The sequence below is a fragment of the Panthera pardus genome, unplaced genomic scaffold (genome assembly GCF_024362965.1).
Source record: "Panthera pardus isolate Hobbes unplaced genomic scaffold, ASM2436296v1 HiC_scaffold_8, whole genome shotgun sequence".
NCBI lineage: Eukaryota > Metazoa > Chordata > Mammalia > Carnivora > Felidae > Panthera > Panthera pardus.
The window spans coordinates 79,445,828-80,402,611 of record NW_026527013.1 but is presented as its reverse complement, the minus strand read 5'-3'; the positions used below and the strand labels follow the sequence as shown (position 1 = coordinate 80,402,611).

Sequence of the window (956,784 nt, the reverse complement as noted above, 5' to 3'; positions counted from 1 at the left end):
CATCATTAAAGAAACAGTATAGCTTCTACTTAAATAACAGCTATAATATTTTAATATTATATGCCCAAAATATGACTAAAATACTTAAAATGCTTATACTCAAAATTGTGAAAGTAATGGGAAGTGAAAATATAATGTCTTTTCTCACCTACCATTACCAGTTGAGAATTCATCCAATTTTTGAAAGTAGCTTGGAAATTTTAGAGATGTTTAATATTCATTCTCTTCATATTTTCTTCTATTGTTTGAACTTTCTGGACTTTCCCCAGACATCTTTTCCAGATAACTTTTAAATTTCATTTCACTCTTATTTGTAGATTGGGGGTGATAGCACCTTTTGGTTATAGGCAATGGAGACCCCAAGTCAAATTAGTTTAATCCAAAAAACCTATTTATTGTTTAAGGAAGTTCTAGCTTCACGCACAGCTTAAATAACACTGCCAGAACTCCACGCACTCTCTCTCCATCTCCCAGTTCTGTTTTTTCCTGCAGTGGTATCACTCTCAGGCAGGCCTCTCAACATGGTAGCCCTTGGCAAGTCTGGGCATACTTTATCATTACAGGACTGAGTCCCGTTGCATTGGCTTAGAGTTGTGTGCCAATCCCTGAACAGTCACTGTGATGGAAATGCTGATCGGCTCAGTCAAGGGCATGTTTTTAAGAACCTAGAGTGACTGAGTGTAGGCCCACCAAAACCACACGGACTATGAGGGAGCAAGGAGTAAGTTCCTGAAAGAAAATGTACCAAAAGAAGGGAAAGTACAAGCTACATGGAACAAACAACAAATGTCCACAACATCACCTGAGGATTGAAATGTCCTCCCACTGTCCAACACTGGGGCTTCATTCTGGTGTCATGTAGTTTTCTAGTAACTGCAGGATATCTGACAAGCCTGAATGGATTCTTCTGCTTAATGAGGAGTGCTGATCAGGGCTGGTTTTCAGAATTAGCATTCATGGTAAGAGAAATTTTAACTTGATCAAGGAAAGTCTGGACCATTATAAAATAGAGGCAAGGACTCCCATGTTCCATAAAATTTAATAATATAAATAGTGTTTCCTATTTGGATCTTCAGTTTGCTACTTCTGTGACAAAGTCCTATATGAATACCATATAATTCTGTAAATCTTTCCAGTAAGGTTAAATAAAAAAGAAGGATTTGTTTAATACTGTTGGATTCAATGCTGTGTACTGATGTAATGGGAAAATTATTCAGGAACATTTCATTCTTGAGAAAATACTGCCCACGTTATCAATGCCTCAACATACCTGGGCTTATAAAAAACCATAATCCATACTTCCTGAGCACATGAGCTTGTTGGCAACTTTTTACCACAAAAAAAAAAAATTTATCTTGGAATTCAAGAGCTACTAACAGTTCTCAAAAAGTTTTCTGTAACAGACAAGGATACAATTGCAGATAATATTTATCCACTTTCTTCACACAATATTCAAGTTAATTTCCTGAAGGATTCTCTAATTATGAACATCCTTCCTATTGAAATAGGTAGCCAGAATTTTGCTCATAATGGACCAAACTGAGGGAGATTAATAAATAGTGATTCATTAAATATTATTTACCCACTGTATCCCAAACATTCATGCTAAGCCCTGAGGATGTGAGAGTGAAGAGAGGAGTTTATAGTTTAATGGAGGAAACATACAGACAAGTAATTATAACAATGAATGATCAATACTTTCATGAAATGAATAATATGCATTGTGATATGTAGAAGGAAGGTGAGCAAGAAAAAGAATTAAATGGGATGGCAGAGGTGCTGGGAAAGCTTTAATGGGGAATAAATGTCTTGGAGGAGGCTTAGGCTAAGTATTAAGGACAAATAAGAACCATCCCTGTACAAAAAGGGTGGAGCGGGAAATGGAAAGGGCAACTCTAAGCAGAGTCAAGAAATGAGCAAATATAGCGGGCTTGGCTAACCAAAAATAGGCAACAGTAAAGGAGGTATGTAACTGAGGAGGTAGGCACTTCTTGGTAAGCCTTGAGAAGAGTACCTACTAAAATATCTGCTGAGTACCCACTGAGATTTTATTCATGTAATTGTAATTAATTTTGTCCTCAAAGCATTTTAGTAGGTTAGCATTCTAGGGGGTGGTTTGGGGAGAAGTAGTCATCCACATTTTAGCGTCAATTATTTAAAAAAGTTTCCTGCTCCCACATTTGGTCTAGATCAGGGATCAACAATTTTTTTTGCAAAGTACCAGATGGTACATATTTTTTTCACTTTTTTGAAACAGTTTCTGCTGCAACTACTCTTCTCCACAGTTGTATCAAGAAAGCAGCCATAGGCAACACATGAGCAAATGGATGCAGCTGTGTCCCAGCAGAACTTGATTCACACAAACAGGCACTTCTTCAAGGTTCCAACTAAGTAAAAGAGCTGTGAATTAAGCCAAAGGCTTTGGATCCCCCAAAGTTAGCCATGCTAACCCCCCAAAAAACCTTAAACTTTTAATATTTGCCTGGACAGACAGCCCTTCCCTCTCATTTTTCTCTTAAACTGCCACCTGCCAGAGGCTGTGTAAGACCTTGGTGTATTTGGAAAATGGTGCTGAAGAAAGAAGGGAAACCCTGCTCAACTCTCCCTAATTCATCCCCTGCCCCGGGGAGGCAGGAACCACAAATCCTGTGCAAATAAGTGGCTTCTTGCATCCCAGAGCAAGCCTCCCTTTCAAGTTTTCAGACCTCTTTTCCTTTTTATCAGCCTGGCCTGTGCATGGCACTTAAGTGCACATGGAAGTGATTTTGACTCTGTGCAAGTTACAGGGAACACTGCATTCTGATTCTGAATTGATTTCCCTCCCCTCACAGCCTCCCCCAAATATAATAAATCAGAGTTAGGGTTTAAGCCTAAACATAAAGCCTATTTAACATGCTACATAGATGAAATATAGCACTATTCCACTACTGAAAGTTCTGTCATGTTTAGTAAAAGTGTGGGTCGTGGACCATGAAACCCACTCTGAAAGGCATAAAAATATTTAAGAACTAGGAATCCCAAGCTTAGGGAGAAAAAGAATGAAACTGGCTACCTTTAATAATTTATTTCTCTCATTCTTTATCCTCTTTTGCATTTGAGAAAATCCTTAAGGCTCAGAGGGGACTTGGTTCATGCCAAACAATTTATGTCTATGAATTCCTTTTTTGTGTACTTCACATGTCACAGACACACAATAATGCCATCATTACTTGCCAATTGCATGAACTTTGATCTCAAATGGGTCATGGGTCGGCTTCAAACAAAGCACTAAATGTGAAATGATAAGCCACTTCCATGCCTATGATATTACGAGATTTTATTTTGCACATAGTGGGCACAATGGCATATTTCTGTCTTTAGTTTTCAGTTAATGACTATAATGTGGATAATCCTGGAAGTCAGGGACAGGTCTAACAATTTCGTTGAAGACAGAAACTTCTCAGCATTACACAATCCAATATAATATATCTTATTTCCTAATAGTCTAATGGACATTTCACTGTTCATTGGTATTAGAAAATTGTCAAAGAAAGGCCGTTGGCAAAATTTGCCTTATAATTGAAAATTTAACATTTTAAGAGTTAGGAAACTGGTCACTGGGTTTTTTAAAGTTTTTATTTAAATACCATTTAGCTAACATGCAGTGTAATATTGGTTCAGGCATACAGTATAGTGATTCACCATTTCCATACATCACCACGTGCTCATCATGGCAAGTGCAGTCCTTAACCCCCATCACCTATTTAACCCATTCCCCCCTGTCATGTCACCTCTGGCAACCATCAGTTTGTTCTCTATAGTTAAGAGTCTGTTTCTTGGTTTGCCTCCCTCTCTTTCTTTCTAAAATTGGTCACTCTCAAGACCTGGTTTCACAAAGTTGTTACTGAAGCTGCAGGTGTTAATGCAAAAAGTAGTAATCATTTTAAAGCTTTAACTTAGCCAAATTCTCTATCATTTATATAATCCATACAGGAAGTGCTAAATATCACACATTTTACATTAAAATTTTACATTAAAATGTGAGGCAGATGTTTATAACAAGACCAATGCTATAGCTTCAATATTGTAATATGAATTTATGTAATAAATGTAATAAATACATAATATGTAATAAATTATGTAATAAATACATAATAAATTTATGTAATAAATTTATGTAATATGAGTATATGTAAATGAATTTTGGACCAGTGACTTTTAGTGCTCAGGTCCAACTGGTTATGTCAAGTAATCGAGTGTTACAAATGGTGACTATAGAATTAAAGTTTCAGATTGTAAGTAACTAACCAAACGCCCAATCCTTTTGCTAGCCCTATATGGTCCTGATTACTCCAGAAGGTTTGTGACTTTTGTCTTATAAGAACCCACAAACCTAAGAATCCAATAATATGGTTCTGACTCAATTTAATAAGTCTACTAACTATAAGATAATATGGTCATTTTTAAGAAATCATGATTATTTTTAAAATATTATTTTATTACTTTATGAAATATATATATGAGAGTTTGGCCAAACTGAAGCCTTTAAAATCATCCATCATCATGATTATTTTTCACTAGCATGCTACACATGAGAGGCCAATGTGGGCAACCACATCTTCATAGTGATAAGTTTCATAACTCTTAAAGTTAGATTTCCCAGTTATTAGATTTTGTTAATCGCTTTCCTCTTAATAAGTTCTTTTTAATAAGACTCACAAAATTATTTATGACATTGTTCCTCCTTGATGGTAAAACTCCTACTTTAGTTCTCCAAACTACTGCCTGCAAGATGGGCTTGCACCTTTTAAAATTCTTACAATTATTCTGAAGTGTTTGAAATATTGATGATCCCCCAAATCTTCCATTTTATACCTGTTTCTACTTAATTTAAGGTACCCCCAACATAAACCACTATCGGCTTCCCTTTTCAGTAAAGGTAGAATTCACGTGAAAGGTATTAAGGAATTTATGTTTTCTCTGTTCAGCAGGATTAATTTTTAGGGCATCATAGGTTGAGAAAGCTGGCAAAAAAAAGACTACATTTTTATGATTTTATAATGCATAGCTCTCAGATATTGCACTGAAATACTTTCAGAGTTAAAATATCCATACGTTTGAGGCCGGCCATCAAATGCATCACACATAGTATGAGGATTGAGTATAAGGATTTTCTTACATTTTTTTAATGTGTTTTGAGAGAGAGAGAGAGAGAGAGAGAGAGACAGAGTATGAGTGGGGGAGGGGCAGAGAGAGAAAGGGAGACACAGAATCTGAAGCAGTCTCCAGGCTCTGAGTTGTCCACACAGAGCCTGACACAGGGCTTGAATTCATGAACCGTGAGATCATGACCTGAGCCAAAGTTGGACGCTCAACTGACTGAGCCACCCAGGCACCCTGAGTATAAGGATTTTCCAACTCTACTTTCATGAAAATAAAGTCTAGCATTCTGCTTCATTTTGGAGAGGCCTCTCCAGTGGGTAAGCCACGGTTCTTCTAAGAGTCATATAAAGTGCTCAAGAGAAGGTTTTCTCCAAAAATGGGCAGTTCAGAGGCTCCACATGAGGTAGGTCAGAAATGCTTTCCAGGCAGAAGGCCCAGGGACCAGGCACCCCACAGGGAGGACAACACACTCCTCTGTGTAAGGGACTCATGCTCTCTGACCTCAGTGGAAAAGCTGATCCACACACAGGGGGACAGAGGCCAATGAGTTATTGAGAGCAAGCAGCTTTGCTTGCTGATACTAAAGCCTAACTTTGTATGTCAACAAGCAGCACTTTCTGGGCCCTCGGGAAAGGGTTTCTACCACAGTCCTTCTTGCTGCCTCTGTTAATCATTGAGCTCTCTTTTTCTGAATTTAAGAATGAGTCATGGCTTTAACTCTAGGGCAGCCTGATAAAGGTCCGCCATCAATAGCTTGCCCTAGGATTTCCAGGTCAAAGGAAAAGTTAAAAGGGGGAAAATGACAACTGCCAACTTAAGAGAGGCCTGTGACAAGTGTTAGTGTTGAAAAATAATGTTGACCTCAAAATGACCTTCAGTACAACAGTGTTCCCTGCTTATGGATAACCGAGCCTAGACTAAGCTATAGCATCTAAAAGTAGGGTACAGCTTCTTTTATCCACCATATTTTGAGCTTTGCTAATATTTAGTGTAAATGGCTAACCTTGATTGGGACATCTGTTGTCCTGATATCTATATAAAGCAACTGGTTCACTGAGCTTTAAAGTGAACATGTGTGACTGGTTCTCCAAGGGAGAAAATCATATGTAAATATACAAAGATTTTGAAAGCCCTGGTTTGGTGACTGCATCACCCAATACGTACCATTGATGAAACTGGATATGATTGTGTTGTCTTGCAGGTATTTATTTTACAACAGTCATTTTAGGCAACCAATTGCCAGTGTTCTTTAAGAGCTTGAAGCCAAAATGACATGGAGATTTTTATCCCCCTTGGCCAAATTAGATATAAACAAGGAAATCTGAACTTAAGGAAGAAGAAAATCACATTTCAAAGATTCGATAATCAGAATAATTTTCCTAATTATCCTGCCAGATGAAATTTTACAACCTCAAATGAGAGGAGAATATGTCAAATTAGGTCAATGTGTGGTTTTATGGTCAAATATTTTGGTCAAATATATTGTTTGACCTAATTAGTAAATTTAAAAAATGTATACAAGATGAAGTCTAGGAACTGAGGTCACATCTTCCCATATGCCAGGCAGACCCTACCTGCTGCCCCAAATTGCAATGAGCTGTCCATTGCTACTGAAATTTATTTATTTTGTAAATTGCTTCTTACTGAATGATAAACTCTTAAACAGGGGTCAGAGAAATAAACACAATCAGTGTTCGGTAGATGACTCAGCAGTCTAGTAGTCTAAGTTTGGTATTTTTCAAGCCACAGATTTCACATTTTCATAATGTTATATAATTGAGAAAACACTTGCATGCACGAGGAATCGTATTGTATCCTCAGAATAAACCCATGAGGTCGGTATCATCCCTCTATTTTATAGATGCAGAGGGCGAAGCTCGGTGACTTTAAGACTATTCAGTGGAGATTCATACAATCCAACAATTATTGGTTGAGTGCCTACAGTGTTCCAGGCACAGCTAGTAAAGAAACTTGGGCCAAAATCTACTAAGTACACCTATCGTCAGAAACATGGTTGCAGTATTTTCCTCAACAGGGAGAAGGAGGGCAGGTTCCAGTCTATTTGAGCTGCCACATCAGTTGAAATCTCTTTGCCGTCCCAGCATTGTGGCAAGCTACCTCTGACAATCTGATGGTTAGAACATGATGGCTTTGTCCAGCCTCTGAAATACTAATTATACTAATGAAATACTATGGTGAGGTGGAGCTGTGAGCCAGATGTCCCCTTCCCACCTCAGGGCCTTTCTCTGGACTTTCTCTCTTCTGCCTGTGTCTCACTTTTTTCTACTTCAACTAACTCTTATTTGAAAAGCAATCTTTAAAAAAGTGAGGTAAGGAAAAGAGAAAAAAAAAAAAAGCCCGATTAAGAAAAAGAGAAAAAAAAAAAAAAAAAAGGAAAGCAAATTATACATGGATTTTTTTTTTTAAAAGAGATTTAGGGGCTCCCGGGTGGTTCAGTCAGTTGAGTTTCCGACTTTGGCTCAGGTCATGATCTCACAGTTCGTGGGTTCGAACCATGTGTTGGGCTCTTTGCTAACAACTCAGAGCCTGGATCCTGCTTCAGATTCTGTCTCCCTCTCTCTCTGCCTTTCCCTGCCTGGCACTCTGTCTCTGTCTCCCTCAAAAATAAATAAACATTAAAAAAAGAGAGATTTAACCACAGATATGGAAGAGACTATGGAACCTGTGGGGGAAAAAATCTCTGCAACTCAAGGCAATAAAATTGAAAATCTAATTTTACTGATGGAGTAATTTTTCAGCAATAAATAAATTACCAAAATTAGCCTAAGAATGAAAAAATATATAGACCAATAATCATAAAAGATAACTAAAGATGTACCTTTAAAAATCTACAGACACAGGTGGCTTTACAGGTATAGTCTTTTTTTCTAACATGAAATTCATTGTCAAACTGGTTTCCATACAACACCCAGTGCTCATCCCAACAGGTGCCCTCCTCAATGCCCATCACCCACCTAGTCTTAAAAAACTGACAATTCACGTCATTTAACGTCCTCTAGCTCATAGAAACATGTATAAATCTCTATTTTATCCAGCTAGCCAACACCTTATTAACAAAACCCAGTAGATAGTACAGGTAAGAAACTTATAAATCAATTTTGTTTATGAACATAGATGCAAAATTCTAAGTAAAATATTATCAACCTAATGCAGCAGTAAATAAAAAGAGAAACTATTTGAATTTATTCTAGATATGCAAGGATACTTCAGTATAAACCATCTTTCAAGATCATTCATTATACCAACAAATTGAGTATGAAAATGAACATTGCTATAATTGTAACGATAGTATACTAAAATAAGATTTATCAAAATTTACCATACATTCCTAATTTTAAAATCCTCCAAATAAAATAGAAGTGAAAGAAAAATATGATAGAGACTGCCACAATCCAAGAGCCAACATCAAATTAAGCAGTAAAACTAGAACAATTTCTATTAAAATCAGGAACAATGCAGAATACCCACATCAACATTATTCAACATCGTTTCAGAGCTAATACAGTGAACAAGAAAAAATTTCATATAAATATTGGAAAATAGAAGACAAAATTATTCTTTTTCTATAGGATGTGATGATAGAAACTAAAAAAAAAACTAGTTTATAAATTAATAGTATAAAAAACTAGCATACTGTACACCAGCTGCCCTTCAACATGTTTTATATTTATTAACTCATTTAATCCTTATCCCATCCTATGAATTAAGTACTATTATCTTCCCCATATTTAATATGATGAATCTGTAGCCCCAGATCACACAACCAATAAATAATAAACCTACAATCTGAACTCAGAGTATCTAGCTCCAGAAACTGGGCACTATACTAAATTGCTTCTTGCATTACTGACTAGGAAAATATATTTTCAACATACATCATCAACAATTATACAACCAATGTATAATGAATTCTAAAAATTAATAATAATAATAATAATAATAATAATAATAGATAAGCAACTCAATAGATAGAAATATTGCCAAAGGATATGAATAGTTAATTCACAAAACAATAAATTTAACTGGACAATAATCATAAAAAAAGCTCAACCTACCAAATACAGGTAAAAGCCGAAGGCAAATTACAAAGAATGATAAAAATCAAGTGCGGTCAAGGATGTTGGAAAACAGTCACACTCAGATGTTGCTGGTGGGACTTTGAAGACGAATTGCCATAATTTTGAAATCTGGCCATATCACTGAAAATGTAATATACACATATACTTCTATCCACAAGTTTCACTTTTGGGAATCTATCTTATCAAAATAAAAACATGAGAATGTAAGACTACTGCATAAGGATATTTAGTACAACATTGCTGTAGTTGCAATTAATTATGATATAATTAAGCAATATATGTAGTTGTTAGAAAGAAAAAAGTAAGATTTTCTATCTGTTAGTCTTTAGGGATGTCCACATATTGTTAGGTGAGAAAACAATTGCCAAATACTGTATAGAGTATCTTCTCATTCTTAAAAATCAGACATTATAAGATATCTGCATTGAGATAGGCTGTTAATATCAATTTCCCCTGGGAGTAAAATAAAGGAGGCAGCTATAAGGGTAAAGACTATTGTCTTTTAAATAAGTGAATTGTCCCATTTAAAAAAAATTTTAAGCTGAAATTTAATCAGCAGGGGTGCCTGGCTGGCTCAGATGGCGGAGCCTATGACTCTCGATCTTGGTGTCATGAGTTAGAGCCCCACACTGGTAGTAGAAATCACTTTAAAACAAAAACAGAAAACAAAAAACAAAAAAACTAAATACTGTACCTGAAAATGCAGAGAAAAATTCTGGAAAATACCCAAGAGTGGAGTGGAATTTGAATATGGTAACAGAAGAAACTTTTTCTCTTTGTGCCCTTTTGTACAGTTTGAATCTGTTTTTGAGCAAGAAACATGTAATTATTTTTAAAAATCTGATAAACTAATTCCAATGATTGGAAGTAGCTTAATGTTACTCTCCAAGGGATATTTAAATTTTAATAGGTAATTCAGAACTTTTTATCTGGGAAGAAGAAGTCTATTTCAAATAGAGTATCAGGGCCAATAAGAGACAGACTCCCCACATCATGCCATATGGACCCTTTGACATGGTCTACCTACTCACAATCCTTTAAGAATCTTTCCTGTCTCACATGTAGAACTTCAGTTCTTGAATTTAAAAGCTTTGAACTGTCAGGATTTCAAGGAAGCTTGGAGGGGCATAGTTAGCCTTGGGGTAATAATAATGTATGAAATGTGGAGGGAAGAGGTTGGTAAATACAGCATACACATCTATTAACACTATTAATACCACCCCACATGTCATTTTTGGTATCAGGCTGATTCACACGTAAGAAAGAACTGGAAACCTCTGCGTGTCAAAATTATTTTTTGTTTATATGTCTCAAGGAAACCTGAGGTTGGTGATTTTATTTCACAAGGACACTGGGAAAAGCCATTTGTAGCTATCTAACTTTATGCTATCAGCAGAAGGTAAACATTGATCACACAAAGAACAGATGGTGATACTGAGAAAGTAAGTATTCTGCTATTATTCCTGGGTAAATCCAGTGGGCAGAGATTACAATAATCAATAAAAAAGAAGTCAATTACTTACAGAAAAGATGATGCAATATCTGAATTGGTTGGATATGGGGAAGCACAAAAAAAACACTTAAAAGTCATTATTTGGAAGTCCTCAAGTTCAATTTTTCTCTTTTTATTGTCTTAATAAATCACACATCAAATAAATACTGTTGAAGGGGAAAAAATAAATGAACTGATGATGAATGTCAGGTTGAGTAGGAAATTTTAATTGTAGAATAATGGATATAGATCGATATAGATGACACTTTTTAAAGTAAATTTATCACTTCCTTTCTTCCATCTCAGCTCCTAACACAAAGTGATAATTGCTTTAAAAGCAACATAGTTCTAGATACACTGATAGGTACTTTTTTCCCAAGGACTATAAGTAGCAAATTTCAACACCTAATGAATCATGTTATTTCTCATCTCACTTAACAAATTCTAATAGGCAGCTAAAAGTCTCTTACAGGGTATTCATTTATCTCAGTACAAAATGTTTGAGGTTGAAATCCGGCCCAGAAAATGGAGCAGAAAGATGAGGAAAAGGAAATTATATAACTGTCATCATAAGTGATACTCTATTCTGCTGGACCTGAACCATACCATTTTCATCATCAATGCCTATATTTCCTTCTCAGGCAAAAAATAAAGAAATAATTAAAAATTTAGAAATCTAAATAAAATATAGACAAACCCTAAGTCTCCTGAATGAACTCATTGTGAGAGTTAAAAGAAATGGAAAAAAATATACCCCATAAGGTTTTTTTTTTTTTACTGAAATGGAGTAAACACTTGCAACATTCACAAAACGGACAGAAGATAATTGTGGTCAGTTATATTATACTCCTACTCCTGAGAAAAGATCTCACAGTCCAGGAAATGAGTTCTGAGATCCTTCCTGAATGTGGTAATATGTCCCAGTGAGCCTTATTGTCTATTAAATGTCCTACTCTCACACAGTCCAAGAGTAGATGTACATTTTTATTGATTTTCATGTACCACACCTTCTGTTCCAAAACAGACTTTTAAAATAGCTTAAAAGGACATATAAAGTGCAACAAGACCTCATAAGTTAAAAGTATGAGCAAAGATGGGGCGCCTGGGTGGTTCAGTTGGTTAAGCATCCGACTTCAGCCTAGGTCATGATCTCACCATTCTGAGTTTAAGCCTCGCATCGGGCTCTGTGCTGACAGCTCAGAGCCTGGAGCCTGTTTGAGATTCTGTGTCTCCCTCTCTCTCTGCCCCTCCCCACTCACACTCCTTCTCTCTCAGAAATAGACATTAAAAAAAAAAAAGTACAAGAAAAGAAAAAAGGAAAACATGGCTGCGAGCATAATGGAGCCAAAAATAAGGCCAAAGAAGACATATTACAATAAGCTCACTCTGGCCACAGATTTGGTGCGAAGCTCTCCAGCAGTGGCTGAGAAGAGGAAGACATCAAACTGGAGTCTATCCTCACAAAGGGGGGAAAAAATCCTAATGCAGCTGCAGCATTGGCTTAGTTTATCTGTATACAGTAACAGTAAAAATATAGCAAGGGTAGATCTAACTCATAGAATGCTTACTATAATTTCAGGTAATCCTCTGAATACATTACATCTATCAAATCATTTAATCCTCCCCAAATCTAACAAAGTAGATAATACTATTACTCCTTTTTTATAGATCCGGAAACCAAGGAACAAAGAGGTTATGTATCTTGGCTGGGATCCTGCGCCTAGGAAGGGATAAAGTGAGACGCCACTAAATGTGTACTTAGATAAACAAGGTATCAACTTTCTGTGCTAATGGCTTTTATATACTCACCTATAGGACACAACTTTGACTAAATATAAACAAAGCTACGAAAATAAGCCAGATAACGTCAGTTTTATATAATAAAGTCTCCTGTTCTGCTTGCAACATTACCATGGAATTGAGTGTAATGATGAAAGTTCATTTACGTGTGGACTGCTACAACCTGAGGACTCAATTTTCCCTCCATTTTTCTCTAATTAGACTCCTGAGAAACTTCGTTCATAGGGCCTGTTGTGACACCGTTTGGCCTTCCTTTGGTGAGAAGACATTCTCAACCTATCAAGCACACCACTGTTGTTGTTTTTTCTCATGAGCTGACAGCAATTCAACAAATACCACTTGGCATCAACTCTTTTGGAGGCACAAATAGGAACTCGGGCAGTGAAACTGTGGAGCAGTGTTCAATTATAAGAGAAAAAAGGATCCAAAATATGCTTATATTCATTTGTTTTTCTAAAATGTTGTTTAAATGAAAACACAAAATTTAAGCATTCTTGAGAATAATTCTCAAGTCCTTTCTCTTGGGAAACACTTGTTTTGGAGAAACATACTTGATAATATTCTTAATTTAAAAAATTAATTGCTTCAAGTATTACTAATCTTCATCCTAGAAGGCACTTATTTCTCATGGGAGGGGGAGCAATATAAAAAGCACAGTGTGGAATTAAATCAATAATGGTTTGGGCACTTCTACCAAAAAAGACAAGGATCTTGAAAACATAGTGATGACGTCACACCAGCGGGCAACTCAGTAAAAATAACTGTGATGATCTGGTTTGATCTGGGGGCATATTTTTAAGTAGAGGGAGGTCAAGCTTTAGGGAAAGACATTTGTGGCAATGAGCTTAGAGATGTCAAATACCTGGATGCAGCAATCATGTGTTGTTGGTTGAATATGGATCCATGGACTTCTTTTACATCAAGAAGCTCTTGTACAGAAAGTAAAAGAGCCCAGTAAGAAACTGAACCTGAAAGGACACATTCCATTTCTATTCACAGATGGACTGAGAACATTCTTTAGAAGTATACCATCTAAGAATGTATATTTAGAAAATGTCCTTAAGCTTAGAAACCCAGCAAAACTTTAAGGATGCATTATTATTTCACTTGTTTCCATTTCCGTACTCTGAACAGTTAGTTAGCTTTCAAACTGACTTAAACAATAAAATATGCTATGTCATATAATAAAAGTCCAGTGGAGGCAGGGCTTCAGAGTTAGCTGATTTAGCAGCTCAAAGAAGTCCAGTCCCCATGTTTAGTCATTTCACTCCATCTCACTGCTTTGCCTTCCACAGTGTGCACTGCTTCCTACAACAGGTTTTTCCAGTTATCAAAGCATGGTTGTCAGTAGTAATAAGGGTATAGAATTCATTTATATCATCAGAGAGCAAATAAGGGGTTTCCCCCAATTACGCAATAAGATTCCTTCCTTACAGATTCCTGACTTTACAGCCCAATGTAGGTCCCATTACCAAGAGAATGCATGAGCTGATTGCTTAAGTCAGGTTTCATAACCAACCTAGGTAAGAGACATGAGATCACCAAATCATGGTGAAAGCAATCAGCCTTCAACTGGTTAAAGCTTATCCAGAAGTTGGTGGTGGGGTCACCTTTCCCTAAGTCAAATGGGCTGCATTTTGTGGACGCCTGTATAAAACCAAGGTTCTACTGTGAAGAGGTAAGTGGGGATAGGATGCTGAATAGGCAATTAACAGATCCTCTAGCAACAAAACCTTCTCCTGAAAATGTCCGGGGAAAACATTTGTATTATGCCTTGGTGTACCTTGGATGGGCTATAGGGGGCAGTAGTGGCTCAGTACTCAGTGAATTTCTGCCATGTAGTGAAGGACACTACTCTGCAGAGATATTTTTCTTTAAGGGTCAAATATCATTTGCTGTTACTAAATCATACTAGAAATAACTGATATTTTCATGAATGAAAATCGCAGCTGCTTAGAGTCGAAGGCATTGACATATTGACTGGTTCGTTTTATCAGTATCTCATTATAGGGCCTTTCTATACTTTTGACTAAACATGCAGCATGATTTGAGTTAGCAAGAATGGTTTATGCATTTGATTAACATATTTCCCCTACCAACCGTTTACCTACTATGTGCTATAGAATGGGTGAACAAGCAAAAGATACTTCTATGTATTTATTCTATACAAAGCAGCATGGTTAACAATAAACTCAAATGTTACAAAGGTTCCTGAAACAAGCTAATAAACATGCCAAGTTCTGATTTAATCAGGAAGACCTCTTAGATGAGTTAGACTCTGAGCTGGAGGTAACTGAAAAGGAAGATAGAGAGGGAAGATATTTCAGATAAACAGGCTCCAGTGGACAAAGAAAGAAGTCTTAAGTAGGTGGTAACAATCGGGAAAGACAGTAGTGAATAGGAGGACAGAAGAAAGGACCATGGGACTAGTTCACTGTTAACTCAGGTTGGATTCTGAATTACTGGGTAATGAGAAACCTTTCCAAGGAGATAGGAAGGAAACTACCATTTGCTGGTTGTCTCAAATGTGTTAGATGCTTAATATATTTATTTTATTCAATCTTCTCAAGAACCTAGCAAAGTGAGTTTTATCATTATCATCCTCTTTTTATGGATGAGAAAACTGAGAATCAAATAAATTCAGTAAATTGCCCAAGATCACAGCTAGTGATTGGCAGAATTTTAAACCAAATATGTTTACACCAAAGCCTGAGCTTTCCCCCATGGTCTAATATCTCCTGTTGGAGGAGAGAATGATATAACAAGAATCTTAGCATTCAGAATTGATTGCAGGCTGTTGGAAGAAGACCTGAGAGAGGGTATTCCAATAATCTAAAAGAAAGGGGGTGGTGACTAGTGGACAGAGCCTGCATGAAATGTTTGATTATGGAGATCTAGAAGAGATAATGTACAGGTTACTCCCACGAGTTAAATATGTGAGGCAAAGGATTCTAAGGTAACTCCAGGCACTATTCTTGGCTCATTGGTCAAAGGATTCTGCTCCAACCAAAATATAAAAGACAAAATGTCAGGAGTTGATTGTCACTGCCATCAAGAATAGTGACTGGGCTGGGGTGCCTGGGTGGCTCAGTCAGTTAAGCATCTGACTTCGGCTCAGGTCATGATCTCACAGCTTGTGGGTTCAAGTCCCATAACGGGCTCTGTGCTGACAGCTCAGAGCCTGGAGCCTGCTTCAGATTCTGTGTCTCCCTCTCTCTCTGCCCCTCCCCGGCTTGCACTCAATCTCTCAAAAATAAGTACACATTAAAAAAAATTTAAAAAAAAAAAGAATAGTGACTGAGCCAAGTAACATTTGGAAGATATTTTTGTATCTTCTGGGTAATATTCCACAGAGATTCCTCTCACTTGGAACAGAAATAATTTTCAAATTTTCTTAAAATGTACTTAGTACCCAATCCAGTCAGAATTTGTTTTAATATTTATTTATTTTTGAGAGAGAGAGACAGAGTGCAAGCAGGGGAGGGGCAGAGAGAGAGGGAGACACAGAATCTGAAGCAGGCTCCAGGCTCTGAGCTGTCAGCACAGAGCCCAATGTGGGCTCGAGCTCACAAACTGAGATCATGACCTGAGCTGAAGTCAGACGCTTAACCGACTGAGCCACCCAGGTGCCCCAGAATTTGTTTTAATTTGGAAAAGGATTGAGTTAAATTTCCCTTTTTCTTTTATAGATTAATGATTTAAAAACGATATTTTAAAATGTAAATTAGTCTAAAATTTAGGTCTAAACAAACTGAGTATTGCTTAAGGTTAATTGACAAAGAAAACAAGGTAAAGAGTGAATATTCACATTAGAATATAATTCATGGTAGTACTCCATGAAATAGCAAGTTCTCCCTGCCAATTTTAAATACATATTCAGCTCATAGTCTAAAGTCCTATCTTCTTTTGATTGCATATGTTACAAGTGAGGTTGGTTCACAGACCTGTTTTCCTCAATAGGAAATGTCAGGGCAGAGATCACCTTTTAAGAAAACTTCTTTAGTGATTTAGTTTAAGAGGTACATGGTAAATGCTTGTTGACTGATAGCATGTTTGTTAAATGCAAATTGAACATTTTATATTAGTGCTGTTGGAAAGGAAAGAGCTAGTTTCTCGGCTTCTTTGCTGTGTGACTTCAAACAAGCTCTTTAACATTCTGAACATTATCAGTCATGCCTACTGAATAGCATTCTGTGCAAACACGGCAATGTAAGCAAAAAAAAAAAAAAAACCAAAACATATAATTTATTTTATTAAATAAATTAAGTTACAACTGTGCAAATATTTTAGACAGCATGCTGTTGAGCACCTTAGCCATGTCAACAAGGCAAACCTTAATAATTTACTCTGAGGATTTGATAGCAAGTAAGAGACCTTCTCCCCTAACGTATTCCATACTCCAACTGTCTTATAAATTCAGACTGACAACCCTCAAAAGATTCCTTGTTTCTACTGAAATGAAGTTTAATAATAATAAAAAATGAAAAAAAAAAAGACCCGAGAAACTAATACATGCTTCTAGAATATCAGAGTTGTTTTTTTCCCACTTTTCCTTATCTGTTGACATTCCCTTGAGCAAAGAAGCTGACTATTTCTTTAGATTCTTGCAATATGTCTACTCTGTACATTTCAAGTCAATGATCACATAACTCCCAAATGACTTGAGTAAGTTTTGGACTAAAAACAAATGTCAGTGCTAAGAGTGTGAGAAATGAAAAAGGACTCCACTGGGGGAAGACTGGAGGACACAAAGAAAGAGAATGATGGGGATAGCTAAAAACTATGGTTTTCGTCTCTGCTTGGAGGATAGGAGAGTAGGAAGAAACAGGAAAAATCAGAAAGGCCATAACTCTAGAGCATCCAGCAACAGACCCTGTAATGAATTCTAAAAATGTGCTCCCCTCAGACACAGATGCTTCTTCAAACCTCCATTCCTTTCAGGTGTGGTGCTAAAAAGATGTATTTTTTAGACATTGTCTATGAGAGCTACTATGGTGCACAGGAACAAAGAATAGATATAGAATTAACTCAAAGGTCAACGTTGTTTGCATATAGGTCTAGGCCATACAACAAAATCACTACCTGTAACCTTACCCTGAATCCTTACCGATTGACACAGCAAAAAAGAAAAAAGGGAGGAGGAAGAACTTAAAACCTTTGGCTGTCATAGTCATGCTTGAAATTGACAGCTTTTCCACCATTTACAAATGAAACAGGTGACGAGTCATTAAAACAAGCAAATTTAAGGCAAGTGATATTTTTAATACATAGTTTTAATAAAAATCTAGAGACTTTATTGACTATTAGAATGGTTCTCTGAAGACTTATTATTGGACATTAAAGGCTTTACTAAAGGGGATCCCTCCCTTCTCCATCCCCACCTCAAGGGTATTTATTCTGCCTCCCAGTTATCTGGGTAAGGAAAATAACAGTGTAGTTTTTCAGAGCTCACGATCTGTAGTCACACTATTGTAGGATTGAATCTGATGCAACTGCTTACTAGCTGGGTGGTTTCAGGGAGTGACCCCACTTCTCCATGCTTCAGTTTCCTCGTGTATAAGTAGACAGAACAACAGTACCTGACTTACAGAATTATCAGGAGTGTCGCTGAGCTTGGTACCTGAGACGTAGATTCCAATAAATGCAGAGTAGTAAATCGAGGGACTGATAGCTTAGGAAAATAGGCTCACCTTGAAAATAGGCACCGGCATGTGGGGCACAAAGACGTATGGTGAGCCCCCACCAGGAGTTACTAGATGGTGTAGGTCTGTTATTGGAAGGGAACATGGGAAGGGACAGCCCCATCATGTCCCAAGAAAGGCAGTGAGGACGCAGTCTGCCCAGAACTGCACTTCCTTGCATGGATATTTGTGTAAGCAATAGATTGTTTTAAAGTTTCACTTCCAACTTTTAAATCTCTTGAAGGACTGCTTGCAAGTGAGCTTTACGAACTCAGGGCCAGCCCTTGCCTTCAGGGGTTTGAGGGAATGGAGCGTTGGACTTTGGGGTTTAGTAGAACATTAAAGGGATTGTACATCTCTTTCCTTATGCAGCCCCCAGGCTGAGAGGATCATCTCTCATTTTAAAAAGCTTTCATTTTTCACGGCCCCTTGGTACCTCAGATTCATTTTATATCTGAATTTTATAGCTATTATTATTTTTTTTTGGTAGCCTACATTTATCTTTTCTATGCTTTCCTTTTGTGCTCTCTTTTGGGGTATTGTTTTTTTGGGGGAATGCACTTCAGGTTAGAACCCAGCTAATATGCACTAATGACAAGAATGTCCACTGTGAGTTTTTGAAATTGATGGATAATAAATCAGCAGACTACTACTTTTTTATTTAAAGTCTTTTAAAAGACTACTTTAACAACTATTTTTAAAAGTCAAGGATACAGCTTTGCAACATGTACTTTAGTAATTTATTTTAACACATGTAATTTAAGAAATGGCAACAATGTGGGATGTTTTAAAAGCCTTTTATCAGAGCCTCTCTGAATAAGTTTTTATTGTAGTGAGCCCACAAGTCCAACTTACCATGTTGAAGATGGAGGTTCCAAGAAAGTAACAGAATTACCCAAGATCACTTAATAAATTGTAGCCAATCCAAACATGGACTCCAGGATCCTTGACCAATGCAGGTTCCTTTATGTGCATCAGAATGACTGAAAAGCTCTTCAGACATGGAGTTTTTCCCTTCCCACACTGCAAGAATCCACTTCAGGAATATGGGAAAGAGCCCAGGAATATTCATTTTTATACTTTTTTTTTTTTTTAACGTTTATTTATTTTTGAGACAGAGAGAGACACAGCATGAGCAGGGGAGGGGCAGAGGGAGAGGGAGACACAGAATCGAAAGCAGGCTCCAGGCTCTGAGCCATCAGCCCAGAGCCCGCCGCGGGCTCGAACTCACGGACCGCGAGATCGTGACCTGAGCCGAAGTCGGCCGCTTAACCGACTGAGCCACCCAGGCGCCCCTATACTTATTTTTAATAATACTATTAATACTATTTTTAATAATCCTGAGGCTGGTGGTCCATGGACAATACTTCAAAAACCATACATTTTTTTATTAAAAAAATTTTTTAATGTTTACTTATTTTTGAGAGAGAGAGGGAGACACTGTATCCGAAGCAGGCTCCAGGCTCTGAGCTGTCAGCACAGAGCCCAATGCAGGGCTGAAACTCACAAACCACGACATCATGACCTGTGCCAAAGTTGGATGCTTAAGCGACTGAGCCACCCAGGCGCCCTTTGAAAACTATACTTTAAATCCAGTTCAGAACTCTGAGACAGTGAGTCTCAAGCATTTTTGAAAATGTTTAAAATATTTAAAATCCCCAGAAACTTTTGTTTTTGTAGGTCATATCTATTATACGTATTGTATTAGAAGTGTGAATGAAGATGTTTTTAAAATATTTATTTATAAATTCATTTAAAAATAATAAATATATTACCTGTTAACATACTGGTTTTGAAAAATAACAATATTTTCTAAACAAAAGGAATTTGGTGGGAAGAGTGGCATAGTTTTACATTTTTGCAAATGTCTTTAATGATGGGCTTCATAGAAGACAGCTGTATTCTTATATCTGCTTCTGCATTCACTGTTGCAAATGTTGCTTTGGGTTGAAGTATATGAATAAAATTGGGCCCAATACTTAGTTGGAAAAAGAGGGACTATTTTAATAACCTTTTTATATACTTAGGAATATTCTTTGATACTACAGCAAACACTACACTACAGTGTGGAATCTGAAACCATATTAATGAATGTTTTATATTCTGTCACATTAAAATCTATTGATCTCACTTGTATTTTGACTATTCTTTTTACCCATTCCTAATTTAACATCATGTGTTAGTCATTTAGAAAATATTGTTTCACTGAGTTACACAGATCTTCCAAATTCTGACATATTTCACTATGCAATATTTTTAAAAAGTCATAATTGTTAATATCACCACAAATATTGTTAGAAAAATCATTAATTTTTGAGACATTGTTAAGCTCATGGTGGCAGATATGATCATTTGGAAGTCCTAATTTTCACCTGAAAGCTCAAATTTACCACTGGAAACAAATATCTAAACTTAGAACAGGAATGCCTGGGTGACTCAGTTAAGCATCTGACTCTTGTTTTGGGCTCAGGTCATGATCTCATGGTTTGTGAGACTGAGCCCCACGTCAGGCTCTATGCTGATAGCGTGGAGCCTGCTTGGGATTCTCTCTCTCTTTCTCTCTCTCAAAAATAAATAAATAACCATCCAAAAAAAGTTAGAACCAAGGCTTGCTTGGTTCATTTTTGCAAAGTCTAAAAAGCCATATTTTATATGTCAGTTGTTCCTCAAATTAAAATAGTGATCCATGAAAAAAAAAAAAAAAAAGTGACCAGTTCAGCTCAGAAGTCAAACTGCACTATTGCTTTACTTTAGATTTTGGTCTTCTATGAGCACTTCCCATTTTGTCACAGAGATTTAAAAAACATGATTTCATAAAATGAATAATTTATTTTTACTTATTCATTTTTTTTTAGAGAGAGAGCACACATGAACAGGGAGCAGGGCAGAGGGAGAGAGGGAGAATCGTAAGCAGGCTCCACACTTAGCACAGAGCCCAACACAGGGCTCAGTCCCATGCCTCTCAGATCATGGCCTGATCTGAAATCAAAAGTCAGAAGTTCAACTGACTAAGCCACCCAGGCACCCCACAAAATTAATAATTTTGATTGTTTTATCACGGACATTCTTAATTGAAACTACAGCTTGTTTAACTGTAAGAGCAAAACAGTGAAGAATGACGACTAGTACAATTTGGTACCATTGCCTTGATTTGGGTTAAGGTGTCAGCAGCTTGTTTTTGCACTCTCAAGGCAAATGTCAACACTGCCCCAAAAGGCAATAATGTCTTAGTGTTTTTATGAAACTAGTTTTGACCTTGCAGACCTTGTGAAAAAGTCTCCAGGACTCCAAGGGCCTATGAACCACACTTTGAGAAACACTGCTCTAAAAAAAACTGCTTTGCCATTATTCTAATGTAATCCAGCCTGGGAAATAAAAACACAAATTCAGCAGGTTGTACTCATTTTTACAGGCTCATCTTCCCCCAAAGAGGTAACACATGAATACAATTAATTACCCCATGGTTCCCATTAAGTTAACTAAAACCACCATGTGTTTTTGTAGGACTGGCAAGTTGGGAATTATGGGAGAAAAATGCATCACCATTTATAGAATGGATGATAACCCAAGTGTCAAATGATTGTTACAATGTATGGAGGGTCCACACACTACTGTTTTACTCTTGGCTCAATACTAAGGGAGGGATGGGGCGCCTGGGTGGCTCAGTTGGTAAAGCTTCAGACTTCAGCTCAGGTCATGATCTCAAGGTTTGTGAGTTCGAGCCCCGGGCCAGGATCTGTGCTGACAGCTCAGAGCCTGGAGCCTGCTTTGGATTCTGTGTCTTCCTCGCTCTCTGCCCTTCCCCCACTCATGCCATGTCTCTCTCTCTCTCTCTCTCTCTCTCTCTCAAAAATAAATCAACATTGAAAAAAATATTTAAAAATACTAAGTGAGGGATTAAAAAGAGTTTGGTTGGGGGGGCGAGTTTAGGTCACGGTAGCTCTTGAGGCTATTCCCTCACAAAGGAAAATATATTCCTTGGCTAGGCATCAGTGTGTACCATAAGCAATACAGAGCAAAGCCTTCACCCATGGGCATAAGTATTCTGAATGTTGGGGGTTGAGAGAACTGCTATTGAAAAGATAATAATGTGAAGGGGGAGATATAAATCAATTTCTCTTTGCCCCTTAGGCCTTCATCTGCCAGTGACTGGATGTTACCTTGTATGGCTTTCTCCCTTAAGGCACAAGGACAGAAAGGTACTTCAAACTCAGAGTAAAATTTGAATAGGCTAGACATCTGCCTTCTAGCTGTTCGAGACAGCCCCAACTCCTAAGAGTCGTTGAGGCCCTTCCATCTGACACAACTTCTCATAAATGGGAAACTTATTTTTTTTTAAGATTTTAATTTTAAGTAATCTCTACACTCAACATGGGGCTCAAACTTACAACTCTGAGATCAAGAGTTGCGTGTTCTACTGACTGAGCCAGCCGGGCGCCCCATAACCGAGAAACTTTAATATGTATTTTAGAAATTAAGAGATGTTTAATGACTTTGCAATGAGTTTTCAGATATTGCCTTCAGTCCATGGGTCACTGGTTAGGAGAAAAGGTAAGAGCCCTGGACGCTGGTGTTTTCTCACTTTCTCATTAACTTGTTGTATGTCCTTGAACAGGCCGGGCCCCAAGTCTTCCATCTCATAGATATAATTAGGGGGAATAGACTCTTGAATGCACAAAATCCTGGAGTTGTTAAGTCTTTGGACAATATTATCTACTTCAATCCCCTTTTTGTAAGAGCAAACATAGCCATTGCTAATTTACCACTTACTACAGCCAACTGATACCTAAGTGTTTTGCACATATTAACTCATGAAAGAGATGGTTATTGATATTACAGTCAGTTATGCTACAACGTGATATATGCGTTCCTAAAAATCACCACTCTAGGCAAAATCATGCAATAAAACACGGGTCTTATGGCAAAGTGGGGTTAGGGTACAATAGGCAAAAAACTTTTCAGTGTCACATTTTTAAAAAGATAAAAACCCAATGAAAGTGGTATCACAGGGGCACCTCAGTGCCTCAGTCGGTTAAGCATCCTCACCTCAATCGGTTAAGTGTCCAACTTCGGCTCAGGTCATGATCTCACAGTTCGTGGGTTCGAGCCCCACATCAGGCTCTGTGCTGCCAGCTCAGAGCTTGGAGCCTGCTTCAGATTCTGTGTCCCCTCTCTCTCTGCCCCTCCCCTGCTCCTGCTCTGTCTCTCTCTCTCTCTCTCTCAAAAAGAAAATAAACATTAAAAGTGGTATCACAGTTTTATAGATGTGAGATCGCTAAGAGCTATGTAATCACTACAATAAATATGGCACTTTACCTTGAAAAAGACGTGAAGCCTGCTTGTGGGGGTGGGTGCCTGCACTCCAGCCACTGCCCACCTGCTCCCAGCTCGCCACCCTGCCTGCAGATAACAAAAGAAATACAAGAAGAGCATCAGAGAAAAGATAAAGAGAGAAACATGACAGAGAATAGAGAGGAAAAATACAAAATAGGCTGAGAAGGAAGAGGGAAAATGAACGAGAGGGAAGGTGTCCGACTGGATGGACAACAGTGGGGCCTGCGCATCTGTGGAGTGTGAGGAAGGGGTATCAGCAATCCAAGCAGCAGCTGCACCAATGCAGCTCCCTGTCCTGGCCAGCTGTAAGCGTTTGTGTGTTCTGCTGGGGCTCCGCTCAGCTGGATGCATTTTCCTGCACACATCCAGCATTTCCTGCTACCAGGCAGGGCACTGTGCTCAACTTCTTTGAATAAATTCATGTTTTCTTGTTTTTTTTTTTTTAATGTTTATTTATTTTTGAGACACACACACACACACACACACGCAGAGCACACTCACACAAGCATGCACGAGTCGGGGAGGGGCAGAGAGAGAGGGAGACAGAGGATCTGAAGAAGGTTCTGTGCTGAGATTATGACCTGAGCCGAAATTGGATGCTTAACCAACTGAGCCACCCAGGTGCCCAAATTCATGTTTTCTTGACAGGCATGACAGCAGAATTGACTGTATCTCCAGCTTATGGATGAGTAATGAAAAGAGCAGAAAGACAAATTACGGAAGATTAAACAGTTAAATAGAGGCAAAACCAGCACTTGCACATGGATTATTAGCACCAAAGGCTACACTCTCACCCACTGTGCCAGTGTCCTCCCTAAACTCAGCAGGGAAGTAACTGAACCTATAGCCTATGCATTTCAGTCCCCCAATCTAGAGATCTCAAAGCAGGAAAGGAAGCAAACATTGAAAGAAGGTGGCAGCCGACACATGGTTCAGAGTGAGAGAGGGAGAGCAACCAAGTGATCATAACTTTGGCCATTGTTCATTCACCATACGGCGAGTATGTTTATTCCCAATATTCTCCTCCAAGACCAGAGCTGAGTTCTCCATGCCTCACAGTCCCAAAAGCATTTTCTAAGACATTCTTATTCTCCTTTAGCTCACAACTAAAAAGTTTGTGTGGGGCCCCCTTAAAATTTTGGAAGAACATAGGAAGGACAAGCATTTTCTTTATCAGTACAGAGTATTTTCTTAGCATGGCTGAGGGAGAGGGTAGGCACTACTCAATGCGCCAGGGCAGTGATATACTGAGAAGAGGCGAGGAGAGCCCAGATTTGTAACATTTGCCAATTTTGTGGAGTAAATACTCCCATCATGGCCAATTTCAAGCTACAAAGATTTACAACCAACTTTCAAAAGTCCTGAATATTTAGCATTCAGTTCTTCCAAGCCAGTAAGAGCAGTCTCTGGCACAAGCCCGTAAGCTCCCTGGCTCCCGATGTTAATGGGAACTAGGAGCCAGGATGGACGCCAAAACAATCAATAAGCAAACAGCCACAGTTATAGCCAAGCCATAAAAACAAAAGGATGAATCCCAACTCCACAACTTACAGATTAGTACACTGAGGCCCAGAGAGGTTATTGAATTTCTCATGACTTCACAGTATGGAGATTAGGCCTCTGGTGTTTGCACTCCTATATCATTTAATAGTCTAAAGCAGTAGTTCTCAAATGTTCACCTGCGTTAGGGTCACCTGGAGGACTGTTAAACCACAGGTCACTATTCCCTACTTCCAGAGTTTCAGATTCAGGAGATCTGGGTTGGAGTTCCAGAAGATCCCCACTCCCTATGTGCACACCCTGCAAAATCATCAACCAACCTTTCAGTTGGGTGAGACTAAGTATGTGATGGGATTTTGCTCCCATGATTAAGCTATGTTACAAGGCAAAAGTGAAGGGGTTTGCAGATGTAATTGAAGGTCCTAATCAGTTGACTTTAAATGAATGAAAAGTGATATTATTTTGTGTGGGCTTTATCTTATCCATGAGCCCATGAAAAGAGAGAGAAATGGAAAGAACGAAAATGCCTTCCTTCAGGGAGAACTGGGAAGGTTTCCTGGAGGAGGGATTTGGTTTGAGCCTCCAAAGTAAGCAGTCTCTCACCAGGGGCTCGCGGGGCAGAGAGAGTATATTGAATGAAGGCCAGGAAGTATGAAGGTAGAGAGGAATTTGGAATAAAAAGCAGGCAACAACAATAGGTATATGCAAGTTGTATTTTGACATCCTAAGTTTGAAGCTTCCTGTAGTGCTTGCTTATAGAAAAAGGTCCCTGAAGGTTGGGAGGGAGGTGAGGGACACAGAGAGGAAGATCAGAGACAGCTATGCAGAAGCCATATTTGAAACGGTGAACACTGGAGACATTACCAGGTAAGAGAAGAAAAGGGCCAAAGAAGAACCACATTTAAAAGCCCAAACAGTGGGGTGCCTGGCTGGCTCAGTCGGTGGAGCTTGCGACTCCTGATCTTGAGGCTGTAAGTTTGAGTCCCATGTTGTGTGCAAAGATTCCTTACAAATAAAATATTAAATTAAAAAAAAAAGCCCAAGCATTGTTTTCTTAGATGTAGACTAAAAACAATCAATGAATCACTACACAGTTAATGTAAGTTCCATACTGAGACCTGAGACCTAAAATCTGGGATATTTCTGATCTATGGTGGGCTTTACTCACTTCCAAATATTCAGTGCATTAAAAATTAAACTAGAAGTTTTTTAAAATTTTTATTATATAGAGAAAATGCATGAGAGAGGGAGAGGGGCAGAGGGACAGAGAGAGAATTTCAAGCAGGCTCCACACTTAGCATGGAGCCTGACACAGGGCTCTATCCCCAAGCCTGGGATCATGACCTGAGCTGAAATCAAGAGTTGGATGTTCAGCTGACTGAGCCACCCAAGTGCCCCTAAACTAGAGTGTTTTGAAGGTTATGTTATAACAGTGGTCCCTGGACAAGGAAATTGAGTATAACCTGGAAAAAGAAATATAAGGTCTTAGCCCCCACTCCAGACTTAAAGTTTGCCAGCAATCTGTTTTAATAAGCCCCCCCCCCCCAGGAGATTCTGTACCACCCTAAAGTTTGATGAGAAACACTGAATTTGAAAAAGAATGACCATAACAGATAGGCAGAGACTCGGTACTGGTTGCAAAGAGTAAAAGAAGGGTTGTCTCATCTAAGGAATGTTGGCTATCAGGTTATCAGAAAAAATCAATTTAAATATGAGATAAACACAGAATCATATTGATAAAATATTCTCAGAGCAGACATTACTTTCCTGAAAATATATTGGTTATTTGATCATCTATCATCAAAGCCAATGTTTATATAAATATTAGGAAGTGATAATAATTTAAAAAGACCAAGGAGGTGATTGGAAACCATGAGTTGATCATTGCTCTGTAGAGTTCTAGAACTAGACAACCCCAGATTTATCATAAGAAGATGGGAGAGTAGACATAAGTCACACCTCATGGATCATATTTCCTCACCTCATCCTCCAGCACATCAAACTCAAATATAAAGCCCAAGAAATTCTGAAACCAATTTGCCACACATACATCTAGGATAGGACACCTTTAAATGGGTTGTCAGAACTGCATTGTCTCCTTTGTGAGTACTTGGGTTAAATCATTTACTTACAGAACCTCTTTGAAAGTTTGCTATAGAGAAATGTAAAACCTCATCATCTTTCTTGTATGTTGCTATGGCTGATTATTATTATCAACATTTCATGTCAGACAATGCTTTTGGCTGCAAGTGAGAGAAAACCCCACCCAGAACAACATATGCAGTGAGGAATGTAAGTAGGAGCTCGGAGGTAGGGCAGGGGCAGCTCCAAGCCCAGCACCTCAGGTTTCCAGCTCCCCCTGCCCTCCTTTCCGTATTGGCTTCATCCACAGGCTGGCAGCAAGATGGCTCCAGCTGTTCCCATTATCACAGCCAAGCATGACAATGTCCAAAGGAAGAAGAGGGACCAGTTCTTTCTTGTAGCTCTTTTTTAGCACCAAGAAAATCTTTCCCAGAAACCCCCCAGCAGACCTCCGCTCTTGTCTTATTGTCTAGAATTGGGTGACATGCCAGTCTTTCACTGACATGGTTCCCACTAGATGGCTTCAGCAAATCTCTAGGGATTTATTCAATTAAGAGGAGGAGACCATGCCAGATTCGGGGACCCCTAGCTTTCTATGTTTCCTCGGGATGTTTACCAAGTGGAGTTGACATTTAGGCACTTTAATAAAATTATTGAATATTTTTTTCCTTTTTCTACTGGTAAAGATACAATCAGGCACAGTAAGGGTAAGTGTACAATAATGACTAGCTGAAATAACCCTTGGGGTGGAATAGATATTGGAAAGATAATCACTAGTATCACTAGTGATACAACCTTCACAAGCATTTACTATGGATACTTCTATTGTGCTAGAAACTATGTAAACCCTCTACAGGTATTATATCATTGGAAAATAAATCTAGAAGATACGTAATTTTATTACTTTCATGTTACATGTGAGAAAACTTAGGCTGAGGTCGGTGAATCACTTCAAATTACACACCCAGGAAATGCTGAGCCAAGACATAAGCCTATAGGCCACTCTGCTATATGGAGAATGCACTTATAATTACTTTGTAAATTTGAATGTACTGTTAAAATACCAGGACAATTATCAAGATAAGCATGGCATAAACTTCAGCAAAAGAGGAATGGGAAGATAGGAGAGGAGATACCAAGAAAGCATGTTTCTTGTTGCTTTAAATGCATCCAAACTTTTAAGCTCTAAAAATTGTATCCTAAAACATGGAAAGAAGCTGTGTATATGGCTTTCACAATGTCATAAAGGTAAAAAGCACCAGAAAACTGAGGAAAAGCAAGTGCCTGAATTTTCAAGGAGCAAAAAAGAGTAGATTGTGAACTGCATAATAACAGTTAATATTTAGAGTGCTTCCTCTACACCTGGAAGTGTTCCAACGATTTTGTGATGTAGAATTATTATTCTCTGCATGGTATAGATGAAATACTGAACTCATGGGGCTTCCGAAAGGATTAAGTGGTTAGATAAGTAAAGTGTTTGGAATAATTCCTGGCACATAGTAAAACCCTCCATAAATATAGGCTGTTACTGTTATGGAGAAACCAAAGTTCTCTGTTTTGGGCCTGCAGTGTGCCATCTTTATTTAACTTATTCAATTTATATTTATTTGATTTATAGCCGTCACCTGCTTTTCTAATTATTTTCCTTTAGCAATACTTGGTAGCAATAGTGTGTATCAAAGGAGAGTACAATGTTAGTAGATTGCAGGTGAAAAAACAGGCAAACAGATTAAGCAATTGCTGTGAGATTCTGTGATTTGGTTAGTTGAAGCAGGGTTAGCACCACTAACAGTAGGACATGAGAGCTCTTAATGCTTCTCGCTCTGACTCCCTGGAATTAAGTACACCTGAATCCAGCCGCTTCAGCAGTCTGAGGCCAAGGAGCTGAACTCCTCAGCCGAGCTTAAATTGCTGATCTGTTATTTACTAAACTATTCTTTTTTCCTTCCCTTTGTGTCTCTGGCCTTTGTCTGCAAGTAGTCATAAAAGTTTCATATAATGACAGGTAAGGGACTAAGAAAAGATGCAGGCATATGAAATCTGACACTCGAAAGATGTATTTGTCCTGCAATATGCTTCAAACAAAGCATTTTGCTGGGCATTAAAACAATAACACTGAAAGAACCCCGGCCCCTGCCAATGCTGAATTATTTTAGCACAAGAGCCATTTTGCCTCACCTCATAAAAATAGGTGTGTTTGGTTCTTAGACACATTTGAATCTTTGGAGTGTCTGAATAGTTCAAAAATGAAAAATGTTGCAAATTCTCAGGTGTGAGGACACTGGTTTTCTTTGCTTGGACAGTAATTTAGACCTTTTTAATTGTGGGTCTTATTAGCACACATTTCCCACTAGGTGGCTGCAATAAATCTCTAGAGATTTATTCTATTAGGAAGAGTGGACTGTAAAAAAATAAAAAAGGAAGAGAGGACCATGCCAAATTCATGGGCCCCTAGCTTTTGTAGGTTTTCCTGAGATGTTTACCAAGTAGAGTTAGCATTTAGTCATTTTCATTAAATTACTGAATATTTTTCCTTTTTTTTTTTTTTTTTAATCAGTTAAGGTATTATGGGGGGTGGCTGAGTGGCTCAGTCGGTTAAATGTCTGACTTTGGCTCAGGTCATGATCTCGCAGTTCATGAGTTCAAGCCCCGCATCAGGCTCTGTGTCGACAGCTCAGAGCCTGGAGCCTGCTTCGGATTCTGTGTTTCCCTCTCCCTCTGCCCCTCCCCTGCTCATGCTCTGTCTCTCTCTCTCTCTCTCTCTCTCAAAAAAAATTTAATAAAAAAAGATATTAATTGTGAATTCAATTGTTTTATTTTCCCCTAATCTGAAATCACTCTTGTCCTCCTAAATGTATTTCTCTACTAATGTAATCAAAGATCACCTCATAAAGCAACCTGTACAGCTGATCCTCCAACATGTGAAAATTGTAGGCAACAATGATCTGGATAATATAAAATCTAATGGGGAAATTTTAACTTTTATTAATTTATATTATTGAAACCAAGAAGCTAGGCCCTTTATCAGGGGAGAGAATGTTGGTTGGTCCCACTTATGGCTCTCTTCACCTTCCCCACCCCCAGATCAAAAGAACCAAAGAGCTTGCTGGGAGGGATTGTAAGGGTGACCTACCCACTCCCATAGCTAATCAAACACAGGCACAAAATCCCATCAAATGTTATCTATTGTTATACCAAAGTTAAGTAATAATAGTATTCCAATCCACTTAGGGCCCTCAGGGAGGCAAAGATTTTCAACTAGCTTCCTTCATTAATTTGGGTTGTCTCTGATTTCCACTTTTAGATATAAGGCCTTACTCCTAAACTCTCAGGTAGCCTCCATGACCTCACTTATGAGAGAGTATCTCCCTTGTGCCCTCTCCCTGTATCTTCTCTTGTCTCCTTCAGAAGTATGTCAGGCTCCATAACCATTTTTCACCTGCCATAACCCACCACCAAGAGGCAGACCTTGTCTTGTGTCCTGCTTCTGCTGATGGTTGTAGTCAATAGGTACCATCCAGTTCCTCTAACACATTGCAGGAGAAGGGGAGCTTCAAATCCCATGAATGGATAGAAAGAAGAGGCTATCAAAGAGACCAGGTCTAAGAGTGGAAACATCTAGCAATCATTCAGACACTTCATAATGCAAAGGTTTATTGCCTTAGAACATCCAGTATGACACATCAGTGTCTGTCTCCTGTCCCTTAGTTATGTTAGAAACAGCTCCTTTCTATTCCCTCCTATTCCCTCTCCAAGCATTGAAAAGGACCGGGTTCCATGAGTTGACAGATGGGAGGATGGAGATTGGGAAGAGATAATCCTTCCCAGAATATTTTTTTTTCAACGTTTTTTTTTTTTTATTTATTTTTGGGACAGAGAGAGACAGAGCATGAACGGGGGAGGGGCAGAGAGAGAGGGAGACACAGAATCGGAAACAGGCTCCAGGCTCCGAGCCATCAGCCCAGAGCCTGACGCGGGGCTCGAACTCACAGACCGCGAGATCGTGACCTGGCTGAAGTCGGACGCTTAACCGACTGCGCCACCCAGGCGCCCCAATCCTTCCCAGAATATTATATCACCTTGGGAATCCCTACCTTCACCTGCATCACTGACTACAAAATAAGTTGCTTTATTACAGCATTAAATATATGTTATATCATATTTCTACATATACAAAAGCAAATGGGACAGAATAGAAGTGTTTGTGTGGCAGTACACACAGATTTCCTTCTTGCCCCCACCTACTAAAAATATCCTGAAACTTCCAGGTGATACCCTGTCTTCTTCAGCCTTGTGAGGTGGATGAGTTCTTTCTCACTATAAGAAATGCTAAGTTTAGGGGCACCTGGGTGGTTCAGTCAGTTAAGCATCTGACTCTTCATTTTGGCTCAGGTCACGATCTCACATTTTGTGGGTTAGAGCCCCTCATTGGGCTCCTCACTGACAGCGTGGAGCCTGCTTAGGAGTCTCTCTCTCTCGCGCGCGCGCTCTCTCAAAATAAATAAAGAAACTTAAAAAAAAAAAACAAAGGCTAAATTTATTTACACAATGAAGGACTTAGAGAGAAGTGAAATAGTAAGAGAAACTCAGAACAAACATTTTTTGCAAAGTTCAAAGAAAAAGGTGGCAGTGCAGATAAAGAGATAGGGCCTTGGATAGAGAACTATATATGTGAATTCCTTTCAGTTTTCTTTGTAAGAGGCAATCATAAGGAATAGAATTCCATACCAACTACTTTTGGCTATTAAGTGTGCCTTCATTCATATTTTTAAAAAACAGCTTTGCTGAAATGTCAGTCATGAGTCATGCATTTTGCCATTTTAAAGCATACAATTCAATGGTTCTTAGGATATTGACAGAGTTCTGCAACATCACCATTATTTAATTTCAGAATATTTTCATTACCCAAAAGGAAACACCATACTCACAGTAACTCCCCATTACCCCCTTCCCCAGCCCTTGCAACCATAATATACTATTTCTATGTATTTGTCTATTCAGTCATATTATGTAATGGCATATTATAACATTTGGTTTTTTGTGACAATCTAGTAACATAATAATCTCCCTGAGCATAAGAATTTCAAGGATCATCCGTGTTGTAGCATAGATCAGTACTCCATTCCTTTATACGACTAAATCATATTTCATTGTGTGGATATACCACACTTTGTTTATCATCCATTAATGGGCATTTGCTTCTACTCTGGGGGTATTACAAATACTGCTGGTGTGAACATTCATGTACAGAACATATGGTTTCAATTCTCTTTGGTATATACCTAGGAGTAGAAATGCTAGGTCATATTTTAACTCTATGTTTAACATTTTGAGAAACTTCCAAACTGCTGCACTATTTTACATTATCATCACCAATATGTGAGAGTACCAATTTTACCACATCTTTGCTAAAACTTGTTATCGTACATCACTTATACTATAGACATCCTAATCATTTTGAAGGGGCATTTTGATGTGCATTTCCCTAATGTCTACTAATAGTGAGCATCATTTCATGTGGTTGTTGGCCATTTGTGTATTTTCTTAAGATAAATGTCTATTAATATCCTTTGCCCATAATTAAATGGGTTATTTGTCTTTATATATTCTGGATACAAGTCCCTTTTCAGACACATGATTTGCAAACACTTTTTCCCATTCTGTAGTTTGTGGAAAGCTTCCAGTTTTTCACCATTAAGTATGACATTAGATGTGTGGTTTTTGTGGATGCCCTTTATCAGGAGAGAAAATTCCCTTCTGTTCTTAGTTTGTGTGTACATGCCTGCGTGTGTGCATGTGTGTATATATGTGTCCATCATGAAAGTGTATTGGAATTTGTCAAATGTTTTTTTTGCATCTGTTAAGATGATCATGGGGGTTTTTTGGTCCTTCGTTTTATAATATGGCATATTATATTAATTATGTTAATTGATTTTTGTATATTGAACCAGTTTGCATTCCCACGATAAATACCACTTGGTCATGTTTATATTATTTTTATGTGGATTCAGTTTGGTAGTATTTTGTTAAGGATTTTTTACATATATATTCATAAAAGATATTGGTGTATAGTTTTCTTGTGATTCTTGTCTGGTTTGGCCATCAAGATACTAGGGCCTCAAAGAACAAGTTACGGAGTATGCCCCATCTTTAATTATTTGAATTTTGTGAAGGACTGGTGTTAACTCTTCTTTAAACATTTAGTAAGACTGACCACTGAAGCCATCTGGCCTGGGATTTTCCAGGTAGGAAACTTTAAAATTACTAATTCAATCTTTTACTTGTTATATGTTTCTTCAGATTCTCTATTCCTTCTTGAGTCAATTTCAATAGTTTCTGTCTTTCTAGGAATTTGTCCATTTCATTTATGTTATCTAATTTGTTGGCATGTCTTCTATATGTCATGCACAGTTTCAGGTTCTAGTGATAAGGGGTGAGCAAGACACAATTCTTTGCCCTTATGGAGCATACATTCCCTCATCAGAGAAGTGGACAAAAAGTAAAAAAATAAGTTATATAATACATAATGCCAAAAAGAGTTTTGATTATTGAGTACATTTCAATATATTATAGCTATCTATACCTGTTAGATATTATATTCCAATTGTATTAAGTTAATAAATGAGTATAACATGATGGTAGGATGTCTATCAGGTTAAACACATTCTCATAATGTATTTCCTTTCATACATCAAACTCATACAATGAATAAATTTGCATATGTATTTTACTTTTTAAATTAAAGTATGCCCACAAAGATACTAACTGATCAATTAAGACAATTCATTGAGATGAGGGACTAGTCAAGTCAAAACAGCTATCTTAAATGGCTAGCTGTTGTGGTGGCACTTAATCCCATTATACGGTTTATATGAAGTAGTTTATCAGTGGTCCCACTTCAGTTTAGTCAAAATGAAATGGATATAGCCTGACTGAACAGAAGGCTGTCAACTTGATAGACTGTACATACTGTGCAGCTCTGGGCAAGCCATTTGCATTATGTCATAATGGTCTATGAGTCAGAGCTCACCTCAGCACCTTGGACAGCACCTGGCTAAGTTCTCATGTTAGCACAAGAAAAAATATTAACTTTTAATTACTAAATTATTTACTAACACAATCTCATTATCCACAATAACACTTTAAGGTAGATAATGTCATTTTCCTGTATTTACAGATGAAGAAACTAAAGCTCTGAGACATAGTCACAGAGCTAATAGGTGGCTGAGGTGGAATTGGAACCTAGAAAATTTTATCTCAAGACGATATGTAAGGGCTTTTTACATATATAATCTGTTACTTATTAGGGAGGCAGGAAAATATAGATTATATATGTAAAAAGCCCTTACTTTGGCAGTTAAATGTGGCTAACCTCACTTCCTCAAGTTACACTAATTAAGAAATTTGCAAATGTAATTTATTTTAAAAATTCAGTTTGTGTCCACCAAGCTATGAATTGGTCAATTAAGACAACTCATGAGGCAGGGAAAGTCAGAATAAGTCAAAACAGCTATCTTCTTTCTAAGCCACTTCTGTCTAAACATCTTTATTTTTGTGCCCATCCTCAGAAGCAGCATTTTCATAGGCCTGCTGAGAAGACACATTATGCTAGAGCCATTGGTGGATCCAGAATAACCCTGAAGGTAATGGTCAAAGCTGAAACACATCAGCAATTCCTACTCCCACAGATAATCCATGTGAATGTAATGGCACCCCAACTCTCCTCAACTACTACCACAGTATGACATCATCAGATTTTCTCCACTAAAACATATAATTAAAAGATTCAAAATACTGTATTTAATTATCTACAACATGTGTAAAATGGAGTAAAAGTCACTCAATCCATGTACTTCTGAATTACATATACCTATTTAAGTGGTTCACTGTGTTTCTGGTCCCTCTGAGTTTCTTAAGAAACAAAGATGGGGGTGGCTAGACTGTTTCTAGAACAATTAAGAATGGTCTTGCTGAAGGCTTGTTCATCTATTGTTGGTCATTACTTATAACAAACTTAAAGTCTTATAACAACACAGAAGACATTCTTTCCTTAAAATATTAGAAAGCAACACTCAGTACAAATCCACCTTCACATACTACTAGTGAACAAATAAATACAACCTCAAACATGAGGACTGAATGAAGTGGAATAATCTGCTGTCAGGCCACTTCTTGGTGTTCTTACACTGAGAGGCTCACTTCTATCTTAAAGCAAAACAAACATTATGTTTTGGTCAAGTGTATTGTGCTTGCACTGCCTGTGTAATTCACAATTAACATAATAAGGGCACTCGGTTCTCTGGCTGCACTATGACAAATACATCTGATGAGCTTGTGGGAGAATGTTTGCAAGCACCATCAGTCATTGTCTGGAGATTTATGATCCACATATAAGATCAACAGTCTGGTGCACACTGATTATTTTACTGCTGAGCTGCACCATCTGTCTCCACCCAGGAATCTTAAAGATTTCTTAGATAATGTTGCAGGATCATCTTTTAAGAGGCATTGTCAATGGCCCTCCAACCCCTTTTGACTAAAGCAAAATTGATATGGGTGTGCTGACCAATGAGTCTCAGAAATTAAAGGACTTAACTACAAATAAATATCCTATCCATAAAAATAAGATTTTCCTAACAGGTTTAGCAAAGGGAAAAAGAAAGTGCACTCCACAGTATCTGAAGACTAAATTATACATGCCAATATCTACTCTGGTTATAGATTTAAGGATATAACATGTAAATTTTGATGCAGTAAGTCTGCCTTGCTAAAATAAACCATTACTGATTTAAAAGATGGCATGAGAGCCGTGCTTAGCTACAGTGACAGGGACCATGCTTACCAAATACTCATGTGCTCTTTCTATGGTAGCAACTTTAAAAATTATTTGGCATAACATTCTTAGGGTATGTTTTTCTAAAGATTGGCCGACATCTTAATTATGTATTTTCCCATTCCTCTTGTAGTCAGGTTAGGACCATATGATTAAGTTGACCAATGGACTCTGACGGTATCCCTTCCAGACTGAGGCATGTAGGAGCTGGTATGCCTTCATCACTCCCTTTCCCAGAGGAGTCACCCTTGGAGAGCATACACAGATGTCATAGAATATGGAGGCCAGCCTGGCCAACACTGGGCTGTGATGAGAGCGAGAAATAAACTTTTATTGTGTTAACCCCCTGAGATTCAAAGTTATCTGTTTCAATTAATTGCTCTGAATAATACAGCCACAAATGTCAGGTGGCATTGAGATTTTTCACCACTAAGAACAAATCTTATTTTCACTACCAAACGGAATAAATCAGGAAAGAAGTTTTTGTCTTATCGAAGAAGTTAAAGTTTTATAGCTATTCTATGTATTGCCTTTTAAAACTACACTGATCACAAGGGTCTTTGGGTACTTTGTTTCTAAAGATCGGTTTTTACCTTAAATATGTTGAGAGATATGCAAAATAGATCTCTGTCCAGTTATTGTTATTTCAGTCTTATTAGGTTGGAAGAATAATACCTAATTCAAGTACCCTGAGCTACCTCCAAACCATGGTAAGCTACCTACTTTGCAAGAGCTTTAATGTCAAATACTTCCTTGATCCATATTTTGTGGCTGGGCATATCATATTAATTGCCTGGACTCAAATGCAATAAGGATCGGGTGGCCAGGAGAGAAGGGCAGAGGAACCTAAGCTTTTAACAAGCTGCCACCAGGAGCTATCTCCCCATAAAGAATACATTTTATGGAGAAATCTCATTGTTATTTCAGAAGGCATCTGTTACATTATCTTAGCCACAATAGGTGAAACACAATGAAGCAATTGTTTGCAAGAAGGCCTTGGCCATAAGCTATGTTTGGTGACCCAGAAATGATTACCGTATTGTCAGGGTTGTAAAAGACTATGGTATATATAAAAATACTGCCTATAACTCATCACAGGAAATCATCTTCCCTGGGATGTAACTAAGGAGTTTTGATCAGGAATATATGTCAACTTCCTATATCTACTCTAGATGGAGAAATCTCCACTTTCAAAGATGTCTCAAAATGTTTTCCCATTATCCACTGAGTTTTTGTGTGTCTTCTTTTTTCCATAATGGCAGCTTTACTGATGCATTAGGGTATACAAAAAGGGATCCTGCCTCAGTATGGAGGATACAACAATGAATGGGGAATCAGCAATTTTACCAAGCTCAAGGGGAACTACATGGAACTAAGCATTTCCCCCTCCATAGGTTTCTGTCCTTGTAGATATCCATTGCATAATACTCCTGGACTCTCTCACTTCTTCTTCTTCCCCCAGTAAAGGATGAATTTCTTATATGCTGAGTAACTTTAGGAGCAGAAACTATGACGCTGTAACTTAGTCCCTCCTTCCCCTTTTTTCTCTTTGGGATTTGTCTGGTTGTAGAGAAGATGTGCCAAAAGGTAAACTTAGTGGTAAAGTTTCTGTCCCTGCAGGAGGAGGTTACAGTTTTCTTGTGCTACCTGTGACAGGTAGATAAATTGCTCAAATTCTGAGATTCAGCATTAGGAAATTCTCTCTTGTCACACACCTAAGTTATATCCTTCAATGCAACATTAATCAGCAATAAACCTATACTTGTATCTTCTTTTGCCTGACTCCTTTATCCTCTGGTTCAGAACTTGTATGGGGGAAGAGGTGTGCCACCCCAGGCCAGAAATCCACATCCCAAACTGGAGGAATATGTGCAGAAGGCAGTTTGAAAAGTCCCAAACAGGCCCTAAACAATTTTGATTCTTGGTATTAGTCAACTGAACCCAACTCAAGCTGGGGAGGGGGAGGGGAGAGGGATAGAGTTTCACATGAAGATACAGTACCATTTCATTGAACTCAGGGCAAAAAAAGCTGTTGGACCTCAGGCAGGAGCTGAAACCAGGAAATGAGAGCCCAAATGGGATCTTTCCACCTCTTGTCTTGACATCCCTGTGTACTTGTTCCATTCTTCTTTCTCTGCTTCTCTAGACCACACAGGGGTGTGTGTGTGTGTGTGTGTGTGTGTGTGTGTGTGTGTGTGTGAGAGAGAGAGAGAGAGAGAGAGAGAGAGACAGAGACAGAGACAGAGACAGAGAGACGGTGTCCACAATGATCCAATCAATTGTAACCATGAGGAGAAAAATCACACAGAATATTGTGTCTATTGTATCAATAAATCAACAATGTAGCTTATCAAATAAAGTGTTAGGAATGGAAAACAGCTGTATGAGGTTTAAGGAAGATAGTGTAAAGCAGGTGGATGGGAGATAGAGACTGCAATTTAGGTATTATAGCACTGGTAGTCTGTGCTGAGGGCACCAGTGAGATGTGTGGTCCTTTAGGTGTTATAAGCCCATCAGTATAGTTTCATTAATTATAAACTAACATTATTATTAATTATAGTTTTATGCAGTTATCTTTTAAAACAGTAGGAGAGAAGAATTATAACACAGGCAATTTCTGGGGTGTCTGGATGACTTAATCAGTTCAGCATCTGACTCTTGATTTTGACTCAGGTCATGACCTCATGGTTCATGGGTTCGAGCCCTGCATTAGGCTCTGTGCTGAAAGCTCGGAATCCTGCTTAGGATTCTCTCTCTCTCCTTCTCTCTCTCTCTGCCTCTCCTCTACTTGTTCCTCCCCTTGCAAAATAAATAAATAAACTTTTTAAAAATGCAATTTCAACCCAAAAATTCATGTGTCTTTAGCTCTGACAAATTTTCTTCTATTATTTCTTAACAATATCTTCTTGTTTCCCTTATTTTCTTTTCATGAAGTCCATAGTAGTGAGATTTGCTGTCTCTTTGCAGATTTGCTCTGCTATGTGAACTCTTCTGTTATCTCATCAACAATATTTTCACTTTCCCAGAGCTCCTTCTTGTTCTCTGTTCCTTTGTTCTTAATTTATGGGTATGCTATATTTTATTAACTTATTAATTTAAATAGTAATACATGCTCCTGGGACAAAACTCCATAGTTTAAAAAAGTGTACAGTGACAACTAAGCTCTCTCTCATCTGGTTCCCAGCCCTAGAGATGACCTAGTTATTAATTTCTTATGAATCCCTCAGAGATATTTCATGAACTTTAAAAATATACATACACTACAAAATACATTATTGAATCTCTCTGAAAATGTAAGTTCAGTTTTGCTTTTCTTTTTTTATTCTCTTCTCTTTCCTAAATTATCTCATATTTATGGGGGATCAGATATTCTCTTTATCTTAGACCCCGATTTCATGATTACGGTTTTCTTCACATGACTTGTTGTCCAGTCACATATAAACATGGATCAGATTACTCTTTCTGTGTAGCAAATATGGATTTCTCCTCTTGCAAATGTTAGTATATTGTCTTGATCATTCTCACCCTGAGGTGAAAAGCTTCCTGGGAGCTATGTTTATGTATGGCAATGGTGATAGAGAGAGGGTGGCAGGAGCCAATACAAAGGGCTGATTTTAAAATAAGTGGTTGAGAGGTAGCCTGGGTGGCTCAGTTAAGCGTCTGGCTCTTGATTTTGGCTCAGGTCATGATATCCCAGTTTATGGGGATTGAGCCCCATGTCAGGAATCCCTGCTTGGGATTCTCTCTCTCTCCTCTCTCTCTGCCCCTCCTCCACTCGTACTCTCTTTCTCTCAAAATAAATAAACAAACATTTAAAAAACAAAATAAATAAATTTTAAAAAATAAAATAAAATAAGTAGTTGAGAGCTGGTCTATGTGCTGGTCAGATGAATGAACAGAGGGGCCAGAATCTGCCCAGCAGTCTTCTGTCAGGCAGTTCTTTCTATGTGTTTCTAACTCTCTAGAACACAGAGTTCTAATTAATGTCTGTTTTCCATCTTCCTCCTCCCTCCCACATTCCACCCCTGCCAACTCCTAGCCCAGAATCTCTCTGGGTTTTGCTTGGCCGTCCAGCTCTCTCCATAGGATTGTCTTTCTTTGCATCTACACACAGCTTCCACCAACTTGTAGTGGTCATTAGTATCATCACCAGATGAAATCTCCCACCTATTGGTGGTTCCCTCCAGTACATGGTGCTTGGAAAAAGTTCTGGGCACTAGGACATAACGCAGCGTAAGCACTCCAGACTCGCCTGTTATGAAATGTGTTTAGTAACGTAAAAGGATAGCCCACAGTGGGGGGTGGGTGTTTCTCTACAGAAGGTATTTTTTAATGTGAAGAGATTGTCAGTCTGTTCTTGTGGATTTGGAGACACATTTGGGGCGGGGGGAGCCCCAGAACAGAGGCAGGAGAGGAAAGCTATTTTTATTCATCTGTTCCTATTTTTCCCCCCATGCCCCATCTGGAAGACTGGTATTTTCCTGAGAGACATCTGGCAGTCCTGTCTGTTCTTGGGTTCCTCAGTAGTTTAAACGACACAGAAAAGGCACTGTTGTTATTATTTCTTCCCTGTAAGTACAGCATCCTGAGGGGTGCCTGGGGGGTCAGTCAGTTAAGTGTCCCACTTCAGCTCAGGTCATGACCTCATGGTCCATGAGTTGTAGCCTCACGTCAGGCTCTGTGCTGACAGCTCAGAGCCTGGAGCCTGCTTCGGATTCTGTGTCTCCCCCTCTGTCCCTCCCCTCCTTGCACTCTCTCTCTCTCAAAAATAAAAATAAACATTAAAAAACTTCAAAAAAATACAGCATCATGCACTGTTTGCAGCTCTCTGGATATTATCATGGCTCCATCTCCCTGGGAAAAGCTCTCATTTCCTAGTTTGAGGTACATTGTTCTCTTTTCTTGACAGAAGGGCCTTCACTCATCTAGGCTTCTAGCAACACTATAAAATTAGAAGGAAAGAAACTTCAGAAGTTGCAAAACAGATGATTAACAGCAATGCTGTGGCCTTATTAAGTTAAGGATGTCACGCTGTTTTGCCCATTCACACATGCTTATTGATTTAATGTTTTGTAAATTTAGCTCTCTTGAGTCTCAGCTGATGTGTGGGTGCATATACCAACCAGACTGATATCTGCGCCATAAGTGAGAAATAAGTTGATAATTTATGAGCGGTGAAAGCCAAAGTCGGACAGGTTTTCCCTCAGGAAAGGAAAAAACACGTGAGGCACACGGTAGACAACTCTCTTCTTCGGCTCTTTCGTTTTAAGAAAGAATGCACTTGCTGGTGCGGTGGTCGGAAGGGAATTACGCGATTTGATCTGTCCACATTCTCTCCTATCAAGTGTCTCTGAGAGGAATGTGTCTGAGCAGCTTTTTCTCTACATCTGTAGGGAGGCTGGGCCTTTGTTAATGAGGACGTCCCGGGAGTTCAGTGGCCACATTTGTTTGGTGACAAAGGGGCAAAGGAAGTGGTTTTCTTGGAGAGAAGGGTATATATATCAGTTTGGGGAGGAGAGGTTAGGGGAGAGTTGCTTGAAGGTCCTCTTGGAAAAACACTCCCCCATAAACATATACACAGGCATGCACATGTGTTTGCACATATATTTCATGCGTATATACTTGATAATGGGAAGGATGGGGAATAGTGAAGCCAAAATAGGAGGAGCCAGCCAGTCGGGTTCCTTCCCTGGCAACCTTGCTCTCCTTTCATTTGGAGAGGTCCGTGGCAACCCAAGCGTACCTGAGGTGGAACACTGATCTAAAGTACAAAAGTTTGTGTCAAAAGTTTCTTACCTTCACAGCAGAATACACTCCTCAGGGACCATGGGCTTCAATGCAAGACATAAGCTGGTTTGACTTAGTTCTGTCACTGGCCATCATGTAGGAAAGAGAGGACTGGAAGTCAGGAAGTTGTTTCAAAGGTTGAAGCTAAAAAGGGAGGGAAGCACAGCAGGGCAGCCATCACTGGTCGGTGGTAATTCTGGAAACAGTCAGGCATGTTGTTCATTTTTTGATGAAAGCCCAGTACTGCCCCTTGGTTCATAATTCTTAGTTCAAGGTGACAGTGCTTCCACCACCAAAATTCTCCTGTTTTCTGGGGGGTCTCCATGCATCATATTTAGTTTCAGTCATCCCAAGATGGTCACAACTCAAATCTCTTTAAGATAAGCTCTCTTCTAGGTAGGTGCGTGGGTGGCTCAGTCAGTTAAACATCTGACTTCGGCTCAGGTAATGATCTCCCAGCTGGTGAGTTCAAGCTCCACATCGGGCTCTGGGCTGACAGCCTGCTTCAGATTCTGTGTCTCCCTCTCTCTCTGCCCTTCTCCTGCTTGTGCTCTCTCTCTCTCTCTCAAAAATAAACATTAAAAAAACAAGTTAAAAAAAAGATAAGCTCTCTTCTACCTGCAGTCCTTATGAGGTTGCTGTGTGACAATCCCTTAAGATTAGGAAGCCCCACTGTTTAACAGAGTCTGTGAAGCACATCTTAAGATCTTTAGAAGAACTGTTGTCTATTTGAAAGAGTCTATGAGGGACGCCTGGGTGGCAGTTAAGCATCCGACTTCGGCTCAGGTCATGATCTCACGGTTCATGAGTTCGAGTCCCACATCGGGCTCTCTGCTGTCAGCACAGAGCTGGCTTCAGATCCTCTGTCCCCCTCTTTCTGCCCCTCCCCAGCTTGTTCTCTCTCTTTTTCAAAATAAATAAATAAACTTAAAAAAAAAAAGAAAGAATCTATGAGGTGGCATCTTAGATTATTCTGAAGTTTCAAAAAAGGATCTTACAAGTCCATGCTAGACTTGATCTTTGCCTAGAAGTCATTTCTTAATTTGAGAATAGTTTGCCATCTTAAGAGACTGAGAAAAAAACATACTTTTATTTTCAAATCTAAAGAGTCCTGGCTCCTTCACATTTCTTCAAATTTTCCTTGAAACTGAATGGTTGCTATATTCATTTTTTATTTCTGTGTAACAAATTATCACAAACTTAGTAGCTTAAAGCAACACGAATTTATTATCTCACTTTCGGTGGATCAGGAATTCAGCATTTTTTTAAATGTTTTTATTTATTTTTGAGAGAGGGAGAGACAGAACATGAGCGGGGGAGGGGCAGAGAGAGAGAGACTCACACAGAATCCAAAGCAGGCTCCAGGCTCTGAGCTGTCAGCATAGAGCCCAACATGGGGCTCAAACTCACGAACTGTGAGATCATGACCTGAGCCAAAACCAAGAGTCGGAAGCCCAACCCATTGAGCCACCCAGGCGCCTCAGGAATCCAGCATATTTTAACTGAGTGCCCTGCTCCTGGTCTCACAAGGCTGAAGTCAAGGTGTCAGCCAGCTATTCTCATCTGGAGCCTCAACTGGAAAAAAGCCTGCTTCCAAGCTCCCTCCATTGACGGCAGAATTGATTTCCTCGGGTCGTGTAACCGAAGCCCCATTTCTTGCTTCTCTTAGAGGACACCCTCAGGTCCTTGCCATGTGGCCCTTCCATGGCCCCTCACATTTCAAGTCTCTTCACAAAAAGGACCAGTCCCTTTTAAGGGCTCCTTTGATTAGGTCAAGCCCACCTACTTGGGGACTTTAATTACATCTGTGACATTCCTTCTGCCATATCATTCCTTCCACTCTCCCATCCTAACCATGGGTGCAGCACCAGGGGTAGAGATCCTGGGGGCCATCTGAGAATTCTGGGGGCCACAGATCCTTTTTTGGTTTATTTTTCTTCTCCTGTTTTATTATAGGCAGCTAAAAAACCCTAAGCAGAATCATCAGTGCTCTTCATGGAAACCTCTTTGGCTAGATCATCAAGTTTATTACTATATTATATTTGCTATTTTTCACATTCTGCTACTATGTACCAAGGGAACTGTTTTTCTAGCTTCCAGTAATATTTTCCTGTCTTTCCTTTAGGCCCTTACTGACAAATTCCTTGAGGCCTTTTAGACTTCTACTAACACTCTTCTCGAGGTCCTTTAGGTTTTCACTAACATTCTCCTTGTGACCCTTCCAGCTTCCACCAACCATGTGGTGCCAAAGCCAATGACATGTCTTGAGTTTTTCTTGTGGCAGCAGTACCCAAATCAGTCACAAATACCAAAATCCACATCAGCTATCCACAGTGATATGGCAACTTACTCTAAAACTTAGTGACTTAAAGAGCAACGATCATTTTTTAGCTCGTGAACCCACCAGGAGAATTCCAGACATAGTTTGTGTTTACTGACCCAATTGACACATAAGATGAGATGAGGTTGCTCTGTTAGCTTAAAATTCTCTGGTCTAGGACTTCTACTTATTTTGCCATTGAAAATTAGTTGTTTGGACAGACTCTGTACTGAGAACTAAAAAAGCAGCAACACACACACACACACACACACACACACACACACACACACACATACGCCCCAAGACAGTTAAGATGTGGTGTAGGGAAGGGACCCTGGGGTGGCTCAGTCAGTTAAGCATCTGACTTCGGCTCAGGTCATGATCTCACGATCTGTGAGTTCGAGCCCTGTATTGGGCTCTGTGCAGACAGCTTGGAGCCTGGAGTCTGCTTCTGATTCTGTGTCTCTCTCTCTCTGCCCCTCCCCTGCTCATGCTCTGTCTCTTTCTCTCTCAAAAAAAAATTTTTTTTTTAATTAAAAAAAAAATGTGGTGTAGGGAAAATATCTTAGGTAGAGGAAGGAAACCCAAAGTGGTGAGTCTGGCATTCGGTGCCAGTATCCTTTCAAGGGAGATGGCATTGTTACAAGCAGTAAATGAGAAGCTGAGCAGAACTTTTAACAGACACAGGTCTATGGGGCAAAAACTGAAGTTCAAGGCTTGTCAAAGAAAAGGAATCTATTTCTAAAGAGACCCCAGAGGGTTTTATACAAGGACTAAGAGTAAACCAGAAATCGATCAGCTCTCCCAGATACCGACATCCAACTTCAAATCATTGTAATTTCTGATTGTAAGGTGATCTGGAGGCCCTAGCTCAAGGTCCACTTCCAGAAGTAGAAGATAATTCTCTTTGAAGGAAAATAACATTATGCAGAGCTTCAATTTCCTCTCCATTTTTAAAAATATATAGTGTCTGGTACCAAATCAAAAACATTTTAGTAGTTTAGAAGATGGGACTTAATTGAAAGCCCAGATAATAAAACATATGAGAGATGTTTATTATTTTGTCTGATGGAGTTACCAGCCATGAACTTTAAAATCATAGGTTCAAGGAACTGAAAAAACAAAATAGAGAATTTCAGCACAGAAATAATAAAGAAGTATGACATAGGGACTCTTGCTGGTAAATCCTAGTATTAGTAATAACTGATACTAAGAACTCAGTGATTAACACACTTGACCTAACTGTCATATGTAGAACAGCACACCCAACAGGTGTAGAATCATTTATCAAAACTGAACACATGCTAGTTCATCAGCTTCTCTAATAAATTTTATAAGATTAAAATTAGAGAGTATATTCCTTGACCATAGTGAAAATAAGTCAGATATCAATAACACTACCACACAAAAGACTAGAAAATTTCCATATGTTTGGAACTTAAAATACTTCTTAATAACTCATGTGACCCAGAAGTTGTAATGGAAATCAGAAAATACTTGAACTGAATAATAATAATGAAAATTGGACATAAAAAGTTTATGTAATAAAACCAAAAGAGTGCTTGGAGGTAAGTAAGTAGAGGTCATTATATATATTAGAAAACTGGGGTGCCTGGATGGCTCACTTGGTTGAGTATCTGACTCTTGATTTTAGCTTAGGTCATGATCTCAGGGTTGTGGGGTCAAGCCCCACATTGGGGAGATTCTCTCTCTCTCTCTCTCTCTCTCTCTCTCTCACTCTCTCTCTCTCTCTTTCCCTTTTCCCCCCACTCACATTCTCTTTCTCTCTCTCAAAAAATAAGAAAAAGAAAAAAAGAAAAGAAAAGTAAGGCAAAAGGGCTTCAAATCAATGATTTAAGTATCCATCTCAAGAAGTTGTAAAAATAAAAACAAATGAAACCAAAGTAAGTACAAGCAGGAAAATTATAACTAGAAGAGCAGAAATTATTTAAAAAGAAAAACATAAAAGAAAGAAGATTAACAAAGCCACAGAAAAGTATTCTTTGGAAAGACTGTGAAAACTGATACTTGACATGACTGATCAATGAGAAAAAGAGGGAAGGCATGAACAGCCAATAATACAGATGAAAAAGAAATATCACCACTGGCCTTTCTGATAATGAAAAAGATAATATGAGGATATTAGGATTATGATGAGACAATAGAAAGTTTAGGTCAAATGGAAAAATTCCCAGAACACACTTACTACCACTGACACCAAAAGGTAGAAATTGATCCATGGGTTCTAAATTTTATATGGAAATAGAATAATAGCTGAGATAATCTCGAAGAAAAAGAACAGAGTTGGAGGAGCCAGATGAGTGAACATCAAGGTTTGCTATAAAGCTACTACAACTGAAACTATAGGATTGGCGCAGGGATAGACTAACAGAGACATGGAATGGAACAGAATCCAGCAAAAGACCCACCTGGTTTATGTGAAAGGTGGTACAGCAGAGAAGAGGGGAGAAGAGAGTCTGGCCACAAATGATGTTGGGTCCACTGGAGATCCACAAAAGAAAAAACTAAAAAGATTCAGCTGCTGTTAGACTATTCCCATGGTCATGGGAGGAGAAAATTCTAGAAGAAAAAAAAAAAACAGGAGAAAATCTTTATAAAGTGAGGTTGGTAAAGATTTCTTAAATGGAACACATAAAGCACTAACCATTAAGGAAAAGATGAATATATTGGAATAAATTAAGTGTAGGAACTCCAGTTCCTAAAGGAAAAGACACCAATAAGAGAGTGAAAGGCAAACCACAGAGTTTTTAGATACTTGAAATTTTGAAAACATATAACAAAAGGCTTGTCACCAGACCATGTAAAAATAATTTCTGCAAATCCATGAGAAAAATATATAAATCCTATAGAAATATATTCAAATGGCCAATCAACATCTGAAAACATGCTCAATATTATTATGAATCAGGGAAATATGCAAACTAAAACCACAATGTGATACTACTACTTCCCAACCAAAATGGCCAAAATGTAAAATATTGGCAATATCAAGTATTGGTGGGAATATGTAACAACTAGAACTTTCATACACTGGTGGTGGGAGTGAAATTGGTGCGACCATTCTGGAAAAATGTATGTTACATGTATGTTACATCTATCTCATGACCCAGCTAGTCCTCTCTTAGATTTATATTGAAGACAAATACCTATGTATATGAGCCAAAACACATAGCACCATTATTTGTAATAGCTAAAAATAAAAAATGATAAAAACCAAAGTTCCACTAACTGCCAAATGATAAACAATCATGTAATAAAAGAGCATAAGGTGCTCAGTCAGTTGAGCATCCAACTCTTGGTTTCCTCCAGGTCATCACCCCAGAATTATGGAATGGAGCTCCACCTTGGGCTCTGTGCTGAGCGTGGGGCCTGCTTGAGCTTGTCTGTCTCTCTCCCTCCACCCCGCTCTCTGAAAAAAAAAAAAAATCATATAGCAACCACAAGCAGATGCTACTGCCACACAGCATGGATCAACCTCACAAACAAAATGTCAAGCGTAATAGGTCAACTCCCCCAGCCCCGGCAATATATGTAGTATGTGATTCCATTGACATAAAGTTCAAAAAAAGGCAGAAATCATCTTGAGTGGTTATCTCTGGGGAGGACTGAGTTAGGAGAGATTGGACGGTGGGTCCCTCCCCAGGCTCAGAGACATGGGAAACCCTTTGCTAATCTCTAGAGTCTTCTCTCTGCAACTTCCTCCTCCTCTTTGATACTCTGTTCCACAAATTCTAGCCACCTTAGCCTCCCATAACCCCACAGCAAGACCCTCAGACTCTGTTTGGGTTCCCTCTTGCTGAGTTCAGGTCTGGAAAGAGCCTCCAGGCAAGATCCTGGAGCAGTTGAAGGGCTCACCTCATTTGTTTGCTTTCTTCCATGAATCACAGCCTTGCACCATCTGTTATCCAATGTCTAAAAACCATACTTTCATACTCTTTCCCTAGTTTTCTAACTAGGCAGTACTAACATATTAAAAATGCAAGTATTTGTATCCTACTCCTGAATATTGATTCACTAAGTCCAGAGTGAGACCCAGGGATCTGCCTTTTGAAAAATATGTGAAAGTGATTCTATATATCAGTTCCCCAGTTGTCTATAATAAAAAGGAGGCCACTGTCATTAATTGACAGGCCTATGGTTCCCTATTTGAAATACTGATGGTCACATTTACATTGAAACACACACACATACACATACAGTGTGCATATGCAGTTAGCATATAATCACTTCAATTAGTATGTATTTATATGCAAGTTATTTTAACTATACTGGACATTGTGAATCTACAAATTTGAATTGTAAACTGAAAATACACTCATCATTTTAAAGTACAAAGTCAAGCTGGCTTAATGTGCATGCCTAATTTTTATTTTATTTATTTATTTATTTATTTATTTATTTATTTATTCATTTATTTATTGTTTATATATTTTTGAGAAAGAGAGAGCATGATCAGGGAAGGGGCAGAGAGAGAGGGAGACACAAAATCCGAAGCAGGTTCCAGGCTGTCAGCACAGCGCCAGACGCGGGGCTGGAACCCACAAACCACGAGATCATCACCTGAGCCACCCAGGTGCCCCTGGATGCCTCATTTTTAAAAACCATGTTGGGGGCGCGCGGGTGGCTTAGTCAGTTGAGGCTGACTTTGGCTTAGGTCATGATTACACAGTACCTGGGTTTGAGCCCCACATCGGGCTTGCAGAGCCTGTGTGGGATTCTCTCTCTCTCCCTCTCTTTCTGCCTTTCCCTCACTTGTGCGCACGCACTCTCTGTGTCAGAATAAATGAATAAACTTCAAAAAATCATGTTGGATAGTCCTATGCAAATGACACCTCTGTTCAAGGATTTTTAAGACTTATTCATCTTAAAAGGAAATTGCTGGGGTGCCTGGGTGGCTCAGTCGGCTGGGCGTCCCACTTCAGCTCAGGTCATGATCTCGCAGCCAGTGAGTTTGAGCCCCGAGTCAGGCTCTGGGCTGACAGCTCAGAGCCTGGAGCCTGTTTCGGATTCTGTGTCTCTCTCTCTCTCTGACCCACCCTGTTCATGCTCTGTCTCTCTCTGTCTCAAAAATAAATAAACGTTAAAAAAAAATTTAAAGGAAATTGCTGAGCCCATTCACATCCAGATTCTGTAATCTATAGTAGTTTTTAGACTATGCAAATGCACATACTATAATTTGTATACATGTTAATTTTTAAATAATATAATAGCATTAATAGCTAATATTTACTGAGCACTTACGTGCCAGGTACTGAACTAAATTCTTTATAATTATTATATCTTTTGAAACTCAAAACCACTATAAAATGTAGGTCTTGTCATTATCTCCTTTTATAGAGACTGTTATCTGGTCCAATGTTAGGCAATGAGAAGGTGTTTGTGACTCCATACTTGTGCTTATAATTATGCTGCCAGATCCATGTAGAATCAGAAAAATTCCCTCAAGTGTTTTGAAATAAGATGAAACAGCCAAAGAATTTTGGCCAAACTCTCTTTTCTCAGACTAATAAGATTTTAAAATAAACCTCTTTTATGGAAAGAAGTAGGGTAAAAAAAAAATTGCAAATGGTAAATTTCTAATGATAACCACTTTCCCTCTAGTAAACAGTGACCCCTCAAGTCAATATTTACTATTATTGATTGCAATCTAAACATACAGTAAGATCAACTGAAAAAGGAAGTTTTGCCATATCAAAGGACTTTGATGTAGATAAAGAAGAAAATGATTAATCCTGGAGGAATCAGAACTTTGATCCCATGTTTACCATCAGGGGAATGGCAGCAGACATTTTACCAAATAAGAGTCATTAAAACAAATCAGTGACTTCGGGAATCGCTTGGATCAATCCGTAGTTTTCTCCACGTTTGTAAAAGTCCATCTGTCTCTGTGCAGACTGGATGAGTTCTGTTCAGACATCTCACAATATCATACATTCTCTGCTCACTAACATCACAAAGGCTGAACTCAAGATAGTTCGGCCATCAGGTTAGGAATTGTCACATCTCCAAAATAAATGTCTTACTAATTTTCAGTAAAAACATTAAGGCAGTTTGTGTATGTGTGCTTCAGAGACTACCATAAAAGGAAACAGAAGGGGATGTTTTTCCATTGCTTCTGTTTTTGTTTTTGTTTTTTTTTTTTACATATACTACCTTCCTCTCCTTTGCCCTTCCACACCCAGAAACACTTGCTTGTTTTATAAATCTCAGTTTAAAGAAACTCAGGTTAATGAACTCCACATGAATAGAAATGATGTCCAGGTTTCCATAGTGAACATTTAAGGTTGTTCATCTTCTCCACCTCTTACAGCAATTGCAAAGTGAGAGTTACACCAGCCCGGAGGCCTAATGAGCACCTGTTTCATTTGCTTGGGACATAACTTGAGCTGCTGCAAAAATTGCTTTTGCAGAAAAGCTGAGAAATGATAAACAAGCTCCTCTTCCCAGAGGCATAGTAGCTTATCCGTAACTATCACTTCCTAAACAGTCGATCCAATTCTCATCTTTGGGTGTCTCCGAGGAAAGCAGTTACCTGCCTTGGAAATAGGTTAGGAAAACATACACCTCTGGCTCAGACTGCCTGGATTTGGATCCCAAGACAACCACCTGCTAACTGTGTGATCTGGGCAAGTCACTCAACCGTCATGTGCCTCACTTCCTTATCTGGAAGGTGAGAATAATAATAGTACCTATCTCACAGGGTTTTGCAAGGATGAGTAGGCATTTTTTTTTTATTTTATAAAATTCAGCTTTATTTGACTGGTCCCATGGTCCCCACAGGGATAAACTCTCCCAAGTACGTATCCATCTTATTTGAAATAAGACAGACAATATCTGATAGAGTTCAGAAATCTCTAAATCAATCACATGTGCAATATATCCTAGCTAATTTCATCAAGCCTTAAGATCTTTTACAAATCCCTCCTACATACAGAATCTACCCTGACTAGCCTTGACCAAAGGGGCACTATGCCTATTCCTTCAAATTCCCAAGTTACTATAACTGCCGCCTGGCTTACTCCTATGGTTTATCACATATTGTCTTTTATTCTCAATCATACTTCTTTTTATTTATTAATCATCTTCCTAACAAGACTGTGAGCTATCAAAGGTGGGGGCTTTGTTTAATAGTTCTTTGATTCCTCCCTTACACTTAGCATCATTCTCCTCCTCCTCCTCCTCCTCATCATCATCATCATACCATCATATCTCTTCAACTAAGGCAAGCCCCCAAAAGGGCTGACAGCTAAAGACAATTTGCTGGCACCACTCCCAACAGCTGGGGTAATAAGCCCTGCATTCCATAATGCAGAGGTGGCTTAATCTTGAATTTCACCACAAGGGCCTCTCTACCTTGGTGCTCCCCCAAAGTCGCTTGGTATAATGCTCGCTATCTAACTCATCTGGAGAAACATGATACATTGGAACATCCACTTTAATAGTCAAGACAGTGGTAGGTGTAATATCTACAGAAGATAGAGCCAGACCTCCCCACACTCGGGCAGAGATTTCCTAGCTGCCTCTTTGTGATGCAGTTTCGTGCAGATTTTCCTAGCGGGATAGATTGGATGACCTCTGAAGGCTGGCCTTGTCTATTATCAGCCTGTGAGTCAATGGCAGTTGAGAGGCTTCCCTGGGCAAACAATTGTTGCCCTTGTGAATCAGAACACCAATGCTAAGAAAACATAGGTATCTGTTTGAACAACCACATTTAATTACAGATCCAAGGAATTCCACTAAGGATTCCTGTCTCCAAACCGAACCCAAGAGAAGCTGAAGAGCTCAGCTGGCTCCAAAACTTCAAAACAAAACAAAACAAAAACAATGAGAAACTCTTTGAGAAGTAGAAGGTGGTGGGGTCTGAGGTGGGCAGATGATGATGCCTGTTCTAAAGATCCAAGTGGGGATAGGCTGGCAGAGAATTTCTTAGTTTAAATCTTTTCTCTCCCAGCATTGCCCTGAGCAGATCACTGCCTTTTCTACTAAAGCACAGGGCCAGTAAGAGAATATCTTGGAAGCTCTGAAGCTGTAGAGGGATAGCTTAAGCTGTAGACAGCATAAGCGCAGATGAGTTGGCTACCACCTGAGCAACCTAACCTGTTCCTCTTCAAACCACCACACCGTTTGAGCAATTGCAATATCCTAGGTAAAGGCAGTGCCTGGGAAGAGTGGCTGAACTCCCAGGGTAGAAAGAATAATGCAGAGGTGGCTTAATCCTGAATTTCAACACAAGGGCCTCTCTACCATAGGGTGCTCCCCCAAAGTCGCTTGGTATAATGCTCACTATCTAATTCATTTGGAGAAACACTAGCCAGGGCCAGATAAGCCTTTGCTCCTCTCTCCAGGTAAATAACCCTAGATGAATATGCTAGTCAGGGTCCCAGCACGAAATGGTGGCATGCTCACACTGATCATTTGAGTAATAAGACTATTTAGAGTTTTGCAGGCAGAATATCAGAGTACTCAAGTGCTAGGAACAGGGCTGGGAAGGGGAGAGGAAGTAGGAGGTATGGGATTCATAGGGAAAAAGTCATTTGGCAAGGTCTGTCCTGACAGGAATTCTGATCATCAGTCAAGGACACAGACAACACCATAGGGAGAGAAGTGAGAGAATACATATTATGGGTGGCACATTCTTCCCTCCCAACATTCTCCTGCTGGGCCTCCCCAGTGGCTGAACTCAATGGGAAACCAGAGGACATGGGAGCTTGTTGATGTCGTTTTCACACGTCAGCCTCTGGGACACTGAGCAGAGTGGGGAAGGCAGAAAGTGGGTCTAGAAGGGCAAACAGAAGACCTGCAAAATACCGACTTAGCTGATAACTTCAAGGGACAAATAATGAGATATCTTGTAAACACAAACGCTATAAAATGGAAGGACATAATGAAAAACTTGTACTCAAAAAAATAGAATCAATGTATCAAAAATTTTTTTAAATAAATGAGTAAATAATATTCAGTGATATAAGGAAGAATATTGGAAACAGGAAGTAGAGAAAAGCAATTATGAAAAATAGGCAACAGAACATATTGTGATGGAGAATAATACAACACACGGGTTTAATAGCAGAATGATTATAGTCAAAGAGGAAATTAGTGGCATGGAAGATCAGGTCAAGGAACTCATCCAGAAGGTATTAGGATGGGATAAATAGATGAGGAGATAGGGGCGCCTGGGTAGTTCAGTCAATTAAGCGTCAGACTTTGGCTCAGGTCATGATCTCGCAGTTTGTGAGATCAAGCCCCATGTCAGACTCTGTGCTGACAGCTCAGAGCCTGGAGCCTGCTTCGGATTCTGTGTCTCCCTCTCTCTCTGCCCCTTCCCTGCTCACACTCTGTCTCTCTCTCTTGCAAAAATGAGTAAACATTAAAAAAAATTTGTTTTTAAAAGATGAGGAGATGAAAGAGAAGTTAAAAGACATGAGAGACAGGACAGTTTCCATCTGGTGGGAGTCCCAGATGCAGATAGGGGCTAAATGAAAACCAAGAAATAATGTTCAAGAGTCTCACAGAATTAAAAAAACATCGAAGACTCCAGAATGACAGGATTTTTAATGCTGAATTAAGGCTCAGAAGAAAAAAAGCCTATTCTAAACACAGTTTAGTGAAATTTTAAAACATGGGAGAAAAAGAAACAACAAAACCAGATTTCTCAACAGCCAAACTGTATGGAAGATAGATAAACAATCTCTTTAAAGTACAAAAAGAAAACAAGTTTTAGTCTTGAATTTTATAATCAATTAATCTATCATTTAAATGTAATAATGGGGTGCTCCTGGGTGGTTCACTTGGTTAAATGGCTGACTTTGGCTGAAGTCATGATTTCTCAGTTCGTGGATTTGAGTCTGCGCTGGGCTTTGTGCTGATGGCGCAGAGCCTGCTTCAGATTCTCTGTCTCCTTCTCTCTCTGCCTCTTTCCTGCTCATGATCTCCCCGCCCCCTCTCTCTCTCCCATAAATAAATAAACATTTTTTAAAAAGCTTTAAGAAAATAAAAATCAATGTAATAATGGAATAATCATACTCTCAGGTATACATATATGTCTCAGAAAGTTTACTACACCAACACTCTGAAAGACGTCTTGGAATCTGTACTCCAGCAAGAAGAGAAATTAATATAGGAGGAAGCAACAAGATAAGAAAGAAAGGATGAATAAAGAATAAAATAAGATTTACTTTTGTTAAGCCTTAGCCAAAACAAACAACAAAAAGTATATCCATAATAATCCAGAACTAAAATTTTAGCTGATACCCATAGGATCGGGAAGGAGGTTGTGTGTGTGTTGGGGGAGGGGAGAAGGAGGAACCAATCATTTCTGACAATCTTTAGATGCTGATGTGGGGGCTGCCTGGGTGGTTCAGTTAGTTAAGTGTCTGACTTTGGCTCAGGTCATGATCTCACAGTCATTGAGTTTGAGCCCCACATTGGGCTCTGTGCTGACAGCTCTGAGCCTGGACCCTGCTTTGGATTCTGTTTCTCCCTCTCGCTCTGCCCTTCCCTGCTCACGCTTTGTCTCTCTCTCTCAAAATAAATAAATACATATAAAAAAAATTTTTTTAAGATACTGATGGAGAAAAAACAAGCATAAACAAGATTTAATAAATTGAGATCCTAGCAACAGATAGATTCATGAATATATAAGAACTTAATACATGATAGAGGTAATATCACAACTAGTGGGGAAAAAATAAATCATTTGGTAGATGGGGTTGGAAAAACAGCTTCACTATATGGAGAAAAAATAAGATTGGCCCTCTATACGATACTAGTGAGCACTAGTGAGCACCAAACCTAGTTGTAATATATATACAACTCCTCCCCACAAAAATAACAGTGGTTAAATAAGGTATAAGCTTATTTCTCTCTCCTGTAAGAGAAGTCCAGAGGGAGGAGGCAGGGCTGATATAGGAATTCTGTGATACCATCAAAGTCTTTCTAGCTTTCTGCTCTGCCATCCTCAGCATATGGTATCCATCCTCAAGATCCCTTCATGGCTCAATACGGTTGCTGATACTCCAGCATCATTTCAGGAGTCTAGGCTGGTGACAGAAAGATTCAAAGGAAGAAAAAGAGGAACTTGTCTCCTCCATCTTAAAGAGTCTTCCCAGGACTATCTCACATACTCTTGGTTAATTCTAATTGCTGAGAACTAAGTCATATGGCCTCACTTAAATGTAAAGAAGTCTGGAAAATGTAGTTTTTATTATGGGTAGCAATATGCCCATCTAAAATCTGAGGCTATATGCCTAAAGAACAAGAGGAGAATGAGTATTGAGAAATAACTATTCAATATTGACTGCAAAAAAAGTAAGCTCCAAGTTGGTTAAAGATATAAATATGAGCGATATAGTCAATTAAATCATATAATAAGATGATAAAATAGAGAAGGATATCTTTGTGATACTGGGGCAGTGGGAAGAAGGTGAATTTCAGAAACTAAACATCAAAAAAACAAACCATAAGAGGAAAATGGGTGGATTATACTACAGCAAAAGTAAAGATACCTCCTTAATGAGGGCACTATCAGTCAAGTTTCCCATGGAGGAGGTGACAGACTGAAAGAAGATCTTTGCAAGAAACTAACAAGGATTAATGGCTAGAATATACAAAGAACTTTTCAAATTATCAAAAAAAATAAGACAATAAGCAAAGTATGTATATAGACATTCACAGGTGGGGAAACCTGAATGGCTATTGAATACATGGGAAGATCCTCAACTTTAGTAGTGGTCAAAATATGCTAAAAATAACAATGACATAATTTTTTGCACATTAAAATGGGAAATATTAAAAGTGGCATTAAGTGCTGCTGATGATGTTGGGGAAGAGGAATCCTCATCCACAGCTGGTCCAATAATCCTGGAAAGCAATCTGGAGGTAGCTATTGATACTTAACATGTGTGCACTCTGCTATATAATCCAAATAATTTCTTTCATAGGCCTACAAGGAGCTATATACAAGCATGTTCTTTGCATCATTGTTTGTGATAGCAAAAGGTTTGGGGAAATTAGGGGGTCCATCTTTTGGGAATGGATAAGTAAAATATGGCATATTCCATATAATGGAACTATCTGTCATAGATCACAAACTAGATTGCATATAATAACATAGAGAGATCTCAGAAACAGCATGTTGAGAGAGAAAGAAGAAATAATGAGATACACAGTATGTTATGGACTGAATTCTGTCCTGCTTGAATTCATATGCTGAAGTCCCAATTTCTAGTTCCTCAGAATATAACTTTATTTGGAGATAACTAAGGTCTTTAAAAGGTGATTAAGTTAAAACAAGGCCATTAGGATGGGACACTAATCCAGTTCAACCGGGGTCCTTTTAAGAAGAGATTAGGATATTCAAAGAGACACAGGCATATACCTGCACAGAGGAAAGGCCATGTGAAGACTACAGCAAGAAGTCAGCCATCTGCAAGCCAAGGAGAGAGGCCTCAAGAAAAAACAAAACTGTTGATACCTTGATCTTTTTTTTTTTAGTTTGTTTTAATGTTTTATTTATTTTTGACAGAGAGAGAGAGAGACAGAGCATGAGTGGGGGAGGGGCAGAGAGAGAGGGAGACACAGAATCTGAAGCAGGCTCCAGGCTCTGAACTGTCAGCACAGAGCCCATTGTGGGGCTCGAACTCACAGACTGCGAGATCATGACCTGAGCTGAAGTCGGACGCTCAACCAACTGAGCCCCAATACCTTGATCTTTTACTTCTAGCCTCCACACTGTGACAAAATACATTTGTGTTGTTTAAGCCACCCAGACCATGGTGTTTTATTATGGCAGTCCTAGGCAGACCATTGCCTTTAAAAACACATGCAGCAAAGCTAAACACACACACACACACACACACACACACACACACACACACACTCACATGCACACACACACACACATAGTAAGGGTGTTTAAAGGGAAGAGAAAGGAATGAAGTAGAAAAACGATCAAATAAAAGAAAACAAAGATGGCCTTGCACAGACTGATGATGCTGTAGTGCAAGGATTAAAGAGTATAATCAACTCAGTTTGAGTGAGTTACAATGAGGCACAAAGGAGGTGGCATGTCAGGTTGTCAATCAACTTCATTTATAATACAGGTAACCAGAGCTACAGCCTCAGCCAGAAGGAGTCCTCTGTAGGTGGTAGAGAGGAGATGCTCCTGGGTCAGGGACAAGGTAATCACTGGAAGGAGACTCTGGGAGCACTGATTGCTTCATTCACAAACATGGAGGGACATTGGTAAATGTCAGTGAGCCAGGGGTCAGTCTCCAAGACTGGTAAGAACTGTATTTTAAGGTTAAGGACTTTGGCTGATGACAGATAAGGAAGGGGGAAAAAAAGCAGCTTGACCACAGCAATTAGACCTGGACACCAGGATTGTAGGCATCTTTCCCATGCTTTGTTCAGTCCTCCTATCCCAAAACACCATGCCACCCACTCTCTCAGTCCTCACCAACTTTATCCCAAGTATTGGGTATCCCAAAAACCTGCAAGGGGAGGTATTTGAATGACAATACAGGCTGGCAGTAACCAGAACTCAGAAATAACACAGAGAGGCTAAATCAACACCCTGTTGTGTGGCGAAAAAATGAACTGGAATGAAATGTCTAGCCACAGTAAATTTGAAGTCTTAAACTTAGGTCTAATCACTAAAAAAGGTAGAATATCTGAGCTCAAAAGAACATTCCATATTAGCTGCTTTATAAATCTGTTCAATCATCTATTCACTCAACAAGTATTTCCTGAACCTATACAATGTTCTGGTTACAGTGTCAGGTTCTGGTGACTAACTGATGAATCAAAACAGATTGGTCTCTTCCCTTCCCCAAGTTTCAGTCTAGAAGCAGAGATAGTAAGACTCCTTCCTGTCTTTGAGCCTTCACAAATACTGTTTCTTTGGCCTACAAGAAACTTCAAATGCAAGTATCCTTCTGAAACTTTAGGTTGTAGCTGAAATGCTAGAGGCTTGGTCTAACAACTCTTTCAAAAGTGGCCCCTGTCCCTGTACCCTGTAGGTATTCTCCTATCATAGCACCCTCTTCATATCCTTCATAGGACACTTATCACTTCTATTTGTACTTGTATGTTTATTGACTTGTTTTTTTTTTCAATACCTAAAGTTTATAGATGGTAAACTGAGGTCCAGGACATACAGCAAGTTATTATCAGAATCAGGATTAAAACCCAAGCTATCTAAGTACACAGAAACCTTAAGAAGCTATGTAACTCCATTGAATCTCAGTTTTCCCATATATAAAATATGGTTCAAAATCTATCCTACCATGGAAAACAGTTAAGAAAAAGATATAAAAAGCATCCAGATTGGAAAGGAAAGAGTAAAACTATCTCTCTCTCTTGGATTATACATATGACACGATCTTGTATATAGAAAATCCTAAGGAATCCATACACATAAAATAAACTGTTAGAGCTAGTAAATGAGCTCAGAAAGGTTGAAGGATACAAGATCAATATACAAAAATCAGTTGTATTACTGTACACCAAAAATCAACAATCTGAAAAAGTACATTAAGAAAATACGTCCACTGTGATAGAATTAGAATAAAATACTTAGGAATAAATTTAACCAAGAAGGGGCAAGACATGTACACTAGAAGCTACAAAATATTGTTGACATAAATTGAAGAAGATCTAAGTAAAGAGAAAGGCATCCCATGTCCCTGCAATGTAACACTTAATATTGTTAAGATAGCAATTCTCCTACAGATTCAATGCAATCCTTATTAAAGTCTTAGCTGTCTTCCAAAACAATTTGGAAAAAGAAGAGCAAAGTTAGAAGATGCATACTTCCCATTTTAAACATTACTACAGAACTATAGTAATGAAGACTGTGGTACTGGCATAAGTATAGACATATAGGTCAATGGAATAGAATTGAAAATCTAGAAATAAATCCATACATTTACAGGTTTTGACAAGGGTGCCAAGACAGTTCAATGTAGGAAAGAATAGTTTTCCTACTGTGCTAGACAACTGGGTATTTAACAGTGCTGAGACAAACAGTGCTGAGACAACAGTGCTGAGACAACTGGGTATTTAACAAACAGTGCTGAGATAACTGGGTATTCACATATAAAGAATGAAGTTCGACCCCCTACCTCATACCATATACAAAAATGAACTCAAAATTTTACCTAAATGTAAAAGTTGAAACTACAAAACTCTTAAAAAAAAAAAACAGAGGGTTAAATCTGTGTGACCTCGGACTACACAATTGTTTCTTAGAGACAGCACTAAAAAAACAAACAAACAAACAAAAAGGAATGCCCTCAAAATTAAAAAGTTATACTTCAAAGGGCACTATCATGGAAAGGAAAAAACAGCCCACAGAATGGGAGAAAATATATGCAAATCATATATTTAATAAAGGCCTAGTATTCAGAGTATATAAAAAAATAACTCAACAATAAAAAGACAACCCAATTTAAAAAATGAGCCCAAGATTTAAATAGATAGTCCTCCAAAGAGTATACACAAATGGCCAATAAGCACATGAAAAGATGGTCAACATCATTACCATGAGATACTACTTTACACATTTTAGAATGGCTATAATAAAAAAAGATGGACAATCAAAAGTGTTGAAGATGTGGAGAAACTGGAACCCCATATATTGCTGGTGAGAATGTAAAAAATGATTCAGTGCTTTGGGAAACGGTTTGGCAGTTCTTCAAAATATTAAACATAGAATTCTCATACGTCCCAATAATTAAGTTCCTAGGTATAGAATGAAGAGGGTTGAAAACGTATGTCCACACAAAAATTTGTACATGAATGTTCATAACAACATTATTTATAATAGCCTAAAAGTGGAATCAACCCTAATGTCCATCAGCTGACAAATGGATTAAAAAAAAATGTGGTATATCCATTCAATGGATAGACTACTAAAAGGAATAAAGTACTGATCCATGCTACAACATGGATGAACCTTAAAAACATTATGCTGAGTGAAAGAAGCCTGACACAAAAGGCTATACATTGTATGGTAATTTATAAGAATTTATATGAATGTCCAGAACAGCACATTCAGAGAGACAGAAAATGGATTAGTGATTGGTAGGGGCTAGGGAGAGAGGAGAATGAGGAGCAACTGCTCATGGGTGAGGGGATTTTTTTGGGCGGTGAGAAAAATGTTCTGGAATTGGACAGCAGTGATGGCTACACAACTCTGTGAATATACTAAAAACCACCAAATTGTACACCTTAAGAGGGTGAATTGATGATATATGAATTATAATGACAACAAAATTTGAAAAATCTTTCTTGGTATAGTGCATATCAACTTCTCACTCTCCTTGACTCTGGTGGGCTTAAAGTTGCCTCTCTCCACCTCCCATCCCCTAATCCCACCAAAATGGAACTATCTAATAAGATCATCGTATTTTATGAAACACTATTTCCTGGCTTCCATCTACTGGTCCCTATAAACCTCCAGGAATCAGGATACTTCTCCATGATTTGAAACTTGGGAAGAGGTAAAGAAGCAGTCAACTCTTCATCAGTGTTGGAGGCTGTTAGAGGTAAGCCTAACTTGAAATTGGAAGCTGTTACATCCCACGGGAAAAAAGCCAGTCTGCAATGAGAAGTATATTAAGTTTATCCCAGAGAGGGGCAGGAATAAAAAAAAGAACATGTCCGGGGGCATTCAGGGCCTGATTCCAGAGGTCCTGAACATGAGATACATCTGGGATCTTCCCACAGTTCAGGGTGTCCAATCTCCTTGGGTTCCATAAATCAATAAATTGTCTCTCTTACTAAACTACTTCTATCACTGGCTACCACACCAATATACTTTAATGCTGCAAAGCTTGTTGTGAATGACAAGTGAATGTAAGATATGAAAAAGAAAATAGTATTAAAAGCTAACAGTTATGAAAAGCTTACTCTGTGTCAGACACCATTATAAGCACTTAACTGTTGAACACACTCATCAAACACAACAATCTTAGGAGGTAGATCTTACTCATATTCCCATTTTAGAGATGAAAAAACCAAGGTGCAGAAAGGCTAAGAAATTTATCCAAGGTCACATAGGTAGTAATTACCAATGTCAGTATTCTTAATCACTGCACTATGTTGCCTTACACAGAGTAAAACACTGTATGTATGTAAAGCATTACTATTATTTGGAAGAAATTAACCTGGGAAGTTTCCATATTATTGTGATTTAATAACCATTCAGAGATGTGGTTTTCTTTTAAATATATATTTTTAATTTTTTTTAATTTTATTTTTGAGACAGAGAGAGACAGAGCATGAACAGGGGAGGGGCAGAGAGAGAGGGAGACACAGAATCGGAAGCAGGCTCCAGGCTCCGAGCCATCAGCCCAGAGCCCGATGCGGGGCTCCAACTCACGGACTGCGAGATCGTGACCTGAGCCGAAGTCCGACGCTCAACCGACTGAGCCACCCAGGCGCCCCTGGTTTTCTTTTAAAAAGCAGTATCTTTCAGACACAGAAACTTCCAGGAACCATTCGTGATATTTGGTACTTCCAACTGATGACTTCAATTCTCTTGCTTTAAATACTTATATTACCTGGATCCAGGTTAACTTCTATAGTGGTCCAAGCTATTTTGAACGATTGACAGCAGTATTTCAGCTTTACAGCTGGATAAAGTGTCTGTCTCTGTTATGCTCCCCCCAAAAAAGAAATGTCCATATGCTGATGTTTTTATTATCAGGAGAGTCTATAAATGATCTACACAGAGTTCACGCAAGAGCTGTAGAGTTGGATAGGATATGATCACATCATCTAAAATACATGCAGGGTCTGCTATTGCAGCTGTAAATCAAAAAGACAACACTTGTGCAGCCAGGTTCTCCTTGCAAGAGCATCTCTAAATTCATGTTAAAATTATAAGCTGTTTTCTCGAGGTGATTAGAAACTCAGATTCTGGTGAATTCCAATGCTTACCCAACTTATTCCCAGCCCAGGTTGGAAAGTTGCATGTTAAGCTTTTTCTCTCCTTCCCTTCAGCCTTCCCTGCCGAAGAAGGTGTCAACTTTTTGTTAAAGCAAGCAGTCAAGGGAGAGAGGCTCTTTCCTCCAGGCTATTCAGTCCCCTGTGTCTGATATCCTACAGAGTGCTAATTATTGGGAGAAACCTGTTAGATGAAGTTTGTGCATTGGGCAGCTTTGTACAAGGAACAGGAAATGAAATTACCACTTCATTTCAGATAAACATCAAGTTGTCACCAAGCAGGCAACAATAAATGCCAACTTCAGATATGAACTGGTGGCCTCCTGGGAGCATGCTGGCTTTAGATGTAAGTTAAGAAGTGTGCTGAGATCGGTGAAGAAACTAAGCTGGCCAGAAAATGCTTTCTCCTCTTGCAGGATAATATCAGAAATTCCATGGTTTGAGTTTCACTCCTTACTTTAAGACTTTGCTAGGTTGAGTTGCAATTAATGTAAGGAAAGGAGACATTTTAAATCTCATCAGTTGTTTGTATCCTATTTGCATGAGTTTCAGATCCTGTCGAGTGGAAAGAAAGAATAAGAACACACCCCAAGAAGGAGCGATGAGGGACAGGAGCTTAGAAAGGACCCAATGTTGCCCAAGTCCTGCCTTGCAGAGTCAACTCTGACTGCTCAGTGTCTCACGGGGTCACTTAGTCACTGAACCAAGAGGAAATCTGAGAGGCCTGGACACCCCACAGGAGAAACTGGACAGAATTCTTTCAGAAAGAGGAAATCACAGCAGGCCTCTAGTCAAGAGAGGGGGGAGGCAGGCCACAGTGACACTGCATTGTCATAAGCCCTCACATTTGATCAACCATAGTGGACTACCTGCTTTCAGCAAAGCTCCAACTTCAAGGTGGTGAAGGAAGAATGAAATGCAGTAGAAATGGAAGAACGAGTTGCCCCTGTCCTTTGAAAATCCAGTGACAACAATTGTATAGGCACACAAAGCAAGTAACAGCAATTCATTTTTTTAATGTTTATTTATTTTTGAGAGACAGACAGAGAGACAGACAGACAGACAGAGAGACAGACAGAGTGTGAGCAGGGGAGGGGCTGAGAGAGGGAGACACAGAATCCCTCAGACAGAATCCAAAGCAGACTCCAGGCTCCGAGCTGTCAGCACGGAGCCCCATGTGGGGCTCAAAATCACAAATCATGAGATCATGACCTGAGCCAAAGTCAGACGCTTAACCAACTGAGCCACCCAGGCGCCCCCAAGCAACAGCAATTCAAAGCAACATGTCTGTTCACACAAGTTACTAACACAATGGCACAGTAAGTTCTATCCTCACTAGTTCCTGACTCAGTTGGCTGGTCGATCCTACTTACAAGATGTCTAATATTCACTTATGTGCTGTTCCTCTCAAGCATTTCATATGAGTTTCCAGCTGAATCTAATGTTTCTGTTTTCACTCTCTGAAGACTGCCCTGATGAATTTTTTCCCAGCAGCTTGAAAAATAAAGTTAGCCATCAAAGTAATTAGTGCCAACTATTTATCATCTAACCCTAAGTGGCCCTGAAATATTTCTAAGAAGAATTTGAATAGAAAAGTAAAGCATGTCTTAAGTTTATAAAATACAAGAATGAGGGTAGAAAATTGACTTATCAGAAAATAATGGTTTTTTGCATTTGTTACAATTCATTGGTGATGGACACTCCAATCTTTCAAAATGCAGACTTTTAAAACAGAAACCATTAAAATCTGTGTAGCATTTTACAGACTAGCTCTTGATAATCTCACAACCAAGCCATAAAGGAGACAGGACTCGTACTGACGATGTGACTGACAGTTGATGAAATTTGGGGGAGCTTATGTTTTTTCTCTTTTTCTTCAACTTTATTTTATAAAAGTTTTTGAATAAAGTCAAAAGAAGAGTACAGGGCAAACCACCTAGATTGTACCATTGTTAATGTTTTGCTAACTTTGCTTTATTTCTACATGCATAAAAATATTTCTCTTTTGCTGAGCCATTTGAAAATAAGTTGTAGAGGCGCTTGGGTGGCTCAGTCGGTTAAGCGTCTGACTTTGGCTCAGGCCATGATCTCATGGTTTGTGGGTATGAGCCCCCTGTAGGGGCTCTATGCTGACACCTCAGAGCTGGGAGCCTGCTTCGGATTCTGTGTCTCCCTCTCTCTCTGTCCCTCCCTCGCTCCCACTCTGTCTCTCTCTTCTCTCTCTCTGTCTCTCAAAAATAAGTAAACATTAAAATGTGTGTATATATATATATATATATATATATATATATATATGAAAATAAGTTGCAAACATCACAAACTTTATCCCTAAATATTTCAGAATTCATTGGTTAAAAATAATGACATTTTTCTTTTACAGCCATAATATCATTCTCACCCTGAGAAAATTAGAAATCATTCCCCAACATTGTCTAATATTTAGACTGTGTCTAAATTTCCACAATTGTCCCCTTAAAGGTCTTTTTTTGCTTTTGTTTTTTACTGATTATAATTCACATTCCATAAAATTCATCATTGTTCATAGCAAACAATTTAGTGATATTAGTATATATCGTCATGAGGATCTAATTCCAGAATATTTTTGCCCCCTCAAGGAAACCCCTTATTCATTAGCAGTCACTCTCCATTCTCTCCTACCCCCAACCCCTGCCACGTACTAATTTACCTTCTGTCTCTGTGGATGTGCCTATTCTGGACATTCCATGTAAATAGAATCATACAACAGGTGGCCTTTATAGCTGGCTTCTTTCAAGGTTGATTCATGTGGTAGAATGTATCAGCACTCCATTTCTTTTCATAGCTGAATGATATGCCATTGTATGGATATACTGTTTGTTTAGCTATGGAATGGACATTTGGGTTGATTCTGGTTTCTGCCTTTCATGAATAATGTTGCTATGAACATAAATTTACAAATTTTTCTGTGGATATATATTTTCACCTCCCTTAAGTCTAGACCTAGGACTATAATTACTGGGACATATGGTAACTCTTGTTTATATTCTGAGGAACTTCCAAACTGTTTTCTAAAGCAGCCGAACCATTTTACATTCCTACCAGAGATATGTGAGCATTCCAGTTTCTCCACATCTTCACCAATATTTATGATTGTCCATCCTTTTGATCATAACCATCCTAACACATGTAAGGTGGTAACTCACTGTGGCTCTGATGTGCATTTACCTAATGACGATGATGCTGAAAATCTTTTCCTGTGCGTATTGACCATTTATATATCTTCTTTGGAGAACTGTCTCTTCAAATTCTTTGCTTGTTCTAAAATTAGGCTGTTTTCTTTTATTGTTAAGTTGTGAGCAGTCTTTATATATTCTGGACTTCAAACCCTTATCAGATTCGTGATCTGCAAATATTTTCTCCTATTTTGTGAGCTACAGTTTCACTTTCTTTATCTTCTGAAGCACAAAATTTTCAATTTTGATGACGTTCAATAAACTAATTTTTCTTTTGTTATATGTCCTTAAGAAATGACTGCCTAATTCAAGGTCACAAACATTTGCCTCTATGCTTTCTTTTAAAGGCTTCATAGTTTTTGCTCATGTGTTTAGGTCTAGGATAAATTTTGGAACAATTTTTGTATACAGTGTGGAGTACAGGTCAGACTTCATTTTTTTGCACGTGGATATCCAGTTGTCCCAGCATTATTGTTGAAAAGACTGTTCTTTCCCCAGTGAATTCTCTTGGCACCCTTGTCAAAAAGCAGTTGACCATTAATGTGTGAGTTTGTTTCTCGACTCTCACTTCTATTCATTGATCTCTGTGTCTAAACATATGCTAATTTTATGCTAGTCTTCATTATTGTAGCTTTGCAGTAAGTTCTAAAATTGTTAAGATTGTGTCCTGTGTCCTCCAACTTTGCTCTTCTTTTTTAAGATTGTTTTGGCTCTCCTGGATCCCCTGCATTTCCAAATGAATTTTAATATCAGCTTGTCAATTGCTAGGGTTGTTGATAGAGACTGTGTTTCCTATGTTTAGAACTTACAAAGAGTGACTTTTAGGTGATAGCCAATAAGCTTTTCCTAAGCAAAGAGGTTTTTCAAGGACAATCACTTTTAACTATTTTAATTGTTTCAGAGACTAAATGTGGGGTATTTATTCTCATTTTTAAATAATTTCATTCATTTTGAAGAAAAATACATTAAATATATGCAAAATTGAATTTCAAAGGGTGTTCATGAATAAAGATGTGTGCAGCCAAGTGATCTACAGCACTCTTACCAAGAACTAGTGCTCTTTAATCAGCAACTTTTTTATTTAAAAAAAAAAAGATAATTTTGCATGGGATTTCTTTTTCCTTTTGAAGAAATCTGATTGCCAATTATTAAAGAGAGTACTACATAGCTCCAACAGCTAAGTGAGAAATAGACTGAAAGATGAGTTTTCAGCGAATGAAAATTCAAAGTGCAACAACCTCACTTCAATCTGTTGGTGTAAGCTCTTAAAATGCGACTTTATAGGAGCCTGATTGCCTGGGATTTCAGTTAGCAATACCGCCAAAGAAAAAGATTTAAAAATGCTTCCTTATGAGTTTGGTGCCAAATCCTTGCAACTGAATCCCCCTGCCTCTTTCTCCTCCTCAATGCCTCTTCATCACTTACTCCCATCTCATACTCACTGACTGCTTCCTTTTACTTTTTTTTCTTCAGGGAATTTCAAGTACAGATTTTTTAAAGTATCTTAAAATAAACATAAAATACATGATTACTTAAGTAATTGATTTTCTTACACTGAAGTCACTATGAACTCATTCTACATCAAAATCCCTGGGTTATGTCCTGAGAAAGTGGCAAGAGTTGCGGGCGTGTACAGATCAATTTGGGTGCATATGTGCATGAATACTGAGATACGATGCTCTCCACCCTCTATTCACTGTACAACAAGACACACTTAGGGGTACAATTTCCTAATAATAAAAAATTGTTTGGTATTTCTAAGACAAATTCATCTTCAACAGGACTCAAGCTTGCTTAGACAAATTGTTTCTCTACAGCAAATACTATGCAATAGAAGAAATAATATTCAAATATATATATATACACATATATACGTATATACGTATATATGTATATTTATGTATATATATGTATATATATGTATATATGTATATATATGTATATATATTTATATATGTATATATATGTATATATGTGTATATGTATATATATGTATATATATATTTCATCAATGTGAATTGTGCCAACTGCAGAATCTCTTATAAAATAGCTACTTCATGGATTATATGAGACAAAGTTTAACCTCAATGTAGCAACTTTCAATTACTCGGTTTTTTTCTGAGTCACCTACTTACCTCCACTGTCAGAATCTATGTTCAGAGGAAGAAACTCATTTTATTATGACTACATAGGAAATGGCCGTAGTGAAGTAAATCTAGTAAGAAAACTCAAGTGGCATATTCCAAAACAAATACGAGTGATATTTTTCTTATCTAGTATTTTAAATTCTCTGATCCACCAGCCTCCCATGTATTATCCTAAATCACCACAAGTTGAACATATGTGGATTTAACGTGTTTGGACTTCAAAAGGGAACGTATGTTAAGTCAAATAACCAATCACACACAGATACATTCACCCTTACTCGCTTTACTGAAAGGTTTAACTGGCCAGTTAGGTACAGTTTCTGAGAACATCCTGGTTTAGTCTAGCTTGAAACAACTCAAGCCTGGGCTTTCCTCGCTATAAAATCCTGGTGGAAACTTATTATAATAAAGTACACTTTCTAAAGAATTGGGATTTTCATGCTTCCAAACTTTTAAACTCTATGATAGTAGATTTGAAGCTTTATTTTTTACTCTGACCCACATAAAATACATATTTTATATTGCAAGTGTGTATGTGTGTGTGTGAAATGACAGTTTTTAATGAAAAGGCACTGACCCTTACTACATGCTATGCATTCTGAGACTTTCTATTCTATTTCTTTAATTTTGTAAAAATGCTGAGTAATCCACCCAACTGATTTCACAACTGAATGATGGTTCCCAACTTGCGATTTGATAAACACTGTTCAGAGAAAGACAGTCCTATCACACCAGAGTAATCCAAGAATCGGACTTCAGTTGGTGGCCTGATAACCCCAGCTTTGACTTGGCTGCTACCCCACTGTGAGTGACAGAGAAGGCTTATATTCTTTCCTGTTGTCTTTCTTCCGTAACAGTCTCACATGCCATGTACTGCAGGTAAATACAAACATGCAAAGAGATAACACTGAGCAATCCTGTAGCGTCAGACCCAGGCTTTCAAAAAAATCCCTCATCTCCAACATAACAATCTGTAAAATTGGTGATTATGTAATCAGCAATCAAGAGAAGGGCAAATACTGAAGGAGACATAGACCCACAAGAGCAAAATACATATGGTGTTAACATTCTCCAATCTGTCTCTCTCTAGACTCATTTCTTACCCTCTGTCCTCTGTAATGTCAAATTTTTGCTCCGTGGGTAGAATACGGTTGCCTTCTTTGCCCTAATGTCTGCTTTTTTCCCAGAAAGTTGCTTTTCTCTTAGACTCATGGCAGCCTTCCATGCAGTCTCTCCCCATCCTTCCCTAGCGCTCACTGAATAATGGAAGCTCTTTTATTCAATCCAGGGCACTAGCTCTCACTTGACTCCTCACCCGCTAATCAATCACTCATTGCCCAAGGATTCCCAGTAAACTCTGGCTCCCCTTCCTCCCTGGCCAGAACATCTTTCTAGCTTTCATCCAACAAAGGCACATGATTACATAGCCAACCAAGATAAGAATAACATGAAACAAAAGACGGATTTAATTTTTTTTTATTTCATTACAGACAACATCATAGTCTATTGGGTACATATTAGTCACTGTATCTACCCAGTATAAGATAAAGGCTTTATTTTAGTTGCCCAGGGATTAGGTGAAATTAATTGAGCCACGGGGAATTTTCTGCCCCGGCTCTGGCTGTGGGAAAATTCCCTTTGGTGATCTCAGTCTTTCTGTTTAACTGCACACCCTACCTTGCTGGTGAGGCTACCTCACTCCCAGTCTTCACCTCATCACTTGCGGTTTTCGTTAATTACTTTTCCTTTTCCTACAATGACTCTTTCCTTTCCTGTTACTCACATGGCCAAACTAACCGCGAAGTAGACTCATAACCCAGAATGGAGCAGAACTAGACCATCAGCTTGTGTTCAAAAATGTTGTCTCAGCATCAGCCATATCATCTTTCTGGATGTCATATTTTATTATGTCAATACATCTAAAAAAGATGGACTGTGTAACATTTCATATCAGGTGACAAAACTCAACAGAGAAGTCACCCACTTCACCTGTTTCACTTTATTATTTTTTCCCTGATTTTAATTAAAAGATGGCTGCATATAATTTCTCCTAATATGATATAAAAATATAGAAATAAGGGACGCCTGGGTGGCTCAGTTGGTTGTGCGTCCCACTCTTGGTTTCAGCTCAGGTCATCATCTCACCGTTCATGAGTTCCAGCCCCACATCAAGCTCTGTGCTGACAGTGCAGAGCCTGCTTCAGATTTCTGTCTCCCTTTCTCTCTCTTTCTGCCCCTCCCCGGCTTTCTCTCTCTCTCTCTCTCTCTCTCAAAAAATAAATACATAAACAAAAAAATTAAAAACACATAGAAATAAAAGAGAAAATCAACTGCCATTCCACAAGCTAGAAATAATGACTGACAATTTACATATCCACAGAGCCATTTTTCTCATGTACGTGTCACACACACCCACACCCACACACACACTTGAACACAGTCAGAAAACCTCAAAAACAGCTGCTGCTTTTGGGTGGTTGGACTAGAGAAAAATTTTTTCTACTTCTTAATACCTTTCTCTGCTTTCTACTACTTTAAAATTTTTTTTAAATGTTTTTGTTTATTTTTGAGACAGAGAGAGACAGAGCATGAACGGGGGAGGGTCAGAGAGAGGGAGACAGAGAATCTGAAGCAGGCTCCAGGCTTTGAGCTCAGAGCCCGACGCGGGGCTCGAACTCACAGACTGTGAGATCATGACCTGAGCCGAAGTCGGACGCTTAACCGACTGAACCACCCAGGCGCCCCTCCACTACTTTTTAAATGTCCATCCATGGTTGAAATTACAGTAAAAGAAAGCCAGAAACAAACAAGGGTGGGGAGAGGTCAGGTGTGGGGTGGGGGTGGCCGTGGGCAGAGTTGTGCTGGCCTGGGGGCAGGGAAAGAACTGAGGGTGGGGATGGGGAAGGGGCTGTGGAGGAATGAAGTCCCAATAGTCATTCCTAATTCCCAGCTCCTGCTGTGGTTCTCTTAGAACTTTGACACTCAGGCACCGTCACAGTCCCTTTCACATACGTTTGTATTTTCTAGGACTTAGTTTAGGACTTTCTGATAAAAAGAACATTACCTAGAGCTTTTGCCGATGTCAAGAAGTGAGGAATAATTTATTCATATTTCCTTAACTTCTGTTATTTGGGTCATTATGAAAAATCCCACTCATAGGTAGGATGCAGTTGGCAGGAAAGATGTGATTAGTATCTGCACTCCCTCCATCAGGCTCACGGAGGAGGAAACGCACACATCTCTGCAGGGCTAGGACTCACTCCCCACAGGCCACTATTTCAATCCAACTCTGTTAAATTACACCCCTTCGCCGAACCCAGGAAACTCCCCTCTTTCCCTAATGAAGCATTTATCACCCTTTCCACACTGAATCTATGGCCTGTTCCCTCTCCTGCAACTTCATATCTCAGTCCCATCCATCTCTTCCCTTTGTTTTACTTTAGGAGGAAGTCTTGTTATATATTGCTTGTATAATGCTTTAATCATGGATTATGGGTTGCTTTACAGCTCCCTGAATAACTTGGCAAGGTCTCCATATAAATAAAATTATTATTATTAAAATCAATTAATCAGAGGCACAATTCACTTTTCAGTGTCTGACATCCTGGAAGCCTACTGATGCAGAGAAGTCTTTTTGTTCACCTCCAATGTAACAACATTTTGGGGAATCAATAATATAAAACGTGGTACTGTAAAGGTCCTTAATTAGATTGTAATTTGTACGTACGTATGGATGCATTTCTTTTTGTTGACCTGTTAAGGATCAATGATCGATCAGCAGTGCAATAAGATAGGCTACTGAGTAATTGTGTTTAGGAGGTGCTGGTGAGGCATGTCCTAATTTGCAAGCTATTTCAATTCATACTCAACAAAAGAAAGCTCGTTGTATGATTTGAATCTCTCATCCACATCAATTTCTTTTGATAGGGTCTTTCTGGAGTAGCTAATTATTTGATTTTTCTTTTAGTAAACTTTGTATTGAAGCACACATGACAGACATACAGAAAAGTGCGCAAATCATAAGTGTACAATAATTTTCTCAAACACAAGACAGGTACCACCCAGATCAAGCTATAGAACATCATCATTCTTTAGAAGCCCCTTATACCACATTCTACTGTCCTCCAATTAGTTTCGTCCATTTTGGAACTTTCTATACATGCAATAATACAGGGTGTATTCTGTGTCTGCCCAATGATCTGGCTTTTATGGGATTTTGGTTTTCCATTTATTATTTATTAAGTAACAGCCATGAGGCAGGAATCCTATTAAGGGCAAGGGCTTAAAGACCTATTAGAAACAATCCCTGCCCTTGACAGTCTTTCAGATTGTGGGCGGGAGGGGCACACACCTGAGCAGGTGGTGGCAGGTGCCTGTTAGCCGTTCCGTGAAAGAAGGCAGTGGGGCTTCAAGTAAATAGGGTTCAGTCCCACTGGGGTTCAGTAGATAGGTTAAAAAGACTCTCCAGGCATCTGTCTTCATACCTGTTATACATTCTCTAAGGTCTTGAAGAAAGAGTAGGAAGGCAGAATAGCGTTGTTTGGACAAATGCTGGAGGGGCTTCCTGGGTTTCTGCTGGGGTCCTTTCCATTCGGCTTATTCCATCCTCGCTTCTTGTTTAGTTTTTCTACCCCTACCTCCCTCTATTCTCCCTTTCTCTAAACTCTCCCCTCTTCCTTGGTCACCCCCCTTCAGAATCTTCAGGCTCTCCCCCTCCATCGTCCCCCAGGGGACACCTGTTCTGGATCCTTCCCTCCTGACTGACCCTTGCTTCCAGGGTGAGAGGAGACAAAGGACTAAAGTCTGTGCTCTCTGTCCCCATGTTCTGTCCACACACCGCCCTGTGTAGGCTTTCTTAAGCTTAGTGGGCTTGCAGCACTCCTGGTGGCTGTGACTGAGCAGGTGGAAAGGATCGATAAAGAGAAGGTTCGATGTGGGTGCAGGATAGACACAAGGGATGAGCAGAACCATTTCAATCAATTCTTTATGGTTTCCCACTCAAGCACTATGGTCAATCGAATTGAGTTTGGCTGACTTAATATTTATTGTGCTCCTTGTACCACCGCCAAGCACTATTCAATTTCGGGTATTGAGGTGGAGTGGATAGAGCTCTGTTTGGTTTTGGCTCCAGCAAATATATTCTTCTCTCCAAAAACCCAAAAGGTGGTTTGTGGTGATTGCTCGTCCACTGAGAGGATGTTGCCCCTGTGTCTCCTGCCAGAGTGATGCTCCCTGTTCGGTGTCAATAGGAGACCATTTAAAACACCAGCAAGGGACCTGGACCTCCTGCTTCATCATTATGCCAAGAATTCCCAGCCTGTATTTTCTTTTTCATCTGATTCCAACAGGGTTGGGTTTTGTATTTTACCCACTGGCTGCTTAAATTGGAGACTTGGCTGAAAATGAACTGGCTGAAGTTCAATCCAGGCAAGATGAATGCCCTGGGTTGGAAAACTATAGAAATTGGAAGACATAGTCCTAGTCTGTCTTACATGAGGTTTTCCACAGGGGAAAGTTGCTGTTCCAGAGGACAGAATGTGACTGTCATTTGGCAAGTGTTAGGTTATGTTAAAAGGCAGAGTACTGAGATGGTGAACATCAAAGGACTTCGGATGAAACCATCTGAGTTTAAATCCTGGCTGCATCAATGAGTTGGGTGACTGTAGGCAAGTTGCTTACACCAAAGCCTGTTCTCCAGTGTGTCACTTGGGATGGTAACGCAGACTTGTAGGCTGGAGACAAGCCTGGGACAGGCCTGGGACAGCTCCTCAGGGAAGTTATGTCTATATCTCTTCTGAATGGGATTCTGTTTTTAATTTTTTACATTTTTTATTTTTAAAAATCAAGTTATAATTAACTTACATTATATTAGTTTCAGGTGTACAACATAATGATTTGATACATGTGTATGTTGCAAAATGATCACCATGCTTCTAGTTAACATGCATCACCACAGTTACAGAACTTTTTTTCTTGTGAGGAGAACTTTTAAGATCTACTCTTAGTAACTTTCAAATATGCAATACAGTAGGATTAACTATAGTTGCTAGGCTATACATACCACCATCTGTTCTCTGTATCAATGAGATTTTGGATTTTTTAGATTCCACATGTAAGTGAGATCATATGGTATTTGTCTTTCTCTGTTGGACTTATTTCACTTAGCATAATGTCCTCAAGGTCCATCTGTGTTGTTGGAAATAGCAAGATTCCATTCTTTTTCATGGCCAAATAATACTCCATTGTGTATATGTGCGTGTATTATGTATAAATATATACATATATATCACATTTTCTTTATCCATTCCTCCATTAATAGCCACTTAAGTTGTTTCCATATCTTGGCTCTTGCAAATAATGCTACAATGAACACAGAGGTGAATATATCTTTTCGAGTTAGTGTTTTTGTTGTTTTCGGATAAATACCCAGAAGTGGGATTGTTAGATCCTATGGTAGCTTTAATTTTTGGAGGAACCTCCATACTGTTCTTCATAATGGCTTCATCAGTTTACATTCCCACCACCAGTACACAAGGGTTCTCTTTTCTCCACATCCTCGCCAACATTTTTAATCTCTTGTCTTTTTGAGAACAGCCATTCTAACAGGTGTGAGGTGATATTTAATTATGGTTTTAATTTGCATTTCCCTGGTAATTAGTGATATTGAGACTCTTTTCATGTACCTGTTGGCCATCTGTATGTCTTCTTTGGAAAAATGTCTATTCAGGTCCTCTGCCTATTTTATTCAGACTGTTTTTTTGCTAGTGAGTTGTAGAAGTTCTATATTTTTTTTGGATATTAATTCCTTATCAGATATATAATTTGCAAATATTTTCTCCCACTCAGTAGGTTGCCTTTTCATCTTGTTGATTGTTGCCTTTGCTGTCCAGAAGCTTTTTAGTTTGATGTAGTCCCACTTTTTTTACTTTTACCTTTGGTGTCAAATCCAAAAAATCATCACCAAGACCAATGTCAGGGAACTTACCACCTATGTTTTCTTCTAGGATTTCTATGGTTTCAGCGCTTACATTCAAGACTTATTTCATCTTGAGTTACTTTTTTGCATATGGTGTAAGACAGTGGCCCGGTTTCATTCTTTTGTATGTGGCTGTCCAATTTTCCCAGCACCATTTATCAAGGAGACTGTACTTTCCTCATTGTATAGTATTGTTTTAAAACCCCAGGATGCTCTGGTGCTAAAAACAGAAGCTTGCTGATGTCAGGGCCCTCTCGATAAAAGGCAGATTTTTGAAGGGGTCAGATTTCAAGTCCAATTGGAGTTTACATTTCAGAAGGGGTATGGTTGAAACTGAAAAAAAATGTAGCTTCTGGCTGCATGTCTGATGAACAGATCTTTTGGAAAGCCAAAGGCCTACTTGCCCCATCACCTCTACAATAGACAGTATGTGTGTGAGAACCTTCTGTGCTCATTGAGCCATCACCAAGATCCAGACTCTAACTGACAGAGGGGTGCTTCTAAAAAAGAACATCCTTTTGTTTCTTCAAACTGAGAATTCCAATAAAAATCAGAAATCATGGCTCTAAATATGGCTCTAAAGTTATAATGAAAGGAAAAAAAAAACAAGTGAGATCAAAACAATTGATTTCTCTTTTCGCTTGGATGCCACTTCCTCATAGGTCAGGAAATCCTGTCAGGTTTTGTCTACCACAAAAATATAACTAGAATCTACCTACCTCTCATCACATCTCCCACTACCACCATAGACCGAACCATCATCATCTCTCACTTAGACTAGCCTCCAAACTGGTCTTCCATCCTATTCTATTCCAAACACGGCAGCTTGAGTGATCGCCCCTGCACTCAAGGCCCTCTATGCCATGGCTTTCTATTTCACTCAGCAAAAGCCAAAGTACTCCCAGTGGCCCTAAGAAGTCTGGGTTCCCATTACCTCTCTGACATCATCTCTTATCCCCTTCCCTTGACCTCTCTCCTCTACCACACTGGGCTTCTTCCTCTTCCCTGACCCATCCTCCCAGCTACCCTAACCCTGGCTTTTGCACTAGCCCTTCCCTCAGCCTGGACCATTCTTCCTCCTAAAGCCACAGGACTAATCCCTCATGATATTCAAACTTCTATTCAAATGCCACCTTCTCATTGAGGCTTACCCTTACCACAGTATTTTAAATCATCATCATTACACACAGAGAGACACACACACCCCTACTCTGGTGCTCTGGTACACCCCACTTTTGCCTTTCTTTCATTGATTTACTGCTCTACATTTGGGTAATTCACTTGCTTCTTATGTTCATTGTTCACTCTTCATCTCCTTCCACTAGAATGTAAACTCCATTTTTTTGCTATTTTATTCACTAGTGTATTCTAAGCATCTGGAACATTTAACAATACATATTTGTCAAATGAAATACTCACATAACGAAGGTAGTTAGACACCTTATCAAGAACCTGACCTCCCACGTGCTACCTCAAACTCTCCAGGAAGCATTTAATACACAAACTGAGAACGACCTGTACATCTAACAAAAACAATATAAAAACAGGGAGGAGGACAAAACAGAAGAGACTCATAAATACAGAGAGCAAACAGAGGGTTACTGGAGGGGTTGTGGGATGGGGGATGGGCTAAATGGGTAAGGGGCATTAAGGAATCTACTCCTGAAATCATTGTTTCACTATATGCTAACTAATTTGGATGTAAATCTTAAAAAATAAAAAATAAAAGTTAAAAAAAACTTAAAAAAAATAGTCACATAAGAATAATAATTGAGGGGCGCCTGGGTGGCTCAGTCAGTTGAGCATCTGACTTCAGCTCAGATTATGATCTTGTGGCTCGTGTCAGGCTCTGAGCTGACAGCTCAGAGCCCGGAGCCTGCTTCGAATTCTGTGTCTCCCTCTCTGTCTGCCCCTCCCCCACTCACGCTCTGTATCCCTCTCAAAAATAAATAAACATTAAATTTTTTTTTAAAAAATTGAGTAAATAATAAAATATACTATTATTGGGTTCAATGGAAACATAATTACTTTGTAAAACTGCTATACAAATTCTGAGCACTTAATTCCTACACTTACATCATGGTGGATGTGCAATGACAGTTGGGAGAGAAACACTTTGAGGAGCGCCAGTCTAGACTCCACTTCAGGGTTCACTCCTCTCTCACCCTATAGGCTCTCAGCCTGCCCTTGTGCCTTTAGGTTAATGAGGGGTGGCCTATGTGTTCTGCTAACTTTGTCCACAATTTCTTTCTGGAAAAAGCTTCCAGAGGCTTTCTGTGGAATTCTTGCCAATTCTAGTTTAACAGAAGCCCAGTGAGTTGACCTTTGGAATGTGGGGATAAAGACTTATCTTTCCAAAGTCTTTTGTTCTTCTGCTGGGGAACAGCAAGACCACTGGTTTTTAATTTTATTTTATATTCCATTATACTTGCTGTTACTAAAAACATATTTCTTAAAATGAAGCTTGCATAATACAGTTTGTATGCCTGATATCTGGGAACATCTAAAATACATCTAAAGTTTTATCCATATGTATGGATGTAGTGGCCAACATATTTCTCTTATTTTGCAGCAATTAAGAGTCTATTGCCTGGATACGGTAATAATCAGGATGGTATCCATAAAAGGATGTGGCCATTTTTTTAAATGTTTATTCATTTTTGAGAAAGAGAGAGAGAGAGAGAGCAAACAGGGGAGGGGCAGAGAGAGGGAGACACAGAATCCCTAGCAGGTTCCAGGCTCTGAGCTCTCAGCACAGAGCCCAAGGCAGGGCTTGAACTCATTCATGACCTGAGCCGAAGTCAGATGCTTAATGGATTGAGCCACCTAGGCATCCCTGATGTGACCATTTTTTAATCACCAACTATGTTTTGGGGGTCCAGGAAGTAGAAATATAATTTAGAAAAATAAAGACGGTAGTACACTCATACTTCTCTCTAGGCATTTATAAAATATGATGCAAGCAACAGAGTTCACATTCAGTGTGCTGCAATTTCTCCTCTTAATAATACCCCGATTGAGCTTTTGTAAAGTTATCAGGCATTGGTTTTCACTTTATGTACAGGATTTCTCCATGGAGATGTGTCCATAGCATGAAGGCATCCAATATAGAAAATGGCATGCAATGCCTTTATTCCTGCAGTTTAAAGAATGCTGTGACAACCAGCTGGCACAAGCTATGGTGAAGAGGGAGCCTCTGTAGGGAACTGTGGGTTGAAAGCAGTAAGGAAACTGTCAAACTGCTCCTGGGGTTCAACATATCAAAACCTGAAGCTCTCTTTGCAGCATCACTGGAGATAAATCCCAAGGAGAGTAAGCAACTCCAAAAATTGGGTAGTTTAGTCTAACAAAGAAGAGAAGTTGATAATGATAAAAGTCCTAATTTTTAATGCATTTCAGATTTCTAGAAAATGGTTTTCCCACCTTTGAGAAAATAATCCTCATACCTATCCAAGCTAGATAAGTTCTTGGTGCCCTGAGTTCTTTGAGGAATTTAAGTTTCTTTCCTTCCTTCAGGGGTGATTCACGGAGCCTCAACTTGGTGTCGGGTTCAGTGGTGAATGAGATGAAATCAGGAGACAGTGGGGACAGACAGTAAGCAAACCATGAGACACAGGATGGGTGGGTGAGGGTGAAGCGGGGTGCCACTACAGATGGGGGTGTCAGGGAAGGTTGCTCTGACGTCTGAGCTGACACCTAAGTGAAGGGAGTGATGGAGACCCATGGAAAGAATGTTCCAGGCCAGGTGGAGAGAGAGGGCAAAGATCTGAAGCAAGAGCCTCTTTGCTGGCCTGGAGAGAGTATAAGAGGAGGGTGGTGGGAGCAGAGGGAAGAGGGAGAAAGTGGGTAGAGGTGAGTGAGTGAGTGTTGGCAGGGGGCCCATCCCTGAGGATTCTCCATTCTATCAAACCAAAGTCCCTTGTACATACAAATGTTTTTGTTTTGTTTTTGTTTTTGAGGGAGAGACAGAGAGACAGAGCACGAGCAGGGGAGGGGACAGAGAGAGAGGGAGACACAAAATCCAAAGCAGGCCAAGGGGAGGAGTGGGCCACGCCCTTAAGAAATGGTACCGCGTGTGTGTGTGGGGAACCAAAATGGCGGAACAGCATGGAAGTTTTGTGTGTCTCAAGTCCATGAAATACAGCCAGGCCAACACTAAACCATCCCGCACACCTAGAAAACTGATTGGAGGATTAACACAACAAACTGCACAACCTGAACCACAGAATTCAGCAGGTACTCAGAGCAGAGAGGTAAACTTGGGGAGAGAGAAGCCAGGGGCAGGCAGGGAGCCGCTTTTGTGGGCAGAGAGAAGACAGAGACAGGGAGAGAATACGGGAAAAGCACCCCTCCCCAAAAGCAGCTGGAGAGAAAGTGGAAAATTGGAAATAGCCACAAGGACTAAACTAAAAAGGGAGAAAGAAGAAAGGAGAGGGTTTAAATTCCATTAAGACTGTAAACAAGGGGAGTACAGAGTCTGAAACTCCACAGCTTGATACCTGGCAGTGCTCTGGCGGGAAGGGCAAATCCCCAGGAGCAGAGTGGGGTCTGGGAGGTCCTTGGGCCACAAAGGGAGAAGCAGTTCCACTGCTGGAAGGACATTTGGTAGAGAATGTTGAGGCCATTTGGTCCCAGCAGACCCCAGAGAACTGCCACATTGGCTGGTGCTGGAAAAAGGCTGTTAAGGGTGAAACCTGGTGCCAGATGTGTGTTGTGATTTTCCATAATCCCTGAAACACTGCTGCTACACTATTTCGAAAACCTTTTCTGGTGCAGGCTGGCACCTGGCTGCAGTCTCGGAGCACAGCAGCAGCAGGGTCCAGCAAGCATTCCTGGGTGCAGCTGGCACCCAGCCATTGCTTGGTGAGACCCTCTGCAGAGGGGTGGAACGGGTCAAAGCCACAGTTCCCCAGAAGTAAGGGGCCGGGGAAAAAAGCCACATGTGAGACAAAACTCGGGAGAAAGGTACTACTACCTGGTGCTTGGTCACGGACAGCGTAAAAGCTGGGAGTGACGAAAGATGAAGACAACAGGTGTGCGATTGCTGATCGGGGAGAACAGAGTTCCAATACTAGAGACTGGGTAGCTGGGTGACACCATTTTCACCACTTCCACACATGCGCATACACCTATGAGCGCCACAACAATCCACCCCAGTATGCTACCAGCACCACCTAGTGGAGAACGGAGACCTTACACTAAGCCCCGCCCAAATGGGCCAACCTTGCTCTTCAAGAACAGAAGTCTCACCACCTGTTTAGTTTAAGGACTATAAAGTGCTTCATAGTTTGACTTCTAGGGGAAAACAAAGTAATTTCAGTCGTATTTCAATGTTAAAATCTATTCAATTTTCTTTCTTTTTTTCTCTTTTTCACTTCTTTCTTCTTGAATACAGAAAGAGAAAAAATTCATTTTTATTTTCAATTTTTATTAAAAATATTTTTCTTTAAATTTTGTACTATATTTTTTACTTTTGTGTACATTTTTTCAAATTCTATTTTACTTCCATCATTTTAATTTAGTCTACTACAGTGTATTAACTTTTTCAAATTTTCAAACGATTTCCTTTTTTTCTTTTTCTGTCTATTATTTCTCTTTTTCATTTCTTTTCTTTTTCTTGAGTACAGGAAGAGAAAAAATTCATTTATATTTTTAATTTTTATAAAAATATTTTTCTTCAATTATTTTCTAGTATATTCTTTACTTTTGTGTTAATTTTTTCAAATTCTGTTTTATTTCCATCATTTCACTTTAGTCTACTTCAGTGTATTCATTTTTTCACATTTTTTAACTATTGCCTTTTTTTCTTTTTCTTTTTTCTTTCCCCCTTTATTTCTCTAATCTATCAAGCAAATTTCAACACTCAGACCAAAACACACATAGGATCTAGCATCATTTATTCAATTTTGTCTGTGTGTTTTTAATTTTTTAATTTTAATACTTTTTTAATTTTAATTTTTCTACTTCAGTAATTTCTTTTCTCCCTTCAAAATGACAAAACAAAGGAATTCACCACAAAAGAAAGAGCAGGAAGAAACGACAGCCAGGGATTTAACCAACACAGATACAAGCAAGATGTCTGAACCAGAATTTAGAATCATGATAGTAAGAATACTTGCTGAACTCGAAAATACATTAGAATCCCTTTCTGCGGAGATAAAAGAAGTAAAAACTAGTCAGGATGAAATAAAAAATGTTATAACTGAGCTGCAATCATGGATGGATGCCACAGGAGCAAGGATGGATAAGGCAGAACAGAAAATCAGTGACATAAAGGACAAACTTATGGAGAATAATGAAGCAGAAAAAAAGAGGGAGATTAAGGCAAAAGAGCATGATTTAAGAATTAGAGAAATCAGTGACTCATTAAAAAGGAACAACATCAGACTCATAGGGGTCCCAGAAGAGGAAGAGAAAGAAATAGGGGTAGAAGGGTTATGTGAGCAAATCATAGCAGAAAACTTTCCTAACCTGGGGAAAGACACAGATATCAAAATCCAGAAAGCACAGTGGACCCCCATTAGATTCAACAAAAACCAACCAACAAGGCCTATCATAGTCAAATTCACAAAATACTCAGGCAAGGAAAGAATCATGAAAGCAGCAAGGGAAAAAAAGTCCCTAACCTACAAGAGAAGACAGATCATATTTGCAGCGGACCTAGCCACAGAAACTTGGCAGGCCAGAAAAGAGTGGCAGTATATATTCAATGTGCTGAATCAGAAAAATATGCAGCCAAGAATTCTTTATCCAGAAAGCTGTCATTCAAAATAGAAGGAGAGATAAAAAGTTTCCCAGACAAACAAAAATTAAAGGAGTTTGTGACCACTAAACCAGCCTTGCAAGAAATTTTAAGGGGGACTCTCTGAGGGGAGAAAAGACGAAAATATAAATAAATAAATTAATTAATTAATACCAAAAGCAACAAAGATTAGAAAGGACCAGAGAACACCACCAGAAACTCCAAGTCTACAAGCATCATAATGGCAATAAATTCATATCTTTCAGTACTCACTCTAAATGTCAATGGACTCAATGCTCCAATCAAAAGACACTGGATAACAGAATGGATAAGAAAACAAGATCCATCTATATGCTGATTACAAGAGACCGACTTTAGACGTAAAGACACCTTCAGATTGAAAGTAAGGGGATGGAGAACCATCTATCATTCTAATTGTCAACAAAAGAATGTCAGAGTAGACACACTTATATGAGACAATCTAGACTTTAAAATACTGTATCAAGAGATGAAGAAGGGCATTATATCATAATCAAGGGGTCTATCCACCAAGAAGACATAAACATTTATGTGCCAAGTGTGGAAGCACCCAAATATATAAATCAATTAATCACAAAGATAAAGAAACTCATTGATAGTAATACCATGATAGTAGGAGACTTCAACACCCCACTCACAGCAATGCACAGATCATCTAATCAAAAAATCAACAAGGAAACAATGGCTATGAATGACACACTGGACCAGATGGACTTAACAGATAGATATATTCAGAACATTTCATCCTAAAGCAGCAGAATACACATTCCTCTCCAGTATACATGGAACGTTCTCCAGAATAGACCAAATACTGAGACAAAAATCATCCCTCAGCAAGTACAAAAAGATCGAGATCATACCATGCATATTTTCAGACCACAATGCTATGAAACTCAAAATCAACCACAAGAAAAAATTTAGAAAGGTAACAAATACTTGGAGACTGAAAAACATCCTACTAAAGAATGAATAGGCTAACCAAGAAGTTACAGAGGAAATTAAAAAGTATATGAAAGCCAATGAAAATGATAACACCACAACCCAAAACTTCTGGGATGCAGCAAAGGTGGTCATAAGGGGAAAGTATATAGCAATCCAGGCATTCCTTAAAAAGAAAGATCTCAGGTACACAACCTAACCTTACACCTTAAAGAGCTGGAAAAAGAACAGCAAATAAAACCCAAAACCAGCAGAAGATTAGAGCAGAAATTAATGCTATCAAAACGAAAAAAAAAACCAAACAAACAGTAGAACAGATCAATGAAACCAGAAGCTGGTTCTTTGAAAGAATTAACAAAATTGATAAACCATTAGCCTGTTTGATCAAAAAGAAAAAGGAAAGGACCCAAATAAATAAAATCAAGAATGAAAGAGGAGAGATCACAACCAACACAACTGAAATAAAAACAATAATAAGAGAATATTATGAGCAATTATATGCCAATAAAATGGGCAATCTGGAAGAAATGGACAAATTTCTAGAAACATATACACTACCAAAACTGAAACAGGAAGAAATAGAAAATTTGAACAGACCCATAACCAGTAAGGAAATTGAACTAGTATCAAAAATCTCCCAAAAAACAAGAGTCCAGGGCCAGATGGCTTCCCAGGGGAATTCTACCAAACATTTAAGGAAGAGTGAACACTTCTTCTCTTGAAGCTGTTCCAAAAAATGGAAATGGAAAGAAAACTTCCAAACTTTTTCTATGAAGCCAGCATTACCTTGATTCCAAAACCAGAGACCCCACTAAAAAGGAGAACTACAGACCAGTTTCCCTGATGAACATGGATGCAAAAATCCTCAACAAGATATTAGCCAACCAGATCCAACAATACATTAAAAGAATTATTCACCACGACCAAGTGGGATTTATACCTGGGATGCAGGGTTGGTTCAATATCCACAAAACAATTAATGTGATTCATCACATCAGAAAAAGAAAGGACAAGAACCATATGATCCTCTCAATAGATGCAGAGAAAGCATTTGACAAAATACAGCATCCTTTCTTGATAAAAACCCTCAAGAAAGTAGGGATAGAAGGATCATACCTTGAGATCATAAAAGCCATATATGAACAACCCAATGCCAATATCATCCTCAATGGGGAAACTGAGAGCTTTCCCCTAAGATCAGGAACATGACAGGGATGTCCACTCTCGCCACTGTTATTCAACATAGTATTGGAAGTCTTAGCCTCTGCAATCAGACAACTCAAAGAAACAAAAGGCATCCAAATCATCCAGGAGGGGATCAAACTTTCACTCTTGGCATATGACATGATACTCTATATGGAAAACCCAAAAGATTCCACCAAAAACTGCTAGAACTGATTCATGAATTCAGCAAAGTTGCAGGACATAAAAAATCAATGCACAGAAATCAGTTGCATTCCTATACACCAATAATGAAGCGACAGAAAGAGAAATCAAGGAATCGATCCCATTGACAGTTGCACAAAAAAACATAAAATACCTAGGAATAAATCTAACCAAAGAGGTGAAAATCTATACAGTGAAAACTATAGAAAGCTTATGAAAGAAATTGAAGAAGACACAAAAAAAATGGAAAAAGATTCCATGCTCCTGGATAGGAAGAACAAATATTGTTAAAATGTCGATACTACCCAAAGAAATCTACATATTCAATGCAATCCCTATCAAAATAATACCAGCATTCTTCACAAAGCTAGGACACATAATCCTAAAATTTTATGGAACCAGAAAAGATCTCAAATAGCCAAAGCAATCTTGAAAAAGAAAACCAAAGCAGGAGGCATCACAATCCCAGACTTCAAGCTATACTACAAAGCTGTAACCATCAAGATGGTATGGTACTGGCACAAAAACAGACACTCAGATCAATGGAACAGAATAGAGAAGCCAGAAATGGACCCACAAACATATGGCCAACTAATCTTTGACAAAGCAGGAAAGAATATCCAATGGAATAAAGACAGTCTCTTCAGCAAGTGGTGCTGGGAAAACTGAACAGCAACAGGCAGAAAAATGAACGTGGACCACTTTCTTAAACCAGACACAAAAATAAACTCAATATGGATGAAAGACCTAAGTGTAAGACAGGAAGCCATCAAAATGCTCGAGGAGAAAACAGGCAAGAACCCCTTTGATCTTGGCCACAGCAACTTCTTACTCAACACGTCTCCAGACTCAAGGGAAACAAAAGCAAAAATGAACTACCGGGACCTCATGAAAATAAAGGCTTCTGCACAGCGAAGGAAACAATCAGCAAAACTAAAAGGCAACCGACAGAATGGGAGAAGATATTTGCAAACGACATATCAGATAAAGGGTTAGTATCCAAAATGTATAAAGAAGTTATCAAATTTATCAAAGAACTTATCAAAGAACAAATAATCCAGTGAAGAAATGGGGAAAAGACATAAATAGACACTTCTCCAAAGAAGACATCCAGATAGCCAACTGACACATGAAAAAATGCTCAACTTCACTCATCATCAGGGAAATACAAATCAAAACCACAATGAGATACCACCTTACACCTGTCAGAATGGCTAACATCAACAACTCAGGCAACAACAGATGTTGGCGAGGATATGGAGAAAGAGGAATTCTTTTACATTGTTGGTGGGAATGCAAGCTGGTGCAGCCACTCGGGAAAACAGCATGGAGGTTCCTCAAAAACTAAAAATAGAAACACCCTATGGCCCAGCAATTGCACTATTAGGTATTTATCCAAAGAATACAGGTGTGCTGTTTCGAAGGGACACATGCACACCCATGTTTATAGCTGCACTATCAACAATAGCCAAAGTATGGAAAGAGCCCAAATGTCCCTCGATGGATGAATGGATAAAGAAGATGTGGTATATATATATACAATAGAGTATTACTTGGCAGTCAAAAACAATGAAATCTTGCCATTTGCAACTACATGAATGGAACTGGAGGGTATTATGCTAAGTGAAATGAGTCAGTCAGAGAAAGACAAAAATCATATGACTTCACTCATATAAGGACTTTAAGAGACAAAACCAATGAACATGAGGGAAGGGAAACAAAAATAATATAAATACAGGGTGGGGGAAAAAAGAGAAGAGATTCATAAATATGGAGAACAAAATGAAGGTTACTGGAAGGGTTGTGAGAGGGGGAATGGGCTAAATGGGTAAGGGGCACTAAGAAATCTACTCCTGAAATCATTGTTGCAGTATATGCTAACTAATATGGATGTAAATTTTTTTTAAATAAATGAAATTAAAATAAAAGCAAAAAATAAAAAATAAAAGAAATGATATCGTAGGGGTACCTGGATGGCTCACTTGGTTAAGCATTGAACTTCAGCTCAGGTCATGATCTCACAGTTTGTGAGTTCGAGCCCCACATCAGCCTCTGTGCTGACAGCTCAGAGCCTGGAGTCTGCTTCAAATTCTGTGTCCCCCTCTCTGCCCATCCCCCTCTTGTGCTCTGTCTCTCTCTCTCTCTCAAAAAAAAAAAAAAAAAACGAATATTGTGGGAGGCTGGACCCCGGTGCCAGGCTGAGACCGGGTCGAGCAATGGCTCACTGTTGACTCAGCCAACCCGGTGGTTCCCCCTCCCATTCCCCCACTTGCAAAGGCATACAAAAGCCTTGTCAAGGCTGAGAAAGCTAATTCCTGAAGCCTGTGGTCTGTGGGTGTTGGCAGTAATGTTACCCCCCCTTTTTCTACCCTGGGTCAAAGAGAAACAAACATGGGAACTGTGTTTTGCTAGCAATCTATCAACAAGGTCTTGTTGTGACCCGTTTAGAAAGTTCACAAGGTACACAGAACTAGATGTTTTGGTTGGCAGCGATCATGGGAAACCTGTTTATTCTTAGAATGACCTGATCCATAAGAGTCTTGATATAAAAGATTGTGTACAGCAACAATAAAGCCGTCACTTGGGCCATCAGCCCAGGGGACCCTCCTGTTCCCAAACTGGTCTCTCTTCTTTTCTTTCTTACATTCCCCTACCCTCAGGACCCTGGTCTCGGTGTTTGTTGCGCCGGTCGCAACAGAATATGACATTAAAAAAAAAAAAAAAAAAAAAAAGACATGGTACCATATCTTCAAAGCAGCAGTAAAAGCATCTCACAACAGTTACTTATGAACCAAGAATGGTGTCATCCCTGTTAGGTGAGGCTCCCCTGTCAACCAGACCTCTCCCCCAGTCTCTTCGAAGAAGAAAGCATTCCTTGCTTCCAGGCTTGGCTTCCACGTCCTCCCCTTAAAATCTTACCCATTCTTCAGTGCCCAGGCCACATGCTGCTGCCTCCCCCGTGTGCTGTCCCTACACACCGAACGGTCTCTAGTTTGTCCAGCTGGATGAATCGCCTCCCCACTCCTCTGCCCTGTGCACCTCTATCCCCACACTTAACCCAGCCAGGTGGAAGGGGGCCTCCCCTGAGCATCTGAGTAAGTGTTGAACCCTCCCTTCTCCCAAACCCCTCAGCACTTTTGTCGGTCAGGACATGACATGGTGTGTGCATCCTGGTCCTGTCCCCCTTGGTACATGGACCTCTGAGCAGGCAAGGCTGGGGTCTCCCTCCTTGTGTATCCCCTGCTCAGCACCAAGCCCAGGTGGGTATGTGATGAACATCTGTGCATAGGAATCTAGCTCCTTTTCTCCCTTAACGAAGGTGAGAGTCCTTGTGTGAGAGGCATAATAACCCTCCAAAGATGTCCACATCCTGTTTACCAAAACCTGTGTATATGCTGCCTTACATGGCCGACGCGCCTTTGCAGATATCGTTACAAAACTTGAGATAGGGAGACTGTCCTGGATTATCTGGGTGAGCCCAACATGATCACAAAGGTTCTCATGAGGGAGAGGCAGGCAGGAGAGAGAGAAGGAGATGACCGAAGAGGAGGTCAGAGTCAGAGAGGGATTTGAAGATGCCATGCCACCAGCTCTGAAGACGAAGGAAGGTGGCAAAGTAAGGAATGAATGCAGGTGGCTTCTAGATCCTATAAAAGGCAAGGAAACAGATTATCTCCAAGACTTTCCAGGAGGATCTCACGCTGGCCAACACATAAACTGGAGCCCAGTGAGACCCATTTTGGACTTCTTACCTCTAGAACTGTAAGAGGATAGACCTGTGCTCTTTTAAGCTCCTACATTTGTGGTGATTTGTTAGAGCCGCAATGGGAAACTCATACATTCTGTCTGCTCTTCAGCTGTCAGGGGCCTCTCCCTCCAGGGCAGGTGAGCACCTGGGCAGCCTTAAGGAATACTCCTTTGACTAGTATCCAAAATCTATAAAGAGCTCATCAAACTCCACACCCGAAAAACAAATAATCCAGTGAAGAAATGGGCAGAAAACATGAATAGACACTTCTCTAAAGAAGACATCCGGATGGCCAACAGGCACATGAAAAGATGCTCAACGTCGCTCCTCATCAGGGAAATACAAATCAAAACCACACTCAGAAACCACCTCATGCCGGTCAGAGTGGCCAAAATGAACAAACCAGGAGACTATAGACGCTGGAGAGAATGTGGAGAAATGGGAACCCTCTTGCACTGTTGGTGGGAATGCAGACTGGTGCAGCCACTCTGGAAAACAGTGTGGACATCCCTCAAAAAATTAAAAATAGACCTACCCTATGACCCAGCAATAGCACTGCTAGGAATTTACCCAAGGGATACGGGAGTACTGATGCATAGGGGCACTTGTACCCCAGTGTTTACAGCAGCACTCTCAACAATAGCCAAATTATGGAAAGAGCCTAAATGTCCATCAACTGATGAATGGATAAAGAAATTGTGGTTTATATACACAATGGAGTACTATGTGGCAATGAGAAAGAATGAAATATGGCCCTTTGTAGCAACGTGGATGGAACTGGAGAGTGTTATGCTAAGTGAAATAAGCCATACAGAGAAAGACAGATACCATATGTTTTCACTCTTAGGTGGATCCTGAGAAACTTAACAGAAACCCATGGGGGAGGGGAAGGAAAAAAAAAAAAAGAGGTTAGAGTGGGAGAGAGCCAAAGCATAAGAGACTCTTAAAAACTGAAAACAAACTGAGGGTTGGTGGGGGGTGGGAGGGAGGGAAGGGTGGGTGATGGGTATTGAAGAGGGCATCTTTTGGGATGAGCACTGGGCGTTGTATGGAAACCAATTTGACAATAAATTTCATATATTTTTTTAAAAAAAGGAATACTCCTTTGAAATCCCTTAATGCCCTTTCAGCAACAAGGTGTGTCTGCTAACATAACCTTCCAGGTCCTTTCAAATGTCTCCACAGCGTCGGAGGCCAGGTCCCACCCTACCACCACTGAGGTCAGGGTTGGCCCAAAGGGAGGAAGACATTGTTTAAGAAAAGTCTACACTTGAGGAGGAAAGTTTGTATTTAATACAGTGACAAACCGAGAATTATTTCCCTATTGTGTGGGCAGAGGCAGTGGTGCTAGGAGCAGGCAGCTTCCCACAGATGGGCTAGGACCCACCCCCCCCCCCCTTGGCACTGCCTGCCGGCTCTCACAGACTTCATGTGGGGTCAACAAGTCCCAGGCCATCCCCGGTCAGTTCACCAGTATTGCCCATCCAGCAGCCCTCCTTCCTGCTGCCGTGCGAGCCTCGTCTGAGTCTGAGTCTGTCTCATTTGCTGCTGCTTCTCCAGACCCAGCACGGTGCCTGACCCACATGCTCTGTACCCCTGTATGGAGTGAGGGAAGCCACCACCAGGCGTGTTGCCTAGGAGGAAAGAGCCATAGAAGCAGCATTCATGGGTGTCTCAGGAAGGCACATCAATGGGGTCCTTTGTCTGGGATGTACCCTTCAAGTCACTGTCATCTGCCCTTCACCACTTTTCAATCTTTACAGAGTTTATACTTCTTCTGGGTGACATTCTCACTGGCATCCATGACCCAAATTTCTCTGGTGTCTACCTTGGTCTTCCTTTCTTTTCACCGTTCCTCTCTGCAGGATTTCATCCATGGTCAGAACTTCAGCTGCCCTCCATAAACTGATGAAAAATCTACCCCAAATCTATTCTAGCTCAGAATTTCTCCAGAGACACTCAGATTCTTAAAAAAGTCTGATTGTTGTAGGGACAAGCCTAACAATAGACAGAATAATCTTGAACAATACAAAGTAATAGATGACAAGGCCCTGGGGCGCCTGGGTGGCTTGGTCGGTTGAGCGTCCGACTTCAGCTCAGGTCACGATCTCGCGGTCCGTGAGTTCGAGCCCCGCCTTGGGCTCTGTGCTGACAGCTCAGAGCCTGGAGCCTGCTTCGGATTCTGTGTCTCCCTCTCTGCTCCTTCCCCGCTCATGCTCTGTCTCTCTGTGTCTCAAAAATACGTAAAAACATTAACAAAAATAAAAGTTAAAAATAGATGACAAGGCCCTAAATCATTTGTTAGAGTCAAATGGTTTTCTGGCCTTGTCACCCAACAAAGAGTCACATATCACCTTGATTTGTCAAACCAGTCCTCACTTGATACTGGTTGCTTTAATTCTGTATCTCATTTAGGCTTCTGTGGATATGAACACCAACTGTAAGCAACCATCCTCACTTCAAAATTCCTTCATCAGAGGCGCCTGGGTGGCTCAGTCAGTTAAGCATCTGACTCCTGGTTTTGGCTCAGGTCATGATCTCATGTCGGGCTCCACATTATCAGTGCAGGGGGATTCTCTCTCTCTCTCTCTCTCTCTCTGTCTCTCTCTGTCTCTCTCTCTGCTCCACCCTCCCCCCACTCCCTCAAAATAAACAAGTAAACTTAAAAAAAAATCCTCCATCTTGTGGTATATATATGCAATGGAGTATTGCTTGGCAATCAAAAAGAATGAAATCTTGCCATTTGCAACTACGTGAATGGAACTGGAGGGTATAATGCTAAGAGAAATTAGTCAGAGAAAGAAAAATATGTGACTTCACTCATATGAGGACTATAAGATACAAAACAGATGAATAAAATGGAAGGGAAGCAAAAATAATATAAAAACAGGGAGGGGGACAAAACATAAGAGACTTTTAAATATAGAGAACAGAGGGTTGCTGGAGGGGTTGTGGGATGGGGATGGCTAAACAGGTAAGGGGCATTAAGGAATCTACTCCTGAAATCATTGTTGCACTATATGCTAACTAACTTGGATGTAAATTAAAATAAATAAATTAAAAATAAAATAAAAAATAAATAAAAATAAATCCTTCATCAAACAATGAGCCAGAAATGTAGTCTCCTCTTCACCTGCTATGAGAACAGGTAGAGGAAAATTCTAAAGGAATAGAATCACCTGGACTAATTACATGTCCTCCATACCAAGCCCTACCTCTGTCCCAAGCATAACATTTTGGACCAGTACTGTGCCACTGTAAGATGGTAAGGATAATTATCGTTCCTCATCATCCAGCATGCATTTTGGCATTTTAGTTTCTTTGGACTTCTTGCACTCAGCAGTAAATATTCAGTAGACTTGATTATAAAGATATTGTCTATAAGCAACATCCTGAATTTATCAAGAACATGGCTGGATGATCCCTAAAGTAAGTGACTGTGTCAGATTAAGAAACCCTCTGTGATGGGGGCACCTGTCTTCTTTTTTTTTTAATGCTCATTTGGGCTATTACTTGCTAATATCAATTATTTTCCACCTATATATATTTTTCTCTCCTGTCCATTGATAATTTAATTTCACTGCTGCTGACACTGATTTGCAACCAGAGTAATTATCAAATGCCACAAATGCTCCATTTACCCCATAGAGCACATTTACAAACAGGAGCCCTAACCTAAGCCCCAGCCTCCAGTGAGCAATCCTCACCTGTCAGGATGCTGCTATTGAATTGTTCTTTTACGAGCTTAATATTTTAATCAATGCACTTTTAGATGTATCAGTTTATAAAAACCAGTTTGCGCAAGGCTTTTTTTCAGATGACTATTTTGATAAAGACATACAATGATTCTTCTCGTTCAATAAGTTTGTGAATTTACAGATACCAGGCTAGAATGTTCAGGACATAATTTTCAAACCCTTGCTGTGTTCTTAATAAGTCCATCATGTTGTCTCAGCGTCACAAATCATAGATTTTTAAAGTAGCACATCATGCTCAATGCATTTTCTTCCTCTCCCTGTCAGCATTTAAAACAGATTCCCATGACAACTGAGCCCCACTGACTGCTCATGACTTGCAAGAAGACTGAAAACCCAGCTGAGATCGATTGCAGGGGGAGACACTCCAGCAGCAGCCCCTCACCATGACCCAAGAGCATTTCCAGTGGGAAGGAGACATGTGTGGCTTGAGCCAGTCAGCAACCCCCCTCTTCTCCATGTAAGAACCTCTGGATTGTACTTCCACTCTGAATTACTCAACGGCAAAGCTTCTAATGAGGAACGAACCAGGTCCTTGCCACAAACATGTTTGAGCCCAACGCAGGGCTCAAACTCACAAACCATGAGATCATGACCTGAGCCAAAGTCGGACGCTCAACTGACTGAGCCACCCAGACTCATCATTGTTTTAACATGTATTTTTCTACTGCTTAATAATGTTACGTATCTTTCATGTGTTTTCTACCCTCTTTATATATTTTTTGACAAGATGTCTATTGAAATCTTTTGTCAAATTTTTAATGGATTGTTTATTTTATTGAGTTGTGTGAGTTCTTTACATATTCTGGATAACCAGCCTTGTGTGTTTTGCCAATACGATCTGCTAGTCTGCTGCTTGTCTTTTTAATTTCTTAACAGAATATAGAAGACATAAGACATTCAAAGAACACATTTCTTCTTTGAAGAAGCAAAATTTTAATTTTGATGAAGAATGGCTTATTATTTTTCCTTGTATGTTTTGTGATTTTTGTATCCTAATAACTCTTTGCCTAACCCAAGACTGCAAAGACTTACTCATATGTTTCCTTGGGGGAAAAGTTTAGGTTTTAAATTTAGATTTACAATACATTTTAAGTTAATTTTTACATACTATTCAAGCTATGTGTCAAGGTTCTTTTGTGTGTGTGTATCGATGTCGAATTGTGCCCATATCATTAATTGAAAAGACTATCCTTTCTTCACTGAATTATCTTGGCTCCTCTGTCAAACCTCAGTTAATATCTATTTACTACCTATTACCTACCTAAAGTCAATCTATAATATACTTATAGTATACACAATGTGTATTTCTGGAGTTTCAATTATGTTTCATTGACCTATGTATACATACTTTCAGTAATATTCCACTATCATTCATTCATTCATACATTTTAAAGGTTTTATTTTTAAGTAATCTCTCCACTCAACATGGGCCTGGTACTCACAACCCCAAGATCAAGAGTTGTACACTCCACCAACTGAGCCAGCCAGGTGCCCCAACCATACCCCACTATCTTTTAAATCGCTATAGATTTAGGGGTGCCTGGGTGGCTCAGTTGGTTAAATGTCCTACTCTTGATTTCAGCTCAGGTCATGATGTCATGGTTCATGAGTTCAAAGCTTCACATCAGGCTCTGTGCTGACAGTGCAGAGCCTATTCAGGAATCTCTGTCTCCCTTTCTCTGCCCTTCCTCTACTCGCTCGCTCTCTCTCTCTCTCTCAAGATAAATAAATGACCTTGAAAAAATAAATAAAAATAAAAATAAAACACTGTAGCTTTATATTTAGTTTTGATATCTGTTCATGTAGAGTCTCCAATTTTTTCTCCTTTTTGAAAAATTGTTGGGATACCTGGGTGGCTCAGTTGGTTGAGCATCCGACTTTGGCTCAGGTCATGATCTCACAATTTGTGGGTCTGAGCCCCATGTTGGGATCTGTGCTGACAACTCAGAGCCTGGAGCCATCTTCAGATTCTATGTCTCCCTGTCTTTCTACTCCTCCGCCACTTGCACTCTGTCTCCCTCTCTCTCAAAAAATAAACATTAAAATAATTTTTTAAAATAAAAATTCTTCCTTTGTATTTCCATATAAATTTTACAATCAGCTTTGTCAATTTTTACAACAACAAAAAATTCCTGCTGGGATTTTGAATGTTATTGGATTGAATTTATATATTAATTTGGGGAGAAGTGACATCTTACCAAAGTTGAGTCTTTCAGTTTATGAACACAGTATACAGTTGGCCCTTGAACAGCACAGGTTTGAACTGTTTGCACTTATATGTTGATTTTTTTTCAATAAATATAGCACAGTTCTGTAAATGTATTGTCTCTTCCTTATGATTTTATTAATGACATTTTCCCTAGCTTATTTATTGTAAGAATATAGCATATAATTTTTCAACACACAAATTATTATTTTATTCAACTATTTACGTTATTGGTAAGGCTTTGAGTCAACAGTAAGCTATTTAGTAGTTAAGTTTTTAGGAGTCAAAAGTTATACATGAATTTTTGACTCTTAAATTCACTTATGAGTTCTAGAAGATTTTTTGTAGATGCTTTGGGATTTCCTGCATAAAAGATCTCTCCAAATACTGACAGTTTTATTTCTTCTTTTTTAATCTGCATGATTTTTATTTCCTTTTCCTCTGTTATTGCATGGGCTAGAACATACAGTGTATTTATTTATTTATCAGGCTTATATTTATAAATACAGTGTATTTATTTATCAGGCTTATATTTAATAGAAATGATGATAGATTATTTTATAGCAGTAGTGAAGGTAGACATCTTTGCCTTATTTGTGATGTTACGGAGAAAGCATTAAATCTTTAAACATTAAGTATGATATTAGCTCCAGGTTTTTCACAAGTCCCCTTTACAAGTAGAGAAATTTGTCTTTAATTTCTCATTTACATGGAGAGTTTTTTTAATCATTAATGGAAGTTGGATTTTGTCAAATAATTTTGTGCAACTATGAAAATAATCATGTCATTTTCTTGAATCTACTAACATGATGAATTATATTGATTGATTTTTGAGGGTTATATCAGTTTTGTATTCCTTGGAAAACTCCACTTGGTCATGATGTATAATTATTTTTATATATTTACTGGTTTTGATTCATGAATATTTTGCTAAGAATTTTTGTGTTTCTCAATAAGGGATATTAGTCTGGAAAATTCTTGTTATGTCTTTGGCTTTAGTATCAGTTATGCTGGCCTTCTAAAATGAGTTGAAAAGTATTCTTATTATGTCTTCTATTTTCTGAAAGAATTTGCACAGAATAGAAATTGTGTACTATTTCTCCCTTAAATAATCATTACAGTTATTAGTGAAGGACCTGGCTATTCATGTTATCTATTTCTTCTTAAGTTGTGGTTGTCTATGTTTTATAAGGAATTGGTCCATTTCACTTAAATAATCAAATTTATGGCCAAAGAATTGTTTATAATATTCTCTTTTATCCTTTTAATGTTTGTGGAATCAGTGGTTATCTCTTCTCTTACAGTAATTTGTGTCTTCTCTTTTTTCTTGGTTAGCTTGACTGGAGGTTTATCAATTATGCTGATCTCCCCCGCCAATGGTAGACAAATTCTTTCTGTTTCTTTCCCCCAGCCACAGAGTGCCCCTAAAGATTACCAGATTTGATGCTTTCTGCCAGTGGCTTATGCCTTTTTTTTCATACAGAGAAAGGAGAGCGACATATGACGGAGGCTTCATGCCTTTCCACAGCAGCTACTTCTCCCCATCCCAGGCTTGCACAATGAAGGATTTCTTCAGTCTCTCGTCTCCCAATCTTTCTCGTGAACACTTGAGAAGAGACTGTGAATGCATCTAAATTGTCCTTGTGTCTACATCTCCCAGGAATTCTATATTCTCATACCAGCCCACATTCAGTCTTTAGTAATTTGTTAGAAGTTTTAGCTGAATTCTATATGACACCCAGCATCTGGCCCAGGTAAGTATATGCTTGTGTCCTGTTTTTCGTTGATTTCAAGTCACCTATCTTTCTTTAAATTTCAAGCTAGTTGGTTGCTCTATTTCAACTATTTGATGGGCTCAAGAGAAGTCATGAATTTGCAGACGTTTTCCTGTTGCAATGTTGGGAAAGCTTTCTGACTTTCTAAATTCTAAACAGAAGCTAAAAGTCCCAATACACAGCTTTTGGTCTAACAGATTTTTTTAATACTCATCAGGGAGAAGCATCACATGCACTTCTCATTCACATATAAGGGGCAACTATATAAATTCATAGTCTTACTCCAGAATTATGCCAATTCTCCTGCTTTCTGTTGCAATACAGCCAAAGGGCTCTGAACCATCTAGATATCACATAAAATGTTGATGTATTGATGATATAGTATTAATTGAGCCAACTGAGCAAGAACCTGCAAGGAATCTGGATGCCTTAGTATGACAACACATGTCCTCCATGTGGTGGCTGGGAAAGCCTCATGAAGACTCAAAGGCTTCCACATCAGTGAAGTATCAGGGCTCTGGTGGTCTGAAATACGATGGACCATCCTTTCCAGAGTAAAGGTAAAGCTATCACACTTGCATCTCCTATTGCGAACAAAAGAAACACAATGCTTTACAGGCTTCTTCAGGTTCTGGTGGTAACATACACTATATGGAGGGTTGCTATTTTTGAATGGGGAGCAGAGCAAGAAAGAGGACTTTAGAGGATCTAGGCAAGCAGTACAAGCAACCCTGCCTACTGGGCCATACAACCCAGCATCCCATGATTACACAGATCTGTGTGGATGCTGTGTGGAGCCTCTGGATGAAAGAGAAGGGTGCTGGGTGGAGCCTCTGGCAAGCTCCAATAGCAGAGTGCCCTTCAGAGCTCAGGCAAACAACTCTTGGCATGCTACAGTGCCCTGGTAGAAGCTGAGCATCTCACCATGGGACATCATGTGTCACATGACCAAAATCACCCATTATGATGAAGTGTGTTTTCTCAGACCTACCAATTCACCTGCAGCTATCCATTTTAAAATTGAAGTGACACATTGGGGATCAATCTCAAATAGGTCCAGAGAACATGTGCAGGAACAGGTGGTCCAGATCCACTGTGGCACCAATGCCTCTTCCTCAGCTCATACCTATGGCTTCATGGGGTGTTTCCCCCACAATCAACTGATGGAGAAGGAAAAAGGCTGGCTTTGCTTCATGGATGGGTGAACTCTGTATGGAAGTGCCAAGTTGGAAATGGACTGTTGTTGCACTAGAGTCCCACTCAGTGGAACTGAAAGACACTAGTGAGTTAAAATCCTCCCAGTGGACAGTTTTGACTGGTAGCACACTTCATGGGGAGAGAGAAGTAGCCCCAGGTAAGGTTACAGTCAGACTCAGGGGCAATGGTGGATGGCTTGGCTGGTGGGTCATAAACCCACAAGGAACAAGACTGAAAAATCAGGAACAAGGAAGTCCATGGAAAAAGCAGGTAGAGGGACATACGAGAGTGGGCACAGACTGTGAGGATCTTCTGCATCCAGATACAGAGGATGCACTAAATCACAAGTGGAAAGAATGGTGTCAGAAGATACCAGCCAGCTTTTGTACTTAGCTATTCCAGTGCTGCACAATGGGTTCAGGAATATCAGAGATTCAGGCTATGCAAGGGCCTAACAAATATGGATAGAGGGAAAGGAAAGGAATCCTAGGAAGTTGAGTTTAAACTAGAAGGCGCTAAGTTAATCCTGAACTTGCCATGCCAGTTAGTTTCTACCACCAACAGAAGTGAAGTCTCAAAAGTTAAGTAGATAGGGAGGGAGGGAAAGAGAGAAAAAGAGTAAAAGGGAGGGAAGAAAGGAAGGAAAAAGGAAGGAAGGCAGAAAGGCAGGATTTAAAGAAGGAAGAAAGGAAGGGTAAGCGTCTGATGCTCTTTGCTTGGGATTGTCACACCCAAGATGCGTGTGAATTCCTTGTCTGGAGGGAAGGGTTTGAATCTTCACTTCTAAACAACTTCTAACTTCAGCTAACTTTGTAGTTTCCACTTGGTATCCTTTAAAAGAAATTTACTCTAATGTCAATCCATTAGTAGGAAACTGCCTCTTTTGGATGATCTTCTCCAAAAAATGGCTGCTGCATGTAGCAGAGTATTACAGGAAATTTATGAGTTCCAAAAAATGGTCACATCTTGAATGTAAAGCAATAACTTAAAATTTCTCTTTGGCTATATCACTCGCACAGTGGCCCAGCTTAAAGACTCCTTTTGTGGGGTGCCTGGGTGGCTCAGTTGGTTGAGCATCCGATTCTTGATTTCAACTCAGGTCATGATCCCAGGGTCATGGGATTGAGCCCTGCATGGGCTCCATGTGAGCATAGCACCTGCTTAAGATTTTGTCTCTCTCCCCACTTCTGCCCCACCCCCCTGCTCACATGCATGTGTGCACGCATACTTTCTCTCTCTCAAAAAAAAAAAAAAAAAAAAAAGATTCTTCTTGTGTGTGTTCGTGCCCTGATCCTCAAGAGCAAAAATAAATCCTTTTTTTTTTTTAATTTTTTTTTCAACGTTTTTTATTTATTTTTGGGACAGAGAGAGACAGAGCATGAATGGGGGAGGGGCAAAGAGAGAGGGAGACACAGAATCGGAAACAGGCTCCAGGCTCCGAGCTATCAGTCCAGAGCCTGACGCGGGGCTCGAACTCACGGACCGCGAGATCGTGACCTGGCTGAAGTCGGACGCTTAACCGACTGCGCCACCGAGGCGCCCCAATAAATCCTTTTTTTATGCAGAAGAGTTGAGTCATGTTCCTGCTGCCTTACTTCCTCCAAGGAACTATCAGGGTCTCATCCTCTACCCTTTCTGCTTCTTCTTTCCCATCTTCTGCTCCGAGTTGCTCACCAACATATTTTCTTCCCTAAGGGGCATTCCAGTGTCAGCTTTTCAGTGAATACATATTTTTTTCACCCAAATAGACCCAAATACATAAGCATTAGAGATGATGTATGTGAATTATCTATTACAGTGTCAGGCACATAAATGTTCAGTTGGTAGTTATTACCACAAAGTTTTAACAGTGAAAAGTAAAAGAGGAAAAAAAATCAATTTCTATCTCAAAGGGCACTATGTGTCTAGTAATCCCTGTAACTTTTGTCTTCATCTTCTTTATTCAGGTAGCTCTTAGTTATTGTGTGATGATGATGGAACCATATTTATAGCCTTATGACTGTCTTGCTAATGAGCGCCATTGGTCATAATTGCAAGTAAGAGGAAGCCAAGGCAAACCAATCCAACAGCCTGAGCCACAACACCAAGCATGTCCTCTTCTGAGTGGGATTCAGTGATAGATTTATCAAGATTACAATAAAAAAGTATATAACAAAAGATGGATGGATATTTCCAGAAAAAAAAAAATAGGTACTAATAACCAAGTATTCCACACTTAGATCCATTTAAAAGCAACTTTATATATAATGGAGAAATTCTGCATACAATCTTATTTCTATAATGGAGAGAAAGCAAATGTGTAGTAATAGGAACAGCTTTTCAACAATGGGCTTTTGGAATTTAATTAGCATATTTAATCTGTGAACTCAGTATTTTAGAGGCCATTTTGCCCAGGCTGGCATGGCATATATTGTTATAATTAAATCTATGACCCACTCATGCCTTGCCTGTCAGTTTTCTTTTTAATTTTGCAATGACCGTTTGAAATTTTACAAAATTTCAGTATTTAAATAAAATAAATTGTAATTGAATCATGAATCCTATCTTCCCATAGAAAAGATTGACCAAAATTTCCTTACAGTTTACTAGCAACTCCCCAAGGAGTGGAGTTACCTTCTTGAGGGGTCTGAATGCTCCTGCACAGGAGCTCAGGTGAGTGAATAGGAAGTTTTCTAACCCAGAAGAGGCAACCATATTTCCTTTATATGCACATTTCCCTTATATGCTTTCATTTGGATACTGACAACCCCTATGGTTTCTATCTCTGGCCTGAACTCCACACTTGTCTACCTAAGTGCCTCCATGACCTCTCCTCTTAAGATACCTAACAGAAATTTCCAATTTACCACACCTGAGCCCTTGATCTTTTCTCCCTTCCACTTTTCCAGACGTTCAGGTCAAAAACCCTGGAGTCATCTTTGACTCTTTTATAATCGATACCTAATTAATTAGCAAGTCCTGTATATATCCTGAATCTGACAACTTCTCACCACCTCCACTATTAATATTCTTATGTGAGCCACCGTTATCTCTCACTTGGATCATTTTGACAGCCTTTCTGTTCTTTGACAGCCTAACTGTTCTTTCTGCTTCCATCCTCCTCTCCTCTATGGTCTATTAACAATGTATTATCCAGTGATCCTTTTCAAAATCTAAGCCAGATCATGGGACTCCCTGCTCAAAACTCTTCCACCTCAAAACTTACTTCCACAGAGTAAGAACCAGGTCCTTCAGTGCCCTGCAAGGCCACACATGACGTGGCCATCTCCTCTCTGATCCTACCTCCCACCACAGTTACCTTTGCTCCCTGTGCTCTAAGGACTTTGGCCTCCTTTGCAGCCGAGGTTCCTGTGCTTTGGAAGGGGGGGGGGGATACTTAGTAGGAGCAAGAGAACACCAACAGTCTGCTACACCAATTCAGATTTTGAGATGACATAAGATATATTCCAGCTGCACTCCATAATATTATTATTTTCAGATTATTATGTTCTGTGTAGGGATTTAAAGCATCTTTGCATATTCTTTGCTACCCTTTGTATCAAGAGAGGAGGGCCTAATTCCCTTTCCCTTATTTTTTTTAAATTTTTTTCCATTTTATTTTATTTTTAAATTTTATTTCTTTTTTAAAATTTGCATCCAAATTAGTTAGCATATAGTGCAACAATGATTTCAGGAGTAGATTCCTTAGTGCCCCTTACCCATTTAGCCCATCCCCCCTCCCACAACCCCTCCAGTAACCGTCAGTTTGTTCTCCATATTTATGAATCTCTTCTGTTTTGTCCCCCTCCCTGTATTTATATTATTTTTGTTTCCCTTCCCTCATGTTCATCTGTTTTTTCTCTTCAAGTCTTCACATGAGTGAAGTCATAGGATATTTGTCTTTCTCTGACTGACTCATTTCACTTAGCATAATACCCTCCAGTTCCAACCACGTAGTTGCAAATGGCAAGATTTCATTCTTTTTGATTGCCAAGTAATACTCCACTGTATATATATACCACATCTTCTTTATCCATTCATCCATCATGGGACATTTGGGCTCTTTCCATACTTTGGCTATTGTTGATAGTGCTGCTATAAACATGGGGGTGCATGCGTCCCTTCGAAACAGCACATCTGTATCCCGTGGATAAATGCCTAGTAGTGCAATTGCTGGGCCTTAGGGTAGTTCTATTTTTAGTTCCCTTCCCTTTAAATATAAGCAGGCCTTAATCACAATGCTGCAAAAGCGATGCCATCAGGAAGTGGAGACAGTGCACAGAGGGACCTCATGTGGGTGTTCCAGGTGAAAGCCACCAGCCAGCATCATCTCCAGACATCAGTGAGCCAGCCTTCAGGTGATTGTGACTCCGCTCAAGTTGCCCCAGGAGACACAGTGTGGAGCCGAGCCCTGCCCAAACCGCAGATCCATGAGCAAAACAAATGACTGATGTTTTTAGGCCATGAAGTCTGGGGTGGTTTGTTATCCAGCCATAGGTTAACTGGAACATCCCATTTCTGTGCCATTTGTGGTTCATATTTCTACAAGTTGGTATCTATTTCGCTGCCCTCCTCCTCCCATCCTTCAATTCCTTTTGTCTTCCTTCTGTTTAGAGTTTCTTTTGTTCTTTCTCCCATTTTAATATCATGATAAGCACTTTTATTTTTTTTATTACTTTTTTTTTTAACGTTTATTTTTGAGATAGAGAGAGACAGAGCATGAACGGGGGAGGGGCAGAGAGAGAGGGAGACACAGAATCTGAAGCAGGCTCCAGGCTCTGAGCCATCAGCCCAAAGCCCGACGCGGGGCTCGAACTCACGGACCACGAGATCGTGACCTGAGCTGAAGTCGGACGCTTAACCATCTGAGCCACCCAGGCGCCCCTGATAAGCATTTTTAAATAAGGACGTCTATAAAAAGAGACATACTGGCCACACACATTTAAGAATTGGTTTTTGATGCAATGTCTTTGAGATACCACTTTTCATGATGTTGATGCAGTTTCAATTTCAACTACTCTGTGTGTATTAAATATATATAGTGTTGTCATTCTAAACATTTTTGGAGAAGCTCCAATCTTAACTCCTACCAACCATATTTCACAGGCTGTTGTATGCACCACTGGTCTCCACCTGACCTGTCCTTTCTTTCCTAGGGTAAAAGACACATTGAGGGGTTTTCTTTAAATTATAAGACTATAGCAACCAGAAGTAAAAATGCCACACATTTACTTACAGAGACCATCTCTGAACGTTGCTACCTGGCGATTTTTACTTCTTCATGACTGCCTCCAATTTCTGCAGTAAACTTGTGTTACTTTTATAATAAAGACTGATTCTTTAATAATATAAAGTAGCATTATGAAAAACATGTTCTAGAGCATTTTCTCTCTGGGGTGGAGGTCTTTTCACATCCTCTCCTTCTTAATTTCTTTCTTGTTTAACCCATACCTTTGATCATGAAAGGAATTATGGCAACCAGGCCATGCTGCATGGAGCTGTGGACAGTACTGTCTTCCATTCAACGGTTTCAAAGTTTTATTTGTAACTAAGCTGGGGGCTTCTTTCATGTCCCTCCTATTCTAGTGGTATCATAAAATTTCTTTTTTATTGATACGTTTCACTTCTCCCATATAACTTTTCATTAATGGGGCGCCTGGGTGGCTCAGTTGGTTGAGCGTCCGACTTCAGCCCAGGTCAAGATCTCGCGGTCCGTGAGTTCGAGCCCCGCGTCGGGCTCTGTGCTGACAGCTCAGTGCCCGGAGCCTGTTTCAGATTCTGTGTCTCCCTCTCTCTCTGACCCTCCCCTGTTCATGCTCTGTCTCTCTCTGTCTCAAAAATAAACATTAAAAAAAAATTTTTTTTAAATATCACAATAAAAACAAACGCAATTACTCATATCTACTTATTCCTTTCTCTGTAGGTCACTTCAGCTTATTGTTTTTACATTCAGAGGTATTTGTAGCAGCTGCCTGTTTTATCTCTTGAGACACGTGGCTCTTTCTCATGTCTTTTCATCCACTAGATGACTGGCTTCAGTTGGTCAATGTTGTTCAACTAACAAAAGACTGAGGTAGAAAGTAGCAGGGGTTTCTCTTTCAGCTTCCTTCCTCCTAGATGTCTATGGGGTTGGTACATCTCAGTTCCTCCGAGGCTCTCTTCATTTCCAGCTGGATGAGTCCCAGGAGCTAGGATGGCTGAACGCTCCAACCCAGAGGAAGTGAACCTAAAAGGGCTCTGAAATTCCAGGGCACACCTGAGCCACAGCAGTGCCCCTATTACTATGAAAGTCGGCCAAAAGTGATGAAATCATGTGTTCTGAACTAACGTTCTCCACAGAAATAAGACTCTAAGTGTGTCTGATTTTTCCTTTTGGGACCAGATACTAAATGGAACTTAGCCCATTTCTCTCTCACTGCTGCTTCATATACTGGAAGGAATGTGGTGTATATTAACAGTGCAGAATTCTCATTTGAAAAATAAAATAAAATTAACTGCAGCTCTGTGGCAAATTGAAGAGCAATAGTTATGGCCACCTTCTACATATTTTCTTTTAACTCATTTCCAGATGGTTTCTTCCTCGCCATGTCAGGGACACGACTTTAAGAACTAAGACCTCTAACTCACTGTATAGCCCTATTCTGACAAAGTCTACATTTATACTTGGCTGTAACTCAGATCCCTAACTTTGATACAACCACCTACGTCACACTTCCAGCTAAGCACTCCAGTGGCAACATGTTCAAAATTGAACTCATGAACTTCCTCATCCCACAGATCTAGTCCTTCTCCCAAGATTTCCTCTCTCATGGAATGGCCCTACCGATGCTGAGAGCACCTGTTGTCCAGGCCAGACATCTGACTCCTTTGACCACTGCGGTAGCTTGTGCACCCAACACAGTGCCTGGCACACAGCCGGTACTTGATATTTTTTGGATGAATATTGAATATTCGTATGGGAAATGTCATTAGACTCTCAGCCTCTTCAAAGACCAGTGAAACAGTTTGTGGTTCATCCAAAACCCAGGCAAACCTTCACTATCTCTAAAATCCAGACTCTGCTCATGCCAAAGCTACCACTATTTACTCAAACAGTTGAATGCCTTCTAAAATTCCCATCATTATTGTGCATCAACATGCAGTTAAATGAATGAATTGATTATAATTTTCTCTGCTCTACCAAATTTCTACTTCTCATACTGTGCTTCATGAATGTGTCACTGCTGGAAAATGAACACTAACTGTGTATTCAGGCCATTTAATAGCAAATTTGAGTGAAATGTTGGTATCTTGATAGGAAAGATTTCTTTGAGCTCTACTAAGCATTTTTGAAAGCAAAATGTGTCAGCAGACTGAAATTACATACAAAATTATCAAAATGATTTACATATGATAGACAGTCCCACTTTGTAGCAGATGAAGCTTTCAAAATGTAGGGGAGGAAGCCGAATAACATCAACCTCTGGGCTAATTACTTCCAAGTCTCTGTTCATGGCTGAAGGCATAAAATGCAACCAATTATGATACACAACAGTGTGAGTGTTCAGCTAACACTAGAGGACACCATGACAGCCCTAACTGCACACCTGGGGGCAGCTGCTGCATTTCAACTATTTTAGAGACTTAGTACTTGATGAGATAAGGGATGCACTATTCCTGGACTTGATGCATTACTTTTCTTTGCACAGTATACGCAGGAGTGCACGCCTTGGAGAGACTAAAGAGGTTGCTTCTTACACTGGAGCTTTCCAAGCTCCAGACCTTAATTACACTAAACGGTTGTCAGTTAACTAAATCCATTGGAGGTACACCACTAATTGCTCAACCATCACACCTTGAAGGAAAATTGTATGTCACTTGCTCTGATTCGATCACTGAGCTCATGCTTTCCACTATTCAACAAAATCTGAAAAATAAGTAATGAAATCTGTGTGTGAACTAGAGCCCAGCTGATAAATCCTTCAATTAAAAAAATAAAAATTCAAGATATTGTGTCCATTTGAATAATTCCAAAATTTCCAACAAGAGTTATTTTCCTTAGGTATGGTTAGGGAAGAGTACCTCTTTCCTTTTTAGTTGGACTGTTTCTACATTCCTTCATTTACTTCTTTTCTAGGCCACAAATATTTTATGATAGCAATAGCCAACATTTACTGAGCACTTACTATGCCAGGTACCTTACTTAGATCAGAGTTTCCCAACCTCAGCACTACTGACATCACGAGCCAGGTAATTCTGTGCGGGACATGCATGTAAGATGTTTAGCAGCACTCCATCCCTCTTCCCTCCATGCATCCCAGAGTATAACAACTAAAAATATTTCCAGAAATTACTAAATATTCCATGGTGGGGAAAAACTGTTCTCAGTTGAGAATTACTGGCTCAGCTGTATCAACTTATTTAATCCTCCAAACTCTCCCAGGAGGTAAATTCTGCCTTCCACTGTACAGGTAAGAAAACAGAGGCACAGGCAAATTCAACAACTTGCCTAAGGTCACACAGCTTGTAGAAACACAGCTGGTATTTGATCCAAAGTGGTCAGACTCCAGAGCCCCAACTCTTAACTGCTATCCTAGAGCCAACCCCCTTCTAACCTTAGGGCTTAATAAGAATAAGCTTGTTGGATCAGAATCCCTTCCAGAGCTATTGAAAAGCAATTTGCTTCTGCAATGAAGACTGGTTCATGGACTGAAACCTAACTTGAAAGCAAGAGGGAAGAGGGCCTAAGATCTCCACCTAACAAGGTATACCTGGGTCACAGCCATTCAAAGAAAACACTTTTCAAATGTATGGTCATCCATGTATTAAAACTCTAAAAACCTACAGCGTGGTAACTTTCTCCTTCTACCACCTAATCATTTTTAGATCTAGGCAGAATAAATGCTGAGCATAATTTAAATACCTCCTCTTTCTACAAATAATGCAACAGAACATTATTTTAGTTACATAACAAAGTGATTTCCTGATAAATTTCAACAGTATATTTTGTATGTTTTATCATATTTGGCGTTAGAAATTAAGATGTTTATAGTGTATATTAAAATTAGGGTTGAAAAAAGTTGTATTTTTTGTGATGAGAACTTTTACGATTTACTCTCTTAGCAAGTATCAAATATGCAACACAAGGTTATTGACTGAAGTTGCCATACTGTACATTTTATCTCCATGACTTATTTATTTAACAACTGGAAGTTTGTACTTCTTGACTCCCTTCACCCATTTCACAACCCCCCGCCCCCACCAATGCCCTTCCCATCTGGCCACCAGTCTGCTCTCTGTATCTAGGAGTTCGGTTTCATTTTAGTGTTTTCATTTCACATATAAAAAATCATAGAGTATTTGTCTTGCTCTAACTTTTTTCACTTAGCATAACACCCTCAAGGTCCATCTGCATAGCTGCAATAACAAGATTTCATCCTTTTTATGACAAAGTAGTATTCCATCACATGTATGTACCACATCTTCTTTATCCATTCATCCATCGATAGACACTTAGGTTGTTCCATATCCTGGTTATTTTAAACAATGCTGCAGTGAACATTGGGGTGCATAGATCTTTTCAAATTAGTTTTCATTTTCTTCAGATTAATACTCAGAAGTAGAATTGTTGGATCATATGCTGGTTCTATTTTTAATTTGTTGAGGAAACTCCACATTGTTTTCCACAGTGGCTGCACCAATTCCCATTCTCAAAGCACCTCCTTTCTTCATGGAAATATCTGGCCCACCAGCCAGCCTAATTCTCATCATTAGACTCCTTCCTGTAATTGGAGATTCCTATCATCCAATTACACAATTCATTTGCAGATGACCCTTGTTAAAATGCTAATATCCATATTAAGCTCTGTTAGCCTCCATTTAAATAAATTAATCAAATTAGTTAGTGAGTCATTTAGCAAGCCATTAGAAACTCAATTATAAACAGAGAAGGTCTTATGGTCCAGTCAGGAGCAGGGAAACTCTGGTTACAAGGTCTTCTTCAGGGAAGCCTCCTGTGGGGCCGGTAGCACTGTGTGGGGCAGGTACAGGACAGGCAAGGTGCTGCGGGACAGGTGGCCAGCAGTGAGGAGGAGGCAGAGTCACTTACATTCCTCTAAGTGTATTCTGCCTCCTTTCCGTCCTTCACAGCAGTTCCCTATTTGATAATTTCTTCTCCCTCTGACATTCCAGAATTCTTCCCTCGAAATGCAGATTGGGCCCAGCCTATCCAAGAAGACTGTATTGCAGGCCTGCCACTTTACAGTAAACTATGAGGGGCTGAAAACTCCCACCACTGCTCCTCCTTGAACCAGCTACCCAAGCTGATTTCTACTTCAATGATACATGGATTTCTTTGTGCAGGAAACCTAAGCCTGAAGTTGCAATGCACATGGCTCTCCCCTGGTCCTGGTTTCTCCAAACATCTTCCGGAACACAAAATTTCACCACCTTCTGTGGGACATCTCAGGTAAGGTGGATGTTATCCTTTGGGAGGCAAACAGGAAGTCCATTCCTTCTCTCCCTCTTATTACCTCCAAACAAATGCAAGAACAGAACTGCTTGCTTTCTTTGATCCAGAAAGTGGCAGGCAGTAACCACATGAAGAGGTTTCCTATCTGGCAGTGACTATTTTGAGAATTTTTCTTCAAAAAAGGAAGGAAAGGATAAAATGCCCTTGAAATGTAAACTGGACTCTGTAATCAAGCACTTTAAATCTGCTCAGAACAATTTTCAAGTATTCAACTGCTAACAGAAAGCTTCTTCAAAATATGAACCGATAATAAAATCAGACCCAAGGTTCATAACTGATATAACAGGAAAAACTTTTATTGTGGAACTCTTAAAGTCCAGTTATTTAAGAAAGAAAACATGGATTAAAAAGCTAGGTTGGGTGGTTAATTGCAAGAGTGACCAGAAAAACCCCACACGAGCAGACTGCAGTTATCAAGCAGGCTTGGGGATGGAAAATTGGCCTATATCTGATCAAACTACCTTGGGCCTTTTAAGAAAATCAGGGTGAAGGCTAAGCATATACAAGCTTGGATTTAAAAAAAAAAACCTTCTATTTATTGTATTTTGCAACTATGATCTTTTAAAACGGTGGCCTTAGGAAAATCTGCTTTGGCAAGCAACTGCAGAGGCTCCTGTGGAGAGGAAGTGAAAAGACTGGGCTTATATACAAGGGCTGCTGGCACGTTCAAAGCGCAGGGGATAGTTCACAGAGCAAAATGTAGTCCTAAGTAAATGGGTTTCAGGCAATTTCAGTGTTAAGATAACATCATTAAGAGTAGAACAGATTGTGCTCAAACCCTGCTGTTTATAATTAACACGTTGCTTCCAAATACTCCAGGGTCCCTGGTAAATAGTCTTCTGCTCACATCCACCCAGACCAATCAGAGTATTTTCATCAGATTCCATGCTGGGCCAGCACCTGTCTGGACAAATCCAATAGAGCCAAAGAACTCCTCTCCCTGGCCAGCTAAGTAGTTGGATGAACACAGCTTGGCTTAGTCATTGTCACAGTGTCCATATGGCTTTGAAGCTTGTTTTCACAAGAAATCATACAAGTATTTTATTATGTCAAAGTTCACCGTCCTATAAACAAAAATAGATAATATATGTTAGTATCCTCACCCCCTAGACTGCTCAGCTTTGTTATGTACGATTCTGGGAAGCACATGCAAAATTATTCACAACTAACACTAACCAATCCTATAGTGCTATGAAAAGCACCCCGATAGGAATGGTATTCATTTTATAAAACGTCACTAGGAACGAGGTTTCTTTAAAAACTTTCCTTTCTGCACCCCCCCCCCCCCACCACCCCGACCCATGCATAAAGTTTGCTTTTCTGGAAAAAAAAAAAAAAAGGAAACAAAGTTAGAACTATCCAACATTCTTTATTTCAATTATCCTAGAGAAAGTTTAGATTTCATTTGAAAGCTATCTTCTTTTTGTCTAAAAACCAGAATAAAGTAATTAGAGATGCAAAAGTATTTAAATCTTCTCTGCTTCTGAACACTGTTTATCTTCCAAAACACCTGTTTTATCATTACATAATGCATAGCTGATCTGTCCTCATTTGTAGTTTTCATTCTTTTCAGTCTTTCAACACTGGGTGACCTGCGTGCGTATTGTAACTAAATCTGTATGATCCAAGAATATGGTACAACAAACAGACGATGTGAATGTATATTTTTGTACTCTGATGGCAGGCAGAATAAAATAGCAGAGGGACAGAGACATATAATTATTTTTCTTTCTCCAAACTCATTCTTCACCATAAATATTCAGACTTGGAGGTTTATTATTTGAATAAATGGTCAAAATAATTAGATATAATGATCTAGCAGTAAGTATAAAATTAAAGCTTTAAAGTATTCAATTCTGCAAAAATAATCATCCATGTGAGAACAGCCTTTTAAAGATTCAGTAATTACATGCTCTTATTTATTAAACCATCATCAATTAATGTTTTTGTCTATCATTTTGTAATACACTTTCTAAAAAAGTTTCTAAGCAAATGACTGACATATCAAATGTTGTTTGAAATTTGGAATGGGGAACTGCGAATGCTGCTTATGAAAACACATTTAAAAATAGCTCAAATGAGACGCTATGGCTATTGTGGCACCTAACGTAGGACCAAAGAATACCTTAATTGTTTCATTACAATAGTTCCTCTGAAGAATACTAAACCTTTCCAAATGGTATAAAAACAATGCCAGGACAATCCTGTTATCATTAACAGTAATTAAACAACTAAAAGTAGTTACTAAAATTAAAAAAAAAAATCTCAGGCATAAAGACACAAATTGTATGGATATTATATCATACTCTATATTATTTTTATGTTTTTCTTCTGCTCAATTCCAGGACTTCCCAAATTTACTGGCAACAGCGTAACGCTAACCTTTTTTTTCCCCCCAAATGACAAAAAGTACAAACTTCCAGTTGGACAAAACTGTCAAAAAATATATATAAATCATGCTGGTTGAAAATCAGATCCTTTTTAGAGGATCTTAGAAGGAAACAGATATAAAAGGCTATTTCAAACCATAGGCAAAAAGGGAAGGGGAATTGTTCGTTTCTCCAGGCATTTATCCCCACAGTAACTTTGAGTCTTAATGTTACAAACCTAAAGTGACAAGGTAAAGTGGATTTAATCTTAAGTTTTATTGTTTTGGACTTTTGGGTTTTTTGACATTGAGTGGGAAACGAAATTTAGAAGAAGCCAAGATTAAAACATTTAAAATTTAAAACTACAGGATTAGAGGGTATTATGTGATAAAATATGGGACTGTCATACAAAACAACCAATATGAAGACATACCTACAAACACTAAGAGGGAAAAGGAGGACAGAATTGCAACTCAGCACTGACCGCTCAGGACAAGCATCTGTATAATGGACTAGGACCAGAAGAAAACGCAAACAAATGAAATACAGTGATTCATTAGTGGCAGGACTCCTTTATTTCACTCAATCTAGTTGTATAACTTTAGCATAATTTGTGGAAAAGTTTTCTTTGCTAGAACGAATGGACTGACTTAAAAACACTACACTACCTGACTGTATCCATTTATAAAAGCTTCACTACAGCCCATTTCTTTGCTTTGTCACTGGGAAGTACTCAAGCAAACTGAATGACACCCTTAAGATTTTTGGACTTTTTCAAGGCAGTAAATTACTCAGGAATTGAATATATAAGATCATTCCTTTAAGACACATTTACTGAGTTAATTCACTTGATTTCGATTTGACTCTTGATTTCGACTCAGGTCATGATCTCACAGTTGATGAGACCGTGTCCCACATAGGGCTCTGCACTGACAGTGCGAGCCTGCTTGGGATTCTCTGTCTCCTCTCTCCCTGCCCCTCCCTTGCTCATGCTCTCTCAAAATAAACATTTAAAAAAATGTTTAGTCTTAGAAGGAAAAAGAAACACTTAACGCCCAAGATGTATAAATGTCTTTCTCCATCATCTCTCCATCCTCCAATGTAAACAGGTGACTTGGTTACTGACCCCACATACCTTATTCTAGTGGCAGAATGTGAAAGAATAACTACAAGGACATCAAAACTTATCTCACACGTTCCAAGTTACAGGACTTGGAGACACAATTTGCTGTAAAGAATGCTTTAACTTACAAAGAGTGTTATGTACTTTATACATACTTTCTCTGGCTTTTCATGGCTTCAGATGCCATGAAATTTATATAAATCAAATTCATATAAATATGATTTTAAGATTTTGGATAGTTTTGTACAGGTACAAGAGATACTTGCTCTTTTTTATTTTTTAAGTGTTTTTTATTTATTTTTTGAGAGAGAGAGAGAGAGAGAGAGAGAGAGTGAGTGAGTAAACAGGGGAGGGGCAAAGAGAGGATGACAGGCTGACAGTAGTGAGCCCGACGCGGGGCTCAAACTCACCAACTGTGAGATCATGACCTGAACTGAAGTTAGACGCTCAACCAACTGAGCCACCCAGGCACCCCAGAAATGAATTATTTTCTAAAGTAAGCATACAGAAAAAAACAGGATAAACATAAATAATATGTTTATGACAATATGTTCGTGACAATTTGCCTAGGGGTAATCAATTCCTTTTTTTCCCAAGTTTTTATTTAAATTCCAGTTAGTTAACATAGAGTATAATATTAGTTTCCGGTGATTCAACTCTTATACACAACACTCAGTGCTCAACACAAGTGCCCTCCTTAATCCCCATCGCTATTTCTCCCATCTCTTCCACCTTCTCCCCTTTGGTACCCATCAGTTTGTTTTCTATGGTTAAGAGCCTGTTTCTTAGTTGTCCTCTTTTTTTCCTAGGAGTATTAATTCTTAAATCGGAATTCAGAATATTCTAATACAAGTTAGTTACATGGCATATGTCTAAAGATTTAATTTTCCCTTTATCCTTTTATTTCACTTTGTTGATTCTTTTACTACCCTGAAATATGTTTTTTTCTCATGGGATGCTATTTTATTTCCTTTTACTTTTGTGGGCAGTTTGATTTTTTAGTTTGGTTCTTCTGATAACTTGCAACCAGACAACTTTAAGTTTCAATCTTGTTATCTTGTATTGTCTTCCCAAGGACTATGTAAGAAAGAAACTTAAAACTACCATTCACATTAAGAACATCCTAAGGACAATAATTAATAAGCTTCTCATCAGCTGTCTTTGCCCATATACTACCTCCATATTTTGTACTTCTTTAAAGCCTCCAACTGCTTCTCTGTCCAAACTTTCTCACTGTTCCTTGGTCAATAAAGTTCTCTATGTCTTCTGTCTCTCCCATGTATGTTTTTTCTCTTCTGGGTTTAAATGTGGCTCCCCCTGAAGGACCTTGCCTCTTCTTCAGTTCTTTCCAATGTCCTTTTCGGTGGGGTTGGTGTCCTGGTACCAAAAGCTCTGCTCCTCTGAGACTCAGATCATTCCACTCACCACCTTGTATCGCCCTGCCACTATCTCTTAGTCACTGAAAACTATAGCACCCAGTTCAGTCCTCCTCTCCATCCCAAGATCTGTATCAGCCTTAGTGACTTCACTGCACAGCTGTCTTACTTACCTTCAATGGCATTTTCTTTTTAAAAAAAATTTTTTTTTACTATCTGTTTATTTTTGACAGAGACAGAACACGATCTGGGGAGGGGCAGAGAGAGAGGGAGACACAGAATCCAAAGCAAGGTCCAGGCTCTGAGTGGTCAGCACAGAGTCCAATGCAGGGTTCGAACTCAGGAACTGTGAGATCATGACCTGAGCCGAAGTTGGACACTGAACCAACTGAGCCACCCAGGCACCCCAATGACATTCTTTTCTACTCTTATGATCACACTCAGAAATATTATTCCACCTCTAAAAACATAAATTCAGGCATTCTATCCTCTGGTCCCCAAGCTCTTTCTTTAAGCTATCTGGAACACCTTGAAACAGGTCACAAGCCCCTTCACTTTCTCCTGATCTACAAATACTTCATGAGTCTTACATTCTAGGCACTGAACTACTGGCCCTCTACTGGCTTCACTTCCTTCCTTCCCTTCCTAGCTCAGACTCCATGGTTATTTTACTTTAAGTACTCACTTGCTAGCATCCACCAAATTAACCTGGCAAAACCCCAATCCTCTGTGATTTCAATAATGTCCCTTTGCTGTCCCAGTACCAGGGACATATGGAATGCTACTGGAGAGGATCACAAGTTTCACAGACTGGTACCACTGTAAATTCAAGGTCAGGAACCTTAAATAGGCCCTCAATACTCCCAGCAAGTTGCTTTTCCTGGCAGCGCTTTCTTCCATTCCCCACAGCAGTTATTTCAAATACCCATGTTCCTCTCAGACTGCTATTACTTCTGTCCTTGGTCTCAAATTTGCCTCCTTCTTTACAGGCAAAAAAGACGACACAAGAATACCCTCAACTTCTTGCCACCAAATTCCAAACTCAGCTCCATCTGAATCCACTTTTTCTTCATGTTATAACACAAGAAGAGTTCCCTCATCCAGCTCATCCAGAGCTATTTCTTTCAACTCGTTTCTAAATGTCATGTTGATAAACCATTTCAAGGACTTGAGGCTTTAATCTCTGTTTCTCGTATCACTGATTCTCCTCTATCACCCCTTTCCCATAAGCATTTAAATATATTCAAATATTTAAATAATAATACCCCTCTCACAACTTCACAACCCCTTTAGTAGATAAAAATCCTAACAAAAAAACAAAAAACAAACAAAAATAAACTGGAATACAGGCTAATGAGGATAGGTTATATCTGTTATACTTGTTGCTATATCCCCCAAAGCCTAGCACAGTGATTATAATGGGCAACATAATAAATGTTAAATGAACAAATGAATTAAAAGCATTCTATTTGCTGCATCAATTTTCTTCTAAATACTATAATCTCTGACTTCTAACCCACTGTAGTCCTGTAAGTGTTCCCAATAAAGTTACAAATGACTGTTTTATCATTAAAACAGATGTTTGATTTCCTGGCAGCAATTGCCAGTTTTGACCATTACTCTCTTCCTTTAGGTTTTCCTACTTTTCTTGTGTATATAACTCCATATATAATGGCTTTATTCACTTAAGCCTGTATCAAGAGTACTTTTATGTTTTTACCAAACTTCAAAAGTATGATTTTTAATAACTGCACAGTACTTTTCAAAAATGAGAACATACAATAAATTAGCGATCCATTCTCTTGTTTTGAACATTTAGGTTGTGTCCTCTGATCTAATAATTCATTCTCTACCACAGGTGTCGGCAACAGACACACCTACCTCTTCTTTGGTAACTATCCTTGCCATCTCTTATCTCCACCATACCTCAGTTTGGAATGAAACGGTCTCTTTAGCCCCCTTCTTGTTGCTTCCCCCAAACACAAGCCCACAATGGTTCCTTTTCATCAGAAGTTTTACTGCTAATCATTATAGGAAAATATGTACTATTTATATATTTTGCACATACTAACTTTAAAGCATCGTGTTTAAGTGTGAGGTAAGGCAGCGATTGACATACAGTCTCTGCTTTGAGCTTTGTGGACTTATATGGTAGAAAGAAAGATAAAATCTAATTATTGAATTAATTACTTAATTAAAACTATGATAAGTAACAGAAGAAAAGAATGAGACCAGTTTACCTGTATAGTGTGAGGGGGGGGGGGAGGGATGATGGTGGTTTAAGAACACTTTTCATTTAAAATGACATTAAAGGTTAAGCTCCAGTTAGCTAGATAAAGGAGTGGAGGAGTTGGAAAGTGCTGCATTTGCAAAGATGGGAAGTAGAATGGTGAATATGAAGAATTAAAAAAAAGCCAGCTGGGTTAAAGTGCAAATACCAAGAGCAGTGTTTGTACTAGATGTGGCCTGGGCAACAAAGTGATGTGGCAGGGGCCAGATCACTTGGGGTCTTGTAGGCTACTTTAAAGATTCCTGTTTTTTTTTTTATCCTAAGAGTCATGGGAAATTATTGAAGACTTTTTTTTTTTTAAGTATAATTGATGTACAATGTTATATTAGTTTCAGGAGTACGAGACATATTGATTCAACAATTCTATACGTGACTCAGTGCTCACACAAGTGAGGTCACCATCCGTCACCAAACATTACTGCCATCTTATTGACTATATTTCCTGTTATTTTTCATCTGCATGAATTATTTACTTTGTAACTAGAAGCTTTTACTTCTTCATCCCCTTCCCACTTCCCTCTGGCCACCACCTATTTGTTGTCTGTATTTAAGAGTTTGTTTTTTAGGGATGCCTGGGTGGCTCAGTTGGTTAAGCGTCTGACTTGGGCTCAGGTCTTGATCTCGCAGTTTGTAGGTTCAAGCCCCACATCGGGTTCTGTACTGATAGCCTGGAGCCTGGAGCCTGCTTTGGATTCTGTATCTCCCTCTCTCTCTGCCCTTCCCCCATTTGCAATCTGTCTCTCTCTCTCTCAAAAATAAACATTAAAAAAATTTGTTTAAAGTGTTTCTTTTTTAGATTCCACACATAAGTAAAATTATATGGTATTTGTCTTTCTCTGCCTAACTTATTTCACTTAGCATTATACTCTCTAGATCCATCCATGTTATTGCAAATGGCAAGAACTCGTCTTTTTTTATGACTGAGTAATAATATCACATTGCATATATGTACCACACCTTTATCCATTCATCTATTGATGGACACTTGGGCTGCCTCCATACCCTGGCTATTGAAAATAATGCTGCAATAAGCATAGTGGTGCATATATCTTTTCTAATTAGATTTTTTCATAAGGAATTAATATCCAAAATATATAAAGAACTTACATCATTCAACACCAAAAAAATATCCAATCCAATTAAAAAGTAGGCAGAGGATTAAAAGATGGATTTTTCTAGAAAGATGAAAAGAGATTTAAAAATGAGCAGAGGATCTGAACACTTTTCCAAAGAAAACATGTAGATGGCCAACAGACACGTGAAAAGATGCTCAACTAATCATCAGAGAAACGCAAATCAAAACCACAATGAGGTATCACCTCACACTGGTCAGAACGGCTAGTATCAAAAATACAAGAAGTAACAAGTGTTGACAAGGATTTGGAGAAAAGGGAATCCTCAAACATTGTTGGTAGGAAGGTAAATTGGTGCGGCCACTATGGAAAACAGTACAGGGGTTCCTCAAAAAATTAAAAATAGAAATACTATATGATCCACTAATTGCACTATGCAGTATTTACCCAAAGAAAACAAAAACACTAATTCAAAAAGATACGTTGAAGACTTTTAAGTAGGAGGATGACATATTTTTATAAGATCATTCTGGCTATAGTGTGGACAACAAATTCTAAGGGGATAAGAGTAGACAGAAGACCAATTAGGAGGCTACTAGAGAAAAGATGATAGTGGCTTGGTCTAGAGAGGTAACAAATAGTATATGTGAATGAATCTGAGATATATAGGAGGGACTTGGTAATCAATAGGACTAATGCTTGGATGCTGGCAGTGTGGGAGAGAGAAAAGTCAAGAATGACTCCCAGGTCTCAGGCCAGCACCATGTGGCAGACTACAGTGCTAACCACTGAAATAGGGAATCCTGGAGGAAAGTGGAACATTCCTTTTTGTTGGTAGGCAGAAGTAGAGGTTAGAATTCCTGAGTTCAGTTTTGGAAATATATTGATAGAGCTGAGAAACATCCAATAAAGGTCAAGAATATCAGAAAAAAAGGTCTGGCCTTTAAAAACTGGGGAGTTATTAATATAGAGATGGTTAAGTCATGGGTATAGCCAAAATTGCTTAAGGAAGAAGTACAATATGAAAAGAGAAAAGAGCCTAGCCTCAAGGACCAGCTAGATTTAAAGGTTAGGTGGAAAGGATAAACTGGCAAAAAAGCCTTAGAAAACACAACCAAAGAATAAAGAGGAAAACCAGAAGACTGGAATCATGGGCTCTAAGAAAACAGAGTTTTAAAAAAGAGAGTGGTCCACAGCGTTAGATGCCACTGAGAAGCTCTCATTTTGACAGACATACTTTCTTCCCTAGAACTTCTAAAATTCTAGAAGTACTCATAATTAGTTTCATCCATTTGTACATGAAAGGCTGTGAAATACTTGAGACGGTTACCAAATCTTTCCTAAGGCTTTTCTCTCATCCCTTAGGGATGAGACATGGTGTCTCACTCCACCACTCTCCTCCTGCCCTCTCCCCGCAACACCGGCACCTCCCACTTGTCAAAGCCCCTCTTAAAACGCCAAGCACAGGACAGCACAACAGATTTGTTCTGCCTATGGCAATGCACAGGAGACCTATTACCTCCCTTGAATGAGACACCAGCTAAAATGCTCAGGACTTAAGCCAGGTCTCTCCCACCCTGTTTTAGTACATTTGAGGTTTTTTTGGAGTCAGTTGTCCATTAAATCCTACATAGCTGCTATGGGACCATTATTCCAGTCTGGTAAGGTCTCTCAGAATCTTCCTTTTTGCCATCTAATATATTAGCTAATTTTCCCAATTTTGTGTCATTTGTAAATTTGATAAGAGGGTTCATCGTACAGTGAAACTTTTTCATTCTTGGCACTTAAATGATCTTCTCTTGCTTAAATGACTAATGACATTACATTAGGAAGAACATTAATTTTTATATTTAGTGTATCATTTACATAATTCAAGACATTTTACATTAATGATGATTCTATGCTTACCTAGCAATAGCTCTGATGAAATCTAGAGATACAGTGCATTTGTATTTTGGTCCATCAAGCTGATCGTCGTGACCAACCAGGGTTAATAGCTGAAGGGTCACTAGAGAGGTAATCTAAAAATAAGAAAACATTTTTATGAGATGTTTTAATGGGATTACATGATGACCTCATTTCTAAAACATTTTACAGCTCCTGTGGTAAAGATATATAACTGAATTCATAAGAAAATCTGCAAAGAATATAACTTTGAATTTGTATACAGATATTTGTACATATACTTAAAGTCCTGGTTAAACTAACAATAAGCTTTAAGGATTCCATTAGAGACAGCTTTGTTTCATTAATGACTCACACAATTGCTAACCTTTAAAATATACTAATAAAGCACATTCTTCCTCTACTCAGAATTTTATGGGGTTTCTATCTTAATATCTCAGAATACCAAATCTGTACTGCCTTGAGAATTGAGCAGTTACAATATGGATGTGGGCCTTTTTTAGAGTGCGGTAGCTGGTTAAATGAGAGATAAATACATCCTTCAGGCCTAGGCTTAGTCTTACTTTAAAACTGATCACCAATTGGGTAGTCAGAAAAATACCAGAAGGATTAGTGCTGGTGGAAACAAAAATGCGTTCTGACAGGTCAAATCAAAATATAAGACAATGTCACATTTGTAAGGCCAACAAAAGTATTAAGTATGATAAAATCCAAGAAAGAAAGCTGATTCAAGAGGTGAAATTCTTTGAGCAGCCCATTCTCTTCTCCCTATTTCTTCTCCTCATCTCCTGGACAATAGGAGAAGAGATCAGCAATGGCAACAAGAAAAGATTTGGAGACTTGCTTCATGGCAACTGAAGGGATAAGAGTTTTTTAAAACCTGTAATACCTAGTGACAAGTCTTAGGAATTAAAAATACTTAATTTGAGACTAAAACTTTACAGATGCTTGGTAAACATTCCATGAGTGATTAAAAACAGTAATAGCAGTAATGATTTGCTTGGTACCAAGTATTCTATACACAGTATCTCATTTATTCCTCATAACCTTAGAAGGTGGACACTGTTACACTCACTTAGTGATGAGCCTTAGAGGTGGTAAGTAACTTGCCCCAGATCCTAGAGCTGGTGGGCAGCTTAGCAAGAATTCAAATCTAGAGTCCCTGCTCATCCTACTACACCATACAGACTGGAGTCTCCTCCCATTACAATTTTTAGGAGAAAAGTGTTAGGAAGTGTTCAGTCAGCTGTCATTGCTTTATTAGCAAATTAAAAAATGAACAGATGGTAGATACCACAGTATTTTATATACAGAAAATTCTATATTTAGCAAATACGAAAAATTTTTGCTAATTAGAAAAACACTTTGTGTTAATATATCCAAATATGAAGCTCTGCACTCAAAAAGTTAAGACTTTAATTTCTAATTCAATATCACAAATTAGGTTAAGTCTTGAAATCTTTTTTATCAATGTTCTCTGTGTTGAAAGAGTTCTATATTCTGCAGCTGTTATACACTGTTTTACAAGTCTATTAGATCAAGCTTATTTACATGGCTGAAATCTTACATACTCCATTTTTTACCTATTTCATCTATCAAAATTTACAAAAGGAATTAAAATTCTCCCATTTTGAGGAGTTTGTCCTTTTTGTAGTTGTTAGTTTTTGCTCTATGTTTTTGAACCTGTTACTAAATGCATACACTTAAAAATCACTGTTTGGTTGGCAAATTAAACCTTTTCATTATTATCTAATGGTCGCTTTCTTCAGTAACGTCTTTGACCTACAGTGTATTTTTTTCTAATATTAATATACCTATATCAACATTCTTTTAGGTGATAATGTTTTCCTTTTATACCATCTTCCTTTCAAATTTGTTATTTTCTTTTTCTTTAAAGTTTATTTATTTTGAGAGACAGAACGTGAGCAGAGGAGGGGCAGAGAGAAAGGGAGAGAAGGAGAATCCTTCTGACAGTGCGGAGCCGGATGCAGGGCTCAAACTCACAAACCATGAGATCATGACCTAAGCTGAAATCAAAAACTGTATACTTAACCAACTGAGCCACCCAGGCACCCTGCAAAATTTTAATTTTCTTAGTTTTAGATAGTTCTCATGTAAACAACATGTAGTGCAATTTTTTTTTATAGCCAGTCTGACAGTCTTTACCTTGCTCATTTGCCTTTATTGTAATGATGTTCTAAAATTTTTCTTTCTACCACTGTATGTCAACCTTTCTTTTTTCTTTTCAAAAATTTTTTTAACTTTTTAAATGTTTTATTTATTTTTAAGAGAGCGAGCACAAGCGGGGGAGGGAGAGATGGGGACAGGAGATCCAAAGCAGGGTCTGTGCTGAGAACAGCAAGCGCAGTGCGGGGCTTGAATTCACAAACCGTGAGATCATGACCTGAGCCAAAGTCACGCTTAACCGACAGAGCGTCTACCCTTCTATTTGTTCTTCTGTGTCTTTCTTGTCTTTTATTGCACTAAATTATAATACTCTTCCGTTCTATTGTTTGTTCTACTATCTTGAAAGTAGTTATATACTCCAATTCTAATTTGTTTTGATTTCTTCTTTAGCTCCAAAGCTATTTTAGAATTCTTTTTTTTTTTTAATGCTTATTTTATTTTATTGAGAGAAAGAGAGTGAGAGAGGGGGAGTTGGAGAGAAGAATCCCAAGCAGGCTCGGCACTGTCAGCATTTGTGAGATCATGACCTGAGCCCAAACCAAGAGTCATACGCTTAACCAAATGAGCCACACAGGCACCCCAGAATTCTTCTTTAATTTCCAGCTCATGAAGTTTTTCCAGTATTTTTAAATTTGGGGTTTTTTTTTGGGGGGGGTGGTTTCTGGAAATCACAGGATATGGTCTGTATACTAAGCAATCCCTTGACATTTGTTGAGACAACTGGGTTCTCCAGGAGGAAAGAAGAGTGCACAGGGACTTGAATGTCACTGTGACAAAGAATGGAACTGACCACAGTTGTCACCCTGCCTGTCCAGGCTGCCAGGCCTCTTCTCTCTTTGTCCTCAAAATGTCTCCAGTCGATGGCAAGTGAGCACAAAACATACCCACAAAATGTACTGACTTCACGCCAGGCAAACAAGATGGAATGAGATAAAAGTCCTCTCTCATGCATAAGTACCTACATGATATAGCCTCCATTTTGCCTCCTTGCCTGCAAAACCTAAAATATTTACAATGTGGCTCTTTACTGAAAACGTCTGCCAACCCCTGCATCAGAAAACTGTTAGGTTCAGATGATTGATTTAACCAATGTGGAAATAGAGATGCTCACTGACTTGCCCAAAGTGATAATGACTGGATGGTACCAGAAACTCAAATGGCTAGGATTTAGGTTTCCTAACTACAACTCCAAAACCTCTGAAAAGCACGTAAGTGCTTTCTGCCTTGAATCAGTTTTACTTTTCCTTATATCTTCACTGGATGAGGTAACAGTCTAATACAACTCATTAGACGTTAGCTCTCTTAGCTGTGATCACAGTTCAGTTATGATTTTCTTAGTAATATTTTATATGCATATGAATAAAGTTAATGAAAGGTAAAAAAACAAATCATGTCATTCAACATTTTTACAAAAGATAAGAGTTTCCACTTACCTAGTTTAGGAATTAAGTTCATTGAAACAAAAATGATTAAGTTGGTTGTTAAAAATGCGTGAAATAGTGATGTGCCGATCAAATGAGGCCATGTGTAAAGCACTTAGCACAGGGCCTGGGACACAGTATTCGGTAATATGAGGTATTATTTATATTGTTACTACCTATCAGCATTATTTTTCAACTTCAAATTAAATGAGTTTATTTTCTAACAGCCCATTCATTTAGTTAAAACACACTATTATTTAAAAACACTGAATTTCCTATAGCTTACTGAAAAACATACCATGCTTAACTTGTTTAGAAAACATAAAATTTAAAATTACCTGCAGATTAAAAACATAACCAATTAAAAATTATATGGCCAGATGTAGAGGAAAATTAAGGAATGTGAGAACAGTTCTGAAGAAATTACCCAAAATGCAGACTAAAGAGATACAAAGAGGGAAAATATGAAAGAGGTTAAAAAATAGAGAAGACAAAGGCCATACCCCTAATCAAAGATCTAGAAGGAAAACAGAGTTGGACAAAATGGGGCACAAATAATATCTGAAGAGATAATGGATGGAAATTCATTTGAGGAGATGAAAAAACACTAAAGCACAGAATTAAAGAGTTAAATAAATCCAAAGAAGGAGAAATTAAAACAAATCCATACCTAGATACATCATCGTGAAAGTGTAGCACACAGAAGATAAGAGGAGTTCTTAAAAGTAACTAGAAAAGAAGGGGCGCCTGGGTGGCTCAGTAAGTTGAGCATCTGACTCTTGATTTTGGCTCAGGTCGTGATCTCACAGTTTATGAGACTGAGCCCCTCAGGCTTGGGATTCTCTCTCTCTGCCTCTCTCTTGCTTTCTTTCTCTCTCTCAAAAGAAATAAAATAAACTTAAAAAAAATAGCTAGAGAAGAAAACACAGTATCTTCCAACAAGTGGCAGTTGGACCTACAGATTTCTTAAGAACGATGAAAACCATACAACAGTGAAAAGGTATCTTCAATACATGGTGGAAAATAACTCAGAACTGTACACCCAGAAAAAAATCTTTTAATATTGAAGATGAATTAAACACAGTTCCAACCAGAACCAAACGTTTACTACCAAAAGATCCCTACTTAAGGAAATTCCTAAAACATACCTCCAGGTGAAGGGAAGTGATCCCATCAAAAGGTCTGAAATGCAAGAGGGAATGAAGAATAAAGAGAATAGAAAATATGATGGTAAATCTAAATGAATTTGCCTGCAGAAATGATAATAATGCATTATGGAGAGAAAAATAAGATCAGGGCTTCTGGGTGGCTCAGTCAGTTGAGTGTCCACTTCTTGATTTTGGCTTAGGTCATGAACTTGCAGTTCATGGGATCAGGACCTGAGCTGGGCTCTGTGCTGACAGTGCGGAACCCGTGTGGGATTCTCTCCCTCCCTCTCTCTCTGCCCCTTCCCTGCTCATGCTCTCTCTCAAAACATATAAACATGAGAAGTAATTAATTAATAAAAATAAGAGTAAAGTGCACAATACCAGTAATATGTAAATTGGGAGTATCGAAAATGAAGTTAAAATGTTCTAAGGTCCCGTGGTATCTGAGAAAAGTAAAAGTACTTACTAAATTTTGACTTCAATAAGTATGAATGTTATAATTTTTAGAATAACAACTAAGAGAATAAAAACAAGAGTATGTACTTCTACATTAGTAAAGAGGAAAAACTGAATTATAAAAATAATCCAAAAGAAAATAAGAAACAAAAATAGGTAGGTGAAATAGAAAGTATAAAATCATAGATATAAACAAAATTACATTAGTAATCATAAGTAAGCTAACTGCTGCAAATAAAAAACAAAGACTGACTGAAAAAAATAAATCCAACTATCTACTGTTTGGGAGAGATACTTCTAAAACAGAAGAATATGGAAAAGTGAAAAGTCAAAGGACAGAATGAGATACATCAAACACTAAATAGAAACACAAAGGTATATCAACACAAATAAAACCTGATTTTAAAAGCAGTTTAAAGAAAGGTTCACTTAATAATGAGAACATGCAGGCCCTGCGTGCTCGTATCTCTTATGAGATGAGTTACTTGAGATCTTTACTATGAAGGGATGGGGTAAGTATTACTGAACACCAAGGCAAACTTGTTATCCTTCCTATTTTGGAAGCAGGTAGGAATCATGATGAGAAAGGGCCTGAAATTTTATGGATATATAGAAGAGTTAACATAGTTTCTTGTAGCAAAATATATTCATTAACTTCAATCTTTTCTATTTTTCTGTAAGGGATTCATTTGCTAAAGTAGGTTAGTAATAGCCATTTGAAACTCACACATTAATCTTCCTTATTATTAAACACAGGTTTTTTTTAGTATTTTTAAAATAGAAAAAAACATTAATTACCTTTTTCTTCCAGTGGCATCTCCTTATATTTCTTATAACTTCTACTTTCATATGATTCAAATACCCTCATATACTTAATCCTTGAACTCAAATTGTATGCTAAATTACTCTTATGCATTTTTTCAAAAGAAACACAAAAATCTGTTTTTAATCTATTTAAGTTAGAATTTCAAGAATATTTTCGGATAGCCTACACTTTTATTACTTTTATCACATTAGTTACAACAAATTTCCAAAGGCAGTAAATTGAACCAGAGAGCCCCTGAAAATCATTACCAGAATTCCATGGATAATCATGTAAATTGTGCAAAGGAAACAGTATCACTTTAAGATGTATCAGTCAAAAGGTATTTCCAAACTGTTAATAAGATGACTGCTCAACATTGGGAGGAGGGGAAGGTAGGATTCAGGAAAAACTAATACACAAAAAAATCCAAAACCAAAATAAAGCAATTAAATTAGGATGTGATTTTTTTAAATTAAAAATTACTAATTTCAGAGATTTTTTTATTCTGTAACCTTATCATATGAACAAAAAGAACAGACACACAGAGTTTAAGAGAACATTAAATAAAGCAGTGTACAAATGTACCAACAATTTAAAAGTACTCTGCCAGTTTATTAAAATATTACTAGAGTAAAACTGACAAAAATCATGTACAAAGATTAACTTGTGGGGTGAACATTTTGAATCTTAAACATATGAACTTATACCTAAATGAAAACTTGTAGGAAAAAGCACATGAAACTTTGGAAAATTATTTCTATACATAAAGTTCAAGAATATCCACCTTCCTCTCCACTAGCCAATTCTTAAAAATTATCTAATATTTGTTTCTAATTGTATATTCACAAAACTCTTGAGGACTTGCTCTAGGTACTGTGCATTCAAAGATAAACAGGACCACAGAAAAAACTGATTTACTTCCCTGCACAAGTTTAAATGCTCGTGACAACATAGTGAAATCGTACCTCCAGGTTGGCATTAATACCTGTGGTTTGATATGGCTGGTGGGAATATGGCAGAAGTCTAGACAGTGAAGGCACTCGGGACCAGATGCATTACAGTGTCTCAGTTTTGTGTGTATGCACGTGCATGCATAAGGTAGAGATGGGACCAGAGTCTTTCCTATCTGCTGCAGCAACCAATCCTGTTGTTAGAATCATTCCCATTGTTAACGCCCCAAATGCAGGAAGTGATTCTGGGTAAGGCTCTGTTTCTAGCAAAGAATAAACTGAAATATACTGCGGTGAATAAAATTAATGTCTTAAAAGAATTTAATCTTTATTGGAGACAAACTTTCTAAATAATAATGGTAAAATATATTTGAAGATACTGAAAAAAAAACTTAGCACTAATTTACAGTAGGCTTCTCATGCAACTCAACTTTGCAATTACCTTTGAATATATATATATATATATGTATATATATATATATATATATATATATATTTTAAAGTTTATTTATTTTGAGAGAGAGAGTGAGTTAGCACAAGCAGGGGAGGGGCAGAGAAGGGGAGAATCCCAAGCAGGTCCCATGCTGTCAGTGCAGAGACTAACAAGGGGTTTGAACCCATGAACCAAGAGATCATGACCTGAGTCGAAACCAAGAGTCAGATGCTTAACTGACTGAGCCATACAGGTGCCCCTACCATTGAATATACTTTATAAACAAATACTAACAAAGAGCCTAGAAAGTAGGGCTGGAAAGAAAAGATAAAAAAATAAAAATACAGGAGAACTTCTGGTCCAGACAAGATGGCATCGATTCATATTTACTATCTTTCCCTGGACAACTATCCACCCTGGAAACAATAAGAAGCAAGCAAAGGAGGATTCTGAAAGGTGCAAAGGGGAACGCAGACTGCTTATGGGCCCAGAACTAGAGGAACAATATAAAAGCAGGGAGTCCTATGACTCCCCACCCAAAAGCACAAAGTAACCCAGGCCTAGCACCCCGTAATTCCCAATCCAGAACAGAAAGCTACCCAGGCAGGTCTATTCTTCCCTGACTGGAACAGGAATCCTACCACCACAAAACTGGTAATTATGAGTTCTATGTCTCAAAAAACTATCCTTCATGAATAAAGTGGAAATAAAGAGCTTCTCATATGAGGGAAAACTAAAGAATCTGTCACTAGCAGACCTGCCTTTAAATCATGGTTAAAGTAAGTTCTTTAAACAAAAAAAGGAAACGATAAAAGAAGGAACCTTGGGCATCAAGAAATAAGACAAAACAATGGAAAGAGCAGAAATACGATAAATCAAATAGACCATCTCCTTGTGAGTGTTCTATATCATCTCTGATTAAAAATTATTCCACCAACCTGATACTCAAGACAGTAATATTTTAAAAGGGAGAAAGAAAAGGGGTCTAACTGGAAGTAAGGTTACCATGCTTCACTGGAAGTGGTAAAACACTGATATCACTTATAAAACTAAACATGCAATTATTAGATTATCAGCAATTGCACCACTGGGCATTTATCCCAGAGAATTCCATGTTCATACAAAAACCTGTACGTGAATATTCACAGTAGCTTTATTTGTAATAGCCAAAACCAAAACTATACTATACAAAACAAAACAAAGAATGGAAAAGAGCCCACATGTCCCTCAATGAGTAAATGATTAAAGTGTGGTACATCCCTATCATGGACTACCTCTCAGCATGAAGAAAAAAAATGAACTATGATACATGCAAAAACTTGGATGAATCTCAAAAGAGTTAATTATGCTGAGTGAAAAAAGCCAATCTCAAAACAGTATACTATATAATTCTGTTTCTAAAAATTCTTAAATTCATAGAACTTTAGAGATGGAGATTAGTGGTTGCCAGGGATTGGTAGAGGGGGGAGGAAGGAGGTAGGTGTGGTTATAAAATAGGGGTCTTTGGAGTGATGTCACTGGTCTGTATCTCGACTGTGGTGGTGGATATACAAACCTACACATGGGATAAAATTTCACGTAAGCAAGTATGCACAGATATACACAAAAATAAATATTTGTAAAAGTGGGACATTTGAATAAGATCAGTGGATTGTATCAATGTCAACCTCCTGGTTGTGGTACTATAATTCTGTAAGATGTTACCTTGGGGGGAAACTGAATAAAGGGCACACAGGAGAAGAGATTCCATTTTATTTCTCACAATTACATGCAAATCTACAATAACCCAATTACCTCCAAAAAAATACATATAGAAGATTCAATAAAATAAATACACAAGAAAAAAATTATGACTATGTATGGTGAAAAGTGTTAACTAGACTTACTGTAGTGATTTCACAATATATGCAAATCTCAATTCATTGTGTTCCACACCTGAGACTAAGATAATGTTGTAGTCAATTATACCTCAATAAAAACACATATACATACATAAATACACTGATAAAATACACAATATATAGAGGGCTTTGAGAAAGACTTTATAAATTGCCTGAATAAATCTGTTCTCAAAATGTTTAAGTACCTACGAAGCTAGGTATCTACTTAGAGAAATAAAAACAGTTTTTGACTCATATTTACAGAGATTTAAACCAACTTGATAAAATATTGCTTAAAATGGGCAAGTAAGAGATGTTAATTATTTCAACATTGATATGGTGCTGTGGTGAGTCTGTGTTGATTTTAAAAAGCATATAGATTACAGATTTTCTTATTGAAAGCTAGATGATTAGGTACGACTTGTGGTTCAGCAACAAAGGATTTAAAGCTGCTGGTTTCATGCTCTGGGCCCATAAAGTCCTCACAAAGTTGCTATAAACCTGTGGCTTGTACAACTTATTTCTCTAGAACATAAAATTATAACAGCAAAACTATTATTATGCAAATCCCAGGTTGGGATTTACATTTTCCCAAATTTTACTTTTTATTTCTATATCTTAAAACTGTGAAGGTTTTTCAGTTATGTGGGGGCTATAAAAACCAAATGTTTCAAACTTATTAAAAACTAAAATGTTTCAATATAAAAATGACTATAAAATAAAATTCTGAGCTAATCCATCAGTACTGAAAACTTTGGAGATCAATGCCTCATTTTACGGATGAGAAAACAGACATCATAAAAGGATGAATGACATTATCAGTCCCTGGTCAGTCACCCCAAACAAATATGTTGAAGCACTTTAGCAGATGTTTCGAAATTATTTACTCTAAAAGTCCCAGTGAAAAAGAATACAACACCTATACCATGCTGGAGATTTACAAAAAAACATTTCAGAGTTCCAAAAATAAATTTTAAATTAAGCATCTTTAACATATTAAGAATTTTAACATATTAAGTCTTAAGAATCTTTAACATATTAAAAATGTTTAGCCAAAATAATGCCTCACTTTGGGTGCTGATGAATATTACAAGGTGGTCTGCCAAGAGTATTAACTACTGTACTAAAGACCCCAGTCAATACTTTTATCTTTTCTTCTAGAGTCCTTCCAAATTCCTGAGAATGACACATATGTAACCTGGCATTCCTTTCTTCCTTCAGGATCTAGCAGGGAATATGGACAAAACTTGAGGGTGGGTGGGGGAGAGCCATGGGACTGGTTAATATTAGATACCATGGGTAATTAGTGATATGGGGACTGGAACCTACTACTGAGTCCCAGCTCTACAGATCAGATACAGCATTGATAGATTATAAATACAGACACTGTGGTAGGCACTTTAATTTCTTCAGTCCTCACAACAATCCCACCATGAGTTAGGTACTATACATAAACCTCTTTTTCCAGATGAGGAAACAACTTCAAAGAGGTAAATGTTCAAGGTCACTGAGCTAACAGTTATAAGAGCACCACTGAATTTGAATACCATCTGAATCTAAAGCCCAGATTTCTTACACTACCCCCAAAAGGGAGCTACAGTACCCAGGGAAGAGGTCACTTTGTTGGGATAGACTCAAGAAAGCTTTATGGAAGAGAGGAGTAAAATGATAACTCTAGAAGCATTACACCCTGGAAGGAGGTCCTGTGAATATGCCAGAAGTTAGAAACCCAGCGGGAAAACCACTACAGACAAAACAAAGACCTTAATGAAACTGTAGCAGAAAGGATAAAGAAATATGTCCACATAGGCAAATGTCCTGCCCTAGGGATACAGGTAACAGCCTTGAGAATTACTATTCAACAAACATGTGAACAAATGATCAGATGTGAGGGGTGTGATTCACCAAAGTAAAATATTAAGTGGACTTTATTAACCTAATGAAATGTTAACTTTCCATAAATCAGACTGCACATTATATTAGATATAAAATCGTTGCTTTTAAGGTTTAATTTTAATTTTTATTTATTTTTTAATTTGTTTCGGGAGACAGAGTGGGGGAGGGGCAGAGAGAGAGAAAGGGAGACACAGAATCTGAAACAGGCTCCAGGCTTTGAGCCATCGGCACAGAGCCCAATGCGGGGCTGGAACTCATGAAGCGCGGGATCAGGGCCTGGGCCAAAGTCGGACGCTCAACGAACTAAGCCACCCAGGAGCCCCTTAAGGTTTAATTTTTAAAAGATAATTTAAGGTGGAGAAATTGCATGATTTCTTAAAATCTAAAATTAGGTAATGTTAAAAACGGTATCCCAATGCAAAATTTCTTATACATTTGTGGATTAAAGATCATTTACAGAAAAATTTATGACACTAAATCATACAAAACATGTAACAGTTGAAAAAATTAAGTTAGGATAAACATTAAACTTTTAAAAAGCAAAAGTAATGGAAAGGTGTTTCCTGAAACATTGAAATCATTCTCAAGAAGTGTCATTTTAATTATTTAAGTAAGTTTAAATTTTTGTATGGAAATCATTTACCCCCACTTTTTGGTTTCTATTACCTATTAAAGCATATTCTTTTGCCAATAATTTCCAGATTTTAGGAGACTATGTACTGTCTTCCACAGCTGCTTGTCTATTGTGTCAAGCTCAAATCTAGATGAATGAAATTCAAATGAACATGAAAGTAGCCTAGGGAGTCGGTTTTTCCAAGTCAGGATTTGGATTTTGTGCCAGGAATACAGAATAAAGTTAAAAAAAAAAAAAAGGTGGAGGGGACTATACTATAAGTCAGGATCTAGCTGAAGATACGGACATAACTTGAGAAAAGGGGAAAAAAGAGCTTTGGGAACTAGTTAATATTAGTGTTAAGTTTTAGTCATATGTTGCCACCGATGTTTTTCCTCAAAATAAAATTTCTGGTTTTTAGCCCTTGGTTTAAAAATGAACAAAGGGCATCTGGGTGGCTCAGTCAGTTAAGCATACGACTTCGGCTCAGGTCACGATCTCGCAGTTTGTGAGTTCAAGCCCCACATCGGGCTCTGTGCTGACAGCTCAGAGCCTGGAGCCTCCTTCAGATTCTGTCTCTCTCTCTCTCTCTTTGCTCTTCCCCTGCTCATGCTCTGTCTCTCTCTCTCTCAAAATAAACATTTAAAAAAAATTTTTTTAATGAACAAAACCCCTAAAATTCTGAAGCATCTTACGATCAAAAAAGAATGTTATTTCCCTAGCTTTCATGCATTAGCAACATACTAACCACAAAGAATTTTATTTTACTTTAGCTTAAAATAATCAATCTGCCTAATTCAAGTGCCAAAGTATGTATTTTTCTCCTGTGAATAGCACCTATGTCATGACAGAGGCATTCACAAAGAAAAATTAAAAGTGAACACCTCCTTACACTTGGATATTTTTTAATTAACATCTTAAATGGGGTCGTGCAATATTTACTTAATTAATCTTTGCTCTGTATACTATTATGTTCTTTGTTCTCATCCATGTAGGGGATGAGCTGATTATTTATGTCTTAACAAGAGCAGTTCATGTACCACAGTGAGGTTTTTTTTTCCTTAATCTGAGAGGCAGTCACTAACAAGCTTCAGCTGGAAGTGCTTGATGTTAAAACAGTGTGAACCTGCTCCTGGGCTAATAAACTATGTTCTTTCTGCCAACAAAAGGAAATCAATTTACAACTGTAATTAATTTTTAACATGCTCATTATTTTTATACTTTCATAGGTTGATATCTATGTCAATTGATTTGTGAAATACCCTGTCCTGTTTGTCCTGGAGGAGCTTTATAACTTGAAACATATTAAATTATTTAAATAAAAGAACTTAACATATGATATGTTAATGCATGAGGTTCACACAACCCAACAAGCACATTTGATCTGATTTCAGGTGACGTGATAGTTCATGAGCATGTGGCATACATCAAGAGAGTTCAACTGACAGTTCTCCACACATGAGGTGGAGATGATGAGCACGGCAATAGAAGCGATAGGTAAATGCTGTCAAAGCTGTTCAACTTAAAATCATCATCTCTGGAAATTCATCTTTGGAATTTTTAGTTAAAAAAAAAAAGGTGGGGAGTGGACTATTAGTCTCCAATTATGCTCAGATAAACAAAAACTGGCATGTACGTTTTTACATAGAGGAACTAAAGATAATGCCTATAATCCCTAGAACTTAATCAGCACACAAATGACTGCAAATCTTTAGTCTCTAAGAAGACCATAACTGCAAGCTTAAGAGAATGGGAAACCATTCATTCAATGAGTGAATCTCACATTCAAGGCACTATGTGAGAGACACAAAAATGAAGACAAGGTCTTTGCAACCTCAAAGAGTTCATGATATCAGAGAAGATAAACACATAATAAAATAGTAATAACACAATTATGAGAGGGATGCAAGTGGTTAAGTACAAACACAACTATCTGATTATAGAGAAGAGAATGAATAATAGGGAGGGAGGCAAAATGTGGATTAATTGAGAAATGGCATTTGGGGGGTGTGGATCACAAAGCATAAAAGAGAGCTCAACAGTGGTAGGGGAAAAGCACATATAACAATATAAAGGAAAAACTGGTTGTGCTTTCAGAGAGGAAACAGCTTACTGTGAATGGTGTAGGAAGTGGCAGAAAATGGGGCCAGTTTGTGAAGAAACTTACAGGAAATGCTATGGAATGGAGAAATGATTTTACAGATAATGTAACTCATTTAAAACAGTACAAGCAGAGGGGCACCTGGGTGGCTCAGTCAGTTAAGCGTGTGACTTCAGCTCAGGTCATGATCTCACAGCTCATGAGTTTGAGCCCAGCATTGGGCTCTGTGCTGACAGCTCGGAGCCTGGAGCCTGCTTTGGATTCTGTGTCTCCCTCTCCCTCTCTCTTTCTCTGCCCTCTCCCACTTGTGCTCTGTCTCTCCCAAAATAAATAAATAAAAACACTAAAAAAAAATTTTTTTTTAATGTAAGCAGAAAAACAAGATCAAATTTACTTAAGATTTATGCTGACGACTGTATGGAAGATAAATTCAAAAGTACTTGGTGACAGGGAGACCAGTTAGGACAATGGTGCAATAGTCTAGGAGACAAAGAAAATATAGATTTAAGGTCATGGCAATGGGGAAAGAAAGGAATATATCCAAGAACCATCTGTATTTAGGAGGAAAAATAGATTGGACTTGGTGACCAAGTAAATGGAGACAAAATCATTCAGAGATGATTTCTCCATTGAACTAAAAAATACCTATATTATCTTTGTGTTTCTAGCACCTAACATTGTGCATACCACAAAGTATGTGCTTTGTTAAAGGCTGAATAAATAAATAATTAGTTCTGAAATCTAGGTAACACTGAAAAAACAGAAAGAGGTTTAGGGAATAATTTTTGTTTTGGATACATTCAGTGTGTGATGACCACAGCACATTGAGGTATGACTGTTCAGTTGGCAATTAGGGTCCAGAGCTAGGATAAGGGCTAGAAATACAGAACTGAAAAGATGTCAGCAGACACACAGCATTTGAAGTTAAGGGAGGAGACAAGACAGTTCAGGGTAAGTTTATTTCCCTTTCTGATTCCTAACTATCAATAGGGCATGACTACTCTCAATTCTAAGAATTCAACTCTATCACATTCAGAGAGTCCAAGTTGAGGGAACAATTAGGTTCTATGGATGACTTAGCACTGAGAACCCCAATTTCTCACCTAGGGGAAAGGATAAGGACTTTTCTGCAGCATCAGCTACTGAAATATGTCTTTGTATGGGCAGGTGAGGCCAACGTCCTCCCAAAGACTCTAATTAGTTGTGAGCTGACAAGGAATCAAGACAATTTCTCATTGGAAAACCCCTTAAGCATCAATGCTTCTTCTAATCATCTTTTTGTAAAAGTATTTTAATATGTAGCACACATTTCCATGATGTAGATTTTTCCAAATCATTTAACTCCTAACCTATTCTTATTGAAACTCCTTTCCTCATTAGGACAAACTAGTCATAAAGCTCTAATTAAGGTATGCATTTGCCTATAGTAGTCACTATATTAACAATACAGGTTCTCTTAAATAGGCATGCGAAGGCACATTTCCATACATTCCTTTGTGTTTTCAGCAAAAAATTCTGCCAAGCCAAATAAAATTTATTGGTGTTGAATGCATTTGCCCCAAAAATGTGAACAAAGGGTATACATTTGGTATACTTATTAGAGGCACTACTAAGCTTTGAGAAAGGTAGTTATAAAATATTGCCTACAAAAATAAGGTACCAATATATTATTTTACTCAAAAGGTGAAAGCATAATTTATGCATTTTTTTTTATCCCTTAGGCAGTATTTTACATGTCACCCTTAAGCAATGGTTCCATTTTTCTAGAGTTCAATAAAAATGCCTACTGCTGGGCTGATATATTCACAAAGGCAAAGGAGCTACACTGAAGAAATTTAATACCAGAGTTAGGGAAGACATGAGAAGAGTAGTGTAGGGGTAAACACTGTTCTTTTACAGATGACAAGAAATTCAACCTGGGCAATAGAGTAAAATATACTGTGCCCTTTTTTTTTTTTTAATCTTTGGTAATGATTATATTAGTATTCTTTACCACAAAAGTAACTTGACTCTTTTGAAATATGAAACATCCCTAAATAGTTTTTTAAAAATCTGCAGAAATAAGCACCTACTACAGAGAGGCCTGATGGCAGAATAGTAATACATCCACATTAGGGGTAGTAGTGGATTCAAGAATCTAATTTACTGCACCAGTGGAGACTAAGCATCATGGCAGTCAGGCTCTTCAAGGCTAGAGAAGGGCCTGCCTCAGTCAAACAGCACCCCTGCTGACTTATATTCATCAGTGAAGCAGACATTAAGTAAGCCTCCTAACCGTGTTTGCAATGAAATGTCCCACAATCTCAGTTGTGGTTTAAAAAAACATAATAAGGTTATTAGAAAATGTTAGCATTCAAGATATTTTCTGCGATTTATATAATTTACGTTAATAGCATCAAGTATTTAAGTTGGATATAACAGAGACACTGGAATGTGATTACAAGCCAAATGAAGCACAGACAAATCACCAAAAAATAGCTTTTCATATCTTCTAATACTCTACTATGCAGAGAATCTATTTTCAGGAAAACTTTCTGTTTTCTTCGCTACCTTTAATATATAGAAATAGAAAATAATCACACTTAAACTCGCTTCATAATATATTATAGCTAGATTTTAGGACATTACTCTTTATGTTTATGAGGTTCAAATTCTTATCTAATCAGTATGTCTATGGGATAGTATTTCATCAACTATGATTTCTGATGCTAGGAGACTAGCTAGTATTTAATAAATGTTATTACTTTTCCTGTAAAAATATGTATCAAACAACTATAATATTATAAAATATGCAAACTAATTTTTTTAAGGTAAAGAAGTTTTCTAATTATAAGTAAAATCTATAAAATCAGTTTATTTGGTTAAAGTAGTTTCTGTTAAAAGTTTACAAAAATAGTTTGAAATATTGTATATAAAAGAGAGATGTAATAGTATAATCTACAATCACCAAGCATTTGATATATACCCATTTGACTTTTTAAGAGCCACCTAGTTTATAATAAGCCGAATATAATACACTGCTTATTTGTCCATAACAAGTTTCAAGTCTTAATTGGGATTGTTTGATACTAATAAACACAACTAATTGAATCTAATTTACTTACAACTAAATTTAATTTGATATTAGCAAAATTTAATTATGACCAGGTATAAAACAATCATGTTCCACAACACTAAGTTCAAGGCATGTCAAAAGGAAAGATTCAACAAACACGTTTGTTAATTTTTTTTTTAATGTTTAGTTTTGAAAGAGAGAGAGAGAGGGAATGAACAAGCAGGGGAGGAGTAGAAAGAAAGGGAGACAGAGAATCTAAAGCAGGCTCCAGGCTCAATTGTCAGCACAGAGCCGGAAGCTGGGCTTGAACTCACAAGCAGTGAGATCATGACCTGAGCCAAAGTCAGACGCTGAACCAACTGAGCCACCCAGACGCCCCTAAAATTTTTATTTTTAAATGTTTTTGAAGTAAATAATATTAACAAAATCCCTTCTATACTTTAAAAAAGCAGGAAATTATACAAATTTACTGTACATCTACCTATATTTGAAGAAAAATGCCAAAAATCTGGCTTTGGTTGAATAAAGGTTAGCAGTCCTAACAAGTACAGCAAAAACATCTTCCAGCTATGATAAATTAGAGGTGAAGCCTCTGCTTCAGAAAACTCGCACAGGTAAAATAACTAAATTATCATTCTGCATTCTGACTGATAATTATCTGGAAATTATCAAAATTATTAGTTTAAATACATCCCGTAGAGCTTATAAACCACAACTAAATGAGTAGAAAGCATGAAGTTATCTAAATGCTACTGCAATTAATGCAATCTTTGTGGGGAAAGATCAAGTTGATTCATGACCAAAAAATTAAACTGATGTAGAAATATAGTCCAAATATATTCCAGTATATATAAGGCATCATGACATGAGTTCAAAAAGCAGAGAAAGTAGAAATGGAAATGTGTATTTTTTAAAAAAATATACCTGTATGTTATACTTTGCTCAAGATTTTTCTTTTTTATACTCTTAAAAATGATAATAAATTTATAAGGACATTAAAAAAAATTTTCTTTATTTATTTTTGAGACAGAGACAGAGCATGAGTAGGGGAGGGGCAGAGAGAGAGGGAGACATAGAATCTGAAGCAGGCTCCAGGCTCTGAGCTGTCAGCACAGAGCCCGACGCGGGGATCGAACTCACAGGCTGTGAGATCCTGACCTGAGCCAAAGTCAGGCGCCCAACCGACTGAGCCATCCAGGTGCCCCAATTTATAAGGACATTTTAATTTAATTTTTTCCTTATCAAATTATGCACACCTAAATAGGAAGCCATTCAGAAATTACATATTAATTACCAAAAAAAATCAATTTGTCAGTATGGCACATAGAACTATTATTTTTTAATTTTTTAATTTTTATTTTTTTTTAACGTTTATTCATTTTTGAGAGACAGAGCATGAGTAGGGGAAGGGCAAAGAGAAAGGGAGACATAGAATCAGGAGCAGGCTCCAGGCTCTGAGCTGTCAGCACAAAGCCTAATGCAGGGCTCGAACCCACGAAACAGGAGATCATGACCTGAGTAGAAGTCAGACACTTAACCGACTGAGCCACCCAGGTGCCCCTAGAACTATTTTTTAAAGGAACAATGTATGTTCCTTTTCATATCTTTCGGCTATTTCTTGACATTAATTTAGAGTGCACTGTTTCTTATAATATAGCAATATAATAATTATATTATTTTAAAACTCCTGAATTGTGGAATTACAGTGAACTATCTTTAAAAATAATTTTTCAAAATGCTAACTGATCAAATAAGATCAATGATAATATGTAATATATGTATAATTGAATGTCCTTAAATTTTTAAATATAACTTTCCTTTATAAAAGTCACTTTAAAAACCTATACCAATAATTTCAGAAATACACTCTTCAGCAAATTTATCCTCTGGGAAAAGAGAAGGCAATATGGCTTAATATTTTAAAATAAGTGATACACATGGCCACAATCTTAAAGAACTGTATTCCCACTATCTTCACCTAACTACAAGACTATGGAGGAGGTGGGCAAGGATGAGTAAGAGAAGACACAGAAATATCAAAAGTTTGAACAAGACGGTGCAAAAAATTTCCAAATTACCATTCTTCATCAAAGAAAAAGAAGATGAAGAAGCATAACTGGTTTTCATATGCTTCTGAAAAAAAGACAATTCAGTAGTATCTATTCTAAAGATAAGTGGTCTTCAATAACATATCTAATCAAATTAAAATTTGAAAGTAATACCTATAACCTTGACCACTTCCTGTATATAAATGGCATAGTTTATCCATTCTAGCCACACTGACAAAGAATGAAAACATCAGAATTAATGCTTTGCCATTCACAAAGCTCAGATACATATATAAGAGATATATTTGTTTTAGGTCAGTGAAAATTTTTTAAATGATCCACGTCCCTGACTACAAGATTATATTAAATTGCATAAGCCTAAACTTATTTGAAAGTCTCAGAAAAATTTAAAAACCATGTTTCGATTTGATCAATCTGAGCATTAATCTATTGTAAAATGTTGAATGTGGTAATATTATTTTACCTAGTTATGAGACTAAAAGATTAATGAATAGAATTTTGTCTAAAATTTGATAAAGAACATATTCAGAAGAATAACAATTACAGTACTACTATTACTAATCCCATTATGAATTTGATTATCATTCTTAACTGGAATTTTAACAACTTTAAAGATTCCTTAACCTACTATTTTTATAGCTTTTTTACAGATTAGATTTAACTGGACTTGAAATCTTGCAATGGAAATAAAATTTCACGTCAAGAAATCATGAACATATATGCCACATTTGATCAATTTTTTTTAACAGGAGTAGAATCAAGCCTCTCCTTTTTTTTAATTAATTTGTATTTATTTTTTTGACAGAGAGACAGAGAGAACAAGCATGGGAGGGGCAGAGAGAGGGAAACAAAGAATCCAAGGCAGGATCTGTGCTGACAGCACAGAGCCTGATGTGGGGCTCAAACCCACCAACTGTGAGATCATGACCTGAGCCGAACTTAGACCACCTGAGCCACCCAGGTGCCCCTTGATCAATTTATCATATGTAAAAAGTTATTAAATAATTATGTAACATGTAACAGCACATTACTATAAAATAAATCCTTAAAGGATACAGAATAAGGGAGTAGAAAAATAATACATTATCATCTCATATAGACACATTACAGCCAAAAGAAAATAACTTTCTTCTAAGTGGAAAATACTTATGCAACACAATTCTTTACCAATCTTTACATTTTCATGAACGTGTACACATATGTGCACACACACACACATATTTCATTATCCATCTTCAGGCAATTGTATTTTTGTTCAAATAAACCAGTTTTTGAAATTAACAGATTTCTCTAAACATGAAAGACTATATAAAGGAGTCAAAGCGGTTTTCCTAGTGCATCTTAAAGCTAGAATGCAGCAATATTGCCATCTAGTGTCCATATCAAGTAAGCAATGCCAATACAAATGTCCTATCTTTTTCATTTAGAAAATTAAACGTGCATAGGTAAACTGTGATTCCTATGGGCAAGAGCATAGTTGATGAATGAAAAGGAGAAAATACAAAAGGATCTGGGAATCCATGGGAAGGAAAAAAATAAGCATGTAGGAGAAATACCCTTTTTCTGAATGTGATTTCAGCCACATTTTGTTCTTAAACAGGGTTTGTATGTTACTTGACTTTCTTGGCTACTTCACTGACCAAGCAAATAGGGTTAGTTACATCTATCCATCTGTGTTCCCTCACCCTTTGTATCCCAAATGGGAATCACTGAGATCAAGTCCTAAATGAGCTGTCATCCAATGAACACAAATTCATTTAAAACCATGTTTTAAACATACAAAATTACCAGTTTGATTACTGCTAGTGAGAAAAAATAAAGAACAAGAATTTGTTTACGTGTTTAAGGTTGAAGATAAATTAACTTCCTTAAAAACAGAAAGATACATCTAGGCCTTAATTACATTAGACACTGTTGAAAGCATAAAAACTGGTGACACTGTTTACGATCAAAGCCTAAGAGTAGTAAATCTCTACATCAGCAACCTCCTGGTGCTTTGGACTGTCTATCCCTATAAACCTAGACATACTTCTGGGGACAAGCTGCATCTAAATCTGGATGCTGCCAGTGACTTGCTGTGTGATCTTGGGCAGATCTTTTAGGCATTCTGAGCTTCAGTTCCTTCTCCCTTATAACAATTAACTTAGCATGCGCAAGACTGCTCTACCAACGTAAGGTACGATACATAAGGCAGCAACAGCAAGGCACGATGTGTGGTGGTGGCAGAACTAGACTACTGGCTCCCAACTCCAGTGACTACTACCACTGCTACTATGCAGCACCATCCACTTTCAATGAAACCGATGCCACAGTTCACGAACGTGTCTAGCTTTTTCTTAGTCCCACACCTTTGCTCCTATCACCCCCCCCCCCTTAAATCTCTAGTCTAACTGGATGCTACTCACTGGAAGTAAGATGTCCGCTTTCTCTCTTACTTTTTCTTTTTATTTATCTATTTTCTCATTTTTGTACAATAAACACCTATCACTTATGTAAACTAGAAATCCTTACAGAAAAAACAACCCTACTCGTTGCACACAGCCCAGCTCCATTTTGTGCCTTTTCTGTGAAGTGATCTTTCTCTCATCCTGCCCTATCCAAAAGTGATCTCTCTCTGCTCTAAAATTCTCAGTAGCACCATCTAGCATCCATTTAACAGTCTTATAGCATTATTGTTATGTACATGCTTTTTCCCTCCTAGAATAAATTACAAGTTCTCTGAAGGGGGAAAAAACCCCACTTATTATCTTTCTTTCCATTCCCCAACAAGGTAATTTTGGGGCATCTGTGAAGTACAATCACATGTGATGCAAATGCCTTCCTTTTCTGTTTAGAACTGTCTGCCTCACTTCTCTAGGCTTTGGTTCTCAAAGATCTATTCATTGTGTCATATTGAGAATATCATTTAACCTCTCTAAGGCTCAATTCCTTATAAAAAGTTCATAATACCTGTTTTCTGTTTCACAGTTATTGCAAGAGCAGAAACAAAACATAAATGTCATGTAGTGTATGTAGAAAGCTATTAACAAAATGCAAAGTCTGATTAAAAAGTAATTTCAGGGGTGCCTGGGTGGCTCAGTCGGTTAGGTGTCCGACTTTGGCTCAGGTCATGATCTCATGTTTCATGAGTTCGAGCCCCACATCAGGCTCTGTGCTGACAGCTCAGAGCCTTGGGCCTGCTTCAAATTCTGTGTCTCCCTCTGTCTCCCTCTCCACTGCTTGTGCTCTGTCTCTCTCAAGAATAAATAAACATTAAAAAAAAGTTTAAAAAGTAATTTCAGGCAAAGTTTTTTAAAAATATATATGAAAAAAAATCCCTGTAATACAGATTAAAACTGAATTAGATTTTTAAAATTAACAGCATTAAGGCTACCAATCTAGCTAAGCTATTATTTACATAGCCTAATAACCAACTAGAATACCTTTCTTCAAGGACACAATAAATGTAGATAAGAATTTTCTATAAATTCTGACATACAAAAATTATCTAACTTCAGGGTGCAGAATGTCGAGAACATATCTGTTTTTGGTTCTCAAAGTCTTCTTTAAATGAAAACTTAAAAGTTACCACCATCCGTAACATAAATGTTATTATGTTACATATTTTTTAACCTAAATATACATAAAACAAAATGCTCATTGCAAAATCTGAGGTGAGTGCTTTTCATTAATATTAGTCACATCATTCATTTATCTTCTAGTCATTCATACCATGTGGTAAGAATTGTTTTTATGTGCCAATTAAGAAATCTATTGTGACCATATTTTTAATAGGTTTTTCTTAAAATGTCAACTGAAATAAAAACCTTAATGACTGTTTTGTTTAAAAAAAAAAAAGTCATATTTCATATTTTTATGCTACTGCTGCCATCTAGTGAAAATTCTGAGAACTTAACCATTCTGGGAAGTTATTTTTTTTAAATCATACTGTGGGAGCACGTGGGTGGCTCAGCTCAGGTCACAATCTCATGGTTCATGAGATCGAGCCCCCACACCATGATCTGTGCTGAAACACCGAGCCTCCTGGGATTCTCTCTCTCCTCTCTCTGCCCACCCCTGCTCATGCTCGCACTCGTTCTCTCTCAAAATAAGCATTTTTTTTTAAATCATTCTGTCAATTTATAAGATATATATATGAGGAATAAGGATATCATAGATTACTTTCTTATAAATAAGTTTTTAAACATTTTGTCTTCATTAGATTATATTTCTACATTATAATTCTTCAATTTAATCATGAAGCCACTTATTTATTTAATCAGCAAGATAATTATAATCATTTAATTTAAAAATTCCTTTACTGAGGGGAGTCTGGGTGGCTCAGTCAGTTAAGCATTCAATTCTTGATTTCGGCTCAGGTTATGGTCTCCCGGTTCGTGAGTTCGAGCCCCACATCAGGGCTGTTAGCACAGAGCCTGCTTGAGATTCTCTTTTCCCAAACTCTCTGCCCCTCCCCCGCTTGCTATTTACTAAAAAATAAACACTAAAAAAATTCCTTTACTGAAAAAAGAAAACATCCAAAAATATCAAGTTGTTTTTGTCATCAAGTTATACCTATAAATAGAAGCATATTCAGGGATATCCTCAAAGATGCTGTATTTGGAATTTTCAAGTACTTACCAAGAACAAAGTTCATTCCACAGTTAAAACGGTAACATATCCTGACTAAAAATCTAAATGCTTGGAACTATACCAACTATACTACCAGAAGAATTCCATAAAAATGAAGATGACAGATAATAACCTATCAGTAAGCTTACCTGGGAAAAGATGTTTGCTGTTGGAGCAACCCTGCTATCCACGATACTATACAATATTGCTAATAACCTGTCAAGTGGAAATGGTTTTGGACCGAGAAGATGATTGCTTGTCTGTAACAACAAAAGAACACGGATTTTATTTTTACAGCAGTACACTTTCTGTACTACAAATTCCTTGTAACAAAACATGTATATTGTTCCCCAAAGACCCTAACAATTCTAACTTCCAGTCTCTACCTTAAAACCTTAGCTGATACGATCATGAATTTTTTGAACATTTCCTTCAAGTTTTTCTGACTTAACATAAACAGATATTAAAACAACTGACAATTCATTCATCTCAGTCCTGAACATCCTGAATATCACACCTATTTTGCTGCTGTAATTAGATGTTCAGTGAGTTAGCCAAGTCATTTGTCAAAACAGTGCATATCCAAAACCAGGGTCTAGGTCCTAACTCCTAGATAGAACTTACTCCTTACTGCTCATTATTCACTCTTCTGTGTTCCATCACCAGGAAAATACATTTGTTCCACATTAGTAATTCTAAAAAGATCAGTTATAGTAAATACTAGCTTAGAAAACTTATAAAATATTTTGTAATTTGTGAATACGCTGTCAGCCTGAAACACAAAATTTAAAAACTGAAAAATTATAAAACGTTCATACTTGTGTACAAAGTCACATGATACAATTACTTGTTATTAGAAAACTGAAGTACTCAGGGCACCTGGGTGGCTCAGTTGGTTGAGAGTCTGACTTTGGCTCAAGGTCATGATCTCCTGGTTCACAAGTTCAAGCTCCACATAGGGTTCTGTGCTAAAAGCTCAGAGCCTGGAACCTACTTCGGATTCTGTGTCTCCCTCTCTCTCTCTGCCCCTCCCCCGCTCATTCTCTCTCTCTCTCTCTCTCTCTCTCTCTCTCTCTCTCTCCCCCAAATAAACATGAAAAAAAAAGAAAACCGAAGTACTCAAGGTCCACTCGGTAAGATAATTTTAGTAGCACTGTTAGAATTTAAGTACTCTATATTAAGCAATGGCAAATAAATGGAAATCTTCACTTACATGCAAGAGAATAACTATTTCTTTAAAGAAGAAAAAAGAAGAATGTCTAAAGAAAAATGCCTACACAGAATTACAAAACGTTTACCTCAGCTATTTATATCTAAAAAATAGTTCAGAAATCATTTTCCAGGTCTTAAACTTTATATCCTTTCTCATCAAACACTTCAAACCCTTAGAAAAAATACAGAGGCTGATATAACAAATAACAATGTACCCAGTACCCAATTTTATCAAACCCTGACATTATGCAGTATGTGCAAAGAAATAAAACATCAGATCACATTATAGATAAATTGAAGCTCCCTTACACCCCTCTCACATCTCATTTTCTCCCTAGAAGGAGCCACTATCCAGAATTTGTTTTTACCACTTTCATTACAGGTTTTATACCAGTACTACATATGTATTCATAAATAATAATATATAGCATTATCTGCAACATCTAATCTCATATAAATGATACTATTTTGGACTATCACTCTGCCATGTTGCTTTTTTCCTTCAACATGTTTTTGAGATTTATCCATATTGATACATGCATCTCTAATCCCATAAAAAAATTGTTTTAATGTTTATTTATTTTTGAGAAAGAGAGAGAGAGCGCGAGCAGTCAAGGGGCCAAGAGACAGGGAGACACAGAATATGAAGCAGGCTCTAGGCTCTGAGCTATCAGCAGAGCCCAACGCAGGGCTTGAACTCACGAACTGGGAGATCATGACCTGAGCCAAAGTCAGACGCTCAACCAACTGAGCCACCCAGGCGCCCTACTTTAATCCCATTTACAAACTGCCCTACAGAATGCCATCAGTATCTACTTCTAAAAATTCATCACTATCATTCATCACAAATGATACTGTGATGGACAATCCTGTACATTTCCCCTTGTGTACATGTGTGAGTTTCGCTAAATGGGATTGCTAAGTTAAAGGAGAGGGCACAGACAATGCTGTGTGCTCACCCACACTTTGTTCTTGGGCACATGGGAAGACTACATTTCTCAGTATCTCCTGCAGTTGGATGAATACATGTGACTGTGATGTAACCTACTTCCAAATCTGGCCTTTCAAACCTTTAATCTTCTTTTAATCCTTTAATCTTCTTACCCTTCAGTGGCAACTTTGGAAATCACCATGTTTCACTTGGCATCACTATAAAACAGGGCCACCCAACTCATACTCAGTTGTGTCATGAACAACATATAAACCTTTGTTATGTGAAGTCAACTGAGGGTTTGGAGATTTGTTTTTGTACAACAGCATACCCTGGTCTATCCTGACAAATATAAAGTACATTCACGTATTAACTTTAATTATCGCCAACCTACAGAATATGCAGGATCATATTCTTCTACATTACCAGCAACATTTGAAAGCATCACTTTTTTTTTTTTTAGTTTTGCCAATCCGAGAACATGAAACATCAGCTATGGTTTACAGTCTCATCTCTCTCACTAGTGAATGAGACTGATAATCATGTCAGGTTTGTTAGACATTCAAGTTCCTTTTTGTATCATTTACCCACTTATCAATTGGATTTTTGCCTTTTTCTTACGGGTTTGTATAGTAAGTCTTTAAAAAAAATCTAGATACTAATCATTTGTCAGTTGTATGACAGTGGTTAACATGGTGGGCTTTGGAGTCAGAAAGTCCTGGAAGCGCATGCTAGTTCTACCACTTAACTACATAACTTTGTGCCAGTTATTGAATTAATTTTTCTTTAATAGTTACTCAGTTTCCTCACCTAGAAAATGAAGACAATCACAGTAACCACATGCAACAAGTCACTCTGAGAACTAAAATAAGATCAAACACAGAGCTTCACAGTATTTGGCTTATAAATGCTCAACAGCTTTTAATATAATCATCATGATATAGATATACTTGTTTCTGTGCTCTTTTTCTTTTCAGATAACTGCCCTGAAAACAGGAAATGTTTTATTCACCTTTTTATCCCTAGCACTTGGGATCGTTAAATAAATGAACAGATAAATGGACAATGAATAAATAAATGAAATGATGTTCAAGGAAAGAAAGAAAAAAATTAAGGTAAATGCTGAGATATCTAAATGGAATTGGTGTCCCTGTCCTCATTAACACTTAGAAATGACTTGAGGTTAGTTCCTAAATTCCAGAAGTGTTAGAATCACGTGGGAGGCAATTCGGCCTAAGAATCGCATTATGAAAACCTACTTCTCTGATTTTCACTTTTTAAATTTTCTGATTAGAAAACACATATCCAATTTAAAATTAAAGTGTTCTAGTGGCATGCAAGCCATATAATTTATCTTCCTCACTGAACTGGTTTTGTGTGCTATAAATGCAAGGTGGCTTCCTATCTAGAGGGGAAGACGAAGTCTGAGAAATGCCTATAAATTCACTATAGAGCTCAAGAAGGAAGGCCTGTAAGAACAGAAAAATCAAACAAGGAAATCAAATCAATTTTTGAGGCGTTAAATGGCATCAAATTTGGTGTCAAGTTACATAAAGAAAAGTAGAGACAGAAAGTTAGGGTTATGGATATCTATACCAGAAAAATTAAAACTAGAAACAATTCAAAGAGGAGGAATGGGACTATGGATGAGGAGAGCGGAAAAACCGTTGCTTTTCTATGTAAACCAACTGGCAAGTAATCTGATATCACGTGTATGCATTAGTTGAATTAAAAACTAAAATCTTAAAAAACCAGTGTCAACTGAGTATACACAGAAAGAATTACACAATTGAAGATTTGTAATATTTTCAAAACAACTGTTACAATAATTATTCACGTGGTTTGCTTTTTAAGGTTTGATGCCCTGATTAGATTGAGAGCTTCAGGAGGGCACAGACAATGGCTGTTCTGCTCTCCGCAATATCCATAGCATCCAGCAGAGTGCTCGGCATAAAATAAGCATTCAATCAAGATTTCAGGAGGAGAGGGAACAAAAATATAAACTAAAAACTGGACAGTTTCAGTTAAGCTCAGATTTTTAAAACGACATGAACCAAAGACAAAAGAGGCTATTATAAAATTCAAGTCAGTAAGAAGAACTAGAGTTCAGGGGTGCCTAAGGGGCTCAGTCAGTTGAGCATCTGATTCTTGATTTCGGCTCAGGTCATGATCTCATGGTTAGTGGGTTCAGGCCCTGTGGTGGGCTCTGTGCTGATGGTATGGAGCCTGCTTGGGATTCTCTCTCTCTCCCCCCACTCTCTCTGCCCCTCCCCCACTCGTGCTCACTTGCTCACTCTCTCTCAGAAGAAATAATTGGAGGAGGAGGAGGAGGAGGAGGAGGAGGAGGAGGAGGAGGAGGAGGAAGAGGAAAACAACAACAACAACTACTACTGCTAGAACTAGAGTTCCTTTATAGCTAGAGACATTTTCAGGAGGTCTCTGCTCACACAGTTCCCTCCGTCAAGACTGTCCTTCTCACGGACTTGCACAAATCCACTCATTCCACAGGGGCGGTCTAAGTGCTAGCTCTTCACAGTCCTCACTGATGACCAGCACGCATACATCTTCCACTTCAAAATTTTTAAATGGTTTTCTAAGTCTAAAGAATAGGCCTAAAATTCTCAGTCTTGTATTCATTCTTCAATTTTCTTCATTTGTAAACACCCAGCAAATAACCACCAAGTCCTGAGATACAGAAATGAAGAGATAAGATTCCTTCCCTTAAGCTTAAGGAACTGGTGACTGACAAAATTCCTCCATAATCTGGCCTCAAATGACTTGTCTGAAATTCACTGGACACTTCAGCCAATTACATTTCATTATTTCTTTTATACCCTACATTTTTTACCTCTGCTTCTTCGCTCCAGTCATTTCCTCAAGTGGCATGGCCTCCTCTCCCATCTTTGCACATCCAATCCTCACCATTCTTGAGCACCCATTCATATGTAAGGCCTACCACAAATCCTTCCCTGACCACCCCAGCTGTAAGTACTCTCCTATCAATCCTTTATGACCTAAAGTAACCACACACATAAGAAAGAGGGTACAAAATCAACAATATGCCTATAGTGGAAAACCCAATCAGAGATGTCTCAGTGAAGAGGCAATACCAGAAGAATTTTTCCGTGCCAAGCAAATGTATTGGGTAAGGAAATTTCCCTGTCAAACTCTGACTCTGTGTGAAGAGAGGAAAAAAGTCTTCTCTGAGATTTCAACTAGAAAGTAGGGCTTAATGCTGATGGGGGGAGTGGGAGTATAATTCACAGTATCTCTGCAGTCTGAAATCCCACCCACAAGGCTAAGAACTGAATTTCAAATGATCACAGGTTACTGGTGCTCTTAAATGCCTGCACAGAAGTAAATGTAACACCTTTCTAAAGAGCACACTTCAGGCTTCAAAAATTCCAAATGACCAAGTTTGGTCAACAATTAAAAATAATAAAATATTCAGGAACAAGGCATTTTGTCAGCAAAAATAGAAAATGGAAAATTAGTAGACCAATAAGGTCTTCTAATACTGGAATATAAGGAGAACATAAAATATATTTATGTTAAAGAAAAATACGACTAGGAAAAATATAAAAGTCATCAGACTTGAAATAAACCAATGAAACATCTAAGAATTATAAATAAAATTACTGGAGTCACAAAGATGATGTAAACAAAATAGACAAAGCCAAAGAGAGAGTCAGAACACAGAACTGAAGAGATCACCCAGAACACAGCACACAGAGACCAAAGGTAATGAAGAATGAGAACGACTGAAGAAACAAAGAGGACACAGTGGGAAGGTCTAACCTACATCTAATCAGTGCCTCAGGAAGACATGTTAGAGAGAAAGACAACAAGGCACTATTTGAAGAGTTAATTCATCAGAACTGAATAAAGGTATCATTATGCAAATTCAGGAAAGAAAACAAATCCCAAGTAAAAACTTCAATCCCAGATTGACCACAGTGAAACAGAAAAAAAAACAAAAGCAAAAAACCAAAAAACACTACAGTTAAAGAAGAGACTTATAAGCAGCCAGAGAAAAACACAGATATCAACAAAGGAATAACAGACTAACAGTGTATTTTTCAGCAGCAACAATAAAGCCAGAAGACAGCAAAATGATGTCCTCAAAGTCCTGAGAAAACACTATCAATTTAGGAGGTTGAGGAAAACTGCTTGTGAGAATGGGAGTGAGAAACAAAACTCACAGCTTCTGTGGTACAAAGTTTACAGGTCGAACTTCATCTTTTGCCAAGAAAAGCAGCAGTGGTTTAAATGTACAGAGAGTGGAACAAGTGATCTGAGCAGGCCCAATGCTCCTTCCGCCAACTTCGATCTGGTCCCACACCCCTCCCTTCAAGGTGCTCAGAGCCTCTAATTCCTAAACTGTTCCAGACTCCTTGGTCAAATCTGCTTGCTTTGGGCTTAGGTGGCAGCCTTGTCTGGAGGCTTAGTCACCTGTGCGTGTACCTGTAACACAGTTCCAAACTGTGCAGGTCTCACATTTACTCTTTATCTGTTCATTCACCTTCTGTATTTCTTTAATGTTGTTCTTGTGGGTGTGTCAAAGGGGAAAAGAGGAAAACCAACTGTGTTTAGTTAAAAATTCCAGGATAATCTTCTCATCTATGAATTCTCTAAAAGAACTTGTCAACACACTTTTGTCTCTAGTATCAGCTCACTGGAATATGCCTTTGTCACTATGTTCAATATAACAAAATATGGAACCTTATCAATAAATAACTTCTTACATCCAAATGACTACTAAAAGCACACATTCACTTCCTATCGTATCCTGAATTCATGAGTTCTTTCTAACAGAGATGTTAAAATGTAAATACCTTTTCATGTTTCTTTAGGAAGTTGGTTTTCTTGATTTTCCCATGATGCTGCAATTAAGGAAAATAACTGTTAAGATAGAAAAAAAGGTAATACTCCATAAAAACAGAAAACGTAATGGAAAACATGGTACTAATTTTGTTATCTTAGACTTTCTTATTTATTACCACCTAAAATAACATATTTTAGGCTGCTCTGACTTAAGTTTAGATTGTATATGAGATTACTTATGCATGTAAAGAAATAAGGTGTTAAAATAAAATAGTGATACTTCCTAAAACTACTTAATATTTTGACTTAGTACAGCATTATCTGTTTCTATAAAAAAAAAAAAAAACTTCCAAAGATAAATGGGTTTTTATTCATCCCTTAAGGCAGGCTACTAATTCGCATAAGAAACACTGATTGAGAACATTTAGGCAGGCACTTGGGATTTAGTAGTGGGGAAAAAAAGATGTGTTCTTTGCTTTCATGAAACTAAAAACTAGTAGGGAGATAAACAAAACAACAAATAAAAACTTATTACAAACACATTGAATAATAAATCAAATTGCATACATGTTTTCAAAAAGAAAACAATTCCAAAATGGAATTTCTCCAACTAATGTACATGCAGAAGGGGCTTCTGAATGTTCTGTATATCAATGTACAGAGTAGATGGCACCCTTAAAACTATTCCCATCTCTCATACTTTAAACAAAACCTTATTTATATATATATTTTTTAAACCTAGAGTTATTACCTAAGGTATACGTGAACTCTTCTGTGAAACTACCTATTTTTCCCATTCAGATTATGACCTTAATTTAAAGCCTTTAAAGAATATGTCCTAAATATATATTTAGCAATCTCTTTTTTTTTCTCTCTTTCTTTTAGAGAGAGAGAGAGAAAGAGAGCACAAGCGGGGGAGAGAGGCAAAGGGAGAGGAGAGAGAGAGAGAATCTCAAGTAGGCTCCACACTTAACCCAGTGTCCAATGTGGGGCTCGATCCCATGACCCTGGGATCATGACCTAAGCCAGAATCAAGACGTGGATGCTCAACTGACTATGCCACCAAGGCGCCCCACGTATTTAGCAATCTCTTATTCTAATCTCTACCCCTGAGAAATTTACAGGTGTTGAGAAATTTCAAAACATTCCTAAAATCTTCAGAAACAAAGAAATAATTATTACCTTAAGGAAGAACCTCTTGTCAGTTCTTGCTGGATTGTACGAAGCAAGGTATGCAGCAATGAGAATAAACTTGGAGTAATATGGAAGTTCCACATGAGTATATGCTGAGAGACCTACACAACGAAAAACTTTGATGAAGGCATTGAAGAGGCTACCATTAAGTTTCTCTTATGTTTTCTCACTTACCTTTTGACTTCCATATATGGTATTCTCTTATAAAAATGACCTACTCCCTGTGTCAATATAATGATGATGGCAGCAGTGGTAGTGAATATCACTATTAGTCATATGCTTGCTCATTTCGTTATTTTTGCTTAGCTCCTCCTATTCTGAACTCTAAATCCTATCCATGCAGCCCTTCAAAGCCACATTTTCCATTACGCCTTTCCTGAAGCTCTCTTATCACACCAAAAGTAGAAAATCTGTCCCTACTATGAATTCCTACTTTGAGTATTTAACTCATGGCCCATGTAACTTTATACCTTGTATTAATAGTTAATTATACATAAATTATATCTCTTACCAAGCTATACTCTTTGCTGAAGGAACTATATCTGTTTTTGTGGTATCCTTAAAGTATCCTGTACAAAGGAAAAAAAACTAAATGAACTGATAAATAAAACAAAGGAGCCAGTCAAATGGCATTCATTTGTACAGAAAAGGAAGGAATCTGCTGTTTACTGAATATCTAGTATGTGTCAGACACTGTGCTAGGTGCCTTACTTAGGTGTCTCTGAATCTTTGCAGTTACTTAAAGCTAGACATTCTTTGGATGAGGACACTGAGGTGGACTCAAGGTCGTAGAGTCAGGGAATAGTGCAGACCAATTACTACAGGTTTTCTAATGCCAGCATCTATTTCTTTCCATCGGAACACACAACTGGAAATCACTTGTATGGCATCTAGAGCATTTAGAAACCAAAACAGATAAAACAGAATTGCAACACCACTTAATTTTACACCGCTTCTCCAACCTTTAGCCAGTGATCTATTTTTTTTAATAAGAATTATTTTTGATACTCGCTTAATTTTTTTTAAGTAAAAGTTGTTCTATGGAGATAAATCCAAATTGATAGTTTCTTTAAAGAAAAGAAAAGCAGAAAGCTTTTTAAACAGAACTGCATCCTCCAAACTGGGTCAACATAAAATTCATGAAGTACATATATACTGAGATAAGACTGTGTCATACAACTGAACAAAAGCATTTAAAGAAACTAAACTGCTTGATTTTTACAGGATGTAATCCAACATTTAGAAAAAAGAAACTGGTATTTGAATTATTTCCTCTCATTAATTGGAGCTTCAATTAAGAAAAAATCATTCATTAAAATATCACTGTAGTTTGTAAAGTCTTTTCTGTCACACTGTTTACTGACTGATGCTAAATTTAGTATTAACATCAGTATCTTAGTTACTAGTAACCAATTAAAGAAATGTCTCTGGTAACTGTCTCAACACTTCCTTGGATACCTTTCAGTTGTGCTGGATCTGTGTCATCTTTCTGTAGCTTTTCCCACTGTGAACTGAAAGAAGACAGAAGAGCAATAATGGTTTGAAAATATATGAAATCAATATACTGGACTTAAGACAGTCCTAGAAAAAACTAAAACTTTGATTTAAGAAAATAATCAATTTCCTTACAAATAACATATATATGCGATATATACCTGTCTCAACAAAATCATTGAGTGTGTATTAGAATATAACCTTACATAACAACACCCAGATGTTAGTTTTAATTTTTTTTTTATTTTTTAAAGTTTATTTATTTATTTGCGGGGGGAGGGGGAGGGCAGGAGCAGAGAGAGGGAGAGAGAATCCCAAGCAGGCTCCACGCTGTCAGCACAGAACTGAACTCAGGGTTCGAACTCACAAACTGTGAGATCATGACCCGAGCTGAAATCAAGAGTCAGATGCTTAACCAACTGAGCTACCCAGGTGCCCCAATACTCAGATGTTAATTTTTAATCTCTTTTCCTGATCATAATTTTAAAGCTATCAGAAAGCACCAAAAAATAAATAACATCACCTATCCTTCAGTAAAACTCCCCACGTTTCAGTTAGAATATTAGATGCAACTGTTATACACTATTTCTAACTCCATAACAATCTCTTAAAATAAGTACCATTACAGCAGAAAATTGAGGCCCACAGGTTAAGTTGCCCAAGTATACCCAGCCAGTCAGTAATAGAGCTAAGACCTGATTCCTTGTAGAACGCGTGCAAAGTTCATGCCATCTCCACTGCCCCCTCTGACCTTACTTGCAATTAAAACTATTAAACAGTCTCAAATATTGTTAAAAATATGAAGTGAGAATATGACAAATCAAATCCATTAGGAAACACATTATGGTGCAGTAAAAAGACTGCCCTGGGAGACAGAAGTTTTAGCTGTATGACCTTGAATAAATTATTATACTTCTCACCAAAATATAAGGCAGTTAGATGCAATGATCTGTAAGGACCCTCTCAAACTCTCTAACTCAGCTTTTAAAATGCTAATATAAAAATAAATGCCAGATCAGAACTGAATATCCCACATCTGCAAGCAGAGCTGAAAATTACGGAGATACAGGCATACTTCATTTTATCATGCTTCACTTTACTGTGTTTTGCAGATAGTGCATTTTTTACAAGTTGAAAGCTTGTGGCAACTCTGCATCAAGCAAGTCTATCAGCACCAATTTTCTAACAGCAACCGCTCACTCCATGTCTCTGTGTCATATTTTGATAGTCCTCATACTATTTCAAATTTGTTCGTCACTATTTGTTATGATCTTTGATGCTACTGCTGTAACTGTTTTGGGGGTTCACAAACTGTGCCCATATAAGATGAGAAACTTAAACGCTCCACTGACTGGCCATTCCCTCATCTCTCCCTCTCCTTGGGCCTTCCTATTCCCTAAGACACAATAATACTGAAATTAGGCCAATTAATAACCCTACAATGGCCTCTGAGTGGTCAAGTGAAAGGAAAAGTCACATCTCTCACTTTAAATCAAAAGCCAGAAATGATTAAGCTCAGTGAGGAAGTCTTGTCAAAAGCCAAGGTAGGCTGAAAAAAGCCAGGCCTCTTGCACAAAACAGCCATGTTTTGAACACAAAGGAAAAGTTCTTAAAGGAAACTGAAACTGCTACTCCAGATAAGAAAGGAAAATAGCCTTATTGCTGTTATAGAGAACGTGTTAGCGGTCTGGGAAGAAGATCAAATCAGCCACAACACTCCCTTCAGCCAAAGCCTAATCCAGAGCAAGGCCCAACTCTCTTCAATTCTATGAAGGCTGAGAGAGGCGAGGAAGCTACAGAAGAAAAGTTTGAAGCTCCTGAAGTGGTTCAAGAGGTTTAAGGAAAGAAGCCGTCTCCATAACATAAAAGTGCAGGGTGAAGCAAAAGGTGCTGATGTAGAAGCTGGAGTAACTCTCCGGAAGATCTAGCTGAGATCATTAATGAAGGTGGCTACACTAAACAACAGATTTTCAGTGCAGGTGAAGCATTCCCCTGGAAGAAGATGCCATCTGGGACTTTCATAGCGAGAGAGCTGACTCTCTGGTTAGGGGCTAATGTAGCTGGCAATGCTCACTGACTATTCCAAAAATCCTAAGGCCCTTAAAAATTATGCTCAATCAACTCTGCCTGTGCTCTGTCAATGGAATAACAAAGCCTGGATAACAGCACATTTATTTACAGCATGGTTTACTGAGTATTTTAAGCCTACTGTTGAGATCTGCTCAGAAAAGATTCCTTTCAACATGTGACTGACTGCTCATTGACAAAATATCAACATGAACAGGAGTTTGGAAGAAGTTGATTCCAACCCTCATGGACGACTTTGAGGGGTTCAATACTTCAGTGGAAGAAATAACTGCAGACGGGGTGGAAATGGCACGAGAACTAGGATGTTAAGTGGAGGCTGAAGGCAGGGCTGCATGGTTGCAATCTCATGATGTAACTTTAACAGATGAGGAGTTGCTTCTGATACAAGAGCAGAGAAAGTGGTTTCTTGAGATGGAATTTACTTCTGGTGAAGACACTAGGAAGATTTTTGAAATGACAACAAAGCATTTAGAATTTTACATAAACTTAGTTAAGGCAACAACAGGGTTTAAGAGGACTGGCTCCAATTCTGAAAGTTCTACTGTGGGTAAAATGATACCAAACAACAGTCAACAAAATGCAGCAAATTTCACAGCTGTCTTAAGAAACTGCCACACCTATCCCACAGCAACCACCAATCAGCAGCCATCAACCTCAAGACCCTCTCTCCACCAGCAAAAACTTTATTTGCTCTCCTTATTGATCTTGTGCAGAAAACCGGATTTATGTGGCCATCACTGTCCTATGGGAAACTCTAAGTCCTTCCAGTATTACATAAAAATCATTCCAACAAGCATCCAAATTTTTCTATCTTTAAAAGAGCACATCACAAGCTTTTCTATTCTGGGACTTGTGAAAATCCTCATCAAATGTCATTTTTTTAATGTTTTATTTGAGAGACACAGCATTAGCAGGGGAGGGGCAGAGAGAGAGGGAGACACAGAATCTGAAGAAGGCTCCAGGTCCCAAGCTGTCAGTGGAGAGCCCAATACAGGGCTCAAACTCCAAAGTCAGATGCTTATTAACTGAGCCACCAGGTGCCCCTCAAATGACTTTTTACTGAAAAGAGGAATAACAGTATGTTTGTAATTTTTCTATTTATTCAGAAATGATTACATTTCTACCTGAATTACAGTTTAATCAGCTAATTAAATGAGCAAAGTTAGTAAAGAAAAGGAGTTACAGACCAAGATATTTTTGAGAGAAAAATGATAGCACTACTGACCAGAAAGTGAGAAAAGCACACAGTGCTGTTGATGTTTTTATACTACTATATTGCTTTGCAACTGAGGCTTAACCTATCACCTAATAAGGCAATTTATTATTCACAAATCATTTTCACACATATAATTTAAATCTTGTAAGGATTGTTAGAGGAGGAAACTGAGGCCTAGAGGGTTTTTAGGAGACTAAGACCACACAAGGCAGAAAATGGCTGAGATGGAAATCAAAACCCTGTTCCGCCACCTGCACTAAATGTCACCACATCTCCTGTTTCATTACTATGAAAGCCTAATAATAAATATAGACATGTGATTTAATTTATACATTGCTTTAATAATCAAATTTTCATTATACTATTCAAATATCTAACACAAATAAAAAACAAAGCTGAAGTTGATTTTCTTGTAGCTTTCCAGACTTAAAAAAATTACTAATTGTGAGACATATGCCTTGTTTCAAATTGTGTAACATACTGGTTAAAAATTTTTTTCCCCAAAATAAGAAGAAATGATTCAAAAGTCATGAATTTTTTCCTAATTGTGAAGCAGGTAAAGGAAAACACTGTAGTAGACAAAATATCCGAACTAAAGATATAGAAATATTATATACACATTAAATAGAAAATTACCTTGATATTTCCCGGAGATAAACAGTCTGCATGGCTTTCTTCAAATGAGGTTCAATATTTCTCCAGAGTTTGCGAGTATCACGTTCATTTGCTACCCCAAATGGGAGAAAATTACAAAAATTCAGATCTTACACAAATTCTTTCAAAACAAGTATTAATAAGTAAAATTACATAGTTACCTTCTCCTTTAACCACAGGCTCACAGTATTTAGGAAAATTAAGTACTGCCTGTAAATAAAGGGGAAAAAAGAAAAAAGGCACTTATCCACCACAAATAGGAATTATCTTCCAAGTATAATTTTTATTAGAATTTAGGCTATTTTACTTCAATATAAGCACTCAAGTAAAATGTTTTATAGCTTATTATAATAATAAAACAGCAAATATCAAAAATGATAGTAAAACAACATGTAAAATACTCCTTAATTGGCTAAATACTGCCTAATGTATTAACCTCAAGATATAAAGTAATATAGCAAAGCATAATTTGTAATTTTAGCACATTAATTATGCCACAAAGGACCCAATAAAATACCATGAGCCCAAAGAATTAACCTGTTATTTTCCAAGGTTTGAACACTCTGACACATCAAACATCATCTCGTTCAGTACAATTCAAAATTATGTGATGGGCAACACTACCTGAGACTATTATAAATTCAAATTCTTGGCACCATGCCAGGCATACTAGATCACAATCACTAAGAATGACATCCAGGAATCCACGTTTTAACAATCACTCCAGGAATGCTATGTATTCCGAAGTTTGGAAAGCACTAATTAATCATTATTACTTAACAGTTTTCCATGAATCAACACTGGAATTCTACTGAGAGGTAGTTCAAGCAAACTGCTAAAAAAACATGCTGTTGCCATTTATTAATATTAATTTGATCACAAATATTTCATATTAAAATGATTCAGTAATGAAGCCTGGAGAAAGATATACATAAATGCATTAACTATACAACCTCAAATTCAGAAGATAATAGAGAGCTAAGAACTGATCCTTGAAACAGTTTTTCCTATTTTACTCCACAAAGTGCAAATGTTTAGTGCAGAAAAATCTTCCAAATTCTGTTAATATGAAGCCAATAGAGAGGCCAACTCACTTAACTTAGTTCCAGGTTTTCAGATCTAAACACTGCTTAATAACACTGATAGGTCATAATGTTAGTAGTAACTGGTAAACAATTTGGCTGCTTTTTTTTCTTGGCCAAAACATTAAAATATAGACTTAATCATTTACAAATGGTGGTAAAAAGGTAATAAAGATAATTTTAGGAGACTATTTTCCAGTTTTACATTAGCAAGTCAGTACTTTCCCCATGTCATTCCATAAGAACTTATTGAATATATAAAACTATATGATTATAATGGTACAATTTAACTGTCCAAATACAATCTCTATATTTAAGTAAGTCTACAAATCCTAGTCCACACTAACATGGAGTTTCACAAACAAAATCATCTGTTCAAATACAAAATACTTTTTACAACTTTCACTATTAACATTCAAATGTGCTCTCCAATGTTATACCCATTTCTCCTATATTAATCCTCAAATATAAGTAATTACAGGTCTCAGTATTATTTAGATCAATATCTACCTTCACGTCCACTGGTATTTTAAACTGCCCTCCCAACCACCCAGAGAAACGGAAATAAAAAGGCTGCTAATAAAATCACAGAAATTATTCCAAAGCCCAAACAGAAATAATTTTTAGAGGATTTTTTGATATAATAAATTTTTACTCCCACTGAACATTCCCATTTTTATCTCCCCATTATTCCTTAACTTTTAAGCATATATTTTACTCTTAACTGGTTGCATTAATGAAAAGGGTAGGGGATAATTTTATTAAGAAATGACAGTGTGCTCAGCAAATATTTATGCTCATAATTGTGACAGGAGAAACAAAATTATCAAGAGTTAGTTATGGCCACCTGTTATCTCACTTACTCCTGACAACTGCACATTTATAATATCCACTTGTCAACCCAGAAAGCAAAATATAATCTGCCTACAGGCACACACAGACTCCACTGCCTGAATTTATGATCATGGATTTGTGAGATGTTCTGGTAACTTACTTCTAAACCAATAAAGGCACAATGTTATCAAAGCCTGATTCAGGTGAAACCGAGAGACTATTTCCCTTATATTGCAGAAAAAAACTTGCATTACTTTAAGAGGCAAAATAATCTATTATGCATAATGACTAGGTTGCCATAAGACAGAGATAGGCAATTTAGAAAACTTCAAACTCTCCCTCAGTGAGATTTTCAGCAAAATTCCATTACTGCATTTGAAATTACTTGTTAGAAAATGATCTGATACATGTATATTGTAGTAAAAAAAATTCTAAGACAGCCCAAGACTGCCAGCCCCTCATATACACACACACATACACACACACCTTCTTTCAGTTATTCAATCAAATGCTATCTTAGGTACTGCTGTGAAAGAATTTTGTAGATGCAATTAAAGTCCCAAAGACTGTACTATTTATGGGAGAGTTAAAATAAAGAGATAATCAGATGAGTCTGACCTAATCACACAAGCTCTTCAAAAATGGAAAGTGTTCTCTAGCCAGTCACAGAAGTCAGAGATTGGGTGTCTAAGAGTCAACACACCCTTGCGAGCTGGTGGATGGAAAGGCATGTGGTAAAGAATACAGGTGCTCTCTAGGAAGTCTGAGACTTGGCTGACAGATAGCAAGACAGTTCTGGACCTCATTCTTAGAGCCCAAAAGAAGTGAATTCTGTCAAGTCTGAATGAACTTAGAAGCTATTTTCCCCAAAACCTCAAGCTAAGGATACAGTTAGCCAAAACTTTAATTTCATCTGTGATATCCTGATCAGAGAAGCCAGCAATAATGCCCGGATTCCTGACCTAGAGAACTATGAGCTAATAAATGTCTACTGCTTTAAGCCACTAAATTTGCAATAATTTGTTACGCAGCAATAGAACACTAATACACATGTTGAAGTATAAATGTAAAAAATATTCTAATATCCCAAGGGCAAGTAGAAATAATGTCTGAACTCTTCTGCCTTTTTTATAAATACCCACATTTTATCTCTGAAACATTACACGGAATGAAAATCAGAACTGAGAAAATTTGTATTAACATTAATTCAATCAGGCAACGAGGTGTTACGGTGTGTCAGGTTTTACTATTTTAAGTGCTCTACATCCTCTATACGATCATTCACTTAATCCTCTGAATGATCCTATGAGGTAGACATTATTTTTATCATCCCCATCTTACAGAGAAGTTAAAGTATGCTTCCAATCTCTGATTTCCCCTTCTTTGATCAACCATGGAAAACTCTCTGCTTTAAAGGGCTCATGTGATTAGGTGATACCTACGTTGGTAATCACACTATCTTAACATATGATAATCTGAAGCCAGACAGATATGAAAAAATGATTAAGTTGAAATTCTGATGAGAAACAAGATATTTACAAGGTTTTATAGTACCTCCCCACAAAACACATATTACAAAGGAAAAAAAAAAAACCTCTTAATCAAATCATCAAAGTGAACATTATCAGTGATGAAATAACATGAAATCCTGTAATACCTCATAGGATATAATGTGAACGAAACATCATTTCTGTGATATTCCTGTCAGATGCATAACCTGAATCTGATCATAAGCAAACATTAGACAAATCCAAACTGAAGGTGATTCTACAAAACTGTTCTATAATCTTCAAAGGTCTCAAGGCCATGAAAATCAAAGACTAAAGAACTGTTCCAGATGAATGTTCAAGAAATTTAACAATTTCTTGTTAATTAAATGCAATATATGATTCTGAACTGGATTCTTTTGCTCTGAAGCACATTATTGTGACAACTGTCAAATCCTCACTAGTGTCTAAGGATTGGGTTGTAGCAACGAGTCCATTTTCTCATTTTGATAGTTGTACTGTACTTACGTGGAAGAATGTCTTTCTAGGATATGCACACTAAAGTATCTGAGGTGATGGGCATCAGGTCACAAACTTAATCTCAGATGATTGGGAAAAAGGAGGAAAAGCTCTTTTTACTGTACTTGTAATTTTTCTGTAAATTAGAAATCGCTCTTAAATAAATTTTGAAACTATCCAATATTTTCATTATCTTGTAAATAGTCTAATAAAATAATGAGAGCAAGCTATTAACATGCCAGTGCCACTGAATATGGTTTTGATATAAAAATAATTCTCAATTATTCAAGGCCAAAAATAAAGGTACCCTATAAAGGTCCAACTGGGAAAAGTAGCTAAATACCACTTCTTGCAGTCTAGAGACGACTACGGGACTACTCAAAATATTCCAGTTTCATTTAACATAGATGAATATCTCAAAATGTTGAGCAAATGTAGACAGATTAAAAAAGAATGCATACTGTATGTTTCCATTTAGATGAAGTTCCACAACAGGCAAAACTAACCTTTAATGTTAGAAGCAAAGATAGTGATTATCTCTGGGGAAGGAAGAAGAGGTGAGATTGGGAGGAAGCATGAAGTGGGCTCCTTGGATGTTGGTAGTTTTCTACTTTTTGACTTGGTTTTATTTACACATGTGTTTTCATTTTGTGATAATTCACTGAGATACATAGGTATGGTTTCTGTGCTTTTCTATACCTATGTTACACTTTCATCAAAAAGTTGAGAAAATACAAAAGAAAAACAAACCTAACTAGGTTAGTTCTCCTAATTAAAGACTCTGCCTCCCCCTTCAGTATTTTTAACCAAAGAATAGCTCTTCTCTATGTCGAAGACATCCTCATTCATAAATCAATCAGTATAAAAATATAAAAAAATGGTGAAGGGCACCCACTACCCCTGCCATTTGTCAAACCAAATCTTGCAATCAGTGGAATGATAGCTGTTCTGCCAGATCATCCCTCAAACTTCCTATTTCTTCAATATATGACTTTAACATACGACACAAACCTACAGCAGTTATGGCGGTCTCCATTCCCAAGCTATGATATATGTTCTTGGACATAGTTAAGATCACAGCATATTTTTAAGTCCATGAGTCTTTGGTCATCAGAGGAAGGAAGAGAACTAAATTTAACTACTCCCCCTTCAGCTATCAGGCATTGTACATGTGCTTCCCACCCTTTTTTTTTTACCTCACAAAATTCCTTTGAGGCAGGTATTGTACCTACTGAACAGAAGAAAAAACTCAAGGTCAAAAAGGTTAAGTAACTTGCCCAAGAACATACAGCTGGTAAATGACAAACTTGTGTCTCTTCATCTGTAAAATGAGGATTCATGATAATGCCTTACTTCACAGGGTTGCTGTTGAGAACTGAGTCAACATTGGAAAAAGGCTTAGAACAGTACCCAACACACAATAACTACTCAATAAAATTGGCTATTATCTAAGAGGTAGTTGTAATATAGTGATTATGAGCATATACTCTGGAGCCAGACCCCATGATTCTTATTTGCAAAATTTTATAATCTAATTCATTTTAGATCTCAGGGATCATTTTTCCCTAGCATACACTCATATCGTAAATAAGCGAAAATAACTAATATATAGGAAAAACACATTCGTGTGTACTGTGTATGAGTCAACTGAGGGCAAGGGGACAGATCTGCAACCATTTCAGAAGTGGAGTTATGCGCAAGGCAGAAGACTGCCTGTACTCGGAGCAGGGTCTCCACACCAGCTCCCTCCACTGGCCTGCTGCCCAGTACCCACCTCTTCCCACTCCCCAAATATCCATGGGACCCCTGCTCAAAACTAAGATCAAACCATCTATTCCCTAGGAATTGCTGGGCCCTGGCTACATGAAAACCAGCTGTGTTAAAATTTCACTAAAATAATTCACAAAAGGTAAATGATCCTCCCAGAAATTATTTGTATTTTATTTTTATAGTTTATTTACTTTGAGAGAGAGAATGAGTTGGGGAGGGACAGAGAGAGAGAGGGAGATAAAATCTCAAGCAGGCCCTGCACTGCCAGCATAGAGCCCAACACGGGGCTCGAACCCACAAACCTTGAGATTATGACTTGAGCTGAAATGAAGAATCAGATGGTCAACCAAAAAAGCCACCTGGGATCCCCCCTATTTGTATTTTAAAAGAAGAATATTTGTTCAAATGGCTTAGTGTTATCAATAATATCATTTAACATTTTTATAAGCACTTTGATAGAAAGTATTTCATTTCATACTCACAAAACTCATCTGAGGCATGTATTCTTGGTCTGTTCCCTCCCCCCCGCCCCCGCCCCCACCAACTTTAGAAATGAGGAAACTGAAATACATAAAATTACATACATAACATACTGGTAAGCAGCAGAGCTAAGGTATTTCAATATAACTTCTCTGCTCATTCCATCAAATATACTTCAGTTATCTGGCATCTCTTCTTAGCCACTGTCACTAGTCAACACCACAAGCCACAGGGCCAAACAACACAAAACAACAACAAAAACAGCATCAGAAACTTGGAATTGCACTCTAAAAGATTACTAAGCTCTACCTAAGCAATTAACTTTTCTGAGTCATCTCTAAGAATACTGATATTTAGGAAGAAAAAAGTTTAAAATACAATAAACTTGATGTGTGACAGATTTGTTTTAAAAAGATCATGCAAGAAAATTTTAGAAAATGAACCATTCTGTGTTTGGCATTTATATATAAGTATAATAATACTTATAAGTATAATAATAAGTATAAAAATAACTTCCTCAATTGATCCTTTTAAAAATTTTAATTACTATTTTTAGGAATATCATTAAGGATTGTCAGAGAAGACAAACCTAAATGAATATTCTTGTGCTACCTCCAGACCTAGCCTCCAGAAAAATAATACTTAAAGAAATAATTTCTAAGGCAAATTCAAAAGCATATACATAGAAAAGATGCCTGAAAAGAATTTTTGCAGGTGATTTATTAAACTTTCAATAAATATGCCATTTACAAAGTTTGAAACAAATAGAGTATCCACTTGAAGGAAAATGTATCTTTATTATGCTATGTTCTACATAAGGAGGAAAATAAGAACACTGCTATTTTTTTCTCCAGTGCTTACAGATTATTTCCTGTATTTACTAGTATTACTAGTAGTAGTAAAAGCTTAAACCATACTTCAAGCTTACGAACATGATAGAAGAGTAACAACAACAACAAAAACAACTTTATAATCTCACCCCTAAATATTTCTTAGTGAAACCTAAGGACAATATAAAATACCATATTCAAATATATATATTTTCTGACATTTTATTTTTGCAGAAATAGTTCCTTAACTAATCCTTCTTCTTACACTTCATGATCTACTTTAAATGGCTGCTGGCACAGATTCGCACAGGATTCAAGGACATCTAGGTTGTGGTGACCACAGGTTACCAGGCAAGATGGCAGGCAGAGGAGTATTTCTTCCTAACTACATGTCATGCAAGGACCTTGTACTGACCCTCCCTCCTTTCTGTAAGTTCCTCTGTTGTCATTTCCTTTTGGGCACTAGGGATGCAAGACATTCAATTGCTGGAGAGATGTCAGTGATGAGCTTGAACCTAGAAAAGTTTGCCTTTTGTTTTTTCCCTACTCAGAAGACGCTTGAAATCTACATCTAAATCAGAAGCCTAAAATCTAAAACTCAGAAAAACATACTATATGTGAACACAATTTTACACAGTCACCTTCTTCTACATTGTCTTGAACACACATTCAAACATACACTTAATCCCTCTAAGTGATTCTTTTCAGAGCAAAGAGAAAAAGAAAATATGCTAAAACTTACAGAATCTGTTCCTTTCAAAGTAACTGTGTTTCAGCCTTAGATATAATACTACTTTCTCTAAATGTAGACAAAATCTTAGTATTAATGGAAGGTTTCTAAAAGAGAAACCGGATATTCTTGCCTCTTCCCCTTCCAGACACATCCAGACAATTAAAAAGTAGAAAAATCAAAGAAAAATTAAAGTACATATGATCACTTTCCAACTTGCCTGTAAAATATAAACAGTTTTTCTACTCTTTTAAGTGTCTTAAGTACTCTTTTATGTAAATATTAAAAGTAACCTTTTATATAAATATTACTAACTCAAGGTCAGTGCCTCATGAAAGACCTATAATTAAGGCTCCTATTCTCAAGCTGATCTAGATGCCAGACCACTATCGCTACATACACAAAACCTAAAAGAAATGTGTTACAAAAAAAGTAAAAGATACTACATTTCTTATTCAGCTTTTACACCTCCTTTCTATTTCTCATTTTGATTTTAATGAAGTTCTACATTTTCTGTAATTAGAAAAAGAGAAGGAAGGAAACAAAAAATACTCCTAAGGAAGAATAAGAAGACATAACTAAAGATGAATGAAGGTTTTCTGATCACATTGCAGTTTTTACTAAGGCACAGGCTTCCACCTACTTATGTGAGCCTCAAAAGGCCAAATCCAAATTTCCAGAATAAATTTTCAGCTTCTAGCCTACCTCACACCATTTCTGCATGGAAAAATTATTAAAAGATAGTCTTTTTTTTTTTTTAAGTAACATGTTCACTCACCAGATGTCTGAGCTCCTTCAAATCTCGGCAGACGGTATAGAAAACTCCAAGAAGAATATTAATGTAGGCAGCATAGAAATCAGCTGAATACTCTGGAGGATGATCATGCGACAAGATCTTTTGAAGGTTCCCTGTTCAAAAGACACAAATGAACTTAAGGATTAACCCAGAACTCCAGTTGTATCTTCTAGAATTTTATTACAAAGGTATAAAACAATAAATATACAGGCCGGGCAATTATTAAGGAGTAAGAAAACTTATGAGATTAGGAAAGTAACACAACTTTTCAAACTGAAGTAAAAGAATTAAGAATCTACTGTTCTTTAAAAATTACAAAATGTTGCTTAAAACAAATATTAAACAATGACATCCAAGAAAATCTCAAGAACCTTTGCGAGCAAAATCAATATCAAAGGTGAAAAATAATACATATTATATTTTTCTGCCTATTAAGTAAATCAACTAGAAAAAAACAAGGGGTACTGCATAAATGACCACCAAACTGGAAAATGCTCTTCATTTTTTAAAAAATAAAAAGAATTCCTGTATTTTTATGAAAATTATCTTGTCATTCCTCCTTTTATAAATCGTGTTTTCTCCCTAAAACTTTGGTATCTCTATTTTTCTTCTCTTGTAGCTTAAACGCTTTATACAATATCACACGTTTAGAGTCCTAAACTTTATTTTATCCTGCTGGAAATACCATATTGTAGAAGCACAATTAAAATTAAAGAGAAACAGGGGCGCTTGGGTGGCTCAGTCGGTTGAGCATCTGACTTTGGCTCAGGTCATGATCTCGTGGTTCATGAGTTCGAGCGCGGCGTCGGGCTCTGTGCTGACAGCTCGGAGCCTGGAGCCTGCTTCAGATTCTGTGTCTCCCTCTCTCTCTGCCCCTTCCCTGCTCATGCTCTGTCTCTATCTCTCAAAAATAAATAAACATTTAAAAAAATTTTTTTAATTAAAGAGAAACAACCACCCACTATTCAAAATTTCCCAGGTATAAGTACCTGGGAATCAATTAGTCATTCATTCCTATTGCAATTCTCTCTGACTCCCTGGTGCAATGGTCTCTTTAGACTCCTCAGTTAGGAGTTCTTTGTGACTAGTACTTTAAATCTAGTTCCACAGGTTCAGGATTTTTGCAATACTTACAAGTAAAGGGAAACATAGATATAGCTATATTAAGGGGGTCCTTTTTAGATAAGGCTGACAAAAAAACAAAAACAAAAACAAGAAAAAAACACAGCAGCACATTTGAAAGCCCAGTTACATACTTGGAATATTACCCTGAAAGGATTCTGTACAGGAGAGTGTTACTACATGCATTTTTATATCACAACCACTGAAAAATACACAAAGTCCAAAGCTTGACTTTGGAGTCTATGTATTTTTACATTCTAATAGGACTTTTTAAATTTAATGTTACTAAGCTTTTTAAAACTATGCATGGGAAAATAGTTGATGATACAAGGACAATCTCTAAAAGGTGCCTTAAGACTCGGAGCTAAAATTATCTGTATGTATAAGATGCCAAATAACTGGATAGATAGAAAAAAGGAGAAGAGAGGGAAAGAGAAAAGGGATGGATGGTAAGACAGATGAATATACACAGGCAAAACGATGGTCTACAGATGCATAGATGAGGAAATCTAGAAAACAGTTCTCCAGCTCAGACTGCATTCCTAAGCTCCTCCGGACCATCTCTATTCAGATCCTCCTTATCGGTGACCCTGAGTACCTCACATGAAAGTTGATTAGATGTTACCACTGGCCCAATCCTGACAAAAGTCTTAATAAGAATGAGAGATCTCACTGTGTTGCTATAAAAGCAGACCAGTTGCTTAGACTACAGGCAAAATTGCAGAGTACAAGTCTATGTTATGGAAGCTCTAATTGCCTGGGAGTATTCAAACTTATGGAAAAATCCCATCTCTAATGGAAAGCTGAAAACAGGGCACAAACAGGTAGTAAATAAAGGGAAGCAGAAACCACTTGATTGGTCTTCTGTTGTCTTAAAAATTTCACTATCAAAGTATAATTTAACGCACAAAGAACAACCATGTCTAACTTGAAGAGGGACTTCAGCTTCTAGTCATGAAAAAGAGTCCAGAAATACTCTCCTGCAATAAAGAACTAAAAACTGGACAAAATATAGAAAAACACTATTTTCAGACATCAAACAATACGCAAAAAAGGCTGTGATACCTGAGAAAAAGGAAACAAATGAGCCATCACCAGGCCAGGCTTTCCAACAAGAGGTAACTGTAGAACTATGGTACAGAAAAGTTCCAAAAGGAGCCATTAATCCCAATGAATTGAGAAATCAAAGATCAGAGTAGAGGGACCTAAGGTAGCTAGAATTTGCTAAGTAGAGTACGAGAAAGAGTTATGGAGAGGAAGAGCTCCAGAAATCTCCACAGTGGCTCCCTTTCACTCCTGTCTGAATACAAATCTGTACATGTACAGAGTAAAACCCCATAGGCCAAGCAAAAACAACTTCCGGGGTAAAACAATTAGTGGAGAGGTGTCAGTCAATTATCAGAGCTCACAGAGAACTATAAATCATTCATACTGCCACCAGTCAGAATGAAGAAACTATGCTAAATACATGTGGTTTTCAGTAAAAATCCCAGAAGGGCTATGTCATAGAAGTAAAGCTAAAATTACCATTGGAATAAAGGTTACTCTAGAGCATCCCTTCAAAAAAGCTTAAAAATAACCTTAAAACAGTCAGATATATCTTCAAGAAACTTAAGTGCTTCCTAGAAAAGTACCCAACACACAACAACAAAAAACACAATATCTATTGTTCAATCAAAAATTACTATATACACAATTAATACCTAGAATAGGTAAAAATTAGTCAATAGAAACCTAAAATAAAAGAGGTTATGGAATCAGTGAACAAGGATATAAAACAACTATTATAAACATGCTCATCATCTCAAAAATACAAAGGAAAACAAAAGCATGAGATCTGTAATGAAAAATTCCACTGGACGGGATTAACAGCAGATTAGACACTTGTAGAAAAAAAGTTAGTGAACTTAAAGACACAGAGAAAAAAAATCCCAGATAAAACACAAAGAAGATAGATTTAAAATTTAAATAAGTAAAAGGACTCGGTGAGACAATATCAAGGGGTCTAATACACATGTAATGCAGTCTCAGGAAAAGGCCAGGAAAGTGGGTGGGGGGAACAAAGATAAAATATTCGAAGAAATAAGAGCTGAAATTTTTCCAAAGGTGATGAAACTATACACTCATATATCCAAGAAGCTCAACACATCTCAAGCAGGATAAACAAAAGGTTTTTTATTTCTTTCAAGTCCAAATAATAATTTAATATGAGGTTTATAATAAATGTATAAGTAAAACATAAGACAACAACTGCACAAAGGTTGTTAAGAATGGGAAACTATAAATCACTGAGATTTTCAGATTGTTTATTGGAGCATAACTTATCCTGAATGAATGATACAGTAACCAAACCAAACATCTGATGAAAGTGAATTATAATCCACCAGAGGGGGAAAAAAAATGCTCTACCAAAAGATGAGTAGTTTGTATGTGGTAGAGATCAGAAAACAAGAATTCCAAACTGGGCCCCTAATCATCACTGCTGAGAGGAGAGGGCATCTTGAACTTCAAACACCATTCTTACAGATGGCATGTGTATCAAGTTATGATTGGATGACATTAGTCACTAAGATTATTCCTTTGTTCCTGCTCCATGCTTACTCTAACTATAATTTGGCTTATCAATTAATGTTTCCTTTTTGAATGACTTTTTGTGTGATTATGGGGTTTTGCTTTTTAAAAAAATCTTGGTATATAGAAGGCTCTCAATTAAATAATCAGATTATACATGGCCCCATTATTATATACTTTTCAAAAACCTATTAGCCTATGCTCTCTGAAATTGGCACACTTTAATTAAGTACGTCCTCAAATTCTCTTCATCAATGAGGCTTCATATCTTTACTTTCTAAAATTTTAAATAAAATTCTACAATTCATTATACCATACTTTAACACTTCACTAAGATGTAGAAAACCAGCTTTTTAAAAAATTACTTTTCTTAAATTCTAAATAATTTTTCAGTACAGGGTGCCTGGGTGGCTCAATCGGTTAAGCATCCGACTTCAGCTCAGGTCATGATCTTGCAGTCCATGAGTTTGAGCCCCACATCGGGCTCTGTGCTGACAGCTCAGCCTGGAGCCTACTTCAGATTCTGTGTCTCCCTCTCTGCCCCTACCCCACTCACTGTCTCTCTCAAAAAATGAATAAATGTTAAAAAAAATTTTTTTTTAATCTGTAATTTTTCAGTACTTAAACCTAACATGGGTCATGAAAAAATTCAACTTTGAACAGTGATGACACAGGTACAAAGAATTTTTTTACTGAAATCCTTTGATTTATTCCTTTTCTTCCTACCCTTTTCTCCCTATTTTGCAATTTTCATGGAAGAGAAACTACTGAAAATAAGGGCTCCATTTATTTTGGGTTCCTTTTTTCTATCTCAGTTAATTAGCTAAGGCAAGGTGTTATTTGATTGCTGTTCTTGTGAAAACAGGCAAAAATGTGTTTATCTTAACAATGAATGTTTACAGCTGATTAGTTCAGAGGCTAGTGTTAATGAGGCCAAGGTCAAGAAATGCTATTTTTTCATAGCCTGCTAATCACTTTATGCTTCACATTTGTAAACTTTGAGTCAGAAGTATCCTGTTTGTATAGTGACAACACAATACTAATCTATAGAACTATTCAGCAATACAAAAAGCCACCGTGTTCTTCCAAAGACAAAAATAATCAAGATCTATGAAATTTAAGATTAAATACAAGCCACAAAGAAATAAACACAAGGCCTAGTAGTTGGTACTGTAAGAGAAACAGTAATGAAAAATGAGATTTACCAAGGCAAAAGATACACTCCACATAATACTTAACCCAAGTACATGGTAAATAAAGATTTCATACAATTTAAATGTGCTTTGCCAACCTAGTCTGATACTCACTTGCATGGAAGTTACAATCTCAATATATACATCTTACTATACTGACTAAAAAATGTGAAAATACACCATTAACACAAATATGTGAGAAATACTCATTCAAAACATTTCAACAACTATACAAGAATAACCCTTCACAGTTTCAAACTAAAACCTCTGTAAGTACAGTTACATTTTTGAGACTGGCAGCAAATTGGAACAGATTAAGACATCAAAGTATCCCCATTTGAATATGCTAGCTTAATCTTTCAAACAACAAAAAGTATTTTAGTGAATATCATTTGTCAAAACAAAGTTTTAAAATTTACCTATGCTATAATCAGGGAAATACAAGACAAATGGCTCAAAGCACCCAGTATTTGGACGAAACTTTTCCCAAACAATTTCACTGAGAAAGAGAACAGTCACATTTCTGTCAGTCTGTAAAAGAAAGAAAAATAAAAGTAACTTTGCATTTAAAAATCTTAATCAGAGCAGCAATTCCATTTGAATTTTTCTTTCAAATAAATCCAGCAAAGTTACAATATATGACAAATTATTTGCATATTAATAGGTGTTATTTCAAAAACCTAATCAAGGAGTTCATCCACTTGCAAATTTTCAAACATAATCACTTAGAATTTCCATAAAACTTTTAGGTTAACGGACATTTCGGTTACTCATGAACGCTAGGGACAGTCACACAAGGGTTTATTTCATAGAAATGAAGAAACACATTTCCTTAATAATTAAGATCTTTTTATGTGAATTTTCAAAGAAATCATTAGTTTCAATCAATAAATAAAAACAATGTACAACTTAATATCTCTCATTAAAATAGCTACAGCAACCCAGAGAGAAAATAAGAGTTGAAGAAAAACAGATATGCAATCCCATATAACCATAATATTAGGAAATTTTTAAGTATTTTTAAAGGTTATTTTCATAAAAAATTATTGAGCAAAACATGAATAGACATTAAGAACATTAAGTACACACATAAAACACTGATGTTAGGTAAACAGTAATCTTTTGAAGTGTATTTAGAATGTATTACCAGTATACAAAAACAAGCAATAAGAATACAAGCGCAACATGTATGCTGTCCTCCAGAGTGGCCACAAATGCCCTATGGATGCTAGTTAGAATTAATCTGCAGACAGACTTCTGCATTTCAGTACAAATTTTAATTTTTTTCCTTATTCTTTTTGACATTTTCCAAGGTGACAAAGCAGGCATGATAGCTGTTTTGTTCTGTAACTATTCTTAGGATCCAATCACATAAATTATACTATACTCTGATGGTGATTTACTATTTATTGATTCCTAACTTACATGTAATCTTACATTCCAATTTCCATTACTTAGAAAAACATTCTTTTGGCTAATAAAGAAAGCTGAGTTCAATAAATTCATAATTCTACAAAAATCTAGCATCTTTATGAAAAAGAGAAAAAGATTTCTACTTTCAAATGTTGTCTTATAAACTTTTTAATTTTTAAGAATCCTTGAATTTATTTCTATAGGGATAAAAAGGGATGCTCTAAATACAATCTTGAATACAAGGCATTAAGTTGTTGTGCTTTCAAAAATGATTATCAAATCAAATCAAATAATAAAAAATGATTATCTAAAAGCATCTGAGGGGCGCCTGGGTGGCTCAGTCGGTTGGGCATCCGACTTTAGCTCAGGTCATGATCTCACAGCTTGTGGGTTTGAGCCCCACGTTGGGCTCTGTGCTGACAGCTCAGAGCCTGGAGCCTGCTTCAGATGCTGTGTCTCCCTCTCTCTCTGCCCCTCCCCTGCTCGTGCTCTGTCTCTCTCTCTCAAAAATAAATAAACATTAAAAAAAAAATTTTAAATAAATAAGTAAAAATAAAAGCATTTGATAAAATCAGTTCAATAATAGAAAGGCCTAAAAAATAGAAGATATTTATCCATCTGAAAGGATTTTAAGCTGGTAATGTTCTCAAATGTTAAAGTACCTTCATATCATAACTTAATTGTACTCATATATATTAATAGAAAACATGAAATACCTTTACTATATTTCTCCTAAATTAAATACATTTTTTCAAATCAACCATGTTTCCAGAAATGTCAAAATAATACTTCTGTTTTATGGTAGAATTGAGATTACTTGAATCTTTTAATTTCCTTCAGTTTCCATAATTACAACTAAAAAAAGGCAGGGGGGTTGGGGGGAAGGCCTAACTCCGATGAAGGGACGCACCATGACCATGACTGGGCTTGAGGGGGAAACTGAGATAAGCTACGGTTTAAGAGCAAGAGGACAGCAAGAATATAGTTGGAAACCAGACAGGGAACCCCAGGACAACAGGGACAGTGGATGAGGTCATACAAATAATCCACAAGCAACACAACAAAACAATAAAAAGAAGTGAAGGAGGAGGCATCTACTCAAAGAAGATGAGTTACTGGTCTCAGTAGTAAAATGCCAAGAGTTAATCAAACTAGCAAAAGCTAGACTGTGGCAAGACATTTCCAGGATAGGTTACCAAGAGCTACACTTAACTCTCCTCCTGTCCTCTAACATCTCACCCCTGCTATTACTATTACTAAAAGTGAATTTTAGGGGTGCCTAGGTGGCTCAGTTGGTTAAGCAACCAACTTCAGCTCAGGTCATGATCTCATGGTTTGTGAATTCAAGCCCCACATCAGGCTCTCTGTTGTCAGCACAGAGCCCGCTTGGGATCCTCTGCCTCCCTATTCTGCCTCTCCCCTGCTTACACTCTCTCTCTCTCTCTCTCAAATATAAACACTACAAAAAAATAAATAAAAATAAAAGTGAATTTTAGGAATTGACCTTAGGCACACAATGATTTCAATGGCACTTGGAAAGCCTCTCTGAACTTCTGACAGTTTCTCAAATTTCAGTAATGTGTTCAGTAAATGTTCAACTTTTCAAAGTCAGAAATGGTGTAAACATGGTCTCTCCAAATATTAACTTTCATTATAATGTTACTTAATACTTAAATACAGACATAAAACTGGTAGGTATAAACTATTTATGCTCAAAGCACTTACAGGATTATAAAACAAAAATAAATTTGTAAGTTAAATACAAAACTACAAAATCAATAAAATTTAAATTAACAGTGATTGAATATGATTAATAATAGTATTTTGATCAAACTAAATCTTACCCTCATAATTCTGGTACAAATGGGAAACAGCCACAGTTGAGTTTAGTATTCCTATACCAACTGATGTTGGTGAACAATGAATTCTCTCTCCAATTTTCTTTATTCAAACTACTGTAAAATCCTGGTTTTACCATATTATTATTATGTTTTGACCTGACACATATGCATATTAAGCCCATCCCTATTCTTTTCTTGTTAGCTCATAACAATTACAGTAGTATTAATACTATTCAGTACCAACACAATTATAAATTCAAACACAAAGCTGGTTCTGACACTGGCCAAGAGAGAGAACTCCGAATGACCCAAAACAGACCTACCTCTAGATTACTGATTCTCTAGATTACTGAAAATTTTAAAATTCTTACAGAAAGTTTAAAGTATAGGCTCCCACCATCTACTCCAGCAAACACCTAAAACCTTATAAAAGAGTAGGATTAGTCACTTCACAATTAGAAATGAAAAGCTAAAATAAAGAATAAATGTTACCAAGTCAAAAAGTGCTTTTACTTTGGAAAAATGTTCAACAACACTCACAGTAAAGAAACACAAGTTAAAATTATGTTAAGATTCATTTCTCACCTGTCAGATTGGCAAAAGGAAAATATTTGACAAGACAATCAATTGATTAGGTCATAGGGCGAAAAGACCCATGCATTACTTACCAATTCTTGTAACCTAAGAAACCCAGGCAAAAGATTTGCTTCCATATCTCTTAGATATTCTGCTTTGTCTAGAACCTTATAAAAAAAAATGCAGTGTCAAAATCGATTTACAAAGCCCTCTATAAAACATTCATATAATATACTCCACAATTCACAATTTTCTATGTTAAAAAGAAAAATTATAACCTATGAATTAATTTTCAACTGGTATTTACATTTGTAGAAGACATTTCAAATTAGCAAATTAAAAAAGACTACTTACATCGTATTTTAACCCAAGTTTCTAAATAGAAAATGAATCACAGCCACATTAAAAGTTTCTTTTATAGGTATATTACCAATGCTCTAAGGATATCTCACTAGGTGTACAAGACATAGAACTAGAAGCATTTTTTATTCCATTTGATAAAAGTTAAATTTTTGTTCAGTTATGATAATACTATTGGGATTATATTATTTTAAAAGGTACTTATCTTCCAGAAACACACAGTATACATATTATATGTAGCTCTAGCACATATTCATGGGTGATATATGATATATAGAGATAGAATGTTTATATTCATTTATAGATAACATAATATGATGCAGGAAACAATGATGGGATAAAGACACAAGTGTGACCACATGTTAATAATAACTGAAGCTGGGTGATGGGTTCACTAGAATATATTACACTATTCTCTATATATGTTTGAAATTTTGATAAAACATGTTAAAAAAAAAAAAAAAAAAACTTACTTCAAGAAGTCATCCATTAGTCCATAAAAAAAAAATCAAGGTCTTCAAAGCATTGTCTAAAATATTTAATCTATTTAATCTAACCTTTGTTTTTACTTTTTGTTATGTTTTACTTTTTGTTTTTTCTATCCACCTCCACTTTTCTCTTCTACCATCTTGCTGGATTATGTTAAAGCAAACCTCAGACATACTATTCCATCCATAAATATGTCATATGTAGATCTAAGAGGTGAAGACTTTTTTTAAAAAAACATAACCTCAGTATCATTATCATGCCTAAAAAATTAACAATATTCTGTAACGTCATGTAATAACCAGTATTCAAATTTCCCGATTTGTCCCACAAATGCCTCCTTAGAGTTCACTTATTTGATTCAGGATCCAAAAAGGTTCATATATTGAATATTCTCATATTTGGTTTGTCTTCTGGTCAATTTTAAATTATAACATTTCCCCTGACCCTTCCTTTTTTTGCTGTTATATATTCATTGAAGTAAACAGGTCATCTGTTGGGTAGAATTTTCCATATTCTGAATTGGCTGACTGCATCTCCTATATCCCCTATATTTCCTGTACAATAGTCAATAAATCTAGGGGTCTGATAAGATTCAGGTTCAACTTTCGGGCAAGAATACTTCACAAATAGTGCTCTATATTTCTTATTGAATCACATCAGCAGGTACACAACACGTGACTATCTCTCTTGTGATGTTAAGATTGATTGAGTTTCAGGTATTGTCAGCCTGATCCATCCATTATAAAGTTCCCTAGCAGCCTTTCACCAAATGATTTCAATTGATGATCACTGCCTATATCTAGAACTTTGTTAGGGACTATAACACTCTAATTTTCTAGGATTCTTTCTTCATTTATTGGAGGACATTTTTCTAGAAAGAACTTCTCCTCATCTGTTAGTTCCTCAGAAATAAAGTTCACACAGGACATAAGGGATAAATGCTTGATTCTTTCCTTTAATCTACCAACTTTCAAAATAAGTTTGTGCCTCTGTGGTTGCTGTAACACATCATCACACAAATGTGGTGGCTTGAAACAGACTAAAAATTTATTCTCTCACAGTTCTGGAAGCCATGTCTGAAATCAGTTTCGTGGGGCCAAAATCAAGGTGTCTGCAGGGCTACACTCCCTCCAACAGCTCTAAGGTAGAATACATTCTTTGCCCCCTCAGCTTCTGGTGGCTGCCAGTATTCTTTGGCTTGTGGCTGCATCACTACATAACCCAAGGCCAGCACCTTCCAGTTTCTCACTTATTCTGTTTGCCTCTGCTTCCATTACCTGGCCGCCTCTTTTATGTGTGGTTTAGTCAAACCTCTCTTTGCCTCTCTCCTACACAAACATTTGTGATTGCATTTTGGGCTCGCCCAGATAAACCTGGTAAATCTCCCCATCTCTAGATCCTTAAGTTAATCACATTTCCAAAGGCCTTTTTTCCAAGGGGCCATTTACAGGTTCCAGGGATTAGGACCTAATATCCTCAGGGGCCATTATTTAGCCTACTACAGTGCCCTAGTAAATGAAATTCTCATGGTAACCAATGAGCTGAGGTTTTGTGATTTTTATATACTTGTTTAGTGTCATTATGAATTCATGGATTTTAACACATCTATTGTGCTTCCATCTACTGAATTGACTGTTCTTTTTGATGGCCAAACCATACCATGTTTGGCCAGTGGAAGCCTCTTCAAACTAGTTTCTAGGTCCTTTTTGTCCCCCCAGCTTTGAAATATAACTGACATATAACACTGCATAAGTTTAAGGTACACAATGTGTTGATATGATACACTTAATACTGCAAAATGATTCCCATCATAAATTTGGCTGACACCTCCATCACCTCACATAATTATCATTTCTTTTTCATGGCAAGAACATTTAAGGTCCACTCTACTCTCTTAGCAACATTCAAGTATATATAACACAGTATAGCATTAACTATAATCACCATGTTGTACATTAGATTCCCTAGAACTTACTCACCTTATAACTAGAAGCATGTACTCTTTGACCAACATCTCTCCATTTCCCTTATCCCACAGTCCCTAGTAACCAACCATTTTACTTTGTTCCTGAGTTTGGCTTTTTAGATTCCACATAGAATTGTCTCTGCCAAACTTAGTTCACTTAGCATCATGCCCTCAAGGTCCATCCATGTTGTCACAAATGGCAGGATTTCCTTCTTTCTCATGGCTGAACGATATTCCATTGTATGTATGTATATGTATGTGTGTGTATATGTATGCATATACATATACATATATATATGCATGTATACACACATACACACACACAATCTTCTTTATTCATTCATCCACTGATGGACACTTAGGTTGTTTCTATGATTTGGCTATTGTGAATAAAACTGCAATCAACATGGGAGTGCAGATATCTCTTTGACACCCTGATTTCATCTCCTTCATATATACACTCAGAAGTTGGATTGTGGAATCATATGGCAGTTCTATTCTTAATGTTTTAAGGAACCTCCACACTTTTTTCCATAGTGGCTGTACCAATTAACCTTCCCCTAAGAACAGTGCACAAGGATTCCCTTTTCTCCACATCCTCACCAATACTTATCTCTTGTCTTTTGGATAATAGGCATCCAATAGGTGTGAGGTGATATCTCATGGTTTTGATTTGCACTTCCTTGATGATTAGTGATGTTGAGCACCTTTTCATGTACTTGTTGACCATCTGTATGCCTTCTTTGGAAAAATGTCTATTCAGGTCCTCTGCTCATTTTCTAACCAGATTTGTTTGTTTTTGCTATGGAGTGTACGAGTTCTTTATATATTTTGGATATTAATCCCTTGTTCAGTAGATGATTGCAAGCATTTTCTCCTATTCTGTAGAATGCCTTTTCATTTTAGTGATTATTTCTTTTGCTATGCATAAGCTTTTTTAGTTCAGTGTAGTCCTACTTCTCACTTTTGTTGCTTGCTCTCTTGGTATCATATTTTAAAAGCTGTTGCCAAGACCACTGCCAACGAACATTTCCTCTAGGTTTTTTGGGGTTTTTTTCCCCCTAGGAGTTTTATGGTTTCAGTTTTTACACTTAAGTCTCTAATTCATTTCAAATTAACTTTTGTGAATGGTGTAAGACAGGGGTCTAACTTCACTCTTCTGCATGTGGCTACCCAATTTTCCCACTGCCATTTATTGAAGACACTAGCCTTTCCTCACTGAGCATTCTTGGCTCTCTTGCCAAATATTAGTTGACCATATGTATATGGGAAGGTTTATTTCTGTGCTCTCAATTCTGTTCTGTTGGTCTGTTTTTATGCTAGTACCATACTGTTTTACTATAGCTTTATGGTATAGTTTGAAATTAAGAAGTATAATGCCTCAAGTTTTTTCTTCTTTCTGCGCACAGCTTTGGCTATTCCATCTTTTGTGATTCCACACAAATATTAAGATTGTTTTTTCTATCTCTGAGAAAAATGTCATTTGAATTTTGATAAGGATTGCACTGAATCTATAGATGGCTTTGGGTACTATGAACATTTTAACAATATTAATTCTTTCAATATGTGACCTTCTGTGTCTTTTTGAAATGACCCTAGTTATAATGATAGTTACCTAGCTTTCTATTATGGCAAAATGTTGTAGGTTTATCTCGTGCGTTTTCTTCTCAGAACTGAAGTAAAGAAAGCTGGCGTCTTTTTTTAAAAAACATTTACACTTTATTAACAAATCCTACTAGAAATTATGATAATTTAAAATAGGAATAAAATTAAAATGCAAAGAATATAATATTATTTCCCTAAGTAGTCCAAATTGTTTTGTAACTGTTTTATTAACAGACAGCTTGAAACAATCTATGTGAGTAATCAACTTAAGATATTTCATTTCTAATTAGACAAAATAAAGCTAAAATTATTTACTGCTAAAAAGCTATAAATTAGTTTCTCTACTATGCAATTATGCAATTTCCCCATCAATCTCCATTTAAATAACTCTCTAATCCAAGACACAGATTAATACAAATAACTGGTCTGTTTTTATGCCCATTTTAATGCAAAACACAAAGCTGAAGCAGTAAATTAATAGTTCATTCTTCTAATTTAATTTAGTTAACCCACTATAATGATTTTATGATATTCTAATAAACGATCCTTCTTCAAAAGCAGTTAACAGATAACTAATATTCAGAGAGATAAAAAATTTTAATTCAGATCCAAACATTTATCTTAATAATTTACACAAAAGCATTCTAATAGACGCTTGATTTGCAAGTTGGTTTACTGACTAGAAAATATTCTCCCACCTTTCTTTATTATAAGTATTGAAATGTACCAATTCATATATTAGAAGGCTGAACAGTCTACAGATGTACTCCTAAAAATTTTCCACACTAGGGACGCCTGGGTGGCTCAGTGGGTTGAACGTCCACTTTGGCTCAAGTCATGGTCTCACAGCTTGTAAGTTCAAGCCCTGTGTCGGGCTCTGTGCTGACAACTCAGAGCCTGGAGCCTGCTTCGGATTCTGTGTCTCCCTCTCTCTCTGCCCCTAACCCACTCACATTCTGTCTCTGTCTCTCTCAAAAATAAATAAACATTAAAAAAAAAGTTCCACGCTAAACACCTCGAAACTTTTTCACACTTCATGTTTAGTCAATTAACAAGTACTTACTGAATACCTACTTTTATCCACTGCATCTGAAAAAATGAGTGGGGCCCTACTTATTCATCAAGGCTGTTCCTAGAATTTTTTGTTGTTGTTGTTTTATTTAAGTAATCCCTACACCCAACATGGGACTCGAACTCAGAATCCTGAGATTAACAGTCTGCATGCTCTTCCAACTGAGCCAGCCAGCTGCCCCTGTTTCTGCAGTATTGATTTTTTCCTCCTACCTAACCTCCTACCTAAAGACATTCAGCTTTGCAACTCTCTTTGTTGTCATCCACATATACTGAGGTCATTCCCTTTCATTCTTTAAATATTACAGTTTCTTACTAACACTTCTCTAATATAACTCCTATACTTTTTGGATATTTCAAAACCCACATTAATGACCCCCTTCTGATATGGACTCTTAATTCCTTAAATTCCTCTCCACCAGTGATCTTGTCTCCTACGTTACCTTACTGAAAGACCAACTTATTTCTTAGAACACTGGTTTCTGAGGTATGTATGACCTGTGGCCCCCTGGGGGTGGGAAGGGTGGTCCCTGATACCCTTTCAAAAGGTCGGCAACGTCAAAACTATTTTCATAATAGTACTGAAATATTATTTGCCTTTTTCACCATGTTGATATTTGCACTGATGGTGCAAGTAATGGTGGGTTAAACTAGAGTTGCTTCAGCATCAATCAACTTAATGGTGTGAAACTATGCTAGTAGTAGCTGTATTCTTCACTTATTCACTTGCATTTTAAAAGAAATTATATTTCCGCCTCTGAGAAGATGAAGTATATACTTTTTCCTATTTCTCCTGCTAAGTAAAACTAAGAATCTTGAATACTGTACATAAAACGAACAGGGTTATGAAAGGCAGAGAGAAGGCAAGCCAGCTAGGACGGAGGAACGACAACTCACCTTAGAGAGTATATTGCCTGAGCTGTCTTTTTGCCGCACATAGCCCATATGTAGAGCTGAAGAAGCCAGCAACACAGAAAGGCTAATGAAAATATGCCAAAAAAGCCCCACCAAAACCCTGGTTTCCCTAGTCAAAGGACTAGGAAAGAGAGAGGCTAGCAAGACTTCCAGAACACTGCAACTTCCTCAAGTTTTCTTTATACATCACTGATTTCTTCTCTGTCCTCATTTGTTTTTCCTTATCTCCTCATCACATAACCAATGGGTTGCCCCAAGACTCAGGCACTTGACTCGCCTCTTTTCTACTCACTCACCCTCTTGGTGAGCTAATAGCCCCTCAGCTTTAAACACTACTACCTCTAAGGGCGTCTCAGTGATCTCAGTCAGTTAAGCATCCAACTCTTAATTTGGCTCAGGTCATGTTCTCATGGTTCATGGGTTTCAGCTCCACATTGGGCTATATGCTGAAACTGCAGAGCCTGCTTGGGATTTTCCCTCTCTCTCTCTCTCTCTCTCTCTCTGACCCTCCCCTGCTCTCTCTTTCTCTCAAAAAAATAAAAAAAAAAATTTTATTAAAAAAAAAAGGACTACTACCTCTATTCTCATAACTCCAAAATTGTAGTTCCAAAATGGACCTCTCTTGACCCAAGACTCCAGTGTCCAAGTGCCAACTGAACATCTGTACTTGATTTAACATGCCCAAAACCAAACTCCTGATCACTCCTTCCCTGCCAACAAGATCCCACTAAGATAATGACAACTCCATCCTTTCAAGTGCACAAAAACTTCTGAGTCATCCTTAACTTTGTTCTTTCTCTCCTCCTCTGTATTCAATCTATCAGAAAATTCTGTCAAAATATATCCAGACCACTTCTTACCACATCTACTGCTACCAGTCTGGTCTAACCCAACATGATGTTTGGCCTAGATTATCATAAATGCCTCAGAACCAGCTGTATTAGTTTCCTACGGCTGCCATAAGAAAGCACCACCAACAGGGTGACTTTAACAACAGAAATTTATTATCTCATGGTTCCAGAAGCTAGAAGTCCAAGATCAAGGTGCTGGCATGACCATGCTTCCTCCAAAGGTACTACTGGAGGAACTGTTCCTGATCTCTCTCCTGGTTTCTGGTAGTCCCTTGGCTTGCGGCAGCATAGCTCCTATCTTTATGTGGCATCCTCCCTATGTGCATGTCTTATCTCCAAATTTCCTCTTTTTATAAAGACACCAGTCATACTAAATTAGGGGCCCAAACTACTTAACTTCATCTTAATTAGAACTGCAATGACCCTATTTCCAAAAGGTCGCATTCTGAGGTACCAGGGGTGAGAACTTCACCATATGAATTTTTGGGGGAAAGAATTCAACCCATAATGCTGGTCTGCATGCTTCTATCCTTGTACTCTTCATTTGATCTCAACATTACCACTCTCCCCCTTACTTAAACTAGCCTAACCACAATGGCCTCCTCGATATTCTCTGAATACACAAAGCATGTTCCAGGCTTTGTACTCATACGTTCATCTCTTTGCCTGGAATACTCTTTTTTCATGTATCTTCATGGCTTACTCCTCACTTCCTTCAGGTTTCAGCTCAGTTATCATCATCTCAGTGAGATCTTCTCTATTTAGAAAAATAACTACTCTCCCTCACCCAATTGGTTCTCCTTTACTCTATTAGCTTATTATATCTGACACACTACTATTAACCTGCTTTTCATGTATCTTCCTCAACTATACTATAAACTGCAAGAAGGCAAGGGACTCTAATTTGTTCTGTGTTCTATCGCCAGTACCTAAAACAGTGCCTGGCACATAGGAAGTGCTCAGTAATTATTTGCTGAATAAGTAAATGAGCGAAATGAAAATGTGGAAGGAACTATTTTATACATTTCAGGAGATGCGAGATGCAAGAATCTATAAGATTTGGTCCCTTCAGGGAGTTTACAACTTGGCGGTTTTGATAAGGCATTATATTAAAATTTAATTCCAATTCCAGAGGTAATCATTTTTTTAAAAAGGATTAAAGTATTATAAAAATCCACTAAAACAGTACACATTTTCAGTTGTCTGCTAATCATTTTCACATTGATATAACAACTATGATTCAAACTTAACCAACCAAAAATCAATTGATTCATCTTTCCCCACAAACCTACTCTGTACACAGTGGAAGAATTTGACCGTTGCTGTGTCTTCCATTTATTCCTTTCTGCATCTTCTGCCCCAAGTCTAGTCCAGGCCCAAATTTCCTCTAATTTAAACAGCTATAAAAGCCTAAAAATCATTCCTTTAGACTTGAGTCTGTCATCGCTCACCGCCTCCCATCTATTTAATATGACTTGCATGTTAAACATACTTGCTGCTCTAAAATCTCCACTACCTCCTCACTGACTAGTACATGAAATAGAGCACTTTAGTAGTTTTCAAGATACTCTATTTTCTGCCTCCCTTACCTTCCTAGCTTTTTTCTCCCTTCATACATTATTACCCACCAAAACCAGACTACTTTCATTCCCTGGCTTCCACTGCATTTGCATACCTTTCCTTACATAATTCCCAACATCTGCAATTCCCCTTCTTCAGTTTCTTCCTATAATCCTCTAATTATCCTTTCAGGTCTATCTCAAATGCTATCACCTCATGAAGCTGGACCACATATGCCTTCATCAGTACTCTGCGTCTCATGGTTATCACTTACCACACTCACACATGATCAGATGTAGTATATGTCACAACTCCTCCATTACACTGAAGTTCCCTTTGGATAAAAAATACATCTAAAACATTTCTGTATCCCAAAAGCCCCTTGCACAGTGTGCTATACATAATGAGACTCAAAACAAATATACAGAAATTGACCCAATAAACAAACCAGTTTTCAAATAGATGATATAATGAAATTAAATTACTTACGATATATACAGTCTGATCCTTGAGACTTTCAGCTTTGGTTACTTGTTTAAATAAGCGAACAAAATCATTAAATGTTTCACAGGTTATGTGGGTAGGACATCGATTCTCTGAAGAACTAAGATGATTCAATTTGTTTAAAATTTGTTCTAAGAGCAGCCTCAAGGTAAAGCATTCAACACAATTCACAAAGACATGTGGGAGCTGAAAACAACAAAATGTAAACAGAACAGAAAACACACATATCCAGTAACGGCTCTGCTGGATGTTCTCCACTTGTCCTTCTGATCTACATCTCCCCGCCCGCCACCATTCCCCAACCTGCTCTGTGTCCCAGGAGGCTAGCCACTACAGACGATATCATTCACACTCTCATATTTTCTGGCTCCAGTTGGATTCAGCCAACGAGAAGAACCAGGGGCCTGAAGGAAGCAGTAATAGAAAATGAATATTCCCTTACCTCACACCCTGTCTCTCAGTGGCCCACAGTTCCACCATGGCTACATTCTTCTACCAAAGGCCACAGCTTCAGCCTGGCAGCCCCTCATCTAAAGCTACAGCTCTTGCTGTGAGCTGGTAACAGCACCCTCCTATGGTCCGTTCAGGTCCAGGGAAGGCTAAAGCTCTCCGTGCTTTACCACCCCTTATTGATTCCCTTAACATTTCTTCAGGCTTTGTACAATAGTATCTTCATTAAACTCACTTCAGTTATTTGAGTTTGCCATTTGTTTCCTACGAGGATTCAGAGCAAACTTGTACTTCCCTCTAAAGAATTCTTACCAAAAAAACACCAAGTATGTGTTAAAACTCTTAGTAGGAATTTCACACTAATTTTAAGGTAATATTCTAATGATGAAAAAACCTGGATCAAAAAGAATTTTAAGAGTTTGAAACCACAGTAATCCCCCTATAAGGATTAAGCTAGCTCTTCATTTAAAGATCAAAATGGAGGTAATTCGAGAAGTAACAAGGAAACAAAGACTTGCTTACAAATACAGTCTGTTCTCAAAATGAAATCACAAAAGCAGTACTGATCATTCTGAGGAAGATAACTTTTGGCATCTGGCACAAATAATGGGACCTATAACTATTTTTAGTGACATTCCACAAATTTCAACCAAGAAGGAAGCCTTTCTTTCTCTTTCAGGGTAACAATGTAACTAAGGCTACTTTATACTTCTTATAAGGCCTCTTTTACCCTACTCCCTTACAAACTAGAGTCCAAAATATCCCAAACAAAATTTAGCCTGAAATGCCCGGGTGGCTCAGTCAGTTGAGCACCCAACTCTTGATTTTGGCTCAGGTCATGATCCCAGGGTTATTCTTACCTCTAAAGTTTTCAACAAAGTTTGTGTTACATAGGTCTTTCCACTGGCAGTATGCCCATAAATAAAAATTGATGGAAAGCTGAAATGATGTCTCTAAGAGAGAAAAGACAAGTATTAGTCCATACATTAAAAAAACAGAAAATAAACAATTATCTACTCATGAGAAAGGTTTTCATGGTAAAGTAAAATATTCGATCCAAATTATTTCAACAATGACCATACACTGGATCTATGTTCACACTGTGAACTTACTTGAGTTCAATCCTAAGCACATTCTCTATTAAGCACTTTATTAAGATTAAAATTTCTGGGGTGCCTCAGTCGGTTAAGTGTCTGACTCTTGATTTCAGCTGTGTTCATGATATCATGGTCATGAGATCAAGCCCTGCATCAAGCTCCATGCTGGGCATGGAGCCTGCTTGGGAATCTCTCTCCCCCTCTGTTCCTCCCCTGCTCATGTTCTCTCTCAGGGAAAAAAAAAAAAATTAAAATTTCTGAAAAACTATACTTGGCATATTTAGTATATACTATATATCTACATGTTATATATGCAGTATATATGTATTTATACTTTTTATTACTGTGCAGGTTCATATATAAGAACTCTTATATTTTCAAATTTACAGGAGATTTCAGAGATATTTCCAGGATAACTTTACCATACTCCATTTTTATCTTAACTCTTTAAAGAATATACTCCCACAGTCTGCAACTTCACTGTACATTTGAAAGCTTCGAAGCTAAGTATATATGATCACAAAGTTGGAAGGAATTTCAAGAGTCTCCTGTTCTTAGGAAAATTTACAGGATACTTTTAAATTATACATACTACATTTAGCCTGGCCTAAATGTACACATTTCATCAAATAAAACAATGATGAAATCTACATAGCATATATTTCAAAATACATATTCCCAAGATCTTCCTGAAATTTGTTAAGAGTCAGGTGCCTAGTGAAAAGTAAAGATTGTCAAACGTCCTTCTATTGGTCTCATTAATACTACAAATATGTTTCATTCATTTATTAGACACCTACCAAATGCTGAAAACTATATTAATGCATTGAAGAGTACAAATACCTGTTAAAAGACAATCTGCTTTGGAAGAGTTCATAGTCCAGTGGGACACAATCATTTTAAAAAATAATCACAAAAAAATTGGATGATGCAATTTCCACAAGAAAATAGAGTCTCTATGATCATCATCATCACTGCATTAACAGTCACATTTATTACATACTAGCCACTAAGTCACACATTTCCTTTTGCAAGACAAATCAGGGACTCAGATTTACACAGGAAAAAACTTTTTTTTTTTGTTTTTATTCTTTTTATTTTTTATTTTAATGTTTATTTATTTTTGAGAGAGAGAGAGGTAGAACATGAGCAGGGGAGGGCAGAGAGGGAGAGAGAGACACAATATCCCAAGCAGGCTCCAGGCTCTGAGCTGTTAACACAGAGCCCAATGCAGGGCATGAACTTACAGACCGTGAGATCATGACCTGAGCCGAAGTCAGAAGCTTAAGGGACTGAGTTACCCAGGCAACCCCTTTTTTTTTTTTTTAACTTTTTAAAAAAGTTTTAGTATTTATTTTGAGAGAGAAAGAGAGAACAAGCAGGGAAGGGACAGAGAGAGAAGGAGAGAGAGAGAGAGAATCCCCCAAGCAGGCTCCACACTGTCAGCACAGAGCCGGACGCAGGGCTTGATCTCACGAACTGTGAGATCATGACCTGAGCCAAACTCAAGTCAGAAGCCTAACCGACTGAGCCACCCAGGCACCCTTCCCAGAAAAAACTTTCTAACTGCATATCTCCATGGTAAAAGCAGCCCCAAAATAGAATTAAGATGGATGTTTTAGTATACAAACCCTTTAAGTTTATACCTAACAATCTTGTGAATTAACTGGCTCAAAAATGCTATCCCAAGAATTAAATGCATGCTTGCTGAACATCTCTACTATCCAAATACCTATAAAGAGAAGGTCAAGACATCCTTCAGGAAAATTTTTCCAAACTACACTAAAACACTCCTTTTCTAGAATCCTACCACACTGGTCTGCAGCCACTATTTGAGGCTTAGTAATATTCCACCTTTAAACATCCTTCAATTGTTACCTAGAATTATACTGAACTCTTGCACTGTTACTTAACCTTTCATGGTCATGCTTAAATCTTCTTAACCAACTGTAATAGGCCAGGATCTGGCACAGTGCCTCATATAGAGAAGAGGCTCAGTAAATACTTATTTGCTGAGCAAATAAAAAAATCTGCTTAGAAATATGAACCAGGGTTTTTTAGTTTTGTTTTGTTTTTTTTTACAGTTTTTTGGATCTCGCACATGCACAGCACCTTGAAAAAAAGCCATTATTAATATTGTTAAATGTGATTTGTAGTAAGCGCAAAGGTCAAAACCCTTTCTGTGACCAACACCAAACCCATACCAGTCATCTCTGTTGGCCAATATTCTCTTTCTAGAGGACTGCTTCTGGTTGTGGTGATCTGGGCTTACCACTTCCAAGGAAGGAATGCATAAAGCATAACCAAGAAAGTATTTCAGTGACGATATGGTAACTCTAACTGAACGCATGATAACCAGAATACTAACTGAGGATGCAGTCATTGACCTCTTACTTCCCTAACTACTGTGCACCTTTAGAAGAACTTTTCCATACTTCGCAGACTCAGACTGTCACCCAACATTCTTAGTTGGATACAAGTACTTAAGAAAGCAAACCAGAAGATGGCTGAGAGGGAGGGATGAGTCTAAGCCTAAACTCTCATTTCCTCCCCTCGCAGATAAGACCCAAGTCTGATTAACTTAACTCCATGCCTAATGAATGAAGCTGAAGCAAAAGGATCACCAAAAGCCACCAGAAAACAAATAGATGAAATTGTGAACTGGTGAACATTACCTCCTAAAGATGGCACTTACCCTCCTCTCACAAGCATCACCTGAACTGCTGGTCAAAAATTCTAGACAGAGATCTCAAGGCTTTGCAATTCTGGAAAAGCTACTAAAGTCTTAAACCTGAAGACTGCCTTGGCCCTCACGAGTCTTGCAAACCACCACCTATATCCAGGCTTCATTTACCTCAATGAAACGGGCCAACTTACATTCGGGAAAAAAAAAAAAAATACTGCAAACACACCTGTTGTATAAAGTCTTGTTCAGCTGGGGTAAGATACTAAGCAACTTCCAGTAGCTACTTTGGGGTAACCATCTCAAAAGCGTGGCGTGTGTAAACGAACACGTCCTGGGCCAACGTCCTGTGTGTGGTGCTGCCTGTGCCGTTTTCTTGTAAAGGTACTAATAAGTTACTTTGGGTGTAGGAGTGGGGAGACCTACAATAACCCCTGTTCTCAATGCAAAAATATGGAGTATTGCCCCACAATCCAAACACGAAACTAAAAAACAATTAGAACATGTCGCAAGGCCACGGAAACGTTTGCCTCCGGGATTTGGAAGAGAAAAGATAGTTTCACACAATACCTCTCCAAACAGGGACTGCAAGGTGGACACTTGGGACTCGCGACAAAGCACCGTGTTTTCCAAGTGAGGCATTCCGGCGAGTACCACAGGGCAGGGCAGCACCCAGCCAGCTCCCGGTCCAGCTCCAGCACCCAAGCCGCAGCCTCACCTCCGCCCACAGTCCCGGCTCCCGCCGGAAACCAGACTTGCGAGGCTGTGGGCGGGGCCGGCGTGCCCGTGCGTCGACATGACGGCAGCGCGCACGCGAAACGTCTCCCCGCCCTCATCTTCCAAGGTCCGAGTGGCGGGTCTTTGTTTTTCTTCTTCGCTGTGAGGTTTTGCTTGCGTACTGTTGGTGTTTGGGCATCTCGTTTGCAGGTGTTCGCCGTCCAAAGGCCAGGAGAGCACGTGGGGATGGATGAACCGAAAAACGCCTGGAAGGAGCTACGGACACTGCGGGTTCCTAAGGACCGCGACCCCGTAGCTTTGATTTTTTTGCCTGCAAAAACCTTGAGTCCCGGGAGCTCTCGTTCCTTAGGCGCCATCGAGGGAAAGAAGGCAGGCATGGAGCTGAGGCCCCTCTCCTTATAGGGGCATGAGGAAGGCGGACTGAGATAATCGCTAGTCTAAAGATGGCCTTTTTTCCCCTATGAGGGTGTCAAAATTAGAGGTCTCCAGTGCAAAGAAAGGGTGAAATGGGGTTGAACATACAACTTGGAATTACTAGTCTTCGTGCAAGCCTGAAACCATACCTGGCAATGCCTTTCCCTCCTGAAGGGAGGAAGTTCCAAGGTGTGTTGGTGAGGACGCCAGGAACAACAGTAATGCTACCTTTAGCATAGGGCTTTCACCTGTATTTATTCCAGGAACACCTACTGGAAACCAGATACAGGATGATTCTGGAAATGAAAGACAGAAGTAAACAAATGTGGAAGAAGAGAACTTAGGGTCCTAAAACCCCTAGGTTGGGGCCACTGACTCTTCTTAACAGAGAGAGACCTTGGAAAAGTTGAACCATTGATTTTGAACTTCAACTTTCTTTTCATAAAATGGGGATAATAATAGCTGGGGTATTGCTAGGAGTAAAAGATTATGTACTTAGGGGTACCTGGGTGGCTCAGTTGGTTAAGCCTCTGACTCTTGGTTTAGGCTTAGGTCATGATGGGGAGGGGGGTGGTTCATGAGTTGGGGCTGGCATAGGGCTCTCTGCTGTCAAGGCGGAAACCGCTTCAGATTCTCTGCCCGCCCCTCCGCTGCTCCTACGCTCTCTCTCAAAAATACTAGTGTTTTTTTTTTTAAAGGTTATATACTTCGTGTCTGGTATATAGAATTAATTGTGGACATCATGGTCAGAATCTTGTGGTGGCAAAAAGGATCTTTAGTTATTCTCTAGTTTTTAACTAAATGATTTGTTTACCAAACAAATATAGATGCTTTAGTCCCAAAATATTGGCTGATAAAATGTGCTTTCAGGTTATTGTTTTTCAATCCCATTCTGAAGTCTAATATGCATTGTGATATACTGGCATCCCAGGCTAGTAAAATATATATTAATTGTTTAAAAAGTAATCAGGCAGAAAGAAAATCTCATATAATGGTTGTGGAATTTAGCCATGGCATCAGATAAACTAGAAGTAAGCCCTAATGTAGATGGAAAACCGCAATATTTTGTTAGAGCGATAATCTAATTTTGTGAAAAATGTCATCCTCCTTTTCTGATCGTCATTTTCCCTTTCACCAGATCTTCACCCTGTGCAAGCCCCTGTAGAACCTGCTCTCCTTCCTACCACTGCTTTGCTCACCTCATCTGCTTCTCTTCTTTGATGTTTATTTTTGAAAAAGAGAGAGAAAAAGGATGAGCATAGGAAGGGCAGGTCCAGAGAGGGAGACACAGAATCTGAAGCAGGCTGCAGGCTCTGAGCTGTCAGCACAGAGCCAGACATGGGGATTGAACTCATGAGCCATGAGGTCATGACCTGAGCCAAAGCCAGATGCTTAAACGACTGAGCCACCCAGGTACCCCTATCTGCTTTTCTTCTTGAAGCTTGCTTCCCTTCAGCCATATGCACCCGTGCTTTCTCTGGGCATGCTCCAAGTTCTTGTGTCTAGACAATTTGCTCAACCTTATTCCTGTGGCTCACTTCTCAACTTGGGTCTCTGCTCACATGTTACCTTAAGGGGCTTTCCTTGACCACTTAAGTCTCTGCTGTGCCCACTCCCCCCCCCCCCCTTTTTTTTTCCTTTTTTTTTTTTATTCACAGTACTCATTAAATATGTATTTTACTTGTTTATTGTCCATCTCTCACTAAAATGTAAGGTCACTGAGGAACTGAACCTAAAAAAGTTCCTTGTACAGAGTAGAAACTCAACAAATAAGTATTAAATTAATTAATGACTTATTCCAAATGGCTAGCATGAGTTCTAGTACAGAGTCGATGTTTAGCCACATTTGCTTAATGAAATTAACTATTGAAAAATTCTTGCTAAAGTAAAACATCATAAAAAGCCCCAAATGTCTTAGTTCCAAAAATGCTTTCTGTGCCTTAAAATATGGCATCCCATCTTTACTCAGCAGTCTAGTATAATAGTTTTTGCTACTTTGAAGACTCAAAGTATAAATGGTTGTCCAAAAAATAAGCATATAAATAAATAAAATTGGGTTAAAATCTAGGCAGTTTACTCTGAAATTAAGCTACTGTTAGGTCCTTCGGCCATTTACTGGTAAGGAAGTTTGAATGTGAAGGACCAGCATGGTCTTTAGAGATTGGATGATGTATGAGTGCTTGACTGGCTCAGTTGGAAGAGTGTGTGACTCTTGATCTCAGAGTTGTGAGTTTGAGCTCCATGTTGGGTATAGAGATAATTAAAAGAAAGAAATTAGGTATTATATCCTCAGTACCACATTACACTTTTGTAAAATCCCTCCAGGTGGGTAAGGACATTGCTTAGGGTATTATCTGAAAGTAAACCAAATATTGAATTTTTTTCCAAAATAAATATATTTTAGTAACATAAATACTGATTAATAATTATCTATGTTCACATTTATATTAGGAGAAAACATAATATGAAGGAGATTTTAAAGCAATGTCATACTAAGGCAGATTGCTGTATTTTATGTACCTTCTCTAACCTTAACTTATTATAAATCTCTCTAGTTCAGTCTAAGCATGATGTCCACCTCTTCTGCACCTTCCATTTACCAGCTGTGATAGGCAGAGTAATGGTCTCCCGAAGATAGCCTTGAGCTAACTCCAGAACCTGTGAGTATGTTACATTGATTACATGGCAAAGGAGAATTAAGGTTGCAGGAGGAATGAAGGTTATCAGCTGACCTTGACATGGGGCAGTTAGACTGCATTATGCAGATGGGCCCAATCTAATTACAAGAGTCAGAAGAAGAGGTAAGCAGAAGGAGAATGAGAGATGTGGCAATGGGAGAAACACTTGGACTGATGTTGCTGGCTTGGAAATGAGAGGGATGGGGGCATGAGTCAAAGAATGCAGCAGCCTTTAGAAACAGCAAAGGGTGGGGCGCCTGGGTGGCTCAGTCAGTTAAGCATCCAACTTTGGCTCAGGTCATGATCTCAGGGTTCGGGAGTTCAAGCCCCGCATAGGGCCCTCTGCTGTCCTCACAGAGATCCTCTGTCCCCCTCTCTCTCTGCCCTTCCCCTGCTCTCTCTCTCCCTCAAAAATAAAAACTAAAAATAACTTATAAAAAAAATAGAAACAGCAAAGGGAAAGAAAATGAATTCTTCCTGAGAGCCTCCAGAAAGGAATGCAGCCTTGCTGAAACCTTGATGTTAGCCCAGTGAGACCCATTTCAGACTTCTCACTTCCAGAACTATCAGAAAAGTAATTTGGGTGGTAATTTGTTACAGCAGCAGTAGAAAACTAATGTACCACCTGTTACATTACATTAGAGTTCATTCTGGTCTTCTGCTGCATTAAAATTTATAAACACTACTCATTAGTACTCATCTTGGTTAGTCTTCATAGTAATCATGTTTGGAAATAATTCAGGGGTGTTAAAGTGGTTAGAAAGGAACCTTGTCTCTACTCACAGACTTTAAGAGTGAGGATAATGAGATACCCTGAAGTATTATAACTTTTTTAATGCATCAAAATTATGAAACAACTCTTAAAATGACATCAAACGTCAAATGCAAAAATGGTAGAAATTCAAGGAATAGTTAACAAATCTATCGCAGGAGATTCCAACTGAACCTCTCTAAACTACTGTTAGATTAAGAAGACAAAAATAATAAGGACATAGGAGGTTTGAAAAACATAATTAACAACCTTGATTTACCAGACATACGTAAAACTATGCAACAAAATAAAGAATTCACCTTTCTAAGCACACACAGCACATTTACTTAAGTTGACCGCCATGTTCCAGGGCATGGCAAATCTAAACAAATTTTAAAGCATTGGAATTATAAAGATCTCATTGCGACTCAATAAAAATAGATGTTAATAATTAAAAGATAAAAAATATCCATAAGTTTGAGAATATAAAAACATACTTTTCACATAAAGAAATACCAGACTTAAAAATTTTTGCATACTGAGTGATTACAAAAATAATTCATAGCAAAACTTGAGGAATGCAGTGAAAGCAATACTAAGAGGGAAATGGAAACTTAAAAACTGGAAATTAATGCTAGCAGTCCATTTTAAGTAGTAAGACTTAAGAATAAACTCAAAAGGGGTTCCTGATGGCTCAGCTGGTTAAGCATCCAACTCTTGATTGGAGCTCAGGTCATGATTTCATGGTTCATGGGCTCTGTGTCAGGCTCTGTGCTGACAACATGGAGCCTGCTTGGGATTCTCTCTCTCCCTCTCTCTGCTCCTCCCCTGCTCATGCTCTCTCTCTCTCTCTCAAAACAAATAAATAAAATTTAAACAAAATAAAAAATAAAGAAAATTGGGGCACCTGGGTGGCTCATTCAGTTAAGCGGCTGACTTTGGCTTAGGTCATGATCTCACGGTTGGTGAGTTCAAGACCCACGTCAGGCTCTGTGCTGACAGCTCGGAACCTGGAGCCTGCTTTGGATTCTGTGTCTCCTTGTTTCTCTGCCCATCTCCCACTTGTGCTCTGTCTCTGTCTCTCAAAAATAAATAAATGTAAAAAAAAAATTTTTTTAAATAATGTTTTTTTTAAAAAAAGAAGAAACCCAAAAATGTAGAAGGGAAGAGAACTAAAGATAAAAATGAAAACTTATGATATACACAACAAATATCAGTTAGGAAGAAACAGTAAAGCCAAAGTTTGGTTTTGAAAAAAAAGTAACAAAATAGTCCACAAAGACAAAAATTAATAATAGTGTGAGTGGAAAATTCTACATAAATATACAGCTAAAATTACAGAGAAAACTATAGAAAATACTACCGAAGGAGAATGCTGTTGGAAAACTTGATGCTACTAAATTTGAAACCTTATTCCGATGGTCCCACCCCCCAACACACACACACAATTCTTTTGCTGAAATCCTAATACCCTAATGTGATAGTACTAGAAAGTGGGGCCTTCTGGGGGTGATTAGGTCATGAGGGTGGACCTCTCCAGATGGGATTAGTGCTTTTATTAAAAGAGATCCCAAAGAAATCCTAACCTCTTCCACCCTGTGAGGATATAGTACAAAAAGGTCGAACCAGGAAGAGAGCTCTCACCTGATATGACCATGCTGGCTGGCACTTTGCTCTTGGATTTCCCAGCCTTTAAAAATAAATCTCTGTGGTTAATATGTCCCCCAGTCAGTGATATCTGATTATAGCAGTCTGAATTGACTAAGACTGCTGTTTTGGTTTTTGTTTTTTTCAATATTTTTATTCCACCCTCAAATCTTGGTCTTTCCTGTGGACTTACAATTCAGAGGTGGTCTCCCTCCACATTCTAGCCTCTCCTCCAGAGACAGAATGCTGCTTTTTTGTTACTTGCTGCTTGCCTGTCTGATCAGAGAGTAGGAGGAGTATTCTCTGTTGTCCTGTCCTGTTTCAGTCTTAGGCTGGCCCTGGAACTTAGGAGTGGGTTTTTCCTCAGCAAACCTGTCCTTCTCTCTGCGGCTAAACTCTGCAATGTGTCTCTGGGGGATCTTATTCGGGAGGGCATTTGCTGCTCCACTCCTAGGAGCACAGGGTGTTTTCCATTTACTCTTCTCCCACCTGTGGTTTTACCTTTTCACATGTACTCTGCAGTTAACAGGGTTAGTTGCCTATTAGGCTTAAGGCTTCTGTTTTCTACAGAAGGAGTCCAAGCAGGGCTTTGTTCATTTCCCAATTTCCAAAATTTCTCAGAGTTCATTTCCCAGAGGACAAGTGACCACTCCTTTTCCTCTATGCTTGTACCTCCAAGGGAAGCTTTCTCCAGCTCTGTCCTCCGTCTTTTTTTGCGAGCATCCAGTGGAGGGCCATGGAGATGAGCCTGTGAGTGTTAAGCTGTCTGTGTGTCTATGGCTCTATCTTAGCCACAGTTGGCCTTCACCAAATCATTAAAACTTTTAGCTGAATATTTTTACCTGCTTGTATGGCACCTACCTTCTCCCCTACCCCCTGTTTTGCTACAGGTGAGTCAATGCTTACATCCATCTCTCATTGGAGGAGCCCATGTTTCCTTAGATTTCAGGCTACTTGACTTCCCTGTGACTCAAATGGATTAAAGAAAAATTATTATTTAGTTTATCCAGCTTTTCTGGAGTAATACTCTTTCCAGATTTTTACAATCGAGATTATAGTGGAATTCAACTAGTTATTTTTTAAATCCAAGTTCCTGTATGTTCTCATTTCCCTTTTTACTTTTTCTGCCTTTGATTTGAACCTTCCATCTGAAAACATTTTCATCATTAGCTCAGGCTGTATTTTCTAGGAAACCAAACCTAAGACATCTGCCTATTTTAAGTCCAAGCTCCAGTGCTATGAAACTTGCCCAATTTTCTCAACAAAAACTTTCCAACCTCTCAAGTCTCATAGGATTTATTACTTTATACTTATATAACCTCTGAAACTTTCAACTTGTATTATGGATGTTTGTGCTTATGGTTTTGGGGGCACCAAATGGATTGAAATACCAATTCATTTATTCCTTCCTTCATTAATCTAGCATTTGAGTGGAGTGCCATGCTGGAGTGCTAGGGATGCAGTGTGACCAAGAGAGACATTGTCACACTTGTGAAATTTACAATCTAGTGGGAAAGACGATGAAGATGTAATTAGAAGCTTACATCCTACAAATGCCAAGTCTCAGTAAATAATATAATCCTTATAGAATGAGTGTTTGAATAAATGTGTGACTAATAATCTGCACAGTTTTTCCCTTTCTTCTTTAAAAAAAAACAAACAACTTTAATTTTTTTTTCTTTTAAGTAGGCTTCACACTCAGCACAGAGCCCAACACAGGACTTGAACTGAAAACTCTGAGATCAAAGACCTGGGTTGGGATCAAGAATTGAACACTTAACCAAGTAAGCCACCCAGGTGCCCCATCTCTTTTTTATATTACATTTAGCCTAAAATGTAAAGCTTCTTATGGTCCCAATCACATTATTTGAGAATTTCACTGAATATAGCCCCAGGAAATATTTTTCACGAAACTTCTTGTGATTAAAAAGTGATTAAAAAGTAGCTCTTCCTAAGTGTTGATTACTCATTACAAGACCAGTTTTAAGTGCTTCTTACTCTGTAAGAGCTACTAATATATATTAGAAGTCTTTTTTAATATTCCGTTGAATTGGACAAATATTTTTATTAATTTTTTAATATTTTATTAATTTTTATTAATTCACCTCAACTCAAATTTATTTCAAAGGGGTAATGTTTAAAGTTACACCACAAAAGAAAGTAATAAAAATATATAATGAAATTATATTCAAAGTAATTTATGTAGTGACATATAAGAAAATCCAATATCAGAGTGAAATTAAATCAATATTAAGTAGAAAAAGCAATTCAGTTAACTTTTCCACTGCAATAGCCAGATCCATTATTTTTACATTACTTCTTTTTAAATTTTCAATGTTGCAATTCTAAGGACAGTTTATTGGACAGGCTAATTTAACACTTCTTAAATGACATTATATTCACTTCAGTGAATATTCATGATACATTCTTATTCAAAAGATGAATAGGCTCTAGTGTTAAACAGATGAGTTAGAATCTTTGTTCCAACACTTACTAAATGTGACCTTAGGCATATTAGTTTTCTTATCCTTGTTTCCTCCTCCATAAAATGGGGACAAATAAAAAATCCTATCTCACAAGATTGACATCTCTATCTCCAGAAAGAGATGATTCCCATCCACGTTGAACTTCCTCAGCAGCCTGACTGCCCTACATTAGAATGCAGGCACCACAATGGAAAGCAAGAATTTTTCTGGTTTTGCTCAATACTGTATCTACGGATCCAGGGACAGTGACTAGCACCTTTAGGGTGCTCTGTTAATATGGGTCAAGTAAAAGGAGTCACTGGAGTGTCTCAGTTAAGTGCCTGACTTCGGCTCAGGTCATGATCTCACAGTTTGTGAGTTGGAGCCCCACATCAGTCTCTGTGCTGACAGCTCGTAGGCTGGATGGAGCCTGCTTCAGATTCTGAGTCTCCTTCTCTCTCCGCCCCTCCCCTGCTCACACTCTGTGTTTCTCTCTCTCAAAAATAAACATTAAAAACATTTAAAAAACATATGGGTCAAGTAAATATATATGCTGTGTTTATTACAGTGCCCAGAACTTGACAACTACCCAATAAATATTATTGTGATTATAATTTTTTCATTGATTAATTAGCCTGATCAAAACCAAACTTCTTTTTTTTTTTTTTTTTGAGGATGGACATAGGATTGCTACCTTCCCCCCCTCCCAAACTTCTGATTCTTGCCCTGCTGCTCCCATAATCATTCTAACTCAGTATGTTGGCACTACATTTTTCCAGTTGCCTAGGCCAACCATTTGAAAATCATATTTATTTCCCTTTTTCTTAATACCTCATAAATCCATCATAAATCTTGGCTCTGTCTTCAAAATATTGTTGTGAAACTCCATGGGTCTCTCACATTTCTGCTTATCTTGTGAGCAAGACACTGCCTGTTCTTTTCTAAAGACTATCTCTTCTAAGAAGTATGTCTAACAAACAGCTTTGGAAAAGAAAGATTGTGTCTTTCTCTGGAGCAAAAGGACAGGCAAGCTTTCTGCCCAGTATAATAAAGATAATATCTCCCTCAGGAGCAAAGAGCAGGCATGTTTACTGCCCATTATAAAAGACTCAGGTTCCCCAAGCTCAGGGTTCCCTCCTATGTAACAAAACCCACTGCATGCATAGTTGTCTGGTCTTTGCTGTGTTGCCTTTTGGGAATTGGAGCTTGGGCAATTCACACAAAAATGCTGATACTGGGGCATAGAATTAAAAGTGCATGTCATAGAAGTCTTTCAAGAGAAAATGATATCTGATGTGAATACTGAAATATAAGTCAGAGTTAGCCAGGTGAATAAGAACAATGAATGAGAACAATGAATAAGAACAACGTAAAAGTTCAATGTGCAAATTAGGGGCACCTGGGTAGCTCGGTCAGTTAAGTGTCTGATTTCAGCTCAGGTCATGATCTTGTGGTCTGTGAGTTTGAGTCCTGTGTCAGGCTCTGTGCTCACAGCTCAGAGCCTGGAGCCTGCTTAGGATTCTGTGTTTCCTTCTCTCTCTGCGCCTCCCCTGCTCACACTCTGTCTCCCTCTTTGTCTCTCTCTCTCTCTCTCAAAAATAAATAAACATTAACAAAATTTTTTTTTAAAGTTCAATGTTCAAAAGGGATGAAAACATTAGAAAAGTTGCAGATGCTTCAGCCAGAGCCAGAGTGTTGGGTACAAGGTGGAGGGAAGGAAATGGAAGAAGACTAGGGGAGAAAGTAAAAAAAAACTTTAGAGAAGTTAGAGCATCCTGGGCACTAAAGGTCTTGTATGCCATAACAGGAGACTTAGACATGATCTTGAAAATTATGGGGAGCCACTGAAGGATTTTAAGCATGGACATTTGCACCTTAGAAAGATGACAGTGGCAGCAGTATTGAGAACATTGAAACAGGCAGGAATGAGAAAACAGAGATACCCATTTTTTTAAATTTGTTTAATGTTTATTTATTTTTGAGAGAGATAGAGAGAGAGAGTGTGAGCAGGGGAGGGGCAGAGAGAGATGGAGACAGAATCTGAAGCAGGCTCCAGGTTCTGAGCCGTCAGCATAGAGCCAGATGCAGGACTCGAACTCATGAACCATAAAACTTGGACAGCTTTTAAATCTCTGATATAGTAAACTGGCTTAGAATTTTTAAGGAATTCAAACAAGAAATGGCAAAAACAGGGTCAAATTAGGGACTCAAATCTTGCAAAGATTATGACATTTTCAAGCCTCCCCCACGCATATTTCAAGTCAAAATGGTATTAAACCATAAAAATATTTGTAAGGAAATTCAGTTCTGAATCAAGTTGAATATAATCTTTTTTTTTGATACATCAAACATTAAATTCCTTCCAGTTTTTGTCTTGGTTTTTTGTTTGTTTGTTTTTGATTCCCGGGGTTTTACAGAAATCATTTAACAAATATCAGGGGAGACTGCCTCCTGCTTGTTATGGTATGAATTAATTACATGGTTTGAAAGACTCAGAACATTAAATAGCAAAAATCAGTCAAAGGGTTTTTTTAAGTGTTTTTTCATTTCTCTTTGACATTTTTATTACATAATCAGATATTATCTAGATACTAGTTTCTCAGTTGTCTATTGGTGACATTTCTTTCTTGGAACTGTCCCATTCTAATAATGAATGCCTCACCTATCACAGGGATAGCTGATACAAAGATGTCTATTTACAGTTAAACATGGTGGACATGATCTTATCACTGCCTCCCCTGGGGGGGGAGGGTGGAATGCAAATTAAGTGCCTCTCTTTTTTTTTATATCTGAGATGATTGACAGTTAAAATGTGTAAGAACAATTTTTTCTTTCTTACACTCAGAGGTGGGCTTCCTCTATTGTCTATTAAAAATATTACAAAGTCACATGTATGTAAAAATTTTCGTGACCAAGCAAGATAAGATTCTGAAGAACATCTAATGCTTTCTTGTCTTCCTCTTTTATAACATATCAATTATTTCTTGGGAATAGGACAGGGCAGATATTAGTCTTCCAGTGCCCATTTATCAAGTTCATCTTTTTCTCAGATGAGTGTAGAATTCTTACATGACAAATAGCCAAGAGTTGTGGCCAGCAAGGTGGGAGTTTCTGAGGGTTTCCTGGGACCCCATATTTTGCTAGTGCCCTAATCATGCAATGAAGCCATTAGATAATCCAACATCAGGAAGAGGAGTGAAGATAAATAAACAGGTTTGAGAGCTATTCAGATGGTAGAATTGACAGACTTGTTTGGTTAAAGAGAGAATGCCTGCTAGGATGTTGAATGGAGGTGGTGGCCATGACTAAGATTAAGAATACTGGGCAGAGCAATTTTAGGAGGAGAGGGAAGATGAGTTCTGTTTTGGGCAGGCAGACTTTGAGGATCCTGGAAGACAATCAAATAGTGATGCCCAATTGGCTAAATGGTTCTAGAGTTTGGGGAAACCATTGAAGCTAAACATTCAGATCTGAAATTTCCTAACATTTAAATGGTTGTTAAATTCATATGAAAAGTGAAATCACTCAAGGAGAGTGGACAGAATGAAAAGATAAAAGAAGAGGAATATGGAAATCTGAAAAAAGCCAACTTTCAGAAGTAACAAAATACGTAGATTAACAGATTGAGAAGACAGCCAGAGAGAGTGCAAGAAAATTAGGAGTGAGGAAAGAGGTGTCATGAAACTTAAGTTTCAAGAAAGGGAATGATCAGCAGTGTCAAATACTGCAGAGGACAAATGAAATATATATTGGGATCATATCAAATATGCTGTTCTATAGATTGTCTTTTTCCTCATAGGATATTGCAAATATTTTTTCACATCAGTAACTAAAGATCTGCATTATAATTTTAAATAGCTATAATGTAGTTGCTACATACAATTCAATTATATGGGTGCATTACATTTATTTAAGAAATAACCTCAAAATTATTTCTAATTTTTGCTTTTATAAAAATTCCTATATCTTTGTATATAGTCTATGACATGGGTTCAAATATTTCCTTAGGTTGATAACCTAAAATTGGAATTACTGGGTCAAAATGTCCAGATTTTGAAAATTTTTGATATAATTTACCAAACTTGCTTCTACTACTTTGCTCCATTTAGCTAAATCTGGACTTCTGTATTAAACCAGGGGGATGGAAAGAAAGCAGAGATGGTCAAAAGCCAGTAATGCCACCTGATTCTGGGTGAAAGGAAATGGACTTTCCTTTTGATTCTGGGCAAAAGGAAATAGATGCTTTCTAAGAGAAAAGCATCTATTAGCAGGGTCTCCATAGAATGAGATCTACCAATCCTACTGCTATTGCAGTGTAAGTTGCTGGGCTGACCAAAGAGAAGGAGGCAGTCTTACCCTCTACATTCTTTACAGTATGGGCAGAAACAGAGGAGCATTCTCTGAGCCTGAGGCTGCACCATCTGGAGAGAGCATGCCAAATTAGGAAAATCCCTCAATTGAGAAGGATTGTCAAGCAGAGTGATGTGTTTCTGGCTCTGGGCCGAATTCTCTGGGTTTTGTAGGCAGTTGCAGCTGTAGGGTAGAGAAAGAGAAACCAGAGGACTGATAGAAAAACCCTGGCCAGATCCACAAAACTTCCCCAGGGGCTGGGTAAATGGGAAAGAGAAAAGCTACAGCAGTTTTTAGAGAAAGAAAACTTCTTGGAAGGTCAGGGAGGAGGGAAGAAAGCCATGAGGAAGATAATGGGCGAGGAGGCCCTGGGAATGGGGAAATTCGACTCCCTTTAGAGATCAGGGTCTTTGCCCTTGCTTTCCAAACCCACAGCCTCAAAGTCCCTGAAGGTGAGGGTGACCCACCCACACTTCTCTCCACCCATCCAGGTCTGGTGTAGTCCTGAAAACGTGGCCTTTGGGGAACCAGAGGATTGCTGCTCTGGTTGGGTCTGTTGGAACTGGCGGAGGACAGTGCAGAGCTTGGACATCCATACCCTCCCACGTGGACCCCTGAGTTGTTGATGTTCACAGCAGGGAGAATCCCATTTACCAGGCTTAGTTTTGGGTCTTTTGGCTAAACCATGAAAGCTCATCTCCCTGCTGATAGCTTTTAGAATAGAAGACCAAGTCTAACTGGAATGCGGTCCGAAATAAGCAAGAGGGGGTCAGACATTAAGGGAGCAGTCTAGGCCTTCGGCCACTCTACTCTGGTAGAAGCCCTTGTCACAGGGGAAAGAGGACTCAGCATACCGCTGAAGGACGATTCAGTTACAGATGGGTTCCCGCTCCTCTGCAGCTACCCTTCTCTACCTCTAGATGTCACCCTTAGAGTCAAAATGACAAATCGTGGCTCCCTGAGAGCACATCGCTCAGAGAAAAGAACTCCGAATCTACCTTGTGCCTCAGGCTGGATGACAAACCCTAGTTGGTAGAACTTAGACACATCCGACCCCAAAACTGAAGGATTGTGGAGGTGGAAGTAGGGGCAAATCATTGCTTTCTCTTTTCCTATGTCAGATATGTGGGGAGACAGGGAGATTAGGGGCTTGAATTATGGCACAACAATTGAATTACCTGAAAAAGACGCCTATTCTCTATTGCCTGGGCAATGAACTAGTTTGGGCTGGTAGCTACTTCACCCCCTCCCAACATCTGTATTGTCTTCTTGGCCCCAAGATGTCCCAGGTGCTGGGCAGCTGGGTTCTCAGAAAGCTCCTTGTAAACAGCTGACATCTGAATCAGCATTTCCTGGAAACCAAGGAATCTGCAGTTGCCCCATTGGGAAATTAATTCTCATGCTTGCCTATTAAAAAGGGTGTAGGCAGGAGGCAGATGTCTCTTTGCTGCAATTTGGTTGTGTGGCCCACAGTGGCATAGATTTCTATGGGGTGGAGGAAGAATTAGGACACTCAGGTCCTTGTTTGGTGCCCTTGGCTTGTGAGTGTCCCCCAATAAGGCATATTCCTTACCATGCCATGTGATATTGCAGATTTCACCTTTATCCACCTCACCACACTGCAGAAAAGTGAAAACAAACATCATAAAAACAGCCCAAGAGAAAAGTCAGATACGTAGCAAGAAACCACCTATTGGAATCTACTGATTGTAGATTCCTACTCGGTAACAAAGACCAGAAGAGGAAGAACATATATAAAGAGCTGAGAGAAAGTATCTGTCTCAAATTGGGTGCCCAGATAACCTCCTATCAAGAATGGCAGCCAAATAAATTAATCTACTGTGATAAATAGAAACTTAGAGAGTTTGTCTATAGTTAAGTTACATGTAAAAGTTGTACTTCAAAAAGACAGAAAATTATATCAAAAGGAAGGTCAGAAAATGCAAGAGTCAATATTAAGAAAAGAAAGTGGTAAATGTAGATGAATCTAAAACATCGCAAATAAATGATGATGATGATGAACGTGATAATGTCTAATTTGAGGTGTTGAAAAAGGACAGAACTAAAAACATGGGGTAAGAATGGCATGCAAGGTGGTAGGGAGTTGATTGGAGTCTAAATATTCCAAAGACCTTTTTCAGAGGTCTTTAAGACACTATCTTTAGACTTTGACATACATTTTCCTTTACATAGATAAATTGTATAAATCATGTCTTAACTTCTTTCAAAAGGGAAAAACAAAATGTACATCCAAAAACTTTGGAGTGTATAAACTAAAAATCTTCCCTGAATTCTGTCATTTATTCTCCCCAGATGGACTTTTTGTTTACTCACATGCACACGCATGTACACAAGTATAATGAATGTTTTAAACAAAAAGTTTACTCTTCAACCTGCTTTTTCACTTAGAAATAAGCATGGATAGTGTTGCAATTCAGTGTTACAATTCACATACACATATACCTCATTCTGTTTAATTGACGCATAATATTTTATTATTTGTAAGTACTACGATTTTTAAACATTTTTTTTGAACATTTACTGATTTTTGAGAGACCAAGTGTGAGCTGGGGAGGGGCAGAGAGAGAGGGAGACACAGAATCCAGAGCAGGCTCCAGGCTCTGAGCCGTCAGCACAGAGCCCAATGCGGGGGCTCAAACTCACGAACCATAAAATCATGACCTGAACCAAAGTCGGATGCTTAGCTGACTGAACCACCCCGGCTGTAGGTCACATAGCCACCCACCTGTAGGTACTATAATTTTTCAAATTCCATTGATTTATAGTTTGGTGACTTTGTTGTTACCACTATTATTTCAGTGTCTCAATAGATATTCTTACACATATTTCTGACAATTTATGTGATTATTTCTATAGGGTAGATTCCTAGAAACAGATCAAAGGCTACATGTAACTTTAATTTTGACAAAATCAAATTACTCTCCAATCCACAGCCCAACAATGTATGAGAATGTCTGTTTCCCTGCATCTTCCTCAACACCGGAAATTATAAATTTTTGGTAAACAAAAATGAGTTTTAAAATTTATTGTTTTAGGGGCACCTGGGAGGCTGTTGTCTAAGCATCTGATTTCTGCTCAGGTAATGTTCTCATGGTTCTTGAGTTCGAGCCCTGCATCAGGCTCTGTGCTGACAGCTCAGAGACTGGAGCCTGCTTTGGATTCTGTGTCTCCCTCTCTCTCTGCCCCTCCCCCGCTTTTACTCTGTCTCTCTCTCTCTCTCTCTCTCTCTCTCTCTCAAAAATAAACATTAAAAAAACATTGTTTTAATTTATTGTTTTAAATTGTATTACCTTAAGTGATGAATCACAGGAATCTACCCCCAAAGCCAAGAGCACACTGTCACACTGTATGTTAGCCAATTTGACAATAAATTATATTTTAAAAATAAATAAATTGCATTACCTCGATTGTTAATAAATGTATCTTCTTGGGGTGCATGAATGGCTCAGTCAGTCAAGCATCCGACTCTTGATCTCAGCTTAAGTCTTCATCTCAGCGTCCTGAGTTTAAGCTCCATGTTGGGCTCCACGCTGGGCATGGAGCCTACTTAAGAAAATAAATAAATAAAGGTATCTTCTTTTATTGGCTGTTTACTTTTGTGAATTGGCTCTGCATTTCCTTGTTTTTATTGGCTTTTAGCCTTATTCAAGTTGATTTTTTAAGTTTTTATGGGGGGGTATAATAAATATAGCATAAACTACATATTTAAAGTGATTTAAATGTATAATTTGAGAAATTTTGACATAGTATGTACTTGTGAAAACATCAACACAACCAAGCAATGAATATTTCCATCACCCCAAAAAGTTTCTTCATATTTCTTTATAATTCCATCCTCCTGCACTTGCACCCCACACCAGCCCCAGGCAACCATAGATCTGCTTTCTATCACTATCGATTAGTTTGCAATCTGTAGAATTTTATCCAAGTGGGATCAGGCAGTATGTACTGTCTATTTTTGTCTGGCTTTTTTCATTTAGCATAATTATTCTGAGATTCACCCATGGTGCTGCTCATAAGAGCTCTTTGTGTATTCTAAACATGAGTCCTTTGTTACATATAAAAAGAAGTTATTAGAGTTCTGTCCATATTTTATTGTAGATTGTTTTGCTTTATAATCTGATTCTTAGGTTTGAATTCACAATTAAAAGGCCTCCCCAATTCCACAATTACAAAAACACTTAAGAATCTCCTAGTACTTCTTTTTTGGAACTACATTAAATTTATAGATCAACTTGGGAGAGAATTGATAACTTTAATTGATATCTTATGATCCGGGAACATCTATTTCTCTATTTCCCCATATCTTCCCTTATGTCTTTTAGTAAGCCTTTATAAGAGCCTTTATAAGGGCTTTATAAGAGCTTTATAAGGCTTTATAAGAGCTTTATAGTTTTTAAATATAAGCTTGTTCATTCCTTCTGACCTTACTCATAAGAATTACTATTTGAGATTAGTTATTGTGAATAATATTTTTCCTCATATTTCTCTTACCAATTTCTAATCAGATTAAAACATGTATTCTGGTTGTTGCTCTGGATCTTATAGGTTTAAGTATTTTCTGTCAATTCAATATAGTCCTCACTTTGCACAGTTCTGATATGCACAAATTGTAGTTACCATGATTTGGTTGTATAACACCAGTCCCCCAACGACATGATTCAAATCTCAGTTACCAGGGTATATTGGCTATGAGTAATTGCATAAAGAACCCAGTCCACAAATCAGTGCTGAAATAACAGATGAGCATCACGATCAGTGACCAATCACATCACTTGTTTCAAAGTCTGTCTGTGACTGGTTACCGTGGATTTGTTGTTAATTTCAAACACAGAATGCAAAGCAGGTACTTTTGCTGCCTCCTTGCCTCCTGGTGATAAACTCATATGACATTTTACAAAAATGAATGCTCAAAATAGGGAATTGGCCGCCAAAGATAAAAGTGCAGCAAAGAAATGAAAAGTGATAGCACTGGAAGAGAAATTTGAATCACTCCTGAATGGAATTATAGAAGTTATAGCTGACTGTGGGTATGTTGTCAGTACCACCATTCAAGAAACCCTAGACATACAGCCAGAGCAACTTTGTGAAGGTGAACTTATTGACATAAACAAGAATAGTAGTTATAATGAAAAGAATGAAAAAGAAGTGACACCAACAAAAATCTTTACCTTAAAGGAACACTCAGAAATATTTCACAACAATGGGGTGCCTGGGTGGTTCAGTTGGTTGAGCATCTGACTCTTGATTTCTCCTCAGGTCATGATCTCAAGCAGTGAGATCAAGCCCACCACCCAGCACTGGGCATGGAGCCTGCTTGAGATTCTCTCTCTCTCTCTCTCTCTCTCTCTCTCTCTCTCTCTCTCTCACCCCCCTCCTTCTCCCTCTGCCCCTCCCCTGCCTGTGCTTGTCTCTCTCTATATATATATCTATATCTATCTGTATGTTTATTTCACAACATTGAAAGCACAAAGAATGAAAGTCAAAAACATTTTGCACACCAGTAACAAACAGTATAAAAATGTAATTTAAAATTATCTGCCAAGACAACAATAGCAATAAAATAAGCTTTTAGCAGTAAATCTAGAAAAAAAAATCAAGACTCTTAAGAAACCATGAGCTTTTCACTCTAAAAATATATACCTGTATGACAACTTTAAGCTATCTGGTCCCACCTGCACTCACACCAGGGCAACATGGGAAAACTTTCAGGAAGACCCTGTGGAGAGGCAAGATGCTGAGAAGGCCTAATATGAAGCTGGATGTTCGTCCGGTCAGGAAGCCCTCCATATGTATTGCTCCTCTTCCACAGTACTTCCCAGCCAGATACCTATGGCCCATGCAAGATGTGGTATGATATCTGGAGTCTACTGGTGGCTTCTCTCTAAGGAACATACTAAGACGTCTTGGGAAACCCTTTCTAGTGCCTAGGAAGCCCTTCCTAGATACTGAGGTTAGTGTGCATTGGTGGTATAGAGGTGAGCACAATTACTGAGGTTAATCCTTCACATTTTTTTGTTGTTGTTCTCAAAGATATAACTCTACCTGAGTGGTGTCAGTTGTGGAGTATTGCTGCACTTAAGGAAGATTGTTCAGGGCACTTGACACACGCCTCTGCTGCTGTTTGCAGTCAGCCCAGCAGCAAGGAGCACAGATCTACTCAGTTCTCAAAGCCTTCCCATTCCCACACTTAGTCCCTGCCCCCACATCCTAGCCCAAGCCAGAGGTCGCAGATAGATCAAGAGCCTCAGGTATAACAAATGTAATTTAACTATTTGTTTGTTTTGTTTTATACGAAGTCACACTCAGGCTCTTGAATGCCCTACCTCTATTCTTGTCCTACCAGGTCATCCCAAAATGTTCTGAGAAAAGATTCTTCCTCATTAAGAAAAGAAAGTAAAATAGAAGGCTAAGAAAGAAATGTGAAGATGTGAAAAAGCATAACATATAAAGAATAAAAAATATAAATCAAACTGTAGATATCAGGAGTGGGATGGCAATATATCTAAAAAAGCAGCCAAGAGATAAGAAAGGTGAGAGAGAGAAAGATATTGGAAAATTAATGGTGGCAAATATGAATCTACACACTCAGGGTGTGCAAAATCATTACCTCACATTATTTTTTTAAATCTGATTTAATAGGACCTTGGTCCCAGTTTCCATGACCAGACTGACAGAAAGTTTAATCTCAAACATGTTGGAAACTTCTGCCCTCACCCAATCCTATGAATTGCTCTAGGGAATTTACAAAATATCGTGGGCTGCACCTCCTATCCTCAGTCCTCCCTGATTACCACTAATATTCCCATTATTCCTTGCTAGACCTTTGTGGGGCTCTTTTAATTCTTTGGGCATGTGAAATTTTGTCAGTGCTAGTTACTGTCTAAGCTCAGGCTACTATAACAAAATAGTATAGGCCAGGTGGCTTTAAGAACAAGTTTCTTTTTCCTCACAGTTCTGGAGGCTGGAAAGACCAAGATCAGGCTTGGAAAATTTGGTTCCTGATAAGGACCCTCCTCCTTGCTTGCAGAGTCCTCACTCTGCAGAGAGAGAGAGAGAGAGAGAGAGAACTCTGGTTTCTCTTCTTCTAAGGACACTAATCTCATAATGGGGCTTTACCCTCATGACCTCATCTAAACCTAATTTTATCCCAAAGTCTCTACTTCCAAATAGCATCACATTGGGGGTTAGGGTTTCAACATACAGATTTGAAGTGGGGACACAAATGTTCAGTCCGTAACAGTGACCATGCAGCCAATCTCCCAGTGAAGTCCTGCCACTGTTCCCAATGCAGCCTCAAGTCCTCACTCCTGTGGAAGCTGCTGACCGCCAACCCCATCCTGGTTCTAGAAAAATCCACTTTCTCTTCTGTCACTCCTCAAAATCATTGACTTCTATTTCTTCCTAATGTAATTCCCTCAAAGATTTCAGTTTTTTGAGAAACAAATGATAGAGAGGGAGGTTGCCTACCCAAAGGCAAAGGAACATAGAGGACCTGGCTACCTTTTAGAAATGGGGGATTGTGGAAAAAGCCGAGAAAAAAAAAGACCCAAAATTAATATCCCAACAAATTATCCTTTCCCATTAAAGTTGAAGAAATCTTGGTACACTTTGGTGGCTCAGTTGGTTATGCATCCAACTCTTCATTTCAGTCCAAGTCATGTTCTCATGGTTGTGAAATCGAGCCCTGCATTGAGCTCTGTCCTGAGCATGGAGCCTGCTTAAGATTCTCTCCCTCCCTGGGGCGCCTGGGCGGTTCAGTCGGCCGAGCATCTGACTTCGGCTCAGGTCATGATCTCACAGCTCATGAGTTCGAGCCCCACGTCGGGCTCTGTGCTGACAGCTCAGAGGCAGGAGCCTGCTTTGGATTCTGTGTCTCCCTCTCTCTCTGCTCCTCCCCCCGCTTGTGCCCTGTCTCTCTCTGTCTCTCAAAAATAAATAAACATTTACAAAAATTAAAAGAAAAAAGATTCCCTCCCTCTGCCCCCTGACCAAAAAAAGTAAAGTCAAAGAAATCTTGTATAATCTCAGCCAGGCTCAGCACCTTGATTAGGCAGTAAATGTGTTACACAAGAATAAGTGCTTGCACTTCTGAGACTCAAGAATAGAGCAGTTATGACTGACGATGTCTGATTGAAGATCTCTGATTCACAGTGTTAGCTCACAGTGCAACAGCCTCAGCAGGTGATTGGCCAATTCTGGATAAATAACCACACACTGCAATTGGCACCCAATCCATTATTAGCTAGTGTCTATAAAACATGTCTGAAATCTAGAAAGCTCAGGAAAATAAAAGCCTTTTGGTAACCAGTTGGAAGCAATACCTGGCCTGGTCTGTCTTGAAACAGTTTATAGCCTTTAGTTGCCTTGTTTCATGTGAGTAGTCATGTATTTTGCTAAAGAGATATTACTGTGTTTGATAAAAGGATGCGGTCTCAAATTTGTTGGGGATATTAAGTAATATATGGCCCATGCACCATAGTTTCTTCATAAAATTGGAAAAAAGACCTGAATTCCAAAAGATTAAACCATAAGTGTTGCAGAAAAAATGATTATGGAACTTGTATACTTTGATCTTACTGACTCATGCCCACACATTCCAAGATAGACTCTTCAAATCACTCATTTCCAACCACGGGGAAATACAATGCCAGAACAGATGTGCAGGGTAATCACTTTCAGGGTTGATGAACTTGAAGGTCTGGTCTCTCCTGAGGGCAGACAGAGAACAATGAATGAGGAGAGGTAGCATGTGGCCAGGGCTCCCTGGCTCTCTTTGTGGTGTGTAAGTCCACTGGCCAAAGAAGCAATACACCCAGGATAGTAGTAACTCCCTCCCTGCTGGCTGGACTTTATTCAAACATTAGGAATGAAAGAGGAGGCTGGGGCTATGTTTTATGGCTTTGAGATGGAGGTGAAGGGTAGGAGGAGAGGGGAATGGGTAGTCACTATTACAAAGCATGAAGCTTATTAACAGAAAGAGATCTATTGGGGAACATAAATCCAGGTCCTACAACCTTACCAAGAGGTTTTGCTGGGTAGAGACCACAAGCTTATTAGATCTCAGCTTTCTATGAAAAGAAGCAGTAAAGTAAATGAAATGGCAGGCACTTCAATAGGAAATGGTTTGTTTCTTTACATGAGAAGATGAGAGCTAATACACAAAGAGGAAAGTCTTTTAGAGGTAAAGATGCAGACAAGAACCCCAAAAAAATCAAAAGGAAAGGTACTAACACATGAATCACCTAGCAGCTATTTCACAGTGTGAAAAGACTGGGGATTATTTTCACAGTTTGAGGAAGCATTCATAATGTGAAGACTTCATGGTGTAAGAAACCGTAATAAATACGGGTGGGTTCAAATGCTTTGATGAATGAAAGAGGTGTAAATAAATAAACAAGTATCATTTAAAGTCATCTAGCACAACATATATGAAACATGCTTATCTTAGAGATATTCACTGTGTTTCTTATATCACACCATTACTGTGAGCTTTAAGAAACTCACCAAAGGAGGAGCCTGGGTGGCTCAGTTGGTTAAGCATCCAACTCTTGATCTCAGCTCAGGTCTTGATCTCAGTGTCGTGAGTTTAAGCCCCACATTGGGCTCCACACTGGGCACGAAGACTACTCAAAAAAAATCTTTCATTGGCATCTGAGACTTGGCAATCGGGCTTTCCTGTAGGCATCCTTGTTAACCACACATTCTAATGTTTGCTCCATAAAGAACATTCTCATGAAGAGGTTGAGAAGGGGGTGTAATACTCATAGTCTGATTTCCTCAGGAGGTCAAGTAAGATTTAAGCAAAGGTCCAATTCTCTTGTCTAGGTTGTGATGTGGCAGGGTGGTCTACCCCTCTGTGTCACTGGGGTCCACTGGCATAAGCCACAGAAAGGGCCATTGACCTATTTTCAGGAGGTGCTGGTCCTCATCTGACACTACCTCCAGCATTCGTGCTAATTATCTTTCAGCATCTGTTTCTCACTTTTGGGGAGCTACTTCCTGAGATTACCTTTTGTTCACCCTTGGTTTGTGTTTTGCTTCCTGGCTTTAGACTGTCATTCATGTTGCTTACTTGCCTGACTCTCATCCAGCATTATCTCTGGCTAGATTCAGTATACTCCATTCACTCAGGCTCTTCCTGAAAGATGCTGCATCACTTTTCCCTCTGATTAGCCTCCTTCTTCTATGTCACACTCTTAACAAGCTTCTCCTTGATTATTTACACATTCAGAGACTGGAGATGGCCTTATATGTCCTCTAAATTTGGCATAATACCTATCTATATTACTGGACACTCATTGAATATTTGTTGAACATCAATCAAACTAGTTTTCAAACTACTCACAATCAATTGTGGGCACAAAAACACTTTGGTGAGTCAGGAGTAGGTTTTTTGTTTTTTTTTTTCTTAATGCAATAGAATGTGATAGCATGAAAAATATCAAAGTACATAACTAAACAGAGTATTGTTTTGTAACACGTGTTTCACAAAGGTTAGGTATTTTAGGATTAAGTTATTTTTCATCACTGTAGGTCATAGTTAAAAAATGCAGAGTGGGTTAGATGAACCAGATGTTTGCTATTTATGTTGCTCTAACATGTCTGGCCATGTTTCTGGCAACAGAACCACTTCCAGGCCTTGCTTCCAGGTCAGCGTTTACCCCACCCATCCAGCCTTGTCATTAGAGAACTCCATCCCCTAGTCATAGTGACTGGCTGAGGAAGAAGCAAGTGGCACAAGCTAGTCTAATCAGAGTTCTCTTTGAGGTTTTTTGTTTCCCTAGACCTATCAGAAACTCTTTCCCCTGGAGTTCTTAAATTGGTACACTATGATTTTAAGGCCACCCATGGATGTAGTGGAGAGACCTGGAGAGGGAGACATTGCCCCTGGTCTTAGTGTTACTCCTGGACTTTCCCATAACATGAGCCGGTGCATTTCCTTAGCTTAAATTGGATTTTTGCCTTTTGCAGCCAGAAGAATCCCAGCTAATTTTAGCCATGTGATAATACATTGACCTCAGCTAGTATGAAAGAGCAGGGATGGAGGAGTGGGGAAAGCTGGATTTAGGCCTAATAGTATCACACACTAGATGTATGACTCTTGGAGAGTCTCAAAAGATAGGTCTCAGTTCTCTCTTCCTCTGAAAAAATAGAAGTGAATTCAGGTGGTAACTCACAATCCTTACTGGTCATCACAGCTTTCCCTGTGAAGCTTTAAAAAAATACAGATGCCTGAGCTCCATGCCAGGTTTAGGCTTTCAGAATCAAAATCCATAGGAGTGTGGGAGAGGCAGGCATTTGTCACTTTAAAATGACTTCCCATGATTCTGATGAGCAGCCGTCATGGGTAAGTCACATCATCTCTAAGGTATTTTCTACCCTAATACTCAGTGCCCTGTGATTCTTCAGAGATGACACAGTCTGATCAAATTTTCTGCAGTTGACGTAGTGACAAATGCAGACTCTGGATTCATGCTATTTTTGTTGACTAGCCTGAAATAAATGATGTCATGTGAATGGTAATAATGACTAATAGAGATGTGCTATCGCTATTCCTAATTAGCCTTACAGAGAAGTAACACCCACCAATCCATCAATCACATTTTCTTAGCACAGACACCCACAGTCTGCTATCATAATAAGCTCTCTCTCTCTCTCTCTTTTTTTCCCCCTGAGAAGTAGAGGCGTAAGGGGAGGAGTGTGGAAATAAAAAATATAATCATAATAAGGGCAAGTCAGATATTAAATTTGCTTTGTGTCATTACAAATATTTCTAGGACTAGAAGTGTCACATTTCAGTTCTTTCCTGTGTCAGAGCACACATGTAAATTACAGTTGTTAGCCATGTAATAATACATGTGATTATCAGTGATCTTTCCTGAGTTGTTTCTTGCCTAAAAACTTCATTCTGTATAGAAAATACATATTTCTCTCATTAATTAAAAAAAAACTTACAGAGATAAGTCTCATTACCCCTACATATTTGTGTCTGTTTTCCTCTTTAGTATGCTTCAAGATAATTCATTAGTCTGTTCATTGTTTTTCACAGGAACACTAACAGGATGAGCAGACTTGAAATTCTTTGTCTGGGAGACTGATGTCTTGGTAAATTTTCATTATGTTCCTCTCACTCCCAGTCTTTGGTGGAAAAGGTAGTGAGTTACGGGATGGCTGCAGAGATGTGCTCAAGGCACTCAAATACACAGGTTCAGTTCAGCGTTCTGGGGGCTCTGGGCTAGTGGCCACAGAGGGAAGAAATATGTGCACCCTCTTCTTGATGAAGACCTTCCAGAGGGAAGAGGAGGAGGCATGGAGACACCAAACAGGCAGATGGAGGAGGCAAGATAGGAGACAATTTTGCACCTAAGGAAATAACTATTTTTGCAATGTTAGAGTAGCCTGTCAGCCTTGACAATTTTTTTTTAAGATTCAGAGGAAACCGGGGTGAGTAATTATAGGCAGTGACTGTCATTGTCAAGATAGTTCTGTAATTAGAGAAACACAAAATATGTCTCATTTAGAGGTACCTCAAATAGAGCCATGGGGACAGCCATCAGTTAGAAAAGGTTAATAAAGTCAGAACGGTCAGACGATGGTGCCAAAAGCTGAAGACTACAGCAATGTCCATGACAGGGGCGGACGTTCCGTCATCCTTAAAGCACGGACTTTGCTTTATAGCAAATCTGGACAGAGCAGTCTGGAAGAAGAAATGGCTCCTGGAATCTGCAGTAAAATTGAAGGAAGGGCACAGAGGCAAAGCCTACTAAATGTCTGTGCATCAACCTGTCAGATTTTTTTCTCTTTTTTATTAAGTTTATTTTATTTATTTTGAGAGAGAGAGAGAATGAGAGCAAGCCCAGGAGGGTCAGAGAGAGGGGTGGGGGAGAGAGAGAATCCCAAGCAGGTTTCACACTGCCAGTGCAGAGCTTGACCCAAAGCTCGAACTCATGAACCATGAGATCATGACTGACCTGAGCCAAAACCAAGTTAGACACTTAATTGACTGAGCCACCCAAGCGCTCCAACCAGTTCGATTTTTTAAAAATTCTATTTCCTTTCTTAAATTAATGGAATAAAAAAAAAACCTTGGGAGGAGGAGCAAGATTCTTTTCTTGGACTCATGATACCATTTCAATACATTTCTGCTCATGTGCAAATCTAATGAAGTGGTTTAAGAGAGGTAGCTCACTGCCTAAGCAATCAGTGTTTTAATAAACACTAAGTCGAAATGTTAATTGTCTTACAATTTGGGGGAAAAAAACAAGGCACTTTTACCATGAAAACATGTAAGAAGAAAATATGTATGAATTAAGGTTGAGGAGAAATCATTTTCGCCATGTGTTTCATAAACAAGAGAAGCTGCTAGGTGCAGCCACCTTTGGGCATCTGCTCCAGATTTATGGGTGCCCAAATAGACATCCTGAATTCTAATAAAGGCACATGGTTAGAATAACTGATTGTACACATAATCTTCTTATGTGTGGTTTTTGTTTGGTTTTTTAAATTCAGAATGTCTCTCTTATTCTTACCACACCAGTAAAAGGAGCTTAAGAAAAAAATGTATCGTTAGCTTTTCATGTAATCACGTGCCTAAAATGATTTTCAGTGTTCAAGGACGTTTGTTTCCTATAAGGCCAGGTGATAGAGTATTCCTTCCTCCTTCTCCCCTTATTTTCTCCTGTCTCCTTTCCTTTGCAATTTATATTTAGGATATGAAATCTCTCTAAGCAAAATGTGAGAACTATGTGAAAATTAGGCTAAAATGGAAAGCTTTATTTATTTTGTTTCAGAACACTTTATTCATCAGCCACAAATAGATGTGATCTTTAAATACTAACACCATATCTTAGTCTGGATGGAAGAATAATTGTAAAAGTCGAGTTTAAAAAGGAAATGCAAAGTATGAAGATTTGAAATGATTATACTAGAGTGAAGGTATTTGCCCACATATGGAACTTTTTTCCTTCTCATTTCACATTCTGTTTAACAGAGTCCAGTTTTCATCCCGCACTTGAGCCAGTCACATCATAGCCAGTACTCAATTCTACACAGGAATAGTGTTACCTGTCAGTACGTTCGGAGGAAGGAATTGAACATTATTGATGGTAAAACAATAGTTAGGGTTATGATTTTTAAGAACAAGCTTTTGGGGTGCCTGCCTGGCTCAGTGAGAAGAACATGTGACTCTTGATCTCAGGGTCATGAGTTCAAGCCCCACTCTGGGTGTAGAGATTACTAAAAAAAATAAATTAATTTTAAAAAATAAAGATAAATAAAAAGAAGCAGCTAGAGTTTGAACTGTTATGGACTAACAAGTTGATTAAAAAATTAACATTTCTGGCTCAAATACAAATATTAATTACTCCTAAAGAACATGAATGAAATATGGAAATTGGAATTTTGTAATTCCAATCTTATGTCTGAGAGGCTTATGGAAAAAGTACCCCTGAGTAGTTCCATTTCTGGTGAATTGACATCCAGAAGCTGAGCATTATCTTTTTTTTTTAAGTTTATTTATTTATTTTTAGTAATCTCTATACCCATTGTATAGACCCCAAGATCAAGAGTCACATGCTCTTCTGAGTTTATGTCCCTGGATATTATCTTTATAGATAGCTCAATATAATTGCAAGACTCATCCACCCACAAACATGTTGGAACTACTCTTTGATTCTTCAAATATTCATTAAGACATCGGGGTAGAGATTCTGAGAAAATGAAGATGAAAGAGACATGATTTCAAACAGAAAAGAAAGGAAAGGAAAGAAAGGAAAGGAAAGGAAAGGAAAAAGAAAAACAAAGAGACTTGATTTCTACCATCAAGAAGCCCTAAGTTTAGCCAAGAAGAAAGACATTTACAAATACATATGTGTTAGGTTCAGACATGGAAACAAGTCTAAATGCTTAGGAGAGTCTAACTCTGCCAGGGAAAGTCAAGAGAAAGTTTCAGAGAGTATTTGAGGTTTTAGTTGAATCATGAGGAATAATTAGAAGCCTCACAGGCCAACAAGAGAGTTCCAGAAGCACCTGTGCAAAAGTATGGAGTGATATATAAATGTTGGAGAGGAGCAATTTGTTTAGTTTGGCTGGAACAGAGATTGAAAACTTGAAGGTTAACTGAAGATAGGGAGACAAGAAAGATAGATAGAGGTCATATGGAGTTTGCATTTTATCCAAATGGTCAGTGATTCTTACCCTGAGGAAGTGGACACCTAACCAACCTGAAAAAAAAGTTCCAGCATGGTTCCTGGATTTTCTTTCCCCATTTCCCATCCTCTACCAAAGTCTTCAGGTTAAGAACCCCTACTGAAGGTAGTGGGGAACACTCAAATATTTTAAGCCAGAGGATAATACAATAAAATTCTTGGTTTAGAAAAACTACTCTTACTAGGGTGCCTCGGGGCTCAGTCAGGTAAATGTCCAACTCAGTTTTGGCTCAGATCATGATCTCATGGTTCATGAGATCAATCCCTGCGTCAAGCTCTATGCCGACAACATGGAGCCTTCTTGGGATTCTCTCTCTCTCCCTCTCTCTCTCTGCCCCTCCCGTGTTCTCTCTCTCTCCCTCTCTCTCTCTCTCTAAAAATAAATAAAATAGAAAAAAGAAAAACTACTCTTGCAGCAGTGTGCAGAGTGTTACTTGATCACCTCTCATATGCCAGGTTTGAAGGACAGACTGGAGGCAAAGAGATCCATTAACATCTCTCTCAGCTCGGTTTCTATAAAATCTAGCTCTGACTCCCAGAGGTAATTAAAACACACTTAAGCAGAACATCAGGATGCGAGTGGTATGTGTGTATCTCTGGTTTTCAGCCTAGTTTCTCTCAACTGCCATACGAATTGACTTTATTCTTGGCTCATGCCCTTTGAGTGGACTCTGGTTAAGATCTCTCATTTTGTGGGGCGCCTGGGTGGCGCAGTCGGTTAAGCGTCCGACTTCAGCCAGGTCATGATCTCGCGGTCTGTGAGTTCGAGCCCCGCGTCAGGCTCTGGGCTGATGGCTCGGAGCCTGGAGCCTGTTTCCGATTCTGTGTCTCCCTCTCTCTCTGCCCCTCCCCCGTTCATGCTCTGTCTTTCTCTGTCCCAAAAATAAATAAAAAACGTTGAAAAAAAAATTAAAAATAAAGATCTCTCATTTTGTAGGAAATCTCACAGAGTAGTAATTGATTATAAATCCCATTTTATAAGGAAATTTATAAAGGCACAGCCTCAAGACCTCCCACATCAATGTGTGTTTCTCAGAGGCTGCTCAAACCAGATTTTCTCTAGTTCCATGAGCTGGCCCCAGACAGTAAGGAGGCCAATGTCACCTCTAGGTGAGAGGTGACACAAGACTAAACAGAGATAGGGGTTTGAGGAATACAGATTGTCACAAGAAGGATTAAAGGGCCTTCACCACCAGGGCAACTGACTGGCTGAGTCAGCAGAGCATGTGACTCTTGATCTCAGGGTTGTGAGTTCAAGCCCCACATTGGATACAGAGCCTACTTAAAAAGGGGGGGGGGCTCTCACCACAAGTTGGATGGATGCAGAGGATGAGAATGAGGGTGTGACATGGATGCCTTTCATGTTTCCAGCTCAGAGAATAGGATGCTTAACAAGAGGATATAAGGGGAAGTTGAGGGGTGCCTGGCTGGCTCAGTCAGTGGAGTATGTGACTCTTGATCTTGGGTTTGTGAGTTGAGTGTAGAAATTACTTAAAAATAAAATCTTAAAAAAAAAGAGGAAGAAACAAAGACATATGAGGGTCCGGGTGGGGTCGGACCTGCTGATTTTGAGCCTTCTTCAATTCATCCATGTTCCGTAGACTATGTTCTGCTTGTCCGTTAAATGTTAATGAATCCTACGATTTGATTTTTGCTTAACTTGCCTTACCCTTGCACACACATTCTGTGCGATCCCATTCATTCTCATGGCTTCAACCCCACCTGCCTGAATGCTGTTCTCTCTGCTTCCAATCTCTCCCCTTTGTAATTGGATAATAGGAACTCAATGAATATTCATCAAGTAAATGAATGTATGGTTGACTGAACCCATCTTCCATAATGCCCCAACAGTTCTCTTTCTAAAATGTAAATATAAGTCTGGAGTTAAGAATCATGGTCACTCTGAAGCTGAGACCCATTAGTGCAGGATCAATTAATGAAGCCTTGACAATGGATGAGTTCACTCAGGGATTACATGTGATTAGAGAAGAAAAGATAATAGAGGACAGAGCAATATTTAAGAGTTAAGCAGAGGAAAATGAATCAGAGAAAGTTACTGAGAAGAAGAAACTTAAAGGGAGGTGGAAGAAAAACCAGGGGATCCTTGTATCTTAGAAGTTAAATAAGAAAATGTTTTGGAGAGGAGGGCCATGAGTGAAATGGCCATGGTGGCAGAGATGGACGATATGAATGGGTACAGCAGCATGGGTTTTCACTTTCTAAGACTATTCTAGTTATTGCCACTGCCAAATATCCAACCTGCTATCAATAGAAACCAATGCTAAGCTCCCATTATGTTATTATCTCTTGAAGAGTCCACCTGCCACTTGGTGGCAAACTGACTACACTGGACCTCCTCCACTCAGGAAAAGCCAGCAATTCATGTTGACAGGAATGGACACATATTCAGGCATGGGTTTGCTTTTCCTTCCTGCGAGGTCTCAGCTGGCACTGCTACTCAAGGACTTAAAGAATGTTTGATCCATAGATGTAGGATCCCACATAATATCATTTCAGATGAGGGGACTCACTTTATATATGAGGAGGAGTGGAATGTAGAAAAATATGGGATCCACTGTTCCTACCATCCTACATCACCCAGAAGCTAAGGGCCTGACAGAGCATTGGAACATCCTGTTAAAGGCATAGCTGACATGGAATCTGGGAGATGATACTTTACAAGAATGGAAGGATGCAATATACTCTCTGAATCAAAGAACTTCATGAAGTGTTGTGTCTACAGTAGGAAGACTAGATGGGTCCAGGAACAAAGAGGTGAGAGAAAGAGGAGCTCTGCTTGCCATTACTCCCAAGTAACTTCCATTGCTTTCCATGTGAGGCATTGATGTTTCCTGTTCATGCAACTCTGACCTCTGCAGGTTTAGAAGTTCTAATTTCTAACGGGGAAATAGTTCCAACAGGGAATAAAGTAAAAATCCCATTGAATCATAAACTATGACTGCCATAGATCCTTGAGCCAAGGGACCATCAGATAAGAAGGAGAGTTGCCATCCTGGCGATGGCAATTGACCCTACACATCAAGAAGAGGCAGTGCTACATAATAAGAACAGGGAGGAATATGTGTGACACTTAGATGATCCACTGGGGCATCACTTGGTATTTCCATGCCCACTTTTTATGGTGGATGGGAAAGTGCAGCAATGTCATCCTGAGAAAATCATGGTGACCAGGGTCTGACCTTGTGATGTGACATTGAGACCAGCAGAGGTACTAGCTCAGGGTGAAGAGAATCTAGAATGGACACTTGTTGGGGGGATGAGTATCAATTGTAGATTTGAGCCCTGCTGGAATGGCAGGGGCATAACTCACGCCACTACCCTTCTCTGCAAAGTTCCTCCAGGAAAAGCTGCTTCCAGAACATACATAAAGGGATGGATCTGAGTGGCACTGTGGTAGAGGCTGTGATGCACTGCCCAGATCCCTCTTCAATGAAGAACTGGTTGCCCTAGTTGCTGGGAGTGCTAGCTGCAGACAGCCTTCAGCTGTCAGCCCTTTCAGGGATTGCCTCAGCTGCAGAGAGTGGCTTTGCCCAAGGTCATGCCCCTTCCTAGGGCAGCCCACATATGATCATTGATTAGCGTGGAAATATAAAAGCCTGGCTATCCTGGCACAACTTGGGCTAACTTTGAAGGTCCATTCCAGCTTGAGTTCTTGCAGTCAGCCAAGGCGGTCACTGGGCTACGTTGCCGCTTACTTCTCCCTCCTTCCCATTCTTCTACCTTCCTCTACCTTCTATAGGTATTGATCTCAAGGACTCTGTTTGGCAAACATCTGCATGCTTCTGCTGGGATTCTGAATTTAGATTCTGCTCCCCAGGGAACCCAATCTGTGACACTTCCCTACTGACTAATCACATCATTAGTCCTGGATGAGACTTCTCTTCACACCACTGTTCATAATTTCTTCAGACCTGGAATCATTCCTCCTTAGAATTGAAAGTCCTTGGTTTCAGCTGATAGTGTGTTTTGCTCATGGGGTCCTCTTCTGAGTGGAAGCCCACCTGGCCTGGCATCTTCTCTCAGCCAATTTCAGTCATCCACATTTTCTCTGGCATGACTGCTATTAGGATGTGGAGCCTTGGGATACCCTACTATTTTGACTAAGGGCTACATCTCATTCAGAAGATCACCCAGAAAAGGAAATCTAATTTAACTAGTGTTTATTGAACAGCTACTGCAGCAGAAGTACCAAACTACCATCTGGGAGTTTACAGAGATGAATTAAGTCTTTTCCCAAAGAGCTTACAAAAATGTGCTGGACTAGCACTTTTCTCCTTTGAAGACTAACCCAGGAGCAGCAGAACATTTTGGGTTTTTACACACTACATGCTTCCTTTCCTTTGGAGTGCAGCTATTGCTGTGAGCTTCAAAAGCAATATTCAGAAACAGTGACTGAACTCATCGCAGCTTGCATGCCTTTCTGTCCTCCCTAACCACAGGATCAGACATCCAGCAGTTTCTTTCACAGAAGTGTTTCAAGCCTGAGTCCATTAACAGACTAAACACCACAGTTGATGGCCTCCTGCCTTATCTTCATTGCATGGTAGATGAGAACGATTATTTCATCCAGAGTGTTCATAGACAAGTACCAATCACTGAATCCTATCCCATATGCCAAGTAATTCTTATAGATGAGTGGCCCTAAGAGTCTATTTCCATTGACCTATATTTAAGCACAGCAATTAAAGAGGTCAGGGCTCAGAATCCCGGCTTTAGACAAGCAAAGTCACATTCAGCATTGCACACTGTTGCACACATACTATTCTGAAAGGCTCCACAGGGAGGCTAGTTGCTATCCTGATAAACATCTTATTTTATTAGAATAATAGGTATAACTTCACCCAGGCAGGTAAGAGGGAGCTATAACATCAGTTTCCTTGTTTGTAAAATAAGCACAATAATGCCTCTCCATTCTGCCTCACAGTTTATTGTGCTAGTCAAATGAAAACATGAGTTCATTTCATAAAAACTGAAGCACTAAACCAATGATCTCAATCACATAGCCCATAGATATGTTTGGTTGTGACAGAACAATATTTTAATGCTTGTAAATTTGGGTGCCTTCAAATGAATGACAGTCCCCAACAGATTTAATACCTGGTAGGCTTTGTTTCTATAATTTATTATAAACTGCCTGGCCCTGAAGCCTTTTGAGCTTGTAATTCTGCTCATGCAAATCTAAGATCTTATTATTATCAATGATTTAAAAGAAATGATTACTATTATAATGGTGTGTGCCTCCTTGACAATGTCTAATAAATTACAGATAAATCTCTTTCTCTTTTTTAATGGTTATTTATTTTGGGGGAGAGAGAGAGAGTGAGAAAGAGAGAGAGAGAGAATGTGAGCTGGGGAGGGGGGTGGTACAGAAAGAGGGAGACAGAGACTCCCAAGCAGGCTCTGAGCTGTCAGCACAGAGCCCAATGTAGGGCTCCATCTCACAAACCGTGAGATGACCTGAGCTGAAATCAAGAGTCAGATGCTTAACCGACAGAGCCACCCAGGTGCCCCAATAAATCTCTTTCTATATCAACTATAAATGCATCCCATTTGACTGTGAACTCACTGAGGAGAAATACAATATCTTATTCATTATTATATCTCCAAAGTCTAAGATGGTGTCAGGGCTTTACAAATGCTCAATAAATACTTTTTGAAGGGACACTTGGTGGCTCAGTAGGTTAAGCGTCTGACTTCGGCTCAGGTCACAATCTCATGGATCGTGAGTTCAAGCCCTTCATCAGGCTAGCTGCTGTCAGCACAGCCCGCTATGGATCCTCTCTCACCCTCTCTCTCTTTCTGCCCCTCTTCTGCAGGCATTCTCTCTCAAAAATACATAACAATTAAAAAAATACTTTTGGGGCCTAACTGAACCAGATGGTGAGGAAAGTGGGTCATTGTGATAGGGTATATGTTAAGGTGAAGCAAGATGTGGAAATGCAAAAAAGAAATTACGGAAGTATGAAAAATGTGGAAATATCTGTAGAGAAAAGAAAAATACTAAAACAACAAATATTGAGCACCAGGTGGACATGGGGACGCATTCAGGACAGTTTTGACTCCAGGGGATGAGGCTCGGGGAAGGAGAAATGGTAGGTCTCTGAAAGACAAAACAGTGAGAACCGTGTCTGTCCTATATTAGGAAAGCAACACTTCTGAATGCTGCGGATTGGCAGGCAATATCTGGGCTTGTTGGACAGACACGGCTGGGGCTGGCTGGAGGTGGTCTGCTGCATATGTGCAGATGCCCGATTTAGGATTATGACATCAGCTGCCTCTGGTGCTTAAATAAGATGCCTGTCTAAAGATTATGGTGCTCAGCTCACGTCTTCTGTATGCAAAGTGCCCGAATCAAGAGTACGTCACCCAGTCCTGTATGTACAGATGGCCAGGTCATGGTTTATTAGCCTTCTATCTTTCTCCTTTCTCTAATTTCACACCTGCAGATCCCCCAAAGCCTTTGCTCTCCCTCAGTAGTAAGCCACAGCCTGGACTAGAGAGTAAACCTCAAGCATTCCACACCACAGCCTGGACTATTGGTCTAGACATCTTTTGGCTTCCAGATTCCAACTTCTTTCTGCCTCCACTCTTATTACATTGGGTTTGTCTCTCTGCCTTACATGGCTCCCACTTATTTTTCAAATCGAAGTAAAAGTCCATCTCCAAGGACTCATCCTTATCTTCCCACGGAAACCTCTTGCTATGTTCATTCATGCCAAGGCATGCCCTTTGCCCCAGCAGGTCATTCCTCTTGCCCTCATGGTCTCCCTCTCCCAAGTCTGGGCCTAGTCTAGTCCCCATTTACAGTGGTCTCCCCTCATTTCTTCACCAGCCATTTGTAACTTTAATTTTAATTTTGAAATATGGGCATATGTGTGTTTTTTGGTTGTGCTAGCATAGGAATGCATCGACTCATAAAGTCACGGTCCTAAACATGGCTTAAATCTCTCTGGGTAGATGGCCTTGTCACTTTGGGAAGGGCACGCACCCTATGGTGTATGTGAAATAAGAGGATTCCCATATATACCACCACATTGACCATCCACAGGAGGGCAGATACAGCAAAATTGCCTTCACCTGAAGCAGGGGGTAAGCAAAGTAGGGCCTGTTGGTCAAATCCAGCCTGCCACCTGTTTTTGTAAATGAGGCTTTACTGAGCACAGCCACACTCCTGCATTTACATATTGTTTATGCTTGCTTTCATGCTCCAATGGCTGAGTTGAGTAGTTGCGATAGAGACCATATGGCCCACAAAACCGAAAATTGAAATTCAGTATCTAGCCGTCTACAGAATGTTTGCCAACACCTGACCTAAACTTTTCTTATTTTAGCCTGTCTGGTCTCCTCCTTTAGACTGCGGTCTGCTTAAGCACATGCCATATTCCCCTTGTTGTGACTTGTCATATACTCCATACAATGGAAAAGTAGAATTTCTGATTGAATGACAGGCATTCATCCAAGGAACATTTTTAAGTGGACCAGATGAGCAGGAAAATTTAGAAGTGATTTATATTTCATGTGGTGGCAAGGCTATTTCCATGCCTTTTCTTCTCAATACATTGAATTTTTAAAGTTTTACTCCACAGGGGCACCATAATAAAAACATCTCAAACTTTGTTGAAGAGGTTTCCAGAAGACACAGCCCCTTTGAGGAAAGAGATCCTCTGGTTCACTGCTGTGGCTTCCTACTACTGCAGTGCTTGGCACAGAGGAGATGCTCTATAGATATTAGTTGAATGAATGATAAATTAATGAGCCTCCTCATCTGGTTGCAAATTATTTTATTTAAAATATGGTGTTTGAAGGGAGCCTGGGTGGCTTAGTTGGTTGAGGGTCCAACTCTTGATTTTGGCTCAGGTCATGATCCCAGGGTGGTGGGATCGAGCCCTGAATAGAGCTCTGGGCAAGCATGGAGCCTGTTTAAGATTCTCTCCCTCCCTCTCCCTCTTCCCCTCCCCCACTTGCGTGTATGCACATGCACTCTCTGTCTCTCTCAAAAAAAATGTTGTTTGAAAACATGTAAACTTAAATTTCACAATGTTCATAACTCCACGGTTAATTAAGTAACACCCAGGCATATGTTTGTTTGGAAAATGCCAACATGTTTGCAGGGAAATCTAAAAAACAAGTACTGTTATATGGAGCCCATTAGGCCAATTCTATATATTATGAAGAACCCCTTTCCACCCCAAAGCAAATAATAGCATTATGCTCAAAATGAACATAGGCAGCCTCCCTTTAAAACACAGGTTGCGTGCTCGCTTTGGCAGCACATATGCTAAAACACAGGTTGCATTTCAGAATTCCGTTTATAAGCCAAGACTTTGACATGCATTTCTGCACAGAAACAATCTTATAGGGAATGGCTAGGTTCTAGTCCAAAAACACCACTGTGGCAAGGAGAGCTCTGTTTAGAGGAAAACAAATTTGAGTTCATTCAATCCTGGCTATGTCATTAATCAGCTGACTTGGGCAAATTATTCTTCCTTGCCAAGTATCTGGGGTTTGTTTTTGTTTTGAGGTTTTATTTTGTTTTTAATCTGCAAAGTGATGGGCAGTAACACAAGATTTGTTGGGAGAATTAAGTGTGATCAGATACATGAGTTGACTTTCATAATTCGTGGCACATATTAGATATTCTTAAAATGTAGCTTCCCCTTTCCTAGGAAGTGGTGAAGTTTACATTTGAAGCCTCTCCTTCCTTTCTGCACCTCTAGCACCTTCACTCTGTGGAAATCGGTGATCTACATCTTTTTCCAAATCCATCTCATTTCTGAGAATATTCTGAGCCTCAGAATAACTAAAAATCTTGTTCCTCTCATTCAGCTGATCTTGCCCAGGTGTTTTCTAATGCCCAGGCAGTGTGATTGAATTAGCTTACACTACAGTGTTAATGGCTCACCAAACATTGTTGATATTTTCAAAAACTACAAAATCACCCAAATGCATCGCTAGCACTCCAACTGAAATGCAGGCAGAGGAAGTGCCATCCCATTTCCCCTCTTGAAAAGATCTCCTCTCTCTTCACCCTGGGAGTGAGGTGGTCCTGTCTGGGAGGCCCTTGCTGGAGTTGGTATTTCTAAGACTGGGTTTCTGTGGATGAAGAGGCCTGGAAATGTCCTGAAGTTGTACGTGAGTTAACAGGTGTGTTTTTCTGGGGAGAAGGCCTTCAGCTTTCATCAGATTCTAAAATTGGTACCCCAAGACTCCAGAGTGGTTAAGAATCTCTGCTCTAAGCTGTACCTGATTTCACAGCTTCTTTCTCTTCCATACCTTTTTTTTCTTAACGTTTATTTATTTTTGATAGAAAAAGCATGAGAGGGGAAGGGGCAGAGAAAGAGGGTGACAAGGATTCCGAAGCATTCTTCACTGTGCTGATAGCAGAGCCCGATGCATGTGGCTCAGACTCACAAACTGTGAGATCATGACCTTAGCCGAAGTCAGACACTTAACCAATTGAGCCACGCAGGCGCCCTTCATCTGAACTCCTAAATACTAGAGCTACCCATAGGTACTCTGAACACTTAAGTTCTGATTGTCTTCCTACAGGCACCTGCGTACTCTAGTAGCTGAGAGGATGGGGAAGGCAGACAGGGTATGAATAGCACTGGCTGTTTTCTCTATAGGAATTTTTTAAAACATAATTTTTCCTTATTAAAGTGAATTCTCATTGAAGGCAATTTAGAAATTAAAGAAAAATAGAAAGAGGGACTTATGTTCTAAGCATGATGCCAAGTTAGTGGCTGCATGATTGTTGTTCCTTAGTCTCTTCACTTTTTGAATTATTTTTTAAAATTTTTAAAAATGTTTTTATTTATTTTTGAGAGAGAGAGAGAGAGAGAGAGAGAGAGAGAGACAAAGCACAAGAGGGAGTAGAGGGGCAGAGAGAGAGGGAAACTGCAGAATCCAAAGCAGGGTCCAAGCTTTGAGCTGTCAGCACAGAGCCTGATGTAGGGCTCGAACTCATGAGCCGTGAGATAATGACCTGAACTGAAGGTGGACACTTAACCGACTGAGCCACCCAGGTGCCCTTGAATTATTTTTTAACTTTTATTTAATTTCTTTCCAGAACTCATAAAACCTTTATTTATTGAACTCATAAAAACAGCAGATTAGTAAAACATGGAGTAATGCAGATTTGATATCATAATCAGAATTAAAGTGTATTTTTTCCAGGTTTATTGAGGTATAATTGACAAATGAAAATTGTGTATATTTAAGGTGTACAACATTATTTTGTATACGTGTGCCTCATGAAGTGATTACCACAATCAAGTTAATTACCACATCTGTCACCTTACATAGTACCTACATTGTATGGTGATTGTTTTCAGATTAAATATAGTTTCTGGCATATGGTTGGCACTCAATAAATGTTAGCTATTCTTTTATTCTTATGCCTCAGTTTCTCGGTCTATAAAATGGGAATAATGGTAACTACATTCCAGCTATTGTGGGGTTGTGGGGGTTAGAGATATATCTGTAAAATGCCTGACATATAGGTATTATTATTGTGGTTATTAGGATCATTATAATAGGTTATTATAACTCTTCATAAATATAACTTTAATAGCAGTGTAATACCCCATTGAGTGAAGACACTTACATATTTCCCCATAGTGGGCAAGTAGGTTTGGAAACACCCTTTTGTCCTTTTTTGGGGGGTTGGGGGAACAGCTATATATAGTTTGGTATTTAGGTGTATATTTTTAGTGTGTTATCCCAGAAGTGAAAACTACTGGTCAAAGAACTCCACTTTTTAAAGTATTTTACAACAGATTTTTATGTCAAAGTATATTCATATTTTAATAATTTTATATGTATCACCAAGTTAGTTTTTAAAACTGTTAGACCAATTTGCCACTGCCTACAATGTGTAAAAGGTCCTACTTCACAGTATCTCATCAGCGGGGAATACTGCCATTAAAAGTGATTTCTGAGAGTGCCTCAGTCAGTTAAGCATCCAAATCTTGATTTCAGCTCAAGTCGTGATCTCCCAGTCATGAGACCTAGCCCCACGTCAGGCTCTGTGCTGACAGATCCTGCTCTCTCTCCCTCTCAGAAAGGAAGGGAGGGAGGGAGGACGGATGGAAGGAAAGAAGGAAGAGATTCCTGTTAATTTGATAGGAAGAAATGATATCTTGTGGTTATTTTAATTTATAACTGCCACTTACTATTATTGGTAAGAGAGAATTTTTTACTATGTTTTTGTTGATCACCTATAGTTATTCTTTTGTAAATTGCTCTTTTGTAAAATGTTTTCCTTATCAGCTTCTACATGAATTTCCATTTTTGGGGGGATTCATCATTTTGAAAAATTAACCAAATAAAATAACAATATAATCACACCTCATAGATACAAAACTGCATTGGCTAACAATTGGTACTCAGTCATAGTTTTGTTTACCATATTTACATTATAAGAATTAAACCTCTTTTTGGTTTGGTTAATATTTTGCCCCTACTTCTTACTTGCCTTTTAAGTCTAGTGGAGTAGATTTTTTCCTGGTCATAATAATCTTTTTTCAGGTAATCAAATAATCGATTTATTGTCATCCATTTTTTAATTTACTATTCCTCCTCCTCTTTCCAGGAATATCCCATTCCAAGTTCTTTAAGACTTTTTTAGTGGTTTGAACTTTGTATATGTAACTCTACATCTACTTTCAAATTATTTGGATGGATAGCTAAAAATTAAGAGTCTAAATTGTGTTTTAAATTCTTAACCAACAGTCTCAACACCATTTATTAAGTAATTCTTTCTTTTCCCAATTGGATGGATCATTTTTAAATGGGTGCTTAAAAATTGGGGAACCCCTGGTAGAGTTTAAAATACGAAGCGTTCTGAAAATAAATTTTTATTTGCAGATATCTCAAATGCCTGCAGTGTTAGGCAGATAACACAAAATATGAAGTTCTAGGTTACTATAAGGGTCTGTAGCGAAGTGTACTGCCTGCACTTCAAAACTCTGGATTGTCACTTTTCCTTTCAGATAAAAAATATTACCTCCCTATCTCACTTTCGACATTTAAGCTTCTTTTATACTGGAAGGTAAAAGAACCTATATAACGGTGAACTGAAATTAGGTGTTTTCTTGGACTCTCGGTCATAAACATGTCCAGAATTCTGCCTCTGACAAAGGTCACAAAAATGTTCTACCTGAGAACTTAAACTAACTGAAGAGTCTTCAGTTAGAATTCAGGACTCTGGGACATGCTACCTCTCCTCTCAGTCCCCACCATCCAACCAAATTTCAAAAGTCTGTGCTCAGAGAGCCGAGAAGACTGGGAGCATGAAGTTGTTCATCTTCATATGGCCAAACCTGAGCCATATTTCTCACGGACCCATGTCACCTGGTAAGCTGTGCCCAATCACAAAGAGCCATGAAATTTCTACCCTGTCAAAATAGCCTTCAAATTCACCCTTCTGAAATACTGGCCTGTGCATCAGACTTGAGATAAAAGAGAGGGTCCTGCCATGGCTTTACGAGGGACAAAGAAGTAGTCACTCTACATTGGGTAAAATGCAGTGTGCAAAAGGGGAAATGTCCACAGGAAAAACGACTTCAAGTGGAAGGACCAAAAGCTAGAAGGAAGACCACGTGTAACAATAATCCTGTTGTCTTGCTGATGCAGGAGAATTGGCAAAAGGAACATATTTACTATGTTTACTGTGTATCATTTGGAATGCTTAACCAATTTTCTTTATTCATTCATTCATTCATTCATTCACTTATCCAACAAGTATGTCTTGAGCTTCAACAACTTTCCTGGCCTGTGGTATGGAAGATAAGAGGAAAGGGTCTAAATTTTTCTCTTCAGGTAGTGAAAATGTAACTGGAAGACAATTATCACAGTGTATAATTGTTTTATTGGAAGTATCTCAATACAATAGAATAGCAGCATCTTAGTCTGGCTGGGAAATGATGCAAATTTTGATACAAGGTGATGTTCTGTGCTAATACTTGAATAAAGAGGTTGCTGGGGCACTTGGGTGGCTCGGTGAGTTGGACATCCAACTCTTAATTTTGGCTCAGGTCATGACCCCAGGATTGTGAGATCGAACCTCGTGTCAGGCTCTGTGCTGAGTGTGGAACCTGCTTAAGATTCTTTCTCTCTCTCTCTATCTCTCTCTCTCTCTCTCCCTCTGCCCCTTCACTCATTCTCTCTCTCTAAAAAAAAAAGAAAAATTTTAAAAAAGAAAAAAAAGAAGAGGTTGCCATCAGTGACTTCTCAAGGACTTGATTTATTGAAACTATGTGTCAATTGTTAGCAAAGAAAGACTATTTCCTCTCCCAAAACACCAGTAATCAACATTTTAATGAATTTCTTTTTGTTTATGTATTATTTTCTTCTGACTTTTTTTTTAAATCAGAATGTGTATCATTTAGGAATCACTTCAGCTGTATATAACAACTAAACCAAATCAGCAACATATCTAATTTTTAAAAATCCATAAAAGTAGTTTAAACAAGTTAGGAGTATTTATCTTTGTACTTCCTTCTCTCATAAAGGAAGTCTGAAGGTAAGACCAGGGTTGGTATGGTAGCTTCTGGGTTGTCAGCCATCTTGGCTTTTTCTGTTTTGCCGCTGTATTACACTTAGTGTGCTACTTCACAGTCCGGGATAGCTGTCGAAGTTCCAGCTATTATAAATGCACTTCAACGAGCAGGAAGAAAGAAGGGAGACAGAAAGAAAGATGCCCCTATCTTTTAAGGATACTTGGTAAAGTTCTGTAGGTAATTCAGCTTTGGTCTCATTGCCAGAACTAAGTCTCAAAACGTGTCAAGGGAGGCTGGGAAATGTAGTCTTTCAGCAAGCTGACAATGTGTCAAACAAAAAATTGATCTTATTAGTAAGAAGAAAGGGTAAGTGGATATTTGGAGGCAAGCAGCAGTATCTGTCACAGATTGCCAACCCACCCGGACTTGAACACAGAGTTCCTGAGGACCACATCTACTACCACATCTCCTACTGCCTCAGAGTGGCAGCCTAACAGAGCAAGGCCAATGGAGTAAAACTTACATGAAAAGTGGGTACTGTGTAAAATAAGTTTGGGAAAATCTGTGTTACAAAGGTAGACAGATTTCCTTATTGTAAGTTTTGTCAGAATCCTTTATTTGCTAATGTCCATTACAAATTTGTAAAAGATCCCAGGAGTCTACGACAAATTTCCCATGTGTATTTAATAAGTAAGTAATTTATTAAAGTCTTTTTTTCCCCAAGAGATTTTAATGGGCTTAGAGTTCCACTGAACATATTTTGAGAAATGCTGATCTAGTGAAAAGACAATGGGCTTTGCAACCAAACTAAGATATATTAATCCCTGCTTTTACTTACTAGTAGTGTATCTCTTGCCTTTTCTCTTCCAGGGTCCAACCCAGAATGCAAAATTACATTTAGTTATCATGTCTCCTTAGGCTTCTGTCAGCTATGACAGTTTCTCCTTTCTTTTTTTAAAATGTTTATTTATTTATTTATTTATTTTGAGAGACAGAGAGCAGGGGAAAGGCAGAGAGAGAGGGAGAGAGACAGGGAAAGAGAATCCCAAGCAGGTTCTGCACCCACATCTCAGAGTTCAGCACAGGGCTCAACCCCATGAACTGTGGGATCATGACCTGAGCCAAAACCAAGAGTCAGATGGTTAACCAACTGAGCCACCCAGGTGCCCCAGCTCTGACAGTTTCTAAGATGTCTTTGTAAAAACACTGAGTTTTGAGGAGTTCTAGTCAGGTATATTATAGGATACCCTGCTATTGGATTTGGTCTGATATTTTTGTCATGATTAAACAAGAGTTATGGGTTTTTTTTTCTTAATTTCTTATTATTTATTTTTAAGAGAGAGAGAGAGAGAGAGAGAGAGAGAGAGAGAGGGCATATGCAGGGGAGGAACAAAGAGAAGGAGACAGAGAATCTGAAGCAGTCTCCATGCTGACAGCAGAGAGCCCAGTGTGGCTTAAACCCACGAATCATGAGATTATGACCTGAGATGAAGTTGGACACCCAACCAACTGAACCACCCAGGCACCCCTAAGCCAGAGTTATGAGTTTTAAGAGGAAGATCACAGAGGTAAAATTCCATTTTCATCATACCATATGAAGGGTACATACTCTCATGATTTGTGAGTATTAATATTGACCCTGACTGTCTGACTGAAGTAGTGTTTGTCAGGTTTCTCCATTGCAGTTACCCTTTCCTTCCACTTTCCATACTTTAGCTTTTAGAAGGAATGTCACTACATGAGCCCACACTTAAAGAGGGGAATTATGCTCCCCCTCCTTTACCGTGAAGTATCTACAAAACTGATTTGGACTTATTCTGATTCAGAGATTTGTCTTTTCTCACCAATTTGTTAATTTATTCAATCATTTGTCTATATCGGTGGGGACGCATGGATACCTATTTACATTTGGGGTTATAATCCAATACTACTTTATTTTGCTGCTTAGATTGGTCCTGCCTTGGTAATTGGGAGCTCTTTTAGTTGGATCCCATGTCCCTTTGACATAACCCCATTGATGTGGGTTGTTTTGTTTTGCTTTGAGTGTTTCCTTCCTTCCTGGCACTATGAGATGCTCCAGCCTCCTTTTATATATTTCCTTTCCCAGTCCTAGAATCAGCCATTTCTTCTAAGATCCCTGTTCTTTTTTATTGGAAAATGGTTCTAGAAACCTATACTAGATGCTAGGTGTGCATGTTCATTGCTATTGGAGTGCCATTTTGTAAAGGCTCTGTCAGCTTTTGCTCTGACAGAGCAAAGAAATATGCACGTGTCTACTAACCTATGTGTACGCACATATCTGTAAATATTTCTATATGTAAACGTCTTATCTATATGAAGTTAAACATGAGTTCTTACTGATTTTTCCAACTCTAATACTTTACCACAAAGATCCTTCTAGCTTTCTGTCCTTGCTGATCTGTCAATTTCCACTCCAACAGTAAGATATCTGGCTCCCACGATCAACCATCTATTTAACATACAGAGCAAACTCTGAATTGCTAACCACACTCCTGTGACAAACAACTTTATAGAATAGAGTACATTATTTATGTTCCATTCCTTTTGCCTTTCATGTAACATTCATTTCCAGAGTTACTTAGGTCATTGCCTTTTCCCCACCGCCTTCAGTGAGGTTGTTTCATACATGTGTAATACAATTAGATTCTCTTTTCACAGACTGTATTTTTCCTGGGGTCTACAAACCTCCTAAATGATTTTTTTAAATATGTTTACACCAAGTCACTCTTTGTGCTGTAGAATTCTATGGGTTTTGAGTAATGTATAATATCATGTATCTACCATTACAGGACTATACAGAATAGTTTCACCTATTTGTTCCTTTTGCTCTCCCATGACCTCTGGCAACTACTGATCTTTTTTTTTTTTTTTTTTTTTTTTGAGAGAGAGAGAGAGAGTGCATGAGCAAGGGAGAGGAGCAGAGGGAGAGACAGAGAATCTTAAGCAGGCTCCATGCTCAGTGTGAAGTCTATGCAGGGTATGATCTCACAACTGTGAGATCATGACTTGAGCCACAATCAAGAGTCAGATGATTAACCGCCTGAGTCACCCAGGTGCTCCCAACCATGACTTTTTTTGTTGTCTCTATACTTTTACCTTTTCCAGTATATTATATAATTAGAATATAATTCCAGAATATCATATAATTGGAATCATACACTGTTTCCAGATTGACTTCTTTCACTTGGCAATATGCATTTAAAGTTCCTCCATATCTTTCTATGACTTGATAGTCCATTCATTTTTATTGTTGAATAATATTATATTGTATGGATATACCACAGTTTGCTTATTCATTGCCTATTGAAAGACATATGAATTGCTTCCAGGCTTTGGCAATTATGAATAAAGCTGCTATAAACATTCTTGAGCAGGTCTTTGTATAGACATATTTTCAACTTAATTGGGTAAATTACCTAGGAGCACAATTGCTGAATCATATGCTAGGTCTGTGTTTAGCTTTGTAAGAAACTGCCAAACTGTCTTCCAGAACTGTTATACCGTTTTGCATTCCTACCGACAATGAATGAATATTCTGTTGCCTCACATCTTGGCCAGGTTAGTGTCTGTTGTTTAATATCATTTATATATTTTTGTTTTTGTTTTTGTTTTTTGTATTATAGCCACTGTAGTAGAGGTGTAGTGGTATCTCATTATTGTTTTAATTTGCAATTCCCTAATGACAAATGGTGTTGAGCATTTTTTCATATAATTATGTGCCATCTGTATATACTCTTAGGCAAAGTGTCTGTTCACATCTTTTGCCCAATTTTTTCTTGGGTTGTTGGTTTTCTTATTGTTGAGTTTTAAGAGTTCTTAAAACTTTTTGGCTTGAATTTTTTAAGTTTTTATTTAAATTCCAGTTAGTTAACATAGAGTGTAATGTTAATTTTAGGTGTACAATTTAGTGATTCAACGCTTCCATACAACCTGGTGCTCATCACAAGTGCCCTCCTTAATTCCCATCCCCCATTTAACCCATCCTGCCACCCACCTCCCCTCTGGTAACTACCAGTTTTTTTTCTCTATTGTTAAGAGTCTATTTCTTGGTTTGCCTCCCTTACTCTCTCTTTTTTTCCCTATGCTCATTTGTTTCTTAAATTCCACATATAAGTGAAATCATTTGGTATTTGGACAAAAAGAATATAGTAATAGTTGGGATATATATATTTTTTTTTTTTTTTTTTTGGGACAGAGAGAGACAGAGCATGAACGGGGGAGGGGCAGAGAGAGAGGGAGACACAGAATCGGAAACAGGCTCCAGGCTCCGAGCCATCGAGCCATCAGCCCAGAGCCTGATGCGGGGCTCGAACTCACGGACCGCGAGATCGTGACCTGGCTGAAGTCGGACGCTTAACCGACTGCGCCACCCAGGCGCCCCATATTATTTTTATATACAGCAATACTGTAAAGAGTTTTCCCTAAATATTATCGACTAGGTCTTATTCAAGGAGATAGTACATAGCCATTGATTTTATTTTATTCTGAAACTTACTTGATTTTCCAGACTTTTTCGGATTAATTTATTTTACCCACTCAAGTTGTTTCTTAAAATTTTTCTTGCTTTAGAACAACTAGAAAATAATCTGTTTTATGGGTACAGATAAGGACTAGCTGAAATTGTATGAGTAGTAGAAGGGTAAAATCAGACTACCAACTCCAAAATAATCTACTTCTACAATATTCATTCAAAAACAGAAAGATAGAATTAGAGTAACCCAAAAGATTTTTAAAAGACATTTTAAAAAATTGCTTTGCACAGATAATAATAAGTAGATTTCATTATAGAGCCTTCACTGTAAAGCCAAAGGAGTAGAAAATAAATGGTAGCAGTCCAGGAACAGTTGATAGTGGCAATTAATATTCATAACAGCCATCATATAGCTATAAAATATTACTGATTGTTATAGCTAGTATATAAAATCCAATTGACTTTCTCAGGATTAGCACAGTAATGTCATTATAGTCTGAAATCATGTTATAAAACTGTAATCATCCTGGCCTAAATAAAATGAGAGTTTGCACCCGAAAAAAATTAATCCATTTACTTACATTTTGTATTTGACTTAACTCAAATGCCTCATATCTAAATTGTACATCACATAGTCCTATTAGAATTGTACAAACTTAGTAGAAAATGAAAGCACTAACCAAGGTACCATCTACAGGGTATCATAGAAAATGCAAAGGTTAGCTACTGCTGGAATATCTAGTTAACAGGAAACAAACCTATAGGCTACTGTCTGGGATGGAAGACATGTAGGAGCAAAGCCTCAAAAGGCAAAGCAAAATATAGAATCAAAGGAGCTAATTAATTACTACATTTGAGTTCAATAAATAGAGTATACTTCAAGTTCCTGCCCTCATTTGTACATGGCTTTATGGTTTTCTATGCACCAAATCAATGAAGAAAAAGCTTGCAAGAAGTTCTTTCTCTATGTCTAAATTGTCTAGGGAGGCAATTGATGAAACCAAAACTCAAAAAAAAAAAAAAAAAAATTAAGAGAACTGGTTCAGTTGCCGCTTACCAGTTGTGAAATCTTGGATTATAATGTTGAAAAGTGTGGGCGCTGGACACTGGCTTCTGAATTTGAATATTCACCATTTCCTCCTCCCCCATTTCTCCCTTCCTCACGTTCTCCTACTATCTTTCCAGCTTCTTTCCCCAACATGTTCTTAACTTCTTCCCTCTCCTTCCTATTTCTCTCTTCCATTTCTTCCCTCTGGGTTTCCTCCTTTTCTTTCCCCTAGTCATTGTTCTCCTGTGTCTTTCCCCTTCTATTTCTGAAAGATGCAAAACTTGCTCTTTTTAACCATTCACCTAATGTTCATAAAACAGCCAAGTATACACAGTGTCAGGCCTTTTCATTAATGTTATTTTGTTTTCATTTTTGTGATGGGTCTGTCATGTGTTCTGACTGCCCAAGATATATATATTTTTATAAATGTTTATTTATTTTTGAGAGAGAGGGGGACAGAGGATTTGAAGCAGCCTCTACACTGACAGCAGTGAACTGATATGGGGCTCAAAGTCACGAACCACGAGATCATGACCTGGGCTGAAGTCTGATGCTCGACTGACTGAGCCCCTCAGGTGCTCATGCCTAAGATATCTTTTAACACCCTTGTTGCATTTGAGGAGTTAGCAACTTATGAATTCAGTGCCTCCCTTGCCAGGCTTCTTTGCAGCTAAAGCACAGGCGTGTAACTTAGATTCCACCTCCAACTATAGGGGGCATCATTGATCATGGGCCCCAGCTGCTGCCCTCTGAAAGCCATTACAACATTTGCATTGAGATCACTCTTTCCACATGGCTGCTCAGTGAGGAACACAGAAACACTCAGGAAGCCCCGTTCCTGTCTTCTGATGACCAACTTCAGTTGGAGGACTCCCTGAAGGACCTTCTAGAAACCTCCGTAGACTGCAGCAGTCTGGCACACACCTCTGTACTCACCTTCCCTCCCTTTTCCCTTCACTCAGGTTCAGACTTGGTTGGAGATGTGATAGCTCTCCCCTTCTATTCTAAAACCCTTCCATTTTCTCTCACATAGGTATTTCCCCTAATAAAACCCTTGCATGTTTAATTCTGTTTTGCTGTCTGTCTCTAGGAGGACCTGGAGTAACAAAAAGGGCTTTTAGCTTGGAGGGAAGGCAGTGGCTGCATGGTTGAGTTCCTGGCACTGAAGTAACAATGGTTGCAGAATAAAGTCCCGGTGTCCGTCCTTGATGAGGGGTAGGATGGATGTTTCCTTAACAGTGCATTTCTAAAGGATGTTTTGAGGCAACTTTCCCTTCAAGATTAGCCTCAAACCTCATTCTCTAGCTATCTCTGCAATTCCATGAGCTTCTTAATATTCTAAGTTTATGCTTAATCAGCCAAAGTGACTTTTTTTCCTTACAATTAAGAACTCACACTACAGAAATCAATTCCAAAAGTGGCTACAGGCAGTAGAACCTCAGAGAAATGGAGAAAATCTGGAATGGGTGATCTGACCTCATTGGGCCTGATGGCTCCTAACATCCAGCTAATGATAAAAGACCGTAGCATTGCATGACACGCACCATGGCAAAAAGAGGTGATGAAGTCAGGTAATACAGATAACACCTACAGCCTCATGGAATGAAATGCCCATTGAAGGCAAGACTTTGAGTGACCAAGTGGCTGCTTCCTGTTTTTGCCATAAAAAACAGGGAAGTTGTGAGGAACTTAAGGGCTATAGGATAAAGTGGTCACTTCTACTTGAAATGGATAGCTTAAAGAAAGAGAATAAGGGCGCCTGCGTGACTCAGTTAGGTAAGCGTCCAACTCTTGGTTTCGGCTCAGGTCATGATCTCACAGTTTCGTGCGTTCAAGCCTCGTATCAGGCTCCATGCTGGCAGAGCAGAGCCTGCTTGGGATTCTCTCTTTCCCTCTCTCTCAGCCCCTCCCCTACTTGTGCTGTCTCTGTCCGTCTCAAAATAAATAAATAAACTTAAAAAGAGAGAATGAAAGTCTCAACCTATTAAATTCTCACCTCACAGAAAACCATGCAATGTCTATGATTAAGATATAAGAACCTTTTACAAAAAGTGGTTGCAGGAAAACATAACAGAAAATCAAACTCAAAATTTGACTCTCTGGGTTGTTTCATCATATCAGTTGAATTCACAGCCAAGCCTATTCTCTTGTAAGAAAGTTAAGGGAGAAAAAATGAAATAGCTCAGAGCCTGCTCGGGATTCTCTCCCTCTTTCTCTCTCTCTGCCTCTCCCCTGTTCACAGTCTGTCTCTGTCTCTGTCTCTCTCTCTCAAAAATAAATAACCATTAAAAATTTTTTTTGAGAGAAAAAAATAGAATGTTGAATTTAAATGCTACAGAATTCCCTACCATTCACTTTTTAAAATTGCTTGTTCTGATGATTAATGGTTAGAATAGGAGGGCACCGGTCTATCGTGCTTTCTCTCAATTCTTTTTTCTCAGTCAATATGCTTTATTCAGAGTCCACGCAAGCAAACTTGGTATTCATGGCACATCTCTAAATAGAAACCTGTGAAAGATAATGGGTAAACATTAAGACTCCAAAGTTCTGATCCATGGGGTCATCAAGCTATTGATCTTGCTTGTTTATGTTTGTCTTGCCAGTGGAAATCCTAAGATATGTCTCCTTAATGTGCATTATAGACAGTAACAGCAAAATCACAAGCTAGATCATCCACTCCAGTGAAGGAGAGGCAAACAGATAAAAATGATTGAGATTTAGAGAACATTTTTTCCCCTAGACAAATGGAGACTTAACATTGAAAGCATATTCTTTTTATTTAATTCAGTCAAGGTTACTTTTTCATGATGTTAGGGTGATAGAGGCCCTACAGATAATATTCTCATAAGAATTTCTCTGCCAAATATATACACTCAAATGAGAGATATGAAAAGAATCAGTGAATTTTTCTGTTGAAAACAACTTTTTAAATAATAAAATCTGCAGAAAAAGATGAATTAACTTTATGCATTATGATATAATTATTTGACCTCCCTTGAACTGAGAATGTCAAGGACTCTGAGAGCCAGACAAAAAGCTGTTGAGTCTCACTGAAGTCTATATAAGTCTCCCCCTTTAAACCACGTTTGGATTCAAAGTTCAAACTGATGATTACTTAGTGACTCACAGCAGGATTCTTGGCCACTAACAGAAGTGGTACGTTGAACACACTTGTTTCACATCGGGCTTCCCTTGTCAGAACCCACAAGTGCTCTCCAATACCGTCTCTGAACAAGCCTGACTGTTCTCAAAAGTGTCATAGCAGTGCATAAAAAAACTTACCATTCACAGTATAACACTTAAGAAGAATGATGACCAGAGGCGCCTGGGTGGCTCAGTTGAGCGTCAGACTTCGGTTCAGGTCATGAACTCACAGTTCATGAGTTCGAGCCTTGCATTGGGCTCTGTGCTGACAGCTCAGGGTCTATGCTGACAGATTCTGTGTCTCCTCTCTCTCTCTCTGCCCCGCCCTGACTCACGCTCTGTCTCTTTCTCTCAAAACTAAATAAACATTAAAAAAAATAACAATTATTATTTCAAATCATCTTCAACAGTTTAGTGATATAGCTGGGTATGACATGGTAAAATATTTTATGTCTCAGTTCATAAAATGCCTATGCAATTTGTGGCTATTGCAGTAGATGGCAGTGTTTTAAAACTTCCTCCATTTGCAATCAGGACGATTGGATGATTATCTTTAATCAGACTATTTATATTTTATATAGATGAGTCCATACAAAACAATCATGGTTTGATTCTCACATTTATTACCTCCTGGACAAATGCTAAACAGCAATAAAACTTGAATTAACAAACATTATGGGGCACCTGGGTGACTCAGTTGGTTAAGCGTCAGGCTCTTGGCTTCCGCTTAGGTCATGATCTCACAGTACGTGAGTTCAAGGCCCACATTGGGCTCCGCACTGGCAGTGAGGAACCTGCTTAGGATTCTTTCTCTCTCCCTCTCTCTCTGCTTCTCCCCCTTTCACACACACACACTCAAATAACCTTAAAACAAAGGTTTTTCTCAAAATAAATAACCTTAAAAACAAAACAAAATGAAAAAACACATTATCTGTGTACTTGAGAGGTTCCAGGTGTTACTTGGGGAGTACATGGATTTCCTGAGCCCTGGGAGCAGGAAAAGTCAGGGTTAAATTGTGCTAATGATGGTCATCAGCAGAGACTAATAGAGCCCAGACAACATTAAAATGTGTTTTTAAAAGAACCATTACTGAAATAGGGGTTTGCATTTTATATAATGGGCATTTAGTAACCCAGGAGAGGTGAAATTATTTTCTCCATTGAAAAATATTCTGACACTCAGATTTGCATTGGAAATCTTTAGAAAATGCTTTTGGCTGAGTATTGTGCAGCATTAGAAATAGGTTATTTATTTTCACTGGCTATTATAGACCTGTATGTCCGGCTTCACCAACTTCACCTAGAAGTAGTTATTTAAGCTTTGCTTTGTGATGGGTGGGTAGGGGGCAATGCGTGTCACTGTGTCTTTTTACCATATGGCTACAAAGAAAATAATTTTTTTTTCATTATCCCTGGAAACAGGTGGTTGTTCCTGTAATTGGAGGAAAATAATTTCTGGAAAGCCAGTAGTCAACCAATATAGCTCCTGATTAATTAAGCATTTTGTGGAATCCACTCTTTTCCACCCTGACACTTTATTTTCTTCCAACACTTTGTGAATGCAGAATATTAAACACTTCAATAACCAATTATGAGTAATGATTCTGGAAACTCTGCTTCATATGCACCCAGCACATGTTCTTCCTATTTTAGATCAATCCCCAGGTCGTACTCTTGGTCCCACTTCCTACTGCTTCCTTTGTAGTTTTGTTCCACTGATTGTCCATCCTGTCTATTGTCTCCCCAGTTTTTCCTGTTTCATTGACTTGTTCCTCTTAGCCCAGAAATGTGCTCAATTTTGTCCATCCTAAAAACTTTAAAACCCATTTCCTTGATCCAGAACTTTATTTTGATTATTGTCTATATTAGTCAGCTCAGGCTACCATGACAAAATACCATGGCTTAAGCAGCTTAAACAATAGAAATTAATTTTCTCCCAGTTAGGAGGCTGGAAGTCTAAGATCAGGGTGCCCGCACAATCATGTTCTGGTGAGAGCTCTTTTCCTGGCTTGCAGATGTGTCTTCACATGGCAGAAAGAGGCATCTCTCTCTCTTCCTCCTCTTATGAGGACACTAATCCCAGCATGACAGGCCTGTCATGATCTTATCTAATCCCAATTACCTCTATCTCCCCATCTCCAAATATTATCACATTATCAGTTAGGGCTTCAACGTGTGAATCTGACGGGGAGGAACACCAACAGGCAATCCATAACTTTCACCCCATTTTCCTTCCTCAGGAGCTTCTCAGATGACATTTGGGAAAGCGTTAAGTCTCACTCCCTGCTCCTCTACCTCACCTCTCCTTTTCCTACAACTTTCCCCACTTTGGCTTCTCTCCTCATGACATGACTGGCATCACTCAGATAACCAGCAACCTTTTGCTTGTGAAGTTCAAAGACTGCTTTTCAGTTCTTGACTAACTTGATCTCTCTTCTTTGATTGTCCAATGCTGTTGGCCATTTTGTTTATTTGTGGCTTCCTCCTCTGCCTTCCAAGAAACGATACTGTTTTCTGCCTCCTCCTGGCTCTGGCGTTTCTCATTCTCAATATCTTTTGCCTTGCCTTCCTCGGAGACCCCAGTATCAGGGTTCCATCCTTGGTGCCCTTCTCTTTGTAATCTATATCCTTTCCTTCTCCTTACTCCCATGTCTACCTGTCCTCTGTGCTGTGGTAGATGTCCTATGGACCTCTCTGTCCACGATGCAAAGGGAGCTTCCTGCCACACCAGGCAATCTGTTTCTCTGTCCTAGTTATTTAAATAAGTATTTTCTCGGGGGTGCCTTTGTGGCTCAGTCAGTTAAGTCTCCCACTTCAGCTCAGGTCATGATCTCACCTCCATGAGTTTGACCCCCGTGTTGGGCTCTGTGCTGACAGCTCAGAGCCTGGAGCCTGCTTCAGATTCTGTGTCTCCTTCTCTCTCTGCCCCTCTCCTACTCATGCTCCATCTCTCTCTGTCTCTCAAAAAATGAATAAACATTAAAAAAAAATAAATAAGTATTTTCTCAGATGGAATCTGCCTCCTCACTGACTATGGTTTTTTTTCCTTTGTGGCAATATAAAACAAATTTATCCCCTCTCTTCTGTAGCAAAGCTCTTAAAGTTTATATTTTAAAATATTTATTATTGACTTTCTTTAAGTAGCTGGTTACCTTCTATTTCTCCTCAGTAGGTATGGTCTCGAGGCTGATCCAATCACCTTTGGATACTTCACTATTTCTCAATGTTTTTCTTAAAATGTGCCATGAAGAAAATCACATACAATACTCCAAAAGTGAAAGAATTATTAGTTTCAAGATGTGAACTCTATTTTTTTTAAGATAAAATGATATTATGTTCCCAATCCACACTTCCAAAGCACATTTGGGTTTTTTTGAACTGAAAAACACATGAGTTCTAGTTTATTTTTATTAAATTTCACTCTCCAGATTAAAAAAAAAATTTTTAACGTTTATTTATTATTGAGAGACAGAGGGAGACACAGCATGAGCAGGGGAGGAGCCAAGAGATGGGGAAACACAGAATGTGAAGTAGGCTCCAGGCTCTGAGCTGTCAGCACAGAGCCTGACGTGGGGCTCAGACTCATGGATGGTGAGATCATGACGCGAGCTGAAGTCAGACGCTTAACCGACTGAGCCACCCAGGTGCCCCTCACTCTCCAGATTTTTAATCCAGTATTCTAGCTCATAGAAATAATAAATTCTAATCATGTAATCTATTGTATAGTTTCATTCTACTGAATAAATCATTATTCTTAATTTTATCTTCTGAAATTTGGATAATCTTGTTTTCTGGGATTTTATCCAAGTTACAGATATTATTAAACAGGATGCAATCAAGGAAGAGCCTGTAACACTTTAAAAAAATTTTTTTTAATGTTTTTATTTATTTTTGAGACAGAGAGAGACAGAGCACGAGCAGGGGAGGGACAGAGGGAGGGGAAGACACAGAATCTGAAGCGGTCTCCAGGCTCTGAGCTGTCAGCACAGACCCCGACACGAGGCTTGAACTCACAGAGTTTGAGATTATGACCTGAGCTGAAGTCGGACGCTCAACCGACTGAGACACCCAGACAGCTCCCCCCCCTTTTTTTTGTAACACTTGTTTGAAGACACCGTTTCACTGACGGTGCTGTGCACTTTACCCAGGATTTGCTCTGGAAGTTGGCTGACCCACACAATATCATTCATTAGTATCAACTCATTAATGATAATGTCATGTCAACAACCTATCCATAAGGCTGTCATGGAAGTCTTCATCAAATAGTTATTAAATATCAGAATGTATAAAATGTCTGTGATGTCCCCCTGTTCCACCAAACCCTAAGTCTTACCCCAAAAGGAAAAGATTAGTTTAATATGCTGTTCTTACTGAATGCACTTTTGGAGGCAATGGAGTACTACACTTTCCATTAATTACTCTGTTTTATCACATGTCCAAAACTTTTCAATTTATCTTGATTTTTATTTCAGTTTTCAGACAAATTATAGTTTGCCTTTATCTTTCCTTTCTTATTTGCCTTTCTCAAGGCAAGATATTTAGTCCACGTACTGGCCACAGAGAACTCTTTGTTTAGAATTGCTTCCCTGTTCTAGGACGTTTTGCTGACACATTTCTGCAGTATGATTTGTTACAGTGATGAGAAACTCTATAACCTAAATAATATGAATTCCCCCTTTTGAGTAAGTCTTCCCATTGTGTCACACCCGAGTCCCCAAAAATATAAAAACAATGCTTTTATTGTCCCTTATGGGAGTCAGGGTTCCATCCTTGAAAGTCAGAGACTCCCCCGTATGTCAGGAGATTCAAAGTGGGCTTTTTCTTGAGTATTTTAGAACATAAGTATAATTCAGGAAACTCTGATTGTTCATATCATGGATTCATTTCACACTCTGTTACAAACATTCCAAACATTCCAAACACTTTGATTGGAGTATAAATTCTTAGACTCAAGATTCTTGCACATTCCAAAATATTGCCTCAAAAATTATGGTTTAGGATCCTTTCTTCCCATTTTCACAACTTTCCAGAAACATCTTGGCCAAGCACATACCCAAGTATAAATGCCACCACCTTTCCGTTTTGCCTCTTCTAGACTTCCCCTGATCTATTTGTCCATTTATCATTAGAGAGGGGCCCAATAGGACATAATAACTATAGCTCTGTCAGCCTCCCGAGCACCTATTGCCAGGCCACATTTCCCTCTGGAACCTTTTACTGTCTCTTTCCCATCACTGACAACCCCCAATCCTCTCAGTTATTGGTCCATCTTTTATCTTTTCAAGCCTCTACAATCAACCCCCATAAGCAGCATTTGCAGTTAGGTGGAATCTCATCTACACTGAAGCTTAATTCTTCCAGGTGTTTGCCCTTGATTTGTAGCTGTGAAATGAGACACTTTGATTCCTGTGAAAAGAATTTCAGGCCACAGTCAGCAGGTAGAATAAAGTTCTGCTTTCGGTGGGGGAGTTATTTTCTTCTTGCTCCTGAACCAGATATACCTAAGGCTGGCTCTGAAAGGAAAGCTCCCTTAGTTATTTACTTAAGGTGCCTGAGATAACAGGAAACTTGGTCAGAATGGGCAGTGAATAGTCTGGACCAGTCCTTTAAGACAAATGTTTCAAGAAAACTATAGGGCAAAAGTTTGGGGAAGAAAAAGAAATATATTATCCCTCCTCCCCAAATTTGGTCATATGTAGCCATTAATTTGACTAAGTATGTAATTCTTAAATCGATAGTTACCCTAATACAGAGAGATGTCCAACACAAGGAATCATAAAAGATCTCTAGGGCAGAGTAAAAACTAAGGTTACCATTTAACCTCTAGAATAACCAAAAGGGAATCAAACAATAGAAAACTCGTTCATAATTTTCAGGCCTGTAATTAAGTCTTTTAAGAATTCAAGAACTACAGTTGAATTGTATTTTTGTTTCCCAAACCCCATGGGCTATAATGAGTTGTTGAATAGCATAGTGAGAAGCTCTTGACTAAAGTTGATTTCATGTATCTGGTGAAAGAACAAGTCCCACATGAGATCAACTGTAATTTCTGATAAAGGTGATTAAGTCATGGTTCTGAGAACCTCTGACAAGTACCATGTTGGAGAACAAAAGATGGCTTTTCCAACCAAAAATTAGGTTCTACTAATTTAGCAGTCTACAAAATGACAAACCATTGGTGATTCCCCATAAATGATCGATCTTATTGAGAAAAGAGAAAGCCCAGGAAATATGAAAGTAACCTTTCTTTTATAAAAAAAAAAAAAAAAATTAGTCAGCCCCTCAAGTTGACTCAAGTCATGAAAGAGGCAGTATTTCATCTGGAAAAACCAAATTTGAACTTCTAATATTCGACATATTGAAGAAGTGGTACATCAGTAAGGCTGACATTAGTGGAAGCAGAATTAGTTGGTTGCTCAGATATAAACACTTTATATTTAAATCTATACTAATAAAGTATAAAGTATTAGTATAGATTTTTATAGGCACAGTGAGGATCCACAGTTATTACATATAATGTACGAGGAAGGCTAGCAACTTGAAATACACTACACTCTCATGATACAGAAATAACTTGGAACTTTATATTTGTTTGGTTGATTCATTTTTGGAAAATGAAATAAAACCTAGATTGCTGAAATTTCTGTGAAACGCCCCAAATTTTTCTGCTTAGACATTCTGAGCAAATATTTTTGGAAAAAGCCTTCCCCAGAATGGTACGGAGGAACTGCATACATAGATATATTTATCTTCATTCATTTATATTAGCATATATTCAAGGAAAATGCAATCAGACAAAGGTATGAAATCCATTACGTAAATACATGAGCCCAGTTTCAGTGAAATTGGTATTATTTCAGAAGGTCAGAAATTGTCTACTGACCAAATGTGAGTAAATGAATGACTTGATGGTATATTTAATTCCACTTACACAAAGCAGACAGTCATCTCTGATCCCTCACTATTCCTGTCACCTTCCTCCTCCCTGACTATGATTAACATCCTTCGATTTAAAAAGATGGTGGCCTTAAACAGTTTCTGTTGCTCTACAATGAGCTTTTGCACTTTCTCTCTCTCTCTTTTTTTTTAACATGGCTCATAGAAACCAGTCAGAAATCAATCCAGCTTCAGGAATGGTTTATCTATTCTCATAAGGGTGAATAGGTGTAGCCAAGTAGAGAGTCACAAGTGTCCTATGCAACATTGAAGAACTCTCTACCAACAAAAGCAAGTGGTCTAGGAGTTGGACTCTGGAAGTTCTTTAGTCCTAAACCTCATGAGAACTTCTGGGTAAGTGGCTTCATGTTTGGCATCCCCAGAACAGCACCAAGATCAGATACTGCTGGGGGCACCTGGCTGGCTCAGTCGGAGGTGTGTGCAACTCTAAATCTCAGGGTTGTAAGTTTGAGCCCCACATTGGATATAGGGATTACTTTAAAATAAAATTAAAAAAAAAAAGAAAAAGGCTGATCACAAATAAACATTCCAGCCTTGCACTCTGGAAGTAGCAACAGCAGAAGCAGAAGGGGCAGCAGTAGTATGAAGGTGTAGATTTGGATGGTGGTAGTATGTTACTTAAACTTGCTGAAGGGATACGTCTCCAGTTGTGTGTGAAGTTTGTTCATTTAAGAAAGTGACATTACAGGAGTATTGTATCTCTCAATAATCTGTGTTCTCCTCTGATTTAAAAATAATCTGGCATTCTCAGTAAAGACCTGTGTTTGCATGAGAAAAAGCCAAATTTGCATTGGGAGAGTTAAAATATGGAATCGCACAGAAGGTGAATGAGCAAAAGAATAGACTGAGTTGATCCATAATTCCCAAAGGCATGGAAATCAACATTTTCACCTCTTAAAAGGATAAAAGGAAAAGGAAAAAATATATATATTCAGTAATGTCCTGGCATTTGCCATTAATTGTAACATAACCCAATTGCATATTGAAGAGCAGTTACAGTCCTTCAAGATTTATGTAACACTTATAACAGTATGATTTATTTACAAAGAGTTGCTTTGATGTGCTCTTTGAAACAGCCCAGCAAAGTGATATCTCTTCCATCCAAATAATGTTTGATTTGAATTCCAAATTCAGTCCTGGAAAGGAATGCAGGCAGTCAAGTGCATTTGCTTTGGACATGAGCCATGTGAGGATCCCAGGCCTCTCAGAATCCATGCCGGCTACTCTGTTCCCTCTGGGCCCAGTAACGTCTCCTGGGGCTGCCTTCTTTATCAACACAGCACCCTGAAGACAGGGATGCTGGACACTGTGAATTTTCCCCTGAGCAGTGTCCGATCCCTATTTTGTCATTGTGTCCCAGGTTTTCTTGGGAGAATTAGCCCTTCCTCCTTCACTGGATATAGACTTGATGGGTATAACCATCAAAATGGCCTACCATCCCCTGGTCAGGGAGTAAGAATATGACCCAAGGTAGGTCAAGTAGAGGATTTCTTCTGGGAATTTGACTCTTTTTATTTTTAATATTTACTTATTTTGAAAGAAAGAGAGTGTGAGCAGGGGAGAGACAAAGAGAGAGAGGGGAAGAGAAAATCCCAAGCAGGCTCTGTGCTGTCTGCACAAAGCCTGAATGTGGGGTTTGATCTCATGAACCGTGAGATCATAACCTGAGGTGAAATAATAGTTGGACACTCAACCAACTGAGCTGCCCCGTGTCTTGAACTGAGTCTGATACAAGGAGCTGGCCCATTCCAATAATGGCACTATGACATGAGATTGGCCACTGGTTTTTGTTATCCATGTCCCAGGCTGCTCTGGACATTGTCCTTACTGCACACTTGCTGGTTTGAGCTTGTAAGTAACTTCAATGACACTCTTTCTTTCTGCCTCTTTTTTGTTTGTTTGCTTAAATTAGCTATTTTTTCTCTTGCTTGCATAGAATCTTAACCACTGAGTTATGCCTCTCAGCATGTAAAACCTCTCTGTCTGGAATACCTGTCCCCAAGGCCAATCTTCTGCATTCACTCCTCTCTCCTCAAAATCCCTAATTGATTCTTGGTGAGTGGCCTGAGGACTGCTATGTTGAGATTCTTCAAGAGAATATAGTAAGGATAGGAAAAGAAATGAATAAGGATTTTAGTAACAAATATTTAGTGTTTTGGATGTAAGATGTCTTTTTTCCCCTAAGATTGGAGGTACTTCCTTATACATCTGAACCCCTGATCTACCAAAACTGGCTCCTACTTCATCAGCAATTCAAATAAAGATGTTCATCAATCATCAGCAATTCAAATAAGCTCCTGGCACACTGCCAGAGAACTCTGCACATCCTACTCTTGTCAGGAATGCCTCTTGTTCATTTCTCTCTAGTAAAATTGTATACCAGGCAGGCTTAGGTGGGAGATTTCCCTTTAGGGATTTCTTGGAAACCACCTTGGTGAGAGCCAACTGTGTCCCCTCAGAACTTTCTTTTTTCCACTTTTTCTCCTGTAATTTCTTGTCCTTCAGAGCCTTCCAGCTCCAATTCCATATTCACTTTCCTTAACATCTAGACTTCTGGTATGAAGTACAGAGTGCTGATACAAAGCTCTTTATACAGACACATTATTTTTCATTAATTTCTTTTTTTTTTAATTTTTTAATGTTTATTTATTTTTGAGACAGAGAGAGACAGAGCATGAACGGGGGAGGGTCAGAGAGAGGGAGACACAGAATCTGAAGCAGGCTCCAGGCTCCGAGATGTCAGCACAGAGCCTGACGTGGGGCTCGAACTCACAGACTGTGAGATCATGACCTGAGCCGAAGTTGGATGCTTAACCGACTGAGCCACCCAGGCACCCCTTGTTTTTCATTAATTTCTAAATACACTTCTTCTTCTCTGTCTTTCTCATCAGCCTCTGACATTCTAATAGGTTTTCCAATAGTAGTAGAACAAAGTAAGACTTCTCCATCATATTGAAAAAACAGAATGTAGAAGTCCTCATTACAAATCCTAAAGCAATGTTCTTCAAACTATGGATCAAAACTCATTTGTAGATTGTGAAATCAATTTAGCAGATTGTGTCCAGGATTTTTTAAAAATAAAATTGCAATAGAACAGAGAACTGAATAGAAAATATTGGAGTACCTCACTCAGAAACTTAAACATTTTTTGAACAAATTTTTGTCTGTGATATGTAATTCATAGTCTGGACTCTTTGGACTGCTTTAGCACCCGACTGGGATGCCTGATTCATACGGTCTCCTTTTCCACCCTTTAAGAAGGGCAGTGGCTCGGGGCACCTGGGTGGCTCAGTCGGTTGAGCGTTTGACTTTGGCTCAGGTCAGGATCTCACAGTTTGTGAGTTTGAGCCCCACTTCGGGCTCTGTGCTGACAGCTTGGAGCCTGGAGCCTGCTTCGGATTCTGTGTCTCCCTCTCTCTCTGCCCCTCCCCCACTTGTGCTCTGTCTCTCTCTATCAAAAACAAACTTTAAAAAAATGTTTAGAAAAGGGCAGTGGCTCTGAACATCCTCTACTTTGCCTTCTGAACTACTTGGAAGATGTAGTATGTCACTTACAAGGTAGTGTGACACTACCAACTTCGTCCTCCAAGCTCAGTAGTACATTTGCCAAAGTGGGGAATGAGGGGATTAGGAAATCCCCTCTTAAGATGAAAATCTGCTTAGCAAAATTATTGTCTTGTTGCCTGATCCCGTTTTGCATGTCAGAAGCTGTATCTCGCAATGTTACCTTGTTTTCACTCTGCATCTCCTCTGTAAAGTTCTTAATTCCTAAGAGAGACTACTCTTTCACTCTTGCTCAGTGGAGTTCCCAGGAAAGCAAAAGAGAAAAACACACTCACTTAAGAACTATTTTTAGACTGTACATATAAATGATTCATGCAGTACCAAGCTCTCTGTAAGTGTCACCATGCTTCTCTGAATGAGAGTTTTGACTTGATGGCCTCTAAATTCTTGTTCAATTCAACATTCCATCATTCTAAAAACATCTGTACCATTTCCTTTTTGAAATCCCTACCTATCACCCTCTCCACTTTCCTAAGGGCCCTTTGGTGTTTCTATTGAGGTTTCTTTCTTTGGCCAATGTCCCACCTACTGTTCTCTGGATTTTTCCTCTTCCCCAAGAAAATTGTTCTAAGTCAATTTCCCCCTGAACATTGATCTCTGCTTACAAAGGTTCCACTACTGAACACACACTGGTGCAGCTGCTCTGGAAAACAGTATGGAGGTTCCTCAAAAAATTAAAAATAGAACTACCCTGTGACTCAGCAATTGCACTACTAGGTATTTATTCAAAGGATACAAAAATGCTGATTCGAAGGGGCCCATGCACCCCAATGTTTATAGCAGCACTATCAACAATAGCCAAAGTATGGAAAGAGCCCAAATGTCCATCAACTGATGAATGGATGAAGATGATGTGACATAAGATAAATAGAGATAGGGATAGAGATAGAGATAGAGATAGAGATAGAGATAGAGATAGAGAGAGAGAGAGAGAGAGAGAGAGATACATACATACAATGGAATACTACTCTGTGATGACAAGGAATGAAATCTTGGTATTTGCAACAAATTGGATAGAACTAGAGTGTATTATGCTAATTGAAATAAGTCAGTGAGAGAAATTGTATGATTTCACTCATATGTGGAATTTGAGAAACACAACAGATAGCATAGGGGAAGGAAAGGAAAAATAAGATAAAAACAGAGAGGGAGGCAAACCATAAGACACTCTTAAATACAAAGAACAAAGTGAAGGCTGATGGAGAAGGGAGGAGGTTGGGGGGATGGGCTAAACAGGTGATGGGCATTGAGGAGGGCACTTGTTGGGATGAGCACTGGGTGTTCTATATAAGAGATAAATCACTGGGTTCTACTGCTGAAGCCAAAACTACACTGTATGTTAACTAACTGGAATTTAAATAAAAATAAATAAATAAAAATTAAAATAAAATTTTTAAAAAAGGTACACATTAGAGAAAAAAAAAAAGGCCCCACTACCTAATGTGATACACTAATCTATGCTAAAATCACCTTAGTTTTCTTGCTTTGTTGATTCCCCTTAGCTATCTTCTTCACTCTCTTTACCTACCTCTAACTCAACCTCCAATTACCCTAAATTCATCAGACTACCTTTCATCCTACTGCGGCAAGGTCCCTATCTTTCTCACCTCAAAACAATGAAATAGCCAAGGAATTTCTGGCTCCTTCTGCCTCTCTACCCCCTAAAGGATGAGCCCTCTACCTGCACTCAGCCTTCTGCTCCCATTCTCTTCTGCATGTTCACACTCTTCCTCTCTAATCATGTCTTTCTCTCTCTGCAGACATACTAATAGTGACTCTCCCGGGAAACTCTTCTGCAACTACCCTCTTACTCCACTTCCAAATTTCTTGGCATTCTACATTATATGCTTTCTTCTCCATCAATTCCTCCTAGATTTATCTATCTTTAATTTTAGATAAAAATTGTATATATTTAAGGTGTACAACATGACTATTTGATATACAAATATATAATGAAAGGATCACTACAGTTGAGCTGATTAACATACAATTCCTCATACAGTTACCATTTTTATGAGAGCACTTGAAATCTACTCTCTTAATAAATTCCCAGTATTCGATATAGTATTATTAACAATAGTCATTATATTATACATCAGATTCCTAGACTTATTCATCCTGCGTAACTGCAACTTTGTACCCTTTGATAAATATCTCCCATTTCCCCCACCAACCACCCTTGGCAACCACTGGTGTACTCTTTGCTTCTATATATTTGATTATGTTTGATTCCACATATTTTTTCTTTCTGTGTTTGGTTTATTTCACTTAGCATAATGTCCCCCAGTTTCATCCATGGTATTGCAAATGGCAGGATCTCCTCTTTTAAGGCTGAATAATATTCCATTCTGTGTGCCACAATTTATCCACTTATCTGTCATTGGATACTTTGGTCGTTTCCGTATCTTGACTTTTGTGAATCATGGATTTCTGGATTATAGGGTAGTTTTGTTTTTAGTTGTTGTTTTTTTTAAGTTCTTTCATACTGTTTTCCATTTAGAATATAACCCACTGAAATATGAACCTTGTATTCTGAAAGGTCTCAAATGACTTTTCAATTACTGACCTTTTCAGTTCTCATTCTACCTGGTGGCCTCTTAGAGCATTTGATGCTGTTGACTAATCTTTCTTCAAACCCCCTTGTTCTCTATTATGTTAATTACCATTTATTTACTCAGTGAGTTTATTGAGCACCTACCAATGTGCCAGGTACTGTCCCAGAAGCTGAGACAAATATCAGTGAAACATGGCAACAACAAAAATCTCTGCCCTCCCAGAACCTAATTCTTAGCGGTGGGGGAAATTTTTGTGTTCTCTTGGCTTCTTGCGTAAGTCTCCTCCAAGTTTGATGACAGTTCCTCAGACTTTTTCAGCTTCACACTCTCTGCTCATTCTTTAAGTATTTATGCTCTCCCATGGTTCCTCCGAAGGGCCTCCTCTCTTAGCACTTTATCTGCTCTCCCAGAGTAATTTCGCCCGATCTTGTGACTTCAACTTCCACCTACATAACATTAACACTCGTGTTAGTACCTCTACCCTGAGCATTAGGTCAAACTTCTACTCATCTACTGGAAATGGTTACTCTTATGTCCCACAAGCTAATTAAATTCTAATATGTAAAGTAAGATTAATAATCCTTGCCTCTCAAACATTTTTACTTTCTTAAAGTGATTAGCAGCAGCGCCATTTACATATATACCCATTAATTAAAAATCTCAAGTCACCTTTAATTTATATAAGTCAAAAATTTCTACTGAATTTCATTAATGAGTGTCCCTTTTCCATCTCTACTTTCACTGTCTAGGTTTTGGGTCTTGAAACTTGTCAACTGTCCTATTGCAACATTTTCCTAACTGACCTCCTTGTCACTCTTATATCCAATTTTCCCACTGACACCAGTTATTTTGAGACAGAAATCTGTTCGTGGTGTTCTTCTGCTTACAAATGGCTGATGGCTCCTGACTTCCTATAGGATAAAACACAAACTCCTTGCAGAACACTTAACCCCTTTCAGAATCTGTATAAACCTTGTCTCTAACTGTATTCTTTCTACCCTTTTTCCATCAGAACCAAACCAAATTTCTGTCTCTCACATTAATCAACCTTTGCAAATGTTACTCTCTCTGCCTGAGAAAGGAGAGGGTGACCAGTTATCAGTGAATGTCTACTACATACCAGGCCATTGTGCTATCCATTCCTCCACCAATACTTCTAGAAGTTAGTTCTTTGTACCATTTTGAAAAGGAGGGGGAAAAATCATGCTTAGAAAAATTTAAAAACCTTACTCAAATTCACAGAATGATAAAGGACTAAAGCTAGGATTCCAACTTTAGTCTTCTTGATTCTAAGGCTCAGGTACTTTTCAGAAAATCAGACTGTGCTCTGAAACTCATCCTTTCTTTGTCCTTCAAGACCCAGTCTAACATGCCACGTCCTCCATAAAACTTTTTCTGACTACCAAGGCAGAATTAATTACTCCCTCCCTCCAGTGCTGGTGCCACAGTGCACACCTCTCTGTGGTAGTTCTTGTCACATTGTATTGTAGTTAGTTACGTGTCTGTATTCCCCGCAGCATGTGGGACAAAGGCCACATCTAATTCATCAGCAAGAAGGCCAGATGGGGAGGTGGAAACAGCAACAGCTTGCCAAGAGTTGAATCCCCTTTCTAGTATTTATTAACCACACAACCCTGGCCAATTTACTGAACTTCAGGACATTTCCTCACCTGCCCAATATGGATGATACCAGAGGCAAGTTTTCTAGTACCTAGAAGGCTCTCAGTATATGTTGTAAGAAAAACTTGCAAGACTATCCCACAGTTTTGTAGTCCTTTTAAGACATAAATTTGCATTTCAAGGGATCTTACACAGAACTGTAACAGTAGGATTTTTTTTAGGTTTATTTATTTATTTTTGCGAGACAGAGTGTGGGTGAGCAGGGGAGGGGCAGGGAGAGAGAGAGAGAAGGAAAAGGAGAAGGAGAAGGAGAAGGAGAATCCCAAGCAGGCTCCATTCTCAGGGCAGAGTCCGACTCAGGGCTTAATCCCACAAACCATGAGATCATGATCTGAGCCGAAATCAAGAGTCAGATGCTTAACCGACTAAGCAACCCAGGCACTCCAATAGTGGGATTTTTTATATTTGTGAGAGAATGGAGGGAGGGGTGATTTGAGGCAGGCAGAGAATCCAGCACTCTCTCCACCCACAGTATTTGTGTATTCCCCAATGCTTGGCTTAGTGGGCTAGGCCAGACCTCTAGAAGAAAAAACTTATTCTTAGATCTGTTCAGCACCTCTTTACAAGAGTCAAAGCCCAGCTTTGTGCTAGGCAGGTGTGGGGAACATGCTCACTGATTCACTGATTTGCTACTTGAAAACTCTTAGCTTTGTAAAGAAAAATGATACGCATTTTATTGTACATTTATGGAAAACACTCAATAATGGACTTTGTTTCGCAAAATATATTTTTAAGAAAATTGTACCCCCAAAATATCTTTTATAAAGCTTAATCATTGTGTTTTAATATTTATGTGAATCTTTCCACTTAAATAGACTCAAAAGCATTTTGCAAACAGATTTATTACCTATGTAGTGTGTTCAAGTCAATTAAAGTAAAATTCAATTAAAATGCAACCACCTCCGAAGTGGGGCGCAGCAGATGTTCAACAGCTCACAGTGACACCTCACAGCGGTGCCACTTAAACAGCAGTTGACGAACAAAAATGAAGAATTCCATTTTCTATTTAAGCTACGGGAGCAACAGAGAGAAGCAGAATGTAATTATCCAAATTAGAAATTTTCTGTGACACTGAGGTCACCATCTCTGCTATTCACAGAAGGGCCAAGGGATATTTATTGATCACACGCAGCCAAGAACACTGCTTTATGTCTCTGCGGATGGACAGCCCCTCAGGCACACGGCCTCCAAGCACTCCAGCAATGAAAATTTATGGCAGAATCAGGAATGCTGATCAGCACCTCAGAAAGGCCGGCCCTTCTCCTCATTCTTCTACCCCTGGGCTGAAAACGAGGTTGACCACCAGACTGTCTACTGAGGGACACAAGTAGAATACAATGTGAGACAGCCACATTGTCTCTTTTTGCCCAGTGCAGTAGGGATGTTACTGGTATTCAGCTCGGTGCTGGGTCTGGATAGAGTGGAAAACGTTCTGACAATTTCATTCTGTGACTTCCACGTTCACTGCTGCTGAAGACTAAGGGATACTGAGGTACTTTGGGGTTTCGTCTCCATGTAGAGATACGATTTGAAGAAAGTCACTGCACAATATCAGAGCAACCTTACACAGAATTTTAAAAATCAACCGCTATATGAAAAATACCTAGATGGAGAACTGGATGTGTGTCCCCTTCTTCTGGATGTGAGCTCTTCTACACCTATAAGCTAGCTTGATCATCCTGTACTTATCAACCATATGCCCATTATGGTATATTTAACTTAAATGCTGGATAGAATGGGCTTCCAGATAGAAAGAGAACAGCCTCTTGTCTTCAGTTTATGTTGAACTGAATGATAATTTGACTCAGTTTTGCTTTCATCTGATAGAATTCTGAAATTAGAAGCAAGCAGAAACATGTTAATGGATTTGTCTCTGGGTCAAATTTCTACATCAACTCACCGTCGTAATGCTATTATTTAATTAACTCATTTTGGTAATGGCCACTTGCAAACAACTTACTGATACATATAGAATTAACAATTATTCTGTCCCTGCATGCTGAGGAAAGGACATCTCCACAGTGTGAAGGAGAGGGAGGCCAACAGTTTCTGTTAGAGGCACTATTTACTACTAAATCACAGTCAATATAGATGTTGTCACAACAGTTTTACCTAATAAGAGATACGACAAAGGCTGCTTAGACAGCATGATATGACCTCACCTCTAGCTTATGAATTGCAGGGATTAAATACCGAGGTAGATATTTTCCTCTCATGCAAGAAAAATGGAAGTCTTCCTTAAGAGGTTCATACAGTCTTAATTCTCTCAGGATCAAGGCAGATGCAAATAAACATATTTATCACACATACACTGTGTGTATAAAGTTGTGCTGAGTGCTAGGCAGATATAAAGATGAGCACAACGATCTCTTGAATCCTTACAATATTTCAGGGATCTAAGGAGATAAGGAACAAAAACTAAGAAACAAGGACCACACAGAACGTTTGTGGTAGAGCCAAAAATCTTATTAGGACTTTTTTTTTTTTTTTGTACTCTGGGGCTGCCCTTCAGAAAGAGAATTTTGAATTAGGCCTTAGAGATTTCAAATGGTTTTCAAGAGCATACATAAAAGGTAATGGAACCAAGCAGGTCACCTTCAAGAGAGCAGAGGAAGAATCACTCCTGGTCACACAGAGAGGAGACTAAATTTGGAGACCAAGGTGGAGGTTGTCATTTCTTTCCAGATTGAGATTTCTCATGTCATCTGAAAAATGTTATCCCATCAGTAATTTTCCTTTCCTGGATCTGCCACACCTCTCTCTGACCACTGTACCTCTCAGAGCAGAATTTGATAAACTCCTGGGACACCTGATTGGCTCATTCAGTTAAGCATCCTACTCTTGGTTTTGGCTCAGGTCATGATCTCACAGTTATCATGAGTTCATGCCCCGCAGCAGCCTTTGGGGTTCTCTCTCTCAATGCCCCTTCTCCACTTTGCTGTCTCTGTGTCTCTCAAAATAAAGAAATAAACTTAAAAAAAAGAATTTGATAAACTCCCTTATGTCTAAACCAATTATATAAACAAGCAAAATCTTACCTAAACCCTGAGTACCCTCTACATGTCTCTTGGTTTTTCTCCTTCCATCCACAGCCAGACTCAGGAAAGGAGGAGTTATCTGCAATTATGGCCCCTGCTAATTTATCTAAATCTCACCCTAGGCACCAGCAATGGGACACCACACTATGGAGATTGCTCTCCTGCAATCACTAGCAACCACTGTGCTGCTGTTCATCTTAGAGTAGTAATGATCATGCTGAGAGTTTTTCCATATTGAATCTCTCCCTTACTGTTGCCTTTATGATACCACCCCTTCCAATCCCTCCTCCCCATCAGACCACTCATTCAGACTCCTCTTGCCTCAGTCACCTCTTCAATTCTTGGTCCTCTCCCTTTGTCAATCTCCCAGAGCACCATGGAGAGTGGAAGTAACACGGGTTCTTAAAAATGTTGGTTGGGGGGCGCCTGGGTGGCGCAGTCGGTTAAGCATCCGACTTCAGCCAGGTCACAATCTCGCGGTCCGTGAGTTTGAGCCCCGCGTCAGGCTCTGGGCTGATGGCTCGGAGCCTGGAGCCTGTTTCCGATTCTGTGTCTCCCTCTCTCTCTGCCCCTCCCCCGTTCATGCTCTGTCTCTCTCTGTCCCAAAAATAAATAAAAAACGTTGAAAAAAAATTTTTTTTAAAAATAAAAATGTTGGTTGGAATGTTGATTCTTCTACTTGTTGGCTATGTGATTTTGAGCAAATTATTGACCCTTATGAACCTGTTTCCTTGTTCTCAGTAAGATGGGGCTAATTGTGCATAAGTCACCAGGTACCTGTAAGAAATAAACATGAAACTATAAGGGTCACAGAGATGATCTTGGGTCTGCCACATGGTATGTGCTCATTAAATGTTCGTTCTCTGGGAATGCAAGCTGGTGCAGCCACTCTGGAAAAGAGTATGTAGGTTCCTCAAAAAACTAAAAATAGAACTACCCCATGACCCAGCAATTGCACTACTAGGTATTTATCCAAGGGATACAGGTGTGCTGTTTTGAAGGGACATATGCACCCCAATGTTTATAGCAGCACTATCAGCAATAGCCAAAGTATGGAAAGAGCCCAAATGTCTATTGATGGGTGAATGGATAAAGAAGATGTGGGGGGATATATATATATATATATATATATATATATATATATATATACACACACACACACACAAACACACACACACACACACACACTGCAATATACAATATACTATATATATACAATATATATACAATAGATATATTTATATACAATGGAGTATGTCCATCAATGGATGAATGGATAAAGAAGATGTGGTGTGTGTGTGTGTGTGTGTGTGTGTGTGTGTATACACACACACACAATGCAATATACAATATACTATATATATAATATATATACAATATATGTAGACAATATATATGCTATACACACACACACACACACACACACACACACACACACACACTGGAGTATTACTCGGCAATCAAAAAGAATGAAATCTTGCCATTTGCAACTACATGGATGGAACTGGAGGGTATTATGCTAAGTGAAATTAGTCAGAGAAAGACAAATATCATATGACTTCACTCGTATGAGAACTTTAAAAGACAAAACAGATGAACATAAGGGAAGGGAAGCAAAAATAATATAAAAACAGGAAGGGGGACAAAACATAAGAGACTCATAAATATGGAGAACAAACTGAGGGTTATTGGAGGGGTTGTGGGAGGGGGGATGGGCTAAATGGGTGAGGGGCATTAAGGAATCTACTCCTGAAATCATTGTTGCACTATCTGCTAACTAATTTGGATGTAAATTATTTAAAAAATTAAAATAAAAGAAAAAAATTAAATTAAATTTTAAAAAATGTTTGTTCTCCTTCACTGACCATCTCTGTGTTAATAATGCCTTAACTGATTTCTCTAGTTTAGACCTTACCCTCTCTCAGTGAAGGAATAACATCAAATCAGGGCCTATAAGTCACCTTAGATCTTTTCCTCTACCTCATTCTCACAGAATTCCATTGCCTTTAAACCTCTAACTATCCATTATCCTGTCATTTTCCTACTTCGACTCATGTCTCACTTTGGGGTATCTTCATCCTTTACCTGGACTGTTGGAGTAGTCTTAGTTGGTCTCCCTCTAGTCATTCCCACTACCACTCCCATCTCTTCACCCTCCATAACTCCCATTAAGGCATGTTCTCTACTTGAAAGTCTTCACTGGCTCTCCATCGCCAAGAGAACAAAGTTTACATCCTTTGCATGGCAGGCAAAGCCTCTCCACCTTATTATAACTCTCCACCTTTATCTGCAGCACAGATATCTTTATCCTTTGCACAGCGGTCCTGTCCTCCATTCGGACCAACCTACTGGTAAGCTTCCTAACTGACATGTCCTTACTTTCTCTCTGCCTCTTACATCCTGATTCCTCTGTTAAAAGGGAAATATGAAGTGTCCTAACACTATATGGTGTGATGTGTGTGTTTTTGTAAGTGTAAACTCCTAACACTTTGTTCCCTATGGTGGGATAAAATGACCCGAGATGGAGAATGAGAAAGAAAGAACACCACAAGCCAAGAAGGAAAGGGAAAAATAGACTCTTGGGATCTTGAATAATGTTTTACCAAAGAAATTAATAAAATAAGAAACATTTCCAATGTAGACCATTTAGATAAATTTCTCCAAACTGAACCCACATGTTAGGAATTTAAACTACTAAGTATGTTAGAAGCATTACCGCTAGGTTAAAATACAGGTGGTTTTTTGAGTTGATATCTTAGTATATTAATAGCTCCCAATTTTCAGGGACCACTTCTTTTCTGAAAATCACAAATATGGGAAGCTTATTCACTTTAACCACCAGGCTGCCTAAAAACTACTGGTTTTCTTAAACTGCCATTAATAGCAATTGTAGACAAGAACTGTGACACATTCCATTCTACTACCCAACCTGGAATGGCAAAGTGACTTCTGGTTTGCCATGCATTTATTTACTTAGTACAAGCCACCTTCAATTCAATTGAACTGAAAATCGGGAATCACTTATTTAAAGATAAAAGAATAACTCTCATTATTTATAAAGGACATGATCACAGGCTCATGTTGCTTCTTACACTTTTCTTTCTCTGATTTTATTACTCAAAAAGAGAAAGCATTAGTTAACCAATTTAAATTTGGTGGTGGTGGAATTGGGAATGACATTGAATGAAAGCTAGAAACATGTATTATTTATGACAAAACAAAGTCGATCTCTGAGCACAGACATCGAAGGAAATCAGTTTGGTTATTTTCGTACTTTCCTAGTGGGGTACGTTCCAACTTGGGGTAGAGATTACAGGTTTGCCACTCCTGTAAGGAGCGTCCTTTTCATTTCACCTGGGAAACACTTCCTACAGGACATAAAATTTCTGAATAATAAGGAGGAAAGTAGTCAGCATATTTCCATGCCAAGGTGTAAAGCTAGGGCACTGGAACCTGACTGCCTGGCAGCAAATCTAGATGTGCTACTTGCTGATTATCTTCATTGCATCTGTTCCCTTCTTTGTAAAGTGGGGGCAATAATAGTAATAATAATAGAACACGTGTCATAGGATCATGATGGGTTTTAAACTCATTGATTAATATAAAGTACCTAGAGGGTACCTGGGTGGCTCAGTTAAGCATCCAACTCTTGATCTCAGCTCAGGTCTTGATCGCAGGGTTGTGAGTTCAAGCCCCAAGGCAGGCTCTGCACTGGGCATGAAGCCTACTTAAAAATACATACATACATACATACATACATACATACATACATAAAGTACCTAGAAGAAGTCCTGATCTGCAGTAGGCTTGTAATAAATGTTAGCCCTTATGACGATCTGTGGCTACTCTGGATGATATAGTGATTACTTACAGAACATCTGTATGATTTATTTCATCAAATCATGGAATGTTTGTGGTAGAAAGGAAAATCTTAAAAATCACCTGGTTTTATTTAATTAATTAGTTAATTAATTTTTAAATTTACATCCAAGTTAGTTAGCGTATAGTGCAGCAATGATTCAGGAGTAGATTCCTTAATGCCCCTTACCCTTTTAGCCCATCCCTCCTCCCGCAATCCCTCCTTACAGTAACCCTCTGTTTGTTCTCTATATTTAAGAGTGTCTTATGTTTTGTCCCCCTAAAAAATCACCCGGTTTTAAATTAAGCAGAGACTGCTTCTCCCCTTCAAGCCCGGTCCCCTCTCTCCAATCATTTTTTTCACACAGTAGTCAGAGTGATCTCTCTAAAAAGCAGATGCAGGTTAATGGGGGGTGGGAGGGAGGGGAGGGGAGGTGATGGGTATTGAAGAGGACATCTTTTGGGATGAGCACTGGGTGTTGTATGGAAACCAATTTGACAATAAATTTCATATATTAAAAAAATAAATAAATAAATTTTTAATAAAAATAAACATAAAAAGCAGATGCAATCAATGACTCACCATCCTCAACACAAAGACCAAACCATTTCACCTGGTACTAATACTCTAGCTGCTTCCTCCCCCATCACGTATCAAATACAGAAAAACCTTGGTTTGCGAGCATAATTCGTTCTGGAAACATGCTTATATTCCAAAGCACTTGTATATCAAAGCAAATTTCAAGAACCATTGGCTCAGCTGTGATCATGTGACATTTGGCCTCATGTACTACTCTTATCGTAAGACCTTGCTCTTTTAGCAAGTTAAAATTTACTAAAATGTTTGCTCGTCCTGTGGAACACTTGCAGAACAAGTTACTCAATCCACGGTTTCACCGTATTTAATTCTGTTTTGCCGAGATCTTCCCTACATTCTCAGGAGGTGTTGCTCCTGCCTCATACCCCCTTCTACTCATCTTACCATCTAATTCCTATTTACCTTAAGGTAGGACCCCTCCTGTGTGCTTACGGAGAACTCTGGTGCTTTCTCCGTTAGCACTCATCACACTGAATTATAGTTACCTCTTTGTTTGTATCTGGCTACATACCCCCAGCTCTATGAAGGGACAGAGCGTGTCCATCTCCTCCATAGTTTTATGTTCAAGACTAAGTTCAGTGGCTGGAGCATAGTAGGCGCAAAACAAATATTTGTTTTGTGAATGAATCAATACATCAATGATTTTTCCCCCAGGTTATTCAGGGCACAGATTCGCTTAGAATTAAGGTCTTTCCTCCATAGGTATTTGATCAGTTCTTTGGACAGAAAGGAAAGGCTTTGTTCAACAGTCACTGAAGTTGTCAGAAGAAATGTTTTTCCAAATAACAAATGTAAACACTTTTATGGAAGAAAGCACCAGGATTATATTTTGAATTTACTCCTTATTTTTTCCTATGTCTATTCCTCACCTCAGCTTCTTATAAATAGGAACATATTTTCATTTCTTAATGATTTTATTATTTGCGCTTGGCAGATAACCATTTTTTCAATTGTGCATGTATGTTTAATGGAGCTGAGATTAACATGGATATTTTTGCTTTGACAACTTCAATTTTTGAAATTTCTTCTTATAACCAAACATCTTTAATTTGATGCTATATCAGCAATTAGAAAAGTAATAGTTTTTGTGATGAGGAGTAAATATCTCAGTTACTGATTGTTGTAGTTATGAGAAAGAATAAAATCATTCGCCTGATCTCATAAATGTGCTGCAAGCTTTAATTTAAGCAAACACTGCTTCTCCCCTGTGCAGAATTGAAGAAAGAGCTTCCAAGTGTCTAATGCTCAATAGAAGCCACTCCATCCCAGCCTTCAGATCAGGTGGGAGGAAATGGGACCCCAATGCTCTGTATTCCTGCCCACGCCCTCACCTTTCCTCCCCACCCACAGGCATACGCTCTCAGACCTGCTCTGCTCTGACAACCCCAGGGCTAATTTCATTCTGTTCTTTACCTCTGCTTACTTTAGTTACAGGAGAAGTCCAGGATGTCAGGTGGTGTTCTCTCCCACCTGCTCCCCAAGAAATTCGGCATATCCTCCTTTTAGATTTCATCTCACTCCTCTTTCCACCGGTTCTCTGAAACTCATGCACCATCATGGGGAAATCTCAATCTCCTCTGAACATTTCTCTCACCAAAAGGTGGTGCTCCCCTTGGGACTCTGCTTCTACTTTAGTGCTTTCCAATGAAGCTGCTTTCTCGCCCACAATCTGCACAGCTAGGCTTTCAGGTGGTTCTTGCTTCCCGTTGCCCCTTGTAGACAATTCTTTCTCTTTCCTCCTTCCCACAAAACATCAGCTCAGAACTTTGAGTTGTCAGTATCTGCTGCCCTGAACCTCTCTGGTGCTATCACCTGCTGACTCTCCCTCCTTATTTAAGGATTTTACCTTAGGCTTTATCTTAGGTGTGGATCCCCATGAAACAGACTCTGGAATGTTTGCAGACAGGAGGTTTATTGCAAAGTGCACTATGAAACAACACTTGTGAGGCAGTGAAGGAAAAAGGGTTAGACTGAGGAGAAATTGATCAGAGATGAACCTGCAAGAGAGGCCTCAGCTCACTCCACAGGTTCAGTGGAGTTGAGCTATTTCTTCAGAGTCATCCCCAGTTTAATGGAAGGGAGCCAAAACTTTGTACTTTATCATCAAACTCTTACTCTCTGGAGTATGTTTTTTGTTTTTGTTTTATTTGTTTGTTTTGGAGTGTGTACATCTTACAAGGCCTCCAGTATACTTACCATTTCTTGCTCATCCAGTCTAACATGATCTCACTGCTATAGTGGACCAATGTGATATTCTGCAGAATGTCCAGATGCTCTGTGTCCTTCAGATTATAACAGAGAATAAGAGAGTTAATATAGCCCTGGACATAAATGTGTACCGTGGTCCATGCCACATTAGTGTAAGCTACTCCTGATAGTGATGAAGAAAAATAAATGCACTTACCAGATCAAGGACTGCATACCACATCCTTAGGCTGCATTAATTTGCTCTGGAAAAGACACCACATTTGACCTGCAGCTCTTCCTTGGTTGAGTTTGCAGTGGTCCATATCCATCCATCTGATTTTGTAGGTCCCGAACTGCTAAATGGCATAAAAATACGCTAGGAACCACCAGCCCTGCATCCTTTATGTATTTCAAGGTGGGAGTAATCTTTGCCATTCCCTCTGGGAGGGGATAGTGTTTTTTATTTATTCTCTCGTCTTGAATAGGGGGACTCTTGACAGCACAGTGCTACAGTATTTGATACTTGCACCCCTGGAAAACTCACCCCTGGTCTCTGTGTGGAAGACTAACTGACAAATCTCTGTCTCAGAGAAGCAGGCACCCTGCTGCAGTGTCAGGAGTTGCAGTCCCAGATCAATAACAAACCATCTGCATCATCACCTCCAGAAATGGCCATGGTAGGTATTGGTAATGGTTAGGTCACAGCTTGGCTGATAGCAGATTTATGGCTTTAGAGAGCATAGAGACATGAAAGAGCCAACTTATGGAAGACTTGGAGGCAACACAGAGGAGTTTGGAATTGATCCAACTCAAAGCGGGGAATTTCTTAAGCAGAACAATGAGCTGGCAAAAGTAGGGCTTAATGATTTTAATATCCTGGCCAAAGAATAAATGGAACATGGCAATCAACTCAGCCAAGTATGATAGAAAATATTAGAGTGATGTAGGCACGAGGTGATAGGGTCATGAACTAAGGTGGTAGCTATACGAATTGGAAAAATGGGGTAGGAATAAGTCACATCTTAAAGAACAAGGAGTCTTGGGGCACGTGGGTGGCTTGGTCTGGTAAGCATCTGGCTCAGGTCATGACCTTACAGTTTGTAAGTTCAAGCCCCGCATTGGGCTCTGCACTGGTAGCATGGATCCTGCTTTGGATTTTCTCTCTCCCTTTCTCTCTGCCCCTCCCTTACTCATGCTGTCTCTCTCTCTCTCAAAATAAATAAATAAACTTAAAAAAAAAAAACAATAGATCTGGATAATGCAATAGAATCAGATGAAGGACTGATATTTATCAAAAGTGATTCTAGCTTTTCACCCTAGAGTGATGGCAGATGGCTATTTTCTTTAAGATAATTCAGAAATGAAGGAGGAGGTGGAGAAGAAAAGGAGGACATTGAAAATGGAGGATGATGAATTTTCTTTGGAAATGTGGAGTGTGAATTGATGGCAGAATAGCCTGTAGAAATTGTCCCTTAACAATTGTAAAAGTGAAATTATAGACTTGGATAAACATTTGGCAAAACTGTAAAATATAAACCTATAACAAACCCTTTTATATATAACTTTTTTTAAGATTTTATTTTTAGCAATCTTTACACTCAACATAGGGCTCGAACTCACAACACTAAGATCAAGTGTCATATGCTGTACCGACTGAGCCAGCCAGTTGCCCTAAAGGAACCCTTTAAAAGAGACCAATTAGAATTCATTCAGGTGCTTCTGTGGAGGATGATGGTGGTTTTTAAGAAATTGTAGAATGTTTATGAAGTATATGCCTGGGTAATATTTGGAAACATTAATTCATATTCTGCACACTTCCCCAGCCTTTTCCATTCATTTTCTTCCATTAATTCAGTAGTAGACTCTATGCTTTATTGACTAAGGGAGAGTAAGGGGAATGCAGAAATTCCAAAAGCAGTCTGTAGGACCTAGCATCTCTAAAAGTATAAATCCATTGGAAAAGGCTTAAGCATGACACGGTGGACTGAACAAAGTAGAAAGGAGAGAAAGTTTTCCTCAGCTTAAAAAATACCTTCTTGGGATGAAGAAGAACCAAGAGGTCTACTGGATCCTGAGACAGTTCAACCATAATTGCACATCAGGTCTTATGGAAAGAATGTTTGCTTTTTTTTTTTAATTTTTTTTAAATTTTTTTTAACGTTTATTTATTTTTGAGACAGAGAGAGACAGAGCATGAACGGGGGAGGGGCAGAGAGAGAGGGAGACACAGAATCGGAAGCAGGCTCCAGGTTCTGGGCCATCAGCCCAGAGCCCGACGTGGGGCTCGAACTCACGGACCGTGAGATCGTGACCTGAGCTGAAGTCGGACGCTCAACCGACTGAGCCACCCAGGCGCCCAAGAATGTTTGTTTTTTTATTTCTTTCTTTTTGGTTTTTTTTTTCTTGTTTGTTTGTTTTTTGTTTTTTAATAACAATATCCAACTTCATCTCCAAAGATTCTGAATATAAATATTCTGGTTTGGGCCCAGGAATAGGGACTTTTGAGAAGTTCTCCAGGTGATTTATATGAGTAGTCAGATTCACTGGTCTAGGGCAGAATTTCTCACTCTCATTACTATTACTATTTTTGGTGGATAATTCTTTGGTGGCTGAGGAGGTTGTGCTATCCTTGCATTATAGGATATTTAGCAGCATCTCTGGCCTTTACTCACTAGATTCCAGTAGCACCCAACTACTCCAAGTTGTGACAATCAAAAATGTTTCCAGATATTGCCAAATGTTCCTAGGGACAAAATTGCCCCTGTTGGGAACCATTGGTCTAGGACATCCATAAAATTTGAGATTCTCAGCCTCATCCATGAGTTACATGACAGCTACTGGGAGCTTGCAAACCTGGAGGAAACACTGGAAAACTCAGAGGAGATATCTGGAGACTATAACCTGCATAAAGCAATGGCTGATGATCAGAGTATCCTCCCCACTCCCCTCCGCTTCTCACATCTAGTGCTGTTCACTGTGAAAGTGTTCAAGGTCTTGGCATAACTTGAAGATGAGAGCAAAGGATGGGGAACTGAGAGGAGAGCCCCCAAGTAACTAAGGTGGAATTTCCTGCTGCCCTAGTGGAATGGGGGCTTAGAGTTAAAAATGAAATATTAAAGAGGGGCACCTGGGTGACTCAGTTGGTTAAGTGTCCAACTCTTGATTTTGGCTCAGGTTATAACCTCATATTTTGTGAGAATGAGCCCTGTGACAGGCTCTGTGCTGACAGTGCAGAACCTGTTTGGGGCTCTCTCTCTCCTCTCTCTCCTCCTCCTCTGCTCATGCTCTCTCTCTCTTCCTCAAAATAAATAAATTTAAAAATGAAATATGAAAGAGAGAGAAATGGAAGAGTGATATTTCTTGAATACCTGGTTTGTGGCCCAATTTCCATGCATTATACAAATTCATGTCATATGAATTTGTCATGTCATATGTCAAATTCATGTCATATGAATTCTGTTAGTTATCAGAAATACATCACACAAAGCTCTGCTATGCATGCATGTCCATGACAATTCTGCAGTAGACTGGAGGGCCAAAACAGTTGACTAAAATGGAAGCAGAGCTGCTACAGTGATAGGCTAAAAAGTCTTTAAGAGACATCTGAGCTTATCCAGGCAGTAAATGAAATAGCATTGAAAAGTAAGTGATATAAAGCAGAGACTTTTGGGGGTCTCTTCAGCAGCTAAAGCAACCTACCATGTCTTACCCTCCAAGCTTCCCTGATATCTGGGAGCTCAGATATATCTGGTGGACAGCTGGGAACTCAGGTAGACAACTGAATGAGGAGGGAGGACATCTTTGCCCTAGGGGGATTCATATCTCCAAACTAAAATGCCCACCACAAATGACAAATGTCCATCCATTCACTTCTTGAATTTATAAGTAGGTTTGTCATCCCAAATGCATTGAGAACCAAGACATTCTTAATACCATTCAGTTGAATCCCATCATCCAAGAAATAAGAATCCTGAAGTCCATAGGTACTAAATGCTACTCACCTAAGGTTTTTCACCTACTAAGTAACAGCACCAGGACTAGAGCTTGGGTCTGAGGACAACCAGACTGGTAAGTTTTTCACTCATCAGGATGTCTCAAAATACAGATTTTCAAAAGATGTGTCTAATTACACTAGAGAGTAACAGAAAAGGAAAGGCAATATAATGTAAATGCATAGAGATTCTTAATTGTGGTGTTATTTCAGGCAGTGGCCCAGATTCCAATAAGTCCTCAGCAATAAGGACAAGGAAATAGCTCATATATTTCAGCAAGATGGTAAATACCAGAAGTTTGCCATGGCAGCTTTGGCTTATGATAGATTATGAAGAAGGAAAGTTTGTCTTTGCTCCCAGCATAGTTGTGGTCTATGTGCGAAAGAGTTGGCTCTCAGGTTTATATATATTCCCCACAAAAAGTTACTGTTATCATCTTATATCCCTCTTTGCTCCTCATTACCATTTTCCTCAAAGGCTCATGGGAAGGACCTCCAGAAAGGGTTTGAGACTAATGGTCATGTTCCTCACTTTCAGAGTAAAATACATTCAAAAGGAAGTGCTGATGGGGCTCTAAGGAAATTTCTGAGGGAGGAGGGGACCTCAATAATGCAAGAAATTAATCTGACCCAGATAGCCTGTGCTTTCCTTCAAAATACATAGTGGTTACCAGGATGGTCTACTATACCCATGGCACCAGGTGATGACTCTTCAAGTAGTATTGCCTGAATCCCTTCAAGCACCTACTTCTTTTGTAGTGAATTGTCTTAGGTTAAAAGGCTGGGTGCCCTCCTGGTTTCCAGAGGCTAATGAACCATGCTGCACTAGAGATGGAAGGTGTGCTGCTGGTTGGCAGCGCTGGGACCAGAGAAGACATGGAACCAGAAGTAGGGTCGGCAGGTGGTATCAGAGACTAAAGGTATGTTTCAGTTGAAACTGACATGATGTACGTAGGTCATGGGAAAGCAGCAACACCTACTGCTTCTGCCCATAGAAGTTGGAGGTGGTGCAGCATGTGACTAAGAGTCATTTCCATGGTCTGGCTTCCTTACTAGGGCCACAGCTTTATATCTTTCTTCACCTTTGTCCGATCCATCCTATCTAGCTCAGTTCTGGAACATAGCAGGGACACAATGAATTCAAATGAATTGATCAGGTATTCAAAGAGTCTACCCCTCCTCCCAAGCACATTTGAATTTAAAGAGGACTCTTTATGGAATTAAATATTTATTCAGATACCTTCCTCAGACTTGAAAACAAATAAAAATGCAGACCTGAAAACAAATAAAACATAAATTAAGAATATTAAAAGTGTACCTTTAAACATTGAAGAACTGGCACAATCATGGGGAACTGTCAGACAAATTCTAATTTGTCTAATCCCAAAGAGGCAAAGGAAGTCATTGAGCCCCAATGCTGACTGAGAGCATCTGCCAATGGTAGGAAACACACCAGGAAACCTAATCTTGCATTTATCAACCTCATGGGTAGGAAGACAGAAATCAAGTCCTTTACCAACAAATTCTACCAAATATTCAACAATGAAGTATCTCAGTGATGAAATCGATCTGGTATAAATTCTTACAGGGAATAGAAAGAAGGAACATTTTCCAACTCCTTTTTTTTGAGGTTAGCATATCCTATATTCCAAAACTCAATAAGAATAGTATGCAAAAAGAAACGTAAGCTAATTTCAACATATGAATGGTGAATGTGAGACTCAACAAGAATGTGAGATTGGATTAATGTTAAAAATCAATCAATTAATTCATCACAATAAAAGATTGAACTAGAAAGATCATAGGATCAACTCAAAAGATGAAGAAAATATAGCCCAAATGTTTGTCACCAATAGTGTACAATGGAATACTATACACCTGTGATGAGACAGAGCAGGGACTGGACTTCGGTCCCCTCAATCCTAACCACCAAGTTCAACATTCCTTGATAGCTAAAACTCCATGCCCTTGGGTAGCATATCTTGCAGGAATGGAGGCAGGATGATTACTGAAAGGAGGGACTCAACTATAAAGACTGGCAAGGACCAGACCAAACCATTCTGCACCATGATGAACCCCAGTGCTGAACTTTCACCGGCTTTCTCCCTCATTAAACTACTAACAATCATGTCCAGGGATAGAGACTGAACATGTTAATTAGACACTCGATGCATGAAGAAGCGTGACTTTTACGTGCATAGATGCTAATAAATCCCTACCTCTACATGCTTAGATGTTATCCTTTTCCCACCTAAGTTTTTTAAGAAACTCTCCCTGACCTCTCCTTGCAAAGTCAGCCTGAGGATTCTTTCTTTTGTGCTGTCTTTCTTATGCTTGAGCATAAACCCCAATAAAGCCCTGCCTGAAACTCCAGTTTGGCCTTTTGTCAATTTCTGTTGCTTAGAGAGCCCAAAGGCCCTGGGAACAATGGTTGTGAGTTAACTGTAGCTAAATGCCACAACCCAATGAATCTTATATATGATCTTAGCAAAAGAAACAAGACATTAAAGAATACATATAGCATAATTCCAGTTATATAGTTTTTAGAAATAGGCAAAATGTAATTACACCCTTTAGGAATGCATACATAAAGGGTAAGAGTATAAAGAAAAGAAATTATTCCTGTAAATATAAGAAAAGCATTACCTCTAGGAAAGAACAAAGGGCTATGAATTAATGGGATGCATGGAGGGCTTATGGGAGTGCTGTCAATATTTTATACTTTGATGTAAGTGGTGGTTACTCAGGTGTGTTCGTTTAATAATTACTGTAATCATTAAACTTCATTTATGGTTTATGCACTTCTAAATATGTATCTTATCTTTCACACCAAAAAAATCTTTTTTTTTTTAATTAGAGAGAGAGAGAGTTTGTGAGTGAGGGATAAGGGCAGAGGGAGAGAGAGAATCTTAAGCAGGCTCCACACTCAGCGCAGAGCTCTACTTGAGGCTTGACCCACGATCCTGGGATCATGACCTGAGCCAAAATTGAGTCGGACACTCAACCGACTGAACCACCCAGGTACCCCCCCAAAAATCTTTTTTAAGCAATCCTTTTGAGACTCACAGAAATAAAGCTCCAATGGTGGCATTTCAGGCACCATGTCTGACAAGTAACAGGAAAGATGTTTTTGGGTAAGGTGGGCCAACCCACAGTCCTTTCGGGCACATTACATACCCCACAGTTTACTCTGCTACTCACATAGACAACCTCCCTCTGTACAGTCCAGCTCGCTAGACTGTGAAGACTGGTTCTGTCATTTATGCAATGGTCTATTGATTATGCCATAATCTTTCAGAACCAACCAAACCAACATTATGTTTACTTCAACCATAACACATCTTAAATTTAAATTGAAAGCACAATAATTATTTTATGTTTTTTTTTTTAGAATTTTTGAATTACACAAACTGATGAACGTGATCCCCAAGCAACTAAGATGATTATCCATGGTTTATAGTCTGTCTGGTCATGGGTCATAAGAAATAAGAAATAAAACATACTGAAGAAGTCAATGATACAAAATAAAAATGCAAAACTTAGTATTTTTTTGAATGATAACAACAGCTCATCAGAGAAGAGCCTAGAAGTTGTCATGGCAACAGTAATACAGGGAAAGTAAGCCTCATGCCTCTGAGTCTCCTTTTTCTCTCTTTCCTAGTACTAACACTAAATAGTAAAGAATGGTCCCAGATGATGTGTAAAACCCATAATGTTTATAAATTAGTCTCAGTTAACTCATACAACAACCTTGAGTTTCTAAACAAATAACATGCTGATGAATGTTAAGAGAGTTGAGACATCTTTGATGAATGTACAATGCATCTAGGTCCTATAAAATAAAATAATATGGCATATGGTGGGGTTTACTGATGGTCTGTCCATATCAAACCTGATTAGCATCATGTGTAGTTTGAATTTTGCTCCATCTTTATAAAACTTTACTATAACACACTCATTTCAGCCCTCACATCTAGGCTCTCATCCCTGATCTCCAATCAGTATATGCTTATCTATTGTACAATAAATAGGTAGTAGGGTATAGTGGTTAAGATAGTGAAGTTTGGAGGGACATGGTTATAAATAAGTGGTATTTTAAATATTTATTTTTATTTTATTTTTGAGAGAGAGAGAGACAGAGCACAAGCAGGAGAGGGACAGAGAGAGAGGGAGACATCGAGTCTGAGGCAGGCTCCAGGTTCTGAGCTGTCAGTGCAGAACCCAACACAGGGTTCTAACCCACGAACTGTGAGCTCATGACCGAGCTGAAGTCAGATGCTTAACTGACTGAGCCACCCAGGCACCCCAATAAACAGTATTTTAAACCACACTCTCTCTCTCTCTCTCTCTCTCTCTCTCTCTCTCTTTCTCTCTCTCTCTCACACACACACACACACACACACACACACACACACACACACACACACAAAGATAGTGAGGTTTGAGACCAGAGAGACCTAAGTTCAAATTCAAACACTGCCATGTATTTGCCAGACAATCTTGGGTGAATTACTTAATATTTCCAAATTTCAAATTCCTAATCTGTAAAATGGAAATAAGTATAATTAGGATGGCTATGAATGTTAAAAGAGATCATATATAAAGCACTTAGCACAGCACCAGGCACATACTAAATTTTCCAAATATTAATTTACTATAATTATACATAAAATACTATCCATGACCTATACTTAATATATACTTCAAGCAATATTTGAAAGTCATAGAAATTGTAATTCTCAGCCACTTCATTCTACTTCTGTTTCCATCCCTGATTTGGGTGTTTTTTTTCTCAGTTAATGTTGGGAAGCACTATTCAGAAATCACTCTGCCAGCCTTTCCCTATATCTTTCATTGCCTTGTTATGTTTCTGTTTGATTCCCAGTCTCAATCACAATTAAGAGTGGCAAGTTCTAGGCTCAGTCACTTGAGTCTCTGACTCTTGATTTTGGCTCAGGTCATGATCCCAAGGTCATTAGATCGAGCCCTGCAGCAGGCTCTGAGCTGAATGTGGAGCCTGCTTGAGATTGTCTCTCTCCCTCTGTCCCTCCCCTGCTCATGATGGCATTCTCTAAAAAAAGGGGGGAGTGGGGTATGGTACCTTCTGGGGAGCTCTTGGCTGGTTCCATGGGTAGAACATGCAACTTTTGATCTTGGGGTTGTGAGTTGGGCATAGAGCTTACTTAAAAAATAAATACATAGGGGCATCTGGGTAGCTGAGTTGGTTAAGCCTCAGACAGCCTCTTGATTTCAGCTCAGGTCATGATCTCACAGTTGCTAATTCGAGCCCCATGTCAGGCTCCACCATGACAGTGCAGAGCCTGCTTGAGATTCTTGATATTCTCTCCTCCCTCTCTCTCTCTCTCTGCCCTTTCCCTGCTTGTGTGCACACTCTCTCTCTCAAAATAAATAAACATATATATATATATATATATATATATATATATATACGCGCACACACACACACATACATAAATATGAGGATATTAAAAAGAGTGACAAATTCTAAAAGACAAGGCTCAGTTTAATTCCTATTTTGACTATAGTTTGATAAGTGAGATAGAGTATAAATATGTCATGCCTACGAGTATAAAAAAATGGGAGTTTGGACGACTTGTAAATCTATTTTATTCACCATCAGCTAACAGCTATGAATCAAGAGCATATGAATCAAGTATGAATGAAGTATGAATCAAGACTTGAGCCAGACTCCTTGCCCTTTTTTTCCCATTGACGTATAACATACATACAGAAGTACAAATATTTTGTGTACAGCTTGATGAATTTCTACACTCGTGTGCCCATTATCCAGATAAAGAAATAGAACATTATCAGCACAATAGAAGCCTTCCTTAGGCCCCTTCCCAGTCATTACTGCCTTCTAGGATAGCCACTTTTCTATCACTGTCAATTAGTTTTGCCTATATTTTAATTCTGTATATAGAATCATACAATATATACTCCTGTGTTTGGTTTCCTTTCATTAACAATATTCTTGTGAGGCTAATACTGTGATTTCTAATAAGAAATATGTATTTGGTCTTTGATGCCATTCCTGGGACAGAACTCCTAAAACCCTTGGAATTTCCTGTGATCAGAGTGGTAAATGTGTTTCTTTTTATGTTAATGAGGCAACTTTTGGAGAGCCTTTAGGTAACCTAACAATGGAGGCTGGTTGTTGGGGACCCAATCACTTGATTATAGGGTCAGAACTTTCGATCCCATCCCCCCAACCTAGGGAAGAAGAAAGAGGGGCTGGAGGTTAAATCAATCACCAAAGGCCAATGCTTTAATCAACTGTGGCTGTAATGAAGCTTCCAAAAAAACTCGAAAAGGACAGGGTTCAGAGAACTTTCTATTGGAGATCATGTGAAGATTCAGGGACAGTGTTGCACCTGGAGAGGGCATGGAACTTCTTTCCATACACATTTCTTCTACCTGGCTGTTCCTGAGCTATATCTGATGAGGAGAACAAAGGCAAAAGAAATGTAGATAAAATTAAATTTCCTTACTATTTGCAGCCCATTGATAAATACCTGATACTGGCAGAGTATGACATTCCTCTAGGAGTTCACAACTGCCTTAATGCTAATGCTTTGCTAGAGGAAAAAAGCAACCTTAGCTTGACAGTAGCCAGACCTCCAGGATCCTGTAAATCCTTTCTTTAACATATGAAAATCCTTTTGAAACTTCCTTTATCTCTACCCTCCCCCGCACCCCAACTTGGAAGTATATACTCAATTGCTCCTCACAGTCCTAGTGCAACTCTTCCTGCCCATGGGCCCATGTGCTTTAATAAAAACACCTTTTTGCACTGAAAACATCTCAAGAATTCTTTCCTGACACATCATATCATGCCCATTTATAATAAGTTGGTGATCTAGTAAGTAAAATGTTTCTCTGATTTCTGTAAGCTGCTTTTGTAAATTAATTGAACCCAAGGAGGGGGTTGTTGGAACTTCCAATTGAAAGGGCGGGCCTACGCAGGCCGACTCCATCTTGTTCTGTGTCCTTCACCTTGACCACACCTCCTCCCCTTGAGTAACCCCCCCCTCACCTGCCTAACAGGACTTGGACCCTTCCCCAGCCAATCGGCTGAGGCCATAGCCATTACCTCACCAACTGCCCCTAGGCCCCAATAAAACCTTTGTCCTTTTGAAACTCTGCTCTCTCTCCCTGGTATCTCACTGCTGCGTCGGTGCAGGTAGGGGATTGAGCTCGAGCTAGCTCAAATAAAGGCTCTTTTGCTTTTACATCGGACTTGGCTCCCTGGTGGTATTTGGGGATCACGAATTCTGGGCATAACACAATCTTTACCTGCTCAGTCAGAGTGCAGGTGACAATCTGGATTTGCAACTGGCAGTCCTGTAGGACTGAACTCATAACCTATGGGAGTTGACACTGTCTCAGGATAGATAGTGTCAGAATTGAATGAAATTATAGGATACCCAGCTGATGTTGAAGAATTTCTTATTAGTATGAGAAACACAATCCTTGCCTCCATCCCTGCACCTTCTTGCCCACACACATAGACGTGCGCATGCATGCACGCGTGCACACTCACACACACACACACACACACACATTGGTATTAGTAATTGATGTGGGAAGCAAAGACAGAAGGAAATGGTAGATAAAATTAAATACCTTTGCAACCTGCAGCCCATTGACAAATACTTGAGGCAAGCAGCATACAGTAAAATCTTGATTGTAACTCGTTCTGCAAGTGTTCTGCAAGACGAGCAAACATTTCTAATAAATTTTAATTTGATAAATGAGAGATATCTTTCATTATGAGTCGTACATGATGCCCAATGTCACATGATCACAACTAAGCCAATGGTTCTCCTTCTCTCTCTCTCTGTTTCTGTCACTGTGGGATTATGGGTGATCATCTCCATGCTCCAATGCTCGGCCTCAGGTCATGGTGTTTGACAGAAATCAATGATTTTTCAGAACATTGGGAGGTGCCCACAATTGGTACTAGTGTATTTTTTGTCACTTCAAAGCACCTATGGACAGTCCTTTGCTTTTCCGTACAGGAGTAAGCTTAGGAATGCTTTGCTTCATTCTAGGTCAGGCTGCCTGCAGATACAGACCCTGTCCTCTGCTGCCTTATTGCCAGTTACATTAAATAGAGTATATGACAAGAGTTTATTAATACCGTACTGTAGTCAACATCCGTACAAGTGTATACAATGCCCCCATGCAGAAAAAGATTCCATGGAGCAACAGATAGCAGTGATTCCATTAGTGATAGTGAAAATCATCCTACACAGTAACCCTCCTCTCTCTTATTTCCCTCACACCAGCCACGGAGGTTTTCAAAGGTAAGTGCAGGTTACTTTGTTTATTTTTCTTTATATTTTGTATTTTCCTTATTATTCTGTGTTATATTACAGTATTGTAATCATTTTTATATGAATATTTTTAGGTTGTGAACAAATCACCTGAGTTTCCATTACTTCTTGTGGGGAAATTCGCTTTGATATACAATTGCTTTGGATTACAAGCATGTTTCCAGAACGAATTATGCTCACAAACCAAGGTTTTCCTGTATAACATTTCTCCAGGAAATCCCAACTGTTTTAATGTTAATGCCTTGCTAGAGGGAAAAACAACCTTAGCTTGACATTAGGTAGGCCTGCAGGATCCTATGAGTCTTCTTTAACATATGAAAGTCCTTTCGGAAACTTCCCCTGTCTTTACCTCCCCAATTACTCTTCACAATCCCAGGGCAGCTCTTTCTGCCCTGTCCCCACACTTTAATATAACCACCTTTTTGCACCTAAGGCTTCTGGAGAATTCTTTCTTGGCCATTGGCTCTGAACCCCAACATTTCCCACATCAGTAACCAGAGCCTTTAGATGCTCACACATGTTGAACGGGGTTGTGGTTTGTTTATTCTCATCACTAGATAGTATTTCATTGTATAAATATGACAGAATTTTAAAAATCCACTTACTGTTGATGGATATTTGGATTGTTTACATTTTGGGAGTTTTACAAATGGTGGTACAATAAACTTTCTTGTACCTGTCCTTTGGTATACATTTGTACAGAATCCCCTGCACTTCTGTTAGGGACAAGAGTAAAAATGCTGGATCATAGAGTAGGCAAATGTTTAGCTCTACTAGATCCTGGTTTGTCCCTCTACCAAAGTGGTTTTGCCAAAGTGCACTCTCACCAGCAGTATAGGAAACTTCCAGATGCTTCTCATTTTCACTAACACTTGGTATGTCTGTCTTTTTTTTTTTAATGTTTATTTATTTTGGACGGGAGTAGGGGCAGAGAGAGAGGGAGACAGAGGATCTGAAGCAGCCTCTAGGCTGTCAGCTCAGAGCACAATGCAGGGCTCAGACTCATGAACTGTGAGATCATGCCCTGAGCTGAACTGAAGTCAGAGGCTTAACTGACTGAGCCACCCAGGCATCCCAGTATGTCTGTCTTTTTAACTTTTGCCTTACTGGTGGGTATGAAGAGGTATCTTACTATGGTTTGGATTCTCATTTTCTTCAGGAATACTAAGGTTGAGCATATTTTCATATGTCTACTGACTGGTTACCCTGTCTTATGAAGTGCCTTCGCCAAAGCTTTTGCATATTTTAATTTTTATTTATTTATTTATTTATTTATTTATTTATTTTCAAGTTTTTATTTAAATTCCAGTTAGTTAACATGTAGTGTAATATTAGTTTCAGTAGAACTTAGTGATTTATCACTTACATACAACAGCCAGTTGCACATTTTTCAATTGTATTAGCTCTTATTGGTTGCTAAGAATTACACACACACACGCACACAAACACACAAATTATTCTGGATATGATTCCTTAGTCAGGTATAAATACTGCAAATCATTTCTCTCAAAAATTTATTTTTCTTTTACTTTCTTACAAATGCCTTTTGAAGAATAGAAATTCTTGAATTTATGCATTCCAGCTTATCCAACACATAGTGGTTAAGAAAAGCTCCGAAGTTGGAGATATATATATTAAAATCCTACTTTTGCAAATCGTTTCACTTCTCTAAGCTTGAGTTTTCTCATCTATAAAATGGGAAGAGTAATCTCATCTCCCACAAGGTAGTTCCATGAAGATTTAACAGGACCATTTGCGTGAAGCATCTAGAATAGAACTATGTATGCAGACTTTATTATACCCTACTCATTATCAATGTAATACGCATTATTTTGTTCCCATGTTAAAATATACACATAGTATAGCAAAACCACAATTTTAATAAGTTCACATCATGGGTAAACATAATTAATTTGTTCATGTGAACTTTAACACACACACACATATATATGCACACACGCATATAAACATATATATACATATGTATACATATACATATACACATATATACATATATATATATATATATATATATATATATAAACATAATTTTCTGACATTTATATTGTATTGCAAGTCTGGATCAGGCAGTGGAGTTGAAGAGAATTTCCTCCTTGTCTAAAGTCTATTTGATTTGCCAGCATAGTTGATTTTGAGCCTTTAGTTGTCTTAATCTGTTTTTATATTTTAGCATATGAGTTATGCTTTAATATAGTGAAATTCCACAGCACTATGTAGATAAAGCCTTTGAAAAAAGAAACATACTGCATTATCCTCCCTTTAACCTCACTGGGAAAACATTCTTATGATAACATTTAAACACTTATTCATCTAGATTTACTTGGAACTTTATTAAACAATTCCCTGGAAGTAATGTAGGCATTTCTGGGAATTTGTTGAAAACACTATAGTATCATTCAGGGTACTGTGGTCTTAATTTTATAAATGATATTCTGGTTCCCCAAGTTACTAAAGAAACCTGAGAGCCAGGGTTGCTCTTTGCCTGGTGAAGTTGAAATACATTTGCAACAAATGTGAAGATAATGATTTGATATGATGGGAGGTAGTCTTAAAAATTGTAAACTGACTCCTTTCTAAAGGTCATGTAGAGACTGGCCAGCTAGAATGAAACTGGAAGCAATGAATCATGATAGATACAGTGTAAGAGTTGATATTTCCTGAGCACTTTCTATGGCCAGGCATCTCCTCAGTGCTTCATGCTGATTATTTCTTTTAAACCCTCTTGGCAATCCTCCAGAAGGGGTACCATTTTTTATCCATTGTACAGCTAAAGAAACTGAGCCTTGGAAAGAATAAGTAACATAGTTAACAATTAACAAATGATAAGCCAGGAGTCAAACCCAGGCAGCTAGATTCAAGATCTGGCATTCTTTACTCACAGTTACACCATGCTTTTTTTGCATCCTGTGAGTAGACACTTAACTTTTTGGGGAAGACCGGAGCAGCACTTCTCAAGGTGTACTCCAGAGAGAGATTAGTTATACATCCCCCATCACAACCATGATAACCTTACCAGCTTAATCAGCAGCAATCTTGCAGTGGACCCACAAGATCCAATTTGTACATATCCAGTAAGACACATGCCACAAAAAATACAAAAGTAAAATGAAGAACATAAACCATTCCAGACACTCTTGTTCAGAAGAGATATCAATGAAAATTCCTTTGATAGAGTATTTCCATTATTCTTATAATAGCCTTTTACACTGCTTTTTTATCAATCCCCAAATTATCATCTGCTTGAACCCTGCATCACAAAGATGAGAATAGGGTGATTTAGTAGTTTTGAATGGTGTAAAAATAAGAAATGAAGATAGGAAATGAGAGACTAAAGAACAATAATGGAGTAGACAGAAACAAAGTGTATGGTTGGGATCTAGACTGGGTGAAAGGCATAAACCTTTTACATTAATGTGATTTCTTTGTGACTCTTTGATATGTTGTTTTGATGGTTGCTTCTGTTCTTTTCAATTAGTAAAATGGTTGATTGAATAGCATTTTGAGAGTGACCAAATACCCAAGATTTATTTCGTGATCTTGACAACCTAATCTGGGTATTTTGCCAATTACATACATATCTTTTTCTATATATTCCAGTTATCTCTTGCTGTGTAACAAACCATCTCAACTTCGTGGCTTAAAACAGTAGCAATAATCTGTGGACAGGGCTTTGCAGAGGTGGTTTACCACTGCTCTACATTGTGCTAGTGGGGCAGCTCAACCGGGGGCTGGAGGATCCATTTTCAAGATGGCTTACACACATTGCTGCAAGATGGTGCTGGCTGTCAGCTGGGAGTTCAGCCAGGGCTGAGGAATGGGGGGCTCGGTTCTTCATCTTGTGGGCTTTCTCCATAGACTGTTTGCACTTTCTCACAGGTTGGTAGCTGAGTTCCAAGAACAAAAGTCTCAGAAGAACTGGGCACAAGGTATTGCCTTTTATGGCCCAATGTCAGAAGTCATAAAGCATCACTTCTGCTATAATCACAGCCTGCCTAGACTCAAGAAGAGGGAACATAGTTCCCCCTCTCAGCAGGACGTGCCTGAAGCCACCACACATTAGAAAGCTTGTGGGATGGCAGATACTGTGGCCATTTTTGGAAAGTGCAACATGTCACACCATATGTGTTCATTCATTCATTCATTCATTCATCCAATGAATATTTATTGAGCACTGAATTAGGAGCTGTTTTCAGTAGTAAGGAAAAATATGCACTTACTCTGTGGTGAGAGAAATAGGCCTTATTCAAACAGTCACATAAATGGATAGATATATGAATATATAATGGTGATAAGTGGTACAAAGAGATAATGAGGGAGTGTGAGGACATCAAAGACATCAGTAAAGGCTTCTTTACAGAAAAAGAAATGTGAGTTGAACTGAGATTTTAAGGCTGAGGAAGAGTGAATTTCTCAAACTGCATTCCATGCGCAGGGAACACCATGCATGGAATAGCATGGGAAAGGCCATACACCAGAAGGGAAGAACATAGTGAGAACAAGGACACAAAAAAGGCCTGTGTGGCTGGATAAGGGAGTGAGAGAAAAAATAGAAGAAGTTGAGGCTGGAGAGGCTGGTAGAAGAGTCCAGGCCAGGCAGGGACATGCTAAGGCATTTTGCCTTTAGTCTCAAAGCAGTGAGAAGCTATTAAAGTGTTTGAAGCAGAGGCAATGGCATAATCAGATTTGCATTTCAAAAAGTACACTGTCCTCAGTGTGAAGGATAGATAGGAGAGGGTAAAAGCAAGGAGAACATTGAGGTGGCTATTGTCGTCATAGTTCAGGCAAGAGGTGATTAATAACGTAGACTAGCCTGTTGGTGGAGATGATGAAAATTGAAGAGATTTGAGAAATGGATAGGAGGTCCTGCATTTATTTGGATCTCTCCTCAACCACTGGATTCTGGTTCTCTAGAGCAATAGGGGCTAAATCTTAATAATGTTTGAATCTATACCACTTAGTCCAGCCTCTGGAATGTGAGAGATAATTAATGAGCATTTGTTGGATGGATGGATGGATGGATGGATGGATGGATGGAATTCCAAGCTCCCAAGTTCTCTCTTGCCATCGTACTTTTACTCAGATTGCTCTCTTCTTGCAACATCTGCCCTCTTATTCTCATTTCTCTCCATCCCCTGGTCAACCCATTCTTCATCAAGGGAGCATTCCTGGATCTTGAGCTAGTCTGATATTTCTCCACTGTCCTTCAGAAGGCATCTCTATCACATATTAGAACTAATCACACTGCATCGAGATACTCAATTTATCTCTTACCTGATTGTGTGAGCTCCCTCATGCAAGGACTATGCCTTGTTCACATCTGTAACCCCAGCACCTAGTACAGTGCACAACCTACAGTAGACACTAGTTAGTATTTGCTTATATCAAGGAATGGAGGACATGAATTCTATGTGTGTAAGACCCCAGATACAAAGGTGTCAGAGCTGACATTCTGTGGGGGAAATTGGGAGTCTTCTCAAGGTAGTCTTCTTTCCCAAAGGGTTGCCATTGCCATTACCTGGGAGAAGTCCAGAAAATTGCTGGTGAACTCTCTTTATGGAAGTAAAGGTAATTTCTTATTTTGTGACTATGTTACTATCATTTAAAAATGTACAGTGTGTCAGGAGTGCCTGGGTGGGTGGCCTAGTTGGCTAAGTGTCTGACTCTTGGTTTCCATTTAGGTCATGGGTTGAAGCCCTGCATTAGGCTCTGAGCTGACAGCTCAGATTCTTAGGATTCTCTCTCTTTCCCTCCCTCTCTGACCCTGCCCCGCTTGTGCTCACTTTCTCTCTCTTGCTGTCTCTCTTAAAATAAATAAATAAACTTTAAACATGAATGTTTAAACATGCTTTCCTTTTATTCTCATTTTTATGTATTTATTTACTTTTATTGAAAGAGAGAGTGCAAGTGGGAGAGGGGCAGAGGGGGAGAGAGAGAGAGAGAGAGAGAGAGAGAGAGAGAGAGGATCTCAAGCAGACTCCACACTTAGTGAGGAGCCCAACTCAGGGCTCATCCCACAACCCTGGATTCATGACCTGAGCTGAAATCAAGAGTCACTCAACTGAGTGAGCCACCCGGGCACCCCGCCTCTCATTTTAAACATTCTTTTAAATAGCTGCTTTAAAGTTTTTTTGTCTGCTAAAACCAACATTGGGGGCCACTCAAAGTTGGTTTCCACTGACTAATTTTTTTCCTGTGTAAGGATTAGACTTTCCTATTTCTTTACATGTCTCAATTATTTTGCTTTGAAAACCGAACATTTTAGATAATAAGTAACAGCAACTTTAGATTCTGATTTTTCCCTCCTGAGGAATTTTTTTCAAGAACTTGCATGAACTTAACTTATAGGATCTATCTCCCTTATAGTCTGCAACTGTTGATATCTCTGCTCAGGTTAAAAAAAATCTGTATTTAGTTTTTAGTCTGATTTCCTAAAGGTTTCCCCTGAGTCTTCATAGCTTAGTGGGCAGGCGATGATTTCAGTAGAGGTTATGCTCAAATTCATCAAACCTGTAAAACTTCTATCTTCTAACAACTGATTCAGGCATTTATTTCTCAAGTCTTCCTTGGCATTTTTTTTAAAGAATTTAAAAAATTTTTTAATGTTTATTTTAATGTTTATTTTTTATTTTTGAGAGAGAGAGTGAGCGAACACGCACGAGCTGGGGTGGGGCAGAGAGAGGGAGACAGAGGATCCAAAGTGGGCTCTGTGCTGACAGCAGTGAGCCCAATGTGGGGCTCGAACTCACAAACTGAGAAAGCATGACCTGAGCTGAACTTGGACACTTAACTGACTGAGCTACACAGCTCCCCCCACCTTTTTAAGTAGGCTCCTGGCCCAACAGGGGGTTTGAACTCACTACCCTGAGATTGAGTCACATGCTCTACTGACTGAGCCAGCCAGGCATGCCCCACGTCTTCCTCAAGCTTTTACTTTCACCAAATTCTCTTTTGTCTCCCCTGAATGTGTATGCCATTCTTCAGTTGTCCAGGAATATGTGGAAAGCTTATGTAGTTTGTTCATGGCTCTCTTATTTCCAGACTGTCCGCATTAAGTTTCTGACTGCTTGCCCCAAGAGGGACCTCAGGCTAGTAGAGCCATGAGTTTTCCACACTCATTGCCTACTGAGCTTGCTAAATTTAGTAATAATGTTGTCTGGCATGGACTTTTGTCCTCCTCTCCAAATGAAGTCTTCTCCTTCTGGCAGAAGATGATGGTGTTCATTGCCAGCCCTGTACTGCTAAAATAATATGTTGATTGAATCAGGGGGTAAGTAGGAAGAAAGCTACCTCAGGCAAAAAGACCACAGACTCACAATTTTCTTACTAAATTTCTTACTAGGGGCAGCTGGGTGGCTCAGTTGGTTGGGCATCCAACTTCGGCTCAGGTCATGATCTCACAGTCCGTGAGTTCAAGCCCCGCGTCAGGCTCTGTGCTGACAGCTCAGAGCCTGGAGCCGGTTTCAGATTCTGTGTCTCCCTCTCTCTCTGCCCCTGCCCTGATTGTGTTCTGTCTCTGTCTCAAAAATAAATAAAAACATTAAAAAAAAATTTTTTTTAAATCTTAAAAAAAATAAATTTCTTACTAAATTTTCTTACTAAAATTCATCATGAATAAACACTTCTCAGTTTGCTTTTGCATTTGGTCAACATTCAGAGCCTTAAAATGGCTGTTCTGACACTTTCATTCTGTTTTATATTTGCTTTTGGGGAGAGGATGCATTGCCTTCTTCATGCTGCTATGATTGAAAGTTAATTAAGGTTTATGCTTTTAATATTAACTCTGTACATTTAAGTAACATTATTATAATAATTATAAGTCATTCCTGGGGGTGTACCTTTTTTTTATTGGTTTTGATGTTTTAATTTTTTAAAGGATTTATGCAGTTTGGAGAACACTGTAGACTTGTGAGAATTCACAATGCACATGTTTTTTTTTTCCCACTTTGAAACTAAATGCCATTTCTTTTTTTTTTTTTTTTAATTTTTTTTTTCAACGTTTTTTATTTATTTTTGGGACAGAGAGAGACAGAGCATGAACGGGGGAGGGGCAGAGAGAGAGGGAGACACAGAATCGGAAACAGGCTCCAGGCTCCGAGCCATCAGCCCAAAGCCTGACGCGGGGCTCGAACTCACGGACCGCGAGATCGTGACCTGGCTGAAGTCGGACACTTAACCGACTGCGCCACCCAGGCGCCCCCTAAATGCCATTTCTGAGCAAACACACCTCAACAGGCAGAATCACATATTGTATCTGAATGTTGTAAAGTGAAGAAATTCATTATGAATTTAACTTCTATGAGATTTTTTTCAGTTTATTAAGTTTCCATGAAATAAAAAGTAGTGGAGGATTCTTGAAAAAAAAAGAGTTAATGGGATGAAGTGTTTATCTAAAATGAAATACTCTATAACTTTCAAGCAAAAATCATATGTACATATAGTCTTTCCAGGAAACATTTGAAAAGTAAGTTGGATTAAAGTCCTATCAGAGGTTGAATGTGGTACATTTGATTAAATGCCTTTTCACTCATTTGTTTCCTGCAAGAGCATTTTATATCCCTAGCATATTGACTTTTGGTTTCTGCATATGATATGCTTTGGCCAATGGAATATGTGGTGACATGCTATATGCTATAGTTGAGCAGAAGTTTTAGATACAGTTTTACAATTTGATGTATCCTTTTATACTTCTGTCCTTATGCCAACAACATATCCTAGATAAGGGCTGCTCCTTCAACCTGGATCTCAGAATGAGAATACAAGCAGACCTGCAGTTATGTCCACTGCCTGGAGCAGAACTTTAGCCAACCAGTAACCATCATGTGGTCTGGGTTAGAAGTAAATGTTTGTGGTTACAAGCCTGTGAGTCTGGATTGCTTTTGCAGCAAAAGCTGACTAATGTAGGCATAAAAAAGTGTCTCTTCAACAAAAGCACTGAATTATCAAAAGTAATATTTTTGTATTACTGTAGCAGTAAAAGGAAGCATCTGGATGGGTTGCCTTTACAGTTAAAGGGGTATTTGGGGCTATAGACTTTAAATATATGCTGTGTGGGTTGGGGAGATTCTCAGAAAGACCTAAACTGAGGTTTGAGAGACTCAAGTGATTGCCAAATGGGAGAGACAAGCTTTGTAAATAAAGATGTGTTCAGCAGAGAATCCAAGCAGTGGTTCCAAATATGAGCCCTATATTGAAAGTACAAGGGTAGGTATTCCAAATGGAGGTATCGATTTTCAAACAAGGTGCACGTTGGGTGGGAAACTCCGTGAAGCAGTTTCAGAATTACCAGTAGATAGACTTATTTTTTTAAAAAAATTAGGAAGATCCAATGAGTGCTACATTGAAAGAGAATAGAACATACATACTGAACCAAAAACTTTAATATAATAATTGCTCCATTACAAACTTAAAAAAATCATACCTCAAATGACGATTATGCTTCTATGGTATTTTATTCAATATAGGTCACTACTTACCCTCAGAAAGAATTGTTCTGAAAACATCAAGGGTTTACAAAGGTTCACAGAGAGATGGTTCTTCTAGCACAGGGTGTAGAGCACAGCCTATGAGAAAACAACTTATATTCTAAGCTGGGTTCTGGCAAAGTGAAAAGAATTTATAAAAGGAGTGATTCTTACACAGAATCCAATTCAAAGTAGCAGAAAAAGGGGGAGGGGTTGGGGTGCAAAAAAGGAAAAAGGGAAAGTAGGAGAATGACTGATGTTCCTGTTTCCCATTGCTTTCCTTATGTGGAGCTCACATCTCTTTACAAGTGTGTGGACTAAGGTGCGATGAAATCAGAGCCTTGTGATCAATGTGATCTTGATTTGCAGGGGGCATTGAAACACTCAATGCATTTGATTGCCACGGCAGACCTAGTGACTGAGAGGTGTTTCCTGACGTTTGAAAAGCTCTAAAAGAGAACTAAGGGGGGCAGGGGCAGAGGGAAATCCTTGGTCATTGAAAAGAGATTCATTATTAGAATCTTTATATTCTGGAGTGGGATCTGATACTGACCTTGGTAATAGCCCTAGAAAGTGATTAAATAACAGATTTTAGAAATCATCACTTTCTCCATTTTCCAAGGTCGTAGCAATGACTTACCTGAAAACACTAAGTACCGATTACCAGAAAAAATTAGAACAGTTGGATTTCAGAAGGGATTTTCAGTTTCAAATAAAATATCTCCATCATGAATCTGATATCTCTTGTTAGGTCTTGCCTCATTTTTTTCTGCAAGTACTAGGTTTTATCTTTTTTTGCAAAGTCATCCTAGAATAGTCTTTGTAGAACAGAATAGAATTCTACTGTAGAAAGGGACTTTGGAATTCATCTTATATCCTCTCTCCCTCATCATAATTTTAGAGATGAGAAAATGAGGCCCCAAAAGCCTCAGGCTCTCCCAGGTAGGCAGAGGTGGTACCGCGTCTGGAACCTGTCTTTTGCCCCCCAAGACGTTTACACTTTCTCAAGTCATCACAGATAAATTTTTTTTAATTTTTTTTTTAATGTTTATTTATTTTTGAGACAGGGAGAGACAGAGCATGAACGGGGAAGGGTCAGAGAGAGGGAGACACAGAATCTGAAACAGGCTCCAGGTTCTGAGCTGTCAGCACAGAGCCGGACGCGGGGCTCGAACTCACGGACCGCGAGATCATGACCTGAGCCGAAGTCGGCCGCTCAACCGACTGAGCCACCCAGGCGCCCCAAGTCATCACAGATAAATTTGGGATCAAAACAGTTCATCCTTTAACTTACCCAGGATCCTTTTAGTTGTGTTACACAGTCCAACTATTCTTCTTTTGTTGTTTTCTCTTTTCTGGTCCTAACATTCATTAAGACACAATTTGGGAAAAGAGTGGGTCTCACTACTGACTCTTTGTGGCAGTAAGAGAAAAACATTTTTAACAATGAAGTTTGAGATTTGAATGTTCAGTATGTCTAATTTGAAGCTGTCAGTGACACTGACTTCTACTAGTTATTTAGCACAAATGAATCATGTTATAGTTTGAAAATAGTCTTCTATCAATAGTAACTTCTTAGCATGAATCAGGCTAGTTTTATTATTTCCTCTTCCCCCAAACAGCTTTCCTGGTCACATCCTATTTGATGAATGTAATGAGCTGCCCAGGTGCTTAGCTGTCTGAACTCCTAAGGTCTGCATGGTGTCAGACAAAAGTTTAGATTCAGCTTCGGAACAATCTTACATCTGGGGTTTCTGGTTGCAAAGGGCAAGAGCCAGGTTGGGATGAGCAATGGAAGGATTTAGGAAGATGTAGAAGAATAATCTGAATTCACTGATGGCAACTAAGGTGTTTACAGCAGTTCTAGTTCATCCCTAGTTCTGAGAGTCTTGGGAGACCCTGCTCATCCTGGAAATCTGCTGTGGTGCAGGGCAGGATAAAGGTAGGGGAAGGGCCATTGGCAGCATTCGGTTCATCCCTGACTGACCCCTCACCTCAAGGAGCAACAAGTCAGGTTCTCAGGGGAATCCATGGGAGCACTTTAATTCTGCAATATACCAACACCCGTCTCTTCCTAGTTGCTGTTGACAAGGTGGACACCTTGAGTGTGCTTTTTTGGTGTAGTGATTCTGAGCACGAACCTAGAGGCAATTCCAAACCTGGAATAAGAATAGGGCTCTCCTTGGGTATGACTCAAATGGAAAAGCTCTTTGAATCACAACATTTGAATCTGAGTCACTTGCCAGTCTTTTCTCTGTCCTATAAAGGCAATTTAAACACAGGTCTAAACCAGGCTTTTTGATTCTCAGACTTTTCCCTCTCAGCAACCTTCCATCTCAACTACCCCATGGGAGCAGTAAGATCTCTTTTAGGCATTGATTTTAAAGAAAGACCACTTCATACAAGCAGGTTTAGGGGGATTTGAGGGCTTGGGAGAATCACTAGAAATTACTGTCAGTTCATGCTGTAAAGCTATCTCTGCCCCTGGGACACATGGCCTGCCAGATGGCCCCATAAATCTGATTACCCTCACCTTCCCTCTTCTTCTTCCATGCTAAAACTCTTCTGATTTTCTGATTTACCAGCAACTTCAGGGGCGTTAAGACAAATGAAACCTAACAGAAGTTCTGACCCTCCACTGCCACCAATGCACTGATGATGCATCATCATGAATTATATTTTTAGAGGCTTGCAAGTGTTATATTGGGCTGGCTCATATTTAGGTCATCGTCCCCACCTCCCCCAAATGCCTCTGATTTCTTAAAGACCTTCTGAGAATCTACAATCATCCTTGCAAGAAATTCTTAGTCACCTAAACCTACTTGCTTTATGCTCCTGTTTTAATTCTGACCTCTTGATTTCCAAAGACCTGTCTAAAGGACCTGGAACTGTAACACTGGAATTTCATGCTTATAGGACAAACTGAATGTAACATTCCAACACTAACCCTTTAGATTCTTTCCCAGTTTCAACAATAGCCCCTTCATCATCTTGTGGATCTTGTATTCCTATTTCTACTCTCTCCCTCTCTCTCTCCACACAATTTCCAATCTTCGGGTTATCAGATGATGGGAATGGTTGGTCTTCATCACTTAGGGTCTGACGTGAATCCTCTTCCAAGTCATAGGTATTTATGTAGCAGAATGCCTTTTGGAGCTTTTCTTCCTTCCTCCCCAACATCCTCTGGCCCCAGTTAACCATTCTAAGCTTCCCTATACATTCCTGGTAGTTTCATATTCCACCTGGTATCCCCTGTTTCTCATGTTCTTGTAAGGTGGGCATTTTGAGCATAATGGCAAGATACTATCAAGGAGCCTCTACGTTTTTCATCATGGTAAAGTGTGGAAGTGAGTGTAGACTTAAGGGTCAAATTCTAACAGAATTCTCTTCTTTCTGCTCAGAGAATTCAATGGTCACATGGGCCAAAATGGTTTATTACCAATATTGTCAGCTGCTATTGAGCATTCTGGTTTCGTTGCTTTGAGGGTGGTGGGGTGGTGGTGGTGTTTACATGTTTCTTTACATCAGAATCAGCAGAAACCAAGAGTGGCCAATGGAAAAGAAGGAAATGGAGACTGAAAGGCAGGGACTGTTAAAAGAGCAACGGAACGACTGTAAAGGGAAAAAATTAAACTAAGGAAACAGTACAAAGTACAGGTGTAAAACAGCAATGCTACATGAAAATGTAAGGAATTACACTGTGGATAGTTCACAGGAAAATTACTCTGAAAACAACTCTCTGGCTAGCTGGAGCTTTGGGGTGTGAGAGATACCTGGACAATGAAAACAATCGTCCACTGTCTTCACTGTATCCTTAGCACTCAGCGCAGTACCTAGACAGAATAGTTGCCAATGAATATTTGCCTAAGAAATACAACACTAGCCAAAGAACCCAGTGTTTTCAGACAATCTACACGTTTCTGTGACCCAGTCACTTCCATGCCCCGCAGGCTCCATCGATGGCAGGATTTGTGGGGAAAATGACCTGACTTAAAGGAAAGTACAGGGCATCCACTGGCTACAGTTCCGTTGGCTGCATGCTGGGGGGGGGGGGGGGGGCGGTTAACGCGAAGAGGAAACAAGCTCAGTAGAGCAGCTATGAGACCACCCCTGAATTGTGCCTTTTACATGATTGTCTGCGAGGCTCCTGTCCAACTTCTGTCTCCACCTCGTGGAACACCTGGCAACGGAGGAGTTAGCCAGGGGGCAGTTCTGTGGTTGTAACAGAGAGGCTCTGGGGGGCAGTACGTCTCCTCTTCCTGGCGTCTCTTGCCTGCACCTGCCGCGCGGCCCCTCGCGCCTCCGCAAAGATGCAGAGGTCGAAGCACGTTGCTGTGCGGTGCAGAAATGCTCCCAGAATCAGCCTCCCACGCCCGCTCCCTAACACCAACCGGGATCCTGGGATCGCCTCTAGGATCCCTATGGGTGCTCCCGCTGGCTCCTTAGACTCTCACCCCACGCCCCCCAACTCCAGTCCCGCTTCTCTGGCACACGCCCACCACTCGAGGGGCGTGCTAAAGTGGTGGCAGTCCTCCGCGCCCCGGGGCGGCCGGCGGGGGGAGGGGGCATGGGGCGGAAGGCGGGAAGCGGAGTGGGGGGGCGCCCGAGCTCGCGCGCCACACTGCCCCGCGCGGGATTTGCCGCCTTCAGCTGCAGCAGCTGCAGCGGCGGCGGCGGGTAGAGGGGTGGAGGGCGGCGAGGAGGGCTGGAGCCCGGGCCAGGAGGGAGGGAGCGAGGGGGGCCGGGAGGCTGTGCCAGGCGAGCCGGAGGGGTGCTCAGCGCTCCCCCGCCCTCCTTCCGGGAGCGAGGATGCAGACTCTGAAACTGGCGCTGCTGGGCTGAGGCAGAGGCAGGGGAGTTGCAGCGCGCGCGGCTCGGTGAGTGTGTCTCCTGAGCGCGGAGAGGCGGGGGGAGGCGGAGGACGAGGAGGAGGAGGAGGAGGAGGAGGGGGAGAATGCCCGGAGCCGCCGTCGCTGCCGCCGCCGCCGCCGCGATGCTCCCGGCTCAGGAGGCTGCCAAGCTGTACCACACCAACTATGTGCGGAACTCGCGGGCCATCGGCGTGCTGTGGGCCATCTTCACCATCTGCTTTGCCATCGTCAACGTGGTGTGCTTCATCCAGCCCTACTGGATTGGCGACGGCGTGGACACCCCGCAAGCCGGCTATTTCGGGCTCTTCCACTACTGCATCGGCAACGGCTTCTCCCGGGAGCTGACCTGCAGGGGCAGCTTCACGGACTTCTCCACGCTGCCCTCGGGCGCCTTCAAAGCCGCCTCCTTCTTCATCGGCCTCTCCATGATGCTCATCATCGCCTGCATCGTTTGCTTCACCCTCTTCTTCTTCTGCAACACGGCTACGGTGTACAAGATCTGTGCCTGGATGCAGCTCACCTCCGGTGAGTGCGCGCTCACCTCCGCGGAGGCGGGGGGGACCGCGGGGCGCCCGAGCCCGGAGGGGCGGGAGTAGGAGGGGCGGGGGCCGTGCGCGCCGCGGGGTGCCGAGCAACTTAATCCGCCCGGGCGTGGGGGGGTGGGGTGGGGGCGGGAGCCCTGGGCGGCCGGAACCCCCGGGGTTCCCCAGCCCGGCACCCGCGCGTTGTCCCGGGCTTTCCAGAACCTCCCCAGCGCGGGGGACGCCGCCCAGGGGGACGCGCCGGAGGAAGGGCGGTTGCTGGGCCGAGTCTGCTCGTAAATGGAGGTGGGGAGAAGGGGCCGGCCGCTTAGGGCGCGAGCTGAGGGACTAAGGAGGGAACTGACCCAGCCTGGCGAAAAGCGGATTTGGAGAGGTTGTAGTGGAAGGAGAGTCAGCCTGCCCTGTCCCTCTGTGGGACTGTTTCTGTCCTTGCTTCAAGAGGGGGTGGTGCTGGAGTGAAACTGTTTCACTCTGTCCCGGGCAGTTACAAAAATTTTATCATCCATCTGGAAATGAGTAGATGCTAATCCTGTTGTGGTTTTCACCCTTTTAAGAAAAATGTAGCTTAGCATGCTCCTTTTAGCAATTCCCCAAATGTTAATGTCAAGTCTTCAGTTTGCTTCCTTGTTGGCAAAGGTCCTTACGTTAAATCCTTAAGCAGAGATCTTGAGGGAATCAAGATTTCTCGAGATCTCATTTTGGGGAAGTGGCTTTAGGGAGATGGGCTGAGAGGAAAACCTGTTCCATTAGTATTTCTGATCGCTTTTGCCTGTGGTTGATAGAATGTTTCTAGCTAGAGGACATGGAAGTACTTTTTCTGAGCATTAAAGTTACTTTTAACCCAGAAAGGATAGGGGTGCGTTTCCCGGTGGCTTTGGAGAATCGTGAAACAAAACTGACTCCTTTCTCTCCTTCCTGTAATGCGGATTCCCACTCTGGTAGCCACCTTGGATGCCCTGCCTTATAAAGGCACCCTCCAACACTTGACACCCTCCTGTTCCAACATGGTTGGGTCCTTTTAATTTTATGGGTGATCTGGTTGTGCAAGCATATAGGATATTTCAGGCAGTCAAATGGTTTCATTTGTGTTTGGTCTTATTGTTTTCATTCTTTAAGGCTTATGTTACCTTTAGGATTTCGTACTTACTCTTATGTTTGGGGAGGTTTTTTGGGGAGTAGGGACTTGATCCCCGAGTTTACCAGGATGATGAAGCCCTTAGAGGTGCTGGACAAGAACATGAAGGTTCATGACCTTGTATTGCTGGTTGGCATAAGAGAAACTTGTGGGAGCCTAAACTTGTGTTATGAAGTATTTGCTATGTATGAAGTGCCTGTCTCAGCTGATTTTGATTTGCCATGTTATGGGAACATGTGCAGGTGAAAGGCAAGAAAAGAGCCTTGGGAGAGAACCACCGCCCCCAAACCATTATCCTCCTGAAATGCTCCAAGCACCCCACAGACGCTCTCTGTTTTTATATATAATGTTAACTTTTGTGGCCATCTCAAGAGCAGACTAACTTTCAGATTTGGAATAAAGTCATGTATTATAGTTGTTCTTGACATTTGGCTCTGGTTTGACTTTGACGACAAGAGGACACTGAGGATGCAGCTGTTTTTTAGAAAAGGAATTGACCCTGCACAGCTAATTTTAATTTTTCTAAGTTAAATGACCTATTTAGACTGGTGATTCAAAGTAGATTGTTTTTCGAAGGTCTCAAAGTAATTTGCGGGTGATTTCTCAGCAACGTATTCTTAAATATTTTATTTTTATGAGTTTCCATACTCTGAACCCAAGCTGTTCTCTTTTTGTCTTATTTTAAAAAGGAAAGAAAACATCTTTGGGAAAGAATTGCCAGCTTTGAAGTTAATACGACTGCAACTATTATGGTGTTTTTTTTTCTTTCCTTTTCCTGGAATAGAGCAGAGAGTAATCATTCTGGGGTAGTAAAATATGATGTCATGTTTTCAGAAATTTGACATAAATACACGATCCTGTTTCCAATATGTCACCATAAAATGTGATGATGGCCTTTGTGCTAATGAAGATATTTGGGCATTTACTTCATTTTTGAAGGAGTCCAGGACTTTAGGTTGTAGGCATACTTTTTAAAACCTTTCTTCGCAATTTATTTGGTATTTTATTCCTAGATAAACCACAGCAAGACGTAATTTTGTTTATTTATGAAATATATTAATTAAGGGAGAATGGATTATGACGATGGGGTAGTTAAGAATAAAAATCAGTTATGTTCACAGATTTTTAAGGAGTGGGATATAGAAGATATTTTTGAAGAATGTCACATTTAGGAGCCCCTGACTGGCTCAGTCAGTAGAGCATGCAGCTCTTGACCTCTGGGGTGTGAGTTCGAGCCCTACGTTGGGCGTAGAGCCTACTTAATAATTAATTAAAGAAGCATTTAAAAAAAGATGTCACATGTAGTGGTTTTCTTTTTTGAAGTCTCACGACACTAACAAGAAATTTAGCATAACATAAGTTATTCTCAAAGTTTAGGTTCTAACCTTTAGACTGTTTCCCTCTCATGTTCTGCCTTCTCATGCTTATAATTTAACTGTACCTAGGCTAATCCCAAGTGTAATTTGCAAGCTATGACAGATGAGACTTAATGTGCTATTTGCTTAATTAGAGACTGTTTAACCCTCATTGGAAGTCAAGCGACTAACTTGTGTTTTCAGGTATCTAAGCATTTTCACGTAGTAACATCATAAATCAGAGCCAAGTAGAACATAAAATCCCATATGAAATGATAAGAAGGTGAGGAAGCAGGAGACTTTCTTGGGGGCAATACAACATCAAGAGTTATCCTTATTATGATTCTGAGCAAGGAACTAGAAAAAGTACTTAATTTATTGGACCTGAAAATGATGTTGGTCTTCTACCTAGATATGCGAAGCACATATAATTAATGGTGCTATTATGAACTCCTTGCTCTGTCCCTCTTGCTCTCCCCTGTAAATCATTATTAACCTCAGTAGAGTGAAGTTGCCGAATTAGGAGCTAGTTATGTCACACTACTTCTGGATGTAATCCTATACTTATGGACCATGTCTAATATAAAGACTGAAGACATAAAAATAATACATAGAATAAGTAACAGCAATCAGAGATGCAACGTTTTCCTAATTTACAGAGAGACAACTTCTTGGGAAGAAAAGAGACTTTTATTCTTTCTGTATGATTTCTCTCACACTAACTGGTCAAGTAGGTAATAAAGTCCAGATTTTTTTTTTTTTTTAATCAGGATGGAAAGAGAATGTTGTTGCTCTGGGAACTTGATTCTTTGCTTCCATGTTCTTGCTCTTTAAAATCAGTGTGTCCGTCTGTTTCCAAGTCTATTAATAGCCAAGTCTCATAAGGGTGTTGTTTTGTTTATTTGTTTTATTGACTGTAAGCCATGTCTGGAATTGTTTCCAGAAGCCCAAGTGTTAACTGTTATAGGCCAAAGAAATCTTTTCTTTTTCTAATAAGCTAAAGCATTAAGGGGTGCCTGGCTGGCTTAGTCAGTTGAGCACATGCCTCTTGATCTTGAGGTTGTAAGTTCAAGTCCCACATTGGATGTAGAGATTACTTAAAAATAAAAAATAAGCTAGGGGTGCCTGGGTGGTTCAGTTGGTTGAGGGTCGGACTTTGGCTCAGGTCATGATCTCACGGTTTGTGAGTTTAAGCCCCACATCAGGCTCTGTGCTGACAATGTGGAGCCTGCTTGGGATTCTCTCCCTCTCCTCTCTCTCTCTCTGCCCCTTCCCGGCTTGTGCTTTCTCTCTGTCTCTCAAAACAAATGAATAAACTTAAAAAAAATATGCTAAAGCATTAAAGTAAAATTTATGGTTTTTTAGACATCCACCATGGACTTCTTGGTGACAAGCAGCAGATGAAGGGAACTGCTTTCATCTATGAAGTAGGGCCCCAGCTCCAGGTTGGATTTCTTTATTCAGGAGAGATCAGTTTGGGAGAAGGGATCGCATTTGCCACATCCTCACCTCTTGTCGTTTGGAGTGTACCAACAAGAAGCGCCACCAAGATGGCGAGGCTGTATGGCAAGGGTTACGGGCTGAATTGCTTAGTCACTTTCCCCTGCTTCCCTGCCTTAGTTTTTCTCAGCTCTTTTTAGCCAACTTCCTTTCTTAAATTTTATAACTTTGTTGTTTAGGTGAGAAGAGAATCATCAGAGGTAATCACTGCATTTCTTAGCCTGTAAGAAGAGCTTTTGCAATATTGTATGATACTGTCTCAGGGCACCTTGCTCTTATCTATCTTATCAACATTTGAGATGATAGAGGTGTTTGTGCATTTGTTTAACGTCTGTCTTCTCCAGTACATGGAAATTTCCATAAAGCCGTGTCTGTTTTTCTTCATGTTGCATAAAGGTCAAGATCTGGACACTGGAGTGAAAAGATGTGGGTTTCAAACCTGGCTCTGACCCTCACTGACTGTATGACCGAGGGAATGAATTTCTCTGTATTTCAGTTGCTCATCTGCAAAGTGGGCATGTACTTGTGCTCACCTCAGGCGATTGGTACAAGGATTGAAGAGCTAATGTGTACCCTGGGAACAGTGCCTGGTGCACAGGGCGCAAGTGCTGTCTGAGTGTTAGGTATGGTTACTGTTCTTGTGTTCTTACTGCTGTGCCTTGACACCCAGTAGTATGTGCATGTCATGTACTGAATAGTAGATATTCAATCAATTGTTCGTGAATAGAAAAATGAATGATTAATAGGGTAAAGAATGAAAAGGGGAGATTTAAAATTTCCCACATGCCCTGTTGAGAAGCGAATGTCGTATATTCTTTGAAGCCACGATGCTCATCTTTCTCATTGGTTTGTAGCCGTAATTGCACTAAAGGATCTCTTCCGCCATTCTTTGACAGCAGTGATTGTGACTTGCAGCCTAATTCATGATGAACTTACTCCCAAATGGGGGTCTTTTCTGATGCAAGGGTCATGATCTTTATTACAACCATAGGACATCGTCAATTATATCTTTGGGTTCAGCAGGTTTTTCCTTTTCCTCATTTGATTTCTCACGAAAAAAATCATTCAAAAGGAGGTTCTATGGAAGAATCACGAGATCAGGCTTTCATGGGAGCAGGGACCCTGTTCTATATTGAATTTGCTTCCATACCTTCAGGAGCAATCCAGACAGGAGAGGATGTGTCTTGCACACTTTCCCTTTATCTGTCTGGGCGTCATTGCAGATGTGTTCTTGGACCTGCCAGGGATCCTGCCAGATCTGCTCAGACGGGTGGCAGAGCTGTGATGCAGGTCTCGGAAGAGGAGACAAGGCTAGGACTTACAGGCCCTCAGGACCTTCACCAATTCTTACCCTTGGGCTGATGCTGGGCCTATGAGGAAGTGACATCCTGCCTCATAGAGCTGTTAATCCATCCTAAGTTCAGAGTTACGGAATGACCTTAAAGAGGGGTTTTTCTTCTTCCAGGGCATTCCACACACTTGCCCAGATGCAGAAGGAAGGGGGTGTACAACTGGTGACGGCAGTTTTCATTTTCTAACACTATGCTCCACCTATAAGAATTTTCTATTTGCTAAGTCACACTTGTAAGAAAGTGATTTAAAATGAGAATTCAGAAACTGTTTTCTTTCTTTCTTTTTCTTTCTTTCTTTTTTTTTTTTTTTGCTCTTATGCAGCATGACAAGGGATGTGACAGTTGAAGAGATGTTGAAAAATATATTAATGTGAATGTCAAAACAAATGATTTTTATAACAGTGGGATTTTAAGTGAACATCTGTGAAAAATAACAGACCCCATATAGCCCATGCAGTATATCATTAGGTGTTTTTTGTCTTGGTGCAAGGCTGCGCATTTAACAGCTTTTTTTTTTCCATTTTAAAAATGCTAACAAGGTGCTTATATACTTCTATTCAGCAATAGATAAATAAATATATACTTAACCAGAATGTGGTATCAGATGCTTACCCATGAAAACAATTATTTAGTGATAAGTGCTTATGTTTGGTATGATATTGTGATAAGAGAATCCAGATGGCCAGGCCGGTATATTGCATTTTATGTACATACCTTAGGAATCTTTCAAAGTGAATAAAATTTTAAATGAGGAAAAGCAGAGGGGCGCCTGGATCGTTCAGTCGGTTAACCATCCAAGTTCGGCTCTGGTCATGATCTCACTGTTCATGAGTTCGAGCCCCACTTCGGGCTCTGGTGACAGCCTGGAGCCTGGAGCCTGCTTCGGATTCTGTGTCTCCCTCTCTCTCTCTGCCCCTCCCCCGCTCACACTCTGTGTCTCTCTTTCTGTCTCAAAAATAAATAAACATTAAAAGAATTAAGAAAAGAAGCGAGCAGAGCACATAACTGTAGGTGGAGTGTGTGGTTCAGTGCACCTCTGTGTATGGTGTGAGGCTATAGGGTGAGGAGGAGACAGAACCTCAGGTCACACTGGTGAGAAGCAAAGAGCAGACTCCCTGAGAGAATTCTAATTTGGGGGGCTTAATGACATGACAACTGGGAGAGTTTTAAAGTGTAATTTCCATAATGTAGTTGAACTTTGGGGGTCAGCACCAGCTTTAATTAATGTGATTTTTTCTTATAATGAGTCAACTGGAATTTTTATTTGATATGAGGAAAGACCAAGGAGCTGACCTTTATTCTTAATAATAACAAGAAGATATTAATAATGACAGAAAGTAAGAGGCTGGTTCATATAGCCAGTAGTAGGTAAGTTACTTGATGGCTTAAACGTAAAACTGTTATGAAAAGTCATTGGGGCATTTCAAAAAAGAAATAAAATGACCTCTGCCAGCATTCTTAATGTCCACATAATTAATATTATGCATCTCTCAAATGATGGTTATGATTCTATGATGTGCTTATTGCACAGGGTCAGAGTGTCATTTCTTAGTTTACCCTGTCCTAACTGTAATCTTGAACACATTTCTCATGTCCTCTGCGAAAATGAAATAGACAAATGAGTGGTTTGCAAGAGAAAGATCATTTTTTGACCACCATAGACGTGAACCCTACCTAACTACTACTGCACAGAATGAACGAAGAAAGTAGCCCTTTCTGAAATAGTGTTGCTGACACGAGATCGCCATAATGGGTCTCGCATACCAGGATTCTGACATCTTTCCAACACTCATGCAACCAGATGTGCAGTGCGGTAGGGGCTGTGTCTGCTGAATAGGTGAAAGGATCCTAAGTGATAGGCTGAGTGAAATTAGTCTAATTGCATGAAATTTTGAGATTATGACTCATCAATGGAAGGGCTAGTGGCAGAGTAGTGAAAGTTAGTGAAAGGAGTGGTAAGTGATTGCAGATCAGAAAAGAGGCCTTAGCTCAGAAATGGACAGACAGAACTTAACTAATTGAGAGAGTTCTCCTCATTCTTTGTCCGATTAGAAAACAATGGCACATAGGAGTGTGAAGGGAACTCAGCCCTCGCTTTGGTATGGCATGCATCATAGACCCATTTCCTTAAGTGTCTGGAGACACCTTGTGGAAATAGTCTCGGGGGCAGGGTGCTCTACACCTCCCCTCCATTTTTAATGTTTATTTATTTTGAGAGAGAAGGAGAATGCATGCGTGTGTGGGTGCACACATGCAAGTAGGGGAGGGGCAGAGAGACAGGAGAGAGAATTCCAAGCAGTTTCTGCATGGTTGGTGCAGAGCCTGCCATGGGGTTCAGTCCCCCAAACTGTGAGATCATGACTGGAACTGAAATCAAGAACTGGATGCTTACGTGTCTGAGCCACCCGGGTGCCCCCATTTTTTGGTTTTAATGAAGATCAAGAGTGAGGTTGCAAAAAATCAAAATGAGAAGTATTATCCTTGACAGAAGGCTCAGTATTTTAAAAAATAGGCAAATAGATCCAGCTGTGGAGAATGACAGGGACATTGAAGAGTGACACCGATAAATGAAATATGAATAGAAAAGACAAGAAGAAATTCAAGGTTGCAAAGTCTGTGGAATTTCAGAACATCAAAAGCCTGTTGGAGTTGATATCATCAATGCTTAAAAATATATTGGCATAGGAAGAGCAGAAGGCTGGAATATGCATTACCTTGCAAAGCTGTGTGCCAATCTCAGTTCCCAAGAAGGAAAGATTAAGGCTCTGTTGTACACCCCCCTACTACTCAGGGGTTATAATAGATTCTAATATCCATCTATTCAAAGAGAGAGATGATCAAACTTCCTGTATGGCAGATGAAAATATAGAGGACTAAAATAAGCCAACCAAAGAAAGAAAAAGTCATTGTGAAATTTGATAAATAGAATTCCTGTAGTTTCTCTTTGAAAATCTAGTTACAGATTGTGAAGCTAAATTGATTCCTATAATGTTTTTTTTAATTTTTAATTTTTTTTAATGTTTAATCATTTTTTGATAGAGACAGTGTGAGTGGGGAGGGTCAGAGAGAAAGGGAGACAGAAAATCTGAAGCAGGCTCCAGGCTCTGAACTGACAGCACAAAGCCTGACATGGGGCTCGAACTCGTGGACCGTGAGATGATGACCTGAGCCGAAGTCGGACACTTAACTGACTGAGCCACCCAGGCGCCCCGACTTTTTATTTAAAAAAAATTTTAAAGTATGCTCCACACCCAGCGTGGAGCCATTGTGGGGCTTGAACTCATGTCCCTGATATCAAGACCTGAGCTGAGATCAAAAGTCAGAAGCTTAACTGACTGAGCCACCCAGGTGCCCCTCTATAATGCCTTTCATAGGGAAAGGGAACCTATCCTAACTGTGGAGTATTTAGGATAAATATATTTACAGAACACATTAGGAATGGGTAGTTAGTGCACACTAGATTAATTAAATTTAAGATACAGATGATTAAAAACCATCAATATTGTAGATCTATAATGCCAAATATTAGTTAACTGAATATCTACCTTTTAACCAGTTACCTGGAAAAGATGTAGCACTGAATAGTTGGCATTTCTTAGAAACCTTCATAGAGAAAGGCTGTACTGTAGTGTTTTACAAACTATGGTTGGTGACCCTTTGATGGGTCATGACATCAATTGAGCAGATCATGATCAGCATTAAAGCTTGGATTAAAACCACAGGAAATATGAATATAATGCAGATAGTAAGGGTTTCATGAAACCTTTATTTCTTAAAATATTTATATATGTATATGTGGACTAGATTACAACATATAACGTATTGCTTACTGTGGGGTGTAGTCACTATTCTAGAGAGAAGATGAAAGTGTGAATTTAGAAAAAAGAATTACCTCTTCTTTGGAAAATTGTGAAAGTTTTGTGCCAATTCATAGGTAATTTTGTATTACAGGGTAGATGTAGATTTGATAAAATATACTTAACCTAAGTATATTTGAGACTTTTTTTTCTTTCTTTCTTCCATTAATGACTTTGATCGCTAATGTCTCCTTATTAACTTGTGGGTGGATTGAAAATAAGAATTATTTTTCCAGCTGTGATTTGATCTCATTCATGCGATGCAAAATGACATGGTCCACCTCTGAGCAACAATCTCTCTAAGCAAACATTTAAACAAATGTACTTAACCCAGGGCCAAATGGATATAGACTCAAAGGCTTTTAACAGTTGGAAGGATATTAATAACTATTTAGCAGTCTCTTCATTTTCTAGGTAAAGAAACAGTAATGGAAAACACTAAACTATTGAGCAGCTACCATTTTCAAACATCTTTAGTGTACAGTTGACAGCAATTCTACAAGGTTAGTGGTATTATACCCATTTTGCGGATGAAGAAATTGAGGCTTAAAAAGTTGTTCGAGGTCTCATGCCAGTAAGTGGTTTGAGCCAAAAATCAGACTTTCCCCCTTCCCTGAAGAATGTTGCCTCTGAGTCTGAGAGAAGTTAAGAGTCTTCCCAAAATTACACAGTGGTGGAATTGAGAGTAACACATATGATTCCCAGGGCAGTTCTGTTTCTACTTTCTCTTGCCTCCCAACTTGATGTGCATTTGCTTCAGTGTGCATTTTCGCCATGCTGTATCAAGGGAAGGAGCTGGTATTTACAAGGAAAATCATTGCCAAATGTTTACCAGACTTCTCCCTTCAAGCCTGCTTAGGAGTGGGAGGTATTCCTCATTCCGTCCTTTTTGTTTCCCTAACCTAGAGCTGGGGTGGTCCTTTGCCGGTTGTACCTCTGATCTCATTGCTACTATTCTTAGAGTGAATTCCTATAGGCCAAAGGCAAATGCTACCTCTAAAATGTTTCTGTTATATGATGTTACTAAAGATCAAGAATATTCGATGTTGCTTTTGATAACTGTGAAGAGAAAATAATTTGAGTAATGTCTGATAATATTTCCCTATCATCTGAGAAGAACTTAATAAGAATGCCTACTTTGGTCTTGACATAATCCAAAGGTTGTCTGGTCCAAATTACCTTCAAAACATAGCTTCTTCTTCTTCTTTTTCTTTTTTTATAAGTTTGTAAGTGATTGAACAGTTCAAAATTATCTCCAAAATACATTTTTTGTTACTTTGAGTCATTACTCTAGACAAATAAAATGGAAGAGCTACACCCTGTTAACACGAACTTAAACTCTTTTTTTTAAGAATCTTTTTTAACATTTATTTATTTATTTTGAGACACACACACACACACACACACACACACACACACACACACACTTGTGTGTGCAAGTGAGTTGAGGAGGATCAGAGAGAGAATCCCAGGCAGGCTCCACACTATCAGTGCAGAACCCGATGTGGGGCTTGAACTCAGGAACCACGAGATCATAACCTGAGCCAAAATTGAGTCGGATGCTCAACCAACTGAGCCACCCTGGTGCCCCAGTTACCTTGTATTTCTTTAGCTTTCCTGAAGAAGGTAAGGAAAACAAACTCAACATGGCCTCATTAATATTTTCATTTCAGGTGTAAAGTCATTAGCTTATTGTAAAAGGAGAATATCGGTTTGTTAAGGCTACGTCTATGACTATGACCCAAACCACTGAACTGATTAATGAACACATGAACATTCTCTGCCTAGATCCCTCTTGGAGTAAATATCCAGAGTTGAGGTGGACTGGAGAACTTGCTAAATAGGGATGCTCGGTCAGACTCCGCTTTTAGACACGCTGGTAAAGAGATGCTTGGTGAGCACTGCCAGGCAGTGTCCCAGCTGTGTCCTGGAGGTCAGAGTGGTTAGCGCTGCTCTTCCTGACCTCTCAGTCTGCTGGAAAGGGTTCCCCAGCAAGATGAACTCAGATGGGGAAATGGGCCAGGATCTCCGTAGCCCCACTTCACTTTACTGAGACCCCTCCATCGAGTGCAGGATGGGCTCTAGAGGGAGCTCCAGCCCTGTCATCTTGTGTTTGTCAGGACTTTCCCTTTTGTAAGGTCAGGCCCACAGTCCTTTTCCCCCTGACACTACTTGCAAGATAACACGTTAGAGGGTAGAGAGTGAAGGGTAAAATACGAAGGGTGAAAAAGAATAAGAAAAGGGATTTGTTCAGAATACGTGCAGTAGAGGGGAAACCTCCTTTATCTACAAGGAAAAAGCCAACTCCTCCTGGACTTCTCTGAAGCCCTTTGTCTTTATACAAATTCTTTGAAATGACTCTCTATAACTTATATGACCTTTTAAGAAGCAGATTGTGACTTTTAAGAAGCAGATTGTGACGCTCCAGTGGCCTACTTCTGCAGAGGACTCATTGGGATGGTCTTTCCCCATCGGAACATTTTGGCTGTTTTTTTCTTAGCCTGCAGAGGCACACTTTGGAGTAACTTGGACATCACTGGAGAATCGGCAGGTCCCTGGAGACCTGGTATAGTAGTTACTAGAGAATTCAAAAGAAGTAGAGGAATTCAGCACTGCGGAATTTGAAATGGCTCTTTGATCTTGGTGGTCATGAACTATGCATTATGGTTGCATCTCTGCAGCAGCCTGAGCAATGAAAAAAAGTAGAATTGGAAATTACCTTCCTTGGGAAACTTTAGGAGCTTTCCAGAATTTAAAAATAATGTTTACAGTAACTCAGAACATGGACCCCAGCCATAGGCAGACAATGCTTCTATGTTCAGAATGAAAAACTGGACACCTGATTTCATAACTAGCTCCACCTACATATCCTAGTCTCTATTTCCTTAAATACAAGATAAAAAGAGAAGGAATGAATGCCTGCTAGACTCACACATAGTTTTCTCCCCTGGAAGCCACTCAAAGAACACACAAGTTCCTTTCTTCTTTTCTTTTACTTTTTATTTTTTCCTAAGTGGGACCTGAACTCAATCTATTTTATTTTATCTCGTTTCTATTTTATCTCTTTGGGAACCTGAAGTGCAGAAAGTTCTTTAGAGGAAAATTCAAAAACCACACTCCCCTTCAACATCAAGCCTTTTTTTTTACCCCCATCTCATACTCAAAAATAATTTTTTAGGGGCGCCTGGGTGATGCAGTCTGTTAAGTGTCCGATGTTGGCTCAGGTCATGATCTCACGGTTCTGAGTTCAACTCCTACATCAGGCTGTCTTATGTCATCATCGTGGAGTCTGCTTCAGATCCTCTGTTCCCCTGGAGCTCTGCCCCTCCCTCGCTCATGCTTGCTTTCTCTCCCTCTCTCAGAAATGAATAAACATTAAAACAAAACTAAACAAAACAAAAAACAATTTTAAAAAAAGAATTTTTAAAAATTCTCTTTGGTATTCTCCCTCATTAGCCCCGATGCTTCCCCTCTGGCCGGCCCCGGTGTCCACTAAGGTGTGTGCCTGAACAGGCCAAGCAGAAAATCTGAATCGGTACCGGTACCACAGTTCAGTAGAGGACACTGGCATTGTTGTGGGACTTCTTTAGAATCGGGGGACTGAGTTTGATGTGCGTAGAGCAAAGAGGAAAAGTTCTGCAATCAATAGGAGTTCATTTGACGAGGGCTGTTCCCCTCCACTGTGTACTATTAAAGAATTGATTTTTTTTTTTTTTTACAAAAGGTTTCTAAAAAAACCCAACCTAATGATTGTGAGAGGTGGTCCCTAAACACTAAAGTTTTAATTGTTATAGATTTATTTAGGACATAGTATGAGTCCAGCATGCAACTCTTCCACATTAAGTCTCCCGGAGACACGAACAATTTATTTGGAATTTATTTCCAAATGTGTTAAAGCACTATCTGAGTTTAGTATAGAAATATGGCTTATATGAAGGCAAGCTTGAACTTGTCCAATGAAAGAGAAGGTGATTTAAATTTCTGTTGTAGTTACGATGTTACTTAGCCTCGCCATCATGCTGGCTTTGCTTAACGTTTGCAGAATGAATCATTGTTTCACTTCGTCTGTGAACACACTATGAATAATGTATTTTACATTTGTGTGTGCAGTGCCTGTGTGTGTTTGTGTGTATAGTTTAAAAAATAATAATAAAATGACCACTTGTGTAGCCACTACCCACTTTGCTGATAGTATCTGCCCACAGGTAGCTACTTCCTTGAGTTTTGCATTATTACCCTATATTTCTTATAGTTTTATCACTAATGTACATATTCTCGAGTAACACATTAGTTTTTTTTTTTACTGTTTCTGTTTTTAAATGAGATGTTTTCAATATTTTACTGTTTAGTATGACATGCTGTAGATGCAAGTACTATTTATTAGGTTAAGAAAGTTCACTTATATTCCTATATTGGTAAGAAGTTTTTAGATTTTGAATGTATATTGAATTTTATTTTTTTCTTTTGATTTGTTTTTAAAGGCATCTTGGTTTTAAGGATGCCACTTTTTTTTTTCTTTAAAGTTTATTTATTTTGAGAGAGAGAGTGCATGCATGCATGTAGGGGAGAGGCAGAATGAGAGGGGGAGGGAGAGAATACCAAGCAGGCTCTGAGCTGTCGGCCTGGAGCCCATGAGATCAAGACCTGAGCTGAAATCAAGGGTTGGATGCTTAACCAGCTGAGCCACCCAGGTGCCCCATGTTGAATTTTATCAAATGCGTTTTCTGCATCTACTGAAATGATCAAATGACTTTACTGCATTAATCTATATTGATGAAATGAGTTATAAAACTGGATTTTCTACTGTTGATGCATTTTAAAAACAAAGCCAACTTTTATACATATTGTGAGACTCAGTCTCTAATATTTTATTTATTACTTTTTAAAATAATTTCATGAGTAAGTTTGGTCTTTATTTATTTATTTATTTTTTTGCATTATCATATGTCTTTATCTAGTTTAGGTATCAGGGTTTTGTAAGATCTATTAAAGTAGTTGAGAAGTCTCTTTTTCTATTCTTTGAAAGAATTTGTGTACAATTGGAATTATCTGGTCCTTGGATGTTTAATAGAATTATCTTATAAAACTGTCTGGGCCTGGTATTTCTCTGTAGGAAAGTTTGGAACTATTGATTATATTTCTTTGTGTTAGAATCAGTCAGGTTTTTATTTTATCTTCAGTCAGTTTATAAAGATGTATTTCCTAAGAATTTCATCTACATTGTCAAATATATTGACATAAAGCTGTTGATACTATTATAATTGTATAAGAGCTATTTGTTTGTGTTTCTGTTTTCTTTAGATTGATTTTGCCAAAAGTTTGTTCAATTTATTAGTTTTTTAAAAAAAGAACCAGTTTATCTTTGTTGTTCTTTTGCATTGCATTTTTCTGTTCAATAGCAATAATTTTTGCTTTTATTTTTTACTTTTTTTCCCATTTTTTTTTTAACGCTTATTTATTTTTGAGACAGAGACAGAGCATGAATGGGGGAGGGTCAGAAAGAGGGAGACACAGAATCTGAAACAGGCTCCAGGCTCTGAGCTGTCAGCACAGAGCCTGACGCGGGGCTCGAACTCATGGACCGCAAGATCATGACCTGAGCCACTTAACCGACTGAGCCACCCTGGCACCCCTTCCCTCCTATTTTCTTTGGGTTTATTTTCTTGTTCTTTTTCTAACTTCTTGATTGATTACCAAGCTCATTAATTTTTATCTGCTACAAACTTATGGAAAAAACTGCTTATCTATAGTGAGACTTAAAAAAAATTTTTTTTTTTAACATTTATTCATTTTTGAGAGTGAGAGAGACAGAGCATGAGTTGGGGAGAGGCAGAGAGAGAGGGAGACACAGAACCTGAAGCAGGCTTCAGGCTCTGAGCTGTCAGCACAGGGCCCAAAGCAGGGCTTGAACTCGTGGACTGCGAGATCATGACCTGAGCTGAAGTTGGACGCTTAACCAACTGAACCACCCAGGCGCCCCTATGGTGAGACTTTTGAAGAGACCATCATTAAACATTTTGATTAGGAGGGTCGTCTGGGTGGCTCAGTCAGTTCAGCGGCCAACCTCTGCTCAGGTCATGATCTCGCCGTTAGTGGGCTTGAGCCCCCACATCAGGCTCTGTGCTGACAGCTCAGAGCCTGGAGACTGCTTCAGATTCTGTGTCTCCCTCTCACTCTCCCCCTCCCCTGCTTGCTCTGTCTCTCTCTCTCAAAATTAAATAAACATTAAAAATTAAAAAAACAAAAACAAACACATTTTGATCAGGAATTGCATGTAGCCATCTTAGGCATGACACAAAATGAAAAATATATATGTTCTTCATGAAAGAAAACTCAAATTATGTAATTGTATTTAATATTGGATATATATTCAATATATTTGATATTTACTACTTTAGTTTCTGTCTTATATGAAATAAACATGAGTGTTTCTGCAAAATCACATATAGATGCTTCCATTTATTCTAGCAATTGCTATTGTAATATCATTTTCCATGTGTATCATGAGATGAAAAAGATGAGGGGGCACCTGGGTGGGTCAGTCGGTTGAGCGTCCGACTTCGGCTCAGGTCATGATCTCACGGTCTGTAAGTTCAAGCCTTGCATCGGGCTCTGTGCTGACAGCTCAGCCTGGAGCCTGCTTTGGGTTCTGTGTCTCCCTCCCTCTCTGCCCCTCCCCCACTCATGCTCTGTCTCTCTCTGTGAAAAATAAATAAACATTAAAAAAAATTAAAACAAAAAAAGAAAAATGAGAAAAAATCAAGATCTATAATGATCAGTTGATGCCACCAAGATCATTATTGGCTTAAAATTATTTTTTTTACATTAATTTATTTTTGAGAGACAGAGTGAGATAGCACACGAGTGGGGGAGGGGCAGAGAGTGAAGGAAACACAGAATCCAAAGCAGGCTCCAGACTCTGAGCTGTCAGTACAGAGCCTGATGCAGGACTGGAACCCACGAACCATGAGATCGTGACCAAAGCCAAGGTCGGACACTCAACCAACTGACAGATCCCCCCAGGCACTCCATGGTCATTATCAGCTTTACTATTCAGTTTTTCCTCTGGATTTCTGCTTTGTCTTTTTTCTTATTCCTAAGGATTTGTCTTACTGTACTGTTGCTCAGCCATGCATGTTAAAAAAAGTTTTGAATTTTTATCCAGCATTTTTAGGTATTCTGTTTGGGAGTGTTGTTTGGGTCATCTAAGTTGCCATGTTGCCCAAAAGGTAGATCTTATGGATAATATTCATTTGGCTTTGCTTAGTTCTATGGCTACATGGACTCTAAACTTAAAAGTACCAATTTATGCCATTGCTGAAAAGGGGACAGGATGGGGGAGTGTGGATTGATGCGTAGAAACTAATTATACTTTCTGAATCTATTACTCAAAGCTCTTGAATGTCCCATAGGGAGTTAGTGTCATATTTTTCTAAGATGAACTACGTATTAGGAGCAAAAGAGCAAAGGTTGCCACTTCCAATGACATATGCATTTAATGTAGATTCCCCTTAGTTTTAATATAAAAATACCAAATTAAATGACAAAAATATTGCCATTGGGTTCTCAGTCCTTTTATTCTTTCATTCATTCATTTACCTTTTCCTATTGCATGCCTATTATGTGTATTAGAGAAAGTATCAAGCCTAAAACACTTCTAATATTAAAGATCTCTTCATGATTGGTTTTCTTCTTAAGTTTTGAAAGAATTTTGAATTCCTAAGAAGAAAAATTTGGAGGCAGCTATAACATACCAGAGAAGTACATAAACTCTGAAACCAAAACACCTGGGTTTGTGTGGTGCCTGCTTCATTTCCAAGGTCATTGTATGACCTTGGACCAGTTCCTTAGCCTATGTATGCCTCAGTTTCCTCATCTGTAAGGTGAGGATAAATGTAGAACCTATCTCATGTCTGGAACACAGAAGACACTCATAAATGTGAGGAATGAGTATCATCACCATCATCATCATTGCTAGAAAGACAGTGCTGGAAGGAACAAAAAGAAGTATGAGGTACATTGCTATTCTACAAAAAAAAAAAAAAAATACGACCTCAAATTATTTCTCTTTTTAAAATTTTTTTAATGTTTATTTTTATTTTTTGAGAGACAGAGGGCAAATGGGGGAGGGGGAGACTGAGAGAGTGAGAGAGAGAGAGAGACACACACACACACACAAAATCAGAAGTAGGCTTCATGTTCTGATCTATCAGCACAGAGCCTGACGCGGGGCTCGAACCCATGAACATGAACTGAGCTGAAGTCAGACACTCAACCAAGTGAACCACCCAGGCACTCCTCAGATTATTTCTCTTTTAATCTAGAAAAGAAATCATGTACATTTTGAAGGTGTAAATTCATTGCAATTCCATTTTGTTGGGTGAGGTTAGCCCTTAACATTCTAGGCCTTCATGGGGATTTTATAACAGTGAGAGAACAAAGGAAGGCTATGGATCTTTGCTGAAGTGGATGCCCTTTCAGCCCTTCTTTTGGGTTGGAGAGTAGGGATCTGAAGAAAGAAAATCACTAGAGCTCAGAGAAATGTAGTAGTTAGTGATTGCTGGTCCTTTTGCCCTGCCTGCTGGAAGCTTCCTGAGGGCAGAGATCATGGCAGTTTATTTACCATTGTATGTTTATTGCTTTGGATGCTTTTGCAATTTGCCTAATCTTCCAATGCCTTAAAGTGATACCACAACTCAAAGCTCTGTCCTAGGAACTGATATAAAGACAATTTCTCGAGTCTTTTTCGAGAAGGAGTTAACAGTGATTTTCCCACAGGGTCAGAACAACTGGAGATCTTACCATTTCTTTTTTTAAAAATTTATTTAAATTCAAGTTAGTTAATATGCAGTGTAGTATTGGTTTCAGGAGTAGAACCCAGTGATTCATCACTGACATATAACACCCAGTGCTCATCCCAACAAGTGCCCTCCTTAAAGCCCATCGCCCATTTAGCCCATCCCCCCACCCTGAACCCCTCCAGCAACCCTCAGTTTGTTCTCTGTATTTAAGAGTCTCCTATGGTTCTCTTTCCTCTCTGTTTTTATCTTAATTTTCCTTTCCTTTTCTTCCCCTGTATTCATCTGTTGTGTTTCTTAAATTCCACATGAGTGAAATCCTATGATATTTGTTTTTCTCTGACTGATTTCATTTAGCATGATATACTCTAGTTCCATCTTTGTTGTTGCAAATGGCAAGATTTCATTTTTTTGATTGCTGAATAATATTCCATCTTCTTTATCCATTCATCAGTCAATGGACATTTGGGCTTTTTCCATAATTTGGCTGTTGTTGATAGCACTGCTATAAACATGGAGGTGCATGTGCCCCTTTGAATCAGAATTTTTGTATCCTTTGGATAAATACCTAGTAGTGCAATTGCTGGGCTGTAGGGAGTTCTATTTTTAATTTTTTGAGGAACCTTCATATGGTTTTCCAGAGTGGCGGCACCAGTTTGCATTCCCACCAACAATGTAAAAGGGTTCCTCTTTGCATCCTTGCCAACATCTGTTGTTTCCTGAGTTGTTAATCTTAGCCATTCTGACAGGTGAGGTGGTATCTCATTGTGATTTTGATTTGTATTTCTCTGATGATGAGTGATGTTGACCATCTTTTCATGTGTCTGTTAGCCATCTGGATGTCTTGTTTGGAAAAATGTCTATTCATGTCTTCTGCCCATTTATTCACTGGATTATTTGTTTTTTGGGTGTTGAGTTTGATAAGTTCTTTACAGATTTTGGATACTAACCCTTTATCTGATGCCATTTGCAAATGTCTTCTCCGACAGAATGAGATTTTATTCTAACCGACAGAATGAGATTTTATCATTTCTGTATGATTTGAGCTCTACTTAAGAAAACAGGTCCTGGGGCACCTGGGTGGGTCAGTTGGTTAGCGTCTGACTCTTGGTTTCTGCTCAGGTCATGATCTTGGGGTACATGGGTTCAAGCTGCACTGACAGAGCCTGCCAACACAGAGCCTGCTTGGGATCCTCTCTCTCCCTTTGTCGCTGCCCCTCCTCCCCCAGCTTGTGCTCTCTCTCTCTCTCTCTCTTAAAATAAGTAAACATTAAAAAAAAAAAAGAAAACAGTCCCATATTTTAAATGTTTATTTATTTTTGAAGGAGAGAGAGACAGAGTGTGAACAGGGGAGGGGAACAGAGAGAGGGAGACACAGAATCCGAAGCAGGCTCCATGCTCTGAGCTGTCAGCACAGAACCCAATGCAGGGCTCAAACTCATGAGCCATGAGATCACGACCTGAGCTGAAATCAGACACTTAACTGACTGAGCCACCCAGGTGCCCACCCCCCAAAAGAAAACAGTCCTATTTTTATTTCAAATTTCAAAATCCTGAACCACGAACCAAACTTGATTATCCTTTAATATCTTACGTATATGAATATGGAATGATACATTCTAGACGGCTCACCTTGACTAAAGAAATCTGGCATTGAAAAGCAGATGTTTTGTTAAAACCAGATAAGTGGGTCCTATGGTTTATAATTTCCCACCCTAACACAAAGAATAAAAAATATTATAGAACTGAAGAAACACTGAGACATTTGAATATAAACCTTGTTTTTAGACATTATTTTCCAAAATGAGTTCTTTTAGTTCTCTACCTTCAATGGGACTACCTTAAAATCTGAAAGTCGAGCAAGGTGGAAAGATTGAGAGAACAGACGAAAAAGGCAAAAAGACACAGAGCAATGGAGGTCAAGGCGCAAACAGAGGGGACTGGCACGTGACAGAAGTAGCAGTAATCTTGACATTCAAATTGTCTGAGAAGGACTAAACGTATGAACGTTTATAAAAGAAAAAAATCTGTGTAGGTAGGGAGAGAACATTTTATTTGGAGGCTAAGACAAAGACAATACAAAATAATAAAAAATTAATTTAAGTCTGCTTCAAAATACAATGACATCAATTTGCTGCTTCCCAGAGCAATAATCAAGTGGTGTCATAAGATATACCTCATAATCAATTTCTCTTAAAAAATAATTGTTTTACCTTTTTCACTATGGTGACTTTTTTTAAACACATAAATAGATCTTCAGAAATGAGAAGAATGTGTAGAATCTTGGGGGCAGTAAAGCAGATATTGAAAGCTGGAGAAAAGTGCTAGGAATGAATTATTCTCTATGATAAACCCGAGGCAGACAAGGGAGCCCTTTCCTTACATTGCTCAGTTACATTGTTCACCATGATTCTTTTAAGAAGATGCTCCTTGTCTCTGATTTTGAAATGACTTTGTGATGTCTGGCTGCTATGGTAACCGCTCTTTTATTAAAGAGTAACGTTTATAGTCAACGAAAATTGTCAACTGGTTGGCGTGCTATTCTAGATGTCCCTTACATTTACCAGTTTTCTGACTTATCACATATTTGATATAATCTTACTTTTGGAAACGCCTCTATTTTCCTATGTTTATGTTTATATGGTAGATTAATACTGTTATGTCTGAGTAAGGATACGGTGTTATTGCAAAGCCTGCATCTTTTGCCCACAGTAGTACCATTAGTGATTGGGGAGCTCACTGTGTACCAGGTGCTGGTCTGGTTCTCCGTGTATTGCCCGATCTAATCCTCACTAAATCCTATGGGGTGCCGCTGCTCCTGCTGTTATTATTATTATGACGACCACCATTTCACTGATGGAAATGGAAGGATTGGAGGCACAGAGAGATTAGGAAATGTTGCCAAAGATCATACAGGTGCAACTGTGCTTTCCAAAACGGTAACCTCTAGCCACATGCCCTTACTTAAATTTAAAGTGAAACTAAAAATTCAGTTCCTCAGTTACACTAGCCACACTTCAAGTGGCTCCATGTGGGTGGTTGCTACCATGTTGGACAGTGTAGAACAGAATCTATCATTGCAGAAAGTGCTATTGGATGGTGCTTTTGAGGACCAGGCTTGAGACCAGGTGGTGTCATTCCAGGGTCCCTACTCATAACTACTACACTGCACTTTTTAATTTTCTTCTATTAACAATAAAATGAAGGATACAGAGCAAGACTAATGACTAAAGACTGAATGCAAGATTCATTCATTACACAGATATTTATAGAGCCCCTGCGGAGTGATAGACACTATTCTAGAGGTCATTGCCGCAGCAGTGAACCAAACAGCAGATTGATTCTCTGACCTCACAGAGCTTACTTTCTGCTAGGGGCAGACAGGTACAAACGATGAAATACATAATATATTAGGTGGTGAGAAGTGCTGTGGGGAAAGCAACGTGGGATGATGATGATGATAGCAGGTGCTGGTGTAAGGTGTTCTGATAAGACACCATTTAAGAAGGGACCTGCAAGAAGGAAGACATGGAGGTGAGAGAGGAGCAAGCCAGGCAGTGGCAGCAGCACGCTGAGGCCCTGAAGCAGAAGCCAGTGAGTTCCTTTGATTTGTTGAGCGCCACAGATAATGGTGGGCATCCACAGAAATTCCTTCTTTTCAACCTCCCTTACCCTTGGTGTGATATCACCATTCTTGCCAAGTTTCCATCTATCTTCCTTTCAGCTATCAAAGCCCACTGCATTTCTCTTGCAAATATTATCAGTTTTGGAGGTTGCAGACTTTGGAACATAAAGCAAATCGTAGCACCCTTGTATGATTAACCTTGTCTTAACGGGATCACAGGATCACATTTGTTGGAAATGTCCTTCTGCTTTCCATGGCCCCCTTCACTGTATAAACAGAGACGACCCTATCAGATCAGAAATTACTGTATGTAAAGCCAGGATGATAACATTATTTTTAGAAGAAAATTAAGATGTAAAGAAACTAAACCATGGTCTAAAATTTTACTTCTAGATGCAAAGAACAGGCTTATGAATCTAATTTTTCATTGTTAAGAGTTTGACCAAACATGGAAAATGAACCCCAAGTCTTTGAGTAAATTGAAATCTTTCCAGATTTGGAAGCCCGTAAGGATACATTGAACCTCTCATTTGCCAAGTGTGAGGACAGCTTTGCTACATAAGACGATACCTAGAAACTTGCCTGTACCCTCCTCCCTGACTGTGTCACTGTCCCTCCCTCGTCTGTGTGTCCTGTGAGTGCACGTCCTGCAGAGATCTAGTACAATGAAATCACTACTCCTTTCTTTTATTAATTGTGAGGACAAATGAAATAATTAAAGAATATAAAATATTAATTTCATATTTGTATCCTTGGCATTTTACCCATAAAGTACTTTTACATGTAAAATTCTTAGAATAGCACCAAGTCCATGGTGAGAGCCCCATAAATGTTAGCTGCTATCATTGTTATTCCCAGTACTCTCCTCTTTTTAGTTAAGCCCATTGTGCCTCAATGCATCCTACCTTTTTTTGCTGCAGCCTGCCTGTGTCTTCCAGTCCCGCCCCTGTATCCCTGGCAGGCCACACACAGTGCCTGTCTCCTTTGGTGAGCACTGCTTCCTTTCCTCATTCTTCTAATCTATCCTGCAAAGGGGAGCTCATGACAACTTTAAAAAAATCCTATGCTGGGCACTGTTGAGATTTCACTCGTTCGCAAGCACTTTGTATTCTAAAAGGGGGAGGAGGGGCTCAAGGCAGAAGACAATATAAACCTGTTACTCCAGGGTCAGAGCTTTCTTCCTCCTTCTCTCTACTGTAGGGTGGGTCTTGTGCGTGCACCACCAAGTCTCCAGCCAAGAGTCTAGGTCCAGACTTTGGAGGTTGTGGAGGGTGTGGGAGTGGTCTAGGTAGAACCAGTCACATGCGCCTCACTAGTCTTCCAGTGACAGCTGGGGCTCCCACTCTGTTTAAAAACAGCCCAGGGGTGCCTAGGTGGCTCAGTCGGTTGAGCGTCCAACTTTGGCTCAGGTCATGATCTCAGGATTCATGTGTTCAAGCCCCGTGTTGGGCTCTGTGCTGACAGCTCAGAGCCTGGAATCTGCTTCAGATTCTGTGTCTCCCTCTCTCTCTGCCCTTCCCTGGCTTGTGCACTGTCTCTCTCTGTCTCTCAAAAATAGATAAATGTTAAAGAAAAAAAAAAAACAAAACAAAAAAACAGCCCAGAAAAACATGAAGGTTGTCAGCTGAGTGGGAGTGAGTCTTTAACTGCACTGGGTGGGTACCTGATTTCAGTGAGGAGCCCATGGGGGCTACATAGAAAGGCTGTTTTCCCTCTGCATTTCTGGATGCCTCACAAAAGCTCTGAATAGGTTGAAATGTACTGATTTCTGTTGGTGATGTGCTTGTGAGGAAGCACTAAAGGCTCTGACATGTTCTCGAAGCCAGGCTTTTGGTCCATTTTATATAACACAAAAAGAAAGAGACAGAGAGAGAAAAAGATATTGCATGCTATGGGCCAAGTATAAGATATTTAGCAGTTGCCAATGTTGGAGGAATTCACATTTTTTAAATTTTTTTTATTTTTTAACGTTTATATATTTTTGAGACAGAGAGAGACAGAGCATGAATGGGGGAGGGTCAGAGAGAGGGAGACACAGAATCTGAAACAGGCTCCAGGCTCTGAGCTGTCAGCACAGAGCCCGACGCGGGACTCGAACTCACGGACTGCGAGATCACGACCTGAGCCGAAGTTGGACGCTTAACCGACTGAGCCACCCAGGCGCCTCTGGAATTCACATTTTATTTAATTTATTTACTTATTTATTTATTTATTTATTTATTTATTTATTTTTTAATTTTTATATTTTGGAATTCACATTTTAAAATACATGAGCTGGGGCGCCTGGGTGGCTCAGTCGGTTAAGCGTCCAACTCTTGGTTTCGGCTCAGGTCACGATCTCACAGTTTGTGTGATTGAGCCCTGTGTCGGGCTTGGTGCTGACAGCACAGAGCCTGCTTGGGATTCTCTCTCCCTCTCTCTCTGCCCCTCCCCTGCTCTTGCTCTCTTGCTCTCTCTCTCAAAATAAACCTGAAAAAAAAAAAAAAGCAAACAAAACAAAACAAAACAAAAAAACCCTGCCTGAGCTTAAAGCAACTGCATCAAGGAGGAGTAAGTTAGGATTCACTGTGCTGCCGTAGTGTGATGCTGCAGGAGAGGGCATGAGTTATGTAATGCATGGGAGGGATCACAGTTTTCTCAGAACTTCTTAATATTCTGTCATTGAATCATGCTAGTTCTTTTTATTTTTGTTTCCTCAGGCCTTAATTTAGGTCTGTGTTCCTGATGGATACAGTGATAAATTATTCATCTGTATATAAATAAAGAGCACATTCTGGATGCAAGAAGTGTTTGCAAAGTGAGAATAATTCCTGTAAGGTTAAAGATAATCCTTCATAACTACCTAAAATCTGAATGATGGCACCGCATTTGTTCCATCGATGCCCAATTAGCCAGAAATTAAATGAGCTGTGAGCATCAGTGCCTAGTAGAGGACGAAGGGTGTGCTTCAAAGGGTGAACAAAACATGCGTGAACTCCAAGTGATAATAGCTGTTTTCATTTGAGGAACCCTGGGATATGCCAGCTCTGGGCTGGGTGCTTTACACGCAGCACGTTTACTTTTCTTAACACGCTTCAGTGGCGATTTTGTAATTTGCTGATGATGTGACTGAAGCTCAGAGAGGTTATGTGACTTGTCCAGGGTCACCAAATGGAAAAACAAGGCTTGGTTCTGTGTCTCTCTCTTCTCTTGTGTATTTTTTTTCTTGTTATCCCTTTTTTCCTCATTTCCCACTTCCATTGCCTTCCCACCGACAAACCATTATAATGACTCTGATGCGTATCCTTCTGTTTGTGCGGATTTTTGTAAAAATAAAAATAGCTTTCTCTTTTGTTTTCCTATATTTTTAGTTGTAGGCAATGGTACTCTGCTACGGACTTCTTTCTCTTTTTGTTATCCGTTTATTTATATAAAACATTTTTTTGTGTAGTGCTGGGTTTTGAAGATCCATCTGTGTGGAGGTATGTACTTCGGGTCCATTTTTGCTGCTGGCTGCACAGGGCTCCAGAGTAATAACCCCACAGTGAACACTCTGTCTACATCCCTCCATGAACCCGTGCAGGGATTGTTTGGGATTCGCTGGACCCTAGGGAAAACACATACCCTGACTCTGACCACGTTGGGCCGGGCTGCTGCCCAGTCTGGCTGCTCCAGTCCACGTGACCATCCGTTGTGCAGGAGCACCCCGTAGCCTCTAGTCACCACTAGCTACTTCCCACTTGTCTGGTTTTTCTAATTCTCCACCTCCGGTCAGTTTGCATGTGTCAAGTGTATCTCATTGTTAATAGCTTGCACTTCTCTCAAATTTTAATGTTTTTGAAAAAATCATCTTGGGGTGCCTGGGTGGCTCAATCAGGTCATGATCTCATAGTTGGTGAGCTGGAGCCCTGCATGGGGCTCTCCCCTGTTAGCACAGAGCCTGCTTCAGATCCTCTGTTCCGTTCTCTGCTCCTCCCCCTCCCCTGCTCATGCGCACACATGTGCACACACTCTGTCTCTGAAAAATAAATATTTTAAGAAATCATCTCTTCATATGCTTGTTAGCTGCACTTTTTCAATTGCTACATTGTGTTCCAGTTGAGGGGATGAAGGTCACAGTCAGGACTCTGCCCATCTCCCTAGACCAGCACTGTTGATTCAAGATATAGTAACAAACCACATATGTAATTTCAAGTTTTCTAGTAGCTACGTTAAAAAAGATAAAAAGAGACAGGTGAAATTAATTTTAATGACATATGTTATTTAACTCGGTAAATATAAGTTGGTATTTCCATATGCAATTGATTAAACAAGTATTAGTATCTTTTATATATTTTTTTCCAAACGAAATCTTCAAATTCTTATACATATTTAATAATGAAAGCACATCTCAGTTCAGATGCTAACTTTTCAGTGGTGGAAGCAAATTGCCACTTTTACAAGTAAAGTTTTGTTTAACAGAGAAATAAATACGTTGTTTATAAAACGTTGGATGTTCCTGACTGTTAGAAAGCCCACTTCCCTCTCATTTTTACTCATTCATCATTATGTTGCTTTCCATGGCCACACACAAAACATTTAACCTGTCTTTGAAAGGACATCCTGATAAGCCTTGGATTATAGCTCTTGAGTTTCTCTTTCCTTACAATATCTTCTCTGCTTGGTTCCCAACATTCCCCAACCCACAGTTATACCTCACATGACATAGTTCCTTCACTTAAGGACACTGGGCTCTTGGGCTGATTGCATCACAGATTGTTGTCCAAAGATGCGACACTGGAAGCAGCATGTTTTGTTAGGTAGTCTATATATAGGGCAGTGTCCGGATGAATTTTAGCTTCCCCTGACCTAGACACTCTGTCACCACCAGAGTAACTTGAAACTAAGTTAGCTTTTTGCAGTCACATTGGGACTTGGTTAACAATTGCTTCTTGTCTGGTAATTCATCTGTTCATGTTCTTCAAGTATCCAATGTATGTTTAATATACCTATAAAAGCACAGATCAGATGTGACATTCTACTTGCAATAATTTCTAAGCAAAGAGAATCAAGCTTATAGAAATAAAATTTCTGTCAATAACATAGTCCCTTTCCACTCTAACTCCCTGCCAAAAGCCTTCTAAAGACCCGTCCTCAGAAATAACTGTAGCTCTATCTTAAGTAAGTACTGGAGAAATGTTTTGCACCTGAAATTGGTGTAAAGCCTCTTCCCCCAGTAGCATCCATTCAGAATGAATTAGTAGAACAACCTTTGAATGTGTTGTTAAATCTGACCTAAGGATTAGTTAGTATATTTTACTGCAAAAGCAAAGCCAACACACCACCTCATTTTAATAAGAAAAATATGATATAGTATGATAAATTTTCATCTTGATGTCATTGATATAGTTCATTACACAGATGTACCAAATTAAAAGATAATGATATGCAATATGCTAGGCATCATAATAAAGAGAATGTGAAAGATTGTAGGATAAATGTAGTATCAGTAAAATGATCATGTTAGGATATAGCTTTCATAACAGAATGAAACATGCTATAACAAAGGAATGAAAAATGTGGTTGCTTGAAATGTACAGTTACGTATTCATCTTTGGTCACTGCTCAGCCGAGGGGGTTGGAGAGAAAGGAAGGAGTCCAGTTTCAAAGCAACAGTATAGCAGATAAAAGAATCATTTTCCTTGTTCTCTCTACTACTTAGTGTTGACCACAGACTCCCCCTGACCATATATCCGGAGAAAGGGCTAGTGAGTACATTGTCACACAGTCTGATGGGGAAGTGATGGCACCAACATAGAGACAATGAAAATCAAAGGCAGAGTGTGCTCAGTGGTCTAAGAGAGACACTGTAGGTTATAGGAGTTCAAAGGGAGGAAACCTTCGCATTTAATTTAATTTGGGGACTTGGGATAAACTATCCTTGGGATAGACTTTAAAGGATTTCCATAGACAAAGAGGAGCTGGAAAAAGTCTGCTAGGCTATTTCTTCAGAGGGGAGTCCCAGAAGGTATTGTGCAGGCAGAGTTCCACACCTATATCCTTAGAGTTTAAAGTCTAAGTAAGTAAAGGCATTCATGGTCATGTTCTACAGGTGTCCTAGCATTGTGAAGGTAACCCAGAGTAGTCTCAGAGCTGTGAGACCAGGGCTTCCTTGCTTCTTTGACAAGTCATGTGCAGTATTGGCCAGATACCTGGTCAGCAAGTATGAGTCAGAACCCAGGATGTGAATAGAGTAAGGCACTTTTCCTCCTCTTTTTATTTAAAGTTTATTGATTTATTTTGAGAGAGAGTGAGAGAGTGCACACATACACACACATGCATGAGTGAGGGAGGGGCAGAGAGAGAGAGGGAGAGAGAATCCCAAGCAGGCTCCACGCTGTCAGTGTCGTGCCCGATGTGGGGCTCGATCCTGTGAACTGTGAGATCATGACCTGAGCTGAAATTGAGAGCTGGACGCTTAACTGACTGAGCCACCCAGGCACCCAACCCCAGCTTTTTCCTCCTCTTAATGGTTATTGGTAGGTATTGACTGGGATATTGGGGCAAATGGCTATCTAAAACAACCATTTAAGATAGAGCATCTATCTTAGTGCTCTCTAAGGACTAACTTTTAGGAAGCCAACTTCAGTGGGCTAGACAAATCGGAATACTATGTATTTAAGTCTCTCTTTCTTCCTGTATTAGTCAGGGCTCAAACAGAGAGACAAAACCAGCAGGAGATCTATAATAAAAGATGTATTCCAGGAAATCAGCTTACACAGTTGTGAGGACTGGCTAGGCAAGTCTGAAATCTGTAGGGTGGGCTATCGGGAAGGGCAGGCTGGTGCTCTTGGCATGAGCTGAAGCTTCTGTCCATGGGTGGAAATTCTTCATCCTCAGCTCTGCTCTTAATGCCTTCTGAGTATAGACTTCCTCACATCTACAAAATACTTACACGGTATCACCTAGATTAGTGTTTGATGAGTAACTGGGGCCTAATAGCCTCACCAAATAGACATCTAAAATGGATCATCATACCTCCCTCAGAACAGCCCTGATGTCAAGGTGAGGGCAGGCATTATTAACAACTGCGTCAGGCAGATTACGGCAACAACAGAGGGGAATCCATCAGAGATATAAAACGCCACATATTATATGAACCTATGTATAGGACTGTCCAGAACAGACTAATCCACAGAGACAGAAAGCAGATTTATGGCTTAGGGCAGGGGGAAAGGGGAGGGACTGCTTAATTGCAGGTGGGGTTTCCATTTAGAGATGGTGTAAAAGTTCTGGGACTGGATAGTGGTGATGGCTGCATGACGTTGTGAATGTACTTAATGCCATTGAATTGTATACTTTAAAACGGTAAACTTTATGTTATGTGTATTTTTACCATAATAGAAAAATAACCAAATGTAACTGTCGTTAAACAGTGCTCTGTACAGCTGACTGCAGTGGCCCCGGAATTGGAACACCTCTCTCCTTGAGGGTTACCCGTGTGTGATTTAAAAATGTCAGTTTTGTGTGTTGGCCTTTGTTTAGCAAGGGATTCAGGTCTTTGACAAGTGACAGCCTCACTTCCTTTGTACACGTGAAATGGACATTGTTCAAGCCTATTGTTCTGAATCCCCAGCTTGGAGGGCACAGGCAGGCTTTGCTTAGACAGCTGGATAGTGAATTGAGTAATAAAGATGACACAGGATTGGGTGGCTTGCACAGAGCTGGTGATGGAGATCTTCAGATACGGGGAGCTTTTGTTTAGAGTGTGCTGACCGGGAAGATGGTCATGAATCTCGGGCCTGTCAGAAAGAACGCCGAGATTTAGCTTGGCTGTTGTACTTGGGTTCCTGGGAATATTTTACTGCCATGGCTCTTTTCTTCTCAGTAAATGCTCTTCAGACTTGCTCTTTATTCGGAGCTGTGATGTGTGGGTCTTCTCTGTGTATAGCATACACTCTAGCTTGGTGTATGGAGGATGTCAGCATAATGATCCTTTTGCAGTGGTGACAGTTCAGAGAGATGTTTTTCAAATTTGTTGCTACTGACAGACATAGATGAATTCCTAACTGGAGTTATGGATCACCAAGACAATGGGCTGTGACAGTGCCCTGGAGCCAGGGGGTGAAATGGCCCTTCCTCGGAAGAGGCTATATGGGGCATATGTTCACAGTTGATGTGCACAGCGGCACAGAGGAGACCAGCTCAGAACATTCATGTTCTGTTTATGTCCACACTTCTTCCTTCTAAACTGGAAACAACATGCTGTACGTTTAATGCCCTCAATACAGAGCTTTCTCCTAGGGAATATGTTCAGCTCTTACTTTATTTTATTTATTTATTAAAAAAAAAATTTTAATGTTTATTTTTGGGAAAGAGATAGACAGAACATGAATGGGGGAGGGGCAGGGAGAGAGGGAGACACAGAATCTGAAGCAGTTCCAGGCTCTGAGCTGTCAGCACAGAGCCTCACGTGGGGCTCGAACCCACAAACCGCCAAATCATGACCTGAGCCGAAGTCAGATGCTCAGCTGATGGAGCCACCCAGGCTCCCCCGTTCAGCTCTTTTAGAAGCAACATTAAGTATTTGAAGTCACTAAAGGAGATTTTATTTAGTGGCATGAAAGGGACTTCAAACAACTCAAAGGATCTGTGTTGGACTTTGTGTCCATTTTCACAAGCTAAGAATGAAATTTAAAAATTACTATTAACCATCATATATGCTGATTTCACATGTGGCTGATTTCAGCCTTTAAAACACAGATTTTAGACAAAATGAACTTTTTAAGATGTAAATTTTTGCATCCTTAATGGCTCAGTTAATGTATGAAAAACTAAGTATAATTTGATGTGGTCCTTTTCACAAAACTGAATCAGCCAACTTATATATCTCAGGTGTCTTCTGACTTATTACTGCATTAGGGGATCTATGAGCATCTTTGTGTTTATGGGAGGAAGAATTCTGCCCAAATGTATCTACCAATGGCCACTGTTAGGGTCCTCACTTCGGGCTGGCCTAGCTCTAGGAGATACCTACTGAAAGACAATTATTTATGAGTGTGATGTAAGTATGTTAGATGGCAAAGATGTGCTAGGCACTCTGCATATGCGTGACATGATTTTTTCTAATAGTTTTGTACAGTATATGTTATATCATAAAACTAAGAAAGGTAACTTGCTCCGCTCCACATAGACAGTAAATGACAACAATATGATCCTCAACCCTGTCACTTTTCATTGAACCATGCTAAACTAACAAGGATTTTCAGAACTTTTAGCCACAGAGCTGATGCTGGGGCTCGTTCTGGCTACTATAACAAAATACCGCAGACTGAGTTGCTTATAACCAACTGAAATTTATTACTCACAGTTCTGGACTCTGGAAGTCTGAAATCAGGATGCCAGCATGTTTGGGTGGGAGCTCTCTTTGGGGTCACAGACTTCTTGTGTCGTCACATGGCAGAATGGACAAGCAAGCTCTCCGGGGCCTCTTTTACAAAGACACTAATCCTATACATGAGGGTTCCTTATGACTTAAGTACCTTGCAAAGGCCCCACCTCCTAATATCATCACCTTTGTGGATTAGGATTTCAACATATGAATTTTAGGGGGGTGAAAATGTTCAGACTACAGCAGCTAGTCACCAGGATACGGCATATAGGGCACCTACAGTTTTTTTTTAACGTTTATTTATTTTTGAGAAAGAGAGAGAGCATGAACAGGGGAGGGTCAGAGAGAGGGAGACACAGAATCTGAAACAGGCTCCAGGCTCCGAGCTGTCAGCACAGAGCCTGACGCGGGGCTTGAACTCACAGACAGCGAGATCATGACCTGAACTGAAGTCGGCCGCTTAACCGACTGAGCCACCCAGGCGCCCCGGGCACCTACAGTTTTAAAGGAGAGAGGGCAATCCAGGGTAGTTTCCTGATAAGATCTGGGCAATGGCAAGTAATTCACTTAAAGAGCCTCTGGTCTCTTAGAAAACACAGCTGAAGCATAACCCCCTGTCAGAGCCTTTGTTCCCACATATCACGTTCCATAGTTAACCTTCTCTTCTGTGCTTGCTGTACGCCTGCCTGTATGTCTGTGCTCACACTTGTCATACTTTATTGTGCCTGGCACAGAACCTGTATACAGTGACATCATAATCAGTGCTGATTGAATTAATCAGGTAAAGGCATCCAGGCACATCTCAGAGAATGGGACAACCAGAGGGAGACTGGACAGGTGAAGTGGGAGACCAAGGATGAGCTAATTGGACTTGAAGACGAACTACCCTTGACTATGTTTGCCTGAGAATGGATCACCTGACACCTGAAATAAATACGGCAACAGACATGGTGATAAAGTCAGGAGTTCTAGTCCTTGTATTTTCAGCCTCAGGGAGGTTGATTTCCACAGCAGATTTTTTTTAAGTAAGTGCTTTCTCTTTGTGTGTGTGTGTGTGTGTGTGTGTGTGTGTGTGTGTGTGTGTGTGTGTGTGTATGTGTGCGCGTGCATTCACATGCATTCTTGCCCAAGATGAAAACAAAGAAAGAATACGGAGAAGGATTCGAGGGAGAGTGGAAATGGAGAGATCAACTGCTGTGAAGACACAAAACCTCATTTTGGCTTCCAAGCTAAGGGTTGGGAAACTCTAACCTCTAAACCAAGTCCCTCTTGCTGTCTGTTTTTATAGTCCTACAGAAACCAAACTCAGAATGATTTTTTATATTTTTAGTGGTTGAAAAAAATCAAAAGAAGACTATTTCGTGATGTGCGAAAATTACCTGAAATTCAAACGTCCGTGGTTAGTCAAGTTTTATCAGAACCCAGTGACACCCATTCATTTGTGTATTATTTATGGCTGCTTGTGTGCTACAACAGCAGAGCTGAGTACTTGCAACAGAGACCATATGGCCCACAAAAAGCCTAAAATATTTACTGTCTGCTTCTTTGCAGAAGAAGTTTGCCAACCTCTGCTGTAAGCCATAGTAGTGTCCTCCGCGTTGAAGGCCGGTGGGAAAACAGAATAACATTGTTTCCATTGTTTCAAGAGCCTTCCAGAGGAGCCAATTGATTTTATTTATAGATTTCTATCGATTTTTGGTGTTACTTTAATCTGTGCTGGCACGAAGGGCCTGGAATAATTGTTGTGCGTGGTGAAGGTACGTTCTAAATTGCATCTGGAAAATGTCTCATGATTGATTTTGGTGAAGAAGTTTTAATTTTTAAATTGCTTTTGAACTTTCCATCTGAGAGTGGGCGCTGAAGGGGAAGGGTGGGATGAAGATGGCAGCTTCTGACCCCGCGCCCCCTCACGGCCGCCGTGAGGATTAATGAGATAATGTATAGGCAGCATTTTGCGCTTCCTGAGGAGAGGCGCTATGTAGGACATTATTATTAATAACACACAGAGGACATGGAGGTAATGATCTTCATCTCTGCTTACAGAATAATAGATTTCTACTAACAGTTTGGATTTGATAATTAAGCGCAAGTTTGTAATGGGGCGAAGTAGCAAGGGCATCTTGGAGCAGTGAGAGAAGCCATTATGATTGCAAGATGTATAAATCTGTCCTGAGTTTTTAAAATGTTTATTTCTGAGAGAGAGAGAGAGAGAGAGAGAGAGAGAGAGAGAGAGAGAGAGAGGAGGAGTGGGGGAGGGTCAGAGAGAGGGAGACACAGAATCCAAAACAGGCTTCAGGCTCTGAGCTGTCAGCACAGAGCCCGATTCAGGGCTCGAACTCACAAACGGTGAGATCATGACCTGAGCTGAAGTCAGATGCTTAACCCACTGAGCCAACCAGGCGCCCCAGTCCCAGTTTTTTTTTTTAATTTTTTTACATTTATTTATTTTTTGAGAGACATAGAGAGACAGAGCACAAGTTGGGGAGGGACAGAGAGAGAAGGAGACACAGAACAGAAGCAGGCTCCAGGCTCCGAGCTGTCAGCACAGAGTCTGACACAGGGCTCGAACTCACAAACCGTGAGATCATGACCTGAGCCGAAGTCGGACACTCAACCGACTGAGCCACCCAGGCGCCCCCCAGTCCCAGTTTTTAAAAGGGCAATTTTGGGGATGTGCTCCTGAGAAATAAAAGTAAGGGAGGGAGAGAGGAGAAGGAAAAGGAAAAGCCAGTAGAGGGTGTATTCATTGGATGGTTAACTTATGGGCAAACTAAGGCTCCATCGATGAGGACACTCTGAGCCCCTGTGCATAATAACCCTCCAACTGTCCTTTCTAAGGAGGCTGGGACTAGTCAACTCATTATATAAGAAAAATGACCATTGCCAGGTTTTGAAGTCATACATTGTGCCAAGAGCTTTGTCTAAGTCGTTTTAATTCTGGAAAAAATTCTGGAAAGGCATCTTTAGTCACCTTTCACAACGAGAACCTGAGAAGCTAGTATAAATTACATAAAGTCACTTAGCTAGGTAGTGTCAGGGCTGGGATACAGACCCAGGTATGCCTAACTGCCCTGCTCTTGCTCTTTCCTCTACATTATGTAAGAATGTAATTGCCTCCTACTAGAATTTATGTTGTTTCTAATTTGTAATGTTGGGAGGATGGGTGTATGTTGGGGGATTATGCTGCAGTAACAGATAACTTCCAAATCTCAGTGATTTAACCACGACTTATTTCTCCTACTATATGTCCATGTGTGTGGCAGGGTGGCTAAATGTGGATAACATCTTCAGTTGAGGATCCAGACTGATGGGATGGCCACTGTCTGGAGGTGATGGCCCTAGGGTGGGGCAGGAGAGGCACCCCCTGCATTCATGCTCAGGGTCATGCAATTCATGCTGCATTCACAAGACCTTGGGAAAGAGTGCCTCCTCAAGTTTGCACCATACGCGCCTTGCTTCCTTTACCCTAGTCCAGTCCATGTGGTGGAGGGAGGAGGGCCTGGTGAAACATGTGTAGCCTCCTAAAACTTTCACCTAGGGTGACATGCTGTTTCTGTTCCCATTTCATTGAAAAAGCAGGAAGGACACTGGATATTGGTGAACAATAATAGAGTCCCCCTGAATAGGTTTCATTTTATTCATTTTTATAAGCCTTCTCCTTTTCTTGCTAATAGGTTAACAGGTTTAAGATATTAAGCAGATCATCATGACTCAGAACATATTTAATTCAAATGTTGAGTTTCCTATGTAGTCTCATGAAAATTCAGAGTACCAAGTCTGGAGCTGAGCCTTTTTGTATTTGAGTATTGGGAATAGAGTAACAAGGAGGGTGCTGTAAAATTTCCTACTTCCAAAATAGCAATCGAAAGCTTATTTTGGGATTTAGCCATTTCCTAGAGGCCTAGGAGGTAGAGGAGACAGACAGGCAATTATTATGCAAAGATTTTGTCTTTAAAAAAATTTTTTTTTAAATTTATTTTTGACAGAGAGAGAGACAGAGCATGAGTCTGGGAGGGGCAGAGAGAGAGAGAGGGAGACACAGAATCCAAAGCAGGCTCCAGGCTCTGAGCTGTCAGCACAGGGCCCGACGTGGGGCTTAAACTCACAAACTTCAAGATCGTGACCTGAGCCGAAGTCAGGTGCTTAACCAACTGAGCCACCCAGGCGCCCTTCAAAGATTTTATCTTGAACGTGTAATAACAGCTTTTGGCAGTAGCAGTAGTTTGGTAATACAGCTGTGTGATAGAGGTGGGGGCTCAGTAAGAAGTTGTCCTTTTCAGCATGTGGTCCAGCAACTTCTTTTGTTGTGGGCTGCATTTTCTCTGTGAGCTGGACACACAGCCAGTGTAAATGTAGAAGGAACATTAACCACACACACACACACACACACACACACACACACACGGGCATTTCAAAGAGGTATTGCAATGAGAAAGAATGAAATCTGGCCATTTGTAGCAATGTGGATGGAACTGGAGAGTGTTATGCTAAGTGAAATAAGTTAGGCAGAGAAAGACAGATACCATATGTTTTCACTCATATGTGGATCCTGAGAAACTTAACAGAAGAGCAGGGGGGAGGGGAGGGGGGAAAAGTTACAGAGAAGGAAGGAGGCAAACCATAAGAGACTCTTAAATACTGAGAACAAACTGAGGGTTGATGGGGGGTGGGGAAGAGGGGAAAGTGGGTGATGGGCATTGAGGAGGGCACCTGTTGGGATGAGCACTGGGTGTTGTATGGAACCAATTTGACAATAAATGATATAAAAAAATTTAAAAAATAAAAAAATAAAACCATTGATAAAAAAAGAGGTATTGCAAGAATAAAAATGGCTTTGAAGAAATAATAGTAAAGCCGATAATAGGTATTAGATTTTTATGTCTGCTCATCTCTATTCAAAAGTCCAGATCTTCTACCAAAATTCTACTCTTTTCTTGGGGGCAAATTCTGGTGGTAGAAAATGGTGTGGTTCAGTCAGGATTAGAATTTAGGTGGTGGCCATAACCCAAATAATCTGATTAAAAATGGGCAGAGGACCCGAATAGACATTTTTTCAAAAAAGACATACAAATGGCCAACAGACATACGAAAAGATGCTCAACATCACTAATCAGGAGAGAAATACAAATCAAAATCACAATGAGATATCACCTTACACCAGTCAGGTATGACTGGTATCAAAAAGACACGAAAAGGGGTATTTGGTTTGCTTAGTTGGTTAAGCGTCCGGCTTATGCTCAGGTTGTGATCTCACAGCTCATGAGTTCCAGCTCCGCGTCAGGCTCTGTGCTGACAGCTTGGAGCCTGAAGTCTGCTTCAGGTTCTGTGTCTTCCTCTCTCTCTGCCCTTCCCAGCCCTTGCTCTGTCTCTCTCAAAAATCAATAAACATTTAAAAAGACAAGGAGTAACAAGTTTTGGCAAATATTTGGAGAAAAGGAACCTTTGTGCACTGTTGGTGGGAATGCAAGCTGGTGCAGCCATTGTGGAAAACAGTATGGAGTCTCCTCAAGAAATTAAACATGGAACTATCATATGATTCAGTAATTCCACTACTGGGTATTTGCCCAAAGAAAATGAAAACACTAATACGAAAAGATATATGTACCTCTATGTTAATAGCAGCATTGTTTACAATAGTCGAGATACAGAAGCAACCCAAGTGCCCATTGATAGATGAATGGATAAAGAATATGTGTTTTATTTATGTATATGTGTGTATATGTTAAATGCACATATGTATATGTATATGTATATGTATATGTATATGTATATGTATATGTATATGTGTATGTGTATGTATATGTATATACATACAATGGAATATTCCCTAACTAAAAAAGAGTGAAATCTTGCCGTTTGCGACAACATGGATGGACCTAGAGGGTGTTAGGGTAAGTAAAATGAGTCAGAAAAAGACAAATACCATATGATATCACTTATATGTGGAATCCCAAAAACAAAACAAATGAACAAAACCCCCGCAGAAACAGAGTTATAAATACAGATAATAAACTAGTGATTACCAGAGGAAAGGGGGTTTGGAGGTGGGCAAAATAAGTGAAGGGGATTAAGAGGTACAAACTCCCAGTTATAAAATAAATAAGTCATGGGGAAGAAAAGTAAAGCACAGGGAATACAGTCAATAATATTGCAGTAACATTGTATGATGGCAGATGGTGACTACACTTATCATGGTGAACATGGTGTAATGTATAGAATTGTTGAATCATTATATTGTACACCTGAAAGTAATATAACATGTCAACTATACTTCAATTAAAAAAATAACTTAGATGTTGAGGGAGAGGGCAGGGTGTTAGGAGGAAGGGAATCATATCATGGTGAAAAAGTTTTGCACCCTTGCATTTTTGTCCACTCTTGCATGCACACTTGTGTAACCATGGGCGAGCCATCCAACTTTCCTTTCTTCACTTGCAATGAAACTGGAGAAGACTGTAGCTCTGAATTTGGTGATAAAAATAAAGGAAGAGGTTGTCAGTTTAGAAGGATGGCAGGACTGATAAATTTCTTTATTATTATTATTTTTTTGTTTATTTATTTATTTTGAGAGAGAGAGCATGAGGGGGGGGGGTGTGGGCAGAGAGAGAGGGAGAGGGATAAAATCCCAAGCAGGCTCTGCACTGTCAGCTTGGAGCCCGATGTGTGGCTCAAACTCACAAACTGAGAGATCATGACCTGAGTTGAAGTCAGATGCTCAAGCAACTGAGCCACCGAGGTGCCCCTAGAAATTTCTTTCTTAGGTTAGAGGAGATTTTAGTAAGTTTGTAGAAAGGCTGAGTGAAGGTGTTGGTTGAGAGTTTCTGAAGTTGCAGGGAAAGAAAATTTCTTCTGTAGTGAGGTTGAAGGAGGCGGGAGAGAGGGTTGCATCAGGAGACCAGCGTGGAAGATTCCTGAATGGTGGGGATGCTCCTCCTTCTAAGACAGGCTGGAGTGAGGACACAGTGAGTGGGGATACAGGTGGTGAAGAAGACCAGGTAGTATCAGTGAGATAAGAAGCCTCATGCCAGCCTAGTCATCTGCCTAGGATGTGTTGGGAGGGAGGAGAGAGGGACATATTAAGGAGTAAAGAAAAAGTTTGGAGCAACTGTGTAGAGAGTGACTGAGACAGTTACTAAGAGGGGAATAGAAATACTGGGGAACACAGCAAGGTCTCAAATAGGAATTGTGGTGGACCCGGTTGCCTTATTTTTCATAATTTCACCCACCAGGACAAGGGGTGAGGGAGTCAAGACAGGGACGCCTTGGAATGAGTGCCCTTGGCAACTTGACTTGGGAGGAAAACAAGAGTCTGGGGTTTACTGTGGTCTGTCTGAGGGAGTAGAGAAGGCTCAGTAGGCACAAGAGTGTGGGCAAGATGGAAGGAAAGAACGTAAAGGCGACACTGGAGGCAAAATAATACTCCGCAAACAGGTACTAAGACCTGTGAGTGATGGTAATGGAGTGGGAATTACATTCTCGTTTTGAGAAGGTTGAGGAAGAGGGGGGCTGTGAGGCTTTGAGCCCAACAAGGCCAGGGGCAAAGAAACCTTTATTTAGGCATCCCAGCCCTTAGCATATCATCAGGCGCATGGTGGATGCTCAGTCAATCTTTGCAGAAGTAAATTAAGCTAAATGTTATCCAGGGTGATGGCAAAAGATGCAGTCAGGGAGAAAGTTCTGCAGTGACAGGGCTGTAGACAAGGTTGGCATGTGTGGGTTTCGTCTCTTTCAGAGGAGGTGACCTAGTTTCTCTTGTCAAGCACCCCATCGAGGGTTTTCCTTAACAATTGTAATTGACCCATAGTCAGTTCTTCTTTATGCCAAATTCCTGCGAACACAAAATTATATCCTCCTGTTTGCCTGGATGAGTACATTTTATGGTCATGGCTTTGATGATATTCTTTATTTGTGGAGGTTCCATAAATATACTACAGGGAAGATGAAACAAAAATGAGAACCCAGCTAATTTTTTTTTTAAATTTATATCCACGTTAGTTAGCAGATGGTGCAACAATGATTTCAGGAGTAGATTCCTTAATGCCCCTTACCTGTTTAGCCCATCCCCCCTCCCACAATCCCTCCAGTAACTGTTTGTTCTCCATATTTAAAACTCTCTTATGTTTTGTCCCCCTCCCTGTTTTTATATTATTTTTGGTTCCCTTCCCTTATGTTCATCTGTTCTGTGTCTTGAAGTCCTCATATGAGTGAAGCCACATGATATTTTTCTTTCTCTGACTAATTTCGCTTAGCATAATACCCTTTAGTTGCATCCATGTAGTTGCAAATGGCAAGATTTCATTCTTTTTGATTGCCAAGCAATACTCCATTGCATATATATACCACGAGATGGAGGATTTTTTAAAGTTTACTAATTTATTTTGAGAGAGTGGGGGGAGGGTGGGGCAGAGAGAGAGACAGAGAGAGAGAGAGAGAGAGAGAGAGAGAGAGAGAATCCCCCTGCACTGATAATGTGGAGCCCGACATGAGATCATGACCTGAGCCAAAACCAAGAGTCAGATGCTTAACTGACTGAGCCACCCAGGCGCCTCTGATGAAGGAATTTTGAAGTGAGGATGGTTGCTTACAGTTGGTGTTCATATCCACAGAAGCCTAAATGAGATACAGAATTAAAGCAACCAGTATCAAGTGAGGACTGGTTTGACATATCAAGGTGATATGTGACTCTTTGTTGGGTGACAAGGCCAGGAAACCATTTGACTCTAACAAATGATTTAGGGCCTTGTCATCTATTTTTAATTTTTATTTTTGTTAATGTTTTTATGTATTTTTGAGACACAGAGAGAGCATGAGCGGGGAAGGAGCAGAGAGAGAGGGAGACATAGAATACGAAGCAGGCTCCAGGCTCTGAGCTGTCAGCACAGAGCCCAAGGCAGGGCTCGAACGCACAGATCGTGAAATCATGACCTGAGCCGAAGTGGGACCCCTAACCGACTGAGCCACCCAGGCGCCCCAGGGCCTTGTCATCTATTACTTTGTATTGTTCAAGATTATTCTGTCTATTGTTAGGTTTGTCCCTACAACAATCAGGCTTCTTTAAGATTCTGAGTGTCTCTGGAGAAATTCTGAGCTAGAATAGATTTGGGGTAGATTTTTCATCAGTTTATGGAGGGCAGCTGAAGTTCAGACCATGGATGAAATCCTGCAGAGAGGAACGGTGAAAAGAAAGGAAGACCAAGGTAGACACCAGAGAAATTTGGGTCATGGATGCCAGTGAGAATGTCACCCAGAAGAAGTATAAACTCTGTTAAATGATAAAGATTGAAAAGTGGTGAAGGGCAGATGACGGTGACTTGAAGGGTACATCCCAGACAAAGGACCCCATTGATGTGCCTTCCTGAGACACCCATGAATGCTGCTTCTATGGCTCTTTCCTCCTAGGCAACACGCCTGGTGGTGGCTTCCCTCACTCCACACAGGGGTACAGAGCATGTGGGTCAGGCACCGTGCTGGTCTGGAGAAGCAGCAGCAGATAAGACAGACTCAGACTCAGACAAGGCTCGCACGGCAGCAGGAAGGAGGGCTGCTGGATGGGCAATACTGGTGAACTGACCGGGGATGGCCTGGGACTTGTTGACCCCACATGAAGTCTGTGAGAGCCTGCAGGCAGTGCCAAGGGCGGGGTGGGGGGGGGGGTGTCCCAGCCCCTCTGTGGGAAGCTGCCTGCTCCTAGCACCACTGCCTCTGCCCACACAATAGGGAAATAATTCTGGGTTTGTCACTGTATTAAATACAAACTTTCCTCCTCAAGTGTAGACTTTCCTTAAACAATGTCTTCCTCCCTTTGGGCCAACCCTGACCTCAGTGGTGGTAGGGTGGGACGTGGCCTCCGACCCTGTGGAGACATTTGAAAGGACCTGGAAGGTTATGTTAGCAGACACACCTTGTTGCTGAAAGGGCATTAAGGGATTTCAAAGGAGTATTCCTTTTTTTTTTTTTTTTTTTTTTTTAATATATGAAATTTATTGTCAAATTGGTTTCCATACAACGCCCAGTGCTCATCCCAAAAGGTGCCCTCTTCAATACCCATCACCTCCCCTCCCCTCCCTCCCACCCCCCATCAGCCCTCAGTTTGTTCTCAGTTTTTAAGACTCTCTTATCCTTTGGATCTCTCCCACTCTAACCTCTTTTTTTTCCTTTTTTTTCCTTCCCCTCTCCCATGGGTTTCTGTTAAGTTTCTCAGGATCCACATAAGAGTGAAAACATATGGTATCTGTCTTTCTCTGTATGGCTTATTTCACTTAGCATAACACTCTCCAGTTCCATCCACGTTGCTACAAAGGGCCATATTTCATTCTTTCTCATTGCCACATAGTATTCTATTGTGTATATAAACCACAATTTCTTTCTCCATTCATCAGTTGATGGACATTTAGGTTCTTTCCATAATTTGGCTATTGTTGAGAGTGCTACTATTAACATTGGGGTACAAGTGCCCCTATGCATCAGTACTCCTGTATCCCTTGGGTAAATTCCTAGCAGTGCTACTGCTGGGTCATAGGGTAGGTCTATTTTTAATTTTCTGAGGAACCTCCACACTGTTTTCCAGAGTGGCTGCACCAGTTTGCATTCCCACCAACAGTGCAAGAGGGTTCCCGTTTCTCCACATCCTCTCCAGCGTCTATAGTCTCCTGGTTTGTTCATTTTGGCCACTCTGACTGGCATGAGGTGATATCTGAGTGTGGTTTTGATTTGTATTTCCCTGATGAGGAGCGACGTTGAGCATCTTTTCATGTGCCTGTTGGCCATCCGGATGTCTTCTTTAGAGAAGTGTCTATTCATGTTTTCTGCCCATTTCTTCACTGGATTATTTGTTTTTCGGGTGTGGAGTTTGGTGAGCTCTTTATAGATTTTGGATACTAGTCAAAGGAGTATTCCTTAAGGCTGCCCAGGTGCTCACCTGCCCTGGAGGGAGAGGCCCCTGACAGCTGAAGAGCAGACAGAATGTATGAGTTTCCCATTGCGGCTCTAACAAATCACCACAAATGTAGGAGCTTAAAACAGCACAGGTCTATCCTCTTACAGTTCTGGAGGTAAGAAGTCCAAAATGGGTCTCACTGGGCTCCAGTTTATGTGTTGGCCAGCGTGAGATCCTCCTGGAAAGTCTTGGAGAGAATCTGTTTCCTTGCCTTTTACAGGTTCTAGAAGCCACCTGCATTCGTTCCTTACTTTGCCGCCTTCCTTCGTCTTCAGAGCTGGTGGCATGGCATCTTCAAATCCCTCTCTGACTCTGACCTCCTCTTCGATCATCTCCTTCTCCTTCTCCTGCCTGCCCGATCCCTCAGGAGAACCTCTGTGGTCATGTTGGGCTCACCCAGATAATCCAGGACAGTCTCCCTATCTCAAGTTTCATAATGATATCTGCAAAGGCGCGTTGGCCATGTAAGGCAGCATATACACAGGTTTTGGTAAACAGGATGTGGACATCTTTGGAAGGTTATTATGCCTCTCACACAAGGACTCTCACCTTCGTTAAGGGAGAAAAGGAGCTAGATTCCTATGCACAGATGTTCATCACATACCCACCTGGGCTTGGTGCTGAGCAGGGGATACACAAGGAGGGAGACCCCAGCCTTGCCTGCCCAGAGGTCCATGTAGCAAGGGGGACAGGACCAGGATGCACACACCATGTCATGTCCTGATCGACGAAAGTGCTGAGGGGTTTGGGAGAAGGGAGGGTTCAACATTGACTCAGATGCTCAGGGGAGGCCCCCTTCCACCTGGCTGGGGTAAGTGCGGGGATAGAGGTGCACAGGGCAGAGGAGTGGGGAGGCGATTCATCCAGCTGGACAAACTAGAGACCGTTCGGTGTGTAGGGACAGCACACGGGGGAGGCAGCAGCATGTGGCCTGGGCACTGAAGAATGGGTAAGATTTTAAGGGGAGGACGTGGAAGCCAAGCCTGGAAGCAAGGAATGCTTTCTTCTTCAAAAAGACTGGGGGAGAGGTCTGGTTGACAGGGGAGCCTCACCTAACAGGGATGACACTATTCTTGGTTAATAAACAGCTGTCGTGAGATGCTTTTGACCGCTGCTTTGAAGATATGGTACCATGTCTTTTTTTTAATGTTATATTCATTTTTTTTTGAGAGAGAGAAAGAGAGACAGAGCACAAGAGGGGGGTGGGCAGAGAGGGGGACACAGAATTTGAAGCAGACTCCAGGCTCTGAGCTGTCAGCACAGAGGCTGATGTGGGGCTCGAACTCACAAACTGTGAGATCATGACCTGAGCTGAAGTTCAATGCTTAACCAAGTGAGCCATCCAGGTACCCCTACGATATCATTTCTTTTATTTTTTATTTTTTGCTTTTATTTTAATTTCATTTATTTAAAAAAAATTTACATCCATATTAGTTAGCATATACTGCAACAATGATTTCAGGAGTAGATTTCTTAGTGCCCCTTACCCATTTAGCCCATTCCCCCTCTCACAACCCTTCCAGTAACCTTCATTTTGTTCTCCATATTTATGAATCTCTTCTGTTTTGTCCCCCTCCCTGTATTTATATTATTTTTGTTTCCCTTCCCTCATGTTCATCGGTTTTGTCTCTTAAAGTCCTTATATGAGTGAAGTCATATGATTTTTGTCTTTCTCTGACTGACTCATTTCACTTAGCATAATACCCTCCAGTTCCATTCATGTAGTTGCAAATGGCAAGATTTCATTGTTTTTGACTGCCAAGTAATACTCCATTGTATATATATACCACATCTTCTTTATCCATTCGTCCATCGAGGGACATTTGGGCTCTTTCCATACTTTGGCTATTGTTGATAGTGCAGCTATAAACATTGGGGTGCATGTGTCCCTTCAAAACAGCACACCTGTATCCCTTGGATAAATACCTAGTAGTGCAATTGCTGGGTCGTAGGGTACTTCTATTTTTAGTTTTTTTGAGGAACCTCCATAGTGTTTTCCAGAGTGGCTGCACCAGTTTACATTCCCACCAGCAGTGCAAAAGAGTTCCTCTTTTTTCACATCCTCGCCAACATCTGTTGTTGCCTGAGTTGTTAATTTTAGTCATTCTGACTGGTGTGAGGTGGTATCTCATTGTGGTTTTGATTTGTATTTCCCTGATTATCAGTAATGTTGAACATTTTTTCATGTGCATGTTAGCCATGTGGATGTCTTCTTTGGAGAAGTGTCCATTAATGTCTTTTGCCCATTTCTTAACTGGATTATTTGTTCTTTGATAAGTTCTTTGATAAGTTTGATAACTTCTTTATAGATTTTGGATACTAACCCTTTATCTGATATGTCGTTTGCAAATATCTTCTCCCTTTCTGTCGGTTGCCTTTTAGTTTTGCTGATTGTTTCCTTCGCTGCGCAGAAGCTTTTTATTTTGGTGAGGTCCCAGTAGTTTATTTTTGCTTTTTGTTTCCCTTGTGTCCGGAGACTTGTTGAGTAAGAAGTTGCTGCAGCCAAGATCAAAGAGGTTTTTGCCTGCTTTCTCCCCTGAGGATTTTGATGGCTTCCTGTCTTACATTGAGGTCTTTCATCCATTTTGAGTTTATTTTTGTGTATGGTGTAAGAAAGTGGTCCAGATTCATTCTTTTGCATGTCGCTGTCCAGTTTTCCCAGCACCACTTGCTGAAGAGACTATCTTCATTCCACTGGATATTCTTTCCTGCTTGTCAAAGATTAGTTGGCCATACGTTTGTGGGTCCATTTCTGGGTTCTCTGTTCTGTTCCATTGATCTGAGTGTCTGTTCTTGTGCCAGTACCATACTGTCTTGATGATTACAACTTTGTAGTATAGCTTGAAGTCCGGGATTGTGATGCCTCCTGCTTTGGTTTTCTTTTGCAAAATTGCTTTGGCTATTTGGGGTCTTTTCTGGTTCCATACAAATTTTAGGATTATGTGTTCTAGCTCCGCAAAGAATGCTGGTATTATTTTGATAGGGATTGCATTCAATATGTATCTTTGGGTAGTATCGACATTTTAACAATATTTGTTCTCCCTATCCAGGAGCATGGAATGTTTTTCCATTTTTTTTTCTTCTTAAATTTCTTTCATAAGCTTTCTGTAGATTTCAGTGTATAGATTTTTCACCTCTTTGGTTAGATTTATTCCTTGGTATCTTATGGTTTTTGGTGCAATTGTAAATGGGATCGATTCCTTGATTTCTCTTTTTGTTGGTTCCTTGATTTCTCTTTCTGTCGCTTCATTGTTGGTGAATAGGAATGCAACTGATTTCTGTGCATTGATTTTTTATATCCTGCAACTTTGCTGAATTCATGAATAAGTTCTAGCAGTTTTTTTGAGGAATCTCTTGGCTTTTCCATATAGAGTATCATGTCATCTATGAAGAGTGAAAGTTTGACCTCCTCCTGGCTGATTTGGATGCCTTTTGTCTTTGCGTTGTCTGATTGCAGAGGCTAAGACTTCCAATACTATGTTGAATAACAGTGGTGAGAGTGGAGGTCCCTGTCTTGTTCCTGACCTTAGGGGGAAAGCTCTCAGTTTTTCCCCATTGAGGATGATATTAGCGTTGGGTCGTTCATATATGGCTTTTATGATCTTGAGGTATGATCCTTGTATCCCTACTTTCTTGAGGGTTATCAAGAAAGGATGCTGTATTTTCTCTGCATCTATTGAGAGGATCGTATGGTTCTTGTCCTTTCTTTTGTTGATGTGATGAATCACATGAATTGTTTTGTCAATATTGAACCAGCCCTGCATTCCAGGTATAATCCCACTTACTTGTGGTGAATAATTTTTTAATGTATTGTTGGATCTGGTTGGCTAATATCTTGTTGAGGATTTTTGCATCCATGTTCATCAGGGAAACTGGTCTGTAGTTCTCCTTTTTAGTGGGGTCTCTGTCTGGTTTTGGAATCAAGGTAATGCTGGCCTCATAGAAAGAGTTTGGAAGTTTTCCTTCCATTTCTATTTTTTGGGAGAGTTTCAAGAGAATAGGTGTTAACTCTTCCTTAAACGTTTGGTAGAATTCCTCTGGAAAGCCATATGGCCCTGGACTGTTGTTTTTTGGGAGATTTTTGATTACTAATTCGATTTCCTTACTGGTTATGGGTCTGTACAAATTTTCTATTTCTTCCTGTTTCAGTTTTTGTAGTGTATATGTTTCTAGGAATTTGTCCATTTCTTCCATATTGCCCATTTTATTGGCATATAATTGCTCATAATATTCTCTTATTATTGTTTTTATTTCAGCTGTGTTGGTTGTGATCTCTCCTCTTTCCTTCCTGATTTTATTTATTTGGGTCCTTTCCTTTTTCTTTTTGATCATACAGGCTAGTGGTTTATCAATTTTGTTAATTCTTTCAAAGAACCAGCTTCTGGTTTCATTGATCTGTTCTGTTTTTGTTTTTTGTTTTTTTTTCTGGTTTCAATAGCATTAATTTCTGCTCTAATCTTTATTATTTCCTGTGTTCTGCTGGTTTTGGGTTTTATTTCCTGTTCTTTTTCCAGCTCCTTAAGGTGTAAGGTTAGGTTGTGTATCTGAGATCTTTCTTCCTTCTTTAGGAATGCCTGGATTGCTATATACTTTCCTCTTATGACTGCCTTTGCCGCGTCCCAGAGGTTTTGCGTTGTGATGTTATCATTTTTACTGGCTTCCATATACTTTTTAATCTCCTCTGTAACTTCTTGGTTAGCCCATTCATTTTTTGGTAGGATTTTCTTTAGTCTCCAAGTATTTGTTACCTTTCCAAATTTTTTCTTGTGGTTGATTTCGAGTTTCATAGCATTGTGGTCTGAAAATATGCACAGTATGATCTTGATCTTTTTGTACTTGCTGAGGGCTGATTTGTGTCCCAGTATGTGGTCTATTCTGTAGAACATTCCATGTGCAGTGGAGGAGAATGTATATTCCGCTGCTTTAGGATGAAATGTTCTGAATATATCAATCTGTTAAGTCCATCTGGTCCAGTGTGTCATTCAAGGCCATTGTTTCCTTGTTGATTTTTTGATTAGATGATCTGTCCATTGCTGTGAGTGGGATGTTGAAGTCTCCTAGTATTATGGTATTACTATCAATGAGTTTCTTTATGTTTGTGATTAATTGATTTATATATTTGGGTGCCCTCACATTTGGCGCCATAAATGCTTACAATTGTTAGGTCTTCTTGGTGGATAGACCCCTTGATTATGATATAATGCCCTTCTGCATCTCTTGATACAGTCTTTTAACAAATTTTTTTTTAACATTTTATTTATTTTTGGGACAGAGAGAGACAGAGCATGAACAGGGGAGGGGCAGAGAGAGAGGGAAACACAGAATTTGAAGCAGGCGAGATCGTGACCTGAGCCGAAGTCGGACGCTCAACCAACTGAGCCACCCAGGTGCCCCCGATACAGTCTTTATTTTAGAGTCTGGATTGTCAGATATAAGTATGGTATTCCGGCTTTCTTTTGCTGACCATTAGCATGATAGATGGTTCTCCATCCCCTTACTTTCAATCTGAAGGTGTCTTTAGGTCTAAAATGGGTCTCTTGAAACAGCATATAGACGGATCTTGTTTTCTTATCCATTCTGTTATCCTATGTCTTTTGATTGGAGCATTTAGTCCATTAATGTTTAGAGTGACTACTGAAAGATATGAATTTATTGCCATCATGTTGCTTGTAATGTTGAAGTTTCTGGTGGTGTTCTCTGGTCCTTTCTAATCTTTGTTGCTTTTGGTATGTATGTATGTATGTATGTATGTATGTATTTATTTATTTATTTATATTTTCATCTTTTCTCCCCTCAGAGAATTCCCCTTAAAATTTCTTGCAGGGCTGGTTTGGTGGTCACAAACTCCTTTAATTTTTGTTTATCTGGGAAACTTTTTATCTATCCTTCTATTTTGAATGACAGCCTTGCATGATAAAGAATTCTTGGCTGCATATTTTTCTGATTCAGCACATTGAATATACCCTTCCACTCCTTTCTGGCCTGCCAAGTTTCTGTAGATTGATCTGCTGCAAACATGATTTGTTTTCCCTTGTAGGTTAAGGACTTTTTTCCCTTTGCTGCTTTCATGATTCTCTCCTTGCCTGACTATTTTGTGAATTTGACTATGATATGCCTAGTTGATGGTCAGTTTTTGTTGAATCTAAGGTGAGTCCTCTGTGCTTCCTGGATTTTGATGTCTGTGTCTTTCCCCAGTTTAGGAAAGTTTTTTGCTATGATTTGCTCACATAACCCTTCTGCCCCTATTTCTCTCTCTTCCTCTTCTGGGACCCCTATGAGTCTGATGTTGTTCCTTTTTAATGAGTCACTGATTTCTCTAATTCTTAAATCATGCTCTTTTGCCTTAATCTCCCTCTTTTTTTCTGCTTCATTATTCTCCATAAGTTTTTCCTCTATATTGCTGATTCTCTGTTCTGCCTCATCCATCCTTGCTGCTGCAGCATCCGTTCGAGATTGCAGCTCAGGCATAGCATTTTTTATTTCATCCTGACTAGCTTTTACTTCTCCACAGAAAGGGATTCTAATCCTTTTCTGACTCCAGCTAGTATTCTTATTATCATGATTTTAAATTCTGTTTCAGTCATCCTGCTTGTATCTCTCTTGGTTAGGTCCCTGGCTATTGTTTCTTCCTGCTCTTTCTTTTGGGGTGAATTCCTTCATTTCATCATTTTGAATGGAAAAAAGGGATTAATAAGGTAAAAAATTTAAATTAAAAAATGTTAAAGTTAAAAAATGAAAAACGCACACACACACAGAATCAAATAAATGATGCTAGATCTTAGGTGTGTTTTGGTCCAGGTGTTGAAAGTGGCTTGATAGGTTAGAGAAAAAAGGGGAAGGAAAAAAAATGAAAAAAAAAAAAAGGAAATCGTTTGAAAAAATGAATACACTGAAGTAGACTAAAATGAAATGATGGAAGTAAAATAGAATTTGAAAAAATTTACACAAAAGAAAAAATATCGTAGAAAAAATGAAAGAAAACTATTTTTAATAAAAGTTGAAAATAAAAATGATTTTTTTCTCTTTCTGTATTCAAGAAAAAGAAAAGAAACGAAAAAGAGAGAAGAGATAAAAAAGAAAGAAAATTGAATAGATGTGGCAGCTAACAGACTGAAATACGACTGAAATTACTTCATTTTCCCCTAGAAGTATGAAGCACTCTGGAGTCCATTAAACTAACAGGTGGTGAGACTTGTGTTCTTGAAGAGTGAGGTTAGCCCAGTTGGGCAGGGCTTAGGGTGACGGCTCTGTTCTCCACTAGATGGCGCTGCTAGCCCACTGGGGTGGATTGTTGTGGCGCTCTTTGGTGCATATGCACATGCCCTGGGGTGGTGATAATGGCGCCACCCAGCTACCCAGTCTCTAGAATTGGAACTCTGTTCTCCCTGATCAGCAATTGCGTGCCCATCCTTTGTCTTTGGCTTCTGTCCACTCCCCGCTTTTACACTGCTTGTGACCAAGCCCCAGGCTGAACCTCCCTCCCGAGTTTTGTCTCAGATTAGGTGTTTTCCCCAACCCCTTACTTCTGAGGGACTGTGGGTTTGACCCGTTCTGCCCCTCTGCAGAGGGTCTCACTGAGCCATGGCTGCACCCAGGGATGTTTGTGGGACTGCGCTGCTGCTGATGCCCAGAGACTGCGGCCAGGTGCCAGCCTACCCCAGAAAAAGTTTGCGAGATAGTGTAGCAGCAACATTTCAGGCATTATGGAAAATGACAACACACATCTGGCACCAGGCTTCACCCTTAATGACCTTGTTCCAGCACCAGCAAATGTAGCCGTTCTCTGGGGTCTTCTGAGTCCACGTGACCTCACAGCCTCTACCAAATATCCTCCTAACAGTGGAACCTCTTTTCCCTGTGTGGCTCGAGAACCTCCCGGATCCCACTCTGCTCCTGGGGATTCACCGTTACCACCAGAGTACAGCCAGGTATCGACCTGCGGAGTTGCAGACTCTGCACTCCCCCTGTTTACAGTCTGAATGGAATTTAAACCCGTCCTTTCTCCTGTCTCCTTTCTCCTGTCTCCTTTCTCCCTTTTTAGTTCATTCCCTGTGGCTGTTTCCAGTTTTCCACTTTCTCTCAGGCTGCTTTTGGGGAGGGGTGCTTTTCCCCTAATTCCCCCCCACCCCATCTCCATCCTCTCTCAGCACACAAGAGTGGCTCCTTGCCCTCCTTGGCTTCTTTGTCCCCAAGTTCACCTCTCCACACCGTGTACCTGCTGAGTTCTGTGGTTCAGGTTGTGCAGATTGTTGTGTTAATCCTCAGATAAGTTTTCTAGGTGTGCAGGATGGTTTAGTGTTGGTCTGGCTGTATTTCATGGACACATGAGACACAAAAAACTTCCATGCTGTTCCACCATCTTGGTTCCTCCCCCCCACCCGAGCAGATTTGTGTTAGAGATGGGTGAGTCCATTTGTGGATTGCTGATTTTTGAAAAATAGCCAAGAAAGAGAAAACAAATAAACCAAACAGCACTGCTGAATGTAGGGCTTTTTTTTTTTTTTTCATTTATTTTGCTAAGTGTGGATGGCTGTTAATTACATATTTATGATAAGATTTCATAGCTTGGCTGTGAATGTCCTGAAGCATGTTTTCTTTTTCCTTTTTTAAATTGTTTTATTTTGAGGGAGAGAGAGTATGAGCACATGTGCACAGCAGGGGAGGGAGCACAGAGAGAGGAAGAGAGAGCATTTTCAGCAGGCTCCATCTCATGACCGTGACATCATGGCCTGAGCCGAAATCAGAAGTCGGGTGCTTAACTGAATGATCCACCCACATGTCCCTGAAACATGTTTTCTAAACGTGATAAAGTCTGGACTGCATGGGCCCTCTTGCTCCATTATTCTGCTATTAAATTTGATCTTGGAAGTGGCTTAAGTTTTCTGTTGCCTTTGTGGATTAATTATATTGGGGTGGGGTTAGGTGGGATCTGATCAAACTAAAATAACAGAGAGACATTCTCAATTTTTGCGAAGTTCTATGAAGTTTCTACCTTTACCGCACAGGCATAATACATTTAATCATCAGAGAGAACTGTTTCAGTGTTGAGTTCTGAGGGCCTTATGGGCTATAAATGTACAGGCAACCCTTTTATTACTTGCTTGGCAAGGAAATGCCCTGTGTTTAACTCGTAATCTGAGTGAACATCTTTCTTATTCTCCTATTTCCAGATTAGAGAACTGATATGTTGTTATAGTCAAGCTTCTGTGTTTGAAGATGGGATTCAACTTTTACCCCTACCTAGTATTGATGTTGGGCCAAGTACAGTGGGCTGCTAATGGCTTTGGGATATAGACTGTCAGATTGTAGGTAGGCAGAGGAAGGAGACTGCTGCTTTATTGATGACAGTAGCCCAAAGTAGTGGATTTGGCAATATCAGCATAACGGATGTGTGTATCCCAACTTAGAAATTCTAGAGCTGTTCACATTGTATTGGAAAAAAAATGTGTGTGTATTTGGTTTATTTGTTTATTTTTGGTTTTGACTGCCCAGACAAATAAAATGGCATTGTCGTGACTTGCAGATGAAAGTAGGTGCTGCTGGGAGAGTTCTAGGACTTGGGGTCGGGGAGTATCCCACAGTAAACATATTTTTTTAATTTCATCCAAAGACGCAAGAGAAAGCTTCTTTCTCTGTAATGGTCCATTTACTGTAAGAAGCTGTGTCACCAAGGCTTTCTTTCCTCTCATACTTCTGAACTTTGAGCCTTCAGCTCAGAAGCACTTAGAAATTTGTCATTGTAATTCTTTGGCTATCATTTCTTGTCTATGAGCCCAGCTTTCCTCTGTTGGGTATTCAGTGCTCTTGCTGGGTTGTCTATCCACTGAGAGCAGTACTGAACAAGGCTGTCAGCTCATTAGTAGTGGGGCGTGGATTAAGGCGTAGTTGGAATTCAGGAGGGCTGAATTAGGAGGCCTTTCCAGGCAACCTTTGCTGTGGGTCCTGCACTTTATTTTCCCCAGCAGGACAATTTGGGTTTGAATAACATTTTCCTTGTGGTGAAAATCCCTATCCAGAATCTTTTGAAAGGAAGCATGAGGGAGAATGGATGGAAGGTACCTGAATGATTCAAGTTTGGGACTTTTAAGACTATTTTAGCTTAGCACGAAGCTTCAGGATGCTGGCCAAGACAAGACGCTTATAGACACCCCAACTACCTGAATGGGGTGGAGGAGGTGGGGACCCACGTATCTGGCTTATTATCATCTGTTCCTTTATGCCCACCAGCACTTCCTGACTTTTATTTATTTCTTTGTTCCTACCTCTGCCTGAGGCTTTCCTTTTCTGTTCCTGATTCTCAACTGCAACATCTTTGTCCTGTTTCCAAATATGGTGTGTGTGTGTGTGCGCGCGCGTGTGTGTGTTTGTGTGTGTTGTTTTGCTTTGTTTTGTCTTTCTTCACATAGCATTCCCACAGACCAACAGCTCTATCATTTCCAAAGGGATATCTCCTTTTGGATACCTCTGTACTGGCCTCCTGGAAGGGCATGGCCAGTTTGTTCTGCACTGATACTAATATTAATTAAGCACCTAGTATGTTCCAAGCATAGTGCCAAATGCTACCTACATAGAATATTAATTTGTGATAGACAAAGTAATAATAATGTAAGAGTTAAGATGTAACACTATGTGCCAGACACTTTTGTACACTCCTTCTGCGTATTTACTTGTTTTATATTCACAGCAATCCCATGAGAGTTATAGCAGTCAGATTGTCTCCAGGAGACAGAACCCACACCATTTTTAAAATAGGTTTATTGTGTGTAATTTGTATACCATAAAATTTACCCATGGTAAGTGTGCACATCAATGAGTTTTAGTAAATCTGTAGGTTGTGAAATCATTACCATAAGCCAGTTTTAGAGCCTTTCCATCACTTTCTGGAAATCCCTTGAGCCTGTTTGCAGTCAGTACCTGCCCCCATTCCCAGCTTCATGCAACCACTGGTTTGTCTTAGATCTCTATGGATTTACCTTTCCTGGACATTTCATACAAATGGATCCTACAGTATATAGTATTTTGTGTCTGGGCTCTTTCACTTGCATAACGCTTTTGAACATTATACTTGTGGGTATCAGACGTTTGTTCCTTTTCATAACTAAGCAGGATTTTATTGTATGGATATACCATATTTTGTTTATGAATCCCCAATTGATGGACATTTACATTTCTTCCAGTTCTGTTATGAAAAAATGTTTGGGCATAGGCTTTCTTTTCTTTTGGATAGATTCCTAGGACTAGAATTACTTGGTTGTATGATAAGTTTAAAAGTTTATTTATTTATTTTGAGACAGAGACAGAGAGAGCAGGGGAGGGGCAGAGGGAGAAGAAGAGAGAGAATACCATGCCAGCTCCATGCTGTCAGCGCAGAGCCCGATGCGGGGCTTGAACCCACAAACTGTGAGATCATGATCTGAGCCAAAACCAAGAGTCAGAGGCTTAACCTACTGTACCACCCAGGCATCCCTGTATGATAAGTTTACGTACAAGTTTTTAAGAAACTAACAAACTGTTTTTCCAGAGTGGATGTGACCTTTCACATTCTCATGAGCAGTGCATGAGAGTTCCAGTTTCTCCACATCCTTGCTCACTCTTGGTATTGTCTGTCCTTTGGATGATAGCCATATGAATAGATGTGCAATGGTATTTCATTGTGGTTTTAATTTGCATTTCCTAAATGAATAATGATTTTGAGCACTGTTTTCATGCGCCCGTTAGCCATTCATATGTCTTACTTGGTAAATTGTCCATTGTTTGTTTTCTTATTTTTGAGTTGTAAGACTGCTCTGTCTCTCTAATATTCTGGATACAAATTTGTTATCACATATGTAGCTTTCAAATGTTTTCTCCCTACCTGTAGCTGTTCCCCCCCCCACACACACACACCAATTGTTTTGGTAGAGACAATTGCGTATGAAGAATTATTAACCATGTGAACATACATGTCAACCATGTACTGAAGAACTGAAGAGGCAAAAGGAAACACAAAGTTTCATGGAGGTAACCACTGCAAGAGGCAGCTAACACCTCTAAGGATGGGAGGAATACAGGGAAGAGGTTGGAATGACGGGACTTGGGAGCATGGAGAAGGAGCTGAAACTTAATCCTTTGAGGAGAGGATGCTGCCTGGGTTGGTGCTGGTGTCTTTGAGGGGTACGATGAGCTGGTTCTCGGGGTGCTGGGGAAACTGCAGACCAGAGTCAACTGATGCCCCTGGAACTAACTGCCACTGATGGGAAGAACAGGGGGCAACTGTCTGGAAGGTCAGGAAGCCTCTTTTTTAAATGTTTATTTATTTTTTGAGAAAGAGAGTGAGCGAGCGAGTACAAGAGGGGTAGGGGCAGAGAGAGATGGTGACACAGAATCTGAAGCAGGCTCTAGGCTCTGAGCTGTCAGCACAGAGCCCCATGCGGGGCTCGAACTCATGAACCATGATATCGTGACCTGAGCTGAAGTCAGATGGCCAACAATCGAGCCACCCAGTTGCCCCAAGAAGTCCCTTTTCCCTCTTCCAGCCTCCATGTCTCCATCCAGCACCCCCAATTGGCACATCCTAACAAGGAACAAGGTGGCAAAAGCAGAAATGTGGCTTGCAGATCCAGCATCAGGGCATAGAGTACAGAAGGGTGGGATTGAAGTTGATAGATTGTAGCTTACTGACTGAGATGGGTAGGTGCTGCCATTATTCCTATTTTACATGTGAGAACACTGAGGAAGAAAGAAATTGTATAACTTTCCCAACATATTCAAGCTGATAAATAATAGCTGGGATCTGAACTCATGTGTCTGGCTTCAGAGCTCCTTGTCTTGTCTGCTACTTAGTCTGCCTTTCTGATCCAGCCATAGGTTGTAATAAAAAAAAAATGGTTAGCAAACAGTGCACTTGCCTGTTGTGAATTCTTGGATTTTCTGTGGTCTTATTAGTTGAGAAAAGCCATAGTTCTTCTGGATTCTTGGAAATGTAGGAGAGTTAGAGAGTTCTAGACCCTACTTAGACCCCAGACAGTGAGCCTCTACATGGTTTATGCCACTTCTCCCTTCATAACACAGTCTCCCACTTTCTTTTTATTAAAAAATATTTTTTTATTCTTTATTTTTGAGAGAGAGACAGACAGAGTGCAAGCAGGGGAGGAACGAGAGAGAGACAGAATTCGAAGCAGGATCCAGGCTCTGAGCTGTCAGCACAGAGTCCAACGCGGGGCTCGAGCTCACGAACCACGAGATCATGACCTGAGCCAAAGTTGGATGCTCAGCCGAAGTCTGAGCCACCCAGACACCTCAGTCTCCCACTTTCAGTTCTTCACTTTCTACAATATTTAAATGGTTTATTAACAAGGGCACATGGTTTTTCTCCGTAGTGTTACCTATGGGGAGTGGGAATAATTGGCTTTAGAGGATAATCATTTAGGGTACAGTTCTCTCTTAAGAGTCCAATTCATTTGACTCTGCCTTTCTCCAGTTGATTATACATTTCTCTCCTATTTTTTAGTTGTTTTCTAGTTCTCTGAGTTTCAGAATATAGTTCACTGTTTTAACTTTGGACATGAACTTGATGCTTTCATTGATTAGCTTGCAAATTCTGGAATAGTGATACTACCGTGATTTCCCCCAACTGAGAAATTAAGCACATTTTCTTTTTTTCCAAATGAGTCACAATATGGATGTTACACATGTATACTCAGTTCCATAGGCTGTGTGGTACTCCTTTGCTTAAAATTTGAAAGTGACGTTTCAGATACTTGTATACGAGTATAGGCACATAATTTTCATTAGATAAATAATGTTGCAACAAAGTAGAGTAAGCTGCCTGGGATATGCACATAACATATGAGTGTTTTCCCATTTTAAGGATATCCATGTAGGAAATACATATTTTCCCTTACAGATGTATCTAGACCAGAAGTCTGGACCACAATTATCTAAGTGCACATTGAGAACATCAGAGAAGATAACACATTTTTGTGGGTGGATTGTTTCAAACAGCCACTAAAAACAGTGTGAATTCATCCAGAGTGGTCAGGACTTACGCACGACTTGAGTATTGTGGCTGGAGGCACTCATGGGTCCACCCACAACATAAAAATCCAGCCTCTAATGGTCTGGGAGGTTGTAGGGAGGCTAATTTCTCACATATACTTTGTCTTTTAGGCTCTTGTTCTTTTCTGATCCCGGGACCTGTGAAATGGAAATTCAAGGTCGCAGTTCTAAATGTATGATGTTGCTGTAGGACCAATAGGAACAGTAAATCTGATACTTGCATTTAAGTATTAGTATAGTTCTTGATTCATCTGTGACTTCAATGTTTCCAGGATGCTGTTTACATTGTTATTTCGAAGATCAGCTGTTTGTAATTCTATTATACATTATCCAGTGAGTGGTCGAATAATGAATTAATCAAAATAAAACACTCCGTGCCTGTCATTGACATACTTCTGAGTAAAGAAAAATGTCTATGATTTAAACATGCATTTCCCAAAGATTTCCCAAGAGATGCTTTTAAAAAAAAAACAACAGTTCCATGGTCAAATAAGTTTGTGAACTGCTGCACGCCCTAGTCATAAAGCATATTAACATGTTAAAGATTCTGAGAAGTCCCACAATAAATAATGCTGTTGAACTTCGTTAATCCATCATGTTCTGCTTACGTGACTATTAGGTCTTCTTTTCCGTGTAACATCTAATGGAACAGTGTATCCATTTGGTATATACCGCTTTAAGTAAATGTTTCAAGACAAGGAGGTGCTTGAATTTTACCTGCAAGTAACACCAAGTGAAAAAGTCTTTCTGTACTTGTTTGTGCAGTAGCAGCCCCATTTCAGGAAAAATTGTGAAAGAAATGAAATGGACTTTTGATTGGATAAATCTAGGAAACAGTTGGTTCAGAAGAATTATATAAGTGTTTAATATTCGTGAAGATCTTTTTGCTTTCTAGCTATTGATGGTATGTTATAACCTGCCATCCCTTTACTCCCCATGCTGGAAGAAACATGTCTTGAATATTTGTTGGGTTGGAGGGTAATTCTCTTATCTGGGAATGGATATTAAAGTTTCTTTGCAGACTAGGGTTGGGGGAGTGAAAGACACGTATTAAAAATGGACATTAAGACACAGCATGAGAAGTACTATGTGGGAGTTGCCTGGGATGTTAGAAACACACAGAGCCCTGTCTTCACCTAATGGGGTGGTTTTGGTAACAAACTCCTGTGAACTGCATCACAGGCACTAATGTTATTGCAAATAATTGCGAACATATTGCAAATGTTATTGCAAATTGAATTTTACTTGGAAGTAACACCAAGTACTGGTGGACTTTATGTGGTTTTGTGTTCTTAGGTCCTATGCACATGGTAAACATGAAATTATTTTTTTGAATCTTCAGTGAACTAGTAGAATTGGAAGCAGAATGTTTTGACCCCATGTGTCACTCGGGTCATATTTCTTTGCCTTGCTACTGTTATTTGCATCAAGCGATAAATACAAACTATTAGTGTATTTTAAGTGTAATTCATAATAAATTTTATCTGTAGAAATGATAATGCAAAGTAAGAATGCAGATGATAAATACTGTGTATTGTAATATTTCGTATGTTTGGAAGACTGGTTTTAAAACCAAATATGTTTAGGTAAAATAGAATCTGTAAAAATTGACCTGGGAAAAATTGGACTTGATCAAAAGTAACAAAAGTAATATGAAATGAACAAGACTCAAAATTATACATGGTTAAATTTATTATTGGCTAAGGGTTCATATGACAACATTTAGATTTGCAAGATTTGACCCCAGGAAAAGAATTAAATTTGGTAGAAACAATGGGGGTAAAGTAAATCTCACAGACACTATCCTGGACCCTTCACTTCTTAATGGGTTTCTGGAGGCAAACCTGCAAAGGCTGGTATTTCTCTCGCCTTCTTTTCCAGAAATTGCAATATTGCAGTTCTCTAGCATCCTGCATTAACTTACCATTATCGTAGCTGCCACCTTCATTTTCTTTATTAAACCATTTGCCATCACCTTTTCCCTAGCTCTATTCCTCAGGGTGCTTCAGCATCACTTGGAAAACCTGCTGAAAATCCAGATTGTTGGCTGCTCCCCCTAAACTACTAAATCGAACCTATAGACTTTGGCTTAGGACTCTGCTGCTGCTGCTGCTTCTTCTTCTTAATGTTTATTTATTTTTGAGAGAGACAGAGAGACAGAGCACGGGCAGGGGAGGGGCTGAGAGAGAGGGAGACACAGAATCCGAAGCCCAGGCTCTGAGCTGTCAGCACAGAGTCTGACGCAGGGCTCGAACCCATGAACTGCGAAATCATGACCTGAGCTGAAGTCGGATGCTCAACCGACTAAGCCACCCAGGTGCCCCAGGACTCTGCTTCTTTACGGCATATCGGGTGATCCTTGTGCAGATTAAAGTTTGGGAACTGCTGGTAAATATGTGGGATTCGTGATATTGGACGTGGGAAAGGACAGCGGCAGCACCATGGGCGGCGACAGGATGTGAGGACAACACAGAGTCATCCATTTATTGATTTACTCATTCAATCATTCAGCTCACAGTTGTAGACACTTTTATGTGGCAGGTTCTGTCCTAGGTTCCAGGGGTGTGGAAGATATTCTGTAAGATCAAGAACCTGCTCTCATTAAATTTACATTTTAGGGGCATCTGGGTGGCTCAGTTGGTTGAGCGTCCGACTCCGGCTCAGGTCATGATCTCACGGTTCGTGAGTTGGAGCCCCGCGTCAGGCTCTGTGCTGACAGCTCAGAGCCTGGAACCTGCTTCGAAGTCTGTGTCTCGTTCTCTCTCTGCCCCCCCCCCCATTCACTCTCTGTCTCTCTCAAAAATAAATAAACATTAAAAAATTAAAAAAAATTACATTTTGATGCGAAAGACTGTACACAAGTGAAAAGTATATATTTTCAGGTAGTTTTTATTGCAGTGAATGTGTAAGGAAGTTTTCATATAGAACTTTTCAGTGTCTCCTCAGGTGCCAGGAGCCCCTAGCGAGGGAGATGGTGGGTGGGATCCCTGATGTCATTTATCTCCCCGACAGGGGCCAGGGTAACACTGGAAGTTTTCTCTTTTCCTTTCTCCTAATATCTCTGCTACTTTGCTTGGAAGGTAGAGTGTCATGGTGATTACATGGGGCTGAACCGGCAGGGGGTTGTGAAAAGTCACATCCTCAGAAAGAATTTCTGCCCTGCAAAAGCTTTTGTCAACATATACTCCTCAGTATCAAGAAGGTAATAAGGTTGGTGAAGCATCTGCTCTGGGCTGGCAAGGAAGCTGTGTGCCAGACTCCTCCTCCTCGTTGTTAGAATATATTGGTAAATTGTGTCATTTTCGTCATTTTACCCGTGATATTTATACATCTACGATTCAGAAGATACTGCTTTTCCTTCAAAGTTTTAGGAGTCCTGCAAAGCCACTGAGCCCTGTTACTGGTACGTACTATTCCTGGGTTATGCCTTTAAAATTTTGATATTTGATGCGGTGTAAAGTTTAATTTTCATGTTGGTGATTTTGCTTGGTAAGGACAAGAAGGAAACATCACACATTGGCTACATTTTCCCAAATACCTGGATGTTTTCCAGTTCCCCACTAACTCTATTAGGACTGCAGGAAGGTCAAAAATAGCCCAGTTGTGGGTGGCGGGGGACTGGATGCATTGTGACACCTTGTAAAGTTCCATGCCTTGTGAAATCACAGGATAGGAGGAAAGAATTTGCTGACTCACCTGTCATCTTCACAGGTGCGTGATGTAAACCACCTCTGTGAAAGGTGACTGGGAGAGGGTTTGCTGGAGAACCTCTTGCAAAACACAACTTTTATTTCCCTGCTTGTTACTTGGAAGGAGACATAATTCCATTCCTTTCTTTCTTTTAAAAAATTTTTTTTTCAACGTTTTTTATTTATTTTTGGGACAGAGAGAGACAGAGCATGAACGGGGGAGGGGCAGAGAGAGAGGGAGACACAGAATCGGAAACAGGCTCCAGGCTCCGAGCCATCAGCCCAGAGCCTGACGCAGGGCTCGGACTCACAGACCGCGAGATCATGACCTGGCTGAAGTCGGACGCTTAACCGACTGCGCCACCCAGGCGCCCCCTTTCTTTCTTTTTAATGTATATTTATTTCTCAGAGAGGGAGCAAGCAGGAGAGGGGCAGAGAGAGAGAGAGGGAGACAGAGGATCCGAAGCAGGCTCTGTGCTGACAGCAGAGAGCCTGATGTCAGGCTGGAAATCATCAAGGAGCTCATGACCTAGGCTGAAGTCAAGACGCTTAACTGACTGAGCCAGCCAGACTCAGGAAAAGGTGGAAAATCAGGAAAATCAGGTTTTGATGTCTCAAACAGGCACACAGAGGTAGAAAAAAGAAGGGTTTAAGGGAAGGGGGCACTTCAAACTCGTTGCCTGGAAAAGAATCTTTTCATCATATTTTCTTATGCTTATTTTTTTAAGAGAGAGAGAGAGAGAGACAGAGACAGAGTGTGAGTGGGGGAGGGGCAGAAAGGGGGGGGGGGGAGACACAGAATCTGAAGCAGGATCCAGGCTCTGAGTTGTCAGTGCAGAGCTGGAACCCCGAGCTCAAACCCACAAACTGTGAGGTCATGACTTGAGCTGAAGTTAGGCACTTAACCGACTGAGCCACCCAGGTGGCGCCCCTCTTCTTGCTCTTTAGATTCAGTTTTTAAAGAAATGACAGAAGCCCGATTGCTTCGAATACTTAAAACCATCTATTGACTTCTCTGAAGAATCAACTTGCACCTGTGAGGAACTGGGTCAATTAACATAAGTTGACTCTTTCACTGTTTTCAGTGACAGTTGGTAAAACAGTGACTGCTCCACATTTCACCCCCATCCCCACCCCCAAATCATTGCAGTGTCTTCTCATCACTCCATAACCTCTGGGAAGGACAAATCTGCATATTAAAAAAGCTAATAATGCTTCCAACGTATCCCTGTGTCTTCTCAATAATAATAGATATATTTTTATTTGTCTTAAACTTAAAGACCTAGAGTTTACTTGCCTGTGGCTTCTTCAAATCTTGTAAAAATTCCATCTGGTGAAAATACAACGGATGCAGCATTGCACCAGAATCTTGAACTTCCCCAAATAAAATTTATCTTCAGCCTAATCTTTTTAAAAATACCAACTCTTTTGGGAGTATAATTTTCATATAATGAAGTATACTCACTGCACGTGTACAGTTGGGAGTTTTGACCAACTATACACCTAAGTAACACTATTAGGAGGTAGACTGTTTTCTGCCACCCCAGAACGTTCCTCCTGCCCCTTTGCTGTCATTCCCTTCACCCTTGACCCAGGCAACCACTGATGTACTTTTTTGCCATTATCGATTAGTTGGCATTTTCTTTTCAGAGAGTTGGAGTATGCAATGTGGGGTTGTATGCTTCTTTTGCAGAGCATGTTTTTTCAGCTTCATCAAAATTGTTATTTATCATTAGTTCATTTCTTTTCATTGCTGAATAGTATTCTGTTATATGGATGTATTGTATTTGTTCCCCTGTCGACGAGAATTTATGTGTTTCCAGGCTTTAGCTGTTACGAATGAAGCTTCTATTACATTCACCATTCAGGTATAAGTCTTCGTGTTGACACTTGTTTTCTTGGGTAAATACGTAGGAATGGAATTTCTTGGACATAGGGTAAGTTCATGTTTAACTTCTAAGAAATTGCTGAACTATTTTCCACACTGGCTGTATCATTTTACATTCTTGCCAGCAATGTACGAGAGTTCCACTTTCTCCATGTTTTTGTTCACATCACTATTGGCTGTCTTCTGATTGTAGCTATTCAGTGGATGTAATGGTGGTATCTCATTGTCTTAATTTGCATTTCTCTGATGACTAGTGATGATGTTAAGCATCTTCTCATGTACTTAATCGCCGCTAGCATATCTTCTTCAGTGAAGGGTCGTTTCAAATCTTTTGTAAGATTTTGGTGTGAGAATTCTTCATATATCACTGATACTGGTCCTTTGATATATATGTAGATCTTGAATATTTCCCCCAGTCTGTGAGTTGCCTTTTCAGTTTCCTTGTGCCTTTTTTTAAAAGTAGGCTCCGTGCCCAGCTGTGCAGCCCATCATGGGGCTTGAACTCACAACACTGAGATCAAGACCTGAGCTGAGGATCAAGAGTTGGATGCTTAACCAACTGAGCTACCCAGGTGCCCCCCCCCTTTTCATTTTTTTTAATAGAATCTTTCAAAGTGTTCAGTTTGTCAATAGTTTTCTTTATCCTTTGGGTTGTTTTTTTTTAATTTTCTTTGAAATGAAAAGACAAAGCTGAATTCATTGTTTTCTAGAGACATTACTGTGCTGTTTAGGCACAGGCTTTGAGCAGATCCGACTATTAATCTTGTATTGGATTTTGAGATGGTGGTGAGTTCAGGGATTGGCGAACTTTCAGACTTATAAGTGTGTTGACATCATCTAGAGAAGTGATAATGTGTGTGAGACTGTTACTGATTTGTTGGCACTCAGTGGTGTTTATTGAAGTGAATCTTTTCTTGGTTGGCTGATTTTCAGAATCAAGGGCTTGTCTTGATGGCTTAGCAAAAGCTTGTCCACTGGTTTGAGTTATCATTGATCCCCTGAACTTAAAACTGGCTCTGATTTCTAGTTATTACCATGGGAATGTGGGAACTTATATTTTTAAGTCTCCCAATACATCATCCATTGTATTGCTCCTAAATCTGAAACCAGGAACCAATCATATCAGGGGAGAGTACTGACTTTTATTTTATAAACTTTGCACAGAAGTTTTGAAAGAAATGGTACCACATGGCCTGGAGATACAGACCTTGCTGTTTCTTGCCTGTTTTCCTTCAGTCCATCCGGGTCCACTTCGAGGGCAAACTTGGAAATCTAGAATGATTGGCAGATCCCTGATGCCGCTCCAGGACTGAGCCAGGTCTCCAAATTGGTCTCTCAGGGAATTTGAAGTAATTTAAAGGAATAGTCCATACTTCCTGGGCATCCCTCAGTGCAGACCAGCTTGAATCAGACGAAACTAACTGCCGACATTGGGGAATTTCCCTGGTAAGTTTGTTAGCGTGCCTGTCCATTATTAATGCTTTCTTGAACATGAGAGTGGAGTTCCTTCCTTATTCCAAGAGGCTAGTAATGGGGTTTTTTAAGGATCAGAAAGCATCTGAGAGAAGTACCATATATAAAATAATAAAGTGCTTGTTTTTTCAAATCTTGGATAAGTCAACTATTTTAATTGTCCAAGCTGGCACTAAGGAAGCAGGGCATCTGAGGAAGAGGGTGGTATAACAAACATATTAAACTAATAGACTTTTCTGTAGGTGCACTAGTTAATGCTTCTAGGACATGATCTAATAGAGCAAAAGCTACCAAACTCTCTGGGAGGAAGTCACAAAGTTTCATGTAAATGTGTAGATCCATTTGGAACTTCAGGGGAAATAGAAATGGGGGAAAAGGGCTTCTTAGCATGGTTGTTGCTCTGCTTTGTAGAGGAAGCAATGGATGTGGGTGGAGCCATAGTCTGGGGTTCTCAGTCCTAGCGCTGTCCCAGATTTTACCAAATCTTAGGCTTGCCTTGTTGGGAAATGCCATATTTGAGTATTTACTGGACTGGTTATATGAAAATTCTCTAACTAGAGCGGACAATTTGAATTCTGTCCATGGTATAGATTAAATGAGAAAAATCAACTTCCTATTTGTTGGTATTATAAAGTCTTACCTGTTTCATTATGACACATAGCATATTCTTACTAGTAAGCCTGGTGGTTAAGAGTATAGCATCGAACGTCAGAATGATCGTCTTACTGTCACAATTCTGTCGCTTAACAGCTGTGTGACCTTGAATACATAATTGTATCTTCTCTGAGCCTGCAAAATGGGGATATAAAGAATCCATCATATAGAATTTTCTTATGAAGTTTCATTCAGGTAATCCATGTGCTGGGCGCATGGTGAGTCCTTAATAAATATTAACTATGATTTTATTTAAAATAACATACTTGCAGGGATATATATGTATATATATTGAGAGATGAAAATTAAGAGATGTTAGATGTTGAGATCAGAAACAATAATCCAGCACATGGTAATGGATGTTTCTAACAGAAGTTTCAAGAAGAAATGGAACATAAACAGAATTTATAGTATAAGTAGAAGAAAACATTCCAGGGCTCAAGGAAGACCTGAATCTGCAGATTGAGTTTACCGTGTTTCAGGAAAAATTAATGAAAATAGCTGTAATTGAAACAAAATCTGTGTGGTATTTTTGAATTTCAAGAGTAAAGAAAAATTCTGACAAGCATTCAGTAAGGGACAAAGGTTTCCTACAATGGAATAAAAAGTCAAGTTAATCTTAGACATCTCCCTAAGATGAAGACCATGTGTCAACAGAATTTTAGGAGAAACATTTGTGACTGAGGAATTCTAAACCATATATGCCTGAAGGAATCAGAAAGACATTTTCAGATTTGGAAGGGCTTAGAAAATATGTCATTTATATACAACCCTGAAAATTTTACTTATAGGCATTCTCTAGCCAAGAAAGAATGAATAAAAACAAAGAAAGCCAGAAACTTGAGGAATTCATGTCATGAAAGGCATCATTGTGAACATTGAAATCAGTTGTGTAGATTTAATTCTTAATTATTGCAGATTTGTTTATTGAGTAGAATGTAACAAATAATTATTATGAGAGAAAATAAATACTAGCTTAGAATTTATAAACTCGGTTAGAAAATCTTAAAATATTTTTTAAAATAGCAAGTGTTCTGAAAAAGTATGGAAAAATAGGGGCGCCTGGGTGGCTTAGTCGGTTTAGCGTCCGACTTCAGCTCAGGTCATGATCTACGGTCTGTGAGTTTGAGCCCCGTGTGCTGTGCCGACAGCTCGGAGCCTGGAGCCTGCTTTGGATTCTGTGTCTCCCTCTCTCACTGCCCTTACCCCACTTGCACTCTATCTCTCTCTCAAAAATAAATAAAAACATTAAAAAAGGTATGAAAAAATAAAATATAATCCATGTTGTAAATGATAGACTGCAAAGGAAGGAACAAGGTACTATGCAAACAAAAACAAAAACAAAAAAACCAACACAAACATGACAAGGTTAAAACATAGTGATCACTGATGACTACATTAAGTTATGACTGTAAGTTAAAGTGGGTGCTCCTCCTCTACGCATTAACCAAGATTTACAGATCAAGTCCATTAAGAAGAGAGTTCCATAGAATGTCGTATGCATGAGCAGATGTTAAATTGGGTGATTCCAAAAGCTCTACTACTATTGAGCTTGTAGGATTTCTGCCTTATACTCTTAAAAGCTTATCTTTTCCATGTTTCCATGTGATGCCATTCAATACATAAAGATTGATGACTATTATCTCTTTATTGTCGACCTTACCCGCTTAACCCCCTTTGCCTTGCATTGTGTTATGGATGATTTCTTTCTCTCTCTTCGCTTCCTTCCCTCTTCACCTTTCTTCATCCCTTCCTTTGTTCAACATGCAGTTATTGAATGTTTACTAGATATCAGGCACTGCACTTATTCTTCTAAAGTTGCAAGTAAAACAGCTATGGTCCCTGCTCCCATGGAACTTAAAACCTACTGACAAATTAGGATTGTGACTGCTATTTCCATTATTGGCCTGTTGAAGCTGTGCTCCTCCATTTACCATAAAATATGAAAAATGAATAATGGGAAATGGATTTTGACTTAAAAATCTAAATCTCATTGCTTCCACTGGAACAGACACAGTGGAATGATGAAAGATATTAATTTGATTAAAAATGCCAGACGGGCGCCTGGGTGGCTCAGTGGGCTCAGTGCCTGACTCTTCCTTTCAGCCCAGGTGATGATCCCAGGGTTGTGGGATCAAGCCCTGAGTCTGGCTCTGTGCTGACCTTGGAGACTGATAAAGATTCTCTTTCTCTTCCTCTGCCCCTCTCCCCAGCTCACTCTCGTGCTCCATTGCTCTTTCAAATTAAAAAAGAAAAAAAAAAGCCAAAGCTAGGCATAAAAATGCAAACCCTTGTTTATTATCTGAGCTAGCCTTTGGAAAGAAATTGTGAGGTACACAGAAGTATGTTTTGTTCCCCATTGCATGTTCCGTGGTCTCCATTCTGGGATACTTTGCTTTCCTTATCTCTTCATATAGTTCCCTTCCTAAAACATTTTGGCTCCTCAGAGTCATCCAGGTGCCTGGATGCAGAAGGAATTCTTCATTGTCTAGGGCAGTGGATCTTCAAGGGTTTTCCCTGGACCAGCAACATGAGCATCACGGGGGGAATTTTGTTAAAAATGCAAATTCTCAAGCCTTCTCTTATCCCTACTGAATCAGAAACCCTGGGAGGTGGGGCTCAGAAGTTTGGATTTGAAAAAATTTTTTTTAAGTTTATCTATTTTGAGGAGGGGGGATGGGGTGGGGCAGAGAGAGAGAAAAAGAGAATCCCAAGTAGGCTCCGCACTGTCAGTGCAGAGCCCAATGCAGGGCTTGAACTCACTAACCCTGAGATCCTCACCTGAGCTGAAACCAAGAATCCGACACTTAACCGATTGAGCCTCCAGAAATTTGTATTTAACAAATTCTCCAGGTGGTTCTGATCTGGCGGGCTTCAAGCTGGCTGCACGTTGAAATCACCTGGGCAGTTTTGCTAACTACTGGTGATTGAGTCCCACCTCCAAAGATGTTGGATTTAATTGTTCTTGGATGTGGTCTGAGCATCCAGAGCTTTGAACTTGTACAGACAAGGTTGAGTACTGTTGGCCTTGATCTTTATAGACTGTCATTCTCTTTCTATCCCATTTCTGGTCACAGTTTGTATCTTATGTCCCACTTCCACAACGAAATCTGAAAAACAAAATAGCCAGTTTCATTAAGATCTTACTGTGGTGAGACGGTATGCAAAGTGCATGCCTGGGCATTGAGACAGATGGCCCTGATTACTGTTGAGGGCTCTGGCACTTACTTGCTATGACTGTCAGCAGGTTACCTCATTTCCTTATGGCTCCGTTTTCTCATCTGAAAACCACTAATCAAAATACCTGTTATATCCTTACCACGTGCCAGCCACTCTTAAAGGCAGCCCTATCTGCAGTAATCTGTTCAAAGCAGATCTTTGAGATAAGTACACTATTTGCTCCCTTTCACAGATGAAAAAACTGAGGCACAGTAAGGCACTAGTGCATAACAGAGTCAGGCTTCAAGTTAGTGAGTTTCATTCTACACCCGATGCTCCGTAGTGCCATGCCTTAAGCCTCCATGGTCATGACTGTGACAGTTAGACCTCGTGAGGTTTTTGTGAGGATCATATGTAGTAACAGATGTGGGGAGCCCTAATAGTACTGAGATATCTGTGCTTTTCCTCTCCTTCCTTTCCTCCTGTGAATAGTGCATGATTTGGTGTTAGTTCTTATGGAGGCTCCTGTCTAACACAGTGACAACGATGTCGGGGTTTCTGGTGCCAAGACAAATTGTAGGTGGGGTCTCGGGAACAGGACTGTCATGTCAGTGCCTGTCACAAAGTAGAGGCTTCCTAATCTGTTTAGACAGAGGCTGGCCTTGTCAATCATCATTAAAGTTAATGTTTTTAATGTACATGCTAATTGGCCCCTGTGAGTGTTCTTCCTTTAACCAGATATACAGATGAACCAGCATTTTAAGATCTTCTGTTTAACCGTTTTTGCCCTCAGATCTTAGCATTTCATTAGCATTTGCTGATTGAATATACAGCACCTGGCTTCTCTTTCAAAGTGTTGCTATAAAGGAACTGTTTCTTTTCTCCTAAGGAGCTACATTTTAACTTCATTTGATTTCTGGATGGAAAGATGTTGCTCTGGGTAAGCCTGGACCTTGTTGTGAGTTTGCTGCTCTTTTTGACAGTATTTAAAGGCTGAAGGTAAGATTATAGGAATTGCTCCTTTTGCTTAAAAAGAAAGCTTTATTTTTTAATTTTTTTTTCAATATATGAAATTTATTGTCAAATTGGTTTCCATACAACACCCAGTGCTCATCCCAAAAGGTGCCCTCCTCAATACCCATCAATCACCCGCCCCTCCCTCCCTCCTGCCCCCCCCCCCCCCACCGTGCACCTTGCCTACCCACCCCAGCTAATAAAAAGAAAGCTTTAAACATGCAAGAAAAGGTAGTGGCACTTTTCTTTTTCTTTGTCTTGTTATCAGCGGGAGTTGAGGAGGTCTAATGGCTCTGCATTAAAGGCTAGTTTTGAATCTTCAGTATCAGTAAGGCTTGTTTCTGTGGGCTTTGTAGAATTATTTTTAAGCACATCATCTGTTGTCTGACCTGTAGCAATAGCCATTCAGCTCTCAAAAGAACATTTTCCCCTTCTTCCGAGCTTGACTTCTCCTCGCAGGGCCGAACCTACCACAAAAAGGCGGAGGGTGGCCCCAAGAAGCATCAAGAAGGCATTTATTCCCGCCCTTTCCTTCTCTAGGTAAGAAGAGGCTTAGATCCTCCATGGTGAAGTGCTCTTTTCATTATTTCCAGTCTCCTAAAGCAACAGAAACAAGGCAGAAGTTAAGATTTTAATAGATTCTTAGGCCTCAGTAGCCCAATTATGATTACACATTTGAATTTTATAACATTTCTCATTGTCCTTTTCTCATTGTGCTAGCCTGACAGGCTACTCAAAAGGATGTGTTCCCATATAGATCCACGTACAGGGGGAAAAGGCACTAGACCAACTGATATTGTGGTCCCCATGGTGTTTAGAGTTCTTACTGTAAATTAATACGTTAGCATTCCAATCTCACTGAGCTGGGTTAATGAGAAGCTGTCCGGGAGATGTGGCCCCACTTATGTGCTGACAGACTGGCTTTCAGCTGAGTCTGCAAAGCTGAAGGCCAGACTTGGCACTAGAGTAAAATCACCAAGATAATGATTGTCTCTCTAGAAGGCATTTTGGTACGCAGCCAGCCTGCCTCTCCTGATGACACTTGAGGTCCCTGGGAGGATGGACATTCATCATTTACGCATGTGTTCAGTCCCTCATTCATTCAGCCACTCATGTACCAATTCACTTATTCATTCAAGAACATAGAGTGAGTTTTACTTTACTGCCAGGATGAGCTACTTCCTTACCTACGTTATAATACCATGAACTAGCAGTGCTTCTAAGGTGAAGATTAATGCATGCAATGTCACATTCTGTTCTTTTGTTCTTTTAGTGTAGAAGTAAGTTGGAAATACTTATTTTTAAAAGTTTGAGAGGAGGAAGCACTTCTGGAATGGACCTCTGAAAATTGCACTTCCATAAAAGCAATGAGAGCACTGATAAAAGTAATCAAAATCAACTTTTTCAGCACTCTGGAAATTAACCAAAGGCTTGCAAAAATCTGAGAAGCATCTATTCAAAAAAAAAAAAAAGTTGAATCTCAGTAAAAACAGTGAGCTTTATTGCATTTTTACTTGTCCTATACCCATCATCCTGTCCCCAGCTCGTGGTGGCCTTGAATACTAGCAGCGTCACAAACATGATAGTTGTGAAAATCAGCAGCCTCGCAGTCACTGTAGTGGGCATGACAGGTTTCGAACTCTTCAAAAACGCCCATCTCCAGAGCATTGTCATTATTTGATCGGTCTTAAGGTTCCCTAGAAAAGCTTTATTCATAGGGCATTGTCATTATTTGACCTGATTTGGAGCTCATCCTGCAGGTAAGAAATAATCACTGGCAGTTGTTTAATGTCACAGCTTCCTGGGGTGCCTGGGTGGCTCAATTGGTTAAGTGACTTTGGCTCAGGTCATAATCTCAGGTTCTTGGGTTCTAGCCCCGTGTTGGGCTCTGTGCTGACAGCTCAGAACCTGGAGCCTGCTTCAGATTCTGTGTCTCCCTCTCTTTCTGCCCCTCCCCCCACTCATGCTCTGTCTCTCTCTCAAAAATAAACAAATAGTGGGGTGCCTGGGTGGCTCAGTCGGTTGAGCGTCTGACTTCGGCTCAGGTCATGATCTCACGGTCCGTTGAGTTCCAGCCCCGTGTTGGGCTCTGTGCCGACAGCTCAGAGCCTGGAGCCTGTTTCTGATTCTGTGTCTCCCTCTCTCTCTGACCCTCCCCCGCTCATGCTCTGTCTCTCTCTATCTCAAAAAAATAAATAAACGTTAAAAAAAATAAAAAAAAAATAAATAGTAAAAAAATTTTTTTTGAAAAATCACAGCTTCCTGAGGCTGCAATCCCAACTGGGGTAAATAAGAGTCTGGCCAAAAATTTAAAGGGAAGTTGTGAGGGGCGCCTGTGTGGCTCACTTGGTTGAGCATCTGACTTTTGATCTCTGCTCAGGTCATGATCTCACAGTTCATGAGTTCCAGCCCCACATTGTGCTGTGCCCAGAGAGCATGGAACCTGCTTGGGATTCTATTCTCTCTCTCCCTCTGTCTCTGCCCTTCTCCAACTCTTTCTCTCTCCCCTCCCCCACTCTTTCTCTCTGCCTCTCTCCTGTCTCAAAAATAAACTTTAAAAAAATTAAAAAAGAGGAAGATGTGAGAAGCAAGAGGCTTTTTTGGAAAAGTTCTGCCATAGTCAATGGGATCTAGTTGTCATGTCAAGAAAGACCAGAGAATCTCCTAATATCTAACGTCTCACTGACCCTGAGGCTCTGTACAAGCAGGAAGTGAAGGCACTAAGGCAGAGTTATAAACTTTCAGAGCATTATAAGTGTGCCCCAGTATACACCTAGAGCCCCTCGGCAAAGGCAGGGAGACTGTTGGTTCAAGGCAATTAAAATCTCTGTCCAATCCTTGGCTGACCATTAAGATCAAGAACAAGAGAAGAACATCCACTCCCACAACTGCTATTCAGCATCCTACTGGAATTTCTAGCCAGGGTAATTAGGCAAGAAAAAGAAATAAAAGGCATCAGGATCAGAAAAGAAGAGGTAAAACTATCTGTTTGCAGATGACATAATCTTGTATATAGAAAATCCTAAGGAATCCAACAACAAAAAGGATTAGAGCTAATAAATGAGTTGATCAAGGTTGCAGGATAAAAAGCTAATATACAATTAGTTGTATATTATTTGTGTTTCTGTACATTACCAATGAATAATATGAAAATTAAGAAATCAATTCCACTTATAATTGTATCAAAAAGAAACAATACTTTAGGAGTAAATTTAACAAAAGAAATGTAAGTCTTGTATGCTGAAAACTACAACACATTGTGGAAAAAAATTAAAAAGCTAAATAAAAGGAAAGACATCCTATAATTCATGGAGTAGAAGGCATAATATTATTAAGATGGCAATAGTCCCCAAATTAATCTACAGACTCAGTGCAACCCCTATTAAAATCTCTGTTTACTTCTTTGCAGAAATTAACACATTGCCTAAAATGCGTGTGGACGTGTAAGGGACCCAGAATAACCAAAAAGTCTTGAAAATGAAGAACAGAGTTGGAGGACTCACATTTACCAGTTACAAAATTTAACTGCAAAGCTGTATTATTTAAAACAATAGGGGAGTGGGATAAGAATTGATAGACAGACCAGCAAATAGGGCTGAGAATCCACAAATACACATTTTTAAATTAATTATCTTTAATTTTTTTTTGTTAACTGCCTTTTATTTTCTTATTATCTTATTTTTAAAATTTTAATTCCAGTATAGTTAACATCCAGTGTTATATTAGTTTCAAGTGTACAATATAGTAACTCAACAATTCTATACATTACTCCATGCCCATCATGGTATTTGTACTCTTAATCCCCTTCACCTATTTCACCCCTCCCCCTCCCCCCTCCCCCATCTGGTAACCTTCTGTTTGTTCTCTATAGTTAAGAGTCTGGGTTTTTTGTTTGTCTCTCTTTTTTTCTTCGCTCATTTTTGTTATTTAAATTCCACCTGTGAGTGTAATCATGGTATTTGTCTTTCTCTGACTTATTTCACTTTGCATTATACCCTCTAGATTCATCCATATAGTTGCATATGGTCCACTGATTTTTTAACAAAGATGTTAAGACCATTCAATGGGGGAAATAATCGTCTTTTCAGCAAATAGTAAAGGAATAATTGGATATCTACATGCAAAAGAATGAAATTGGGCCCCCTATCTCACACTATATACAATAATTAACTCACAATAGATATAGACCTAAATGTTAGAATTAAAACCATAAAGTTCTTAGAAGAAAATAGTGCTGTAAATCTTCCTGACTTGGGTAATGATTTCTTAGTTATGGCACCAAAAACACAAACAACAAGAGAAAAAATATAGATAAATTAGATTTCACCAAAGTTAAAACCTTTTGGGGGATGGCTGGGTGGCCCAGTCAGTTAAGCATCTGACTTCAGGTCATAATCTCACAGTTTGTGAGTTCGAGCCCCACATCAGGCTCTCTGCTGTCAGCGTGGAGCCTGCTTCTTATCCTCTGTCTTCCTCTCTCTCTGCCCCTCCCATTTATGCGCACACTCTCTCTCAAATAAATAAACATTAAAAAAAATTTTTCTTAAAAAAAATGAAACAAGAATTAAATGGGCTTCAAAGGACATCAATAAGAAAGTGAAAATACAACCTGCAGAATGAGCGAAAAACCTATCTGTTAATGGTCTAGTATGCAGGATATATAAAGAACTCTTATAACTCAGCAAAAAAAGGCAACCCAATTTAAGAATAGGTGAAGAATCAGAAGAGACATTTCTCTAAGAAAGATATACAAATGGCCAATGAACAAATGAAAAGATACTCAGCATCATTAGCCATCAGTGACATGCAAATCAAATCCACAATTAGATACCACTTCACATCCAGTAGGATGACTAGAATCAAAGAGTCAGATAATAACAAGTGTTGTGGAGGAAATGAAGAAATGAAAACTCTCATATGCTGCTGGTGGGAATGTAAGATGGTGGCACCACTTGGAAAAAAAGTCTGGCAGGCCTTCAAACAATTAAACATAAAGTTATCATATGACCCAGCAGTTCCATTCCTAGCTATGTACCAAAGAGAAATGAAAATACATGTCCACACAAAAACATGTACATGGATGTCAAAATCAATCAATCAATCAATCAATGAATCAATCTTTGCAGTTGCAAAAAAAAAAAACCCCAAAAAACCAAACAACAACAAAAAACATGTACATGGATGTCATAATAGCCAAAAGTGAAAAAATAAAGTTCATCAACTGATGAATGGATACACAAAATGTTGTATATGCATACAATGGAGTATCATTTAGCCATAAGAGGAAATGAAGTACTGATATATCTGAGATATGCTGCAGCATGATGAATATTGAAAACATTATGCTAAGTGAAAGAAGCCAGCCACAAAAGACCCCATTTGAGATGATTCCATTTATATAAAATTTCTAAAATAGGCAAATCCTAGAGACAGGAAATAGATTAATGGTTTCTGGGGACTTGAGGGAATCAGGAGTGGGCAGTGGCTGTCAATCGTTAGGCTGTTTGGGAGGATGATGACAGTGTTCTAGAACCAGATAGTAGTGATGGTTATGCCACTCTCTGAATATACTAAAAACTGATTTGTGTACTTTATTTTAAAAAAAAATTTTTTTTAACGTTTATTTTATTTTTGAGACAGGGAGAGACAGAGTATGAACTGGGGAGGGTCAGAGAGAGGGAGACACAGAATCTGAAACAGGCTCCAGGCTCTGAGCTGTCAGCACAGAGCCCGACACGGGGCTCGAACTCAGGGACCGCGAGATCGTGACCTGAGCTGAAGTCGGACGCTCAACCAACTGAGCCACCCAGGCACCCCTGATTTGTGTACTTTAAATGACTGAATTGTAGAGTATGTGAATTATGTATCTCAATAAAACTGTTACCAAAAAATCTGGCTCAACATTTTGGCAAAGCAAAGTAAAAGTCTACCTCAACTCAAGTGGTTCTCAAGTAGAGTGTCTATCAGATAACCTGGAGGGTCTTATTAAAATGCATATTCTGGGGGCACCCGGGTGGCTCAGTCAGTTAAGTGTCCGACTTTGGCTTGGGTCATGATCTCACGGTTTGTGAGTTCGAGCCCCATGTCAGGCTCTGTGCTGACAGCTCAGAGCCTGGAGCCTGCTTCGGATTCTGTGTCTCCCTCTCTCTCTGCCCCTCCTCCACTTGTGCTCTGTCTCTCTATGTCTCTCAAAAAATAAATAAATGTAAAAAAGTTAAAAAAAATGCATATTCTGATTCAGTAGAGCTGAGGTGGGGCCTGATAATCAACATTTTTTTAAAGTTTATTTATTTATTTTGAGAGAGACAGAGTGCGAGTGGCGGGAGGGGCAGAGAGAGAGAGGGAGAATCTTAAGCAGGCTCCCTGTGGTCAATGCAGTCTCACGTGGGGCTTGAACTCATGAAACTGTGAGATCATGACCTGAGATGAAATCAAGAGTTGGATACTTAACGAACTGAGCCACACAGGTACCTGCAGAGTCAACATTTCTAATGAGTTCCCAGGTAGCATGGATACTCTGGTCCTCAAACTAAAAGATTTGCAAAAAGAAAAAAAAAAGTCTGGAAGGAAAACTTCTGAGATATTATCAGTTAATGGGCATGGTGATATAGTTTCAGTCATTTTAGTTTTTTTTTTAATGTTTATTTATTTTGAGAAGAAGAGAGAAAACACGAGTGGGAGAGGGGCATAGAGAGGGGGAGAGAGAGAATACCACGCAGGCTCTCTACTGTTGGTGCAGAGCAGATGGGGGCTATAATTCACGAACCATGAGGTCATGACCTGACCTGAAGTTGGATGCTTAACCGAATGAGCCAACCAGGTGCTCCCCAAAATAAAGTCTTTAAAAAGAAAAATCAGAGGGGCGCCTGGCTGGCTCAGTCAGGAGAGCTTGCAACTCAATCTTGTGGTCATGAGTTCAAGCCCCATGTTGGGCGGAGAGCTTACTTAAAAAAATCAGAAAGAAGTAATAGCCATTTCTAAAAAAGGAAAAGAAATCCTTTGCAAGCATGTTATATTTGTTGTAGGTTGTATTTTTTTTTAGGTTAGAGTTAGTTTTCTATCCTACATTTCTGTTAGGAGACTTAATTTTGTAAAGCAATTACAGATGAAAATCTAAATATATACATTCATATTATTATTGATTTCATATACTTCCTTCTTAAACATTCCAGTTAGCTTTAGTAAGGCAATTGAGTTAGTTATAATTACTGCCATTATTTGCTAAGGATCATCATTGCCATATGCAATGGTTCTTGCCCAGAGAACTAAAACATTAGTTAAAATCTGTCGCAGTTACCCAACATCTACTGTATGCCTCACTGCCGTGAAAGACACCAAGGAGGAAGGGATTCTAAGGATTTGATTTATGAGAAACTTATTGTATTAACTACTGGATAACATATTAAATAACAAGGCTTATTTTAACATGATTAACAAACCTGGAGGTTTTTAGATTAAATCTAATTTGTCCTGAATGCATGCATCCATAGTCCTTTAAAAAAAAGCTGACCTATGGTTTGTCACTTCAGAGTAGTTCAGTCACTGCTGCAGTAGTTGAACCCTCCTGTCTGTTGCCGTGCGTACATCCTTCTGCACGTTCTGTGACTTACCTGCGTGCTCCAGCCAGTCTGCCCCTTGTGTCACTTGTATCATTACAGGGAATAATCTGTTCTGGAACGGGAGGCCAATTTCTTTGCCACCTACTCTCAGACTTTCTCCTCTACTCTTACCCCAGAGACACTCCACAGTTTTAATTCGTGATCAGAAGGGCCCACTGACTGGCAGGAGAAGCAGTGGTCAGGAGAGGTGGGGTAGTTGTGTAACAGGTGGAAGAAACAAATTGTCTGCCATGGAGATACTGACTTTCTTCCGCATTTTTCTGTCTTAATTTCTGCTGGGTCCCAAGCATACTTTATGAGAATAGATTTCAATACTTGATGAGAGTAGATTTCCTCGGCCTGAAGTTTTCTAGGATGCCTGGTTATTTCACATATTGGAATAAATCATAGTGACAATTTACTCTTTATTTCCTAATGTTTATGGCCTTCATCTAGCTTAAGATTTTATAATACCCTCAAAAATAAAACCTTGATTTTTATGGATCTGTGTTTACTAACAAAGGCTCTTTCCGGCTGAAAGTGCCAGAAATAGGCAAGTGAATCAAAAGCCCAGGTTGTCTTACTGGCTTCAAGACCAAGAAGGCAGGTGGGCCTGTAGGAGGGACTTTTGGAAGACCACCAAGACTCCTCTTCCTCATTCTTCTCTGTCAGCACCTTTCCCCACCCTTGGATCTACATGGTAGAAAACTTGGCCACTCCATCACCTCTGAATTTGTGTTCATAAGCCTACATGTTCAGCCACACCAAGAGGGACCAACTTTCTCTTGGACCTATTCCATAATCTTAGGAAAAGGAATTGGGCCATTTGTTTTCAGTTGCCCACCTTATGTTAGGTTTGTACAAAATGGCGTCACCAAGCCCACTGCTATAGGGGGCCATGGAAGAGATCAAATGCAGGGAAGTGGAGATGGCACAAAATGACATGAAATAGCATTGACCTAAGAGAAATAACAGCCCAGGAATGAAGGACTCCCAAGGAATGGATGTGCTAGGGTACCAGGGAAAGTTGATAAGAGATTGACAGACTGTGCAGCCAGCAATGGTCGAGTCATGGTGCTTTACTCTGAGTTCCTCAACAGGAGTGACAGGGCTATAATACTCAATCTAGGGACATCAGGGCATCCTCTTTTCTCCAACCCATACTTTTCATTAGATCTCCTGTGTTTTTACTATGAAATATGGTATAACAACACAAATATGAAGAATTAAGAAAGGTAAAAGCAGGCAAAAAGTGTGCAGAGATTTTCTTCACTCTTTACCTGTAGTTTTTAGTTGCTTGGCTGGGTTGAAAAGCATCAGATTAATATATTAGAGGAGTCCTAATAAAAAGCTGAAATCAGAGAAGACTAAAGATAAAGTCAAACGTGATAATATTAGAGCATAAATAACATTCTTATAGTGTTCAGGATGCACTTAAAGTGATTAGTAACAAGTGAGTTTTCCAATAAAGTTATACAAATTCCTTTAAAGTAAAATTAGGGGCTATAATTTTACATCATTTAACATTCTAAGAAATAATCTGTAGCTGCAACACCAAGACTTGAGAATCTTCTTGTTTTTTCAGTTTCATCACCCAACAGACCACTTCAGCAGGTTGACTTTGACTTTCATAGTTATTGAAAATTTATATGAATTGAGATTAAGTTGTACCTGATATTTGACCTTCTCTGCCCACCACCTAAGAAAACCCAAGACCCTTGAGACATTCCTCAGAATTCTTGGGAGGTGGTGACCATGTTTGCAGTGGCAGCATGGGACAAAAATGAAACTATTGGTCAAGAAAGTCTTCACCTACTTTCTCACACCTCCTCATTTTCCCCAAGTGATAGCACCTTCCTTTACCCCTTCTCTGGGAGCAGTCTGTCCTTCTGCACACACATCCTAAGGTCAGAAGGCACGTTTGTTACCCTCCAATAACCCACTTGTTCAGCAAGCACTTGCTGAAGCATCTACTACTTGAAAAGCAGATGGAGGTGAACAAGCAGAAAAGAAGTGGTGTGCAGGAGAATAAACCAGAGTGTGTGGTTCAAAAAGGAGATGATGATTGGGGTACCTGGGCGGCTCCGTTGGTTAAGTGTCCGACTTCGGCTCAGGTCATGATCTCACGGCTCATCGCTTTGAGCCCCACGTTGGGCTCTGTGCTGACAGCTCAGAGCTGGAGCCTGCTTTGGATTCTGTGTCTCCCTCTCTCTCTGCCCCTCCCCCACTACCTCTCTCTCTCAAAAATAAATAAACATTACAAATTTTGTTCTTCATGTTTTTTTATTTATTTTTGAGACAGAGAGAGACAGAGCATGAATGGGGGAGGGTCAGAGAGAGAGGGAGACACAGAATCCGAAGCAGGCTCCAGGCTCTGAGCTGTCAGCGCAGAGCCCGACATAGGGCTTGAACTCACAGACCGTGAGATTATGACCTGAGCCGAAGTCAGACGCTTAACCGACTGCACTTAACCGACTGAGCCACCCAGGCGTCCCTAAGACATTTTTTTAAAAAGGAGGTAGATTTGGGCTTCAAAGGGAGGTGGGCATATGACAGTGAGCAGAGAAAAGGCGTTCTGTGTTAAGCAAACAGCACAAGTAAAGGCTTCTGTGGGTAAACAATTTATCTTGAGCTCCATGGAGATAGCAAACACCAGAACCACTTCAACATACGGTTCCTCATAATAGAAAGGACGAACGTTTATTTTAAATTTATCTCTTTCAGGATGAGAAACCAACCCCTTTTAATTTTTAGCATGGGTACTATTTTCTATTCATTGAACTGGTTTTTGTTTTGTTTTGGTTTTGGGTTTTGGTAGGTCTCTTCAGCTTTTTTTTTTTTTTTAAAACATAAATATCACAACTACACAGGATCCTCCTGTGAAGGTCTTATCAGTCACTGGTTCCAGATGAACCACATGAATGAGTCGCCACCAGTTTGTAAGAAGTTCACAGTACTCTTTCCACTTGTTCAGAGTTCATTCCATTCCCATTGGAAGTGACTGTGTATCATCTCTAATGTGAAAAGCATGAGGAAAGACAGAGCTTTGGGGATCACTCTCTGTGTTGGAATATTTCCTCAACAGAGGAAACACAGATATCGCACATGCAAAGGTAATTTTGGTCAGAGTTAGCAATCTATTGCTGTTCCACCTGGATCATTTTTTCATATTATTTTCACATGTCTTTTTTCCTGTTTTGTGGCAAAATTAGGACAAAGTGAGGAGGCAGTGAAAAACTGTCCCAGTGAAAGCAGTAACTAACATTTTTGGTGCTTTTTGGTTTACGAAGCATTTCTGTAAATTTGCAGCTTACAAAGTATTACCTCATTTAATTCTCATAAGGCAACTTCTTAGTGTCTTCCAGCCCTTAGCAAGGAGTTCAAGCCCAGTCTTCTTGCCTTTCACACCTTATTATAGTCTAGTGGGCAGCTGCCGTGTGCCATTTTTCACTGTTACTCTTCTGTTCCTCACTGGCAAGCTTCTGTTTTCCCTCCTTCAGGAAACTTTCTCTGACAAAAAGAGCGTCCCCTGCGTGCTGTCATAGAAGCTGCGTGTCCCTATATCACAGCTCCTATCACACTGTCTTACTATGATTTGTTTGCCAGGTTTTCTCCCTTGTTGGCCGTAGCATCTAGAGAGCAGGGAATAAGTCATACTGGTTTTGATATTCCTGACCTACCACACGGTCTGACATATAGTAGATATAGTAGACCACAAAAGTGGTCAATTCCTTTCCTGTCGCCTGGGATAACAGCCATGGTTGGAGCAAAAACACTGGTTTCCAGGCGCTTCTGTGTGCAGCTGAAAGGTGGCAAAGTTGGAAGCATAGATGTCGTTTCCTGTGGGGTTTTCTGAGGGACGGTTTCTGTGAGCTGGTCCAGTGCTGCTGCCCCCAAATCCTCTCCCTTCCGTGGACATCCGGAGTCCTCAGGATGCTAGAGTGAATATGTAGGCACTCAAATTTGTTGAAATTAGAGCAAATGCTGGTATTTTGTGCAATTTTACTTTTGCTGAGTAATTTAAGATTATTATTTATCATTTATTATTGCTCTGATGGTTTTTTCACATCTGTTCTATAACTTGGTGAAATCAGAGTCAATTGTCTGAGAATCCCATTATGTTCTTCTGTTCTTAAGGCAATTATGTTACTCTGGAGAGTGTTTTTGGGTACCCCAGGTATCCTAGGGAACGTATTGAGGGCTGTATAAAGACTCTATGAGAGAGTTGGAACTTGACCTGCCATGTGTTTTCTCAGATTAATATCTTTGAGCAGCCTTTCACAGGGTTGAGTTAGTTATTGAAGTTCAAAGAAGACATGCGTTTTCAGCTGTGATGATGAGACACAAGAAGTGTGTGAACCTGCCAATTAACTTGTTAGAAAGAATGGTTTGGCATGAATTAAATTGCAACTAAAGTTGTATTTGGGAGATTTTGTCCAGTGTTTAATGGGAGAATGTAATTTACCCTATCTGGTAGGTCCATTCTCTCAGCTACCTAGGGGCCTATTCTTAAAGTTACTCGCGGTAAGCCATTTGATTGCCATTTTAATAAAGAAAATGACATACTCGGGGTGCCTGAGTGGCTCAGTCAGTTGAGCGTCCGACTTCGGCTCAGGTCATGATCTCGCGGTCCTTGAGTTCGAGCCCCGCGTTGGGCTCTGTGCTGACGGCTCAGAGCCTGGAGCCTGTTTCAGATTCTGTGTCTCCCTCTCTCTGACCCTCCCCCGTTCATGCTCTCTCTCTGTCTCAAAAATAAATAAATGTTAAAAAAAAAAAGAAAAAAAAATGACATACTCTACATAGATCCTTCTGAGGTTCTTCAGTTTATGAGTAATGCTTGTCCAGCAATGTCAGTCTTCTATTATCTGTCATCTGATTTTTACCACATCGCATAAGTAATAAATTAAAAACTCTAGAGATTTGACCCTGAAGACCATACCCTTTTCACTCAGCCAAGCTAACAAACTTAAATACCCTTTAACACTATCTAAATGGTCCAGCCTCTGTACTTCCTGTGGAAAACGCAGGCATTTAAAAACGTTTCTCAATATTGTCATCTCAAAATTTTCAACCTGCTTCTCCAAACCTTTCACAACAACTGTTTATGATTCTTCCATTATACATCATCTGGAGTTATTTTGTAAATACTCCCCAGTGGTGGGGACAGCCGCCATCTGTAAAGATTTATTGAGCTCTCAGTGTGCCTTATTACCTTGTTGGAATTTAGAGCTATGACTTTTATATATTGACATCTACACGGGACTCCTACAGAAGTACATTTTCTTGTTAGATAGAGAGGAAGCTCTAGAACCAGTTCGAGTCTGGGCTGGTCTAGTCTAGTCCTGGGCTTGGCAGTTGGGTCACTTCACCTCTCCCCTGTCAGTAGCAAGGGTTCTCACTCCCTACATGGTAATCTGAAGTAGCACAACTAATGAATTATGTGTGGAGAAAATCAGTATTCTCAGCCTAGACTCTAAACACAATAGAATATGGCTATTCTAGGCCCATTCCTAGTATTTACCCCAAATTGGTTTTTTTTTCCTTAAAGTTTGTTTGCTTGTTTGTTTGTTTATAGCATGCATATGCAAGTGGAGGAGGGGCAGAGAGAGAGAGAGAGAGAGAGAGAGAGAGAGAGAGAGAATCCTAAGCAGGCTCTGTGCCCAATGTGGTGGGGTGGGGGAGGAGGCGTCAGTGGAGGGGTGGGGGGGCCTCTATCTCAGGAATCGTGAGATCATGACCTGAGCAGAAATCAAGAATCTCACACTTAACCGACTGAGACATCCAGGCTCTCCAGTTGGTTTATAAAAGTCCTTGAGATTCTTGGAGGAAAAGAAGACTATTTTTGTGAGCATAAGTAAATGTTTTGTGCCTTTTTTCAAAGACTGTAGGATGAAATTTTTAAAAAATGTGTTTGGCATAACATTTAAGCTAACATTTTAATTAAATAGAAACAGCCAAATCAATTTCAGCAGTGCTCAGAAGACCAGAAAATAATTTGTATTTACCAAACAGAAAAGGACAGAGACCAATGGAGAAGGAAAAAAAAAAAAAAAGTGTAGCCTTTTGGATGACTTAGAATTAAAAAAAAAAAAAAGCAGCAGAAAGTCTAAACTCAAACGAATGTTATTTAAGGAAAAAGAAGATACTCACTACCAGATATTTTTTAGAAATTCCATTTGGGAAAGAGAATATTTAGAAAATGTAAGTCCAGGCAAACTAGATTTATAAAAACAGCCATAATTAAACTTACACATTCTCTGTTTTTGTTATTAGTATAAGTGGCTCAGCTGTGGACCTTTCATTCGGAGAAAGATTTAGAAAATTAAAAACAGAATCCGGTGAGGAGAAAACAAACAATACAAATTATTAAGGGAACAATGGAATTAATTTACGAGGAAAGATTAAAGTAGCAAAGAATGTCTAGCTTTGTTTACAAGTGACTCAGGGGAGTGATGATAGCATTCTACAAACGTTTAAAAGGTGTAGAACACCAAGAAGAAAGAGGAATTATATAGCATGATGCCACATGAGTATAATAAAAAATAACAGGATAAACTCAAAAAGGTTATCAAAAGGCTTCCAACCAGTGAATACTTTGGGCGGCTAAATATTTACTCCCGCTGGAAATAGTGCTGGTTTTAAACGCTGGGCTTTCTGAGCAAATAAAACATAAAAGACCTCTTTATTATTACTTATTAGTCTCCTCACTTACTCCACGAACATTCCAGATCCAAATTTCAGGGAGGTGGATCCTGCAACCTAATTAAAGTCAATTTATAGAAACAAAAGTTTAAATTAGGAAACGGTGTTACGCTTACTTAGCCAAGGGCTTTTGCCAGTGGTCTTCACGCGTGCTGTTCTAGCTCACCTTAGCCGTCACACTCTACTCTTTCAGGCTCAGCACAGATATTCTGGAGAAAACTTTGCCACCAGGCAAGGGTTGGGCATTTGAGCTGGGTCCTCCCAAGGCCTGACACAGGGCTTGATCTCATGACCCGGGGCTCAATCTCATGAACAGTGAGATCATGACCCCAGCAGAAATCAATAGTCCCATGCTTAACAGACTGAGCCACCCAGGTGCCCCTATACCATTTTTTAAAATGTGGTTAAAGATAGCTTTGGGGGGGTGGGGAAGAGTATAAGGTGACCCTCCAGGATTTTGCTAGAATTTGTGGTTTTGGTGCCACTGGGGATCAAAGCATGTCCTCAGTGAGGCTTTCTCTCTTTCTGTGACAGACCTTCTAGAGTGGAGGTGCTATTCCTGTGCTACAGCAGGGATTGGCTAGAGCAAGAATTGGCTAGAACAGGGATTGGCTAGAGCAGGGGTTGGGCCTGCCACCTGGTTTTATATGGCTTATTATCTAAGAATGATTTTCATATGAAAAAAAAAATTTAATGCTTACTTATTTTTGAGAGAGAGAGAGAGAGACTGACTTGGTGGCTCAGTCCATTATGCGTCTGACTTTGACTCAGGTCATGATCTCATGGTCTGTAGGTTTGACCCCCACATCAGGCTCTGTGTTGACGTCTCAGAGCCTGGAGCCTGCCTCAGATTCTGTGTCTCCCTATCTCTCTGCCCCTCCCTCCCTCCCTCTCTCCCTCTCTCTCTCTCTCTCTCTCTCAAAAAATGAATAAACATTAAAATTTTTTTAATTAAAATAAGAATCTCTTTAATTTTTACTCTTAGCCAAGTGAAGCAAAGATTTTATTTAGTTATTAATTAAATATTTAGTTTATTTTTGAGAGAGAGAGAGAGGAAGTGAGAAAGGGGGAGAGAGAGAGAGAGAGAGAGAGGGAGAGACAGAGACAGGGGATCCCAAGCAGGCTCCGTGCTGACAGCAGAGAGCCCGATGAGGGGCTCAAACTCATGAACCGTGAGATCATAACCTGAGCTGAAGTGGGACACTTAACTGCCTGAACCACCTACTTTTTAAAAAAATGCTTGTGTGATTCATTAAAGATCAATAATGATTTGATCATAGGTCCATTTTTTACTGACATAAAACTGTTTGGGAAATGCCTGCTATACTTTGGAGACAGTGTTTTGAGAGACAAAGTCTGGCTTGAGAATCAAGGTTACTGACTTTTGACTCTGGTTAGTAGCAATAAATCACAGTAGTCACTTCTCCTGTCATAAAAAGAATCCGAATTGAGCCATAAAAGTGCAAGACAAACTGTACTAGTTCAAACTAGCAGTTCTGTCTCCTTGATGATCCGCCTCTGCCTGTGTCTGAGAGGAGCCTTTTTAAGAGGCAAAGTAGCTGAGCTCCATGGTTCTGACCTGAAAAACTCCAGTGAGTAGGTGGTACCTTTCTTGCCAGTAACAAGCTACCTAGGAACCCTAGTTAAATATTTACTGAACCTTTTTGTATTTTCATCCTATGCTACCTTGTAGGGACTATACATGCCTTGATTTCAGAGCTTGTTATCCAGGTAGTTTAAACAAAAATAATCAACGAAACGTCTGTGGAACTACCTAGATAAAGGACAAGCAAGTTAAGGTGCTCTCAAATTTATTGTGTCATCCTGGTATGTTGCTGATAGTTGGCAATTAACTGATCAGGTCCATACAACCTCCTGAACAAGGTGTTCCATCTACTTTAGTTATTTATGTTTTTCAGGAAGAGGTGTATGAGTGTGTGTGTGTGTGTGTGTACATGTGTATACATGCATATGTGTCTACATGATTTGCTTCTAATAAATTCAAATGGGTAGTTTTCAAAATAGTATTGATTCTGTTTGTGAGATATTGCTTTTTACTCACAAATAGAATCAATACTATTTTGAAAATCATGATGGGATTTGTCAGTCTGTTTTTCTAATGATTAGATTTTTGAGCCTAGAAAGACAGTTTCAGTCTGACAGAAATATAGACTGAAGGAAGAACTGACATTTGAGATACTATTTTCTCATAATTAATATTTTATGGTATAAAAACTATTATTTCTCCTCTCTGTCTCCCTGTACTTTTACTTATTAATAATGTAGAATTGGCTGGGAATAAAATGGTTTTTTTATCACTGATTTCAGCAGTACAATTAATACTTAATTTATCAGATGACCAGCAAAATAAAATAAAATTCAGACGTTCCCAGATAATGATAGCTGACATTTACTGGGGAATTGTTATGTGCCTGGCATCCTCTAAGTGCTTTTCGTGAGCATTTCTCTCTTCATCCCGTCAATAGTTGAATGAAGTAGGTGCTATGATTATCCTCATTTTATAAACTGGGGCAAAGAGAAGGTAAGTTGTTTAAAGTAACTCTGGATTCAGTATTCAAATTTAGACTGTTTGAATTAGAAGTCTGTGATTTTAACCACTTTGCTATATTGCCTCCCAATCATTATCTTTATGGCAACTTTTTTTTTTTTTTTAGTAAACTCTACCCCCAGCGTGGGGCTCGAACTCACAACCTTGAGATCCAGGGTTGCATGCTGTACCGACTGAGCCAGCAAGCTGGCTTGTTCTTTTGAGCCCTCTCCTTGTACACGATGGTCTAGGAAAACCAGAAATTCCTTGCTTTACATGATTGGACCATCTGCTTGGCTTAACTAACCCAGAGACCTATTTGTGAGCCTTTTCTTACCCAATTTTGTTATCCAGTGGTTTGCAATGATTCAGCCATTATTTTGATATTTGAACCTTCTTTTCTGGCTGTAATGACATTTCTAATCTATATAAGAGCAGTGTGTTTGAAATATATGGTTTCTCGTTTCTGTCATTTTATGTATTTATTTACTTTATTTATTTTAAAATGTTTTTTATTTATTGTTGAGAGAGGGAGGCACAGAACCTGAAGCAGGTTCCAGGCTCCAAGCTGTAAGCACAGAGCCTGACGCTGGCCTCAAACTCACGAATTGTGAGATCATGACCTGAGTTGAAGTCAGACGTTCACCTGACCTAGCTACCCAGGCGCCCCATCGTTTCTGTTATTTTAGACTCCTCCCTTTGTTACTCAATTTTAACCAATAACAAGGGTTAATCTTTGAGCTGCCAGGTTCTTGTGGAACAGTTTCCGCCAGATTGGATTTAACTTTCACATGTGAATTTGTAGTATTTATACATACCAGCTGGTAATTTGCTCACCAGATCTTAAATTATCTGGAATAAATTTGATGTAGTCTTCTGCATCTCTAAACTGTTGATCAGTGTTGGGCAATATGATACAAGCCTGGAGTTCCACCATGGTGTCGTGTGAATTGAGCAGATTACTTCTATGAGCAGTATCTTTGGAGATAAGCCCTTAAACCAAAGAGGCTCTATCTGGCAAAATTAATTTTGTCACCTCAAGTTAATATTGTTGATCAATAGAGTCGAGTCTGTCTCAGAAGTAGCAAAAAGGTTGCAATACAAATGCCAGTTCTGATCAACTGGGTAGGAGCTGTCTGCATGCTTGAGGCAGAAGGTCTGAAACATGTCCAATGAATGAGTGATGATTGGGATGAGTGAAACATTCCGGTGAATGAGTGATGATTGGGATGAGTGAAACGTTCCAATGAATGAGTGATGAGACAGACTGGTGATATCTGCCTTTCATGCTGTGACGGTGGGGAGGGAGGAACAGAGAATGAGTGGCATCTCTGGTTGGGTAATCCTCTAGCCCTGTTGAAAGGGAGGAAAATACCTCCCAAACGCTACTGTTTGTTTGGAAAACCAGAAAAGTGGCCTTCCTGCATTTTGCTTTCATAAAATTTATCAAAAAGTTTGGAACCTACGTGTGTGTGTGTGTGTGTGTGTGTGTGTGTGTCTGAAAGTTCCTGTCTTACACAAATAAAAGAATATTGGGTGAGACTTTGGCATTGATCTGATTCTCAGAGGATATGTTTCTGTTGAAGAATACAGTTTTTTTAAATGGAAAATGCTGGAAAGTTAAGAAAAATTAAAAATTGTTCATAATTTCACTACCCAGGGATAAGCACTGTTGGCACATGTTATCCTGCGAGCAGACTGTGAACATTTTCTTGTTTTTTTTCCCCTGCTGTTCAGTAGTCTTGAAAATAAAATGAATGCATACAATTTCACTATATTTAATTAGTTAAAACATTTAACTATCACTTTCTTTTTGGATGTCTAGGTGATTTTCAATTATTTGCTGTTGCAAATAATGCAACAAATATCTTTAAACATAAATCGTTGCTGGTATGCCTGACAATTTTCTTTGACTCCTAGAAATGGAATTAGTGGGTATTATAAATGAACAGGCTCTTATTACAAATCAGCCAATTTATTTTTAGAAAGGTTGTATCAGTTTGCTCTCTTGCCAAGTTCTTTAGGACTTACACTCTCAGAAAGCAATGCACTGCCTTTCTCTTGCCCATCCCCCCCTTTCCTGGTTCCTATACTTTTCTGGGTATAAGAATTCCAGAATGAATATAGAGGGAGGTACCCAAAGAGAAGATGGAGCCAACACTTGGTGACCATACACAGCAAGTACATGACAGGGAGACAGTGCAGAAAGTTTGGAGTGGTGCACGTGCTGGATTATTGAAGCCAAGTGCCAAGGGTAATAGGGGCAGGAGGTGAGTGGTAGAGACATCTTTCTTGTCTTCTCAAAGTTGCTGGTGTTATTTCAGTGGAGGTATATGATAGGCTCCATTTCAGATTCTGACTTCAATTCCAGCGGTCCTGTGGGGTGCCTGCCTCTATCTTCCTCTCCCTCCCCCTCCCCCTCCCCCTCCCCCCCCCCCTCTCTCTCTCTCTCTCTCTCCCTCTCCCTCTCCCTCTGTGTGTGTGTGTGTGTGTGTGTGTGTGTGTGTGTGTGTGTAGATATGTTAGAGGAATGCAGAAAGAGGCTCAGTCAGGGATTGATAACCAGATGTTGTTTCTTATTTTACTTATTTAAAAAAAAATTTTTTTTAACTTTTATTTTTGAGACAGAGTCAGAGCACGAGCAGGGGAGGGGCAGAGAGAGAGGGAGACAGAATCAGAAGAAGCAGGCTCCAGGCTCTGAGCTGTCTGCATAGAGCCCGACGTGGTGCTTGAACCCATCCATGGACCACGAGATCATGACTAGAGCCAAAGTCTGACTCCTAACTGATTGAGCTACCCAGGTGCCCCTTATTTTACTTATTTTTTTAGAGAGAGAGAGAGAGACAGTGCAAGCAGGAGAGGGGGCAGAGGGAGAGAATGTTAATCAGGCTCTATCCATATTCAGCACGGAGCCCCACTTGTGTCTCGAACCCACAGCCCTGGGATCATGACCTGAACTGAAATCAAAAGTCAGATAGATGCTCAACTGAGTTACCTAGGTGCCCTATATGCTGTTTTGAACAAAATATTGGTGTCTGCCTGCCTGCCTTCCTTCCTTCCTTCCTTCCTTCCTTCCCTCCCTCCCTCCCTCCCTCCTTCCTTTTTTACAGTGTTGAGGGGGAACATTGTTCCATGTGGAGGTACCTCTTTTTTTTTCCTTCCAATATCCATTTTCTTTAGTGAATATTCATTAAGTTTGATTCCCACCCCCATACCCAGCTTTACTGAGATATGATTGGCAAATAACATAGTGTAAGTTTAAGGTGTACACATGATGATACATTCATATACTTTGAACTGATTACCATAGTAAGGTCAGTTAACTCTTCCATAACATCACATAATTACCTTTTCTTTTTGTCGTGATAACACCTAAGAGCTACTCTCTTAGCAAATATCAAGTAATATATATATGATGAAGTATTGTTAACTACAGTAACCATACTGTGCATTAGATCCCCAGAGTGGACTCATTTTGTAACTGGAAGTTTGTACTCTTCGGCCAACCTGTCTCCACTTCCTCCACCTCTCATCCCCTGACAACTGCCATTCTACTCCTTTAAAAAAATTTTTTTTATATTAACGTTTATTTATTTTTGAGAAACAGAGCATGGGTGGGAGAGGGGCAGAGAGAGAGAGGAAGACACAGAATCTGAAGCAGGCTCCAGGCTCTGAGCTGTCAGCAGAGAGCCCATCGTGGGGCTCAAACCCACAAACCATGAGATCACCACCCAGGCCGAAGTCAGGTGCTTAACCGACTGAGCCACCCAGGCGACCCTATTCCTTTTTTTTTGAGTTTGGCATTTTGGATTTCACATGAGTGGGATGGTGTAATATTTGCTTTTCTCTGACTTATTTCATTTAGCATTATGCATTCAAGGTCCATTCATGTTCTCCCAAATGGCAGGATTTCCTTCTCTTTTTTTTTTATGGCTGATTAATATTCCATTGTGTCTATATACTACAACTTTTTTTTAAGTTTATTTTTTTATTTTGACAGAGAGCCAGCGAGTGAGCAGGGGAGGGGCAGAGAGAGGGAGAAAGCGAGAATCCCAAGCAGGCTCCACATTATCAGCACAGAGCCCAACATGGGGCTCAATCTCACGAATCGTGAGATCATGACCTGAGCCAAAATCAAGAGTCAAAATCAAACTTAACTGACGGAGCCACCCAGATGCTTCTTTATCTGTTTATCTGTCAATGAGCACTTAGATTGTTACCACGTCTTGACTATTATGAATAATGCTGCATAATGAATAAATAATGGGATGCAGATATCTCTTTGACATAGTGATTTTATTTCATTTGGATTTATAAATCTACAGGTGGGATTGCTGGATGGTATGGGAGCTCTATTCTTAATTTTTCAAGGGACCCCGGACTGTTTTCCATAGTGGCTTCACCAATTTACATTTTCACCAACAGTACACGAGGGTTCCCTTTTATGTCCACCTCACCAGTACTTGTTATCTCTTGTCTTTTTGATAATAGCCATTCTAACAGATGTGAGGTGTTATGTCCTAATTTTTAGGAAGAGCATTTGGACCCAAACCAGGAGACCTGGTCTAGCTTGCTTCACTAACCAGCTGCATGCCTTGAACAAATTATGTAGCCTCTCTATGTGTCTGTATTATTCATTGAAAAACCTATCTTACTTATCCACAGGGTTGCTATGAAAATCAATTGGATGCCGTAAAATAATGAATGTGAAAGCAAGTTAAAAGTTAACATAAATATAGGTCTGTTGGTGACAAAAGGGAGTAATAATCCACAAATTGAAATATTTTACCATTAAACTGACCCACTAAGTCATTCATGGGTTATAACCGGTCTTGTTAAAGATTCAAACAAGGTCATGCAAAGGACATAAATCGTGCATTATTTTACAGTGAGGAAAATATTAAGATATGTTGATTAATATGGATCATACGAAGATAATCACCAAATGATCTTAATAACTCAATAAGGAAGCAGCTAAGAAGAATATTAGTAAACATGTAAATTAAAACACTTGAAATATGGATTGGCAAAGCAAAATGTCTAATGCTGATAAAGCTTGAGTGTCTCAATATGATTCTGAATGATTTTTCAGAAATGGGATTCATTTTTTCAACCATGCAGGCAAAATAGGACCCAAGCAGGAATTATTTTAATGGGAAATACCTCCTCCTGTGATTTAAACACTGCGGAAGAGAGAGGCATATTGAGCATGCCCTCGTAAAAGTAGATTCTTTCTAAGTGGATTAATTTCAGTGAGGGTATTTTAATTAAAAGGTAATATGGGCTTAGTTATGTGGAACATGTTATAACTGTGTTCTCATGCTTGCTGGCGATCAGTTGGTTTTGAATGTGTTAACCTTTTGACTTACAACCTACAGGTTCAGTTCCAGGTGCCAGTAGTTTTCTCTTTTTTAATTGATAATAGTGTTAATTACTTACCTTTATATGTGAGAGGATTAACAAGATGGCAGATAGCTGTGGTGCCAATGGCTGCTTTATGAACACCTTGAAGTCATTGTTCGGTATGGTTGCCCTGATATGTTTCTTGCAGTAGACCAAGCAGAAAGTATACTATTTTGACTAGAGATGGTAGGAGGGGAAAGATAGTTTCTACAGTTTGTGCATATTTTTGGAGTTCAGCAGTCTTCCTTCTTTGAGACATGCAGGGAACATGTATGTCCTTCGAGGACCTTCCCTACTTTCCTCCTAAAATCACCCATCACAGACCTAATTGGGACTTAGAATAACAGTTTCAGAAAAGCGGAAATAGGCTACCCAGAAGTACTCAGACAACACAGTTTGCTCTTTCCAGCTCCTTTAATGGTTGTGGGTCTGTTCTAATGTCATTTGAGGCTATCAGAAATCAGTAGACCAAATAGCACACACGTGAAAAGAAGTTCAGACAAGGGCAGTACTGAAAATAAACCAAAGGAATATTTGCCTTTTCAAAGTAATACTGCAAGACAGCACTTCAGCTGTTAAAAAATAAAAAAAACCAAAACCATTTATTTAAACTGGTGATAGTCAGTAGAACTGGATTTACTAACCCCAAAACACACACACAAAGCAAGAAGCACTATTTTAAACTGTTTTCTTAAAATGTATTGCAGAAGATGTGGCTGAAGTTCTATGTGCAAATCTCTTTCAGATTGTTCAGATCAGAATAAGGAGAACATTGGCAAAAACTTAAGACAAAGGAAACAAGATCTCTGTCATTTTACTGCCTCTCTCCCCTCTCTTACCTGCCAGCAAAAGGCACTGATCTAATATCCAGTAAGATCTCCCCATAATTTCAAAAAGAGATGTGATTTAGCCAGTGTTCACTGTGGTTTTAATTACAGTATTAAACTCTTTCAGTATACTTATTGTTCATTTAATCCGCACAGCAATTCCTGAGGGGGCATGCTTCTCCCCATTTGATAAATGAGAAAACTCAAGTGAAGACAGGTTAAATAACTTGCCCACAGCTTTGCAAACAGTAAGTGATGGTGTCACACCCAAGTCCCCGCTCTTTACCAGCCCCCTCCACTCCCCTGCCTCCTGTGCAAAGAGTGTCACAGAGAGAGGGCAAATGACACTAGAATTGCTTATTATTCATTCAGAATAAGCATAGATAATGCAAAGCATCAGTTAGTGAGATCATACTCACACATCTTATTTATTTATTTATTTGTTTGCCTATTTAATGTTTATTTATTTATTTTGAGAGAGAGAGAGAGAGAGAGAAAGAGAAGGGTGGAGAGAGAGGGAGAGAGATCTCATGAATCTTGAGATCATGACCTGAGCCGAAATGAAAAGTTGAACACCCAACCAGCTGAGCCACCCAGGTGCCCTTATTTTTTTTTCTTAGTTAAAAATGTTTGGGGAGCATTTGGGTGGCTCAGTCGGTTAAGCGTCTGACTTCAGCTCAGGTCACCATCTCATGGTTTGTGGGTTTGGGCCCCGCATCGGGCTCTGCACTGACAGCTTAGAACCTGGAGCCAGCTTTGGATTCTGTGTCTCCCTCTCTCTCTCTCTCTCTGCTCCTCCCCCACTTGTGCTCGCTCTCTCTCTCAAATATAAATAAATATTTTTAAAAAGTTTTTTTCAAGTAATCTTTGTGCCCAAAGTGGGGCTTGAACTCATGACCCCAAGATCAAGAGTCTCATGCTCTACTGACTGAACCAGCCAGGTGCCCCATACTCACACATTTTGAAGATCTTATTCAGTGTCAAGCTTCACTAGTAATTTCAAGGATACATAATTGCAGGGCACAGGCAGAGTGGGGAGTGATGTAGGACTTCCAATGTGGTGCCCCAGGTCATTTCTTGCTACACCAGGACATACGCTGGGCCAGGATCAACACAAGAGGTGTATATGTGATATGTGAAGTTCACATCACTTACACAGGAGAAGGACCTCCATTTTATACTAGAGAGTTCCATAGCTTGTGTGGTATTTTTGGTTCCATGTCCCATAAATCTATAGATCGCAGGTAGTTGCTGGTCTCTTTTCAAAATCACCTGGCTTAGAAACATGCCAGGTTGGGGCACCTGGGTGGCTTGGTCGGTTAAGCATCCGACTTCGGCTCAGGTCATGATCTCACGGTCCGTGAGTTCGAGCCCCACGTCGGGCTCTGTGCTGACAGCTCAGAGACTGGAGCCTGTTTCGGATTCTGTGTCTCCCTCTCTCTCTCTGCTCCTCCCCTGCTCATGCTCTCTCTCTGTCTCAAAAAAATAAATAAACGTTAAAAAAAAAAAAAAGAAAGAAAGAAACATGCCAGGCAAAGGGAAGGAAAGAGGGCCTGGTTTATTTCTACCAGCAGATTCCTTCCCCATCAGACCAGTCAGCTTGGTAGCCGACATCAGCCAACAGAGCGAGACCCCAGGTGGTATTGACCTCCTTCTTCCCTCAAATGAAGTCAATATTGTTAAACCAACATTGACATAAATGTCATGATATATAGGTATCACCTTCCCACCTTGTTTGTCTCTGCCCGGTTTGTACCTGTTCCCCAGTGGGCCCTCACCCACTGACGTTTCTGTTTCTCTGAAACGTCACCATCTACAAACACTTATACTGATTAAGACTTAGAATGTTACAGGGCACCTGGGTGCCTCAGTCAGTTAAGCATCTGACTTGGGCTCAGGTCGATGATCTCACAGTTCGTGAGTTCCAGCCCCACATCAGGCTCTCGGCTGTCAGCACAGAGCCCACTTGAGATCCTCTGTCCATCTCTCTCTGCACCTCCCCTGCTCACGCTCTTTCTCCTTCCAAAAAAAAAAAAAAAAGACTTAGAAAGTTACTTATTTATCAGGTTCTCTCCCAAGGTCTTTTTATATTAGCTCATTTAAACGTCAGATGCACTCTATCATGTCCGTTTTGTAGTTGAGGAAACTGAGGCACAAGCAGCCAAATAACTTGCTGAAGGTCACATAGCCTGCCAGAAGTAGAGTAGGAATGGGAACCCAGTTGATTTGGTTCCAGAGTCCATGCTTCTTGTCCAGTTCTCTTGACCACTAAGAGAACTCTGTCCCATGTCCCAGAGCTCCAATGAAACCTTTCTGGGATGCTCCAAACAATACTGTGTTCTGGATGGCAGACTTCAGCGTGTACTCATAGAAATACCATCTCACATTGTTTTTAGTATCCCAAGGTCATTGTTTATGGCCCCTCTTCTATTCCCATCACAGTCAAACACCAGGCAAAGCTTCCAGTATATGCGATCACCTATTTTTTTTTTTTTTTTTTTTTTAGGAGCACGGTCTTTACTTTCCGTTTGATCCCCTGGGAGATTCATTTCTTTTCTGCAGAAAAGTGATTTAAAATATAAGACTCTCTCATTCATTAGAAAAGGCAGGCTTTTAAAAGTATACTATTACAGTATAAATGAATACTTAAGTGAATTCTTTCATCTCTTCTAAATGTGGTACTATATTTCATTATTGCAGTGAAAAAGAACTGTATCACACAAACGTTTATATTTTCTTTAGAACCTGCTCATTGGCATTTAGTATGAATAGTAGATGGAGAATGAAAGTTATACCGAAAATGATTAACCATCAGTCACAGCGGCTTTTATATTTTATCCACGTAAAAAATATGTGCTTAATTAGAATTTTCCCTTTTGCTTTTTAAGAAAAATACAAGAGCTTCAGGAATAAGGAGAGGAAATTGCTGCTGATGAGTTTTTCAGGATCCCTGGCAGAGGAATTTCTGTGTTGATTTTTAAAAGAGTCCTGCAGAAGGAGAACATTGTTAGGCATTTCATAGAGTTCTTGGGAGCCTCTATAGTCTGAGCAACATGCGATTGTGCCCAGATCTGAGGACAGGGAACTCTGAAAAATGAAACACAGCTGTCCTGATATTTTTAAGAAAATTGTAAGGGAGACACTATATGCAATCAATTAAATTGTTCTTTTCTCCTTTTCAGAAGACAGAAACAATTTGTAAATGCAGAGTTGCTGTTAAGACTGTAAATTGGCTAGAGTATCTGTTTATGCTGTTAGATTTATGCATAACCTGTAGATGGCACAAACAAGGTCTTATTGACCTTAGCAGCTAAGCAGTGATCCAGAACAGGCTCATCGCATTCAATTTCATGCTGCCAACCAGCAGTCTTAACTTTTCACCATTGAGGGTTGAATTCTCTTACTGATTTAAAAAGAACTTTGACAAATTCAGAAAATTTGTCAATTCTAAAAATTGTATCCACCATTTCAAATGGGTGTGTGGCCAGTATTTAATAATGGCATCACTTAGGATGTATTTGGATTTAATGATAGCATTCATTCATGGGTCATCCTGAGAAGAAAACAAATTGCCCCATATAGGTAGACTACCAGTAAATGTTAACTCTGACTAACATTTAATTGAGGCCATGCTGAAAAACAATAAATTCAGAAATTGACTTAAGAGCATAGCTTTTTAAAATTATCAATTAGTATCAGTGTGAGCTGAGCCAAGAAAATGCAAATAGGAACAGAGACGTAGGAGAATAAATTGTTAATCCTGCATCAAGGATGCTTGTTTACTCATGCATTGCCAATAATTGAACCATTTAGCAACAAATGTTTGTTGAGCGTGGTCCTGTTTGTGATGTCTGTACTAGGTGCTAACAACCAAATAGTTAAAATATAATCTTTGACTTGAGAGCATGGTTGAGTGGCTGTCACTCTGAACTATTCTATGAATGATGTTTGATACTTTGTTTCTCAGTACTAAAGGTTTGGTGTTCCCTATCCCCAAACACAACTATGAAATTCCTACCAAGAAAATGATAAATTATAATATCAGATTGAAGGTCGACTCTGGGTCATTTGTTCTTCCCTTACTACCGCTTCTGGAATTTTTGAAAATTAAGAGAATCATATAATAATATGAAAGACAGTTGTGAAAAATTAATAAACCACAGCTATTCCCACCCCCCAACCCAATGCAATACGATATTTTTCTAATGTTACTTTCCTGTTCTTGGCTACCTAAGTACCTATTTTCACATGCCTACAACCTAGTCTGTCTTTTTCATTTAATGCGAATCATAAATACATTTTTAAATAGTGGATTTGGGGGGAACGGTTTTAGGTTTACAGAAGAACTGGACAGAAAATACAAGGAATTCCCGTGTTACTCCCCAACCCCTGCATACGGTTTCCTCTAATAATATGCTGCATTGGCGTGCCATGCTTGTTAGGATTGATGAGTCAATATGGACACGTTGGTATTAACTAAAGTTTACAGTACACATTGGGGCTCACTTTTGTGGTGTACGTTTGTCCTTCAATAAATGAGTAAACTGTGGTACATCCTGATAATAGAGTGATATTCAATGATGAAAAGAAATGAGCTATCAAGCTGAGAAAAGATGTGGAAGAACCTTAAAGGCATATCGCTAAGTGAAAGAAGTCAGTCTGAAAAGGCTACATAGTGTGTATGATTCCAACTGTATGACATTCTGACAAAGGCAAAACTATGGAGACAGTATAAAAGGTCAGTGGTTACCAGGGGTTAGTGGGGAGGGAAAGATGAATAACTGGAACACAGGGATTTTTAAGGAAGTGAAATTGCTCTTTATGGTACTGTAAGAATAGATACATATCATCATACGGTTGTCAAAACCCAAAGGTACCTAAGTACTTTTATACTTATGAATAGTTGTATAACATTCTTTTGTTGAAAGCCACAGAAATTTAGCCAATTCAAGTAGAAAAAGGTTTATAAAGGACACTAGATAGCTTCTAGAATTTCCAGGATGGCTATAATTTGGCTAGAGCTTCCAAAACAGTGTTCTAGTCAGGTCATGACCACTAGGAGTAAGGATGCCCACTACTGTCACTAAGCACCAGACATTACAGTTTGCACTGGAGACGCACTGGCGTGGGTCAGTAGATACCCCCTGGAGTTGCATTGTGTCCCCCTAAGAAGACAGGTTGACATCCTAACCTCCAATACTTCAAATTTTTTAATGTTTTGTTTGTTTTTGAGAGAGAGAGAGAGAGACTGAATGCAAGTGGCAGAGAGGCAGAGAGAGAGGGAGGCACAATTCGAAGCAGGCGTCAGGTTCTGAGCTGTCAGCACAGAGCCCGACATGGGGCTCGAACTCACGAACCATGAGATCATGACCTGAGTTGAAGTCAGACTCTTGACTGACAGAGCCACCCGGGCACCCCATAACCTCCAGTACTTCAGAGTGTGACCTCATTTGGACATAGTTGCAGATTTAACTGGTTAAGATGAAGTCACACTGGAGTAGTGCAGGTCCTTAATCCAACATGACCAGTATCCTTCTAAGAGGGGAAAGACACACAAGGAGGAGCTAGCCATGTGATACGGCTCCAAGTGAAGGAATGCCAACCACTGCCAGCAAACATCAGAAGCTAGAAGAGTCAAGGAATGATCCTCCCCTGAAGATTTCAGAGGGAGCGTGGTGGCTCTGCTGACACTTTGATTTTGGACTTCTAGCCTCCAGAACCACAGGTTAATACATTTCTGTTGTTTTAAGCCACCTCGTTTGTGATACTTTGTTATAGCAGCCCTAGAAATCTACTAAATGACCCAGCACCATATCACCTACTCACTGCCCACCCCTTTTACTCCCCTCAACCCCTGCAAGCTCCAGAGAGAAACCTTCTATTGTCCCTCTTTCTAGATCCTCACCTCCCCTCTATAGTACGGCAGGAGCATCTGAGCAGTGAATCCCAGGGCATATACCCATGCCCTAGTTATGGGGAAGTCTGGGAAAATGAGGACCTGGCATTTTCTGCTTCTTCAGCATTTCACTGAAACTCATAAGGTATGAAATTCCTTCAGCACAGAAGGGACTCAGATGCCAGGCAACCAAAAAGAGTGACAAATGTCCAATGTAATTGACTTTATAGTTATGAATTTTAAGGGGCCACATAATATTCCATTATGTTGATGCCATTGCTATAAAGCTTTTTCCATGTTAATTGGGAAGTTAGAGTAACTTTCAGATTGCTATTCTTTTTACATGGTGACATTTGTGTATCTGTAAGTTTTTTGCTTCTATGGAGCCCTGTCTTGAGTGGAATATTATAGCCTCCTTGACTGCAACTACATATTCATAGATTTCTTTTCAAAAGCATTTTCTCAGTCTACAACTTCATAGATAGTATGCAGTGTGCCTGTTTCACCATAATTTCAGTATTAAGTAATTTTTAGTTTCTTTGTATGTAATTGGTCAAATAGGTATAAAGTGGTACTTTAATGTTGACTTCATTTACATTTAGTTGATCTTTAGAAACAAATATTTTTCCACATACAGTTTACACTTTGCCCTTATGCATAGCAGACCGTGTGCTAACTCTGCACGGCACATGCATTACCTGTTTCAATTCTGTAAGACAAATACCGGTGCGCCTGGGTGGCTCAGTCGGCTGGGCGTCCGACTTTGGCTCAGGTCATGATCTCACGGCCTGTGGGTTCGAGCACGTGGGTTGACAGCCCGGAGCCTGGAGCCTGCTTCGGATTCTGTGTCTCCCTATCTCTCTGCCTCTCCCCCACTTGTGCTCTGTCTCTCTCTGTCTCAAAAATAAATAAAAATAAAAAAATGTTTATAAGACAAATACCGTTGTTGTTTTGGTTTTATTGATGAGAAAACTGTATCTCAGGTTATGGAATTTACCCAAGGTCACACAGGCAGAAGTGGCAGCGTTTATATCTTGAACCCTCTGTTTTTCCGACTCTAGAGCCCAAGCTGTTTGAGGGACTTATCTGAGGAAATTGTCTCACACAGTAAAACTAGCAGATCCAATCTAGTTGCAGTCAGAATGCAAGCTGGAAATGATGAGAGGCAGACCAGAAGGAGAGAGGTATATTGAAAAACTATGGAGGGTGCTTAAGGGTCTGGTGAAGAGTTGTGAACTTCATTTAGTAGTGACTAAAGTGCCCCTGGTTTCCTGAGCAGCACAATGAGAGACTCGAAGTGTTGTTCTGGAAGGATAGTCTGGTGACATTGTATAGGATTCATTGGAAAAAGAGGTAACTGGAGTTAAGGAGATCATTTAAAAATAAATAATCCTTGATTAGTAAGGTAACAAGAGCTTGGATATAGTCAAGAGATTAATGTAGGACAACTGTGAATTTGAAAGACATTCCTAAGATGAGTGAACAGCATTTAGTGACCCGTGGAAAATGGGGAAAAGGAAATAAAGAGAAGTCAGAGATGTATCTGTGTTTCATATCTGGGTCACTGGAGGATTATGATACCACTAAAAACACATATATAGATGTTAGAGGGAGAGTGGATTTTAAGGGGAAGAGTATAAACTTGACTTTAGACATATTGATTTTGAGGTAGATATCTTTATGAAAAAGTTCAAGAATTCAGAACTAGAACTTCGGGGAAGGACGAAGCCTACGCTGCAGATTTGGGGGTCCTCTGAGTAGAAATATTAGTTGACAGCAGTGGACATAAGCATTGGCTGAAGGCGAAGCAGAAGGGGATGAGATAGAGGCTGAAAGCTGGGAAATATACCGAATGGGAGGGAGGAAGAAAACAGGGCGGGGAGGCACACGGGGAAGAATACCTAAAAATACCCCAGTCATACCCTTGACAAGTTTACTCTCATCTTCAGACTCCAAGTGGAAAAAAACAAGCTCAGAAAAGGCAAAGGCAGAGGAGCTCTTGCTCGCAGAGGGCTTTGGCTCCAACCCCAGGAAGAATACCAGGGGCCCAGACTCGGCCATGCAGAGGACCCCATCTGCCTAGGCTGGATAAGCCTTAGGAGCCCTGAGGCAAAGCAGGACGGAAAGCGCTTTTCCGGGCTTTCTTCCAGGAGTTACAGCCAGGCCTTCTCACTGCTTTTGCTACACAGAAGGGAGAAAACCAGAGGACCACACTAGTAGCCATCCCACTGGCACTGTGGTTGACCATGTGTCTGTGGCAGCTCTGGGCTTAGAACAGCTAAGACTACACTCTGCCTTATATTTAACAAAGGGACCAGACAGGTAGACGGGTGGGTAACCAAGAAGAATAGAGGAGCTGAGAGATGGAGAGGTGGTGTCAAATTCCACGTAAGGATGGAGGACCTTGAACGTTGAAGAAAGGTTACATTTAAGTTTTAGATGCTTACTGGGGGACTTCTAAAGGGTGGATGTAGTAGACTATTAGATTTAAGTCAAATTTACAGAATTGAAGAATAGGCAGGTGGGAGGCATGGAAAAGAATCAATGTGAACTACACTTTGGGGTAATTTGAGTTGAAAGGAAGGAGATGAGCTTATGACCCCAGGGGATAGCCAGACTGAGATTTGTAGTTGTTATTGTATATTGTTTAAAAGGCAAGGGAGGCTGGTAGCGAGAAGAAACACAGAGTAGAGTAAGGTTATGCAAAAGAGAAGTGCATACTTAATGACATAAGATCCTGGAGGACCGGAGGAAAGGTAGAATTAGAAAAGGGCTTAATGTTGAGATTTTTCAGAAAAGTAAAGTGCTTGGATTTAAAATTTTTTTTTTAACCTTTATTCATTTTTGAGACAGAGAGAGACAGATCATGAATGGGGGAAGGTCAGAGAGAGAGGGAGACACAGAATCCGAAACAGGCTCCAGGCTCCGAGCTGTCAGCACAGAGCCCGACGCGGGGCCCGAACTCACGGACCGCGAGATCATGACCTGAGCCGAAGTCGGACGCCCAACCGACTGAGCCACCCAGGTGCCCCTGGATTTTTAAATTCAAGTGTAGTCTGTAAGGACTGGTGAGCAAGGGCCACCTTGCTCCTATAGATTTAGGTTAGAAGGACAAGACGTAGGCAGAATGAGGGTGAAGGTCGAGGAGAGAACACATGGAAGTGAATCCAGACCTTGTGGCAGGAGAAAAGGGGACAAGGTGCAAATGTGCACCTGTTAGCAGCTGATTGTTATGGAAAAGACCTAAAGGAGCACAGTGGGGAGGTGGAAATGGGCTGAACCTGTCAGCTGCAGTAGAGGAACTTTGCATTTGATGGGGGAAAGTCACGTAAAAGTCTTCTTGGGGAGAGGCTATAAAGATGTTTTTTTTTTCTTTTTTTCCCTGGGCATCTTGAACTAGAGGAAATGAAGTCTTCACTGAGAGTTAAGAGGCTTGGTCAGGGAAGCCAGAGAGAAGATGATAGCTGTCAACACTGGAGAGAAGTTAAAGCACTAGAAGAGAAAAAAGTTCTGCAGAAAAATAAACCTAAGTTGCCAAGGCACAGAGGAGGAAGAAATGGATTTGGAAATTGTTCAGATGTGGAACGTAAAATTGCCATAGTCTTCCTAATGATGGTCTCTCTAATTTCCAGCTACCCCCAAAATAAATTAGGTTGGGTTATGTGGCTTCTCTTCAACTGACTTTTATTGCAAAATGGTTAAGCAAGAGTTCTAGAGCTGAACTGCCTGAGCTTGGATCCCACCTCCATGTTGTACTGTCTATGCCACTTGGGCAAGTTACTCTCTCTCCCTCTCTAAGTCTGTTTCCTCACCTATACAAAAGAGATCATAATATAATAGCTACCTCATGGGGAAGATTAAATACGGTGTGACACCAAAAAAGGGTCACAGAACTGGCAGCTAGTGCACATTTGTTATTATTCCCTATTACCATGATGATGGTGGTAGTAAAGGTGATATAAACTACTCTGGGAATTCAGAGATGAATAAAACAGCCTCTGTCCTCCAGGACTCACAGGCTATTGAGAAATATCTTCAAAGCTCTGAGTGACCCAGCGATTCTAAGAAAATTAACTGATTCATTGAGCAAAGAGTTATTGAGGCCCTTAGAATGTTCCAGGTGCTGGGGATATGTTGGTGAATGAAACATACCAAGGTTCCCTGCCGTCATGGAATTTGGGTTCTAGTGAGGGGAGACAAGAAATAAACAGTAGAGCAAATAAGTGCAGTGTATTAGGAGGTGATATGTATTCATTATAGTGGAAATAGAATGGCAATGGAAGCCAATGGTAATGGTAATCAGTATGGGGAGCAGTGGTGGGATTGCCAATGAAATGGTGCGGTGCAGGGAGTTGTGATGTACATTTATAATGAAGTCATCAAATGGGTTAGTGGTTATGGAGGTACAGAGGTGGGCCATCCAACTTGCCCTGGACAGGAGAGAAATGAAAGGCTTCCCATCTAGGGGATGTGTGAACTAGAAAGGGCCAGTGGCAATCAGAAAGGCTTAAAGAACCATGTATGACATGTATTAAAAATAGAGATACCGTATGATCTGATGAGGTTTTTGGGGTGACAGTAGGGTTCGTGGGGTCTGGAGCCAACAACCAGGAAAGAATTCTTGAAGATGCCTTTGGTGCAAAAAGGTGATTTCATTAAAGTGAGGGGACAGGACCCGTGGCCGGAAGAGCTGCCTGGGGACCATGAGGAGATACTAGTTATATACTGTGGAGTTGGGGGAGGTAAAGTCCGGGGGAAGTTTCCAGTGAGATTTTCATATGCTAAATTAGACTCACAGGATCCTGGAGGCCTAGCTATTGTCAAGCTAAGGCTGTTTTTCCCTCTAGCAAATCATTAGCTTTAAGGCAGTGGGGAGTTCCCGAAACGTTTTACTCTGCCTGCCTCAAGTAGTTGTCAGTGGGCTGCAGGTTATAAGGAAATTGAATTCCAGCTGCCATTTCCTTCTGCCTTTGTTTCCCACCTCACTATGGAGGGGTGATGTTGGGGCTCCAGGAAACGGTCTGTAGGTTTCTGGAGATAAGGCTACTGATAAGATTGCCTTTTTCTTGTGATTTACTAAGATATTTGTCAATAGATGGAGACTCATGTCCTGCGGGACTATGAGCTCTGTCAGTTAACCCTTTGTTTTCCCAAACCTTTCCTTTGTTCTTGGGCAGCCAGGAGTGCCCAGGGATGTCACACATATCCCACCTGGGGGTGGGGGAGGGGTTTGCGACTGGCCTGTCTGCTTACCTTATGCTCCCTTATCTTGATCCATCAATTCCACTTCTGGCTGTGTACCAAAAGGAATGAAGTCACTATCTCAGAGAGATATCCACACCCCAATGTTCATTGCAGCTTTGTTATATTAGCCAAGACATGGAAAAACCTACATGTATGTAGACAGATGCATGGATGAAGAGAATGTAGTGTATACACGCAACAGAGTATTATTCAGCCATAAAAAGAAGAAATCCTCTGTCATTTGCAGCATTGTGTTTGGACCTTGAAGACATTATGCTAAGTGAGGGAATTATGCTAAGTGAGGGAAGTCAGAGAAAGACAAATACCATATGATCTCACTTATGGGGTTCCTGGGGGTGTCTCAGTCTTTTGAGCATTCACCTATTGATTTTGGCTCAGTTTGTGAGATCTAGCCCTGCATCAGGCTCTGCCCTAAGAGTGCAGAGCCTGCTTCGGATTTTCTCTCTCCCTCTCTGTCTGTCTCTCCTCCACTTTGTGCGTGCGTTCTCTCTCTCAAAATAAAGAAAGATTAAAAAAAGATATCTCACTTATATGTGGGATCTGAAAAAAGCAAACTCATACAAAAAGAGAGTAGATTGTTGGTTGTCAGAGGTGGAGATGGGTGGGAAAAGATTGGTCCAAGGGTACAGATTTCTAGTTAGAAGACGAATAAGTTCTGGGGATCTAACATACAGCATGGTGACGGTAGTTAATGATTTCGTGTTATATGTTTGAAAGTTGCTAAGAGTAGATTTAAAGTTCTCAACCTACACACATATGCACACGCACACACACACATTGTAAATCTGTGAGGTGATGGATGTGTTAAGAAAACTGATTGTAATGATCATTTTGCAATACATACATATATAAAATCACTTGTTTGTACACTTGGAACTTACATGGTGTTGTGTGTCAATTACATCTCAATAAATCTGGGGGTGAAAAAAAGAAAAGTCAGCAGAGAACTGACCTGTGAAGAGGCAATGGCCTGGGAGGGCTTTAGTTTTGTTATTAAAGGAGGTAATATGATGCTCCCTAATGTGCTTTCCGAAAACAGAACATGGTAAAAAAAAAAAAAAAAAAAAAAAAAAAATCACTCAACTAGTACTTTAGACAAGAAATGATCCTGTAAATGCTTCTCTCCCTTAGAAAAAAGGAGAGGGGGCGGGTGGCTATAGTTTGTAGTGTTTTTCACACTAAGTTTCTTAAAACTATGACTACCTTACCAAGTGTGTGATTTACTGGTATTATTATAGAGAAATTGGTTTTGTGATTTATCTCTCCTTGATAAGCACTTGCTGTACAAGAGGTGGCAGGGCCCCACTTGGCTTGAGGTACTTTTGCTGGGGAATCTGAGAACTGTCTGTTGTAATTCACAGACACGCTGCCGAATGAAGGCACTGAAAGAAGAAAGGCCTTCCACTGAGGCACAGAAGAGCTCTTACAGGATCTGCCCCAGGACTAGACAGCCTTTGAATTCATTTCAGAATGCTCCTAGTTGTCACTTACAGAGGTTATGTAAGGCCAAAGAAAGATACATAATAAAAGGCTAGACTAGCTGAATAAATACATTGTAGCCACCCCCCAACCAGCAAATCCAAGTATTGCTTAATCTGAAAGGTCAGTCAGCCAGGTCTAGAGACAGTTTTGGTTGTCACAACTGGCCAGGGGAGAAGGTGCTGACATTTGGTAGGTAGAGGCTAACCCTGGTGGGCAGAGGTCAGGGATGCTGCTGGACTTCCTGCAATGCACAGGGCAGCTCCCTACCACAAAGAATTGTCCCAGCCTCCAATGTCAGTACTACCAAGGTGGAGTAACCTTAGAATTTAAGCTGGGAAAGAGGTGACCAAGACGTGGAGTACACAAAGGGCAGTGGAAAGTGGGACAGTCACTAGGTTGTAGGGTCCAGTAAGGGGAGAGGTGTACCGGAATTGGGGTAGTGGAGAAGATGAGATGGGAAGCAGATATGGGGATGGAGAGTGGCAATGCTTCAAATGGATTACGGACAGTGGTGTTCCAGTTACTGATACCGACAAAGGATGTTTATATGTCACATATACATAAGACATGAACTTGAGCAGTGATTCTGACATGTAGTAAACTTTCTGATCTTTGTTAACTTCTCTGAGCCTGTTTTCTTATCTGCAAAAACTGGACATTTTCTTCTTTTGCCTCCTAGAAATATTGAGTGAGATAGTATATATAAGCTTTTTTATTTTGGGTCTAGGTGCTAAGTATCAGGTGTTTAAAGTGACTTTGACAGAGCACAAAGAAAGGAAAAGCATGGCAATCTTTTAGAGGCACTGATGCATTCTGACTCAGAGGTTTCTACTCGTTGACACGTTAAGAATGCTGGAGCACTGTGGATCTCCCAGGCACTCGTACACACTTCTTAGATCCAGTTGGGTTTATTAAGTACAAGAGATGATGGCCATAAATGCGTGAAGGAGACAACCCTTTCAAACTGGCCTGCTCACCAGCATTAACTGTTTCTGCCAACCATGAGTTGTGCAAGCTGGGTTTCTTTTGTTTTACCACCTATTTTTTTTGTGTAGCAGGGACAGTATGGTGTTTATTGCTTGCAATTAAATTGCTTGTTGCATGAGACATAACATTCTTTGATAAAGAATACGTGTATTGTGTGGTACCATACATTAGCAATTCACTTTATTTTTAAACATAGGATTAAGTTACCATGCTACATTTCTTTTAATTGAAGTGTAATTGATAGACAATATACTGTTAGTTTCACGCGTACAGCATAGTGATTCCACATTTGTATACATTGCAAACTGATAAGTACAATAATTCTAGTTACCATCTGTCACCATACAAAGCTAGTACAATATTATTGACTGTATTACCTGTGCTGTACATTACTTCCCCATTACTTATTTATTGTATAACTGGAAGTTTGCACTTCCTGATCCCCTTTACCCATTTCATGTCCCCCAAGCCCCTTCCCCTCTGGCAACCACCATTCGGTTCTCTGTATCTGTGAGTCTGAATTTTGTTGAGTTTTGTTTTTTGGATTCTACTTATAAGTGAAATCATGTGGTATTTGCCTTTCTCTGTCTGGCTTATTTCACTTAGCATTATACCCTCTGGACCCATTGATGTTACTGCAAGAGGCAAAAAAATAATCTTTTTTTTTTTTTTTACGACTACATAGTATTCTATATGGATATAGATACCTCACATCTTCTTTGTCCATTCATCTGTTGATGGACTCTTAGGTTGTTTCCATATCTTGGCTGTTGTAAATAATGCTGCATATAGTGGTGCATGTATGTTTTCAAATTAGTGTTTCATTTTCTTCGGATAGATACTCAGAACTGGAATTGCTGGGTCATATATGGTTTTTGAGAAACCTCCATAATGTTTTCCATATTGGTTGTACCAATATACATTCCCACTAACAGTATATAGAGGTTCCCTTTTCTCTACATCCTCTCCAACGCTTGTTATTTCTTGTCGTTTAGATAATAGCCATTCTGACACATATGAGGGTATATCTCATTGTGGTTTTGATTTGCATTTCCCTAATGATTATTGTTGTTGAGCATATTTTCATGTATCTGTTGTCCATCTGTGTCTTCTCTGGAAAAATGTCTATTCAGTTCATCTGCCTATTTTATACTTGAACTGGTGGGGTTTTCTTGTTGTTATTAAGTTATATAAGTTCTTTACATATTTTGAATATTAACCCCTTATCAGATATATGATTTGCAAATATCTTTTCCCATTACGTAGGTTGATTTTCATTTGTTGATGGTTTCCTTAACTGAGCAGAAGCTTTTTTAGTTTGAATGGGTACCTTTTGTTGCCCTTGCCTTTGCAGTCAGATTCAAAAACTTAGCTAAGACCTATGTCAAGGAGCTTACTGTCTGTATTTCCTTCTAGGAGTTTTATGGTTTCAGGTCTTACATTCAAATCTGTAAATCATTTTGCATTAATTTCTGTATATGGTAAAAGATAGTGGTCCAGTTTCATTCTTTTGCATGTAGCGGTCCAGTTGTCCCAACACCATTTATTGGAGACTGCCCTTTCCCCATTGTATACTCTTGCCTCCTTTGTCATAAGTTAATTGACCTTATATGTGTGAGTTTATTTCTAGGCTCTCTATTCTATTCCATTGGTTTATATACTTGTTTTTATGTCAGTACCATACTGTTTTGATTACTATAGCTTTGTAATATTCTTTGAAATCAGGGAATGTGATATACCTCTGGCTTTGTTCTTCTTCCTCAAGATTGTTTTGGTTCTTTGGGGTCTTTTGTGGTTACATATACGTTTTGTGATTATTTGTTCTAGATCTGTGAAAAATGGTATTGGAATTGTGGTAGAGATTACATTGAATGTGTAGATTTTTTTTTGGATACTATGAACATTTTAGAAATATTCATTCTTCTAATTCACAAGCATGGAATATATTTCCATTTATATGTACCATCTTCGATTTCTTTCATTAATGTCATACAGTTCTCGGTGTGTGGTTCTTTCACCTTCTTGGTTAAATTTTTTCCTAGATATTTTATTCTTTATGATGCATGTAAATGAGATTGTTTTCTTGGTTTCTCTGATAGTTATTAGTGTATAGAAATGCAGTGAATTTTTGTATATTAATTTTGTATCCTGCTACTTTATGGAATTCATTATTAGTTCCAACAGTTTTTTTCATGGGGTTTTTAGGATTTTCCATATAAAGGATCACGTCTTCTGTAAATCATGGTAGTTTCACTTCTTCCTTTCCAATTTGTATGCCTTTTATTTTTTTCTCTTGCCTAATTGCCCTGGCTAGGATTTCCAATACTATGTTGAATAAAGTGCCAAGAGTAGGCATCATTGTCCTGTGCCTGTTCTTAGAGGAAAAGCTTTCAGCTTTTTACCACTGAATATATTAGCTGTGAAGTTTTCATATATCACCTTTATTATGTCCCTCTGTATGCACTTATTGAGAGTTTTTTTTTATCATGAAGAAATGTTGAATTTTATTTGATGCTTTTTCTTCATCTGTTGAGATGATCGTATGATTTTTATCCTTCATTTTGTTAACGTGTTGTATCACATTGATTGATTTGCTGATGTTAAGCCATCTTTGCATCCCTGGAATAAATCTTACTTGATCATGGTTGTATGGCCTTTTTAACATTTTGTTGAATTTGACTTGGTAATATTTTGTTGAGGATTTTTGCATCTATATTCATCATAGATATTGGCCTATAATTTAATTTTCTTTTTTCTTTTCTTTTCTTTTCTTTAATTCTTTCTTTCTTTCTTTCTTTCTTTCTTTCTTTCTTTCTTTCTTTCTTTCTTTCTTTCTTTCTTTCTTTCATGGTATTCTGTCTGGCTTTAGTATTAGGGTAATGCTAGCCTTATAAAATGACTTTAGAAGTGTTCCCTTTTTTCAATTTTTGGGAAGATTTTGAGAAGGATAGGTATTAAATCTTAGAATATTTGGTAGAATTCACCAGTGAAGGCATCTGGTCTTGCACTTTTGTTTGTTGGGAGGCTTTTGATTACTGATTAAATCTTCTTACTAGTATTGGTCTATTCAGATTTTCTGTTCATGAATAATCATGGAAGATTGTATGTTTCTTAGAATTTATTTCTTCTAGGTTGTCTAATTTGTTTGGTATATAATTGTTCATCATTGTCTTATATCCTTTATATTTCTGTGTTATGAGTTATAACTTCTCTTTCATTTCTGAAATGAAATTTATTTGGGCCCTCTCCCTTTCTTCTTCTTCTTCTCCTTATTTTTTAAGTTATTTGAGAGAGAGAGAGTGAGAGCAAGAGAGAGAGAGAGAGAGAGAGAGAGAGAGAGAGCACATGAGCAGGGGAGAGGGACAGAGGGGGAGAGAAAGAATCTTAAGCAGGCTCCATACTCAGTGCAGAGTCCAACTCAGGGCTTGATCCCACAACCCTGGGATCATGGCCTGAGCCGAAATCAAGAATTGGCTGCCTAGCCAACTGAGCCACCCAGAGGCCCTTCCCTTTCCTCTTTGTTTTTTCTTTTTTCCGTTGCTTTCTAGCTAAAGTTTTGTCAATTTTATCTTCTCAAAGAACTGTTCTTAATTTCATTGGTCTTAATTTTCCATTGTATTTATTTATTTCTGCGCTCGTCTTTATTTTTTCCTTCCTTCTACTAACTTTGGGTTTCATTTGCTCTTCTTTTTACAGTTCCTTTGGGAGTAGAGTTAGATTTAGTTTATATTTTTCTTCTTTATTGAGGTAAGTGTATTTTGCAGTGGATTTCTCTCTTATAACTGCTTTTGCTGTATGCCATAGAGTTTGGCATGTCATATTTCTGTTTTCATTTGTCTCTACCTATTTTTTTATTTCTCCTTTGATTTCTTTGACGACTTACTGGTTGTTGAGTAGCATGTGTTTAATCTGCACATTTAAAAAATGTTTTTAAAGTTTTATTTTTGTAAGTGATTTCTAGTTTGATACTATTGTGGGCAGAAAAGATCCTTGATCTGATTTCAGTCTTGTTGGATTTATTCAGACTTGTTTTGTGGCCTGACATATCATCTGTCCTGGAGAATGTTCCATATGCACTTGAGAAGAATATGTACTCTGAAGCTTTTGGGTGAGATGTTCTGTTAGATATCTATTAAGCCCATTTGGTCTATGTGTTGTTTAAGGCCGATATATCTTTATTGACTGTCTGGATGTAAGTGGGGTGTAAGTGGGGTGTTAAAGTCCCCTACTATTAGAGTACTGTGCTGTGAATTTCTCCCTCCAGGTCTGTTATTATGGCTTTACATATTTTGGTGCTTCTATTTTGAGTGCATATATATTTATAATAATTGTTTATCATTAGGAAATGCCTTTCTTTGTCTTTTATTGCTCTTTGTTTTAAAGTGTTTTCTTGTCTGATATGAGTATAACCACATCAGCTTTTTTTTCATTACCATTTGCATAGATTATTTTTTTCTATCCCTTTACCTTCAGTCTGTGTATATCCTTACTTCTGGAGTGAACTTCTGGAGTTACACTTAAAGTAATTATTGTGGCTATTGCCATTTTTTTTAGTTGTTTTCTGGCTGTTTTGTAAGTTCTCTCATCCTGTTGTCTTCTCTTTCTCTCTTCTGGTTTGATGAATTTTTTAGTGTTATATTTAGATTCTTTTCTCATTTCCTTTGGTGTATTCCCTATAACTTTTTGCTTGTCATTACTGTGGGGTTCACATATATTGTCCTATGTATGTAACAGTCTATTTTAAGTAACTTGGCAACTTAAATTTGAACATATTCCAAATCTCTACGTTTTTACCTAACTTCCACCACATTTTGTGTTTTTACATCTTTTTATTTTATATTTCCATTGACAAATTGTAATTTTTGTAATTTTATTACTTTTGTATTTTTGACCTTCATACTAAGCTTTATAAGTGGTTAATCCACTACTTTTACTATATATTTACCTTTTCCAGTGAGATTTTTATTTTCATATGTTCTCTGGTTATTAATGAGTGCCATTTCTTTTCAGCTTAGTGAAGTCCCTTTAAGTTTTCTTGTAAGGCCAGTTTAGTGGTGATTAACTTCTTTAGCTTTTGCTTATCTTGAAAACTTTTTATTTCTCCTCTGTTCTAAGTGATAACCTTGCTGGGTAGGGTATTCTTGGTTGGAAGTTTTTCTTTTCAGCACTTTGAATATCTCTTGCCCCTCCCTTCTGAGTTGCAAAGTTTCTGTTGAAAAATTTGCTAATGGCTTTATGAGGTCTTCTTGTACATAACAAGTTGTTTTTCTCTTGCAGCTCTTGACATTCTCTCTTTAACTTTTTGACATTTTAATTATGTGTTTTGATACGGATCTCTTTGAATTCATTTTATTTGGAACTCTTTGTGCTTCTAGGACCTGGAAGTGTTTCCTTTCTCAGGTTAGGGAAATTTTCAGCCATTATTTCTCCTAAAACCTTTTCTACTTCTTTCTCTTTCTTCTCTTCTTCTTCTTCTTCTTCTTCTTCTTCTGCTTCTGCTTCTGCTTCTGCTTCTGCTTCTGCTTCCTTTTCTTCTTCCTCTCCTCCTCCTCTCCCTGTAATACAGATATTATTTCACTTCATGTCCCATAGGCCTCTTCATGTATCTTCACTTTCAAAAAAAGTTTTTTCTTATTGCTGCTTTCTTTATCTTTTTGAGTTCCATTGCTTTGTCTTCCAGCTCTCTGATCCATTATTTCTCTTTATCCAGTTTGCTATTGAAACCCTCTAGTGTATTTTTTTCAGTTCAAATACTGTATTCTTCAGTTCTGTGACTTCTATTTGGTACTTTCTTATATTTTCTATCTCTTTGTTCAAGTTCTCACCATGTTCATCCATTCTTCTCCTGAGTTTGCGACTGTTACTTTGAATTCTTTATCACATAGGTTACTTATATCTATTTTATTAATGTCTTTCCTGAGGTTTTGTCTCGTTCTTTTGTTTGGAACATATTTCTCACTCTTCTCATTTTGCCTGACTCTCTGTGTTTGATTTTATGTGTGAGGTGAAACAGCTATTTCTTCCAGTCTTAACGGAGTAGCTTTGTATAGGAGATGATTCATGAGGCCCAGAAGTACAGCCAGGTGCTCAGGGGGCATCCCTTCTGTGGGGTGCATTTGCTCACCTGCTAGCTGTGTCTCAGGGAGGTATGGAGCATTCATCCAGCGGCTATGGTGCAGGTGCAGCACAGGGTGGGGTGGGAGGGGTGTGGCCAGGTGCTAACCCTGTTGACTCTGACACAACTCTGGCACGGGGATGGAGGCGCTTGCTTGACTGGCTGTGGTGTGGCTGGAGGATCAGTGTGGGGTATGCAGGTTAGAAGGAGATTGCCAAGATGGCGCCCAACCCCACTAGCATTAGCAGGTTAGAATGAGATCACAGAAACCGTGCCTGCCTGTGCTTCTGTCCTCGAGAGTGTCCCATCGAGTACCTGCCTGTCCCACAGCCACTTTAATTTTAATAAGTGCATCTTCTTGGGGTGCCTGGGTGGCTCAGTTGGTTGAGCATCCTACTCTTGATTGATTTCAGCTCAGGTCATGATACTAGGTTGTGGGATCAAACGTGCTGAGCATGGAGCCTGCTTAAGATTCTCTCTCTCTCTCTCTCTCTCTCTCTCTCTCTCTCTCTCTCCTCCTCCTCCTCCTCCTCCTCCTCCTCCTCCTCCTCCTTTTGCATGCTCTCTCTAAAGTAAAATTTTAAAAAATTAAAAAAAAAATAAGTTCATGCCCTTCACGTATGGTGTAGGTGCTTTTCAAATTGCTGCTCTTGTGTTGGCCCCGGGGTGCATAAGTGAGTGTGCACACAAGGCCTTTAAAGGTAGATTCTCTATTCCCTATAGTTTTGTGGTTCTCCTGGATGTGCTCCCCATTAGTTTTCAAAGCCAAATATTTGGGGGGCTTGTCTCTGCAGTGCAGGACTCAAGCATTGGAGTACATGATATGGAGGTCAAACCCCTCACTCTTCAGGGAAAAATTCCATACTTTTGAGATCCCTCTGACTGTGGGTTGTCATGCCTCGGGCAAGGGTTTTGGCAAGAGCACTTCTCTGCTTCTCTTACCCAGTGCGGCCCTTTTATCCTTTGTTGTGGAGGCCACTGCACATCTCATTTTCAGGACTTTTTCAGAGGATATTATTCCACATGTATTTGTAGATTCGTTGTGTCTGTGGGAGGGTGTAAGTTCAAGGATTCTCCTAAGAGGCCATCTTGAATCGCTTCCTATGTAAGCTCTTAATATAGTGCACATATTAGGTGCACCATGAATGTTATCACTATTATGATGATGGTTATGTCATTTGAGGGGAAAAGGAGGCACAAGAAATGAAAGAAAAAGGAAAAGAGTTTAGCTGAAATGCTTTTCTTGAAGATTCAGCTTCCCTCTTAGCTCTAATGTTACATCTGTAGGTGATTAATTATATTACTAATTTATATTTTTTGTGATGAAATTGTATTTATATTTTCACAGTTGGGAATGCCTGAGGGATTGTCTTAACTCTAGGAGAAAATTATTTGGTGAAATTATTTTCTACGAGGTTTTTTGGGAAGTTTTTTATGTAGAAGACCAAATTAAGTATTTCTTTCATCTTCTCATTTTTAACTTTTTAACCTTCAAAATAGATAGACTCTTATCTTTTTCTGGCTCTCCTTTATATTGGGCTAAATACTCTAAAAGTATTTATTATACATAGAAGATAAATTTCAGGGAAGCTTCTGTGTCCTTTGAATGTTGTTCTGTCAACAATGCCTATTACTTCTGTTCACAATGGCAGAATTGTAGCTGAATATCCATATCATAGTGTAAAATGTTACTATTCCCCAGGTGATGCATTGTGATATTAGAATATCTTCTAGTTTATTGATATGGCATTTTCTGCACTGTCCATGTAAGCAATTTATTTGAGTGTATGTTGGGATTTAAATTTTATTTTATTTTATTTATTTATTTTGCTTGTTAAGGATTGGAATTTTTTACAGTGACTTATTCATGATATTTTTATTCCTGTGTTCTATACTATGTTTCAAAACATAGTGAAGGTCTTATAAAAATAAAGTCGGTGTTTACGAAATGAACCAAATTAAGACCAGATCAAAGAATTTAAAAATAGGTACACCTATTTTTAAACTGTACTTACAGTTTTTGCCTGATATATATTTTGTGAATAATTTTCTTTCCCCGAGACATCCTTTATTCTTTGTACCAACCTCATCATTTCATTTACATTAGTGGTTAAAAAATACTTTTTGATGAATGTCTTAGCATTGAACTTCCTCAATGTTTATAATTATCTGCTATGGTCTTTTCTCTTTACTAATTGTGGTTCCTTGAGAGAGGAGAAATTGTGTATTATTCATTATTCTCACTGTTGTCCAGCTAGCCCTAGCCCAATGCATGACATGTAATAAGCATTAAAAAATGTTTATTGAGGGGTGCCTGAGTGGCTCAGTCAGTTAAACGTCCAACTTCGGCTAGGTCATGATCTCACAGTCCGTGAGTTAGAGCCCCGCATTGGGCTCTGTGCTGACAGTTCAGAGCCTGCAGCCTGCTTTGGATTCTGGGTCTCCCTCTCTCTCTCTGCCCCTCCCCCACTCATGCTTTGTCTCTCTCTCTCTCTCTCAAAAATAAATAAACATTAAAAAAAATGTTTGTTGAATAGAATTGAATTAATGACGAATAATTAGTAAACATTTATAGAGTAACTACTGTGTTCCAAGTAATTTGCTAAATTTTGTGGTTTCAAAGATATTATATCTTAAGATGTTCAGAATCTAACTAGTCAAATCCAAACTATTGTTCATTGTCAATAGTCAGTGATGTTTATGGAGAGATGGAAGGCAATGTGGAAGAAGAGAAGACAAGGGGGAAAAACATACAGTGCCCTTGATATCTTCAAGGAGACCAGTTTAGTTCTCAGTTGAAACTTCTGTAAACTTGAAAAGCTGGGTCTGTGGATGAGTGAAATATCTTTATTCCTAAATCAATTCCAGCCTACACTAAACTATCTAAGTAGAGGGTCTGCTTAAGAATTAATTAATCACTGAAATCAATTAATTAATCACGTTGGTTAATTAATTAAGAAATTAACAGGTGAAGCAATGTAGAGTTTCTCTTCTACTTCCTACAAGAAGCAAATTAGTGTTTTTAACCTGTTAATTGTATAAAAACAGATGGTGCTAGTGTCAGATCATTCTTTAACGCAGGCTTGGCAGGGTCTTTACTTGGAAATATTTTGTCAATCTGTAGTTGGAATTACTGTGTAAATTTGAAGGAAGTAAACCACATATCTGAAAAAATATTCTATATTCATGCTTCGTCCTGACACCACCTGGGTTGTTGCCTGGCTGATTCAATCCACATTAGGGCTTTCTTTGCTGTAAGTTGAAATGATTTGAGCTCTCTCTATCTGGGGTTATAAGCAGACCAGTGGTTTATGTGGAATCAGAAGTTCTGAACCCTATTTTAAATTCAAATCATCTAGTTCTTCAGGTACTTGACATTCTTATACTCAGGGTCATGAACAAAGTAGCTTGGATTGTTCAATTCAAGCAATCACAACTCGAAACACCTCATGCATCAGTTTTTGCTGTGATGAGCATCATGAATGAGAACTATCACCAGCAGTTGTAACTGCTTCAAATATGAAAGGAGAGATTATATAGCACACACCAGGATAGAACTTGTCTAATTAAAATAGATGGAAACTGCTATACCAATAAAGCAGATAATACATCAGTGTCACAGTGCATCAGGTAGGTGATGGTAACATTTCACCTTGCTCAGGTAGTTTTTAAATGGTCATTTAATGAACAGACATTTCTCCAAAGAAGACATCCAGATGGGCAACAGACACATGAAAAGATGCTCATCATCACTTATCATCAAGGAAATGCAAATCAAAACTACAATGAGATATCACGTCAGAATGGCTAAAATCAACAACATAAGAGACAACAGGTGGGGCGCCTGGGTGGCTCAGTCACTTAAGCGTCTGACTTCGGCTCAGGTCACGATCTCGCAGTCAGTGAGTTCGAGCCCAGCGTCGGACTGTGTGCTGACAGCTCAGAGCCTGGAGCCTGTTTTGGATTCTGTGTCTCCCTCTCTCTCTGCCCCTCCCCTACTTGCGTGCTCTCTCTCTCTCTCAAAAATAAATAAACATTAAAAAATTAAAAAAAAAGAAATAACAGGTATTGGTGTGGATGTGGAGAAAAAGGAACACTTGTATGCTGTTGGTGGGAATGCAAACTGGTGCAGCTACTATGGAAAACAGTATGGAGGTTCCTCAAAAGTTTAAAAATAGAAATACCTTATGATCCAGCAAAGTCACTACTGGGTATTTACCAAAAGAATACAAGAACATAAATTCAAAGGGATATATGTATCCCTATGTTTATAGCAGCATTTTTTACTATAGCGAAGATATTGAAGCAGCCCATGTGTCCATTGATAGATGAATAAAGTAGATGTGGTGTGTGTGTATATATATATATGTGCATATATATATACACATACACACATACATATGTGTATACATACATATGTACATATATATACATATATGTATATATATGGAGCTAGAGAGTATTATGCTAAGTGAAATCAGTCAGTCAGAGAAAGACAAATACCATATGATCTCACTCATGTGGAATTTAAGAAACAAAACAAACAAGCAAAGGGGGAAGAAAAGAGAGAGAAAGACAAACCAAGAAACAGACTCTTAGTTATAAAGAACAAACTTGATGGTTACTGGAGGAGAGATGGGTGGGGGGATGGGTTAGATAGGTGATGGAGATTAAGGAGTCCACTTGTTGTGATGAGCACTGAGTGATGTATGAAAGCATTGAATCACTGTATTGTATATCTGAAACTAATATAATGCTATATCTTAACTGGACTAAAATTAAAAAAATCAAAGATGGTCATTTAGCCACTTAGACACTACAGTCATATTATACTGTCTTTGCCTAATAGCATCCTAAGTGACAGCCATTGTATAGATGTCTGTCTACAGTTATGTTAATATCTACATATATAATGTGTTAGTGTGGTCCCATAATTCCAAGTTTTCCCCACTTAGGAAGAAATTATAAAACAATTCATGTATGTAAACAGGATCCTACGATAGTAATTAATTGCTTCACCATATTCAAGCATGCATGATCTTGTCTAAGTAACTTCTCTTGCAGTTAATATCCTGCTTTTCAGAGATGAGAACAGTTGAATCTTTTTGGTGACTTAGGAGGTAACAAAAGAAGGCATTTTCTTTTCAGGTTGGACAATTTAGTACATTTTTAATATCTGCCTCTGTGTAGTTACCACAATAACCATTGCTATCCTGATTATATTGTCTGGTTAATGTTGAATCTAGAATTTTTACTTAATCAGATCTTCCCAGAGCTTCAGTAGTACTAAAATGTTTACCTCAAGCCCAAGTCCTGGCTTTCGGTTTGTCACCTATGACCTGTCTTTGTGGAACTATTGGAATCAACCACTTAGGATTTATAAAATAATTTTGCAACTCTGGAAACTTTCATTTTGTAATTCTTTTCATACTTCTGTTTTTTTCATTGTGTAGAAATGAATGCCAAAATACGTTTTTCCCATCCAAAAGACTAGCTTTAATATGATTATCAATATGGTTATCTGGGAGACTAATAGATTTTAATTTTAAACAACTCAGTTGTTAAGAAGGCATCTTTGGAAGCTTTCCTGTGTACATATACTGGCCTCTCAGAATTACATACTAGTGTCAGGGCTGGGTTCAGAATGTGACCAAAAATAAACAAAATCACGCTGACTTCCAAATGCTTGCACGAAAAGAAAAATCCCTCTGAGAAACTTAAAAACACAAAACAAAACAACAACATAAAAACAGATTCATAATAAAATCACTAATTGCCAGTAACATTATCTGTTGTTTTTCTCAGTCATAAGTATATCTCATTTTATGCAGAGATGTATGTTTTTGATGATGAATTTTGATGATGAAATTTTGATGATGAAATTGATGATGAAATGATGTACAAGGCATTTAAAAATTAACCCCCCAAAAGATAACTGGGGTCATTCTTTGCTCTATTTAAGAACAGCAGCCTTGATTTTGTTTTATACAGGAGTATGTATTAAAATACTTCATGTTCCATCTTCCACAAGAGTGGGACAAAGTTTTACTTTCTCCTGTAGAAATAGTTGTCAGCACCTGTTTATGTGCTCCTGGAGTCTTCCCTCAGCTTTCTGAAGGAAACAAGTCCCCTCTGAAACAGCCAAAGGATGGAAGTTTTCCCTGCATATCCTTGCTAGGCACTCTGAAATAGATGTACACTTCTAGCTTGAAGTTTATATGTAAATCACTTCTGATGTTACCTAAACCAAAAAACAAAACAAAAAACAAACCTAGACAAACAAACTAGCATAGAATATACCAGAGCAGAGCAACAGCCATTTAAAGATTCAGGGATGGGGCGCCTGGGTGGCTCAGTCGGTTAAGCGTCTGACTTCGGCTCAGGTCATAATCTCACGGTTCGTGGGTTTGAGTCCCGCGTCGGGCTCTGTGCTGACAGCTCAGAGCCTGGAGCCTGCTTCTGATTCTGTCTCTCTCTGTCTCTGCCTCTCCCTTACTCACGCTCTGTCTCTGTCTCTCAAAAATAAATAAATGTAAACAAAAAAATTAAAAAAAAAAAAAAGATTCCGGGAAGAGAGGCACCTGTGTGGCTCAGTTGGTTAAGCGTCCAACTCTTGGTTTCAGCTCAGGTCAGGTTCTCCCGGTTCGTAGGTTCAAACCCCATGTAGGGCTCTGTGCTAACAGTACAGAACCTGCTTGGAATTCTCTCTCTCTCTCTGCCCCTCCTCCAGTGCACTCACTTTCTCTGTCTTCAAAATAAATAAATAAACATTAAAAAAAACACAAAGATTTAGGGAAGGATCAAGGGACACACATTTATGGGTCTGTCTGTGACATTTTTAGATTCTTTTTTTATTATTTTTTTAAATCTTTATATTTGGGAGAGAGACAGAGAGACTGTGAGTGGGGAAGGAACAGAGAAAGAGGGAGACAGAATCTGAAGCAGGCTCCCGGCTCTGAGCTCTCAGCACAGAGCCCAATGTGGGGCTCGAACCCACGAACCGTTGAGTTCGTGACCTGAGCTGAAGTCGGATATTGAACTGACTGAGCCACTCAGGCCCCCCTTAAATTATTTCTTTCATAAGAAAAGGTTGGAATCTCAGCACCACCACTTGGGCTACAAGCTGTGCAATTCAGACAAGTTACTTTGACTTTATTTTCCTTATCTATAAAGGTAGGGTAGTAATACATAACGCGGTTGTTTGGAAGCCTAAATGAAATTATGTATTTACATGAATTTGAAACCTGACTGAGGCACATCAACAAAGAGCAGTGCGGGTAGACTTTGAAGTCTACCAATCCAGGAAAAGAAAGAAAAAGAGCGACTGAAGTGGACAAGTGGTTTATGAAAAGCAAGGTGTCTGTTGCTGTTTGAACTGTTCTTTCTTTCTTTAATGTTTTATTTATTTGCTTTTGAGAGAAAGCGCGTGCGGGGGACGGGTGGGTGGGTGGGTGGGTGGCATTGGACAGAGGATCCCAAGCAGGCTCCACAGTGAGAGCAGTGAGCCCATTCTGGGGCTCAAACTCACAAACTTGGAGATCGTGACCCGAGCTGAAGTCAGACGCTCAACCGACTGAGCCACCCAGGCGCCCTGAACTGTTCTTTCAAAATTCACTTATTCTACTTGAGATACAGAAGGACAAAAGCCAAGAGAAATGGCTCAGTGGCTCCCCAGGCCGCTCTGGCCTTTACTCCTGGCAGGGCTTCAGGATCAACCGAATGTGGCAGTGAGAGTCATTTAGAAAAAACGAAGGAATAAATGAGACAATGGAAACGATGAAACAAGCATTCTTTAAAAAAATCTGGTTTGCAGAAAACATCCATTCAATCTCTGTCCTGTCTGCTTTCAAGTTGTAGTAATTGATCCTTTATCCAGGAGACATCTGTTCTCTGTGGAAGATAATGAGGACATTAGAGTAGAAAGATGATGGACCAAGGCAAGGATTTAGCCAGCTCTCCAGAGCCTGTGGCAGCATCCTATGTGAATGCAGATCGCTGTTCTAGTTAAAATTTGATTTTTAAGCCAGGTGTTCTCTGTCTTTGAGTTGGCTTCTGGGAAGCCCAGCACCCGCCTCTGCCCCATCTTTGCAAGTGTATAACGTGTGCGTTTGGTGCATTGGTGGCTTGATTTTCCCTGTGTTCACTTCCCCTTTATCCTAACTTGCTCATCTGCTTTGGATGTATTTCAAAACCACCTCAGATTTATTTTATGATGATACATAAAATGAATACAAATGCTAAATTCCTTCTTATCTGAGAAACTCTCCCACAACCTGATATTTCACCTGTTTGGGGTTTCTCCTCTTTTCCTTTAGAGACCATTTAGAAGGATTTTTCTGTAGTTGCTGTTTCTGTTTCTTTACCTCTCACTTCTAAATCCACAGCCGTCTGGCTTTAGTCCCCACTGCCTTTTTAAAATTGATTGTTGTGATCGTCAAGAATGAGCCCCTTCCGTAGACACTTCTTAGGGCTTCTCTTGGTCTCTCTGCCATAACGATGGCCATAACTGTGCCATCGTTATTTTATCCATTGTTATCAGATTCTTAATTTAGCATCATCTACATGTTTCCCCAATGATATCCCCCCATCCTTTTATCCCCACACCATCTTGCTCATTCCTATTTATTTGCAACGAATTTGGGGGGGCCATATTTTTCTTCAGTCCTTGCCTTTTTAGAGGATAGTACATTTTCCTGATTTATTTCATCATTCTTATTTCCTGTATCTCTGGCTGGATTCTCCTGAATTTATTTCTTGTATTAAAAAAAAAATTTTTAAGTTTTTTCATTCTGGGATGGAGAGAGCATGAACAGGGGAGGGACAGAGAGAGAGGGAGACAGAGAGTCCCAAGCAGGCTCTGCACTGACTGCATAGCCCTATGATGTGGGGCTCAAACTCATGAACCCATGAGATCATGACCTGAGCTGAGATAAAAAATTGGACGCTTCACCAACTGAACCATTCAGGTGCCCCTAATTTTTGTATTTTTTAAGCATTTCTTCTAAGAATGTTTCCAAAGTGGGCCTTTGTGTGGCAAACTTTCTAAGACCTTATAAGTCTGAGAGTGTATTTATTTTACTATCACATGTATATAATAATTTGTTGGACATAAAGTTGTAGGTTCAAAGATTTTTTTTCTTCAGCATTTTAAAATACTAATTTATTATATTTTGGCATCCGAGTTTTGTATTGAGATATAGGATTTCCTTCAAACTTGCATCCCTTTGGAGATGATAAGCTCTTTTCGCCAAGGTTTTTAGAGTTTTCTCTTGTCTCACGTTTCGCTCTCCTGCTGGTCTCCTTGGCTTGTGGTCTTTTGGTCCTGGAAGTTTGGAGGGGAGGAGAGGTGAGGGAATAAATGTCCCGGGGGTCAGTCAGCCTCACTGGTATATTCTGGCCCCTTGCCCCACTGGGCTTTGGGCTGCCTGATCTGCACTATAGGAAAGGATACTGCTGCTGGTTTTTGGCATCTTTCATGGCTGTGCGTTGTGGAGACCAGAGCAGAATTTCCAAGCTCCCCCTCAGTCTTTTTCTCCCTTTGCACCAGGCTGTATTTGACCTTGCTGATTCACAACAGCCTTGGGCTTTACCCAGGATTTTCTCAGTTTTTATGTTGCTGGTACTTTCTGTCTCTCTTCTGTTGTTTCTCCAGGATGGATTCTGGGGAAGGAAGTCAGCATCCAGGTTTGGTTTGCCATCTTGTCAGGAACTGGAAGACCACCCCCCTCAGTGTTTTTACATAGTTGACTCATGGCTTTTCCTAAACTACCATTGCCTTACCTTCCTGAGAGTGCATTCATGGGGGTACTTCTTTCTTGTTCTCCTAAGATTCCTTGTCTTCTGCCCATGCCTGTTCTCTTCCAAATCCTGTTTTCTTGTCACACTCCACATTCTCTGGAGATGATCTCATTTCCTTTAAAGACCTCAATTGCCACCTGCATTCTGAAGATACCTAAATGTCTGTTTCCAGCTTTAGATTCTGCTGTGCTGTGGTCTCATGCAGCCAGCTCACCATTCATCATGACCAAGTAGATACAGAACACCTCTACAACTAAACTCGTTCTACTCTGCACAGCTCTTCCTGGGTTCCCTGTCTCTGTGAGGCCTCTAGTTAACTTTCAAAGCCAGAATCTGAGTGTCCTTCTTGATGTCTCCCTTATACCTCAAATCTAAAACATTACCAAATTCTATTGACTCTACCTTCTCAACATATCTTAGACTTATTCCCTTTTCTCTACTTCTACGTTAAGCTTTAAACCAGGCCACCATCATCATTCACCTGTAGCAAAAATGACTCTCTTCACTGTTCCAGCATTGCCCTCTCTCCCTCCTTGCTCCATGTAGCACCATTGAAGTGAAACCTTTAATTCAGTGGTTCTCAAACAGTGGTTCTCAACCTTTGCATTCTTTTTTTTTTTTTAATTTATTTTTGAGAGCGAGAAAGAGAGCCTGTGTGAGACAGGGGAGGGATAGAGAGAGATGGGACAGAGGATCTGAAGCAGGCTCTGAGCTGACAGCAGAGAGCCCGATGCAGGGTTTGAACTCACGAACCATGAGATCATGACCTGAGCCGAAGTCAGATGTTTAACTAACTGAGCTACCCAGGCACCCCTCGACAACCTTTGCATTCTTAAAATTTGTTGAGGACCAAGCAGCTTCGTGTATGTGTTATACATAGATATACAAACACAGACATAGATATATTTATAGATCTAGACATTGTAGATACGTACATTTATTAGAAATTAAAGCAGGGGCACCTGGGTGGTCTAGTTGATTAAGTGTCTGACTTTTGGTTTTGGCTCAGGTCATGATCTCATGGTTCATGAGATCGAGCCCCACTGCACTGACAATGAGGAGCCTGCTTGGGATTCTCTCTCTCCCTCCATCTCTCTTTCCCGCCCCTGCTTGTGTGTGCGCTCACTCACTCTCTCTCAAAAATAAAATAGAGGAAATTAAAACAGAATTTAAAATACAAGAAAAACACCAACGCCTATTCTAAGAGGCATCAGAACAATGGTGTCATTTCTCAATATGTAGCCTCTGGAGAATTCCATCGTATACTCTTCAGAGAGTGAGAGTGAAAAAGGCAAACAACGCCTTACTATTATTATGAAAATGTTTACGACCTCATGCACCTCCTGAAGGTTTGGGGAGCTCCCCACCCCCACCCAGAGCATTTTGGACCACACTTTGGGAACCACTGCTTAATTTGTCCATCTTACCTCTTTGCTTCCCAGTTTAAATCACTTAAAAAAAGTTGCGTAAGTGGTTTGCATTATATTATTTATTATGTAGAGTTATATAATGTCAATTGTCATAACTAACGTTATAACGTAATAATATAATAATATAATATTATGTTATTATAATATAATAACATAATATTATATTTAATAATTATTTAATTATATTTAATATAATATTATATTATTATAATATAATAATACGTTATATACGTTATAATGTAATAATGTAATAATATAATATAATATAATATTATATTATAATAATATAATATTATATTATTATATTATAATATAATATAATGCAATATCATTGCACAATATTATTTTTTTAAATTTTTTAATGTTTATTTATTTTTGAGAGAGACAGAGACAGAGTGCGAGCAGGGGAGGGACAGAGAGAGAGGGAGAACAGAATCTGAAGCAGGCTTCAGGCTCTGAGCTGTCAGAACAGAGCCTGATGCGAGGCTCGCACCCACAAACCATGAGATCATGACCTGAGCCAAAATCCGATGCTTAAAAGGACTGAGTCACCCAGGTGCCCCTCATTGGCACAATATTATTATATAAAGTTACATAAGCGGCTAGCACAGGGGTAGGCACTTTGTATGCATTTTAATTTCATTTAATCCTTGCAATAATCTTATGAGTCATGTTTCTTTACTATTCTCCTATTTCATAAAAACTGATAATCAGAGAGATTAAATAGCTATCCCAAGGTGATTCATGGTAAAGCCAGTACTCAAACGCAGTTTATGTTCTTACCCAGTAGTCTCTAGCCTTTCTGATAGCATACCTGTCAGTTCTTTCTCACCACCAGTGGCAGCAATGCAATTGAATATGCTTCTTTATTTTTTAAAATGTTGGTTTCTTTGTGACAAAGCAATTTGAAGGTCCCATTCATTTTTTTAAATGCATACATTTAATGATCTGATGGCTGAAATACATACCCTAGAACAATGTGTGTATCATATAAGGAAAGGCCTCATTGACTGCATGTATTAAATCATGATAACCAGTCTTTTTATCTACTCATTATTTATTCAAAGGCTTTTATTGAAATTCAGCTAGTAGATTTCTATTTTGCTGCATGTCATTAAGTTCTTGCAAACTAATTGCATGATGTTGCATTTTTATATTATCAAATGGCTCCTGCTAAAACTCTTCGTTTGAAAGATTTTAAGCAGGCTTAAAATGATGGGAGATTTTTTTAGAGCCAATTTTTTTGAAGAATGAAATGGAAACATTTCCATATGTTTATCTTTAAAATTCCATATGTTTAAACATATCCATATGTTTATCTTTTAAATCTTTCTGTTCTTTTTTTAAAGATTTATTTTATTTTGAGAGAGAGAGAGAGCGAGCAAGTAGGTACAGGAAAAAAGAAAAGAAGATAAGCCTTTTTAGTTGCATGAACTGTGATTGCACTTTGACTGGATTAGAATGCTATGTACAGAGGTCAGGAGAGATCATCAATCCAGACACCTTCTGGTTACTTTAAGACATATGGACTATGGGACTCTCTTTCTAAGGAATTGTGTGATTGCATAGATTAACCATCAATCTTAAGGAAAACTCTAGGTCTACTTGTAGGATATCTACATATACACTAATATCTGATTTGTGACCTCAGTCATGTGAGTGGTTTGTTTCAATTTTTTAAAAATTTTTTACACAGCTTTATTGAGTTTTCGTTGATATACAAAAAACTGCACATACTTAGGTGAGTTTGTATGTACACAATACATATATATACACAATACATATATATACACAATACATATATATACACAATACATATATATATGTGTGTGTATATATATATATGTGTGTATATATATATATGTATATATATATATATATATACATATATATATATATATATATATACACACACACATAAATATATATATATATATGCAACCATCACCACAATCAGGGTAAGACGTATCCATCACCTACAAAAGTTGCTTTATGCCTCTCCTTCCTTCTTCCTTTTCTTCCTTCCTTCCTTCCTCTTTCCCTCCTTCTTCCTTTCCCTTCTCTTTCTCTCTCTCTCTTTCTTCTCTCTCTCTTTCCTTTCTCTCCTCTCTTCGTGTGGCAAGAACAATCAGTTTGAGATATACCCTCTTAACAAAATTTTTAAGTGCACAATCCAGTGCTAACTACAGGTACTGTGTTGTACATCAGATCTGTGTAAGTTATTCATCTTGCATAACTGAAACTTTACATCCATTGAACAACACCCCTCCATTTCCCCCTCCTCCAACCCTTGGGAACCACCATTCCATTCTTTGGTTCTATGCATTTGATATTAGAGACCTCATATAAGTGGAATCATGCAATATTTGTCCTTCATTGACTGGCTTATTTCACTTAGCACAATGTCCTCCAGGTTCATCTAGGTAATCACATATGGCAGGATTTCCTTGTGTTGAAGGCTAAGTAATATTCCAATATATATGTATACCACATTTTCTTTATCCACTTGTCCTATGATGGACATTGAGGCTGTTTCCATATCTCGGCTTATGTGAGTAACACTGCAGTGAACATGGGAGTACTGACATCTCTTTGAGATCTTAGTTTCAGTTTTTTTGAATATATACCCAGAATTAGAATTGGTGGATCATATGGTATTTCTATTTTTAATTTTTTGAGGAACCTCCATACTGTTTTCCACAGTAGCTGCACCAGTTAGCATTCCCACTAGCAGTGCTCGAGGGTTACAATTTCTCCCCATTCTTGTTTTTTTTTTAATTTTTTAAAGTGTATTTATTTATTTTTGAGAGAGAGAGAGCATGAGCAGGGGAGGGGCAGAGAGAGACTCCAAAAGCAGGCTCCTCACTGTCAGCACGGAGCCCAATGCAGGGCTCAAACTCATGAATCATGAGATTGTGACCTGAGCTGAAATCAAGAGTCAGATGCTTAACTGACTGAGCCACCCAGGCGCCCCTCCACATTCTCAGCAACACTTAGGTTTTGTTTCTTTTTATAATAGCTATGCTAACAGGTGTGAGAAAATACATCACTGAGGTTATGATTTGCATTTTTCTGATTAGTGATGTTGAAAATCTTTTTATACACCTACTGGTCATTTGTTTGTCTTCTTTGGAGAAATGTCTCCTCAAGCCCTTAGCCCATTTTTCAATAAGGTTATTTGTACTTTTTGCTATGGAGTTGTTGGAGTCCCTTAAATGTTTGGATATTAACCCTTTATCTGCTTCATTTCTTTTTGCAAAATCCTATCCTTACTATAATTCTCCTCCATTTCCCAGCCTATGTATGTGGACATTGATATGAGTCTTTGATACAGGGATTCTTGCTTTTTAAAAGATAAAAGGAATGACCCATTATATACTGAATTGAAGTAAATGAGAAGCTTATGGAGGCTAAAGAAATAAAGTATACAAAATCTAGAAGAAAATATCTAAAAGAGCAGGTTGCTAAGCTTTTGTAATATCTTTTCATGAAGCAACTTATATCTAGGAACCTGGATTTGTGACCTACCAGGTAGAATCTGGGTTTTTAGGTTGATGATTCTCTGAATATTTCTTTAGCCAGATGGTTCTGCAGGCTGGGTGCCATCTGACCAGGCAGTGTTTAGTTAGATTATTTAATTGTGTGTTTATTACAGCTTGCTCTTTCTGGCAACATATTGTACCTTTTTAGTGTCTCCTTGGCAAACTGCTGAGTTTGGGGTGGTGATTGTTTTTTTTACATATATCACTGGGGCTGCCAGAGATCACTACTTGCTCTTCTATGCTCTAGAATGCCAAAGAACACGGCTTCCTTGCCTTTGGACTTCACTGTATTCCTGCAATCGTCGCCTTTGATTTTTAAGCCTTAATTTTTTCCAATATTCGGAGTTGTCCTTAGGAGTGACTATTTAGATGATCTGGTGATTGGTGATTGAACCCTGAATCCCCCTCATTGATTTGAGTTATCTTGTAGAGTACCAATAGTTGATGCCTGATAGTTGGTAATCATGTCAGGACCCCATTTTCAAAAAGTGTGGTTTCTTTATTTTAAAGAAATTGTGGTTTATATACACAATGGAATACTACTTGGCAATGAGAAAGAATGAAATATGGCCTTTTGTAGCAACGTGGATGGAACTGGAGAGTGTTATGCTAAGTGAAATAAGTCATACAGAGAAAGACAGATACCATGTTTTCACTCTTATGTGGATCCTGAGAAACTTAACAGAAGACCATGGGGGAATGGAAGGGGGAAAAAAAGTTACAGAGAGGGAAGGAGGCAAACCATGAGAAACTCTTAAAAACTGAGAATAAACTGAGGGTTGATGGGGGGTGGGAGGGAGGTGTGGGTGGGTGATGGGCATTGAGGAGGGCATCTGTTGGAGTGAGCACTGGGTGTTGTATGGAAACCAATTTGACAATAATTTTCATATTAAAAAAAAATTAAAAAAGGAATAAAGGTAAAATAAAACCTTTTAAAAAAAGTGTGGTTGGGGTAACCTAAGAAGACAAAGATCAATGTGGCTGGTAGAAGCTTCAAAGGTTTGATAGTGTGGTCCTTTGTAGCCATTGAGGATGGAAGACAGGTAAATGTAGCCCTAAGCCTGTCCCCAAAGTGAACAGCACAGTATCACACAGTACTAGCATCCTCCAATCCCATGCACATACTAGTACAGCACCCACACTGGATGGCACAGTTTGGGGTGAATGGATTATCAGAGGAGACAGGAGGAGTCCATGACCATTATCAGCCTGTACATCTGTGTTCTCCTATGAGTTCTGCTCATTTTGTGACTGGTCGTTAGCACTGAAGGATGCAAGCGCTTTTAGGCATCTTGGCATGAACCCCTCTACTCACCAGGTCCACCACTCATAGATCAGGCACGTGACTCAGAAATGTCTAAAATTTCAAGAGACACTTTATATCAGCCAAGAGAAGATTCAGGAAGATTCAAGACAAAAGGAATGGAGGCTGACCCCGGCTGTGGCTGGCTTTTTTTTTAACCAATAAAAGCATATAATTATAGAATTCCTTAATCCCAGAGCAGCTCTGACTCCTGATCCCCTGGTAAGTGGTTTACGTGAGGAATCTGGAACCCCATCCCCATTTCAGAAGAAGGTTGCCTTAACAGTATTCTGCTGATATTGGTGGCCTACATGAAAGTAATTACAGAGATGTTCTTCAGTGGTCAGGAAAAGTAGAATAGGTGTGTTTCTTTGGGCAGTGGAAAGAGAGTAATTGAGGAGCAGACAGAAAGCACAAGAGAAATTATAGTCATAAAAAGATGATTTATCAAAGTCTGGCATCTTGATGGATTTATTGAACTAAAATATAGATTCATGCAGTATTCATCCCTCAAAAGCCGACTCATCGTTACTACATAATATGAGTTGTTGGCAAATTAACACAACCTTTGGGCATTATTTTATAGAGGGTAGGAAAACTGAAATTCCACATGTAGCTAAATACTTACTGTGAAACTGGAATCCTTTGGTGAGTTTCCCTTCTCAGGCCTGGCTCAGTATAGAAATAGAGAGACAGAGACCATCCAGGGCCTCTTGTGACCAGCAGGGCTTCAGGAAAGGAAATCCATGCATGGTGACTCTGGCCGGGTGCATATCCCTATAGAAAGCAAACAATAAAGAGCCCTGTGTGTGTGTGTGTGTGTGTGTGTGTGTGTGTGTGTGTGAGAGAGAATAAATATGTGTGTCAGCTCAGTGCTAGGTTGTGATTGCTCTGAAATCCCTTGAACTGAGTGTTAGTTTAATTGACACCTACTTTGTGCATGTGTTAGAAGCCACTCCTCTCACTATTTTTAGAGATTGGTTGTATATGGATTATGTTTAAAGGAATGTTCAAACTCCATTGAAGGCTCTGGACACCTCTACTCTGTTGGTTATGGAATACCTTCTGTTAGCCTGACATGGATGATTGATTTTTTTAAATTAATTTAATGTTAATTATTGGTCCTTCTCCAACAATTCTTAACCATGATTTCTAAGTTGCAATCACCATGTTCATTGAATCATAAACATAGATTGGCAGGATCTAACTGTAAGGATCCTGATTTGGGTAGCTTGGTCATTTTTTTTTTAATTTGTATTTATGTATTTTCAAATGTTTATTATTATATTTTATTTTTTTTTATTTTATTTTTTAATTTTTTTTTTAATTTTTTTTAATCGTTTATTTATTTTTGAGACAGAGAGAGACAGAGCATGAACAGGGGAGGGGCAGAGAGAGAGGGAGACACAGAATCTGAAACAGGCTCCAGGCTCTGAGCGGTCAGCACAGAGCCCAACGCGGGGCTCGAACTCACAGACCGCGAAATCATGACCTGAGCCGAAGTCAGACGCTTAACCGACTGAGCCACCCAGGCGCCCCTATTATTATATTTTAGAGAGAGAGAGAGAGAGAGAGAGAGAGAGAGAGAGAGAGAAAATGCGAGTGGGGGAGGGGCAGAGAGAGAGAGGAAGCCAGAGGATCTGAAACAGGCTCCACATGTCTACAGCAAAGAGCCTGATGCAGGGCTCGACCTCACAAACCACAAGATGATGACCTGAGCCAAAATCAAGAGCTGGACATTTAACCAACTGTGCCACCCAGGCAACCGGTTCTTTCTTTCTTTCCTACCTTTCTTTTCTTTCTTTCTTTCTTTCTTTCTTTCTTTCTTTCTTTCTTTCTTTCTTTCTTTCTTTCTTTCTTAAAGGAATGTTATAGATGTGGGAACCTTTCTGGTTCTTAATTTTTTTTTAAGTTTATTTATTTTGAGAGAGAGAGAGAACACAAGCAGGGGAGGGGCAGAGACAGAGAGGTAGAGAGAGAAGCCCAAGCAGACTCAGTACTGTCAGCACAGAGCCTGATGTGGGGCTCAAACTTACGAACCATGAGATCATGACATGAGCCGAAACTTAAGAGTCAAACACTTAACTCACCAAGCCACCCAGGCACCCCTGACTCTATTTGTTAACTTGAACATGCTCTAAAGTTGCTCTGAAGTTTTGTGTTGCCTGGGAAGTTTTTGTTTTGTTTGTTTATGGTAGCTGTTGTTTTTGTTTTTATACTATATTGGTCATCTGGCCAAGATGTGGTGGTTTTGTGTATCTGTTCTTAGCAAATCTTAAACACCTTACGTTATTAAAACAGATTGACATTTTATGGAACTGAAAAATCAATTTCACAAGCTTTACTGTATAGGGAAATAGTGTAACATAATGGTTAAGAGCATTGGTTCTGGAATCAGAGTTCTTGTGTTTAGCTCCTGCTTTTCTTCTTACCAGGTGTGTCTGTGGGCAAGCTACTTAATCTTTGTAATCTTTGGTTTCCTCATTGTTAAATGCGGCTGTTGAATACATACCTTATAGGGTTGTTGTAAGATTAAATGAAGCAATCCACTTAACACAGGGCCTGGCACAGAGTAAATGTTCGGTAGAGTTTTATCATCTCATCTGTTAACGTTCTCACGGTCTTGAGAAACGGCGCCTGCCCCTAGAGTTAATTCTTCCTTGCCTGCTTACTGCATTTATTTTAAGGAAGTGACACAAAATGGCCAGACTTCTAGCCCAGTGCTCCTATTTTATATATATACTTCTTTTTCATCTATAACAATTAGACTTGTATCCAGGAGAAGACATAAGGAGATATAAGACTTAGAAAAAGTTAATTTCATTCTTTTGTACATAGTTTAAAAGAGGATTTTGCTCATTTTAAGAGTCCACCAATTCTTGGATCCCACCTCTCTTAATATCTCTCCTGCAGGTTAATAGTAGCAAAGCAAGGAGAGAACCAAGACCAATTTTCTGTCCTCTGATTTAATCAGAGCCTTGACCCTCATCCATAAAGCAGTATCTTTCATCTTCTACAGGAGCTACTAATGAAAGTCAAGTGTTATAAGACACTGTTCTCATCACCAGGAAGGCTTATTAGACAGTATCTTCACAGAGGGACACGGCATAATTGGACAAAGCTGGATATTTATTTGATAAAATGCCTCATAGGCCAGTTTCTATGATTTTTCCTCAAGAGTCCTGGGAATTATCCCAAAAATGAGTAAAAAAAAATCCTTGGACTTAAGAGATAATTTTCAGTAGAAATTGACTTAAGGGAAATTCAATTCTGTTTGTGTTTTCTGCTCTATGATCATTTGGAATGGCCTTCTGAGTTACAAGAGAGGAGGAGAGGTGGAAAAACAGCGATGAAAACAATCACTGAAGATGTGGCCAACAGAAGACGAGGCCGAACTGTATATGTTTTTTTCTGTGTCTATAACCTTTTGGGTAGGATGTTTCTTCATCAGAGCTATTTATAGGAAACAGTTTTATTTACCACTCTTATCCCATCTAGATCTTAGCAATTTTAGAGTCTTTAAAAATTTTTTTTCAGGGGAGCCTAGGTGGCTCAGTCAGATAAGCATCCAACTCTTGATTTTGTCTCAGGGCTTGATCCCAGGGTCATGGGATCGAATTCTGCACCAGGCTTCACCCTGCACATGGAGCCTGCTCAAGATTCTCTCTCTCTCTCTGTCTCTCTCTCTCTCTGTCTCTCTCTCTCTCTGTCTCAAATTTTTTGTTTCAGATTTTATCACCTGTTTTTTCTTTTAATTATTAGTTACCAAATAATGCTTGCTCTGATTAACTCATGCTAATAGATAAGTAAATTCTTGTTTATTTAATCTTTTTTTATTTTAGAGAGAGAGCAAGTGAGAGTGGAGGAGAGGGGCAGAGAGAGAGAGAGAGAGAGAGAGAGAGAAAGAGAATCTCAAGCAGGCTCCTGACACTAGGCTTGATCCCACGACCCCGGGATTATGACCTGAGCCAAAATCAAAAGTCTGCTGCTCAACTGACTGAGCCACCCAGGTGCCCTGATAAGTAAATTCTTAATTTAGGAAAATTTTCACTTTCAGAAACACAGATAGGAAAACCCTGTCATACTAGGGGCAGTATTGAAATCTGTAGTTGTTATTTTGCATTTAGGTCTTGACTGCAGTTTTCTAATGTATTTTGTCCTTATTGCAACTCTTTTTCTAGTATATCATATCTACCGTTGAGTATCAAATTGCATTGAACTGAGGTCTCAGACTGCAGAGTGTGGGACTTGCCTATATTGCTGGGGGCACACTAAGAAGAAGGTGGTTTCTTTCCCTAAAACCTCCAATGATAACTTTCATCTGCAGCAAAAGAAAGCTTGCAAATCTCCCTCCCTGGCGGTCTTTGGGATTCACTTTCTAAATCCAGAATTTAAAAAAACACAATACTGTCTCTAATTGGGCAATCAAAGCACTTAATGGATGCAAACTTTCAAACTATGAGTGATTCAACGAATTGCAAGTTTCTTGTCTTCAATAAATTTCTCATCTACTGGTGGTCCAAGTCAAAAAGTCAGTCAGGTTCCTTGTAAATCAAGGCCACTAATGGTCTCTAAATGTTGATGTCCCCTGACATTTTCTTAGTGCTATTTTCTGTAGCTCTGGTAGCATTTAGCACCAATGCCTGCCCCTCATTCTGGGAACCTTAGGCTGGTACTCTGCTTACCTTTTGACTTCTGTGTGCCCTAAATAGAGATTTCATCAAGGTTTAGATCGTAGGTATTTTCTCTTCTCTCTGAAACATTTGTTTTTATAAAAATACTTTTAGAATATTACTTATATATATTTTTTACCTATCCGTTTAAATGAATGAAAAGATCCACTTATCTGAAAGTAAATGTTCAGGACTCATGTATAATATTAATTTGGACCATATGAAATTACTAATTTCGTAGGTCAAAAATGGTCAAGTATTTTCCATTTCCTCTTTTCTATTTTATTTGCTTTCTCTACTACTATGTAGGAAATCCATCTTCTGCTTTATAAACTGAGATACGATTTACCTTTAGGCTTTCCAATATATTTTAATGAAAAAATTCTCATTTTCAACTAAATTGATTTATTTTGATGTTGTATTTTCCTCCTCAAGTCATGTGGGTAACTTCAGCTATCATTAATATGGTACAAATAGTGCAAAGAAAAATGGCATCCTTGAGTTCTTTCTCAATAAAATAATTTATTGGACTCACAGATTTAACTAGTAGACTTTTTTTTTTTTTTTTTTGGTCTTTTCCTGAGTAGTATTGAATGGTGAAAGAGACAGGGAGGCCTTTCCCTTCCTTTGCTTGTCTTCACTGTGTAGTTTATTCATTCTTGTCTGCAGTGCCAGGGTTAGAAATAACCATAGCCAAATTTCGAGGTCTCACCCCGTAGCAGGTTCATCTTGTTCCTTGGCAGGCTCAGACGGTGCTTATATGATGACTCTGTAATTACCCAGTTTTGGTAAACACACATTATTTAGCCAATACAGCAAAATGGCTCCTTCAGAGCCATCACATTGCAGTTCATCAAGTAAATAGTGATTTAGCCATTTTCACGAAAAATGTGTGTTATTTTGTTGATAGCCTGTCAATCCACAGCATTCAGCTAATTCCCTATCACCCTTTATGAATATTTGGAACCTCTTTGTGAAACCATTACTGTACTATATGAAAACTGTACAATGCTCTATTTCAATGTGGAAATCACTTAGTGTGATTGATTTTATAGATATTTCTATTATGAACAGTCTCTCCGTGTTAGAGGTAGCAGGACACAGCGCCCAGGCTATTAACGTGAATTGCTCTGGTAGAAAAGAAAACGGCTTGATTGCTTTTAAATAATGAAAAGAAATGATGTTATAGTGTTGGGGCCCTGGCAGAATTTTTACTTGATCATTTAAATCTGGAGTAATTTGGTGACAGAATGATCAAACCCATTTAGGAAAGTATGCTGAAGCGGCTATTGTTGCTGTCTCAGAACAGGTGGGCACTGGTGAGGCTATTAATGCTAATAGAGTCAGTTTAACAAAGATGCCTTTCAGATTAAAATTAAGATGATGTCCTTACATATCTTTTGAAAGGATTTCTTTCCTTCAGGATAAAATGATGGTGTGGGATTTTCGGTATATCTTCCTGAGGGACAAACACCGACAAGTAGACTTCAGACCTCTAAGATGGAATTCCATGGTGGCGAACCTGTGCTCATTTGTTTCTGTAGTGTTACATCATTCAAGGGTTTCTAACAAAGCAATACATTAGGATGTAGACAGAGTTCCTACCCACTGTAATGATTTTTTTTTTTCCTGAAAGACAAAAATAGCTGCTTTGCCACATGGTGCTGCTGGGCCTTGATGGAAAATGTCATGCTGTTTCTTCTTTCCCTGATGGCATGATACATATATTGAGTACAGGTGTGACAATCTAAGTATATTTAGCAAATCTCTGCAGGGCACAGAAGTGGGAAATTAGAATGGAATCACATAAAGATTTCGAATTGGAATCCCACAAACCACATCAGGCTTTGCTGCATTCGATAATTCTATGAGGACAGGGCAAAGAATAAAATTTTGATTCCTCCTCACATATGAATTAGCAATGGTTTGTATTTCAATGTGTCCTTTTAGGACTCGGTTCAAGAGTTTGCCTTAATCCATTTACGTTCCTGGGAAAAGTCTTTCAGTCCATCTTGCTAATCCAGGCATGATTTAATCAGGGCAGAAAACTCAGTTTGAGGACAAAAGGCATTTCTCCCTGGTGCTCTCCCATCATCCCCCGCGGGGTATACCTTCTCTCTCCAGCTAGCAACACTAGGCTGTCTTTCCTAAGAACGGTGAAATGGTAGTAACGATTTCCATCTTGTATGACCACTTGTTTGATAATCAGAAGTTTCTTCCTGTGTTCTCTTGGTTGGTGACACATGAGGAGGACTGTTCCTTCACACTCCACCTGCTTCCCTCAGCTCATACAACTTTCTGGTTTTGTTTTTACATTTTCATCCCTCCTTTGAATGGATAGATTCAGGGAAAAGGGTTAAAAGAAAACCCCTTTATGATGGTTACTATATGGCAATTTGCTTTCTGGTTCCCCCCCCCCCCCCCCCCCCCCCCCCCCCCCCCCGCTGAAACATCTGTGGTCTGTGAGTTTTCCTGAGGACTCTTCAGGAAGAAAAATCTCCTGAACCTATCAGAGAGGTCTAGTGAGGAAGGAAGGGGGTGGGGGGAGAAAAAAGAAAAGAAAAACTTCTCTATGGAGCTCTGCTTCCAAAGTGCCATCCTTTACATTAAAACACCCTTCTCTCCTTACTTCTGAATTTTAAATAGTGCCATTTAAAAAGTAGTGTTGGGAGATGAAGTTACCCTTCTAAATAGGGACAAAAAAGATAAAGAATGGTGGTCTGTGCTCTGTGCCTGCCATCATGACTTGACCTTTGAATGTCCTTTTCCTATTCTTCCAGTGACCTGCATCTCTCTCTCTCTCTCTCTCTCTCTCTCTCTCTCCAAAAAACCTTCACTGAAGAGAAAAAGCGGAGTGGAAATGAATGGATAAGGCACCTATAAACCCTTCTCTAATTCTTCCCTCTACTGTTCCATCCAGGGGGCTCCTCAGAGGTGAGAGGCTGAGAGATGGACCAGAGCCCTGAGCAAGGAGCTCATAGCTCTTTCCACAAATCCAGTGGGACTAGGGCCAGAGGGAACTGAAATTGGAATTGGAATGATGACCAAGATTTTGCTTTTCTGGATATCATATGCACGTAATGGCTAATTTGTTTTTTCATGGAGAGTGTTGACAGAAAAGGGGACACCCCTCATACAGATTGTTGCTTTTAAAATGTCTTCCTGGTGAGAAGATGGCAAGGCTAGAAAGTGAACTTGGCTGCCATGCTCAAAGTTAAGACAACTGAAGGAATTGGAATCAGTAAGGCAAGCCAATCAATTATAAATTGATTAAGTGAATGTAAGCTGAAAACTAGTGGGGTATTAAGGAAGGAAGAATGCCATGATGCTGATGATGCAGGTTTTTTTTTTTTTTGCTCTTTGTTTTCTGGTGCAGTAGCGTTTTCTGATTTTAAAAATAATATATATGAAAACAATACAGAAAAATTATGCACAAAGTAAAAATTGTACATGTAGGTAATTAGCTGTCAACATTTTGGTCACAACATCTTCCTGGGCCTAAATATATATGATAAAATTGGTTTTAGAGTGTGTATTTTATGTTTAAACTATTTTTATTGTTTTGGTAAAAATGACGCATGTTCATTGTTTAATATTTTCAAATAATACAGTCACATAGGAAAAAAAAATCTCCCTCCAAATTATCACCTAGTAATAGCTACTGCCAACATTTTGGTGTTCTTTCCTTAGAGTCATGTCTCTGTGCGTGCATAAGTGTACATGGAATTATATGACTTTTATATGAAGGGCATCTGCTTATTTATTCAAAATATGGCATGGCTGCTTTTCAAATCAGACATCAATTTTCATGGCCACATTGTATCTCGTCCTATGGATGAATTTTATCTTACCATTGTTTTATTGATGGACATTGAAGTTGTTTACAGTTTTCACACACTGGTACAGTGACATCCTTATAGGCTGAACTTTTGTTCACTTGTTCAAATTATTTCCTTAGTGTGAATTCCTAGAAGTGCAGTTTCTAGGTCAAAGGGTACGCCTATTTTGAAGACATTTTATAGCTGGGGCACCTGGGTGGCTCAGTCGGTCAAGCGTCTGACTTTGGTTCAGGTCATGATTTCATGATTCATGAGTTCAAGTCCCATATCAGGCTCTGTGCTGACAGCGTGGAGCCTGCTTCAGACCCTCTGTCTCCTTCTCTCTCTGCCCCTCCCCAGCTTATGCTCTCTTTCTCTCTCAGAAATAAACATTAAAAAAAATTAAAGACATTTTATAGCTAATGACAAACTGGTATTCTATAGTTTCAGGTTACATTTCTTTGTTTACTAGATGGACTTAACATTTTCATCTATTATCCATTTGCATGTTTTTCTTTTTTTATATTTTATTGATGTTTAGTTTATCCTTTTATTTGTATCTTTTTTGTGAATTGCCTTTGGTTTGTAAAAGATCTTTATATAGTAGATATTAATCCTGTGTATGTATTTCGAATACTTTTTCAGTTTGCAATCTGTCTTAAAGCCTTATGTAATAATGCCTTTAGAATTGGCTGGTTCTTGATCTGAGACTTGCTTGTATACCAGAAAAATGCCACTGGATTGGTTAGAGAGGCAAGGAAGCCTTTATTCAAGACTGTTGCAATAGGGCAGAGACTGAATTCACTAAAACAGAAGGTCGTGTTTTTAAGCGCTAGAATGAGCTAGTGGAAAAGTACTGGAGGACTTGTAGACTGGGGGAGCTTAGTCAATGCAATTTAGGCTATCTGTGTTCGTTAATCAGTAATTATTGAAGTTAGGCTCCTACCCTCCCACAGAGAATGGGAGATAGGGGTGCTACTTTGAAATGATTACATTTCAAAGGGATAGCTCCCAAGTCCTTGAGAAAGACAGCAACAGAATCACAGAAGACTTACATCTCAAATGAGCAGAGAAATAATTTACAAGTTTTCTAAAGTAAATGTTCTAAGAAGAGGGAGGTTTAAGGGCGTTTGGTCAGAAAGAAATCTGTCTATTGTTCGGTCAAACTGAGGGGAATGTTAACACTGTCTTGCTCACTGGGGAATGGTAATATCCTTCTCAGGAATAGGGAAGGTAATCAAAAGAAGAGGTGGGGGAGGGATGAAGAGGTCCGACTTTTCCATGTACTGGTTGAAGTATTTCTCAGGCAGAAGCTAGGACTGGAATTCATGTCCTGTATGTGCAAAAAGTAAAAGGAAGTGGTGGGGGCATCAATCAGACCATAAGTGACTTCTTATAAGTCACTTATAATCACCATAAGTGATTTCTCTCTGAAATCCTCCCTCAAGGTCAAGTTGTGGTAACTTAAGCAGGCAGTCAAAATGCGTGTTGTAAGATTGGTCTTCACCTGTGAGAAATGGGAGTGATTACTGGGCACTCAGATTTGGGATTCTGCTGATCTGGGATTCTGCTGTTTCCTACTTGAAGTTACTGCATCCCCATCTGCCACAGATTATGGTTGTAAAGGGTATCTTGAGGTCATGTCCATAGCTTAAGGAAGAGCACGAGCAGAGCCTTTGGACATCCAGGCCTGAGTTCTAATCACAGCTCTATTATTTACCAGTACCCTGTAGCAAGAAATTTAGCCTCTGTGAGGCTCGGTGTCCTTCCCTGTTAGATGAGGATAATAACTCTCTTCAAGGTCATTGGGATAGTATATTAAGATCACGTATGCAGAATACCTGGCCCACGCCTTTCCCATAGAAGGAGCTCAGTTCATTTTTGTTTCCTTTTCTACCGTATGGCCTCCCCAACCTGTAAATGCCACTCCCATTTTGATTAAAAGACACGAAGAATATAATTGCCTAACTGTCCGATTCTTTAATTCCTGTGTCGCCCATCTATAACCTTATAAACCACCTGGAAAGCCTATCCTTTGATTTCTTGGTCCAGTCTATAGTGTATGAATGCTGAATGGGACACATACGAGCGAGCTGTCACCTGCTTCTTCCGTGTTGTCTCATTAGCTGTGACCAGTTAGCTGATGTCCTCATCCTGTGTCTGTCATTTTACCTCAGAGCCTCCTCAGTGTTTTTCCTTTGTAGTTTCGTTCAATCTTGATGTGCGAACTAGGTGTGGATTGCAACTTTTCACTTCATCACCAATATCAACATGGACTTATAAGCAGCCCGATTTGCCAAAAATGGATCTTGTGATTTTAAAATGCACATGAATTAGCATTTTGCATGTAATGAGTTTTTGGTGATGAGGCAAATTTATCTAGTCACAAAAAGCTTATCCCAGGTCTGGAATGTGCAAATTAGCTGATTCACAGCTAATTGAAAAATATCTGATCTTAAAATTTGGACAATGCGTGGCAAACACTTCAGAAGACAGAATTTAAAACTTGAATCATAAAAAAAAAAGAGAGGCTTACACTTTTAATTCTATATATTTAACAATTACTTCTCAAACTGCTTAAGACAAAAGTATATTCCTTATAAGATTGTACCAATATTTTATAAGAAAAATATTCAAAAAGTCAGAGCAATCTCCAGTTCCATAAATCATTGCATGTGATTATCCAGTGGTAATTATTTTATATTTTAAGCCAATTTAGTTAGTTGATTATGAAGTTTTTGTTGTTTATTTTTTTCCTGTTGTCTAACACAGCATGGAGTGCCTAAGTGCCAGGAAGACTCTTGTTATCTGTACTTATTAATCTGATCATGGAGTCGATTTTCAAGGAGATGGCTACTAGAATTGTGCATTTATAGATGTAAAGTGTCTTTTGCAGTTTTATGTATTCCATGAATAAGAAAAGAATAATACATATACCTATGCATATACATTTCACTTCTAAAGTTTTATTTATACAGTCTGATGCTTTATGTTTTTGAAGCTCAAAAATTACGATGAAATACTTAACTCAAGATGGAGCTATTAAGAAGCTCTCAGAAGAGCTTTGATTTACCTGAAGGATTGACAGGTGGACGGGGGAAATGCATAGGTAGAAGACTAATGTTGGACACCTTTAAAAAAATGATATTTAAGAAACTGAAACAATGAAGAGACATTACATAAGTGTATTCAGACTGTAATTTCAAAAAAAAAATCCCAGTATGTAAAAACTAAGTTAGAAGATGTTGCCAATGTAAGAAATGTACAGCAGTTTCACATTATGGCTTTGAATAGTTTAAAACTGTTACCAGCTTATGTCTCTAACTCAGTTTTGAATGGGTCTCTCTTCTATTTTCTTTTTCAAGCCCTGTGCCCTGCTGTGGCCTGTTTGCTCTCAGTGGTCCTGTGCTCCTCTGGATCCCCATGCCCTTAGACTGTATTTCTCACATTCTGTTGTCAGTGGTCTTGTCACCCGAGTCTGCCGAAGAAAGTCACTGGTTGGAGGAGGGGCGGGTCAGGAGATGGGAGCATCCTGGTTGTGGAGCATTTCCAGCAGTACAATAGAGGTGACAGCATTGTCGGCCCTGGCCCTGGTTTTAGGGGTGGGGTGGGGTGGGGGTGGGGCGGGAGGGGTGGTGTGTGGGCAGCAGAGAGTTCACAAGCAGGTGCACACATTGGGCAGCGACAGACAGCCACGGCCTCACGTTTCTCTTCCTCCAGCCACCAGTCACAGTGGTTTCCTACAGTTATTAATCTTTGAGTAACTTGACCTTGTTATCTTTGGCTTCTTAAATGCTTCCGACACCTGTGTAACCAATTCCTCTATTAAATTTCTCCTTTTTGGGATATCTAGAATGGTTCCTGTTTTCCATTCAGTTCCTAAGACACTGTGTTCAATCCTACCTTTAAGTACCACTTGTTACTTGTTAATGTGTCCAAATCCTAGTGCTATAATGCACTCTGAGTTTTACCTGAAGTAACAGATTTAAATGGAAATGATTGGGCTGCAATCTGAGTATTCTTCAAAGAAGCCAACATAACAAGAGGGGGTGGACAGGAATATTGGTCTGAGGAGATCAAAATTCATGGTGCAAACTGCCAGCACTGACCACCCCAAAGAATACTTTATTTAATGTTTTCCTATGGAGAATGTGGAAGGCAGGAAGTTATAGGGACCCAAGTACTTTTACAGCTGTCTCTATATCCATTTTGTTCATAGCTGCATCACACCTGCTCCAACCTATAGCCTTGAAAACTGGCAGAAGGAGAAGGGTCTCATTTGTGACTGGTGCTGGAGAGGAAATAAGTAGGTAAGGGGCTATATACTTGCCTTTTGTTCCAGGATTGATAATGAGATCTAACATTTGAGCAAGGTATCTCCCTTTTTCCATACGATTTTCCAGGAGAATGTTAACCTCAATTTAAAAAATCCATCTTTATTGCTTACACAGATTCACAGGAAAAAGACCATCACCAACACCTTTACTCAGCAACAGTTTACATATCTGAAAATTTACATCTCTTTATTGCTATTAAGAGTGTGCAAAAAACAGATAAAACCCTAATATTGTTGAAACATGTAGGTGTGTTTCTGATTGCAGTCTTCCAAAAGTGTGTGTTTTAAAATATTTGTTTATTTTAGGGTGAGTGTGTGTGTGTGTGAGTGGGGAAGGGGCAGAGGGAGAAAGAGAGAGAGATAGAGAGAGGGAGAAACTTAAGCAGTCTCCATGCTCAGCACAGAGCCCGATGTGGGGGTCAGTCCCACGACCTTGGGATCATGACCTGAGCCATAAATCAAGAGTCAGATGCTTAATCGACTGAGCCACCAAGACACCCCTAAAAATGTCATTTTTGAAGACCCGCTAGAGGTTGGGGAAATATTTGAGTTGATAGGATGAGCGGGGGAAGCTGACTACATACATGTGGTTTTAAGACCATACTTCACATCTTCGCCCCTCCCCAGTAGAGCAGAAAAATGCCAACATTGGAAACAAGAGAGATAAGTAGACTGTGTTACTATGCTTCAGACAGCTGTGTATATTGGAGTCTGTTCAGGCTTTCATCACAACACACCATAGACTGGGTGGTTTGTAAAGAACAGGAATCCCTTCTCAGAGTTCTATCTTCTATCGCCAGGAAGACAAGACCAAGGCACTGGTAGAGTTTGAGTTTGGAGAGGACTGACTTCCTGGTTCACAGATAACATCTTCTCATCTTCATATGGCAGAAGGTTTGAGGGAGCTCTATGGTGGCTTTTTTATAAGAGCGCTAATCCCATTCATGAGAGGTTAGCCTTCAGAATCCAATCACCTCCCCAAAACCCCGCCTCCTAATACATCACGTTGGGGGTGAGTGTCTCCACATACCAGTTATCCTATAGCATTACACTGATGCTACTACTAAAAATATCTAGGGAATTTGGGAATAATCTGCTTTTCCACTGCTAAAATGTGACCTTTTTTTCCTCCTTAATTTCATCATATCTGGTGAAGTCCTCATGTTGTTGTCAGTCCTTCACACAGGACTCTGCCGGTATTTTTTATCAGTTCTCCCTGGCTGAAGCAAACTAGCTTTAAGTCCATTGTTTTTTGCTGGGCCAAGACTTTATGGAAAAGTGGAACTGTGTGGTTGACCTAGCTGTAATCCCTGTCAATGGATTAGAAGGGATTTTAACTGGAATTAAAATCTGGTGACAGACGATACCATGTTGTTGGACCCCACATGTTTTAACAGCACAGCCTATGCCTGGAATCAGCAACTGAGTTTGATTCCTGTTTCCTTTTTTTTTTTTTTTTTTTAGCTTTATTCATTTTGAGAGAGACAGAGACAGAGAGAGTGTGTGAGCAGGGGAGGAACAGAGAGAAAGGGAGAGAGAGAATCCCAAGCAGGCTTTGTGCCAACAGCCTATGTGGGGCTCGAACTCTCCAACCACAAGATCATGACCTGAGCCGAGATGAAGAGTCAGACACTTAACTGACTGAGCCACCCAGGCACCCCCGGTTCTTGCTTTCATTGTTTCCTTTCTCGAGAACCATTATTTCTGATGCTTTCCTTTAATTCTTTCTCTCTCCCTCTAAAGTGCTCATCACTACTAGGAATAAACTCATCGTAATGATTTTCTAGTGTCAGCTCCTTTGTTAATATCAGTTTCCTCTCTGGCTTCACCTAGGTGCTCTTTTCCCCCTGAATTCTCTCTAGAACAAATGATTTTTAGTTTTGTCTTTGTGTCTGTGAAGTCCAGTAGTGCCTAAAGTTAAGGCAAGGGCCATGACTTTGAGCTTACTATTCTTTGATGATGTCCTACGATTCATGGCAGAAGTGGGAGACGAGGTGTTCTTTGCCCTACTCTGTCATGTGGCTGGTGTGGCAGTCAGACAAGAGTCATAGGGTGTGTATGTGGGGGAGTGTGGGTAACAAGAAGGACCTAGGACTGGGGGAGGGGCAGAAAACTGCAGCTTAACTCACATCTCTGCAATTTAGTCACATAGGGTCTTCTTGGGTATCAGTCTTTTTACACTGTAAAACAGGACTAATAATAATTCCTACCTGCCCATTTCATGAAAGTGTGTCAGGAGCAAATGAGATACAATTTGTAAATATAGCTTGTACACTATAAAGTGCAAGAGTGTAGGTTATACAGGCTTATCTCTGTTTAAGAAGAAAGTGGCAAATTGACTATGGGGGATTAATCTGTTTCATTATCCCTGCATTAGATAGTGCTGCATGACAAACAGGCTGTCTTCTGTGATTTGGCAAACTGTGTGTAGATGCATAGCCAATTTAATAACATTTCTTGGGTTGGTTTCTCCTCACCCAATCAAGAAATTAGATACGTTTGGATAGGACCATATTTGAGAAGGGAAAGATTGAAAATATGAATTTGCTTTGAGCAAATTATCAATTTGAACATCAAGTCATTAGGTTTTTTTCTTTATTCCTCCCCCTCATTCTGCTCTGCCTTCTTTTCCTCCTTTTTTCTCTCTTTCTCCCTCTCTCCTTCTCTCGCTCTCCCTCCCCTCCCCCACCTCTCTTCTCCATGTTATTTACTATGTCTTTTACCTATAGGCTGATTTTCCTTACTGCTCAGTGTTTTTCCTTCCCCTAACATTAGCAGTAGGGGCAGGTCTTTCTCTAATTCTCACCCTGGAGAGATGGATCTGCCAGCTTTCAGTGCACTCAAGGTATTTTAAACCGAAAGATTTGATAGAATTAGATGTTCCCAAAATTATTGAAAGGGCTGGAGGAGCAGAAATCATCTGGACTATTGATGTCAAGGTTAAACTACCATAACAGCAACCCATGGGTCAAGAAGCTGCTAGTGTCCTCCTTTCCCCCCCTGCCCCCGCCGACCTTGACCTTAATTGGCTTGTACCTTTGCAGTTGGTGACTGGACACTGGAATATGGAATCCAGCTATTGAGGTCATAACTACCTATCTTGCCAGCCAAAACTCACATGAGGACATCTCATTGGCAGAATGTGTATTACATCCAGAACCCCAGCTGCTGTGGAATCTAGAAATGAAGTTTTTGAGTTCTACAAGAACGGGGTGAGAATGAAAACTACTGCCAATAGCTTCAGCTTGAGAAACTGGCTGGCTTCCATCTCCAGGTCATCCTAAAGTTTTCAGGAACAAAACTTTCAGAAACAAATAATGGCTTTGAGTTATAGAAAACCAATAAAATGGATGTATCGTTTGCCCCTGTGTAAGAGCAAAGACATGGGGATCTGCCATCAGACTACGTCATATATGCATGTGTCAGCATGGAACAGTTTCTACAGAGAATGACAAATTCCCCAAAGTAGGAAGGACTTGAGATAACCTCTCCTACCTTTAACCATCGAGGTGCTTCCCAGGGAAGAGAACTTTGATTCACTCACCTCTCATGTGATTCATTCTGTGGGGACTCCAATTTAACAAGCTCACATCAAACCTTTGCCCTGTGGACATATGGATAGTTTGATCCAGTCTCTGGTCACTGGAATAAATAAAGTGAGTGCCAACAGTTTTTGAGCTGATGGATTTACTTCTGAAATGTCTGTGTGGATCATTACAAGCCTGGTCTAGAAAGAGAAGCATTGTCATGCAGGGTTAAAAGCAGACGTCCATTCTTTTCCCAGCTCATCAGCAGTGTGTTTCATGGCAGTAGGAAAAGGGCAGGGTCTTTTTAAACCCCTGCCAACCTTTTGTGGCAGGACCCAGTGATCAGCATATCTGATGGTGGAGACCTGTGCAGTGGTACTCATTTTGTGAATACTTCCTGGGAAGCATTAATTGGGAGTGGTGCCAGACTGGATTTGGTTTGTGTCTGTTTTTCCTTAGTGAAAGTTTCCTTCTCAAATAAATAGCCTATTAATTATCCTTTATATTATTTACCAGGTTAGGCTAACTCCTAAAACTTGGCATAAATCTTCTCCAAAGAATGGCCCTATGACTGAGATAGCTAATAAATGAAAATTTGCATCCCATCAGTCTTCCTGCCTACCCTAATTGAACTTGGCTCTTGGAGATCTCCAGGATTACACGATGGTTCCCCCTTCTAAATTACCTTTAACAATGGTAGGACTCTGTTCCTTAAAAGTAAACATTAAGTGTTGTTTCTTGTTTCCTAGCAGTCTATGAAAAATGGTTATTATCAGAGAAACTTTAATCAACTTGAATCAAAGTAGCATTTTGTTGTTGTTGGTTAGACAAGGTGACATTTCTTAACTTTCACAGCATGAATGAAATACAGTTACCATTCTAAATGTGAGACAAATTATGCATTAATATCTATCCCTAGTCCACCATTCCCTCTGAGCATAATTATAGCATAATTGTAGAAAAGTGTAGGGAAGTAGGTGGCTGTATTTAAAATGCCACATTCTGAGAATGCCCGGATCCCAGGTGTGGGTGCCGTGTGGTGTTCAGATGTTAGATTAGAACATGCATTACCTTGTGCTTCCTTCTCATAGGAAAGAGCAGTAATGAGAGGTTGAAGAATGAACCAGCTGGGTGGTTTTGGGAGAAGAAAATGAATATTGTTCGGAATTTCCCCCCTCTGTTCTTAGTACCTGGCCCCATATTTTCAAAAGCAAGAAAAGGAAAAATAATGATTTCGGCGGCTTTAGCCAGAATTGTCTTTTATTGATAATTCCCTTTCACTTCTCTCTTGTGGGATAATTCTGAATTTGAGGCAATGAACTATTTCACAAACAGGGGTTAATCCGTAGTCATCCTCATATTTTTAAATAACTACTCATCTTTGTGAACCTCTGTTTCCCACACGGTCCCATACAGGTAACATACTATGTATGAGGCAAGATTTTAAGGCCTTTGTAATGTCTCAGCTGAAACTAACCTTGGCTCAGATAGAGCAGTTCATCTTTGTGGGCACCTTCACACCTGCCCAGGAAAAGGACCAGGGGGGCTATACGTATCCAGCACTTTCTGTGGTTGCTCTGTGTAACCACGGATGGCTCTACAAATATGAACTCTGAACTCTCATGACAACCCTATTGTTCCCTGCTGTACAGGTGAGGAAAATGAGGGCCAGAGAGGATAAGGGAACTGGCCAAGGTCACGTAGCTAGTGAGTCCTAAAGCGAAAGCTGCACCCAGGTCCACTGGCCCCAGAGCCTGTGTTCTGAACCAGCCTGCCTCTGTGACACAACCACACATACAAACGCTTGTACGTGGAGGCTTTCTCTTCACAGCAACTCCTCTGGCCTTTCCCACCTCTTCCCTCTCACTCCAACTGTCATTTCCATCATCTTGTTTCTGGTGGGATCTTTTCTGTGCAGCTTACATGTTCCATCCAGGCCACTGCCTTCCCAGCAGTTCCCAGCGCAGCTCACAATGTGGGTATTTCTACCCTTTGCCTTGTTGACACTTCCTTAGATCCCAGTGAGTCCAAGAGAACTCAGCTTTTCTCCAAAGACATCCCTGAGCAATAAGAAGACAATTTCTCTTTATAAACATGGAATTCCCATCATTTTCTCGTTCATCATATTCCTGATGCATGATCGTTATGCTGTATACAGTAGGCAATTAAATATTTTCCATAAGGTGTGTTTATTTCCTTTTGGTAGATTTTCTGTGTGTTTGTATTAATGGTCTCTGAGGCTCTAGAAGTCAGGAATGGTACTTGTAATTCAGTTCAAAGCATCCCATGGAGTGTTCTTAATATATTTGATGGCAGTGGTAATAATTATTGACAATGGCAATACTTGGTTGCCACGTGGGAAGGTGATGTTTTGATGTCACTGTTGCAACCAAGGGAGGCAGCTTCTTTGGTGTCTTCTCTTCCTCCCCCTCCTCCATCATTGTGATCATGTGCTTACAGTGTGCCAGCCACAGTTCTGATACACTTACTTCATCTAAGCCTTATCACCAGTACAAGGTGGATATCCTTACTCTTAGGTTGCACTTGAGAAAACAGATTTAGGTAATTAGCCTAATTCATAAATGGCAATGCCAGGAATGAAAACCAAGACGATGACTGCAAAATCTGTGGTCTTGATAACTACTGTTTATAGCTTATGGAAGCCTTGATGAGCCTCAGATACAAGGTTCTCTACTGTGTGACTTGGGGGAAATTACATAATCACTCTGTGCTCCATTTTTCCTGGATACATTTTATTTTAAGTAGTGGAATCAGAAAGCTGCCTAATGCAATTTCACACTCAGTACTTTCCATTTGGATTCATCCCTTGAAACTGAAATCTTACACTGAAGTTGGATCATTTATGCTTGGATCAAATGTTTTACTCCATGTAGAATTTTCATTACTCAAGGTTAGTGAATGTATGCTCTAAGTTAGTCACTATAATTGAGCAAAACACTCATGAACACTGATGAATTTTATATGCTTTTAGGAAGGAAAGATAGGAAGTGGAGAGAAGAAGCCGCATTTTTAAGAAGCTGGCCTCACTTTCCATCAGATGGGTCATATGAAGTCCTGCCATCAAAAGTTCTTCTATTTTTAAATTTTACATTTAAGGTAGTTAACATACAGCGTAGTATTGATTTCAGGAGTAGAGCCCAGTGATTGATCACTTGCATGTAACACCCAGTGCTCATCCCAACAAGTGCCCTCCTTAATGCCCATCCCCCATTTAGCCCATCCCCCCACCCAACACCCTGCCAGCAACCCTCAGTTTGTTCTCTGTATTTAAGAGTCTCTTATGGTTTGCCTCCCTCTCTGTTTTTTTTCTCATTTTTCCTTCCCTTCTCCTATGTTCATCTATTTTGTTTCTTAAATCCCACATATGAGTGAAATCATGTATTTGTCTTTCTCTGGCTGACTTATTTCACTCAGCAAAATACCCTCTAGTTCTATCCACATTGTTGCAAATGGCAAGATTTCATTCTTTTTGATCGCTGAATGATATTCCATATTTCTTTATCCATTCATCAGTCAATGGACATTTGGGCCTTTTTCATAATTTGGCTATTGTTGATAGTGCTGCTGTAAGCATTAGGGTGCATGTGCCCCTTTGAATCAGCATTTTTATTAATAATCTTTAAATACTACTTGTGCTTTATAGAGTATTAGAAAATACAGGCAAGCAAAATAGTAAGTCTTAAGAATAAAATAAGTCATTACGTTCTTACTACTCAAGAGATCATGACTGTAGCATTCTGTGGATATCTTTCCATATGCCTTGTGTGCATATATGGATATGCATATTTGTGAATATGCATTTCTAATCAATCAAAATGTTATACTGTTATACCCACTATCATGTAATCTGTTTTTTTTCAACCAACGATTTCCTTTCCATTTAGGTAAAATTTCATGTCATCTGAATCAAGTTCATATTCATATTTCCCCAAATGACCCAGGACTTTTCTGTACATTTGGTTTTTTCAAACCAGTATCAATTATATTTGGTTATTATCCCTTAAGTCTATTTTAATTTAACACAGTCCCTTTTTTATGACACTGGCTTGTTAAAAAATGCAATTTCATTTTAAAATGTCACAATCCAATCCTTGATTGAGGATTTCAAACTGATCAAAATAAAATTTTGATGAAGCATTACAGGAACTTCTTTTGTTAGGCCCTCTGGAAGACTGATAACAAATATTAATGATATTAATAAAAGATATTCCTAATTTCAAACAGGTATAATTTTAATGAAATTAAGATTTTATTCTTTGTGGAACTAGAGGCAATGAAATGGAAAACTATTTTCAAACAAATGATTCCGAATTATATTCACATATTTATATGAATGAAATATATACTATAAAACTGTGGAATATAAATCCTACTAACATATTGTCTATGGTGAGAACAACTGCCAGAACTCTGTAGGGAATAGATGCTTCTGTCAGACCTCAGTTTTACCACCTGGTAAAATGTTTCCCTGTGCATTTTGTGATTGTCCTTTCTAAAGTTTTCTCTTAATGACAATAAAGATTTTCTTTATGTAGATTCTTCCCAGTTGGACTTCTCTGGGGAACACCTGTATACCCTACATCTTTTTTTCACTTCTCTCCACTACACAATGAATAGCAAATGGCAGGAAAGTCAACTAACATCATCAAGGCTTTAATACAATTATACTTAGTTCTTATAATCTTCCTATATCATCAGTTGCTTCCACCATTTGCCAAGAAAACAGCTCTTTATTTGAATGCTAACTTTATTGAATGCTATCTATCCACGTACTGTGGTGGCGAAATTGAGTTTTGGAGTCAGAACATCCTGTTTCTAAATCCGTTCTCTACAGGATAACCTTGGGCAAATTACATAACCGCTTTGTACCTAATTTTTCCTGATTGTAAAATTAGAATAAAATATTCTGTATCTCATGGGGTTGTTGTGGGGTTTAGGTGAGATACCCATGTCAACCATGTAGAATAGTGCCTAGCACATAGTAAGCACTAAATAAATCTTAGACTAAATTTGTTTTAAAAATTGAGTTTGACAGATAGCATCTGAAAGCATTGCACTGAAAAACGTTCCTTGATGTTCACGCTTGACTAAGAGAAAACAGAAAAGCAAAACATTTATTTTTGGGAAAAGTATTTATATAAGCTGGATGATGCATATATTCTCCTTATCCCACTTACACACACACACACACACACACACACACACACACACACACGTGTCCTTTTTGCCCACAGCTCACCATTCTGCCCTCAAACCTACCACTATCAGGGAACAGGAAAACGACCCAAGCAGGAGGCACATGTGAATTACTTAGCAGAGAGTCAGGTAAAATAAATCCAAAGACCTTTCACTTCTTTCCAAATTCACCACAGTACAAGAAAATCATTACAGACCAGTTTAGCTTATCCCCTGCCTTCTGGAAGGTGCAGATATAAGTCTTCGTTAAACAATTAGAATTTGGTCTGCTTCTAAAGGCCTTTTTTTGACAGTCTGTTTTGAGATTCAGTTCAATTCAGTTGAATGTTGATTATGAAAAGACACCTTGCTAGGTCTAAGGTGGATGCAATAAATTAAGAAAGTATCCTTGACCTCAAAGATCCTGGGGTTTAGAATAGGGATGCAGATAGCAGACATACATGCTGAAAAGACACAATGCCCATCCCCCATTTAGGTTTTATTTTCTGGTGCAGAGAGAGAAGGTGGGTTCTTAGTGGAAAGCATGGAGGAAGCACATTCCAAGATAAAATCATAAAGGAGATAAAGGCACAGGAGTTTAAAAATAGCATACAGTGTGTGTGTGTTGGGGTCGGGGGGGATAATGGTATATCTGTAGCACTGGGTATTGAGAAAAAGACTAGAAATATAAACTGGGACCAAATCACAAAGGGTACAGTATCCTTTCAAAGAAACCCGAACTTTTTGTTTTAGACCATGAGAGCCACCATAGGTTAAGATAAGTGTCATGATATTATCAACTTAACTATTCAGGCATACCTACCTCAGAGATGTTGCAGGTTCGGTTCAAGACCCCCACAATAGAGAAATATCACAATAAAGTGAGTCAAGTGAAGTTTTTGCTTTCCCAGTGTATATAAAAGTTATATTGACACTGTACTGTGATCTATTAAATGTGCAATAGCATTATGTCTAAAATCATGTATATACCTTAATTAAAAGATAATACTAAAAAGTGCTATCATCTGAGGTTTCATCGAGTTTCATCGAGGTTTCATCTTTTTGCTGGTGGAGGGTCTTGCCTCAATGTTGATGGCTGCTGACTCATCAGGGCTGTTGAAGGTCAGAGTGGTTGTGACAATTACTTAAAATAAGATAACAGTGACATTTGCCATATTGATTGACTCTTCTTTTCACAAAAGATGTCTCTGTAGCATGCGATGCTGTTTGATAGCACTTTACATATTCCATATATTTTGGATTTTGTATATTTTAATAACTATATATTATGTATTTTGTACATTAACCCCCTATTGGATATATTCTTTGTAAACATTTTCTCCCATTCCCTTTTTGCTTTTTTTTATGGTGTCCTTCACTGTGCAAAAGCTTTTTAGTTTGATGTAGTCCCAGTTATTGATTTTTGCTTTTGTTTCTCTTGCCTGAGGAGACAGATCCAAAAAAATATTGCTGAGAACAATGTCCAAGAGTTTACTGCCCATATTTTCTACCAGGAGTTTTATGGTTTCAGGTTTTACAGTTAGCTCTTTAATCCATTTTGATTTTTTTTTTTTTTTGTAAAAAAGTGATCCAATTCCATTCTTTTGTATATAGCTGTTTTCCCAATACTATTTATTGGAGAGACCCTCTTTTCCCCATTGTATATTGTTGCCTCCTTTGTCATAGATTAATTGACCATATAAGCATTGGTTTATTTCTGGGCTCTCTATTCTGTTCCATTGATCTGTGTGTCTGTTTTTGTGCCAGTATCATACTGTCTTAATGACTATAGCTTTGTAATAGAGTTTGAAATCTGGGATTGTAATACCTCCAGTTTTGTTCTTCTTTTTCAAGATTATTTCAGGGTCTTTAGTGATTCCATACACATTTTATGGTTATTTGTTATAGTTCTGTGCAAAATGCTGTTGGTATTTTGATAGGGATTACATTAAATCTGTAGATTGCTTTGGATACCATGGAAAATTTCACAATATCAGTTCTTCCAGTCCATAAGCATGGCATATCTTTCAATATATTTGTGTCAACTTCTATTTCTTTTATCAATGTCTTACAGATTTCAGAATACAGGTCTTTTACCTCCTTGGTTAAATTTATACTTAGGTGTTTTATTCTTTCTGATGCACTGTGATTGGAAATGGGATTGTTTTCTGAATTTCTCTGTTAGTTTGTTACTTTTGTATATTAACACAATGGATTTTTGTATATAGATTTTGTTTCCTGCAAATTTACCGAATTTATTTACTAGTTGTAATAGTTTTTTGGTGGAGTCTTTAGGGTTTTTCCACATATAGTATCATGTCATCTAAAAGTAGCGAGTTATACTTTTTTCTTAACCAATTTGGATGCCTTTAATTCTCTTTCTTGTCTGCTCACTATGGCTAGGACTTCTAGTACTATATTGAATAAAAGTGGAGAGTGTGGGCATCCTTGTCTTATTCCTGATCTTAGAGGGAAAGTTTTCAGCTTTTTACTATTGAGTATGATATTAACTGGCAGTTTGTCATATATGGCCTTTATTATGTTGATATATGCTTCCTCTATACCCACTTTGTTAGAAGTTCTTATCATGAATGGATGAAAAATTTTGTCCAATGCTTTTGAAGTACACACTTCAAAATGTTTAAGATGGTAAATCTTATGCTATATCTTTTTAACCCAATTAAAAAATTTTAATTAAAAAAATTTACAGAAAGGACTCTGGTCAGATATGCTTTTGAAACATGCATACTTATGATTTCATTTTGGTGACTTAACTGTTCACAAAAACTCTGAGAAGTCTTGCAGTAAAGGAACCCATTTAATTTTTTGTTTAGAGGTAAATTTCTAAACATGGTACCACAGACTAGTTTTTCTCAGAACAATCTTTGGAAATGCTTGTCTAGACTATGTGACTAGAAAATGGTGGATAATTTGTCTTCTACTTTTTTTTATTTAAAAAAAATTTTTTTTAACGTTTATTTATTTTTGACACAGAGAGAGACAGAGCATGAACAGGGGAGGGGCAGAGAGAGAGGGAGACACAGAATCTGAAACAGACTCCAGGCTCTGAGCAGTCGGCACAGAGCCCGACGCAGGGCTCAAACTCACGGACCGTGAGATCATGACCTGAGCCGAAGTCGGATGCTTAACCAACCGAGCCACCCGGGCGCCCCTGTCTTCTACTTCTTAATGGAATAACATGAAATTCATAAAACAATGGTTTTTTGGTATAAATTTTTAGCCTCTTGTTTTTGACAAAAACCTTTAACAGGTACTGTCACTGATGTTAGTGTATTTCGGAAGTAATTCTTCTTTTTGCCTGAGTGTAGCATGTCCGGAACCTATGCTAACTGAGTTTAGAGAAATTGGAGTGATAACACATGTTTATTTTTTTTAACACATGTTTATTAAAAACGCTTACTACATGGTCTTCCAAGCATTTTTATTAACAAATGTCTAGCTGCTTTCATCTAAAATGGGTATGCCTAAGGGAGCCTCTTTGTCAATGATTATCATAGAAAAATTAAACAAATGCACAATCCCTTCAAAGATTTTCCAGCTTGCAGATATCACACAAGAGATATAAAAATAGCAACATAATGTGACAGATCTGTCCAGGTGAAAGGATTGGGAAACTAGATTTCAGATGATGTCGACTGTTGATACCATTCCCAATTTTTGTCATCTACCAGGTATTATAAGACCTAAATGTTGGAGTAAATGGGAATATGACTTCTCCTGAAAGCCTGATGTGACTCCTTAGCCTCCCTATTCTTTTGGTGTTTGCTTTTTTGGTCCTTTCTCCTCCTTTCTCCACTGATCCACTCCCTTGGACCCAGAAGGTCTTAATGAGGCATGGAGTCCTCCAGAGGGAAAATAGCAGCAGGGTGGAGGTGGGGAACAGTCAAGGCACTTCTGCTCATCTTGATCCATCGCTGGCCAGTGGTTTACCTTTTCCCTTGTTTTTTTTTTTAAATTAAATAGTTTTTTAAATATTTATTTGAGAGAGAGAGAGAGAGAGAGAGAGAGAGAGTGAGTGAGAGAGGGAGAGAGAGAATCCCAAGCAGGTTCTGTGCTGTCAGCACAGAGCCCAACTCAGAGCTCAATCTCATGAACATGAAATCACGACCTGAACAGAAATCCAGAGTTGGATGCTAACCCGACTAAGCCACCCAAGCACTGCCCCCCGCCATTTCCTTGTTCTTGTATCATGCATGTCCCTGGTGTGAGACTTCCATACAACAGGGATATATGGTGTCTTCTGTTTACTGTTGACAAGTGTGTCTGTCCATGAGTTCTGTCTCTGCATCTTAAATCTCTCTCTTAAGAAAACTCGGATAAATACTTAAAGGCTACTAATAAAAGAGCCTTACCAAGTTTCAGGCACCCCTTGGTGTGTTGCTGCACAGTCAGTTCTCACCTATCAGTTTTACCTCTAATGCACAAATAAAGTGCCCCCTGGGTGTAGTAAGAATGTCCTGTGGAGATAGTGAGTGCTAACTGAAGGCAGGTAGTAACAGAACATCACTGTTCCAGAACCAAATTAGGGGGCAATAATCTGGCTAAGATAGCCTATTGAGAGCTGTGCAGAGCAACTGGTGAAGCCACCTGCTGGTGCTGTAATGGGAAATTCCCTTCACTGTGGAGGAGAACCACTCCCAAGGAAAGCTGCCTGGCCTGGAGTCTGCAGTGTGCTGGGGTTGGTGAGGCTGGGGTTGGCTGTTGGGTCCAGCTCACAAGGTGAAAGGACTTCATGCTGGAAGAAATCCCAAACCCATAGGATCCTTATATGAAAGTGGAGAAAAGAGTGAGGTTTATTTTTTATTTTTTTATTTAAAAAAAATTTTAGTCTTTATTTTGGTGGGAGGCAGTGAGGGAGGGAGGGAGAGAGAGAGAGAGAGATGGAGCAGGGGCAGAGAGATATGCAGGAGAGGGACAGAGAGAGAGAAGAATACATACACAGAATCCGAAGCAGGCTCCAGGCTCTGAGCTGTCAGCACAAAGCCTGACATGGGGCTCAAAACCCATAAACTGCAAGATCATGACCTAAGCTGAAGTCGGACGCTTAACTGACTGAGCCACCCAGGCTCCCCTAGTGGGCTTTCTTTACCTAAGTCTAGTCACTGTGTGTCCTTCACAGTAAGCACTAACATATAAGCACTAACAGTTTTCATTAAGGAATTATTATTTTCCTCAGGCACTTAACTCTCTCTAATGGCCACTCTGAGAATCCTGTAGGGATTCTTAGGTCTGCTAGTTCTACAGCACCCTAGAACTACCAGGAGATGTTGAGGGGACACACAGGACACTTCTTCCACTTATACCAACATTAAACAGCCCCAAGAAGGAAATGTGTTCAGTTCCCAGACTGCTGTGTCTTCCAAACCTGCAAGATTTTTGAGCTCTCTGCCCCAGCATCTGTTTTCTACCCCAAACCCCACAGTCGTGCCTGTTATACACCACACATATAATAATACTTTCTGTTTTTGTAGCAGTTTATTATTTTCTAGAACTTTCTTGTTAATCATCTCATTTGTTCCTCACAGTTAATCTGTAAGGTTGGGGAAATAGGTTTCATAGTCTTCACATGCAGAACAGAAAATGGACACTTTAGGATGAAGTTTATTGTTTACTGGTATTCAGTTATCACAGTTTTACACCAAACAACATCTTGAAACATTCCGTCATGGATACAAGTATGGAGAGAAGAAAGCATTGCCTTGTCGGTGCATCAAGGTCCTTGAAGAGGACAGACCCCAATGTGAGTTGTGGGGCCGATCATTTAATCTCTCTGAGCCTCTCTCCATAACTGTAAAATGGGAATAATGATTCCACCTCACAGAATTGTTGTGAAGATTTAAATGAAGTCACACATGCAAGCCATCTAGTTCAGTACCTGACGCATAGCAGGTGCTCAACAAATGTCACCCTCCCTCCCCCCCCCCCCACCTCCTGATTACCAAAAGGCACACAGTGGAACCTTACTCAGATTAACACCTTACTGTGAGTAGCCTACTGGTGAGACCGGCCTGCCAGCTGCAGATGCAAAAATCACAAAGAAAATGCCATTCCATGACATGGAAAATATATTTGGAATAGAAAGGAAAAGAAACAAATTTGCTTGGACAGTTGGAGAGGACTGCTCTCAGAATATTTCAAGGATGTGTGATTTTAAGGCTTGGACATTAGTTATTTATGCTCACTTGCCACGTTGAGAGTTGCCTCTTTGTATAGCTTTCCATAGTAAGCTGTTTTTGAACACTTCATTAGAAAGTTAAGTGTCTGAAAAAAAATTATGGAACATATCCTACTGTTGTTCTGCACGTAGAGCATCCCAGAGGTGAAATTATGGCCAGAACAAGGCCATGCATGAAGCAAGTATTCGGTATGCAGATAAGCCAACAGGAATGAAATCTTGAATAACCTGTGGACAAAATCAGGAATTTATATAGGGAGGTATTCATGCTGTCATTTAAAGTAGAGTGGCTGAGGGTCGGGTGGTCAGAATTCTTTTTTATTTAGAGAAGTGTGAGACTTAATACAGCACCGCGTCTGGCCTTTCAAGGAACCACTTGTTGGAGAATGCTGGATGAAGCAGGGAAACCATCTTCTAATCTCATTTCTGCCACTGGTCAGTCACGTCACTTAGTCTTACTGGGTAACATGATTCTCATCTCTTAAATGCTGGTTTATGCTAGCAAAACATTCTGCGTGTCCACGAATAAGGCCTTGAATAAGGACGTACAAGGCTATCCATGATCAGGCTCTCTACTTTTCATTCCTGCCTCACCTCCTACTTTCCCTCACGTAGGCTCTGGCCACACAAAATTACCTGCAGGGCCCCAACACACCTGGATCCATAAAAATGGCAATTTGGAATCCTGAAACAAAATTCAGTTAATTTTGTAGAGATCACTGGTATAGAAAGGAGATTCCTTGTTCTCTGCAGGGGAAGTTCTGAACTCTGGTCACTTGTGCTTTCTTTTGTAAAGCATAGATGCCGTCAGTCTGGAGCAAGTGGGGACAGGACCTGAGAAGTCTTTTTAAAAATTTTTTAATGTTTATTTATTTGTGTGTGTGTGTGTGTGTGTGTGTGTGTGTGTGTGAGAGAGAGAGAGAGAGAGAGAGAGAGAGAGAGAGAATATCCCAAGCAGACTCCATACTCAGTTGGAGCCTGTCGCGGGGCTCAATCCCATGACCCTGGGATCACGACTTTAGCAGAAATCAAGAGTCTGATGCTCAACCTACTGAGCCAACCAGGAGCCCTGGGAAGTTGAAATTTTTAAATGTTTCCTAAATACAAGAAATATGGCACCCAACTTCAGGCATTTGTTTAGTATAATAAGAGCCATTGCTTATGAATATATATGCAGCTCTTTTAGAAAGGAAATAGGCTTAAGCACTAAGTGGTTGCATCTTGTAGTCTGGGCTACACCACTGTGTCATAGCAGCTGTTATGCCCTGTCCACACGTGCCACGGTGCACCCACCTACCCCTCCCACTCCATGAACATGGGCTGCTGCGGGCTTACACGTGTACCTTTCACTGGACCACCGCCCTTATTGGAGGGTCATTGTCCTGTCTGAAGTTACACACTTCCCTCCCTCCAGAGATGGCCTGCAACCGATGAGTTGTACCTGGAGTACAAAAGCCCTGCTTCTTTTCCTCAAGGTGAATGAATTCTGTTGTGCATGCTGTTTTCACTCTAGAGCCCTCCAGGGGATCACACTGAGGTTGGATTTCAAGAGAAGCATATCCTTTCTTTATCCTTCCCCTGGCATCTCCCTCTTCCCTCACTTCCTGACATGTTTGTCTCTTGAGAGCACTGCCTCATAAATCACTTGCAAGATTACTTGGCTCGGACTCTGCTTCCAGGGATCTAGTCTAAGCTACATTGGTGGTCTAGAGTCCTATCATGGAGCCAGATTGTCCTGATTAAGGGGTTCCTGAGGGTTGCTGCAAATCGTGTATTTGCCCAGATGGAGCCTTTTTCAAGTCACTCTTCTCTCCCTGCATAGATGTCCCATCATTGGGATAGTTAGCAAAACTCTTTGTTAAGTTGGGTCTGTGCATTTAAATTTTTTTTTTAACGTTTTTATTTATTTTTGAGACAGAGAGAGACAGAGCATGAATGGGGGAGGGGCAGAGAGAGAGGGAGACACAGAATCGGAAGCAGGCTCCAGGCTCCGAGCCATCAGCCCAGAGCCCGACGCGGGGCTCGAACTCACAGACTGTGAGATCGTGACCTGAGCCGAAGTCGGACGCTCAACCGACTGAGCCACCCAGGCGCCCTGGTCTGTGCATTTAGATTCTCATGTGTTTACACACCTGTGACTCTCTTCCTGCTTTACTGTGTGTAGTAGGCATAGTGAGTCAGTCATTTGACGTATATAGGCCTAAAAGAAGATATTGCCTTTCTGAGATTTGCTTTTCTTTTTGTCCCTTCTCCCTGCCACCTCCTTGAACCCTAAAACAGCAATTGCTTGCATCCCATGAACATTCAACAGATCATAAACCTAGTAGGCACATGGCAGTCCAGGTGTTCTCCCTCAACTGGCAGCTCAGAGGCTGGCTGTGGTCCAGTCTGAAGAGGATATCTGGGAAAACACACTCAGCATAATTCTTTAAAAGCCAAGTCCCCATCTGGATTTTAGTTCTTTGGATGGTGTTTCGTGTCTACCCATATGGAAATGAACGCGGGATTACAGGAGCATGTTGGATGTGCTTTGTGCCCTGATGGTATGGACACATATGGAACCACATGGGTGCCCTCAACCTTGGTTTTGTAGAGAGTTGGGAGTGATTGCAGAATTGAGGTATAGACTCCAAAACAGGTGGAAGTCATTAAATTCTGGAAAAATATGCCCACTGTGATCACAACAAAAGTTTGGGACCACTCTACTAACGGATCAAAGGACAGGAACAAGTCATTTTATTCTCACTCTTACTCCTGATTTGTTTTGCAAGATTGATTCTATTCCCATAGATGCTCTTCTTGTCCTAATGTAGGATAGAAAACAATCTCCAGGTAGTGGTGATGCTTAATAAGGTCTTGATAAACTGGTTTTGGGTGCTGAGATTGAACAGGGAAGATATAAATCACTATGACTACCACTGTAATTTACCATTTTATAAATTTCATGTTGAGTTGTGATTTCCTTTCTTTGCTTTAACCAAAGATCAAGGTTTTAAAATTGATAGTCCAGAGACTTTTAAAATTACACAGTAATTTTACTGTTTGTCTCAAGAAAAAAAAGGTATATTATGCAAAGGAGAAGTGAAAGTAAACATGTGGGTGAGAGACTCTTGCCACATTTTGAAATACTTGTAATTCTTCCAAGTAACTTAATAAAAATTCTTAAACTTGTATTTTAGATGTGGAGTCATCTTATATAAGATATTGATTTAAGTAAATGAGCAGTGTTGGCTTATGTCACAACTGATAGGTTTTTATAGTATCCTTGAGGTTTTCAATTCTTAATAATCAGAATAGTCCTAGAGATTACAATTTTTAATACCTTTCCCTTCCTTTTCTTCACCGCTTTGGGGCTCTTTAAGCTCTTATGTACCTTCTCTAAGAAGATAACTCATCTGGCTGTGCTGTGGCCGTGTTCCGCTTCTTCCTCAGCAGATTTAAATGGTACCTCTGACTCTGAAAGACTGAAGGAAGTGGGACTGAGTGGACACGTACTGAGTGGACAGGCACACCCCAGCCCACAGGAAGCCTCAAAGCACACTCCCTACTTTACTTACTCTGCCTTCACATAGAAACACCTTCCATCTCCTTCCCTCCTTCACTGTATCTCTCAGAGCATGGAAATTCCTTGACCAATGTGCTGGGGATGAAGTGTCATGGGGAGAGGGGCAGGGAGGAAGACTAAAAACTCTAAGGCCCAAAGGGAGGGAGTCCTATTGATCTCATTGGCTTCTTGATTTTTTTTTTAACTAACCTTATTGGTCTCTCCCCACTCTGGAGGCAGGGGAGGCAAAGGATTTAAGGTACCTTGCACATAGTAGGAGGGGTTCTCCACAGATGAAAATGAGGTGATGGGCTAAGGAATGAAGGCCTGATGAGGTCTTTCCTTTCTAATGTATTATTCATAGTTTTTAATAGGTTATTTATTCATGTGATTTGCACATCATGAAATACATAAGAAATACACAGTGAAAAGTCTTTCTTCCATATTTGGTTCTCATTGTCTCAGTTCCTGGGCATGATGTTGATGTTTGCACTAAAGAAAATATATTTTAGCATGCAAAGGCAGTTGGGTGTCTCAGTCATTTAAACGTCTGACTCTTGATTTCAAAGGCTCAGGTCATGATCTCACAGTTTGTGAGTTTGAGCCCTGCATTGGGCTCTCCACTGATAGTGTGGAGCCTGCTTGGGATTCTCTCTCTCCCTCTCCTTCTGCCCCTCCCCCAGTCATTCCCTCTCTCCCTCTCTCTTTCTCTCACGTGCTCTCTCTCTCTCTCTCTCAAAAATAAATAAACTTAAAAAAGGCGGTATCTCTTAATTCTCATTTTATGGTGTATTCTTCAAAAAAATTTTTTTGAATGGTGATGATCATATGTTTTTATTATCTTAGAACTACTGGTAGTGTATTATATTAATATGATTCTAAATATTGGACCATCCCTTTGGTCATTATTCCTTAATGTAGTGTTGGATTCCACTTATTAGTATTTTATTTAGGATTTTTACACTGATACCCATGAGTGATATTGACCTGTAGTTTGGGATTTTTTGTGTGTGTGTGCACTCTATACCATCTCTTTGTATTAATATTATGATTACATAAAAAGAATTTGTACATGTTTCTTTTAATTGTTTTTATCCCTGGAACAGTTTAAATAACAACACAATGATATTCCTTTTTAAAGACTTGATGAAATTTCCCTGTGGAAGTAATGCTTTTTAGGATTTTGGGGGATCCCTTGTATTTCCTGTATTTTGTTTCTGGAAATTAGACGCTTTAGATTTTCTATCACTTTTTGTCTTTAATTGAAGGCAGGAAGGGGCAGGGGTAATGTTGCATGCAGCTGGGATTCCCAAACCTGAGACTCACTTGTTTTTGGCTGCCATCAAGACAGGCTACTTCCTGCAAATATGGCTTGTCTTTGTGATTCGTCATGTAATTCATTCTCCTTTGCTTCTCTGGACCGAACCAGGTCATCAGACCCCCACTTCCATCCCCACTGTTGCAGGCAAGGCCCCCTTGGAATGGATCTCTTGACTTCAGAGAGTGTATTATTGCCATTACTGTCTGAGACCTCCCACAGCTGTTCTTGCCATAGAAATCTCTGTTGGCTCCTCTCCAGTATTCTCCACGCAGCTCCTGAGTGAACTTGATTGCTTTTGGCAACCGTTAACAAATACTTTAGAGTTTCTTCTAGTTTTGCCAAAAATTGAGTGTGGTTTTGGATGATTTTCAAGAGGAGAAAGAGAGAATGCTGAATTATGCAGCTATGCACTACCAAAATTCCTTGTTGATCTTCTTAAAGAAAAGTTTTTTAAATGTTTATTTTTGAGAAAGAGAGCATGTTTATGCAGAGAGTGAGGGAGACATAGAACCTGAAGCAGGCTCCAGGCTCTCAGCTGTCAGCACAGAGCCCAACATGGCGCTTGAACTCATGAACCACGAGATCACGACCCGAGCTGAAGTCAGACACTTAACCGACTGAGCTACCCAGGTGCTCCCCTTGTTGATCTTTAGGGAGCAAAGCTCTTCCCTCTGGCTCATTCTTCCTTGGACAGTGGTAAGATCTTTGATATAAAAGGGCCAGGAAAGCAGTCACACTGCTTTTCATCTGGTCTGAGTTTGGGATCCTGGGACATTTCTTCTCACCATAGGCTTATGACTTCACAATCTCTCTCTCATACTTCCAGAGCCAGTCTAAGAATTTGGAAGGTCCAGGATCTGAATTTCACCTAAACTTTCAGCCCCTGAGGGGGATGTCAGATGGTCAAGGGGTAAGAGGAAGTCCAGCTGACTATAAATGGAGGTCCAGTTGATCAGGCAACATAGGGCATCTAGACATATGGCAATGGACTGCAGGCATATTTCAGGTAGAGATGTGATGTCACAAACCCCGGCTGCAATGACACAGCGTGTTGAGAGCCCACAGTCTAGGCAGCCAGCAAAGTCTGTCAGCACTTCGTAGGATCCGCCACTGAGAATGAGTGGAAAGTGGTAAATGGCAGGTTCCAAGTTCTTGGGAGTCTAGAGTTTTAGGCAAAGAGATCAAGGTTGTGTAACCACGACTGGCTTCGTGAGCATGCAACTGATGCAGTCACACAGTGTTGCCTGCTCAGAAGGGACCCCTGTGTGACTTACTGATCTACTGCCCCTGTCCTGAAATTCTTAATGCTATTTGAACAAGGACCTCAGGATTTTATGCCAATTCTATAGCGGGTGTTTTGTGTAAGTCAGGATAGAGCCCAGGGAATTCCTGTTTATTCTTTACATTTCAGCTCAAACACTCAAATATTATCCTCTCTTACCCTTGGGTCCTCTGACTTGTCATCTAATGTGCCTCTGTAAATATTTGTTTAATTAGTGTAATGGTCACCAAATGGGGAGCTCAAGGTCCAAATAATTGACCTTGAGGTCTTTTAGTTCCCCTTTGTCAGGAATAAGATGGAACTCAGAACCTAAGGTGGGAATAAAAGCATAGGTTATTTCAACTCCAAGCATCGGGAAGTGTGCAGATTGAGAGCGGGGCCACTGAAGACTCTAGGTGGGTGATGTAGTGTAGTGGTGTGTATGTGGTACCATAGTACCATGACTGGGCCCCTCCCACCTCAATATTCAAGTAGGTATGACCTTGCAGTTCACTGGAATAATTTAGAGACAAGAATTTTTGTGGAGGGTCAGTTCACTGTTATATACTTTGTGGCTGGGTGCAAACAGCTGTGCACTTTGCAACCTCCTTAGTGCTGTCACCCTAGGCTTTTTGGGTTCCTCCCACCCGTCCCACTGTGGTCCACTGCAGGCTTACTATGTGCTTATCAGGAGAGTCCTTTATACATGCCAGCTACCCCGCAGGCAGGCGTAGGGACTGAAGAGGGGCTTGCACCAGGAGCTGTGTGTCTACTTCATCATCAAGCCATTTTGTGGCTAATTTTCAGACAGTTTGTATAGTTTTATCATCAGTCCCGCTTTTAACCTTCCTAGAGTTCACATTTTTTCTTTAGAAACTAGACTTTCTGGATTTAACCCTCTTTTCCTAATTACCTTACTAAGTGAGATAAAAAGAATCCACAGATGAGTGACCAGCATTCCCTCATCCTTCTAGGTCCTTCCCTCTTGTTCCTATACTACCAAGTGACTTTTACATAGAAGCAGCCCATACTACTCCCCGGTAGAGTGATATCTCTTCCTCATTCATAGGAGATGTACACATGGATAATGTTCCCTTTCCAGAGAAATCAGAGGGTGTAGCAAACACATGGGACATTAATTCTTCTTGACCTGTGGGACAATATCTGAAAGTCAACCTCTGAGCACTTAGATCCAAGAGCTGGTCACATTAGGCAGCCGTAAGGAAAGCACGCGCACACACACACACACACGCACCCATATACATACACATTGAGCTCTCCACTCTCCACTGGGTACACAGAAAACCACAAAAGGCTCTAAAGGTCTAAGCCTACTAAAAAAATAAGACCCTTAAATCCCCATATGTTTAAGACATAATAATAAGGACTAGAAAAATGAGCAGAAAAAGATGGATTTGTTTTGCCAAAACTCTCACTCTAAGTCTTTTTCCAGATAGAACAGTGTATAATATAAAAACTGAGCCTCCTGTATCTAAATAGTACTTTCTGGAATTCACTCCTTTCTCCTCCCATGCTTTCTTTTCGGGTGCCACCTCCTATTTTTTAGGACCTTTTTATGGAGCTGCATTTAAAATAGCCACAGCCCCCCACACTTAGTTTTCTTCCTGCCTTGTCCTAGGACTAGGTGTTGGTGACCCCTCCAGGGTCTCTGTGGCATTTACATAAGAGTTCATTTACATATTAAGTTCAATTGAAACTCAGTGAAAGTTTGTATAAGGATTGATCACTAGATTCCGGAAGCCCAGGATTTACCCTTAGAAATGTTCACATCCAGAAGAGCAGATCCCATAGAACAGGAGCCCACAGCTCAGGGCCTGGAGCCTGCTTCAGATTCTGTCTTATTCTCTCTCTCTGCCCCTCTCTTGCTCCCACTCTTTTTCTCTCTCTCTTAAAAATAAATAAACATTAAAAAAATGATTTCTACTGTAGTGGGTGTTTAAATCATCCAAAGTAAATATTATCATGTATCACAAAATAAAGTTTTCCCATCCAAATTAAAATGACCAATAGAGAACACAAAGTACAAATGTTCTAATCAGAAACTTCTTTATACTTACTAATTTACAATCCTCAATTTCATTCCCCTCACATTTTTTAAATGTTTATTTATTTTTCAGAGAGACAGACAGACAGACAGACGGGGGGCAGAAGAGGGAGACAGAGGATCCGATGTGGGCTCTGTGCTGATAGCAGAGAGCTTGATGTTGGGCTTGAACTCATGAATCTTGAGATCGTAACCTGAGCTGAAGTCAGGCGCTTAACTGACAGCCACCTAGGGGCCCCTCCGCTCACATTTTTAACAGACATATTCTCATTCAAAAATCACACATAGGTCTATGTTCTAAGGAAACATGTATGTGTGTGTGTACTATTGTTGGAGTATTTGTGGGGAAAATGTTAATTGGGTTTGAATGTTTCTTTCCTTTAGTATGTGCTGACTCACCAGGAGTTAACTTATTTTAAAATTATTAAAGATTTTTTTCTGTTCTACCATACATTCTCAACCAGTAGGTTAAAAACTACAGAATTGTTTGGGGTGCCTGGATGGCTTAGTCGGTTACACGTCTGACTCTAGCCCAGGTCATGATCTCGTGGTTCACCGATTCAAGCCCCACATTGGGCTTTGTGCTGACAGCTCAGAACCTGGAGTCTGCTTTGGATCCTGTGTCTCCCTCTGTTTCTGTCCCTCCCACCCTTGCAGTCTGTCTCTCTCAAAAATAAATAAACATCTTTAAAAAAAACTACAGGATTGTTTGAATAACGATGCTATTATGAATTGGATTTTATTTTAAATGTTGGTTTTGCATTTTATGTTTCATTAAATGATTATTCCCCTTTTCTTATTTACAAGTAGTCAACAGGAAACCGAATTAAAATTTCTGTAATTGAAACAGGATAGTAATGCTTTTGAAACACTTGCTCTTCCAGGCAGAGAAGAGATTGATTTGTTCCAAATTGTTCATATTAGGAAGAATGTTTCAAACTGGGTGTCTCTGAGATGGATCCATTTAGAGCATGCCTGACACTAGGGTCAGACCCTAGATCGTACTGAATTCACCAAAGAAGGCTACCTGGAGAGACGCATTGGGTAATAACTCTGTATTCAGGCTTTGGCTGGAACATTCTGTTTTGTTGGCTGTGTTTTGGAACCGTGAATAGTAAGCCCAGAAGAGCTTAATAAATATTGTATATTTATAAATATTCAAGACATATGTTTCTGATTCTTATGTAAATTGTATGAAAATCTATTCTGCTCACATTCATTTATAACTACTATGTCCACTAATTTGAAAGATACTTGACTTATGAGAGTCTCAAATTCCTCGCTTTCCAATTTAAAATGTGTATTTTACTTCACCCTCTGTCCTTTCCTTTCTGGCTCAGGGGAGGATGTGGGTGCTCACCTTGTTCCCTCCTGCCTCCTTGGGCGGGGGCTTCATCCATCTATCATCACTCCCTACTTTCAGCCCTCTTTGCCACCAGCCCCTTCTCCTGAGTCTGTCAACAGGGACAAGTCTCACTGATCCGGAAGACAACACATCAAAAACTTCACTTTCTCCTTCAAGCAGTTCTCCTTTATTTCTCATTTATTTATCCTTCAAGTTTGTTTGTTTGTTTAATGTTTTATTATTATTTTTGAGAGAGAGAGAGAGAGAGACAGAGACAGAGACAGAGCATGAGCAGGGGAGGGGCAGAGAGAGAGTGGTGGACACAGAATCTGAAGCAGGCTCCAGGCTCCCGGCTATCAGCACAGAGCCCGATGCAGGGCCAGAACAAATTTATTAAAATAAAAATATTTGCACTGTTCCCCTTCATTTTCTACATGTTCTTTTTTTTTAATTTTTTTTTTAACGTTTATTCATTTTTGAGACAGAGAGAGAGACAGAGCATGAATGGGGGAAGGTCAGAGAGAGAGGGAGACACAGAATCTGAAACAGGCTCCAGGCTCTGAGCTGTCAGTACAGAGCCCGACGCGGGGCTCGAACTCACGGACTGCGAGATCATGACCTGAGCTGAAGTCGGATGCCCAACCGACTAAGCCACCCAGGCGCCCCATTTTCTACATGTTCTTTAGCTCCATGTAATTAGCTACTGTTCCCACTATGCCCCGCAATCTGGAAGGTTTGCACCAGTCATATCATTAAAACCCCTCTGAGGTGCTCATCTTCCTCACCCTCTGTGCAGAACCTGACCCCTTCTTTTCTCGAAGTGCCCATCACCTTGCATATAGAGCTTTCCCAGTTCTCCTGTGACATTTTTGATTGCTCCTTCTCCACCTCCTCTTCCTCTCCCTCTGCTCCCCTTTCACACGTAGGTGGGATTTTTAGTCTTTGAGTCCTTTCTCCCTCCCCTGAAGCTCCCCACCTCTGAGAGATCACCCGGAATCAGAGTTTCAGGGTCTCCTTTGTGTGATGACCTCCTGATCCAACTTTCAGTGCCCAGCCTCTCTCCAGACCCCTTGTATCTCGAGAGCCTGCTGAACTTTTTCACCGACCTGTCCTCCAGACACATTCAAAAGGGAACCCGCCAACTGACTCCCCTTGCAAGCCAGTGGACATGTTGGGTTCCTGGTCCTGCTGATGCCCCAACCATCCCAGGCTTGGAGTCACTAGGATCAACACTGGCTCCTCCCTTTCCCTTGACCCCATCGTCAAGGTGATTTGCAGGTGCTCTTTTATTTTGGCAGCCAATTCTTGCAGCTGCCCTTTCTGTTGTCGGCTCGTCTCATTCTCCCCACCGTTGTGCAAATCCAGGCCCTCATTACTCCTGAGCTCCTACGGTCCCCTCCTGACCACTCTCCTCTCCTGGTCTCTTACTTCTCTACACCATCCGAGAGGCCTGTGCTACCAATAGTGAACCACTGGTCACAAGTGCTGTTGAGCCCTTGAAATGTGGGGAGTCCCAAATGAGATATTCAGGAGGTGTGCAACCCATACCTGATATTGAGTATCTAATCCTGAAAGAATAGTGTGAACTCTCTCCTTAATAATTTTTATTGACTGTGTGTTGAAATGGTAATATATTTATATTAATTAGTAATTATACATAATTAAATATATAATATATAAATATATTAATGTCTTAAAATTAATTTCTTTTTTTGGTGGGTGACTAGAAAATACTAAATTTCCTGTATGGCTTTAAATCTATTAGGTAGCATCACCATCGCACATAGCAAAGTTAGTGTTGTTTTTTCCCCTCAACAATTTCTAGCAGGTTCTCATTACCATGAAATGATATTGGTAGTAGGAGGAACATATTGTTTTACAAAATGCTTTCACATAAGTGTCTACTTTAGCATCTCAAAAAATTTTTAAATTTGCTTATTTATTTTGAGAGACAGAGAGAGAGTGTGTGAGCAGGGAGGGGCAGAGAGAGCGAGAGAGAGAGAGAGAGAGAGAGAATCCCAGGCAGGCTCTGCATTATTAGCACAGATTCCAACACGGGGCTCAAACCCACAAACTGTGAGATCATGACCTGAGCCAAAGCCAAGAGTCAGATGCTCAACCAACTGAGCCACCCAGGTGCCCCATGTCTCCTTTGGTATCTAATCCCAATCTTTTAGTTCAACCACTGCATGCCCTGAACCATCTGGTCCCAAACTATACTTCCCATTCATTCATTTATTCATTCACTCATTCATCCACTCATGCAACAGATATGCATTAGCCCCACTATTCTTTGTTTGCACCCTCCCTGATCAGTCAGCACCTTGTCTGCCAAATGCTTCCCATCCGTGTCCCTTGCATTCCTAGCCCTCTTTGTTTATAATGTTTCCTCTGCCTTAGAACTTTCTTTTCATTTTCACATGTCTGTATCCTCACTTCCTTTGCTATCAGTAATAAAATCTTCCCTGCCAGAAGAATATTCCCCACCCCCCCCCACCACCTCCACCACCTCCTTTCACACTCTCTGGAGTATGTACAAGTTGCTCCATAATCCTGACAAAGATCACACTTGCTTGATCCCCTTTCTCTTTTATTTTTTTATAGTTTTTTTTTAACGTTTATTTATTTTTGAGACAGAGACAGAGCATGAATGGGGGAGGGGCAGAGAGAGAGGGAGACACAGAATCGGAAGCAGGCTCCAGGCTCTGAGCCATCAGCCCAGAGCCCGACGCGGGGCTCGAACTCACGGACCGCGAGATCGTGACCTGAGCTGAAGTCGGACGCTCAACCGACTGAGCCACCCAGGCGCCCCCCCCCCCGCCCCTTTCTCTTCTAAAATCCATAGTAAGAGGTGGAAGCCAGTATTACAGTTAGTCCCCCAATGCGTCACCCTGTTTCCTGTATACTTCTAGCTAATCCTAAGGCATTTCTGTGGTTCACACATCTTCTCAGGGAAGGCTCAACCCCTTCCTCACCAGCCAGACAGGCACTACCTTCTTTGGATTTTCATGGCACCTTTATTTGAGCCGTGTTTCATTTCACTGTGTCATCAGTACATGCCAGACACTCTGTGTACATTATCTTTTTTAATCCTCATCTATTACTTCACTCTGAGACAGTAAGGTAATGGTCTGAAATTGCATGGCTAGTAAATAGAGGAACCAGGATTTTTAACAAAGTCTCACCGGTTCCAAAGTCTCTATTTGGCCATTAACCTGTATTCAGCTTAAATGTAATTGAATCCATGCCCTTGAATATGTATCTCGTCATCACTGCTAGATGCTAAGCCCACCGAGGGCAGAGCAGTGCTCATTCTCTGTGCCCTCATCCTCTGTGCCCTGCGTAGCACGGTGAAGGTAAGATGTGAGTACAAAACATTCCTGAAAAGGGATGGAGGGGAAACTTAGAAAAATTGTAGCATAAGTTCTTATAAACTTGTCAGTTCTTATGAGCTTTTCCAAATCATTTCCCAGATTTCATTTCTACCTCTTTATAATATAAAATTCAAGGCTTACATGAAGAACAAGGTCCCTTTTGCCCAACCTATCATTCCTGCCCTAAACATCTCCTGGTCTCCCTAGAACCAGATGAAATCATCCCTCAGCCTATTTTGTGGTTAGAGACCCTGGTTGTTAGAGGTGATTTACTGGGGAGCTGAGGTGCCAAGAGAGAGAGTGGAAGAGACTAGGTTATCTGATTACCACTATTATGGTCAAGTATGATTGACAAGGCCAACGACAAAAGCATTTTTCCCAGAGCATGTTTTATGCATTTACAGTGTTTATTTATGTGCCAGAACAAAGCATTGCTAATTGACTAGATAAAGAATGTTCTTCGGTTCCAAACCCCAACAGTAAAATTTCTTTTTGAATATTATTAATTAAAAAAATATACACACATAGTATGAGGGTGTCTGTATTTAAAAAGCTTTGCTCATTTATCTGATAAAAAAGAGTCTTAATTTTTAACCTCAGAAAGTACAATTTCCTTTTGAACATTATTAAAAAAACACATACACATAAATAATGTGAAGATACATATATTAAAGGTGGAATGATATTAAAGCCAACTGGAAGTCACATTAGAAGCCTTTGTCTTCATCTGTAAGAGCTGGCAGATATACTACATTCAATAAATAGCCTATGATATGCATTTTTGGGGTGAAATCTCATTTCTCTTACTCTGTTACTATGGTTACCATCCTACAGAATCCCTGCGCAGGCCAATAAAAAAGGGAGGAAAAGGGAGCACAAACATATATCTCAATATTGACATCCTTCCTTAACTATGCAAAACTGGATACAGGATATGCTGGGGGCGTGGAAAGAGCTAGCCATTCCTCCCTCCAGAGGAACCCTCTGCTTGGGAACCTTCCTGGAGCCTGGTCAGAGATCCCTTGGCACAGATGTCCCAATGTTGTCCACCGATCCCATCTCCAGTGCCACTTTGGAAGGCAGCGGACATCTCAAGGGGTGGCGGGGCTGAGCCAGAGCCCTGCGTGGATAATAGAAGCTGGACACTTAAGTCACAGAGTCCTAACCTGTCATAGCCTGGCACAGATGACATGAGAGAAGCCAGAATCCAAAGACCTGGGTGTTACAGAAGTCAGAAAAACTAGGCATGGGCGTGGCCAAGGCACAGATGCCTGAGGCCTGAATGATTTTTGTTGTTGTTGTTGTTGTCAAGTTGGATTTATCTTTGATCCTCCCTTTCCTAATAATCTCTGACATCAGGACAAAAACAAGTTATTGTGAAGATTATAGTGAAGATTAAATGAGCTAACCTCCGCAGATGTATTTTGTGAACTCATAGCACTGGAAAATGCCGTATTTAAACATTGTGGTCATGGTTATTACTATGATGACACAATCAACCATGACCACCATGACTGGAAAAAAAAAATCCCTGTGCATTCTGTCAAACCATCTGAGGCTTTGATGGAAAAGCCTGAGGTTTCCCTTGTCACTCACTCCTGCCCTGTTCTCTAGATGTCTTCCCTTTGCACGAGAAGACAGTTGGGCCAAGAGCTTTTCATCTGAAATGAATTTTCATCTTCATTTGTTGCATTTCCTGTGCTTCAACTCTCCGTACATGGAAAACATTTTTAATAAAATTTTCTTTTCCCTTGGCAATAAGAACATTTGCAATCCCTTGGCAATAAGAATATGCCAGCTGTTAGGATGAAAATGGGTCCACAATCAATTCTATGCTAAAAATAGGACATTTAAGTAAATTTTTAAATGGAAAGATGCATTCATCTGTTTCTCCGTTGAGCAACAATTCCAAAAATGGTCAGTGAATTTCTTTCCATGATGACAGGGGGTCTAAGGTTTGGACATGGACATTCCCGGGCATAGTAACTCATGGAAGCTTAAATTGAGTGAAGCATGATTGAAAGCAATTTTTACTCCAAAAGCGATGGCAGAGGACATGGTTTTAGTAAGGCTTTTTACTCCCTTTACTCCAGAGGGAAGTAGTGTCATTTTAACTACTTTGTGAGGAAAAGGAGAACACGGGGATAAGAATCAGGAGCCATGGCACCCAGTCTCCACTTTGCCATCAACATGATGGATGATCTTAGCAAAACCATTTAACCCTTTGTGTACCTGTTTTCTCTTTTGCAAAATGAATCGCACCTCCTCTCCTCGTCTTGGCAGAGTTCTTACTATAAGAGGAAGTGATTGGTGTCAATGGGCTTTGAAAAAAACTTTTTTTTAGTGCTAGCCCAAACTTGCATTGCTTACATTTTTGTTAGTATTTGCTCTGAAGGGAAGAAAACTGTAAAGGTTACAATGAAGCACGACTCCGTTCTCATCCTGTAAGTGACTACCTTAGTATCACGTTGTACAGGCCCTATTGGAAAGTTACACCCCCAGCCAGTCTGGTTGGCTCCCATGCCTTTGGAGAAAGGCCTTCATGAAATTGAGGGAATTCTTTGTGTCAGCTTTCGGTGCACCGGTATTATATCATTAACTACAGAGGGTTTTCCCTCCCCAAAGAGTCCTGGTGACTAGTAATAAGATAAATTTGCTCAATCTGTTTCGTTAATTTCCTTTTATTGGGAGGTTTAAATCATTAAACTAATGATCTCATCCATATCTTGAAGCAAGATAATAAAACACATGCAGTTATAATTACATTTAACCCCAAAAGTGTACTGAATTTGGTAAATTGCTTTAAAAGTTTCCATTATATTTTTAATAATGCTTTCTTAACAGTAGAAGCAAAAATATTGCCAGAAATAAAATAACAAAATGAACCAACAGATTTGAAAGATGTTTTACAACTTATTTTTCCAAATGCAGTAAACGTGTTATTCTCTTAAAGAATTCTTAAACAGAATAATACATTTAAACAGATTATTAGTCCTTTTAACCGAGGATTGAATCATAAAGATGAGTATGGTACTTGGCTGGGTAAATATTTATATTGGTTATGCATCATCCCTGATTGGGTGGATGTTTTCAGGACTGATTTTTAGTCCAAGAGGCGGGGAATATAGGTGAATATTGGTGTCTCAGAGCTTCTACAGGTAATCATATACCTCTAGTTTTAATGGCGATATAGTTCTTTTCAGATTTGTTCTTTTCAGAGTTGGGTGAGGGGGTTAGACAGCTTCTAGAAATCTATTTCAGCAGCCTGCTGGTTTTATCAGTATCTTTGTGACCCTCCTAATCAACTGGGGGTCCATGGTAAATATTTTGAAAAACAAAATAGAACTTGCTATAGCCTAGTCTGTGATTTCACAAAGTATTGCTTACTGAATTTTGCTTTGCAAGGTTGAAAATATGTTAACGTTTCAACTTTATGAAGATAAAATGTATATAATCTCCAAAATTTCATTATTGAGCATTTTGTGTGTTGACAAAGGATAAGGTCTCTGTGGTTTTTGTGCTGTCTCCTAAATCCACCCTCTGGGTCTCTTTCCTCATTACTTTTGGGCCCCTTGAGACTCATCCTGTCTTTCCTGGACCATTGTAAATGAGCCCCTTTGGTCCTCCTGCCGTGTATCTTTCCTTCTTCCACACTCTTTTCTCCTCACAGAAGATTGTGAACCTTCTTTATATATATATACATATATATATATATATATACACACACCTTCTTTATATATATATATATATATATATATATATATATATATATATATACACACACACACACACACACACACATATACATGTGGGGAGGGGCAGAGAGGGAGGGAGACACACAATCCAAAGCAGGCTCCAGGCTCTGAGCTGTCAGCACAGAGCCCAATGCGGGGCTCGAACCCACCAACTATGAGATTATGACCTGAGCCAAAGTCGGATACTTAACCAACTGAGCCACCCAGGCACCCCAAGACTGTGAATTTTCTAAACACAAATCAGATTATTAACCAGCCTGAAATTCCTGTGCAAATCCCTGCCCATAGAACAAAATGTCTCTTCTGTTCCTTTGTGACTGTGTGGGGTTCCTTGAATGCTCCATGTTCCTTCATGTCTTCCAGCCTCCTCTCCCAGGAATATCCCTACTGACTTTTAAATGCGCTGTCGTCCTTCAAGTGTCATAGGTCCCCAAGATGCCTTCTCAGACCTGCCCCATCTTTCCTATGCTTCCAGGCAGCTTTACCCATTAGCTTACCTGGCGTGTAGTTATCTTGGTATGTACCCTCATCGTTTTGTATTGCAACTCTGTGTTTACCTCTTGCCTCCTCATCTTTCTCATTAACACATCCCCAAGGTTTATCCCAGTGTCTGGCGGAAGTAGTCAATAGATGGTTATTGATTAAAGGAGGAAAAGAATGAAAAAGGAAGGGATAAACAACTTTCGAATTCCAAATACCATTCCTTGCTTAATCGGAAGTATATTTTCAGGCTCTTTATGACATAATAAGCCAATACTGTTTACCAGTTTAATGCTGCTTTTCTTTCAACAATATTCATTCCATTAATTTACAAGCTATTATGCAAGATGAAGCCTTCAAAACCAGTCAACTAAACAGCTCCAGTCAGTTGGGATAGGTTAGTGCTCCGTACAATTGCTAATGTGATTTAAACAGAAGGCAAACATTTTTAGATTTGAAGTAAGAGCAAATAAGATGTTTATGAAATTTGGACTCCATCTAAATAGAATATTTCGCATGTGGTTTTCTTGTGAACTGTAGACCTCAAGATTACTCCTGTCCCCTAAATGTAATGGTGAGTCATATCGACAAGGCACTTACCCTTCTCTTCTGGGACTTGGGGACTATGGGACCATTTCCCAGGCCCTGCTCTTCTTTGGTGTCCAACGTAAAATACCCTGAGTTCAGAGGTTCTGGACCAGTTGACCTGATGGTGCCTAAGGCTCAGGTATTTTAAGAGAAATGAAAGGGAGTTCTAGAAATGATAAGTTTCCATTTGAAATACGAGAAAAAGAGAATGTTCTAACTCAAGAAAAATCTCAAAGAAAACCAAATATACTCTGCAGCTATGTCTAGACTTGCTATTGAATTAGCTGCAGCATAGTTGATTTGATGGTTATTGTCCTTTTTCTTTTCTTTTTCTTTTTCTGGCTCTAATAACTGGATTTCTGAACAGTAAATTAGATCAATTGTACTGCACTAGGAATCAGATTAACTGAATGGAATTTCAAAATAATCAGATTGTGGTGTACTTATTGTAAATGCATTTGATCAAAGGAGCAGAAATTAGATTCCTAAAGATACCTATAAGGAAAATGATTCAGTGAAAATGGACATGAATTATCAAACCTTCATGTGTTGTTATTGAAATTTTATGGATATTGAAACAGTTAATTCAGAATGGTCCATGTCCACAAGGATTGTAGACCTGGTATCCTGACTGTATAGCACGCCACTTTCTGTGTTATACATGAAACATAATAGCGCAAAACACAATTTATTTGCTAACATTTGACCTAGTTAAAATTTGTTGTCTTTGTCTCATGGTTTGGAATTTGAAAATACATTCCACTTTTACCTTAAGAGTATGAAAGAAGTCACTATTTAGTGCTTCAGTTCTTAAAAGATATAATAATGCTTATCACCAAATTCAGAAAAAAATAGTTTTATACTCTTCTTTAAAAAAATTTTTTTAAATGTATTTATTTTTGAGACAGAGAGAGACAGAGCATGAGCAGGGGAGAGGGAGACACAGAATCTGAAGCAGGCTCCAGGCTCTGAGCTGTCAGCACGGAGCCCGACACAGGGCTCGAACTCACAAGCTGTGAGATCATGACCTGAGCCAAAGTCGAACACTTAACTGGCTGAGCCACCCAGGCGCCCCAAAATTTCATACTCTTCTTATTTAGAGTCAAAAATATATGCAGGAAAAGACCACAAAAAAGAGTATCCACCTGTTGACTAAGCCATCTAGCTTAGTCATCTAGCCAGTAGGTACCTACAGAGCTCTTGACTCTGGCAGCATGAATTAGTACTGCTCCACATTAGATTACAGAAGATTATACCTGTTGTCCGGGGTAGATCTAGGATACTATGTTCTGCCTGCCCCATTAGACACATCACCTCCTGAGGAATTTGGGCATCCTATTTGTAAAGAAGGTGAAATGCACTCATGTAGTGTGACTTGCCCAAAGTGCTTTTCCAGCCCTTACAGCCCAAAGGGTTTCTAATAACATTTGTTTTTCCAATGTCAGTATTGTTGGGCCATAAATAATATTTATTGTTTATTCAACTCTGTTACCTTCTAACTGAGTTATGGGATGGTTCTTGTCAGGTCTAGCTTTAAAATGCTGTCTTGTGTTCATTATGTTTTAAAATGGTTATACTCAATTATATCTGAGTCCTTAGAAAAGGGCATTCTCTCGCACTGCCAGTGATAGTATAAATCGTTTCAAGTTTTCTGGAACATAATTAAGAAACAGTTACTGATAGTTTAGAATTCTGCAAGCCCTTGATCCAATGATTTGCTTCTAGAAATTTATAGTAAAAATATAATTTTTAAGTTTAATGAAATAAATGTGCATCACATGTTTGTAACAAGAAAAACTAGAAACAGTTTAAATACCCCAGATAAGGAATTGGTTAAATAAATTAAGCTTTATAGGACAGTAGAATACCATGAAGTTATGACAACATGATCACATATAATTTTAAGTGGAAAGATCAGGTTAAAAAATAGAATGAACAAAGCTATCCCATTTTGGTAAAATAAACACATATATGCACGCACACATCTGTGTGAAGAAAAGACCAGAAGAACTTAGCTCTTTCTGGCTTGTGGAATCATAGGTGCTTTGCATATTCTTCTCTTTGCTCACGCAATAGTTCCTAGATTTTTATAATGAATGTTTGTCTTATTAGGAACAATAAAATCATTTTTATGTGCTCAAAGCAATGATTTTCAAGTTGCTTTCAAGTATTCTACTTAATAGTGTGATAGTGTCCATATTTAAGGCCTTTTTTTTCCTAAGTCCAGCCAACCTTTCCCTAGCATTCCTTAGGCTGTTGTTTTCCAGGTTTTGTTTTGTTTTGTTTTGAGTTGACTGATAAATGGAGAATAACGGTTGCGCATACTTGATGACCCATCCTGTACTTGAAGATAGTAATCAAGTCACCTGCTACTCATCTCTCTCCCCAGGCCTGCAGAGTCTCTGTTCCTTTCACTTTCCTTCATGAACGAATTTTCTATTCCTTTAATCTTTATCTGTTGTTCATCTCTGAACCTTCTCTACTTTGCTCATGTAGAATTTAAAATGCAGTGACCAAACTGGAGACAATCACAGAAAAATGTAGCTAAGGCAGACTAGACTGGAAGGGGTTGTTCTTAACCCTTCGCTATTCAAGAACAGGATATGGGTTTTTTTCTGCATAGTCATAGTTAATTGGGTATTCACTTTACACTCATTAATGGTTAATATTTCCCAAGGTTTTTAAAAATTTTTTTTGCTATGTTTTTATCTTAGTGTACTTTATTCCAGTTTTTAATTTCTGCCGGTTTAAGTGCCTTCTCATTTATATGTTTGCCCTAAGGCATTAAGTTGCATTCTTTTGATACTGAAATATCTCAAAAATGTCAAGGTCATTTTGAATGCTGTCAGTGGTGTTAAGAGCAATAACAACCCTTCTGATTGAGGATTCTCCACAGATCTGATAAATGCATTCCTGATTCTGGGCCATGAATATTGAATACAAATACAGTGGCCTCAGGGCTGATTCCAATACAAGCCACATCACCTTTTCCTCCGGGTTGCATCCTTGATCCAACCATCTACCCATGTTACAACAACTTCCCATGTGGGAAGTAATATCTACCCGTATTACTTCCTGCCATGTTGATGAGACATGGTGTACAATGGTGTTAAAGCCTTTGCCGTATTTCGAGATAAACTGCTTGAGTCCCTATCCCTTTGTTTCTGCTGTGTGGCAATATCATAAAAAGAAATAACGACTCATTCAGCATGCTTTGTTCTCCATAGAGTGACTGTGACAGTTTTTGGCGGCTGATCATTAGCAATGGAAGAGTTAGTCTGATGAAATGTTCCTAGTCTTCAAGGATTGCAAAGTCACACTGCTTATATGTAGGAGGTAGTGCATCAAAGCAAATCTCAACATTTGCAGCTGTATCAGAGTGGCACTGGCTCCCAAAATCAATATTCAGAAAGATGAGCATTAAAGAAAATATATATTACTTTTCTGTCCTGTGGGACATAAATCATACGACCAATGGGATTTTTTTGTCTTCTAACTCCATGATTACATTCAATCGTGAATAGGAGAAAACATTTTACCTGGGCTGCATTTATTTTTAAAGCCATCATGTTGAAATGAGATATGGAAATGAAAAGCTTTCACACCGCTGATGTTGAAGAGCGAATTAGAAGCAAATGATGATAATTACAAAGCACAACCTTGTGTTCTCCTGGATATGCCTAAAGGTAATGAGAAAGCAGAGGGTACAAAGTTGGAGCTGGTAAAGGTGGAGAATGGTGAGCTGTCAGTGAGTTCCAGATGAAAAAAGCAGAACAACTTTGATCTTGATGGATGTCAAGGGGAAAACTGCTGAGCATGGATGACTGAGTTATTTTGTTGGAGAGGAAAAAACTTAAACTCTTTGGGAATATGGCAATTGGTTAATTATCATATATATAAAATATATTTATCAAAAAAAGAGATAAGCACAAGGTGATGAATGTATGACTCTAGGAGAAGAATCCAATCAAGTATTCAAATATGAATAAATGCAATTAATGGAATTAATCACCGTTACAATTATCAGAGCATGTCATTGTAATATAAAAGCTCATCTCTCTCAAGTAGATTAATGACAAGTCTTCAAAAAGTTACTCTTCTCCATTTTCAAAGATCACAGTTCTAGACCAGAAGTTACATAGTGAAAAGACATCTTGTACAGGTCTCTTTCTCCAACTGAAAATGGACTTGATTACATATAATATGTACATATTTCCTTGAAATTGAGCTTCACTTTCAATTCACTGGAAAAGCGTGAAGATTGAAAATATTTTTATACGGAAAATAGGCTTTTTTCTCCTAATACCTCATGCAGAGTGCATCTTATACCTTCCGCCGGTAGTGAACTCCTATTCATACCTCAGGACTCAGCCTAGATGTATCTCCTCTGGGAAGCCTTGCCTGAACCCTCAAGGCTCCTAAATATTCCCATGGCAGTTGCTGTGCATATCATGTTCCTTCCCACTTTCCCTATGCACATTCACTTCCCTATCTCTCTCTTTTTTAAAAATTTTTTAATGTTTATTTTTGAGAGAGAGACAGAGACAGAGTGTGAGCAGGGGAGGGGCAGAGAGAGAGGGGGACACAGAATCCAAAGCAGGCTCCAGGCTCTGAGCTGTCAGCACAGAGCCCAACGTGGGTCTCCAACTCACAAACTGTGAGAGAGATCATGACCTGAGCTAGAGTCGGACGTTCAACCGACTGAGCCACCCAGGCGCCCCTATTTCTCTATCTCCTATGTGTCAAGTCCATGGGGCTGTATTATACTCACTGTATGTACATCCTACAATAATGTCTGACATGAATTGGTACTCATTAAATACATACAGTATCATTTGGGCCTCAATTTGGCCCTAAAAGGTAGAAGTCAGGAGTATAATCCCCATTTCACAATGAAGAAAATGACTCTAAGAGCTTCTGTGATTTGTACAAGCTCATACAGACAGTTAGTGAAAGAGCTGGGATTCAAACATTTGGCCATAGAAACCTAGGAAGATAGGTTCCTAACAGGAGTGCCCCAACAGTTAGATGCAGCAGACCTTTGGATTTCAATAGTGTGGTAACATAATCTTTGAGAGCAGTCTCAGCAGAAGCCCAAGGAATGGAAGCACAAATCCAGGAAATTGAGAGAAAACAAGCTGTAATAAAAGGGAAGTAATAGGAATAGCTGGCTAATTCACAGAGTTTTTCATTGAAGTCCACCAAAACGTGGCAGTCACTAAGTCAAAAAGAGTTAAGAAAACTCTTTTTCAGAAGGAGAGACCTGATGCACATTTAAAGCATGGAGCCAAGTTCCAGCTCTGGGAAAATGGAGTAGATGAACTTTCCTCTATTCTTCCTGCTAGGTACAACTAAAATCTTTGGACATTATGGACAAGACAAACATAAGGAGACTCTGAACAGTGCAGAGAAGAAGGCAGATGGGCTGGGGACCCTCAGGCCTCAAAGAATATGGAAATGAGTTCCCTGGGTTTTCCTAGACTTGGAACTGAAGAAACCAGGGACACATATATGCCAGTGGGCACTGACGAAAAAGAAGTCCTAAGAAGAGCCTTTTTCTAGCCAAATCACCAGGAAAGGGGCAGCCTAGCAAAGTAGTAAACCCTTAGATTATAACCAGTCTACTCCAACCAAATATTATAGATGAAAATGTGGCCCCACCAACATTCATGCCAACAACCGCCAAATGAGGAGCTTAGACCTCCACTTTCTGCCACTCTCTCCATGCTGTAATGAGTTCCTCCCCTCCACCTTCTTTGTGTCAGTGGCAACCACATGGGAAGCCCAGACTTCCATTTTCACCTGGAAGTAACCAGATGCTCCTCCCTTCCCCACTGGGTTAGTGTCAGAAGAGGTGTAGTGTAGAGTCAGGACTTCCTTCGTCATCCAGTAGCAATGAGACCACCCCCACTACAGTGTCACTGGGGGCTACACAGGGACCAGAACTTACATTCCCCACCCAGGAGTAACAAAAAGCCCACACCCTTGGGTGTCAACAGATCCCACATACGGAACATGGAGTTCTACCTGCACCTAGAAGTAATAACACAGTCTACCTCCCCCTTCCTCTACCAGAGTGATGTCAGAGAAAACCAGCTAAAACAGGAAGTTTTAAAATAATATTCGGAGTCTCATAACATACCATGAAAATGTTTAGGTTTCAGTCAGAAATCACTTGGTGTACCAAGAACCAGGAAGATCTCAAGCCAAAGAAAAAAAGATAGTCAATAGATGCCAATACCAAGATGAAACAGATGTTAGAATTATCTGACAAGGGTTTTAAAGCAACTATGATAAAATACTTCAGTGAGTAAGCACGAATAAGCTTGAAACAAATGAAATAAAATAGCTTCAGGAAAGACATACAAAGTCCCAGCAAATCAGTAGAGAATATAGAGAAAAAAACACATGGAAATTTAGAACTGAAAAAGACACTGAAATTAAAAACTCAGTGGATGGGGTCAATAGCAAATGTAGAAGTTAGAGGAATCAGTGAGCTGAGAGAGAACAATAGAAATTACTGAATCTAAGAAATAGAGGCAGAAAAAAAGTGAATAGAACTTCAGGAACCTATGGAACTAAAACAAAAGATCTAGCATTCATGTTATCACAGCCTCAGAAGAAGAGGAGAAAGAGGATGGGGCTGAAAAAGTACTTGAAAAAAACATTGGCTAAAACCTTCTCGAATCTGGGAAGAGACCTAAATTTACTGCTCCAGGAAGCTGAGCAGAATAAACAGGGCAAACCCAATGATATCCACACCAAGATTTTTCATAATTAAACTTCTGAAAACAGACCCTCCCCCCCAAAAAAAATCTCTAAAGCAGCCAGAATAAAATGGCAACTTACCTCTACAGGAAAAAAAAATTCACATGATGTTGGATTTCCCATGAGAAGCCATTGAGGAAAAGAGGAAGTGGGACACTCGTTTTCAAGTGCTGCAATAAAAGACTGTCCACTCCAAATTCTATACCCTGCAAAATTTTTTTTCAGGAATGAGAAAGAAATCAAGGCCTCAGGTAATGGGAAACTAAGGAATTTGTTACCATTAGTCTTATTCTGAAAGAATGATGGAAGGAAATTCCCAGAACAGAAAGGAAACAATGAGAAAAGAAACATTGGAATATTAAGAAGGAAGAAAGAAGGTGCCTGGGTGGCACAGTTGGTTAATGATCCAACTTCGGCTCAGGTCATGATCTCACTGTTTATGAGCTTGAGCCCCTCATCAGGTGAGCTGGAGCCCTGCTTCTCTCTCCCTTTCACTCTTTTTGTCTCTCTCTCTGTCCCTCACTCATGTGCTCTCTCTCTCTCTCTCAAAAAAAAATTGTCAAAAAAAAAGGAGAAGGAAGGTAATAAGGAAAAATATGGGTAAATACAATAAGCTTTCTTTCTTCTCTTGAGTTTTCTAAATTATGTTTGACTGTTGAAGCAAAAATTACCACATGGAATTCATTCTAAATAAATACAGAGGAATTATATTTAATATTATTATGTAAAGATTTAATATTTAAATTAAATCAAATATTTAATATTTAAATCAAACATTAAATATTTAATCTTCTTTCCCTATAAATAAGGGAGAGAAAAGGGATGAAGAAGGAGGAAAAGTCTCTATAGTTAAATTGGTTAAGTCATGACCCTGATGGACTGTTGTAAGTTACATATAAATAATAGACTACCTGGAGCAGCCACCAAAAAAGGTCTATACTAAAAGATACACTATAAAACACAACAGATAAATCAAAATGGAATTATAAAGAGATGTTCAAGTAACCATGGATGACAGGATAAAGAAAACAGAGAAACAAAAACAAAAGAACAAATGAAACAAAAAATTAAAATGACAGACTTAAGCTCTAACATATTAATAATTACTTTAAATGTAAATGGTCTAGGGGCGCCTGGGTGGCTCAGTCGGTTAAGCATCTGACTTCAGCTCAGGTCCTGATCTGGCAGTCCGTGAGTTCGAGCCCCATGTCGGGCTCTGTGCTGACAGCTCAGAGCCTGGAGCCTGCTTCAGATTCTGTGTCTCCCTTTCTCTCTGTCCCTTCCTCACTCCCACTCTGTCTCTCCCCCCCCCCAAAAAACAACAACAACAAAACATTAAACAAATTTTTAATATAAATGGTCTAAACACAGCAAATAAAAGACAGACTGGCAGAGTGGTATTAGCAGGGACACATAGATCAGCGGAACAAAGTTAGGAACCGCCAAATGGGCAAAGGTGCAAAAACATTTCAATGAAGGAAAGACAGCCTCTTCAACAAATGGTGCTGGAGCAATTGGCCATCCATAGGTGTAAAAATGAATCTTGACCTAAGTCTCACACCTTATACAGAAATTATTTCAAAACAGTTTATGGGTTTAAATGTCAAACTATAAAACCTTTAGAGGAAAACCATAGAAAATGTTTGTGAGCTAAGGCTAAGGATGCTTGACATCAAAATGCAATCCACGAAAGGAAAAATTGACAAATTGGATTTTGTTAAAATGTAAAGAAAGTGAAAGCGTAAGCTATAGAATGGGAAAATACATTTTGCAAACCACGTATTTGACTAGTATATAGAGCATGTGAAGAACTTGCAAGATTCAGCAGGAAAAATACAGCAGTCCGATTAGAAAACAGATAAAAGACATGAAAAGACATTCCACTGAAGAGGGTATACAAATGGCCAATAAACACCTGAGAAGATAGTCTACATCATTAGCCATTAACGAAGAATGGTACAGTAAAAAAATAGTGACACCACCAAATTCTGGCAAGGATGTGGACAAAATGGATCACTCATACATTGTTGGTGGGAACATAACCTGATGCAACCACTCTGAATAGAGTTGGGCAATTTCTAAGAAAACTAACTGTGTAACTACCATAAGACCCAACACTCATGCTCCTGGACATTTATCCCAGAGAAATGAAGACCAGCGTTCACAAGAAAGCTGTACCCAAGTATTCATAGCAGCTTCATTTGTAACAGCCAATAATTGTAAACAACTCAGGTGTCCTTTAATAGATGAATGGTTTAGGGGCACCTGGGTGGGTCAGTCAGTTAAGTGTCTGACTCTTGGTTTCTGCTCAGGCCATGATCTCATGGTTTTGTGCGTTTGAGCCCCATGTCGGGCTCTGTGCTGGCAGCGTGGAGCCTGCTTGGGATTCTCTCTCCCTCTCTCTCTGCCCCTCCCCCACTCTCGCTGTCTCTGTCTCTCTCAAAAATAAATAAATAAACTTAAAAAACAATGGATGGTTCAAACAAATAGCGGTACATTCATACCAGGGAATACTGCTCAGCAGTTAAGAGGAACAAACTATTGACACATGAATCAACCTGGTTGAATCTCTGGGAAATTATGCTGAGTGAAAAATGCCAATGCCGGAAAGTTATATACTTTCTGGTATGGTCTTATTTACATAACATTTACGTAACATTTAAGTATGGTCTTATTTACATAACATTCTTTTTTTTAATGTTTATTTATTTTGAGAGAGATAGAGTGGGGGGAAGGGGCAGAGAGAGAGAGAGGGAGAGAGAGAATCCCGAGCAGGCTTCATGCTGTTGGTGCAGAGCCCAACTCAGGGCTCGATTTCACGAACCATGAAATCATGACCTGAGCTGAAATCACGAGTCCGATGCTTAACGGACTGAGTCACCCAGGCACCCCTACATAACCTTCTTTAAATGACAAAATTGTAGAAATAAAGAACAGATTAATGGTTGCCAGGGTAAAAAAGTACGTGAGGGTGTGGGAAGGGCTGTCGCTTTAAAGGACAGCATGAGGGAACCTTGTCGTGATAAGTCATGTTCTGTCACTTGAATGTATCAATGTCAATATCCTGGTTGTAATATCATACTGTAGTTTTGCAAGATGTTACCTTTGGGGGAAATTGCGTAAACAGTATATATTTCTTACAACTGCGTGGAAATCTACAATGATGTCAAAATTTTTTAAACAACATGCACATAACCAGTAGAAAAGAAAAGATTGAAGATGAGAAGAGAGAATGTGAAGAAGAAATGGGAAGGGGGAGCTTTACTTTTCATTTAGGAGCTCTCCCTGGTGTTCCTGTAGTTTTAATTCCAATCCAGCTGTTTATTAAGAAGTTATAACACAGAGGAGATCTCCATTACATGGTGAGTCCTAATGTGTTGAGTGGAGGCAATAACTAAAGATGGAGAGTGGCAAATGCAAACACAATTTATCTCTTTCCTCCTTGTAGTCTCCCCGATCACATCTTCAATCTAGAGCAGTGGTTCTTAGTCTTGGCTGCATAGTGAGGTCATCAAGGGAGCTTTAAAAAAAATTCCAATGCCTGGATTCCCTCCCCCCACCACCACCCCAGATATTCTGATTAAATTATCTAAAGTATCTCTTGAGCATTAGCATTTTTAAAGGTCTCAAAACGATTGCAAAGTGTAGCCAGGGTTGAGAACCACTGGCCAAGTGGAAGTCCATAGCCTGTTTGAATCTTCTAGGTACACATTATGTGTTTGTTTTATTTTTTGAAGTTTTATTTACTTAATCTCTGTACCTCACATGGGGCTCGAGCTCACGACCCCAAGATCAAGAGTCACATGTTCTTCTGACTGAACCAGCCAGGTACCTCCATGTGTTTGTTTTAAATTGAATGTGAAGGTTCAGGGTTGTGATGTGTGTAAATTGTTTCATTGTGCCTGTAGTGACAAGGTTAAGTACATATTTTAAGGTAGAGGTTATATTTATAAACGATATAAATTAACATGGCTATTAGCTCCCCCACGACTTCACTGCGTGCCTCACTGGCCCTCTTTCAGCTCCTAGGACATTCCATATTTTCTTTTGCTACCGGTATTCAAAAATACAATTGTCCTACCCAGATCAAGAATTTGCTTCCTCTTTCTCTCTCTTATATAATCCCATTCTTCTTTCCTTCCTTTGCCTAATTAATCTTCTTCAGCTCCCATTTCCTTTTTTTTTTTTTTTTAGGTTTATTTATTGTTTTAGTCATCTGTACACCCAACATGGGGCTCGAACATACAATCCTGAGATCAGGGGTCGCATGCCCTTCTAACTGAGCTTGCCAGATGCCCCAGTTCTTGCTCACTTTTTACGTCCACAGAGAAGTCAGCCTCATATGCTACCATGAACCTCTCCTTCCCAGCACTCATCACAGTTACAATTTTCAATTATTTTATAATTATTCCATTAATGTCTGTCTCTCCCACTAGACTGGAACCTCTTTGAGGGCAGAAATCTCACCTTCAGAAAGCTCACTATTTTCTCCCCAGCCACCAGCCTAGTGCCTGGTACAGCATAGATGTTCTATAAATAATTTGTTGCCTGAGTGAACCAACCAGTCTCTATTTAGAAACCTGGAAGTATTCACCAGAGATAAGGATGTCCTAAAAGCAGTTAGCTAGTAATGGTTCAGCTGAAAACTAGTTAACATGACCTTGAACAGGTGACTAATTCTCCCTGGGGCTCAGTGTATGTATTTGTGAAATAGGGATGGTTCTCGAACTTAGCTGCACTTGTTAAAACCATTGGGTAAACTTAAAATACCAATGTCTGGGACTCAACACAGATGTTCTTGTTTCACTGGTTTGAGGTAGAGCCCAGTTATTGGACATTTATAAAGGCTCCAGAGTGATGGAATATGTAGTCAAAGTTGAGAACCACTAGCTGGGCTCAATGATGTCTAAAATCTGGCACAATTAAAAATTTTTAAGGTCACATAAAACAACTCACCTCCTTTCGAAATGACCTTCCTTTTCTGTTGAGATAATCTGCATTGAAGTAAACCAAACCCAAACTCAGGAATAGACAAAAGTGAAAGGTGTCTGTTACCTACCACCTTAATTTTTTTCTTGCTTCTTTTATTTTCAGTCATGGTGTTGATTTCCATAGACTTGGCCTGCTGGCACCCTATGAAGTGAGATTGTGGAGTGGTGCTGTATGAGGTACAAGGAAATTGGGAATTAATTATTGACATAAAAACAGAGCAAATGAAAATTTGCTCCTTTGATTGTTAACTTTCTGATTTTCAAAATAGCAGTTTAAAAACATGTCTTTCCATCTAAATGCCCAGAGGGATTAATCTGCATTGAAGATTAATTCCCTGAGATGTTTCACTCCTTAACAGTCTCCTGGTTTGGTTTTTAATATTTGGCACTAAAAATAAAGTCTGATGCCAAATTTCATTTGTTGTCACTCTTTAGCTGTAATTGACTCTAAGATCTAAAAGGACTCATCGGGTTCCATGACTTTTATCCATAACAGAGCAGTGCCCTTGTTCAAAGAACTGGGATCACAAAATGCAAATAGGGAGAGAGCTTTTTACCCAGGCGTCCGAGAGGCTGCTCCAGAAATAAACAGCCAGGGTTGCATCCTCCAGCTTTCTCCAGGTTTTGTTTTGTTTTGTTTTGTTTTTTTTTTTTGCTGGAGTCGTGACATAAATCTTAGCTGGTCAGTAGAATGACTGGAAGTCGAAAGACATCGTGCTTTGAAGTAGTATGATTGTGTTCTAATTAGAAAAATTCATTGGTGTAAGAAAAGCGATATGGAGAGGAAGAATTATTTACATCTCTTCCCAACCCTTGAGGTGTGGTGCACTTCTGTGGTGGTCCATCCACAGGATATGTGAAAGCCATGTGTGGAAAACACCAGGACTGTTTAAGACGTTGGGTGACAATCTGGAAGAAATGCCCTCTTCATCCTTGAGCAGTGTAGACAAATATACCTCCTTCTTGGCCTGAGTCACTCTATACTCAGGCGAGTGTGCCTGGGAAGCCTGTTCACTTTGGGAAACCAGAGAGGTGCTACTTGGGCCCATTCTTTAGTGGTTCAGTTACATATATGGTGCCCCCCTGAGTACATAACGTACCACTAAAAGAAAGAGGCCTAAATGGACTTGCAGTGGGTTGGGCATAGAAAGACCTTTTATCTGAGGAGTTGGGGGAGGCAAACAAAATGGCTGACTTTGTATTTTTCTGTACTGGGGACAGGAGAGTAAAAGAGAGAAACTCCCCTTTCTTTACATCCACCCCTCAAACACAATGGCTTTGGCTGTAATCCAATAACTCCTCTTTTAGAGTGGAGGCAATCTGAGGAAGAATTAAGTCTTTTTACCAGTCACACCTTAGTATGAATTAGAAAATCAGGTCACTTTCATCCACAGGAGATGAGTGAGGTTAATTTCAGAGCATAAGGAAAGAAGGTTTGACTGGGGTCCCGGGGCAGGGGATTTTGTGTGGTTAGAAGCAGTCTGAGACCTCCTGATATGTGAGCATAGAAATGAGGTCCCAGGAGTCAGAAGTGTCACAGACAGGGCAGACTAGAGGCTATTTAAAATACGGTTTTTCTACTTTTTATATTTGCCTAAATTTAGCGATTAAACTATGTAGCAGCGAAAAATTAACTTCCTGTTACATCGGGTGTATACATTGCTGTAGACAAATAAAAGATTTGGTTCTCTTAACCTAAAAATTAGGAAGTCTGACCTCCTTAGGAGAACTTGCACAGTTGGCCAGAGGGTAGCCAGTTGCCTTCGTAATCTCTCCACCTGGAGACTCAGACACTGAAGGTAGCTCCGCCTCCCACCCTCCCCTTGGTTCTTGAAGGCCAGAGAACTGTGCAGTGGGGTTTAAGTGCTCCCGGACTCACAGAGAGTGTCTTGGGAGGCACGCACCGAGAGTAGAATGGGAATCCGCTTCTAGATCCTCTGTGCATATGGACTCTTTCCTAAAACTGATGTGCCACAGATGGTACTTGCAGTCAAGATGTTGGGATTCAGCTCCTTCCCACCTCCTGTTCATGCTCACCCTCTTCTTGCTTTTCAAAAGGTCTCTTTCACCCTTCCGCAGTCTTACTACAGTAACCTCCAGAATGTCAAACAGAGGGACAACTGGAGATACTGAAGTTGGGTAAGCAGCCCTTAATCAAAACACTTAGGCAAGCCATGCGTCTTCCCTGTCTTAGATACATTTCTGTTATAGGCCAAACATGGTCCTAGAGAGCAAGTAGGCTCGTCCTTATTGAGATGTTCCTAAGTCTCATAGCGACGGCAATTTTTCTTTAACGACCTCATTTTTCCCAACTATTTATCAAAGAATGCGTCACTCCTGAGGGAGAGTTTTTTGAGAGCGAAGCAAACAGACCATAAAAAGAAATATTGAAGATGACAGCAGTTTATCTGATCCTTGCAACAAACTCTTGGCAGAACTTCATGCCCTATCTACTTTTCTATTTGAGAATTAAAACTCCAAAGTAAGGTAGCTGTCCTGAAGATGCGTATTAACACATTGGTTAGAAGGCAAACAGGAGGCCAAACTCTTTCTCATGAAATGTGAGGTTGTCAAGCCAATCGTTTGACAAGAAGGATTTGCTTTGCCAATTGCATTTCATCAAAGAGATCTTCCATAGATTGAAGGAGCTAGATCTATAAGCTCCAAAGCTTTGGCAAAAATTTGTCATGTTATAAAAAAGTTTGTTTTGGCAAATGAGTATTGAAATTAACAATATTTTTATTTCTCCAACTATTTCTGAGTACATGGAATTAAGTAAGATGCTTTAAGTGAAAGAAAAACTGTTATAATGGATAGTCATTTGGAAAATGTTCATGAAATCTTTTTGGTACACTTCCCAGACCTGATAAAGTTAATGACTCTAATGAATAAGTATCAAATGCTTTTGCTAGACAGGTTTGTATTTTCCAAAATGAATTAAAAGTTGCCAGAGGTGGGGGGTTGGGAGGTGGGCAAAATGGGTGAAGGGCGTCAAAAGGTACAAACTTCCAGCTATAAAATAAATAAATCATGAGGCTATAATGTACAGCATGACAGTTATGGTAAATAATACTGTATTACATATTTGAAAGTTCCTAAGAGAGTAGATCTTACAAGTTCTTATCACAAGAAAAAAAATTTTTATAACTGTATGGTGATGGATGTTAACTAGGCTTACTGTGGTGATTATTTTGCAATATGGAATTACTGTGTTCTACACCTGACACATATATGTCAATATATGTCAATTATACCTCAGTTTTAAAAAATGATTTAAAAGATTGAAACATTAAACTTAACTTCCATAATTATATTAACTGTAATAAAACTTTGACAAAATAACTGTAAGTGAAGTTAAATGTTATTTATTAAATTATTTTCTAATTTTTATAATAGATTACCCTGCCATTTTTGGCACATAACTCAAAATTTATTTAAGTCATTTGTCGGCATTATTATTAAAAATGGAAAACAGGAATCAAATTGATTATGAGCCCTGTTTCATCCCAATAAATAATTAATCTAGGAATAGATGAACTAGATTAACAATAACAACAAACCATTAAGAGCTTCATTTTCAGTAACATTTTACTTTTTTTTTTAATTTGAGACAGAGAGAGAGCACAAGTGTGAGCAGGGGGAGGGACAGAGAGAGAGAGAGAGAGAGAGAGAGAGAGAGAGAGAGAATCCCAAGCAAGCTCCACGCTCAGCACCGAGCCTGACATGGGCTCTATCCCATGACCCCTAGGATCATGACCTGAGCCAAAAGCAAGAGTTGGACGCCCAACCAACTGAGCCACCCAGGCACAATATTTTGATAACTTATCAAAATTTAAAATTTACATACATTGTTTTGATCACTTGTACACCACTAATATTTATGTTATTAATAATGATCGATGCTTCATCTGAAAGAAAAATGTTAAAACTGTTTGCAACCTATGGTAAAAGGGCATGTTTTAAAAACTCTATATACTTCTTTGTGTCAGATAACTAGGATAGGATGATCCATGAAAGATTTTCAAGGATGAAAATATATCATGTTGAATAATAATTAGTGGTGAAAGTGGAAGGCAAATACAAATTAAAGGAGCAAAGAATGGTATAAAAATTCCTGCTAAGAAGAGCTTAGGCCTTCTTGGTTTTTTAAAATGAATGATGACGGGTATCTGATCTCCATGGTTTTAAATTCCATTAGATATGTTTAAAAGAGTAACATAAGAGTTTTACTTTAGAATATTGATATACTTCCTTCATAATGCCTTAATTTTACAATAAAGAATTCTAGATGTTAACTCAAAAAATGTACCAAGGCGGTACATAGGTTCTCCAAATTTAAGTGGGGACAGAAATACATGAACAGAAGTGTTTTGGGGACCCTTGTCTTAGAGCTTTTCCTTCTCTTGCAACAAAATGCTCCTCCTCTTTCCCTCAGGACCCTCACTGAACCCTTCCAACGGGTATGCTAATGCTCACTTTGGTGTGGGTGACTGTTCATCACTTTTTCTTCTCAAAAGGTGTGTGTGTTGTACAAAGTTTGTCTAGAAACAGTAATGCAACTGTATCCATCTTGTAAAAGATGAATGTTAGAACAAGACTTTTCAGCCAGAGACAAAGGCATATGAGGGAAGGGGAAAGGTTCCCAGAACTCACATGGGTGTTTTGGGATTTGCTGGACCTTCTCTGATTTGAGGTAATTCTGTATCGTCAGGAGCAGTGGCGTTGACAACTTCATGGCTCAGGGAGAATTTGGGGGTGAAACTCATGACTAAGAAAATTAAACTCACTAGATATGTATTGCTTTTTGTATTTTAATGATTTAGTGTTGATATTTCTCACATTTCCCACTCCAACATTTTGAAAAAGCTGATGACTTGCATTCTTGGGTTTGGCTTCTTTTTTTTGTTTGTTTGTTTGTTTGTTTTTATGTTACATTGACTCAGTTTTCTCCCAATACAGTGCTGTGTCAAGAAAACATCTTTGATTTTTTTTTTCCTTTACAAAAACTCTGCTAAGTGGGCCAAGATCATGGCTTTGATGACTGTGTTGACTATTTTATGTTGCCCAGGAGCCATAGACAATAATTGATATGGGGAACACAAGCCAGCTGTGCACAAATACCTCCATGGGAAACCAACAGTAGCTATCGTACTGGGGGATGGTCAGGAGCATCGTTTTTACAAATGAACAATTATAAATTATAAAATGGACTTCCCTTAGGGCTAGTGGGATTCATCCTGCCTATTTATTTGGACTTCTACAACTCTCAGGGTCTTGCTGAATGTTAAGCTCAGTGGAAAAAAAAAATTAGTGAGTGCCAACTGTAGATACAGATAGGTATATGTGAGCTTACTTTCTAATTGTTCACTCACAACTTTGTATAAAATATGCTTAGATTGATCCTTGTTGATAGCACCTTCCTGAGTAATAGTAATCCACCACTTCTGAGCCCCTAGAATGTGCCAGACACTGCAGTGGACCCTTTGTGTAAATATGTTATTACTAAATTGAATAATTTCATGCGGCAAATTTGTCTCTGGCCTATATGAAACACACAAACACTGGAAAATCTAAAAAGAGTATTTTCCCCAGCTTGTGTCTGTTGATGGATGAATGGATAAAGAAGTTGTTACACACACACACACACACACACACACACACACACACACAGTGGAATGTTACTCAGACATCAAGAGAATGAGGTACTACCATTTGTGATAACTTGGATGAACCTTGAAGGCATTATGATAAATGAAATAAGTCAGACAAAGACAAATACTGTATGATCTCACTTGCATATGGAATTTAATTTTAAAAAACCAACTTACCAAACTCATAGAAAAAGGGATAAGATTTGTGGTTACTAGAGGCACATGTATAACTAACTTGTGGTTACTAGAGGATTAGAGGTTACTAGAGGTTACTAGGTGGGGTGAGGGAGAACTGGAGGAAGGTGGTTAAATGGTACAAACTTCCAGTTATAAAATAAGTAAGAACTAGGGATATAGTGTGACTTAGCATGATGACTATAGTTCTCATTGCTGTACAGTATGTAAAAGTTGTTAGGAGAGGAGATCCTATAGTTCTCATCACAAGGAGAAATTTTTTCCTTTTCTTTTTACTGTATCTCTACGAGAAGATAGATATTAGCTAAACCTATTGGGGTCATCATTTCACAATGTATGTAAATCACACCATCATGCTGTATGCCTTAAAGTTACACAGTGATGTGTGTCAATTATTTCTCAATAAAAGTGGAAAAAAGGAAATAAATTAAAAATATTTTCCAACCCTTTTTACAATGAAATAAGACATTTTCTAGGACTGGGGAGGAAAAGTTAGTGATTTGGCTTTCCTTTACATGTGCATCATTTGTGTTAATAGTGGGACATGTATGAAGTGAAGTACAACTTCCCTCACGACTGACCCATTAACCAAAGCTGATCAGGAAACACCTAGATGTTGCCTCTTATTCCTTCCCCTTCCTCATCCATACTCCAGGCATCTTTTCTGTCTTCCCCATAGAGTTCCTTTCTAATGAATATTCAGCATACACATGGCCTCTTAGATATGTGATGCACGCACATGCTTCATCAGCCACGTTGGCATACGTGCAAGCTTGGACATAGATGATCGTTCTCCAGTGAATAACTGCAACCACAACACAAGTCCAAGGAGTTCCAGGACCTTGCTGTCTGCCCTCTGGTTTGGCAATAAAGTAACATAGCCTCTGAAGTAGTAATCCTCCACCCTGGCCACTCTCCCAGTGAAGTTTGAAACATTCAGATTCATGGTTCTCATCTAGAACTTGTTAAGGAAGAGTCTTCCAGATCCATCTCAAGAATTAATGACTTAAATTATTTTTTTTCAAATGATTCCATCACAGTCAGTCAAGCCACAGATAAGTGTTTAGGAACCATTACTGTCCATGAATATAACAGAATGCTGATGAACTTAACAGGACTGCTTTTCTCCTTTGCCTTACACTCCAGTGGTATCATGTTTGTCTTTAGTTAAATGACAGTTATAGATATGTAGTAATCAAGTCCAGCCAGATTATAGCACAGAGCTAGAGGATAGGAAAACCAGAGGAGGAGGACAAGGCAGGTTGGATCATAAGCCAAGAAGCAGGACTTATGGCAAAGAAATAGGCAGGGAGACCTACTATGCAGATAGACCGTGGAGCTGAGTCATGAGGAGTCAAGTTTACAGGAGGATGGCTAAGGAAGTCCAGGCAAAAGACCCAGAGTAAGGGAGGTCTTGATCTCAAGAACCTGAGTCTTATACCCTGTACCTCATAGGAAGACAGTTTCCTTACTGATTTTATGGGAGGCCAGCAAGTGGCCCTCTGGTCCTAACATCAATGAGATGATCTGCATATGACTCTGTCTTCCACCTTTCTATCCTCAGGCCTGGCCCAGTGCTTGTCAGTTTATTGATCTGAATTAAACTCAGTCAACAACTCCTGATAGACTCAGACCCTCAATTGGGATCACTCAAGAATCTTATAAAATCTTATCCCCGAAGAAGAAAGTATGTTTTAATTTTGGAACACTCATTATAATGCTCCTTTGAATAAAGACTGAGGGTAATGGGGACACTTTAATACGAGTTGTATTTGGCCCATAATCCTTCTTCCAAAATTTGTAAGATCTGGGCCTCCCATAAAGTATTCTTTCAACCCCTGTTCATCTCAATCTGTTTGTTCGTTTTAACTCTCAGCAGTTTGCTTGAAAAAACAAAACAAAACACAAGGTTTTCATTCATTTGTACATGGTTTGTCTTCTGCAGTGCCTCAACCACTGACAAATTACATACACCTAGTTTTTCTGCTGTAATGTTGGCTTCCTAGAGAAGCAGAATGTGCTGTGGCCATGTGTATCGTAGTGGAAATATGAGAAGGTGGTGCTGATTTAACAGCTCCTTCAGCTTCTGTTGGAGTAACAGTTCCCCTTAAAGTAGGAGTGGGTGTGTTTATTTCCTATTCAAGAGTTGAGCTCCTCGGTATGCATCACACGTCTTAAATCTCAATATGCTGCTCCCTGTTTTAGCTCCAAAACCACCAAATTCAGATCGTCCCAAGAGAAGCAACTCCCCTCCTGTTCAAATGGCTCACGTCACCACTTCTATATGTACTTATTTCACTCATAATGGAACATACCAACATCAACATTGGAACTCTGAAGACGAACAACATTAGTTTAAACATAGATGATAAATATCGAAGGAGCCTTCTAGAGCATGATTTTCATGGGCATTATTTTACTCTAGGGTAAGGAGGATACTTTGAGAAGTGACAGAAATCCAAGTCAGTGAATTTAAGCAAAAGGAGAAAATGTTGGCTCATGCAGCAGAGAAAGCTGCTCAGGTAGTTCACAAGATTGAAAGAATTGCTTAGGGAGTGAGGTCTTAGGGATGAGTTCAGAGGAATTGCCTTCAGATCTCTGTCTTTATCTCCTCTTGACTCTGCTTGTCTCTCCTTGGTTTGAGGATTGGTCCTACATGAGTCCTATTCCCACCCCTTTGATCAGGGTTTCTCAACTTTTGAATATTCAGGTTCCTATATACCACCAGCAGAATGTCAATTCACTAGTTAGGAAAACCTCATGAAATGGGGAAGAGGTGCTTTTCCAAAGCAAAGGGACATTAGCCAAATAAAAACATACATCCATAAAAGAGCTTCATTTAGGATTTGTGATTCCATGAAAGTGTCCACAAGCATCTGTGGGGTAAAACAGTGATACCATGGAAACACAGAGGTGGGCAAAAAAGATTTAGCCTTTTGTATGAAAATAGAGCAGTGTCCAGCCCTCCAGTTACAAATGACAAGTTCATAGCTACTTACTTAATATAAGTAAATAATGGCCAGTGTCAACTTGAAAATGTGGCACGCCCCCTTAGTGATGTTAGTTAAGCATTTCCTTAAAATACTATGTGCTATGTTCTGAATGTTTTTGTGTCCACCCCCCCCCCAGCCAAATTCATATGTTGATGTATGACTTGATGGTATTAGGGGCTGATACTTTTGGGAGGTGCTTAAGTCACGAGGGTGGAGCTCTCATGAATGGGATTAGTGCCTTTATAGAAGAGACACCATAGAGTTACCTTGCCCTTTGCCACCACGTGAGGACACAGCAAAAAGGCATTAGCCATGAACCAGAAAGAGGGACTTCACCTGACCGTGCTAGTACCTTGATCTGGACTTCCCAGCCTCAGAATTATAAGAAGTAAGCTACCCAATGTAAGACACTAATAAGTGAGGCTGTTGACCCACTTGAGAAATGTTATTCAGACTTTTGTTGACATTGCGATTAAGATTTTTTGGTGCAATGACAGCAGAGCCCAGGAAGCAATTTTAGGATATAGAAATTACTTCTGCTTCTGTGGACCCAGTATTAATAACATGCAATTCTTATCGGGAAAGACAAAGAAACACTCATTCAGTGGTTGTATTGAGTACCTCTTGAGTGAGAGGTGCTATTCCAGTGAAGAGGAAGACTCAAAATTCCTATCCTCATGGAGCTTACACTCGATTGGGAAGACAGTAACTAAATACACTCTAAGTAATAAAATTCCAAATAGTGATAAGTGTGATGAGGAAAACTAAAGCTGGGTATAAAGTGTAGCAGGGGGTCAGGGAGACTACCTTAGCTGACGGGTCAGGGCAGATGACATTGAAATGAAGTGAGAGTACCAGGCATGTGTCGATCTAGGGGAAAGGCACAAAGACTAAAGTCTTGAGGTGAGCATAAACTTGGTGTGTTCGCACCAGTGCAGCTCGAGCAGCTAGTGGGGGGTAATGAGATTGGACAGGTGGGCAGGGAGCAGATATGGTAGGGCCTTGTAGTCCATGTCAAGGAGTTGCACTTATAGTCCAAATGTGGTGGGGATCACTGGAGGATTCAGGGGGTGGCAGTGGTCCGATCCAGTGTTTGTTTAATAAGATCTTCTTGATTTCTGTGTTGGACATAGATTGAATGGCCAAAGTAGAAGCTGAATGATTGGGTAGGAGTTCATGAAGCCTTGTCCCCCAGTGGTAGCAGTGGAGATGGTGTGAAACACGGATTTAGGATATATTTTGAAGGGTAATGCACTGGAGACCTAGGGGAAGAGAGTTTCAGTAAGAAGAGGATAGGAACTAATGTTAAGAATGCCCCCCAAATAGGGAGAGTGATGGCTAAGGAAAAGGCCTTGAATTGGACAATAGGCCAGTTATTATTTTTAAGTAGAAAGAAGGATATTAGGGGAGTGCCTGGGTGGCTCAGTCAGTTGAACATCCAACTTTTGATTTTAGCCCAGATCATGATCCTAGGGTCATGGGTTCAAGCCCCACATTGGGCTCTGCACTGAGCATGGAGTCTTCTTGGTATTCTCTCTCTCTCTCTCTCTCTCTCTCTCTCTCTCTCTCTCTCTCTCTCCTCCCTCCCTCCCTCTCGCCCCCCCTCACCTCCACTCATTTGCGCTCTCTCTCTTTAAAATAAAAATAAAATAAAATAAAATAATAAAATAGAAGGATATTAGCAGTGATTTTTGAGAGGTGCAGGCAGAGTATTGGCGAGGAAGCTGGACAGCAGAGGAGTAAGTGTGGGAGTGGATGATGAGAAAGGTCAGGCAACGGTCCCACAATGGCCCCTTTGAAAGTCTGGCCTCCCTATGGCCGTGCAGCTCACTTCACTCTCATTTATAGGTCTGATTATAGAAGGAAATTCACTTCTCTATTTCTGAACTCTTTAGGCAATATCCATTTACCTGTGCCTCTCCACCTGACACAGAACAGCCTGGAACTCAAAAAGCTGTGAAAAGGGTAGAACCTGTGCTTTTAATATTCAAAGCTGGTGACCATGTTTATTTAAATGTAAATCACCAATCAAAGTTTATACGTGGTTATCTTTGGGGACATTGATCTCTATCCTTCTCCATCTCTTGGAAATGTCTGTTCCAAATTAATTAAACTCTCGAGAGAGCAGAGGATTCATGTAGAAGGCTGATAATTAAATTAAAGCTCTTTAGACCTTGTGATACATTTTTCACAAAGGAAACCGAAATAAGTTGCTTTTACATCAGGAACTCTGTTGGTTTGATAATTTCAAAGGGATTGGTGTTTTCCTTTGGGATTTGGCAGCCACCAGGGATTGATCAACATATTTCAAAGCAATTGGGTGAGTTGCTGTGATTGGTAGAAACATACACAGGAGCAAGAGGACTTTGCAGCTATGTAAATAGAGTTATTTCGCTTCCTCTTGGAGAATAAGTGACGTTGTAATATGGGGACTGAAGCTAAATTTGGTGAGAAACGTTCACAGTCTCCAGCAAAAGGATTTTTCCTTCCTTTTCTCATTCTTTTTACTCCAGGCATATAAGCAATTTAAAAACACCTACTGAATGTTCAGGACTATATGGTGCACATAGAATCACAGCCCCTGGCATCAGAAAGGGAAGAGAAAGTGAATAGACGAACACATAAGAATCAATGATAAACAGTCTAAGGTAATGTATAACTGAAGGGCTAAACCATGGCAACAAAATATGTTAAAGAATGTTCCAATCCCATAGAGTTATTTATTGTTGCTTGAGAATACCAGGCTGTTTTCAGGATTATGGAAGGCCAATTATGATTCTCATATTCATGAAGATAGTCATAATTAATGTAGATTCCATGCCCTCATACCCTATCTTTTCATATTCTACAGAATTAAGTACAGATACTTTGGTGTGGCATATGAGATGTACAGCTGAAGTTTTTTTAGGGGTGTAAGGGATAGGAAAACCAAGTCAAATTGGCTCTGGCAGAAAAGGAAATTCACCAGCTCATATAAGCAGTCTAGAGGTGGGTTTATTTTCATGCATGGTTGATCTAGGAGCTCAGTACTGCTTTCCATCCACACATGCTCCTGTGCTTGTCTTCATCCTCTTGGTCTAAATAGTCCTTACAGCTTCTGCTGGAATGTGAAAAGTAGTGTAACCTCAGAAGGGAGACAGATACACAGAAAGGAAAGGTGATACGATTGAATAGTCATCTTTATGACTGAAACTCAGAGTTTGAGACTTGGCCCTTAGTTGTAGATCTAAGCCATTTTTACATCCCACAGGAATGAAAACAAGTTAATTCCCATAGACTTGCAGAAGATGAGATAGTGGTTCTATTTTCCGGTGACTCAAATATAGCCCAAATTAGTTTTCATTGGAGGCCATGTGGCTCTTTATGACCACAAACAGCAAGCATATGGCCCAGAAAGTGCTTCTTTCCCCAACCCCCAAGCAGTTACATTTCCAGCACACCCAGGCCTCAGTGCAGCCACAGGTGAAATCGGCACACAGCTACGGCTGGTTGTTTGCTTGTCCTTGTAAAACTGAGCATGACAAGCCAATGAGGGGTGGAGCCTTGCCTGTTGTAAACACATTGAAAATTCAAGAAAAGCCAAGTTGTAGATTTGAGAGTTTGATTTGTGAGGCTCATAACTATTCATTCATTTCTTAACCATAGTTCGTTAAATTTAACAGTTGTGTGACTCCGAATTCACAGATGACAACCGCAACATATTTGGGGCAATAAATTACTAGCTGCTTTAAGAAATGGGACTGATTGAACAGCTTACTGTGGAGCAGTAATAGAAGCACTAAAATCTATCTTTCTACCTCGGAGGGGTTTGTTTTAAAGGTTTCGATTGCAACAATAAACATTCTTTTAATCCTGCGCCAAGCAAGCAAGTCCACTTGCAGAGGCAAATCATTTACTCGTCTTGTAATAAAAAGTAATTTATGATACACGATATTGATGTACATTTATACTTTCTCTCTATGGCAGGGGCATAAGGCAGCCGGCTGGCTCCGGTGGAAAGTGCCTTACAATTATCTAATGTGTGAAACAAAAACACTGCCTGTATTTACAAACTAAATAAAGGTTCTGAAAGTGGGAGCAGGGCCTGGAATGGGTCTGAGTTGGAAAGCTTAAACTGCACCGAAGGATACCCACTTAACGTTTGCTTTATGCGCGAAATCACTGATGTACGATTTTTATGACAATTATTGCATCTTTTCATTTGATTTTATTTCTGTCAGCATTGAGTACTCTTTTCTTTCCCTCTACAGCCTTTTCCTCTCCCCAGAGGTGTCCAGACAGATCAGCTCACCTTGTCAGTTAAGAACTTCAAAGAGCTGTAGGGCTCCAGTGAAGATAGCGGTTACCGCAAGCTAACAACCACAACATCTGTTAACCACTAGATAAAATAAGAGTTGGCAAGGGCCACTGGGTCTGAACGGATTATTTTCCTAGTAGGAGGGTTATACTTCTGCTGACTAACACCCTGGCAACCCCAATTAACTTCGGGCATGGTGTTTACAGAATTATGTCACTGGCCTTGAGTTGACAATCTTACTTGCAGAGAGGCCTCCAAGTCAGTTGTTTTACTTTTCCCTGGAACCTGAGACCCTCACAAAGACAGCCTGGCCCACCTGTTGTCTGCAAACAACAGGATCCTCCCAAGGATCACATCCAGGTGTGTAATGAAGAGATCTATACGGGAAATCATTTATGTTGTGGGTATGAATGAGAAGGACACAAACTCTCAAGAGTCCAGGAAATGCCGTATTTCTTTATTTCTCAGTTAACAATTTCATTCTAACTTTGGGACACATCGTATCTTGGCTGGGCTATAACCTCAGCTCTCCGTGGGGCTCTCCCAACTGTGGTTTTGCTGAGATTCTAGGAGTCATGATTTCCCCTAGTCGTCAGGCATCTGTCCCTACATTATTCCAGCCTGTGTCATCAGTACATTGACCAGTGGCTTTGTTTTGACACTGGGCACACAAGAGACTGTCAAGGCTGTGAATCATGGGTCTTGACTTTTCCTAGGTTTTGCTACTTGCTCTTGGAAGTGCCAGGGACTAACATGTAGATTCTAATGCCTGAGGAACCACACACCCCTCTCCTCCCTCCAGCCTAGATAATCTGTTTTTAGCTTTGGAAAAGTTTCCCTTTCTCCCTATTTCCATCAAAAGCATACACAGAGACTTCTCTTTCCTCTTTCTTTGACCCTGGGGAATCTATTTTTATCCTGGGAAATCCTCTCTTTTCATGTTTTCCCCACAAATGGGCTTTTGCTTCTGGAAACAGAAGTCAAGAAGGGAGGTTTCTATAGGCAGTCTGTGTTTCTTTCCCTGAAAGAGAAAAGAACATGGAGAAATATATGGTGAAAATTATAAATTACTATTACAAGAAATTATCCTAGCATCGACACATGCATGCATTCTCAAAAGCAGATGCCTGTTTGATTCATTTTTGCCCTGGGAACATACAAAAACAAAAACACCTAGACAAAAGGACCTGCACATCTTAGGTACTGAGTAATTTATGAAGTTGTCAACAGTTTCCACGGTGGGAGTGTGACTGAATTTAGTTTAATATGTCAATGAGGAGAGAGTGAAGAGTAGGTCAGCTTCCCAGAACACCCCCATCTGAATGTTCCATAGCACCACAAACTCAACATTTCCGAAGCAGAATGCCTCAACTTCTATCCCACTAACCTGTATCCTCTTTATGGTTCTCCTTCTTATCCACAGTTGGAATTTCCTCCCTGCTCCCAAGTCTTGACCAGCCCACCCAGGCACACAAAATCAGTAGCTAACCTGAGTGGTTGTTACAGCTGCTCCAGATTTATTGCCAGACTCCTTGTTATTACTCTCATCTAGCTGGACTTGGGACTTCAGGTTTGATGTCGCTCTGCTTGACCCTGCCAGTTTGGTCATCTTTAGCCTTCCTTTTGGCTTCTTGGACTTCAACTTGCCTTTTAATACTTGACTGTTCTTTTTGTTATTTATTCATTTTAATGTTTATTCTTGAGAGAGAGACAGAGAGACAGAGTGCGAGCAGGTTAGGGGCGGAGAGAGATGGAGACACAGAATCTGAAGCAGGCTCCAGGCTTTGTGCTGACAGCTTGAACTCACTAACCGCGAGATCATGACCTGAGCCAAAGTCGGACGCCTAATGGACTGAGCCACCCAGGTGCCCCGATACTGGACTGTTCTGTCTCTTTAATGCTGGACTTCTCTTGTCCCATGCAATCTTGGAAGAAAACTCCCTCAACCAGTTAGGCTAACTTTCTAAGCTGCCCTCCCCTGATGAAGGATGAGCCAGACTTCTGGCTTTCAGGCTCTGTTTGAGTCCTCGATTTTCTTCACCTCTTTACGTTGAGTTAACCTCTAAGCCCTCGTCGAACCTGTTGTCCACTCTCCTCTACCCTGCAGACACTGCTTTAATTTAAGCCCTCATCCACTTTTCCCTGGAATAGTCATACAACTTCCACATTGTCTCCTGTTTTGTTCCCCGAATGGCAGCCAGAATGATTGTTCTAAAATGCAGTACTGATCATTCCTTTGCTTAAGACTCATCAGCAAATATTTGCAATCCCGGTATCTCATCAGAAAAAAATTCATGAAACATTTCAAATGTATTGATTTTGGCTTCAACACCAGAGAGGATAATTCAGGGGATCTGAGCTAGGGCTATGGCCTCAGTGTGCTGCAAGAGCTCCTTGAGTAGCTTTGACGTGCAACGTCTTAGCATGGCCCTGCTAAGGCCGCCATCGCCTGCCTCTACCCACATTTCTATCCCGCCTCCTGCTCTGGGATTGCTGGTGGGTACCTCTTACCTTTCTCTCTCCCGGGGTCTATTGCAATCTTGATGTTCATTGACATTACCTGGACCACTGCAAGATGCCAGCAAGTATTATCAAAGAGCAAGAGCTGTTTTTTTTATTTTATTTTTTTATTTTTTTAAGGTCATAAAGGACCCTGAAGCTACAGTTTAAAGAATTCTTTTCCAATTGTTCACACTCTATTCAATGTATTCCTTTTCTAATTCCACCCTCAGTGCTATTTCTGTAGAGTACTAGACGAAATAATTCCTCACCCTAGTTGGTATTTACACCTTTAAAGTATTTATAGACTGCTTTTATGTCCCCACTTAGTCATCACTAAGCCATACGCATTTTGCTTCCACACTATTAATTTAGAAATCTATTCCTCTGTAAGGTGATAACTTTTCCTGAATTATTCCATTCTCTTATGTGGTTCTTAAATTGTGGTTTTTCTCCTTTGAATAACTAAAGTGTAAGCCCCTTGAGGATAGCGATTATGACTTACAATTATGACTTCAGCCTCATTGACATCTCTCATGCTTGACCCAGAACTGGACATACGATATAGGGAAGAGACAAAAGGGTGGATTTATCATGACTGTTCAGGGACAGTAAGTTCTGATTTCCCTTTCAGTCATCTTTTGTCATGTTAAGATGCTCCTACCGTTGGGTGTTTTAGACATCAGTGTTTCTCTGATTGGACTGCGAATAAGCCTATTCAAGATCGATTATTCTTTGGTATGAATGAAAACCTAGGAGAAAATGGAATACTTTGCATTATTTTTATCTCTGAAAAAGGATTGATCACATCTTATAACTTGATGAGAATTTGCCAAAAATCCAAATGATGCTTCTATCAAGCAGTGCAAATTGTCATTCTGGATCTGTGTTACAAGAAGTTGTATTTGGCTATAATCCAATGAAATGTACCAAAATGCAATTTCCAAGGCATTCATTCAGCACTGTACCCTTCCTTTGATTCTGTGCATGTCCATGTAGTAGCTGGAAAATATTCATTAAGTTTCCGTTACTGAGTGAAATAAGTCAGGGCAGACTTCGATACAGTTTTGCTAATTGATAGACGTTCACCCTACTGACATCCCCCCACAAGCATCCAGTTCTGTTCTAATGACAGGTGTAAATGGAAAAGCAGAGGGGTAACCCTTGAGCCCAGCAACAGTGAAAGCCACAAACACCTAAATTTTAGAAAGAGAACACGGTGATTAGTTGTTAGGCATATAATAAAGGAAAAAGTCCTGTCCCAGTGGAGGGGTGCATCAAGACTAGGCTACAGTTTGAGAGCTAAGGAACATGGGTGAAGCATGGGCATCCAAAGAAACAAGAAAGAAGGAATGCAGAGAGAAGAGCATGTTAAAGAATGTTAAAAGCAGCAGGGATAACAAGCTGTGGAAATCATAAGCCTGTTATAGATGCTTAGATATAAGCCATGGAAAGACAGGAAAGAGAATATGTCATTGGAAAGTGGGAAGCAAACTAGCATCAACACTACCTTAGTGACCCCCAGAGCCAGCTGTGTGTGCTCATTAGCACAGTTAGTGTAGCTCTGCCATCTGGAGGGGCCATCACTGTGTCTATGGGATCATTGTAACAAGCTACCTCATCTTCCTGTAGCCCACACCATTTTTGCCTTTATCTGTAGCCATAGCTGCATGGAGTGCAGAGTAAATAATTTATAATCATAAAGAGGACCCAAACTCAAATCCAGATAAAATGGCCATTTCATTTTCTCTATTTAGAAAGCCATAGATGTATAGAGCACATTTTTAGAGTTTTATTTATTTATTTATTTATTTATTTATTTATTTATTTATTTTGAGGGAGAGTGAGCAAGAGTGGGGGAGGGACAGAAAGAGAGAAGGAGAGGGGGAGAGAATCCCAAGCAGGCTCCAATCTGTCAGTGCAGAGCCCCACGTGGGGCTCGAACTCACAAACTGTGAGATCATGATCTTGAGCCAAAATCGAGAGCCAGATGTTCAACCGACTGAACCACCCAAGCTCCCCTAGAGTACATTTTTAAAGATTTTTAATTTTTAAAAAAAAAATTTTTTTTTTTAACGTTTATTTATTTTTGAGACAGAGAGAGACAGAGCATGAACAGGGGAGGGTCAGAGAGAGAGAGGGAGACACAGAATCTGAAGCAGGCTCCAGGCTCTGAGCTGTCAGCACAGAGCCCGACGCGGGGCTCGAACCCACCAACCGTGAGATCATGACCTGAGCCGAAGTCGGATGCTTAACCGACTGAGCCACCCAGGCGCCCCTAAAGATTTTTAATTTAAAAATAGTTAGTATGGACTCTCAAACAAGGAACACAAAATAGAAAAGTACAACATCTCTAATGAAGCCAGGAGATACCTGCAACCCCAGGCTGCAATAAATGAAGATGAGAGGCAGAGGGATGTAAAAGGACAGGGAAGTTAAATTTTCACCAGTTCCCACCTTATTTCATGGTTAACCCAGCCCTTGTGCCTGGGAATACTTGGGATTTCATCTGCAGGCCAATTTGAAATTTTTTTCCCCACGTAAAATTTCCCAGACCATTATATCAAGTCTTCTCCTAAAGTAGGAATAAATAATTGGCCCTTTCTCAATATCAATTAAAGTCGTTTTGTCAGAGGAAGCTATTGATCCAAACTTCTGTGATCTGATTCTGCTCAGGAAACATCACTTCTGACTTCTGGCTTCTCACATGTTTCCCTTTGAGTGTCAGCCTTAAGTTTTCTATTTAATTTAATCCTTTTACACTGCTGATGAGATGCCCCTATCATTTACTTCCCCTATACAGCTTGTACCATTTACTTAAGAATGGTAACAGATTAAGCTTGCATTGACACGAAAGCTCTTCTGCTGTCTCCTTTCAAGTCAACACATGGGTAATAGAACACATTGAAAAGGACCAAAGAACGTCAATGATGGGCAATAGCAATAGCATTAATGGCTTAAGTGACCATTAATTTCATCCTTTTTCTTCTGTATTCTTTCCTGTAGTCCTTGGTATCAGTATTTTGGGCTATTTAATCCCCCTACTCCAGATAGCCTTTGTTTTTTAGGGTGCAAAAGATACTTATGCCACTCAACATGTGAGGCAAAAAGGAATTTTAACTGTTGAACTCTTGCAGCTTCTTTAATGAGCCTGGCTGATCTTTAACCCAAGAAATTGGTGGTCCATCTGTTCAAGAGGAGCTTGACTACTGTAATTGTTTGGCTCACATCACAGAAGGCATTTTAGCACACAGCCTCCATCTGGTCACTGCTGCTTGCTAATCTAAAAAGAGACTTGGGGATGTGGGGGAGAGTGACATTTCCAGTTAATAGTAATTATATCTAAAAGCTCTCAGCTTCTTTTCACGTTTCCTCCTCCTCTGAATGCTTCCATTTCCCACAGAGGACTTTTAGAAAATGAGGTTATCAGTAGAATATAAGAAAGAAATTCTTGCGCTACATGTCCTCAGTTGGGCAGCTTTGGTTTTGTGTTTTGGTTGGTTGTTTGTTCCCCTCCTGCTCAGTTGGTGTGGGTTCCAACCCTGATTGTTTGATTTTCCGAGGTACATTGCCCATATCTGAAGCCTGTGTGAGGAAGCAGGGTGATCTCACTAAATGTGCACCTGAACCATCACCAACCATCATATATAGATCCATATATAGATGGATTGTCATAAATGACACACCTTTTGCTAACCTAAATCCAGACAGCGCTCTCAAAATGTGGTATATGTTTATAATGGAATATTATTCTGCCTTAAAAAAGGACAACCCACTGTTTACAAAAACATGGATGAACCTGGAGGACCTTATGCTAAGTGAAATAAGCTGAACACAGAAGACAAATACTGCACAATCTCACTTACACATGCAATCTAAACCAGTCAGACTCCTAGAGGCAGAGAGTAGAGAGTGGTGGTTGCCAGGGACTGAGGGGGGGAGGGGGGGAATGGAGAGGTATTGGTCAAAGAGTATAAAGTTTCATTTATGCAAGAAGAATAAGTTCTGGAGATCTAGTGTACATAGTTAACAATACCGTATTATGTACTTGAAATTGCTAAGAAGGTAGATCTTAAGTTCTTACACACACACACACACACACACACACACACACACACTACAGAAAGAAAACGGTAGCTATGTGATGTGATGGATATGTTAACTAGTTTAATTGTGCTGATCATTTCACAGTGTATACATGTATCAAAACATCAAACTGTACACCTTAAATCTATGCAATTTCCATTTGTCAATTATACCTCCGTAGAGCTGAACAAAAAAGAAAGCACATTCTTTCCCTGTTGGTTTCTAATGCAAATGGATGCAGGAGGTTGAACAGAGTTATCTAGGATAACTTATATACAGTCCTGTGCATAAGCAGATTTCTTTAGATTCCTTACCACCAAGGTCTTCCTTGGGTAGGCAAAGGCTGTTCTGAAGCCAGAGGCAGTTTTGGGCATTGTCAAAGCACCTCAACAGATGGTAGGTCATAGTGAATAGAAATCAAGGCAAGGTTTCTTCTGCAAGGAAGTATCTCCTGAGCCCTCCTAGGGAAAAGAAAACTGAACTCTGGGTTTCATTTCAGTGGTAATTAGTGATGAATTCTGCCACAAAGACCTTACTTACCATGCACTATTATATTAATTAAGACTTGAAGTGCCCAAGCTGTGAATCACCACTGCATAATCAATGCTAAATTTTAAAATAAAAATAGTCCTTTCTACCTTACAAAGGCCTTGCAAATTTGAACAATGTGACAGATAAAGGGGAGCTCCAGAGAAATGTGTTCTTAGATCAAAGCTCAGGAAGCCTAACTGTGTAAGGTTCTAAGATGCTAAAAATATCCTGACACCTAGGAATGAGTGTCGCCTGACCGCACAGAGCCCACAGAGCCGAGTTACAAAAGCTGGAGCCCAATTTAGAAGATTATCTTTCAGATGTCTTGTGTGGCCATGAACGTTTGTCTTTGAACACAAAACCGTACATATACTAAGTATTGGAGGAAAGCATCAGTGCATTTTCAAATGCCATCTTAAAGATGTCTCAGAAGAAAACATTTTCATGGCCTCGTCATCCACTGCACATGGCAGCCATCTACTACATTGGACAGATGTTTTGCGATTTCTATATCACAAAGGCATTGGAAGGAGTTTGTATCCAGCATAGACTGGGGTTCAAATCCTGATTTTGTCATTTTTTAAAAATGTTTATCTATTTTGAGAGAGAGAACATGTATGCGCAAGAGAGCGGGGGAGAGGCAGAGAGGGAGGGAGAAAGAGAATCCCCAGCAGCCTCCATGCTGTCAGCTCAGATCCTGTCACGGGGCTCAATCTCACAAACCATGAGATCATGACCTGACCCGAAACCAAGAGTCAGAAGCTCAACCGACTGAGCCATCCAGGTACCCCTGTCATTTGTTATTTTTGTGATATTGAGCAAGTTTCTCACCATGAATGAAGAGTAAGGAATGTGGATTGATAAAGTAAAGTGAGAGTTGGTGTGTTAGGCAGTATAATGGCCCCAAAGGTATCCATAGCCTAATCCTCAGAATCTGCGATTATGTTAGTATATGCACATATGATTAAAATAAGGACCTGGAGATGCAGAGATTATCTTGGAGTATCCAAGTGGGCTTATTCTTATCCCATGGGCCTCAAAATCAGAGAAGCTCTTCTGACTCAGGTCAGAGAGAGTCAGAGAGAAATGTGACAATGGGAGTATGGTCAGAGAGATGCAACATTGCTGGCTTTGTAGGTGGAGGAAATGGGCTTTGAGCCAAGAAATTCAGGTGGCCTGGACAAGCTGGAAACAGAATCTCCCTTAGAGCCTCCAAAAAGGAATGTAACGCTGCCTGGTGAGACTTGGATCAGACTTCTGACCTATAGAACTGGAAGATTGTAAATTTGTATTGTTTTCAACCAGTGCATTTGTAATAATTTGTTTTGGCAGCATAACAATAGGTATTCCTGGTGGAGGGGATGGACTTAATACAGCATGCACTTATTGGGTGCCCACTGTTTACTTGCAAGGCCCTTTTCCACAAAATTGAGGAAATGCTGCTGGTTGTGACTTCTGTAAAGACAACTCTAGTAGGTAGAATACAGGAAGTACCTCTCAAGAAGTAAGCTAAGCAAGGAGAAAGACTGCCTCTGGTTTGGGGTACAGCTTAATGTTTGAATGCTAATTTTGAAGAAGGAGTAGATTTCCAGGAGTAGAAGGTTTCCAGGCTGGAAGAGTGTATTGGGATGGGGACATACCCAAGCCCATAGGCCAAGAGGTTCAGGTCAAGAAAGAACCTGGCCAGTGGTTTGCAAATGCTGGTCCATGATGAAATCTGCACCAGTGTTTTCTCAGAAATGAGGAAAACGAAAAATGTAGTGAGTTCTTTCATAAAGCTTAATTCGTTCCATTTAAGTTCCTTTCTTTTACCCTGAGTTTATGTTCCTATCTATCTTTTTGGTATTAACATTTCCTTTAACAAAAGGATGGTGGGTGGTTGTTGCTATTATTGTTGTTGAAATTCTCTTATCTGGAAAAATTAAAAATTGGCAAGCCTACTCTTGGTTTTCTTTATGAGGGTGTGTTGGGGTGGAGAGGGGTCTCTGGTCCACAAAACAAAGAAGTCTGAAAGCCATCCTTTGTTAGGGAAAAGGATGGATTGAGGTGAATAAAAGGAGATGAGACTCAGCCGTAGAGATGAGGGGGCTGTATTTCTGCAGTGTTGACTGCCATACTAGGAGTTTGGGCTTTAATCTCTTAATAATAGAGAGCTAATGAATATATCATTCAGTGACAGTCAATGCAGTATTCTAGGCACTGTTTAAGGTGTAGGAAAATTACATGGTGTGAGATGAGAGTGAGATTGTAACATTTCTTACCTGGCTGGAGTGGTAGTCCATGCAAGAAAGCAATCAAAAAGCTGTATTTTTGAAGATAGAAGGTGGAATTGAAATTATAGTTGGCAGGGGATCAGAAAGTTCTAAAGCAATGGTTCTAAACCATTTCGGATTTTCCTTCCAGGTTACAGGGATGTTTGGCAATGTCTGGAGATACTTTTGATGCCTCCTGCTTTGGTTTTCTTCTTCAATATTATTTTGGCTCTTCGGGGTCTTTTGTGGTTCCATACAAATTTTAGGATTGTTTGTTCTAGCTTAGAGAACAACGCTGATTCAATTTTGATTGGGATTGCATTGAATGTGTAGATTGCTTTGGGTAGTATAGACATTTTAACAATATTTATTCTTCCAATCCATGAGCATGGAATGTTTTTCCATTTCTTTGTGTCTTCTTCAGTTTCCTTCATAAGCTTTCTATAGTTTTTGGCATACAGATCTTTTACATCTTTGGTTAGGTTTATTTCTAGGTATTTTATAGTTCTTGGTGCAATTGTGAATGGGATCAGTTTCCTTTTTTTTTAACTTTTTTAAATGCTTTTATTTATTTTTGAGACAGGGAGAGACAGACCATGAGCAGGGGAGGGGCAGAGAGAGAGGGAGACACAGAATCCAAAGCAGGCTCCAGGCTCTGAGCTGTCAGTACAGAGCCCAAAACGGGGCTCAAACTCGTAGACCGTGAGATCATGACCTGAGCTGAAGTTGAACACTCAACCAACTGAGCCACCCAGGCGCCCCGGGATCAGTTTCTTTATTTCTCTTTCTGTTGCTTCATTATTGGTGTATAAAAGTGCAACTGATTTCTGTACATTGATTTTGCACCCTGCGACTTTGCTGAATTCATGTATCAGTTTTAGCGACTTTCAGTGGAGTCTGTCGGGTTTTCCATGTAGAGTATCATGTCATCTGCAAAAAGTGAAAGTTTGACTTAATCTTTACCAAACCAGACAGAGACCCAGCAAAAAAAAAAAAAAAAAAAAAAAAAAAAAAAAGAAGAGAAAGAACTACAGGCCAATATCCCTGATGAATATGGAGGCAAAAATTCTCAACAGGATACTAGCAAATCAAATTTAACAGCATATAAAAAGAATTATTTACCATGATCAAGTGGGATTCATTCCTGGGCTGCAGGGCTGGTCCAATATTCGCAAATCAATCAATGTGATACATCACATTAATATAAGAAAAGATAAGAACCATATGATCCTGTCAATAGATGCAGAAAAAGCATTTGACCAAACACAGCGTCCTTTCTTAATAAAAGCCCTCAAGAAAGTCAGGATAGAAGGAACATACTTACACATCATAAGAGACACTTTTGATCGTCATCACTGGGGTTAGGGTACTACTGGCATCTAGTGGGGAGAGGCCACAATGCACAGGACAGCCCTCCACTCCACCCACAAAGAATTATCGGTCCCCAGATGTCAATAGTGCCAGGGCTGAGAAACACTGCTCTATAGGAAGTTAGTTTCAATGTGATGAAATAACAGGGAACTGCTGTGCGTTCTGGGGTAGGGTATTACAAAGCGGGATCAATACAATGTTTGACGAAGGAAAGAAAGGAAAATGTATTGACAACTTTGTGTAAATCCTGTTTTGCCATCAGAGTGATCCTGGGTGTTAGTTATTATTCTCTCCCTCTTACAAATGAGGAAACTGCAGCTAGGGAGTGTAGTGATCGGCCTGCAGTCAGTTTAATGACCAAGATCAGATTTGACCTGAACCTGTCCAGTTTAATCCCTCACCAAGGCCAGTCGGTTATTGATTATTCCACTTCTGTCCATCCTCACTGCCACTGTCTTAGTTCAAAGCTACCATTGTCTGTTGCCTGGGTTACCGAATGCAGCAAACCCCAACCAGCTTTCCTCATCCCTCCTCCTGACTATAGTCAGAGGGAGCTTTCTAAAGAGTGCTTCTGATCCTATCACTTTGTTTAAAACTCTGTAGTGAGGAGGAAGTGGCAATTTCTCTACCTCGCTATGCTTGGGCTTCTTTCCCTCATATCCACATCCTCTCCACAACACACATACACACACACACACACACACACACACACACACACACACCTACACACCTCTGGCTAGCTCTTGCTCCAGTTCCTTCAGGACTCACTTTCAGAGGGAGAGCTTCTCTGATCCCCGAGACTGAGGAAGGTGCTCTCAGAGTACCTGTGCATATACCGTCATTGCCTTTGCCACCGTTTGTGTTAGTGGTGCACCTGTCTGTCTCTTCCGCTAACGTGTAAACAACTTGAGAACAAGGACAGTGTAATTCCAATATATACTGCCAGCACTAGGCACATAGTAGACACCAAACAATAGGTGTTGAATGAAGGACCTCCGTCATCACTGTGTATGAATATTGAGTTGGCTTCAGTATTCTCCACAGAGGAAGACCAGATAAAAGACTTTCTCCCCCTAGACACAAGGCATTAAGGATATTGAATAAGGCTTGACTGTGGGGAAGGAAAGATGTGAAATACACCAAGGAAACAAGTCTGTAAGACTTGTTGACAGATGGGTAGTGTGGGAGGTTGGAGGGAGATCACTGAAACGGAAGGATTCTTAAGTGAACAAGTGTGTAGGACTGGGATGGTAAGGTTGTCATAAATGATAACATAGAAGCGTGCTCCTCTATTGCAAATTCTCAGTAAATGTTGAGAAAAGAAACTTCACTTCTTTAAATTTGAGAACCATCTAAATAAAGCCTGGGTGGTATTTAAAGCCTCAGGAATAAATGGGATCCCCTAGGGGGAAAGCCTAGCAAGGAAGAAAAGGAGACTAAGACAAAGCCTAGGGAATACCAAAAAGTATAGATCTCTAAAGGAGGAGCCTGGGAGGAGAATGAAAAAGCAGATGCCAAAAGTAGCAGGAAACCAGAAGAGTGAGAGTTTGCTGTGAGAGCCAGGAGAGTGAGGAAAGAAGTGGTCATCTGAGAGCAGTGCTCCTGCGAGACGGGAAGGGGCCATTTTCCAGAGCTTTCCTCCCTGGTAGTGCAAGTCCAGGAGTGCTAGCAGACACTGAGTGGAGCACGGATGACTGCTAAAGGGGACAGCAGCTTGGTTTTTTGAGGCCCCCTTCCAGAACGTGGTCATTGGAGAACTGGTCTAGAAGTATTTTCATTCCTTATATGACTTTGTTTTCCCCAACAAGATAAGACAGTTCAACTAATGAAGATGAAAGCCCTCCACTAGTGTGAGAGGCCCTACGGAGCTACTGCATGGCTTATTTGATAACTGTAATGGCTGAGCCCATGAGCAGTGGCCCCCTTTTTAATGGACTGCCATTAAAAACCTGAGACCTGGTCGCAGACCTGAGCTGCTCTTTGAGACTTCCCAAATTCGTCCTGTACAGAACATGCTCTGATACCCCATTCTGTTGCTCTACCTTCCCTGAAATGGAATCTCAGCCAAGACAAATAAGGCATTACTCTCTCCTCCTTTCCAGGCACACCTGTCCCAGGTGGGAAATGGCTGGGTCCACCCCTCTCATGGTGGGCTGAAGAGAGCATTGATGCTGCTTCCTTTTTCATCGACTTTCCTCAGCACAAGAACTCCTTAAAAATACCTACTATTAGGAGTTTTCATTTCATTCAACCCATAAAAGTGGGTGAGGAAGAACAGAATTGTTGGATTTTAATTTTTCTAGCTAATCTAGGTGCAATCCAGAGCAAATGGGACTAATTAGCACATTATAATTCAAAATGCTGTTGGTCATAAAACATCACTAATAACTTTCCAGCGAATTCTATGATTCCATTTTTAGAGAAATGAAAGTAACTCCAACAGTAAGACTCAAACTCACATTTGTGGGTTTGGAGAGGAAATTTGTGTGGCTCCAAGGTCATCTCAGGGTACAAGCTAACCACGTACAGAAGTCACTTTGTGTAGCTAGTGGCGATTAGGCAAGCAACCACAAGATTATAATTTGCCCTCACAAAGACAAAAATTTGGAGCATTATAGGTCAGATGCATTTTGATGGGACATCTGTTGTCCTCTCCCTCAGAAATATAACATTTTCTTTTCCCATTAACCCCAAGCCCTGAAGTCATTTCTCTCTCGGCTCTTTCTAGGACAAGCAGGAGTTTTAGCTGAGAAACGATGGGGTGACAGCAGTTCAGCCTCAGAGAGGGGGGCTCTTGACAAAGACAAAAATAGCTCACCCCACAGATCATTTCCCCTCCACTCCACCCTTCATACTGCATCGCTACTTATCTGCAAACATGATTTCTGAAGAAAAGAGGTGTGTTTTCATGTGCTAAGTAGGAAATGATTTGGGAGAGAGAAGTATGCAATTGTGGAATGCTTTGAAATGACACGTCTTCTTCCTGCCCCTCGCCAAAAGTGGAGCTGTTTTCACAAAGCAGCCTCTGGGGAATCAGAGAAGTATTTTGGGCCTTTTGAAAAAGGTATCTGGCTTAATTGAGGGCAACATCAGTTAAGCCTTAAGTTTAGGATTTCTGGATTAGGTACTTTACATAAACTCTGAAGGTTTGTCCTTCGAGGTTTACACCAACATGGACACTGCCTCGTCTCTTCTTGAATTCAAGGCTCTGTGTCCTTCCCCCACCTCCTCACTAGGCTCTCAAATCATCATTACCTTTGAAAATTGTCCAATTTCTTCCTTTTTTTTAGGGCCAACTGAATAAGAAAATCATTCCCACTTGCACCATTCCTGTTAAAAATACATGCTTCTCCCCATATTTATCCTCATCTTTCCGTCGCTTTGTTATTTGTCGCTGAAGATTGACTACCACACAAATCTCCCCAAATGGCATCAGAACAGCTCTAGGCTTTTTACCTCTGAATGGCCTCCTCTCTATTTTTAACTTGCCAATTCCCATCACCTCCTAGATTCTTGTACTTCTGTAGTACTGACTCCGGAGAATCTCCAGATCTGTCACCAGTCAACTCATTTTTGTCTTCTCATTTTGAGTAGAGTGTGAGGAGAGGTTCTGATGTTTTAAAAGCTTTCCTTAGGGTGAGTTTGATCTGGTTGGCTCTGGTAGAATAGTATATGAGCCACCACCTCCCCTCCAATGGTAGGGATAGCCCTAAGAGATGCTCCTGTTCCAAGGGGACTTCGTTTAGCCATTGGCATCCTTCCACCCGTGCTCCTTCCTGTCAGCTTGGAAAGTCTGAGAGCAAGGAAATGACTCTGTCAGTCTTCCTGGGTCAGCCTCCTGCCTCCACCAGGCCTATTTCCAATGGAGCACTGCAAACTGGAATGTGCACAGCAGCCCAGCACCTCTGTTCCACCTGGAACAGGCAGGCATTTTCTGCTCTTTCTCCACTTGTGTGAAAACCTCCAGACATTAATATTTAAAGGATTGTTGGCTGCTTATGAGCCCACGGTGAGCTAAAAATCTTACAAAGGATAGTTCACACACACACACACACACACACAAATTACAAAGGAGAAAATGTTGGCCTGGTATTACCAAACTAAATTTTTGTTTCCAGGGCTGGTTCTGAGCTGCTGAGGCATGTTTTGTTATGACATTAAGTATTTTCACTAACTTTCTGAACCAGAATGTACTTAATGGGTCTTTAGTGGGTGCATGCTGTTTGCAGCCTGCCTTTGAAAGAAATATCCCAGGGAAAGGACCATGGAATTTGATTTAACACCTCATTTGTAGTTTCTATTTAATTGTATGTTTCTAGTGGAAATACATGAACCCACAACAAAATATTTAATTTCGCACCTTTCGATCAGTAAACTAATTTATCTTTGAAATTCTCTTGATGTGTAGCCAAGACTCATTTCCAACTATTATTATTCACACATTGTATATGTGAAGATTCATGAGGCACTAGATAATGTAGTTTCGGGGGAGGAAAAGACAAAAAGGTTAAATAATGAAACTAGTAATTGACTTAAAGACTGCTCTCTTAATGAATGATGTGTCAATGTAGATTTCTTTCATTGTAGTACAAATTTTTACTATAGCCAATGTTCTTAATACCACATTGAATTAAAGATTCACTGTAGCGGTGCCTGGGTGGCTTAGTCAATTACGTGTCCGACTTCAGCTCAGATCGTGATCTTGTGGTTCGTGGGCTCGAGCCCCGCATCAGGCTCTGCACTGACAGTGTGGAGCCAGCTTGGGATTCTCTCTCTCACCCTCTGTCTCTCCACTTCTCCCCGACTTATGCTTTCTCTCTCTCAGAATAAATAAACTTAAAAATATGTATAAGATTCACTGTAGCTATAGAGGATCACATAGAGAGCTACTCACCTACAATAAATTCTTGGATCCTCCAGAGGCAGCACAACCAAGTTATGAACATTCTTGCTTTGGATTTGGAGACCTGGGTTCAGGTCCTGACTCCACAGCCTGCTCTCAGAAAACTATGTAACCTTGGTTATTACTCTGAGTCTCAATATTCTCTTCTGGAAAATGAGGGTCATAATCTGTACCTACCTCACAGTGTTGTTAAGAGGATGAAAGGAGAAAATGTAAGGTTTCTGGCACATATGTTAGAGCTCAGCAAATGGTGGCTTTAAATAAATATAATTTATGCCAGTACATTTCCCCTGCTTCCAGGTGGAACTAATGTATTCACCTGTCAGTGTAAATGGTCCCATTGGTTACTTCAATTGACCTTCATGCAGTTCGTTTCCAATAGTGTATTCCAAGGGTTGGAGTCTGGGCTGGGGAGTGTGAGAACTAGAACGGGTGTGAATAATCCATAGTGATGTGAATCTGGGGTGATCCTTCAAGGTTGCCCCTGAATATAAACACAGTTTGTGTGATTACATATCCTACATAAGTTAGTCACGATTCCTTATGACAGTCAGTGTAGACAGGGTTCTGCAGCTGCCTGGGGGCCAGTATCCGCATGGTATTTAGGAAACTTCCAGACAGCACATTGACTACCAGTTCACTGGCCTTTCTCATAGCATAGGACATGAGGGAAGTTAGGATTTACACCCTTCCAAGTTCCAGGGGCCAGGAAAACTTGCAGAAGGAATATTTGGGCCATTCGTTTTCAATTGTCATTTATATCAAATGCATCTAATGAAAGTTAATATAACAACCAGCTGGAGTTACAAAATTTTAGAAAATAATCTTTTCATTTGCTCTTACAGTAAACATCAGCAAATACAAGTTAAATCCCAGCTATTCCAAGTCTGGGAAAAAATAGTATAATATAACATGATTTTTCAGAAATATAAAATACATCTAGGCAACTATGACAATATACAAATAAGTAATTATTACTTACAGTGGGAAACTCATTACCTCTTTAGAGTGTTATTTTATCTAAGTAGTATTTTTATACTGTGTTTTAAGTTAAAGAAGAACCAAAATGTCTGAAACTCCTATTCCTTTATAAAATTCTTTTTTTTTAATAATTAATGACATTTTCCTCTCAGACTTGATTGCTTGTTTTGTTTTGCTTAAACATTTGTTTTCCAGTTGCCTGTGTGTGTGTGTGTGTGTGTGTGTGTGTGTGTGTGTGTGTGGACGCAAAAATAGTTCTGTGGTCAATAAAATGAAGGAAGGGGAAGAAAAAGAGCAAATGGAGCACTCAAGGAGCACCTGAATCACTCAGTTGGTTAAGTCTTTGACTCTTGATTTCAGCTCAGGTCATGATCTCCTGGTTTGTGGGATCGAGCCCTGCATCTAGCTCTTCAGTGACAGTGCAGAGCCTGCTTAGGATTTTCTCTCTCCCTCTCTCCTCTGCCCCTCCCCTGCTCATGTTCTCTCTCTCTCTCTTTCTCTCTCTCTCTCTCTCTCTCTCTCTCTCTCTCTCTTTCTCAATATAAGTAAATAAATTTCAAAAGAAATGGAGAGCTCAAGTAAATATAAACATGTATAATCTACCTACATCCCTAAGCTGCTTTTAAAAAAACTCGTGATTTTTAAAAATTAAGCTTTCTATTTGTAACTGCTGGAGAAAAATCCCTATTTATGTGCTCCAGAAGGAATCCCTGCCAAGGAGAGACATGGCTTGGCCAAGCTGGAACTGGTTAGCCACCCCAGGGAAGTAGTAGGAAGAATGAGGTGCCCACACCCCTTTTCTGTGCCTTCCTGTGAGAGAGAGACAAAACAGCTATTGGTTCTCTGCCAGTTAGCACCCGAGAACTACCAGCAGACTGTGAGCCAGCCCCCGGAGGACTTGAGGCAGCCGCCATTGTTCTTGCCTTCTAGGACCCTGCAGTCTAGCTGCCTACACAAAACAGCCAGACAGTAGCTCAATACATTTATTAAGTGTTTGATACAGTTGTACAGTCCTTAAGGGATTCTTAAAGCAGAATTTTAGAGTCAGGAAATGTTCAGAAGAACTGGACTTCACATAACTATAAAGGAACCAATAGTTGGACTTGTGGAAAAAAGAAACCTTTGTAAGTTGAAATGGGAGCTAATAAGATCTGTGCAAGGAGAAATGGGAGAACCTGGTGTATCGGTAGAGAAAGAAGTGAATAGCAAAGACGATTTTTAAAGTTACGTGAAAGTCCAGACTTGATATAGTAATTAAGATGAGCTGCTGAAGATTCTGGGTTAAGAATTTTACACATATATATAATTTAACCTTTGCCAGCAAACCCTATGAAGTGGATGTTGTTAATCTGCAATTAACAGATACTGACATTCAGGCACTAAGAGGTTAAGTAAACCACCATAGGTTCACAGCCAACCTGTCATGGAGTTAGGATTTGAGCCCAGGCAGTCAGTTCCAGACAGTACTTTGAATCACTACCTTATAGTGCTCTTGAAGGGAAGTGCTGGAAGAACATTACCTGTGATTTTCTGTCATTGAGCTCAGCTTAGTGTAAGGGAAGAAGAAAGAAATTGGTTCGGGAGACCTGAAGAGTCTTGGTAAATTCAGATGAGGTCTCCGTCTCCTGCCGTGTAAAATGGTGTAAAATGAACATAGAATTGTTTTTAACATTCTTTAATGCTAGATACATGGTAACTACCATTGCTTGGCACAGATAATCAAAATTGATTAAAAGAGGGCTAGAGGAGTCAGTAGCTTAGTACTTTTTCAAGGTACACTCTTTTTGGCAACACACACACACACACACACACACACACACACATTTGGTATGCACTACCTCTACCCAAATGTGTGTTGGGGGTGGTGGGAAATCACAAAGGACATTGCTGTTAGGGTTTTGCTTTTATAATTGGCAGATAATGAGGAGTAGAAAAATTAGAAAAGAAAAATTATAATCTGAGGATGTCTTTATACAACGGAGAAAAATTTGCTTGAATTCTGTATTTCTGTACCTCTCTGGAGACCTTGATTATTTGTAATTCAGCTTATTATGTACCAGCCACTATGCTACGTGGGCACTGCCTTCCTGGAATTTACAGCCAAGGGGTGGACAGAGATATTAACTAATAAATATAATAAACATGCTGGTGTTGTATCATAGGCTTGTAAAAAATACAGTGGAGGCCAAAGAGAAGAGACAATCATTTTTACACTGGGGGAGAGGGATAGAGGGTGGGACAGGGCAGTCAGGTAGTGGTGTGGTGAGGAAGAGCCTGCAGACAATGAGGGAAAGGACATTCTGTCCAAAGGCACACAGTTACATCATGGGTCATTTGAAGGACCCCAGAATGAGTGGGAGGAATATAGTGTAAGAGGCAGCTGGGAATGTAGTTATTGGCCAGAAAACCAAAGCCTTGATTGCATGGCAAAAGGTTTTTGGACTTTCTCCCATAGGCCATGAGGAGTCATTGGGGCTTTAAGCAGCAAACTATCTCTACCAGCTGTGTGTCTTAGGAAGGTCACATTGACCTCTTCTCTCACAAAAGCAGGAAGATTACCAGCTCTAATTAAATCTGTGAAAATTATTTAAGTTTCTTAGAGAAAGATAGACTAGAGGAACAAAGCATTATTTTTATGATTTTTAAACAGTGAAAAAATTATTCTAGATTTCTCTTTAAAGCTATTTGTATAAGAAGTTACATTCGTCCTTGATACCTCTTTTTTTCAATCACACACTTCATAAAAAGAATGAAATCCTTTAAAAAAAAGTGTTCTTATCTTCCAAACAGTATGAAAGCCTCTCAAAATTTTCCAGAGCTCTCCTAGCTCTCTCTCACCAGGTTATATTTAGCTCAGCTATAGACCTTGACCTTTTGAATAGACTGCACAACACCATGCACTAATCGGAACATTTCTTAATAGACTAGAATGAAGTCAGTGGCCACAACCCCAGCCTTGTCCACACACACACGCACACACACACACGCACGCACACATTCATGTTTTAGAGTATTTTGGAAAGCAACTACAAGTTGGTCCAGGGGAAGACACATGTTTTGTAATTTTGCTAACAATATAGGTTTTAAATAGGCTCTTTTTTTTGAGCTTAAGGAAAGCATAGAGTTGTATGTCTTCCTTTCTTAGGAAATTTTTCTTTCTGTTTAAATAATGTTGGCATGTCTTCAGTGGCTATGAATCTCACCTTGACTAGCTCTCCCTTGGTTTCTATTTCTCAGGTAGGGTTTGGTTTGTAGGCAGGAGCTGTATGCAAATACTGACCTGTAAGGGGTAGTGGTTTACCTGGGAGCATAACCATCCTCTTCTCTCTGCTGCACCCCACCCCTCCCCCAAACCTTACTGGCCTTGTTCTTATGGATTGATTTTGCTCAGGGAGCCCTCTGTCGTGGTATCCAGATATTTTACTACAGAATCAAGTGTGTTCACAAATGCCTCCACTATATTATTTATTATTGTAGTATTGATAATAATACTAGTTATAGTGTTGACGACAAAGTGGGAAACCAAGCTTGCTCTCCTGACCCTTTGTCCACACAACTACTCAAAAATTAACCTAAACTTGGCAATCCTATTTAAAATAAAGGTATTCTCAGAAATAAAAATAGAGGAAAATGAAATAAGCAGGGGAAATGCTGGATAGTTCTCCTGTGGAGAATGTGAGAATAGGAAAAGTGTTTTTGAAGCACATCAGTCTCCAAGAAGAGATTTTTTTTCTCTATGGCAACTTCACCAGCTAGTCATTTGCTCATTTCATGGTGTGCCGTGCTCATCAGCCACCTTCTCCTCTCCAGGACTCTCAGTTTCATGGCCTGTCACCTCCGGCCTGCTTCTGTGGAGTACTACTTTAAACCATATTGACCTTTATTCAGGGAAGTTGTCGTATGTGGAGGTTAAGGGGGTGGTTTCTGGCACTGGCTTGGCTGGGTTTGAATCCCAGCTTCACTAATTATTAGCTACATGCTTTAGGCAGGTTACTTAACCTTCTTGTGCCTCTGTTTCCTAGTCTGTAAAACCCTGCCTAGATAGACCACAGGGCTTAAAGTAGTCTACAGCAACGTGAGAGAGGTCTTAGACAGCAACCAAAGGAGCAAGACATGAACCAGGTAATCAAGATAAGGGGGAATAAAAACCCTGGCAAAACCATGGCCCGGCAGTCAGGTTCAGAGATCAGCACCACTGACAGCTCTACAGAAGCCAGGCAGTGTCCTTTCCAATAAGGAACACTTACTGCTATAGCAATTCCCTCCTAACTGATTAGGCCTCACTGGATTTTAAAGAGGACCAGAGTGTCACCCTGTCCATGGTTAGGCTATTTGAGATCTTCTAACCTAACAGAGATACCACTGGGAGTCTTCTGTGAGGAGAATTTTAGGTTCCCTAGGGGTGGAGTAGGAATCAGAAGACATCTTTCTCCCCTTAGAAGAATTATCTTTGGGACTCACTGTTGCTTTTGAGTTAAGCAACAGAGGCATGAATTAGGGTTGGAGCCTTAAAAGGAGCAAATTCAGTTTGTGGCCATTTCTAAGAAGGTGCATATATTACCTGTAATCTGTTATGAAATTTATATATATGTAGATTTTATAATTGGAATATCTTTAAATGTGGCAGGTTTTTAAGCTTGCTGATTATAATCTAATGAATTCAATGAAGAAAATTGCTCTCTTCTAATTTTCCTCTTTTATTAGTCTACATTTTTATCATCTGGAAATATGAAGTAGGAATTAAGTTCATGAGTTCAGATCCTGGTTCTGTCTTTTATTAGCTACATGCCCTGGCATGTGCTACTTAGCTTTTTTATTTTTTGGTTTTCCCTGTTTAAACGAAGATATGAGTGGTACATATTTTGTGTGCTATTTTGATGATTGAGTGGGTTAATACCCATAAATATATCCATAAATATCCACATAGACTGATGCCTCATTACATGTTACTCTGTGCTATGATTGTGGCTATTTATATATTAGATTTCTTAATTGTCAAATACCTTTCCATACCTCCAGCTCAGTGTGCAGCTTTCTACCATGTGATTTCAATCCTGAGTCTAAAATAAGAATCCAGGTCTTGTTTTATAGATGTTTTGCAATATCCTTGCCCAAAGAAACAACATTTCACGTTCTTAGAGTTCACACCTTTTGAATTGGAGCTAGAGTTTGGTCTTCAGATTAATAACTCGGGGCAGAAGACAGCCCACAGAAATCGTGCTGTAAGACACAAAAATATGCTCTCCTCTGCTGCTTTGCCACCTTTCTGTTTATTTTGATAATAGGTTATAAAGGAGCCAGCATCCTCAACCTAGATAGACTTAGGCCCTTTTCTTGTTCCTAACATGGGGGAAAGGATGATTTGAGACCACTTGCCACTTCCCTTACCTCTGAGCATGTTCCAGAAAAAAAATTTTTTTTATGTTTATTTACTATTTCTGAGAGAGGGAGAGAGAGAGAGAAAGAGAGAGAACATAAGCAGGAAGGGGCAGAGAGAGAAGGAAACACAGAATGTGAGGCAGGCTCCAGGCTCTGAGCTGTCAGCACAGAGCCCTCACGGGGCCCAAATGAACTGCAAGATCATGACCTGAGCGGATGCTTAACCAACTGAGCCACCCAGTCGTCCAAACATTCCAGGAAATTTTTAACCCTAACTGTCCTGATTGGCAATGAAACTGCCTCTAGGCCCAGTAAATTTAGGAATATGAATCTAAAATGCAAGTGATTTAAAGTCACCTTCTTCCCAGATCTCTTTTCAGTTTAACTTTTCTTTTGTCATGCCTTACTGCTCTGCACCACACTCCTTTCGAGCCTTAAGGCAATTTACAAATTAAAACCACAGAATATTGAGATCATTTCATACCCTACAAATTAGCAAGTCCCTTCTGTTACCATATTCACATCCCAGTTGTTATTGACATTTCATGCTGAGAAGTAAACACTGGAACTTAATCAGTCCAAGCCTGAAGGAATCTTCCTTTCCCAATAAGTAGTGTCTGGCCAGACTAAAGGCTCAGCTGTTGACTACGTGAATGTGAATTATTATGAATTGTGGATTCATTCTGATTTATTCTGTCTGCAAGTATTTGCTCACGATGTCTCTGTCCAGTCCTTTCCATATGATACTCAAGATTCTTCATGATGTGACTTTCTGGCTGATGACAATTCATCAGTAAGGAATCTCTGATGGGGTGGTGGTCCAAGATGGCAGCATAGAAAGATCCCGAACTCAGCTATTCCCAGGAACACACCAAATCTACAACTATATCTGGAACAACTCCTTCTGGAAAAAACCTGGAAACTAATTAAACTGCTTCTCCACAACAAAAGATAAAAGGACTACATTGAGCAGATAGGAGAGGCAGGGGCAGGGTCACCAAAAACTCCACCCCAGCCTGGTGAGACACAATAGGGAGGGATCTCACAGGTCCAGGGTTTCCACCAAAAGAGTGAGTGATTTATGCTTTTACCCAAACCCATGGGACCTGCACTGGAGAGATGTGCCCCCAAAATATCGGGCCTAGAAAACCAAAAGGGCTTATATCCAAGGAATCCAAAGGACTGTATGGAACTGCGACAATCCTTTTAAAGGACTCACTTGCAGGCTCACTCATCCTGGGACCCAAAATAAAAGCAGCAGTTTGTAAAGTATCCAGACTGTATGTGAAGGAAATTTATTTGCTAATCTTAAAGCTTCTGCTGGAGGGACAGGGAGCAATTGGGACTTTCTCCAGATACAGAGGCACTGGTGAGCACCATTTTTGCAGTCTTCCTGTACCCTGCTCTTTCAGGTAGGCATGCATAGATGCTGCATTCTTCCACTGTCTTTTAAGGCTGGTGGGCATGTGTGGTTACACCATACTCCCACTGCCTTGCTGGAGCTGGTGGGCATGAACAGACCCAGCATATTCCTGCTGTGTCACTGAACCTGGCAGGTGTATACAGCCAAGACACCTCCCCCACACTCTCCAGCTGCATCATTAAAGCCAGAGGGTGCACTCAGTCCACACTGGGGGCACCCTTTGATAACCTGATCCTGGTGGACAGGGGGACTCAATCCTGGGCTGCACACGACTGAAACAATTAGAAAGATAGTTCTTGGCAGACTGCCACCCTCAGGCCACTGCACAGATAGTAGATTGGCACACTCCCAGTCTTCCTATGAAAAAGGCCTATTTATTTGTCCTGGAGCTTCAGCCAGTGGAATAGGCTTCAGGTTTGCCACACATCTAGATACTATGGAAGAACTCCCCAAAGGAGTAGGCAGGGAGACACCATCCTCATACTCTTTCCTGGCCTCACTAGAGCTTACTGTTATACCCATCTGGAGCTGATGGGGCTAACACACCCATCTGCATCCCAATTTTTGCAACTGTTGCCCAGGGACACCTTGAGATCTCCTGGTCTAGAGGCCAGCAGCGTTTATAATTAAGACCGCACAGGACTGTATGTATTTGCGTACTTTAAAGGTTGCTTCCTGAAGGTCTGGCTTCAAATCTGCTGAAAACGAGGTGCTGCTATCCTTTACCTTGGAACAGTGATGAGTATTGGCACAACTTCAACAACTGGGACCTGTCGAGAATAAATCAGTCTGCTTATACAATCTCAAAGGTTCAAGAGACAACCAGGAGTTAGGACAAGGTCGAAGGATAGGGTTTATCACCTACACAAGGCAACTTCTTCAAGACTGGGCGAGATAGCTGTTTTGTTTAATACATAGAAACAAACACAGAGGGGCACCTGGGTGGCTCGGTCAGTTAGGCATCCGACTCTTGATTTCAGCTCAGGTCTTGATCTCATGGTTGTGAAATCCAGTCCTACACTGGGCTTGTGCTGGGGATGGAGCCTGCTTGGTATTCTTTCTCTCCCTCTCATCCCCTCCTCCCCCTTGAAAAAAAAAAAAGAAAAAAGAAAAGAAAGAAAAAAGTAACACAGAGAGTCAAGCAAAATGAGGAAACAGAGGCATATGTTCCAATGAAAGAACAAGATAAAACTACAGAAAAGACCTCAATGAAATAAAGATAAGTAAACTACCTAATAAAGAAGATGCTCACTGAACTTAGAAAAAGAATTCATGCATACAATGATAACTTCAATAAAGAGATAAAAGAAGAGAAAAACAAACGGAAAACCAGCTTCAGAAAGGTGAAGAATACAATAACTGAACTGGAAAATACACTAAAGTGTTCAACCACAGGCTGAAGCAGAAAAATGGATCAGTGAGCTGGAGGACAAAGCAACAGAACCAATTCATACAGAGCAGCACAAAGAGAAAACATTTTAAAAAGTGAAGATACCTTAAAAGACCTATAGGATAATATCAAGCAGAGTTATATCTACATTATAGGAGTCCTAGAAGGAGAGGAGAAAGAAAGAAGCAGAAAGTTATTTGAAGTAATAATAGCTGAAAACTTCCCTAACCTGGGGGAGTAAACAAACATCCAGGTCCAGGAAGCACAGAGAGTTCCAAATAAGATGAACCCAAATAGATCTATACCAAGACACGTTATAATTAAAATGTCAAAAGTTAAATATAAGGAAAGATCTTAAAAGCAACAAGAGAAAAACAACTTTTTACATACAGGCAGCCCTCATAAGGGTATCAGCAAATTTTCAGCAGAAACATTGCAGGCCAGAAGAGAGTGAAATTATATATTCAAAGTGCTAAAAGGAAAGAAACTTCCAACCAAAAGTACTCTACCTGACAGGTAATCATTCAAAATAGGAGATAGGAAGAGATTTTCACATAAGCAAAAGTAAAGTTGATCACCACTATACTAGCCGTACAAGAAATGTTGAAGAGATTTCTTTAAGCTGAAAAGAAAAGGCACTAATAGTAACAAAAAAAACATGTAAAAGTAGAAATCTCAATGGTAAAGGTAAATGTATAGTAAAGGTAGTGAATTAATTACTTATAAAGCTAACATAAATATGAAAAGACAGAATTAGTAAAATTAACTGTAATTATGATAATTCATTCAGAGATACACAAGATTAAAACATGTAAAGTGAGACATCAGAAACGTAAAATGTGGGGATAGGAGGGAGTAAAAAGGTAGAATTTTAGAATGCATTCAAACTCAAGTTGCTATCAACTTAAAATAGGCTAGTGTGTGTGTGTGTGTGTGTGTGTGTGTGTGTGTGTGTGTGTGTGTGTAATAGTAGGGGAGTTTACAATGATAGTAGGGGATTTTAACACCCCATCCAGACAGAAAATCAATAAGGAAACATAAGCATTAAATGATACATTAGACCAGAATGATTTAATAGATACACACAGAACACTCCACCCAAAAGCAGCAGAATGCACATTCTTCTCAAGTGCACATAAAATGTTAAAATGCTCTCCAGGACAGATCACATATGAAGCCACAAAACAAGTCTCAATAAATTTAAGAAGAGTGAGATCATATCAAGCATCTTTTCCAACCATAGTGATATGAAACTAGAAATCAAGTACAAGAAGGAAACTGGAAAAAAAAATCACAAAAATGTGGAGATTAAACAACATGCTACTGAATAACTATTGTATCAATGAATAAATCAAGGAGATACTTGAAAAATAACTTGAGAAAAATGAAAATATAAATACAACATTTCCAAATCTATGAGATGCAGGAAAGGTGTTCTAACAGGGAAGTACATAGTGATATAGTCTTTCCTGAAGAAACAAGAAAATTGCAAATAAAAAATCTAACTTTATAACTAAAGGAACTTGAAAAAAAAAAAAGAACAAATGAAGCCCAAAGATAATAGAATCAAGGAAATATAAAGATCAGAGCAGAAATAAATGAGATCAACACTAAAAAAAAAAAAAAAATAGAAAAGATCAATGAAACTGAAAGTTGGTTCTTTGAAAAGATTAACAAAATTGACAAATCTTTAGCTAGACTGGCCAAGTAAAAAAGAGAGAAGACTCAAATAAAATCTGAAATGAAAGAGAAGTTACAAATGATACCACAGAAATACAAAGGAATCATAGGGGACTACTGTGAACAATTATACTCCAACAAATTGGACAACCTAGAAGAAACGGATAAAGTCTTAGAGACATGCAATCATCTAAGAGTGAATCATGAAGAAATAAAAAATCTGAACATACCAATTACTAGTAAGGACTTGGAATCAGTAATCAAAAACCTCCCAACACAGAAAAGCCTAGGACCAGATGGCTTCTCTGATAAATTCAAACATTCAAGGAGTTAATACCTATTTTTCTATAAATTCTTCCAAAAAATTGAAGAGGAGGGAACATTTTACAAACTTATTTTACAAAGCCAGCATTACTCTGATACCAAGACTGGACAAGGACATAACAAGAAAAGAAAATTACAGGCCAATATCCCTGATAAACATAGATACAGCAACAACAAAAATTAGCAAACTGATTCAACAATAAATTAAAAGCATCATACACCATGATCAAGTGGGATCTGTTTCAGGGATGCAAGGATTGTTCAATATCTGCAAATCAATATGATACACCATACTAACAAAATGAAGGTTAAAAATCACATGATCATCTTAGTAGATGCACATAGAACATTTAAGAAAATTCAACATCCATTATGGTAAAACCTCTCAAGAAACTAGGTATAGAGGAATTGTGCCTCAGCATAATAAACCATATACAGTATACCCACAGCTATTATTATACTCAGTGGTGAAAAACTGAAAGCTTTCCCTCTAAGATCAGGAACATGACAAGAATGGCTACTTGCATAACTTTCATTCAACACAATATTGGAAGTCTGAGCCAAAGCGATAAGTCAAGGGAAAGAGAAGATATCCCTTGGAAGGATATGGGAAGTGGGGAAGAAGTAAACTGTCAGTATTTGTGAATGACATGATTTTATATATAGAAAACCCTAAAAATTCCACAAAAAACCTTTTAGAACTAATAAATGAATTCAATAAAATTCAATTCAGTTGCATTTTTACACACTAACAAAGAGCTGTCAGAGAAATTAAGAAAACAATCCCAGTGGCTCCTGGGTGACTCAGTTGGTTGAGTATCTGACTCTAAATTTCAGCTGAGGTCATAATCATATGGTTTGTGAGTTTGAGCCCTACATTGGGCTCTAGTGCAGATCCTGCTTGGGATTCTCTCTCTCTCTCTCTCTCTCTCTCTCTGTGTGTGTGTGTGGGGGGGGGGGTGGGTGGGTGGGTGTTTCTCTCTGTCTCTCTGTCTCTCTGCCCCTCTCTGCTAGTGCTCACTTGCTCTCTCTCAAAATAAATAAACTTGAAAAAAAGAAAACAATCCCATTTACAATAGCATCAAAAAGAATAAAATCATTTAGGAATATATTTAACTAAGGAGGTGAAAGACTTGTACACCCAAAACTATAAGTCATTGATGTAAGAGACTGAAGAAGACACAAAGAAATGGAAGATACTTTGTGTTCATGTATTGGAAGAATTAATATTATTAAAATGTTCATATTGCTCAAAGAAATCTGCAGATCCAATGTAATTCCTATATAAATTCCAATAGCATTTTTCACAGAAGTATAACAAACCTAAGTTTTTTATGGAATCACAAAAGACTCTGACCAGTCAAAGCAATCTTGAGAAAGAAGAACAAATCTGGGGACATCACATGTCCTGATTTTAAACAATATTACAAAGCTTATAGTAATCAAACAGTGTAATATTAGCATAAAAACAGACACACAGATCAGTGGAACAGAATAGAAAGCCCAGAAATAAATCAGCCATATACAAAGAAAAAAATATACAATGGGAAAAGGACAGTCTGTTTAATAAATGGTATTGGGAAAACTGTGTCCAGTTTTCTTTTACATGTGCAAAAGAATGAAACTAGATCTCTGTCTTACAACATACACAAAAATGAACTCAAAATGGATTAAACACTTAAATATAGGACCTGAAATAAAACCTAGAATAAAACCTAGGTGGTATGCTATTTGACATTAGTCTTGGTGATAAATTTTTAGATGTGACTCAAAAAACAAAGACAACAAAAACAAGTGGGACTACATCAAACTGGAAAACTTCCACACAGCAAAGGAAACCGTCAGCAAAATGAATAGACAACTATTGAATGAGAAAAGGTACTTGCAAATCATACATCAAATAAGAGTTAATATTTAAGATGTATAAAAAACCCATGCAATTCAGTAGTAAAAACAAACAATCCAATTTAAAAATTGGCCAGATGATCTGAATAGACCTTTTCCCAAAGAAGACATGCAGATGGCCAACAGGCACATGAAAAAACACTCAACTTCACTGATCATCAGGGAAATGCAAATCAAAACCACAACGAGATATCACCTCACACCTGTTAGAATGGCTAGTGTCAAAAACACAAGAAATAACAAGTGTTGATATGGATGAGGAGAAAATGGAACCCGCACGCACTGTTGATGGGAATCTGAATTGGTGCAGTTATTATGGAAAACAGTAGAGGTTCCTCAAAAAATTAAAAATAAAACTCAGGTAATGTTGTCAACTATACTTCAATTTAAAAAAAAATCCAAATAGGGGCACCTGGGTGGCTCAGTCGGTTGGGCGGCCAACTTCAGCTCAGGTCATGATCTCACCATCCGTGAGTTCGAGCCCCGCATCGGGCTCTGTGCTGACAGCTTGGAGCCTGGACCCTGCTTCAGATTCTGTTTCCCTCTCTCTCTGCCCCCCCACCCCCATGCTCTGTCTCAAAAATAAATAAAAACATTTTTAAAAATCCAAATAAAACTACCATATTCTCCAGCAATTCCACTTCTGGATATTTATTTATCTGAAGAAAACAAAAGCACTAATTTGAAAAGATATCCCCATGTTCATCACAGTATTATTTACAATAGCCAAGCTATGGAAACAACGTAAGTGTCCACGGATGGATAAATGTATAAAGAAGAAGTGGTATATATATGCAGTGGAAAATTACTCAGCCATTTGTGACAACATGGGTGGACTTTGAGGGAATTATGCTAAGTGAAATAAGTCAGACAGGAAGAAGTATCATATGATTTCACATATGTGTGGAATCTAAAACAAAACAGACAAACTGAAACAAAACTCAAAAGTACAGAGAAGAGATTGGTGGTTGCTAGAGGGGGAAGGTTTTGGGGGTGGGTGAAATGACTGAAGGCAGTTAATAAGTACAAACTCCAGGAGCTCCTGGGTGGCTCCTGGGTGGCTCAGTTGGTTAAGGGTCTGAATTTAGCTCCAGTCATGATCTCCCCGTTCATGGGTTCGAGCCCCGCATCAGGCTTTGTGCTGACACCTCAGAGCCTGGATGGAGCCTGCTTCAGATTCTGTGTCTCCCTCTGTCTCTGCCTCTCTTCTACTTGCATTCGGTCTCTCTTTCTCTCTCAAAAATAAATTAACATTAAAAATATTTTTTAAAAAAAGAAGTACAAACTTCAAGTTAAAAAATAAGTCACAGGATGTAATATACAGCATGGTGACTGTGTCAAGTTTTGTAATGCATACTTGAAAGTTACCAAGAGACTAAATCCAAAAGGTTAACTTTGGGGATGGATGGTAACTAGATTTGTTGCGGTGACCACTTCACAAGGTATATCAATATTGAATTATTATTATGTTGTACACTTGAAATCAATATAGTTATATGTCAATTATACCTCATAAAGTTTTTTTTTAAAAAAAGAAACCTTAAAAAAGAAGAATCTCTGATCTTTTGTACCATGCTTTATATTGTCCATCAATCTTACAGTGGTCATTCTTATTTATTTCACTGTGATAAACAGGTCAATATTTTTGGTGGCAAGTATGGTTTCTGGTTTTGTTTTGGTTTTTAAGTTTATTTTTTTTAGTAATCTCTACACCTAGTGTGAGGCTCGAACCCATAACCCTGAAGTCAAGAGTCACATGCTCAGGGGCATCTGGGTGGCTCAGTCAGTTAAGTGTCGAACTCTTGGTTTCATGTTTCCTGATCTCATGTTTCATGGGTTTGAGCCCCGCTTCAGGCTCTGCACTGACGGTGTGGAGCCTGGTTGAGATTTTCTCTCTTTGTTCTTTGCTCTTCCCCTGCTCGTGCTCTCTCTCTCTTAAAATAAATAAATAAGCATAAAAAACAAGAGTCCCACGCTCCTCTGACCATGCTAGTGAGGCTCCTCCTGTTTTTGTTTTTCTTGTTTTTCTAATCCTCTTGCCAATCTTAATTGATTCAGCTTTCTTATCTTCATCTAGGGAAAGGGTTATAATAATATATTTTCATTAATATTAATTTTTCTTATGCATTCCAGATGATTTACAAATCTTGTCATCAAGTTCCACATCTTGCAGGGCAGCTAACCAAACTGCAAAGCCACAACCTGGTTGGAAGACCATTGGGATGTGTTTTATCCTTTTCAAGTAACTCAACAAATATAAATTAAGAAATCAGCTGACTAGGCAGAAATATTAAAATTGTCATTCAACAAAGGACTTAATGACTTGAGTGTTAGGTAAATGGAGTTGTGATATTTGATCCTCCTGCTATAGAAAATTTCTAATAACAATAGTAATAGCTACCATTTATAAGCTATAATTTACTATTAATAAGCATTGTGTGCTTATTATGTGTGAGGCATTATGCTAAACACTTCACATGTAATAATCCACTTGATTCTTGCAACAGTCCTATGGTGTGGCTACTGTAATTTCATACAAAAGAAAATAGAGAGATGAAGTAACCTGACCAAAGTTACACACCAAATAGAGTTAGGATTTACACCTATGTTTGTCTGACTTGTGTCCATAACCTCTATGTGATTGCCTCTACTTTTACAGATTGATGTTCAGAGGTCTGAGGTATAGTCACGGCTTCCCTTGTCATATCCAAGACTCTGTAGTTCTTTTTTTTTTTTTAAGTTTATTTATTTATTTTGAGAGAGCGAGAAAGCACAAGTGAGGGAAGGACAGAGATAAAGGGAGAGAGAGAATCCCAAGCTGGCACCACACTGTCAGCGCAGAGCCTGATGCCGGGCTCAAACTCATGAACTGTGAGACCATGACCTGAGCGGAAATCGAGTCAGATGCTTAACTGACTGAGTCACCCAGGTGCCCCCAAGACTCGGTAATTCTTGATGTAGTGATACCACTTTCAGAAAAATTTTGCCCCTCATTTTAAAATACATCTCTAAGATAGGTAAAACAGCCAGCAGTAGGAACTGATGACATTCAGTTCTGTTTTATCCAATCCACATATTTACTGAGGGCCTGTAGTGTGTCAGATATAGAACTGGTTATTGAAAGGATACAAGTATATTTGAATAATACAAGGAACTCATCTAGATACCTCATAGAATCTGGTCATCTAAATAAAAATTACGTTCGAGTGCCTGTGTGGCTCAGTTGGTTAAGCATCCAACTTGGGCTCAGGTCATGATCTCAACGGTTCCTGAATTTTGAGCCCTGTATCAGGCTCTCTGCTGTCATCATGGAGCTCGCTTCAGATTCTCTGTCTCCGTCTCCCTCTGACCCTCCCCTGCTTACTCGCTCTCCCTCTCTCTCTCTCAAAAAATAATTAAATAAATAAGTAAAATAAAAATTACGTTTTCACGTGAGAAGCAAAACAGACAAAACTGGACATAAAAAAACATTTTCTCCTGAATGTTCATCTGTAGGCTTTTGAGAATGCCTTACCCAGGCAATCAGTAAGTGTGCACCTAGTCCAGTTCAGAGGCTTTGGGAAGGCTGGCCTTGAACTCACACATTGCTGGGCTCTCTGGTTCTGAAGCCTGTAAAGGGCTACCCCATGACACCCATCTTGTCTCTGTGTAGGAGGAAAGTGTGCCTGGGTTCCCAGGGGGTATAGAAGACTGGGGAAGAAAGTGCCATCCTTTTTTCAGTGCTGGTGTAAAGGTTCAGAATCTGGCTGTGTGAACATGAATTACTCTTGCTCATCGCTCCCATGACGACAACTCTCCACTGGTGATAATGAAATATAAGCTGATGAACATCAGTGATGGAATCTTGTGAACCTGGGAAATCAAATAACAATGTGTGGCCGGTATTGATCTGGAAAGTCATTTTGCAAATGGCTTAATTTATAATCAATAGAAAATACTAGTAATTAGAGATAAAATTATAGATGACCAGTAGTCTTTAGAAAAGTACAAATAAGTCTTGGAAATTACCTAAACATTCAAACATAAGAGTCAGATTTACTGAAATCCGTGAAGTCCTATGGAGATAACCTTATTCAGTGTTGTGGCTCATAGATATTTTGAAAGAAATGAAAGCCCTTCAGAAAATTATAAATTTAAGTCTGCCTCCTGTTCAGAAAGCTCTGTGCTTTAAATAATATGTTTAATAGGCTAAAGCATAAGATGAAACGTTGCTATTTACTGTGAACACTCTTTAAAAAGCTGCATTAAGAATTGCGACTCAGGGCGCCTGGGTGGCTCAGTCAAGTGTCTCACTTCGGCTCAGGTCATGATCTCACGGTTTGTGGGTTAAAGCCCCGTGTCGGGCTCTGTGCTGACAGCTCAGAGCCTGGAGCCTGCTTTGGATTCTGTGTCTCATTCTCTTTCTGCCCCTCCCCCACTTATGCTCCATCTTTTTCTGTCTCTCAAAAATAAATCAATGTAAAAAAATATTTTTTTAATTAAAAAAAAAAAAAGAATCGGGACTAAACTGGCCTGTTGGTTAAATTGATCCAGTTTACCTGAAGCAGGTTTGTTCAGTAGATATGGGGAGAAGTTCTGTTGAAGAAGGAGAGAAGAGAAAGGATTGAAAGGAAATGGAAGAGGAGAGATGAAGGCCATCTGAATGTTTATGTCCAGGGAAAAGAGTAATTTAAAATACAGATCACTTGGGGTGCCTGGGTGGCTCAGTCGGTTGAGTGTCCCATTTCGGCTCAGGTCATGATCTCATGGTTCGTGGGTTCAATCCCCACATCGGTCTCTGTGCTGACAGCTCAGAGCCTGGAGCCTGCTTCAGATTCTGTGTCTCCCTTTCTCTCTGCCTCTCCCTGTCTCTTTCTGTCTCTCAAAAATGAATACAAACGTTTAAAAAGTTTATAAAATATGATCACTTACTGCTTGGCACTTTAATGAGTGTCATTGAGCAAATACACGCACTTCATCTGCTTGGATAACAGTTATTTTCCTTGCATTAATGGCACTGTGGTTTATCTTCCTGGCTATCTATAATTCCTAATCATCTTGCCAGATGACATGTCTCTCCAAAGGATCATTTCTGGGGCAAGTGTAGTTATGGGTATGTCTCAGGTTGTATCTTGATTTATTGGAAAATATGATAATAAGTGGCTTCTATACAAAAACTGGATCTGTGAAGGTACAGACTACTTTTTGTTAATCCTTCCCTTTTATAGCCTTTATATTATCAGTGAACAGATAGTCTGGGATCCCTTTCTGGGGCAACTACTGATGAGTGATGACTGTTTGTGACCCTATGTGACATGGCCAGCAAGCATTGTACACTGTTAATGCCCATAACCATGCATTCATCAAAGGGAAATGGCATTTCAACTAGAAGAGCCAAACAGAGACAGGCATTAGGGGGTAAGCTCTAATCACTTTTGTGGCTCCGAACCCACCTATTCCCTACACTTATTGGCTACCCTCAGCTTCTACATCTGGAATAAAATATCCTGACTTTTCATGAGGAGACTTTCGATGCACATGTAGAAATTGAGTTGTAAATAATAAATATTTATATAAGGACTTTCAATGTTTCTTTTTAATATTACAGAGGAAAAATGATGGGGTTTTGAGTAAGATCCCAAGATTGCTCATATTTTTAAAACAGAGAGAAATATTAAAAGGAGTATGTGATCTCTTGCCCACTAGTCAATCCACAACCCCGGAACTCTTGCCTTTCTTCACCAGTGATGACACCATGGCAGTTGTGCACCCTGTTTGGTGAGAATTAAGTAGTATTTTTTAACATGAAAAGTTTTAAGGACGTCCCCTCTGTGCTGTTTATTTATTTGTTTACCTAGACACCAAAGGAAAGCATTATTTATTTCTTAAATGCAATTCTTCACTTCATGACTACATTGCATAAGGTACGTCCTAAGGAGAAAATGTTGGAATCTTTCAAACAAAACAAAAAATTCTCCTTCTATCCCTCACACTCTTTCGTGCCAGAATTCCCTAATGACTGTTGTCATTTCAGGCAAGCTTGGTTTTATTTGCATAGCCTTTTCCCAGACAGCTTTATATTTTACATGTGTTATATATAAAATAGAGTCAGCTTTATATCATACTAAGTTTTTAGGTGATACAGTCTTTGCATTCAAGCGGTATTTTCCAAAGTGCTTTCTAGTGACTGAGATCACATGCATGTTTTAGAAGATTGTATTTCCTTTACTAGTGAGTTCAATTGCCTTCTCAAGACTTATATCCAGGGGCGCCTGGGTGGCTCAGTCGGTTAAGCGTCCGACTTCGGCTCAGGTCATGATCTCGCGGTCCGTGAGTTCGAGCCCCGCGTCGGGCTCTGTGCTGACAGCTCAGAGCCTGGAGCCTGTTTCAGATTCTGTGTCTCCCTCTCTCTCTGACCCTCCCCTGTTCATGCTCTGTCTCTCTCTGTCTCAAAAATAAATAAACGTTAAAAAAAAAATTAAAAAAAAAAACTTATATCCAAAGGAACACATGTGCAATGGAGCAGTGTTTCATCAGAGCAACATTTTGGGCCCTCTAAATAAATCAGTCATTCTCAGACAATGGCACTGATTTGATGAGCCTCCTTCAGCAGGAGCCAGTGCAGTTCTCATTCACCTTGGTTATACCCCCACCGTGTCAGGAGATGTGGGCATTTTGTATTTTTCTCATTGAATGTTCTGGCATCCCCAAAGCTGGTGTGTCAGTCCATCTGTGGCATCAGATGAAAACCTGCATGAGATTTAGGGTCCAGACAACTAGGACAAAAGTCTTCCTCCAGGCGCAAAGGTATGTTTGTTTATTCCTCTTTGTTGGGAGGTTCTAGTATTTTCTTTTTAGACAGTATAAGAAAGCTGTTTTGTTAGAGACCGGCCCCTGATGAAGAAAGTGAGTGGAGCTGGTGGCAAAGTGAGCAGGCTTCTTTACTTTTGGGAATGAAGATAGCCCAAGGGACCCAGTGCAGCTTTCCACGTGCTGCATGGGTCTCCGCCTCCTGTTATAGAGGATACACCTTCAGTACAGACAGACAAACCCTGCTGTTGAACTAATGGTCATGCCAGCTGCACTGTCCTGTGGACCCTCCAACCTCTTCCAGACCTGAGATGCTTTTCCTCCCATCTCCCTGAGCCCTGGTCCCAGATCCGTGTCTGCTGCCCTCTCAGTCAGGTCTCTGGGTACCAACAATGGCTTCCCCAGGAGCTGGGCTTTGCTGTTCTGTAGGTTCAAAAATGTCAGGATGGAAGGAGCCTGAATCTAAAACCCTTACTTAAATTACCCTCCTTTTTAGTCCCCTACCACCACCAACTCCATCGGCCTTCAAGAAGCCCTGGAGACAGAGATTCTAGTAGAATCCTTAATGTATATACCTGAGATTCACCTGGGGAGAATTTTCAAATTTAGACCACTGACAGCAACAGACTTGCTAGATGCAGGGACCTCCCAAAGTGATTCTGCTATGTAGCCCTAGTTAAGCATCTAATACTATGCGGCAATCTTTTTCTTGGGCTAAAGGTACTTGTGTTTTACCCATCTGCCTCAAGCTGTGAGCTCCTTAAAGACAGGGATCAGGTCCTATTCTTTGAATCTTACTACCTATCTTAGGGTAGGTACCTAATATTTGTAGAAGAGTTGGGAAGTTCTTTAGCTCGGAAAGCCAAGGCTGGCGAGTGTTAAATGAATTAGCCAAGGTGACATAATGAATTTGTTGTATGGATCATCTCACTTCATTGTTCTATTATTCCAGTACTCTCGTCTGAACTCTCCTCCAGTACCCTCTAACTTTATAATATCTACACATCCTCTCTCTGGTGGGACCTAACCCCTGATTGCAGCTGATATGATGTGCTGAAAACCATACTGCCCATCTGACAGCTTTCCTTTTCTCTTCTCGTTGTCTCTGGCTTCTTATCACCCATGACATAGTGTAGATTCTTATCTCCCAAGAAACACACTGGTGGTGCCCTCCCAGAGGTTAGGGGAACCAGAATTCGTCTCCTAAATCATTATAAATCAATAACTAAACTTTACAATCAGCTCCTCAGATTCCTGTTAAACTTCCCATGATTCTGTTCCTTGGGACGTAAAACAGCATAATGTTACCAAAAATCTAGTGGGCTCTCTTTGAGTTATGTCAATTCATCAGAAAAAAAACTGTGTTGACTGAATATTGACACATGTACTGAGCATATGTGAAAGTGAAAGGCTAACAAATGAATTTTAACAACAACAACAACAACAACAACAACAACAACAACAACAACAAAAGATCTCCCTAAGAATCAGTAGATTTGGTGATTCGTCTTCATTAGAGGATTCACAGCCTCTAATGCCATATTTTTATTAAATTAGGCTTTTCGACTCATTAAATTCTTTTTAATGTTTATTTTTGAGAGAGAGAGAAGAGAGAGAGAACAGGTGAGGGAGGGACAGAGAGAGACAGAGAATCTGAAGTGGGGTCTGCACTGACAGCAAACTCATGAACCATGAGAGCATGACCTGAGACAAAGTCAGATGCCCAACCAACTGAGCCACTCACATGCCCCAACTCATTTTTTATACTGCAGCCCTGGATAGATGATCAACTATAGACAATATAGTGATGGAAGTACAGAGAATCTGAGGATGAAGTCTTCATGTGTCCTTAGTTTCCTTCCTTGGGCCATTGTATCTCTTCTGTTTATTTCTAGCGTAGCACCCATGACATCGTACTACAAGTATTTGTTTTTGTGATCATTTTCTCTCCTAGATTCCAGGCAACGTAAGGGCAGAGAAATGCCTTGTCCGTCTTTGTATCACCAGCATATACTCAATAAACACATTTAAATGAATGGATAACATTTGACTCACAAAGTAAAGATAAATATTCTTACTTTCATGGTGAAGATGGAGGGAATTGCGCATGACTATCCACACTATCATACAGTGATCTCTTAATAGCAACAATTATAAATACAGTATTCATAATGATGGCTAACATTTATTGAGAGTTTATTGTGTGCTGAGTACAATGCTTAGCTCTGAGTATTAGGTCATCTAATTCTGACAACAAGCCCTATAAGGTAGATTCTATTGTTTCCCCTGTGTGTACGAGATACAAAATAGATTTAGAAAAGTTGAGTAACTTGCCCCAAGTCACATAATCTGTAAATAATGGAAATAAGATTCAAACCCAACTCTGTTTGACATTAGAAACTATCTTCTCAACCACAGTACTATACTGCCTTCCCTGCCCTGCTGTTGCCCAATTTCCTGATTGTATTCAAGGATAATCTTAAGACAAACTCATGAGAACCATAAATATTTGCTCTGGCAAAGTCAGGACTCATTATGTTTTGGAGCATCAGAGTCTTATATGAAAATGTTAATTTCTCCAAAATATGTTTGCTCTTGAATGTTTAAAGTGCTGACTTACATTACATTGCTTCTGTGTTATGAAAACTGTACTTTCCACCGGGCATTAGAAAATTGTGAGATGGATGGAATTTATCATTACAGAGCAAATACCAAATCAATTTTGACTGATTGATTGAAGCCTTCCCATTTCCACCTTTTGCCTGCCCTTGTCAGTTCTCATATCTCAGCACTGTTTATACCCCTCATGATGGCACCATGTGTCAGCTAAGAAGGGCTCATGCATCACACTTTCCTGGTGACTTACGAGAATGCTTTACCCAAAAGAACGGCTTTTTGCAGTGGAATTTCAGGAGCTCAGCTGGCTATGCCTTTAGTGACCCCACTGTTTAGTCAGCCAGTGTGTTAGGTAGACCAGGATTCAAATCAGAACTTGGCCCTAATTGTATGACTTTGCACTTTTTATTATGTCACAAGCCAAGACTTGGAGCAATTTTCTTGAACTTCAGTCTCCTTGATAAATGGACAGGTGCTCTATCAGAAGGAAACTTCTTTCCAGTGTCTGTCCCTGTTTATCTTAGAATGGATGCCTCACAACTATATTGTCTCTATTATTATGTTTTTCCAAACAGTAAAGGTGTTCCTACCAAACTGTGTGCTGCTTTCTGATGGGCTCATATACGTCAGTATACACCCTATCTAAATAATGCTGCTTTTCCTTCTAATAATCATTCCTGAAGATTGACTGTTCTGATCCTGTAAATAATCAGACAGTTTTACATTATTCAGACATCCTGCCCCTAGAGCTTACCTGTAAACAGAGCTCTTTTGAAGAATCCAGCAAATATTAATAAGAGTAGCATCTGAACTAAAATGTTAATTTGGTTATATTTCACATTCTGTTTAAATTCATCTTGCCTCAGTGTTAAAAACCTCACCTAAACTCCTTCAGCAACTTCACCTTAAATGGTTTGTCAGTAATTCATTCTTCTCATTTTTACTTGATGCCCTGAAGTGACCATTTCAGACTAATGGAAAGCCCATGAAAAAGTTAGGAATTTATCATTACATCCAGTCAAAAGACCATAAATGATTCTCCTTTAAATCAGACTCTCCTTTGTTTTGTTTTTTCTTCCAGTCTTCAGTCAATGGCAAAAGATGAGGTATAGAATAAAGAAGTTCTGTGTTTCAGCATAAATCAGGGAATCTTTCACTTGGAAGGAGCCTCAAAGTTTCTCCATTCTCTACCCTTTGCTTCCTTCCAGGGTGGCCATCCTGTCTCTGAAGTTCCTGGCAAGTGGTTCCCAAGCCTTTTCTTGAGCACAGTTAGTGAAAAGGAGCTTACTCCTTTGAAGGAAGCCAAATCCAATGATGGGTGGCTCGGGTTATAAGAAAAATGCTCCTTGAATAGAAAGAAAAATCTACTTCCCTATTATTTCTACCAATTAATCTGAATCCTGCCTTCAGAAGAAACCCTGCATAGATTTCATTCTTCCCCCACCTGGGGAACCCTGAAGGTATTTGCAGATAACCAGGTTTTCTCACACTCCCTTCCTCCCTCAGAGGCCTGGTGTTCAGTATATTTGTCATCCTGAGGATTCTCTAGATGCACTCTATTTTGGTAAAAAAAAAAAATCTTTTTTAGAATTATACTTTTTCTTAGTTTTAAAAAATCTGAAATTATGCAATGCGCAAGGTAGGTTATAAAAACCTAAAATCTTAACATCTCCTCCCCTCCCCAAGGGGTAACCATTCTGAGCCATTTGTTGTGTATTCCTCTGGCTGTCAATCTGTCTTATAATACAGATTTAACTGAGTAATTCTGTTCTGTTCCCTTCATAAGATGTACCACAAATTCGTCGAATCAAAAAAATCAAGTATTTTCCTCATAGATTTGAATCTATATTTTATTATTTTTAAAAAGTGCTTAAAATAACATACAACTGTAATTTTAGGCTCATCTTTGCCTTTTAGAGATGTGGCTTTGGAAGCAAGAAAGAAATGTGGGTTTCCACTTGGCAGATGATTAAATCTGTTTATGCAAATCATACATGTGATAAGGGATCAATATCAAAAACATATAAAGAACATGACTTAATACTAAATAAAATCTGAGAAAAAATTGGCAGAGGACTTGAGTAGACATTTTTTAATTATTTGGTTTTTTTAATGTTTATTTATTTTTGAGAGAGAGAGAGAAACAGAGTGTGAGTGCGGGGGGCAGGGGGCAGAGGGAGGCACAGAATCTGAAGCAGGCTCCAGGCTCCCAGCTGTCAGCACAGAGCCCAATGCGTGACCCAAAGTCACAAACCATGAGATCATGATCTGAGCTGAAGTCCTACGCTCAACCAACTGAGCCACCAAGGTTCCCGAATAGACATTTTTTCAAAGACATGTAGATGGCCATTAGACACATGAGAAGTTGCTTAACATCACTAATCATTAGGGAAATGCAAATCAAAACTGCAATGTGCTGTCACCTCACACAGGTCAGGTTGGCTATTATCAAAAAGTTGAAAATAACGCAAGTATTAGAATGTGGAGAAAAGGGAGCCCTCATACACTGTTGGTGGGAATATAAATTGGCACAACTACTGTGGAAAATAGTATGGAGGTTCCTCAAAAAATTAAAAATAGAAACACCATTTGGTCAAGCAATTCCACTTCTGGTATTTATTCAAAGAAAACAAAAACAACAATTTGAAGAGATACATGTACCCTTATGTTTATTGCAGCGTTATTTACAATAGCCAAGGTATGGAAGCAACTTAAGTGTCTGTCGATAGATGAATGGATACAGAAGATGTGGTTTGCTATAAACACAATGGAATATTACTCAGCCGTAAAAAAAAGGAATGGGATCATGCTATTTGCAACACATAGTGGGCCTAGAGGGTATTATGCTAAGTGAAATAAGTCACATAGAGAAAGGCAAATACCATATGATTTGACATATACGTGGAATCTGACAAACAAAACAAACAAAACAAAATAGGAACAGACTCATAGATACAAGAAACAAACTATTAATTACCAGAGTGGGAAGAGGATGGGGCGGGGTGGGGCAGGGGGGAGTGAAATAGGTAAAGGTAATTAAGAGGTACTAACTTCCAGTTATAAAATAAATAATTCTTGGGGATATAAAGTACAGCATAGAGAATTTAGTCAGTAATATTGTAATAACTTTGTATGGTAACAGATGGTAACCAGACTTATGGGGATCATTTTGTAATGTAAAGCAATATCAAGTCACTATATTGCACACCTGAAACTAATAAGATACTGTGTGTCAATTATACTTCAATTAAAAAAAAAAGAATATTCTTCTTGAGAAGAGGACGAATTTTGTAGCTTCATGGACTTCAAGCCTTTTGCAGAGATTCATTTTTCTTCAAACACTGGGAACATTCATAATAATGTCCAACAACTTTTATATAAACCAGCCATAGAATTATGGTTTTTCTCTTTGAAAAATGTGGTCTACCATGTTGTATTTCTGCTTGATAATTTTACAAAAGAGCGAAAAGGTTCTTACTACTTCATAATAGCGCATATGTCCTAATAGAGCTCTGTTTCTTAGGTTAATCTTGTATAGGGATTAAAGTAGGTCAGTGTTTTCCTAAGTGTGGAACTTCTTCACTGGTATTACAGCAGATGATTTTTAGGCATTTTAGGGATCATAGTGAATACCTTGAATCATAAGTGAGAAAAGGATTTCTTCAATTATCTTTCAATTTTGTTAATTAAAAGAAGAACACAATCGCATGTTGGTTTCTAACATTAACCAGTTTCCTTTTAAGTAGAAAGAGCAGGTCTTTGTGGGCACAGCCTTTGGCTGACGGCAAGATTTAGCTAGAATTAGAATTGTTTTATTTTCACTTTATTTACATTAACAATTACCTTATATTTATGGAGATTGATATTGGTTTTCTATTAAATCTAGTATAGGAAGTTGCCTTTAAATCAATTCATTTAGGGAAGAAAAATATGTTGCTTGAAGAAAAATACTTAATAAATAAGGTACAGGTGGTGTTTGGCTATTAAACCATATATGGATGAATTTAGGAAACCAAGATGTAAATGATATACAACGTAGTACGAGATCATATTCTCATTTAGGTGTTGGCTCCATTTGGATTTTTTTTCCTCTCTCTCCTGGTCTCAGTTACAGTCACACACCAGTCACTGAATGAATGACCCCTTCTTCCTAACAGTGAGAATCCTGGGTGTAGGGTGGAGAAATCCTGTAACTGTTTTGGTCTTCCTTCAACAAGCTCATCTCAGTGGCCCTTCCTGGTAGAAAGGTGATTCCTGGAGGACATTCCCCTTCTCTTTCAATACTGTCACTGTTGTAGCCACTGCACTTTGCACTGCACAGCTGTGTGTCGTGTGTTCCTCTCGCCCTGAGAGTGCCCCATCTAAGCTTTCTCCTTTGTCTTGGTTACAAAAGAGTAGTATTCTACTTTAATTTTGGTGTCACTGAGAATGACATCCATCCACAAAAGAACTTGAATTGGAAGAGGCAGAGAATGGAATGATGGACATTTGTAATAAAAGATTATTGTGTCCCTGCTTAAAAATATTTACTAATTCCGATCTCATGATTGGCCAAATCAATACAAGTGGACTCAAAAATAGGTAACTATTAAAAAAAAACTATTAAAAAACTATTTAAAAAATTAAGAAACTGTAGAAGTTCTCAAAGTGTCGTATCAGGATGGTTTAATTGTCTAGTCAGTACACCATTGCTTCAGCTGAAAAGAAACATACCACATTGGTTCACCAGCATGCATTCTCATGCGTGGAGTTCCATTAAGGGACAGGGACAATCTGTCCTGGATAAGGAACATAAGAGTCCTACAATATGATCAATGGATTAGTAATTCTTAGGGAATTAGAGTAAAATACACTTAACATAAAATTTTAATGAAAACGTAACTAGCACCTATTTATTCAGAAAATCCCTTAAAGGACTTCACATTTTTAAAGGACATTTCGGTAAATGCTAAATCTATGAAAGATTGCTCAAAGCAAATAATAGATCACAGAGTTCCCAATTCTATTGGAGCCTTTTTTTTAAGGGGGAGTAACTAGCAAGATGCCTTCTAGAAATAAAATTTTAATAATGCCATAAGAATTTGGTGGTGGTAAACATAGATATTGTCAATAATCCACCTATTTTTAAGTTTCCTTGACCAATAGAAACCTACCTACCTACTCTGAGTGATAGGTGATAACAGATCTTTTCTGATTTTGTGAAGCTTACTTTATTTGTTTATTTATTTGTTTATTTAGGATTTTTCCCCAGTCTTGCCCACTTTTAGGGTTTTGCCACTAGTAATGTTTTGTATATGTTGCTGTTTTGTCAAAGAGAAGACAGTATGGGAGCTGAGAGGGAGGAGCAGTAGGATGACAGATGGAAACTATGACATTTTGTGCATGTAGGTCCTGAGAAAAGGGTGAGAAAGGGTGCCCTGTATATTTTAACCACAAGATAATCGAGGAGAAGATGGCCACTGCTTTCGATGAATAAATATTAACTCTCTAAGCATCATTAATGTTTAACAGAAGTAACAAATTACTTACACATTTTTTTCTGAGGGAAAGGAAATGGAACACATAAATGGAAGACTTCTTTTTAAAAGAGGATAAGGTTATTTTGCATTTTACTCATTCTTTAAAATTGAGCATGGGGAGTAGTCTTAGAGAGAATCCAGTTTCCCCAGTTTGGCAAATCGGAAAACTGAACCCCAGGGAAACTGTACCTGACTCAATCAACCACCAAACCAGAGCTAGATATGAAGACTCCTGCTTCTCAAACTATCCCTCCTTTCCAGGGCAACATTATCCTTCTCTTTTGCTTTTAAGAATTCTCTTTAAAGGGTGCCTGGGTGACTCAGTCAGTTGAGTGTCTGACTCTTAATTCTGGCTCAGGTCAGTATTTCAGGGTCATGGGATCGAGCCCCTTGTCAGGCTCTGTGTGAGCTCGGAGCTGCTTAAGATTCATCCTCTCTCTCCTCCATCCTGCCCGCTCCATTCTTTCTCTCTCTCTCTCTCCTAAAAAATAAAGCTCTTTAAGGGTTTGCATGAAATCTATGATATGCCCCTAATTACTCAGAAAAGGATCAACCTTGAAAAGAAATTTGGAGGTTAGTTTATTTAAAGACTTTAACAATAGAAATTAAGTATGACTGAAATTCACTGACTGTAAAATTGATGAAAAAAAATATACATATATGTATCCAACTGGAAGTATTATGTGTGTTTTTAATGTATTATTGACAAATAAACATCCAAGTTAGTTAGCATATAGCACAATAATGATTTCAGGAGTAGAATCCAGTGATTCATCCCCTATGTATAACACCCAGTGCTCATCCCAACAAGTGTCTTCCTTAATGCTCCTTGCCCATTTAGCTCATCTCCCCACCCTCAACCCCTCCAACAACCCTCAGTTTGTTCTCTATATTTAAGAGTCTCTTATGTTCTGTCCCCCTCCCTGTTTTTATTTTTGCTTCCTTCCCTTATGTTCATCTGTTTGATAGCTTAAATTCCACATATGAGTGAAGTCATATGGTATTTGTCTTTCTCTGACTAACTAATTTCACTTAGCATAATACACTCTGGTTCCATCCACATTGTTGCAGATGGCAAGATTTCATCCTTTTTGATTGCTAAGTAATACTCCATTGTGTGTGTGTGTGTATGTGTGTGTGTGTACACACACCACATCTTCTTTATCCATTCATCTGTCAGTGGACTTTTGGCTCTTTCCATACTTTGACTGTTGTCAATAGTGCGGCTATAAACATTGGGGTACATGTGCCCCTTTGAAACAGCATACCTGTATCCCTTGGATAAATACCTAATAGTGCAATTGCTGGGTCATAAGGTAGTTTTATTTTTAGTCTTTTGAGGAACCTCCATACTGTTTTCCGGAATGGCTGCACCTGTTTTCATTCCCACTATCAGTCCAAAAGGGTTCCTCTTTCTCTGCATCCTCGCTAACATTTGTTGTTGTCTGAGTTGTTAATTTTAGCCATTCTGACTGTTGCGAGGTGGTATCTCATTGTGGTTTTGATTCGTATTTCCCTGATGATAAGTGATGTTCAGCATATTTTCATGTGTCTGTGCACCATCTAGATGTCTTCTTTGGAAAAGTGTCTATCCGTGTCTTTTGCCCATTTCTTCACTGGAGTATTTGTTTTTGGGTGTTGAGTTTGATAAGTTCTTTATAGATTTTGGATACTAACCCTTTATCTGATATGTTGTTTACAAATATCTTCTCCCATTCTATCGGTTGCCTTTTAGTTTTGCTGATTGTTTCCTGTGACAAATAAGCCTATTTTTAACATGCAGGAAGTGGGTGAGAAAACAGCAGATAGTACCCTTAAGAGCAAAACAGAAAGAAGCAACCTGCCAGAAAGTCCTCATCATAGGCAGTTGGCTTCTTCACTTTACCCTTAAAAATGAAGAGGAAACCTGCTTCCCCCTACTCTCAACCAGTGATCTTAAAAGCAGTGTCTCTAGAACTTGCATATAGAAAGGACTTAAAAGAGGCAATCTTTTTGGAATGGGTGGCTAAGGAATTTGTATTGTAGCCATGATTGCAAACGTGGTATTTATATTTAGGCTGTCTGTTTGCTTTGAGTAGTTTGGGGAAGGGAATTGATGGAAATTATAGATAGGCTCAAGTGCCCCCAATATCTCTCCAATGCAAGGCATTGCTGTAAGTACTAGACTGCTTTCCTGTCTAAACAAAGGATAGATTTGCCTACCCCACTACCATAGTGAACATAGGTCTTCCTCCAGGGGCAGACCTACTGATTCTCTGTTCTGTTGGAGAGAGTTGCTCTGTTCTGTTGGAGAGTTTGCCATGACATACAGTGTTTCATGGACCATTCGCCCCCAGGGCTCTTCAGTCAGCAGTGTTATACCTTGACCTCCAGTTCCCTCCAGAAACAAGTTGGCTATAATCACATCATTTCTAAGGCTTAAACAGGAGAGTGATTAGTGCCAAATTTCCAAAAGCCATCAGTCTCGTCTGCCATCACTTCCTGAGATCTTCACTGCGTGTAAGTACTAATTTCTCTGACAGTCTCTCGTTGGATCCTTCTCTACAATGAATCTTTCTCCAAAGGTTCTCTTCTTACCTTCCTTGGGCCCTGGGCTCTAGCTCAATCCTCTGTTTAATTGGGTACCTTCTGATGACTCTTACCCTCATGAAGCAACTCAAAACCAGCTAAATTCATAGCATTCCTATATTCCTGAAAAGCGTCCAGCATTTCATCCATTTATTCATTTAGTACACATTTACTGAACATCAAACATGAATAAGAAACTATAATTCTAAAGATATAAGCACTCCGTTCTTATGCCTGGGTGGCTCAGTCAGTTGAGTACCTCACTCTTGGTTTCTGCTCAGGTTATGATCTCATGGTTATGGGATTAAGCCCTACTTGGGCTCTGCACTGAGTGTGGAGCCTGTTTGGGATTCTCTCTCTCCCTCTCTCTTGTCCCCTCCCCTTCTCTCAAAATAAATAAACACTAAAAAATAAATACTAAAAATACTAAAAATAAATACTAAAAAAAAATAAACACTAAAAAATATGCTCAGAGGACATATATTGAGGGCCAGACATGTGAAATAAATAATCAAAGACAGTGTGCTTTAGGAGAAGCTATGGGAGTGTGTAGAGAAGCAGGTGGGAGCATACAGATGTCAGGGAGAGCTTCCTGGAAGAAGTCACCCCTAACTTGAATCTTAAAGGATAAGTAGGCATGAAATAATGATTAGAGAGAGAAAGGTATCCAGGCAGAAAGAACAGCATGAACAAAGGCCTGGAAATAAGAATCAGCACAGGGAATATGGAGAATTTCAAATAGCTCAGTATTGAGGAACATAAAGTATCAGGAAGAAGTGAGTGGCAAGGTAGTCACTGGAGAGTTTTAAGCATGGGAGTAATGTCAAACTTACAATCTAGAAAGATTGCTCTCACTAAAGAATAGAGAACTAATTGAGATGTGCAAAGCTGAAAGTAGAGAGATAAGTGAGGGAACTATGGCTATAATCCAAAGAAAAAAGTATAAGGGCCTAACCTAGACCAGGGAGCAGACAAATGTGAGAGCTATATAAGAATCAAAATAAGAAAGACTATTTTATTCCTGAGAAAAAAGCAACAAATTAGGGCCCAGCTCCTAGCTTAAGGATTGGATAGATGGTGACCTCTCCATTTGTCTGTGGGACAGACAATAAAGGGGAAAAGCCAATTTAGAGGAGGAATAATAAACTTGGTTTTGACTATGTGGGTTTGAGGGGACCGTCAGACATTCAAATATGGAAGTTTAGCACACAATTAGCAATATAGCAACAATAAGTACTAGGTAGAAACATTTAGGTAGTTGAGACCACCCAGGGAGATTCTGTAGAATGATAGGAAGAGTAAGATAAAAATGGAACTCTGGAAAAAATGCACATTTCAAGAGCAAGCAGAGGAAGAAAATCAAGGAAAAAAGATACAGCAAAAAAAATGGTTAGAAGAAAATGAGAATCAGGAGCCCATGATATCACGAAAGCCAAGAAAGTAGAGGCTTTCAGAAAGGAAAATATCATCACTGGTTTGAGGTTCAGCAGGGAGTTATTTTAAGGATGGAAGAGTGCCCATTCAATTTTGCAAGCTAATGCAGGAAAATTTTTAGTAGGGTGGGGAGGAGGGCAATGAAAGCCGGATTGCAATGGGTGTTTATATGAATGGGTGGGAAGAAGTAAGGGTATCTTTGGGAGTTTGGATGAGAAGGGAAGAGAAAGCTGAGTCAGTAACTACAGGGATATCATCAATGGAAAAAAGTCATCAGAAGAATGATAGTAATTGAAGATATGGGGATGAGATGAGGGATTGGTGAATACATACGGTTCTAGAGTTCACTGGAGAAGTTGTGGTCAAGGGCACAGACAGAGTATTGGACTTGCCGGAGTCACCTTCTGAAGTTTGGGTATGCTTCTGAAGATGGATTGGATATAGGTAAATTTGGGGGAATATTAAGAAAGCCTGAAACAGGAAGTTGCATGAGGTCATACCCAATAACCTCTTGTGGGACCAGTCTAAGATTCCATTGGAGAGGAAAGGGAGAAGGACAAGGATCCAATTGGAGTCTGTCAGAGAAATTAGTACTTACACACAGAAAGACCCTCAGGAAATGATGGCAGACAAGACTGATGGCTTTTGGAAATTTGGCACTAATCGCTCTCCTCTTTAAGCCTTAGAAATGATGTGATTATAGCCAACTTGTTTTTGGAGGGAACTGGAGGTCAAGGTATAAGACTGTTGACTGAAGACATAAAGAGATTGATGGGAGACACTTCTCTGGGCATTTCTGGGCACTTGGGAGGAGGCCCTGGCATTGATGCTGGGCCCAATTAGCAAATAAAGGGCCTGAGTGGTTGTCTTAGTTTCAACTCCATCCCAGTAGGTGGTGGTAGCAGAAAGCCATGATGGGGGCAGGGAGGTGGGGGTTGTTGCTGGGATGTAAAAGAGAAGAGAATCACTCTCCCTCTTCTCTGAAAGTACTAATGTTTCAGGAGAGGATAATTTAGTTGAAACTGACAGTGGGCAAATCAGACCAATTTGCATCGTGATGTTTCAGAGACTTGCTTCCCATGGTCAGTGGGGGGTGTGTGTGTATGTGTGGTCTGTATTCATGAAGAGCCAACAGTTTAATGTTGTAGCCTTCTTGTTCTCCTCTTCTATTCTGACCCTTCTCCCTCCTGGATCTAAATTTGTCCTGTGATTCTTAATTCCCAGCAATGGGAAAGTAAGAGCTTAAACCTTTTTTTTGTTCTAGCACCAACTGTATTTTAACTGATGTCAGAGAAAAGTATTTGATGTCAAAAAAGGTGTTTGAACTCTGACAGTTAAAATTCAGGCATCGACTTCAGATGGCTGCTGACTTGGAGCAGCACAGGATTTTTGCCTCATCTGTGAACTGGCCCATCCTTCACCACGGAATAGCTAGTGTATCAGAGACCCTTCTACTTAGTGGGTCAGATTCCATCATAGAGAGAACACTGAGACTGTTTGACTTAAACAGTTATCCCTTCTGAGAATATTTGAAAAATCTGGAATCATCAGTCCTGTTAATTATGTATTAGTCGGGATCCAAGATCAGGGATAACCATCATGGTAGAGAAGGTTTACTCAAGTCAGAGTTAAAATGTTTTTACCAGCCATCTTTGCTCATATTGAAAATTTCTGGGAATAAGAAAAATGAGTAGGGATTTCATCCAAGTTTTTGGGAGAGCGTTTCCCCTTTGGGACTCATGATCTGGAAAATTTGCACACATTTAGACTGTATTTCTTTTGGTTAATTAGCTCAACTTCTTGAAACGTCCTGTTTGAAAAATGTATTGGTTCCATCATTCAAGAAACATTTAGGAACACCTATCATGTGCCAGGCTGCTCTGGGTGCAAGGGATACAAATGTGAGACATACAGCATGTCTTCATGGAGACAAAGAGGTGCCTCCCTCATTGTCACTGTGATATCACAGCCATGACAGCAGGACATGATGTCCTGACAGCAGGTGCCAGGTTTCTGTTTTAGAAAGTTCATTCTTGCTTGGGGATTTAAATGGTCTAGAGCCAAGACTCATAAGCACTTGGCTGATGTGGTCGGCAGTCCGGAAAGAGAGTAATGAAAAATTAAGGAAAATCCAATGAAATGAAATAAGGAAAAAGTAAAGAAACGAAGAAGTGAGGAAAAATTCAAGATTCCAAGACCCCCTTGCCATTTAATGAGAGAACTGCTTATATGAGCTAGATTTTCTCTGACTATGTCACCTGATGGGATACCTGCAGAACGGGAAATTAGAGCTAAATCTTATCATCAGCACACTGCTGACTGAAGCTTTCAGATCAATCCTATAATCTCCCCCTATGTGCCTCAGTTTCTCTATCATGTAAACCTGAAGCAGCAGTAGGACTTCTGTTCTCATGTCTCACAAAATCCTCTCCTGCCCTTCTCTTCCGTGGCATTGGGTTACACGTGACCAGCCTATCCATGAGAAACTCCCTTAATCGTGTCTCATAATTCAGTTGCCTGTGTTAATCACTTATTGCTGCCATTCTTTGAATTCATGCCAAGTTTTTTACCTCCTTTGACATTGAAAGTTCTGTATTCTTTTCTTTTTGCTTTTTAAAAATTTTGTTAGAGCGTGTGACAGCAGGAGAGTGGGGGAGAGGGACAGAGAGAGAGAGAGAGAGAGAGAGAGAGAGAGAGAGAATCTCAAGCAGGTTACATACTCAGCACAGAGCCCAACATGGAGCTTAATCCCAGAAACCGTGAGATCATGACCTTAGCCCAAATCAAGAGCCAAACGCTCAACCAGCTGAGCCACCAAGGCGCCCCAAAAGCTCTGTATTCTTAGAATTCTCTTGCGGTATGTAAGGGGAAAAAATCGCATCCTTCTACTGTGTACTGTAACTTTTGTGTTTCCAGAGTCTTAAACTTGTAGTCACTGTGTTTCATTATAGGACCACCTATAATTTCTTTTCTATCAATGCTCTCAAATACTTCAACCTTTTCTAAGGTTTTTCTTCCTGTTCAGTGACTGCAATTTGAATTATCTAGTCCCTCCTACTTTATAAGCTAGTACTTTCTGAGTGTCATTTAGCTCCTATTGGATGATAAACTATCAACAATTTAAATTAAGGAAACTAAAGGGTTTTGTTCCCTTTTGGCTGTGTCAGAAAAATTTATTTTTGCATTCCTAAACTACATTGTCTTATTAGTGTGAATCTACTCTCCACGCTTACTAGACTGTGACTAGTAATAGGCAATTAAGGTATTTTCCACGTGAATGTATCCTTATGAAGTGCTTAAAAGAGTGGAAAAATAGGCTGTCATATCTGAGCAACAACAGATTTCCTTCCTACAAAGTACTCAAGGGCCCCATTAGGGAGAGATTTAGTGATCTGAGGTGTGGTTATGTAACACTATCAGTTAAATTATCTTCTGGCTTCAACTCAGTCCTTGTTATTAGCTATGTAGTATTCACTCAAAATCATTACTGTTGATGTTTTATTTGGTAGACCCATTTTGAAGGGAGCTATGATTATTACCATAGGCAGCGTATTTAATAAAAGGCTATTCCATGAATGTTAATGAGAAAAAGCATGCTTGAAGGACATGCAGATCTGTTCTTGGAGTTTCATTGAAGGGCCAAAGGATCAGGCTTGCATGGCACTTGGTGAGGGATCTCCTCGTGACGTCATTTTTGTTAGTTTTTAAAAAATCAATGTCAGGAGCGGAAGGGGCCTAGAAACTAACTTAGTTCAGTTTCCTTCCTTTTATACATGAGGATCCTAAGCTGTAGCTGTCAGCCCAGGTCACAAGGCCATCTGGCTCTCAGCCTAGACCAGAATGTGGTCTGAATTCCTTACTGTCTTCGCTAGTCTTGCAAAACATCGCCCACATGGCACTGTGATACCGTATGGGGGTATAAGAATCAAGACCATAGAATCATCTGAGTGCGCTAACTGTGGTATTTTGTCTATTTCTACTATACCACTTGACATTTCAAATTTCTATTTCATGATAACTTTAGAAAGATCTAGTTAATTTTGTTTACTTATTCAGCAAAGCCTCACTGAAGACCTGCTCTGGGTCAGGAATTGTATTTAGTGCCATATTTACTCCCATTAGATAATATCAAAACATGCCTCACATTTTAAAAAATATTTTATTTATTTCTGAGAGAGAGACAGACAGACAGTCAGACAGACACTGAGAGTGGGCGAGGGGCAGAGAGAGAGGGAGACAGAGAATCTGAAGTAGTCTCCAGGCTCTGAGCTGTCAGCACAGAGCCTGACATGGGGCTCGAACTCGCGAACCGTGAAATCATGACCTGAGCCGAAGTGTGACACTGAACTGACTGAGCCACGCAGGCGCCCCAAAACATACTCACATTTAATCGATGATTTTATTATAAACATGTCACCTGCCTCCAAACAGGATTTGAGAAGCGAACAATACAAGACAGATACCATATGTTGTCATTCTAAAAATGTGCATGTTTTCTCATTTCTATCTCTCTGAATCAGTATGCATCATAAAATGAGCAGACTGTAGCATTGTTTCATATGTTAATGGGCAGTGGTTTTTTTTTTTTCCTGAGTTCTTCATAGAATAACGGTTTATATCTTAGATTGGATTAAATAAGGTACATTTGGATAATTATAATAAAGATTTTTAAAAAGCAGGTGCAAAATAATTAAAAGAGAAAAAAGCCTAGGATGTCAATTATAACGCAGTAAAAACAATTTTTTTAATTTAAAAAAGTAAAAAAAAATTTTTTAAACCTAGCCTAGAGCTACCTGTCACAGTGGAATGATAAACTTGATTCCAAATTTTCTAAAAACATTGGCAGGATACCAGTTTTTTTTTAATTTTTAAATATTTTTATTTATTTTTGAGAGAGAGAGAGAGAGACAGAGCACAAGCAGGGGAGGGGACAAAGAGAGGGAGACACAGTATCCAAAGCAGGCTCCAGGCTCTGAGCTGTCAGCACTGAGCCTGACGTGCGGCTCGAACTCGTGAACCAGGAGATCATGACCTCAGCTGAAGTCAGACACTTAACCAACTGAGCCACACAGGAGCCCCAAAGTTGGTTTTATTTATTTATTTATTTATTTATTTATTTATTTATTTATTTATTAAAACTCAACATTTCTGTACTTTATTTTTTTTAATATGAAATTTATTGTCTAATTGGTTTCCATACAAAACCCAGTGCTCATCCCAACAGGTACCCTCCTCGATACCCATCACCCACGCTCCCCTCCCTCCTGCCCCCCATCAACCCTCAGTGGCTCCCTCCCTCTCTAACCTTTTTTTTTCCTTCCTCTCCCCCATGGTCTTCTGTTAAGTTTCTCAGGATCCACATAAGAGTGAAAACATATGGTATCTGTCTTTCTCTGTATGACTTATTTCACTTAGCATCACACTCTCCAGTTCCATCCACGTTGCTACAAAGGGCCATATTTCATTCTTTCTCATTGCCACATAGTATTCCATTGTGTATATAAACCACAATTTCTTTCTCCATTCATCAGTTGATGGACATTTAGGCTCTTTCCATAATTTGGCTATTGTTGAGAGTGCTGCTATAAACATTGGGGTACAAGTGCCCCTATGCATCAGCACTCCTGTATCCCTTGGGTAAATTCCTAGCAGTGCTATTGCTGGGTCATAGGGTAGATCTATTTTTAATTTTTTGAGGAACCTCCACACTGTTTTCCAGAGTGGCTGCACCAGTTTGCATTCCCACCAACAGCGCAAGAGGGTTCCCGTTTCTCCACATCCTCGCCAGCATCTATAGTCTCCTGACTTGTTCATTTTAGCCACTCTGACCGGCATGAGGTGGTTTCTGAGTGTGGTTTTGATTTGTATTTCCCTGATAAGGAGCAACGTTGAGCATCTTTTCATGTGCCTGTTGGCCATCCGGATGTCTTCTTTAGAGAAGTGTCTATTCATGTTTTCTGCCCATTTCTTCACTGGGTTATTTGTTTTTCGGGTGTGGAGTTTGGTGAGCTCTTTATAGATTTTGGATACTAGCCCTTTGTCCAATATGTCATTTGCAGATATCTTTTCCCATTCCGTTGGTTGCCTTTTAGTTTTGTTGGTTGTTTCCTTTACTGTGCAGAAGCTTTTTATCTTCATAAGGTCCCAGTAGTTCATTTTTGCTTTTAATACCCTTGCCTTTGGGGATGTGTCAAGTAAGAAATTGCTGTGGCTGAGGTCAGAGAGGTCTTTTCCTGCTTTCTCCTCTAGGGTTTTGATGGTTTCCTGTCTCACATTCAAGTCCTTCATCCATTTTGAGTGTGTTTTTGTGAATGGTGTAAGAAAGTGGTCTAGTTTCATTCTTCTACATGTTGCTTTCCAGTTCTCCCAGCACCATTTGTTAAAGAGACTGTCTTTTTTCCATTGGATATTCTTTCCTGCTTTGTCAAAGATTAGTTGGCCATATGTTTGTGGGTCTAGTTCTGGGGTTTCTATTCTATTCCATTGGTCTATGTGTCTGTTCTTGTGCCAATACCTCACTGTCTTGATGATTACAGCTTTGTAGTAGAGGCTAAATAAAGTCTGGCATTGTGATGCCTCCTGCTTTGTTCTTCTTCTTCTTTAAAATTACTTTGGCTATTCGGGGTCTTTTGTGGTTCCATACAAATTTTAGGATTGCTTATTCTAGCTTTGAGAAGAATGCTGGTGCAAGTTTGATTGGGATTGCATTGAATGTGTAGATAGCTTTGGGTAGTATTAACATTTTAACAATATTTATTCTTCCAATCCATGAGCACAGAATGTTTTTCCATTTCTTTAAATCTTCTTCAAAAATTCTCAATAGGATACTAGCAAATCGAATGAAACAGCATATAACAAGAATTATTTACCATGATCAAGTGGGATTCATTCCTGGGATGCAGGGCTGGTTCAGCATTTGCAAATCCATCAGTGTGATACATCACATTAATAAAAGAAAAGATAAGAACCATGTGATCCTGTCAATCGATGCAGAAAAGGCCTTTGACAAAATCCAGCATCCTTTCTTAATAAAAACCCTCGAGAAAGTCGGGATGGAAGGTACATACTTAAACATCATAAAAGCCATTTATATAAAGCCCACAGCTAATATCATCCTCAATGGGGAAAAACTGAGAGCTTTCCCCCTGAGATAAGGAACACGACAGGGATGTCTACTCTCACCGCTGTTGTTTAACATAGTGTTGGAAATGCTAGCATCAGCAATCAGACAACAAAAGGAAATCAAAGGCATCAAAATTGGCAAAGATGAAGTCAAGCTTTCACTTTTGCAGATGACATGATGTTACACATGGAAAACCCAATAGACTCCACGAAAAGTCTTCTAGAACTGATACATGAATTCAGCAAAGTTGCAGGATACAAAATCAATGTACAGAAATCAGTTGCATTCTTATACACTAATAATGAAGCAACAGAAAGACAACAAAAGAAACTGATCCCATTCACAGTTGCACCAAGAAGCATAAAATACCTAGGAATAAACCTAACCAAAGATGTAAAAGATCTATATGCTGAAAACTATAGAAAGCTTATGAAGGAAATTGAAGAAGACCCAAGATATTATTTAAATTGGAATAGTTTTACAAATCTAATCAATTATACTTTCTATTTTTTTTTAAAAATTTTTTAATGTTTATTTTTGAGACAGAGACAGAGCACGAGTGAGGGAGGGTCATAGAAAGAAGGAGACACAGAATCTGAAACAGGCTCCAGGCTCTGAGGTGTCAGCACAGAGCCCGATGCGGGGCTTGGACCCACTAACCGCGAGATCATGACTTGAGCCGAAGTCAGATACTCAACGGACTGAGCCACCCAGGTGTCCCTATACTTTCCATTTTAAAACCTGGAATGTTCCATGCTTGGGAAGATGAGCTAAGTGGGTTAGGTTTGAGCAGTATATAAATATAAATATAGATACAGATAAAGGTGTATGAGTATAACCATATATATAGCTTGTATTTTTATTTTTATTTTATTTTAAAGTTTATTGATTTATTTTGAGAGAGACAGAGACAGTGTGAGCAAGGGAGGAGTAGAGAAAGGGAGAGAGAGAGAGAATCCCAAGCAGGCTCTGAGCTGTCAGGGCAGAGCCTGATGTGGGGCTCAAACTCACAAAACTGTTGAGATCATGACCTGAGCTGAAACATAACCGGATGCTTAACCGACTGAGCCACCCAGGTGCCCCTATAGTTTGTATGTTTATAAATGTATGTGTGTGTGTGTGTGTGTGTGTGTGTGTGTGTGTGTGTGTATTTCCCTTGTACAAAATGAATTCTTATTTCATGTAAAGGTTTTTAAACCTACAGGTGGTTTCCCCCAATGTCCTTCTGATATTCAGTGTTGCCAGAAGTGCTCCTCTGGTTTCATGAACTACACCTTCTTTAAATGCTAACAGCTAAGCAGGAGATAGCGTTTATTCTCTATAATGTGAAGCATAATGTACTGTGGTTTCTGTGAGTGGTCAGTCTCATTATCATCTTGTATCTTCTAGAAGACCATCGCTGTGCCCATTCTGTCCCAAGGCTCCTAATGCATACTGACATCTTTAAGAAATGCTTAAACCATTCCCATGTAATACAGATTCTTTTTTCCCCTAAACCATGGGGAGGTGAGAAAAATACATTTGAGTCTGTTTCTCTACAGAAGAACAAACAAACAAAAAATTGGTTAATTATTTTTATTGAGGCATATGCAGATATCCCCTGCTTTCTGAAAGTTTGCTTTTACAAAAGACCTACATGAGTACCAGTTTTCCTTTACTGAAAGAAATCAAAGGGCATTTTTGCTTTCATGAGAAACAGGTGAAAGGAGAAAGTTCAGGATTTGTTTTTCAGTGAGACTCTAGAAGCCGCAGGCATCCAGAGTGGTGAGAGTGGCTTCGTTAAATTCCTTCCAGGAAACTACACTCGGCATCTCAGCATCCAGCCGCCATGGCTTTGAGCTGTGTCTGTGGGCATCCTGTGCTCTCTCTCTCTCTTTATTTTGTGCATCCATTAGTAAGATGTGCCCTAAGAGGTTATTTTGAGGTCTGGGAATACTCAGAAAATTTTTCCCATATAAATTAACGGTAATTGCTTCTTTGCTTTATGCCATTTCGGCTTATGAAAGTTTTCATGGGAATGCTCTACTTTCAGGTTATCAAGCGAAAGCTGTACAGAATATAAGGGGGGAGGGTGCCTCAGATAAAGAAATGCAGTAGAGGGGCGCCTGGCTGGCTCAGCTGGTTAAGCTTCTGACTTCAGCTCAGATCATGAGCTCGAGGATGTAGAGTTCGAGCCCCGCGTCAGGCTCTGTGCTGTCAGTGCAGAGCCTGCTTCAGATCCTCTGTCTCCTCTCCCTCTCTCTCAGCCCCTCCCTTGCTCCCTCTCTCTCAAGAATAAATAAACATTAAAAAAAAGAAATACAGTAGAAGACAATTATTTAAGGCATTTTTCTAAGTCACTTAATATTGGTTGTGTGTCCCACGTGTCAAGAAAAAGTTACAGCCTGCTTTTCTAGGAAAGAGGTTTCAGAAAGAGTCATTGTGATTTTTGTCTTAAGATTTACAGCATTATAGACTTATTCTAGAAAAGCTTCGTCCTGGTGTGGGGAGGTTCTGGTGAGCCCTCCTGCCAAGAAGGCCCCGTGGCATTGCCAGTGATTACAGTCCTTATCACTTTCCATCCCACTTCCTGAGACGTTTGAACACTGGGTTCCCTTTCATGGTAGACAGATTCTGCCTTTGGCTGCTACATCCACACTCTCCCTCTCCAGCCAGGGGCACCTCCTGCCTTCACCTGTGGGTCCTAAGCCTCAGGCAACCGGACAATAATGTCCTGTGGATCAAATAAAATATCTGAGAATATTTCAAAGCTTTACAATGTTTGATATTATATCACATTATATCATATTATATCAAGTCATACTATATTATAATGTCCTGTTTTACACTACAAACCTTGCTTCCGTGGTTCTCCTGTCCAGTCCTTAGCATATATTCTTGGGGCCTGCCCACCTGTGCCCCACCCTAGGGCATGAGGGGGGCCACTTGAGAGTGCCCACCCACCAGTACAGACCACTCTCTACCTTATCTTTCTCACTCTACATTTAGGTGCAGCCCTAAATAGATGGACAGATTAGCAGATAAAGTCAAAGTCAACTGAGATACAACCAAGAGTGGGCAGTGAAGACCATGTTTGGGTATTTCTGAGCTTAAAGTAGAATTCTATTTGAAGTCTCCTAATTTGATGTTAGCCTCTTGCCCACCAGTTTCCCGGTGGGTCCTCATTATTTGACTGTTTGAAGATTTTAATAATGGATTTTGGAAGCATTCAAGAGGTCAACTAGGCTGAACTACATTGCCTGATCTTAGCTTATGCTTATCTCTTCCCCATTGTCTAAAGGCCCAGGTAAATGAGCCATTGAGTCAATATTGGCCGTTGTCATTGTCATTAGTATGGACCACTAACTTTGTATTTTGTAGATATCTAAATTACTCCATTCAGAGGTAAACTACACAAACTGGATTAGATCTCTAGTGAGGAACCTCAACCTGTAAAATTACCCTGCCATTGAATGTAATAAATATTTATAGTATTAGATGAATACTGTATATTAAATTGAGCATCTACCAATATGTTAGCATTGAGGACACAGTCGTGAGGCAAGACAGAGTTTCCACCCTCCTGGAGGCTACTATGTGGCTAAGCTAGAACTGGGGCTTGCTTACAGGGTGCATTGTAGCTCTTGGCGGGGGTTGAAAGTTAAGTCTCTAACTAGTTAACTGCAAGATTTACACCTCAAAAACCAGCTTTTTGCAATGAGGCACTTACTTAAATTCTTAACTACTGATGGTAGATTCTGTGCAATAAATACAAGACCTTTGAGTGTTCAGACCTAAGCTAAAAAGGTGAGATACCCAGCAATGTACTTGCAAAGACCCTCAGGAGATGTATAGAAATGAAAACACTCATCTTGGAATAAGTTCTGAGAATGTGTTTATGCTTAAACTCTTTTCAGCCGACCAGTCAGGTTCCCTCTGAAATGCTGATATATGCAAATTATTGGTTACAATTTGGGAAGGCCCAGTACAGTCTGTCCCAGATGATAGGTGCAGTACATGTTATTTTTTTCCTTTTACCAAAAGTGTTATGAAGAAAATGTTCAAACATAGGAAAACGTGAAAGAATAGTGCAGTGATCACCCATCTACCTGCCACCTAGATTCTAGAATTAACAAGTTTTTGCTTTATCATGTACCTTTTTCATCCACCCTTCCATTAATCCAGCTTACTTTTTATATATTTCAGAGTGAGCCGCAGACCCCAGTGACCTTAACACTTAAGCACTTTATTTTTTTTAATGTTTATTTATGTATTTATTTTAAGAGAGAGAGAGAGAGAGAGCATGAGTGGGAGAGAGGCAGAGAGAGGAAGAGAGAGAAAGAATCTGAAGCAGGTTCTGCGCTGGCAGCACAGAGCCCGATGCAGGGCTCAATCTCAAGAACTTTGAGATCATGACCTGAGCTGAAACACGACTTAGACACTTAACTCACTGAGCCACCTAGGTGCCCCAATACCTAAGCACTTTAGCACGCGTATGGTTAACTGGAGTTCAATATTTTGTTACAGTGTAATGTATCAATCTTGTGTACCATTCAGTGAATTTTGGCAAATGCATACACCCCAATAACTCAAATGCCTATAAAGATCTAGGACATTCCCATCACTCCAGAAAGTTCACTCCCATCTTTCCCAATTAATCCCACTCCTACCCTTAGAGGCAACCACTCTTCTGGTTTATTCCACCAAAGAGTAACTTTCCCTATTCTAAAACTTCATATAAATTGAACGAACTCTTAGGAAAGACTTCTTTCACTTAGCATATGTTTTTGGGATCCATTCATGCTGTTGCATCTATCCTAGCTCTTTTTATCAATGAGTGGTATTCCAGTATATGAATGTTCCCAGTTTGTTTATTCACTCTCCTGCTGATGGACATTTAGGTTATTTTCATTTATGGATATTATGAATAAAACTGCAATGATCATTCTTTTATAACTCTCTTTGTGGGTATGTTTCATTTCCCTAAGTAGGAAGGAAGCAAAGGTAGGAAGGTAAGAATGGAATTGCTGGATCATAGGTAGGTATATGTTTAGTTTTATAAGAAACTGGCAGAAACATTTTCCAAAGTGGTTGAGCCATTACACATTTACATCAGCAAAGTATAAGAACTCCAATTGTTCCACATCTGCATCCCAACATTTTCTGCTGTCAGTCTTTTTAGTCTTAGCCATTCTTTTTTGTTTGTTTTTAATGTTTATTTTTACTTATTTTGAAAGAGTGCACACATGTGTGCACATGAGCCAGGGAGGGGTAGAGAAAGAGGGAGAGAGAGAATCCCCAGCAGGCTCTGCGATGTCAGCACAGAGCCCCATGTGGGGCTCGATCTCACAAATCGTGAGATCATTACCTGAGCCGAAATCAAGAGTCGGAACTTAACGGGCAGAACCACCCAGGCACTCCTACTTCATCTTTATTAATACAGTTTGGACATGATTTAATTCTGTTGCCTGGCAGTTAACTAAAATACCATCTAAATGTAAACCAGCTGTCAAACCATTAGCCAGTAGTAGCATTCAGGTGTTATATATCAGATTAGATTAACCAAGATAAGAAAGGCAGACTGAGTCCTTAGTAAGGAATCCTGATTATTTAGACAGAATGCTTTTTTTTTAAGGAAGTGTGCTTACATCACCACTTGAAGGAAATAGTAAAACGCAGAGCCATCACAATACGAGAGATTCATAGATAGTAGTTCTGAAGAGGAACAAACAAACAAACAAACAAACAAACCTCACTGGTCTTGTTGGTCTGCGGAATAAGCAAGTCAGCACAATACTTCAGTGAACTCAACGAACCTAAATCAACTAAGAAGTATTTGACTTAGGCTTACCAGTATAGATGGCATCTGTAGGACTTCTTGTTTTGTTTCGTTTTGGTTTTGGTTTTATGTTTTCACGTTTTACATTTACAAACAAAGCCTCTTACACATACATGAAGGAGGGCCATCTGGCACACTGCAGTCCCTCAGAGGCACCTGAGCCTCACGGCTCTCTGCCATGATTGGCACTTTTCCCTCTCTCTCATCCTCTCTCCTTCTCCCTATTTTCAGCACTTTTGTGTAGTATTCTCCTCGTCCTCCCTGTCCTTCTTTTACCATCTGCCCTCTGTCTTCCCTGTGTCATGGACTTGTTATAGTGTCTTGTTACAGTGTCTGGTGACTCCGACAGGGGCTACTACTGTGCCTTGAGGAGAGGGTGTGTGGCTAAGGCAATTTGCCTGAGGAGGTGCCTGAGACTAAAAGGATTCTACCCAAGAAAACCTTGTAACCAACTCTGTTCCTCTAAAGGAAGATGTTGACATTTACCGTGAACAAGTATTACTTTTGTCAGATATGTAAGGGGCTCTTCAGCATTTCCCATCATCGCCCGCACCATTTTAATAACAGCCACTTCATTTGCATATGATACAGCCAGTGGTGGAAGTGGAGTAACGCACTGGGGAACACACACACACACACACACACACACACACACACACACACACACACACACACACACACGGCTTTGTCCCTGATGAATATTGAAGAGAGTAGAAGCCTTTCTAAGGTGAAGGTTTGGGCAGGCTACATTGTTCTACAATTTATCAGTTGATAACTCTTGCTGCCTCCAAGTCATTGTGTTTTCCCAAGTGAAGAACCTTTGGCTGAGCCCTGGAAATACACACGCTCCACAGAAATGAAAAGTTATTAAACCAAGACTGCAGGGGAATGCGGAGGAATGCTCTGTTTGTAATTCTGGGGGAAACAATTTGGAACGCACTTTTGAAGGCTTAACAAAATTACTGAAAAATCTCCCAGGGAAACAAGCAGCCTTGTTTTTATCTGGTCTCCAAGGATTTCGTTTATCTTTTAGATCTACTTGCTGCAAAATAGTGATAATGCACAAATTCTGTGAGGTGTTAAATCTGCACCTACCCGTGGCTTGCCAAATTAATCAAATTACCTTAAAGTTAATGCAGTCAGTGAGAAGAGTTTAATGATATTCAAAACCTTCATGGTAATAATTACAGATGAAGAGGGTCAGTCAGTTGAGAATTAATGTGAAAAGTGAATAGAATGAAAATCCGAATTAGGATATCAGAACGTGCATAAATTGTGGGGAAGGTGAACCATGAAAATAAAATTTATTTATGTTCATTCAGAAGGAGGAAATGAAAGAAAGTGTGTTGGAATTTGAACCTGGGGAAATTTTATGGATTGGACTGCTCTAATGGCAAAAGAGAAAGAGGAGTTAAGGATGGTTGGGTAAGCAACATTATTTCTTTTTACGCCTTCTTCTTTCTTTTTTTTAATTTTTTTTAACGTTTATTTTATTTTTGAGACAGAGAGAGATAGAGCATGAACGGGGGAGGGGCAGAGAGAGAGGGAGACACAGAATCTGAAACAGGCTCCAGGCTCTGAGCGGTCAGCACAGAGCCTGACGCGGGTCTTGAACCCACGGACTGTGAGATCATGACCTGAGCGGAAGTTGGACACTCAACCGACTGAGCCACCCAGGCACCCCTCTTTCATTTTTTAGGGTGCTGAAAACAGCTATTATAATTCATCTACCCCTTCTACCCACGAATTTCTTTTCCTTGATGTCCTCTGTACACACATCTTTTATTTCTCCTCTGTATTTTTTTAAGTTTTTATTTTAATTCCAGTATAGCTAACATACAGTGTTATATTAGTTTCAGGTGTACAATATAGTGATTATTTCTCTGCAGTTTTAAAATGAAGAGATAAATTATCCTTCCAAAAAAAAAAAATAATTCCACAAAGCATTCCAAAGTAAACAGTTGAGATGATTTAAAGTAAAACACCTTTTACTTTAATTATCTTACCTTACCCAGATCCCACTTTTTAAAAGTTGTAAGTATACGGGTTTTTGAAGGAATTTAACTATGAATACCCTTTTAAGATTTCCAACGAGTAAGACATCTTACGTATTTTAGAGTTAGTGTTGTCTACCCCCTACACTTTTCTAGAAGGCACTCAACAACAGATGATGTGGTAACTTTAAAAAGTAATTGAGGGGGTGCCTGGGTGGCTCAGTTGGTTAAGCATCTGACTTCAGTTCAGGTCATGATCTTACAGTTCATGGGTTCAAGCCCAACATCGGGCTCTGTGCTGACAGCTCAGAGCCTGGGGCCTGCTTCGGATTCTGTGTCTCCCTCTCTCTCTGCCGTTACCGCACTTGTGCTCTCTCTTTCTCTCTTTTTCAAAGATAAATGCGTGTTAAAAAAAATTTAAAAAGTGATTGAAAATGTGTGGCTAGGCCTTTGCACTCTTTATTAAAGTGTCTAATGAGCTCCAAATCTATATCTTTTTATGGGTCCATCCTCCCCAAGTGGCCATGAGTTCACTGAGGGAGTTAGTGATCCTGCCTTGTGTATCCATTTTATCCCCAGCAGCAGTCCCAATGTCTAACCCATATCTGAGTGCTGAATAAATGTTTGTTTGAACTACAGAAGCTCACAAACGCTATCTCTTCTGTTCTTTCCCACTGAAAGCAGCTGTAATCATCAGCCCTCCAGATAAATTCATGCTGTATCTGTTTCTAAGTCACATAGCTGTAGCATGATAAATGGATGTATATGATGTCACAGCAATAATACTTTGCCTAATGGGAATAACATCCTTTTATGAATTGTGTATATAGCATGCTAAGGCATTTCTCTCCATTGAAAGTTCTTTTTGGACAGTTGTTCTTTCTTTTTATCTTTTGAATACTACTTCATTCATTTGAGTCATTCTTTTTGTGAATATTCAATAGAGCTGGCTTTAGACTTAACTACAAAAAAAAAGTTTCCGTATCCACTCTTTATGTTTCAAGCTTCCATGCAACTGAATCATTAAGCACTTTAGCGAAGACTCACAGATGCATCTTTAAATTGATCCCCCTTGATTAAAGCTAGTTTGCAGGCTTCTGATAATACAGTCATACCAGAAGGAATTAAATGCTTATTATTCTCATTAGATTGTTCAAGTCTACTCCACTATATAAATAGACAAGAGCCTGTCTCTATTGAGATATGTGGTTTTTAAAAAAATGTGGTTACTTACTTGCATTAATTCAGAGGAAAACTAATCTTAAGTAATTAAAGTCTGAAATAGACTGTATTTTTAAGGAACTAGAATTATCTTTGCCAAAATTCTGCCTAGAATTATCCTCTTTCAATCAATATATAAAACTTTGTATATTGACGATACTGGCTTCTGCTAGCATTGTGATTACCCCTTTTGCATGTATGCTTCCTTGAATGCTTCCAAGGAATCTGAAAGCTGTGCTTTTCTTTTTTCTTAACGTTTATTTATTATTGAGAGACAGAGAGACACAGAGCGGGAGCAGGGTAGGCGCCGAGAGACAGGGAGACACAGAATCCGAAGCAGGCTCCAGGCTCTGAGCTGTCAGCACAGAGCGGACACGGGGCTCGAACCCACAAACCGCGAGATCATGACCTGAGCTGAAGTTGGCCGCTTAACCAGCTGAGCCACTCAGGTGCCCCCGTGCTTTTCTTTTCTCTCTCTCTCTCTCACCTTCCCTCCCTCCCTCTCTCTCTCTTTGGGTTGGACATTGTGCCCTGTGCTTTTTCTTAAACAATTTATTGAAACTGAAAAAAATTTTTTTAAGTAGGTAAATATTCTCCTGTTATTTTTACAGATAATAGGAAACTTTGGCTTCCATCTGAATGATCACAAGGGAGAATTGGTGATCCAGTAAATGAGAGTTATTCCCATAGATTTCTACTAGTTTGTGTACTGTTTAAGTCCATACATGTAGAATAACTATTATTTCCAATGATATTGTTTCTATCACAGAAGTGTTTTATATTTATTTTCCTTTTTTTTAAAAATATAATTTATTGTCAAGTTAGCTAACATAGAGTATACACAGTGTGCTCTTGTTTCGGGGGTAGATTCCCATGATTCATTGCTTACATACAACACCCCGTGTTCATCCCAACAAGTGCCCTCCTCCCTGCCCATCACCTATTTTCCCCTCTCCCCTGCCCCCGCATCAACCCTCATTTTTTTTCCTGTATTTAAGAGTGTCATTTTCATTGGAATTAAACTTGCTCTCAAGTTCCATTTTGGAAATAAATTTTTCTGGTGAGCATAATTGAGTTTCTTGCACTGGTGTAACAGAGATAGAAGTAATAGAACAGCGTTAATGATGTTAGATGACCCTTGATTGGTCGACTTACCCTCTGTCCTCTCAGGTAGAGCAGCATTAGGCTTTTAGAGCAAAAGAACACATCATTCACTTCGTCTATCCCCTTCCTTGTTCATTCAACCAGCCTAGCACGTTTTGTCTGCCAGGGACCATGTGCAGCATGGGGGATATGAGGATAAACCAAGTACTTACTGCTGCCGATTGAGGGAGACTTCAGAAATTTAACTCTTTTTTTTAAAATTTTTTTAAATGTTTATTTATTTTGGAGAGAGAGAGTTCAAGTGGGGAGGGGCAGACAGAGAGAGAGAGACACACACACACACACACACATACACACACAGAATCCAAAGCAGACTCCAGGCTCTGCGCTGTCAGCACAGCCCCTGACGCAGGGCTCAAGCTCAGGAACCATGAGATCATGACCTGGGCTGAAGTTGGACGCTTAACCGACTGAGTCACCCAGGCGCCCCAGAAATGTAATTCTTAAAATACAATGAAGAAGCTCTGTGATGTAGATCCGCAACAGGTGTTAGGGAAACATCACAGGGGGGCATAAAGAGGGACCTAAACCAGGCTGCTGTTAATAGCAGTGGTGAGGAAGGTCTCTCTCATTTTCCCATCCAGTCGGCCAGCTAAACATCAGCAATGGCCAGTGTGAGGCCATTTGACAACCAAGGTTTGGCTAGGCAGGCAATCCTGAGTTGCACTAGCTTCAAACTTTGTAAAAGCCCTATATCTCTTAAACCCAGACACCACTCATAGCCTCCCTGGCTCTTAGGCTTCAGCCCCAACCAGACTTGTAGAATTCCCATCGTAGCCAGAAGCCTCAGATAAGGACTTAGGCCTCTTCGTCCTTGCCCTGATGTCTGTGTATGGTAATGCACCTGGCCTTCTTTGCCACTCTTTTGTGTTTAACCCTTGGACCTGTAACCTGGGGTGTTCCTGGCCCACTGACTCATAGGAAATGTTGGGAAGTGGGGGACAGAGAAGGTATCTTAACTCATAGTATGAGGTAGTTAAGTAGATTTTCTCATCGTAGCATTGTTTCACTATTGAATACTTACTGGGCTGGCTACTTTGGAGAATTAATCCTTCCTTTTTTCCATTCAACAAATATTTATTGACATACAGAGCTCTGTTCTGTGGAAAATAGAAACCCTCCGGAGCATAAGGAACTACCATTAATTGTATATCACCAAGCTGATCTATGACTGAAAAGTTATTGTCATGTAGGTTCTAATAGGACCTTTAGTGTTCAATGGAGTTGTCACCAGAGCCATTGGAACTGTCATTCAGATGTTGATGATAGTAATGACAAAAAGCTCATGTTTCATAATGCTTTTCATTTTCACAAAACATTTTCTAAACTGTTATCTCATTTTATCCTCAGAGTGAAAAAGTAGATAATGAGATAAAATCCTCTTTACCGATAAAGATATAGAGGCACCAAAGACTGATTTAGTCGCTTAGTTCATGGTGATGCCCGGAATAGAGTCTCATGCTTGAACCACACTCTGAAGTTATTAAGTGGCTGTCCTGGGTTATCTCGTTCATTCTTCATAGTGTCCTGTGAGTTGGAGTTACACTCTTTTATAGGTAAGGAAACTGAGGCGCATAGAGGCCATGTAGCTACCCAAGGTCATGCCTGTTCACATCCAGCTAAGAGGTATTAAGTGGCTTCTTTGGAACAGGCACTGTGCTGAGTACATTCACATATAGTGTTTTTTCTAATCTCATGGCAATCTGTCACGTAGGTAATGTTACCCGTATTTGATGGAAGAGTAAACCAGTTAATTATGCACGTCTCCATTAACCAGCGGTGGAGTCAATTCTTAAACTTCTTCCTAATGTTCTTTTCATTAAGCTAGAGGTTCTCAGCCTTTTTCCCATCTCCAATCCATTGATAACCAGAGTGCATGTTCATTGATGAGTCTCCTACCACAGTAATTTCTCATAAGGGGTTTGGTCCCCTGGGAGGTATATCAGAATCTGCTGGGACAGGAAAAGGGTGAGGAGAGGGGCATTCAGGAGAGAGGGTAGTTTAAATCGGCACTCTTCCCCACCCCTATTAGTGTCTAAACTGTATTTCTTCATTCTTAGAAGAGTCTTTTTTTAAGATGCAACTTTATTTTATCCTTTCAACAAATGTTTCTTGAGTATTTATGTGTGCCAAGTGTGTTCTAGGTGCTGAAGATACAGGAGTGAACAAAATCTGTGAGGCCCCTACCCTCATGAAGCCTGTATTCCAATACTGACAAGTTCTTGGAATGAAATTAAACAGAACGGTGAGGTAGGCATAGGGGAGAGTGGCTGCTGAATGAAGTTTTCAGGGAAGTCCTCTCTGAGGCATGACATTCAGGCCAGGACTGAAAGGCAGAAAAGCAGCCAGTGGTTCAGAGAGCTGGAGTCAGATCTTGGCTATTTTCTTGTCCACTGCTGGTCCCGGCTCTGCTCTCCCTCATCCCACACAGGCACTTCAAGCGCGAACTCAAGCCCACCAGACTCCCAGCTCGAGCCTGACCTCTGAAAGCACCAGCCAGGCCTTCTTTTCATGGAAGCCTGGAGCTGGCTCTGGTTTCCATGACCTGGAATCGCTCTTTGTCCGACAGCACCCCAGATCCGTATGAGTACTCGTTCTGTCTTCAGCAAGGGTGAGGACACACACAGAGAAAGCCTTCCTCCCCCGACTTACATGATGGTTGACTTTCAAAACATCAGTTCTTTCAAAGCTGAAAAACATTTACATTAGGGTCTTATTTTGCTATAAACAAGTTGTCTTGTTAAGGATTCAGATTCTTTTCTTTCCCTGTCCTCTGAATGGAGCTTAACATACAAGCAGGAAACAAGGCAACTAGTGGAGTAGGAACTAGATTCTGAAAGCAGCTTGGCTCATGATTCATTGTTTGACATGTTTATATCCCATGTCCTGTGACTTTTACATATAAGGTGACTAGCAACTAGGTTTCTATTCTGTATTGATTACAGAGGGAGGCTAAGTGGTAAAATTGCCTATAATTAAAACTCAAGGACATAGAATCAATGGTTTTCAGTCTTCTATCAGTAGAAGTGTTTCATACAAAGCAGTCACTGAAAAAGAGCAGGTGAGGACTTACAGTGAAAGAGAACCAAGCTTATGTATTAAAGTGAAAAATAAATTTGAAACCCTAGCCTGAAAGATCAGTGATGGGAGTAAAGGAGGCATATGATCCTGGGGAGAATTTTCAAATTAACATTCCTCTCTGTAAAAAAAAAAAAAAAATAGGACACATACGCTGCAGATATGACCCCCTTAACAATAGTCATTATACTCAGCTCTGCTACTCTTGGTCTGTGTTGGAGCTGAAAAAAAATGCTAGAACCTACTGGAAGAATGTTTTCCACAAAGCCTGCCTTTAAAGTATAACTTGTAGAGCCTATCTGTCCCAGATCAGGGTTTGCACAGTTGATGACAGTTGATGACCCCAAGTTGGAATTCACACACTCCCACCCCTTCCCAATACTTGGTGTGTCTGTGATCACATCTCTGTGTTGAGTTGCACTAACCTGTAATTTGTGTTTGCTTTCCCATCTCCATGTGAACAGACAGATGTCTTTCACCTTCATAACCCCACGGTGTCTTGTATGTAGACGCTGAATATTTGCTGAATAAAACTTGTTATAGTCAGACCCTCAGACATTTCCCAATTTTCTGCATTGATGCATTTGGACAAAATTCTGAACTTTTAAAGATGAGCTTCTCAAGTAGGACTTGGTTTATCCATTCCTTCAGCAAGTATTCATCAGCATATACTATGCTGATCAGCCTACCTCTCATAGATTTTTAAATATACACCTAAAAATTACAGTTACTGGGGTGCCTGGGTTAAGCATCTGACTCTTCATTTTGACTCAGGCCATGATCTCACAGTTTATGGGTTTGAGCCCCATGTTGGGTTCTGCACTGACAGCTGTGGAGCCTGCTTGGGATTCTCTCTCTCTGCCCCTCCCCTGCTCTCTTTCTCTTTCTCTCTGCCCCTCCCCCACTCTCTCTCTCTCTCTCTCTCTCTCTCTCTCTCTCTCTCTCTCTTTCAAAATAAACATTTAAAAAAAGTTACCATTTTTGAAATCTGTACAAGTCCTAATGATTAATCTGGAGGTTTTTATGACTTGGAGTACTTAAATATCTCATTTGAATCTAAGTCAGTCGGCAGAAACTCTGAAATAAGCTTCTCCAGAATAAACTGTGTCTGTCATTATGATATGATTTTTTTTAACCTTTGGGGAAAGCAAATAGCAGGAGGATCAAATTTCTCCAATAATAGATTTTTCCACTCAATTGTTCAGCCGACAAAGGTGCTGGGCCATGCCAAACTGGTTTCAAGACTGCTTCACCACCAGATGAAGCTATCAGGATTATCAGTCTCCAGGGAGCCTGAGAATTATTTCAAAATGGTCACAAAGGACCATCGGAATTAAATGTACCTTACCGGAGGAAAATAGTTATTTTCCTACTGGGATTTAGCGACCATTTCCTTCATCCTGCAAGGTTCTGAAATGTCTTTCAATAAACACAATTCTGTTATTTTCAAATATCTATACAATGTATCTATAACGAAATACTCAAATAACCTAGATTTGGGCCGTGAAAACACAGAAAGGACCTTTTCTCTCCCCTAATCTGCAAGAAAAATTCTACACTATCAAATAAGGTTCTTAAACTTCTGACAGCTCTCAATCAAAATAGTGGCTTTCACTTTGTTTCATAAGGACCATTCTTTTACCACCCTCTTTTTTTCTAAGGAGAGAGAGGTAAAAGGATCCCTTGTGCACTGTTGGTGGGAATGCAAACTGGTACAGCCACTGTGGAAAACGGTATGGAGGTTCCTCAAATAGTTAAAAATAGAACTACTCTACGATCCAGTAATCGCACTATTGGGTATTTACACAAAGAATACAAGAACACTAACTCAAATAGATACATGCACCCCTATGTGCAGCATTATTTACAATAGCCAATATGTGGAAGTAGCCCAAGTGTCCATTGATTGATGAATAGATAGATATAATGGAATATTACTCAGTAATAAAAAAGAATGAATCTTTGCCATTTATGATGACAAGGGTGGAGCTAGAGAGTACATTGCTACGTGGAAAAAGTCAGAGAAAGACCTACGGTATAATTTCACTCATATGTCTAATTTAAGAAACAAAACAAGGGGGAAAAATGAGACAAACCAAAAACAGACCCTTAATTATACAGAACATTCTGATGGTTTAATAGAGGGGAGGTGGGTGGGAGGGATGGGTGAAATAGGTCAAGGAGATTAAGAGTGTACTTGATCTTGATGAGCCCTGAGTAATGTATGGAACTGTTGAGTCACTGTATTGTACACCTGAAACTAACATAACAATGCATGTTAGCTACACTGGAATTAAAATAAAAATTAGGGGCGCCTGGGTGGCTCAGTCAACTAAGCGACCGACTCTTGCTTTCAGCTCAGATCATGATCTCACAGTTTGTGGGATGGAGCCCCACATTGGACTTCACACTGGCATTGCGGGCCTGCTTGGGATTCTTTCTCTCTCCCTCTCTCTCTGCCCCTCCCCTACTTGCACACACTTTCTCTCTCTCAAAAATAAATAAACTTTCCAAAAAAATTATTTTAAAAAATGATAAAAAATTTTTTAAAATTTGAATTTCCAAAGAATTACCTTCTTACTAATGGAATAAAAAAAAATGAACAATTTTCTCCTATTAAACCAAGTGAGGAAAATGGTCAATTCTTGTGATTTCCAGTAACGGCGATAGGCATGTTTATTAATTTTGTTAGTGGCTATGCTATCTGTCTTTGGTTAAGTCTCTTTCAAAATCATGCTCACTCATTATAACTGCTGCAGTTGTACAAACCTATAACTTAAGAATGCTGGCTACAGAGTAATGTGTAAGAAATATTTTATCAGTATATATTTACAAATTGCACTCTCTCTCTCTCTCTCTCTCTCTCTTACACATACACATAAATTCCAAGGTGTACTGTGATTATGATAAACCCAACTGTAAAGTTATAAACTCATAAACATAGGTATGTGATATTTCTTATAAAAAAAAATCTTCCCTTTAAGAGGCTGAAATCACATTCTTGGTATTTAGTTTACAGATAACTTTCAAGAACATCCCTGTTGCATAAAGCAATGTTTACCACTTTTGTACAACTACAGAAAAAATACCAGACTTACTGTCATATTAAGAGTGCAGAAAATTCAAGTCCCTTTTGAAGCTAGTCAGAATCAAAAGAACAGTTTTAAAAAATAAACATCTCTAAAAGTATTGAAAAGCTACCACAGATTTTGACAAGCTCTCATTATTATATGTGAAGGTTTGGTTAGAGCCAAACCAAGAAGACATGTTTAGAGGATGGAACTTGGGAGCTTATGGGGACTGGAAACCTGTGATATCAACCACACCCCTGTCCTCATCATCCACCTTTATTGATTGGGTCACTTCACTGTGCCTGGCTCTTGACCAGACAGTAGTGAACAAGATTTGCAAATAGAAAAACTGAGCTACTGGAAGGCACCATTGCTTTTGTCTTTTTTTGTCGTTACGAATTTATCTTTTGGCCAAGTCTATAGACAGCCAGCTTTGTTGTTTTGAACAGACTGACAGGTGTCTAGAGCGGAATAGCTTTGACTCTGTATTTGAAGTGCTCCATCTTTTGTGAGTGGGCAAATCACTTACCTTCTTTGAAAACTCAGGTTTCCGTAAAAATGTAAAAAGTAGAGATAACGATAACATAGTTGCTGCCTGCCTCAAAAGAATGGGAGGAAGGTCAAATGAGATACTCTACAAGAAGGGTCTTTGAAAACCACAGAGCCCCGCACAAATGTATGGTTTCGTTCTGACGGTCTCAGAAGAGTTGTCTGCCTGAAACACATCAAGCAATCGTGAAACCTTAACTACATGCAGAGCCATGTGTTCAGATCAGAGTCGCTTGCCTGTCTGCCAAAGGTTTTGCAAAACTCCCTGTGTGATGTTCCCTCTATAAACCATCACCATGGCTAGATCCAACAAGACTGAAGATTTTCAAGGCTCATTGGGAGGGTCAGTCAGTCTCAGCGAAGCCCGAGACCAAAGGCACCACTCTGACGTTTAGGAATACACCCACGTTTCCTTGAATGGGGATCAGGAGTAAAAGATACCCTGTTTCAGACTTTGTGTCTGTCCTGTAGGAAGAGTTAGGACCACTGTGGCAGAAATCTAACCTTTTCAGCAATCCCGCTCAAATCTAGGTGTGGTGATTAAGTCAGTCCAGTACAGAATTTAAAAAAGTGAGTTCTGCTAGATTCACCTAAACTTTGGGTACATTACGTAGCCTCTCTGTGCCTGGGTCTTATCATCTGTAAAATGGAGGTAGCAATAATGCCTGTGCAAAGGGATTGTTGAAAGGATTAAATGAGATAATAAAGCACTGAGAACAGTGCCTGCAGCATAGTAAGGTCTCAATAAATGTTAGTTACAATCAGTTTTATTTTTTATTATCTTAACTGGGATTTAAACTCCTATATCTCTGTTTGTTCATCTATAATATAAATGTAAGCAACTACGCATTTCCTGGAAGTAGAGACTTCTTTTTTTCAGTAATTGAGATATGTCTTGAGATACATAAGTAGATTTTTTTTTTTTTACTTTGAAGTAAATACTGTTCAAGAGTAATACTGTCTTTTGTTTAAGAGGTTGGATGTAATAAGGGGTCTCAGCTTAAATGAGCAGGAAGAGGCATAGAATTATCAGTAACGGAAATAGTGCAGAGTGTAAAAACCCAGGAGAACAGTAAAGAACATTTAAAGTGACAATATTGGTATTACACAGTGCCCGTAAAACAGTTAAACATGCAGTTCCTGCCAAACTTGTTTGCCATCACTTCCTAAATTTGGCTGGTAAGCAAGAAAGACATCTGGAAAAAATAGTTAAAACAAAACAGTGTCTAATTAGTTTTAAAATATTTTAGTTAAAAAGTACAGTAATTAAATAATGTGAATCTGAGGCGATGAAAGGAAGAAACGATCCTGGGAAGACACAGTATTGTGTTCTCAACGTTGCCAGTGGAGACATTTGGGGCTTGTGAGGGAAGCAGAATTACTTTTTTAGTTTTTCTTAATGAAACTATTCAAACTAACAAAAGTAGCAAAAATAATATCAGATACTTTTCTCTTACCAACTGAGATTAAATAGATGTCCACATTGTGCCTTAATTCCCTCACAGTTATTGCCAAAACCAAAACTATATTCAATTATTGCGTTAGCTGATCCCCATTCTAGTACTGATTTCACATGGCTGTATAACTGTTTTCTGTGACTAGAGATCCAATACAATGAATTACAACATAGGAGTAAATGTTAGATTCTGAGATGTAAATAAAAAATCCTCTCTGTAACCTGAATCTTCGAGACTCACTAAGTATCAGTGTATTTTTGATTGAATTAGTCAGTTGTGTGTGTTTTTTTTAATTGACGGAAGCAAGGCCAACCCTCTACATTAGGTGGTATGATTTAAAGCACCTCGGAGATCCTACTTAATAATATTTCCCCCATCAACTTGCCACTTGCCCTATTGGTCCACTGGAATTCTAATCACAACTCATTCCAATGGTGTCTGTGTTTGGGTTCTCCAGAGAAAAAGAACCAATTGGATATACACGTGCATATGATGCCTGCATATCATATAAAGCCATCTCTAAACCAGGCCCCAGTCTTCTCTTCCTCAGTCAACTGATCACAGGGAACTCCCCAGGAGATCATAACTGCATGCTGGAAGAGAGATGGCAGTGCAGCAGGTGTGGGGACCATGGGCATTTGGGCCAGTTATTCACGTAACTCATTTGTGCTTTCAGGGCCTGCTTGAACCCTATCACATACATTCCACTTGCATTTCATGATGGAGTGTTGCTGTGCATGCCCAACTTTATGGCTTGGTGGGCCAGGTAACATCAAGTTCATGATGGGCAGTTCAGGTCACATGGTAACTTGGTGGCCCATGATTCAGCCTCTACTAAGTCGTGATAGCCAGCCAGCAGCCATTGCTGAAAAAGAGAATAGTTGTTTTGCTCTAAATTTCTAAGGGCCCACTCTGCAATTCACTTATTGGGGCCTGCTGAAAGCTCCAAACAGCATCCTTATCTCCCACTAACACTCTAAGCACCACTGGATCTGCTAGATCATGTGACCCCAGTGGCTGCTTGCACAGCAGCCTGGATCTGTTCTCAGCCCCACTCAAAACTCGAAGCTTTTTGGTTCACTCAGTAAATGGACCAGAGTAACAGAGCCAAATGAAGAATTTGTTGCCCTGGTTGGGGAAGAGACTGGATGCAACAAATATCCTTCACTTTAAAAGGCGAGGTAGCATCCCAGCATGCTCCTCACCACTGTACCCCTAGAAATTTCACTAAGTTAGAAGCCCACTGTATTTCTGTCAGGTTTCCCACCCTCTGACACACAAGTGTCTTATTAAGTCTAGAATTGTTTCTATTTCTTGTTCACTGTGTCCAAGCAGCATAATTTCATCAGTGTAGTGGACCAATGTGATATCTTATGGAAGGAAAAGGCAATTTAGATATCTTCTGGTGGTCTTTACTAATAGGTATTCAGAAAAGAGCATTTGCCAGATCAGTAACTGCATTCCAGGTCCCAGGGGATGTGTTAATTTACTCAAGCAATGAAACCATATCTGGTGCAGCAGCTGTGATTGGAGTCACCACCTGGTTAAGCTCATAATCCAGTGTCATTCTCCAAGATCCATCTGTCTTCTGCATAGGCCAGATAGGTGAGATGAATGGGAATACGATGGGAATCACCACCCCTGCATCCTTCAAATCACTGATGCAGAGCTGATCTCTGCAATTCCTCCAGGAATTTGATTTATTGTTTTCCTTGGTAGAAGCAAGGAAGGCTAAAGGCTTCCACTTGGCTTTTTACACCATAATATCCCTCATTCCACAGGTCAGGAAATCAATGTAGGGATTCTGCCAGCTGAGTATATCTATCCAATTATGCATACTGGAACTGGGGAAAAAACACAAGATGGGTTTGGGGACCCACTGGGGCCACTGTGAGGCAAACCTGAGCTAAAAATTCATTGATCACCTGACCTCCATAAGCCCCTACTCTGACTGGTGGACCACAGTGACATTTTGGATCTTTTAGAATTTGTGTCAGTTCAGATCAGCGTCCAGTGGTCCCCAAAGTCTGATTATTTCCTTTTTCTCAGTGTACATTTACCTTGGTTAAAGGCCATTGATCCCTTTGAGGATGGCTGGAAGAAAGATTAATAGTACAAATTTGGGGCAGTATGTCAAGGCGGCCACACCTCCTCTTCATTCAAGGAATTCTTGGTCTGTAAACTAGCTAACATCTGGAAATTGATTCTGTTTTTATGATTCAGATTGAATTTTTGAATACTTAGAACTTTTCTGCTTATATAGATCAAGAATTTAGTAGGCTTCCTATCTATTTCACTTCCATGAACACCATGAACAACTTGCCAACACCATAGATTTGCAGGAGTCAGATTGTTCTGATTGCTGCTTTGACTCTGTTGTCCATTATGGTAACCACACCCACTTGCTGCTTGGCAGTTGAATCCTGCCACTTGGCACCTACCATCCTGGAATGTAATTACTCCCATTACGTTTAGGTTACTGAATTCAGTGACCACAGTCCCTACTGTAAGTTCTGGTCTGCGTAGAAGAGCAATCACGGAACTCTACAAGGAACTCTACAAATCCTCTCACAGATTTAGTTCTCAGAGTAGTGGTATAAGATGTCTTCTGGACCCTCTCAGGGTAGGTGAGTAGGTATTAAATTTCAAATCCACTCTAACATTCCAATCTCCCTGAGCTTTTGAATCCCTTCCTGTACATTAAATTAAAGCATGGCCAGCGTTTCTAGTTTGCTCACTGTGGGCCACCTCCTGGTTCATGTTTCAGCAAACCAATTGAACTATGGCATTGCTTCCCTTTTAAAAATTTTTTAATTTCTTAAATTTGAGCACAGTTGGCACATAGTGTTACATTAGTTTCAGGGATACAACATAGTGATTCAACTTTTCTATATGTTATGCTATGCTCATCACAAGTGTAGCTACCATCTGCCACCATACAAAACATTACACTATCATTGACTACATTCCCTATGCTATGCCTTTTAGTCCTGTGACTTATTTATTCCATAACTGAAAGCCTATGTCTCCCACGTCCCTTCACTCATTTTCCCCATCCCCCCCACCCCCTTTCCATCCAGCAGCCTTCATTTCTTCTCTGTAGTTCTAGGTCTGATTCTGTGATAACCCTTTCTAACTAAGCTGCAACATTAAATGCAGAATTTCTGCTTAATGAGCTCGTATTAATCAATAAATTACATTCCTTTCACCATTACCCTATATGCCCTCAATATTTGTTCCCACATATGTTCTCTGGATTTATGCCAATATGAATTAGAAAACTTAAGTAGTTCTTTTGGAATGTAGCACTCCTCCACGTGGGTCATACTTCATACCCCACCTTTAGGTGCCTGCTGGGACTTGAGTCTAGTTATAGGTCTAGAAGCAAAGAATAGTGGTATGAGTCCTAAAGAGAATCAACATTATCTTGCGGTCATTACAGTTCCTTCAGGAAATTTATGTTTAATCCCCTCAGAGAGCCATGGAAACGCTGCTACCACTGGAGGTAGGGAGGCTGTTCCACTGGAGGTAGAGAGACCTTTTCAACTAGCAAAGAAGATACATCAGAATTTAGGGGCACAGTGTCCCCATATTCATCAGGGTCTTCCCACACATCTCCTTTCCAACTTACAGGATCCCATTTTTTCCCAATCAATGCCCTCACTTTAACAGTAGACTGGGAGTTCAACTTGCATTGTCATTTAGCCAATTGCAGAATGAGATTCTGCCTTTGATGTTCAGCAGTCTCAGCCCTAGGGCAACAGGCAGTACGGGTCTCCTTCGGGGCACACAGAAGATTTCAGTCATTTATGTGGCACTTGAGCTGGGAATTTGAATTCCTGAGCTCATCCTTTTTTTCACCACTTTGTCAAGAGACATTAGGAGCAACTAGCCAACATCTTATTCATTAGAGTTCCAAAAATGTTCAGAGGTATCATATACAGAGCCACTTAGCTTCTTACTTCTTTTAAGTGGTTTTATCAGGGGTACCCAACAGAGATATTTTGCATGGCTCTGTTGTCAGATCATGCCAAGGACTGTCAGTATTACTGGGAATAGTCATTAGCATCTTTAAATTTAATCAGGTTGGAAAGCCAATTCCAGAAACCTCAGAATGAATTCAGAAAACTCATCCTTACAATTCTGTTCCTCTAGAACCACTCTCAGTCCCCAAATGTGCATTAGTCCAGGTTCTCCAGAAGAACAGAGCCAACAGTGTATGCATATATACACATATGATTTATTATAAGGAATTGGCTCACACAGTTATAGAACTGAGAAGTATAAGATCTGTAGTTGGCAAGCTGGAGACCCAAAGAGTCCATGATATAATTCCTGTCCAAGGCTGAGGACCTGAAAACCTGAGAACCAGGGAAGCTAATGATGTAAGTTCCAGCTGAGTGAGTCTGAGTTCCAAGGCAGGAAAAGGCTGATGTCTCACGTTGAAGACAGGCAGCTCAAGAAAGAATTCTTTCTAACTTAATCTTTTATTTTACATAGGCCTTCAGTGGATTAGATGCAACTCACTCACATTGGAGAGGATGACAATGTGCTTTATGTTGTCTACCAGTCCAGATGTTAATGTCATCCAGAGACATCCTTACAGACACACTCAGAAGGAATGTTTAACCAAATATCTGGACACCACATGACTCAGTCAATTCAACACATAAAATTACCCATCACATGGTGGATGTGGAAAAGAAGAGCGGCTGTCTTTATTAAACATACGCTCTTTTTAAATACCCGGCTCCTGGTTGTCTGGAACAACCTTCTAATTGTCTTTTCAGTTGAACAGCAGCATGAATCACTGGAGTCCTATAAAGCAGGGAGATGCTGGACTGGTGATTTTAAAATGCAGTGAGACAAGAAGGATGAGAAAACAATCCTGAGATGTCTGGATCAGGAGAGGTGGACATAGGCTCATAAAGGTGTTGGGTTAGACCCTAGGATGGTGATGTTAAGTGCTGGGTAGTGGTAATGGTGGTGGTGGTGATGATGATAGGTAAAGTTTATTAAATGATTGTATTGAGTTAGTCAGGTATTACGATAACTCTACCTTCCTTTAATCATATGAGGCATGTACTATTATTGTCTCCAGTTTACAGATAAGAAAACTGAGACTTCTAAAGGTTAGATCCAAAGTCACAGGGTATCGGTCATTTGCCCAGTTGAATTCCAGCCTATTGTGTGTTATTGCTGGAAGGCGATACGAATACCAAGCAATGCAGGCTGCTTGGGGAGGGGTACCGGTAGGAAATACACCAAGGCACACATCATGCACTGCACAGTTTTGCTTTAGCTAATTAGAGGAAGGATGTGTTTGTTAGAACACTTGAAAGTGTCTGAACCAAAAGGCAAACAAGGAAGGCTAGTCTCGTGTTTAGCTCAACTGAGAGAAGTTGGCAGTAAGGATAGTTGATGCAGCAAGTGAAGAAAAGAGAAAGGGCGAAAGAGAAACAGAATCATCCTTGCTTAATCTTCCCATTCCCAAGGTTGAAATTAATTTTAGAGGAGATAAAAAGAAACATGGTGTCAAAAATAGGGTGGCAGAAAATATTGGGGCACCTGAGTGGCTCAGTCTGTTAAGCAGCCGACTCTCGATTTCAGCTCAGGTCATGATCTTGTGGTTCATGAGATCGAGCCCCACATCGGGCTGTGTTCTGACAGTGCAGATCCTGCTTGGGATTCTCTCTTTCCCTCTCTCTCTCTTTCTCTCTCTCTTTCTCTCTCTCTTTCTCTCTCTCTCTCTCTGCCCTCCCCTGCTTGAGTGCTCACTCTTTCTCAAAATAAATAAATTAAATAAAAGGCAGAAACTATTAACAGAAAAGAAATTCAGATGGGTATCTATGCAAGGATACCAATAATAGAATGAGACTAGTTGCAAGGGTATGAATTAAATCCTAATTTAGGTCATTTGAAAGAAAGAAGATAACACAGAGGTGATGTGCTTTGTATAATAGATAATGCAATCTGGGACTGTCTTGTACACTTCATGCTGGCATGTAGGCTCTTGGGAGTATGTCAACCATTTCTGACATCCAGCTTCTGCCATAGCAATTTGCCTACAATAAGTACTCAATAAAATATTGTCATTCTCCAAAACTGAATTGGATGATTATCACAACAACTACTTTTCCATTATTAGGCAGCAGTTTAATTTTTTCTCCTTTTAAAGTAACATGGTATATAAATCATTAGGGGAATTAGTTACTTAAGAATGTTTGGAGGGGCACCTGGGTGGCTTAGTCAGTTGAGCATCCAACTCTTGATTTCAGCTCAGGTCATGATCCCAGAGTTGTGGGATCGAGTCCTGTGTCCAGCTCCCCACTGAGCGTGGAACCTGCTTGGGATTCATTCTCTCTCTCTCAGTCTCACTCTTGCTCTCTCTCAAAAACAAAAACAAACAAACAAACAAAAAGAAAAACAAATGAAGAATGTTTGGAAATTCAAGACCAAAGATTCAGAATGTAGACTTTGTAATCAAACCAGGTTTTTAATCCCTCTGAGCCTTATTTCCACGTTTGTAAGCTGCTGCTGACTCTAGCTACCTTCCAGGTTGTTGAGAATTGAAAAAAATGTGTCAAGAATTCTCTTGATGCCTCCGTAATGATAATGGATGGGTTGGATGGATGGATGGATGACCAAGAAGCAAAACAAAACAATTCAGTGAATGCCTCAAAAAGAAATGAGTAGACTTATGAACACTTGAAGTGTGACATAAAGAGAAGTCCTAAGAAGTTTTGGGACCTAATAGCTATCCATAGTTTTAGAAGTATTTGCAGGCCTGAGTGATTTCTTTGGGCTTCTAAAATTTGAGTATGAGTTAAAAAGCTTAAAAAGAGTTCTTGAGGAAAGCTCCACGGGCACCTGTGTGGAGATCTAAACCTTCACACCTCTCAGCTGATTAATCATGTAATTGTGGGTGAGTACAGGGAAGTAGAGTACTGTGAAGGATGTTGATATTGACACTGCTTTGCCTAGAGAGATTGACGTTGCATTTTCCTAACTGCCTTGCTAAATGATTCTCTTCCTCCTCCTCCATAGGCTATCTTTGAAAATCCATATGTTGTGAATTAACCTGTAGCATTCATCATACCTTCCTTGTTCCAGAATTTTCATATCAGTGTTTTCCCATGCTACACTCAGCTCTCTTTTTATGATTGAGAGGTGGAATTGGAGTAATTCATTTGGAAACAAATATGCAAAGAAATGTATTTAACAATCACAGCGCTTGTAAGGAAAGTTCCTCACTTATATATGGAGTGAATCTTAAAAAGTCAAACTTGTACCAGGGAATAGAGGGGTGGTTACCAAGGACTGGGGAGTGAGGAGAATGGGGAGATGTGGGTCAAAGGGTTCAAACTTTTAGATAGTAGATGAGTAAGTTCTGGAGACCTAATGTACAGCATGGTGACTACAGTTAATAATAATGTATTATATACTTGTGAGAAGTAAATGAGATGATTCATTTTCAGAAATACCAAATAAAAGCCGTGCTGTCTAGTTACCAATAGGTTTACAACCTATTGGAAATATGTACAACCCTCACCCCACCACCAATGGAGTCCCAACCCCTTAGACACTTCACTTCCTGATTCTTCTTCCCCTCTCCACTTCATGGACTTATTTTTTCACGGGCTTTTCACGAGCTTTGCAATGAGGATGCGTCAAAGAACTGAAGTCCCTGCCTCAGCTCAAGGAATGTACATTTGTTCCAATCAGACTACTTTTTGCCTTACGTGGGCATAGGCGACTTCCAGGTAAGGCTGTAGCCTCTGTAACACTCAACTAATGAGGAATCAGCGGGCAGGAGAGGGAGCCGGGGGGACTTCATACTAGGAGATAAATTACCTGCTGTAACTGCCCTGAGTGTGCCTGTCCATCAGATACATGCTCTGGCAAGAAGTTGATTAAAGCCTTGCTTCACTGTGCTCCTAGTCCCCCTCCTTTGATTGGGTCAGTGGGCTTATTTCTCACAATACTTAAAATTTGCAAGTATTCTCACCACACATACACATACAAAATAACTGTGTGAGGTGGTGCATGTCTTAATTAGCTTGATTGTGATCATCATTGCACAATATATATGTATACCCAAACATCATGCTCTACACCTTAAATATATACAATTATTTTTTTAAAAAAATTTAATGTTTTTATTTATTTTTGAGAGACAGAGAGTGAGCAGGAGAGGGGCAGAGAGAGAGAGAGAGATGGAGACACAGAATCTGAAGCAGGCTCCAGGCTCTGAGCTGTCAGCACAGAGTCCAACGTGGGGCTCGAACTCAGAAGCCATGAGATCATGACCTGAGCTGAAGTCGGAGGCTTAACCAACTGAGCCACCCAGGCACCCCTTAAATATATACAATTCTTATTTGTGAATAATAAAGCTGGGGGCAGGGAGAGAAAAGGCAGTCAGTACTAAATGATGTCAGAACCCCAGAACTTTTTAAAAGCTGAAGACCCAGGTGAAAACAGGTCAGCTTAGGGAATATCTAGTTTAAAAGCAATTGAGCTATTTAAGGAGAATTTTAAGAACAAGAACTCTATTGCTTTGAATCTTATAATTTCTTTCCTATGTAGTTGTAAATGACCCTCAATGCCTTTTAATTGCTGCTATCAAAGAAAAAAAGATCCAAGGATTAGAAAATGATCATGTTTTTGAAATTACCTCTTCAGAACCAGTAGGAAGGTTAAAAGTGGCCAATTGTTGATGAAAAGTGGTGTTAGAGAACAGATTATCCCTCCTTGCCTTGCATACCCACCCTATCCCCAACAACAATCCACCTACCCTTCATTTGTCCCCATTCAGTGTTTGACTAGATGACTCCAACTTTCAGACCTTGGCTTAATTACCTTGGGATGTCAAAGAAAAATTCCACCTTATTCAAGACTTTATTCAAGAAAGACTTTATTCAAGACTTTATGCAAGAAAGACCTTATTCAAGACTATGGCAATAGGGGAGAGAAATTGAAACTCAACTATGTCGAAAGAAAAGGAGGGAGAGTTTTTAAGTGCTGTGGTGAGCTAGTGGGAAAGTACTAGAGAACATTAGAGGTGAGGTTGGTCAATGTGATTAGGCCATCTGTATTTGCTTATTGGCACTTAGGCTCCCAAGCCGCCTCCACCCCCCAGACTAAAGGATGGAGGTGCTATTTTTCTTACTGATTACACTTCAGAGGGATGGTTCCCAGGTCTTTGAGAAAGACATCTTGGGTTGTAAAACCAGCAAGAGGCTAGGAGAAGACTTACATCTCAAAGGGGCAGAAAAAGAATGTATAAGTTTTCTAATATAAATACTCTAAGAAAAGGGAGATCAGGGACCTCTAGTCAGGAAGCGACCTGTCTAAAGTTCAGTCAAATTGAGGAGAACATTCAGGACAATTTGGTCAGGATCTGCCTGTTATATGCTTTCATGGCTCTTCCATAATAGTTGCTAATAGTTCCATACTTATTTGTTTGGGTTTCTAAAAGTTTACTGTGAATATACAATCTTAAGAAGAGCTCTTGATGAGAGCCTCAAAGGTGCCTGTATTGACTGTAACTGATTTGTTTAATTTCTGTCCATTTGTTCAGGGACAAAGTGCCTATTTTTTTTACACTGCAAACTTTGTACAGAGAACCTGGCCCATTGTAGACTCTCATCAAATGTTTGTGGGAAAAGGAGAGAGTTCTGTAAGAACCCAATTTCTTCAGAATTCCTCCCTGTTCTTTCTCTGGTATCACAGGGTTAAAGATTTGTTTGAATACTGGGTAAGTGGAGAAGGAATTCATTCATTAATTTATAAATATTTATTACCATGACCACAGCACTGTTCTGTCCAAATAGCATGTATTTTACCTGATTTCCCCTTGATAAGTCAAGTGAAAACAACATACCCAAAGTCTACACACAGGATGCACAAAATATTCTTGTGCATATATGAGCTGGCTCAAAGAGATTAGCTCTACTAAATGTGAAAAATGTTGCATAACCTCTTCAAATTTTACGAAGATGCTTTAAACAAGATAAGTGGTACATGTTCCTTTAAAAATTATTTGGAAACATTTATACTAATGTCATTTTTCTTCTCTTGAAAATACTTCCCCATGGCAAGTAAAAGCCTTTCCAATCACCCACTGATCATTCTTTTTCAGAAATAGTCACTGTAGTTTTATAGACATTTTAAATCATCACTCAAGCCTAGCGTTGGACTACAAGATTAAGTTCTACCAGAGGAATTAAAGTATTTACAGAACTTGGAACACAAGCTTTTCAATAAGGATAGTTCCCCTAAATGCAGTGATTCAGCCACCTTTTAAATAAATAAAGATGATGGTTAACTGAATGTGAAATCCCATGAAACAGACTTTATTGACAGTAAATCTAGAAATTTAAAAACTTCTAGCCACCTAGAATCACTTGTGGTTTGTATGCATAATATGGAATAGCATTCTTAAAACACAAAATAAAGGCTTTCGTTTCCTCCAGACCATTCTGTGGTAGCACTATTAAGGAAACAAAAGCTAATTTTTTCCTTGCATATTTAATTGGTCCCTTCCAAAGTTTTAGAGTTGGAAGAGCTTAAATAATGGCATCTTACATTTTTTTGTTTTTCCTAGATAGAATTCATGTTGATGTAATGCTAAAACATCTGGATACAAAGAGAAGACTCTAATTAAAAACCTTCCAGTTTGTTCTAGATAATATCTAATATCCAAATGTTTCCAGATGCCTGAATCACAGAGACACATATTTGTTGATTGTTAAAATAAAAACCAAATGGAGACCAGCCTTGAAAACTTCCTATGCAGACAAAATTAGTTGAGTCATACAAACAAAGTTTCAATTAGCTTATTTTGCAGGGCTAACTTGACCCTAGTCAGCTCTTGCTTATGCTTCCGGAAGTCATAGGCAAAACTTGAGCTGTTTCCCAAGGTTGATACAAGGTAACCACTGACCAATTCCCTTATTATTCAGTAAAATTCTAATATAACCGGTAACTGTGAAGAGTAAACAACCACTGCTTTCTCACTTTATATTTATTTATAACAATTTATATTTATTTTTTTAATTAAAAAATTTTGTAATGTTCATTTTTGAGAGAGAGACGAGTGCAAGCGGGGGAGGGGCAGAGAGAGAGAGAGAGAGAGAGAGAGAGAGAGAGAGAGAGAGAGACAGAACCTGGAGCACACTCCAGGCTCTGAGCTGTCAGCACAGAGCCCTACGTGGGGCTCAAGCTCCTGAACTGTGAGATCATGACCTGAGCCGAAGTCGGAAGCTCAACAGACTGAGGCACCCAGGCGCTCCTATAACAATTTATATTTAATTATAACAGTATCCCCCTGAGCTTCATTCCATGTCTTGGTTTGAGTGCTCCTGGTTTGCAAACTTGCCTTTTTGGTATATGCACGATACACTGGTACTAATTACTGCTTTGGTGATTCATTGGTTTTACTTCTATTATTTCCGGGCTTTTTTCTTTGTTTCTGAACTTTTGGCACGATAAATAATTAGGTGGAAGGTATGCCTTTCATCCAAATGTTCTAATCAAGTAGCCCCAAAGCTCACTACTCTATGCCTTCAATAATGACTTAAAGCTGAAACTCTAGATTTTTAGGGTTTTCTTTGACATATTCATGACAACAGTAACTCCATAGTTTGTTGAAGACAAAATGGAGCCAGTGTCTGTGTATCTAGAGGAAATTTGCAATCTGTGCATGCTGTATCAATTACAATGTTTGCAGCTGCCAAGCAGCAGAAAACAAACTCAAAATACCTGAGGCCTTAAGCTTCAACAATAAGGAATCGAATTACTTTACTGAAAAGAACCCATGGGTGAGGTTGTTCCACACTAGTTGAATCTCCAGGTTAACAGTGTCATCACTATCCATTGTCTCTGTTCTGCAGTGTTCCAGGTGTCTTCCTTGTCCTCAGGACCAAAATTTAACTGCCCCAGAGTGTGTTGAAAACAAGGGGCACTTTTATCTCTACATACGTCTTTCTATCAGCCAAGGGAATTTCCCAGCTATCTTTCACGGTGCATTGTATCAATCTATCATATCCATGGGCCCAACCCAGTCACTTGCAAGAAAAATGAGACCATCACGAAGGACAGAATAATCAGAATTTCCCCTAATAGGATGTCCAAATGAAGCCAGCTACTGCCAGCAAGGAAGGAGGGAGGGAAAGGTTTTGAGCAGGTAACCCCCACAGGATTCTGAAATCCCTAGAGCTCTGCGAGCCATTTATTCATATGCAACTGTTTAAGTGCCTACTTTAGACCCTCAGGATAGAGCAGTGAGCAAAACAGATTAAGCCCTACCCACATAAAGTGTATAGTCTAGGCAGGAGATACTTAGAAATAAAAACAAAAGCCAGGGCACCCGGGTGGCTCAGTCAGTTAAGCATCCAACTTCAGCTCAGGTCATAATCTCACAGTTGGTGGGTTTGAGCCCCGCATTAGGCTGTGTGCTGACAGCTCAGAACCTGGAGCCTGCTTTGGATTCTGTGTCTCCCTCTCTGTCTCTACCCCTCTCTCATTCATGCTCTGTCTCTCTCAAAAATAAATAACATGAAAAAGATTTTTAAAAAAAAAAAGAAAAACTAAAACCAAATAGACAAGGATATAAGTGCTATGGAGGGGGAGAAGGAAGGTGAAGGGCTAGGGAATTTCTCGTTCTGAGGGCAGTGTGTGCACATGTGTTTACTGGGGGTGAGGGATGTTCCTATATTATGTGGGGCATTTAGGGAAGACCTCACTGATAAGGTGTCACTTGAGCAGAGATTTGGGATGTAGTTCTGAGTGAAGTGAGAAGATATCAGTGGGTTTGAACAGAGGAGTGATGTGATCAGACTTCTATTTTTTTAGAATAGACTCTTGGTGGGCACAAGCTGACATAGGAGCACCCTGAGGAGACCATTGCTACATTCTGGGTAAGAGATGACGAAGGCCCTTGACTCATAGTATCAGTGGAGGGGTGAGGAGTGAGGGCATTCTGGATATGTTTTAAGAGAGAGCAAAGAGGGCTGATGGAAGATCAGACGTGGTGTGTGAGAGATAGAGTCAGGGTGACTGCAGAGACTTTGGGCAGGCCAGGCAGGAGGACAGAGTCCCCATTGACTCAGATGAGGGAGGCCAGCCAGGCTCGGCCTCAGGGGAATAGGGGAGGTCTGGATACTGACCACTGGATTTAGCAACATGGAGAACACTGGGGCCCTCGACAAGGCCTTTTTTGGTGAAATGGCAGACACGGACTTCTAATTGGAGCACCTGCCTGCTCTTAAGGAATGGGGCTGTGAGAATGGCAACTTTTATATTTTGAAAACTGAAGTAGTGAAAACACAAGCCCCTTAGCAAACACCATGCCCAGAACTGTGTGTAGATAAAAATCATGGTCTGTCCTGTCAGAATACTTGATGCAGAAAAGAGCGACACATAAAGGATAACCACAGTAGCGCCTGAGTGCTTCAGTTGGTTGAGCATCCAACTCTTGATTTCAGCTTAGGTTATGCTTTCATGGTTGTGAGCTCAGCCTCCACCCAGTGCGTGAAGCCTGCTAGGGATTCTGTCTCCCTCTCCCTCTTCCCCTCCCCCACATGCATGAATTCTCTCTCTCAAAAAAAAAAAAAAAAAAAAAAAAAAAAAGAAAAAGAAAAAGAAAGTAAGAAAGAGAAGAGAAGAGAAAAGAGAAACATATCCTGAGACTGACAGCAGCAAGTTTGTGCCACTGTTCAGTGGTTTGTCAATGGAGGTAACTGTTGTTTTCAGAAAGGTTCCGTTTTCCCAACACCTCTTCCCAACATCATGAACAGTTCTGAAAGTCATTATTTTCGTATATGCCGCCTATTTTAGTCACCATTGTAATCCAGCAGTTAGAAGAGTGCCTGGCACAGAGAAGGATTTTAATATGTATTTGTTTATTGAATGCATGCTTATTTCACAACAGTACGACTCCCAGGTAGGACTGATAAAAAGGATTATGTTTATGCTTGGGTTTTTTCCCCATAATTTCTTTCCACACTAGTTCCTTAAAACAGCTGTTCCTTTTTTTCTTAATAGCTAGAGACTTTCACTTTGGCTGCTTACTGTAATATATGCCCATTACTATACTTTAGATACACCGTACTTTAAAGGGTGTGTTTTATAACCATGAAAAAAAAGTAAAAATAAATTCCCTAATGAAGGAAAGAATATCGTCGGTGCTGTAATGAACATGCGCTTGATTCACAATCACCACCACCTTACACAGGGCTTACCATAGGCTTTACAACACCTGCTCATATAGTCCTCAGCACAGCTCTCTGAGGAAAGTGTTAGAGGATCTCTCCCAGTTTACAGATGAAAAGATTGATGCTGAAGAGGGTAAAACATCTTTTCCCAAGCTTCATGGCCAGCAAGTGCCAGGACCAGGATGCAAAGTGTTCTTAACACCCCGCTCTGTTGCCTCTATTTGCCTCATTTTGAAGACGCCACCTCTTCCAAATCATTGTATGTTGTTTGATCATCTTAGCTTTACATAGCATCCCATTTCTCAATGAAAAACTTACATGGGTTTTCTTTAACATATGTTAAAGACCCCCTAGGTAACAGACCTAAATAACCTAAGGAAACATATTAGTTCAACAACAACAACAACAACAGTTCTTGTTTTCAGGGAGAAAAACTCTATACTGCGATTCTGAAAGGGAAAAGTAATATAAAAATCACTAGATTCAGACTATTTAGTTCACATGGGAAACTATAGGATCCAGAAAGGCCAAATGATTTAGCCAAAGTCCCATAGACCCTTAATGGTAGAGCTAGGACTCATATCCACATATCTTGCCAGCTACCTCACTGAGTTTGGGAATATCTTAATTCAAAATGATGTGTAACTAACAGGGTAGATCCCTGGCATGCAAGACAGCTGAAAAAAACAGGTTGCTCAGTGGCTTCTCAGTTTCCCCTCCACCTAGTAATTTTTCATTCACCGATCAAATAAGACTATTCGTTGTAGTTGTATCAGGAGTGCTGCTCTGACTTCACACCCTCCCTCTGGACTCCTCGAGAAATGAGACAGCATGCCGGGAGTGGGAAAACTCTCCAGGAGTTTTGGAGAGTGGGAAACTCTCCAGGCTTACGACTATAAAAATTGATTTTTTTAGATATAAATGATTTTGGTAAGAATAATACCATTTCATATATTCCATATAGTCACAACGTGTAGTCTTCTTTGTCTCTAATAATGTTTATTTCTGATGCTATTTTTAGACCACAGTGTGAAAAATATGTTATCATTAATTCTGTTTTCGTTATCCTTTCTCTGTACTTCTGTTGGTTTTTTGTATGTTCGTTTTACCATGACTTTTTTTTTTTTTTTTAAATTTTTTTTTTTTCAACGTTTTTTATTTTTATTTTTGGGACAGAGAGAGACAGAGCATGAACGGGGGAGGGGCAGAGAGAGAGGGAGACACAGAATCGGAAACAGGCTCCAGGCTCCGAGCCATCAGCCCAGAGCCTGACGCGGGGCTCGAACTCACGGACCGCGAGATCGTGACCTGGCTGAAGTCGGACGCTTAACCGACTGCGCCACCCAGGCGCCCCTTACCATGACTTTTTAAAAAAATTTCTAATATAATGCCACTGGTATTTTAATGTTACATATCAGCTTATAATTATAGTCCCTTTTTTAAAGTTTATTTTATTTTATTTTGAGATAGAGAACCAAGAGGAAAGGGGCGGGGCGGGGGACAGAGAATCCAAAGTGGGCTCTTCACTGACAGCAGAGAGCCCAGTGTGGGCCTCGAACTCCCAATCCGTGAGATCATGACCTGAGCCAAAGTTGGTCGCTCAACCGACTGAGCCACCCAGGTGTCCCTATACTCCCTTTTTCTTATCTTAGAATTTTTTTGCCAGTGCTCATCATATTTCCTTTACATAATTCAATTAGAGTTTTTATTAATTCATAATGATTTGGATGAGAGATTCTGGTTAACAGAATAATACATATTCCAGTTACTAGGATACCATGTATTTATTAAACCAATATGCTAAACCAATATTTATTAAACCAGTTTATTAAACTCAAATTAAGCATACCTAGCTACTTAATGCTCATTCATTTATTGTTTAAATCAGAAATCATTTATTATGTGGATCAAGCAGTGTTCTAGCTACTGGGAAAATAATAATGTCATAACTTTGCTCCTCAATTTCATGGTCTACTTGGAGTGCTAGACAAGTATCCTACAATATGGCAAGTGTCATGTGATTCAGGGTAAGAACATAGCACTTATGGTGCCTTTAGACAAGCATATAACCCAGCCTTGGGAAATCAGGGATGCAGGCAAATCCTGTTAAATATAATTTCATCTTGAATGAATCAGAGGTCACACTGGGGCTTAATGATACTTTAGATTTGTTATTAGGAACAGTTATCACTCTACTGTAGATTTATAAAGGTGTTGGTCAAGAGCTTTAGGTGGAACAGTGATGCATATACCCTTTTGAGTATATAGATTGTGTTACATACTTTCTGCTTCTACCTCACCTTTTGCTTCATTGTCAAACTGTGCAACTTCCTCTTCCATTTTGACCACTTATCACTGTATGACAGTCTTTGCTTTCTTCCTTCAAGTCTATGATTCTTTGAATCCTTTCATTAATCAACATCCATTTCGTTTCTACAGGTACTGCTTATCAGTTTTAACCCCTGTCTAAGCCTCCGACTTGTTCCTTTGTTACACACAGCAACTCTGGCCAAGTAGAAATACATTTTATCTTTACTGAGTGCTTTTCCCCCAGTGATTTTCCATTTCTAAGTACATAATGGCCCAGAGCTCTCTAACTCATCATTGAGGATCTTGGAATGGCAATAATTGCTGTGTGTAGGCGCCCCACTTGGGGGTTTATGATTAACAAGAAGGCTAAATGAAGCACCCAGCTACAATTTTGGTAGCCAGAGTGCTAATGCAGATAAAGATGTCCAGAGGTCATGACTGAGGCAGGTCTTCAATGCCATGTGGCTGGGGAAACTGTCTCATTTCATTTCTCACAGAGAAAGCCTTTTCCTGCATGCTTTACAGTATGAATCTCCATCCCCCTTAGGAAAGTCCTTATCCCCTCTCACCAAGTTGACTCTATTCAGGCATTTTTATACATTTCCTCTTACACAGGCAATCCATGGAGCAAAATGAGGGCTTCGATTCTTCACTTTCTTTACTTGCCAAATCTGTGGACCCATCCCTAGATCCCCTAATTTTCAGTCTTCAACCCACCCATAATCCCATGTTGCCTCTGCCACCCATCTAAAACACGAATGGAATCCGGAACTGAAAATTAATTTGGTGGCTCTTGAGGTTTACTGAAATTGGCTTTTTTTCTCTCTCTCTTGATGGATTAGTGGAAAGCTCTAATGTTCTATGAGAGAGGTTTCACTGAAAGAGTTTTCCACTCCAGAAACAAGCATGCTTATGTTTTTGTTGGCCTTTCCTAAAAGCACAATACTAATATGTGATTTCCCGGAGTTAACATATTTGCAAACTGAATTACTGCCCACTCCAGCAGACTCATACTGAAAGAAGCAGATGCTGCTGGAATGAAGGAGAAAGACCATTGGAGAGTGAGCTGAGCATGAGGGAGAGCCCCAAACTTCCAAACAGAAGTGCTGCCATTGACACCTTTCCCTCCACGCAGCTGGCAGATCACTTAAGCTTACTGCCATCTGTGAAGATGACATACTAGGGACATGTTATCTCTCTCACAGGGGAGTTGTAACTGGCTTTTTAGCTATATCTTGTTGTGTCTGTAACTAGGAACAGAGATGGCTTGTACACTCCAACTTCAGTTCTCTTGTCTTACTGCAGAATTGTTGAAAGGAAAGAGGGCAAGCACAGAGGACCTCTCCCCTGATAAGTAGAGGTTACAAAACTTTAACTTCATAGCAGCTTTGAGCTCTAAGTTCCCAAAAATTAAAGAGAGAGAGAGAGAGAGAGAAGGGAGGGAGAGAGGGAGGGAAGGAGGCAGGGAGGGAGAGAGGGAAGAAGGAAGGAAGGAAGGAAGGAAGGAAGGAAGGAAGGAAGGAAGGAAGGAATTTAAAAAAATAGGCCTCTCCTGCCTGCCCAGTCTTCTTCTGTTCTTTTAACAACCGTACTGACACAAAACATATCATCTTCCAGCCACCAAAAAATATTCTTCCCACCCCAGAAAATACAGCGAATGTACTTATAATTGATTAATCCCTTTGATTTCGAATTATTGTGGCATAAACACTGTGAATCTCTGAGGGTGGTAGGTTGTGTTTCCAAACTGGCTAGAGCAATATCCCCCGTCCCACCAGCAGCTTTGTTGAGACATAATTCACATACCATAAAATTTACTTATTTAATGTGTATAATACAGTAATTCTTAGTATATTCACAAGTTATGCAACCATCAACCACAATTGATTTTAGAACATTTTTATTACCCCCCTCAAAACTGCTTACCCATTAACAATCGCCCTCCCCTTCCCCTCTACCCTTATACTTCACAGTCCTACATAACCACCTCCATTAGGAAAGCCCTCATCCCCTGCTCACAAAGTTGGCTCTGTTCAAGCATTTTTATGCATTTCCTATTACATAGGCAATCCACAGAGCAAAATTTCTGTCTCTATAGATTTCCCTATTCTGGACAGTTCATATACATGGAATCATATAATCCATGTTCTTAGCTACTGACCTTTTTCACTTAACATGTTTTAAACATCATCCCTATTGTGGCATGCATCAATACTTCATCCCTTTTTATTGCTGAATAATATTCCACTGAATGGATATACCACATTTTATTTATCCACTCATCAGCTAATGGACATTAGGGTTGATTCCACTCTTTTTGCTGTTTGGCATAATGCGACTCTGAACGTTCATGTGTAAGTTTTTGTGTGGACATATGTTTTTATTTCTCCTTGTATATCTAGGAGCAGAATTGCTGGGATATGTGGTAACTCTTATATTTAACTATTGGAGGAACTACCAGACTGCTTTCCAAAGTGGCTACACTATTTTACTTTCCCACCAGCAGTGCATGAGGATTTCAGTTTCTCCACATCCTCCCCGGCACTTTTTATTGTCTTTTTCATTGTAACCATCCTACTGGGTGAGATGTTCTTTCACTGTGGTTTTCATTTGTGTCTCCTTGAGGGTTAATGATGCTGAGCTGCTTTTCATGCGTTTTTGGCCATTTATATGTCTTCTTTGGGGAAATGCCTATTTAAGTACTTTGCCCATTTTTTTAATTGGGCTATTTGGGTTTTATTACTGAGTTATAAGTTTCCTTATATATTCTAGATATGGAACATATAATTAGCAAATATCTTCTCCTTCCACATGTTCTTTTGCGATGTTATTTTGACATTTCTCTTTCAGGGTGGGCTGACTCTTTGGCCCACTTGACCAAGCAAATGTGGTAGAAGTGACTCTGAGTAACTTCTGAGTCTGTATCTTATGGGATCTGTAGATTATGCCTTCAAAATCTGAAGAACTTCTTGAAACCTTGCTTCCATGCTGTGAGAGAGACTAGGAGCCAGGTAGAGAGGAGGAGGTCCAAGGTTCCTGGCCGACAGCTCTGAGTGAGCTCTTGGCCAAAGCCAAAATGACTACCAGCCATGTGAGTGAGGCCATTTGGAGCCTTCTGCATACTCAAGCGCCCCAGTCAATGCAACATGAAGCAGGAGAACCAAACAAAGGAGCCCTGCCCAAATTCCTGACTCAGAATAATGACGAAATAAAATAGTGTTGTTTGTTTCCTAAAAATGGATAACTAAAACACTGAGAAAGTGACCAGTTGTGTCTGGTTCGGAAATAACAACTTATATTTACCGAAGAAACATGTTATAGAAGAGGTGATGTTCTTTGATCTTGAGTCTTGAATTTGGAGATTGGGATCCTAAGTCTTGAATATTGGAATCCTAAATCTTGAATATTGTGGATGTGAAGTTTTTCAGGCATTTAGGCAGTAGTGACCTCTCAACTTTTCTATCACTTCAAATTTAAACCAAATATCCTAAGACTTTTACACACATCTAAAAGTGAAACACCTACCTCCAAAAAGAAATCAAGGTGCAGTTTGTAGAGCTATGTCTATGCTCAGCAACCCACCTACTACCTAAGTAGCCAAATTGAGAATCAGAGTCTCCCTCTCATTAGCTCTTGTGGTTTGTAGATAAAGGGGGAACCTACCAAAAATTGGGAACTTCTATGGAATTTCAACTATTCTGATAGTCACTCAGAGACAAGTCACTTCATCTCCTTGGAACTTATCTTTCTCCTGAGCTGCCCAGAGTCCCAAAGGGTGTGTGGAGGTGCTTCCCATCCAGGGAAGAAGTGGTGAGAAAGGAGGACAAGGCCATGGGTGGGCCTCCCTGTTGCCACCATCCCTTAAGGCAAAGCAGCTCTGTTTATTCCTGACTTAAATATTGGAATAAAGAAAGGAGTCATTATTTCAAATTATTATTATTGTGTTTTAAAAAGATAGAGTGGGATGGATGGGTTGATAAATGAGTGGATATATGGGTGGATGGAAGGAGGAAGAATAATATCCTTTGAGAGACCATTTAATGGTATCCCTTCAACTCAGAAAAATTGAGTGTTACAAAAAGTGGCAAGTCGAGATTTATGAAGGGTGTATTTTTCTTCTTTTTTTTTCTGGTAGAAAAAGCTGGATGGATGAGTCTTTGGTTTATCATATATGAGAGATGTTTGTCTCCAGAGAATTCATTAAATAACAATTGGAGAATAAATCTGGGTTCAGGTATAAAAAGAACTTTCTGATCATGTGGGATATTAATCATTGAGATGGTTTGTAGATAATAAGCATTGTGTTTTCACCTCCTTAAAGATTATGAAGAATTAAGTATTTATCTTCCCACAATGGTTTAGATGACATCTGCCTGAAGATTACATGTAGAGGGGCCTTTCCTACTTCTAATTTATTAAAACATCTTAGAAAATCGTATATAGTCAGATGAACTCTTCACCAAGATGGTCCTTGCATTAAGTCTCCATCTGGATAGTGTTAAGTATTGTGTAATTATTTAGAAGATACCAATTACATTGAATATGAGTCCTCCTTCACCAAGAAAAATGTGTGAAAAGAAGGTGACCATTCTGAATTAATTATGACATTTGAAAACAATGACTGTTATTACCTTTGTCATTTTGGGGCCTATCATAGAAAACAGCCAACTTCAACAGCAAACTTACAATTTTGCCTTTTTGTTTTATGAGGAAAATGCTGTCCATCTCATTTCCATAGTATTGGAGACCAGAATCCTGCCATTCGTGAACAAAAGCCCAGAAGTAGTAATAAGCATTCCAGCAGAGAAATTTATATCTTCAAAGTGTCTACCACACCTCCCTTGTTGCTGTACCTCTATATCTTATGCATAAAGGAAAGAGAAGATTATGTTATCCTTTTTGTCATTAATCTTTCTGTTGAGACTAACATCTCAACACCAGCCTCCCTTGCTCATAGGCTGTCCTTCACTTCCAAATTATAATTTTCAGTTACTATCTGATCAATGGCTTTGTACATTCAAGAGAAAACTTTACCAATTTGTGAACTCTTCCCTGGGGTCTTTGATGCACTGGATATGACTTCACCAAACAAATACAATCAAGGTTATCCACACTAGGATGGCAGGGTTGTTTTTTTAAATTTGAGTATAGTTGACACACAAGGTTACATTTTCATTTCAGGTATACAACATAGTGATTCATCTTCTCTATATGTTACTCTATGCTTACCACAAATCTACCTTGTCACCATACAATGTTATTATAATATCATTGACTATTTTCCCTATGCTGTGCCTTTTATTCCCATGACTTATTCATTCTGTAACTGGAAGCCTGTATCTCCCACCCCACTTCAGCCATTTTGCCCATCTCCTTCTCCCCAGGAAACTTCTGGTTTGTTCTCTGTATTTATAGGTCTCATTTTGCTTTTTGTTTGTTTTGTTCTGTTTTTATATTCCACATATGAGCAAAATCATATGGTATTTGTCTTTCTCTGTCTTACTTATTTCACTTAGCGTAATACCCTCTAGGTCCATCCATTTGTGGCAAATGGCAAAAATCTCATGCTTGTATGGCTGTGTAGTACTCCATTATATATATGTTATATATATCACATCTTTGTCCATTCATCTATCAGTGGACACCTGAGTTGCTTCCATATCTTGGCTGCTGTAAATAATGTGATAAACATAGGGGTGCATATATCTTTTTAAATTAGTTGTTTCATTTTCTTTGGATAAATACCCAGTAGTGGGATTATTGGATCATATAGTAGTTCCGTTTTTAATTTTTTGAGGAACTGCTATACTGTTTTCCATAGTGGCGGCACCAGCTTGCATTTCCAGCAACAGTACACAAAGATTTCTTTTTCTCCGCACCCTCACCAACACTTGTTATTTCTTGTCTTTTTGAGTCTAGCCTTTCTGACAGGTGTGAGATGACATCTCATTGTGGTTTTGATTTCATTTCCCTGATGGTTAGCAGTGTTGAGCATCTTTTATTATTAAGTTTTTAATTTTAATTACAATATACTTAACATAGATATATTAGTTTCAGGTGTACAGTTTCAGGTGTGTTGTGATTGAATAATTCCATACATTATTCAGTGCTTATCATGACAAGTGCACTCTTTAATCCCCATCACCTATTTCATTCATCCTCTCTGGTACCCATCAGTTTGTTCTCTGTAGTTAAGAATCTGTCTCTTGGTTTGTCTATCTTTTTTTTTCCTTTGTTTGTTTTGTTTCTTAATTCCACATGTGGGTGAAATCACATGGTATTTATCTTTCCCTTCTTATTTCACTTAGCATTATACTTTGTAGCTTCATCTATGTTGTTGAAAATGGCAATATTTCATTCTTTTTTATGGCTGAATAATATTATATAAGGCACCCCTATTCAAGGGCTAGCTGGGAGTGAAGGCTCCAGAACCTCCAGAATGAGAAGCTGTATACAGTCTTGACTTCTCAGGTCCCCCAGGTGCTATCAGCACAGCTGGTGTCCAGTTTCCAGATATTTTTCTCCACTAGCAGCCACTCTTATGACTGCAAATGCCCCATTGTTACAAATTCAGTTGGGGGTCCTCTGGAGCTGTTCTGTTCCCCATGAGCATAGGGGTGCACGTATCCCTTTGAATTAGTGTTTTTGTATTCTTTGGGTAAATACCCAGTAGTATTATTACTAGATCATAAGGTAGTTCCATTTTTAACTTTCTGAGGAAACTCCATACTGTTTTCCACAGTGACTACACCAGTTTGCATATCCACCAGATGTTGAGCATCTTCACATGTGTCTGTTGGAAGATGGTGATGTTTAAAATGTTCTCATGACACTCTCATCATGAAACTTCTTCAAAGTTTCTGAAATAACACCCCAGTCAGCCAGCCAGCTGTCATCTTTCCTCCTGTAGCTCTGCCAGAAGCAGTTTGCCTGACAGGCCTTAATAAGCTCCGCTCTCATGCTTGGCATATATACTCAGTAAGAATAAACAACACAATGTACTGTAGTTATTATTTTTATATAAATAAGACAATAATATTATGAGAAAAACATCCTCCAAGCCCATGTAATTTTTTCACTTTAATCAGAATATGTACTAGCTCCAGAGCTGAACATTTTAGATACGAATGTCTGCTCCTTATGAGATTGCTTTTCAGAGAGGGTGATGTGTGTGACTCATTATCAACCCCAAAGACTTCATGGCAGGGCTCTGAGCATCACACTTTCTGCCTCTAGAGTCCAGCTGTTCACAGTTACAAGTGTGAATATCAGAGGCAGAAAGTTTCAAACTTTCATTCTATTTTTTCAGTTTCCCAAATAAGAATCCATGATAAGCTGGATTGCTCTGGTTTGCATAATATCCTCTCTTGGTTCTCTCATTTAAGCACTTTAGAATACTTAATCCACCCCCTCCATCTTTCACTTTTATGGACCTCTTTGTACTGACCCTGAGTACCCAGTCTAATACACGAATCTGTATAATTCAGAATTTTTGACATATGGATGCTGGACATTATGAGGACATGAGGAGTTTAGATATTATGAAGTGCCGGTATGTCTTTGTTGGGAATATCCAAAACCAAAATAAACTATCATTAAATAATGATGAAGCACACTTCCTGCTGCTTTTATAACCAAATTATGGGGTATGTGTTGTTATGATGGTGGAAGGGACATCTTCAGGAATAACTATAAGATATTGCACTATTGGACAGAGTTGAGGTGAGCAGGCTTATCCACAAAATTAGGTGGCTTACTGGGCTGTTTTTCCAATGCAAAGACCTTCCTTCTTTTTGCTAGGCCCTCGTGAAGATACCATCTTTTTCATTACTTGTACGGAATCCTCTCAGGGACAAACTAGGAAGAGTTTCAGCACCCGGGACAGTTCCATGCCTGCTCTAGCTGCTCTGTGTTGAGAATTCAAAATTAGAACTCTGAATTTCTTACATGAATAGACACTTCTCTAAAGAAGACATCCGGATGGCCAACAGGCACATGAAAAGATGTTCAACGTCGCTCCTTATCAGGGAAATACAAATCAAAACCACACTCAGATACCACCTCACGCCAGTCAGAGTGGCCAAAATGAAGAAATCAGGAGACTATAGATGCTGGAGAGGATGTGGAGAAACAGGAACCCTCTTGCACTGTTGGTGGGAATGCAAATTGGTGCAGCCGCTCTGGAAAGCAGTGTGGAGGTTCCTCAGAAAATTAAAAATAGACCTACCCTATGACCCAGCAATAGCACTGCTAGGAATTTATCCAAGGGATACAGGAGTACTGATGCATAGGGGCACCTGTACCCCAATGTTTATAGCGGCACTCTCAACAATAGCCAAATTATGGAAAGAGCCTAAATGTCCATCAACTGATGAATGGATAAAGAAATTGTGGTTTATATACACAATGGAATACTACGTGGCAATGAGAAAAAATGAAATATGGCCTTTTGTAGCAACATGGATGGAACTGGAGAGTGTGATGCTAAGTGAAATAAGCCATACAGAGAAAGACAGATACCATATGGTTTCACTCTTATGTGGATCCTGAGAAACATAACAGAAACCCATGGGGGAGGGGAAGGAAAAAAAAAAAAAAAAAAAAAGAGGTTAGAGTGGGAGAGAGCCAAAGCATTAGAGACTGTTAAAAGCTGAGAACAAACTGAGGGTTGATGGGGGGTGGGAGGGAGGGCAGGGTGGGTGATGGGTATTGAGGAGGGCACCTTTTGGGATGAGCACTGGGTGTTGTATGGAAACCAATTTGACAGTAAATTTCATATATTAAAAAAAAAATAAAAAAAAAAGAACTCTGAATTTCTTGCGTCTCACCTTATGAAAGCATCAGAAAACTCATAAAGGTGAGACATACTATAAATGTGATAATGTGTAAATGTCATGGGTCTTAGAATGCTTTCAGTGAGAAATCATATCTTTAAGAACATCAGAGAACTCAGAGGGGAGAAAGTATAAAGATGTATGTAGGGAAAGTGTCAGCCCCATGTCAAGGCTACGAAAAGAAAGCAGAACTCGAGAAGGGGCTAAAACCTATTAAGCTAATGAACATGGATGTTCCTTAGGATGTTCCCCACTATTCATAAGTCCGTTCAGGCTGCTGTAAGAAAACTATCTGAGACTGGGTGTCATAAACAGCAAGGATTTATTACTCTGAATTCTGGAAACTAGAAAGTCCAAGATCAAAGGCTGGCAGATTGCGTTGTCTGGTGAGGATCCACTTCCTGATTCATAGATGGCCATCTTCTTGTTTTGTCCTCACATGGAGTAAGGGTCAAAGGAGCTTTTTGGGATCTCTTTTGTTAGGACACTACTAAGGGCTCTACTCTCCTGACAATCATCTCCCAAAGGCCTCCACTTCCAGATACCAACACACTAGGGACTGGGTTTGAACATAAGAGTTTTGGAATAACATATACATTCAGTCCAGACCAATTTAGTCTAGAGTCCTCCTTCACTGGAAAGAGATTCTTGAAATGTAGATAGACAGCTTTTCAGCCACTAAGAATAATTGTAGACCTTATTGGACATCAGGAATTCTCTGAGGGAAGGAATCACTGAAGGTAATGAATATAGGAAACACTGTGTATAAATTCAACCCTCCGTAAAATTCCATTGTGGAGAAGCACAGAAAGTAATAATAATGTGTAAGTTTTTTTGTCAAAAGACTGAATCTCACTAAGTAGAGAATGAAGAAAATCTAGAAAGTAATAAGTGGGTGATAACTTCAGCCAAAAGCCACCCTTCTCTGGACAACAGAAAATGCATTGAGTGGTAGAGACCTCAAAGTACACCAACCAGATGAAAAATCTTATGAAGGTAATAGATTTGGGAAATTCCAACAGAAGTCAATCTACAATAAATTCTATGTAGTAGAATGTGGGTGTAGGTGTTAAAATAAGTCTCATGAAAAACATTTTCATCCTTTGTATTCTCCACTGTCCCCTATGTCTATAATGGAGATGGAAGAGTACTGCCACATGGAAGGAGTTGGGCTCAAGAATTACTGTGCAGAAAATTGCCTCCTCTAGCAGGCTGACTTTTGTGAGGAAAAAAACACTTATTCTGTGCTGAGCTATTACATGGTTGGGTCTACTTGTAATTCACATATCCTAGACATCCAGCTAACACAAGCTATGACTATGACCCTTTGAAAAGTGCCAAGTTGATATGTATCAGAAAAGCCACATGGAGGGACTGACAATATCCTGAATGACCATTAGCTATCAACCATACTCTATTTTATTATTAGTCAAGTAAGTAATAGGATTTGTTTCATGTTTCTTTATTATTGCATTATGTACCTTTTGTAGTAATACAAGTGTTTAGGATATCTCAGTACTTCATTCTAGGAATCACGTGCTGTGAATTAGTCCCACCAATAGTGATATTAAATTGGATAATATGATTAAAAAAGAAAAGAACTCTGAATTTCTAAAATTTGATCCATGATCAAACTTCCAGGTTATACTGCCTCCAAGGCAGAATCCAAAGAAAGCACTTTTGCCTCATTATGTGGTATTATAGGCAGAGAGTTACTACTGAAAAATCAAACATTCTCATTCTGCAGTTGTCTGCTACTCTTGCAATAAAGGAAATAAGGAAATAAGTGTGACATGAATTATCCAAACCAGATGTCCACAATCCATTAGAGGTAGTAAATGTATGACCCTTTTCATCCTGAATCATCAGAGTGGGCAGGGTTTCTAACACTGCTCTGGGTCAGGGAAGCTGTGCCGGCGGGTAACTCTTGAATGCCTTGAATGGAAAAGCTTGGAGTGCAGACAGCGGAAAAGGACAAAGCTGTATGGACAGTGAGAGCTGTTCTCTTGTCCTCTGAAAATAGATACACATGGCACACTCCTGTTCTCCATCAATGCTGGTAATTGTGCATGGGAATAGAGTCTTATTGTAGGTGATGTTGTATTAGGTACATTACCAAGCAAGCTTTAAATAAAACGGTATTTTATTGCTGCAGCTACTACACTAGACAAAACCTTCCATAAATCACTTCCATATTCAGCTAAGATAAAGCACCAGAAATCAAAATGCAGCACTGCCTTGGGATATATAATCCTCAGATACTGGCATTAAATCAAGCTGTAGAATTTGACAAGCAACAAAAATCAAATGCTCAATGATTTTTTTTATCTGATGATGTACCAAGAATCCTTTTATATTTACAAAATATTTCTTGGGGAGATATCAGTGATGACGTAAATAATATTTACTTTGAGCCTGTGTTGTTGGAATACTAAATTTAGTTAATAAATCTTCCCTTGTGGTCCCATCAGGTAAAAATTGCCAATGATCTCACTGCATGTGCAGAATTACTAAATTATTACCATGAGTAGCGGTGTTTTTTGATCATTGGAAAAAAGTGGCGATGTGTGATGTGTATTGGGCGTGGAGGGAGGGTGGAGGGGCAGGAGGGAGAGAAGGAGGGTGGGAGAGAGAGAGAGAGAGAAATTTTCATATTACTGAGATGTCCTAAAGCTAAATTCATATTTCTTTCAATTAAAATAATGGGTTTCATTTTCATAGGATTTTTCTATGTAATCTTAACTAAAGGTTAGTTACTTTCAAAGAAATTAAGAATTGACCCCAGTTCTACTCTCATTGATTAGTAAGGTGCCTTTGGACATTTAGGCCATAATTTGGAGAGGCTATACCTTAAAGAGGAATGTTTCTTGATATTAGATATGATGCAAGCTTCTCAAATCCAGAGGATCAATGACTGTCCTCAGCACTGGTCATATCAACATTGACTTAAGATATTTTGGCAATATTCTTTGCCTAAGTGTCTGGGAATATTGCGAAACAAAATACCATCTTGCCTTCTGTCAAATAAGTTTTGTTTGGGTTTTATTCCTTTAGTGTAATTGTGATAATGCCATTTAAGCAACTAAAAATATAGGTATTACCAGCTGACCAGAAAAGTCCATTTCCCCTTTAGAGGATCAATGTTCTCCCTTACTTCTTCTGACACATTAGACCTGTCTCACTCACTGCCCTTTGTATTCATAGCAGAATGCTGTTGAATTCACTGATACTTATGTGCCTTCACATAGTGCTAAAGACACTATGATAAGGGTTCATTGCATCTATGCATATCTTCTGGAAAGTTAGCTGCTGGCTTGGTCGCTATTCACAGTTCTGCTTCTTTACTCTCCAGAAGTTGTGGTCCCACAGTTCAAAATTATTTCCTTTGCTCTGAGGGCCACAACCCAGGTTGAATAGCTTGCTGCTTTAGCAGTATTTATAGTGTAGGTAGTAGCACCTTAGGTCTTCCTCAAGAAGTCTTCATCTGCCCTTCCCATCTCCGCACAGGAGCTGGTTAGCATGCCTTCTGCTATCTGTCACTTGTACATTTCCAACCCTGCAAGGCTCATTCTACTCCAAGCTTGGCTTCAGTACTGATGGAGTGGCTGTGTTCCAGCTCACCACTCGTGACTTAGACTTGCCAATTGATGCATAAAAGGTGTTGAGAAAACTATTTAAGAAGCTACTTACAGTAGCCAAAGCCAGTCTGTATCCCAGCCATATTGGCCCTTAAACATGGCCCCTCCTCTATAATCATTAGATGACTCTTCATCTTAATGCAGTGTTGATGCCACATTGGATGGGGTCACTTCTGACCATTACTCTTAAGTAGGAAATATATAAAATGGACCATGTACATTTTTTTAATGTCACAAGTGCCTCCTGAGTATGGATACTTCTTTGTGCATTTTTTTCTCCTGCAGCCATTGTCAACACATCATGTTGTTTTGACATCATGGGTCAAAGAATTGACAAAGAACTGAAGGTTCCAAGTGTCCCTGGTCATTCAGTTAGCTCTGACCAAGAAAGAAGCCTCCAGTGAGCATAGAACCAGGTCCTCAAGAAGACATACAAGAGAAATAAAAGACAAAGTCCTTGCTTTGGAGGAGTTTCTGATTTACTGTCAGAGTCTCAACAGACTTATAAAGAAGATTCCAAATATTTGAAATGCATACTTTATATTGCACTAGTAAACCAAGGCCACAGAACTGCCAAGGGCAACTGCCAGACAAATGAGCAAGTCATATGTGTTAAGGTTCATCCAGAAAGATTTTTTTTAGAGAAAATGAATAGTAATCAAGATTTATAAGGTGTTAGGACTGATTCAGAGGAGGAAAATAAGCGTTCGAGAAGGAGATAATCACACACAAAAAAGGCATGGATGGTTATGAGAATATAGGTCACCTTGTGGGGAGCAGCATGCAGATTTGGCTGGAGTAAAGAATGCTGTCAGGAGAAAAATGAAAACTAAGATATCTGAGATGGTAGAGTGAGAGATATACCATCAGTGGGAGGCTTGGAACACCATGTGCAGGAGTTGAATCCAGTAACTCAGCACCAGACAATTCAAGGCAAGGGGACAGTGTCATTGCTTTGTGTGCATTTGCCAGGTGTTGTGGAGATACTGACTTACCTGATCTTTTCAAGTTGGAGCTAGTTCTTTCTCAAGGTCCTTGTATAACACTCATGGTCCTATTAGGAGAGAGAAAAACAAATAGTAACTCGACTAGGACAATTGAATATAAAGAATTATTATTTATGGCAGGAGGTTGGAACAAGAGATTCACTATAGTAAAGAGCTCTAAAGAAGATAAGATTATAAGGAGCAGTCATTACTACCCTTAGAGCTTAGACAAAGTATCCAAGGAAGAGCCTCCCCACCTCCCAACTTCAGGATTAAAATTCAGACCTTGTTGGAGAGGGCAAAACTGTGACTCACTAAATGTCAGAGAAGTCACTGTGGGGTAGTGATGGTAGTACCTGCTGGAATCTGCCCTTGGGTGCCAGGAAAAGCTATTCACTAGGAGGTGTCTCATCTCCCATGATATCTCTGCAACACTCTTTACTGACCACACTTAACCTCATACTAGCTGACAAAGGAAAGTATTTAAAATGTCCATCTCAATTTTTGCAGAGCAGGCAGTGAAGAATGAATTTGCAGCAGAGGTAATAAATTGACAACTGGAAAACCTTAACTTCTCATTTTCTGAAAATTTACAAATGTCCTCTCATATTTCAAAGATACAGCCATTTTGGATATCCTTTTTAAACTTGCCACTTCTGTCCCACTGGTTGGGCCAACTCCACCTCCTCCAGAGATGCTGATTGGTCCTTGGAAGGAGCATGACCCATAATTAAGAATCAATGACCTAAATTAACATGCTTACATTTAGTAGGACTGTTGGTCAGCTCTACATGCAAGGGATAGAGGAAGATGGGCTTATCAGTTTTGGGGGGGAAAACCTTGAGGGGAGGAAGTTAGTTTGCTGTAAGTACATTATGGGCCTATAATTTGATATGATCCCTACAAAAAACCAAATGCAACCGTAGGATGCACTAATGGGTTCAGAGCAAGAGACATATTGGCCTAGTTTTAATCTACAGAGCTTTTGCTATGACCTGATTATTGCATTCAATTCTAGGGACCTCATCTTAAAGAAAGACATTGAAGAACCCCAGCACTTCCAAAACAATATGATGAAGAACCAGAGAAGAGTGACAGGGCCTGGGGACATAAGCCTTAGAAAAATAAAGCACCGACAAGACATGGTTGCAACTTTTATAAGTGCTTTAACATTGGAAGATAATTTCAGACAGAAAAGGAACCATCAGGCATAAGTTATGGGTAGGAACCCAAGATCCAATCTAAGAAGGACTTTCTCCACATCAGCGGTGCTGAGAAAGGTTGGGGACTGCTTTAGGAGGTGATGAGTCACCTGTCTTTGGATAGAGGTGGCACATATTTCTTTGGGCTTCCTTCTCCTTTATGAGCTTCTGTGAACAGGCTAAGGTAACCCTGTTTAACCCAACTTTCCATCAAAGAGACAGGGCTCAAACCTCATATTTAACTTATCCTCCAAGTTATTTGTGCCTGATGAGGTCACATCTCTTTTAGGAAGAAAACAATGAAAAGAATTTTTCATATACAGATGGCAGTAAAACTTGCAATCATTACAGTCCTAAAGACCAAAATAATTAAATTGCAGCACATAATTAACTTGTGTAGGACCATTAATAACACCACTATTTGAATGTGCTCTTCAGGATGTAGACATTATTATAATAATAAAAGGAAAGGATTTGATGGTTCGTTTGAAAGTGTTCTGTGAATTCTTAGCCTAAAGATTATTACAGACCCATAATGTGAAGCAATTTCTAATATATAACTATTATGAAATAACCTGATTGCATTTAAAAGGTGAACAACAGCTATTTTATAAATGTTTTCCAAGAAATTTGATGCAGTCTCTCTAGTTTTTGATACAGATAACCCTTTTAAATTAAGTCAAATTTATATCCCATTCAAGTCACCAAGTTAGATGTTAAATGATAAGGGTATAAAATTGGAACCTGGATATTATGCAAGGAGTCATATAGTCTCAAGAATGCTTTGAGCACATCAGAATAGGTGTTTTTTTCAGTAAATACAAAGAATGATTATAATGATGACAATGATGATAATGAAGTCTAAAGACAATTTTTAGTGTTGTGAGAGGCTTCTGAAGCCTTCCTAACCCTGGGTAAGTTTTCTGTTTTGGTTGTCTGCAAGTTATTCTATTTCTCTACTCTCTGGAAAACATCAATCAATCTGAGTGCTAAAAATTTGGAAGCATAATTTAGTGATTTGTTTTCCATTCTGAGTTCCTAGATTATATTCAACAAATAGAACTACCTAGAGAAAAACAGTCCTTCATTCCACAGCCAATAACTGAGCACCTACCTTGTGACAGGCATTTTGTTTGTCTGTTTCTATTCAAGTGGCTGGAAAAAAACACTGGCAAAACACCTCTCTCTATTCACCTGCACAATTCAGTGATTCTAATACAGCACTGGCTAAGTACCACCATTATCCTAAACTCTTATAAGAGTATGCAACAAATATCTTTGTTTCCTTACTGACATCGTCTTCATTTTCTGCAGTAAATGTAAAGTCCAATAACTGATTTACACTTTTTTGTAAAATATATGGTCACTATGTATGTTAGTCACCTCAAGCTGCCATAACAAATACCATGAACTGGATGGTCTAGATAACAGAAATGTATTTTCTCAGTTCAGGAGGCTGGAAGCCTAAGATCGGGATGCCCCACGTGGTCAGCTTTGAGTCCTGGTGAGAGTATTCTGCCTGGCTTGTAGGTAGCCTCTTCCCACTGTGTCCTCACCTGTTGGAGACAGAGAGCTCTGGTGTCTTCTCTCTTCTTAGAGGGGTACCAGCCCTACTGGATTAGGGCCCTATCCTTATGATCTCCTTTAACCTTAATCACCTCCTCATAGGCCCTGTCTTCAAATGTAGTCACACTGGGGGATAGGGCTTCAACAAAGGAGGTTGGGGAGGGGGGAATCCGGTCCATAGGATTATGTCTTCAGGATTCCTAACTTAACCTAACCTAAACTATTAGCTGCAGAGTGCCAGGCATTGTGGTAAAAACTTTACCATATATTCACTTAATCCTTACTTGGACTTAAAATTTAGTAATAATGTAGGTAATTTAAGGTCTAAGAGGTTAAGTAAATTTCCCAAGATGAGAAAGCTAAAAAACTCAGAGCTCATATTATTTAAAGTTTATTTATTTATTGAGAGGGAGGAGAGAGGGGCAGAGAGAAAGGGAGAGAGAATTCTAAGAAGGCTCCATGCAGTCAGCACAGAACTCCGTGTGGGTCTTGATCCCACAAACCGCGAGATTGTGACCTGAACTGAAACCAAGGTTTGGACACTTAACCAACTGAGCTCAGATTTAAGCTCAGCTCCTTCCAACCCCAGAGCTTGTGTCCTTTCCAGTTATACCATATTGGATTGTCCGTATATTATGGGCAAACAACTTGTTAGATTAACATTTTATTCAATAAGTTGAATAGCTATTTTGACACATGGATACAGGTTATTTGAAGAATTGTGCCCTTGTCTTTTTAATCCTGTAGACTGTGACCCTTCTCTCAACGCACACACATGCATACACACTAAGACAACAGAGAGAACAAAAGCAGAAGTAAAAACTTTATCTTGAATTAAACAGACAAATACCATCCTGAATCAACAAAATATAAAAGATAAAGCAAATAGAAGAATGGTAAATGAGTTATCCAAGAAGAGTAGAGTTGATCCTCTGTACCACACACAAGGGGAGGAAGGAAGATGACAAACAAACCAAGGGTCTCTTCTGTGGGAGTCTTGAAAGGTCTTAGAAATGAGAGACAGTGAGCACCACAGGAGGAGGAAGGCTGTGGCTGAAAAGAGGGGAAGGCATTTAAAAATCTATATAAGGAGCAGATAGACTACCTCAGAATTTGACCTCCACCCCATGTGAGTAAGATACAAATCTTCCCCAACCTCCGTAGAAAATAGAGGTTTATGCCCTGAAAAAAAAAAAAAGAATCTGATAAGTTCTGGATCAAAGACATCAGGCACCAAGGGGAAAAGAGTTTGGGACTTAAAAGGGGGGAATTAAGGTCAGTCTCATAGTGAACAGTGAGACTCATAAAAAGTCTTCTTTGCTGCCTCTAGCTCTAGCATACTGACATCCAGAATTGCATCTCCTAAGCAGAAGATTGTAGGATCCTTCTCTGAAGACATTGAACCACACCAATAACTACAGATACTGAAATGTGGACATTTGCTGGCCATCCTATTGCCCTATAGTAAATCTCTTTAGTATACCAGCCCTACCTATAACCAGAGAACTCCCAAGAATCTTTTTTGGTTCCTCACTCTTAAATATAAATGGACACAAAAGGACTATGTGCCATTTGAATAAAGTCTCCAACCTGAAATACAGAAACCAAAACAAATGCACAGAAAAACAGAGCACAGGGGAAACAGAGACAGTATCAAACAGAACAGAATCAAATGTCCAAGAAACTATAATTAAAATGCTCAGAAAGCTAAGGGAAGAAATACAAAACAAGAATGAGATACTCTGGAGGAAAAAGGACAATTAAAGACTAAGGAAAAACACTTGGAAATTTAAAATCGAGTAGCCAAACTATATTTTTAATGGAAGGATTTCCCAGAATGTAGAATAAAAGAGACAGTAGAGAGGGAGAAAAGGTAAGAAAGAGAGAAAAGACAGTGAGGAAGAAATTTTAAAAGAAATGGAACATAATTTCCTAAGATGATATTGATTTCTAGTTTGACAAGACTACCAAGTACTCATACAATGAATGAAACAGAGATATACTCTCAGGTACATCATAATGAAATTTCATAACACTAGGGAGAAAGAGAGGATGCCCAAAATCTCCCAGAGAGAACAAATGCATAAAATGGTATTGGACCACTCAACAGAAACACTGGAAACTGGAAGACAATAGAGCGATGCCTTCAAGACACTGAAAGAAAATGATCCACAACTGAGAAGTCTATATCCAGCCAGACTATCACATAAATGGGAAGGTAGAAAGGACATTTTCAGGCATGCAAGCACACAGAAAATTTCTCTCTGCACCATTACTCAAGAAGTTACTGAAGAATGTGGTGCACAAAACCAAAGGGAGTGAACCAAGAAAGAGGAAGACAAGTGGCGATCCAAAAGGAAAGAGATGAAGGAGACCTCCAATATGAGAGTCAAAGGAAGCCCCAGTATGACAGCTCTGCTCCAGGCCAGAACACAGCTAGTCAAATGGGAAACTAGGAGACTCCAGAAGGTATGCCTCCAGGGGAGAAACAGAACAATAAATTGAATGGCAAATTTGACCATGTAGAAAATGCTACTAAGAGACACTTTATAAAGCTGTTGGAGGTTGTGAAAAGACAACCATATGTCCCCCCCCAAAAATGAGTAAATAACAATTATTACCTCTAGGAACAATAAAATGTAATTCAAGAGAGGAAATGAAGTCATATTAACTTTCTGGTTCAACAGTGAATAATTTGTCCATAATCATTATAATGAAAATGCTGAATATGTATGGACCTAACCAAAGCTGACGTATAGTTACATTGGGAACAGGGGAAGAATATTCACCTATCATAAAGGAAATTCAGCCCTTTTTCAGTAGTCACTATCTAAAGCAGACATGTTAAGAGGTAGTAGTATATGTATATTACTCAGAAATATGGAAGTTAATGGCAGAAGAAACAGCTCAGAGTTGAAAGGGGTTACCTCTGAGGGAAGAGGAAAAGGTAAGATAGGATATAAGAGATTGATATATTTTAAAATTTTTTTAAGTTTATTTTGAGAGAGAGAGAGAGAGTGTGTGGGGGGGGGGGGGGGGGAAGGTAGAGAGAGAGGGAGAGAGGGAATCCCAAACAGGCTCCTTGCTATCCGTGCAGAGCCCAACATGGGGCCCGATCTCACGAACGGCAGAAATCAAGAGTGAGACACTCAACTGACTGAGCTACCCAGGCTCCTGGAGACTGATATTTTTTATTATAAGACTTGTAGCACTGTTTGACTTTTAAACTATTTGTATGTGTAATATTTTTTTTTAATTTTTTTTTTAACATTTATTTATTTTTGAGACAGAGAGAGAGAGCATGAACGGGGGAGGGTCAGAGAGAGAGGGAGACACAGAATCTGAAACAGGCTCCAGGCTCTGAGCAGTCAGCACAGAGCCCGACGCGGGTCTCGAACCCACGGACAGTGAGATCGTGACCTGAGCCGAAGTCGGACGCTTAACCGACTGAGCCACCCAGGCGCCCCTGTAATATTTTTATTAAAGTAGTATTTTATTTATTTTTTTTGAAAAGTGGATAAAAATCCTTACTTTGTATACAGGGCAGTGTTTTGAAGTAGGAGGGAAGGTTTTAAAAGCAATGCAATGAAAACTATCATTTGGCTCTTGGAAGGAAACCAAAAGCTTTACACATCAGGGATTAATATTTACTTATCTATATGCCAGATTCATGTGGGTTGATATATAAATCCACTGACATCAAATAATTACTCAACTATACATTTGGAAATGTACTTGAATTTTCAGAGCTCCTTAATTATTCTGTGACCTTTTTGCAGTTTTAAGGTGTTGGAGAAAATATTTTAGATTACAGATAGACTGAGGGCCAAATGAACCTCATTTAGAGTATCCAGTACCAGCATTGGTTACACAGAGTCTGTCCTCCCCCCTCTCTAGGATAGCTGGAAAACCTGCCATCCATACATGACATAGGGCTTTCTATAGAACCAAAGGTCTTGAAAAATGTGCATTTTTAGGAGCAGTATACATGAACTCCGAAGAAAAGTATGTCCTTTTTCCCCAAATAAGGAAACTTTGAGCAATGAGGCACGTAATAATTAACTCTTGATTGATTCTGGTAATGGAGGGAGTTGCACAGATCATCTACAACACTGAATGAAAATTATTTATGTTTGGTTTTCGACCATATGTCATTGTTTTAGAAGCGTATTTCCCCCTTACATCATGCTTCCATAGGCTGACTCATATTAAAGACAGGTATGCTTCTCCCAATTGAACACATGCCTTGGGTCAGGGAGCAAGAAGGCGGCAAGCTAGGTTGAAAGCACGACAGGACATAAGGAGGCGTATATTGACTGTGTTTTGGTATCACTTTATTTCCTAGACAGTCTATCTCACTTCCCAGTGGGATGCCAAGCAACTTGAGAAGAATCCAAAGTAATAAAAGTTTGAATGTCAAAATACACCAGGCATTCCTTCTGATCACCAGCAGCGTCCAAGACAGAGAGCTGTCACTATCGGACTTTAGATCATCAGACCAGGACTGAAATCAGAGTCAGGAGTAGTGTCACTTGAATAGGACCATGCTACTCCCTCCCACACGCATGGAGAACTATCAGATACTCAGTAAATTACGTAGAGAGGATACCTGCGTGAGCTACTTGTGTCATCAGAGGATCTGGCCTATCACAGATTAATTACCTCCCAGCCTTCATTTGTTCCATTTTCATTTGAAATAAACTTGCAAATCAGAACTGAGCTCTTCTGGGGAGAGGGTTGTATCCACGTGGATACTTCTCATTGTTCAGTTTTCTTAAAGTAAAATATGACAAGGTTTCTCTGGTGGCTAATCACTCTTTTTTGCTGCTGGGCTTTTGCCTGTGGTTTCAGTGACAAATTTCTTCTTCTTTTCTTCTTTTTTGGTGAAATTCACTTTTTATTTATTTTTTTAAATATAATTTATTGTCAAGTTAGCTAACATACAGTGTATATGTATGTATAGTGTGATCTTGGCTTCGGGAGTATGTTCACATGATTCATCACTTCCAGTGCCCATCCCAACAAGTGCCCTCCTCAGTGCCCATCACCCATTTTCTCCTCCCCCCATTGCCCTGCCATCAACCCTCAGTTTGTTCTTGTATTTAAGAGTCTCTTATGGTTTGCCTCCCTCTCTGTTCGTAACTATTTTCCCCCTTCCTTTCCCCCATGGTCTTCTGTTAAGTTTCTCACTGTCCATGTATGAGAGAAAGTGCTAAATTCCTTCTTAGAGTGAATGAAGAAAGCTTTATACAAAAAGACAAATAAATTAGAGAGATTATAAAATTCCATGTTAAAATATTTACAAGACTACTCATCCACATCCTCAGAAGATTTGGTTCTTTCAGACCTTTTGTTTTTAATATTGCATTTCTGTTTTTGTTGAGATATATTTGGCATATAACCCTACATATATCAGAACTTTCTTTTCTTATTTACATAGAAAAAGACTTCCTTGTGAATGTGATAGGTATCGGTTGTCTATACCTCAGTATATTATCCATTGTTTTTGAAGTAATACATGAATGATGAAAAACAACCCAAGTTTTATAACCAGACATAACAAAATGGATATTAAAAGTAATAAATCTTTTGGTTACTGCTCTTAAATTCCTCAGGAGCACTAGTTGAAATGCTTCAAACTGAGATTTTCTTTGGGCCCATAACTGGTGAGTTTCACAAATTGGTTTATTTACCATTCCTCCCCTCGAGTAATCTGGTTGTTCTAGAATAAGTATGGTAGAGAATAAACATAAGTAAGACTGAACATTTTTCATTGACTCCCCTTTCAATTTTCAGAGCCCTATACATCTGACGTTTACAGAATAAAGCCTGTCACTTGGAAACTTTCTCTCTTTCTCCTTGCTAGCCACAGGTGGAGGGTGTTTTTACCCCTTCCCTATGGAAATAAAGCCACTTTTAATCCCTGTCCCACGTTCTTTGCCATAACCTGGCCCCACGGTGTGCGCAGGGCATGAGGAGAGGCTTGGAGGACATCACGCTCCCATCACGCTCCAGAGCTGATCGTAAGACATCTGGTCCAAGTATCAGCTCTGAAGGTTTGCCCTTCACCAGCTGGCATTTGGAATGTTTGAAGATGATCAGACTATAACCCTCTGCCTCTGGAGCTGTTGTTGTTAAAATCTTTTTAATATACACTGAATTTTCTCCTTAGCTTTCTTTGGTTTTATGAAGTTCAAAGTTGACTCCCTCTTTAGTCTGACTTCAGGGATATTTAGCCAACGGTTTTTAAAATTTATTTACATATTATCTCTTCTGTTTTAGATATTTGTCAAATAAATTCAATGTAGTCTCTATTTCTGCAGAGTGGGGCATGAATGCCTGTCAGAATCTGAAGTCTAAACTTGGGATAAAATTGGCTCATTGGGGATGCATTTCTCCTGCATCTCTTGTGTTGGGGGAGTCTTGACTTTCTCGCCTGGCTGTCTGCAGAAAGGCAGCTCCCATGGCCTCATTTCCTTTTGACCCCTTCTCTACCCAGTTCCCCATACAGGAAATTAAAAGGGAAGATGGGAAATAAAGCCTTTGGAGCCTTCCCATAAGACCCCTGCAGACTTCGTAAGTCTCAGATTTCTTGTTTTTAAAATGGAGGCAACAATAGTACCTAACTCACATAGTTTTTCTTACAGTTGAGATAATCCATAAGGTATTGTTGTTTGAGGGGCACCTGGGTGGCTCAGTCAGTTAAGCATCCGACTCCGGATCAGGTCATGATCTCGCAGGTCATGGGTTCGAGTCCCGCCCGAGTCACCTCAGAGCCTGGAGCCTGATTCGGTTTCTTTGTTTCCCTCTCTCTCTGTCTCTCCCCCGCTCATCTCTGTCTCTCTCTCAAAAATAAATAAAACATTTTAAAAACTGTTTTAAAAAGGTTATTGTTCTTAACTCTTAACTACTACTGCAGGATCTGTTATATGTATGATCATATACAGTGTGTACACCACACACATTATGATTCCTTCTTATGGATTTCCTTGAAAGATTCCTAGAAATGTTTACATTTATCTTGCATTCTCCAGGGTAAAGCTAGAACAGTAGGAGAAATCAAGTGCCCTATGGAGATGTATAGGTCAGTAGCATTTACAGCTGGTTGCATACTAGAATCACCTGGAGAGCTTTACAGATTATTGATGCCCAGAAACCTCTCCCCCTCCCTGCAGAGTTATTAAATTATTTGGTTTGGGATGCAGCCTGGCATTTTCAAAGCTCCCCAGATGAGTTCAGCAGGCAACCGAGGCTCAACATGACTGTTGTTTAAATTTAGATTCAAGCCCCCTGAGCAAAATCGAGCACAGGGCTCTATCTTCAGTGCACAGCTTCTAAAACTGCCAGCACATAGCCCATTCACAAAGGAACTCCACGTTTTTTGGTAAGAATTGCAGAATTTTCTTGGGTGGCTATTGAACCACGATCTTACCCACAAGAGGCAATGAGAAATCTATTAGTGAACTCGTATAAGCTAACATAGTTCGAATCCGAGCATCATTAATGGATATCAACCACTAGTTCTTTGCTGAGTGTTACCTGTACTCGAGACTGCAGCCACTGATACAACATCTCCCGTTTTTTAATTTGACAGTAGTCAAAATAATTTGTCATTAAATCCACAGATTAGTCAAAATACTAATTATCAAGTTTTTCCTTTATCGCCAGACAAATATTTCACTGACACAGTCATAAATTACAATTGCAGTTTCTGAGTCTTTTCATTTGACTCGAGACCTTGTGTCTGTAAGAATGATCAGTCCCATGGCTGCAGGTGCAGATTTCACGCATCTTCCACAGCCTCTCACCCAGGGCCTTTGTTCAGGCACTAACCCAACCCGAGTGCAACCTTCCAGCACCGTGAGCATTCTTTACTGACTTTCTTGAGCCCAACAGCCCCCAGAAACCTCTTTTTTGGACACGGCCTGTAACACAGCCACAAAAATAGTATTGCCTGTAACACAGCCACAAAAATAGTGATTATAAGCAAGCTGACACATGCAAAAAAAAGGGGGGACGGTGAATTAGCAGCACCCATGCCTGCTCTTGGGAAAGCAACATCTACAATTGATGGTAACCAAACTGGGTTAGTAGCATTTTCTTGGTAGGAAGACAACTTGGTATCAGGCAGTGTTGTGTGACATCCAGCAGGAGTCATGGCTTTGCCCTCAGCCATTAGAGCCCTGCTCAGAGCTGTAAGCAAGGCCATGGGGCAGACTCGCCTCCCCTACCTGTGCCTGCCACTTCCCCTGGAAACATTCTTTATCCCCCTTTCCTGCCTTCTTTGCGTCTATCATCTATCACAGTGGTTTTCCAGCCTGGGCTGAACCTAAGAATCACCTGGAGCAACTTCTAAATTCTAAGAGGCCCAAGCTGCATGCCAGACCAATTGGGAGGAAAAAAAACCAAACCTCTGGCTATTGGTGTTTCTTAAAAGCTCCCACATGGTTTTGGTACATAATGAGTGTTTCAAACCGCTGACCTGGATCTCACCCCACCACCTCTCCACGGTTCTCAGACCTTGTCTCTGCCCTGATCTCTCTATAAAAATGCTCCCACAGTAACAAAGAGGCAACCACCCAGGCTTTTCAGTTGACTCTAGATTATCTAGATTCTCCCTATTGCTTTCCCCATGTGGGACCAGCCTATGCCTTGCTTCTTCAACACCTGCGAAGAAGCCTCAAACACTTTTATACTTGGGGGGAGGAGGGGGCTGGGTCGCTTCTAATGAGGCTGCCAGCAGAAACGGCTCTCTATCACGATGCATTTGTCCAACCCTTGTTTTTTAAAAACTGTGCTTTAACTTGATTTGCGATGATGAATTATGCCCAGCAGTCAAGCTCTTGGTTAGCCGGCTGTTCATTATTCTTTTCGAAAAGGACAGCAGGGCACAAAAATGAATTAGAAGCAAAACTGGAACAAGAGTGGAAGATGTGCATATAATCCAGGCCTTAGTGAACATTTGAAACAAGAGCAGCAGCACAGAAACATCCCTCGACCCCTGGGTATTCGGCGGAGGCAAAGTGTCCAAGAGTAGAAGTCCCGAAGGTAAGGAAAAGGCTTCTTTTCCAAAATGCTTGTTTTAAAAAAACTCATTAATTTTGTTTTTATTTTAGAGAGAGAGTGAAAATGAGAGGGGCAGAGGGAAAGAGAGAGAAAATCTTAGGCAGACTCCACACTCAGCACAGAACCCGTCATGGGGCTCCATCCCACAACCCAGGGATCATGACCTGAGCCGAAATCAAGAGTCAGATGCTCAACCAACTGAGCCACCAGGCGCCCTTACAAAATTTATTTTTTAACATTTTTTGTGAATTAATTCCATGTTGTTTGAAGGTAAATGTTGTGTCCACACCTGAAAAATAGAATGAGACATTTATTTGAATGGAGGATAAACTCCAAAAGGCTCTCCTAATATGAAACAGTGTGCCCGTGGCATAATTCCTGTGTTTAATTAAAATTCGGTAGTTGGAAACCGTTCTTCTTTCATATGGCTCCTCTTCTCAAGATTTCAGTCAGTTCCTAATAAGCAGTTCTCTGGGAGAATGTGCTAGCTGGTGTCAGGGTTCAGAGCACATTTCCATCTGGGGCCTTGTCATCTGCCCAAGGGGAAGAAATAGACCCTCCCACAGGTGCCACGTCTCATGGGCTCCTGCTAGTTCCCCCAGGGCACCTCTTCCATCCTCAACTCCTCCATCAGAGAACCACCCTGGTAAGTGTGGCAGCCCCAGCCGAGGAAAGCCTGGGCCAGCTTCGAGGATGGGTTGGCTTCAACTTCCCCACTGCTTCTTGTAAGGCCAAGTCTGTGTTTGAGGCAGCATAGCTCACAAGGGATCCCTCTGGCACTGGGTTTAAATCATGACTTTCTCAGAACTGGGAGCAGGCCATTTACTGAACATACCTGTGCCCCTGTGTCCACATCGATCAAATAGGATCGGCTTGTTGTGGGGATTGAATGAGAGAGTAAGCTTGGTAAGCATGCATTTTTTGTTTTTAATTGCTACTGTTGCTATCGTTTATAAATGCTATTGAGCATTTTTAAATTTGGAAGTTTTAAAAGGTTTTTCCCCATATAATTATGGAATGAATATGAATCATTTTATACAGCAGCAATTGACTGCCTGTATTAACATATTTTTGGTTGCAAAAAACAAAACCAACTCCAGCTTGCTTAAGCAGCCTGAATTATTACGAGGATACAAAGATGTTAATAGAATTCAAGGATAGGAATGCAACCTGGAAAGGACCAGAGCCAGGGACTGCTCTGTGATTCTCACCTTTGCTTTCATCGTATTCTCTGTACACCTGCTTCCTCCTTCTTTGCTAGACCAGCTTTATCTCCTTAAGAGATAATTTGACAAAACCTAGCTGCCAGCAGGTGCAGCCACCACAGCCATTAAAAGAAACAAAGTTGGTCTCTCTCAATTCCAACCCTGAATTTCTAGATACAGGTTTCAGATTTCCAGTCCAGTCACTGAGGTCAGGGCAAAGCAGTGTTTTATAAATGGCTGCTGAGAGCCTACCATTGTGTGTGGGCCCCGGGCAAGGAGAGAGCTACAAAGAAAGAGTTGAGGAGAATCTTTAAGTAACTTGGAAGACACTGCTAATTTGCAGTTTAAATGATCATGGTTCATGTTGTGAGCCAACTATATTATAAGGAGAAAATATTTCCATCTTACATACAACCCCTTAGAACTTGAATTTCTGCAAAGAAGGTTGCATACCTCCAGGGATGATCCAGAAATGTGGCTTATAGAAATCTCCCTGGAAGCACAGTTTTGCTAAATGATTACATTGGTGGGGGCTGGGTGGCTCAGTAGGTTAAGCATCTGAATTCAGCTCAGGTCATGATCTTGCAGTTTGTGGGTTCGAGCCCCACATCGGGCTCTGTGCTGACAGCTCAGATCCTGGAGCCTGCTTTGGATTCTGTGTGTGTGTGTCTCTCTCTCTCTCTCTGCCTCTCCCCTGCTCGCACTCTGTCTCTCTCCCTCTCTCAAAATAAATAAACATTAAAAAAACTTTTTTTTTAAATGTTTGGAGATGGGGAAGAATTTATGTACTATTAAAATAAACATAATTGTGCAAATGACCGAGTTGTAGATGGGAGCTCTCAAACGTAATAAAGATGTCAACTCTCCCTAAGTCAATATGTGAATTTAGCTCAATCATAATCAATAAAGGTATTGAGAGCCCCTCTCCCTTTTTTGAAGTAGTTAAGGTTGTTAGGTTGAAAATGAAAAACAGCAAACAAGAACAGTTAGGGAAACTCTGAGAATGATCAGTGATTGGGAACTAGCCTCAACTAGATTTTGTAACATTATAAAGCCTTAGCAAGTAGAATGATATGGTACTGGTGCGTAAATAATCAATTAGACCAATGTAACTGAGTAGAAAGTTCAGAAATGGACCTCAGTACGGATGTGTGTGTGTGTGCCATACTTCAGTGAAATATTACATTAGTTTCAGGTGTACAACATAGTATTTCTACAACTTTATATTATTCTGTGCTCACCACAAGGTAGCTACCACCTGCCACCACCCAATGCTATTACAATACTATTGACCATATTTTCTGTGCTGTACCTTTTATCCCCATGACTTACACATTCCATACCGGAAGCCTACACCTCCCACTGCCCTTAACCCATTTTGCCCATACTCCTAACCCCTCCTCTCTGACAACCATCAGCTCTCTATATGCATGGGTCTGTTTCTGCTTTTTCGTTCATTTATTTTGTTTTTTAGATTCCACATATAAATGAATCCTATAGTATTTGTCTTTCTCTGTATTTCACTTAGCATTATACCCTCTGGATCTACCCATGTTGGTACAAATGCAATTTCTCATTTCATTGTGTGTGTATATATATATATATATACATGTTCTTAATTTTTTTAATGTTTTATTTATTTGAGAGAGAGAGAGAGAGAGAGAGAGACAGAGTGGGGGAAGGGAAGAGAGAGAGGGAGGCACAGAATCTGAAGCAGACTCCAAGCCAGAGCCTGACATGGGGCTCAAACCCACAAACCATGAAATCATGACCTGAGCCAAAGTCGGATGCTTCACCAACTGAGCCACTCAGGTGCCCCTATATACATGGTCTTTATACAGTCATCTGTGGATGGACATTTGGGTTGCATCCATATCTTGGCTATTATAAATAATGCTGCAAAAAACATAGACGCACATATATCTTTTTGAGTTAGTGTTTTCATTTTCTTTGGATAAATCCCAGTAGTAGAATTATTGGATTGTGTGGTATTCCCATTTTTAATTTTTTAGGAAACCTCCATACTGTTTTCCACAGTAGCTGTTCCAATTTACATTGCCACCATGTAAACATGTTGCACATGCAACAGTGCATGAGGGTTCCTTTCTTCCACATCCTTGCTGATACTGCTTATTTCTTGTGTTTTTTTATCCTAGCCATTCTCACTGTATGAGGTAATATCTTACTGCACTTTTGATGTGCATTTCCCTGATGATGTAATGTAGAGCATGTTTTCATGTATCTGTTGGCAATCTGTATATCTTTGGAAAAAATGTCTGTTCAGGTCTTCTGCCCATTTTTTAATCAGATTCTTCGTTTCTTTAGGTGTTGAGTTGTATAAGTTGTTTATGTAGTTTGGATATTAACCCCTCATTAGATCATTTGCAAGAATCTTCTCCCATTCAGTAGGTTGCCTTTTTATTTTGTTGATGATTATTTTCACTGTGCAAAAGTTTTATTTTGTTTTAGTCTCAATAGTTTATTTTTTGCCTTTGTTTTCATTGCCTGAGAAGATATCTAGAAAAATGTTGCTAAGGCTGATGTCAAAAAGAGTACTGCCTATGTTTTCTTCCAGGAGTTGTATGTTTTCAGGTCTCAGGTTTAGGTCTTTAATCCATTTTGAGTTTATTGTTGTGGATGGTTTAAGGAAGTGGTCCAGTTTCATTCTTTTGCAGATAGTTGTCCAGTTTCCTTAGCACCATTTGTTGAAGAGGTGTCTTTTCCCCATTGTGTATTCTTGCCTCATTTGTCATAGATTAATTGACCACATAACCATGGGTTTATGTCTGGGCTCTCTCTTGTGTTCCATTGATCTATGTGTCTGTTTTTGTGCCACTACCATACTGTTTTGATTACTATAGTTTTGTGATACAGTTTGAAATCTGGGATGTGATACTTCCAGCCTTGTTCTTCCTCAAGACTGCTTTGGCTCTTCAGGGTCTTTTGTAGTTTCATATGGATTTTAGGCTTATTTGTTCCAGTTCTGTGAAAAATATTATTGGTATTTTGGTAGGGATTGCATTGAATCTGTAGATTTGGGGGGATAGTGTGGACACTTTAACAATGTTAATTCTTCCAAACCATGGGCATGGAATATCTTTCCATTTGTTTGTGTCACCTTCAATTTATTTCATCATTGTTTTATAGTTTTCAGAATATAGGTCTTTAGCACCTTGGTTAAGTTTATTCCGAGGTATTTTACTCTTTTTGGTGCAGTTGTAAATGGGATTGTTTTCTTAATTTCTCTTTCTGCTACTTTGTTATTAGTGTTTAGAAATGCGATAGATTTCTGTATATTAATTTTGTATCCTGCAACATTACTGAATTCATTTATTACTCCTAATGGTTTTTGGTGAACTCTTTAGGATTTTTTATGTATAGTATCATGTCATCTGCATATAGTGCCAATTTTACTTCCTTCTTACTCTTTTGGATGCTTTTTATTTCCTTTTATGGTCTGATTGCTATGGCTAGGACTTCCAGTACTATGTTGAATAAAAGGGGCAAGAATGGATATCCTTGTCATGTTTGTGATCTTAGAGAAAAGTCTCTCGGTTTTTCACAATTGAGTATGATGTTGGTTGTGGATTTATCATTTATAGACTTTATTATGTTGATGTTTCTTTTCTCTAAACCACTTTGTTGAGAGTTTTTTTTATTACCAATTCAATTGTGTTACTAATAATCAGTCTGTTCAGATTTTCTTCCTGATTCAGTTTTAAAAGATTGTGTGTTTCTAAGAATGTATTCATTTTTTTCTAAGTGGTCCAATTTGTTGCCATGTAATTTTTTGTAGTAGTCTCTTGTAATGCTTTATATTTCTGCAGTGTTGGTTGTTACTCCTCCCCTTTCAATTCTGATTTTAATTATTTGTGTCCTCTTTTTTTTTCTGGATGAGTCTGCCTAAAGGTTTATCAATTATATCTTTTTGAAGAACCAGCTCTTGGTTTTATTGATATATTTTTTTAATCTCTATTTCATTCATTTCCACTCTGATCATTGCTATTTCCTTCCATCTACTAACTTTGGGCTTCATTTGTTCTTTTTTCTAGTGTCTTTATATGGGAAGTTAGACTGTTATATTTGAGATTTTTTCTTGTTTCTTGAGGTAGGCCTGTATCGTTATAAACTTCCCCCCTTAGAACTGTTTTCACTTTGTCCCAAAGACTTGGGACTGTTGTGTTTTCATTTTCATTTGTCTCCATTTTTTTAATTTCCTTTTTGATCTCTTCCTTGACCCATTGATTGTTTAGTAGCATTTGTTTTGTCTCCATGTGTTAGTGTTACAGGTTTTTTTCTTGTAATTGATTTCTAGTTTCATACCATTGTGGTTGGAAAATATGCTTGATATGATTTCCATCTACTTAAATTTATTGAGACTTTTTTGTGGCCTAACGTGATCTATTCTGGGCAGTGTTCCATGTGCACTTGAAAAGAATGTGTATTCTGTTGTTTTTGGATGAAATGTTCTGTAAATATCTTAAATCCTGGACAGAATTTTTGTATACGACCAAGGTAGTAGTGCATATCAGCGGGGGTGGTCTACTCAATAAATGGTGTTAGAATAACTGAGTGCAATTGGGAAACAAAAACAAAATTTAACTCACATGTCACACCATACATAGCAATAAATTAGAAATTAAAGAATGAGGCCATGAAAGTTCAATAAAACACTAAAAGAATTTTTATATAATGTCAGAGTAAAAAAGGCCTTTCCAACTATGACTTAAAATCAAAGAGCAATAAAATAAAAAATGGATGTTTTCAAATACATGAAATTCAAAAAACACAGTGGCAAATAAACACCTCAAGCAACATCAAAAATTGAAAAACAAACTGGGGAAAATATTTGTAACTCATATCACAAAGAGCTAAATGTATTTTTTACATAAAAGATCTCATGGAAATCAATAAAGAAAAAAGGAAACAAAAAGAGGTTAGAGTGGAAGAGAGCCAAAGCATAAGAGACTCTTACAAACTGAGAACAAGCTGAGGGTTGATGGGGGGTGGGAGGGAGGGGAGGGTGGGTGATGGGTATTGAGGAGGGCACCTTTTGGGATGAGCACTGGGTGTTGTATGGAAACCAAATTGACAATAAACTTCATATATTGAAAAAAAAATCAAGTTAATTTATATTCATTACAAAGAAAGAAAAAAGGAAACAAAGGGAAAACAGGCAAAAGATATGAAAAAAGTCACACACGAAAGAATTACAAGTGGCTTGGCTTAAGTGAAAGTTGTTCAGCTCCACTCATAATAAGAGAAATGCAAATTCAAATTGCACAGAGACATTATGTTTCACCTATCAATTAGTGAAACTTCAAAAGATTGATGACCCATTGTGTTTGTGAGATGATGGAGAGATCAACTTTCGTATGTAGCTCATGAAGAGTAATTGGCTCAATTCCAAAAAATGAGATGTGGCCTTATCTATAAATTATAAATGCACACATCATTTGACCCAGAAATTGAAGTTCTGAGAATTGATCTTACAGATAGGCTTGGAAGAGTACAAAAGGTAAGTACAGGGTTATTCAGTGCATCAAAAATTAGAAATATCCATCAAATGGAGGCCAGTTGAGTAAATGATGGTATACATATACAATAGAATGCAAAGCAACTGTGGGGAGGAAAGTAAGGTGCAGAATAAAGTATATTTTCTGCTAATATATATTTTCCAAGGGGTTAAAGAATACATGTGTGTGTGTACATGCACTTGTATTTACTTGGTTATGCTCTAAACATCTCTGAAAGGTTAGACAAGTGAGTAAAACTTGGTGTGATCTCTTTAGCAGGGGGAAAGCAAATGGCAAGGTGGGCATAGAGATTTCATGTTAACCTGTCTAGACTTTTTATGTCTGAGCTCTGTGCTGTATTATAATCTAGTGAAAATTTTCAGTAACTACATCTTAAAAGATAAACATATGTTGGCATAAAATATAAAATTTGCTTCAGTTTTAAAAATGAAGCAGGAGTCTTTTTTTTTTTTTTTTTAATTTAGTAGTTGCCTCAACCCCTATGGGCTGTCCAAACACTTCTCAACCTCAGTCCTTTTTGGAATCTTTCAAAACAGATTCGTCCTTTATGTGATCATATTTAGAAGTAAGAAATTAGACTGAATGATACCTGGTATTATCACCCAGAATATAATTGCCCAGTGAAAAGAAATTTTTAGAAACTCCTTGGTGAATATTGTTTTCTCAGAATATCTCATAATAATCGTGTTCCTGACAAAAAGAGAATGTGAGGTGATTCTGTGAAAGAAATTCTAAATACAGAAAAATGTTTCTAAAGAAACCATATCTAAGTCCTCTTGTGATGTGATGTGATGTGAGGCTTTTCTTATCTTCGGGGGTAGACTATCCATACTGCTGCTCTTCAGGACCAGGATCACCCCCAGAAAGCAGAGTGATGCCTCACGGAGAGGCCCCACCACCACTCTCCAGGCACTGTGGCCTCAGGAAACATAAGGCTCTACTCTCAGACAAATCTGGGTTTAACTCTAGGCACTACCTCTTCCCAACTAGGTAACCACAAATAAGATACTTAAATCTGTCTGAGCCTCCTTTTCCACAGTTACGTAAGAAAGGAATAATAATGCTGCTGGGAAGTACAAACTTTTTCTCCCCCCTTTTAGGTTCTGTCAGTGGGAGCCTATGAATTTAACAAACAAAAGACAGATTAGCAGGAGAAAAGGGATTTAATGTATTAATATTTTTACATGCATGGGAATTCCCAGAAAAGAAGGGAAAATCAAAGAAGTGGTTAGCCTCGGGAGCTTATATACCCTTCTTAGCAAAGGAAGAGAGGTTTTGGCTTCAGGGGATGATAAATTGTAGAGAAGTGACTAGGAAATAGATGAAGGAATTCATGGAAGATAAGGGGTATTTTAGTAAGATTCATTTATGCAGACTCATGTTGGTGCTGGCTCTCCATCTCCAGTGATCTCCTCATCTAGTATGGGAGAGGGGGAAAATATATGCCTTGTTTTCAGGCAGATATGGGGAAGGCAGAGAACTCTTTCTATATCTGTTGATTCTTAATCCCTCCAGTTTAAAATGATCCTTATATCCAAGGGAAGATTTGGGGATGGCATATCCTGACCTCCTTTGATACTGATGTGATGTAAGTAAATTATGTACAGCAAAAACCCCAGTGCCAGGTGTATTTTAAGTGGTCAATAAATTAGTTCTGTTTGTGGGGTGCCTGGGTGGCTCAGTCGGTTAAGCGGCTGACTTCGGCTCAGGTCATGATCTCACGGTCTGTGAGTTCGAGCCCCGCGTCAGGCTCTGTGCTGACAGCTCAGAGCCTGGAGCCTGTTTCAGATTCTGTGTCTCCCTCTCTCTGACCCTCCCCCGTTCATGCTCTGTCTCTCTCTGTCTCAAAAATAAATAAACGTTAAAAAAAATTAGTTCTGTTTGCAAACGTGGGTTTTAAAGAATTTGTTCACTTCCACTTGAGTTGCTAGTTGCTCACCAATTTTCATTTTCTGCAGCACGCTCTGTGTGCTATTAACATTTTTTAAATTATCATCAACATCATTGTAAGTGAAGAAAAATAGTGCGATATGTGTGTACAATGAGGAATTATGATTCACAGTTTTATTTCTGTGAAATAGAATATAAAAATTGGCAAACAGAGAGAAAAAAAGATCTGAAAACTTTTTGGCTGCATTATCTGGTTTCCATTGGGAAAATAGATTCTAAACTCAATAAGAAAATTGTTTCAACTGGGAAGACTCTACAAGTCTACCTCTAATGTGTATTGTACTAAAACAAATTAAATGGGCAGGCACAAATTGTAGTTGTCCTAATCAAACATAAATATAATTATAGGACACTGTGCTATTGAATGTTTGTATAACCTAAATCATTAGTCCCTAAGTTGATTTTCTGCAAGTGCAATACTCTTAGAATATAGCAATGAGATTTGAATTATCAACTCACTGTTAATAGAAGCTATTTCATTTATTCAAAATTCAGCCAACTTCTATTCAGTACCAGACTCTGTGCTAAGTGCTAGAATACAAAGATGAATAAGCACAGTGCTTCCCCCAAACATTACCCCCAGGAGCTGTTTGCATGAATATCTCAATTCAGTCTGCTGAGCACTTTGGTGCCATTAGGAACAGGCATTCATTATCTTGGAGTCAAAGATCCTATCCTATGCCTAGTGAAGATCCCAGAACAGTCTGGAAGTCTCAGGGAAGCCTTAATTATTTACTTCTTTTCATTCAGCCTAATGAAAACACGAGTCTCTCTATTTTTTACTATCTGTAATATAGTTGTTGAAATGTATGAGTTGTGAACCTGAGTTTTTCAGGAAGAGAGAATTCCTCTGCCTGGACCAGCTCTGGAAAACTTCCTCCTTAGTTCCTAAAGGCTCATGTTTCCTAGCACCCCCAAGTAAAATGGCCTGAACTAGTGGCCTGATAATACCCAGCCTATCAGGGTAGCTCTGGACCTCTGGTAGCTAGATTTGGCTTGAGCTGGGATTCCTGCCTAAGGAAAGTATTCATTCAGCCTCCAAAGAAATGAAATGAATTAGGGCTAGAATTATGCATTTGAGTTCTATAGACATCTAGGAAGGGTCCTGAATAACCTGTCAAGTTTGTCCTCCTGTTGTTTAATTGGTTCTTAGTGCCCGTTTGTAGGGTTTTGCCAGCTGAAATACTCATGTAAAAGGTGTTGTACTGTATAAATTAGAAGTGCTTTCAGCTCAGGTAACAGCACACTCAACCACAGTAACTTAAAGAATTCAGTTTTCTAATGTAAAATTGCTGGGATTTGTTTCAACACATCTATAAGGCCAGTGTAGAAATCTCCTTGATTCTCTTGGCCTTGTCCTCACAATCATGGATGGCTGCTGCAGTTCCTGCCATCTTTTCTATGTTCCTTTAGGAAGAAGGAAGAAGAGGAAGGGGCAGCATTTGTATCAGGGATGCAAACGTTTCTCAGGGAGCCTACAGCAGGCTTCTACTGACAATTTATTGGACCAGGAAGGATAAGGGAGTTGGGAAGGGGATGAGTCAGCCAACCACAAAAGTCTGTTCTTCACCCCTCTCATGGATGCAGTGGATGATATTGAAATAAATGGATAATTGGCCTCACATGTCTGCTGATTAAAACAAATTGACTCTTATTGGCAGTGATAGCTGATTTCTGAGGAAGGCTTCTAATGAACTGTTTGGACAGTGAAACATGTCCTATTTCTGTTAGATATTTAGATGTGTGCCCTCCACTTTTTTTACTGAATAGGCTGGGTCATTTCCATCTGATGGATTAAAGCCTCAATAATTATCCTTGGACCTCTCCTACATAGGAAGCCAGTGGCAGAGACATGAGTCCTGAAGCACATGCTGTTAAAATTCATGGCCTGCTTGTATTCATAAGAGTGAAAGTGACAACTCTGTACTGAGTTGTCCAAGTTGGCCAAGCCCTGTGTTCAGACAGAAGTAAGCCTATCAGGGATGGTCTCTCTGGGCCCTCCAATCAGTCATATTACCTCAATTCAAAGACAAAGCTCTCAGATGATGTCTACCATGGATAGTTGTTGTTGTTTTTTTAAAGAAGTTTATTTATTTTGAGAAAGAGAGTATGAGTGGGGAAGGGCAGAAAGACAGGAAGAGAGAGATCCCAAGCAGGCTCTGCATTGTTAGTGCAGAGCCTGACACAGAGCTCCAACTCATGAACTGTGAGATCATGACGTTCGCCAAGATCAAGAGTCAGACATTTAAGTGACTGAGCCATCCAGGTGGCTAACTTGGATAGTTTCTTTCTCCAGACCCTTACCAAGAGGAAAGCTATTCTTAAATCAATGAAGTAACATTGGTGGCATCACAGAATCCAAGAACTATGGTACTATTCCCATTTGAGGACACAAAAGCTTGTAAAGGTAAGGTAGGCTTCGGTAACTGCCCCATTGCTCACCCCCAGCTGGAGACCAAGCTTGTGTGATCGAGCCCTGCACCGTTTTATCATATTCTCCTCAGACCGACAACACGGTGCTGTGTGATACAGTAACAGACGTGTCCAGAGTGCTCACTTTGTGCCAGGCACTGAGCTAAGTGCTGGTCACGGATCAGCCCATTTTGTTCTCACCGCAGCTGCCCAGTGAGCACTGGTACTGGTGAGCATGGGTCCCATAAGGCAAACAGATTCTAATGGTAAAGTTGCTTGCTTAGATTCCAGCCAGCTTCTCTGTTAGGTGCCATGCTCTTGACCACAATGTGGTACCAGCTCGCGGAGGAACACGTGCAAATGTTTAATTCTCCTATATTTGACCTGACTTGTCAACCCTCCAGCCCAAACCCTAGGGACCTCTGTGGATGCATCCTGGCCGTCAGTCCTTTTATGTGCCTTCCCTTCAAGTTTTCCCCACTCCTGTACTCCAGTAGGGTGGGTAGGTCAGCTAACAGAATTCACTTTATTATCACATTAACTTGAAGAGCAGGGAAAGGCACTGAGATCCATGCTGGGAATGACAAGACACTTGGCAGGCCCCTAAAGAATGCAGTATCTGGAGGATGCCTTTCTGGGAGAGAGCTAGGCAAGGAACACACAGATCTATCCTAGAAGCTGTAGGGGCACACGGTACAAGCCACCCTGCCTAGGAAAATCCAGGAGCACTTCCTAGAGGAGGTGGCACGGGCCTGTTACCACACTCAACAGCAGAGAAGGGAAGAGGGGACTGGCAAAGGCACAGTGTGTGCAAGAGCCCTAAGGACTCAAAGAGCTTAGATGGTCTGTAGGGTGGCGGGGACAGGACCTTGCCTGGAGCAAGCCCTCAGCCAGTGCTCACACAGTGATTATGGTGGGCATGGGGACAGGAGACTAGCCCCCCAAAATAGGGGCCAAACCATGATATTTGCTGCATTTGGGTTTTGACCAACTAAAAGCGAACTCTTGTTGAGAGGGCACAAGACTGCCAAAGGCCCTGAGGTCCAGGGAGAAGGATGGATTTGGGTATGACTAGCAGAGAAGTGTGACGTGATGGGGAGACACAGGATGGAGGAAAGTGCCTGTAACATCCCAATAGGAATGTCGGCCTTGTTGGGGGGGGGGGCGGGGAGGGGGATCCTCTAAGAGACTGTCATAGTGTCACTGTGTGGTAAGTGGTTCACATGGGCAGTACCTAGGGGCTTGTTAAAATCTCAGGGGCACCTGGGTGATTCAGTCAGTAAAACATATGACTCTTGATTTTGACTCAGGTCATGATCTCACGGTTTGTGGGTTTGAGCCCTGTGTTGGGCTCTGTGCTAACAGCATGGAGCCTGCTTGGGATTCTCACTCTCTGCCCCTCCAGCGCTCGCTCGTTCTCTCTCAAAATAAATAAATAAACGTAAAAAAAAAAGAAATGCAGAAGCTAAGCATCCAACTCTTGATCTCAGCTCAGGTCTTGATCTCGGGGTCATGAGCTCAAGCCCCACGTTGAACTCTGCGCTGGGCATGAAGCCTGCTTAAAACAAGAACAAAAACTTTAAAGAGAGAGAGAGAGAGAGAGAGAGAGAGAGAAATGCAGAATCGCAAGCCCCGCCAAGGAGGCTGACACGGCTGCAGTTTTAATTAGATGCTCAGACGACTCACCTGCCTGTTGACATTTAGCAGCATGGCTCTCGTACGCAGGGGCAAGCGAGAGAACTCTGTGGAGGGTCTGTTGTAAATCCTGTCCAAGCAGTGAGTCCCAGCAGAAGGCTTCACAAGAGGGAAGACTGCAACCTAAGTGTGAACACCAACCGTTGCCCAAGGAAGAGCAGAAGGGAGTCTCACAGGCTGGATAGGGCCACGTGCCGTGGTCAGGGAATTGGAGGAGTCACGTGTAGGGAGAGGCTGCCACTTGTTCATAAATGTGACTGTGCGGCTTCTCCCCGATCTGACTGAGCCATCCTCTGGCACCAGTGCACACATCCCCAGCAGCCTCAGAAGATGCTGGAAACCCACAAGGTGGAGCAGGGAAGAGCCACCTTGGCAGAGAAGACCCCGGGAATAGGATGACAGTGGAAAACCTTGTCCTCAATGTCTCTTCCTCCTGAGCAAACAGTCCCTTGCTAGTTAGTGAGGGCCTGTTAAATGTCTTGAGTTAATGAATGTGGAATATTAGAGAAACATTTCATACAAGGCTAATGATAACAGTGCATAGCTACATGTAAGCAAAATTAAATGATTCCATCCAGATTGGTGAATTCCTTGCTGAAAGCATTATTTTTATTACACTTGAGTACTGCTGCTAGAGTTTGTAACCTTCAAAATGCTTTTACAGCCCGAAGAAAGTGAGCATTTTAATGCTACAAGCTGCTGATTACCTTTTCTCGTGTCAACACAAACACACTGTGGGTGTGTAGAAAATCCACAGTGTAGAGGGAGGGCTGTCCTTGATGCTGGAGAGATGCAAAAGAATTCAGTGGCAGGAAAAAGGGACACGATTTGTAAAAGCAAAGATGACAATCACTTAGGCGACTCAAATTTCTATGTAGCATCACAATTACAGTGGCACTTCTGATGCATGATCCGTGTTGCCAAAGAGAGTCTGGTTAAAAAAAAAAAAAATGAGACTCAACGGTGACTTGTTTCCATGAGAGTCTGTCTTCATCTCAAAGGACTTCTAAGACTCTAACTAACTGTCTTCATGTGACAGGGTCACCTCTGAGTAACAGCGGGGTGACGACGCAGCCACCATAAGAATAAGTCAGACTGCATAACACCGCATGGGGTAGGGAACAAGGGTGAGTTTGAACCAAGCCACTCAGGGAAGTTGGCCAGATCTTTGAATGACTGAGAAACAGGCTACCGTTTAAATGTGCCACACTGAGACGCACTCTCCCTGGTGATGTGCTTTCTCTTCCATGAGCTAAAAAATCAAACCTCCTCAAGCTCCACACTGGTAGAAATGTGAACAAAGACTCAATGGTCTAGGATACTTATTGCCAGTGTGCTGAAATAAAGATTTTAAACCCTTGGCTAGGAGGCTGGAAGGCACCGTGATCTGCATGAACCCAAGGTACAGGAAAGATTGAGGATCTCTGGAGAAGCATGTCTGTGCAACTCTGAGCCCCGGGGCCTTGGCACCTGCTCCAAGGTGCCTCTGTGCCTGGCAGAGGATCAAATGCTCACCGTGGCACATGCCCTCAGCAGTACGGCTTGCGAAGAGAAGGAAAGCAGGGCGCCTGTCGTGGTTTTTCACACAGACAGGGCTGAATTAGATAGAAGAGATCCGGCATCGTGATTTTTTTCATCGGAGCGTACAAAAGAAACAAGAGCGACTTGAGACAGGTGTTCTGTCTCTAAGCCTGTGTACAGCGATACATTTCTGATTCTACCCTCGGTGCCTCCAGTGTCCAACACCACTCGGGGCTTGCCCACATGTCAGCATGCATTCTAGAATCACTGTGCCTCTCACTATCAGCGAGACCTAGACGAGGTGGTAACCTCTCTGAGCCTCCATTTCCCAATTTGTAAATGGTGATAATACCTCCAGGCTCACAGGTGGTTGTGAGGATTACATGACATCACATATATGGGGTGTCTCACATGGTTTTCTGACCCATAGTAGGTGTTCAGTAAATGCTAGTTACCTTCTCTATGTTTGCCATATGATGTAGAGGTTTGGTGATAAGATTTGGGAAAGGTTGCTGGAGAGAGAGGTCTGAGTTCCTAAGCTTGGCAACTAGGTTCTGGGAGTTGCTTTTAACTGAGAAAGGAAATGTCTGGGGACTGAGTGGCAGACAGGAAACAACTTGGAGGTGATGAATGAAAGGTCACACTAAGGCAGGACCAGAGTTGGGGGTGGTTCAAAGAGAGGAAGCTGGACACTAGTTAAAGGCAGGAAAATCTGATTTGACTCCATAAGCACTGCAATAGGAAAGAGAGTCCAATGTAAACTGAGGACTGCCAAGGTGCCCGTAGTTCTGGGACAGAAGAAGGGAGTGAGCAGGGAGAGAGATCATGGGCTCTGTCAGGGAAGCAGAAAATTACCAAGTGTGGGTAAAGGTGTAGGTCAGTGCGATCAGGCCATCTGGGTGTGCTCACTGATGCCAGTCGGAGTTAGGCTCCCAGCATCCCACAGGAACTGGGAGATAGAGGTCTTATCTTCAAGAGTTGCTTGGAACAAACAGTAAATTCTTTTGGCAGCCTTGAATTTTCCCAGGCATGAACATAAGCAGGGGTGGGATCCACCCAGAGACACAGCCTTGGAAACACGCTAGAGTTTGCTCAAGTCTCCTAGTGGGATTGAGGGTAGACAGAATCTTGTGTGCTGAAGTGTCTGCACCCCTGATAGACCAAGGCTAACACCTAGTTGAGAAGTGGGCTGATGGGAGCCTGAGTTTGGTCAAGGAGAGAGTCTTTCAGAGGAAGCAGGGTCATGAAAACATAAAGATACGGTTTTTTTAATGTTTATTTATTTTGAGAGGGAGGGAGGGAGAGAGAGCGTGATTGGGCGGGGGTGGGGGGGTGGGGGGAGAGAATCCCAAGCAGGTTCTGCGCTGACAGTGCAGAGCCTGACTCGGGCTCGAATTCACGAGCCGTGAGATCATGACCTGAGCCGAAATCAGGAGTCAGACACTTAACCGACTGAGCCACCCAGGTGCCTCAGTGGAAAGATATTTTTAAGCTGAGTGGAAGGATCCAGCTGAGAGGAAGGATAGAAGCAGAAATTGAGGATGGGCTAAACGGCACAAGTGACCAAATACACAGGGTGGAACTAGGAGGCATGAAGGGACCCTGAAGTCTCACAGTGGCAAGGTTCAAACCCAGAGCTGCCAAACTTTCTCTCTTAAAAGGCCAGATAGTAAATACTCTAGGCTTTGCAAGCCATATATGGTCCCTGTAGAAACTCCTCTTTTTAACCCTTTAAAAATGCAAAAATCTGGGGCCCCTGGGTGGCTCAGTCTGTTAAACGTCCTGCCTTTGGTTTGGCTCCAGTCCTGATCTCACAGTTTTGTGAGTTCAAGCCCCATGGCAGCCTTTGCACTGACAGGCAGAGCCTGCTTGGGATTCTCTTTCTCCCTGTCTCTGCCTCTCCCCTGCTCGTGTACGCAGTGCTCTCTCTCTCTCTCAAAATAAATAAATAAACTTAAAAAAAACTTTTAATGCAAAAATCATCCTGGCCATACCAAATCAGGCTGCAGGCTGGGTTTCACCAGCTCTCACTTGCTGACCCCTCTTCCAAGCTCTGGTTTGATCCCACGTGTGTGTGGAGGTCACCCTTTCCACACCTCGTATGTACACAGAACACTTTGATGTTCCACTTGCCGGTGGGGCTTTCTCAGACTGTTCACCTGCAAGATTTCATCCCCTCCTCCCCGCCAAGAAAAATAAATTACAACCTCATCTACTAGATGCAGAACTAATTTGCTGCTTGGCATTGCCCCAAATCCTCAGGCCGGATTCATTCCATTAAGCCGCACACCAGCAGCCTCCATTCAGAGCCAGGTGACATTGTCTCCTTGGAGACAGCACTTTTTTTTTGCCCACTACTTAAGCTTGATTGGGAGCAACTTCCTGCATGACAACACTCACGTTAAAAATATCTTAGGATGGCACCTAAGCTCTGCCCCATTCATTGTGTGCCAAGAAATTCCTGATTTACTTCCAGAAAGAAACCACCAGTAGGCAGTTCCAGGTCCCATTGGATCGCAACTCCACATGTGATTTAATTAATGGGTTTCTTAGTTGCATTATCTAAGAACAGAGACAGGAAAGCAGATGTGCTGTCTGTCCACGGCATTGTGCTAGTACTTCAGCCCTGTGTCACTGGCAGAAAACCCAAGGGCTGGCCAAAGGAATCTGCTCCTGCCAGCTACTGATGTCTGAGAATGTTATTTGTTTGTTTTAAACATTCTGCCATGTTAGGACACCTGGGTGGCTCAGCCGGTTGAGCGTCCGACTTCAGCTCATAATCTTACGGTTTCTGGAGTTCGAGCCCCTCAGAGGGCTCTCTGTTTCCAGCCTGTCAGCACAGAGCCTGCTTCTGATCCTCTGTCCCCTGCTCTCTGTCCCTCCTCCGCTTGTACTGTCCCCAAAATAAATAAATAAAAATAAATATTCTGACATGTTTCTAGGACTGCAGGGTTTAGGGGACCTCCATGAATACATGATTTCCCAAATCTCATGCTCTCTGAAGTACACCTCTCAGAAAACCAGCACGTTCTCATGGGAGTGTTCCAATTTGGGAATCAGACTTGGAGCTGAATCCCAGATTCAAATACCTCTGTCCCCTTGAGTAAGTTACCTAACTTTTCTGAACCACAGACTTCTCATATGTGAAATGAGGGTAGTCGTGTGTTATCTTGCAGGATTATCATGAGGATTAGACATGATACTTGTAACCTTCCAAATGAGGCATCCGGCACCCAGAAAACACTCAGTAAATGGTTGTAGTAATAATATTAGGGAGGTCATAGAGTCTCATTTCGGAAAATATAAAAAGAAACCAGGCGCCATTTATGCCCAGTGGTTTGGATATTCATCTGCCTAAAGATGCATGGCTGAGCAGTGTGGCATTTTTTTCCCAAGTCTCTTTCAGTTCTAGTTCTATAAACTCCAGATTCCTAATCATGTGTTTCTTTACCCTCCCAGCCTCTTTTTCTTTTTTCACCTGAGTATAAGTAGTTTCAGGTGTACAATACAGTGATTCGACAATGCTATTGACGATCCCTTGCTCATGTTCCCTATGCTGCTCCTTTCAGCCCTGAGACATACTCATTCCATGGCTGGAAGTCTGTATCTCCCTCTCCCCTGTACCCATTTTGCCCACCCTCCCATCCGCTCCTCTCTGGCAACCATCAGTTTGTTCTCTGCATTTGTAGGTCTGAGCCTACCTTTCGTTTGTGTGTTTATTCATTTGGTTTTTAGATTCCATGTATAAGCAAGATCATATGGTATTTGTCTTTCTCTGTGTGACTTATTTCACTTAACACAATGCCTTCTCTGGTCCATCCATGTTGTCTCAGATGGCAAAATCTTATCCTTTTTATGGCTGAGTAATATTCCAGTGTGTGTGTGTGTGTGTGTGTGTGTGTGTGTGTATGTGTGTGTGCATGCATGTGTATAGTGTGTGTGTGTGTGTGTGTGTGTGTAAAACATTTATCCATTCATCTATGAATAGACATTTAGGTTGCTTCCATATCACAGCTACTGTAAATAATGCTGCAGTAAACACAGGAATGCATATATCTTTTTAGTTGGTGTCTTCATTTTCTTTGGGTAAATAGCCAGTAGTGAAATTACTGGATTGTAGGATATTTCCATTTTTTATTTTTTGAGGAATCTCCATACCGTTTTCCACAGTGGCTGCACCAATTTATATTGCCACCAACCATGCATGAGGGTTCCTTTTTCTCCACATCCTCACTGGCACTTTTTATTTCTGTCTTTTTTAGCCTAGCCATTCTACGTGTGAGGTGAGATCTCATTGTGGTTGTGATTTGCATTTTCATGATGATTCACGATGTGGAGCATCTTTTCATATGTCTGTTGGCATCTTTTCATATGTCTGTATGCCTTCTTTAGAAAAATGTCTATTCCGTCTTCTGCCCATTTTTTAATTGGATTATTTGCTTTTTGGTGTTGAGTTGCATCAATTCTTTATTTATTTGGATGCTAACCCTGTATCAGGTATATCATTTGTAAATATCTTTTCTAATTCAGTTGCCTTTTTGTTTTTTTTTAAATTTTTAATGTTTATTTTTGAGAGAGAGAGAGACAGAGCATGAACAGGGGAGGGTCTGAGAGAGAGGGAGACACAGAATCTGAAGCAGGCCCCAGGCTCTGAGCTGTCAACACAGAGCCCAACGTGGGGCTCGAACCCAAGAAACCGTGAGATCATGACCTGAGCTGAAGTCAGACGCTTAACCGACTGAGCCACCCAGGCACCTCTGCCTTTTTGGTTTTTTGATGCTGTCTTTCCATCAGCCCCTTCTTATCATGCATTTATACTCCCATGTACAAGCTAAGCAAACCTTGCATGCGCGCACACGCACACACACACACACACACACAGGCACACTCCCTTACACCAAGTATGAACTGTTCTGTCCTACCTATGAGTATTGACACCTGATGCATTCCCTCCCTCAGGAGCTTCCTCTGGTTCTTTCCATCACTGCCTCCTTGTCTGCTTCCTCCAGCTAATCCAGGAAGCCAACCCTGAGTGATGACAATCCTTCTTCCACTCACTCCGTCTGACTCCATTTCTCCCACACATGCATACAGTGCTTTGTAGCCAGCTTTGGTACAGTACAGTTTTTATGTTTTCTCTGGCTGTATTTCCAGTTGGATGTCTTTTATTTTTTCATTCCATATGTTTGTTCTGTCTCTGACGTTGTCTGTTCCCTGGCCTGGGGTTCTACGTCTTGTTTCTTCTATCTTTTCCTCTCAATGCCTGGCTGGCATCCTGTGAATGTGTTTGGTGGTTAAAAATTGAGAGAGATGATTGTATGGGCAGGTATCTGGGTGTGCCTCGTGGATAGGTGTGATAGCACATCCAGGAATGATAACTTGGCAATCACAGCAGGAAACAAATATTTTGGCAGGAAATAGAACTTTGGGGGCATGGCCCTTGAGGGCAAAACTGGGGGCACCTGGAAGGCCGCAGGCAAAATGAAACACGAAATGGGTTTTATTCTAAAACACAATGCTGCTGGGAGCTAAGGCCGAAACTAGGCGTTCCTTATGTTGAATTGTTTGTAGCAGGGAATTTTGTTATAGGAAATCAGCAAAATGCAAATAGAGATGTTATTTACAGGATACTTTAGCATGGTGCATCTTTTCTGGCAGTGGGATTTAACCTACAGTTGCATTATCTTCCTCCCGCCCCTTCTTCTCTTTCTTTGAAAGAGTTCCAGGGACACCCAACCATTCATTGTTAGTTTCCTTGGTTACCAATGACTTTCAGTTTTTCATTTGTGTGTTTCTGGTGTTAAACAAAAATCTCTCTGCTTTTATGCTACATTGACAAAGGTTAGAACTGGTGATTGTGCTTTTATCTCCAGAAAAGCATTGCATTTTGTTTTTTCGATAAAATTACTATACTAACAAAAGAATAGAAAATGACTCATGGAGGTTTTCTTTACTGGAGAGGTTTTATTTCTCTTGTCACAGATTTCAGAATTTTGACATTTGATTTAAAACTCTATATAATCAATCTGGTTGTACAAAAAATAATTTGAGTTTCTCCACCTAAATATAATCAACAAGATTACTGCTCCTATCTTTTTTTTTTTTTTTTTTTTTTTTTTTTTGAGTCCCTCCAACATCTCTGAATTGGCTAAATGTGTTTTATATGATTCCGGGAGAAAATAGATGAAATGGGCATTAGGGAGTGCATGTGAAAAGCCCTTTCCAAAAAATAAACATATTTTTTGCTTGATTACTAAGTACTGTTGTATGCAACAATGAGTTCACATAAGCTTAACCCAGTTGGATCCATTAGTCAGATGAGGCCTGGTGGAGACCAAAGAGGAGGTAAAATGAGCTGGAGTGGGTCTTGCTGGGAAGTCAGCATCTGTGAGCAAACCTTGTGGCTGCTTTCAGGGGTAGGACCCTGCTGACTCCTTACTCACAGCCCTGCTTTTCAATTTCCCTCCTTGCTGCCTGGAGCCCAGCGACCAGGTTTCCTGGCAGAGGCTGATCTACAGTCTTGAGTTGGCAATGACATGCATGGGCATCATCCCCCTTCGTGCTTCCTGAAATGGGTGGCCTTTTGGACATTGCTCAGCCCGAGAAGGGGCTGACAAAAGCTACTCCGCTCTCCACACAGCATTCTCCCCAAACTTCTCCAGAACTCCGCGAGCTGAGGGACCATGGACCTGTCAGGCCAAATATCTGCTGATTGTAAGACCATTTGCAAATTAAATTTACAGTTTCTTTTCTTTTAAGACACCCTGTGGATATTCTAATTCCCCATAGGAGCATCCTTCACATTCAACTGCCCTTTTCAAAAAAGGTCATGGGTGTCTACCACGTTCTTTTGGAACCCATGTTATTTATATTTTCTGAACTTGTGGTTGTCCACAAGTCCACACCTGAGGCAAAAACAAGCCCTGGCCTCACATTTACCTTTTTTTAAAGGTTATGATTAAGAGCTTGGCTGATTGTGATGATTCAGTTTCTCCACATACCCCTTTTCATTTTATCCTTTTTCAATCATGCATAATCTAACAGAGGATAATACATGCTGAGCAGTCTTATGTGCATACTAATTGATGTTATGAATCCCTCTCCAGGTGGCTCTTAGGCATCAGAATATTCCAGCACTAACATGTTTTCCAACTCTGTATTTCTAAAACGAGTAGCTGTTTGTATAACCTCATCTTTAAAGAATTCAGTTTTTTTTTTTCAGTTTATTTATTTTGAGAGAGAGCACGAGCAGGGGAGGGGCAGAGAGAAAGTGAGAGAGAGAATCCAAAGCAGACTCTGTGCTCTCAGCACAGAGCCCGATGTGGGGCTCAAACCCATGAACCATGAGATCATGACTTGAATCATGACCAAGAATCAGACGCTTAACCAACTGAGCCACCCAGGCGCCCATCTTTAAAGAATTCAGACTCAGTGCTGCTAAAGAAATTTTATCTTCCAAAGGCATGCCCTGCCTGCTAAGCCTACCTATCAATAGTTTCCACTGTTCTAAGCCATGTGTAGCTGATGACTTTGGAGAAGCAAAGTTTAAGTATGACTCTTCAGGCAGCAAATCGTTGGTTGAAATTCATTCTGAGAATTAAAAATAAGATCTAGGGTTTTTTAAAGAGTCTGTTGGATACACCGGTATCTCATTTTAATAGTTAGCACTTACATGATGTCCAATGGCTGCAGATATTGAATCCACCTCGCTCTCAGCCCTGCAACAGAGACAGTAATATCCCCACTGTACTGAAGAAATGGACGCCTACATTGCTAATTACTTTGCCAGATACATGAAGGTGCCTGGATGTGAGTACAGGTCTGGTTCCAATTCCCACACCCTTTCCAATGCAGTTATCTCTCTCTCTGTGCATTTCATTCCCACCAACCCTTCTGTCTTACCATCTTCCTTCTCTGGAGCTTCCTTCCTGGCCTCCCATAGACACCTCCTTCCCCAAGAAAGGTCATGTCTTTAAACTGTCTCTCCTCCATTGTTTTAAAATCTTCCACAATCGCATTCAATTTGAACTGCTCTAATGATAGTAAATCCAGAGACTTGACAGTTGAATCATGTCCCATTCCATTTGGTTACTAACTTTCCAGTGGAAAACAATTACAGTGATATGTGGGCCTACTTAATTGAGTATTTTCCTATAGATGCTAGTTCAGTTATTTTCAATGCTAAGCCTTTGGCAGAAAAAAATACAGCCATAATATTAAATCATAAAGTGTTCATTAGAAGAAAATAATACATGACTTCAAGTAAAACTGGAGAGCTTTCAAATTTCTTGCTGCCTTGCAGTTAGAATTGCTTGGTATTTAGTGCTGACTTGGGCAAATATACATATAGCATTTTATGTACCATTCAATATGTCTATATATATTCTTGCAAGTTCTCAGTTTTGACTTCTTTTAAGTATGAAGTGCGTTTCTAGGTAGATCAAAAAGAAAGACTCGGGAATATGTTTTCCCGGTACGTGTACACATACATCTTTCTCTATCCTCTTTCACTCCAGTCCAGCTTTGAAAACACACTGACCTAGTCCTTGACTGACACAGTGAGTCTGTGAAATCAGATTAGTTCACCTCTGAGTTGCTCAGAATCCCTATAGACAGCATCAGTGGCTTAGCACCTGGAGTACTTACTTAAAAATCCTCTGTATCTGCACCCCAGAGTCAAATCCACAGTGTCTGGGTTGGAGCCAAGGAATCTGAATTTTTGACAGGTACCCCAGATGGTTCTGATACAGGTGATGCCCAAACCCTACTCTGAGAAAAGCGAAAAAGGAGCTAGCATAGCAAACATTACCTTATTTGATTCTCAAGACAGGCCTGTGAGATCAGAATTTACCAATGGAAAATCTGACGTTCAGAGAGGTCCCACTGCCTGTTCCATCTGGTTCCCTGAACACACCATGTGCCTTTACATGTGACCTTCCCGTGTCTGGAACCCCCTTTGCTTCCTCTCTGCTTGATAAATCCCCTCTTGTACTTCAGGGCCCAGCTCTGGGTAGGCAGAACTCATCATCCTCTCCTTGCTTCTAGAGCCCTTGGCTTGCTCTGATGGTTTGCTATCTGTCACATGGAAGATGGCTGGCTCTATACCTGTCTGTGCCCCCACAGACTCAGTTCCTCCATCGCAGACTTCTTCCTGGACACCCAGTGCCTTTCCCTGTTCCTAGAATGTGGGAGGTGCCTCTTAAATATGACACCCAGAAAAAAAATACATATATATATATGTGTATATATATATATATATATATGTGTGTGTGTGTGTGTGTGTGTGTATATACATATATACACACACACACACACACACACACACACACACATATATATATATATATACACACACATACATACATACATACATGACACCCAGGTTGTAGAGCCAAGATCCAGACCACCATCTTCTGTCAACCACTCGGTGTTCTATCCTTCTCACCAGAAAATTCCAGACTACTCCAGCAGGTCATAAACTTTTAGATGCCTTCCAGAAGTGCTCCATAGTACACAATATAGCCACAGGCTTTTTCTGACCGCTATTTGTGACCTAAATCCACAGTGGTAGAGGAATTCTTAGTAAGATTAAGGGAATGATGTAAGACCTTGAAATAGATGAAAAGGACTATCTTTCAACACAAAAATTGGAATCACCAACCTGGGTACTCTAGTGCAATGTTCTAAATAAACAACTGAACTGACTCCTGGGAGGCCTTCACACTGACCTCAAAACTTCAGACGCAAAACCCTGGGGAGGATGCTAGGCCTCTACCATAGAAAACTATCTTGCTTTGGTCTGGCTTAGCCGCAGACACTATTTCTGAGCCCTGTAGCACCAATATTAGAGAGAAAGGGTTACTTAGAAGTGATCCCCTGGTATGCAGTGCTGGCCCACTTCCCTCACCCCAGAGAAGGACCTCATAATCTCTTTCTAATCATTATGTGATATTTCAAATTGATTCCTTTCTGGCCCTCAAGTTGCTCACAACTATATTTCTTATTTAGTTGAACCTACTACACACACATGATCAGTGTACCGTCTGCTTTGTCAACATAACCAGCCTTGCCCTGCCCAGACTGAGATCCAATCAACTGTGGCTTGGACAAAACATGGATTTTTTTTTCTTTCAGTCAGTGTGGGGGAGAATGTTAGTCATAGCATGCTGCCTATTTGTACTATGTCAGGTTGTCTATTTCTGTCAACTAGGTACAAATTTAGCAAAAGGTACATGATTTGCATGTCACAGTGGGTTAGAAAGTTGCTATATAAACAACCCAACGTGAACTTCCTAGTCACCTTCTGTTGCATATGGACGTGGAAAGAAATAGATTACTCTCTAGTCAATGTCAATTAAATCATCCTTGAAGACTTTCATCTTTGCCTTGAAGGTTATATTAATAGTCATACTTGCATAGCTCTTTCCTTCTTCAAAAACTTCCACGTTTGGCCTCACAACAGCCCTTTGGGCATCAATATTCATCTCATCTTGCATAACACACAGAAGTCAAATGGTTTTCCCAAGGTCACAAACTCCATTGTACACCATTGTGTCTGGTCTTCTTTTCATTACACTAGAGAACTTCCCCTAAAACTAGATGCCACATATCTTCATATTATACCTACAAATGTAAACTCATGGGGGCCTGGGTGGCTCAGTTGGTTGAGCATCAGACTCTTGATTTCACTGAGGTCATGATTCCAGGGTTGTGGGATCAAGCCCTGCATTGGGCTCCCTGCCAAGCGTGGAGGCTGCTTAAGATTTTCTCTCCCTCTGCCCCCTCCGTCACTCACACTCTCTCTCTCTAAAATAAAAATAGGGGTGTCTGGGTGACTCAGTCAGTTAAGCATCCGACTCTTGATTTCAGCTCAGGTCATGATCTCATGCAAATTTGAGCCCCTCATCGGGCTCTGTGCTGACAGTGTGGAGCCTGCTTGAGATTCTTTCTCTCCTCTCTGCCCCTCCTCCTCTCTCTCTCTCTCTCTCTCTATCTCTCTCTGTCGTTCTCTCTTTCTCTCAAATATAAAATAAAACAAAATAAAATAAAAGTAACCTCAGATGGGCTTAAATCTTAAAACTGGTGCTACTGCTGGCTGGCAGTGTGGTCACGGAGACATCACATTACCATTGGTAGTACAGCTAACTTTCTTCAAGAGATGAATGCTTCCATATTGAGGTCACGTGAGCACTGATATCAGGCAGGCTTAGGAATGGTGCAGATGGTCCATGAAGTTGCTGGACTCAGAGCATAGTGAGCTTAATTATGATGGTGTTGGGGCACCTGGGTGGCTCAGTCAGTTGAGCATCTGACTCTTGATTTCAGCTTATATCACTCTTGATTTCAGCTTATATCATGATCTGTCAGGTGTGAGATTGAGCCCCGCATTTGGGTGTAGAGCCTGCTTAAGATTCTCTCTCTCCCTCTTCATCTGCCCCTCCCTCCCTGCTCATGTTTTCACTCTCTCTCTCTCAAAAAAAAGATGATGTTGAAGAAATTCAGGGTCCCATGATATGCCAATGGCAGTTGAGTATGTAGATATAAACTACACAACAGAAATCTTGGTCTCCTGAAGTGTCACTCTGCTGATTGAGGAGTGGGAAGGCGGCTGTCCTACCCATTTCACCCAGGAACCCTCTTCCCTGGAGTTTTTTTCCCCAAATAGTTACAACATGCATGGACATATATTACTAACTGAGCTGGGCCATTTTAGACCACCATTTGAAAAAGCAGGCTGCCTGAACTGCCCTTCTCTGAACTATCGGCAAGTAAATCAGGAAGTGAAAATGCCTATGCCCTGACTCATGTTTTAGTTTACTTGGTGAAAGGAGAAAAAGATATTTTTATGCTATGTTGGGATGGAGACCAGGAGAAGTATTGGTAAATCCAAACTGTGGTTTTTTGCTCATAATACATAGGCATCAGGACATAGCTGGTGATATTTTAGATATTTTATTATTTAGTTTTGGTGATATGTTTGAACTGAACCATCATATAGATAAGTATTCTAGCAGAAGTATGTTATTACTTGGCATTTGCCTTCACTGCTCCAGGAAGTTTTCATAAATTATCTCATTTAATCTTCTCAAAGACCCAGTGATGTAGGTACTGTTATTTCCATTTTGCAGATGAAAACAGAGCATGGTGGCCTTTAATGGCTTGCCCAAGGTACACAGCTAACAAATGGCAGTGGCTGAATTCAGATTCAGTTAGGTTAGCTCTGGAGCCAACTCTCTCTCTAACTGTGTGACCCATGGGATGTGGTAGACAATACTCAGCTCCCAGAGCAACGAGGATGCTTTACAGGAACTTAATGAATGCTTGTTGGATAAATGATACAAACAAATGAGTAATATTCATGCCAGCTTGCAAAGAAAAATAAGGCATATTTGGGGTACTTCCTGTTGATGGAATCTAACTTCCCAAATATTGAATCAAGGTAATTTAATAAAACCAAAGCTCTGTATGATTACCTTTAGGTCATCAATTTTTAAATTTTTTTCTTTTTTTTTAATATTTATTAATTTTTGAGAGAGAGAGACAGAGCATGAGTGAGGGAGGGGCAGAGAGAGAGGGAGACACAGAATCTGAAGCAGGCTCCAGGCTCTGAGCTGTCAGCACAGAGCCTGACGTAGGGCTCGAACTCACAAACTGTGAGATCATGACCTGCACTGAAGTTGGACGCTTAACTGATTGAGCCACTGAGGCGCCCCTAGGTCATCAATTTTTAAAATTTTATTTATTTTTGAGAGAGAGAGAGAGAGAGAGAGAGAGAGAGAGAGAGAGAGAGAAAGAAGTGGAGCTCACTCGAAGCAGAGTTTGTGCTCACCTGAAATGGGGCCCGAGCTCACTTGAAGACGGGCTCAAGCTCACCCAGTGTGGGCTTGAATTCACAAACCGAGATCATGACCTGAGCCAAAGTCAGATTCTTTGGCTCTAGTGACTGAGCCACCTAGGCACCCAATTGTTTTAAATTTTAAATGAAATGTGTGATTTACCAGAAACACTCTTTAGACATTTTAAACTTATTCTCTCGCAGTTATCTCAAATAAGTCATGCCCATCAGTATTTAAAAATACTTTCCCTTTGGTTGCTTGGCCAGCTCAGTTGGTGGAGAATATGACTCTAGATCTCAGGGTCATGAGTTCGAGCACCATGTTGCACATGGAGCCTCCTTAAAATAAAAATAAAAACAATAAGAAGACTTTCCCTTTCACCTTGGTTTAGGTCTCAATTCCTCATGTAGCCTCTCTTCTGAAATCCAACCATGTTTGACTCTGAAAAACTGTTTATTGGAATGCCTATTCTTCCTATGTTAACTTCAGTATATAATATAAAATAATAACCTTGATCACAAACCCAAGAACTTACAGGTTTTCTTGTTCAACCTCTTGAGTTTATAGTCATTCTTGTTTACAGTGCTTGTGAATGTGAATCTGAAATGCTTTATGGATTTTAATTTTTTTATTTGTATTTTTAAGATTTTATTTTTTGAGCATTCTCTATACCCAACGCGGAGCTCCAACTCACAACCCCAAGATCAAGAGTCACATGCTCCACTGAAGGAGGCAGCCCAGTGGCTGGATTTTTAAAACAAATTATTTTAACTGCATGCTACAAGACCATCTCATAAAGAGAATCTGTGTGGATTTCTCCTTTTTTCTCAACATCTTTGGGTGACCCGTGTTAGCATTCCCATCTAGAAAGATTTGAACTAGTATCTGGAGGGCTTTCGCTAAAGAACACCATGCATCAGTTCTGGCTGGAACTCCCCATCTGCAGAAGAAGCCAAGGTTCATTCATCCTTCACTGAACATAGAGCCAGGCTGCTGATTACAAAGGAACCATGGCTATACCATCTAGCTAGAGAATTCATATACAACATGCAGAGCTATAGTCCTTTACCCTACGACCAGCCTTACTGTCATGGGGAAACCAAGGAGAGTTTGCACATATGCCAAAATTTCCCAGGTGTTAGGAGAATAAGTTTGGGAAACTCCATATTTTATGCTGAAAGAGAACAGCTAAGAAAACTAAAAGAGCTGGGACTTCAATGGCATATTACAAAGACAAATTTATACTTATATTTTTTATCACAGAAGCCAATGAAGGATCCTCATCAAGAACCTAGACTCTTTCCATAATCTGTCTCCAATATCCCCTATGGCAAAAGTCAGTAAACTTTTTTCTTTAAAGGGTCAGATAGTAAATATTTTAGGCTTTGTGGGCCATGCTGTCACTTGGAGTTCCTCAGCTCTGTAGTTGTAGCAGAGAAAGCAGCCATAGACAACTAAACATAGCTGTGTTCCAATAAAACTTTATTTATAAAAACAAGTGGCAGGCTAAATTTGATCCACGGGCTGTATTTTGCTGACCCTTGCCTTTAAATCTCAGAATCTTCTCAGAAAAGGTGAATAACACACACTCTTTACTGAGTCACCTTGCCCTGGAAGTGTCACACATCACTTCCATTGGTGAGAACTAGTCTCCTGGCTTCATCTAGATGCAAGGGTGCCTGGGAAAATGTAGTTCCTGTCTGGGAAGACACTTTTCTCTACATCATGGAAGAGAAACATGAATCCTTCACAGACATTTAGCCATCTCAGGCATAGGCATATCACACATGCAACTATTATACAACTATTCAGGCATACACATATCACACAACAACTATTCTGCTGGTCCTATAAAAGGAATGCATGTTGAATTTCAGATTTCTTAAAAGCAATACTATTCATAGAAATGAATTTTAGCATGTAATCACTAATTTACTGGTTATGAATTTCTTGGCCCAGTCTGCTCTTATAAAACTAGTTTTTAAAAGAGGTAACTCATTCTGTATTAGAAATAATAGATTGTATTTTTATTGAAACACTGTTTTCTGCAAACATAGCATCTAATGGAAAGTGGTCATTTGTGTATCTATAATTACATGTTGGCTTTTCTGTATTGGTTTCATCAGAATAATCAGCAGGTGGGTCCATCCATGAAGACATTGAATTGTTTCCATAGTTGAAGTGCTTTCTTCAGAAGGTGAGGAAAATAATGGTTCAGGGATTAAAAAGCCAGCAGTACATTCAGTTAAAAAAAATACAACCATAAAAATTTTTTTAATTTTAAGATAAAATTCCAGGAATTTCTTTCTTTTTTTTCTTAATGTTTATTTTTGAGACAGAGGGAGAGAGACAGAGTGTGAGCAGGGGAGCAGCAGAGAGAGAGAGAGAGACAGTCTCACAGAATTTGAAACAGGCTCCAGGCTCCAAGCCCTCAGCACAGAGCCTGACGTGGGGCTCCAATGCACTAGTGGTGAGATCATGACCTGAGCCAAAGTCAGACGCTTAACCACTGAGCCACCCAGGAGCCCCAGGGTTTTCTACACTGTAGTTTCCACGGTAACTTTCACTCTTGTATGTCCATAAACTGTTTTGTGTAGCTACAAAGATATTCTATCAAGACTGCCTTGTGTCCAAGGCAGCAAGAGCCACAATTATAGACACCACAGTTCACATGTATCCCTTTTTCATAACTTGTCTGAAAGAAAATGTGATATTTTTCAGCTAAGCTTTACATATGTTTTATCCCTGTTCACAAGTGAGTTATTTCAGATGCATGAGGAAAGAATGACCTATCTCTGATGGACTTGTGGATAAGGAAAGAATAGATCCTCTGCTTTGTTTTCGACTTTTTCCAGTGCCTAGATTGACAGGTGTCTTCATAATCTCTTACCTATCAGAAAAAACTAACTCAGACAGTGTGAGTAGTGAGTTCTCCTGCTGCTCATCAGTTCTGTCCCCCTCTTTAAGTTTTCCCTCTGGGTACAAAGCTACAAACCGCCAACTCATTGCAGGTATACCTTGATTTACCTTTATAAATACTATGTAAAATACTCTATTACAATTTCTAAGTAATTTTTGGTGAAACCTTTTTAAACACGAAAATTCCCAATGCAAATATCCCCTCCTACAATTGTCCATTTGTGTGTGTGTGTAGGGGGGAGTCCTTAACTGGCTTGCACAGCACTGGTACAAATGAGCACATAAAGGTGTTTTATGTGGCTATGCTCACATCCTTGTAATCACAAATCACTTTCATGCTCCCTGCCTGTATTAAGCATCACAGGCTATGGGCCATTGCTGTCACTTTATAGATTTGACTTTTCAAGGCTCACAACCCAAGCGCCTGCGTTCATCCTCCTGGGTGCCTATGCCTGTAATTTAAATTAGCTGCCCCAGCAGGATCAATGTCATCTGGGTGATGAACTTGTGGTCAGCTTAGCCAATCTTCCTGTGAAGCCTTGTATTGGATCAAATACCAGAATAACTAATGTTAGTTATTCCTTTAGTGTACAACATTGAATTTGTCAAAATAGCTAAGAGTAAGTAGTAACTAAGGTTAACACACAATTATATGTGCAATTTACAACTTAGAGGAGTAATTAAATACAAGGAAAAATTATGAACTTTCCACTATCTGGTTATATAGTGATACTGAATTTTGCTTCAACACTAACAGTTATGTGAACTTGAACAAATTCTTTTAAATTTAACTTCTTTCAGTCTTCATTTCCTCATCTGTTAAAAAGGCATTAATAGTCCCCATCTATTTAGGACCCTCTACATGCTAAGCACTGAAGTAGTTGTTTTACATCTATTATTTAATTTATTAGTAATAACAACAAGCAGTGTCTTCTTATATCCATTTTATAATTTGTTAGAAATTGATGTGTGGGTTTCCTTTTTCTCTATCAACGTCCCTGTTTCTTTTGAAAGAATTATACCTTTTGACTACTACTTTTATAGATGATGATGACGGGACTAAGGAGCTGTCGATACAAACCAATGGAAGAGTGTTTTATTTTTTCCTTTCTAAATTTCCAAGTACATCCTTTGTTGTTATTGCCAGTATAGCAGTAGTTATGATGCAAACCTCCTGAGGGGGGGGACACCTAGGTCAAACATGCAGCCAGCAGGCACAGGAATGGCCAAACTGGTGGGTCAGTGGGTTGGTTTTCTCTGGCTGTATCCCTTCTGACTCACCAGTCCCACGTTAACAAGATGCTAAATGTTTTTAATATCGTCCCATGATAAATGATCTGGGCTTACAGAGCCTCTCCCTCCTATTTGCACTAACCATCGCGTCTGCTAAGTTCATGTTTCCCCTTCTGGACTGAGGACTTCTGGAGGTCAGAGTCCATGTCCTCATTTATCTTTGCGTGGTTGGCATGGTGAATGTGACTGGTACATGTTTGGATAAATGGATGAGTGACTACAAAGTAAATGATATGAAACCAACACTCAAATGAAATCTGCAAGGTCGATGGCTAGAAAGTGGCAGCACCAGCTGTGTCTCTTCTCCCCGCCTCTTACACAGTTGAGGAGGGAGTTGCCATCCTAAGACCATGGATGTGGCTAGCACTTAGTAGGAACTCAAAATGTTTGTTTCTTTCCCTTCTCCAGCGAAGTATTGTTCAGTGTCTCAGTCCTCCACCCTTATTTTGGATTCACAACTTAATCTAGTCTTGGCTTTTGTGCTTTCACAAAAAGTACACCCTTTCAGTTCATCCTGAACCCTCAAAGAGTTCCTGGGTTTTTTCTTCATCTTTCTTCCTCCTCTGCCATTTTGGTTGATTCCTGGAGTAGCTTTATATTCTGCCCTTCTCTTTAGAGCAAACAAACCCTCAGGATTCCTGCAACTTTTTCTCTCCCCAATTAGTAAGGGAAAATATATGGTCATTTCTGTGCGTGACTCTCTCCAGGCTGTTCTTTATTTCTAACCTGGGTGAAATAATTCTCCTGCTTTCATTTAACCTTAAATGTTTATCCTTGGTAGCTATTGCTCACTTACTGATTCATTTTCATTTACGTACAAATCCATTATGACATCCAGCAGACCCCGTGCAAGTTCACAGCTTGCCCTCTATACATACTTTGAAAAGTCTGGGAATTACCTGGAATCCAAACTAAATTAGAATTTAATTTTTTAAAACACTTGAGCAAAATATAAAAAGTTTATACATAGATTCAAGGCAACTTAGCCACATAAGTATAAAGTTTTGGAGAAACACTAAATTAGCATTATTTTGTTGGTCTGCCTTAAGAAGTTCTAAAATAGGATATTAAGTATAAAATTATTTGCTTTTTATCTATGCTACATGTTCTTACCTAACACTTTTGGAGGGTCACTGGTTTTATGTAATCTTCTGATTAAAATGGCTGATGTGCGATCAGAGATCTTTATAATCAAAGGCAACACACAGGGAACCTTCTGGCTGGTAGTTACTACTCATCTTTGCCCCTTTGCTGCATGAACTGCATGAAATTTTATCTCAAATGAAGCTAGATGTAATGCTTTTTGATGTTTTCCAAAAGAAGTGTGCATTAGATTGAAAAAAAAAACCACTTTGTTTCTCTTTGGGGAAATAAAACATTCAGGTATGGAACAATGAGACAACAGTACAGAAGAGAGAATCTGGTGGAGTCAAGACTGCCTGCTAGAGATTCTGAGTGCCGTGTGAGTTTAGAGACATTGCCCATAGGAAGTGTGGAACTGATGGTCTGAAGTCAGAGTATCCATCCTCATTTAGTGGCAGGAGCTCAAAACTGAATGACAACAGTAAAGGCAGATATCTCTTTGTTTTGAAGCTAGAGCCTCAATTAGACCTGAGAATGGAATTGAAAGCATAGCACCTTTAACCACTCTGTTAGAACTGTATCTACATGATTCTTCTTGCCCATCTGTACACTCCATCAAACAGTATTGCTTCACCCATTTGAAAAGGGAAGAAAGTGGATTGCTAAAGAGGATTTCTGCAGGACCATTCAGACCCCTGCTGGGAAGAGACCAGCGGGACATGCGCAGTCTTTCAACCGGAACTTCATGGCTTTTCTAGGATCAGTTAAGAGGGAAGAAGTTTCAGTACCCCAGACAGAAGCATCTTCCTGATGAGGAAAACCTCCAAATACACGGTTGTAATCTGAGAACCAACCATGTGTTCTAGAAGCTCTGATGTCTTCATTCTGCTCTGGTTAGTTCTCACATACTCAGTCTTACTGTCAGTCGCAACATTCAGCAAAGGAGATCCGAAACAGAGTGAAAAGTTCGACATTTTAAAAACACTCCACAAGGAAATATGTGTGATTATTTTATTAAATTTGAAACGGGCAAAGGACTTTGTATGGCATAAAAGCAGTGGAATAAACCGTGGGACAAAAATATTGATACACATGACAACAGACAATTTAAATATTTTTTATGTTTCAGAGGATATTGTAAATAAAATTTCAGTGCAAATCAAAATTAGGAGAAAATGTCTCCAGTGAAGGGTAATTGTATCCAAAATATAAATCAGTCTTTTAAAATAATAAGAGAAACACTAAAAACTTGAAAGAGAAAGGAATCAAAGATCTGAGCAATTCATAAGGGAAGAAATGCAAATATACTCATTAAACAAACACCAAATGTGTAGCAAGGTTCCATACTAGGTCGTGTAATACAGCACAAAGAAAAGACCAAGTTCCTGCCCTCGAGGAAAAAAAAATATTCTGGTGTGGAAAGACCATCAATAAGCAAATTTTAAAAGTAAGTAAGTAAGTAAAGGGGCACCTGAATGACTCAGTTGGTTAAGTGTCCAACTTGATTTCAGCTCAGGTCATGATCTCACGAATCATGGGATCTCACATCGGGCTCTGTGCTGACAGTGTGGAGCCTGCTTGGGATTCTCTCTCTCCCTCTCTCCCTCTCTCTCTCTCTCTCTCTCTCTGCCCCTTCCCCACTTGTGTGTGTGTGCTCTCTCTCTCTCAAAATAAATAGGTAAACATTTATTTTAAAAGTAAGTAAATATATGTGTGATGGTGATAAGTACTTTGGAGAAAAAGCAGAGGAGGGTAATAACAGATTCCAGGGGTTGTAGGCTTATATACCTTTCTAAGGAGGTGAGTTTTGAGCAGAGGGAAGAGAGGGCACTCCCAATTAGATATCTAAAAGAAGAGCTTTCTAGAACAGAATTGCAGATGCAAATGCCCTGGGGCAGAGAGTACTTCATGTCTTCAAAATAAGAGCCACTAATGTGACTGGGCATAGTCGGCAGAAAGGAGGGCAATGGGCAATGAGATCAGAAAGGCAGCAGGTGGGGCACCTGGGTGGCTCAGTTGGTTAAGGGTTGGACCCCAGCTGAGTCTGACTTCAGCTCAGGTCGTGATCTCATGGTTCGTGAGTCCGAGCCCTGTGTCAGGCTCTGTGCTACAGCTCAGAGCCGGGAGCCTGCTTCAGATTCTGTGCCTCCCTCTTTCTCTGCCCCTTCCCCACTTGCCCTCTGTCTCTCTCAAAAATAAATATTTTAAAAGATTAAGGAAGGAAGGAAGGAAGGAAGGAAGGAAGGAAGGAAGAGAGAGAGAAGAAAGAAAGAAAGAAAGAAAGAAAGAAAGAAAGAAAGAAAGAAAGAAAAAGAAAGAAGAAAGAAAAGAAAGAAAAAGAGAAAAAGAAAAAAAGAAAAAGAAAGGCAGCAGGTAGGAGCAGGCCATGCAGGGTCTTGTCTGCTACTCCCTGCCTTTGCTCTGAGTGAGATGTGAAGCCCTTTGAAATTTTGAGCATAATGGTGACATAATGTAGCTTAAGATTTAAGGGACCATTGCTCTGCTTGCTATGTGGGAAACATGTGGAGAGGACAAAGTCTGAAGCAGAGGAAGAAGTTAAGAGTTGCTGTAACAATCCAGGTAGGACATGAAGGTAATTTGGGCTAGGATGGTAACAGGAGGGGTGGTGAGAAACCATTTTTGGATATATTTTGGATCTATTTTAAAGGCAGGGTCAATAGGTGTTGCTGAAGGATCCAATGTGGTGTGTGAGGGAGAAGAGTCTCAAGGGACACCTGGGTTTTTTGACCTGAGCAATAAAAGCGATTTGCAGCATGGGGGGATCCGTGGGGGCAACAGGTTTGAGAGGAACACTCAGGAGTTCCCTTTTAGACAGACTACATTTGAGTTGTCCCTCCAGAGCTGATGGATGCATGAGTTTCCAGTTCAGAGGAGAAAGGATGCACCGTGGATAGATACTGGGAGTCATCAGCATAAGAATGTTTTTTAAAGCCTGAAACAAGGTGGGATGATGTTTGGCTAGGTGCCGAAGAGGTAGAGAGGAGAAAATTTGTCTGGGACTGAGCCTGGGACACCGCAACATTTAGAGCTCAATTGATGGGAGGAGACAGCAAAAAACCCTGGGAAGTGTAGAGGAGTAGCCAGTTATGTCAAATTTTTGCTTCATGGTTTCCTCCATTGCTTTTATGCTCACCGAGTCATTTGGTGCTTATAAAGTGTCCTCCACTTCTGAGGACATTGCACATGAAATCTAGTAGCAAAAACCAAGACTGGGGGAGGTCTTTGAACAAAGGGTTAATAACCCTGGTATGTATAAAACTCAAAAATCTCTAAGAGAAACACTAACACTTCAGTGGAGAAAAGACTTACACATATGAATAAGTGTGAAGTCAGGAAGTCATAAGCTTGATGTTTATCATCGTTTTCTTTTAAAAAATTCATCTTAAAAAAATTTCATCTTAGGCTTCCAAAGGAGTGCAAAACATAATATTTTAAGTACATAATGTAATTTAAATGCAAAGATACAATAATACAAAGTCTCATCAAGAAACTTGCCATATCATGTGTTTATGATGCACATATTCTTTTTTGGTAGAAAATATTTCATCAAGCATATCTGGTATTTTTTATTCCCCTTTATTTTTTTAAGTGTTTGTTTATTTTTGAGAAAGAGAGAGGGTGCAAGTAGGGAGGGGCAGAGAGAGAGAGGGAGACACAGAGTCTGAAGCAGGCTCCAGGCTCTGAGCTGTTAGCACAGAGCCTGATGCGGAGCTCGAACTCAAGAACCGCATGATCATAACCTGAGCCAAAGTCCCACACTTAACCGACTGAGCCACCCAGGGGCCCCTCACTTTTTAAATTGAAATATAATTAACATAGAGTGTTATGTTAGTTTCAGGTGTACAATATAATGATTCAAAAATTCTAAACATCACCTGTTGCTCATCACAAGTGCACTCCTTCATCCCCATCACCTATTTCACCCAAACCCCACCCGTTTCCTCTGGTAACCATCAGTTCTCTGCAGTTAAGTATCTGGGTTTTTGTTTTTGTTTTTTGTCTCTTTTTTCTTTGGCTTGTTTCTTAAATGCCACATATGAGTTAAATCATATGGTACTTATCTCTCTGACTAACTTATTTCACTTAGTATTATACCCTCTAGGTCCATCTATGTTGTGGCAAATGGCCAGATTTTATTCTTTTTTGTGGCTGAGTAATATTCCATAGTATATATACCACATCTTCTTTATCCATTCATCTATGGATGGATGCTTGCTTCCATATCTGAGCTATAGCAAATAATGCTGCAATAAACATAGGGGCACATGTATCTTTTCAAATTAACATTTTCATTTTCTTTGGGTAAACACCCAGTAGTGGAATTACTGAATCATATGATAATTCTGTTTTTAATTTTTTGAGGAACCTCTATATTATTTTCCACAGGGACTGCACCAATTTGCATTCCCACCAACCATGCATGAGGGTTCCTTTTCCTCCACATCATCATCAACACTTTTTATATCTTGTCTTTTTTATCCTAGTCATTCCACCCGGAGTGAGGCAATATCTCATTGTGGTGTTGATTTACATTTCCCTCAAGGTTAGTGATACTGGGCATCTTTTCATGTGTCCACTGGTCATCTCTATGTCTTCTTTGGAAAAATGTTTATTTGGATCCTGTGCCCATTTTTTAATTGGGTTATTTGTGGGCAGTTTTGTTGCTGAGTTGTATAAGCTCTTTATATATTTTAGATATTAATGCCTTTTGGGTTAATGGATATACCATTTGCAAATATCTTCTCCCATTCAGTGGGCTATCTGTTTGTTTTGTTCCTGGTTTCCTTCACTGTGCAAAAGCCTTTTTTTAATGTAGTCTCCATAGTTTCATTTTGCTTTTGTTTTCCTTGCCCTAGGAGACTTATCTAGAAAAATATTTCTATGGCCAATGTCAAAGAAATTATTGCCTATACTCTCTTCTAGATTTTTATGGTTTCAGGTCTCCCGTTTAGGTCTTTAATCCATTTTGAGTTTATTTTTGTGTATTATGTAAAAAAAATGGTCCAGTTTCATTCTTTTGCATGTAGCTGTTCAGTTTCCCCAGCACTAGTTATGAAGAGACTGTCTTTTTCCCACTGTATATTCATTTTATTTGGGGGCCAGTATCTCTTATGAACATAGATGCAACAGTTCTCAACAAAATATTAGCAATGTGAATCTAACAAATACATTTAAAAAAATCATTCATCACAGTCAAGTGGGATTTATTCCAGGGATACTAGGGTGGTTCAATATGCACAAATCACTTAATGTGATACATTAACAAGAGAAAGCATGAAAACCATATGATCTTCTTAATATATGCAGAAGAAGCATCTGGCAAAGTACAATGTCTACTCATCAAACTCGCAACAAAGTAGGTTTAATGTGAACATACCTCAACATAATAAAGGAAATGTATGGAAAATCCCACAGAGAACATCATACTCAATGGTAAAAAGACTGAGAGCTTTTCCTCTAAGATCAGGAACAAGGCAAGGTCTACTCTTATAACTTTTATTCAACATAGTACTGGAAGTCCTGGCCACAGCTATCAGACAACAAAAAGGAATAAAAGGCATCCAAATTGGTAAAGAAGAGGTAAAATTTTCACTATTTGCAGATGACATGGTACTATATATAGAAAACCTGAAAGACTCCACCAAAAAACTGCTAGAACTGAAAAATGAATTCAGTAAAAGTCAAAGGATACAAAATTAATACACAGAAATCGGTTGCATTTCTATACACTAATAATAAAGTAGCAGAAAGAGAAATTAAGAAAACAACCCCTTTTACAACTGCACCAAAAAGAATAAAATACCTAGGAATAAATTTTTGTAATTTTTTTAATGTTTATTTTTGAGAGAGAGAGAGAGTGCAAGCAGGGGAGGGGCAGAGAGAGGAGACACAGAATCTGAAGCAGGCTCCAGGCTCCAAGCTGTCAGCATAGAGCCTGACGTGGGACTCAAACCCATGAACTGTGAGATCATGACCTGTGCCAAAGTCAGACGCTCAATCAACTGAGCTACCCAGGCACCCCAACCTAGGAATAAATTTAACCAAGTGAAATACCTGTACTCCAAAAACTATAAAACATTGCTGAAAGAAATTGAAGAACACACAAAGAAATGGAAAAACATTCCATGCTCATGGATTGGAAGAACCAATATTGTTTAAATGTCCATACTACCCAAAGAAATCTACAGATTTAATGCAATCTCCTCAAAATACCAACACCATCTTTCACAGAACTAGATATCCTAAAATTTGTATGGAATCATAAGCGATCACAAATAGCCAAAGCAATCTTGATAAATAAGAACAAAGCTGGAGGTACCACAATCTCAGATTTCAAGGTATACTACAAAGTTGTAGTAATCAAAACAGTATGGTACTGGCACAGAAATAGACAGACACATGAATCAGTGGAACAGGATAGAGTCCAGAAATAAGGTAATGCGTATATGGTTAATTTCTCTATGACAAAGAAGGCCAGCATACCTGGTATTTTTTAAAAATCATCTCAGAGCCACATTACATGAAGCAAACCATCTTAGAAATTCCCTTGGTAAAGACTTGGAAATGTTTAACCTCAGTAATAAATAAATACATATGAATGAAATATAACTTTGCCCTTACCAAAATGGCGAAGAATACAAAATAGAAAAAAATCCCAGAGTTGGCTAGGAGATACAAAAATGGTCTTTCTGAAGTAGAGCTGTGGGGTGTGTATTTTGGTACTGCATATATTTTCTGGTGTTGGTTTGTATCAAAAGCCTGAAAATTTGGCATTGTCTTTGACTCAGCAGTCCCAGCCTTAGAAGTTCTGATTCTTTAAATATACAACGGAAACAATAATTGATAAGGGCAAAGATTTAACCACAAGAAGGTCCACAGCATCCGTAACAGAGGTGGTAAAAATTTGGGAACCATAAACAATACAGAAATATCTATATGACAATATACTATGGAACAATTAAAAATGATGTCATACGAGCACTGGGTGTTGTATAAAAGTCATGAATCACTGATTTCTACTCCTGAAACCAATATTGCACTGTATGTTAACTAACTAGAATTTAAATTTAAAAACTGATGTCATAAAAGTAATGACATAGAAAAATGTTTCTAATATAGTGAAATTGTATGACCTATTTCTGTTTATGTATGCCTAGAAAATAGACGGAAAGAAAATACACCAAACTGTCATGTTCATCTCTTGGTAGTATGAGATAAATGATTTTAATTTTATTAGATTTGCCTGTTTCAAGTTTTCTACCATAAATTTGTTAGTTACGTTGGCACATGGCGCAATTTCAGAAGAAAAGGCTAGGAATTTTTCACCAAAATAACACAGAAGCAACATTCTAGGGCAGCACATCCACTTGAATTTGCTACGATGCAGGACCCCTGGCTGGCTCAGTCGAGTAAGCATCTGACTCTTGATCTTGCCTTAGGTCATCATCACATGGGTCTTGGGTTCCAGCCCTGGATCAGGCTCCCTGCTGAAAGCATGGGATCTGCTTGGAATTCTGTCTCTCCCTCTCTCTGCCCCTTCCCACTTGCACTCTCTCTCCCTCTCAAATAAATAAACAAACTAAAAAAAAAAAAAAAAAAAAAGAACTTGCTACAATGCTAGAAATGTTCCATATCTGTATTGTGGAATGCCATAGCCACGTGTGGCTACTGGGTACTTGAAATGCAGTTAGTTCACCTGAGAAACTGATTTTTCATTTTAATTAAGTAAAATTTACAGAACTACATGCAAATAATAGCCACTGTATTGGACGATGGGATTCTATGGCAGATTGGCACGGCACAGAGAAAAGATCAGCAGACCTGGTTCAGTGTGGGAAGAGCTCTGGATTAGACCAGATCTGAGATGATCAGCCCCCATTGGAATTAGTAGAATGCCCATCAGTTTACTAGGAGAAATTGGAAGCTTATTTCCAACCCCAGTGAATAAAGTTAGATGTGTATAATTTAGGTGTAAGTTAACTGTAATGTAAATGATAGAGCGTTCTCATTCCATAATGTAGGCTTTTTCTTAATTGATACATTTGGTTGGCTTTATCTTACTTTATATATTTGGTTGTTGTCACAAAATTTGTAATTAAAGTACTCTTCCAGACCCTGGAAAAGACAGAATTCTGGACAGAGTGAATGCTATCCTAATATTTTAGGCACTATGCTGATATCTAGGAGCAGTAAACAGCACTCCTTATCAAAAGTTGCTTTTTAAATAGGCTTATACTACTCTCTGCATGTGTGACATTTCAATTTAAGAGCTGCACATGAAGAAGTATATCCTATGATGACCTCTTAAAAGACGAAGGGAGAAGACTCTCTCTTTTCTCATATTTTGTTTTGTGGCTTATGTTTTAAGAGCTATTCTCTTGGAGTTAATGTGCTTAAAAGCTTCCAAAAAATTTACAATCTGTTTTTATCTAGGAAAAAAGGCACAGCTCCTAATTCCTCTTAACCAGGATTATTAAATTTTACAGCACTTAAGGTAATGTAACGATTATACTCTGATGGGAGAATAATGTTTTAAAAATAATGAAATTATGGCAGAAGCATTTCGATATAATTATAGAGCCATAATAAAAATTTCAATTAGCCTTTCATCACACTGCAATTAACTGTGCATTTAACGTTAGTTCGGCCATAGGCTTCACTTGTTTCTTCCTTTTAAAAAATAACATATGATTATTTTTTTGTTTTGTTTTGTTTTCACATTAGTCTGAGAGGTCTCCTAGAAAATTAAATTAAAATCCAACCAAGTTTTCTAAAAAATAAGCAAAAAGTGGAAGAAGATATACTTCAAATGATCATAATTCTAATTTAAATTATATCAGTTATTGATTGCTGTGTGACAAGTTAACCCAAAATTTTGCCACTTGAAACATGTGTGAGTCACAGTTTCTGAAGGTGAGGAATCCGAGAAAGGCTTAGCTGGGTAGTTCTGGAGCAGGGGTCTCATGAGATGGCAGTCAAGCTGTCCGCCAGAGCTCGCGCGATCCGAAGCCTTAACTTGAGCCTCCAAGTGGAGGATCCACGTCAGTATGGCTTTTGGCAAGAAGCCTTAGTTCCTTACTGGGTTTTGGCAGAAATGGAGGCCCCAACACCAGGATCTTGCCACGGGACTGCTTGAGTGTCCTTTTTACATGGCAGTTGACTTCCTCTAGAGTTAGTAATCCAAAAGAGAAAGCCCGAAGCCTCAAGGTCTTTTATGGCCCAACCTTGAAACCACGTAGCGGTACCTCTGCCTTATTCTGTTCATGAGAAAAGTCACTAAGACCTACCCATATTCAAGAGGGCAGTAACGAAGCCATAGGAATGTGTGTACTCGCTTTAAATCGAAACATCCATGAAATGCAAACAGGAGAAGGCAAAGCCATACTTAGAACCCAAATAGAACTTAAGTGCGAGGAGGTCCACAGCCAAATGTCAGATTTGCCTATACTTTTCTCCCCTTGTTTCTTGGAGTTCTGCTAGGCAGTACTTGCAATTTTGTGCCTGACACATTTTTCCCATGAAGAACGTACCTTTGTGAGATCAACAGTCAAAAAAAAAAAAAAAAAAAAAAAAAAAAAAAAAAATTCACGCTACCCTCTGTTTTTTAAGAATTCTAAGAGGCTCACTGTGAAAGAAGAGCTCAAAGAAAACTCAGGTGGTCTCTCAAACTCGGAAGGAAGAGGGTCCAAAAAGGACCTTGGTGGGTGCTCTGCAGCTTTGGTTTCCCTGATAGAGACTTTCTGTTTGCAGTAACCCCTTGCCCTCTGCGTTCCCCTCCCTGCATTCTTTCCCTGGTGATCTCGTGCAGTTCGGCACGGTTCACAGTTTTATCGCCAGCCGGACTTCTCTGTGATCTTCAGACTTGTACATCCAGCTGTTCAACATCTCTGCTGCTTTGACTAATTGGCTTCTCAAACCTACCCGGTGCAAAGCAGGATGTTTCCTTCAGAGTCATGGGGCAGAAGAAAAGCAGGGAGATAAGCGTGCAGCGCCCTGAGGCCTGAGATAACCATGCTCCCCCTGGCAGCGGGCCCCCTTTCTGCTCATACGGTGCCGTGACTACTCAGTCAGCCCGCGTCCGCCGTTGGCTGTGCCGCTGCCTGTGGGTCGATGGAGCTACATCCCACTCCTTTGGCAGCAAGAGTAAGTTCCTAATTGGGCTCCACGCTGAAAACAGATTTGCCCTATTTGGATGTCGTAGCACTTCCTATGTGACAGCGTTCATCATCCCGTCATCCCCGATGGTGGCAGGAATGCTTGCCAGCACCGGGGACTGCTTGTTCATCATTTATGCCCAGGAGTTTGTACGTGACACGAGCAAGGTATTCTGATTGTGTGGTTTGAGGGTACTTGAAGTCCTTTTACACACCCCCAAATACCTCCTTTTATCCCCCACATACCTCCTTCTACCCTCCCCACCCCCCATACCTCCTTCTATCAAGTCCTACCATGAATCAGTCATGCCTCAAGGGCCTTGAAAGTAACTCCCCCTGCACGACCTAACACTACTGGAGTCCTTCCAGAGAAGTTGGACCAGAGATCTGTTGTAGGTTTTGGTCCATAGTTTTCTTTTTTTTAACGTTTTATTTTTTATTTTTGAGAGAGGGAGAGACAGAGCATGAACAGGGGAGGGTCAGAGAGAGGGAGACACAGAATCTGAAGCAGGCTCCAGGCTCTGAGCTGTCAGCACAGAGCCCCACACGGGGCTCGAACTCACTGACTGCGAGATCATGAGCTGAGCCGAAGTTGGCCACTTAACCAACTGAGCCACCCAGGCGGCCCGGTTTTGGTCCATAGTTTTATGGGAAAGAGTATTTACATTACAAAACTACACATTAGCAGGGACAACTTCATATGAGATGCTTACTGTCATCACTGAGATGTTGCTTGGAAAAACCAAACACAACAACAACAACAAAACACAAACAGATAAACCTGATTTGATGGAGGTGAAGGAAGAAGATAAGAAGGGAAGCTTGGGAGTTCCCAGACAGGATGAATTCTGCATGAGAGCCAAAACACAGGAAGAGAAACATCTGAAGGAAGAAAAGTCAGTCTGGTTCTAAATGTTTCTTGACTGAATGAGCCACTGGCTCAATGCATAGAGCTATATAGTCTCTATCAAACCTCAGCCAAGCTTAAATCTTTCAAATGTTGTTATTTCATATAGAAAAATAAATATATAGGGGGCACCTGGGTGGCTCAGTTGGTTAAGCTCCTGATTCTTGATTTCAGCTCAGGTCATGATCTGACGGTTTGTGAGATTGAGCCCCACATCGGGCTCTGTGCTGACAGTGTGGAGCCTGCTTGGGATTCTCTCTCTCCCCCTCTCTCTACCCCTCCTTCTCTCTCTCTCTCTCTCTCTCTCTCTCTCTCTCTCTCTCTCTAAAAAATAAACTTTAGGAAACAAAAAAGAAAATGAAATATATATTTGAAAAGATTGTCTTATAATGCAATATAGCCTCTTTCCCAGTGTATTAATAATGATTCTTTAAGGTATTAAACAGTCATTAAAGGAAAGACATTGTTCTGCATGCTTAACATACCTTATTGGTTTGTTGGCTGTTTTTCTTTTGTTTTTGTTGTTGTTTTTGTTTTCTAGTATACCCCGGTTTTTTCCATCTTATTTACTGCTCTCTCCCTAAACAATATCTAAAATGGTTCTTGGCACAAAGTGTTTGTTCCAAGATTATTTATTGAAAAAAAGAAGGTTAAAGGGTACAAACTTCCAGTTTAAGATGAATAAGTTTTGGGAAACTAATGGACAACATGGTGGCTGTAGTTAACAATACCGTATTATATACTTAAAGTTGGCAAGAGAGTTGATTTTATTGCTCTCGCTACAATGGTTTAAAAAGTGGTAATTACTGGGGTGCCTGGGTGGCTCAGTCCAACGTCCAACTTCAGCTCAAGTCATAATTGCATGGTTCGTGAGTTCAAGCCCCGCGTCATACTCTGTGCTGACAGCTCGGAGCCTGGAGCCTGCTTCAGTTTCTGTGTCTCCCTCTATCTCTGCCCCTACCCTGCTCACACTCTGTCTCTCTCGCTCTTGGTCTCAAAAATAAATAAACGTTTAAAAAAAAGGGTGGTAATTATGTGAGGTAAAGGATGTGTTAACTATTCTTTTTTTTTTTTATTTTTTTTTTAACGTTTATTTATTTTTGAGACAGAGAGAGACAGAGCATGAACGGCAGAGGGTCAGAGAGAGAGGGAGACACAGAATCCGAAACAGGCTCCAGGCTCTGAGCAGTCAGCACAGAGCCCGACGCGGGGCTCGAACCCACATACCGCGAGATCGTGACCTGAGCCAAAGTCGGACACTTAACTGACTGAGCCACCCAGGCGCCCCGACTATTCTTATTGTATAATCATTTCTCACTATATACTGTTAAATAACAAAAATCTGAGTAAATTGTAAAGATCTAATTGGCTTTATTAATCTACTCATGAATCAGGCAGCATCCCACCTAACAAGTAGAGGGGAGCTCCAGGGGGCTACAGAAAAGGAAAGGTTTTTAAAAGTAGAAAGAGAATAGATAAAAGGAAATTATTAGCAAAGAATCCATTGTTTTAGGCAAGGTCAACCTCCTAAGGGGAAGAGAATGGGTCTGTCAGTCAATTTCGTAGTGCTGACTAGGAAATTTCCATGGTGACTGGTGAAAGGTTACATTTTTGGGGTGTTGGAACTGCAGTTAGGCTAGGTATTAAGTCTTAGTTTACAGACTAGGGGCCTTAACCTAAGTGACACCATTTTGGGTCCGTGGTTTTCTTTTTAACAATACGTGTATCAAATCATTTTGTTACACACCTTAAACTTACACAATGTTCTATGTCAATTATATCTTAATAAAGCTGGGGAAAAAATGATGAAGGAAGCAAAACAAGGAAGGAGGGAAGAAGGGAAGGAAAGAAGGAAGCAAGGAAGGGAGGGGGGAGGGAGGAAACATAATCACATTTAATCCCCACAGGGTCTCGTTTACCCTCTTTTACAAATAAGGATATTGAGGCTTATAGAGGTTAAACCACATAGCTAACAAAGGCTTTGATTCCCACATGTATTCATTCAACAACTATCATTCTTCTAACCTTAAAAAAAAAAACAATATTTGGTCACATATAGACCAGATCCCACATACATGGTCCTGGTTTAGATTCTCATACACCTCTGTATAACTTGTGCACAATACTTAAATACCTCAAGGTAAATCCCAACTCAAGGTTAATCCCATAAAGGATTTGGAGATACTGTGTACAATTAGCTGGATAAGGATGATAATAGTTGCCACTCTTCAAGATAAATTAGTGGATTAACAAATTAATAGTTACAAAAATAAACAAAAACAAAAACGTGAAAATATAATGAACTACATAATTGCCAAGCATTGTTATTAGCAGCTTAACTAGCTATGGGAAATAATTCAGTAGGCTAATGTTTTTTATGTGTCTGTTTTTTACATGCATTTTAAAACAGCCAGCAAAGTAGAAAGGTACTGTCCTGTCCATTTTTGTATTAGCTATGTGACTTCAGACCAGAGACACCCCTCTGTAAACTCTTTTATTTTTAATTTTTTTTAAATGTTTATTCATTTTTGAGAGAGAGAGTGAGACAGAGCATGAGTGGGGGAGGCCCAGAGAGAGGGACACACAGAATCGGAAGCAGTCTCCAGGATCTGAGCTGTCAGCACAGAGCCTGACGCAGGGCTCGAACAATGAACCGTGAGAACATGACCTGAGCCGAAGTCGGACGCCCAACCGACTGAGCCGCCCAGGGGCCCCTGTAAACTCTTGACCCTCAAAGTGGCATCCACAGATCCCAGCACAGTCTTCACCTGGGATTTTGTTCCAATGCAGAGTCCAGGCCTCACCCCAGACCCACTGAACCAGAATATGCATTTTAAGATCCCCAGGTGACTCCAGATAAACATTGAATTTGGGAAAGCACAGCTCCGGGTCTCAGTGACCTCACCTAGTAAAGTGTGAGACTTCACGTGCCCAACAGAGTACCTGACAGTGCTCAGTAGAATTTTGTTTTTTATGCCAGAAGCTCCTATGATAACAGTAACCTTGAAACCTCGGGGAAGACCAAGTATTCTGGCACTACAGGGTCAAGGTGAGGGTCTGGCTTCACGGGGTCCTGGAATGCCAACTGGAAAAACCATTTTGGGGATAAGTATGCCCTTTCCTCTGCTCAAATATGTATTTGCAAGTTTATTTTTATCTGCTGAACTGCTGAGCCATTGTTAGGATTTGATTGTGTCATGTGCTTTGACATTGATTTTAATATATAGCAGTTTGAATTCAAGGTCCTATTCAGATGGGGATTTTTTTCTTCTGATGGTGCTCATTTACGTCTAAGTATAAAAGTAATACATGCTTATTATAGTTAAGTTAGAAAACACAAACCACTGCTGCAGACAGGTGTGTATTTCTTACCAGTCTTATGTCAAGTAAAGGCGGGATTGTACTGATGAATTTTGTGACCTGATTTTTCTACTTGTCCTGAACACTTTCCCACATTATGTTATTTGAAGATAATTAGATGGATCTCTATTATTTAATTTTGTGACTGTATCAAAATTTAACCACCTCTAATTGAAAAGATATATAATTTCTAACTTTGTTTACTATTTAAATTATGTTATGATGAACAATCTTATTTGTAGTTAATGATTGATGATTTCTTACTGTTGGGCCCACCTAAAATTTACTGAGTCAAAGGGTATTTGATACTCTTACTTTGATATATAGCATATCAGTTCATGGTCCCAAAAGCAGTTTAAGTACTAATCTAAATACAAAGTCAACTAAATCTAGAGTTAGTGCACGTTTTTAAGTTTCTGCTAATTGAGGGCAATATAATGATAGGTAATTATTTTGATTTGCATTCTTTGTTCCTTAACTTCAATATTATCACCAAGTTACAAAAAACAAAAACAACTATCAAAATTCCACATCTCCTTTATATGATTAATTAATCTATGACAAAGGAGGCAAGGATATACAATGGGGAAAAGACAGTCCCTTAAATAAGTGGGAAAACTGGACAGCAACATGTAAAACAATGATACTAGACCACTTTCTAACACCATACTCAAAAATAAACTCAAAGTGGATTAAAGATCTGGAGTGCCAGGGTGGCTCAGTCTGTTAAGCGTCTGACTCTTCCAAAGCATAAGAGACTGTTAAAAACTGAGAACAAACTGAGGGTTGATGGGGGGTGGGAGGGAGGGCAGGGTGGGTGATGGGTATTGAGGAGGGCACCTTTTAGGATGAGCACTGGGTGTTGTATGGAAACCAATTTGACAGTAAATTTCATATATTAAAAAATAAAAAAAAAATTAAAAAAAGAAGAAAAAAAAAAAAGCGTCTGACTCTTGATTTGGGCTCAGGTCATGATGTCACAGTTTATGAGTTCAAGCCCCACACTGGATTCTGTGCTGACAGTGTGGAGTCTGCGTGGGATTCTCTCTCTTCCTCTCTTTCTCAAAATAAACTTTAAAAAAGGGATTAATGACCTAAATATGAGACCTGAAACTGTAAAAGTCCTAGAAGAGGACACAGGCAGTAATTTCTCTGACATCGGCTATAGCAACATTTTCCTAGCTCTGTGTACTAAGGCAAGGGAAACAAAAGCAAAAATAAACTATTGGGACTCTACCAAAATAAAAAGCTTTTGCACAGCAAATGAAACTATCAGCAAAACAAGCTACTGAATGGGAAAAGATATTTGCAAATTGTATATTCAGCAAGGGGTTAATATCCAAAATATGTAAGAACTTCTACAACTCAACACCAAATAAAACAATCCAACTAAAAACAGGGCAGAGAACTGAATAGATATTTTTCCAAAGAAGACATATAGATGGGAAACAGACATATGAAAAGATGCTCCAAGTTGCTAATCATCAGGGAAATGTAAATCTAAATCACAATGAGATATCACCACCTCCCACCAGTTAGAATGCCTGAATAAAAAAGACAAGAAATAACAAGTATTGGTGAGGATGTGGAGAAAAAGGAACACTCATGCATTGTTGGTGAGAATGTAAATTGCTATAGCCACTATAGAAAACACTATAGAGATTCCTCAAAAAGTTAAAAATGGAAATACCATACTCTCCAATAATTCCACCATTGATTATTTACTCAAAGAAAAGGAAAACACTAATTCAAAAAGAAACAGGCACCCCTATGTTTATTGTAGCATTATTTACAATGGCCAAGATATGGAAGCAAACCAAGTGTCCGTCAATAGAAGAATGAATAAGGAAAATGTGTGTGTTTATGTGTCTGTGTATCATATGTATATGATAGAATACTACACACCCATAAAAAGGATGAGGTCATGCCATTTGAGACAACATGGATGGACCATGTTTAGAGGGTATTATGCTAGGTGAAATAAGTTAGTCAGAGAAAAAAAAATATAAGTGGAATCTAAAACAAATGAATAAACAAAAGCAGAATCAGACCTGTAAATGCAGAGAACAAATTTGTGGTTACCACAAGGGAGGGCTATAGGGGATTGGGCAAAATGGGTGAAGGGAAAAGGGAGATATAGGCTCCAGTAACGGAAGGAATAAGTCATGGGAAGTCAAAGGCACAGCATAAGGAATATAGGCAATAATACTGTCATAGCGATGTAAAGGACGGATGGTAACCACACTCGTGAACATAGCATAATGTGTAAACTTGTCAAATCACTAAGTTGTACACCTGAAACTAAGGGAACATTGTGTGTCAACTATATTGAAACTTAAAAAATGCTTTTTAAAAAAAGCCTTTATAAACAAACAAAAATTCTACAGCTCTTTATTTCAATTTGGGAAGAATTGACATTTACACAATAGTCTGATTAGCCAAGATCTTGACATTCCTATTTATTCAAATTAAATACTTCATCAATTTTTTTGGTTGTTTAGTATATGCTCCTGTTGTTGACAGAACTAATTCTCTCTCTAATGTTTGTGAAAATGCATATCTACATTTAGGGGTAGAATTTAGCCCTGTTTGCCCTATAATAAAAAAAAAATGCCAAGATTATTTTTTTAAACTTTAGTTTCTAGAACATAGCGCTAGCTGCCAGCTTAAGTCATGGCTCTGGATTTAAGTTTTGCTTCCTATCAATTTCATTTCCCATATTGTTGTAGTACTAAAATTAATTCATGTTAAAGAATTTTTTCTTACTTAAGTGACATTCAAGCTGAATCACCCAATCCTCCTATAAATAATGAGGTTAATACAGTTCAGAGTTTTTCAGAGCTGAGTCCCAGAACCCCCTCTCCCAAGGGACTTTCTCAGGTGAAGATGAAGAGGTAGGATTTGGGATGTCCCTTGCCCTGACCTAACCTCCAATCTCCCCGTCAACTAGCTCAGCTCAGAGCTCAACACAGCTCAGCTTTTTAATTATTTTTCATACCATGCACCTGATTCAGATTTCCTTTGAACAAAAGATAGTGTAGTTAAAATAAATAAACAGAGGGGAATGGAATGGAATGGAAGGGGATAGGATAGGATAGGATAGGATAGGATAGAATAGAATAGAATAGAATAGAATAGAATAGAATAGAATAGAATAGAATAGAATAGAATAGAATAGAATGCCACTGGTCCTTCCATGTAAAAGAATTGGATTCTTGCTCTTTGAAACATCTTTAATATTCCTCTGAGGGATAGATTTGACAAAGACACATTTTCAGGGGAACTTTTTAATTTATCTTATAGCCAAATACTAACAAAGATCTTCCACCTTACAACTAGAGAGTATAACATGAGTGGAACATTTCTGGTTTTAGAGCTTGCAGCTTTCCTGATTGGTTGAGATTATATAATGCTCCACCCCACCCAGAGATGGCATTTAAATACAAGAATACTAACAAAGAAGGCACTTTAAGCCAAGTTCCCAATTCAATAGAACTTCTTCATCTTTTCTGCAAACAATTGCATACCAGGTGGAAGTCTTACCGTGCAACACTGATATAATAAATGTCACATTTATGTTCTCTCTCTAAATCTAATGTGGTCTACCATGAACCCCAACGGGTAGGAAATTTTACCTCCGTTCTGGGTTTCTCTCACCAGAGGTAAACAAACGTCCCAAAGGTTCTTACAAGGTACAGAACTGTGGCTCTAAGGGCTCTCTAATCAAGGGGTCAGCTTCTTCTGTAAAGGGCCAGAAAGTAAATATTTTAGGCTTTACGGGCCAAACTGGTGTGCACCTGCTGTGACCTTTTAGAAACCAGCCATCGACGAGAAGCACATGAACAAATTAATGTAGTTGTGCCCCAATAAAACTTCACTTATGGACACTGAAATTAGAACTTCCTGTGACTTTCATGTGTAACTGTGTCGGAGAAACCTTAGTCCTCCTCCTGTGTGTCTCCTTCACACATGACTACCACACTCACAACAGTTCTGATACCAGACGTGTGGGGGTTTCCCCACACCAAGCAATTCTATGACACCAGCTGGGTGTCCTACAGTGTAACTCAAATCTGAGGCTGTGCATCAGATTCCACAGATTGAGGGCTCAGTCCCTGATCACACTGTCCCTCACCCCACTTCAGATGCCAATCACAGTTCACGTTGTCACCTGTGCTTCTGACTGGCTATAAATCAGAGGTTCTCATGACCCCCTCTTCAGGTTCAAGTAACTTGCTAGAGTGATTCACAGGACTCAGGGAAACAGTTTATTTACTCTTCACCAGTTTATGTATAAAAAGATGTGGTAAAGGATACAGATGAACATCCAGGTGGAACCGCTGGGTAGAGCACAGTTTGGGGCGGGGCTTGGAGCTTCCACGCCCCCTCCGTGGGCCACACCCCCGATGGCTCCGCGTGTTCCACAACCTGCAAGCCTTCTGAACCCTTGTACTTTTTGGATTTTTGTGGAGGCTTCATTTCTGGAGGCATGATCCATTTCCAGCCTCTCTCCTCCCTAGAGAATGGGGGCTGAAAATTCCACACGTGCAGTCATGGTTTGATCTTTCTGGTGACCAGCCCCCATCCGGGAGCCCACCAAGAGTCACCTCATTAGAGCAAAAGACACTCGTATCACCTGGGAAATTCCAAGGGATTTAGGAACTCAGGGACTCCGTGTCAGGAGCTGGGGTCAAAAACCAAATAACTATGGGGCGCCTGGGTGGCTCAGTTGGTTGAGCATCTGACTTCAGCTCAGGTCATGATCTCACACTTCGTGGGTTCGAGCCCCACGTGGGGCTCTGTGCTGACAGCTCAGAGCCGGGAGCCTGCTTCGGATTCTGTGTTTCCCTTCTCTGCCCCTCCCCCGCTCACGTTCTGTCTCTGTCTCACTCTCTCTCTCAAAAATAAATAAACATTAAAAAAAAAAAACCCAACCAAATAGCTAGAACAAAAGATACTCCCAGTGCTCTTATTACTTAGGAAATTACAAAGGTTTTAAGAGGTCTGTGCCAGGAACAGGGGGCAGAGACCAATAAGAATTCTTTCTATTATCTTGCAGTCAAAAGATACTATTATTCTTTTGATTTCTTTTCAATCATTTGTAAATATAAAATCCATTCTTTTCTCCCCAGGCTGTAGAAAAATAGGTGGCAAGCCATACGATTTTCTGACTCCCACTCTGGTCTTCTGTCTACACTAGATGCCACTGATATCTGTTCAGAGGAAAACTAGGACCAGCAGGGGGAAGCTGACCCAGCTTAGACCTCTCTGGCTCCTACTCCTTAGACGATTTGCATCTTATTTTGAAAACTCGGGAGTTAAGGATATTCCTGATCTACGCCACTCATGGCCCTGTTTGCCCATTTTTGGTGAGAGGGAAAATGGTAGTCATTATGTTTCTTTGACAGCAGTAAAAACAAAATATGAATTGATCATCTGAAATTATCCTGCCTCTGTGGGTGCTTTTACAAGCAAAATAGGTTATCCTTCACAAAGAGAAACTCCTTTATTATTGTGACTGCTGAGTAAAGAATTAGATACAGGATTTTAGAAGGGCGCCTGGGTGGCACAGTCGGTTAAGTATACAACTTCGGCTCAGGTCATGATCACACTGTCCATGAGTTCGAGCCCCGTGTCGGGCTCTGTGCTGACAGCTCAGAGCCTGGAGCCTGCTTTGGATTCTGTGTCTCCCTCTCCCTCTGCCCCTTCCCTGCTTATGCTCTCTTTCTCTCAAAAATAAATAAGCATTAAAAAAATTTTTTTAGAAGGATGCAACTCTAGTTCAGCTATTCCTTTTTTCAGGTAAAGCCTGGCCCAGAAAGATTCAGTGACTCATAAAAACAAATCACTCAGAAACAGTAGCACATCCCAAACCCAGACCCTCTTTGTTCTCTTCCACACCATCTCCTCCGTGATGCATTTCCCTTGCCTTCCTCAACTGACTAGATTTTTAAGTCAGAGGGTGAGAGCACCCAGGAGTCAGCCCTATAGGTGCTCATCATGGGATGCCTCCAAAAGATGTAACCAGGTACCTGTAGCCACAAGAGATCAACCAAGCATCAAAACTGTAGCACCCTCTGCCACCAAGATACTGTTCATTCAGTGAGAGACATTCCATAGTGTTGAGACCCCAGAGCCTATGATAGACACGTTATGCATGGTCAGTTCTCAGACCTGCCCAGTGAAGTTGCACATGTCCCCCATGAAGATCAGTTTCTCCATGAGGCTCACTGTTGAAATGTCTCTGAACACTTAGGTGAGGAGGAATCGAGAAAATGGATAGCAAATCCAAGCAAGACTGGTGGCGACACTGCAGCCAGATGATTCCATTTTAGCTTGATAAATAGAAAAACCATTTAAGTAACCATGGTGTTGCAGAGGAAAATGAGACCTCTAGTGTATTTTTTTTTTAATTTTTTTTACTGTTTGTTTTTTGAGAGACAGAGTATGAACAGGAGAGGGGCAGAGAGAGAGGGAGACACAGAATCAGAAGCAGGCTCCAGCCTCTGAGCTGTCAGCACAGAGCCCAATGTGGGGCTTGAATTCATGAACCGTGAGATCATGACCTGAGCCGAAGCTGGATGCTTAAATGACTGAGCCACCCAGACTCCCCAGGTGTGCTTTTCAGCCAGAGGGGAAAAGAAAAGGAAGAGAATAGAAGCGGATCCCGTCTTTATTCAAAATTAGAAGGGTCCTTTCTGAAAGGACTTTCTATTAGATGGGTACTTTCTGAAATTTCTGGTCAAGAAAATTAATTTTTACTTGAACTCCCTGCACGGCATGCTGGCTAGGGCCTTGTCCCTCTTTGGAGAAGAGTGGTAAAGTGAAGTTCCATACACTCAGTAGAGTGTATGGAAAGTTCTGTTTAATCTTCAAGGCCAGGTTCAGAATAAATTTCTCCGTGAAACTGGTGTGGTCAGAATTCACCAGGCAATAACTGTGAGTGGACATCACCATGCTCTTAGCCTCAGGGTTGATATTTCAAGCTCCCCAGCTACTGGGTCCACAAAAAGTCTGCTCCTTCCTAGGTTGCCCTCTCCAACTATTTCTAAGAACCATCAGGTACAGATTGGACAGGGTCAGTCTTTTGCCATCATCTTGGGCCCCAGGCTCATTTGGTCTCTGCTTCCAGGGCCTTGATTCTAAGTTGAGAGTCCAAATAACGCAGCAGGTTCTCAGAAAGAAGATTCTCAAGCGGCTTATGCATTTAAGATACAAATGGGCACGCCTTACCAGATTCCCTGAAGGTTACCTTTGATTCTTAAGTGGGGAGAGCATGGCTTGCCCTATTGAAACAAGAGTCATGGTGATTAGGAATCTGGTAAGCATGGAAACTGTATCAACAAAAAAAGTTAGGAAGTAGTCCTTTACACAGAAGCACATGAGAAATAAGTACCCAAGGACTGGTGAGATTCTATTTGAGAATGCTTAATTTATGTTTTCCCCTCTTATATTTTATATACCCTTCCTCTTTTTATATTTGGGAAAGTCAAATTCTTGGCTCTAGAGTTTCAAAAGCCTAATTCCTAGGACACCTGGCTGGCTTAGGCAGAGGAACTTGTGACTCTTGATCTCGTGGTCATGAGTTCAAGGCCCACATCGGGTGTAAAGATTATTTACTTAGTTGGATACATACATACACTTAAAAAAAAAAAAAGCCTAATTCCTAGCATAAGACCAAAGATTTGGAAACCGTGTGTTATGAGAATAAGGTGCTCCCCGAGTATGAGGAGGGTTTAGGGGAGCAAGGTGGTCCCTAAAGAGAAGTCCTGTTCCCCCACCCCCAGGGCCACGTCTCTGGCAGGGCCGTGTCAAAATCTCAAAGGGCACAGAGCCAGCAAGAGCCCGGCCCCACAACCAGCATAAGGAACAGCTGGGTATCTGGGCAGACAGGCCCCAGACAGCCTCCATGGTTCCCTACACCATCCTATACGACCTGGTGCCTGGCAGGAGTAGAGAAGTAAAACTCACTGCGACACCATGGTATGGGAGCAGTTGTGTGATTCCCAGGCACCAAGAGCAGGGTAGCCCAGGACAGAGAGCTGGCCAACCTGAAGGGCTTTGCCATTGGATACAGGGTGTATATAACAGTGCCCCACCTGAACCAGCACACCAACATTGACAGGAAACTCAGGGCCAAAGCTCTGTAAGCCTACCTGGAATTTAAACAAAACCCAAGAGTAAGGAGGGCTCTCCCAACAGAATGGGAGATAGAAATTGAGTTTCATTAGAGAGAAATATAGGAAGCTGTGTTTCTTACATACCTGAATTTGTGATCTGAGATTCTTAATAGCCACACACATAATTAGGAATTAGTTTATGTTCTACAGAAACTAGCAGGTAGGTAGTTCTGCTCATAACAGAAGGAGTGTTTGCCTCTCTCTCCGTGTTCTGAAAGAGCAAGGGCCATAAAAAGTGTTTTAGAATTTTTTAACATCTAACTGAAGTGTCATAGAATTTACATTGGTGGTCTATGCATGCATGCTCAGTGGGGGCAATATCAATTTACAGTCATAAATGGATTGTAGTCCCTCTCTCAAAGGCTACAGTACATAACATATTAAAAAGTTTTAGGAGGCCAGTTAGGAAAAAATATCTAAAAATGCTCCTTGGAGGAGAATAATGAAAAAACAAAGGTTGAAAAACACTGGTCTTCTGTAATATGGAAGCCTTAAGAGCCAGATTTAATGGTCTCAGCCTAAGTACATCTGAAAAACACTTATTAAAGGCACTATGGCAATTACAATGAGTTAACGTGGTTAATTTGCTTATTCAATAAAAACCTAAATCCCTCCCTCTTTTTATTTCTTTCTCTGAAAGTGGAAGTGGTGGTGATAAAAATCTAAATAATGGTCTGTGGACACGACGTTAATGGAGAATTAAAAATTTACAGTTCTGTGGATGTCTGCCACCACCACCCCTCCCAAGAAAGGAAAAGAAAGTTGTTTGGCAGGTTTTTAATCAAATGAGTGAATGAATTAACTATGCTGGTACAATATCACTGCCCTGGATGAGCCATCCCTATTTAAGCAGAACTACAAGTATTACAATAAAAGATGCAAAGCAACAAAGAAGCAAGAAGACAGATGTTAACCTAAAAAGGTAGAACATTATCTTGGGTCTCCTAACTTTTTGAATCCTCAGTATTGTGGTAAGAGCTACTAGCTGGTGAGAAATGCCAGCGAACAGGAGCAAATATCCCAATTTGTAAACAGGGCCAAAGAAGCTCCCGAGACGAGGAAATTCAAGGGCTTTGCATCTGGGTGTTTCTTATCTGGAAGACTGACACATTGTCTCTGCTGGGTGAGGTCCACACCGGTGCAGTAAAATGACAGGTGGAATGACAAGTGTCCAGAGGAAATTTACCACCTTCCCAAGGGACCTACAAGCAGTAGCAATCCGGCCTCTATCTAGCCTAGAAACACAAGGACAACAAGCAAATAAGCAGACAGGCTGGAAGATGTGCAGAAAGTCAGGCACAAAGGCAGCAGGCTATAGCAAAAAGAAAAAGCAGATTTGGGTCGACGTCCTTGCTCCCCGACTTTGTACATGTGCATGCCTTTACCAAAGGATTTCGATTCTGAGCTTCAAGCCTCTCATTTGTAAACCAAAACTAATCCCTACTTGCAAGATTGTTTTGAGGATCAAATGAGCATACACTGCAAAGAAGCAGTGTCTAATAAGTACGCTCGGTAAATGGGAGCTTAAATAAAGAGATGGGTGAAAGTTTAGAAGGATGAAGTGGAAAAAGAGAAAATGTCACTAAGCCCAGTGTGTGTGTGTGTGTGTGTGTGTGTGTGTGTGTGTGTGTGTATGGGCATGTGTGTATTTACTTTGTAAAATTCATCAAAGTCCATCTTGTAAAGGGTGTTGAGAGTATGGGCTCACTTGGCTAAGGGAGTGGAGAGGAAAAGTCTTGGAAGAGAAGGGATAAACAAGTGCAAGTCCTGCTCCACCATCACTAAAGAAGAAGGCTGTTGCAGCAAGAACGGAAAAATTCAAGGTCATGCCACAAAAGATGAAAGACGTTGATGGCTCTGAGGATTTTTGAGCACTGATAACATGGGCGTCCGTGCAGAGTTCTAAACCAGGAATTTGTTGTGGAGTCGGCATTTCAGCTTTATGAAAAATAAATGCATAGCAGCAGACTCATTGGAGAGGGGTTTCCCAGCAGAGGAATGAACTTGCAAACGCGGCACTAATTAAGAATGGGTGAATAGCAACCGTAAGGAGAGATAAATGTGGTCTAAGCCATATCATCTGGTGAAGGTAAAATGAAGTCACCCATCATTTTATCCCTTTGTGAGAAACAGTTCTATCAGTAGGCCAGAGGAGAGAGTAGAAATTAGTCACTCAGGGTAGGATCTCTACCTAGAAAGTCAAGGAGACCTTCGATGACATGGAAATCGTTGTCAGGAAAATATCACCTCCCAAAACAAAGGCAAGCATTGCCATTTAATAAGAGAGAAGCTCTGAGCAAAAGGCTTATTTAGCAAACAGCTCAAGTGTTTTAGACAATCTATATGATAACTGACAATTTACTTCAAATTGGCAGATATACGAGGAGGGTCACGTAATTTATAATTTGCGAGAATCCCCAAGGAAAGATTGAGCAAATATACTGCCTGAGAGTATTAATGGCACATATTTTAAAAATAAAAAAAATATACAGCAATGTTTCCTGCCAAAAGGAGATTTAGAGCTTTCTTAGAAGCACCAACAGAACAGAAATCAGATTTGCTGCATATTAGGTCAAAGAATATAAGCATAATAATTCATTGGCCTTTTCAAAAATAATAAGTAGTGTACTTTGGCGATTGGGACAGTTTCTCCACGTGCGACTTCAGAAGGATAACAAAACTATAGAGCCAACCTTTTATTTTGAGCATTTCATCTAACTTGTCTTCATAATTGAGTTTTACCCTGGTGCTGATGCAATATTTATGTTTTTAAATACGAAGGGGGAAAAGCCAGTTTGTCAGTTCTTTAACATGAGCCCACAGAACATCGGCAACAGACAGAATACTCGATTAATGAATTTGTGTCCTCAGGATCTTGTGGGAAGGCAACAGATGTGACAGCGTATTGATTCCTTCTGAAATCCTGTTTTGCCTTTTATAAGTTCCATTTAAATTCCCATCTTTACCATGGTTGTATTATGGGTTTCTTAATCCCTGGCTGATGGTTTTTGTGTTCTTGAAAGGGAGAAACAAACTACCCTAAATAAGGTGTAAATCCTCATCCAATATCATGGGGCCTTTGTGTGTAAGTCTCAAAATACCAACTGGTGTGCTTGCTGTCCAGGCCCCATTATAGGCAAGTTCTTGATATACAACAGTATTCTGTGAAAGTTTTCATGGGGCTTTTGTGGCATTTTGCTTCTGAATTTTCTGCCACCCTTTTGAGTAAGGGCCAAAATGTATACACTAAAATTCAGATGTGTAAAAACAATAAAAGAATAGCTTTCATTTTCTGCAACTGGCTGTATCTTGCTTCTATTCCCACTTAAGTGGCAAAAGATAAAAACAACAACAAAAATGTCATAAAGTTACCAATTAAAGTTAATCATACCTCTTTCAGTTTATTAAGCTTTGCAGGAGTTGACTTAGACTCTTTTGGGTTCAGTCAATTCAAAATTTAAAACCCAATAAGGACCAAGAGCATAAGTAACAACAGAAAAAAATGGTACATTTAACTTTATGAAAATTAAAACTTTTATGCATTAAAAGACACTATCAACAGGTAATCCACAAAATGGGAGAAAATCTTTGCAAATCATGTATCTGATAAGAAATTGATATCCAGAATATATAATGAACTCCTGCAACTCAACAACAAAAAAAGCAAACAACCGAATTTAAAGATGGGCAAAGGCATTGAATCTCCAAAGAAAATATACAAGTGACCAATAAGCACCTGAAAATATGCTCAACCTCACTAGTCATTAGGGAAATGCAAATTAAAGCCACAATATCACCTCATACCCATTGGGATGGCTACTATCAAATAAATCCAGGGGGCACCTGGGTGGCTTAGTCGGTTAAGCGTCCAGCTCTTGATTTCAGCTCAGGTCAAGATCTCAAGGTTTGTGAGACTGAGCCCCACACCAGGCTCTGCACTGACAGCAAGGAGTCTGCTTGGGATTCTCATTCCCCTCTCTCTGCCCCTCCCCCACTCATTCATGTGTGCATTCTCTCTCTCTCTCTCTCTCTCTCTCTCAAAATAAATAAACAAACATTAAAAAAAAGAAAGCCTGGGGTGCTAAATATGCTAATACCATATGATTTCACTCATATTTGGCATCTAAAAAACAAAATGAATGAGTAACAAACAACCAAAAAAGCAGAATCAGACCTATAAGTACAGAGAACAGACTAGTGATTGCTAGAGGGGAAGGGGTTGTGGAATGGGTAAAATGGGCAAAGGAGAGTGGGAGACACAGGCTTCCAGCTATGGAAGGAATAAGTCACAGGAATAAAAGGCACAGCATGAGGGAATATAGCCAGTGATATATCCTCAAAAAATTTTTTTAAATATAAATAAAAGGCAGAATTGGAAAAAAGAACAACTATATAGAAATTAAATAAGATTTTGATTTTAAAGCATTTAATTTTGTTAAATTTACCTATGTGGCAGAAAATTATGAAACACTGCATTTAAGAAATTTGGGTTAGAACATTTGAATAAAAGATTCTCTTCAGAGAAAAAAACAATTCACATTTTTCAGCTTTGGGAAATTCTGTATTTCTGAGAACTCCTTTTTGTTTTGACTCCTTGTATAGCATCCCATTCTTTTTTTTTTTTTAATGTGTATTTATTTTTGAGCATGAGACAGAGCCTAAGCAGGGGAAGGGCAGAGAGAGAGGGAGACACAGAATCCAAAGCAGGATCCAGGCTCTGAGCCATCAGCATAGAGCCTGATGTGGGGCTCAAACTCACAGAACCATGAGATCATGACCTGAGCCAAAGTCGGACGCTTAACCAACTGAGCCACCCAGGCGTCCCTATAGCATCCCATTCTTACTCTTTAGAGGATATTATTTAGAAATTTCTGTGTGGGGACGCCTGGGTGGCTCAGTTAGTTAAGCATCTGACTCTTTTGATTTCAGCTCAGGTCATGATCTCACGGTTCGTGGGTTCCAGCCACGTGTCAGGTAGTGTGCTGACATTGAGGAGCCTGCTTGGGATTCTCTCTCTCCCCCTCTCTCTCTGCCCCTCTCCCATTTGGACATGCTCTCTCTGCCTCTCAAAATAAGTAAATAAACATTTTTTAAAATGTAATGTTTATTCATTTTTGAGGTGGGGGACAGACAGAGAGAGAGGGAGACACAGAATCTGAAGCAGGCTCCAGGCTCTGAACTGTCAGCACAGAGCCTGATGCGGAGCTCGAACTCATAACCCATGAGATCATGACCTGAGCCAAAGTCGGACACTTAACCGACTGAACCACCCATGTGTCCCTAAATAAACATTTAAAAAAAAGAAACAAAAACACCAAAACAGGATACTCTTCTCTTAAAGTTGCCTCAGTTCTTCCCAATTAGTTCAATTTCTTTAGAGAAAATTCTCCAATTTTTTTACCCGGGACATAAACTCCTGGTGGGTATTATTCACCTAGGAAGGGAATGGCCAACATTTCCAGAAAATTAACTCCTATTTTCTTCTTCATATCCCATCCTTGTTCTACCTGGCTTTTCTAGCATCCTGCTAGGGTCTCTTCTTCAGCTCTGGTCCCTTCATCTCATATTCGAAGCTATGGCCACCTCCAACTTGTTTAATCATTCACTTCTCCATCTGCTCCATGTTTCTGTATAATTCTGGAAAGTGTCAGCTGCCAGTAACAACCCTCCCCTTCATCTACTCTCTTGTTTGTTTTGGGATTATCTTTTTTCCTGTATTGTCAATTTAATTAGAGTCCCAGAACAATGAAATAAACATGTGTCATCACTCTGCTGTGTTGAAAGGAAAAGCTTAGTCCTATAGGTTTTGATATAAAGACTTCTTTCCATTTGTTCTAGATCTTTTTTTTTTTTAATTCTAATATCTATTTAATTTCCAAGCTGTTTTTTGGGTCATCTCTTTATTGTTGATTTCTGGTCTTTTCAAATCAAGATGTAGCTTTTAAAATCCCAACTTTGATGAATTTCTTTAGGCTCTTTATCACCAAATTGATGTTTGTAAGTATCCTATGGACGACTCAGATTATCTATTCTGTTTGTAGGGTAAAAGTTCTATAAATGTCAATTAACTTGACCTTGCTGATTCTGTTATTCAAATCCTTTAGTTTGTTTATTTTTAGATGATTTTATCTGTCAAATTCTGAAAGGGTTTTATTAATTTTATTCTTTTCCCTACATTATTTTTTATTAAAATCCCCCCCTATAATTTTATCATTTTTTCATCAAGTTTGTACCAAATTTTGCCTTATATATTGTCTCTTGTGTTTGTGCATAACTTGGTTATAGCTTATTTTTCTCATGGATGTCATCTTTTGATGGTATATAAACTTCTTTGTCCCATTAAATGCCTTTGACTTTGCATTCTGTTACTCCTGCTTACTGTGTTTGAATTAACTAGGTTTATTTTTGTCCATACCCTTATTTTGTATCTTTTGTTGTCACTTTAACTGTGATTCTTGTTAACATACAATTGGATTTTGTCTAAGTGAATATGATAATGTATTCTGATAGGGAAAGTAAGAATTTTCACCTTTATTTTGATAACTGATATTCTTTGTGTTATTCCATTTAATATTTAACATACTTTTTTATTAAGTTTATTTATTTTTGAGAGAGAGAGGGAAAGAGAGAGCGTGCACACAAGTTGGGGGAGAGGCAGAGAATGAGGGAGAGAGAGAATCCCAAGCAAGCTGTCATTGCTGAGCCCAACGCAGGGCTTGATCCCACAACCCTAAGGTCATGACTTGAGCCAGAATCCAGACTCAGACACTCAACAGACTGAGCCACCCAGGCATCCCTCACACACTTTATTTTTTATTTTCCTCTCCACTTACTTTTCTTTACAAGTACTTCTCAGTTTTTCCCTGCTTAGGTGGGACAGGATGGCTAGCAGGGGCTGCATTTGGGCATTTCCCTTCTCCCAGGTTGATTAGGTTTTCACAAAATCCCAGTAGGTTAGCCTCTGGTGAAATAGTTTCCCTTGAGGTCAGGCCTTGTGAAGAAGAAGAATGCTCTGGTATATTCAAAATGGTCCCTTTTTCCCTCCCCCTTCTGGAAACAGGAGGAGATTTTTCTCCCATCTTTTCTCACATCTCTCTGAGGACCTGGCAGAGCTCCAGGAGATAAAACTCACGGCCAAGTGGAGGCCACACTATTAGTGGTTCCCCTGGAGTTTTTAACTCTCAGACTCATCCACACAGAGCCTCCAGCAATTCATCAGTTACAGGTCAGCTACTCCTGCCCCAGCACTGCTTCCCAAGGAGGTCTCTGCTCCAGTAAGTTGTGTCTGCCTGTCTCTCCAATTTGGAGGCCAGCGGTTTGCCCTGTGACCTCACCTCCCTGACAGATCTGAGAAGTTGTTGATTTTTAGTTTGTTTAGCTTTTTACTTATATTTGAGATAGAGAGGTGACTTCCAAGCTCCTTCCATGATGGACAGGAAACTGGAAGTCCCTACCCTTACTTTTTTGACTTGGTCAGTTTCTTCACTGCATTTTCTGCCCTGTTAATTTGAAAGCACCTGTACTAATGAATTGTTTTCAATTCTGCCAAAAGGCTTACCTACTCCCTCAAACAGCTGTAGTCACGCTTGTATTTCTCTATTAACAGATCAGAATTAAAAGTGTCCTATTTTCTTTGCCTACCCACCCCACATTACACAAAGATGGAATTTGGGGTCTGTTATGACTTCTTCCTATCGACATTACCCCTCTTGACTGTGGTGTCCTAAAACCGGTTCCTACCAACTCTTCTCTGAGACATCACCTTGATAGCTTGAAATTGGCCACAAAGGGAGTATTTATACCATGAAAATTGGCAAGCACTCCAAAACAGGGCTTTAGTTCTTGTTTATCTTTTTTCCATAGAGTGAGCCATTAATCATTTCCCAGTACACGACTGCATTTCTGCTTCCACTCAAGTGTGTGGGTTTTGCTGGGCTTCAAAATCTTAGTTCGGGGATATTATCTACCCTTTCGGTATAGGTTTTGTTTCAAAACTCTATAACACACAATAACTATTGCTTTAATTAATCTGTTTAATTAATCTGTCATTGTTGTTGTCACTTTCTGTGTGGGAACCTGTAAGATTTTTTTTTTATCTGAGGAATTTATAAAGTTCACCAAGATAGAGCTAGGTACATAATTATTTTTTCATTAATCTCACCTGAGTCTTGGCAACCGTAATGAATCTAAAAACTTGTCTTTCTCCAGAGAATTGCCCTCTTTTTTAAAAATTTATTTCTCCATATAGTCCTTTTTTTCTTTTCCTGGAGCTCTTCATACAGCAGCCCCCCTTATCCATAGTTTCACTGCTGGGTGATTGGCTACTCACAGCCAACCACGGTCTGTAAGCAGATGATCTTCCAATGAATCATCAATAGGTCAATTATAGGCTAACGCTGTGTCACAATGCCTATGCCATTCACCTCACCACAGAGACATTTTATCACCTCACATCATCACAAGAAGAAAGGTGAATACAGGATGAGAAATTATTTTGAGAGAGAAACCCTATTCACATTACTTTTCTTATAGTATATTATTATAATTGTCCTTTATTAATTACTGTTAATCATTTGCTTTGCCTAATTTATACATTAAACTTTATCACAGGTGTGTAAGTATAGGAAAACACAGTGTACGTGGGGCTCAGTGCTATCTTCAGTGTCAGGCATCCACTGAGGGTCTGGAACGTATCCCCTGTGGATACAGGGAGAAAAGGCAGGGACCACTGTATTTACATGTTAAGTCTCTGACCTCCAAATCTCCTGTCTTTTCCCTCATATCCTTGGGATTTTGTTCTTTTGTGCCCTCTGAAACCATTATTTCAGTTCTCAACCACAACCATCTTTAGTTGGTTGGGCTTTTTTGTTTTAATTGAGGATGTCTTGTACATTCTAGCTGCATTTCCTCGAGGAGCCCCAATACTGTGCAGTGTTCTCTTCCAGGTTTGTTTGTTTTTTTTGTCAGTTCTATGACAACAGGAGTGCCCAGGTCCAGTTCAACTCTGCCTTCTTCCCTTGTGTCTCTGACTGTTCCTAAAGAAATCGTTATTCCTTTGCCTCCTCATGGTTCATTGGCCTTCAGCACTCAGGACTTTGAGGCTTCCCAGGCCATGAAGTTGGGCATGAAAACTTCTGCTTTTGTCAATTGATAGGCATTTGAGCCGGCTGTCCCTACAGGCAGCAGTCTCTGCCCACCAGAGCATCTCTCCTCCAGGCCGTGAGGTCTGGCAGCTTCTTTGAGGAGCATATTCAGCACGTGCAAACTGGCCTCTGCTTGTCCAGCCCTCTGAAGGAACAGGAAATATAGGGCCTTCACACCACAGTTCTGTCCACTCCTCCTCGACAGCACAGGGAGCAAAGACCTTCACTCTCAGGATGGCACAGGGCTCCCAGGCTTGGCTGGCAGCCTCATTCTGCTCATTGTGTTTTCAGAGGAGGAATGAGTCAGGGATGCGTTCTCAGGCCTCTATCTCCCAGTACATTTTTTTGGTGGCAAAGCAACTGACTGTGTTATAGGCCTATAGTCTGACCCTATTTCAAGGTTATAGTAGCCATTACACATGATCAGACCAAAGAAATGACCAGCATGGTACTTGTCATTACCTAAAACATTCTAGGCTATCAACCGCTGCCAGCCAATGATACCACCAGCAGATGAACCAGACAGGGACATCACTCACAAGGAGGGCTTGATAAGAACCCTGCTATGTAGTATGTAGCCCTGGCCTGTGACTCAGCATCCAAGGAGATCACTGGATAGGAGAATCAACAGCACCTCTGTACGTTGTCAGAGCTGGACAGGTCAGGCCAGATGGGCAGTATACCCAGTTTCCTGACCAACAAGGTCTCACATGCAAGATATCATGCATCCATGATGTAGCTCTTTCTCCAGGTTGAGGCAGAGCTAAAATTTAAATTCAGCAACGATCGTGTTCCATTACCATATTGTTTGAGGATATATGAACTGACTGTGTTATGGTGGTAAAAATGTAGGTATTAACTGCTCACTGGAAGTCAGTTTTCAGGTTAGTAGAGTGTATCTGAGAACCCTATGTGGCCTCCTCCCTTCAAACAGGAGAAAGGTCATCATTGGTCAGATGTATGGGTGATGTATGTTTTGGCAATAAAATTTCAGTGGTCAGCATTGATGTTAATATTATTCCAGACTGAGTGGCCCAGCCACGATTCTCATTCTTGGCTACATCTGTTTAAAAAAAAAAAAAAACAGTAAACATGAGTAGTGGCAATTGTCCAAGGGGTGGATGATGAGGGATGATAGCTAGAAGCTCTGAAGCACAGCTACACTGATGTATGATGCTGAGCAATATATCCTGGTTTCTTGTTGAATGATAAGGAGAAAACAAAAAGAAGCTTTTGATCTTCATTCTCAGTTTGACACCAAACCTTCAGTACCCCGGGTGAGCCAGAGGAATGGCTACATCATCACTCAAGCACATCCAAAGCACCACCTCCAGTCAAACCCAATATCTGAATGTGCCTGACAACAGATGGATGGAGACCTATGTTCATGGTCCATTAGCTTTAATTCACTCTAGACCACACCACTTCCCAGAGTACGTAGGGTTCAATCAGGGAAGAGCCGGAGGCTTCGGTTTCCTATCCAGCTGCTTGGTGAAAAATATATTCTGTCAAATTTAGAATTGACTCAGCCAGAGATGAATAAAATAAACACTACCTCCCTGCCAGGTGTGCAAATGTCCTGGTCACGTTTGATGTGCGTAATTGGAACCATGTGGGAACCATGATGATGCACTAGCCACCAACCAGATGAGAGTAGGCTGTAATACTGCAGCAAGTGAGGTCACAGGAAGACCAGTCTGTAATGGCCACATGTCAACTGGAACCTCAAGGAACCTCAGTTGACTTAAGGAATTAACCTTCCCTGATAGAAGTCCTGCTGGACCACAAAGTGGGTGTTCCTCCTCTCCCTCGGATACATGAAGAGTTGTAAGTATAGAGCTGTGCCTTTTCCATTTTCTCTAGGACCTCTTTTTGTTTAGATTTTTCTAACTGGCTCCATTCTGGCTTCTAAAGGGCATGCCGAGTTCTTCACTAATTTTGTCTGCATGACTGAAAAAACTGTGTGCAGAATTGAAGGAACCAATGTGATCCCCTACCCAGTGCAGGAAGGGGATGCCTAAAAGGAGAAGAGGTGAGGTTTAGGGGAATATATTTGGCCATGACACTGCCAGCCAAGCCAATCTAAACCAAGCAAGAGTAGTCTAAAACCATGAAATGGTGCTTAATTCCGGAAAATACTAAGAGGGAAGTCCAGAGGGACATCAGAAAGGCCAAAAACGTGGGGTATGTCAGAAATAAAAGGGGAGAGGACAACAGGGGTGTGAGTACCTAGGACTCTTTCCCCTCACTTTCAAGGGCCAGCTTGGAGTGCTGGGAGAAACAACCAAACACCCATCATAATACAGAAAAGCCCACGAGTGAGGTTCTCACCAGATTTTGTAGTCCACAGATCACTTCAGATTTCTAGGTGGCATTCTTGGATCTGGCACTGAAGAAGATATGAGGTGCCCTCATCCAAGATATGGGAATAGTAAGTCATTTTCCCTAATTCCTTGGACTCTTCCAAAGAAACATAACTTTTACTCTGGAAACATCCAATGTTGGTATCTACGGTACTTCAGTAGAAGAAAGGAATGCCACACCAAACTACTGATGATAAAGGGAGCTTGAGTTTGAATCTTACTGTAACATAACAGAGACAGCCCCAGACCTCCTTCAGCTTGAGGCTAAACCAAGTTCACATTTCTTTTTCTAGAGTTATTACCTTTTTAAAAATCTCTTTTGTCTCCCTGGTAATTGTAAGTTCTGCATATTTCTATTTTGATACCAGTTACCTTCCTATTCTTAGCAGTTATGTTTATAGCTATATTTGAATATTTATATACTGTAATTAAATAGGCATGCCCCCCTCACGTAGACACTGTTTTACTTCCCTCCTCCAAATCACAATCCTCTGTGCCCAGTTCTCTTTCGAATCTTAGATTTGGTTGAAAGAATAATGGTCTGAAACAAAAGAATCTTAAATTTTCCTTTTCAGTAATTTTGAGATTCCAAAGCACAAGTTGGAGGTTCAAAATTATAAGTTCATTTACATTCGGTAGCCTGTGTCTCCCTTTGTCCTCACTTCGTTGCTCATTACAGCAGTTAGACTGGGTCCCTTTTTCAATTACAAGTCCCTTGACAAAAGGGAATTAGATTTATCTTAATCACCAGTATGCCCAGACCCGGGACATAAATAATAGTTACCTGACTGAAGAGGCTTTTTGCCAAGGATATGTAAAATTGCTTTAGGTCTGGCCATTCAAAAAATGGCACCTCTTAAGACTCTCATCAGCCACTGACAAGAACTCCCTTAGCTGAGAATACATTGCTCTAAAGTTCAACAACAACAAAAATCAATGAACTTCCTACATTTAGTTGACCGAGATTTTGCTGCCAGTTATTTCCAGGGATGTCATTTTGACAATTCAGAATGCCAATACTTTGAGGTAAGTTGGTCCATTTCTTAATGTTCATGGGAACTCTAATATTGTTCTACCATAAGATAATTTCTCAGTAAAGGCCTTCCAGCCATGTACTGCAATACACATATTTGTTGGCGAGTCCAAATTTTGCATTTCTTCCAACCTGTTTTGACCTTACTTGTTGACTGTATTTAATGAAGTCACAGACTAGCCTTTGCGAGATTATCTACATCAGTCTTACCAGTTCGTAGGCGAATCTACTTCTTTTTTAGTATTCCAATTTTACTGTCAGAGGAAAGCTCTATATGTTCCTGAAATCACAAAAAAATAATAAAAAATCATAAAAAATGAAATAAAAAAATCAAAAAATGAAACTCTATAACTGAATAATGGTTAAGAGATGGAACAACAGTCAGACTCCAAGGTGTCAATCCTGGCACCTTACTTACTACCTGTGACATTTTTCAAGTTACTTAAGATCTCCCTTCTTGTTTCATTTTTTATAAAATGGGGGTAATAATAGTACCTATTTCATAGTGGGGTAATGAAGTTTAAATGAGTTGATTCATATAAGAGAGTGCCTGGTACAAGTATTCGATATGGTTTGCTATTATTTTTACATTCTCAGAATACTTTAGGAAAATGAAGGCACTACAGGCTTTTGCTCCAATTTCCCTGACAAATCCTTTTATTTTCTTCAAAATTGCTCCAACTGCTCATTTCAGTGGGGATTCTGAACTCTCAGAAGCCTAGATGATGACTCTGGCTTTATAGAAAAATAGTATCATTAGTGTCCAGAGATCAGCACTGATCACTTGGGAATAATGGGTAAGAAATGAGATACAGAGCTCATCCTGCACATAGACCTATAACTGACTCCTTGCAGTTACCTCTGGGCCTCCAATATGTTGCCTGTCTTTGTGAACACACTTCAGAGGTGTGTGGGCCACACCTGAGTTGAGTGCATTAGTACCTAGAGATAAAGGGACAGAATGAATAGGCACTCTTATTCAAACTTCCTAATGTATCATGTGGCAAAAGTTTCAGGAAACTTTTATTTAGCTCTGTCTGCAGACATCAGAGTTTTGCAGATTGATCACTCACATTTTAAGAAAGAATGGAGACAGTGCAGTCTTTGATGACAGCCTCTACAGGGCTGAAGCTGTGGAGATGGCCTTGTTGGCTGCAGTTTAGATGGGTTTAGTCAGAGAGCATGCTGTAACCCCAACAGGAAGCCAGTGCTGAAAGGGAGAAAATTGGGACAAGCAGAACTGATCTTACACTGAACACCACTGGGAATAGCCAGTGGCTCAAAGGATTCCAAACTTAGGCTTGATTCAAGCTGGGGGTAATATCCAAAGCAGACGGTTGGCAAGCAGTGGGTTGGGTCCTGCAGCAAGAAAGCCCCCAAGTTCAGGCTTTTCTAAACATTGCTTGCTTTGGTCAAGGTGATCTACCTTCTTGTGACATAACTCAGGCTTGCTTTAAGGGCTTAAGAAAAACAATTTACACAGCCAGAGCCAAGCAAAATATCAGAACTCCAGACAAGCAGACTCAAAATAAGATCTGGGGCACCTGGGTGGCTTAGTCTGTTAAGCATCTGACTCTTGGTTTCCACTCAGGTCATGATCTGTCAGTTACATGGTTCCAGCCCTGCATCAGGCTCTGTGCTGGCAGCATGGTGCTTGCTTAGTATTCTCTCTCTCTCTTTTTCTCTGCCCCTCCCTCACTCATGCTGTCTCTGTCTCTCTCAAATAAATAAATAAACTTAATTTTTTTTAATGTGTTATTTATTTTTGAGACAGAGAGAGACTGAGCATGAGCAGGGAAGGGGCAGAGAGAGAGACACAGAATCCGAAGCAGGCTCCAGGCTCTGAGCTGTCGGCACAGAGCCCAACGCGGGCTTGAACCCAGAACTGTGAGATCATGACCTGAGCCGAAAGTCGGATGCTCGGCTCAGTCAGACGACTGAGCCACCCAGGTGCCCCTCAAATAAATAAATAAACTTAAAAAAAAAAAGATCAAATGTTGGTCCCAACAAGAAACAATAAAGCTAATCGGGAAACCAGACAGAACCATGTCATACACTGAGAAAAACCATCAGTGATCCATGGAAGGCCAGGCTTGGGAGGCACAGGTGCTCAGGGTTTATCCCATACACTAGATCTATGATGGACTTTCTGTGCCTCGATGTGGACCCCAGTAACTACAGATCAGAAAACAGAAACAAGATTATAACACACTAACTGTGTATAACATTAGGTAGGTAGGTAGAACAATGTCTACCAAGGATGTCCACACACTAGCCCCCGGAACCTGTGAATATGTTAGGTTATATGGAAATGGGGAATTAAGGTTATGGACACAGTTAAGTTTGCTGATCAGCTGACCTTCTGATGGGGAGACTATCCAGGTTGGCCTAATCTAATCACATGGATTCTTTTTTTCATTTTTTTTTTTTTTTTTTTTTTTTTGAGAGAGGAGAGCGAGCAGGGGAGGGGCAGAGAGAGAGGGAGAAAGAGGATTTGAAGCAGGCTCTGTGCTGACAGCAGAGAGCCCGATATGGGGCTTAAACTCATGAACCGTGAGATCATGACCCGAGCCCAAGTCGAACGCTTAACCAACTGAGCCACCCAGGTGCCCCCCACATGAATTCTTAAAACTGGAAGCAGCAGAAGCAAACGAGAGGATCAAGGAGATGGTACGTGAAAGGGACTCAACTTGTTATTGCTGGCCTTGAAGATGGAAAGACGCCATTAACCAAGGCATGCCGGCAGTCTCTTGAAGCCTTCAGGAAATTGTCCCCTAGAGCCTCCAGAATGAAATGCAGCCCTACAACACCTTGACTTTAGCCCAGTCAGACCATGTCAGAATTCTGATCTATCATATAATAATACATTTGTGTTGTTTTAAGCCACTAACTCTGCGGTGGTGATTTGTTGCAGGGAAAATAGAAAATAAATATACATTATGAATAAGGAAACGTTTAGATTGCGATTGATTCTAGAATCAACAAAACCATAATTTGTCCCAAAGGATATTTATTTTATATATAAAAATCGACTTCTCTTTGAAGAATACAAATAATGCCTTGAAGAAGGGAAGCAGGCAATGTTACAGGGTGGAGAATGTGTATTCACCTTCTCTTTACTCACTAGGGCTGAGCACAAATAAAGATAGGGACCAGACCCAAACCCTGGATCATGGCCATTTTAGACTGTTCTCAATTTCCATTCACAAATTGTAAGCTAGGGAGCCTAGGTGGCTCAGTCGGTTGAGTCCGACTTCACCTCACGTCTGATCTCGCGGTTTGTGAGTCCAAACCCCACATCAGAATCTCTGCTGTCAGCTCAGAGCCTGCTTTAGATCCTGTCTCCCTCTCTCGCTGCCCTCCCCCACCCTGCTTGTGCTCTCTGTCAAAGGTAAAATAGACATTAAAAAAAAAAAAAGAAGAAGAAGAAATTATAAGTTCTGCCCAAGGTCACATACTTGTCTCCAATGAGAACTAATATCTCCTACTCTGTCTGGGCAAACAGGTAACTGGTATTCTAGATTCAGATAGTGGTAAAAAAATAAATAAATAAAATAAAACAAGGAAATTCTTTAGTGAAACATACTGGAACAAGTGTACCATCCTATCACTATTGAAAGTTTCTAACTAGCAGAGTCTATCAGTAATTCACATGGCCATCATCCCAGAACGTAAAATGTTGTGGATCATCACAGTACTATAATGCCATCAGCAAACCCCAGCCTCAATTATGAGAGTAGCAAATGAATCACAGCAGAACCACAGATTTTTTTTTTTTTTTTTTATGCCAAGAAGGAAACTGGAGCCTGTGGATAAAGGGTACAAGTACAGAGCCCTGAGGGGAGGAAAGATCCCCAAGGGCAAAAGCCAAAAGCCCACACTCCTGCTCAGGTTCTAGAAGTTATATTCAGCCCTGCCTGGGGCCACTCTGTAGCACCCAAGTTCAAAGCAAAACTACCTTCTGGGCATTTCACTGACAGGTGAGGACTGGGTTAAATTTCATTTTAGTCAAGGGAAGTCATTGTTCTGATTCAAGCATTGTTCAAATGTCATACTGGTCAAGGTTTTATCTATAAACTTTTGGCTACTGCTTTCAGAATTTGAAGTTGAAAGATGTGTGAAAATCTTTTGACAAAACATTTAACACCCTGACTTCTTTTCCCCTCTTTTGACCTGGTTTTTGTCCTACACTTTTTTTGATACCTACTGCCAATTCCAATTCCGTCTCTCTGGGAAGTTTCTTGTTCTGAATTAGCAGCATTCTCTATAAATACATAAATTACCAGAAGACCTTGCCATAGATCAGTTGAAGCCTAACATATCTCCATTTTTTTCTTTTCCATAGTCTGAATAAATTATTTGGAAGGAGTAGCAAAGAGGATGGAAGCCTAAAAACAGATGTGAAGGAAAATCTGATGGGGAAAGGGAGCACGAAATAAAGAGGGGGAAAAAAAGGGAATTCAAACAATTTGCCACAGTTGTCTTTTTCATTAGATTTTTTGTGTGTTTGTTTTAGATGTCATAAATCAGTCCTTCTGAGTCCACATAACCTTTATCTTAAGCATCTGAGGGGCTAGGGGATGGGAGGGCAGAAGTGACACTAAAGAGGAGCAGAATAGATGTAAGGAACAGCCAGCTTGAAGATTTTGTCATCCAGAGCCCCATCATGCTGTTCTGCCCTTATTTTTCTTTATCTCTCTTTTTTTCTCTTTATTTTTTAAAATCTAAATCCAAGTTAACATATAGTGTAATAATGATTTCAGGAATAGAATTTAGTGGTTCATCACTTACATAACACTCAGTGCTCATCCTGACAAGTGCCCTCCTTAATGCCCATCACCCACTTAGCCCATCCCCCCACCCAACACCCCGCCAGCAACCCTGTTTGTTCTCTGTATTTAAGAGTCTTACGGTTTGTCTCCCTCTCTGTTTTTACATTATTTTACTTCCTTTCCCTTATGTTCATCTATTTTGTATCTTAAATTCCACATATGAATGAAATTATATGGTATTTGTCTTTCTCTGACTTATTTCATTTAGCATAATACACCCTAGTTCCATCCACATTTTCGCAAATGGGAACATTTCATTCTTTTTTTATTGCTCAGTAATATTCCATTGTGTATATATACCACATCTTCTTTATCCATTCATCAGTGAATGGACATTTTGGCTCTTTCAATACTTTGGCTATTGTTGATAGTGCTGCTGTAAACATTGGGGTGCATGTGCCCCTTCGAATCAGCACTCGTGTATCCTTTGGATAAATACCTAGTCGTGCAATTCCTGGATCATAGGGTAGTTCTATTTTTAATTTCTTGAGGAACCTCCACAATGTTTTCTAGAGTTGCTGCACCAGTTTGCATTCCCACCAGCAGTGCAAAAGGGTTCCTCTTTCTCTGCATCTTCGCCAATATCTGTTGTTGCCTGAGTTGTTAATTTTAGCCTTTCTGACAGGTGTGAGGTGGTATCTCATTGTGGCTTTGATTTGTATTTCCCTGATATGAGTGATGTTGAGCATCTTTTCATGTGTCCAATAGCCATTTGGATGTCTTCTTTGGAAAAGTGTCTATTCATGTCTTTTGCCCACTTCTTCACTGGATTATTTGTTTTTTTGGATGTTGAGTTTAGTAACTTATTTATAGATTTTGGATACTAACCCTTTATCCTATATGCTGTTTGCTAATCTCTCCTCCCAATCCGTCGGTTGTCTTTAGTTTGGTTGATTGCTTGCCTCACTGTGCAAAGCTTTTATTTTGATGAGGTCCCAATAGTTCATTTTTGTTTTTGTTTCCCTCGCCTTCAGAGACATGTGAAGTAAGAAGTTGCCGTGGCCAAAGTCAGAGAGGTTGTTGCTTGTCTTCTGCTCTAGGATTTTGATGGCTTCCTGTCTTATGTTTAGGTCTTTCATCCATTTTGAGTTTATTTTTGTGTATGGTGTAAGAAACTGGTCCAGGTTCATTCTTCCGCATGTCGCTGTCCAGTTTTCCCAACACCATTTGCTGAAGAGACCGTGTTTCTTCCATTGGATATTCTTTCCTGCTTTGTCAAAGATTAGTTGGTGATTTTTGCAGGTCCATTTCTGGGTTCTCTATTCTATTCCATTTACCTGTGTGTCTGTTCTTGTACTAGTAATATACTGTTGTGATTACAGCTTTGTAATACAGCTTGAAGTCCAGAATTGTGATGCCTCCAGCTTTGGTTTTCTTTTTCAGAATTGCTTTGGCTATTCGGAGTCTTTTCTCGTTCCATACAAATCTTAGGAGTGTTTGTTCTAGCTCTCTGAAGAATGCTAGTGTTATTTTGATAGGGATTGCTTTAAATATGTAGATTACTTTGAGTAGTATCAACATTTCAACAATATTTGTTCTTCTAATCCATGAGCATGGAATGTTTTTCCATTTTTTGTGTGTCTTCTTCAATTTCTTTCATAAGCTTTCTATAGCTTTCAGTGTATAGATTTTTCATCTCTTTGGTGAGGTTTATTCCCAAGTATTTTATGGGTTTTGGTGCAATTGTAAATGGGATTGATTCCTTGATTTCTCTTTCTGCTGCTTCACTTTTGGTGTATAGAAATGCAACTGATTGCTGTACATTGATTTTATATCCTGCAACTTTGCTGACTTCATGGATCAGTTCCAGAAGTTTTGTGGTGGAGTCTTTTGGGTTTTCCTCATGTAGTATCATGTCATCTGCAAAAAGCAAAAGTTTGACTTCCCCCTTGGAGGCTTTTTTTTTTTTTTTTTTTTTTGGATTCGTGTTGTCTGATTGTTGAGGCTAGGACTTTCAGCACTATGTTGAATAACACAGTGGTGAGAGTAGACACCCCTGTCATGTTTCTAACCTTAGGGGGAAGCTCTCAGTTTTTCCCCATTGAGGATGATATTAGCGGTGGCTCTTTCATATATGGCCTTTATGATCATCAGGTATGATCCTTCTATCCCTACTTTCTTAAGGGTTTTTCTCAAGAAAGGATGCTATCCTTCTTTTTTTTGCATTTTGTCTTTTTTTACATTTTGTCAAATACTTTTTCAGCATCTATTGAGAGGATCATGTGGTTCTTATCTTCTCTTTTATTAATGTGATGTATCACATTGATTGATTTGCAGATATTGAACCAGCCCTGCATCCCAGGAATAAATCCCACTTGATCATGGTGAATAATTCTTTTAATGTATTGTTAGATCTGGTTGGCTAGTATCTTGTTGAGAAATGTTGCATCCGTGTTCAGCAGGAAAATTGGTCTGTAGTTCTTTTTAGTGGGGTCTTTGGTGTTGGATTCAAGGTAATGCTGACCCCATAGAATGAGTTTGGAAGTTTTCCTTCCATCTCTATTTTTTGGAACAGCTTCAAAAGAATAGGTGTTAATTCTTCTTTAAATGTTTGGTAGAAATCCCCTGGAAAGCCATCTGGCCCTGAATTCTTGTTTCTTGGGAGATTTTTGATTACTGATTCAATTTTTTTACTGGTTATGGGTCTGTTCAAAATTTCTATTTCTTCCTGTTTCAGTTTTGGTAGTTCATACGTTTCTAGGAATTTGTCCATTTCTTCCAGATTGCCCATTTTATTGACATATAATTGCTCATAATATTCTCTTATTATTGTTTTTATTTCTGTTGTATTATTGGTTGTGATCTCTTTCATTCATGATTTTATTTATTTGGGTCCTTTCCTTTTTCTTTTTGATTAATCTGGCTAGAGGTTTATCAATTTTGTTAATTCTTTCAAAGAACCAGCTCCTGGTTTCATTGATGAGTTCTACTGGTTTTTTTTTTTTTTTCCGATATCATTGATTTCTGCATAATCTTTACTATTTCCCTTCTTCTGCTGGTTTTGGGCTTTATTTGCTGTTCTTTTTCCAGCTCTTTTGGTGTTAGGTTAGGTTGGGTATTTGAGACCTTTCTTCCTTCTTTAGGGAGACCTGGATTGGTATATACTTCCCTCTTATGACCATCTTTGCTGCATCCCAGAGGTGTTTCAGCTGTCATGTTTTTATTTTCGTTGGCTTCCATGTACTTTTTATTTCCTCTTTAATTTCTTGGTTAACCATTGATTCTTTAGTAGGATGTTCTTTAATCCCCAAGTATTCATGATCTTTCCAAATTTTTTTCTTTTGGTTGATTTAGAGTCTCATAGCATTGTGGTCTGAAAATATGCAAGGTACATCTCAACCTTTTTCTATTTATTGAGGGCTGATTTGTGACCCAGTATACAATCTATTCTGGAGAATGTTCTATGTGCACTCAAGAAGGTGTATTCTGCCACTTTAGGATGAAAGGTTCTGAATATATATGTTGAAGTCCATCCGGTCCAGTGTATCATTCAAAGCCATTGTTTCCTTGTTGATTTTCTGCTTAGATGATCTGTGCATTGCTGTAAGTGGGGTGTTGAAGTGCCCTACTATTATGGTATTATTATCAATGAGTTTCTTTATGTTTGTGATTTACCGATTTATATATTTGGGTGTTATATGGGGCATAAATATTCACAATTGTTAGCTCTTCTTGGTGGATAGACCCCTTAATTATGATATAATGCCCCTCATCTGTTGTTATAGTCTTTATTTTAAAATGTAGTTTGTCTGATATAAGTATGGCTACTTCAGCTTTCTTTTGACCACCATTAGCATGATAGATGGTTCTCTATCCCCTTACTTTCAATCTGCAGGTGTCTTTAGGTCTAAAATTTAGCAGTATATATATATGGGTCTTGTTTTCTTATCCATTCTGATATCTTTGGATTGGCGTGTTTAGTCCATTGACATTTATTTTTTTTTTAATTTTTTTTTAACGTTTATTTATTTTTGAGACAGAGAGAGACAGAGCATGAACAGGGGAGGGGCAGAGAGAGAGGGAGACACAGAATCTGAAACAGGCTCCAGGCTCTGAGCTGTCAGCACAGAGCCCGACACGGGGCTCGAACTCACGGACCGTGAGATCATGACCTGAGCCGAAGTCAGACGCTTAACCGACCGAGCCACCCAGGCGTCCCTAGTCCATTGACATTTAGAGTGACTACTGAAAGATATGAACTTAGTGCCATCGTGTTGCCTGTAGAATTGTTGTTTCTGGTGCTTTCTTCTGGTCCTTTCTTGTCTTTGTTGCTTTTGGTCTTTTTAGTTTTGTTTGGTCTTTTCTCCACTCAAAGGGTCCCCCTTAAAATTTCTTGCAGGGCTGGTTTAGTGGTCACGACCTCCTTTAGTTGTCTGGGAAACTCTTTATCTCTCCTCTATTTTAAATGATAGCCTTGTTGGATAAAGAATTCTTGACTGTGTATTTTTCTGATTCAACATGTTGAGTTCAGTTCCTAGTCTAGATCATGTCTGTCCTGAATGATATTATGAGTCCTTTTTCTGGAAAGACATTGACAGCACTCTATAGCTTTAAATTTTTTTTTAACGTTTATTTATTTTTGAGACAGAGAGAGAGCATGAACGGGGGAGGGTCAGAGAGAGAGGGAGACACAGAATCTGAAACAGGCTCCAGGCTCTGAGCTGTCAGCACAGAGCCCGACGCGGGGCTCGAACTCATGGACCGCGAGATCATGACCTGAGCCGAAGTCGGCCGCTTAACCGACTGAGCCACCCAGGCGCCCCAGCACTCTATAGCTTTATACACCTGTTCTTTAACTGTGTAAGGACCAGTACTGGTGCAGAGGGATATATATAGAGATAAAGGTAGGTAGATGTTAGATAGATAGATAGATAGATAGATAGATAGATAGATAGATAGATAAAGGATAGTTGATCAACTAAACTATGAAAAAGCTTAGGCTGGGAGCCTGTTAGACATGTGTAAATGTGTACATCTTATCCCCGCCCCCCGCCCCTTGGAAGTAAGATCCTTCCATACAAAGGATGGTTGGAGTAGCATTCATCTTTCTTGAGCTTGGTTCTACTTCTGACATTTTTAGTGTGCAATATTTAGTTCTTCCACACGTTTCCTTTGAACAATTAATTTTTGCCATTTGAAGTTTTTAAAGCATTAAATTGTTACTTCAGGAGAATAAAAGTGAGCAAATTCATAAATACAAAGAACAAACTGGCAGTTGCCAGAGTGGAGGTGGGTGAGGGGGATGGGTGAAATGGGAAAAGGGGACTAAGATATACAAACTTTCAGTTATAAAATAAGTGAGTCATGGGAATATAAAGTACAGCATAGGAAATATAGTCAGTAATACTGAATATCTGTGTATGGTGACAGATGGTAATTACACTTATCAAGGTGAGCATTTTATAATATACATAAATGTCAAATCGCTATGTTGTACACCTGAGACTAATATAATATTATATGCCAACTGTACTAAAATTGAAAAAAAAATAAACATAAAAAAGTGAGCAAGCTGTGTAGAAGAAAAGCTCGCCACCATAAAGCTGGACCGGTGCCAAATTCTCCTACAGGAAAGTGTGTAGAAACGGGCACTCCAGGAGGTTTTGAGGAGGTCCAGCAGGGTTAGGAGAGCTCGTCCTCATTGAGAAGGAATTTAGTTGCTTCTAAAGTTACCCCTTGTACTGAGAAATGAAATACCAGTAGCCAGTTGGCATAAGACACCTGACTTTGTCCAATTCTAGCCAACAGCGACTTTCTGTAAGCTCCGTGATGAATCAGGGTGGAGAGCTACGGTGCCCCTTCCTTCCACCTGCTATGTAGGAAAACGTTGGGTCAGTTGGTAAAGCATTTCTACAAGCCCATTATTTCCCATAATATATATAGGTATGGAGCATCAAATGAGTACAAATTTAATCCTATATATGAATAATATAAGGTAAGTAGCAGGAAACGTTTGGTGATCTAGACTGGGCTCCTTGTTTTATAGATAAAATAGCCATGGCACAACGAGCCACAAGGAAAACTGCTGGCTGGGTAGTTACTAGTCTGTGTTGCTTTGTTTGGGGTGTTATCCTGGCTCAAGCGGATTTTGTTGGGAGGTTGGTGATAGGTGTACCACAAAGGGCTCTCTGTTCATAGGGCCATGGAGAAAGATAATCTTGTCTTCAGACCCTGTGTCTGAAATGCAGTGTAGATTTTAGCACATGAAAATGTTGCCTGAGTCAAGGGCTCTCCTGCAAACAAAGAAACAAAAACAATTTCAGACCTGTTTGTGACCTACCAGCACTATCAGTTTTGTTTATTGAAATGTTCCTTAAAACAGCCCCTATCGAGGGGCTCCTGGGTGGCTCAGTCAGTTGAATGTCCAACTCTTGATTTCAGCTCAGGTCATGGGATTGAGCCATGTGTTGGCTCAGTGTGGAGCCTGCCTGGGATTCTCTCTCTCTCTTTCCCTCTCTCTCTCTCTCTCTCTCTCTCTGCCCCTTCCCGCTTGTGTTCTCTCTTTCTCTCTCAAAATAAATAAGTAAACTTTTTTTAAAAAATGTGTCCACTGAAATCCAAAGAAGCTACACAAAAACTTAAAAAGAACCTAATTGAATTATACCTTTATTTTTTCTCAAAGCAGATATTATCTTACATATAAGTAACCATGTATAAATTAAAAAGGTACATATATATTCATAGTCATATATGTATTTATGTGTATATATATATAATCTCAAAAGGAATATAAGCATTTAAAGAACATATAAAAATGTTTGGCTGACACATAGCCAACTTAAAATATCAAGCCAAAAACTAAGGGCAGATTTTCTTGTGAAATGTGTATAAATCCAGATATATGTGTATTTGTGCAGTAAAACCACATTCATTCCCATTCCACACATTTAGATTTTATAATTACCCTAATGATCTTGGCACTACATAGCAGATGAAGTACTGATTAGGTGAAAAAGTAGTGTAAACAACAGAAATATCTATACATATAAAAGTTCACAGTTTCTAAGCATCCTTTTGGTAGTGGCTCTTGTCCTCAAAGAATAAATGTCTAATTATAAACACCATGTTAAGCACTGCCAAGATTCTCTAAGTATTCTTAGCACCAAAACCAATATTCTAAAGTGATTTCATGTGCATTACTGTTGTTGACAAGTAAAAGGTAATAGTATAGTTGGGATTAAAAGCATAAATTCCAAAGCTAGACTGTCTGATTCAAATCTGGTTGTCCCACTCATGGGCTTTGTATGACTTCAGCAAGCTGTTTGAAATTTCTGTGCCTCCACTTCCTCATATATAAAAAATAAATAAACAAATAATGTTGGGGTTGACAGACAAGCATTGCATGAAAGCCCTCTGACCCCCCCTCTGCAATGGACTGGATTTTTTTTGACATTTATTTATTTTGAGAGAGCATGAATGGGGGAGGGGCAGAGAGAGGGAGAGAGAGAATCCCAAGCAGGCTCTGTGCTGTCCACAGAGCCCAACATGGGGCTCAGTTTCACAAACCATGAGATCATGACCTGAGCCACCATCAAGAGTCCACCGCTTAACCAGCTGAACCACCCAGGTGCCCCTGGACTGGATTTTTATGTTTCCCCAAGATTCAGAGTCTGAAAACCTAATCCTACTGTGATAGTATTAAGAGGTGGGGCCTTTAAGGAGGTGATTAGGTCATGAGCGTGGAACCCTCATGGATAATTAGTGCCTGTATAAGAAGGGGCAGAGAGCAGGCTAGGTTTCTTTCCACGCTGTGAGGACATGAGCGTCCTCACCACAACCCAGCCATGCTTGTCCTCTAATCAAGGCTTCCAGTCTCCGAACTGGGAGGCCCTCCTAAGCTCTGAACCCCCTGAGAGAGAGAATTGGCAGCAGGAAAGCAAAATATCTCCTTTATTATGAGAAAGATTGGGTTGAAGAGATGGCTCTGGGTGTCTTAACCAAAAGGACTTTCTAAGTTGCTCCCCCAAAATGAGGCCTTCTTACCTTCCTACTCCGAGACAGCAGTGGAGAATCAGGCCCGCCCTGTGTGAAATCGCCAGCACAGAGGAGTGGAACACAGGCCTCGTGTAGGCAAGCAGCTCCTAAGGTAAGGTCAGGAAGGGGCTGGGCCACTATGCCCAGGTTCCCTCGGGGAAATCCCTCCATCTCCGTAGAGAGGAATGGGAAGTGGGATAAGTGCCCAAGGGCTTTTCGAGAAAAATGCCTCTTTGTGGAAACTGGAAAAGCCAGGAATATGTGCTCTCCTGTTTCTCTTGGCTTTGAGAATTGAAATGATGAAATGATGTGCTGTGTACCCCACTCAAGGGGAGTGTCAATTATTAGCTATTGCTATGAGATGCAGTATTATTAACTGTGTCACTATCAGGAGTTTAAGAAATTTGATTGGATCCAAGATCTGTATCAAAAGCTGTCTAGGGACACCTGGGTGGCTCAGTCAGTTAAGCGTCCGACTTCAGCTCAGGTCATGATCTCACTGTTTGTGAGTTCAAGCCCTGCGTCGGGCTCTGTGCTGACAGCTCGGAGCCTGGAGCCTGCTTCGGATTCTGTTTCTCCTTCTCTTTCTCTGCCCCTCCCCCACTCGTGCTCTGTCTCCCTCTGTCTCTCAAAAATAAATAAATGTAAAAAAAGAAAAAAAAGAGGGGCGCCTGGGTGGCGCAGTCGGTTGAGCGTCCGACTTCAGCCAGGTCACGATCTTGCGGTCTGTGAGTTCGAGCCCCGCGTCAGGCTTTGGGCTGATGGCTCAGAGCCTGGAGCCTGTTTCCGATTCTGTGTCTCCCTCTCTCTCTGCCCCTCCCCCGTTCATGCTCTGTCTCTCTCTGTCCCAAAAATAAATAAAAAACGTTGAAAAAAAATTTAAAAAAAAAAAAAGAAAAAAAAGAAAACTGCCTAGCAAACATTCTAGAGATCAGAACAGCATTGTATTTTTAAGTTCTAAACTCTGATTTGTATTATACTTCGTTATTAAGCCTCAACATTTGGGTAAATTAGCAAGTGATGTTGTACCATTTAAGTGTGTTTCCTCTTGTATCATATTCCATGAAAGCTGTTTCTCTGCTGTGTTGCTCCTAAGAGCCGGTGTGGGCAGACTCCTGATTATCCCCTTTCAGCTACGCTCGGGGCTCACAGCTGATTCAGCACAAGGTGCTGAGAGATGTGTGGCTCTTTACTCAGGCAATTAGGGCTGAGCGTCGAGGCAGAGCACAGGATCTTTGATCATCCTCACACATGACCCTTCTGAGAGCCCAGAGTTTGTTTACACCTGCTCTCCGCCCCCCCCCCCACCCGCTCTCTAAGGGATGTTGCCCCTTTTGTGCTATGACCTCAAGTGAAATGCTTATAAAATTATACTGGATTTAGAACCAGAATTTATCGGGAGATCATTTGTTCTCCACCAGACTCTCAACCGCAGTATTTCATGTCCCGGATTACCTAGCAACTCCGTTTTCCAGAGGTAGACTGAGGTGTAGGCATCACAGCTTTTCCAGATGTGTAAATAGGGTAGTTCCGGTTTGCGGGCTGTGTGCTAATGAAGATGCTGGGGATGCGTGCTTCTTCTTTACCAGGTGTTTAGAGTGACAGGTGAACGCTCCCCTTGCAGAGCGCGGCGCGGCAGCTCTCTGGCGTCAATCCCTTCCCTTACTGCGTGCCTGAATAATTGATAGAGTTAAGTGGATGCAGGTTCGTTTTTCACCACGTTCCCCGTGAGTGCTTCAGCAACATGAGGCAATTTATCATGCTTTTTGTGCAACAGTGCATAGACTTTTTAAAGAATGAATTTAGTCTTCCTCTTACTGTCCAAAAAAAAAATAGCCGTTCTCAGGTTCGCAGCATTCAGTGTCCTGACCGGGACAGTTGGCCCAGCAGCATCAGCCTGTACACATGACCCAAATCATAGACAACCTCCCTCTTACCCACCCACCCCCCGTTGCTTTTTTCATCTTGCTTCGTTTTCCTTTGGAGAAAGACCCAATTAAAAACATTGGTAGATTTTTCTAAGGACGTTTCCTTCACAGAGGTTACATTCAACTCTTTGGCCAGAAAATTGCCAGAGCAATTAGTGGCTCTAGGGAACCACTGGCTGTTTGTGTACTATTTCAGAGGAACCCACTGTGGGGCATCAGCTTCTAGACCGAGGGGCCTTTTAGAATGTGAATGCTTCCTAACCATTTGGAACATGCTTAAAATGGAAATCAACGGGCCTGTCCTCATAAGGATGCCTTTATTATATGTTGTAAGTTGGAAGGTGTCATGCAGAGAGCATCCTTCTCTGCTCACCTCCAGCTTGTGAGCTCTCATTTCTAACACTCAAAAATGTTCCCTGATAGTCTTCCAGAAAACCCACTGCTGAAGTGAAGGAAGAGATAGCTGCGAGTCAGCTAGGCATTTCCTAGGTGACTTTCTACCAAGAAACCCCTTTGGGGATAATAGCCCAATTGGAACTAATTCTCCACTATCCCTTGTGGTCAGGAAATAGCATGTCCAAATTAATCAAATGTTCTGGTGATTTATGTTCTCTACTGTTGAGTATAGTGATGCTGCTGCATCTTATAGGATGATCAATTTGCAAAGAATTAGAAATAATTACAAAACCAAGAGGAATAGTGTTTAATCGTTCGTTGACTGAGACATTAGCCTAGGCTCTTACGGGTACTGCTTAGTTTGGATTAGGAACAGCTGTTGGTTTCTGCTGGCTATCCACATCATGCAGGTGAATAGGGTTCTGATTAATAGGATGCCAGGAAACAGAATTTATTATAGCACACACTCATTAATGCAAAACACAGTAATGCCTTTCCAAAGAAACTAACAGAGCCTAAACTATTTTAATGGCTCCATTTAATCCTAAACACACTATAACTTTGGGGAGACTTCACGTTTCAAAAATAGCCAAATAGGGGAAATTTGGATAGGGGCAGAAGAAAATGTATATTTTGATAATACATTGTCAGAAAGTACAATTTTTATCGTGTAATGACCATCTAGAAGCACAGCTTTCAGAGGGATAGGATTTCTTTATTTAAAAATTGGATTTGGGGCACCTGGGTGGCTCAGTCCGTTGAGTGTCTGACTTCGGCTCGGGTCATGATCTCACGGTCCATGGGTTTGAGCCCTGCATCGGGCTCTGTCCTGACAGCTCAGAGCCTGGAGCCTGCTATGGATTCTGTGTGTGTCTCTCTCTCTTCCCTTCCCCTGCTCATGCTCTGTCTCTCTCTCTCAAAAATAAGCATTAAAAAAATTTTTTTAATTGGATTTTAGGGGCACCTGGGGTGGCTCAGTCGATTGAGCATCTGACTCTTGATTTTTGGCTCAGGTCATGATCTCACAGTTCATGAGATTGAGCCCCGCATTGGGCTCCACACTGACAGCATGGAGCCTGCTTGGGATTCTCTCTGTCTCCTTCTCTCTTTGCCCCTGCCATGTGCATGCGTGTGCGCACTCTCTCTCTCTCTCTCCCTTTCTCTCAAACTTTAAAATCCAAATTTTACTTATTTTTTATGTCAAGTTTCACTTACAAAGATTTAAAAACTTTTAAATGCAGTTGATCTCATTTTTACTATTATACAGCCATTCAGATTTTTAAAAACACATCAATTAGAAAAAGATCAAATGTTTAAGTTTAAGTCCAGTGAGAAGTGGTTGAGGCAACCAGTACGTCTCCCAATGCCTTGTGGCCTGCAGGATACCTGGAGTACCCTTGCTGGGGGGACCTAAACATTTTCCGTAGGAGGCCAGAGCCCAGCCCTGTTAGCCTGGTTTTATCTTAAGATTTCTCTGAACAGTCACTCCCTTAGACTATCGAAAATAAGAATTGTATTTCAAAAATTCTATTTTTGTAACTTGGAGCAAAATAGCCATTGCATAAGATGAAACACAATTGCGTATCCTCTCCTCAGATTTCTCTCAACATTGGGTTAAGGAAATCCTATGCTTTGAAGATTGGGAGCGATGTATTGCCACTCATACTCTCATGTGGTTTTAGTTTCCGGTTAATTCTGCCTCTATTGTTTTTATCCTCATTTGTAACTCAGTTTCCAGATATGGAAACTTTTAAGTGTAGAAAGACTTTGAGAAAAGATGTCTTTGTTGATGTCACTATTCCACAAATACCCCGTTGCGGAGAACTTGTCCTATAATATCTAATAACCTTCCCAAATTTGTGTCACTTGGTGATTTCTATTAAGTTTTGCTAGAGCTTTAAGTAGTATAATATAGTGTCCTTCTCTTAGTGATTGCCATTCATAAAGGAAAAATACTTGGTTTTCATTTTTTCTGTATAAGAAAGTAATTTACTCCTACATAAACATTATTTAATGTGTAAGAAAAAAATTGAGAATATCTTTAAAATCTTCCATGTAACATAGCATTTTTAGAGATTTTTCTCAACTGTGGTTTGGATTCAAACCACTGTGTGTCTTCCCAAGTAAAGTTAATTTTTGCTAATGGAAACCACATCTTTTTAAAAAAATACACAGATCATTATTGTTAGAAATACCTCAAAGAGCATGTTGGAATGGAATGCTGGGAGTTCCAGAAGAAGTGGGAATTTGAATTTTGAAATAGTCAACTTTTTTCAAATTGTTCTCCTGAGTACTTGGAATCTGTTGTCTAATCATAACAAAAGTGTCTCTGTTGAATGTCACCTTTTAAAGATGAGTCTTAAACTAGATTTGTGACATTGGGTGGTAATGATGTTGAATTCTATAAACTATATATTTTTTAAACCTTTCTGTTTTCTAATGTGTATTTATTTTTGAGAGAGAGCACACAAGTGGAGGAGGGGCAGACAGAGAGGGGGACAGAGGATCCAAAGCAGGCTCTGTGCTGATAGCAGAGAGTCTTATGCAGGGCTCGAACCCACTAACCATGAAATCATGACCTGAGCCGAAGTCAGACACTTAACCGACTAAGCCACCCAGGCGCCCGTATAAACTGTATTTTAGAGTATACTGTCTAGGTGTGATAATTGACTTATTCGTTTTACTTTCCCATTCAAAAATATTTTAGTGCTAGAGGTCTACAAGGCACTGTTTTAGGTGCTATGAATATGGTGACTTAACCAAAGATTCCTTCCTCAGAAAGCTTACACTCTGTTAATCGAAATAATACTTGTAAATAAGTAACAAATGTAAAAAGCTACAAGGACTCTGATAGGTACAGTCAACAGCTTCGGGCATTCCAAGAAGGGCAGTACCGTAGGTCAAGAAGAATTTGAGATGGCTTGCTTTGTGGAAGGTATTGCATTTGACTTGACCGATGAAAGATACTGAAGAGTGGAACATTTAAGACAGTGGTAGCAAATACTCCATGCAGAAGAAGAAAGAGAAGGGTCCAAAAACTTGGTGCATGAACAGGAAGTTGGCTGTCATTCAACCCAAGTGAAATGGAGATTATGAAGGGAAAAGGGGCTGGGAAAGTAAGTGGGGGCTGGATCATGGAGCCTTTGGGTACCTGAGATGTCTGAGTGTTCTTCAGTACCAGTGGGGAGCCACCATAGGTTTTGAGCATGATGGGCTCAGCGGTCTCATGTGATCTGGATTGGAGTGAGGGTGAACCGAAAGCAGAAGGAAGTTAGTTTCCTTCTGTGACATATGAGGCTTAAAGTATGGAAGTGTTGATAACACCTATGCAGAGATAGTGCCTACGTGGATGAGAGAAGCATGGCAACATTTGGGATGGGGGGCAAAGAAAAGAGGAATCAAGTGTGACCCAAAGTTTTGAAATCTTGTTCTGTAAAAGAACAAGGAACCCTAAATCAAAGTTCTCCCAGGTGGTCTCCCTGTGTGTCACCCCTTTTGGCTTCTGTGTCCTCCACACCTGCCTTGTAGAGTCATGCTCCTATGAAAAACATAGGAAATTAGGTGTCCACTGCTGGTTTGTTCAAGAAGTAGCAGCTTTGACAGTTGCACGAAGTGTTTGGCCTTGACCATCACACAACTCTAAGTTGGTAATGCCATCAGTCTTTTTAAGTGACATGCCCTAGAAACAGTAACCTTTCTGGATACATAGTCCTGCCTCCCTTGCAGCCTCAACATGATCTCGTTCTCCATCCCAGTGGCTGATCTCCTGTTTGCTCCTCAAATACCCCAGGCCTCTTTCCAACCCTGAGGCCTTTGCACATGCTGTTGCCTGGAACATTATTCCCATCAATTGCATAGGTCTAGTGCCTTGTCTGTTTTTGGTCTCAGCTTAAATATCCCCACTTCTCCAAGAGGTGTACCATTATTCTTTATTTGAGTCCTTTGTTTCTTTCCTACCCAGTACTTAGGACTATGTACTTAGTACTACAATTTCCGACTACTTTATTTGCATGTTACTCTTTTTTTTTTTTTTTTTTGCTTCTTTCCCTGATAAAACATAAGCCATGTATCTTTTCCTAATTGCTATATCTCTAAGCACCAAGAACTGTGTCTGGCACTCCATCATAAAAAGTCAATAAGTACTTTTTGAATTAATGAGTGAACGAATACATTCGTGAAGTAATGAATGAATACACCTGTTGAGAAAGCTCTGTATAGGGGGGCCTGGTGGCTCAGTCGGTTAAACATCTGACTTCAGCTCAGGTTGTGATCTCACAGTTCTTGAGTTTGAGCCCCACATTGGGGGCTGTGCTGACAACTCAGAGTGTGGAGCCTGCTTTGGATTCTGTGGTTCCCTCTCTCTCCGCCATTCCCCTGCTTGTGGTCTGTCTCCCTCTCAAAAATAAACATTAAAAAAAATATATTTTAAAGGAAAGCTAGGGGCGCCTGGGTGTCTCAGTCTGTTAAGTATCCGACTTCAGCTCAGGTCATGATCTCACAGCTTGTGGGTTCGAGCCCTGTATCGGGCTCTGTGCCGACAGCTCAGAGCCTGGAGCCTGTTTCAGATTCTGTGTCTCCCTCTCTCTCTGTACCTCCCTGCTTGTTCCCTGTCAAAAATGAATAAACATTAAAAAAATTTTTTAAGAAAGCTTTGTATAATCTAAAACTATCCTCACTTACCCCTAAATAATCCAATTAAATATAAAGAGTGGCAACAAATAACTACTAATCTTCTTTAATCTGCAAAGTAACATACTCTATAAAAAGCATTCATATGATTCCCACAGTGATATTTGGAAAACAGAATATAAGTATTCTCCTTAAGTTCCTGAATTTCCATAAAATCTCTGGTATCACACCATGCTGCAACATTTTTCAGCCTTTTAAAAAATGAAATAGAACAGAAGTTAGAAAATACCATGGTGTGCTGAATCTACTAGGCATAGTTTCAAGAAACTTCAGAGTGTGCATGTATGTGTGTGTGTGTGTGCACGCACACGCACATGTGGGTGTGTAGGAGGATGCAATAGAAAATTATTTTTTTACTGTGACTCAGTCAATATACACTCTGGTATTTTCCATGTTATCCTAATCCCTTATCTGGCTGCTGTCCTAGCTCTTCAAAGCCAGTGTTGAATTGTCATTCTGCTGTGTTCTGATTCCTTATGGCTTATTCGCAATGGAAGCCTTCCCACAGATGCAACCAAAATTCAAGTTTTTTAGTATTTTCTTATAGATCAACAAACCTCGACCTCTCTCAGAATGCTCAGGCTTGCTGTAAATAGTGTTCCCAGACCTTTCACTGCAATACTAGGCTGTTTTTAAGTAAACCAGGAAAAAAAAAAAAACACACAAAAAACCATTCAGGGTAGGACAGTGGTAAGATTTGCTAGTTTTTAAATCAAGAATTTAAAGCAATGTTTTGACACCCAGTAGCAATATTTGCTAAAATAACATCTATGTTAACTACTTTTTTTTCCTCTCTTTTTCTCTCTTCATCAAGCTGCCTGCCTTGTGCTTGGCTGTATGATTTTCCCTGATGGCTGGGATTCAGATGAAGTCAAACGGATGTGTGGAGAAAAGACAGACAAGTACACTCTTGGGGCGTGTTCAGTCCGCTGGGCGTACATCCTGGCCATTATTGGGATTTTGGATGCCCTGATCCTCTCGTTTCTGGCATTTGTGCTTGGTAACCGACAAGACAGCTTGATGGCAGAGGAACTGAAGGCAGAAAATAAAGGTAAGATTGCTTTCGGGAACTCTTATTGGGACACTTCAAGCACATCAAATACCAGTGCTTCCCATGTGGGTCTAATTTCGTGCATCTTTTAATGCTGTCTAGTTCATAGACTTTCCCCTAGACTCAACTCCAGAAGTTTATGCAATTGAAATACAGGATTTTCATACTTACCTTTCTAAGACTCTGAGTCCATTATTATTTAAATGCATTTTTTCAGTTTCTTTTTCCCTCTCTCTGAAAGTTCATGGCTAAGGTAATTTTTTTTTGTCTACTTGGTTAAATGGAGAGTACATCCTTTCCATGTATTCAGCTATTTTCCAGGCTGAAATAAATGTCTGGAGAATCTCCTAAAATCATCTACAAAGGTCTTTATTGAACTGTTCACAATCATTGTATTTGAATTCAGACTCCTCCTCTCAGAGAGAAGGCATGATACTGGCCCTAACCAGTTGCAGTTAGGGATTTCAACAGTTACCTAATTAACTGAATTTGAAATGTGTTATCTGGGTAGTGAAAAAGCTCTTCTATTTCTTTTCAAAAAGAAAATGTCTTCTGAAACACAAAGAGACTAGAATAAAAAAAAATAGAGCACTGGCTGGTGAATGATACATAAATGTTCAAATGATAGAGTGCCAATAAAAAGTAGCAAGTCATTATTCAAGAGGAATATTAATTTTCCTTCCAGATTTTTAAACCAGTTGTTGGGGCATAGAATTTTACTACCTCTGTTCATTGCAGACTTAGATTTATTTTGCTGTTTTATCTTTAGGTAACTTTTAATTTTAAGACTTTGGACTTACATTGGCACCTTCAGTTGGGTGGCTGCTGTTTGTAGTTCCCATTTCTGATTGGAAACTAAATCCATCCTTGAATTAGGAAATGTAGCTTACTGTTTCAGGTAGTGGCTCTTGAGTGCTTCAGCGGGCCTCAAATCGAGGTATAGATTCGTATCTACAGGATACTACAGGAGGTAATGACAGTGTAGCAAGCTTTATATTTAGACTATCACTGGTGATGCTTGTAAACTATGAACTATACAGAAAGAAAATCAAGCGGTCTCGGGAAGCAGTCATCCTTGAGTTCTTTATCTCCCTGATTTATGGGCAGAACACGCACTAGTTTATTTGGTGTTAGCAAAAATGTTCTAAACACAAAAATCTTGCACAAGGGAGCAGTGCTTTCTAAAAACACAATTATTCCCTCTCACGGTTGTCCTTTCTAGATTTAAAGGATGATGTACCTCATAACGCATGTTACAGATTTAAAGTGCTTTCACATGTGCTTATTGATTTGGAGTCCTTGTCCGTTGTTGTCTTTGTGATTTGGTGCATGTATACAGGTCTCTGTCCAGTTAGCTTCACCTCAAAGCGAATAATAAGGATAGCTCAATGTCAGAATAAGTTGCCTTTCCCTAAAGGGTTGACTTAAAGAAAACATCATTTTGTTCTGCAAATGCTTGATTTCTACCACCACGTAATAATGGACTGAGTGCTATTTATTCACTGTACAATTTAAAGTTATACTGAGGGGCGCCTGGGTGACTCAGTCGGTTGAGCATCTGACTTGGGCTCAGGCCATGATTTCACGGTTTGTGAGTTGGAGCCCCGTATCAGGCTCACTACCATCAACACAGCCCATTTCCGATTCTCTGTCTCCTTCTCTCTCTGCCCATCCCATGCTAGTGCTCTCTCAAAAAAAATAAATATTTAAAGTTATACCAAGAACCTTTAAACTTTTCAGACATCTGTTGACCCCAAATAAGGAAATGAAGAAAAATTTAAAAAATAAAATAATCAGGAAGATTTTTCACTTGGCAATGGAGAACTGTCAGTTCTATCCACACAAATGAGTGACAATTCTGAATTCATGCTTCGGAGGGTAACAGCTAGGATTAGAGGGTAACTCTCAACAGTTTTCAAAGTGGGTCTTTTCTTTCACTGGAATTGGTTCCATGTTGATATCCCATCCCTTCTTTCTAGGTTTTCATTTTTAAAAGGCATCTTTTCCACTCCAACGCCTTGGTAAGTGTTGATGGAGAAGGAAGTCAAAGGAGGCCAGTATAAGGTTTAGTGAGTCTCTGTGCATGATTGTTCTGTGTGCATTATCTTCATTTGCTTGTATCACATTTACCTGTGTCCATAGTTTCTTCCATCTGGTTCTGAAGGACCCAGATCAGTAGCAGTTCCTCTGCATCAAATCCAATCCAGTAAAGTAGCCGAGAGCATCAGGCCATACTGAGGAATGTGTCAGTTGTACGACATTCTTACACACAATCAGAATTCTTTTATCTGAATCCTGAGAATGTATCAACAGCTCTACTGTGTAGACATTTCAGATTCTTATACGATAGGATCTGTATAAAATCAAACTCAGATTACAGAAAATGTAATCAGACCTGCATGTTTCTTAGAAATGGTAAAAGATTTATGGTTGCTGTGCAAAATAGCTTTTATTGTTTGGTATTATTTAAACACGTATTCAGTGTTGAAACTTGCAGACTTGGGAGACCAGTCGATGATTGTGTATGTGTGCATATAAACAATTTCACTAAACAGTAGTTTACTTGCTTTCTAGTGTATGCAATAAGCAAAACTAAATACCATCAGTGTTACTTTCTATAAATCTTAATGGAGGAGAGATCTGATGAGAATAATTTGTAAATATGAAATTATATTTGAATAAGTGCTTTTACAATTTGCATGGCTACATTAATATACCTTTTCACTTACTAAAACCATGTTTTCACTATTCTTCCTCTGTCCTTTGGTAGTTGAGTCCTCCTTTGGATTCCAGGGCAATGCAAAGAGACAGAGGCCAGTCGAGCTCACAGAATTTTAGAAGAATTTACTAATTCCCTAATGGCTTGTGGTATCCTAAAAGCAGACAATACCATATCTCAAGTCTTGGCTCAAAAGAATAAAGCATTCATATGTTCTGATATACATTATATTACTCTACACACTGATACATTTTACAGTCTTCTTCCAGTTTCATGGTCTGCTGATCATCCTAACAACCTACATCCTATAATAAGTAGCAAGAGTACTATACAGAGGATAAACCTACAAGAGGAGCATATGCCCCCATTTTAAACAAGTTTGTCCTGAGCAGTCTCATGATAGGATCATCTTCTTTTTGTGGCTTTTATAATGAATGTAGCAACATGCTTCTGTGTTTATCTGGAAAAGCCACAAAATGGGTCCAGGTTTTCCATGTATTGCTACAGTAAGGATATTGCTTCGATCCATGAATCCTTCCTAACCACCTCCCCAATGGATAAAACAAGAATCACTGTTATGTAAATTGTAGACTATATCAAAAAAGGGAAGAGAACTCCATTCTAATTGTTGAACTGTGTTCCATTCACAGATTACTTAAGGGAATATAGGACACTACTGAGCCATAAATTAACCATCACAAAGTACTGTTCAAAGGAAAAACAAGGGGAAGGTACATAGGTGAGCTTTCTACCTCGATAAACCACCGCCTCCTAAAATAAATGTCCAGGAGTGCCTGGGTGGCTCAGGCGGTTGAGTGTCCTACTCTTGATTTCACCTCAGGTCCTGATCCCAGGGTCATGGGATTGAGCCCCGCATCAGGCTCTGCACTAAGTGTGGAACCTGCTTAAGATTCTCTCTCCTCTTCTCCTCTCCCCTGCTCCTGCTCGCTCTCTCTCTAATTAATTAACTTTCCAGGGAACTCACCCCAATCCCATTAGAGTGTATGTCACCCTTCAGTACCACCTACAAATATTTCTTAAGCCTTTTCCAGGAATACAACAATAATTTGAAAGTGGTCTCATCTGAAGTTTGCCACAAATTGTAAAATGGCAAGATTGGAATAAGGGAGTTTCCACAGAATTTCAACCAGCAACTTTGAAGAATCCAAGGGTTACCTCAGCAGGAGCTTCTCTGAGAGAGAAAGTGAATCATCTATGTTGCATCATCAAAGTCCCACAATATTTTCTCATGGAAAAAAAATCAAAAAAAAACCAAAAAACTCCACTGAAAAACAGAAGCAAAAACTATTTTAAATACGTAACTAACTTCTGCAGGAGTTAGCACTTACAAGAAAATTCGACTGTGAATTTGAGAAGCCAGCCCCGCAGGCTGTATGCCATCCCCGGCTCTGGGGATAAGAGCAGGTGGGCAGGTGTTCGTTGTTGTTTGGGAGCTCAACAGCATGATTTCTAAATGAGCCAACAACAGGAGGCATTTCACCTTGATATGCCGCCTAATTGCGTATTTTAACACACTGAACTGTGAAGTCAATTTAATTATGTAAAATTAAAGTTTCATCCAGATAAAAAGGATTTGAAATGAAAGCTTCATTTCCAATTTCTTTCATTAATTGTGAAAGGATAAATAATTACATTTTCCAGAACTCCCGTGCCACAAATAGCTCGTTCCTTGTGAGATGCCGTTCATAAAGAGCCGTGTTTCGGAGTTTGTGTGTATGGTCTTTGGAATTGCTTATCAGATAATTGAGTCCTCTCATGAACAGTTTTAAAGTCATTCTGTCTTCTAGCACTTACACTGCAAATGAGAAAATATGATTATCCATTAAGAGGTGACTCTAGCTACCATTTATTAAGTGGCTTAAGCTCTTTTTAATGCTATAATAGGTGGAGTTAAATTCATTTTACTCAAGTAACTAATGAGAAGCCCTTCGGTATTTTGATTTAAGGTGCCATGGCATGCCATGCCACAGCCCCACTGTGAGTGGCAGCGTGGGGGAGTGAGGAGAGCATGCACTGCCTGGAGCCAGTGTGGGCTCTCACATTACCTGAGCGCCCTGCCCCCAGATCTTGATAGTTGCAGAATTAAACTTTCTCATGTATGCAGTGAGGGCTTGTCTAAATGGTACCGGAGGTTTCTTCCAGCTCGAATTCTGGAGACACTTTCAGAAATGTTCCTTGAAGTTGCTCTAAGGGCAGTAAGAGCTCGTGCCCTCAGAGCAGTGAATACACTAACGGCTCTTAGGAACTTGTTAGCAACAGAAGAGTAAGAGAAGGGAAAGATGAGGTCAACGGGAAGGAGCTCTAGGCTGCCCTGAACAGCACTGTCATGGCCCCATCATTCACACTACCAAGTGGAAGGAGTCAGGTTTAGAAATTCTGGTCCGGGGCACAGGAGTCTGCTGGCCTCACTAATTACCATGTGATGTGGCGTCCATGTGGACACCTCAACAGTGGACAGAGCCCCAGATCAGAGAGGAAAACTTTGTTTCTGGTCTCAACTCCAGCACACAAGAGTCATTATGGCTTTAAGGAAGTCCCTAACATCCCAGAGCCTCAGTTTCCCCTTTTCTAAAATGAGAAGGATACTACCCAGGTCTGCCTCCTGCATAGGGTTGAGAGAGTCCAATGAAAGCATGTGTATGAAAGCAGTTTATAATCAATATCTAGATAAGCTTTACTAGTTACTAATCATTTTTCCCATATGATATTTGATCTTTGCAGTAATGCTGTGAAAAAGCTATCATCATTCTACTTCGACACATCAGACACTGCGGCTCAGAAAAGTTAAACATTTTGTCTAAATTTTCATGGCTGTGAAGGAATGAATCCAGGGCTCAAACACAGTCGTTTTACTCAAACTTTCAAGTTTTTTCTACCATACAAGATGTTGGGATAATTTCTTAAAATATGCCGATTCTGTTGCTTTCAACTTGACCAATGAGCCCTGTACAACTAAAGAGTTTAGTCTTATTTTCACTTGGTAGCTTTTAGATGATGTCACTTAATCAAGAATCTAATATACATGAGAATAGACTATTCCTGTATTCCCATTTTCATTGTTGTAAGGTATTTTTTTCATTCCTCTTTTGATTTCTTCTTTGACCCACTGATTGTTGGGTAGCCTGTTGTTTAGTTGCAAAAATGAGTAGTCTTTGAAACTGATCCTCTTGGGGCACCTGGGTGGCTCAGCCGGTTGAGTGTCCGACTTTTGATTTCAGCTCAGGTCATGACCCCGAGGTTGTGGGATCAAGCCCCACATCAGGTTCTGTGCTGACAGCGTGAGGCCTGCTTGGGATTCTCCCTCTCTGTGCCTGTTTATTGCTCAGGTTGTGTGTGCTCTCTTTCTCAAAAAAAAAAAAAAGTACATATCTCTAAAACTGATCCTCTTACTTGATTGTGTAACTTTATGAAAACCCAGAGAGGAAGATCAGGAAGCCGTGGCAAAAAGCACCGAGTGCTTTGAATTAAATCTTTAATAAGGTCACAGTGAACGATCTCTTTCCCAGTGGGGTTAGTGTTGAACAAACACAGTCATTAAAGCATTTCAGAATATGTCTCTAAAACTGCCTGTATGCTGGCACTTTTGCAGAGGGGCTCGTTAATCTGACAGTTGGTGCAGACCTCGGAGGCCCTCCCAGAGTTGTTCTAAGTCCTTGCTGCTCCTGTTTCCTCCCACTCTCTCATAAACTCACTCCATTCAGGTTTTCACCCCCAGCATTTTCCTGCCACTGTCTTATGAAGGTCACTCCCAGGTGCTAAATTTCAGTCCGTTTTCAATTCTTACATTGCCTTTTCACAGTTGACTGCAGTGAGACATCCTGGAACTCCTTCATTGGCTCCCAGGAGCTGCCCTTGCCCAGATTCCCTTCTCCCTCTCTGGGCTCTTTCTGTGGAGCCTCCTATGCTGCCTCCTCCCTATCTCTGCCTTCTTTCCACCTGCACTTGTTTTGTAGATTATCTCCTTGGGCACCATGGCTTTCAGAAACCTCTGCACACTAATGACACCCCAAGTTTAAATACCTCCACCTCTCCAATGAAGTCTGGTCTCCTATGCCCTGTTGCCTACTTGATACCCTTTCTCAATATCTAATTAGCACCACAAAGTTTGAAACTGATCCTCGTGGGGCGCCTGGGTGGCTCAGTAGGTTGAGTGTCCGACTCTTGATTTCAGCTCAGGTCATCACCCCAGGGTTGTGGGATCGAGCCCCACATTGGGCTCTGCGCTGACAGCGTGGGGCCTGCTGAGCTCCTGATGTTTCTTTCCCACAAAGCTGCCACCTCGCGCAGTCCTCCTCATCTCAGTTAATGGCAGCTTTATCCTTCCATCTGCTCAGGCCAAAACTTCGATCATTCTGGACCCCTTTCTTTCTCTCACAACTGCCGTTTAGCCCATCCAAAACTCATGTCTGCTTTACCTGCAAAATATAGCCAGAGTCCACCGACTTCTCAGCCTCCTCGTGGCTGCCATCCAGGTTCAGACCATCATTGCAAGACACCCCTACACGGTTTCACTGATTCCAGCTGTGCCCCCTTTCTGTCTGATCTCAGCAGAGCACCCATGTGATCCTGTTAAAGGGTAAGTCCGACCATTCCATTCCTCAGCTGCACACCCTCCAGTGACTACATGACCTGACTCAGAGTGAAAGCCAGAGTCCTTGAGTACCGTCTACAAGACCATGCACAGCTGCCTCCATCTTTGTGCTCTGACCTCCTCCCTGTTTTTTTCCCTCATTTCCTGTGCTGTGGACACACTGGCTTCCTTACTATTTCTCAAACACACCAGGGGCAGTCCCATCTCAGGGCCTCTTGTGTTTGGTGTCCTGTCTGCTTGAGATGTTCTTCCTCCAAACCATACAGTTTGCTTCCTCATCTCCTTCAGGTTTTACCCAAATATCACCTTCTCCCTGGCCAACCTCTCTAGAGTTTCACATACCCGTGTACTTCAGCTAACCCGCTAAGTAGTTTACCTCTTTTTTGTTGTTAATCGTCCTCCTCCAGAAAAGCTCCACCAGAGCTTTTTGTCTCTCTTGTTCACAGCTTTAACCCTGGTACCTAGAATAATGCCTGGCATATGTGGGCCCTCAATAATTATGCATTGCATGAGTAAATGATTGAATGAAAGAATGAGTCTATTCTGATCTTTCTCTTTCATGAGAAGGTCATTCCATTGTTGCACAGATCTTAACCTCAGAGAGTTTTGGTTTTGGTTAGGTTGAAATACACCCCCTTGTAATGTCTACCCATTGGTATTCCCTCTTATACTTTAAGCTACTGACTTCTTTAGAGTTAACATGTCTGTAATGGCTAAAGTTACACATTTGCCAAAGGGCATAGTTCCCCATGTCTTGTTGGGCATCTGGAGATGCCTGTGCTGTCACTGCTGTCCACTACCCACCCAGGGCTCCAGGGCAGAGGGCCACCCCCGGTGGGAAGAAGAGAGAGAAGACATCCGGAAGTGTGGAAGGAAGAGACTTCTACAGGAGTCACTCATGGATACGTTGCTGGAGATTGTCTCCTTCGGTTTACCCTCCATGCCTGGTGGTAACTTGGAGAACATCTGAGCTTATGAGATTGACTCTAGTCCATTCAACAAGTACACACTGAGGTCATAAATGTACCATGGTGTGCTCGAAGAGGGAGCTCTCTCTTTGATCAGTACCTAACCTCAGATGATACCCTCAAAATCAGCATCTTCCTCCCAGCCTTCCCCAATTAGTGGACTTGTAAGCAGAATTAGCTTATGAATTGGAGGCCCACAGGTAATGCTGACTTTGAATGGCGGTCACATGCTCCATTATTATCCACTATACTCGAATAGCCAAAATAATTGTAATGTTATAATGATCTTTTCAGTCCCCGAGAAAGGATCTCTGGGTAAATATTAGAAGAAAGGTGGTAGGGGGAGGAATAGAAAAAATATACAATAGAAAATGACTCTGTTATATAACAGAGCCATGATGTCCAAGATTTAACCTTCCCGATAAATTTTCAATGTTCTGGCATAACTTTAAATGAAGTCTTATAATTAAGTCAAAACTTATCAGCTTCACCCTCCCACCCCTTGCCTCCTCCCTTTTAACAGTAACATGAGAGTTGAAAACACAGAGAATCGTGACCTTCAGAGACATAGCCCAGGTTTAAGGATCGTATTTTTTTTTCTAAATTACAGATCTGTGGCAAATTTCTTTTTCTTCTATAAGACTGGGTCTAATTTCAGATCTATATACTCTGGATAGGTTCAATAGGCACCTCAGCATTTGAAGTTAATTAGTGATCAATTATCTCTATCTAAATCTGTTTTTATTTTAACATGTAATACAGACTTTTTAAAGTAAACTGGTTTTGGGGAGCCTGGGTGGCTTGGTTTGGTTGAGCGTCCAACTTCGGCTCAGGTCATGATCTCACAGTCCGTGAGTTCGAGCCCCGTGTGGGGCTCTGTGCTGACAGCTCAGAGCCTGGAGCCTGTTTCAGATTCTGTGTCTCCCTCTCTCTCTGACCCTCCCCTGTTCATGCTCTGTCTCTCTCTGTCTCAAAAATAAATAAACGTTAAAAAAAATAAATAAAAAATAAAGTAAACTGGTTTTATTTCAGGGCAAATCTGTTGTGGGTTTTTTTTTTTTTTTGAGTATTTATTTTGATAGTGAGTGAGTGAGAGCATGAACAGGGGAGGGGAGAAGAGGGAGAGAATCCCAAGCAGGCTCTGCACCATCAGTGAGTGCAATCACATCAGCCCAATGTGAGGCTGGAACTCACAAACTGTGAAATCATGAACTGAGCGGAAATCAAGAGTTGCTCACTGAACTGAGCCATCCAGGCTCCCCGCAAATCTGTTGTTTAGAATCCATTGATCTATACTTGTAAACCACAAATATACTTCTGAAAATTTTTTCTCCAGCCTAAATATACCAAAAGTAGTTTATCTTCTTCTTGTTTTTGTAGTTTCCCAACCTTGAACCCCTCTATTCCTATCCATCCTGAAGCATCTGGTTCTTTTCCATATGCCCTACCGGAGAAGAACAGGTACCAAGTGAAATGTTAGTGATCTTGACATAATTCTAGTTGAATTTCCTTGGGCCTCAGCCTCCCTACTCAGATTTGTTTTTTAAGGTACATAACAATTTTTTAGCAGAGTGGACATTTATATTCTTGCTACATGTTCAGTGATGCCATTGTAAGGTCAAAGAACACAGTGAAAATGTAACCTGTCACTTGTCCCTCATAAAGGAGAAACATAGTTGTTCTTAACATCCAGTGGAGTAAGAACACGGCACCAAGCAAAACTCTGCTGAGGTAAATACGTGTTGAGACTACTTACAGAATAGATGTTGCCTCTGTAATGCTCTACAAAATATAACTCCCCAAACCGTACAAATTTAATTTTTTTAATTCTAAGTCTTAAGAACAAGGGCTATGTCTTATTTATCTGTTATCTCTGGTATCCGAGATCCTGGGACATAGTAAGTGCTTAATTTCAGCATGTCTTATTTTCATTGATTCAGTTTGATGACAAAATGTGTAAATGTTTAAGAATGCCCCCAACTTGGGCACCTGGGTGGCTCAGTCAGTTAAGTGTCCGACTTCAGCTCAGGTCATGATCTCGCAGTTCCTGAGTTCGAGCCCTGCATTGGGCTCTGTGCTGACCGTTCAGAACCTGCTTGGGATTCTCACTCTCTGCCCCTCCCCCACTTGCGTGCACTCTTTCAAAATAAATAAATAAACTTCAAAAGTCCCCACTTCACATATCTCTTCTGTACTTGAAGGAATCTGTCCCTTCATTGATTGCAAAGGAAATAAATTTGTCTACACATTAAACACAGATACCTATTTTAAAAGAAACAAGGAGTAGCAGTATGTTAGAATGACATATTATAACTGCCGCTTCAGGCAAATTACTGCACCTCTTTCAGCCTTATTTCAACAGCCACAAAAACGCCCTGTGCATTTACTGTGTGCCAAGTCATGGCCAAAACTACAGCATTCAACTCACTATGGCATGTATGGCGTGCCTCATGCATGTCAAGCCAAGTGATGGACACCGGGAGATCAGAAACGAGTGGCAGAGGCTTTGCCCTAAGTCTCTTTGAGGACACTTAGCGTTAGGTACGAGGTTATGTTTCTGAGGCCCAATCCGTTCTGATATCCGTGGCTTCACGTTGTCGGTGCCACCTGTGCAGAAATGAGTGCGAGCCCCTGCCTGACAGCCGACTCACTCCAGCACCAGTGAGAGCTGATGCGGTAATAAGCAGAAACCGTTTCCCAAGGACGGTTTGACATAGAAGGCTTCATCCACTGAGAGGCTTAGAAAACTCAGCTGTGGAAAACATCAGTGAGGCTATTAGTATTAAATAAACAAAGGAGGACAACTTTGAAGAGATGAACAACTTTGAAGAAATGAAAACAACTATGAAGAAATGAACAACTATGAAGAAATGAAAAATGTGATCGAGGTGAAGCAGGGACAAGAAAGATGGGAGGGATCTCTTCTCGCTAAAGCATAAATTTTAGAGCAGCCTATTTAAAATCTAAACTCCAGAAATGGCTTTGGGGGAAAGGTCACTCATAACGGCTAACATCATCACTCTTGAACTACGTCTTTACAGTCTGTCAGCCAGCTGGTCCTCGGCAAGTGCTGTATTTATGCATTTCACTGACGTTTTCTTCCTGCTTGGCTGCACACGTAATCTGGGCCTCGCATTTAACGGGAAGAAAATCAGTTTGGCCCGAGAAGATATCATCTCCCTAACTCAACTTGACCATGTCACCTTTGATGATGCACCTGGAATAATCAGGAGGTGAAATGGGAATTCTGGCAGCTCCCCAGTAATGCTGTCTGCAAGTTCATATGATGTCAAAGTCCACAAGATGCGAGTGACAATGTTGTCAAGAGATCTGGAGGGCAGAATTCAACCAGGGAGAAAAGCAGTGGTGGTGTTAGTGTTAGCCACCCCGACATGTTCTGACAGAGCCACCTGACGGGCTGGCGAAAAGCACAGGCAAGGGCAGCTAAAGACTGCCCATCATGGTGGCAGGTGAGTCTGCAACACTCACTGAAGGAGAGCCCTCATAAGGGGCAGCTTCTCCGGAGGGAATCTAGAAGAGCTCTCCCTTGTCCCAGAGAAGGTGACAAGCCCAGAAGAGTCACATGAGCCAGCTCCATCTGTTGGCCTGATAGTTCTTCCCCACAGGCTGGCTATTTGGTGCCAATGTGTACAATGAACCAGATGTTCTCTGATGGTTCGGGTAGTAGAAATGCAATGGTTTGGGAGCTCTCTGGGAGCTTTGTTTCTAATTCACCCACACAGAAGAAAAGGAAAAAAAACCTTTCCTGCTCTCGGCAGGGGAGCCCAAAAGATCAGGTGTAGATCGATGAAGTTGTCTTAAAGTCCCCTTTTTTAGGAAAATCTTCTAAAACCATACGCAACTGGGTTTTTTTTCCTGTTTCTGGCTATTGTTATTCTTATGAATTTTTTAAAAATATTTATCCATTTTTCGAGAGAGAACACAAGCAGGGGAAGGGCAGAGAGAGAGGGAGAGAATCTCAAGCAGGCTCTGCATGGTCAGCACAGAGCCCAATGTGGGGCTCGAACTCATGAATCATGAGATGATGACCTGAGCTGAAACCAAGAGTCAGATGCTTAATCAACTGAGCCACCCAGGTGCCCCTCTTATGAATTTTTTTTAATTTGAGTACACTTGACACACAATGTCATGTTAGTTTCAGGTGTACAGCATAGTGATTTGACATGTCCATACATTATGCTATGCTCACCACAAGTGTAATGACTGTCACTGTATATGCCATTGACTATACCATTGCCTATATTCCCAATGCTGTGCCTTTTATGCCCATGACATTCATCCCATGACCGGAAGTGACTGTTTTGATGTTTTATTTTTGTTTTGTCAGCTTAATGGTAGACTTCATCACTCTTCAGATGTTGGGTGATAATGACCTGTTGGAGATATCTGTTGGGGATCAAGTTAAAGGAACGTTGAACGACAATCACAGAGTGAGGACATTTAGAGCCAGAAATCTGGTTCTGTACGATCATCTAGTGAGATTTGAAGAATTCACAAGTGCTTGTGTCCCACCCCAGAGATTCTAGTTCATTTGGCATGAGGTGGGTCCAGGTGTGAAAACTGCTTAGGAAGTTCTAACACGCAGCTGAGGTTAAGGACCAATGGGTTCACCCAACACCCGGCTTTTACAGTTAAAGAAGCAAGGCCCAGAAAGGGAAGGTAAAGTTTGAATTATTATCATTAGAAATCAGCAGGTAACCCAAGACAGTGATCCAGTCCCATTCTGTAATAGGCTAAATCATCATCTGATTTAGTTCCACTGCTGCCTGTTTTGGAGATAGAGCCCTCTTCTAGCCCTGAGAAATTGATTTGTGCCACCTACGAGCTCTGTGAACTTAGGCAAACCTCTAAGCCTCGGTGTCCCCACTGTAAAGACATTAATAGCAACTGCCTTGTAGAGATTTTGTGAAAATAAGATAATGCATGTAAACTGTCACAATCTCTGACACATGTCAACTGTGGTGGTTTTCAGAGCTTTGAGTTTACTTGACAAACATATATAGTGCGTATTCTATCCCATGTTCATGCAGTGAAAGCACGTGCCCTAACCACCTTTCCCTGCCCTTTGTTCCTGCAACTCGGTGTTGGCATAATCAAGGCCTTGTTAAGATCTAGAGATTGCTTCCTCCATGTGCCAAAATTTGAATTTTTCATCTGATAGCTTTGTGAATGCTTTTAATAAGACTGATGAGGATTAATCAGTGGGTTGGTTGGGGCTTTTGTTTTGTTTGTAACCTTCCTACATATGCCTCTATCTTGGGATGAGTTGGGTGGGGAGCTTATTCCCTAATATTTGCTGCCCAGAGAGCTCACACTGTAGAGCTGGCTGTATAAATTCAGTGACAGTCACAGTGAGAGCCCGTGGCTCCCTGATGGAAATGTCACTTGCTCCTTACAATGTTACCTATTTTCAACCTGGCTAAGAATTATTCCATGGCTACATTGCTGGACAGTTGAAGGACAAACCCAATGCCTTCAACATGTCTGTGAGAGGTGTTTTTCAGAAGTGATGGAGGGAAGGGATCCCACCCTGGCAGAAGAAGCAATAAAGACAATCCCCTGAATGTAGGAGAATGTGATCACTTTAGTTCTTTCACAGAGCTATGAATATTTAGTGCCACTGGGTTAGCAGGTCCCTGTGTTTGGGTCAGAACTCATCTTTATTTCCCTCATCATAAACATGGCAAATAATATCCACATATAAAACAAGCATAAGCAATAAAGTTTTTATTTGAAGTTAAAATAAATTGTGAGGGACTCTTTCCTCATTATTCAAAAACCCATTTCTCCCTGGCTGTGTCTCCTGCCCTCTGTGAGGTGACCCCTTCCGTCACCAGCTCATTCACACATATTAGGTAACACCTATAGCAAGCTTTACCATTGTTATTATAATTCAAATAATAATAATTCTCAGATAGTAGCTGTCAGACTTCAATGAGTACAATATTTACCTGGGATGCTTATTTTAAATTTTGTTTAATGTTTGTTTATTTTTGAGAGATAGAGAGACAGTGTGCAAGTGAGGGAGGGGCAGAAAGAGAGGGAGACAGAATCCAAAGGAGGCTCCGAGCTGTCCGCCCAGAGCCTGACCTGGGGCTCAAACTCACAAACTGTGAGATCATGACCTGAGTCAAAATCAGATGCTTAACCAACTGATCCACCCAGGTGCCCCTGGGATGCTTATTTTAAATGAAATGGAATTCTGGTATCTGGAATCTTTTATTAATTAACTTAAAAAAAAAAAACAACCCACAGTTTTAGGTTTATAGCAAAATTGAGAGAAAGTACAGAGTTCTCACATACCCTACCCCATACACACAGCCTCCCCTGCCAACAACATCCCACATCATTGTGGTCCATTTGTTACAATCGATGAACCAACATTGACACCAAAGTCCATAGTTTAGTGTTCACTCTTTGTGTTGTACACTCTCTGGGCTTTGACAGTTGGAATCTTTACTTTTAATAGATACATTCAAGTACATATGATGCAGTTGCTATGAGGACCACACTTTAAGCAATGCTGCTCTAAGTCATTTATAATCCTAACACATATTATAATGCAATGAAACAGAGGCCAATGACCATAGCCAGACCAGCATCCTTGCTTTAGAGTCCCTTTTCATAAATATCCTGGCAATCTTCCATGTGTAAATAGGCTCTGTTCCAAAAGTTTACTTCTAGATTGGTGTTTTGGAACTCAGATCACATATTTTTTCACAGAAAGAATTGATGTACACAACAATCAAATTCTTGGACCTGCCCTTCAAAGCTTATTTCATTCACAGGTATGACTGAGGTTATTTTAACCATCACATTTTAAAAATAAGCAAGGGAAATGTAAACCCATAAAGTTAATATTTTTTAAAAAATCTTTGAGGGGTGTCTGGGTGGTTCAGTTGGTTAAGCGTCCAACTCTTGATTTGAGCCCAGGTCTTGATTACACAGTTCGTGGGATTGAGCCCCATGTTGGGCTCTGTGTGGGTGTAGAGCCTGCTTAAGATTCTCTCTCTCCTCTGCCATCCCCCCATATGCATGTATAAGAGCTCTTTCTCAAGCGTGCTCTCTCTCAAAAAATTAAAATAAAAATAAAAGTCTTTGAGAACTGGACATGTGGTAGGATTTTCAAACAAAATTTCAAAGGCACAAACCAGAAGGCAAAAAATATATACATTAATTGAATTATATCAAAATAGGACTACTGTTCATGAAGGACGACAAGGACAAAGACTAAGTGACAGATTGGGAGAAGTTGTCTGGAATGTTTCAAGCAGACAAGTATCTAGAATAAGCAAGGAAGTCCTCCAAATTAATAGGAAAAAAATTAAAATCATTTACAAAATGAGCAAAGATAATGAATAGACAGCTTGTAGAAGAGGAAACTCAAAAACAGAACTAGCATTTGAAGAATGTCCCAAATCATTGGTAATTAGAAAAATGTAAATTAAAACAGCAATGAGTTGTCAACTTACACCTTGTAGGCTCACGGAATTTAGACAAGATAACGGGGGGATTTGCCTCTGTGCATTGCTAGCAGGAGCGTAGACTGAATCAATTGTTCTAAAGAGCAGTCTAGTTCAATTGTTAAGCATATCCTGTGACCTAATAGTTATGCTCGGGGATTTATATCCAGGAATTTGTCACTAGAGCTTTAGGAACTGTGCATGAGGATGCTTACTAAACTATTATTCATGGTGGGGAGTTGCAGAAAATCTGAGTGATCGTTATAGAGGCTGAATAAATAATTTCAGGGGCACCTGGATGGCTCAGTCGGTTGAGTGTCCAACTCTTCATTTCAGCTCAGACCATGATCTCACAGTTTGTGGGGTTGAGCCCCATGTGGGGCTCTGCACTGGACAGGGAGCCTGCTTGGAATTCTCACTCTCTCTCCTTCTGCCCTCTTCCTCTGCTTGCATGAACACTTTCTCTCTCTAAAATAAGAAAGAAAAATTTTAAATAATTTGGGGTGAGTGAAAACCTTACTATTATGTGGCAGGTCAGAGACAACAGATTAGATTGAACACATGGCAACATGGGTGGATCTTAAAAACAGGATGCCTGGTGAAAAAAAAGGGAACAGAATAAGATAGGTAATAAATTATCATTAATGTAGGTTAAAATTAGTGCAAACCAAACAACCATCTGCATTGTGCAAAAACGTATTTGAATAAAAATGTATACGTTAGTGGCACCTGGCTGGTTCAGTTGGTAGAGCATGTGACTCCTGATCTCAAGTTTGTGAGTTCACGCCCCACACTGGGTGCAGAGCTTACTTTAAAAAAAAAAAAAAAGTTGGGTGCCTGGGTGGCTCGGTTAAGCATCTGACTTTGGCTCAGGTCATGATCTCATGGTTGGTAGGTTCGAGCCCCACATCGGGCTCTGTGCTGACAGCTCAGTGCCTGGAGCCTGCTTTGGATTCTGTGTCTCCCTCTCTCTGCCCCTCCCCCGCTCATGCTCACTCGCTCACTGGCTCTCTCTCTCTCTCTCCCTCCCTCCCCCCCCCCCCGCCCCTCCCTGCTGGCACTCTGTCTCTCTCTGTCTCTCAAAAATCAATAAACATTTAAAAAAAAATTTTTTTAAGACAATACATATTAATGGTTGCCTGTGGATGGGGAAGCAGAATGACAGTGGGAAATGGGGATGAGGAGATTTCACCGAGAAGAGGCAGTGGTGCAGAGGTAGAGAATGTGGGCTGCCAGGGTGATAATCTCAGCTCCACCACTTACTAGCTGTGGCTCTTGGGCAAATCATTGGATCTCTTAAGCTTCTTCTGTGTAAAATGTAGATCATATTATCTATCTTACAGCAGGTCTACAAGATGTAATCCAAGTAATGTACTTAGCTCAGTGCTTAATATATATAGTGAGTACTCGATAAATGTTAGCAAGAATTATAGTAGAACTCCAGCCTTATTGCAAGGACTGGTTGTGGGAACATAAAAAAATTAAGGGCAGGAAATAGGGCTTGGGAGAGAAAGGAGATGGGAGAATTGAGGCAGGAGCAGGGTGGGCATGGTGACGTTTACGTTTTCCATCTTTCTCCCTGGGAACCGCACGGTTGGCATTAGTCTTCTCTCCTTTGCCCTGTTTCCTCCCCTGATTTTCTGTCCTTCTTTCCCAGAACCATGGAAGGTCCCACTTTTCCCCCCAGGTGCTAGGACAGATTAAGGTTAAGTGGGAAAGAAGCCCAAGGAGTAGAAAAGAGGAGGACCTGGGGTGTGGGGTGATGAGAAAGTGGGAACATGTCATTTGGTTACTGTTGTGTGTAAACCATCAGTGCCTTAAGACCATCACGTATTATTCCTGACAAGTCTGTGTGTTACCTGGTGGTCGGAGTATCTGGATTCGATTTGTATGGGGTGTTTCTGCTCCACATGTCTCTCATCCTCTTCCTGGAACTAATAGGCTAGGATGTCCTTCCTGTAGTGATGACGGCGACACAGAGAAACCCAGCTCAACCACACACAGACTTCTGAAGCCTCTCCTGTGTCACATCTGCTGACATCCCAATGGTTAAAGTAAGTCATCCTGGGTGTGGAGTTATACCTCACCCACAGGAGGAAGACACAGCCAAATTATAAGACAGAGAGCAGAGAAGGGTGAAGAATTGGAGCCACTGATGCAATCCACATAGGGAGCCACATTATTGTGAGTGACGAGAGAGAGAACACAGCCTAGCTGGGAAAGCAGGAAAACTGAAAACTGTTCAGCTAGTGTAAAAAGTGGACCTGAGAACGTCTGTCTCAGTCACCAGGAGATACCCATCCACATTCTAGCAGAAGTAGTGACTAGCGTACTCTGACCCCAGGAAATACCCACACACATTCTGGCAGAAGCCCTAGTGACCAGTGTAGTATTCATTTTAATACAGTCAGTTAGTAGCTAAAGATGGATAGGTCTTACTATGGGCCAGGAAGTGGGAGGTGCGGGGTGGGGGTGGGGGTGGAGATCTGTCCTTAAAGAAGCAGACAAGTGGATCAACAGGGCTATTTGGGGATTTTTTTTTTTTTTTTTGAGAGCATGTGCTCAAGCACTCTAGCAGGAGAGGGGCAGAGAGAGGGGAAGAGAGAGAATCTTGAGCAGCCCTGTGCTCAGCTCAAGCTGATGTAGAGCTCAATCTCACAATTGTGGGACCATGACCTGAGCCGAAATTAAGAGTCGGATGTTTAACCTACTGAGACTCCCAAGCGCCCTGGGATATTTTTAGAAAGGGAAAACTTCCCTGAATCCAGAGCAAAGGTAGAGATGTTTAAGAACTGAGGTTAAATTGCAAGTTTGTATAAAGTTTGTTCCTAACCTTTAAGTAACGGTATTTTGCCCTGATTGTGTGATAGACTTACTATCATAGCCTAATGTTATTGTTCATACTAATATCAACAGCTACCGTCTGGTGTATATAAAATCTCAATTTTTTTAACATTTTATTTATTTTTGAAAGACAGAGGGCAAGTGGGGGAGGGGCAGAGAGAGAGGGAGACACAGAATCCAAAGCAGGCTCCAGGCTCTGAGCTGTCAGCACAAAGTCCAATGCAGTGGTGTATATAAAATCTAAATACAAAACTATCAGTTTCTAATGAAACAGGATTATCCACAAGTTTCTTTTAAGAGAAAAATAAACCCTTGGTCCAAGAAATGTATATTCATACTACATTATAAACACAATAGTTTTACCTTTAAAGAAGCATTTATACCAAAGATAGATTCTAAAGACTTTTTGCTCTGTGTAGAATATCCCTTTCTCTGCTGTCAAAATTAAATTTAAATGTGCCTTAAAAAATAGGATGTTGTACCAAGTGCCTGGTGCCCCCTGCAAGCAAGAAAAAAAAGAAAGCGAAGAGCCCAATACATGAAAATCAATAAAATAATAGTCATGGATGTGTAGAGGGGTTATCATTTATTTCTATTTTAGTCCAAGCTGCAACGGGGACCGTGTTTCTCTCAGTTCTGCACTCTCAGTGCCTGGCATCAGCAGGTGCTCAATACTTATTTGAACTTAACTAGGAACTTTCTGCACCCCACTAAAATGAAAAATCTGAAATGAAAGAGTGATCAGATATTACACGAATTACATGTGCAATTTTACAGGCGTAGATTCGTTTGTCTGTACCACCTCACCCGCTGCACCTGTCATTGTTTGCTTTTCATGGGGAAATATCACCCAAACAAGCTATAAAACCGGCACACTTAATCTGTCCTAGGTACTCACACCGATGGCTTCTTCCTGTTATTAGAATGTTCTCTCAGTATCCTGTAAGAGTTGGGGGTCTTAAAATAAGACTAAACATGTAAAACCCAGAGTGCCAAGTTTCCTTAATCCTCCTGTCTTTTTCAAAGATTAGAGCAGGCTTATGTCGTCTTGAATAATTTAAGAGGTGCAAATACGAAATTGTCATTTGAAACATCTCAACTCAGGTAATTCCGTGAATGTTTCTCTCTGTAATATACTTGATTGACAGATGGTTTCCTGAGCTGATTTTTAAATGGAACCGAGGACAAGTAGACATCCGAGGGAATTGCCTTCCGTTGTCTTTTGTTAAGCAAGGGAGGATAGAGTGGGCTGATGCTCAAGAAACTCTCATCTCATGAAAACTGACGCTTTAAAAATGTCTGAAGGGTTAAGCGAGTGTCCAAATTCTGCCTGTAAGAAAACGTGGTGGGATGGGGGAGGGGTGATGTTAGAAGGGACGGGGCCACTCGGTGAACTTACCTTGGGCGTGGGCGTTATTAACAAGCCCAAGTTACTTGAGCTAGCTCTGTCTACACTTGCACTGTAGGCCAGCCTCTGCTTTGTGGTTCTCCTGTCCCCACTTTGGGAGAGTGTGCGTCTGCGGGGGGAGGGAGGCTCCACTGGCCTTTGAATGATGATCATTATAAAGAGTCTCATAATTTTGCAGTGACCTGCCTCCCAGGCTGTGTCACAAGGAATAGCTGATAAAAAAAATTTACGGAATCCTCTACAGCTACGAAATGCTGCACAGATGATAATGAGGAAAAATTTCACAGAGATCAGAAGTTTGGTAGCCAAGAAGCTAATGAGCAGGTTTTATCAGAAGGCTCTTCCCTCCTTCCCTGGGTCTGGCATGAGGACAGTGCAGGCCCCTGGGAGTGCCTAGACCAGCGCTGCACAACAGAAATGTCATGGAAAACACATATTTACATCTTCTTGTAGCCACATTTTTTTCCAGTGACAATAATACTGTGTTGCATACTTGAGGGGCGCCTGGGTGGCTCAGTTGGTTAAGCGTCTGACTTCAACTCAGGTCGTGATCTCACAGTCCATAGGTTCCAGTCCCACGTCCCGCTCTGTGCTGACAGCTCAGAGCCTAGAGCCCGTTTTGGATTCTGTGTCTCCCTCTCTCTCTGCCCCTCCCCTGCTCATTTGCTTGCTCACTCACTCTCAAAAATAAACATTAAAAAAAAAATTTAAAAAAATATTGTGTTGTTTACTTGAAATTTGCGAGGCTACGAATCTTGCCATTCGTAGCCACGTTTTAACTTTTTAAAAGGTGAAGTTCATTTTATTAATTTTATGACTATATTTATCTATCCGGACTTTCAATTTAACATGGAATCAATATAAAAAATTATACATTTTTATATTTTGGTTTTTTTCATACCAAGTCTTAAAAATCTAATGTATATTTTATACCTGCAGCTCATCGCAACTCAGATGAGCCACATGTCAAGTGCTCAGTGACCACACATGGCCAGTGGCTCCTGTAGAGGACAGCCCAGGCCTCAGCGGCAGACAGCCCACTTAATACAAGACATCTGACTTGCCCTGAGGAACGTCCATGTGAAAATCCTCTTAATTTTCCACAAATATTGATGAACCTTACTTGCTAGATTTCCCAGCAGGACCCCAGCTTCAGGCAGAGAAGTGGAAAAGCATCCTTGTTTTCTAAGCTACGGTACAAATAAGGAGTCAGGTCACTTCGTTTGCTCCACAGCAGGTCTGTGAGGAGAGGAAAACGGTCCTCATTTCGTAGAAGAGAACATCGAGATTCAGGGAGGCCAAGGACTTGCCAAGGTCACACAGCAAATGCTGGCAGTGTGGGGCAGGAACTCGGGCTTGGCTCTGAGCCCTAGCACTACCTACAACTCTGTCACATTCCCTCCCAGGCATCACCGGGTAGCAGGTGCCTTTCGAACCCTGAGCTTCCAAATCACCTGGAGGTCTTTTTAAAACATTGGTTGCCGGGCCCCACCCCCCCAAGTTTTAGATTCAGCAAGTCAGGGTGGGGCCTCCAAGTTCTTAGAAGATGCTGATGCTGCTGGTCTAGGAATGACACTTTCAGAACCTCTGTCGTGGAGACTGGATTTGATGCCGTTAACAGAGGTCTGTCTTAAACTAATAATGATGCTTCCCTGTCCTGCCAGAAACAAAACGTTGCTATTCCCTTAGACAGCTGAAGTTCACTACCACATACTACAGACAGGAATAGATCCCCTCATTCTGAACATTTTTATTCATTTATAATTAACCATTGAACATAAGTTCTTTGTTGCAAGTGGGGAAGCAAATACCTCTTCACTCAGTTCCTGCAGAGAAGAGGAAATTATACATGTGGATGTCTGATACCATGTAAACATTGGGTAGAGTCTTCCCTAAAGTACACACACTTCTAAGTCATCACTACTTCCTTTTGAAAAATTCATACAGTATCTTTCATTGAAGATGTAGTTACATTATCAAGTATTTTCCCAGTGGCATTTTTAGAAGGCAACTGATTATCACTGTGCATTTGCCACAGCTTAGAAAAATCCTATCTGAGGGGGCGCCTGGGTAGCTCAGTCAGTTAAGTGTCTGACTCTTGATTTCGGCACAGGTCATGTTCTCACGGTTCCTGGGCTCGAGCCCCTCGTTGGGCTCCGTGCTGGCAGCATGGAGCCTGCTTGGAATTCTCTATCTCCCTATCTCTGCCCCTCCTCTGTTCATGTGCACTCTCCTTCTCTCTCTCAAAATAAATAAGTAAACTTAAAGAAAATCCTATCTGCGTCTGGAATTTAACTTAACTCTATTTTAACCACCACTGCTGTGCTCAAAAAGCAAGAAATTAGTTACCTCTTTCCCCAACCTCTTGCTATGCTAAGTGGCTTAGGAGTGCTTTCAATCTTTCTAGCCATTGACCTCTAGCCCTTTCCATTCTTGCAACAGAGGACCTTTTCCATACCTCTCGTTTATTTTTAATGACTTTTAAGCCCTCTCTTCCACCCCAGCTCCCCAACCCTGCCATATCGCCTTCTGTGTATCATGGGGTCCATCATTTTCACAAGACGACAGCAGTCCCGGGCGTGCTGATTGAACAGGACCAGGTCACAGTGATACCCATGCTGAGAATGGAAGAGTTCCCTTCACTAGAAGCTGCATCTGAAATCTGAGTAACGTCTGTGGGTTCCAAACAGCAAAGGGCAGCAGGCCGTGTTTCCTCCTGTCATCAGATGGGAAGTAGATGAAAGGGAGGCAGCATGGGGCAGGTAGGCTGGAAGGGCCATGAGGTCTCTCCACTTTACTTACAAATGCTTTAATTTAAGCCTGTTTCCTTATCTGAATATAGAGTGACTGGGTTTTTAGTTTTAAATTTAGCATAGTTCACCCTTCCAGCACTGGGAGCTTTTAAGGAGAAAAAAGGGTGGGGTGTTGGTGTATCTGAATAAGTGAAAAAGAGTAAACATTCTAATACCCCCAATATCACAAAGACATACTATGATCAAAAACATTAGGAGGAAGGGCCACTGGTTCGGTCATGTCACCGAAAATACCTGCAGTTTCTCAAAGCTTTCCCCCCACCATTTCCCCCGTGACCGCTGGGCTCTGCTCTGTGCTTGGGTGCTGGTTCCAGGACAACTGGAGCAAAGAAGGTAGATTTGGGAAAGGCTGGGGTATAGTTCATAAATGCAGGATGCCTTCATTGGATTTGGGTCAGAAGCAAGTAGAAGTGCCTTAGAGTGAATTTTCTCAAATAAATAGCCTACTAGGATTGTCATTGAACTGCATCTTCTCCCAAGCATGGACTTCATCCTTCAACCATTCCCGGGAGGAAGAGACATAGAATTCCATACTGCAGTCCTTTCCTTTAGGAAACAGCGGTTTGTTTCTAGAACATCACAAGGAAGAAGGTTAATAGATTTTGCCAGGCACCACCAAAAGATTTTCTAACCTAGCCATCTTTCCTTGCTATAGTTCAGTGCTTCTCAAGCTCTCCTGTGCCTGTGAGTCAACTAGGGATCTTGTTAAAACACAGATTCTGGTTCTGAAGAAACTTCAGATGATGCCATTGCATCACACTTGGAGTAGCAAGAACCTAGAAGGCTCTATTTTATTTATGAAAACACTGCCTGGCATAACAGGGTTAATATCCAGGACCTGAGAGTAGATCATTCACTGGAGCAGGAGGGGAAGAGAAGAAACACAGGTAACAAGGGGGGAAAGTAAGCGCCCACCTACAAGTGTCCAGAGAAAGGCAGATGGAACTTGGCATCCAGAGAGTAACATGACAAACAGCAGGTGGTGGTATCTAGGCAAGCAGTGGTGGTCCAGGATATGAAGATCATTGAAAGGGTAACGTATGCAGTGAGGAATCTCAAAAATATCAGATATCTGTGCAAGCAGGCAGCTGAGTCACAGATATCTGGCCATAGAACTAAATACGGAAGAGGAGACAAAGGGTTGAGGGAGAAGAGGGAGAGGGTGATACAGGTCTCAGCAAGATCAAGAAGATGGTGGGGAATTGAGACATAGAGTCAAGTCAAGGACCTCAAGACAAGGATCCATTTACCAAAAGCATAGCTTCAAAAACGTGGTTCAGCCTACAGGTATAAAGACTCTTTCCTAAAGAAGCTAGTATGTAATATGCAGGGTCTGTGTGCCAGAAACTGTTGCAAAGGGCTTTGTATTATCTCCTGTAAGTCTCACAAATATCTATGGCAGGCATCAATACTCCATTTTGGACAAGTATCTGAGGTTTAAAGGGATTCTATACTTTGCCTAAGGTCCCTTACTAATAATTGGTTAACCAGACAACTCACATTCTATGCTCTTTGTGACCTCGTGCTGGCCTCCCAACACACTGATGAGGTAACCTGATGCTAACCTTGCGTTCCTGCAGTCTTCCCCGATCCAAGGAAGGAAGTGGGCCTTCAGTGTGGTGGGTGGTCTGACTAAAGATGGAAGAAGGAGGAAAGGGTGAGGTGCCAGGCGCTGGGGAACATCGTGAAGACGTGCTGTTTACTAAGACCACAATCCACGGATGTGATTGTGCCAAGAATAGTCTCTTTGTTAACACTTCTGCGGTTATCTAATTTCCCATAGGAAGTACCTTAGGTTAAGCTCAGGGCTTGTCAACAATAATTCAGCACAAAAAGTAACACTATACGGCCCCGGTGTCCCAACCTTAGCCAGACCTTGTCCTTATTTCTCTATGTTGGTCTCTGAAGTGGCCATCCCTGAACATCTCATTGAAAGGAATCTATGGCTCCACTGCAGCATATTCAAGACGTCAGTCACGTGAGTGTGTTGATGAGCACTCTTCAGCTGAAATGAACAGAAATTGACTGGACCTACTTTGAGAAGAAAGAAGGCAAAGTAGATATGGGGGGCATATACAGATTCACTCACTGGATCACGTTTTATCCCATGCATGGTTTGCTCCACATGCTGGAACAGTAGAAACTGCATTGCTCTGACGCCTTAGAGCACATTCCTGCACATCACCTGGCTTCCACCAAGCAGAGTTTACCTCCAAAGCTGCAGTTGTGCCCCACAGAGGGGATGTGTGTTGGTGGAGGGTGAGAGTGGTAGCAGTTATCTCTGTGGTCAGGTCTTGGCTTCACAGGTGTCAAGAATCTTCCTGCCGTGGATCTTAGCAGTTTGGTTGTAAAGCCAGTGGCTATGGGAACAATTTCTTTCCCAGCTTTTGGGAAGCATAGTAACTCCCTCCATAGGCCACTTCTGTGAGGTTGTTTGGGGGAGTTGTCTTGAAAGCTTAGCCTAAAGCCTGTCTCCTTTCTAGCGATGTTGTAAATGACCAATTCCCACATTAAATCCCTCTCTACTTAAACTGCTAGAATGGATTCCCTTATCTGCAACTGAGCCTTGACTAATCCAGAAGGAATTTACAATAAGGGTATTTGGGGATGTCACCTAGAAATGGAATAATAAAGAAATCAGGGAGTAGTCTTTTGCTGTCTATGTGTGTATCTCTCTCTCACCTACTTCATCCTTCCTTCTCAGTACACCTATTTCCTCTACTAATCATCCCTTCACACAAGGCATGTTGAGTTCTCCTGCTCTGACATCCTTGTTCAGAAATAACGGACGGTCCTTTAATTCTAATCCCAAATTCCCAAGGGAGAAAAACTGAGTGGCATAGTTTAGATATCTACCACCAGTTCATTTGGCTATTGTTTCAGTTTCAAAACCCTATGAAGCTTTTTGGTAGTTCAATAAATCACATTTACAATGAAGACAACTGGGTCTTATGTGTCTTGCCCCAAATCACACGACAGTTAAGCAGAAGACTCAGGATTTACACCCCTGTCTCCTGACCTCAAATTTGATGCTCATTCCACTGTACCATCACTGCCTCTCTAGTGTTCATAATTATATCTCTGGAGCATTTAACAATTTACAGTGTGTTTTTATATCCCCTAACTCATCTGATACTTCCAACAGTCCCATTATTGTTGTTATCCCCATTTTATACACAAGAAAATTGATGCTACAGACATTAGGTGACTTGTCATCCATTTCATGAAAGCTAGTGCCAAGACTGATCCCTCCATCTTCTGGTTCTCAGAGGAATTCATGTTGGAATGGGGCTCAGTCTCAGAGGATATCGGATCTGATACTTCAAAGCCATTTCTTATAACGGGTTGTAAGACAAGCAACCAGAAGATGACACTTTGGTTTTTGTTTGTTCTGTTTTTGATGAGGTGACTGGTGGAAATTCTGTGGGTCCCCAAATCCGATAAACCTAAATAAATGGCAACTTTAAGGGAAGGACTCAGCTACCTAAAAGGAAGAGTCTCCCCCACTTCCTCCTCAGCACAACAGGAAACGTAATGACCTTAGTTGGTTCCTGAGGAGTTGATGAACCTCAAAAGAATTTTCAGATTCTCTTCACAGCTTAAAGATCAGCATGGACTCCGGAGTGCTGTTGAGCTCAGTATTTGGCCAAAGACCTTGCTATAGTGTCTTGCTGTACTTCAAAGAGATACCTAGATGACCTTGCAGTTTTAATACACCTAGCAAAGTATCTCTATTGTCAAGGGACAGGATTAGCATGAAGGACTCATCCTTGCTTCTTGCCGTCACTTTGAGAAGTAGGTTTTTTTTTAACCTAACTTTTGCAAAGAAAGACATTTCCCAAGAGAAATTACAAAGGCACTTCCCGCACCATCTTTAATAGTTACTGAGCTGCTGTCATGCACAAAGTGCAATGGAGGGCATGCAAAAGACCAAATACTTCTAGGTTTTTGCAGACTGCTCCATTATTTCTTCCATGATGACCTTGTGCCTGCAGAGCAGAGCCCCATGATAGAAAGCTTAATTATTGTAATTCTCTCTCAACAGAGCTTTCAGCAGGCATTTCCACTCCTACTGTTTATGTGCAATGCAGATGTTTGATTACTTTGTGGCACCATCATGGAAGTCTAGGCTCCAGTCTCTTGTACAGAAATCCTGCCCTTCGTCTGGAAAAGTTCTGGCAGCCCCTTCACGGTCACCATCAGGCTCAATCTAACCCACTTCACTTCTGACCAATACCAAAGAACTGTTTTAAAACTCCAGCATGTTCTTCCCTGTTTTGTAGTCAGCTGTCGTAGTTCTCTAAATCCTGCTCTGTGGCCTGCTTCAGTCTCTTTTCTGCTAGATCATCGTTGGATAACAAAATTCTTTGTTCCTGAACTGGCAAAGAAATCCATAACGATTATCTGGAATGACCCTAAAATAATTTCTGTGAATGGTAAAGCTGAGCTCTGTTGTTATCCTGGTTTTCTAGAGAACAAAAGAAACTTAGGAGATATGGGAGACAGTCTGAAGCCTGAGGAGTGGGATGATCCAAAGCTAAGCTGTATTTCCTTGGGAGTCTGAATGCTACAGGACCAAAGCTTTGGCAGAGGTCAATATGAGAGTGCCCTTTGTCAAGGCCCTGAATTTAGAAAGCTCAACAGTTAGGGGCATGAACCAATAACAAGAAGAGAGTCTTTCACTTGGCTCTCTTGTGATCTTTGCTGATTTTCTCCATCTTGTTCATTTTATTTTTATTTTTTATTTTTTTACTGTTTATTTTTGAGAGAGAGAGACAGAGTGTGAGCATGGGAGGGGCAGAGAGAGAGGAAGACACAGATTCTGAAGCAGGCTCCAGGCTCTGCTCTGGGCTGTCAGCACAGAGCCCGATATGGGGGTTGAACTCACAAACTGCGAGATGACCTGAGACGAAGTTGGACGCTTAACCAACTGAGTGACCCAGACACCCCCATCTTGCTCATTTTATGATGACTCTAATTTTAAAAACTAAAGTGCTTAAATGGGCCAAGAAAACTATAGTTGGTCTTCTCTTTAGGATTCCATCTAACTGTCAAGTCCACAAAAGAGTTGGGGAAAAGGATCCAGAGTCTTTCTCTCCTTCCTCATCTGTGAGGCAGCCCCTGAAAAAAAAACCTCTGGGATTCCTTGATACATGATTTGAAAATCACCACCATACTTCCACACTTGTGTATGATCCTGTAATTCTGGGCCCCTCAGATGCGTGTCAGAAGTTTGACATAAGAGAAGGAGAAAGAGAGCAAACATTCCTTCTTTCATTCCTCAATTTCCCACTCCGAATTTTTCCTCCTAATTTCCTTCTTAATTTTTCTCCTCTGTCACTCTGCCAATCTATGACAAAGTTCAAACTGTGGGCTCAAAAAGCCATACCAAATGTCCCAGAAAAATCATACTCAAAACACATAGAATCATGTTTTGGGAAGGAAAACCCACTTCAGGGGTTTCCAGTCGATATCTCTGAATGGCACCAAATCCAAAGTGGCTTAGTCTTGGTTTGCATACCAAGTTTATACTTTTAGTTGTCATTATTATTTGTATTTAGCAGAGCTTATAATCATGGGAAGCATTTTAATTGCTTGTCTTTATCTTAAGAAACTTGCATTTTCTTTTTTAAAAGTTAAAAACAAGGGCACCTGGGTGGCTCATTCAGTTAAGTGTCTGACTCTTGGTTTCAGCTGAGGGTATGATCTCCTAGTTCATGAGTTGGGCCCTGCATGGGGCTCTGCAAAGCTCAGAGCCTGCTTGAGATTCTCTGTCTCCTCCTCTCTCTGCCCCTCCCCTCCCACTCACTCACACAATCTCTCTTTCTCTCAAAATAAATACTTTTTAAAAAGTTAAAAATAAAAATAAACTGAATGTCTCAAAATTGTGAATGATGAAGTTATAATCAAAACCAATGCCAAACCAATTAAAAAAAGATTAAAGATCAGATGGAATAAGCTGGTTGATATTTGTCAACATAACCATCATGTACAGGCCCTGCAGTCTTCTAGTTTAGTGTCCCCAGCAAGGAGACTCGTAGTGATCCGAGGGATACTGTCAGGCCTAGAGCAGCTGGGGGTTAGCTGGAGCTGAGACAGGCTATTTGGCCCAGCAGTTAGGGAATGAGCTCTGGAAGGTGGAGTCTGAATGCTGGAGGAGCTGTAAACCCAGAGGTGCCTCTGACAGATGGCTTCCACCCTGGAGAGGACCTAGAGAGAGGTCTGAAAATTCAGATAATCCCCAGAGGGACAGGATTAACAGAATCACCCAGTTTCTGGTCCAGTGAGGGATGTGGAAGCTGATCTGATTCTCTCCAGCTGGTGTATACGCAGTCTCTTGTAAAGTTTGCATTTAGGCACCCCCAAAATGGGTGTTGGGTGCTGTGTACACTTTTCCTTCCTAAGGTGTCCTTAGCTTACTTTGTTATGCCATGTTGCATTTCTAAGCTTCTTCCATTGAGCCCCTCAAAGTACTAACCTTAATTAAACCAACCTTGCAGCTTCCACATGAGGCAGGAAGTGAGTTTGTTGACAAAAATCATGGAAGTCAAGTGGATTGGCCAAAGCATATTATGGGGATAGTAAAAGTATATTATAAATCCATGGGTTGGCTTGAGAATAAAAACCCAGAGTTCAGTCACTTCTGACTCCCTCTGGTGACAATCATAGTCTCCATATTTGGGGTCTTTCCCCACTTGTAAGATAATTTTTATTTATATTATCTGCATATGACATAACTTTTAAGGAAACGGTAAAGCAAAGCAGAGAGATAGAACAGGGGGTTTTATCTCTGCCTCAGAGCAAATACTCTAACCTCTCATCCCTACCACATGGCATCCCCAGTTTTCTCATCCCTAAATCTCTGAGATAAGGACCGTTTCAGGAAAGAAAAAGCAACTACTGACAACTTCTGCATCAGCCTCCAAGCGAAGCAGGAAAGACTGAAGACATCCAAACACTCTTGTGATTCTTTCCTTGAAAAGAAAAAAAAAAGACAGAAACATTGTCTTTTTCTTCCTTCCTCATACTGGAAATATCTCAGTTCTCTAGTATTGATCTTCATGTTCTAGATATTTTTTAAGTACAGCAGCCTGCTGAGTTGGTGAAGGGAATCTGAGAATTTGCTAAGAACACTTTTCTTGGCTCAGTGAGACAAAGTTGGCCCCACAGGGCAACATCTCACTGGCCTTTTGTGAACTGACTTCACACTCCTATCTCTGGGGACTGAAGACCACTCTCAGTGTTGTCTTTTCTGTTTTTAAGTTTATTGATTTATTGAGAGAGAGAGAGAGAGAGAGAGAGAGAGAGAGAATCCCAAGCAAGCTCTGCATTCCCAACGTGTAGCCCATTGTGGGACCAATCCCACGAACTGTGAGATCATGGCCTGAGCCAAAGTCAAGAGCCAGACACTTTAACTGCCTGAGCCACCCAGGTGCCCCGGTGCTGTCATTTTTATTAGTGAAATCAGCAGAGTTGGGCTTGAACCTACTCCTTCACCCACAGTCACCAGGTACATGTGTGACTAAATGGTATGAGATGGCAGTGCAGGGAACTAAGGTCTCTTAGTGTCCCTTTTATTTTTTTAATGTTTATTTATTTTTGAGAGAGAGAGCGAGACAGAGAGCATGGGAGGGGCAGAGATAGGGAGACAGAGGATCCAAAGCAGGCTTCGTGCTGATAGCAGAAAACCTGACGTGGGGCTCAAACTCACCACCCATGAGATCATGACCTGAGCCGAAGTCGGACGCTGAACCAACTGAGCCACCCAGGTGCCCCAGCCTTTGTTATCTTTAGATGGTACCCTTCCCAGAAGCAGAGTCCCTGTTAATTAGCCAACTGGTTGCATTACTTATATGACTGACAGTTTTCAGATAATGAGAAACAGGCCCGGTGAACAAAGCCCCTGGTGTAAAAAAAAGATGAGTTTGACTTTTATTTCCAGGAACAGAACTGTATTCCCAGCATCGCCCCCTTTTAGAAGAGGGTTTGGTGCTACCTTCTATCAAACGGAAATAGCCCTCTCTCCATCTAGGCTATTCTGTTACTCTCTTGCATTACTCCACAATCCTTCCTACAAATGTGAAAACACTCAGGTCCTCCTCTTTCACACCACACCCGCGTGCACACACAGCCAGCCACAGTACTGCACGAGTGAAGTGGAAAGGGATGCTCAGACAAAACTTCTCTGAACACCAGCTTTGGCTTCCTGGAAGAACCTTCCATCAGATTAAAGACAAATGCTATTCAGTAGTTAATCGAGAAACTAGATTGCCCTCAGACTTTCAAAAAGCAAATAGAAGTATGGATATCATTTTAAACATCCCAGGAGTTTCTCGTGAAATGCTTCCTTTCTCCATTGAAACAGTGAATACTACAGGGGACAAGTTGCCTTCTGGCTTTATGTCATGTCTAAAAGCCAAGCTGAAGAGTATCCAGCTCTTCAAGTTTGGAAAGAAAAGCCTTCACACAGCTTCTCTTACTATCTTTAAGGAGGCAACAGGAAGAATGGTCTTTGAAAGCAGAGAGACATGTTTTAACAAAATATTAATGTTTGTTTCCCTTTGCCTTTGTAAGTATAAGGCAATCTCCACAAAACATCTTAGAGCCCATGGGGGGCCTGGTGGCTCAGTTGGTTGAGTGTCTCTCAATTTCAGCTCAGGTCATGATCCCAGGCTCATGACATTGAGCCCTGCATCAGGCTTCACAGTTAGCATGGAGCCTACTTAAGATTCTCTCTCTCTTTCTCTCCCCCCCACCCCGCCTCAGTCTCTCTCTCTTTCCTTCAGCCCCTCTCCCCAGCTCATGCTCTCTAATAAAAAAAAAATTAAAAACTAAAACATCCTATGTGGAGAAACGAGAACCCTCTTGCACTGTTGGTGGGAATGCAAACTGGTGCAGCTGCTCTGGAAAACAGTGTGGAGATTTCTCAAAAAATTAAAAATAGAACTACCCTATGACCCAGCAATAAAACTACTAGGAATTTATCCAAAGGATACAGGAGTGCTGATTCATATGAAAACCTGTACCCCAATGTGTATAGCAACACTTTCAACAATAGCCAAATCATGGAAAGAACCCAGATGTTCATCAACTGACAAATAGATAAAGAGGATGTGGTTTATATATACAATGGAATACTACTTGGCAATGAGAACGAATGAAATCCTGCCATTTGCAGCAACGTGGTTGGAACTGGAGGGTATTATACTAAGTGAAATTGGAGAAAGGCAGATATCATATGTTTTCACTTCTATGTGGAACTTGAGAAACTTAACAGAAGATCATGGGGGAAGGGGAAAAAAAATAGTTTCAAACAGAGAGGGAGGCAAACCATAGGAGACTCTTAAATACAGACAAACTGAGGGTTGATGGGAGTGGGGGGCAGGGGAGAGGGGAAAATGGGTGCTGGGCATTGAGGAGGGCACTTGTTGGGATGAGCACTGGGTATTATATGTAAGCGATGAATCACGGGAATCTACCCCCACAATCAAGAGTACACTGTATACACTGTATGTTAGCCAACTTGACAATGAATTATATTTTAAAAATAAAAATTAAAAAAAAAACACCCTAAAGCCCATATACTCAAGATTAGGATTGTTAAAAAAGGTTTAAAAATATTTGATTGAGCCATAGGATATTGCTGACAGTCAACCGTCTGACCAAAAATACAATTTCCTACAGTTCAACCTAAGAGAAGAAACATTAACAATTTACTTTTGACATACAAAATAAATTTTGCACTAAGAAGATAGCTTAAAAGCAACACAACCTCAACAGAGAAAGGATGTGCTAAGTTTGTTTATTTGACTTATCAAAGGCCAAGTAATAGGGTTTCCTTCCATCTACCTTTAAGGCCCAGTCAGAAAGCTGGAGTCATCCTCGTATGAGACATTCTAGAACCTCACCACACTGTAAGATATATGAGGGGAGAAATGAATCACCAGGGGATAGTATGGTTTCCTCAGGAGACAAAGAAGTAGATCTTTCTCCTTCTAAAATACTGTGAGGAGGATGAATTAGATAACTCCAAACAGAAGACAAATAGCGAAAAATAAAAATAGCTAATAAGGAACTAAAAATTCTGAGAATCTAAGAGACTGAACCTCACTTTGAGTTGGGGTCCAGGAAGTAAAGAAGTGGAACCACAAACAGACGCGTTCTATGAAACGTAGCTGAGTTATGTGACTACTTGTGGTCTTGATGTAGAAGAGAGAAAGGATTGGGGAAGTAGACCAGTAACGCTTCCATTTATGTAGAAGAGCCTTTCTCTGGGAATATTCAAGTAATTTTCCATGTGCACATAAATGCTAGACTCAATAATACTTGCTTATCGAACTTCGTAACTGTCTCAGGAGAGTGGAAGGGCGCAGACCATAATGGCACAGGGTGTAATCCAGCCATGTGGGACCCCTCCGGAATGGCAAATCTCTGGCACACACGTGGCAGTTCTCCCTTCCCACACCATTACAGACACTATTTACTGATCCTGCCCAGACGTTTCTACCTGAGCCAGAAGGAAGCCTCAGGGTCCTTCTCAACACAGACTCCGGCAGCCACTACCAAGTAATCCAAAGTAGAGCCAGAAATGAAGCTTCTTTTCCCTTCCTGTGTTCCTCTTCTGTGTCTTTGTTAACACCACTATCTCCTCCCATATGGTGACTCCTCACCCTGACAACCTGCTTCACCTAGCTCCCACCTTCTTCCATTAGAATGTAAATTCTTAAAGTGCTGGCCTCTTCTTTCTGTTTGTTTATGAATGCTGAAGACCCTTGGATAGTGCTTGGTACAGGGGTGGAGCCCCACAAGATATTGATGGAATGACTCTGCTTGGTCACACTCATTTCAGGGGCAGCTCACACATGACCTCTGTAACAAGCCCTTCTCAGTCCTTCCAGCCTGAAGCCACCCCTTTCTCCTCTTAATTCACAGAGCCACACAGGATGAGTAACTTCTTGACCAAACTTACCACATTTGGCCTGTAGCCCCTCAATCAATGGTTATTTAATTGAATTACGAGAAGAACAGAGACCTGACCAAATAATTAAAATAATGGCACTTCTCAGGTATATGGTACTTGCACATTTTCAGATACGTATTTCATTTTATTCAACCCTATGAGTTGAATAGGACAGGAATTATCTCCTGTGGGAACACAGGCACAGAGGTGGTTTTCTCATGATTTGTTCATCTCAGAGGTAGCACCTGTCTGCTCAGTGCTGTTTCCACAAGGATGCTGCCATATTTTGTATCATTTGCATGAGTGAGTCTATATCCACACTCTCCATTTCTACACTTTTGCAAATATATACTAGTTATATAGTTGCAGTTAGGATACATTTTGAGTATTTAGCTAGATTTTTAAAAAGAAAATGAATTTTTTAGCCTAATGAATATTGATATTTTAGCTCTGTTTTATAGTTCCTAATTCATACTGCTCATAACCCTGAGTAATTTGCTTATTCTCCTTTTCTTACTCTCTAAAGAAAAGAGGAGACTTTGTATTCCCCTCCCCCAGGCTCAGAATTTACCCTTAGTTTTATTTATTAATTCAGATGTAATTGACACATAACACTGAATTCGTTTCAGGCATACAGCGTAATGATTTGGTATTTGTACATATTGCAAAATGATCACCAGAGTGAGTCTAGTTAATATCCACCACCATTCATAGGTACAAAAATTTTTTTTCTTATGATGACAACTTTTGAGATCTGTTCTCTTAACAACTTTCAAATATGCCATATGGTATTATTAGCTAAAGTCATCGTGCTATACATTAAATCCCATGACTTATTTTATAACTGGAAATTTGTATTCCAGGGGCCCCTGCAACTATTTCCCTCACCTCCTACCCCCTCCCAATTACCATTCTGTTTTCTGTATCTATGAGCTTGTGTTTTTGTTTTGTTGTAGATTCCCTATGCAAGTGATGTCACACAGTATTTGTCTTTCTCTGTCTGACCTATTTCACTCAGCGTAATGCCCTCAAGGTCCATTCATACTGTCACAAATGGCAAGATTTCGTTCTTTTTATGGCTAAATAATGTTCCCTTGTATACATAGACCACATCTTTTTTATCCATTTATCCATCAGTAGATACGTCTCTTGTTTCCATGTCTTGGCTATTAGGTGATGCTGCAATGACATGGGAGTGCATTTATCTTTTTGAATTAGTGTTTTCATTTTCTTTGTATAAACACCCACAGGTGGAATTACTGGATGATATGGTATTTCTCTTTTTTAATTGTTTGAGCAACTTCTCTACTGTTTTTCCATAGTGCACCAATTTATGTTCCCACCAACAGTGCACAATGGTTCCTTTTTCTCCACATCTCATCAACATTTGTTATTTCTTGTCTCTTTGATAAAAGCCCTTCTAACCAGTGTAAGGTGGTATTTCATTTGGGTTTGGTTTTTGCATTTTCCTGATGACTAGTGATGTTGAGCATCTTTTCTCGTGTCTGTTGGCCCTCTGTATGTCTATGCATAGCCCATTTTTTGATCAGATTGTTTTTTTGCTATTGAGTTTTATGAGCTCTTTATGTATTTTGGATATTAAGCCCTTATCTGTGATTTGTAAGTATGTTCTCCTATTCGGTAGGTTGCCATCTCATTTTGTTGATGGTTTCCTTTGCTGTGCAGAAGCTTTTTAGTTTGATGTAGTCCCATTTGTTTAGTTTTACTTTTTTGCCTTTGCTTTTGATGTCCAATCCAAAAAAACCATCACCAAGATTGATGTCAAGGAGCTTACCTCCTATGTTTTCTTTCAGGAGTTCTACAGTTTCAGGTCTTACATTCAAGTCTTTAATTCATTGTGAGTTAATTTTTGTGTATGGTGTAAGATAGCGGTCCAATTTCATGGACCGTTGTCCTGTTTTCCCAGCACCATTTATTGAAGAAACTGTCCTTTCCCCATTTTATATTCTTAGCTAAACTGTCATAAATGATTTGACCATATCTTCATGGGTTTATTTCTGGACTCTATTTTGTTCCATTGATCTATGTGTCTGTTTTTATGCCAGTACCATATTGTTTTGATTACTCTAGCTTTACAATATGGTTTGAAGTAGGGAGCATGATGCTTCCAGCTTTGTTCTTCTTTCTCAAGATTGCTTTGGCTATCCAGTGTCTTCTGTGGTTCCATATAAATTTTAGGGTTGTTTGTTCTATTTCTGTGAAAAATGCCATTGAAGTTTTGATAGAGATTGGATTGAATCTGTAGATTGCTTTGGATAGTGTGGAAATTTAAAAAATATTCTTCCAATTCCACTTATTTGTGTCTTTTTCAATTTCTTTTATTAATGTCTTAGAGTTTTCGGTGTACAAGTTTCTCGCCCCCTTGGTTAAATTTATCCCTTGGTATTTTATTCTTTCTGATGCAAATGTAAATGGGATTGTTTTCTTAATTTCTCTTTCTGATACTTCATTATTAATGAATAGAAATCAACAGAATTTGTACATTGATTTTCTCTCCTGCAACTTTACCAAATTCATTTTTTACTTCCAACAGTTTTTTGATGCAGTCTTTAGGGTTTTCTATATATAATGTCATGTCATCTGCAAATAGTGACAGTTTTACTTCTCCCTTTCCAATTTATATGTGTTTTAGTTCTTTTTCTTGACTAGTTGCTCTGGCTAGGACTTCTAATACTATGTTGAATAAAGGTGAGGATAGTGGACGGCCTTGTCTTCTACCTGATCTTAGAGGAAAAGCTTTCAGCTTTTCACTGTTGAGTATGATGTTACCTGGGGCTTGTCATGTATGTCCTCCTGTACTCTCTTTGTTAAGAGTTTTTATCATAAACAGATGTTGAATTTTGTCATATGCTTTTTCTACATCTATTGAGATGACCATGCGATCTTATCCTTCATTTTGTTAATGTGTGTATCACATTGACTTGTGGTTGTCGAAGCACCCTGGCATCCCTGGAAAGAGTCCCACTTGATCATGGTGTATGATACTTTTAATGCATTGTTGAATTTGGTTTGCTTCTATTTTGTTGAGGATTTTTGCATCTATACTCATCAAAGATATTAGCCTCTAATTTTTTTGTGTGGCATCCTTGTCTGGTTTTGGTATCAGGGTAATGCTGGCTTTGTGAAGTAAGTTTGGAAGGGTTCTCTTCTCTTCTCTTCTTTGGGAGAGTTTGAGGAGGATTGGTAGTAATTCTTCTTTGAACATTTGGTAGAATTCACCAGTGAAACTATCTCATCCTGAACTTTTGTTTGTTGGGAGTTTCCTTAGTTTTATTTTTGATTTCTATCAGTTTCTGTTTTTTCTTATTTTTTTTAACACCCTAAAATGGCAACTTCCCTGTTGACCAATCATTTAAGGCTAATGATAGTATTATATTCATGATACATCTGTGTCTATCATTCTTTTTATTCTCTCACCCTAGAGGAACAGAGTGAGTTTTTTACCATCATTTGACAGATGAGAAAAATGAGGCATAAGGAAGGGAACTGACTTGCCAAAAATCATTCAATTAGTTAATGACACAGAGACTATTAAAACTCAATTCTTTTGACCCCAGGTCCTGCACTCTTTCTGCTCAAACCTAATGGCCTTTGTGTGAGCTGTCTTGCAGCCATGCAGTCCCAGGGTGTGCTGACAGAAGAGCTCAGACAGTAGCTCAGACTGCCTCCTCGTGCCAACCCTACAAGGACACTAAAACTCACAAAGCAATTCCCTTTCCCGTTCTGATGCCACCTCAGCTCACTCTTCACAGGAAAGGGCAGACTGTGCTAACCGGCACTGCTGCCCTGCAAAGTGAACGGAAACATCATGCAGAGATAAGTAGAAAGCAGAAACCTCATTCCCTTGCTGCCTTGAAGTAGAGAATAAAGCATCTTTGGAGGTCCTCCTTCCGAGAGTAGGTTCACCTTCAGAATATAAATGGCAGCCTCCTTCCCGTGACGCTTCCTACTCTCCAGGCAGGCACACCACGTGTGCAGCGGATAAGACATATGACTTGGGCTTCAATTCTGCGATCATATATATTTTTAATTCAAGTTCCATGCAATTTGGTGAATATTACCTTTATTGGGTAATTACCTTATTCAGAGTGCTCTTAACAGTCCTGTCGACAGGAATGTCAGCTCGCTGCAAGAGATGGGCTTGCTGAAAGCAACACAAAAAGAAGCTGAGGCAGGTTTTTCTTTTAACCTGTTAAAATTTTATGAGTAAGTCATTTTCTCCCTTGTGGGCTTTCCCTTCTAGTTTATGTGGGATCACAGCTGCTTGAATGTAAATGCAGCTACCCCGTCTCCCTGTCATCCACAGCAGCTGTCTCAGATCTAGAGAGGCTCCCTTGGGTGGGGGGGGGGGGGTTCCTCACCCACCCAGGAACTGACGGGGCCATGAGGGGCTGCTGGCTTCGCTGCACCCATCACTTGGTGAGCTAACCACAGACAGGCAGGGTGCTGCTGCAGGAGAGTCAGGGTAGGCCATGCCCTGAGATGGAGGGAGGACTTTCTGTGCGTGGTTCCGATCAGCCCTGACTGTCCATATTCATGACAGAGAAATAACAGCCCCATCAACATTGCCCAGAAGGCCGTCACGATTAGCACCAGGCTGTCATGATTCTCCACCGCACATCAAAAGCGCTCTCTGGTTAGATAAGTTTGAGAAATACCACATAGACTTCACGGCTCTCCTGGAGAATCACAGTACATAGCAACACCCAGAAGACTCTGAAAACTGTCTCTTGGTGTTAGGGGTTGAATTGTGTTCCCCCCTCCCCCAGTATTCACATGTTAAAGCCCTAACCCCCAGTACCTCAGAATGTGAACTTATCTGGAAAGAGACTTATTGCAGATATAATTAGTTACTATGAGGTCACATTGGAGTACGGTGGGCCTCTAATCTCATCCTTACAAAAAGGGGAAATCTGGACACAGACACCCACACTGAGAGAACAACATGAGACCATGATGGGGGAGAGCAGTTTGATGCTTCCACAAGCCAAGGAATACCAAAGATGGCCAGCAAACCACCAGCAGCTAGGTGAGTGACACAGAACAGATTCTCCCTCATAGCCTCAGAAGGAGCTAACCAGACCAACACCTTGATTCAGACTCATGGCCTCCAGAACCGTGAGATGATACATTTCTGTTATTCTAAACCACCTAGCTTGTGGTCCTTCCTTACAGCAGGCCTAGCGCACTAATACAGAAGGGAAGAAAACTCGCCTGCAGTCATGCAGCTAGTTAGTGGTAAAGCCAGGAAAGGAATTCCCCCTCCTGACCTTTGGAAAAGCATCATGTGTACCACACAACACCAGACATGCTCAACGTTCATTCCTCGGCTTCTGATCCCTTTGGAATGTGGCAAAGACATAGAAATGGGAAGGGAGATGGGAGGAAAGGTAAAGGAAAACAGGCAGGAAAACAGTGGCACTTCCTCTCCTCTTCCTGTTCTTACAGGGCCCTCTTTCATCGAAATTAAAGCGGGGGCACCTGGGTGGCTCAGTTGGTTAAGTGTCTGACTCTTGATCTCAGCTCAGGTCATGATCTCACAGTTTGTGGGTTTGAGCCCTGCGTCGGGCTCTGTGCTGATGCTGTGGAGCCTGCTTGGGATTCTGTCTTTCCTTCTCTCTGACCCTCTCCTGCTTGTGCACACATGGGCACTCTCTCTCTCTCTCCCTCAAAAATAAACTTTTTAAAGGGGCACCTGGGTGGCTCAGTCGGTTGAGCATCCGACTTCAGCTCAGGTCACCATCTCGCAGTCCATGAGTTTGGGCCCCGCGTCAGGCTCTGGGCTGATGGCTCGGAGCCTGGAGCCTGCTTCCGATTCTGTGTCTCCCTCTCTCTCTGTCCCTCCCCCATTCATGCTCTGTCTCAAAAATAAATAAACGTTAAAAAAAATAAACTTTTTTAAAAAAATTAACATATTGGTAGTAATAGCTAAATTTCTTGAGCACTTACTATGTGCCAGGCATGGTTCTAAGATGTTACATACATTACCTAACCCTAACAACGAGTCCGATACTGCTATTATCCCCATTGTACAGACAAAGAAGCTAAAGCAAGGATTTTTAGATGACTTGTCCTATGTCACGCAGCTCATCAGTGATGGAGCCAGAATCTGGTTGTAGGCAGCTGGTCTCCAGAACCCAATTCTAACTACTTTGCTATCCCCTTCGATACCTTCAGATCATGTAGAGAGAAAGGGTCTTTGCAACCTGCAGTCAGGCAAAGCCTTTAGCTTTTCCAAAGCTGAAACCCCAGTAAAGCCTCTAAATAAATGTTAAAAAAAAATTTTTTTTTAAATGTTCATCACTGTGTCCCAGTGTTTTTCCAGAACTTAAGCTTTATAGAAAAAGAATGTTTTGATTACTTCTATTCTGGGCATCATGATACGGTCAGTTTTATTCAAGTACTTTGTATATTCAGTTCTATCTGATCGTGTTCCTTTTATAGAATTTTGCTCTGAGGATCTCTGTTTGCTGTACAAGGAGCATGCTGGATTAAAGGCCTCAGTCAGGAGGCAAAATATATGAGTCTTGGCATCTTTCTACATTACAGCAGAACCATACTGTGAAATTTCCACTTGCCCTGCCTCTTTGACTCAAGGCAAATGCTGAGCCATCAGCACTAGTGTCACAGTTAAAACAAACTGCTGGCTTTTTGTAGGGCGGGTTTGATTTCAAGGGTCATTGTCAATGCACCTGCCAAAGGTTGAATCACACTAAGGCTCAAAAGTAGGATAACCATAGTATGCTTCATTTTAGGCAATTAAATACAGCTATACATTTTTCATAGGTTACTAACCAAACTATTTCCATGGAAGCTTCAGTTCTCTTAATATTACCCATTTGTGCCTGAGTACCAACATTGGTTTCATTTTCCTGCTAGGTACATGAGTATTAGGGACCAGGTAGAGAAAAGTTACAGAGAGTAAAGAAATAGTCTGCAAGAATTTAAAATACCCTCTCCTGAAGACTGAAGAATGTGATTTAAAACCTCAAAGGTTTTTTGCTTGCCCTGAAGCAAGCAGCCACTGTCATAATTTAACTGGAACCTTTTATTATATTAGTCATTAACTTTAAAAATGCAAATCTGAATATACCCAACAACTAACAATCTTTCTTCTTGGCTAAAAGGCTTATTTCTAGACTCTCTGAACTTTCTCTTCCATATTTTTTTCTTAGCTTATCAGAACATAAAAATGAATGCTCACATTTTTCTTAAGTCGTGATTTTCCACATATGCCCCAAAATGCATCCTATTTGTATCAGAATCTCAGAATGCATTGTTTAGAAGAAGAGAAGGAAAATGGAATTCCAAAAATAGCCTTTGTCCGTATTTTCTAGTTTGGGTTTAAGGTGTGAACTGGCTGGTACCAGACCAAAGCCAAAGAGGGATGTAGATCCAGTGGATATAAATCTAAATGTATTTCTAACAACATCAAAGCTTCATTGTGGTGAACATCATAGACACGAAGGACTAGGAAGTAAGTTACCTCTGTGAGTCCAAAGTCACCCAGGCTACAACTGAAACTGCATGCGCACACTAATAAGAAATTATTTGGAGATATGGCACTTTAGCCTATTGCCATGACTATAATGCCAAACAGAGCAAATTTTTTAAACCATGCCCCAAACCTGTGCTACCAAGGTACCTACGGGTCTCCCCACCCCCACTGCCAGTTCCATCCTCTTCCTCAGGCCCTCCTCCCAAGCTCTGGCAAACCCATCCTGTGTCTGAAATACCCTGAGGTCCTAGTCCAGGCACAAGACCCCCCTGACTGCTCCCTCTTTTACTCAGGTCAGCGTAAACCCGTGGTTCCCGCCAAGCAATGTGCTTCAGAATCACCTTCCAAGCCTCCCCCTCTGCTGGGCCCCACCCCTAGGATTTCTGATACCTCAGGTAGGAGAGGAGGTGCCAAGAAGGTGAATTTCTAACAAGCTCTGGGGTGATGGGAATCTGCTGGCTCCAGGACCACACTTGGAGACTCTCTGCTCTTAAACTAACAAGAAAGTGCCGCTATCATGTCCCAGATATTTATACTGACATTTAAATGGGTTTTTGTTTCATTGTATATTTCCCCTGTGCCTGGTCTCCTACTTTACAGCACAGGGACTGTAAGGATCACGTCGGGTGGTTGGGCTGTTAGACGGGAGGGTAACTAATTTCACGTTGTACAAAATGGTGACAGGCTTTTACAGCAAGGGGAACAAACACAGCTACTTAAGTCTGGGCACCCCTCACTCAGGATTCAACTGTGAAAGGCCCCACTGAGAAATAAACAAGTGCTCAATTTAGGGAGCTCTGACCATCTTCCTGGGAAGGACCATTCTGTTCCAGTGTCTTCCAGAGGGCACAGTGCTATGTGGTTCTGCGTGTCGTGACCCCCTAGGAGTGTCAGATTGTCTCGGCCACAGGAAGGAGTCCCAGGGAGTTCAGCTGTAGCCCCTTAGATGACGGCGTGGCCTTGAGAGAAAGAGGCTGCCTCTCGTCTTCCTTTTCTGCCATGAAAGGATGGTGTTCCATGTATCCGTTTTAATGGATCCTTGTACATTCTTTGATATTTTTGGAGATGAGCGCTCAGGCCTGAGCAGTTGGTATTTTCCTTCCTGGTGCTCCTGGAAAATAGGGATCAAGAGGTGAGCAGGGGAATAGTACTCACATAAGCTCTGCACCCCTTTGGCGGAAGCCCCCATAAGTCCTGATTCTGTTGCTGCAGGCACAGAGTCTGATGGGAATAAGGAGCCATGAGGCTTTTCCCGAGGATATCCTCCATTTGCTATGTCTGCAGTTTCTCACTCCATTTGCAGCTAATTATTCCCTTGGCCTGATCCAAACTCCCAAAGGCAACCTTCCCAGAAATCCCCAGTACCTCATCACCAGCACTTCAGAGAAAATGGCTTGTCTTACTTAATTACACCACAGAAAACTGGGGACGTCCCCGCTCACCATCCCCTGGCTGCTGGTATTTGGCTCAGTTGCTGTGGATTAACCTGTTGTTTTCTCTCCATCCCAATCTGAGTGATGGACCTGGAGGCAAACTTGGAGTGGAAACAGCAGAAATCATGTTCTTTTGAGAAATTCCTCCAAGTAAAAGGAAAGGGGAAGACGGGGATCCCTTGTAATTTAAGTAAATCATTCTGGCAGTCTTACTTCACCAGCTGCTTTGTTGGGCTGTGCAGGATTTGATGTCTAGGAGAGAATCTGGGATGTACTTAATCTTTTCTCCTTCCCCAAACAGTGCTTCCCCAAGCTCCTTCCATGACAACCTGGGCTTAACTTCTTGGGGCGAGAACCCTGCTTTAGAGGAAGGAGAAGGACTGAGAAGGAATAGACCCAGGTCCTATCAAGATGGTGGAGCCCCAGGCACCATGGTTGAGATACCCCCAATCCTACATACTTCTCATAATATCCTCCACATGCTGCTGAAACCACAAGACTGAGTGTGGTTTAGATTTGTCATTGTTGGGGGCTCTTGAATGGTCCCCACCTCCTTGAATCATCTAAAGCCCAACCCTACTGTGAACCAGCCCATTCTCCCTCCACCTCGGGCAGAGGTGGTGACCACACTGCCTTAGGCCCTAGTGCCTTGATGAGCTGTTGCATCGCTATGCCAGAATCAGTTGACTGTTGCTGAGCAGTGTGGAATCTGGCACAGGGGGAGGGGAGGCAGGAACCCATCACCACAGACTTCACCACTCCACAAATTTACCCAAAAGGCAGCCTGAGCTCTACATGCTCACATGGAAGGAAAGTTTATCCCGATTGCCCATTGGAATTAAATCCCTTGCTCTGTTTCTCCAGTTTTCCAGCCATTATGTACACCCTGCAGGAGCTCCCTAAGTCCTAACACCCACCAATTTCCCACACACACCTCCCCCTGCCTTGGCCAACACACTCCACTCTTTCCCCTCCCAGCATTCCCCTGGAGCTCCTGGACTGTGGTTGAGTACCCTGGTCTGGCACCAGACTGCCTCAGTTAAAATCCAGGCTCCAACATGTGAGAGCTAGTGCTGAGCCACTTTGTGTTTCAGTGCCTTCTTCTCTAAAATGGGGTGGTGTAACAAATCGAATTCAACAGCATATAAAAAGAATTATTCACCATGATCAAGTGGGATTCATTCCTGGGATGCAGGGCTGGTTCAACATTCGCAAATCAATCAATGTGATACATCACATTACTAAAAGAAAAGATAAGAACCATATGATCCTGTCAATCGATGCAGAAAAAGCATTTGACAAAATTCACCATCCTTTCTTAATAAAAACCCTCGAGAAAGTCAGGATAGAAGGAACATACTTAAATATCATAAAAAGCCATTTATGAAAAGCCCACAGCTAATATCATCCTCAATGGGGAAAAACTGAGAGCTTTCTCCCTGAGATCAGGAACACGACAGGGATGTCGACTCTCACCGCTATCGTTTAACATAGTGTTGGAAGTTCTAGCATCAGCAATCAGACAACAAAAGGAAATCAAAGGCATCCAAATTGGCAAAGATGAAGTCAAGCTTTCGCTTTTTGCAGATGACATGATATTATACATGGAAAACCCAACAGATTCCACGAAACGTCTGCTAGAACTGATACATGAATTCAGCAAAGTCGCAAATTTCTGTACAAAATCAATGTACAGAAATCAGTTGCATTCTTAAACACCAATAATGAAGCAACAGAAAGACAAATAAAGAAACTGATCCCATTCACAATTGCACCAAGAAGCATAAAATACCTAGGAATAAACCTAATCAAAGATGTAAAAGATCTGTATGCTGAAAACTATAGAAAGCTTATGAAGGTAATTGAAGAAGATGTAAAGAAATGGAAAAACATTCCATGCTCATGGATTGGAAGAATAAATATTGTTAAAAATGTCAAGACTACCCAAAGCTATCTATATATTCAATGCAATCCCAATCAAAATTGCACCAGCATTCTTCTCAAAGCTAGAATAAGCAATCCTAAAATTGTATGGAACCACAAAAGACCCCAAATAGACAAAGTAATTTTGAAGAAGACCAAAGCAGGAGGCATCACAATCCCAGACTTTAGCCTCTACTACAAAGCTGTAATCATCAAGACAGCATAGTATTGGCACAAAAACAGATACACAGACCAATGGAATAGAATAGAAACCCCAGAATTAGACCCACAAAAGTATGGGCAACTAATCTTTGACAAAGCAGGAAAGAACATCCAATGGAAAAAAGACAGTCTCTTTAACAAATGGTGCTGGGAGAACTGGAAAGCAACATGCAGAAGAATGAAACTAGAGCACTTTCTTACACCATTCACAAAAATAAACTCCAAATGGATAAAGGACCTGAATGTGAGACAGGAAACCATCAAAATCCTAGAGGAGAAAGCAGGAAAAAAACCTCTCTGACCTCAGCTGCAGCAATTTCTTACTTGACACATCTCCAAATACAAGGGAATTAAAAGCAAAAATGAACTATTGGGACCTCATGGAGATAAAAAGCTTCTGCACTGCAAAGGAAACAATCAACAAAACTAAAAGGCAACCAACGGAATGGGAAAAGATATTTGCAAATGACATATCGGACAAAGGGCTAGTATCCAAAATCTATAAAGAGCTCACCAAACTCCACACCAGAAAAACAAATAACCCAGTGAAGAAATGGGCAGAAAACACGAATAGACACTTCTCTAAAGAAGACATCCGGATGGCCAACAGGCACATGAAAAGATGCTCAACGTCGCTCCTCATCAGGGAAATACAAATCAAAACCACACTCAGATATCACCTCACGCCAGTCAGAGTGGCCAAAATGAACAAGTCAGGAGACTATAGATGCTGGAGAGGATGTGGAGAAACGGGAACCCTCTTGCGCTGTTGGTGGGAATGCAAACTGGTGCAGCCACTCTGGAAAACAGTGTGGAGGTTCCTCAAAAAATTAAAAATAGATCTACCCTATGACTCACCAATAGCACTGCTAGGAATTTATCCAAGGGATACAGGAGTACTGATGCATAGGGGCACTTGTACCCCAATGTTTATAGCAGCACTCTCAACAATAGCCAAATTATGGAAAGAGCCTAAATGTCCATCAACTGATGAATGGATAAAGAAATTGTGGTTTATATACACAATGGAATACTACTTGGCAATGAGAAACAATGAAATATGGCCTTTTGTAGCAATGTGGATGGAACTGGAGAGTGTGATGCTAAGTGAAATAAGTCATACAGAGAAAGACAGATACCATATATTTTCACTCTTATGTGGATCCTGAGAAACTTAACAGAAGACCAAGGGGGAGGGGAAGGAAAAAAAAAAACGTTAGAGAGGGAGGAAGCCAAAACATAAGAGACCCTTAAAAACTGAGAACAAACTGAGGGTTGATGGGGGGGTGGGAGGAAGGTGGGGGGTGATGGGTATTGAGGGCACCTGTTGGGATGAGCACTGGGCGTTGTATGGAAACCTATTTGACAATAAATTTAATATTTTTAAAAAAATTAAAAATAATAAAATAAAATCTTGAATAAAAAATGAAATGAAATGAAATAGGATAAGATAAAATAAAATAAAATGGGGTGGTAATAACCCAGCCCACCACAGAGGGATGTCAGGAGAGTTCAATTCAGTGGAACCATTTCATGCACATTACTTGCCATAATGCCCGGCCAAGTAAACATGAACTATTATTATTCTTCAATATCCAGCTGGAATGCCACATGTGTCTTCTGGGAACCTACCCTTTCCTCCTTTGCCCCCTACACATGAGCCTTCTATAGCTATTCTGTCACATAATGTGAGTACAGACGGCTTCATATTGTAGAGCACAAACTCTGCAGCCTGACCACCTGGGTCAAAAGGCCTGGTTCCACCACCCAATAGCTATTGGGTGTGATCTCCATGCCTCACTTTCTTCTTCTGCAGAATGGGGATAATAATTGAACCTCCCAGGCCTGCACACTTTCTGAACACTTTGACAGTTGCCCCCCAGTCTTCCTTCACCCTCAAGCCCTGCCACCTTCCGAGACCTCATCAGTGATCATCCACATAAATGTAAACTCTCAGTTCCTTTACTTTCTCTACGTTCTTGCACTTTGATTGCTGTGCACACTATTAGCCACCAATAGACCCTGGACTCTGCCATTACCTAGAACCTCTGGGAAACCAAACCAGGTATCCATTCTGTCCTTCAAGCTGATCAAGACCTTGATCCCTCAGACTTGACTTTCTCTGTCATTACTTGCTTACTTGCACACTGCACCCTCACTCCAGTCCTTTCTTTGCCAGCATCCTGAAATCCTTTGCCATGTGTCATTAAACAAGTCCACCAAGTTTTAAACCCTGCGTTCACCCAACTGCCTGCCTTCCTTGATTCTACCCCTGGACCATTCAGTCGTACCAAAGGAAAAAAAAAAAAATCACACAAGTGTAGAAGTAGGTGCCGCTACCACAGATGCAATCCTTCCATGTTTCTCTGCTTGGTCCCCTGCTATCCCCCACAGTGGCTATTCTGAGTCTTCCCCATTTGAATAAAAGTCTTATCTCCCCAAGCCCCCATGTGTCTAAACCCGCAGACTTGTCTCCTACCTCACAGGAGAAAGAGGTGCCATCAGATGAAGTATCACCTTACAGCTGCTACACATTTCCACATTTATCTTCCTCTTCATCATTTTCCCTGGTCTCTCCTGTCACAGAAGTGGGGCCCGCCTTCCATCCTAAGCAAATCCCTCTGCATGTATGTGGACCACAGCCACCCTGCATGCTACAGAACCTTCTAGTATCCATTTGCCCCAGTACCTCTCCTCACCCTCTCCCAGCACACTTCCCATCAGCACTGAAATGTGCTCAAGTCTGATAATGTGAAAATAAAAACCTTTTCTCAACCCTGCAAACCCCCAGGTCTACCCCCTTTCTTCACCAGGAAGCTTCTGGCCAGTTACTTGCAGCTTCTGTCTCCTCAACTGCGGGTTGTCTTCTGGCTTATTACACTTTCACCAGTGTCACCACCAAGGGACCTCTGTGCCATTAAATATAAAGAACGCTGTTTGGTCCGTAGCCTTTTCTCCTTCTCTGCAGGACTTGACACCAATAACCACTCCTTCCTGCCTAAAGCACTGTCTTCTTTTGGCTTCCATGATACCATATTCTTCTTCTTCTCCTTCCTGAAAATTTATTTTGCTTTGAAGGACTCTCTTTCCCCGCCTGCCCCTTAAATGTTGATGTTCTTTGTGTTTCAATTACTGAAACTGTTTTAGTGATCTATTATTACAGAACAAACTACCCAAAATTTAGCAGCATAGAGCAACCATTCTATGACGTTCATAATATTGTGGGTCAGGAATTTGAGCAGGGCCTTGCAGGGCAATTCTTCTGCTCCATGTGGGATCCACTGGGGTCACTCCGTGATAGTCAGCTAGTGGCTGGGCTGGAAGTTCTAAGATGTGTTCCCCACATGCCTGGCATTTGGCCGGGATAACCAGCAAGCTGGCATGCCCTCCATCCTCAGGTAGTCTTGGACTTCTCCACGGGGTCTTTCCAGCAAGACTGTTGGTCATCTTGCAAGGCAGGTCAGTGTTCCAATAACAAGTGGTCTAAGATATAGGAAGAGAAAGCTGCCAGTTTCTCAGAACCTGAGCCTAGAATCTGGCACAGCATTACTTTTGCCTTGTTCTATTGGGCAGCTAGTCATAAGCCCACCCAAATTCAAGGGGAGGACATATAAACCTCACCTCTCAATGGGAAGAGAGATCCAAGACTTTGGGGTCATCTTCAATCCATTGCAGCCCTCTCCTCGACAAAAGCAGTCTCTCTCTCCACAGCCATCATCTTTCTTCTTACTGTAATGCCTTTCTAACTGGTCTCCCTGCTCCTGTGTTGCCCTTTCCATCCCATCATCCACAATGAAGCCAGAGAGACCTTTCCATAATGCATATCACATCACATCACTGTCCTGAACAAACTTTAGCAGCTTCCCACTGCCATAACTAAACTCCTTAGCATAGCATGGCCAGTTGGTCCTTTGTGATTTGTCACTCGTGACACTGTCACCTTCACTTCTCACCACTTCTTACACTCAGCCATACAGTATCAATGTCCCCAAGCCTGTCATGCTCTCTTTTATCTTCATGCCTCTATACATTCTTTCCCTTTGGAATACCCTTTGACCCAGCACTCGCCATGCCCCACCTCCCATGAGTGAGCACAAGCACGTGCGTGCGCACACACACACATTTTTCCACTCTCAGTCTCCTTCAGATCTTGGCTTTAGACAAGTGATTCTCACAGTGTGGTCCCAGAGAAAGCAGCAACAGCATCAACTGGGAACTTGTTAGAAATAAACTTGGGGCACCTGGGTGGCTCAGTCGGTTAAGCAGCCTACTTCAGCTTAGGTCATGATCTTGCAGTTTGTGGGTTTAAGCCCCACGTCATGCTCTGTGCTGACAGCTCAGAGCCTGGAGCCTGCTTGGGATTCTGTGTCTCCTTCTCTCTCTGCTCCTCCTCCCCCCCACACACACTCTGTCTCTCTCTCTCTCAAAAATAAACATAATAAATAAATAAATGCACATTCTCAGGCCCAAGACCTACTGAATCAAAAATTCTAGAGATTCCAGAAATCTGTATTTTGACAGTCTCCTGATTCAGTCAACTGATTCTGGTGCATGCTAAAGTCTGAGAGACACTGGTTTAGACATTTTCCCCAGGCAGCTTTCCCTGACCTAACTCTCTACCCAACTACTGGGATAGGAATCGCTCCTGTATATTTCCACAGTACCCCCTCCCCTGATTACATCCCCTGTCACAGGGTACTATAATTGCCTACTTACTTGCCTAATCCCAATGGCCCCTCTCTGAGTCCACATGGGCAGGGACTGTATCTTACGTGTTACTGTATCCTTAGCACCTGCATAATGCCTGCCGTGGCAGTAGCTCAATAAGTAATAGTGAAGCCTGTATGCATCCCACTCTTCTATCACTGTAGACTATAAACACCAAACACAAGAGATCTAATGCATTGAGGATACTGGTAATCAGCAGCTGGTATCAGGCCTCAAGTAAATGCGTTGATCCTTACGTAACAGAGAGGAGACACTTGAGTAGATAACAGTGCCTACAAAAGATTTTAGTAAAACCCCAGAAGGGAAAGATGTGCACTGTTGAATCAACCTAAAAACCCTGAAAATGGACCATCTGACTGTAGTCCTGAAGTCAGATAAACCAAGCTCATCATCTTCCCATTTCTGCGTGGCCAGTTCCTTCCTTGTTTGCATTTTAATACACTATCTGTGTTTCACTGGAGTTTTTAAAATGCCACTGCATCTTTGGAAATTTGGCAGAAAAGAAGAATCTGGGTCGCACAACTGTGAAATCTGAATAAGGTATAATTAATATGTCCATCAACTTTCACAGAAGTGATGCTAGTTTGCAAACTATTCATTAATTCCGAACAATAACAGCAACTGGTTACAATGCAGACACCAAGCTGAGGAAGAGAGGTTCAGTGTGGTGTTGACCTGGAGAGCTATTGGTGGTGCGTAGGAATGACCCGCTTCTACTTGTTCATGGAGAGATGTGACTATTTAAGAATTCGGGGTCAGAATTATGAGAGTGGAAGTATAACTACTCCAGTCCTTTTAAATCCTACCTTGTGAGGGACGCCGAGGTGGCTCAGTTGGTTGAGCGTCTGACTCTTGATTTTGACCCTGATCTCAGCACGAAGCCTGCTTGGGATTCTCTCTCTCCTTCTCCTCTCCCCTCTCTCTCTCTCACATGCACGTGTTCTTGCTCTCTCTCAAAATAAATAAATAAATAACTTTAAAGAATTAAATATTACCTGACTCATGAAAAATATGTCACAGATCACTAGGGAACTTGGGAAAATGAGCCCTTTTCTTCAGAAATAAAACGTCACAATGGCTACATCTGAAAATCAGGAGAGACCTGATTTCGATTCCCACATCCTAACTAGCTCCTTGGCCTATTTAACATTTCTGTACCTCATCTGCAAAATGTGCTAATAATACCTCTTTACAATATTGTTTTGAGGATTAAATAAGATAATGCACATTTCTGCTCAACAGGCAGGTAATATGCCAAATAGCTATCATTTCTATTCTATCTCGTCAGAATTAGCGATATCAAAAACCAAGTGGACTGCTTTTCCGTGCTACCCAGAGAGGGGTCCATACAGCATTGTTCTGCATTCCTGTCACAACTTAAAGGGAAACTTTCATGATGTCCGGAGCCCTTGATGTCCTACAAATGCAAGGAGGAGGATGTCCTTAAATTCCCCGCAGCGGGAACCCACCTAAGTGGCATCAACCTTGACTTCCAAATGGAACAGTACATATACAAGAGGAAAAGTGGTGGCAGCTACATGATACATCTGAAGAGAACCTGGGAGAAGCTTCTGCTGGCAGCTCGTGCCATTGCTGCCATTGAAACCCCAGCTGATGTCAGTGTCACATAATCTAGGAGTACTGGCCAGTGAGCTGTGCTGAGGTTTGCTGCTGCGGCTGCTGCTGGAGCCACTCCTATTGTTGGCCACTTCACTTCTGGAACCTTCTTCACTAACCCAGATCCAGGCAGCCTTCCGGGAGCCGAGACTTCTGGTGGTAACTGATCCTAGGGCTGACCATCAGCCTCTCACGGAGGCGTCTTCCGTTCACCTGCGTCCCATGGCTCTGTGTCACAGACTCGCCTCTGCCCTCTGTGGGCGCTGCCATCTGTTGCAACAACGGGGGAGCTCGCTGGGTGGGTCCGACGTGGCTGCTGGCCCGGGAAGTTCTGCGCACGCGCGCGCGCAGCTCCCTTTCCGTGAACACCCACGGGAGGTCCTGCCTGATCTCTGCTTCTACAGAGATCCTGAAGCATCGAAAAGGAAGAGCAGGCCGCTGCTGAAAAGGCCGTGCGTGACCAAAGAGGAATTTCAGGGTGAATGGACTGCTCCCGCTCCTGAGTTCACGGCTACTCAACCCCAAGTCGCAGACTGGTCTGCAGGCGTGCGGGGCCCTCAGGGCCCAATTCAGCAGTTCCCCCACTGAAGACCCCAGCGCTCAGCCTGCCCCTGAAGACTGGTGTGCGGCTCCCACTGCTCAGGCCACTGAACGGGCAGGAGCAACCACTGAGTCGTCTTCAGCTGCTCTTCCACAAAGGCAAACAAAATGGAAATGAGATTGACCGGAAATAAACCGTTTCTAAAATAAAACCACAACAACCAAGTGGACTGTGGAAAACAGCATGTGGTTCCTCAAGAAGTTAAAAATGAAACTATCATATAATCTAACTACCCTACTGCTAGGGGTATATCCAGTAGAATTGAAAGCAGGGGTTTTTTTGTTTTTGTTTTTTTTTAAAGAAAAACGGAGTTTATTATAAATGCGATAAAATGAAAGCGCTAAGGGAGTTACACAGACTGGGTTACAGAACTATAAAAATCCAATAAAGGGAACCAATTGGATCACGGCCCAAGGCCACAGTCATTTGCCCTCCATTCAGACCCTCAAAGGAAATTCTGCAACTTTCATCAGTTCCAAGAGGAGCCAGGGCTACCTCCTCTGAAGAGCCTTCTCTGAATCCCTCCTCTTCACAAATTACTCTTCCTAAACCTTTCTCCGAATTTTCATATATTTTCAGATCTGTCCTGCACCTCATTACAACCAAATTCCTGTTTCTGTCTTATGCCGCCCCCCCCCCCCCAGACAATGGTGTCTTTTCAGGGAAGCACATGTACCTAATCTGTGTTTATATCTACAAGTGTGCTATTAAAAAATGGTGAATCTCAGTTTCCTCACCAGTAAAATGGGGATAATATCTACTCACACTGCTTCACAGGTGTATGCGAGGGATTCCATGAGGTAAGGATGTAAAGTCCACTGTACACGGCTATGCAAATAGATGACAGGTGCAGTCAGGCAATATTTACTCAATGAGAGATTCTATCATGTCCCTTGAGCTAGGATTCTGTTATTTATTGCTGAAATTAACAATTCAGGGCACTGATTGGTAAGAATAGACCAGAACAGTGGTTCTCCGTCTCGGCTGCATATCAGAATCACCTGGGGAGCTTTTAAAATCCAGTGCCCAGGCCATACTCCAAGTCAATGAAGTCATAATATCTGGAGATGGGGTCCAGGCATCAGCATCTTTATAAAAACTTCTCAGTGGTTCAATGAAGCTGCAATGGTTGAGGAGCCCTGCACTACAGAACAGTTGCTCAGGAGCAGTGGTTCCCAAAACTGTTCCCCAAACCAAAGCCTCATTGTGGTGGGCTTTGTGAACCAAATGATTCCCAGGCCTTTCCTCAGACCTACTGAATCAGAATCTCCGAGGAGGTAGGACTCCAGGTTTTTGTTACTGTTTTTGTTTTTATGATTTATTGTCAAGTTAGCTATCAACTTGGTGTTGGGGGGAGATTCCCGTGATTCATTGGAAAGCAGGGTCTTAAAGAGGTATTTGCACACTTATGTCATACCAGTATTATTCACAAAAGCAAAGAGGTGGAAGCAGCCCGGGTGTTTATTGATGGTTGAATAGATAAGATATGGTATATACATACGATGGAATTTTACCCCTAAAAAGGAAGGGAATCCTGTCACATGGTACAGTGTGAGTGCACCTGGAGAACATTACACTAAGAGAATGAGCCAGTTACAAAAAGATAAATACTTCACGATCCCATTTACATGACACTGCTGAAGTCATCAAATTCATAGAAGCAGAAAGTAGAATGTTGGCTTCCAGGACTGGGTGGCGGGAGAAATGGGGAGTTGTTGTTTCATAGATATGGAACTTCAATTTTGCAAGGTGAAAATGTTCTGAAAATCTGTTGCACAGCAATGTGAATACACTTAACACTATTGAATGGTATACTTAAAAATGGTTAAGATGGTGGACACATGGATGGCTCCGTGGGTTAAGTGTCAGCTCTTGATTTCAGCTCAGGTCGTGATCTCACAGTTTGTGAGATCGAGTCCCACATCAGGCTCTGTGCTGAGTGTGGAGCCTGCTTGGGATTCTCTCTCTCCCTCTCTCTCTTTCTCTCTGCCTCACTCTCTCTCAAAATAAATAAATAAACATTAAAAAAGAAACTTTAAAAAATCATTAGAATTGTAAATTTTAGGTTGTTTTTACCACATTTTATAAGTATTTAAAAAAAATTTTTTAATGTTTATTTTTGAGAGAGACAGAGACAGAGCACAAGCATGGGAGGGGCAGAGAGAGAGGGAGATACAGAATCCTAAGCAGCCTCCAGGCTCTGAGCTGTCAGCACAGAGTCCTATTCAGGGCTCAAACTCATGAACCTCAAGATCATGACCTGAGCCAAAGTCAGAAGCTCAGCTGACTGAGCCACCAGGATGCCCAACACATTTAAAAATTTTTTAATAAACATGATGGGCCCTATTCCCTTCCTTTGTTCCCACTAATGCCATGTACTCCTGCCCTTCTCACCACTCTGTCTCAATCCCCTTTGCTTCCTCCTCCCCCTACTTCCCTACCTGCCCTTTAGGTGTCCAGATTCCTTAGGGTTCTGTCCTCAGCTGTCCTCTCTTCCTGTTCTCACACTGCCAAGGATTTCAGCCGCTCCTCCAGCTTTACCAGCCACTTACATGTTGATGGCTCTTCACTGTTCTATCCCAAGTCTCTGAAACAGGACTGGAGCTTAGTAGGCATTCAATAAATACATGTAAGTGATCGAATATCTAGATCTCTAGCCCCTACACAGCTCCATCTACTGTCTGAACACCTCCAGCTAACTGTCCTACATTTCTTTCAAGTTCAACATACCCAACATTTAATTTATTGAACCTCTTCTAGGGAGAACAAAGAATTTTCTCCCTGTGATCTTGCTTAATGTCATCCTCAAGGGGCACCTTGGTGGCTCAGTTGGTTAAGCGTCCCAACTCCTAGTTTTGGCTCAGGTCATGACCTCATGGTTGGTGAGTTCGAGCCCAGCATCAGGCTGTCCACTGACGGCATGGAGCCTGCTTGGTATTCTCTCTCTATCCCTGTCTGTACTCCCTGCTCATGTGTGTGCATGCTCATGCTCTCTCAAAATAAATAAACTTAAAATTAAATATATAGTTTTTAATTTATATAGGCATACACACACACACACACACACACACACAAACACACACCCCTCAAGTCTCCTAGCCTGCTTTTACTAAATATCAAAATCCTGCTGATCTTAAACTGGAAATGTCTAGAGAATCTGGCCACTTCTGTCCTTCCCCAGGGCCTCATCTTCTTTCAACTGGACCGTTGTAGCTTTCTCCTTGTCTGTGTTTGCTCCTCCAAGAAGTTCTCCATGCTAGTGCTAGTTTTTTGTTTTTCTTTTTTTCTAAAAGACACATCTGACTATGTAGTGTATGTTGCTTAAGATTTAACCCCACTGGCATGTCCATAGACTCCCATCTCCTATAGACTTAATTCCACAAGCATTGGTTAGCCAACAATGCCTCTGTGTTCTGGCCCCCACCTGCTCTGCCAGTCTTTCCTCTCTGACCCCAAATCCCCCCACTCACAGACACACTTCCCCTCATGTACTGGACCTCTATAACTCTGTGTCTGTGTCCATGCCAGACCCTCTCTGTGGACAGACTCTCCTCACCTTCCCTACCCTCACCTTCTCTTCTTGGAAACAACCATGCTCCATAGGTGTTCAGTGAACAGTCAGCAAGGAGCAATATAGTTGGATGGAAACAATTTCACTTTGAAAATTTTCCCGCCTCAGCTCAATGGTCCATATCCAGCTTAGCTACTGGTTATAGACTAAAATGTTTATATAAAATTCACCTATCCACAGAGAAAGATATAAGGGCAGGGAGTGGAAGCTTTCTTTAACTGGCAGTATTTAGAATGAAAATAGTCAATTTTAGGGGCACCCGGTGGCTCAGTTGGTTAAGCTCAGATTGTGATCTCATCGTTCATGGGTTTGAGCCCCATCTGCTGACAGCTCAGAGCCTGGACCCTTCTTTGGATTCTGTGTCTCCTTTTCTCTCTGCCCTTCCCTGCTCATGTTCTGTCTCTGTCTGTCTGTATGTCTCTCTCTCTCTCTCAGAAATAAACAAACATTAAGAATATATAAAAATAGCCAATTTTATCAAAGTCAAAGTAGCATAATGGCTAGGAGCTGAACTTTGCAATTATCCATAGCTGGGTTGCTGTCTGTTCAGCCTCCTTACCTGTCAAATAAGCATAACATTTACCTCATACTGTTATCAAATTTTGGACGAGATGATATATAAAATGATTGCCCTAATACCTTGTATAATGTAACACTTAATAAATGCAGCTATTATTATTATCATAGAATCAACTTTCTCAATCTTCTACTGAGGCATGGGTTATCCCTAACATGCCTCATTAATATCTCTAGTGCCACCGTATAATTCCTTGTAGGCAGGGGAGTAAGAGGGATTGAAATAATAGGTGCCATCCTGAACAACATAAGATGACAGTTCCCGGTCTTGGGGGGTAAGACTACTCTGTGTATGGGGTGGGATGGGAGTGGGAGAGTTCCATACAAACCTTGAAGAAAAGATTTATGTACCTAATAATGTTGTTACATATGGTTAATGCAATCTAATTCTGCTCATTTGTTCTAATTATACAATTAAGTTTAATTACCCAGATCATACGAATGCATTTGTATTATTAGAAGATAACTTTTAAAGAGACACTGTAATATATTTACCAAAAGCCCAGCTTTGTTCAGAATCAATAAGACAGTCCTAGAAAATTCTCTTACCGGGCACGTGGGTGGCTCAGTCAGTTGAGTGTCCAACTCTTGGTCTCAGCTCAGGTCTTGATCTCAGGGTTATGAGTTCAAGCCCCGTGGTAGGCTCTGTGCTGGGCATGAAGCCTACTTAAAAAAACAAAAACATTCTCTTATTGTGCCCCGTGTATGACTAGGCTCAGTTACAATCTTTAATTATTCTGCTGCAGCCTGCTATTGCAAGCCACTGACCTTCATGCTTTGTTTGGTTGTCTCTTGAAAATTTTTTTAACGTTTGTTTATTATTGAAAGAGAGACGCAAAGCATGAGCAGGGGAGGGGCAGAGAGAGGGGGAGACACAGAATGTGAAGCAAGCTCCGGGCTCTGAGCTGTCAACACAGAGCCCGATGTAGGGCTTGAACCCACAAACTGAGAGATCATGACGTGAGCTGAAGTCAGACGCTTAACTGACTGAGCCACCCAGGTGCTCCTGTTTTGTTGTCCTTTAAATGTTTTCATCCCCGGACAGTGAGACAGAAGTCCTTCCACTTCTCAAATGAGCTTGTTCTCACAGCTGCATTGGGAACCACTGAGAAACACTCCTAGCATCATCCCGAGGCCTCGTGTAATCCAGACAATGCTCTCAGCCCTTCAGGTACAGGAAGTCTTGCGAGTGCTTTCAGTGTAATTTGGGCGACTTGTTGAAACACAGCAGCTGTGAGGCCCCAAATTAATGTTAGCTCGTTCCCAGTGTAGCCACGTGTTCTGAAACAATAGAAAGCATAGGAACAATAGATTGGAGATGCTCATCATCCTTACGGTCTTTCTCATTGAATTTTTTAAACCCTGCACCATGCAGCCTATCCCTAGTGATGCTTTTATAAATCGTGTGTAGTACCATAGGCAGAGTAGGAACCGTATCTTTGTTCACACGTGGAAGAAAACGTAATTCCTCCATGAAGAGTGTTCCCAGCAGATTTCCTGGTTCTGTTCTTATAATCTCTGACACATGATGTGGGTCAACTAATTTATAGTCTGATAAGCAGAACAGAATCATCTACAGCCCAACTTTTAGAGAGCTCAGCATGTATCAAGGGATATGAACAGACTATTCAAGACCGTGTTCTCCAGAAGGCATCGACACCCTCCATCCCGAATCCTGTGAGCTACAGCTCTTCAGACTGATTCCTCCGTTAACTTAGCTCATCCTCTTCACACACCATTTCACATCTTATCCTTTCAATCTATTGTAGGGCTTCATCCAATGGGACTATAAAAACCTTTTTCTGTTACGTTTGCTCTCTCACTATTGAGAAAGCGTGCAGTGGTCTATTTTGTGCCTAAATTATACATGTAAGAAGACAGACTGAATCCAGTTTTCAAAGTCTAAAGCTTTCTCACTGGCTAAGGCCAGTCAATACCTTGACTTTCTTGTTGTTGTTTTTTTTAACAAGAGGGCAAGGCTGTCTTCTCCCTGCCTTCCTCCTGTGAATGCCCTGAGAATTGCTGAAGCCAGAGAGAAAGATGCTACTGGAACATTTGCAGCATATGACCATTCATGGACAAGGACATGGGTTCCTGAGGTGTTGGTTATAGTGTCCTTTAAGTCACACTTGCTGCTCCCACTGTCTTTCTCTTCACCTTCATTCATTCTCTGTCTCATCCTTCCACAAGATTGTAGGAGTTGTGGTTAAAGTCAGAGGCAGGGAAAAAATTAGGTATAGCCATGGGGCACCTTGAGGGGCTCAGATGGTTAACCCTCTAACTTTGGCTCAGGTCATGATCTCACGGTTTCTAAGTTCGAGCCCCCCATCGGGCTCCCTGCTGTCATCATGGAGCTCATGGGATCCTCTGTCTCTCTGTCTCTCTCTCTCTCTCTCTCTTTCAAAAATAAACATTAAAAAATATTTATTAAAAAAATTATGTATAGTCAGAATTGTCCTTGAAAATCCCTTTAGGAAAGCACCACATTTCTCTATGTCCAACATATCAACTTTTCATTCCACCATTGTGGTAAACAATTGTTGATTCTTGGTTGAGCACCATTCTTGCATTTATGGACTATGTCTTTAAAAAATTAATACCTTGCAGGGCGCTTGGGTGGTTCAATCGGTTAAGCATCTGACTCTTGATTTCGGTTGGGGTCATGATCTCACAATTCATGAGTTTGGCCCGAGTCTGTCCCCATGCTGATAGTGCAGAGCCTGCTTGGATTCTCTCCCTCTCTGCCCCTCCCCTGCTTGCACTCTCTCTCTCCCTGTCTCAAAAATAAATAAACTTGGGGCTCCTGGCTGGCTCAGTCGGTTAAGCATCTGACTTCAACTCAGGTCATGATCTCACAGTTCATGGGTTCAAGCCCCGAATCGGGCTGTGCTGACAGCTCAGAGCCTGGAGCCTGCTTCAGATTCTGTGTCTCCCTCTCTGTCTCTGCCCCTTCCCCACTTGTGCTCTGTCTCTCTCTGTCTCAAAAATAAATAAACATTTAAAAAATTAAATAAACTAAAAAAAGAATGCCTTTAAACTCTAGAACACACAACATGGCAAGATGCTTACAGAATGGAAAGTACAGGGAAATTGAGAAGGTCCAAATGAAGATAAATTCACAGCCCCTATCACATGCCCACTGACAGCTTGCCTCCCCTAACTGTAATGGAGGTCATTAATCAACCTGCACTCCTTAAATTCTCTCTCTCTCCCTCTTTTACATACACACTCTCTCCCTCCCTCACTCACTCTCTCATACTACAGCTAATGAGTACATGGTGTACTTGGTAAACGTATAGAGAGAACCTAGGTCAGTCCTGAAGACAGAGGTAAGGGAATAAGTCAGTTTTAAGGCTTGAATAAGTCAGTAAAGTCCAATGGATCCCTGGAGTTGAGAGAAATGCTAATGGTGAATTTTTTAACTTCATTGGGTTTCTGGGGTTTTCCAAGTTCCAACCAACCTTCAACTCTGCATAGGAAGCCACCATGAGGAAAAGAAAATTAACAGAGCAACCTAGATTCAAGGTGCATGTCTCACTACCCAACCTACCAGAAGAAACTTTGGTTCCTATCAGGCATCAATCATTCTTTCCCCATATGGATTTTCTGCTAAATCCATATGTACTTTAAAAATTGTTTGGACACCTTAAAGAGTAGTAGGAAAACAGAAGAATTACCTGGTGTAGCCATCCACCCATAAGCTTTGTTTCTCTCCATTAGTATCAGCCCTGTGGCTAACCTAGATGTTTTTGAGAGAATTCCTCTCCATAGGCATCTTAATGGAGGAGTGAAGTCTTTAACAAGGGTCTTTGTCAACATTCACATTGGTTGTAGGCCCTAACTTTTTCTAGGAGTTTTTCTAGAAGAGAGATTTCTTAGATAATGGGGGCACTACACTAACACTATATAGTATAGAATTTGCCAGCCAACCAAATCTGTCTCTGGGTTTCTGAATGTTCTGATTTATCCTATTTTTCTATATTCAAAACTGCCTTACAGGACAAGAAGAAAGCTGGTGACAACATTGCTGAGTAGCATAAACCAAACGGACCCATGTGTTTGCAGGGCTCTGTGCTCTAGCCTGACTGCCTGGTCGCTTCCAAAAGCAATTCTTTAATTGTGGGTCCTCATGGCCTGGCCTGTTCACCACCCAAGACAATTCTCCCCACAATTTCCCAGATCTTCTTGTATGTAACTAAAATCAGGATGTCTCGTGAGTAGCCTTTTGGCTCCCTGCGAACAGATTGACACATCCCACTGCTGTCCCCACAGGCAGAGACTGCTTCCATACAATGCTCAGTCCATCTCGATCCTGCCTCCTATCTGAAAACCTTCCCAGCATTGCCTGGCCTGGCATTGCATGTCCCCTTTCTGGAATTTGCTGACGCTTTTTTTTTTGGTACCATCAGTGTCCTGTTTAGTCCTGATATAAGGGCCACTCTCCCCAACCAGATTATAAAGCACCTGTGAACAAAATCACATCATTTCTTCCTTTTGAAGCCCGTGGTGCCTAAAAGAGGCTATTGTAATCTCAGTTATTATCTGATTATGCCAGGATGCCCAGCCCATCTTCTATAACTTACCCTTCTGAAATATGTTAAATAGGACATTCTAATGCACTGAAATTCACACTTTATCGGTTGCTAGATGACCAGATTTCTAGTCATTTGTGACTTTGAACCAGTCACATAACCTTTTGGAGCTTCATTTCTGTGTATACAAAATGAATATATTATGTAACTCTCTACTTGCCAGATTCAAACGAGAAAGGGTAAGCAAAAGCAATTCATATCTAAAAATACTATTTAGACGTGTGGTTCTATTATCAAGCCGTTTGATCTTTCTATATGTCGTTGACATAAATGAAAAGCATGAATAGAACATCTTGAACTTTCTGGAAGACATTCCATAAATTTTAGACTTTCTCATCATTTTTCAGTGATTAATATTCCGTGATTACCTCCACAACTGCCCCCTTTTTTCTTCATAATTATTGTTGATGTAATTGGAACTGTCTTTCTGAGCTGATTCCTTTCCAGTAACCAAGCTGTCACCACTATAATCTGATCTGAGGAAGGGGAGGGGTCATTGGCTTAGACTTCCGTGGTTTCAGGAAACTTTCTGTTTGTTCACAAAACAAACACAGAAGTACAAAGGAAATTTCAAAACGCTGGGAACGAAGCCTGTAGGCAACATTTTATTGACAGGGCTAATTCTGGCACAATTAAAAAAAGAGTTTAATTAAGTCAGAGATAGAGCATTTTCCCCTCAGTGTTATCCCTGCCCTCTTTCCCTCCCTCCACAGGCAGGGGCTTGCTGCCTCCAGCCATCCAAAGGGTAGAGAGATACACAGGTAGACACCCCAGGAAGGAGAATGGATAGAATGCTTTGGAAAGTGTGCCCCCAGCCTCGTCATTAGCTAGCATGCTGGCAAACTATGTTTTGGGGGGATTCTTCAATGTTTTTTTTTTTTAATCTGAGATACCTCTTTATGACCAGCTTCTTCCCTGGAAGCCACAACATGTCGCTCTCCCATCTGAATCCAAAAATTGCTAGAATTCTCTGAGTCCAAACTCTATTTCAGATGACTTCATCACCTCGGTCACGGCTACTTATTTCAGTTCACTTGACATGGTACTATCCATGACTAAATAGCTTTTTCACTTTTGGCTCTTACCGTTCTTCTAGACTCCAATATCAAAAGAATTCTGCCTCTGGGGAAGAAGGCACATGGCTGTATAAAATGCCCTCTGGAGAGAAAACCCAAGCACTTTGTTCTGTACCTTGTTTTTACTACTGTAACTTTACCCCTTCATTTACTAGACAAGGAAGATCTATTCTGTTTTTCCCATATTCCGTAACTTATAGAGCAGAAAAATAAGGTGATCCATAGATACGCTGCAAGAGTGTGGACAGCTGGTAGGCCCAATTCTGCAGCCACTTATATTTCAGGACATAAACTGCTTTGGAAAGTATCTGACTGTGCAAAGAGGGACGTGTGACCAAAAGATGCAGATCTCCCAGCTATCCTGTGAGCTGACCATTCGTCTGTATCAGATCCTGCTATTTGCTAGCAGTTATAAGACGCAGTCAGCTACACAACTGGATAGTAAATGAAGCATGTAGGTTTACATTACCGCTCGGGAAAAAGGGAGAAAACAGAGGAAAGAGAGGGAAATGTCTGTCATAGAAAACTAAGTATTTCAACCAAAATGAAAATAAACAAATAGAAAGACTATCGTTGGGAGCGCCTGGAGGCTCACTAGTTTAAGCGACTGACTCTTGATTTCAGCTCAGGTCCGTAATCTCACGGTTTGTGAGATTGAGCCCTGCATCGGCACGGAGCCCACTGATTCTCTCTCTCTCCCTCTCTCTCTCCCTCTCTCTCTGCCCCTCCCACACTTGTACTCTCTCTCTCAAAATAAATAAATAAACTTTTTTTTAAAAAGACTAATGTTGTTATAGGAAAGGAGATGTAGAAAGTTGGTTATTCATTGTGAAGAAATTTAGTAAGCACTCAGATGATATTTCTTTCTCTAGATCTACGAAGAAGTTGGTGTTGAAAAAGCATTATCAAGGATAGTAATATATCAGGATGAAAATCAATAGCAGCTGCAAAAACGGTCATAAATTTTTCAAAATAATGATTGGAACTCACACTTACAGAATTATAACTGTCACCAGAGTGGCCAAGAACCAACTAGGTGGCCCTGCATCTTCACTGACTGGACAGGAGTGGAGTTAGGCTTGTTTTGGTTTTTTAACACATTGGCTCCAATGCAGTGGCCTTGTCCCTACCTGTGAAAGATGACAGAGCTGCCAACTTTTCTTTTTTAAATGTTGATTTATTTATTTTGAGAGAGGGAGAGAGAGAATCCCACACAGGCTCCACACTCAGGGCAGAGCCCATTATGGGGCTCGATCTCATGACCATGGGATCATGACGTGAGCTAAAAATCCAGAGTGAGACACTCAACCGAATGAGCCACCCAGGTGCCCCTACAGAGCTACCAACTTGAATATGATGGAAACCTGACCTCATAAAAGCATTTGATTCTCCTAAACTGTTTTATGTTATCTCCTTTAGAAGAATGTGAAATCCAAAGAAACTGGTGGTGGAGAGAGTGCTGATTTATAGGCTTTTAGATCCATTAATATAAAATCAAAATTAGCCTAAGGCATTAGAAGTCAATGTGGGGTCTAAGATGTCTGGCACAGTTGGGAAGGAAGCATAAAGGGACCGATTCTATTTTGTGAGTTGGGTGTTGTCCACACAGGTGCTCCCATTGTGAATTCACTGAACTCACACGTGTGATATGCATACTTTTCTCTATATACTACAAAAATAGAATACACGTATTTCAGTAAAGCATTTATTTTAAAAAGCCTTTGCATTCTCTCGCCAGATCCACTCTAAATAGCCAACGGACTTGGGGGAGGTCAAATGAACCCTGGTTTCTTCTGCAAAATGAGAAGGTGGCCCAGATGATCCCAGCCCTGAAGCTTCTCAGTGCTGTCATCATTGGCACATGATGAATGCATAGCATTGATATTCTGGCTATTGGTGACTTGAATAATAATCAGAACATGAGCAAAGTTTCCATAGGCCTTCCCAGAAAAGGCAGTGAACTGAAAGGCTCTGTAAATTTGCTGTGTGGGGAATGATGTAGAATAATTGGAACTATAGGACTCATGTCAATAGCAAAGAAGTAGAACTAGGATGGCTGTCCGTGTGGGCCCCTATTTTAAAAGCAGATGTTCATCACACAGCTAGTGATGTGTGTGGTCACATCAAATTCGAGAGCCAATGTTTCTGTAATAGTTTCTTCTCCATAGTAGCTGCTGGAAATTATGATTCTGCTAAAATATGCTCTGAGAATGTCCAACCAATCCTGCAGTTCGGTGTGCCAAGCCATTCCTTTCCTTCCTTATTTAATATAAAGTGAATTTAAAGGTGATCTGTACAGTGGTTGATTGGCAGCTGGGGAGAATCAGCATCTCTGTCATCAGTGAGAAGTTGCCAATCACATCATATGTTAGACGAGGAAAGTCCAGGGCCTAGGCTAGAGGGCATTTGCTGGACTGATAGCAGAAATTACTGTGACTTCCATTTGATGAGAAATAGCTATACCTAAATTCCTGTGGGCTTTTCCTACAATTTGAGTTTCTCGGAAGGCAAAATATATTCAGCAGAACAGAGAAGGGAAAAATAAATGACTTTGATAGTCCACTGCACAATCAAACTAGGTAGTCAGCACCTGGATAATAGAGCCACGGGGAAATTCCTAAAATCTTATGATCCTTTTCTAAAGTCTTTAATGTCCATTAGAGACTGATCACCTGATTCTACAAAGCCACCTGCCTTCATTCCCCTGAAAACCATTCTGGAAAACCAGGCCAGACATGCTCTCTGATGACCATTCCTCTTCTGAAGCCCAAGAATAATCCTTTGGTACAAACATAGAAGTGTATTATTTAGTCTTCCAGGAAACATGAAGGGAACCAATGAAATGAAGGAAATGCAAATCATGAGCTGTCACATAAGATCCTAATTACCATAATTTGACCCGCCTCCTTCCCCCTGCCGGAAAGTCAGCCTTCTGGATGAGAGGGAGCCAAACCAGCTAGATAACAGCCTTCTGTTCTCTCTCCCCAACCCTCCCCTGCTTGCTTTCTTCCTCTCTTCCTTAAATGATGTTCATTAAGACAGCAATTCTTCTAACAGTTTGTAAGCCTCAATTGTATTCGTGAAAGCTTTGCATGACTTGATAAAATGAGTTAAAGAAAAGGAATTGGAGTTGCGGGGGGGGGGGGGGGCGGGGGGGAGGGGGGGTGGTAAGCAGATACATGCTGTCTCTTTATTCCCCAAAGCAACTGTCAGTCTCAGAATATTTTCCTAGAACCTGCCAGAAATCTCTCTGGACTCATCCCTGTTTAATACAAGGGCAGTAAATGTAAAAGGTCCAGGTCTTCCTTAGTATGGTTTTAGAAAGTATTAATAACTCAGAAAAGGGCCAATTCAGATCCTGCGTGTCTACTCACATCAGTAACACCATGCCTCCCACCCCCACACAGCTCCTAAAATATTCCTGTTTCTTAGATTGCTCACAGCGTTGCTTTGTCCCTGACTTCTAAACTATTTGAGGTAAGTCAACATGGCATCGCTACTTATATTTATGGTGGTAAATGAGCCAGGCTGGGAGACATGCAAAAGATGTTAACTTCATGCCTATTAGAATTCCCCTAAAACATGCCCATTAAAATCTGGATCTAAAAAGCACACCCCTGCCCACATTGGTGCTGAGCTTTCTGCTTTTTGCTGTGACAAGTGCTGCGGAACTGGGCCTACTGTCACCCTTCAGCTCATGTATGGGATGTGACGGCATGTTTCAATGACAGCTTTAAATCCACTTGCCGAGGCTTCAATAGTGCGGCCCCAATTTAGGACTCAAGCAAGCCCATTATTAAATCGCAGAGCACACAGCTCTGTGATACTATGTGCCCCTGACAGAGTGGAGGGACAATTCCACTGACCTTTTGTATTTTATAGCATTTGACCACACGGGCTGCTGTAGTTTCAACCAGTGTAGAGGTAAGATATAATTTAATAAAACAACTCACATGCTTTAAAGGAGCAAAAATGTCTTGGAGAAGCTGGCCCCCTTCTTAGTATTGGTGTGGGGGCTGCTCATCAAGGAAGGCCAGGAATACTCCAAGCCATTGGAGATAGAGAGTAAAAGATCAGCAGGCCACGTGGGAAGGTCATGAAGTCAGTAAGCAAAGGGAGGAATTCATATGATATTGGGATTTAGAGGCAAATCTATATTCTATATGCAGGTGAATTGTGACAAGAGGGAGAAGCAGCTAGTCCAGTGAGAATAAGGAGGCCAAGCTGGAGTCAGGGACTACAAATCAGCAGGAAGGACATGGCAGGAAACATAGATAAGCAGATAGATCACTTTGGGTGCTTCGGCAACGAGTACCAGAAACTTCAACTCAAGGTGGCTTAAACAATAAGGACATTTTTTGGCAAGGATAACTGGAAGTCCAAAGGTAGGAGAAGCTTCAGGTTTGACTGACCACCCTCCCCCCCCCCCCCCCGCCCTGGCCATTTATTTCATCAAGGACTGAGCTTTTTTCCATCTCTCAGCTCAAATGACAACCATGGTGGGTCACCCAATGGCTGCAAGTAGCATTTGGGCTTACATGCTTTCCTCCTCACATCCAGGGAAAGCGAAGGAGTGAGTCTTAGAAGCTGTCCTTGAAGAATGAGAAGAAACCTTCCCCAAAGCCCCTGCAAACCTCTCATAACCTCTCATTGGCCTGAATTATGTCTTGTCTCCCTTCCTGAAACATTTACAACCAGGTTAAGATTGTTTTGATTGGCAAAAGTCCATTCCGGGAACAAGAAAATAGGGTCAGATTTGCCTAACTTAATGGGCATCATGGAGGAGAGATAGATAGCTAATCAAAGTCAGCTTCTTCCTGAGAAAGAGAAACAGGATGTGCACACTGTGTGAATAGCTATAATAATCATTCATGCCGTTCACCAAGTATTTCTGGCTTCCCACCTTCCTGGCACATGATGGGATCTTACTTCCCTGAGACCATGAGACTCGTTTCAGTCAGCGGGTAAGTGAGCAGAAATGACACGTGTCACTGCCCAGCCAGACACCTTAATGGCCAATGTGAGGCCTCCAGACCCGTCTTTAATTCTGCTTGGGAGACCCGTGATTGCTCAGGATGGAATTGTTGCTTCAGTATATATCCCAAACGAGGAGACCTGAAGTAGAGCCCCACAGAGCAGAACCCATGATGGAGATGAACAAGAAGTAAACCTTTGTTGGTAAAACCCACTAAGATTTTTTTTTTTACCCCAGTGTATCTTAGTCTATCCTTGATGCCATGAATGGCACACACAGCAACAGCTGAGGTTAGTGTTACAGGATGTTTTACCTCAGTACTTGGAGTTCTTTGTCTCGCCGCTTTGAAGAATGAAGAGGTGGACACAAAATGAGCGGCAAGCAAAAGTTTATTAGAGTATAAGATCAGAAAGGAGGAATAGTAGGAAAGCTCTCTTTATTTTTTTTTTCAATATATGAAATTTATTGTCAAATTGGTTTCCATACAACACCCAGTGCTCATCCCAAAAGGTGCCCTCCTCAATACCCATCACCCACCCTCCCCTCCCTCCCACCCCCCACCAACCCTCAGTTTGTTCTCAGTTTTTAAGAGTCTCTTATGCTTTGGCTCTCTCCCACTCTAACCTCTTTTTTTTTTTTCCTTCCCCTCCCCCATGGGTTTCTGTTAAGTTTCTCAGGATCCACATAAGAGTGAAACCATATGGTATCTGTCTTTCTCTGTATGGCTTATTTCACTTAGCATCACATTCTCCAGTTCCATCCACGTTGCTACAAAGGGCCATATTTCGTTCTTTCTCATTGCCATGTAGTACTCCACTGTGTATATAAACCACAATTTCTTTATCCATTCATCAGTTGATGGACATTTAGGCTCTTTCCACAATTTGGCTATTGTTGAGAGTGCTGCTATAAACATTGGGGTACAAGTGCCCCTATGCATCAGTACTCCTGTATCCCTTGGGTAAATTCCTAACAGTGCTTTTGCTGGGTCATAGGGTAGGTCTATTTTTAATTTTCTGAGGAACCTCCACACTGTTTTCCAGAGTGGCTGCACCAGTTTGCATTCCCACCAACAGTGCAAGAGGGTTCCCATTTCTCCACATCCTCTCCAGCATCTATAGTCTCCTGACTTGTTCATTTTGGCCACTCTGACTGGCGTGAGGTGATATCTGAGTGTGGTTTTGATTTGTATTTCCCTGATGAGGAGCGACGTTGAGCATCTTTTCATGTGCCTGTTGGCCATCCGGATGGCTTCTTTAGAGAAGTGTCTATTCGTGTTTTCTGCCCATTTCTTCACTGGGTTATTTGTTTTTCGGGTGTGGAGTTTGGTGAGCTCTTTATAGATTTTGGATACTAGCCCTTTGTCCGATATGTCATTTGCAAATATCTTTTCCCATTCCGTTGGTTGCCTTTTAGTTTTGTTGATTGTTTCCTTTGCAGTGCAGAAGCTTTTTATCTCCATGAGGTCCCAATAGTTCATTTTTGCTTTTAATTCCCTTGCCTTTGGGGATGTGTCGAGTAAGAGATTGCTACGGCTGAGGTCAGAGAGGTCTTTTCCTGCTTTCTCCTCTAGGGTTTTGATGGTTTCCTGTCTCACATTCAGGTCCTTTATCCATTTGGAGTTTATTTTTGTGAATGGTGTGAGAAAGTGGTCTAGTTTCAACCTTCTGCATGTTGCTGTCCAGTTCTCCCAGCACCATTTGTTAAAGAGACAGTCTTTTTTCCATTGGATATTCTTTCCCGCTTTGTCAAAGATGAGTTGGCCATACGTTTGTGGGTCTAGTTCTGGGGTTTCTATTCTATTCCATTGGTGTATGTGTCTGTTTTTGTGCCAATACCATGTTGTCTTGATGATGACAGCTTTGTAGTAGAGACTAAAGTCTGGGATTGTGATGCCTCCTGCTTTGGTCTTCTTCAAAATTACTTTGGCTATTCGGGGCCTTTTGTGGTTCCATATGAATTTTAGAATTGCTTGTTCTAGCTTCGAGAAGAATGCTGGTGCAATTTTGATTGGGATTGCATTGAATGTGTAGATAGCTTTGCGTAGTATTGACATTTTGACAATATTTATTCTTCCAATCCACGAGCAGGGAATGTCTTTCCATTTCTTTATATCTTCTTCAATTACCTTCATAAGCTTTCTATAGTTTTCAGCATACAGATCTTTTACATCTTTGATTAGGTTTATTCCTAGGTATTTTATGCTTCTTGGTGCAATTGTGAATGGGATCAGTTTCTTTATTTGTCTTTCTGTTGCTTCATTGTTAGTGTATAAGAATGCAACTGATTTCTGTACATTGATTTTGTATCCTGCAACTTTGCTGAATTCATGTATCAGTTCTAGCAGACTTTTGGTGGAGTCTATCGGATTTTCCATGTATAATATCATGTCATCTGCAAAAAGCGAAAGCTTGACTTCATCTTTGCCAATTTTGATGCCTTTGATTTCCTTTTGTTGTCTGATTGCTGATGCTAGAGCTTCCAACACTATGTTGAACAACAGCGATGAGAGTGGGCATCCCTGTCGTGTTCCTGATCTCAGGGAAAAAGCTCTCAGTTTTTCCCCATTGAGGATGATGTTAGCTGTGGGCTTTTCATAAATGGCCTTTATGATCTTTAAGTATGTTCCTTCTATCCCGACTTTCTCAAGGGTTTTTATTAAGAAAGGGTGCTGGATTTTGTCAAAGGCCTTTTCTGCATCGATTGACAGGATCATATGGTTCTTATCTTTTCTTTTATTAATGTGATGTATCACGTTGATTGATTTGCGAATGTTGAACCAGCCCTGCATCCCAGGAATGAATCCCACTTGATCATGGTGAATAATTCTTTTTATATGCTGTTTCATTCGATTTGCTAGTATCTTATTGAGAATTTTTGCATCCATATTCATCAGGGATATTGGCCTGTAGTTCTCTTTTTTTACTGGGTCTCTGGTTTAGGAATCAAAGTAATACTGGCCTCATAGAATGAGTCTGGAAGTTTTCCTTCCCTTTCTATTTCTTGGAATAGCTTGAGAAGGATAGGTATTATCTCTGCTTTAAACGTCTGGTAGAACTCCCCTGGGAAGCCATCTGGTCCTGGACTCTTATTTGTTGGGAGATTTTTGATAATCGATTCAATTTCTGCGCTGGTTATGGGTCTGTTCAAGCTTTCTATTTCCTCCTGATTGAGTTTTGGAAGAGTGTGGGTGTTTAGGAATTTGTCCATTTCTTCCAGGTTGTCCAATTTGTTGGCATATAATTTTTCATAGTATTCCCTGATAATTGTTTGTATCTCTGAGGGATTGGTTGTAATAATTCCATTTTCATTCATGATTTTATCTATTTGGGTCATCTCCCTTTTCTTTTTGAGAAGCCTGGCTACAGGTTTGTCAATTTTGTTTATTTTTTCAAAAAACCAACTCTTGGTTTCGTTGATCTGCTCTACCGTTTTTTTAGATTCTATATTGTTTATTTCTGCTGTGATCTTTATTATTTCTCTTCTTCTGCTGGGTTTAGGCTGCCTTTGCTGTTCTGCTTCTATTTCCTTTAGGTGTGCTGTTAGATTTTGTATTTGGGATTTTTCTTGTTTCTTGAGATAGGCCTGGATTGCAATGTATCTTCCTCTCAGGACTGCCTTCGCTGCGTCCCAAAGCGTTTGGATTGTTGTATTTTCATTTTTGTTTGTTTCCATATATTTTTTAATTTCTTCTCTAATTGCCTGGTTGACCCACTCATTCTTTAGTAGGGTGTTCTTTAACCTCCATGCTTTTGGAGGTTTTCCAGACTTTTTCCTGTGGTTGATTTCAAGCTTCATGGCATTGTGGTCTGAAAGTATGCATGGTATAATTTCAATTCCTGTATACTTATGAAGGGCTGTTTTGTGACCCAGTATATGATCTATCTTGGAGAATGTTCCATGTGCACTCGAGAAGAAAGTATATTCTGATGCTTTGGGATGCAAAGTTCTAAATATATCTGTCAAGTCCGTCTGATCCAATGTGTCATTCAGGGCCCTTGTTTCTTTATTGACCGTGTGTCTAGATGATCTATCCATTTCTGTAAGTGGAGTGTTAAAGTCCCCTGCAATTACCACATTCTTATCAATAAGGTTGCTTATGTTTGTGAGTAATTGTTTTATATATTTGGGGGCTCCGGTATTCGGCACATAGACATTTATAATTGTTACCTCTTCCTGATGGATAGACCCTGTAATTATTATATAATGCCCTTCTTCATCTCTTGTTACAGCCTTTAATTTAAAGTCTAGTTTGTCTGATATAAGTATGGCTACTCCAACTTTCTTTTGGCTTCCAGTAGCATGATAAATAGTTCTCCATCCCCTCACTCTCAATCTAAAGGTGTCCTCAGATCTAAAATGAGTCTCTTGTAGACAGCAAATAGAGGGGTCTTGTTTTTTTATCCATTCTGATACCCTATGTCTTTTGGTTGGCTTAATCCATTTACATTCAGTGTTATTATAGAAAGATACAGGTTTAGAGTCATTGTGATGTCTGTATGTTTTATGCTTGTAGTGATGTCTCTGGTACTTTGTCTCACAGGATCCCCCTTAGGATCTCTTGTAGGGCTGGTTTCGTGGTGACAAATTCCTTCAGTTTTTGTTTGTTTGGGAAGACCTTTATCTCTCCTTCTATTCTAAATGACAGACTTGCTGGATAAAGGATTCTCGGCTGCATATTATTTCTGTTCAATACATTGAAGATCTCGTGCCAATCCTTTCTGGCCTGCCAAGTTTCAAAAGAGAGATCAGTCACGAGTCTTATAGGTCTCCCTTTATAAGTTAGGGCACGTTTATCCCTTGCTGCTTTCAGAATTTTCTCTTTATCCTTGTGTTTTGCCAGTTTGACTATGATATGTCGTGCAGAAGATCGATTCAAGTTACGTCTGAAGGGAGTTCTCTGTGCCTCTTGGATTTCAGTGCCTTTTTCCTTCCCCAGTTCAGGGAAATTCTCAGCTATTATTTCTTCAAGTACACCTTCAGCACCTTTCCCTCTCTCTTCCTCCTCTGGGATACCAATTATGCGTATATTATTTCTTTTTAGTGTGTCACTTAGTTCTCTAATTTTCCCCTCATACTCCTGGATTTTTTTATCTCTCTTTTTCTCAGCTTCCTCTTTTTCCATAACTTTATCTTCTAGTTCACCTATTCTCTCCTCTGCCTCTTCAATCCGAGCTGTTGTTGTTTCCATTTTGTTTTGCATTTCGTTTAAAGCGTTTTTCAGCTCCTCCTGACTGTTCCCTTGATCTCTGTAGCAAGAGATTCTCTGCTGTCCTCTATACTGTTTTCAAGCCCAGCGATTAATTTTATGACTATTATTCTAAATTCACTTTCTGTTATATTATTTAAATCCTTTTTGATCAGTTCATTAGCTGTTGTTATTTCCTGGATATTCTTCTAAGGGGAATTCTTCCGTTTGGTCATTTTGGATAGTCCCTGGAGTGGTGCGGACCTGCAGGGCACTTCCCCTGTGCTGTGGCATATAACTGGAGTTGGTGGGCGGAGCTGCAGTCAGACCTGAGGTCTGCCCCCAGCCCACCGCTGGGGCCACAGTCAGACTGGTGTGTGCCTTCTCTTCCCCTCTCCTAGGGGCGGGATTCACTGTGGGGTGGCGTGGCCCGTCTGGGCTACTTGCACACTGCCAGGCTTGTGGAGCTGGGGATCTGGCTGGGGTGGGTAGGCAAGGTGCACGGGGGCAGGAGGGGCAGGCTTAGCTCTCTTCTCCTTAGGTGATCCACTTCATGAGGGGCCCCTCTTCCGTGGGCCTCTCATCTGCGCTTGGCTCCGGAGACTCTGTTCTGCTAGTTTCTGGTGGTTTTCTGGGTTAGTTAGGCAGGTGTAGGTGGAATCTAAGTGATCAGCAGGATGCACGGTGAGCCCAGCGTCCTCCTAAGCCGCCATCTTCCCCTCCAGGAAAGCTCTCTTTAGAGAGAAGGGACATTTGAGAGTGAATGCCAGCAACTATAGGCAAGGGTCCTTGTTTTATAAGGTTCTGGCTGCCCCCCCTCCTTGCCCTCTCTCCTTGTTTCTTCTCAGGTTCTACCCTTATTAGCTGGATGGCTCTAGGTGCTGGGTTGTCCATTCCTCACTGGCTCACTTCCATTGTATGAGGGGTGGTATATGACCATACCATTCTTTGTGGATCAGAGGTTGTATGGTCTACTACTTACTTTTAGTTAGGTCTTTTGTCAAATTCCTGAGGGAAACCTGAGGGGGAGTAGGTGGTATCTGTTATATTCTTAAGAGGGACCTTACACTCGAGAGAGTTTCCTATCGTCAGACCTTCCCAGCATTATTCCAAAATGTGTCTTTCCCCACCCAGGGACCTCAGGTCCTAATCCTTTCTCTCTCTGCCTATTTTATCCTATATTTTTCCTATCATCTTAGCACTTGACATCTTGTCCTAGGTAGGGAGTCCAGGTAAGGTGGACCACAGTCACCTCACACAGGACCCCAGTCACATATCAGGTAGAGGTGGCCTGGTCAGAAGGAACAGTACTCAAGCCAGAAAAAAGAAAAGTTTTCCTGAGAATCCCCTCCTATACGCAGAGCTGCCACTATGGTTCTTGTCCTCAAGAGAAAAGAAAAAAATTATTCCTAATTTGTCCTTTTAAAGAATCTAATGATCTTTAAAAAAAAAAAAAAAAGAGTCTAATGATGTTAAGGGCAAAAATACATGCCTTGCATATAACAAATAAAAAGGAACCTACTTTCTATTGAATTTTTTTTATTTTTTTATGTTTACTTTTGAGAGATAAAGCACGTGAGGGGGGAGGGGGCAGAGAGGGAGACAGGATCCAAAGCAGGCTCCGTGCTGATAGCAGAGAGCCCAATGCGGGGCTTGAACCAATGAACTGTGAGATCATGACCTGAGCCGAAGTCAGATGCTCAACCAACTGAGCCACCCAGGTGCCTCTACTGAATTTTTTAAATTAATTAGTCCATAATTTGGAAAAAAGAGTTACCCAGATCAAGGAAATCTGAATTCTTGTAAACAATTCTTTAAGATCAGAACTGTATTTATGGAAAAAATAACCTACAAAGTAAACAAAAATGTTAAGTCTCACACACATTGAAATAAATTTTAGTTTTTGAAATGCATTTGAAATATGAAGGTTATCACTAATTGCTATGTATCTATAACTACACATAGGCAATGTTTATTGCTCTGATGTATAGTCTTCCAAAACATTATAGTTCAGTACAATTTCATTTTACAATTGGCTTTTTTATTCAGATATGATTGACATAATATTGTATAAATTTAAGGTATACAGTGTGTTGATTTGATACATTTCTCTATTGTAATATGACCGCCACTGTAGTGTTAGTGAATATTTCTATCATGCCATATAATTATCATTTCATTTTCGTGGTAGGAACATTTGAGATCTAGTCTCTTGGCAATATAATATTATTGTCTATAATCACATGCTGTGCCTCATATCTCCAGGACTATGTACTAGTTGTAAATTTATACCCTTAAAGTCTCCCCAATTCCCCCATCTACCCAGTCCCTGCTAACCATCTTTCTACTCTTAACTGCCTTTTTTCTACAATGACAGCATTTTCTAAAGTATAAACAAGTAGCCATAATATAAATTATCCTAGAACCAAGAATGATCAGTGCTGCTAAGTCTCTGAATATTTTGTGAGTTTTTACAGCCCGGTTCTCAAATGAAAATGAAACAGAAAACGTCTCATTTTTTTTAGTGATTAATAGTTAAAATACCTCTTCCATATATTCACCCATATTTTCTTTCTCAAAAAATCTTTAAAAGCCAACTTCTGTCTTTGTTACTGCTTTTGGGGGGATTGGTTCTGACCTGGGTATATGGTAAAAATTTTCTAACGACCTCCACAAAAACACACTGTGGGGAATTCCTTGGTATAATCTGAAAATGATTTGGAGGAAGTTGTGTGTTTTTTTTTTTTTCTCCCTGAGAGTAACATTGAAGATTCAGTAGGGTTTTTCTCCTGTAGATAATTTTTATTACTGCATTCAAAAACATCCTGTGTGGTTGTCGAGAGTTTGCAGAGCAGAATGCCGGGTAATTTTGATTAGGTCATAATCTTCAAAATAGGGTACAATTGCCTAGTGACAGGATGCTCGTTTTTCAATTTTTTTTTTTTTTGCCCCTGTTTTAAAATGCAGTCATAATTCCCTGTGTGAGAGCTATTTTTACTATCCTCCTTTCAGAGATGAAAACACAAAGGCACAGAAATTGTTCTCAGGTTGTGTGCTGGCTTTTGCCAGGGCACTGGTCCAGGAACCAGAAGGTCTGGGCTCTGGGCTTGGGTCCTGGCTGGCTCACGGTCAAGCCAGCAAAGTCTGGATGGGAGTGAGTCTCAGACACTTACTGACGGCAAAGGTGTGCGGCACATTTACATTTGGGCAGCCATGCCAGCCTCACCTGGAGAAGAGACTCCCTTTCCTCTGATAAATGACCCTTCCAGGTCTGGCTGCTCCCCATGGACTGGTGAAGTGCAAGCACTGCCCATGCCCCACCCAGTGCAGAGAAGAAAACATGCCAAAGCCCCCAGGCCCTGGCCTCCCTCTTCCACGGCACAGTGGGGGAGGAGCGGGCTCTTCTAGGACTGCCCTTGGCACTGTTGATCTGGGCATTTAGACCCCACCGCCCCACCCCAGGAGCTGCAAGCAGACACTCTGACAAAAGAGCCTGCTGTGCAAGGGAGGCGTGGGCATCTCTCCTAATGATTTCCCTCACGCTGTCCTTCCCACACACTCTGCCCTGAAGCACCTCGCTCTCCTTTTGCTTTTACCTTGATTAACGCCCCTCGTAAGTTTGCCTTCCCACGACTCACCCCGCAGCTGCTGCCCCGGCATGCACGCGCTGTCTTGATCTTCCGGAGTTGTTTTCCATCTTCTTTCTTGGCAACCGCGTTGGCATCCTTCTTCCTCCTGACCCAAAGCCAGTAGGGGCCGGAGTCTCCTGTTCTGCTCTTCAGGTGACCTTCCTTCTTGCCAGACTCCAGCTCTAGCTTTTGTCCTTTGTTGCTGTTCCCTTTGAAAACCTACCTCATTGATAATTGAGCTTACATTTCAGCTTGCCTAATATACTTCTCTTTATTTGAAAGGCAAAAAGGCAAAATGGACTTTAAGTATGACTGTTGAAGGGAGTTTCTGTGAGCTTCCCAAGAGGCCTCAAGGTCTCTGGGATCTGTATGTGTGATGGGCTCAGGCTTCATTCCCTCCTCCTGCCTATCCAACCACTCCTTGCCAGGGTCCTTCCAGGCTCCTCATCCTCAAGCCTCTCCTACCCTCCCTCTCTTTCTTCTGCCTTCCTTAACTTCATCTATTCCTGTTGTTTTTAATGTTTGTTTATTTTTGAGAGAGAGAGAGAGCACAAGCGATGGTGGGGAAGGGAGGAGGAAGGAAGAGGGGGAGGGGAGAGGGGCAGAGAGAAAGGGGGACAGAGGATCGGGGCTCGAACTCATGAACTGGGAAATCATGACCTGAAGTCGAAGTGGGACACTTAACCGACTGAGCCACCCAGGCACCCCTCCACTCCTTCCCTTTTAACCACCCTTAACCAGCAACACTGACCACAGCTACTGTTTTTATTTTTCATTGTGAAATAATTTTTTTCTGATGATAATATGGTCTCTTCTCATCTGAGAAGTACATTCTCTTCTGTTAGAATGATATCGAGCCTTTGACTTGCAAAGAAATAACCCTGGCATTATTGGGTTCACAGAAGAATGTAAGCTCTGTGAGGGCAAGGATTTTTGTTGTTTAACTGCTTTATCTGGAGCCCAGGAACAGGCCCTGACATGTAGCAGGCATTCAATTCCTGTTTTTTTGAATGATTGAGTGAATAAGTAAATACAATATATTCTTCTTTCTGGGGCTCCCTTTTCTTACAAAGGACCCCCACATTGGCCACAACCATTCCTGTCTCCAAACCCTATTTCCAACTGCCAAATGCAGGATGCCTTAGAACAACACAGACACCTCAAATTCACCCTGTCTATAATGAACAAATTGTCCCTTTTTCTCCCCACACCTTTGCCCCGCCACCATCATCAGCCTACCCACCCAAACACCTCTTGGAATACTCCTCAATGATCGAGTTCCTTTCCTTGCTAACCAGGGAGACAGCATGGGAAGGAGGAGCTGGGGCAAGGGGTAAGTGTTGAGATGATAGAGTTTCTATACACACCCCCAACTCTGTTACCAAAACCAGGGAGTAGACAGGAAGTAAGAGTGTAATAGAAGCTCCAGATAGGTTCTGAAGGAACCAGAGCAGACAAAACCCTGGCTTAGCTTCCCTTTATGAGACTACCAGCCTCACACAGAAATCCACATAATCCAGCACCTGAGCCACAGGTTAGAAAAAACTGAGGGAGGTGACCAGGCAGATGAGCCTAAAAAGGTTTCTGGTTTCCCAAGACCTGCTCCAGGGGCCTCGGAAGCTCCTGCTAGTCCCAGAGGAGACCAGAGAGGTTCTGAAAAAAACAGCGTCCAGGCAGAGCCTTGGCATCTGGACAAAGAGGCCACAAGAGTGTGAGGACTTGGAACTGGAAGGATATAGCTGAAATAGTGAATGCAAGCAGCTGGTGACCCAGTCGCCAAACATGACTGGGTACACTGCAGGAACACCAGTACAAAGCACCCAGGCCCCAGGACCAGTGCAGCCCAACGAGGGCCCTCACAACGGGGACCAGCCCAGACCCAGTAAGGCCTCTCCCATCACCATGAGAACAGATCGGCTTTCCTCTACAGATGGGTTTCAACTTACGATGGTGTGGCTTACCGTGTTTGGGCTTTACAGTGATGCAAGAGTGATATTCATTCAGGAGAAACTGTACTTCAAATTTTGATCTTTTCCCAAGGCTTGTGACATGCGGGACAATCCTCTCTCCTGCTGCTAGGTGGGGCAGCGAACTGTAGCTCCCAGTCAGCCATGGGACCACGAGGATGAATAACCGGTACATTTACATAACCCTTCTGTTTTTCACTTTCAGTGCAATATTCAGTAAATTACACGGGATATTCAACAGTTTATTATAAAATAGGCTGTGTTAGATGATTATGCCCAACTGTAGGCTAATGTAAGTATTCTGAGCATGTGTCAGTTTGGCTAAGCTGAGCTGTGATGTTTGGTAGGTTAGGTGTGTTAAATGTACTTTCAACTTTTCATGTTTTCAACTTAAAATGCATTTATCAGGGTGTAACCCCACTGTAAGTCAAGGACAATCTGTAGACTCATAAAACAAGAGGTTAGAGAGCAGGGTACAGAGGAAAGACCCTGAAAGTCTGAGTCTAACCAGAAGAGGTAGAGTTAGCCTGACAGGATGTATGGAAGAGTGGGATTTCTTTAGTTGGTACTAAGGTGTTTCTTTCACATGTATTTTTTTCTCCCTTACCATTGGCTGAGAGCTATCAAAAATGAACAACTGATTATAAACAATAAAAAAGCTGTGATTTTTTTTTTTTGAAATTTGAGTTGTAGTAGTACATTTTTGACACTGCTATCCAAAAATCATCACTATTAATCTCACCCCCAGTCCGGCCCTTTGCCACCATCTAGAAGTAGACTAGACCGTGCAGACTACAGTTGGCCCTCAAACAACATGGGTTTGAACTGTGCGGGTCCACTTATACACGCATGTTTTCCCCAAAATATAGTACTATAAATGTATTTTCTCTTCCTTATGATTTTCTTAATAACTTTTTTTAGTTTTATTGCAAGAATACAGTATATAATACATACAACATACAAAATATGCTAATCAAGTATTTATGTTATCAGTAAGGTTTCTTGTCAATAGGAGGCTATTAGTAGTTAAGTTTTAGGGGAGTCAAAATTTATACAGATTTTCAGCTGTGCAGGGGGTCAGCGCCCTAAACCCCTACGTTGCTCAAGCATCAGCTTATATCTCCAAAACCATCTCATGGATGTTCCATTCTTCCATCCCCCGTGTCAATGCTGAGATTCACTTTGGCCATCTCTTACCTAGATGGTGTGACAGAACTCTGTCTCCCCTCTTTCCAACCCATCCTCATTCACATGGCTCCCCAGCTTTCAAATCTATGATGGTGCCCCATGACTAATGGGTGATGTTCAAACTCCATGTTTTCAATCTTGTCCTAGAAGCCCCTTCCTAATCTAGTCCTAGTCTAGCCTGCCCTACTACCAGTACCCCCTCTTTCACACATTGCAAGTTCAAGCAACAACTATTTACCGTTCCTAGAATAGACCAAGTGCTTTCCCTCCACTAATTTCTGCACTTGCTATTTCCCTCACTCAGGGTGACCTTTCTTCGTTTGTGGATCACATTCCTAAACTTACAGTTCCAAGGCCATGGCCATATGTGCCAACATCATTTTTAGCCTTTATTACATTGTATCATGATCTTCAGTTTGCATATGTAACCCCACACCTGAATTAAACTCCTAAAGGTCAGGAACCATATGTGGATTAATCTTTATAGCCACACGTTTCTACCATGCTCACTCCTTCCACCCTACTCACCTTAACAGAGGGACAGCTGGCCTATTCACAAATCAGAGCTCCTGCTCTCTCCCCTCATCCATAGTAGATCGACTTCCACACCAGCTTAAAGGACTGACAAATAGAAGGAATATTGGTTTCAGTTCCCACTTACCCCGTTGGCTAGATGTCTTCGTGCAGGGCACAAACTACCCATCTGTATGCAATAGCCCTACATGTAAGGTGTAATAAGAGCAAAATAAATCTTTGTTGATGAATGAACTTATGTAGAAAATAGCCCCTCTACCTTTGTCCTTTTTATGTTACATGAATTGTGTTTCTGTCATTTATATAGTTTCTATATCACACTATATCCAATAATCAAACATTCTTCAGCATGCCATTGATAAACTAATGTCAGGCTTACCCACAGAAACTTGTGCTATGATATTTGCACCATCACTGAAAAATTAATTATTTACCAACATTTTGTTATGTGCTCAGCACAGGTACTCAGTAAATGCTTGTTAAATAAAACTGACATTAATATTTGAAATTGTATTGCAGTCCCTTTAATGGGTACAGTATAACCGTTATCCCCATCTTGTCTCTGAAAAAAAGTGAACTGTATTCAGAGACTGGATTTTAGGTACCAATTAACTGCAGCATAAAAATAACAGCAGCCTGAACATTAGTGGGATATCGGTGGCTTATCAAACTATAGGTGTGTTTGTCTCTTACTAATGGCTCTAACACCCCACACAGCCTAGTCACAAATTCAACGTCCAAACTAACCTAGAGTCCAGGCAAAGCCAACCAAAAACTCTGGTGCAAGTTGAGGTAAAATGAAATGTTAACACATATCCCTTCATTTCCGGACTGAGGATAGAGAAGAGAGTAAGAGAGTTTTAGATCTACAAAGGCCACAGTGCCTGTCACTAAAGACATTGTGCTATAACATACTTTGATTTTTTTAATAAGGTATATTAGCCTTATAGAAGACACTATAAATTCCTATGCAGGATATATAAGCATCTTGGAACTCTTTTGATTCTCTAGGCTGCTAAAAATACCACGGAGACAAAGGTGAAAGTAAAGTGATACCACCTCCTTTATCTCTAATCTTCTATACCTCACATTAAGACAATTCACTATGGGCTACATATTTTAGGTGAAGTATTTATCACTATAGGTAAAATAATTTGCCAACTCCAAATAAAACTGTGGAGGATTCAAAACTTCCCTTCAAATAAGCTATGGAATGTTAATGACCCTAAAATGTGTCAAATGAATGTTAGTTTCTTTCTCTGTGTCAGTTAGGACCTTTTCAGTTACAAATCACAGAAAACTTGACCCAAACTGGATTTAGCACACTAGAAATAACTCACTTAAGGCACAGCTGACTCAAGTCGCATTCAGCAATAACGTCAGGACTCATCTCTTCTTCTCCTTCTGCTATGTTACCTTCAGTCTTGGGCTTTATGTCATAGCAGATGGAGTAGCAACTCCAGGCCCTAGGTCCTCTCTAGCTTTAAATCATTCTGAAAAATAGGGCATATCTTTCCAGGATTCCCAAGAAAGTTTTGTTGTTTTTCATTGACTCTTGTTGGATCATATTTCCAAGTCTCAGCCAGTCACTATCACTCAGCATGTGACATTCTGATTGACCACACTTGAATGTGTCCACCTCTAGAGCTGAGAGTGCCAGAATTACTTTAGAAATGATGGAAAGGGCCTACCCTCAAGGGAAAATCTAGATATAATTACCAGAGGAAAGACGGATAGATAGAAAGGCGGGGGGGGGGGGGGGGGGGGAGGGGGGAGACAGATGTCTGCCATGCCTCTTTCTTCCCTGTGGTAGCCTCCCCCACTGATCCCCAACTTTTGGCTTTCTGCCCTTTTATAATGCCTTCTCCTTAAGTGTTGATGGGACCTATGGCTTGTTCCTAATCAATAGACTATGGAAATGGTGATTGAATGTCACTACCACGATTAAGATGTAAGACTATGACTTCCATCTTACTAGTAGACTCTATGACCTTTGTGGCTTTGATGCTTTGATGAAGCAAGCGGCCATATTGAAGAGGCCCACATGGGACAAAACTGAAGATGGCTTCTGGATAAGAACTGAAGCCTTCAGTCCTATAGCCCTCAAAGTACTGTGTTCTGACAACCACATGAGTTTGGAAGTGTATCCTTCCCCAGGCAGGTTTTCAGATGAGACTTCAGCTCTGGCCAACACTTTGATTGCAGTTTTGTGAGAGATACTGAGACAGAGGACATAGAAATTAGATAATAAATGAGTCCTATATTAAGCCACTACGTTTGTGGTACTGTTGTTATGCAGCAATAAACAACTAATGCCTTCCTTTTTCTTCCCACATGTCTTTCAGAATCTCTCCCAGATCTGCTTGCTCCTCCCACCCAGAATGCAATGCCAATCTTGAACAGTGGAAGCTTATATACCCTGGGAAAGGCCTAGTATTCTCTGCTTCCCTTTCACTCCTCTTTTTTTTTTTTTCTAATTTTTAAATTTTATTTAAATCTAAGTTAGTTAACGTATAGTGAAATAATCATTTCAGGAGTAGAATTTAGTGATTCATCACTTGCCTATAACACCCAGTGCTCATCCCAACAAGTGCCCTCCTTAATGCTCATCACGCATTTAGCCCACCTCCCACCCAACATGCTTCCAGCAACCCTCAGTTCTTTGTATTTAAGAGTCTCCAATGCACTCTCCTCTTTCAACTGGTCCCTCACCTCGTTTTTAGGTTCAGAGAAAGCATCTGAGCCAATTTTCACAGATTCCTCAGGTTTTAACCCAAAGGAAAGGACTTTTAGTGATATTTTTCACTGATAATATCTGGGCCTCTTCGGGCATCCCTTAAGTTCTTCTGTACAGAAGTCAGCTCCACACATAAGTGCAGAGCTGAAGGGTCAGGAAGCATTTTGGACCCCAAAATAACTCCTCCTTGAGAGAGAGAGATGACTCAAAATGTCATTCTCGCTAATGGCAAGTCATGACTGCCTGTGATGATGTGAACAATTGTCACCTGTTACTGTCTTTGAAGTCCTCTCCTATCTGGAGTCACCATGAATGGCCAGAGTTGACCTATGTGGCCTCACCCCAGCCTCCTTTCTGTCTTCAGTTCCTTCCTCTTCTCTGTAACGCTTTTCAGGATGCACAGCTGCAGCCTCACAGAGCCCAGACCGCAGTTGCACTGAAGGAGGATTCACAGTGCTGCACAAAAGCTTCCGGCCACCAAAGCACAAAGCCTTTCCTTCAGTCGGGGTCCAGGGTCTCTCAGTTCTTCGGAGAACCATAATCTTCCATGGAGAGTCATATTTCCTCTTCCCTATGGGGCCTTTGAGACTGACCCCAAATGACCTTTCTGCTCACACCCGTCTCCTCTCTGCCCAATCCGTACTTTTTAGACTGGATCCCTTACCCTTCAGGGACCAGGTTGACCCTAGCCACATTGCTTCATCTGAAAGCTGAGCTTTATTCTTCTGTGGACTCTGTGATTCTGCAACTCCGTATAGTATTTGAATCTCCTTGCAGAGTAACCCATGCAGAATACATTTCATGATTAAGCACTGAAGAGGCAATAGGTGGCGCATTTGTGGGTAATTAAAGCTGCCGTAGGCTATGTTATAAAGCATAAGACCGACAGTGCAGGAATTACAGCAATCCTGGGTGAAGAAACTCTTCTGCCTTTCACGTGGCTGTTGCTACATGCGAGCTTTCAGACAAAGAACAGACTCGGGGGAAGCTCACTACTTTTTTTCTAATTAACGTTTGGGTCATTTGGCTAATAACTGCTTGAAGATGCTAGGCATTTGTTTCACTCGGCATTTTTTCCTAGAGTTCTGCCATATGTTACAAAGCATAATGATTCACTCATACTTAAGTTTCAGTTTGTACAGAACCGAGCTATTCATAGACTGTTTAGAGACACGTTACATCTCTTGAATTATTAATTCAAGATAAAACCCATTCTGTTAGGGGGAATTTTTCTGCCACCGTTTATCCCAAGAATCCACAAATGGCTCTTGACCTCTGAAGTTTTTCCTAAACCAATAAAAGGATTGCGTGGATCCCAAAGTTGTTTTTGATAAAAATACACATTCTGCATTCAGGGAACCAAAGTATCAAAAATCTCTTTCCAGTACTGGTTCGTGTTCTCTCCGTGACTGTGAACATTTTCTCTGGAGTGTGTACTAAAACGAAGAACACTTAGGATCTTTTTTGGATGTTTGTCTGTTGTGTTCTTTGATCTGAACATCATCTGAATGTTTTCAACATGAAAAACAAACCAAAATGATTAAATTCTCTTGACACCTTCTAGAATGAAAATTAATTATTTGTTACTGCAAGGGGTCCTTTTGCCTTCATTCAGTTGCAAACGAAATATTTATCAAGCCCCTGTAGGGCTGGGCCCTGGAATGAGGAAAGGGTCCCCAACAAACTCGTGCCACAGGCCATGCCCGAGATCAACTATCTGCCCTCACCCTCATAACTGCCAAAGCCAGTGGCCTCATTTTATTCGCAATGCCTCTCAGGCATTAAACACTACCTTTGCAAGTTCTCTTCTTTTCTCAGTCCTCTCCTCCTTCTACTGTTCTTCCTAATAACTTCATTTATTTCTGTGACCACGTTGTGAGGTGACCTGTGTTCCCCCCTGCCAAAAAAGACATGTTGGAGTCCTAACCCCCACTACCTTAGAATGTGACCATATTTGAAAGTACCATCTTTTGTTTTTTTAATGTTTATTTTTTTTGAGAGAGAGAGAGAGCGTGCACAACTGGTAGAGGGGCAGAGAGAGAGCAAGAGAGAGAGAGGGAGACTCAGAATCCAAAGCAGGCTCCAGGCTCCAGGCTCCGAGCTGTCAGCTAAGAGCCCGATTTGGGGCTCGAACTCACAAACCGTGAGATCATGATCTGAGCTGAAGTTGGATGCTTAACCAACTGAGCCACCCAGGCCAAAAGTACAGTCTTTACAAAGGTAATAAGGTTAAAATACAGTCACAGATTAGCTCCTAATTCAATATGACCGTGTCCTTATAAAAAGGGAAATTTGGACACATGACAGACATAGAGGGAGAAGGCCATATAAAGACGACGGCAGAGATTGGGGTAATGCTTCTACAAGCCAAGGAACACCAGAGATGGCCAGCATGCCTCCAGAGGAAAGAATCCTGGGACACATCCTTCCTCATGGCCCTCTGAAGGAAACAGCCCTGCCAAACACCTTGATCCTAGACTTTTAACCTCCAGAACTCTGAGACCTTAAGCCACTCAGTGCTTAAGTCAGTGCTACTTTGTTATGGCAGCCCTAGAAAATAGATACAGATCTCAACTCGTAAATTTTTATTTCCACCTCAAAACCTTCTACAAAACTGCCTAATTGGCAAGGGAGACACAGGCTTCTCAAACGTATGTGAAGGACTTATTTAGCCCAATGCTTATTCCAGAACAAGTTCTCAGTGAAAGGTAATGGTGTTCCTCTCACTACTGCTGCTGCTGAAGATAAGCATGATGATGTTGGTGAGGCAGCAGAGGAAGAAGGGGGAGAAGCAGGAGAAAAAGCAGGAGAAAAAAGAGCATGAATCCACTGAGCCTGGCACCTCTTTGTGAAATAAAAGGTTGTAAACAATCTCAGCAAGATGTTTATCTTTTCTATCTTTGTACTTCCCCCACCCCCACTCCCATCCCACCCAAAGAGTATAAAGCAGACTCATGACTGAATCTTCTGAATGTCTGTTCTCGCTGAACACATTGATGGGCACTGGTATTTGATCACTAATGGATAGATACCCTTGAGAGGAAATCCCACCCAGTTCCTGGTCCCCTTGTTCATTCACCAGATGTATTTATTTGTGGTCAGGTAGTCTGGAACTCTGCCTCATTCACCAGCACTAGCCTCCATCCAAGTAGAAGAGGGAAAAAGTGATATGATATGTGCACACAAGGGTTGCGTCTGTGATTTAAGTGCTCTCTCTGACTACTCTTCTCCCCCGTCAGCCACATTCTTTCTCGGACAGAGATTAGGAGCATAAAACAGCAAACTCTGCCCTTCTCCTGCAGGAACCAGAGTTCCCAGGTTATTGTAAATGGTACCATTTATCAAGCACTGCTAGATATTCAAAACATGGTCAGATGCCTACTTTGTATTCATTATTCCAATTGATCCCACCAACCCCTGCTTCCAGCATGGAAGCAACGTTATTCCCATTTTTGAAAGTGCCGCCCCCCTCACAAGTGTCTGAATGGCCCAAGATCATCCAGCTAGGAAATGGCAGAGCTGAGATTTGAACCTATGTCTCTGTGACTGCCCTGCTTAGGACCCTGGAATGGTGAGTGGTGCATAATAGGTGCTCATAATGAGTATTTTGTGGCCTAAATGACTCCAAAGCCTGTACTCTTTCCACAACATGGTAAAATTCTCTAGAACTGGAGCAGAAGAGCTGGAGAAGACAGAAATTCAAGGCTAAACTTCTGGGTAACAGAAGTCTGGGTATGGAGAGATAAATACTCTTTTTGCTCTACTAATGGCTGATTTAACCAACTTGTAGCGATTACACACACAGGAAGGCAATATCTATCAGATACCTTAAGGCCAGCGAGTCTTAAAAACGGGTGTGAGCAGAATATACACACACACACATACACACACACACACACACACACAAATACACAAGAATGAAATCTTGCCATTTGCAGCTATGTCGATGGAACTAGAGGGTAAGATGCTAAGCAAAGTTGGTCACCCGGAGAAAGACAACTACCATATGACTTCACTCATATGAGGACTTTATGACACTGAACAGATGAACACGGGGAAGGGAAGCAAAAATAATATAAAAACAGGGAGGGGGACAAAACATAAGAGACTCTTAAATAGGAAGAACAAACAGAGGGTTGCTGGAGGAGTTGTGGGAGTGGGGGATGGGCTAAATGGGTAAGGGGCATTAAGGAATGTACTCCTGAAATCATTGTTGCGCTATATGCTAACTAACCTGGATGTAAATTAAAAAATAAATTTAATTTAATTTAAAAAAATAAAATGTAGGTCTTGGAGAAAGATGAAAATATCATTTATATGTGGAATCTAAAAAAGGTGAATTCATAGAAACAGAGTAGAATGGCAGTTGCCAGAGGCTGGGGGTGGGAGAATGGGAGATGTTGATCAGAGGGTACAAATTCCCAGTTAATATGACAAATAAGTTCTGGGGATACAACGTACAGCTTGGTGGTCATAGTTAATAATATTGTGTTATACTTGAAATACTTGCATACTTAAATTTTGTCAAGAGAGTAGATCGTAAATTTTCTCACCACAGAAAAGAAATGATAATTAGGTGATGTGACAGAGAAGTTAACTAACCTAAGGTGGTAATCATTTTGCAATATATAAGTATATCAAATCAGCACACTGTACACCTTAAACTTGCATGGTGTTATATGTCAGTTATGTCTCAATAAAGCTGTGGGGGGGGGGGAGGATTAAAAAATAAAAAGTGAAGTGCAGATCCCTCAGCCTAGGGCTCTCCAGAAGTTTATAAATCTTTTAACATCTTTTTCCTAAATGTCAGTTTCCATAGACAGGCAGGAGAGGCACATATGCCTTCAGATTCTTTTCTTAAGACGTGTGCTGAAAAGAGTGAACAAAATGTGAGTTCTTTCCAATTTCCATTTAGGAGAGCAGACTAGTGAATGTTGCCGTGGGTACCAGAGAAACCATCCGCATCTGCCTTTGAGGGGCTGAGCTTAGACACAAGGACAGGTTTTCTATTAGGAAATATCCCAAAGTCCTTGATCCAAGGTCAACTGTGTTCTCTAGTTCTTGATACAATTCTTAAAATATATTGCTTTTAATTTTGGATTACTGATAAATAGTATTTCCTATAAATAATCTTATGTCCTATAACATACAAGTCCTATTTTATACACATGTACATACACTTATACATACACACACACACATATACGTATACATATGCATATACATAGTACCAAATCAATAGCTTAAGGAGCTCACTATGAAAGGTAAGAGAAGAAGAGTCTTACCCAAACAGCACAGAGGAAGTTCATTCTCCTGTGGCTCAGACACCCTGGATTTGAATGTTAGTCATTTCACTGAGGACTCTTCTGAGCACAACAATGTGCTGTGTGCACTGAGCCAGGCGCTGGGGATGCAGTGATGAGCAGGATGAACATAGTTCTGAGCCACTCAGAGCCCCTCAGAGTCTAAAAGAAAGCAATTAGAATACATTGTGGTAAGTGCTCCACTAGGAAAGATGTAGGCTATACCTGGAATGAATCTAGTTTAGAAGGGCCAGAGAAGGCTTCTTGGAGGAAGCAACAACCAGGTGAAGAGAAGGAGCATCACAGACCAAAAGTGTATATGCAGGGACCAGAGGGACAGTGGGCATGGAGCTGAGGTCCTGAATGCCTGGAGGGTAAAGGATAGTATGTGGAATGCCAAAAGGAGCAACCAGGGGGTTAGCTATGGTGAGCCCTGTGAGCCACGGACTTCATCCAAGGCCAATGAGAAGTCATTGCAGAGATTTACACAAAGTGTGATGTGATCCCACTTATGGTTCAAAGGGTGGAAATCAAGTTGTAGAGAAGCAAGACTAAAGGTAGGAGGGCCAGTGAGAAAGCTTCATGGAATAGCCCAGGCAAGAGATGATGACATATGGGCAAGTACAGTGGCGGGAAAATGGAGAAGTACTCGTTTGGAGGAGGTTTCACAAGACTTGGTGAGAGGGTCATTCTTGTGCTCCACTTTGAACCACAGGAAGAATGATCGTGCCTATAACTGAGAAAGGGAACATCAGTAGAATAGTGGAGTAGTCAGGTGGAGACATGGGAGGAAGTTGGAGAAGGAAGGACATGAGTTGTTTTTGGTAGGATGGCCACATCATTTATCGTCCAGACAGACATACATTTGAAAATAGAAGGAGGCGTGAAGGGTGCTATTGGGACAACAACATAAACTGAGGCTATACCTGGCAAACCAGACTCTTGGTCATTCTAGTCTGGGGACATATTGAGGTTGGAGTTAGCGATAATATATCCAAGTGAAGATATCAAGCAGGCAGTAGATATATGTGTCTAACCTTGAGGTGAAATTCTTGACCAAAGACTTTTCCCAACAGGGAAACACATTTTAGGAGGTTGGTTTTTTTCCAATTGCTTTATGGTATTTAATTAAGACACATTTTATGACTATTTTCACTGCACATGCCAAAATAAACTGGCAGCTAAGGATCCTTGCTCTATCCTTTCCTTCCAGTATATCTCATATCAGGTAGGCCCAGGGGAAATGTCTCCAGCTTGAAGTCAGAGTCAGGATGAATGTGATCGAGGCAACTTGCCTAAGGTCAGACTTTAGTGGAGGTCAGTTAAGAGAGTAAGAATGGATGAGCACATGTGTATCCCCAAACCTCAGGGGGAAAAAGCTCAAAAAACATAGTCTACTGACTTTGGATTCGTGGCATCATTTTATATCTGGGTGACAGCATGTTGTTGCTGTGGTTGTTATAATCATTAGCAATTATCATTATTATTATGACAGATGCCACACTGATGCTAAGCATTAGTCTTTGTCAGCGCTAGCATAAATGAATGCATATATTAAAGTTCTTTCCACTTTTAGTTCATTCTCATTTTGAAGCCTCGCCCTGAAATAACATGAAGACATTTATTGCTGTCACCTACTCACTGATTGTATCATCATAAGAGAAAACTTTTCTAGGGCGCCTGGGTGGCTCAGTTGGTTAAGCGTCTGACTCTTGATTTTGGCTCAGGTGATGATCTCACAGTTTGTGAGACTGAGCCCTGCATGGGGCTCTGCGCTGATAGTGTGAAGCCTGCTTGGGATTCTGTCTCTCCCTCTCTCTCTGCCCCTCCCCTACTCGCGCATTTTCTCTCTCAAAATAAATAAACATTTATTTAAAAAGAGAGAAAACTATTCTAGAGAAGGTACACAACAATGAAGAATTTGGCTGGTTAAGTCTGCAGAATTAAAATATGCCACAAACAATAAAGGTTTAGGTTATTATTTGACAATTTGTTAACTTAAATGCAATAATTATTTCTCTAATGATAACAAAATTGCAGCAAGTTAAAATTCAAGAGTGGCCAGTATGGAGACTCAGGCTTCTCCCAGTGTCTGAACCACCACGAACACTTTTGTCATATTTGCTGTCTTACTTGGAAAGTGGTCGATAACACTTTTCTTCATGACAATCTAGAAACTCTCTGTCAGAACTTCAATTATTTTTTGGGCATAACCACTGCTGACAGAGAGCCAGCAGCTTCTGAGAAAGCAGTGATCTCAAAAAAGAAAGGGCAATAACCCAGATGGCCCTCCCTGGTATAATGGATGAATAAATTGGTATATTCATGCAATGGAATACTATACAGCAATGGAAATTTCAAAACCACAGCTACCCACATCAACATGGATAAGCCTTAAAATGTACAATGTTGAGTAAAAGAAGGAAAATATGAAAGAATGTATACAGTATTATTCTAGGATTGAAAATTGGCCTCGGGGTTTGGGGGGGGGGTACCTGGGTGGCTCAGTCCGTTAAGCGTCTGACTTCAGCTCAGGGCATGACCTCGTGGTTCATGAGTTCGAGCCCCGCATAGGTCTCTGTGCTGACAGCTCGGAGCCTGGAGCCTGCTTCAGATTCTGTGTCTCCCTCTCTCTCTGCGCCTCCCCCACTCATGCTCTGTCTCTCTCTGCCAAAAATAAATAAACATTAAAAACATTTTTTTAATTAAAAAAATTGGACTCGGAATATTGTTGAGATGTGTACCTACCTAATAACCCAATAAAGAAAAGTAAGGAAGTGATCATCACCAATGTCAGAATAGTGTTACTCCCAGGGAAAGGAGTTGGCATGTGATTGGGGAGAAACACAAGGGGTTTCCAGGATTCTGTCAATGTCCTGTTTCTTGACCTCAGTGCTGGTTACATGAGTGTTCATTTTATAATGGTTAGACCTCATTTGTATTTTCTGCACTTGTCTGAATGTGTTCTCTACTTCACCAAAAAAACATTAAGAGCTAATGTTAAATAAGCTAAAGAGACTACTTGAGTAGTAGATGTGGGAAGACTGAAATCTGTACATTTTAAAATGCTAATTATAATAACGTATCCAAAGGGAACAGGAATTCTTCCAGTTCTACCTTTCCTCCCTCTGTTCAGAGTGCTTCCCCCATGCCGCCCCATCTCAGACCGGCCTTTCTTATAGTTCCACTCAACTCTGTCCCCCAGCCCCACCCACAGGGTCTCACACCCTGGAATCTCTCTTGGTTTGTGACACAAGGAGAGATCACCTCTTGGCAGACTGCAGTTATGATGATTGGGGGATGTAGGAAAAGTGCCACACTACCTCATAGCTCTACTGAGGAAAAGAGGCTCATCAGTAAGAATGGCCTCCTGCCAAACTTACAGTATTGGCAATGTACCCCCCTCTTTGAAGAATCATGGATTTACATATGGAACTGCTCTGCTCATTCAGAATGGAGAGGCCAAACCCCTCCTCATAGCTGATCATAATATTCTATATAGGCCAGTACCCCCCTTTCCAATGAGGGGAATTAGCCCCATGGTGTACTTTCTGTTACCTGTTCTGGGCCATTCTTTTTTAATGTTTGTTTATTTATTTTGTGAAAGAGAGCACGCGTGTGTGGAAGTGAGCAGGGGTGAGGGAGAGACAGAATCCCAAGCAGGCTCTGTACTGTCAGCACAAAGCCAGATGCAGGGTTCGATCTCACAACCGTGAGATCACATAACCTGAGCTGAAATCAGAGTAAGACGTTTAACCCACTGAGCCACTCAGACACCCCACCTGTTCTGGGACACTCTATAATAGTCTTGACCCTTCTTGAGTAGGAGACAGATCCCTGCCTAAAAGAACAGCTTGAAGAACTGAGCGCTATAGGAACATCTTTATTCTTAAGTGTTCCTGGAAAAATCGTTTTTACAAAAACCGTCTTTGCTAGTATACTCCAAGCTTTTCCCCAACTAGGCCCACCATGGACCACAAGAATCCGCAGCTTGGGTAAGAATTGTGTCTAAAATTCTCATACCTGTTACAAACCTACTTTCAGCCTAGCAGGATCCCATCCTGCTAACCAGCATTTCAGGGTCTGTGTGAAGGTTCAGAGCTGTGTGAATCGCTATGCTGTCTCCTGAGGTTGCTTCATAAAAGGATGCATTTGCCAAAGATAATCAGATAGTCTATACAAAGCATAAATGTGAGCTCTAGCTTGAACCTATTCTATTTCCTTGGATTTGAAATCATCACCTTTGATCTTAATTTTAGTCCTCTGTGGTAACCATGGTTTCAGAATCCTTCTTTCAATTACTACGAGCTGTTGCATAAAAGGGATGTTGGGTTTAATCTCTTAAGCCCCCTCTGAAATTTCTGCACTGGGCTGGGTGGCAACTCACTTATAAAATGAACTTCAGATGTTGCTTTCAAAGGCAGACAGAGGCTGTCAGAGCTGAGTGTATCATTTTCAGGACACTCAACATGGCAGAACGCTCAGGCCTAGACAGCCTTTGCCCATGTGGAAACATCCCATCTTGTTCCAGTTATCACCTCTACCTGGAGCCTCCCAGTCTTTAGCTTGCTTAACACCACTATACTTTTTTAATAAAATGCTCTTTCCAAGCCTGCCTCATTAACTCTCCATCTTCTGGCCTTCCAGAGTCCTCTATCTGGGTCAAGCACACACCTCGGGCAATGACCACCTTAACTTCTGAGCAGCTAGCTCGCCCAATCTTTCTGTGGTTCCCCTCCAACTTCTTCTTCTCCTCTCTCATCCACTTTCCACCCAGTCTGACTGTGGCCTGGCTACCCCAAGCCTCAGGGGCTTCTCCCTGCTCTGAAGTTAGGAGCTCCCCCACTCTGCCTCCCAATGCTCTTCACATAGTATTGCTTTGTACTGCTGTTTATCTCTGTCTATTTAGGGCTGGATTGCTTGTCTTTCTTATAATTTCCCTGAGGGAAGAACCCTGTCCAATAACTTGTGTGCACAACTGACACTGCTGTGCCGTGTATTCAATACTGATGTGCTGAGTAAAGGCTCTGATTTTTTAGCCTTCCCTCATAACCTTCACATGCCTCCCCTTTTCCTCTTCACCTGATTCACCAGGTCCAACCTTTGTCTTGACCCAGCTCAACCCCAAGTCAGAAAGAGCATGGCTTTCCTACTCCCTAGGAAGTTTGCTCACTAAACGCTACCTTTTTTTTTTTTTTAAACAACCCTACTTTCCAACACAGTCTCTGGAATCCATCCTTTGCCCAGTCTCTTGAGATACTTATTTGCTGGTGTTTAGGTCAGTTCTTGGCTCTTGTACCTCTCTCTCCATTAGACTGGGAACAAAACTGAGGACCAAAACTATGCTTATGCTTTATTACACAGCCCCAACGGCTTCACATCCTACAGAAACTCTGAGGCCTTTCCTGATTGGCTGATTGACAGTTTTAGGTATAAAAGCTTCCTCTCCAGACAGCACCTTAGCTCATCCTCATCCCATACGAACCCCCTCATCCACACCATTACTCCCTCCTGCTCCAAACAGCCCCTCCATCAGCTGTCCTTTGAAATCCTCCCATCATTGACTTTATATCATAAAGTCTTTAATTGAAATGCTATTCCAATACCAAGCACTTAGACCATGCTGGCTATGTAAATTGAGGGTGATCAAAATTCATTTCCTCAGCTGTACTAGCTACAGCTCAAATGATGAATCGTGGCCAGTGTATTGGACAGCACAGGTCTAGAACATTTCCAGCATCACAGAAAGTTCTCTAAGAAACTTAGAGAAGCAGAATTGAGAAGGCAGGAGAAGGGAGAGCGTCTTAAGCCAGCAGGGGGTCGCCTGGCTCATTTCACAGCTTTTCGGGATGAGTGTGCCTGAACTCCCCGAGGAATATGATGGTTCATTTTCCCGTTCTGTTTTATCTTCTGTCGATTTCAAGGAGAGTCTTTCCACCACCCCCTGGGCAATCTGTCAAACCTGTCACAACCGACAGGGCCAGGAAGTTCTCCCTAATGTTTTGCCTTGCTTGTGGAACTCCTTGCCTGCCTAAAGCCGCTGACCTGGGCAACCCAGTAGCATTGCATCTTTAAATATCTGCCTTCTTGATTTTTTTTTAAATCCCAGGCATTGCACTTGCAGTTTTATGCTTTACTCTACTGAGATTCTTTTGCACCTGACCCTGGGGTGAGCATAGCATTATGGATTCAGGTTTATGAGTAAAATAATCAATAACTTGAATTTCAGATGTTCACAAGAACTCAGAGAGTGAAACCTGGAGCAAAGCCAGCAAAGCAGAAGACATTTCACTTTTCCTATAACGTGCTTATTTTACGTGGATTGGGTTTGGGAATCTGTTGTCTCAGTAAATTTTTCCTCCTCTCTCTGTCTCTCAAATGCTCTCTCTCTTTTTCCTTCAAAAGAAGGAGTTTCTATGCAAACTCAAGATCTTTGTGAGTTCATCTAAGTGCTCATTTTTAGGCTTCTTCACCTTTTTAAATCTGGTAATGCCATCCCCAACCATGAGATTCTCTTCTCTCATCATATGTCTGCTACATGGAAGAAACTGCCTGTACAATTCATAGCTACGTAGGACTTTATGAGAAAATAGATCATGGCCCCCTGTTGGTATTCACAACGTTTATTTTACGTGCCTTCAAGCATTAGGCAAAGCCCAAACCATTCCCAGTGTTGCTAACTAGATTTAATACCAGCTTAATTTGATCCCTGTAAATGCAACTGAAATTTTTTTCTTCGTGATTCTGCTAAGAAAGTAGTAAATCACATGAATGATAGGGAATGTGCTTGCATTTCTAATAGTAATTCTAAAAACAGATGGTCCCTATTTACAACCATCACAATTAACATATCACCACTAGGACTCTACCATGGCTCTCACCACAGTTCAGTTTTATGCTAACATCTTTGGTGCCCTTTATCTGTCTCCAAAAGAATATATTCTTCTTATCCATCTGGATCTGGGGGTGAGGAGGGAAACAACCCTGCTCTCTCAACTACTTACATTCAGCCTTGCATAGGAGCTTCCAATGTGATTACACACAAAAAACTCTGACCCTTGCTTCTGAATGATTTCTCAATATCCCAGCAGGAAAAAAAAAATTGCAGTAGGAAGCCTGTGCCTTTTTCTTCTTCTCTCATAAAAAGCAGTGGTTATATTACTTCTGTAATGTAAAGTATATGTCCTTCAGCACTAATACCCCATGTATTAGTACCCCACAGCAGCCAAATTAATCACTTTAAACGCTGTTCACAGGGAGGTCCTTTGCTCGAAAGTAATCATGACCATTCAGGATTCCAGTCCTTTTATGCTAGAGCTCGTTGATATTAGCCTACTTTAATAGAGATGCCACACCGTGTTTACAAATCCACTACTGCAGCCTGTATTTTTAAAGGCACATGGACAATTTGTCAAGGGACAATCAGTTTCAAAAATTACATCGAGACAGACGTGACTGTAGGGAAGTGTCAGTGGCCACAGTGGTCCCCACTGTCGCCAGGCCTCTGACAGAAGAAGAACTAGGATCAAAGCAATGTGCAAAATGAGCTGATTGTCACATTTTTTAGAGAGAGAGAAAGCTGTCTCTGTTCCATTTCCTTGTGTGCTTAACAATTTGGGCTCCATATTTATAACATTGCCGAGTTCTCTCCAGGAAAATTGGGTTTATTGGGACATTTGCACCTTCTCCATCATACACATCTGGACATGTTATATCTTGAAAATTGGAAAATGCAAGTGCATCCAGAGGCCATGCAAAAAATGAGAGTGGGAAACGCCGAGCCCATTTATCATTCCCAGTGAAAAAACTGTACAGGGGGCTTTTTCTGCAAGAGAAGGAAATGAATGAAAGGGTGAGGAGAGTGCTAATAACGTACCACGGCTGCGGATTAAAGTGTCAGTGCTTCTGCTCAGCATCTGAGAAGCTGAAATGCTTCTCTGGGTTTTGATTAGGAAAAGGAAGATACTCAAAGAAATGTGAGCTGCTCAGGATACACTTTCATAAGCCAGCCATCCTAGCACATCAGTAGGGAGAGAATGCTGGCAGGGGTTCCAAGCCAGGCCGAGGTCCTTGACAAAATCATGAGGCAGATGACTTGGTGTTTCCAGGGATCTTTGCCGAGGCTCCCACATGGGCCATGCAGCAACAGTGTGCTCCCAGAACCTATTTCTCCCTCTGGTGTGCCGGTGCACCTGACTCTGGATCACCTCACTGAGGCCGACTTAGGCAAACACCTTAACTCACTGTTAGGCAAAAAGAGCAGAGACCCAGCTACACCCTCTCCGGAAGAAAAGGAAATGCCTCCCATTGCTTTGCAATGTGCCCACTGCCAACCCAGTTAGCTTCTCAACCAGTTTGTCCTGACATTGATTTTAAGCATTTTCAGGATTTGATCTTAAACAGGAGCCTAGAAAGTCACCCCCAGGGTTTCTCCACTCTATCTTGACTGCATTTCTCCTACAAACACCTCCCAGGTGCTTTCTTCTCAACAATAGCCTCTGTAGTGCTGAGTTACAAAATGGAGCCTTCAAAGCATCACCTCAATAAGATTAATCTTTATCCAATTTTCCCCCGTTTTATTGAGATATAATTGACATATGACACTGTATAAGTTTAAGGTGTACAATGTGATGATTTGATACACGTATCTATTGTAAAATGATTACCAACAGAAGTTTAGTTAACACTTCTATCGCTTCACATAATCTCTGGTGGGGGGAGGGTGAGAACGTTTATTTTCTATTCTCTTAGCAACTTTCAAGTATATAATACAGGACTGTTAACTACCGTTACCATGCTTTACATTGGATCTCCAGAATTTATTCATCTTATTTTTTTTTTAAGTTTAGTTATTTATTTTGAGAGAGAGTGCATGAGCAGGGGAGGGGCAGAGAGAGGGAGAGAGAGAATCCCAAGCACTGCCAACACAGATCCCAACGTGGGCTCAAACCCATGAACTGTGAGATCGTGACCTGAGCTGAAATCAAGACTCAGACGCTTCACCGACTGAGCCACCCAGGAGCCCCTAGACTTACTCTTCTTAAAACAGAAGTTTGACGAACATCTGTCCATTTCTCCCACCACTCAGTCTCTGGAACAATCATTCAATTCTCTGTGTCTATGAATTCAGCTTTTTGGCTTTTTAAGATTTCATATATAGTAAGTGAGATTTATTTCACATTATCCATTTATCCACACATGGACACTTAGGTTTTTTTCACACCTTGGCTATTGTGAATAACTCTGCCATGAACATGGGCTGCAGATATCTCTTCAAGATACGGATTTCATTTCCTTTGGATATATACCCAGAGGTGGGATTGATGAATCATATGGTAGATCCATTTTCAGTTTTTTAAGGAACATCCATACTGTTTTCCATAGGGATTGCACCAACTTACATTACCACTAACAGTGCACAAGGATTCCTTTTCATTTACATCCTCACCAATGCTTATAATCTGTTGAATTTTGATGATAGCCATTCAAACAGGTATGAGGTGATATGTCCTTGTGGTTTTGTTTGCATTTCCTTGATGGTTAGTAATGTTGACCATCTCTGCATGTACCTATTGGCCTTTTTAATGTCTTTTTGAGAAAAGGTCTGTTCAAGTTCTCTGCCCATTTTTTATCAAACTGTTTGGTTTGGGAGAGTGTGTTTGCTTTTGTTTTGCTATTGAGTTATAGGAGTTCCTTACATATTTTGGACATTAAGATATTATCAGATAATGGTTTGCGAGTATTTCCTCCTGTTCCATAGGTTGACTTTTTATTCTCTTGATTGCTTCTCTTGCTGCACAGAAGGATGTGATTCTACTTGTTGATTTTTGTTCTTGTTGCTTGTGCTTTTGGTGTTCTATCCGAAAAAATCATTGCCAAGACCAATGTCAAGGGTCTTGTTCCCCAATGTCAAGTCTTGTGCTCAAATCTTTAATTCATTTTGAGTTAATTTTGTGAGTGGTGTAACGTAGAGTTACAGTTTAATTCTTCTGCACGTGATTGCCCAGTTCTCTCATCACCATTTGTTGAGGAGACTATCCTTTTCCCATTGAGTATTCTTGGCTCCCTTGTCAAATATCAGTTGCCAAAATGCAAGGGTTTATTTCTGGGCTGTTGATTCTGTTCCATTACTCTATGTGGCTATTTTTATCCCAGTACCACATTGCTTTGATTACTATAGCTTTGTAAGATAGTTTGAAATCAATGAGTGTGATGCCTCCAGCTTTGTTTCTGTTTCTCAGGATTGCTTTGGCGATCTGGGATCTTTTGTGATTCCATAAAAATTTTCTGTTTCTGTGAAAAATGCCACCAAAAATGGAATTTTGATGGAGATTGCATTGAATCTATTGATCATTTGGGGTAGTATGGACATTTTTAAAATATTAATTCTTCTAATCCGTGAGCACAGGATATATTTATGTTTATATGCTGCTGCTTCAATTTCTGTCCTCAATGTCAGGGTTTTCAGTATATAGATTTTTCACCTCCTTGGATAGATTTATTCCTAGGTGTTATTTTTGATGCAGTTGTAAACAGCATTTCTTAATTTCTCTTTCTGATAGTTCATTGTTAGCAAATAGAAATGCAAGTGAGTTCTATATATTGATTTTATATCCTGCAACTTTACTGAATTAATTTATTAGCTCTGACAGTTTTTTGATGGAGTCTTGAGGATTTTCTGTATTTAAGATCATATCATTTGCAAAAAGATGTGGTTTTACCTCCTCCTTTCTAATTTAGATGCCTTTTATTTCTTTTTCTTGCCTCATTGCTAAGGTTAGGACCTCCAGTACTATACTGAATAGCAGGAACAACAGTTCTTGTTCCTGATCTTAGAGGAAAAGCTTTCAAACTGCCACCACTGGGTATGATGTTAGCTGTGGATTTGTCATATATGGCCTTTACTGTGTTGAGACACATGCCTTCTGTGTCTCATTTGTTGAACATTTTATCATGAAATAATGTTGTATTTTGTCAAATGCTTTTTCTGCATCTGCTGTGATGATCATATGATTTTTATCTTACATTTTATTAATGTGGAATTAATTTGCTTATGTTAAACTATCCTTGCTTCCCAAAGAGAAATCCCCCTTGGTCATGGCATGTGAGCCCTTTACTATGCTATTGAATCAGTTTGCTGACATTCTTTGAGGATTGTTACATCTATATTCATCAGGGGTATTGGCCTATTGTTTTCTTTTCTTATCTGGTTTTGGTATCAGAGTAATGCCAGCCTCATAAAAGGAATTTGGAAATGTTCCCTTTTCTTCAATTTTTAGAAGAGTTTGAGAGGGATTGGCATTACTTCTTTAAGTGCTTGGTAGAATTCACCATGGAAACCATCTGGTAGTGGACTTTTATTTGTTGGGAATTATTTGTTATTATTTGTTATTTTTGATTATGAATTCAATCTCCTTACTATTGATCTGTTCTATTTCTTCACAATTCAGTCTTTGAAGATTGTATGGTTCTAGGAATTTATTCTAGGTTATCCAATTTGTTGGTATATAGTTGTTCATAGTAGTCTTATAATCCTTTGTATTTATGTGATATCAACTATAATGTCTTCTCTTTCATTTCCAATTTTATCTGTTTGAATCTTTTCTCTCTTTTTCTTAGTGTAGCTAAATTATTGTCAATTTCATCTTTTAAAAAAAAGCTCTTAGTTTCATTGATCTTTCCTATTGTCCTTCTAGCCTTTAATGCATTTATTTCTACTCTGATCTTTGCTTTTTCCTTTCTTCTACTAATATTGGCTTAGTTCTTCTTTTTCTAGTTCTTTGAGGTGTAAGGTTAGGTTGTTTGAGATCTGTCTTTTTCTTGATGTAGGCATTTATCCCTATATATTTCCCTCTGGTACCTGCCTTTGATGTGTCCCATAAGTTTTTGTATGTTGTGTTTCCAATTTAATTTGTCTGAAGATACTTTTTATTTTCCTTTTTTTTTTTAATGTTTATTTCTTTTTGAGAGGTGGGGAGGAGCAGAGAGAGAGGAGGACAGAGGATCCAAAGTGGGCTCTATGCTGACAACAGAGAGCCTGACACAGAGGAGCTCGAACTCATGAACTATGAGATTATGACCCAAGCCAATGTCAGACACTCAACCGACTGAGTCACCCAGGCACACCTTTTTTATTTTCCTTTTGATTTCTTGTTTGACCCTTTGATTGTTCAGGAGTGTATTGTTTAATTTTCACATGTTTGTGAGTTTTCCAGTTTTTCTCCTATTATTGATTCATACTTGGAAAAAATACCTGGTATTATTTCTATCTTAAATTGCTAAGACTTGTTTTGTGACCTAACATAGGTTCTACTATGATGAATATTTTGTGTGTGCTTGAAAATAATGTGTATTCTGCTTTTAGATGAAATGTTCTATATATGTCTGTTAGGTCCATTGGTCTAAAAAATTCAAGTCCTATGTTTTCTTACTGATTTTCTGTCTGGATGGTCTCTCCATTGTTTTAAGGTGGGGTAGTCAAGCCCCCTACAATTATTGTATTGTCTGTTTTTCTCTTCAAATCTGTTAGTATTTACTTATATTTGGGTGCTCTGATGTTGGGTGCATATATATTATAATCATTGTAGCCTCTTGATAAATTGACTCCTTTATCATTATGTAATGGCCTTATATTTATTTATTTATTCATTTATTTATTTAAATTCCAGTATAATTAACATGCAGTGTTATGTTTCAGATATACAATATAGTGATTCAACAATTCTATACATTACTAAGTGCTCATCACAATAAGTGTACTCTTAATCTCCTTTACCTATTTCACCCACCCCCCTACCCACCTCTCCCCTGGTAACCATGAGCTTGTTCTCTATAGTTAAGAATCTGGTTTTTTTGTTTGTCTTTTTCTTTGTTCATTTGTTTCTTAAGTTCCACATATGAGTGAAATCATATGGTGTTTGTTTTTCCCTGCCTTATTTCACTTAGCATTATACACTCTGGTTCTATCCATGTTGTTGCAAATGGCAAGATTTCATTCTTTTTTATGGCTGAGTAATATTCCATTGCATGTGTGTGTGTATATACATACATATGTGTACACACACACACACACACACACACATATACCACATCTTTATAATGGCTTCCTTTATCTCTTGTTACAGATTTTGAGTTGAAATCAATTTTTTAGAAGTTCCACTGGATGAAATATTTTTTTCCATTCCTTCATTTTCAATTTATGTGTATTCTTGAAGCTGAAGTGTCTCTTGTAGGCATCATGTGACTGGGTTTGTTTTATATCCACTCATTCATTCTATGTCTTTTGATTGGAGAATATAATCCATTTACCTTCAGCATAAGTATTGATAGGTAAGGACTAATGTCATCACAGTGATTGTTTTCAGGCTGTTTTGTAGTTCCCATGTTTCTTTCTTCCTCTCTTGATGTCTGGCTTTGTGACATGATGATTTTCTGTGGTAATATGCTTTGATTCCCTTCTCCTTATCTTTTGTGTGGGTTTTGCTTTGTGGTTACCATGAAATTTGCATAAAGCACCTTAAAGATATAACGGGCTATTTTATACTGATAACAACTTGACATAAATCACATACAAAAACTTTACTGTTTTAGTCCCCCCATTTTATACTTTTGGTGTCACAACTTAGTACTTTTTAAATTATGTATTCATTAAAAAGTTATTGTAGTTATAGTTATTTTTTCATATTTTTGTCCTTTTAACCTTTATAATAGAGTTGTTAACCCCCTACCATATTAGAATATTCTGAATTTGACTATATATATATGTGTGTGTGTGTGTGTATATATATGTGTGTGTGTGTGTGTGTGTGTGTGTGTGTGTGTGTGTGTGTGTATGTAATACCTTGACCAGCATGGTGCATATTTTCACATTTTCATGTTACTAATTAGCATCCTTTTATTTCAGCTTAAAGAACTCTTTTCAATATTTCTTTTAAGGCATGTCTAGTGGTGATGAACTTTCTCAGCTTTTGTTTGGGAAATTCTTTATCTCTCCTTCATTTCTGAAAGACAACTTTGCTGTTTAGAGTATTCTTTGTTGGCAGCTTTTAAATTTCAGCACTTTGAATATATCATCCCACTCTCTCCTGGACTATATGGTTTCTGCTGAGAAATTCACTGTTGGCTTTATTGGGATTTTCTTATAAGTTACAAGTTTCTTTTCTCTCCCTACTTTTAAGATTCTCTCTTTAACAGTTTTATTATACGGTATTCTCCCCTTACCTATGGTTTTGCTTTCCACAGTTTCACTTATTCACAGTCAACTGTGGTCCAGAAGCACATGATCCTTCTTCTGACATATCCTCAGAAAGTCAGTAGCATCCTAACACTGTGTCACAAATCTATGTCCTTCACCTCACCTCATCTCAACATGTAGGCATTTTATCATCTCACATCATCACAATAAGAAGGGTGAGTATAAAATATTTTGAACAAGAGAGACCACATTCCATAATTTTTATTATAGTATATTATTACACTTGTTTTATCATTAGTTATTAATCTTTGTGCTTAATTTATAAATTAAGCTTTATCATAGGTACGCATATATTGCAAAAAACATGGTCTATACATAGGGTTAGGTAGTATCCATAGTTTCAGGCATCCACTGGGGGTCTTAGAAAGTGTCCCTGAAGGTAAGGGGGAACTACTGCAATGTGCCTTGGAGAATACCTCTTTAAGTTGAGTTTGGGGACCTATGAGCTTTATGAACTTAGATGCCCAAATCTCTCCCCACATTTGGGAAGTTCTCTGCCATTATTTCTTTAAAAAGCTTTCTGTCCTCTTCTCCCTCTCTTCTCCTTCTGGATCTCTAGTAATTCAGATTGTTTGTTCTCATGGTTTCCAGTAGACTCCCTGATGTGGCTAGTAGGATCCATGTCACCTTGATATGTTTTGGCCCGTAGTTGTGCAGCTCATGATTCATCAAGAAAGAAGTGAGCCTCTTTGGCAGTGCCTCATGCAACTAGAGAAGCTGAGCTCTCACATTCTCACTTTCTTCCATGGGTAGAAATTACAGGCCTAGAAGGGCTCCCTGAGCCCTGAACTTTGCCACCTTGGGGGTAGGGTGATGCAGGTAAAGTCAACTGTTCCTCTTACTCTCTTCAGTGTTTCCAATATCAGATTTTTTTTGCTCCACCCATGTGCTGGAACTTCTCTTCTGGGCTCCTAGATTTCCACAAATGCTCTTTCACCCCTGGGTGATGGTCTAAGACAGTGTTCTCCCGGGGTTCCTGGACCACGGCCAAGAGCGACTAGAGTTGGTTCATGGGGCACTTTAAGGTCCACAGCCAGGACTAAGGTCTGTATGCCTATTACTTTACTTGATACACAGGTGAATGAGACTCCACTTAGATCCCTTGGCATATGGTGCTGGTGATAGAACCAAAGCCAGACAGGCCTGTAGCCTACCCCTTAATGGTATGGAGTTGTTTCTGGGTCTGTGGTTGGGACCATGGTTGGTGACTCAGCTTCCTGGATGCAGTCCTGTCTCCTAAAACAGTTTTCCTCCTTCTTGAACTACACCAGAGTATCACAGTCTTCTACCTGGAACCTAAAACTCCGACAAAGACACTTTTAGTGGATGTGGTAGATTCCAAATAGTTGTTGTTGAGGAAGGGATACAAGTGACAAATGTCTGATTCTGCCATCTTGCTGGCGTCACTTCTTCTGAATACCTAGACTAATCGTTATTGCCTGTTTTCTGCCCTTAAAAAAAAGAAATGTTGCGGTGTTGAATTTTTTAATAAGTGTGTCAGGAGTGCTTGCCAAAGAAAGTCCATTCCGTGAGTTTTAGCAGGTGTCCATGAGGACAGTGGAAACGGAGTCTGAGCAGGCTGCCCCACTTCCTTCTTCAAGGTTCTGTGGACCATTCATCAACAGCACAGGCTTCTGCTGACAGCATCCATCCCACAAGCATGGCAGTGCTGCCTCTGCACATGGAAAAGAGGCAAGGAAGTACAAGTTCCGATGCAGAAGCACTCACAGCTGTGGGCAAGAGGCAGTTTAAAGCAGATTCACTCTGAAGTGAGGGCTGAGGTGGGGAATATTCTGAAATGGAATACTGAATTATCCCCTAAATACATTTACCTGTCCCTGCTCCTTAGAACCAAATCTTGAAGTTCCAGGAGATAAAACTGTGTGGGCCAAAAGGTTCTGGAAGACAAAGGCTGGACCTCTTAAAGGTCCATGTGATGTGTATTCCATGTGATGTGAATGAGGTGAGACACTGAATTCAGGATATCTGATTTAACCTACAGAGTGACCACCTCAATACACTGCTTTGTAACCTCATTTGGCCATTTCTTAAATATTAATCTATTCTTGAGAGAAAAAGAGCATGAGCAGGGGAGGGGGGAGAGAGAGGGAGACACAAAATCCGAAGCAGGCTCCAGGCTCTGAGCTGTCAGTGCAGAGCCCAAAGTGGGGCTTGAACCCACGAACCGTAAGATCACAACCTGAGCCCAAGTCGGACTCTTAACCTACTGAGCCACCCAGGTGCCCCCTCGTTTTGCCCTTTTTAAAGGCTAAAGTAGCAGAGCTTCTAGAGCTGCAAAAGCAGGAGTTCCCACAGAAATGAATAAAATCACCAGTTCAACCAGCTCCAAGTGAAACTCATTTAGATACAATAAATTGCACAAATAAGGATATAGGTGAAGTACTTTGCAAACACAGATTAAGTACTGTAATCAAAGGTTGGTAAATTTACCAAGAGTTTTAGAGAGGTACTTAGCTCCCCTGAATTGTAGGCTGGAGATGATAACAGGCTGCATATATTAAGAGGGCATCAACACCGGGGAGAGAAGGAGCTTATTTAGCAAAGCGTGAGGGACTGTAACGTAGAACTTGGTGACAGTCTCACGTAGAGAAGAAAGTCAGGGACGGTCTTTCAATGATTCACACCTAATGACCATAAATGGAGCTTTATCGCTTAAGAAGGTTTCCATGAGGCTAGGTCTAGGGTTTCAGTAACCCAGGGATCAGGCCGTGTTCCAGAAGTGATCTTTGTCCGAAGGGTCTTTATCAAAGGTGGAAAACATAGAGCCTAAATGCAACTCTAGTGCAGTCACGATGTTTCTAAATTCAAATGTCCAGAAGTATTCAGTCGTGGTCCAAGTAGGTATTTGATGCAGGAAATGCTAAATGCTTAGTTGAACACATTTATCAGGTAAAAAAGAAGTCTCTAAATCATCCTGTCTAATTTTGAAAGTTTTCCTTCTGCTACACAGTTTCTCATTGTCACCACAATTAGTATTCTGTACCAGCTGGTTCTCTGGGGGGAAGGGGAGTCTTCCTGTATAGAGCAAGGTGTTTAGCGGCATCCTTGACCCCTACCCACTATATGCCAGTAACACCCCTCAGTTGTAAGAATCCAAAATATATCCAGCCATTATCAGATGTCCTCTAGGATCCAAAATTTCCCCTCGCTGAGACCACCAGCCTAGAGGAAGGAGTTGCTTTTTCTAATTGACACAAAGACATCCTGTGGGCTGACAGTGGCCCGTTACCAAAGCAGTCTGTATCCACCCCTAAGACTAAATGAGCCATTTCAGCTTGGGGGAATCCTGGATGAAACAGAGGTTCAAATGGCTGTGATCTTCAGCAAAAGGCTAACACAGAGAGAAAGGAGATGGGTGGGAAGGAAAAAGTCAAGATAGAATTCGAAAGGAGAGTGGGCTGATACCCAGAGACTGCTTTGTTTTCATTGTTCATTCTAACCAAGAAGTGCTTGTGGAGTGTCTACTCCAGTGTGACTGGCGTGGGGCTGTGCCCTGCAAGGGATACAAAACCAAAGTAACATGGAGTCCCAGGCCTGCAGAACTTTATAATCTGCATGAGGAGGTGAGCAGAGACGTGTCCAACAGGATTACAGACAGTAGCAATATGAGACACAAAAACGGTGATACATGATGGTATATGCTGTTGGCTACAGACAGTCTTGCAGCACAGTATGCGGAGAATATTACTGATAGCTCGTGAGATTGATAAATAATTTCAGAGAAGGAAGATAAGTTCATTCCAAAAAAAAGTCTATTGCCCATATATTCTGTGAGTATCTTTTCTCTGAATGAAGAGTTTGGAAGGCCCAGGTTGGAGGCCTGGTCCCATCGTAACCAGCAATGTGACCCCTGACAGCCCCTTAACTGCTCTAGGTCTCAGTTTCCCCAACTCTAAAATGACAGGGCTGGATTGGGTAATTCCTCAGGCCCTTCCAGCTCTAACATTCCCTGACTCGGAGCCCTTTTGGATAATTGCCTCCCGGTGATTGTACTTATTAAGCAATTTTGGGCTTCTCCGTTCTGAGCCTCGTTTGTCCTCCTAGGACGTATTTCATCCCAGAATGTGTTATATAAAAAATTGTATTTCCAAGTGTGCAATAGCTTTAGCTTGAAATATATATTATGCCATAAAAATCACTATAGATTTGTAAAGCAAAACTTAGAAACATTAAATTAGCCCATAAGAGCTTTAAAATTAATTTGATCTTGAATGTGTCTGTGAATGAATGGGCTCGACATAAGCCTTTCAATTTTTCGCTCCACTTCAGAGAGTGCACAAAGGACAAACTGTAAATCAACCTCCACGTTTGCTGATATGGCCACTAAGCTGGGAGAAAAAAGAGATGGCTAATAAACTATTCAAACAAGATTTAGGAGCTTGGAAAGCACAGGGCCCCAGTTGTGACTTGCCTTCTTTGAATTATGTGCATGTGACTCAGGTGAGGTCTAGACACACAGAGTGGACACTGAGGGCAGAGGGTGTAGTAATTCAAGATGGAACAGGACTTAGCTTTGATTATCCATTTCTAGCAGGCACGTGTAAGAAAGAGAAAGAGAGTATGTTTGAAGGTAGGAGAGTGATAGAACTGGGACTGAGGTCAGAAGGATACAAGCGTTCCCTTCACTTCTCCTCTCAGCCGGCATGGGTGAAGTGTACCAACAGTCAGCCTGATGGACTGGTGCACGTGTCGACAGCAAGACTAGTCCACATCCAACATATTGGCACAGAATTCGCCATCACACATTAGCTACTCTGTGGAAAGAGAAGCAGTATGGAAATATGAGGGACTTGGGGTCAGATTGACGCAGGAAATCTTAACTCTGCCACTGTCTAGCTGTGTGACCTTGGGCAAGTCATTTAACTTCTGGGAGCCTCCATTTCCCTACCTATAAAATGGATGTGATAAGACCCATCATTCAAATTCTTGTGAGGATTAAATGAAATAATGTGTGTTTTAGGATTAAGTCAGCTGCATAGAACAGAAAACCCAAATAAAAATGCATTAAACCCAATAGAGGTTGGCTTTTCTTTATATAATATGAAGTCTAACGGTAGCAGTTTAGGGTAGACAAGAAGCTTCCATAACATCAAGAATGTCCCCGTTTCTTTCTTTTCTGTGCTGTATTGTCTTTAGTATGTGGCTTTTATCCTTAAGATTACCTTGTGGTCATAAGATGGTTGCTGCTGCTCCACCCATCGCATTTGCCTTTCAAACAGGAAGAAGGAGGAAGAGGGAAGGACAAAAAAGCCTGCCTCCCAGCTGAGTTTTTAACCCCAACAAGTTTTATTTATAATTCACCCAACTATTTATAATTCATTGGCCATCCCCATCTTCAAGGGAGATTGAAAAAGTTAGGATTTTAGCTGGAAATATTAGCACCCCCAACAATATAGGGGATTACGGCAAAAGGGGAGAGTAGATAGCAGGTAATTAATTAGCAGGCTCTCTCCTCTTATGTAAAGCACCTAGCAAATGGAAGATATTCAATGAATAATAGCTATTTTATTTGATTTATTCTTAAAGCTATTTTGGAAATGTTTGGCCCATCTCACCATACTGGCTCCCTCAGAAGGCATTTCCCATCTTTGGGTGAAGGCCCATCTCTCAGGGGCCTCCACTACCCTCTGGGGACCTCACAGAGGAAGTTAGATCCTCTTCCAGACCACAGTCCTTTGCATATTTGAAGGCATCTGTCCCGTGCCCATCAGGCCATCTCAGCTCCACACTGACCACCCCCAGGCCCTTCTAGTCAAACAGTACTGTCGAAATCCTGCACATTCTTCTCTGAACTAGCTTTCTCTTCACCTGTGGCTCCCACGGCAGAACTTAATGATCCAGGTATGGGCAACCCAAGAAGAAGCAGAAATGGCCCATCAGTTCCCTAGTTGTAGACTCTCTCCTTGCGGCTCATTCCTGCCATGCCTAACTCATAAATCAGCCCTGGAGACCTCATTCGCCAGAGGCTCTGACACAGCCCCAGGCCTTTTCCTATGGGATGTTCTCAGAAACACAGCCAAGCTCCCTGGGCTCTGTGCCCTCAGAGCAGAGATGCAGGGCCCCTGGGTATCTATCCCCAGCCCCCCTCAAAGCACAGGCAGGCAGGAGGGTGCTGCTGCTCACTGAATTTGCAGGAAAAAGGTCAAGGGGATAGCCTCACAAGATAGGGAGGGGAGAGACCCTGCCCCAGGAAACAGAGAGCTCAGTAACTCACATCTGGCCCCCTCCTCTGTCCTCTTGTCTGAAGCCAATGGACCTAGATGCTCAGACTTCTTCCCATAAAGGAGTGGTGTCCCAAGGGTGCAAGACATATGCTCAGGAGATACTGGCCTGACAGTTCTTCTCAGGGAGTGAGGCAACTAGGGTTCTGGAGAACACAGTCAGCTGGACATCCCACAGGGGTGTTGGGTAAAGTCTCCCCAGGCTAGAACAGCTAAAGAGATCAGACAAATGGAATAAGTAAGAAGATGAGAGGAAAAAATTGTCCCCAAACATACCAACTCTCAAAGCCCGAAAAGGTCCTTTCATAAAGGTCCTTTCATAAAGGTCCAGGCTGCAGTCTGGCCCACTGGTCTCAGGACCTAGACGCAGCCCTCACTCCCCAGAGGAGACACAGCACCCCCATGAAGGCCTCCCAGGGGGCTCGACTGTCACCAAGGGTCTGCAGCCTGGCCTGTCCACCATCAAAGGCAAGCAGAAGTGGGTAAAAATAAAGGAAGAGAGTAGGAAAAAAATAAAAGGACTTATCCCTGCAGTGGGGAATGTTAGAGGTCACAGGTGCCTTTTAAATCATGGATTGCTGGACTGCTCATGGAATATATGAAAGAAGAAAGAGTCACTTCCCTTTGCGTTGCATGAGTATCCATCCTGGCTTCCCCAGGAGTCCCAGTTTATGCCTGCTGACCTGATGTAATTACTAAGGGCACTCAGTGTCACTCTCAAGAGTGACCTGATTGGACAACAAATGACATGGCTCAACTTTGGGGAGGCACTAGAAAGAATAAAAAAATTATTCTGTTGGTAACTTTTCGCCTGTAACTCATAATATATGGATACCTAGAAATTGACCATTTCATCATGTGATCATGTTCAGCTTTACAAGTTAAGAATTTTGATGAATGGATAAAGAAGATGCAATGTATATATGCAGTGGAATATCACTCAGCCATCAAAAATGAAATCTTGCCATTTGCAATGGCATGGGTGGAGCTAGAGTGTATTATGCTAAGCAAAATAAGTCAGTCAAATACCATATGATTCCACTCATGTGGAATTTAAGAAGCAAAACAGATGAACATAGGGAAAGGGAAAAAAATAGAGGGAAGCCAAACATAAGAGACTCTTAGCTGTAGAGAACAAACTGAGTGTTGATGAAGGGAGGTGGATGGGGGAATGGGGTAAATTGGTGATGGAGATTAAGGAGTGTACTTGTCATGATGAGCACTGGTGCTATATGCAAGTGATGAATCGCTGAATTCTACTCCTGATACCAATATTACACATATATTAACTAACTAGAATTTAAATTAAAATAATAAAAATAAAAATTTTATTCATATCCAAGCTAAGTTAGCTTAATCAAGTTGCACTTTTTTAAAAATTTTTTAATGTTTATTTTGAGAAAAAGAGAAAAAGACAGTGCAAGCAGGGGAGGGGCAGAGAGAGAGAGGGAGACACAGAATCCGAAGCAGGCTCCAGGCTCTGAGCTGTCAGCACAGAGCCTGACGCAGGGCTTGAACCCGTGAACCATGAGATCATGACCTGAGCCGAAGCGTGATGCTTAACCAACTGAGCCACCCAGGCATCCCAATCAAGTTGCATTTTTATTCTTAATAAAAAAAAAATACTGGGGTGCCTCGGTGGCTCAAGTCGGTTTGAGTGTCCCAACTCTTGATTTTGGCTCAGGTTATGATCCCAGGGTGGTGGGATTGAGCCCCTGCATCAGGCTCTGTGCTGAGTGTGGAGCCTGCTTAAGATTCCCTCTCTCTCCCTCTGCCCCCTCCCCATTTGCATGTGTGTTCTCACTCACTTTCTCTCTCTCTAAAGTTACATATATGTATGTACTGTGCATACTGTATGTACAATATATATGTGTGTGTGTATATATGTGTGTGTATTTGTGTGTGTATATATATATATATACACACACACATACACTGTACATGTATAACAATAGTGAAAATAACCAGGGAGAGTTTTGACAAAAGTGCAGTCTACACAGTTTTTCATCCCCTGATTGCTAGAAAATTCAGTTCAAGCAGTTCCAACTTAGGTAAAGAGAGCTTTGAAGGGAAACTAGTCATGCTCCCACAACTTTTCTATTCTTACAAGTATTTTTTCTTTAAGAAAAACTGGGTTTGTTTTCTTTTGAAGGAAAAACAAATTATAAAAAACAAAACAAAAAAAAACAAAAAAAAAAACAAGAAGCAACATTCAGAGCCTGGAGTTATATGCCAGCCTATGTGTAACCATGTCCTGTATCAGAGAAAATCTAGGACAGTGCACTGCCACGATGAGAAAGTAACCTGCAGCCCCCCTTCCTGCAGCGTGCCCTCACCGTGCTCCTTCCGCTCGCAGTCCCCACATGGACCCTAACTACTCCAAACCCCCAGACACCCCCAACAAGACTGCCAGGTTCTCCAGGAGCTACCGTGCAGCACCATTGTCTCATTTGAAAAATAAGAGGCAGTGGGATTCTCCTGTGTCATGAAAAGATGGTGAGGATTAATGAAGCAGTGTCACAAAGGACATCTTAATACATCAGAAAAAGAGGCTCCAAATGCTCCATGATGCAGGTGGGATACTAAATAGTCTTCAGAGCAGCTAAACATGAATTTGAATCCTCACCAAACCTGCACTATTGCTCACCACTTAGGCGACTCTGGATAAGGGACTAAAGCATCACTGTCCTCATCTGTAGAAGGAGGGTTGGGAACACCTGCCCAGGATGTCATGCAGATGGACTAAGACAGCATAAGGAAATGCCTGTCATGCAGTAGACTCTCTCAGTCCCTCTCACCAATTAGCCCTTCAGGTATCTGGGGGCTAATGACTTGTGTATAATGTAAATTTTTCCATCACTGTTGCTTCTCCCATTTCTCTGTCTTTTGCTGTTCCAGCATATATTTGTGAAAGCCAAGCTGGAGCATTGAGAAAACTTTGAAATGGAGGGAAGCTCCTAGAAATCAAAGCATTGCCCTTTGTTATTTTCTGCTTTTATTGAAAGAGCTGGGCACAGAAGACAGACTTGAATATTTGGAGTATTTGAGGGTGTAGGTGCACCAGATGATTTTCCCTGACCCCTTGTGGTGGAAAATCTAAAGTCAGTTGTATTGTCCATCACTCTATCAGGCACTATTAATACCCATAGCATCACATCCTCCGTTGAGCATAAAGCACATAAAGGGTAACTATGAAGGACCAAATTTTGCTCCCAGCTGCACATTCAGGGACTTTAATTCAAAGGGCTTGAGTGCATACATCTGAGGAGAGAATTTTCTTCACAGCCCATGTTCATTCTGTCTAAATGTATCACAGAGTAATACTTCTGTAAAGCATATTTAACCTAGCAAATTGAGTCTTAAAGCATCTCTTTTGCTCTGTTATTTCTCATTTAGAGTACTCTTTCATCCACCTCAAGAAGCTCTTTCCCTGTCATGGCTCGCTACCTTGTCATGGGATCATTCTGTTTAGTATTTCTACTTGATGCAAAGGTCAAACCAGATGGTTAGAATAACTAAATCCTCAGGAGGATTTTCCCATCTCTGAATTCCATTAGGGAGTCAGGCTCCTCCCAAAACTTCACCTCTGTCTCCCTCTTCTGTTTCTCCTGGATGTACTTGGATATCGCCAACGCCTTTGCCTCCTGACTTTAAATACTCTGTAGTATCATTCGCCTCCTGGAATCACTTGTTGAGACCTATTAGACATCAGTGGGGTCTGGCTGGGTGAGAGGGACCAAGATGGCAAGCCCAGATGCCAGATAAGATGCGACAGTTGCCATTGTCCAGTAGAGACAAACACTTGCACAGTGGGAAGTGGACAGAAGGAAGAGCTAGGGCCAAAAGCCAGCTGACACGCTTCCAGTGTTCCATTGACTAGCTAATCAACATGCATGTGCACAGTCTGCTCGGTGTGGCCTGCTCAGGTCCTGGGGGGGCAGAGATGGCAGCTTCAGATTTGTGATGGTTTGGATAAAAGATGCCCAAGGAGTTCCTTTATTAGATCTCTATAGGGCTGAAAAGCTTGTTTATCTCAAAAGAGATGAGCAATTGATGTTCTTAGATCACCAAAGGCCATTGTAGCTTTGGAAAGGTAGAAATACCTTTTATTTTGATGCAGGTAGGACACAATTGTCAGCCAGATTTATATTCATTAAACACATACATTCATACTCTGTAGCATTTTCTTTCTTTTTATTTTAGACAAAGAGAGAGAGTGCATGTAAGTAGGGGAGAGGAGACAAAATAACCCCACAGCCCGGGGGGGGGGGGCAGGGGAGGGAGAGGGAGAGGGAGAGAGAGAGAGAGAGAGAGAGAGAGAGAGAGAGAGAGAGAGAATCTTAAGCAGGCTCCATGCTCAATGTGGACTCTGACTCAGGGCTCAATCCCGCAACCCTGGGATCATGACTGAACTGAAACCAAGAGCCAGATGCTCAACTGACTAAGCCACCAAGCACCCTTCTAGCATTTTCTTTTTGCCATTCATTCATTCCTTGCATGGAAGGGACCCCTTGTATGGGTTCCATTGTGAATTTTCTCTGACAGTTTGCAGTGTGGCCACTAGAGTCCGATGCCCTGGGTTCAAATCTTGACCCTTCAGTTTACCATCTGTATGGTCGTGGGTGATACATTTAACCATTAGGACCTCAGTTTACTGATCCTAACTAATGAAAATGAGAATAGAGCCTGCCAGATTGATTTATTGAGATTAATCGAGTTAATCCTCATAAAGACCCTAGTATTAGACACAGAGTAAGTACTCATGAAATACTGTTCAGTCAACCAACATTTGCTGCGTGTTTTCCTAGTAAGAGTGATTTTTAGATTTGCTCTCCATGGTGCTGCACACTTTCCATCTAGGTAGGGCAACATCCAGAGCCTATGAGATTCCCTGCAGGCACGAATAACACTAGCAAGAAGGTAAGCTTAGATGAGATATGACCCTGCAGTGGCCACCACTTGTTCATCCATTCATTCATTCACAAAATACTTTTTGAGCACCTACTATGTGCTAAGCACAGTTCTAGAAGGTGGAGATAAAGTAGCGAATCAAGGAAACAAAATCCCACATCTCCTGGAGTTTGTTTTCTGATGGGGAGAGATGGGCAATAAATAAATTTAAAAGGCAAGAAAATATCAGAGTGGAAAGCGCTATGCAGAGAATTTGAACCAAGTAATATGATAGACCATGACCAAGTAGCTCCCCAGGTTGTTTGTTCAGGGAGAGCCTCAGCATTTAAGCCAAAATCTGGAGACTGATGCAACAACAGCCAGTGAGAAAGAATGTCATGCAGTGGGAAGAGCAAGTGCAAAGATCCAAAGACGGGATTGAAAAGCAGTTTGGCTGGATGGTAGTGAGAGGGAGGATGGTGTGAAATGAAGCTGGAAGGTAGGCATGGGCCAGATCCCATTGGAAAGGTGTTTGGATTTCATTCCAACTGTGACGGGAACCATTAGATGGCTGTGAACAGGGAGTGATATAATCTGACTTAAAATTGTAAAGGTGTCTCCTGACTGTCTCCTCTCGTTACTGTCCCTGGGCATGGCTGGCCCTGTATGCTGAGGTATTTATTGTCCGTGGAATAAGCTATCCTATACAACTGCCACACAGAAAGAAGTGCTCAGAAGACCAAGAGGCCACCATGTCCTAATCAGAAAAGCCCACACTTCTTGCACCCTTTGTGCTTTTAGGAGGTGACAAGATAAAAGCAAAGATCAAGCAAGAAGTTGGCCACATGCCCTGAGAATTGAAAACCAAGAAAGATAGTATCAGTATTTAGGAGGTGACAAGATAAAAGCAAAGATCAAGCAAGAAGTTGGCCACATGCCCTGAGAATTGAAAACCAAGAAAGATAGTATCAGGGCTGTGGTGAGCATAAAGTTGGGTCCCTACCTTACAGCAACCTGTTTTTCAAGAGTCCACTGTGTTCTCCTAGCCGTTCCCATATTCCAGAAAGAATTGAAGGTTTACCCTGCCTGAGCAGTGATATGCTAGGTTAACTTTTGGGATGTACCACAAACTAGATCTCAAGAACTCTTGGTTCTTAGAGATTGTGAGTCTGCAGTAGAGTCCCTTCTAGGAGCTGTGTCTCATAGGATATCAATTTATCTCTGAGGGCAAAATGAAAATTACACCCAGTATGGTTTTTGGGTCCTGAAGTTAAAGCAGTATGTTTCAAAATAACCCCACAGCCCAGTGATAGTAAGACCAGCATCTTTCCTAGTATTTCATGGTGATGAAGATTTCTGTTCCATTTGGAGGCTTTTGTTGTGTATACAACACTTGGCAAGGAATCCAAAACCCTAGGTTCTGACCTCAGTTCTGCCACCAAAGCGTTGTGTTTAAATTTGGGGAAAGTACTTTGAAACTTAGTCTGCTCCTCTCTGAAGGAAGGAACTTGAACTGACTCCATCTTGGATCATTCTTAGCTCTCCCACTTGATCATCTGTATACTACCATCCTGATTACTCAGTGACCCACATTTGCAAGATGGCAGGGCTAAAGTCAGGGGCATCTGATCTACCCTACAGCTGATCGGATGCTATAGGGATCACATCCCCACCTCAGACTTCTTTAGGACCATTTCATTGTCAGCTGAACCCGCCATTCGTGCAGTCAGGAGGAGTACAGATTTTCAGTGAGTTTATCTTCCTCGCCAAACTACATGCTCTGATAATAACATAGTCACTAGGTTCTACTGAGTGTTCCCCTTATGTCATTCAATCTTCAGAGTAACGCCAGGAAGTAAGCATTATCCCCAATTTAATGCAGGAAATGGAATCTTGGAGAAGTTAACTAATTTGCCTAAGGACACACGTAGAGTATACCAGACTTCAACTCAGGCTGACTCCAAGGCCCATGCAGCAATTGAACTGCCACACTCTGGCGCCATTACTTACTTGTCTTACCATACTCTACAATATGTACCAAGGTATTTGGCAGATATTGCTAAATGCTCAATAAGTCATTCTTGAATGAAAAAGTATTTAATGCTCTGCTAACTTGCCTTCAGCATTTACCCATGCACTTTGGACAAGCAGTATAACCTTGCTAACCAGAAGGCTTACCCACTCTACTTAGACTTTGTGCAGAATTGCCCATGAGACAAGCCCTGTAATCATAACCTAACCAATGTGAGGGTTAACTTTATGAATCAAGTTGAATGGGCTAAGGGATGCCCAGATAGCTAGTAAGACATTGTTTCTGGGCGTATCTGTGAGAGTATTTCCAAAATAGAACAGATTGAGTAAAAAAGATCACCCACACCAAGGCAAGTGGGTGTTCTACTGAGTGAATAGAACAAAAAGTCGGAGGGAGGTTGAATTTGCTCTCTTACTTAAGACGGGACATCACACCTCCCTCAGGTTTGCCATTAGCCCTCCTGGTTCTCATACCTTCAGACTCAGACTGAAACTTACACCATCAGAACCCCTGGTTCTCAGGCATTTGGACATGGACCAAATTATACCAATGGCTTTCCTGGTTCTCTGGGAAAAATACATATATTTCCAATATCCTATTGGCTCTGCTTCTCTGGAGAACTCTAATATAAGCTCTATAGGATTTATGTGCTTAAATTACATAAATGGTCCTTGGTGTTCTGCAATTAGGCACATCTCCCCAACAGTTTAGCTATTTGGGGAAGCATCGGTTCCCAGCTAGAGGGATGAGATGGAGAGAATACACGAGAACCACTTGAGGAGCTTTTTCAAACCCCAGAAGTCCCACCTACAGCACCTTCCCTCACCCCAAAAACTCCTAGTCTTATCTGGGTCAGGGAGAAAATGTCTAGGTTGACACAAGTTCCCAGTGCATAACATCCATCCATTACCCATCCTTGTGTACACACCTCCATTTAGGGAAAGTCAGTTCTGTCTTTTCATTTACATAAAGGCTGGTCTTCTTAGAATCTAAATTAAATGACGAGGCTTCGTGTGACTGACTTGAACATAAAAGACACCCAGACTTCCAACTGTATTGTTTATTAAAAAATTCTCCTCCGTACTTTACAGATGGGTTTTGACTGAAACTGTCTTACATATTTATGTTTCATAGTACACATCTTGCATTCAAATTTTATTAATGCATAATAAATGTTATAGAACAGCACTCTGCCAAAGAACAGGGATGGAAATGTTCTCTTTCGCTCTGTCCGATACAGTGCCCTAGACACATGTGGCTTTTGAGCCCTTGAAATGTGGTTGATGAGACTGAGGAACGAAATTTTTAACTGAATTTCATTTTAATTAAATTTAAATAGTCACACGTGTCTAGTGACTACTGTATTGGAACGTGCAAGTATAGAGAAACATCCTTCCAGTTTTTTTAACCAAAATAATGCAGAACCGAGACCCATTCCATTTTTTTTTAAAACCACTTTCCATAAAATCCAAAACAAAAGCAATAACTCTAAAACCTGAGAAGAAATTCCAGCACGCTTACATTGCCACTGGGGAATGAATTCTTAATGAAGAAGAGAATTCTGACCCAGGAGTACATGAAAGCAGGTAGGCAGGAAGAGACATTCCCAAGGGGAGGTCCTTGGCAAATTCCTAGTCTTCTGTGAGACATGGAGTAGAGAGAGCCTGTCAAGGAGAGAGTAATTCCCCCTCAGAGGAAAATCTAAATGTGTTTTTAGCCACCTGTCACTCCAGAGGGAGGACAGGATGGCAATGTTAAATTGGCAAGATTGTAAAACACGGAACTTAACTACTGTACAAGGCCAGCCGAGATGTTTAAAGTGCATTTTAGCTGATGGAACTTCATTCCTGAAATCCAGACGGTGGCTGATGCCGGCTGGACGGCCGAATGGAGACTTCTATCTCTTTCTTTCTACAAAACTAGCATTTTCAATAAAAATACCATTCCATGAAGACAGGATTGTCCTGGATTTTCATCTAAAGCAAATATTAAGGAAATCACAAAGGACCCAGGATTCGGAGACAGAGAGATCAGGTGACAAGATAACGGGACACACGGGGTCCATTGCAAAATTGTGAACTAGGAAAATCCATTCTGTGCAAAAGGTAGCTGCCATAGGAGCAAAGGTGGAAAGGAACATAAACTGAAGAAAAAGTTCATTAACGGGACCAGAGAAGACAGCAGAGACGAATTTTGAGCTAGGACAGTGTTTCTCAAATTGAATTTCAGGGACATATTCTTGCAAGGAGGTAGGCGTCATTGGGTTTAGTAAGGATGTTTAAGTTTTATGCTTTCATTTTACCAAATATAACCTGTCTTTTTTCAGTGACAGTACTCAATTGAAAATCGTGTTCAAAGAATGAAGTTTTAGCTTTTTTTTTTTAAGAAAATGTTTCTCAGGGCACCTGGTTGGCTCAGTCAGTTAAGCATCTGACTTCGGCTCAGGTCATGATCTCACAGTTCATGAGATCGAGCCCCACATAGGACGGTCTACTGTCAGCACAGAGCCTATTTCAGATCCTCTGTCCCCCGCCCCCATTTCTCTCTCTGCCCCTCCCCCACTCGTGCTCTCAATCTCTGAATCTCTCAAAAATAAGCATTTTTTAAAAATTGATTTAAAAAAAAATGTTTCTCAAATGCCGGCTAAGGAAGTAGTATATCATAGGTCTTAGAGGATTGTTTTGCTTTAAAGGGGTCCATAGTAGATTCACATTTGGGGATCAGTGTGACCTACATACAGTCAGACCACACACACACACCATTTGATTTTTATCTTTTTGGGGTCATTAAAGCAATTTCCTAATTTAGCCCTTAGCTTATGAAGAGATTAAACCTTTCTAAACTCAGAGGGCAGTCTGGGCATAGTGTTCATATTTTACTCCCTAATGGACATCAGTGCTTAGAAAATTATGTTCTTCTCTTGCAATTGGGGAGCAGCATGGTGTGGGAGTCCTGGACCACAATGCAGGGGTCTCCCACTAACCCTGCCTCTCCAGGAGGCTGGGACGCTGGCTCTCTCAGAGCCTTCATTTCCTTATCTGTAACACAAAGCGGCAGATAGGGTCATTAATTACTAAGGTCATGTCCAGCGTAGGTATCTGATTCCAACAATAAATTAGTGCCATCTTGCATTTCTCCTGTGAAAGGCGTCTCAACTAAAAATCATTTTCACTAGGACTCTATTTCCTATCTATTCTTTTCATTGCTACCCTCCACCACAGAGCACCAAAGGCCCAGGAGGGGTGCATTTGAAGGAAAATCCGTCAACACTCAGGGTTCCACCTATTATCTGCTACCACCTAGGAAGTGGGAAATTAAACCATCGAACCCAGACTCCTAGGGCTTAGTGCAAATCACCCAGGTATGAAAGCAATACTTACTCAGAGGGACATTTTTGGATTTTTACAAAGTTTCTAATGAATGAGACAGCTCTTCATTCGAGGGTGAGTAAATCAAATGGAAACATAAAGGCCAGGTCTGTTTTTTGTGTTTTGGGTATTGTAGATAAGATTATTTAATGAGCAGAGTCTCAGGCTGTTAGTTGATCTACCACTGTAAGAGTGACTGATGTCTTGAGTGAGCCCTCCGAACAGTCACTGGTGTCCAGTAGGAACATGATGATACAGGGTGTGTGTATAGCAGAGAAAAGCATGCTGCACACACGTGTGCTTGGAACCACAAAGCTGTAGCCACCCTTTGGGAGGTGTAATGTTAGACCTTTCCTCTGAGGAACCCTCTCCGACGCTATAGAAAGATGTACGTGAAGTATGTCCCCCTGCCTCAGCCTTGATTGGAATATGATACCTATGGTCTGGAGGACAATTCTCAGGGGCCAGAGAGATCCAGAGGAGGTCTACCTCGAGATAAGGAGAGCAGAAAACATCAGAATACTCCAAAAATGACTCCAGCATCAGCCCCTAATGCAGTGGTAGAACCGATTCTTTTGGCCTTCTTCCTACATGGGCTACCCACTGAAACTTGGCCTGACAACATACGCCTGGGTGTATCTGTAGGGCCTTGGGGAGGATGAGACCCTGGGACACAGAGTAGAGCTTAGAAGCTACTGCCATTGAATCGTACTGAAGCTCACACCGCAGGATGGTGTTGCTGCGCCCAGCTTCACTGCATCGAGGGCTCCAGCCCTCCAGATGTGGGCCTGTGGCCTGATGGCCTCCTCGACCCTCCTGGAGACACGACATGCTTGTCCCATCAGCCAGAAAAACATGACTGCCTCTCTCTCTTCTGCTAAAATAAAGACCTTCAGACAGTTTAGAATGAAAGCCCTCCAGTGCAAGAGAATGGCTTGTTTGAAATGATCGCCTTTGAGATCATCTCATGTTTCCCATCCTAGTTATAATTTGGCTAATTGCTTAATAATTCTGTTTAAATGTCTCCATTTCTGCAAATATCAATTCATTAGGTCTCCTTTTCCTGGTTGGAAATCTCTTTGCTTCTCTAAATATCCTTGGCCCCTTTCTCCCAGTTGTACTTTTGCCTGAGCAACATTCTGATGACGTACATAGCATCCCTCCGAAAAGGTGTCGAACAGATCAGGGTGCCTCTCAGTATTCCAAAAGCCCAAGCACTGTACTCTGTTGTCCTTGAAATAGTACCTGTGATTGGGAAAGATCTCACACTGTGTCTTTAAAAAGCCAGGTTCCCTGCCAAGCGAAGTTGCTCTCAGTGGCAACCCTAACCCACTCCTGGGGCAGGAGGCATGGTGTACCTGACAGAGTGAGAGCCTGCCTAAAATGAGAAAACCCAGGTCCAGCCTTCAGGAACCTGCACCCCAACTAGCAGCCAGAGAATTCAACTCTGGAGAACATTTGCACATAAGAATATTATCCAGGTTAAAACTCTGCCTAAAGCAGGAGCCTTCTCGGAGCACAACCATCTGTGACTGGGCACCACAGACACACACACACACACACACACACACACACACACACACACCTTGCACCTAGCTGAAAGCCAAACACCATTGTAGTGTCTGTGCTTTAGGGGGTGAGCATGCTGCCTGAGGGGGCAGCCTGTGACTTACGCTTTCCGGCAAAGGCCAGTTAGGCTAAACGGATGCTGCCATGTTCCTGATCGTTCTTTCCTTCTGTATTCGACCAGCTGAAGACTCCCGATGTTGCTTTTTAGTTTTGCCTTTGAAAAATTTAGCGCCCACCTTTCCAACTGTAATAACCAAATCGCTTCATCTAGACGCTCACATAGCAAAGAGAGGCCATACAATTCTCCACACCTTTGAGAAAATGGGAAAACTTGGAGTGACAGAGGAGAAACCGAAAGCTTCCATCTGGGAAACTTCCTCGGGCCAGTGATGAATAAGAAGTGACATAGGTAACAAGCAACAGAAGGAAGCAAGAAGAGTGCCAGAGTCCCATCTTTCCTGCTGGACCATATATCCTGCCAAGTGAGCTCAGAACTGACCGAAGGGTTCTGGGAAGGAGCAGAGGAAAGAAGTCTGTTCTTCTGTATGACTTAGTAAACCACTTGGTACTACTCATCCTTGCCCTGGTGACTTACAGCAATTCTCTGCATGAGGCACTGGTGGAAACAAGTTAGAAAATATGAGATGCCGCAGTCCAAAGAGTAATCCCTGATGATGTGTACGTAGCCTTGAATTGTCCAACATGAACCAGGCCTCAGGGTTCTAATTGATCTGTGCGTATGCGATTGATTTTTATTTATGTTTCTTTAAAAGCTACTCTGAATTGCTTTGGAATTTGAAATAAATGCCCTCAAAGAATTATAACAACACATGAAACCGTTGCCCACCCCGTGCATTTCTAACTTTGTCTGTTTATCCTGAATGCTTTGATTTGTTTCTTATTGAGCATCTGAAATTCTCTGAGAGTCCTTGGCTTTCCGTAAACATTTGATCGTCTAGTCTGGGTGGTGTCGCCTGAGGGAGCCAAAGGTAAAAATGATGACAACAACAATGATGTCCACTACTTAGATAATGCTTTGTGGTAAATAGGGCTCTTCCTGCTATCTCACATGTATTAATTCGTTCCATCCTCACCACGGTCTTATAAGGTAAGTGCTCCTGTTAGACCCATTTTACAGATGAGGAAACTGAGGTACAGAAAGATAGGACACTTACCGGGGTCACGCAGCTGGCAAGCGGCAGAAACGAGATGTGAGATCACAGTCCGGCTCTCAGAACTGTGCCCTTCATCCCTATGACTCACCACGCGTGTCTTTCCGCACGCGATGACTGGGATGGCCAGGAATGACGTTGTGATTTTTAACCATTAAAAATACAGTGCAAGCTCTTAATTTATTTAACCGTTCTGTTTTTCCCTCCCAAACTCTCAGACGACGGAAATGCTTAAAGCAAACTAAGGTAGTGTGAGACCACACCATGTAAGTGTGAGCATGGCTCCTTGTGGGTCCAGCTGTGTTTTGTGCGCTTCTGCCTACTGTCCCCGCATGTTTTCTCCGCTGCTGTCCTCCGATTCCCGCTTCCGCCGCTTGGCGCTTGGGCCGCATGAACCGTCACTTTAAAGCCATAGATCTTCTGTCTTGCTCCTGGTTTCATATTTGTGCTTCTCTCTCCCACAATCCCCGGCACCTGGGTAAGGGCCAGAGCACGTGCAGCTGTGAGCCTGGCACCTCTCCACGAAGGAGCTGGAGACTCCTATGGTTATTGTTCTCTGACAATGAGCCCTCAGATTGTCAGCTTTTAGGATTCTAGGCATGTGTCCGCGCTCTTGCAGTGACATACTGCTTCCCGGGCTGGAAAGATGTCTGTGGGCTTCTCCATGCCGGTCGCGGTCACCGACAGCACACCTTTGCTCTGCAGTGGTCTTCTGCGGCCACCAGCCTAGACAGATCACTGCTCTGTGAGTCCTTGTAGGTGTGGAGGCTATGTGAAAACGAATTCCATCGTGCCATGTGACGGGGCTAAAATGAGCCGTGGAGAGAAGTGGTAATCTTCTCGTTTATTATTTCCCTCTGTACAGATGTATGTGATAGGCACACATATGTATATGAAGCCTATGATTACGAAGGAGATGGGATCATGGTTTTTAAGCCAAAGAATGGGCTCTATTGGCCCTTCATTGTCCACACATACACACACTCACTTTTGGTGTTCCTTGAATCTACATAAACTATGTTTCCACTTTGAGTGAATTTAATATGTGATAAACTCGGGGCACCTGGCTGGCTCAATCTGTGGAGCGTGCAACTCTTGATCTTGGGGTTGTGAGTCTGAGCCCCACATTGGGCATAGGGATTACTTAATATGAAATATATATGTGGTAAACTAGACTTCCAGAATAAATAAATTGGGGAGGAGGAATTTGTGCCTGACAAAGAGAATATCTGGAGCATTTAAAATATCCTATCTTAACTGCACAGCCGTCCCCACCTGCCAGTGATTTCAGGGCTGGGTCTGCCTTTGTTCTCAGGCTCACCAAAGTTTCCAGTATGTGTTCGATGGGAATTAGTTAGGAGGAAACTTTCCAAGTTGTCAGAAATGATAAGAACTTAAAATTAGAGTGGCTCTTTATGAGATGTGTCCCCTCAGTGTTAAGAGGCCAACCCACCATTTAGACATGCACAGAATTCTGCAGCTGATGAGTCCTTAGAGATGGGTCCTTCATTCCAAACCCCTGAATTCCCAGAGGGAAAGTAACTTGCCTGGGAGGGGGCAGAGGCTGGATGAAAACCCAGTCCTCCTCTTTCCATCCAAGCGTCTTATCAAGGTATTGTCCCAGCTCATTTTTCTCTGGGAGAGAACCCCCTACACAGCCAGAAGATATTTTCTTTTCTTTTTTTAATGTTTGTTTATTTTTGAGAGAGAGAGTGCAAGTGGGGGAAGGGCGGGAGGGTGGTAACAGAGGATCTCAGGCAGGCTCTGCACTGACAGCAGAGAGCCCGACGTGGGGCTCAAACTCACAAATCACAAGATCGTAACCTGAGCTGAAGTCAGGATCCTGACGCCTAACCTACTGAGTCACCAGGTGCCCTGAACTTTTATTTTTAAAAGTGAGTGAAAGTAAAGGAGACTACATCCTATGGAAAGACTCGGGTCCCAGTCCTGGCTCTGCCCTAAATATCTGGGCGAGCTTGGGAAAGTTACTATGCTCCTCTGGACCTCGGGCTCCTCACCTGCAAAGTGAGTTTGGGAACAGCCGAGTTGAGTAACCACCTGATGCTAACTTTGCTCACGAATTTCCAGCTGCTTTCATGTGGCATCCTCTCAGCGATTTCCCACTACAGGATGATGAAAAAAGTGACAGTCGGGCTATGCAAATAGGAGCAAGAGCCCTATGAGTCTGTTAAGAACTGAAGGGGGACAAGGGAAGGAGGGAGAAGGTGCAGGTGAGAAGTGAGTAGCCTGCCCTCCTCGCGCTGTCCTGTGAAACTGAGGAAGACATGGCAAACCCTAGCCTTGGTCATCTCCAATTTCTGCATTTTGGGGGCTATCTAGCAAGACACCAGACCCAGTATGTGAACAAGGTTACATTTTCTCTCTTTTTATTAAGTTTATTTACCTTTGAGAGAGAGAGGGAGCATGAATGGGAGAGGGGCAGAGGAGACAGAGAACCCCAAGCAGACTCAGCACTGTTAGCGCAGAGCCCAATGTGGGGCTTGAACTCACAAACTGTGAGATCAACCTGAGTCAAAATCAAGAGTTGGATGCTTAACCGACTGAGCCACCCAGGTGCCCCTACATTTTCTCTTTTCAATGTATTGCTTTCTGAGTTAACAGGGCCAGGGAAGTCTCTGAGGCAATCCAACAATCATTTAAAAGCAACTAAGGCGAGAGTAGAGGCCCACACATGCCGGCTTCCAGCAAAGTTTTGAGATATACCCCTTGCTTACACAAAATTATAGAAATACAGATATTAACTAAATATGCAATGTCATTTTTACAGGGCTTTCTTTTTCCATAGTAAGTCCGTGGCATTTTTATGATGAATCTTTTTTATGAAGCAAAGAATCCTCACTTGGTTTAACAATTTGGCCTATTTTGGTTCCATATATCAAGTTTAGCTTCAGTGCATCTTTTCGAAGCAGCCCATTTAGTCTGCAGCCATCTTCCTTGGATATGCCACTGATTCAGATTTGATGGGAAGGGGCAGGTCAGGATATGGCAGGGAGGGGGAAATCACGGAGATGGATAATTGCCTATGCACTTCCTAGGTTCTAATGCTGCTGGACGAAAATGTAGCGCCGCGGAAATGTGTGACCTCAGAAAGCATCACTGGGATAGAATTTCAGCTCCAGGATTTGGGTGGCGTGGGGACTTTAGGAGTTGTGCCGGAGGACTCTTAAAGCCATGTTTGCGTGGTAGTTCATACTGGATTGAAGAGTGTCAATCCACTATGTCCTTTGGAGGGAGAAGCTGTTGAAAATTATGGTAATGGCCTGCAGGCCCCTTCTAGGCAATCACCATTGTCATAGTATCACCATCCCTTCTCCAGTGACAACCATTAGCACAGTTTGAAGAGGAAAATGGCCCCCAGAGCAGCCCTGCAAGACTGGGTTGTCACATTGAAGATACTGGACAGGCAGACAGAGGTCATGAGTTCCTCACATTACTTTTGCCTTTGCTGGAGAAGACAGAGGGCTGTGGGGGAGGCCCTTTCCCAGCTTTTTCCAGGTCCTTCCTGGCCCCTTCCTAGGATAATCATTGTCCTGCCGAGACCTCTAGTGGCCATATTGGTAACTGCCGGTATCTAAGAAAAGCAGGGACCAAACAGCCTGTGGGCTGCATGCATGTCCATGGTGGTCTGTGGAGGGCTCAGCCTGACTCACGTTCAAGATGGTGCATCTTGCTCCATAGATGGAGCATCTGTGGCCTGAGACCCCTGAAATACCAGCCCGGAGGCCTGGTGGCCTGTCACCATGTGAACATGTCCAGAGGGCTGTTAGCCATGTGATGAGGACTTAGGTTTCTTTTGTGCGGGGGTTATTCCAGCTTAGATCTGGGACCTACTGGAAGTTCTAGCCTTGGCTGATCCTTCCTGTCCTGCCCTAGAACAGACTGGTAGCTCCATTTTCATCTGAAACCAAACTGACCTCCCTAGAGTCTGAAAAGCCAGCCACCAAAAGCTTGATAAACACACCAACCCACATTCGCTCTCTGAGGGCCTAGTGTAGACTGGCCTGGCTTGGGCCCCCCCCCCCAGGCATTCACCTCCCAGAGGGACAGGGAACAAGCCCTCCACCACCACTGCCTCCCACACTGTGATCCTCAGGGCTTCCCAAGAACGGTAAGTAGGTTACCCCTGACAGACGCAAGGCTAAATTGTTTTAATTGTTCTAACCCAGTGGTGTTCTCGAGGTGTGGTCCCCAGACCGGCAGCATCAGCATCACTCCGGAACTTAGAAGTACAGCTTCTCAGGCCCTGCCCCAGACCTGCCGAATCAGAAACTCTGTGAAGGGGGCCCAGCCATCTTGGTTTTACAAGGCCTCCGGGTGATCCTGAGGCCTCCTCAGATTTGAAAAACACCACTTCAAGCATTGATTCATAACTGTCAATTTATACGTGGTTACAAACTCTCAGCTTATGTAAAATGTAGATTCTGACCCCTTACCCACAGAGTTTTATTTAGTCGTTCTGCAGTGGGGGTGCAGACCTCTGGTTTTATACCATCATTCCACGTAATCCTGATGTGGATGGTCCACCGACCACCATTTTGAGAAATTCTCCAGAAAGAGCAAGGCCATCTTTCACTAGCACAGATTCGCTTCCTCTTTTGACCTAGAGATAAATATTGTCTTCACATCTCACTGAAAGGGATCTCAGTGAGTAGATCAGCGTACTCCAGGTCTTTTGTCTTGTTCCCTTGACGAATTAATTTTTGCTCCTATGGTGAGCAATCTGTATCATAATCCAAAAGTGAAATCTGTCTCTGGAACGTGATGTTAATTACTGAGAAAACAATAAGAACAGGAAGCCTGTGGCTGCTTACAAGTCCGGGGTGGCATGCCAAGGCCCACCAAGAAGCTGTGCGTCACCTCTAGGCCGTGAACCTATTAGATAGCAAGTCGCATTTCTTCTCACTTCTTGAGTGAGACATTTAATGGTGCTATGAGGCTAGTTCATTATACTACTGTCAGGAAGAAAGAGTTTTCAAAACTTGAGGTTATGAATACACTTGGCTCATGCGGCCTCTGCACTGATCACCCTGGAAGCATAGAGTTAATTTCTGTGAAGTTTCTCCTGAATGAAATCAGGAGATTTCAGCTCTCCTCAACACAACTCTGAGCCCTACTGGGAACTCCAGAAAAGGATTTGCCATTGTTTGCTGTCCCATTTCACTCCCCAGCCCAGTTCGTTCCAGAGCACCCACACTTTTTCAGGGAGCACTAATACTTTGGGATGTGCTCTGAGAAGACTAATATGCAGAGTCATATTTTCAAGGATATGCTGAGCAGAGCAGGAGACTTGGAGATGACACTCTTTGTCACCATCTAGGATTCATAGTCATTGTCTCCAGATATTGTCTGCTAGAGGGCAGTAGGTTAATCAGGTCAAGCTTCTATTTCCAATATGTTGCGGCCAAGCGCTGATTCCCTTCCTTCCCTCCATCCTTCCATCTTCTTCCCCTTATCCATTCTCCATGCTCCCTTTCCCATATTTTCTATGCTTCTGTGACTTTCTGTAGCTTTTCCCCTCCCTTTCTCTCCCTTCTTCTTGCTGGGCCTCCCTTAATCCTGGAAAGCAGGCACCCACCCCATCCAGGAGCTCAAGGGCCACACCAGCATTGGCTGTTGGAGCCACATGCATTCTGCCTGGCAGGGACTGCCCCCTTAAGTTACTGTAGAGAATAATTAAAAGACAGATTTCCCATCTCCCCTCACTCAGAGAGAGGAAGAGAGAGAGAGAGAGAGAGAAAGAAGCAAGAAAGAGAAGAGCAGCAAAGGAAAACCCAAAAAGAAGCCACAAGTGATGTTGAATTTTAAACTTACTTTGTGTCCAGAAGGAGAGCAGCCCACACCTCCAGCAGCAGGGGTCGGGTCAAAGCACTATACTTAGAATCCTGAGTGGTCAGGGAAGAAATAAGGGCACTATTAAGAGAAGAGAAGGCTTTGCCTGAGGAACAAATCCTCTCTTCACAGAGCTGTCCGTTGGTTAGGGGGGATCCTGTTGGGCTCAAGGAATGGGCTGGCCTTGCTGACACAGGTTCTGACTCTCCTCTGGCTTGCTTGCTCTTTGCTCCTGCACCCAGCTTTTTGCCGGCAACAAGAGTGCATGACTGGTGTGGTCCTGCAGGGTCCCAAGCTCTGAAGGGCCCGGTGCTTGGGGTTTAATGCTGTGCAGCCACAGTCTTGAAACTGTGTTTTATAAGTGAAATCTGATGGGACAATGGAGACTTGGAGCATGCAAGGGGGGTGGGGGGCTTGGAGACTGCTTATGGTGGCTTGCTTCCTGCTGCCTTCCCCCAGTACCTCTCCCACCCCCATCACATGTCCCCAGCTGGTGGGGGAGGGAAGCGGGAGGGTTCTCAGCCCACTTTTCTATCCCCTGGAACCTGGGCCCTGCCCAGCCTCCCCTCCTTGTGCCTTCCCAGTGACCACTGCCACCTTCTGCCCCAGGAAGGACCAGTGCATGGGTGGGGAAGGTCCTGGTTGGGTGTGCACCTGTCCTGTGGCACTTTGGGGCAGGGCATAGTAGTGGCCACCTGGCTCAGGGTGGCAGTGTTGCAACGTGTCTGGTGGATATTGGGCAGGAGGCCACAACTCAGTAAGGGGCGATCCTATCGCTGACTCGTGATCCTGTTACCTAGCACAGAGGTGGCAATACCCTGGGGGGGTAACCTATCCACCATTGGTTGGGGATACCACTCGTCAAAAGGGGAGAGTCCCCAAGGCCTGCTTCAAGCCAGGGAACAATGTGTCGGCACATCAGCTGGTGGGAGGGATAATCCCAGCAGGCATCAGGCCTAAGTGGGCATACATGGCAAGGGCCCCTAAGCACCTGTGAGATGCTCCCAGCCGGCTTTCTCGAGCCCACTCTGTGCCTGGGGGGAACCAGCTCTTCTTTCCCAACCTTCCTGAAACTGTGTTAGCATTTTCTGGCCAGTTCAAGGCATCCTCCTGGAGCAAGATACAAATTGTGTGATTTCACTGATCACACAAACAAGTTAAATGCTCTGACATTGGCATTTACAACTAGCACTGCACAATGTAATAATGGATGATAAAATGCATGCTAATAATGAAAAACTTTAACTTTATTTACCTAGAGTGGCATTACATAGCAAAAAAAAAAAGACCCCATGACTAGTGGTTGCACGTCAGTATGAATATATTTAATACAACCAACCTGTATACTTCAAACGATACAAAATGTGGGGTGCCTGGGTGGCTCGGCCAGTTAAGCGTCTGACTCTTGGCTTCAGGTCAGGTCAGGAACTCATGGATTCGTGAGTTCAAACCCCATGTTGGGCTCTGCTCTGGCAGTGTGGAGCCTGCTTGGGATTCTCTTTCTCCCTCTTTCTCTGCCCCTCCCCCACTTGCATTATCTCTGTTTCTTTTTCTTTTTTTTTTTTAATGTTTTATTTATGTTTGAGACAGAGATAGAGCGTGAGTGGGAAAGAGGCAGAGAGAGAGGGAGACACAGAATCCGAAGCAGGCTCCAGGCTCTGAGCTGTCAGCACAGAACCCAATGCAGTGCTCGAACCCATGAACTGTGAGATCATGATCTGAGCTGAAGTCAGATGATTACTGAGCCACCCAGGCACCCCTCTGTCTGTCTCAAAAGAAATAAATAAACTTTTTTAAAATGTACAAAATGTACCTGTAATGCATAAATACAAAAAAGGTTAGGAGGGCAAATTTTATGTTATACACATTTTACAGTAAGAAAAAGTAAACACAAGCAAAAACCATGACAAGGCAAGAGAAAGACCACAAGAAAAAAGGAAAAAGCTTTGTATTGTAATGCCTTTAATGGCACTTTTTCCCCGCTTTCTGAACAATTTTCATCTAGCCCTGGGCCTGTAAGTTGTGCAACTGGTTGCCCGTACCTCACCGTCTCCCCTGACCGAGAGATAATCAGATTCTTACACAGCGTTACAGGTGAAATTCTACTCCTGTGGGGAGAAAACGTTTCCAATCTATGACTGAAGGTAATTTCCACCTTAGTATCCATTCATCTACAGGAGAAAAAAAAAAAAAAAAAGGAGGAAATGTAAAAGTTAAAAAAAAAAACACAAAGATTCTTATGTTTGGATGAGTACCCATCACCTGTCTAGGTGATCCATCCATACCCAAGGCAGTGTGAGGTTCCGTGGTGAGGTCAATTCATTCATTATGAGTGACCCTCTTCAAGAGCGTGGTTTCTCATACTCAGTACAATGGTCTGCACTTCCAGAATATTGCAAATGACTTAAGTAATTTATCACCATCCTGTCTGAAGTCTGGCACCTCATAAGATAATGGGTAAGCTTGTGGCTTCTCATAGCTTTAATGTGAAAAAGAAGAATAAAGCAGATTTAAGTGCAGAAAATATCATTTCTGAAGCACCTTTTGTCTAAGTAAAATTTCTGGGGCTACTTTTTAAATGAAATTTAAAAAAAAAAAGCATGCCCAGATGGCTCAGTCAGTTAAGCATCCGATTTGGGCTCAGATCATGATCTTTCATTTATGGGTTCAAGCCCTGCGTCAGGCTCTGTGCTGACAGCTCAGAGCCTAGAGCCTGCTTCAGATTCTGTCTCCCTCTCTCTCTCTCTCTCTCTGCCCCTCCCTGTCTCTCTCTCTCAAAAATAAACATTAAAAAAAAATTTTAAGAGATTTTAAAAAGAGAGTATAGCAACGTGACCCTTCCTTGCAAGTTAAGAAAACTTTATCTAAACTGAGGTTGCTATGGCTTATAAATTCCCCATAATTACTCTCCATTGACTGGTAACGTATCCACCTAAACGCACCTTTCTTTGCACTCTTGTGAACCTCAGTAAACTCTTTAGGCAGGCGTGGGAAGCTTAATGTATTTCCTGTGAAATCGTACCATTCTCCTTGATCAGCTTATCCCAGCTTTGTAAATTGAAAAAATTTCATTCCTGGCATCAACAGCCTGTTAAATTGGTTCTGATTAATAATTGAATCTTAAGACCCTTTCAAGGCAACATTCACAACAACAGATTAGTAAGGAGGGGGGGAGTGATGCCAGGTGGCACCGTGTGGCGATGGAACAGACTGATGACCTCAGATGGAGGTTAAATGCAAAGTCCAGATTCTGGGGTAGTTTAATTCCTTAGAAAAATCACGGAAATGCACAGAAACTTCTCCCCTGCCAACTGATGGGCCTAGCATTTATTTCCTAGTAATAGACTTTTAATGCTGATCTGGATGCATTCTTCTTGGATTTGGAGTGTGCTGTGGTCCACATTATGCTCTCTTAGATTTTGAATTATTTATATTGGCAGTGCAGAATATTTCTTCCTTAATCCTGAAGGCGAAAATACAGTCCTCCTGAAATGTCAGACTGAGAAACAGATAGGCTCCTACCTTAACAATCTGAAAGTAGAACCCTTCTGGATGATTTCCAGGCATAGAGTGGGTCCAGAGGACTCTAGATCTGTATGCCAAATCCTTTAAGCGTGTCTATGCTTGCTCAACACCATATTCTCCCAGCCCCATCTATGAACTGAAGGTAATTTCAATCCTACTATTCTTTCGCCCATTGGAGAAAAAAGAAGGAACCATAAAAGTAAAAGACCACACAAATTCTTGCTTCTAGATGAGCAGCCGTCACATTTTTAAGCAACATTTTTAAGAGCTTCTCAACAGAGGCCTTCAGACTGCCCTGAAGTGTTGCATCAGAACTACCTGGGAGATTGCTTAAAATGCCAGAGGGGCGGGGCACCTGGGCTACTCAGCCGGTTAAGCGGCTAAGGGTTTGCCTTTGGCTCAGGTCATGATCTCAGGGCTCGTGGGTTCAAGCCCCGAATGGGGCTCTTTGTTGACAGCATGGAGACCACTTTGGATTCTCTCTCCTCTCTCTGCCCCTACCCTGCTTATGCTCGCTCGCTCTCATTCTCTCTCTCTCTCAGAATAGGCAAATAAACTTAAAAATAATTTTAAAAAATAATAATAAAATGCCAAACGGGCACCTGAGTGGCTCAGTCAGTTAAGCATCCAACTCTTGATTTTGGCTCAGGTCATGATCTCAGGGTTCATGAGTTTGGGCCCCGCCTCAGGCTCTGTGCTGACCGTGCAGAGTCTGCTTAGATTGTCTCTCTCTCCCTCTTTGCCCATCCCAAGCTTGTTCCCTCTCTCTCTGTCTCTCAAAATAAATAAATTAAAACTATAGAATAAAATAAAATAAAATGCTGAAGACAACCCTCTTCCCAGATCTTCAGATTCTGACTCTGAGAATTTTCAAGTTAACCCAGGAACTCTTATGTGGTAAAATTTGAGAACTACTGACCTCCAGACACTTTGATTAATTTCAGTGAATTATTGTGGTTCCGAAACTGAAGGGTCCAACAATTCTATTGCATACATGGAAACCTGTAAATACTTGCTTCGTAAGACTAGTTTGTGTGTTTTGCAATTCCCAGAGGGTAAGAGCAAATTTCTTTCAACATTCACTCTTTGTCTAAGCATGTGTTGAGGAGGTACTATGACATGGGCACTGCACTAGGTTCTAGAAATTCCCTGACCCTCACAGCTTCTCTATGAGCAGTAACACTCTGCATGTTTGGTATGTTTAGGAAGACCCCAGGCTGCAAGAGAGGGATGAGAAGTGAATCCTAAGATTAGGCAAAAAGATGGCGCCTGGGTGACTCAGTTGGTTACGTGTCTGACTTTGGCTCAGGTCATGATCTCACAGTTCATGAGTTCATGACCAGCTCTCTGCTGTCAGTACAGAGCCCACTTCGGGCCCTCTGTCCCCCTCTCTTTCTGTCCCTCCCCTACTCTCGCTCTCTCTCTGTCAAAAATAAACATTAAAAAAAGATTAAGCCTAAAGGTAGTGTTGACAGCAGAGTGATTCCCAGCTCCCTTACATTACTGTGATTTTGCTGTGTGCCAGGGGCTTTGCCTATATTGTTTCATTTCATCCTCACAGTGATCTGTGAAGCAGGTACGAATATATCGTCCCCGTTTTACAGACGACAATACGATAGCTCAGTGAGGCTATTCAACTAGAAAGCAGCGGAACAGGGATTCCCTGCCAGCAGTCTGCTTCTAGAACGCAGACTCTTATTTAACACTGTTCCAGCCCTCGGAGTAGTTTTCCTTTCCCTAAGAAGGCGGAAACCAGGAGGTGATACTATCAGATGTGAATATTTTATACTACCACGTGGCCACCTAATTTCAAATCCACTGGTGATTCCTTCTATATTAAATCCCTGAAGCGTGTGTGTATGCCAGGCTCTGGGGATACAAGACAAATAGATGTGTGTTTCAAGAGATGCCCAATCGGGCGTCATTCAGTCAGATAGAAAGTCTAGAATTACAACTGAGAACCCCCAACTTCCTTGAGCAATTTTAAGGCCACTTAGCTGCCTGGCCTGCCTTTCTAAAATTCTCCTAGGAAAAGGAGCCCCACCTCCCATTGCATTATTGTGATGTCAGAATAACTCTGCCAGTTTGGCTGGTCTTACTCCAACGAAACCACTCCTGGGGGGGCAGTAAATTTGGAACCAAATCCTCTTTGTCATGCCATCTGGAGAATTAGCATGTTTTAACACCTTTCAACATGTTAAATTCAGTCTTTTTCTTCTTTCTGAATGCTGGTAAAAATTTCCTGGGCTCCCAAGACTGGCCCCTTCTGTGTAATCCCCAATAATAAAGAGCAAAGCCGTGCACTAGAACAGCAGAGCGGTTTCTAGCTGAAGGTTCTGCAGGAGAGAAATAGGGCATGTGGTTTGCAGTCATTACTATGTAGTGGCTTCTGTGGCAGTTAAAGTCATGTTGAAATAAGTTGGTAAATTCTAGCTGTGTCCCAGGCTACTTCCTGCTATGAAGGCCAAATACAATCCAGAATATCTTACTGTCAGTCTGAAACTGCCTAAAAATATCTTGAAGACCCCATAGACTTGCCCTGAAAGCTAACATTGCAGACATCTTTCACCCAAACCAATCAATCTGGAAGAATGTTCCTCAGCCCCTTTTACATTACGGACATTACAGGGGCTCCACTCCTGCAGGAGACTTGCTTAGGGGCTCCGTTACGGGCTCAAATCTTACAGCAAACACAACTCACGGGCCTCCCAGCCCCTCACAATTTGGTCCTCAAAAGCAAAGCTATCTCCAGAGACCCCCTCCCAAATATAAATATGGACAGAGAATGTGTCTTGCTCTGCCCTGCTCAGATTTTGTCAGCGCCCCAAACTGCTTCCCCTCACTTCAAGAACCTTCGATCCAGGATTCTCCATTCCTAGGTAGCTGAGCATTGCTGGAGAAAGGCTCCACACCTGGTGATGCATCTTCTGCACGTCCATACGAGTCACCTCTGCTGAGCATTCCTGGCCAGATGCTGCCTCCTTCATTCATTCCTAGCTCGCCCTTCATGCCTCCCTCCCACACGTGGTTCCAAACCTCCTCCTCTTTGCTCAACTCTGCGACACACCTCCACCCTCTGTGGACCCCACCGGCCCCTCCGCAGAGATGAAGCTCATCCAATGTCAACTTCAAATTCTTTCTTGTCCACCCCAAATCTTTTCTTTATCGTCACCCTATTTTTATTCAATCATCTCTGTCTCTTTCCTTTTTATGTCCCAGAGACTACTTTCCATCCCCCTACTCAGCCCGGGGAACCACTATTTTGCTTTCTGTCTCTATGATTTTTTTTAATCATTTAATTTTATTTCGTTGTGTTTTTCATCATGATAAGTATACTCTTTAATCCTCATCCCCCATTTCCTCCATCCCCTCTCCACCACCAACTTCTCTTTGGTAACCAACAGTTCTCTATAGAGAATCTGCTTCTTGGTTTGTCTCTCTCTCTCTCTCTTTTTTTTTCCTTTGCTCATTTGTTTTGATTGTTAAATTCCACATATGAGTGGGATCATATGGTATTTGTCTTTCTCTGACTTATTTCACTCAGCATTATACTCTCTAGTGCTATCCATGTTGTTGCAAATAGAAAGATTTCATTCTTTTTTATAGCTAAATAATATTCCAGTGTGTGGGGGTGCACGCACTCACACACACATACATCTTCTTTATCCATTCATCTTTCAATGAACATTTGGGTTGCCTCCATAGTTTGCCTATTGTAAATAATACTGCAGTAAACATAGGGTTGCATGTATCCCTTTAAATTGGTGTTTTTATTTTTGGAGGAGAGGGGGTAAACATCCAAACTGTGATTCCTGGATCATAGGTAGTTCTATTTTTAACGTTCTGAGGAAACTCCATACTGTTTTCCACAGTGGCTGCACCAATTTGCATTCCCACCAACAGCATATGAAGGTTCCTTTTTCTCCATGTCCTATCAACACTTATTGCTTCTTGTGTTTTTTATTTTAGCCATTCTGACAGGTGTGAGGTGATATCTCATGGTAGTTTCAATTTGCATTTCCCTGATGATGAGTGATTTTTTTGTGTCTTTGTTGGCCATCTGTATGTCTTCTTTGGAGAAATATCTGTTCATGTCTTCCTTTTAATTGGGTTGTTTGTTTTTTGAGTATTGTATCACTTGTATCAGTTCTTTATGTATTTCAAATACTAACCCTTTACTGGATATGCCATTTGCAAATATCCTCTCCCATTCCATAGGTTGCCTTTTAGTTTTGTTGTTTCCCTTGCTGTGCAAAAATGCTTTATTTTGATATAGTCCCAATAGTTTATTTTTGCTTTTATTTCCCTTGCCTCAGAAGACATATCCAGAAAAATGTTATTATTGCCAATATCAGAGAGATTACTGCCTGTGCTCTCTTCAAGGATTTCTATGGTTTCAGGTCTCATATTTAGATCATTGATCCATTTTGAGTTTATTTTTGTATATGGTGAAAGAAAGTGGTCCAGTTTCATTCTTCGGCATGTCCAGTTGTCCCAACACCATTTATTGAATAGACTATCTTTTCCCCATTGTATATTCATTACTCTTTTGTCAAAGATTAATTAACCATATAATTGTGGGTTTATTTCTGGGTTTTCTGTTCTATTCCATTTATCTAAGTGTCTTTTTTCATGCCAGTACCATACTGTTTTAATTATTATTGCTTTGTAATATAGCTTGAAATCTGGAATTGTGATACCTCCAGTTTTGTTGTTCTTTTTCAAGATTGCTTTGGCTATTATGGGTCTTTTGTGATTCCATACAAATTTTAGGATTGTTTGTTCTAGTTCTATGAAAAGTGCTATTGGTATTTTGATAGAGATTGCATTAAATCTGTAGATTGCTTTGGGGAGTATGGACATTTTCACAATATTCTTTCAATCCATAACATGGAATGTCCTTTTCTTTGTTTCACCTTGAATTTCTTTCATCAGTGTCTGACAGTTTTCAGAGTATAGGTCTTACCTTGTTGGTTAAGTTTATTCCTAGATATCTTATTATTTTTGGTACAATTATAAATGGGATTATGTTTTTAATTTCACTTTCTGCTACTTCATTATTAGTGTACAGGGATGCAATAGGTTTCTGTGCATTAATTTTTTTATCCTGAAACTTTACTAAATTTATCAGTTCTAGTAAACTTTTGGTGGAGTCTATGGTTTTCTATATATCATATCATGTTATCTGCAAATAGAGTTTAACTTCCTCCTTATCAATTTGAATGCCTTTTATTTCTTTATTTTGTCTGGTTGCTGTGGGTAGAACTTCAAGTACTATGTGGAATAAAAGTGGTAAGAGTGGACATCCTTGTTCTCTTCCTGACCATAGGGGAAAAGCTCTTAGTTTTTCCGCATTAAGTATAATGTTTGCTGTGTGGTTTTCTTTTCTTTTTTTTTTTTTTTTTTTTTAGTGTTAATTTATGTATTAGGGGGTGGGGGGTGGGAACATAAGCAGGGAAAGGGAAAGCACAGAGAGGAAGAGAGAATCCTAAGCAGGCTCCACGCTGTCAGCACAGAGCCTGATGCAGGGCTCAATCCCACAAACCATGAGATCATGACCTGAGCCAAAATCAAATGTCAGACACTTAACTGACTGAGCCACCCAGGTGCCCCTGCTGTGTGGTTTTCATATAAGGTCTTTATTATGTTGAGATATGTTCCCTCTAGACCTATTTTGCAGAGGGTTTTTATCATGAAAGGATATTGTACTTTATGAAATGCTTTTTCTGCATCTATCGAAATGATCATATCAGTTTTTATCCTTTCTCTTATTGATATGACATATCATGTTGATTGTTTTATGACTGTTAGCCCACCCTTACATCCGAGGAATAAATCCCACTTAATAGTGGTGAGTGATTTTTTAATATATTATTGGAATCAGTTTGTTCATCTTTTTTTGAGGACTTTTACATCTATATTCAAATGAATATATGAAAGATATTGGCCTGTGGTTCTCTTTTTTGTGGTGTCTTTATCTGGTTTTGGTACCAAGGTGATACTGGCCTCATAGAAAGAATTTGGAAGTTTTCCTTTCTCTTGTATTTTTTGGAATTGTTTAAGAAGAATGAGTATTAACTTTTCTTTAAGTGTTTGGTAGAATTCAACTGTGAAGCCGTCTAGTCCTGGACTTTTTTTGTGGGGGGAACTTTTTGATTAGTCATTCGATTTCATTGTTGGTGATTGGTCTGCTCAAATTGGTAGGTTATATGTTTCTAGGAATTTATCCATTTCTTCTAAGTTGTCCAATTTGTTGGCATATAGTTTTCATAATATTCTGTTAAAATTGCTTGTATTTCTTTGGTGTTTGTTGTTATTTCTCCTTTTTTATTAGTAATTTGGCTTGTGTCCTCTCTCTCTTTTTAAATGAGTCTTTCTACAGTTTATCAATTTTGCTGATCTTTTCAAAGTACCAGTTTCATTGATCTGTTTTGTTGTTTGTTTTTTAGTTTCTTTACCATTTATTTCCACTCTAATCTTTATTATTTCCTTTCTTCTCCTGCATTTGGACTTATAGTCTTTTTTCTAGCTCCTTTAGGTGTAAGGTTAGGTTGTTTGAGTTTTTTCTTGCTTCTTGAGGTAGAACTGTGTGGCTCTGTCTCTATGATTTTGACTGTGTTTCATATAAGTGGGATGGAGTCTCAAATAAGTGGATACAGTATTTATCTTCTTGTGACTGGTTTATTTCTCTTAGCATAGCAATTTTAAGGTCCATCCATGTTTTTTTTTAATGTTTATTTATTTTTGAGAGAGAGAGACAGAGTGTGAGCAGGGGAGGGGCAGAGAGAAAGGGAGACACAGAATCGAAGCAGGGTCCAGGCTTTGAGCTGTCAGCACAGAGCCCAACATGGGGCTCAAACCCACGAACTGTGAGATCATGACCTGAGCCGAAGTCGGACGTTCAACCAATGAGCCACCCAGGCACCCTGAGGTCCATCCATGTTGTAGCGTGTGTCAGGATTTCCTTTTTTAAAGCTGAATAATATTTCATCATATCTATGCCACATTTTGCTTATCCATTCATCCACTGATAGACACTTGAGTTGCTTCCACATTTTAATTATTGTTCTTCCTGAGTCCTTAATCACCTCTCCTTTTACTACTCTGGAGTTTAGTCTATCAGTTACTTTCTTTTTCCCCCACAGTGAAACCCTTTTTTCTCCATTGGCATCTTCCCTTCAACTCTAAGTGCGCTCAAGACCATGACTTGCACCTTCTACATCATGAGCTTTTACTCTTTCTCTTGCCCTTTCATCACTACCATTTCATTTTTAAAACTAATCTGTTCCTGGCGCTTCTACTTCCACACTACCTATTCACTCTTTCTGACAAAAAAAAAAGTTATTGCGAATACTTCCTACATTCAAAACTTATAAATAATCATGTGACGGACACCTATTTACTTACCATTTCGTTTGGAAAAAAGCATTACCAATAGACCCCCTTCAGAGTTGGACTAGGATTTAATCTTGCGCCTAATGTTCCACCACCATCCCCCCAAGGCACCTCTCGACACACAAACACACACACACACAACCTGTTTTCTCAAACCTTCTCTGAACCTCACTTGGCCCTTCTCCTTGGAACTATAGCCTTCCTTGCCTACCATGACATCTCCTAATTGTGAACCATTAGACATCCTTCCTTGAAAATCAGGAACAAGAGAAGATGCCTCCACCACCACTGCCATTAAAACATTATGTTGAAGGTCCTAGCTAGAGGGATAAGGCAAGAAAATAAATAAGAGATGTAAGAATTGCACAAGAAGTAACAAAATTTCATTACTCACAGAAGGTATGATTATCTTTACATAAAAGTTAAGAAAATCTATTGACAAACTACTAGAACCAATAAAATGGTGCAGCAATATTTCTTGAACATATAATCAATATGCAAAAATTAATAGTGTGCTTGTCTACCAACAACAATCATTCAAAACCGGGGCGCCTGGGTGGCTCAGTCAGTTAAACATACAGCTTAAGCTCAGGTCATGATCTCACAGTTTGTGAGTTCGAGCCCTGCATTGGGCTCTGTGCTGACAGCTCAGAGCCTGGAGCCTGTTTCAGATTCTGTGTCTCCCTCTCTCTCTGCCCCTCCCTTGCTCTCTCGCTCTCTTGCTCTCTCTCAAAAATAAATAAACATTAAAATTTTTGTTTAAAGTCAATCAACATATAGATGTTTTAGGGGTGCCTGGGTGACTCACTCAGTAGATTCAAAGTCTGACTCCTGATTTCAGCTCAGGTCATGATCTCACAGTTTTGTGAGTTTGAGCCCCTCATCAGGCTCTACGCTGACAACAGGGATCCTGCTTGGGATTCTCTCTCTCCCTCTCTTTCTCTCTGCCCTTTTCCTGCTTCCACGTGTGCGCTTTCTCTACTCTCTCTCTCTCTCAAAATAAACATTAAAAAAAATTAAAGCTCAAATTTCTGGGGCACCTGGCTGACTCAGTCAGTAGAACATGGGACTCTTGATCTTGGATTGTGACTTTAAGCCCCAGGTTGGGCATGGGGCTTACAAAAAGAAAGAGAGAGAAAGAGGAAGGGAGGGAGGGAGGGAGGGAGAGAGAGAGAGAGAGAAAGAGAAAGAAAGAAAGAAAGAAAGAAAGAAAGAAAGAAAGAAAGAAAGAGAAAAGAAAGAAAGATTACACTTCTACATAAATAAAAAATGAAGAGGATATTCACAGAAGAGGAAATGTCATAGCCAATAAAGATACTCAAACTAGGTTTTCAGGACACCTAAGATTTTGCCTAATGCAGGGAGGGTTGATTATTAAATAATCCACTGCTGAATAATGGACTCTGTGTGGTGTGGTTATTTACAGCATTGCATTTGTTATAGCTGAGTACCAACTAATCATTTGCTGTCTTTGTTTGTCCAAGGCAAATCAAGCATTTTACCACTAATGAAGGAAGCACATAACATCTTGGGGGTTCATTGTATGTGCACAGGCTAAAAGACATCTAGGTTTCCAGGGCTACCCCCCAGAGGCAACGCTGGGAATGGACCTGAAGGGTCTAACCCCCCATCTTCTTGCAGTCTCTTCACAAAATCATCTGGGTTTTCCCACTACCCAATCCAAGAGGGAACAATAAGGGCCCACTCTACCTTAAATGGCAGCTAGATGTAATGGGTTAAAAGTATTAGGATGTATATTTTATCTCCTGGAATATAAATTATATAAGAAATTCCAAGATCTCCCAGTGAATGCCTCTCTTTTAGTACCTCTCTTTGCTTCTGCTAACAACTAGAAAAATAAAATCAAATATTCAGATAAACTGATTCTCCTGTCTCCAGATTGGATAGGACACATAAAGTATATACTAAGAATCCAGCCTGAAGTAGACAGGAAAATTTAATCTTCTTTATTTTGATTTTTTTTTTCCTGGAATGTTTCTATTAGTACAATTACCAGAGGCAGTATCATCCTGGACTTCCCCTGACAATCTTATGCTTTCCACTGTCACATGCAATTAGGTGCTATTAATCATTTAAAAAAAAAAAAAGAAGTAAAACAAAGAAGATGATAGGATACAGTAAGTGAATTCTCCATCTCAGCATTGATAAAGGTTTTATCTCAATATAACATAAACCAGATATTTGTAAATTTATACTCATTGCATTGGATTGTGTTTTCATGTGGAGGGGACGAGAAAGAGGGTGAACAAATATAGTATCAAAAACATTTTACCCACTTAAGAGAACGTGAGACAGATAGGGCATAAGACAGATCAAGTTTGATACCTATAGCTTAGAATTTATATGACTTTGGGAGATTTATTTAACCATATCCTTTTCTCCTCTGTAAAATGAGCAGTCTTGTCTACCTCAAGGAGGTTGTGTGAGGGTTGAGCCTTAGGGGTTGGGGGACACAACCAGACCCCAGCAGGAAACATGCGGCACCTTCCAAGAGGGTAACTTAGGAATGTTTAATGAAGCAACTGTTAGGGAGCCAGAGGGAGCCATTACCTGCGGGAGTGGTGACCAAAAGCTGGAGAGAAGTGTAACTTGCCCTCTCTCAGCACCGGCTGTGGGAGGGGACCCCCAGCTTGCAGCCCCAAGCAAGGAAGGCACTCGACCTCTTTCTGCTTCCATCCCCCGGCCTCCTGCTGTTTGTTCCTGTGGCTGAAGCCTGAAGGCAAAATAGCCCAGCTGTTGCAGTCTAGACAGAGCCCGGTGGAGGAGGGTGGGGAATGGTGCTGGAGGGGCAAGCAGAGTGTTTCACAGATTTCAGTCTCCTTCCTGGCTCCCACCAGGTGCATTTTGCTCATCAAACGATGCTGCTTTGTAAATCAGAGATGTTTTAGGCACTCTTAGACCTTTTCAAAAAGGCTCCATTCACAGGGCATTCATTTTTTTTATTTGGTCCCCGTAGGACTTTATTAGGTAAATGGGGCAGGTGGTATTATACTGAAGCTTGAGATTAACGTCTTTTCAAAGACCACAGTAGGTCCAAGGCTATAGCCCAGATTAATGAGATTTGCGGGAAGCTGCAGAGACACAGACGCTGACAGAGGTTGTTTGACCATGAACGCTTTGAGTGAACTACTGGATCCTAAACATGACCGGCAGTCAGCTACTTCCACTGGGGAGAAAGTCGTACCTCCAGAAAAAGGTGTAAAATAAAGTATAGATGGGCGTGTGTAACATATATGCATTTATCTATCTACATTTGACTTATAAGGAAGGATATACATACAACAAAAGGTACATATATTAGGAGGGGTTTTTTTTAAGATTTTATTTTTAAGTAATCTCCACACCAAATGTGGGGCTTGAACCCCGAGATCAAGAGTTGCCTGTTCTATTGACTGAGCCAGCCAGGTGCCCCCAGAGCGTAACATTTAAAGTATACGTCAGTGAAGGTGATTCTGGAAGAGGAGAAGCTGAGGTAATGTCCCAGCATAAAGCTTCCTGGTGTTCTAATGTGGTCCACAGTGACCTCAGGGAATCTAAGGGAAGAGGAGAGAGAGTTCCTACCAAGACCAACCTTCCTGCTTAGCATTTCTGCCAGGCGGGCTTTTGATTGGCACAGAATCTGGAGGTTGTTCTCTCCATCAAGGTCTGCAGTGAATGCCAGGGTCCAACAGGACTGATAGAGGGAACTCCTGGGCTTTGAGGAACGGAGCAGGTGGTAGGGCTGCGGACAGTCTACAGCTTTGTAACTTCTCACTCCTGGAGATGGCAGGTTCTGCAGGCAGCAGGTTAGAACTGGCTTGGGCCAGTGACTCCTCAGTGCCTCCCTTCCCCCATCTTCCAGCACTTTGTTTTCAACTCTCAAGGGAAAAGGAGACAAACTGACTCGGGGATAAAAAATACCCTCCGTGTTTCACCTCCTTTGAATATAAACTTCAAATACACCTTCCCGGAAATGGCATACGGTGCACCTGCTAGCAGAATCAACCTCTCGCTTTTACTGGGAGTTACAGACCAGGGTTAGTTAGAGTCCTCTATCCCCTGCATTTTAATGAAGGCGAAAGGAGAATGAACTTCAGGGGTGAACCGGAAAGGAATTAATGTAGGAGCTGTCACATATTATCACCTCCAAGCACCAAACACTTTAAAACATTACCTCTGGTCATCCTACCTACCCTTTGGGTAGATGGAATGACCTCCATTTTATTTTCAGATAAGAAAATGAGGTTCTGAGATGATAAGCAGTCGTCCAGGGTCACACACAGAGAGAGCTGCATTCTGTCCAGCTTTCTCTGACCCGAAACGGGCTCACACTGCCAGTCCACTCCAGGCAGCGGAAGGCTTGATGCGTGGCCTCTGTGATTTGGAGAAGGGCAGGTCTGGGCTCCCTGGCTGCCTGTGAGGTCTTGCCTGGGTCCCCGGCCCTGACTGGGTCCCAGACCCAGTTGCCCCTCGCCCTGCAGAGCTCAAAGCTAGACACACATACGGACCTGCCACACCCTGTGGGGTCAGCTTTTCAGGGAGCTTTAGCCACACCTCCTATTGGCCCTTACAACAACCCAGAAGTAGGAAAAGCCTGATATATAATACTCATTACGGGAGAATCAAAGAGGAAAGCTGCCACACACACACACACACACACCCCTACCTGCCCATGTCAGAGCTGGAAGGAGAGTCCAGCTGCTTGGACTGGCCAGTCCTAGGAAAGTATGTGTGGGAAGATGTTGTGCAGCCGAGAAACTGTCTCTAAGCATCCCTACGCTATCTCAGATGTGGACAGCACAGCCCAATCACACTGAGCTGGAGTCATGCTCTGTTAATTGCCCTTCTTCATACTTGGCATACTGGGTTCTCCTAATGAGAGCCCTGACCTGCCCCAAAAAGAAATTAAGAATAGCAATGGCTTTGTGCTATTGATTCCAGGTCATAGTTTTCGTTGTTTTCCCTGACCTCCATTTGACTTAATCTCCCTCATCTCAAAATCCTATAAAGTGAACAATGCAAAAATGAAGGGTGAGGAGCTGGATCTTCTGGTTGGAGGCATTCTGATTTATTCCCACGGGTGTGCTGAACTGCATTCTGGCCAAACAAAATTGACTCTCTCGCCTGCATTTTTAACGAGTGTCTGCCAACACCTTGTGGTCACTGACCGATCACAAATCAAGCAGCATTTCTAAAACCTCGGTGTTCGTTTCAGTGACATCAAAGGCACCAAAACACAAGTGGTGTGTTTTTAGGGTCCTTTCTCTTATACTGGCTCCTCTCCGGCTGGGATCTGCGTGGCAAAAACCCCAGGCTGCCTCGGTGGCAGCTCATGGTCAAGATGGCAGGGTGCAGCTGAAAAGGCAGCTGACGTTTACTGAATCCCCACCGCACACCAGGCACTGTCCTTCAGTTGTCACCCTTTAGCTGTCACATAACCCCACTGGGCAGGAGTTACTATCCTCATCGTACAGGTGACAACACACACTCAGAGACGTCAGGTAACTGACTCAGGCTCGCATGGTGAGTTCCTGGCCAGCCCAGGATTTGAAGCCAGTTCTCTCTGATCACAAAGCCCATTTTCTCTTCCTTCTGCCATACTCACCACTCCATTTCACCCCTGGAAGAATCAGGCACCGAAGTCCATAAACTTGGAAGCAGTCATTCACCATGGGCAAGCAGCCCTGGAGAAGAGGTATCTCGTATTGTGCTGATCAGGTCTCATCCTGATGCAGACAGATGGATTTCTAAGGTTGGGGTGGGGAGGATCTCCATATTTTTTTAAAGAATTTTTTTTAATGTTCATTTATTTTTGAGAGAGAGAGAGAAAGACAAAGTGTGAGCAGGGGAGAGGCAGAGAGAGAGGGAGACACAGAATCCGAAGCAGGCTCCAGGCTCTGAGCTGTCAGCACAGAGCCTGATGTGGAGCTCGAACTCACAAACCGTGAGATCATGACCTGAACCAAAGTCAGACACTCAACCAACTGAGCCACTCAGGTGCCCCCCAAATCTCCATTTTTTAACTTAGTGCTATTCTTAGTCTTGGCCCTACTGTTCTTTTTCCCACAACCCCATCCTCATCTGCCCCCTCAGCCTCTATCATTCTCCTTCTCATTTCCAAAATCATCTCTCAACCTCCTTTTTTTCCCTCTTCACTGATTTTTTGCCCAGTCGAGAAATGGGTGGATGGAGTTGCATTTAGCTTATTACCTAACATGTATTCAATCACCTACTCCCTTCCAAGGAGAGACAGACAAGAAAGCCAAGAAGAAAGTGATTTCATGGAGTTTTTCAGCCAGGTGGGGAAGCCAAAGTGGAAAACTCTACCACCCCTAAAGTGCGATGGCCTGTGACAGCAGCAGCTTCACCAAAGACTGAAGGCCCCATTTATATATGGAGGAAAGAAGCTCTGGGCGGTTCTTCCATGGACTCTGACTTCTTCCGAGAAGCTCACCCTGAGGCAGATCCGAACTGGACTGCAGGATCTGGGTGTCTAGAAGATTCCCCCATCCCCAAATCCACCAGTGTGAAAGATGCACGGTAGCCTCAAAAAAAGATCCTGAAGGAAGGGCAGGATCCCACTGTGACCTCTTTTCCTCACCACAATGAGAGCGGGGGAGGCCCCATATACACAGTGCAGATGTACCCAGTGCCGAGAGGTCCCTGGGACTAGTTCAGTGTGGACTGGAGCAAGTGACAGCACCTGACTGAGGGACAGGCTAATGGGCCTCATTTCCCAAGCCACCCACATACTTGGCAAGGTGCCTTAGTCCTCTTTCCAGCCAGTGCAGGTGGAAGCCCTGGGCTGCTTTAACTTGTCAAAAGAAGACAAAGTAGGCGTGTGTGTCTATATGAGTATTTCCGTCAGGTTTATTTGGTCTTCAGCTCATCTTCCAGAAAGGAGTATGTGTCAAGTAAATATGTTAGGAAGATTCTTCTAAAAGAAAAACAGTGGCAGATGATCCTATTGAGGGGGGAAAACAAAACAAAACAAAACACCTGAAACCAGCATGTTAATTTTTCAAATTCTGATTTTTAACAATATTTGAGTGTGCTCATACACTCTCACACACACATTTTCTTTATTATCCCACATTTCCGGAGGGATTTGAGGTACTAACAGCACACTGCCTTCGCACGCTGGCTTCACAGACTGGGAAGATCCCTGAATGGCATAAGGGCCCTACAAGGCTTGCGGTTGTGGCCACTTACGAGGCTGGTCTCCGCAGCCCTCAGAAAGTCGCGGGAAGGTCTGACAGCGCTTGCGTGGGAACATGGCAGGCGGGGGTGAGTAGGTGAGCAAGCGTTTGGAGATCCCTGATGAAAACCGGCCCATGGGGCCCTCCCTCACTGACAGAGGCATGCTGGTGGGACCACAGGGTGAGCCCAGAAATGTGACAGGACTCCCAAGACAGGTCATCTGGATATAGCTGGCGGCTGCTCGAATCTTATTCCTCTAACTCTCACTATCACTAAAGTGTTCAAAATATTAACCTCACTCTGGATATTGAATTCATTTGGACAAATCACAATTGATGCCAATTAACTGTACTGAAGAGCATTTTCTTTTAATACTACAACTCACAATTGCACATAATTGCCATCTAATTTATTTGCTTTAAGTAATATTTGATTTCTATAAAAAGAGATGGGAGAGATTTCTCAAGAGTGTCTTTCTGCTGACAGTGTTTTGGGGCCTAAAAGGGAGGCTTTTTACAGTAAGGTCATTCTTTCTTATGTTCAAATGAGTTGGGTTTCAGGAGGCTCTGAGTGTCACAGCACATACGTGTTAATTCGGGCTCATCCATCACCCCTAATTCTGTGACATCAAAATCCTGTAGTTTGATGGTTCTTGCAGGGAACACTTTTATATGAATTTTTCTCTCTGTTCATAAGAGAGGCATAAAAAAAAGGTAGGCCCTCACACAAGTGTATACCCAAAATTTGTTTTGGGGGCTGTTCATGTTCCTTTCTCTTTAACTTTTTTTTTTTAGAGTGAGTACACACACATGTGTGCACGTGAGTGGGGGAGGGCAAAGGGAGCCCAATACAGGGCTTGATCTCATGACCATAATATCATGACCTGAGCCAAGATCAAGAGTCAGACACTCAGCAATTAAGCCACCCAGGCACCCCTCATGTTCTTTACTTTGACCTTCTCAGTACCTCCCTGCACCCACCCCAATCACACCTCCTGCCATGCTCCCTCCAGCCCTCCAGCCCTCCAGCCCACCAGATGTAAGCCAGCTCCACAGTCGGGAAAATTTACTAGTCCTGAGTTCTGGCAGGTCATTAGAGCCCATCTAGATGAATTAATTCAGAGTAAAATGTTACCTGACTGATAATAGCTCCCAGATAATCCCAGATAATATGGCTATATTTTAACCAAGATCTTCAAAGCTTTAGGTATATTTAATGGTGATGGAAATGTTACTTGCTAGGGGCAGACAGAGGAGATTTTTCAGACCTTAACAAGCCTTTTAGAATTCCTTTTTTTATATAATTTATCTTAACGTTTGTTCATTTGTGAGAGGCGGGAAGGCAGAGAGAGAGGCAGACAGAATCCAAAGCAGACTCCAGGCTCTGAGATACCAGCACAGAGCTCAGTTCGAGGCTCGAACTCCCGGACCACAAGATCATGACCTGAGCTGAAGTCAGACGCTCAACCAACTGAGCCACCCAGGCACTCCTAGAATTCTTTAAATTACGTGACAAACAAAAACATCACAACTCCACACACACAATAAAGAGAAGCAGGAGGATTTCCACTTTAGGAAGCTACTGATTCAATCTTTAGTTCAAATATTTATTGATCCCCACTGTGTATCCTACATAGCACCAAAGTCTAGAGATAAATGAAGATGCACTCTAAATTTATGAAAATTTTCCCTCCCTAGTGTCCCTAAAACCATTTGTTTGCATGCTTCTCTCTCCTGCACCAGACTGTGAGCTCCTCCTGGCAGTTCCTTTCCATCCTGGGAGCCCCAATGCCTGGCACAGAGTTTAAACTCAATACTGAATAGATGACTGAAATGAAGAACTCTCTATGGTCTAATAACATTTGGGGAACACTCAGTTAAAAAGTTTCTTAGACAACTCACAGAATGGGAAAATCATTTGTAAATTATGTATCTATGAAGGCACTTATGTCCAAAATATATAAAGAATTCTGGGGGTGCCTGGGTGGTTCAGTCAATTGAGCATTTGACTCTTGGTTTCAGCTCAGGTCACGATCCCCCTGGCTGTGGCATCGAGTCCCACATCCCACGTCTGTGCTGAACGTGGGGTCTGCTTGAGATTGTCTCACCTCTGTCCCCCTTGCTTGCTCTCTCCCTCTCTCTCAAAAATAATGATGATGATGAGAATAATAATAATAATAATAATAATAATAATAATAAAAGAAATTACCAAAATATATAAAGAATTCTTAAAACTCAACAATAAAAGGGCAAGCAACCTGGTTAAAAAGTGGACAAAGAATTTCAATAGACATTTCTCCAAATGATAGACACAAGATATACGGATGGCAAATAAGCATATGAGAAACTACTCAACATCATTAATCATGAGAGTAATAGGGATCAACCTACAGAGGAGGACTACTTCCAACCCACCATGATAGCTGTGTTCGAAAAGAGAGACAATAACAAGTGGAGAGATTGAAACCCTCCTATATTGTTGATGGGAATGTAAACTGGTGCAGACACTTTGGAAAATAGTTTGGAAATTCCTCAAAAAGTTAACCAGTTGCAGTAGAAGCCAGTAATTCTACTCCTAGGTATATACCCAAGAGAAACAAAAACATAGGTACACACAAAAACTCCCACAAGAATGTTTAGAGCCTTTAAACACTTTTTTAGTATTTTTTAAATGTATTTTTGAGAGACAGAGTACTAGTGGGGGAGGGGCAGAGAGAGGGAGACACAGAATCCTAAGCAGGCTCCAGGCTCCAAGCTGTCAGCACAGAGCCCAACACAGGGCTTGAACTTGTGAACCTCAAGATCATGACCTGAGCCGAAGTTGGATGCTCAACCAACTGAGCCAACCAGGCGCCCCTAAAATTTTTTTTAATGTTTATTTTTGAGAGAGAGAGAGAGACAGAGCACAAGCGGGGGAGGGGCAGAGAGAGGGAGACACAGAATCCCAAGCAGGCTCCAGGCTCTGAGCTGTCAGCAGAGAGTCCAACAAAACTCACAAACCATGAGATCATGACCTGAGCTGAAGTCAGATGCTCAACCAACTGAACCACCCAGGCACCTCAGGATGTCTAGAACATTTAATAGAGCATTATTCACAATAGCCAAAAGGTGGAAACAACCCAAGTAACTATCAGCTAAAGAATTAATAAGCAAAATGAGCTATATTCATACAAAGGAACTTTTTGGCAATAAAAAAAAAAAAAAAGAATGAGGCACTGAGTCATGTTACAGCATAGATGAACCTTGAAAACGTCCTGCTAATGAAAAGAAACCAGTCCTAAAGGACCACATATTACATGACTTCATTTGTATGAAATGTCCAGAACAGGCAAATCCAGCGAGACAGAAAGTAGATTAGTGTTTCCATGGGCTGGAGAGAGGGGAGAATGGGGAGGTATGGGGTGTTTGTGGTGATGAAAATATTCTACAATTAGCAGTGCTAGTTGCACAACTCTATGAATATACTATAAAACAATGAATTGTGTCCTTGAAGAGGTAATTTATGGTATGTGAATTGCATCTCAGTGAAGCTGTTATAAAAAGAAAAGTTTTTTTTCTCCCATAGGATTTCTCAGTGGGTGATAAATCCTCAAGATGGGGGTATGATTTGTGTCATATTTAGGGTTCTCTGCCTGGGACTGAGGGTGTTCCCGAACAGACAACTTTCAGGGCTAAAACCAGGAAAGTCTTAGGCAAACCATGCAATATTGGGGTATGTCACAAATACAAAAAACCTTTCAGTATTTACCTTAAATTTAACTAGGAATCCTGTATTTGCTAAATCTGGCAACCTTGTAAAACCTTGGTTTTACAAGATGATACAGTTCACCTAGATCAAGTTGAAGCAGAGGTCTAGAATTAAAATTGATTAAAAATCAAAGAGTTGGGGGGGGGGGGCGGCCCCTGGGTGGTTTAGTCAGTTAAGCATCTGACTCTTGGTTTTGCCTCAGGTCATGATCTCATGGTTTCATGAGTTCAAGCCCCACATGGGGCTCTGTGCTGACAGTGCAGAGCCTGCTTGGGATTCTCTCTCCCTCTCTCTCTGCTGCTCCCCTGCTCACACTGTCTCTATCTCTCTCAAAAATATACTTTATTAAAAAAAAATTGAGGAGGGTGCCTGGGTGGCTCAGCAGGTATAGCCCGCTTAAGATATTATCTCTCTCTCTCTCTCTCTCCCTCTCTCCCCGCCCCCTGTTCCCCACTCCCCTGCTCTAAGAAATTTTTAAAAATTAAAAAATAAAATTGAGGAGGCACCAAAGGAGTTTAAAGTTAAGGAAAAGAGCTCCCAAAGCATTTTATAACCTTGGCCAGCACTATAGCAAAATAGTTTTGTGGGAACCTCTTTCAAACCTGACTAAAGTTCTCTACATTTCTAAGATCTATAGCAAAGGGTTCATGTCAAGGACTCCTAAAAAAAATGATATTAATAAATAGTTACATGAAATAATGTGTTTCTTAAAGGTATTTCACCTTAGATGAAGTTTAAATTAAGCTTCCTCCTGGCAGCTGAGTACACGATGAATTGTATTATAAGTAAGTCTATTTTTAGCCCACTAGTGCTTTGGCAGACATTCGGTTAAAAATAGAAGGAGACCTAATAGAGTAGAGAAGCTGGGGAGCTTTTCCTCACTGATTAATGAAAATGAAGCCAGTTTTCTGAGCCTAATGGTTGGAGGGAAGGTGTGTGCATCTGTGATCAGGTTAAAAGGCTGTGGCTTGTAATTTGGAAATTAGTGTGTCATGTGTCACGGAGGCAGAGGATGGGAACATAGCTCTAACTCAAGCTCCCTGGAAATGCTTAGATGCTGGGAGTAGAGGGTTGGCGTGTATGATCAGGTGAGAGGCTGGTATTTTAAGAATCATTGATGTATCTGTCCTGTAGACCTCCCGTTTCCCTCTGTTATGACTTGGCTCAGAGGCAGTTTAGTGAAAGTTCTCCCTGGAATTTCTCAGCACACCAGGTTAGGGGCCACTAGGGGGCGCCAAAGCTGCCAGAGGAGAGCGTGCGAGTCACTGAGCCTTTGCTGCTCACTCCTGAGCCTGTAGGTGATCATGACAGTCTTCCCTCTGAGCTTCCGTGCCCCGACTGCACACTTCAACAGTGCAACACTGTGCTCAAGCGCGTGGACCTGGAGTCACCTGGGACACAGTTGATTCCAGACAGAGCTGACTCTCCCACTTAAAACTTTTGCGGCCTCTTTAATCCGTGCACAGGGATTATAAACTATTTCCCTCAGATGAAGGTGGTAAGAATTCAATGAGATCGTGCCTGGAAAGTGTTCATTTGTTTTGTTTTAAGTAATCTATACCCCCAACGTGGGGCTCGAACTCAGGACCCTGAGATCAGGAGTCACACACTCTTCCAGCTGAGCCAGCCAGGCGCCCTGGAAAGTTCTCAAAACTCAATCTTGTACCTGATGCGTTTTAAGTGTTCACTTCCTCAGTACATCCTGGAAGTCATAGGGTGGGGTCAGGTGCTCACATCGGAGAGAAGGCATCAGCTTCCTTCTATTCCCTTCCTACTGGGGTCTCTTTCCCCTTCCTCTGTCCTTCCACAGGGACACCCTAAGACCTACTTCATTCTGTCAGTTCAAAGGTCTTCATTCTGGCAGCTTGCCAAAAATACCCTGTGCCCCTCACAGTTCATTCACTCTTCTGTGTTCCAGGATTTCCCAGTGTGGCTTACAAGCCACCTGTGCCAGAATCATCCAGACCTACAAAGCTGGAGTTTCTCCAGATGGAACCTAGGACTGTGCGTTTTAGTATTTCCTAACTGAATCTTATGCACCATATTCTTAGTGAGCTTTTTTTAAAATAGAGTTAAAGTGCAGATTGATCTCAACCAGCTGTTAGGAGGGAAATTAGCTGATTATCTGATTAAAGTAATTCACACTGAACTGTGAAGAACAAATAAACACCCCTTTCAGGAGAATTTGCATTCTGACATTTTGCAAACCTTAACGAATATCCAATTAGTGAACCACGTGGGATGGATGTTTAAAGAAAACTGAGGGGCGCCTGGGTGGCTCTGCTGGTTACGTATCGGACTCTTGATTTCGGCTCAGGTCACAGTCTCACAGTCTTACGGTCATGAGTTCAAGCCCCACGTCAGGCTCTGCACTGACAGCGCACAGCCTGCTTAGGATTCTCTCTCTCTCTCTCTCTCTCTCTCCCTCTCTCTCCCTCTCTCTCCCTCTCTCTCCCTCTCCCTCCCTCTCCCTCCCTCTCCCTCCCTCTCCCTCCCTCTCCCTCTCCCCCTGCCTCTCCCTCTGTTTCTCTCTCAAAATGAATAAACTTAAAAAAAAAAGCGACCTGGGGTGCCTGGGTGGCTCGGTCGGTTAAGCGTCCGACTTCGGCTCAGGTCATGATCTCACGGTCTGTGGGTTCGAGCCCCGCGTCGGGCTCTGAGCTGACAGCTCAGAGCCTGGAGACTGTTTCAGATTCTGTGTCTCCCTCTCTCTGTGACCCTCCCCTGTTCATGCTCTGTCTCTCTCTGTCTCAAAAATAAATAAATGTTAAAAAAAAAAAAATTTAAAAAAAAGCGACCTTACCTGTGACCCACTTCCTCAGGGGAAGCCTTCACATGCACACGGAAAGGAAGGGTGTGTGAGGTAGGAGCGCCCTCCTCCTGCCCAGGTGGAGCCTCCTCCACCTGGAGTTCAGTGCCTGGCTTGTTGGCTGCTGGAGAGGAGGGAAAAGAGGAGGAAGAGAAGTGGAAGGCAAAGGAAGAAGAATGGGAAATTGAGGAAGGTTTGGGAGGGGAGTGGGGCCAGGGGAAGGGGAGAGGGAACAGGAAGAACCCTCTCAAATATCTCCCCTCCACAGCATTCAGTGCTCCAGTCTCACAGAAGGGCAGAACGCACTGATGGAAAAAGGCCCCAGCTGCTGTCCCTTCCACTCTGTTCCAGAGACAATCACGACTGAGACTTCAATTTTATTTGCTGTTCAGTTTAATTTTTTAATATGAAGCTGCAACAGAGCAGTAGTGCCCTTGTTCCTCTTTGCTGCTCCCAGACCACTCCTCCTCCCTCTAAAGGTGGGTCTGGCATCCACCCCTGCCCTTGGGCTTCCCCCCTCCCTCTCACAGCTCCTGAGTGAAGTCTAAATGGTTTTAAATATGAATCTCCAAATGGGCCTGTTAGCTCAGTGGGTTAGAGCATGGTATCTCCAGTCCTCACCTCTGCCTTGCATTCTAGATCCTTCTCATTGCAGATTCTTATCTCCACCTAGATGTCTCATAGTGGCTCACACTTTGAACAAGTACAGAACTACACTCCTGACTTTTCTCCAAAATAATGTTTCCCCCAGTGTTCCCCATCTCTATAAATAACACCACACTCACACAAATGGATCAAAAGCTTTGGAGTCATCCATCCATCAATCAATATCTCTCTGCCTCTCTCTCTCTCTCTCTCTCTCTCTCTCTCTCTCTCTCTGTCTCTCTCACTCACTCACTCACACTTCAGCCTATCAGCAAATCCTGCTTTTCTACCTTAAGAATGCATCTTAGCCCCGTGTGGGGCTCTATGCTGGCAACACAGAGCCTGCTTGGGATTCTCTCTCTCTCCCTCCCTCTCTCTCTGCCCCTCCCCCCACAAAATAAATAAACTTAAAAAAAAAAAAAAAAGAATTCATCTTTATTCCCACCCCTTTCTCACCACCTCCACCACTAAATACCAGCCTGTCCGCCAGCATCGACTTTCCCCCAGAACACTTTATTGCTTCCTGCCTTCCTAGGCTCCACTTGTACCCCTACGGTCTGGTTGCCACACAAAGCCACATTTGAACGTCTTATAGCATAATTCTCATCACTACCCTCCCTTTTCCCAACCGTCCAATGACTTCGGATCACATTAAAAATAAAATCAAACTACCTTACCGTGGTCGTAGAGTCCTACAGGACTTGCCCCATCCACATTGTGGACCCATCTCTAGCCACCCTGGCTTCCCTCTTTTCCTCCTGCTCTTGCCTTTGCTGACAGCTCCACCTGGAAGGCAGAGATCCCTCAAATATCTTGTTCTCTCCCTTCGCACAGAGAACCCTTCCCTGACCACCTGCCCCCAAAGAGCAACTCTCTTCTTACCCCGGTTTCTTTTTCTTCGTAGCACTTAAAACTACTCAATATGTTATAGTATATATGTAGTCGCTTGTTGTTTATCTCCTCATTTGAATGTAAGCTCAATGAGACTGGGATTTAGGCTCTTTTGCCTACCACCTAGTGCCTAGAACAGTGTCTGATATATCAACTGGGTTCAGTGAATATTTGTTAAATGAATGAAGCAAAACTACAGATGTAAGGATGGGTCCTGACATGGTTTTCAGGTTACATTGAAGGTCCTCTTTATTCGGAGAGTTTGGAGGAAAGAATGGGGTTACTAGCCCCTCTCTTCCTCTCACCCTTGGGTTATTTTATGGTGGCTACTCGAAGATAAGGCATGTCCCACTTTCATTCCCTATTTCTTTTTTTTTTTAATTATTATTATTATTTTAATGTTTATTTTTGAGAGAGAAAGACAGCATGAGTGGGTGGGGGCCAGAGAGAGATGGAAACACAAAATCTGAAGCAGGCTTCAGGCTCTGAGCTGTCAGCACAGAGCCCGACACAGGGCTCAAACTCACGGACCACAGAATCATGACCTCAGCCAATCGGGCTCTTAACCACCTGAGCCACCCAGGCGCCCCTCATTCCCTATTTCAATAAGTGGTCATTTCTGGAGTTCTGGACCTCCTTTTTGCACACATGAAAAGCTCTTCTTTATTCCGCTAAGCACTCAAAAATTATGTGTTCACAATTACCAAGTCACAAACTCAGCTTTTACCCACTTACTGTACATAAAACAGAGTTAATGAGATTAGGCAATAGGAAGCTTTTCTACTGCGACATTACATTAATGGGATTCTCCTAGGGGCTCAGCTGCTCCCGCTCTTAAAGTTAAGCACATTCCAGAAATCACATTAAAACTCTTTCAGGCCTCCCTGGGTCTTGGGGGGTCAAGGGAAGGGAAGACTTCCCCTGCCCTGCTTGTGAGGGCAGCCTCACAAAGCAGCTTACTACTCTCAACATTTAACTGTGGATGGGAGAATCAGCTTTGTGGCTTTCTTCCTGTGTCTTAAAGAATTTTGTAGTATTTTCTCTTTTCACGCAAAGCTCGCTGGGCCGGCAGCCATTTGCCATAAATGGTGCCCACAAAGATGGGCGTCACTGCGACCAGCGGCAACATCAGTAGGTGCTCCGTAGAGCAAAGCAAAAAGCAAAAATGATTCCTTTGTAGGAAATAGCTGAGTTGAAGGGAGGTGACCATCTTACTTATTCTATAAGAATGTTATCTCAGAGGCCCTGGGTGGCTCAGTCAGTTAAACATCCGACTTCAGCTCAGGTCATGATCTCACGGTTCGTGAGTTGGAGCCCTGTGTCGGGCTCTCTGCTGACAGCTCAGAGCCTGGAGCCTGCTTCAGCTTCTGTGTCTCCTGCTCTTTCTGCCCCTCCCCCACTTACACTGTGTGTCTCTCTCTCTCTCTTTCCAAAATAAATAAACATTAAAAAATATTTTTAAAAAACACGATTAAGTATTTTGAAAGATATTAGTGGTTTGCTTCAATGATTCATGAATCAGGCAACATCCCATCTTGGAAATAGAAAGGAGCTCTGAAGAGTTATACAATATGAAAGGCTTTTATAGGGAAAAGGAGGCAGAATAAGGAGGTTCCTAGCAACAAGTAGATTGTTTGTGGCAAGATCACCATTCTTTAGGGGCCAAAAAGGGTCTGTCAGGCAGATTACCTCACCAGTACTGACCAGTTAATTCCAGATTGTCAGGTTTAAGATTCCACTCCTAGAAGAGGCCAAAACTGAAATGAAGTTAGGGATCATGTCTTTGGTGACTTGGGCTTAGCACAAGTGGCTCCATTTTGGACTCTTTTTTAAATACATGATAGCTTCACCTCAAATGGAGACGACTTGAGTCTGACTAAAGTCAGAAACAGAACAAGAAAAACAGGCAAAAGTATACATATTATGTAAACTCATAAAGGCAGCCCACTAAAAATTGGGAGAGAAAAGAGGTGAGGAGGAATGGAGCCAAATTCTCACTTTTCTAGAAGAGACTCGATAGATATTGTCTAAACATGACAAATTAATAAATAGGGGGATATTAGCATATTATTTCGACTTTTGAAGTAGCTATGTGCTAAAACTGGAAGCTATGAAAACAGAGTGTCTCCTTGAGGCGGTAAGAGTAGAGAAGGGATGAGGTGAGGCAGTTCTTCTCATCACAGGACCATCCACATGGTTTGATTTTTTCTAACAAGATGCACATAGTGCCTTGAAAAAATAGAAATTTAAAAATTCAAGCTGCTACACTCTACCTGGTTTATTGTACCCACCTCCAAGCTACGTAAGTTCAATCAGTTTCTCTTAGGAAGGCGCAATCCTAATTGTATTTCCAAAAGGTGTTCTTGCCTTCTCCCTTCTCTCCTCATTCAGTCCTTGGGCTCTGGAAACATCTAAAAGGAATATTTCACAGCTCAGCAGAATAGTGCCAAAAGCATCCCTTTGCCCTACCCCTGCAGAGCTGAACAGGGACCCTAAGGAAGGCTCTAAGTAGTCACGGGCCATTAGACCTACTTCTTAATCTGAGCCCCCTCCACTTCCTTCCCTGCATTACAACCCCCTTAGAGCTCAGGGGTAAATGTTCAATTGCTGCCTCCAGAGTAGTCCCGGCCCACCGCTCCTGGCTTGAGGCTTACACATAGGGGCTGAAACGATACCCCTAAATTGGCTGTGTTGGTCCCTTTAGAACTGACAGTGGGTGCCTCCCCACTCTCTCAGTGCGTTCTGAACACTTGCCTGGTGAGAACCTCACTGCCCAGAGCGGAGATATATTGCCAGCAGGAAGGAAGAGATTTCAAGCCAGAGGCCACAGAAGGACCAGCCAGAACCCTACTCTGCCCACACTGCCTCATCAGCCAACCAGGTTTAGGCAGGAATGACTGCCTTTGTACTTTGTTCCATTGTTTAGCTGAAATCGAGGTTGAACGTGGTTCCCAGGAAGGCCTGTAGGGGGTGCTGCTCTTGCTCTCCTGCCTCTGGCTGGTGAGGACAGGATGAGGCGCCAGGAAGCTCACCACCAGCTCAGTGCCTCAGACCAGAGTAGGTGGTCGTTGGATGTTGATTTAAGTTTTTTTTTAATGTCCCATGGTAGATCATTTCTGTGTCTACCACGATTGCTAAAGTACCTGGTGCAGCCATAAAGACAAATCTGTCGATCCTTTCTGCTGATCTGGTGCCGTGCCTGCTTGTACCCCAACTTTCCTCTCCTATCAGAGACCTCCAACTGCCAGAGTAAGAGTCTGGAAGAGTTTTGTGTTTGTTTTCTTTTGTTTGTTTTTAAGAGTCTGTTTTGCACGATCCCTGGATTGGCATTCTGTTGTCCTGGCCAAGAGCCATTTCCCTGAATCACAAATAAAATCATCATAGCCTGGTTGGAGGTTGGGAAGCCTTTCTAAGATCCGGAAACCTGTTCTCTATCTGTGGAAGAATAATGTCCTATTACAGTGAACAAGCAACGGACAAAGGAGAAATGGCATATTCTGTGGGGAGCATTATTCAGCCCTCCTATCTCTGACAGCCACCAAAGGCAACAATAATGAAGAAAAGAGATATAGTGTGGACAGGTTGTTGGGAAATGTCTGCCAAGGGTGGGGCGGGGGCAGGGGGGTGCAGCTCTCCCAGTGACTTTCAATTCCTGCCCTGCTTTGCCTTGATTCTGGGATCCATCTGCTAGACTCGTATTAGCAATACAAGCTAATCCTGCTACCAGGAATCTGAGAAAAAGAAAGGGGAAGTTTTTCTTTCCCATTGTTAGGACTTCTTCCAGTCTTTCTGAGAGCGTTCTTCTTTTTGCAATACTTTGTGTATCGATCACAGATTTTCTTTTCAATGCGTGTTCATTTAACAGGAATGTATTAAGCGATAAATTGAGGAATGCATTGAGGATATGTGGAGGTGCTAAAAGGCATGCTTACAAACACACGCATGGCTATCCCTTCTTTGTACTCACTTTTCAGACCATCTCCTAATCACCCTCTTCGAGAAACAACACAAATCCATGGAGACATTGAAGACGGCAGAATGTTTAGTTTCCTTTTCTTTCCAAGGCATTTAATTTTCAAAATGATAATAGCACATTTTTTCCTAATTACAAAAATAACGCATGCTCAGCTCACTGTGGGGAAAAAAAAGAAAAATCAGACAATACAGAAAGTAAAAAACATCCTAAATCTATCATTCAGAACTTAATTAGCATATCATGGGGTAGATGCATGTTTTTTTCTATGTGTACATAAACATATTTCATTTTCAAAAATAGGATCACACTATTAATAACCTGTTTTCATTTAATATGTTATGGATGTTACTTATTTAGTATAGATCTACATTCAATTTATTTAATTTTGTTAAAAGATTTTATTTTGGGGGGCACCTGGGTGGCTCAGTCGGTTAAGCGTCCAACGTCGGCTCAGATCATGATCTCACAGTTGGTGAGTTTGAGCCCCAAGTCAGGCTCTGTGCTGACAGCACAGAGCCTGGAGCCTGCTTCAGATTCTATGGTCTCCCTCTCTCTCTGCCCCTCCCCCACTCACACTCTGTCTCTCTTTCTCTCTCAAAAATAAACATTAAAAAAAATAAAAAATAAAGATTTTATTTTTAAAGTAATCTCGACACCCAATGCGGGGCCAAAGTCACAACCACAAGACCAAGAGCCACACGCTCCACCAACTGAGCCAGCCAGGTACCCCTACATTCATTTCTTGCTCTATGAAAGTACCACAACTTATTTATCCAAGCTCGTATTTGTGGCATTAAGGTTATTTGTGATTTTTTGGTATGATAAATAATTTTATGTGTACAACTTTATCCTATTTTTATCATAGTATATTCAGAGCATATTTTACAGATGCTCATTAAATGCCATTTATTGGACTTCAAGCTCACAACCTGGTATTATTTGAGACCCCTGTCTCATCTGTATAAGGCAGAGAAAGGAACAGAACTACAGGCAAGACTATCTCTAGACTCAGACTTGTCTAGGCGAGTAGTATCAAAGTAGGATGCTCAAGAAAACATCAGAGCAGGATCCTGTTTGCCTTTGCTATTTATTATCCTTACAATACTACCCAAGGTCAGAACCCTTGAATTAGTTTTCTTATTGGCAAAATGGAATTCATGAGATTACCTGCCAGTTGTGGGTACTTGTGCAGATTGAACACCATAATGTGCATAAAGTACTTAGCACAGTGCCTGACCTACAGTTTGTGCTCAGTAAAGGTAACTGTTATCATCATAGAGAAACCTTAAAATCCCAGCCAATACTCTTACAGGAAAACAAGGATCACAGTTGATTTCTAGGCTTTTCAGGAAGATGTCCTTACTGGGGACATGATTTGACTCAGATTATGATCACATCCATTAAACAGTAAACAGTCCTCTCCTGGGGTTAAATCTGTTGGGCATTCCCTCCTCCCCCAAGCCAAAGACTTTCCCCAAAATGGAGTTGTATTTCCAGCACTTGGAGATCATCCTTAGTGCCCATAAAACCCTCAAGAGTTATTTTAAAGTGCTTAATTCCAAATAAGCGCTTAGAAACTATTTGCACTTCTTAGAACTAAGATCTTTTTCAGTTGAGTGTTCAATGCTGACCTTGATTTCTCAAACACCACCATAAAATACGTACAATGTCCATTTCACAAATGAGCCAAAGCTACGGCAAGTAAAATTTCTTGGCCACATCTAGGAAGTGGCTGACCCAGGATTCCAACTTTTTGAAGATTCCAAAGCCCAGGTGCTAACAACCTTAAACTTGAATGTAAACAAGAATCACCTGGGATTAAGTCAAGCCAAGATCCTGGAATCTACATGTTCACAAATACCCAAGTGATTGAGATCCAAGAAGATCCAGAGGCCACATCTGGAGAAGCAGTGCCCTTGGCCATACACCATTTACAGAAGTCCAGGTCTGAGGCAGGGCTCTCTAAGGCCATAGGACTTTTTTTCTCCCAGTCATCACCAAAGCAGCTTTACTGAAACCTAGACCATGGATCCTAGACCATGGTTGGGACACACCTGGTTTCTGGATGATTCTATATTCTCTGTTGCAGTTGTCTTTATCATCTCCCTAGGTTAGAGTCAAATCAATTGCAGTGGTCTTTCCTTCTCTGGAACCGTAATCATCACTCTCTGTGCCATCTGACCTTGTCCCCTGCTGACCCAGGCGGCTTTGCTACTTCACATCAGGTTTTTAATGCTTTATGTCTGTGTGAGAGAACATGGTGAATTGGGAAGGTTTATGATTTTGTATATGTAATTGAGGCAGGATGGGGGTACAGCAATAGTTTTCAAACTCAATTCCATGAATCCTTAGAGAGCTGCTGAGGTACAATACAGAGGAGGGCGGGGAAGTAGGGGAAAACCTGGGAAGGGTGGCTTCTGAGCCCTAGGCGGAGGCAGCTGACCTCAATTCTGTTTCATATTTAGAACTGGAATTCCTAAAAGAGTAACTTGAAAAAAGTTTTCCTCTGGAAAAAAACAGAAAACCTAGTGGAGAAAGAACACTAGTGTAACCCAGAATTCATTCATTTTCTTTCTTTCTTTCTTTCTTGCTTTCTTTCTTTCTTTCCTTCCTTCTTTCTTTCCTTCTTTCTTTCCTTCTTTCTCTCTCTCTTTCTTTCTCTCTTTCTTTCTTTCTAGAGACAGACAAATGAGCAGAAAAGGGGCGGGGTGGGGGTAGGGTAGAGGATCTGAAACAGGCTCCACAATGACAGCAGCAAGCTGGGTGCAGGGCTCCAACTCAGGAACCGCAAGATCAAGACCTGAGCCCACATAGGACGCTTAACCAGCTTAACTGACTAAGCCACCCCAGCGCCCCTAGCCCAGAATTCTAATCCAGGTCTTCAGCTAACTAGCTGGATGACTTTGGGCAAATTTTATCTCCTTGGTCCTCAGAGTGCTTACCTGCCAACAAAGAAAAACAAAAGGATGGATTTGTGGATACTTGTCTTAGCTTGGGCTGCCATAACAAAGTACCACAGAGTGGGTGGCTTAGACAACAGCAATTTTCTCACAGCCCTGGAGCCTGGAAGTCCAAGATCAAAGGTGCAAGCAGGTTTGATTTCTCCTGAATCCTCTCTCTTTGGCTCGCAGATGGCCATCTTCTTGTTATGTCCTCACATGGCCTTTGTTCTTTTTTTTTTTAATGTTTATGTATTTATTTTGAGAAAGAGAGCACACACAAGTGGAGGAGGGGCAGAGAGAGAGGGAAAGAGAGAATCCCAAGCAGGCTCGGCACTGTCAGCATAGAGCCCAATGTGGGCTCGATCTCACGAACCATGAGATCATGACCTGAGCCAAAACCAAGAGTCGGACACTCGACTGACTGAGTCACCCAGGTGCCCTACATGACCTTGTTCTATGCAGTTCATGCCTCTGGTGTCACTTTCTTTTCTTAAAAGGACACCATTCCTATTGGATCAGAGCCCCATCTTTGTGACCCCATGTAACCCTAATTACCTGCTTAAAGGCCCTATCTCCAAATATAGTCACATTTGGAAGTTAAGGCTTCACCATGTGAACTTTGGGGGACATGATTCGTTCCATAACTATGCGTAAGGCTCTTTTCTAGAAGCACCAGAGGTTTGGAGTGCCTGAGTGGTTCAGTGGGTTGAGTGTCCATCTCCTGACTTCAGCTCAGGTAATGATCCCAAGGTCATCTTATCGAGCCCCCTGTCAAGCTCTGCATTGAATGTGGAGCCTGCTTAAGACTCTCTCTCTCTCTCTCTCTCTCTCTCTCTCTCTCTCTCTAAGAGGAAGGAAGGAGAGAGGGAGGAAGGAGGGAGAGAGGGAGGAGAGAAATGAAAGAGGGAAGGAAAGGATAAAGAAGCACCAGAAGTTTGCTGAGCGTCTATTATATGCTGAACCCTGCTTGGGTGTTTGGGACACAGGCTCACCAGCAGTGGCCTTTGCACTCACAGTGCCCACTGTATTGAAGGACTAGGCTCTGATAAGGGATGATTGAGGCACCCTGTGGGCCTTCCAGGGAAATGACTTGAAATGAGGTTTGAAACATGAGAGGGTGTTCAGCAGCTTGAAAATGGAGGGAGGGCATTTCCAGCAGAAGGGATGAAAGCCAGGAGGATCCATTCTGAGGCCTGCAGGTCACATTAAGTGAGGGGAGCACAGTCTGAGGTGAGGAACCAGTGAGGGGAGGTTGGAGCTGTGAAGAAAGGCCATGGAAGGCCTCGTGGGTGATGTTGAGCTACAAGATCCATTCCATTAGCAAAGAGTCTCCCCTGAAAAGTTTTAAACAGAGCACGACCTATTCAGTTCTGCATTATAGAAAGCCCTTAAACTCTACAACCCAACTGATCTGTGGCTCTCCCTTACCATTCTGTCATTCACGGCTAACTGATGTCAGCCAATCAGTGATGGATCACATATTTACTAAATGCGTTCATTCTTGGCTACTTCTCTAAAGAGGACGGTGGAATGTGTGTGTGTGTGTGTGTGTGTGTGTGTGTGTGTGTGTGTGTGTGTGTGTATGCACGTATGCATGTTTGATTAGACCTTGATTGCCTTCTAGACTCCACAGCCTACTTCCCTTTGGTCTAGAGAGGAAGCTTACATCATACTTGAATGTCTTAGTACAGCAAAAACCCACATGGATAATTAGGATCAGGGCTATTATTTGTGGTAATAATGGCAATGTAAAGCCTTGTGATCCTGAACTCTCTGCCTGCTAAAGTCTCACTCAAGCCCATAGGTCCATATCCTGAAGAACAAGCGAGAGGTGTTGAAGAGTGGCGCCTTACCATAATTTCACAGAAGCCTGTAGATTAGTATGAAAGAAGACAAGAGAGCATCAGTTCGGTTTTATTAGGTAATAATTAGCAAATCCCTTCTGATAACACTGATTTTAGCACTCTCTAAGAATATTTATTTGTTTATTTATTTAAATGTTTTATTTATTTATTTTCAGAGAGAGAGTGTGTGAACGGAGGAGGGACAGAGAGAGAGACACAGAATCCGAAATAGGCTTCAGGCTCCAAGCCATCAGCACAGAGCCCAATGTGGTGCTTGAACCCACGAGCCGTGAGATCGTGACCTGAGCTAAAGTTATTCAACCGACTGGGCCACCCAGGCACCCCTAAGAATTTTTTTTAAATAGTCCCCTCCTCTGACTTCGGCTCAGGTCATGATCTCACAGTTTGTGAGTTCGAGCCCTGCATTGGGGTCTCTGCTGGCAGCACATAGCCCACTTAGGATCCTCTGTCTCCCTTTCTCTGTGGCCCTCCCCTGCTCGCGTTCTTGCTCTCAAAAATAAACATTTAAAATAGTCCCTTCCCTCTTATAAATTCTGTGCTAAAAGAGTACAGGCATTAAATAAAGCAATCTGATGCCCAAATATGGACATATCAATATATGTTATTCAGGTAATATATTTAAAAACAAAATCTTCCCCCAACCCAGAAAATTTCTCCATAACAGTAGTAGAAAAAGAAAAAGGGTTTTACTACTGAATAAGCATTAAACCGGAATGTGACACACAGCACATGTAGCCTGCTAAGAGGTTGCGAAGACAGAGTGAAATTTCACCTTTTTATGTAGCCAAGCAGATGCAACCCATTACATGCATGGTGTCAGGATAAACGGTGACTAGTCCTCAAGACCACTGATTATAGATGGTTCACCCTAGATTGAGCTGGTTAATTGAGGGTGACCATCTGTATTAACTGGTTTTATGCACAGGAAAAACAAGCTCCCCTTTATGACAGAGGTAGTTCTGCAACGTATAGCAGGTGCTGCTGAGGTAGGCCCGCTACCCCCACAGAAACCGGGAGACAGGACAGTGCTCACCCTTGCTGTTTACATTTCAGAGACATGGCTCCCGTCCTTGAGAAAGACATTCCTGAGTCCTAAAGCTGTCAAGAGCCTTATTTGGTTTCTAAAAAGATTTACACACGTTTCAGACACAGAGAAAATTTGCAATTGCAAGATTTCAAAATCCTCTAAGAAAAGTAGAGGGGCTAGGTGGGGACCCAGTAAAACTCCACTTCGCAGCAATAACAATTGCAATAACAACTAACAGTGCAAATACTTAACATGGTACTCACCATGTGGTAACTTATTTCATGCCCACAACGGCTCTGTATGCAAGGCTTGTCTACCTTCATTGTACACATGAGGAAATGAAGCCAGATCCTGTGCTCAAGGTCACAGAGCCAATAGGTAGTGAAGTTATAGTCCACACCCAGACAGTCTGTGGCCATCGTCCCCAGTCTGAACCCTGGGGCCATCTTGTTTCAGGGAAAAGTAACTGCTTACAGGATTTACTGTTGGTTAGTGTGTGTGTGCGCGTGTGTGTGCGTGTGTGTGTGTGTATAGTATTTCTGGAATGACAGAGTGCTACTTATACTATTGTGCATTTTCTTTAATGTTTATTTTTGAGAGAGGGGGAAGGGCAGAGAGAGAGGGAGACAGAGGATCCAAAGCAGGCTCTGTGCTAACAGAGCCCAATGTGGGCTCGAATCCATGAACCATAAGATCATGACCTGAGCCAAAGTCAGACACTTACACCGACTGAGCCACCCAGGTGCCCCAACTATTGTGCATTAAAAAAAAAAAAACAACCTGCCAACATTTACTGAGCTCTTTCTGTTTGCACAGTTTGCCCATTAAGTCCTAAAAACCTTATAAGCATCATCTTGGTCAGTCATTCTGGTCAGGACAGACTTCAAATGAAGTACAGAAAGATTAAGGAACTTCTCTAAAATTACCGAACCAGTAGACGGTGGAATTAGAATTCAAAGCTAGAGAAAATGGCTTCAGAACACATACATTTAATCAATAAACGATATGCCTCCAAGAAAATGAGGAAATTTATATTATCAAGGAAGGCCAGTTGACTCTCAAGATAGTGTTTGGAGAAGAGAACACCTGTGAATCTGAGCTTGAGAGAGAGAGCAAGCACACCTCAGGGAAGAGAAGTATGGACAGAAGCAATGAACAGGAAAATGATACAAATTATCAGTCTTTCCCTGAACAGGAAGGAGAAGCAGCTTAGAGGAAAGTGTGTGAGGCTGAATATTCAACGTCAACAGAGACAAATTTATTATTTTGTGAAGCCAACACATAGTTGGATTGCATGATTTGCAGTTTCATGTGTGGTAATACTCAATTTGGTTTTGCTTTTATTTATTTATTTACTTTTTAAGTTTATTTATTCTGAGAGAGACAGAGACAACGTGAGCAGGGGAGGGGCAGAGAGAGAGGGAGAATCCCAAGCAGGCTCCGCACTGTCAGAGCAGAGCCCAACGTGGGGCTCAAACTCACAAAACTGTGAGCTCATGACCTGAACCAAAATCAAGAGTCAGATGTTCAACTGACTGAGCCACCAGGCACCCTGCTTTTGTTTATATTTTTAAGGGATGTCATGACCACATAGTGAAGTGTTAGTCATGAGCTAGGTCATAAAATGGAAAGGCTAACCAATCATGAAAAATTTCAGAAGATCGCATAGAAGTCGCTAAACTGGGGATGGCACATTAATATTGATTGACACCAGGTTATGGGGTGCCTGGGTTGTTCAGTCAGTTAAGCATCCGACTTCAGCTCAGGTCATGATCTCACGGTTTGCGGGTTTGAGCCCCGCAACGGGCTCTGTGCTGACAGCCCAGAGCCTGGAGCCTGCTTCGGATTCTGTGTCTCCCTCTCTCTCTGCCCCACCCCTGCTCATGCTCTGTCTCTCTCTCTCTCTCAAAAGTAAATAAACATTAATAAACATTTTTTAAAAATTTTTTAAAGATTGACACCAGGTGTATTCTTGTGAAGTGCACTGAGAATTCAGGATGCTTCACTCTTACTCTGCCAGGCATATTTTTGGGGGGCTTCATTAGTAAAAGCCTTTCAGCCTGTATACAATATGGAATGGCTCCATGTTAAAACTGGACGGTGAATATTATTGGGATTAATACATCAACACAAACATTCTATCGTCAACACATCTACCGAGGAATTGTGCCTGTTTTCTTGGTGTGTAATAAATCTACGGTATTTCTTTATGGGGCCAAGAAGAGGAAAAAAAGAAATGTTTGTGAATTAACAATCAAAATTCCTTCTCATGAATTAGTTCCTAGAAAAGGTCACACAGGAAAGCCTCGTGCCTGATATCAAAGTCCAATTGTCTGCTGCCTACAAGAATAGCACAGAATTATCAGCACCTGATCCTTACGCCACTTTCTGCCCCTCCTCAGCCAAGAAGATCTTGGCCAGGAGAACAGTTTTAGCAAATATCTTCCCTGTGTTAAAATCAATATGTCGTATCGAAAAGGAGGTAGGAAATTAAAAAAAGAGATAGCAAGAAAGGCAGAGAATATAAAGGTGTTTTGTTTTAAGAATCTAGGGGAAGAAAGGAAGGAAATGTGGTAGGACTGTCTCAGATTGTACGTTTTTGATTTCCCAGATACCTCTTTACACACATAAATGTATATTTACAGCTGAGTTTTAAAATCTCTATCTTGCGGGCTCAGGGCCCAGGAGGAGAGGGCCGCTCCCACACCTCTGCTCCTTCATGGTGCCGGAAGGAATGGAAAGCCTCTAAAAGTCCACACTGAGGTTGCAGGTCACTGAGTACCTCTGCCAGTCGCTAAAGATTTGTTTGGCCAGGTTTTTCATAGATTCCTGTGCCTGGTCTGGTTTTATTCATTTCTTTAACAAACAGTGTTTGAGCACCTATGGTTTACCGAGCGCCTCATTAAGCTGGGAATACAGAGATGAAGGGGGCATAGTTTCTGACTCAGGGGGTCACTTGGCATCACCTGGGAGATAGTTGGACACGCAGAGTCTCAGGCTTTATAAACCCCAGGTGTACTGAATCAAAACCTGCATTTTTAGCAAGATCACCAGGTGATTCTTAGCCATATTGAAGTTTGAGAAGCACTGACTTGGATTATTAGCAGGGACAGAGGAGTCCTTTTCTATTTCTTAACTTCTCCATTGTGTCGACCGAGAAAGAATTCCCTGAAGATTTAAGCCAACAAGCATTTATGTGGGCATTAGAATTGCAATTCAGGAGACACAGACTCGGGTGGAAACCTGACTCTTGTTCTGAGGTACAACAGAAGGGGCAGAATTGTAAAGCCTAAAGGTCATAGGTCCAGTTCTCATTCAGGTCTTCTATATAAAACAGAGATTGAAAGTAGGTTAACTAGGATTGGTTGGGATGATGTGCAAATGAAGGATGGAAACCAGTCGATTAGATGGTCCCTTTTGGAAGCATGCTCAGGATTCAGGTCTCATGGTGAGGAGGGAGTTAAGTCCAGGCTGAGGGCTTGCGGCTGGCAAGAAGTTCATGGTTCCTGCCATTCATGGTTCCTGCGATGCACAAATTCCTTCTCCCTTTTGGCCTCCTGAAGGCTTGCTGGCTGCATTTTGAAATCTCCCTTCATAATTGGCTCAGAAGTATTTACTGATCACCTGTCATAGATCAGGCTCTGAGTTAAGAGCTACGGGTACACTGGTGAGCAAGACAGAGGAGGTCCTGAGAGCCTGGGCTCACATTCTAATATGGGGGGAGGAGAGAAGAATAGGAAACAAGAAAATAGGTGGATAGTTAGATTGTGAGCAGTTCTGTGAAGCAAATAAACTATCAATATAACAGAAAGAAACCAGAATGAACTCTAACAGGGAGAGTGGTAACTTCAGGAGTAAGTTATTTCCATTTTGTATCTTGCTTTCTGTTCTAAAAAGGTAAACAGTCAGTGCTCCTACCTGAAAAGAGCCAAAGATTATAATTTAGTAGTCCCCCCCCTCCACACCCTTCTCTGCAGTGGATGCCTGAAACCACAGATAGTATCAAACCCTCAAATACATATATATGTTTTTTCCTAATTTTATATATCTGTGATAAAGTTTATAAATAAGGCACAGTAAGAGATTAACAACAGTAACTAATAAAATAGAATAATTATAACAATACACATCATAAAAGTTATGTGAATGTGGTCTCTCTCAGAGTATCGTGTTGTCCTGTACTCATCCTCCTTGTGATGATGAAAACTGGTAAAATGCCCACATGATGAGATGAAGTGACATGAGTAACGCAGCCATTGTGACCCAGTGTTAGGCCGTGATTGACCTCCTGACCCTATGTCAGAGGGCAGTCATCTGCTTCCAAAGAAATGGAAGCCACAGTAAGTAAAACCACGGATGAGGGGCAACTCCTGTACCTTTTCCTTCTTTCCTTTCTCCCGGCTCCCCATCCCTCTGCCTCAGTAGCGATCACTAAAACTACAGATGCCTCCAGGCAGCCACAGCCACATGCACTACCTCAATCCCAAATACAAATTTGGATGCAAAGTAAATTATAGCACCCAGAAAGAAGGACTGGTGTTGCCTGTCCGGTTAGAGTAAGAAGACATTAGAGAGCATGGATAGACTGGTAACTGGCAGGTGGCTTCCTATCCAGCTGTGTTCCTGCAGCACTGCAGGCAGGGTTAGGGACTGTCCTGGTAGAGGCTGATGAGTGGGAGGGTGGCATGCAAGTAAAGATGAATTAGACCCTGGTTTTCATCAACCCACTGGTCAATTACACAGCAAACAATTCTAACAAACTCAAACCCTCTAATCACTTACAAAGTTAGTGGTAATCAAACGGCAACCAAAATCAGTATTAGATTTTTTTCTGAATTCAGCCCCAGAGTATGTTGTGAGCATGCATTTACCTTCACAAATTCAAACCCCCTGCAGTTAGACCAGTTGAGGGACAAACTAATGATTGCCCAAAGAGAGCCTATGGATAGAACAATAAACTGGAGGTTGGGGTTTGAGGTATTGCTTCTCTAGAAATAGTGTCAGGAAGGAAAAAACAAGTCAAAGATGGCAGGACTCTCTCTGACCTGTGAGTATTGTGCCTGCCGTCCAGCCACACGTGTCATTTACAGCATACTTAATACAACAAATCTAAACCACAACTGGAGAAAGGGCTTTGCCCACTGTTCCAGTTATGTATTGCTGTGTTAACAAACTCTCCCAAAACTTAGTGGCTTAAAACTTTGTCAAAGTTTCATTGGAAAGGAGCGCCTGGGTGGCCCAGTTGGTTAAGCATCCGACTTCACCTCGGGTCATGATCTCACGGTTGGTGGGTTCAAGCCCCCCCCCACCACCACCCTGTCGGGCTCTGTGCTGACAGCACAGAGCCTGCTTGGGATTCTCTCTCTCTCTCCCTCTCTTTCTGCCCCTTCCCCACTTGATAAACATTAAAAAACAAAAAAACAAAAAAAAACTTGCCAGTACTCAGAAAATGCTCAACATCACTAATGCTCAGAAAACTGCAAATCAAAACCATAATGAGATATCACCTCACACCCATTAGGATGGCTACTGTTGAATTACAAAAATTCAACTGAGTAAATTTTAAAGATCTAATTGTCTTTATTAATCGATTCATGAGTTGGGCAGCATCTCATCTAGCAAGTAGAGGAGAACTCCAAAGCGTACAGAAAAGAAAATGTTTTTAAAGAGAGAGAGCAGGAAAAAGGAAATCATTAGCAAAGAATCCATTGTTTTAGGCAAGGTCACCTTCCTAGTGGGAACAGAGGGGGTCTATCAGTAAATTCCCTTCTGCTGACAGGCAATTCCCATGTTGACTGATTAAAGGTTAAAATTGCAGTTAGGTTGGGGCTTCTGGCTGGCTCAATTGGTGGAGTGTGCAACTCTTGATCTCAGGGTTGTGGGTTCAAGCCCCATGTTGGGTATAGATATTACTTAAAAATAAAATCCATTTTTTTAATGTTTATTTATTTTGAGAAAGTAGGGGAGGGATAGAGAGAGGGGGGAGAGAGAATACCAAGCAGGCTCCATGCTGTCAGCACACAGCCCATACCAGGGCTTGTGAACCCATGAACCATAAGATTATGACCAGAGACAAAATCAAGAGTCAGACACTCAGCCAACTGAGCCACCCAAGTGCCCCCCCAAAAATAAAATCTTTAATGAAAAAAAAACTGCAATTAGATGAAGTATTAATTCTTGGTTTACTGACTTGGGGCCTTAACCTAACTGATGCCAGGGCGCCTGGGTGGCTCAGTCAGTTGAGCATCGGACTTCAGCTCAGGTCATGATCTCATGGGTTCCTGAGCTCAAGCCTCACATCAGGGTCTCTGCTGTTGGTGCAGAGCCTGATTTGGATCCTCTGTCCATTCCCCTCTCCATACCTCCCCCGCCCATGCTCTCTCTCTCTCAAAAATAAATAAACATTTTTAAAAAACTAACTGATGCCATTTTGGGCCTGTGGTTTTATTTTTAACATGGCTGTCCAAAAAAAAAAAAAAAAAAATAGAAAATAAGTGTCAGAGAAACATGAGGAGATTGAAACTTTTATGCACTCGGTAGGATTGTAAGATAGCTCAACAGTATGGAAGTTCCTCCAAGAGTTAAAAATAGAACTACCCTATGATCCAGAAATCCCACTTCTGGGTATATATTCAAAAGAATTGAGAGCAGAGTCTTGAAGAGGTATTTGTACATCCATATTTATAGCACTATACCCCAAAACTGGTGTCGCTTTTTGGTAAGTGTTGAGCCAAAGGACACAACCAAAGCCAAAGAGGAGAAAAGGAAGGGTTGTACTTGCAACAAGTAAGAGCACCAGGGATATTTCCCAAAGTAGTATCTCCCTGAACAACAAAATTGGAGACGTTTTAAGCCAAGGGTATGTGCATGGAAGGACTTCACAAAGGGGTGGTCCATATGGAATTGGGTCAAAAGTTACCCTAGGTTAACAGAGTCCAAGTCCTAGGTGATTGAAATCGCAAGACCAGCGAGGGTCCACATCATTAATTCTCTGACTGGAATTAGTCCAGTGTTCCAAGTCCTCAAAGGGGTTTAAATACTGCAAAAAAACAACTCAAGAATGTATGTTAGGTTAATTTTTTTAGGTTCTCTCCTGGCCTGGTAGTGGCTGTTTGTTTTTACATTCTTTTGTTCCCTTAAAATCATCAACTACTAAAGTCTATTTTTCTACAATTTTAACATAACCCAGAAAGTTCTGCAAGAATGCTTGGGCAGGTAGTGCTGGTCAAGCATAGATCACAAAATAGTTAGGGGTCTAAAATGACTTTTATTATGTCATGAAAGTGTCAGGAGCAAGAATTCCTGTCCCCTCAAAGGTCATTCTAGCTGGACCAAAAATCAAGTTGACATGAGACAAATTAACAGGAGAAAATCAAATTTAATAGGCATTTGCAGGGAATCCACATCAATAAAATCAAATTTCATAGATGTATGCTCAGGGATCCACATAGACATGGAAATCCCAAAGACAGGCATAATGGGGTGTGTGTCATTCTGAACTAAGGAGAAGGGGGTAGGGGCCTGGAATATCCAAGGAATATGCATACAGGGCAATAAGAAGGAGCAGATGTTTGGTAATTAGATGTTTGCCTTAAGTGACCATACAGATGGGTCACTCAGATAAAATTGATCTCTGTTAAAAAAGCTTATTCTGGGGCTCCTGGGTGGCTCAGTCGGTTAAGTGTCCGACTTCAGCTCAGGTCACGATCTCACGGTCTGTGAGTTTGAGCCCTGCATCGGGCTCTGGGCTGACGGCTCGGAGCCTGGAGGCTGCTTCTGATTCTGTGTCTCCCTCTCTCTCTGACCCTCCCCCATTCATGCTTTGTCTCTCTCTGTCTCAAAAATAAATAAACATTAAAAAAAATTTAAAAAAAAAAACACAAAAACGCTTATTCTGGGAAAGACCCCCAATTTAGATTCTGAGTGGTTAAGGAAGGGACAAAATGTTCTCTTGAGCCTACAGAGTCTCAAGTGTCTTCAGCTCAAAATAATCCCCATGCCAAAATGGCACATTCGGGGGGGGGTGCTATCTTCAACCCCCTCAAAAGTTAGGTCTCATCTTTCTTTTTCCGGAGACCCCTAATTCTTTCTGCTTACAGCAGCACAAATTCACAGTAGCCAAAAGATGAAACAACCCAGATATCCATCAACAGGTGAGTAGATAGATAAATTGTGGCATATACATACAATGAAATATTACTCGGTCTTTAAAAACAAAGGAAATCCTGCCACATGCCACAACATGGATGAACCTTAAGGACCTTAGGCTAGTGAGATAAACCCGTCACAACAAGACAAATACTGTATGATTCCACTCGTAGGAGCTATCTAAAGTGGTCCAGTTCATAGAAGAAGAAGAAAATGGCAGTTATTGAGGGATAGGGGAAGGGAGAAAAGAAGAGCTGTTGTCTAATGGGTGTCGAGTTTCAGATTTGCAAGATGGAAACGTTCTGGAGATCTGTTTCACAACAATGTGAAGGTACTCCACACTCCCGAACTGTATACTTCAAAGCGATTGAGATGGGGAGTTTTATTTTATGTGTTTTTTTGCCACTACAACAAAAAATAAACCGCCAGTACTCTTAAAGCCCAGATTCAAAGGGAGGGGAACATAGAGGCCACCTCTCAATGAGAAAAAAGGTAAAGAATCTGCAGCCATCTTTAATGTGCCCACCATGGAGCACATCACGTGGAGAGCACCTGCGGACACAGATAGTGACATATTATGTCCAGGGGGCTGTTTCAGCCTCCCAGAGAGGAAGGATGTTGGAAGGCTCTCTTAGAGGTGGGTGCAGTTTGAAACAATGGAGCGGGAAGAAATGGCAAAGCTTCTATAGCCAATGAGAAAAAATGGCCTGGAATGCCTCCCTTCCTCATTTTCACAACAAAGATTCAGCAAGCCGTTCTACTAAAGCCTGACCGCTCCCACCAAGCGTTTTTCTCATTCAGACAGGCTGCCCCCCAGCTCTCCTGACGGTGGGGGCTCCGGGCCCTAATTGAATAGGTTGATAGGAACAATCAGCAGAAGCGGACCACAGGAGACCTTTCAAAGCCCGCAAACACATAGAAAATTCAACAACGCAGCATTTAGATAGTCTGGACAATGTGGCCATTATAAATGCCGCTCTCATGAGCAGCGATTCAAATGACAGCTTCGAAAAGGATTTGCAAAGAGCCCTTTAGAAATGGAACATGGGCAACTCAGAGCCCATGACGTGTTACAAGGACAAACCCGACTGAACAAAGATCCAAAGCAGCGTTGAATGGCTTATTTATTCAGTTCTGTTCTGTACGAACCTGGGAGAATATGATATCTTTTAAATTGCCTCCCCTGAGCTATGCAATAGCCATGGTGCATGGGAAATGTTAGCAAAATTCCGGAAAAAAGGGGGAAAAACCGATGTTTTACAAAGCAAAGATCACAGTGTAACCACACTAGGGCTTCCACGGAATTCTGCAGACTACCCTGGTATCTCATAGTCGTTGGTCTGAACGAGTAATGGCCACATCCAGAGAGGAAAACCCTGCCTTTTATCCTCTTCCGCCTACTGGTTTCCCCAAATCTGTCTGGAGGGCCAACCCTTTCCCAGCCTTCAGGTGGGAGATTCCTCACTGTGCATCCTAGTTAAGTTATTATGGTGGCATTCTAATTTTACCACTCCCAGCAAAGTGTTTTCCTGTTATGGTGTGGGGAGTGTTTGTATTCCGGTCACCACCAGAAGGAATATGCTGGTTATTTTTAGCCTTGCAGTCTGCAGAATTCTCAAGTGCCCTGGGGTTCCTGTTGCATGGTGGTGTCGTGCACTAGGAAGAAAAAATACACAGCGTTAGTAATGTCCAAGTAACTCAGACTCCAAGCACATATTCCCAGGACGCCTCATGATCAGCAGCCCGCATGAGGAGAAGGCAAATTGAGGCATCTCATGTGCAAAATGTCAGGAGGCGCTCGGTCGTAAATCTTCTACCCTATGAGCCTCACTGGCCTCCTCCTAGTCCAGCCTGGCTCTGTGGCTTCTCTCATTTCCCGTTCACTCCTCAGCTCCCTGCCCAGTGTTGACACTGCTGGTGGGGAGTGTAGTTCCAGTGCTAACAATAGTCAACAAAGAAGAGAGCTTTCAGAAGGAAAGGTTGAACAATCAATGGTAAGGCTAGTGAGGGATCCAATGAGGGATTTGGTCGCATGGAGGATATGGGTGACCCAAGATCACAGCAGATCCAAGAAGGGTTGGTGATGAATGACTCATCTTGGCCGGCCCCTAGACAGGTTAGACCCCAAATGGCAAGGTGTAGACAGGAACCTTGTAAGATTGCCTCCAGATGTTCCTTCTTACAAGAAGCCTCAGGATCTTCCCAGGGAGATGCCTATCCTACAGGAAGCGTCCTTCTCCTCCTCAGGCTTGGGTATCGGTGCTCTGGGGGCTGATTAAAGCCTTTACCCACCCCCACCCCCAGCCCCAGCCCACCTCCGTGGTCTGCTCTCTTCCCAGCCCACTGTGATGTCATAAAGCCAATTTAGACAGCTTAGAGCCAGGGAAAGGAAGAATCACTGGTTCCTGGATGCCAAGAAATAGTTCACACCAAAGCAGGCTTTCTGTCATGAAATCAGGGATATATTTATTTGCAAACATCAAGAAAGTGAGGACAACCCTCTTGCCTCCCTCTTCCCCTGCATCACACATATATGGCCCTGTCACTTCCATATCCTACTGATGGGATTTTAGAGTGATGAGAGGGTCTGGAGCTGACAGCCAAGAAAGAATTCTTGAGGTGCCTGTGGTGCAAAAGGGAATTTTATTAAAGCGCGGGATTAGGACCTATGGGCAGAAAGAGCTGCACTGGGGTTGTGAAGAGTGACTGATTATACACTTTGGACTTGGGGGGGTAAGGGCAAAAGGGAGGCCTCCAAAGGGACTTTCATATGCTAAAGAGGACTCAGAAGATACTGGAGGCCTTGCTATTGTCAGGCTAAGGTTGTTTTCCCTCTAGTAAGGCATTAACATTAAGATAGTAGGGAGTTCCTGGAGAAATGTTATACTCCGAATTTGCCTCCAGTATTTGCAGATTATAAAGAAATTTGATTTTACCTACCATTTCCTTCTTACTTTTGTTCCCCACATGAGGGGAGAGTGATGTTGGGATTCCAGGAAACTGAGTCTACAGGTTTCTGGAGATTTGGCGATTGATAAGATTGCCTTTTTCTTGTAATTTACTAAGACATTTGTAAACTGATGGAGACTCACATCCTGTATGACTGTGACCTCTATCAGTTAACTATTTGTTTTCTTTCCTCTCCTTTGTTCTTGGACAGTCAGAAGTGACTGAGGAATATCACACATATCTCACTGTGGTTGGGGGGCGGGGAGTTAGCTTGTGCTTTGTCCTCAGCCTGCCTTATGCTCCCTCATCACTACCTTCTCTTCCATGTGCATAGCCACTTTGCACAACCCATTACCCTGTTCTCGTTCATTTATTTACAACTCACACCTACTCCTTCCTCTCCCCCATCCCAGCTAGCACCTTTCATAGATCTTACTGGAAACCCCAGGCATTGAGCTTTGTGAATTTTACACAGAAAAATATTCAGAGTGAAGAATGCTAGAGAAGTGGAATTATGGACCGACACACCTGACTTTGAATTCTATCAAACAAGACCATCTCCAGGGCAGCAAGCAGAGACCTCTCAAGGTTCAGAAGCACCTATAGCTGTGTGTAAAACCCATGGGTTGCTTATGCTTCTTTTAATAATATCAAAGGAAAGCATTCCCTTCCATAGGGCTTCTACTAGCATGATGCAATCTCAGAGAATCATTACAGATTAATCATCGTTACAACGGGATCGTATTTCGGTTGTCCCCTGTGTCGTCTGGGTTCATTAAACTAACTGAGTTCTCAAGGAGAGAAGTTCATTAAAATCGTAATGTGTACTAGATATTTTAAGGTATTTTAAAGTGTACTGGAAAACTGTAAGCATTTATCCGAGAAAAAACAGAATCTTCCAGAGGTTTCACTAGCACTCATTCAGAAACTATAATCTTGTGATGTGGAATGAGGACTATCACGGAATAATGGACCAGTTGTTTTACTGTTTGAGTTTTCAAGTGCTCTGTGATACAAACCCAGCAGGCTGTTTCCTTTCAGCCCAAATCTGGCCAGTTGGTACATTTGCCCATCTTCACAGGTTCTAAGGGACTCTTACACCCTGGTTAACAGTGCCAAAGTCTGTGGAGATCATCCAAAGAAAGGAGGTGGTTGTACTATTTGTAGTCTAGTTGTATCAGTACAGGCATAGTCCCTAATACCATGCTGGAGAAGAGGAAAAGCACTGTATCCCCTGAGAATTTGTCCTAAAGAAAGAATTTTAAAGAACAAATAGAACTTTATATGCAAAAACATTTATTCTTGATAACAAAAAACCGAGAAACCTTGGGGCACTCACGTGGTTCAATTAGTTGAGCGTCCGATTTCGGCTCAGGTCATGATCTCTCAGTTGGTGAGTTCGAGCCCCACGTTGGGCTCTCTGCTGTCAGCACAGAGCCTGCTTCGGATCCTCTGTCCCCCTCTCTCCCTGCCCCTCCCTGGCTCGTGTGCACGTGCACACTTCCTCTCAAAAATAAACATTTTTTAAAAAATGGGAAACCTATGGAGCACCTGGCTGTCTCAGTTGGGTAAGCGTCCAGCTTCAGCTCAGGTCATGGTCTCACAGCTCATGAGTTCAAGCCCTGCATCAGGCTTTGTGCTGACAGCTCAGAGTCTGGAACCTGCTTCTGATTCGGCGTCTTCCTCTCTCTCTGCCCCTCCCCTGCTCATGCTCTGTCTCTCTCTCTCTCTCTCTCTCTCTCTCTCTCTCAAAAATAAATAAACATTTTCAAAAAAAATGTTTAATGGGAAACCTACCTACAATCTGACAACCGTCAAACAATCAAGATGGGATACTGAGCACGGGGTGAAAGGAATGAGAATGGAATGGAATATTCTGGAGCTATTAGAAATTAGATGCTGATGCTGCAGAGTGGAAATGTAGAAAGCTGTTTTTCATATAATGTTAAAAATGTCATCTGTACTGTGATTCCAACTGTATAAAAGAAGTGCACATTTAGATAAAGAATGGAAAGACACACAGGAATAAAATGGTGTCTCTTTTTCAGCTGTTATAATGTTGATTGTAAAATAAATAACACTTGGAAGGAAAAGGAAAACGCTCCAGTGAGACATTTTCTGTGCCAGGCAGAAAAATCAGTGATGTTTGGGATCATTTCGCATCCTTCCTTGCTCCTTCAAAGCAGCCTGTAATCTTCACCCAAATGTGGAGAGTACACATGTCTGGGTTATGGGGGGCCCCCTTGCCGGAAGACCGTGCTATTTGTTTATGGAACAAGAGCCTCAAACTTTTCAGTCTTCTTTGTTAACAAACCTAAAGTGCATCTGAACCATTTGCTGGTGTGGTTTTTCTGTGACACCCTGCATAAAAATCTTGCCGACAGAAAATGATGCATTTTCTTCTTTCTCTCTTTTTCTTTCTCCTCCCCTGCCCCCCTGCCCCTTTCTGCAGTTCTGCTAAGCCAATATTCTCTAGAATGAGCACAAAACAAATCAAGTAACAGCTAAACAAATCGAATAAGAGCTTTTGTACATCAACATCAAGAAGGAAGACTCTTGGGAGAAATCAGAGTACAGAGACGGATCTGGACAAGAGTGAACCATCTACTTGTCAAAGCACTTTCTAAATCTGGACTGGCAGAGATGGGAGTGATTTTCTGGAAGGAGATGTGATAATGGATTAAACACCAGCTCATTGGAAACTATCACTGAATAAGATCAGACCGCATTCATGAGAAATCACATTCAGGAAATATTTTAAGGAAGAGGAGTATAAATGTGCTAGAATTAACATGTAAAATATATATGTACCAAGGTTTGTAAACTGTCCTTTTTTAATCCAACGGAAAACAAAAAGCTTTAATCTTTCAACCTTATTTGAAAAAAGGCAGTCAATCCTAAATTATTCCTATCTCAATAGCCAAGAGGCTTATCAAGCATCATTCATGGAGGAAGCATCTTAGAAAATGCCTCTGCGTGTTTTCACATGATCTTTGGTTCCCCATCTCTGCCATGTGTTTCTTTCACTGTGTAATTAGTTACAACTACTCGGTTAAGAGATGTAACGCTTCAAGCTTTTTACAGAGTCTGTGTTCAGTTTAATCTGTCTGTACAAGTTATTAATGAGAAAGTGTTTTTGACATATACTATAACTCCATCGAGATGTATATTACAGGAAGTACATCTTAACATCATAAGTTCCCAAGCAACATAGATATCCCTATCTTCCAGGAAACAGTATCAAGGAACTCTGAAAAATATAGAAAGCTCATTTTCACCTTGGATGCTCACATGTAATATATAGGCTGCTATCAAATAAATACCTTTTTCTAATTCTCCCTAGTATATGCATAGGAATTGAATATACTTCATAAGAAGGCATCTAAAATCCCTCCTTTTTTTTTCTATTTCTTTGCCATACATGTCATCAGAAATCCATATCCTTTTTACCCTTACTAATAGGTACTTGTTTTTGTTTTGAAAAAAAAATCATTCCATTAAACCTATTTCTAAATTATAGTAAGTGGTACTAACAAAATAAATAATAATTTAATAGCCTTAGAAATAAATGAATATATACTTATACAGGTCAAGAAACTTGGTAGGAGTAAGTTGCCTATTTGTTTACTAATGTTGGTTTTTTCAAGAATGCTCAGATTTCTTTTTGTCGGTTGACATTTGGAGATAGTTATAACTGGTCACTTGTCTTCAGCAATCTTTTGCTCCCGGGCTTCCCCCACTATCACCCTCATCACAAATCCTGCCAATATGCAACAACAGAAAAATATGTAATATTGACCTGGCCAACTGCTTGAGAATGAACACGAGCTAAAATGTATATGCAGGGGGTAATTGGTGTGAACTAAACCACGTTCTGTATGTGAGCAGAAAACATGGACGTGTAGAATGCCTTCATTTTTAGACTCAAAATTAAGATCAAATTAGCATCCATCACTGGAATACCAGATGGAGGGTAAGACAAGAAGTGATACAGATCAGAGTCGATGTCTCGTACCCTGTCTCTATTAAGACAACACTCTCATTCTTGCCAAATGTTTCTAGTAGTAGCTATCTTTACACCATGAAGGAGATCATGTTCTAAATGGCCAAGAGTATATTACAAGTATGCTCAAATGAGTGAGCCCCAAATCACGAAGCTATGGATTTTCTAAAGAACCAAATTAAGGGAATACTTATTATCTCTAAAGTGTTAGTCATTCTGGGAGTTACTTGTTGCATTAAATAGAAGCTCTCCCACTGCATTCAAAGCATCCTACTTACTAAATTTAATTACACACAACTTTTCAAGAATTCATCTTTTAGTTAAAGGGAGGTACCTCTCTATCTACAATAAAATTAGAAGGTGTTGGTTTTCTCTAATCCATGTAAATTACAGATTCCATTGGGAGTCCTGCATCACTAGAAGTGGTGTTTATGAAAATGAAAAAGTGCTTCCTATCCACACACAAATGTTTTTCAAAAATTTTTTTCCATGAAACCTAAGTGTAATTTAGCATACCACAGTGCTCTAAAGATGGGTCATTGATGATGTACCATTTGTACATAGGTAATACACATGTAAATCACTAAGTGTTAAGTATAAGAAGTATGTTTTTATCTTTTTTAAAAAAAAAAAAGTGACTCCCTTTCTCATTCTGTTCTGTTGTATTGCGTCCAAAAAGTTGTGTGTAATTTTTTTAAGGTCCAGGAAATGTAAAGAAATTTGTTGGAATATCTGAATTTCTGTAAAAAATAAAAATAAAAATAAGATTTTGTTATTTAGAAGATGGCTTGGTGATGTGGCACACGCTCAGTCCACTCAGTGTCTTTGTCCAGTGATCCAGCAGCAAGTTAGGATTTGACCAAAATCGGTATCCTCAGGAAATCTCCTTTCTGTCAGATTCCATAATATTCACCAACAGCAGACATTTATTAGGTATCCAGGACTCTCGTGTAGAAGGCATGATTAACATCTCCAAACCTCTTCCAGCCAATATGGACATAGATCAAGCTAAATCTTCATATACTCAGTGGAGTGAAATCAGACTATTTGATTTGAATAGCCAGACTATTCAAGTAAAACGTGACCTGAAATATCCAATTAATTGCTCAGTCTCCACTTTGCAAATTGATTTCTCAGACATGAGCAACCCTTTTGCAACTGTTCATATTGAGTGTGTGCTGTCTAGGTGAGTTCCAATGCCAGATCTTTCACTTACTATATGGTTCTGAACACCTCTAAGCCTTAGTGACCTTATCTATAAAATATGGGGACAGAAATATGGGGCGCCTGGGTGGCTCAGTTGGTTGAGCTTCTGACTCTTGATTTCAGCTCAGGTCATGATCTCACAGTTCATGGGATCTAGCCCTGAGTCAGGCTCTGTGCTGACAGCATGGAGCCTGCTTGGGATTCTCTCTCTTCCTCTCTCTCTCTTTCCCTCTCTCTCTTTAATAAGCATTAAAAAAAAAAAAAAAAAAAAAAAGACCCAGGGGCCCCTGGGTGGCTCAGTCGGTTAAGTTTCTGACTTCGGCTCAGGTTACAATCTCACAATTCATGAGTTCGAGCCCTGTGCCAGGCTCTGTGCTGTCAGCTCGGAGCCTGGAGCCTGCTTCGGATTCTGTGTCTCCGTTTCTCTCTGCCCCTCCCCTGCTCACGCTCTCTCTTTCTCAAAAATAAACATTAAAAAAAACTTTAAAAAAAATGGACCCAATAATACCTGGCCCCATAGTGTTGTGAGGACATAAATTATAGTGTTATTATGCTTGACAGGTAAGAGATATTCAATGAATGTTAATTCCTTGCCCTCCTACCACATGCAAGACATCGAAGGATGAAATGAAACATAAAATACAGCCTCTTTCAAAATGCTGAAGATAATTAGAGTAACATTTATGAGCAGGGATTGAAAATTCAGATGCCTACAGGGGCCAGGTAGATAAATAAACTGACAAAGCAAGCTGGGTTAGGGAGATAATAGGAGGTAATGGGGCACTAGAAAACCCAGGTCCCGTCTAAAGAGAATAAACAGCCAATACTCAGTTCTAGTCCTTCACCAAATATGTAGTGAATCCCTACTATGTGCCAGGAACTGTTCTAAAGCCTGAGGCGATAGTGGTAAACCAGACAAAAAAGGTCCCTGCTCTCATAAGAGGTCTTCTGTTCTAGTAAGAAAAGAGACCATAAGCAGGAAAATACAGCTAAGAATCGATGCCCTTGAGAGTATTAAAATGTGGTGATGTGGGGGAGAAATGGGGAAGCTGATCAAGAAAGGCAGCACTTAAAGAGAGATCTGAATGAGAATCAGACAGCCAAGTGAAGGAAGGGGGAAGATCACATGCCACACAGGGGGAGCCACAGTGTAAAGGCTCTAGGGCAGGAATAAGGTCACCGTGCTTGAGGAGGAGCGAAGCAGCAGAGGCCAGTGATGTGAGCTCAGCCAAGGATGAGGTGGGCCAGGATGGCTGATACTGTTTTTAAGTGTGAGAAAAGCCATTTGAGGGTCTTCAGGGAGGCTGATGCAAGCTATTTTATTATTTTAAGGATTACTCAGCTTCTGCTTCTAGCAGTATAAACTAGATACTCTGAAACGCCTTACTTACACGATACTCCCAGGTCTTGGATAAATTACAATAAGCTTATTTTTAATACACAGCTTAGCTTGCAAGAAAGTAAGAGAAATCCCAAAGGCATTAAAGAAGAAGAATAAACTGAAAACGGAGCATGAAGTGTAAGCAAATGCAGAAACTGGGGATTGCTTGAAGGCAAATGCATTTATCACAAGACAGAGTAGGAGGCTGAGCCTTGGGCCACTGGATGAGTGGCCCAAGTGGATGAGTTAAATTTGAGAGTCCCACCCTAAAGCAGGACACTTGAAAATGGCCGCAACCTTCAACCTTCTACAAGGGTGGTCCAGGAAAAATGTTGATGCTAGCAAACAAAAGAAGCCTTGTCAAGAATTCTGTCTCCACATTCAATCTAGATGGAGTTGGTGGGAGACGTCAGGGGGAGAAAGAAAAAGAAGCATCATTACCCTCTGAAAATTTTAAGCCATGGATATGCCCCCACCCCCAAGTCTGGAATTCAATCTTACACTCTTTGTATGGTCAAAGAAACATCAAACCAAGAAATTAAAGAGCTTGCCAGAGCCCAGGTAGCTGGCAGATTCAAATACACATCTTTTCTGAAGGAAAGCGTCTTTATTAACGTAGATCTCACCAATTAAGCTCAACAATGTGTTCACAATCTTTTAATTACTAAACATAAAAATAAGTGATGAGAGAGAATCCTCAGAAATCATTAAGAATACATTTATTGCCCCACAGATTTTAGATATTGCAATTACTACGTATGGAATATAAAATCATGTTTTATATGTAAAAGAAATAATGATGGTATCTAAAACATGAACAATATGGAGAAGCCAGTAGATACAACCAACCAGGTATACTTGAAGAAAAAAAATTTTCTTAGAATTGAAAAAGGTAATCATTGAAATTTGGCACCTGGGTGGCTCAGTTGGTTGAGTGACTGACTCTTGATTTCGGCTCAGGTCATGATCTCATGGTTCATAAGTTCACACCCCACATCAGGCTCTGCGCTGACAGTGCTTGGGATTCTCTGTTTCTCCCTCTCTCTATACCCCTCCCCTGCTTGCTCTCTCTCTCTCTTTCTCTCTCAAAATAAATAAACATTTTTTAAAAAATCATTGAAATTTAAAATGTGTCATTTAAATATACATTAGGTATAACTAAAGAGAGAGGTTGTCAACTAGAAGATAGATCTAAAGAAATTACCCAGAATGAAATACAGGAAGCCAAGAGATTGGAAAATGAAAAGAAGTTCAGCTATAGAGAAGATATATATGTCTAATCAGAGTTCCAGTAGGAGAAATAGAATAAGGGAAAGACAGTATTTGAATAGAAATTGGCTAAAATTTTTTCCACAAACAATGAAGGGTATAAATCCACACATATAGGAAGCACAATAGATATCAAGCAAGACAAATAAAAAGTATATTCAAATATGACAGTAAAGTGTCTTTGGTCTTTGGTTTCTTTGGTCTACCAAAGAAAGAGGACCTACCATGAAAGTAACTGGAGAGAAATGACATACCACCCATAAAGGAATGATTTCTAGCCTGATAATAAATAGAAGAGACCTTAGCACATGTATCCAAAGGGCCAAAGTAAAATAACTACCAGTCTAAACTTGTGTTTCAGGGGTGCCTAGGTGGCTCAGTTGGTTAAGCATCCAACTTGTGGTCTCAGCTCAGGTCTTGCAAGTTCAAGCCCTGTGTTGGGCTGTGCACTGGGTGTAGAGCCTACTTAAAAAAATAAAAATTTAAAACTAAAAACAGAATAAAATTGTGTTTCAGCAAAGTCTTTATTAAGACCAAAAGTGAAATAAAGTCATTTTGAGATGAATAAAACTAAGGGGATTACCAGCAAGAAACCTACACAGAAAGAATTTCTGAAAATGAGCCAAGAAGTAAGGTTTGAGATGCAAAAAAGACTAAGGAGTAGAGAATTTGGTACACATGTTGGTATGGCTAAACAAACATTGTACAAACATCTAATGTGTGGAATTAAAATAAGACAACTAATATTCTGTCTCTCCCTCTCTCTGCCCTTTCTGGTTATGCAAGTGCTCACTCCCTCTCAAAATAAATTAATAATAAATTAATAAAAAGTAATAAAGTAGTTGTCTTATTTTATAGATATGCATAACAATACCATGTCAATTGCAATGAGATGACCAGAGTTTAAGGAATTTATGTTAATTGGGAACAGAGTTAAGATATAGATTAATGATAGTAATAACTAGCAATTGATTATTTATAATGTGCCAGGTATATGTAACAACTCATTTAATATTCACAACAGCCTTATGAGTGAGATACTGTTGTTATCCTCAGTTTACAGATGAAGAGACTATGGCACAGAGGGTTTTAAATAATTTACCCAAGGTCATACAGTTAGTAGCAAAGGGCTGGGTTCAAACCCAGATAACATGATTCTACAATTAATTTATTTTACTACCCTCTATGCTGCTTTAAAAAGTTCAATATAGGGGCATCTGGATGGCTCAGTCAGTTAAGGGTCCAACTTTGGCTCAGGTCATGATCTCACGGTTCATGGATTCGAGCCCTGTGTCGGGCTCTGTGCTGACAGCTTGGAGCCTGGAGCCTGCTTCAGATTCCGTGTCTCCCTCTCTCTCTGCCCCTCCCCTGCTTGTGTTCTCTCTCTCTCTCTCTCTCAAAAATAAATAAGTAAACATTTTTTTTTAAGTTCAAAAAACAAGTTCAATATAGGGGCACCTGGATAGCTCAGTCAGTTGAGCATTCCAACTCTTACTGGCTCAGGTCATGATCCCAAGGTTGTGGGATCAAGCCCCATGTCAGGCTACGTGGTGAGCGTGGACTTGCTTAAGATGCTCTCGATCTCTCCCTCTGCCCCTCTCCCCTACTCACTCTCTCTCTCTCTCTCTCTCTCTCTCTAAAAAACTAAAAATATAATAGTAATAAAATTTTTAAAATTCAACATAAATGATAAATTTTAAAGTGAACAATAGAAGATATAGTTTCAAAACAATGAGGGGAGGTGGAATAACAAAACAAAGGGGGCGGGGCGCCTGGGTGGCTCAGTCGGTTGAGCATCCAATTCTTCATTTTCGCTCAAGTCATGATCTCAGGGTTGTGGGATCAAGCCCCGTGTCAGGTTCTGCACCGACAACACAGAGCCTGCTTGGGATTCTCTCTCACCCTCTCTCTCTGCCCCTCCCCTGCTCGCTCGTGTGAATCTTCTCTCTCTCTCAAAATAAATAAATAAGTATTTTAAAAATAAAAAGAAATCAGGGGGTGGTGGCCATGTCACTGTCTGGTAGAGGCATGGAATTGGCGGCTGCTGTCTTTGGGGTGGATGAAACACGTTCTCCATGGAGGCTGAGGAACTGAGCCAAAGCTATGGCCAATACAGTGGTAACAGACTGGCCATTGCTGCTGCAAGATTTGCAGGCTATTTTGCAACCCATGAAACATGGAGCCTCAGTAAAACAAATTTTTCAAAGTCCTCCAAAATCTGCCTTCGGTGGTGGCTATTCTAGGGGTTTGGGCTTTGGACCCCAAATGCCAAAGTGAGAGGCAGCACTAACACTTACTAGCCATAAGCCCTACTGCCATAAAGGAAAAACCAGAGATGCTCCTCAATAAATTATGCTTTTAAATAACCCAGACAAGGAAGGATCTCCTTATATAGCAGCCCAAATCAATAAAGCTAAAGATTTACTAGAAAGTCATGCTAAAAATGAAGTAAATGTGTGGTGAATTTTAAGTTCTTGTTAGTTTATGTATACAAGTGCCAGCTTTTTATGATCAAATGCCTCAAAGCTAAAAAAAAAAAAAAAAAAGAGAGAGAGAATGAGAGAGAGAGAGAAAAGTGTAGGAAAAGGAGAACAAATAAAAGGCCCAATGTAAGACAGAAGAAATAAAACCAAATTAGAAAACAAAATAAATAAAAATAGATTAAATTTGTCAAGGAGATTGTGAGATCGGATTTTTAAAAACCCATGAGGACACAGAAAAATTGAAAATAAAAGAATAGAAAAATATATCCTAGGCAAATATTAGCCAAAAAAAAGCTATATTAATAGCAGACCAAATATAAACAATACAAAATATTTTTAGCAATCCAAACAATCCCCACATGATAATGAAAGTTTCAATTCACCCACAAAATATTAAAATTCTAAGGTTGTGGGGCACTTGGGTGGCTCAGTTGGTTAAGTGTCCGACTCTTGTTTTCAGCTCAGGTCGTGCATGATCTCATGGTTCATGAGCTCAAGCCCCACATCAGGCTCTGGATTCTCTCTCTCTCTCTTTCTCTGGCTCTCCCTCACTCATGGGTGTGCTCACTCTCTCTCTCTCTCTCTCAAATAAATAAACTTTTTTTTTTTTATTTTTTTTAACTTTTTTTTTTTTTTTTAAATTTTTGAGACAGAGAGAGACAGAGCATGAATGGGGGAGGGGCAGAGAGAGAGGGAGACACAGAATCGGAAGCAGGCTCCAGGCTCTGAGCCATCAGCCCAGAGCCCGATGCAGGGCTCGAACTCACAGACTGTGAGATCGTGACCTGAGCCGAAGTCGGACGCTTAACCGACTGAGCCACCCAGGCGCCCCTAAACTTTTTAAAAAGTTAAAAAAAGGAAAGAAAGAAAAAGGAACAGTACAGGCCAACTGAATCCTGATACAAACATCATTCTGAAATACATTCAAGCAAAAGTCACCACATTAAGAGGCTAAAAGATAAAAGCCGTATGATTGCCTGATAAATACAAAAAAAAATCATTTGATAAAACTTAAAGTCATCTACAATAACAAGAACTGTTTACAAACTAGGAATAAGGACAATATTCCTAAGAAACAATTTCTACCACACAATATATTTTTACTTATAATTGTGTCATATTAAAAGTAGTCCCTTTAAAATGAAGGACAAGACAAATAAGCCCCCCATCAGTAAATCTGTCCACATTACTGAAGGCAACACAGTAAAACAACAGAAAGAAATAAAAGATTAAGAATTTGAAGAGAAAAACAAAACTCACCATTTTAGGATTGTAATTACCCTTATACTAAACTGATAAGAACAGATACTACACTTGATCGTGCTAAAGGCCAAGAAGTGATATATAATTGCCCTCATAAAAAACAAACCAAAGCTACAAATAAAAATTATTAGAATCTGTAACAAAGTAACAAGATGGCTAGATTTAAAATCAATGTATTAAAGTTGCATTTCTCTAGCATAGCAGCAAGCAATTAGAAAACATAATTTCAAAAAATATCTTTAACAATAGCAACAAAAATCATGATACCTAGAAATACCTCTAGCAAAATGTGAATAGAATCTAAAGGGAGAAAATTAGAAAACTTCATTGAAAGCCTTTAACGATTGGGGCCCCTGGGTGGCTCAGTCAGTTGAGCGTCGACTTAAGCTAGGTTCATCTCACAGCTCTTGAGTTTGAGACCCGTGTCGGGCTTGTGCTGACAGTTCAGAGCCTGGCTCCTGTTTCGGATTCTGTGTGTGTCTCTCTCTCTGCCCCTCCCCTACTCGCACTCTGTCTCCCTCTCTGTCAAAATAAATAAACATTTTTTAAAAAAATTTTTAAGACTTTAAAGATCTTTAAAAATATAGAAATACACTATATTCACTGATAGGAAAATTCAATATCATTAAGATCTGATTCTCCTCAAATTGTACAATCAAGAAATGCCCACCAAAATTCCATCAGAGCTGAGGAATTTGGCTGATTCCCAATTTTTGTGGAGGCATGAGGTACATGGCTGACTCAACCAGTAGAGCATGCAACTCTTGGTCTCAGGGTTGTGAGTTCAAGCCCCACATTGGACATGCAGCCTACTTAAAATAAGCATATATATGTAGATAGATAGATAGATGATAGATAGATAGATAGATAGATAGATGATATATACATACATACATACATACATACATATATAGATATAAATTTTTGTGGACGTACCAAATGCCGAAAATAGCCATGATGCTTCTGAAAAAGAACAAGGTGGAAAGGCTTGCTCAATCAGATATTTATTTATTATAAAACTATAATAATTAAGATAGACACACCAATGAAGCAAAATACAAAGCCTAGAAGTATATGAATGTATTTTTTTGAAAATTAATATCAGAAGAGATAGCACAATAACTTGGTTGGAAAAGTATATATTAGGGAGTAAATGGTGCTAGAACATTTGGTTGTTGTTGGGAGATGATTCTACTTGAGACTCATGTTTCTGCACGTCTTGTGAGCAGAGACACTAACTGCCTTTATTCCAGGCTGTCTTTTCAAGATTCTTAGTATAGCAAACAGCCTGGGAAGACAGAGATAAGGCCTCCCTCCAGAACAAAAGGTAGATTTGTTTACTGTTCCTTAATAAAGATAGTAACTCCCTGTAAGGCAAAGTCAGGTTTGCCTGACTATAAATAAATTTATAATTTATTGCCCAATTATAAAAGATTCAGGTTCTCTAAGGCTCAGGGTTCCTCTCCTGCAATGCAGGTATTATCCAGCCCTCTTCTCATAGCTCTCTGGGAATGGGACAAAGGGAACCAATGCTGACACGCTGCTTGCCGGGGCTGTGGGTGATGAAGTCCTTTGTCTCTGACTAGGAGTCTCATGTGTTCTGCCGGTATCCATAGACCATGGCAGTCCAGCTTCTTAGTTTGCAAATAGGGTTACGGTCACAGTGCTTCAGCTATCCACCTGAAAAAAAAAGGAAATTAGGGGTGCCTGGGTGGCTCAGTAAGTTAAGCGTCTGACTTGATTTCAACTCGAGTCACGATCTCACCATTCATGGGATCGAGCCCCACATCGGACTCTGTACTGACAGTGTAGAGCCTGCCCGGGATTCTCTCTCTTCCCCTCTCTCAAAATAAATAAACATTTAAAAAAAAGAAAAAAAAAAGGAAATTACACATCTGATTCGCACTGTACGCAAAAATCTCCAGATGAATTAAGGACTTAACAGTGAAAGGCAAAATTTTAACTTTTAAGAGAAAATATGGATGATCTCAGAAATGGGAAGGATTTATTGAACAAAACACAAGAAAACATAAAGGAAATCATTATAAACTCCACTAGACTGAAATAAAGGCTTCTGTTCAACAAAATATTCCACAAAGAAAACTAAAAGCCATGAATTGGGAGAAGATGTTTGTTAAATATATTACTGGTAAAGGTTAACAATACAGAATACATAGAGAAATCTTAAAAATCAATTTCCTAAAAGCCAAAACAAAAATAATGAGCAAAAGATATGTATAGGAATTTAACAAAAAAGAAAACACAGGGGTCCTGGATAACTCAGTTGGTGGAGCGTGACTCTTAACCCCAGGGTTGTGAGTTTCAGCCCCATGGTGGGTGTAGAGATTACTTGAAAACAAAATCTTCAGGGGTGCCTGGGTGGCTCAGTTGAGCCTCCAACTTCAGCTCAGGTCATGATCTCACAGTCTGTGAGTTCAAGCCCCGCGTTGAGCTCTGTGCTGACAGCTCAGAGCCTGGAGCCTGCTTCAGATTGTGTCTCCCTCTCTCTCTACCCCTCCCCTGCTCATGCTCTGTCTTTCTCTCTCTCTCTCAAAACACACACACAAATGGCAAGCATGACAAGATATTCAGTAGTAATCAAAAAATGTAAATTAATTGCAAATGATAATGCTCATTTTATTGGCATAAATCACAAGTCTGACAGAACTGTTAGCCCGGCTGTGCAGCAGTGAGAGTTCTTATACTATTTATTGGTGAGAGTAAAATCTGGTATAATCACTTTGAAAAACAACTTGGCGTTTTCTTGTAAAACTGGACATTTGTATATACTAAACTCATTCATTCTCTTCCTAGCTATATATGCTGGAGAAAATATTGCACATAACCAAAAACAAACAAGCAAACAAACAAACAAAGCAGGTACTAAAATGCAAAACACAAATATTCATCAACAGAGAATAGATAAAGAGTGAATTATTCAAAATTTATTTTTCAGTTAATTGATTAATTTACTATTACTATAAACAGGGAAATGAATAACCAAATTCATAAACATCTACGTGAATGATTAGATTAGATTAGATTAGATTAGATTAGATTAGATACGTAATGTTGAAAGGGGAAAAAACAAGTTGCAGCACACACACTGTGGCTCCATTTTTATAAATATAAAAACGAGCAACACTAAACTATATGTTATTTAGAAATAAATACCTATATGGTAGAACTATAAAGGTATAAGCATAGGAATAATAAAAACAAATCACAGTATTGTGGTTACTTGGCTCACCTGGCTGGCTCAGTTGGTAGAGCATGCGACTCTTGATCTGGGGTGGCGAGTTCAAGCCCCACATTGAGCGTAGAGCTTACTTAAAAAAAAAGAAAAAAGATTGTGGTTACTCATGGAGAGTAGGGAAGGATTATAATCAAGGAAAGGCATACAGGCAGCTTTAACAGATCCAGATCTTAATGGAGTGAAGGGTTCATAGGTTCATTTTCCTCATGGTTTCCTAAATTATGTATATGTCATATTTTTGTATCAAATATTATCTAATGAAATAAAATAAAAGTCATTGAATATTTTAAGATAACTGACAATTGTGAGGAAAAGGGAGGGTCAGGAAGGTCAGGAGCAGGGGTGCCTGGCTAGCTCAGTCTATAAAGCATGGGACTCTTGATCTCCGGGTTGTGAGTTCAAGCCCCACGTTGGGTGTAGAGATTATTAAAAACAAAAAAAGGTTGAGAGCAGAGGCAGGGAGCTAGGAGGGAGGCTGTTGAGGGAAGGTGCTGGCTGAAACCAGAACAGTGTGGAGATGGAAGGAGGTGAATAAATTGAGGATGGTGCTGTAGATTGGGTTTCCTGGGACGTCAACCGGGAAAGATCAGGGTGAAAGAAGTGTATTGTGCAGGGTTCTCAGGATCAGCACCTGCGAAAGGGAGGCAGCAGCAGGTGGGCACGAGAAGGCGGGCTGGGATGAGGCAAGTAGGCTCATGGAGACCCCGGCTGACCTGCAGGGAGTGCAGATGCTGGGATGGCTTTTCAGGGTTGTCCTGCGTTACGTGGAGTCTGGGCCTCAAGCATCGGTCACTGTATGTGGGTGCTTACCCCCAGAAGGGGGTGTAACCTTGGGTGTGGTGGGTCTCTTCAGCTGAGGGCAGTTTCCAGAGAGGGCAGAGGGCTGTGAGGTGGCAACCCATCCAGCAGCTGTGGGAATAAGGCCTAGTTCTGAAGAGGGGGGCCCTGGGGGCATCTCACAGTATCTACTGCAGACAGGTGTTTGGGGGATATAAGACTTGTTAGATTGAATGTGGAAGATGAAGAGAGCTACTGAAAAGGGAAGTTGGTTCCTGAGACAGGAATAAGAGGAGGACAAGGAGGACGAGGAGGACGAGGAGGATGAGGAGGAGGTTAGAGAGATGGAAATCCAAAATTATTATTAGAAGGGTGTTGAGGGGGTAGAGGTGACAATGAGGTTGGGTGGGCTGATGTGGTAACAGCAATAATAGCCAATGTTTGGATAGCACCATATAGCTTACAAGTGCTTTCACGTCCATTGTCTTATTTGCCTTCACAACACCCCTCTAAGGTATTATCATGCCCATTTAACAAAGGAGGTATGTGAGGCTCAGAGAGGCTAAATGATTTGCCCATAAGACCACAGAGGATAGGGGAGCCTGGCTGGCTCAGTCAGAGGAAGCTGTGACTCTTGATTTCAGGGTAATGAGTTCAAGCCCCATGCTGAGTGCAGAGATTACTTAAAATAAATAAATAATTTAGGGGTGCCTGGGTGGCTCAGTCAGTTAAGCGTCCAACTTTGGTTCAGGTCATGATCTCATGGTTCGTGGGTTCAAGCTCCACATGGGTCTCTGTGCTGACAGCTCAGAGCCAGGAGCCTGCTTCAGATTCTGTGTCTCCCTCTCTCTCTGCCCCTTCCCTGCTCACACTCTGGTCTCTCTCTCTAAAAATTAAATAAATCTTTAAAAGAAAAAAAAGATCACAGAGGATGGTCTTCACCACAGATGTCCTCACTCCTTATTTTGACAATGGCTTTCAGATACACTTTGGCTCTTGGTCTGTGGGCAGGAGTCAGCCTGCATTTGCCTTTCAAAAGTCATGTCCTGAAACTTCAGTTTCTTGGAGGGATTAGCTGGATTTCATTTCTTCAGTGCTAGTTCCCTGTGATCCTTCTAGAAGAGACTAATAGTTTGCATATGATAGCTAAAAAGAAAAAAAAGAAAATGCATTTCTAAGTCAGTTTTTCATTTTGAGAACATTTAGCATCAAGGCACAAATGTACTGCCTTCTCTGAAATAAAACATTAATTCTCTCTCCAATGTAGTATACCAGTTAGATCATTAAAATTGATCCTATGATAGCCAATCCTTGGTAAATTGAGATGAAGAAATGGGTTTACCTTACTTCCTGCCACTCGCTCTCTTAAAAAGTTGGGGGTGCCTTGGTGGCTCAGTCAGCTAAGTGTCCGGCTCTTGATCTCAGCTCAGGTCTTGATCTCAGGGTCGTGAGTTCAAGCTCAACATTGGGCTCTGCGCTAGGTGTGAAGCCTACAATGAATGAATGAATGAATGAATGGGAATTCCCTTCTACTGGGTGATATCTGTTTCATTATTTCAACCATAAGTCAACAGGCCCCAGGTCTCAGATGTCAGACCAACCTGTGGTTCAATCCTAGTTTCCAGAATTACTTAAATACTGTCCTTTCCTCTGGCGTTAACTGAAAGGAACTTTTCCTAAGGACCAATTTGGCAAATATGTTTGCAGTTATGGACTAAAGGCTGATCTTTGGCCAAGCCATGATGGCGAACGGTAAGGTTCCTGGAAGTATGTGAATGTGACATTATCTTGCCAACAGTTTCTGGAGTCAAAACGTTTACTTAAAACTTTAGCTTCCTCCAAAGCAGGAATTTCTAAAATTTTAGAAGCAGCTTTCCTTATCAAAGCCTTTACACTTTTCAGGTCTTTTGATTTTAAAAAGCTTGTGAATTCTCTTCTAGGTGATTAAAACCCATTTGGAATTAAATACAGTTGCCCTGATCATGTCAAAAATGATGAAGTTGCTTTCCTAGAGCTTAATTTACTGTACAGACTTAGAAAGCAGTTGGATTTTTTTTAATTGACTTGTACTGCCATCTTGTGGTATACTTCATTGCAAATTTCAACACCCTTTAGTGCATTATTTGTAGGTCCACTGGGTTACCTTAAAAACGTCGTAAAATCAAGGATTTATGCTTGCAAAACTAGAACTACTTCCTCTGTGCCATATACAAGTCCCCTCATATACCTTATAGGCTAAGAAAAAATTAACGTAAATATGGAAGGGAGAGCCCAACAGAGATCCTCTTAAACCACTGAGGTGCCTAATGTTAGTTTTGTTTTTTACTTATCTTTAATTTTCACCATGATTATCCCACATAAGCTGCTGCTTTCTCTTAGATAAATACATACAATCCTTGCTGACTGATTTAATGGCCACTCTATTTGGAGAGGCAGAAATGTGTAAAGGTTGAACACAAGAGATCTCACACGATACTATCTGGGTTCATTCTTTTTTTTTTTTTTTTTAACTTTATTTATTTATTTTGAGAGAAAGAGAGCAAGTGGGGGAGGGGCAGAGAGAGAGGGAGAGAGAGAATCCCAAGTAGGCTCCACACTGTCAGACCAGAGCCCAATGCTGAGCTCAATCCCAGAACAGTGAGATCATGACCTTAGTTATCAAGAGTTAGACACTAATTGAGAGTTAGATACTTAACTCTGAGTTAAGTGACTGAGCCACCCAGCTGTGCTGATGCTGCCTGGGTTCAAATCCTAGCCCAGAACTTGCAATCACGTGTACCTTTGGACTAATTATAAAACATCTCCATGCCTCAGTTTCATAATCTGTACAACAGTGATAATAATCAAATCTACCTCATAGAGTAGTACAAGAGACACTATGCTCAGCCCAGAAACTCGCACAAAGTAAATGCCCAATGGGAACCAATGGGAACAAGGTGCCATTACATCAGTAGATCACTGGGAGCCTAATTTGCATAGCCCCTCAGGATGCCGAGATAAAAGAAGAGCCCCCTGTTGTATTCCATTAGCAAATAGATCTTTAGACACAACAGGACCCATGGTCAGGTCTCTGGACCCTAGAATTATCATATGATCCAGCAATTCTAGATAAATACCTAAAAGAATTGAAAACAGAGACTCAAAGAGGTATTTTTACTCCAAAGCTCACCACAGTATTATTCACAATAGCTTACACCTCAGATGTCCATCAGCAGATGAATGGATAAATAAAATGAGATCTATACCTAGAAGGGAATATTATTCAGCCTTAAAAAGGAATGAAATTTTGATATACGCTACTGTGTGGATGAAACTTGGAAACATTATGCTAAGTGAAATAAGTCAGACACAAAAGAATAAAGTCTGATTCCACAATATGGGGAATATTCCCATTCACGGACACAAGAAGTAGAATAGTGATTACCAGGGGCTGGAGGAAGAGAGGAATGTGGAGTTATTATAAAATGAAGAAAGTTTTAATTGGGGATGATGAAAAAGTTCTGTAGAAAAAATAGTGGAGACAGCTGCACAACAGTGTGAAGGTGTTTAATCCACTGAAATTGTACACTTAAAAATGGTTAAAATGGTAGGGCACTTGGGTGGCTCAGTCGGTTAAGCTTCTGACTTCGGCTCAGGTCATGATCTTGCCATTCTGAGTTTGAGCCCCACGTGGGGCTCTGTGCCAACAACTCAGAGCCTGGAGCCTGCTTCGGATTCTGTGTGTCCCTCTCTCTCCGCCCCTCCCTTGCTCACACTCTATCTCTCTTTCAAAAAGAAACATTTAAAAAAATGGTTAAAATGACAACTTTTTTTAAAATTTTCATTTATTTTGAGAGAGACAGAAACAGTGCAAGTGGGGGGAGGGGCAGAGAGAGCGAGAAAGAATCCCAAGCAGGCTTCAAGCTGCCAGCGCAGATCCGGACGCGTGTCTCCAACTCACAAAACAGTGAGATCATGACCTGAGGCCAAAACCAAGAGTCGGACGCTTAACCGACTGATCCAACCAGGCGCCCCTAAAATGGGAACTTTTATGTTGTGTATATTTTATTTTACCACAATAAAACAAAACAGGCAGGGCCAGAAACCTGGCCACACAAAGTTCCTCTTCCCCAGTCTTTACTACTACATACAAGCACTGGGCTCAGCACCCTGGGACACCATCACAGGACAGGGATCCAAGACAGGGTGCACCAGGACCTTAAAGGAGGCCACACAGCCTTCTGACTGACTACTCCACCTACACACACACACACACACACACACACACACACACACACGTGTACACGTACACACACACGCGCACACACACGCATTTACACACACAGGCACACAGGCACGCAGATCTTTTTCTGTGTTACCTTCTGACTCTTGGAGGGAGGACAAAGAGGCAGCACTCTGGAATCTGGAAAGCTGCCAGGGTTTGTGGGACAGTGGCTCTTTAACCTGGGCCCTCCTTTTCCCCTGAGGCTACCTCGGCCTGGTAAATTGAGGTTAGGCATTTAAAAGTACAAAAATATCCCCAAAAAAGTGCATATGATTCTAACTTTCATTTGTAGGCAGAGCAAAGAGTAAATGTGGACGATCTCAATGCCTATTGATTAATGCTGAGAAAGAGCTTAAATGAACCAGCGAACCAAAAGATAAGCCAGATCCAGAAACAGCTGTGGCTCTAACCCCCGGCACAGGACTGGAAGTTCATGAGACAGCTCAGCAGATGGAGAGCTAAAAACCTGCTCTTATATGCTTCATACTCCGAGTTAAGCAAATGTGTATATGAAAGGAGCCAGGGAAAAACAAAACCAAAAGTCCCTTCCTCCAAACCCTATTAAGACACAGTCTGCTTGGAAAAAACAAAAAACAAAAAACAAAACAAAACAAAAAAACATTTTGGCCCAGCATTTTGAAAATATCTTATAATGAGGCACACACGTTTTTTTAATGTATAACCCAGAATTCACTGATCACCTATTTTCAGACACTGTATTGGGAGGATTCTTATGTCTATTACCTATTGCCACATAACAAATTACTCCAAAATTTTGTGGCTTAGAACAATAATTACATATTATCTGTCACATTTCCTGTGGGCCAGGAATTCAAACAGGGCACTGCACCTGTTTAGGGATGGCTCATCTCCGCTCCAGACTGTGGGACGTCAGCTGGAAGCTTGTAGGCTGGAGGCTGGGATCACCTGAAGCGCTGCTCATTCACATGTCTGACGGTGGATGCTGACTACTGGCTGAGAGCCAGCCAGAACACCCACATGTGGCCTCCTTATGTGACCTGGGCTTCCTCCCAACGTGGTGGCAGGGATCAAAGGGCAAGCAACCCAAGAGAGAAAAATAGTGAAAACTTCATGCCTGTTATGAACTGGCCCTGGAAATCACATAGCCTCACGTTGGCCTCATTCCATCGATTGGTGCAGTTTACAAGAGGTGGGAACTAGACCCCACGTCCCCTAGCACTTAAGAAGAGCACTGTAAGGGCGCCTGGGTGGCTCAGTCAGTTAATCATCCTACTTAGGCTCGGGTCATGATCTTAGGTTTGTGGGTTCAAGTCCCGCATCGGGCTCTCTGCTGTCAATGCAGAGCCCACTTCAGATCCTGTCTGTCTGTCTGTCTCTCTCTCTCTCTCTGCCCCTCCCCCACTTGCTCTCTCTCTCTCAAAAATAAACATTTAAAAAAAAACAGCACTATGGATGTTATATGTATCCACACATATTGGAGTCACCACCTTTAGAAAATAGAACTTGCCACATTGTACTTTATCTCAGTTAATCCTAACCACTCCTACCATACACACATTTAAAAAAAAAAAACAAAAAACTATCAAGTACATATTATTAGCCCCATTTTACAGTACAAGAAACTAAGGCTCAGAGAAGAAACTTTCTAATGTCAGATACCTAGTAAGGGGTAGCGTAGGGACCCTGACCCCGTTGTCCAAGCCCTTAGCCCCAAAACTTCCCCTTTCTGCTAGAGCTTATATTGCCGTATCTACAAGTATATGCTGGAAGTTCAAGTTTCAGGTCTCTGTATGAATATGTACAAGTTCTTTGGAAAAAAAAAATGTTTTTTAGTGTTTATTCATTTTGGAGAAAGAGTGTGAACAAGGAAGGGACGGGGCGGGGGGCGGTGGACAGAGCATCTGAAGCGGGCTCTGTACTGACAACAGTGAGCCCAATGTGGGGCTCGAACTCACAAACCATGAGGTCATGAACTGAGCTGAAATCAGACTCTCAACCAACTAAGCCACCCAGGCACCTCCCCCCAATTTTTTTTTTTTTTTTTTTTTTTTTTTTTTTTTGTTACAGGAATATTAGGTTCTCTGCTCCTATGCTCAAGGTTGGAGGTTCAGGGCAGGCTGGGTAGGAATATTATATGGCTACATGCAGCCCAAAGGAGACATGAAGGGCTTTATGTGCCTTCAAAGAATAAACCCAAGAATCCCCACAAAACAGCCAGTGCCCTTGGCATAGGAATTTGCCACCACTAGGACCTTGTCCACTTGACCCCCAAAATTGTCCAATTATTTCTGGTAGCCAACCTGTAAGATGGCCCCCAATGAACCCTGCCTCCTTGTATCCACAGCCTTGCATAATGTCCTCCCATATTCTACCAGAGTTGGTCTAAGTGACCAACAGCACACAGCAAAAGTGATGATATGTCACTTCCAATACTTGGTTTTAAAATACTGTGACTGGGTTGCATGGGTGGCTCAGTCGGCTAAGCATCTGACTCTTGATTTTGGCTCAGGTCATGATCTCACAGTTCGTAGATTGAGCCCCCTGGGGGACTCTGCACCAACAGCGAAGAGCCTACTTGGGATTTTCTCTCTCCCTCTCTCTCTGCCCCTCTCCTGCTCACACTGTCTCTCAAAATAAATAAATAAGCTTTAGAAAATTATAAATCAGGGGTGCCTGGGTGGCTCAGTTGGTTAAGTGTCCGTCTTCAGCTCAGGTCATGATCTCATGGTTCTGAGTTCAAGCCCCGCGTCAGGCTCTGTGCTGACAGCTCAGAGCCTGGAGCTTGCTTTGGATTCTGTGTCTCCCTCTCTCTCTGCCCCTCCCCCACTCGTGCTCTGCCTCTGTCTCTCAAAAATAAATAAAAATGTTTTTTAAAATTTTAAATAATAATAATAAATCAAATTAAATTAAATTAAAACAAAATAAAAATTAAATTACATTAAAATACTATGACTTCTGGGGCACTTCTGGCTCAGTTGGTCAGTTGTCCAGCTTGGGTTCAAGCATGATCTCACAGCTCATGAGTTCGAGCCCCACATCGGGCTCTCTACTGTCCGCATAGAGCCCACATCAGATCCTCTGTTCTCCTCTTTCTCTGCCTCTCCCCCACTCATTCTCTCTCTCTCTCTTTCTCTCTCTCTCTCTCTCAAATACATAAATATTTTTTTTTAAATAAAATACCATGACTTCTGTCTTAAGCTCTCTTATCACTCATCGAAGAAGCAGGCATGATGTTTTGTGGACATTCAGGAAGGCTATGGAAAGACTACACGTTAAGGAACCAAGACCTCTAGCCAACAGCCAGCAAGGGACTGTAGCCCCACTGAACAGCTTGGCTGCAACCCCATCTACGTACTCCTGGGCTCTTGACTCTCAGAAACCTGATACAGAAAGAATATTATTCCATTTCCAACATATGGGTTACAGGGAATTAAGAACAAAGCAATAAACCAGGCTGGAATATGGAATGTGCTGGGAGTTACAGAGAAAGTGGTTCTTGATTTGGCCTTAAGACCAAACCAGCTTTAAATGATCTGGGAGGAGATGCACCTGGCTGGCTCAGTTACAGCAGTGTATGACTCTTGATCTTGGGGGTTGTGAGTTCAAGCCCCACATTAGATGTAGAGATTACTAAACTATAAATAAACTTTAAAAACTAAAATAAATGATCTGGGAGGAGGGAGCAGGGGATGGGGGTGAGGTAGGAGAACCCAGCATGTTCTGAGCATGTGGGGGAACTGGAAGGACAGTCTTGACATCTCCCTGCCACAAAGATACTGCCACCAATAATGATTCCACTCTTTAATAAGGAATAATAGAACAAATCATCATAATGGCTAACTTTATGTCGTACTAAAGACTCTGTGTTGATTAGCCCTCTTAGTCCTCACAACAGTGCTATGAGGTAGCAATATGGTTACCAACCCATTCTACAGAGAGGAAACTGAAGCCCAGAGCTGAAGTAGTGGGCCCACAATCTTGTAGTTACTGAGCAGCAAAGCTGGGCCTGAACCACCACCCCTCCGTCCTGCGCCCCACCCCTCCACCCCCCTCCACCCCCCCCCCGAACCCCCTCCTCCCCCACTTGCTGCAAACCCTGCTCTCCTAACTGCTGGGTTCAGCATTCCCTGGTTAATCAGTGACACATTTTTCACCCTACTTAACATTTTCCCACCACCTAGCCAAATCCCAAGACAACTGACCAGAAATCTCTTAGGAAAGGTAAAGTAATTTTAAATTAGCTCTCAAGTTAATATTAAGCCAACAAAACATTATCTCAATTTGTCCCGAAGTGATGACTCTCAACCTTTAGGAGTTGGGGACCCCTCTGAAAATCTTAACACTTAAAGTCCCCCTTCCTGGAAAGATGTGCATATATACACAAATATAAAGTGTGCACAGAATTTCAGGGATTTCCCTGAAGCCCAGGGAGGAAACTTGAGTTAACACCTCTTGACCTCACAGTTTCCAGAGGAGATCAAGCCCCTCCCGAATGGTGGTGGTGGCTATGTGGGGAGTGTCACATCCGGGTCCCAATGTCCTCTTTAGGAGAGATCATCAACCGTGCTGGGGCAGGAAGCAGCTCTGCCTGCATACATATTCAAATTACAAACTTTCTCTTCAAGCACATACATTTTATTGAATGAGCATTTGAGTTCTTGGCAAGCCTCCTGGCGTGGGACTGTTGTTGCCTTTGTTCTGCCAGTACGAGGGGGGCTGGCTGTGGGTCGAGCCTTCTGGAGGGAGCCTGTGTGACCAGATGGTGTTGCTGCTGCTGCACACACTGTCAGGTGCCATTGGCAGCTGGAGTGGGGAGAAACCACTTCCAGCCAAAGGAACGGGAAAAAGCCAGAATGAACCCACCTCCAGTCCCGTCCTCAAACAGTTCAGCCCCCTGTGCATTGGGGCAGGTCAAAAGCATAATAAATGGTTTCTCTCCCCTAACTCTGAGTTTAGCAGCAGTGTCTTTCTCCTAATTTTCTTCTGTGCAAGGAACAAAACTCAGAAAACTTTAAACACTAAAGAATGAGTTCAGGGGCGCCTGGGTGGTTCAGTGGGTTAAGCGTCCGACCCTTGATTTCGGCTAATGTCATGATGTCACGAACCGCGTGAGACTCCTCACTGTCAGTGTGGAGCCTGCTTGGGGTCCTCTCTCTCTCTCTCTCTCTCTCTCTGCGCTTCCCCACCCCCCACCCCACTCACATACCCTCTCTCTGTCTCTCAAAATAAATAAACATTAAAAAAAAAAAAAAGAATGAGTTTAGGGGCAGACATAGGTTCAAATCCTAACTTTACCACGTACTCGAGCTAGTTACTTAGCATCTTGAAACCTCTGATTTCTAGCCCAGAAAATGTGGACACTAATGTTTATATTCCAGAATTCTTCAGAGGATTAAATAATAATACACTTAAGTTCCTGACACATAATAAGCACTTAATGAGCAGACACTAAAATCAGACCTCATGGAACTTCTGGCTATCAAATTTCCACTGAGATTAGTAACCCCCCTTAGATGGGTGTATTTAAATCCTTGAAAATCAAGAGCTGTTGTAATCTCAAGGAAATATAAATGATCCATAAATCCTAAACCCTATAGGTCAGAGGCCATAACTGCTTCCTTCGAGTTTTCACCATTCCTGGCACAGAGCTTGGTGGACAATTAAACGTTGGCAAGTACACGTGGGCCAGAAGGTACTCTCAGAGAGCCAGGATTGCCGTAGGAAATTAACAAGTGGAGCAGATTTCGTGTTCACTGTCAGAAGACCTGGTCAGTGTTAAATCACGACAACACTGAAGAGCGCTGTGGCCAGAGGAGAGGATTGGTCTTCTGAGGCTTTCTCCAGTCCTTTGGTTCCCTGAAAGCACCTTTGGGTGAGGTCTTCATCTCTGAGCTTGGAGGTAAAGGAAAGGCCTTGAGGAAATCAGTTGGATTTATTTATATCCTATATGTTTAAAGCAAACAAACAAAAAAAGAATTTGAGGGCACCTGACTGGCTCGGTCGGAAAAGCCTTGGAATCTTGATCTCAGAGTCGTGAGTTCGAGCCCCACATTGGGTATAGAGATTACTTTAAAAAATTAATAAACTTAGGGGCTCCTGGGTGGCTCAGTCAGTTAAGCTTCCAACTCTCGATTTCTGCTCAGGTCATGATCTCACAGTGGGTGGGTTCAAACCCTGCATCAGGCTCTGCACTGACAGTGTGGAGTCATGCCAGTTCCTGTCCTCAACAACTGTTTTACAGTAAATAAGTGGTTTTCATGTGGCTACTTATCATAATGACCTGAAATAAAACACCTCAAGGGAGATGATCAGTGAACACCAGGATTTGGGACATTCTAATGTAGCTTCATGACTTCAAAAAGTCAATGATCATGAAAATAAAAGGTGCTCAAGATTAAAAGATACAAGACCCTGAAGAAACATAACCATTTTCTTTTTTAAAATGTTTATTTACTTGTTTTTGAGAAAGAGAGGAAGAGCACACAAGTGAGGGAGGGGCAGAGAGGGAGAGAGAGAATCCCAAGCAGGCTCCACACTGTCAGCACGGAGACCAACTCGGGCGGGACTCAATCGATCTTACAAACCATGAGATCATGACCTGAGCCCAAATCAAGAGCTGGACACTTAACCAAATGAGCCACCCACGCGCCCCAGAGACGTAACCATTTTCAATGCATACATCTTGGTGAAGAAATTTGAATACGGGCTTTTATTAGGTGATAACAGGGAACTGTTGCTTGGTATGATAATGGCAGAGTGGCTGTGTAAACAAATGCCCTTTTTCCCTTCATTTATTTTTGGAAATGTATCCTGAAGTATTTAGAAGCAACTTTGAAATGGTTCCAAAAATAGGTACCTACAAATGAATGATACCTGACAAAATGATAACCAATGTTTCACAATCAGAAGTGAGAAAAAGGAGACTCAGGGGAAGATCTCAGAGGTGCATGTACCCTACATATACCAGAGAGAAAAGCCTGTAGATTCCTTTGGGCACACCAGACCAGGAGGAATGAAATTGTTATAAGACTGACTTATGCCTGCCCCCCAAAATTCGTATGTTGAAGTCTGAAGCCCCAGTATCTCAGAATGTAACCATATTTGCAGATAGGGTCTAAAATGAGATTAGTAGGCTGGATCCTAATCTAATGTGTCTAGTATCCTTGCAAGAAGAGGAATTTTGGAACAGACACATTCAGGGAATGATGTGAAGACACAGGGAGAAGATAGCCATGGACAAACCAAGGAGAGAGGCTGGAACAGATCCATCCCTTCTGGCCTTCGAAAGGAATCAGCCCTCCCTGCTGACACCTTGATCTCAAACTTCCAGAACTGGAAGAAAATACATTTCTGTTGTTTAAGCCAGCCCCAGCAAACTAACACAGAGCTCCTTGATTCGTCACCAAAGCCCAGGGTCTTTTCCCATATGCCCACCCAGCCCTGTCCCCCTGATGCTACAGTCTGGTAACTACAGAGCATGACAGTGACGCCCTGTCGACCTAGCAAACGGAGATCTGGCTCGTCAGAAAGCGGTTGTCCTGAGTGGTATATACATACACTCCAGGTCCCAGAGCTGCACATCTGAACAGCTGCAGTCCCCAAATCTGACACCTGTTGTTCCCCTCCCTTTCCTAAGTGCTTTCTGGTCTTTCTGTCTTAAAAATTAAGAAGTGCACGTGTGTGTGCATTGGAGAAGAGGAGACATAGCTTTAAAAGCCCTGTAGCTAACATTTCTTTATACTATTTTTTCTTATTTTAATGTTTATTTATTTTTGAGGGTGAGAGAGAGACAGAGCATGAGTGGGGGAGGGGCAGAGAGAGAGAGGGAGACACAGAATTCGAAGCAGGCTCCAGGCTCCCAGCTGTCAGCACAGAGCCCAACTCGGGGCTCAAACCCACAAACTGTGAGATCATGACCTGAACCGAAGTCAGTTGCTTAACTGACTGAGCTACCCAGGTGCGCACCCCTAACATTTCTTTATACTAATTAATAATTGATATTTAACACTTAGAATTACAATTGATATTCGGGGAGCTAAGCTGCCATAATTAGATTGTTAAAATATTTATGTAACTTCACACTTGCTGATAAACAGTATTACCCTTCTCATCACCCCAGTCCCTCTCTGGAAATTCCCCACAGTCCAGTAGCTACCCAGTCAATGCCTGGCACAGAAAGGTCCTCCAGAACCTATTCCAACAGTCTTACCCTCTAGTCTGGCGAGAAGGACCTGTCTTTGCCCTTGCTAGTTGTGACATGCTTTTCAAGTTCATCCCCGCTTAGTGTGCTCCCAGCACTGTCTTCTAAAATCTTTAGGATGCATTATTCCACAACTCCCAAGTATCTTCTGTTCCTATTTCCTTTGGCATGTGAAGAATCTGAAGCTCCGAGAAATTAAGCAATTAGCCCAAGTCACAGGCAGAGCTCGAAAGCACTGCTCCGTATTTTCTGACTGTACGTCCTGGAACTGGTATGTCAGAATTATTTTATCCTTACCAGAAAAAGCAAGCAGCCAAGAAGAGTTCAGTGGCTGCAGTCCCAGGTCCTGGGGAGTCTGGGTGTCCTCTGGGCCCCCCTTTTCTCCAGATAAGATCTCCCCCTCTGAAAATACTGATAGAGGGGCGCCTGGGTGGCTCACTCAATACATTAAGTCTGACTCCTGATTTCAGCTCAGGTCATGATCTCACAGTTTGTGAGTTTGGGCCCTGCATCAGGCTCCACAATGATAGTGTGAGATCCACTTGGGATTCTCTCTTCCTCTCTCTCTCTCTCTCTGCCTCTCTCCTGCTTGTGCTCACACGCTTTCTCTCTCTTTCTCTCTCTCTCCATCTCAAAATACATAAATAAATAAACAAACAAACATTAAGACAAAAAAAGAGGGGTGCCTGGGTGGCTCAGTCCATTAAGTGTCCAACTTCGGCTCAGGTCATGATCTCACAGTTTGTAGGTTCAAGCCCCACATCAGGCTCTGTGCTGACAGCTGGAAGCCTGGAGCCTGCTTCGCATTCTGTGTCTCCCTCTCTCTCTGCTCCTCCCCGGCTCACACTCTGTCTTTCTCTCTCAAAAACAAATAGACATTTTTAAAAAATCTTTAAAAGAATAAAAAAATAAAAAGAAAACACAGATAGAGATGGTAGCTCATGGTAAAAACTCACAAAGAGCATGCAGTCCTGCAACCAAATAGCTTTCTAAACCTTTGCAAGGGAAACTACTGGAACTCCAGAGGAACCGTCACCTGCAGTTGTGCTATCCCTTGGAGGGCAAGGCAGGAAGGAGCAGGTGGGGATGACTCATTTAGCCTTTCAAAGCAGCTGCAAAAGTCTGCACACCTGTCTGAGGAACGCCCGGACCCGCTGGTGGCCCTGAAAGTGTTGCTGCCGGGACCCTCTCTGCTCAAGTCCCTATCCGCACCCTGTCTACCCCCTGGACCCTCCTCCCTCCCGGCAATGCAGGGAGGCCCTGGTCCTTCCCCTTTGCCCCCGGCGACCTTCTAACTTTACTTTTGCCTTTCTCATGGCACTTAACCCCTGTGTGACCTGAAGACTGTCCCCCTAAAAACCAGTCCTGCTCACCAGCTGGCCCGGGTACAATAGCACTTGGAAGGCAGAGTCACGGGACTGAAACCAGAAGAAAACTTATTCATGAGAGGAGCAGCTGGCTGCTGGAAAACAGAAGGAGAGAGAAAGGAAGGCCAATTCTTAACCCCCTCAGGGACCCGATTAACTGGGGATTTCAGAGCAAGAGTCACTAGACCTGCCTAAGAGCCCTCCCTCTCCTACTAAAGGCAGTGGTGCTTAACACAGCCCTCCCCCCACGCCTCCCCCACCCGGTCGGTTGTTCCCAGCAGGGCTCCGAGTAGCTTTGAGATGGAAAGTGGTGGGGGTGGGGAGCAGGGCTGACTCTGGCTGTCAGGAGAAGCCTGACGTCTAATTCTGCTCTCCGACACCAAAGAAATATTCCTGAGGGCACGTGTTATTTGCTAAATAATGTTATTCGTTTTTAAATTTCACAAGTAGTATATTTTCATTGAAGAAGAAAATGGTTTAAAAAAGAAGAAAAATGACTTCAAAATTAAAAAATAAAGAGAGAAAAGTCGCCCATAATTCAACCAGGACATAGCCACTTCCAACATTTAATGGATATACGCTCTTCACATGAAAAACTAGATGCTACTTTATGTATCCTCAGGAGCAGATCGAGAACATTTTTCCAGGTCAGGATAGCTGCTCCTGACACTTCCCTTCTGGGGGCCACTGTGTGTTTCTTTTTTATTTTTTATTCAAGATTTTATTTTTAAGTAATCTCTACAGCCCCACATGGGGCTTGAACTCACATCCCAGAGATCAAGAGTCATATGCTCCGTCACATGCTCCACCGCCTGAGCCAGCCAGGCGCCCCTGACCGTGTGATTTCTTTATATGGATAAAGGATAAAGGTTTAAGCCAATCCCCTACTGTTGTGCATTTGGATCGTTACTGGTTGGGATTTACATTCTTTTGTAGAGTAGCAGACACTGACACTAGAGGGGGTGATGTCCTGGGCTCTTCAAGCTCCGGCCCCGTCATCCACACCACTCACTGTCCCACTGCAACCGCACTACTCTGCATTTTGTACGTTGTGTTCCCTTACAATCCACCTCAGATCCTTTCCTGGGTAGCCCTGTCCAGGAACATGTGTCATAGAGGCCATGGCATCATTTCTCACTTTGGCTTTCCCCTCTTCACCCTTGGAGATAATAGGTCATAAAAAAGGCCGTTTCAGCTAGATCCTGCTTCCAGAATATTGTATTTTATTAGTGGGCAGTGACTTCCAGATTACACTGTTGGCATCTGTCTGCCCACATTAAAGTTTCTGGCCCATCAGACAAGGGGCCCTGGAACTGGCTAGGGAGGGGTAAAAATGCTCCTGCAGGGAGAGAGGGCTGAGACAGGGTAGGGAGGAAGAGATGCCAAGTAGGGAGCACGCACGCGCACACACACACACACACACGCACGCACAAATACACACACATGCAGGCATGCACACAGAGGTGCACACACAAACACAAGCACACACACATACAGCACACATAACACACATACACAAGCACACACGTTGGCACACACATACACACACAGGTACACAGAGAGGCACACACAGGTGCACGCACAGGCACACACATATACATACAGACACACATATACATACAGGCACACATGCACATGGACACAGAGATGCACACAGGCACACGCACACTCATATAGGTGCGCACAAACATAAGCACACACACTGGCACACACATACACACAGGTACACAGAGAGGCACACACAGGTGCACACACAGGCACACACATATACATACAGACACACATATACATACAGGCACACATGCACATGGACACAGAGATGCACACAGGCACACGCACACTCATATAGGTGCGCACACACATAAGCACACACACTGGCACACACATACACACAGGTACACAGAGAGGCACACACAGGTGCACACACAGGCACACACATACACATACATACAGGCACACACGCACATGGACACAGAGGTGCACACAGGCACACGCACACTCATATAGGTGCGCACACACATAAGCACACACACATACACACAAGTGCACACATATAGGCACACATAAGCACACGCACACAGGTGTGCTCACACAAGGGACACTCCAGACCCTTTGCAATAGGAGATGAGAAGCTTTCATATGGAGACAAAAGTTGTATCTTATGCATTTCAGAGGGAGAAAAGCCAGGACCTAGAGACTGAATGCAAGCGTCCATCTTGCCCCCAAAGAAGGGATGCCCGTGTGGGAGACATCCTTCGGGTGCTGAGCCAGCTTAGGGCTGAGATTGTGTTGTCGGATACACATGTCACACCAGTGCCATCTCTGCGTTTTTTCTAGTCTCCACAATACTGCTTTAGGGTCTCTCCCTTCTCATTTCCTCCTTGTGACATTTACACCCTCGAGACACCCGTGTGCCTTTAAATGACTAAGATACAGCCTCTGAGGTTAAAAAAAGGGGGGGTGGTGGTGCTAGGGTACGAGTCAGGGGAGGCCACTCCTGTTTTTGCTTTCACTGGCAGGGAGGGCCACCCCTCCCCGGAGGCGAGGCGCTCTGGCGGCAGTGCGGAGCGGAGCGGAACAGCCACACCCTTCACCTCCCAGTTTCCTTCTCCTAATGGTACCCACCCTCTCCAAATCGCCCAGACTTGACAAGCCGAAGCCCCCCTGTCTTCTCCTCCTTTTTCTCCCACACCTAAGCATCCGCTCTTGTCGACTTCTGTGGGTTCTTTCTTCCCATTTCTACGCTCCCATTGCTGCCTTTGCGTTTCCATAGCAACCTCCCTAGCTCAGGCCTTTGCGCTCCGTTGGAACTACCCAGCCTCCTGTTGGTCCCCTTTGTTCCCGCTCCACCTCATTAACTCCTCCTAACCCAGGGGCGCCTGGGTGGCTCCGTGGGTTAAGCGGCTGACTCTTGGTTTCAGGCTCCAGTCATGATCTCACTGTTCATGGGTTCAAGCCCCAAGTGCGGCTCTGTGGTGGAGCCTGCTTGGGATCCATTCTCTCTCTCCATCTCTGCCCCTCCCCCGCTCTTGCTCTCATTCTCTCTCAAAGATAAATAAACAAACATTAAAAACAAAATTCGGGTTGCCTGGGCGGCTCAGTCCGTTGAGCTTCCGACTTTGGCTCAGGTCATGATCTTGCAGTTTGTGAGTTCGAGCCCCGCTTCCGGCTCTGTGCTGACAGCCTGGAGCCTGCTTCAGATTCTGTGTCTCCCTCTGTCTCTGCCCCTCCCGTGTGCTCTCTCTCTCTCCCCCAATAATAAATAAACATTTAAAAAATGTAAATAAAAAATGAAATAAATAAAAAACAAAATTTAACTCCTCCTGGCCCATTCTCATGGCCAGGCTAAACTCCCTAATTACACGTTATGTTGTACTCCTGCTGGAAAACTCTCAGTGGGTCCCCATGGCCTGGGAGGAAGAGCCCACTGCAACTAGGCTTTGCTCTGCCCTCACACCCTTTTCTCCCCTAGCTGCTTCCATCCATCTCCCAAACATGCCAAGCCATCTGGTCCTTCCTGGGATGTCCATCTTTCCCTGGAATTCTACCCCTGGAATGCCTCACCTTTGTCATCTTTACCTTTGGAATCAGAATGACCCTTCAAAGCAAATCTCTGTGAATCTTTCACTTACCTCTCAACCACAAGAAAGCGCTCCACCCTCTATTGCTTTATTCTTTGTACCTTTCAATGCCCTGTATTTTATTATCTGGTTAATGTCTTATCTCTCCTATTGGATTACATTTCCTGAAGGGTGGAGGCTGAGTTTTGTTGGTCACAGTATTGCCTGCAGCCCCAGGAAATTGTGAGTTTCTGGGAGCTGGCTTGGTAATTACCGGCAATTACCCTGTGTCGGATACACCACACACTTGAAGACATGGCTACTGATCCTGGAAGGCTCAGAGGCTCACCCACCTCCTGGATTCCCAAGCATGGGAGCAGATGCCTACACTTGCCAAAGGAGCTTAGGCTACTGTTATGGAGCTTAGGCTGATGTGTACCATCACCACCCCCATCCATATGTTGAAGTTCTAACCCTCAATATGACCTTATATGGAGATAGAGTCTTTACCAAGGCAATCAAATTAAATGAGATCATTAGGGTGCACCCTAATCCAAGTTGACTGGGGTCCTTACAAAAAGGAGACTTGTGGACCCAGAGACTGACTTGCATAGAGCAAAATTAACATGAAGATCCAGGAAGAGTATCCTTTACAAGCCAAAGAAAGAACTCGGGAGGCTATTGGAAGCTAGGAAAGAGGCCTGGAATAGATCCTTCCTCACTGCTCTTAGAGGGAACCAACGGTACAGACACCTTGCTATCCAACTTCTAGTTCCCAGACTGTGAGACGTTGTACTAAGCCACCCAGTGTGTGGTGCTGGGTTAGAGCAGCCCCGGCAAACTATTGCAGCTGGATTCCTGAGAAACACAGGGAGGGCAAAGCCAAGTCTGTGAGATCTTCTGGGCAGTAATTAGCCCATGCCACAGCTGAGCAGCAGTGGTCCACCTCCAAGGGCAAGGCCAGCAGCTGGCCCGCCCCACACAGCTCTTTGAAGAGAGTGTTTTGCTTCTGCATTTGGACAGGGAAGGGTGGCAGTAGGGATGGGGGCAGGAAACCCCACTTAAGGGAGATCCTCCTTCCAGGCTCTAAGGGCTTCCAGACAAACTCTTTTGAAATGAAAAAAGATAAAAAATAAAAAAATAAAAAGGAGGGACGACATCTTAAATTCTGCAGAGATGCCTGGCTCTGCTCTGGAAACTCCTCCCTAATTACCACCTTCCACTCTGTCTCCCGGTGCCTCCCTCCTCCTCAACAGGGGGCCAGGGATGTGGAAATGCCTTTCCTCCAGACTCTAAGGGACTATTTCCTGAACCCCAAATATGTCCTCCCACCACTGGGGAGCCCCGACAGACACGCTAATTATACTAAGATGGATTCCATATAATTAGGTTAGCTAAGTGTAAGCGCTTCCCGTTAACAGACAGGAAAACGAAGGCTCAGCGGGCCTCACATTACAGAAGCCAGAGCTCCTGCCCCCTGGAGTCAGTCCCGGGACCTCTCCTAGCGAAGGCAGGAGGCAGGGGAAAGCGAGAGCAAGGCCTGAGGGTGCGAACAATGAGCAATGAACAATGAATTCAGGAGGAACAGCCTGCCTGGCGTTTGGGCCCTGAACAACCAGCCTAAGAGCAAATGCTTAGGCTCCATGCCTTGCTAGAGCACTCTGAACCAGTACCCCAGCCCCTGGCCGCGTGTGATTACTAGACACTTAAAACCAAGACATGTAGTAAGTGTAAAATGCACACTGGCCTTTAAGACTTCGTATGAAAAAAGGAATATAAAATATCTCACCAGTATTTTCAAAATATTGCTTACATGTTAAATGGATGCTATTTTATGTGTTGTGTTAAATCGATTATACTACTAAAATGAATTTCACTTCTTTTTGCCTTTTTAATATGGTGACTGATGAGGTTTTGGGGTGATGGTGGGGTGGTTCAGAGCCAACGGCCAGGAAAGAATTCTTGAAGACATCTTTGGTGCAAAAGGGTGATTTTATTAAAGCATGGGGACAGGACCCATGGGCAGCAAATGCTGCACTGGGGTTGTGACGGGTAACTCATTATATACCCTCAGGTTGGGAGTGGGGGTTAGGGACAGTGTGCGTCTCTAAGGAATTTTGGAAGCGAGGTTTCCAGGACCTTGAGGGACTAGCTGTTGCTAGAGAAATGCCATTTATTACCCTTTAGTAAAACCTCAGTCATGAGACCCTTCAGATGTATATGAGGGGGCCATAAGCTTGGAGTATGATTGCCAGCATATATCTTGGGGGAGTTGAGATAAAGGAAGTTTCTAAAGGAATTTTTATATGTTAAAGTAGACTTACAGGTTCCTGGAGGGGGGCGGGGGGTGGCTGTCAGGATAATGTGAAGCGAAGATTCTCTTTTGCCCCAAGCAAAGCGTCATCATCGAGGCAGCTGAGCTCCTAGAAGGAGATCACTGCCTGTTTCAAGGACTTGTCAATGGGTTGTAGGCAGTAAGGGAAGTTGTTTTCGCTTGCCTTGGTTTCCCACATTACCATGGCACTTAAACCGTCTTTCTTTGTCCTTAGGTAGCCAGGAGTGTCCGAGGAATATCACACATAGTCCACAGGGGTGGAGGTGGGGGGGAAGGGGGTGCTGTTAGCCTGTACTTTGCTCCCGGCTTGCCCCACGCTCCCTCATCAGTGACTAGATAGGTTTAAATGGCTTGTGAGCACTTGTATTTCTCTTGGAAGGCACTGCTCTGGGGCCGGATGCTCTAAGCACAGCATGATTGCCAAATCCTTAGCAAGAGCCTGTGAGGTGGTGCTATTCTTTCCATTTTGCAGAGATAACACTCAGGCCCTGAGAGGTTAAGAAACTTGCCTAAGGACACACAGTAGTAAGAAGAGAAAAAAATGCAAGGAGCACAAGAGTAGCAGCTGAGAGATCTTAAGGAGGTGAGCTGTGAGAATGGGCTTACGCTAGGATGGCGGCATAGAGAAAAATGGGCAGATTTGAGATCTATTCTTAGATACAAGTACTGGGAATAAGCTGTATGTGAGGAGGAGGAGGAAAGGATGACTCCAGGCACCTGAGGCACAGGAGCATTTGGGGTCACGGGGCTGAGTGACACAGGAAAAGGGCACGGATGTAATGCTCAAGTCCTAACTTTTCCATTTACTGACTGTGCTATCCGGAAGTTATATCACCGCTCAGGGCTCAATTTCCTCAGCTAGAAAATGGGAAAAACAGAACCTCTCCTAACAGAGTTGTCATAAAAAAGAAATAAGATGATGTATATAAAAGTGCTGCATCGATATTTTGTTTAAAAAGAGAGAAAGGGGCGCCTGGGTGGCTCAGTCGGTTGAGCTTCTGACTCTTGATTTCAGCTGAGGTCATGATCCCAGGGTTGGGGACAAAGCCCTGCGTCGGGCTCCACACTGAGCCTGGAGCCTGCTTAAGATTCTCTCTTTCTCTCCCTCTGCCCCTCTCTCCTGCTTGTGTGCTCTCCCTCTCAAAAATTAAAAAGAGGGGAATTTTTTTTTTTTAGGAAGTAAAAAGAGAGGTTGCAGGATCCAGAAACATTCCTGGCTTTCCCTCTCTTGTCAGTTCCCAGGCTTCTACATCAATGATTAGCTCCTGGGACACCTTCCTGGGAGGCACATCAAAGGCAGCACATGTGGAATGGCTTATCTCTCCCAGGGAGGCAGCCTCACTGGGGTCACAGCCCATTGCTCACCAGAGGACTTGGGCCAGGGCCACAATGCCAAGCAACTTCCCACAATGTCAGGCCAAGGCTGGGCAGAGATCCAAGAGGCGGATCCATCTGGGCTCCTCTCCCCCCACCCCAAGGGACAGGATTCCTTGTGCAAGGTCCCCACATGCACAGCCACATATTTCCAGGGAAAAACTCACCTGCCCTCTCAGAGACTGTCTTTACTGGGCAGGACAGAACCCTCCCAAATCTGCCCAGTGCCATGAGGCATACATTGTATTCTGAAAATGATGCCCTCTGGAATTGTGTGGCGAGAGCTCCATGAATCAAAGCCAATTGCTGGCTACCTCCTCTGGCCCTGCATAGCCCAGGCAAATCAGAGCAACAGGAGATTTTTCTCATCCCATTCTACACTCCTGTCTTATATCCCAAGCAGGAGCCCCCCCTGAGTCCTGCTCTTCCTCAGTTGCAATCCCAGCTAGAAGGGGCTCTGACTGGGGGGCTCTTCCACCATCCTGCCCTGGCCTCTAGACTAACCTTAGTACATGAACTTGACATTTCTGTCATCAGACTGGGCAGGATAGATCCTACTCTCGTCTGGTGTGGTACTCAGTAAATGTTGAATGAATGAATGAATGAATGAATGAATGAATGATATAAGTTAGTCTCTGCTAAGAGCTCTGCTGATAATGGTTTCTGCAGAGATGGTTGTGTTTCAATGGAAGGTTCTATTTAGAACCAAGATAACTTCAAGAGCCAGAGGATTGACCACTCTGCTGAAAGCATGCCTGCCATGACTCTTAGGGAAAAGGAGCCTTTCCAGTTTTTCTCAGACTGGAAAGACTGGGCAACCACCCACTGCTAACGCTTGCCCCAGCCTCCCTGTGGAAAGCTGCAGGTGGGCTGGACTGGGGCTCTTGGAGGCAGCTTTCCAGCTGGATTCCCTGGCAGAACTGTTAGGTGTCTGGAGCCTGTGACGAAGCTGACTTTTCTCACATCTCTGCCCAAGTGCGGTATCTAGGCCTGGATAATCTGGGCCACACTGGACCCTCACCTCCTGATTGATCACCATGGGGCTTTTTCCATGTCTCCTGTTTCTGAGTGTTTGTGAACAACACCATTTCTGACCAGGGGTTAGACTAGGGTGAGGCCAGTGGGGCCCTCACCTCTGTGCAAAATTTAAGGGGGGGCGGGGCGTGCCAAAAAACTCCATTATCAAGATAAACAATATTTAGATGTAATCATTTCAAAAACTGAAATTAACGCAAAATAATCCACAGTGAACAAAGTGTCAAAAATTTTAAGGATTACAGGGGCACCTGGGTGGCTCAGTAGGTTGAGTGTCAGACTTGGGCTCAGGTCACGATCTCATGGTTCATGAATTCAGGTCCCACATTGGGCTCGCTGCTGTCAGTGCAGAGCTGGCTCCAGATCCTCTGTCCCCCTCTCTCTCTGCCCCTCCCCTACTCACAGTCGCTCTCTCAAAAATAAACATTAAAAAATTTACTTTAATATTAGGATTACATTAAAATATTATTTATTTTGGAGGCGCCTGGATGGCTCAGTCAGTTGAGCGTCCAATACTTGATTTCCACTCAGGTCATGATCTCACTGTTTATGAGTTTGAGTCCCGAGTCAGGATCTGGGCTGACAGCACAGAGCCTGCTTGGGATTCTCCCCGCCCCCCCCCCCCAACCCCCACCCCCAACTCTGGCCCTCCCCTGCTTGTGCTGTCTCTATCTCTCTCAAAATAAGTTAATAAGCATTAAAAAAAAGAAAAAGATGGGGTGCCCGGGGGGCTCAGTCGGTTAAGCCTCCGACTTCAGCTCAGGTCACGATCTCGCGGTCCGTGAGTTCGAGCCCCGCGTCGGGCTCTGGGCTGATGGCTCAGAGCCTGGAGCCTGTTTCCGATTCTGTGTCTCCCTCTCTTTCTGCCCCTCCCCCGTTCATGCTCTGTCTCTCTCTGTCCCAAAAATAAATAAACGTTAAAAAAAAATTTTTTTTTTAAAGAAAAAGAAAAACTATATTTTGATGACTGAGTTTTTTGGCACCTTCTTAAATTCTGTGCTGGAGTGAGTACCTTACTCACCTCATCCTAAGTCTGTCTCCCCAAGGTCCAGTTGGGGTCTCTAACTGGTGTTGGCCTTAGCGCTGACTTTGTTGAGAGCCACTTCAAGCAGGTTGGTAGGATGGTAATTGGTCTGGGGACCCATTTACCTCTTTCATAAAGTCATGCAAACAGATAGGCAGGGGGCCAAGTCTATTGTTCCAAAGCTTCCACAGACCTTGAACAGCACTTGGGCTCTGAAGTCTGCTGATCAGAGATGCAAAGTTTTCTGAACAATCCAAGGCCTTTGATATGGTTGCCAACACCCACATTTTCCATTCTGGGAACAATGCCATTGAGGGCCACAGCCACCCTCCCCCACCTAAGTGAGGAAGTGTCTGCTGGTTGCCGGTGGGGACAGGTCCTGTGAGGGCAAGGGTCAGAAGGCCAGAGGACTCTTTCACATTCTGGCCGCCTGCCCTTTTCCCTCTGGTACACACTGACATCTCCACCCTTTTTGCACTTCCAAAACCTGTGCTTGTCTTACACCTTGTGTCCTCCCTGCCAAAGCAATTTCTTTTTCCAGAAAATGCAAAAAAAGAGTGAGCTACCTCGTTATGCAGGCAGGGAGATACAACCTCCAGTTCCCCTACTGAACCCTCTTCTGAAAATCAGGAGCATCAAATTCGTCGACAAAGGCCTTTTGGGGGACGCCCCATCTGGGGATACACCCCAGAAAGGCAGGTATCTGGGCTAATTTGACTGCTGTTTGGGAGGGATGCAGGTGAACAAAAGGTGGTTTCCAAGGAGGCAAAATGTTTTTTCCACTTCCTGTTCTTTGCTAGTTTGCTTTGTTCCGGCGTTAAACCGCTGAGTTTCGGAATCAGATGAAACTTATCAGAAGTCAAGGCCTGCCACAAGATCTCCATCGACCCCGTGCCGTGGTAACTAAACCAAAGGGCAGGCTTTTATAGTGGCAGAGAACTCGCTGTTCTGAATCCGGCTTTTATGCGAATGAGCCTGATTTCTTGAGATTTTTATTATTCTTCCTTAGGCTGACCTGACGGACACGTACGTTTTTTTCTGGAAAAGCCCGCGCGTGGTTTCACTCCCGCCTGCACCACCCCGCAGGAATGGCCCGGGGGTGGGGGTGGGGGGGGCGGCAGTGGGAGAGGACACTGTCCCTGGAGTCGGGCCCCTGCGAGGCCGCTGGGGAGCGCTGCAGAGCCGGAACCCCGGAGAGCCGCCGCAGCGCAGCCCCTACCGGCGGCTTGCGTCACTCCCTCGGAAACGGAAGTGTGGGCGCCTGTTTTGTTGCTATGGCAACAAAGGCCAGGGAGCAGCGGACCACGGAAGGCCCGGCCCTATTAAACAAGGGGGAGTTTCAAGCACCCCGTGTCCTCCGGGACTGGGCCTCGCTCAGGCAGGGGAGAAGTCAGCCTCCGAAATCCGCAGTGACGCAGAGGAAGGCAGGGGAGAGACAGTCGGTGGCTGGTCATCACTGACTCACGGCCGCAGAACTCAGAGCAGGAAGGAGCTGCGGGGAGCAGCCGGTCGGACCCCACGCTTTACCGGTAAAGGAACCGGTAACCGGACGGAGGTCGGAAAGCACTCCTTCAGGGTCCGTCTGCCGCGGAGGGAGTGGCGGCGAAGCCGGGTCCGCAGCCCCGGGGCCTTGTGCCTGTTTGCCGACTCTCGCGTGCTCTCATTTCACCCGATGCTGAACTGAGAGCAAATACGCATCCTTGAGTTTCCTCATCTGGGTGAAGGGTAGTCTTCTCATGAATTCTTGTTAGGATTAAACGTTTAGGGAATCGTTTGGGGATTCAAGAGGATATAATAAAGTAAAGAGGATCCCTTAAAAAGCTCTGAGTCATTAAGAGATGGGCAAGAAGAAATCAAACCTACGGGATCAAAAATATTAACGTTATCGCTGATACATTTTATACTGGAGCCAGTGGTTTGGATTTGTAGGAAAGTGAGCGGAATTAGGCAGGTCCACACAGGCGGGCCTCCAGACTGGGAACTGTCCCTGTAAACCCTGGAGCACAGAGCTGGTAGCGTGTACAGAAGGAGGCCAGCTGCCAAGGAGAAGGGAGGGGTGCATCTGAGGTTCCTTCCCCCATGCTCACCCCTTAGAAGTTGCTGCTCCCCACTCCTAGGGAGGAGTGACTCAAGGAGTAGAGGAGAGGTCAGAAATCTTAGGCTAGAAGAGCTTCCTCTGTGGAAAGGAACATTAGGGCTGAGGAGGACATTGGTTTTTTGTTGTTGTTGTTTTAAGTTTTTTTTAATGTTTATTTTTGACAGAGAGAGAGACAGAGCATGAGCGGGGGAGGGGCAGAGAGAGAGGGAGACACAGAATCCAAAGCAGGCTCCAGGCTCTGAGCTGTCAGCGCAGAGCCCCATGCAGGGCTTGAGCTCAGACCTGAGATCATGACCCGAGCCGAAGTCAGACGCTCAACCGACTGAGCCACCCAGGCGCCCTGAGGAGGAAATTGTTTTGACCCTAATAAATAAGCACTAGTACTTGGTATAATAGTAAGTGTTCAATAAAAGATAGGTGTTACTACTATTATTCTGGCTGTTACCTATGAGTCATACCAGAGACTCTCTACCTTCACCAGTGTGATTTCTGTGTGTCTGTCCTTATTAGATGTGTGAGCTCAGGCATGTTATTAATCTCCCTAAGCCTGTGTCCTCCTCTGAAATAATACTTGCAAGACTACATGACTTAAGTGTAAACAACTTAGCACAACACCTGGAGCATAGTAAGTATTCAATGACTTGTGACAGTTGCTGTTATAAAAAGAACTGGGGAGTCCAAAGCAAAAGAAATGCAAAATTAAGACGGAGACGTGATTGATTTTGAAGAGGCATGTGGGGGGCGCCTGGGTGGCTCAGTGGGTTAAGCATTGGGCTTCAGCTCAGGTCATGATCTCACTGTTAGTTCAAGCCCCACGCCAGGCTCTGTGCTGACAGCTCAGAGGCTGGAGCCTGCTCCGGATTCTGTGTCTCCCTAGCTCCCTGCCCCTCCCCCACTCGTGCTCTGTCTCTCAAAAATAAATGTTAAAAGAAAAAAAATTAGGGGCGCCTGGGTGGCTCAGTCGGTTAAGCGGCCGACTTCGGCTCAGGTCACAATCTTGCAGTCCGTGAGTTCGAGCCCCGCGTCGGGCTCTGTGCTGACAGCTCAGAGCCTGGAGCCTGTTTCGGATTCTGTGTCTCCCTCTCTCTGACCCTCCCCTGTTCATGCTCTGTCTCTCACTGTCTCAAAAATAAATAAAATGTTAAAAAAAAATAAACATTTAAAAAAGAAAAAAAATTAAAAAAAAAAGAAATTCCTAAAAATTGAAAGCAAAAGAAACAAATGAATCGAATTGTGTATTGAATTAGTCACTTAACTACACAGAGAGGAATTCTTTTTTTTTTTTCTTAAAGATTTTATTTTTAAGTAATTTCTACACCCAATGTGAGGCCCGAACTCCCAACCCGGGGATCAAGAATCACATGCACTACTGACTGAGTCAGCCAGGCACCCTGAGGGGAATTGTTTCTAATAATTTTAATATATAGTTAACTGACTGTATCCCTACTATGATACATTCTGAGGCTAAAAACTGTGTATCCATTTGCCAGCGCTGCTGTAACATGATGCCATAGACTAGGTGGCTCCCACAAAGGAAATTTATTGTCTCACAGTTGTGGAAGCTGCAAGTCCACGATCAAGGAGTTGGCAAGGGCTGGTTTCTTCTGAGGCCTCTCTCCTTGGCATGGAGATGGCTGTCTTCTCCCCCATCTTCGCATGGTCTCCCTCTGTGCATCTATGCGTTTGAATTTTACCCCTAGCTAAGGCCCCAGATACCATGAAGCAGAGACAAGCCATACCTGTTTCCCTTTCCAAATCCCTGACCTGTAAAATCCTGAACAAAAATTTTTAAAAAATTTAAGCTGCTGAGTCTGGGGATAATTTGTTATGCAATGATACTAACCAGAACGGAAGTATTTTGTATCCACCCACCTCCAAATGGGGGGGGGGGGGGCTGGATCTTACCAAGCCAAATACAGTCCGAAAAGTCCCGAATGTAGAAATCTCTGTGGGACAATGATCTGGCTATTTCAACAAAAAAAGTTGCAAGAAGAGGAAAAGAGAAGGGGAATTTGTAGGTAAAAATGCTTAAAAGACAGATCAACCAGGCGTGGTGTGACATGTGGGCTGTTTGGATACTGACAAACCGAAACAAAAATGTTGTTTATGATACAATTGGGAAAATTTGGATACTAACTGAATATTTGATGGTATTAAAATTGTGGCCCATCTTTTTAAGTTTGATGTTATTGTGGTTATATTTTGTTTAGTTTAAAAGTCTTTATCTCAGAGATAGATGCTGAAGGAAATGGATGAAATGATGTCATGTATGGGGGTTTTGCCAAAATAATCATGCCATGAGTGTTGTGGGAGTTTGGGGGGGTGGTGAGTGAAAATGGGGGTGGGTGGGAGAGGGGGCAAGGGGATAGGGTGTATAGGGATCTAGATGAAATATGATTGGTCCTGGGCTGGGTGATGAGTGCGTGAGACTTTATTTTACTGTTTTCTCTAATTTTGTGTGTTTGAAAATGTCCATAATAAAAAAGGTGTGGCTTTTTTTTTAAAGATTTTATTTTTTTAACGTTTGTTCATTTTTGAGAGACAGAGAGAGATAGGGTGTGAGCTGGGAGAATCTGTAGCAGGCACCAGGCTCTAAGCTGTCAGCATAGAGCCTGACGTGGGGCTTGAACCCATGAACCTCTAGATCATGACCTGAGCCAAAGTCAGATGCTTAACCGACTGAGCCACCTAGGAGCCCTTTAAAGATTTTATTTTTTAAGTAATCTCTACACCCAACATGGGGCTCAAATTCATAGCCCTGAGATCAAGAGTCACATGCTCCACTGACTAAGCCAGCTGGGTGCCTCAAGGATTTTTTTTTTTTTTTTTTTTTTTTTTTTGAGCAGCAAACTTTATTCTTCAAAATATTTGAAGGTTTAATTCACTTAATAAGCATTTCAGGGGTGCCTGGCTGGTTCAGTCAGGAGAGCATGTGACTCTTGATCTTGGGGTTGTGAGTTTGAGCCCCACGTTGGGCGTGGAGCCTACTTAAACAAACAAACAAAAAACGAATAAGCATTTCATTCAACATTTATTGAGCACTTACGTATGCCAGGCACTGAACTAAACTCTGAGGCCACCAAAATGGATCAGTCAAGATACTGCCTCCTTGAATCTCATGGTCTAGTGGCAAAGAAAACCTGTACACAGGGGCGCCTGGGTGGGTCAGTTGGTTAAGTGTCCAACTTCAGCTCAGGTCATGACCTCACGGCTTGTGAGTGCAAGCCCCTCACAGGGCTCTGTGCTGACAGCTCAGATCCTGGAGCCTGCTTCAGGTTCTGTGTCTCCCTCTCTCTGCCCCTCCCCCGCTCACACTGTCTCTCTCTCTCTCTCTCTCTCTCTTAAAAATAAATAAACATTGGGGAAAAAAAAACTGCACACAAATGAAGTATAAGGAGAAAAGCCTGCTATTAGCCGCAGAAAGTAACAAGCTGTCTGTCTAGGACAGTTTTGGGGAAGAGTATATCTTTGTAGAATCCAGTCCCACACAACAATGACTGAGAACTTTACCCAGCATCTACACCCAAGTGTCCAAGAGCCTGACCTAATACAGGTTTGAACTTGTGTGGAAAATATGACCTGAAACTATCTGAAAAAGTCTCTGTGTCCTGGTGGCTACAGCTTTCCCGACATGACAGAGGCGGTCAGCTTCGTGTATCTACTTCAGAGTTGTCTTAGTCAGCTCCCGTCGTCATAACAAAATGCCACAGACAGGGTGGTGTAAACAACAGACATTTATTGCTTCTAGTTCTGGAGGCTGGGAAGTCCAAGATCAAGGTGTCATCCATTTCGGTTCCTGACGACAGCCCTCTTCGTTGCTCGCAGACAGCAGCCACCAGCTGTGTTCTCCCTTGTGGAGAGAGAGCGGCCCCCGTGTCTTTCTCTAATCCCACCATGAAGGCCCCTTCCTCAGGGTCTCACTTAAACCTAATCTCCTAAAGGTGGTATCTCCAAATATTATCACACTGGGGGTAGGGCTTCCGTGTGTCTTCAAGATGTGACCCACAGACCCAATGACATCAGAATCCTCTGCTTTTTAAAAAATACTCAAAGCAGGGCACCTGGGTGTCTCAGTTGGTTAAGCATCTGATTCTTTTTTTTTTAATCATGAACATTGGTTTTTATTTTTGATGAACTATTCCGTAAAACGTTTTTGATTAAACTCATCATAAATTTAAATAGTTGCAAAAGTTCCAACATTTTATCAATACTGACATTTAAAAATGAAAATTTATATACGCTTGTAAATACATCAGATGACATTTGAATTGCCATATGATTTCTTTTTTTAATTTAATTTTTTATTTTTTTAAATTTACATCCAAATTAGTTAGCATATAGTGCAACAATGATTTCAGGAGTACATTCCTTAATGCCCCTTACCCATTTAGCCCATCCCCCCTCCCACAACCCCTCCAGTAACCCTCAGTTTGTTCTCCATATTTTTTTTAATTTTTTTTTTCAACATTTGTTTATTTTTGAGACAGAGAGAGACAGAGCATGAATGGGGGAGGGTCAGAGAGAGAGGGAGACACAGAATCTGAAACAGGCTCCAGGCTCTGAGCAGTCAGCACAGAGCCCGACGCGGGGCTCGAACTCACATACCGCGAGATCGTGACCTGAGCCGAAGTCGGACGCTTAACCGACTGAGCCACCCAGGCGCCCCTGTTCTCCATATTTATGAGTCTCTTCTGTTTTGTCCCCCTCCCTGTTTTTATATTATTTTTGTTTCCCTTCCCTTATGTTCATCTGTTTTGTCTCTTAAAATTCTCATATGAGTGAAGTCATATGATTTTTGTCCTTCTCTGACTGACTCATTTCACTTAGCATAATACCCTCCAGTTCCATCCACGTAGTTGCAAATGGCCAGATTTCATTCTTCTGGATTGCCGAGTAATACTTCATTGTGTGTATATATATATATATATATATATATATATATATATATATATATACCACATCTTCTGTATCCATTCATCCATCAAGGGACATTTGGGCTCTTTCCATACTTTGGCTCTTGTTGATAGTGCTGTTATAAACATGGGGGTGCACGTGTCCCTTCGAAACAGCACACCTGTATCCCTTGGATAAATGCCTAGTAGTGCAATTGCTGAGTCGTAGGGTAGTTCTATTTTTAGTTTTTTGAGGAACCTCCATACTGTTTTCCAGAGTGGCTGCACCAGCTTGCATTCCTAAAGCATCCGATTCTTGATTTCACCTTAGGTTATGATCTCACAGTTCATGGGTTTGAGCACCTCATCGGGCTCAGCACTGGCAGTGAGGAGCCTGCCTCAGATTCTCTTTCTCCCTCGCTCTCTCCGCCACCACCCCCCCCCCCCCCAGCTTGCACATGCTCGCTCCCTCTCTCTCAAAATAAATAAACTTAAAAAAAATTTTTTTAAATACTCAATATCAAAAACTTTGCCCCAGATTCAATAGGGCCAAGTTGGGCCCTGGCATCTATTTTTTTTAATTTTTTTTTTAACGTTTATTTATTTTTGAGACAGAGAGAGACAGAGCATGAACACGGGAGGGTCAGAGAGAGAGGGAGACACAGAATCTGAAACAGGCTCCAGGCTCTGAGCGGTCAGCACAGAGCCCGATGCGGGGCTCGAACTCACGGACTGTGAGATCGTAACCTGAGCCAAAGTCGGCCGCTTAACCGACTGAGCCACCCAGGCGCCCCCCCCTGGCATCTATTTTAATAGCTTCCTGATCATTTTCTTGGACCTCCTTGATGAGCCACTGCTGAAAACTGGCCAGGCTATTAGGGGCACCCATGCCTGGGGAAGGAGCAACTTAAACATTAAATTTCCTAAGGTCAGTATTTCCATGCCCCAATTTATTTTTATTTTTAATTAAAATTTTCTTCATTAAGTTTTAAATTTTAATTCTAGTATAGTTAATTCTAGTAGAGTTCTATTAGCTTCAAGTGTACAATAGAGTGATGCAACAGTTCTATACACGAGTCAGTGCTCATCATGATATGTGTACTCTTAAGCCCCTTCACCTATTTCACCCAACTTCCCCACCTCCATGCCCCAATTTCTATTTTCTAGTTTTTTTTTTTTAATGTATTTATTTTGAGAGAGACAGAAAATGCGAGAGACAGCAGGGGAGGGGCAGAGAGAGAGGGGGAGAGAGGATCCCAAGCAGGCTCTGCATTGCCAGTGCAGAGCTCAAACTCACAAACCCTGAGATCATGACCTGAGCCAAAATTCAGAGTCAGATGCTTAACCAACTGAGTCACCCAGGCACCCCTATTTTCTAGTTTTGATTTTAGATGTATCTTACATTTTTTTTGCTTTCATAGTTCAAGGACTGATGACCAACAAACCTCCTGACGCTGGGTCCTAGCACCCAAGCTTCTCTCCTGGGCAGATACTAATTTCTCCATGTGTCATAATCACCCACATCTGAATATGCTCACTGTTTTGTACTCATCTGAGTTAATCCAATTTAGGCTTATGTTGTTTTCTTTGGCTGAAGACTTTGGAAGGCAGCATGAAGTTTGGGGATTTTTCTTTTCTTTCCAGAAGGAGAAAACTCTTCATCAACAGAGGACTTTAGTATTTTAATTCCTGGTCTTTCAACTTTATTTAACATCTTTGCACCCACTCAAGAAAAAGGAAATTTTCTAGACTGTTTCAAGGAATTACACACATGATTTATTAGAATGTAAATTTGTCCTAAAACTGTGACCTTGCTTTAGTTCACTGAAATGTGCAGTGGATTTCACAGGATTCATTTCTATTTTTTTTTTATGTTTATTTTTGAGAGAGAGAGAGAGAGAGAGAGAGAGAGAGAGAGAGAGAGAGAACAAAGCCGGGGAGGGGCAGAGTGAGAGGGAGACACAGAATCCAAAGCAGGCTCCATGCTCTGAGCTGTCAGCACAGAGCCCGATGCGGGGCTTGAACTCATGGACCACGAGATCATGACCGGAGCCGAAGTCAGATGCTTAACCGACTGAGCCCCCCAGGTGCCCCGGGATTCATTTCTAAAACACTTTTAGGTCTTGGAATGGGTTTCAAGCTGATTTTTAGGTTTGTTGCAGTTTTTGCTCCTTCCCTCTCATCTTGCCATTGCCTGCCTGTGTGTGGCTTCCCTGCTTCAAATCACCAGCCTAAAATGAGTGTCTTGTCCTCTGTGTGCCAGGCACATTGAATGACAGCATAAAAGGCAAAAGCACATTCCCTACCTTTAGGATTAAAATGCAGATGGGGAGATAAGGCAATCACAAGAGATTATAAAACAGTATAAAGCAGTATATATAGGAATGACCGTGTTCCAAGCTGTGCCCTTATTAGTCTGCCGGCTTCATTGACTAGCTAGACTGAGCGGTTAGTTTTCTTCAGCCCTCTCTGACCAAGCATGTGAGCTATCAGAGAAAGCAATCTGGCACTTTCTCAGGGGGGCTGTGAAATCACCTGAGCTATGTATGAACCTGCAGGAAAAAGAAGGGAGCAGTCATGGCCTTTTTGTCGCCAGAACTTGTGCACAAAGCTTAGGCGTCACTGGAATACTTTACTGAGAGGGAATCTGACTTCCAAGCAATGATTGGAAAAAGCCACAGCCAGGGCCACTCTGCACCCTCCTCCCCTTCTCTCTCACCTCGATCATGGCTGTTATGTCAGCTGGATCACTCTTTCCCTTCCAGCTCAAGTCCACTCATCTGGGAGTACCTTTCCCCAGTGGGCCAGCCTTCAGTGACCTCCACACTGTAAAGTCTTCAGTGAGCTTTGTCACTAATGTGGGCCCTTAAAACACATCATGTACTGCCCAAAACATCCTTAGCTCTCATGTACGTACGTACATTTATTTATTTATTTATTTATTTATTTATTTTAACTTTTTTTTAACCTTTATTTATTTTTGAGACAGAGAGAGACAGAGCATGAATGGGGGAGGGTCAGAGAGAGAGAGGGAGACACAGAATCTGAAACAGGCTCCAGGCTCTGAGCTGTCAGCACAGAGCCCAACGTGGGGCTCGAACTCACAGACCGTGAGATCGTGACCTGAGCCGACGTCAGATGCTTAACTGACTGAGCCACCCAGGCGCCCCGATTCATGTACATTTATTTTTAAGCAACATTTAATAATGCCCGGGGCGCCTGGGTGGCTCAGTTAGTTAAGCATCAGACGTCGGCTCAGGTCATGATCTCATGGTTCATGAATTTGAGCCCTGTGTCAGGATCTGTGCTGACAGCTCAGAGCCTGGAGCCTGCTTCAGATTCTGTGTCTCCCTCTCTCTCTGCCCCTTCTCTGCTCATGTTCTGTCTGTCTGTCCGTCTCTCTCTCAAAAATAAATAAACATTAAAAAAATTTTAAGCACCATTTAAAAATTCCCAAAGTCTGAGAAAGCAAAACCATACCCCAAGGCCCAGAGAGAGTCTGAGAACTGGCCAATTCATCTTCTCTTTGTTTTATTTTTATTTTTTTTAAGTTTATTTATTTATTTTGAGAAAGAGAGAGAGAGAGCGCATGCAAGCAGGGGAGGGGTGTAGAGAGAGAATCCCAAGCAGGCTCCAAACTGTCAGCCAGGAGCCCGATTCAGGGCTCGAACTCACAAACAGGTCAGATCATGACTTGAGTGGAAACCAAGAGTCTGACACTTAACTGACTGAGCCACCCAAGAGCCCCTTCTCTTTGTTTTAAAAAGCTAGCTTGTCATACCATTTCAAAGTGCTGGCTTTCATTCTTGGCATTTTCTGGCTTAAAACCCTCCAAATGCACAGCACTGCAAGACAGCACTTCTGGATCCTTGGTCCTGGACTTAGACTCCGATGCTATGACCCCCACCCCCCAACCCTCCGCCTCCACCAAAGTGCACATTTGACACTGTACCCCCTGTGTCTTGCTCTTATTCAACCAAGACATAGAAATAAAATAAAATGCCTGTTTGGGGTGGCTGGGTGGCTCAGTCAGTTGGATGCCCAACTCTTAATCTCGTTGGTTTCGGCTCAGCTCATGATCTCGTGGTTCGTGGGTTCAAGCCCGGGTCAGGCTGTGTGCTGACAGCGCGGAGCCTGCTTGGGATTCTCTCTCTCTCTCTCTCTCTCTCTCTCTCTCTCTCTCTCAAAAATAAATAAATAAACACTTTTTTAAAAAATGCCTGTCTGATACTCACTTGATTCCCCTTGGGAAGACAGCTGCGAGTGGTAAGGGAGGAACTTTCCCAAGAGACACATCTTAAAGGTGCAGCGGGACTCCAGGAAATTTGCCTCCTGGCCTTCCAGTCTGTTGAATGCGCTCTTGTGCCTCCTCCACTAAAAGCCTCTTGGGAATTCTTTGAATTGTAAGTCAAATTTACATAGAATCCAGAATGTCTACATGCTTGGTGTTGCTAAAATCCAGGCTTTCTGTCTTTCTTACTGCATAGATGCTTTTCCCACCGAATTCACTAAGCTGAGCAGTGTGACCAATATCCCTTGGAAGTGAATGCTTCGTCTGGTTATCTTGTTGTCATGACAACATCTAAGCTTATTTCACCTTTATAAAAATGAGTCAGAAGCACATGTTTTATGACTCCATTTATATGAAGTGTCTGGAATATGTAAATGTGGACAGAAGACAGAAAGTAGATTAGTGATTGGCTAGGGTCTGGGGAGTTTGGGGTGGGGAAATTAGAGTGGTTTTTTATGGATATGGTGTTTCTTTGGGGAGTGATCAAATGCTCTAAAATTGTTTGTGGTGATGGTTACACAACTCTATGAATATACTAAAAACCATTGAGTCATACATTTTAAATGTGTGAATTGTATACAATGTGGATTTTATCTCAATAAAGAGACTATTTTTAAATGCACAGGCAACACTGAGCTGGGTGTGTACTTGAATTTGTTCCAGTGAAGGAGACAAACCACCTTCTGTCACTAAAGGAGAAGAGTCTAGGCTCTTATCCTGTCTACCCTTACTGTATACACAGTTTCTATTTGGGGCCTTTTTATAGTTGTATTACAGTTAGTGAGCAACAGTTAAGTCAAAAACCACAAAGGCCTTGGTTACAGCTTACCCTTGTTTTTGATCAACAATGACATGACTGATGTCACTATGGCTCAACTCAACCACAAACATGGATTCAGGAAGTTCTGGAGATGTGCTGGGGGCTAGTGGAGATGACCAGCTGGAGATTTGGCTCCTTGGAGAGACAGTGGTTGGCTAGACCTGAGCTCCACAGGAAGGTGTTGGCACAGGCTGGAAAAAATGTCTTCTCCTGACCTGGAGGTGGAATGTTACTATGGAAGGAATCCTGAGGGAAAAAAGAGTTCTCTTGCTTGGCCTGGACATACAGACTGGGGATTCTTGAGAAGAGCTCATTTTGAGCCCAGCATTTCTCTAACTAACTTCCAGCCCAGCACCCCTCTTCCACTTCACTGCCCCATCCCTGATCCCCAAGGGAAACCATACCAGATTGGGAGGATGGCGATGCTGGTGGGGGAGGGGGGGACATCTGTAGTGAAGTGACTGTAGAGCACGAGAACATGAGACAATTCTCCCATAACTTAGTAACAAGGCCTTCTGTTGGTTACATTTTATGTGTCAATTTGGAGAGGCCACAGTGCCCAGAGAGTTGGTTAAGTCTTTTCTGGATGTTTCTATGAGGGTGTTTTTGGATCAGATTTACATTAAATCAGTGGGCTGTGAATAAAGCAGATTGCCTTCCATAATGTGGGTGGGCCTCATCCAAGCAGTTGAAGGCCTGAATAGAACAAAAGGCTGACCCTCCTCTGAGTAAGAGGGAATTCTGCCAGGAGACTGCCTTCATTTGCAACACTGGCTCTTCCTGGCTTGCTGGCAGAACCTTTACACTCCAACTGCAACTGTTTCCTGACTCTCCAACCTGCCAGCTTCCCGCTTCAGATTTTGGACTTGCCAAGCCGCCACAGTGGCATGAGCATACTCCTGAAAATAGATTTCTTTATATATATGTATACCCTATTCTGTTTTCTGGAGAGCCTTGACTAATATAGGCCCATATTTCTCTGGCTTCAGGAGGGACACTTGGAACAAAAAGGAAATATTGCTCTGATCTCACCAAAAGGAGACTGAAAGACCGCCAACCAGGGACAGGAGCTTCCTGAGTAGGAGCTGAGGCCTCTGTGTGGTAATTTAGTGAGAGCATAGCCGGTGAGAGAACCATGTGAAAAACACGTGAGTCTCCAGCTAGAAAAGGGGATTAGGAGACCCGTGTCTGTAGATGTACCCATGGCTTATGGAGCTTGGAGAAACGTGGGCTTACTAACATCCTAAAGCAAGCCCTGCCTGCCAAGTCTTCATATAGAAAGTGCTTCTTCTAGGGACGGTCAGTCCCAGGTTGGCTCTTCAGGCTTGGACAGGGTTGCTTCAGATTTCTGTTCTTTGTGGACATAGGTCATCAACTTCTGGTTGGGCAAAGACAACAAGAGACATGTCCAAGTTCAGCCTCAGGAACCACCTTGGATGGCAGAAGCTGGCCCTTGAAGCTTCCCTAACAAATAACAGCAATTCTCGAGAGTCCTCATACACACAAGATAATGCTTTAGCAGTCAACAGGGGCTCTCAACTCTGAAATAAATGACGTCCACTTGGTCACTCTTCCTACAAACTATACACTTCTTTGAAACATACAGACACATCCATACTCTGAAACAAGACTCATGCTGGTAAAAAAAGAAAAAAAAAAGGAGAAAGGGGCTTGATATTTAGGACAAAGGGGTGGGAGCTCTCTGTGAACGACATTACACAAGAGAAGGTATGGAGGAGGAAATGGGGCAGCAGAGAGCAAGGCAAAGACCGAGGCCAAGTGAAACAGGAACATCAGCCAGGAAGCACATGGCTCGGTCTTGGAGACATTTCCTTCAAGTTCCCTCTTGCCCGAAAGCCTCACCAGTGTTGGGATGGCGAGTGCTGTCACCTCTGAGCATTGGATACATGCATTGTCCACACTGCTCCTTTGGCACATGGCATGGTTTTCTGGAATCATAAGCATTTCTGTTCAACGGTCCTGACTCTTCAGTTAAATGCAAAGGCAGACTTTGTCTTTCTTTTTAGGAGTGGTATGTTCTTAGTTTAAGAACAGGTTCTAGGGGTGCCTGGGTGGCTCAGTCGGTTGAGCGTCCGACTCCAGCTCAGGTCATGATCTCGCAGTCTGTGAGTTCGAGCCCCACGTCAGGCTCTGTGCTGACAGCTCAGAGCCTAGAGCCTGCTTCCGATTCTGTCTCTCTCTCTCTCTCTCTCTCTCTCTCTCTCTCTCTCTCTCTTTCTGCTCCTCCCCCGCTCACACTGTCTCTCTCTCCTTCGAAAATAAATAAACATTAAAAAAAAAAAAAAAAAAAAAGAACAGGTTCTAACTTGGGGCACCTGGGTAGCTTCATTAGTTAAATGGCCGACTCTTGATTTTGGCTCAGGTCTTGATCTCCCGGTTTGTGGGTTTGAGCCCCACATTGGGGTCTGCGCTGACAGCACGGAGCATGTTTGGGATTCTGTGTCCTGCTCTCTGCCCCTGCCCTGCTTTCTCAATAAATAAACTTAAAAAAAAAAATTGGTTGTAAGCACAAGGGAAATTAATACAGGAAAGTTGATGCTTATGAAACAGTTGGAAATACTGAAGGAACAGTCATCTAGCCTGAGGCCTTCTGGAATGCCCACCTGAAAACCAAAGAATTGACTCACACCCCCTCTTCCCCAGGAGCTACGGCCTCTACCCACATTAGGAGGGTGAAGGATCTGGAGGCTGCTGCTGGAACTACTGAGCCCGTGAATACACTGCAGTTGCTGTACTCAGGCAGTGTGGAAGTTGGGATCAGGAAACTTGACCAGCAGGCCAACAAAAGATAGCCGATGGCCTCTGCCTACTTCTCTCTTCTGAGACTTGCACAATCAGGAAGTTGCACATCCACAAATACAAAGGAGTCTGGGAAATGGGGTTTTAAGCTTTCCAGCCTCTGAAACACAGAAAGGCACCCCAGGAAGAGGTAGGAATGGATATTCAATGCCAATGGATTTCCAACACAAGTGGTGATTGTCACTGAGGTGTTACGCTTGCCCTGGCTCGGGAGCAAACTTGTGCTCCTTCCGTTCCCTCGCCCTCAAGATCAAATGCAAGGCTTACTCTCTCTCCACTACCTCCCGTGCTACCCCCTGCTCAAAGGCTGATGAACATTCAAGCATGTTGCAAAGAGGGCTTATGCATATGGAATTGAGAGCACAGAAACCCAACAATTTCTCATGCCCGTCAGGCAATGGAGAAAGACTGGTTGCTGTCAAGGGGAAGTCCTCACCAGACACCTGCCAGAAAGCAAGTGGCAGAGCTCCGTGGCAAAAAGTATAGCGCTTATTCAGATTCAGTTCTGTCCTCATGGCCCACCCCACCTCTCTCTCATCACCTACCTCCCTTCCATCTCCCTTCATCCCTCAGTCTGGGGAATACTTTGCTAATCTAGGTGAGGAGTTTTGCTTTTACTCTTGATGTTATCTCCTACGTCTGCTGCCTGTCGGTGCACTTCAGTCCACCAAAGGCCAAGGCCAAGACGGTTTTCAAAGGTTGCCTGCACCCAGATCACCTGAGGGCTTGTTGGGACACAGACTGCTGGGTCTGGGTGGGGCCCAAGAATTTGCCTTTCTAACAAGGACCCTGGTGACACCGGGGTGACTCCGATGTTGCACTGGTGGAACCACTGGCTCCGGCTTTGAAACTCCACCATTCTGTACTTTCTGTTTTCAATTCCCATCCCTAAAGGCACGAGGAAGGAATGGCTGAACTCTTCAGATCGGGGAGATGGGGCAATGGGAACAAAAAATTGGGGAGAGGAAAAAAATGTTTCCAAAGTCAAAACATTGCCATCGCTCAGTAATAATAATATATAACTCCTTGGCTATGCTTTTAATGCTTGAAAGGGTGGTGCTTAATTTAAAGGCAGACTTTGGGGCTGGGAAGGGTAGTATATCCATTGTGCAAGAAATAAAATCCAGACTAGGTTTTAAGCACAAAAGAAATTAATATAGGGAAATTGGTGCTTCCAGAACAGTTGAGTCCTTTCTCCCTGGTTTTCCTCCTTCTACCCTTCCTCTCCGTCACAGACCCTCCAGGCTCTTAACCACCCTGCTCGGCCCTCGGTCTTGCTTCTTTCCTCTCTGCTCCTGACAGTCATTGGCTTGATCCAGTCTTCTCCCATGTGGAAGGGCCTAAGCTACTACTTCCAGACACAGTGCTGAGCAGTATACACACATCTCCTGTAGCCCTCCTGCCAATCAGGCCAGAGGGGATTTTAGTGCTCAGTTCACAGATGAGGACAGGAGGACTCAGAGAGGTCACACCACTAGCAGTTGGGGAGTCTAGGACTGGATCCCAGCTTTGTTTGGCTTCTGGTTCTGGGCCCTTCCCCCATCTTCATGATCTGGTGTCATTTTGCATCCCAGCCCGGGGGACAGAGACCTTTAGCAGGAGACCTGCAATCACTGTGTGAGCACCGGTCCTGGTAGGTGTTAGTCTCTGGGCCAGAGCTTCATGGGATGTGTCAGTCATGGTGGGGACAGCAGGACCAGTTTTCCATCCAGGAGGCCCATTCCCTGTACATTTGTTCATTTCTGGGACATTCTTTTTGAAAATGAACTTGGTGGGAACTTAGGTTTTATTCCAAAAAAAAAAAATTAAAAAATCCCACAAAATTCCCAGCAAACCCCAAATTGTGTAGATTGGAGGGAGGAGGCATGTTATTTTTTGGCAGAAAAAGTCTGGCAATAAACTTCTAAAAACATAATAAAAGTGATTTTTAACATCCTGTTTTTCCTCCTTTTGTTGATTTTTGAACACTTCTTCCCAAAGAGTTATGCAACAAGACCTGAAAATTGCCAAACCCTTATTTTATTGGTAGTTTTATTTGATTCCTTCTCTGTTTCTGTGCACCTTATCTGCTCTGAACCTTCACCTAGGAAATGAAGGGACTTTATAGCACTCTGAGAGTGGCCCAGAAGCCACATGGGGCTAGATAACCGTTTCCTAACAGTGAAAAAAGCAAAGCCAAGTGAAGAGCTCTGAAAAGCTAACTGTAGGCTATCACCCTCATACGTGATCTGTCCGTGGGCAGGTAAACCTTGAACCTAGGAATATGGATATCTGTGATAACTGGTTCCTGCTCTTCGTCCTGAACCAAAAAATTCAAATCTCCGTGTCTTTCTGAGTATTTTCAAAAACTTCCATTCTCCATATCCCATGAAAGCCAGTCTGGTGCAGGGGTTAGGAGTGCAGATGCTAGAAGTAGACGAAATATATATTTCTCCAGATCTTAGTTCTGCCTCTTCCTAGCTGTGTGATCTTGAGCAAGTTACCTGACCTCTCTGTGGCTCAGCTTCCTTACCTGTAAAATGAGGCTGATAAGGTTAGGGTTGATAGGGTGGATAAGGTGGATTGAATTAGTTAATACATATAAAATGCCTACTTTAGAGCAGTCGCTGGTGTGTAGTAAATGCTCAATTAAAGTTGCTATTCTTATTGGTCTTGTGGCATAAATTAGATCACAATGTGTGAATACTTGTATGAATACCTTTCTGGTTTCCAGAGTGGTAATGGAATCACAATGTCCTGGTCCTTGCCAAAGATGAGTCATAGCAACAATTCCTCCAGAACAATTTGCTCCTTGTAAGCAACATTTGTCATCCTTTTATTTATTTTTTATTTTTAAAAAATGTTTACTTATTTCTAAGAGAAAGGAGAGAGAATGGGGGAGGGGCAGAGAGAGAGAGAGAGAGAGAGAGAGAGAGAATCCCAAGTAGGATCTGCACTGTCAGCACAGAGCTGGGTGTGGGGCTCGAACTCAAGAACCATGAGATCATGGCCTGAGCCCAAATCAAGAGTCAGATGTTAACCGACTGAGCCCCCCAGGTGCCCCATCATCCTTTTAGTTAGGTCTCCTTTGCTGCTCCACGTCAGAGATTAAGACACAGAGGCGAAAGTCACACATTCAAGCCATCTACCTTGCCATCAGAAGCTCTACTGTGAAATGGGACTCTTTCCTTGTTTCCAACCCAAGCCATGACACCTCAGTCCTGGCCCAGCCATTAACTAGCTGCGTGATGTGGGATATGTTGCTTCACTTCTCTAAGCTTCCATTATAAACAGGGAAATTAAAGGCTTGGGCCAGAACCCTAAGACATGGGGCTTCCTAGATCCCAGGGAAACCTGCATAGGCTCAGCGCTGATGGGTGACACACTCAGGTGTAAAGTTCAGTCATCACCAATAAGCCTTGTCTACTGGCAGGAGCCAGCTGGAGTAGTGGAAGCATGGATATGAGAGGCAGAGCAACAATCTGCCCTTTCCATTCTATGCTGGGAGGCAGCAGAGTTGAGATTTAGCACAACCTGAGAGACCCTCCCCACCCCCCACCCCAAACATACAGTGTCTGGGAACGACGTGGAGGCAAAGTGAATATTGACAACACTTGGCCCATGTTTAAGAGTACCTAGCTGGTGGGGGGCACCTGGGTGGCTCAGTTGGTTGAGCATCCAATTTCGGCTCAGGTCATGATCTTAGGGTTCATGAGTTCAAGCCCCATGTTGGGTTCTGTGCTGACAGCTCAGAGCCTGGAGCCTGCTTCAGATTCTGTGTCTGTCTCTGTGCCCTTCCCCCACCCGTGCACACACTCTCTCTCTAATTAAAAAGATAAAAAAATTGTTACATTAAAAAAAAAAAAAGAGTACCTAGCTGGTGGGATATTGCAATTCACAGTAAGAAATATATTTGGTCTTTGACCCCATTCCTGATGCAGTGCTCCAAATCCCCCTGGAATTTCCTAAGCAGTAAGATCTAGAAGGGTGTCTTGTTATGTTAACATGGTGACTTTGGGATCCCTACCTAAGGATGAGGTTTGGTTGCCAGAACCAACCAAGCGATTAGAAAGCTGGAACTTTCAGTCCCACCCACCTTGATTTAAGGGGTGGGGACAGGGGCTGGAGATTGAGTTCAATCACCAGTGGCTAATGATGTAATCAATCATGTTTAAGTAATGAAGCCTCCATAAAAACCCAAAAGGATGGGGTTCAGAGAGCTTCTGGCTAAGCAGGAGGAGTTTTGAGGGGAGTGGTGCTCGGAGAGGGCATGGATGGTCTGCATCTTTTCCCCCTACTTGCCCTATGTGTCTCTTCCATCCAGCTGTTCCTGAGTTACATAATAAGTCAAAATCTGGTAAGTAAAATGTTTTTTTGAGTTGTGTGAGCCACTCTAGCAAACTAATGGAACACAAGGAGGGGGTAGTTGGAACTTCCAATCTATATATAGTTGGTCAGAAGCACAAGTGACAACCTATACTTGCTTGTGATTGTCATCTAAAGGTGGCAGGGGGAGGGGAGGAGAGCATTCTCGCAGCACTGAATCCTTAACCTGTGGGATATGATGCTATTTCCAGGTAGACTGTGTCAGAATTGAGTTGGATTGTAGGACATCTAGCTGGTGGCTGACAATTGCTTGGTGTGGAGGAAAAGCCCATACATTAGGATTGGGAACAGAAATATACCTGGCATCAGAAGGATCTAGGTTCAAATTCTAGCTGTGTTATTTCCTCTATGGGTGATCTTGATTGAATCACTTAACCTCTCCCAGCATCCATTTTTCCAAGTATTCTAGTCACTACTAAATAAATTTAAGTACATTAAGCACCTAAGACAGTTTGAGATAGGCCAAGCTCCTAACATTAATTACTGTTATCATCAGCATTTTAACAGTGTCAGCTGGTGGGAAGAGGGAGGCAGGGGAACTGGCTTGCCTAGGCTGGTTCTGGAAAAGATAATCAGGTGGGTTCAGTAGACAAGGCAAGCTAGGATCAGGTTCAGGCAATTCTCAGTACCTTCAGGGGGCAAAGGAAGCAGGGAATAATTGTATCTAGATGGTGGAACAAAGTCATGGCTCTTGAGCATCTGACTTACTCCAGCAGAGTCCCAGCAAGGGGAAGGGTGGAAAGAAAAGCTGGCAAAGAGCAAGACAGGGTAATTACACCCCAGCTAAGGGGCAGGTCTTCAGTCCCAATGAGGGAAACTGAGGTACAAGGTGGCTGTGGAGTAAAGGAAGGAAGGGGAGAAAAAGTTGTGATGTGGGAGACCTTGTGAGCTCTCAGAGCCCTGCTGTAGCTCAGGAGCTCATTACCAGCCCAACCAGTCCTGGCCACCAGTGACTCCAGCACTCTGAGCACAGCTTCTAGCAATGTGGTGATCGGATGGCCAGGGAGACCAGCTGTCAGTGCACAACCATCTGAGGGAGATAGGAGCAAGAATATTCGTCAACAGTGATAAGGGCTTGAGCTTGGAATAAAAAGACTTTTCCTAAAGAAAAACATGTATCTCTGATCAAACCTGGTATGCTCTTGGAAAAGAGAGCTCCTGCCTCTTTCTCAGTGGTCTACACCACTTTTTAACAACTTCTGGAGAAAAATGAAATGGAAAGGCTTGAATGTAAGAAGAAGTAAAATTACTTGGCCTGCAGATTTCGTGGAATTTCCCCAAATCATTCACCAAGTTTAAAATGTTTCAGGCTCAAACTGGGACTTATTTGTTTCTTTTAATTTAGAAGCAACCCTGAATACTTGAACCCTGTTATAAACTGTGTTGCCAGAAGCCTGTAAGCTTACGCTGCAAATTTCCTGTCATTTGTTTCCTGCTCACTTGTGTGTAGGCATACTCTACTCACAGGGAGGGGGTGGGGATCAACATCTGGGATAGGTGGCAGTATTTCTAAACTGGTTTTCTACTTGCCCCTAAGATTTTCGTTGAACATCTCTTTATGGTACAGTTCCAAATACCTATTGCTCCTGTACAAATCCCTGCGTGATTTTGGCCTCTGCTTTGAGCTTAGTAAGCTTGTTGTTTCTGCTGCCTTTGGACAAGTGTCCATATAAGGCTTCCTTAACCTCAGTTGTGTGTCACAGGATTTCATCCAGGCTTTAACTCTGAAATGAGTTCTCTAAAGGAATGAGCTCTCTTTGCTGATGCAATTAACAGTAGCCACAACCATTTCTTTTTATGATTTTAAAATGTTTACTTATTTTGAGAGAGATGGGGAGGGGCAGGGAGAGAGGGAGAGAGAATCCCCAGCATTCTCCCCACGGTCAGCGCAGAGCCTGACATGGAGCTCCATCCTACAAACTGTGACATCATGACCTGGGCCAAAATCAAGAGTTGGACGCTTAACCAACTGAGCCATCCAGCGCCCCTCTTTTTATTTCTTTCTAAGAGGAAACCCTTCAAAGAAGTCTGAGGTTTGAAAAATTGGAGAAAGTGGCTCATATTTTCTGGATTAAAAATATTTATAGATTATTCCTTTCAGTGTGGATTATAGACTTGGCTTTTTTAAGTTGACTTCATGGTCATCTGGTGATTAAGAAAATAATTTATCATACTTCTTTTGTAAAATTAAATTTTAAGAGGGGGGTAGAGGCAGAGGGAGAGGAAGAATCTTACGCAGGCTCCGCACCTTGCGTGGAGCCCCACTTGGGGCTCGATCTCACGACCGTGAGATCATGACCTGAGCCCGAATCAAGAGTCAGAGATTTAACCCACTGAGACACCCAGGTACTCCTATCATACTTCTTATAACTATATCTGAAATAGCATCCAACTCCCTTCTGGCACCAAAATTTCAGTGTAGGTACAAGATCAGAGAAGATGGTTTGGGAACAAATGGGTAAAGATGATTACTTAGTGAATTCTGTCAAAGCCTATTTTAAAAATCTGCTGTTGGGGCACTTGGCTGGTTCAGTTGGTGGAGTGTGTGACTCTTGATCTTGGGGTTTTAGGTTTGAGCCCCATGTTGGGAGTAGAGATTATTTAAAACAAAAAATCTTAAAATAAAAAATATTGTTTTTTGGAGTGACAGTTATGTGGGTCTAAAGTTTTATATAAATAAGTAATTAAAAATTTCATTCATCATTTGCATAGATTTAATTTGATTATTATCTATTAACAGAATATAAAACGTTCTCAGGAGTAATTTTGGCTTTACACTGGCTTTCTATGTTTATGAGCTTTATTAGCATGAACTGGCCTAAAACCAGCTAGAAAAGATTCTGTTGTAGCTCTGATTTATTGGTTTCACATTCACTGAGTCAGAAGCTTTTATAAAGGCCTATTTTGTAGGTAAATCATATTGTGGGCTCAACACTTTTATGAGTACAACCTTTCATTATAAAAACATTCCCTTTTGGTTGGTTCTGTTAATGAACAATTTTGGTTAGAAAGCAAATATTGGTTGATTTATTCTTGGTTATTGAGTATGAAGTGAATGAGCAAGAAATGTGTGTGTGGTTTTTTTAATGGACTAGAGTAAATGTAAATTTTTTCCTTGAGTTATAAAAACATGTTTATAATCGCATTTCCAGACCAATGATAAGAGTTGGGTCATAAACCAGAGACGATTATTGATTTTCATTCTGTGTTCCTGAGGTCTAGTTTATTTTTAATTTTTTAAAATGTTTTTTTTTGGGGGGGGGGAGGCTGCGGGGGTGGGGGTAGGGAGGGGCGCAGAGAGAGAGAGAGAGAGAGAGAGAGAGAGAGAGAGAGAGAGAAAATGAGAGAAGTATCTCAAGCAGGCTCCATGCTGTCAGGCTTTCAGCACAGAGCCGAGGTAAGCCCAATCCTATGAACCATGAGATTATGACCTGAGCCGAAACCGAGAGTTGGACGTCTAACTGACTAAGCCACCCAGGTGTCCCTTTATTTTTGTATTTTTAAAGATTTTATGTTTAAGTAATCTCTACACCCAACATATTAACAACCCCTAAATCAAGAGTTGCGTGCTTCGCTGACTGAGCCAGCCACGTCCCCCTCCTGAGATCTATTTTAAAAATAGCATATACACACAATGTAAAGGAGGGAACCCTAAATCGTGTGTGTACAGTGTGTGTATTTTCATGTGTATATATCAGTCATGAAGCGATATTTAAGTTCACTCACCTGAGGAATTCTAGTAGAGATGCCAAAGAGAAGGAAAGGAAGAGAAAAAAGTGAACCAAGAAAACCTGGCAGCATTATTTCTTCCTGTTCAGTGTTGTTGGTAAAATGGTAACCAGAGGTTTTTATTACATACAACTAAAAAGGACCAATTAAAGTGTGGGAAATGTTTCCTTTGCAGAGTCCAATGCTAGGCAGGGAAATACAGCGTCACCAGAAATTGCCATAGCAAGTTTCAGTAGAGGATTGTAGAACAATGGGGCCTTGTTAATCCCATACTGTTTTATTCAAATAGTGTGTAATTGAAAGCAATTGCTGCTCCCCAGGCAGGAATTTACAATTGCTACATTGGAAAGGAGGATGATGTGTCATTCCAAGGCAAAATCAGGTCTGGAAAGGGCCTCGTGGTTGGAGAACCGCTTAAGTCCCAAAACAGCTCCCAATCAGGCCAAGTACAACAAATGGGTGGAGAACCACCCTGTGAAGTCAGTCTACCTTCCCCCCCCCCCCCGCCCCCAAACTGAGCTGTATTTCCCTTGCTTCTTTCCTGCCTTTCTGGTGGATTGCAGAAGGTCCCCAGAGCAAGGAGCAAGGGGGAGAAGGCAAAGAAATTCAAGTCCTGGATATGCTGTCACTTAACTTCTTGCCCCCCTGGCAAGGGCGTACAAGTTCATTCATGAGCATGCATGCATGTGTGTGTGATTTGTAAGTATATATGATCGATAATGATGGTGAATACAGAGCATCCTCTCTTGGCATAAAAACAATGGACAAGAATCAGACATGAGTCAACAGCAAGAGTAGGCTTGACTCTTAATACATTTTGAACAATTTGGTCAATAGTCTTTCAGAGAACAGTCTTCCAGCTTTATGTTGCCATTTTCATGGAATCTGAATAGTTTAAAATTCCATGATTTTTAAAAACTCCGCTTTGATTCCAGTGATTGACCAGGGACACCAAGCTATGTCAGTTTCCCAACAACACTATGAGGCTAGCTAATTAGGTAAATAAAAAAATGGGAGTGGTGTGTGTGTGTGGGGGGGGGTGCGGAGTGTGAGGGTGGCGAGCGGGTTGAAGTAAAACCCTTACGTAGAACTCACCTTAAATGGGGCAGGTTGTTTTTGACCTGAGAGCTGCCTGTTAGACACTCAGGAAGTTATTAAGAAGAAAGATGTTTAGATGAGACATTTCAGCAGATTTGGACTCACATGATCTTTTTCATGGTCTGGGATTCTGAGCTGCCATTACATGTTGTAGCATGCACTTGGCTTTAAAGTGCTGCTAGGGCAGAGGCATTTATTGTTCAGCAATATCTTTGTATTTTTCCATCTATCCCAGACCCTCCGGATTTTGTTCTGTCCAGCCACTGAGACAGGAGTGACACAGGTCACTTCCAGGCTGAAGCACAGAAGAGCATGTGTGAATTCCCCATGCCTTGTCTTTTTCTATTGCCAGGATGCTGGAGACCTAAGACTCCAGTGATACAGCTCCAAATGTCAGAGCCTCTATCAGCCAGAGTTCTTGAGCAGGATCCCATGGTCTCCACCACCAACGCACATCCATCATGTACTGAAAGCAAGAATGCATTTTACTGTGTTAAGCGAAGATTCTGGACTTAATTTGTTAATTGCAGCACAGGCTAGGCTAATAAAGCTGCTCTTCTAGATCTTTTTTGTAGAAAAGGAAACTCCATCTGGAGAGAGGATGAGCAATCTGAGCTATGCAGTTCTTGAACAAGCCCCTGAGGCTTTGCCAGACTGCCTTTGCGTCATGTACTCCCCAAAGTCATTCTGCGCCATTGTTGGGTCACTGTTTTTCAGGGACTGGTGAAAGAGGAAGTGAGGAGGAGCTCTAGTCAGTGGGGGGTTGACATCTGACAGTTCCCTTCTGGTAGTTTCTCTTCTTATTCACAACCTTCTCTTGGGATTTTAGGCTTGCTTAACATACGGTACAAATCAGTGAAATTATTCATTGTGGTTTCCATTTGAGTGAGCTAGTTTCCGCTCCTAAGACGGGTCTTAACAAAACAGGAAGTTTTTCTTGGATCTAGAAATGGAACTCTGCCTTCTGACATTAGTTTTTACCAACTTCTGTAAATCTCTATTTTCCTACTTCCCTGTCAGAAGGTGGAGCACAGAGAAGAGTAGGTGTAACTAAAAAATGCTGATTAGTAGGATATTTGGTTTGGTGGTTTGGTTTGGAGGAGAGGTAGAGAAGAAAATGACAGCCTGCCCAGGCCAGACCACATCCTCCCATCTGACAGCTTTATCTCCTACCTCTTCCTCCACTTTAGCCTTGGTGAGAGGTGTGAAGGGCCAAGGAACACTATGATGGTTAGTAGGCACTCCTGGATAGTAATCCTTGATGTTTCCCAGCTCATAGTCCTCAAAAGATTTTGCTATGCGTCACCCATTATATTCCACTCCAGGGGAGGGGTCAGGGAACATGTCTGTCTTATTCTCAACACCTGTTATGTAGAGGGCACCCAAGAGTATTTGAAGGAATGCAGCAAGACCTGATGTTTAGAACTATCTTGTAATGAGGATTGAGAAAATATTTAAATTTCCATTGTATGGATGGGGAAATGGAAACATTATGAATTTGTTACTTGCTCAGGGTCACAAAGGGGTCAACTAAGAGGTAGAACTAAAACCCAAGCTTCTCTATTTCTATTCTCTTTCAATTGTAGGGCAGGTTAGATTTAAAGTCTTCTCCCCACCCCAGCCCACACAGTAACATAGACCATGTATCATTCCCACCATCATGTAATGTAAGTTCCCACCCTGAGATTCAACATCTACATTTGTATCAGACAAGTCTATCAGGAAAGGCCTCAGAATCCGGACATCCTTATCACCAGAGGATAGAGTCTAAGGATGCTCATTCTTTTTTTTCCATCAAGTTTTTTTTTTTTTTTTTTTTTTTTTTTTAACGTTTATTTTTGAAGGAGAGAGAGACAGAGTATGAGCGGGGAAGAGGAAGAGAGGGAGGGAGATGCGGAATCCGAAGCAGGCTCCAGGCTCTGAGCCATCAGCACAGAGCCCGATGCGGGGCCTGAACTCACCAACTGTGGGATCATGACCTGGGCCGAAGTCAGACACTTAACTGACTGAGCCACCCAGGCGCCCCATCCATCAAGTTTTTATTTAAATTCCGGTTAACATGCAGTGTAGTATTAGCTTCAGGTGTACAGTATAGTGCTTCATAAGGATGCTAATTCTTAAAACTCTTGCTGATTTGTATTTTCTATTCCACCCTCCCCAAGAATAAACATGTGTTACCTATGTGATCTAAAAATAAGAGAGTAAAACTGCCTCTAGTTTCAATGTCTTTTACAAATAAGGAATGCAATGGGCTTCTAGCTCAATGCTTGGAATGATTAATCAAGTAGGTTCGGGTAATGAAAACCATAGGAAGAGAATCGTAGAAACCGCTAGATGTTCTCTACTCTGTACTTTTCTTACATAATAACAGAATTTGTAGCCAGATACATGATCACCCCCAGTTTCCCAGCTTCCCTTGCAGCTTGATATGGCCTAAGTTGCAAGTAGAAGTTGATATATACAACATCCACATTGTTGGAATCTGTGTTCTAACTTTCTGGCCTGAAAACAAATGTGTTGTTTGGAAAGAACACATAACTGAGTTAGTCAAGTTTTTTGTGTTTATGGGTGTAAGTGTCCAATTTTACCTCAGTGATCAAGAGCGAGTCCTTAATCCAGTTAAGACATGCTTATAAGGATGATGAAAAAGCTGTGGAAATTCATCTAGCATTTTCAGCAGACCACGGATACTTGGGGTCTCCCCCTACCCAGTTCAGAATTTGTGCACATGGTGCCAAAGGTTTTTGTAGGAGGCGCTGCCTCAACAAATCATCTTGCCGTAAGCCTCTCCAGCAGTATGGTAAATTCCTCTCCTGGGAGCACAAAATAGGCTTCCCTTCTGAATGGAGTTGCTCAGGGGCTGGATTCCAGCCACAGACTCAAGTCTATGACCTTCCTGGGTCATGCTGAGCCCCTTAATAATCTATATCGAAAATGTCATAACTTAAAAGGTTGATGAAGCTCTCCTAAGCCCAAATTAATTAGCAGCTCCAGTCTGCTCATGAAATGCTAGATGTGTCTGAGAATTCCCTCACAACTTCCAAGGTTATTCTCTAATGCCATCCGTGGTCAAGGCACTTGGTATTTCATTTCTCCTGGTGTTCAAAAAAAGGAATCTAAAACTCACACAGCAGCATCAGGATTTAAGCCTTCCTCTGAGGCAAAACCCAATTTGTTTGCAGCCCTCAAGAAGCAGAGTTGGTCCAGAGGTTGGAAAAGTCATTGGACAGTATTCCAGCCCTGTCAGCATCTTCACTGAGTAGCTTTGTTATTTGCTGTAAACAATTGTAAACTTCCAGAACCACAGACACACTCATATAAAAATATCAACTATCAAAATGCCTGGTAAAACCAAATGTAAATGAACCAAATGTACATTTGGAAATCTGGCTAAATGTACATTTACCAAATGTAAATTGAAGTCCCATTGGAATTCTGTCTAGGGATACCCTTCCCTAGCATGGATCATGGTGAACTGACAAGATTTAATTTTTCTTAAATTACAGTCAGATCTTTCGAATCAGACCCCTTCTGTCATTTCGTGAAATTTCTGAGTTACCAAGAAAATGATGGTTGATGATATGCTTCAGCTGCCTTTCCAATAGGAAACCTATTTTTCTGTGGGAGAAACTGAGGCTTGTTTAGTCAAACTTCTTTAGGCTCCCAGTTTTGTTGAAACTCTTGCAGAGAACACACACATGGACACAATAGTGCTTCTGCTTTCTAAAAGTTCCAGAAACCATAGCTTCTGGTGAAGTGCCCTGCTGGAACAGCAGGCTTTAGAAAAACAACAAAAATTCCACTGGGATGAAAGAGGCCCATTTGTTTCTAAGTTGTGGCCCTTGAATCCTCTGGGGACCGCCCCCCCCCCCCCCACCGGTGTCTGCGTCTTTGATTTATAATCTTTGATTTATAATCTTCCACCCACGCAAGCCTTGGCATTCACTGGGATCCTATAATGAGGTTAAGGTGTGAACCTGGAAAATCATTTAAGGACAAGGGTGAGGTGGGGGAAGGGCTGGGGGGGGGGGTGGTTAGAGAGTAAAAGCAATTAGGAGACCACATGCTCGGCATACGTGAATGAGCCCAAGTGGTGGAAGGCCTGCCTGATGCAGGGCTGCTGAATGTGGTTTTGGCGTCCAAAACCATGTCTTTGCCTCCACAGCACAACCTCTGGTGGGAAGAACTCCTTGCCCAATGCGCTATGACCATGAAGGCCAGTGTGCGAACACCCCTCCCTCTTTGTCAAGATTCCTTTTATATGCTTGCAAAGCCAGATTTCCGTATTCCCAGCTGTAAGGCTTGGGATTTGCAGCATCTTCCCTGGGGGATGGGGTAAATAATAGCAGATGCAATCTTTGGCCAGAAAAGAACTCAATGCCCCAGCTTGGAGGCTTAGTGCATGATGAATGCAAAAGGTTTTCCGGAAGAGACAATGAGAGACCCCATGGGTCAACCTTGGAAAACTGCAAGGTGCCAAGCCTATGAGAGCCATCCTGGTTCTAATAATTATTACGGCAGGGCTAGATAGGTGGGCATTGTTGAAAAGGAGGAAGTCTCATAACTGATGTCTTAGTGCCTGAAGGGAGTTGCAAGATTCTCCTTGCACATTTGAAGGTTGCATAACTCGCAGTTCTCCTTTTTTGGAAAGTGCTTCCGATGTGATGTTGAGGCCATGGGCTCTAGAAGCTGACTCAGGTTGGAAGTCTGACTCTTTAACACTTATCTGGGTGACCTAGTGTGATCTTCTCTGGAAAATAGGAGTAATACCCTCTACTGGATTGAGGTTGTGGGAGTTAGAAGTAACGTATGTCAAGTACTCCTCAAAGTGTCCAAGCTTATAATAGAGGCTCCATAATGGTTAGCTGGTAGCTGTTCATGAGAAAATTCATCTGGTGTAGCACTGAGGCAGTGGAAGGGAAGGAGAAACAATACTGACTTGTCTAGTAGACACAGAGGAAAAATAGCATCGCGACATTTATTAAAAAAAAAAATGTTTTTAATATTTATTTTTGAGAGTGAGAAAGAGAAAGTGCGAGCAGGGGAGGGGCAGAGAGGAACAAAATCCGAAGCAGGCTCCAGGCTGTCAGCACAAAGCCCGACACCAGGCTCGAAACTCACTAACCATGAGATCATGACCTGAGCCGAATGGGGATGCTCAACCAATTAGCCATCAGGCACTCCAGCATGGTCACATTTATTATATGCAAGACCAAACAAAAGTTCCAGAGGGGCTTGACTAGGGGAGTCAGAAGCACCCAATGCTTTTTCTTCAGGTAACTGGGCTATTAGGGGAACTCAGGAGGTAGATGTTAAGCATCAAAATCCATGTCTGTCAATGCAGGCAAAGAAATACAGGTAGTCTCCTACAATGTCTGGAAAGAGAAACTATTTCTCGGACTGTGTCAGAAGAAAAGTTTTTTTTAATTCATTTTTTTTTTTTTTTTTCCGGTAATCTCTATACCCAGTGTGGGGTTCAAACTCCTGACCCAGAGATCAGGAATTGCATGCTCTGAACTGAGGAAGCCAGGTGCCTTGGAGGAAATAAATTTTAGCAGTATAGCCTAAGCAAGCTGGAATTAAATGAGAATGGATGAGCATTCTGGAACCTACTACTCTCATTGATTTGTAAATCCTGATTCACATGGGTTAATTAGCATCAATTATTCTCTCAGACTTGTACACAGATCATACAAATACTGTCCACAGCTTGTTCAGAAACTAATCCAGAAAAAGGAATTTGGAGCTTCCAGCTTAAAGTTTGAATCCACATCTCCAAATTTTTAGACTGTTATTTCTCTCTCTCCATCTTACATTTTCTAAGATTTGCCATAAAACCATTTACCTTCAACATTAAGACAACAAATATTTTTAAGGGTGTGTAATTATAGGCACCATGAAGAATGTGAAAAATGTTTCCAGACTTGAGAACTGGCATGAACTGACTCAGTAAGATGGGGCCAGAGATTAGAGTCATACCTAGGGTTTTATTCTTTATTTTCACACTGCTCTTTAACATTCTTCACATTCCCAAATTAGTAGATTGTAACACATGAGTCAAGATTGAATACTCTCTCCAAGCATGTTTAGTATTGGCTTAATCTATTTATATATTTTCAAAAGCTAGCAATTATTGAGGTCCTCCTATGTACAGGGCATCCACATGACATGTAATGGCTCACTTAGTCCTCAGGGAAACCGTATACAGTTCTTGTGATTGTCATCCTTACTTTAAAGATGAGGAAATTGAAGTCTGGAGATTAAGCAACTGGTGCAAGGTCACAGGCTAGCTAGTGTCATGGCTAAGAAATAATGTGTAGGTTCAAGGAGGGGTAAATCTCTTGGGATGTCATGAAAAGCAAGATCAATCACACTGGAATGCAATTTATTTTATTTCTACTTATTTTTAAAGTAGTCTCTATGCTCCTCGTGGGGCTCAAATCCACAACCCCAAGCCCAAGAGCTGCATGCTCTACTGACTAAGCCAGCCACAGGTGCCGCAGGGAGAACGGAAAATCACATTTTATCTTCCAGCTAACAGCTCAGCAAGGATAAGCTGGCTTGTGTCACTTAAAATGATGCACTAGAGGGCGCCAAACACAAAAACTGACTTTGAAACTGTTTTAGTAATGCAGTTCCCACAGTGCTTCAAGATCTATAATCAGTAGTGGACTCAGGCCAAAAGACCATCCCAAAAAGAGTATGACGCATTTCATGATAAATAAGAAGCTGTGTTTTCATTCCCTCAAATAAATAAATAAAAAAAAACCCCTCATGCTTTATGTTAAGCAATTCATAATGTGTTTCTACTTGATACTGTTATTCAAAGTACCTTTCAGCTAGTTGTTTAATTTGTTTGCTCTGACTGCTGGGTGGTGAAGCAGAGAGTAAGCTTGGAAAGGACAGGTTAATCAAGATGAACATAAATCTTAAAATATACATCAGTGTAATTTTTAATCTTTTAAAATTTCGTGGAGTAAAACATGCATATATTTAAAAAAAAAAAATCCATATCCAAGAGCTTAAAATGAAAAGGAAGAAGACACCATTTTCAACCTCAAACTTGAGAGGCAACGTCTTTTAGAGGTAACTCCAGATTTTTAAATGTTTATATTTTTGATTTATCAAACTGACATTATGCTCTTTGAAAATTGAGGCGATAGGGGCACCTGGGTAGCTCAGCTGGTTAAGTGTCCGACTTCGGCTCAGGTCATGATCTCACAGTTCGTGAGTTCGAGCCCCGTGTCGGGCTCTGTGCTGACAGCTCAGAGCCTGGAGCCTGCTTCACATTCTGTGTCTCCTTCTCTTTCTGCCCCTTCCCTGCTCATGCTGTGTCTCTGTCTCAAAAATAAATATTTAAAAAAAATTTTTTTTTGAAAATTGAGGCGACAGCTAACAGAATAGACATCTAAATCATAGTTTACAAAATAACTTCCATATCCTTAAGTAGTCTTCCATTTTGGTTTTTGTTATTGTAGTTTAACTTACATACAAATTAAATGTTCTAAAGTATAAGGAGCTTCCAACTGTTCAACTGAGTTGGGATCAGGTAATTTCACTCCACAGTGGGTATTGTGGTGTTGGAAGGTATTACTCAGTTTGAGTGATGGGCTGCTTAGAGTTCGAAGGGGCAAAAACTTGAGTCCTGCAAGGACAACAGACACTAACCAGAAAGTTAAGTTAGAGCTCTTCCCTTCTGGGCTGAGTTGCTAAGTATTCCTCAACCTCTCAAGACTCAGTGGATCACCAATGAGTCTGCCACCAGTTTGTGAAGTCTCTCCATTTTGTGTAGGGATAATATCATCTTTGGTATGTTTAATTCTTTTATTCCCTTATAAATTATCACCAAAATTATCTAGCATCTCTGATTCTTTTTTTAAGACCTGAACCTTCCCCATCCCGTCCCGTGGCCACTCTATACTTGGTTCCAAATAGTAAGGGATCAAGTGTAGGGAAGCATTACGGCCTGCTGTCAGGCAGCGGCCTAAAATACCTGGGAAGCGGCTAGTCTACCTTTTCATCCACATGACGCTACAATCAAACCAATGCTTGTCCACCATCCCTACAGAATATTCATCCAGTACAAAGAGCTGCAACAACAGGCAGGTCAAGTAAAAGCAGAAACTTTCTTAGGAACTAGAAGCATGAAGGGCTGCGTGGGAGATACAAGCAAACTCAGGAGCTATCAAACATCCTCTCTTTCAGGCGCTGGAAAGCCATTCCTGTGGGGATGAAGAATCAAAAGCACTCTACATACCTAACACAACTAACATGCCTTGAGGAAACAGGTGCTCAATAAACCCTTATAGCTTTTCCTTATTTTTAGTTTAATGCCAGATACTACTCTATGCCCGATATTGTCCCTAAGGGTTTTGTATGCATTACCTCATTTGATCAACCAACAAAGGCTCAGAGATTAAGTCCTTTTAAACTTGGGACACAACAGGTTAAGGAGTGTGGGGAGGTGAGAACTCAAATACATGTCAGTCCCACCGCAGGGCTACTGTTACTCCCGCCTCCCCCCAAGCAGAGCATCAGCAATACGGACAGTCCCCTATTCTGGGCACACAGGACAATGGCCGCCCTGGCCGCCACTAGCATTTCCGGAAGATGGCGGCTGCCCCCGGCTCACGGCCTGAGCTAGTGCGTCACCGCCGGCCAGGGGAAGCCGGAAGTGACACTATACCGTTTTTTGTAGGAAACGACGGGCAGAGAGGATAGAAGGGAGAAAGGAAATCAAATAAGGTCCCCAATACCGAAAAAGCTAAAGCCCTGGACCCCAGGTGCCGCAGAAAGCGCTGGGCGGAAGCGGTCCTGGCAAAGGCAATCTAACACCGCACGGGCGCTCAGCCGCGGCGGAAGTGCGTTTCTGGCGCTCCTCCGAGATGGCGTGGGCAGGAAAGCAGCGGCGCTTCTTCGCCGACCCTTTTCGCTCCTCGGTCCTCGCAGTACTAGAGGCCGTAGGCCGGCTGGGCCCTCGGGACTTCTAGCCCCGGAGAGGAAGAACCGCTTGCCGGGAGACCCCAGGGTGAGGCGCCGACAGACACGGCGCGCCGGCCCCTCCCTCGCCGGGAGGGCGGTGCCCCGTGATGCAGCAAGCTGTCGGGGCTACGCCCTTTAGAGCGCAGGCCAGCACGCTGCCGCGGCACAAACGTCGGGTCCGGACTCGCTTGGGCCAGCGGCCAAGCCACGAGTGTGCATCTACTGGCAGCCACCCACAACTCGCTCTTCCAGACGCGAGGCAAATGTCTGGACGGCTTGGTAGAATTCACGAGAGCAAAAAAAACCACCCCACCGAGAGCGCGAGAGAGGTCTCAAGAGGTTTCTCAAGTGTAAAGTGGGTGGTGGGCCCTTAAGAGGATCTTAGGTGTGTCCCTAGTCACGGTAAGCCAGTTACCTATTGTGTATAGAACTAGAGGCTACTACCACAAAAGGTCAAAACTGGGTTGCGGAACCCCTCTCTCCTCTAGACTGTTCAGAATGTTTGAAACGCACTTAAGTTTTTTCTTAGTGTTTCTTACTAAAGAAAAATTCCTTACTTCTCACCATACTTCTCACTTTTAAGTGTGCTTGTTTCTCCGTTGAGAGAAGGGATCCCCCAGCCAGAAACATGGAATGACAGTGTACCCCCAACCTGAACAGGGTGCTCAAATAACACTGGTTACAGTCCTCATTAACTGAGTTTACACTCAGAATTTTAATACCGGGCAAAGAATTGCTAACTAGATGTCCGTAGGTTGAGTTGTATGTGCGGTATGTAATACTCATTTAAAACATACCTGAGAAAGGATGTACAGGTTTTAAGGGGCCAAAGGCCCATGGCACAGAACTAAAGAATCTGTGTAGTTCGTGGCAAGTGAAGCAATCTCTGGAACTAACTCATGTAAAGGTCATTTCTGGGAGCTTCAACCAAACAAATGAAGCTTATAATGTTAGCCATTAAAAGTGTTTTGGGAAAAGGTTCTACCGCAGAAATCAGGCTGGCCGTGTTGCCTTTTAACTATCTTCCTTCCTCTATTGAGAATCAGATGGTGGTTCTTCAGTGCAAATAATTTGGTTCCACAAAACCACCCCAGAAAGGATTCTAATCACTCTTAATCCATACTTAGAGAGTGTTTAAAGCTTTAACCTTTTTTTTTTTTAAATAAAATTTTTTTTAACGTATGTTTTTATTTTTGAGAGAGAGAGTGTGCGTATACAGAGCATGAGAGGGAGAGGGGCAGAGAGAGAGGGAGGCAGAACTGGGAGCAGGCTCCAGGCTCTTGAGCTGTCAGCACAGAACCATATCATGACTTGAGCTGAAGTTGGATGTTTAACCAACTGAGCCACCCAGGCACCTCTAAAGCTTTATTCTTTAAGGTACAAAGAACCTGATTTTTGTTCCTGGATTACCCTGGACTATTTTTGAGTTATGGTTGGGTTCACAAGGTAGTAATGTAACTTCTAAAAACATTTTTTTAAGCCTGTCAACACATGGCCTTTTGGATTACAGAATAAATTTATGTCGAACCTACTATATAAATAGGTAACTTCTTTTTACAAAAAAATTGTCTCGATGACTGTTAATCCCTTTATTTTAATTCATTTGGTCAAGCAAATCCCCTCCCCTGACAACCAATGTTTGAGTGTTATTTTATTATTCTTTCTTCTCCTACAATTAAATATTTTTATATCAAGTTACCTTTAATCAGTTTTCCTGTTTAACAGGAATAGAGAGGGGAGAGACTATCAAATCTCGGATATGATGGAATTCTTCTGTGTGAAGCTCAATATAGCATTTTCTCCCCCTTTTCCCTGTAGAATTCCACTGTAAATTCAAAGCTCCCTAAAAAATATCCATGATTGCTCAAAATACATTCCACTTTACAATTGTTTATGTAATGCTATATATATATATATATATTTTTTTTTTTTTTTTTTTCCCCTTCCTAAAGGCTTGTTAAAATATTGACCTGGGTTTCATAAAACATCTCGTTAATATTATGGTATTGTTCCTCATTTATTTTAAAAGAGGAGACCAGCTCTGCATTGCAGTTTCAGGATCTCAAAAAAGAAGCATTTCTTTTGATAGATCATTTCTGTATTTTGAAAAGGTAACTGATTTTGATGTGGTAGGTTTGTCAGGAATCTGAACTCTATAAACAGGCATCACAGATACTTCTGATGCAGGGTTGACGCAGGATCTATATTTTAAGAACCACTGGCTTAGAGGCAAATAGATCATGCTTGCTTGGAATTATTTCTGTGGTTGGTCCCCAAATCCTGGCAACTTGTAGAGTTTGCAGAATCAGATGGAAAATATCTACAGAGGTAGCCAGAAAACCAAATAACCTATAAAAATGCAAATAGTTTTTGAAATTCTTTAAGTTGTACTGTATTATAAAGGAACACAGCCAAATGAAATGTGCTAGATGGAAACTGTGGCCTTCCCATAGAAAAACCTGTTTCACAAAGGCTTTGTTATTTATTCAAGATGTTCAGGCTCAGATATTATATATTCTAAATTTATTACGCTAGTCTAATTCTATATCCATTTGTGGCTAAAATTTACAATTCTTTATTACCTTGGTTAATGCTAAGGGTCTACAGGTTGAGGGAAAGTGCTGGAGTTAGGAAATTGAGACTTTGAGGCCCAGGACTTGAATCAAAATGCCATATACCTGGCAAAATTCACTGGCCTAACCCAGTTAAGACATTCCCCAAAGATGTTAGACATTGTACCTTCTCTATAGTGGTGTCTCTGACAAGCAACTACAGGGTTCTTTTTTTAATTTGAGAGAGAGAGAACGTGCACGTGCGAGAGAGCCAGCACAGGTGGGGGAGGGGCAGAGAGCCAGGGGGAGAGAGAATCCCAAGTAGGCTTTGTGCTAACAACAGAAGTGGGGCTCAATTCTCAGGTTCGTGAGATCATGACCTAAGCTGAAATCAAGAGTGGGGTGCTCAACCAACAGAGCCACTCAGGCGCCCTGCAACTACAGAACTCTTGAGTGAGACCTTGCATTAAGGATCAGCGCTACATGGCAGAACATAAAATCTGACTGTATCTGGTACATCCTAAGCAAGAAAATACTTGCTAGATTTATATAGTGTCCACAACTGCTAAACGGTTCTGTGTAAGACTTAAAGGAGGAAACTTTAGCAAGACTAGGCAGCTGTGAGAAACAAAAGCTGGAGAAATACTGTACAGTGCACTTTAAAATCTAAGAAGGTAGCGCTCACGTGTTTCACTGCAATTAAAAAAATACAAAACAAGTATATGAGATTTTATGGACAACCCAGGGTATACTGCAATTTAGACTCCTACTCAGTCTATCTTGTGAAATCATCAGTAAAACATTGCTTATTTATGCCTCATGAAGTAAATTCTTTTTGGGAAATGTGATTAAGTTTACCAACCCTGTTTTACATTTTGGCATGAGTCTAAGGCTGCCCATGGAGGGCAGCTATATTTAGGGTGTTTCATGCATGGATGACCAATTTTTAAGTCCAATACAGTCTTGGTAATTGCTTTATAAAATGCTTACATCTCACTGAAGAGTCCCATCATCTTAAAATAAAATCTTGACAATGTTTATTATGTCATATTAACTTCACTGGTAGTGTTAAATAATAATAATAATAATAAAAAAAGCATTTATAGTAATTTGTGATTCCACTGCAGTAAAAACTTACTTAGTAGTGCTGTATTTTGAAGGTTAAGTTTTTCCAGCAAGGAGGCAAATCTCCTTCCATTAATTAATGTCACTTCTATCAGTTTATTCTGTTTGAATACGGAGTACAATACAGGCCTGGGCTCACAATTTACTTATTGGCCTAGTAGTTTCCAAAATAGGGTACTGCCAACATGATACTTGAGAGAAATACTGTTGTATAACCAGCTACTTAACTCTCGATAGGTAAGAGATTAACTCCTAGAGAAGTATGCATTAAATCAAAGTTGGTATGTCTGTATTTGCTATATGTGGTGATGGATCTTCTATAATTATGTTTTCTTCCTAGATGTCTCTAACATAATTGGGTATAAAGCCCTATTCTAATAGTTTAAACATACCAAAACAATTTTTACATGTTCTTATAAATTCATTTTAATGATGACATATTACTCCATGTATTGGCTGTGACAGGATATATATAATTATTTGCCTATTCATTAGCTAGCTCTTAAATTATTTGCATTCTGATCTGGTTAAGCTGGTTTCCCTTTTTTCTATGTACCACCTGATCCCTCCATCAACAGCAGGCTCTCTGGTAAACTAGTTGCCATTTCAGCATTATTTGGTTTTAGAAGTTTTATGTTCAAAATATTTCCTTTCCTTTAACTGCTCTAGTCCAGGATTCCACTTTGTTGTCTGGGGCCACCCAGAAAATATTCTAGCCTTTTCACGCCACAGTCTTCAGTCACATGGGGGCCCCCTCAACCATTCCATAATTTTATATAAAACTCTAACTCCCAGGCTATAAAAACCCAGCCTGTGCTTGCTGTGTGTCGTTTGTCCATTTCTACCCTAGTCCTTTTTGGGGGAAAAAAGGGTACATCTCAATTGCATGCATGTATGATCATAGTAACTTAAAAAGTTCCTGGCTAGAGATTTAATTCAATTTGGTCTTCCCATAATGCTTTATGGCATCTCACATTGTCACTGAGTGCTTCTGCTTGGCCAAATAAAACAGCAAGTATTAAAATACATGCATACTATACCCTGGGGATGGAGAAACTTCATGACTAAAGTTAAGAAATCATCGAAACAAAGATTTAAGTTTACTGCAACAATGGTATGATCATATACTTAAATGTATAGTTTTAGTGTTACATGTTTCCATCTTACATCTCAAATAGCTCCTAAAACCTGCCACTGTAATTCTAGTAGCTAACATAAGGAAAGTTAGTGTTATTTTATGAAAATGTTCCCATACATTTGAAAATAACACTGACAAAAAAACAAACAAAAAACCCCAGTAAGGTTAAATTTCTCAGTTTCTTGTTTATGTGGTTAGTTTACCTGTGGAGTGAGTTACATATCCTAATAACCCACTGTGTTTGCCACTTACCTACCCAATTCCTCATTTTACTTTTGTTTTTGTGGGACAGAATCAATTTAGGATATTGTATTTAGTTCTACAGGTCCAGAAGGAAAAAAAGAGCTATCCAAAGGTGCAATAAATTGCCCCAACATCATGTGGTTATTTAAACAGAAATCAATTACTTTTTAGGCAAACTAATGTTTGCATGATGAGGGAGATGAAGTAACTAACATTGGATACCTCAGAGGTTTTTATGTTAATCCCAAATTTTATTAGTCTCCACTAATATTTGTTAAGTTTATGCTTGCTGAATGGAGCAAGACTGACCATTTTGATAGCCCAAAGATACACCTGGCTCTTTTAAGATATACAATATGTGTACCTGTGTGTGTGTGTGTGTGTGTGTGTGTGTGTGTGTGTGTGTGTGTGTGTTTAAAGTAGGCTTCATGCCCAGCATGGAGCCCAAAAACTCATGACCCTGAGAAAAGACCTGAGCTGAGATCAAGAGCCAGATACTTAACTGACCGAGCCACCTAGGCACCTCAAAATACACTTATGTTTAAGGAGCACCTGGCTGGTTCAGTTGGTGAATGGTAAGACTCTTGATCTCGGGGTTGAGTTTGAGCCCCATGTTGGGGGTAGAGATTACTTAAAAGTAAAGTCTTAAAAAGATATGCAATATTCGAAAGGAATTTTAATGAGGCATTCTCTTGTTCATATATTTGGCACTTGTTGTAAACTCTGGTTCAAGGAATAGTGATACCTTAGATGACACTCTAGGGGCAACAGAGACGGTCAAATGATAGACAACAAAGAATGAAGGCCAAGGGGCGTCTGGATGGCTCAGTTGGCTGAGCATCTGGCTTAGGCTCTGGTCATGATCTCGCGGTTTCTGAGTTCAAGCCCTACATCGGGCTTGCTGCAGTCAGGACAGGGCCTGCTTTGGATCCTTTGTCTCCCCCTCACCTTGACCCTCCCTCATTGTCTCTTCCCAAAATAAATAAAATATTAAAAAAAAAAAAAAAAAAGAATGATGGCCAAGTTCTTCTCTTTGACAACCATAACTCCATTCTTATCTCCACCCTTGAGTGCTTATATAGCACACTATTTTTAACTTCAGCCACTCAAATTACTCAATACCTCTTTGAACAGGAAGAACCAGTTACACAATGGAATGTTGGAAGGACTAAATTCCACACCTCATTTATCCTTTCAGCCATGAATTTATTGGGTAGAATAAGTTAAAATACAGTCCTGTTAAAAATATTTTTTTCCTGGGGTGTCTGGGTGGCTCAGTTGGTTGAGCACTTTGCACTGACGGCGGCGTGGAGCCTGCTTGGGATTCGGTCTCCCTCTCTCTGCCCCTCCCCCATTCGTATGCTCTCAAAAATAAACATTGAAAAATTTCTTTCCCACACAATTGCTTATTTGATTCATTTACTTTTTTAAAAAATGTCAGTATTCTTTTTAAAAAACTTTTTAACTTTTACTTATTTTTGAGAGAGAGAGAGAGCGAGCATGAATGGGGGAGGAGTAGAGAGGGAGACACAGAATCCCAAGCAGGCTCCAGGCTCTGAGCTGTCAGCACACAGCCCAACGCAGGGCTCGAACCCACGAACTGTGAGATCATGACCTAAGCTGAAGTCGGACGCTTAACCCACTGAGCCACCCAGGCGCCCCTAAAAAACTTTTTACTTTAGAGCATGGGCATGAGCTGGGGAGGGAGGGGGAGAGGGAGAGGGAGGGAGGGGGAGAGAGAGAGAGCTCGAGTGAGTGAGAGAGACTGAATCCCAAACAGGCTCCAAGCTCAGCACAAAGCCCATCCTGGGCGGGGCTTGATCCCATGACCCTGGGATCCTGACCAGAGCCCAAATCGAGTTGGATGCTAAATCAACTGATCCACCCAGGTGCCCCTATTTATTTTCTCTTAAATGCAACTCTGTTGTCTTTTAATTTTCACGTTAAAAAATCCCATAGCTAGTGATGTGGACTACTACGTTTTCTAATTTGGAGAAACCCAATGCTTTAACATAAAAAAATACCCAAGTCCCCCAAATTAGTAAGTGATTTCTGCCCAGTGCTCTGAATGTCAAAGTGAAGAAATTCAGTGAAGTGAGGGAGGGTATCAGGGAGTAAGTATAATTCTCAGGGTAGCCAAATACCTCATCATGTAAATAATGGTGCCTATGAATAGAGGAACAAGATCCCCACTATTCCTACCTAGTATTCAGCGAAATGCAGCCAAGGAACTAGCTTGGCAGAATCAGAAGGGAAAGGCCTGGTTGAATTTAACTTTAAGGGAAATTAAATTTTATTTTCTCTTCCTGGTTAATCTTCTGAATATAGTGACCATGGTGGAAGTTACTCCAAACTAAAGGACATGTTCAGAAACAATCTCTCTCACACAATGTTTATTGCCAGCTTGATGAAAGACATTTTTGTATTTACTCTATTTTTTCATATGTATCTCTGTATGCTCTGGTTGTATTATTGACTTTCTGAAGCAACTTGTATTTCTTTGTATTAACTTTTACCAATCTAAGGTGGGGACCTCAAACATACAGCTCAAGACACCAGACTTAAGCAAACTGATGTCTCTCAGGCTGAAGGCATACTAACCAAGAGACAGGTGTGTTTGAAAAAGAAAAGTAATTTATCATTTTATGAAGAAAAGACACTTAAACCTCTTGGTCAGTATATTACCTCCATGACTCTACAGAAAGTCTAATTATACTCATAAAGTTACTTGGTGAACAGGATACCCAAATATGGAACTATGTGATGAGAATATTTACTGGCATTAAGACTGATTTTTTTTTTTTTTTTTTTTTTTTTTTTGAGCGAGAGAGAGGGTGGCGGGGGGAGGGGGCAGGCAGCAAAAGAAGGAGAGAGAATCTTAAGCAGGCTCCATATATCCAGCTCAGTATCACAACGCTGAGATCTGACGTGAGCAGAAATCCAGAGTCAGACGCTTAACCAACTAAGCTACCCAGGTGCCCCTAGACTGAATTTTTTATATTGAAGTGCATCCGGGAAAGTCCTAGCTCATGACTTCTACACTTAAGATCCACTACTCTTAAATTACTAGTATTAAATGAAGCAATGCTTCTTTCTACTCTGAGTTGTACTTCTAGGATTCAAAATTACTGGTTTGAGCTTTAAGGGAAAACATTAACCTTAGTTAAAAGATCACACTGTCTAAACATATCAGAATGATTCCTTGTAAAAGTAGGATGAAATGTCACTGTTTAACAGTTGATAGCTTCTCCCCCCCCCCTTTTTTAAATGTTTATTTTTGAGAGAGAGCCCACGTGAATGAGTGGGGCAAGGGCAAAGAGAGCGGAGACAGAGTATCTAAAGCAGGCTCTGTAACAGCGCAGAGCCCTATATGGAGCTCAAACTCAGGAACCTTGAGTTCATGACCTGACCTAAAGTCAGATGCTTAACCTACCGAGCCACCCAGGCATCCCTCTCCCCCTTAAATTTTTTTTATTTTCTTATTTTTCAGTTACAACCCCAAGATCAAGAGTCCCTTGCTCTAGCAACTGACCCAGACAGGTTCCCCAAAGTTCCTCCCCTTTTAAGATGTTCATATATATTAAAGGTGGGGAGTTCAGAAATAAGGCACTAAACCTAACTACCCTTAAAAACAAACTAAAAAGCACACAGACTGGTTTGCAGCCTAACAATATTTGGCTCTTACTTACTAGAGAAAAAAAGTTCAGTCCATCAGAATATTCTACATTTCTTTGAAAATAAATTGTTGCTGTTACTGATGAAGTCTTGAAGAAGAAATGTAAGAAATGGTTCATGGCAATAGCACTTCCAAGCTTCTTAGGTTGGAGAGATCTAATGTCAGCAACACTTCCCAAAAAAGTGAAAAAAATATTGTTTTTGCACGGTAGCTTTACATAGGCATTTTAGTGAAACACTTTTCATATATCTATATTTATTAAATAGACATTTGCATGAAAAGTACTGGAGGTTTGTCAAAAATGCAGATTCCTGGGTGACAGTAGTTCAGCATATGGTTCATCAGGAATTGCTACATCCTATGAAAATTATGAATGAGGATACCTAACATCTTGTTCTGGGGGAAGTTTGGGTGTGGAGCTCAGGAATGTATAATTTAATAAGCTTCCCAGATAATTATGGTGATCAAACTGGCTTGGGAACACTGACTTGTAGCATTTTAACATTCCAGTATTAGGGAAACTAACTTTAAAAAGTGGATTTTTTTACAAAGGCTTGGTAGTCATGACCTAAAACCCTGGGCATAAGAATTTGCCTTTACCAGGGGGCGCCTAGGTGGCTTGGTTGGTTAAGCAGACTGATTATCAGCTCAGGTCATGATTTCGAGCCCTGTGGTGAGCGAGGAACCTGCTTGGGATTCTCTTTCTCTCTCTCTCTGCCCCTCCCAGGCTCTCAAAATAAACTTTAAAAAACTTGCCTTTAATGAAAAATGGATTATGAGAAATGGACGACCAATTAAGTTTTACTTTGAGAATTAATTGCTTTATGTTTCTACCAGTTCTTTATGTAGTATCTACAATTAACAATTTGGAAAATAAATTTGATGGTATGTAACAATATAGCATTCTATATTTAATATTACAAATCTTAGAAATGATTTTTAAATTAGTGCCACACCTTCCCAAAGAATATAAAATTGCTTGTGTTCCAGGAGATTTGTTAGCACGTTAATGATTCAAGTTTATAAAAATGAGAACTAACAGGGCACCTGGCTGGCTCAGTTGGTGGAGTGAGTGAGTGACTCTTGATCATGGGGTTGTGAGTAGAGAGTACTTAGCTGACTGAACCACAAAGACACTCCTACAAATAATTTTTTTTTAAGGGAATGACAGTAATCTGTTGATTGTAAACCATTCAGAATGTAGGCTAAATAACTTTCCAGCAGAGATAAACATATATTTTCACCAATGCCACTGTGGGATGCTGTGCATACTGGTAAGCATTTGTGGATCTCCCATCTGTATTTCTGGGTCCACAGCCATTCTTTTGAAAAAAGATGCCAGAATCTAGGCACTTCCATCCTGTTAAGAGGGGGTTATTGAACTGTTCAAAAAAGTTAGCGATGGAAAGTTCTCTTCTTTAAAGTACCTTTACAGTTATTTTTCTTTTTTATGCACTGGAAAGGGAGATTAAATGTGAAAAATAAGAATTTATAATCAAACACCAGAGGAAAGACAGGAATTTTCAATATGCCTAACACAACTTAACACTCTTTTCAGAGGCTTTTATCTGCAAATGATAGAAGTACCAGGATGTCTGACCTGGGATCATTAATCTCTGGAGATAATTAATTGCACCTGAAGAAACCTAAGAGGAATAGATAATTTTAAGGATAAGGATGACTTTGCCCTTGGGCACAAATCATTTGCAATTTTGTTTTTCCTAACTTTTAACTACAAAAATTCATCTCTAATCCTCCTTCCTTCTCTTCACAGTCAAGAGATATTTTGCAGATTTATACTTATAACAGAGAGAAGATACCTAATTAAGCCAAGTGTACATAACCTAAACATTGTTTAATTCTTGGGGAAAGCATGATGGCAAGGTTTGCCCTAGGTATTAATGCAAGCACTATGCATTTATCTCAGGGAGACAATGAAAGTGAAAGTGCCTTCAGGGACTGACATTCTAACAGAGTGAGGAGATTCTAAATAATTGTAACAAACTACAGTAAGTGCTATAATAGAGCTGGATGAAAGGTACATGGAATTTGAAAGAACAAAGGACTGCTCGGAAAAAAACACTAGAGAAAGCTTCCTAGAGGAAAAACACTTGAACTGAAGGGTGCATTCAGACGGAGGAGAGAGGGAGGGAGCACTTCAGGAAGAGATGATCATACAAAAGGTAGTCTGAGAAAATAAAGTATGTTTGGGGAACTGAAAGCAGTAGTAATATGGGTGGAAGCAAAAGAAGGAGCAACTGAATCTTTGGAAAAAAGGGAGCCAGATCACAGAGGCCTTGTTTGCCATCCTAAGGAACAAGTACTCCATTAAGGCATCTTTTTTTTTTTTCCTTTTCATTAAGGCATTTCTACTAATATCAGATTCACATTTTAGTAAAATCACTTTGTAGGATGACAGATGAATTTGAAGGGACACGACTATAGCCAGGATAAGCAAGGAGGCCACTACATGGTTATAAAATAATTAATTTCTTTGGCAAATATTCAGGGTGACCGTCTATTCAATGCCGGGCCTGAAGTAGTGGCAGTGGTGACAGGAGACCAGGGCAGGCAGACCAAGAAATAAAGTGGACATTAAAGTAGACATTACTTAGGAAAATAATGGACATATGGTGTTAAAGGACTGGGGATGGTTCCTAGGTTTCTGACAAGCTAAGACCATAACTGGCTTTAGTTTGTATCTCATTTTTTAGTTAATATACAAGCATTTTCTGATACTACAAACTAGAATATCTAAAATACCACCTTCTGGTAGTACATGCCTGTTGCAGAAAATCCATCCGTAAGCCTACAACCCAGAAAGACTCAGTGAAACTATTCTACTTTACCTATTTCTAGAATACTTACAATGTACAAAAGTCCCACAAAATCATAACCCTATTTTTGTTACCATTTCTTTGTAGTATGTAATACTTCAAAATGATTGTTTGAAAATAATTTTAATGGCTGTTATTTATGGACTTATCCTAATTAGGTAAGCCTTTTACACATTTGTTTACTATTAAGAATGACTTGTCACAAAATAAGAGTTGAGATACCGGAGTGATTCCTAAATAATCCAAAATGAATTCTGAACAATTTTTCATTATTCCACAGCAAAACAAAAAGAACAATGTGATAAGTTTTTCAAAAAGACATTAATTTTATTTTTTAAAGTTTGAGAGTGCGTGTGCAAGTGCGCAGGGGAGGGACGGAGACAGGGAGACAGACAGGCTCCCACTCAGGCTCTGCAGGCTGAGTCCAGCATGGGGCTTGAGCTCATGAACCCGGAGATCATGACCTGAGCCAAAGCCAGAGTCAGAGGTATAACCGAGTGAGCCACCCAGGCGCCCTACGACAAATTAATTTTTAAAATCCTATGTCCTTATTTGCTGTTAATAACTATTTTAAAACCAAGTGCTGACCACACTCACTATTTTAAGAACTAAAACTGGCAACTATGTTGATTTCCATTTTCCCTTATTATTTGATTCATTCAAGAAATCCCAAAATCTGGGAACCAACGGATTTGATTAGCTTGAAAACCCTGCCAACTCTTTCGTCTGTCTTATAAAAGAGATTGATACATTCTACCAAAAGAAACACACACAAGAGTTTCCTAACTGCTTTGTTGATTCATATCCTAGAGATCTAGATAACACACATTGTTTGATAGGTTCTAAATCTTTGAAGTTATCCTGTTTTCAAACAGCGGCTCTATATTCAAGGGATAGAGAATGTGAACCTTTCCCATGTTAACCATTCTAAGCTCATGTGAAACACAAGACCTACATTATGAAGTTAGTGGTTTAGAGGGAACAAATCTAACTTGCTTGTTGCAAAGCTAGATCTAGTCACTGACAGATTCTAATACACAAGGGAGTTACCCAGGCACCTTGACAAAGACTGTTTATTATGATTAATAATTATAACTCTGTTCTTACAAGCACTTTTTTCTCAAGTAGCTCAAAGCCTTCTGGTATACAATGCCTCCTTGATGAACAGTAACAACTGAATGAGCAAGAAAATAAGGCCTGCCAAGTAAGAGGGAGAGGCTACAAAGAGCATGAATAACCAAACTCTAAATAATGAAACTACTTTCAGATTCATAGATTTTTCAAAATTTTTATTTAAGTTCATACGTAATTAACATACAGCATTATATTAGTTTCAGGTGTACAAAAATCCATAGCTTTAAGTCTAAACAGTTTGTGATGTCAAAACTTTTCCTACTCCTCTCTCAATCCAGAGAGCCAATACCCTACACATTTACCTTCATCTGGTCATTGTAACAGAGCCCTAAGTTTAAAAAAAAAGTTCAATGGTCTGACTGTACTTACTGAGCTCTAAAATACCAAATTTTATAATAGTTACAAAGATATCCTTTCCACTGCAAATTATTTTCCAGAGTATTAAATTCAAACTCCATGCACAAATGCTTAACTGTCTTCTTCCCATCTCCCCAAGCCTTGTTCCATGACTTGATTTTTACAACCTGGTTCCTTCATTTTACTTTGCTAATTCATACTTAGAACGATTATATTTTAATTTAGAAATTAGTTATTTCATAAAAATGCATGGCATGGAAAAACTCTTTCAGTTTATTTGCCAATGTAAAATTAATTCCAGGGAATATATGACTTGTTTGACTGTTTTAGAAATGGAAAACATAATCTAACTATTGTCTAATTTTCAGGGGAAAAGCATGATGGCAAGGTTTGGTAAGGGAGGAAGTTTATGCACAGAAAACCAATCAGCTGCACAGACAACTTAACTATGAGTTTAAAGAGTTCAATCTTAAAAACAAAACTATAACTTTATTCTAGTCCTCCAATTAAACTACTCTTGAGTTTAGTCCTAATCCTTGACCATAATTTGTTTTGCCATTTAGCTGATAGAAAAAAGGCAGAGATTACACAGAAATGATTGTAGGTCATAGCTATTAAGATCTAATGATAGGGGCTCCTGGGTGGCTCAGTCAGTTAAGCATCCAACTTTGGCTCAGGTCACGATCTCACGGATCCGGAGTTTGAGCCCAGCATTGGGCTCTGTGCTGACAGCTCAAAGCCTGGAGCCTGCTTTTCATTCTGCATCTCCCTCTCTCTCTGCTCCTCCCCAGCTCATGCTCTCTCTCAAAAATAAATAAATGTTAAAAAAAAAAAAATCTAATGATAATTTTGATTTTTATGACCTAAACCTCACTCTTATGATTTTAGTGTTTGTTTTTAGTTTCTGAGACAGCTATTTGGGCCTAAAGGTATGAATTAGGAAGTACTCTGCTACCTACATGCAACTTAAGAGGTCAGTTTACTTTGTAGCTTAATACGAGGAAAGTATGAGTCTTGATTTCCTTCTCAATTTAAGTAAGCTAACTCCTGGTCATCTTTATAGAGGCTAAGCACTTCTATAATACAAAACTTTGATGTGTTATTATAAATAAAATTCATTCTTGCCTCCAGAAGCAAGGATAACAAACTTGGAACACCGATACATGTGTACTTACAGAAGAATATACACTGTTACATTAACTACTGAAATTGTGTAGTTGTTAAGAGGGAAGCCGGTAGAGTACAGAGATAGAAAAAATGGAGAGGGCAGTAAAAATAGGAACTCAAAATTAAGGTGCTCACTTTAGGTTAATGATCACCCAAGAGATCAAGACAGAGAATACAGAAGTATTGAAAACAAAAATGGGGGTGCCTCAGTTGGTTAAGTGTCCGACCTTGGCTCAGGTCGTGAACTCAGTTTGCAAGTTCAGGCCTATGCTATCAGCTCAGAGCCTGGAGCCTGATCTGGATTCTGTCTCCCTCTCTCTCTGCCCCTCCCCTGCACCACTCTATCTCTCTTAAAAATTTTTTTTTTAAAAACCCAGAAAGGACTTATTTAACATAAGCATTAAATGACTAGATTCATATAAGAAATGAAGGTAAAGTAGGATCCAATTTGAAAATACCCAGGAAAATAAATTACTGAAACCTGAGTTATTTTGATGGGTATCAATTTCTTCATTTGTAAGAAGGGCTAAATCAAAAATCCATCTCTTCTATCCCTAAAAACAAACTGCTGTAAGATATACCATAAAAGCAAAGATAATACAAGTTCAGCTGAAATAAAGTATAAATGGTATTCATTCTTAGCTAGTTCTGACATTTAGTTATATGTAAACATTTAGAAAATAGGAATTTGGTATCTAATATAGCTGTCCCCCACCCCAAATGTTTTGAACTACACCAATATGACTAAATATAAAACACACACACACAAACGAGACACTGGATATAAACGGCCTATAAATCAAACTTTGTTTTTCGAAATGTTTAACTGTTGGAGCCAAGGAACCTTCAGAAAAAAGGAATAAGCTACAGTAATATACAGCTCCTCCAGGAAACCATTATTTGGCGACATCTTACATGATGAAACAAGGACTTAGATGTATCTTTATTTAAAAAAAATGTTTTTTAATGTTTGTTTATTTTTGAGAGAGAGACAATGTGAGTGAGGAAGGAGAAGAGAAAGGGAGACACAGGATCAGAAGCAAGCTCAGGCTCTGAGCTGTCAGCACAGAGCTCGACACAGGGCTTGAACTCACAAACTGTGAGATCATGACCCGAGCCAAAGTTGGATGTTTAACCGACTGAGCCACCCAGGTGCTCCTACATCTTTATTAAAAAAAAAAAAAAAAAAAAAAAAAATCTTAAAAAAATTCACACAGGGGTGCCCGGGTGGCTCAGTCCTTTAAGTGTCTGCCTTCAGCTCAAGTTCATGAGTTTGAGCCCTACATCGGGCTCTCTGTTGTCAGCACAGAGCCCACTTCAGATCCTCTGTCCCACCCTTTCTCTCAAAAGTAAATAAAAACTACAACAAAAAACAAAAAAATCCCGCTAATGATACCACAGTTTTTCCTCTTCCAAGTCAATGTCCTAACTTAACTGGGTATTAGTATATAAGTTGCTTCTGCTTTCTAATGGGTGTGCTCCAAGATGTATAAATGGGTAAGTTCTTCTGAAATATACACTGTAAAATGGTGAGAACATGGAAGTCACCTGGAAAATATGAGAAATGTCTACACAGGACTATATTCAAGTCACAATCACAAGTTTGTTACAGCAGTTTTATATGGCCAGATAATGTAATGTTTAACAATAACCTCTTGTTCATACAAGGATAGCATTTATACATTACAACAATTTGACTGTTAGGATTTCTGCTAATTGCCAAATGTATATATTTTGTTCTAAAGCCAATTAAAAAATATACTTGGCATGGACATAATGAATTCAAGATATACAAACCTGAAATCTGAAGCCTCTTAATAAAGGTTTTTGGGCTAGAATTTTAATAAGGAAAGCAGGGGTCAAGAATTATTTCCTTATGCAGCAGCAAAATTACAAATTCTGGCTTTTGCTATATAGGTAGACACAGGTTGCCTGTGCTACATGTATTTTCAGCATAAAATTTAAAATGCCAGAACTCTACTAAATATCCATGTTATTAATGGTGGCTATCAATTATTCACTATCTAATGCTGTCAGGAACTAAGTTACACATTTGCCAATTGTAGCTCGTAGGGGCGCCTGGCTGATTCAGTTGGTAGAGCGTGCAACCCTTGATCTTGGGGTTGTGAGTTTAGCCCCCACCTTGGGTGCAGAGATTACTTAAAAATATAATCTTAAAAAAAAAAAATCAAAAAAAGAACATGTGTTTTAACAGGTGAGCATAACTGGGAAAGGAAAGTCATCAGACTTGCTCATACTTGCTCTCTCATTCCCTCTTTTTTCACGTCCAACCAGGAAGAAAAAAAATGCAGGAAGAAAAACAACACGGTAAGAAATCAAATACTTTCTCTAACCCTAATTCCACTGAAAACTGAGATAAGGAAGATTAGAAATGAGATCAATAATCTAATACATGACAGACTTTTTACTAATGGCCCAATTTTCCATTTGGAATTAGTTGGCACTATCTGGGTTCCAGGCCTATCCTAAGACTTATACCAATCATTTCCCTCTTTAAGAATATTTTCTCAAAACAGAAAAGGAAAAAAATAAATATATAAAGGCTTGGGTACTGGCAAAGGACTCTAAATGAAAAAAAAAAAAAAAAAGAGAGAAAAAGAAATTATTTGGTCACAATCCACCCTCTTTTCTTGTTTTATCTCTCAACGTACTGCATACAAGCTTAGTCAAATTGGTTTCCCATATTTTAAACACATGTTCTCTATTCCTGTTCTATGCCTTCACATGTAAAGCTATGCCAACTACAAATATGTTGTGCTTCACTGCCCTTAACCTGTCACTATTGAAATCCACAAATATTTTGCCTTCTAGTCCAAAAATTTGATTTCCTTTGACAAACACATTACCTGTGGACAGGGGTTTTGCCTGAATGTTTATAGTACATACCCATATGGCTTAATCCTAAACTACATTATGAACCATTAGAGTAAGGGCCCAGTCCTACATTGCACAATGACAGATACACAGAAACCAGATTTGAGAGCTAACAGCACTGGCAAAATAAGTCAAAAGTGGAGGGAAAAAAGATCTCAGTTTTTAACATGATGGTATAGAATAAATCAGAGCATGCTGCATCTAATTTATTTTACTGACTTGCTATTTTACGGTAAACATAAAGTATGGCAAAATTTTCAAGCACCTGGCATCAAAGGAGATTATCTGTTATTTGTGCAACAAAACTAGGTGCCTATTACATGCCAGGGACTTTGCACTTTAGCTACAAAAATGAATGAGACACTGCCTATCACTATCTCCTACATGAATAGAAAAGAGGAACATAAACCTGACAGTGTGATAGGTACAGAAACAAGAAGAGGGAAGATATCTGGAGATTAAAAAAAAAAAAAATTGACAGTTTATAACAAGTCAATAACTGCCCCTGAGCTCTCACTTCTCATTTAATCCCTATTACTAGTATGATAAAGTAGTTACTATTTTACCCACTCTATGGATTACGAAACTAAGGAGAGCAAACTACCTAGTTTCACTGAAGTGGAATATCAGATACTAAAACTTCGGTCATTTTAACTTCGTGATGTTCATGATCATGATCCTCAATCTTTGGTGAACTAATTGGAGTGCTGTAAGCAAAAAAGATTTACTTTGGAAAGATATTTGATTATATGAACTATACTAAAAGGGTAAAAGAGAATCATTATCAAGAAAAAAAAAAAAGAAGGAAAGGTGACAGAAATAGTTCAGTTTTGAATTTGTTTAGTTTCAATTCTGGATTCCTCAATAGGTAAAGATGTGGGAACTGATTACCACAATTGGTGAAAAGATGTCTGGGACATAGTACTGGGAAAATACCAAAAGTTAAGAAGCAGAAAAAGAAACTCATTAAAACAGAAAAGACAGAAGTAGCAACTAGCAGAGAGTATTTAGCATATCAACTAGAGAGTTTCAACAATGTATATTCTAAGGAATAGAAGACCACCCACATCTGGAGCACATAATACAGAACTTTCACAAAATGTTACAAATGCAGAGAATTGCATCTAAGTCTTTCCTTATTCCCTAGGAGTAGAATATTTACATAGAAGACTGGGTCGGGAAAGGGAGCCAGTTAGCTTTTAGACATTTAAAAAACCCACAGGTGCCTGGGTGGCTCAATTTGTTAAGTGACCAATTCTTGATTTTGGTTCGGGTTATGATTTCACGGTTTTGTGGGTTTGAGCCCCTCTTTGGACTGTGCTGACAGCACGGGGCCTACTTGGGATTCTCCCTCTCTCCCTCTGCCCCTCCCCCCACCAAATAAACGAATAGACTTAAAAAAAAAACAAAAAGCCCAAAGGTGGCACAATGAACCCTGAGTTCTGATGTTATTACAAGATCTCCTCTCTCAGTAATTTAGTTTTTAAAGGACTCTTCAATCATCCATTTGATGTATCCTCATATTTTTACTCCCATTTGCCCTTTAACTGGCCATAAATGAGAACATGCAAATAAAGAGAGTAGCCACAGAATATCTTGCACAGATGTGGTCAGGAAAGTTGTGTTTGGGACAGAGGAGAGATGCCTACACTACCATACTATTATTGTTATCATATGAACTTGAGAACAGTGAATATTTTTTGCTGCCTTTTCATTCTGTAGGTTTCATCTACAGAATGAAAAAAAGGGGGGGCATCTCTTGCTATCTAAAAGAAGTTTCTTCAGAAAGCAGTCGGCACCTTAGCATAGCCTTCCTTCATAGAAAATGTAAATACTAGGGATAAAACTAAACTAGAGGAATAGGTTCCCCCTTTATCTAAAAATATTGAAGTTTATCAGAAAGACAACAGGAACCAGGCACTGGGCATAAGGTATATGTGAGAGAGGTGCAAACAGGCCAGAGTGGATTCATTTTTAACATGTAAAAAGGTTTATAAATTCTTACAAGATTAGTTAAGTTCTGACATGCCTATAGTAAGAACTGAAGTGTCTAACAAATCAATATCAATTTCCCTTAGTCCAGAATTGGATATATTGCTAAACCAACTTGTGTTCACCAAACATGTGTGTTACTTTACCCGTCAGGCATCAAGTTACTGGTGGTGGAAGCAACATGGTTTGAAAAGGTTAATTAAGCAGTGCGTGGTTTTCAGTTATCAGAACTAATTTGTACTATTTTACTAAGGAAAGAGAGAACCTAAATGAGGTGAAGAAAAGCCAAAAACTTCAAGTTTAAAAACAAACTAAAATCCTAACCTAAGACAACTAGGCTCAAAAAAATTTCCACTCGGGGTGCCTGGGTGGCTCAGTAGGTTAAATGTCCAGACTCTGCACTGACAGCGTGGAGCCTGCTTGGGATTCTCTCTCTCTCTCAAATAAACATTAAAAAAAAAAAAAGTACTTTAAAAGGCTACCATTTTTGTGCGTTATGGAATAATCCAACAGTAAAAAGTATCCTTAGGGTAGTTACGAATAAAACACATTTTGCGGGATGCCTGGGTGGCTCTGTCAGTTGGGCATCCAACTTCCACTCAGGTCATGATCTCACAGCTTGTGGTTTTGAGCCCCACGTAGGGGCTCTGTGCTGACAGCTCAAAGCCTGGAGCCTGCTTCAGATTTTGTCTCCATCTCTCTCTGCCCCTCCTCCCACTCATGCTGTATCTCTCTCTCTCTCTCTTTCTCAAAATATAAACATTAAAAAAAAGGACCCTGTGTTATTATCCTTACTATGACCAACAAGACTCAGGTACTAAGTACATACTGGCATATAATTTATTTATTCATTTTATTTTTTCCTAACTTTGTTTCTTAAAATTTTAAGCGTAGTTGGCATACAATGTTACATTAGTTTCAGTATACCACATAGTGATTTGATAAATTTATACATTATGGCACAAATGTAGCCTATTGTCTCCATGCAAGACTATTACAGTATCATTAACTATATTAGTTATACTGTATCTTCCATATAATTTTGCCATCCAAAAAAGGAAAGCAAATGGAATCTGTTCCCTCTTTTAAGTCTAAAATGTGAACATGTCCACTTCCTAGCCATATCTGTCTATTAAGACTGAATACATTCAGCTTTGACGCTCATCTTTTTAAAATGATTTTTCTTGAAAAAGTTTTTTCACTCCAAATCCAAGCAACACGCATGGATGTTTTTGTAATGTGTTACGTATCTCCTCCTTATATTCCATTACTCCTACTCTCATTCAGCATTCAGGATCTTACTCCATCTACATTTAGGGCTCTTTAAGAATTAGTCCCTTCCTCTAAGGTTGAAAGTAGGTGAGATTTAAAACAAGTCCAAATATACTTCACTGTTGTGTGTCTTGGCTTAAAACGAAGTCTTCATTCAGACAGTGTAACTAGGACAAGGAATATAAACTTTGGTAAAGTCAGAGAGGTGTTGAAATCACTGCTCCACCAACCTCAGGTAAGATTAGCAGGTAACTGAGACAAAGTATATGTAACAGTATCGAATATGTTTCTGGGCATTCCTTTTTTGGGGGCAGGGGATTCACTAGCAGTTAAAGATTTCTAGTGCTTAAATTAAGCTCTCCCAACATTTCCTCTCCAATTCCACTAGTATCAATGACCTGGTGTGGCTTACTTTGCGAACTTAAGATTTTATTTCATTTTTTAAGTAATCTCCACGCGCAACGTGGGGCTTGAACCTACAACTCCAAGATCAAGAGTCCATGTGCTCCACTGTCTGAGCCAGCCAGGCACCCCTTACTTTGTTAATTTAAAACAAAAACTCTTGTTATTCCTAAATCCTTAATTCTTTGTTATTCCCACACTTAGTAACCAATGATCTTTCCTTTCTTTGATGGTAACTGTTAGCAACAAACCAACCTATACACAAAGAAATGGAAGTGGCTTTAAAACTTCACTTAATTTTAAAACGTAGAATAAAGGTTGGGAGAAACTAGCAGGTAAGTATTTTGACTGATATAAATGCTTCAAAAGTTGTAATTACAAAGTAGTTTATCTTGTCAACCTAAATGAAAATGTAAAGCGTAGGAATGTTTTGTGGGTCTTAAATATAGTAGGAATGCAAATTATTTTGTTCATATTAGAGCTGGAGTTCCTATCTGTCCCAGGAACAAAAGCAATCAGAGGGGAAAAAACAGATTATAGCTTTAAATCTGAGACACAAGCATCAATATACTTTAAGAGGGCGTTTTAAAAATACTTTAGAGGATAAAGAATATTAAAGTGATATAAATCTCTTGGAATAAATTTATGTGTAATTTAAACTCCATTTAAGTTTGTTGTAAGAAATATCATTTATTCTAGGTTGATAACCAATTTATTAGGACCAGTTCTATAGAAGAGATAGTTAGTTGTTCAGTGAAGGTATACCCTGTATCTCAAAAGGACGATGCTGACCCATACTGCTGTTTCGTGGTATGCTTACAACAAAGGAGCAAACAAAAAGCAACCCCAAATCCAATTTTCTTTTATAAAAAATACAAATGCAAGGTAAACTCTGCATACTTCAATGCTTATGGCAAACAGAACCAATGGAGAGGAAATACCAGTATAAAATAGTTTAAGAAAACAAAACATAATCACAAGCTCTAAATAGGACATAGTTGGCAAACTAGATGCATTCAGAAATTTTGTTGTTTAAACTACCATTCACTTCGAGCAAAGAAAGGACCTCCAACAGATTTTTCAGCTCTTCGTCACTGGCTCCATTTTTACATTTGATGCTGAAATTTGCAGTTCACACAGAATATTAAAAGCTCTTTTTACTATATCTACTGTTAAATCATTCCAGAGAACAGAATGGTGGGCTCTATAATCTTTTACTAGCCTTCTGTTTGCTTCATTCAGGTAGAAGCAGAATAGTTTCTCTACTTTCCAATTCCAACTCCATACTTAAAGATGTTTCAAACCTGAACTGAACAATCAACAGGGAGACTAGAGGCCTGATCTTTTTGAATAGCAGAGGGCAGGTAGCTTTCAAAATGTTTTCTTCCTTTTTTAAAAATTTATTTATTTTTGAGAGAGAAAGGGAGAGAGCGAGTGCACAAGCAGGGAAGGGGCAAAGAGTGAGACACAGAGGGAGGGACGGAGACACAGAATTCCAAGCAGGCTCCAGGCTTTGAGCTGTCAGCACAGAGCCCAATGCTGGGCTCAAACTCAAGAACTGTGAGATCATGACCTGAGCCGAAGCTGGATGCTTAACAGACAGAGCCACCCAGGCACCCCTGAAAATATTTGCTGAATGCTCAAGAATAAACTTAATTTCCTCTTTCAAGACAACCAATCAAGTTCAAGGTATCCACAACCCTGGAAGGTTTTTTGAGCACTGTTTGCAAATACAGATTTCAGGTTTAAAATCAACATAACACCTTGCACAGAAAGGGATAGCATTATATTCATTTTTTAGAAGTTAAACTAATCAGGTGATACATATTTACCCCTAACATTTTAAGGTATATATTTAATGGTTCAAGTTCAATTCTGAAACATAAATTTTTTCATTCTAAAAGGACACTGAAGTCAGAGGTGGGGCAGAAAAAATTCCATATAAAAACAAAATCCAGGGGCACCTGGGTGGCTCAGTCAGTTAAGTGTCCGACTTCAGCTCAGGTCATGATCTCACCACTGGTGAGTGCCAGCCCTGAATCAGGCTCTGTGCTGACAGCTGAGAGTCTGGAGCCTGCTTCAGATCGTGTCTCCCTCTCTCTCTGCCCCTACCCGGCTCACGCTCTCTCTCAAAAAAAAAAAAAACAAAAAAAAAAACACCAAACAAACATTAAAAACAGGTTAAAGAAAACAAAAAACAAAATACAGTGAAAGTCTATTTTCTTACTTTGAACTCGAATTTCAAAAGACAGATAAGGACTACTCAAAAATACCCCAAAAGGCTTTAATAGCAAACAAAAACATCACCAACGTTTACGTTTATAAAGCCCAAATCTGATTCCTAGAATTTTTATTGCGGAGCTTCATTTTTTATGCAATTCAATAACTCCTGTTATTGGAATGCCAACCTCACAATACATACATGTAGCTACTAGAGGCTGGCAAATGGGACACTTATCAACAACAGCAAGAAAAATAACAAAACCTAAACTCAAGAGCAAAACAAATTGGGTCCTATAGTATCAGAGCAAGCAGTAATACATACTTTGATAAGCCCCAAACACATCAAGGAATTATAAACCCAAACAATCAGTTCATATATTGTTGAAGTTTGCAGGTTAAAATGTCCTCTAGATTTGAGAAATATGGATGTTAAAAAATAAGGTCAGTTTTTTCTTCCCAACTTTCTGGAGGTAGAACTATCCCATCAGGAGCATCTGCCCTGACATCTTATAACCAAAAGGAGAGGAAACCTGCTTGTGAGCCTCCCTAAACCTTGATCTCCTCTCCAAACCCTGGTGGTCAAGGGCATTTTTGAAAAAGTGTGAAAGCTACATTTTACAGTTTGGATTATACACTCTATTAGTGGAGTGTTATCTTCCCCAGAAACAAAAAAACAAAAAACTTGTACACCTGAATGCCAACTAAGTGTCA

The 956,784-nt window shown here is 40.5% G+C and overlaps 2 protein-coding genes, 3 long non-coding RNA genes and 1 pseudogene across 9 annotated transcripts; 3 read left to right on the top strand and 3 right to left on the bottom strand.

The window, feature by feature from the left end:
• Positions 1-23,460: 23,460 nt before the first annotated feature.
• ORC5 (origin recognition complex subunit 5) lies at positions 23,461-185,583 on the bottom strand. Of its 3 annotated transcripts, XR_002080477.2 has the most exons (15): positions 185,395-185,582; positions 181,905-181,997; positions 180,580-180,780; positions 171,366-171,440; positions 167,863-167,974; positions 162,540-162,670; positions 154,191-154,239; positions 154,012-154,102; positions 150,036-150,088; positions 148,566-148,678; positions 147,395-147,442; positions 140,566-140,676; positions 116,795-116,907; positions 41,761-41,895; positions 23,461-23,615 (listed from the first exon to the last, which is right to left on the bottom strand). XR_002080477.2 is itself a non-coding variant. In XM_019451242.2 (14 exons), the coding sequence occupies exons 1-14, from the start codon at positions 185,464-185,466 to the stop codon at positions 107,674-107,676; spliced, it is 1,308 nt and encodes a 435-aa protein (XP_019306787.1). In that variant the 5' UTR covers positions 185,467-185,582; the 3' UTR covers positions 106,931-107,673. The 3 variants fall into 3 exon arrangements, 2 of the variants coding, with proteins under 2 accessions (XP_019306787.1, XP_019306788.1); XM_019451242.2 differs by lacking the exons at positions 23,461-23,615; positions 41,761-41,895 and adding an exon at positions 106,931-107,719; XM_019451243.2 differs by lacking the exons at positions 23,461-23,615; positions 41,761-41,895; positions 116,795-116,907 and adding an exon at positions 106,931-107,719 and having other exon boundaries at positions 185,395-185,583.
• A 100,791-nt stretch (positions 185,584-286,374) lies between these two features.
• LHFPL3 (LHFPL tetraspan subfamily member 3) lies at positions 286,375-865,991 on the top strand. 3 transcript variants are annotated; one of them, XM_019451241.2, is made up of 4 exons: positions 286,375-286,970; positions 687,267-687,503; positions 808,436-808,463; positions 863,639-865,991. In XM_019451241.2, the coding sequence occupies exons 1-3, from the start codon at positions 286,529-286,531 to the stop codon at positions 808,450-808,452; spliced, it is 696 nt and encodes a 231-aa protein (XP_019306786.1). In that variant the 5' UTR covers positions 286,375-286,528; the 3' UTR covers positions 808,453-808,463; positions 863,639-865,991. The 3 variants fall into 3 exon arrangements, with proteins under 3 accessions (XP_019306786.1, XP_019306785.1, XP_019306784.1); XM_019451240.2 differs by having other exon boundaries at positions 286,376-286,970; positions 808,436-808,483; XM_019451239.2 differs by lacking the exon at positions 808,436-808,463 and having other exon boundaries at positions 286,379-286,970.
• On the bottom strand, positions 859,344-860,524 carry LOC109268111 (uncharacterized). The gene is made up of 2 exons (XR_002080476.2): positions 860,388-860,524; positions 859,344-859,893 (listed from the first exon to the last, which is right to left on the bottom strand). It is a non-coding gene; the product is annotated as an uncharacterized LOC109268111 (long non-coding RNA).
• A 5,195-nt stretch (positions 865,992-871,186) lies between the features above and the next one.
• On the top strand, positions 871,187-871,508 carry LOC109267904 (mitochondrial import inner membrane translocase subunit TIM14-like; annotated as a pseudogene).
• A 2,275-nt stretch (positions 871,509-873,783) lies between these two features.
• On the bottom strand, positions 873,784-876,209 carry LOC109267903 (uncharacterized). Its single transcript, XR_002080340.2, has 2 exons — positions 876,042-876,209; positions 873,784-874,471 (listed from the first exon to the last, which is right to left on the bottom strand). It is a non-coding gene; the product is annotated as an uncharacterized LOC109267903 (long non-coding RNA).
• A 35,913-nt stretch (positions 876,210-912,122) lies between these two features.
• Positions 912,123-913,634, top strand: LOC109268108 (uncharacterized). The gene is made up of 2 exons (XR_002080475.2): positions 912,123-912,244; positions 913,056-913,634. It is a non-coding gene; the product is annotated as an uncharacterized LOC109268108 (long non-coding RNA).
• The last annotated feature ends 43,150 nt before the right edge of the window (positions 913,635-956,784 follow it).

Bases quoted from the DNA above. Each gene is read 5' to 3' on its own strand.
- ORC5 (XM_019451242.2), bottom strand. From the start codon at position 185,466: ATGCCTCACTTGGAAAACACGGTGCTTTGTCGCGAGTCCCAAGTGTCC. The intron at 180,781-181,904 runs GTAAGAATAACC...TGTTGTTTTCAG, and splicing joins CTTTGTTGAAAACTTTAGAG to CTCCCACATGTCTTTGTGAA. The intron at 147,443-148,565 runs GTAATAATTATT...CCTTAATTGCAG, and splicing joins ACAAGAGGTTCTTCCTTAAG to CATCATGGGAAAATCAAGAA.
- LHFPL3 (XM_019451239.2), top strand. From the start codon at position 286,529: ATGCCCGGAGCCGCCGTCGCTGCCGCCGCCGCCGCCGCGATGCTCCCG. The intron at 286,971-687,266 runs GTGAGTGCGCGC...CTCTTCATCAAG, and splicing joins CTGGATGCAGCTCACCTCCG to CTGCCTGCCTTGTGCTTGGC. The intron at 687,504-863,638 runs GTAAGATTGCTT...CCCTTTCTGCAG, and splicing joins ACTGAAGGCAGAAAATAAAG to TTCTGCTAAGCCAATATTCT.